The 1153433-nt window shown below is 42.6% G+C and overlaps 6 protein-coding genes, 3 long non-coding RNA genes and 1 pseudogene across 32 annotated transcripts; 6 read left to right on the forward strand and 4 right to left on the reverse strand.

Annotated features, from left to right (window-relative positions):
• Positions 1–23465: 23465 nt before the first annotated feature.
• Positions 23466–115161, forward strand: PPM1B (protein phosphatase, Mg2+/Mn2+ dependent 1B). Of its 5 annotated transcripts, XM_019466427.2 has the most exons (7): positions 23466–23578; positions 79436–80295; positions 88677–88794; positions 91864–91975; positions 92364–92421; positions 114307–114351; positions 115093–115161. In XM_019466427.2, exons 2-6 carry the CDS (start codon positions 79450–79452, stop codon positions 114349–114351), a joined length of 1179 nt encoding a protein of 392 aa, XP_019321972.1. In that variant the 5' UTR covers positions 23466–23578; positions 79436–79449; the 3' UTR covers positions 115093–115161. The 5 variants fall into 5 exon arrangements, with proteins under 5 accessions (XP_019321972.1, XP_019322050.1, XP_019321900.1 ...); XM_019466505.2 differs by lacking the exons at positions 114307–114351; positions 115093–115161 and adding an exon at positions 104446–106217; XM_019466355.2 differs by lacking the exons at positions 114307–114351; positions 115093–115161 and adding an exon at positions 102527–103593.
• A 25511-nt stretch (positions 115162–140672) lies between these two features.
• On the forward strand, positions 140673–177541 carry SLC3A1 (solute carrier family 3 member 1). 2 transcript variants are annotated; one of them, XM_019467114.2, is made up of 10 exons: positions 140674–141182; positions 145684–145863; positions 146025–146179; positions 151744–151869; positions 162750–162869; positions 165650–165774; positions 167657–167852; positions 170587–170754; positions 171643–171759; positions 176954–177541. In XM_019467114.2, exons 1-10 carry the CDS (start codon positions 140765–140767, stop codon positions 177392–177394), a joined length of 2046 nt encoding a protein of 681 aa, XP_019322659.2. In that variant the 5' UTR covers positions 140674–140764; the 3' UTR covers positions 177395–177541. The 2 variants fall into 2 exon arrangements, with proteins under 2 accessions (XP_019322748.2, XP_019322659.2); XM_019467203.2 differs by lacking the exon at positions 151744–151869 and having other exon boundaries at positions 140673–141182.
• PREPL (prolyl endopeptidase like) lies at positions 175513–234013 on the reverse strand. Of its 4 annotated transcripts, none has more exons than XM_019466838.2 (15): positions 233856–234013; positions 232002–232524; positions 218911–219033; positions 217174–217240; positions 216428–216631; positions 214870–215005; positions 198125–198341; positions 197364–197549; positions 188480–188677; positions 186207–186382; positions 183191–183407; positions 179960–180109; positions 179443–179566; positions 178544–178617; positions 175513–178170 (listed from the first exon to the last, which is right to left on the reverse strand). In XM_019466838.2, exons 2-15 carry the CDS (start codon positions 232218–232220, stop codon positions 178081–178083), a joined length of 2181 nt encoding a protein of 726 aa, XP_019322383.2. In that variant the 5' UTR covers positions 232221–232524; positions 233856–234013; the 3' UTR covers positions 175513–178080. The 4 variants fall into 4 exon arrangements, with proteins under 4 accessions (XP_019322383.2, XP_019322321.2, XP_019322605.1 ...); XM_019466776.2 differs by having other exon boundaries at positions 216428–216634; XM_019467060.2 differs by lacking the exon at positions 232002–232524 and adding an exon at positions 219548–219609 and having other exon boundaries at positions 216428–216634; positions 233856–234010.
• LOC128773598 (U4 spliceosomal RNA) lies at positions 210086–210167 on the forward strand (annotated as a pseudogene).
• A 361-nt stretch (positions 234014–234374) lies between the features above and the next one.
• On the forward strand, positions 234375–638836 carry CAMKMT (calmodulin-lysine N-methyltransferase). Of its 6 annotated transcripts, none has more exons than XM_019467368.2 (11): positions 234375–234628; positions 250929–251101; positions 257833–257897; positions 575060–575120; positions 577217–577271; positions 578335–578398; positions 586350–586416; positions 613533–613607; positions 621145–621208; positions 632214–632345; positions 633080–633510. In XM_019467368.2, the coding sequence occupies exons 1-11, from the start codon at positions 234491–234493 to the stop codon at positions 633104–633106; spliced, it is 921 nt and encodes a 306-aa protein (XP_019322913.2). In that variant the 5' UTR covers positions 234375–234490; the 3' UTR covers positions 633107–633510. The 6 variants fall into 6 exon arrangements, with proteins under 6 accessions (XP_019322913.2, XP_019323085.2, XP_053746626.1 ...); XM_019467311.2 differs by lacking the exon at positions 633080–633510 and adding an exon at positions 638241–638836 and having other exon boundaries at positions 234381–234628; XM_019467540.2 differs by lacking the exons at positions 632214–632345; positions 633080–633510 and adding an exon at positions 638241–638836 and having other exon boundaries at positions 234376–234628.
• Positions 638837–774191: 135355 nt separating this feature from the next.
• Positions 774192–780827, forward strand: LOC128773509 (uncharacterized). 2 transcript variants are annotated; one of them, XR_008417829.1, is made up of 4 exons: positions 774192–774460; positions 774839–774915; positions 780068–780091; positions 780249–780827. It is a non-coding gene; the product is annotated as an uncharacterized LOC128773509 (long non-coding RNA). The 2 variants fall into 2 exon arrangements; XR_008417830.1 differs by lacking the exons at positions 780068–780091; positions 780249–780827 and adding an exon at positions 778555–778867 and having other exon boundaries at positions 774197–774460.
• A 2569-nt stretch (positions 780828–783396) lies between these two features.
• On the reverse strand, positions 783397–792084 carry LOC109278147 (uncharacterized). Of its 2 annotated transcripts, none has more exons than XR_008417832.1 (5): positions 791748–792084; positions 790984–791529; positions 789485–790388; positions 787543–787587; positions 783397–786798 (listed from the first exon to the last, which is right to left on the reverse strand). It is a non-coding gene; the product is annotated as an uncharacterized LOC109278147 (long non-coding RNA). The 2 variants fall into 2 exon arrangements; XR_008417831.1 differs by having other exon boundaries at positions 788300–790388.
• Positions 786500–887581, forward strand: SIX3 (SIX homeobox 3). Of its 4 annotated transcripts, none has more exons than XM_053890652.1 (4): positions 786500–786604; positions 794255–795071; positions 796917–797076; positions 887000–887581. In XM_053890652.1, the coding sequence occupies exons 1-4, from the start codon at positions 786550–786552 to the stop codon at positions 887087–887089; spliced, it is 1122 nt and encodes a 373-aa protein (XP_053746627.1). In that variant the 5' UTR covers positions 786500–786549; the 3' UTR covers positions 887090–887581. The 4 variants fall into 4 exon arrangements, with proteins under 4 accessions (XP_053746627.1, XP_053746629.1, XP_053746630.1 ...); XM_053890654.1 differs by lacking the exon at positions 887000–887581 and adding an exon at positions 879694–879940; XM_053890655.1 differs by lacking the exon at positions 887000–887581 and adding an exon at positions 840394–840559.
• SIX2 (SIX homeobox 2) lies at positions 853684–857809 on the reverse strand. Of its 2 annotated transcripts, none has more exons than XM_019468108.2 (2): positions 857145–857809; positions 853684–854994 (listed from the first exon to the last, which is right to left on the reverse strand). In XM_019468108.2, the coding sequence occupies exons 1-2, from the start codon at positions 857702–857704 to the stop codon at positions 854664–854666; spliced, it is 891 nt and encodes a 296-aa protein (XP_019323653.1). In that variant the 5' UTR covers positions 857705–857809; the 3' UTR covers positions 853684–854663. The 2 variants fall into 2 exon arrangements, with proteins under 2 accessions (XP_019323653.1, XP_019323600.1); XM_019468055.2 differs by having other exon boundaries at positions 857139–857809.
• Positions 887582–1006942: 119361 nt separating the features above from the next.
• Positions 1006943–1053056, reverse strand: LOC109278370 (uncharacterized). Of its 5 annotated transcripts, none has more exons than XR_008417835.1 (8): positions 1048832–1053056; positions 1034528–1034701; positions 1031829–1031972; positions 1028689–1028805; positions 1013898–1013957; positions 1009518–1012392; positions 1009070–1009126; positions 1006943–1007182 (listed from the first exon to the last, which is right to left on the reverse strand). It is a non-coding gene; the product is annotated as an uncharacterized LOC109278370 (long non-coding RNA). The 5 variants fall into 5 exon arrangements; XR_008417834.1 differs by having other exon boundaries at positions 1009518–1012389; positions 1032569–1034701; XR_008417833.1 differs by having other exon boundaries at positions 1032569–1034701.
• Between the last annotated feature and the right edge of the window lie 100377 nt (positions 1053057–1153433).

Genomic DNA, 1153433 nt, shown 5'->3' on the forward strand with positions numbered 1-1153433 from the left:
ACAAAAATATACATACATTCCCTTATGACTTATTTTTATAAAGTTATTATTATAATTCTAGAATTGAACTATATAATTTATCAACAATGACCTTTATTTGGTGTCACCTGTCCTTGATTGCATGAACTTGGTGTTAACAAAACCACCAAAATAGTTGTCCTGTGTGGGTAGATGACTACTACCGTATAGTTTGAAAATGGTGTTTAATTTATTGTTAATGACCAACTGTGTTCCAAAATAATACAATGAAAACCGTACTTGCGGTGCTTGGGTGGCTCAGTTGGTTAAGCATTGGACTCTTGATTTCAGTTCAGGTCATGATCTCCCGGTTTGTGAGATTGAGCCCTGCATCAGGCTCCATGCTGATAGCACGGAGCCTGCTTGGGATTCTATCCCCGCCCCCCACCCTCTCAGAATAAATAACTAAACATTAAAAAAAAAAAAGAGGGTGCCTGGGTGGCTCAGTCAGTTAAGCATCTGACTTTGGCCCAGGTCATGATCTTATAGTTTGTGAGTTCGAGTCTCACATGGGGTGAGCACAAGCCCCGCTTCAGATGAGCCCCACTTCTTTCTCTCTTTTTCTCTGCCCCTCACTCACTTATGCCCTCTCTCTCTCTCTCTCTGAAAAGAAAAAAAAAAAAGAAAACTATGTTTTGTAAGACAGCTCCTTTATCCCCCTCTCTAGCTATTTACTGTGCCAAATTTAACCTTAAATATAGCGATTACTATAAGAGATTCTAAGCAGAGAATTTTCACAATCCGTTCTATCTATCCTGTATCTTTTAAAAAATGGTGCTCTGAAAAGGATAATTTTCTTTTAATTTTCTTTTTTGTAATCTTTAGTGACATATAATCTTTCTACTTCAAAGATAATTAATTAGCTTTTATTTAAATTATTTTTTAGAAAATTCTAATTTTAGGGGCACCTGGCTGGCTCAGTTGGTGGAGCATGTGAGTCTTGATCTTTGGATTATGAGTTCGAGCCCCATGTTGGTACAGAGATTACTTAAAAATAGAGTCTTTATGAGGTACCTGGGTGGCTCAGTCAGTTTAGCATCTGAATCTTGATTTTGGCTCAGGTCATGATCCCAGGGTTGTGGGGATCAAGCCATGTGTCAGGCTCTGTGCTGAGGGTGGAACACGCTTAAGCTTCTCTCTCTCTCTCTCTCTCTCTCTCTCTCTCTCTCTCTCTCTGTCTCTCCCTCTGCCCCTCTCCCCTGCTTGTGCACTCTCGCTCTCTCTTTAAAATAAGTAAAATGAAAAAAAAAATAAAGTCTTTAAAAAATTACAATTTTATCTACTATGTATCTCTTTAATTTTTTAAGAATAAACATATATCAAAGATTTATTGATTCATTAAGAGCAATATAAGCAAGATGGAAAATCTCATCCAAAATGTATCTCTTTAATTATTTTGTTTTTACTTTTAGATAGAGAGAGAGCACTAGGCGAGGAGAGAGGCAGAGGGAGAGAGAGAGAGAGAGAGAGAGAGAATCTCAAGCAGGGAGCAGGGCTGGATCCCATGACCTTTCAATCACAACCTGAGCCAAAATCAAGAGTCGGCTGCTTGACTGACTGAGCCACCCAGGCGCCCCTCTTTAATTTTTAAAGGTAGTTCATCAGAACTGTGTCCACCTTCATGCAAGTAGTTTGAAATTGTTTTCTATTATTTTTTAAATGTCATATTTTAAAGATATAATGTTGGCAGATACTCTCTGTGGAAAACCCAAAAGACTCCACCAAAAAACTGCCAGAACTGACATGTGAATTCAGCAAAGTCACAGGACATAAGATCAATGTACAGAAATCAGTTGCATTCCTATACAACAATAATGAATCAGTAGAAAGAGAAATCCAGGAATCGATCGTATTTACAATTGCACCAAAAACCATAAAATACCTAGGAATGAACCTAACCAAAGAGGTGAAAAATCTATACCCTGAAAACTATAGGAAGCTTATGAAAGAAATTGAAGAAGACACAAAAAAATGGAAAAACATTCCCATACTCATGGATTGGAAGAACAAATATTGTTGAAATGTCCATACTACCCAAAGCAATTTACATATTCAATGCAATCCCTATCAAAATAACACCAGCATTCTTCACAGAGCTAGAACAAACAATCCTAAAATTTGCATGGAACCAGAAAAGACCCCCAATAGCCAAAGTACTGTTGAAAAAGAAAACCAAAGTTGGAGGCATCACAATTTCAGACTTCAAGCTGTATTACAAACCTGTAAGCATGAAGACAGTATGGTACTGGCATAAAAACAGACACATAGATCAATGGAACAGAACAGAGAACCCAGAAATAGATCCACAAACATATGGCCAACTGATCTTCCACAAAGCAGGAAAGAATCACCAATGGAAAAAAGATGGTCTCTTCAGCAAATGGTGTTGGGAAAACTGGACAGCAGTTTTGTGGAAGAATGAACCTGGACCACTTAACTTATACCATGCACAAAAATAAACTCAAAATGGATGAAAGACCTAAACATAAGACAGGAAGCCATCAAAATCCTAGCAGAGAAAACAGGCAATGACCTCTTTGACCTCAGCCTCAGCAACTTCTTTTTTTTATTTACTTAATTTTTTCTTAACATTTATTTATTTTTGAGATAGGGGGAGACAGCATGAACGGGGGAGGGTCAGAGAGAGAGGGAGACACAGAATCTGAAACAGGCTCCAGGCTCTGAGCTGTCAGCACAGAGCCTGACGCTGGGCTCAAACTCACGGACCGCGAGATCATGACCTGAGCCAAAGTCAGCCGCTTAACCGACTGAGCCACCCAGGAGCCCCAAGCCTCAGCAACTTCTTACCTGATATGTCTCCAGAGGCAAGGTAAACAAAAGCACAATGAACTATTGGGACCTCATCAAGATAAAAAGCTTCCGCACAGCAAAGGCAACAATTAGCAAAACTAAAAGGCAATCATTGGAATGGACGAAGATATTTGCAAAAGACATATCAGATAAAGGGTTAGTATCCAAAATCTATAAAGAACTTACCAAACTCAACACCCAAAAAACAAATAATCCAGCGAAGAAACAGGCAGAAGACATGAACAGACACTTCTCCAAAGAAAACATCCAGATGGCCAACAGACACATGAAAAGATGCTCAACGTCACTCATCATCAGGGAAACACAAATCAAAACCACACTGAGATGCTGCCTCACACCTGTCAGGATGGCTAAAATTAACAACTCAGGAAACAACAGATACTGGGGAGGATGTGGAGAAAGAGGAACCCTTTTACACTGCTGGTGGTGCAGCCACTTTGGAAAACAGTATGGAGGTTCCTCAAAAAATTAAAAATAGAACTACCCTACGACCCAGAAATTGCACTATTAGGTATTTATCCGAAGGATACAAAAATGCTGATTCGAAGGGGCACATGCACCCCAATGTTTGTAGCAGCACTATCGACAATAGCCAAAGCATGGAAAGAGCCCAAATGTCCATTGACTGGTGAATGGATAAAGAAGATGTGGTATATATAGACAATGGAATACTACTCAGTGATCAAAAAAATGAAATCTTGCCATTTGCCACAGTGTGGATGGAACTAGAATGTATTATGCTAAGTGAAATAAGTCAGTCAGAGAAAAGACAAATATGTGATTTCACTCATATGTGGAATTTAAGACACAAAATGTGAACATAGGGGAAGGGAAGGAAAAATAAAATAAAACAGAGAGGAAGGCAAAGTATAAAAGACTCTTAAAAAGAATAACTTGAGGGTTGCTAGAGGGGTTGTGGGTGGGGGGGATGAGCTAAATGGGTGATAGGCATTAAGGAGAACACTCAGTGGGATGTTCACTGGGTGTTATATGTAAGTGATGAATTACTAAATTCTATTCTTGAAGTCATTATTACACTGTATGTTAACTAACTTGGATTTAAATAATAAAAGAAAACACTGGGAGGCGAAAAGAAATAAATTTAACAAAGATATAATGCTGGCAGAAATAGAAAACCAAAAACATAGTTAGATTAAAATGTTAATCTAAAATAGTAATGATTTTGTCTTACATGACTTTTAGAAGTGCTTTTCAGAAATCATTTGCATAAAAACTCAAAAAGAAGGTACACAGATATTATTTTCAAAACACAACCCAAAGCAAAGCAAAGTAAAATGTACTGTAAAACTTAAGTACGGACTTTATGTTTTGCAACTGAGTTCGCCACAAAATGTTCAAAGGAAGAATAATACTTGGGAAGTTTACCAATTTGGAAATACCCCATTCTTTGACAACAAATAGGGACTTAGGAGAATGAAACAAGCATTTATTAAGCCTCTCTGCTATGCTAGGCATTCATGTAACTATCTCATGGTAATCCTTATTTTGCAAAGTAGGCATGATCTCCCTCTTACGTAGCAGAAAATGAACCTCATGGCAGCTAAATATCTTGCTCAAGGAGTCCTAGCCAGTGATTGCTGGAACTTATGTATTATCTTGTAAATTCACAGTTTTCTCTTTTTTCTTCAGTGGCTGTTTTATTTGGAACCGTATCAACTGATGATTAGTTTAAGATTTAAAATCTCAGAACCTCGGAACAGGAAGTTCTTTTTTTGTAAACAAGGGAAACGGAAAAATGTCTTTCCTATAGTATTTAACACTATTAGAACTGTTTGTACAACTGCCTCTTTAAAAAGCTGATGCTATTAAAAAAAGAAGAGGGAGCATTTTAGATTAAAATCATGTAAAGAGATTAATGATGTCCAGGACGTGCTACTCCCCAAATATGGAAAACCTTTTCTTCCCCTACAAAATATAACAACTAAATGCAATGTATAAAACTTTACTGGATCATGGACAGGAAAGAAAAAAAAAACAGATATAAGAGATATTCTTAGAACAAATGGGGGAAAACTGAAAAAGACTGGATATTAGATGATAATATTGAATTAATTATTAATTTTACTGGGCATGATCATGATATTATAGTTAGGTACAAGAAGCTTCCTTAGGAAAGCATAGTAAAGTATTTAAAGGGTAAATGTTATGATACCTATAACTTATTTTTAAGTGATTCAGCAACAGTATAAAATATATATAGGCAGATCAGCGGAGAGTGATGAAATAAATATGGCAAAATGGTAACAATTGTTGGATCTAGGTGGAGAGTATATAGATAGTCATTGTAATTTTCTTTCAATTTCTCTCCATGTATTCTCTCCATGTATATTCATACTAAAAAATGTGGGAGATAAAAACGTAGTTTGAAAACTTTTGCTTAACCTCAGGGTTCTTTTTTTGTTTGTTTTTTTAAGGATACTACACATTATATAAATTAAATAGATGAATTGGGATCAACTGTCCTACAAGTTAAAATCAGTTTTATTCAAAAAGTGATTTTCTTTCATTTGTTGAGGATCTATCCAGTTGAGAACATTCTATGTGGACAATGCTGATTCAGAAATGATGTCAAAGACAAGGCAATGTTTAGGGGTAAGACTAGCTCCTGTTAAGAAATTAGCATAATAATGGGTACCTGGGTGGCTCAATGGGTGAACACCAGATTTTCCCAGGTCATGATCTCGTAGTTCATGGGTTTGAGCCCCACATGGGTCTGTGTGCCCAGAGCCTGCTTCGGATCCTCGTCTGTCTCTCTTTGACCCTCCCCCACTCGTGCACTTGCGCAGTCTCTCTCTCTCTCAAAAATAAACTAAACACTGACAAAAATTAGGATAATAAAATGACCATCAAGTACTGGAGAATTTAAGAGTAATAGGAAATCTCTGGGGACTGCAGTGAGCGGAATCTTGAGCCTATCCTTTAAAAATGGGGAGAATTCAGGGACACCTGGGTGGCTCAGTCAGTTAAGTGTCAGACTTTGGCTCAGGTCATGATCTCACAGTTTGTGAGTTCAAGCCCCCTATCAGGCTCTGAGCTGACAGCTCAGAGCCTGGAGCCTGCTTAGGATACTGTGTCTCCCTCTCTCTCTGGCCCTTCTCCTCTCAAGCTCTGTCTGTCTCTCTCTTTCTCTCAAAAATAAATAAACATTAAAAAAAATAAAAATGGGGAGAATTTGGTTAGTGAAGACATGAGATGAGGATGGCTTTAGCATGTTTTATAAGCCAAAGATATAAAACTGTCATTCTGAACTTCAAGTCACTAGGAGATAACTGGTATTTCTTCACTGAGTTGGTATAATTCCAAACTTGAAAGCACAAAATGGGGCCAGTGCCACTTATGACAAGTAAATGCACATTTTCCTTTAGGCTTTTTTTTAAAAATTTTTAAAAATGTTTATTTATTTTTGAGACAGAGACAGAGTGTGAGCAGGGGAGGGACAGAGAGAGAGCGACACAGAACCTGAAACAGGCTCCAGGCTCCGAGCTGTCAGCACAGAGCCCGATGCAGGGCTTGAACCCACGAACTATGAGATCATGACCTGAGCCAAAGTCAGAGGTTCAACCGACTGAGCCACCCAGGTGCCCCCCCTTTAGGCTTTTTTAAATATTGAAAATAGCTCTCAGTTTCCCTTGATAATCCTTTTTTTTTTTTTTTTAAGTTTATTTTTTCAGTAATCTCTACACACAACGTGGAGCTCAAACTCATGATCCCAAGATCAAGTCACATGCTTTTCCAACTGAGCCAGCCAGGCGGGCCTCCCTTGATAACTTTTCAGCACCATTAGAGAGGTGTGGAGACCCTAAACTGCTAGGTACTAATTTAGCAGTTGGTAACTTTTCTTACTGGTAGGTATTAGATCTTTTAAGTGGGAGAAGATGATGATCCAGACTAATCTGGTAGCAATAACGAGGGGCAGTTAATAAAATAGTCCTGATATGAAGGCTAATCTGGGCCCTCCATGAGGGCCTCCAACATTTGAGGGAGATAAACACATGGGCTCTTTGCACATCGTGCTAATCTAGGCAGGCCCCATTGAAGTCATCCTTAGAAGTACGGTGTCTGCTTCTTAAACACATTATCTCAGCCAATTCCAATGACATTCATTTTCACGTAAAACTAAGGCCTAGTTGAAACCCATTGAGTTATTAAGGGTTATGAAGTTCTGGTATTCATAAACTACAATTACGATTTGTTAGAGTTTAATGAGGGCTAATTCAGTGTTCTTCCAGGGAGACAGCAGACTTGCACAGCTGCTATAGCACCTGGACATATACGGCTGGTAGAAATTCCCATAATTTTCAGGAAGGACACTTTTATTCTTAGTGCTTCATTAGCATGGTTTTAGGTTGGCTGTGGCTTTAAAAAGTTGCTATTCTTACATTTCATGCCCAGTTAAGCTTTATCATTATTGGTTGGCTGTGTTTTTTGTGTTTTTTTAAATGTTTATTTATATTTTGAGAGAGAGAGAGAGAGAGAGAGGGTGAGCAAGGGAGGGGCAGAAAGAGTTGGAGACAGAATCCAAAGCAGGCTCCAGGCTCTGAGCTGTCAGCACAGAGCCCGATGCAGGGCTTGAACTCAGGAGCAGTGATATCATGACCTGAGCCAAAGTCAGACACCTAACTGACTGAGCCACCCAGGCGCCCCAGTTTGCTCTGGGGTTTTAATTAATTTACTACATGCAGTAGTATATATTTGCATCAATAGGGTTTTAGCATGGGATTTTCAGGTATTTAGACGTTAGACATTTACACATTATTTAAACAATCAGTAAGCCATACTAGAATTGCAAAAATAGATGCATACGTAATCTCCCCAAATTTTCCTGTAGAATGACACTTCATTGTTATGTCCAACTATTTTTTGCAGTGGGAAGTGAGAATGAGTAGACAGAAAAGCAATATAGGGTATAGGTTGTTCTAGAGTTTTCTCTTCTGCCTGAAGCCAAAATTGGCAAAAATAGCTTGAGATCAACTGCTGTAGCTATGTTCTGTGGAACTCCAGAAAACAGTGATTTGAGAAAAAAATGCCTCTCTGATCAATTAAGCTGGGATGGCATTGAATAGTAGAGTCACCTCTCTTAATGAATAGAAGCATATTGAAGGCTCTGAGGAGTCCTGAAGCAATTTTGTTTGATGGTTAATCAAATACACAAACTTATTTGGCAGAGGAACTTGTTTTTGTTTCTTTTTTAACTATGCCCAATGTGGGGCTTGAACTCATGACCCCAAGATCAAGAGTCACGTGCTCTACTGACTGAGCCAGCCAGGCACCTCTGAGGAAGATTTCTTGCTCTGAAAAATTATCCTCTGATAAAATATCTTCACTTGAAAATGCTTCATCCATCTATCCCTCCATCCATTCATTCAACAAATATACACTGAATGTCTACAATGTTCTAGAAGCTATGAACAAGACAAAGTTGGCCATGACCAATGTTTTCACTTTGTTTGAGCCCCTCAGTTCTCATGACGGCTAGTTCAGGGCTTTAGCTGCACTATATTTTCTTTTGCCACTAATGGTAATTTTGCTAATGGAGGGAAAGAAAAAATTAGAAGGAAACAATGACCAAACTGGCTAGATATGGGGAATTATAAAGAAGACTGAAAGGGGAAATTAGATGCCTTGACAGAGGCAATAAACTTGGGCAGGCTTAGAGAAGAAGAAATCTGATTTGGGGCATATGTATCAATTAGGCTGCTTTTGTTTGCAAGAAATAGAAAATTCAACCAAAGAGATACATATAATAAGCAAAATTATTATCTCACTTAATGAGAAATTCAGGGGTAGGGTGGTTCTAAGGTTGTTTAATCCAGTAGCTTGACATCATCAATGATTAAAGTCCTTTCCACATGTCTCTTCTCTCATGCATAGTGAGCTGGTCTGTATCCTCAAGCCTTGTCCTTTTCTGGTCATAAGATGGCTGCCAAAGCTCCAAGCATCATGCCCTTACAAAATAATAATAATAGTTAAAATAAATAGTGCTGAATAATAGCACTATTGATAGGGCAGATACAGGTGTAAGCACTTTGCATATATTAATTCCTTTGCTCTTTACCACAACCCCATGAGTTGCTTCTATCATCTCCATTTTACAGATAAGACAACTGAGGTACAGAGAAGTTAAGTAACTTGCTCAGAGTCACCTAGCTGGTGAGTGGCTCCAAGAAAGGAAGAGAGTACCTTTTTCATATTCCTTTATAAGAGTAAGGAAAACTCGGGGCGCCTGGGTGGCTCAGTCGGTTAAGCGGCCGACTTCGGCTCAGGTCATGATCTCGTGGTCCGTGAGTTCGAGCCCCGCGTCGGGCTCTGTGCTGACAGCTCAGAGCCTGGAGCCTGTTTCAAATTCTGTGTCTCCCTCTCTCTCTCTGCCCCTCCCCTGTTCATGCTCTGTCTCTCTCTGTCTCAAAAATAAATAAACGTTAAAAAAAAAAAAAAAAAAGAGTAAGGAAAACTCTTACCGGCAGAGTTTTGTGGAAAACATATGCACATTCCTAAATCAGTCACCCAAAGAGGGGAAAGAAACTATCATGGACAGTTTAGACTAATGAAGATTAATCTCCAGGGCTGAAAGGTTACTAGACCTCCCCCCGGTGTATCAACTAAGTGAGATTCTATAGCAGGACAGAACATGAAGGTGGGGAGGCCACTTGGAAGGCAGCCAACAGTATCTGCTACAGACCGAAGTGCAGTGGGACCTTGAAATGGACAGATCCGGTACGCCATTGAGGGTACATCAAAGGATGGGGCTATTGCTCCACAATTGGGGCTCAGAGGCATTGAGACGGTAGTTGGAGTCACGAGAATGCAGCACAGTTCTAAGGAAGATAGTGTAGAAATCAGAGCGCTAACAGCTGAACCTTAAAAAAATTGAGGGGAGGTTATAGTTGAAGCAGTATAGTCAAAATGTTGAGAATTGTTTAGGCTGTGTGGTAGGTACATGGGTTCATTATATAATATTACTCTGTGTGTGTGTGTGTGTGTGTGTGTGTGTGTGTGTCTCAAAATTTCCCTAATAAAATTTTTTGAAAACAAAGCAAAAGAAAAAAGGACTGTTGGGCACCTGGCTGGCTCAGTTGGTGGAGCATGGGACTCTTGACCTCGAAGTTGTAGGTTTGAGTCCCACGTTGGGTGTAGAGATTATTTTTAAAATAAAATAATAAAATGTTTTTTATAATGTTTATCTATTTATTTTTGAGAGAGTGCCTGTGAGCAAGTGGGGGAAGGGCAGAGAGAGAGGGAGTCAGAGGATCTGGAGCAGGCTCATTGCTGTCAACATAGAGCCCCACGTGGGGCTGGAACTCACGAACTGTGTGATCATGATCTGAGCCGAAGTGGGGCTCTTAACTGACTGAGCCATCCGGGTGCCCCTAAAAAAATCTTTAAAAAACCATCATGGAGCTCAGGGAAACTCACTATGAAGGTGTTTCCTATCCTTGCTTCCCCAAACCCTCTGCAGCTTTGTGCCTGAACCCTTGTCTAAGGTTTGAACCCACTACCATACTTTGAGAGAAGTTCTGGTCACCTGGAGCTCGGAGAATATAAGAAGCCTTCATCTGGCCTCTCACGGGTTTAGTTTCCAGCCATTTCTGCTGCTGGCGTGCTCTGGCTGTTCTGCTGGGATTCTCTGGCTTCCTCTCCTGTCACCGTTTCTACTTGGCTTCAAAGCCTGAATTTCTCAACCCTGATCTTCCCTCTTTCTGTAGCCACGTCTTGATAAGATACCTGCCTCTAGACCAGTTATCTAACTGCTGAGGTCTCTGCTATTTTCCAGAAACATAAGCCCTTTATCTAAAGGACATTATATGTGGGCATTATTATGAAAACTTCAAAAAAATTTTTAATGTTTATTTTTGAGAGAAAGAGAGACAGGTGAGTGGGAGAAGGGCAGAGAGAAAGGGAGACACAGAATCTAAAGCAGGCTCCAAGCTCTGAGCTGTCAGCACAGAGCCTGATGCGGGGCTCAAACCCATGAACTATGAGATCATGACCTGAGCCGAAGTTGGATGCTTAACCAACTGAGCCATCCAAGCACCCGTATTATGAAGCCTTTTAAACTAATAGCTCTTATCCTGGGTGTCCCTTTCACCATGACTGTTTCATTGAGAGTTTTCCTACAACTGTATCGCTGCATGCTTGTTTATAGAACAATCAACCTGTGGCTTTACTCTTGTGTTCTCCTTGATGTCTGCTCCGTTGGAAAGTCTGCTTCGATTCTTAAGAATAGCACTCATGCCCAGCTTTAACAGCAGGAGAAAAAGAGCTTTCAGACAAGTAAACAGGAAAGGAGTCATTGCAGATGTGGAAGAAAAATAAGGGAAAAAGTAGCACAAGGTTTCCTTTGGGTTTTTGAAGCATGAGCAAACCACCATATTGCATAAGCAAATGGCAGTGCTGCTAAGAAGCAAAAGATGAAGAGTTGGCAGAAATGTATAGTTTATTGTAAAAAGAAGACAAAACATAACAAAGCAAATGAATAATGTAAATAAACTTGGGCAAAAATGCTAAAATGCTTACATAAATGGTGATGGTAGAGCTTTCTCCAGCTAAGCACACACTTGCAGCATCTATAGAGTTGGGCTCCAAGTGAAAAGTGTTTCTGATACCACCCACTGTGTTGTAACATAATCTCAATCATCTCATGTGCATGACACTCACTTGAAAACACAAAGGAGCATCTGACTCTGAGGCAGCCAGCTTTGGCCTCCAAGGCTGTGGGGATTGCAGGCAGGATGGCGATAGCTTGATCAACTTCCTCTCTCGGGAGGAAGTGGGGTGGGGGCTGGCCCAGCCTTGGTGGAGTGGCACTGAGGAAAAGGAAAACATCCAGTGAACTACTTGAAATCCCCCAAATGCAATTCGGTAAATGCTCTTTGGACATCTACTGTGTGCAATGCACAACAAAAGAAATAATGTCCTTGCTGAATTGAAGATTACTGCCGCAGCAGAGATTATTACTCCCTATACTTTTTTTTTTTTTTGCTATGTATCCCTTTGGTGAATCCCGTGGCTTCCTTCTCGGATAATGTTTTTAAATACGTAAAGTTCGTGAAAATTTCAAAGGAAACCAATTATATTGAAATAGTCATAAAACTATTAAAAAAAACCAGGAAAATTTGTGATACGGTAATGCATATGTTTCCTTTTTCTACCCCCTCCCCACCCCAAAGAAGCTCTACATCCAATGTGGGACTTGCACTCAGAGCCAGGAGATCAAGTGGTGTATGCTCTCCTGACTGAGCCAGCCAGCTCCTATACATATGCTTCTTTTTCTCCTCCTCCTCCTCCTCCTCCTCCTCCTCCTCCTCCTCCTCCTCCTTCTTTTTTTTTTTTTAAATCTATGTAGTAACATTACTTTGAAGTGTTAGTGGATGGTCTCTTTATTTTATTTTATTTTATTTTTAATATTTTTTTAACGTTTATTTATTTTTGGGGCAGAGCATGAACAGGGGAGGGACAGAGAGAGAGAGGGAGACACAGAATCGGAAGCAGGCTCCAGGCTCTGAGCCATCAGCCCAGAGCCTGACACGGGGCTCGAACTCATGAACCGCGATATCATGACTTGAGCTGAAGTCGGACGCTTAACTGACTGAGCCACCCAGGCGCCCCCTTCTTCTTCTTTTTAATGTTTATTTATTTTTTGAGGGAGAGAGAGAGAGAGAATGAGCAGCGGAAGGTTAGAGAGAGAGGGAGACACAGAATCCAAAGCAGGCTCCAGGCTCTGAGCCACCAGCACAGAGCCCGAGCCGGGGCTCAAACTCATGGACCGCGAGATCATGACCTGAGCTGAAGTTCAGACCGCTTAACCCACTGAGCCACCCAGGTGCCCCACATGTGCTTCCTTATGAATGCTTTAAATAACAGGATATAGGGTCAAGTCTAATAACTCCTGTAATTTCAAAATAGCGTTGAGTGTAAATGGTAATTCCAGAGATCCACGACTTTAATGGGATATAAAAAAATGTCAGTAGTTTCTGTTGGTGATAAAGTCACAGACACTGCTGGTGCTACTGTGGTGCTGTCTACATTTATAAGAAAGCAATGCTAACTTTCAGTTAGAGGCTAGTGAAAATAAATGTGTAAGTTTTTTCCTGTCCAAGTTCCTAAACTTGTGAATTCAATCCCCTGGGACGTTGTGGACCCCCAAGTTAAGAATTTCTCATCCTGTGCGTGGGTGTACTTGTGTGTACATGTGTACTCCTACTCATGTCCTTCAGAGAGGGTAGAAGCAGAAACAAGAAATTACCTAAATAATCATAATATGGTCTATTATAGGATAACTGTTCTAGAATTGGAGCCACAAAGGGATTCAATAGGAAGAGGAAATCAGAAAACGTAAAGGCTTGGGAAGGAGAGGGCCGGGTGCATTGAAGACCCACTGGTGTCTGCAAAGACTTCTTGCTTTTGCCTCTGCTTGCATTTATTTTCATCTGTGCGGGGATAAAACAGAAATAAAGCCGTTAAGCGTATTTAGAAATGCTAATGTGGCTATGTATCTGGATAGCCACATGCCAATGCCGGGCAATGGATCATGATTAGCCTCAGTCAGTGGTTCCCAAAGTGTGGTCTCTGGACCAGGTACCTTTAAAAAGAAGTAAAGGGGAAGACAAGAGAGTAGAGATAAGAAAGGCAGGCATTTTACCTTCTGGGTCAGCCTTTTTGTTCCCTTCCCCCTCTCCCCAGCTCCTTAAACTGGCTAAAGCTGGACTACCTTTGGAGCTAGCCTTATGTGGAGTATGATTTAGAGCAGTTCTCTGAGAGTTTGCTCTCAGAATTCCTCAGTAGCCTTATAAATTGTTAAGTACCCAAGGAGCTTTTGTTTGTGCAGGCTATGTCTATAAACATTTCTTGTGCTAGCAATTAAAATTGAGAAATTTAAAAATATTTTTTAATTCATAAAATATAAGCCCACTATGTGTTCACATCAAGAGAATTTTTTGGTGAAAAAAACTGTATTTTCTAAAGCGAAAATATTAGTAAGGAAGGAGACATTGTCTTCTATGTGTGCAGATCTCTTTAATTTCTGATTTAATGGAAGACAGTTGGACTCTGTATCTGCTATTGCAGTATGTTGCAATAGAACATGTTCTATAGCCTCTAGAAAGGCTCTGTATTCTTCTGAAAGAATGAGAGTGAAATAGGCAAATAGTGTCTTGCCATTATTGTGAAAATTGTTTTGACCTTGCGGACCCTCAAGGGTCCTCAGACCATACTCTGTTTTGCAATTTGAGTTTTCTTTAACTATGGAAAAAGACTAATTCTATACCTAAAAATAAATGGTATAAAATTCAAATATGTCTGTGCTGGATATCTCTTGTTGTCCCTCCAGATGTCCCTCTACCTTTCTCCATTCTGTCCTGTGACCTGAATGGACAATATCAATAGGCTCTAGTTGGGTTTGGCCGAGGGGTAGCGCTGGCATGAGATCAAAGGGAGGGAGGAGATGAGGTTGGGGTATTTATTCCCTAGTTGGAAAGAGCTCACTCTGTCCTTCAACGGGGATCAGAGTTCTTGACACAGGACTCTGCACGCACCTCTCTGTTCCTGCAAGCCTTTCCAACCGACATCCCTTCAGGCACAGGTGTGATAATGTGCCTCCATTACTAGCCCAAGGGGATTCGACCGTATGATTTATCTCTACCCTGCCTGCACCTTTGGAAATAGTCCCTTTATGACACTCTCCTCAAAATTCCTAATTTGAGTGCATCATTTGTTTCTTGCTGAACTCTGACTAATGCAAGCTGGAGAGCTATTGTACCTTAAGGATAAACTTCAGTTAAAGTATTGTCCATGGCAGCCGATCCACTTAATTTTAGTGGAAGTTAGAAAGCTGTAAAGTTCCAGTGTCTCAGAGTCTAAGCTCTTTAATGGCTTGGGAAAGACAGGGCTGGATGCATTGAGGACCAACTGGTGTCTGCAAAGACTTCTTGGTCTTGCTTCTGCTTGAGTTTATTTTCCTTCTTTCCTTCTTTCTCTCTTCTTTTCTTTCTATCTTCCTTCCTTTCTTTCTTTCTTTCCAATGTACATATATATGTATATATGTATTTTTCAAGTAAACTCTTTACCCAACATGGGGTTCAAACCCACAAACCCAAGCTCAAGAGTTGCATGCTCTACGGACTGAGTCAGCCAGGCACCCCTGCTTGAGTTTATTGTTATTTGTGCAAGAGATGAAACAGAAAATATACCTACAAAAATATTTATAAATGCTAACATGGCCATGCATCTAGACAGCCGTGTGCCAATGCCAGGCAGTGGGTCATGATCACCCTAAGTCACTGGTTCTCAAAGCGTGGTCTCTGGACCAGTAGCAGGAGCAGCAGCATTAAGGCACTTGTTAGAAATGTAAATCCTCAGGTCTCACCTGAGACCTACAGAATCAGAAACTCTGGGAGGAGCGACCTAACAATTCATGTTCTCACAAGCCCTCCAGGGGATTCTGATGCTTGGTAAAGTTTGAGGACCTTCACTCTCAGAAACTGATGACATCACAGTTCCCTAAGCTTCCTGGCCTCCCTTACAGCTAGGGGTGGTCATGTGATGTCCTCACGCCCTACTGCCTCGAACTTGGGCATCTTATCTGAAGCTGCAGTAACCATCCTGCAATCTTGGGGTGACAAGATAATTGTAGAAGCACTGACCCTGACATCACTGCCTCACCTCCCAAACTTCTTGTTAAAAAAAAGAAAAAATCCACCCACCACCCACACCCTCCAGTTATTTAAGCCACTGTTTAGGTTTTCTATTAGCCAAACACAACTCTAACTTTATGACATGGTTTATAAAAAAGACTTTTCCCCTCATGATGATAAAAACTTTAAACAATATTTTAGTGTTGAAATAAGAATTAAATGTGGAGCAGAGGGCAACATTCTGATGGATTTTTTAAATAATTTTTAGCATGTGTGGCCTAATTCTTGCTGAATCCCAGATACCTTGGGATAAAAGGGTCTTCGTCGTAAAGGGCTTTCTGGAGCTCTTTGAGACACATTTTTAGGAGAAACTATTTTGGGGCGCCTGGGTGGCTCAGTCAGTTAAGCATCTGGCTCTTGATTTCTGCTCAGGTCACGATCTCACAGTTTGTGAATTGGAGCCCTGTGTCAGGCTCCAAGTTGTCAGCGCTTGGGATTCTCTCTTCTCTCTCTTTGCCCCTCTACCCACTCGCCCTGGCTCTCTCTCTCTCAAAATAAATAAATAAACTTTTTTTAAAAAGTAAAAAAAAAAAAAAATAGAGACTGAGAGAAGCCATGTTGTGGTTTCATTAAAATCAGGGTTGAACTTTTTTTTTTTAATGTTTATTTATTATTTTTGAGAGAGAGGCGGAGTGTGAGCAGGGGAGGGGCAGAGAGAGGGAGACACAGAATCTGAAGTGGGTTCCAGGCTCCAAGCTGTCAACACAGAGCCCAATGTGGGGCTCGAACTCACAGACGGTGAGATCATGACCTGAGCCAAAGTTGGACGCTCAGCTGACTGAGCCACCTAGGGTAGAACCTGTCTAAGAAAGTAATAGTGGTCGATGAAAGGGAAAAGTTGTTTCCTACTCTACTCACAACACTTCTGACACCAAATGTGCAGGTTGTTTTCCTCACCTTAAGCAATTCTGACATTGACTACATGGCGTTAGGGCAGTTTCCACAGGTTAAAGACTCAGTCCCATAAGACTGACCCCTCTTTGAGAGGCCAGTCACAAGTCCCAGGTTGTGACCTGTTCTTCTGACCACCCAGCTACAAATGGGGGATTCCCATAACCCCTTCCTTGGGTCTGATAATTTTCTAGAACCACTCACAGAACTCAGGAAAGCACTTTATTTACTCTGGTCAGTTTATTATAAAAGATATAACTCAGGAACAGCCAAATGGAAGGGATGCATAGGGCAGGCTATGTGGGAAGAGGCATGGAGCTTCCATGGCCTCTCTGGGCTCACCACCTTCTCAGCTCCTCAGTGTGTATGCCAACCCAGGAGTCTCCAAACCAGTCATTTAGGGCTTTTATGGGGGCTTCATTGCCTAAGTATGATTGATTAAATCATTGGTCATGGGTGATTAAATCCATTTGTAGCTTCTCTGCCCTCCCCAACAGTCGGGAGGCGCTGAAAATTCTGACCTTCTCATCACATTGTTGCTTCCTCTGGCAACCAGCTATCTTCTAAGAGTTACCTCATTAGCATAAATTCAAGGGTTCAAAAAGGCTTCTTATGGGGTGCCTGGCTGGCACAGTGGTAAAGCATGTGACCCTTGATCTCCAGGTCTTGACTTCAATCCCCATCTTGGGCCTACAGCTTACTTAAAAAAAAAAAAAAAAAGGCCACTTATGAATAACAAAAATGCTCTTCTTACCCCTATCATTCAAAAAATGATAAGGGTTTTAGGAGCTCTGTGCCAGGAACCAGGGATGAAATCAAATATATATTTCTTTTTATATCACAATAATATTGTTAATTAATTTATTTCTTTAAAATTTTTTAATTTTTAATTTTTATTAATTTATTAATAATTAATAATAATTAATATTATATACCATATTATAATATAATATTAATAATATTATATAATATGAAATATTAATAATAAATAATTTTATTAATTTATTAATAAAAATTTTATTATTTATTTATTTATTGTTAATATTTATTCATTTTTGAGAGACAGAGAAAGACAGAGTGTGAATAGTGGAGGGGCAGAGAGAGAGGAAGACACGGAATCCGAAGCAGGCTCCAGGCTCTGAGCTGTCAGCACAGAGCCCGATGCGGGGCTCGAACCCATGAACTGTGAGATCATGACCTGAGCTGAAGTTGGATACTTAACTGAGCCACCCAGGCGCCCTAAACGTTTATGTTATTTTTTGAGAGAGAGAGACAGAGTGGGAGTGGGGGAGGAACAGAGAGAGAGGGAGACAGAATCTGAAGCAGGCTCCAGGCTCTGAGCTGTCAGCAGAGAGCCTGATGTGGGGCTCGAACTCATGGACCATGAGATCATGACCCGAGCTAAAGTCAGGCGATTAATTGACTGAGCCACCCAGGCACCACTCATTGTTAACTAATTTCAAAGGCAGCAGTGCCTATAATCTACCATAATACCTGATGCACAGTGACTGTTTAATAAGTATTTGTAGAGTGGAACTGGTGAAAAAAAATTAAAGAAAATTTTTTTAATGTTTATTTATTCTTGAGTGAGAGAGAGAGAGACAGCGCTGGCGAGAGTGAGCAAGCAGGAGCAGGGGAGGGGCAGAGAAAGATTCCAAAGCAGGCTCTGTGATGTCAGCAAAAGCCTGACATGGGGCTCAAACCCACGAACCATGAGATCATGACTTGAGTTGAAGTCAGACTCTCAACCAACTGAGCCACCCAGGCACTGCCCCCCCACCACCAAAATTTTTTTAATGAGGAAAACAGGTTTATCACTGGAATATTTCCAGGGCTTAAGAGAGGAGTAGATCAGTCTGCACAAATTGGACTATTTGAAGTTTGACACTGAAGCACCCTGTCAGAGGGGGCATAATGGCTTGCATATAATAGGTGTATAAATATGCTGAATAAATACATGAAACTTCTTCTATGTGACATATAAGAATTATGATTCAACTGTGACAGGCACTGTATTGTTATTGTATACCATATCCCATTTAATCCCCCCCCCCCTTCTTTTTAGAGAGACAGAGAATGCAAGCAGGGGAGGGGGCAGAGAGAGAAAGAGAGAGAGAGTCCCAAGCAGGCTCCATGCTTAGTATAGAGCCCAATGCAGGGCTCAATCCCATAACCCTGGGTTCCTGACCTAAGCAGAAATCAAGAGTCTGACATTCAACCAACTGAGCCATCCAGGCACCTCCCATTTGATCTTTAAAATAATTACATGAAGTAGACAGTACTGGATTATCAAGGATGGGTTTAGGACACCAGCAAAACTGAGGCACCCAAAGTTGTTTGGAAAAAATTGTTATACGATGTCTTAAAAAAAAATTTTTTTTTTAAATGTCTATTTTTTTTTGAGAGACAGAGTGCGAGCAGGGGAGGGGCAGAGAGCAAGGGAAACACAGAATCTAAAACAGGCTCCAGGATCTGAGCTGTCAGCACAGAACCTGATGTGGGGTTCGAGCTCACGAACCATGAGATCATGACCTGAGCTGAAGTCAGAGGTTTAACTGACTGAATCACCCAGAGGCCCCATATCTGATGTCTTTTTTTTTTTTTTTAAAGTTTACTTATTTATTTGGAGAGTGAAAGAGAGAGAGAAAGAGAGAACGTGTGTGTGCATGGGGGGGGGGGGGGACGGGCAAAGAGAGAGGGAGACAGAGAATCCCAAGCAGCCTCCATGCTATCAGCACAAAGGCCAAAGTGGTTCGATCTCACAAACCATGAGATCATGACATGAGCTGAAATCAAGAGTCAAGACTCTTAACTGACTGAGCCACCCAGGCACCCCAATATCTGATGTCTTATTTAAAAAAGAACACTGGGGTGCCTGAGTGGCTCAGTCAGCTGAGCATCTGAATCTTGATTTCAGCTCAAGTCATGATCCCCGGGTCATGGGATTGAGCCCTGAGTTGGGTTCTGTGCTGAGTGTGGAGCCTGCTTGGGATTCTCTCTCTCTCTCTCTCTCTCTCTCTCTCTCATAATAATAATATAATTATTATATTATAATTATATTATAATTATGTAATATATAATATAATTAATGTATAATATATAATAAATAATAAAATATATAATATATAATAATTATATAATTATAATAATCTCTCTAATAATAATAATATAATAACAATAATAATAATACTACATAAATAAAATGATTTTTAAAAAGACCACCAGAATACTGTAGTCTACATTGGGAAAATCAGGACTTTCTCTACATTACATTCACTTTTTTTTAACGTTTATATATTTATTTTGAGAGAGAACATGACAGCATGAGAGGGGGAGGGGCAGAAAGTGAGAGAGAGAGAGAGAGAGAGAGAGAGAGAGAGAGAGAGAGAATTCCAAGCAGGCTTCTTTCAGTCAGCTTGCAGAATCTGACTCCAGGCTTAATCCCAGGAACTGTGAGATCATGACTGAACCAAAATCAAGAGTCGGACGCTTAACTGACTGAGCCACCTAGGTGCCCCTCTACATTATATTAAGTATTGTTTTTATTATATTTTGGGGACTGCTTTGCCTTTAATAACATCTAAATCTCAACAAAACAAAGCTAGGAGAGCTTAGACTAGCTGCATTCACACAGCTAGTTAGAATCAGAGCTCTCTATGATGGTACTCAATGTTTATGATGCATTATATGTTTATGATGGTACACACCAATTTACCTTTTAAATTTGTGAATTGTGTTGGACCTTCTTTATTGGTTTAGTTTTTTTTTTTAATGTTTATTTATTTTTTGAGAGAAAGAGAGAGTGCGAGCAGGGGAGGGGCAGAGAGAGAGGGAGACATAGAATCTGAAGGAGGCTCCAGGCTCTGAGCTGTCAGCACAGAGCCCAACACCAGGGCTCAAACTCACAAACCACGTGAGATCATGACCTGAGCTGAAGTTGGATGTTTAACTGATTGAGCCACCCAGGCACCCCTATTGGTTTAGTGTTTTAATACAATAAAGCATACAAGAAAGTTAACCTAAATGTGATTTTATCCCTATTGTATCCTTAACCCCTAAGACAGTATTCAATGTATCTTTATTTTTATTTATTTTTGAGAGAGAGAGAAAGCATGCACAAGTGGGGGAAAGGGCAGAGATGGGGGGGGGGGGGATACAGAGGATCTGAAGCAGTCTCCATGCTGACAGCAGAGAGCCTGAGGCAGGGGCTTGAACTTGTGAACCCTGAGATCATGACCTGAGCTGAAATCAGATGCTTAAACAACTGAGCCACCAGGGTGCCCAATGCATCTTTACTTTTAGTGATTGAAAGAATGAATGATGTGCAATCATCAGCCCACCTAAATGATTGTGATTTGTATTAGTCTTAGGGTCAACCAAGGGAAAGTGAGAAGGAAATCAATCAGATCAAGAAACCTCTCTGATGTCCTTCTGAGATTGCCTGGATTCTCAAAACCAGGGTCCTCTGATGTTTCCATTTTTATGATCTTTAGATTCTCATTTTGGAAGCTGAGATCCTAGACTCCTTTTCCCCTATATAAAGTATGTCAGACAAAGGAAAGTGATTTAAGGAAATGTATTCTATAAGTTATTTAAGAAATATTTCCTAAGAAGTGATAATGATAACAAAGGAGACAAGGGAAAGGCAAAGTCTAAATGGGCCTACTTCTTTTTTTCTTTATTATTTTTCCTCCCATCATGCAGAAGTGGGGCAACTAAATTTTAGTTTATGGTGTCTCCATTACCTATGCTAGAGGGTCTCAATCATTGGTGTGTATAAAAATTTAAAAATTCACCTAAGTCTTGTCCCTAGAGTCCCTGATATTATGGGTGTGAGTGGACCCAGGAATCTGCACGCCAGCTGATTATGATGCTGGTGCATTAGCCACCATACCGTAAAAACCCCTATTATTATGCAAAATTGGGGCATAGATGAAAAAATCTGAACTGCAATTAAGTCTTTATTTTTGCCATTCTCACCATTGCTGGGCCAGCTCTGATTGTCAGTCCAAACCAATTTACACAAAAGTGTGAATAAGGTTTAAATCCTTTATCAGGACACTTTCATTAAAAAAAAAAAAAAAAAAAAAAAAAAAGGTATTCTAAGGTGTTAGAATGCTTTAATTACACTTTAGTTTTCTTTTGGGGGGAATTAACCTGGCAATACCTGTTAGTCTAATTCGATTGCTGAAGGAATCCTGTCCACTCCCTTCCTTTGCCTCTTGAATCATTCATTCTAGACTGATACTGTTCTTTGTGAAGCCTTCTTCAGTAAACCTATACACAGGGATGATCCCTTTATGTCACTACCATCCCTTGCATGTTTCAGTGATAGCATGTATCATCTTGTAGTGGGATTGCCTAATTTAGTTTTGTGTCTGCAGTTCTTCGCATAGTGCCTGGCAAATAGCAGGCGCTCAAGAATTGTGGAACGAAGGAATGAATGTCAAAGACTAGGCCGAGTTTTAAAAATCAATGTTGACTAAGAAACAAAACATGGAAATGTCAAGGGCTGAATGCCAGGCATTGCAGGCTTAGAAAGAACACAAATAACCCTTAACAGCACAGAGCCCTCTTGAAGGGATCGCCTGTCCCATTTTCTCAGTTCGCTTTCCAGCCTTTCCTGAAACCCCAATTTCCCGCTCACTAACTCATTCCCTCCCCTACTGCGGACAGGTCCGGCAGGTATATCAGCTCAGCAGCTCTGATTGGTCGGCGATGATTTCATTGTTGGGAAACATCCGGGCTTTTTCCCTCCCCGCAACACCTCCCCCGGAGCCCAGCGTTCTGAGCTTCTCTCTCCCGCGTATGCCCCTCCCGCTGGCTGAAGCAAAACAACCGCCTCTCCCCAGACCGCTTCTGATCCTCGCCCGCGCCATCCCTTCCGTCTCTACGCCAAAGAGAGGCGTTTATATTCTCCAATGAGGGCCTAACAGGACTTTGTTAGCCAATCGGCAGCCAACCCCCTGCAATTCCGGGTGGGACTAGGCTTCCACACCTATAACTGCACAAGCGCGTTGGCTCCTTTATGGCGCTTGTTTTACGCAAGGCTTAGAGGTTAGAAATAAAGGGGCATGATTCTCGTAGAACGGGAAGGATCCGCACACACTGTCTGGATTTGACCGTTTTCGAAGACTAGCCAATCGCTTTTCGAATACTTCCCCGCCTTTTGCGCGTTTATTTAAAAAAAGCCAGTGTGACGGACTTGGAAATTGGTTTAGTGACGGACACTCAGAGAAAGCCAATGATTGAGGGTTCGGGTCACCCTTTGGACCAATAACAAAAGAGAATCGTTAGGGTTCGGGCTTTGCGAGGCGGAGTGCAGGTGGGCGTTATTTGATTGATGGCGATCTCTACTTATGGCTGGTAGGGTGGGTTGGTTCCTGACGTCTAGAGGCGGGGCTGAATAAAGTAAATGGTAATGAAGGGTTGGGTCTCACTCAGTGGGCGGTGTTTGATGGATAGTTGACCTTGCCAATTGAAGGTGGTCACTGGTGCCCAATGGGAAATTAGGAACTGAGAGGCGGGGCATTGTGGGCGGGGAAAACTGAGTACCGAGGTACGGGGCAGCCGAAGTGGGAGGGGGACGCTGATTGACGGGAAGCCCAGCCAACCGGGTGCAGCCAGAGGCCGCGCCGTCCCAACGGGTGGGATCTGGGGGCGGGGCTGCTCGAGGGGCGGGGAGGAGAGGGTGCGGGGAGGGGGTTGCAGAAGGAGCCGAGCGGCTGCTGCTCAATGGCGGAAAAGCCGCCGGTGTTCTGACCGCCTGGTCCCCCTAGCAGTTGCGGGGGAGTTTCCTGCCGGCGCGGCTGGACTCTCTGCTTCTCAGGGTTCGGTGGCTGGAAGATGCTCCAGAGAGACGAGGCTGCGGCGGAGGAGGTGGCGGCGGCCGAATCGGCAACGGCGCTAGGGTGGAGAGAAGGCGGCAGCGGCGGCGGCGGCGGCGTGCGGGGCCCGACGGTGTAAACAGCCCCGGAGGCGGCGGAGGCGGTGGCCGAGACCCCGACGGGGAAGCGGCGGCTGAGGCAGGGTCGCGCCTCAGTCGGAAGCCTGGGTTGAGTGCAGCAGGGTTCTCTGCGGCGGGCGAGAACGGACGCCCTAGACCTCGCTTCCCTCCCTCGCCCCAGGTAAGGCCGCTCCGCGCCCCGCCGCAGGGGAAACGGCTCGCGGGCACCGCCGAGGCCCCGGACCGTTTTCGGCGTGCCGCCGGGCTGCGGTCGTGGGCCCTACCTGTCTAATCCTCGCCTTTTTTTTTTTTTTTTTTTCTTTCTGCCGTGGAGTCTGGGGGAGCAGAACGCGGAGCCTGGCTCCTGGGTAGGCCCCTTCCCCAGCCGCCGCCTCCGCGCTCGGCCGAGGCTGGGAGAGGCTCGGGGCAGGGAATTTTACTTTGCTCCAACGCCTGGAAGTGAACTGCTTTCCCCCTGTTTTCTGCTTCAGACAGCGAGCGTCTCTTTCACACCAAAGCACTGGGGCTAGGGCTACTCCAGGCTTTAACTCATCCCTTCCTGGATCATGCCTATTTGAAAACCCTACCTTTTACATTTGTTTCCTCATCAGCTTTTGCCCCACTCTGCGCTCCACTTCACTTCCTTGTTAAATCTTCTTTCTCGTTCTTCTTTCTCTGCCTCTCACCACCTCCTTCTTAGTAGCTCTAAATCGCTTCTTTCTCTTCTTGGTGACTCCGGGCTCTTCTTCCCTGCCTTCCCCAGCAGTCCTTTTCGGATGTCATTCTTTTCCGCAAAAAAGTTTTTAAATGAAACTTCTGCCATCAGTACCCCAAATCTTCCAGAGGCCCATTAAGAGTAGACTAACCGGCTTTATATGGAAGATCAGTTTTTTTAAAATAATTTAATCGGGTCTAATGTCCTTTCAAAAGTAGGTTGTATTCATAAACGTTAAATGTGAGAATAACACCAAGGTAATTTAAAAAAGAGGGGCTCAGTGAATGTTGGAAATAAGTTATTTCGTTTTTTAAGTTGCCTGACCTTTATTGTCCGATTTAGCAGATCTAGAACATTTGCCCATCTTACTTGGCAAAACTGCTTCTTAAGCATTTGATAGTCGGCCCAGATTCATAAGTATTCAAGTCGGCTTAAAAACAACGTGGAAACTTTAAAAAGAAGACATTAGATGAACAACTAGGAAGCTGTTTTCATGAAGTCACAGTTAAAGACCTTTTAAAATAGGCTCCACATGTTTAATGTATCAAAATAAAGTTGGCAGGAGACTTGTAAAAGGATTATTTAGGAATTTGAGTAGTCTTAGTGATATGTAGCTATTTTGGGAAAAACATTCTTTTTGTTAACAAACCTTTACAACTGTGATGTGAGAATTACTGAGGTTTATTGTGGGATTAACACAGGAACTCATTTTATTTGAGCTACTGCACGGACGTAGAAGTGGTAAATTGTAGAGGGCAGATACTGTAAGTCCCTATGTTCTGGGAGATTGAGCAACATGCCATCAACACTGAATGTTAATGGACATTATTTCATTTACTTTCTCTGTTGTGCAATAGCAGAGTTCCTATCATTGGCCTGCTTTTAAACAGCATTTCTAAATAGAGACAAGTTATTCTAATTATTATGATAATCTTTTCCAAGTGTACAGGCTTTAAAAAAATACGGTTGAAGTTACACTATTAAGGTGATAACTTTTTTAAAGAAATATTTTTGTAGGCCTCCTGAATGGGCAATGTGTTGTTTCAATTCCACTTCTAAAATTTAGTATTTAGAACAGGTTGGGTTTTTGTTTTTGTTTTGTTTTGGTTTTTTTTGTCAACAGATCCCCCCCCCCCCCCCCCCCCCCCCGGGATAATCCTGATTTTTACTGTGCTTCTTTGCTTCTGTCAGTGTCTTCTTTAAATGGTGGTTGGTGTTTTCCCCTCTTCATTTATTTTTGCTCTCATAAAGTTTTATCACAGTTTCTGCAGTGGCTCTCCATGTTGCATTGTCAGCATGGAGTTGTGTTTTTATGTGATCTTTTGTACCCCTTGGTTAAGATTTCCTCAGTTTTTGTATATAATCTGTGGAATTTGTACATGTTGCATTAATCTCTTAGAAGTGACCAGCAGAGCTCTCAACACCTGTTTTCTCATACCAGGTGTCTGATTTCTGCAAAGACTCCAGGAATAGGTGAAAGCTTTTAAAGTTTGATAGTCACGGCAATAAATATTATTTTATGTTAGTTGTTAACATATCGTAATTACCAAATCTCTACAAATTACATCATCTGAAGGAATGGTATGTCTACCTAGCTGTGCTTCTAAGAAAAACTAATTCACAAGTTGACAAGGGTCAGAAAAAGTAGTTCATGTTGAAAGTTTGTTTTCCTATAATGTACATTTTTTCCCTATAATGTACATTTTTTACGAAGTCTTTTGAATTAAAATTTGATGCTGATAGACTGTCTCGTGATACTCGTTGAAGAGTAGAATTTGCCATAGTGTCGCTTAGGGATTGTGGTGATTCATTAAAAATTGAGCCAATGGTGGAACAATTGTAAATATGCCCTTGTAAATGGGTTGGTAAACATTTCTTTTAGCGCACATGACACTGAGAGTGAATTTTCCCCCCACTCTCATTGGTGTTAGTTACACGCATTATCTACATTGTATGAATATTTGTATATTACATGTAACTATTTTCAAGAATTTTGTGATACTACCTACAATAGAGAGTAAGGAAGTATAATTCTAACTCTATAGTGGTCTTTCATAAATTAATAAAGTGAGTAAAATTAACTTATTAAAATATAACATGGTATTTTACTTTTTCTGTGAAATATGCCTTTCACAGTTCACTGATTTTAAACAAAAATGAGTTGGGAAACAACTGACAGTGTCAGAGTTAGAATAAACTTATTTTAAATTCCAGAATTCAAATAGCAAAATTTATTCAAGTGATACTTAGCATAACATATAAAATTTTGGTTAGCAGGAAGAGAATGTTGGAGAATATGGTTATTTCTGGATATCCATTCCCCTCTCCCCCACATTGTACTTGATTCTTTTTATTTTATTTTTTCTTAATGAACTAATTTCAGAATGAGGGTCAAAATGAAATAATATATTAGCAGCTTTAAAGTTTTACTGTAGAATATATTTTATATATCATATCAGTAGAGTTGTGGATTAAAAGGACTGATTAATTGGGGATATGAGATAAAATTCTCAGAAACTAGGTAAACCCTGGAAATGTAACCCGACTACTTTCCATTTCACTATCCTGTACTCAGACCAAACAGGGAAGGGAAATAGGGTGGATTTGGAGAATACTGGTTTTTGTAGTTTTTGTATAAACTGTCATACTGATCTAACAAGTATAGGTGAAGAAAAGGTACTTCATAATCTTTGTTTATTTGTGTTTGTTGATACTTGTTTATACCAAAATATTGATTTAAAAGAAAATAACTTTTGATCTTTTAGACTAAGTATGCTAATATCTCTGATTGGCCATTTTGGAATCTTTTTTCAAAAGAAGCATTTCTTTTTTTCTTAACTTTTTTAAAGTTTTGTTTTTTTAAGTAATCTCTACGCCCAGTGTGGGGCTCAAACTCAAGATCCTGAGGTCAAGAGTCAAATGCTCCAGGGGCACCTGAGTGGCTCAGTCCGTTAAGCATCATACTTTTGATTTCTGCTCAGGTCATGATTTCCCTATTCGTGTGTTTGAGCCCCATCTCTGGCTCTGTGCTGACAGCTGGCTTGCTTGGGTTTCTCTCACTCTCTCTCTCTCCCTCCCTCCCTGTCTCTCCCTCTCCCTCCCTCTCCCTCCCTCTCCCTCCCTCTCCCTCCCTCTCCCTCCCTCTCCCACCCTCTCCCTCCCTCTCCCTGTGTCTCCCTTTCTCTCTCCCTCTCCCCCCTTCCTTCCTTCCTTCCTTCCTTCCTTCCTTCCTTCCTTCCTTCCTTCCTTCCTTCGTTCCCTCTCTGCCCGTACCCTCTTCGCACATGTGTGTGCTCTCTCTCTGCCTCTCAAAATAAATAAATAAACTTAAAAAAAAAAAAAAAAAAGTCGAATGCTCTGACTGAGCCAGCCAGGCGCCCCTCAAAAGAAACATCTCTAATGTGGTTTAGCCTCTTTGTGTAGATTTGACCTGAATTACACTTTTCAGTGTTTAAGCTATATCTTCTCCTTCCCCCCAAAGAAAATCACCTTTTAGACTAACTCGAGTGATTTGATCAGGTAGTTGAATCAATGTTAATGATAAAAAGAAGTTTTTACTAAATTCTTGATGTAAAGAAGTTTTCCAGAAGTGTATTCTATATACTGTAGTTTAACTTTCAGATTTTATAAAGATCATGAGATTTCGTTTTTAGCATCATCTAACAACCTTAGAAACAAATAGCATAAGGTAGCTCATTCTTCTTCTTCTTCTTCTTCTTCTTCTTCTTCTTCTTCTTCTTCTTCTTTTTAGTTTTCATTCAAACTTCAGGGTGTTTTATTTCTCCCTTGAAATTTAATGTTAAATAACAGAGACCTAAACATTTTGCTCTGAATTATGGTAGGTCATGACACAGAGGAGTTCTCAAGTAAATATTTTTCTTTTTTAACTGCAGCTAACTTGTGGCCACATCTACAATATCTTATTATTTCTTGGCATAACATACACCTTTTATAATGATACCCTTTTAATAATTAAGTTCAAGAACCCAGTAGTTTAACAATCAATTGTGGGATTTCAACTTGTTAATCTATTTAGACAAATTTAACATGGTTTGTTAACATTTAAAGCACAGTTTACAAATTGAAAGCTTTTTTTCATTTACTAAATTGTGGTTTTTTTTTTTTTTTTTTAAGTTATTCTTTTTAAGTGGGCGCCACGCCCAACATGGGGCTTGAACTCCTGACCCTGAGATCAAGGGTCACAATGCTGTACTGACTGAGCCAGCCAGGCACCCCTCATTTACTAAATAGTTTAATATTAACTTACTAAAAATGGACTCAAAAGTGCTTTTTTGGGAGTATGTTGAAATATCAATATTACATTTATTGGCTTTAAGTTGATTTCTTTCTGAAATCTAAAGACCTTAAAGTTTGGAAACATTACCCTTATTGAAAAATTTGTTTTACATCCCTTTGAACAAAAGACTATTAAATACATGGTCTGATGTTTAGAGGAGAGAGATGAACATTGGAAGACTTCTACTGAAGGTTAAGGAACTTGTCTTACTTTTAGAGATGGGACCAATTATTGGCAGTGGTACAGGCAGGTTAAACCTGTGTCTAGTATTGTGCTTTTCGTCTATATAGACCGTCCCCCGCTTCAAATTACGGGTGGATGATAAGTGCATTTGTATGATAGATACATGAAAAACCTTTTCTTTCCTTCGTGGAAAACTATTTCTGTTTTTAAGATGTGGTTATGTTATCAGGTATAATCAAATGTGTAATAGAAGAAAAAAACTAAATGAATAGGTTTTGTGTGATAGTGCAAACCTGAAAAGCAGGTTTAACAAAGGATAAATAGAGTAATTTGTGAAATTCGAAAGGATTTCAAAGCACTTTAAAGCTTGAGAGTAATGTCACTGATTCTTAAGTCTAATTGCATTTAATTTTCTTGATGTAGGTATGTATAAGTACACTCTTAACATTGAAAAAGGGTAGTTAATAGATGTTCTTACAACTAGGAGAATCTAGGAGTGTCCATATTGCTCATGGGTATTTAACTTATCTTGGCAAAGAATTTTTCTTTTCCCCCTCTTCTCATTAAAGCACTCAAGTCTGAGTTAATGAAGGGTGTTATCTATTAAATACAGGTGGCTCTTCTTAGTCCCTTACAAAGAGGAAATTGTGAACTCAAAGCAACTCTGAATGATAGAATGTATGGGAGATCAAGTTGAGATATGAGCAGCTTCCCATTACTTTAGGCTACCAACCCACTGAGAAGTAAAGAATTCCATGTAGTTTAATAGTTTTTAGTCTGTGGCCACCCCACCCCCAACCATTATTCTGGCATTCCCTGAGTGCCTTCTAATATGCAAAGCACCATTCCTGGCTGACAAAATCCCTGCCCTCATGAATTTTACATTCTGATGGCACACACACTTCCTCAGTTTATGTTTCAACTGTACTCCCTTTGTGGATGGCCGAAATTACGAGTGGAAAATTTGGGATGTATGGTTTTCTATGCTACACTTTAGAAGCTCTGATGAGAACTTTACTTTTTTTTTTTTTTTTTAAAGTAAGCTCTGCACCGAGTGTGGGGCTTAAACTCATGACCCAAGACCAAGAGTCTCATTCTCCATTGGCTGAGTTAGGTGCCCTTATAGAGCTTTACTATTATTAACAAAAGAGAGGGAAGAAAAAAAGGAGGGAAGAAGAGTTTTTCTATAACTAGACATAAACTGATACATGGAAAGAGGAAGTAGAAAGGGGGAGATATTGTACCAAAGATTTTAAAAGGTGAGCCAAAGGTCGAAGAGAGATCCCACCAGAAGCTGGGGCCTTCAGGTGTTTACTTTTACTGGCCAGCCTTGGATAGATAGATAAGTTCCTAGACGGGAAAATGGGAGAAGGTAGGATAATAGGAACAGGGTGAGTAGGACTTGTTAACAAGATTGGTTTCAGTAACTTGCTATGTACCTATACAACATACGTTGTCATTTGTGTTTAGAAAAGACCCTGTTGCTCTTTCTTGTGTTCTTTTGTGAGTATATTTGAAAGGTGAGTGATTGGCCTTTATAGTGTCTGGAAGTATTGTCAGTGATGCATTTTTTTTTTTTTTAAGTCTATTCATTTTGAGAGGAAGAAGGAGAATGGGGGAGGGGCAAAGAGAGAGAATCCCAAGCAGGCTCCACGCTGTCAGTGCAGAGCCAGACGTGGGGCTCAAACTCACAAACTGAGGTTATGACTTCAGTAGTTGGACTGACTGAGCACCCCCCCCCCCCCCCCCCCCGGGCGCTCCTGTCACTGATTTGTGACTGCTACTTCTCTTTTCTGGTTATTTGACAGTTCTTTTGAAGATAACTGATGGAGCCAATCTGTCTCTTAGTTGATTGCGCTAAAATTGGTCTGTATATTTGTTACTGCTTCCCTTAATTCTAGACCTGTGCTGTATAACTTGAAGTTGTGCCATTGTTTTTCCTGCACTGTAAATTTCTGCATGAGGATATCTTACTGCACTTAGATATGAATCAGGTGCTTATTTTTCTACTTTCTGTTATGTACCTTTCCTAGTGATGATCCAGTTTGGTAAAGATGTCTCTTCCTGAGTTTACACAACCATTGCACACTTAGGATAAGCACGAGAGATCTTTGATCTTTGTTTTTATTTTCATACATAATGGTCTTTTGCTTTCATTTGTGAGGCATTGAGCCAGACTCTCATGTGATCTTGCTTGCTGCAGTGAGTTGAGATTTTTTTAAATTTTATTTTAAAGCAAATCAACTTGTGTTTATTTCAGGGCCTGAATATAAAAATGAGCACTGGTTCCATTCAAGACCTAAGAGACTTCATTTATAGCACCCAAATTAAGCCCTCAAATTACTAGTTTCACTGTTAATGTATTTTGGTAACTATATCACTTTTATCAAAATGCTGATGTGCAGAAGAATTTGAACTCTTTGAATGTATTAAATTCAGTGCTGTCAGAGCAGGTTCACTGAGCTGTTCAACATTTGGAAATATGTGCCCATAGTTTAGATTAAAAAACAAGACAAAGCCTTACTTGATGTCTAAATTATCTCTTGTAACTGGTTTCATTTATATGGTACAGAATTTTATTAAAACTTTGATGGTTGTAGGTCCAAAGTGTGAGGAAGTGGAGTTTAATTTCTTTCTCGTCATCTGTTCTGGAGTCTTTTGAAGTAAAATGTGTAAGTGAAATGATAACTTTTGGCTTAATACATAGAATAGTTTGCGGTTATACTCTCCATTTCTTTGTTTTTGTTTTGTGCAATCTAACTAGTTTGTAAGGGACTTAGGGGTTTGGAAGGATTAGTGATGATTTAGATTGCATTATTGCTCTTATCCTGGATCTTGAGTCTTTTTCTCAGTGATATGTTTGTGTTTTAGGTTCAGGTTATTTTCTCTTCTCTTGTGCTTTTGTTTTGTGTTGCTTTTTTTCTGCCTCTGTCTGTGCTTGATTTTTATTTAAGTACAGGGTGGCCACCAGGTCTGGAAACACAGATGCGTACATAATAAATGGCTAATTGATGTTACAGTACAGAATGTTAAAATAATATCTCTTTTCAGACTTTATGATCACCCTACAGACTGGAATTCTTATAGGCGGGTCTTTTGTTTTTGTTCAGGCATATATTGCCTGGGCAAATTATGGAGTCAAGCATAAGGTGTATTTTGAATAGAAAGGAGAAGAGATGCATAGTTAATTTTAGAGAGCTAGCTGGAATAACATTGATACTGCATTTTCACAAGGACTGAAACCAATCCAGCAAAAGATAAGTGTGATATTTAATGGATTGTCAGATGATATTATGGCTAATACAGTTTGGGAGATGCTGTATAGCAGTGGCTTCAGGAGTGTATCAGTTGAAAAATGCTCAGAGGAGTTGGCCAAATGGTGATGACATTAGGAGACCGTGTTTTTTTTATTTTTTTCATTTTGTTTTTTTTAGGCCTTAACTTTATTATTTCAGAGTAATGCCTTGATAATCATAAAATCCTTCTTAGTCACATGTGAATGAAAACTATTCTATACCCACAGATCTAGGTGAGAATTACTTGTCCACAAATGTGCATGAGACATCTCAACACATTTAGATACATATTTCTGAATTTTTGCTACTTTATGCATTTAGTTAATGCTGCAGAATGCTTAGCACAGTTTACTTGTGTATGTTTGTAAGTGTTTATTAGATGTAAGAAGCTTTATACTTGGAGCAGATTATGCTTCTGGAAAAAGCTCCAAAAGGAGGATGATTGGGAACATGGACACTGAAGTCGGACTACTTGGATTTGTATTCCTGTCCCACCACTCTGTAGATGGATAACTTAAAGCAAGTTACTTAATGTTTCTAAACCTCAGTTTTCTCATTTGTAAAATGAATGATAATATATATATACATATATATATTTAATTTTTAAAATCTTGTATTATTTTTTAAGATTTTAAGTAATCTCTACACCCAATGTGGAGCTTGAACAAACAACCCTGAGATCAAGACTCGCACGCTGAGCCAGCCAGGTGTCCCAGAATGGTAATATATCTTATAAAATTGTTAGCTTGAGACAGTCCATGTAAAGCTATTCCTATAGAGCCTGGCACACGTAATCACTGCCATTGGAGTGCCTTCTGTTACTGTCGTCGTTACTATGACTACTACTGTTACTATTAGTACATGATAGGTTGAAAGAGTACCTAACCTAGGCAGAAGACACAGTTTGAGGTTCCCATAGAAACTGTTTTTCTTAATGTTTGTTTATTTTTGAGAGAGAGAGGGAGAGTGTGGGCAAGGGGCAGAGAGAGAGAGAGACAGAAAGACAGAGGGTCACAAATGGGTTCCTGCTGACAGCAGAGAGCTAGATGCGGGGCTCTAACTCATGAACCATGACATCATGACCTGAGCCGAAATGGAGTCAGATGCTTAACCCACTGCACCCAGGTGCCCCACCCATAGAAACTATCAATGGTTCTGTGACTTCTCGAGTTACTTAGTCTTTCTAGGATTTAGTAGTTTTAATATGCAGTATAATATTTTTACCTGAGTTAAGGCAGAAGGCTGGACCATATGATATCTTGAGGTCCTTTTGATTCTAAAATCCAGAGTTCTATTGTAAGATTCTCATTTTCTGTTAGAGTTTGTTAGCTACGTAAGGGCAACAACTGTGTTAGTTTTGTATGCTGCTCTGTCCATGTATCTATATTGTGTCTGTAAATACTTGCCGAGTAAAGTTTTTCATAGAAACAATATCTTGTAATGAGAGTAGACTAGGGAGTAGGAAGAGAGGAGAGAGGTTAGCATTCTTTCTCAAGGACTGAATGCTTAACTTGTTAAAGGTATGAACACAAATCTCTTGCTGTTCAATTTTTATTTACTAAATAAATACTTCTGCTAGCATTAGGCACTTTGGAGAACAAAGATAATTTGAATCTGCTGTTTGGGGGAGTGAGGAAAGGAGTAAAACGTATGTGATTAATTATACAAGGTAATAAGTAAAAATGCCATAAAGAAATTAGAGGTATATGTTATATATTTAGAACCTTTTTAGAATGTATGAAAATCAAATGGCAGTATAGAGTATCTTGTAATTGTCTTGTTCTGCTTTTAGAAAGCAGGTGCTTGAAAAAACATCAAGGTCATGAACTTTAGAAGAGTTTCTTTTGGGTCAAATTTGATACATAACCTTGAGAACTCTGGGGGAGACTTAAAACTAGTATTTGTAGAGGAGATTGATGAATGCAATTTAATAAACTAACAATCACAATGCATTTTTGCCTTTCTATGAAAAATTTTTTCGTAGAAGCATAGTTACATCTAATGCCGTATTAGTTTATGAACATTTTTAATCCTACAGAACATTGTCATGGTACATTGAGTACCTCTATACCCACTACTTAAATTCAACAGTATTTATATTTTTACCATGTTTGCTTTATATAATCTTTGCTGAACATTTCAAAATAAATTGTAGATACCACGTTACTTCACCCAGTACTTAAGTATGAATCTACTCCCCAAATGTCATTTTCTTCCTACCTACAATATTGTCATCATGATATATAACGCGGTTGTCTAATCTCCAGAAGTCATCTAATCCCCGTCCTTATGCAGATGTCCCCAGCTGGGTCAGAAATGACTTATATAGTTTTTCCCTTCCATACCAAGATCCAGTGAAACATCATGCATTATTGTGCTGCATTTGCTGTTGTGTCTCAATTCTCTTTTAAATTTAAGCACCTACTTAAAAAGTGACCATCTTTTTTTTTTTTTTTTTTTAAGTGACTGTCTTTTTGAAGAGACTGATTATCTTGTAAAATGTCCTGTATTCAGAATTTGTCTGATTCTTTGAGGTCTTGTTTAAAACTTACTCCTTTGTCTTCTGTAAACTCTTAAATTAGAGCTAAAGACTGAGTTAAATTCAGGTTAAACATTTTGGCCAGGATGCTTCTTCATAGGTGATGTGGCTTCATCCTTCACATCAGAAGGCACAAAGTGCCTGATTGTCACACTGAGTGGTGCTAACTTTGATCACAGGTGAAGTTGGTGATTACTAGCTAGCCCCATGGACAAGTAACATTTTCCCTTTTGTGATTATCCGGTATATCTTGGCATATTTTGTTACCATGTAAATCCATTTCTTCTTTAGAATTTTACTTAATGGATTTACTGATTTCTCTCTTTTTTTTTTTTTTTTTTCTTTTAAGATTTTAAGTAATCTCTCCACCCATTGTGGGGCTTGAACCCACAGCTCCAAGACCAGGAGTTGCACGCTCTACTGACTAAGCCAGGTGCCCCATGATTTTTTTTTAATAGATGGATCTAGGGGTGCCTGGGTGGCTCAGTTGGTTAAGCATCTGACTTCAGTTCAGGTCATGGTCTCATTGTCTGGGTTCCAGCCCAGAGTCGGGCTCTTGTGCTGACTGCTCAGAGCCTGGAGCCTGCTTCGGATTCCCTGTCTCTCTCTCTCTCTCTCTCTCTCTCTCTCTCTCTCTCTCTATCTCTCTCTCTCTTTTTCTCTCTCTGCCTGCCCCTCCCCCACTTGCACTCTGACTCTCTCTTTCTCTCTGTCTCAAATAAATAAACATTAATGGGGCACCTGGGTGGTTCAGTTGGTTAAGTGTCCAACTTCGGCTCAGGTCATGATCTCATAGTTTGTGAGTTTGAGCCTCACGTCAGGCTCTGCGCTGACAGCTCAGAGCCTGGAGCATACTTTGGATTCTGTCTCCCTCTGTCTCTGCTCCTGCCCCACTCACACTGTGTCTCTCCCTCTCTCTCTCAAAAATAAATATTTTAAAAAAACAAAACAAAAAGATGTATCTAGACAGGAGTCACCCAGCTATGGCTCGTTGGCCAAATTTTTTCTCCTGCCTGTTTTTGTAAATAAAGTTTTATTGGAACACAGCATGCTTATTTTTTATGTATTGTCTATAGCTGCTTTCCCACAGCTGTGGCAGGTTGAATAGTTGTGACAGAAACCATATGGCTCTGCAGAGCCCCAAATACTTATTTTATGGTTCTTCAAAGAAAAGTTTTGCTCATCCCTGATGTAGTATGTATATATTGTCCCCTTTTTCTCATCGTATTGGTAGTAGTGGTATAAAAGTGGTGTTTATGTATTTGGTGTTCATATAATTGTATGTAGCTTTTGTTGCATCCTGATGTTGTTCAAGGTATAACTGCTTTTAACATGGGGAGATTTGTGAAATTTCTGCTTGTGTCTCCAAATCCATAAAGTATGGTGTTGTACATGGCCTGTACAATCATATGTTAAACACACAGAAATCTATCAGGTATAAAAAGAGTTATAAAGAATAATGAACGCCAAAGTAACCGCTACTCAGTTTAGTTTAGGATATAGGACATTCCACCATACTTGAAGCCCTTCTGTTACCTTCACAGATTCCATCCTTTCTTTCCCACTGTCCTGAATTTTGTGCCTGCCTACCCTCACATATATGATCTCCATGTGTGGATCTATGTCTAAATAGCATCTACTGTTGTTTTAAGAGATTTTGGAGTTTTTGTGCCTGATTGTATATGGAATGCTTTTTTATACAATTTGCTTTTTTCACTCAGCATGTTTGCAGGGTTTTTCCTTGTTGCTCTCTTCCTCTCTTTTTAATAGTATTGCATATATATTATATAGTATTCTATTGGACAGTTATAACACATTTGTGTAATCTCTTTGGATGGACATTTGGATTATTTTTGTAAGTGTAAACAATGTTGCTAAAATGCAGTTTACATGTCTTTTGATACATATGTGTGAGGGTTTCTCTAGAGCCTATACTTAGGGGTGTAATTGCTGAATTGTAGGCTTTTCTCATTGTACAACCTACTTAGGTATTTCCACAATTAACTCCAAAGTGGCCATAGCAACTTAAGCTCCCACCAGTGGGATACAGAAGTTTCTGTTGCCCTATATCAATGGTGCAGGTGGTGCCCTGTGTAAATACAATATTGGCCATACATGGAACTTAACATTTTCTAGTAGCCACTTTAACAAAAAGGAGCAGGTGAAGGTAATTATATTTTATCTAGTATATTAAAAATACCGTATCAGTAAGTAAACAGTACAAATTAATGAGATTCTTTTACATTCTCTTTTATTAAATCTTTGAAATATGGTATGTATTTTGTACTTAATAGCATATCTCAGTTTGGATTAGCCACATGTGGCTACTAGCTGCTGTATCACAGCAGAGTTCTATGTCCTTGTCTGCACTTGGTATTGAGAATTTTTTTTCCTTCAATCTAATGAGAGAAACACTGTTTCGTGACTTTAATTTTATGTTTTCCTCTTACTAGTGTGGGTGAACATTCTCATATGTATAGTGGCCATTTGAATTTCTCCATGTATTTGCTGTTACCATTTGCCCCTTTTCTTTTAAGATTTTATTTTATTTTTTTGAAGTTTGTTCATTTTGAGAGAGAAAGAGTGCAAGTGGGAAGGGACAAAGAAAGAGGACAGAAGAGAATCCCAAGCAAGTGCTGTGCCATCAGTGTAGAGCCTGGCACGGGACATGACCTGAGCAGAAACCAGGAGTCCGACACTTAACCGACCGAGCCGCCCCGGAACCCAAGATTTTATTTTTAAATAATCTCTACGCAGTGTGGGGCTGGAACTTACAACCCTGAGATCAAGAGTCTCACGCTCTGCCAACTGAGCCAGCTAGGCACTCCCATGTTTTTCTTGTTTTTTTGTTTTTTTTTAATGACAAAATCTTGTAGGCATAAATACAGACTTCCTTTTAAATTAGAATGCTGCTGTTTTTCTTAATTGTATTTAAGAGTTTTTAGGGATTAATTAGATGGCGGGTCTGTAAAATGACACAGACATTTTAGTGGTGCCTGACTGGCTCAGGCAGTGGCGTGGCTCTTGATCTTAGGGTGGCGGGTTCAAGCCCCATGTTGGGTGTAGAGATTGCTTAAAACTAAAATCTCTAAAATCCCCCAAATCCTGTTTTAACCTCAAGGCAGTTTTAAAATAATTCCCAAAATGCTTGGATTGAAGTAGATGCTTGGAAGGGTAGTACTTGAATGGTAATATGGGGGTGGGGGATAGGTTGATTGCTTTATACTTAAGGTAAACAATACTTTGTGTATGTTTTTAAAAAATTTTTGTGTATTTTTAAAAATTTTATAGAGAGTGCACATGTGAGGTGGGGAGAGGGGCTGAGGGAGAGAGAAAGAGAATCCCAAGCAGGCTCCACGCTCAGCACAGAGCCTGATGCGGGGCTTGATCCCACCACCCTGAGATCGTGACCTCAGCCGAAATTAAGAGTTAGAGGCTCAACCAACAGAGCCACCCAGCATCCGTGTGTATATTTCTTTTCCTCTATACATTCCTCCCTTTGCTCAGTTTGCTCCTTTCCTTAACTCTAAGCTCAGAGACCTGTAGGAAGAGCTAAGCTGAATGGATTCTGGTCTAGAGCCAAAGATGTTCTCAAAAAGGGCTTATAGGGCTAGACTGATGTGGGAGTTGGGGATGCTTAATGCGGAGCCTCTGGAAACAAACCAAGTGATAAATTCATTAGTGTACCTTCTGTCTGCAGTAAGTGGGTGTGATTGACTGGGTGCTTTAAATGTGAAACACTGAAAGTAGAATTGCTGGAAATCACCATTGAAATGGCTCTGTTGTCGGAGAGTTTACACAGGCATTGGGGACAGTGACAGAAATATAGCTCATTTCTAAAATGGACAGATTCCTCAGGAAGAAGTGCATGAGTGTGTGGAGGTTCTGGTGCATTGTGGTGGCAGTGATAATGAGATTTCCTAACAGGCTGGCCAAGTACACAGTAACAGGCTAAGTAGGAACTTAAGCTTCCATGTGTGAGCAAAGCCCTTGAGGAGAAATTTACTCATCGTGGTGGAATTAGCCATTCCTGGAAATGTTGGTTGACTCGGAAAGTAAAAGCAATAAAAGATAGGAATCATAAACATAATTAATAAAATTACTTTAAACATGGGGCGCCTGGGTGGCTCAGTCGGTTAAGCGTCCGACTTCGGCTCAGGTCATGATCTCGCGGTCTGTGGGTTCGAGCCCCGCGTCGGGCTCTGTGCTGACAGCTCAGAGCCTGGAGCCTGGTTCGGATTCTGCGTCTCCCTCTCTCTCTGACCCTCCCCTGTTCATGCTCGCTCGCTCTCTCTCTCTCTCTCTCTCTCTCTCTGTCTCAAAAATAAATGTTAAAAAAAAAATTAAAGAAAAATTACTCTAAACATTTAAAAAATTGCTGGAAATAAGAGCTGCTTGCACTTTTAATGTATGTTACAGTAGATGACAGAGGTTAATCAGAGTTCTACTAGATTTTTAGGTCTCTGCCAACTTAATATTTTTGTGAACTTTGGAATGGTTGACTAGGATATCTCTCTTGAAGGGTTTTTTAACTTCACATGTATTTTACTTAGTACGTGCTAAGTGTCAGAGACACAGGTTAGGGTAGAAAGGATAAGGAAGGCAAAAATGTCAAAAGAAATATGGATGACTGTATAGGGGTGGTGAGAGGCTGGGATGAAGTGTTGCTGATGGTGACAAAGAGGAGGTGTTATTTCTTAGGCACCTTGAATGATTTGGTTAGTTCACTGAAAGGAGATAGGACTACTTCGGTGGGAATGAGAATGATGTTCCTGGCCCATGTAAGGCCTAGGCGGGGCAGGTTATAGAGGGAGGTTCCAGACTGGATATTTTGTACTCAGTGTCACTTGGGGAGTGGAAGGCCATTAAATCTTTTTGGGATAGCTAAAGTATGTTTTAGGGAAATGAGGCTGGTGGTAATCTGTAGGGTCGATTGAAGGAAGGGGAGAGTGAAGTGAGGGGGGCCAACTAGGAGGCAGTTAGATAATCCAGACAATAGGCGATGATGTTCAGGATTAGGGTGGAGGATAAGAGAGACACTTAAAGGGAGAGATTTGATGGAACATAATGATTTGGTGTATCTCTGAGTGGATTTATATAAAAGATTTATAGTTTCTAGCCTGAGTCACCAGAAGAAGGAGTTTGAATAGGGAGATTAATGGGCAGTGAATACAAATAGATTGGCATATGAAGGTGGTTTGGTGCACAGGTGAAGATTTTGGTTATGTTCTGTTTGAAGAGATATGTAGCCAAGCTTAATGAATAAAGCAGCCAAGCTTAATGAATAAAAATCTGAGAAGTCAATATAGAAGTGATAGCTGAGAGGCACCTGGCTGGCTTAGTTGGTAGAGCATGTGACTCTTGATCTTAGGGTTGTATGTTCGAGCCCCATGTTGGGTGTAGATACTACTTAAAAAAATATATATATATATGAAGGGCATCTGGGTGGCTCAGTTGGTTGAGTACCTGACTCTTGATTCGGTCATGATCCCTGGGTCGTGGGATGGAACCTTGAGTCCAGCTCTTCATTGAGCTGGAGCCTACTTGGGGTTCTCTCTCTCCCTCTGCCCTGCTCACAACTGCTCTCTCTCTCTCTAAAAATTAAAAAAATATGTATATATTAAAAAGTGGTAGCTGAAGCAATGAGATTGGGTCAAAGGGGAGATACTATATTTTGGGTTGAAGGCTAATTACTATTTGGGGGACCCACTTCCCTGTTGAAAGTTGGAGGCTGGAGGAAAAAGCAGGGGCATGAATGATTGTGAATGTTGTGTTTTTTATTTTTGTTTTTTTAACATTTATTTATTTTTGAGACAGAGAGAGAGAGAGCATGAACAGGGGAGGGTCAGAGAGAGGGAGACACAGAATCTGAAACAGGCTCCAGGCTCTGAGCTGTCAGCACAGAGCCCGACAAGGGACTCGAACTCACGGACCGCGAGATCATGACCTGAGCCGAAGTCGGCCGCCCAACCGACTGAACCACCCAGGCGCCCCATGAATGTTGTGTTTTAAAAGTCTGCAGAAGTGGAAAGAATTTCAGGAAAGGGGAGGTGTTATCAATAGTGTGAAGTGCAACAAAATACCTTATCTTGAGAAGCCTACTTTTTAGGACCAGACTGATGAATTAGCTAATTCTATCAAGAAATAGCTAATTCTACCAAAAAGACCTCAGTGTGTGAGTTGTTTTGCCAGGAGTAGTGGTGCTTTTTGTAATGATATAGTTACATATTATATCATGAGAAACATTCTGAATATGAAATATTCTATATATGTTGGTCATACTATGACCATGCTTCAGGGTGAAGTAAATTCACTTTTGTGGGTGTTAGGACCGTAACGATGCAGTAGAGTCATGTTGTGTCACTACTCATAATCATAGCACTAAAGATAATGAAACCTACAAATAAAATTCACTCTGAAAGCCTCCTGAAACTTTTGCTGTCTGATTTTGTTCTTAATTTGGTTTTTGTAATCTGGAGCCATTTATTTGGGAGTGAAGAGAGGACAGAGGACAACTAGAAGTAAATCATGTAGCCCTGAAGTTATTTTATTGTCATTGCCCATTGAAAAGCTATTGGGATTAGGGGGCACCTGGGTGGCTCAGTCAGTTTAAGCATCTGACTTCAGCTCAGGTCATGACCTCACGGTTTGTGGGTTCGAGCCCCACATTGGGCTCTGTGCTGACAGCTTGGAGCCTGGAGCCTGCTTCAGATTCTGTGTCTCCCTCTCTCTCTCTGTTCTTCCCCTACCTGTGCTCTGTCCCTCTGTCTCAAAAATAAATAAACAGTAAAAAAAATTTTTTTAAAGAAAAACTATTGGGATTAGGAAAAGCAATTATTTTAGTTCTGGGCTGCTTTGCAGATGTTAAAAAGGTGTGAATTCTTGTCAGTATGTTTTAAGTCAATCTTGTAGTAAAACAAGCACAAAATCATGACAAAGTTCAAACTACATTTGTTTCATCATCCACGTAGTCAAATAAAGATAGGACATGAACTCCTTCTGATTTCAGCAACATTAGCTAAAAAATTTACTATTAGGGTCAAGGGAAAATAATTCTTTTGTCTTAAAATATTAAGCTTTTTTTTTTTTAATGTTTATTAATTTACTTGGAGTGGGGAGGGGCAGAGAGAGAGGGAGGGACAGAATCCCAAGCAGGCTCTGCGCTGTCAGAAGCCTGATGCGGGGCTCAAACTCATGAACCTTGAGATCATGACCTGAGCAGAGATCAAGAGTGGGACGCTTAACTTACTTAGCTACCCAAGTACCCCAAAATATTAAGCTTTTAATGGACACATGCAGGTAGCTGGTGATAACCAGCTTTATATTGGCCTAAACTACTTTCTTTAGTCCTTGCCTCTCAGTCTTCTTCCAAATCTGTTAGGACCCAAAGTTTTTAAAAGCCATGGAAGTAGTGAGGAGGAACAAACTGATCATAAACACAATGTGGATGGATCTTGGAGACGTTATGCTAAGTGAAAGAAGCCAGACAGAAAAGGGCACATACTATATGTTACATGTACATGAAATTCTGGAAAGGCAAAACTATTCTATGGACAGCTCGTTAATGGCTAAGTCTGGAAGTGATGGGGAGATTGGTTTCAAAGGGGCGTGAAGGAACTTTCTGAAGTGATAGAAATGTTCTGTATCTTTATTGTGGTTGTGATTACCCAAGTATCTATATTTAACTCCTCAAACTGTGCACATAGAATAGGTGCATCTAGAATAGAATACGTGCATTACACGTAAAAACAGCCAGGAGTCTTTAGCAGCGGGAAGGAGTTGGATGGCAGAATGGAACTTTGTTGATTGGACTGTGTTCTGACATTTTTATAGTGAATTGACCATTTTGACAGTAAAGCTGTCTAACATTGGTGGAAACTCCTTGATGTGTCTGACAGGGAGTGTATATGTAAGAGAACGCAACTGAGATTAACGCAGTGATTTTTGCTACGTTTGAGATGCAAGTAAACATATATATAATTAACTAAAACATTTGGGTAATATCCAGTTAACTAAGTTTCTCCCCACCCCATCTGGTTTGCTGGTTTCAGAAGTCATTGAAAGGATTTCAGTAATGAAAAAGCCTTTAAAGGATGTTTAAATACAGTTGAGCCTGGTTGGAAAAACTTGAGTTCAAAATGTTATCCACAGGATAGTCATTCTCTAAACACCAGGTATTTTCTTCTCTGTCGATTTATGTATGGATAGTTGATCTGAGAGGTAAACTATAACTTTATTTTGCTGTTTGACTACGTCTGATTTCATTTATGCACTAGGTTGGTTATGGTAGACTAAGTTTGATTTATGGTTTATAATGATAATGATAGCTAACATTTTTAAGCACTTACTTTATGCCCAGCACTGACCTACAGTTAACCTGCACTATCTCATTCATTTACTACAACTCTGTGACATAGGTGCTTTTAATACTGCTGTCTTTTAGACGAATATATCACGGCTTTAAAAATTAAATAATTAGGTCAGGGTCATACAGTAAGCGGTTGAGCTGGCATTTGATTCAAGTCTATTTTGTGGTCAAGCCCATACCATTTTTTTTTTTAATGTGAAAAAAGAAGTCTTGAGGGGAAGAGTGGTGATTTAAAAGAGGGCATAACTTGGTTTTCTGCGGATTCTGTGGCCCACGCTAAATGGATCCTGAGTACCAAAGAATGTGGCATTTCTAGCTTTTACAGCCCTTGATGTCAGGCAGTGCTTCACGGATCTGAGCTAATGGCAGTGATGGCTATTGAAAATGAGGTTTCTGCCATTCCCAAGGTCATTCATCCAGCAGTCTGTCTTTTGCCCTTAGGAGATCCTTTCTCTTCCTCTTGTGCTCCTCTTCACTCCTGACATCCTTCTAGCATTGTCTCAAGTCAGGTTCCTCTGGAAGGCCTCATGGAAACAATATTCCCCGAGTTCTTGCATGTTTATGAGTTTGCATACACTCTTCTATACTTGCAATTCGTTTTGCTGGGTGTAAAATCTGTGGCAGATATTTTCCTGAATTTCTTCAAGATCACTGTTCTTGGCTTATGGCATTTCTGTCAGAGTTGACGATGTATATATATAACCCGTATGTGTATATATAACCTGAATGCATGTTATTTGTAGTTCATATATGCAGGTAGTCTAATTTTTAACACATACTATACATATCCAAACAGTGACAGGTTTTTCTCTCATTAAAATAGCAGCTAAAGCAAAAGGCCATGGTCAACAAAAGTTATTTCCATTTTATGACCTACCTGTTCCTTATTGAGGGACTAGGGGAGGGATTAACAAATGGTACTATTGTCCCAAAGTTGGAATTTTAGCTATGCTTTTGAATTAGAACAAGATCTAAATTATTGTCACATCTGGCGAACCTTACTTATAAATTCACAAAATCTGCAACTTAATTGATTTGTTTTCATAATATAATCTAATCTAGAGCTATAGTTTCCAACCTTTGGGGTTTTTTGTTGTTGTTTGTTTGTTTTTTGGAAGGCAAGCAAATATTAGAATTAGTTGGAACGATGGGACGCCTGGGTGGCGCTCAGTCTCTTAAGCGTCTGACTTCGGATCAGGTCATGATCTCACAGTTAGTGAGTTTGAGCCCCACATTGGGCTCTGTGCTGACAGCACAGAGCCTGGAGCCTGTTTCAGATTCTGTGTCTCCCACTTTCTCTGCCCCTCCCCCTCACGCTCTGTGACTGTCTTTCTCTCATTAAAAAAATTAACAACAGAAAAAGAATTAGTTGGAAAGACCTGGGAGCACCGCATGTGTAAATTCCAAATGAAACACTAGTTTTGGAGCCAGATTAATTTATATTCCCATCAGTTACATCTCTGTTACTGGAGCTGGATGTGGTAAATGCCTAGTTATCCAGCTGTAATAAAAAAATGTTGAAAGTATCAGTTTAGCATTTATTCAGACCCTTTCGAACTTTCCATACCTGTTATTTTTTCAGAAATCTTAAGCAAATGCCACTAACACTACAATTCAGGGTTGATTTGGAAGAAGAGAGAACTTTTGGAAAGGAGGATGAGAGCCAAATGTTCTGTTTCTGTGAATTTAGTGAAGGGGGAAAAAGTATTCTTCCTTTGCTTCCCAGGGAAGCGGAGACTAGTGTTTAGGATTTGAAGCAGATATTTGTGAAGGATACTCTCCGTAAGGCTCTGGTTTGGTATTGGTACCGTGTGACTTCCAAGCATCATCATTTAGAGCGGGAGCTGGTTACGGACTTTATTACTGCGATCACTAATTTTACTCTTTATTTTTCTATTTTAAAGTTTTTTTTAACCTTTTTTACACCCAACATGAGTCTCAAATTTACAATCCCGAGATCAAGAGTTGCATGCTCTACTAACTGAGCCAGCCAGGTGCCCCAGGCTATCATTAATTTTACCAACATATTATACTCGTAAAAGCTGTTAATCTAGGCATTGTGTCTAGCAACAGGTTGGTAGTGAAGAATACTTGGCTACATTGTAGAAACATTTCTTGATAATCCTTAGGAGAATATATGACCTCAGTTAAAATGTGAAAGTAGAAAGAGGCACTGTTCTAAGCATTTCACCTGTATTAGCTTTTTAAATTCTCACAGCTCTCTTAGGGTAGGTTTTATTTCTCACATTTTATAGAAACTGAGGCACAGAAAAGGTTAAATAACTTGACAAGATCACCTAGCATATAGGAGGTAAATGCACATCCAGGTAGTTTGGCTCTAGAGACCTTGCTTTAAATATTTTTTTTTTTTTCAACGTTTTTTTATTTATTTTTGGGACAGAGAGAGACAGAGCATGAACGGGGAGGGGCAGAGAGAGAGGGAGACACAGAATCGGAAACAGGCTCCAGGCTCCGAGCCATCAGCCCAGAGCCCGACGCGGGGCTCGAACTCACGGACCGCGAGATCGTGACCTGGCTGAAGTCGGACGCTTAACCGACTGCGCCACCCAGGCGCCCCTCTAGAGACCTTGCTTTAACTTCAAATACATAGAATAGAGCGCATTGAGGAAATACATTATAATAAGAGATGAAAGCTGAGAATTTTTCAGACTTGTGAAACCTGGATCATCTGACTCAGGTAAGCGATTCTTAACCTCAAACTGTTTAAAAGTCCAGGGTGTTAGCAGGGATCTAGGACTATAGTACACAACATAAAATTGTATCCTGTTTCTGCTTATTTTTTCCCCCCCGCTATTGAATTACACATTTTTAGTATTCTGGCTAGTTTGAACATAACATACCAGTACTGTTCTTATGAATGCTATAATTACTGTTTGTTTTCAGCAAGAATATTTCTTGTAAATTTGCTTTGCCTTAGATTTCTTCATTTCTAAATGCCATTTTACTACCTTTACAATTGACTTAAAATTTTTTTTTCTTTTTTAAGGTAGGCCACATGCCTTTTTTTTAAGGTAGGCCCATGTGGGGCTTGAAGTCATGACCCTGAGATCAAGAGTTGCATTTCTACCCACTGGGGCAGCCAGGTACCACCCCTCCCCATTTTTTCTTAAATGTTTTTTTTTCGTTTTTAAAGAAAAAATGCTCAACATGGACCATTGACTTTTTTAAATTCAGAGAAACATGCTTCATATTTAATAATGGAAGGCAATAAGAAAATAACGTTGATTTAACTTTATTTTGGTGATGTATTAGTAGTCTATAAAGCTCAGTAAAGACACTTTTATATATCACAGTGAAAAAAAGGAAGTGATATACGCCCAGTTGTTTGTTTTTGTTTTTGGTTTTTTTTTTCCCCTAAGTATGTGCTCAGGGTTGCCTGAATGGCTCAATCAGTTAAGCATCCAACTCTTGATCTCGGCTCAGATCATGCTCTCATGATTTGTGAGATCAAACCTTGAGTTGGGCTTTGTGCTGTGCTGCTTGGGATTCTCTCTCTCTTCCCTTCTCTGTCCCTTCCTCACTTGTGCATGCACTCTCTCAAAATAAATAAATAAACATTAAAAAAAAATAACAAAGTGTGTGCTGTTTAAAGTAAAATGTATGGAAAGCTTATAATGAGGAAAATAAATACTTTTCTACAGGAACAATTTTTGATATCTGTGAGCTTTTCTGGTAATTCCATTATCTTTAACTAAAATATTTATACAACTATTTAATGAATTTTTAAATTAAAAAATTTTTATTTATTACTTTTTTAAGTAAGCTCTACGCTCATTGTGGGGCTTGAACCTCACGACCCCAGGAATCACATGCTTGATTGACTAAGCCAGCCAGGCGTTCCAATGATTTTTTTTTTTTTTTTTTTAATTAGACATAGTTTGATTTTCTTCTATGGAAATTCAAAGGAGTTTTCTGCCATCTAGTTTTGCTAACAAGTCCCATGTTATTTGGACTCTTGTTTTTGTATAGATGACTTTCCAGCTTCATACCTAAAAGCTTAAATAATTTTTTAAAGTTGTGCTTAAAAACCACATAAAATTTACCATCAGTTTTAAATGTATACTAGTATTAAGATATGTTCACATTCGTGTGCAGTGGATCTCCAGAGTTTTTTCATCTTATAAAACAAACTAGGGGCACCTGGGTGGCTCCATCAGCTAAGCATCAGACTCTTGGTTTTTGCTCAGATCATGATCTCATGGTGTGTGGGTTCGAGCCCTGCCTTGGGGTGGAGCCTGTTTAGGGTTCTTTCTCCCTCACTCTCTGCCCCTCCCCTGCTCGCTTGCATGCTCTCTCTCTCAAAAATAAATAAACTTTAAAAACAAAAAAAACCACAAAAACAATCCCTGTAACAATACCAACTCCTCTATATCCCCTCCCCTCAGCCCTTGGTAACCACAATTCTACTTTTTGTTTGTATGAATTTGACTAGTTTGGATACCTCATATAAGTGGAAGCATGTAGTATTTGTCTTTTTGTGACTGCCTTATTTCGCTTAGCGTAATATGCTCACGGTTCATCCATGTTGTAACAAGTGTTAGAATTTCCGTCCTTCCTTCCCCCCCAATTTTAATTCCAGTATAGTTAACATACAGTGTTATGTTAGTTTCAGATATACAGTATAATGATTTAAAAAATTGCCTTTTAAAAACTGAATAACTAATTGTATGTATATACCACATTTTGTGTATTCATTCATCCATCATCGGACACTTGGGTTGCTTCCTCCTCTGAGCTATTGTGAATTAAGCTGCTATGAATATGGGTGTGTAAATATCTGATACTTTGCCTTCAGTTTTTTGGATATGTGCCCAGAAGTGGGATTTGCAGGATCATTTGGTAGTTTTATTTTTATTTTCTGGGGAACCACCACATTGTCCCTGAAAGCTTTTAAGAGATTCTCTTAATTTTTGGTCATATGAAAGTTCACAGTGGTCTATTTGAACATGGGTCCCTCCCCTTCCCCACTTCTTCCCCAAGCAGTGGGCTTTGAATCTGATTACTTCTGTCCTCAGCTCTGAGAAATTGTTTTTCTTCTTTATTCCTTTGATAATTTATTCTCTTATTTTCTTTCTGGAATACATTGAACCTCCTCTGTGATGTTCACCTTTTTTTTTTTCTTTCTTTTTTCTTTTTTCCTTATTTTGGTATTTGTTATAGTCTGGGAGGTTGCTGTGAGTTGTTTAAACTTCCCAAAAACCATTGAATGAGGTGTGTGGTTTTTGTTTTTGTTTTTGTTCTTTTGGTGGGGTGAGGGGTACGGGCAGCCATATATTTAAATGTGAGGGGCTGTTTCTCATCCTGTGTTCCATTTTCTTAGCACCCTGTTCCTGTTTCATGGAAACAAGATACAGCATTTTTTTGAATTTCTGAAGATTCTGATTTCTTATTAAAAAAAAAAAAAATCTCTCCATTGTTAAAATTCTCTTTATAATGAGATCATCCCAACTGTTTGCCTTTTGTGCTGCTGAGTTTCCTCACATGGTTGATTATCCTTGACTTGTCTGTTCATGCTTCCTCTTAAATATGCACATAGCAGGTGCCTGGGTGGCACAGTGGATTAAAAGTCCAGCTCTCGGTTTTGTCTCAGGTCATGATCTCATGGTTCATGGGTTCGAATCCTGTGTCTTTCTCTGGGCTAATGTCTCAGAGCCTGGAGCCTGCTTCAGACGCTTTGTCTCCCTCTCTCTCTCTCTGCCCCTCTCCTGCTTGTGTGTGCGTACTCTCTCTCCTCTCTCTCTCTTCTCTCAAAAGTAAATATTAAAAAAATAAATAAGCATATAAAATTCCTTTTAAATTTCTTGAGAAAAGAACACTTCTGGTTTTGTTGGGGGTTAAAGGTCTGGCACATGCCTTTCTGGATGTGGACTGGGGGTGGAATGGTGTTAATGGTTCTTTGTAACTTTCAGTAGTTCCCCCATTTCCATTTTCATGTTCTCTCCCATTTTACCGTGTGCAAACACCATGCTGTGTATGAGCTCTGAATTGGCTAGGAGTCGTGTTCCCAGTTCTCATTTGCTGCTTGCGTATTCCAAAGTGCAGATTCTTCCATTCTGTTCATTAGTTAGTTACCATGCTTCCATATGCTTTACACCTTCCATAGATTTTTGATATCTGTACCCAGTGATGCTGTGCCTCTCACCTCCCTCTTCTCCTTCCTAAATTTTCGTTTTTGTTTGTTTTATACTTAAAAATAAATAACTTTACTAACATTTTGATGGTGTATTGGGAGGGGCTAGAGATAAATGGGCTATGTTCCATCTGTCTTGAACTAGAAAATCCTTCCTGACGTGGGTTAATATGTCAATATTAATGATTATTTTCATTATAAAAACATTTCACTAGCTCCTGGCTGGCTCAGTCAGTAGAGCATTTAACTCTTGAACTTGGGGGTCATGAATTTGAGTGTACATTGGGTGTAGAGCTTACTTAAAATTTTTTTTCACTGAAGAGTAAGCTACCCTAGGGCTTTTGTTTGTGTACATATATTTAATAATAGTCTAGAGAAACTTAATACATTGGATTTTGGGAAAATTGAATCTATAAGTCTTATGTCTTCTCTGCACTTTTGAAACTTTTCTCCTCTTTGTTCCCATTTTTTAAAGCTTTTTTTTTTTTCTTTTGAAAATAATTTTAAAGAACTCTCAAAATTTAGTAGGGAGATAAATTCAAATGAGTTGATCTTTTATTTATAAGTGTTAGACCAGGCGTCTGTTAAAACAGAAGTGACATTTATTTTGGCTAAACAGTTTCTGTTCTACATATGTGTTTACGTAGCATTTTCACACTCCATAAATTGAACAGAGCAAGTACTCATATTTTTAGGTTGACAAGACTTTACTGTAATATTTGTCAAGGAAATGGGTATTAATGACCATTTAATAGTAAAAGAAATTGGTGCAGAATTATTGTGTTGAAATGAAGTTGTATGTATTGAGATATGAATTTTCATGTCAGCGTATGCAGCTTCTGGAACAGCATGACAATTTGATTCATGACAGGAGGATTCATGTGCCTGTCTCAAGATTTAATAGACATTGACATTTTGCTATGTTTGCTTCAGACTGCTCTCAAAAAGAAAGAAAATGTGAACAACTTTATCTAAACATTATCATCCCATCTCTTCTGACTCTTTTTCCCTGGAAGTGAGCTACTATCAAACTGGTTTTAGTAGTTTAGTAATTTTATTGTATTTTTAAGTTTTATTTATTTAAGTAAGCTCTACACCCAGCATGGGGCTCAAACTCATGACCCAGAGATCAAGAGTGGCACACTCTTCCCACTGAGCCAGCCAGGTGACCCCAGTAGTATGATAGTTAGTTTTTATACTAGCCAGGCATGTTTTTAATATTTGTGCTGGATATTTACTCATCTAATCTGTTTATTGTTTTTTACATTTTATAACTTGGCGTAAATAGCATCCCACTGGATTTATTCATGGTGATACATGTAGATGGAACCCGTATTTTTAACCTCTGTAGAGTCTCATTTTGTGCCCCTCCTTGTGTATAGAGTTCCTCTAGGGTGGATACTGTATAACCCAGCAATTCCACGGGAAGCTCTGTCAGATACTACTCTGAGATTTCTGATGCCATTGTGGTTCCTGATCCTCTTTGTGTGACCTGTTTTTTTCCCCTCTGGGAATGGTCAGGGTTTTTGTCTTATCAGTGTTTTGAAATTTCAGTTACCTTTTTTTGTTGTGGCCGAAGTGGTTCTGCTTTGCTATCGGTTTGGCAAGGCACTTTCAGTCTTGGCACTTACGTTTAGTGCCAGGGAACTTCTCTGAATCATTTCTTTGATAAATTTTTTCTGTTTACATTCCTTGTTCTTTCTAGAATATCTGTTAGTTGGATGCTATACCCAGGACTGATCCTAAAACTTGCCTAGTTTTGTTCTCTCCTATTTTGAGTGTGTGGGTGCATGCGTGTGCATATTTTGGGGTGAAGGAGGTACAGAGAATCCTGCTTTTGGATTGTATTTCTGACTTAATTTTGTAACCTTTTATTAAAAAATGTCCGTCTTCATTTTAGGTCCTATAGGACACCTACTTTTTCTCTGATTTTTTTTTTTTTTTTTACATATATGCTAGTGATTTTATTTTCAAAAATTTGTATTTATTTAAGTAATCTACACCCAGAGTGGGGCTTGAACTCATGACCCCAAGATCAAGAGTTGCACGCTCCTCTGAGCCAGCCAGGTGCCCCCATTTTATTTATTTATTTATTTATTTATTTATCTATCTATCTATCTATCTATTTAAAATAACATCTCGATCTCGTTTCATGAATCATTTCTCTTGACGATTTTTTTTTTGTACTCTGTTATTTCTGTTTCCTTTTTGTTTGTTTTGATTTATTCTGTTTTTCACATTGTATGTTTTCCTTCAGGTGTCCATTCATGTTTAAGTTTGGAAGCCTTGTGTGAAAGGGACAGGGACCATCATTTGGTAGACCTGTCCATAAGGTGACCTGACCATTTTGTTGAGTTTTCTGTGTGTAAGTAATCCGTAAATACTTGCTCTGGGACTATTGAATTTCCTCAGAGAGCAGTAGAATTGTTACGTGCTTGGAATTTATAAATATATTTCTGGAAATTGAGTTGGGAAAGAAGGCTCAGGGATTCAGCATTCATCGCTTAAATCTCTGGTTTCAGTAAGGTTTCTTACCCTGGCTCTCAACTAAATATGCTGTCTCTAAATTCAGAGCCTTTGTAATTCAGCTTTTTTCAAAGTAAACCTCTAGTCTTTTTGCCATGTGTGGTAGTTTTAATATGTCTGTAAATTCTTTTTTGATTTCCCTTTTTGAGAGATGGGGTCTCTGCTATGAGAGTGGGGTCTGTATCCCTTCCCTTTGAATCTGAACTGGCTTTAGTATATTGCTTCTAACCAGTAGAATGTGGCACTGGTGACACTCCGAAAAGGAGAAATAGCTTCTGCTTGGTTCCCGTGGGACATTCCTTCTGGGGAAAGCCAGGTCCCATGTAAGAAGTCTGACTACCCAGCGATAGTCAAACTGGATAGACTATGTACAGGCGCTCCTGGGGACACTTCCAGCTGAATTCTTACCAGCAGCTCCCATCAACTGCCAACCTTTAAGTGAATTTTTAGGTGACTGTCTCCCCAGCCAATATCTGCTCAATGATGTGAGAAACCCCAAGTGGGAACTGCTCAGTTGAACCCTTATAATTAGTGAGCCAATATTGATATATTATTATTATTAACCAAAACTCATACTTCCCCTGGTTTCCTCAGGTTTTTTTTTTTTTAAATAATTCTTTTTAAGTTTATTTTCTTTATTTTGAGAGAGACAAAGAGAGAACACAGGGGGCACAGAGAGAGAGATGGGAAGAGAGAATCCCCAAGTCTGCACTGCACTGTCAGTGCAGAGCCCAGTGTGGGGCCCGAACTCACAAACCATGAGATCATGGTCTGAGCCAAAATCAAGGGTTGGATGCCTCCCCTCCTCAGGTTTTTTTGTTTTTTGTTTTTTGTTTTTTAATGGAAGTACAATTGACAGAGTATATTACTTTTAGGTGTACAACATAATGGTTCGACATTTATATACATTACAAAATGCTCACCATGATAAGTGTAGTTACCATCTGTCACCAAACGGAATTATTACAGTACTATTGATTTTATTCCCTATGCTCTACTTTTTATCCATGTTATTTATATTATGAAGTCTTCCATAGTTTTTACCTAAAGTCTTTTTCAGTCCCAGGATTGCATTTAGGATATGCTACATTACTTTGGAATCATCATGTATCTTTAGGCCCCTCTTGTCTGTGGGAGCTGCTAAGATTTTCTTTCTCTTTTTTTTTCTTTTTTTTTTTTTTTTTTTTTTTGGTTTAAATGATCTTGTTGTCAATCTTGAGGAGTACTGGTCAGCTATTTTGCATGATGTCTTTATTTGGATTTATTTAATGCTTTTCGCATGATTAGACTGGGGTTATGGGATTTGGGGCAGAAGACCACAGAGATTCAGTGCTATTTTCATCATGTTATTTAAAGAGAACATACTGTGAACATGACTCTGATTGTTGACGTTGACCTTGATCACCTGCCAGAGATAGTGTGTGTCATGTCTTTCCACTGTAAAGTTACTATTTTCCCCCCTTTTCATTTTGTTCTCTTTGAAAAGGAAGTCATCATGCTCAGACCACACTGAAGGGGTGGAAAGTGATGACTTACCTATTTGAGTGTGGGGTATCTACATAAATTATTTGGAATTCTTCTGCACTGGAGATTTATTCTCTCTCATTTATTCAGCCATTCATTTTTATCAGTACGGACTCATGGAATTTTTATTTTGTACTTTGGGTTATAATCCACTACTACTCTATTATTGCACGGATTATTCCAGTTTTGCCCATTAAAACACATTGTTTGATGTACCATAGTGTAATAGTAACAAATTCTGTTGTTTCTTGTTCTTTCCCTTTGCCTTACCTATAGTTTTTACTTACATATTTTGGTTGACATTACTTGGCTTGTCACTATAGTTAAATTTTCTTTGTGGATTATATTTATCTTTTTTTTTCATTTTTTAAAATCTTTGTTTATTTTTGAGAGGTGGGGAGGGACAGAGAGAGAGGGAGACACAGAATCCAAAGCAGGCTCCAGGTTCTGAGCTGTCAGCACAGAGCCCGATGCAGGGCTCTAACTCACGGACCGCGCGAGATCATGACCTGAACTGAAGTCGGACACTTAACTGACTGAGCCACCCAGGTGCCCCAAGAATATTTTTTTTTAAATAGGCAAGTTTATGTTTATTAATATGATGTGTCTTTGTTCTGAATTGTTTGCTTTCTCTTTTAAATGTTTGAAAATTTTAAAATATTCTATTGTCTTTTGGGAATGTTTTTTTATGACTTAGACATTTTATAATCTCTGTGTTTCTCTAATGGTTTGTTTATAATTGCATTATAAGCTGAAATTCTATCTTAATGATACCTCAAAGATGTGGAAATTAGTTTACTTCTAATATTTACTACTTATCCTCTGCCACCTGATTTTGATTCTTTAATTACTTCTCTTTGGTTAATATACCTCTGTCGCTTTATTTAATAGCTATAAACAAATGACCATCTTTCCCATGAAAGCAGAAATTCACACATACGCACTATCTTTTACCTTCATTTCTTTCCAGTACCTTCCAGTCTGTGTCAGTTACTTTATTATTTCAACTTCATTATGATTTATGTTTATCCCCAATTTTTCTCTAGTCCTTTCTTGTTTAGCCAAGTTTGCTCTCAGTAGTTTGTATAAGAAAGGGCCTAGAAGAATGAAATTACACTCTTGCACAAGTGGGAGGAAAACTTCCTCTGCCGTTTCATATCAGTGGGTTGGGGGGCTTGTGAATTAAACTGCCAAAATATAGAGTAACAATAGAAAAGACAAAGTTCATTTGTGTATGTACTTGGGAACTTAAACAGATAGTTGGAATTTAGAGTTTAGAATTTATTTATTTATTTATTTTTAACGTTTATTTATTTTTGAGACAGAGAGAGACAGAGCATGAATGGGGGAGGGTCAGAGACAGAGGGAGACACAGAATGTGAAACAGGCTCCAGGCTCCGAGCTGTCAGCACAGAGCCCGACGCGGGGCTCGAACTCATGGACCGCGAGATCGTGACCTGAGCCGAAGTTGGACGCTTAACTGACTGAGCCACCCAGGCGCTCCTAGAGTTTAGAATTTAGAGTTCCCCTTAATGGGGGAAGGGGAAGGAGAGAAAGGGTTCTCATGGAAAAACAAGACTTAGGAAAGACAAATTAGGTCTTTAGGAGAGAGCAGATGAGAGGTATGGCAATGTTTGTTTGATTTCTTATCCCAGTGCTGACTTCCCATTGCAAGGTGATCAGAGTAAGTCTCTTGTTATTGGAAGCCTCCCTTGAAGGGGGATTTTGTCCTGTTCGGTTCTGTTGGAGGATTCTGCTTGTTAGGCAGAGAAAAGGGGTAGGAAGTCGAGATAAAGCCTTTCTGCATCTGTTGATTTTCAAATGTCTTCAGTGCAAAAATAATTCTTATGCCACTGTGATATAATTTGCATCCCTTGACACGTTTGAAAGAGCAACAGTTTAGTTAGAGATAAAACACTTGCATCGTGCTTTGTTTCTTTGAAGTCTTTACCATTATTCTAGCTCCTTCTGCACTGTATCTTGGAAAAACTGAGAATAGCCTGATTTGTCTACTCCTGCTTTAAGTGGCTTTAAGACTGAGTGGACAAGAGTGACAGACTGAATTCCCATGGGATTCTTTATTTGCCTTTAAAATAAATAGCTTAAACATATTATGCTTTTTTCCCCTAACCTAAATTGTAAACATGTTCCCCCAAATTCTTTGTAGATATGACTGTGTAGTATTTCATCCTTTCGATGAGGTTTTATTGTCCTCAGCACCATTGACATTTGAACCATTAATTCTTTGCTGCAGGCCTGTTGTGTGCATTGTAAGATGTTTTATAGCCTACTTGGCCTCCACTCACTGGATGCCAGTATCCCCTCCCTGCGCCACTTGTCAGTCAAAAAATGTCTCTATGGATGGGGCGCCTGGGTGACTCAGTCAGTTGAGCGTCCGACTTCGGCTCAGGTCATGATCTCATGGTTCGTGGGTTCGAGCCCCACATCGGGCTTTGTGCTGACAGCTTGGAGCCTGGAGCCTGCTTCAGATTCTGTATCTCTTTCTCTGCCCCTACCTTGCTCATGCTCTGTCTCTCTCGCTCTCAAAATAAACAAATTTAAAAAATTATTTAAAAAAAATGTCTCTATGGGGCCCTTGGGTGGCTCAGTCGGTAAAGTGCCCAGGTCTTGATTTCAGCTCAAGTCATGATCTAAAGTTTGTCAGATCGAACCCTACATCAGTCTCTGCCCTGGGCACACGTGTGCATGGATGTTTTCTCTTTCTCTCTCAATGGAGAAAAATGTCTCTAGGCATTATCAAATGATGTCCTCTGGGGGCTAAAATCTCCCCGTGTTGATAACCACTCCTGTAGATTTTTAGAATAAATAACACTGTAATGAACATCATTATACACAAAGATTTTTCTCTTTTTGATGTTATTAGTGTGAATTACATAACTGATTTCCAAATTATAACCATTTCTCTTTTTTCTTTCTTTTGTTTTTTTGTTTGTTTGTTTTTTAAGTTGGCTCCACACCCAGCATGGAGCCCAATGCAGGCCTTTAACCCCAAGATCAAGACGTGAGCTGAGATCAAGAGTTAGATGTGTAACCAGCTGAGCCACCCCAGCGCCCCTCTTCTTCTTCTTTTTTTTTTTTTTTTAAGATTTTATTTTTAAGTAATCTCTATACCCCACATGAGGCTTGAACTCAAAACCCCAATATCAAGAGTGACATGCTCTATCGACCGAGCCAGCCAGGCTCCCCTAGAACCACTTTTCTATTCCTGTTTTGTTATAGAATGACATTCTTTTAATATGCTAATAGATTCCATTTGTTAACATAGTTAATTTTTTAAGATCATAATACATTCTTCATGTACAATTTGTACATATGTTTTTAAAGATAACTTCTCAGAAATCGAAGCACTGTGTCAGAGTTTTCAGTTATTATGTAATCTCGATATTTTTAGAATAACATTTCTAAGCTACTCCATCATGATAGTCACAGTCACAGGTGAAAAGATTTTCCATAGCAGTTTTATAATCCTTGCTTTATCCAACACTTTGGTTAGTGTGAGGTGTTCTACTTAACTGAGGCTTACCTATTATTTTAATTTTTTATTTTAATTTTTTAAACAAACTTGTAATTTTGAAATAATTTCAGGTGTACAGAAAAGTTACAAACATAGTGCAGAGAGTTCCTGCATACCCCTTAACCAGTTTCCTTTAATGTTAATTTCTTCCCTAGCTATGGTGTATTTGTTTAAATTGGGAAACAAACATTGGTACTATTCTATTAATGATGTTCCAGACTTTATTTGGATATCACCAGTTTTTCTAGAGATTCCCTTTTTCTATGCCAGAATCTGATCCGAGTACCACATTACATTAGTACCTCTGCCTTTGGAGTCCCCAAGCATTTATGTATAACTATTTTTGATTTTTTAAAAAGCAGACAAGTTTTTATTTATTTTTTTATTGTTTGAAAGAAAAATTTTTTTTAATGTTTATTTAGTTTTGAGACAATGCGAGAGACAGAGTGCAAGCAGCAGAGTGCAAGGCAGACAGAGGGAGACACAGAATCAGTAGCGGGCTCCAGGCTCTGAGCTGTCAGCCCAGAGCCCGACTGGGGGCTCGAACTCACAAACCGCGAGATCATGACCTGACCCAAAGTCGGTCGCTTAACCGGCTGAGCCACTCAGGCACCCCATGTTTGTTTATTTTTGAGAAAGACAGAACAGAGTGCAAGCTGGGGAGGGGTAGAGAGAGGGAGGCACAGAATCTGAAGCAGATTCCAGGCTCTGAGCTGTCAGCACAGAACCCGACGCGGGGCTCGAACTCATGAACCATGAGATCGTGACCTGAACTGAAGTCAGATGCTCAACCGACTGAGCCACCCAGGTGCCCCAGCAGACAAGTTTTTAATATGTTAATCACTTAAGCCTAGAGTCTAAGAATGCAAGCTCTAAGCCAGTCTACTTTGGTATGAATTCTGACTTGCCATTTAAGTTGTGTTGTGTGGTTATACTAGGGATCTCAATTTTCCCAGTGGTAGACTAGGAACATTAATTGTATGACCTTTACTAAATCATTATTTGATTTAAATGCTACGGTGCATGTATCTCTTGTCATTTAATGTCTGGCATGTAGACCTCACGAAAAAATATCAAGTTTATTATTCTGTGTTACCTTTAGTCAAAAGAGCAACATGCTAGTCTCCAGAAATCCTTGGGAAAGATTTTGTGCATGGGCCTGAGGCATCTCTGACACGACCTCATCCTTCTGATAGGAGGCAGATGGGATTGGCAGATTGTGCTGTCCTGAGCAAGGCTTGCCAATGTCCATGTGCCCCCCCGTCCCCACACCTTTTAAATAGTGTGCCAGCTGTAGAAAGGAGAGGGGAAATTTTGCAGTAGCTGAATGTCTGTGGTTGAAATTTTATAATTTGCTATGTCTAAAGATTTGGGGTTGAAGGTCTCTTTGACAGTTGTTTGCTTTTCTGATATTTGTTCTTCTAAAGGGTAGAATGTTTGTGAAACGTTTAAAACAGTGCCGGCAACAGGATGAGCCCCATGGATGTAGTCGCTTATTCCTTAGCGCCTCAAATGAGATGCCCACATTTTGATTACTTGTTCTAATGAGTCTCTGGAGCAAAAATTAATTAAAATAATAAGAGGTGAGAGGACCATTAATCCTCTAAGATCGGTCACCTGGTTGTCCCTGAAGGGGCTTGGTTTCTGACCAGAAGTCTTTGCCATCTGCCCCCTCGTGCTAGTGAGACCCTTGAAGGTTCTTACCTTTGGCTTAGGGTTGGTGGAAGTGTGGGTAGTTTCTGACATTTGTAATTATGAAGGAATAAAGGGAGAATGAAATTGTTTTGGCAGGTTTTCCTCTGCATGTCCTGCAATTTAAATTTCATTACAGTCACCAGTATCCCAAGTGTGGTTGTTGGGGAAGAAGTGGTCTTAATTTTGGTCGACCCTAGGGAGACAGCATTAAACTAGTTTGTAAAAATTTGGTTACAGAAAATTTCAGACCTACATGAAGGTAGAAATAATAGTATATATTGAGCCCTCCTTTACCGGTCACCCTACTTCAACAGTATGGACATTAAGATAGTATTTTTTAATTGTGTTGAGCCCTCATAACATTATCAGTCCAATAGCAACCATTTTAATTTTTGTATATTTTATATGCATAAATTTTACATTGTAAAACAAGAGTACAAATATTTTTGTTTTTCTTTGTGTTGTTTACTTTTTTGGTACGTAGTCTTAGTGATAATCATTTAAGTGGAGATCACAACTTTTATTTTGTTTCTCAGTTCTCTCTCCTTCTTTATTTGCTCTTTCTATAGTCTTTTCTGACTTCAGCTTGGAAAAGACACTGACATTTTTATGTTGCAGTAGACGCCAAGATGACGATACATCTTGGTTTCCATGTATTTATAAACAGGTAACATCTTCAAATAGAGAGGTGTCTTTTTAAAAAAAATCCTTGGTGTGGGGGTGGGTGGTAGTGCACATAAACTGAATTCTCAATTTTCAACTTGATTGTCTCCTTTCTTTCCGTATCCCTAATAAATAACATAATCTTTTTGAAACTGTGTTAATGTTAACGAGACACCTGTCTTTCATCCGTTGATTCTGGATCTGTCCTCTGGAACAAATGAATAAGCCTTTTCTTCTTCTGCGAGGATTCAGTATCCACCATCAGCCCTGTTGGGACTTAATACCTCCTCTTTAGTCTAAGCAGTACCAGCTTCAAATGTTCTTCATTTGTTCTTCAAATGCCTTTTGAGCAGCTATTCTCATTCTTCTGCTTAGGATATATTTAGGTTTTGTCAGTGTCCCTCTTGAAGCGCGGTTCTTAGTGAATGCAACGCTTTATATGTTTGGCAAGTCAGCATATTGAACCTTGTATTAATCTAGACTGTTGTATTTATGTTTTCTGGCTTTAATGAGCTTGACTTGGTAACCATGACACAGCCATTTTCAGCTACAGTAAACCTATAACGTGAGCATTGTGCAATGCATATTACTTATAGCAAGTCAGCTACTCCATTTGGTGCTTACTTGGCCATTCATTCATTCATTCCACAAATATCTTATGGGTGCTTACTATGTGCCATGTGTAGCTTTAGTCATTTTGGCAGTGAACAAGACAGACAGAGTTTGTCTACTTGTGGAGCTTACGTTCTTTTTGGGGTAAAAAATAAAGAACTTAATGAAAAGCAATTTCAGCAAGCTATGACTAAAATAACACAGTATAACGAGCCGTGATGGTGTTTGGAGACTACTTTAGATTGGGTAGTCCAGGAACGTCTCTGAGTTGACAGGTGGGCTGAGATCTAAATGTCAAGAAAGAGTCAGCCATGCAACTGGGGGTGTGGAATTCAGGGTGATTCCAAGAAGAGAAAACAGTAAAAACAAAAGTCCAGTGATGGGGAACAAGTGTGACGCAGTGAGAGGAATAGAAAAGGGCACTGTGGCTAGTGAGCAGTAAGTGATGATGGAAGAGTTACAGGAAGTAAGGCTGAAGAACGGAACAGGGGTCAGAGAGTAGAGTACTGTATTAAGTTTGGGTTTTCTTCTTAATTCAGTGGGAGGCAAGAGTGACGTGATTTCATTACATTTAAGAAAGATCACCCTGGAGAATGAATTATAGGGAGTCAAAAGTGGAACCACTAGTTAAGAGGTTATTGTAGTAGTCCAGGCAAGGGATGATGATGACTTCAGCCAGGCTGGTGCAGCTACAGATGGAGAGATAGGGACTGATTTGGGCTATATTTGGGGATAGAATTGATGGGATTTTTTTAAGTTTTTTTTTTTTTTTTATGTTTTATTTTATATTTGAGAGAGAGAGAGAGAGAGAGGGAGTGTGTGTGTGAGCAGGGGAGGGGCAGAGAGATGGAGACAGAATCTGAAGCAGTCTCCAGGCTCTGAGCTGTCAGCACAGAGCCTGTTGCGGGGCTCAAACTCACGAATCACGCATGAGATCATGACCTGAGCTGAAGTCAGACACTCAACCGACTGAGCCACCCACCCTGAATTGATGGGATTTATTAATGATTCAGAATACTGTGTGGGAGAGAAAGCAGAATCAAGGTTATGACATTCAGATATTTTTGTTGATGTGAAGAAACAGATTTGTTTCAACTCGAGAACAAACCGGTATACTTTTAATATTGACTGTTGTATGTTGGCATGGTGGTTAAGAGCACGGACTCTGGATTCAGGACAGACTGGGTTACAATTTGGACAACCTGGGTTCCTTACCTTGGACAAGTTACTAAGCCATTCTGTGACTCAGTGCCCTTCTATAAAATGAGGACCATAATGTCTGCCTCATAAGGTTGTTGAAGAGATTAAATGAATTGAATGATATAGATGAAATTAATGTAGATTTAGTGCCTGGTCATATTAAAAAGCCTATATAAAGGTTAGTGTCTATTATTTTAACAGGTTTGCAAGGGTAATTTTCATTCTACATAATGTCAGCCATCTGCTGAGTTTATACACTAACCCCTGTATAAGATGCAATTCTAGTCTTTAATTGCATCTTTGTAATTTTTGTTTTTCCTCAGGGGTATCTGTAAATGTTTTGTTTTCTGCAATTGTGAAAATGTAGAAAAATTGTTTTGTGTTTTCCAGTAGCTGTATGTTGCTAGCTGAAATCTGCATTAATGGGTTTGTTTCAAATGCTTTCAGAATATTATACTGCAGTCCTAGACCGAAGAAATGTCTTGAAAGGGTTATCAGAAATACTGGATTTCTGCTAACATGTCTCATAGGATAGCTTTTATATTCATGTCTGGTGAAATATGTGTTAATCTTATTTCTATAAAATTATAAAATGCACCATGAGAATTTTGTTTTCATTGGATCTCATACAGAAGTGCAATTCATTTAGGTAGAACTTGATACTTGTATATACAGCATAGCAGCACTAAATATTTACTCTTCTTCTAAATTCTTTTGAGAAAACAATTTTTCCCTCTGTTTGGTATATGCATTTCTTTATGAATTTATGATATGCTTTACCGTAGCTTGATGCTGTCTTAATCGACACCATTACACCTCAGTTTTCGTCATGCATTGAGTGTAGTATTCATGCTTCTTATTTATTCTTTTTAATAGTAGGACTCACCAATGAGTTTACTTCTTCAAGGAAATGATATATTAAAATGAACAGGATGTATCTGCTGGGTCTTAATGGCCCACTCATTCTGTCAGTGTGGATGATCATTCCTTTGATTTGCAGAGAAGAAACCTTTGGGTACCAATATGTCAATATTTACAATGGTTTTAAACTTTATTTTCATGTTTATTTTGTGTGTGTGAGAGAGACAGTGTGAGTGAGTGGGGGAGGGGCAGACAGAAAGGGAGACACAAAACCTGAAGCAGGCTCCAGGCTATGAGCTGTCAGCACAGAGCCTGACACAGGGCTCATCAAACTTACAAACTGCAAGATCATGGCCTGAGTTGAAGTCGGGCATTTATCTGACTGAGCCACCCACGTGCCCCTATAAATGGTTTAGATTTTTATGGATTAGAGCTTTGATTGCTAAAAGAAGATTCACTCTAAAGGAATTTTCCTAGTTGAAATAATGTTCATTTAATGGCATTAAATTCAAGAAATTTAATTTTATTACACTTATATGTTTAAAAAAATTTTTTTAATGTTTGTTTATTTTCGAAGGAGAGAGACCTTGAGTGGGGAAAGAGCAGAGAGAGGGAGACACAGAATCCAAAGCAGGCCCCAGGCTCTGAACTGTCAGCACAGAGCCCGACACGGGACTCGAACTCACGAACAGTGAGATCATGACCTGAGTCGAAGTCGGACGGTTAACCGACTGAGCCACCCAGGTGCCCCTACATTTATATATTTTAAAATGGAAAGGGCATAGGAGTGCCTGAGTGACTGAGTTAGTTAAGTGTCCAACTCTTGATTTTGGTTCATGCCATATCTCACAGTTTGTGAGATTGAGCCCCAAGTCGGGCTCTGTGTGGGGCTCCTCCGCATTGAGCTCCGAGCTGATGGAATGGGGCCTGCTTGGGATTCTCCCTCTCTGTCTCTCTCTGTCCCTCCCTTGCCCGTGTGCTCTCTCTCACTCTTTCAAAATAAATAAATAAACCTAAAAAATAAATAAAATGGAAAGGATACAACATAGCATATAATAGAGAGCGTCCTTTTCATCCCTGCCTTCCAACCTCTTGTTTTCTCTTCCCCACAATTTCCTGTGTTCTGTGTATGCTTGCAGAAACGAACGGATATACACATGTGCATGTGTGTATATTCCTTTTAAAAGAATCGTAGGGTATATTTCAGCATATTTTGCATGGAATGTGCATCATGACTCATCTTACTAAATCAAATAATTCCCAAATGAATGATACGAAGATTGTTTCATGTATTTTACTTTTGCTTACAGTGCTGCAGTGAATAGTCATTCTGTACATAAACGTGTAGGTAAATTTTTAGCATTTGGTCAAAGAGTAGGTGCAAGTGTAATTTTTGATCAATTTTATTAAATTGCCCTCCACTGAGATAGTACCAGTCTGTTTGTACTGGCAATGTGAATATGTTTCTGCATAATCTTGTCAAGAGAATGATTACCAAACCTTTGGTGTTTGCCAATGTCATACATAAAAAATGATATCTCAGTGTTGTTTTAATTTTCATTCTCTCATGAATGTGAGGTTGGGCATAGTTTAAGATCCATTTGTGGGGTTCTTTTGGTCCATCTTTCTATCAGTGTTTTTGATTATTTTCTTACTGATTTATGGGATTTTCAAAAATTAAATTGACACACAATGTTATTAGTTTCAGGTGCATAACATCTGAATTTGACAGTTGATGGATTTGACAGTTCTGTTAACTCCTCCCTCACCACAATAAGTGTAGTCACCATCTGTGACCATACAACATTATTACAATATTACTGACTATATTTTCTATGCTGTATTTTTCTACTCCGTGACTTATTTTTAGAATTGGAAGTTTGTACCTCTTAATCCTTTTTTATCGATTTTGCCCATCCACTCACCCACCTTCCCTTGGCAATCACTGGTTGGTTTGTTCTCTGTATTTAAGACTCTTTTGTTTTATTTTGTTTAAATGAAATAATGTGGTATTTGTATTTCTCTGATTTATTTCATTTGGTGCGTCTGGACCCATCCATGTTGTTGCAAATGGTGAGATTTCATTCTTTTTTAAGGCTGAGTAATATTCCAGTGTGCGTGCATGCGCGCGCGCGTGCGTGTGTGTACATATATACACACCCCTATCTTCTTTATCCATTCATCTATTGATAGACATTGGGCTGCTTCCGTATCTTGACTATTGTAAATAAAGCTACGGTAAACATAGGGGTGCACATCTCTTTCGACATTTATTTTTGAGAGAGACAGAGCCTGAGCAGGGGAGGAGCAGAGAGAGAGGGAGACACAGAATCTGAAGCAGGCTCCAGGCTCTGAGCTGTCAGTCAGCACAGAGCCCGATGTGGGGCTCGAACCCACAACTGGTGAGATCATGACCTGAGCCGAAGTCGGACGCTCAACTGACTGAGCCACCCAGGCACCCCACACGTATCTTTTCAAATTAGTGTTTTTGTTTTCTTTGGGTAAGTATTCGGTAGTGAAATTACTGGATCATATGGTATTTCTATTTCTAATTTTTTAAGCAAGGTCCACACTGTTTTCCACAGTGGTTGCACCAATTTCTATTCCCACCAACAGTGTACAAGGTTTTCTTTTTCTCCACATCTTCAACAGGTTTCTTGTCTTTTTTTTGTTTTTAAAGAAACCTGTAGTATCATAGCGCATTTATTTATTTATTTATTTAGTAATCTCTATACCCAATGTGGGACTTGAACTCACAACCCGGAGATCAAGAGTCACATGCTCTTCAGACTGAGCCAGCCAGGTGCCCCTCTTGTCTTTTTGATTCTAGCCATTTTAACTGGTGTGAGGTGATATTGTGATTTTGATTTGCAATTCCCTGGCGATTTTCATGTGCCTGTTGGAAAAAGCTCTGTTCAGGTCCTCTGTCCATTTTTTAAGTGGATTGTTTTTTTGGTATTGAGTTGTGTAAGCTGTGTATATATTTTGGATACTAAGCCCTAATGAGACATTTTTATGTCTCTTTATTAGGGAAATTAGTTTATGATCTGAATTGCAGTTTCTTATTTCATAGTGTGCTATTGTTCTACTTTATGTTTCTTTAGGTTTTATTTATTTATTTATTTTTTTAATTAAAATAAACATTTACATGGTTTGAAGAACCACACAGTTCTGTGAGCTCCTCTTCTTGGAGAAGATTCTCCAGAACCAACCATTTTAAACTTTTACAGTTGATTCTTTTGGAATTTATCTTTAAATCTCTAATGTGCTATTTGATTATTTTTTTTCCAGTTCTAGGAATTATCTGTCCCATTACTGTAGATGAAATCTAGCTCTTTCAATTCCACTACCCTAACCATAACACATACACATACTCCCTCATTCTTCTTTATTTTTTTCTAAAATAGGATTGCTTTTTATTCCCTGCACAGTTTCTTGTTTTCTTGGCATTAATACATTTTGTTTAGTGTTTGATGTTCTAATTGCTAATTCAACCTCCAGTTGAGACCAGTGGCATTCTGATCCTTCAACTTTTGAATTAAACCTCTTTCTGATAGCTGTAGGCTCTTATACCTGCCTATCTCCAGTGTTCTGAAGGTTTTGGTAATGTGCCTTTGTAAATATGTTTCCATCCATTGTGCTTGTCACAGAGTGGGCTTTTTCAGTTTTGAAATTCATGTGTGGACATGGAATTAACTGGATTTCATTCAAACTTCAGTGTGGAAGTTTTCTTATATTTTAGGAACTGCAGGCATACCTCATTTTATCGAGCTTCACAGATACTGCGATTTTTACATATTGAAGGTTTGTGGCAACCCTGCAAATCTCAGCACCATTTTGGGGGCAGCATTTGCTCACTTTGTGTCTGTCACATATTGGTAATTCTTGCAATATTTCAAGCTTTTCCGTTATTATTGTTATAATAATTATTATGGTGATCTATGATCAGTGATTGTGACTCACTGAGAGCTCAGATAATGGTTAGCAGTTTTTTGCAATGAAATAGTTTTTTAAATGTTTATTTGAGAGAGAGGATGCGCATGCTTGCAAGTGGGGCAGGGGCAGAGAGAGGGGGACAGAGGATCCAAAGCGGGTTCTGTGCTGACAGCAGTGAGTCCAGTGTGTGGCTCAGTGAGATTTGTGACCTGAGGCAAAGTTGGATGCTCAACCAACTGAGCCACCCAGGTGCCCCAGTAATAAAGTTTTTTTTTTTTTTAATGTTTATTCATTTTGAGGGGAGGGGGGAGGGAAGGAGGAAGAGAGGAGGAGGTGAGGGGCAGAGAGAGAGAGGGAGAGAGAGAATCCCAAACAGGCTCCTCACAGTCTGTGAGATATGACCTGAGCCGACCGAGAGTTGAACGCTTTAACCGACTGAGCCACCCAGGTGCCCCTAAACTATTTTTTAATTTAGGTGTATCCATTTTTTTTTACACATACTGCTATTGCACACTTAATAGACTACAGTACAGTATAAACATAATTTTTATGTGCACTGGAAACCAAAAAAATTTCACTTTCTAGCTTTATTGCGATACTTGCTTTGTTGCAGTCATCTGCAACCAAACCTGCAGTATCTCCAAGGTGTGCCTGCATTTCAATTTCCTGTATTCTCTTACTCCCATTTTTTGGCTCTTGAAACTCCTAGGCCGATCCTCTCCTGTTGTACCATCTGTCTTGTGCTCTAATTTCTGGGAATTCCTCTCAACTTTAATTTTCCCAGTTTTCTCTTCTGTGATTATGTTTTCACTTTACAGGAGCTCTTTTATTCCTCTGTTTTATTTTTCCTTTTAATAACATCCGGTTATTCCATGGAATCAAAATCTCTTACCTTTCTGAAAGGAGTTTGGTTGCGTGCTTCCTTCCTCCTCCTCCTGTGATTAACTTTTCTTTGCCCAACCTAATCCCTTTCTAGGCTTTTCTTTTCCAAGCTGCCCTTTTCTGCTTGTGTTGGCCCCTCTTCCGTTAGGAAAATTCACTGATGTTTGGCCATGGACTGTCTGCTTGTATTTTAAAATGGACGTTGAATAGATGGTTGGAAGTTTTGTGCCTGTCCATGGGATTGGTTGGCTGTTGGATTGCTGTGGGGTGAATTTGATCTAGCTTTTTGAGTAACCTCCAATGTCAGTACCTTAGATCTTTTCCTGTAGAGCTAGTGAGATTCTAAAGAGTATAAATAAGCCTCTTTTATTAGAGGGTATACATTTGATTGCCAGCATTTGGGGAACTGAGTGTCTGAAAAAGGCTAGTGTATCAAACAATATGTAAACTTCTACTTAATTTTACATTTTAAGGCTAGTTTCCAGCCCTAATCTCAGCCTGGTGTTCTCCTCTTCAAAAGTTCTGTTTTACCTTCTTCAGAAATAAACTTCCATCTCTTTCTGGGGCGAGGGGATGCTACTCCTTCATTCGGCTGCGCAGACCCACAGAGGAGAATTCTGGGAAGTGCACCTGCTGCTGCAGTAGACTTTCCATCAGTCCTCTTGTTAGTCCCGGTTTCACCCCCACTGCCTGCAGTACCTCCACGCTGCAGTTTAAACTAGTGTCCTTGTTTGCTCACAGTTAGCCTAGCATTTAACTTAGCATTCCACTAAGTCAGAGTCTTGGTTCTGCTGCTTCCCCGGCTTCACAGCGTGGTTGCTGTTGACTTCACTCTCGCTAACTTTATCTTCACGGATTTAAAAGTCCCTTATAGGGGCGCCTGGGTGGCTCAGTCGGTTAAGCGTCCGACTTTGGCTCAGGTCATGATCTCGCGGTCTGTGAGTTTGAGCCCCGCGTCAGGCTCTGTGCTGACAGCTCAGAGCCTGGAGCCTGTTTCAGATTCTGTGTCTCCCTCTCTCTCTCTCTGACCCTCCCCCGTTCATGCTGTCTCTCCCTGTCTCAAAAATAAACGTTAAAAAAAATTAAAAAAAAAAAAGTCCCTTACAGTTGAGAGGAATTCAGAGATGTTTTCTACCAAAATGTTATTCCCTTCTGTTTAGTCAGCAGTCATTCTTCAAGGCGGACAGTGCCAGCAATGTGGAGAAGCATTGGCTTTCTTTACATAAAGTGTAAAACTAAACTACTTAAAGAGATAACCATGCCAAATTACTGACACCGTCCTTAAAAAAAAAAAAAAAAAAAGTAAAATCCAAATTGGGTGAATAATGAAAATATGACAAACAAGCTTGGTTCTGCTTAATAGTAAGTTTCGGTAAGAAGCCTGCTTTTGGTTTGAATAGAAAGTTGAAATGGAAACTTGGTACCATTTGACATAGATACATTTGGAATGATATAAATGTTACCGTTTAATACAAAGATTGCCATAAAGCAGTATACAGTTAATTGCCTTGTGCATGACTCTACTTCTAGGAGTTCAGAAAGGTGGTACTTTCTTTTTTAAATACGCTTTTAAAAAATATTTATTCTTGAGAGAGGGAGAGGGAGACAGACAAGAGTATGGGCGGGGGAGGGGCAGAGAGACAGGGAGACACAATCTGAAACAGGCTCCAGGTTCTGAGCTGTCAACACAGAGCTGGACACGGGGCTTGAACTCAGGAACCAGGAGATCATGACCTGAGCTGAATTCAGCCGCTTAACTGACTGAGCCAACCCCGTGCCCCGATAAATACTTTTGTTTGGAGTAGTCTGTAAAATATCATAGGGGAGGACATGCTTGACTTGAGGTTTTGTTTTTTTCAAGTTGGAGAAGAGGATATATTTGCTATCATTTTGGGAGCCTTGGGCAATAAGCCGAAGTTCTCCAACTTTCATTCAGAAAGCGAGAAATCTTTTTAAAATCTTTAGGTTATTTACTTACTGTATTTCACTTGTATTTATCTGATATTGCAAATGAAATACAAACTTGCTCACTGGTACTGTACTATCCCCTCTTCACTGTATTTTAGTCGCACAGTGTCCTATAATTTTATATTTGTTGTCAGCAGTTGGTAGTTTACTTACTAGTCAGACTCTAACCACACAGAATTTCAGAACAGGAAGAAATGCTTGGTATTGTTTTGTACAGCTTCCCCCATCCCTAGGAAAACAGATACTTGGTAGAGCCAAGAATCAAACCCAATGTTTAGCGTTTGGTTCCTTGTTTCCCACCGTTAGTTGTCTTAAGATGGTATGCTTACTGAATGTATTTGTTATTTTAGATGCAAGTTAGTATGCTTTTATTTATTATCAGAAGATATTCTTCTAAGCACTACAGATTTCTTGGTTCTTTTGGGACCATTTCGTTTAGTCTCTTCAGATTTAGATTTGTAAAAATGTAGTTTGTTTTCTAGACTTTGTGTTGCATGAAGCTTTCCCAGATTATCTCAATGAAATATGGCCCTTGGTCATAATAATCTGTTCTAATAGATGTTTTTATAATTCATGTGAGATTTCCATGGCCAAGCCTTATAGATGATACTATGAAATGAACTGGTTAATAGTTAAAATGACTTAATGACTATCATGTATGAGTAAACCATTCTTTAAAAACAAAAACTGGTCCAAGCAGGTAGGAGTGGCCAGAATTTTCATTCCCAGCTCCTTGCTTAAGCCAATGTCTCTATCACTTTTGGGAGACTATCCCTTATTACTACTGCCCTTTATTATTACTGACTTAAGGGAGGCAGAGAGCATTCAGTTTAAGTTCAAAGCCCTCTCTAGAACATGTCTGTGAGTCTTTCCCCCCTTAATTTGACATAAGATCATTGAGATAAGTAAGAACTTTTAAGCTATATTAAAGATAGAGGAAATCCAAAGGAAAATAAACATCTAGTACAATAACCAAAAATATAATTTAATCGATGCCTTGTCTTCTGGAATGCACAGTTTCATTCAAAGATATAATTCCTGGATTGACTTAATGTGGTGGACACCATTTTGGCATTCATTACCCTAGATCCCATACCTGGATGCTGTCCTCCTTGGAAATCTTTTCTCTGACAGAAAGAGGCTCTTCTAGGACACTGGAGCGACAAGTTCAGGGGTTTTTTGTTTAAGGCCTTTATCTTTTCAGTGTAATACAAAGGCTTGTCTTTGTCCTTCATGAAATCTACTTCAGTTATGAGGGAGTGGCCTATGGTAAAGGCCACATAACATTTATCACTTATTGGGAATGGAAGTGTTGCTTTGTAAAATCACTTCTCTCAAACTAATTTTTAAAAAATCCAGCATTTATTCAGTACTTGTTTTTGCAGGGAAATGAACATACTATTTGGGGGAAGTAGGAGGTATACACAGAGGGGCCATTGATTATGCAGAGTAGCATGCACTAAATGGATGGGAAAGTAGCATTTACTGTTAATGAAGTTTAGTAGAGGGGCACCTGGGTGGCTCGGTTGAGCGTCCAACTTCAGCTCAGGTCACGATCTCACGGTCCATGAGTTTGAGCCCCGTGTCGGGCTCTGGGCCGATGGCTCGGAGCCTGGAGCCTGCTTCCGATTCTGTGTCTCCCTCTCTCTCTGCCCCTCCCCCGTTCATGCTCTGTCTCTCTCTGTCTCAAAAATAAAAAAATAATAAAAAAAAAGTTAAAAAAAAATGAAGTTTAGTAGATAGAGCACCACAGAGAAAGAATTTCTGGAAGAGGTGAGACCCACATCTGACATTTTTGGAAGAATGTGGCTTTGCATAGGTGGAGGATAATTAAGGGCGTGGGGAGGCACGATTTGAAAATAATTTAGTGCCCAAATTATGGTAGATAAAATAGTCCTGCTTTTGAATTGAGGCTCTAGTTACTCTAGTAACTCTAGTCAGTTACTGCAAATGTTTAGTGCGATATGTGGGTTTTTTTCTTCCCTTTTATAAGTTAGTTGTTATTTGAAAAACTGAAGGTATATTCTTTGATGACCTATTATTAAGTGTTTCCTACTGTGCTGTCAGTTTTGTTTATAAATGTGAAATATATTTGGGCTTGATTATAAACTGAGGGCAGCTTTGAAGTAAGTGTGCCCCTCTTTGGATGACGTTCTAGTCCCTAGGCATGGTTAAGAGAAAAGAGAGGAAAAAGCCTCTGTCCTATGGATCCATTTGATCTAAGGAGTAGAGATGATTTTGAATGAACTAAAGAAGGGTTTAGAAAAAAAGGAACCTAAGGGGCACCTGGCTGGCTCCGTTAGAAGAACATTTGACTCTTGATCTCGAGGTCAAGAGTTTGAGCTCTGTGTTGGGTGTAGAGATTACTTAAATAGATATTAAAAAAAGAAAAAAGGAACCTGAAATTCAGTTTTGCAACTGTTTTAATTATCTGGTGATGAGTAGTGTGAGTACATTTTGACTATGTGTATTTGCATGTATTTGATCTGTTTGAACGTTGTAGTAATATTTCATTGGGAGTATTTGAACAGCCCTTCAAAGTCTCTTTTCAATGAAATTTGACTTATTATATGTGAAGGTTGCCTACCCCCCTACCCTTCCTCCCTTTTAGAGTGGGTTTGTAAGCAAACTCAAAGGTATCAAGTTTTTTTTTATGTGGAGGCTTATTCTATAGAAGAATGTAAACTGTAGAAACTCACCTAAATTTTAGGACCTCTAGACTTTTCCCCCAGATATGTTCTTCACACTGAAAAGCACAATTGTCAGATGGGTTTACTACCTTCTCAGGCAAGAAGAGGTTCGCGTGGTTTTGAGTTCTCAAATCCACGATTCTAAGTAGATAATGGACATTTCAGTGGGAAATAATGTTATTCTTAGGATTTCAGTGCTGCTGCTTTGTCCCTTGAAATCCTCACGTATAGACTCACACGTACACATACACACATACCAGCTATACCAAACTGCTTGTGCTCTTGCCCTTCTTTTGGTGTTTGTGCTGGCTAATGCCTTCTCCCACTTCCATCATTTAGGCCTCACCTTTGGCTTTTTTGGGGGGGATTTTTTTTAAACCCCATTTTAATTTAATTTTTAAAGTTTTATTGTTTTTTTTTAAATGTTTACATTTTTTTATTTTTGAGAGACAGAGAGCGTGAGCAGGAGAGGGGCAGAGAGAGAGGGAGACACAGAATCCGAAGCAGGCTCCAGGCTCCAAGCTGTCAGCACAGAGCCCAACCCGGGGCCCAACCCACGAACCGTGAGATCAAGACCTGAGCTGGAGTCTAGGCTTAACCGACTGAGCCCCCCAGGCGCCCCTATTGTTATTTTTATTGAGCGAGAGATAGAGTGCACTTGCACATGCCTGTGAGAGCTGGGGAGGGGAAGCAGGGAGAGGGAAAGAGAGAATCTTAAGGTGGCTTCGTGTACAGTGAGGAGCCTGTCACTGGGTTCCACCTTGTGACTGTAAGATCATGACCTGAACCAAAATCAAGAGTTGGACGCTCAGCTGACTGAGCCACCTAGGTGCCCCACCGTGGAAAAGTTTTAAATATATAAGGCTGTCTTTGACACCTCCTGTTAGCATATCTCTGTTTATCTCCTTGTACCCTATATCACAGTGTGCCTTCATGATCTGTGCGCTTGTCTTTATCTTCCACTAGACTATAAGTTCCTTTAGGGAAGGGGACATCTTATTCCTAGTACCTAATACAGTGCCTGGCATGCAGTAGGTACTGAGAAGATACTTGAATGAGGGGCGCCTTTCTGGCTCAATTGGTAGAGCATGCAACTGTTGGTCTTGGGGTCATGAATTCGAGTCCCACGTTAGGGGTAGTTTACTTAAAAAAAATAGGAGGGGGGAAGAAAATATTTGAATGAGTAACTATTGTACTATTATGTAATTTTAAATTAATTGAACAAAGTTAAAGTATTCTTTTGACAGATACATTAAAAGTATGTATAATTTATTTCTGTATTTTATGCACTGATTATTAATGAGAAATTGTAGGGTCATCCCAGACTTGAATGCTACATATTATATAAACACATGTGCAATCTTTTAGGTAATTTTAAAAATGTGATTACTTGGAGCACCTTGCTGACTCAGTCTGTAGAGTATGTGACTCTTGATATCTAGGTTGTGAGTTAGAACCCCGCATTGGGCTTGGAGTTTCCTTTAAAAAAAATAATGAATTAGAATTAAGAAAAATTAAAATGTGATCACTTAAAGTGATTTAAGCAAATTGCTTAAATAAAAAAAGACAAGTAGTCCCCAGTTTTCCAGGTCTGAGAACCCCTTTTAAAATATTATTTCTCAGATTCTTATTGCATAGTACAATTACCATACTGGGCTGCTCTGGGTTCACTAATGTATTTTTCTCAAAGAAGGCAGTGGAAAAGGACAAATGTGTTGTTTTTAGGTAATGCTTTCTGTGTAGACGTTCTTGTAAAAACTCTGTGGCCCACAGAGTTGTATACATCACTGGTTTCTAAACATAGGTATGTAGAACAAGCCATTAGTATTAATTTTTTAAAACTTAGAACTTCTGCTTATTACCTTTCATCTTGAAAAAGGCAAATTGCATTTAATACAGTGATTGACACTGGCTTCCCATGCTGTTAGTATGTCAAATTGGGCTGGTGAGAGAGATCCTAAGGAAGGGAGGAATTTTCACTTTCTCACTTGTATTTGTCGTCATGGTATCCCATTGAAGTTTACATGTATCTATGTTGATTTCCATATGGTCAGGTTTTAATGAAGCTGTCTTCAAAAAGTGAGTAAATGACTGTAAAAGATTCCTATCAAAAAATCTGATTGATTGATTATAATAAAGCACACACAGGCATACACATGAAAAATGTTAGAACTCCTAATTCCAGTATGATCTCTCATTATGCGGTAAAAACCGTGCTATAATCAGATGTGAAATGTCAACTACAAAAAATTTGAGATTGTCAAAAAAGATTGTTTGAAGTGTAGATCTCTATTGTTGAAACTGTACCTTGCTTGACATGTAGCTAAACGATAGCATGAAATCGCAAGAAATTAGCAAGACATTTAAAAATTGGGCATTCTGAGTATCAAAAACCTTTATGAGGGCGCCTGTGTGGCTCAGTTGGTGAGCGTCTGACTCTTGATTTTGGCTCCAGTCATGGTCTCAGGGTCGTGGAATCAAGCCCCACGTTGGGCTCTGCGCTGAGTGTGGAGCCTGCTTGGGATTCTGTCTCTCCCTTTGCCCCTCTTCCTCGCTTGTGTGCACTCACTCACTCTCTCTAAAATAAAAAACAAACAAAAACTTTGTGATTTTTTTTTTCAGAGATGTTTGATAAAGCCATACAACATGCAATAAGAGTACAAAATTTGGGGGTGCCTGAGTGGTTCAGTCACTTAAGCAGCCGACTTCCGCTCAGGTCATGATCTCGTGGTTCTCAAGTTTGAGCCTGACTGCTCAGAGCCTGGAGCCTGCTTCAGATTCTGTGTCACCCTCTCTCTACCCTTCCCCTGCTCACGCTCTGTCTCTCTGTCAAAAATTTAAAGGGGCGCCTGGGTGGCTCAGTCGGTTAAGCGGCCGACTTCGGCTCAGGTCATGATCTCGCGGTCCGTGAGTTTGAGGCCCGCGTCGGGCTCTGTGCTGACAGCTCAGAGCCTGGAGCCTGTTTCAGATTCTGTCTCCCTCTCTCTGACCCTCCCCCGTTCATGCTCTGTCTCTCTCTGTCTCAAAAATAAACGTTAAAAAAAATTAAAAAAAAAATTTAAAAACACAAAATTTAACAACAACCAAAAAAAGAGTACAAGATTTCACCAAATTATAAACGTTTACAAGGCCCTTTGAGGTTTTTTGTTGAGCAGTAAAACGACAGAAAGCCATATCACAGGGGAAACACTTGTTTTATTTGTCTTGGTCAAAATGACCGAAATAACATGGAACATATGGCAAAATATTAAACTGCATTCCTTTGCCATCAAATGCCTTTGAAACATGCCTGGTATACAGTGCTGATTCGAAGAAACCAGTATGAGAACAATTATACGTTGTGGAAGGTTTGCTTTGCAGTTGATTAAAATATAGGTGTTGTAACATACCTTCTTCCCCTTAGTGTTTGCTGACTTGTGTTTCAGTAATAATGGGGATGAATAGCAAAAGCAGAGAGATGCTAGGCAAATGTGTATTTTCAACAATAAATGTTTTCTTTAATAAAGACCACCTTTTATGGAAGAAAAATCGTAGTCACATAAGGTAAAAATCGTTCACTGCATCATTCCTAGGTAAATTTCCACAGCAAAGAAATTGAACCAGGAGTTTATAAGGAGTGGTTAGTGTGTCATCAGTGTAGTTAATTTGATAGAAACAAGACCTTTAACTTTAAATGATAGTAAGTTATTGACAGTGCTTATAAATGAGAAGTAACCAAGACAGACATTTTATCGCATAGAAGTTTGCCGATTATCTCATAGCAAAGTTCTTTGCTTCTGAAGAACAGTAGAACTTAAAATAGGAGTTGCTAATTCCTCAGCAGTATGCAGATATTTAAAAAAAATTTTTTTTAATGTTTTATTTATTTTTGAGACAGGAATAGACAGCATGAACAGGGGAGGGTCAGAGAGAGGGAGACACAGAATCTGAAACAGGCTCCAGGCTCTGAGCTGTCAGCACAGAGCCCGATGCAGGGCTCGAACTCACGGACCAAGAGATCATGACCTGAGCCGAAGTCGTCCGTATGCAGATATTTTTAGATAAAAGAAACACACACTTTAATGTTCCCATTCAAGATAAAGGTTACTTACCAAGAAGGTATCTATTTTATTTTAATTTTTTTAACGTTTATTTATCATTGAGAGACACAGAGCATGAGCAGGGGAGGGCAGAGAGAGGGAGAGACACAGAATCTGAAGCAGGCTCCAGGCTCTGAGCTGTCAGCACAGAGCCCGACTTGGGGCTCGAACTCACAAACTGTGAGATCATGACCTGAGCCAAAGTCGGTCGCTCAACCGACTGAGCCACCCAGGTGCCCCAAGAAGGTATCTATTTTAAAGAAGGTAGTGTTACCAAATAAATAAGCATTTGGGGGATAAATTTAGTTTGGAAATATAATGGTTTGTTTTGTGATTTTTGTTGGAAAAAAAGGTCATGTATAGTTACTGCCAAATTTGCATACTTTAAGTACTTGGGAATTGTGGTATATGTTCTAGGAAAACTCCTACATTGGCATCAAGAGCGTTCACAGCAGAGATGCCTGGGTGGCTCAGTCGGGTAAGCAGCCTGCTCTTAATGAGCTTGCAGTTTTGTGAGTTCAAGCCCTGCATCAGTCTCTGTGCTAGCAGCACAGAGCCTGCTTGGGATTCTCTCTTTCCCTCTCTCTCTCTCTCTGCCCTTCCCCCCACTCATGCTGTCTCTCTCTCTCAAAATAAACAAATAAACTTAAAAAATTTAAAAAAAAGATTATTCACAACAGCATTGTTTTATAGTTCTAAAAAATGAGAAGGAGCTCAAATATTCATTGATAGTAGAATGGATAATAGCTCTGCATCAGTGTGGATGGATCTCAAATCTAGTGGTGGGCCAAAAAAATGATAAAAATAGTAGAGCAACACCTACTGTATTTCACATCAATGTATAATGTGAAACATATAAAACTAAACAATTGCACGTCAAATGGTTAAAATATAAGGGATACAATGGTAATATTCAGGATAATAGGAAACTTCAGTGATCTTGGTAATGTGTTATTTCTTAAATTGTATAGTGGGTACATAGGTGTTCATTTTTTTACTCTTTAGCTATATGTGTACATTATATAAACTCATATGTATGATATTTCATGTTTAAAAAACTAAATCACTGAAGGACAACTCCAACTTTAATGTTTATTTATTTTTGAGAGAGAGTGTGAGCGGGGGAGGGACAGAGAGAGAGGAGGACAGAGGATCCGAAGAGGGCTCTGTGCTGACATCAGAGAGCCTGACTTGGGGCTCGAACTCACGAACTGTGAGATCATGCTCTGAGCAGAGAGTGGGACGCCCAGCTGATGGAGTCACCCAGGTGCCCCAAGGGACAACCTCAACTTTAAAATAGCAATTTGGAATTAAAAAATGACCAGTTTGCAGAAGAATGCAGTTCCTGACAAAGCCAATAGGTGTACTGGTGACCTAAGCTCTGTCAGATACCCATTTCCTGGACTTTGAATCTTGAGCAAGTGACTTTGAGAGGGAGACAGCAGGTAGGAACCGTTGGAGTGAGAGCAGCAGCAGCACAGAAGCAAGGCTGTTCTTGGTGTAAATTTCAGTGTTTGGCTCCTTTGTTTGGGACAGGGCTTCTTTGATGATTTTCCGAGTCAGCCTTCCAGGCGCTGTTTGGTTCTTAATGTTCCCTGTAACTTTCTATCGAAGACCCCTTCTTCCGTCCCTCCTTTCTTTATTCCTAAAAACAAATTTGGAAATAGAAATTTCCCAACTATTGTTTTAATTTTCAAAATGAGGAGTTCTTATGAATTTTGAATCTATTTGTTGAAGTGTAAAATAGTAGCACCTTAATTGCAAGAACATCAAGATGATGGAAATGACAGCACTTTTTTTTTTCCCATAATTGATAGATGGGCTTGAAAAGTGGTTTGAGGGGTGCCTGGCTGGCTTAGTAGCTGGAGCCTGCAGCTCTTGATCTTGAGTCATGGGCTTGAGCCCCATATTAGGAACAGAGATTACTTAAAAAAAATTTAAAAGTAGGGGCACCTGGCGGGCTTAGTCAGAAATATGTGCAACTTGATTTCGAGATTGTGAGTTCAAATCCCATATTGGGTATAGAGATTACTAAAAATAAATAAATAAAAACCTTAAAATAATTTTAAAAAGTTAAATCTAAAGAAAAAAAGTGGTTTGATAAATAGTCAATAATTCAGTTAATTTGCATTTAGGTATGATCTAAGTTGTCTTTCTCAGCTGAAATAGCGATTAAAAACAAGAATCCAGGGGCACCTGGATGGTTCTGTCGGCTAAGCGTCTGACTCTTGATTTTGGCTCAGGTCATGATCTGGTGGTTCATAAGATCGAGTCCTGAGTAGGGCTCACTCTGGCAGCTCAGAGCCTGCTTGGGATTCTTTCCCTCCCTCTCTCTCCTCTCTGTCTACCCCTCCCCCCCACTCACATGGGCACTCACTTTCTCTTAAACATTTAAAAACAAGAATCTAAATAAAAATGTACTTAGAAGTAGGCTTTCAGATTGTTGTGTCACAGTTTTAAACCAGTGCATTAAAAAATAAACATTGTATTACATTGCTGTTAATACAGAATATAGTTTTGTATACTTGAATGGAAAATAATTTTTATGTTTTTTGAATCTTACCTTTCAGAATTCCTTTTTTAAATATTTATATTTGTAATTTGTTAGTATAGTATTCTATAACTCATGAAAAATTGTAAAATTGTGTAATTTATAAATATTATATATGGTGGTTCATTGGGATTTTAGAAATAGAGATAAAATTTTATTGTAAAGTTAGGTTAATGAGCATAGCTGAAGAAGATATGAAAAAGATTTTCATAGCTGTAAGTTATCTAGGGACGCCTGGGTGGTTCAGTCGGTTAAGCATTGACTTGATTTCGGCTCAGGTCATGATCTCACGGCTTGTGAGGTCTATCCCTGAATTGGGCTCTGTGCTGACAAGCTCAGAGACTGCTCTGGATTCTCTCTCTCTCTCTCTCTCTCTCTCTCTCTCTCTCTCTCTCTCTCTCTCTCTCTCCTCCCTCCCTCCCTCCCTGCCTCCCCCCCCCCCCCCCCAATAACTAAATACGTAAATAAACTTAGAAAAAAAAAGACGGTTGATCTGGACTGGTGTCTTTCAAAATGTGATTCTTCAGTTGCTAGCATGCTCTTCTGAATGTCCCTATCTAAGATCTCCTGAAAAAAAATCTTTGGGTGTGTGGATGAGCTGTGGAATCTGCATTTTGAGCAAATAACAGCAAACATTTTATGGTTTGACTATTTTTCAAGTACTGTTCTAAGCACACTACATTAACTCATTCTTCACTGCAACCCTGTGAAGTGTAGGTACTCTTGTTATCCCATTTGACAGAGGGGAGGTGGGGGTGCAAGTGACTAATTCAGAGCAGGAATTTGAGGTAGAAGTGACTAAGAAGCTTACGGTCACACAGCTAATGAGTGTTAGGGCCAGGATTGTAGGTAGGAAACTGACAGGGCATCTCCACGCTTACTTGGAGAACCACTACTCTAGTCCAAGTCCTTGGAAATTGGAAAAGCTTTATTCTAAAATAATAGGAAAGTCAGGAGGGAGGGCGATGCACAGTAGTACTTACCTTAGCACTACCTAGTAGTACTGTCTATGAATTTTAAGTCTTTTGTCAGTCAGCACTTAGTAAAAGTTGTCCTAATGCTACTCCATGCTTACAAAACTTGACAACAGTAAGTATGTTCTGTAGCACATCATTAAAGTTGTGTTGTTTTATTGTTTTTGCCAGAATCCCAGGTAAAGGTTTTCATTTGATACACAGTAAAGCTTTGATAAAATCAGATGTTTGTAGAATGGAGATTTTATGTTTCAATTGAGTTTTGAGGTTGTCAGGATCACTGGGGGAAAACATAATACATGCCTTTGGAAGTCTTTCTGAAATACAGTCGCATACTTTAGTACCTTAATCTATTGGAAAAAATGCCACACCAGTCTGAACTTCTATATGAACTCCAGGGTGATCTTAGTTGCATGTTTAAGAAAACTTAGCCAGGTTTTGTTTCTTTGTTTTCCTTTCTCCTGGAACAGTGATTCTCAATGTACTGCACATATAAATCACCGGAGAGGCTTCAAAAAATTACTGATATCTGGGTCCTACCCCTAGTGGTTCTGATTTAATCGGTCTGATGATTCTAATGTGCTACGATTGAGAAACCGCCGTTCTAGAATAAGGATATGTGGGGAAATTTTCTTGGTTTCTTTTTTGTTCCAGTAAATTCAGATAACACTGAAAAATATACAAGATAGGAGTTAGTAGAGAATAGATAGAATAGTGAAGAATAGAATAGAATATAGATCATTGTCTCACAGACTGAAGCATATAACACTTGGCAATTTTTGTTTTCTTTCAGATTCATTATTAAACATGGGTGCATTTTTGGATAAACCCAAAACTGAGAAACATAACGCTCATGGTGCTGGGAATGGTTTACGTTATGGCCTGAGCAGCATGCAAGGATGGAGAGTGGAAATGGAAGATGCACACACAGCTGTTGTAGGTATTCCTCACGGCTTGGACGACTGGTCATTTTTTGCAGTTTATGATGGTCACGCTGGATCTCGAGTAGCAAATTACTGCTCAACACATTTATTAGAACACATCACTAATAATGAAGACTTTAGGGCAGCTGGGAAATCAGGGTCTGCTCTTGAGCCCTCAGTGGAAAATGTCAAGAGTGGCATCAGAACTGGCTTTTTGAAAATTGACGAATACATGCGTAACTTTTCCGACCTCAGAAATGGAATGGACAGAAGTGGTTCAACTGCAGTGGGGGTCCTGATTTCACCCAAGCATATCTACTTTATCAACTGTGGTGATTCACGTGCTGTTCTGTACAGGAATGGACAAGTCTGCTTTTCCACCCAGGATCACAAACCTTGCAATCCAAGGGAGAAGGAGCGAATCCAAAATGCAGGAGGCAGCGTAATGATACAGCGTGTTAATGGTTCATTAGCAGTGTCTCGTGCTTTGGGGGACTATGATTACAAGTGTGTTGATGGCAAGGGCCCAACAGAACAACTTGTTTCTCCAGAGCCCGAGGTTTATGAAATTTTAAGAGCAGAAGAGGATGAATTTATCATCTTGGCTTGTGATGGGATCTGGGATGTTATGAGTAATGAGGAGCTCTGTGAATTTGTTAAATCTAGGCTTGAGGTATCTGATGACCTGGAAAATGTGTGCAATTGGGTAGTGGACACTTGTTTACATAAGGTATGTAAGTCTTTTTGTTATAATTATAAATACCCTATTAATTTTGAAAAGGCACGGTAAGTAAAATTAACCAAACTTAAATTTTGAAAACTTTTCCCTTAGGGAAAACCTGTGTATTTTTAAATTATCTTCATCAGAAATGACTTATTTATTTATTTGTTATTATTAATTAATTAATTTATTTTTGGCCATCCTCGTTTATCTCAGCCTTCTAATTTGAAAATTAGGTTTAATAAGCTTGTGGCATTTGTTCTCATTTAAGTACTTTATGGCTTGTTGATGTGGCAAGGGCATCTATACAGAATTGTGCCTTTTGATTTAAATTCTCAGCACTGGCAATAAGCTGTCTTATGCCTGATTTTGAAGCAGTTTGGTGAACCATGTATATAGTATAGTTCTGTATTAGATCTACAAAAGATATGCCAGAGACCTAGGCTAAGTCAAGTTTTGTGATTTATATCTGAGCCTCCTGGCAGATGAGATGAAAACCGAAGTAAAAGTACAAATTGTGTATATCTTATTGTCTAATAAAAGCAGCTCTTTCCTAGTGATAAAATCAAAAAGGAATTTTCATGTGGCTCCATGTAAGTGATGTATGACATGGTGGAGAATATCTTAGCTTTTGTAGAAGATACCAGAGTTCTTTTCCTATAGGTGTTTTTGTCAGCAGTGATTCAAAACCAGAGACTAACGTAAAATACAATCCTGTGAAGAATTCCTGTGGAACATGAACGTTTAGTTTTATAATGTTCTGTGAATCTTAACTTGATACAGTAATAGGGAAAGAAACTCCAGACTAACTTATTTAGCAATTCCCTTCAATGTTTTTAAAGTATTCAGTAGTTTCCAATGGGTTTTGACAGTGTCTGTATAGCAATCAGGTAAAATTGGAGTTATCTGGCCAGTGCCTAGGATATGCGTGTATTGTATGACTCTGATTGAAAAGATAACTAAGGCAAAACTAATCTTTGATTATATGAAAGAAAGGTTTTGACTTATTTATTCTGTCTAGATTAGAACTGTTCTGTCTCTCCACCATGTAAGTTGCTTTGGAAGGTACAAGCATAGCCAAAAAATTTCCCAGGAGGGATCTCTGAGTCTATGGAAGTACCCAGGTTTTGGTGAAGTGTCTATTTCTTTTCCATAGAACGGGAAAAGGCAACTTCAAATAGACAAAATTTAAGGGCTGCTATTTGTAGTTGGCAGCTTTTTTCCGGAAGGGTTTTTAATGGTGGTTCCTTTAGCTCTTTTGATTTTTTTTTTTCCTTAAGCGCACTGTATTCTTTTTTTTTTCTTTTCTTTTCTGTTTTTTGTTTTTGTTCTTGTTTTTTTGTTTTTTTGTTTTTTTTACCTGGACAAGTTAAGCACTGAAGGTATCGATGGCTGTCAGTGATTGAATAGTCAGTGGCTCAAAAATGCCTTCTCCTTGGACTCTAAATAGAGAGATTCTGACCTGCAGCTTTTTGAGACAAAAGCAAGCAGGTGTTTTTTGGCCTGACCAGCAGATGAAAACAGAATTTTCCCTGATTATCAAACTAGTATTTACTTGGCTATTGAAAAAAATTCCAGATAATCCAGAACATATAAACACTCAACAATTTTGCCTCTCACCTAACTTGGCTACATTCATTGTTGTGGTATGTATCTTTCTAGTCTTTTTTTGCCTGCCTGTGAGTGTGTGTATTTTTATTAAAATGAGATCATTATACTTGTTATTCTACAATATGCTTTTTCATTCAACAATATGCTGTAGAGAGATCGCCATGTTTGTAGGTGTCAGTCTAAATCATTTGTCATGGTTGCATAGCATTTTGTTGAAAGAATGGCATGTAGTTTTGAAGGGAATAGCCACAATCTAGTAGGTCTGTAATTTGGAGTAAAAAAGAAGTTGTGTTGTGGATAAACTGCACTCTCCCTTCCGTAGAAAGGATGCTAGTTTTCAGGAATTTGACTTGACCCTTCAGAATGGAGTTGAAAGGATTCTGGTAGCATATCTTCATATCTTCGCTTGATAGCTTTTATCAGTTTAAAGTGATTAAATATTCCCGTTGATGGCATTAAACATTCTGAATTCCTAGAATCTCAGAAATGATAAATTACTATAGTAATGGGGCAAAAGATTGGAACACATGATTCATTTAGTTGTAGTGGAAGTTGACCATCATAGTTCCTTTGAATGAAGCTGCATTCAAATTGAAATCAGTTTTGAGAAGCTTAATTAACTTTTATGTTGAAAGATTACAGACTTATGAATGTTTTGAACCTTGCCTGTTACTTAATGGAATTAAATATTAAACACCTTATCCATTTCTGTTTTTCTAACTCCATAATTTTGTCATTTCACTCATTTGTATTGTAAAACTAAGGGTTAGCAATATTATAAAAACATGGACGCCTGGGTGGCTCAGTCAGTTAAATGTCCAACTTTGGCTCAGGTCATGATCTCATGGTTTGTGAGTTCAAGCCCCACATGGCGCTCTCTGCTGTCAATACAGAGCCTGCTTCGGATCCTCTGCTCCTGCCATCCTCACATCAAAAATAAATAAACATTAGGGGCACCTGGTGGCTCAGTTGGGTAAGCGTCCGACTTCTGCTCAGGTCATGGTCTCACGGTTTGTGAGTTCGAGCCCCGCATCTGGCTCTGTGCTGACAGCTCAGAGCCTGGAGCCCACTTCAGATTCTGTGTCTCCCTCTCTCTCTGCCCCGCCCCCACTCATACTCTCTCTCTGTCTCTCTCAAAAATAAATACAACATAAAAAAAATAAACATTAAAAAAATTAAAATAATGTGAGTAGGGGCGCCCGGGTAGCTCAGTCGGGTAAGCCTTTGACTTCGGCTCAGGTCATGATCTCGTGGTTCATGGGTTTGAGCTCTGCATCATGCCCTGTGCTGACAGCTCGGAGCCTGGAGCCTGCTTGGGATTCTGTGTCTCCCTTTCTCTCTGCCCCTCCCTTGCTCGTACTCTGTTTCTCAAAAATAAACATTAAAAAATTAAAAAAATATATGATTAAAATAGAATATGATTACTTTGAACTTAGTCTGAAAGATTGAATACAAAATTTTAGATTTCATGGAAAGCACTTTAGCCTTGTGCTTGGCACTTAGTGATTGCTCAGTAAGTGAGAGCTACTTCAAGAGGAGAAAGCGAGAATAGACACAGTTTTTAAGTATTGAAGTTTTCGTGATAATAAATTTAAATGATGTGTTAATATTTTCTAACACTTGTCATGCCCTAATAGTTTACAAGCACTTTTATATGTTAACTCATGAAATCTTGGGAGATTGTGATAATCATCGTAATCACAATAGCATCAGTAAATTACTGCTTTTTATGAGCAAACGCTATTCTAAGCACTTTACAGGTATTTTAACGCATTTAATTTTCACAACCATGAAAGGTAGTTAGCATTATTATTGCTAATGATAATCTTTTTCTCAGGATTGCCACTTAGCAATATGAAGCTGTAAGTGTTGGATGACTCTGGTCAGGCATTACTCTCTTTAAGATATTTAACTGTAGGAGAGAATAGTCCCTAAGAAAGCACCCTTCCCATTTTATTGCCAGTGCTGGCGTCCATGGTATTTATGTTAATTTCAGGTTGCATAGAAAACATAGCGGCTGTTTGCATAGCCTTTCATAACTTATAAGTAACCCTCATTTATCCTCCTAGTAACCTTCTGAGGTGAACAAAATAAAAATCTATTTCCAATTTGCAATTAAGGAAATGGAGGCTTGACATTAAAAGATAGCTGTAAGTCCTGTTTTGGTGAGTGTTGAAGCCAAGAGTAGAATTCACGTTTCCGGACTCAAGTTTGGTGTGTTTATTGCCAGTATTTCTCAGAGGGTTTCATGAAAAATTTTTCCTGAAGGATAACACTAAGTACAAGATGAATAACATTTGCAAACAAATACGAAGATGTTTTAAGTAAAGTTACTAATCTTGATGTCCTTTTAAAAAATCTCATCCCCCTTAAGCAACCACATATATTCTTCCAAATAATTCTGTGTTTATTATACAAACATACAGGAGTATAAAAATAGGCGGAGGGGTTGGTTTGTTTTTTACTGTTTACAGAAATGGATCATACTATGCATGTTACTTTGCCACCTGCTTCATTTTTCGTAAATTATAAAACTCAGTGTTCCTTTAAATTGTTCTTTTATTTTTCTTTTAAAATACTATTTGAAAAAAAAATACTATTTGATATTCCTAAATTCAGTTTATATGCTACTTATCAGAAGCTCATTTATTTCATTTTGCTTTTTTTTTTTTTTAAGTTTTATTTTTATTTATTTTTGAGAGAGAGAGCATGCACGGGAGGGGCAGAGAGAGAGGAAGAGAGAGAGAGTCCCCAACAGGCTCCACACTTTTTGCATGGAGCCTGATGTGGGGCTGGAACTCATACACTGTAAGATCATGACCTGAGCAGAAATCAAGAGCTGGATGCTTAACTAACAGAACCACCCAAGCTTATTTATTTTAAAACATGAGATAGTACTTGATAGTTGGATAAAATTGAGGTAAGTTAATGACTTATTTTCCAAAGGCAGCATCATTCCAGATTAGTAGTCCAATACGGAAAATGCACTTGTGTATCCCCCAAAACAACTGTTCAGCTCTAAACTCAGGAGTTTTTCCATTATAGTTTTCAGAAAATAGAATTCTGAATAATGCAAAGGTAGACCTGGATCGTGTTAGAATGGAGTGTGGTTGGGTATTTTGGGGCGTGGAAGGGAAGGACTGAATGTAAAAGTATAGTCTGTAGTGTAGTGATTCCCAAACTTTCTTAGTCCCATGTTGCCGGAGTGTCTTAGTAATTTTTTCACAGTGCTACTTAGCCATAGTAATATTTAACAGATACAAGTGTTTATGTAGTGAGATGCAAACTTAATGAGTATATATGTCTTAACAAAATAATACACATACATTGAAAAAATACTTTATTTCATTCTTTAAGAAACTACAGTTACATATTAATGAGATATGTGTACCTGTTGGTCACTGCACGACTTCTCAAACATTATAATTATTGGGCACGGCCATCTTCATTGCCTGTATCACATTGATTTTTTTTTTTTTTTAATAGGACTTGCTTTTTATCACACCAACTCTTAAAACCCCGGCTTTGAAAAGACAGGATGTCATTGAGAGGAATATCGCATTATCTAATGTTAAAACTGTGAATTACTTCACGGTAGATTGTGGGGTGTCCACAGATGTGAAGTATCACTGTATTTCCCCTTATTTTTAATATCTCTGTGAGTACATCACAGCACCCTGGGGCTTTTTGGTGCACCATTTGAGAACCATGGGTTTAGTATTAGAACATAGGCTTTGGAGCCAGACAGCTGGGTTTTAAGTTATACCGCACCACATAGAATGAATTCGGGTGAAGTTGCAGTTTCTACATCTTATAAGATAGCGGTGAATGATAATATCTTTGTGGAGTTGTTGAGGGTAAAGCTCTTGGTAAGTGCCTGAATAGTTCTCTGGTTTATAGACCTCGATAAATTTTAATTCTGTAGATGATGGTTGTGAAACAGGGAGGTGAAGGAAATACAGGTTCAGGGAATAAGGTAATGGTGGAAGGGAGTGTTCTTGAAGTAATCATAGACTCCATCTCTCATGGATAGGTGAAAATTTGGTCTATTTTTGAAGTTTGGCTGGTGTTTGAACATGTAAGTAAGATAAGCACAGTACCAGGCTGAAAAAAATGATTAAAAAAATGAGGAATATTGATGGTTTACTTATCAGATACTCAGATACTCATTTACTAACCTTGGCAATGGTATTCTGTTCACAACTTACTTTCATATGCCATGTTAACACTTGATCCAGGACACTTCTTTATAACCGGGCAGCATTCAGCTTTAAAATTAACCACATCAGATTATTTTCTGTTTCCATTTAAATGCCCTTACATATGGCAGGGACGCTGGCTGCTTTGACCTAGAACTATCCGTTAGTGGTCTAATTCCTTAGAGTGGTACTGCTGTGCTGTTGTCAAAAAATAAAAAGAAGAGGCACTGAAATAATCAGTTTTAAATATCTGGCTAATTGCTTCAGTTCACCAAGCTGGATTTGTTTTGTTTTTATCATGTTTCATTTCTGAACTTAATGAAAAATTTATACTGATTATGTAAGGATAGTTTATCTCTAGAAAACTGAGGAGGCATAAAGGGAAAAACATCTTTTTAAGTTGCTGTATAAAAATTACTGAAACGCACTCATACGTTGTACTTAGGGGAAAGTCATCTTTATGTAGAAATAGAAGCATCCTTGAAATCACACATGTTTAGGTGTAAATGTAAATTATTTCCTTTATTTTTTGATATTTAAACTTCCTTAAACTATCTTTCAGTTAATTTTCCAATTGGTAGGATTTAATTTTTATAACATAAAACCCTAATGGAAATTGTGTGTGTGTGTGTGTGTGTGTGTGTGTGTGTGTGTGTGTGTCTTGAATGTCTATGGTATAAAGCTTTTCCTGACCTGAACTTACATGGTAAATCCTGTAGAATGTGTTGACTCTTTTTTTGGGTGGGAGGGGGAAGCTATTTGGAACCATGGTGTGTTTATGTGTGGATATGTATATATATTCATACAGCCATTGTAGTATTTCTAATATTAAGTCATTGTGAAAGTCTTGGTGGGTTTCATTAAAGAACGAAATTAGTTTGGACCAATCCTGATTTTTTGGAAATCGTGATTTTTTTTTTTTTTCCCTCCCAAATACAGAGAATCTGGTTATATACTCATGATGTTTCTTCCTACTAAAGCATGCAAGTCTGTGAAAAGTTTTTTTTTTTGAAGCCTTCTTAAGGCCTGGCCTCCATTGCCTTCACATTTTGCAAGATCTTTCTGTCTTTTTGGCTGTGTCATGTGGGTTCCAAAAAAGTGACAAGTCTGAACAAACAGTGCCTGCCTAGATTCTGGCCATACTGAATGAAAAGACTAGAATGGATGTGGCCTAGGCTTTTTTCACTTGAGTTGGCAAAGGGCACCATCAGACAAAATAGCCTACCACCTACATTGATTTAGTTTGTTTAGAATCATAAATAGAAACCATGGGGGGGAGGAAGGGGGTTGAAAAGTCACTATTTCAAGAAGTTTTATTCTTTTTTTTTCTTTATTTTTAAAAAATGTTTATTTTTGGTAGAGGAAGGGAGAGAGCATGAGCAGGGTAGGGGCAGAGAGAGAGAGGGAGACACAGAATCCAAAACAGGCTCTAGGCTCTGAACTGTCAGCACCGAGTCTGACGCAGGGCTGGAACTCCTGAACCGCAAGATTATGACCTGAGCTGAAGTCGAACGCTTAACCTACTGAGCCACCCAGGTACCGCCCCGCCCCCCTTTTTTTAAGAGAGGAAGAGAGAGCACGTGAGCTGGGGAGAGAGAGAGAAGCTTAAGCAGGCTCCACACTCAGCGTGGAGCCACATATGGGGCTCGATCCCACGACGCTGGGATCGTGACCTGAGCCAAAATCAAGAGTTGCATGCTTAACCGAGTGAGCCATCCAGGTGACCCAAGCACTGTTTTATCCTGTTCTAAGAAACTCAGTTAAAGTGATATATCTATAGGAAAAGTAATGAGAAAGTTTTAAATTCATTTTTCATAATCTTACGGTAGTAGTCTACTTTTTAAATATAGATCATTTGTACGTGATAGTGTGATTAACAAGGCAGCAGTAAAATTTGTCCTTAAGTTAGCAGGTTTAGCTCCCCTCTGCAGACTCTGACCCTGTTTGTGATTCTGTTTAACAATATGATGGCTTTTCTTCAAAAGTTCTTCTATCTGACTGTATAGTATCTCAGCCATCCAGTTACATTCCATTGTTTGCTATCCTCGGAATGGTTTATAATCTGTTTTCTTCTCTGCTTAATTGTTCAGTATAGTCTCTTGAGTATCCTAATGATCAGTAATTTTCAGCTGTGTCAAATTCAGTGGCGTTTTGCTAGCATTGCTCTAATGCAGGTTAATTAGGTGAAAATTACACACTTGTTTGGGAAGATGTGTTTTGGGCTTGAGCCACTTTGGGAATATGTAGTCTTGAGTGGGAAACAGAGTTTAGAAGATGTAATGCATATAAAGATGCATCTCCTCATTTCCTCATTTGTGGAGTGTTGGTGGGTAAGAATAGGTACACAGAATTAAAAGTCATAAAATAATTCCAGATCTACCCCTATCTAGAGATCTTAATTCTTCAGGGAATGCTTCAAATAGTTCTTTGGAATGGAAATGAATGTGTTGAATGTGTGCATTCTGGTGATTTAAATAAACTATAATTGCTTAATGTAATTAACTCTGTTTTGAATTAAATAATAGGAAGTTGCTGGACTGTAGAAATATAATTCTTTCTTTTTCTTTCTTGAATATACAGGGAAGTCGAGATAACATGAGTATTGTACTAGTTTGCTTTTCAAATGCTCCCAAGGTCTCAGATGAAGCAGTGAGAAAAGATTCAGAGCTGGATAAGCACTTGGAATCACGGGTTGAAGGTAAGTAAGAAAGGTGCTTTTTTTTTTTTTTTTTTTTTTTTTTTTTTTTTTTTTAAGAAGGAAAGGAAAAGTATTCTTCCTTGTTTATCAAGTAGTTTTTTTTTTTAATTGGGAAAAAATGACTAAGTATTTCTAAACAAGGCCTTAAAAAACAGGCATCTGTCTGCCTGAGATTTACTGTCACATCTTGGACCAGTGAGTGGGAATTGATTGGCAGGGAGAAGAGATAGGCCTATGATACCCCCAAGGAGAAAAATTCGAAAATACTGTTAAACCTTGCTATTTTATTGTCCCTTTCCTTTGTTATACTTTTATGGAGGAGTCCAGTGAAATTTGCCTCCAGGGTTATCATGAGCATCAAGTGCTATAATTCCACTAATACTAATTCCCTCCTACCAAGTTAATCATAGGAATTCATTACTGTCTGTTTTTATCTTCCCGATTAGAGTTAGCATTGGTGTTGTGAGAGATCATTGATTTTACAGTTGACCCTTGATCAGCGTGGGGGTTGGGGGTACAAACACACCACCATCCCCACCTCTTCCCCCAGCACTCCCCATAAGTTAAAAATGCACACGTAAGTTTTTACTCCCCTGAAACTTGACTGGAAACCTCACTGATGACATAGACAGTCTATTAACACGTATTCAAAGTAAGCTAGAGGAAAGAAAGTGTTGTTAAGAAAATCATAAGGAGAAAATACACTTACAGTAGTGTACTGTATTGGAAAACAGTCTATACGTGAATGGCCCCATGCGGTTCAAACCTGAGTCATTCAAGGGTCAACTGTACTTATTTTTTTAATCTTTTATTTTGCAGTAATTTTAAATTTATAGAAGAGTTGAAAAAAAAATCAGGAGAGCTCCCATGTACATGTAGTACCTTTTACTTAGATTCCCCATCTTGTTTACATTATAATTCATTTGACTTCTCTCTATATATACTTTCTGTAACATACCCAGTCTTCTCTCTCTGTCTCTGTCTGTCTCTCTCTCTCTCTCTCTCTCTCTCGTGGCAATGTCTGGAGACCTTTTTGATGTCATAACTGAGAGGGTGTCGCCAACCTCTAGTATGGAGTAGAGGCCGGAGATGTTGCTTAACATTTTACAGTACACAGACGGCCTCTACAACAAAAATTTGTCTGGTCCAGGGTTCCTGGATGGCTGAGTTGCTTAAGCATCCAACTTCGTCTCGGGTCATGATCTCACAGTTTGTGAGTTCGAGCCCCTTGTGGGGCATGGTGCCGACAGCTTGGAGCCTGCAGCCTGCTTCGGATTCTGTGTGTGTGTCTCTCTCTGCCCCTCCTCCACTTGTGCTTCTTTCTTTCTCTCTTTCTCTCTCTCTCTCTCTCTCTTTCTCAGAAATAAACATTAAAAATTTTTTTTGTCTGGTCCAATATGTCAGTAGTGCTAAGGCTGAGAAATCCTGTGCTATAGAGATGCAAGTATAAGGCAGGAGAATTACAGTCCTGCCTCCAAGAAGCTTGCAGTCTCATGACACATTAACTATCATATGCAGTGGAAGTGTGCAGCGGTGCACCTGCTCCAGGCTTGGGTCAGAGACGCATTTGAGAAAGTGACATAAGAAGTTGAAACCTGAAGAATGAGTGTGAGTGAACTATGCAAAATAGGTTGGTCGGACTGGCAGAAAGAGCGTAGAAGTACATGTGAAGATCTAGAAGCAGGAGAAGGCTGCTCTGAACGGAGACTGTGGGAATAAAAGGGTCAGGGGCAGAGTCGAATGGGAGTGGTGAAAGTTAAGGTTATGGTGAGGGCCTGGTGAGGCGTGGTGACCGCCGAGGATACTGCTTTTTTGTTAACTTCAAGTCAGTGGGCACTGTCTGATTTTTGAGGAGTTCATATCATTCTTTTAAAATTTTTTTAATGTTTATTTATTTTTGAGAGAGAAAGAGACAGGGTGTGAGTGGGGGAGGGGCAGAGAGAGAGGGAGACACAGAAACTGAAGCAGGCTCCAGGCTCTGAGCTGTCAGCACAGAGCCCAGTGCGGGGCTCGAACCCATGAACCGTGAGATCATGACCCGAGCCCAAGTTGGACGCCCAACTGACCGAGCCACCCAGGAGCCCCAAGGAGTTTATATCTTAATACTGGCCAAATAATCATGTACTAAATACCTGTTTTCCATAAATCGTAAATGTAAACGGAACATGTAAATGTTTTACTTTGTTCTAAGCTTCAGCAAGTTCTGTGACTCATTTTCCTTTTTTTAAATTGTTGTGGAACATTACTACTTAGGTATCAAAAACCTTATAAAACGACATGGATGGACCTAGAAAGTATTATGCTAAATGAAATAAGACCGAGAAAGGTAAATACCTTATGATTTCATTTCTATGTGGAATCTAGAAAACAAAACAGAAAGACTCCTGGATATGAGGAGCACACTGGTGGTTGCCAGAGGAAGGATAGGCGAACTAGGTGAAGGGGGTTAAGAACTACAGACTTCCAGTTATCAAGTCACAGGGCTGAAAAGTACAGCATAGGGAATACAGTCAGTAATATTGCACTGACGTCGTATGGAGACTACGCTTACCGTGGCGAGCATTTAGTAATGTATATAATTGTCGGATCACTATGTACACCTGAAACGAATATAATACGTCAGCTATTCTTTGATTAAAAATGAACAATCTTATAAAATGATTCTATTTTTTCTCCTTTTCCTTACAATCCTTATCCATCGCTTTTTTTTTTATAATTATAGTCTTAATAACTTTTGTATTTTTATATAAAATCAGATCAGATGTATATGCTTTTCCACATAACTGTACTAACAGGGATCATTTTTAGTGATTATAAACCATTTCACTCGGCTTATACCAAAAATTTCTCCACTATTGCTGTATCATAGAACGTTTCCTTTGTTTCAGTTTTTGCTTTTATGTATGCACCTAACTTTTTATATTACTTTTTTTGTTCCTCGTGTGATAGTAAGATAATGTTTGCTTTTTTTACATTTGAAAATTGATACTACCAAATAGTACCCCTCGTTTCACTCTGTGAATCTGGACTTACCACATTAATTTAGGAACTCTTTTTAAAAACTTGCAGAAATTATGGAGAAGTCTGGTGAGGAAGGAATGCCTGATCTTGCCCATGTCATGCGCATCTTGTCTGCAGAAAATATCCCAAATTTGCCTCCTGGGGGAGGTCTTGCTGGCAAGTAAGTAGAACAAAAAGAACTAATTTTGAGTTCATTTATAATTAGTAATTAATTTTGGGCAAGAAGTATATCAGTTATCTAAAAATGAAATGAGTTGACGGTTCTTTTACTAGAGAAGAACTTTAAAATTTCATCCAAAAGGGATTTTTTTTAAGGGAATTATTTATCATGTGCTTTGAAGGTGAAGGTCCTATTTCCTTGATAAATGAGAACAAATTTGGGGTTGTGCTGGATCAGATTCTGAGTGAGATATAGAAACTATGTTCTTGGCAAGTGTTTAAGTGTGGCAATTAATTTTTGAGAACGGTCCAGATGAAGCCTTATTTTAAATACTCAAGCTTAGTAATTGTATGCAATTTTAATAAACCTGAAGCGTAATTTTTTTTAGGCGCAATGTTATTGAAGCTGTTTATAGTAGGCTGAATCCACATAGAGAAAGTGATGGGGTAAGTTTTATTTCGTTTCTTAAGCATTTTAAATAATTTTATAATGTAAATACTAGATATAATACTTTCACATAATGAAATCTGTAATAAAGTATTAGTACTTTTCATGTTAAGGAGTCAGTTAAAGTTTAAGGGAATGTATAGAAATGGAGGTAGAGATACAGTTCTGTTCTGTAGATAGACTTGCCACTTAACGGGCACCGAGTACCTTTTTGTTGGGCTGTACTTACTTCCTCCCTGTGTGTCTGCCTTTCCTTCTCCCTCTCCCTTAAATCTTAATTTTGAGGCGAAGAATGTGCTTTGAAGTATCTCAGTTTCTCCTTCAGCAGGCTGCTACCATCACTAGAACGTAGTGATAGAGAAAATGAGCTATTCTTTTAAAGACCTGACTCTCAGTGCCCCTGTGTGCCCAGTTGAACACCTAAGGATAATTTCTTTCTAACCTTAGCATTGCCGCTGTAGGCATGTGTGTTGAGCTGAGATAACCATTTTTGCTGTTCTCTGCTGTGCTTCCTCAGAGCAGAACTCTGTCACTTTACCTTCCTTACTGCTGTTGATGTGCTGTCAGCCGCGTCTCTGTACCGTTTTTATCTTGGTACTAGTGCCAGAAGACAAAACAGTGCCTCCTTCTCCTTTTCCTTGTCCCCCTCCTCCCTCCTCCTCCTCCTCCTTCTTCTTGTTCTTCTTTTTTTTTTTTTTTTTTAATTGTCCTGTATTTCAAAGTCAGTAATTCAAATAAGTATTTTCTCGTAGGGTTTTGAAGTTTTCGGACGTCTGTAAATGAATAACTTAATTTTTAACACTTATGCTTGAAAGATTTAAGGGAGCCCAAGTTAGTAATGAAACTCATTGAGAAGAAATAGACTCACCCTCCAAGTCTCCAGCTCCTGGTGACAGGTCTTGAGAGAGACGTCAGCCACTGGTATCCTCTTAATTGCACTGTATTCCTTTTTGTGCAGCAAAATCCTCTTGTTTTTTTTTTTCTAAACAATAAAAGTGTCCTTGCAAAAAGGAACATTTTACAATTAATACATTGTAGTGAGTTGAATATAAGTGACACTGTATACTGCTAATAACAGGATTTATATCTTGGTCTAGAGCAGTGGTCCTGAGTCTTTCTTTGGTGTTCGGTACCTCAGAGTGTTAAGAATTGTATCTAAAGCTATGAAATTAATTTAAAAACGTCATGTGATACCTTTGAGAACTCTAAATCAAACAAATGAGGACAGAAGTTGGGGTGGCCATGACTGAAAAGTTCGTCGTAAGTGGGTGGTGGAGTGAAGACAGGCTGGTCTCTTCAGCTAGATTATAGGTTCCACACAGCATCCAGTACTATGGTTAGGGGAAATAAACCCTCAAAAGGTAGTTACTGATTCATTACTAGCTGTCTAAGCGCTCCTGTTTCTTCATGTGTGTGAAAATGTAACCCCGGTGTGTAATCTTAGAAAATAATTTTGGGGTACCTGGCTGGCTCAGTCTAGATAGAGCACACGACTCTTGATCTCAGGGTCATGAGTTCAAGCTCCATGTTGGGGTGGAGCCTACTTAAAAAAAATTATTTCATTACGCCTTGCCAAATTTCTTTGTCCCTCAAAAAAGTTGGCTACTTTTACTCCAGATACGATTTTTAAAATGCCTCAGAACCCTAAATTAACATTGGGGTTAATGTTTTAAACTTTTTTTAAAAATAGAAAATACTTATACACAGCTCAATAAACAGTGAATGAATAAAAAACAGAGCCATGAAACTGAAGAGAAATTCTCAGGATAAAAAACTGGCCTTGCATATGAGTATTCTATGACTGTGTATAAGTTAGGAGATGCATAAGCTTTCTAGTAACATCAGCAGATGACACACGGACAGTCTACCCTGAGGTGAAGTGATACAGCGGGGAGACTACAGAACATGAGGCATGGTTCCATCTCTCCTGTCATTGCAGCTTGCCGTGTCCACATAAACACACAAGTTAAAGAATACAGTGTTTCACATCATTTGGTAAAGAACAGAAAGAAGTGACAGAATAGGGAATGTGATTCATTTCCATGTGACCTGTACGCTGATTGCCTGGCAAGTCCGAATTACAAATAAGAGGGGATTTGAAGAATGATGAGAATGACAAATGAAATGAGGAGGATGGTAGTTCAAGTGGACGGGAGAGGCAAGAACAAAGTATAAGCCAGTCTTTAAAGAAAGGACCTCATTTTGTCCAGAGCATAGAGCTGCTGTGGTTTAAAAAAAAAAAAAAATAGGATGTGGGGCGCCTGGCTGGCTCAGTTGGTTGAGTGTCTGACTTCGGCTCAGGTCACGATCTCATGGTTCATGAGTTGGAGCCCCACATCGGGCTCTTTGCTGTCAGCACAGAGCCGACTTCAGATCCTCTGTCCCTCCTGCCCCTCCCCAGTCCCTCTCCTGCTTGTTCTCTCTCTCTCTCAAAAACCAATGACCATTTGGAAAAAAAAAAAGAACTTAGGATGCCAGAAGTACTTTTGGAGAGACTGGAGTGCCCCCCCCCCCCGCCCTTTTTTTCCCTAAGTTTATTTATTTGTTTTGAGAGAGGGGCGGGAGGAAGGGGTGAGAAAGAATCCCAAGCAGGCTCTGTGCTGTCAGTGCAGAGCCCAGTGCAGGCTTGATCTCAACAACCGTGAGATCACGATCTGGGCTGAAATCAAGAGTCCCAGACGCTTATCTGACTGAGCCACCCAGGCGCTCCTGGAGAGGCCTTTTGAACTTTATATTTTACAGAGAGGAGGCACCATCTGTTTGGAGCATAAGAATGATAGACCCAAAGGAATATCTCTGGTATTTTAATCTGTTAGAAACATGTGCAGCATTAGATTAAAGAGATGCTGGCAGTCAAGTAGCGAAATAATTGCAGAGATCAGATGATAAGCGTAAACTCATTATCAGACATATATGCGGATTAGAGAAACTTCCCTGTTTACTATAAAAAGTAACTTTTGCAGTCCAGAGCCCTCTTTTGGGAAATACCACTTTGCCCTTTCAGAATAATCATGACCTTAGAAAAATGTTGACCCATCATCACTAGTAGCAGTAATGTAATAAAAGAACACAAAGAAGCAGAAAAAAAATGAAGTCATTATAGGTGTTTAAGTTTTTACTTTTTAAGCTACTGTAGCAGTGAGTGAGGCACGGATGTGCTCCATAAGTGCTTCTTAACTTAGTTAGATGTGTGCCATGTGGAAGATGTTGCCCAAGTACAGTGGCAGGAGCCCAGGGTTAGTTTACAGAATGGGAAAGACAGCAGAGTGGTGGAAATACAGAAGAGGAGCCAGTTGGGACATTTTATAAAAATTGGGGGTTTTTTAAGTAACAAAAATAAAAATTTTGTTCAGACATTTTAAAAAATGAGGGGGACACCTGGGTGGCTCAGTTGGTTAAATGTCCGACTTCGGCTCAGGTCATGATCTCACAGCTCGTGGGTTCGAGCCCCGTGTTGGGCTCTGTGCTGACAGCTCAGAGCCTGGACCCTGCTTCGGATTCTGTGTCTCCCTCTCTCTCTGCCCCTCTCCTGCTCATGTTCTGTCTGTCTGTCTGTCTCTCTCTCTCTCTCTCAAAAATAAATAAACATTTAAAAAATTAAAAAATAAAAAAGAATGCTAGTCAGAGTTAATTCGAGTTAATCCTAAAATGTCTGCTTCATATCAGAGATAGAATTATCTGGCTGTAAATGCCTATAAGTAATTTGGGGATTACTTATGGAAATAAGGATTCATTTATTTTTCTTATATGAAAAGAAAATCTTGTGGATAATGTATTTCAGAAGGCCCAGTGGAATGTAAGTCAGAAATTAAAACATTTAAAACATATTCAGAAAGTTCATTATTGAGAGGAGTCTTCTGAAGTTGTCTACTAAATTTGTTTCTTAGTTCAACCTGTTGGAGTATGTTAAGACTTCTTAATGCAAGCAGTATTGACATTTTCCCACCTAGTAAAATCTTTGGAAGAGTCCAGCAGGAATTCTTAGGTGGTCTGTGAATCCCCAGAAAGTTTTTGAAAATGTGTTTATGTGTGTACATACGCAGTTTTTAACGAGAAGTATAGTATGTCTGCAGTTTTCATCAGTTCCTCAAAGGCGTCTGTGACCCCAAAAGAACAATCACCTAGAGGACCAGAAAAAGTAAAACTGCATTTTGCTCTAAACTGTTCTTACCTTAGGCAGGGCTCTGAGATCATGGTTTTTTTCTTCTTCCAAAATGCTAGGTTGGGGTGCCTGGCTGGCTCACTAGATGGAGCATGTGACTCCTGATCTTGGGGTCATGAGTTCAAGGCCCACACTGGGTATGTAGATTAGTAAAAAATAAGCTATTTCATTGGTTTAGGTTCTAATCTTAAAAAAAAAAAAAAAAAAAAAAAAAAAGCTAGGTTGCGTCTTATAACTAGAGGTAGAAATTCTGCGAGATCTGTGACTTCATCTGATTTCTTTATGGCTATAGTCCCGGCACCTACAACAGTGCCTGGCATGTGGTGAGAACTCAGTAAATACTTGCTAAATAAGAGCCATTTCTATTTATTAATTTCTAGGTGTTTGCTTCAGACTATCCTTAAGTCATATATTAAAAAAAAATAATCTGAGGTTGCTAATTTGTATGAAAGTACATGTATAGAGTTTTATATTTTCCATGGAAAAATGTTAAGTTCTTCCCTCAAAGAATACTTAAAATGCTTTTTAATTAGTATATTACTGATCAAGTAGCCATATAGGTTGATGATTTTCCAAGGGCAAAGGGGGGACTTGTAGCTGTCCAGTTGTTGGATATGTATAAAGTCATAGGTGATATCCTCAACACCCTTCTTTTACAGGTAAGCCTGAGAGTCAGGGAGAGTAAGTAGTTAGCCTAGGTTGCAAAGCTAAATAAATGATACAGCCAGAATTTCAGTCTAAGGCATGGGGATTCCCAGAACCATTGTCTTTACACCTTTCTGTGTTATCTAAGATATTTAGAGATTACATATATGTCTGTACCCCATCTCTTTACTAGCCATGAAAAATCATTCCTCATTCTTTTGTGAATCTCCTGTTTAATAGTCTTAAGATACTCTGGTTTTGAAAAGGAATATTTCATGAAGTTTTTGAAACTAAGCAGCCAAGTCCGATATCTTACCAGTTATTTTTCTTTTAAATAGTACACATTTTTGTTTGTCCTAATCCAAAATCTTTTTTAAGGCATTTGATTTTTGAGAAGGGAGGAAAGACCGGACAAAAGCCCAAAAGAATCTTCGTATTCTGTTTTCACATTAAGTTTTATATATAGCCTTTCTGTTGATAATTTCAAACTGATCAGTTACAGTAAACATAGCTGCTTTTACATTTTTATATCACAGTTTCAGGACTGTGTGCGTACTAGTCTTTTGGTAAATTGTTTTCTTTTTTACTTCTCAGAACATATTTATGGAGAAGATCTATACTGTTTGAAAATATGCCAAACTTTAGTCTATTTTTAAAGATGGTACGACATACTGCTTCTCTAAGCTGTGTGGTCTTGATCATTTAAATGACTCTTTAAAATAATTTCAGATTCATTAAATTTTACATAATCCTTGCAGATAACAGCTAATTAGATTCTTCCTTAGTCGTTGTTAATTTTATCTCACGAACTCATAGTTGAGAATTTTTAGCTCTAAAAGTTATTTTTAGCTGAGAAGCAGAGGATAGGACTGTACCAAAAATACAGTAAATATTTATTCTTTGCTTTTTTCTCCATTGTTTTAGCTAGTCGTTTGAAGAATTTTGCTTATGGCAACTGCATTAACAAATGCTGCAAATAAATACTAGCTAGTTAAAGTTTATCTTCTAAATGTGCTTAAAAATTTCCCCCTTCTGTTCACTGTCTATATTCCAGTGTCTTATTTGGGAGAAAGCAGTATTTTCGTGAGAGATTTGATTCTTTTAAACTGTGTTTGTCTAGATGACAGTGAAACCTTGAAAATAAAAACAGAGGGTAAAGTTCTATATTCTCATCTCCATAATTGCCTTTAATTTAGTTTGCAGAGTACTTTTAAACCATCCCATCTAATAGAATTTTTTCGTCCTATAATTTCATTAGTCTCTCTGTATCAAGGAAATACATTGTAGACTTGACTATGAAATAATTTGTGGCCCACTTCTACAATAATTTTAAGCAATATTTCTTTAGTGAGTGTCTGTTTATATGGGGCATTTGCTACGCAAAAATGGTTACCATCATGTATTCAAAAGAACATGCAGGAGGACATTGGTGCTAATTATACCTGTATACAATCTGAACTGTGTCACTTAACTAGCATTCTCACTCTGATAAATAACTTCGGTCTCTCTGAGCTTATAAATTTCCTCACTTATAAAAATAAGGGCTGCAGTACCTATTAGGTAGGGTACCTATGAGGATTAAATGAGATGATATGCATAAAGTTCCAAGTACAGACATTAATTACAGAAAGGAATATGAAATTGTCTTTACCTCAGAGAGCTTACAATCTAATTGGAAAGACTTATTAACAGTTGCAAGGTGGAACTGATGGCTGTAATAGATGTGTAATCGTGATGTAATGTATATATGAGTTCAGGTAAAAAAAAAAAAAAAAGTACAGCCAAACAGTAGGTTCCTTTTCTAATATTAATGAAAATCCATAAGAGAGTTGCGAAACAGTATTGTGAAGAGTCCAATGAAATGGCTGGGTAAGAGGTCTCATCCATCTATCTTTATCGAGCACAGTAGGGAAATGTAATTTGTCTTGAGATAAAATGACTTTTAAATGTGGTCATTAGCTCAAGTTCTTTTCAGTTCAGTGGCTCTGTGATGGCAGCCATTGTAAATCCATCCCAATTTAACTTACAAGTTTGGTTTTAATGTTTTTTTTTTGGAAGCAGCTACTCCTCCCCAGCTAGCACTCCTACAGAATCCACAGAGACATAGTAGACGCTTGCTGTAGTAACAGGTGTCAGTTGGAGAGCAAGAGGTGCTGTATCTTTTGAACCCACCAAAATTGAAATGCAACTAACATAACATTTTCATCAATAAGTTCCAGTAAGAAGAGTCTATATCACAGGTTCTGTGTATCAGAATCGCCTGGCAGGCTTTAAAAAACTCACCCCCCCCCCCCCCCCCCCAGTGAATCTAAATATGTGTTTGAACTTTAGGACGGGGCGCCTGGCAGGCTAGAAGTGTGAAGCTCTTGGTCTTGGGCCGTGAGTTTGAGCCCCACATTGGGTGTAGAGAGTACTTAAATAAATAAAGCTTTAAAAAAAAAAAAAAGTTAAAAAAACTCACCCCAACCCAATGAGTATGAATATCATTTGCTTAAAACTTCAGTATGTATATAATTTGAAAAGCTCCACAGGCAGTCCTGGTACGAAATTAGGGTTGATCATCACTTCAGAATTTGTTTCAATGCCCTAGAAGGTTTTTTTTTTTTTTTTTAATTTAATTTAATTTAATTTAATTTAATTTAATTTAATTTATTTATAAAAAGGGAGTTCAGTTTTTTTGGATCAGGGGGGTGAGGTGGGGAGATTCTTATGCCCTCTATTGAAAGTTCTTTGTGATATACTATCAAGGAGAAAATTGCCTTTTGGAAAACTTGATTAAAGACCAATAAGGTTTATGATTAGCAAGCATTCACCCAGTTGTTCCTTCTTAACCTTCCCTGAATAGATTCAAATGAGAAACTTTATATAGGGAAACATGTTTATTTAGCACATAAGGAAAGGTAAGGGAGAAAAAATAAGAAAAATCTTAACGGAGCACATTTTATTATGTTTTCTCCACCCGGTAAATTTTGCAAGTTAAGAAAAACAAAAGTTATTTGGGGCACCTGGCTGGCTCAGTTGGAAGAGTACGCGACTCTTGACCCTTGGGTCGTGACTTCAAGCCCCCATGTTGTGTGTAGAGATCACTTAAATAAATAAAAACATTTTAAAAAGGAAAAAAAAATTAAAAGTTATTTGACAGTTAACCTACCTGAGGTAGAAAATTGGAGAATTCAAAGAAAATAAAGCATCTATAACTTCACTATCCAATACCATCACTTGTATATTGCTGTATTTCCTGTCTTCCCAGGCACTTTACATATAACATCCTAAAATGAACAGATAATAGACATATACATACACATAAAACATACACGATGCACAGTATCATCTCTTGCTTTTTGCCACAAGGGCACTTTTTTTCCCCCCCAAAGCATTCAGGTGCTCTTTGTTTTTCTAATAAGCGCTGCTATTTATTATGTGGTTATATCAGCATATCTTTGTTTCTTTGTTGCAGAATTGTAGAGTATCAGTTTCCAGAGATGGTTAAAAGTTTATGTCAGATCATCTAGATCAGTAACCATTTTTTTAGAGTTTTTTTTCCCAACTTTTTTTTAAAGGTTTATTTATTTTTGAGAGAGAGAGAGACAGAATCCAAAACAAGCTCCAAGCTCTGAGCTGTCAGCACAGAGCCCAATGTGGGGCTCGAACTCATGAACTGTTGAGATCATGACCTGAGCCGAAGTCGGACGCTTAACCAACTGAGCCAGCCAGGCGCCCTGATTTTCCCAACAGTTTATGATAAAAACTCCCAAATATGGAGAATTGAAATGATCACAATGGACACCTACACACCTTCTACCTTGATTCAACAACTGTAAACATTTTACCATATTGGCTTTATCTCTGTGTGTGTGTGTGTGTGTGTGTGTGTGTGTGTGTGTGTGTGTATTTTTTCCCCCTTTCTTTCACGAACCTTTTAACAGTACATTGCAGACATCATCTTGGCATATTTTGGCATGAAGCTCTTAAAAATGAGGACATTTTGGGTGCCCGGCTGGCTCAGTTGATAGAGAATTCAACTCCTGATCTTGGGGTCGTGACTTAAAGCCCTACATTGGGCATAGAGCTTAGTTTTAAAAAAAGAAAAAAATGAGGACATCTTTCCAACCATAACTCTAGTATTATAACCATAATACTATTATCATACCTAATAAGATAAAGATTATCATCTAGTGCCAATTCCGGATTTTCCCAGTTGTCCCTAGAATGCCTGTTACAGTAGTTATTTTAAACGATGGTCTAATCAGGCTGTTACGGTATCAGTCAAGCATATTAATGGAGTCCGTAACCAAGCCCCCACTTTCTTTTTTCCCTTGCCACTGAAAAAGAAGGGCCTGAGCCAGCTTTGTATACCATGTCCTACATTCTGGATCATGTGATTGTTTTCTTGTGTCCTTTAACTCAGTCCTCTATTCCCGGTTTTCCCGTAAATTGGGAACTCGCTTTATTAGATTTGTATTAAACATGTTTGGCAAGAACACACAGGACATGGCCCTACACTCCCTAATGCATCACATCAGGAGGCACATGATGTAAGGTTCTTCCTTTTAGACGGTCAGCTTAACTGTGATCAGCTTTGATGTGAGAGCGTGTTCAGCTAACGAGATTAAGCAGCTGCTATTGTAGAAACCTGTAAGTTTTCCAAAATTTAATAAAATAGGAAAGGAGTGAGTAGTTTCCTATTCATATCTTATTATCATGTTTAAAATAACTCGTTTATTTTTATCTAGAAATGTTTTAATTGAAGTATTTAAGTACAAACAGGAAATAAAATTCTTATCCACAGAAGCGTTAAAATTTCCCCAAAATCCAGTCTAAATTTATAGTTTTACGTTTTGTGTCTCCTTTCCTGTCATTTTGCAGAAGTGATGAAGAAACTAATGTTCTAATGGCCTGCTTTTCTGTCCTTTCCTATTGCTTTAAACACTAATTTCCTTTTGTACTAAACCATTATAGCCAATTACTGGTTTTTCTTTTATAAGTAAGTCAGTTTTAGGAATGCTTGTGTTGCTGTTGAATTCCAATAGCGGAGTAAATTTCAGATGGAGCTTCAAATGACAGTGTGGAATAAGATGTAAACTAGTTAATGGTAATTTGCTAAAATCGACTTGATATTTCCATTGGAAGTTTTTATTGACACAAGTAAGACTTGATACGTATCTAATGAACTGTTCTCGTGCTTAGCCTATTATTACTCGTGGTAGAGAAATGAGTGCTTTGCTGTGATATGTTATGATATACATGTGATATCCTAGTTTGTCTACTGACACTGGGGTCTTGAATCTTAAAAAAAGGCCTCCGAGGAAGCAGAGGAAAGTGGATCACAGGGAAAATTGGTGGAAGCTCTCAGGCAAATGAGAATTAATCATAGGGGAAACTACCGACAACTTCTGGAGGAGATGCTGACTAGTTACAGGCTAGCTAAAGTAGAGGGAGAAGAAAGCCCGGCTGACCAAGCTGCCACAGCTCCTTCTTCGAACAGTGATGCTGGAAGCCCAGTGACAATGCAGGAAGGCCATACTGAATCAAAAAGTGATCTTGCTGAATTAGACAGCTATAATGAAGATGCAGGGACAAAGATGAGTGGTAAACCCATGTGACCTGACTCCGTGGTAATATTTTTGTGATCTTTGATTTGATGGTTTTTACTTAGGAAGTGTAATGTATGCATTTGTAGAACCGTTTTGTTATTTGAACCCTTGGTCAACTAGTTTTATTACATTCATATAGCCTTGTTTTTTAAAGAAGGCCTTTGCATACACTTTTATCAGTTTAAAGTGGACTATTTCTAGAACTTTGAATTTAATAAAGTTATATGTCATTTCCTATTGTATGCCAGAATGAGGCTACTAGTTATTCAAATCAATAGTTAAAGTTATACTAGACAGGATTAGAGATTACTGATAAGCGAGATTATATTATATTGTGGAAAAACTTGTTAATGTAGAATTATATTGCTTCACATTATTTTACATACTAGAACACTCATCGTTAGCTTTGTAATAAATTTGTGTTTTCTTTAGTAATTTCAGTTCCTCAAAGAATGGCAGATGCTGGCCTGTACTTTTTTTTTTTTTTTTCCAAAGATGATGATTTGTGTGTTCTTTGACTTGTTTATATTTTACATCTCTGTAGTTTTATTTTTAGAAGTTCTGAGCTATTGCATATGTGGTTATTTTTCCTTTCTCTGTATTCTTTATTGAAACCTATTTTTTGAAAAATCTATGTATTATTGATACAGCTTTGGTTTGTACATTCTGTATAGCCTAACTACATACATCAAAATGTATGTCAACCAAGTGTTTAGAATGAAATTATAAGTGTTCAAGTCCAAATAAAGCATGTGATGTGGAATAATCTATGCATGTTGTACTTATTTTTAAATCAAAACAAAAATTTTTTTTAACAACCAGGTTTGGTATATTGGAAAAATGCCCATTAGAAATTCATTTGTATTTATATACCATTTAGAAAACTTTTGGCTTGGCTTTTTTCAGTAACTAAAAGAAAACATTTTGAAAAGTCTTGCTTACTCAAATCCATTCTGCTTCTTATCCCCTTTTTGTGATACAAAATCTTTTGTGATACTAATCTTTGGACAGTATGGACACACATAGACATGTCGGAAAATTGCCATGATGAGCGTTTTAAAGATTGCAAGACTGTGATCTTTGCTGTAAATATTCATCAGCTCTTAACAAAGGCAAGAATCACAGGATGTTTTACATAGTGGCAGATATGAGTTTTTTGTTGTTGTTAAAAATAGGTTTTTAAGATGCGGGAGTCACATGGGGAAATTTTTTTTTACAGCTAAATTATTTTGTGGGTGTAGAACATTAACTTTTCTCCTTCGTGTTTATATTTGTCACGTATCTAAAATTGCTTAACGTGCGCTAAGGCGAAACTTTGGATCTTCGAACGTAGCTGATGTTGTGATCTGTTTTTCCAATGCCAGAATGTTTTTAAGTGGTTTGTGAAAGAGGAAGGCATTTGGTGGAGAGGGGAGGAAAAAACCCAACCAGTTACCTATCTGTAGTAGATAGACCCATGTGTGTACACAAGGTATACACTGCACACAGCTCTCTGTAAAAGTGCCTTTTCAAACAAAGGAAGGTAATTTGTTCATCTAATTTTGTTTTCTTTTGAAATTCAATCCAACCCGGAAGTGGTGTAGGTAAATAATAATAATATTCTTCCTTTTCTCTTCCTGTAGGGTGCTGGAGATCTAGAAGACCCATGGTAGCCTTATAAACCTTCTAAAATGCTTTTGATTCTGAAAATTGGGGGAAAAAAACTTTTAATCACAATTTGCTTCAATACAAGGGAAACATATTCTTGTGGATTCCCGCCGTTTTGTGATATGAGCAGAAAATCATTAGCATTTCCCACCATTTGTTCATATTTGTGTTTTCTGATAATTGCCACTTGTAGCATTGCCTGTACTGCAGTATTTTTCGCCAACCTCAGGCATACTGGTTACACCTGTATTGAACTTTGGGCCCTAGGAACCAACGGAGTGATTTCACCACAAATAACAAACTGTGCCCAAGGTGCATGGGAATATAGTTAGCTGTACTCTGAAGATACATTATGTTTTCGTTTTCGTTTTTGTTTTAGACAAGACACACAACATATAAGCATGTAAGAGTAAAGAACTGTATGGGATGCTCCTTTCTCAGTTCACCACGTTGGAAGCCTTTTGCAGCTCTGTGGCTTGAGATTTCCTTTGAGCAATTTACTATAGGATATATATTTATTATTAATTGTTATTTAATTTTTTTTTCTAATTTTACCTGTATTACCAAACTGGGTTCTCCGATAATGTCCAAATTGTAATGTTGCCTGCTTCAAGATAAAGTGTATTTGGCAATAATATTATAAACCCTCACAAATTTTATGCATGTATCTACTACATCCTTCAACTCTCACTAGAAAATCTTTTGAAACCAAATGGGTTAATTTATGGCTATTTATAATTTGCTTTGACATCTCACTGCTGCAAATTTTTTTAAATGATGAGATTTGCCTTTATAATGTAAATTGTGATTTTTGTTTTACATGTGGGTTTCTATAGTTTTACTTTTTCAGCTTTTAAGATACAAGTTTTGTGTGTAATTTGGTATAATTTTTAATTGTTTACGTTATTTTAAAAGCTCAGAATATCACATTGAAATGACTATAAATACATTTAAAATTATCTATTTTAGATCTAAGGAAATATTACAGAGATATTTTCATGGGTTCAGTAACCTTTCATTTTATAACATTGGGCACGGTACAGAGTGGCTATCACATAAGGTACTTGAAGATTATTTTAATTCTATTTTTACAATAACCTTGAATTCTTGAATTCTTTTGAGTTTTGCATGTAGTAAATCCAATTAATGCTGAACATGAAGAGTAAAATTATTTATCTAAAAGAAGCTATTGGGGTAGGAGAAGCAATGAATGTATCCATTTGTACATGGTTTACATGTTGTGGATGCTTTGTAAACATTATCCTATATGTTTAAATTGTGTTTCAGCAGGATGTAATTGCCCTTGTGTGTAGTTAAAATGAGTCGTCATCTGGTCCTGTGTGAAATGGAATTCATGATATTTTCTGTAACATTTTCCTGAAGCTGTTTCTGGAGAGCCACACCATTTGAATACAGACAGCTTTCCTGATCATTTGATTTATTGTGCACCTGATTTTTGGTCTAAAGGAATTATTGCCACAATATATTTTATTTATTCCTTAGATTTTAGCCTTGTAAGTTAAAGTGCTTTACATGATGATGTTAAAAGCTATCTGTCCCTTTACTGGGTTTGGGGGGTTGTAAAAAGATAGGGAATGAAGAATGCAAAATGGTTTATTGTTCATACTGCCCACTCTGATCCAACCCTGTACTGATAGTACCTTTCCAGTAAGATATTGTGATGTTTCATACAATGCAGTGAACATAACCAACTTGTTACCTAAATAAAGAATTGATAAAAACAGTGTGACATATTACTATTTGGTATGATTTTTAAAAGCAAAAGTCCAGTTTTGAATGTTCTTTTTCAACATTTTATGTAGTTGGAATATTTATTGTGAAATTTTCATGCAAAGCCATGTGGGTGATTTATAATCCCAAAGAGGAATTATCCAAACTGTATAGGACAATACTGACTAATTCCTTCTTCACTCCAAAACCATTTTTTATGCCACTTTTTCAAGTGGTCTGGTGGCCCTTGACATACAAATAATGTGTGACTGAGAAGAAAAACCTGAATTCAGTCTTCACTAATCTGAATTTTCTAGTCCAGCTGTTTTCAAATATTTTAGTCTTAGAACCCGTTTATATTCTTTTTTTTTTTCATTTATATTTTTGAAGATCAAAGATCCCAAAGAACTGCTTTTCTGGGTTTTATTTATTTATTGTATTAGAAATTAAAGCCAAGACATTATATTGTGTACTATTTTTATTCATTAAAAAATGAAATCAATTGACTATTAACATAAATAACATTGTTTCATGACAAATAATTATTTTCCAAATTTAGAAAATTATGTGTGACAAGTAGCACTTGTTTTCGTTTTTGTAAACTCTAATGTTGGGCTGGATTCTCACGTCTGATTGTGGATTCATTTTGTTGCAATGTGGCACTTTGAAGTATATGAAGAAATCTGGCATCACAAAAATACGTATATGGAAAGGGTATTTTAATAGCTTCAGGTAATTTTGAATATTTTGTTTGATATACTGTCAGAACTTCAGAGCTGGTAGGTAGTTTCTTGAAGGTTGGATGCAGTGTGAAATCCGCAACTTGATCAGCTTCGTACTCTGTTACATTAAAATCCATTTGCTCTATCTTGTTGGAGTTTGAATGGATCTCCTACTTTGGCATGATTTTGTAACATCATACACTGATCTTTTGGAAAATACTGTTTCATCGAATTGTGCTTTCTTTAGAATATTGACACGTTATTATGCAGTGTTTAAGATTTTCTTGTGACTATAACTGATCTCCTCAGAAAAAAATCTTGTTAAGTATTGGGAAGCTGTCAGGCTCACGGTGACGGATACAGATTTTTCAAAATTCTAATTGTCATTTGAAAGGTGAAATTTTGTCACCGGCAACAAATATTGTCAGTTGTTTTCCTTAAGCGACAGGCTTATTACTTCATTTGTTTCGGAGAAAATGTCTGCTGAATAACCATAGTCTGTCAGTCATTCTTTCAAGGCAAAATGGTGCTTCATGAAAGCGGCTAGTTCAGCACACAGCTTAAGTGACAGCCGTCACACTCAAGCATGCTACAGGAGCCGGTACCTCCCTTTTCATCACCTAAGATACTCAAAAGATGTGTACTCGAGGATAAAGGTGTAATAAAAAAAAAAAAGTTTTCCTGCTTAATCAAGGACACCATTGAGTGAAACAGGTCCCCCCCGCCCCCGCCCTTTCTCTGCGTGTGGCATGAAGAGAACAGTAGCAGCTGATTAGTTTGTTGTCTGTCTGGATGCACACCGAGGGGTCTTCACTATTACCCACTATTTGTTTTGCACGGTCCATGCAAGTGTCAACATGTTGAAAAAATAATAGGTGTTAGTATTGTTAAGGACGTAGTTCTGATTTCATAGACCTCCTTGAAAGGTCCATTTTAGTCTTTTACGAAGTCTTCGGTGACTACAGATTTGTGTTAAATCATTTTACCACACCTGAGATGTCACGTCACGTTGGCCGGATAAAGATAGGACTTTTTTTTTTTTTTTAATGACCATTAAATGGATGGGAGCGTTACGAAGTTTTTTTGTTAAGGTTTTTCACTTAGCTGAACATTCAAGTAGAGTTGAGTGAAGTTGTCATGGAAGTGTTAAAAAAAAAAAAAAAAAAGCAAGCACTCGTAATTTGTCTCCTGTTTCTTGCCCAATTATGAGGCTTGGTAATTATAATACTGACTTAAGAGACTTACTGCTTGAGCTTTTGGTTTTAAATGTGTTTAGTTAAAAGTAACTGCAACGCTGAATTCTCCTTAAGTCCTTAGGTCGGTTTTATTTTGGGGACGTGTGGGATTCAGTTGAGTTTTGATGTCTTTTCACAGTGCTTGTCAGGCTCTCTCCCAACCACATAAGTAGATCCTTGGTCTTCATAAGAAACTGTAGCAAAATTTAAAACTCAGATGAAGTTTCCATATAATGAGTCAGTCTTCCTATGTGAAAATGATGGTGCTTGCCATGTCCCCTGAGGTGTTCCTTCCCCCCCACCCCCACCCCCACCCCAAGCTAGGCTTCAGAATGGCTTTTAATGACCAGGGAAATGGTCATCAGTTGGGGAGACAGGTTACTATAATATTAGCCCAACATTTGAGCTGGGAATTAGAGCCTCACTAATTCATATTCTAAACTAAACTACCTGAAATACTTGATGGAGGAAGACTGTATAAATAAGTATGCTGACGTTATGAACAAAGTTAGTTTTTAGACAACAAATTGGTCATCAGAAAACTGTGTGTGTGTGTGTGTTTTCTGGATGCGTGAAAGTATGCAGTCAGACCAGTGCGTCCACATGTTACTGGAGTTAAACTTCAGTTATTGAAATTAACTGGAACTTGGCCATTGAATTTCTTTTACTTGCCAAATCATAGATTGCATTTTTCAATGATTTCAAATTCATATTTCCTCTTCCAAATTGCCTTTATTTGTATTTTGGAACTAATCGGATTTAACTAATAATAAGGGAAAGCATTTGATGAAGATTTTAGAGCACATTTTGTTTTGGGTGGCTAAATAGTAGTAAGTAAAAACTAGCATATTGTGGTTTGTTTCACATGTTAATACAATGCTCAAAGTGCAGAAACTCCATTGTATTTGTAATACAAAAGCTAAAAGTCATCACAACTAGAATTTAAGGTACTTCAAAGCAATTTGAAGAGTTACTTGCTTTTGCAAATAAACTCTTATGGGCATTATAACAATTTGTTTTGCATTGTATTTTTGTGTTCAGTTGCTTTAAGGTTTTGTTTTTTGCTTTTTTGTTTTCCTATTCAACTTTGGCAATTTTCTGTAAGCCCTAATGAGAACGCTAAGCAAGTGTTTATTTGTGTGCATTGTGTGTTACGTTGTGGTCTAGAAGTAAACCAGCTAGCTACTAATACAGAATAAGTTGCTTTTCAGGCTGCGACTACATCCCTGCTGTTCTCACTTGCTGTTTTTCTTGACTGTGGTCTCTTCTCCCCTGCCCCTTATTTTGTTTTAGTTTTATTCTGCCTGTCAAATACTTCTGTTAACTAGCTACATCATTTCCTGCTCAAATGGTAGCTATGCTCCTCTAATTCAGGAGTGAAGGGTACATGATCTTGGGATTAGGAGGTTAGTAATTCTTTTATCTCTTATATCCACAACTCTAGCAGCACAAAAAGGAACTGTAGCTTTCAAGTATGGGTGGAATCGGGCGCCTGGGTGGCTCAGTGGGTTAAGTGTCTGACTTTGGTTCAGGTCTTGATCTCGCAGCTTATAGGTTCAAACCCCACGTTGGGCTCTGTACTGACAGCTCAGAGCCTGGAGCCTGCTTCGGTTTCTGTGTCTCCCTCTCTCTCTGCCCCTCCCCCACTCATGCTCTGTCTTTCTCTCAAAAATAAATGAACATCAAATATGGGTGGAATCAAAGTTTTGGGATTTTCCCCCCTTGACTAATAACACTAGTCTATAATGGCAATAGTAACTTCTTTAGTAATTAAATTTGTACAACAAATGCATTTTTCTTAAAACATCTACCTCTAATGAAAATACTTGGGCATGTATTTGAGTGAAGAGGACCAGTACAATCTAAGGGCAGAGAGGAGACAGAATCCGAAGCAGGCTCCAGGCTCTGAGCTGTCAGCAGAGAGCACGATGCGGGGCTTGAGCTGGTGAACCACGGCGAGATCATGACCTGAGCTGAAGTCGGACACTTAACCAACTGAGCCACCCAGGTGCCCCAATAGTTAACATTTTAAAATGATTTATACTCAACAATAAAGTAATAGCCTTAAGAATGTTCATGTAGTTCAAATTCCCTAAAATGTTAGAATGACAAGGGTGCCATTTTTCAACCTCCAGAGCAGTTCTGCTTTTTTCTGTGGTACTTGTTGGGATTCCATAGGAGATTTGATTTGACTAAAGGTTCTTGGACTTTGAAAAGCTTAAAGGTCACCAGGGTCAGAGTGTATATATATATGACTTGGCAAATGAAAGTAGACCTACGCTCTTTTACAAGGAAGGAAACTCAGAAGTGTGTGGGCTGAACTGTGAATGAGGATTACAGGTTTTGATTTGTGATCTACCCAAGTATTCAGATTTACATATTTAGGAGGTGGGGAAGGGGAATGGAGTTGTGCCAGAGGCCAAATATCACCCACCACGAGGGGTCAACCATCTCATTACCCCTTCCCCCCCCCCACATCCACCCACCATGTTGGGGTAAGTTTTGATTTGGGCCAGGGGTTGGGGAGTGGTATTACAGGGAGGAAAGGGTGTTATTTCCAACCTCAGGTTTGAATTTATTTGCTCATATTATTACCTCTACATCCCCTCTTCTATAAAACAAGCTAATGGTTGAGAAATAAATTGGTATTCTTTTGTGTGACTACCCCACAGTGTAGTCCCCATTTCATCATCAAGGGATATTTAGACTATTTGTAACTCTCCACTAAAAAAAGTGATGCAGTGGGCATCCTGGCATGTGTCCCTTTGAGCACATGTACTAGTGTTTTTCTAGTATTTGCCTAGAGATAAAATTACTAGGTTATTAAGTAGTCATGTCTTCAAGTTAATAATGCAAATGCATTCTACTAAAGGTGTATACTAGTCTCCATTTCCACTAGAAATGTACAAAAATTCTTTTTCTCTGTCCATCTCCATTCTCAGTTAATGCTGGTATTGCCAGACTTTAAATTTACCAGTTAGGTGAACATGAAATAGTATGTCTTCATTTGCATATCTGGTTACATGTGAGGGGAACATCTCTGTATGTGTGGCCGTTTGAGTTTCATCTGAAATGATTGCTCATGTCCTTTGCTCATTTTTCTTTTTGGTTTGCCATTTTCTCGTTTGTAGTTTTTTTATATAGCCTGGATACTAACCTTTGCTTGTAAGTGCTACAAAACCTAGTATCTCTCTCTCAATATGCACACACACACAGACATATATACACACATATACACATATGTGCACACACGCACTTTGTGTATGGGGTCTTTTGTTATTTATCAGTCTTTTATGGTTTGTACTATTGTCTTTCTTGTTCAAGAAATCATTACCATCCCAGGTTCACATATTCTCTTTGCTTCCAGTAGTTGTAAAGTCTTCATCCTATCTCCCAAGCCCATATATTTAGGATTTTAATCCATCTTGAGTTTACTATTTTATATAGCATGAAGTCAGGAATCTAATTTTCGGCAGGCCACTAGCTAATTGCGTCAACACCAGGCTAGCCCTGTCTCATACCAGTTTCCTACATACATGATGCACTTCTTATTTCTAAATTCTGTTCTGTTGTCTTTTGGTGCAACCCTGTCAGATACCACGTTTTCATTACTGTGGCCTCATAAATGCTGATACCTGGCAGGTACGCATTGCCACCTTCTTACATAAACATAGTTCCCTTTAATAAAACTACAATTGAATAATCCACACTCTACTTCTTAGCAGCCTGCTTCCGTTTTGGCATCTAGTACTGAAGAATTTTCACCCTGCTTATGAGAGTTCCTTTGTGTGTTCCTGTTGCACATTTACATGTTAAACTAGCCCAGAGGTCATTCTGACCCCTTTCCTTCCCCTGTAAGGCTGGACCAGTAAAAGCCCTGCCGTGCTGTGTTGAAGCCTGAGGCAAATGGAAAATTCAGTGACCACGATTGTCTTTATTTAAAATTTGATGTTTTGTTCATCATGTTTTTCACATTAGTTTGGTTCTTTTAAATGTCACGAGTGTATTTCTCTCAGTTCCTGAGTTTTTTGGCCCCAATTTAAGTGCGTCACTTGATTCACCTTCGGCTCGGCCGATAGGTATGTGAACTTGTGGGCCGTTGAAGTGACTGTCTCTAGACGATTTTCCTGATTTAAGGCAGATGTTGCCAAGGAGGAATAACTCAACCTCCTCACAAGTACCCTTTGGCATAAACCAGTTTGTCCTGGGGTTTTTAGTGAAATCCTGGGAAGGCTGGGCAGAGAATCCTCTGCTCCAGCAGCTAGTTGCTCTTGGCTTATCTTCCTTAGGCAGTGAACCCTCTTTTAATACTCTAAAAATGTGATGCTGAGAGAAATGGCAGGTTTTAAAAGGACGTCGTTTAAGTAACAGCATTAATCTCCAAAATTTATTCCAAAATGCACTATTTTAATACCTTTGAGACCGAGAAGCATCTTAGGTCAGTGGCATCTTACAGTAGCCATCTGCTAGGCATCTGTCCTGGCACAGTTGCTCTGACTTGGTAATAGCAATTCATATTTCAGACCCACGGTGGGGCTTTGCATATGGTTGGGACTACACGTGTTAACTCCAATGCTGTTTAAAACGTCTTAAAGATGATTACGTATGATTTAACATAGAAGCAAAGTTATTGTGTAAGCAAAACAAATGACAATGTAAGGTTTGTAAAAAGTCTGTCTTAAAAACCTATTATGGGACACCTGTCTGGCTCAGTCAGTGGAGCGTGCAACTGTTGATCTCGGGGTCATGAGTTCAAGCCCCACGTTGGGCATAGAGCTTACTGGGGAATAAAACCCTATGACAATAAGTATAAAGTAATCCTAAGTGTTCTTACAGCACCATTTTGTCGTTTAATTTTTTTCTTAATTATGCATTAAAAGAGTGGCACAGAAAATAACGAAATCTTGAAATTTGATATATAATTTATAGGTAAATAATATGTATAAAACATGCATGGGGATGATACACATTAATTTAGGACAGTGTTTATTTGGAAGCATTGGGAAGTGTGAGATCTTTATTTCCACCCCCAGCCCCCCAAAGACCTATCAAAATGTTAACGTTTGTTAAATCTGGGCAGTTCGATAAGGATATCATAATTCTTTTCTGCAATTTTCTGTATATTTGAATTTTTTATAAAATTTTGAAATAAAAAATAAAATACAGAAACTAAGTGAATTTAGTTGTCCTGGATTGCCTTTTGGGGAGAGGGCACCAATTTATAATCCCAACAGGACACAAAAATGCCTGTGTCTTTTGCTTTCTCTCAACTGTTGCGCGTTGCCAAACCGGTGGGTAAGATACTGTAATTTGTGATATTTTCTTGACTTAATTTTCAATTATATTTGATTACTACTGAGATTGAACATTTTTTCCTCATTTTGGCTGATTTTTATATCTTTTAATAAAGCCTTTTTCATTTGCATATTTTCTGCTGATTTATTGATTTGTGAGATCTCTATATATTTAGGAAATCAACCATTCTCTTAAATATGCCACAAATTACTATTTTATTATCATTTGTCTTTTTAAATAAGGATATTGGAGGGATGGAACTAAGAACAAAACACATCTACCAATACGGAAAAGACCTAATTCCTCAAAAACTACTAAGTCAATACCATGGGGTTTTTTTCCCCCCAAAATCTTATGTCATGATACTTTATTTCTGTGCTTTTTGTTACACAGTAAATTTTCGTTTCTATGCCGGTTCTTCCTACAGGCAGAAGAATGAAGTCTTTCTGCAATGATTGGAGAGGCACTAGAGAGCTAAGAGGCTCTGATCTGAATAGTATTGGATAGCTATCTTTGGTCAAAAATAGTAAAGATTATCCTTTTATCCGCCATATGCCATTTGAAGTAAAATATAATGGGGTTTATTTTTTGTTGTACTTTAAAAAAAAATTGAAGTAAAATGTACAGACAGTAAACTGCAAAGATCTGAGGTGTTTCATTTGATGAGTTTTGAGAAGAATCCCTTGGTTATTTATATTCAAAAGTTTTAGAATTTGGGGCGCCTGGGTGGCTCAGTCAGAAGAGCACGCAACTCTTGGTCTCGGGGTCTTGAGTTCGAGCCCCACGTTGGATTAGAGATTACTTAAATAAATAAAGTTCAAAAGTTTTAGAATGTTATCATTTTCTTTAACAGTTTGAACCTTCAGTTGTATACATAGACAATCTTTTCACATTCTGAGTAAGTAAATATTTACATATATTTTCTTTTATGACTTTGCTCTTTTTATTATAAATACATAATGCTAGTTGAACGAACTTTGGGGTAATACTACATGGCGAAAACCTAATGTGATATTTTCCATTTTCCCCTCACACCAGCTAATACATAAGCCAGTCTTTTCTCATTTATTTGAAAATGCCCTTATACTATATATTCTTGTATAAGCTTGTATTTTTATGGGCATCCCATTTCAGTGTTTTGTATTATGTATCAATATGTCATCTTAAGTGCCATAGTTTATTATACATTTTATTATCTGGTAGGGAAGGTGCTTCCTTATTACCCTGCTTTAACAAAAATTGAATGTATGTTTCTCCATTTGAACTTTCGAATAATTTGGCCAAGTTTTCTCTACTAAATAAAAATCCCATGAATATTGAGTTGTCATATGCTTAGATTAATGGGTGGGGGAGGGTCATTGATATCTTTAGCAGAGAGGAGCTCCATTCCGGGAAAATGCTACATCTTTCTATGTATATGAGTGTTTTTATGCCTCCCCCCACTCCCCACTGAAGTCTTACAGTTTTATTCATATTTTTTACCCATTTCTTAAGTAAATTCCTTGTTATTTTATGTTTCTTACTGCTGTTATGAATGAGACATTCCCCCTTCATATATTTTTAATTCGTACCTTCTTTGTAGACAATGTACTTAACCATTTAACAACAAAATCATTTCAGTTTCTATCATTTCCACCAGATGGCAGTCTCGGGCATGTCCATCTGTAAACCCAACAAGGCTCTGGTGACAAGAAAGGCAGTGGCTGGCAGACCTTCCAAGCCCCTAAAAGTACAAGGACATGAAGGTTTTTGTTTTTTTTTTTAACCCGAAAGAAAAATGAACTCAACATTGTGTAATTGCATTATTTATACTTCTATTAACCTGTAATCTTACAGCCCATTAATGGAGGCAAAGAAAAACTGTCATTGCACCCTTCTAAATCTCTGTCCATGTGATAAACACCTGTGGCTTTGGGGCAGGATTTTGGTTTTATTCCAAGGATTCTCATGGCTAGAGGCAGTCTTGAATCTGTCATTATTGTTTCCCTTCTCCTAAAAGTGCCATTTAAATGAGAAGTTCCTGGGTCTCTTAATGTTCATGTAAGAACATCTTTCTTTGATTCTGGTATTTGTGATGCCCCAGACCTCTTCTGAAATGAGGTTCAGTGTTTATAGTTAATATAAAGGGAAGTAAGTTTTTAACTGGCTTGTTTTACATGAATACAAAACTTAACCCCTTAGATTAGATACTTTATAAACTAATTAGATGATGTCAAAGATGTGTTTAAAAATATACGAGGTAGTGGATACCTTGGTCGCACAAGAAACCAGCTCAGGTATTTTCTTGTAAATACTTTTTCCAGTGGCCAAAAATTTTTACTTTTGGAAAACACATCACCTAAGTAAGCTCCCCTCTGGTGCCTTTTATTACAGTTCCATTTAACTTACTTTTAGATAATCAGAGAGTAGTAAATGACTGTAACTGCACAGTAACTATGTACATTCCCTTTCTGAGAGATTGTATTTCCACCCTGAGATGAAAGGTGCAAGAAAGTTTGGTAAGAAAAAAGGAACCCCAGTTTGATCCTTGAGCACAAAGGCTGCCAAGTTTAATTCTTGCTTTTCCAAAGAACTGGTCTAAATATTCCAGGAAGTAATATGGCAAAAATTTGGAAAGACAGTAGATAATTTCTTTTAGGGAAAGCCATGGAAAAGTTCCTTTCATGTTTTGATCTCTGGGTAATCTCATGATGTAGTATGTAGAATAGCAGATTTCTTTAGTGCATTGCATGGGTTTATTCAAGTTTTGCATAATCTCAGAAGAATGGTGAAAGCGGTTTATGGCAGTCTCAGATATGTAGTAATTTCTAGAGCACGTTTGTAGTGTACTAAGATATATCTTTAAGACAAAATCGGAATTGATTAGAATTAGGTTCATACCATACCACACATTTCCAGGTAGCTGGAGGTAACCTCAATTATATAAATAAAACCATAAGTTAAATGTACCTGGAAGATTGGCTGTGTAAAAGGAATTCCTTTCTAATGACCCATGTTTGTATTGTATGTATGGTTTTTTTAGGGCTTTTTGCTTTTTCAGGGTGGACCATGCATGAAGATAGCAGGTAAGACAGAGTAGCCCCTATTACAGTATAAATGTGTACTATCCGATACTAGTGAAGTTTCTTTCACCAAGAAAAATTTATACAATGCTGATTGCTTTAACACTAGCAGAGGGGGGAGTGGACAAAATAAATTACATTTTCTAGACTGATTTCCCATCAAACAGCAACACACACGTTTCACTTGTATCTCAGTAAAACAAGGAGGGAAACACACACACACACACACACACACACACTTGTCCATTTGAGATAAAAAGTGGCCAAGAAAGCAAATTCTGAATGATTTGTAGTTTTATAGACTCAAAAGTTACAACATAGTAGTTCTGAAGGATTGTCATTTGTGTGTTCTTGAAAAACAGAGTAACAGATTTTGTACCTGGTCAGATCTTTAAGTGTACATTTATAGGATCTCAAAGTTGGAAAAACCATTTAGCAGTCTCTGGCCTGACCCTCCAGGACCAGAATCTATTTTGTCTTGGGCTCTAGGGGGCTCACTGGTCCCTTGTTTCTTCCCTTCATTTGTCTTATTAGCTCTTGAGACCAAACGTTTAACAGCAGCTACTATGATGACTCCTAGCATCTACTCTGTTCTGCCCCAGGTCACTCATCAGATGGCACGGCTTCAATTGTCTTTACCGTCTAAGACCCTTTCCTGCAACTACTCTGGTTTTCTACGTCTTTCTGAAAGTACCCAACCCAGAGCTGAACATTCATAAGTAACAGAGCTCTCCTGCCCTTTGTGCTAGTTAATACTCTTCATCCGTGTAGCACCCAGAGGTTGGACTAGCTTTGCTGACACCCACACAGTACTGTGTGAGTCTTCAGAAGTTAATGATTTTTACTGCCGTTAAGCGTTTTTTCCCCTATCCCACACTTGTACGGTTGGTGTTTTGTTTAATCTGTGTTCATTCTTAGTAAGTTTTCTTGTGTTAGATTCATTAACCTTTTGAGAATTTTTTGGGTTCGTGTAAGATCTATTAGCTATCTTTTCCTTTCCGATCACTCCTAAGTTTCATATGTAAACCTTGTATATTGAATGAAACAAGTCTGAGTCTAACGGCCTCTCACAGGCCTTAGAAACTTCTTTTCGGTAGGATCTAAGTTAAACAATGTATTAACCAACCTGTTAGGTAAGGATGTCACGATTTACTGATCAGCCCATATCTCTCCCAAGTTATAAAGGATATTGTGGGATCTTACGTTCCTTGTGGACGTCCTGCATTTCCCAAAACGTTAGTCAAGTAACTGCCCCCCAACAGTTTGTGAGGTCACACCTGTCGATTCATAGTGAATGATGTTCTTTTTCCTGAAGAATTAGAAAACACTAGAAGGATCTAGTCTGGGACCTTTCCTGGGATCGGTATCAAGTTGCCATCATTTTTCACCTTTCCCCCAGATTGGAATGACCTTTACCCTTTCTGGTATTGTGGCTGCTACCCTACTCCACACTTCTCTGTAACTTAAACAATGGGCCACCCAGAAATATTCTTAGGTTTTCAGTATCATTTTCTTGTTTTCCATCAGCATAAAATAGGAAATAAAGTTCTTGTTGGCCCTCTCTTTTGTGTGTAACTCTGCTACTTCAAGTTTTTACTTTGACTCCTTTCCTGTACATACATGCAAATTTCTGGTGTTGGTTTTGCTTATGGTGTTTTTTTTAACATCATTTATGCATTTTCTGAAATTCTGAACGTGTTAATATTTCTTTCTGTGAACACCGGTGGTTTCTTGTTTTTATTTTGTTGTTACCGCACTCTTTTTAGGTACATGTCCATTTTCATCCTGTATGTATGTCTTAAAAAAATACTTTAAAAAATAACTCTGATGCTAAAATGGTGTATCAACAGCCCTGGCTGGAGTCTCGCATTTGCTCTGGGAAAGGAGATCAGCGCAGCTTCTCTCTTTACATTCTTCCATACCTGTATAATATCCTCTGTCCCTTAAAAATAAAAATGGGGAAAGGTGGCTCTGGAGGCGTATGCCAGAGGCATTGAGCTGAATGCAGGAAGGGCCCCTCTGTGACCGCACTCTGTAGCAGGGGGCCTTTTCTGTCTTGTTTTCTTGACTTCCTCAATTATCAGGGCTGCAAAAATAGCAAGTGAGAAAGAAATGATGGAAAGGACGAGAATGGCCCACATCTAGACAGCTTTGTAAATATAGAGAGATAGTATTTTGTGCACATTAATGTATGCATGCTATACTTCAATAAAACTTTATTTAAAAAATAAAAAGGAACCATGGCTGATGCAGTAAACATCACATATATTTATATTCATATGAAATGTTCGTCTGTTAACGGAACACATGAAGGTAGTTGAATAGATGTGGTCAATATGCTTTGGATAGTATGAACTAAAATACAGATTATGCTTTATGAAAAAATTCACTTTCAGGGTAGTGGGGAGACAGGGGAGCCTTAAAAAGATAAGCAGCATGTTAGTTAGGGTAAGGTAAGCTGCTGTAACAAACAGAACCAAACCCATAATGGTCCAAATCCTAGAAGCTTATTTCTTAACACTTATAGACCAGGATGGGTGTTCCAGGTAAGTGTGTTTCTCCCATGTGGTGATTCAAGTCCGAGACCTTTTCCATCTCATGGCTACATCGTCATCCAGGGCCTGGTTGTCAACCGTACCAATCAGCGGAAGGGGAAAGTGAACAAGGAAAAGATTCCCCTACCTTCTTAGAAGTCCCACTAAATTTAAGGAATTGAAATCCTAGAAGACGTATTTTCTGACCACAGTGGAATTAACCTACAAAAGAATGACACACTTCTAAATAAACCATGTACCAAAAATAAGTTACAGGAAAAACTAGAAAATATCTCAAACAGAATGAAAATGAAAATCACAACATACCAAAAATTTGGGGCTGCAGCTAATGCAATACGTAGGGGGAGATTTATAGGTTTAAACCCTTCTATTAGAAAGAATATAAGGTCTCTAACTTTAAATTTCCAACTTAAGAACTAGAAGCACAAGAAAGGAAGGAAACAAGGATAAGAACAGAAATCAATGAAATACGGCACAAAAAATAGAAAAATCACAAGCTGGCTCTTGAAAATATCAATAAAATTGATAAACTTCTAACCAGACTGGTCAGAAGGAAATAAAAAGAAGAAATTGTCAGTATGAGAAATGGAAAGGAGAACATCTCACCACAGATCCTACAGACATGTATAAAAAGGAATATTATGAAAATGTTGATGCCCATGAAGTTGACAGAGGAAGCATTTGAAAACCAATGTAACTCAATAGTGGGAGGGAGTAAAAAAAAATAACAACAGCAACAACCACCATATCTCATTATATTTAGAAAAAGCATTACAAAATCCAGCACCTATTTGTGATAGGAATTCTCAGCAAAGTACAGATAAAAGGGAACTTGCTCAACCTGACAAAGGGTAACTATGTGACACCTAACCGTAATCTCTTTGATGGTAAAAGACTGATACTTTCCCTGGAAAACCCCAAACAAGGCAAGAATGTCTCTTCTCACCTTTTGTACTCCTAGCCGCTGGAATGTTCACCAGGGCAACAAGACCAAGAAAGAAATTAAAAACACACAAAATGGAAAGAAAGACCCATAAAACTGTCTATTTGAAGATGACACAATTGTGTAAGTAGAAAATGATAAGGGCTCTATAAATAATACAACTAATAGATAAGCTTAGCAAAGTCACAGGATACAAGGTCAATGTACCAGAACATTTCTATTTTCACGTACAGGGAACAAACAATTGGAAATGGAAACGAAAAAAAATATTTACAGTAATATCAAAAAATGAGGGGCACCTGGCTGGCTAAGTGGGTGAAGCATGTGACTCTTGATCTCGGGGTTGCAAGTTCAAGCCCTGCATTGGGTGTAGAGCTTACTGAAACACAAACCAAAAAACTGCTCTTCAAGAAAAGTGTTCAGAAAATGAAAAAGCAAGCCTTAGGCAAAATGTAACTGATAAAGAACTCATGTGTATAATGGACAGATTTTTTAGATGGGTAAAATATTGAAAAATGGAACAAGCATTTCACCAAGGAAGATATAACAAATGGCGATGCAACAAATTCCTTAGTCATTAAAGAAATGAACATTGTAATACCAGTGTTACTCAGTAGAGGTAAGTTACAAAGGCTGGTGTCGCCAATTTTCAGTGACAATGTGGAGCAAATAGAAGGCTCCTACATTGCCTATGGGAGGTAAAAAGGTCCCACCACTTTAGAAAACAGTTTGGCACATTATTGTAATTACTATAGCTTTATAGTAATTCTTGCAATGAGGTAGTGTGAATCTTCCAACTTAATCCTCCTTTATCAAAGTTGTCCTGATGATTCTAGTTCAAACATTCTAAAAAACCACCTCCCTTATATCCTTAAATATTATATAACTTTAGGACCCAGCAATTCCATCCCTCAGCATTTACCCAAGAGAAGTGAAAACATGTTCACATGAAAATCTGCACAGGAATGTTTATAAAGAACTTCATTTATAATAGCCCAAAATTAAATACATCCCCAAGTTCCATCAGCTGGTGTAAAGGATAAACCACATATATACAATGAATGCTATTCAAAGTTTGTTCCAAAAAGGAACAAACCACCAATTCATGCAACAACATGGGTGAATCTTAAAGGCATTATGTTGAATGAAAGAAAGCCCAAAGACTATATATGGTATGATTCCATTTTTCTAAAATTCAAGAAAAGGCAGAATTATAGTGCCAACAGATCAGTTGCTGCCAGGGGCTGGGGATTGACTGCAGAGGGGTCTGGGGAGCTTTCCAGAGCGATGGACCAGCTCTATCTTATGATTGTGGCAGTGGTTACGTAACTAACCCTGTGTCGAATCTCATCAAATTCTACATCTACAAGTGGTAAGTCTGTGTTCTGTACATGAATCTGATTAAAGGAAAAATGTGTTAATGTAGATTTGGGTTTGTGGGCATTCACGGTAAGATTTTTTCAAATCTGCGGCACCTGGGTGGCTCAGTCGGTTAAGCGTCCAACTTCACCTCAGATCATGATCTCACAGTTTGTGAGTTTGAGCTGATAGCTGTGCTGAGAGCTTGGTGCCTGGAGCCTGCTTGGGATTCTGTGTCTCCCTCTCTCTCTGCCCCTCCCCTGCTCATGCTCTGTCTCTATCTCAAAAATAAGTAAATATTTAAAAATTAAAAACAATTTTTTTCCAAATCTGTTTTATGTTCCATAATTTTCATTTTAACATATTTCAAAAGAAGTGAACTTGAGATGAAATTCGCTAGAGAAGAATACTCCAAATTTTATGGCCTGAGTTATTTTTCACAGGGGCCCCTCTATGTGACCTGCTTAGGGTAAGTAGCACCAGGGATTTACCATCTAGGTATTGATTTAGTAGTTATGTGTGTATATGAATGTATTCATCTGGTTAATTCCTTAATGGTTTTCTTAAGCAGCATCTGGGATGATGATAGGGTTGGAGTGTGGAGGAAGCTTTGCTAAGTAATCCATTTATATGGGCTGAATTATGTGATATTGATAAATACAAATTGATGAAGTCCACTTTATTATATAATCCCATCTGCCTCCCCCAACAATCAGGAAGACGTATCAATAGAGCATAACTTTAAAATGTTGTAGGGGCGTCTGGCTGGCTCAGTCAGTGGAACATGTCTCTCTTGACTTCCGGGTTGTGAGTTTGAGCCCCACATTGGACATAGAGTTTACATTAAAAAATAAATATAAAATAAAATGTTGTAAAAGTAATTAAAATTGTATTGAAATCCAGCTATAGAAGATGCCCATGGTTGATTTTTCTCTTTTCAAGAGCCATGGTTTTGAAACCTTTGAGAGCACTCCCTCTGGCATGGCATCCTCACTAATGCAACATTGCCAAAAACAAACTCCCTTTCTTTTACTACTTCTAGAAAGTAGAGTGCCTCCATTGTGATTATGACTTTCATTTTGACGTCTCCTCATGGTTAGGAATGTGGAGGTCTACCTTTTAAGCAAAGACTATTGCCTTGCTGGTACAAAGGCATATAGGCTTAGGATGATGGCATCCTTTGAAGCTTTTGGAGTGATAACTTTTTTTTTTAGGGATCCCTTAGCATTTTTAGCTATTTGTCTTTATTCTACATAACAAGGGTTGACAAACTTTGTAAAGGGCCAGATAGTATTTTAGGCCTTGAGGACCATGTGGTCTCTGTCTCTCAGTTCTTCTGTCGTGGCAGGCAGCCACAGATAACACACAAATGAACAAAAGCAGCTGTGTTTTAATAAAATTTTATTTACAAAACATGTATTGGGCTGGATTTGACCTGGGACAAAGTTTGCTGGCCCTGGCTGTAGATTATAAATACCCCCTAAAACAAATCTGCTACTTGTTATGACAAAGTGTTTGTAGTCAAATAACCCAGGTACTTCTATCAAGAAAACTAATGCTGAACGTTAACAGTGGGGTTAAGGAAATACTACCAGAAAATATGGTAGTTTGGCATATTGCATAATTAAAGCTGGAGGAATTTGAGAAATGGCATGTTCAGGAAGAACTTTCTGACCTTCCTCTGAAGCAGGTCATAAAACCCTCTTCTGACGGGCCGCCTGGCTGGTTCAGTCAGTAGAGCACGCAACTCTTGATCTTAGGGTTGTGAGTTCAAGCCCCACGTTGGGAGTAGACATTACTTAAAAAAATAAAGTAAAACCCTCTTGTGAGAGATGCTCCCCCAATACTCAGAGGAAAGGAACATCCTTATCTTGCAAGGCAAAGACACAGAGAAGAATCTGAATAAATTTTAGCTTTGCTAGATTTTCTGCCGCTTACTATATGCTTCCCTTAAATGTTTTGTCCTATCATGCCTTTCCACGACCTTCCACTCTTCATCAGACCGAGCATAAAAACATTGAGATTATCTTTCCTCCCTTACAGTAATGAAGTGTTCATCAGGGAGGCTTCAGATCAGGATATGCATATTCTTGGACTCTATGGTTAACTGGTATACAAAAGTCTCTAGAAAATATGAACATATTTGTTCAAGTTGGTTTACAAAATATTTCAAGTATTTGATTACAACTTTGCTTGGTAAAGTGTACTTTAGTAGGTGTTACTTTTACTTTGTTTACCCTCCTATAAGATTGTATTTTTTTATATTTTTCAGGTCATGACAGATGACCATTATTCTTGTTAAAACCATTGTTGTTAAAACCAACAAACCAAAGTCACTCCTGTTGAAGGTTTAGTCCCAACATTTCATTCTTGGTTGTGAGCAGTACACAAGGACATGACCAACATCTGTGACTGATCCTTACACAATTTGTGGTGCTCCCTGTAATCAGATCATTTCTCCTGATTTAAAGCAGAGTAACTAGATAAGGACTTCCAGATGATTCATGATGTTCAAGTAAAGCTGCCATCATTCAATAGAATTTAGAAGAGCTAAGAGTTCTTGCCCTTAGGGTCTTATTCAAATTAAACAAATATATTTTAGTAAGTGGAAATAAAAGAAAAACAAAGAAGAGATGATGGTAGATATTATTATACTCTATTGCTTCTAGGCTCTTCCTATGCAGTGTTTGCTATCAAAAAGAACTAATTTGGGGGTGCCTGGCTGGCTCAGTTGGTGGAGCATGTGACTCTTGATCTCGAGGTCGTGAGTTTAAGCCCCATGTTGGGTGTAGAGCTTACTTTAAAAAAAGTAGGGACACCTGGGTAGCTCACTCGGTTGGTTAGGTGTCCAAGTTCTGCTCGGGTCATGATCTCAGGGTTCATGAGTTCAAGTCCCACGTCGGGCTCTGTGCACAGCTCTCTGCTGTCAGCATGGATCCCCCTTCAAGTCCTCTGGCCCCCTCTCTCTCTGCCCCTCCCCCCATTCTCTCTCTCTCTTTCTCTCTCTCTCTCTCTCTCTCTCAAAAATAAAACATAAAAAAAATCCTAATATTTATTTCTTATTTAGTGAGAGAAATTTCTAGCTGCCTCTTGGGATAACTGAGGATAGAGTAATTACCCCCGAGCAGATCATTCTTATTTTGTGAAGAATAATTTGAGATGTTCCCTTTAGTTCTATAAATGTAGTGAGTAGACTGCATTGTTTTGATACTTAATGCTTAATAGTAATTGTTATAATGTTAACAGTAAGTTTTATCAAGGACATTGGACTCACTATATGCTCTTTGTTGGGGAGGAAGCTAACCAATCTTTACAAGAGGAGCCTCTTAACCCTGGTAGGTAGTTTGTATATGCTATTTAATTTAATTTTTAAATATTGTACTTAATTTTTATTTAACTAAATGAATTTAAAATGTTACATGTATTTTGTTTAATCCTCATACACCCCTGTGGAATAAGTATAACAGATAAAAAAGCTGGGATCCATCTAAAGAGGTTTGAACCATTGACCCAAGACTACGGAACTTATAAGTTGCTGATCTGAGATTCAAACCCACATCTCTTTGGCCCAAGACTTTGGCATCTCACCAGGCTGAGTGGAGGTGAATTATCGTAAGATTGTAACCCCCCCAGCAAGAACAGTGGAGGGCACTGGCTATGCCACTAAAGCAGGTGGCAATGAGCAAGTCACATGGTTGTTGGGCATCTTAGTTTCCTCTCCTGCAAACAGAAGGGATTACGTAATCAATGGTTCTGTCAAACTAGAACTTGAGTCAAAGTTTGCACTTGTCTCTCACAAAATTAGAAAAACAAGAATGGTGCAGTTTTCCCTTAAAAGCTACAATTTAGCCTACTTAAAGAATTATCCTTTGATCTAAGATTTATGTTCTTCCTACATGTTTTGGCATCACAATGTCCTTCATACAATAAGATATTGGGAGTAAACTATCTTAAAAAAATTTTTTTTAACGTTTATTTATTTTTGAGAGACTGGGAGAGACAGAGTCTCTCTACAGAGTCTCTGCAGTGGAGGGGCAGAGAGAGAAGGAGACACAGACACCCAAGCAGGCTTCAGGCTCTGAGCTGTCAGCACAGAGCCCAATGTGGGGCTCAAACCCATGAACTATGAGATCATGACCTAAGCCAAAGTCGGACGTTTAACTAACTGAGCCACCCAGGCACCCCAGGAGTAGACTATTTTTTAATCTCCTTATTGAACAAAGTGAAGTGTTGGTACTGTTTTTTTTTTGGTTTCCCCCCATTTTTTGGATTTTTTTTTTTTTTTTTTTTTTGCCTAGAAAGTCCCAAAGTTTGGGGATCATTGTTCTAATTATACACAGACTATCAAGTCAAATATTTATTGTTAGGGCTACAGAGTATTTTTTTCCTTGAAATAGTTTTTTCAGTTTGAAAAACTCTAATCTTTACATAAAGGCTGTTACAGGAAGAAAGCTAAAACTTCAGGGACATCTGGGTGGCTCAGTCAGTCACGTGTCTGTCTCTTTTTTTTTTTTATTATTTTTTTAATGTTTATTTATTCTTGAGAGACACAGAGACACAGTGTGAGCAGGGGTGGGACAGAGAGAGAGGGAGACACAGAATTCCAAGCAGGCTCCAGAGCCTGACACGGGGCCCGAACCCATGAACCATGATATCATGACCTGAGCTGAAGTTGGACGCTCAACTGACTGAGCCACCCAGGAGTCCCAAGTGTCAGTCTCTTCATTTTGGCTCAGGTCTGATCTTAAGGTTCGTGGGTTCAAGCTGATGGCGTGGAGCCCACTTGGGATTCTCTCTCCTCTCTCTCTACCCCTCCCATGCTCACTCCCTCACTCTCAAAATAAATAAACTAAAAAAAAGAAAAAGAAAAAGCTAAAACTTCAGACAGAACGAAGACCCGAGAGTAGTACTCAGTCGTCACACAGAGGGCCATCTAAAGACATTAAGGGTGGGGCGCCTGGGTGGCTCAGTCGGTTGAGTGCTGGAGTTTGGCTCAGGTCATGATCTTGTAGTCTGTGGGTTTGAGCCCTGCGTTGGGCTCTGTGCCGACAGTTCAGAGCCTGGAGCCTGCTTTGGATTCTGTGTTTCCCTCTCCCTCTGCCCCTCCTCCACTTACACTGTCTCTCAAAAGTGAATAAACGTTAAGAAAAAAATTTTTTAATGAAGAGATTAGGGATGTGTTCTACAGATCCTCTCAAACATGGATTTGAGTTAATTGCCCACATATAAAATTGGGGGAATTCTACATATTAATGCAGATTTCACAGCTTCTCGGGAAAGAGGAGATCTGTCAGTCTTGGTTCTTCATTGTCACTTTAGCTGAGTGGCCGCTGCCCCCGTAGGCTGGACAGGAGCCTTCTAATCTGCCACCAGCCTGCTCCTTTCTGCTGTGCCCGATGCTGCCCGATCACCCATGTGCGCCACCTCGGTCCTGCAGGTCTCCGCCTCCTGTTGTGTGGTCCAGGCACCACAGCACTGGCCTCACCTGGGAGCCGGTTAGAAAGGCAGAAGCACAGGCTCCACCCAAAAACCACTGAATCAGAACCTGCACTTTCACAAGACCTACAGAAGATTTGTACCCAGACTAAAGTTGGCGGAGGCTTGCCCGAGATGATCCCCAAGCTCCTTTGCCGGCAAGACCATTGGCAACGCCCCGACCTGCTCACTGTGGTAACAGGTGCAGTGCTCAGTCATCGGAGTGGGAGGGCCAAATGAAATCATGTGTTAAAATAACCGAAATTATAAGGATGAATATACAAACGAGTAACACAGGGTTCTGGGGGGGCTAGATGAGTGTCCACTGGAATAATATTGATGGTGGGGAAGGCGGACAGAGCAGGGACTCGGGAGAGGTGGGGACAAATGTCCAGAAGGAGGTGTGCCTAGTCTGCGGCGAAGGAACGGTGAACATCACTGATTGACTGGAGATATTAAGAGAGAAGTAAGATTAGAATGTAGGGTTGGCATAGACTGAAGCTTAGACTTTAGGCCAAGATATTTGGACTTTGTCCTCTTTATAGTGAGAAGCCACTGGAAGCTATAGAGTTTCAATAGAAGTGTTATTGAGAAGGTCAGTGGTCTGACAGATTGTGCTGGGTCAGTGGGCTTTATTTCAAAGGAATACATTCACAGTGGACTTGTGTATATGCCTAGCTGTAGGCAAAGCCATTTCCTTAAAGTAGGGACATGTTTTGTGTCTTTTCTACCTATCCTGGCACTTTGTCCTCTGATATATGTTCTCAGAGACCTTGATCCGGCACCCAAAGTCATGCTGAATGTGTCCGGGCTTTGAGCCCGGCTTTGCTAAGAGAGTGTCCATTAAAGGTCCGGGAGACATAGACCCCCTCCCGTCCCCAGAATACTGGGTCCGGCCTGGGAATGGAGGAATTCGCTCAACATCCAACAACCACATTCCCCCAGCTTTAAATTGCAGAGAGTAACATTAGTGTCCCAGTGAAGTTCTAATGCACAGTGTTCTCAGATGAGTGTAGCTCTTGATTTGATTCATGCTCACAGTGTCCCAGTGCTAGTAATGACACGTTTTTCTGGAGTCGTTCAGTGTGTCTGAATTTGAAGTATTTGCCACAGGGTGGGTAACTTGGCACTTAACTATTGGGTGATCTTTTTCAATAGAACTTTGTTAAAGACCAGATACTATGTGTCATTATTTCTTTTGTGATTCTGGACTTTTTTTTTGAGAACAGTCTTTAAGCGGTAGAGAATTGAAACACCCCAAGGTTCAAACACTCGGTAAATCAGCCCATTATGCTGTGGATGCAATTACATCGTTGGCCAATGATGTCACATTAGGACATTATTAGGGTTTTTTGTTTGTGTGTATGTGTTTTGTTTTGTAATGTTTGGAGGATAGGCCACCAGGAAGGCACAGTGGTGAAGTGTTATTATCAATAGCAGTTGCTCTGGGTTGACCATGGCCATAGAAATCCCCTGGCTGTGATCATCACCAATTTGGGCCTGAGGTATACACAGAAACACCTCTTATCAGGCTGAAGTATCAGCTCAGGGCTGCACCTGGTGCTGTTAGCAGCCTGTTGGAAATATAAATTAAACATGGTTACAACTCAGCAACAACAAAACATCAAATAACCCGATTCAAAAAGGGGGCAAAGGACTTGAATCGACATTTCTCCAAAGATGATACGCAAATGCCAGCAAGAATATGAAGGATGCTCTCAGTACCAATAATCATCAGAAAAATGTAAATCAAAACCACAGTAAAATATCACAATAAAATGTTGGTGAGATCGCATAAGGGTGCAACTGCTGTGGAAAACGACACGGAGTTTCCTCAAAAAACGAAAGATAGAATTGCCATAGAGATCCAGGAACCCCACATCTGGATACGTATCCAAAACAATTCAAAAGTAGGATCTTGCAGACATATTGGCACAACCAATTTCATAGCAGCAACATTCACAATACTCAAAAGATACAAGCAGCCCAAATGTCCCACAGATAAATGGATGGTATATACATACAATGGAATATTATTCAGTTTTTAAAAAGGAAGGAAATTCTGGGGCATCTGCGTGGCTCCGTTGGTTGAGTGTCCAACTTTGGTTCAGGTCATGATCTCGCAGTTCACAGGTTCAAGCCCCACATCAGGCTCTGTGCTGACAGCTCAGAGCCTGGAACCTGCCTCAGATTCTGTGTCTGTCTCTCTCTCTCTCTGCCCCTGCCCCCTCATGCTCTGTCTCTCTCTCAAAAATAAACTTTTTTCTTTAATTAAAAGGAAGGGAATTCTGACACAGGCTACAATGTGGATGAATCTTGTGGACATCATCCCAAGTGAGATAAGCTAGCCAGTCACAGAAAGACAAGTACTGTATGATTCCACTTATATGAGGAATCTAAAGTCGTCAAATTCATGGAAACTGAAAGGAGAATGAATGGTGGTTACCAAGGGCTGAGGGGAGGTAGAAGAGTTGTTTAATGGGTATGTGAAGTTTCAGATTTGCAAGATGCGACAATTTCTAGAGATCGGTTTCACAACAATGCGAATGTACTTAATACTACTGAACTATACCCTTAAAAATGTTCAGACACAATATATATTAAAGATTTTATTTTTGGGGTGCCGGGGTGGCTGTCAGTTAAGTGACCGGCTCTGGTTATGATGTTGCAGTTGATGAGTTCGAGCCCCACATCAGGCTCTCTGCTCTCAGCATGGAGCCCACTTTGGATCCTCTGTCTCCCTCTTTCTCTGCCCCTCCCCTGCTCTCCCTCTCTTCCTCTCTTTCTCTCTCTCTCTCTCTCAAAAATAAACATTAAAAAAACTAAACAATTTATTTTTGAGTAATCTCTACACTCAGCATGGGGCTTGAACTCACAACCTGGAGATCAAGAGTTGCGGGCTCTACCAACTGAGCCAGCCAGGCGCCCCAAGACGGTATATCTTCTGTGTTTTTTCACCACGATTGATGACAAAAGAGTTAAGTACGTGATAGATTAATTGCATTAATATCCCAGGCAATGGCTTCCCTGCGTCCACGTCCTTTACCCCAGAACTTCACACCCAGGCTCTGGGCTTGTATATAAAGTACAGTCCGAAAGGGGCTATGTGACTTCTGGGGCTGGTCACGAAAAAGGATACAGTTTCTGCCTTGCTTTCTCTCTTCATTTGGGACACTCACGTATGGAACCAAGCCAGAATACTATGACGAAGCCCAACGTGGCCAACATGGAGAGACTACATGGACAGGTCCATGTGGAGAGAACGGAGACCCCCGGCTGATGGCCAACATCAGCTTCACCAAAAAGCTACATGGATGGCAAATAAACCCTGAAAAGATACTCAACAGCATGAGTAATCAGGGATGCCCCAATTAAAATCACAGTGAAATACCACTCCCTCTTTACCAGAATTGCTAAAATTAAACCTGCAGAACATAGCAAGTGCTGGCAAGGATGTACAAGAACCAGGACTCTCAAACGTGCTGCAACCACTTTCTAAAACGGCTCGGTACTTCCTTGAAAGGTTTATATACCATATACCTGCCATATGATCCAGCCAGTCCGCTCCTTCGTATTTACTCAAAAGAAAAGAAAGCCATATCCTTACAAAGACGTGTACATGGTTGTTCATAGCAGTTGTATTTGTCATAGTGAAAAACTGGGGGGAAAAGCCCCAAGTGTTCAGTTATAAACAGTTGTATGCTCATACAATGGAATACTACTCAGAGGTAAAAAGGAATGTACTAAGCAACAACGAGACGTCACTGTTCTCCTATCAGAATGGCTAATATCTAGCACAATAGCAACACTCAGTGAGGAAGTGGAGCAAGAACTCTCCTTCATTGCTGGTGGGAATGCAAAATGAATGGTACAGCCACTTGGGAAGACAATCTGGCAGTCATGTTCCCTATTTAAAAAAAATTTTTTTTTTAATGTTTACTTTTGAGAGAGACAGAGTGTGAGCAGGGGCAGGGCAGAGAAAAAGGGAGACAGAATCCAGAACAGGCTCCAGGCTCTGAGCTGTCAGCACACAGCCCAACGTGGGGCTCGAACTCACAAACCGTGAGATCATGACCTGAGCTGAAGTCGGACGCTTAACCGACTGAGCCACCCAGGTGCCCCAACGTATTCACTATTTTTTATCATGGTGATGGGTGTATACACATGTTAAAACTTACCAAATTAAATACTTTTTTTTTTTTTAATTTATTTTTGAGACAGAGAGAGACAGAGCATGAACGGGGGAGGGGCAGAGAGAGAGAGAGAGACACACAGAATCAGAAGCAGGCTCCAGGCTCTGAGCCATCAGCCCAGAGCCCGACGTGGGGCTCAAACTCACGGACCGCAAGATCGTGACCTGAGCTGAAGTCGGACGCTTAACCAACTGAGCCACCCAGGCGCCCCTAAATACTTTATATGAGTACAGTTTATTGTATGTCACTTATCCTTCAATAAAGCTGTTTTTTAAAGGTGAAAACCAAACAGTAACCCAACCATTTATTAATTTTCATGACACAACAATTGATGGGCAGTTTGGCGGACCTGAACTAGGTGGCCTCGACTGGTCACGGCTGGGCTTGCTCAAGCATCTATGGTCAATTGGCCAGCTGCCTGGGGACTGGCTGGTCTAGAAGACCCTGGATGGGAAGATTTTACACTCATTCACACATGTCCCACATCCCACCCTTATCCTTCAGCAGGCTAGCCTGGACATAATCTCATGGTGATGGCAGGAGAGCAAAAGAAAAGCAGAAATGCACAAGCAATTTTTAAAACTTCTTTTTGTTTCAAGTTTGTTATTGTGCCATTGGCCAAAGCAAGCCACATGTCCAAAGCCAAGTCTCAGTGTGTTAAGGGTCTAAGAAATGATGGGACAAAAGGCATGCATACAGGAAGACCATTAATTGGGCTATTGATGCAATTAATCCATCATGTCCCTTAACATTTAGGAATTTTTTTTAATGTTTATTTTTCAGAGACGAGCATGAGTGGAGGAGGGACAGAGAGAGAAGGAGACACAGAATCTGAAGCAGGCTCCAGGCTCTGAGCTGTCAGCACAGAGCCCGAAATGGAGCTCAAACTCACGAACCATGATACCATTGACCTGAGTCAAAGTCAATTGCTTAACTGACTGAACCACCCAGGTGTTCCACCCTTAACGTTTTAATTTATATTTCTCTATTCCCATCAAGCAAATACTTTTTATGCAGTGACTTTTATGTGATGTTAATTTCCTAGATATAATTTGCTATCTCTTTTAATCTTGTATTGAATGTAATTTAGCTATTGATTTGTATGTTTCCATTAATTCTTTGTGTGTGGGGCATAGAAAGAATGTCTTGTGACATTGTCACACTCTCATGTTCTGTCCACATTTCTTTTGCCATTTTTTGGTTATATTTGATTATAAAAGTGTTCTAAAATAGTTTCATTTTCAGCAGAAACATGTTTAAATATTCTCCTTTGATTTCAGTGGTGATGTAAGTTTAACTTCCCTCACTAGCTGGGATAAATCTATTTTTTGTTTCCTTCTAATTAGAACTATTAAAAAAAAACATTTCAGGGGCGCCTGGGTGGCTCAGTCAGTTAAAGGTCTGACTTTGGCTCCGGTCATGACCTCACGGCTCATGAGTTTGAGCCCCACATCGGGGCTCTCGGATGTCAGCGCGGAGCCCACATCAGATCCTCTGCGTGTCTCTCTCTCTCTCTCTCTCTCTCTCTCTCTCTGTCCCTTCCCTGCTCGCACTCTCTCTAGTTCAAAAATCAATGAACATTAAAAAAAAAGAGAGAAACATTTTACCCTGGACTGTATTTAGAATAGTCACCCCGGAACCAAGTTTAATATTATAGGTGAGGTAACAGAGGCCTCAGCGAAGCTGGCAGTGGGTCCCAAGATCAGAGCGCACGTGATGCATCTCACTTCCTCTGACTTCCAGTTTCACTCATGAAATCGTTCCAAGGCAGGAACATTTGGCTAGGTGATACAAATCTACATTTTTGTGCAGAGTGTACTTTCCACTTTTTCTCTTCCGCTTCCTCCACATCCTCCTTTTCCTCCTCCTTCAGCATTGAGTTCCGTCCATCCATCTTTAAGTGACTGTTCTCTTATTCATGTAACGTACCAGCGTCTGAGCCAGACTCTGGGAACCCGAGAGAGAGAACGTTGCAACAGGTCCCACCCTTAGTTCAGAGAGGCTGTAAATAGGTGAATGAAATACGGAAAATCCTTCCTCTTTTTCAAATTTTCACAAACCTGGCAGGTTATATGTTGCATGTCACTTTGGTGGGTTTGCTGCTGAGATGATATTTATGATATGATGGCTTTAAAATTCATTATATACATACATTTTTCCCCCACTGGTTACTACTTCTGTATATTTGTTTCTTTGTTTAATTACAGGGTGTTTCTGGATCCTGTGGTATTCCCCGTTGTGCTATCTCCTGTTTTCTAGATATTTCATTTGTTTCTGCTTTATGATCGTGATTGTGTAATGCACTTGGGATTTGAATTTACCAAGCGGGTTTATCTTCATTATCTGTGATTCTTTGTTCTGATTATCCTTGTTGGCTCTTCAAGCTTCCTTAGTGTTCTTGTTCCTTAGTCACATTTAAAAGTTTTAACAGTAGTGTGTTTGGCTTTCTACAATCGGTATTTCTTTTTAAAATCTCCTTGAAAGAAAGTGATACTGATAGCTTTGTACTTGCGTGGAATTCTTAGCTTTGTGCACTCTTTTCCAGATTACTGCTAACTGCCTCTTCTGTCGGTGTTTCAGTACTGGTTCACTGAATTCTTCTGTTTTCTTTCTACTTTTTGAAGTTTGCTTTTTTTCTCTTTACTTTAGATATAAGTATGGGGTGTTTATGAATTTGGGGTGGCTATTGCTAGGAGAAGTCACCTTATTACTGAACTCTACCGCCTGCCTAGGTAGACTCCCAGCTCAGGGTTTCCTGACTTAATATTTTTTTCCAATGGAATAGAAATACATATTTATTATAGAAAAATTAGAAAAATCAAAAAAGTTTAAAGAACAAAATGAGTATCACCCACAATCTTAGAACCCAGATATAAATACTCTAAACATATTTTCTTTTTTCTTTTTAATTTTTAATGTTTATTTATTTTTGAGGGAGGGAGGGAGAGAGAGAGAGAGAGAGAACGTGCGCAAGCAGGGGAGGGGCAGAGAGAGAGAGGGAGACACAGAATCCGAAGCAGGCTCCAGGCTCTGAGCTGTCAGCACAGAGCCCGATATGGGGCTTGAACTCACAAACCGTGAGATCATGACTTGAGCTGAAGTCGGATGCCCAATCAACTGAGCCACCCAGGCGCCCCTCTAAACATATTTTCTAATAGGATTTTGCAGATATACATGCAATTTTTTTCACATAAGTGGGATAATTTCTTTATATTCTTCATTTTTCCATTCAGCATGATAACGTGGGATTTCTTCCCTGCCATTAAAAATCTTGGAAAATAGGGGTGCCTGGGTGGCTCAGTTGGTTAAGCATCTGACTTCATGATCCCAGGTCATGATCTCACAGTTTGTAGGTTTGGGCCCCAAGCCTCGGGCTCCATGCTGGCCGTGTGGAGCCTGCTTGGGATTCTCTCTTGCTCTCCCTTTGCCCCACCCCCTCACACACTCTCTCTCTCTCTCTCCCAAAATGGATAAATAAATTTTTTTAAAAATCTTAGAAAATATACTTGATGATTAATATTGTATCACATGGATCTATAATAATGTTTTAGCTGGTCTTGCATCACTGAACAGTTAGCTTGTTTCCAATGTTTGCTCTTATAAGATTTTATTTATAAGTAATCTCCACACCCAACATGGGACTCAAATTTATAACCCTGAGATCAAGAGTCTCACATTCTACTGACTGAGACAGCCAGGCGCCCCCGTGTTTGCTATTATAAATAGCACTGTAATTTAGAAGCCTCATTATATGTAAATTTTTGTTCTTATCTTGAATTATTTCCTTAAGATAAATTGTTGGGAGTGGAATTGCTGAGTTAAAGGTTATGAACTTTTCCTTCCCTCTATTACAAAAGTTGTATATGTTGAGGGCAAATAGTGAAAAGTAAAAGTGCAAGGATTATTGACCTCATTCTCTTAGTCTCAGTCAACCACTAGCTGAGAATGAAATATTCACGTGTACATGTGTGTCCAATTTTCTCCACACAACTCTGCTGATGTTATCTGTACTGTTCCAAAACATTGTTTTCCACTTCACACTATGTTTTGGACATTTTTCTTTATCAGCAGAGATATATAAACGTGTTCTTTTTTTCATGCACTTAAGTATTTATGGCAGTAACTTCTTTTTTCCCCAATGTTATTTATTTGTTTGTTTGTTTGTTTGTTTGCTTATTTATTTATTTTTGAAAGAGAGAGAAAGAGAGAGCAAGCATGAGAACAGGGAAGGGGCAGAGAGAGAGGGGGACAGAGGAACTGAAGTGGGCTCTGTGCTGACCTCAGAGACCTCAGTGTGGGGCTTGAACTTATGAACCGTGAGATCATGATGTGAGTTGAAGTCAGACACTTAACTGATTGAGCCACCCAGGCACCCCTATAAACTTGTTCTTTGCAGTAGCTATGTGATCGTTCATTGTCTGAATCAACCATAATTTACTTAAATTATTTTCTATTGATGGATGTTTAGATTGTCTTCAATTTTATTGCAGTGTACATCCTTGTACATACGTCTTGTTGGTTACATCTTCAAGGTAAGTTTTTAGCAGTGTAATTTCCAAATCAAAAGTTATGCAGTTTCTAATTTTGACATAGACTCCCAAATTGTTCTACACAAAGTTTGCACTAATGTATGCACGAATGTACGAGTGCCAGTTCCCTCTATATTTTTGGATGCTGGGTATCACCAAAGTCTTTCATTTTTGCCAAAATGATAGTCTAAAAGTAGTATATCGTTTTTATTTTTGTCTCTATTTCTTTAATTTTGGGTGAAATTTACATTGTGTGTTTATTAACCACTTGTATTTTTTTTCCTGTCAACTTTTTATATCCTTTGTCCATTTTTCTATTTTTTGGTGTTAGTTTGTATAATCAATTCCTGTATTATGGATATTAGCTGTCATATGTGTTTGCCATTTGCCTTCTATCTTTGTGGATTGCTCTGTTTTTAAATTTTGTAAGGGGCACCTGGGTGGCTCAGTCAGTTGGGCGTCCCGCTTCAGCTCTAGTCATGGTCTTGCGGTTTGTGAGTTTGAGCCCCCCGTCGGGCTCTGTGCTGACAGCTCAGAGCCTGGAGCCTGCTTCAGATTCTGTGTCTCCCTCTCTCTCCGCCCCTCCTCTGTTCATGCTCTCTCTCTCTCTCTCTCAAAATGAATAAATAAACTTAAAAAATAAAAATAAATGCAGGGGCGCCTGGGCGGCTCAGTCGGTTGAGTGTCCGACTTCAGCTCAGGTCACGATCTCGTGGTTGATGAGTTCGAGGCCCGCATTGGGCTCTGTGCTGACAGCTCAGAGCCTGGAGCCTGCTTCAGATTCTGTGTCTCCCTCTCTCTCTGCCCCTCCCCTGCTCATGCTCTATCTCTCAAAAATAAATAAACATTAAAAAAATTGATAAGTTTTTTCCTTTATAGGATCTAGGTTTTATATTTCATATTCTATTTAGAAAGGTTTTCCAACTCCAAGGTTTTTTTTTTCATTCACAAATTTCTGTCTAGCATTTTTATGGTTTTACTTTTTACTTGTAAATCTGATCTACATAGAACTTATTTTGATGTAAGGAATAAGGAAAGCTATATAGCTTTATTTTCTTTTTCAAATAGCTAGCTAGTTGTCCAACATCACTTACTAAATAATCTTTCTTTTCCTAATTTGAAATGTTGCCTTTTCATGTTCTAAATTCCCTTCTGAATAGGGGTCTATTTTTGGTGACTCCAATCTGTTCAGCTGATCGTTTGACCTATCCCTTCTTTCGTACCAACTCCTTATTTTACTGGAGTTTATATTTTAAAACCTGGCTTCATTTATTACTCTGAAAATGTTAAAACTCATGATACACATTGCCAAATTACTTTCTAGAGTTATTATGTCAATTTACCCTGGACACTCACCAGCACTATAATCTTTTAGAAATTCTTTGCTAAGGTGATTGGAAATGTTCCTTTGTTTCTCTAATATTAGCGAATTAATTTGTGTGAAATGTCTTTATATTTTTTTCTGAGTTTTCTATTGACATACATATTTTTTACTTGATATCATGAACTTTCATATACATATGTATAAAGCCTAACAATGTTTATGTCCCTTTAATGTTAAAGACATAGCTCTTTGGCATATTTGTTACCAATATATCTCCCAACTTGGCATATGCTTTTTAGTGACTACACTTTATGATATAATAAATTCAAAAATGTTATTCAATCTATTTAAGCAATCTTCTTTTGTGATTGCTTTTATTATTTAAAGAAATCCTCCCACCAAAGACTAGATAATCATTCGTTTGTTTCTAAAAGATTCTAGTTTGCATGTCTGGAAGCTTAAAGTATTGTTGCTATCTTAAATAAAATTTGGAGAAGTTGAGGGGCACCTTCCTGGCTCGGTCAGTAGAGCGTGTGACTCTTGATCTTGGGTCCTGAGTTTGAGCCCCATCTTGGGTGTAGAAAAGTTGAAATGGAGCATTTCTGTCATGAAGGCATACTGCTGTGATGTAGAGTTTTCTCTGCATTTATATGATTGCATAATTAGAATTTAAGGATTTATAACTAAAAGCTATTTTGTATAAAATTATTTTGAAACTATGGGTATTTTTGCACATTGTTTTTTCCCCCAAATAGTAACAGAATTTCAGGAATTAGGTCCTGTTTAGCCAAACTGTAGAAAGAGCCCAAATGTCCATTGACTGATGAATGGATAAAGAAGATGTGGTACACACACACACACACACACACACACACACACACACACACACAGGAATATTACTCAGCCATCAAAAAGAATGAAATCTTGCCATTTGCAACAATGTGGATGGAGCTAAGAGTGTATTGTGCTAAATGAAATAAGTCACTCAGAGAAAGACAAATACCATATGGTTTCACTCATGTGGAATTTAAGAAACAAAACAGATGAACATATGGGAAGGGGGAAGAAAAGAGAGAGAGGAGGGGCACCTAGGTGGTTCAACTGGTTAAGTGTCTGACTCTTGATCTTGGCTCAGGTGGTAATCTCATGCTTCATGAGATCGAGCACCACATTGGGTTCTGCACTGATGATGCAGAGCCTATTTGGGATTCTTTCTTTCCCTCTCTCTGCCCCTCCCCCACTCACACTCTGTGTCTCTTTCTCAAAAATAAATAAACTTTAAAAAAAGAGAGAAAAGCAAACCCTAAGAGAGTCTTTTCCTTTTTTTAACATTTATTTATTTTTGAGAGACAGAGAGAGCACAAGTGGGGGAGGGGCAGAGAGAGAAGGAGACATAGCATCCAAAGCAGGCTCCAGGCTCCTGGCTGTCAGCACAGAGCCTGATTCGGGTCTTGAATCCATAACTGGGAGATCACAACCTGAGCCAAAGTTGGATGCTTAACCGACTGAACCACCAAGTCGCCCCTAGAGATTCTTAATGATACAGAACAAACTGAGGGTTGATGGAGGGACTTGGGTAGGGGATGAGTTAGATGGGTGATGGGTATTAAGGGGGGGCACTTGTTATGATGAGCCTTGGGTGTTGTATATAAGTGATGAATCACTAAATTCTACTCCTGAAACCTACTGTAATTTAACTACCTAGAATTTAAATAAAAATTTGAAAAGAAAAAAAAAGAATTAGATTCTTTTGTGAAAATTACTATTATGTGTTTGAGAGATAAAGCAATTTCAAGACATAATGCTAAATTCCTTTGATTTTTATTAAAAAAATTTTTTTAACATTTATTTATTTTTGAGAGACAGAGGCAGAGTATGAGCAGGGGAGGGGCAGAGAGAGAGAGGGAGACACAGAATTTGAAGCAGGCTGTAGGCTACGAGCTGTCAGCACAGAGTCCACCATGGGGCCCGAACTCACAAACCGTGAGATCATGACCTGAGCCCAAGTCGGACGCTCAACCGACTGAGCCACCCAAGAGCCCCGAATTCCTTTGATTTTTTAAAAAATACACAGTATGCATAATTAATGAGAAATGCCATGTTGGATGCATTCAATGAGCTAGGTATTGGGATTTACTCTTTTAGAAAAATAACCTGGACAAAATCAAATGGTTTATTCCTGTGTACCACACACTGCTTCCAAGCCATTCTATAAAAAAATACAGGAATGTTAAGAATTCATATAGCTTTATTTAAAGAACCAAAAATTCTTGTTATCTGATCAAATGAGTCATAAGGCTGTTTAAATTCCATTGATTAAATGGTAACCATGAGTCATCACATTCTTGGAAGCCTTGAAGAATCTTCTAGGAAAGCACACCTAACTTTAGTGCAGTTTGCTCGGGTTTGCAAATGTTGTATTTTGCACTTGTCAATGATTAAATAACTCTTAAGTGCGTGTATTAAGTGCATTTATATTTATCTATAGTAAAGCACTTGAACTTGCTAGACATGGAATCCTTTCTCCCCATCTTCTCTTCCCCCACCCTCAGAGGGTACTTCAATGAATGGAAGCTAAAAAATAGAAAACAAGACTGGAGGGGCGCCTGGGTGGCTCAGTCAGCTAAGCGTCCGACTTCAGCTCAGGTCACGATCTCGCAGTTTGTGGGTTCAAGCCCTGCGTCGGGCTCTGTGCTGACAGCTCAGAGCCTGGAGCCTGTTTCAGATTCTGTGTCTCCCTCTCTCTCTGACCCTCCCTCGTTCATGCTCTCTCTCTGTCTCAGAAATAAATAAACGTTAAAAAAAAAAAAAAAAAAAAGAAAGAAAGAAAACAAGACTGGAGGCACCTGAGGTCCAACTGAGTGTACAACAAGCTTATTTATAGGGTTGGCCTGGACTGAGATAAAATAAAATTAGCTTCAGTTACAAAAGTGTTGTTGTTCCCTGTCTCCAGACACTCTTCCTCTTGGGTTTGGAGGAAGAAAAGAGACTTTTAAAACAAAACATACAGAAAAGCCTGTTTCCGCTTGCAAAATTCAGTATTTCTTTTTCTCCTACCTAGCTAAAAAGGACCATTTTTTAAACTTTTTTTTTTTTTTTACTGTGGTAAAATATACATAGCATAAAATTTGCCACTATTCGTTGGCATTAAGTACTTTTACACTATTGTGCAACCATCTCCACTCTCCATCTCCAGAACTTTTTCGTCCTCCCAAATGGAAGTTCTGTACTCCATAAACAGTGAGTCCCCATGACTCCCTTCTTCCCATCCCCTGGTAACCACCCTTCTACTCTCTTGTCTCTATAAATTCATCTAGGTGCCCTAGACAAGTGGAATCACACAATATCTGTTTTTTTGTGGCTTATTTCACTTAGTATGAGGCCTTCAAGTTTCATCCATGTTGTAGCGTGTGACAGGATTTCCTTTTTATGGCTGAATATTACTCCATTGTTTGCATATATCACATTTTGTTTGTCCATTCATCCTTTGATGGACACTTGGCTTGTTTCCACCTTTTGACTATTGTGAATAACGCTGCCGTGAACACTGGTGTACCCAGTCAAGTAACATTTAAATTGTGGTGGAACCCTGCTTCTTCCTCCCCTTTCCCCTCCTCCGTGCCCCTGTTCCCGTCCAGGTCTGAATCCCTCAGCGCTGGGACAGTAGCCACAACAGCCGCAAGGGTTGATGTAGAGAGAATTTTTTTTTAAACCCCTTTTACCTTTACCCTTTCTTCCTTGGCTGGACTTTGTCCGCCCAGGTTTATTTATAAACCACGAAAGCTCATTAACAAGACCAAGCACTTCAGCAAGCCACCTTTCCACCTTTCTTATTGCAGGAAGGCCCTCTGAAGGGATAAGGCTGTGGGACATGGCTGAGAATAAAGGCAAGACAGACTCCATCAGGATGAGTATGCAGGGATGCCAGACAAACAACGGGTTTGTCCAGAACGAAGACATCCTGGAGAAGGACCCGGACCCAGGCAGCCGGCTGGACGACGCCGTGGCCGTCCTTGGCCCTGTGGAGCCCAACCTGAAGGACATCAGGCCCTACGCGGGCATGCCCAAGGAGGTGCTGTTCCAGTTCTCAGGCCAGGCCCGCTACCGGCTGCCCCGGGAGGTGCTTTTCTGGCTCACCGTGGCTTCGGTGTTCGTGCTCATCGGGGCTACCATAGCCATCATCGCCGTCTCTCCAAAGTGTCTCGACTGGTGGCAGGCGGGGCCCATGTACCAGATCTACCCGAGATCTTTCAAGGACAGTGACATGGATGGGAACGGAGACCTAAAAGGTGGGTTCAGGAGTGGGGATTAGGGCGGGGCCGGGATGCAGCTGGTTTATGGCTCTCAATCCTCAAAACCGAACTGTGCCTGGCTTGGGCGCTAAGCACACTCCGCTGTGACTGGTCACGCCGAGCTTCTCCTTGTTTATGATATTCGAAAAGCCATTCAGCACAACCCGGCAGTTCTTGGCACGATGAAAGGCTCCTCGCTGCATGCCTTTGAGCCCCCAGTGAGTTGTTTCATTTATTGCCCACTAAGTATATATGCTTAGCTCATCGATTCTGACTTCTTATGTGGAACTCATTTCCTCCTCAAATGCTTCCTGCTTCTGTGCACCTTCTAGTTGGTTATCTCAGAGTGACAGCTTAGAACTGCTTTCCCAGTGTGTGTAGGGGCTAGTTTGGTAATCTAGCTGAGTTTCTTATTAGTGAATAAAGCATACATTATGTTTTTAGAAAAAAATTAAGTGATATCTTTAAAAGGTATAGGCTGAGTCTTTAAAGTTTAAATCCTGAGAAATGAAGGGAAGGAAAAAAGGTATTAGCAGAGTGTTGGGCATTACTTGAATTGAGGATTGTTTAAAATAATATCCCTATTAGTAAAAATAAAATGAAACACAAGGTAAACATTATTTTTTTATTAAAAAACTTTTCTCATGTTTATTTTTGAGAGAGAGAGAAAGAGCGTGCCAAGGGGGGAAGGGGCAGAGAGAGGGAGACACAGAATCCGAAGCAGGCTCCAGGCTCTGAGCTGTCAGCACAGAGCCCGACGCGGGGCTTGAACTCACCGACCATGAGATCATGACCTGAGCCAAAGTCAGAAGCTCAACCGACTGAGCCACCCAGGAATCCCCCCAAAACTATTTTTTTTAAGTTCCGCCAATAATTTCTGAGTCAAGTGTAGAGCATCCTTATACTTTGTTGCTTAAATCAGGACACTTTTAAAGGAAAATTTTGCCAGACAGCAAATGTAAACAGGAGCTGTCCTGGACAACTTAGTTGATACGGTCACTCTAGTTCAGGTAATGATAAGAAACAAACAAGGTAATTTTTGATAAGACTTAGTTTGAAAAAAAAAAAATAAAAGAAAATGATCTAATAGAGTATGGGAACTGGGGATGAGCTTAATCTAATGTTAAATGTTTATTTATTTATTTTGAGAGAGAGAGAGAGAGAGCACACGAACACAGCAGGGGAGGGCCAGGGAGAGATGGAGAGAGAGAAGCCCAAGCAGACTCCACCCTCAGCACAGAAACAGACTCGGCGCTCAGTCTCACAACCGGAAGATCATGACCTGAGCCGAAATCAAGAGTCCATTGCTTAACCGACTGAGCCACCCAGGTGCCCCTGAGTTTAATCTAACTTTAAAATCTAACTTTCAAATAGGATCTTGAAATCTCTAACTTACCTTAATAATTAATGAAAGGCTATGTGATGGGGCACCTGGCTGGCTCAGCCTGTTAAGCGTCCAACTCTTGGTTTCTGTTCAGGCCGTGATCTCAGGGTTTTGGGGGTTTGAGCCCCACATGGGCCTCTGCACTGGCAGCATGGAGCCTGCTTGGGATTCTCTGTCTCCCTCTCTCTCTCTCTCTCTCTCTCTCTGCCCCTCCCCTACTTGCACTGTCTCTTTCTCTCTCAAAAATAAACTTTAAAATTTTTTTGAAGATTACTTTAAAATAATTAATAAAAGGCTTTTCTTTTTCATGCTTGATATCTTTTTTTGTATCTTCCTGTGTCCTCACTAATTGAAATATTGGGATGCCTGGGTGGCTCAGTTGGTTAAGTGTCTGACTCTTGATCTCGGCTCAGGTCATGATCCCAGTGCTGTAGATTTGAGCCCTGCGTCGGGCTCCATGCTGACTGTGTAGAGCCTGCTGGGGATTCTCTCTCCCCCTCTCTCCACCCCTCCCCTGCTTGAACTCTCTCTCAAAATAAATTAATAAACTTTTAAAAAAATAAATGGGGGCACCTGGGTGGCTCAGTCGGTTAAGCGTCCGACTTCGGCTCAGGTCATGATCTCATAGCTCGTGAGTTCGAGCCCTGCGTTGGGCTCTGTGCTGATAGCTCAGAGCCCGGAGCCTGCTTCGGATTCTGTGTCTCCCTCTCTCTCTCTGTCCCTCTCCCACTTGTGCTCTGTCTCTCTCTCAACAATAAATACATGTTAAAAAATTTTTTTAAGTATTAAAAAATTAATAAAAATTAATTGAAATATTATCTGTCCTTCAAGGTGCAGTTGAAACTCTTTCTGCATTAATCTTTTTTTTTTTTCCATTAGAGAGTGAGAGAACAAGCAGGGGAGAGGGGCAGAGGAAGAGAGGATTCTGTCTCTTCCACTCAGCATGGAGCCCAACGCAGGGCTTGATCCCAAGACCCTGGGATCATGAGTTGAGCTGAAATCAAGAGTCAGATGCTCAACCTACTGAGCCACCCAGGTGCCCCTATATTAATCTTTATTTAAGCTTTCAGTCAGAGCATCTACTCCCCTCCCCAGAGCTCATGGGACTTTGGACTGTTTACAGTCCCCTCTGATACCGCCTTGTAACCTATCCTGGTGACTTCCCTTCCAACACCCCTCATCCCTGCGTGGCCTTAGCACCTGCTCCCTTTATGCAGTAAATGGTTAGCAAAAGTGATGTTTTGACAAAATAGAGCTAAAATTCCTAAACCCAAATAAACTCCCCACTTCCTGGCCCTCCCCTTGTAATCTCCTTCTAGATACATCCCAAATTCCCATACACAGGGCCATGTCTCATCAGCTCCTATGTTTGCCTTTTCTAGTAACTTTGCCTTGAGGGACTAGTTGTTTCCTTTAATCAATAGGTATTTGTCCTTGAGGTTGAGGGGATTTGCTTGTTACTATCTGAAGGAACAACTCCAGGTTTCAGTTTGTTTTTGGTGATTGCCTTCTGTCCCCTGGAGTGGGGGCCTGGGATCCCTTGTTTACTTTGTATCTGTCCAGCCCCTTTGTTTTTACCATCCTGTTCCTTTCCTTATTCTTAAGATATCTTGTATTGTTCTGATTGAAATCAAAATCCTTTTGTTGGTGGTGAATAGTCTGTGAGGTCTCACAGACACCCATATGGAGGAACTGAGGTACAAAGGGGACAAAAACAAGCATCCTATAATAGGGGAAGAGCCCCAATGCCAGGAGTCAGGAGACTTTGTGCTTTGGTCTCAGTGACCTCCAGCCTGCTGTGGGACCTGTGACAGGCTCTGATTGTAGGAAGCCATATAGGGGTCCCACCCAAAGTTATTGGAGATTGAAGTTACTACACTCAAGTCTGATCTGCAGTTAGGACTCTGAACTGGAACCGCACACACACAAATACACACTATCTGCTAGTTATCCCACAAGGTTCCAAGTACAAGGAGTTTCATTCCTGTGTCTCTTCTCAGCCAAATCTAGAATTCTCTTCTGTGTAAATTATTGGCTTCAGCATTGTCCAAAGGGTATAGAACGTGAACCACGTAGATAATTGTGAATTCTTTAAGGAGCCACATTAAAACAAGTACAAAAGAAACAGATGAGAAATTCATTTTAATAATAATTTAATTTTAGGGGCACCTGGCTGTCTCAGTCAATAGAGCATGTGACTCTTGATCTTGGAGTTATACGTTCAAGCCCCATGTTGGGTGTAGAGGTTACTTAAAAATAAAATCTTTAAAAAAATTTAATTTTAATTTAGAATCCATTTTAATAATAGTCATTTAAAGTATTTTGTTTAAGCCAACATATCAACATATAATCAACATAAAATATTTCTGAGATATTTTACATTATTACATTCTTAAAAAAAATTTTTTTTAATGTTTATTTATTTTTGTTAGAGAGAGAGAGAGAGACAGAGCATGAGTGGGGGAGGGCAGGGAGAGAGGGAGACACAGAATCCGGAGCAGGCTCCAGGCTCTGAACTGTCAGCTCAGAGCCCAACGCAGGGCTCGAACCCACAAACTGTGAGATCATGACCTGAGCTATAGTGGACAGTCAACTGACTGAGCCACCAAGGGGCCCCTACATTATCATATTCTTAAGAATCCAGTGTGTGCTTTGCATTTACAGCACATCTCAATAGACGAGTCACATTGCAAGTGCTCAATGGCCACGTGTACAAATGGCTGTCATACTGGACAGTGTAGCTTAGACCATGTGTTACTCTTCTTTGTCCCTTGGCACTTAGTCCAGCACCTGGCTTAGATTAGGTGTTCAAAAACCATGTGTAGGATAAATTAGCAATACTGTAGCCTTGATTTTAAATATAATCTATGAACAAGGCACAGACAGATGTTAATGTTTTCCATTTATGTTAAAGGTCAAAGGTTATTGCTAAAAGACCATTTGATGCTACTGGTAGAACTAGACTTTTCTATTTGAATTTCATCAGATTCAACAGAATTCTGAGTATTCCTGTTTCAATATACATATTTCAATTTTAGCCATATTGGTTTTGTTTTTAATCCTTCGATCAAAAAGTCAAACTTTATTTCTCATGGCCTTGACTTTTTTCTTCAGGCATTCAAGAGAAACTGGACTACATCACAACTTTAAATATAAAAACTATTTGGATTACTTCATTTTATAAGTCATCCCTTAAAGATTTCCGACATGGTGTTGAAGATTTCCGAGAAATCGATCCTATTTTTGGAACAATGAAAGATTTTGAGAATCTGGTTGCAGCCATACATGATAAAGGTAAACTGAGTGGTTGGTGGGTGTGTTGGGGGGTGGGGTGGGGTGTGGGGGGTTGAGAAAAGCATTCTCCAATTGCTTACTTAAAGCATTTTTTTCCTTAACAGACCTGTATTTGTCTAATATAATCTCTTCCTAACATTTGAAATATTTTCACTCATTAGGTTTAAAATTAATAATTGATTTCATACCAAACCACACCAGTGATAAACATGCTTGGTTTCAACTGAGTCGGACCCGGACAGGGAAATATACTGATTATTACATCTGGCATGACTGTACCCATGAGAATGGCATAACCGTACCACCCAACAACTGGGTAAGTACCGACTTGTCTGATTTACAAAGAGAAAATGGGCAGATCTTCGGTGATTAAACTGGTTATCTATAAAGTCCTTTTAAGGAAAAAAGTGAATGGGTATAGTTTTGGGGGAGGGGAAAATTTCCTAAATAAATAGAAATAACCTACCCAAGGCTTGTAATCGTTTGGATTTGGACTTTTTATTCCATTGTGGAACTGATGTGTTTTAGCAAATTAAAGCCTGTACTTTCTGTTATTAGCTTCTTCCTCCCTTACTTCCCATGCCGTCAGACTTGGACTCCATGTCCTATTAGGTCAGTAACGGTCTTGCTGACTCCTCCGTCTTTCTGACTCCAGACTCCTATGTCTTTCTGACTGTGTGACTCCCCTGTCCAGTAAAACCCCAGCCATACATGAGCCTGACCGTCCACTTTCTCTTTGCCTGAACTTTGGTGTCTGTGCCTTCAGAGACATCACACATCCATTGTCCTCACGTGAACTGAGGCATCCAGTCTTGGAATTTTACCATCCAGGCCCTCTCTCTTCCTCAAACACCCTTCTTGCCATCTCTGCCTCTTATCATGCTCAGCGGCAAGCTCTGCTTCGAAGGGTGAGCAGAAGTCATCAAACCTGCCTGCTCCTATACCCACCCTCTTCCTACTCACCTTTTTTTATGGCAGAGGCTGGGTCTGTCTTGTCTGGGGTTACCAGACTTATAAGTAAAAATCCAGGAAGCCCAGTGAAATCTGAATTTGCATAGTTTCTGAGTATAAGATATTTCATGGGACATACTTACACTAAAAATGATGCACTGTGTATCTGAAATTCAGATTTAATTGTATGTTTTGTATTTTATCTGGCAACTCTGCCCCTGTCCTGGGCTGGTCCCCCACCTGCTCTGGTTCATGTCTGTCCTGCTTTCTGCAGAACTGTTTACCCTGGATCCTCTGGATCTCTACTCTCCAGTCCCTCCTCCTCTCTTCCTGACCTTCTCCAGAAACACTTAAAGAGGCTGACTCCTGGGCATCAACTTTTAGATGAACCAAGGGCACTCAATATCAACACGTATCAATGCTGACTGTGTGATCTTCTCCCCGCCAACCTCTCGTACCCCAGGTTTCGTGAATAGTACTAGTATGCAGCCTGGTGAGCGGGTTATCAGCAATCCTGGCAGTTTTAGCTCCTTAATTTTTCTTTTCCCCAATCCCACATACTCGTGAAAATGATTACGATATTAACAAGCATTTACTAAATGCATACTATGTGCCGGGCTCTGTGCTAAGTGTGTTATATTCATTCCTTCATTTAATCTGCCCTGCAAGCCTATGAGTTTTAATTCCTGTGTTGCAGATGAGCAATGTTAAACACCTTGCCCTCCATCACACAGCCAGTAAATGAAAGGGCTAATGATGGCACCGTCCCACCATACAGTCTACTTTTAAAAATTGCTGCCCATACTTCCAACCATATCATCTCTTGCCTACAGGCCTGTGACAGCCTCCAGTTTCTCCATCCTTCCATCTGTTCTCCGCTATAGCCAACATTGTTGGCTTTTGGGGTTTGTTTGTTTTTGTTTTTTTAGTAGTTGATACATGGATACCTGGGTGGTCAGTTGGTTAAGTGTCCGACTCTTGATTTTGTCTCAGGCCATGATCATACAGTTTGTGAGTGAGTTCTGCATTGGGCTCCGTGCTGACAGCACAGAAGCTGCTGGGGATTCTGTCTCTATCCCTCTCTGCCCCTCCCCCACAGGCACTTCTCTCTCTCTCTCTTTCTCAAAATAAATAAACTTAAAAAATAGTTGATACATACCAAAATATATGTAATATATGATAGATGTATAAAACATCTTGTGGCATAACCATACAATGGAATACTACTCAGCCATAAAAGGAATGAACTATTGATAACAGGCAACACCATGGATGAATCTCAGAAGAACTATACCGGTGAAAGAAGCCAGACAGAAGGGTACATATTATTCCACTTAACATGAAATTCTAGGAAATGGAAACTCATCTGTAGTGACAGGAAGCCAATTAGTTGTTTAGGGATGGGAAGGAGATGGGGAGGAGTGGAAGATGGGGTCAGGGGGTCCCAAAGGATGGATATATTCACTATTTTGATCATGGTGAGAAGTTCACAAACATATACACATGTTGAAACTGATCAGATCGTACACACAATATGTGCAGTTTATTGTGTTCATTTATACGTGAATAAAACTGTTAGAAAATATAGGTAATATGTATCTAAGTAATAATATAGTGAACATCAATGAGCCCATCCCCAAATTAAGAATTGAACATTACCAACGCTGCTGAAAATGCCTGCAGGTTCCTCCCTGTCCCTCCCCACACCTCCTCTTAGGGGTGACCACTGCCTCACATTTGGGGGTTTTCCAAGTCCTTGCTTTGTGTTTTTCCTGTGCTGCATATGCTGCATATTTTTAAAAGATTTATTATTTAGTTTCTCCTGTTTTGGACTCTATGATAAATGTCCTGGTGCATGTAAATCTCCTGTAACTAGCTTTTTCACTGTTTTTAATGTTCATCTATGTAGAGTCCGGTAGCTGTGGTTTATACATTTTCTTTCTTTTTTTTTTTTAATGTTTATTTCTGAGAGAGAGAGAGAGAGTGCATGAGTGGGGGAGGGACAGAGAGAGAAGGAGGAGACAGAGGATCAGAAGCAGGCTCTGTACTGTCAGTGCAAAGCCTCATGCAGGGCTTGAACTCATGAACTGTGGTCCCGAGCCAAAGACTGATTGAGCCAACCAGGTGCCCCTATACTTTTTCACTGTTATGTAATATTCCATTGTGTAAATATTCCATGATTTACTTATCCACTCTTCCACTGATGGGCAGTTGGACTGTTTCCAGGTGTTTATTTTATTTTATTATTTTATTTTATTTTATTTTTTTACTATTATTAACGATGCCATGGTAACATTCTCATTAGTCTCTTTGTCCTGGGGTGCATGTACAAGAGCTTCTGAAAGGCAAATGGCTAGGAGTGAAATTTCTGGGTGCACGAGACTGCATGCTGACCTCTGCAAGATAATACAAAACTGATTGTCAAAGTGGTTGTACCAATTTATATCCCCTCCAGCAGTATAAAACATACATATTCTCCTTAACTTACTGGTACTGCCGGACTTAATAACTTTTACCAAGTGAACCTAAATTGGTATCACCTTGAGGTCTTCATTTTCCATTTATCTAGTTGCGAATGAAGATTTATCTAGTTACTAATGATGTTGAACATTTATTCGTACATTTCATTCACTTGAGCTTCCATTTTGGTGAAACACCTGTTTATGGTTTCTTTCCTCAGTTTTCTTTTGGGTTGTTTGTGCCTTTGAAATTGGTGGGGTTCTTTTTGTATTCTGGATACCCATCTTTTCTTGGTCGCATAGACTGTAAATATCCTGGTTTGTGTCAGGGCCGGCGATGAGGGTGTGTTTCCTTGAAAGGCGGCAGCTGCCACTTAGCTCCACCCACTTGTTTTAGTGGCAATTTGGACCCACCATGACTGGGTCTTCCAGTTAAAAAGAAAAAGATTTGTGCAAAATCCCCCAGTTTGTAAATGTTGTCCAGATGTTTTCTTTTGCATGAAATGAACAAAAGCCCAAGCTAGAGCCCTGAGGAACCGCCCCATTGAAGGAACCAAGCTGACTTAAAAGCAGCAGCGAGAGAGGCAGGAAAGTCCGCCAGGAGAGTCATGCTTCGGAGTCACATTTGTGAGCATTCCTAGAAAGAGGAAATCAGTGCCAGGTGCTTGAAGCTGCTAGATTTCTTTTATTTCTGAGGGCTAGAGGGTTTTGATTTTTATTATTTTATTTTATTATTGTTATTTTTTTTAGAAGAGTTTTAAGTGGATGATTCTACTAATTTTCTGAGGATACAGTTTAAATATCCACTCTGTGGATTCAAACTCCAAGACCAATGGAATGTATCTTTCTCCCCAGTTGACCATCATTTGCATTTCTTCACAAACAGGAGTCCAGAGCCTGGATAGAAGGTTCAAGAAAATATGTTAGAAATGTCTGCTCTTTAGGTTCTTTCTGGGACTCGACAGCTCCACTCCCATCGCCACCCCCCCCTTCCCAGGCCCATGCATCACTGCCACCCACCTGCACCCTCACCACCAGCTGCTGTGGGTCCAAGTGGGGAGCAGTTTCCTTTGGTCTTGGTTTCCAGTGACCCCTCACCCCAGGCGCATACTTGCCCTTCCAGACAAAGCTGACTTCCCACCTTGCTGCATCCTGCCCCTGCTGCGTCCCCACGCTCAGTGGTGGGACATTGCTGACTGGGCTCTTGGTTTGGGCGTCCCTTCTGCTTCCCCACTCTTCCCTCTAAGGGCTTCCCACTAAGGGGCCCAGGAGGGCTCCCCTGGCCTTAAAAGGGGCTCAAGCCCCATCTCATTCTGATCTGCCCCACTCCATAGCCCTGGCAGCAGCAGATACGGCCAATGGGGAGGGGCGCTCAGCTCCAAGATGCCCCCAGCCGACCTGTGCCTCAGTAGGTGTGGCTCCCACCTAGTCTTCTTCCTTCCCACCTTGCCTAGTCCTTGCTCAAGGTCAGATGGTCCCATTTGGGGCACAAGAGGGAAGGCAGGAGGGGTCTGATCCCCCTACCCTCTGTAAATGGGCTCCAGCCCACCTCACCGCCACCCTGGAATCTATTGCAATGAGGGAAATGCAGTCCACCCATTATCCAGGAGGCCCAGGTTCCCTGTGGCAGCCACCTCAGGTGGGCCGCAGCCATTGCCTGACCCCATCTGCTTCCACCCTAGGCCTTGGTTTCCCCTTGCCTCACACAGGGCACTAATAACAAGGAACTAGCCTTGCTCACTCCCAGCCTTCCACTCCTCCCTACCCCCCAAGGTTCTGGTTCCATCTTTCCTCTGTTCACAAACTACCTCTGGACAGTGTGTTGTTTTTGTTCGATGTTTCCATTCTTAGACACACGTCATCGCTGCCATGACCACCAAATGTTCGTCCTCATTGCTTCCTGCTGTTCTGCCCGCATCCCCCTCCTCCAAGATGCTCTTAGGGGAAGGGGTCTGGGGCAGAGCAGGCTGGGTTACCGACCACCCCAGTCCCAGGGAAAGTGGGATGCTGTGGCAGAGCGAGGCGGGGGGACCTGTATTAACCATTGAGGGTGTAGGGGCCACCTCCTCCCCATTCAGGGAAGAGGTAGCCATTATTTGTCCCAGCCTGGTCCTCCCTCCCCCAATCTGGTTTCCGATTTGTAGTTACTTGAATAAAAAAAGTATCCTGTTCTGGAGAAAAAAAATGTCCGCTCCTTAAATTGGCCTCATTCTACATTTGAGAGCATTGGTTTGCTATTGTGGTTGTTATGGACAGCTTCTACTAGACAAATATACCCTAACTACATCTGTGCGGCTTTCGTGGGTGACATTTTAAGGAATGAATTTATCCAGTGCTCTCCCTAGAAGGAAAATTCTGAGGATTTACGCACTCTGCCTGCACCGGGCCAGGGATGGCAATGATCGTTTCTTTGTGGGCAATGCCATTACATGGATGCTAAGAAGATGATATGCTATTTTCTGTTTGCTAGCTAAGTGTGTACGGAAACTCCAGTTGGCACTTTGACGAAGTACGAAACCAATGTTACTTTCACCAGTTTATGAGAGAACAACCTGACTTAAATTTCCACAATCCTGATGTTCAAGAGGAAATAAAAGTGAGTACAGATACCCCCACAGACTTCTCCATTGCATGGGTGTAGAAGTGGGTACCCGATACACTTTGTGTTGAACAGTACTTGTTCAGGCAAAACCAAGTAATACGGGGCGCCTGGGTGGCTCGGTCAGTTAAGCGTCTGACTTCGGCTCAGGTCATGATCACAGATCTCACATGATCTGTGAGTTCGAGCCCTGCGTCGGGCTCTGTGCTGACAGCTCAGAGCCTGGAGCCTGTTTCAGATTCTGTGTCTCCCTCTCTCTCTGCCCCTCCCCTGTTCATGCTCTGTCTCTCTCTGTCTCAAAAATAAATAAACATTAAAAAAAAAAATTAAAAAAAAAACAACAACAACCAAGTAATACAATTAAACTCTGGGATTATGGAGTCTGAGGCAAATATTAGACCCTCAGACATGCTGGTCATTCCTTCCTCACACAACGGACGGGGGAGGGAGGCAGAAATACCTGGTAACTTAGCCCTGAGGTCATCACCCCTCTGCCTGTGATGACGAGAGGATGGAGTGAGGTGCGCCAGAGTGTGGGCTCTAGATCTGAGCCTGCATCTGGACCCAGCGCCACTGCTGCTACCGTGGGCTTCTGGGTGAGATATTTGGCTTTCCGTGTCTCTGACCCCTCATCTGTGAAACACGGTCGAAGGCGGTATTCGTCTCACGGGCTGTCTGGAACATTGCAGGACATGACCCGTGCACGGCCTTCTGTATCCAGGTCGTTCTAAGCACTGGAAATGCAGCCGCGAATAAAACCTGCTCTCAAGGCGTTGTCTGCAAACCGAGGGGAGGGCACACAGTTACCAACTAAACGGGTAACGTGTCGGGTGGTCCCTGAGGGTAAGGGACGTCAGAGTGCCAGGCACAAGTTGGTTTGGGGCCATCCCTCCGTGGAGGTCCTGTCTGGACAAAGACCTGAAGTTTGAGAGGGAGCCCCGTGGATGTTTGGGGGAAGAAGATTCCAGGCGCGAGGAAGAGCCAGTGCAGAGACCTCGAGGTGAGAGTGTGCTTCGTGTGTTTCAGGAATGACGTGGAGGCTGGTGCATCCAGTGACCGGAGGGAGCAAATGGAAATGCAGGACACCAGCTAAATTTTCATTTCAGATAAACAACGAGAAAGATGGTATTTGGGACCCGCTTCTGCTAAAACATTACTCGTGGCGCATCTGAAATGAAAACTTAGCGGGGTGTCCTGTGTTTTATCTGGCAAGCCTGCCAGTGCATAGGAGTGACACGAGAGGGAGGGTTAGGGGCTGAGATCCAAGAAGTGGAGACGAGGGGCGGATCCCACGGGGCCACGAAGGCTGCTGTAAGGGATTCCTGCTGAGCTGCTGAAGATCCCTCCGTGGCCCCTCATAGGAGGCTTCCTGTCAGCGGTCACCACACAGTGGTGGTTCCAATACCCAACAAGACAGACATCAGCTGTGTTATTGCTGCTGCTGCTGCTGTGGCTGTAGTGGGCAGGGATTCAGGTTAGTGGGGGAGTGCTCTGAGGTCGGTAGGTGGGGAGGGGACCCAAACAGAACAGAGAGCTGTGGGTCCCTTTCTATAGCTCGCACCCTGTCAGCTGAAGGGTGAGGGTGCAGGTGGCCACGCTGGAGCCACTGAGGGCGCCCACAACCCTTAAGTTTGTTCTTGGTTTGTTTGTTTTTTTTTTCTTTTCTCTTATGTTTATTTACTTTTGAGAGAGAGAGAGAGAGAGAGAGAGAGAGGCAGAGAGAGAAGGAGACAGAGGATCTGACTTGGGCTCTGCGCGGATAGCAGTAAGCCCGATGCAGGGGCTTGAACTCACAAACTGTGAGATGATGACCTGAGCTGAAGTCGGATGCCTAACCAGCTGAGCCCCCCTGGGCGCCCCTCTTGTTTTTAAGTACTACCTCTAGGGAGATATAATTCACATAAACATAAAATGCACCCCTTCAAGTGTATAGTTCAGTGGTTTTAGTCTCTTCACAGAGTCGTAAAGCTATCACCACCGATTTCACAACATTTTCTTTCACCCCCTAAAGAAGCCCTATATCAATTAGCAGATACTCTCCGTGCCTACACCCCCCCATTGCCGGCAACCGCTAATCTACTTTTTGTCTCCGTGGATACGCCTGTTCTAGACATTTCATATAAACAAAGTCATACAATATCTGCCTGTATGTCTACGATATGTATCTGTATTTATAATCTATATTTAATAAGTTGAGAAACTGCCCAGCTCTATTCCAAATCAGCTGCACCATGTTTAGTCCCGGTAGCAATGTATGAGAGTTCCGATTTCCCCACATCCTTCCTTGCCAGCACTTGTTACTGTCTGTATTCTTGAGTACCGTCATCCTAGTGGGTGTGTAGTGACATCTCACTGGGGTTCCGATTTACGTTTCCCTGGTGCCTGGGTGGCTCAGCCAGTTAAGCGTCCGATTTACGTTTCCCTGATGGCTAATGACGTTCAGCATCTTCAAATGCGCTTATGTAGTTTATTTTTATATCTTTGCTGGAGAAATGTCTGTTCACATCCTTTGCCCATTTTAAAATTGTGTTATTCGTCTTTCTATTGTTGGTTTTAAGATTCTTTTGAAGTTTATTTATTTTGAAAGAGTGTGAGCAGGGGAGGGACAGAGAGAGAGAGAGAGGGAGAGAGAATCCTAAGCAGGCTCTGCACTGTCCAGAGCAGAGCACTACCTGGGGCTTGAATCCACAAACTGCAAGATCATGACCTGAGCCAGAGTCGGATGCTCAACTGACTAGGCCACCCAGATGCCCTGGTTGTAAAAAAATTTGTATAGGGGCGCCTGGGTGGCTCAGTTGGTTAAGTGTCTGACTCTTGATTTTGGCTGACAGGGAGGAGCCTGCTTGGAATTCTCTCTCTCTCTTTCTGCCCTTCCCCCGCTCTCTCTCTTTCTCTCTCTTTCAAAGTAAATAAAATAAACTTTAAAAAAGAATTTTATATATATTCTGGATACATGATTTGCAATCTTCTCCCATGCTGTGGGGTGTCTTCTTGCTTTCTTGATGGAGTCCTTTGAAGCACAAGTTTTAAATTGTTCAATTTATCCGTTTTTTTTCTTTTGTTCTTTGTACTTTAGTGTCATTTAAAAACCATTGCCTAACCCAAGGTTATGAAAATTTTTTATGTTTTCTTTTCCTAGTTTTATAGTTGTAGCTCTTACATTTTAGGTATCTGATCCACTTTTTAAATTACCTTTTATATATGAGGGGGTCCAACTTAATTCTTTGGCATGTGGCTATCCAGTTATTCCTACAACATGTGTTTAAAAAAAAAGGTATTCTTTCCCCATTGAACTGTCTTGGAACCCTTTTGAAAATCAACCGGCCATAAATGTCAGGATTTATTTCTAGACTCAATTCTTCTCTATTGATCTGTAGGTCTGTTCTTGTGCCAATACCACAATGTCTGGATTAGCCTAGCTTTATGGGAAGTTTCAAAACTGGGTCGTGTGAGTCCTACAATTTTGTTCTTCTCTTTCAAGATTGTTTGGCTATTTTGGGTCCTTGTATTCCTTTCTTTCTTTTGGCGATCAATTATTATTATTATTTATTGGAGTATAGTTGACATACGATGTTATATTAGTTTCAGGTGTACAACATAGTGATTTGACAATTCCGTATATTACTCAGCGCTGCCCACAGTAAGTGCAGTCGCCATCTGTCACCATACAACGTTACTAGAATATTATTGACTGTATTCCCATCGCTGTACTTTTCATCTCCATGACTTGTTCTGCAACTGAATGTTTGTACCTCTTAATCTCCTTTATCTCTTTCGCCCATCTCTCCACCCACCTCCCCTCTGGCAGCCACCAGTTTATTCTCTGTATTGAAAAGACTGTTGTTTGTTTTTGTTTTGTTCTTTAGATTCCACAGATAAGTGAAATCATATGGTATTTGTCTTTCTCTGTTTGACTTATTTCACTTAGCATAATCCCCTCTGGGTCCATCCATACCGATATAAATGGCCAGGTCTCATTTTTTTTATGGCTGAGTAATATTCCGTTGTGTGTGTGTGTGTGTGTGTGTGTGTGTGTGTGTGTGTGTGTACAGACCACATCTTCTTTACCCATTCATCTATGAATGGACACCTGGACTGCTTCCATAGCTTGGCTATTGTAAATAATGCTGCACTAAACATGGGGGTGCATGTATCTTTTTGAGTTAGTACTTTTGTTTTCTTTGGGTAAATATCCAGGAGTGGAGTTACTGGATCATATTCTTTCCATATGAGTTTTAGGATCAGCTTGTCAATTTCTGCAAGCAGCCTGCTCCTGGGATTTGAATAGGGATCGCATTGAATGCGGGCATCAGTGTGGGGCAGCATTGCCACTTTAACAATATTAAGTCTTCTGAACCAGGAACACATGATGTCTTTCCACTTGTTTAGGTCTTTAATTTCTTTCAACATTGTTTTATGCTTTCAGTGTGCAAGTCTTGCATTTTGTTGTTGTTGCTGTTAAATATATTCCTGTAGACTCCTTACTTCTAAGGCTGTTTTTACTACACATGTTTAATGTTTCCCAGAATTTAGATGAATTTAGATGATCTGTTCCAGAGGTAGGCATCTTGTCAGTGCAGCCTTGTCTCTTTGAGGTTGGGGAGAGCGGGGTGGGGCAGGGTGGCAGACATAGCTCCCAACTAGGGTTAGTTTTAACCTTCTTTGCTGGAGGGTGGACACTGTCTTCCTTCACCAAAGATCATTTACACACCCCCACCTGTACCTTTCCCCGCCCCACCCGCCCCCACACACTTTTGGGCATTTACTTTGTGCCAAGTGCCTTACCTGGATCATCTCATTTATGCTCTGACCAAGCCTTATTTAGGAGACTGTAGGATCATTTTACAGAGAAGGAAACTGAGGGCGAAAGAAGTGAAGTCACCCACCTGGGGCGGATTGATCCAGAGCAGGATTCAAACCCAGAGTCCATCCTCTTACCCACAACCCCACTTCCGACTTGAGGCAAACCTGTTTCTGTCTCTGTGCTTCACTTTCCCTACACAGTTTTTCAAGGGGTTTCAGTTGGAAATTCATAAATGTGGTGGGGCGCCTGGGTGGCTCAGTCGGTTGAGCGTCCGACTTCGCCTCGGGTCATGGTCTCGCAGTTTGAGAATTGGAGCCCCGTGTCCCGCTCTGTGCTGACAGCTCAGAGCCTGGAGCCTGCCTTGGATTCTGTGTCTCCCTCTCTTTCTGCCCCTCCCCTGCTCACATTCTGTCTGTCTGCCTGTTTCTCTCTGTATCTCAAAAATAAATAATAAACATTAAGAAAAGAAAAAAAATAGAAATTCATAAATGTGAGTATAATCCAGTTGGTTTATCAGGCAGTGGATTTCTCCAGGCTCCTTGTGGCAATAGAGATGGATTGTCTGGAGATGTTTAGACAAGTGTGATAAATTTTGTCCAAAGGTGCCAGCCAATACATTAATTATTTTTTGACTGTTCCAGCTGTTCCCTTGCAGGCATCCAAGTAGTGGAACAAGAGCCTTATTTACTAGTCTCAACAGAATGAGATTCCCCTTGGGATGAATCGTTAACTGCCTCCAGTTGAAGGTTAGACATTTTTGTAAGGCTGGTATAGAAGATTTGCTTCTAGAACTATATAAGAAAGGCCAAGAAGCTGCAAGGAAAGGCTCTTTGCTGCTGAAGAGGGACTTTTCACATGAAGGGGACTTTCCAACACCCTCTTACCCCCCAGCAGCACTTATCTCTGCAGTAGAGATTAGAGAGTAGAGAGTAGAGCAGGTTAATTATTTGCAACCCAGCGAGTTTGTGGTGGGGAGGCATTTGGAATGATTCCTGCTTGCATACCAGCTTGCACTCATGGCAACTTCTTCCTTCTGGCTCCCATCAGATTTCAGATTATCTGCACAGTGGGAGGCAAGCGGGAGACCCACAGCACACAGCACCCTCGTCTCTCCTCTCTGAATCCTCCTTGCACTGGTCTTCAGGGGACTTGGCTCTGCCCTGAACCTCTCGGGGCTTGAGTGTGTTTACCTCGTGAAGTCTAGAAGCCTTCTTGGGAGAAGGTGGAGGCTTACGTTTGTATGGCATTTTGGACGTTTCCAGCCACTTTGGTTTTTACTTGCGATCAAGTCTCTTCTTTGCCAAATGAGCGAACAGAAGTCCAGAGAGCTGGGTTAGTAGCAGAGCAGGGAAGAGACTCCACACAGCCCAGCCATCTGCCTGAATGGTGTCAGGACCCCGAGCCCGCCATGTGGAAATGTTGAGTGCTGGAGTGTGGGATCCTGGGGAGTTAGTATGTTCATGGCCACTGGGGACAGGGAGCTCAGGTACCCCACCTCCATTCCCCCCTCTCCCCCCCCCCCCCCCGCCCCGGCTTAAATGTCAGCTCTACTCTGCTCCTACTGAGCACGGCGTTGGTGGTGAGGTGGTGAGGATTTGAGTTTACAAGGTCTTAGGGAAATCATTTTCCATTTGCATTTTGGAAATCAGTGACTGTGGAGAAGGGGTTTGAGTGGGGTAGGTCTGGAGGCAGAGGGGCCAGGGCAGAGGATGGGTCAGTCATCAGGGAAGAAATGCCAGGGGCTTCAGAGCAGTGAGGTGGCATGGGGTTGCAGGGGTATCATCAGGTTAGAGAGGAGTCTGGTGTGACTCTCAGATTTCGGATTTGAATGCAGACTGGTGGTGGTGCCATTTCCTGAGATGGGAGACAAATACGAGGCGGGGGGCATGTCTTAATCATGGAGAGTTTGACGTCTGAGACGTCAAAGTATTCAATGGAGACTCGGATATAAGGACATGGAGCTTGGGGGACATGTCTGGCTTAGAGATAAAACTCTGGGATTTGTGGGCATGCGGACAAGGCCTACAGAGGTCAGGCAGGTTGTGTCAGTGAGAGCACCAGGCTGGCCAAGATGGACAAGGGGGTCACTTGCAACTGAGCTTGAGGTGATTGTTGGCATGTGGGAATAGGGGCCAGGAGTTGGCAGATCTTCCAATCGAAAGAATAAAATAAAGCAGAGCAAATGGGTAAGGGTGCCAGAGGGTTCCAATTCTGGTGCCACCACTTACTAACTCTGTGACCGTGATCAAGTTACCTCATCTCCCTGTGCCTCAGTTCCCTCATTGGTAAAACAGGAACAATAATGACACATACCTCGTAGGGGTGATTGGGGATTAAGTGGTTTAACCTCTCTGTATGGCATTTAGGATAGGGTGTTCCTTGTTATTTAAACGCTTGTTAAATAGTAAATGGGTAGGTAAATGAGTCAATACAATGTTGTGAAATGAAATGAACAGGGAGTGTAAGAGCCCCCCAAAGTGCTAATATTTAATTTTTCTTTATTTTTGAGACAGAGCGAGAGCATGAGTGGGGGAGGGGCAGAGAGAGAGGGAGACACAGAATCTGAAGCAGGCTCCAGGCTCTGAGCTGTCAGCACAGAACCCGATGCGGGGCTCGAACTCACAAACCATGAGATCATGACCTGAGCTGAAGGCGGACACTCAACCGACTGAGCCACCCAGGCGCCCCCCAGAATGCTAATATTTAAAGGACTGCGGAGTAGACAGAGAAAAGTGGCAAACGAGGAGTGGGTATCCGGGAGCTAAGGGATAGGAGTATTTCTAGAGGCGCGTTTAGTCAGCAGGGCCAAACACTGCAGAGAGATCAGGTAATATAAACACCCAAGTGTGAATTGACTCTAGCAGCAATACCTTATTTAGTCCCTACAGAAACTCTGCCAGGCGGGTGTAATTTTATGGATGAGGAAACCAAGGTCAGTAAGGCCATGCAGATGCCCTAACGCACGCAGCTGGATGCAAAGTGGGGAGCTGGGAAGGGCACTTGGATGGGTCAGAATCCTGAGCCCGTGATCCTGGAGGAGTTAGCCAAGAGTTTCACCAAGATTTCTGAACAGCAGTAGGGTCAATTTTCTTTCCTTTGCTTAAAAGCAGAGAATATAGTTTTCTCTCTGTACTTCTAAAATATCCTATAGTTTGTTATTCCTCTTTGAGATGGACTGAACCTGGGGTTTATGTCACTTTCAAGACCATGTCTTACAGATCGTCACCCGTAAGAGCAGAGTTTTTCTATTTCGCAAACTAAGCTTTTTAGGTAAATGGCCCAGTAACTTTAGTCATCTCAAAAGAAAAGTTTTGCCTCTAGGTTTCGTGAATCTGGATATGAGACTAGTAATGCTGAATTGGTTCCTGTTTTACTCAGCGCAGTGAATTAAGGAGAAAAGAATGAAAAGGTGCCTGGTAGAGAAACCAGGACTCTGTGATGTCATGGGAGTTATACAGGAATCGGGGACACAATGTACTGTCCCCAGAGTCCCGTGGCGCCTCTGTGGGTCACCCAGACCCAGCAGAACTAGGCTCTGTGCCCATTTCTGCACCAGGCACCCTGGGAGAGCTTAAATGGGGTAAAGAGAGGGTTAATGATTAAAATCTAGAGCTCCCTTTTCTCACCTAGTTGGGAGAATAAATAGCACAAATATTTTTCAAGAGCACATTTTGGATTATCTGAATGAAGACCACAGCATTTTTACAATGACTCTCAAAAATAACCATCCAACTTTTGCTGTTTTGTCTCTTCAAACGATCATTGTATCTCTTACTGGACTGAAGTGAAAACCCCTGCCAGGGCCAGAAACCTTTGCTCGGGTACACATTTCTCATTTTTTATGGCTGGGTCAACCGTTAGCAAGTCTAACTATTCCCAAAGGGAATAAGGACCCCATGAAGAAAGTGAGCAGATTTTTTTCTGGGAAATCCGTGCCCCAAAGCTTAATGTTTACAACAGAGTGGTGTTTAATGTTTTCCCACAGCTTTGTCGGAGGTGGCTTGGATGGATTACAGCTATTTGTGTCCCACCCCCACCCTGACCCACCTCCCATGTTCTCTCTTGTCAGGACCAACGCCACCTGGCCGTAGGCCTGGGTTGTATGGAGTCTGAAGCTTGTGAAAATTTGGGGCCTTCTTAAAATAGTGTAAAGTTAGGTACAGAGTGTTTACTTAGCCCGGGGAAAGAAGGTGGTTAGGAAGGGGCCGGGGTTACTGAGGGGTCCTGAAGCTTCATGCTGAGTTGACCCCTGGAGCCACCGGGACGAGATGGTTCTGCCTCATCAATGAGGTACCTTTACATCTATTGACTTCTCTCTCTCAATCTCTAACCAATCGCTCTCACTTCCTGCCTTCCTGCTGCGCTGACCTCCAGGACCAATCCTGCTATTTCATCTTCTTGTAAGATCATGTGCCTCTCCTTTAAAGCTTTTTACCTGGCTGTGACTTAAATATTCTTGCATTACTATTTGCTGTCTAGCTGGGGATTCTAAATAAATTCAGGAGACCTAGGACCACAGCTGTTGTATTTTGCTCATGGTTGTAGGGCTCAGCTAAGTGCCTGGCCCACAGTTGGAACCCGAATACTTATTGAATGAATGCATTTGGTAAGAGCAAGAGGCTAGTAACAACAAATTTGTGGGTTTTGTGTGGGTAGAACCAGCTTAAGGGTATTTGGTTCAACTGTGTCCACGCTAAGATTCTAAGTCTGCTCTTAGATTTGAAAATGTTTTTCAAGCTTTGTTACTCACACATGTCACTTTAAAGGGACTTGACCTCAGCAGTATTAACCCTTCCAGTTAGCCTGTAAGAAACCCTTGAGACCCTTGAATTACAGCGCTCTAGAGATCCCATATGTGTAGACACGAAACACATTTTAAAAAGGACACGTGTTTTTTTGGGTGATAGTCTTTATTTGGGACCTATGGCTCTGTTCTCCATAAATTAGCTACTTAGTCTAGTACTCCGAGTTGTGGGCTGTTCTGTTTTAATGTGATAAGTACGTTCCTGTAAAACCTTCCACTCAGTAAGGGCTGAGCTGAGAGGAAAGTGGGGAGAGCCACTGTCCCTCTGCAGAAGGGTAGCTTGCAGCTGGTGCCAGAGTAGAGCCAGCTGGGAGGGGTGGAGAGCGGAGACCTAGTTCCTCTGCTCTTCAAGGCCCTGTGGTCCTTCCAGCTGCCCCAGTAGAGGCCAAGTCAGTTCTGCCTCCGTGCTTAGCCATGCTGTCCTACAAACAGTCCGGAATGTTCTTCCTAATCGTACTCCCTGATAAACTCCCACTGGTCAAGGTAGAACTCTAGCTCTTTCGCTGTTTGTGGCCACCCATGTTAAATTTGATCTTCTTGGAGCGCCAACAGCCCTGCAGACAAGGAGTCTCCTCTCATGATGTTGCAGTGCACCCCACCTGGCATTATTAGGTAATTTTCTCATGTCTCATGTGTCCCCAACTATTCTGTAAATGCACTGATGCCCGGGGCCATGCTGAATTTTTGTGTCCCAATGGTATCACAGCATGTTTGACTTATTTGGGCTTTGTACTGTGTACTTTCAGTCCATGACTGGTTCACTAAGGACCTGGTGCTGTGGTCTGAGGCAAGGGTAACAGAAATGAAAGCTGCAGTCTTTCCTTCTAGAATCTCCCACTCTGGTGGAAGAACCCTTCATGACCTGATGCTTAGCTGATTGTTTTCTCTGTTTGGAGTGACCTTTAAGGAACTGGGGTTTGGGGAAAGATATGTTCCCAGTTTCTCCTGAGTCCCTTTCACTGTGGTTTCATGCCTTCATTTTGAGTGATTCTTTAAACTTTGGAAGCATGCTCATAACGTTAATTACAAATGTAACATTCTGAATTCAAATTTGAGGGAAGTATGGGAGTCCATAAATGCAGTGAGAGTTCACTACATTAAGCTGCTGCTATGCTCAACAGACAAAAATACACTATAGGAGTGATGGGCTTCTTTTGTATCTGGGGATGGCCGTTTTATAGTGGGAAGTCATTACAGACAGAAACTTTAATTAAGCATTATAAAAATAATGCATAATGTAACCACAGCATTTTGTTTCTTTGTGTTTAGGAAATCATACAGTTCTGGCTCACAAAGGGTGTTGATGGCTTTAGTTTCGATGCTGTTAAATTTCTTCTGGAAGCAGAGCATCTGAGAGATGAAGCCCAAGTGAATAAGACTCAAATACCGGTAAAGTTTTGTCTTAAACATTATTTTTTCCTCCTTTCTAAGAATGTCATTAGAGCATTTTCTTTTTTTTATGTTCATTTTTGAGAGAGACAGAACGTAAATTCAGGAGACCTAGGACCGCAGCTGTTGTATTTTGCTCATGGTTGTAGGGCTTAGCTAAGTGCCTGGCCCACAGTTGGAACCCGAGTACTTATTGAATGAATGAATTTGGTTAAGAGCAAGAGGCTAGTAACAACAAATTTGTGGGTTTTGTGTGGGTACGAGAGTGGGTTAGGGGCAGCGAAAGAGGGAGACACAGAATCCGAAGCAGGCTCCAGGTTCTGAGCTGTCAGCACTGAGCCCGACGCAGGGCTCAAACTCACGAGCTGAGAGATCATGACCTGAGCTGAAGTTGGTCACTCAACTGAGCCACCCAGGCGCCCCCAGAGGGTTTTCTTTTCTAGCACGAGACACCACTGACCAGAGAGGAATTTGATCCTATCTATAGGAAGCTTTTAAAAAAATATTTAATTTAGTGAAATTTATTAATATATGCCTCTGAATTTTAAAGCATAGTTTTTTTAAAAGTTTATTTTGAGAATGAGCACACTGGAGTGGGGGAGGGGCAGAGAGAGAAGGGCAGCATGGAGCCTGATGCAGGGCTCAAACCCACGAACCAGCAGATCATGTCCTGAGCTTAAAGCAAGAGTTGGATTCTTAACTGAGCCACCATGGTGCCTGAAGTGTAGTTGTGTGTGTGTGTGTGTGTTTCCCTGCCCAAAATGGAGCTTGGACTCACAATCCCAAGATCAAGAACTGTATGCTTCACTGACTGAGCCAGCCAGGCGCCCCTATCGGAAATGCTTTGGATCGTTTCTTTAGAAGAACAGAGTTGTTTCAAATGCATATGCCTAGATGTTTCCTTCATTGGCACCCTCTGATGTAGGGCATCCTTAAGGAGTACTTTGGTGACAAGGGTTCCGAGGGCACGGGCTCCACCAAGGGCTCTGACAACTCACTGATATTGTATCATCTCACTCAAGCTCAAGTGGGGAGGCTTAGGATTCCTGAGCTGCTTTTGTAATCATTAAAGAACACACAGAAGATCAGGTAACACACACCTGCTGAATGTATGCTAGGTGTTGTTTATTTAGAACAGTCCATTTAACTCTTGCAACAGCTCACAGGAGACATTTCATGATCCTCATTTAGAAAATCTTAGAGAACTGACTTTATCCGGGGTGATGGAGATGATAAATAGAACTATAAACCAAGCCTATCTTGCTACAGAATCTGGGTTCTTTGTGGTTCCACACCAGTGGTTCTCACCCTTCCCCCCATGTCACACCAGAGACAGTAATCAGGATGCCACTCTGCTCTTCTGGTTGACCACCACTCTACAGTCACTCTATGTTCAATGGCTAGACAGGAGTCCTAAAATGGGTTGCAGAGTAATGGATTTGTAAATTTACACAATGGAATATTATACATTAGTCAAAATAAATGAGTTACAGTGACACACAACAATATGGGTGAATCTTAGCAGTGTAATGTTTAGTGAAAAAAACTAGGGGCACCTGGGTGGCTCAGTTGGTTAAATATCTGACTCTTGATTTTGGCTTAGGTCATGATCTCATGGTTCATGAATTTGAGCCTTGCAGTGCAGAGCCTGCTTGGGATTCTCCTTCTCTCTCCCTCTCTCTGTCCGTCCCCTGCACGCTTTCTCTCTCTCAAAATAAATAAACTTAAAAAAAAAACCCCTAAAATTATTATATAGAGCATGATACACTTTACATGAAATGCATATAGTTAATTATCAAGTGTCTAGCTTTCATCCTAATACATTTATGGGTACTTAAGCATATCATTAAACCAAATCAGTTAACTAAAGAAAAGTTGGCAATGCCTGGACTAATTATGAGAGCATGTCCTTAATCAGAGGCCATTTTTTGGGGAGGCGCAGCGGTGGGAAGCACATGATTTCCAATAGGGAAAATGAAGGGGGAAAAAAGGTGATATATTAGTCCCAAAGAGAAGTGCATATCCTTGGAGAAGAAATCTCAAAGTAACCTTCCTAATTACGATGAGATGTCATAAGATAGGCATATGCCTCCAGCCATGACAAAAGATCAGAACAATGGGTCTTGTGTGCCACCCAAGACAAACTTAAAGAAAAAGTGATTTCAGTAAGAGACTTAGGACTCCAAAACTCTTCACTTGATCTAGCAAGCAAGTTCACTTATTGAAAAGGAGTCCACTGAATGGATGGCAGTGTAGATCCATGTCCTAACCCAGGATTTATGACCTTGGCTGTGTCAGACATAGTCTTTTACTTTGGATTCTAGATCACTGTAACCCTAGGAAGGCATAGAATGAATATCAGGAAAAATTACTGAACCCCTGGCAGTGTTTACTTACCACTTCTATCCTTTATTCTGTTACACTTTGGATGATAATTTTGTAAGCAGATAAAGTCCAGGTGTAATAAGAAGCTCTATGTTTTCTTTGCCTTTAAGCATTTAGGACCATTAGGAAAAGGGTTTTGTTGAATCCATTTGTAATCAATGTTTACATAGTAAAATTTGTTTTACTTAATAATTTAAGCATCAAAGGAAGTCCTAATAGTCATGAATGTTACTCTCCAGCCATAAAACCCCATGAGCACTTAAAGTCCTAGGATCATCCTTCAGCACGTTTGTCTTGGCTTGAGCCCTTTGAAGAGACCATCTATATTCGCATAAGGCCAGCTATAGGCATCTGATATATGAAATGATGGTAACCATGTTTCTTGGTTTCCTAAGGACACGGTCACACATTACTGGGAGCTGTATCATGACTTCACCACCACCCAAGTGGGAATGCATGACATTGTCCGGAGCTTCCGGCAGACAATGGACCAATACAGCAGGGAGCCTGGGAGATACAGGTGACCACAAGACACGCTTCTGTTCTTCACGGGCGTAGGGTGTGATCTATAGCTTATCCTTCACAGCCAGGCATTCTCGAGAGGCTCAAATTATTTAACAAACCTCCATAACTACAGTGTGTTGTAATTCGGTTTTGCCAGGGCCTGGGATAGTCTTTCATGTTGTTTTAACTTTGCTCATTTTCAGTTTCTTTTTTTGTTCAGACAATGCGCATCACAGTCCTTCACAGAATTTTGTGAAATTAGCTTAAAATACATAGTCTAAATGTTAGCCATTGACTTTTCTACTTTTAATCATTACTATTTGGCCTGTTAGTGTCCAGTGTCCAGTATAAATCCAAATGTTTAAACTAAACTGCTATTAGATCACAATGGTTAGCAACACAGCTTTGGAATCAGATGGACCTAAGGTAGAGTCCTGTGTGTGACCTTGGGCTGGTTGGCGGACTCAAGTCCCACTTTCTCATCAATTAACAGGTGAAACCCTTTTCAGGCTTTTGTGAGACTGCAAGAGATAATGTATATGAAGCACTTAAAACAGGGACACATAAACTCACTAAATCTCTTCCTATGTTTATATACATCACCCAGTAGCAGCAACAGGAGTTAATTTCTCCTCCTCAAAGTAGGTCCTCTGATTGCTATCCCCATACTACAGATAAGGAAACTGAGACTCGAGCACAAAGGCAATGGTCACACAGGTAGTAAATGGCAGGGATGGAACCGGAGCTGAAACACTTGGGTTCCAGATAGTGTGCACTTACTTCAAACAGGTGAAGTCAGCACTGATGTAGGTCATTTCAGGCTGATGTCTTTCCCTAAGAGTGTTTGTTTTAAAGTAAGCTCTACAACCAATGTGGGGTTTGAACTCATGACCCCAAGATCCAGAGTCACGTGCTCTACCGAGGCAGCCAGGCACCTCAGGGTTTTTTTTTTTTTTTTTTTTTTTTTTTTGAGAGAGCAACAGAGCGCACATGCGGGACTGTGAAATCATAATCTGAGCCAAAATAAACGTCAGATGCTTTAAAAAAATTTTTAAAAAATGTTTGAGAGAGAGAGTGCAAATGAGGGAGGGGCAGAGAGAGAGGGAGACAGAATCTGAAGCAGGTTCCAGGCTCTGGGCTGTCGGCACAGAGCTGGATGTGGGGCTCAAACCCACAAACTGTGAGATCATGACCTGAGCCGAAGCTTAACCAACTGAGCCACCGAGACGCCCCTCCAAGTGTTTGGTTTTTAATAGCCAAGGGTCATCCTGATAATAAAGTGAGGCTTTATAGGGATTCAAATAAAACGGGAAGATTTGGGGGGAAAACCCCTTCACATGATATGCACACACTGCAGATTCTAAGTGTGAGGAAGATTGCTAAAGAGTTCTGGAAGTTACTGAGTTTTAATAAGATTTAGAAAGAAAGAACAATATTGACTGATATCCAAATGTATTTTATGTTTATTTGGAGAGACAAAGAGCATGAGCAGGGGAAGGGCAGAGAGAGAGGGAGAGAATCCCAAGCAGGCTCCGTACTCAAGCCTGACTTGAGTCAGGCTTGAACTCATGGCTTGAACTCAGAACTGTGAGATCATGATCTGAGCTGAAATCAAGAGTTGGATGCTTAACCAACTAGGGCACCCAGGTGTCCCCAAATGTATTTCCTAACTCTTAGGCACGGCATAGTATTAGGCTAGTCCTTGGGTTTATTGTCCATGAGAAGTGAGAAAGGGTCCAGGTGAGCAGGCATGCCACTACCTGGCCATCTGGCTTGATTCTGCTTCCTAGCGAGCCCAGCTGGATGTGGATAAGAGTCCAGCAGACGGAAGCAGCTGCAGAACGCTTCTCAGTCCCCTGACGGGCCCTGAGGACACTGCACCCTGCCAACTCTTCCAGGTTCATGGGGATTGAAGCCTACGGAGAGAGCATTGACAGGACCATGATGTACTACGGGTTGCCTTTTGTCCAAGAAGCAGATTTTCCCTTCAACGATTATCTCAGTGAGCTGAACACTCCTTCTGGGAACGGTGTGTTTGAGGTTATCACATCCTGGATGGAAAACATGCCAGAAGGAAAATGGCCTAACTGGATGGTAAGTCCTCAAGCCTGATCAGCACGTCTGGGGCTGTGGTGCTTGTTGAATAGTCACCCCTAATGCAAGGGCTAGGTCTGTAAACAGGCGTCACCCTTCCCTTCATCGGTGATTCTTCAGGGAGCCAGGCCTATCCCAGCTTCTGACCAGGTTTTTGTCATTTTTCTTCATTCTTTTTCTTCTGGTTCTCAGACTAATCTTGATCGGTCTTCGAGTTTGCTGATTTCTCTGTTAGTTCAAATCTGTCCAGCCCTTCTCAATGAGTTTTTCCTTTCAGTGCTCATACTTTTCAACTCTGAAATTTCTTTCCTGTTCTTTCTTCTATCCTTTTTATTGACAGTATCTATTTGATGAGACACTGTCCTCACACTTTTCTTTGAACATATGGATAGCAGCTGACTTAAATGTCTTTGTCCGCTAGGCCAGTGTTTCTTTATCCACATTTTCTATTGACTGCTTTTTCTATTACGGGCTGTATTTTCCTGTTTTCTTTGCATTCCTTTTTATTGTTGAAAACTGGATATTTTAAATAATGTAGTAATGTAGGAAAACCCCTTCTCTCTTCCCTGGTGTTTATTGTTGCTGGTTGTTTCTTTAGTGACTTTCCTGAATTTTGTAAAATCTGTGCTCTTTGTTGGGTGTGGCCGCTGAAGTGTCTGCTTGGTCAGAGTATCAACTAATGATTTGAAGAGATTCCTGAAATATGGTGAACCATGAAGTCTCCCAGCCTTTGCTGAGGGACTGTGTGTGTTGGGGTGTGCTTTCAACACTTTGGCAGGCAGTTGGTAGTTCTACCTTAGTCTTCACTTTCTGCTTGCACTGAGTTTCAAGGTTAGCCAGAGATGAGAGATTAGAGCCTTCTCAAGTCTTCCCAGGGTATCTGCACATGTTCCAGATTCCAAGAATCTGTCAGAGCCTTTCAAAGGCTCTTATGGTCACCTCACTCCCCACCTTTTAAGGTTTTTGGTCAGTCTCTGTTTAGCCCCAAATGGCAATACCTCCTCAGGCAGATGTGATGCTAAATAACCGTTGCTGATTATTTCTGGCCAATATCTCAGGGATAGGGCATCTAATAAAAAAATCCAACTAAAAGCGAGTGCTAGAAAGGTCAAATTGTGACAGTTCTCTAAATGGAGCTTTTGGTGAACTCTAAACCTATTCTGCCCCCCCCCCCCCCCCCCACTACCCCGGTGGCTCCTGGTTTTCACAGCTACAGTAGTTGCTGGACTGAGGTTTTCAAGGCTATTGTAGATCCAAGGGGCAGGAGTTCAGGACCAGTTAAAATGACACAAAGCTTGCTGTTTTTCTTGAGTAAATACTTCTTAAGATTACTGAAGGCCTTTAGCTAGTTTCCAGAGTTCTGAAACAGTGGATTTTGTTTTTGCCAGCATTCTCCTTGAGATTTTGGAGGTCTTTCCTCCACCATTCCACAAGGGCCCCTTCTATTTTATAATGGAGTTTTAGCACTTGTATTTTTCATATACTGAGAGTCTCCATTAGCTTAGGTGACTGGGATCTCTCTCAGCCTATGAGAGGCCCCAATCTCTGTCCACTGCTGTGAACTACCTGCGGAAATATTTCTTGATTTCAGTTCTGAAATTGAAAGTGCTCTAAGTCCAGAAAGTTTGAGAAACCATAGGGTTTCTTATCAAATGCTCTCGAGATAATGAAAATAAACAGAGGTGACATTTGACTTTTCTGACCATAGAGAAATAATTTACAGTGGTCTACAAAAAGGTAACTGTAGATAGTTTTTAGTACATCTAAAAAGAAAAAACCACAAAACTCTTTTTGTGAACTGTAACAACCAAGTTCTTATTCTAAGACTCAAATTCAAAGGCTGGTTTTGCATTATACCCTAATTTGAATAAGTGATATAACGTCTCAGAGCTTGTCATTTCATCATTGTACACTGGAGAGAATACCTGACAGGGGAGGAGGAGGGCAAGAAGATAGAAGGTAGGTGGGAAAGAATTTTTTTTTAAAAGCTTATTTATTTAAGTAATCTCCACACCCAATGTGGGGCTTGAATTCATCCAGGACCGAGTTGCATGCTCTTCTGACTGAGCCAGCCAGGCACCCCGAAAGTACTTTTTCAATAGTAAAAGTCCACGCTCAGCAAATGCACATGAGACCGAGTTGTGGTATATGGAGAGAACTGCTAGGTGATTTAAATAAACTCTTAAGGACTAGGTAATATATAATATCATAATATGTAATTAGAGAATTCAGCATAGAAATACCAAATTTAAAAACAGGAAACACATTAGAAAATTTCCTCTTGGACTGTGTACATTTCTCTATAAAAGTTGATTTATCTTTAAAATTTGTTTTGAATAGTTCAAGTCACACACACACACCAGAAACTGCTCCTACCCCTTCCACCTGTTCCCTCCTTGTTGTGCCCTCAATGGGGTAAACATTTTTGTTTCCTGTCCATATTCTCTCATCCAAATGTGTGAAAATATTAACACGCACCCTCATACATTTTATCACATTTGCAACATCACTGTGAATTGTTAACACCATTCTGTTGATCATAATGGCCAAGACAGTAAATTGGTCAGTGACACAGCAAGTAGCAAGCAGCGCTGGTACTCAAAGCCAGGCTTGCTGATACCATGGTACTCACAGCTAACTTTGTTTTTCTGCCTGATGAACTTTTTGTGCAATAGGGTAAGTTTTCCAGAAAACTGTATATTAAGCTATGTCCTTAAAAATATCTGCCTTTCAGATCGGTGGACCGGACCGTGCCCGGCTGACTTCTCGTTTGGGGGCAGAATATGTCAACATCATGAACATGCTTGTTTTCACACTCCCTGGAACCCCCATAACTTACTATGGGGAAGAAATAGGAATGAGAAATATTTTAGTCACAAATCTCAACGAAAGCTACGACGTTGTAAGTTAATATAATCTAACTACATGAAACTAGAGAATTTACTTCTACTGATGAAAACGATTATTTTGCTTTCCTTTCGTACTATTAGACAGTCACCTTTCTTTGTTGGGAGCTAAGAATACTGTTTCCTAAGCCGCACAACTGAATTTCTTGTGTAGAGCCCAGGAATCTACATTTTAAAGATGTTTTCCGGCTGATTCGTAGACATACTAGAATTTCAGAACCTGTGCTCTGAGTTGGGAATATTACTCAGTGCCCTCTACCTGGAACACAGAGGTCTGTACTGCTAGATTTTGACCACAGCACAAAGATTCTTCCTTTCATGTTAACAAATGTAATGCACAGCCCCAGACTTGAGTGTTTTTTGTTTGTGAGGCTATGGATCTCAAAATTGTGTTCTTAGGTGAACCCGTAATAATTTGTATGGTTAGCTTTCAGTGTTGGAGATCCAATTTCCCTAATATTTGGTGTACATTTCCTAAATTTGTGTGTGTTCACGTGCAACAACCAGGCTGAATAAAAGCGGGCAGAATTTAGGCTTACTTGTACATGGGTGCATACCTGAACTCATTGCCACTACACCACAGAACGTGTTGGCAATCGCACATTTTGAAATCCTACATTACTCATTTTTAGGGAAAAGCTGCAAAGATTCTAAGCATGTACCAAAGTCCAGTTACCATAATCTATTCAAACTCAACATGTCACGATTTTCCAATTAAAAGTGAGAAGCCGGTTTATGTACTGAATGTTGAAGCTTTTTCATTATAAATGCTAATAAATACAAGTACTAAGAAGTACAGGGAATTAAATAATTATGAAGTAAACCATGACCAAATTATATTTTTTTAATAACTACTGTTTTCTCTTTATGGTCTTGTGACACAGGATACCCTTTTCTCCAAGTCACCGATGCAGTGGGACAACAGCTCAAATGCTGGTTTTTCTGAAGCCAGTCACACGTGGTTACCCACCAGTTCAGATTACCACACTGTAAATGTTGATGTAAGTACAAATGAAAATGTTATGCTGATTCCAGAAATAGGAAATGAGTTTCTGTGTTGACAACGAACAGTCACCCTGAGGGTGCCCAAGACCTTAACTGATGCTCTCTTTAAATTAATCACATAGACTTAGAGTTTTTAAGTGATGTTTTTGTGGCAGTACAGACTGGTACAGAAGTGCACCATGTGGAGTATCCTATGGAATACACAGCTATTCACTGGAATGACTTTGAGAACTTTGAGCTATTAAGGAGATTTTATGGAGGTCTTTCAGCAAGCCCAGCTATCTGTCCTCCTTTCCCGCCTTTGAAAGGAAGGAAAGAAGATTAAGGATAATTACCTGAAGAAACCAAGATGTAACCAATTCCTAAAAGGAGCTGTTCTCGAAAAGCACACCCTTTGGCTTTTGGCTACACTGTTTTCTATCATCCTAGTGATCAAGGTTGCCAGATTCAGCTGGAGTTGCTGGAATATACGCATTCCTGTTTAGAAAATCAGTTTGCTTAATTTGGCAAAGGGCTGAGTACATTTCCTTGGACCAGGACACTATGAAATGGCTTCAGGTGGAGTCATGTACTAGTGAAAATGTCATTGTTTAAACCACCTCAGAAGAGAAATTCCTGGCATCCCATGAGACTTAAAAATTTTAAAGCAAAAATCTCCCCTTGCCCCAATCTACTAAGTATTTTGAAAAAATTACTGAAGTATAGCTGACACACAATATTATATCAGTTTCAGGTGTACAACACAGTGATGGGACGATTCTGTACATTACTCAGTGCTCATCACAGTAAGTGCAGCCTCCCCAGGTTATTAATCTGTTTTGAGCTTCACGCAAACCCTCCTGTTTCCACAACTCCCTGCTCCAAACTCCACAGAGGCTTCTGGGATAGTATTAGATAGGTCCTTGAAAACAAAAATACGTATTTTAACATTTGTGTTTGAGATTAAATGCATCTACTGGTTTTCAATTTGAGTCCAAGAGGTTAAGAAGTCCTACATAAAAATATATACCAGAAAGATGAAAAAAGGTAAATGCAAATTAAAACAATTTTTTCTACAACATTAACCAAGTCTTTCAAATGATCAAGAGTAATGCTTGGAGGAATACTAAATCGTAACACAATGTCTCAGGCTAAGCTATTTAATAAAATACATCCCTAAGAGCCCTAGAGACAGGTAAGAATTTAATTTCTAAAAGAAAGTAAAATCAAGCTTCTCATAATGACTAAAGGCAGACAACCGAAGACAAGGAGTATCAAAATGCAAAAGTAAATGGATCGCCAAGAAAGACACATTTGAGAAAAATTAAGAGGATGGAAGAGAACACCACTCTTAACAGAAAACTGTTAAAGTAGAGGAAATATGGCAAACGGAAGACTTTGTTATTGTTATACTGTCTTATGGAGTCTCTTGATTCTCTTAAAAAAGGAATCAGGGGGCGCCTGGGTGGCTCAGTCGGTTGAGCGTCCGACTTCAGCTCAGGTCACGATCTCACGGTGCGTGAGTTCGAGCCCCGCGTCGGGCTCTGGGCTGATGGCTTGGAGCCTGCTTCCGATTCTGTGTCTCCCTCTCTCTCTGCCCCTCCCCCGTTCATGCTCTGTCTCTCTCTGTCTCAAAAATAAACGTTAAAAAAATTAAAAAAAAAAAAAAAAAAAAAAAAAGGAATCAGAGGGGAGCCTGGCTGGCTCAGTGGGTGGAGCATGCATCTCTTCATCCTTGCTTCATCCTTGGGGTGCTGAGTTTGAGCTCCACGTGGGGTGTACAGGTGATTTAAATAAAAATTTAAAAAAAGTGATCAGAGCATGTAGGTACGTAAAACATTGTGAAAGACTGAAACAGACATTCTAATTAGGGTGCTGGAAAACTGATCCAGAGACTTCTCCCAGAATGCACTGAAAAAAGGCAAGTAACAGTACAAAGAGAAAATTTTTGATATGCAATCAATCTAGAAATTGCAACATGAAATTCTAGAAGAGAACAGAAACCAGAGGGAACTATATATTCAAAGAAAAATGGCAAGAATAAAGAAAAAAAGTCTAAAAATATGCGGAAACCAAAACCAAACTGTAAAACAGACCGCCCAAGCAAAGGACTGAGAACTGGACTGGCTTAAGCGGATCCTAGAACATATTAGAACTTTAATCTTTAACGCTATGATGGAAACTTGATTCTAAACCTACAATCTTATATCCACTGAAACTAGCGTTCATGAATATAGTCTTGGAAAAGCATGCACCCCAATTTTACCATAAATAGCCAGCTTATGGGGCGCCTGGGTGGCTTGGTCGGTTAAGCGTCTGACTTCGGCTCAGGTCATGATCTCACGGTCCATGAGTTCGAGCCCCGCGTCGGGCTCTGTGCTGACAGCTCAGAGCCTGGAGCCTGCTTCCGATTCTGTGTCTCCCTCTCTCTCTGACCCTCCCCCATTCATGCTCTGTCTCTCTCTGTCTCAAAAATAAATAAACGTTAAAAAAAAAAAAAATTAAAAAAAAAAATAGCCAGCTTGTGAAAGAATCATCAGGGACTGAAACAAAACAAAAAGATGAATCTAAAAGAAAGACCGGATGTGGGGTGCCTGGCTGGCTCAGTCAGTAGAGCATGTGACTCCTGATCTTGGGGTTTTAAGTTGAAGCCCCATGTTGGGTATAAAGATTACTTAAAGATAAAAAAATGTTAAAAAAATAATACATGATGTATAAAACACAGTAAGGAAAGGAATCAACAGAACTTAAGGATATTTTTTGGTACATAATGTAAAGTAAGGTTAGTAAGATATTCTGGAACAAAAATCTTAGTGATTGATTTCTATATGGGAAGTGGCAGCAGAGAAGGGGAGAGAAAGAGAATGTGTGAGCGAGCAGGCTAAAGCACTCTTTTCAGGGCATGGAAACGGAGTAACTCAACTAAACGATGCAGAATTCACTTCCTGTGGCACACTAGCACGCTTCAAGTGCAGAGCAGCTGGGGGCTACCACTTTAGCACAGATATAGAACACTTCCAGCACTGCAGAAGTTCTGCTGGACAGCACTGCTCCGGATGTTGAGAAAAGTATATTTTAAAACAGGCATTACAATTTTAAGAGTGTCATTTTCAAAGAATAGAAGGAAAAATATTACATCAAAACAACCGATGTAAACAGGATGAAAACAATAGTACAAATATAAATAAAAAATAAAATAAGGCTGTAGGAGTATGTCCAAACACATGGCAATCACCAATATAAATGGGTCAAATTCACCTATTAAAAGATAAAAACTCTCAGATTAAGGTAAAGAGACAAAATCCAATATAGAGACATTGCTAAAACAAAAAACGCACATATAACCTTTGACTTAGTAATTTCATTCCGAGAATACTAATATATGTGGAAAATGATAAATATTCAAGGATCTCCACTGGAAATGATTTAAATATTTTATCAAGAGAATTAATTATGGTTGACTTACACAATGGACTAGTATGCAGCTTTTAAAAAGAATGCACTGGTATCATGAGACCATCTCTACCCTGTACTAAGCAACAGAGTCCATTATGGTAGCATGCCTCCACTTGTATAGAGAAAAAGTATATCTACATCTGTTTGCAAAGGCACAGGATGTAGCATAAACAGCAATAGTGTCTGTTTCTGAGACAAAAGGTGAAAAGCGAGGGGATGGTGTTAGGAAAAACCTTATTTTATATATTCCTCTTATAAATGAATTTTATACTGTGTGCATGCATTTCCTATTTAAAAAAATAAAGTTACAAAAAGCAGGTGTGGAAATATTTAATAGCAGACAAAATAGAATTCAATATGAAAAGCATTATGAGACCAATGTAATTTTCAAAAACTGTTAAAGAACATTCCACTACAAGTCATGATCTATGCATCTAACAATAGCGTCCAAATATATAAAACAAGTACTATGAGAAATGCCAAGAGAAACTGACAAATCCACAATTACAGAGAGACACTTCAACATACTTCTAGAAAGTAGACACAGATAATAGTTAACACTTACTGGGCACTTCTTATGTGAGTGGCACCGAACTATGCTTTTCCATGCATCATCTAAGGCTATAGAAAATGTTAATAGTAATTTGACAAGTCATATACATATACCATATACATGTACCATAAATACCTTTGTGCCTGATAACAGAGAATAAACATTTTTCAAACATTCAGTAGATGTTCACTGAAGACCACACATTAGGCACCTGCCCCGCAGTAACAACAATGATAACAGCAATGACAGCCACCACCGCCGCAGTCAACATGGCTGGCAAGAGTCCACGGAAATGAACATCACCACTGATTTGGCAACAGCTCTTATGAAGACTAATTTGGCATTATGTATCAAGTATCCATACTCTCTGACGTAGTAATGGTCTTTCTATCCTAAATAAATAATCCAGATATGGGAGAGGCACTACAAATATGAGAAAATATTAGAAAGCTGAATGCTGAAATGACAGGGATGGTTTTAAATTTGGTATATCCATTCAACCAAACATTATCCTGTTATTAAAATGACATTTTAACATAATCACAGGAGAAGGCGCTTGAAATTAAATTATATATGCTCTATATAGCTGTGAAATAAACCCCAATCTTCTTTAATGGACACACATTAAAGAAGTGTAATTTTTAAACTTTCCCTGTAGGCAGCATTTTGCTTTGCGTCCTTTTTTGCAACTTTCTGTTCACCACTGGCTACGTAAGGAACACGTGTCTGCTGAAGTTAAAGAGACCTCCAAACTATTCTACAAAAGAGAACAGGGAAGCCCTCCCAGTTCATGGCCACAGTGGCAGCCTTTCTTCCAGTTACAATGTAGCATAAAGGGACTGTAGTTAGGCAAGTTAAACACCAGGTAACTTAGACATGGACATTGTTTTGAGATACCTAAAGTGGAGTCAAATTTGGTCTCTCATAACGTCTGGCCAAAATGAGAGCAGAACGCTGTGCACCCAATGACTCCCTGCATTTGCAGTATCTCTCGGTAGTTAAATAAACTACTCTTACCAACCTATCAATACTTACAATTTGGTAGTCATTTTAATGGGCAAAACCAAAGCAAACTTTTTTGGGAAATAAGTTCCTTATTTGATACTAAGACTACTAAAAAAACAAAAAACAACAACAAAAAAAACCCGCTAACAACTATTTGAGAAGTGAATAGTTAATTTTTTCTTTTTTTTAATAAATAGGTCCAAAAGACTCAGCCCAGATCAGCACTGAAGTTCTATCAAGAATTAAGTTTACTTCATGTCAATGAGCTGCTCCTCAGCAGGGGCTGGTTTTGCTATCTGAGGAATAACAGCCACTCTGTCGTGTACACAAGAGAGCTGGATGGCATCGACCGAGTCTTTCTGGTGGTTTTGAATTTTGGAGAATCCTCACCGCTAAATCTAAAGGAAATGGTTCCCAATATTCCCACAAGAGCAAGCATAAGGTTAAGTACCAGTTTTGCCGACAAGGGCGGTGAAGTTGATACGCATGACATTTTACTGGACAAAGGAGAAGGCCTCGTCCTTGAATACAACACGAAGAATCTCCTCCATCACCAAACAGCTTTCAGAGACAGCTGTTTTGTTTCTAATCGGGCGTGCTATTCCAGCACATTAAACCTACTGCACAGCTTGTGTTAAAGAGATGAAGACACTGACGTCCTGTTCCCTCCTAAGCATGTGCAGTAACTTCACGCACCACAGACGGCTGGGTAATACAACGTGAATGTAACAGCTTTAGAAAAGGTTCTCAAATGTTTTTTAAAAATAATAAAACTATCGCTTGCAGGAACTTGTAACTTTATTGAGCTAGCATCAGTGTAAGAGATGATCGGGACACCTGAGGACCCCGGACTGTCAGAGAGATCTAATGAATTCTAATGTGAAGAATGTTACCTCTTTTCATAAAATACAGACGTAGAAATTGGAGGACTTACTGCTGATGTGTCTAAAAGTGTTCATTAGCAAAGAGGCAGGACCTTGATTTGTAAACTTTTCAAAGGAAATGTTAGTTCGGACAGACAGAAACAGAGCTGTTCTGAAGGGGGAGCTGGGAGAGTTGTGTTGTCACCAAACCTTCCTTCACCCCGTCCTCCGTGTCCTTCTGAGGAGCACGGTTTGAAAACCCCTTTCCTAGGTTAAAGGGCACGTGTGCCAAAGGACAGAGCAGTAGAAGCAAGTGAGATATACACGAGACAAAATGTGGATGGAGAAGCAAATTTTAAAAAATTACTAACTTAAAAAAAAATCTCACTGTTGCTTACCCAATTGGAAATAAGACTATGAAATATTTCAGTGTGTTTCCAATTCCCATGGAATGCAGCGTTTCAGAATTTTAGGTATTTCTTAAGATTCTCGAAAACACTGGTGCTGTCAAGTCCAAGTTCCTCGTACAAGAATTTAATTTGGGCTGTAATCTAAAAGAAATGCATTTAAAAAATTAGATAAAGGCCTTTGTGGTAAAACTCGAGGGCTACATCTCTTTGTCTGTCCATCTTCACCTAACCACAAAGTCAGCCATTTATGGCAAGTCTACTTTTATTTGGGGACAGAGGCAGATGGTGCTCCCAAACAGGTAAGATTCCATCACTCTCTTTAACAGTGCTCACTTATCAAGTATAAGAGGGAACCTTTTCCCGACTCAGCATTCTTCCTTCTGCTCTTGGGCCTCAGCCACAGACCAGACAGTGACAAAGCAGCTGTCATAAACTCTGCTGCAACCAATGAAATGGTGACAGTGACCGATCTCTACTTGGGCATCTGTCAACTGAGAGGGGTTTGAAAACATACCTTTTTGTGAGAATCCTCAATCACATGATTGCCTCCAGGCTGAATATCTAACACAACATTGGGGGCCTGGTAGCCTGAAAGAGTTAACATATGCAACAATTAGAAGGTTTGTTTGAGATTCATTTCTCCCCTTTCCTCTCAAGTACGCTATTAAAATAATAGCAAAGGAAAAAAGGCATAAACTATCACCAAGTAAGAGATGGGAGGGGGCAAGCAGCAAAAGACAAATTTCTGAAACAGAGAAAGCAACAGGAGGATGAGTGGCTGAGGACACTGGATGGAAGAGACTTGTTGGGCCACATGGAGAAGGTTGTGAAGCAAGAGGAAGCCAATGGCCCTGTGGAATCAGAGTCTTATGACCTGGAAACGCCAACTTTTGCAATGTGTAAGTGTGAGGCATGGAGGTGAAAACAAGGTGACTGAAACTTGCATGTGGGTCCCTTCCACCCTGAGCTCAGAGTGTCTTGCTAATAAGGAAGAAAAAGGTAAGAGTTCCTGTGCAATGAAATGGAAAGATCTAGAGGAAATTAACACAGCTAGTTTGGACACTGAAGCTCCAGAGCAAAAGCTTTTCTAGAAGTTTCCAGGAATAATGGCTCAATTCATATTGTTAAATGAATGAGTGTTGTATGACAGTGTATCTCTAAGTTATACTTTGATGTTTAAATTTATTTTTCTTTGTGCCTTGCCTACCTTATTTTAAGACTGTCCTTTGAAAAAGGGGCAAGTCAGATATAGTTATTAGGTATGCCTCAACTCAGTAGTCAACACAGGAAAACCAACTGTCCAAACTCACGGGCAGATGATTTGGTCTGTGGCATAAAATGTACTACTCTGAGCAGTATGTGGTAGGTAACAGAACATTTAGCTATGCTCCCTGCTTCCAGGTGGTCTCCTACCTTCACCAGTGTCCTTAGCATGCTCCATAATGGCTTCCTTGAGTTTGTCAGTATAGTTTACAATTCCTTTCAGAGGTACACGCTCATCATTTTCATAAGCTGTGATGTGAATGGAAGGATAATGCTGAAAGAAAATAGATGTACAAGATTTGCATTATTCCTTACGGTCCTTTTCTACCTTATAGGTTATGAAAAATAACCCCATTTTTTTGACCTAAGTGCTAGATAATTTCTTCTCATTTCATACTGAGAGATCTACAGTGTCGTAGTACTAGAAACTTGCTACCTGAAATACCCTTTTCTTGGCTAGTGAGACCATGACCACATCTAACCTATTCCGAACTATTACATTGAAACAAACATGGAGTATGAGCAGAGATGGCGCTGAAAGTTGTTTGGGTATTATAAGCAGAAACAATCTAAAGCCCTACAAAGTTCCGGGTCAGCATGGGTAAGTCTTCTTTTGATTATCTTTTCTATCATCTTAGGATACTTTATCAGAACTGTTATTCACTACCTGTGGTTTAATATTTTGATAGGGACAGTAACGTTTTATGTAGTTCTTGTGTTTTTCATCAGATGAAGGATTCCCCCATTCTTCTAATTCTTCTAATGTTAGAGGAAGTGTAGTATCCATCATGGTGTTGAGAACATCCAAGAAAGGTGCCTAAAAAAACAAACAAACAAACAAACAAACAAAAAAACCCCACAAAGCCAAAGAAATTTAAACTTTGACTAACAAATTGGTAAAATGAATTTCAGAAAAATATACTTTATGAATATAAATGCTGACATGAGAGAACAAAGGTCAAGAAGCCACGCTGATTCCCAGGAGGCAGACTACTCAGAACTACTCAGTCCTTAACTAGGGCCTGTGATTTATAACTGGCCTTTAAGGTATTCAGATATATATATGGGTTTATCTTCTAATTTCACAAGTTTTTAGTTTGGTGCCTTAGTGTACATTTTATATAAAAGTAATAAATGCTACCCCTTATATCCGTTGGGAGGGGTACTATTAAAAAGAAACAAAAATAACAAGTGATAACAAGCGCTGGCAAGGATGTGGAGACATTGGGACCCTTGTGCACTATTGGTGGGAATGCAAAATGGTGCAGACGGTATGCTAGTTTCTCAAAAAAATCAAACTTAGAATTACCATATGATCCAGCAAATATATTCCTACGTAAATCAGAGTCTTGAAGAGTACACCCATAGTCACAGCAGCATTATGCACAACAGCCAAAAGGCGGAAGCAACCCAGTGTCCAATGGTGGATAAACGGGTAAGCAAAATATACACAATGACACAACAGATTATTATTCGGCCTTATAAAGTAAGGAAATTCTGACATATGCTACAATAATGGATGGACCTTGGGGACTTGAGGATTTCTCTAAGTGAAATAAGTCAGTTACAAAAAGACAAATATGTATGATTCCATTTACGGGAGGTACAGGTATTCTAATTCAGAGACATAAAGGAGAGTGGTGGTTCTGAGGGGAAGGGGGAACTGGGGAGTTGCTATTCAATGAGCGTAGAGTTTTGGCTTTGCGAGGTGGAAAGAGTTCTGGAGACTGGTTCCACAACAATGTGAACATACTGGACACTACTGAACTATACGTGTAAAAATAGTTAAGATGGTAAATTTTGTTATTTTATCACCATTAAAAATTATTAAAAAAACCCCAACACACGAGTAAACCCTACTTTATCAGTTGGACATTTTACCTTAAAATATGGGTAATAAATGTTGATTGAAGAAAGTCTAGATAGTATCCAAATTGAAATAAGAAAAAAATCACTCACTGGCTTAAAGCCAGTATTAAAACATTTGGTAAAACGGCAGCTGCTTTTTTCCACTTAGCTTATAGTATTCTGTTAACATGCTTTTCAGCTTTCTCTTGTATTGGCATTAACCTAGTAGGCAAATGCAATTCCTTCCAGCTGCCTAGAATCTGAACTCCTTTTTTGCATTTAGACTATCCCTAACCTTATGAGGCAAAGCCTGCCTCTCACTACGGAGGTACTAAATGCCCCGTATTTCCTTTCTTAGTTTTCCCTGCAGTTGTGGAGTATAACTACATGGCCTGGGTCTACCAAATCAGACATAATGTGCTCCAAACTTTGAATGGCAAGTTAGTGACTCAAAGAAGTAGGGACCATAGAGAATTTCCTCTGGCAAACGTGCCACATTTATATTGAGATTTTAGAAGCAGCACTGGCAGTATGAGGGGACTTGTACGCAGCAGTGGTGGCAGTGATAGCTTCACTGGGGCAGTTTTATGGTGTATTTTGGACATGTTTCTGGCTGTGCAGCCTCTGAGACTGGTACTATACCTGCTCCTCCCCACCACCTTTTAATAAATCCCTTTTCTGCTTAAAGTAGAGCTGGTATTTGGTACTTCTAATTAAAACTATGAATTCTCTATTGTTGGATATTTACAGGTTGACTCTAATAAGCAACGTGGGATGAATATTCATATACTTTTTGATTATTTCCTTTCTAATTTCTAAAAGTCACAGACCAGTTGTATTCTCTTTATATTGTAAATAGCTTTGCTATTATTATCTTTGTATATAGATTCCCCCCTCTATATTTAGCATTTCTACTTAAAAAAGTAGATTTACAGATGAGGATTATTTAACACTTATTTACAAGTCCACAGTGTATATACCCCCATCCTCACAATAAAAGAAACCTGAAAATACTATGCTTTCTCCATTCCGGTCATTATTTTCTAGAGTACCTAACCAGGAGCACAGTGATGAAGGTGAAATGAGCTGCTTTAATAGAACGTCATAATTTTGGACACCAGGAAGACTATACAGTCGCCCCTTGAGTGACATAGGTTCGAACTATGCAAGTCCACTTACATCTGGATTTTTTCAATAGATATACACACAGTACTGTACAAACATTTTTTTCTCTTCCTTATGATCTTAATAACATTATCTTATCTCTAACTTATTGTAAGAACATAGTATGTGATACACAGAATATACAAAACATGTTGATCGACTGCTTACGTTATTGGTAAAGTTTCTGCTCAAAAGGAGGCTATTTGCAGTTAAGTTTTTGGGGAGTCCAAAGTTTATCATGGGTTTCTGACTGCACGGGGATGGGGATGGGGATGGGTCTGTGCCCCTGGCCCCCATGTTGTTCAAAGGTCAACTGTAGAGACTTTTAAGAATAAAGCAAGATATTTCAATTAAAGTACAGAAAAACTACCCCTTAAAGACCTTTAAGAATGGAGTATCTAAAAAACAGAGAGCCCCTACATCCAGGACTAAAAGGTTGATGGGCAGCACAGGCAACGGATTTCATGAATTCCAGAGTCACAGTGTGCTCTGCCTGAGTCCCTGGAACTGGTGAGTCATATATCCTTTGCCTCTTTTCTACCAACTCTACATGTTCTTAAAAATAAGAAATGGTCAATGAGGATAGCCATTAATATTCTTCAGTGGAAATTCTCAATGATTAATAACACTGTCCAGGAAGAAGGGATAAATAAAGGATAAGCAGTTAGATTAAGTTTAGAAGTTTTCCCAGAGCTACAATTCTGTGTTTAAAATTTTAAAGTTTGTTATACTCCCTATGCTAGTAAATATGTTAGCAACTTCTTTAAAAATATTTATTTGAGAGAGAGAGAGAAATGTGAAAAGATATAACAAATATTTTTTATAGAGCATCCTAGGGCTTTCCCACTTTCCCACTTTGTAAATAGAAGAGACAAAGTATACTCACCTCCAAAGTCACAGCTCTTAGGAGCTCTGGATTAGAATTACACAATGCTCCCACAAGCACCCCTCCAGCACTGAAAGCAGTCAAGGCTGTTAGACTTGGCTGAGAAAAGCCTTGGCCATGAAGCGTCTTAATGCAAGCCTCTAAGTCAGCAAGGCCATTGAGTTTTTTAGTTAGACGGCCATCAGCGTGCCACTGGAGGCCTAACTCACCACCACCCCTGAAATTAAAGGGCAAAAAAATTTTTTAGTGGGGAAAAAAATATTAATGATATATTTCAGGGTCAGCAAACAATAGCCGGTGGGCAACATCTACCAGGAGGCCTGTTTTGTTTTTTTTTTTTAAATGGCGTTAGAGCTAAGAACGGTTTATTTTTAAAGGTTGGGAGAAAAAACAACAACAAAAAACAATGAGGAATATACAACAGAGACCATAGGTGGCCTACAAAGCCTGAAATATTTACTATTTAGTTTTTCAGAGAAAGGGTTCATCAATCCCTGTTAAGAGACAGTCAAAAATGGGTTCCAGAAATATGTTTTTATAAAAAAATAAGAGTCATTTGTCATTTTCTCTTTTCCGCTCACTCATTCACTCATTCATTCATTCAAAGTAAGCTCTATGCCCAACATGAGGCTTAAACTCATGACCCAAGGATCAATAAACTCAGCATGCTCTAAGCCAGTCAGGTCTCCCTCAACAAATATGTTTTGAGTTGCTGCTTCTGCTTCTCAGGTATTGTGCTAAATGCTGGCCTTAAAAATATAAAAAAGCAAAAGGTCCTCAGATGACTGTACACCCAGAGCTGAGAATCATTAGGTTAAATGATACAAGATTACAAATAAACTTTCTTAAAAAAATTTTTTTTAACGTTTACTTATTTTTGAGAGACAGAGCACAAGTGGGGGAGGGGCGGAAAGAGAGGGAGACACAGAATCTGAAGCAGGCTCCAGGCTCTGAGCACAGAGCCCGACGCGGGGCTCAAAGCCCACAAACCATGAAATCATGACCTGAGCCAAAGTCAGACACTTGACTGACTGAACCACCCAGGCGCCCCACAAATAAACTTTCTTAAAAAAAAAAAAAAATCTACACACACACACGCAAAAATCTCTTGCCTGAAGATCATAATTTTGGGGGGAAAGAAAACAGCTGCCAACTATGTGGTTGCTGCTTTCACACAAGTGTACTGCAGGTTATCACAGAAACAGTAGAAAGAACATCCACTTATTAGGTTAGGGGTATATACTTCTTAAAACAAATGCTTAAGAAGGAGAGGATACCTAATCCGAGTCTTGGAGGAAGAATATGAGAATATGAAAATATGAGACGCACAAAGAAAGGGAAAACATCAAGACACAGTATGTGCAAAGGCAGAGAGGAGCAAGTGTCATCTGAAAGGATGTAACAGGGCTGGAGTGCAGGGTGTGTCTGGGCAGTAATGAAAGATCTCACTACAGAGATAAGCCAGATCATTAGGATGTTAAATACTATAAGTAAGGAGTTTGGATTTTATTTTGGAGATAGGGAGATGGAGAAGGATTTTAAGCAGAAACATAAAATATTATTTGTGTCTGGAAAACAGCTAAAATAAAATGAAGTCAGAGTACACAGACTGGTACATGAATTCTAAAAATCTGGTGCAACCACAGAGGAAACAATCAACAAAACTAAAAGGCAACTGATGGAACGGGATACTTGCAAATGACGTATCGGATAGAGGGCTAGTATCCAAAACCTATGAAGAACTCACAAAACTCCACACCTGAAAAGCAAATAAGCCAGTGAAGAAATGGGCAGAAGACATGAATAGATACTTTTCTAAAGAAAACATCCAGATGGCCAACAGGCACATGAAAACATGCTCAACGTCATTCCTCATCAGGGAAATACAAATCAAAACCACACTGAGATACCACCTCATGCCAGTCAGAGTGGCTAAAATGAACAAATCAGGAGACTATAGATGCTGGCGAGGATGTGGAGAAACGGGAACCCTCTTGCACGGTTGGTGGGAATGCAAGCTGGTGCAGCCGCTCTGGAAAACAGTGTGGAGGTTCCTCAAAAAATTAAAAATAGATCTATCCTATGACCCAGCAATAGCACTGCTAGGAATTTACCCAAGGGATATAGGAGTGCTGATGCATAGAGGCACTTGTACCCCAATGTTTACAGCACCACTTTCAACAATAGCAAAATTATGGAAACAGCCTAAATGTCTATCAACTGACAAAGAAAGAAGATAATGGTTTATATATATACAATGGAATACTATGTGGTAATGAGAAAGAATGAAATCTGGCCATTTGTTGCAACATGGATGGAACTGGAGAGTATTATGCTAAGTGAAAAAAAAGTCAGGCAGAGAAAGACAGATACCATATGTTTTCACTGATATGTGGATCCTGAGAAACTTAACAGAAGACCATGGGGGAGAGGAAGGGGGGAAAAAGTTACAGAGAGGGAGGGAGGCAAACCATAAGAGACTCTTGGATATTGAGAACAAAGTGAGGGTTGATGGGCGGTGGGGGAGAGGGGAGAGGGGAAAGGGGTGACGGGCATTGAGGAGGGCACCTTTTGGGATGAGCACTGGGTAAACCAATTTGACGATAAATTATATATAAAAAAAAGAAAAAGAAAGAATAGCTCATTCATAGACTTAATTTCAAAATGTGTTAAATACTTGCTATTCTAAAGTGATCATCAAAGCTGTCGCTTGTTTTACTGTTATTTACTATATACCTACTGCTTTGCTTTCAGGTCTCATTTTTGCCCAAAGTAAAGAGGTCTCAATAGAATTAAAAAAAAAAAAAAAAAAAAAAAAAATCTGGTGCAAGATCCTAAAAATCTACCCTTTTGCTTTCTGGATCAGCTAGTCTGTTAAATCAGCTTCTATCAGCACATGTTTAGGAATACATAAATTCAATAACACAAATGAGAAAATAAACTTTCCTCCCTGATATAGCATTGTTCTGGACATCTGTCACAACACTCATGTGCCAGGTAAAATGTGTTGACTCACCGAACGTGGCAATATGCTAATATCCATCCATCATCCACCAACACCCGTCTTTCAGGTCTGAAATTCATTTTTAAGTCCATTCCATAAGCTCCATATACATGTACCAGGAGAGGTTTCTTCTGCAAGTCCTCAGAATCCGTTTTGTGGAAAATAGTCATTGGCACTGATTTTCCATCCTGGAAATGAAGAGTTACTACGCAATGTAAATAAAAGTTTTTTAAAACAGTTTATCCCTAATTTTATGCATTGCTTACTGATGTTGAATACAAACTTCATTTAATTGAGACAACGGAGGGGCTCCTGGCTGGCTCACTTGGTGGAGCATGTGACTCTTAAGAGTTGTGAGTTCAAGCCTCACGTTGGGTATAGAAATTACTTAAAAAAAAAAGAAAAAAAAAAAAAGGACAACAGAGTTATGGTTAAGGTCTTTAAAAATACATCATGGTTCATCCCCATTTTTAGCTATTCTGCTGACCCATAATGCTAACTAGAAAAGAGCAGCAAAACTCAGGCTTGAAAACATTTTATGAAATGCAGCTTTCCAAGACAGTTAAGTGATTTTAAAGAGTTCTTTACTACCTACTATTACTGTAATTTTTTTCTTTCAAGATTAAGTCAAAATATAGCTACCAAAATTAGACGTACTAGCATAGTTAATTTCCCCACACCTATGGCTAGATACTGACATTTCACATCTTTGCGTATTTACAAATAGGCTGACTAAAGAAGTTTTAACTGCTCAATTTTCTGTCCTCTATAGGCAGAATCCTCAACCATTAAGTGCCAGAATTTCACTTAGTTTCACTGTTCTTTCCACTTAGGATATGATAACTACAACATTTTGATGGATTGGTATATGGTACAGTTACACATTTCTAAAGCAAAACAAAGCCTAAACATATATATTTTTTTCTTTTCTTTTTGAGTGTAAGAGGGGGAGGGGCAGAGAGAGAGAGGGGAACAGAGGATCTGAAGCCAGCTCTGCGCTGGGAGTGGAGGACCTGATATGGGGCTTGAACTAACGAACCGTGAGATCATTACCTAACCTGAATTCGGATGCTCAACTGACTGAGCTCAACCGACTGCGCCCCTGTAAACATATTCTGTTGACAAAAAACCAAACACAAAAATCTGGAAAGTGATACAATAAATGGTAAACAATAATTATATCTAAGAGGTACAGCAAATGGAACTGAAAAGTAGTCATCTAAACTTTGTACATTCTGCATGTTTGTATTTATTCTAAGAAATGTGTATTGCTCTTGTATTATTAAAAAAATACACTTAAATAAAGATTTAAAAGAAAATCAACGAAGAAAAAAATTCATAAAGACAAAAAGGCTGTGTCATAATTCATTGCCAACACATATGAAATTATCTGATGTTTGATATGTCAAGGTCTGAAAATTCCTTAAATCAAAGGCCACAGTTTATTAATTTGTTCCCCACTTGCACAAATTTTCTTTTATACTTTTCACTCTGCCCTCAGTCTTACCTCTTTTACTCTACACTTTGGCCATATTGTCCTCCTTTACTTAAAAAAAAAATTTATTTAAGTAATCTCTACACCCAACATGTGGCTTGAGCTCACAACCCTGAGATCAAAAGTTGCATCCTCTTGCAACTGAGTCAACCAGGCACCCCTTCCTTTCTACTTCTTGAAAGTACCATTTCTCCCTCAATTCAGAGCCTCTACACAAATGTATTCCTCCTGCCCCTTTTCTAGTTTAATTCTTAATCATCCTTGAGGTTTTACCTGAGACATCACTTTCTCAGAAGCCTTCAGTGATCCCTCCAGCCTAGGTAAGGTCCCTGTGCCATGTTTCCACTATACTCAACACGGCGTCCTTTGCAGCAGTCAGTACATTAGCACTTACTCCTTCAACATCAATCATCTTCCCTACTAGATTCAAGCACTCTAGTCAACTGCTTACCACCTTCACAATTTTTTGCCATTACCTAGAAACCAACTTTGACAATTTCTTTAAGTCAACTTTCAAAATTCACATTCAAAATTCAAATATTAACAAGCCTTGATGAAATCAATGACTTGACGTGCTAGCTATACATTTTCTAAGCCATGTTAAATACGGGAGTATTTAAAAAAAAAAAAAAATCCATGGATCCCTTAAGATCATTTGGGTCTTACTGTGGTATGTGAGATCCACTTCAGAAACCCATGCTAATGTAACACCAGCAGCAACTGCACAATGCTTGACAAGTAGTATGAATGCAGTAGATGGGGGCTCAGAGTTGGGATTACAAAGACTTACCTTGCTTTTGGCTTCTAGACGTAAAACACGACTAGTCTTTGTGATTGGGTCTTCGTGCCCAGTTTCCTCAAACAGTTTGCCTTCTGCAAACTTGTATGTGTAGTATTTTGGGGGACGTATTGGAGAGCAAAGCTGGAAGGGGCAGTTCTTTGGGTCTGAATTTGTATCCATTATGAATCCACAGGCCCAAGGAGGAAGCTAAAGAAATAAAAGTTATTTTTACTCTTTATCTATACACTAAGTATCATTAATTAAATTTCTTTTTTTTTTTTTTTAAATTTTTTTTCAACGTTTTTTATTTTATTTTTGGGACAGAGAGAGACAGAGCATGAACGGGGGAGGGGCAGAGAGAGAGGGAGACACAGAATCCGAAACAGGCTCCAGGCTCCGAGCCATCAGCCCAGAGCCCGACGCGGGGCTCGAACTCACGGACCGCGAGATCGTGACCTGGCTGAAGTCGGACGCTTAACCGACTGCGCCACCCAGGCGCCCCTCATTAATTAAATTTCTGAGTCAGCTACAAACAAGATGATGTGGACATCAAGTTTACTTTTATCCATTATAAGTAATTCCTCATTTAACTATTATTTCAGCACAACAGAATATATTTCAAGTAACAAATGAACAGGACTCCACATTAATGACCAATAAAATAAGGAAAAATTATAGGAAAATGGTTTATCATGACTCTGGATTTATACAGAATCTCCTTTAATAAAGCCATTTATTTTGGGTATAAACTTGGGAAGTGAATAGTAAAATGGTTAAGAATAAGAGCAAATCAAATAATAATTCCAGAACCCGGCAACATCTCCAGATCTCCGTTCTCAGAGAACATGAAATCTCGCTCAGGTGTTTTTTTAATGATTTACCCACCAGCCCTTCCCCTGTGGCCTAGACAGCCACAGTGGTGACAGTTATCATGCCAGGGCTACAAACTCACTCAGCAGCACTAAAGCATTTACAATCTGTTTCTAACTTCAGCCCCCAGGCTAACTGTTGTGCAGAACAAAACCTTTCCTGGCACATACACTCTGAGAAACTCACAGCTATTATGATTAGGATTCTTCACTTTAAGAAAAAAGGAAAGGAATCAAAATTTATTCTCTCAGAGCAGCAGGGTCCAGTTTCAAGCCTGCCACTAACATCCCTCTTACACCTTTCAAAGAATTGTGGTAAGCAGGCTGGCAGAATATAAGAAATGGTACCGAGAGTCAGAACATTAAAAGAAAATTGCCTTTCCTTTCCCGAGTAATTGCAGAAAGAAAATCAGAGGTCTTGGCACAGCAATGTCACGGGTTGGCATTATTCAAAAAGGGTAGGTGGGGGCTGTGTGCATAAAGAGTGCATCATCTAACCTGTAGAAACTACAGCCAGAGTTTATGTTCACAGAGCATATGTCTTACTATTTGTCCAAAGAATCTATCTTCCTGAAACACTCCAAGAATATATATTCAAAATATCTTTCAAAGAGAGTTCCTAACTTACTGTCCTCAGACTGAGAATTATGTTCAAGGATAATCTGTCTACTTAAGTGAAAGGCATAAAACGGAAAGAAGCATGTGGCACATCAAAGTTGTGAAGTCTGGAAGCATAAATGGGAGTGAGTAAATGGAGACCTTGCTGGGAAAAACCACCACCGCTTCTCACTACTCATGTTGTAACCAGGTCTCAGAAAGAGGGTACATGATGCCTAAGTCCACAGAGGCACAAATTTTTCTGTCCTTTGGTGAAACTTTAAAAGAGTTTCCATGTGCCCCATGTGGTAAGTGGTCATAGTTTCAAACCAAGTGGTTCCAATAAATAACTCTTTTGGGTGTATTTCTTTTTTTTTTCTTTTTTTTTTATTTTTATTTTTATTTTTTTTTAAATTTTTTTTTTCAACGTTTTTTATTTATTTTTGGGACAGAGAGAGACAGAGCATGAACGGGGGAGGGGCAGAGAGAGAGGGAGACACAGAATCGGAAACAGGCTCCAGGCTCCGAGCCATCAGCCCAGAGCCTGACGCGGGGCTCGAACTCACAGACCGCGAGATCGTGACCTGGCTGAAGTCGGACGCTTAACCGACTGAGCCACCCAGGCGCCCCATCTTTTGGGTGTATTTCTTAAAGTACTGGGACCAAGGGTAAAGTTTTACCATAACAAAAACTGTTCTAGTTTGTCTAGTTCTAGTTGTCCAGAAATAAATGTTAACCATCTCAAGGATATCTTAAACCGCATTTCCTATTGAGAAACCTGCAGTACTATCTGGGTATGTTAATGGACAGCACCCAAGAATAATGATAAATTGGCTAGGTGATATGCAGGTATTTCTTTGATACACGAAAGAAACAGGTTCAGCGCTAGCATCCTACCAGCAATCGTAGTCATCTATCTCACTGAAAGAAAACTGGCCCAAGTGTGCAAATGCCTCCATGTGAACTGATATTAGTACAAAGCAAAAAATCTCCCCAAGATTTGCTTAAATTAAGTATCATAACCAATTAAATTATCATAGCTTCTTTTTGTGAAAAAAAATTACCAGGAAAAACTGGTAATATGATGACCAAAGATAGGAGGCAAATATATTAAGGATTTTACATTTCTGTTGCCCAGATGGAGTTTAAAAAGATCTTTTAGTGAAGTGCCTACTAGGCGGAGATGTTACATACAGAAATATTTTATAATATAGTCTGGCTTACAGATTTTGTCCTTTGTGTATGGCATTGTCCCTGCATATTAATCAGTATTATCCAGTTCATGAAAGGCTCTGATCTATAAAATTTTCTTTAAGTAGAACCTAATATATAATGTAGTATTGATTCTATGTGTTGATGACTCAAAACACTGTAACAAAGCCCAAAAGGTACTACAGGTTGCAAAGGGTCAGGAAATGAAGAGAGGATATAGAATAAATTACAGATATGATGTTCCACTGGAGACATTCCTGGAAGCATCAGGGCCTGGAGAACAGAGGACATTATACTGCAGGACACTACAGGACCTCTTCTTCATAAAGCCATTACCCTCAAGAACAAGAGATGTAGTTGACTTTCCTCACACAGAAATAGGCATAGAAACTTAGACAAAATGAGAAGACACGCTTTGTCTCAAATGAACAAAAAGCCAGAGATTTAAGTGAAACAGATAAAGTAATATGCCTGATGAAGAATTTAAAGCAATGACGTAAGGATACTCACCAGACTTGAGAAAAGAATGGTGGACATCAGTGAAACTATTAGCACAGATAAGGAATAATATACCAGAGATAAAGGGTTCAATAAACAAAATGAGAAACGTGCTTGATACAATGAATAGCAGGCTGGAAGCAGAGGAACTAATTAATTACCTAGAAGACAGAGTAATGGAAAGCAATCAAGCTGAACAAAAGAGAGAAAAAAGAATTATGGAAAATGAGAATGGACTTAGGGAACTCAGTGACTCCATCAAACATAATAACAGTTGTATTCTAGGAGTCCCATAAGAAGATGAAGAAAAGAGGGCTGAGAATTTGAGAAATAATAGATGAAAACTTACCTAATCTGGAGAAGGAAAGAGAAAGAAATCCAGATCCAGGATGCACAGAGAACCACCACCCCTCCCCGGATAAAAATCAACAAAAGCAGATCCATAGCAAGGCATACTGTAATTGAAATGGCAAAATATAGTGATAAAGAAAAAATATTAAAAGTAGCAAGTCAAGGGGTACCTGGGTGGTTCAGTCAGTTAAGTGTATGACTTCAGCTCAGGTCATCACCTCATGGTTTGTGGGTTCAAACTGCACATCAGGCTCTGTGCTGACAGCTCAGAGCTTGGAGCCTGCTTTGGATTCTGTGTCTCCCTCTCTCTCTCCCCGTTCCCCACTTGCACTCTGTCTCTCTCTCAAAAATAAATAAACATTAAAAATAAATGAATGAATGAACGTAGCAAGACAAAAGAAGACAGTTATATACAGAGGAAATCCCATAAGGCTATCAGTGGTTTTTTCAGCAAAACTTTCCAAGCCAGAAAGGAGTGGCATGATGTATTCAAAATGCTGAATAGGAAAAACTTGTATCCAAGAATACTATATCCAGGAAGGCTATCACTCAGTATAGAAGGAGATACAAAGAGTTTCCCAAATAAAAACTAAAAGAGTTCATGACCATAAAACCAGCCCTGCAAGAAATATTAAAGGGGATTCTGAGTGAAAAGGAAAGACCAAAAAAAGATAGTATGAAGCTAGGAAACACAAAACCAGTAAAAACAAATATTTCTGTAAAGAATCAGTCAAGGAACTCACAAAATAAAACAACGTAGAATATGGCACCATATATCTAAAACTTGGGGAGGGGAGGAGTAAAGAACTGGTTCAAACTTAAACGACAATCAAATTAATATAGACTTCTGCTACAAGCAAAAGAGGCTATATAAAAACCTAATGGTAACCACAAATCAAAAACTACTAATAAATATACAAAGAATAAAGAAGAAAGAAATCCAAATATATCACTAAAGAAAACCAGCAAACCCTGAAAGAAAGAGAAGGATCAGAGAAAAACTTCGGAAATAACTACAAAACAAGTAAAAATGGCAATAAATACATATCTATCAACAAATACTTTAAAACTAGATGGACTAAATGCGCTAATCAAAAGACACAGGGTGACAGAATGGATAAAAACCAGGACCCATCCATATGCTACCTACAGGAAACTCATTTTAGATCTAAAAACACCTGCAGATTGAAAGTGAGGGAATGGAGAACACTGATCATGCAAATGGATGTCAAAGAAAAGCTGGAGTAGTAATACTGATATCAGACAAAATAGATTTTAAAACAAAGATTGTAACAAGAGACAAAGAAGGACACTATATAATCATAAAGGGAACAATACGGGAAGATATAATAATTATAAAATGTATGCATCCAACACAGGAGCACCCAAATACATAAAACAGTTAGTAAGAAACATGAAGGAACTAATTGGTAATAATATAACAACAGTAGGGCACTTTCACACCCCGCTTACATCAATAGATCAACTAAACAGAAAATCAACAAGGAAACAATGGCTTTGAATGATGCACTGGATTAGATGGATTTAACAGACAGATCTATTCAGAACATTCCATCCTAAAACAGAATACACATTTTTTTCAAGTGCACATGGAACATTCTCCAGAACAGATCACTTATTAGGCTACAAAACAAGCCTCAACAAATTTTAAAAGATCAAAGTCATACCATGCATCTTTTCTGACTACAACACTATGAAACTAAAAGAAAAAAATCTGTAAGAAAAAAATCTGGAAAGACTACAAATACATGGAGGTTAAATAACATGCTCCTAAACAATGAATGGGTCAACCAGGAAATAAAAGAAATAAAAAAAGTACATGGCAACAAATGAAAATGAAAACACAATGGTTCAAAACCTTTGGGATGCAGCAAAAGTGGTTCTAAGAGGGAAATTTACAGCAATATAGGCCAACTGTAAGAAGCAAGAAATATCTCAAATAAACAACCTAACCTTACACCTAAAGGAGCTAGAAAAAGAACAAACAAAACCTAATTACCAGCAGAAGGAAGGAAATAATAAAGATTAGAGCAGAAATAAGCGATACAGAAACCAAACAACTACAATAGAACAGATCAATGAAACAAGGAGCTGGTTCTTTGGAAAAAAAAAAAATCACTAAAGTTGATAAACCTCTAGCCAGACTTCTCAAGAAAAAAAAGAGAAAGGACCCAACTAAATAAAACTACAAATGAGGAGAAATAACAACAAATACCAGAGAAATACAAACAATAATAAAAGAATATTATGAAAAATTATGCCAAAAAATTGGACAACCTAGAAGAAATGGAAAAATTCCTAGAAATATACAACCTACTGAAACTGCAACAGAAAGAAATAAAAAAATGTGAACAGACTGATAACCAGCAATGAAATTGAATCAGGAATTAAAAAAACAAACAAAAGGCCAGGAGGAGATAGCTTCACAGATGAATTCCACCAAACATATGAAGAACAGTTAATGCCTATTCTTAAACTATTCCAAAAAAAAAATAGAAAACTTCTAAATTCATTCTATGAGGACAGCATTACTCAGATACCAAAACCACACAAAGACACCATAAAAAGAGACCTACAGGCCAAAATCCCTGATGAACACAGATGCAAAAATCCTCAACAAAATACTAGCAAACCGAATCCAACAATACATTAAAAACATCATTCACCATGACCAAGTGGGATTTATTCCTGGGTTGCAAGAGTGGTTCAATATTCACAAATCAATCAACGTGATATACCACATCAGTAAGAAAAAGGATAAGAACCCTATGATCATTTTAGTAGATGCAGAAAAAGCATTTGACAAAGTACAATGTCCATTTATGATTAAAAAAAAAACCTCAACAAAGTAGGTTTAGAAGGAACTTAGCTCTACATAATAAAGGCCCTTTATTAAAAACCCACAGCTAACATCATCCGAAATGGGGAAAAACTGAGAGCCTTTCCTTAAGATCAGGAACAAGATAAGGATGTTCACTCTGACCACTTTTATTCAACAGAGTTCTAGAAGTCCTAGCCACAACAATCAGGTAACAAAAAGAAATAAAAGGCATCCAAATCAGTAAGGAAAAAGTAAAATTTTCACTATTTGCACATGACATGATACTATAAATATAAAACTTGAAAGACTCCACCAAAAAACTGCTGGAACTAGTAAATGAACTCAGTAAAGTTGCAGGATACAAAATCAATCTACAGAAATGTTGCATTTGTATACACCAATAATGAAGTAGCAGAAAGAGAAATTTAGAAAACAATCCAATTTACAATTACATCCAAAATAATAAGATACCTAGGAATAAACCTAAAGAGGTAAAACATCTAGACTCTGAAAACTCTAAATTATAACACTGATGAAAGAAATTAGAGATGACACAAATGGAAAGACATTTCATGCTCATGGATTGGAAAAAAAAAATATTGTTGAAATGTCTATACTACCAAAGCAATCTACACATTTAATGCAATCCCTATCAAAATACTAACAGCATTTTTCACAAAACTAGAACAATCCTAAAATTTGTATGGAGCGACAAATGACTCCAAATAGCCAAAGCTATCTTGAAGAAGACAAGGAAAGCTGGAGGCATCACAGTTCTGGATTTCAAGTTATATCACAAAGCTGTAGTGATCTAAACAGTAGGTACTGGCACAAAAATACAGAGATCAACAGAACAGAACAGAAAAACCGGAAATAAACCCACAACTATATGGTAAATTAATGTTTGACAAAGCAGGAAGTGATATCCAATGGGAAAAAGACAGTCTTTTCAACTAATGGTGCTGGGAAAACATGCAAAAGAATGAAACCGGACCACTTTCTTATACCATATACAAAAACAAATTCAACATTGATTAAAGACCTAAATGTGAGACGTGAAACCATAGATATTCTAGAAGAGAGCACAGGAGGTAATTTCTCTGACACTGGCCATAGCAACTTTTTTTCTAGACAAGGGAAGGGAAAGAAAAAGCAAAAATAAACCAAAGGAAACAACAAACTAAAAGGCAACCTACAGAATGGGAGATGATATCTGCAAATGATATATCCGATAAAGGGTTAGTATCTAAAATATATAAAGAAAATGGGGAGCCGGGGTGGTTCAGTCAGTCAAGTGTCTGACTCTTGATTTTGGCTTAGGTAGTGATCTTGCAGTTGTGAGACTGACCCCTATGTTGGGCTCTGCTGAGCAAGGAACCTGGTTGGGATTCTCTCTCTCCCCCTCTCTCTGCCCTTCCCTATGCTCAAACTAAATCTCAAAATAAATAAACTTAAAAAAGAAAAAAGGTAATGATTTCAATTATTTGGGATAAAATTTAACCAAACAAGATGCTCAAATGGCATTTCTCTCTCCATTTTGGCTAGGTCCTCAAACTAGGTATAAGTGGTCAACTGTTTTAACAACTCTTTCCATATCAAGTAAAATGGAGGCCTTTCCCGTTCCCTTCAGCACCTGTTTTCTAACCTACATGTTTTAAAAAAAATTTTTTTTAATGTTTATTTATCTTTGACAGAGAGAGACAGAGTATGAGCCAGGGAGGGGCAGAGAGAGAGAGGGAGACACAGAATCCGAAGCAGGCTCCAGGCTCTGAGCTGTCAGCACAGAGCCCGATGTGGGCCTCCAACTCACAGACCATGAGATCATGACCTGAGCCGAAGTCGGATGCTCAACTGACTGAGCCACCCAGGCGCCCCTAACCTACATGTCAATGCTGCTTTAAAATGGGGTTGTAAGGCTGGCATTCACCAATTTTAAGAAGTTCACTTGTGGAGGCAGATTATCTTTTCTGGCAGCCACAGGCAATATCAGCAAGTCAGCCTGCCAGGCAGATGTGCCACCATTCACAGCTGTGCTGCAGTGGAGACCAATGCCACCCCTTACTGAAAGAGACCAAAGGTTTCTTGGTCCCTTCCGCAACCCCCACAGGTAAGAAAACGAACAAAAAGAAGAGGGTATTTCTGCAAAGGCAGAAATATGGTGGGCATGCCTCCTATCCCCACGGGGGGGTGTGGGATGGGAGCAGCAGCAGTGGGTCAGGCTCTAGCCGGCAAGTTGGCCTGAGTGATTAGTATACGTCAAGTTGTAGAGATGGATGATATATAGCGATAGGTGGAAAGAGGAACGTGACACTGAACTCTACTTCTGAAGTTCATGTTTTAAGTAAAACTTTACTAAAAGTGAGGTCCTCCAAGTAATTTTAAAATAAACCCCCTAAGATCCAGTATGAAAAGATCCAGTATGCCAAGTTTCATTGAAATTAAATTCCACTCAAGAAACAGTATGTTGCTATCACTCAAAATGTGATGTTCTGTTACACTGAACTGGATGTAGAATTAAACTTACCTTCAGAGACCGAACCGAGTCATCAGCCAGACCAATCACATTAACGTAAAGTAGATTGCTGTGCTTCAGGAATAGAACGCAGTGGTCCTTAAACATGTCCAAGTCTACAACTTTGGTATTTCTCTTCATTGTGAAAAATAAATCCCAGTTCATAATGGCAGGGGTATCAGCTGCTGTTCTCATGAGCTGTGTGGAACAATGTCAGAAGAGATCCAGGTAACAAAATGTGATAACCACGGCATCCAGAAGAGCCAAAGAACACATCAGGGCTGCAGTGTGACCATCACCGTGTGAAGGAGCCTGCTGTGTGGTGAGATAGCACGGCCTACTGCTTACCTCACAACAAACCAATGGATGTTTGAGTGAAGGCATTTGCTAGCGAGCTAACTGTGGATGCACTAAGGAGCCTGGCTGGCACCAGCAGAACTGCCTAGCTGAGATCAATACCAAATTGTAAGTTATAAGGTCATGAATTTATAAAAGTCTGTTCTTTTAAATCATTCAGTTTGGCTTTCATAAATGATATAATCAGGATAAAGTAGGTTTCATTTGCTAATCTTTTTAGGCATAATTACAAAGTGTAGAGACATTATATCTAAGGGAAGAGAAACGGAATTGGTTATGCATGGAAAGGTAGCATCAATTTCTACAGTTTACCAAAAGTCTACGAAAACAGTTAACTCTTAGCGTAAAGAATGTTGTTGATGGAAGTGTGGTACTTTTGAACAGACCACATAGGGACAAGGAGAATCCAGGATTACCTTGAATTCTGTAGGCTCGCCAACATTAGTGAGAATGTATAATTCGTCATCTCTGTGTTCAACATAGTAAAGGACGCCATGTATTCGCTTCTGGATAAGTACTGGTGGGTCCCAAGGGCTTAGGCCATCTATCAACCACACTTCAGAAGTAGTCTTGTTCATAATGTTTATGGTGAGGAAACGACTGTCTTTTGTAAGATAAAGGAAAACAAAATAGCTGCGTACACACACACACACACGCAGAAAGAGACCGAGAGAGAGAGAGAGAGAGAGAGAGAGAGAGAGAGAGAGAGAAATCCAGTAAATTTCAGTGGCATGTTACTTTGTTAATGACAGTATTTCACTGCCTGCTATACATATGTTGATTTATAATGCAGACAGAAAATAACTCCTTAGTGAACACTGCTTGTAAAATAAAAAAAATAAACTATTATTTTTCTCATTTCCCCCATGGAAGTATTCAAAGGAATTTCTTCTCTAACATTTTATTATGAACATTTTCAAAACTACAGAAGTTGAACATGTCAGGTGAATACCCATACACCCACCACTGAAATTCAATTATTACCACTGATTTGCTTATATTTCCTTTATTACATTATTTGTGCATCCATCAATCCATCTTTTTCTAAATGCATTTTCAGGTACACAAAAGGTATCCTCTCTCACTTAATCACGTTAATAGATTATAGGCTTTTTAGTGGGAAGAGGAAATAAATTTCCTACAGGAGATATGTAATTGTAGGAAAGAAGAGGGACACAGAATTTACTTTGTTCTTCCTCTGTATGCTCCCCTTCCCCCAGTTTTATAACAAAACAAAATAGAAATAACAGAAACACAAACAGGAAGAAAAATGCTTGCAATCTAAACACATTTTAAAAATTAATGTTAACTGTTTATTTTTTCTATTTTTCCTTCTCCTTTACTTGTATTTCATGCATGTGTTTCATTTTTTAAAGTTTATTTAAATATTTATTTTGTGAGAAAGAGAGAGAGCATGTGCACGACTGGTGGAGGGGCAGAGAGGGGGAGAGACAGAATCCCAAGCAGGCTTCACATGGAGCCCAATGTGGGGCTCGATCTCATGACCGTGAGATCATGACCTGAGCAGAAACCAACAGTCAGATGCTTAACCAACTGAACCACCCAGGCACCTCAATATGTGTTTTTGTTTGTTTTACTATTTTTTTAAATGTTTATTTATTTTGAGAGAATGTGCACACCAGTGGAGGAGAGGCAGAGAGAAAGAGAAGGGTGAGAATTCTAAGCAGGCTCTGAGCTATCAGTGCAGAGCCTAACAGGGGGCTCAGTCTCACAAACCATGAGACTGAGCTGAAATCAAGAGTTGGATGCTTAATTGACTGAGCCATGCAGACACCCTTGTGTTTCATTTTTAAATTAAAAAACGTCTGACTTTGGCTCAGGTCATAATCTCATGGTTTGTGAGTTTGGGCCCCACATCAGGCTCTCCACTATCTGCAGAGCCCACTTCTGATCCTGCCTCCCTTTCTCCATGCACCTTCCCCGCTCAAGTGTGCACACATGCTCTCTCAAAAATAAACATTAAAAAAAATTTTAAAAACTTTAAATTACTGAAGTACAGTTGATATATAATGTTATACTAGTTCAGATACACAATATAGTGATCAGAGAACTCTACCCATTACTTAATGTTCATCACAGCAATGCAGTCATCATCTGTCACCATACAACATTATTACAATATTATTGACTATATTTCCTATGTTGTACTTTCCAGCTCCAGGACTTCTATAAAACACAGATGCAATTTTGGATTCTGCATTTGTGACTTCACATAATATTAGTATTCCCCCCACATTAATTACAATCTTTTATGGTCATTTTAAAAAATGTTTCTTCATTTTGAGAGAGAGTATGTGCACACGAGTAGGGGAGGGGCAGACAGAAGGAGAGAATCCCAGACTCCATGCTGTCAGCACAGAGCCTGACGTGGAGCTCGATCTCACAAACCATGAAGACTAGAAATCAAGAGTTGAAATCAAGAGTTGAAAAAACCAAAATTAAGAATTGAACACTTAACTGAATGAACCACCCAGGTGCCCCGTGATCATTATTTTTAATGGCTACCTAATATTCTATTAGGTTGAATTATTATAATTCTTAAAACTTAAGATTTTAATGTTTCATTGTAATAAAGAATAGGGAACGTATTCATGAAGACAGTTCCCCCTTCCTCACCTTTACAATTATTTCCCTATGATAAATACTTACCCATTCCTTAGGAATGGAAATATGAATTTAATGATAAGCAGTATCTTTTTTTTTTTAATGTTTATTTTTGAGAGGGAGAGACAGAGCACAAGCAGGGGAGGGGCAGAGAGAGAGGGAGACACAGAATTTGAAGCAGGCTCCAGGCTCTGAGATGTCAGCACAAAGCCAGATGTAGGGCTTGAACCCGCAACCATGAGATCGTGACCTGAACTGAAGTTGGAAGCTTAACCAACTGAGCCACCCAGGTGCCCCTGTTTTGGAAATATTTCAACCAAGTCGAATGAAGTACTTACTACTGGCATCTAGGTTTTCTGGATAGTTTTATTTTTATCAATTGATTCTTTAAATCTTTTAGGAATGTATGCTGATGTATAAAGTGATGAAAATTATTTTTCTACAGTATTAAAAAATTATACCTGTTTTTCATTGGTCTGTGATGCCTTTTACATAATTTTTTATATATATAAATTTTTGAGTTATCTCTTCTGATCTCCATTATTTGTCTATCGGGTTGTATTAACTACTGTAGCTTAATGTGTTTTAATACATGGTTTTAGGACAAATTCCTTACTCTAGTTTGCTATTTTCAATGCTACCTTTGCTATTTTCAATATTTTACTTTTATCTATTTATTTTTGTTTGATGATGACACAGGTAATCAAAAGATAAATTACTTGGTCAACTACTTGGCAGATATTTGGTTACAGGAAAGTCAGAATACAACTGGTTCTACAGAAACAGGTTTCTTAGAAAGAGAAGACAAGTCATGGTAACCACAGAGCAAAAATGTACAACAGATATACAAAAGAAAAGAGAAGGGACTCAAACCAGAACACTATGGAAAATCATAAATTCACAAAGGAAGATAGTGAGAGAGGAAGGAACACGGGAGCTACAAAATAACCAGAAAACATCAATAAGATGGCATTAATAAGTACTCACCTATGAATAATTACTCTAAATGTAAATGGATTAAACTCTCCAATGAAATGGCACAGAGTGGCTGAATGGATAGAAAGGAAGACCCAACTATATACTGCCTATGAGATTCACTTCAGCTTCAAGGACACATACAGGCTCAAGATGAGGGGATGTAAAAAGAAATTTCATGTAAGTGGAAACCAATCGAGCACAGGAGTAGCTATACTAATATCAAAGAAAATACACTTTAACTCAAAAGTTGTAACAGATAAAGGCAGCCATTATATAATGATAAATGGGTCAGTTAATTAAGAGGATATAACAGTTGTAACTATATACAGACATACCTTGGAGATATGGGTAGGTTCCAGAACCACTGATAAAAGTGAGTCAAATGAATTTTTTGGTTTTCCAGTGCAGATAAAAGTTATGTTTACACTATATTGTAAACTGTTAAGTGTGTTACAGCATTATGTCTAAAAACACAATGTACATACCTTAATAAAAAATACTTTATTGCTAAAAAATGCTAACCATTATCTTAACTTTCAGGGAGTTGTAATCACTGATCACAGATCACCATAAACAAATAACAATGAAAAAGTTGGAAATGGTGTGATAATTACCAAAATGTAACAAAGACATGAAGTGAGCAAGTGCTGTTGAAAAATGGTGCCAATAGACCTGCTTCAATATGTTAAAAAAATGCAGTCTGCGAAGTGCAATAAAACAAGGTATGCCTGTACGCACTCAACATCAGAGCACCTAAATATATTAAGCAAATACCAACAGATTTGAAGGAAAAAACAGATAACACCACCACAATAATAGTAGGGGATGTTAATACCTCACTTTCAGCAATGGAGAGATTATTCAGGCAGAAAATCAATAAAAAAAATTGGGTGTGGACTCTATGTATACTTTAGACAAAATGGATGAAACAGACATATGTAGACCATTCCATTCAACAGCAGCTGAATACATTCTTCTCAAGTGCACAAAGAACATTCTTGTGTAGGTAGATCATAGGCTAAGTCATAAGACAAATATTAGAAAATTTGAGAAGACTGAAATCATACCAAGTATTTTTTCCAATCAAAATAGTAACTATTAAGAAGAAAACTGGAAAATTCACAAATATATGGAAATAATATACCGCTAAATAAGCAATGGGTCAAAAAAATCAAAATCAAAAATATCTTGAAAAAATCAAAGTAGAAATAGAACATACTAAAACTTAAGGGATACATAAAAGTACTTCTATGAGGGAAGTTTATGGGATACGTGTTTACATTAAAAGTATCTCAAATAGGGGTGCCTGGCTGGCTTAGTTGGTAGAGCATGCAACTCTTAATCTCAGGGTCATGAGTTCAAGCCCCACGATGGGTGCATAGCCTACATAAAAAAATAAAAAGGGGCTCCTGGGTGGCTCAGTTAAGCATCTGACTCTTGATTTTGGCTCAGGTCATGATCTCACAGTTTGAGTTTGAGCCCTGAGTTGGACTCTGTGCTGACAGTGTGTGCTTGGGATTCTTTACCTCCTTTTCTTTCTGCCTTTCCCCCACTAACATGTGCACCCACGCACTCTCTCTCAAATAATAAACTTAAAAAAAGAGGAAAAAAAGAACTATCTCAAATAACGTACATGACACCTCAAAAGATTAGAAAAAGAAAAAATAAGCCTAATGTTAGAAGAAGGAAGGAAATAATAAAGATCAGAGAAAAATAAATTAAGCAGACCAGAAAAACAATAGAAAAGATCAACAAAACTAAGAGCTGCTTTTTGAAAAGATAAAACTGACAAACTTTTAGTGAAATTAAGAAAAAAAAAAGAGGATTCAAAATCAGGAAGGAAAAAGGACGCATTACATCTGATACTGTAGACACACAAAAAAGTATAAAGTTACTATGAAAATTATATGCCAGCAAATTAAATAATCTAGGAGAAATGAGTAAATTCCTAGAAACATACAACCTACGAAGACTGAATCATGAAGAAATAGAAAATCTGAACAGACCAATAGAGTAAGGTAGAGTTGATTACCAATCAGTAATCAACAATTTCTCAGCAAAGAAAAAAGCCCAGGACGAGATGGACTCACTGGTAAAATCTACCAAATATTTGAAGAATTTGCACCAATCCTTTCAAATTCTTCCCAAAAAACTGAAGAGAAGGGAACACTTCTAAACTCATTTTATTAGGCTGGTAGTACCCAATACAAAAGCCAGGTAAGGACACTACAAGAAAACTATCCAATATCCACAGTGAATATGATACAAAAATACTCAACAAAATGCTAGCAAACTTAATTCAGCAGGCACATTAAAAAGATTATTCATCATTATCAAGTAGGATTAATCTGAGATATAAAAATGGTTCAACATATGCAAATCAATAAATGTGATACATTAATAGAATGAAAGCTAAAAATCACATGATGATCTTTATAAAAAGCATCTGACAGAGTTCAACATCCATTCATGATACAGACTCTCAACAATTGGATATGAAATGAATGTTACTCAACATTATAAAGGCCATATATGACAAGTCCACAGCTAACATCACATTGAGTGGTGAAAAGCTGGAAGGTTTTCGTCTAAGATCAGTGAATGACCACTCTTACTACTCCTAATCAACATAGTACTGTCAGTCTTGATTTTATATATAGGAAACATTAAATATTCCACCAAAACACTGTTAGAATTAATCAATGAATTCAGTAAAGTTGCAAGATGTAAAATCAAGATAAGGAAATCAGTTGTTTTGATACACTAACAATGAAATATCTGAAAAACACACAAAACAATCCCATTTAAAACAGCATCAAAACTAAACACAGTACTTAGGAATATATTTAATCAAGGAGGGAAAAAGATGTGTACATTGAAAACTTAAGACTTTGATGAAAGAAAATAAAGACAACACAATAAATGGAAAGATACGCCATATTCATGATTTGGAAGAATGACTATCATTAAGATGTCCACACTACTCAAAGCCATCTATACAATGAATGCAATCCTTATCAAAATTCTAATGTCATTTTTTTAACAGAAAAACAATTCCAAAATTTGTATAGAGCCACAAAATATCTAGAGTAGCCTGAAAAAGAAGAACAAAGCAAAATGCATCACTTTTTGATCTCAAACTATTACAAAGCTATAATAATCAGAACAGTATGGTACTGGCATAAATATAGACATGCATGGGGGTGACTTAGTTGGTTAAGCGTCAGACTTCGGCTCAGGTAATGATCTCGAGGTGAGTTCCAGCCCCGCATCAGGCTCTGTGCTGACAGCTCAGAGCCTGAAGCCTGCTTCAGATTCTGTGTCTCCCTGCTTCTCTCTCTGCCCTCCCCTGCTCGTGCTCTGTCTCTCTCTCAAAAATAAACATAAAAAAAAAAAAAAAAATCTGACATGCAGATCACAGAAACAGAACCGAGAGCACAGAAACAGACCACTGAGTATATGCCCAACTGATATTTGATAAGGGAACCAAGAATACTCAAAAGGGAAAGGAAAATCTCTTCAATAAATTGTGCTGGGAAAATTGGATAATCACATGCTATTGAAATTGCTATGCTAATGAAATTGGACTCCAGTATTACTCTACTCACAAAAATTAACCTGAAATGGACTAAAAGACCTAAACATAAGACCTGAAACCATAAAATTCCTAGAAGAAAACATAAGGAAAAAGCTCCCTGACATAGGTCTTGGCAATTATTTTTTATGACACCAGAAGTATAAATAGATAAATAGGTGGGACTATATCAACCTAAAAAGCTTCTACATAGCAAAAGAAACAATCAACAAAATGAAAAGGCAGTCAATGGAGTGGGATAAAGTATTCCCAAACCATTTATCTGATGATGGGTTAACAGCCAAAATATATAAGGAACTCCTACAACTCAAAAGCAAAACAAACAAACAAACAAAAAATCCGATTTAAAAATGGACAGAAGACCTGAACAGACATTTTTCCTAAGACATACAAATGGTCAACAGATACATAAAAAGATGCTCAATGTCACTAATCCTAAGGCAAAGGCAAATAAAAACCATGGTATCACTTCACATCTGTTAGAATGGCTATTATCAAAAAGACAAGTGGTAACAAATGTTAGGATATAGAGAAAAGGAAACCCTTGTGTACTGTTGGTGGGAATGTAAACTAATAATAGCTATTATGGACAAAAAAATGTAGGGTCCTCAAAAAATTAAAAAATGAACTACCATATGATTCAACGATTCTACTTCTGAGCACATATCTATAGGAAGTGGGATCTGGATCACAAAGGGACATCTGCACTCCCAAGTTCATTGTAGTATGAACAACAGCCAAGATACAGAAACAACATACATGTCCACTGATGAATAAATAAAGAATACACACACACACTGGAGTATTGTTCAGCCACAAAAAAAGGGAAATCCTGCCATTTGTAAAAACGAGGATGCAACTTGAGGGCATTCTGCTAATAAGTCAGACGGAAAAAGACTAATACTGTATGATATCATTTACATGTGGAATCTATAAAAGCCAAACTTACAGAAACAGAGTAGTAGAATGGTGGTTGTCAGGGGATGAGAGCTGGGTGAAATGGGGACATAATGGAAAAAGGGTACATACTTTCAGTTATGTAAGATGAACAAGCTTTGAGGATCGGGTGCCCAGCATGATGACTATAGTTAACAATACAGTATTAACATACTTGAAAATTGCCTCGACAGTATATTTTAAATGTTACCACCATACACACAAAAAAGTGGTAATTTGTGAGGTCATTGAGATATTAACTAAACTTCTTTTGTTATTCATTTTGTAACAGGTATATGTACCAAATCACCACATACATCTTAAACTTAACATGTTATATATATATATGTCAATTATATTTTAGTAAAGCTGAAAAAAGTAAATCTTAAAAAAAAAATGCATGTGTGCATTGACAAAAAAACTCTAGAATGATACCAAATAACTTTCAATTCAGAAAGAGAGAGAAGACAAGGGATGTAAAGAACTAAGGGCAATCTGTTTTCCCATTCAATTGATATTTATTACAAAAATTTTTAATTGTTATTTTAGAAAGAGAGTGTGCAAATGTGGGAGAGGGGCAGAGGGAGAAAGAGAGTCTCAAGCAGGCTCCACGCTCAGTGCAGTGCCTGATATGTGGCTTGATCCCATGACTGTGGGATCATGACCTGACCTGAAATCAAGAGTCAGATGCTCAACTGACTGAGCCACACAGGGGCCCCCAATTGATACATATCTTTTAAACTTAATATATCCTTTACCTCTGATTAGGAAAATAATCATGCTTACTTTGAAAAATAAGTTGACATCATACTATATATTCACTTTTTTCACCCAGCAGAGTAATATATTTTTACATTAGTTTTAATTTATAATTCAGCAGCAATATATTCTTTTTTTCTGAGCACAGGTGACACACAATGCTACGTCAGTTTCAGGTATACAACAAAGTGATTTGACAAGTCTATATGTTATGCTATATGTACCACAAAGCAACACATACTTTAAATTCTGCTATATCCTGCTAAGAATTCAATGGTTAAAAGGTACTCACAGCCATCACTGGTTTAGGGTTTTAGCCTGAAAGACAGAAACTGACCTAAGTGTACCATTTAACTAATAGGCATAGATGAATGGCAATGATACAGGCCTGGTACCCTACTCATCAGTAAAGATGCAAAGGTGGAAATGATTTGGTCTTTGTTCATTATCTAGCAACCTGAGGTTGTCTTTACAGAGTTTACATGTAGGAACCATGGTGTAATGCACAAAATCAATTTCAGTTTTAATAATCAAACGTGTCTTTTTTTTCTTATTATTAATTACAATCGTTGCAACCATTACCTTTGCATGGGTAGCAAACTCCAACTTCTCATTCTGCAGTATTACTGGATATGTAAGTGAGGGGTTTGAAATGATCTGCATTGATTTTTAATTTGCGTAAATATATATAAAGATAGGTATACTCCAAAGTATGAAAGAAACACAGAAACACAAACTAAACCCAGAAAGACTTTTGGAATCAATATGTCAATGTCATTATCCAAATCCTAAAGCATTACCTAAGTATTACCAAGGATACTGAAACTGAACAAGAAATGGCTTATCCAAGATCAAACAATCTGTGGAAAAAAATAAAACTAGAACCATCTGCCACATAGAGGAAAAGGGGCCATTCCAGGCTAATTCCATTTCTCCCACAAGAATTTAGGTTCTATTGTGAAGGAGAGCAGTGTCAAGTGCTAGAAGATGCAGGTGTCTGGTTTTTTGTTTTTTTTTAATGAACTGTATGATTTCAGGTAAATCATTAACTGTCTTTATTTTCAAAAGGCTAATTCTAAATGAAGTTAAAGGTATACCTCTAAAATTCCCTTTACTTGAAATTTCTAAGATGTCAAGTGTTTGGTGCAGCTTAATATAATCAAGTTACCCCGAGACGGCCTCCCTGGTTTCTTTGGGGTTTGAACCCCTGGTCTTCAATGACAAGGCCTGTTTCAGTAACCTCCCAGGCTTTTCTAATTTAGCCCTGTTCTGGCTGCTAGTGACAGAACCACACTGTGCGTTGTATAAGTGAATAGCATCTGTACCAGTTGTGTTTTTGGTGGTTGTGAGGGAGGTGCTGTTTTTCAGTGACTTGAAAAGCAGGTCTCTTAATTTGGTTCAGATCTTTTCCTTTAGAATCTATATAATTCTGTTCTTCCCAGAATTTGTGAATTAAATGGTTCTGGAAGTATTTGAAAATGGAAGAATTAGGGATGTCTGGGTGTCTCAGTTGGTTAAGCATCTGACTTTGGCTCAGGTCACGATCCTACGGTTTGTGAGTTCGAGCCCTGCATTGGGCTCTGTGCTGACAGCTCAGAGCCTGGAGCCTGTTTCGGATTCTGTGTTTCCCTCCCTTTCTGCCCCTCCTGTCCTTGCGTGCTCTCTCTCAAAAATAAATAAACATTAAAAAAAAAAAAATGGAAGAATAAATATTCAAAACGTATCGATCTTTAAGAATAGCAGAGAGGCATTTTCCTTGAACATGACTTTCAGAGGCTCTCTACCATCGAAATAGAAAACTACCTTTGAACAACCAAATTTACCAAAGCACTGCAAACAAAGCAGATGAAGAACCTAGTTGGTAAGGGTTCTTTTTAGGCACATTTATAATAGCACATCTTTAAAATTTAGGTACCCATGGGGCACCTGGGTGGCTTGGTTGGGCATCCGACTTTGGCTCAGGTCATATTCTCACAGTTTGTGAGTTGGGAGCCCTGCATCAGGCTCTGTGCTGACAGCTCAGAGCCTGGAGCCTGCTTTAGATTCTGTGTCACCCTCTCTCTCTGCCCCTCCTCGCTCATGCTCTGTTTCTGTCTCCCTTTCAAAAATAAATAGACATTTAAAAAAATTAAGGAAAGGGGCGCCTGGGTGGCTCAGTCGGTTAAGCGTCCGACTTCAGCTCAGGTCACGATCTCGTGGTCCATGAGTTTGAGCCCCGCGTCGGGTTCTGGGCTGATGGCTCAGAGCCTGGAGCCTCCTTCCGATTCTGTGTCTCCCTCTCTCTCTGCCCCTCCCCCGTTCATGCTCTGTCTCTCTCTGTCTCAAAAATAAATAAACATTAAAAAAAAAAATTAAAAAAAAAATTAAGGAAAAAAAAAATCAGGTCTCCAAAACTGGGCCAAGAGGGGCAGGTAAATACATGCTTTGGTGAACTTTACTTATGAGAACAGAAAACTGAAACCTGAGGATCAGAGCAAACATAGTCAAAAAGCAGCTCTGTGTTTTAGAAGTTCTTTGAAGACCTTTACTCCATTTCTCTTCAGGTATTCTGCTTTTCCCTTTTGGTCTTCCCCTCTGGATTTGGGCATTATAAAGTGTCAAGAATCTACAAACTAGTTTGTATTGTAGATCAGGGTTCTGAATGTCAAATTAGGCTTAACCATAATTGGTTAGTTCCTTATGGGGCAGAAAAGCATGCTACAAGCCAAATAAGTTTCTACTTAATCTTAGAAATTAGGATGATAACGATATATGGCAAGTGAGTATCTCATTCCAGGGTATAGCTCATTGTGTTAATTTTGAGCTTTATTCACAAGATGGCAAACAGTTTGTAATTACAAGTTATTGATATAATAAATTACTACCTTAAACTGTGATCTCCCCAAAAGATAGCCTTAACAAATGGCATATAAAATCACAGGGCACTTGGGTGGCTCTGTCGGTTAAACATCTCTTGATGTCAGTTCAGGTCATGATCTCACGGTTCATGAGATCAAGCCTCATGTGGGACCTGTACTGATAGTGCAGAGCCTGCTTGGGATTCCCCCTCTTCCTTTCTCGGCCCCTTCTCCCACTCGTGCTCTCTAACTAAACTAAAAATCAAACAAACAAACAAAAATAACAAAGAAGAAAATAGAATACTTCTATCAGACAAACTAGACTTTAAATTAAAGGCTGTAACAAGAGATGAAGAAGGGCATTATATAATAATTACAGGGTCTCTCCATCAGGAAGAGCTAACAATTACGAATGTGTATGCACTGAATTCGGAAGCACCCAAATATATAAAACAATTAATCACAAGCATAAGCAATCTTATTGATAAGAATGTGGTAATTGCAGAGGATTTTAATACTCCACTTACAGCAATGGACAGATGCTCTAGACACAGAATCAATAAAGAAACAATGGCTCTGAACGATACATTGGACCAGATGGACTTGACAGATATATTTAGAACTCTACATCCCAAAGCAGCAGAATAAGCTTTGCGCAGTGGCAGTATCATAGTCAATGAGGTTTATCCAAGGTGCGATTATTGCTAATTGAAAACTTTTCCCAAAGCAGCAGAATATACTTTCTTCTTGAGTGCACATGGGACATTCTCCAAGACAGATCACATACTGCATCACAAAATAGCCCTCAATAAATATAAAAGAACTGAGATCATACCATGCACACTTTCAGATCACAATGCTATGAAACTTGAAATCAACCATAGGAAAAGTCTGGAAAACCTCCAAAAGTATGGAGGTTAAGGAACATCCCACTAAAGAATTAATGGGTCAACCAGTCAATTAGAGAAGAAATTAAAAAATATATGGAAACAAATGAAAATGAAAATACAACAATCCAAACCCTTTGGGATGCAGCAAAGGCAGTTCTAAGAGGAAAATACATTGTAATCCAGGCCTATCTCAAGAAACAAGAAAAATCCCAAATATAAAATCTAACAGCATACCTAAAGGAACTAGAAGCAGAACAGCAAAGACACCCCAAACCCAGCAGAAGATGAGAAATAATAAAGATCAGAGCAGAAATAATATAGAATCCAAAAAAACAGATCAATGCAACCAAGAGTTGGTTTTTTGAAAAAATAAACAAAATTGACAAACCTCTAGCCATGCTTCTCAAAAAGAAAAGAGAGAGGACCCAAATAGATAAAATCACAAATGAAAATGGATTTATTACAACTAATCCCTCAGAAATACAAGCAATTATCAGGGAATACTATGAAAAATTGTATGCCAACAAACTGGACAACCTGGAAGAAATGGACAAATTCCTAAACACCCACACACTACCAAAACTCAAACGGGGAAATGGAAAATTTCAACAGACCCATAACTAGTGAAGAAATTGAATCAGTTATCAAAAATCTCCCAACAAATAAGAGTCCTGGACCAGATGGCTTCCCTGGGGAGTTCTACCAGACATTTAAAGCAGAGATAATACCTATCCTTCTCAAGCTGTTCCAAAAAACAGAAATAGAAGGAAAACTTCCAGACTCATTCTATGAAGCCAGCATTACTTTGATTCCCAAACCAGACAGAGACCCAGCAAAAAAAAGAGAACTACAGGCCAATATCCCTGATGAATATGGATGCAAAAATTCTCAACAAGATAGTAGCAAATCGAATTCAACAGCATATAAAAAGAATTCTTCACGATGATCAAGTGGGATTCATTCCTGGGATGCAGGGGTGGTTCAATATTCGCAAATCAATCAACGTGATACATCACATTAATAAAAGAACCATAGGATCCTGTCAATAGATGCAGAAAAAGCATTTGACAAAATACAGCATCCTTTCTTAATAAAAACCCTCAAGAAAGCTGGGATAGAAGGAACATACTTAAACATCACAAAAGCCATTTATGAAAAGCCCACAGCTAACATCATCCTCCATGGGGAAAAACTGAGAGCTTTCCCCCTGAGATCAGGAACACGACAGGGACGTCCACTCTCACCACTGTTGCTTAACATGGTGTTGGAAGTCCTACCATCAGCAATCAGACAACAAAATGAAATTAAAAGCATCAAAATTGGCAAAGAAGTCAAACTTCCATTTTTCGCAGACTACATGATACTCTACATGGAAAACCCGACAGACTCCACCAGAAGTCTGCTAGAACTGATACATGAATTCAGCAAAGTCAGAGTACAAAATCAATGTATAGAAATTGGCTGCATTTTTATACACCAATAATGAAGCAACATAAAGACAAATAAAGAAACTGATACCATTCACAACTGCACCAAGAAGTGTAAGATACCTAGGAATAAAGCTAACCAAAGATGTAAAAGATCTATATGCTGAAAACTATAGAAAGCTTATGAAGAAAACTAAAGGAGATACAAAGAAATGGAAAAACGTTCCATGCTCATGGACTGGAAGAATAAATATTGTTAAAATGTCAATAGTACCCAAAGCAATCTACACATTCAATGCAATCCTAATTAAAATTGCACCAGCATTCTTCTCAAAGTTAGAATGAACAATTCTAAAATTTGTATGGTATCACAAAAGACCCCAAATAGCTAAAGTAATACTGAAGAAGAAAACCATAGTGGGAGGCATCCCAATCCCAGACCTTAGCCTCTACTACAAAGCTGTAATCATCAAGACAGTATGGTACTGGCACTAAAACAGACACATAGACCAGTGGAATAGAATAGAGAACCCAGAATTGGATCCACAGATGTATGGCCAACTAATCTTTGACAAAGCAGGGAAGAGTATCCAATGGAAAAAAGACAGTCTCTTTAACAAATGATGCTGGGAAAACTGGACAGAAGAATGAAACTAGACCATTTTCTTACAGCATACACAAAAATAAACTCAAAATGGATAAAGGACCTGAATATGAGACAGAAAACTATCAAAACCCTAGAAGAGAAAGCAGGAAAAAAACCTCTTTGACCTCAGCTGCAGCAGTTTCTTACTCAACACATCTCTAAAGGCAAGGGAGTTAAAAGGAGAAATGAACTACTGGGACCTCATCAAGATAAAAAGCTTCTGTACTGCAAAGGAAATAATCAACAAAACTAAAAGGCAACCGACAGAATGGGAAAAGATATTTGCAAATGACATATTGGATAAAGGGCTAGTATCCAAAACCTATGAAGAACTCACCAAACTCCACACCTGAAAAACAAATAAGCCAGTGAAGACATGGGCAGAAGACATGAATAGACACTTTTTCAAAGAAGACATCCAGATAGCCAACAGACACATGAAAAGATGCTCAACGTCACTCCTCATCAGGGAAATACAAATCAAAACCACACTGAGATACCACCTCATGCCGGTCAAGGTGGCTAAAATGAACAAACCAGGAAACTACAGATGCTGGAGGATGTGGAGAAACAGAAATCCTCTTGCACGGTTGGTGGGAATGCAAGCTGGTGCAGCTGCTCTGGAAAACTGTGGAGGTTCCTCAAAAAATTAAAAATAGATCTACCCTATGTCTCAGCAATAGCACTGCTAGGAATTTACCCAAGGGATACAGTAGTGCTAATGCATGGGGGCACATGTACCCCAATGTTTATAGCAGCACTTTCAACAATAGCCAAATTATGGAAAAAGCCTAACCGTCCATCCACTGACAAATAGATAAAGAAGATGTGGTTTATATACACAATGGAATACTATTTGGCAATGAGAAAGAATGAAATCTGGTTATTTGCAGCAATGTGGATGGAACTGGAAGGTATTATGCTAAGTGCAATAAGTCAGTCAGAGAAAGATTGCATATGCTTTCACTCATTTATGTGGATCTTGAGAAACTTAACAGAAGACCATGGGGGGAGGGAAGAGGGGAAAAAAGTTAGAGAGAGGGAGGGAGGCAAACCATAAGAGACTCTTGGATACTGAGAACAAAGTGAGGGTTGATGGGGGGTGGGGGAGAGGGGGAGAGGTGATGGGCATTAAGGAGGGCACCTGTTGGGATGAGCACTGGGTGTTGTATGGAAACCAATTTGACAATAGTATTATATAAAAAAAGAAAATAATAGTGGAATCATATGAATAGTTCTAGTAATTTCTCATCAAAACAATCATCATCAGAAAAAAAAAAAAGCAAGGACAGCATCACGAGGCCAACAATGTTAGTTCTATGGGCTGGAAAAATGGAACTTCTTCAGATCTCAAATTCTCAATATAAACTAGGGACTGTACAAGATTTTCATTACATCCCTGTCAGTTTTGACATTTCATGAAATGATGGGTTAATTTTCTTGTTTTGAGTATCAATTTCACTGACATAGATTTGGTGTTAAATTTTTTTTTTTCTGTTCAGACACTGTCCAAACTGTACCGTTAACTGACATATAAGGTGACAGGACCTGGTGTCAAGCAAAAATCTGTTTCTAATAAGTCATTTGGAAAAGTGTATCTGGGTAAGAATAATGGGATTTTGCCGGATAAACTTACTGTCATTTCCTCTCACGCTTGCTGAGTATAAGACATGAGTCCTGGATTACAAGGAGTAAAGAGCATTACTTTTATAGTTTTATGTAGGTATGTATGTATGTATGCATGCATGCACGTTTGTTTGTTTTTGAGAGAAACAGAGACAGAGTGTGAGGGGGAGGGAGAGAGAGAGAGAGAGAGAGAGAGACAGACAGAGAGAGAGAGAGACAGAATCCAAAGCAGGCTCCAGGCTCTGAGCTGTCAGCATAGAGCCTGACGCAGGGCTCGAACTCACGAACTGCAAGATCATGACCTGAGCCAAAGTCAGACACTTAACCGACTAAGCCACTCAGGCGCCCCAAAGAGAATTAGTTTTAAGAAGCAATTATCAAAATACTGGAGAGAGTAAAATTTAAACACCAGTGGACATCGTGGCTCAAAGCAATAGAATTTAAATGAAAGATCATCTATATAAAATGTAGTGAATTCTGTGCAATTGACACCATGGCATTCTAGTTTATAGAACCACATTCTACGGTTTATAAGAGATCTAGAAACGCAGTATGACAACCCGATTAAAGACTTAACAACTCTCCTCATATGTCACGGTCCCAAGAGAATGTAAGCAACTTAGCATATGCAGTGTACTGGTATATTTGTGTTCACTCTGGAGTTTGAATAGATCCATATTCCAATTTTGAATCCAAACAACTAATAAAAGAATGATTATGCTTATCTTCCCTATTACACCTGGTTCCAGCTGAAATCAACATCTTATGTCAACCAATAACCACACTTTAGATAACTGGAGATAAACCCTGGAGGAAAAAATTTAATTTCATTGTTCTAGTACCTTGGGTCCTTTTCTGTGTAAAAACGTTCATTACGTTTGTTATCACCAAAAGTTGCTCGATACACATCATGACAGCGAAGGTTCCTCTGGAAGGTGTAGAATAAAACATCTTCCTCTTCTTCATCCTTTACCCATTCTGAAAGAAAATAATTAAAGATTTATATACATTACATACTACTCGAAGTTGAAAAAAAGGGCACAGTGCATTCAAATTTTGAGTTTCCTCAAAAAAAGAGACGCACAAGTTCATCCCTGGAAATGTAAATTGAACACGGGTTTGATCGTGGTCACCAAAATAAGTCAGAGAGCTTTCCAGAAAATAAAATACTGCCACATCAATTCCAAGGTTTCGAGCAGTTCTCAGTCCCAGGTTTCTGAATAAGAGTTGAATGTTTAGTATTTTCAGAGTCACAGCTTACATGGGATGAATTGTTTCCATCTACAACCCCTAACTTTAAGTCTGAAGAAATACCAGATCACTTTCTCTCATGCCTCTTTTCTGTCTGCTTTCAAGCCATAGGATATCTCATTTAATACATTTAATGTTGGAGTTTTCTTGCTCTTACCAGAAGCTGACACGATTACGTCATGACTGCCACCTGGCTGGCAGTAACTGTAAGACATCATTGTATAATATGGATCTTGATTTTTAAAGAGGTTAAAATGTGCAAAATTGTAAATCTAAGAATCAATTAGACTAAAATTTCAATTTGCCGCAAAAGCACTTAGTTATTAAACAATGGGGAAAATTAAAGTAGAAAATGAAAAAGGAAGATAAACTATGAACATATGTATCACTCAATGATAAAAGGTAAAATTAAGAAATTAAAAAAAAATTTTTCATGTTTACTTATTTTTGAGAGAGAGAGAGAGAGAGAGAGAGAGAGAGGGTGAGCGAGCGAGCATGAGGGGAGGAGGTGCAGAGAGAAGACACAGAATCTGAAACAGGCTCTAGGCTCTCAGCAAAGAGCCTGACGCGGGGCTCAAACTCAGAATGGTGAGATCATGACTGGAGCTAAAGCTGTACACTTAACCAACTGAGCCATCCAGGTGTCCCAATAAAAGAGAAAATTTAAAGTTGGTTCTACTAGTAAAAATATGACAAATTCTGTTAGTGAGTTAGTTAGCTCAACATCTTCCAAAGTTTCTCGGTAGTGACCTTGGGCAATTTGCTCTAATAGTTGACAAGATAACGTGAAATTTAAAAAATAGATACCTAAAATTAAAGTTCAGTAACATATTAAGATACAACTTATGTGCAAAAATGTATCTGAGTTAATAAATTTGCAAAGAATTATTGATATATCAAAATAAACTGTACAGCCTGGATTCTGGTTGTAGTACTTTAAAAAACATGAACATGAATTTGGATATATAATTAAGGAAGGCAAGGTCTCCTGAATGAGAGACACACAGGAAGCTTTGGGTCCATAGGGATAAAAGGATTAGGCATTCACTTTCTTATTCACTCACATGGACAAGTAAAAACGTTTCAAAAGTGCTGACAATTCTCTTACAGTTGTCATAACACAGAAGACTGTTTTGTTTGGTGGCTTACCAAAACTGGACACATTTGGGAAAGAGGCTTCCATTACAGGCTGATCACTTAGCTTCACAACGATACAGGTAGATGCTTCAGAATCTTCAGTTCTTATCTTAGCAGCTACATATTTTTCATCAGGAGCAACTCTGATACAATCAATGAAGGGCTGGTCTAATTTAAGTTCCTCCAAATTGAATAAAACTTCGTAATTATCATTATCTGCTGCATAAAGACAAGTATGAAAGTGATAACTCCACAAGATGTAGTTAAAAAAAATCTTTAGTATTTCAATGTTTTAAATTAGCATTCCCCTTCTAGAAGAGGATACAATCCAGCCTCCTTCAGCCTTGATAACAGCTTTATTTGCATAGAAACTGGCATTTTGTTATTTATTATTGTCCTATGCTATTCAGTGTTATTCCACACATCAGCCTATGTGATATTATTTGATAAATATAGTCTAGTATTTATAGATCATATAGAACCTAAAGGGTTATTATTTCAACAGAACTAATATAGGAGATATTAAAAAAAATGCTGGTTCCCACCTCCATTCTCCCCACCAAAGCTTTTGGATGTACCTGTCAACTATATCTTAAGTAAACCCAGATACTAACTAGTTATTTTTTTTAAATGCAGAAATAATCTAAAAAAATTTTTTCTATACCTTTAAGAAATTAATACCAAATTTCCTATGAAATACGTGAAATATAAAAAATCAGAGTATGTTAAAAAATAAAAATGGGAAAACTGTGGTGTACCTTCTTCATCTTTGGAACGAACCAAGCAGCAACCTTCTTGATAATAAACAAAACCACCATGCTTCACCTGACAAAAAAGAAACAAACGATTTATTTAATAATTATTTAAACACAATTTAATTGTTTAATGATCTGACCATTTAAAATGAAGAAATGAAATCTTCAGTAGACCTACTTAAGTCTATGGATGAACACATAACAAATAACAAAATGGATCACTTTTTACAACACAGTGGTTAAGATATGGTTTTCATACATTCATAATCACACATAATCTACATATAAATGTAGGAGGCAACAAAGAGAAGGCATAACAAAATCTATGTCGGTTCTTATGACTGTATAAATCACTTTAGGTATATTTGGGAGTATCTGACATCCCTATGGTGGGATTCCATTAATAGAGATTGAATGCAGCTTTAAGGTAATCCAAAATGAGGCAGATGAAGAAATTATGGCTCAGACTACTCTGAAAATCCGGTCAAAAACTTGCTGAGATTCTTTTCCTCTAAGTATGCAGTCACTACCAACTGTCCATGGTTTCGATTTGATTTCACACAAAGCATCTTCCAGGTTGACAGATATACACAATTTGAGATCGAGAGAATATTACTCAATATATAAATAGTGCTCTTGTCTAATACCTACATATTAAATGCAACTGACTGATCGACAGGATTTCAGGTAGCCTAAAATGCATTTATCACCTGCTAGTAAATGGCATATTCTGAATCTGGATTCCTGATTTTTAACCTACTGCTATTTCCATTCTCCTATGAATATGATTTTCATTTATAAGTTGTGGTTCTATTTTCCAGTCTTATTGGGAAATTTGCAACATGCATGTTCAATCTGTTTCAACTGAATATTTATGACTGTGGTAACCATAAAACATCAAATACTTGGCTTTTGTGGTATTATACTACTTCAAGTGAATTCCTTTTATTAAAAAAAGTGTAGACAGGGCAATCAGATACTTTTCAAATAATAAAAACATGATGGTTTCATATGAACTTTTCCTTGAAATTATTATTATTTTTTAATTTAAAGTTTACTTTGAGAGGGATAGAGAGAGAGTGCACGTGTATGCACAGGGGGGCAGAGAGAAGGAGAGAGAGAATCCCAAGCGGGTTCTGTGCTGATGCAGAGCTTAAACTCAAGAATTGTGAGGTCATGACCTGAGCCAAAATCAAGAGTCAACTGTCAGATGCTTAGCTCAATTGAGCCACCGAGGTGCCCCTCTCCTTGGAATTGTTAATAGCATTTTAAAAAAGAACTGGTTGTTTCCAAAAAATAGAATTAACACAATAGCTTGGAAATTCACTTTGACCTTTATTTTAAAAATCACATTGATTATTCTCTGTTTAAGTTTTTCAGCATATATTAAAGGTCTAATTTTGATGTGGGTTTGTGTCTAAATTCACAAAGCACTTGATTTGCGGGGTGTCTCGGTGGCTCAGTAGGTTAAGCATCTGACTTCAGCTCAGGTCATGATCTCACAGGTCGTGAGTTGAGCCCCACGTCGGGCTCTGCGCTGACAGCTCAGACCCCGGAGCCTGCTTTGGATTCTGTGTCTCCCTTTCTTTCTGTTCCTCCCCCACTTATACCCTGTCTCGCTCTCAAAAAATAAAATAAACATTAAAAAAAGTTTAAAAAAACCCCCAAAAAACAAAGTACTTCATTTGCATCTTGACTGGTAATATGAGATATAGGAAAAAAAAAAGTAAGATATCCCACCTCTGCATTGATGATTTCATATTCTTCTTGTGGCTGTGTTTCTAATTTTGTTCTCACTTTTTCAAATGCATCCATGTTTTCTGAAAGTGAGTCTTTGTTTTCTTGTTTAATAGGCAGAAAATCCTGGAAAAAGTTTACTGGTATGATCATAATATTTCAAACTAGAGAAAAAAACCTTTGCTTTTTAGAGCTCGTCCTTACTTACTTTTCATGCAAGTACTACAATGTTAGGTTTAGACCTATGAAATATGTATTTCATCATAAACGATGTTTCTTAACCTCAATAAACGATCCCCTCTTTTTCATTTAAAGATGTAAACAAATAAAATAAGGTGAACACCTGATGGCTATACTATTAATTTACATGTATTTAGTCCTTAAGATGCAGAAGCATTAAGAAGCACTGAAGAATGTTCAGAAATACTGTAAGATTTATACAAAATTAAGCAGGAAAGGACATTTACACATTTAGTAGTCAGGTGTAAGAGATAGAAAAATCTGTTTACTGAGTTTTATAAAGTACTATAATACTTCCTAAAAGGAAGGACAGTTCAAAGGGAGAGGAAGGCATTATCTTTATTAGTAAATGTTCACTATTACTCTATTCACAGCAAGTATTACAGGAAATGTGTCTTACTTTATATCTTTATTAGCTGCAATTTTCTTCTCTTGTGGGGATAAGGAATCTCCTAAATAGAACTGTTTATCAGATCAAAAGGGTAATTAATACTTTAAAAAAGAGCTTCTCTTTAAGTTTAAGGAAAAAATAGTATGTTCACTGTATACAAGAATAAGAAAAAATAATGGAAAATTAATAAACACGAGCAGAGATACAGATTATAGCTAAAGAAGCATTTAGTGTCTTATTGGAAGTATATATGAAAAGCTAATGGCTTTAGGTGACCTCTGGTGAGCATGTAAATGCCGTATGAATTATTAAAATTTGGATAAGGCAGAAACCTCAGTTATCACACAAACAAGGTTCACTAATTCAAAACTCCACAGGTTTGCTTTGGTTAAGCAAAAAGAATTGTAGCCAAGATTTTCAACGTCAGCTTTCTGCCCAAGATGACAACTGTACAGTGATTTGTGCCAGAGGGGCACTAAGCCTTTGGGAAGGACCTCTAACAGCTGGTAAGTATTTATTGCACAAGTGTGTCCATGATACTTTACCAACACTGTAGAGAATGTAAGCTATAAATACAATTTATGTCACAGTTTAAAATCTAAAATTAAACACATGAATAAAACAGAAATATCACCAAAACAAATTACTGGAAAAATGATCATTTTCTAAGTTTTTCTTTTGGACTTTTCGAGATGCTTTATGATTTGGATGAGATTCCAATTAGGAACAATTGTTGTTATGGTAGTCTAAGTCATTCAGTCTCTACTTCAATCATACACTTAATATGTCTGAATAATTATTTGAAATCAAATACTGGAGGCTCATGTTTATTTTTCATTTATTTTTTAGAATATACACAAAATCTAGAGCTGATCTTTAGAGTAGTGAGGTGAAATATCTGTATTAGTAATTTCCTATTATCATCCAAAACACAAATCAGGAGATCATTAGAAATCTATCTTCAAACTGTAACTTAGCGATAGGAGCTGTTTTTTCATTTCCAGATATATTGCTTATTTATTCTGTAATTTCATCGGACCTTCTCAAGTAGAGTAGCTATGAAGTAGAGTTAGGATAGCTATGAGGAGTACCTCTTTCTATCTTGCAGTTTCTAGCACATTCTGCATCTCCTTTTAAATAACCATTCTTCTTTTTCTTAATACCCATTCTTATAGAGCCATGGCTAGCACAGGGCTAAAGGCACAGAACTGGGTATAATACCTGTTCTCTTCGTCAATTTTATTCTTGATTAACCTTTTTCTGTGTCAAAAATCCAAATATACCAAGCTTATCTGAACCAAAATAACCCTGAAAGCAGTATGATTTTTAAATGCCTTAATTTGGAAGAATTCAGAGCTTTGTAAATAATTCCTTAAGAAGAATTACTCCCAGAAAAAATTGAGGTTTTCTACAATATTCATAAAGTATTCCAAGTTGTTCTTGGTTTTAGTTCTGTCCCAACAATACCCATTGGGCGTTTTAAGCTTTCATTTCAATGCCACTTAGCATTATCATTAGGTTACACAGCTAAACCTACCCATTACAGCCAAGTATCTTAATATGTTAATAGTCTACTGGTCTGAAGGGCATATATACTACCCAATGGAGCTGAGGTGAGGATAGCTTTAACTTAAAATTTTAAGGTTACATATACAGTATCAAGAGAGACTCCATTAGTGGAAAAAAGCACTCTTTACCTTCCAGGTAGCCTACTATAAAGCCATTTTAACAATGAAACTTATGAAACAGGAGGATGGAATATATGAACTTCATTATGGCAAAAAATGCGTAATTCTAAGGACCAAAAAAAATCACACAGTAGAAAAATACTGGACAGCTTTTAGTCAAGATGGTACCATTAATAAATGGCTAATTCCGAGTCCAGGGCAAGAGAGTAAAAAGTAGGCTAGTCAGAAAGCAAGGAAATGCCCAAAGATTAACGGAGCTGCATTAAAAGGGCCCGTCTGTAGAGGTTCCTACATCTGGGAGAATTTGAGCATCAAAAAAATAATGATTAAAACTGATATTACCCTGAAAAATATAAAAATTCAAAGTAAGTTGAAAAACCAAACCAAAACAAAACTCTCCAAACACACTAAAGTGAAAAAAGAGTTCAACAAAAAAGAAAACTCTTCTTTACAAAATAATATCAGCTAATAAATGTAGAATTCAATTAGGAAAATCATTAGCAACCCCAGTGAAACAACTGATCAGGGTAAAGATCATCAACGGTTGTTAAACGTATTAGGTGAAATGATGTCGGGTAACACAGTACTGAAGTAGTACCCTACTGATTACTTAGTAACTGCAAAAGGAATAAGGTCCCTTTATGTATGGAGAACTAGCAATTATTACTGTAACCAAAATTATCAAACTTAACATCATTAATAGTAGGAAAGACTGACATTATAGGTCCTGTGAAATGCAGTATGAAGCATTTCAACTTGAGTAGAGAGTAAACCTAAAGGAAGTAAAAGAAACAAAATAAAGTGGTTTCAGTGAAATTGGTAAAGAAACTAGAGAAGATCAACAAAATGAAAAGTGGGTTCTTTTCGGGGCACCTGGGTGGCTCAGTCGGTTGAGTGCCTGACTTTGGCTCAGGTCATGATCTCATAGTTTGTGAGTTGGAGCCCTGGATCAGGCTCTGTGCTGACAGCTCAGAGCCTGGAGCCTGCTTCGGATTCTGTGTCTCCTTCTCTCTCTGCCCCTCCCCAATTTGTGCTTTGTCTCTCTCTCTTTCTCAAAAATAAAATTTTCAAAAAAAAAAAAAAAAAAAAAAAGTTGGTTCTTTTCAAAAGAATATTAGAAATGAAAAAGGTGGTATAACTACAGATATAATACAGATTTTAAAAAATCACAATAAAGTTCTTTGTGTGTATACATTTGAAAACAGATAAATGAGTAATTTCCCAGAAAATAAATGAATTCTAAAAATGGATAAAAAAGGAAGAGCTGTATAAGCCAATAACTATCAAAGAAATTAAGTGGTAATTAAGTATCCTCTTAAAAGAGATACCAAACCCAGTTGCTTTCAAAAGTTGTTTTCTTAAATCTTCAAGGATCTTTTCAAATGCTAAGAAAACAATGTCAACTATTTAAAACTATTCATATTATCAGGCAAATAAAACCTTGAAACCAAAACTGGACAATGACGATAAAAGACAATTAAAAATCAATCTTATCATAAAATATAGACTAAAAAAACCAAAAGTATAATGAATTAATGTATTTTTAAAAAGCACAAAACGAAAAATAGTAACATAATAATAAAATCCTATGTGACCAAGTAGGATATATCTTAAGAATGAAAGGATGGTTCAATATTACAAAATCTATTATTGTAATCTAACACAAATAAAAGAGATAAATCTTAGGGCCATTTCAATTAATGCAGAAAAAAATAGAAAATAATCAAGGCACTTTAAAAAAACGATAAAACGTTAATTAAGAATGGAGAATTTAGAAAAACTAGGAACTTCTTTGACTTGATAAACAGTCTCTGTTGTTTTACACTGGACCATATGTAATCTGTAATTAACATACCTGAAGTGTGTTCATATTAGTACACACCTTATTTAGCATCTGTGAAACACGTCTTAATAATCTTAATTATATTTACTTAAAATATCTAGCTATATTCGCTATTTTGTTATTCAAAAGTGATTGTTAAACGAAGGGAAGTAACCGTTTCCTATGCTCTCTGCCTCCAATTCCTTTCTTCCTTTTCCTTGCCCTTCTCATTCCACTGACTCTCTTGTTAAGGTCACTGATGGCCACAGCACTGCAAAATACAAAGGTTATTCTAGGTATTCATATTACTTAACCTATAAGCATCATGCCACAGTTGATCACTTCCTCCTCCTGAAAACACTTTTCTTCACCTGACTTCCAGAACACCTCATTTTCACTGTTTTCCTATTTCACCGGCCCTTCTAAGTCTCTTTAATGGGTTCCTACTTCCTGGCTTCTTAACAGCATGCCCTGGACCATTTCTTCATCTACAGTCTGCACGAATTCCCTTGATGATCTCATCCAGCCTTGTGACCTTAAATGCTATTTATATGCTGAGGACTCCCAAATTTGTATCTCTAGTCTGAACTTTCCCCTGCATAAGCTGAACTTCTATATCCAACGGACTTGTTCAACATTTGCACTTTGGATGACTAATAGGTATGTCAAAAAATGTCCAAAACCGAACTTCCAGTCTCCCCATGTATCCTCTCTCCCAAAAAAATCTTGTTCTTCAATCACTCCCATCCTGATAAATGACAATTCTGTCCTTCCAGTTGCTCAAGCTTCAAACCAGTCTTTTCTCTCTTGATACAACCAAGTGATCTGCAAATCCTTTCAACTTTTAAGATACATCTAGAATCTGACCACTTCTTACTCTTGTACTGGAACTACTCTGGTGGTACTGTTATCCTCTCTCCTTTGGATTACTGCAAAAGCCTAAATGCTATCTGCTTCTGCTCCTGTCTTCCATAAGCTATTTTCAACAAAAGAGCTAGCATGAGCCTAAAGTCAGATATCATTTCTTGACTCGAAGCCCTCCAATGGTTTCCCATCTTGCTCAAGAAGAAAAGGGAAAATGCTTGCAATGGTCTACAAGGTCCTAAAGGATCTTGTTTCACTACCTTGCTGACTCCATCTACTACTATATTCCTCCCACACCCACTTAGTCTGAGCCACACTGGCCTCTTTGATACTGCTTGAACATGACTGGCTTGCTCCCAACTCTGTTTCTTAGAACCTGCTATGCCCTATGCCCAAACACCTCCTTCAAGCTATTTCTCAAATGTCACCTTCTCAGTTGGGCCTTCCCTGACCATCCTATTAAATAACAACTCTCCCTATCTCAGTATGGCCTATTCATTCTTTCCCTGTCTTATTTTATGTTTCACTGTACCTATTGCCTCTGACATACTTTATATTTTATTCATATACTTTTTCGCTCTTCTCTCTTCTCTCAACTGGAATGATAAGCTTCATGACGGCAGGGAGTTTTGTTTCCTCTGCTCACCGCTATATACCCAATTGCTAGAATGGTGCAGAGTAGGGGTGCAACAAATAATTGCTGAGTAAAATGAAACAAAGCATAAAACATAAAAATTAAAAAACCCATTTAAATAAGACATCATAAGCAAAGTGAAAACACATAGCACAGAAAAGATACAGAAAAGATACCTACAGCACACAAAAGACAAAGGACATGTAAATACCTCTTATGAACCAGTAAGAAAACGAAAACTCATTGGAAAAATGGTTAAGGGACGTGAACATGCGATTCAAGAAGACAAAACGGGTTAATGAGCACAGAAAAAATCCTCAACTTTATCACTAATCAGGACACTGAATATTAATGACACACTCGACATACTGATATATTTACCTGTTGGAAGGGGAAAAAAGAAAAGGTCTGATAATATCAAGTGTTACTTGAGATACAGACAGAACTCTCATATTCCTGGTTTGTAGGCTGGTTTTATCAATTCAGAAATTAATTTGATAAACATTAGCATGTGAATGTAATCAGGAATTCTTTTATTTATTTATTTTTAAAAGTTTACTTATTTTGAGAGAGACAGAGACAGCATGAGTAGGGAAGAGGCAGAGAGGGAGAGAGCGAGAATCCAAGCAGGCTCAGCACTGGCAGCGCAGAGCCCAACATGGGGTTTGAACTCACAAAACCGTAAGATCATGACCTAAGCAGAAACCAAGAGTCAGACACTTAACTGACTGAGCCACTCAGGTGCCCTCCCTACAATCAGGAATTATATAATAGTTAATAGCACAATTAAATGAAGTATGGTTTTTATGGCCTAAACTCAGTACCTATATATGGATAACTCTTCCCAAATTCCAGACTCAGATATCCAATTGTCTATAGAAATCTCCACTTTAGTAGTGAATTATATCTATTTCTTCTCTGTCCTCACCCTTAAGATCTAAGTAACAGAGTATATACTTGTGACTATGACATAAGTCCATCTGAAACGTAATGATGCCTAGATGTGCTTTGGAATTTAATGATTTTGCAAAGTTAACACGGTGCCTATCCAGTAAGTGTGTGTGTGTGTGTGTGGGGGGGGTGGGGGGTGGGGGACACTATCTTGTAATGAAACACAGAAGATTTTGGAGCAAAACATCTATTAAGTGGGATAAAAACTATAATAGCTTTGTGTCAGTTTGTGGGGGATGGGGGTAGAGTTAAAACAACTTCTGTAAGAGGCTTCTGAATTTTAAAATGCAAACAGGGGGCGCCTGGGTGGCGCAGTCGGTTAAGTGTCCGACTTCAGCCAGGTCACGATCTCGCGGTCCGTGAGTTCGAGCCCCGCGTCAGGCTCTGGGCTGATGGCTCGGAGCCTGGAGCCTGTTTCCGATTCTGTGTCTCCCTCTCTCTCTGCCCCTCCCCCGTTCATGCTCTGTCTCTATCCCCCCAAAAAAAAAAAAAAAACAAAACAAAAAACAAAACAAAACAAAACAAAAAAACGTTGAAAAAAAAAATAAAAAAAAATAAAAAAATAAAATGCAAACAGAAGAGGGATTATCAACCTATATTCTCTATTCCTCTACTAAGATGTCCACAATAAAATGTAACCATCCTATAATGAAGAAGTTTGAGTGATTCTAGCTCTTTAATCTTTCCTCAAATCTACTTCTCTCCATTCTCATGGCTATGGCCTTAGGTTAGACTCTCATCTTCATGCATCTGAGTTCCTGGCAAGGCCTCCTACTTCCAATCAATTTTCTGCAGTTCTGTCAGAGTGATTCTTCTAAAATGCAAATCTGACTGCATCTGATTTTCAATGGCTTTCTGTTACTTTTAGGATGTAGTTTAAACTTCTCACAAGATTTACAAAATTGTCTATACATGTTCTGGCCCCTGTTTACTTCTATTGGTTCATTTTTGACCACTTTGGCTACACTACTTGTACAGATGCCCTCTCTAGATTTGAAGCTTTTACACATGCTGCTCCCGCTGCCTGGCAGGACCTTAACTACATCTGAGTCATTTCTTTTTTTGTCTAGCTCAATCCTTTATTTCGGGAGATAGGTTCAATAATTATATTGCAATCCACAGAATGGCATTCTTAAAACTGACGTAGGCCCATATTTATGGGGACAGGCATTCATTTAATACTACTGTCATGCAATGTTTCAGAAACAGGGAAACAATGTTGAACAAGATAGGAATGGACCAAACCCTTTTGAATGTTACATTTTATTTTTTAAGGTTTATTTTGAGAGTGAGCAAGCATGCATGTGCAAGCTGGGGAGGGGCAGAGAGAGAATCCCAAGCAGGCTCCATGCTGGGTGCGGATGCCGGGCTCTATCTCATGACCACAAGATCATGACCTGAGCTAGAACTGAGTCTGATGCTTAACTGACTGAGCTACCCAGGCGCCCTATGAATTTTACATTTCAGTTAGGAAGACAAAATAAAAAGGGAAAATGACCAATGAAATAATTAGAGTGGCAGGAAGAAAACAAAGCTAAAGTAGAAAATAACAAAGTGAAGAAGTTACTTTGATCACCATAATTGGAAATGTACTTTCTTAGGAAGCACCATTTATCAAGACCTAAAATAGGACAAGAAACTAGACATGTAGAAGTGACCTAAAGGGAATGCCACGTACAGGCCCTAAGATGGATGGGAAAGAGCTGTATTCTTTGATCTGGGATATAATCACCGCAGCTTTACCAAGGTGGACGGGGAGCGAAGTGACATGAAATAAGACAGTGTAAAATGCTACGGGCCCTTGGGGGACATGATTAGAAAACTGGATTTTATCTTTATGTAGTAAGAAATTCTGGAAGGATTTTAAGTTGGGTACGGACATCATTTAATTTATATTTTAAGATCATTTTTCCAGTTGTACAGAAAATGGGTTGGAAGGGAAGAAGAGGGCAAACAAGGAGCCTGTTTAGGTGGCTTTACTAGCAGTCCAGGTGAAAGATGGCTATAAAGGTGATGGTATGGACAGAGAAAAATAGATGCAATATATATATTGGAGGTTGGTGCAGTGTTTCTGAAAGCATGTCAACATGATGGCATATGGGATTTGGGATATGTGGACATTTTATTAGAAAGAATATAACTAGCACATCAATTTGCACATCATTTACTAAATTTATTCCTTGGAATAAGAGAAGTTGAAGCTAAAATAATTAAGTAAACAATAGCCTTGGTGCTATTGAGATATGGCAAAAATCATGAAGCCTGTTTGGGATACAGTATTAAGTGAAGTGATGGCAGGTAAAGGAACGGGAAGAATAAAAACTTCTGTGTTTCCAGTTGTGAACAACTGAGTATACAGCAATGAAAAGTAGAACTGGGTTGGGGAAGTTCAACTGTGGAAAGTTTGTTGCAAGATGTTCAACTGGCAAGTGTTAATTAAGTAGGGTGCAAAATACCGTGTAGCAGAGGGGAGTCTGGGATGAATAACTGCTACGATACTTAAATCCATACGAATGGATAAGACTGCTTGAGAAGAAATTAAAGAGAGAAAAAAGGGGCAGGACTAAGCCCTGGGAAACTCCAAAATGTAGACGTTCTATGAAAGAAAAGTTAGAAAAGAAGACTGAAGACAGGTTTGTAAGGGGGGGGAAGAAAACCAGGAAAACATGGAGTCAAGAAGCAAACACAAAAGAGTCTTTCAAGAAGACATGGTCAAGTGTATCAAATTTACTGAGAAAGCCTGTAAGAGGAGGAAAGAGAAAGGTCTACTGGGTTGAAATACGCTCCATCATTGGTGACACTGACTTGAGATTTTAAAGGAGGAATAGGAGCCATACTCCAGCAGGTTAAAGAACAAATGGACTGTGGAGAAAATATGAAGCTGTACCTACAAGGCAATCTCACTCTGTGGATTACTACAAAAAATTGTGAGACTACAATGTTCACTTTCTTTTCTTGCTTTCCGGAGTTTTATTTTTAAATTAAAAAAAATGTTTATTTATTTTTGAGACAGAGAGAGACAGAGCATGAGTGGGGGCAGGGGCAGAGAGAGGGAGGGAGACACAGAATCCGAAGCAGGCTCCAGGCTCTGAGCTGTCAGCACAGAGCCCGATGCACGGCTTGAGCTCAGGGACTGTGAGATCATGAGCTAAAGTTACGCTTAACTGACTGAGCCACCCAGGTGCCCCTCCTGAGTTTTACTTTAAAATATCCCCTTTCTTCTTCTTTCTGATGATGTTTCAAACCCTTTAGTAATTCCTACAAATCACAGGTCAGAAGTGCTAGTGAGGATATCCACTACCAAATTATCTCTCTCAGAACTACTGCAGGATTTGCTATAATCTGTATTGTAGAACAGCCAGCATGTTTAGTCAAAGGATTTAGCATGTTCTCTTTTATTTGGTTTTCTTTTTGTATCTTGTTCAGCTCTGCATGATCAAAGATCTTAGGAATTATTCTAGAAGGCAGAGCAGAATGCTGTAGAAGATAAATGTGGTATCTGGTTTGATGTTGGTCTTTGACTATTACTTGCTGCTGTAGGAGTATAATGGACTAAATTCAACTTGCCTTCTGGTACTGTTGAATGGAAAGCTAAGGGGCACCTGGGTGCTTCAGTCAGTTCAGTTAGTTGAGCATCTAACTTTGGCTCAGGTCATGATTTCATGGTTTGTGAGTTCAAGCCCCACATCAGGGTCTCTGCTGTCAGCGCAGAGTCTGCTTCAGATCCTCTGTCCCTCTCTCTCCGCCCCTCCTCCGCTTGCGCTCTCTCAAAAATTAACGGGGTGGGGAAAAAAAAAAAAAAAAAAGGAAAGCTCAGGTACCTGCCAGTAAGAACTTCAGAACTGAATGAATTCAATTAGGTTTAGATCAGTAACAGTTGGTAACCAAGTGTCTCTAGATCCTAAATGCAAGTCTGCTGTCAGTGTCAGGCTGGGAATTTCAGAATTATCTGAGAAACTTAAAAAAAAAAAAAAAAAAAAAAAAAAAAAAGGAGGAAGAGGAGGAAAGACCCCAGCCATAGAGATTCTGATCCAGCAGATGTGGGATGAGATCCAGAAGTCTGTATTTTTAAAAAGCTCCCAGGGACTTCTGATACACAGCTATACTGCAGAATATGGTTGGTACTAAAGAATCCCAAATGTATAGGGGATAATTTGTTGTTAAGGTTAATAAGGAAGAGCTACAGAATCATGAGACTATAGCACCTGGAGGACTTTTAGACTACTACGTTGAAACTCCCTTTCTTTTTCCATTCAGGAAGATTAGAATCCTGGCTAGTTCACAGACACACCAGTCATAGACAGACCCCCTGACTCTGGCATTTCTATTACATATGCTGCCCCTCTTATTCTTTAGTTAACTTAAACAGGTCTTTACCTTAAGGTAAATATATATATTTATTTGTAATTTGCCTACAGACACCAACAACTCTTTTTTACTTTACTGTACCTGTAGGAGTGAACAAAGTTGGAACTGAGTGGAAGCTTGCTGAAAGAAGAAAATGTGCATTCTTGTTTACAGGTCTCCTCACAGCCTCCCCAGGTTCCCGGGATCACACAAGACAGGGAGCACAGCTTTCAGATCTTATCACTTCTCAGAGAAGAAAACGGTTGATATATGACACATGAAAGCAGGACCAGTTTTTCAGGTTGGAGAGTTACTAAAAGAGCTACTTTTCTTGCAGTCATTGAGTCAGGTTAAAGTTTCTAGGTGACAGGAATCTGGGAAAGAGAACTGAAAAGTTGCCTCAGGGACAAACGGAGGGAAAAAATAGTCAACCTCCTGTTCAGGGTGTGAGCTCATCTCAGCTGTCACTTCACTGGTAATTCCTGCCTGCTATTTATAAACTAAGACTCAAGAGTACTAGATGACAAAATGTTCTAAGCAAAATGTAAACTAAGATGTTCTATAGGTCCAACATTTTTCCAACAGGTAAAAGTTAAAAGTTTATTTTTCTTAAGTAGACGAAAGCTGCAGACACAGGCACAAAATAATGAAATGAAAGGCATAAAGAATTTCTGAGTAAAGAAAGATGCAAAATGCTAAACTAAGCCATGATACTATAAAAAAAAAAATTTGAAAGATTAAGACAAAGAGTAAAAAAGTCTAGGAACTACAGATAAAAAATTAAAAGCAAAACCAAACAAAAAACAGACAAAAAACCAAAACCCACATAAGAGCCCACAAGTATGAACTAAGAGCAAATGTTAAATAAAATAAAGGAATTGAGCAAAAGAAGATGAAAAAAAAATCATTTCTAAAATGAGAAGCCGCTCAAGTGTCCACCGATAGACGAACGGATAATATGGTATATAAATATACAATGGAACATTATTCAGCCATAAAGAGGACAAAATTCTGATATATTCGACAACAGTTACATGAATTATCTAAAACAGGCAAATTCATAGAGACAAAGTAGATTAAAGGTGACCAGGGACTTGGAAAATGAGGCAGTGGGGAGTTATGGTTTCATGGGTACATTTCTTTTGGGAGATGACAGGGATTTGGAAACAGTGGTAATGGTTATACAACACTGTGATTGTAATTAATGCCACTGAATTATACACTTAAAAGTGGTTAAAATCGCAAATTTTATGTCATATACATTTTACCACAATAAAAAATGAAGTAGCCAAAACAGACTAAAAAGAAAAAAATCAGTATGCAACAAAACAATTTAAACCGGAAATTAAAATATTAAAATAATATGCTGAGTTACTGCAAGAGTATCACCCCCAAATATAATTTAAGGAACCTAAGGAACATAACAAGTATATGGTGGGGGAGGTATGTCAAAGTGGCAGCAGCATAAATAGTTTCATCCCAAATGAGTAGGATGTCCACATAACTTACCATCATAACCAGGACATTTTTGAGAGAACACTATTAATAATTACACAGGGACAAGAGGTGTAGATGGGGCCTGTCCCAGGCAAATTGGAATGTGTGGGAATGCTCCCTACAAGGGCTATCAGATCCTCAAGGTTGTGGTCAGGCCCATAGCTTGGGGTCTGGTGAAAGTACAATAGTCTGAGAACATCTTTCTGAAGGACCCAAGTGGTCAAAAGTCCAAGTCTTTTTTTTTTTTTTTCTTTCTTTCTTTTTGTTTGTTTACAAAGAACACACAATTACATAGAGTTATGGAAGCTTACAAGTTTGGGATTCATAAAGCAATTAGTATATTATTGGATTTTTTAAAAAGCTATTATGGTATTCTAGGCATTTCGGGAAGGTGAATTATACTTTGAAATGCACGCATAGGCATAAGATTTCCTAAGCTGAACCATTTTTCATTAACATACATCTTTATATATTACATTACAGCTCTATAAATGCGTGTTTTCACACTTATATTGAACTATACACAACTGAGTTTTAACATTATAAAAATCACACTAGAATTACTGAGAAAATTAGTAACTGATGGCCTATCCATTCTTTATTATTAAACTAAAATTTATCTTAATGACCTATAAATAGGTTAACTTAAAAAGTCCATACCTTACATGAGAAGCTCCGACTCGGGATGTTCTTTGCTAACTCTGATATCGTGGGTTTATCCTGCAGACACTTGGTTAGGTGACATTTTTTCAATTTTATTCTATTGTAATAATGATCAGCGAAGTTATAGTGATTCAAGTGCTGCTTCTGCATGCATTTCCCAAGGCGAGGAATACTATACTTCAAAGCCTGGAGAAATAATTTGCTCTTCTGCTGCATGATATCAGAGCCCCTGGTTTATGCTCCCTTTGGGGCTGTCAGCACATGATTTCACAGTAGTGGGTTCTCAGAATATCTAAGATCCGCAGTTCTTATCCCTCCCCTTCAGGGCCATCCACCCCTCAGGTTATGAATAACTGCAGACAGCTGATAACTCAGGTTAAAAATACCTGAAAACTTGTATAAGTTACAGTTTCATTCAAATGACACCTCTTGGCAGACGTGACTTAAAATGTCTCATTTGTAAAGTCAATCCTATCAGGGTCAAACTACGCAGCACTGATTCTGGTACACATGAGGCAAACTAAAAAACAATAACAAAACAAAACAAAAAACAAAAAAATAAAATAAAAATTTGCAAACACATAGACTTAATGGCATCTTCGGAACTCTTGAGGGCTTTACAAGGCAAAATGGCTTTGGTCTTACATAATTTAGAACATGTCTCCGGTGTGTATATTAGGAAAAAGCCTAATTATTTAATAAAGGTAGGGGAGTGTTGAGTGCTTGCTACGTGCCAGACACTTTTATACACTTTGTCTAATTTAAACTTCATAAGGACCTACCGATAGAGTAGCTATTGTAATGTTCATTTCACAGGTGAGCCAACTGTGGCTCTGGGCGGTTTTAGCAAAGTGCCTTGGGTCATTTGGACAGTAAGTAGCAGAGCAAAAAGTCCAATCTGGCTGGCTCCAAATGTTAGACGTAACAATGGACTTAACGTTAAAAAGGTGTTGAGCTCTTTAGTTAAAACAGAACAAAGCACATCACTTTAGGATGAACAAATATAATGTGAGGCCGCCTCTGGTTTCTGTTGAAAAGATGGTTCTTATTAAACCATCAAAGGCTCGTATTTAAGAGAGACACCTGGGTTCAGATCCTCACTCGGGCACTCACCACTTGGGCCTCAGTTTCTTCATCTGCAAAACTCAGATGATGACATCATTTACCTTATGGAGTTGTAAGAATAAAATTACAGAATTCACGTTAAGATCTCAATACAGTGCCTGGCATGTAGTGTGCACTCAATAAATGCTTGTTACTATTATTACATTAAAAAATCTAAGTTTCTTGCACACTGTTGAATGTCATCATGGGAGTCTTCCACAAAATGCCCCTCGGTATCAAAGATACACTATTGAGTCAGATTTACTACAGATTTGATCCGCTTCGACGATTCCGCCCCCCCCCCCCCCCCCCCCCCCCCGCAATCTCTGTGTCGCAGCAAAATAACGGGCGAGTGGGGATAACAGATCAGCAGCCAACACTAACCACCTCCACCTCCCCGCCCACCAAGGTCCCGTAACAGGGGCCTATAAGGCCCTAAGTCGTTATATCCATGCCAGAAGCCTCAATCCATCCATCTTTCATCCGCAGGGAGAAGACAGTATGCAAAGATAAGGATGGGGGGGGGGGACGAAGGGGTGTTCCGGGAGGACCTACTCGTTTTCCCTGTGCAACTCTCCACCCCAGGGATGAGACGGCGTGAATGAGAGAAGGTCAGGGGAGGTGGCAGCATGTGCCACGCAAAGAAGGGACGCCAAGCAAAAAGCGACCAGGGGGGCTGACGGGTGGCTGGGTGAGAGAAGGAAGGAGAGGACCCCGCCCCCGCCACGGTATGCCTTCCGTACGTACGCAAGTTGAAGGACAGTTGGCCGGGCTCTAAACACCGAAACGAAGGAGGGCAAGTCTGAGAACCAGAACCTTTCAGGAAGGAGCACAGGTGTCACCTCAGTCGCGTCCAGCCGAAGTCTGCGTTCCGCAGCCCGCAGAACGACAGCCAATCCAGAGCCGCCCAGAGCTGGTTTGCAGCACGCTGATCTACGTAACCCCAGTCAAACACCAGAGCTAAGCGGATTTCGCCATTTTTATTGTGGTCATGAATAGGTTCTCCTCCTGTTTTTTTTTTTTTTTGTTGTTGTTTTTAACTCTCAAAGTTCTAAGACTTTTGGTTCTTTGCTAGTCTTCTGTGATCTAGATGAGACAGGGGACAATGGGAAAAGAGGAGCCGGCGTCCCATTAGTTCTGCCACAGCTCCTTACCTTTTGGTCTGCCCTCACAAAAGATGGCCGCCAGCAAAATGGTGCAATGACGCGAGCCGCGCTGCCCCGGTTGCCAAGGAGACGCGAACACCGGAAATGCGGAATTCGGGGAGGGCGCGCGCGCTGGGGCGGTCGGAGCTCACAGGTCCTGACTGGGAACCAGTAGACAGGTCCTGGCAGGGGAGAGTTGTGGTCGCGACGGCGCGGGGTATACGCGGGTTTAACGGGATGGAGTCGCGAGTCGCGGATGCCGAGGCCCGCGAGGCTCAGAGTGCTGCGGCCGAGGGCCCAGCAAGCGGCGATGCCTCTCAGAGGCTTCCAGTCTCGGAGCCCTTGGGAGCTGCCCGGTGGAAGCTTCTGCGGCAAGTAAGAGAAAGCCCACTCACCTCACCTTTGCCTCTGGCCACTTCCCTCCCGGGTTCGCAGCGAGCGACCGGTAGAGTGTCTCTCCTTTTTGCAACTCTGGGAGTTCGCTCGTAGTTTTGCCGGGAGCCACGTGAGAAGCGCCCCCTTGCTTCGATTAAAGGTCCCACCAAAAGGGAAGAATTGGATTGGGTGGGGCGGGGAGGGGGCAGCCAACACTGAGTTCCTGGGAAACTCAGATGGAAGTATAAGATCTTTTTTTGGACATTTGTTTGCATCTCGGGGACTCTTCTCTGTGCTCACCAATCCAATTGGTGGGACCGCCGCTCCCCATCCTATGCTATTTTCTTTCTTGCTTCTGTTTTACTTCTTTCCCCAGGTTTCTTCTCCTTGCTTCTTATCTCCCAGCCTCAGTCTGGTTCAAGTCTGGCCCCTTCCTCGGAAATCAGCGTGGTTGACTGTGTTGGGACTGTGAAGTTGCACGCGGTGTCGGTACAACGGAGAGTGGAGGGTGTATCCAGAAGAGCTGCTTCTGTCTTTGGTGGCATGTGAAAGTTTCGTGTTGATCTTGTAGTTTGAAGTGATCAGCAAGATTCTTGGTGCCCAAGGTGGACTAGTCCCGGTGTGTTGGTTTGTTTAACGGCGGTCATTTTCTAGTACTTTAGAGTTGCTGCTGTTGGTAACTTCAGTTGTACACAGGTTTGACAAATGTCTGATTTGACATCGCCGACCCTCTTTCCAAACTGCTTGAAGTAAAATCTGTTTATTGTTTTGCACACCAGTGTTAATCCTCTGCCTGAGCTTTTCTCCTGAAAACTTGACTCGAGGACATTTTCCACTTCTGACTGTTGTATTTCGAGAAGGATTTCCCACCTACAGCCACTTGGAGATTGTTTGCAGCTGTCTCAAGTCACTTTTTCATATAATGTCATGACGGGACTCAGAGATCATTTCTTTGCTGATGCTTTGAAAGTGTATCCAAAGCATTAATGGTCTGGTTTTGTTACTAATATTACAAAATTATAGGATATTAAATGCATCATTCATAGATCATTCTCATAGGAACTTTCTACAGTGAAATAAAACAGCAGTTAAAGTTGAATTATCAAAGTAGTAAATTAGGGCATTAAATTAATCAAATCTTATTGTGATAATTTCAGTGTTTCTTAGTACGGTAAAAACTCCAGCTGACCAGCACATATGTTCATTCTGAATTGCTGTCTACATCAGATCAAGGACAAGCTTCAGCTATGGCTACCATTTGAACTCCCCACATACTTTATTTGACATTTAATGTTTTGGTACACATGTGTATTTTGCTTAGAGTCTTCTTTCTTACTCGATGAAGTTCATTTTTCACAACTACATTTTAACATCCTCTGTGAAGCCTCTCCTAACCCATCTGGGCTGAGTTAGACCCTCAACTCACTCTACCAGTGAACCCCATATCATATCATTTTATGATCATCTGATCAGAGTCCATATAACTTACCAGAATGGGAGTTCTCCCTGGGAAAAGGTGATATTTTATTGATCTCTATCCTCTGCACCTTGCACAGCGCCTGGCTAGGTGGTTTCTAGTAGATGTTAAGTGTTGTGGAAAGCCTGAAAGTAAGAACAGGCTTTAAGTGGCCCATAGTATCAAGTCCTCAATGTATTGTATCATTTAGATATTAATGACTAACAAACAACTACAACATCACAATGGCGTACAATAGTGAGCATTTATTTTGTGTATCCATGGGACACCTGGGAGTTGACTAACATAGGCTATGATCAGCAGACTTTAATCCTTGGACCAGTTGGCTGACATATTCTCAAGGTGATGGCAGAAGTATAAGAGAGTAAAGCCCAGCCACTAAAATTCATTTTAAGGTCTTGCTAACTCCTATTATCCGAGGTAAGATACTTGGCTAAGCTTAAAATCAAAGGGCTGGGAAGTATACTCCTTCCTTGGAGGGGGCAAGAAAGGAAGTGAATCCTTTTTCCATAATAAATCTAACCTACCATGTATATTAAACATTTGCAGGTGCTTAGTAAATATGTTTCAAACTAACTGACCATCCATATCTTGTATGCATCCAGAACTGGAAAACTCAGGAATCTAAGCAGTGATAGAGATATGCAGTGCGCGCGCGCTCTCTCTCTCTCTCTCTCTCTCTCTCTCTCTTATGGGACATCTTCATGACATCTGCTTATGCCAGCTTGTTTTCTTCTACACAGTTCTGTTGCTCTATTACCCCATAGGGCTCCAGTGCTATCTAATGGTCCTTCACTTTAACTGTTCAATAATTTTTTTTTTTTTGGTTTTGTAATTAACCTTTTTTAGAAAAAGCCCAGTTGACCTAGTTTGTCGTTTGATACCAGGTCACATGATAAATTGCTGACTTTTGAGCCTAGTGCTCACTTTAATCAGATGAAGACTATGGATCAATATTGATAGAGGCTTTAGATAGTATTCTGTTTTCCTCTCTGTTGGGTGTCATCACCTGATAGCAGAGATGGCTGTTGGTAACAACAGGCTTTCATCATGTACCCAACGAGTGATCCAGGAGAAATGACCTTTTTTCCCAAAACCCAAATAATGCCCTTTGAACAACTCTAATAGGCCAAGGTTGGACCCGTTGTTGTGTCTAGGAGAATGAGGCATTTTGGCTACCTGGGACGTTAGCCCACCCTGTTGCTGGGAAGATAAAATCCCCATCTTTAACACGTAGAGTGAGGGAGGGGCAATTCCTAAGAGGAAGGGATGTAGGGCAGGTGAAAAAGTGGCAGTGATCATCACACCCATACTCACAAACACCTTCAGAATGAATAATCTTGCCTACAGGTCTCATATTTGGCTGAAGAATCTGATTAATGGACTATTTCACAGCATGATTTAAATTAAAGCGCTATGCTGTATGTTTGAGACTATCAGTGCTGAAGGAGATAGCATGATTTCTGGAATGGAATTTAATATAACTTAATTTCAGGCCGAGATCCGCCCTTAACTGTTTGTGTGATGGTGAGCAACCTCTTTGGACCTCAGTTTCTCAGTTGTGAATGAGGGAACAGTAGTAGGTTTCTCTAAGACCATTTTCATCTCGGATTATTTTGGAGTGAAATTATTTACCAGTGTTAGAAATAAATTCATTTTCTATGTTCTTGTCCTGTTGTTTTATGTTTTCCTAACAAGGATTTGATTGATGTATTTTTAACACTTAAAAACAAAACATTACATATTGGGGGCACCTGGGTGGCTCAGTAGGTTAAGCATCTCACTTCCACTCAGGTCAGATCTCATGGTTTGTGGGTTTGAGCCCTGCATTGGGCTCCGTGCTGACAGCTCAGAGCCTGGAGCCTGCTTTGAATTGTGTGTCTCCCTCTCTCTCTATCCCTCCCTCACTCACGTTCTATCTCTCTCTTTCGAAAATAAGTAAACATTAAAAAAATTACATATTGGATAAATGTGCAACACTGCGTATACAAGTGAGATTATCACAGTATTCTTTAAAGTATTAAAAATGATTTTTACAATGTCAAAGACAAAATCAAAGGATAGGGACAGTATGCATAGTATGAGCCCTTTGAGAATTATTCATGGTTTTTTAGTTTTTTTTTAATGTTTATTTATCTTTGAGAAAGAGAGAGAGACAGTGTGCATGCAGGGGAGGGACAGAGAGAGGGAGACAGGATCTGAAGCAAGCTCCAGGCTCTTATCTGTCAGCACAGAGCCCAGCATGGGGCTTGAACTCACCAGTCATGAGATCATGACCTGGGCCGAAGTCTCATGCCTAACTGACTGAGGCACCCAGGCACCCCTACTCATGGTTATTTGTATATGTAGGCATTCATGTTTAACAGTGTGCTCTCTCAGAATAGTAGAATTTCAAGTGGGTTTTTACTCTTCTATACTTAAATTTCTTTTACAGTAAACATGATTCTTTTTTTTTGTTTTAACGTTTATTTATTTTTGAGACAGAGAGAGACAGAGCATGAATGGGGGAGGGTCAGAGAGAGAGGGAGACACAGAATCTGAAACAGGCTCCAGGCTCCGAGCTGTCAGCCCAGAGCCCGACGCGGGACTTGAACTCACAAACCATGAGATCATGACCCGAGCCGAAGTCGGACGCTTAGCCAACTGAGCCACCCAGGCGCCCCAACATGATTATTTTCAAATCACTTACCATCTATGCCAAAATGCATAGTTTTAATTTTAACATCTTTGAAATTGAGATACGGCTTTTAGTTGACTGCACGCTGGTTAATTGGCAGTCTATTCTATATAACAACAGAAGAAAGAAATGTTGCCATCTTGTAATCAATGATGTGTTAAATTTAATGAAGTACAGTCATGGGAAGGGAGGACTTTTTTTTTGTTTTGTTTTTCATTTTAAGGTAAAACACTAAAGACCCTTGACTACCAGAAAAACTCCACGATTGGACAAAATTATTCCCAGATCAAGATGCTTTATACAGTAGAAGACCTATTACCTGGATTGGTTAACTGAGAGAGTTAAAGAGGTGAATCATAAAAATGATACATATTCTAAAGTGAAGCTATAACCTAAGTGCTAAATACTTCTAGATATTTATGATTAGTTCTTTAGACTTTTTATGGTTGGCTTCCCACACCTAAATTGATAGTATAGATTTTGGGGCACCTGGATGGCTCAGTCGGTTAAGTGTCCGAGTTCGGCTCAGGTCATGATCTCACAGTTCGTGGGTTCAAGCCCTGCATCAGGCTCTGTGCTGACAGCTCAGAGCCTGGAGCCTGCTACATACAGATTCTGTATCGCCCTCTCTCTCTCTGCCCCATCCCTACCTGCTCTCTGTCTCTCAAGAATGAATAAATGCTAAAAAAAAATAATAATAATAAAAAATAAAAAATAAAATATAAATAAATTAATAGTAAGGTTTTAAGCAACTTTTATCAAGCAGACTTGCCTTTACCTTTCCAAAACATTCAACTTAGTTTTTTATTTTTTTTTAATTTTTTTAAGCTTATTTATTTATGAGAGAGACAGACAGCATGAGTGGGGGAGGGGCAGAGAGAGAGGGAGACACAGAATCTGAAACAGGCTCCAGGCTCTGAGCTGTCAGCACGGAGTCCGATGCGGGGCTCGAACCCACGAACCGTGAGACCATGACCCGAGCCAAAGTTGGACGCTTAACCAACTGAGCCACCCAGGCGCCCCTCAACTTAGTTTTTATGGAAGCAACAACTCGGTTTTAATTACCATTTTGTTTGTTTTTGCAAATTTAATTAATGACAGTAACAAGAACAACTGGTGTAACAAAACTTGTGAAGAAGCACCGTTAACTTGGCAAACATACGGCTCAGTAGGAAAGGGCAAGAACAGTGCTTTGGCTACTACCTTAAAGTCCACTTTGAATGTTTAATACAGGGAATGGAAAGCGTCTGTTAATCCAGAGTCAGCTAACAGAGCTGCTACTTTATAGCGTGCTCTGTTTAGGCCTTCTGGTTCCATGGTTAAAATGGCAAACAGACACCAGAGACCTTGTCTTGGAAATGCTGGTGTGGTGCACTTGTAGATTTTGCACTGAGGATTGTGGTTTGGATTTCTACTTAAAGTGAGGGACTGGTGTTTATTGGCATCATTTGACTTAATGGCAGCAGAGGCTGAGCTCTTTCGTGCTTTCTCTCTGTCTCTCTCTCTCGTTTTTTGACAGTAATTTATTGACGTAAAGGTTTATACATCATTGTATTTATAAGGGCTTTTTCACAGTGTTAAGATTAAACTGACATTTCAAGTTAGTATAGAATTTTAAAGTTCTGAGGCAACAGATGACATAGATTTTTGCATGCGCTGTGGAGCGCGCTTGAGTCTTAAGGATCCGGTACGAGGTTCGCCATTAATCCCTGCTGTTCAAACCATGTTGACATATATGTCAGTGACTGGAGGAGATTTTGTTTTTTATGTCTGACTTATTAAGATTAATAATTGGTTTCTCTGGATTCCTTAAAAATATTTAGGATTGTACTTTAGGTTAAAAAAGAGGATGTGAATGTTTTCTTGAATTTTAAAAGTATGTAGTTTATCAGTCCCAAACCAAGATATTCTCCTAATACGTTTTTTAAAAGAAATGAACTTTTGGGGCGCCTGGGTGGCTCAGTCGGTTGAGCGTCCGACTTCAGCTCAGGTCACGATCTCACGGTTTGTGAGTTCGAGCCCCGCGTCAGGCTCTGGGCTGATGGCTCAGAGCCTGGAGCCTGCTTCCGATTCTGTGTCTCCCTCTCTCTCTGCCCCTCCCCCATTCATGCTCTGTCTCTCTCTGTCTCAAAAATAAATAAACATTAAAAAAAAATTAAAAAAAAAAAGAAATGAACTTTTAATTGTGGAGTAAAGAAAAAAAAAGTTTAGAAGGCTCTAGATATAAAAGCTTTTGTTTTCAGTTTCACAGAGCTGTATTAACCAATAATCTTCCTATCAGTAAATGTAGTAACTTTTCAAAGGTTGAATAGTTTAGCTGCCTTTCCTGGAATAATGCTGAATATTTTTATATGCCCGCTTTTGTTTTTTGTTTATTAAAAAATTTTTTTTAATGTTTATTTTTGAGAGAGAGAGAGAGAGAGAGAGACAGACAGACAGAGTGTGAGCAGCAGAGGGGCAGAGAGAGAAGGAGACACAGAAACTAAAGCTGACTCCAGGCTCTGAGCTGTCAGCACAGAGTCCGACGTGGGGCTCAGACTCAAGACCTGTGAGATCATGACCTGAGCGGAAGGTCAGATGCTTAACTGATTGAGCCACCCAGGTGCCCCATCACCTGTCTTTTCTTATACGTTACTTTTATGTATGTATGTATGTATATATGTATGTATGTATTTGTTTATTTTCAAATTTTTATTTAAATTCTAATTAGTTAACATATAGTGTAATATTGGTTTCAGGAATAGAATTTAGTGATACAACTCTAAATGTAAATGTAAAAGTAAATCTAAATGATTCATCTCTTACACATAACACTCACAGAAACAGTTCCATTTTTGGAAGCTGCTTTCTCCAGTTTCTCTCTTGACCTCATGGTCCTTGGTCAGACCCCAAGTTTTATTTATAAGGTTTTTAACCTTCTTCTTCTGAACTTAGTTCTGAGATGCTTTCTAACCCCTCAGATTTTCTATTGTCATATAATTACTTTTTCTCAAGTTATTTAGTGCTGAAATTACTGAATCTGGTGAGTGGAATAAGGAAAATATCTTACTGTTTTGAAGTCACTTTAAGCATTATTGTGGAACTAAGGAATATTTAAGCAATTTGTTGGCACAGTGGAAAGAGCATTGACATTGGACACATGTGGTTCCAATCCTAGTTCCAGCACTTAGCGTGTGCTCTTTGTTGATCTCCCGTATCAAGTGTTTACTCTTCATGGAATGTACTTTTGTGTCACCGTTATTTCTATCTTTGTTTTTTATCCCTGCCCTTATTTCCTTATTTTTAATTCCCCTCATGCATCTTTAATGAATGGCATCCTGTGGTATTGTATTTTTCTAAGCCACTTCAAGTCCTTTTGGTAACAGTTGTGACATAAATTGTTGTCCTAGAAGTTGTGGGAATTGGGCACCTTTTATTAAAAGGATATTTTTATGAAAAAGATCTCACAACTGTGAGATCATGACCTGAGCCAAAATCAAGAGTTGGGCGCTTAACTGACTGAGCCTATTTATTTCTGTTTTGTATTTTCTTGCTTCATTCTTTTGGGGGCTCCCTAACTCTCAAAAGAGAACTATTATCCCTTTGGGGCCCCAGAATTAAGCACCCTTCTGGTTTCAGACCGTCTTGATTGAATTAGTAAGTCTTTACCATAGGGTGATTTCTGCAGTAATTGACCATTTTGTTGGGAGATCCCAGATGTCAGTATCTACAGGTCTTTTCTCTTGGCCCATAGCCCCCAAAAGGAATCTTGCAATCTCTTCTCTGGCTGATATAAGACTGACTGCCTGTGATCTAGAAGGTAAGTGAGGGAAAGGGATGTTCATCAGAATGAAGAGCATCTTACACCATTCTAAGCTCCGCTTGATGTTTACGACCATAATTTTATGATACCCTTTCTCTAGAAATTTAGAGAATTCAGAGTGCCACTGTGGGAGAGAAAGGTAGTTGCCTGGCATTGCTGATGGAATCAGGGGATCTAGTACTTCTTTTTTTTTTTTTTTTTTTTTTTTCAACGTTTTTTATTTATTTTTGGGACAGAGAGAGACAGAGCATGAACGGGGGAGGGGCAGAGAGAGAGAGGGAGACACAGAATCGGAAACAGGCTCCAGGCTCCGAGCCATCAGCCCAGAGCCTGACGCGGGGCTCGAACTCACGGACCGCGAGATCGTGACCTGGCTGAAGTCGGACGCTTAACCGACTGCGCCACCCAGGCGCCCCAGATCTAGTACTTCTTAAAAATATTTTCAATCACTGTTTCTGTGTTTAGTCTTACTTCTCTATCCTCATTGCCATTAGTGCCCCCAGTGACCGAGTCTTTCCTGAGTGTGTGGTAGAACTTTGCTGTTTCTTGGCTTTCCCTTTGTCAGCACTTAGATTTTGGCAGCCTGTCGAATAAGTTACCATTCATCATGTCTCCTCCAGGTCTCTTTGTCCTTTTGTATTTTTGCTATTTTTACTCTTTAACTGGTATTCTGGGGAGTTTTGAAAGGGATAGGATATAACTGTGTGTGTGTTCGGTCTGCTTTGTTTAACCAGAAGTTAGTTAACTATGTACTGAGTACCTGTTCTAAGCCAGACGTTTTCCAGATAGCGTATATTATTTTAATTAATTTTCACACGAGTCTTGTAGTCAGTCTACAGTTACCGTATATCAGGCATTGTATTAGAAGCTGCAAAGTAAGCATTACTATTCCTGTCTTACAGGGGAAAAGACTGAGCTCAAAGGATAATAAATGTGCTTGCACTCAACTATTGAGGGAGAGGCTCTCCTACTGCAAAACCCTTGCTCATTTTCTGAGTGACATTACTTTTAGAGTATTGGTTAGTAAGGTTCCTACATAGTTATGTTCAGTGTATTTTAGTTCTGGAGTAAACAAATACTTCAGGTAAATTAAATGGGTTTTAGACTTTCATTGTGTTTAGTTGCATACATTTTTTACCTGATGGGTCCAGCAGTCCATGCATTTTTTTACCCCTTCAGATACTTGATATTTTGACATGAACTTATTTGGTATAACATGTATCCTTGATTAAAGAACTCATTGATTTAGAGGAATTAGACAATGTCTTGACTTTGAGCATTTTTCTTCACCCCAGATAATGCAATCTGGATTTTATTTAATTAGGTACCTAGGAGCTTTGAAGGTAATATTCTAAAAATGGTAGTTGATAAGATTATACCTCGATGGGAGATTCAAGTATCCTGTCAGCTCACAAAGCTGCAAGCATTATTGGTGGCATTAAAATAACTGAATCTTCAGGGACACCTGGGTGGCTCAGTGGGTTGAGTGTCTGACTTTGGCTCAGGTCATGATCTCATGGTTTGTGGGTTTGAGCCCCGCGTCTGGCTTTGTGCTGACAGCTTACAGCCCGGAGCCTGGTTTGGATTCTGCCTCCTCTCTCTCTGCTCTTTCCTTGCTTGTGCTTGTCTCTTTGTCTCTCCCTCTCTCTCAAAATAAACATTAAAAAAATTGTTTTTAAGTAACTGAATCTTCAAACTAAAAAGAAATGTCAAAAGTAATTGGACTTGATTTCCCATTGTAATTACCTTTGCTGAATATAGATTATATAAAGAAGTGTTGTTTTTACCCTAAATGTATTGCCTGTTACTTCCATTGGGTATCAGCTTGTTCATATTGTAGATCATGGGATTTATTTAAACTGTAAAAGCCCCTTCTAATATTATACCTGTGGCAACTTGATTTTTTGCCTTAGTGCTTTGTGGTGCTGTAATCTTGACATCAGACATGTGGTGCTGTAATCTTGACAACATAATTAATATAAAAAGGTGTTTGAGGGGTGCCTGGGTGGCTCAGTCAGTTAAGCATCCGACTTCGGCTCAGGTCATGATCTCACGGTCCGTGAGTTCGAGCCCCGCGTCGGGCTCTGTGCTGACAGCTCAGAGCCTGGAGCCTGCTTCGGATTCTGTGTCTCCCTCTCTCTCTGCCCCTCCCCCGTTCATGCTCTGTCTCTCTCTGTCTCAAAAATAAATAAACATTAAAAAAAAAAAAGGTGTTTGCTTTTTGGACATTAGATGGACAAAATCTACGACAATTTATATCTACATTTTACATTTTTAAAAGTTTAATTACTTTGTTTTTGTCTTAAGAGTTAGCTCTGTTGGGTGGTTTTTCTTCCTGATAACCATGGTTGACATAGTAATAAGGCCCTGTTTTTGGTAAAGACTTTTAAATAATTCATTCTTTAAAAAAAAAAAGAAACCTTCAACCAAATCAAAGAGAGACAACATTTTCTGATCCTCCATTAAAAAACCCAACCTTCTAAATCTTATACATAGTGTATAAATTTTAAACAGATTTCCCTCAAGATTTTATCTTGGTAAAAGATAAAACTGCACCTGGGTGGCTCAGTTGGTTAAGCGTCTGACTCTTGATCTCAGCTCAGGTCTTGATCTCAGGGTCTTGACCTCAGGGTTGTGAGTTCAAGCCCTGCATTGGGCTCGGCGCTGGGCGTGAAGCCTACTTAAAAAAATAAATTAATTAAAATTTAAAAAAAAAGTAAAGATATGTTCATACTGATGTGTTCTCTGGCTTGGTGCTGACTTTGGTTTGCTCTTTTGCATATAAGAATTATGGCATCATTAGAGTCAGAGTTCCTCTTTAGGTAAGAGAAACAACTCTAGCTGTCTTTAGCAGGAAGTGATTTAATATAGTGGATTAAGTACTTACTCTTTGGACGTACCAGAGGAGCAGGCCAAGAATGAGCCCCAGAACAACACAAAGTCCCAGAACAATGCAAAGCTGACCTGCCAACAGAAATGTCACCTCTACCAAAATGAAGAATCTGATCTGTCTCCAGCATTACACTATTTTATCTATTGTCTCTGGTGATGAGGAAGCTGCTGCCAGAACTACAGACTCTGGAGGCACATTTTGCCTACTAGATCTCTCCCAGCAGTGGTGATGCCCCTTGTGCCTCCTCTCACTTCCCGTTAAATTAGGGAGGGAATACTGGACCTCTGCTGAAGATGCTACAGAAGAGCCAAAAGTCTTTACAACTGTTCTACCAGTGAAAATCACAGAAATGTAATTACCACGTCTATTCCTCTTTCAGAGCACACGTTAGTGCATCTGATTAGCTAACAAAATCACATCTGAAACTTTGGTTGGTAGGGACTCTGGGAAACGTGGCTTCTAGCTTTCTAGCTTTATAATATCGGTAGGTATCTCAGAAGGAAGTTGGAATGGATGATTGATGTCTACCATATTCTCCACAAGCAGAAATGTTAAGAGTTTAGGCTCTGTAGTCGGTCTGGATTTGCTTTTTCCTAGCTTTCTGACTTTGAGCAAATTAACATCCCCTTGTTTCCTGTCTCATATAACAAGTATCTACCCCATAGGGTTACTTGAAGATTTAGTGAAGAGTGTGGTAAGATAAGCATTGATTCTTTTTTTTTTTTTAAATATGAAATTTATTGTCAAATTGGTTTCCATACAACACCCAGTGCTCATCCCAACAGGTGCCCTCCTCAATGCTTATCACCCACTTTCCCCTCCCTCCCACCCCCCATCAACCCTCAGTTTGTTCTCAGTTTTTTTTTAAATTTTTTTTAACGTTTATTTATTTTTGAGACAGAGAGAGACAGAGCATGAACGGGGGAGGGTCAGAGAGAGGGAGACACAGAATCTGAAGCAGGCTCCAGGCTCTGAGCTGTCAGCACAGAGTCTGATGTGGGGTTCGAACTCACGGACCGCGAGATCATGACCTGAGCCGAAGTCGGCCGCTTAACCTACTGAGCCACCCAGGCGCCCCAAGTTTTTAAGAGTCTTCTATGGTTTGGCTCCCTCCCTCTCTAACTTTTATTTTTTTCCCTTCCCCTTCCCCATGGTCTTCTGTTAAGTTTCTCAGGATCCACATAAGAGTGAAAACATATTGTATCTTTCTCTGTATAGCTTATTTCACTTAGCATAACGCTCTCCAGTTCCATCCACGTTTCTACAAAAGGCCATATTTCAGATAAGCATTGATTCTTACTTAGACATTGGGTTGTCTTAGACCAGATTTGCTGGTGAGCAATCTGGGCCTGGAGTTTTCTTTGGTAGGACTTTTATTTATGCATCACATTTTAAAAAATAGTTTAGGACCGTTCAGGCTTTTTACTTCTTCTTGTGTCAGTTTTAGTAGTTGTATTCTTCTAGGACTTTGTCTATTCATCTAAATTTTTAGTTTTTTTTAATGCCTGCTGGATCTATAGTGATCTCTCTATGTCACATTGATATTTATATTTTCTCTCTTTTTTCTTATTAGTGTCATCAAGGATTTGTCAGTTTTATTAATCTCTTCAAAGAACTGGCATTTGGTGTTTTAATCTTTCTATCTATATTTTTGTCTTCTACTTTATTACTTTTGACTAGGGAACTTAACTTGCTTCTTTTTGTAATTTTTGCAGTGGATTTACTGATTTAGCTTACTGATTTTTAGCTTTTCCACAAATTTTCCTCTTAGCGTGAATTTATCCGCATTTCATGTGGTTTGAAATGTATTAGTCTGTTCAAAATACTTTCGAATTTCCATTGAGTTTTCTTTTTCTTTTTCTTTTTTTTGGTTCATAAGATATTTAGAAACCAGTTTTTCAATTTTATTTAGAAAGCAATTTATATTGCTTTCTTTCCAAATATATTTGATGTTTTAGGTATCTTTTTAGTTATTTTCCACTTGTTTATGACTATTAGGATGTTTTATATCTTTTTTTAATGTTTATTTTTTGAGGGAGAGAGAGACAGTGTGTGCATGAGCAGGGGGAGGGACAGAGAGAGAGGGAGACACAGAATCTGAAGCAGGCTCCAGGCTTGGAGCTGTCAGCACAGAGCCCAATGAGGGGCTTGAGGCCACCACCTGTGAGATCATGACTTGAGCTGAAGTCGGATGCTCAACCGACTGAGCCTCCCAGGCACCCCTGGATGTTTTATATCTTTAAAAAAGCTTTCTATTATGGGAAATTTCAAACATATACAAAACTGGAGATAACAGGATAATCCTCACTCAGATATCCATAAACTTCAACAATTTTTTGAAAAGTTTATTTATTTTGAGAGAGAGAGAGAGAGAAACAGAGCACATGAACAGGGGAGGGGCAGAGAGAAAGAGAATCCTAAGCAAGCTCTGCACTGTCAGCACAGAACCCCATGTGGGGCTCAATCTCACAAACTGAAATCATGACCTGAACCAAAATCAAGAGTCTGACGCTCAACTGTCTGAGCTACCCAGGTGCCCCAACTTCAACAATTTTTAACTCCTGACCAACCGTATTTTATATCTCTTTTCTTTATACCCCAACCTCAGATTATTTTGAAATGAATCTTGGGGTACCTGGGTGGCTCAGTTGATTGAGTGCCCGACTTTGGCTCAGGTCATGACCTCACCGTTTGTGGGTTCAAGCCCTGTGTCGTGGGTTCAAGCCCTGTGTCTGGCTCTGTGCTGACAACTCACAGATCCTGGAGCCTGTTTGGATTCTGTGTCTCCCTCTCTCTGTCCCTGCCCCAGTCGCACTCTTGTCTGTCTCTCTCTCTCTCTCAAAAATAAACGTCAAAAAACTTTAAAAAAAAATTTCTGAAATGAATCTCAGATATATCATTTTTTTCTATAGATATTTCAGTATGTACCTATACAAGATGACATTAAAAAAATAACTAAAACATGGGGTGCCTAGGTGGCTTAGTTGGTTAGGCATCCGACTTTTAGGTGATGCATCCGACGTTTAGGTCATGATCTCATGATTCGTGAGTTCGAGCCCCTCCTCGGGCTCTGTACTGACAGCTTGGAGCCTGGAGCCTGCTTTGGATTCTGTGTCTCCCTCTGCCCCTCTCCTGGTAGCACTCTGTCTCTCTCTCTCTCTCTCTCAAAATAAACATTAAGAAAAATTTTTTAAATAACTAAAATACCATACCACACCCAGAATAATTTCTTGATGTCATGAAATAAATAGCTGGTCAGTTTCCAGATTTTCCCCATTGTCTCTAGATTTTGTTTACAATTTGATTATTTTGAAGCATGATTCAAATAAGATCTAAACTTTTTTATTATTTGATAAGTTTTACAAGTCTTTTTTTCTTATAAAGTTTTTATTTTAAAAATTTTTTAAATTTTTGTTTTTTAATCTTTATTTATTTTTGAGAGAGAGAGACAGTGAGCGAGCATGAGCGGGGAAGGGGCAGAGGGAGCCAGAGACCCAGAATCTGAAGCAGCCTCCGGGCTCTGAGTTGTCAGCACAGAGCCCGATGCGGGGCCTGAACTCACGAGCTGTGAGATCATGACCTGAGTTGAAGTCAGATACTTAACTGATGGAGCCACCCAGGTGCCCCATAAAATTTTTATTTAAGTAATCTCTACACCCAGCGTCAGGCTTGAACTCATGACCCGGCGATCAAGAGTTGCACATTCTTCTGACTGAGCCAGCTGGGTGCCCCATTTTATAAGTATTTTTAATCTAAATGTTTCTTCTGCAGATATGTCTTTCAACTCTTGCCATTTATTTATTGAAGAAACTGAGTTTCTTGTCTCTTAGGAGTTCTCCATAATTTGAACTTTGCTCATTGTACTTGATGATGATGTTTAATGTGTTCCTGTATTCCTAGTTCCTGTAAGTTCCTATTTCGTAGGTCTAGAGGCTTGATCAGATTCAGATTTAGCGTTTTTTGTTTGGTTTGGTTTGGTTGGTCAAATGATGGTAGAGTGTGCTTTCATCAGTAATCATAGTCGTGTCTGGTTATTTTTCTTCTTGATGATGATTTTCTAGGTTCATGAATTCATGGAGAGGTTGAAAAATGGTGATATTCTAATTGCATCATTCCTTCTTCATTTATTCCCTGGGATACTGCTATAAGGAGAAATTTCCCCTTCTACTTGAATATTCTCAGTTACAGTTCATATAGGAAAGACAGACAGATACTTGATTCTTTCTCTTTATTTACTAGTTTTCAAAATAAGTTCATTCTCTAGCATCCTTTAGTGATCATTTTTTTTTAAGAAAATACCCCAATGAGCTTGTATGTTTTGATTCTATTACATTTATTACCTTTGTTAATGCTCATACTGTTCCATCTTTAGCCAATGGACCCTATTCAAATAGGCTCTGGAGCCTTTTTGATATAACCCTTAATTTTTTATGGCTTTCTTTTTTTCTTATATGCAGGATATTCCAGGTTCATTTGTACAATTCGTGCTGTTTCTCCAAGGGACCTTACTTTGTTTTAGTAGAAAATGGTATTTAGAGACAGCAATGTGGGCATTAAATGTGCTCATTGCTTCTAGTTTGGTCACTGTTTCTAGAACTTTTTTGTTTTTAATTAATTTGAGAATGAGAAAGAGAGTACGCATGCAGGAGAGGGGCAAAGAGGGAGAGAGAATCCCAAGCAGGCTCCATGCGGTCAGCACAGAGCCTAACATGGGGCTCGAACTTATGGACCATGAAATCATGATCTGAGCTGAGATCAAGAGTCAGATGCTTAACCAACTGAGCCACCCAGGGGCCCCTGTTTTAGAACTTTTAAGAGGTCTGATATAAGAAACATATACATTTTAAAAAATGTTTTAATAAATACATCATTTGTTTCTATTATATTTTATTCAGATTCAGAGCTATAGGGTTTTTGCTTAACATCATTAAGCTTACAGCTATATTTGGTTTCTCCCATAGTTAAAAACCCACATTTAAATGTCCCCAACAAAATTACTCATTTGATTTATCTTAAAACAGACACACATACACACACACACATGAGACAGGCTTGGAATAACATACCTGCCTCTGCCTAGGTAGCTTTGAAAATCAACTTTTACCCCCTAACTCTACAGGCTGCAAAAGGTGCTGCTTATCGTCTTAACTCTTTCTTTTGGAATTGGACCTGTGTTCCCCTCAAGGAAAGTGATTGCAAAAGCCAGGCTCACCTCTCTAGATTTATTCCCTTTCTGAGTTCTGAGACTGGTAAATCTTCACTATCTTCTTTGTTCTCTGATACTATCAAATAATGTTTTAAGATATTTTGCCCATCTTCTCTAGTCGTCTCCAGTAAGAGTTTGGTCTCCATTATCTAATCTGCCATTATTGGAAATGAAACTCCCCTTCCCACTTAAACTTTGAACACTTGTGTTTATATAATATCACAATATTTGGTTTTATTTCAAAGGTTCTGAAGCAAAAACACCTGGATGACTGTCTGCGACACGTATCTGTGAGAAGATTCGAATCATTTAATCTGTTTTCAGTAACAGAAGCCCAAAAAAGGACAACTGAAGAGGACGTTGGTGCATGGATCCAATATACAAGTGTCTTCTATCCTGAGTACAGCATTTCTTTAAGGTGAACATCATTCTGGTTAAGATATTTTTAAAAGTATTTTTCTCTTGTAGAAGAAAAGCAGTCTAATAAGAATCTCATTATGCATTCTGTTGAGTTTGCAGGTAATCTTGATCAGAACTTCGGTTTTGCAGCATTGTATTAGGAAATCCTGCTGCTTTAACTGGGTTTTGTTGTATCCTCAGAACTGAGGGAAAAAAGTCTCAGGAATGTAGTGGCATTTGAGGATAAAGTGGCTTGCAAATCAAAAGGTTCATTTAACCATTCTCTCATAGCATTTGATTATGACAGAAAGCCAAGTTCTTTTTGAAGCTGAAAGTGGAAACAGAATTTTCTAAACTACTCTTCAAGGAGTAGTTATCTGAAAAATCAAGCTTTGGTATTTTTCCCATTCATATTTTGTCGCTTTCAGAATGGAATCTTAAGAATAGGAGGAGAAAATCCAGCTGAAAACACGGAGACTGTGAGAAGCACACAGACTGTTCTGGCTTTAAAAATCGTTTTAAAAGAGACAGAAGAGTTGCACACTGAAGTAACAAGATACCATTTTTACCGAATTAATTTTCTCTCACAGTTACAGTCTAGCGTGTTGCAATATTACTGTAGGTGTTTGATTTTATAAAATCTGCCTTTTTTGACAAGATTTCACATCTTGAAAGGGAGGGAGGAGCACATTTACAGTAACTGTAAGAAGAGCAAAAAACATTTTAAGTGGAATGTGACTGAATAAGGTTTAGGTGAGGAGAGGAATAATTTTCAGAAAAAAAGTTTTCACAAAGGGTGTCTATTTATAGTATATGTTTCTCGAACCATTTTAGTTTAAAATATCTAAGCTTTAAAAGACATTATAATAGCTGAAAATTTGGGATCTGGATAAAAATTGACGAGGGTGGGCAGGGAAGAACCATTAGGATCTGGTTTCACAATACTGCTTTGTTGCAAACTCCAAAAAGAAGATAAAAACCTAGGGATTTGTGAGCTTGCCTGGATATTCATTATGAGATTCTAATTAGAATACCTCAACTGCCTCGTCTTCAGATGGAGATAATTAGTTTAGTTCCTGTTCCGAAAGGGAAGGAAAATGCATGAAATGTTTACCATGTGCCAGGTGCCAAGCTAGGTGCTTTGTCGTATTCTAATTCTTGTAATCCTTCCGGTAACTCTGCAAAGTAGCAATGAAGATGATTACACAATTGGAAGATAGCATCTATAAGGAAATTAAAGAGAAGGAAGAACGGAGTGATCCCATAGGGGTCTTCAGGTATAAAGTTCTAAAACTTAACTTCTCCATCTGCTGGTAGACCAGATGCAGTAAGTGTAGTATGTACCATGAACGATTTCCTGACATCTTCCAAGTCCTGGTAAGGGTTAGCTAGAGAGAATGGGAAATCTTCCGGTTCGTGCGAGTTTTCAAAATAGGGCATGGTTCTCCACCTGCTGGAGATGACCTTGGTGTGGCAGGAACCCAGGCTCCAATGTAAACTGAGACTCCTTTCCAGTGGCATGGTTCCTTGTGATATATCCATTTTTAAAATAAATAAAATAGGGGTGCCTGGGTGGCTCAGTCGGTTGAGCGTCCGACTTCGGCTCAGGTCATGATCTCACGGTCCGTGAGTTCGAGCCCCGCATCGGGCTCTGTGCTGACAGCTCAGAGCCTGGAGCCTGTTTCCGATTCTGTGTCTCCCTCTCTTTCTGACCCTCCCTCATTCATGCTCTGTCTCTCTCTGTCTCAAAAGACTAAATAAATATTTAAAAAATAATAATAATAAAAATAAAATAAAATAAAATAAATAAATAAATGCAAGTCTGTCTATGTAAATTCGACATTGAATCCTAATTTATGGAGAGAAGACAGGTGACCGAGGTAGAACATTGGCTGCGATGGCTACCAAGATTTTTTTCTCTTTTTTTCACACTAGTTCTTTTCTCTCCACATTAGTAATACAAAGGTAACAATAGCGTGCACATATTCTAGAGCTGAACACAATCTTAGAATAATTTTTAAAAGATCACAACCACATTAATGATGGCTGACTGCTGAGTGACTACTATGTCACAAGCACTGTCGTGAGTGGTTTACATGTATTAGCTTATTTAATCCACGCAACACCTTTTGAGGTAAGTACTGTTATTATCCTCATTTTACAGATGAGGAAAGTGAAACCCAGAGAGGTTAAATGACTTGATTGAGGTCACACTGCCAGTGATCGCGCCTGTATTCAAACCCCAGTGGTCTGGTTCCACAGCCTGTACTTTTAAAAACTTTTATTTCGAAGTAATTACAGACATTCAGGAAGTTGCAAAAATAGTACAAGGAGTTCACATACCCTTCATCTAGCTATCTCCATTGGTAACATTTTATGTAATGACAGCTACAGTCTGCACTTTTAACTTCTGCACATGCTGCCTCTCGTGAGGCAATCATGTATCCACTTATTCATTTTACAGCTGAAGGGATTGAGGCCCAGATAAACTAATTTCCTCATTGATTATTCTGAGCGTTCTATTTCTTACTCTATAATTCTGTTACCATATAGAAAATCACTGAAATTACTGCAGTTGCTTAGGGAGGGGAGGATTTCTGCCAAGAATAGTTTATTCCATTCCATTGTCCACTTTGTTCATGTTGATTTCTCTTACCACTTCTTGTTTTCTGTTAGTTGCCCAACATGGATGGATCCCCGTTTTTGTTCCTTTAACATCTTGTATCCGCTGTTTTCTCAACCTGCTTCCGTTACATTTCTTTAGCTACCTTTATTGTCTTCAGTATTGTTTGAATTGTGAGCATTCTAGAGTTTAAAAACAAATTACTTGCAGTAGCTAAAAGTAGTGGTTTAGAAGGTAGTTTTGGAATGACGTACCATTGCTTTCATGTACATTTTTTAAAGTTTGTTAAATCAACACAATGGAATGATTTACAAGAAGTGATGAATTATTTTATTTTATTTTTTTAATGTTTTTTTTTAAATTTATTTTTGAAGGAGAGAGAGACAGAACATGAGCGGGGGAAGAGCAGAAACAGAGGGAGACACAGAATTCGAAGCAGCCTTCAGGCTCTGAGCTGTCAGCACAGAGCCCGATGCGGGGCTCAAACTCCCATGTTTCCCTCCTTTTCAAATAATAATCTGCCCCAGTGACTTGTTCCTTAGTCTACTTACTCCATAGGCCATTCTTGGGAGAAACTCAAAAATCCTCAATTATAGGTTAGCTTAAAGTGCTTGATGAAAAAATGGGTTGGCTTTTAGAAGAGACTGACTATGGGGGCGCCTGGGTGGCTTAGTCAGTTGAGCGTCCGACTTCAGCTCAGGTCATGATCTCGCGGTCTGTGAGTTCGAGCCCCGAGTCCGGCTCTGGGCTGATGGCTCAGAGCCTGGAGCCTGCTTCCGATTCTGTGTCTCCCTCTCTTTATGCCCCTCCCCCGTTCATGCTTTGTCTCTCTCTGTCTCAAAAATAAATAAACGTTAAAAAAAAAAAAATTAAAAAAAAAAAAAAAGAAGAGACTGACTATGGGTAATTTTCCCCCCAGCTCTATTGAGAGATAATTGATATATAACAGTATGTAAATTTAAGGTGTACAATGTGTCGATTTGATACACTTATATATTGTCAAATGATGATCACCATAGCATTAGCTAATACCACTGTCATGTCACATAGCTACTATTTCTTTTTTGTGATGAGAACATTTACAATGGCTATTGGTGTTAAGGGTTTGGGAAAGAAGTTAAAGCTTTGGAGTTTAGGAGAAAGATAGAGTGAACTTTTTATACCTTGATATGTTGGCAAAAAAAAAATGTCATTTTTCAGTAACATCAATTGCTAGTGTAATGCTAAGATTGAAGTTTTGGGGTCCCTTCCTTATAAGTATTTTTATCTAACCACATTGTCCAGGAAGGACCTAGGTAAACTGTTGAAAGATTAGGGTTAGACAAGACGTTATACAGTTGACACATTAATAAAGTAGATGACTCTGTTAAGAAAAAGCTGTCCATGAAGTTGGGACAAGTGATAGGGAACTTGAAATAATCGAACTGAATCTTTACCTCATTACGTTCATGAGAGTTTTCCTAGAGTTAGCACTAATTCTTACGCTGTTGAAAACAGTGATTGCTGACATTATTCTTTCATGAGATGCCTTCTTTTAGGATGTCTAGACTTCATAGATAAGCGATTTTCATTTTTGTAAGTTATTTAGAGGGATAGAGTTAGTTTTACACTTTCCCTACTTCTTACCCCATTTTATTTTATTTTATTTTTTAAATGTTTATTTTTGAGGGGGTGGGAAAGGGCAGAGAGAGACACACACAGAGTCCGAAGCAGGCTCCAGGCTCTGAGCTGTCAGCACAGAGCCAACGTGGGGCTCAAACCACAAACCGCGAGATCGTGACCTGAGCTGAAGTCAGACACTTAACCGACTAAGCCATCCAAGCACTTCCTACCCCATTTAAAAATGTCATAGGCTACACTCTGTTTTTTTTGGCTTCCATAGGTAACATTTTTAAGACTAGACAAGTTCTGCTTCCGTGATAATTTTGCCAAATCACACTTTTATTTTGAATAATGCTTTTTAATTTTTAAACATGAATTTCACTTCAATTATCCCAGTTTCTGGTTTTTTTTTAGAAATATTTAACATTTTTCAAAATATATATTTAATTTCAAATATATATCCATCCTGAATTGAGAAACTTTTAGGGATTTGTCCTCAGGAAAATGAGAAATGGGCTCAGTGATGTTTCTGCAAGGATGCTCATTGTAACGATATGCATAACAGCATAACACTGGGCACAAACTAAACATACAACAAATAAAGTGTTGGTTCAGTAAATTATGGTGCCAACAATCATTCGCTGAACTGCTTGGCAGCCATTAAATTCATGTTGCAAGAGAATAATACTTAGTGATGTAGGAAACTGTTTTATAATATCTTAAAACACAAATTTCAAAACAGGAGAAATATGCTCTTAGTTATTTAATGAAAGTATGCGCATGGAATAAAATTCTATACCAAAATATGAATAGTGGTTGTCTCTGCATGATAGGATTATGAGCATTGTTTTTCTTGAAGGAACTGTAGATTGCTTTTATATTTAAGAAAAACTTTTTTGAGTTCTGTGCCATGTTGCTGATCACTTTTAGAGCCTCATCTTGCATTTTAGGTATTAAATACTTTGTCCTTTTTCTTTCTTTTTCTTACATGTATACTGTAGTTTTCCATGTTAGGGCGTATAACCTCATCTCTACCTAGAATCACGTATACAGAGAAGGTACAGAATCACTGTGTTATTGGTAACACTTTGGTAGCTTTGTCTTCTTAGATTATGATACTTCTGAGCCCAATGCTTATTTGGCTGTGATGATTGCACATAACTTCTTCCAATCTCAGTCACTCTGTCCAAGAACTGGGTCTGTATGACAGAAATAAGAAGTTCTTCTGCAAAGGCTAGTACAGTTTACGTATATTTTCTTACTAAATGTATTAGTTTGCTAGGGCTCCCAAAAACAATGCCACAGACTGGATGGCTTATACAACAAATTTGTTTTTTACAGTGTTAGGTCTAGAAGTCTGAGAGGAAGGTGTTGCAGGTTTGGTTTCCTCTGAGGCCCCTCTCCTTGACTTGCAAGTAGCTGCCCTCTTGCTGCCTCTTCACACGGTTGGTCCTCTGTGCGCATGCTCTGTTTTCCCAGTCTCCTTTCCTCGTAAGGACAGCAGTCATACTGGATGAAGGCCTACCCTAATGACCCCATTTTGACTTAATCACCTATTTAAATAAGGCCGTTTCTCCAAATACGCTTTTATGCTGAGGTACCAGGGGTTAGGGCTTCAACATGTGAAATTTGGAGACACAGTTCAGTTGGTAACAATATATGTCAGATATGATAAGTTTAATGACAAAGTGGTGTTGATGAAGTAAATTGTAATTAACTGCTTATGAACTGTTACAACATCCTAGAGAACTACAGCTGTAAATGAACTCCCCTTATATAGGGGAGAATATGGAAGATTGTGGACGCATTAGCAACAATTTTTTGTGTTTAATCACCCCTGGAAAAGTGTCTCAAACTTTGTGACCTGTTGACAATAAGGCCCATTTGTATATGTTTGTATATGAAGAATAGTATCTTTTGTAAGTATTAATGAAATATCAGCAATCACATTAGATATTTCAGGGGCTGCCAAGTGAAGAGAGATTAGAATTAAAAGGGAGTGGAATTAAGGTTAGTGGGCAAAAGATATGAAACTATTGGCCCCCTGACATTTACAACTTTCTGTAGGTAGATCGTGCAGATCTGAAGGTGGGTTAGTTCTTTGTGACTGATGTTCTGAGTTTGTTGGGCCGGTATGGAGGAAATCTGTATATTGTTGAGTGTGGTTGTGGAGTTGACAGTTTGTTTCTCTCTTGAGATTCTTAAAGGTATGGTTTTGTTTTGTTGTCTTTAATAATCTACCTTACCTTTATATAACTAAAACAAAAATGATAAAAAATATTTATTAATACTTTAAAATGTAGATTACTCATCAAGAATATCATCACATTAAATATCCTGAGGAATGTATTCTGTTACTTCTTTTCCTTCTCCCTCTAGTGGGCAGAAACTATTTTGAAAATATAGCAGGGAAGGGTTTATTAGTGTTGAGTGGGCGCATCACAATACAGTGTCTCAACTTTTAAAAACATTAATAAATGTTAATATTTCAGAATCATTGACTAAAATGTTTTATTCCTTCCTAGGCATAATAATGGATCTTTGAATGTTGAAGATGTTCTTACCAGCTTTGACAATACAGGAAATGTTTGTAAGTTGCATGTTCCCTTTGTGGAAATATTTTTAGTGTTTTAAAATGAATTTATAATTAGTGTTTTTCTCACTAATGTTTATTGTAATGATGTGTGTGCATATGTGTGTGTGTGTAATACAAACTTTTATTGTTTCCTGCTGCAAAATCAGCATCATGTAAGATGCACCTACTCAGTAGGATAAGGGTGTCTTTACACTTTGCAGTTGTGTGAGTGTGCGTGTGTGCGTACATGCATGTGTGTGTATAACAGAATGTAGGTCAAAAGGAATACTGGACTGTCTCTTTTTCTTGTTTCCATTTTGACCTTCTCAGTTAATCCAACAGATGGGCTGTCTCTTTCTTTTTTGCTATATTTTGGGTACTTTCGTTTCCACTTCCTGCTTTGCTTTTTCATTACAGAATAAAACCATTTGTTTTCCTTGCTGTGAATATAATGCCAGAAGGTTTCTGTTTTATGCAGTATTATAATATAGAACACGTTGCCTTTTCATCTAAGCTGATTGTCAGGATAAATTTATTCACTGAGAGAATTATCTAAATAATTATCATGTTGGGCTGCCTGGGTAGCTCAGTCAGTTAAGCGTCCGACTTTGGCTCAGGTTATGATCTCAGGGTTCGTGAGTTCAAGCCCCGCGTCGGGCTCTGTGTCTACAGCGCAGAGCCTGGAGCCTGCTTCAGATTCTGCGTCTCTCTCTCTCTCTGCTCCTCCCCTGCACTCTGTCTCTCTCTGTCTCTCAAAAATAAATAAACGTTAAAAAAATTAAAAAAAAATAATTATCATGTCATATGATGAAAGAAATCAGCCAATAATATATTTTTATCACCATGTTAAACAACATATGATGAAGAGCTGCGTACTCCTTCATGTGTGTTGCTTAGGATATTTCTCTTCAGATAGTGAATTATTTGTGTAATATGACCTTTTCAAATGTAAACATTGTACTCAGATACTTTTTTCTCAAAGGAAATTTTGTTGCTGTAACTTTTCTCTGAACTAAACTAATGAACTTTGCTAACAGTATTACTTTATCAGATGCGTTCTAATTTTACGTCTGCATAGAATTATGCCTGAGCAATACTCAGGCAATAGTTTTGTTTTTATGCTCACCTATGGCAAGCTTTTCATAATATAGACAAATATTAATGTATTTTGTCACTAAGGAATCTAAAAGTATCCTAAAATTATCCAAAAATATTTAAATAATATGGGTTCCTTTTTCATAGATAGTGACAGGTTTGCCTTTTAGTTTCTACATGTTGGCACTTGCTGAATTCTTTCCCACTTAGGCATATCTCCATTTTACCGAGGGTTAGGACAAGGGATGCTAGTGGTGTTTGAGGAGACATTCTCCTTTTAATGTAAAATATCACTAAGTCAGGTTTATGCATATATAATTTAGGAACATGGGGGCGCCTGGGTGGCTCTGTCGGTTAAGCGTCCGACTTCGGCTCAGGTCACGATCTCGCGGTACGTGAGTTCGAGCCCCGCATCAGGCTCTGGGCTGACTGCTCAGAGCCTGGAGCCTGTTTCAGATTCTGTGTCTCCCTCTCTCTGACCCTCCCCCATTCATGCTCTGTCTCTCTCTGCCTCAAAAATAAATAAACGTTAAAAAAAAAAAAATTAAAAAAAAAATAATTTAGGGACATGGTCCTAAAATGTTAAATGTGGAATTTTTTGATTCAGTAATGTAAAACTTAAGTATTGTTTCTAGTATGAAATAGGGCCACTAGCTGGCAGCATCATGTAAAATAAAAATATTTTCATAAAGGTCTACGTTATTATTTTATGCACGAATGCCTGTCTTGTCCTCCTCTGACATTTTTTTCTCATCAACTTACTCCACACCGCCTTCATCCACCCCCAGTTGTTGCATTGACAAATGGAGAAATTGCATGCAAAAGGTACTTTTTTACTGATGTTGTATTGTTTGGTGGAAAGGTTTGAGTCTTTGAATGAGACCCACCTACGTTTGAATCTTGGCTCTGAAATTCATCTTGAGCAATTTACATTATGTCAATTTATATGAGTTTATATTATCTCTTAGAACCGGATATAATACATAGAAAGTGTATAACACATATTCCTCATAGTTGACGTTCAGGAAATGGAAGCAATTTATTAATTATTACTTGTGATGAGTACCTCTAGAACATCTTTCCATCTTTTTCTAATAATGAAGAGAATATTAAGGGTTGTTCTCATGTTTTAAAGTAAACTATTTTGATTGAACTAACAAGGTAGGAAAAAAATACATCAAATTACCAAAATAGCAATTTATTAAAAAGTCTTGTCACAAATGTTGTGTTAAAAATGTGAATATATTGCCAAGGGATGGAAGTGGTGACAAAAATAAGACCTATTAAAACATGTTTAGTGTAATTTTTATATTATCTTCCTATTTTAAAAGAAAAATCTGTACTGATATTTTACTTAATGATAAATTGGTAAAATCTTGTTATGGTAAAATGGATGTTGATTATATAATCTTTTATACAATCTTTGCCAAGGCTTAAAATGGTCAGTGACTGAAAAAGTGGTTTATCACTTGATGCCTCAAATGTTTGATTTTAACCTGATAGGGATATTAGGTTGAGTCTGTGACTAGAAAACCCAGCAGAGGGCGCCACAATCATAATTCTGTCTCACAGCACACTATAATTTGAATAAGTAACTTGAATAATAACCCTAAGTTTTCATCATGTAAACATATGAAGATGTAAGCTGAAGCATTTCCATTTGATTTATTTTTCATGTATTTAATATATTCAGCAATCCATCAATACAAAAAAGAAGATTTTCCTGAGTTATTTTTGAGTTAATTTTTTTGTCTTTTGTTTTCAATATCAGTTTAATTTTTGTACTTCTAGCTTTAAAAACAGGAATATTTTTGGTCTTGTTAATCTTGATAGAGATCAGAAGTTCTATATAAGAATATCTATTCCTAAATGACCGCCATGGTAGTAAATACATTGATGGTACACTGAAAGATATTTAAAATAAGGAAAAAAGTTTCTAATACTGTGAGAGAACCAACAGATGGAATTATTCATTTGTTTCAGGAATAGTCCAGGTTAACAGAACTTCCAAATAATAGAAAAAATGACTAACATATTTTAAAGGTATAAAAACCTGATATGTGTATATGTATAAAATGTATGTGTGTGTGTGTGTATACAAAATATATTCATGGCTTAATGGAACCATTAATCTCCATTTTAAGTTAATTTTTAAAACCAAGTAATGATTTTATTGTAAATTTTCAAAGATGACAGGATCAGTCTTCGTTCCTGAATTTGTTCTCTAATAAAAAAGATATGGAAATGTCTTTAATTTTGGAAAACAAATGAAATTTCTGGGTAGTTCCTTATTTCCTGAAAGATTAGAAAAAAAATTCTATTTACCTTTATTAGTTACAAGTGTTTTGTGTTTCTAAATGTGTGACCTGTGAAGTGTTTTATATTTTTGTGATATCCTCTCAGAGTTTGAATTCCTTTGAATGCTGTAGGAAAAAATTAAAAATGAATCTCACACAGTCATCTTGGCATAATGATTCACTGCCCCAGAGAATATATTTGCTATTGTGGAGAGCACATTATTTTGAAAGTCAAGCTCCCTTTCTGCTTTCCTCTATTTTGGGATAGGTATGTGTATTTCATTCTTTGGGTCTACTACTTGAGGACCTATTTCCTTTTCAAGTATCAAAGCTGCCCTGTGGAGGGGTTATGTCTGCTATCGATTCCTCATGCCTGGAAAGAGATGCCATCATGCTACCTAGGGAAAAGTATAGGCTGGCATCCTTTACCTCAGGTGGGGTACTGGCTGCTTCTGTGTTTCATGTAACATGTCGCTTGAATACGTTGGGTAACAAGAGTACCCTGCCAAGCACTGGAGCAGATCACTTGCTTCTGTTTTCCCTGTGGGCAGAGTCTCCTTTCTAGCAAGTCCCTGACCTGTAATCAAAGAAGTCCCACTATGCCGTCTCTTCCAGACCCACTTCTCTTTCTCCAAAGTCATCTCTTTCCTCTACTAAAACTAATTTTTAAGAATGTGATCCTCTCCAAGGCTTAATTGATTCAAATTTGGTTGTCATATTACATAATATAACTATTTGGTATTTGTAAAGTCTCATCAGTGCTTGGGGATATAATAGCTTCATTTTTTACTTTTTTAGCACATCATCCTTCATTTGGCAGCTTGAATAGATGAGGTAATAATACTTTTCATACAATTTATTGTGCATGATATATGCAATATAATATGTATAAGCTTTTAATGGATAGGAAATCAATAATAATATATCCCTACAGTAACCTTGTGTGGCTCAGGATCTTTGGCTAACACTGCAGCTTAAATTGGGAGAATGTATTGGTAAGACCCCTTCTACCATTCTTTGAAAATTTTTTTTTTCTCCTGGCTGGGCTACATGACATGGTGGTTGGTATACCATAGTCTCCCGGGGAAATTTGTAGACCCTCTGCCTTATATACTCTCACATTTGACGATAGTAATTTTTTCCCCCAGTGAATCTCAGGGCTGATCTGGATTTTTAATATACACAGCTATAGTCTCTTGCTTTTAGATCCTTCCTGGTGGTCTGATAGTGGGACCTGTTTTATTAGGTATCCAAAACTGATCTCTTTCAGTTTAGTAATAATTACTACCTGAGGAAATACTCTTACTAGAAAATGAAAATATTTGGGGTGCCTGGGTGGCTCAGTCGGTTAAGTCTCTGCCTCTCCTCCACTCATGCTCTGTCTCTCTCTTTCTCTGACCCTCCCCTGCTTGTGCTGTGTCTCTCTCAAAAATAAATAAACATTAAAAAAAAGAAAATATTTTGTATTTTAACTGCATTTGGGAAACCAAGAGAAGGTAACCATCTCTAAGGAAATATAGTCCCAATTTTTAGTTTTTTTCATTCTTTTGTGTTACATAGTTAGGGTCTGTAATATTGGTGGAATTATCAAAGCTTCAGGAATATCAGCTTGGATTTAAAAATTTTTTCTTCATTCAAATAAAGGTATGTGTGTGCATTCACATGCACGTGTATGTATGTGTACAGGTGTATAATACCTATGTGTAGTTATATGTGTGTGTTTATATATGTGCGTGTGTATAGAATGTATACTTGGTAAGATAGTTTGCTTAAAAATAAGAAATTTGGGGGGCGCCTGGGTGGCTCAGTGGGTTAAGCATCCAACTCTTGGTTTTGGCTCAGGTTGCAAACTCATGGTTCATGGGTTCAAGCCCCACATGCTTGGGATTCTGTCTCCCTCTCTTTCTCTGCCTCTCCCCTGCTTGCCCTCTATCTCTCTCTCTCTCTCATAAATAAACTTAAAAAAATTTTTGAGCTTTTATAGGTAATTGCTCTATTTTTAACTTAGTGGGTTCATGGAAGGATCATGGAATATGAAGTTCAGGTTGTAGTTCTGCCATTTACTAACTATGTGATCATAGGTGAGTTAACAAATCTGAGTTCCTTATTATGATTGGGTAAGGAACAATAGCTTCTAGTGTGGTGGACATAGTGTTAGGTAATGTGAAAGCACTATGTAAACTGTAAAGTATGTGTGTTCCTAACATGTGTGTGTTCGTTTTTATTGTTAGTATTCATATCATTTGTCTCAACCTTTGCAATATTTTAATATTGTAAAATAACACAAGTTAGGAAATATTTTTGGTGTGTGCCATCCTGTTTTCATATTTTGCATTATTTTGTTATGTGAAAACACAGTGCAAAGCTACATAATTAAAACAGTGAGTATCAGTGCAGAAATACACATATAAAGCTGTGTTTTAGAAAAGAGAGTTCAGAAAGATATAAATATATGCGATTTATCATACGATGAAGATGGAGTGTCAGTAAGAAAGGAAACGATGATTCTTCAATAAATGGTGTTGGGAAGCATTGTTTAAAAATTTAGAAAAAATATCAAAACTGAATCTCTCCTTTATGTTATGTACTGATACAAATTTAAGCTGGATTAAATATTTAATTAAAAATCCTAGCGCTCCACTTTGAGATATTTCAGATGAATAATTTAATAATAAAAAAAAGGACGGGCCTTCGAATAGTGACCCAAACCCCATGAATTTAAAGATGAATATATTGACTAAATCAAGATTTTAAAAGTAACTTTATTCAAAAAGCATCAAAAAAGTTGAAAGACAAGTGACAAACTGGTATTATTTGTGACATATATGCAGACAAAGATGTATTTCCTTTATTGAGTGAAGAACTCCCACAAAGCAATAGCAAAAACAGACTGCAGATCCATATGAAAAGGGGAGAACATAGCCAAAGATTAGGACAAGTTATTTCACACATACCCACAAAAACAAAAACAAAAACACCCCCAAAACCAATGCTCTATAAACACATCAAATAATTACTTTACCAGAAATGAAGTAATGAAACAATTAAAACAGTGAAATAAAATTTTTGTTTATCAAATTGGCAAAGATGAGAGGAGATAGGCAATAACCAGTGAATTATAGGGAAATGGGCCTTTTCAACTGCTATTGGTTGGAGGGTAAATGATTCTACTTTTAGAGGTGATCTGCCAATATCTTTTATAATTTTAAGTATCCGTATCATTTTGACTAATAATTGCTTTTCTAAAAACTGATGAAACCATTATGCAAGCCTGGAATGTAAGAGAGTTCATTGTAGCACAAAGAACAACTGGAAAAAGCATAAAACTTTAATTTTAGATGACTGGTTGATTATGGATAATCCATGGACATAAAATATTATGTAGGTGTTCAAGATTTTTAAATCATATTAGGTTAAAAAAATCACTTTAGGGAATATGATCTTCTGTAAAATACATAGATATCCATTAATTATGTGTGTATGTATGTATATGCATAGAACTATGTCGTAATGCCCCTCATGTTTTGTTGGGGGATTAGGGTTATGGTTGATTACTACTTTCTTCTTTATCCTTTCCAGTACTAATGGATTTTTTTATGACACATGTTTATTAGTTTTATAACTGGAATAAACAATGTTCTTTTCATTTTGAAAAAGCGTAGATATTCTTTAACTTCCAAATTGAGTATTACTATTTTTGACAGAAAGCTGTGATAAAATCTTGAATTGCTAAGTACAGCACTGTGGAAAAAAAAGGAGCAATTCATTTTACCAGTGAAAAAAATATAAAATATTTTGTTTTAAAATTGCACTTTTCTCTAGGGAGCTCACAGCATGTTCCACATTAATTGTCTTCATCTCCCAATGGACTTACGAGATGATAAATCAGAGATCAAATCATCCTCTCCCTGTATTAGGTTGGGGGGAGTACCAAAGAGGCTTAAGAGCTCAGGTGGTGGCAGAATATTGAGCTTGGGCATTGATAATTTTAAGTTTTGTTAAAAAATAAATTTTAAGTTTTAGTGCATTACATGGTTATTATGTGTGGGTAATGGTCAGGGGCCCCTAGACTGTGGTAGGCCCCGTGTCAGTGGGGAGCTGGTGATAGGCCACACTGACATTAGGTTTGGCTCCTAGCCCTTCTTGAGAATCACAGTGTTCATGTACTATGTAGTCTTTGTGGGAGAGAGGTTTTTTGTTTCTTGTTTTTTTTAATAATGTTTATTTTGAGAGAGCGAGAGCAAGCGCACATGCAAGCAGGAGAGGGACAGAGAGAGAATCCCATGCAGGGGATTCCCAAGCCCTGATGTAGGCCTTGATATCATGTCTGTAGATCATGACCTGAGCCGAAATTAAGAAGTCAGATGCTTAACTGACTGAGCCGCCCAGGTGCCCCTAAGAAAAATTTTTTTTTATTTGAAATAAAAAATTACAGAGTTGAAATGATTCTTAATAGTAGGTGCTGCTATCATGAGAAAAGAGTGAAATAAACCCTGTAATCCTTTCTAGACTCACCAATGTGTGTTATGCTTCGTGACCGCAGTAACACTGGAGCATAGTTCACATCATTGCCATAAACCTGCTAGTTTTTCAAACCTCCTTTAAGTAGTTGCAGGGATGTTCCTAATTTAAGTGCCTCCAAGTTTTAGCAGAAGAGACATATGCCAAACAAGTCTTTTTTTTCTTCCCTCCTCTGAGCAAATGCTGAGTAATACCACTTCTTTCTTCATCTTCTTTTAAATAGCTACCATTTTTTTTGCACCCTCCCCCTCCCTCCCCCCCCCCCCCCCCCGGGATTTATCAGGAGCTTTGTGAATATTATTCCCATTTAGTTCTCTTTATGTGACAAGGGATGAGGAAACTGATACTCAGATAAAGATAACTTGCTTAAAAATTAATATTTATGAGGTTGTTACACAGGAATTTAGAGCTATTCTGTATTTCTTGAAGGTAGCATTTCTCCAAAGTGGCGAGGAATGAATTTTAAAAGTTCACGGTGGGAATTGGAACTAAAAGTGGTAACTTGGAGTGCTAGAAAATAACTTTGGCAAATGGAAAAGAATTCTGTCCAGTGGATTGTATCTCAGAGGAGACTGATTAAAGGTCACTGGAAATGGGCTCTGTAGGGTTCCTGCAAGGTAGTTGACAATCTAATGGAGCGGGGATTTGGGGAGTGAGGATGGGGCAAGAGAATGCATTTTCTTTTAATAGTCTGAAACCTAATGTGGGTTTTGTTTTATGTCAGGGTTTTTTGTTTTTTGTTTTTTTTTTCTCCTTTTTGGGAAGTCCTGCTTTTTGCACAGTAATATAATAGTAGCAGTGATTTGTGTTTTTACATAGCCCTTTCTCTGAGGTACTCAAGTGTTTCTCAAGCTTAGGGCTATAATGATATTTAAAAATTGCTTAACAGAAACAGAAGTCACACAGAAAGCTTGACAGAAAGGATATTCTTGTTTTTACCGAAGTTGTTTGGATTGTGGCCAGCCTTTCCACAGGGAATTATGGATATTTGGATACTTGTGTGGCCTGTGTATGTTGTATCCCTCGATGAATGCTTGATGTGGACAAAATATTTGGTGATTCAATGAATTTAGTGTCTGTATATATGTATCTCATTTTTCTTATGTTCTTCCCTCTCACCCTTCACCGCCCCCCCCCCCCCTCCGCCCCCCGCCGCCTTTCCCTGCATCTGACTATTTGTCTTTTATCCCGGGGAGGTGGGGATGGTCCATGGAAGGAATGAGGAAAAGTTTCAGATTGTTCTGTATATGGGCTGAAAAATATGGATATATTCTGTGTGTTGTAGATGCCCCCCATGCTCACAATCTGCCAACTCTATTATGTTGGATCAGGTCGAGTCTTTGTTCCTGGTGGTAAATTCATGGTGTGTTTGAAGCTTTGGCCCATCCATGTTGTTGGAGGCCAGACTTCTGTGTCATGGCCATTTACCAGGGGTCCCTTAGTTTCTGACTGAAAGGTGTGGTGGAATCCAGAATCACAACTTAAATGAAGTATCATTTTTGATAGTGTGATAGTCAACGGGTGGAAAAAAAAAACCCGGTATTTTGATTAATCGTGGATTTTGTTTTCATTTTAATATTTGATAACCCCATCAGAGCTTCGTGGGGATTGGTTGGACTGTCATTACCTACAACTGAGAACTCCTCTGCTTGTGCCTGTCCCCTGATCCTTTTGAGGAGAAACGAGAACAACAAGAAGGGGAGATTGATTCACATTGCTCTGTTCGATCTTTCTCAAGTCCTACAGGTTTGCAGTTCCTGTGCTACGATTGAGCACTCAACTTTGTATCACACTGTATTAATTCTTTGTTAGTCTTTTTCTCCCCGAATAAAGTTTGACCCCCTAGATTGCAGGGCCATGTCTTCTACTTCTGCCGCATTCATAAAACCATGTCCTCTCTGGTTAAGGATGGTAGTCCCAGTCTACGCGACAAAAGGATTTTCAGCTAACTTGAGTGCTTTACCTCTCTTGATTAAATGACACGAAGGCAACATGCAGTCTCTAGCAGTTTTTCTTTTTTTCCCCTCACCCATCTGTTGTCATTCCACACTGCCGCTGATTGTGTACCTCTTAAATACAAAACAAAAATCTTAGGAAACAATTCTAACTCTTCCTATCATAAGACAACTCTCGACTTCCTTTTTACCCCCTTTCCTTCTAATTCTCTGTTATAGTCTGAAGAAATAGCCTGGCAAGGCAGGATTTTCCTTGGACTGTGTGAGCCCGGGTAGGCAGAGGGGAGGAGACTGAAGCAGACTGGTTTCTGTTAGGTAGGGTGACTGTACAGCCTGGTTTGTCTGGCAGGGTCCCAGTTTACGCCTGTTGTTCTTAGCCTAATTATTTTTTTGGTAAAGTTTATTTTATTTATTTTGAGAGAGGCAGAGAGTACCTCAAGGGAAGGGCAGAGAGAGGGGGGAGAGAGAGAATCCCGAGCAGGCTCCGCACAGTCAGTGCAGAGCCCGACACGGGGCTAGAACTCATGAACTGCGAGATCATGACCTCAGCCAAAACCAAGAGTCAGACACTCAACTGACTGAGCCACCCAGGTACCCCTCTCAGCCTAATTATTAACACAGCTCTTTTCACTCCCAGAAGTGCGTTGGTTTGGATGATAAATTATTCGCCCATTTTTAGAAGACAGAGAAAGATCGGAAACTTACATTAATTACTAATGTCCAGTCATACCTCTTTATTCCACCATAGTGACTTGTACAAGGTCTGGCTCAAGTGGTATTCAAAAAGTATGCATTGAATCATTTGAATCCTTAGTCACATTCACATGAATTCATTCATTCTATGCAAGTGTATTTATATTTGATACACTATTATATCTAACACAGAAGTAAATCTGATACGCTATTCTATCTAACACAGAGGTAAATCTGGGTCTCAATTTTAGAGGGCATATACTACAAGCCCCATAAACTCTAGAAATTGAATTCAGAACACATACCTGTTTTGATGAGCTGAAAAAATTAGCTAAATGAAAAAAATGAATTACTATCAAGATTTGACAATAGGAAAATTCACAGAGAGTTTTCTCTTAGAGAAACATAATGATCTAGAGGTCCGAGTCTGTGCTCACGTGGTAATGATTATCTGGAACTGAGCACATTCTCCATTTTGTACCCTCACCACTCCACCCATGTATGTGTGAATTCGCAACTTCTCTTACGTATTCTGTACCCGGAGAACTTTAAGCCATGTTTGTTTTTGTGTATTTTTCAGATTGTTTCGTTACCTACTTAAGAATCAGTTCTGATTAGTCAACTTGTTTGTCAAAGCTAATTAAATACTTGTAAAGTCTTTTGGGATAAGTCTTTTTAAAAAATTATCTGAGTATAGTTGACACACAGTGTTACATTAGTTTCAGGTGCACAGTAGCGATTCCACAAGTTTATACATTTGGCTATACTCACCGCAAGTGTAGCTACCATCTGTCACCATACAACCCTATTAAGTATCATTGACTATATTCCTTATGCTGTGCCTTTTATTCCTGTGATGGACATAATAAGCCTTTTTGAATTCAACAGGTTAATCATTCATCTCTGGGAAATATTTTTTGCCCATACTATCTAAGAATGACAACTCTTATACAAATACTTCTGTTGTTCTATTTAGTAAAGGCGATATTGTTTAAAATTTCTTTCAACATCCAGTCTCTTTAAGGAAACACATTTTTGAAGCTTACTCATTTGAGTTAAAATTGTAAAATATATTAAAAAATGAAATTGAAAACTCACATAGAGCTACGGGAGAAATTTTAAATATTTGTGAATGTATGTTGTGTGTGTGTGTACATGAATGTGTGTTTATGTGTATATGTAAAATACATAGTTAACTTTATCTTCACTTGCCTTTTCTTGTTTATAGATTGGAAAAGAAAGAGCAATCTCAGCAAGTGTTTGTATTAAGGGCCTATTATGTGCTCTCCTGCATTTTCACTTCTCAAATGGTTTCTCAACTTTGAACTACTACAAAGGAATAAAACATTCTTCTCCACATGTTGAAGAAACTACTGTGTATTAAAATATGGATAAATATCTCAGTGTCTGATGCATCCAGGTCCTTGGATGATCTGTGAATAATGTCTTAAATCTCACCAGCAGACATCTTTTTAAAAATAATTTAAAAGAGCTACATTGCTTCATCAATGAAGGATTGAGCCTGATAGCAGTTTTTAGAATATCGGCGAGAATATGGCTTGACTTACTCTAACTACATTAAATCTAACGGTGTGAACATATTGTCTCAGGACACAAGATATTTGTCTATTTTTAAAGCTTCGTATATTCTCAGTTAAAGTTATTCATATGTAGACCATCAGCTTCATGTTTATGAAGTCTTTTTTGATGCCTTCTGACCTGCTGTCCTCTCTAGGCCTGCTACAGACCTTTCATCCTGAACGCTCCCTTCACGATTATCCTGGGGATTGTCTTCACCTCTTTTTTGTTGGATCTCATTTCCCAAATCCCATGGCTTCCTCTTTGTTTACTCCGATCATTTTGAAGATTATAAACTCTATTTATAATAGAAAGTAAAGGAGAAAGAAAAGGAAGTAATTTTTGAGAACTTGGGATACTTTGGTTGGATATGACTATTTGAAATAGTTCCTTTTTCACAGTTTTACAGCTACAGTATGTTGTAGTTTCAAGTGTTGCATTTTAAAAGTTTAATATTATTCTAAAATTCTTTATCTTTTTAAGAAATCTGTTCTCTCTCAAATTTGACAGAATCTTCTTTATTCAGTGTTCTAAAAACCTTGGTGTGGCTCTGTTTTTAAACATCGTGTTGAACATTTGACAGACATTTTCAATTTAGAAAGTCATGGTTTTTCGGCTCCAGGAAATTTTCTTGAATTATTTCTTCTTTTAAAAAAAAAATGTGTATTTTTGAGAGAGAGAAAGAGAGTGTGTGTGCACACACGCACAAGTTGGGGAGAGGCAGAGAAAGAAGGAGAGAGAGAGAATCCCAAGCAAGCTCCATGCTGTCAGCACAGAGTGCGATGTGGGGCTCAAACTCACGAGCTGTGAGATCATGACCTGAGCCAAAATCAAGAGTTGGATGCTTAACCAACTGAGTCACTCAGGCACCCCTTGAATTATTTCTTTAATGATTTCCTTCCTTTTGTTTTCACTGATGTTTTTCCAGACCTTCCATTTCCTGGACAGGTTCTCAAAATTATCTTTTCATCTTCTGTCGTGTGTGTATATATACGTGTTTTAATGCTTTTTTTATTTTTGAGAGAGATGGAGAGACAGAGTACGAGTGGGGGAGGGGCAGAGAGAGAGGGAGACACAGAACCCGAAGCAGGCTCCAGGCTCCGAGCTGTCAGCACAGAGCCCGACGCGGGGCTCGAACCCACGAACTGCGAGATCATGATGACCTCAGCCAAAGTCAGATGCTAAACTGACTGAGCCACCCAGGCACCCCTTCTGTTTGCGTATTTTTGTCTTTTTTCTTTACTCTCAGGGATATTTCTATAACTGTATCTTTCAACCTTTCTGTTAAATTTTTCATTTCTAATTTTTATACTTTGTAATGACCTTTTTCTTCTTAGTCCTCCCCCTTCCCCCATTGCATTCTTTTCATATTTCTTGATTGCTTCTCTTAGTTTCTCAGTTTTTAAAATATATTACTGGAAGTTCTTTTTTTTTTTTTTTTTTTTTCCCTCTTTTAATTGTCTCTGTTTCCTTCAAGTTACTTTTTCCATTTGTTTTCTTTGGCCTCTGTCTTTCATAATAGAGGCCATCATCAAATATCTGGTGATCTTTAAGAGTTGTACTACACAACTAATTGGGTACTACTGTGATGCCATAGCTTGTTGGTTTTTTTTTTTTTTAAGAATTTATTTTTAAGTAATCTCTATACCCTACGTGGGGTTTGAACCCACAACCCCAAGATCAAGAGTTGCACACTCTGTTGACTGAGCCAGCCAGGTGCCCTCCTCCTTGTTTGTTGGTTATGGGTTTAATTATGGGATGATCTGGCTGGGCCGTTTCTTAGGGAACTCCGGATGTCTGTATGTTTAGGTGTTGTCTTTTGAGCTGATCTGTTTCCCAGAGAACCCTCTTTTGAGTCTGCTGCCTTGGAGAGTGTGTGTACCTTAGCAGCTAACATGTTAGGAGTTGGGTGGGAAGAAGAGTCTCAACATTCAGTTACTCAGTCTCCCTTTAAAAAATATTTTACCTTACCCCCCCCCCCCCATACCCTCCCTCTACTGTGCTAATGCCCTACAGTCCAGAGACTCTCACATTTATACTCTAGATAAGATTTCAAGGTCTAACTGTCTTGTGAATACATTTCCGACAGATCCTGTATTTCACTTATTCTTCCCTCCATTCACAGAATGGCTTTTCTCCCTGCGATTAAGGATTCAGCTTTTTGCTGTCAACTTCGTGTGCCTTTATGAACCCTTGTTTTATTTTCAAATCTACTTATTTTGTAGGTGGGGTATCAGGAAGCGTGTGGAAGCTAATATGTAGATTCACTCTGATATCTTTAGCCACCGTTTTCAACACATATACATATAAACACATGCCTACATACATCAATCTCACATAAATGCTGTAACAGCTTAACAATAACAATAAAATTTTTAAAACTTCGTATCAGTAGGCCACATATGGTTCTTGTCAAATCTGCACTAGAAATATATTTCCAGCTTAAATGCATTGAGATGAATCACCAAGCTTTGCATAATCTTTGTAGAGATTGTTTTCTCTTTTATTTCTGAATTACTCTTCAGCCTTCAAGATTCAACTCCTATGTCGCTCACTTCCTCTGTAAATCCTTTCCTGACTCTCCTTAGCTATAGTTCAGTGGTCTTTCTTGTGTTTACCTGCAGACTTAAATGAAAAAATATACCATTAAAATATATGACATTGTATCCTAATTGTGTCTAAATCACTCACTAGATTGTAAACTCCTAGAAAGCAGGACTGATGTTTTATGTTTTGTTCTGTATGTACAGTGCCTGGCATATAGTGAACAACCAGTAAATGCTTTGGGGGGTGGTTCAGTCGGTTGAGCATCCAACTCTTGATTTCGGCTCAGGTCATGATCTCAGGGTTTGTGAGTTTGAGCTCCAGGGCAGAGCCACCTTGGGCTTCTCCCCTCCCCCCGCCCCCTGCCCTTTATTCTGTCTCTCTCTCTCAAAATAAATAAATAAGCTTAAAAAATCTTTAAAAAATAAAATGCTGTGTGGATTAGGGAATTTAATATTTTAAAAAAAGAGAAACCACACTTTAAATAAATTAGGGTATGATTATTGTATAAAATGTTCACTGTACAAAATAATTTACTTTGGGGTTGCTTTAAATAGCCCTTGTCTTTGGTGCATTTGAAATTTCATTACATGTTTTGTTTTGTTTTTTTGAGGAACACATTTTGGTGTAGTATTCCTTTTGCATATATGTGTACATATGTATACATTCTATATTGTTCTTCCTTAGTAGGGATGTTACTTATATTTGAAGAGAAATAAATGTTATTTTGTTACACATTAGTGATATTTTTCCCTCCAAATTCCCTTTGCTGGCTGAGCGCTAAGTGGCTATTCTCCTAGCTTTCTGATGAGTAGTGCAATAGATTTTAAGCAGCTAGTTCTAAAATACATTCAAAAGCATGTCCTATTCCTCATGAATTGCTCTTTCTTTGCTTAAATTTCCCATTCGGACCACCAGCAATCCCTTAAGTACTTTCCCCACCAGCTAATGCTAGCTTTTAAAAATCTACTTAATGTTACTCCTTTCTTTCTCTTTGTTGCCTCTGTCACTTAATATACCTCTATGCCTGCCTGATATTTTCCTTTTCAAGGTCTTTGTATGCTTTTAGGATGATCTTTCCTAGTCTCTTTTTCTACTGTCTTAGATGCTTTGATTCTGCTGTTTCTCCATGGCGAAGAGCTTAGTAGAGGGAGGAAGTGACTATTATGGGTGACTTTTTTTTTAAGTTGTTATGTACAGTACTAAAGAAGATACAAACACTGGTGGTTACTATGTAACTACTGTTCCAAAAGGGATTTTAATAAACTTTCAGAGCCATTTGTGGAGACAAAAAAAAAATTTTTTTTTAATGTTTATTTTATTTTTGAGAGAGCGCGTGAGTGGGGGAGGGACAGAGTGAGAGGGAAACAGAGGATCCGAAGTGGGCTCCGTGCTGACAACAGACAGCCTGATGCTGGGCTGGAGCTTACAAACCATGAGACCATGACCTGAGTCAAAGTTGGACGCGTAACTGACTGAGCCACCTAAGCACCCTGAGACAAAACTTAAAAAATTTTTTTAAAAACATTTTAATTATTTTTGAAGGAGAGAGAGAGAGAGCATGAGTAGGGAAGAGCAGAGGGAGAGAGAGGGACACAGAATTCAAAGCAGGCTCCAGGCTCTGAGCTGTCAGCACAGAGCCTGATGCAGGGCTCGAACTCACAAACTGCGAGACCATGACCTGGGCCGAAGTCGGACGCCCAACCGACTGAGCCACCCAGGCGCCGAGACAAAACTTTTAAAATGAGACTTGTTTAAATTTTTTAGAGAAGGAAAAAACAATTGAACATTAATATTTGGCAATTGTCAAAGTTGAATGATAGGTAAATGGGAGTTCATTATTTCATATTCCCTTTATTTTTGTGTATATAGACTCTTTTATACATACAAGATTTCTAAAAAAATGGAAGTATCATTTTTTATTCCTTTTGACCCAGCAATCCCACTTTTTGGTATCTGTCCTCTAGTATATCAGGACACATGTACATGGGTATTGATGAGCATTATTTGGATTGGAAACAGTCTGATGAGTCTGATAATTAATGAAATTATTGGATAAATTATGGTGTATCTATACAATGGATTATTATGCAAAAATTAAAAAGGATGAATTGAGTTATATGCTATATACTTTGGAGGGATGTCTGAGATGTGTTGTTAAGTGCATTGAATAATGTATATAATGTCATTTCATTTTTATAAAAAGAAACTGGTAATATTACAAAAAGCTGTGAAAGCATATATAGCAAATTATCAGTTTTGGTTATTTTAGTAAAGTGGGACCTGAGGGAATGAGGTAGAGGAAAAATTAGCCTTTTCTCTATCATTATGTGTATTGTTTGATTTATTTCAAGTATGTGTTACTTTTGGGAGAAATGTAGTAAAAATTTTTAAAATAAATATAAAAATAAAATATTTTCAAACTGAGTGTCAGTTCATCCATGATAATAAAAACTCATTTTTAAAGTTTCAAAGAGAAGTGGAAAGTGATGTGCATAGGAAACTAAATGGTACATTAGATCAGTTTGCCTTCAGAAGGAAAAATAAATTGATACTTGTGTCTATATATTGAACTCTGACCTTATACCCAGATTTCCAACAGAAATTTCCTGGTGACAATTAGAAACAAGACTTTGACCTTCTCTATATTAATTCAGTAGACCTCCTGCACCCGTTCAACTGTACCTGAAATTAAAGCCTTTTTTTTGTTATGATTTTGAACTATTCTATTTCATAAATAAAGATGTCCCATTAAAAAATTTTTTTTTCATGTTTATTTATTGATTTTGAGAGAGAGAGAGAGAGACAAAGAGCACGAGCAGGGGAGGGGCAGAGAATTCCAAGCAGGCTTCGCCTTGTCAGTACAGATCCTGGTAAGGGGCTCATTCTCACGAGCCATGAGATCATGACCTGATTACCTGAGCCGAAATCAAGAGTCAAAACGCTTAACCGACTGAGCCACTGTGGTGCCCCAAGATGTCCCATTTTTAAGAGGCCACATTTAACTTAGAACTAGGGTACCTAGTTATATCAGTTAGGGTTCTTTGATCGCAAGCAAAAATCCCCTGACTTTGGCTAACTTAGGTAAGAAGAAATGTATTAGAAGGATACTAAGCAGTAATAGAATTTAAGTTTCACTTGACAATTGGACATTTTGCTTTATGATTTAGTATGCCTCTAATTATATTTCCTGCTTTTAATTAGAGCATTGCATTGAAAGTTCCTAGCCAGACACTTTTTTTTGGATTAAATTTAGTTAAGTCCTAAAAATTTTGTCATTATTTAAAAGGGAACTTATATAGAATCCATTGTTTAAATTGTTCTCTAGTAAATGGTGAGTTTGGGATTATAATTAGTTTCATTTATTATAAGAGGTATAACCATTCAAATACAGATAGTCTCAACCTATATATGTTATTTTAGAATGTCATCTTTGAGTTTCTCTTAAATGTCATATCTGTGTGTGTGTGTGGGGGGGGGGGGGACATAGTTTTTCAGTATCTTTTTTTTCTTTAATTGTAAATTTCCCAGGGAGATTCTTGTAAATGCCACCTGTAAAATTATGATTTTATTCCTATGCTTTTCTTTATATTTTCTGTCTACTTAACTGGAACACAGGAATTTTATATTATGATCTTTTTAAATCTGTGCAACAGATTGTTCCAGAAGTTTCTTACATACCTTTTAGAAATAACACATTAATTTTGACTGTATTTTTCAAGGGAATTATCTGGCTTTGTTTTACAGAAGACTCTTCTAAGAGGCTTAACACCATTTTTATTATAAACTATAAATCATGATAACATACAAATTTATATAAGTATATAAAGGCCAGCTTAATGTTTTTTATTTTGAGAAGCATGAAGTTCTCCCTATGTACTAGATAAAGGCAACACTTCTACTTACATAGGGTACACTGTACTTATTTTAGAATCTGGCTCATTTTTCTCCTTATCCGTCTTTGGGGTCAAGTTTTCAGTTGGCAGTAGGAGTGGAGGTTTGAGGGGCAGATCAAGGCCAAACTTTCTAACTAGCCTTTCTTCCTACCCATTTCTCCCTTCTCTTTTGTTGGAGTCAAGGTTTAGGTTCAAATATGGGCAGCGACTAGGAGGTGGGAGGGTAGTGGGCTGGGACATCTGGGGTTAAGTCTTCTGCTTTACAGCTGAGAAATTGTTTACAATCAAGAGATGGAAATAAGCAAATACATTGAGGGTAATGGAAGCTAAGTTTCTCAGCGTCAACAAAGAGAATTGTACATATGGAAAGGGGGAAGCCTAAAACCAACTCTGTGGTGTTGAATTAGAATTAGAGGTATCATGGGGCGCCTGGGTGGCTCTGTCGTTGAGCGTCCGACTTCGGCTCAGGTCATGATCTCGCGGTCCGTGAGTTCAAGCCCCGCGTCAGGCTCTGTGCTGACCGCTCAGAGCCTGGAGCCTGTTTCAGATTCTGTGTCTCCCTCTCTGTGACCCTCCCCCGTTCATGCTCTGTCTCTCTCTGTCTCAAAAATAAATAAACATAAAAAAAAAATTAAAAAAAAAAAAAGAATTAGAGGTATCAGTATGATCTCATTGCTTTGCTAGCTAGGTAGGTAGGGGTGTGTATGAGTGTGTGTGTGTGTGTATGTGTGTGTGTGTGTGTGTGTGTTTGTGTGTGTATTTCCTAGCTGTGTCTGGGTATAATAGCAGTGAGCACACCTAGCACCCAGACCTTGGTTTCTAAATATTTTTCACTAAAAAGACCCAGACCAGGGATCTTTGAAGAAATGGTTGACTCTCTCACTAGGCATTTTATATCATGAAGTAAGGAAGCCCTCAAATAGTAATTGACACATGCCCCAAAGGGCACAGTAACAGGTTTGAAGGATTAGTGTTGACCAATTCTGAGACCATCTGAGTATCAAAATAAATGTTATAAACAGATTGTAACCTTTTGAGTAAAATAGAACTCCAGAAATCCACACTAATATTAAATATATAAATGAAGAACAGAAAATTCTGAATGTCATTTAGTAAATCTAGAACCTTGGCACTAATGACATTTTGGGAAAGATAATTGTTTTGAGTGGGAGAGTAACGGTCTGGTGTATTGTAGGATGTTTAGCATTATCCTTGACCTCTACCTTCTAGATAGTAGCATCCCTCCTGCCCTCAACCTCTAGTTGTGAAAAGCAAAAATGTCTTCAGGCATTGCCACATTGCAATGAGGAGGCACAATTGCACCCTCTGTCCTCATTTGACAACCACTGATCTGGAAAGAATGATGGAAATAGAAAATTACCATTTGGTAACTATCATAGTAATAACTGACTTCAGCATGGATTATCAGTGGATACTAAAGTAAGTGAACATATGATGAAGAGTAAGATATCTTAATCTCAAAATATCTCCACGAAGCACTAACTAGTTAGTAACTGATAAATACCATATGCTTCTAATTAACTTTACAGTGGGAAAGCCCAGCAGACACCACTTTAACCAAGAAATAAAAATTAATATCATGTGCCTCCTAATATAGTGCAGTGACAGAAGAGAGCATTGCTTCTGTGGTATTCCTGCTGAAAATCACAAATCGTGAGGAAAATCTTACAAAACCAAACTGGGAGACATTTCACAAGGTTAACTGGACTGTACTTTTCCAAAAAGTTAAGATCATGGAAGATAGAACTGTTATAGATTGAAGGAAAAAAAAAAAAAGAGACATGATCACTAAATGTAACATGTGATTATGGAGTGGATCCTGGACCTATAAAGGACATTATAGGCATGATCAGAGAAATTTGAATAGGTTTTGTGGATTAGATGGTAATATATCAGTGTTTATTTCCTGATTTTGACAATTTAACTGTGGTCATACAGATGAGTTCCTCAAACATACTACGTTTCCTTGAGAATATTTCAGTCTCTGTTCATGGTGTCTTTTGTCAGTTCTTCTGATGGGTGGCACTATTTCATCTTTTGGGACGCACGTTTTCACCTTCTCAGAGAGGCCATCCCTAATTGCCTTATCTATTGTACCTATCTTTCCCAAATCCCTGTCACTCCATGTTGCTTATTTTATTCATAACCTTCACTATTACCTGTTATTACCTTCTTATTTCTTTGTCCCTCTGCTGAAAGGAAGCTCATGAGAGCAGAAGCTTTCTCTGTGCTGCACCCTCAGTCTGAACCAGTGCCAGATATCTTAGTGGACTTGTAATAACCATTTCTTGAATCAGTAACTCTACTGTGAAATCTGGCCTTCTACATCAGCCACTTGGTCATGTAACCAACCTGGGTATGTTAAGATGTTGTAGGAATTAGTATCTATTGAAAAAAAAAGATAAAATGGTATGGTTTGGGTGTGGCAGTGGAAGAGGAGAGAGAACTGGAAGGATAAACAAAAAAGAGAAATACAGTTGTTTGATAAATCTTAAAGTAGCTCACAGGGATTGCTTGGATGTGCTTAAAGACTTGAACTGAATATAATTTCTCTACAGCATTTTTAAAATTGTTTTTATATTTTATTTTTGAGAGAGAGACAGAGACAGAGTGTGAGTGGGGGAGGAGCGGAGAGAGGGAGACACAGAATCTGAAGCGGGCTCCAGGCTCTGAGCTGTCAGTACAGAGCCCAGCGTGGGGCTCGAACTCACAGACCTTGAGATCATGACCTGAGCTGAAGTTGGATGCTTAACTGACTGAGCCACCCAGGCACCCCTCTCTAGGGCATATTTTGAATTCAGACCCAATGAGCTGTTGGGACCCAGCTCCTTCTGCTCTCTTTGCCAGCAGGGCTCACTTGAAGGCTGCAATTAGTAAAATCCTTTTAAAAAGTAGAGGCTATAGATTTTGGATACTAGCCCTTTATCTGATATGTCATTTGCCAATCTCTTTTCCCATTCTGTTGGTTGCCTTTTAGTTTTGTTGACTGTTCCCTTTGCAGAGCAGAAGCTTTTTATCTTGATGAGGTCCCAATAGTTCATTTTTGCTTTTAATTCCCTTGCCTTTGGAGATGTGTCAAGTAAGAAGTTGCTGTGGCTGAGGTCAGAGAGGTTTTTTCTTGCTTTCTCCTCTAGGATTTTAATGGTTTCCTGTCTCACTTCAGGTCCTTCATCCATTTTGAGTTTATTTTTGTGTATGGTGTAAGAAAGTGGTCTAGCTTCATTCTTCTGCATGTTGCTGTCCAGTTCTCCCAGCACCGTTTGTTAAAGAGACTATCTTTTTTCCATTGGATACTCTTTCCTGCTTTGTCAAAGATTAGTTGGCCATAATTTTGTGGGTCCAATACTGGAGTCCCTATTCTATTCCATTGGTCTATGTGTCTGTTTTTGTGCCAGTACTATACTGTCTTGATGATTACAGCTTTGTAGTAGAGGCTAAAGAACTCACCAAACTCGACACCTGAAAAACAAATAATCCAGTGAAGAGATGGACAGAAGACATGAATAGACACTTTTCAAAGAAGACATCAGATGGATGGCTAACAGACACATGAAAAGATGCTCAACGTCACTCCTCATCAGGGAAATACAAATCAAAACCACACTGAGATACCACCTCACGCTGGTCAGAGTGGCCAAAATGAACAAATCAGGAGACTATAGATGCTGGAGAGGATGTGGAGAAACGGGAACCCTCTTGCACTGTTGGTGGGAATGCAAACTGGTGCAGCCGCTCTGGAAAACAGTGTGGAGGTTCCTCAAAAAATTAAAACTAGTTCTACCCTATGACCCAGCAATAGCACTGCTAGGAATTTACCCAAGGGATACAAGAGTGCTGATGCATAGGGGCACATGTACCCCAATGTTTATAGCAGCACTTTTGACAATAGCCAAATTATGGAAAGAGCCTAAATGTCCCTGAACTGATGAATGGATAAAGAACATGTGGTTTATATATACAATGGAATACTACTTGGCAAAGAGAAAGAATGAAATCTGGCTATTTGCAGCAACGTGAATGGAACTGGAGGGTATTATGCTAGGTGAAATAAGTCATACAGGGAAAGACAGATAGCATATGTTTTCACTCATGTGGATCCTGAGAAACTTAACAGAAGACCATGGGAGAGGAGAAGGGAAAAAAGTTACAGAGAGGGAGGGAGGCAAACCATAAGAGACTCTTGGATACTGAGAACAAAGTGAGGGTTGATGGGGGGGTGGGGGAGAGGGGAAAGTGGGTGATGGGCATTGAGGAGGGCACTTGTTGGGATGAGCACTGGGTGTTGTATGGAAACCAATTTGACAATAAATTTCATATTTAAAAAAGTTAAGAAAAAAAGTAGAGGCTAAACATTGTTCAACACAGAACTAGAAGATGGGAATAGATAAATTTGAGTAATTCTAATCTCAAGTTCCCATGCCTTTACGTCTTAAGGAATACATATGTATCTTTTCCCTGTGAATTAATTTGTATATAATCACCCCAAATTACTTTTGACATTGGTCTAGTAGTGACCCTAGACTACTGTGAATTGAGGCACTCCCCCTTCCCCACCAATGGCAGGTAAGCTGCAAAATTACTTCCAGATCGACTGACCAACAACATGTAATTTTGTTGCTTTTACATAGGTATTGTTACATCTTAAAATTTTTTTTTTAATGTTTATTCACTTTTTGAGAGAGTGTGCACATGCATGGGAAAGGGGCAGAGACGCACATGGGGGAGGGGCAGAGAGAGAGGGAGACAGAATCCAAAGCAGGCTCCAGGCTCTGAGCTGTCAGCACAGAGCCTTATGCAGGGGCTCGAACCCATGGACCGTGGGATCCTGACCTGAGCCGAAGTTAGATACTTAACCGACTGAGCCACCCAGGGGCCCCATTCTTTTGTAGTTTCTAATAGGCAGTTAATCTCCTTCAGAACTTTTTTCATTTTGGATACTGTATTTTTTCTGGAAGTTCCATTTGGTAACCGTGTCTTCCATCTCTCTATCTCTCTACGTTCAGAAAACATTCTCCCTTCTTGAACATATGCAGCATATTAACTGTTTTGACATCTTTGCCTGCTAATGCCATCATCTCTGTCATTTTTGGTTCAGCTTCTATTGATTGACTTTTTTCTCCTGTTTATGGTCATCTGTTCCTGTGCCTTTGCATGCTTGAGGATTCTTTTTGAGATGCCAGATACTGTGAGTTTTATTTTGCTGGATTGTTATGTTCCCTTAAATTGTGTTAGACTTTGTTCTAGGTAATTAGAATCCATTGGAGCCTCTTGAGGCTTGCTTTTAAGCTCTGTTAGGCTGAGAGCCAGAGGAGCCTTTGGTTCTAGGACTAAATTAGCCCCATTTCCCAGGTGAAATCTTTCTGAGCAGTCTAGTCAATGTCACAAGGTTTTTTCAGATTGGATGGTAAGAATGTGAATTATTTCTGGCCCTGTGTGAGTCATGGTAGTTGTCCTACACTCTTTTTTGGTGCTTTTTTTCTCTCCTTTGTGTGTGTTTGTGTGTGTGTGTGTGTCTGTGTGTGTGTTTCCCTCCTTTGGAGACAAGACCTCTGCAGCTTTCTAGAGTTTTCTCTGCGCAGCTTCCTCCTCTCTGGTACTTTTGTTTCACAAATTCTAGCTGCTTTGGCATCCTCAAAATTGAATGTCTATCTTCTTGACTCAGAAAGACTGTTGGGCTCTGTTTAGGCTGTTGGCTCTGGGCCCCCCACTCCCTGCATTGTGGCTTAGAAACTTCTCTGGGCAGTAAGTTACTGCAATTGTAAGGATTGCCTTGTTTCTTTTTTCTTTTTTTTTCCCTTAGGGATCATAGCCCCATGCATCCAGTTGCCCAATGTCTCAAAAATATTGCCCCATATAGTGTTATATGGTTTTCTAGTTGTTTAAGGAGGGAATGTACATTTAGTCCCTGTTACTCTATCTAATCCAGAAGCAAAAGTCTCTTGCCTTCATTTTAAAAGACATTTTCAGAATGCATGGTTGGCTCAGTTGGTAGAGCCTTGATCTCAGGGGTGTGAGTTCAAGCCCCACTTTGGGCATGGAACCTACTTTAAAAAGGAAAAAAAAACATTTCACAGTATATAATGCTATACTTTTTTTTTTTTATTTCAGTATTTTAAAGATTTTGCTCCATTGTTTCCCAGCTTGCATGGTTTCTGATGAAAAGCATGCTCTGATTTTTATATTGTTCTTCTGTTTGTAATAGTCCTTTTTCCCATCTGCCTTCAAGACTGTCTCTTTAATGTTTGATTTTCAGCTCTTAATTATGATGTGTGTAGATATGCTTTTCTTTATGTTTATCAGGCCAGAGATTCCGTTTGTTAGATTCTGTGGTTAGTTGCCTCATTCACTTTGGAAACTTCTTGGCCATTATCTCTTCACATGTACATTCTGCTTTTTTCCCTCTCCTCTCTTCACTGATTCCAGTTAATACACGTTAGCACTGTTTGATGTTATTCCACAGCACTTGAATGCCCCATTCGGTTTTGACTCTTTGTGTGTGTGTGTGTGTGTGTGTGTGTGTGTGTGTGTGTGTGTGTATTTCAGTTTGGGTGATTTCTATTTCCCTATCTGTAGTCAAATTCATCTTTTTTTTTTTTTTTTTTCATCTGCTGTGTCCAGTCTGTCAATACACTTGTTGAAGGATTTTTTGTCTCCAAAATCACATTTTTCATGTCTAGCATTTTCATTTGACTTTTTAAAAAGATAATTTCCTTCTCGCTACTGACATTTCCCATGTATTCTTTATTTTGTTGATTATTTTGTCTCTTGAGAGTGTTTTTTCCCTTAATTTTTGTGTCTCTTATACTTTATAATTGAAAACTGAACACTGTGTGTAATAGGACAGCAGGGACTGAGGTAATAATATTCATGCCCAGAGGTGGGCATGCCTCTTGTTCTGTTAGGATGCTGGCTTAGGGGTTCAGTCCATCTAGTCGACAGTTGAACTGGGTTTGGGTTTTACTGTTGCCATAGCTATCTTCAGTATACCCCAGACTTCAAGTTGTGCCAGTGGACTGCCATTTACCTTGTGCTTTGTTTGAAGCCTAGAGAGTTTTTCTCAGAATTTCTGCTCTATGTACAGCTTTTAGAAGGCTTTGCATGCCTGTATGACAGAGAGGGTTTCACTCTATGCTCTTGAGCTGCCCTAGCAGTAGACTGCTCTAGTTTGTTAATTGGTTCAGGTCTTGTGGTGGGGCCTTAGAAGGCTTAGTCTTTGGCAGGTCCTGCGCACCTGAACCTCAGGAGTGGGGCTTTTTCAGTGTCCCTGCACTTTTCCAAGTGGCAGCAATTTTTTGCTTTGTATTAGTGCAGGGTCCTAGGCAAGAGTGGGTTTTCTCCCCTTTCTTGACGGCAGGTGGCTTTTGCCTAGTGTCTATGCAGGTGGGGTGGGGTTGCCTTGTTGTCTAAACTGACCAGAATTGGGGCACCTGGGTGGCTCAGTCGGTTGAATGTCCAACTTTGGCTCAGGTCATGATCTCACAGTTCGTGGGTTCAAGCCCCGCACTGGGTTCTGTGCTGACAGCTCAGAGCCTGGAGTCTGTTTCAAATTCTGTGTCTCCCTCTCTCTCTGTTCCTCCCCCACTCACAGTCTGTCTCTCTGTCTCCTTCAAAAATAAAGAAACATTAAAAAAAAAATTGACCATAATGAACCTTGTTAGTAAAAGGGAAACAGTATTGCTGTCTACCTCACGAGGTATGGCAATGTAATGTTTTATGTGCTGTAAACTATTTGGTTCTATACAAATATTTGTTAATTAGGTAATATTCAATGCAAAAAGTATAGATTGAGCCATCACTTGAAAGAATTAGGAGGACTTAGATGGGCAGACTGAAGGCAAGAGAGCATCTTGGGTAGATTGCATAAAGACAATGATAGCCAGCCACATTTTGACTTGAAAGTACTTTTTATTTATTTATTTTCCAGTTTTATGGAGATATAATTGATACATTGCAGTGTATCAGCTTAAGATGTACAGCATAATGATTTGACTTATATGTCATGAAATGATTAGAAAGTACTTTTTCTTAAATCAGTCTTCTGTCCCTGAAAGATGCCTTCATTCATTCATTCATTCATTGTTTTTTGCTGTACTCTACCAGAAGATGGTGTTTCAGAGGCATGTTGCTTAAATGTATCAGCAGATAGTACCTAAGACATTTCCTGATACCTTGGGAACGATCAGGGAAATTTAATTGAGGCCTTGGTTGGTTTGGAGTCAGAGGACAAAAGCAGCACGTCTCCCTCTATTTGTAGAGACCTTCTTTATCTGTGGATTCTAAGATAATGGAAATAATAACAATTTTGGTTTATAGAGAAGTTTGGTTTTGCTGTGGGCAGACATTGACTAGATACTCTGATCACATTCTCTCTAATCTTTATGAGGGCCTTGCGATATGTGGATTATTCCCTATTATTTATTTATGTACAGAGGTGAAAAAAATTGAGTCTCAGAAGGATCAAGTGAGTTGCCCAAGGCTGCTCCACGAGTTTAAGCTAGAACATGGCTTTGACCAAGGCCAGCATGATTTTAAAGTCGGAACTCTTTTCATTACATCACTCTGCCTCCCAAAAACGAGAGATGTAGTGAGGAAAGGCAGTGTTCAGAAAGTCCTATATGTTTTGTTTTTAGGTGTTTATTTTAGCTGATAACCTTTTATTGCTAGATTCAAACAGCTAGCCAAAATGCAGTGAAGTATCTGTTCAGTGCTTATTAAGTGTCCAGCATTCTTGTAGGTATGTATTCTCTCAGTAGTTTCCATCTGATCCTTCAGAGGCAACCATGACCTATTGGTTATGCCCAGTGTGACATTTCTTAAATTCTTGTGGCCCAGAAACATTTAAACTTTCATATCACACTGGGTTAGATGATTTATAAATTAGTTTTTGGTCTGTTTTTATCTCGTCTTGAAATTTTACCTGAATCTTGGTTTGATTTGATTTGATTTGATTTTTTTAAGTTTATTTACTTATATATAAGTAAAGAAAGAGACAGGGAGAGAGCGTGCAAGCAAGGGAGGGGCAGGGAGAGAGGACAGAGGATTGAAGTAGGCTCCTCACTGACAGCAGTGAGCCCAATGCAGGGCTCGAACCCATGAACCACGAGACCCTGGGATCATGACCTGAGTGGGATCCAGAGCCGAACGCTCAATCAACTCAGCCACCCAGGTGCCCCAGTTTTTTTTTTTTTTTAACACCAATTTTTTTTGTAGAAAAAAATTTTTTGTAGAAAAAAAAACTTGTAGAAAAGTCTGAATCTGTTAGAGAACACGTTTTAGCAGTTTCACATCATGTATTATCAAAGAAGCAGAATGTAAGAAACCAGCAATCCTGCAATAATGTGTGTATCCTGACAAATTTAACATAATCTCTTAAGTGGACATGTTTTCAGTTCCATAAACATGTGGACACCAGTTAGATATTAGTATTTCACAAGCCTCTCTACTTGATGTATAAGGATACTTTTAAGCCAGTGTGAAATGTGGAGGATTGTCTTAAAATTGAGAGTTGTAACCAACTCTGAAGTCGAAGTTCCAAGGCTATTCACAGTGCAAGATAGGCTTTCATGACTCATTTCATCTGAATGAAACATACTCTATTTGGAGCATTATTTCAGTTGCCTATTTAATATGCCAAAAGACTAGTGTAGTAATTTGGAGAAACAACTTCATTAACAAGTGGAGGCAATTGCTTGATAACTAATTCGGGTCGCAGTGTATCCAGAGATTAAAGGAGAATTTTAAGAGGTTAAAAACAACAGCTGTGTTTAAGGATCAGTGAATTTTAGCTCACCTGCAGTAAATGAAGCAATTAGTTTTTTGGTGAAATGTATCATTATGTATAATATTAACTTTAAAAAAGAAATTGATAGTTCCAAAGTGTTAAGGAACTTTTGGCCAAGAATTTCCTATTGGAGTTATACACCTTAACAAAAGAAACCTAATCGTTTGAATACCCATCCTTGATTGCTGAGTTCTCAGAGATGGTCTACTGTTGTACTCAATAGTTCCTGCTTGTAAGAACTCCTAAAAGTAGGAAATTGAATTGTTTTGTTTTATGAATGCTTCTTTTGTTTGAGCAAATATCATTTATAATCCTTGGAATTTTTTTTTAATGTTTATTTTTGAGAGAGAGAGAGAGAGAGAGAGAGCAAGCAGGGGAAGGGCAGAGAGAGAAGGAGACACAGAATCCAAAGCAGGCTCCAGGCTCCAAGCTGTCAGCACAGAGCCAAAAAAAGCAAAAAAGATACTATTCTATAGGAAAACTACATTTGGTTTTCAAAGTTTCTGAATATTTAGAATCCAAGGAAATATACATTTTATACTCACATTATATTAGAAATAATTGCATTTTTTAGATGATTTGACTTTGAGCATATAATTTCATCTTTCTAGATTTTAGTTTCCTCACCTATAAAGCCATGCAATTGGATTATATAATCTATAAATCCCCTAATGAGAATTTTAGGATCCTTCATTGTTAAGGGTCTTAAAGGCTACCTTATAGAAATAAATTCTGGGTAGCAATTTTTTTGCATTTTCTTAATTAGCATATTGAGTATGCAAATGAATACAGCCTTTGACAATGTCATATGGCTACCTTTCTTTTATACATTGTATCTGCCACTGGAATAATCTTTCCCCAAGTTTCCCCCCCAAGTTCTTTTTTAAAAATTCCGTGTATTAAACTCTGTCTGTATTTTTCATCTTCCTTGCTATTACACGAGTGGACATTTATGTTTTTTGCCAGTTACCATTGCTTTTTTGAATTGTTATCATTTGATGCGGTCTTTTAAATAATTTTTTTCATTGTCATCCAAACCTCTTAGATATCAACGGACTCTTTTAACCTCACTTTCATTGTTGATTTACTGCCCAAGGCATCGTTAACATTATTAAAGAAGCTTTGGCTTTGGATATTGATTTGTAACTATATATTGTTATAAAAAAATTCAATGTCTACTCTGGCTTCATTGGCTTAGCCAATGAAGATTTACATGAAAATTCTTTTAAAATTGTTTTCTTCAGCAGACAGTTTAGATTTGCACTGAATCTTCTTTAATTCTTCAGCCAGGATTCTCTGAGGGTAAAGGCATGTAGATGAGAGAAGACAGCATATACAGGTAACCACAAAGAGATGGAACTGATTGTCATAACATTATGTCCAACCATGAGCAACTGAATGAAACAGCTAGAGGTAACTCAGTCTGTCCATTTATTCTGTATATCCCCTGCAGCACCTACTATAGTCCTGTGCATACAGTGGAAGACCAAATATGTGTTGAATGAATGAATGAATCATCAAAACAAAGGAGAGCGTAACTTTGCCACAAATTGTTTTTGGACCATCAGTATTTTGTTTTTAATGTCTATTTATTTATTTTGAGAGAGAGAGAGAGAGAGAGAGAGAGAGAGCATGAGCGAGAGCGTGAGCAGGGGAGGCACAGTGGGAGGGGGAGAGACAGAATCCCAAGCAGGTTCCACCCTGTCAGCATGGAGCCCTACGTTAGGCCCAGTCTCACAAACCATAAGATCATGACCTGAGCCAAAATCAAGAGTTGAACACTTACCCAACTCAGCCACCCAGGCAGGCACCCCTGGACCATCAGAGTATTATTTAAGTTATAAACTATGTGAACAGAAGTATGGAGATGCTGAAGAAGAGGGAATTTATGTAGAAAAAAAACTGTCACTGTTTTTTCTTTTCCATTCTAATATCCCTCATTTTTAAGCTTCTTTTATATAAAGTTAGCTGTTATTATTTTCAACATTTATGAGTTATGAACTATTGCAAGTACACAGAGTATTGAGAAGATGAGAAGCATGCATGTAGCCACCATCCTGATTTAGCCAGAGTAGATATTGAATTTTTTATAACAATACAGTTACAAATCACCTTGACAGTCCTATATTAGTTACTTGCACTGTCTCCAGACTCTATGGTGGTAGTGATACAAATTAAAAAATCACACAGGTAAATTGATGGTTATACTTTCTTTTGAGTCTTTTTCTTTGGCCTTTAAATTGGTCACTTTGCATTACTTGTAGGAATTTCTAATGTAAACAGAGCAAATTGTGTGTGTGCATATATATATATGCACACACATATATATGCATGAGTGTGAAATCTATAATGAAATCACAGTTTAGAGAAGGAATTATACGTTTAAAGTCTTCAATTTTGTGAAAACAATGATTCCACATTTCTTCAAGTGGCTGCCATAGAATGGAAATTGAAATCCCTGGGTGGGAAGTGTGTTAGAAATCATAGTATTCCTTTTCAAAGTATTTTGCATCCCCTTATACGTATATTCAGTACTTCATTTCTAACCCCTACACACTGAATCATGCTGTGATTCATAATACTGTGTTATGTTTTAAATTCAAATATTGTTTTTAAAGGGAAATTGCTACTAATGTTGGCTAAGCTGCACATAATAGTTTCGTAAATGGGTGTAGGTTTGATTCTTCTCATGTCAATCTAAATGTGACCTAATATTACTCAAAATCCTTTCAAGACATTGAATAATTGTTTCAGTTAACTAAATGCTTCACCAAATAATATCAATTTATGAAGTATAGTTGAGTTTAGTGAATTTATTAAAGAAAAAAGTAGTAGGTGCATAGTTACATAATTAAATATTAATGGCTATCTTTTGTTGTTGTTAAACGATATCTTTTAAGTGGCCCTGTGTTCAGAGGAGGAGGTAATTTAGTATCTTAACAGAATAATTAAATTATATTGAAAATTTTCAAAAGTAATATATGACTTAAGATTGCTCTTTTCTCATTTAAAATTTTCAAAGCAACTTTATTGAGACATAATTTGTGTAAATAAAATGTACCAATTTTGATGTACATTTTGGTGAGTTTTGAAAATGTTATATATTCATATAACCACTATCAAAATCCAGACAATAGAACATTTACATCAGCCCCAAAAGTTGCCTTGGTCCTTTTTCCAGTCAGTCTCCGGTTCTCCTCCCAGACAACTACTGATCTCTTTTCTGTCACTGTAGTCACTGTAGTACTCTATTTTTTTCTCTAGCTTCTTTCACTTAGCATAATGCTTTTGGGGCTCATCTATCTATATTGTTGCGTACATCTGTTGTTCATTTCTTTTTTATTGCAGAACAGTATTGTATGAATAGACCCACAATTTGTTTATCCACTCATCTGTTGATGGATATTTGGATTGTTTCCAGTGTTTGGATATTTTTAATAACACTGCTGTGAACAGTCATGCATATGTGTTTTTGTGTGGACATATGCTTTTATTTCTCCTGGGTAAATACCTAGGAGTCAAATTTCTGGGTTGCATAAGTGTATGTTTAACTTTGGAAGATAGTACCAACTGTTTTCCAAAGTTGTACTCACATTTTTACATTGCCTCCAGCAATGTATGAGAATTCCAGTTCTTTCATATTCTTGTCAGTGCTTAGTATTGTCTTTGTAGCCATTATACTGGGTATGTTGTGTATCTCATTGTGATTTTATACAGTACCCGATGACTGTGCTGTTGAGTGTAATTTCATATGTTTATTGGCCATTTGTATATTTTCATTCATGATGTGCTGTTGAGTGTCATTTCATATGTTTATTGGCCGTTTCTGTATTTTCATTTGTGAAGTATATGTCAAATCTTTTGTCCATTTTAAAATTGGGTTGTCTGTCTTCTTACTGATGAGTTGTAGGAGTTCATTATATATTCTGAATACAAGTCCTCTGTCAGGTATGCATTGAGAGCACTTTGTCCCAGCTGGTGGTTAGCTTTTGCATTTTCTTAATGGTGTTTTTCAAAGAGCAGAAGTTTTTGATTTTGGTAAAGCTCAATTTATGAACTTATTTCACTATGGTGCATACATTTTATATCCTAAGAAATCTTTGTCTGCACGAAAGTCATGAAAAACTTCTCCTAAGTTTTCTTTTAGAAGTTTTATAGCTTTGCTCTTATTTTGGTATATGGTCCATTTTGAGTTAATATTTACATATGGCATGAGGTTGTGGTCAAAGTTCCTTTTGTTGGTGTTGCATATGGATATTGCGTTGTTCCTACACTATTTATTGAAAAGATTATTCTTTCTTCATTAATTTATTATTGTATCCTTTTTGAAAATCAGTTGACTGTACACACACACACCATATAAATGTATGTATGTCTATTTCTAGACTCTTTATTCTGTTTCATTGATCTATCTTTTATGCCAGTATTACATTGTTTTGATTATTGATTATTGTGGCTTCCAATGATTCTGGAAATTGGGTAAGTCCTCCAACTTTGTTTTTGTTTCTCAGAATTCTTTTGGCTATTCTGGGTTCATACATTTCCATATAAATTTTATAACCAGCTTAATAATTTCTACTAAGAAGCTTACTGGAATTTTGATTGCAATAGTGCTAAGTCGACGGATGGATTTGGGGAGAATTGACATCTAAACAAATTTAGTCATGCAAACTATGAATATGATGTGGCTCTCTCTTTATGTAGGTACTCCTTAATTTCTCTCAGCAAAGCTTTATAGATTTCACGTGCCAGGTCTTGCACAGATTTTGTTAAATTTATTCCTAAATATTGCATGTTTTTAAAATCATGTTTTAGATCACTTTTTTTTTTACATTTGAATTTCTAACTGTTGCTGAAAATCAGTTTATTATAATCTGGAAGTGTATTTTAATTTCTTAAAAAGTTTTATTTATTTATTGTGAGAAAGAGCACAAATGGGAGAGGGGCAGAGTGAGAGAGGGGAGAGAGAGAATCCTAAGCAGGCTCTGCACTGTCAGCACAGAGCCCCATGTGGGGCTTGCACTCACAAAACCATGAGGTCATGACCTGATCTGAAACCAAGAGTCAGACACATAACCAATTGAACCACCCAGGAGCCCCAATCCAGAAATATATTTTAAATACAAGTAAGGTAAATTATTAGAAAAAGGTCTCTCCTTATGAGAGCTAAATAATTTGGCCAAGGCAAACAAAATTTACCAATTTCTATTTGTACCTAACTGAAAAGATGTAGGTAATTTTTAAGAGGGTCAATTTACTATCGTTTTATGGCATATACCTTTCTTTCTTATTTTTATTTATTTTTAACAATTTTTTTAGCATTTTAATTTATTTTTGAGAGACAGAACACGAGCGGGGAGGGGCAGAGAGAAAGGGAGACACAGAATCTGAAGCAGGCTCCAGGCTCTAAACTGTCAGCATAGAGCTAGAAATGGGGCTTGAACCCATGAACTGTGAGATCATGACCTGAGCTGAAGTCGGACGCTTAACTGACTGAGCTACCCAGGCACCCCTTCTTTTTTATTTTTTAAGTTTATTTATTTATTTTGAGAGAGACCGAGAGAGTGCGAGCAGGGAAGGGGCAGAGAGAGAGGGAGAATCTCAAACAGGCTCCATGCTGTGAACTTGTGAGTACAGAGCCCAAGGCTAAGCTTGAACTCATGAAACTGTGAGATAGTGACCTGAGCTGAAATCAAGAGTTAGACATTTAATGGACTGAACCACTAAGGTGCCCTGGGATATGCTTTTCAATAGACGCATTATTTTTTAAATTTGTGTATCTTAAATGTAATACCAACTCAATAATTTAAAATGAATTATTGGTTACTTTTGTGACTTTTATAATCATTAAACCAGACATGGCAGCTAGAATGATTATATCTAAGTACATTATTGCTTTTAGCATATGTCTTATAAGTTCTTAATTGTATTTGTCTTCTTGTCTAGTGTATTACTATATAAAATGTTAACTTGATCTACCCTCAAAATTTATAATAGTTACATAATTATAAAATGATATAAGTCCTAATAAGTCACTTTTATATATATACCAATATCTTTACTAATAGTAAATGATGTATAGATATTCGAATGTAATCTTAATGAAAAATCCAATGGTTATATGTCAAACTATAATGACGAAAACAGATACTTTCTGAAAATCATTAGCATAGTATCTGGTAATGGTAACTGTTAGCTCCTCCCTCCTTTCCCTCATTGCTCATTTTTAACCCTGAAATAAAGTTTACATGGATCTTTATTTATTTATTTTGAGAGAGAGGATCCCAAGCAGGCTCCATGCTGTCAGTATAGAGCCTGATGTGAGGTTTGAACCCACAAACCATGAGATCATGACCTGAGCCGAAATCAAGAGTCGGACGCTTAACCAAATGAGCCACAAGCACCCCTTAAATGGATCTTTCTTTATTCTCAATTCAATGTGTCTATATAAATAAGACAATGGGTTCACATAACAGCCCTTGCACTTCAGATTCTTTGCTAATTAACTTTGAGGTCTGTTTCTAAAGTCTGAATGCATATAAAGATTTGAGGTTTGCTTCTTCAATATTTAATTTATTGAATATTTAATATTTAATTTAATGAATATTTAATTATTCATCTTGTACTAACTGGCCCTTAGAGCCCATGACTAAAACATTTGACCAGGCAGTGCCATGCTTGAATTTTGAATTCAGCAGGTTCTCTGGAATATAAACCACCTGTTTACAAATGTTCAATTTTAACCCATTATTTTATTTTTATTTTAAATTTAATTTAACTTTAATTTCAACTGAATGCTCGTTGTTTAAATTTTAACTGATTATTTTATTACTATAGCCCTTTGTGAGACATTACTGCTGCATTGTTTTGCTTTAGTGAGAAATAATCTGAACATAAACTGCATTAAAGTAATATAGTTTGGGGCGCTTGGGTGGCTCAGTCGGTTAAGCATCTGACTTTGGCTCAGGTCATGATTTCGTGGTTCGGGAGTTCGAGCCGCACATTGGGCTCTGTGCTATCAGCTTAGAGCCTGGAAGCCTGCTTCAGATTCTCTGTCTGTCCCTCCCCCACTCACACTCTCTCTCTGTCTCTCAGAAATGAATAAACGTTAAAAACAAAAGTAATATAGTTTGAGTGGTCCAGTGTATTTAGAGAGAATATTGAATCACTTCCATCAGAGTTAAGATATTACCACATCTGGCTAAGATTTAGAAATGGTATATCCAATGATTTATATTTAAATTCCATAAAGATTATAGAAATATTAATACATAGATAAAACTGATTGTATTTATTAACTTATTTAAAAATGGAATATATTACTTCTTTATGTAATACACTGTCACTGGAAAAAAATCCAGCAATATAAAAATATGAAGGTCCCCTTGAAATTCTGTCCTGTAGAGATAGAATTGGTTAATGTTTAATGGACTTCTTTCTAGGCTTTTTAACGTATCTATAGACACAGTTTTTGAAAATGTTTATTTATTTTGAGAGGGAGCACAAGTCGGGGAGGGACAGAGAGAGAGGTAGAGAGAGAGAATCCCAAGCGGGCTCCACGCTGTCAGCACAGAGCCTGATGTGGGGCTGGATTTCACAACCCAGGAGATCATGACCTGAGCCAAAATCAAGAGTCAGATGCTTAATGAACTGAGCCACCCAGCTGCCCCTAAACAGGATATTTAAAACATATATTGAATCATGCTGTGTATATATTATTCTGTACTTAACTTTTTTCTTCATTCTCTGACTTAACAGTAAATATTAAATATCTCACCAGATTAAGTCGTCAAACTTGTAGTTCATCTTTTTAATGGTTGCATAGTTAACTGCAGTGTTAACTGCTCCTTAGACTCCTCACTGATGGAAAGTTAACTTTTCCTTGACTTTGATATTTTAAACAGTGCTACACAAGATAGACTCTGTACTGATGTTTTGTTGCTGTCCTAACAAATTGTCACAAACTTAGTGTCTTGAAACAACATAGATTTATTCTTATTATCTTACAGTTCTATATAGGTCAGAAGTCTGACACAGGTTGCACTGGGCCAAGATCAAGATGTACGCAGACTGCCATCCTTTCTGACATCTAGAGGCAAATCCATTTCCTTGCCATTACCAGCTTCTAGAGTCTTCCCACATTCCTTGGCTTGTGGCCCCCTTCCTGCATCTTCAGGTTGGGGAGTCAGGGGGTTACCACCAGAACTGTTGAATTCAAGAATACATACCTGAGATCTAGGGATTAGAAAGGTATACTTTCCTCTTTCACCCATGAAGCAAATGGCTGAATGCTGGAGTGGTTTTGCAGAAAAAACCAGCATGTTTATCATTGTGCTTTATGATAGCAGCAGCTAGTCAAAGCATTGTCTTCTGTCCACATTTCAAATCTGGTGTAAGTGCATCTAAGTGGTGCAACCTATTTCACATTGAGAACCTTAGCTGTAATGGAATCTGGGAATGTAGTTTTCCTGCTTCTGTGGTTCAAGAAGTCAGTCTAGAAGAAAGTTGGAATGTATGCTGAGTATTTCTATTTCACCGTATCTCGCACAGTAAACACCTAGCTATGCACTGAAAGGTTGCTGCAAAGTGAGTTTGCAGCCTGGAGTTTGGCCAGGTGCGAAGCAGGAGGGTCCTTTTATGTGAGTCAGGGTCCTTTGCAAACAACAGAATCCACACTGGTTGCTTTAACTGAAAACGTGTTTATGAAAGTGTTAAGAAACGTATGGAATCCTAGGAGAGCCAGAAAGTCAGGCTTGGGGGAGATGCATCAGGTACAGTACCCAAATCACATTGGGAAACCACTTGGCACTAAACCCACAGTCCGTGTTGAATCCCATCGGATGTTTGCTTCTTCAGTTTGGTCACTAGTAAACTGAGTAATGTGCAGGTGTGTTTGGCTGAGTCTGCTCTGTTAGCAAGGTAAGATGAGAGAGTGAGTTCTGGCTTTTACCCTGAAAAGAGGAATTCACAACGTGTGAAAATTTCCAGACCTTAATGGATGCTCAGAAGATATAGGGCGTTCACAGATAAGATGTCCACGATAGGAAACAAGAAGTTGAAGACATCTATGTTCTAAACGGAATGGTCCATTTTCACATTCTTTCTAAAATCCTAACTCCTAAGTTTTTTGTAGATCTGATTTAAACAGTTCAGCCTGTGTCAGCAGGATGATGCAGAACTGTTTTAGGACATTTGTAGGTCTTAGGAATTCTTATTTTTGGAGGCAAACTCTAGCAAGGCTGATTACAGTGCACCCATAGCTCCCATTAAAAACAATTCAATTGCAATCACATGTGTTAAACTGAAGATTACTGCTTATGTTTTGCAGACATTTGTTTGAACCTTTGTTAATTTTGATCCTATAGTTACTGTTACGTGTGTTGGCACAATATTTATTTTAGGTTTTAGATATTTTCACAAGTTTTTGGAAAGCATATAGGCCCTAAGCAGTGCAACTGTATTGCCTAATGCATCAAAACACCTTAAGGCACTGTGTGGAATCCAGTGTCCAAACTTGGACCCAAGGCTAAAATTGGTAGACTCCCCCACCAAGACAATGTTGTAACAGTGATGATGGTAAGTGATGAGATCCCCAAGGGGAAAGGAGGAGCTAAGAGTCAGGCTTTTAGGTACCTGTATGTGTACAGCATAATAAAAGGAACACACTGCCAATGCCTTTTGTCATGGCTCAGAAGATGTAACTCTTATGAGAATTATAGAATTAACAACTAATGTGCCATAGAAAGAATGTGTAGACCTCTAAAATAATAAGTGCATCACAAAATCAAATCAAGCCAACGTGGGTATTTCTAAACAGGTAGCAAGTGATAAGTGATCTTTGTTTACCATGGAATGCCTTTGAGCAAGGTTCTGTTCAAAACAAGCAAATCATCCTTTGATCAGCTCTGTTAGTCTAATGTGGCAATTTCATTAGAATTTATTTTTCTATGTTTTTTTTTTTTTTTGATGGTTAGTAATAATCATTTTTTAAAGTGCAAAGAGTGGGGCGCCTGGGTGGCTCAGCCAGTTAAGCCGCCGACTTCTGCTCGGTCATGATCTCACGGCCTGTGAGTTTGAGCCCTGCGTCAGGCTCTGTGCCGACAGCTCAGAGCCTGGAGTTGCTTCAGATTCTGTGTCTCCCTCTCTCTCTGCCTCTCCCCTGCTCACACTCTGTCTCTTTCTCTTCCTCAAAAATAAATAAACATTAAAAAATAAATAAAATGCGGAGTGTCACAGTCATCAGATACGATACATGATGTAATGCCATCCTTCTCTGTTTTAGTATTTAGAGCTTTTTGCTGTCTGAGAAGTACTCAGACAATGTCACTGCTCTTCCAAGTTGAGGTGAATACTCAGGAAATTACACAATTTTGTAGGTAATATCCTATAAAAATTTATTTATTTAATTTTTTAAAAATGTTTATTCATTTTTTTGAGACAGAGAGAGAGCATGAACAGGGGAGGGGCAGAGAGAGAGGGAGACACAGAATCTGAAACAGGCTCCAGGCTCTGACTCATCAGCACAGAGCCTGACGCGGGGCTCGAACTCACGGACCGCGAGATCATGACCTGAGCCGAAGTCGGACGCCCAACCAACTGAGCCACCCAGGCGCCCCAAAGGTTTATTAATTGTATGAGTTCGGCATGAGTTTAGTAATGATGGGATATAGCTTAAATCTCTGGTTTGTATTTTAAAAATTTCCAAGGACCACGTCCAGGCATATGAAACAAAAGGTGACCTGTTCATCATGTGCAATTTGCATATTTCTGTGTAAGTTTTACAGTCAAGTCTCTGGCTGTTTTCTAACTAATATTTGCTGTTGCTTTCATGATTTTTTTTCTTTCTTCAGTTTTAGGACCTACAATACTTTCCCTTAAGTTGTGAGAGAGGGAATATATATATGCAGAGAGAAAATATATAAAAAACCTGGTGCAGTGAGGTGCATCCGAAACATTACCTGGATTGTTTCTAGGCCCTTGAAGGTTTTGTAGGGAATTTGGAGCTAAAATCATTTAATTACATCTTAAAAAATATTAGTTTGTTGGAGTTGTTCCCAGGACAGAGGATCATGTATTTCATATCCTGCATCCTGCTGGTGGAAGCTTACCTTTTCTTCCCCTTTGGTAAAGTTCTTCTTGAAAATTGTGTAAGGGATTAACTGTCACCTCGTTATCTTTGTTAATCGCTTCCAGAGCTTTTGCATTATCCATCACAGTGGTCAGGAGGCTCACAAGAAAGTGCTCAATCTTTATTCACAAAGGAAGTTGATATTGGCTGCTCTCTGTATCTGCTGTATATTTCCTTTGAGTATTTGTGGGATAATTTAGTGAGAATTGACTCTTAATATTGTGTTTGCGGGAGATTTGATGTCTGAGCAGTACTGAATATCCAAAAAATAAAACCATAGAAAATAGAATGCAAACCATTAAGATACAAAACTAATGTTTCTTGAGAATGGTTTAAAATATTCTCCTATTCATATTGTTCTTTCAAGCCGTTTTCTGGAAAATTTTAAGGAAGGACTTTTTCTTTATTTAAAAACTTAAAAAATTTTGACCATATGAAGAAATTTTATTTACATTTTTTGTTCTTATAAACGCTTATATTTCATGTGCCCTCCCAATATTATTGAGATAATTGACATATAACATTGTATAAATTTAAGCTGTACAATGTGATATGTCTATATTGTGAAATGATTACCAAAATACATTTTAGATATCATCCATCACTTCACATAGTTCCCAAAAGTTTTTGTCCTTGTGATGAGAACCTTTTTTTTTTTTTTTAATGTTTATTTATTTTTGAGACAGAGAGAGACAGAGCAGGAACGGGGGAGGGTCAGAGAGAGGGAGACACATAATCCGAAACAGGCTCCAGGCTCTGAGCTGTCAGCACAGAGCCCGACGCGGGGCTCGAACTCACGGACTGTGAGATCATGACCTGAGCCGAAGTCGGCCGCTTAACCGACGGAGCCACCCAGGAGAACTTCTAAGATTTACTCTCTTAGAAACTTTCAAATATATAAAACAGCAGTGTTAGCTATAGTTATCATGTTGTACATTATATCCCTAGAACTTATTTATCCTATATCTGGAAGCTTATATATTTTGACCACTTTCACCCAGTTTCTTCTCCCCCATCCCCCAAACCGCCATCCCTCTCTTCTGGCAACTGCAAATCTGATCTCTGTTTCTGAGTTTGGTTTCTTTAGTATCCACAGATAAATAAGATCATAGTGTATATTCATCTTTCTCTGTCTGACTTATTTCACTTAGCATAATGTCCTCAAGGTTCATCCATGTTGTCACAGATGGCTGAATAGTATTCCATTCTATATCTGTACCACATTTCCTTTATCCATTTATTCATCCATGGACACTTGGGTTGTTTCCATGTGTTTTATGTTGTAAATAACGCTACAGTAAACATGGGGGTAAACAGATGTCTTTTTGGGATGGTGATTTCCTTTCCTTCAGATACACACCCAGAAGTGGAATTGCTAAGTATATGGTATTTCTATTTTTAATTTTTTGAGGAAGCTTCTTACTGTTTTCCATAGTGGCTGTACCACTTTATATTCCCATCAAGAGTTCACAAGGGTTCCCTTTTCCAGCATTTGCTATTTTTGTCTTTTTGATTTTGATCTTATTGAGACTTTGATTTCCATTGCCCTAATGATGAGTAATGTTGAGTACTTTTTCATCTACCTGCTGTCCATTTGAATATTTTCTTTGGAAAAATGTCCATTCAGGCCCTTTGCCCATTTTAGTGGGATTATTTATATTTTTCCTATTGAAGGGTATGAGTTCCTTATATATTTTGGATATTAATCCCTTGTCAGGTGTGTGGTTTGCAAATATTTTCTCCCATTCCATAGGTTGCCTTTTTATTTTGCTGATCATTCCCTTTGATGTATAGGAGCTTTTTAGTATGATATAGTCCAATTGTTTATTTTTGACTTTGTTGGTTGTGCTTTACATGTCATATCCAAAAAATGATTGCCAGGACCCAATGTCAAGGAGCCTTTCCCTATGTTTTCTTCTAGGAGATATATGGTTTCAGGTCTTATGTTTAAGTCTTTAATCTATTTCAAGTTAAGTTTTGGGAATGGTATAAGATAGGAGTCTAGGTTTATCCTTTTTTTTTTTTTTTTTTTTGAGAGAGAGAGAGGGTGTGTGAGTGTGGGGGAATGGTAGAAGGAGAGAGAGAGAATCTTAAGCAGGTTCCATGCCTGGTGTAGAACCCAATAAGGGGCTCGTTCTCACAACTGTGAGATTCATGACCTGAGCCGAAATCAAGAGTTGGACACTTAACTGAGTGAGCCACTCAGGCGTCCCTATACTTTTTCATATGAATATATTTACATGTTTGATAAAAACATCCATGGGCCTTTCTTTCAAAGATAAAAAACTGTGAAAGGTAAAGTTATTGAATATGCTCTCTCAGCTAAGAATAACTTTTTTGAAATATATAAATGCAATTATCCTCTAAGAAATAAACACATCTTCAAATTTTTTAGTAATGTGTCACTGAAAAATATTAAAAGGTGACATTCCTACTCACAATACAAAATGAAAACAATTGTAACAGATCCAGGATGTTGGAGATAAATGAAAAATTATCTTGCTTTTTGTAATTAAAGTTTGCTAGTTTAATATTCATAACAGGCTTGTAGACTTCTTAATTACTCAGGTGAAATATTTCCTTTGTTTTGAAAGCATTCTCTTTTTCCTACTAAATCAAAAACAGAAAATTTAAAGCACATGACTCCGTTATAGTTTTTAGAACAACGATGGTTAAGAATATCTTAGACTTAGGAATCCTTTAATTTCTCTGACTTTTCATTGTTTTTGTGCCATATCTAGTTTCTGCTTGTAAAATAACTGATACTGACTAACTTGAGTAGAAATAAAATTTATTGGATGTTGGGCAGTTCCTAGAACCTGTGTTAAAGTCTGGAAAGTGGGGCTTGGGGCTTGAGCAGGAAACAGGGCAGGCTGGGTCCAGTCGCCTCTGCCCCAACCAACCCAGAGGATAAGTCTTCAGTTTTCTAAGAAGTGAGCTGCTTTTTGATGAAAAGATATGCATAGGAACAGTGAATTCTCTGGGTTGTCAGCCCCTGGCTTTACTGTTGTCGCCGTGAAGTGGGCTCCTGTTTTCAGAATCACTGCTGTGTAACACACCACACATCCATAACACCTTCGGTCTCAGCGTTTCTTTCCTCCTCCTCTTCTCTCTAGTCATAACAGTATCATAAATGATTTTTAATGGATTTTTCAAGAGGAACAGTATTTTTTTCCATGGGCTGTCCTGGCTTTAACGACTCATCCCAGGAGTGAACCTAGATGAGAGGATGAGTAATCGTATGCTCCGGTACAGACTCCACGAAAAGCTCTTAGCTCAAATAGCATTTCGCACAGGGTGTCTGGGTGACTCAGTCTGTTAAGCATCTGACTCTTGATTTCAGCTCAGGTCATGGTGTCATGGTTCCTAGGATTGAGCCTCATGTTGGGCTCTGTGCTGACAGCATGGCTCTTGCTTGTGATTCTCTGTCTCCCTCTCTCTCTCCCCCTCCCCTGCTCACGCACTCGTGCTCTCTCTCAAAATAATAAGTAGACAGTTCAAAAACCCAGGATTTCCCATATTAGTTCCCCATCTCTTGCCTTCCTCTGTGTTCCTGTGCTGCAGAGATGCCATCTTGTAAATATTCTATAAGCGCACTTATCACTTTGAAGTTTAATTAAACAAATATATATCTCATCTTCCCCATGGACTATGAAATCCTGGAGAACAAGAAACAGACTTTCATTTACTTAACATTTATTTATTTATTTATTTATTTATTTATTTACTTACATTTATTTTTAACATTTGTTTTTAACATTTGTTTCAAATTTTTTTTATTTCAGATTTGTTTTCTGTACCTAACATTATGTTTGGGATATAGTAAGGGCTCAGTTTTTAAAAATCAAAGTGACATATACATATGGTTAGAATCAAATATTTTATATTCAGTTTGATGCTATATTTGATGTATTTGATACTACTCAGGAGAGCTTAATGATGAAAATCAACAGTCCCTTTTCCTACCCTGTCTTCCCCCTGTCCTGCTTCTTGAGGCCAACACTTTTAACTTTTCTAAGTATTTTTTCTGTTAGCTATTTCTGTATTTCTTTAAAAAGATACTTATCCTGGGGCGCTTGGTTGGCTCAGTTGGTTAAACATCCAGCTTCAGGTCATGATCTCATGGTCCGATTCGAGCGCCGTGTGGGGCACTGTGCCGACCGCTAAGAGCCTGGAGCCTGCTTTGGATTCTGTGTCTCCCTCTCTCTTTGCCCCTCCCCTGCTCACGCTCTTTCTCTCCCCAAAATAAATAAATATTAAAGATTTTTTTTAAAAAAGATACTTATCCTAATATTTCTTGATTCATCAGTTTTGCACAGCTTATTGACTGCCCTCCACCATTATGAGATACGGATCAATATTTTTGGTTTTTTTTTTTTAATTAAAAAAAAAATTTTTTTTTTTTATATTTTTTCATTTTCGAGACAGAGACAGAACATGAACGGAGGAGGGTCAGAGAGAGGGAGACAGAGAATCCGAAGCAGACACCAGGCTCCGAGCTGTCAGCACAGAGCCCGACGCGGGGCTCGAACTCATGGACTGTGAGATCATGACCTGAGCTGAAGTCAGACGCTCAACCAACTGAGCCACCCAGGCGCCCCGATATTTTTGGTTTTATGAATAATCAACATGTACATTATTTTAACTGTGTAAATAATATTCAATATAGAGCCACGTTGGAGTCTTTAATTATATTGTTTCTCATACATTTTTTTCTCCCTTATCCTTTTGCATAATTTCCTTTCTATAATTATATTTCCTTTCTTGTACAGCTTTTCTACTGCTTCTGTACTGTGTATATTTAATTTTTTTTCCAGTCCTCCATCAGTTGTCTCCCCAATGTCTTCCTGCGTTAGTCTTTTAAGCTCACGGCGTAGCTGGCAACGAGTACTTTCTTTTACTGTCTAGGCTGAATCTCTTGTGTTTTTGATCTGTGACTTCCTTCTTGGTATACTTTTTTTTTTTGTTTTGGGGAAACACATCTTCACATAACTTCCTAAGAAAGGAAGGGGATTTTTCTGAGCCCATGTGTATGGGAAGAATTATTCTACCATCACACTTTGTTGTTTCATTGATTGAGTGTAAATTCTAGTCAGAAAATAATTGCCTTTAATAACATCAGGGTCTTGGCTGTTGCCTTCCAGCAGCCAGTGTGGCTAATATAAAGTCTGTTATTCCTTTTGTGAGAAGCTTTTAGGATTTCTTTTTGTCCTTAAGTCTTCTGAAATTTCTCAAAGAAAAACCTAGATAGATGTCTTTTTGTAAAAAAGAGATACGTGTCTTCTGCTTGTGGACAGGTCCTTTGAATCTGAAGACCCATATCCTTCAGTCTGAGAAATTCTCTGTATGATTTCCTTGATCATTTCCTCATTTTCATTTCCTCTCTTCTCTAGTTTGGAACTCCTACCTTAATCTTTTATTTTTCTCTGTCTTCTATATAATTATTACTTAAAAATTAAAATAATATAAAAGGGTTCACCGTGAAAAGTAAACTTGCACCTCTGCTGCTATATGCCCTGGTTCCCTGACGTAACCCTACATTACGAGTTTATTTCCCCCTCTGATCTTTCTAGAGGTATTCCATGCATATTGTGGCAGAGATTATACACCAAAACACTTGCTTTCTTCTTTCTGGGACCACAGGTGAACTATAAGTTTCCAACTTCCCTAGCAGTGAGATGCAATCACGTGACTAAGTTCCAGACAATAGAATATGAGTAGAAGCGATGTATGCCATTTGAGGATTAAGGCTTTTAAGGAGTGTTTAGGTCTGCTCTTTTCCCCTCCCACTGGGAAGATGCAGAAAATAACAAGGTCTTTAGGGGAATGGTACGACCACAGATAGAAGGATCCTGAACCTGTAAATTATTGCTTGAAAGAAAGCAGCCTATCAGGAACAGAAATGAATTTCCATGTATTTGAGCTCTTATACACTCTTGGGCCTGATGGTGATACCCCCTAATATTACCTAATACACATATGCAGTCATTTCTCGCCCCCCCCCCCCCCCCCCTTTTTTAACCTTTTGTGTTAATTTCTTCTTTTTATCACCTACCCTGTTAAGCATATTATTTCTAGGAACTCTTTAATGTTTTGTGATTGTTTTCTTTTTCATGCATCTAGTTCTTATTTTATATATGCAGTATCTTCTTCCAATTTATATGAGGCTTTCAGAATATTTTTGTTCCAATCTGTTTCCCAAATTACTTCTGTCTTCTGTAGTTCATTGTTTTGTTTCATTTGCCACGGTCTTCTCTTACATTTTAGCTTTCTCTCAATTGTTGAGCCTCAGTTGTTCAGTCATACGTAAGAATGAGACACCAGAAACCAGTTGAGAGTTCCGTGCATACATATGAGTAGAGGTTTGTTTTAGAATGACCAAGCGGAGAACTCCCACTAATGTGTGACTGCCAGAGTCTCTTCTCTGTGGGCCGTTCAATTTCGTTTTCAACTGGGTAGACAAAAATGGCTGCCGGAGGGGATCAACTACCCTGTAGACAGACTTTCTGTTAGTGCCTCAGGGTTTAGCTCTGCTCTTACATCTCTCCCTTACTATCTGGTGCTTCCAAGCCTGGAAGGTCTCTAGGATTCTGATGGTACCTTGTTTCCCTTCTCCATTTTTGGGTTTGTCTGCCCTGCTTCACTAATTGCTACTGTTCCATTTGCTTTCCATCTTCCATAGGAACATAATGGGGCCAGTCTTTTTCCCTGTCATGCAACTTCTTTCCTTCTCTTTGTTGTTGTCGGGTTTGTGCTCTGTTGTCATTTTAGTGGAACTTCTAGAGGAAGAAGAGATAAATGTGTGCTTTTCGATGTTCCGAGTTCTGCTCTTGACCTGCTGCTGCTTTGTAAGCTTTGCAGCTTGTGCGAGCCAGCCAGCTCTGCTTAGAAAACTGAGAACAGGGTAGGAACAAAACTAAACCTTTAGGGATTTGGCTTTTTAAATTATGTGATCTAGAACACTACACGAGACCTCTAATCTAAAAAAAATTACCCCCTTTGGTAAAATAGTAAAATCTCACACCCTCCTTTAATATTATTCAAAATTAGAACACATTCAACATCATGACTCCCGATTTAAGGGACAAAGTATTGCTTTGTTTTCAAACTGCACAGACTCTTTTAGAGACTTTGATACAGGATCTACTCCCTACTACCATTTCATCCTATGCTTAGAGAATTGCTAATCTGTTCATTCATCCATCCATTCATTCATTTATTTTAGAGAGAGAGCATGCACATGCATGTGCATGCAGGGGAGGGGCAGAGGGAGAGGGAGAGAGAGAATCTCAAGCAGGCTCCCCACCAAGAGCATAGACCTGCATGACTGTGAGATCATGACTTGAACCAAAATCAAGAGCCGGATGCTTAACTGACTGAGCCACCTCAGTGCCCCAGAGAGTGCTAGTTAAAAACAATTTTTTTTTTAATATTTATTCATTTTTGAGAGAGAGAGAGAGAGAGAGAGAGAGAGAGAGAGAGAGAGAGGAAGGAGCAGAGAGAGAGTGAGACACGGAGTCCAAGGCAGGCTCTAGGCTCTGAGCTGTCAGCACAGACCCCGATGCGGGGCTCAAACCCACGAACCGTGAGATTAAGACCTGAGCTGAAGTCAGTCGCTTAACCGACGGAGCCACCCAGGTGCCCTGAGAGTTGCTAATTTAAAGACTGCATCATATATTGTAACCTTTGCTTCTTTAAAGCAGCAAATGTTTAGGGGCACCTGGCTGGTTCAGTTTGAGGAGCATAAGACTCTTGATTTCGGGGTTGTGAATTGGAGCCCCATATTGGGTGTAGAACTTAATTGAATAAAAACTTAAAAAAAGAAGTAAATGTTTAATTTCATCTCATGAGAAAAATTTAGCACACATTTAAAGGCAATTTTTGAACAATATTTCTAAGCAAATGATATAGGATTATAAAAGTAAGGATACTTATAGGTCAAGTTTTTAATGAATTCAAGAAAACTATTAGTTATCCTATATATCGTCTATTAAATTTGCTTCTGTGCTATATAAGACTTAGAGAAAACCTACTTTATGTATTGATTCACTTATTTTGGACCTTTGTCTATCATAACTGAAATAGTATTTTTATTTTTAATTTTGGCTGCCTTCTCGATGGGCATTAAAGAGGGCACTTGTTGGGATGAGCACTGGATGTTATATGTAAGTGACAGATCACTAAATTCTATCCTTGAAATCATTATTACACTGTATGTTAACTAACTTGGATTTCAATTAATAAAAAAGTAAAAACAAAATTTTGGCTGCCTTCTAGAAGCAGGAATCCTTTTAAAAATGAATATCAAAAAAATAATTTGCTTGGAGAATCTTTCATCCTCATTCCTTTATTACAATTTTTGACTCTGATTTGACCTCCTTTCTAACTGTATTCATTTACTCTCTTTTCTTCAGTCCCCTTAATAAAATAACAGTCATAGTAGTAATGCTAGGATATGTCATCAGGGTTACATATGCCTCTGTACTTGGTCTCATAAAAAGGGATTCAATCTAAAGTTGATAAAGAAAATGATGCTGATATTTTTATAATGACTTCATTCATATTAGTTATAAAGACTAATTAAAAATAAAAGAAAGCTACTTAAGTATAGATTGTGGCCAGGTTTTCAATGAATACAACTCATCTTAACAAAAGACAGCAATATTTCAAATCTAGCTGAGACTAATGATCTGCCTATCCAGCATCTGTTAACCGTTGTTATAACACCCATTTTGATGGAGAGGATTTACTGACATTGTGAGAAGAAGAATATCATGACTAAAAGAAGAGACCAGTGACTGCAAATTATCATAAAGATATAAAGATGAGGTCATTATAGACTCTTTGATAGTTAATAGAGCAATCAAAAAACAATGACGTTTGATATGAACTATTTTGATTACAGAAAAGGCTATGACTCATTTTTACATTCATACATCTCCAAGAAAATTTACAGATTTATGAGATTGACCCTTCAATTACTAATTTTTTTTGGTAACATACAATGAGTAAATGAGGTTACAATTTTGAAAGGGCAAAAGAACTGTTAAATCAAAAGCCGTATGTGTAAAATAGAGACGATTTCAGGGAGACTGATTTAATTCTCTCTCTGAGTCTATCTAGGATTAAATCCATTAAGCAAAAAACTTAATAGCTTTGTCCATGACTTAAAAAAAAAACATGAAAATCATTTTACCAAGTAATTTGCTTTGCAAGAATAATTTGAAATTATGCCAATTCTAAAGCATAGTTTAAAAATTTTTTGAAAAATAATTTTAGTGTTTGTATAAAACAGAACTAAGTTAAAGCAAGGGCAACTCAACATAACTGTAACAAGGAAAATTTACTTAGTGGAGGGGTTGCTTGGCTCTAAGAAAAATAAATATTTGAATGTCTGTACCAGTAGAAATTTGTAGTTGTACCATTGAGAATGACTTCCTGGCCACTAAGAAAATCTAAATACATAGTGATTAAGAGTATCTGGGAAAATATTCATTGTGGAGAAAAATGTGAAGAGTTTATGTTAGTACAGATTATAATCAAATATGTTCCGAAGGTTAGTAGTTTGGTGAGACTGAGGAGTACTCGTGGTTCAGGTTAGTCAGAATACCACCACACACACCAAAATGAGATGCTTCATAGCCCTTTGGCATAAAAATATTGACTGCAAAACATTAACAGCTAGGCTTCAAACATAAATTAACATGGAGCCCCAAGATGCCAGGAGCCACCACAACATATACTAGATTCATGTTGTAATGAATATGTGACCCAAAACAGACTGTATATTTTCCTTTTTGATAAAAATGTGTAAGGGTTTGTAGATTGTAGCTATTTCTTTTGGTAAACACAGTACAAGATTTTTCCAGAATTCTTGTGTGTGTGTGTGTGTGTGTGTGTGTGTGTGTGTGTGTGTACCTAATTTTCTTCACACCAGTTTAGAGGTATGGAGTCACATAATAACTCAAATTCCACTGGCTCTTATAACTACTCCTATTGAAGGACCTCAGCTAATGTGCCCTGAAATATTCCTGAAAGTCCCCAAGAGTATCACAAGTGCTCACATACAAGGCGTCTTTCATATGATATTCCTATGCCTGTCGGGAATTATCTGGGTATATCTAGTGCTCTTCTAGTAGTGTGGTCTCTTGCCCTACCCTTTCTGGGCAGTATCCTGAGGAGTATACCATGGCGGTGTAGAACGTGGAGTGATTAGTGGTGAAACAGAGGAGCAAGAACTTCTCCCTTTGGTATTTCTCTTCATTATTCTAAAACAGTGCTGTTGGGGCGCCTGGGTGGCCCAGTCGGTTGAGTGTCCGACTTCAGCTCAGGTCATGATCTCATGGTTCGTGAGTTCGAGCCCCATGTTGGGCTGTGTGCTGACAGCTCAGAGCCTGGAGCCTGCTTTGGATTCTGTGTCTCCCTCTCTCTCTGCCCCTCCCCTGCGCACACTCTGTCTCTCTAACTCTCTCAAGAATAAATAACAAGGGGTACCTGGGTGGTTCAGTTGGTTAAGCATCCCACTTCGGCTCGGGTCACGGTCTCGCAGTTTGTGAGTTCGAACCCTGCATCGGGCTCTGTGCTGACAGCTCAGAGTCTGGAGCCTGCTTCAGATTCTGTGTCTCCCTCTCTCTCTGCCCCTCCCCTGCTCACACTGTCTCTCTCTTAAAAATAAGTAAATATTAAAAAAAAAGAATAAATAATAAGCATTAAATTTTTTTTTGAAAAAAACAAAACAATGCTGCTTATGTCTGTCTTGTACAGAAATGATTCTTCCAGTTTTTTTTTCATGAGTCCCACAGAGGGTGCTCAGCAAGTTCTTGTCCTGTCCAGCAACCCTTCAGGGTCACATCAGTGTGCCTAGTTTCCACTTTCCACTACTTTGTGTTTATCTATTTAGGACAGATTTCTTAGAAGTTTACTCAGTGACCGACCCTCATCTTCCCACCTTGCCCCTGACACTTTGTTGGCTTCTACCCACTAATGTACTAGCCATGCCAGCAGCTGGCAGAATGTGTGTTCTTTCCCATGAGGCTCCATTAACTACCGTGGTGTCAGCCTGACAAGTAACCTTGTTATTTGTATTAGTTTTGTTTTTGTTTTGTTTTCCTTAGAAAGAATTTAATGGCTTTAGTTTGTGTAAGGGAGCCAAAAATTTGGCGGCTACGACTCCAGATGCAAGTTGGTCTTGACTCTGTGAGTTTGTAAAACTCTTGTAGACTTTCGAGGATCTCAAAGCAGGGGCAGCAGGCATTTGGTCCTGTGCAGTGTGCACTGTCTGCTGTTGTGACAGTCTGAACCCGGACACTGTAGGAGAGGAGGTTATTTTGCCTTTTCCTGTCTTTTCTCCAACTACTGGGGCTTTAAGAATGCTTCAAGTCTAAGGAAGAGATTTGAAAGATAGGTTGTGAGAATCTTTGTTGCAGCCATCTTGAACTTAAGGTCAAATCAAAGAGCCTAGCTCTTTTTATAGGACCCTTTGAGCCCTTGACCACAACAGGTCTTGTCAGATGGGTTTGTTAACCTTAAAACTAAAACTGTTAAGTTGTTTTACCAGCAAAAAATGGCTTTATTTGGGAATAGCAGAGAATTGCAATCTGGGACTTGCACGTTACAGCAAAACCATAAGCAAGTGTGGAGAACAAAGGAGAGAACCACTCTTAGAGGGCAAGGAGTGAGTTGGAAGGGACTATTCTAAATAAAAAGAACATTGCAGTAAACTGAGAGTTAGAAGTATAGTGGCTTTTGATTGGCAGATTTCTGAGTCTCTCATTGGTAGGCTGTTTCCACGGAAGGAGAAAACCATTCTTCCACCTCCCCCAACCCCCTGCGGTTGTCAAGTAGTATCTACTTGCAAGGTACCGCTCTTACTGTTGGGGCATGCAATTTACTAGGAGTGGTAGGGAGTTAGAGCTCCTCCTTCTGGCCTCTCAGCTCAATTGTTGTGAGGTTTCCCTTTATTAATTTTCACAGGCTCACCTTATCAGCCCAGAAATGTTTGCTTCCGACTCAGACTCAAGCTGGAATCCCCATCCTCCAAGCTGTGCAGCTGATGTTGAAGCAATGTGTAATGTGTTATCTTGGTGTCTTGGTAACTTTAATATATTAAAAGAAATTTTCAATTATTATAGATATAGAATTCTCATAGATTATTAGTTCAAACTAATATTTCAAGATATTTATCATATTTCAACTATAGTTTTGGATGGTTGTTCAGTCTGAAGTAGTCTTAGCCCGTATCTTTGCCTCTTGGTCCCTATTTTATCGTATTTCCTTCCGCATCTTCTATGGGGGGGTGTACTAATGACTTACTGAGTTTCCTTCCAGGGTTTGGGTTTTGTTTTGTTTTGCTTTGTTCTGTTTTTGAGAGTATAGTATTTTAATGAGTGTAAAAGAGGAATATGTCAAACAAAATAAAACCTACCAGAGTTAGGTTAACTTACTATGATTAGGTAGGCTTTCATTAAGTAGGGTTAAATAGAGTTTGTGATAGATACAGATAGATGTATTATGTGTGTATATAAATATATTAAGACAAAATTCCCTAAATAATCGAAACAGTAATTTACCAAGGGAGAAACTGTCCATAAAGTGAGAGCATCGTTTCGGAATTGTGACCTGAATAACCGAGTGGGCTTTCAGCTCCGAATGTTTGAAATTTTCATGTTGTGAGATCAAGTCAAAGTGTTCCATTTAGAACAAAGATACTCTTTCTTGGTGGGGCCTGAGGAATACCCTGCCTTGTAGTCTCTGATGTTAACAGAAGAATCTGCTCAAACATAGGATCTCCATCAAATGTAACGTGAGGGCTTGGAAACACACCTTTCATTTTCTTTTTTTTTTCTCCTTTAGCAGCCCTGAAGAGTTTTCACCAAATTGCAAACTGGAGTCAGGTAATGTTTGTTTCTGAGCTTTCAGAGGAAGCTGTTTATTTTAGTAGGCAATTTTCATGTGTGATGAAGTGAAATGTTGAGAAGGCAGCCTCTCATCAGTGGACAAACAATGCCTAAGAATTTAGCTAATGGCCCCCCTTCAGTGCAGAGAATAGATGGCAACAATTGTACTTGCAGACCAGACCCCGAGCTACTTGTTTGGCTGCTAGGTGTTAATGCAAATTTGTTCTTCAGCTCATTCAACCCTGGGGCTCCCATCCTTTGATTTAATTAAATGTAATTGGTTACATTGCTCCTCCCAGGCCCCTGAGGTGTTTTTGTTTATTGCTTACTCTTTGCAATAAAGCTTCGATTCATGGCACAAAAATGCTGGATAAATAAGACTCTTTTTTTCCCTATGTTGGATTTGCAGGGAGATTATTCCCTTCAAATAGTTTGGCTTTCCTGTTAAAAGTAAATGACCAGTGAAATAAACTCATTGGGTGGCAAATGTAGCATATCCAGAAGCAAGGAATTAAGTAGGGTAAATTACATGAGATTAGGAAAAGATATGAAGTTGTAATGTTAAATTAGTAAAGATTTGCAAGAGTACTCTAAGAGATATCGACATTGTAAATAAATAAGGCTTTGATAAGTAAAATTATCATTGTTGTAGCACATAATAAAGATTATTAAAAATTTACTTTAAAATGCCAGCTCTGAAATTCAGAGCTCTGAAATTCAGCTCTGAAATTCAGCTCTGTAAATTCACTCTTAGCCGTCCAGAATTCTCTTACTCATAAATATGCAAGTGACATTGTTGGGGACAAAAGCGAGAATTATATTGACTTAAATTAGATGGGCACAATTAACCTATTCCTTTTTAATGAAAGATTTTTTTTTCTTATTGCATAAGTTTTGTTTTTAACCTGAAGATACTGTAAATAACGTTTTTTTGTAAACTATTTTTTCAAGTTTTCATTTTTGAGAAGTGGGATAAATTATCTTAATGTATTAATCTATAATGTAGTAGCATCTATAATGCGTTGACTTCTGAGGAAGAGCTCGGAAGCTTAGGGAAATTAGAAAACTAGCATTAGCACTTCCCAATTCCATTCTAAGTGCCAAACCGTGTAAATGACTTCTCCCGTTGTTGCCCTCATGAGCTGGATAAAAGGGCCTGCCAGAGGGTAATATTTATCATAGTGTTGCCTGGTTAGTTCTTTCATTGCTTTCTTCTTTTCCTTGCCTTTATTTTTCCCGTTTTTACTATAGAGGTATAAGATACGATGACATTTTCATTAATGCTCTAGACCTTCTAAATCTTGCCGTGTCACAAGCCTAACTCATCTCTTCTGATGAAAAATATGAAAAATCGACGATAAGAACACGGTTATTCTCAGCACAGTATTTTTACAGCTTCAGTTCCTCACAATAGGATTGTTTGGCAGGAATTTTTTGTCTAGGCTCCTTTCATATTCAGCTGCTGCTGAGGTGCTGGGGTTTTATGCTAATCATGTTGTGCTATCAGAAAGTTAGGTCTTAAAAGGAGAGAGAGAGAGAGAGAAAGAAAAAAGAAAAGGAAGGAAAGAAAGAGAAAGAAAGAAAAGAAAGAAGGAAAGATAGAAAAAAAGGAAGGAAGGAAGAAAGAAAGAAAGAAAGAAAGAAAGAAAGAAAGAAAGAAAGAAAGGGAAAGAAAGGGAAAGAAACAGATCTTTCTTCTGGAGGGTGGCCCTGACTGAAAACCAGCAGTAGTTCTAACAGAAAACTAGAAAACACTTCCCTGGAAGGTGGAGAAATGGCCTCAGGTGGCAGCTCAAAGTTCAGAGAAAAGATGGAGCACTGTATCCACAGGTTGGAAGTGTGCTGTCAGAGAGGCTGGTCTTCACTTCGAGAGGGTGTTTTAGTTAGCCTCTATCAGATTAGGTGTAGGCAGAAAACCCTGTTGTGGCCCAAGGTGCAGGAACCTTTAGTGGGAAGTACAGGCTTTGTCACCTGGCTTCAGGATGATTTAACTTCTCACCTAGTTTACATGAAGGAGTCACAGTTTAAAATAACTCTTGACCCAAGGACTGGGAAATAAGAATGTTTAACATGATGTGGTGGCTACTGAGTGTAAATGGAAATGTAATGTCATTGACAGAAAGAAGAAAGGGAAGTATTCCAGTGATATTTTAGATAAAACCAGATACTCTTGTACTTGAGTAATTTTCCTCCCTGTGGGCTGGTAATAATAAGCCCGGTGCCCGTCCCCTGACTGTGACTCTCCTGAATCCGCAGCTTTGATTGGAAACTCTCAACCCCTGACTGGCCTCAGGAGCACTGATTACTGGAGGCACCCCACACACTTCCCTCGTAAACATTTGGCAGATCAGGAAGTGCTGAAAAGCGATGCCCCTGGCTCTCAGAAGAGGGTACTGGTGGGAGAAGAAATAGAACATTTTCCCTCTTGCAGCTGTCAGAGAGTGATTATGTCAAATGGGTTTTCAAGGAGCCACAAAGTAATTACAGGGTAACTTCTTGACGTTATTTTCCAATGTTTGACTCAGCAGATGATGATGATTAATTGATGTGTATTATTTTATGGCTCTCTGAAACTTTGTTTGATACTTTAGATAGAAGTCAGACTAAGTCTTCATTTAGACTAATATAGCAAGTCTGCCTTCAATTTTAACATGTTAACGCTCCCTCGGTGACATGATTCCGTAAACTTTGGTGGTAAGAGAGACTGTGTTTGGGCTGCCTTTTCCCTATAGGTTTTCTTGTGCTTTCAAAGCAGCATTTTATACGTTTACTAGGATGATAGTGTGAATTTCTGGGGCCATAGTGAGACTAAAATGAGCTAAATGATGAAAAGTAAAAGTACTCAACTATCTGGCCTGTAGTGAGTATCAGCTATATTGAAACATGATGTAGTTGTCATTAAACTTAAGAGGTATTTTCTTGTGTGCTTGCTAATGTTTTGGTCAAATTAGCGGGGAAGACTCTGCCACCCTGCTGATTTTCTTCTGTATTTATGTCATGTTAGAGCTGGTCTTTTGGTTTACGTCTTCTTATTAATTTTAATTCAGTTTAAAATAGTTGAGAGTACTTAAATACAATGGACTTGAAATACATTTATATTTCCTGTCCCTTTCCAGGGTACACCCTGTATATATGTCTGTAATTGATTGATTCCAAGCAAGTGAGTGATTCAGGTTGGCCAACATCTGGACATTCATGACAGGTGTAAGAGAAATTAAGACACATTAAAAGAATGAGTAATGAATATAGTGGAGCTTTTATTATTTTAACGTGCGTAAATTATAAACATACATTTTTCAACTCAAAGTTGTCAGTGATATGAGAAATGTTTGGTGATCTTAGACTTTCAGAAGCTCTTATACTAAAAGATGTTTCATAGCCAGAATGTTTCTTATGAGAAAAATGGAAGTGTCTGATACAACACTTTACATTAAGCCTGGATAGAGAAAAACTGTCTGAAGTTTCATCTTTGCCTTTGTTCTGTATGAAATAATTTCTATTGGCTGACCCCCCAAACTGTTCACCAAAAAATAACTACTTTGCATATGAATGTTGGATGAATGACTTGGTTATGGCATAAATGCTAACATTTGATGAACTTTTGAAAACATGCTTGAATACAGTTATGTAAATAAGTGCTTTTGAGTAGATTTTTAAAAAATTTTCAGGCATCGGTGTTTCATTCAAAAGTATTATTTTCTCATAAATTTAAGAGAAATACCTTGGGACTAGATATCTTGCTGTAATAGGACCCTGGTATGTCTTTTTACACACCGAATGCATTCACTGGTGTGGTGGTTGACTGTGTGCTGTGTTTGTGTGTGTTTTGTAAGTAAATGAAGTCGGTGAGCTATTTATTGGCCACACTGCTTCTGCTTGCTGACCGGATAGATCGTCATTCCAGGTACAAACAAAAGATCTTTAACCAGTTCAACTGAACAGTCTTCCTTTGTCTCCACATGTGTTTCACAAAGAAAAGATGTTGCTCTCATGGTAACAGAAGGATGGCAGGCTAGGGTTTGCACTGCTATCTTTATTATGTGTGTGCTGAATGAAAAGAAACCAAGTATTCGACTGTGGGCCGTGTAGTTGGGAGGGATTTGTTTGTTTGTTTGTTTCTTTGTGGTGGGGGCGGGGGTGTTGTGGTCTCCACTGGTAGGATATTTTAGAGCTTAAAAAAACCATCTGTTTATAGGAAGCACTGGGGGTACACCCATCTATTGAATTTATTATGTGTTTTGCAAATAACAGATGGCTCAGCAATAGATTTACCCCTCTGAAGGAATCTGTTGCTTCTAGAAGTAACAAATCTTCGTTTTTCAATATTTGCACATTTTAGGACATTGGAGGTTTGTTTTCCTTCTAAAATAATGTTCTCCCTGGCAGTATGATCTCCGTGTCTCTCATCAATGGACTGAACCTTGCCTGGTTACTCTGAATCATCAGCTTCCTTGCCTTACTCAAGTTCCAGCTTTGACATGTTTGATGTTTTTTATTCTCTACCAGAATTATTATTCGGTAACATTAAGTGCCCAGGATTTTGCCAGGTCTTAAGGTTGTAAATATCTACCCTCTGTCTCTGTGATTGCAGTTATAGCAAATCGACATGGATTACCTATAAAAAAGATTATGACACATAGGCAACTCTGTATTATTGTGTATACAACTCAGCTTACAGTGTTTCCTTTATTTAAATTTTCTACAGCTCTTGAACTGTTTTCTTTCTCGTGGAGTATGCTGTAAGGTCCTTAATGATGCCCTTCGTCCTTTTCTTTCTGTAAACCTCTTTAAGTATAGTGTTTTTAGTTAAGATGGTGAATAGATACAAAATAATCATATATATAAGAGACAGATGAATAGAACAACATACATCCATGAATCTACTACATTGAGGGAGTGAATTATCCAGGATAAGAAGGTAGCATATGTATGGATGTTTAGGGGCAAATGGGATAATATGTTCAACTGGCTGGGACCAGAACCATCTTTCATGGAAATGGGTACTCGTCTAAAGCCCAGCTAGTAAAGTTTTTAGAGGGAACATCCTTTTTCTCTGAACAAAGGTGCTTTTTTTTTTCTCTTTTAAATGTTTATTTACAATTTTTGAGAGAGAGAGAGTATGCACTCGTGAGCAGGAGACGGGCAGAGAGAGAGGGAGACAGAGAATCCCAAACAGGCTCCATGCTCTCAGTGCAGAGCCTGACACAGGGTCAGAGCTCAAGAACCGTGTGATCGTGACCCGAGCTGATACTAAGAGTAGGATACTTCACCGTCTGAGCAACCCAAGCGCCCCAACAAAGTTTTTGGCCATGGCAGCTGGGCAGCAGTCTGTCAGCTAAATATGATGGTTACAAGCTGGCTGGCCAACATTTCAAACATTGAACCAATTGCAGGCACTGTCCACAGCATTCCGTGTACTCAGACATGTGTGGTCAGTAAATGCTGTTTGCTATTTTGATGGTGATGTAATTGTATATGATCATTTTAATCCCTATTTCTCTAGTTCTTGCTTCTATAAGACTTTTATATAAAAAAATTTTAAAGTTTTTATTTAAGTAATCCCCACATCCAACATGGGGCTCAAACTCACGACCCCAAGATTGAGTCACAGACTCCTCTGACTGAGACAGCCAGGCGCCCTTATATCACCTTAAAAAAAGATGTTGGGGCGTGACTCAGTTAAGTGTCCAATTCTTGGTTTTGGCTCAGGTTATGATCTCATGGTTTGTGAGTTTGAGCCCCACACTGGGCCTCACACTGCTGGTGCAGTGCCTACTTCAGACGCTCCCTCTCTCTTCTCTCTCTCTCTCTCTCTCTCTCTGCCTCTCTCTCTCTCTCTGCCCTTCCCCCCTCCTGTGCACACTCTTCCTCTCTCAAAATAAATGAATAAACTTTTTTAAAAAGTTTATTTATTTTGAGAGAGAGAGTGCGTGCATGTGTGAGTGAACGGGGGAGGAACAGAGAGAGAGGGAGAGAGAGAATCCCAAGCTGACTGCACGCTCAGCACGAAGCCCAATGCAGGGCTTGATCTCAAGACCATGAGATCATGACCTGAGCCAGAATCAAGAGTTGGTTGCTTAACTGAGCCACCCAGGCGCCCTTCAGCTTTTTAATGTATACTCTAATTTCCTAAGTTTTTGTTTCTTCTATCACTCTTATCTTAACATCTCCAAAAATTTTAAAGCAAAAATATGGTTTAATTCTTCTATATGATGCATCAGTATTCATTCCAAGTTTACCTCTAGGCATCCAAAATTTCTTACTTTTCTAGCGTATATATTTTTAAGTCTTATAAAAATTGATATTTGAATCTGGATTCAACTAATTAAAATTTTTTTTTAATGTTCATTTACTTTTTGAGAGAGAGAGAGAGAGAGAGAGAGAGTGGGGGAAGGGCAGAGAGAGAAGGAGATGTAGAATCTGAAGCAAGCTCCAGGCTCTGAGTTGTCAACACAGAGCCTGATGCAGGGCTCGAACTCACAGACCATGAGATCATGACCTGAGCAAAAAGTTGGACACTTAACCAACTGAGCCACCCAGGAGCCCTGGATTCAACTAATTTTTTAAATTTGAAGTTCTGTGTTTAATCAAGTTTTCATTCAGGTGTTTTTATAATTCAGTTTTGGCTTTTTACCCCCTGTCTCTCCTTATCTAGTATTTACTGAATACAAATGTAAGTTATTAACATTAAGCTTCTAATAAAAAATAGTTCATTCAATGTAGCCTCAATTTTTGTAAGTCTTGCATGATTTTTTCATATTCTTTAAGGTTTTTATTTATTTTTGAGAGAGAAAGAGAGAGACAGACAGACAGAGCATGAGTGGGGGAGGGGCAGAGAGAGAGAGAGGGAGACACAGAATCTCAAGTAGGCTCCAGGCTCCGAGCTGTCAGCACAGAACCTGATGCGGGGCTGGAATTCATGAACCATGAGACCATGACCTGAGCTGAAGTCGGACACTTAACTGATGCAGCCACCCAGGTGCCCCAAGTCTCACATGATTTAAATGAAATTTGAGTTTTGTTTTTTTTTAAAGTGGAGGAATGTATAGATACAGGCCCGTGGACTTCACCTCTGCCCCATTCTCTACTCTCACTGTTTCCTGCAGGAGTTGTTCTGTCCTCTCAGGTGACAGGAACTGGGAACTGTTACTTGTGTGTGTGGCGTATCCCTTGTCCCCTAGCAGAGTTGGTGGCTGGCTTCTTTTTGTGCCCAGAGCTCTCTGTTTGTACCTTAATTGTAGTACTTGTCCTGTTACATTTTAATTAGCTGTTTACCTGCTATCTGTTCAGCAGACAGGGCAGTGGCTTTGTCTTATTTTGCCTCCTAAGCTCAGTAAACATGAGTTTATTGAATGAAGTAGTGTGTGTGTGTGTGTGTGTGTGTGTGTGTGTGTGTGTGAGACAGAGAGAGAGAGAGAGAGGGAGGGAGGGAGGGAGGGATAGAATCCATTACAGGACATCCAGAAATGCTGTTAATGAACCTTTTTTTTTTTTTTTTTTTTTTTTTAATAGAGAGAGAGACACAGTGTGAAAATGGGGCAGAGGGAGAAAGAGAGAATCTTAAGCAGTCTCCCCACTCAGCATGAAGCCTGACATAGGGCTTGATCCTATGACCCTGGCAACATGACCTGAGCTGAAATCAAGAGTCAGATGCTCAATGGACTGGGCTACCCAGGCGCCTGCCTTTAATACACCTTTAAGGATTTGATAAAATTCAGCTGCTTTGTGAAAGCTCTCCTCCCCTTTTTAGAGAAAGGTTGCTAATAGGCTTCCGACAAAAATGGCAGAAACCTAGACTGCTAATTTACTGTTTATGTTTGCATATATTAAACTAGGACCCCAAATGAAAAAATTAGAGTAGAATGTTAATCACAATTTGAGGTCAAACCAATTAGAAAACATCCTAAGTAAGTTTGTTGTTCTTTCCGACTTCGTATAATGGAATCGCGTTGGCATCGCGTATGTTTTGGAATATGAACATCGCTAGGTTCCTTTGAACCGTCTCATGAATTTACACATATAAATACTACTCATTAACATTTGTTTATTATTTTGCATTTCACTGCTATTTACTAACAGATTTCAAGACAATAGACAATTTTGTAACCTCAGTTTTGTAAAAACCCCTAGTATTTTCGGTCCCTAGCAACCATTTAGTATGTAAATTAGGTATTCTCAGGCTTAATGTACTTCATTTTTATAAAACAAATACATCATTAATCTGATTAAGTTCTTGGATGGGAGTGCTGTCCTCAGATCATTGTGGATCATTTATTGTTGGGCACGCATCCAAAAAAAATTCAAGCATGGCACTTACAGTCTGGGTTTAGGAGAATTGTTGAAGCCTCCTAAATGACATTTTCCAGAAGAATAGAAAGGCACTGCTTACTTACAATTGCAAGCATTACCTAAAACTTAATGATGTTCTTATCCTTAATTGCAGCTCGGTTTGATGATGATTCAGTGCCTGAAATTATGCCATGTTTTGCTTTGATGTTATAAAATGTATAATGAAATAAAGGTGATCCAAGTGAATCAAAAATAGATTCTGGCTTTCCAGTAGTGACTTAATCACTATGTTTCTGAATTCAGAAGTTGCTTGACTGTCATGGCTATTATTTTGTATGTCTTTAGCTTTTAGTCAAATTTACTCCTTAAGAACTGAGAATGTTTAATATTAAGGTTAAAGAAAGTTCATGATGTGTGAATTTATCTAGAAGAAGGACATTTTCAAGAAAATTTAAAACCAAGTTTATTGAATTCTGCCTTTTTAGTTCTATTTACAAAGTTGTCTGTCCTCCGTTTGGAGGTAGTCTTTGTATAATGAAGCACAATTAGAATAGCTTTCATTTATTGAATGTCTACCATTGTACCTCATTCATTCCTCTAAAAGTCTTGTGAAGTTATGTTTATTCCCATTTTGCAGATGATTGAACAAGGGCACAGAGGTTGAATAGTGCCCAAAGGCATACAGGTAGCATGTGATTAATCTGGGACTCAAACACAGTTCTCACTCCAGAGCGTCTGGTTCCTCAGATAGAGGAGAGAAAGAGGACAAGATAACCAGGCCCACCAGGTGGGGATCACTTTGGGCAGGGGTCGACAGACTTTTTCTGTAGCGGGTCAGATAGTAAATATGTTAGGTATTCTTTATCACATATTCTCATTTTAATTTTTTTTTTTACAAACTTTTAAAAATGTAAAAGTAATTCTTAGCTCAAGTGTCATCTAGAAAGAGGCCGAGGGCCAGATTTGACCAAATGTCCTTAATTTGCCAATCTCTGATTCAGGACAGTGTCACTAAGCCCTATATATTCTCTCAGCCCTTATGTAATTACTCTGTAATTATAGTCAGGAATGAAATAATTTATAACAATGACTTTTAAACATCAACAAAATGGACAAATTATGTTCTCAATGTCCTATTTAAGAAGGCATGAAAGCACAACATCTTAGATTTTATCAGAAATCAAAATAAAGTTCTGGTATTTATAGTGGTATATTTAGCTATCTGGAAGATTAAACTTTTTGAAGCTATTCATTTTAAAACAAAAATGAAAGGTTATATTACAAGTATATTTTGACAGATAATTTATAACATACCATTTTAATTTCATCCTTAATTGTTTAATTTTATGAAAAAAATCTCACCTTGATATTTGAGTGCTTACTATTCTGTCCTGTATTTATATATTTTTTTATTTTTAGAAATAGAGCATGAACAAGGGATAAGGAGCAGGGGGAGAGAGAGGGAATCTTAAGCAGATTCCACCCTCAGCACAGAGCCAGATGCGGGGCTTGATCCTACAACCCTGAGATCATGACCAGAGCCGAAATCAAGAGTCAGATGCTCAACCGGCTGAGCCACCTAGGTGCCCTGGTCCCTATATTTTTGAAATTGCAGACAACTGATTCCCTTTTCTCACAGTACACATTTTATATATTTGTTTGTTTTTATTAATTTTTAAAAATTGTTTATTTTTGAGAGAGATACCCAATGTGGGGCTCAAACTCATGACCCCAAGATCAAAAGTCACATGCTCCTCCAACTGAGCCAGCCAGACACCCCTTTACTTTTCTTAAGGAAAAGCATCTTTTAATTGTGGGTGCCGGGCATCTCAGATTTTTGTTGGTAGGTTAATGTTTACCTAGATGTGAATGTGTCTTTCTTCAACTTTTTAATTTATGTTCTAGTTTCAACTGGTTTAGGGGACACAGACTCCAAGCCCTTCCTTAAAGAAGCCCTAGGCAGGGTCACTGGGGGACAGTTGTCCTCCTGATGGGGCATGGGGAGTGGCAGTAGACCTGGGGCTGTCAAACCTTTGTTTCGAAACTTCTTTTAATCGACTCCCTGGTATCCATATTTTCCTAATTTCTTTGTTTTTATTCAAGCTATTAGTAATGTTGCTTTTGAAAAATTTAGTATTATTTTGGTCAAATGGTGAAGGGAAAGAGATATTTGTATCTTTTAGCAGACTAGGTCATAGATGCCTAGGAGGCAAGAGTGCTGCTAAGCACAGTAGCCTCAGTGGGCTTCTAGTCCTTCCGTTTTAGAGGGTAGCCTTCTCAGAGCTTTTCCTCTAGCCCTCAGATGGCTACCAGGACAAAACCACTCCCACAGATCCTCCTAAATGACTTTACAAAAGATACACACACACACACACACACACACACACGCACACATAATATCAAATTATAGAGACAAGAATTTTGAGTCATTATTTAGATAGTGAGGCTGGCTTTTTGTTCCTGTTTTCCTGTCCTTCTTATTTTTTAAAATTTTATTGTTTTGTATTTTAACTCCAGTATAATTAACATACAGTGTTCTATTAGTTTCAGGGGTATAATACAGTGATTCAACCATTCTTTATATTACCCCGTGGTCATCACAATAAGTGAACTCTTTAATACCCATCACCTTTTTCACCCATTCCCACCCACCTCCCCCCAGTAACCATCAGTTTGTTCTCTATAGTTAAGACTGTTTTTTAGTTGTGTCTCTCTTTTTCCCCATTTGTTCATTTGTTTTGTTTCTTAAATTCCACATACGATTGAAATCAAATGGTGTTTGTCTTTCTCTGACTGACTTATTTTGCTTAGCATTATACTCTCTAGCTCCATCCATGTCATTGCAAATGGCAAGATTTCATTCTTTTTTTATGGCTGAGTAAATATTCCATTATACGTATATATACCACATCTTCTTTATCCATTCATCAGTCGATAGACACTTTGGCTGCTTCCATAATTTGGCTATTGTAAATTGCCCTTCCTTTTTAAAAAAAGTAATATCCAATTGACCAAACATACAGTCTTACAGTAGTGGGGATATTAAATGATTTGACTAGTTCAGTCACTAAACTAAACTGCCAAAGTCTGACATACAGGTGATTTTCAACTGATGTTTACTGAGCACTTACCATGTACCAGGTTCTATCCCAAATGCTTTACATTCATCATCTCATTCAGTCTTCACAGCCACTTTTTTTTTAATGTATATAATTTTATTTTATTTTATTTTATTTTTCAATATATGAAATTTATTGTCAAATTGGTTTCCATACAACACCCAGTGCTCATCCCAAAAGGTGCCCTCCTCAATACCCATCACCCACCCTACCCTCCCTCCCACCCCCCATCAACCCTCAGTTTGTTCTCAGTTTTTAACAGTCTCTTATGCTTTGGCTCTCTCCCATTCTAACCTCTTTTTTTTTCCTTCCCCTCCTCCATGGGTTTCTGTTAAGTTTCTCAGGATCCACATAAGAGTGAAAACATATGGTATCTGTCTTTCTCTGTATGGCTTATTTCACTTAGCATCACACTCTCCAGTTCCATCCACGTTGCTACAAAGGTCTTCACAGCCACTTTAAGAGCAAATTGAGGTTGGGGCACCTGGGTGGCTCAGTCAGTTAAGCGTCTGACTTCGGCTCAGGTCATGATCTCACAGTTCATGAGTTCTGGGGAAGAAACAAGGTGAGGCTGGAGAGAGCAGAAAACCCAGATGGTGAAAGGCCTTTTGTACCCAATGCCAACGAGAATGAACTTGATTCTGAAGGCAATAGGGAGCTAACGGAGTGGTGTGATCAAATCTGTGCTTTAGAAACATTTTTCACTCTTGCTGCAGCATGAAGAATGGGCTGGAGGAGAGCAAGCAGGGAGAACAATTAGGAGGCTGGTGATGTGGCCATGGGGAGAAATGCGTGGGTGGATTCCAGAGATTGAGAAAGTACAGGTGACAGAATTGGTGAAAGAGGAAACCAAACGTGGGGAGAAAGGGAAGAGGGAGCAGTTACAGATGGCATCTTGGCAACTTGTTAGAAAGGAACAATAGAACTGAAAAAGGAGAATGGAAAAAATATATAGAAATTAGTAGGAGTTTAGTTAAAGATGAGATGTCAGCGGAAGGTTGTAATGGTTTTGTCTCTAAAACTGCCTTTCTACCCAAATCATTAGCTGTCATTTGTTTCCAGTTTTGTATTGTACTACTCATTCACACAGTCAGTTTTACAGTGTAGATTCTAGGAAAACAATATTTTAATTTGTTGGGGCATTTTTGAGGTACAACGCTTTTATGAGCCAGTGTTTCTAAAATTCAAGATACAGACTTTGTTAGTTCAGTATTTCAAATACCATTATGTAATTATTTTTTATGGGATGAAGTTTTAAAATATGGCCCTTGATAATAGTGGTATTATTTGCGGTTAAAGTTATGCTTTCTCTTTAAATTTCCCCAACCAAATATGTATATAAGTGTGTGTGTGTGTGTGTGTGTGTGTGTATACACACATGTTTTTGTATTAAAACAAAATGCAAAATCCAAAATGCAAGGTTGGTGCGACAGAGTGATGGTGATATTTGGTAGTGTTTATTAAAGCAAACCTCTAGAATTTTTCAAGCTCATTTATCTTTCTTTGTGTTTTGTTTTTCTGGGACTTGACAACATAGTGGTTCATGTGCAACTCATGGCAGTGTATAGCCCAGTACATCATATCAAACTTTAAAAGACTGACCTACCCTGGGGTGCCTGGGTGGTTCAGTCGGTTAAGCATCTGACTTCAGCTCAGGTCATGATCTCACTGTTCGTGAGTTTGAGCCCCGTGTCGGGCTCCGTGCTGACAGCTCAGAGCTTGGAGCCTGCTTTGGATTCTGTGTGTGTGTGTGTGTGTGTCTCTCTCTCTGCCCCTCCCCAATTCACACTCTGTCTGTCTCTCAAAAATAATAAACATTAAAAAAAAAAAAAAAGACCTACTTGAAATTGTATTTCAGATTCATCTACTTTTTCATTGTTAGTTGACACAGTTAGGAGGCGTAACCAAATAGGATTCAGAGAACTACTGCCTTCTCTAAATTTCTGGTTTTGTGGACTTCTGGGTCTTTTTTTTTTTTTTTCATGTCATCTGGTCCAGATATCCACCAACATATATACTCTTTTTCTGACATGCCTGTTGGTTTTATTGAAGTAAAAAATATCGATAGCTAAAATTTAAGTGCCTACTATTGCCTTGTTCTAAGTTTTTTACATGTATTAATTCATACTATCTTGGCAGTAATTCCATGAGGAAGGTACTTTTAGCCCCATGAGGAAACTGAGGCATACAGGTTTAATAATTTGTCCAAGGCCACTCAGCTAATAAATGGCAGGCTGAGATTTGCATGTAGGCAGCCTGGCTTCAAAGTTTGTCCTCGTAACCATTCATTTGTACATTGTTTCAAATTAAAGATAACACTAGATTTACATCTTCCTACTATTAAATCTGGTTTCAGTAAAACATTATCCATCACAATAAATGGATGACTTCAGTTTAAATTACATGGCCTTGAACTTGAATTTGTAAATTTGTTTTGGTTTTGTAATTATATAAAAGCTATAAATATAAGGTTATATTTATGTCTGTACATATATAATTAAAATCACAAAAATAATTTAGTGAACAATTAGAGTAATCTTCAAATCTTTTCTTTTTAAAAAAAATTTTTTTTAATGCTTATCTCATAGAGAGAGAGAGTGTGTGTGCATGTGTGAGCACAAGTGGGGGAGGGCAGAGAGAGGGAGGGAGACACAGGATCCAAAGCAGGCTCCAGGCTCTAAGCTGTCACCAAAGAGTCCGATGCGGGGCTTGAACTCACAAACCGTGAGATCATGACCTGGGCCGAAGTCAGATGTTTAACTGACTGAGCCACTCAGGCGCCCCTCAAAATTTTTAAAGGTTTTTTTTTTTTTTTTTAAAGAATAATTGTGTTTAAGAAACACTGTGACATAAAGTTAGGTTTCTAATATGGTATTAAAGGTATGTACCTTACCTGTGTCTTCAGTTTTATTTCTTACATCTAGCTTTATACTTTATACTTCTGGAATATTAAATTCCACTCAGATGCAATTTTTTTTTTGCCTCATTTGTTGCCTTTACATGGGATTGTTTCTTATTTCTCCCCAGCTAAACCTCCTGTCTAACTCAGATCAGATACTACCCCTTCTAGGAAGACTGAACAACATCCCCTCAGTGCCTCCCTAAACTTGGTTGGTGCCCTTGTTTTTGTAACCTCACAATGTTCTGTTGCAGCCTTCTATTGTTTCATTCAACAGATTGTTTTAAAGTTGTTGTAGCTAGGGGCACCTGGGTGGCTCAGTTGGTTGAGCATCCGACTTCAGCTCAGGTCATGATCTCACAGCTCATGGGTTCGAGTCCTGCATCGGGCTCTGTGCTGACAGCTCAGAGCCTGGAGTCTGCTTCCGATTCTGTGTCTCCCTCTCTCTCTGCCCCTCCCCCGTTCATGCTCTGTCTCTCACTCTCTCTCAAAAATAAACATTAAAAAAATTTTTTTTAAGTTGTTGTAGCTATTTTCCATTGGCCTGATAACTCGAGCAAAGGGGTAGGAGCTGAATAAACAACTATAGTTAAAGGTATACTTGTTTGGCCCAACTGGTTCATGTTCTTGAAGCCACAATCTTTTTCTCCCAACTGCCTTTTGGAGCCTCCAGTTGAAACCACCATCAGCTGTCATCAAAGCATTAAAAACTCTCGTTTTGGGGCACAGTTTGCTGGAGTACATTCTTTCTTGCATGCCTAGATCTTTCCCCTCTTATCATCCCAATGACTTTATCCTGCAATTAATCTCTCTCCCACATCCTTATTTCTCCTTCTCTATAGAATCATTCTCATCAGCACACAAACATGCCATCGTACCTCCCTTATTAAAAATAATTCCCTCTTGACCTGATTTCCATCCTAGCGACTGTTCTAGTCCCCTGGCACCCACCTCCTTTTTGGTTCCTTGTCACAGAAAAACTTCTTGGTAGAATAGGTTCTAGTTGTTTCCCCTCTCTGCTGGTCTGGATTTAAGAGATGTCAGCATACTGGGTCCGTCTGAAAACTTTTTCAGTTTTCCTAAATACTGTAGGTCAGGAGGTGTTCAGGCATCAACAACGAAGTTACTGAATAAAAACCCTGAAATAAACATTTTTTGATTGGAGGCAAAGTTCTCATTGGCAGGTTCAAGGTTCAAGATTCTCATTTTTTCTGATAATGTCTCCATGTCATGGGATAGGGCTTCTTATGGTACAGGGCGGGGCTGGTTGGAGATGAAGGGGCTGATGTGGGAGGGAATGGAAAAAGTTTTTTGACTTATATAGGTCTCATCAAAATGTACTCATTTCAGCTAGGGCTTAGGATGGTGTATCCTCTGGTCCCATGTATATAGTTCAGCTTCTGATTTCCTTAAGGAAATCTTAAGATTCTGAAAGCTAGATTGTGCTATCCTTTTCTAAAATTTTTTTTTTTTAACGTTTATTTATTTTTGAGACAGAGAGAGACAGAGCATGAACGAGGGAGGGTCAGAGAGAGGGAGACACAGAATCTGAAACAGGCTCCAGGCTCTGAGCTGTCAGCACAGAGCCCGACGCGGGGCTCGAACCCATGGACCGCGAGATCATGACCTGAGCTGAAGTCAGCCGCCCAACCGACTGAGCCACCCAGGCGCCCCTGTGCTATCCTTTTCTAAATTATCTAAAGGTCTCAGGGAAGATGTCATAGAGAGGGTGTTGGTAGCAGTAATAGAAAATACAGTATTATTCTTATTTTTTGGAATTAAGAACGTGACATTCAGATTGCCCCATGATACAATGCTAGTAAATGCTAGTAAATATTAATGCTGGGATTTGAAACCCAGGTCTGATTTCAAAGCATGTACTTGTTCCACTGTTACATCTGTAACAATACTCTTTTTTTTTTTTAAGTAATCTTTCCGTCCCCTGTGGGGCTTGCATTCATGACCCTGAGATCAAGAGTTACATGTTCTACCAGCCGAGCCAGCCAGGTGGACCAACAAACTCCTTTAAGTCTTTTTTTTTTTTTTTTAAGTTTATTGATTTATTTTGAGAGAGAGAGAGAGAGAGAGAGAGAGAGAGAGAGAGGGGATGGGCAGAGAGGGAGAGAGAGAGAGAGAAGAGAGAGAGAGAGAGAGAGTAGGGATGGGCAGAGAGAGAGAGAGAGAGAGAGGGAGAGAGAGAGAATCCCAACAGGCTTTGCACTGTCAGCACAGAGCCCAGTGTGGGGCTCAAACTCATGAACCGTGAAACCGTGACCTGAGCCACAATCAAGAGTTGGACGCTTAACAGACTGAACCACCCAGGCGTCCCCAAACTCTTTAAGTCTTAAATTGCACTACCCAGTGTGGTAGCCACTAACCCCGTAGCTTTTTAAAATTAAGCTTAATTAAAAATTTAAAACCTTAAATTAAAAATTCATTTCCTCAGTCCACTAGCCACATTTCGTTTGCTCAGTGCCATATGTGGCTAATGACTACTATATTGGGCAGGGATCATATATGTCTATCAGAAGGATCTAGTAAGCAGCACTTGTTTCCAAGACATTCGTTTTTCACAGAAGAATCTCACATTCTGACAATTCGATACTACTTGTGTTGATTCTAATCATAGAACCTTTGTTCTCTGATTTTTTTCTCATTGTCCGTTTTGAATATCTTGGCATTATTTTTCACAGAATCTCTCTTTTATTGGGGGTATACATCTATACATCTTTTAGCCCACCCTTGTGTTCTCAAAATGGCCTATTTTACGTTAGTCTTGCCCGTTCCACTAATTTGAATTCCACGTCATGAGATGAACATTAGCGTTACACCTTGTGCTTACCTGGCCAGCACCTCAGGGATTCATCTGTTAGGTCACGTCCTCTCCTTTGAAGTAGTGCTTTGGTCCTACTTTGTTAGGATTTTTTCCCTTGCTTGTTTGTTCCCTGTTACATATCAGGACACTTTTCTTGTGTTGTGACTCTTTGCATGTTTATATTCAAGTCTCTTTTTCGAGCTGAGATTTCTGGATACTTGAGGTTTAGGCCGTTTGATTTGGCTTGCTGGAAAACAAGGGGTTACTGTTTCTCTGTATCATGAGTTTTCAGGATCAGACAATTCTTTGGCCTTTAAATTATGACTAATAGTTTACCTAAATCAGTGCTGTTGGGTGATAAGATCCAGGCTAGATCACAATGATGACAATGAGGTCTTTAATCCTCAGCCCGTATCATTAAGCTTGCAAATAGAAAAGTCTTGAGGGCCGCTTGGGTGGCTCAGTAGGTTAAGCATCGTCATGACTTCAGCCCAGGTCATGATCTCACAGTTTGTGAGTTTGAGCTCCCCACTGGGTCTTGGGATTCTCTCTCTCCCTCTCTCTCTGCCCCTGCCCCACTCGTCTCTCTCTTTCTCTCTCTCTCTCTCAAAATAAATAAAATTAAAAAAAAAAGATTTTGGAAAACTCTTGAGAACTAAAACTCTGTCTTTGCTTTCCCCATGGTAGATGTCATTTTGTGTGTTCAGTAAATATAGATGATTAACTGTATAAAAAAGGCAAGTTGTCTGGTTAACCCATTTCTTGTGCTTTCTTCTTCTTCTTCTTCTTCTTCTTCTTCTTCTTCTTCTTCTTCGTCTTCTTCTTCGTCTTCTTCTTCTTCTTCTTCTTTGTCTTCTTCTCTCTCTCTCTCTTTTTTTTTTTTTTTGTGCCTTTAACCCAACACAGAGTGAGCAATATAATGCCTTTGTATACCTTTTAATTTTAGTGAATTGTTATAGAGATAACTCTAATTTAGTGCTAGGCCTTCTGCCTTATAACTCTGTAGGTATATATTTCCTTATACCAACTAGTTTTACTGCAGAAGGTGACAGCTGCACCTCATTCTTGCCTTTTTATGTCTATTCTATATGCCACTGTTTTCTGTGCATTTTGATATGGGAGTCTTTATATTTGAAATGATATAAAGGGAAGGAAAGTATTCTCTTTATGTAGACCTCTAAGACAGTTGTTTTTTTCCCCCCTTTCTTTCAGCACCTTCTGTGGGCAACTATATATATAGGATTGATGAGGAAGCAAAAGAGGCCGCCCCATAGCACTTTAAAGAAAAGATGTTGGGCTGGCCTTCAAAGCTGGCTCTTGGGAAGCAGGTAGTGTCCTTGTTTCTGGATGGACATGCTGGTAGCAGCTTGGGGATAAAGAACATCAGCAGAGTCTGGCCTGGATATTCATCTTCACTTGAGAGACTTGAATTTAAGAGAAGAAGGAGTTGTGTAGATGAGGTGAATGAGGGATAAGGTGTATGTGACCCAGCTCTCCCAATTGCCTTACAATAGCTTCAGCGACCCTAGCGGAGCATAGATCGGAAGCCCAATAGCATAGGTTATAATTCCCATAGAGCTGCATGTATGCATGTGTGTATATGAATGCATATATTTGTTACATGTATGTATATGTGTGTGTGTGTGTGTGTGTGTGTGTACACACATTGGGTCTATATATATAAAACAAATATATACTTAAAACTATATATGACACGTACATATATAACCAATACAGATAATACATATACACATATAAATATGTATGTAATAAAATCATGTATTTTAATATAATGTATAACTATATATATGTGTGGTTTAGATCTGTTCACTTTTCTTTGATTAGCACCAAGGTTTTCACGATTACGGCGTTCTTATAGTCTATTCCTAGTACAAAGTTGAAGCCTGTGATTTCTAGGCACATCTAGAAATGACATCTCTAGGTCATCTCTTGCCTATAAGCCATGTTGTATTTCTCAGCTTTCTGATGAGGGCCACACTTTTTGATGACAGCTTGTGTTTCAATGTGATATTACCTCTAACTTGAAGATGCTCTTCTCAATTTGCTGACAGACTTTTACTACTCTTTTCTAGGTACAGTTGAAATGCTGCCTACGTGCCTTTCCAAATTCCTTCAGGCCAGGGGTTCCTTCCCTTGTACTTCGACAGTACTTACTTTATCCTTCTGTCCCAGGACTTAGCGCCCATTGTCATTATCACTGTGTGTGTGTCATGCCTCTGTCTGGAGAGCGTCTGTAGCTGGGGCGGGGTAAGGTTATATCCTTAACGTTTAGCACAGACCTAGACTTAAAATAGGTGCTCAGTAAATGTCTGAATGACTGAAAGAAGAGAAGCATGAATAAAATCTACCACCTCAGGTTTCAGACATGCTTGAGTTCTTCCAACTCCCTTTTCTTTTGTGCTGCTTTTCTGTATCTTCTTCCGTGCCACGTGTTCTTCTGTCCTACCTGGTAGATTTTAGCGCTTAGGAAATATGTGTTGGAAGGTTTAAAATATAGTGCCTTGAATTCCTTAGAGGAAAAGTCTATGAATAAATAATTAGACTCATTTCCCATCAAAATCTAAAGTGTGAAAAAATGTTCGCTATCATTTGGTGCTTTATTCACTTGTATGGTAATCTAATGGCATATCCATTGTTATCACAGAACTATACTGAAATATTTTACTCTTGGGGCTTTTCATCTGACAAAAGGAAGCTTTTCGAAAATGAAAAAGCACAGTTCCCGTCCCTGGTATGCCAGGGGGCAATTTATTAGTTTTGTAACGCATGGGTTAATATTACCATGTTTTATATTGAACATTACTTGAAAAAATTACTATTAATATCGCTGCAGCATGTATGTATATAACTGCTGTCATCTTGGGGGTATGTAAATCAGGAATGTTGCTGAAGAACTACTTAGCATTTTCTTGGGGGTGAAGTGCTTAGTTTTGGAATTTAATTGTAGGTTTTACATTTAAGCTGTTCAGTATTACTCGTATAAAGGTTCTATAAATTTCTTGCTTTGTAGTTTAACAGATTTAGTCACCACAGTTGAAAGGCATCATCCTCATAATGAAGCCAGAAAAGAATAAAGGTTGATCATGCAGGGCTGGCTGGCTGTGACATTGAACAATAGAGCTTGACTTCTTCATGTCTGTTAAATGAGACTATGGGGTGTGCTTATCTTGCTGCAATGATATTGAATTGTAACAAGAAAATGTTATGTTGTGCTGCTCTGCAAAGGGGGTGTGCATCTATTCTCACTCCATATGTACGGGAAAGGCTTTAAAACACTATGGAAGCAGCTTGAAGTCTAGCTTGAAGTCTAACGGCACAGACCGGGTATAATACTGAAACAAAAAATAAAGAAAGAAAAAAGTAACAAGGCTTTGAAATAGCCCCGAAGTTTTTTTCCAGTGCAGTCTTTCTTTAAAGGGCTGAAGGCAGCTCAGGAAGGGTATGCTGGAAAAATGTGATTTTGAAGAGGTCTTTGTGAAGGAGATAAGTGATGTGGTGTGAGGGAAAAACAAGAGGATGTTATGTTGCCCAGATGACAGATTTATTCTAAACTTTTCTACATTTGTACTTGGTACAGTTCAACTCAAGTCCCTAAACATCAATGAAATACCTTCTGTGTTCCCAACACTGTGATGGATACCATAGGAGGTTTTGAAAAAAGTGTGTGATTCAATCCTGCCCCCGATGAATTTAGTATCTTTTTTGAGGAGACGAAAATGAAATCCATGAAATAACTTCTTAGAATTGCTGGATGTATGAATGACAGTATTGTAAGCTGTCAGGATCATTTAAAATTTTGATTCTGTTATTATATGTATCATCCCCAGATGTGTCACATGAGCATTTGATAGGCATCCCTTTTGTGTCTTAAGTCACTGCTAAAAATATTGAAAAGTCAAGGGCAAGATTGGGGGCAAGAAAGAGCATTCTGACACTCCCACACTTGTTCTTAGCATGTGTTTTGGTCTATGCTTGAACATGGCGTCATTTTCTAAACATATATAAACTACTTAGTTAAGTCAGTTACAGAATTTTATCATGGATGTCAAACTACTGTTCAAGTTTGTGTACTTATTTTTTTATGTGCACTTATTTATCTTTCCCAGGAAATCAAAACAGCACATCCATATTCCCGTTTCCTTCTTTTCAGTCATTTGTCATGATTCCTCAGTGTGATTCCTGACAGCAGATTATAGATACCAGTTTTAAACTTAGTTAGTATGGTGAAATATAGATTGCTTTTTCTGGAGATTCAAACCCTCCTAAGGCAGCTACTAGATATTCTGTTGTTTCCTCACCTATTCTGGCCTGTGTTTTCTTTTTTATGTTGCTCATCTTTCCCTTCCTTTCTGAAGACTGATTTTTTTTCTTCCAGGAGAAGACTGAATTGAAGTAGAAGGTGAACTGCTGCCTGCCTATTGTCCATTGCCTTTCCTTTCTTCCTTAATAACAGAACCAGAACTTAGATTTTTTTTCAGGAATTTTTTTAAGTTTATTTATTTTGAGAGAGCGAGGGGAAAGTGGAGGAGGGGGAGAGAGAGAGAGAGAGAGTGCGAATCCCAAGCAGGCTCTACACTGTCAGTGCAGAGCCTGATGTGGGGCTCTAACTCTTGAACCGTAAGATCATTATGAAATCTACAGTTGGATGCTTAACCAGCTGAGCCACCCAGGTGCCCTGGGAACTTAGATTTTTTTTTTTTTTTTTTTTTTTTTTTTTTTTTAGGGCAGGAATGTGCCCAGTGAAAATACTATCTGCACTCCCTTGGGTGGGTGACCTTGTGATAGATTCTGGCCAGTGAGAAAGAAGGGTACATTGTGGGGTGCAGGATATTAATTAGCTGATGCTGCATGACAAATTACCTCAAAATCCAGTGGCTTAAAACAAAAATAAAAATGTATTATCTCACAAATTTTGGGGGTCAGTAATTCAAGAGAGCTAAACTGTGTGGCCAAGGGTATCAGAGATTGAAATCAAGATGTCAGGTGGGCCTGCAGTTATCTCTGAAGGTGTGACTTAGAGGATCTTTTAACCCCTATGTTCTCTTGCCTAATAATAATAATAACAATAACATCAACAAAATTAATAATATCTGCCCCAGGAAGGCAAAGGTAAAATATGCAGAGCACTATTATAGGTCAAATGCTACTATGAATTTAAAGATGCTGATTAGAACTAAGTCTATGTTATTAGTCCCATTCACTGATTTCTTTTCTTTTTGAAGTGTTAGGATACTCTGAATCCTCTCTCACTCCTATAACTTGTGTTCTTTCGTATAACTTTTGTAATCTGTCTGAGAAAGACATCCCTTGCCCTCCATGTGCCCAAGTAGCCATTGTATACTCACTATTTAACCAAAACAAACAAACAAAAAATATTAAATGCTAAACTGATGACCATCAAATGTAAAATCTTCCAAACAAAGGCTACATATGTTAGGAATGAGAGAAATCAGTAATGGCTAGAGGCAGGGAAGGACATAGCATCATGGTAAGAGTAGACTGATTGAAACATGACCAACCCTAAAGCCAGAGATACCTGGATGATGATAAAGACACTAAAGAAAGAAATGATAACAGACTGCCCATTATTACATGTAATTTTGAAGCCAGAATTCATTTGCTGAACTGTGAATAAGAGCTTAACATGCATAGATTGCTTTTCCTTTAAGCAGAATTTCTCCCTTATTCCCAAGAAGCTATACATGTAAGTGTGTTATGAGGCTGCTAAGCTTGGTGTGTAATTAGCATGATAGTTATGGGCTAGGGTTAGGGATGGCATGAGACATGGGTAGGCAGGCATGATAAGGCACATGAGGCATTAAGTAGCTTGTTTCTCACACATGCTGTTCTTCGTCTGGTGGTAGAAAAATCCCGAAAGGATTTATTTGGGGTCTTAATCTTATGGGAGGTGATGTTTACTGGAAGAGAAAGGGTCTTGGTAATATGATTCATCAAATAAATTGGTCATTGTGTTTGGTGTAGAAATATTTCGGAAAAGTAAAATTTCTTTTTTTTTTTTTTTTTTTTTTTTTTAATGTTTGCTTGTTTTTGAGAGGGAGTGTGAGCAGGGGAGGGGCAGGGAGAGAGGGAGACAGAGAATCCCAAACTTCCAGCGCAGGTCCTGTGCGGGGCTTGAACTCATGAACTGCAAGATTATGACATGAGCCGAAATCAAGAGTCGGATGCTTAACCACCTGAGCCACCCAGGTGCCCCTAAAATTTCTTCGCTGGAAGTTGCAGGATCTGTATCCAGTCAACGAATATTTTTCGAACGTCAATTATGTCAGGTTCAGTGGTGATTTATTCTCAGAGTCTCCTGGATTTGTTCTTTCCCTTATATTCTCATTTACTTCAACAACCTAAGTTCAGACCCAGTGGCCTCCTTCCACCTCTGTTTTCCACCTCTTGTGTACCCTGCATGCTTATGGTCCAGATCGAGACCTTTTATCAATCAGTCTTTGCCCTAAAGCTTATCTTCTGCCATTCTTCATTATAACGCAAGGAATTATGGGCACACCTGTGTCTTTACTTTTATTGTCATGCGTATTAATAATTCCCACACCTGGGCCTCTGCTGATTCCTTTTTCATTTTAGCATTTGTGAAGGCAGTGTCTATACTTGGTTACCCAAATGTTCTTTCTTTAGTGTAACTCATATTCCTGACAAGTGAATAAAATTTTGGTGTGGCATACCATTTAAGACAAGAGTAAAGAATTTTAATTTACCTTCATGTAAAGTTCTGTTTTTATTTAGTGGATATGTGACCCATCTAAAATATTGCTTTATTATAGAAACATGGAACCTCAGAATTAGAAAAACCTTGGAGGTTAGAATACACCCTTCCTTAATTTTCATATAAGGAAACTGAGATTCAGAGAGGTTAAGAGATTTGGCTTAAGGCATTTGGATAATACATGGGAAGAGTAGGATTAAAACCCACATTTTATAACTCATAGAGTGTGCTTTTCACTAGAGTAATTGATTCCTCTTATTCTCCTCTTGTTTTATTTATCTCTTTTCTAAAACCTCTAGAGGTAAGGGCTGTATTTCTGTCCCTCCAACCTATATCCATAACATTAGCACCATGCAGTGATTTTGGATAAATAAACTTAGACGAGATGTAATGATCATGTAGATATATGTGAATGTATCAGTCATAATGAGATGGGTTGTGCTGGAATAACAAATAGCCTATTACCTAACTTCAGTGGCTTACAACACCAAAGTTTCTTTCGTGTGCATGTTTATCTTGGGTTTATTGTGGCTCTGGTCCATACTGCCTTCAATCTGGGACCTAGGATGATGAAGCAAATTCCGGAACAATTGTCGGAGATAGAAAAGACACACAATGAATGCTGTGCTGGGCCTCAGACACTTGTTTTCACATCTTATTGCCTAGAGCAATTTATATAGCCAAGCTTGTTGTTAATAGGGTGGAAAAGTATAATCTTTACCAGGTAGGGACAGCAAATATTTTTGAAAAATAATACCCCCAATTTTTTTTACTGTGACCCTAGATACAAAGTGTTGAGTAACTTACACTTTTCAGTTTGTGACACACTGTCATCATGGGTCCTGCATGGCCGTTTTCTTTTTTTTTTATTCATGTTTGTTTCAATGTATTCTTATAAGATGCATTCTGTTGATTGGGTTGTGTATTGTGAATTTATATAATGGGTATTATGCTCGAGATTATATTCTGTTTCTTAATTATTTTCATTTAACATTATTGCTCATTGCTACATATTCATCCAGCTTGTTGCCTCTGGTAAATACATGGTATTTCATGATAAGCATCTACCACGTTTTGCCTATCCACTCCCTAGATTGCCTGCAATTCTCTACCACAGTCAATGATGCTGTGTGAGAATTTCTTTGGGCCCTATACTCAAGAGTAGGATTGCTGGGTCATGAGGCATGCCTATATTTAATTTAAGTAATTAAATATTATTCTCTGAATATTTTCACCACCTTTTCAGAGTGATTAATTTTTGGTGTTATTGAAGTTTAGCAATTTTATGGTTTATATCTTATAAAATCGATGTTGCTAATTCTGCAAGTCAATCAACTTCACCCAACTGAGAATGCACAAATAACTAACATGTAATTCACATCTGGAAGGTGATTTTTCACTAATTATCTATAAGCATATGTTATATAAACTATTGTTCTCAGGCGTTGTTTTATATTGCTATAAGACCCAATTGTTTTTATAAATGTTTTTAGTGTTTATTTATTTTTGAGAGAGAGAGAGACAGACAGAGCATGAGCAGGGAAGGGGCAAAGAGAGATGGAGACAGAATCCAAAGCAGGCTCCAGGCTCAGATCTGTCAGCACAAAGCCCGATGCGAGGCTCAAACTCAGGAGCTGTGAGATCATGACCTGAGCCGGTCAGATGCTTAACCGACTGAGCCGCCCAGGAGCCCCTAAGACCTAGTTGCAAATGCATAAACAAATTGTGGCATAAATATTAAATGCAGTATTTTTCAACAATAAAAGGGAGCAAATTATTGATACATGGTATAGTATGAATGAACCTTGAAAACCTTTTGCTGAGTGTAAGAAGCCAGCACAAAAGCCTACGTATTACATGATGCCATTTATATGAACTATGCAGAACAGGTAAATCTATAGAGACAGAAAGTAGATTAGGAGTTGCCTCTAGCAGGGACCAGGGAATGAATGCTAAACAACACAGCGTTTCTTTTTGGAGTCATGAAAACATTCTAAAATTGACTGTGGCAACAGATGGACAACTCTGTAAATCATGTATTCATGATAAACCATTGAGTTGTACATTTCAAATAGATGAAATTTTGTGACCTGTAAATTATACCTAAATAAAGCTGCTAAAAAAAAAAAAAAAAAAAAAGACCAAACACCTCAATTGGATCATTTTCCAAGAAGCAGGTTGGAAGTGAGTTCAAGGCTGACCCCTTAGTTTCTTGCTTCCTTTGTGGAAAGAATAGGGGAACATTTTCTTCTCCTGTGGGAACCGAAAGGGGAAGAATCAGGACAGTTTTGTCCCCAAGCTCTATCGTCAAGTTATTTGAAAAGAAACCCATACATGTTATTCAACTAACAGCCTCTGTGCTCATAGAACTCCCATCCCAGATCTTTTGTTTAAATGTTTATAATTATGTCCAGGACATTTTTACATGTGTTACCCACCACTAGTTAGTTCCCTTCTTAAATATCTAATTTTTTCTGTACCCTCAGTTTTTGTATGTTGATATTTAGAAAACTTGGGGATTTTTTCTTTTTCTTTTTTCTCATTTTTAGATCTAATCTTTTATCCTGTCTTATCATCTTAAAAGTATTTTTCAAATATGTCTCCTTTTATTCATTGGATTTTACCCTGCCCGAAAGGTGAATATTTTCAAAATTTTAGAAAAGGTAGGATTTGGCAGAGCTGTGCTAATTATAATTGTTGAAAAACAGCAAAGATGTTTCTTCTGTCAAAAGTATTAGCGAGTGTTTGACTTTACACTTTGTGACTACAACTGGAAAATTCAGTTCCGCTTTTTATTTTGTTCTGCATATGGCATTTCATAGTCACGGTAACATTTGTGTTTGTCCAATCAGTTAAACTGTGGTCGTTTCTAAGTAAAGTATCAAAATCCATGATAACCAAGGGGTGCTCAAGTGACTTGAATGCTCCAGCTTGAGATAGGTCAGCTTTTGGGGTCAAGTTGTGAAGAGAAAGCCATCACACACACTTCATCAACACTGCGGAATGAGAGACCAGTGCATTTACTGAGCAGTGGATTTCTAGTGAGCGTATAAACTAATTGGTGGATGAACATGCCCCAGGAGCAATGATTTTAAGGTCATAGCAGGCTCAGTGAATAATGCTGACTTATACTGCGTCTCACTGATAGCTGATCTTACCAATGAGCAGTTTAGAAGCATTCAAGCCTGAACTGTCTTCCATGTGCCTTGAATGGCATGTCAGCGGTCACTGTTTTTGACATCCTTTATATTTGTCCAGTCAGCTCTAAATCTTTAGGTTGGGCTTCAGAGTACTCAGGAAAGAAAAGAGAAGCAATTATTTTCAGCCATTGAGTTTTGAAGATCTTAGCGTTAATTATGCCAAACATTGTTGGTTCATCAACAAATAAAAGCGGCAAAAGGCGGTATGGAACATTCCAAACTTGCTTAAACATAGTTTATGGTGATTAAGAATTTCTTGGGTACACTAGCGTATTTTCAAATACATTTTTACCCATGCACGTTCATGTATAGTTTCAAAACCAAATATTCAAATTAAAGTCATTTTCAACTTTGGAGAAAAATATTAAAAAGCTTATTCACTTTTAATTAGCTTACACTTTTTTTTTAATCATTTGAAAGAAGGGGAAATAAATAGTGCAATTCACTATACCTGTGTGGAGTCAGAATAATTTGGGGTATGAAAAATATTTCCATAAGACAAAAATCAGTGTTCTAGTTTTAGTAAAAAATTAACTGGTTAAAAATTATTTAACTCATAGTGGCCTTTGAGATTTAGGAATTTTTCTGCCACTGAAGTCTTTAATGTATAATAGATTATTTGAGCATTAAAAATGTGCTTTACTTATTGCTTTTCAATCCCTGTGCTCTCTGACCTGTTGAAGTTTTGCAGGAAGTGCCCAATCAAAGGATTGGAGGAAACAGTATTGCACATTCTTTGCAAATGTTCCTCTGAGAAAATGAAAGTTAGAAGCTAAACTGGTATTCTTGTTTGTGACTCAAATTTTAAAACTCCTTTCCCACCTAAATAAAATAAGCAAAAAGCAGAGGGATATAAACTCCCCAAATCTGATAGAATTTTAGATGTTAATAAAAAAATAATTTTATTGTAGTAACAGAAACACATTTGGTTCCTAGAGAGAGTACCTTGGATGGTATTCTTTTGACAAAGTAGAGATTTGAAGTTTTTCATAATGTACGCATATTATACAGACATAATGTTAAATTTTAGAATAGTTCTGGTTTCTGATATACTGATGATTAGAAAAAAAAAATCATCCCAATTCTTGGTTTGTAATTAAAAAAGAAACTGACATGATATTTTGTTTCTTGGTCCATATTCTTTCCAAGTGATGAAATGTGTGCCCCCTTACTGTCATAGTTTGCCCTTCAAATTAAGATATGGTAATCAGAATCTAATGTAGAATTTAGATTTAGAATTTAGTGACCATAGAACGTGTTTGCCTTTTCTTAAGACCAAGTGATACCATAGTTTTTAAAAGAGAGCTGACAATCTATGAGAATCTGGCTGCAATCACAAACAGTAACTGTTAACCTCAGAGGTTCATTATTCAATAAAGCATTTGTACTCTTTTTGCTACTCTTTATTTTATTCTTATGAAACATGTTTATCTTTTATTAAAAATTACTCTTTCAGACAGATAGATCTGTAATAATACAAGCATAGTAAAATGTTAATGGTAGTTTCTAGGTGGTGGGTATATGCGTCTTATCTGTAAAATTCTTTCACATTGCTATATATTCAAAACTTTTCATAATAAAGTTTTAAAGAGAGGTTTTCTATTTTGACTCAATGGCATAGCCAACTGGTGAAAATAACTTCATATTTGAAAAGAACATAAATATTTTAGTTTTCTCATGTTTAAGCAAAGCATTGCAGACACAATATAATTTATGTATTGGCATTATCACATATTTGACCAGCAAAACATGAAACTGATTCTTTTTTTTTTTACATCCAAGTTAGTTAGCATATGGTGCAATAATGATTTCAGGAGTGGATTCCAGTGATTCATCCCCTATGTATAACCCCCAGTGCTCATCCCATGAAACTGATTCTTAATTATAAATCTGTTCACCATATCCCATTCATATTTGTTTGGTGGTTGAAAAAGCTATTTTAGGCGTTTTTAACTGAAATAGAGCAGTTACATCAAAAATGGATTTTTAACCAGAATCATCTTCCGTGTTGTTAAAGGGGCCATGATGAAATGAAATGTTTGGAGAGTTTTAGGAATAAAATGTGGATGTGTATGAGGACCTGAGTTAGTTTAAAATAGAATAAATTTTCTTATTTCCACTGTGTCTTGGAGTGTGAAGAGCATTGATGTCAATAAATCATGCTTATCAGGCTTCTAAGTAGGCATAGTTCTGATTATCTCAGGTTTTAGGCAGAATATTTTGTCCTTAAAGTAAATAAATGCAATAGCTGCATCTTTTGGGTGTTTTTCGTGTTGTTTATATTCACCTGTTCGCCACACATGTGCCCGATGTATTGGTGGCTCACAGAAGCAACCTTGAAATGTAATGTGTGTATGCCTACCCCCCTTTTCTTAAACATACTTTTTCGTTTGTTTGTTTAACAAAGAAATGTATTGTTCCTGTCCTAAAATATTTTTTTTGGGGGGGGCAGATTTGGCTTACAGAATTTAATCCTGCTAAATTACTAATGTTTTACCTTCTCCAACAATGGGGTTTATGAGTTTGCAAATCATTATGCCTTTGGTATTTCGTGGTAGGAATCTGGAGATGATTTTTTTAAAGGTAAGATTTATTTTTTTAATATCATGACTATTGTAATCTCTTCTCATATGACTCTCCCAGTAGCATCTGTGGATTAATGAAAATAAAGACATGAAAATAAAAAAATATATTAACCTGGTCCTTGCATTCATTAGAGGTATTTGCAAGTCATTTGTGGCCAGTGGAGTTGCCATCTATTTGATATCTTGTAGCTGTTATTGCATGCCTTTGGGGTTATGATATCATGCTGTGGAAGAATGGTCCAGCTGTGGATTTCATGTGCTTTTTTAGAGTTGTTCACAATATCCCATACTAAATTATATGGTGAATTATTATGCATTAACTAGTTAGAAAGATGTCTAATTGATTCACTATGCTAAAATATCAAAGACTATATGCTTTAGGAGTGATGCTTCCAGTTAACAACCTATCATGTATTCATGGAGGCGACAATGTTTGCTCACATGTTGGCAATATTATCTAATTTGGTGTGCCTGGTGTTGTAATTCAATCATCTATTATTAAAAATAGATATGACTACAGGGAGCAAAACCACATACAAACCCATAAACACATGTATGTGCATGTTTACTTACACTAATATATTCAATGAGGTTTTTGTCTTACGTGCTTACACTGGTGAGTCATAAACGGAAAATAGGTATTGGCTTTCAGGTAAAATAAAATAGATTTTGATTTAGTTCAAGTGAACCATCTTATTTAAAATTAGCCCAGGGGCCTCGTAAAGAATGCAAATAATCTAAACATAATAATGCACATTGCCCAATTGCTTCGATGTATGATACAGGTTCAGTGCTGTACTGCTTTGACAGCCCATTACTGAATGTAATGAACAGCTATTTTTAAACAGAAGAAATTCAAGTTGACAGCTTGGCAATGAAATTCAGCTAGTGGGATAATTTTTGTCATCTTTAGGATAGAGTGTGGATTCAGTTTAGTTTAAGGAAATTTGTATCCTGTAGTTTATAAAGCACACATTTTTATTAAAAGTAAATTTGTCCATTCTGGGGGACTGATATCACTGTTAGAGTATAGGATCATACTCTAATGCATATTTTAATGAATTACTTAGACATCATCTCTAGGACCTCAGTTTAAAATCACATTTCCTCTTTTTTTTTTTTCCTCTGTCATGGGTGAAAGAGTCAGTCTAGTAAAATGACTTTAAGAGTTACCATAGAATGTGTTTTTCATTGCTGCTTTTTAGTCTTTCAGAGTTTAAAAGAAGTAGCTTTTTAGAAATAAGAGAGTCTTTGGAAATGGACACAAAGCTTGAGGCAGTGTTGTCTTAATGGAATTAACAATTAGAATAGCATGGAAGGAAAGAAGGAAAATACCTGCCGGACTGTATATTTTGGAGAAATTCTTTTGAGGGGATGGTAACATCTGATTTTGGCAACTCAGAAGAGTTGGAGATGTTTGTTCTGCAATTCTTAAATAAAATAGGTATACTTAAAAACTCATCAAAATAATAGAGTAAATCACAGTAAATTATTTCTTTTTTTTCCTGTTTATAGCAAAATTTGCCTGAGAAATTTAATTGCTGTTTTTTCTAAGTGCAGCTAATTATTAGGGCTTTTAAGATAGAAACTTTAGGTTCAACATTGAGGATTTGTGTTAAATGTAATCTGAATAAAGCAGCAATACGTTATTCAAAAATTGGGTGAGTTAAGTAAGTAAATTGAATACTTCTCCTTTTATCCGATCATGTTCCAACCCATAAAAGAACCTATGTCTACAGCAGTGATGGAAATTTACAAATGTCAGAGTCATCCCCTTCCAATACATTGCCAGGAACCTCCATTCATGGGTCTTCATTGCCCTTCCCTGCTTCCAGGGCACCTCCTCTGGGTCCCCAAAGGGCTAGTGCCTGAGTGCTAGCCTTGCTTAGGGACTATGCCTTAAATTAGGAAAATAAAGCGAATCATCTTTTTTTTTTTTTTAAGTTTATTTATTTTGAGAGAGAGAGACAGAGTTAGTGGGGGAGGGGCAGAGAGAGAGGGAGGGAGAGAATCTCAAACAGGCTCTGTGCTATTAGCCTGGAGACTGGGGTTTGAACCCGTGAACCGTGAGATCATGACCTGAGCCAAAACCAAGAGCCAGATGCTTAACCCACCGAGCCACCTAGGTGCCCTGCAGATCATCTTTAATAGTCAATAGACTTTCATTCCCCATATGTTTCTCTATTTTACTTCTCTCTTGAAAGACATAATGTCCCCGAACATAATGCAGCAATGAATCTATGTACAAGTCAATCATTTTTGGAGAGGCTTTCATGTTAGGTCACTACTGTACTCTCGTTTAGAATTGTATTATATCAGTGAATCAAAGGAATTTCCTGACATGAAAGAATTGGTGCACCTCAATAAACATTTTATTTAAAGCTAGAGAGGATATTGTTCATCTAACAGGATCCAGCTTATTTCTAGCAACTGACATCAGTTTGTAGCCTGAACTCTGAGCTCTTGATTTTGTTGTGAAGTGACCCTCTTGAAATCTTGGTTTACTTGTGGATAGAAGATGTTGTATGAGGCAGAAGGGCATTATCATATTAGCCCTGCTTCTCTATGGCAACCTGGGGTACTAACCCAAGTACCTGAAGGATATTTTTCTTGATTGAGGCATAATTTGAGAAGGTACCCATGGTACTCAGGTGCTGAATTAATAAAATAATTTGTCACATTTGGGGCGCCTGGGTGGCCCAGTTGGGTGAGCATTCAACTTCATTCAGCTCAGGTCATGATCTCGTGGTTCGTGGGTTTGAGCCCCATGTGGGGCTCTGTGCTGACAGCTTGTAGCCTGGAGCTTGCTTTGGATTCTGTGTCTCCGTCTCTCTCTGCCCCTCCCCCCCCCCCTCAAAAATAAATAAACATTAAAAAAATAAATAATTTGTCACATTTGGTGATGTTATTCTTGGGGAGGAAACTAGTGGCAAAATGAAAGCAGGACTAGTGATGTCAAAGCCAAGCCTAGAGAGATCTTTTTTAGGAGGCTTAGTGCTAAAGACGGGCAGGATGAAGGAAGTCACCAGTGATTCTAGTAAGTGCTTTCTGTATTATCTGGCTTAATCCTTTCTGTCCCCTCTGCCTTTAAACTATACTTTCAAGTCTGAGCAGTGCGGGAAAAGGAGAAGAAATTGTGTTGCCATGATACACTGTGGAGGGCTTGAGGAAAATATGATATGGCAGTGGTTTGCAAGATACTGAGAAGGTTTCCAACCCAATTATCATCCATTGCAGCTGGAAGAATTTAATGGGATGTGGGACAATGAAACACACCCATTGGAAAGTTCTCAAAGTAAACTCTAGTGTCTTGAGAGTCGATATTGTGTAGTAGTTAAGAAATATTCTATCTAGAGACTGACTTCCTGGTTTGAGCCTCATCGCTTACTACCTTTATAACTTTGCCCAAGTTATTTAACTTTTTTGTGCCACAGTTCCCTTATCTATAAACTAATAAAAACCGCATCTACCTTCTGGGTTTAGTATAAGGATCAAATGAGTTAAACATTTAAAGTTCTTAGGACAGGGGCACTTGGGTGGCTCAGTAGGTTAAGCGCCGGACTTCTGATTTCTCCTCAGGTCATGATCTCACAGTTGTGAGATCGAACCTGACCTTGAACTCCATGCTGGGCCTGGAGCCTACTTAAGATTCTGTCTCCCTTGCCCTCTGCCCCTCCCCCGCTCCGTACGCATGTGCGCGCTGTCTCTCAAAAATAAAGTTCTCAGAACAATGCTTGGCATTTAGAAAGAGCTTGATACAAGTAATCTCTTATTTTTGTTGTTTCAAAATTCCTTTTCTATTTATATTTACATTTTTATAATTAAAAAGAAATAATTTCAAAATCCATTATAGCTGGAATGCTCTTAAAGATCTGAGTGTTTAATTGAAAGGTTAGTCATTGGTTATCCTAACTGAGAAGAGAAAGTCAAAGTAAGTACTCAGATTGATTTGACGACATTTACCAATCATAAATATTAAGTAGTATGGGGTCAGATTTATAAAAGGTTGAAATCATGGCTTCTACCCTTTTAGTAAACTCCATGATAGTAGGGGACATGCTGTATATTGCCTATCTTTGTAACCTAAATTGTACCTTGTATAATTCAAATATTTGTTCTATGAAAGTCAGATCAACATGAATCCTAATCCATTGCTAGTACTCATTAGACTCTTGAAAAATGGAACTTGAATGAAAAAAATATTTATATCTTTGTGGTATATGTGTGAAAGTGCTTGCTATTTTCACTAGTGATGGAGGACTTGAATTTATAACAGAAGTGTTAAGTTAGATATAACTGGCTGCATCCTGATTATAGGGTTGGGAAAACATTCTAGTTCTTTTATTAAGAGAAATAACAGAACCTTCACAGTTGTAAAGAATAGGTTGTTAGTGGATATTTAGCTCTTTATTTGCTGTAGAATATTTGGGTCTTTCTTGACCTCTTTAGACCTCTTAACCCTCTCTCTAATTCTCAAATTTGTTATAAAAATTTGTACATGCTTGTAAAGGAAGCAACACTGTCTCAGAATGAAAAGGTTTAACTACAGCCAACTTTCTTTTCTACATGTCATCTCTCTCTCTTTTGGAAGAAATGAACTAGGTGAAAAGTAAAGAAATCACCACCAATAACTCTCCTCTTTTTTATTTTACCGGTAAATATGGTTAGGAAGAAGGAGCTCATAAGAAAAAATATTCTGGTTGAGGCACTCTACCTGTCCTTGCCTTCATGATCTTGACTCTAATTGGAGCAGAAATCCTCATGCTAAATATTTTTCTTCTCTGGAAGGTCAGTAATCAGTTATCCTATTTTCCTATTTTAAGATTCCTCTTTCCCCAGCTCAAGAGTGTTTTATACAAAGCTAGTGTCTGGGATGCTATCTCTAACTCATTCAAATAGGTTTCTATGCTGTATTGTTAGAATAAATTCTATTTAAAATGCTTAGTAAAGTACAGGATTCATAAAATAATTATTGCTTTAGCTTGCAGCTGCAGTGATACTGATCAGCATTCATCATAAAGACAGTTGAATGTGATTTACATATGTTTTTATGTAGATGTATATGTTTTGAGTAGGTAGTACACTCCTATGATTCAAAGTTCACAAGAGCATATACTGCGAAAAGTTTCCTTCTCATTCCTGGCCCTTCATTAGTTCAGTTCACCTCCCTTGGAAGCAACCGCAGTGACCAGTTTTGTTTTTTTTTTGTATACGTCCAGAGTCATTTTCTACATACAAGCAAAACCATATATGGTTAGATGCATTTTTGTATACTTAGAAATGGAAGTGACTTTCCTTTTGCAAATGTACCACTTTCTAGCCAAAAGACGAGAGCCAAGGAAGGTCAAGAGCTCCTTCTGAGAGTGCCAACTTGCCTTAAGTCATATATCTTAAAAGTGCCTAGTGTGTAAAAGTCTTTGAAAATGGAGATAAATAAAGAGAGAAAACAAAGAAAGATTAGAAAGTCTCAGTAATTGGTTTCCTCTTGAAAATTCTCTTCTCAGGACAAAAATTCCAGATTTGACAAAGTTGAGATAGGTAGTTCCTCCATGACTTGCTGAAGGATAATGTGGTCTCTCTGAAAACTCACAGTAAGCCCCAAGATTCCCTTGAAAGCATGAAACAGCATGCCCAAAGGTATAACCCAGGAACATGCCCCATTTTGGTCAGATTTATCAAGGTTCGGAGACCAGCATGAAGATCTGGTAGCTTTGTGACTTTTAGTCAGTGCCTGAGTCACCTCCTGAGATTGTAAATTGGGAGTAATCAAATCTTCTGGTGTGTTTCAGAGGATTAAACAAGATGATTTCAGTGGAATAGTGTCAGACACAAAGTAGGTACTCAATAAATGTTAGCTTCTTTCTTTAACCAGTCCTCCATGATATTTAATCCTACTTTCAGTGCATTGCAGTGTTCAGTCTGATGGTGTTTCTCCAAATTGAAAACGGCATTTAGGAAGAAGTTTTTAGGTGATCATTCATATTGTGAGTGTCAGAACTTTTTTAAATCTACAGACTAGCCCTTGTGTTGTGCTTTAACAATTTGCAAAAGTTAACTTTCTATTCTGTCTAATCTCTCTTTGAGGGAGATGAGAGGAATGAATGAAAAGAGATTACAGATGAAGACATCTATGGCAATATTTGATAGATTAAATTATTTAAAGTGTTTAGTTTTTTCCTTTTTGCCCTAGTTGGAGTACTATGAAGTTTCCAAAGGCTATAGTGATGGACACAAAGAGGAAAACCAGCTGTGGTAGAAAGACTCTCAGATTAGGTTTTGACTTCCCGTATGGCAATAAAACAAACAGTGAGGCAAAAATATGGCTGAATTATAAGTGACACTTAAATTGAAAATTCACCATCTACTTTTTGGTTTTAGTTATAACTCACTATGGGATCTAGGCTAGTCACTTCACCTTTGTAGCCCTTAGATTCCTTCTTAAAAAAAAAAAAAAAAGGTTTGGAAACAGTACCCTTTTCAGATTCCCTTGGAATTATAGCTGTAAGCACTATGTAAATTCATAAAAAATAGTTTTGAAGACCAGCTTTAGAATTTCAATAGTTATTGTATATTCAAAACAGCTACAGAAGCACTTTATTTTCATTTTAAAGATTTACAATTAAAGTGATTTTATGTATACCTCAAATGCCTGATTATATACAAACCCATTACAGGGTTTATGCACACATTAAATCCCTTCTTATTATGGGGTTTTGTGCACATTAAATGCCTGGTTGTTATAGATTGTTGTTTTTCTTGTTTCCGTTAAATGTAACATTTCCCTAGGTGATGAAATGTATTATTACTGGGAACATTTATTTTAGTGTGTGTTCTGTATTTTAAAAAAGAAAGGTATTTAAGCAGGAAAGACATAGCTGTTATGAAATTTATTTTTTATAAATAGCTTTTAGCAGAAATCAGAGCAGTGCTTTAAAATTACAGTTAAAAAAATCATTTAATCATTACACTCCTTGTTGGCTAATAGGGTACTAAGTGACTTCCCCCCCCCCCCGCAATAGGCTATTCTTGATACGCTCACTAAGTGGACCTAAGAGTACTAGAGTATTTTATGTTAGCAAGCCTTGATAGCAAAGTGCTGAAAGTTCAGGGGGCATTTGTCTCCTTTCTCACAAATTCATTTAAGTACCAGTCTTGCTGGAGCTTTAACTGGGGCAGACAACCATACAAATGACTTGAGATAAAATGAAAATAATGGACTGAGCTGGGTCTGGGGGTGGTAGTTACGCTGAACACACATCAATAAGCTTCGAGTGTGATTCTATGCTAATGTAAGCCTGATGGATCAGCTTTCTCTTTTAGCCTGGAGGACCATTAAGCTCTGGAAGCTGGGTCAAACTGATAGAGTCTGCAAATATAGCCCATCGGTTAGCAGCAGTAGTTAACTGACTGTGATTCCTAATGTGGGAAACTAACATTGCTTAAAAACCCTCCAGGATCAGGACATAGATCAGGAAGGAGATAATAGATTCTGTTTTCATTTGCATAATCAAAGCTTCTCATTTTTTCTGCCTATAGATAACATAACAGGGGGAAAAAAAAACAGCTGTGACTACTTGTATTATGTTGTTAATCTTCAATCATAGCAAATAATTTCCATAAAAATGTAAATAACTCGTTTCAAAAGAAAAGAGTATAATTGAAAGATTTGACGAGTTATTTCTTTGGAATTAAACTGTAGGCACAGTTATGCAGGTTAGGTAATGAGGATCTTGGGGCTATGAAATGTAAAAAAGTTTTTTAAAAAAATGTCTTTTTAGTGATTTGCTTCAAGCACAAAAACTTTGCTGCCTGTGGTAAGTCAGATTTCTTTTAACATGTGAGCTTTGAAATAGATATAAATTAATACTGTGACCAAAGCGACAGGGAAGTTGATCATCTCGTTTTCTCTCAAAGAAGAGAAAATGAATTAATTTGTTTCACGGCAAAAATTATAATGAACGGCACCAGAATGGAAAGAATCCAGAAATACTATTTAGTTTTATGAAGCACAAGTGCTAAGAGGACTCTGGTATAAGAACGAAGAGCATCTTCCACTCACATATACCACTCTTTATTCTTTTTAATCCCTTACTTAATTTTGTATCTAAAATACCACAACTATGGCAAACAATCCTATTTTTAACTAATGATTACTTTCATATAAAATCAAGTTCAGTACTTTTTATTTGAGGATATTGGCTCTGCAAACTTATCAAAAACACTTACCTCAAAATTCTATTAGGTTCCCATTTTTGTGATATGAGAACTCTCTTTTGTCATTCATTTAGAAAACATTGAGCACTCATTTATTTCAGGCATTGTCTTGGGCACTAGTAGTACAGTTGTCCTCTCGGAGCCTGACTTTTCTTTCTTCCTTTCTATGTTTCTTCCTTTCTATGTTTCTTTCTATGTTTCTTTCTTTCTATGTTTCTTTCTTTCTATGTTTCTTTCTTTCTTTCTTTCTTTCTTTCTTTCTTTCTTTCTTTCTTTCTATGTTTTCTTTCTTTCTATGTTTTCTTTCTTTCTTTCTTTCTTTCTTTCTTTCATGAGAATTACAATAAGTAAACAAAGAGATCATTTCAGAGAATGATAGGTTCTTAAGGAGAGCCTTTTCCATCTGGGAGTATGTTTCTGCCAAATAGACCCACATATCAAATATGATGCTATTTTTTCAACCCTTCGTTTTCAGACAGTCTCAAAAATTTTCGAATATAAAGAAAATAAGTATATTTTGTTAAAGAAAAATTAAGTGCTTTTGTGTACCTAGTGGTAATCCAGGCTGGTATTTCTATGAAACACCTAATAAAATTCTATATGTATGATTTTTTTTCCCCATAGTGCTTATTGGATGTGTCGGTTCTTCTAAGCACTCTAGTCATTTATTAACTTATTTAAAAAACTCTGGGGTGCCTGGGTAGCTCAGTTGATTGAGCATCCAACTCTTGATTTTGGCTCAGGTCAAGATCTTATGGTCCGGAGATCAAGCCCCGTGTTGATTTGCACTGTGCATGCAGCCTACTTATTATTCTCTCTCTCCCTCTCCCTTTGCCCCTCCCCTGCTTGCTCGTGCACACTCTCTTTCTCAAAAAATAAGAATGAATTGAAAAAAGAAAACCTCTAAGAAGAGGTATTATTATTCCCAACTGAGGAAACTGAGGCAAAAAATGATAAATAACTTGCCCAGAATTGTATAGCTAGTAAATGGGTGAGGTGGGCTAGTTTGGCTCCAGAGTCAGTGTTCTTAATCACAATTGCTCTATGGCAACCGGAAGAAATTTATGTGGCTGAAAATGTGTTGCTATATTAAAATGCAAGTTCCAGTGTGGCAGGGAATCCCACTGTCTTGTTCATCTCTATTCTTGCACTTATCATCTAGCAACCTGGGCTATAGAGGGGCCCAATAAATATTTGTTGAATGAATGAATGTAAATGAGTATTAAGTTTATATCCAAAGTAATATTCAGTATCAGAGTCTTTTAAAAATTTACTTTACTTCTGCTTTGCTGGTGTTCTAAGTATTTGCCTTATGTGTATAATTCTAGCACCAGTTAGAATGGCAACATGGCCACTTATTAATGATGAGATAAGGGTAGAGCCAGAGTTCCCTGACCTTGTTTGGTTTCATACCCTGTCTACCCTAGGTATGTGGATTTCTCTGTGGATCACATGAGAATGAACTCCTCTTGTATCCTTGCATAATACTTCCTATACTGTGTTCTGAATGGGTTAATTCTTTTCTAAAATATGAGCAGCTTTCTTCTGGAAGTGAATTAACTAATAAGTAGAATGTAATCTGGCTTCCAAATGTTTTGAGTAAAATGGAATAGAAGAGGCATGCATATCTTCACCTTCAATTTATTTCCTTTCTTACTGTGTCTTTGGAGAAGACAATAATATTTTTAAAGTATCAAATTGATATTAAATGAGTAAGTGAATGGAGGATTCTATTCTATGGTTTCTTTTAGAAGATAAAAATAAAACACAATTTCTAAAAATATAGTACACATACACATTCATGTTGAATTTTGAACAATACAGACAAGGATAACTAATAAAGTAAAAATAAATCATATTCTCACGACTCAGAATAGTTCATATTCCCATCACTTAAAGCTGTTAATTCTCTATTAATATTTTGGTTATTATCCTTCCAGAGAGCTATATATGTTTAGGTACTTATGCATTATTTTAAATAAATGAATTTATATTTTACATGTCACTGGATAACCTGCATTTTTTTTCACTTAATAGTTTTGGATTGTTTTCATGGCAACAAACATTATATGAACATCATTATTACTTTTAATGACTTCTTAACATTCTATTTGGATTTATTCTTTAATTGACTTCCTAAGAATAAACCTAAATTCCTTCCTTTCTTATTTTTGGTATTCCAAAAAAATTGAAGTTCACGCACACACACACACACACACACACACACAAATTGTTGCTGGATGAAAGATTTTCTTTTGTGTGTCATTGTATAAAGCCCTTATTTTACTGCTGAGGGAGCATTTGTGTGCAAGAGTAACATAATATGAGAGAACAGAAATATAACTTAGGTAGGGGCACCTGGGTGGCTCAGTTGGTTGGGCATCCAATTTCAGCTCAGGTCATGATCTCACAGCCTGTGAGTTTGAGCCTCACATCGGGTTCTATGCTGACAGCTCAGGGCCTGGAGCCTGCTTCAAATTCTGTGTCTCCGTCTCTCTCTGCCCCTTCCCTGCTCATGCTTGTCTCTCTCTCTCTCTCAAAAATAAATAAACATTAATATGTATATATATATATATAACATATATATAACATATATATATATAACTTAGGTATCAAGTATTTTTTAAAAAATGCTTCTTAATCTCTTACTCTATAGGTTTCCTTATATTTTTTTTTACATTTTCCCCTTACAGTTTGTCATAGACACTGATATTTTTGTCCTGTAGATTTTCTTAGAGAATCTGAATTTTGCCAATTACCTGTCCAGATTGTCATTTAACATGAGCTTCTGTCTTCTGTATTCCCTGTAAATTGATAGAACTAGAGGCTTGAGTGTTGTGGGCCTTCCTTCCTTCCTTCCTTCCTGGAAAAGGTGGCTGTGATTTCAAATGCATAAGTCACAACACAAAAAACAAAGCACAAGAAGAAACAGAAACATGGTCCATATGGCTAGAATCAAAGGAAAAATATAAATCTCTAGAAATTGACTCTAGGGAAATGGAGATTTGGGGTGCTGCCTGGGTGGCTCAGTGGGTTAAGTGTTCAGCTCTTGGTTTGAGCTCAGGTCATGATCTCATGGTTCTTGGGCTTGAGCCCTTGCATTGGGCTCTGGGCTGGCAGTGGAGCCTGCTTGGGATTCTCTTTCTCCTTCTCTGTCTCTGCCCCTCTCCTGCTTTGTCTCTCTCTCAAAAATAAATAAACTTAAAAAAAGAAACGGTGATCTATGAATTACCTCACAAAGAATTCAAAATAATCATTCTAAGTTCAGTATGCTACAAGAGAACACAGAGATCTAAATGAAATCAGGAAAACAATGCATGAACAAAATGAGAATACCAACAAAATGATACAAACTATAGAATAAAGAACCAAACAAATTTTGGAGCTCAAGAATACAATAACTGAATTGATAATTTCACTAGACAGGGATCAATATCAGACTTGATCAAGCAGGAGAAAGAACCAGTGAACTTGAATACAAGTCATTTGGAATTATCAAATGAGAGGGGGAAAAATGAAGAGAAGTGAAGGAAATTTGAGGGACTTAGGAGACAGCATTACATAGACCAGTATTTGCATTATCTTCTCCTAGAAGGAGGAGAGACTGGGTCAGAGAGTTTATTTGAAGAAATAATGGCTGAAAACTTCCCAAGGCTGAGGAAGAAAATGGACACCTGAATTGAAGAAGCTGAAGGGACTCCAATTCAGATAAACTCAAAGAGGCTAACAGCCAAGACACATTATAACCAAACTATCAAAAGACAGAATCTTAAAAGCAGCAAGAGAAAAGCAACTTGTCATGTACAAGGGAGCTCCCATAAGATTATCAACAAATATCTCAGGAGAAATCTTACACACTAGAAGGGACTAGGATAGTATATTCAAAGTGCTGAGGGAAAAAAAATTGTCAACCAAGAATAATATATCGGGCAAAACTGTTCTTCCAAAATAATGGAGATAAACAAAAGCTGAGGTTGTTCATCACCACTGGATCTGTCTTGCAAGAATTGCTCAAGTTGAAACAAAAGGACACTAGACAGCAACACCAAAGCATATGAAAATATAAAGCCCTCTGATAAAGGTAAATATGTAGACAGATACAGAATCCTGTAATATTATAATGGGGTATATAAATCACTTTTAATTTAAGTATAGAATTTGAAGATAAAAGCGTAAAAATATAACACTTTGTTACTGAATATAAAATATAACATATATAATTTGTGACATCAATAACATAACATGTGGGGGATACAAAGGAGGAGTAGTGTTTTTGTATGTGATTGAAGATATCAGTTTAAAATAGATTGTTATAACTATGAGATGTTTTATGGAGGCCCCTGGGTAGCTCAGTCAGTTAAGCATCTGACTTTGGCTCAGGTCATGATCTCATGATTCATGAGTCCGAGCCCCACGCTGGGCTCTGTGCTGACAGCTCAGGGATTAGAGCCTGCTTCGGATTCTGTCTCTCTTGCTCTCTCTCTACTCCTCCCCCACCAATGCTCTGTCTCAAGAAAAAGGAAAAAAAAAAAAGATGTTTTATGTAATCCCCATGGTAATGACAAAGAAAATACTTATAGAAGATGCACAAAAGAAAATGAGACATGAATAAAAGCATGTCACCACAAAAAAAATCACTGAAATACAAAGAAAGGCACCAAGAACTGAAAAGAGAGACAAGTATGAGACATACAGAAAACAGTTAACAAAATGGCACTAATCTTTTCTTACCATTAATTACTTTAAATGGATAAACTCCCCAATTCAAAGACATACTGTGGCTGAATGGATGAAAAAGACAATCCAACTATATACTATCTATAGAAGACTCACTTTAGATATGAAATATCTATAATGTAGAAATAGATATGAAAGTCATTTCATTTTTTATTAAAAATTTTTAATGTTTATTTATTTTTGAAGGAAAGAGAGACAGAGCATGAGTGGGAGAGGGACAGAAAGAGAGGGAGACACAGAATCCAAAACAGGCTCCAGGCTCTGAGCTGTCAGCACAGAGCCCGACGTGGGGCTCGAACTCACAGACCGCGAGATTGTGACCTGAGCTGAAGTCTGTTGCTTAACCAACTGAGCCACCCAGGTGCCCCTATGAAAGTCATTTTAGATTGAAAGTGAAAGGATGGAGAAAGATTTTCTATGCAAATAGTAAGCAAAAGAGACTAGGTGTGACTATACATATATTAGACAAAATAGATTTTAAGTCTAAAACTGTCAAAGAGACACAGTAAAACATTACATAATGATAAAAGTTGTTCAACTCGCCAGAAAGATATAATAATTATAAATATATATGCACTTAACAGGAGAGCACCCAAATATATGAAGCAGATAATTGACAGAACCAAATAGAGAAACAGAGAGTAACACAATAGTAGATTTCAATACCTTACTTTCAGTAAGGCATAGATCATCCAGGCAGAAGATCAATAAGGAAACAGAGACTTGAACAACACTATAGACCAATTGGACACTAGAAGTAATGGATAAATTTCTAGAAACATATTGTAACAAGAATGAATCATGAAGAAATAAAAATCTGGATAGGCCTATAACTAGCAAAGAGATTGAATCAGTAATCTAAAGCTTCCCAACAAGGAAAAGCCTAGGACCAGATAGCTTCACCAGAGAATTCTACCAGACATTTAAAGAATTAACACCAATTCTTTTGAAACTTCCAAATTTGAAGAGGAGGGGAACACTTCTGAACTTATTCTGTAAGACCAGCATTACCCTGATAACTAAATCAGACAGAAGACACTGTGAGATAAGAAAACTACAGGCTAATATCCTGATGAATATTGATGCAAAAAATTCTCAACAAAATACTAGTGAACTGAATTCAACTGCGTATTAAAAGGATTGTACATCATGACCAAGTAGGATTTATCCCTGGAGTTCAAGGATGGTTTAACATGCAAAAATAAGTGCAATATACCACACTAACAGAATGAAGGACAAAAATGACATGACCGTCTCAATTGACATAGAAAAAGCATTTGACAAAATTCAACAGTCTTTTATCATAAAAACACTCAACAATCTAGGAGTATAAGGAAAGTATCTCCACATAATAAAGGCCACATATGTAAAGCCCACATCTAACATCATACTCAATGGGGAAAAAACTGAAACCTTTCCTTGTAAGAATAGGAAGAAGGCAAAGATGCCCACTCTTCCCACTTCTACCCAGCATACTACTGGAAGTCCTAGTCAGAGCAATCAAGCAAGGAAAATAAAAGGCATCCACATCAGAAAGGAAGAAGTAAAATTATCTCTGTTCAAAAATGGCATGATCTTATGTGTAGAAAACCCTAAAGATTCTACAAATAATAGAACTAACAAAGAAATTGAACAGACTTTAAGACACAGAATCAACACACAAACATCATTTGTGGTTCTATACACTAACAATGAGCAATATGAAAATAAAATTTAGAAAATAATCCTATATACAGTAGCATCAAAATACCAATATAATTACGAATAAACTTAAGGAAGGGAAAGACTTATACACTGAAGGCTATAAAATATTGTTGAAATAAATTTTATTTTTTTATTTAAAAAATGTTTATTTTGAGAGAAAAAGAGAGCAAAGGGGCAGAGAAAGAGAGAGGGAGAGAGAGAATCCCAAGTAGGCTCTGTGCTGTCAATGCAGAGCTTGATGTGGGGCTCGATCTCACAAACCTTGAAATCATGACCTGAGCCAAAATCAGTTGGACATTTAACTCTCTGAGTCACCTGGGTGCCCTGAAAGAAAAATTTAAAGACAAAATAAATGGAAAAATATCCTGTGTTTATGAATTGGAAGAATTAATATTGTTAAAATGTCCATACTATCCAACATGATGTACAAATTCAATGCAATCTCTGTCAAAATTCCAATGGAATTTTTTTAAGAAAAAAAAAATCCCAATTTATATGAAATTTCAAAGGACCTCAAATAGCCAAAACAACCTTAAGAAAGGGAAGCAAAGCTAGAAGTCCCACACTTTCTGGTTTTTTATACATTACAAGCTACAGTAATCAAAACTGTATGGTCCTAGCATAAAGACAGATATAAAAATGAATGGAAGAGAATAGAGAGTTCTTGGGTGCCATCCCAGAACAAACCCTCACATAAATGGTCAAAATGATAACTGGCAGTGTTTCCAAGGCTACACAATGGGGACAGGATGGAACCTTCAACAAATGGTGGTGGGAAAACTGGATATCCACATGCAAAAGAATGATGTTGGACCCTTACCTTACACCATGTACAAAACTTCATTCAAAATGTGTTAAAGATTTACATGTGAGACCTAAAACTGTAAAACTCTTAGAAGAATACATAAGGGAACATCTTCATTATATTGGATTTAGGAATGATTTCTTGGATGTGATAACAAAAGTACAGGCAGTGAAGGCAAAAATAGACAAATGGGACTATATCAAACTTCAAAACTTGTGTGCAGCAATGAAGCAATCAGGAGAGTGAAAAAGCAATCTATGGAATGGGATTTTCAAACTGTATATCTGATAAGGGATCAATATCCAGAATATATAAAGAGTTTCTGTACTCAACAACAAAAATACAATCCAATTAAAAGTGGGCAAAGGAAGGGTGCGTGGGTGGCCCAGTGGGCTAAGCATCTGACTTCAGCTCAGGTCATGATCTCATGGTTCATGAGTTTGAGCCCTGCGTCAGGCTCTCTGCTGTCAGCGCAGAGCCTGCTTTGGATCCTCTGCCTGCCTCTCTGCCCTTCCCCCACTCATACTCTCTCTCTCTTTCTCTTTCTGTCTCTGTCTCAAAAATAAATAAAGCTTTAAAAAATGGGCAAAGGACTTTAATAGAATTGAATAGAATTTCTCCAAATGAAGATATACAAGTGGGCAACAAGCTGATGAAAAGCTACTAAGCATCACTAATCATTAGAACATTGCAAATCAAAACCACCATGAGATATCACCTCACACCCATTAGGATGGCCAATATCAAAAAAATAGAAAACAATAAACGTTGGTGAGGATGTGGAGAAATTGGAACCCTTGTGTGCTGTTGGTGGGAGTGTAAAATGGTGCCAACGCTATGGAAAACCATTTATAGAGGGCTCTTAAAAAACAAAAAATAGTGGGGCGCCTGGGTGGCTCAGTCGGTTAGGCGGCTGACTTTGGCTCAGGTCACGATCTTGCGGTCCGTGAGTTCGAGCCCCGTGTGGGGCTCTGTGCTGACAGCTCAGAGCCTGGAGCCTGTTTTGGATTCTGTGTCTCCCTCTCTCTGACCCTCCCCCGTTCATGCTCTGTCTCTCTCTGTCTCAAAAATAAATAAACGTTAAAAAAAAATTTAAAAAAAATTTAAAAAAAAACAAAAAATAGAATTACCATATTATCCACCAATCCGAGTTCTGAGTATATATACAGAACAATTGAAAGCAGAGTTTTGAAGATATATTTGCATACTCTGTTCATTGCTGCATTATTCACAGTAGCAAAGAGGTAGAAGCAACCTAAATGTCCATCAATAGGTGAATGGATAAAGAAAACATGATATATTCATACAATGGAACATTTTTCAGCCCTAATAAAGAAGGGAATTCTGTCATTTGCTACAATATGGATGAATCTTGAGGACATTATGCTAAATTGAAATAAGCCAGTCACAGAACAGCAAATACTGCAAGATTCCACTTACGTGAGATATCCAGAGTAGTCAAATCTTAGAAATAGAAAGTAGCATGGTGGTTTCCAGGCCCTAGGGGGAAAGAGAAATGGGGAGTTGTTGGGTAGAGAATTTCACTTTTGCAAGATGGGAAAATTCAGAGATCTGTTGTACAATATGCATAAAGTTAACACTTCTGTACTGTACACAATAATGGCTAAGACAGTAAATTTTATATGTAACAAAGGCTTATCACAGCAATAGGTTTTATATATTTCATCAATTCTGCAGTTCATGTATTCAGGCATGGCTCAGGTGTTCTTCTGCTCCTCCTGGTATTGACTGAGGTCATTCAGCTGGTGGGTAGAGTGGTCTGGAGGAGCCAAGACTCCTATGCCTTTGTTCCGGTGTCTTGTGTTTGGTTGGGCTTGGCTAGAAGGTTGAATTCATCTGAGGCTGTTATCCTCAGTGTCTACATGTCGTTTTTTTCACATGATAGTTCTCAGGTCAGTCATCAATCTTCCATGATGGGTAACATCCCCAAGAACAGACATCTAACAAAACTAGGTAGAAACTCCATGGTCGTTTCTAACTTAGCCTCAGGAATCTCACGATACAACTTGTGCTTCTTTCTGTTGATTATGAAGATTCAGAAGGCTAGCCCAGATTCAGGGGGACTGCATTTCTACCTCAGTGGAGGAGGGTCAAGGTTACATTGTAAGAAGAGCATGTAGAGTGGAGGATACCGTTTCACTAAAACTCAGTTGGCCTCTGTTGCCTAGAACTTATTTTCTAGTAGTTTCCTCAAGAAGAATTTATGGAAATCCTGAGTTCTTTCACGTCTGCAACAGTTTGAATTCTTTGTATTTGAAAGTTATTTTGGCTAGATAGAAAATTATTGGTTCATTTTTTTTTCCTGTTAATTGTTTTAAAACTATGTTGCTCATTGCATTATGGTGTAAAACCTTGTTTTTGAAATCTGACAACAATTTGATTTTATTTCTTTTGTAAATGACTTAGCTATTTGTCTGATATCCAAAGATTAGATACAGGGTGTGCCTTATTTTGTTTGTTTGTTTATTTATTTATTTATTTATTTATTTAAATTTACATCCAAATTAGTTAGCATATAGTGCAACAATGATTTCAGGAGTAGATTCCTTAGTGCCCCTTACCCATTTAGCCCATCCCCCCTCCCCCAACCCCTCCAGTAACCCTGTTTGTTCTCTATATTTATGAGTCTCTTCTGTTTTGTCCCCCTCCCTGTTTTTATATTATTTTTGTTTCCCTTCCCTTATGTTCACTGTTTTGTCTCTTGAAAGCCCTCATATGAGTGAAGTCCTATGATATTTGTCTTTCTCTGACTAATTTCACTTAGCATAATATTCTCCAGTTCCATCCACGTAGTTGCAAATGGCGAGATTTCATTCCTTTTGATTGCCGAGTAATACTCCATTGTATTTATATACCACATCTTCTTTATCCATTCATCCATCCATGGACATTTGGGCTCTTTCCATACTTTGGCTATTGTTGATAGTGCTGCTATAAACATGGGGGTGCAGGTGTCCCTTGGAAACAGCACACCTGTATCCCTTGGATAAATGCCTAGTAGTGCAATTGCTGGGTCATAGGGTAGTTCTATTTTTAATTTTTTGAGGAACCTCCATCCTGTTTTCCAGAGTGGCTGCACCAGCTTGCATTCCCACCAACAATGCAAAGTTGTTTTAAACTTTCTCTGCATCCTCGCCAACATCTGTTGTTGCTTGAGTTGTTAATGTTAGCCATTGTGACAGGTGTAAGGTGGTATCTCACTGTGGTTTTGATTTGTATTTCCCTGATGATGAGTGATGTTATTTACCTTTTTATTAAAATTTTTTAAAGTTTATTTGAGAGAGACAGAGACAGTGTGAGTGGGGAAAGGGCAGAGAGAGAGAGAAGGAGACAGAGAATCCCAAGCAGGCTCCACACTGTCAGTGCAGAGCCCTATGAGGGCTCAAACCCATGAAACCATTAAATCACATGACCTGAGCTGAAACCAAGTGTCAGACACTTAACCAACTGAGCCACCCAAGCTCCCCAAGTCATGTGTAAATTTAAAGATAATGAGCAATATAACCAGGAACAATTAAATATCCTAAATAATTTAATTAAGTTAAATAATTACAAGATTAACTCAGAAACTGAGGTGTTATGGATGGTACACATGAATAAGGCTTAAGGTATAGAATATAGAATAGGTTGGTAAAGTAAATGAGATTTAGTTTAACTAATACACATTTATGTACACACACACACACACACATATAGGCACACATATACATATACCTATACATACATACACATACATATATGTGTATATGTGTGTCTAAGAGCTAATAAACAGCAGGTAAGAATAATATAGACTTAAATAAATAAGGGATGTAGGTACATATATACATATATAGGTATTATATATTATATATACATATTACATATATAATACATAAAATAGATATTTGGGTATTTGTTAGGTATTATAGATCCATGAAGCAACAGAATCAGGTGGGTGATGAAGGAAGAAAGCTAATATATATAGAATGTTTACTCTGTGGGCAGCTGTCATGTTTTCACATATTTTTTAAAAGTAAGCTTTACAACAACTCTGTGTGGTAGATATTATTATTCCCATTTTATAGGCATTGGGAAAGTGAATTGGCTTATTACAAAGAACATGGACTTTGGAGTAAACTTAACCACTGGCTAGCTGTGGGACTTTGGTCAGATTGCTCCTCTCGGAGTCTTGACTGTCTCATGGAAAAAGGAGATAAAAATAGCACCTTTTACTTCAAGGGGTTGTTGTGTAGATTTTCAAAGGAGTTATTTATGATTTTTCCCAAAAGAAGAACATAAACAATCCTATTTTAACCAGCGCATGAAAATTTGCTTTTGAAGTTCATTTGAGTGGTTATTATTTCTTTTTGTGAAGTTTAAATATGATAATGTTTATTAAAGTAGATACCATAGTAGTCATTTAATAAATGGTAGCTCTTACTACTGACTGCTGTTGTGCGGCTTAATCTGATAACTTGTCTAAGATTTGAACTTGTGTATCAGCCTTCAAAAACCACTCTGTACTAAAATATGCTACTTAAAAAATTCATCGTACAGATATTCCATATCTCCTCTTTCGTTTTAACACGTATTTATAGATGATGCAATGTAAACTAGGCCCTGAGGGAATGCAAAAGTGAGACATGGTTGATGTCATGTAGGAGCCATAGTTGGTAGAGAAGGCAGGCAGTTGTTAGAAGAGACTGCCTTCTGGAAATTACACAAGCCAGAGAACAGAATTTTGGAACCTGGTTTTTAACAGACTTTGATTCTCCAGATGAAACAAAAGTTATGTGTTGATGAGATTGAGTGTTGGAGTCAAATAATCAAAGTATACTTATTTATATACATTTAGTACTTCCCTATGTAATCATCAGGTTGTACTTTTCCCAGCTGGCTTGCAATCTGTGCACATTTCTTTCCTACTTCTTCTGAGATTGATGTGCAAGCAGCCCATTTCAGTTATCGTCACGAGGGATAAACGTGAAGAGAGGAAAGGTGGGGGGGAGGGCAGCTGACAGGACATTCGCTCACTCTTCCAGTATAGTATATCTAAATGGATAGCTCTATCATGATGTTTTTTTCAGTTCCTCCTGAATTTGGGGGAGGAGGCAGAAGGAATGCTTCCATTGGTCAGATAGTGGTACTGCCTGCCATGTTGTACGTTCTACTATCAATTATTACTAAAAAGAAAACCAGAGACATGGATTGTTCCTGGCCAAAGTATATGTGGTTTTGTGCACGTTTCCTTTGTTTTGCTTTATGAAAAATTATATGCCTTGTATTTAAGAAACCAAATAGTTTATATAATTGAAACCTCATTAGTAGATTTTACCTTTTATTTACCAAAATGCTAGTAAGCTGTGTTTGAAAAGTTAAACATTGAACCACTAACAAATCAGAGCTAAATAAATAATTCCATTATTTATCTCCTTGTTGGAGAAGGACCGACAGTGGTGGATTACCACTGACACACTCGAGCTTTTTTTTTAAAGAGCACATTTCAGAAATAATTTAACAGTACAGTTTGAATTTAAAAATGTGATTTAGAGAGAGAAATTGTCTAGAGAAAATTTAAGTTATATACAATAAATTGCATCTCAAATGGAAGATCCCACTTTCAGACAGTGAAACATTTACATCCCATGATTTTTCTCTGTGTAGAATTTTTGAGTGGATACTCTGAGGTTACAAACTATAAAAAGAATGCTCTATCCTTGGGGAATTTACAGTTTGCTTGTTTGTTTGTTTGTTTGTTTATTCTCAAGTTCGTTAACATGCAGTGTAGTCTTGGCTTCAGGAGTGGAACCCAGTGATTCATCTCTTACATATGACACCCAATGCTCATCCCAAAAGGTGCCCTTCTTACTGTTCATCACCCATTTAACCCACCCCCCCCACCTCTATCAACCCTCAGTTTGTTCCCTATATTTAAGAGTCTCTTATGGAATTTAGTTGTTTTTTTTTTTAACTTTAACTAAAGAAATATATTTATATTTGAGAGAGAGAGAGAGAGAGAGTGCGAGCAGGGGAGGGCAGAGAGAGATGGAGGCTGAATGGCAAGCAGGCTCCCGGCTCCGAGCTGTCAGCACAGAGCCGGCTGGAGGCTCAAACCCACGAGCCCTGAGATCATGACCTGAATCAAGTCAGAGGCTCAACTCACTGAGCCACCCGGGTACCCCTGGAATTTACAGTTTAAAGTGGAATAAGTAAACTGTACGGTAGAAACCCAAATGGCAAAAGCTAAAAGAATTCATGAAGAGAAAACCCAACTACCCAGGGAGGTGGTAGACTTGCTAGGATCATAGTCCTTTGCAGCTGAGTTTTGGTTAATGGGGTCCCCATCATTTATTAGCGTCCTCCTTTTGCAACTGCCTTTTATCTAGCAAACTGGACCAACTGTTCTCTTTAGAGATTATCTGTGAGGCACCATCTAAATCAAATACAATCTAGCAGCAATTACGTGAATTCTGTAACAGGTTTTCTGTATACTTGCAGCACAGGGCAAAAAGAACGATGTTTTACAACTCCATCAATCTCATCGCACGATGCATGGTAGATGTACACCTTAATAAACATCATAGTTCATTGGAACTATGAAATACCTCTTCAACTGAATAGAAATTTAGAGTACAACAAGAACGTAAGCATTTAGAAAGAGAGAGAAAGAAAGAACTAGTCATATGCCAGGGTAATTTTTTTGGAAAAAATATAACCCGGTTAACATGTTCTGTTACTGTTTGATTCCTGTATGTCTGTCAACCGAACGAGATCTCAAATCTTTAAGGCAGTGAATACCTCAGATTCAAGTTCAGCAGACAACTGAGCTGGGTTTCTTTCCTCATCTGCCTCTCCTCATTAGGCCAAGTGCTCCTCCTCTGTGTTCCAAACAGCATTGTGTGTTATTTCTATCAATTGCATCAACGCCACTATAGATGCATTGAAACACTCCCAATTGAAATGTTGTATTTCCACGTTTTCTCTTACATTGCTAACAGACAAGCTCCTCAAACTAGTAACTCTGCCTTATTTGGTACCTGGTACATGGCTCTAAGTTAACTGAAGGCTGAGTGATCCAAATACTTACAATCAACAACATAGACACTCAATGTGAAATACTGGCTAGGAATAAGAATGATAAGACCTGAGGCATAGCGATAGACATGATTCAGGTATATTATTATCTGAACAAACTTGATTCTAATTATTTACCAAAATATGTATCTACATAGTTGAAAAGACCCAAAATGTAATCTTTCTGTGGCATGTGGCATTAGTTTAGTATTCGTTATGTTCTATATTTCTTTTGTATCCCCTTGAGCATTTTTTTTTAAAGTTTATTCATTTATTTAAGTAATCTCTCCACCCAGTGTGGGCCTCGAACTCACTCCCCCGAGATCAGGAGTCACACGCTCCTCTGACCGAACCAGCCAGACGGCCCTTCTCTTAAGCATTTAATAAATGTTATTGATATCCGATTTAAAATTTAAAGTAGTAAAAACAAAAAAGGAGTCTTAATAATGGTAGGAACTTGTTATATTGAATGAGGAATAGAAGACTGGGTTTTACTTGAAAAGTAGGGGTTTATAAACATAGTTAAGAGTAGGTGGAAATTTTGGAAAGAATCAACTGGTGTGCCCAAAGCAGCGCACCAGCAGCATCCGGTGTGCATTGCAAAGACAGCCCCCACCGGGAGGAGGACTGTTAAGAGAGGGGGATGGCCCACTATTTTAAGGGGAAATTTCATTCAGAGAGCCTCATGCATGATCTCATTTTCATCCCGATTTACTAGAGGCATATGGTGGGCATATCAACAGTACCCTCCAAATCAAAGTGCATCATCGTTTAGGAATTTGTGAAGGGGAAATAGTCTGTGACTGCACCATCTGCTCACCTACCTATGTCCCTCAGAACCGAAGCGTTAGGATATCCTTCTAAACCTTGTCCTTTGTTTCTCGCTATGTAATGTGTGGGGACTGATGTTAACTGCATTTGAATTTTTGTGTAAAACAAGATTAAATCACTGTCTTAAAAAATGAGGTGACTTTACTTGATGACTTAAAGAACAGGTTTCTTTTTAATACATTTAAGACATCTAAAATGCCTTTTATCCTCAGACTAGCACTGTAGTTCTTTGGTGCTTGAGTCGATACTGCATTTAATACCGCACCTACAAAGAAAATTACAGTTTTTAAACTGTTTCTCCCAAGTGCTTTCAGAATGAAGACACTACAAAAGTGGTAAAAGTATGTTGTTGAAAAAAATGAGCTACGAGATTATTAATTCCTTAAAGACCACGAATATTGTAAATTCAGATGATCCCACTCATTATCGATATGGGGTCCCCTTATGGGTTTGCATATTGCAATGTGTTCTTAAAAATGGGGTAGATAATGACTTTACAGCATCAGCTATTGATGCTTTCCAGCTGCTGAATCCTTTTTTTTTTTTTTTTTTTTTTTTGCTGTGAGATGTGTTCGTTTCATTGTGTGATAATATATGTCAAGAAAACAGTAAAATTTTAAATCTTGTCATGTTCAGGTTTTTATAATACTTTATGCATTTTTAAGAATTTTGAGTGACCCAATTTTGTAAAATAAATTATCTTATAAAAAAAATGTGTTTCCATCACGTGTTCCATGTAGCAGTGGTTCAATAATTTTCTTTGGGTTGAATTAAATTATATCCACAGTTGCTTAATGCAAAGAGCACTTAATTTGTAATTCATAGGCCTGGTGGCCTTGGGCAAGTCATGTAATTTTCCTGTCCTTCCGTTTCTTCATCTGTGAAATGGGGATAATATCTCACAGTGATGGTTTAAGGATCAATGTTGATGAATAAAAAGTTCCTAATACAGGATAAACGGTGGATACAAACTATATCACAGCTATTGTTATTATCCAAGTGGCTTATTACTGAAGTAATAAAAGAAGTTTTCACATAATTACATCAAAGATAGTTCTGGGACATAGACTCTGAGGAAGCATTATAGTGAGGACATAGAGAATTGAGGAAAATAAAAAAGAATATGCAAATAAAATTTGAAGAAAACTTTGAAAAATATAGTTCCACATATAATTATATCTGTCCATATATCGAATCACCTTTTAAAAATTACATGGTAAAAGTCCAGTTTGAAACAGTTCATTACTGAGTTAATAGGAACTTGGAATTTTGATCTAATAAAGCAACTGGAAATTCAATTTCAATTTGGAAATTGAAAGAAAATTAAAGTTGAAACTATAATGATTACATAAGCAATTTAAAAATGGCTTGTGTAGGTAGCTAGGGGAAAAAAAAAACTTGTAAAAACTTGAAAATACAGATGTAAAGCCCAGTATCTAGAATTCTTAGGTGCCAGTACATTTTTGATTGAGCACTTAAGCTTTTCCTATTTCTCCACTTTGCCTAGCTGCCATTTTTCAACTCTGAAAGGGATTGAAAGTCTGTGAGAGTTTCTGTCAGCAGCACAAAAGTCATTTGAAGAAGATGGTGGCAGGTTAGACATGCAAAGAAAAAATGAGGTGATAGGCCTCACTTCAGGACTATCAGCATATTCACAATGGTGGAGGTATGGGCTAAGCCTCATCACAGGTGAAGGATGGTAACGTGAGAACTCATGGACTTATTAACAAGCTACCTCACCCACAGGGAGAGATAATACTTCTGTGTACAGGTCTACATGGCAAATGCCATGTATGTGAGGCCACAGTGACAATTTATGTCAGTGACCTCAAAGAATATCTATATTCTGTACCATAGATTTAGTGTGTAAAATCAAGAGCAGTGTATGTTAAGTATATTTTAGGAATCTGTGATTCTGTGACCAAAGATCCGAATGATACTCAAAAACAGATCCCAAGTTTTTTTCTATAGAAACACGATGAACATCTGGACAGGTGGTGATATTTGTCAGTATTCACCCGTCTCATATTTCAGGAATAGTCCATATTTTGATGATCATTTCATTTGCTTTTTCATAGCCCCAGATCGAGTATTGTTTTGTTTCCTTGTTTTGTCTTGAGTCTACTTTGTTTCTTGCTATTTGTGGGGATCACAATGGGAGGTTTAGAGTTTAGCAGTTGTGGTAACTTGCTGTTGAATTCAACTTGTCAGTTCATAGCATGTCTACGGCGGTATGTGGGGCAATATTTTCATAGCACGAGTGCTACTTGACTCTGAATGTTTTCTGTTACAAGATTTTCATGTATAAGCTTATTTTACCTTGGCTTCTGAATATGCTGACATCCTTCACCTCTGCCCTTGGTTATAATACCTTTTATTTTTGAACATTTAAAAATGCTCCCAAATCTTTAACATTAATAAAAGCATTGGCTATTTTAATTAATATGGACAAAATAAAAACAAAGGGAAACTTTTTGTTTTGTCCTTCGATAATTACAGTAAAAACACAGAAAAGTTAATTTGCTTTTTTCTAAGAAAAATTATGCAGGCCCTCCTTGGTACACAGTACTGCCCATAAGGGTTTGAGTTTTGGAATCCTTAACAGTAAATGACTTTCAAAATGTATACCCTGCTGTAAATCACCTAAGAATTTCACAAGAAGCTGTCAGCTTTCTGGTTATTTCATTATAGAGTACCTGTTTAATAAATTCCAGGAAGATGGGACTAACTCTGGTAACTGGCATTCTACACTCTAAAAACACTTTCTTTCATCTTACCCCTTTGCAGTGACTCTCAGCAGAAAGTCTCTCTCTTTTGTGGCCTTGTTGGTACAGCGTGGCACTAAGTGACATCAGATTAGCAACTGGAGAACGACTTTGTAAAGCTGTTTATGGATGTGAATTTGCAGAGTTCAAGACTGTGTTTTTTCCTTCTCAAATCACCTGACAACTTTAGATTCAGGCAGAAGTTGGAGTTTATTTTACAAAACACGAAAAAGCTTTTAAACCAACGTCTTTGAGGTAAATCTGTAGCAAAAGTGAGGCCACCTGCTGTTAAGAAAAGTGCTTACACATTCAGCACATTTCTGTCCCCAATAGAGGGTACTGCTGAGTAAAACACTGCCATTATCGTTAGAGCCTATAGGTGGCAGCAGTTCCCGCAGATTCAGAGCAGAACAATGGCTTGATTTGTGGGTCTAAGAATAAAGCTGTCATGAACTCATGGGATCCTTATACTGTAAGGGCTCTTCTTTGAAATGTGATACATCAGAAAATTACCATTAGTTTTTAGTTTCTCTTTTAAGATTTAAGTAGTTTATCTTTCTTCTAAGTTCCATTTTATATTTTAAATTGTGTCCCCAAACATGTGTCCACAGCCTTAATTTTATGGTGTTACATTATGAAGTATAAATCTTTAGGTAATCTGAGGGAAAGACATGATAGAAACTATTTTTTCCTTTTCCTTCCACTGCTCCACCCCCCCCCCCCCCACACACACACACATACAAGAATAATTCATTGTTAATTTTTACTGCCCCTGCAATCTTGGGAGGGAAATCTTACTTGCTATACAAGCGTAATTTTCCTCACGTTCAGGAGCTGAGTGGTTAATGGTTTAACATTGCCATTCAGCTTCTAGGAGGCTTTGAACCAAATTGTAGCACCTATAAAAGAGTGATTTTGTAACTGTCTTTAATAAAAGGAGTTTTGAATAATACTGTAGTTTCCTATTAGTTGACTGAGAACTCAGCAACTAAGTACTCTTCGAGCAATTCAGTCACCTCTTGCTTCTGAGAAGAAGCAGTCATCATAAGTGTGGCTGGTCACACACACACACACACACACACACACACACCCCTCCACCTGTCCCAAATAAACCCCATATTCGGTAGAAAGATTGTTATTCATTTAATTTTAATGGTCAAAGTGATTATTTAAAAACAATTTTCCCTGACTGTTATTTTGTTTAATTCACACTCGCAAAATCCTAAATGAAACTAGTTTTTGGTTCAAGTTAAAATAGAGTTAAGCCTGCCTCTGAAATGTTTGTTGAGAAATTTGGCAACCTTTGTCTTATTGTTGAAATTAGTTATTCCAGAACTTAAAAAGGATAATTTATTCAAATTAACATCAAAGTCTGGGAATCCTTTTTAATTTAGGAAATCCTAAATCTTTTTAATTTAGGAAAGACTAAGTTCTCTGTATTTATCATTTGAGATAACAGAATAGTAAATTAACTGTACTATATAAGTATCCAAATATATTTTGAAGGGAATAGGTTAAACTTATTCTCGGATATTGGAGCTCATCTATTTTTATTAATTAGATAACTTTTAACTCTGTTGAATCTTAGTTTTTGGAATTAATCTGCTTCTGTTAAGTAAATAGATTATTGAACTCTTAAATTAGAACATACAGATCTATATGCATTGTACATATACACAGACATGCATATTTGCGTTTCTTGTAGATAAAGGAAATGTAGCTTTATGAGCTATGGAATATTTGGATCATACAAGAGATATATGCCTATATTGTTCATCCATATATCAAAACATTTATTTATCTGTATGTTCAGAGTGGTGTTTTTCATAAAGAATGATGAGTGTTATATATACCTACATATCCCATTTGATGGGTTATGAAAGGAAACAATGGTAAAAGCAAAAAAGTTTGCTAGGAATCTTCCAGGATCTGAATAGTTACATTGTGTGTGCATTGTCTGCTACATAACAAACCTAAGTTGTTTTTAAAGCAGCTCCTAGGAGCAAAAATACAAGTCAATTTATTTTTGAATACTTTTAATATGTGCTCATATAAAGCTGATTTTGGTGGCATAGCAATTTAATTATGTGCAAATATATCTCTTTTGTCCTTGTTGTTTTTAGCATATTTAAACCGGCTGGCTGCATAACAATGATCCATCACTTAAGACAGGGCTCTCTCGGTTATCTGGAAGCACTATGTCCTCTCCAAAAATATTTCAGCCAGATATACATCAAGATATTATAACATAAATTCCATATTTTGGACAATTCTTATTTAGAAACTTAGTTAAAATCAATCCCAATTTGTTAGTTTCTCATATAGTGAACATGTAAAGCTGATCACTTTGCTCTAGTTCATAAATTTTATGAAGTATTTTAATGAATTTATATTGCTACTTAACAAGATATTTAACATTGATTTTACTTTTTGAAAGTAAAGTTATTTTGGCGAATAACAAAGCTTTCTATGAGTCCGATATTATGAATTCTTGGAGTTGTTTTCAGCATTTAAAATGTATGTAGGCTTTAAAAATATAGCAAAAATATTTTAGGCATCATAAATGTGGAAAATGAGCTATTTGGTTAAGCTTGACTGATTTAGACTCATTTAAACCCACGTATTAGCATTTCTTTTTACTTCCTTATACTTAAAAATCTTGCCAATTTATTTCAAAATTAATTTGTATTTTATTTTCCCATATTCAATGATAGTGAACTTTAATATTAATAAAATATCACCTAAAAAAGATGTTCATAGAAACTACTTAAGGTTTGAAAGGACAGGATAAGATTAACTCACATATTTTGAGGGGAATTTTAGAGCTTACAGAATAGTGTACTACACTGATAGGGAAAGATTTTTAAGGGAGGAAGCACAGCAACTGATAGTCTGACTTTGAGAAAGCAGCAGGTACATTAAACCCTTGATTCTATGTAATGGTTGGTGAGTGGAACTTCTCATCAATTGAATTGTTCTGTTTAGCCAATTAGCCATGTGTATAGACTATACATGTGGCCAGCTTTATAATCATTAGAATATAATCAGAGAAACTTAACTTTAACATACACTAAAAGTAATTGCTTCTAAAAAATTACTCAGGAGGCCTATTGTGATCTTTAGTCTCATTGATTACCATCCTGAGCATCTGTTGCTATTTTAGCATCTTGTTTTATGGGGAAAGAATTTGATCATGATTGCACTTTCTGATTGCTTGGGTTACAGACAAATGAGAGTTTGTTAATATCAATTCTGTAAATTTAAGTAAGGGTATTTATTATCAACATTTAGCTAAAATATTATGTAAGCATAGTTATTTTCTGAGTCATATAATTTAAAAGAGTAGGACCTCAAGAAATTTTTTCTCTGAGTGGCTTCCTACAAATTCCTGGACCCTCAAAAATGGTTTTATTATTTACTGTAGGAGAGCCTTGTTCTTTTCACAGGTCTGACACTCCATAGAATTCACCTTGGGTATTACTAATGGACATGTTTTTTGTTTTTTTTTTTTTCTGTATATGGTAGAATGATGGTTGGAAAGGTCAATTAGTACCATAAACATGCCAGATATTCCAGTATTTGGGGGAATTCTTCTCTCCCTTCATGGATGGCACATTGTCTCCATATGTATCTGGTCCCACAGCCCACAAAAGGGCCATTTCCAACCCATGGGCATATAGATCAGGCTCTGCTTAAAGTTCATATTTCATTTTTTTTTCTTTTTAATGTTTATGTATTAATTTTGAGCACACGTGCAAGCAAGTGGGGGAGGGGCAGAGAGAGATGGAGAGAGAGAATCCCAAGAAGGCTCCGCACTGTCAGTGCAGAGCCTGACAATGGGGCTCGAACTCACAAACCATGGGATCATAACCTGAGTCAAAATCAAGAGTCGGACACCTAACCAACTGAGCCACCCAGGCACCCCTAAAATTCACATTTTAAAATGTACCACCGATATTGTAAAGAATTATGATATTAGTGCTCTAGTTTTGAATGCTCTCACATCAAATCAACAAGTGTACATAGCACAGACACCATGGGCAGGACATGCTTACACTGGATGAAGATAGAGTGAAGAACCCTGCAATTGACATTTTCCCCTTCAGGCCTGACTGACCAGCCCCATCTACTCACTCATCTAAATGGATATACCACCCGTCAACCATGGGGAGAACAAAACCCAGTGTGAAATTTAGTTTCCCTACTTGACATTTTAAGACAGTTCCCATTCAGGTTAAGTATTTTTCTTAGTCTCACATGTTCTTTCAGAAAAACATTGATGAGATAAAATTAATTGCTCATGAATTCAACCACAATTATTATGTTTTACTATTTTTACTGTGTAGGGATTCAACTGTCCCTTTCCTGAAGTCCTTTGTAGTCTAATGGATTGCACTAGCCTTAAAATCACCACCCAGTTGATATAATAGATGAAACACAGGCAATACAGTTGTTCTTTCATATATAGAAAATCTGAGTAGTTATAAACACTTGATGGCATAGCTCAAACCGGAATCCTAAATTCTTGACTTCTAGTTTTAGACTGTTTGTACTTCTAAAGTTTGCTTGTAAGTTGGGCATTGAGAATTCAAAGCTGTAAGAACGGAGGTGACTGGCCGGTTCCGTCAGTAGAGTCTTGAGTCAGAGTCTTGATTGTAGAGATTACTAAAAAAATGAATAAACCACTCCCCCAAAGCTGTCAGAACATACGAAAGTCATTATTCAGTCGAAGTTCTAAGGGAAAATAATGCTGTTGCAGTTCTTATAATAATATAAAACAATAATGATTATGTGAGAATTTCACTTTAAAATCTGATATTCAAGTAAAACTGGATTTAATCAAAAGAGAGGTAATCCCAGAAAACCCTTTGCCTTCTAAAATTCTACGAAGTTGGTGATTCCCCTTGTTTTTCAAGGGTGATATAATTGGAACTTCTGAATATACCCTGAGACTTTAGAAAGTACATGATACTGGCAATTATCATAAAAGTGTATTTGGAGAGAAGTCTGGATAGCTGTCTCTTTAAAAAAATCTCTAAGGGACACAAGCACATTTCTAAGAAGTAAGGGCTTGCTCCTCAGCCTGTGCCATGAACCTCCAGTCTGAAACCCCTCATACTGGTACCTCATGCCTTCTCTGCAGAACTTAGTATTCCTTATTACACCGAGTCCTCACGAGGAGAAGGTGGTCTGGGCAATTGGGAGGGAGACGGTTGAGGTACTTTTAGCAGAAATTGACCAATGAGTCTGATATTTATACCGAAATGCAAAGGACCAATGATAGTCAAGATAATCTTGAAGAAAAAGAAGGGCGATTTACAATACCAGATATCAAGGCTTATTATAGAGCTATAGGAATTAAGAAAGTATGGTGTTGCTTTAAATGTTGATGATGTCTAAGACGACGAAATCTAATGGAATAGTGTGGGGTCCAAAAACAGACCCATATGTATCTGGAAGCTTGATTTATGACATAGGTGTCACTACAGAACAATAGAGATAGGTGGAATTTTCAGTAAAACATTCTATGCTTGAGCAATCAATAAGGAAACAATCAATCAAGCATTCTGAGCTAGCAGGATAGCCTTAGAGGAAAAAAAAATCATGATCCCTTACCTCACATCATCTACAAATATCAATTCCAAGTGGATTAAAGGTCTAAATGTGAAGCATAAAACAATAATGCTGATAACAAAAATATGTAAGAGTATCTTCATGACCCTGAGGTAGGCCAAGAATTCTTAAACAGGATGAAAACAACCACATAGAAAAAGATTGATAAATTGGTCTACGTGATAATTAGGAGCTTCTCTTACTGATGTTCAGAAAGGGAAGAGGTAAGTTATAGAATAGGAGAGAATATTTGCAATACATATAGCTTACTAAGGACTTGTTTTCAGAATATATAACAGATTCTTACAAATCAATGGAAAAAGAAAACCTAATTTCACAAATGCAGAAGATGTGGTCAGGCACTTCACAAACAGGATATCCAATGGCCAATAAACACAGAAAAAGATACTAAACCTAAATAGTCACCAGGGAAATGCAAATTAAAACCATAATAAGATAGCAATACACCACTCCCAAGAGAATGGCTAAAATTTTTTTGAAAACTAACAAAAGCAAGTACTGATAAGGACGCAAAGCGCACAAAACTCATACAACTGATAGAAGTGGCAAAAACCATCTGGAAACTCTATTTACTAAAGTTGAACCTATAAGCATCCCGTTACCTGTCAATTTCCCTTAAGGATAATAGACCATACAGAAATGTGTGTATATGTGCACCAAAAGACATATAGAAGTATGTTCGTAACATTATTAATACAGCAAAACACTGGAAATAACACAAATGCCCATCAACACTGAATACATATGGTGGTTCATTCGTGCAATGGAATACTTTATTATAAAAGCAAAGAAAATGAATCAGCTACTTCTACACACAACATCCTCAATGACTGTCACAAACATAATGTTGAGCAAACGATGCCAGACTCAGAGTAATGCCCACTGTGTGATTCCACTTGTAGAAAATTCAAAGGATGGCAAAACTATAATGTTGAGATCAGAGTGCTGGTTACATTTGGGGAGGAGAGAAAGGGCACAAGGGAAGCTTAAAGGGTGTGGGGAATATTCCATTTCTTAAACTGGGTGATGATTATGTGGGTGTGTTCAACTTGTGAGGATTTTTTCATCAATGATTTTATTGTTTTTTCATGTTTCTGTATGTAGGTTGTACTTCAGGAAACACGTTTAACAAAAAAGAGAGGTGACAGGAGTATTTTTGCAGGTTTTTAAAGTAGAGGGCAGAGGAGAAACAGGCCAGGGAGTGGAGAAGGAGCTCTGGATGTTCTTTTTCTGGTTTGGGGGAGGTGGCTCACAGATGAGATAAATCAGTGTCATTCACTGAGCCAAAAACTCATAGTGTGTGTTGATGTTGTTCATAAAACAACAGTACTGTAACATTCTGTATACTGTGGTTCTTCTTTTTTTAATTTTTAAATTTATTTTATTTATTTTTGAGAGGGAGAGACAGAGCATGAGTGGGGGAGGTAAGAAAGAGAGGGAGACACGGAATCCAAAGCAGGCTCCAGGACTCTGAGCTGTCAGCATATAGTCTGCTGTGGGGCTCGAACTCACAAACCCTGAGATCATGGCCTGAGCCAAAGTCGGACACTGAACCCACTGAGCCACTCAGGCACCCCTGTGTGCTGTGTTTCTTAACCTATATAGGATAGTGTTTATAAAGTACTTGAATGCTGTCCGAGGCTAGGGGTCTTAGTCATAGAACTTAAAGCTGTTGAGCCTTGAGCATACATTGCTCAGCTGAGATACAATTTCCCCCTAAAAACCTTTCCTGACTTGTCAGTTTGGGCCAGGCACCCTTCTTTATGCACCCACAGTACCAGTCCTTGTGTCCCCCACGTCCCTGCTCCCCAGACACTGTAAGCTTCTTAAGGGAGTAACTTTGTTGGGGTGCCTGGGTGGCTCAGTTGGTTAAGCGTCTGACTTGAGCTCAGGTCATGATCTCACAGTTCGTGAGTTGGAGCCCCGCATGGGGCTCTGTGCTGACAGCTTAGAGCCTGGAGCCTTCTTCAAATTCTGTGTCTCCCTCTCACTCTGCTCCTCCCCCGCTCATGCTCTCTCTCTCCTTCAAAAATAAATAAAAACATTAAAAACAACAACAACAAAAGGGAGTAACTTTGTCTTGTTTCAAATCCCAGTGCCTTACATGATGGCTGGTACTCAGCCATTACACGAATGACTGGAAGTCAGCAGTTCATAACGGGATGGGTGTCTGTGTTTAACTATTTTATTTTATTTTCTTATTTTTAGATTTTTTAAGTTTATGTATTTTGAGAGAAAGAAAGAGCATGAGTGGGGGAGGGGCAGGAAGAGAGAGAGAGAGAGAGAGAGAGAGAGAGAGAGAGAGAGAATCCCAAATAGGCTCCATGCTCAGGGCAGAGCCCGATGCAGGGCTTGGTCCCATGACCCTGGGATCATGACCTGAGCTGAAATCAAGAGTCGGATGCTTAACCGACTGAGCCACCCAGGCGCCCCTGTGTTTAACTATTTTGTAGATAGATTTGATCAGTTTGAAATACATAATTCTTGTGAGCACTAAATATTAGGATGAAGAATTTGGGACTCTTTTAGGCACCTGCCTTTGGTCGTTACAGTTAAGTTTTACAAGAAAGTAGAAGCTTGAAAAAGTCTGGTATTCCCTGTTCTAAAATAGCATTTTTCTCAAAGCAACAACGTGACCTTCTTGAAAGTCTCTGCTTACTTTATGAAGATGTGAAATCATTTCTTTTTCCTGATAACATGGAGTTTAGTGATATTTTCAAATTGCTCTTGAATCACAACTAAAAAAGAACTTGATAGCAGAGTTATTATAGATGAGAGTTTCTCAAATGTTTTGAGTCTGGTGTTTTCTTTTTTTTTAATTGTACGAAGTCAAAATATGGACTATAGTCATAATTATAATCAAGTAGTGAAGCCAGGCTTGAATTTCATATTTTAGCCATTGGTATGCTTTCTCTCAAATTAACTGTGTTTTTAACAAGTGTAATTTTCACATTGGAGTCATAGGAACGGATGTCTATGTCATACCACAAATAGAAACTGTTTGATTTAATGACAATGCCAAAAGCAGCTAACTAGAGTGAAGACAAATGAAATTCTCCCTTTTGTATTTGTTGGTTGTTGTGTGAAGGCAATCACAGACACAATCTGTGTCCTGGGATGTGGTATGTGAAATGGATGCAAGTCCTTGAATTTCATCATTTTGTGCATTCAAATGGATAGACAGAAGACCACGAGGCCCTTTAATTTAGAAATTCCCACAGTTCTCAATACAGTGGCTGGCCTGTGGTTTCGGTTGTCATCTTTTCTAAGGGCTTTGACATCATGTCTTCTTCAGTGAAGTAATTCTGCTTCAGCAGGTAGATTTTCATATTTATGACCTATAGGCTAGACTCCAAATGCTCTTTGGTATTTTCTTTATATCATGGCACAGTCGGCTTTTGCGTGGTTTCTGCCTTATATTCGTGGTAGCTTTGTAAAGCTTTCTGTTGTAGATAAGAGAACTCTAAAATTCAGGTGTCTTATCTGTAATTGTATGAGAAATATTTTAAACCTGTAAAGGAATGGAATGAAATACACATCTCATACCAACATTAATGGCATTAGGTCTCCAAAAACCGTGTGGTTTTTTTTTTGTTTTTTGTTTTTTGTTTTTTGTTTTTTGTTTTTTGTTTTTAATATGTATCTGTTGTCTAGCTTTAGGGCTATGAAATGTGTAAATTTACCTGTATATAATCCTGTAATATTTTACTATTATTTTAATAACTTACTTATAAAGTTATATTCAATTGTGTTTCTATAAAATATGGAGTCAGGATATATTTTAAGCTCAAAGATAGTTATTATACATTAGAAAAAGCCTTTGTTTTATTATATATGTTTAACATTTTTATTAATGTCTCTAATTTTGATTTATTTTTCTAAATTTGAGTTGATTTCACTAGGCAGTGTTGTTTTATTTGGCTGTACTATTTAATTTTGGAAGTTTATCACTCTTCCTTTAGCTTAAAGATTTCCAGATCTATTTATCCATGGAATACTTTCTACAGTATGATGTCATGGCAGAACTTCACAATGTATTCATGAGCTATAATAGTGGATTGCAATACTTGGATTAAAATTATGGAAAAATAAACAAAAACTTTACAAACTAATTGCTGTGAGAAGTAAAAATTGTGATTCTTAGGCTCTGAAAACTTTATAAGGGGTACCTGGGTGGTTCAGTTGAGTCTCCAACTCTTGATTTTGGCTCAGGTCATGATCCCAGGGTTGTGAGGTCAAACCCTGTGTTGAACCCCGCTTTGGGCTCCGCACTGAGGGTGGAACCTGCTTAAGATTCTCCTTCTCTCTCACCCTCTACCCTTCTCCCCTTCTCATGTTCTCTCTCAAAAAAAAAAAAAAAAAAAAAAGAAAAAACTTTATAACAGAATGGGAAAAATAATGGTAACATAATAGAAAAACTGGATTATTGTATGAAGAACAAAAACAATTCAATTTATTTATTTTTTATTTGAGAGAGAGCATATGCACAAGCAGGGGAGAGTGGCAGAGGGCGGAGAGAGAGATTATCTTAAGCAGGCACCACCCTCAATGTGGAGCCAGATGTGGGCCTTGATCCCAGGGTCCTGGGATAATAATCTGAGCTGAAATCAAGAGTCAGATACTCAACTGATTAAGCCACCCAGGTGCATCTCTGTCACTGTATCTCTTATGACTATATATATGACCTCCTTTTGATGTTCTTTGTCACTGTGAGGACTGGAACATATACTTTTCTTAGTGCTGTTCCTTTACCCATTACACCTCCCCACCCCCCAACTAGAATGGGCCTTGTTTAATTGGTAACTAATTGCCTTAAAAGTACCTGGAGAATAAACATTATTTGGGACACCAACAAATTTATAGAAAAATCTTGGAAAGCATGAAATTCAGAAAAGGCTTTCTTTCTTTTTCTTTCTTTCTTTCTTTCTTTCTTTCTTTCTTTCTTTCCTTCTTATTTCTTTCTTTCTCATTTATTTTATTTTATTTATTTATGTTAAGCCCCACTTTCACCCATAGTGCATGAACCAGGTACCTCCCTACTGCATTGCCATGGCAACTCAATCACTACCTACGCTGGAACAGAACTGCTTTCTTTTTTAAATAAATTAAATATCCATACTTAGTTCTAGTAACATTATTGGTTCATCTCCGCCTCCCCCCCCACCCCGCCAGCTTTACTGAGATATAACTGACATATAATTGATTCATCTGAAATCCAGATTCCAGCTGACCAACTCTTTGAAATGTGATACACTAGTTAGAGTACTGCAGATACTGTTATCTAGATCTCAATTATGATTTTATTACTTATTTGATTTTGAGGGACAGAAGAAAACAGGTAGGGATTAAATATAAACCTCACAGAGACTATATGAAGATTAATGAACTTGTGTCTCTTATAAAGCATTTTGGTTTTCATTTGTCTACAGAATGCTGGCATGTGAGAATAAAGGAGGATATTCACTAATACTCAACATATATTTGAAATGTTGACAGAAGCAGATCATATTTGCAAAGGAAGGTTAGTCTATGGTTAAGAGTTTATTTCCTCCTAAAATTATTATCAGCTTACATAAACTTTTTTTTACCTTGTATTTAAAAAAATTTTTTTGATAGTCACTGCTTCTCCGCGACATGGACAATATTAAACTGAAAGTTTCTAAAGTGCTCTGAATTTCTTAACTCCTCTTATTTCTAGATAAGAATACAAATGTAACGTGTTTCAGAAATTTTTAAAAAATTAGGTGCGCCTGGGTGGCTCAGTCAAGCATCCAACTCTTGATCTCAGCTCAGGTTATGATCTCACGGTTTGTTAGACTGAGCCCTGTGTGGGACTCTGCACTGACAGCGTGGAGCCTGCCTGGGATTCTGTCTTTCCCTCTCTCTGCCCCTCCCCTGTTTGCACTCTCTCTCTCAAAATAAATAAGTAAACTTAAAAAGATAAATAAAAAAAATTGAGGGGCGCCTGGGTGGCTCAGTCGGTCTAGCGTCCGACTTCAGCTCAGGTCACGATCTCGCGGTCCCTGAGTTCGAGCCCCGCGTGGGGCTCTGGGCTGACTGCTCAGAGCCTGGAGCCTGCTTCCGATTCTTTGTCTCCCTCTCTTTCTGCCCCTCCCCCGTTCATGCTCTGTCTCTCTCTGTCGCAAAAATAAATAAAGGTTAAAAAAAAATTGATAACGGTAAGCAATGTAATATAACATGATGTAATGTGTTTTGCATCTGGATGTATACTTTACTGCTGTGCAAAAGCAGCGATTGAGTATGATGATCCCATTTTCCTTGACACGTTTCTTGACACATTTTCCTTGGAGCCCACGTCACTGATGATGTTGGTTTGTGGGTCAGTTCCTCTTCACCACTTGGTCCATTTTTATTGCCAGTCGGTGGCAATGATGATGTAATGCGTGACAAAATATTTTCATCAGTGTTTGGGGTGTGTTGGCTGGCTTAGTTGGAAGCGCGTACGATTTTTGATAGCGCAGTTGTGAGTTCAAGCCCCACGTTGTGGAGATCACTTATATAAATAAATCTAAAAAAATTTATCGGTGTTCGAAATGGGTTACAATTCCTTATATAGTACTTGAAGATAAAAGCTTTATCTTTTAAGGCACTCGTACCTACTTTAAGGATTTACTGTAACCAAACATGCTTCCCTGATTGTATTTATTAGAGCTAAATGATGTGATCTTTTGTAGATATACTAGATCTTATTTGGGCTATATTAAGCAATGGTCAACAGAAGAGAAAACCACTTTGAATCCTAAATAGGTATAGAAAAGAACATTACAAGAAAGTCACCTATGCAAAGGACCTTAGGGCTAAGAAACAAATGCTTTTGGATATACTTTATGTTTAAAAACCAAGCAACAAAGCTTCAAGTTTTGGCTCTGAACTTCTCATCTTCCAGTCCTGTTTTGAAAACCTGTTCTTTCTGTCTCTAAACAACTCAAGAGTATGTACGCTTTCTTGTTTTTATTTGCTTTGCAAAGCGCTAATCAAACTCTTGGTGGTAAAAATAATTTATTTAATAGTAATGATTTTTGCTTTTTGTTGATGTTGTTCTTGATGAGATTTTTCCCAGGGCCAGCCGATGAGGACATTTTGACCACCGGATTTTTACTTGCTGCCATTGACTTTTCCTTTTTGAAGTGAGACTAAGCTTTTGACAGCTCTTTCTTTGGTAATTGGTAGAAGAAAAAGCCTTCAGGAAAAAAAATATTTGTACTTGATTTTCAGGGGTAACTGAATTTCTTTGTTGTTTGTTTTTTTGGAATTGTGTTAAAATTGTGAAACTGTAATGACTGAGTGCATATTTTTGAAGGTTTTTACTTTATTTCCTTCATCAAGAAACAAAACAAAACAAAACAAAAAAAAAACAAGCAAACCAGTAACTGTTAACCCTAATTTATTTTTACTCTTCAAGTGACATTACTTTTAAATGGCTACATTTGGATAATAAAAGCCATAGATTTTAAACCACTTAGTAATTTGGTTTCATTTTTAACACAAATAACACCTTTTCATCCATTTTATATAAACTTCAAACAACATATGTTTTAACTTACTGCCAAATAAGAAGAAATGTGTTACATTAAAGTGCATGTTGTTTGCTTGCGCATTTGGAAATACCATTCATTTTATAGCAATTTTGAGTTATTTTTCTGTCACTTTGTATTCCTATTCAAAGAGACATACAGAAACCCTCACTCAAAACAACTCCCTTAGGGTTTACTCCTGGATGTCAGCAGACATGGAGCGGGAGGTACAGTATACAACAAGCTTAGGTCATGGAAATGTCAACTCTTGGTGACCTGCATTTATTATTATCCTTTGAATTGTGTCCTCTTGAAATTCTGTGAGTGGTATTTTAATACATTTCTTTTGTGTTTAGGTGGGCAAGAGAGAGATGCCACATCAGTTTTTTTTTTCTTCCCTCTGTTGATATAAAAAATCCAGATGCTCTCATTCTCTAGGATTTGGTTCAAATTTTTAAGACGTGTGTTGCCACGGGGTAATGCATACAGAATGTGAAATGTTAATAACATCAAAGACTAAGACATAAAAACGGAAACGTTTTCAATGTTAAGATGCAGTTCCAAGTGTTAGATTGTCTTAAATTTGATGAAGTGAAACGGATATTAGAGAAATGCAGAGCAAATCGATTTTGTTGTGTTCTTCTTCTTATGCTTAGGAACGAGAGGCAGTTTTTTGGTTGAGAATTCTAAGGAATAGAGAAATTAGCAGGTGTAGATACCCATGCCTGTTTTGGTTCTAATTAGCTGTGTGACTGTGGGCGAGTCATTTTATTTTCTGAGCCACGGGGGCCCAGTCTCTCTCTGTGAGAGTTTCAATTCTGGTATGACACCAAAGACTAGGAGACGCTCTACAGGATGGTGTGGTAATCTCAGGTGCCGGGAGGGATGAAGTGCATAAGAAGGACTGCCCCAGATTTAGTCTCTTTGGGTAGCATAAAAATATTGGGGGCAAGGGAGTTATTAAAAATAATTGATACTGGGGCGCCTGGGTGGCTCAGTCGGTTAAGTGGCCGACTTCGGCTCAGGTCATGATCTCGCGGTCCATGAGTTCGAGCCCCGCTGGGCTCTGTGCTGACTGCTCAGAGCCTGGAGCCTGTTTCGGATTCTGTGTCTCCCTCTCTCTGACCCTCCCCCGTTCATGCTCTGTCTCTCTCTGTCTCAAAAATAAATAAACGTTAAAAAAAAAAAATTTGATACTATGGAAGTTCAGCTCCCCCACCCCTTTACATCCCTTATAAACTGAAGGAAAAAACAGCAGAGCTGTTCTATAGATGGGTGTACCCACTACATGCATTTTACATCAGTTTCTGTAAACCGAACAGTTTCCTAAAACTCGAACAGTTTGTTAAAGAGTGATTCAAATTTTCACCGGTGTTTTGCAGGGGATTGTTTGGCAAGATCTTTGTCTGGAAAGGGTGTGAGGTGTTTTGTAACCTAAGTGTTCAGTTCATCAGTTGACTCCCCATACTGCCTATTTGTCTGTCTTCTATATTTAAAATGGTTAAAGAGTATCACAGGATGAGATATAGAAGAATAATAGAAAACAGCTCTCCTGGAGCTTTACTGTGGTTCTAAGACAATAGTATGCTGGGAGGTTAGAAAAGGAATCCCTTCCTGAAAAAAAAAAAAAAAATTATTTTTAGTTGCTTTTCTTTACCACTTTAAATTATAACAAGAGAATATGGTCTCTTTTAAAGAATGTGGATTACAGTTACCTAAAACATATCAACTAATATAGGGGAGAGAGACTCTTTCACAACAGATAAGGTTTACATAAAATTGATAACTAGTAAATTAAAAATGAAAACGTCCTCTGGAAGCGTTCTCTGACCTATCTCATCTCCTGCACCTGTTGGGTCAGGTACACCTCTGTGAAGCTCTTGTAAGCAATACTCGTCTCGTTTTCTCTGTGTGAGACATACCTCATGCCTAGCACATCATCACTAGTCAGAAAGCTCCTTAAAGGCAAGGACTGTATCTTATTTGGCTTCGTGTCTCACCCGTGTCACACAGTAGTTGCTCAGGAAATATCTGTTGAATGAATATCAGGTGTAGAGAGATGCTGGACAGACCCTAATTACGTCTACATCCTTCCATCAAAATAAGCTGCATGTGTGGGTTTGAAAATACCCTCATTGCCTTTTCATTAAGAAACAAATGTCTCTGCAGTCTTCCAGAAGAGTTGATATTTATTATTTTTGGAGGACTGATGATTAAAAATTATGTATATGTAAAAGTTGGTAAAAATATATTGCCAAAAATATCATCACTTGATTTTGGTAACTTGACTGCTTTGGGGTTTTGAAAAGCCTTTGTAGGGGCACCTGGATGGCTCAGCCATCCAGGCTCGTGGGATGGGACCAGGTTGGGCTTGTGGAATCGATGGTGAGTTGGGTTCATGGGATCCAGCCTCTTGTCGGGCTCCACGCTGAGTGTGGAGGCTGCTTTAGATTTTCTCTCTCTCTCTCTCTCTCTCTCTCTCTCTCTCAAAAAATAATCCTTTGTAGTGTTAATTTCAATACTATCCTTTCCTGGTGGCCAAGGATGTCAATCGAAAGTGATTTTGAGGCAGCGGAGACGGGAAAATGGGTGATGGGCATTGAGGAGGGCACTTGTTGGGGTGAGCACTGGGTGTTGTATGTAAGTGATGAATCATGGGAATCTACCCCCAAAAACCAAGAGCACACTGTATACACTGTATGTTAATCAACTTGACAATAAATTACATTAAAAAATAAGCAAATAAAATAAAATATCTAACTTAAAAGAAAAAAAAAAGCAGTTCTTCCTTACTACTAGTTGTTGGCCAATGATGTGAACCAGATTTGGACCCAAGCTGAAGCTGAAATGTCTAGTCAGGCCCCCTTCTTTAACAGCGGTCACAGGGTGCGCACACTTCTCGTTCCCCATCAGGAGGCCACAAAGAATGTGTCCAGTGAACATGGATCAGCCAAAAGTTTTGCTATCGTTCTGTTGGGCTGTTGTTGAGTTTCATTTTTATTAATGATTAAATTAGATTCCTCCCATCTCTAATCACGTTTTTGGCAGGATCTCTTACTTTCTTATGAAATCTAGAATTTCCAAGTAAAGAGCCGTAAATAATTCTACACCTTAAATTCAGCAAAGTTTTCCCCCTCTTGCGTGCAGAAGAAAGCTATGGTTGCACTGGGCCATAACCAAGTTTGTAATTTTCAAAACGTCAAGGCATTTGAAGTTTTTCAGATTTCTGTGGTAAAGTCCTCAGTACAATTTTACACTATCCTTTATATTGACTGATCTAAAGATTTGACTATTAATTTAACAAGCACTATTACACTTTTCCCCTAACATAAACCAAAGCTCTTTAAATAAGTTGATCCCTTACTGTCCTATAACAATAAAGAGTATTCAGTAGTCCTATTTTCCAGACACTATTGCACAGTATTGTCAATACTTGAAGACAAGAACAGCTGTTGTCTGGTGAGTGAAGGCTGAAAGGTGAACACTCCCTACAGATTGAAAGAAACAGGCATCCTACTTTATTATGTACGCATAAGTAGAGCTCAGTAGAAAATGTGGTCAGCTTTCATGTATATTTCATAGAGTAACAACAGCATTTTCCACTGTTGACTAATATAGCCTTTAGAGCCCGCCCTTGTAGGTGACTTGTATATTGTCATATACCCTGCAGGCACTCATTAAATATTAGCTGCTGATGAGAGTTGAATATCCCTGCTTTTCAGTACTGCATGTGAGATAACCAAGCCTTCTAGGTAGAGTTAATTAATGTCTGGTGGTCTTCTACATTCCAAAGAGAATAGGACTTTGAATTACCTCTCTTCATCATGGATAAATTTGTAAGGTCACAAAAGCGGTTTCCCAGTTAGGGACTTGGGGAATGACATTTAAATGAGTAATGGCAACCTATAATCATGTAAATGCTTGGTTCTACTGGCCATCTGAGTCTAAAGTATAGGCACCTAGGGACTCTGATATACTCATTTGCTTTGAGAACCTTCGTTGCTCCTGGCAGTCATATTTGTTGGCATCATATGTTGCATTATTAGTGTGACGGTGGATTTAGAAGTTAAGTGTCAGTCTTTGGCTGGAATTATTTGCTAGCCAAAGAACCTTAGCCATTTTCAGGTATGAGTTTGTTTTTTTTTTTAATTGGAAAAGGGAGAATATCCTCATTTATTATTCATAGATGCAGTACATTTGTTATGATTCCTTTGTTAAAAATGAGACAATGTGAATTAAAACCAAGTACAGTTTTAAAGGCTCCAAAGTAAATTAGAATGCTAGTTTCATATATCTTCATAGAGAAATCATGATTTTAAATGTTATTAGCTGATTGAGTATTTCACCTCAGTTAATACGGGGGGATATTGACAAATAACTAGACATTTCTGTTTCAGTGGGGATGCCTTGTCTCTATTTTTCATAATCATAAAAATAAATAGCATAGAATTGGACACTTTATTTTTCATAAATAGAAAAGGAAATGGTATAGTATTGCCACGGGGGGAACAAAGTACTTGAGGTAAGAAGTACAAAGTGGGTGTGTACAGCTCAAGGTGTGGGATGGGATGGATTCAGGGAACCCATTCTTTCATATTTGACTTTTTTAACTCAAGTTTTTCCGTGTAGGCATGGCAAAGGGTAGGAGAAAGAGTAACAAAGACCCCTCTTTGTGAAAAAAGAAATTTTATATCGATGTAGAAAAAATATACCCGAAAGTTGCACACCAAAATTATTAACCATGACTGCCCCTGGGGAACAAGCCTCTAACCAGAGGGCCTTTTCTGTTTTTTATTTTATATACCTCCATAGTACTGCAGTTTACTTTGAATAACATGTATTATCCCTATAATTTAAAAAAATTATGAAATAAGCAAAAAGAGAGAGAAAGAGACACACAGAGACAGAGAAAATGTGAAGGGCCTTAGGAAGTCAGAGGATGGCAGAAGGGGTGAAGATTGTGGTCATTAGAACCTGGTCATGACACAGGTCAATTCAGATACTTGCTGGCTGATGGAGTCTTCTTGCCGAAAGAGAAATCCGCAACCCACGCCAGTGGTGGCCAACTGGGAGCCTGTGTGGAGTGGGAATAGGACTGTAGAGGGAATGTGATGGTGGAGAAAGATTGGGAAGGTGAGGGGACTGTTTATGGAGATAGCTTGAAATAATGAAATCAGTGATCCTGGAGTGTAGCTAGGATATAAGCATTTTGTGGCAAGAGTGTTAACCTGGGGAGCCACTGGGAGTTTAGGTATGTGTCTCTATTGAGTGAAATCAGTCATAGTGAGCCTTTACTAATTTTATTATTTTTATTTTTTAATGTTCATTTATTTTTGAGAGAACGTGATAGAGCACAGCAGGGAGGAGCAGAGAAAGAGGGAGACCCAGAATCCAAAGAGGCTCCAGGCTCCAAGCTGCCAGCACAGAGCCTGACACGGGTCTCGAACCCATGAACTGCGAGATCATGGCCTGAGCCGAAGTCGGACACTTAACCGACTGAGCCACCCAGTTGCCCCTTATTTTATTTTTATTTTTATTTATCAGAAAATGAATGATAGTTGCCCTCTGCAGACAACCTTAATGCAATGACATGACTTTAGTTGGTCAGGTTATATCAACATTCAGGAATGAAGCTATTCATTTTTCTCAGTTTTGGTAATGACACATGTAAAATATTTTTTAAATTGTCTAACACGGGGTCAGACTCTTACATCTATAAATTGAAGTATAAGAAGCTATTTATGGGGTGCCTGGTGGCTCAATGGGTTAAGCCTCCCACTTCAGCTTGGGCCATGATATTGTGGCTCTTAAGTTCAAGCCCTGCATTGGGCTTTCCTGACACCTCAGAGCCTGAAGTCTGCTTCAGATTTTGTGTCTTCCTCTCTCACTGCCCCTCCCCAACTCGTGCTCTGTCTCTCTCTCAAAAATAAATAAACATTAAAAAATTAAAAAAAAAAGAAGCTATTTATTAGCTAATGGGGTGGGTTGATTAATAGTTAGCTATGCTAGACATGTGGAATTACATCAATATATATAGACAGAAGTACATACATAATACATTCTCTATGTCAGCTTAAAATCTAGAAAGCTAAATATATTCATTAGTATCACTTAGGAGATGCTCTCTTTTGTCATGTTTCTTTGGCAAAAGCTAGCAGTTCTGTTAGCGGTGGTTTTGATGATAAAATCCTGCAATTCAAGAGGTTGGCTTATTCAACTAAACTGCTACCTTGGGCAATGCTGGACCAACTGTGAGGGCTCTGTTTTCTTGAGACCTGGAAAGCTGTTCTGTTTGCTAAACAAAGGAATTGTTGATTTCAGTGATTTAATTCCCCTTTTGGCTAAAGGCTGCTGAATGAAAACAGTGCTTATTTGAGAAGGAATCTGTTGCTAGGGCAACTGATATCTCCTTAATTATTGGCCAATATTCCCATATGAGATTGGTCTCTTTTGATTGTTGGAAATAACCAAATTATCCAGAGCACTTTCAAGTCTTGAATTTGGTGTGGATGATGGGGGGGGGGGGGGGTGGGGGGGGTGGGAGGGAAAGAATTTCTCTCAAGTTTATAATCAGAAATCTCCCATTTGGGTTGGCAGAGTGAAGGTAATATGTTCAGGGTGGTGGTGGTGATAAAGATGCAGGTCACCATGTCATTTTTGCAAAATCTCCTGCATTGTAAGAGATCTTGTTACTTAAGACTAGTTGCAGTTATGAGATTAATGACCTCTGCTCGGTCTTTTTTTTAATTGAATTCTTTGATGTCTAAGAAAATACATCGAATCAGTTATTTATCCTTAAGAATGGGTAGATCTGAGGAGAAACTTGTAAGTACTATTTGAGTAATTATGCCAACAAGGACTGTCTTCGGAAGTGTCTGCAGCCATTTATGTGAAGTTCTTTTCTTGAATGTATCTAGCGGTGCATATGTTGACCTTAGAGAGTGACCTCTTTCTGCCTGTTACTTTGTAGGATCATGTAAAAGACCTATGGTTTCTTGTGTCTTGGCAGTGCAGTTTGATCATTTAAAATTAATTGAAGCTTTGAATATAGTCAGGCTAAATTCTGGTGTGTTCCTATCATACTTCATGATTGTTCTCCTCTGGTGTGAAGGACATACTGAGAAATCAGTACAATTCTTACAAAATGGGAGTTTGTCTTTATAATTTTATTGTATGTCTTTTTAAATACTTATTGTGGATAATAGAAATCTCACATTATCTCATGTCTTTACAACAAAATGGGAATTCACTGTACTTGTCCTCTCTAAGCCTGGTGAGCATTGACGAGATGCTTCTAAGATCACTCAGAGCGTCCCAGGTCTTCTAGCCAAGTGAATGTGAAGTTCTGAAACGAGATTGTGATTTTTATGCTGTGGAACCATGTGGATTTTCAGACTCTCACATGAAAGGCTTTTGGCACAACAGTGCTGAGTCAATCTGTCTTGTGATCCTTTTGGATGGCTATAGTTCTTACTCAGGATTAGTCTTTCCATGTTTCATTCATGGGGATGACATTGGTTTTACACCTTGGGTTGAATTGAATATGAAAAGCTTGCACTATGTATTGGAACAATCCTTGAGTTGGATTTTATGTACATATTTATTATCTATTCTAGACATTCAGAATTTCACTCTTCATTTTACTCTTCAAGAAGTAAATACAAATAAGATTCACTTGATGAAAGTATTAAAATACATGAACAGGGACAATAGCCTGCAACGCTGTTGACTAAAACATAAGCACAAAGCCACAGAATATAGGTTCAAAGTGGTTGCTGTCCCCACATGTGCCTTCAACATCATTAATCTAGTTCTCACCTGTGGGTTTTGCAGCATCTACTGAAGTTCTTCCATCTAAGGCTGCAAATATAATTACACAGTTAAATCCATGATACATTTTGAATTGGCCTCCTTTTAAAGAATCTTTGAGCCTATGTCTTATTTAAATTATGTTGAAGAATGAACTATCAGACATTATTCTTTAAAAAGCATTTTGTGCTTTCTTTTTCTTTTTTTTTAAAATTTATTTATTTTGAGAGACAGAGACAGAGAGAGCAGAGGAGGTGTAGAGAGAGAGGGAGAGAGAGAGAGGACTCCACACTGTCAGCACAGAGCCAGATGCAGGACTCGACTTCACCAACTGTGAGATCATGACCTGAGCCGAAGTCACGAGTTGGACACTTAACCAACTGAGCCATCCAGGTGCCCCTGTGCTTTATTTTTCAATTTCATAATATTTATAAAATTATAAAGATATTGTTTTAGTCATTTATCTTAACAAATTACTTTTTCAGATTATTATATGAAAAAATAAATTTTCCTAAGATTGTACAAAGAGAATTGATACTTTGTGTTGATTAGATCATAAAAACTTGACCCAAGGGGTGCCTGGGTGGCTCAGTTGGTTAAGCATCTGACTTCTTCTGCTTACGTCATGAACTCATGGTTCCTGAGCTCGAAACGACCCTCCACCCCGGCCCCACCTCCTCCTCCTTCAGGCTCTGTGATGATAGCTCAGAGCCTAGAGCCTGCTTCAGATTCTGTGTCTCCCTCTCCCTCTGCCCCTCCCCTGCTTGTACTCTTTCTCTTTCTGTTTCTCAAAAGTAAATAAACATTTAAAAAAAAAAAAGCCTGACCCAAGTTATGGCATATGTCTATTATGTCATTCTATTAGTTTGTTTTGTCACATAATATTTGATTCCGTTTTCCAACCAAAATATAGCATTTTACCATTTTCTTAAATTCATTAAAGATCAAAGATGTAGAGAATATTTTGTTAGCATTTTCTTACCTTTTTTTAATTTTAATTTTTTATTTTTTTAAATATGAAATTTATTGTCAAATTGGTTTCCATACAACACCCAGTGCTCATCCCAACAGGTGCCCTCCTCAATACCCCTCACCCACCCTCCACTCCCTCCCTCCCCCCATCAACCCTCAGTTTGTTCTCAGTTTTTAAGAGTCTCTTATGTTTTGGCTCCCTCCCTCTCTAACCCTTTTTTTTTTCCCTTCCCCTCCCCCCATGGTCTTCTGTTAAGTTTCTCAGGATCCACATAGGAGTGAAAGCATATGGTATCTGTCTTTCTCTGTATGATTTATTTCACTTAGCATAACACTCTTCAGTTCCATCCACATTGCTGCAAAAGGCCATATTTCATTCTTTCTCATTGCCACATAGTATTCCATTGTGTATATAAACCACAATTTCTTTATCCATTCATCAGTTGATGAACATTTAGGCTCTTTCCATACTTTGGCTATTGTTGAAAGTGCTGCTACAAACATTGGGGAAAGTGCCCCTATGCATCAGCACTCCTGTATCCCTTGGGTAAATTCCTAGCAGTGCTTTTGCTGAGTCATAGGGGTAGATCTATTTTTAATTTTCTGAGGAACCTCCACACTGCTTTCCAGAGTGGCTGCACCAATTTGCATTCCCACCAACAGTGCAAGAGGGTTCCCGTTTCTCCACATCCTCTCCAGCATCTATAGTCTCCTGATTTGTTCATTTTGGCCACTCTGACTGGCGTGAGGTGATATCTGAGTGTGGTTTTGATTTGTATTTCCCTGATGAGGAGCGACGTTGAGCATCTTTTCATGTGCCTGTTGGCCATCTGGATATCTTCTTTAGAGAAGTGTCTATTCATGTTTTCTGCCCATTTCTTCACTGGATTATTTGTTTTTTGGGTGTGGAGTTTGGTGAGTTCTTTATAGATTTTGAATACTAGCCCTTTGTCTGATATGTCATTTGCAAATATCTTTTCCCGTTCCGTTGGTTGCCTTTTAGTTTTGTTGATTGTTTCCTTTGCAGTACAGAAGCTTTTTATCTTGATGAGGTCCCAATAGTTCATTTTTGCTTTTAATTCCCTTGCCTTTGAGGATGTGTCAAGTAAGAAATGGCTGCAGCTGAGGTCGGAGAGGTTTTTTCCTGCTTTCTCCTCTAGGAGTTTGATGGTTTCCTGTCTCACATTCAGGCCTTTATCCATTTTGAGTTAATTTTTGTGAATGGTGTATGAAAGTGGTCTAGTTTCATTCTTTTGCGTGTTGCTGTCCAGCTCTCCCAGCACCACTTGTTAAAGAGACTGTCTTTTTTCCATTGGATATTCTTTCCTGCTTTGTCAAAGATTAGTTGGCCATATGTTTGTGGGTCCAATTCTGGAGTCTCTATTCTATTCCATTGGTGTATGTGTCTGTTGTTGTGCCAATACCATGCTGTCTTGATGATTGCAGCTTTCTGGTAGAGGCTAAAGTCTGGGATTGTGATGCCTCCCGCTTTGGTCTTCTTCAAAATTACTTTGGCTATTCGGGGCCTTTTGGATTCCATACAAATTTTAGGATTGCTTGTCCTAGCTTCGAGAAGAATGCTGGTGCAATTTTGATTGACATTGCACTGAATGTGTAGATAGCTTTGGGTAGTATTGACATTTTAACAATATTTATTCTTCCAATCCATGAGCATGAAATGTTTTTCCATTTCTTTATATCTTCTTCAATTTCCTTCATAAGCTTTCTATAGTTTTCAGCATACAGATCTTTTACATCTTTGGTTAGGTTTATTCCTAGGTATTGTATGCTTCTTGGTGCAATTGTGAATGGGATCAGTTTCTTTATTTGTCTTTCTGTTTCTTCATTATTGGTGTGTAAAAATGCAACTGATTTCTGTACAATGATTTTGTATCCTGCAACTTTGCTGAATTCATGTATCAGTTCTAGCAGACTTTTGGTGGAGTCTGTCAGGTTTCCCATGTACAGTATCATGTCATCTGCAAAAAGTGAAAGCTTGACTTCATCTTTGCCAATTTTGATGCCTTTGATTTCCTTTTGTTGTCTGATTGCTGATGCTAGAACTTCCAACACTATGTTAAACAACAGCGGTGAGAGTGGACATCCCTGTCATGTTCCTGATCTCAGGGGGAAAGCTCTCAGTTTATCCCCATTGAGGATGATGTTAGCTGTGGGCTTTTCATAAATGGCTTTTATGATGTTTAAGTATGTTTCTTCTATCCCGACTTTCTCGAGGGTTTTTATTAAGAAAGGATGCTGAATTTTGTTAGCATTTTCTTAGCTTTTTAAAAAAAAATTTGTGTTTTCTGGGAATTGTACTTAGTACTAACTTTCAATTTGTATAGTATACATTAATATATGTGATGTAAATATTATATATATATTTATGACAAGTCTTAATCTTTGTATACAAATATATGACAATGTTATTTCTTTTCTTTCTGCAAAGGTAGTCTTTTCACCCCACTCCCACCGCCACCCCCCACACCCCAGTCTAAGCCTGGGTAATTTGTTAGTTAGTAGTTTATTTCTCTTTGTTTATAACCATGTGTGGTATCTTTCTTTTGAGAAAGCATTGACACTCTTTTACTACTAGACACTTTCTGTGGGTGAGGTAGAACCACTAACTGTGTTATGCATGTGCACACCAGAGAATATATAAGAACAAAAGAGAAATGTTCCATCACACTTTTGAAGGGTCTATTGAAAGTGCTACATATTTCTGTAAAATCTAGCACTGTAATTTGGAGCAGGAGTAAGAAAAGGGGCTTGTATAGTTTACGTTTTCTATTGCTCAGTGCATATGGCACATCCTAGTCTGTCTTTGTTGATACTTTCTCCAACAGATAGAATAACTACTTCGTAAGCTTTAGCTCAACCAAGACTTGGACAAATTTAAACACTGGTTCTACTCAGGGAATAGTTTTAAGGCACAGTTCAAATGTCTGAATTAGATCATACGTTAGAAAATATAAAGGTGATAGAAGGCTTACTTCTGGCAAAAATCATCAAGTAGATATGCATTTATCTTTGATGTTTCTAAACTTACCAGCCATACCTCATCAATTGAATAGTCTTTTTCCTTTCATAAACTCTTCCCGGTGCTCTCATGCACCCTCTGATAAGGATCCTTTGCCACAGCCTGTGCCCCTGTTCCCTTTCTGCATTACCAGCCTTCCCATGTCCCATGCCCTTAGGTCAAACTTCATTCAAACATTGCCAAACATTGCGAAGCCCATTTCAGTCCCTCTGTATTTCATTGACCTAGGAATTAGTTCTGTGCACCAATCATTGTTTAATTGGTAGTAGTTGATGATGTGATAGCCTTTTCGAGTTTGCCATGGTAATGAATAATTGTAACTTACTCAGTTTTTGGTGAAGAACCCTTCAGGGTACACCCCCTTGCTGGCTGGACTTTGATGGTTTCGACACTCTTTCAAGCTGGTTTGTTTAGGTATTTATTTGGAAGGAAAAAGAACACTGATAGACTATCAATGCATATCTGCTTTCAAGATTTGTTAATTTAAGTATAAGACTGTGACTGTTCCTTAAGGAAAGCTTATTTTAGAAGAGAGAAGGCAAAACTTTATTCAACAATTATGATCCATAATAAAATACCCTCTAGTTGCATACTCTTAGCCAATTAAATGAAAATATTGAAATGAAAATATTTTATATTAACAGGACACACAATTTGGAAGATGGAAAGCATTTCCTTTTTTAATCATCTATTTTTAATCTTTGTGATGATGACTGCTGATTTGCCCTGTTTTATAATTCTCTGTTAGAGTTGTTTAGTATTTATTATAGGTAAACTCTCATTTGTTAAACTATGAAGGGGGCATTTGTATTATGTTCACGTTATTTTTCTTGACAAAAAACTGCAACAAAGAACAAACTAAAGTCTATTCATAGAAAGATTATGTCATCATTAAAAAAATCCCTTTCTCGGGGTACCTGGGTGGTTCAGTGGGCTAAGCATCTGACTTCAGCTCAGGTCATGATCTCATGGTTTGTGAGTCCCAGCCCCACATCTGGCTTTCTGGTGTCAGCACAGAGCCTGCTTCAGATCCTCTGTCCCCACCGCCCCCCTCTTTCTGCCCTTTCCCTGTTCGTTCTCTCTCTGTTTCTCAAAATAATTAAATAAAAGCTTAAAAAAAAATCCCTTTCTTAGGTTCTATACTTCTTTTTGTTAGTGTAATGATCAAACCTTTTCCCCCAGGTATTTATTTAACCCCTCCCTTGCTTGTGTCATTCAGATTTCATCCAAGAGCAAGCAACTGAAGTACTTCTGGTCTACCCTTGGTAGAATCTCTGCATTTCCAAGTCTATACTTGTAGGAGTGTGAAGGAAAGCAAGAATAAAGAGAATATAAGATAGAGTTCTTTTTCATAAGACATTTATGGTCTATTAAGAAATCAGATTACTCCATATGAAGCAACCTATTGGCAAGCCAGGGTAATTTTTAGTTCTAAGATATGTGATAAAGTTAACATTATCAGGCATCAGAGAGGAAAGAGAAATTACAACAAGCTTGAGATGCCAGAGAAGTTTTAAGCTGAACTTTGAACAGGTGAAAGGGAAAAGGACCTTTGAGATGGAAATGTTAAAATGCTCCTGTAGAATTCTGAGCCCCAAAGGTGGTACATGTACCAAACTAAGGAAAAGAGCAAAAAAGATTATTAACTTCCAAGTTTCTTCATTGGTCCACAGGAAGCCTGTCTAAACCCACTGGGCTGGCCCCTCCTATTTCCAAATACCTGGTGCTGGTCAGCTCTGGCTGCTATTACAACATAGATTGGGAAGTTTGAACCAACGAAATTTATTTCTTACTGTTCTGGAGGCTGACAAGTCCAAGGTCAAGGTGCTGCCAGATTCAGTCTCTTCATGAGGGCCCACTTCCTAGTTCATGGAAGCCATCTTCTTGTTATGTTCTCATGTGGCTTTTCTATAGTGCTTGCATGTGAAGGGAGAGAGATTTCAGGTCTCTCTTCCTCTCTCTTTGGCTTTATTGAGGTGTAATTGACAAAGTTGTAATATCTTTACATGATGTGATGATTTGATACACATATACCTTGTGTAAGGTTTCCACAGTTGAGTTAATTAACACATTCTCACCTCACATATTTACCTTTATTTTTTGGGGGTGAGAACACTTAAGTTCTATTCTCTTAGCAAATTTCAATTATACCATGCAGTGTTATCAACTGTAGTCACCAGGTTACACATAAGATCCTCAGACCTTGTTAATCTTATAACAGACTTTCCCTTTTTATAAGGACACTAATCCTATCATGAGGGCAACACCCTCATGATCTCATCCAAACCCAATTACCTCTCAAAGGTCCCAGCTCCAACTACCATCACTTTGAGGTTTTAGTGATTCAACATGAATTTTGGGGGTCACTAACATTCAGTTCATGCACTTCCCATAGCTCATATGTGCTATGTACAGTCCCATCTCTGCTTTGACTCCCTGTCTTCCTTCAACACCCTGGGAGATAAGATGCCCAGCAAAGACTTAGTCCAGATTTGGTTCAGGGCCTTCCCTTTACGTTTTTATGGTTGTACTAATGCTGGCTTCAAATATTTATAAATGCTTTTAGATTCATGTTCAACTGTTTTCTTTTCTTTTTTTTTTTTTTAAGATTTTTCAGTAATTTCTACACCCAACATGGAGCTGGAACTCACAACCCTGAGATCAAGAGTTGTGTGCTCTACCGACTGAGCCAGCCAGCTTACCCCTTAACTGTTCTCTCAAAATTAGCTTTTTGGAGAAATTGGGTCACCTTATAACTCCATAAAAGTGAATATTTGGCTTGACATAAATGTGGTTTGTTTAATTATTTAACAACTACTTAACAGATGCCTGTTAGAGGCTTCTTTCTGATTTGTGAACTAGGAGTTTGTTCAACGTGTTGTCCCTGTACTTACAAGGGCAGAATTGAGGTGGGTATAAAAGCACTTGCTATGAACTTGTTATAATTATTACTGAATACGTAAAGAACCTTTATATACCCTTAATCTCCCCCAAATTTGTATCGTGCACATATTATGTGCAAAGTATTGCGCTAGGTCAGGGGTTTCTGAACTTTTCCTTAAAGGAGCAGATAGCAAATATTTTAGGCTTTGTGGGTCATAGGGTCCTTTCATAACTACTCAACTCTGCCTATAAGACAGAGTAGCCGTAAACACTATGCAAACCAATCAGTGTGACTTTATTTCCAAGAATAAGCATCCAGACTGTGGGCTTTAGTTTTCCAACCTCTGTGCTAGGTGATGGGGCTACAAAATGGATATGATGTGTGAGGCACTGATAGTGTAGCTAAGGAGACAGAGTCATAAGGGATGATTTCAGTGTGTTGATAAATGCCAAGATCAAGGTAATGCATAGGGTTCTCTGAAGCACAGGGGAGGAGCACTTAGCCAATTTGGGAGGTTCAAGGAAGGCTTTCTGGAGGAGCTGAAGGAAGGATAAGCATGAACCAAATGAAGCAAAATGAGAAGCTACAAGGGGCGGCATGAGCAGTGACACTTTGGAGTCACTGCTAGACAACTGCTAGAAGTGTGCCTTCACAAAAGGGTCAAGAGCCATTTGTCAAGTAACAGGATTGAAGAATTAGATGGGGCCAAGTCATGGGAGAGCCTTGTATGGTGTACTCAGAGCTTATGACATTAGGTTGGAAAATTTTGAATTGCCGGTACTTCTGGGACAGCCAAAGTGACATGCCTGGCTTAGGTGGATTCCCAGTCCTATTATAGACTGGGAATCATGAGCATACACATGGTTATTAAAGCCACGAACGTGGAGGAGATTGTGTTGGGACAAGGTAAAAAGTGGAGAGAAGTGAACAGGGAGCAGGACAGAGACTTGGTGAACAATGTTTAAGGAGTGTGCAGGAAGGATAAGCCCAAGAAGGGAGCAGAGAGGGAGGAGACAATTAGCGGAGAGTATTGTCATAGCAGCCAAGTACTCTTCTGAGGGTACAGTGCTAAGCTACAGTAACAACAAAAACCACAAACAAGTAACAGTGAAATGGCCACACGCAAAGGTTGATTTCTTCTCATGCAGAGTCCTATGCAGGTCTAGCCCTCACCTCCTTGCTTTAACACTTGGTGGAACTTGTGGGCTATGAGTTTGTCATTGGCAGGAGGAAAATGAGATGAAGGGGGGGACACCAGTTCTTTGCTGCCTTGATCTGAACTACTACTTGAACCCGAGTAGTTAAATGGGCCCAGCCTAAATGCAAGGGAGGCTGGGAAGTACAGAGGACTCCAAGAGTACTAACAGTCTCTGTCTTATCCATAAAGTAATGAGTTTCAAGAAGCAGTGGGCAGTCAGCTGTATCAGTACAATGGAAAGGCCCACCTAAGGAGAGACTTTAATACATTTTAAGAAATGTGAGGGGCGCCTGGGTGGCTTGGTCGGTTAAGCGTCCAACTTCGGCTCAGGTCATGATCTCACCGTCTGTGAGTTCGAGCCCCGCGTCGGGCTCTGTGCTGACAGCTCAGAGCCTGGAGCCTGTTTTGGATTCTGTGTCTCCCTCTCTCTCTGCTCCTCCCCCGTTCATGCTCTGTCTCTCTCTGCCTCAAAAATAAATAAACGTTAAAAAAAATTAAAAAAAAAAGAAAAAGAAATGTGAGAATATTCCAATAGGCACACCATTAATGTCTCCAGACCATTCCTATGTCCAAATGAGAAGTTGTGGTACTTCTTTCCATTTAGCCTATGAGGGCATCTCTGAAAGTTTTTTTTCTCCCAAATTTAATTTTTTTTTTTTTTTTTTACCTCCAGTTTTCCTGTGAAGCTTCTTCTTATGTCAGAAAGAGCTTTGTGAACAGACAGAAAAGGAGGCAGAGATGAATGATCTCCCTACCAAAATGTCAGCATGTTCTTCTCTGTTTAGACAATGGAAAGTGACTTGTGCATCAGTTTTGTTTGTTTTGTAAGGGTCAACATTAAAATTTTTTTTTTAACATTTATTTATTTTTGAGAGACAGAGAAAGACAGAGGAGGAGAGCAGGGGAGGGGCAGAGAGAGAGGGAGACACAGAATCCGAGGCAGGCTCCAGGCCCCGAGCTGTCAGCACGGAGCCCTCTGCAGGGCCCGAACTCACAAACCATGAGATCATGGCCTGAGCAAAAGTTGGACACTTAACCTACCGAGACACCCAGGCGCCCCCATAAGGGTCAGCATTTTAGATCGCTAATATCTATTCTTCCCTTATAGAAGAGGTTGAAGTGCATAATTTTCGAGAAGGTTATCAATAAGAAGATATGGGGAATTTTTTCTTTCCATAGTGTAATCGTTATGATGCCCTCATTTGTCTAAGGGGAGAAAAAGAAAAGGCAAAGCTCTGGCCTAGTGGCTGAAAGATTGGGTTCTAGTAAAGACTACAATGAATAGAATGGACTACTGTGATAGGACAGAATATATTGGAATCAATCACATATAGTAAGGGTAAGGATTGTCTGTTGAAACTTGTCTTTCAATTACAGGGGTGTGTGTGTGTGTGTGTGTGTGTGTGTGTGTTGAGTGTTTTTATATAAAACACGTTTTTTGCTGTGGATCATCGATGAAAAGAGGTTTAAAAACACTAGACTGGACATCTTGCTGGGATTCAAGGGTTTAGGTTAACACTGCTTTTAACTTATAACTAGATGCATCCCTCAGACTAAAACCTGGAGCTGAGTGACAGAGCACTCCAGGAGAAAGAGACTAAGGTTAGAAACAGAAAAGAAGAGGAGGAAATGAATATTTTGGTAGAAGGCATGTGGATATCAGGAAAGAAGATGGTTCCATTCCTCTGGAGGCCAACCTACTGAGGGAAGACATCTAGGCAAAGTGCCTATGGGCCCTGTCAGCTATTTTGGCCACCTGTTGCCTACATAACAAATTGCTCTAAAACTTAATGGATTAAAGCAACCATTTTATTTTGCTCATGATTTCGTGGGTTAAGAATTTGGCAAGGCTCAGCTGATCAATGATGATGGCTGTTTGCTCACATGTCAAATGCCTTGGTGCTCTTTGTCCAGTCTGTGTCCACGTGTGTTGTCATCCTCCAGGATGTCCCCAGGTGGCTTGATCATTTTTTCTGGGTAGTCACATTTCTTTCATGGCAGTTGGCTTACAATAGTGAGTGTTTCAAAAGACAGGAAGTAGAAGTTGCCAGTATGCTAGGGACTGAGTTCAGAAACAGGTAAAGTGTCATTTCCACCATATTCTATTGGTCAGAGGAATCACAGAGCCTGTCCAGATTCAAGGTAAAAAGAAATAGACCTTACTTCTCAGTGGGACCATTAGCAAAGAATTCAAGGCCACCTTTAATGTGCTGCATCGGCTAATTTATGGTGATAGTTTTAGAAGGATAGCCCTGTCATAAAATAGCGTGGTAAGGTATTGTTTTCTTTGTATGCTACTTTTATTGGAATTATTAAATCAGAAATAATTATGTTGTTATTTCAACTATTTTGAACATTGTTTTAACTGATATCCTTTTTCTTTTCACTTATTTTATTTAACTTTTAAAATAGTTGTAGATTCACATGCAGTAAGGAATAATACAGAGATATCCAGTGTACCATTTATCTAGTGTTTCTTCTAAATATATATATACATATATATATGTATATATATATTTATATTTAATGTTTATTTTTGAGAGCTACAGACAGAGAGCGAGCAGGGTAGGGGCAGTGAGAGAAGGAGACAGAATCCGAAGTGGGCTCCAGGCTCTGAGCTGGCAGCACAGAGCCCGAAATGGGGCTCGAACTCACGAATCATGAGATCATGACCTGAGCCAAAGCTGGACGGTTAACTGACTGAGCCACCCAGGTGCCCCTACCTAGTGTTTCTTCTAATGGTAACACTTGCAAAATAATAGTATCATATTACAACCAGGAAGTTGACATTGATACAATTCACTAACCTCACTCAGATTTTCTAGTTTCCCATGTGTTCAGTTGTGTGTGTGTATGTGTGTGCACGCCTGTATGTGTTTAGTTGTATGCAATTTTATCATGTAGGTATGTGTATCCACCACAGGCAAGAGACAGAACAGTTCCATCACGTCAAGGATCCCTCATGTTGCCCTTTCATAACCATATCTACCTCTTCTCATCCTTAATCTCCGGCAACCAGCATAATTCCCTTAAATTTCATTCACATTGTTGCATGTACCAAAAGTTTTGTTCCTCTTTATTGCTGTCTGGTGTTCCGTGGTATGAACGTACCACAGGTGGCTTAACCATTCACCTGTTGGAGGACATCTGAGTTGTTTTCCACTTTGGGGCTTTTATGAATAAGGCTGCTATGAACAGGCATGTACAGTTGTTTTTTTTGTTTTTTTTTCTGAATATAAGCTTTTATTTCTCTGGGATAAACACCTACTAGTGTAATTGCTGGATCATATAGCGATTGCATTTTTAGTTATAAAACCGTTTTCCAGAGTGGCTCTACCATTGTTCATTCCCAGCATATGAGTGATCCAGTTTTTCCTCATCCTTGTCAATATTTGGTGGTGTCATTATTTTTTATTTGACATTTTGATAGGTGTATAGTGATATCTCATTATGGTTTTAATTTGCATCTCCTTAGTGGCCAGTGATGTTGAAGGTATTTCATGTGCTTATTTATTTCCCCATCTGTATATCTTCTCTGGTGGGATATCTGTTCATGTCTTGCTCATTTTCTAATTGGATTATTTGGCTTTTTTCATAATTGAGTTTGGAGACTGTATATTCTGTGACTAGTCCTTTGTTGCATACATAGTGTGCAATTATTTTCCTTTGGTCTGCGGCTAATGTCTTCATCCTCTTAACAGGGTCTTTTGCAGAGCAAAGACATTTAATTTTGATGAAATCCAATTTATCTATTTTTCTTTGTGGATTGTGCTTTGACATCAATTCTAAGAACTCTTCTCCTAATCCTGATCCTGAAAATTTTTCTTCTGTGTTTTTGTCTAAATTTTATAGTTCTACGTCTTACATTAAATTAAGTCCATATTCCATTTGGAGTTGACTTTTGTATATTGTGTGAAGTTTTAGTTGAGATTCTTTTTTGTTTTTGTTGCTAATGAATGTTGTTTTAAAATGCCAGTTTGGGGGCACCTGGGTGGCTCAGTCAGTTAAGCTTCCAACTTCGGCTTAGGTCATGATCTCAGGGCTCATAAGTTCCAGCCCCGCGTCCGGCCCTGTGCTGACAGCTCAGAGCCTGGAGCCTGTTTCAGAGTCTGTGTCTCTCTCTCTGCCCCTCCCCGCTCACACTCTGTCTCTCTTTCAAAAATGAACATTAAAAAAATAATATAAAAATAAAAATGCCAGTTTGTCTCAGTTACGGAGAAACAAAGAGTTTTAATGTGTGTTTGCTTCAAGGCAAAGACAGAGCGGAAAATGACTAGTTGCTGAGTGATCGGGATATCAAAGCAAGATAACTAAATAAGTAAGGAAAGTTGAAATTCAAGGAGAAAGAGCTTATCCCTTCTGCAAAATGTATTTATTTCTATTTAAGAAATTTTCTCATCCCTTAAGGATTTTGTAATATAAAGGGATGCTTCTCTTTCTGGTATATGAGACAGTTTTCAGAGATTTTTTATTTAAACATAGTAAATTATTTTTCTTACTCTTTCCTGATTATAATTGATTTTTGACACTCGGGGATAATAATGGTTGGTTTTTGTCAATATATATGTAATTTATTCTTTATTTGTTGGAGTTGAAATTATGTTAAAATCCTGATTATAATCTGGTCAGAATTAAACCTTATTTCTCATTGCAGAGGGACTCTATAAATACAGATACCCACAATCCCAGAATTTTAGTGCTGATAATGACTAATAACACAAAGTATTTCTTATAGTATCAATATAGTTCAAGAAATCCGTCACCTTACACCAAATTGAATTTCTGTAATAAGTCTACTGACTAATTTTCCTCCAAAATTAACTCTGTTTAAACCATTCTTGCTTTTTGTCATATTTCAAAATGTGTTAGCTAATATTACTTTAAATAATCAAGGTATCATTTTTATCTTGCAAATTTATGCTGATCAAAAAATCTTCACATTTGAAATGTTTATAAAAATGACTATGTGACAGAATGGCAAACATACTCTTTAAAATATTTTAATTTTAAAAGCTCACAAGGCATTTAGAAAGGTAGTGCCTACAAGAAAAGTATTATCTTCAATATTATTTACCTGTTCATTTTTGAATTCATAAAATTTGTTCACTTTTTTTTGGAGAAATTTGAATATGTAGGTCCTTATCATCAGAAAGGAATAGAAAAATTGAAGGCAGTTTGAAGCTGAATAGAAGTTATTAATGAGCTTAGCTTTGACTGAAATGACAGATTAATGGCTAAATTTTCCTCTATAGCAAGTCTGTTAAAACTTCTAGCTTGCTTCAGTAAATTCTTTTTGTCATTACAAATTGAAGGCAAAAGGCAAAGTAGTCTTCATTTCAATTTTGAAATGAAGACCTTAAATCTTTAGTGACCTTCATTCAGAACAAGGACTCGTGGTACTTCTTTGGAGCTCCTTAAAAAAAAAAACAAAAATCTGATGGACATTATGAATCATGTAACACATAGCATTTTCTTCTTTGTATTGACTACACAAACCCACTGAACCAAATCTGCAGGCTACCTTTAATTAGTATACCATGCCAGGTGGTATGCCTTTGCCCATTTTTTTCTTATGCTCTTTGCCCTGATCTCCTCTTCTGTTCTGATAATAGTAATAATTATCATCATAATTTATATTTATTTAATGCATTTGATAAGCACTTTACGTAGATTACATTGAGCCTCATGTTTAATATCCCTTTGCGATAGGTATTTTTTGCTACCTGCCTTTTATTGATGAAGTGTAGAGCAGTGCTGGTCAAAGTACCAGTCTGCAATGAAATTAGGAGTTTATACCAGAATTAAGTCAACTTCCTTCTTCTTTCATCGAGAAAGTTATGCTCTAGGGGTCCCTGGCCGGCTCAGTTGGAAGAGCATGCGACTCGATCTCGGGGTTGTGAGTTTGAGCCCCACGTTGGGTATAGAGATTACTATTTTTTTTTTTGAAAACTTAAAAAAAAAAGTCACACTACAAACAAAATTTCTCCCTCTGTTGCGTGTGTGTGTGCGTGTGCGTGTGTGTGTGTTTCCTCTTTGAAGAGGCAGTAGTGTAGTGGTTAAAAACACAGCATAAAGTTATTATTAGCTCCTCTCTTAACCCACATTTTGACTTTGGGCAAATAATTTCGCCCTTCTGTGTCTCGTTTTTTTAATAAAAATAAATGGAGGCTAATAAAGCACAGGTTTCCTGTAGGGATGCAATAAGAAAACACACATGAAGCACTTAGCTTGGCACCTGGCACGTTGTAAGCATTCAATGAATGGCAGCTATTATCATTATTATCTAACTTGTATGGATGCGTTTTAAATATGGAACAAAATTGTACTTTCATTTACCTCATTTTGACAGTATACTTCTTCTTCTGACCTACATGTACTTAAATTTTAAAGAACATTCTTCCTACCCTTTCATTATTGCTAGCCTTTCAAGGGTCCCCTACCTTTTTTGCACTCTCAATTCCTGGACTGTGATGTATGTGAATTATAATAAAATAAGCTAGTGATTTTTGTATATTGGAAGGCCAACTGGCCAAAGGTAACATAAAACGTATAAAAACCTAAATCTGTGTCTGTATAAAATTTTGAAAGGCGTGATGTAAAGCTAACTTAGAATGGTTTTTATCATACCTGCTTAAAGTTGAATTTTCATTTGATTTCTATTTTTGTTTTTTTCTTAAGATAAATGTAAGCAAACTTCCTTTCTTGAAGCGGATAATAAAATGAATGTCAGTATTCCTGGGGTCTCCAGAGGGACTTGCAATGATATGATACATGCTGTCCCCCATCTATGTATGTGGAGCCAGTACAGAAAAAAAAAAAAAAAACAATCCTGTGTAATTACATTGGTGTTAATACTATTCACAAGATGCCATGCATTTTCATGGAATTAAAACACATTCTGATGAGAGTTTTAATAACTTTTTATATGTGTTTATTTTCATGGTCAGTACTAGTGGTGCTCGTAATTTCCAAGCCCTGCAGAGGGAGAAATGCTCTCAGGCAGCTCTTCTTTGTGGTTCACCGCAGACAGCCAGCTCACCCCACTATGCACCCAACCCCCTCTGCTTTTCACACAGAGTTAGATGGGGGCCGGCGGAGAGGGATCCAGAGCATAGGAGTATGACTAGTACATAGTAGTGACCCAATAATTGTTATCGAATTAATGAATGCACAGATGATATAGGCACGATGTTTCCATGTTCCCCGTGACTGCTAGAAATGTCAGGGCTAAATTTATTATTCAGTTGTAGCAACTAGGCGAGGTGTCTGATACATCGTATGTTTACTCCCAATTATTTAAAAATTTTTGGTAAAGCAGGGTGCCTTAATATTATAAGCGACCTCCCATATTTGGACTAGGGCACTTAAGAAAGACATGGTGCACATGCAAGGGGAGGTCCTCTTGGGACTCTGGGCCGGTTCCTATCATGGCTTCCTCTCATGGCAGCCTGTAGTGCTCACTCCTCCCTCCCTTCTTGGGCAGGAGCACTGGAAGGGACACACTCTGGTTACCGTGGACTTCGATTTATTCCGACAGTATAGAAGAGAGCACCGTGCAAGATAGGGCAGACATTCCTCACCCCCCTCCCCGCCCCGCTTCCAAGACAGAGGAAGAAAGGTTGAAAAGAAATTCAGCGCTTAAAGAAAGCAGAACATGAATGGTTATGTAGAGCCCAGCATGAAAAGCACCATAAGAGGAATGAAGAAGCTGAGTTAGTTGTCCGGGGTTAGAACCTATATCCAAGAAAGGCAAATGTATTTAGGAGTAAGACAAAGTTTACTTAATGTTTGTGCCAGGCAAGGCACTGAAAATACCTTTGGCCAGACCTTGGTGACTGGCTAGATGGAGAGGTTGGTAGAAGGGCAAACTTGCTGAGATCCAGCTTTTTTAGGGTAGCATGCCATAGATGGCCCTGAATGTCCAAATCGATCAAAAGTCTCTCCTCTCTGAGGACTAAGCAAGCCTAGAGCTAGCTTGCTCTGAGAGCAGGTGACACTGGTCTGTGGGAGTTGCTAGTCTGTACTAGGTAGAAGGTCAAAAGAGGGAGGTGCTGTGCAGATTAATCAAGGGTGTCTGATTCCAAAGCAAGGGATGCCACGATGATAAGAAAGGCAGAGGAAGAGCTAATGAGATTATAAATGCCATGGGAGCAGGGACCTTGTCTGTCTTATTCGTTGCTCTATTTTCAGCTCTTAGACGAGGGCCTGACACATGGCAGATGCTCAGTAAATAGTTTTGAATGATTGTATTAACAGGAGAAACTTCTGACAGATTAAATGCAAGGTCGATTTTATGTAAGGGTTATTGCTCTATCAATGATAGCCATGCCTGGATTTCTCCTAATATCCATCCCAAATACGTTAAGATAATTAAGTACATATTGAAGGAATATGTTAGGTAATCATAGGATATAGTGGCTGTGATTTATGGAATGGGGCAAGAGATGGTTTAGTATATTCACAAGGGAGGATGCTATTGGATATGAAGCCTGCACAGCCTCTGAGAAGTTGGGTAGTCTGTGTAAACCACTTGCTTATCTGCACCAGGTCAAGTGACAAATAGAGCTGGCCCAATATACTTTTATGTCTTAATGTCTGTATAATATAAGGGATCGAGAAGGGAGTGGCCAGGGAAAGGCCGAGGATTTGGGGTTTAACATCATGTGATCATCTACAAAGATTATACCTAGAAGTGAATGTGGCCTCACCTGTGATTCGAATTTCTGTTTAAGAGGAGCTTTAATCTACCACTAGATCATTCTTCAGATGCTGGCTTTGGTGTCTGAAAAGCTTTTTGGGAGAGTGGCTCTAGTCACTAATAGAGGCTTTTCAGGGGGATGGGGAGGGGGTTAGAGGAAATTTGGGTTGGGTACAAAGAGACTTACGACACTGGGTCAAAATGCTCAGAGCCTGACAAAAATAGCCCTTCAGGCCCTGGTGAGGGATCTCTACAGTGTCTACAGAATATCCTAAAACACAGGGGCATTTAGGGGAGAAGATGGCCAATGGAACAGGCAGTTCATTCACCTGTCAGTTACAGAGGTCTTACTTCTAAGGAATATCTGAAATTGAGGAATCTACTGTGGTACGTGAACCAGAGATGTGACTTGAAAAATTGGGGGAATAATGTCACCAGTGAATGGGTCAGGGAATTTGGAAGTAGAAACTGGATTGGGTGGAAGGATCATCATTTTGGTTTTAGAAATTCTGAGTGGGAAATGACAGCACGGCATGTTGAAATTTGTGGTAGAGAGCTGGGAAGAACAGAGGGAAAGCTTAGGGGAGAATCAAGTTAGGGATCATTTGCTTTTTGTTCAACTCCTCCCCCCACCCCACCCCCGCCCCGCCCCGGGAAAGCAATGAACCACAGATACCACATTTAGCCTGTTGCCTTGATAGGTGTTAGGTCCTTTGCCTATGTGTAGTCTAACAGCATTAGGACATCGCTAATGACATGTTGAAAACACAAAGCAGTGACTTCTATTTATTAGAGTGAGAATCTAAAGAACAAGATTCACAGATAAGCAGTTTTCTTTGCCATTTTTTTTTTCCTTGAGAACTTAACTATTATCGAGGTCTATCAGGAAATACATGCTCAATGCCAAAGAAGAACATCTCATTGCTTGTGTTGAAACGCACCAGGGTGACTGATGGGTGAAAAAGAAAGCCTCATATAGAAAACCAACTGTTTCAGTAATCCTGCTGCAAACCATGACAGTTTACTTAAAATTTCTTTCCTAGTCTCGTTAGACTCATGCAGTAAATAAATTAAGTACCTTTCCCACTGGGAGTTTTTTAGAAACACTTAATGAAGTAAATGCCACAGTGTTAGGTTAGAGGGGAACCCTGCTATTGAATTATTTTTAGCATGCATTCCTAGTTTAATTTTTGTTGGTTTCTTTTGATGTGGGCTTGAGTCTTAGCCAGCTGGTGTGGTTCAGAGGACAGAGTGAGGGAGAGATTTGGGTTTAATGTCCAGTACACGTGACCAAGCAAAGCATCTTTCTCAAAGTCAAAAAATTTAATTTGGTAAGAATGCCTCTGTATTGAAATGGCTGTATTTGCGACAGCTGAAGAGACATACTATTAACTCATTACCCTTGAATATTTGAAAAAAATTCTCTATGCTTAATTTTAACTATATAGCTTTTCAAGAAAAGTATTATTATGTACTATTTAAAAAAATAAACAGTTACCAATGAAATTATTTTAATTTTTTTTTAACGTTTATTTTTGAGACAGAGAGAGACAGAGCATGAACGGGGGAGGGTCAGAGAGAGGGAGACACAGAATCTGAAAGAGGCTCCAGGCTCTGAGCTGTCAGCACAGAGCCTGACGCGGGGCTCAAACTTACGGACCGCGAGATCATGACCTGAGCTGAAGTCGGCCGCTTAACCGACTGAGCCACCCAGGTGCCCCCAATGAAATTATTTTAAATGCAGCTTAATCTTTATAAGTAAGAAAGCTTTTGGAGATCTTGAAGGGCTTTGAATCATTACGATAATTAAATTAGTATTATAGCAACAAAAGGCCAACAGGTGTGTGGAAAGATGCTCAACATCACTAGTTATTAGGGAAATGCAAATTAAAACCATAAGGAGAAATCACCTCACACCTGTTAGAATGGCTAGTATCAAAAAGACAAGAGAGAACAAATGCTGGTGTAGATATGGAGAAAGGGGAGCCCTGTGCCCTGTTGGGGGGGATTGTAAATTGGTACAGTTTATAGTGTGGAGGATCCTCAAAAGATTAAAAATAGACTACCATATGATTCGACAATTCCATTTCTGGAAATATATCCAAAAAGAAACAACAGCACTGATTCCAAAAGATCTGTGCTTCCCCGTGTCCACTGCAGCATGACTTACAACACCAAGACACGGAAACAACCCACGTGTCCATCAGTGGATGAATGGATAAAGAAGGTGTGGTATATTTATATCCTACCACTTGCCACAACATGGATGGATCTTGAAGGCATTACACTAAGTGAAATAAGTCAGGCAGAGAAGGACAAATACCATATGATCTCACTTATATGTGGAATCTAAAACCAAACAAAACTCGTAGAAGAAGAGATCAGACTTGTGGTTACTGGGGACGGAAGGTGAAGGGGGAGGGGAAATTGGAGGAAGGTGGTCAAAGGTCTAGACTTCAGTTATAAGGTAAGTAAGTGCTAGGGATATAATATCCAGCATGACGACTCTAGTTAACACTGCTGTATGGTATATAGGGAAGTTGTTAAGACAGTAAATCCTAAGAGTTCTCATCACCAGGAGGAAAGTTTTTCCTGTTTTTCTTTTTTTTCCTTTTTATTGTATCGAAATGAAAAGACTGATGTTAGCTGAACCTATTGTGGTAATCACTTAATAGTATATATAAATCATGCCATCATGCTGTATGCCTTAAATGTGTACATTGATGTATGCCAAGTATTTTATTTTATTTTTAATTTTTATTTATTTTTAAGAGAGAGAGAGAGCATGAGCAGGGGAGGGACAGAGAGAGAGGGGGACACAGAAACTGAAGCAGGCTCCAGGCTCTGAGCTGTCAGCACAGAGCCTGACACGGGGCTTAAACCCACAAACCATGAGATCATGACCTGAGCCGAAGTTGGACGCTTAACCGACTGAGCCACCCAGATGCCCCAATGTATGCCAAGTATTTTATTTTATTTTATTTTATTTTATTTTATTTTATTTTAATTTAATTTAATTTTTTATTTTTTCAGTATATAAAGTTTATTGTCAAATTGGTTTCCATACAACACCCAGTGCTCATCCCAAAAGGTGCCCCCCTCAATACCCATCACCCACCCTCCCCTCCCTCCCACCCCCCATCAACCCAGAACAACATCAGTTTGTTCTCAGTTTTTAAGAGTCTCTTATGCTTTGGCTCTCTCCCACTCTAACCTCTTCTTTTTTTTTTTTTTCTTCCTTCCCCTCCCCCATGGGTTTCTGTTAAGTTTCTCAGGATCCACATAAGGGTAAAACCATATGGTATCTGTCTTTCTCTGTATGTATGCCAAGTATTTTAAAATAAAACTCAAAAAAATTATTACAACATAAATGTACATAAGTGTTTGTTAATCAAGTTTCTGATTAATAAAATTCTTTGAAAAAACTATAACCACATTCTTTGAATAACTAAAAGGAGTTGCTAAAGAGATTGCAGATAATATAAAAATATTTTTTTGGAATAAACAATTTACAAAAATACATCACAGAAGATGCATTGTCTGGAAATACTCTGTGTCTAGGAGGAAGTCTTCAGTTTTGATTAATTGAAAATTACTTTCTGAGTACCTTAAGAATTAATGAAATGTGGAGTTAGATAAATTACAGCAATAATTTTCTAATGCTGAACTGCTCAACAGACTCTTGTAATTTTCCAGTGGCGTACTTTTAGAAGGATGGGATTTTCTTCTGGAGGAAAGAAAACCCCAAAAGACAGTTTTCTTTTTGCACAGAGCTCTGTAATACCTCCATACACTGTCTCAACAGGGAAAGTGGTGCTCTTCGTTTTAACGTACAGCCCATTGTGAGCACGATCCAGCCTTTCTGCCGTCCCCAGGTAGTCAGAAAGTATTGAAAGGTGTAATGGGGAACAAAGTGGAAAACGGCAGTATCCCAAGTTACAGGCCAAATGGGTAACCCCAAGAGAAAGATTTTGACAGCCATAAATACTTCATCTCCCAAGGCCCCGGTGCTACTGTGTGAGAACAATTTAGCTAGAAAGATCATCAACAATTAGGTGACATCTCTATCACACCTATTACTGAGTTGAAATTTCGCTGACATGAATAATAAGGGGTCTTGTTTGACATTTAACAGTTTAATTAATTTGTTTCCTAAAGTGAATGATGTTTTACACTGTGATTTTTCAATACGCCATCTCCATACACTTGAATTTTTTTCTTTTGCTTTTCTCAGGAAACCACTTAGTTTTCCTTTTCACTTAATAAATTACCTACCCATCTTGGGTCTGGTGCTAGCTAGTGTTTGGTAGGGCTTGGGGGTGGGGCTAGGGTTTAGAAAATTAGGGAGGTGTTACAGATCTTCTGCTATTCAGTTTTTTTTTTTTTTTTAAGTTTATTTTGAGAGAGAAACAGAGTGGGGGGTGGGGGGCAGAGAGAGAGGGAGAGAGAGAATCCCAGGCAGGCTCCGTTCCCACTGTCAGTGTGGAGCCTGATGCAGAGCTCCAACTCACAAAACATGAGGTCATGACCTGAGTTGAAATCAAGAGTCAGACTCCTGCTTAACCAACTGAACTACCCAGGTGCCTCTTCTGCTGTTCAGTTTTAAATGAGAGACCCTGGAGGAATATGGAAAAGGAAAAAGAAAACACCTTTTTTCTCTTTTTTTCTTTTGGAGAAAATGTAGTGCTTTTTTGTTGTTGTTAGACCAAAACATGAATGTTGTCTCTGGTCACTGGAGTCATGGGGGATCGTCAAGGGACCATTATGTGTTGTCACACTGTCATGTGACATGTCTGGTTGCACTGTACCTTGTATGTTACTGATCTTATTGTTTTCTGCACACCTTCAAGATATGTTGTATATTATTGTGATATCTGTAGAGCTATTTTTGAAAATAAAACACGTGAAGGTCACTTCTAAAACAGCTGCTATGTGGGGCGCCTGGGTGGCTCAGTAGGTCGAGCGTCCGACTTCGGCTCAGGTCACGATCTCGCGGTCCGTGAGTTCGAGCCCCGCGTCGGGCTCTGTGCTGACTGCTCAGAGCCTGGAGCCTGCTTCAGATTCTGTGTCTCCCTCTCTCTCTGCCCCTCCCCCGTTCATGCTCTGTCTCTCTCTGTCTCAAAAATAAATAAAGGTTAAAAAAAATTTTTTTCAAACAGCTGTTGAAGCAGGTGGAATAATCCAATGTGACAGTAGAAAACATGAACCTACTCTGTGTTCTTGAAAATAGAAATAGACTTTTGAAAAATTAGTCAACTCCATTAAATGATTTACTCTAATTGCCCCTGTACAAACCTCAACCCCCCTCCTTAATCTATTTACTTTAGCAAAGAGGGTTTTTTGTTTTGTTTTGTTTTTTTAAACCCAAAGATGTCTGGGATCGCTCCTTCTCTCCCACTTGAACCTGTAGGACATCAAGGTAAATGATCCACGGGTATTCTCCAGAGTACGAGTGTCCTGAACCGTCTGATTACGATGTATATTTCTGACAGATGGAGCTTAGCCAGGTAGACGTGCCCAGATGAAATCAAAGTGAGAGTGCATGTTCATGACAAATGTGAGTGGGAAGAATGTCTTAGAACATGTCATCCTGAAGAGACAACGCTGAAGTGTTGCCAGTTGAATACTGAAAGGTAGGCTTCAGCTTTCGGAGAGAAAAATAGTCCGGGACATACCTCCCATGTGATAGATACTTCTTTCCTGGTTACCTTCTTATTTTATAATGGCACCTACAAAGTAAAACAGATGCCTCCACTTTTCCGAGCTGTTTTAGGGCCAAATGTGATGAATGTGATATGGAACTGATTTTTAACTATTAATCCTCCGGGATGGATAAACTTTTAATGCTGTCACAAAATGAGATGCTTCAGCATAATAGAATGCTAGGAAGAGTTGAAATTGCCGCTGTTGTATATCTCAGACTTGTTAAAACCGTTCCAGACCCATGGTGAAACAGATCGCTTCCTTCCACTGATGGAAATTGAACTCTTCCCGCCCCCCCCCCATACATGTGTTTTTAAATAAGCTGGGACATAAACCCTTCCTTTGGAATATACTTTGAAGCAGAGATGTATGTTTATAGAGAGTATTATGTATATTATTAAATATTTCTTTTTTCAATACAGCTGGTTTCCAGTTTGTAATTTTGAACCTGTATAATTTTCATCACGATTTTCTCCTCCTGTGAACTGAAAGACCATCTAATAAGTGAAAACATTTTATATTCATTTAAAATAAACACTTTATTAAGTACTTTTCCCTCTCCACCTTACTACATGCATAACAAAGTGTCAAGTATAATTTATGAAAGATAATTAACCACAAGCCTCGAGTGACTTTCTTTTACCACAAAGACTTAAGAAATGAAATGACAGACTTGAGTCAGCACAGTTTGGTAAAAAAAAAAAAAAAAAAAAATCTGTGACACAGGGCATAGGAGATGTGTATTTACTAAATACTTATACTATGTGCTGGGCACCGTGCTTAGAACTCAAGACACATTATCTCATTTGGTTCCAACAACCCAGTGAGGTAGTGATTGTCTTCATTTTGTACATGAGGAAACCAAAGCATTTTTAAAAAATTTATTTATTTAAATTCAAGTTAGTTAACATACGGTGTGGTATTGGCTTTAGGAGTAGAATCCAGTGATTCATCACTTACATACAACACCCAGTGCTCATCCCAACAAGTGCCCTCCTTAATGCCCATCCCCTGTTTAGCCCACCCCCCCACCCAACTCTCCTGCAGCAACTCTCAGTTTGTTTTCTGTATTTCAAGTATATATATGTGTGTATATATATATATATATATATATATATATTCTGTATTTAAAGTATATATGTATGTGTATATATATATATTCTGTATTTAAAGTCTATATATATATATATATACATACACACACACACATATATACACATACACACACATACTACATCTTCTTTATCCATTTGTCAGTCGATGGACATTTGGGCTGTTTCCATACTTTGGCTATTGTTGATAGTGTTGCTGTGTTGGTATATTGGGGTGTATGTGCCCCTTCGAATCACTATTTTTGTGTCCTTTGGATAAATACCTAGTAGTGCAATTGCTCGGTCATAGGGTAGTTCTATTTTTAATTTTTTGAGGAACCTCCATACTGTTTTCCAGAGTGGCCACATCAGTTTGCATTTCCACCGACAATGCAAAAGCGTTCCACTTTCTCTGCATCCTTGCCAACATCTGTTGTTTCCTCAGTTATTAATTTTAAGCCGTTCTGACAGGTGTGAGGTGGTATCTCATTGTGTTTTTGATTTGTATTTTTCTGATGATGAGTGATGTTGAGCATCTTTTTATGTGTCTGTTCACCACCTGGATGTCTTCTTTGGAAAAGTGTCTATTCATGTCGTCTACCCATTTCTCTTCCATTCATCAACCCATTTCATCATAGGTGAATTATTTTGGGGGGAGCAATTTCTTTACCTATTAAGTGTTGGTTTTAGTACCTGTCCCTCTTATTTCAAAGTCAACCTGGTACCACGGAAAAAGCAGATTTAGAGTCATAAAATATGGATTCAAAGACTAACTCTAGTAGTTATTAGCTGTGTGACTCTGGATTTATTCACCCAATCTCTAGTTTCCTTAGTATGTAATGTGGGGATAATGATATCAGTGCAACCTATCTCCACAGGCTTGTTGGAAGGACCAAATTGAAAATGACATAAGGTAGGTGAATTTGCTTTGTGGTAAACTTTATTACATTTATGGACTGCTCGCCCCACATAGTAGGTACTATTAAAAGCATTTTATACTTTATGTCTTATTCTCCACAACAGTCTACGTGGTCGGTGCTGTCACGATTCCAACTTAATAGATGATGATCCTGAAGCATGGAGAAGTTAGGCAACTTTCCTAGGATTACAAAGCTACTAAGTGGCAGAGCCACTTGATTTGAATTTAGTGATCTGTCTCCAGAGTTCATGCTCTCAACCACTTTTTATATAGCCTTCTATAAAGCTAAGTTGTTTAGGAATAGCTCTCATTATTCACATGAGTGGCTGAAGTAATGTGAGACTGCTCCTTTTGAGGGAAAAAAAGAAGGTGCCCAGGAAAGAAACAGAAGAGAAAAAAGCCAAAGTCAGTGAATCCTGGAGTAGGAGTCTTCTCAGCTGGTCAAGGCCAATGATCCTTAGTGGATTTGAGAAACTTTAGAAGTTAGTAAAATTCTATGGGCCTTCTTTGTGTTCTGGAGGAGATCTTGAATCTCAGTCCTTAGAAGAACACCACTGGAGAGAATCACTGGAGAGGTGTCCTATCCTCGGCTGAGCTGGAGGCAGAAATTATTTACAGTCCCCCTTTAAATTAAAATAGACTTATAATGCTCCCCTGTGTTCTCCTATCTTCCCATCATGACAACTGGAAGTCTAGGAACTTGTCATCCAAATCAAGTTCATGAGGTCCTCAGCTATACGACTGCTTGAGTATGGTTTCTCTTCTCTAGTCCTATGAACCAGAGAGATGGTCTGTCCCCCATGCATCTGTCCCCCATGCATGGCCACACACAGTGGTGGGATAGGCACTGGATAACTGCTGAGCATATTCCTACTCAGAAAGAGGAGGAATAGGACACGTGATAATGACTGACCCATAACTATACATCCCGGCACGTGTTGCATGTTCTATGTTCTTTGTAACTCTTGGCTCTGCTCTGAAGGTTCTAGGTTCTAGGTTCTGAGTCATCCTTTCTTTCCTATAAGAAATGGCCTGTTTACGGGGCGCCTGGGTGGCTTGGTCGGTTAAGCGTCCGACTTCGGCTCAGGTCATGATCTCACGGTCCGTGGGTTCGAGCCCCGCGTCAGGCTCTGTGCTGACAGCTCAGAGCCTGGAGCCTGTTTCGGATTCTGTGTCTCCCTCTCTCTCTGCCCCTCCCCTGTTCATGCTCTGTCTCTCTCTGTCTCAAAAATAAATAAACATTAAAAAAAATTAAAGAAAAAAAAAAAAAAGAAATGGCCTGTTTACAACTGAGTAGTCTTATTCTCTTGCTTCCTCTTCGTAAAAACTTAGTGGTCCAAAAGCCTCTTTTCATTTTGTACTCTATCTGCCCTTTCAACGTAAACTAATACAATTCCTTTAAACACTTTGTCAACTTACTGTATAATCATTTATAACCCCTTACATTAGACAAAAGCCATACTTACTAATCAGTCCTTCTCTCCTTTGGACTCCCTGTGAGGCTGCTGTAGAATAACACCTTTAAGATGCTTAGAAGCTCTGTTATTTATCAGAGAAAGTCTTCATCTTAAGTGTGATCTTAGGAGATTTAGAAGTTGTTTAATCTGTCCAAAAGGGCTTATGATATATCACCTTAACAAAGGTCCTTTTTCTTCTTTTTTTATTATAGGGTAATCTCTATACCCACTGTGGGGCTTGAACTCATAACCCTGAGATTAAGAAATGCATGCTCCACCGACTGAACCAGCCAGGGGCCACTTAACAAAGGGCTTAACAATGGGTTTTACAGTCATTCACAGTCTGTGGTGTTTTCTTCACATCACCCTAGATTTGATCTTTACCCTGAAGACATTTCTTTTTTTTTTTTTTTAATGTTTATTTAGTTATTTTGAGAAAGAGAGAGAGAAAGAGAAAGAGTGCCTGCGTGTGTGTGTGCTCACACACACACATACACACACGTGGAGGAGGGGCAAAGAGAGAGGGAGAGAAAGAATCTCAAGCAGGCTCTGCCTTACTCCAGCTCCATCTCATGAACTGTAAGATCATGACCAGAGGCAAAATCAGGAGCGGGACACTTAACCTACTGAGTCACCCAGGTGCCCCCTGAAGGTGTTTCTTAATTTGAGAAGTGTTTGCTGTGAGACTGGGAATAAGAAACAAATTGGGTCTGTCAACCTCACCAAGTCCTGGCTGCTTTATGGCTCCTGTAAATTTTGCCTAAAAACCAAACAGTTCATCTCTCTGCTTTCCCATTTTATCATAGGCAGCAAGAAGAAGGCAGGTAATACTTGTAGTGTTCTTTTCCCAATCTCCCTAGCTATATCACCAAATGAATTATGTTTCCTATTTCCCATGCCTCTGCAGCGTAAGTATTGCCACATTTTAAGCCACTGTGCAACAAGGGCCTGTTTTCCTCCAGGTTCCAGTAACATCTTTCTTCCTTTAAGCCCTCACTTTTAGCCTCTAGAGTCCTGTTCCAAAACTAAGACCATGTGTTGTAGATTTTGATATAGCAGCATCATGCTTCCAGTAACCAAATCTGCCCTGGTTATCTTCGTTACATTAAAAAATCAAACCAATCTTAATGGTAGTGGTGTAAAACCACAGCTGTTTTATAATGCTCATAAATTTGATGAATCAAGAATCTAGGAATGGCTCTTCTCCATTCCATGATGTCTGGGATTCCGCTGGTAAAACTGGAATGGCTGAGAGCTGGAGGATCCATTTCTAAGATGGTTTCTTTGCTCACATGTCTGGTACCTGAGTTGGGATGATTAAAAGGCTGGCTTAATTGGTATTGTTGATTAGATTATCGTGGTATGGCCTCTCTATGTGGCTTGGGCTTTTTGTAGCTCGTGCTAGGTTCTGAGAGGGTGTTCTGTGAGGGGGGCTCCAAGCATTCCAAGAGCAAGGATCAGGCCCAGGTTGTACACTTTTCCTTACTTAGCTTCAGAAGTCACATAGCATCCCTTCCAGTGAATTCTGTGGGTTGAAGCAGTCACAAGTCTGCCCAGATTCAAGGGAAGGGGACATAGAATTCACTGCTTAATGGGGAAAGTATCAAAGAATTTTGGGTTCATGTCTTTATTTTTTAATTTTTTTTACATTTATTTATTTTTGAGAGACAGAGTGAGACAAAGTGAGAGTGGGGGAGGGGCAGAGAGAGACGAAGACACAGAATCCGAAGCAGGCTTCAGGCTCTGAGCCATCAGCACAGAGCCTGATGCGGGGCTCAAACCCACAGGCCGTGAGATCATGACCTGAGCCGAAGTCGGACACTCAACTGACTGAGCCACCCAGGCGCCCCTGGGTTCATGTCTTAAAACTGCCACAAGGATGGTAAAATTCAGGGGGCAGGTAATACAGTTTGACTCCATGGCCCAGTAACCTGTCTCTAATCCCCCCATTCCTCATCGAAGAATTTCTCCTACTAGTCAGATGGGAGGTTTCAAGATATTATTTAAAAAAAATTTTTTTAATGTTTATTTATTTTTGAAAGAGAGACAGAGCATGAGTGGGGGAGGGGCAGAGAGACAGGGAGACACAGAATCAGCTCCAGGCTCCGAGCTGTCAGCACAGACCCCGACGCAGGGCTCCAACTCATGAGCTATAAGATCATGTCCTGAGCCGAAGTCGGGCACTCAACCGACTGAGCCACCCTGGTGCCCCTCAAGATATTATTTACTGGGGTACTTGGCTGGCTCTGTCGATAGTGCATGTGACTCTTGATCTCTGGGTCATGAGTTCTAGCCCCAGTTTGGGCATAGAGATTACTTTGAAAAAAATTTTTTAAAAAGATACTATTTTATTGAAGATGGAAGTGTTTCTGTCCAAAGATGGTGTTTTTATTGCCTCTCTTTTGTTAATGTTCTAATCCTATTTATATTTTTCATCATCCTCTTCTTTATTCTTTTCTGTTCCTCCTCCTTCTTCTGTGCCTTTCTTCCCCTCCTCTTCCTTCTCCGACTTCTCTTCCTCCCTACTTCTCCCTCATCATCATCTTCATCATCGAGTGATGTACACCAGACGTCCCTTAGTATCTGTTTTCATTTGGTTGTTGTTCTTGGGGGTTTTTTTAGTGGGGGGAGGGGAGGTTATTAGCTTTAAGGACAATCTGAAATCTTTAAAATATCTCAAGCTGTAAAATTTGAAAAGAGGACAAGAGCACAATGGAGAAAATAAATAGAATAAAAAGGTAGAATGAATGTTGGAGAACATTTTCATCCTGTGAGCACACTGTATCGGTAAGGAGTAAAGTTGAAGGAAATTCTTGTAAAATAAAGTAGAGTCTCTTGTTTGAACTTCCAGGGAGATAAAGTATGAGAAGCCATTTGGACTCTCTAGTTCCCCAAGGGCGGCCAGTAGACAATATTTTTGGTACAAATGAGAGAATGAAATTGCTAACCTTGTACAGAACTCCTTGCCCTGTCAGTGCAAATCACTTAAAATGGGAATGGAATTGGGGGAAGTGAATTGGCCAGAAGAATCTGTGAGTATTTCATGAATATAGAAAAACATGTTTAGGGTATGAATTTCCTGAGCGCTTAATAAAGTCACTTGTCAGACATGCATGCTAACGGAGGAGTAGAATGATACTGATACTCAAATATCATTAGGTTAGGGTTGCTTACTTCCAGTTATTTGAAGTTGTCCCAATATATATGGTAAGACGTAAACTAGGGACTCATCTCAACAGCAGGTAGGTAATCAGTAAACTGTTTAAGTCGGTAATCCACTAAGTGGACAATGTCTTTGCACAAAGTAGGAGAAATTTAAAAAATTGGAAGTGAGCTAGGTGAGTCAGAATGGCTCATGTGAAATTAAGCAGGAATTTTAAAATATCATTTCTTGTAACTCAAATAGCTTGTCTCACAAACCTCCACAACAATTTAAAATGTTAACATAAACTTATTGCCTTGACATTAAGAGAAATGGCATTCTTGACATTACTCTTAACACCCATTATGTGCCCCACTCTACTACTTTGAAGACATTAATGTAATTATTTACATTGTCTACTTTCCCTGTTAGACTAGAAGCTTCTTGGGAGAATGGTAGGTCTACCTTGTTTTCCTCTGTATCCTCAACACCTGTACATAGTTGGTGAATATTTAGTGAATAAATGAACTAAACAATAGGGCTGGAGAAATCTTGGAGTCCTTATTTTTGCGGTCAGCCATGCCTTACCTTATGGTCCAAAAATACTTTGTATATCCCTCTTGTTAGCATTTATTTTATTCTATTGGAATTATTTGCCTACTTAAACCTGTGTATGACAATAGGTTGGGAACTCCTGGTGGGCAAAAGTCTTCATTAATCCACCAGGTCTGGCATGATGGGTAGAATCCAGCAAATGTTTGTAGAATGATTAACTGAATGAATGATTTTCCTTTTCTGCTTTTCTTCTGAACGATAGCCAGTATGCTTCCAAAGATCTTTTCTTTTTACTTTGAACAGTTTAAGAGCCTCAACACGAGTGCAAAGTATCATAATAAAATAACCAATGTAGCTTGTTAAGCAACGCTTTGTATTATTTTCATCAAATATTCATTTAAAACCCTTTATTTTATATGAGAATAGGTGGGATTAAGATGTCCAGCATATATGAGTAATTATACTAATAGTAATAGTACTGGAAATATTTTTAGGCATTTATACAAACGTCTCGAGCTAGATGATACAGATGTATATTAAATTAGATACAGATGTATATTAAATTATATTACTGCTATTAAAAACTGTCCATGTTTAGCTCGTTGATGGCTTAAATCCAATTACAACCATTAGAAAAATTGTCCCAATAAATATTAGAAAGATATTATCTCCTTTAAAAATTTCACTGCACATTTTCACAGGAAAATTATAATTCTATTTTTTGAGCGCTAGCCGCTTTCTAGCATCTTATGTCATGCAGTCCTTATCATAATCTTATTAGGTAAAAATCATTCTACTGATAAGAAACTGAGGCTGAGAGAGGATAATTCATTTGTCTGAGGTCAACAGCTAATAAGTAGCAGAGCCTGGGCTCCAACCTGGGTCTGTCAGATCTCAAACCAGTTGTGTTAAGCAATATGCTTCTTCCCCAATATTTCACACTGAAATTTTGTGCCAATAAATTGAATACATATGCTGATAATCTTATGACATTAATGGCTACTGCCTTAGAAAATGCATAACGCTAAGGACATTCACAGATAATTTTCAATTTTTTTTCTACATGTGGATACAAAACCCCTCAAAATTTTAAATAAGAACTTTATGAGGGTATAATCGACATATTATACAATTTACCCGTTAAATTGTATTATTCAATAGTTTTTAGTATATCCACAAGGTTGTATAACCACACCCGCAACCAATTTGAGAACATTTTCATCACCCAAAAGAAACCCTCTACCCATTAGCAGTCACTTCTCATTTCCTCCCAATCCACCTATCTCTAGGCCAGCTCCCCAAGTCATTTTTAACGTTCTAAGATAGTTTACGATTATTTGTACTTAGAGTCAATCATACATGTGTAAGAGCAGCAGTATTCTGAGTTTGTGCAGCCTGTTGATGAGTGTCTTATAGTTCCTCTTTTTTCTTTGAAATAGATTATTTCTTAGAGTATTTTTTCATGGCAAAATTAAGCAGAATGTACAGAGATTTCTCATATTCCATCTGCCCTCACATATGTACAGTCTCCCCCACTACCCACATCCCGCATCAGAGTGGTACATTTGTTACACTTGATGAACCTGCAACAACATGATATTGTCGCCCAGAAGTCCATAAAGGTTTACATTGGGACTCACTCTTGGTGTTACACATCCTCTCGGTTGTGACAAATGCATAGTGACATATGTATCCGCCATTACAGTATTATACAAAGTAGTTTCACTGCCCTAAAAATCCTCTGTGCTCTGCCTTTTAATCCCGTATAGTTCTTTTTAAAGCCGTCGAATTATAGAAATTCATAGTGGAAAGGGATTTAGAGATTATTTAGTTCAACCAACCAGTTGGGAAGGATCTAGTAAGAATTTTGTCTCTTCAGCTGAATTTATTCTTTCCTTTCTTGTTGAGTGTCACAGGTAGAATTTTCTTCTTTTTTTGTAGTTTCTGCCCCTTCCTAACTTCCCAGTTTATAGTTAGTCAGGCAATAAATTTTAGAATTTAACAAGAAACAGTATTTCCTTAGTTTTTATTTTATGTGCAATAAAGCATTTTTTATAATAGGACATTTCAAAAATACACAATAGTAGAGAGCATAACATATATATAATATTATAGATAGATAGATAGATAGATAGATAGATAGATATATGATATATAGAGAGAGCACAGTTACCAATACATGGTCAGTCTTTTTTTCTTTTTTTTTTTTTGGTCAGTCTTTTTTTATCTGTCCTTCTATCCAGTGCCACCTCCTACCAACTGAATCATTTCTGATTAACAGACATCACTAATTTCATCCGTACATACTTTAATATGTATTTTAAAAGATACAGACTTTAAGAAAAAAATTAACACAGTACTATTATCATACCTTAAAAGTGATCAACAATCCCTTAAAATCATCAAACATCTAACCATTGCTCAAATTTTCCCAAATTTCCCATCTTTTTTTTCTTAACTGTCAGTTTGTTTAAATTGGGAGCAAAAAGCATCACCCATTGCATTAAAAATTTTTTTTTTTTAATTTTGATTCTTGAGAGACAGAGCGCAAGCTGGGGAAGGGCAGAGAGAAGTGGAGACACAGAATCCAAAGCAGGCTCCAGGCTCCAAGCTGTCAGCACAGAGCCCGTCATGGGGCTCGAACTCACAAACAGTGAGATCATGACCTGAGCTGAAGTTGGATGCTTAACAGATTGAGCCACCCAGGCGCCCCACCCATTGCATTTTAATCTATGGTTTTAATCTATAGTTTCCTCTCCCTTCTTTATTTGTTCAAGAAATTGGGTCCTTCTTCCTGTTGTTTCTCACATTCAGGATTTGCTCATTGCATCTCTGTGGCATCGTCTAATACATTTGTCTCCTATAAACTGATAGTTAGCTTAAGAAGCCTTTTTGGGGTGGGAGGGGGGCGACAAGAATACTTCATTGCTCGTACTCTGCATTTTTATTTCAACCAAGTATCTGATTGTTTTTTGATGTTAGTGGCCATTATTTCATTAGAGGCTTCCAAAATGGTGATATTCTAATATGTTTATCTTTCTTCCTTTATTAGCTGGAATGCTTCTATTAAGAGAAAATTTCTCTTATCAATAACCTGAGGTACAGTTCTTATAGGAAAGGCAGATTAAATGCTTGATTTCTTTCCCTTTATCTACCAGTTTTCAGAATAATGAATTTGTTCCTTAGCATGCTCCGAAGGGGACCAGCCAGGTTGTATTTGGCTTGTTTTTCTTTTCTTTCTTTCTTTTTTTAACTTTTTAAAATGTTTACCTATTTTTGAGAGAGAGAGAGAGAGAGAGAGAGAGAGAGAGACAGAATGTGAGCAGGGGAGGGGCAGAGAGAGAGGGAGACACAGAATCTGAAGCAGGCTCTAGGCTCTGAACTGTCAGCACAGAGCCCAACATGGGGCTCGAACTCACGAACCACGAGATCATGATGTGAGCTGAAATCGGATGCTTAACTGACTGAGCCAACCAGGCACCCCTGGCTTGTTTTTCTAGTATCATTATGAACTCACAGATTTTTAACCTATTTGATGTGTTTCAATCCACTACAGTTTTTATTCTATTGATTCTCAAACCTGAAAATGCATATAAAATTTGAAAATTAGATCAGTAAAGGGTGATTGCATTACAAATGGCTTTCCTTCATTGAATTTATTTAAAGAAAAAGCTTCCCTGTGTTGTTACACTTGGTTTTTCGGGAATATATCTAATACACAAAGTGGGTCAAACCTGCACGGGGGCCTTTACTGGGCATATGCACTTGAACGAAAGTGTTTCCATGGATCTCGGGGACTGTGTATGGTATCCTAAGGAATGACTACGTGTTCGCCTTTATCAGAAAGATCCCAACTCCTCTGCTTTGGGCCAGCATTGTTTCTGAGGTGGCAGGCATTCTGCAATGGCTCTTCAGGGCATTAAAAACAAACACAGCCTCCTCCTCGTAAGTTCTTTGGCTCTGACCACAGGAGGGAAGCTAGGCTAATGCTCAGCCATTTGTCAGGTTTACCTGCATTTTCATGGTATTCCTATCAAAGAAATTTGTCCTAAGTGTCAAATTGCTGATTTTTCCAGTGACTGAAAGGTTTCATGGGGATTTCTGTTGTTATTTACATGTATATGGAGAAAATTGCAATCTGTGAGTAATTTGAGAAATTTCAACGGTTTCAGCAGTAGTGATCTAGAAATTGAATGGGTTTCACATACAATATTCCAGTGCAGTGCTGCATATATAATGTATGTGCCGCATATGCTGAGGTCTTTTTCAAAACATTTACATTAAACCTGTCAGGTATTTATGAATAGCAAAAATTAATTTCCCCTAGTTCTGTCATCAGTTAGAGAAATGGATTTTAGCACAGAAGACTGTCAGTGTTTCCCACATACCAGAACAGCTCCTTCAATGTCACAGTATTACACCAGGTGGCCTTCTAAGAGTCAGCTTAATGTGATTTCAAATGATAGGGTAGAGAATGTGAGGGAAATTAAAATAGTATCATACTTATGATTTAAAAGCAAGTTAATTACAAGGGCTTGTTAATAAACAAAGAAAAATTCAGAATGTATTATTTGTTATGTAGCATATCAATAACAAGTGTGATGCTTTGAAAACAAAAAAACGACCACTACGTGACTTTGAGATGACTTAAAAATATTTCATTAAATTGTTGACAAATGTGTTCGTCTCCTAATGGCCTTATAGCATTGAAAGAATTTTTAGATATTCATTTTTGTTCTTAAGGCACTTCTAAAAGCATTGTTTAACCAAAAAGATGAGCCACACTGTTGGCATTTTTCTCTAGAAAATCACCGATGATGTGTTTGATGTGAATGATTCTAACAGTACCGTACTTTGTCAATGTTCAGTCAGTGTATTTTCTCCAACTGAATACCTTTAAGGTCCTTAAAGGGCCAAAGCACATGCGGTCTCACTATTACTAAAACAAGACACATTTCACTTGATGAATGATTTAATATTTTTGATGGTCATAAGTGACGTGCCTCTTCAGCGCTCCTGTCTTACATATTAGAGAAAAGGAAAAGAGAGGGTATATGACATATTTTAAGACATTATTTAAATTCTAATTTTAAAAAGTCATTCTGAAATGTTAATGTGTAGAAAGTTTTTTAAATATCCACCGTTTGTTTAATAACCTCAAGCAGTATCACAGTACTTGCAGGTGTATGTTTTTTGTAAAAAATATTATTAATGGTTTAGTAGTGTAGTGGCCTTAGAAGAAACAAGAGATGATGACAAGGACAATCCCCGTTGTGCATGTGAACTTGCTAGGAGTGCAATATCTTATAAAGAACAGAGACTGACTTTTAAAAATGTATGACTTATGTGGATCCTGAGAAACTTAACAGAAACCCATGGAGGAGGGGAAGGAAAAAAAAAAAAGAGGTTAGGGGCGCCTGGGTGGCGCAGTCGGTTAAGCGTCCAACTTCAGCCAGGTCACGATCTCACGGTCCGTGAGTTCGAGCCCCGCGAATTCGAGCCCCGCGTCAGGCTCTGGGCTGATGGCTCGGAGCCTGGAGCCTGTTTCCGATTCTGTGTCTCCCTCTCTCTCTGCCCCTCCCCCGTTCATGCTCTGTCTCTCTCTGTCCCAAAAATAAATAAAAAACGTTGAAAAAAAAAATTAAAAAAAAAAAAAAGAGGTTAGAGTGGGAGAGAGCCAAAGGGCACCTTTTGGGATGAGCACTGGGTGTTGTATGGAAACCAATTTGACAATAAATTTCATATATTGAAAAAAAATAAAAATAAATAAATAAAATAAAAATGTATGACTTATGAAAAATCTCATTTTCTAGTCGCAAGATAAACTGAAGATAAGTTTTTCCCTTTCTGGATTATACTGTTAGGGTAGTTAGCAAACCTATTTTTTTTTTAAAGATTGTTCCAAGGAATTGTAATAGTTCTGTTCCACTCTGTTTTTAAGGTTGAGAATTAAGTTCAGGGGTGCCTAGGGTGGCTCGGTTGGTTAAGCCTTCGACTTTGGCTCGGGTCATGATCTCAAGGTTCATGAGTCTGAGCCCCACGTCAGGCTCTGTGCTGACAGCTCGGAGCCTGGAGCCTGCTTCAGATTCTGTGTGTGTGTCTCTCTCTCTCTGCCCATCCCCTGCTTGCTCTCTCTCTCTCTCTCTCTCAAGAATAAATAAACATTAAAAATTTTGAAAAAAAAAAAGCATTAAGTCCAACCCAATGGATCTCTCTTTCAATAATGGAGCCAATACAGAGTTACATGGACTTCAAATCCTGGAAATACATGGCTCTCCTTAACAATGTTTTATATGGTTTTCCTTGTAAGAATTGCTCTGTTTAATATACCATGCTATAATTTGAGACTGCACAACCCCATGATGAAAGATTTCTTTGTAAGATCCAGCTGTTTTAAGGTTCTTTAAGTGTCCTGGCTGACAGCCCACAACTGCTGTGCTGATGTGGATACAAGAAATCTCATTTGAATAAGAAAGACAACTGACATGAGATTCACAGTTTTATCAGAGGCCAGAGCATTAGTAGTCACAGGAGTTAGTGCTTCGGTTCCAGTCATATATACCTTTTTCCACTGGGCTTCCTACTTTCTGATTACTATTCACTCACATCATGTATATCTATTTTATGTAAAATAAATAGTAGCACTACAAATCTCTCTGGTACATATCGGCGTCTGTTTTACTTGAGGTTTGTCTATGTCATAGCAATTTTGATAAACCTTTGAATCTCATGATATTGTACTTGTATTTTTTCAGTTACACACACGTTCCCCTAAGAAAAGGAAGCCAAATGTTTTTGAGTATATTTAAAAGAGCATCGTTTCTGCATTTTCTTTTCTCTTCTTCTCTTTTTTTTTCTTTTGGTCTTATCACAATTTTACAGTGTGATGCCATCATTCTAAGGCATCTTCTACAGGAGTTTAAGCATTAGAAAATAAAAGGCAGGAAAGGGTATTTTTAGAGGCTATTCAACTAACTTAAAATAAATGTATGTCATAGTAACTGAGAGTTAGGACTCTTGATTGTATTCCCTATAGTGCTTTCCTCTAGTCCAATGTATAGTACATATGTATGTACATGCATTTTCCAAATCTGGTTTCATGTTGAGCCAGCATCATTTTTTATCAATATTTTAATCAATTAACTATTTAAAAAATGGTACCTACAGCATAGAGAGAGGGTAGCTACTTGCTTTTGAAGTGTCAGTATGTTGGAACAGTAAGATGTTTTGTTGATCAAAGTTACAGTGTACAGGGGTGCCTGGGTGGCTCAGTCATTTAAGCGTCTGACTTTGGCTCAGGTCATGATCTCACGGCTCATGAGTTTGAGCCCCATGTCGGGCTCTGTGCTGACAGCTTAGAGCCTAGAACCTGCTTCAGATTCTGTGTCTCCCTCTCTCTCTCTGCCCCTCCCCAGCTCACGCTCTGTCTCTCTCTCTCTCCTTCAAGAATAAACATTAAAAAAATTTTTTTAAACAGTTACAATGTACAAGTGTCTAAGAAATCACAGTTATTAATATCACATATAGATTATGTTGACAAATACATGGGCATATAAATTGAAAAGGGAAGATGACCTGTTGATATGCAAAAAGAAAATAGGTAATAAAATAGGAAGGAATCCAGAAATCCAGAAGTTTAAATATCAGCTTGCATGCAATGGCACTTCTCATTGTATTTTGACTTGTGCCACAAACATTTATCGAGCTCCCACGACATGTCACATTCTGTATCTGATGCATGAGGTGAATTTGACAATTTGCCTGCCCTCATGGAGCTTGAAGTATATTGGGGAAACTTGGCATGCAAATAAATAATGGTAATGCGTAGTATATATAATAGGATACCTACGTTCCAATAGGAACACAAAAAGGGGCAAATTCATTTTTTCTGTGGGAGCCAGGGAAGGCACCACTATTAACGTACTCTAGTTGGGCAGGCAGAAAATTCAAGTATTAAAGCTGAAAAAAATTTATGAGGACTTTGTAAGTCATATTAAAGAATTTTACTTTTACCCTAATTGCATGCCACTGGATTTTTTTCACAGGTTGACAGATCACATTTTTGTGTTAGAGATACAGTTTTGAAGAGGCAGAATAAAGATGGCAGTTACCTCCACATTTACTCTGAGGGGGAAATCAAAAATCTCATTTTTTAAAATCATGGAAGTAGATGGATACATAGACTGACACTGAGAGCTTCCCTGAAAATTTTGGCATAAAGTCTTGGAGAAACAAGTAGGGTAAAGCAAGTTAAAGGAAGTAGGCTTTCAGGAAGGTGGAGTTGAGGAAAGAGAAACTACATTCTGAACAGCCCTGGAGTGTTAACTTCATTTGGCTCAGGGGAAGGAAAGGCTCAGAGAATTTATTCAGTCTTATGTCCTATTAGAAATCCCAAAAGCCTGATTCTTTCTTCTCCCTCTCTCTCTGCCCCTCTCCACCTCTCTCCCTTTCTCTCTCTCTCTCTCTCTCAAAATAAATAAATAAACTTAATTTAAAAATTAAAAAAAAAGAAAAGAGAAGAAATCCCAATAGACTAATAGCCTGGAGTGTGGCTCTGGGCCTCCCCAACATGAACCTTATGCAAATAGCTGGCCTTGGAAAAATTCACCTTGTTCAAAGATGACTAATAATTAAAAAAACAACAAAAAAAGGAGTCGGCAGGATCAATACAGAAATATCATAAGGAAAAAGAAGAAAAGAAATAGAAAAAAAAAAAAAAAACCCCGTGACAAACTTACCAGAAAAGTGTTGAGATAGAGTAGAGGCAATAGCCATATTTGGTCATAATTTTAAGATAGATGAAAAGGTAGAAAGATAGGAAGGAAGGATAGTAACAAAACAAACAAAAACTTGATGAAATAGTTGCTTCTGTAAAATAAGACCAGAATTAGGGAGATACGGAATCAGAGAAGATATGCTGATTCATCTGAAGGAAATGAAACATGACCTGGGAAATTTCAGAAAAAGAGGAAGAAGAAATGATGACAGTGGTTACAAAGATGAAAGCCATATAGTTAATTTTCTGTAAAATGATTTTATAATTTGTCATCCCAACTTGAACACTTTTGGGGCTTATGAATCACATGTCAGGAACACAGGCATAAATTGGGATGTCTGGGACAAAGCAAAATTTATTACTCATTATTTTGCCATCTTAGAGTTCCTATGAATATTTTCTTCTCTTATTGATAACTTGTTTTCAGAGGGACTCCATATGGATGACTGAACATAGGCCATTTGGTCTCCTGGGTTCTCGCTGGCTTTCTTTTCTTTTTCTTTTTGTTTTTTTTTCCCACTAAAGTGACCAACATATTCAGTATTTTCTGATGGCTCTCCTTTCATTGGGGATAGCTTGGTCTTTCCTTCAAGCTTATCTTCTAACTGACCCTGAGTTTCTCAGGGGGAAATGATCACTGTCTGTGACACCCTCCCGAGGAAGTACTTTGTGGGCCACGTTCTTACACACTCAAACGCACGTGCAAATTATATATTTATGTAGACACACACTTTAAATACTTCGCACTTACAGAACTCGAGCTTCTGTACTTTTTACTTGAATACATTATTTACATTTTGCCCCATTTAATTTAATATTTTCTCAATCCATCCATCTATCTCAATAACCTTTATGTCATGTATATAATACTTCTTTGTATATGCCTTTCTATATCTATACTCTCTTCCCTAACCACAGAACAATTGTCAAAATCAGGAAATTTAACATTTATACAAAGCTGTTATCTAACCCACAATCCGTATGCAGATTTTATCACTTATCTTGATATTCTTTGTAGCTGTTTTTCCCATACCAGTATCCAATTCAGGATCATGCGTTTAATATACTTGTCATGTCTCTTCAGTCTCCTTTAATCCATAGCAGTTCCTCAGCCTCCCTTTGTCTCATTTGATCTTGACATTTTTGAAGAGTAAAGGCCAATTACTTTGTTGAATGTCCTTCAATCTGGGTTTGTCTTCTTGTTCCCTCATGATCAAATTCAGGTTATACCTTTTTGGCAGGCATATCACAGAGCGATGATGTCTTTATCAGTGCATGATATCAGGGGATAACATCATATTGGTTTGTTCCATTCTAGGTGATACTGTCTCAAACACTTGGTGATGACAAAGCTGATGACTTCTAGATTTTCCATTGTACAGTTACCATTTTTCCTTCTGTAATCAATAAGTAATCGGGAGAGAAACTTTGAGACTATTCAAATATATTATTCCCCAGTCAAACGCTCACTGATTTTAGCATTCACTGATGAATCATTCTTGAATCAATTATTATTGTATAAATAATTACTTCTGCATTTATTAGTTGACATTCTGTCGTAAAGAAGAACTTTCCATTTCCCCTTTCTTATGCATGTATGCATTTTAGTATGGACTCATGGGTTCTTGTTTTAGTCAATAGATTAAAATATTTTGTTTTCGTTATTTATTCTGGTGCTCAAATTGCCCCAGGTTTGGTCAGTGGAAGCCCCTTCAAGCTGACCCCTTTGTCTCTTTGACATGGCCCTATGTTTTTTGTATTCTTTTTTACTTTCTGATACAACTAGATATTCTAGGCTCATTGTATACTTTCTTGGTCCAGCCATGGCACCAACCAATTCTCCAAGGAACACTGGTTCTTTTTAGTAGAAAATGTGATTTAAAAACCCAGAAGTGGTTTTTAGGTGTGCTCATTATTATTGAGATGTTACTGCCTTTAGGCCCTCACAGGGAACAAAACTATAAAAATTACACACACACACACACACACACACACACACACACACACACACACACACAAATACTGATATCTTCAATCCTATTTCAACACCATATTTGTAACCCTCTCTTTTATCAATGAAAAATCTGGTTCCCATTATCCTCAATATATTTAGGTATTTGCTGAATCCTAGAATATACAGAAAATAGTTTCAGAACTGCTAACCCATAAATACTGCAAAAAACAAACCTATTTACTAGAGTTCAGTATTTGTTTATAGTTCTTTCTGTCTTTAGAGTGAGGTATAAAATGAATCCCCACCTGCCCCTTCCAACCTCTCCCACCTTCAGTGTAGTTATATTATTTAATTGAAATATAAAGTTCTGTTCACTTGTATTTACTCATACTGCATTTTAAGGTTACCCTCTCATCCTTGTTGGCTTTGTGCTATTTTATCTTTTTAATACATAAAGTATTACCATGGTCCCAAAAGTGTATCACTCAAAGAACTGTCTTTTTGCTCCCTCCCCACTTGACCACTCTTCCACCCATTCTTACCTGCTTCCTCTAAGAAATATTCCTTAATCTCTGATTTATCCTTTCTTGATTTCTTTTGCCAAAGAAATGCAGAGTGTATATTTTCTTATTTTATCTTTTTTCTTATACAAAAGATACCTTTCCATATATACTACTGCACTTTAATATATACTGTGAATCACTGTATTGATTTATAGAGATCTTTCCATTCTTTTTTTTTAATTAAAAAAAAAATTTTAATGTTTATTTTTGAGAGACAGAGTGCGAGTGAGGGAGGGGCAGAGAAAGAGGGAGAGACAGAATCTGAAGCAGGCTCCAGGCTCCCAGCCACCAGCACAGAGCCTGACGCAGGGCCCTAACTCATGAGCTGTGAGATCATGATCTGAGCCGAAGTCAGATGCTTAACCGACTGAGCCACCTGGGCGCCACTCTTCTGTTTTTAATTTTTAAAAGAATTTATTTATTTGAATTCAAGTCATTTAACATATAGTGTGGCATTGCTTTCAAGACTGGAACCCAGTGATTCATCCCTTACATATAACACCCAGTGCTTATCCAGCAAGTGCCCTCCTTAATGCCCATCACCCATTTAGCCCATTTCTCTCCCTACCACCTCTCCAGCAACCCTCAGTTTGTTCTCTGTATTTATGAGTCTCTTATGGTTTGCCTCCCTCTCTGTTTTTATCTTTTTTTTCCTTCCCTTCCCATATGTTCATCTGTTTTGTTTAAGTTCCGCATATGAGTGAAATCATATGATATTTGTCTAACTTATTTCGCTTAGCATAATACACTCTAGTTCTATCCACATTGTTGCAAATGGCTAGATTTCTTTCTTTTTGATCTCCAGGTAATATTCCTGTGTGTGTGTGTGTGTGTGTGTGTGTGTGTGTGTGTGTGTGTGTATAACATCTTTATCCCTTTGTCAGTCGATGGACATTTGGGCTCTTTCCATAATTTGGCTATTGTTGATAGCACTGCTATAAACAGTAGGGTGCATGTGTCCCTTCGAATCACTATTTTTGTATCTTCTGGATAAATACCTAGTAGTGCAATTGCTGGGTCATAGGATAGTTTTATTTTTAATTTTTTGAGGAACCTTCATTTTTTTGAGGAACCTTCATACTGTTTTCCAGAGTGGCTGTACCAGTTTGCATTCCCACCAACAATGCAAAAGAGTTCCCCTTTCTGTACATCCTCACCAACATTTTTTTTGTAGCTACTAATTATTGCACTGTGTTGATGTACCATAGTTTATTTAGCCACTCTATTTATTGTTCGTAGACCTTTAGATTGTTTCAAAATATTTTATTTCATTTTTTAAAAGTTTATTTCTTTATTTTGAGAGAGAGAATGAGTGGGGAAGGGGAAGAGGGAGGGGAGAGAGAGAGAGAGAGAGAGAATATCCCAAACAGATTCTGCCTCAGCACAGAGCTGGTTGTGGGGCTTGATCCCACAACCATGAGATCATGACCTCAGAGCTGGATGTGGGACTTGATCCCACAACCATGAGATCATGACCTGAACCAAAATCAAGAGTCAGATGCTCAACTGACTGAGCCACCCAGGTACCCCTGTTTCAAAATATTTTATTGAAAAAAATTTTTTTAATGTTTATTTATTTTTGAGAGAGAGAGAGAGAGACAGAGCATGAGTGGGGGAGGTAAGAGAGAGAGGAAAACACAGAATCCAAAGCAGGCTCCAGGCTCCGAGCTGTCAGCACAGAGCCCAGCGTGGGGCTTGAACTCACGAGCAGTGAGATCATGACCTGAGTTGAAGTGGGATACTTAACGAACTGAGCTACCCAGGCACCCCTCAAAATATTTTAAATATTTTAAAACCTTGTGTATATGTATTTTTTTGCAATGTTCAGGTGTTTCTTTAGGGTGAATCCTTAAAAGTAGCCTTATCTTTGTGGATATAATCAACTCAAATCTGAGTTTGTGTGTATAAATTATTTTCAGATACTGTTTGGTTCATAACTTCTTTCAACTCTTTTGAATATATTTATCAAATGTAGAGCGGTTAGTATACAATTCCATATAAGGCCCTCAGCCCAAAAAATCCAGAATAAATACTTAGAGAGCTATTGCCATGCATAAACACTGCTAGGCATTGGGGGTTACCAGAAAAAAAGAGGAAGATAATAACTAAGACCTCTACTCAACTTGCTTCATATCCAAGGAGATAAGGTTCACTTTCTCTTAAGGCTCCTGGGTGGCTCAGTCAGTTGAGTGTCCGACCCTTGATTTCGGCTCAGGTCATGATCCCAGCATCATGGGATTGAGCCCTGTGTCAGGTTCCTCACTGAGCATGAAACTTGCTTGGGATTTTCTCTCTCTCTCTCTCTCTCTCCCCCCCCCCCCCCCGCCCCTGTCCCCCACTTGTGTTCGCTCTCTCTCATTCTCTGTTTCTGTCTCAAAAAAAAAGACTCTCTTTTTTTTAAACGTAGACATAGCTATACATATACATATGTGCACACATGTGCACAGACGTATGTATATCTATGTAAAAACTTGGCTGAGGTCAAGGAGGCATTGCATAGAAAGAACTAAACAAGTAGGTTCAGGAGGGAGGCGGGGAAGGCTCATGGAAGAGGTAGGATCAGTGCCAGGCCCAGAAACAGGCATGGTGTTCAGGATAGCAGTTATGGAAAGCGTAAGGTAAGGACCAAATTAAAGATCATTCCAGCATGGCTTCATCTGATGAGCTGTGTCTGGGAGATGAAACTGGAACTCCAGAATAATGGTCAGATGGTGGGAAGCTCAGAGTACCAGGTTAGAAAGCTGGGACCCTCTTTCTCCTCAGCCTCCATTCCTCACCCTCAGTAGCTTTCAAAAGCCATACTTTTTTTCTTATTATAATAGAGAATATGGTTTATCTACTAAACAGTTTCTTTCATGCAGATTATCTCTTGTGAGTTGGTAAATAGGGGAACGAAGTAGGAGATGATGTGGAAATTGTGTTGGTTTTTATTTATTTATTTATATATTTTGATTTATGTTTTAAAGCCATCAGGGCAAGCTTTCTTTCAATTGAAGAGAAAACTTTAGCATTTTCTGAAGACCTCAAGAGAGAAGCTGACAGTCTGCAGAAGTGCCTTCCTTTAGTGCAAGTAGTGGGTCACGTAGTGGCTTTAAGAATCTCTGCTCCTTCCATGGCGCTAAGCCGTCTGTGAAGATGGAGGCAAGTGGAGGCCAGAAGGCAACAAGACATTTCCCTCGTTAAAAACATGAATTAGTGAAGAATGCTATGCTGTGGATTGTCCATACGTTTCGTTTTCATGAAAATAGTCTATTTAAAATCAAATGCCCACCAAGACCTGTATGTAGGAGGAAGCACGAGCCTCAAGGTTTAAGGCTGCAGAGGTTGCCAAACTAAGTGTAAATATCAGCAGAGATGAACCATGCTGGTGTTTTTAATTGGATCGTTACTACTTTCATTTATGCTCTGGTTAACATGTTTTGAATTAACCCTCATAAGCTCTATTATTATTATTTTAAAAACATATTTATTTATGGGGCACCTGGGTGGCTCAGTCGGTTGAGCGTCTGACTTCAGCTCAGGTCATGATCTCATGGTTTGTGGGTTCGAGCCCCGCATCAGGTTCTGTGCTGACTTCTCAGAGCCTGAAGCCTGCTTGGGATTCTGTGTCTCCCTCTCTCTCTGCCTCTGCCCCGTTCATGCTCTGTCTCCCTCTCTCTGAAAAATAAATAAATATATTTTTAAAATATGTTTATTTATTTGGGGGGGGGCAGAGAGAGAGAGAGGAAGAGAGAGAATCCCAAGCAGGCTCTGGGCTGTCCACACAGAGCCTAACGCGGGGCTTGATCTCACAAACCATGAGATCATGACCTAAGCCAAAACCAAGAGTTGGATGCTTAACTAACTGAACCAGACACCCAAGCCCTATTATTTTTTAGCACATAATTTTACAGAATGCAAACATTGTCAGGAAAGATTATGTGGTTGGTTTTATAAGGCTGCAAATTCTAATATTTATCAAGTGTTTACACAATTTAGTTGATCCATGCAGTAATTATGTGATTTATTTCTCTTAAAATTGTATCTTTACTTATGAGAATTCAGAATACTGATTTGGTCTAGAGTCTTACATAATTAACTTGATTTGTTGACTGATATGTTTTAAAATGAAAATCAACATCTATGAACAATCTGAGTTAGCATTTATTTTAATTTCTGTTCAGAGGGTGGTATATATTGGTCAAACCAAAGCCAAGGGGCCAAGATAGGCCAAATGAAGTTCATGAGATCCCATAAGTGTGCTAGACAAAATATGCAGGCTACTGTTGGTGATCATAATTCAAAATACATGTTTTTCACAAGATTTGATATTTAAATTTAGTGCCCCCTGAAAGAGGAGTATGGTTTCAAACAATTTCAAATTTCTATTACATTAAGTACATTCCCAATTTATTCCCAAAATAGTCGATGAAATTCTTTTATTAAATGATAGTTTCATGATTACCTAGCCATTTGGGAAATTTAGCAATTAAAGTTCAGGATTATTTATTCTAGTGCTGGTTCAGAAATTTCTGTTTATACTCATCAAGAGGGATTTTCAGCAGCGTGAGCCTTCTTTTTCTTTTTCTTTTTAAGCTGGCAGAGTCAATGGTTAAAGGACAAAAATTCTAAATTGATTGAGTTACAAATGAATACAGTGTTAATTAAGCCAGGCTATTGTCTTTAAAGTGGAGTTAGTACATTGGAAGTCAGATTTCTCTTGCTGTTTAGTCAAACTGCCTAAGGCTGCAACTGCTTCCTTATTAGGTTACTGGCTACGGGGAGATGTCATTGTTTGCTGCTGTAGCTGGGCTTTCTGTTGAAAATCACAGCATGAGGCTTACACTGCTGCAACCATTATCCAGTGCTAACATGTCACTAAAGGTCTGCTAATAGAACAAGAGGAAAAATACCAATCTTTAATTTTAGAACAGCTGAGTAACCTGTAGCACCTGTTCATTTTCTCTCATCAACCGATTTAAAACTAGACTAGAGCGATCCTTTGATGGGCAGGCTAAAAGATCCTCATTCTTTTCTTCCTTTTTCTTTTCTTATCAGAGCGAAATTTAGAATTTAAGCAAGAACGAAGAAAAGAAAAAAAATAAACCACATGTAAATTTCTCTTAAAAATTATTTCAAAGGTGGACTAAGCTGATGTCATCCAATGATGTCTAGGCTATTATAAATAATTTTTGAAAAGGATAGTTTTGTTTAATTTTCTGAAATGCATTTTGTAGATAAAAAGTTAATCAATGAGGACATACTACCGTGGTCAAAGGAGCAAATTTTCTTCAAAAAGCAGAAAACTCTTGAGCTGTAAATAACAAATGTACATTTACCTAGTCAAATATAATAAACAATTAGAACTTCGCAGCTGCTAGCTTTCCCTTTATGGAGAGCTCAAGGCTCCATCACAGTATGGGGCAAAATTGAAGAAGTCATTGTGGTCTGCTTTTAGGAGAGGTGAAAACAAAGTATGGCTTCTGCAAACTTCCATTAAGCAATGCAAGTTTCAAAACATTTCCAGTGATACTAGACCAAGTACTACATACTTAGCAAACACATATATAATAATAAAGGCAATAAGAATAACTTAGTAAACTTTTCTCAAAGCATATCCATCTTTAATTTAGTGAAATTTAAAAGTAAATTATCAGTAAGCCAATCACTAATTAGTGATTAGTGATCAGTTAGCGAGCCGGTCACTTTCCTAGGTATTGAGAACATCAAGATGGGTAATAATACCACATGTACCCTGCTCTCCATTATGGAACTTGTGATCTGTTATTGATCCTCTACCTAAAACCTTTTTGCGGAGCTAGTACACCTATACTTTTTGTTTGTTTTGGTTATTATGTCTTTGTGGGTGACAAAATTGAGATACAGGAGGTTGTGACTTGCCTAAGGTAACAAGATAAATGGAATTAAAAAAATCTAGGATTCTGACTTCTAGTCTAGAGCCTCTTCCCTCCCTCTCTCCCTCCCTCTCTTCCTCCCTCCCTCCCTTCCTTCCTTCCTTCCTTCCTTCCTTCCTTCCTTCCTTCCTTCCTATATCAAGATGAAGCCACCAGAGGGGAGAAGGGAATTACAAAAATTACAGTGTTAAAGGACACCTTGTGGACTAATACGAGAATGGCGTAATAGCATGGGAGGATTTGATTCAAAAAAATTAATTCTAGTGATGGAAATCCAGAAGCCAGTTATATTTTAAGTGCCTTCAAAAAGAGAGGTCAATAAGATAACAAATTTCACCTTTTACATAGACAGTTGCCTTTTGTTTGTAACATTCCTTCTGGCATCTGATCATATTCTTTTGGATTTGGCTCTGGGAAATACCTTAGACTGGTAAGACACACACACACACACACACACACACACACACACACACACACACACCTTTGACCAATTTCACATCTGAGATCTGACATTTAGCCCTAAAATCTCCTTAGCCCAAAGCTGCCGTTGTCCTTGTCCCAGACACTCCAACTTTTAGCATTTTCTTCAGTGGTCACTTGTGTGCTGCATCTGTCCTGAGGTCTACATCAGAGTAGGCTCAGCCTCATTCTGCCACGACCATTTCCATCATCACAAGTACTTGATCTGTTTCACGTTTTATGGAATCGATAAATCTCATCCCTAAAGAGTCCAGCAGGCCTTTGATTCCTGACCTGACATTTGCTAATGCTCTTCCTGATGACCTGCCACCACGGATCTGCAGCCCTGCACTCTGTGTTTGACAACACTCATAATATGAATCAATATTCAGCATTCAGTAAGTGAGCTGGGGAGTCATTTCACTGCTGCAAAAGGCAGCATTGCCCCTGGGCAGCTGTCAGAAATGGGTAGTTATTAATAGCCCTCTCTTTTCACTTAGCATAGTCAGTAGGGGTCAGGCATGAAATGATTTAATCAGTTTATGATATCTGTGACAGAGAGCACTTAAAATGTAATCACAAAATTTAGGTAGAAGTGTCCCTGGGCTGTTGTAATGTTTTTCTCACTTAATTTTCCCTAATGCTGATATAGTGCAGTGTGCATGGAGACTGACCATACAACACGAAATGACACATGACTTGGTGTTCCTTTCATTTCTGCCTCTGTAAATGTGCCTTTTTAGTGGGATTTGCCACTTTAAAATATAGACTGTAAATCCCCAAGGGTAAATAAGGATAAATCGCTTGGCTTGGCTTGGCTGGCTCTGCAGAAATGTGTTGTTTGTTGAGGGGTCTTGTGGGTGGAGAAAAGAACCTGATTGGACCGAAGGAGCTCAGGCGCGAATGTCTCTCTCTGATCCCCAAAGAAACTGAATGTACTAGAATCCAGAGAACGTGATCCAGGTTCAGAAACCTCCACTCCATTACTGGTAGTCTTGTTCAACCTTTAGGCAGCCTCTTGGAAATTCGCCCAGCAGAAGCAAGAATAAAATCTGGTCTAGGCCGATGGTTTGGGAGGACGGTGTCTCAGCAGGATTGATCAAGCTGGGAATTCAGGGTTCAAGTAAGAAGAGTGAGTCAGGAAATGGTAGATGAAAGATTAACCTAAAACTTAAAAGACAGTGAATGAAATCATTACAAGTTGACGGTTAGCAATACATGGAATGAGATTGGGCACAGTGGTTGGACCTTAGAATCAGAAAGCCCCAGGTTTCAGATCCCATCCCTCTACCTTAATTTCTTCATTAGAAATAATGTCCATTTCATGGGGTTATTATGAGAAGTAAGTAAGGGCTTATATAAAAGTGTCTGGCACATAGTAAATTATATTACTCCCCCTTCTTATCCATAAAGGGCTAAATTTAGTTAATTATAATGCAGTGTGGAGGACAGGATTAAACTGAAATTCAGGTGGAAAGAGAGCATCCCCACAGCTGTCTGTCCCTGGCTGTCCCTCCTGCAGCATTGTCCTGACACTGGCAAGTATACTTGCCTATCAGAGGCACACTAGCCACTCTCACTAGCCTGTTGGAGGAGTGGGAAAGAGCCTCAGTTTAGAACATTTTCCTACAAATTTAGGGAAATGGAAGAAAGACAGAAGCATAGACATATGCTGGGTTTAGGTGTGTGATTCCAACATTAATTAATGTTTGCCCCCAAATGGGCTTAGTTCTTTTAATTAACAAATATTTACTTAGCACCCTACTCTTTGCTTCCTACGTGTTAGCATAGTTTACAGGCACAGCCAGCTCCAGGTCCCCTCCTGTCTCAGTCCTGACTTCTGTTGGATATCACAGAATGAATGTTAGACAAGTACAGGTCACTTCTAGTCCCAGTCTAGAGTTTTCTGTGAATCCAAAGCCTTGGAAGCTCTTCCGTCGTCTAAGACCATTGTTCTCTGTACCTGCTTTGGCTTTCACTGCTTCTAAACTAGGAAGTCATAGTCTCACATGACACCTCGAGCCTCCATAACAGGTGTCTCCTGCGGTAGGGAGAATTCTAAAATGGCCCTCAGGATTCTTGGCCCTTGGTGTGCACACACCTTCTCCCATGTATTCGGTCAAACGCTAATCTAGGTATTGGCTGTGGTAGGATTTTGCAGTCACAATTCAGGCCCCAAATCAGTTGACCTTAAGGCAGGGAGTTTATCTGGGTAGACTTGACCTAATCACGTGAGCCCTTTAAATCTGAGGCTAGAGGTCAGAAACGGGAAGTCAGAGATTGGAAGCATGAGAAGGGCTTGACTGACTTGAAGACAAAAGGAGCCACACTTCAAGGAATGCTGGTAGTCTCTAGAGCAAAGAGTGGCCACTGGGTGACAACAGCAAGAAACAGGGGACCTCTGTCTCTCAAACACAAGAAGCTGAATTCTACCAACACGAATGAGCTTGGTAGTGGATTTTTCCCCAGAGCCTCCAGATGAGAAAATCTCATTGATGCCTCAATTTCAGCCTGTGATACCCTGAGCAGAGGGCCCACCCATGCCATGCCAGACTTCTGACCTACAAGATGATGAACTAATCAGTGGGTACTGTTTTAAGCTGCTAAATTTGTGGTGATTTGTTACATAGTAATAGAAAACGAAGGTGTCATCTCTCTTTGATTCTTTCCTTTTCCATATTAGTTTCCTCCTAGGCCAGAGGAAAGCATGATCTCCTTTTTCTATTTTCACATCCATTAAGTTCTTCTTTCAGCTTGAGGAAAATGTTCCCGGTTCATTTGTAGAAAGAGATGGTTATGATGTTCTGAAGCTAGAGAATGACTAAGGCTTTCTTTAGTTTACCAGCTCTGTCCACTTCTTTGGGCTCTCTTTGGTGACTGATCACTCAGGCACCCCCGGGGGGGATTCCCCGCCAGAGTACTATGATTATTATAGTTCTATAATCCCCCAAACACGGAAAATGTACATTGAGTGGCAAACATAATTCACCCCAAGGGAAGAGAAGAATCCTTCGCTCACAGCAGGAAGACTCCATTTTTTCCTGTCAAGCCACCTGCCACAACCTCTTGAGCTACTCATGTATTTTAAAGACATTTCTTGACAGAGAATCATTATCCTTTTGTTTACCAGCTTACCTTAAGGACCCCGAAGCCTCAAGTCCCAGTTAACCTATGTCCTCTGTGATGTCCTCCAACCCCACCCACTGCTGGGCTTTCATCTTAGAAGGACAGAATGGGTCTTCTTGAACTTGTTGAACTTTGGCCATACATTTTGTTTCCAGATCCAGCTCTGTCATGTTCAAAGTCATGGTGCTATGTGGCAAGCATCTTTACTCCAGCCTTCCCTTGCTTAGTGTGTAGTTCTTACTGGCTTTAGATTCTAGGATTTTTAAAATAGGAGAGATTCACTTTGGTCTGTCAGAATTGGAAGTAACATTAAAAGGTGGGGAGAGAATGGGGAAGGGAAGTGTGTTTAGGGAGTCGTATTTACAGAAATGTCTTGCTAACGAGACAGTGTCAGCACAAAGAACATCAGCATATATATATATATATATATATATATATATATATATATATATATATTTTAAACTCACAACCGTATAAGAGTGTATTTACATATAAAACACATATATGAAAATTCCACATGTGGGATAGTAAATGATTTTTTTAATGTTTATTATTTATTTTTGATGGAGGGAGAGAGAGAGCGAGTGGGAGGGGCAGAGAGAGAGGGAGACAGAGAATCCCCAGCAGGTTCCATTCTGTCAACACAGAGCCCTACGTGGGGCTCGATGCCACAAACCATGAGATCATGACCTGAGCCAAAATCAAGAGTTATGCACTTAGCTGACTGAGCCACCCAGGTGCCCCTGGGATAGTAAATGATTTAAATCAATTATGAAATGTCTACTGGAAGGTTAACATTAAACAAGGCTCTGGGGAGACAGTGAATACAGGGGATTTATAGGCTCCTCATATCTTTTTTTCTATTCCCATGTGGTGGATATGGGAAGAAGTCAGTAAACAAATGATACCTGATTCACTATCTTCTAAACCAAAGGAGTACTCTAGAAGCTTGCAGTGTCTGGATGAGTTATATTCTGTGTTTCCCTCTTTTCCACTTGTATTTGGGGATTAAGCCAATGATGTATTGCCTCATACATTGCAAGATATGAAGGGAACTGTGGATGTTTTATATATTCTTTGTATATCTTCACAGGGACTGCTAAGAATGGGGCTTGGGACCAAAATTTTAAACTCCCTGTTCAGTGAATGCCCACCTACCTAAATTCCTGTACATAAAGTAGGACGTCTTGCAAGACCTAAAAGTCGATTAATTTTAAAGCAGTTTCTTCAGTGTTTTGTTTGGAAAAAAGCTATCCATTCCCTCAAGCCACACAATTCCAGGTGGTGTTCCAAAGTTCCAGACAGAATACGCCCCAGTAATCTAATCACAAGATTACATAGTACTATTTAACTTGGGGCAGAAACCCACATCCACAAGATCTTTATTCTCGCTCTTAGATTGCCCAAAGAACTGTTGTGGGGCTTCACCAAGTGTCACACAGTAGTTGGGCATGCCTTAGATGTCACATTAATTGAATTCATAAATTTACTTTAGAAATCTGAGCGCGGAGACCTCAAATTCCCATTGTCCAGGTGACTCTAAGCAGATGGCTTATGCATAGTGTTGGAAGGGTTGCAAGTTCTGGAGGGAATTGTGCAAGTTGCCCTTTGTATTCCTCTGGCCATTACTGATGGGCCTTGAAGCTCCCTGGAGTTTCATGCATAAGAAAGAAAGGTGTCGAATTTGCTTACTTGCGTAGTTTTATCAGGGTCACCTGTGATCTGTATTTAACATTCAGTTGCAAGAGAGAGTTTCCAACAAAAAGATGCTGGAACACAGCCAGTCCATTAGCATTGAGGCCATGCTTTCTTCAAAACATCCTGGGCTGGGCTTTAAACCAAAGAATGCTTTTTAAATGGCAGCAATGGAAAAGATTTGTTGAAATTTTATGTCACTATAGATGAATTTGTGTGGAAGAATAGAGATCATTATAAGCACAGTAAACTTGGGGACATCACAGTGAGGCACTGTGCTAAGTGCTTTTGCATGTTATTTCCTTTGATCTTGGTAACAGCACTGGGAATCACATGCCCTTACTCCCACTTTACATAAGAGAAAACTGAGGCCCATACACAATCTGCCTCTGAAAAGCTATGGAGAACTTTCCTTAATGGTATGTTGGCATTTGTATCAGAGCCAATGTAACTTACTCTGGGCAAAGTGCACCATGGTTTCTAGCATATAGGATAGATAAGCATTCACAGTGACATCCACTGATATTTTGTCTACAGTCATTGCTACTTCTGAATCTTTAATCGAATTCAGAAGAGAAAAATATAAAAACTCCATTTACTTCTGGCTTTCTCATTAGCAAGCTGTGCCAACTGAGCCAAGTCACTGACCCGTCTAGGGCTTGACATTCTTCTCTAGAAATGGAGGATCTTACCATAACAACTCTAAAATTCTGGAATTTTACACAGTTGGAGTCCTTCCACACCCAGTACTGTAGCTGTGCTCAGAATCTGGTATGAGGACTGACACCACTACTCACCCTCATATTTTCCATTTATTCAGCACCTATTTATTATGTTTCAGGAGTCATGCTGAGCAGTTTACAGACATCATCGTATTTAATCTTCACAACTGTCCCACTAATATTGTTCCCACTCTACAAGTGAGGAAACTGAGATGCACAGAAGCTCAGTGACTTGTCCAGAGTCACACAGTATGTGGTGCGAAAGCGGCGACGTGAAAACTAGTCTGTTTGGCCACAAAGCCCACCTCTTAACCATTGAACTACTGCCTCCTGTTCTTCTGCTTCAGGGGTAGAGTAAATTTATATAGTTTAGGTAGGACGTTTCTCCCTGATCGTCATTAGACAAATCTGCAGTGATTTTAGAAGAAAAAACTATTTTGGAGGGAGGGAATAGGAAAGTTGGAAAGAAAATAAGAGAAGAGTTCCCCTTTTAGTCTACATCTTCCTCACCTAGCACAAGGAATATTAATGTGTCGTCTGACATTAATATTAATACTGAGCTGAAATTGTTGTCATACCTACCATAAATCTTCAGATTTATTTGCCTGTGTATGATTGAGAATGATTTTCCATTCTGTATTATTCCTCTCGAGATACTGAGTGTGATTTGCCTGGTGTCTTACATCCATCTCTGTGCATCTAATAGACAAAGCATTTTGGGGCGCCTGGGTGGCTCAGTCGGTTGAGCGTCGGACTTTGGCTCAGGTCATGATCTCACGGTCCGTGAGTTCAAGCCCTGCATCCGGCTCTGTGCTGACAGCACGGAGCCTGGAGCCAGCTTTGGATTCTGTGTCTCCCTCTGTCTCTGACCTTCCCCCTTCATGCTCTGTCTCTCTCTGTCTCAAAAATAAATAAACATTTAAAACATTTTTTAAATAGGCATTTTTAAGATGGCATATAATTTGTCATACAAATAGGGACACTTTTGAGGGCGAAAGGGGGTGCAGTTAATAACTGTGCTCCAGTAATTGCACGGAGTAGGACTGTCCCATGCACACTTGGCTATATAGTCTCACTGGGCTTAGGAGGAGAGGTTTGTGGTTCTTATTCTAGTTGACAGGGCAGAGGTTTTCAAATATTTAGCCTGAAATATACAATTCTCTTTTGGACTCATTAAAATTTATAAATCCGCATGGCAAACACTTGTGGGGCAATGCCCACATGCCAGATTCCCCTTGGCATGAATTTTGCACAAGGTAAAATGGTGCTTAGCCAAAGACAAGGTCGGAATGCTCCTTTGTCACAGAAATTAAGTACCAGACATGTGCTGTGATTTAAAGTTTCATGGCACATGAAAGTCTTTTGTTTAAAATCGGGAACCCCTTCAGCAAGTAGCGGATGGTATCCAAATAGCTCTTATTGACCAACACAGTATTACTATTGCCACTCTTGTTGACCATTGAGGCAGAAACTTACATGTGTAGATAACATGTGAACGTTCTTCATTTTATACTCTCATACAAGGGCTGTCATTCTGGGGTAACTATGTAGAAGTACTCCTAAGAAAAGACAAGTTGACTTTTTTTTAAAATTTTTTTTAATGTTTACTTTTGAGAGACAGACAGACAGGATATGAGCGGGGGAGGGGCAGAGAGAAAGGGAGACAGAGTATCTGAAGCAGGCTTCAGGCTCGAGCTGTCAGCACAGATCTCACAAACTGTGAGATCATGACCTGAGCTGAAGTCGGAGGCTTACCCCACTGAGCCACCCAGGTACCCCAAGACAAGTTGACTTTTTAACCTGTATTGTTTTATCCATTAAAAGGACATGGCATCCTTTTGTCCAGGAGTGAGACACGTTTTTATTTTTGCTTTTGTTTTTTGTTTTTTGTTTTTTTTTTAATGTGCTGAAAGAACGGCATTCCCCTCTTGTGGCCTACCAGAGTTAGATGGTAAAATATTCCACAGTTGTACCCTTTTTTGCTTTATTCTAATGAATGATACTTTGCTCTAGTCTAGCGAATGGTACAATTATTCACACAGCTCAGATAGAGTTTTGAATTATAATTTTACACTGAAATAAAAATAATTTACCAAAGGAAGACATTTTAATGGGTTTAAAATTTAACACATTCCTCTTACAAAGTGTTGTTCATTTAGTTGGTTACCTTTATTGTTTGGTTGGGTCCTCTGGTTCTATAAAACACAAACTTTAAAAAAAGAGGCTCTAAGTATTAGAGTCTAAGTGACTTGCAAATAAAAAAGTATGGAGAATCTTAAGAAACGGATACCTGTTTAGGTTTTAGAAATACTAAGCGGACTTATCCATTGTGACCATTTTTGCTACCTTATTCACTCATTGAACAAGTATCTAGTATCTGTATATTCAATAGCAATTACTAGGATAACCACTAGACCTTCAAAGATCAGTAAGATATAATTTCTGCCTCCAAGAAATTGTTTCATGAAGGAGATAGACAAGAGAGTAGGAAAATCCAATGGTTAGTTAAGCATTGTGACAGAGGGATGCATTCAGTTGTGTAGGAACACAAAAGTCTTCCTAGTAGTTAAGTAAATGGAAGCTGGACCGAGATCGCTTGGGTTTGAATCCTGTTAACTGTGTGCTCTTGGACAAGTTACTTGGCCTTTTTTGTACTTCCTTTTTTCTTCTGTGAAATGAGCATAATAAAAAAATTGGTTAATATTTATTAGGTCTTTAGAACAGCATCTGGTACATAGTAAGTGCAGTATTATAAGTAAAACTGAACAGATGAATAGACTTTAATGAGATGGAGGTAGTTTTGGTTGGAATGGGAATAGGGGGAGATAGGGAAGTTCCAGCAGAGGAAACTGCATATCTATAAGGACTTGACAAGAGTAGTCTTGGAACTGCCAAAGAGAGTGGAAAGGGGGTTAGACAGCATTGAGAGAAGAAACTGGAGAGAGAAGCAGGAGCCATGTTAGATAGTCTTGTATAAAAGCATGGGCATTATTTGCATTTTGAGATTCAGATTTTTACAGTATTTTCATGGAAGATAGATTGGAAGGGGGGTTAATGCAGACATAGGGAGGCCAGTCAAAGGTTTGTTGACATTGTTCAAATTTAAAAAAAAAAATCATTGAGGCCTTAAACTAAGGGTATTGATAGTGGGAATGGGAGAGCATGAAAGTGTTGAGAGAGCTGGAAACAAAGTAGAGTTACTAGGATTTGGTGACTAGTTCAATGTGTGGGATAAGGGATGAGGGGGAATCATTTGTGACTCTCAGGTCTCTGGCTTGTGAAACGGGTAATGCTGAAGCAAGGATCACAAGAAGAAGAACAAATTAGGGTAAGAGCTGGGGCAGGAAGGTGAGTTTCACTTTAGGCATTTTGAGTGTGCAGAATCTGTGGGACAACGAGAAGAGTTGTCCCATTAGGCCTTCAGCTGTTCAGAGGTCTAGGGAGAGGTCTCAGCAGAGAGGTCTCAGCTGGAGAAATGGATTCGGGATTCTTCTTCAAGTGCATGTGAGTTGAAGCCATGATGGCATAACATGAAGAAGAGGAATAAAGAAAGAATAGAATAGAGTTTAGGATAGATTCCTGGTGATCACAGATTTGAAGAGTGGATAGCAGCAAACAAAACCATGGGAAATAGACTGAAAACTAATGCCCAGAGAGGAGGAAACCCAGGAGAAGGTGTTGTCATAGAAACCAAGGGAGGAGAAACTTTCAAGAGGGAAAAAGTGGTCAACCATGTCAAATCCTGCAGAGACGGTAAGATGAGGACAGAAAAGTATCCATTGAATTTAGCAACAAAGAGGTCATTATTGATTTTGGCCAGAGAGGCTTCCAGCAGGTAATAAGGAATGGCAGCCAGATTGCAGTGGGTTGAGGAGTGAATGGGAGGTGAGGAAGTCTGGCTTGTCTATAAAGGAAATCCAGATGTGGGGAGCAGCAGAAAGGAGAGTGTAGGGGCATACCTGCCTGTGTAAGTGGCATCTCCATTTCAAAGTGAAAGGTTATTAAATATATATATATGTGTGTATATATATACACATATATATACATATATATGTATATATATATTTGAAGGATGTAATTTTATTTCAGGGAGAAAATGTATAGAAAATATCCACCCCACCCCACCCCCATGAATGCAACAGTATGCTAAGAATTTGTCTTTTTAACTCTCCCCTTATGTGGTTTGCTTTGTCTCTTCTCACAGATGAGATGTCTTCTTTATTAATTTACCTAGACATAAGATTTCTTCATAATTAATGGTAATGTGTTTTATAAGCAGTATTTGTCACAGAAATGTCCAGTAGAAATATAATGGTAATAACTGCTGTTTAGTCCTCTTTTTGGCATTGCTTCAATCATGTTCACAGCTCTGCCGGAGCACAGCACTAAAAGGAAGCAATTGGAATATTTTCTGTCTTGTTTCTGTTTTGGGGATAGGGCTGTACTTAAATGCTAGTACATTCCCTCATTTGAGGAAATAAGACTCACACATGAAATAAATAGGAAGCAATACTAAACCATGTTTAATAAGGCACTTAATTTTGTAGTTCTCTGAGGGCAATCCTTTTGTTTGTTTGGCAATCTGTTTTTGAAGAGGAGGAATACTAGTGGGATGGTCTGATGGTATTGTTTCTGATCTGGAGTTGACATGCTGGAATACCTTGAACAACTCACTGTATTTCTTCCTCCCCCTTCCATGTGTAAAATAGAAGCAGTGATAGTAGTAATAATATCTTTAGGAAAGGCTTGGGAAAAAAATTTCTAAGTAATTAAAAGGATGGTTTGTACCATATTTTTGAGTCATTGTCCATTTGCTTGTAGCAGCAGGTGACCACTTTATGTGGAGAGATGATTTTTTAAAGGCACTTTTAATTATTTTCTGGATGTTTCCATTCCATGTTGATAGACAAATGTTCCTTGTGTTTAATTTGTAATATATAATAATATATTAAGGGAGAATAATAACATATTAAGAGATAGGAGGCAGTTTAAGAATTAGATTAGCCATTACTCTCTGCCTTCTATCAATTTAAGTTGCCCTCCTTCTGTCTCATGTCAGTCAATTTAAAATATCTGTGAGCAGGACCCTACCTGGCATTAAAGGAAAATGTATGTGATAAGTCTCTCCTTGAGATTAGCAACTGTGGTGGTATTGTCAGTTTTTTTTAAAGCTCTTTCTCACTGTCACAAATTCCTCGGTGCTTGCTAAGTTTAGACCAGTTTACATATATGAAAGGATATGAGGAATGCTCATACCTTCTGTTTTCGCCTCAAAGGATGTTTCTCAAGGCAAAAGTCCATCTTAAACAGACAAGGTTCAGAGGGACTCATTAATTAATTCTCAGTACCTATAACAGATGCTTCTTCAAAGGTTTAGACCCACTAGAGGCATCCAACTTGAGAGCTGTTGGATTAGAAGCAGAACCTAGTGATGGCGTTGTTTTAATCAGGGCACAATATTTGTAGGAACATGGAACAATAGTGTTGCAAGGGGATATACAGTCTTCTCTTCCATCTATTCCCCCCAATGCAGGAACCCCTCCAATAAGCATCTTGACAGGCTTGTGAGCATATTTACTCCTAGGAAGTACACTCCTTTTGAGGGTAGAACATAGTTAGACCATTGTTTAACCGTGTGTGAGGAAGGGTACCCCAGAATGAGCCTAAATCTATCTTTATGTTGTAATATACACTCTTTGTCCTCTCTCTGAAGCACTACCCTATTTTCATGAGACTCCTTCAAATTTTTGAGGACAACTCTAATGGCTTTATTTTTTTTTATTAAACATTTTTTTAATGTTTATTTTATTTTTGAGAGAGAGAGACAGCATGAGCAGGGGAGTGGCAGAGAGAGAGGGAGGGTCCAAAGCAGGGTCCAGGCTCCGAGCCATCAGCACAGAGCCCAACACAGAGCTTGAACCCATGAACTGGGGGATCAAGGCCTGATCTGAAGTTGGATACTTAACCGACTGAGCCATGCAGGCACCCCCTCTCATGGCTTTTTAAAGTCTTCATTTCTTCAGACTATGAATTTCTATTTTGTATAACCACTTATTTTTTTTTTTTAACAGGGTCTTCAGACTTTTCACCCCCTTCTGTTCTAAATCTGTCGTCCCTTTGAAAGACACATCTCACACAGGGTCCAGTATAGCAGACTATTACATCTGTGCATCTGGGCCCACTACTTACTGAAGCCTAATTAAGAAATAGGTAAAAGAATGTCGTATAGTGCCTGAAACAGTTGATTGAATTAGAATTATGTGATTGGTTCATGATAAAGCATTTTATGACTATTGAAAATCACCTTCCTTTTCATTTGAACTGTTAGCAACCAGGGTCTTCTCTAACCTGTATATTTGGCTTTTGTTTGTCTTAGGATAAATAACATTCTTTATATTTCTACCTGCTAGGTTTCATTTGAATTTGAATAATACTGGTTTGAAACTCATTTTTACTCAATCAAAATCCACTGAAAATTTTCATTTATCATCCAGCTTATCAACTAAACTTCCTGCTTTGGCTATTGGAAAAATAGCCAAAAAGTTTGTCTTTGACATCTTTCCAAGCTGTTAATAAAAATTTTTGAATGGGGTAGATCTAAACACACCATTCTGGGAGTTTCTCCTAAGACAGGTTGACATCCATCAACTAACTTGGCTGGTTTTTCTTGAATATGTCCGTAAGGATCTTCCTGAGGTTTAAATGCCTTCTTGAAATGAAGAGATACTCTGTGACATTCTTCTAATGACAGCCTGATTGTTCTGTCAAAAAAGGGGAAAAAAGACTATGAGATGAGCTTAGCATACTTTCATTTATTAATATCTACAGTTTGAGGAAAGGAGGTATTATAGTTATACTCTTTGGGTTATAGCTTTACCTAATCTTTTACCTTTAAAAAAAATATGAACAAAGCCTATACTTATCTTCATTCTCCTGGCACCTCCCCTGTTCTTCAGGATGTCTTGAAGCTCCTAATACTGATTCTGCACACTCACCCTTAAATTCTTTCAGTACCCTGGGATGTAGATGGTCTACTCATGTAAACTTGAATTCACTCAAAGTAACTTCATGCAATTTTTTTTTTTTTTTTTTTTTTTTTTTTACTATTCTACATCTTAGATGGGGCTTTGAGTCCTTCTTTTTAACTTGTTCTACCCTTCCCAGAGAGCAATTTAAATCAGAGCAAAAAAAAAAAAGGAATTGATAAGTACTGCCTTCTTCTTGTCATTCTTTATTATTACATTGCACACCCTGGACACTTGTTCTATAACATTCTTGTTTATCTTCTTGTTCCAAACAACCTTTTCTAATCTTAACCCTTTTTTTTTCTTTCTTCTTGCAAACCTTAGCTTTCTGGAATTTGGCCTTTCCAACACTATGTTTTATAAGCTCCTATCAACTTTACAGCAGAAGTCTGGCAAGGTGAAGCTCCTTATCACTACTACATCTTAGGAAAATGTCAAGTTCGTATCTAGATTTAGACATGGATCATCTTAATTCTCCATCTTGATGGTGGTTTCTAATATATGTATTCTCATAGGACTACCATTGCTGTTTTCCTTTCTTAATCTCTACTTTATTCTTTGTATTATATGTTTATGTAGATAAATACGATTTTACATACAATTTAATCATTACTCATCTCTATGCATTGGTATATAGGCATATTAGTTAAGGTTCTCGAGAAAAACAGAACCAGTCTCTCTACCTCTTTATCTCTATCTTTACATAAGGAGATTGATTAGGAGGAACTGACTCACATGATGGAGGCTGAACAAGTCCCATGATTTGCCAGCTCCCAGGTGGAGACACCAGAAAGTAGGTAGTGTGATTCCAGTATGAATCTGAAGGCCTGAGAACCAGAGGAGTTAATGGTATAAATCCCAGTTCAATGGCAGTAGAAGACTGGTGTCACAGTGCAGTGGGCAGGCAGGCAGGACAAGAATCCTTCTTTCTCCCTCTTTTTCTTCCATTCAGACCATTACGGGATTGGATGATGCCCACCCACATTTGGGAGAATCATCTACTTACTGAGTCCACCCATTCAAATGCTAATCTCATCCAGAAACACCTTCACAGATGTACCAAGAAATAATGTTCCATCTGGGGATCCATGGCCTAGTTAAAGTTGACACATAAAATTAACCATCATAATGGGCAAAATAGGCATTTCACTTTGTTTTCCCTCTTGTTTTCTCCTGAGATGACCTGGTGGCCTTTCCCAATTATATGGGGAAAAGTCATACCTATAGGTCTTTTTAGGAATATTCCTCAGTCGTTTCAGCCAGGTTTTTGTCAAACACGTTCTTCCTCCTTTTTAGGAGGTGAGTGGGATTGCTCTTGAAGGGTTTTTCAATCTGCTAGGTTAAACTGTAGATAGACAGGAAGCAACATATGGGTCTAGGACAAGTGGCAACTAAGGCATTAATGATGTGCCTGAAGATCTGGTCACGTTGGGGCCCCTCACTCACTTGTGACAGAAGGTGAAGTAAATCTGATGCTGCTAAATCAACAGGGGCGTGGAATTGTGCGGTGCAAAGCCTCAGGACGGGGATTGGTTAGGAAAGGTCTGGGAAATCACCAGGCAGTGGCCAAGTAGGGAAGTGAGCCCTAGATAAGGCAGGAGAGTGTCAGTAGGAGAAAAAACTAGCTTCCATTCAGAGTGGTGGTGGCTGTGATGGGGTGGGGCTTGGGGGTGGGGGGTGGGTAGCCGTGGGGGTAGATTGCTTTTGCTGGTAATGAGCATGCACAGAATGAGATCCAAGATCAAGTGGGTAGGAAATTTATTAGAGTATTCTTCTGAGGGCTTTGCGATATCCCACCTAGCTGCTACTTTGAGTCCGGGTTCCTCTGACGTGTTGAGCTAGCAAGAGGGGCTGACTGCCCTCTACCCCTTCCCGCGCCATCCTGGATTGTACCTCAGCCCTTCAGACCCTGAGCAGTTTCACAACAAACTAGGCGTGTTTTTCTTGACGTTGTCAGGCCTCTGTGATGCCTCCTTTCTCTTCTTATGCATTTATTTTGTAGTGTAATTATAACTGTTATAATAGTCACGCCAGCTATTAACAACAATAAAAGCTCACACTTTATGAGCTTCTGTTACGTGCCCGATACACGTATTAAATCATTTAATCCTCAAGATGGCCCTGTGGGGTAGGTTTTATTATAGCAAGGTAACTGGTCCAGGGTCATACAGCTGGTAAGCCAGGATTTGGATCTGCCTCCAAAGCCAAACTCTTAACATATCATACCCCCACCTGCCTGGCCTGCATAAGGGGCTCTGCATCCGGCAGTACTGATGGTAGAGGTGGAAGTGGGGTGTAAAGATAGAGTGATAAGTATGCATCTCATAATATACAAAGACCTAAAACATTTTTAAGTTTGTTTTATTAAAAAAAATTTTTTTTAAGTTTATTTATTTTGAGAGAATGAGAGAGAGAGCACAAGTGGGGTAGGGGCAGAGAGAGAGAGAGAGAGTTCCAAGCAGGCTCTGCTCTGTCAGCACAGAGCCTGACACGGGGCTCAAACCCACACACCATGAGATCGTGACTCATGATTGAGCTGGGATCAAGAGTCGGTCGCTAACAGACTGAGCCACCGCGGTGCCCAGAGATTTAAAACATTTTTAAACAGACGTTACACCGTTTGATCTAAACGGCAATCCTGCTGTAAATATTATTCCTATTTTACAGAAGAGAAAAATAAAGTTGTGATGAATTAAACCATACCAAGGTTACCTTCATGGAATTTTTACAATATTTTTTCTTATTATAAAAATCATCCTATAATCCCATTACTTAGAGGTATTTACTTTTTATCTGGATACATTTCCCATAAGTGTATAGAAAAATTAGTTATTTCTTTAAAAAAAACCAGGATTATACAGCATGTACTGTTTTATAACCTAACTTTTTAATTGCTTTATTGTAATTCCAGTGTAGTACATATAGAGTGTTATATTAGTTTCTGGTATACAATATAGTGATTCAACAATTCCATACATTACTCAGTGCTCATCATGATAAGTGTATTCCTTAATCCCCATCACCTAGTTCACTTGTCCCTCCCAGCCCCTGCAAACCATCAGTTCGTTCTTTATAGTTAAAAGTCTGTTTCTTGGCTTGTCTCTTTTTTTCCCTTTGATCGTTTGTTTTGTTTCTTAAATTCCACATATAAGTGAAATCATATGGTATTTGTTTTTCTCTGGGTGACTTATTTCGCTTAGCATCATACTCTCTAGCTCCATCCACGTTGTTGCAAATGGCAAGATTTCATTCTTTTTTGTGTCTGAGTAATACTCCATTGTACATATATATAACACACCTTCTTTATCCATTCATCCAGTGGTGGACACTTGGGCTGCTTGCATAATTTGGCTATTGTAAATAATGCTGCAATAAATGCATGAGTGCATGTGTCTTTTTGAATTAGTGTTTTTGTGTTTTGGGGGTAAACACTCAGTAGTGCAATTAACTGAATCCTGTGGTAGTTCTATTTTTAACTTTTTGAGGAGCCTCTATGCTGTTTTCCACAGTGGGTGCACCAGTTTGGATTCCCACCAACAGTGCAAGAGGGTTCCCTTTCTCCACATCCTGACCAGACCTGTTGTTTGTTGTATTTTTGATTTTAGCTATCCTGACAGGTGTGAGATGATATCTCATTGTGGTTTTGATTTGCATTTCCTTGATGATGAGTGACACTGAGCGTCTTTTCCGTGTGTCTGTTGGCCATCTAGATGTCTTTTTTGGAGAAAGGTCTGTTTATGTCTTGTGCCCATTTTAAAATTGGGTTAGTTGTTTTTTTGGTGTTGGGTTGTAGGACATATTTTTATATATATTTAAGTTTATGAGTTTGTATATTTTAGATACTAGCGCTTTATCGGATATGTCATTTGCAGATATTTTCTCCTGCTCAGTAGATTGCCTTTTAGTTTCGTTGATTGTTTCCTCCTCTGTGCAGAAGGTTTTTATTTTGATGTAGTCCCAATAATTTATTTTTGCTTTTATTTCCCTTGCCTCAGGAGACATATCTAGAAAATGTTGCTACAGCTGATGTCAGACACATTACTGCCAGAGCTGTCTTCTCGGATTTTTATGGTTTCCTGCCTCACATTTAGGTCTTTAATCCACTTTGAGTTTATTTTTGTGTATGGTGTCAGAAAGGGGTGGAGTTTCATGCTTTTCCATGGAGCTGACCAGTTTTCCCAGTACCATTTGTTGAAGCGTCTTTTTCCTAATCTGCCTTTTTTAAACTTCAAAATACATTTTGAACATTTCAGTGTGATTAAATATTCTTCTACAATTTTATTTTAATAGTCGTATTGTTTTTCCTCATGTGAATGAATATTACCCTTTGTGCTCTGATACTGTCTCATAGTGGAAAAATAGTAAGGGTAATAATTTTAAGTAGTAGTTTCATAGTATCAATAAGGTTGAGGTGCAAAGCACATTCGTTGACTAGAACTTAATTCAGGACGAATAAAGGCCTACATTTCTATTATTTATCAAGCTGATAATACTTTAAGTTTTCATTGGACCTTGTAGTAGCGTTGCTATTAGAGTTGTGTGAGATGGAATCATAGTCCAAAAAGCTGTGCCAGGACTATCCATTGCTTCCTCACTTGGTCTGCCCGATGCCAGAGTCATGTGTGTTCTTATCTTAATTTTTCCTACTAGACTGTAGATTCTTTGGAGAGGGCATCGTCTTTCTCATCTTTGTGCATTGCATTTCCTAGCAGAGTGTAGGTCAAGAGGACCGACCCCTCCAAATGGTTTAACTTTTATATTCACCTAACATGGCAGAGGTGGCTTAATGGTAATGGCTCCAAACACTTTTTTAATTCATAAATTGGGTCAGGGATGCTCAGAAAAAGAAGTTGAAATTAAAAACCAAAGAAAGTCAGTACTCGGGCAGTGTGGTATCTTGGGGAGAACAGTAGATTGGAGCAGGAAGATGTAGCTGTAAAATTTGCCACCAACTTGCTTAGAGAACTCGGGGAAGTCACTTGACTCCTCTGGGTCTCTATCTCCCCTTCTTGAAAATGAAGACATCACATCAGATGATTATTTTAGATTGTTTCCAGAATGGACATGTGAGGATTCTGTAATTTACTATTGCTATAGCTTGTTACTTTAGAGGAAGAGAAAAAGAAGACTTGGAAATAAACAGATTTTAAAGCAGTTTTTCTAAAATTTGGCTGCACATCGGAATCACCTGGGGAGCTTTGGAGGAAGACCTGATGTCTGGATCTTACCCCAGATCATCCGATTTAAGTGAGATAGAGTGTGGCCTGGGTCAGGAATTAAACAAAGCAAAACAAAACAAAAACAAAAACCTCAAAACTTCCCAAGTGATTCTTCGTTCAGCCAAAGACACGGTTTTCAAACGGTTTCCCCGTTGTCTTAATGACAAGTGATCGAGTCTTGGTCATGCCACAGGTGTTACTGTTTTGGCTTACAAAAATAAATAGGAAGGCTGGATTCTCGAAAGTTGATGATGCTGGCTTCACAGAGAGGTAGTTTGCCGCACAATATCGTTTTGTCGTACGGCAACACGTATTTGTGTGTGAGTGCAAGCGTGGGTGTATATAGCCTGTAAATCTGTTGAGTAAATTAGGTGGGGCTAAAAAGGAATTGAGGATTACAAATTATCTCTACCGGCTGTTGAATATTTCATGTCAATTAAACATTTACAAAAACCAAGGATAGTATTATGATCCACTCATAACCATTATGAGACTGGCACATCTCCACACAGCAATAGCCATTGCTAGGGCTACTGTACTTACTCTGGCACAAATCATAATAAATTGGGGTCCCCCTGGACATAATGAACGGTAATATAATTTTGTAGTTATTCTCCTAGCATGATGAAGCAGCAAGCCAAATTGAGTTTCTAGATAAATTTTGACATATGGGTCTTATTCCTAAGGAAAAAGAGCTATTGTTGCCCTGGCTTTGTTCCAGAATTCTGCAGAAATCCACATGGTAGCTTATTGTTGTATTACAAAAAGGTACTACAAGTATTTTTTTATGAAAAAGAACAAATTGCTAAGTTCAATTAGTCCTTTGGGGCAGAATTTGGAATTTCTTTTCAGTCTGGCTGCTGGATCCTATGTGAGCTATTGTTTGACTCACACAGGGGCAGTCTTAAAGGCCTATGAACCACAAGGCCGCTGTCGGGGCTTCTGGTTGATGGTGGAAGGATCAAGCAGACCTCTTCGCCACAGCAGTGAAATATGACGTTTAACATTCTTCTTTCTTTCTTTCTTTTTTTTAAATCAGCCACAGGAAAGGAGGTTAAGAAGTTGTGGCAGAATCAAAACAAATCGAGGCTTTTCAGCTGGCAGTCTGAGAACCCCACTCGACATTTCATGAGTGGATGCGGTTTGAGGGATTGTGTAAGAATAACCAGCTAAAGGATGCTTTTCATTAAAAAATTTTAAGATAAATGGAAAACATACATGTTAAAAACATCTCAGTTGGCGCGGTCTCTTGTGCTTTTAACAAGGATTCATGTAAATGTGTACTTAAGAACTGGGCCCTGATCTGTAAGTATTTCTCAGGGAGACAAGATTCTAGGATTAGAAACCCAGTGGTGGTGGTGGAGGGGCACCTGGATGACTCAGTCGGTTAGGTGTCCGACTTTGGCTCAGGTCATGATCTCGCGGTTCATGGGTTCGAGCCCCATGACAGGCTCTGTGCCGATAGCTTGGAGCCTGGAGTCTGCTTTGGATTCTCTCTCTCTGTCTCTCTCTCTCTCTCTCTCTGTCCCTCCCCCACTTGCACTGTCTCTCTCTCAAAAATAACTCAAAAATAAATAAACATTAAAAAACAAAACAAAACAAAACAAAAAACTAGTGGTAGTGGAAAGCAGCATTGGAGTGTCATTAAATAGCCAAAGTCAGATGCTTGAGGGAGGACAGGTACCATAGGAACCAGTATTCCAGAAGTAAATTCTGCTTCTGTGTTACCAGTTGATCAAAAGATTCCTGTGTGTATTTGTAACGAGTCTCCAATCTAGTGGTCTCAGTGTGGAATTATTGGATGATGTAATAGAGGAGCAGAAATTTTCCTGCAGCTCTTTTAGTGGTACTGGCTCAGTCTTGGGTTATCCAAAGAGCTCTCAGATTGTCCTGATTAACATGAATTCAGTCCTACTGTCAGGCTTATGTGACGTATGCAACCCAACTATCAGTGGCACCTTAAAATGCTCTCCACAGGACCGTGGAGCTGCGGGTGACCTCTGTGTGGACATGATGTTCGTGGAGCGGGAACACTCACATTTCTGCCAAAGCACTGTACAGAGTAGCAGCTGTGGGCTGGAAAAATTATGTTCTCGTTTCTCTCTTGTGCAAATCCTTTGTCACAAAGTCAGGCAAGAGATCAACACAGAGTTTTGAGTAAGAATGCTTATCTAAGCTAGTGCACTGGTAGCAGTGGGGTTCCATTTGGAGGAAGCTCAGTTTAGGGCTCAGCTTGATTTCTGGGAGGAAAAGATTGCTATTAAGACAGACACAGAGGGGCGCCTGGGTGGTTCAGTCAGTTAAGCGTCCGACTTCGGCTCAGGTCATGATCTCACGGTCCGTGAGTTTGAGCCCCGCGTCGGGCTCTGTGCTGACAGCTCGGAGCCTGGAGCCTGTTTCAGATTCTGTATCTCCCTCTCTCTGACCCTCCCCATTCATGCTCTGTCTCTCTGTGTCTCAAAAATAAGTAAAGGCTAAAAAAAAATTAAAAAAAAAAAAAGACAGAGATGGGAGGGATGAAAATTGAAAGAAGATAAAGGGGCGCCTGGGTGGCTTAGTCCCTTAAGCTTCCGACTTCAGCTCAGGTCATGATCACGTGGTCCGTGAGTTCGAGCCCGGCGTCGGGCTCTGTGCTGACAGCTTAGAGCCTGGAGCCTGCTTCGGATTCTGTGTCTCCTTCTCTCTGCCCCTGCCCCCACTCATTGCTCTCTCTCTCTCTCTCTCTCTCTCTCTCTCAAAAATAAATAAACTTTAAAAAAAAAAGAAGATAAAAACCGAGGCTTTCCTGCGTCCGATTTCTTCTGTAGTTCTGTCTGTTGTCCTGGCACAGCCCTGCTAGCATGATTCGTGGCGGAGTCCAACATTTGAGTGCCACACCAGGATTCACTTTTTCTTTGACAGCATGGCCATCCAAGCTGATTTCAAAGATGCTGGTCACTGCTCTGTGGATCTAGAGTTATTCGTTCAGCAGGTGGGTTTGTTTTCTTTTGTTGTGTTGTGCTGTGTGCTTCCCTAGTACTGGGGAAACAGGTGAACGAGAGCAAATTCCTTTCTTGCCTTTATGGAGTTTGCAAGTGAGTCCTGGAGAGGTAATTGTTTGCTTACAGTTGTGCTAAACAGTTGCTGTTTGAGCTTAAAATACGGAGATCTAACTTGGCCAGGGTGGGGCTAGGGTGATCAAGGAATGCATTCCTGAAGAAGTGTCAGTTAAGCATAAATCTAAAGGATGTACTGGAGGTAGAGACAAAGGGGTGGAGCAAAGCAGACAGCTAGAAGGACATATGCAAAGTCCCTGAGGTAACAAAGAGTTTGGTACTGAAGGAACTGAAAGTCTAAAATGCCCAGCCTAGGGGCACCTGGATGGCTCAGTCAGTTAGGCATCCGACTTTGGCTGAGGTCATGATCTCACAGTTGGTGAGTTCCAGCCCCGCATCAGGCTCTCTGCTGTCAGCACAGAGCCTGCTTCAGATCTTCTGTCCCCCTCCCTCTCTGTCCCTCCCCTGCTTACTCCCACGTGCTCTCTCTCAAAAATAAAGAAAAAAAGGAAAAAAAAGTGTTAAAAAATAAATAAAAAGGCCAGCCTAGGTGGAGCAAGTGAGCAAAACGGGGGAGGAAGGAGAAAGAGACAGACTTTGCAGAGCCCCATGGACCATGGCAGGGGTTTTGGCCTTTATCCTAAAAGCAAATGGGAAGGTGTTGAAGGCACAAGGCCTGGGAATGAAATGCACAGGCTGGTACTTTTAAGAATTCTCTGGTTACGGAGTGCACAAAGGACTATGTCTGGAATGGAGTATGGGTTCTGAGAGGTCCTGGGGATGCTACTGGAAAAGTCCAGATCTGAAAACTGGAATAAGGGGGACAGCTGTGGAAGAGACAAGTGGAAGCATTCATGATATATTCACAAGGTGGAGTAGTCAGGTCTCGGCAACGATGCAGTGATGGTGGTTGAAAGGCCAGTCCTAGAATTTCATCTGAGTGCTCTGGCCATCTTACCTCAGTTTCTGGATTGCTTAGATTAATGCGAGACAGTTAGAGCCCCAAACTAAGTATGTGTTCTGAGACTGTGCCTCATGAATAAAAATCACACTCAAATCACGCTCCTGTGATTTTTATTCATGGAACAATTGTACCTAGAGACAACTCAATAGGAAAACCATTAATAACTGGTGATAATATCATCTCACTGCTTCAAAATAAATGTTTTTCATTTTCAAAAGTTCTAAGTTCAGTTACTTGCAATGTTTCTGCTTACATGGTAAAGGTCTATAAATCAAGATGCAAATATCATAGGCTTCTTACAGCTTATTATAGGAATGGCGATTTTCTTGGAGTTATTTCGCTAAATTTGCATATGTAATCCGATGGAATGTATTCATCGAAATGATTCTGAGTCATTCGCATTTTTTTTCTCCTCCATTTTAAAAATGAGTTTTGTTTAGGAACTTCACATTCCCTGGGGCTCCTGAGTGGCTCAGTCAGTCAAGTGTCCAACCTCGGCTCAGGTCATGATCTCTCGGCTCACGAGTTCATGCCCCGCGTTGGGCTCTGTGCTGACAGCTCAGATCCTGGAACCTGCTTTGGGTTCTGTGTATGTCTCTCTCTCTCTCTCTCAAAAGTAAATAAACATTAAAAAAAAAAAAAGAAAAGAACCTCATTCTGAATCTCTATTATTACTGTCCCTCGGTAGTTCTGTAAAATCTCTTCCAACTCTCAAATACCCTGATTTTCCTGCCTTCTCATCTCTCATCCCATCCTTTCGCTCAGTTTCCCATCGCTCTCTCTTTGTGAAGGTAGTGGCTGGCTTGAGAGGTGTGGGTTAGAATATTCAAGGAGTGTAGTTATCAAGGGAAGCTTGGGCCCTAGTCCTGGCCGATCTTCTTTCCTCAATCTTCTCTGTGCATTAGCTTCAAGTGCAGTCATTACTCATTTAGCCCTCAAATAAAATGCTCTTTGTTGCAATGGCAATTTTTCTCTGGTATAAGGCAAAATGGCGTATCAGCCTGATAATGTGAATTTGATAGCAACTGGCAGGTTTTATTTGTGTGGGGAGTTTTTATAGTTGTTGGTGATATTTTTTTTTCTTTTCTTTTCTTTTCTTTTTTTTTTTTAAGTTGCCATTTGGATCAGGGAGGATTTTATTTCTTAACTAGGATTATTCCTTTATCGGATATTAATTTAGAAGTGGTTTTTTTTCCCCCTCTAAATACCAAAATCATAGAGATGCTACATAGTTAATTTTTTTCTTTTTAACTGGATTAGCCCCATATCAGGTATTTCATAAAGCTAGATTAAATGTATTTAAGAGAAAATATTCATCTTATGAGTAATACTTCCCCCAAATACAATGAGGCCCATTTAAAGGAATACCTGAAATAAAAATAATCCTAATGAGAGATCTAATGCACTCTGTATCAGACCCATTGAGTTCCTTTAAACCGTATTCAATAAATGCCTGATTAATAAATAATCCTGTTAAATGAATAAAACTCCAGTGTGCCAAATGGAGACATGCAAAGCAATCACGATCAGACTTGTTATAGGAGAATGGTAGATGAATAAATCTACTATGCAATTAATTTATGACTGAACTATGATGAAATCCCTGTGGCAATGCTAAATCTGTTAGAGGAATAGATTTATCATCTTCTTTCAAACAACTGCATTCCAGGAATTTAACAAAATACCGTTATCTGAGTCTCCTCATAATGGAGATATATCTATTCATTTACATGGGGGAAGACAGTTCCTTATCTGCAGTCAGAACTAAATAAATGTTTGTTGTTATTGATACGCAGCAGGAACAGTCTCACATGGAAGCTACTAATGCTGGTAGCTATTCTTATCTGCTTCTGTTTCTTCAAATCTGATCAAAGTTGCCTAATTTTTAGATAGTTTGGTGTGAATAATTCTACTTTTTAGAAGCCTGTAGGACCAACAAAAACCAGCCACAGACTGAAAATGATCTGTACTACTGTATAACATGGTTCCACTTTGCTTATAATTTTTTTTTAAACATCTATTCGTTTTTGAAAGAGAGAGAGAGAGACAGAGTACAAGCTAGAGAGGGGCAGAAAGGGAGACACAGAATCCAAAGCAGGCTTCAGGCTCTGAGCTGTCAGCACAGAGCCCGACGCTGGGCTTGAACCCACAAACCGCGAGATCATGACCTGAGCCGAAGTCAGACGCACGACCGACTGAGCCACCCAGGCGCCCCAATTCCACTTGGCTTATAAAAGTGCAAGTTTGGGACCCTGTGTGCAGAAGTTCATCAGACACTGGTAGAGTATCAGAGTGTTCGTTGCATGTTTTAATTTCAAAAGACAGCCTGCCATATTTTAGTCCTGTTGTACTATTAGATAGGAGGCACTTATTGGTACAAAAAATTAAAATAAAAAATATCTTGAGCTAAAGGCTAGATCATCTGGAGTGAGAGTCCTTAGATTCAGAGCACAGTGGCAATGTTTGAAGAGACTTAGGACCAATAAACCAAACATAAATATCCTTATAATTTTTGTTGCTGTTCCTGTTTGCCTGTGGCTTCACATAGCATTAAGCCTTTATAGGATCTTATTCAATATTTGATTGTAGGGGAGGAAAAATATTTCCTTTACCCTTCTAAGTTCTTTTGGCTGGTCTATTAATCAAGCTGAGAGAAGACAGATTCATAAGAGAAAAACAAATTTAATTACATACGCATGGAAGCCCCATAAAAAATAGGAGACCGAAGGACAAGTTGGGCAATTGAGGGTTATACACCATCCTGAGTAAGGAATGGGATAGGGGCTTAGGGCTTCAAACAGGAAGAGGGTAATTCACAGGACAATAGGAAGAGCAAATATTTGGTAATTAGACATTTGCCCTGACCTACAGATAGGTCTTTCAGGTAAAAAGTTACCTCTGGTAATAGCCTCTTCTGGGCCAGGCCCCCTGTACAAATTCTTTTAGGTAGTTAAGGGAGAGGTAAAATTGTTTCTTAAGTCTGCTGGGTCTTGATTGCCTTCAGCTCAACATAATCCACATGCCAAAGTAGAGTATTTTGGGGTCCCGTTTTTTGCTCCCCCTCACAATCATTCATTTATTTTCCCAGCAAATATTTGCTGTCTACTTATAAAGTGTGCATCAGACTCGCAGGTACCCACCAGGCATCCCCTTTCCTGGGGACCTGCTATATCCAGATCTGGGAGATCTGAGCACTGCTGTGGAGATGTTGCATAGAGGGAAGGCAGATTGTAGAATATGTCTCAGAGAAGATAAGAACAGATGAGATCAAAAACACAGGTAGGAGAGGGGAGAGGCCGAAGCAAAAGAAGCCACAGATCTGAAGCAAAGGGCACAGAAGTTCTGGGATGTGGGGCTCAGTGGCTTTGATATATTCGGTAACTTAGGAAGAAGCAATCGTCTGCTGAAAATGAAGGGTCAGGGGCAAGTTTGAATGGAGGAGGATATATCTTGTGAGAGAAATAGAAAGCTTGTTGGATTACCCAGCAGCCCAACATGAATGTGGTCAGTGATCCAAGTGAATGTGACTTTATGCCTTGCCCCGATGGCAGTCAGCAAGCGTAGGAGCAGGTGGGGAGAATGGTTGGTGAAATTCCCAGTTCTGAGGGCTAACAGATGAGGATTAGTGAGAGAGGGATATCAAGAATAATGGTAACAGCACTGTTGAAGCTAGAGAATGCTTACGATTTGCTCAGAAATGGCCTCCTTGCACAATTTAAAAATGCGACTCAAAAGATCATCACGGACACTTAAATAGCGCCACTGCTCATAACCAAGATAAAAATTTTGCAAAGAATTTCATTCATTCAGTTTCTGTGGAAAGAACGCTTATGTTCAGTACCAGAGCTATTTTCAAGGAGTTTATTTCTAAAAGATTTACTTTCTTGGACCATTTATTAATACCATTTCTTTAAAGGTATATGTTATTCAAATATGCAGTATCTTCTATAAGCATTCTAGTTAAATGTTTCCCCAGAGTGGGCAAATCATTTTGGTGCTGGTATACCAGGGAAATGCTGTGAATTCCCAGATGCTTTTTTAATACAGATGGTTATAACGCCAAAAGTAATGAGACTTTTTGAATGTCTCATTTTCTTTTATCGTAGCTTTCCGTAAATTCGACATATGAATAATGCCTAAAGGTAAATTAACATTGGTAAGAAGGATATACCATAGTATAAAGTACTTTAACATTTATAATGTAAGGAGGCCGTTTATTAAAGAAAATACCATTATATAATAATGAGGCTAATAATTTCATATGGAAATAATACTGTATTAATTTGATGTATTCATACTAACAGTGAACATGATATTTTAAATTTTGCTGTCACATAATTATGCTCCTACTTTCTGAAATGTTATACTGTCACCTAGAAAAACCCTTCTTTGAGTGTAGTTCTGTGATCTTCAGCTTTAGATGGCAGATTGTAATGTGTCACTGAGGTATTTTTAAGTGAAGAGGTGGGAAAAACTCCTGGCTGAGTCATAAAGCCGAGGATTCTTTCTTTCTTCTCTAATCTTCTACCTGGAGCAAGGCTCTGTAGGATAACACTGGCCTCTAGCAAAGAATTAAAGCACCTTCCTAATTCTACAGGGCAAACTGGATAAGTGGGTGTGATGTTAGGTTTGAGCTGAGAAGTAATCTTAAGGCTGTGCGTCATGGTCTGTATAATTGTCACTCTAGAAAAAAGAAAAGGCATTCAAAGGAAAAGTGAGAGCTAGAAGGATTTGAAGACCAGATAATTCTGTTCTGGTCAGCAAATAGCAGTGTTACAATTATGAGTGACTATTTGATACAGGCCTTATAACTCCTTGACTCTATTAGGTATTTGTACTGTTCCAAGAAGTATGCTTCTATAAGGGAAAATGAACACATGTTAAAGCAACGGATTAAAAGTGAAAAAGTTGACACATTGGTGCACTGGAATCAATAATGCCTCCAGGTTTACTCAGGGGTGGCAAGGACACCAAAATGCAAAGCTATGCCTTTGATAAAGTTTGTTAACATTTCAGGAAGTAGGGTGCAGTGACAGTGGGCAACACGAAAAAGCAGAACTCTTTCTTGCCGCGATATTTTACAGCTGTCACTGGCAGTGTGTTTTCTTAAACTGATGCCAACTACTATTTATACACTTACAATTTCTGGTCAGATTAGGGTAGAAGGTTGTAGTACCCACGTATATCAAATAGTATAATAATGTTCTATTCTTTTTGGAACAAATTTGTTACGTGAAATGTCAGATGAGTCATTTTGCTCATGTCAGATATTTGAAAGTAATGGAAAGATGCCAACGTGGAAGCCCAGTAATTCATGCACTGGTGTAATGGAGCAAATGAAATGCAAAGCTCTCGTACAGGTCCAATTTCAGCACCGAGCGCTTACCTGTCAGTCAGCAAAATTGTCCCTGAATAAAAATGAACCCCATCTGAGAGGCAAAGCATTTTAATATACATCACATTCTTTGACTCTGTTGCGAGGTAGAAGCTGCATGGAAAGAAAGAGAATGCGGTTGAAAAAGACATTTAGTAGCAACCCCTGAGCATGCTGAAAATCTTGCTCGCACTGCTGCTCACAAAAGGTTTTTGGTGTGCCCTTTCTCTCCCGAGCTATTGACAAACTCTTTAGCGGTGCTCCCCACTCCCCCCCCCCCCCCCCCGTGTCTCTTATCTACATGGAAAGGCGGCTGATTGACTCCAGACAGAGATTTGGCCACTCAGGATGTGGAGACCAAGTTTTAGACAGGTAACTTGATTGCCGTCTGGGTGCAGCTGGAGGATGTATTTATGGAAGGGACAATTAAAAACGTGTGTCGCACAAATCGAAAGTCAGACATATCCTTGTAGAAATAGTTATTATGGCCCAAAGTGACTGCCATTCTTTTGAAAAGACTTTCATTTTGGAATCGGTTCCCACTTTTCTATATGAGCATGCGTCTTACAGAAATGAGGTGTCCTAGTTTTTTTAGACCCAATTCCTTGTGGTTTTTAAAAGGCAAATGGAAAAGTGAAGAGTTTGTGTGCTTCAGTGCCCACACACCCAGGGTTTCTCGAACCCAACCTTTGAAATGTCTGTTTTCCATTTCTGTGTTTTAAGACTCTTAGTGCTTATAGGAACCCAAGCAGCTATTGAAAACCAGTAATGACTAGTTCTTCTAAATGTTAATGATCGAGAATGAACTAGCAATCAGGGCTCAAAAATAAAATAAAATAAAATAAAGTGTGCCGTATTAGGAACAGTAATAATTAAATCAAGCCAAGGTGCCCTATACTTATGACTGCACTAATGCTTGAAAAATTAGGAGTACAGAGAAAATTTACATAAATCCTCTTTAAATGATGTATGTGAGAAAAAGGAAAGAAAGAAAACCATGGTCACAGGACTGAATTTATTTTAATCCCCTGGTTCAAGTGGCCCTAGAAATAATCATACTTGTATCAATCTATATTGCATGACTTTTGTAAGATGTGAAAATAGTGTTTTCCACTAAATTGTCACTTATTATTGTTCATTTAGGGCCACTAACATAGAAAAATTTCTCAGCTACAGTGTCAAAAGAATAGGGACAATTTGATGTTTTCTTTTGATGCTGTTTGTTGATATCTAGACCACTGTAGCTTGATTGCCTAACATTAAACCTATAATAACAGTGCAATCATAGCAGTATCATCATGAATGTTGTTACAATAGAAACAACATTTACACGGCTTCAGAATGGTAATTATCAAACTTTTTGTCATGAAGCGCTTATTTGCTAGCATTGATCTGCCCCGGTCAGTTGTTAGCTCTTCTCATCTGAGGTGTATTGATTGTATAATCAGTAGATAGAGGCTGTGGGCAGATGAAATTCAGTGTTGTGGGGCAAATTATCGGCTGCTTGCCTGTTGACCTGGACCCTGCTGGTTGTACCTTAGATGCTGGTGGGATTATTACTCATTTCAGTGACCCTACTTTACGGCAGAGCATTCTGTATTATTATAAAAGATAAATGCCATCCTGCTCGCCGTGGCTGTGGTTGACTACACAAATGTCAGACTATAGCTAATATGAAAACTAGGCGGAACAAGCGTGTTCCAGATGAGGTTACAAAGAGAAATTTTCAAAGACTTTACCTTTTCTGTATTTGTCCCTCCATATGAATATACAGATCTTCCTGGACTTTTGACGGGGTTATGTCCCGATAAACCTATTTTAAATTGAAAATATCCTAATTCGAAAATGCGTTTAATCCACCTAAGCCAGCAAACATCGTCGCTTAGCCCAGCCCATCTGAACGTGCACTCACAACACTTACATGAACCCGCAGTTGGGCAAAATCATCTAACACAAAGCCTCTTTTATAAGAAAGTGTTGACTATCTCATGTAACTTATTGAGTACTGTACTGAAAGTGAGAGACAGAATGGTTGTCAGTGTATCGATTGTTTGCCCTTGTGATGGCGGGGCTGACTGGGGGCTGGGGCCACTGCCCCTACCCCCCGTTGCAAAGAGAGTGCTGTGTATCACTCGCCTCAGGAAGGACCAGAATCCAAAATTTGAAGGATGGTTTCTACTGAATGCAGATCACTTTCACAGCATTGTAAAGTCAAAAAATCCTTAAGCTGCTGCATTGTAAATCAGGGGCCGTCTGTAATGATACCAGCCTCTGTGTATCTAGCTGATGATAATAATGAGACCTTACGTGGATATAGTGCTTTCTCATGTCTAAAGGCTGTGATGTGTAAATTAATATTCTTGTTTTATCAGTAAGAACACTGAGGCCTAGGCATGAATTTGATTTCCTCTGAATATAAGTCGAGTTTGTCTTGCTGTTCTCCCTTATTAAGTTATCCAATCTGACCATTAAAAATGTCCTGAAAGGTCTAATGTTTCATTCAGGTTCATTAAGAAAAAAAGGGAGGGGGGCACCTGGGTGGCTCAGTCTGTTGAGCGTCTGACTTTGGCTCAGGTCATGATCTCACAGTTGGTGGGTTCGAGCCCTGCGTCGGGCTCTGCGCTGACAGCTCGGAGCCTGGGGCCTGCTTCGGATTCTGTGTCTCCTTCTCTCTCTGCCCATCCACGCTTATGCTCTGTCTCTGTCTCTGTCTCTGTCTCTCTCAAAAATAAACATAAAAAAAAAGACCTTGATGTTATTTAAATAAATTATTGCATTGGGTAACTTTTGAGACTATCTGGGGCATTAAATATTTACAGCATTTGAAAGACCAAAGTCTAGCAGGGGATTTATATTTTAAAAGACAAAGTCATTTTATATAAAGAGCAATATGAATTTTATAGCTGGCGGCTCCTTAAAATCTAGATGTTTCTTACAGAATGTTTTGCTTATGTGGGAAAATTCTTTAAGGTTATTTCTTCTGCCATTTCTTACCTTCCTCAGTCTGACTCCTCTTGCATTTTGGAATCATTCTACCCTTCACAGATAACCGTAGCGTGGCATCATACCTTGATGCCTGGACTGGACCTTTCTGACACTACACAGAAGCCTATTTTGATATTCAAGTCACCCCATACAAACGTTTATTTAAAACCCGACAGTGTTCACAATGGCATGTTCACCCTTCTGTCTGAAAAGAAAGAGGTGTAAAAAGGGCGCACTTTACTAACAATGAAATACTATAAAGATATTAACGTTTTGGAACTGATAATCGGATTCTCCAATTGGTGTTCTAGACGAAGGGACATTTACACATAGTTCTACATCTCTAAGTGTTCTTGGTTGTGCCTAGTAATTAGCTGTTTCATCCTTTCTTGCTGACAACTACTCCTCCATTGTATTCTAAAGGTCAGTGGTTACCTACTCATTGTGTTTTAAAGGCAAACTCACAGCAAGTAGTCCCATAAGCCAAGTGCAGCAGTAACACATTCCCGTTTGGTCTTAAATCTTGCAGCTCTTGAATCATGATTGAGCAATGATTTTTTTCCTTTCTGACAACTATTTTATATTCCTAGTTTTAAAAGACCAAATGACTGATCTCTTGCTTAAAATATTTCAGAAGACAATGGGTGAAAGGCATGAAAGTTACACGCAGAAGTCGCTCAGAGTTGAGATATTTAGCGCTTGATGTCTCTGTGAGGACCAAAGAAAATAGCTGTTTGTATATTCCTCTAACACTTTTCTTACCTAACGTAGGGGGGCATCAGATACAGCAGTCAATGAACAAGACACACACAGTCCCTGCTCTTCAAAGCAGTGAGGAAGGCAATGAGACAGATATTAGACAACTAATTACATAATTAATTAATGCAGTTTTTCACTTTAATACTGTATACCTAAACAAACTTCAAGATGCTAGAGGTTTTTCTAATAATAATCAGATCAAGGTTGCCTGGGTGGCTCAGTCTGTTCAGCAACTGACTCTTGGTTTCGGCTCAGGTCATGATCTCATGGTTTGTGAGTTTGAGCCCCGCATCCGGCTATGTGCTATTAGCACAGAGCCTGCTTGGGATTCTCCCTCTACCTCTGTCTCTGCCCCTCCCCTGCTTGCACTGTATCTCTCTCTCTCTCAAAATAAATAAATAAACTTAAAAATAAGAAAGAAATCAGATCAGGAGCATCTGGGTGGCTCAATCGGTTAAGGGGCAGCTCTTGGTTTTGGCTCAGGTCATGATCTCATGGTTTGAGTTCAAGCCCTGAATTGGGCCCTGAGCTGACAGTGCAAAGCCTGCTTCGGCTTCTCTCCCCCACCCCACCCTCTGCCCCTTCCCTGCTCACATGCACGCACACACACCCTCTCTCTCACAAAATAAACTTAAAAAAAAAATTAAAAATTAAAAAAATAAATCAGATCATTTTTATTGTTCTCCAAGACAGGGATCTTTAAAAATCAACCTTTAAGGGGCGCCTGGGTGGCTCAGTCGGCTGAGCGTCTGACTTTGGCTCAGGTCATGATCTTGTGGTTTGTGAGTTTGAGCCCCGCGTTGGGCTCTGTGCTGACGGCTCAGAGCCTGGAGCCTGCTTCGGATTCTGTGTCTGGCTCTCTCTCTGTCCCTCCCCTGCTCACGCTCTGTCTCTCTCTGTCTCAAAAATGAATAAAACATGAAAAAAAATTAAAAATCAACCTTTAAAATTTGATTTCACTTTTTAAAAATGCATACATTCAAGTGTATATTTTGATGAGTTTGTACAAGTGTTTATACATACCCATATGTAAGTATACATCTAAGTATATGCATATCTAAGTGTATATGTATGTATATATGTGTATATATAAGTAATTGTTTGCACATATACATGTATGTATATATGAGCATATATACATATACAGGCATATATGTATGCACACACCTATACACCCTTATAATCATCACCTTAATCAAGCTTTAGGATATTTAGGGGCGCCTGGGTGGCTCAGATGGTTAAGCGGCCAACTCTTGGTTTTGGCTCAGGTCGTGATCTCACAATTTCATGAGTTCCAGCCCCACACTACATTGGCAGTGTGGAGCCTGCTTGGGATTCTCTCTCTCCCTTTCTCTCTCTCTGCCCCTCCTTCACTTGCACTCTCTCTCTCTCTACCTCTCTCTCAATATAAATAATTAAACTTAAAAAAAAAGATTTAGGGGAACAGCTAGGTGGCTCAGTCGGTTGGGCATCTGGTCATGATCTCAGGTTATGATCTCACGGTTTGAGTTTGGGTCCTGCGTCTGGCTCTGTGCTGATAGCTCGGGGCCTGGAGCCTGCTTTGGATTCTGTGTCTCCCTCTCTCTCTCTGCCCCTTGCCCTGCTCATACTCTGTCTCTCGCTCTCTCAAAAATAAATAAACGTTGAAAAAAATTAAAAAATTAAAAAAGATTTAGGATATTTATATTACCCAAAAAGGGGTACCTTTGTGCTCTTTCCCAGTACAACCCACAACTTTCCCCAGGACCTCAGATTTGTTTTAGATAAATGATGCCATACAGCATACACTCTTTGTGTCTGGTTTCTTTGCTCAGCCTGATGTTCCTGAGATTCACTCATGTTTTTGTGTATATCAGTGTTTTCCTTATTGTTGCTGAATATATATATACACATATATATATATATATATATATATATATATATATACATAAAATAGAATACTAATAGATACTACAATTTGTTTATCCATTTACCTGTTGATTGACATTTGAGGTTTTTTTCCAGTTTAGAGCATTTATGAATATAGGTACTATAAACATTAATGTAGAGGTCTTTACGTGAACATAGGCTTTTATTTTTCTTGAGAAAATAGGGAGTGGAATCCCGGGATGGCTCATAGGGGAAGTGTATACTTAACTATATGAAAAACTGCCAGATTGTTTAACAAAATGATTTTCTCTTTTACATTGCCACAGGCAGCGCTTGAGGGTTCCAACTGCTCTATTATGTCTTTGCCAGCACTCAGTATGGGAAGTGTAGTAGTATCTTATTGAGGTCAGAAGTAGAAGTGGGGAAAAGTAAACTGCAATCCCCTTCTTGTCCTTGCAAAAATAATCTTCTTAACATACTATTTCATTCCTCTGCTCACCCAGGGAATAGCATATAGAGACCCAGAAGCTATCTTGTTCTGAGTAAGGTAAAGAGTTTTTATGGGTGGTTGGTAGAGGGAGAGGAAGTAGAGAGAGAGACAGAGAGAGAAAGAGAGACAGAGAGAGCACACAGGGAGAGGTGTGATATGGAAGGAGGCCAAGGTTATATTGTGAAGGTTTGGGTATTACTGTTATACTGTTGAACTTGAAAGGTAAATGAGGCTGTTTTTAATAAGGAGAGTGTCAACATCAGGTTCATGTTTTAGATTTATGTTTTACAAGGGTGATCCTGATGAGCATATGGTTGTTTGTATGTGTACAGTCCGGGGTAGGGGAGCGCTAATCTTCATGGCTCTAAACCCATAGCTTTTGTTTTCTTTTTCTCTATTCCTTAGAAATTCAAGGAGTCTATTGACTGCATTCATCTTCTTTGGGTCAATGACTTAGAAAGTTCCAGGCTTCCTCTCTTACTTATTCTATATATTCCCAAACACCTCCTGGCATAATCTCTTGGATCCTCTAACTTTACCTCCACCCCAACATATCAGAAATGGAAACACCCAAAGTCACCATGTCTGTTCACCCTCAGTCAAGTCTGTTTCCATCACCATTCTTTCAGTGCCTAAGCTAGAAATCTTGGAATTGTCTTGACTTATCTTATCACACACTATTTCATTTAATTCTGTGAAGCAAGCCTCATTAACCTCACCTTGTAGTCAACAAAAACTAAACTCTCAACAGTAATAGAGCTGGAATTTGTGCCTAGTTCTATCTGATTCTGGAGCCCATAGGTTTCCTTCTGCACCTTTCTGCAAAAACCTACAAAGAGTCCGATTGGTCAGTGACTTTAAGTCCCAACATTTCTGGTCTTCAAAGCCCTACAGAATCTTCTCCCTTCCCTTGGGTCATACCCCCCATCTGCATTCTACCCTTCAAGCTAAATTCTTATATTTTCCAGTGTTCCAACATAAGTCCTGTCTCTTCTGGTTAGGTCTGCTATCTTAAAAACTGCAGCTACACACGCTGTTTTGCCCCTGTGTCTTTTCACATAACCTGTGAAATGTTTTTCAAGTAACATTTCTCCCCTAGAATTGTCTCCTTTTGGCGTAGAAAACATTATACTCTGATTCTCATACTGTCCCAAACTGAAGTTGGTTCAAACCATTGTAAAGTCCTCACCAGTCTTTTTGTGTTTTGTTTACTTATTTGATTTATTTATTTTGAGAGAGAGAGAGAGAGAGAGAGAGAGAGAGAGAGAGAGAGAGAGAATATCCCAAACAGGCTCTGCGCTGTCAGTGAGGAGCCCGATGTGGGACTTGAAGTCACGAACTGCGAGATCATGACCTGAGCTGAAGTTAGACACTTAACCGACTGAGCCACACAGGCACCCAGTCCTCACCAATCTTTATATTAGGGAATAAATTTGAGAGGGTAAGTACAGAACATAAAGAGACACATTTCTGAAAAACAGATTTTAACCTTGTCTTTCAGTTTGAGAAATTAATAGGGAAAAAAAAGTAGTAGTCACCAGATTAAAATTTAGAAACTTTTCTTTTACGATGAACATTAAGAAACACAGAGACCATTGTCCTTGTTCAAATTCTTGTCTGTTGGATTTCTGCCTTCCTGAGTGGGCTATGTGTATAGGTACTGTGGCCTGAGTATGGCAGGAATCAGCTATACCATAAAGTGTCAGTGAGAGTGGAATATTCCAAAGAGAAATGGAGAAAGGGAAAGTAAACTTGTTTTTCAGTTGCCTAATCAACACTGGCTCCCAGAGAGCAACAGAAAGAAAAAAAAAAAAAACTTGTGGAGGAAAGAAAATTGGCCTATTACATCTTATTAACACTTTCCTAATATCTTGTTCTTATATTTGGGTAAACTCACTGCCAAAAGTCCTGGAAATTCCTGTATTTTTTAAATTAAGAATTTCAGACCTCTTAGCAACAATTCTTGGGACAGACAACATTGTTTAATTAGAAACTCAGATATGCATATTGAAAAGGACGACATTTAGGTTAAGTGAGAGATGAAGGCTAAAGAAAAGAGAAATTGAGATTAAGGAACTATCTTCCCATGGGCAAGTTTTTAGAGAGACTCCCATGAGTTGGGCAGGAATCCCTAGAGTACTCATTATGGATGCCAGATAAGAAAGCCACCTTATAGAGGGACAAAATGACAGCAAAAACCATTGCAATGGGCCATCTTTCTCTTCCCACAAATTTAAGATCCTTGAGAACTGGGACTATGTCTAATTTGTCTTTTCCTCTTGGTATCTAGAGCCACGCTTGGCACATAGAAGGCCCACAGAATAACTAAATAGGATGGTGAAGAAGAGCTTATTAGCCTCTGTAGTAAGACAGACAAGGCTTTAAATCCCTGCTCTGCTAATTAGCCAGCTTTGTTACCTGTTATTTAATTACCTTAAACCTCAGTTTCCTTCTCTGTAGAATGGGGATAATTATATCGCCTTACATCACAGAGTTGTTGTGAGGGTTAAAAGAGCTCATGGTGATAAAGAGTTGTAGCAATATGCTTGGCACAAAAATTCTCAGTAAAAAAGAGCTATTATTATTATTATTTTTATAAGTAGTTTGTAAAATGGCTTATTAAGCTGACCTCAGTTTATTGCCTAAAGTATCCTCAGCGATGTTTAAATCCTACTTGGATATTTTGTAAAATAGAGCCTCATCCAATGAGATTATGGATCACTCCTTAACCTGTTCCCCAAAGGATAAGATGAAAGTAAGGGCTTAGTTTTAGCTGTGAACTATGGGAATGACCTGGGATGTTATGTGGTATTCACCATATATAAATAAAGTTGGCCTACATTGAAATCATTTTTATCCCCCAATGAAAGTCTGTTATAAAGACAAATCCTACCTACGGAAACACAGTTTCCCTGATAATTTATGGATAATACTACATGCTCTCTAAGTTGTTGAGTAGAATGCTGAAGTGTGAGACACTAAAATCAAATTAACCCAATACCATTCATTGTGGGGTACTTTTGGAACTCAACAATAATTTTTAGAATTAAAATTCAATAAATATTTATGTCTGCTATACACAAAGCATAGTATTCAGTTCTATAAAGTAATAGAAGATAAGCAAGATGGCGTTCCTTCCCTAGAGGTCCTGTGGTCTAAAACTTGGAAATTGGGGATCTGCATCAAATGATAAAAAATAGTAAAAAGGCTTGTTGATTAAACCAAAGCAGTTTTAGTACCCAGCTTTTTAGTTTTATTTTTAAAATTTTACTTCTTAAATTTACATCCAAATTAGTTAGCATATAGTGCAACAATGATTTCGGGAGTAGATTCCTTAGTGCCCTTAGCCATTTAGCCCATCCCCCCTCCCACCCCTCCTCCAGTAACCCTCTGTTTGTTCTCCATATTTAAGAGTCTCTTATGTTTTGTCCCCCTCCCTGTTTTTATATTATTTTTGCTTCCCTTCCCTTATGTTCATCTGTTCTGTGTCTTAAAGTCCTCATATGAGTGAAGTCACATGATATTTGTCTTTCTCTGACTAATTTCGCTTAGCATAATACCTTCCAGTTCCATCCACGTAGTTGCAAATGGCAAGATTTCATTCTTTTTGATTGCTGAGTAATACTCCATTGTATACATATACCATATCTTCTTTATGCATTCATCCATCGATGGACATTTGAGCTCTTTCCATAACTTTAGCTATTGTTGATAGTGCTGCTATAAACATTGGGGTGCATGTGTCCCTTCGAAACAGCATACCTGTATCCCTTGGGTAAATACCTAGTAGTGCAATTGCTGGGTTGTAGGGTAGTTCTATTTTTAATTTTTTGAGGAACCTCCGTACTGTTTTCTAGAGTGGCTGCATCAGCTTGCATTCCCACCAGCAATGCAAAAGAGATCCTCTTTCTCTGCATCCTCGCCAACATCTGTTGTTGCCTGAGTTGTTAATGTTAGCCATTCTGACAGGTGTGAGGTGATATCTCATTGTGGTTTTGATTTGTATTTCCCTGATGATGAGCATTTTGTCATGTGTCAGTTGGCCATCTGGATGTCTTCTTTGGAGAAGTGTCTATTCATGTCTTTTGCCCATTTCTTCACTGGATTATTTGTTTTCTGGGTGTTGAATTTGATAAGTTCTTTACAGATTTTGGATATTAGCCCTTTATCTGGTATGTCGTTTGCAAATATATTCTCCCATTCTGTTGGTTGCCTTTTAGTTTTGCTGATTGTTTCCTTCACTGTGCAGAAGCTTTTTATTTTGATGAGGTCCCAATAGTTTGTTTTTGCTTTTGGTTCCCTTTCCTCTGGAGATATGTTGAATAAGAAGTTACTGTGACTGATGTCAAAGAGGTTTTGCCTGCATTCTCCTCTAGGATGTTGATGGCTTTCTGTCTTATGTTTAGGTCTTTCATCCATTTTGAGTTCATTTTTGTGTATGGTGTAAGAAAGTGGCCCAGGTTTAGAAAAAAAAAAAAAAGTGGCCCAGGTTCATTCTTCTACATGTTGTGGTCCAGTTTTCCCAGCACCACTTGCTAAAGAGACTGTCTTTATTCCACTGGATATTCTTTCCTGCTTTGTCAAAGATTAGTTGGTCATACGTTTGTGGGTCCATTTCTGGGTTCTCTATTCTGTTCCACTGATCTGAGTGTCTGTTTTTGGGCCATAGTGCCCAGCTTTTTAAAAGCGGAACAAATTACATCTCTTATAAGCCACTCAGGTTAATGTTGATACCTTTAAAGATTCTGTGCTAGATGAAATCATTGAACAATCAATTAGTCACCACATAGGAGAGCATGAAGTACTGAGTAGTCACTGTCTTGGCTTTGCAAAGAGCAAATTGTACCAAGTCGATTTAATTTTCTTCTTCAAGAGATTGACAGTTTATACAGACATTTAGGAAGCAGGGCATGTAATTTATCTAAACTTCAGACAGGATTTTGATGAAGTCACATGTGCCATTTTAGCACTAACTCAAAGGATATGATCCAGTCCAGACCATATTCCTCCTGTAGGAAGGGGCCCACCTCTCTGACAAGTCACAATTGAAAATGCTTACTGAGAGCTTGGTGTCAATAATGAATCCTCTTCTATAAATGCATAATCTAATGCTGGAGTTCTATTCTGAGTGTCTATCTGTGTCATAGATAAATAATTGAAAATAAACTCACGTTGGGGTGCCTGGGTGCCTCAGTCAGTTGAGCATCTGGCTTTGGCCCAGGCCATGATCCCACAGTTCGTGGGTTCGAGCCCCACATCAGGCTTTGCACTGACAGTATGGAGCCTGCTTAGGATTCTCTATCTCCCTCTCTCTTTGCCCTTCCTCTGCCCCCGCCTCTGAAAAATAAATAAACATTAAAAAACAAAAGAAAAAAAAACTCATGTGTTGGCTGAGGAAAGCTTTGATACAAGGACTTGGGGAGATTGTTATGGTTTAAATGACATGATCTTAAACCATAAAAGTGAACCATTATGTACTCTGCGAAGGGCAATAGGACCAAGTTCATAATAACATGCTGTGGTGATCATGAACAATACCAAAGATAGATACAAAGTGGGAGTGCTTGGCCATAAATATGGCAAAGAAAGACTTGGTAGTCAATGGTGGAACCCGATCCATGTATCGCTGAACAATTCTGTGTTATTATTTGTAAGTAACACATAATTTTAGACCGTGTAAAAAGGAATATGATTTGCAAGCATGGGGCGCCCAGAAGTCATTACTCTACAATAGTCTGTTTTAATCACAATTCTCAGACTACTCTAATTTTACACTGCAGGGAAGCTAGATGGTCCAGAGAAAAAAACCTTCTAAATATGTAAGATGATGAGTGGATATTTCTTTAAAGTTCAGACTAGAGAAGAGCGACCACTCTTCAAATTTTATAGTCATTTGTTGAGTAGCAGATATATATGTCAGATTGTCAAGATATTTCATGTCAGTTTCTGGAGCAAGTGTTTTGTTTTTACAGGGGGAGTATATAAAACAAATCAGCTTAAATGTGGCAAGAGTGTGGGTAGGTAAAGGAAGAACTCTTTTCCTATTGAGTTCATTAAACGCTAAAACATGTTATCAGAGAGTATCTGAAATATTTTTTCTTTAAGCTGAAAACAGAATAGACAGCCTTCTGCCTAACATAGCATAGGTGTTGAAGGCTCTGGTTTAGTCCAATGGTTCCAAAATCTGACAGTGTCAGGATCACTTGGATAGAATTTTTTTGTAAAATAGTTTTCTTGAGGTGTAACTGACCTACTATAAATTGCATGTATTTCAAGTATATAACTGGATAAGTTTTGACTTAAATATATACCCATGAATCTATTACCACACTCAAGATAACAAATATACTCGTTATTTCCAAGAGTTTTCCCATGCCCCCTTGTAGTTCTTCTTCCCAGACCTTTCTAGACAAACATTGTCTGTTTTCCGACACTATAAAATTGCATTTTCTCAAATTTTATGTAAGTAGAATCCGATGATTTGTACTTTTTTTCATGTTGCTTCTTTCACTTAGCAGGTTGATTTTTAGTTTTATCCATGCTATAATGTATTTCAGGAGTTCATTTCTCTTTGTATTGTATTCCATTGTATGGAGATACACAGTTTGTTGATGTATTTTTCCTTTGATGGACATGTGGGTTGTTTCCAGTTTTTTTATTATTACAAATAAAGCTGTTGTGAAGATTTATGTACAAGCTTTTGTATAGACATAAGCTCTCATTTTCCTAGGGTAAATACTTAGGAGTAGAATGTTTGGATCATTATGGTAGGTATATATTTGACTTTGGGGGAAACTGCCAAATTATTTTCCATTTACAAAGTGGTGGTTCCATTTTACACTCCCATCAGCACTTGTCGGTGAGTTCTGCCAACACTTGATGATGAGTGAATGTCTTTAATTTTAGACATTCTAATGGGTGTTTAGTGGTATCTCATTACAGTTTTAATCTAAACTGACCCAATGACCAGAGATGTTGAGTATCTTTTCATGTGCTGATTTGACATCTGAGTATCTTCTTTGGAGAAGTGTCTCTTCAGTTTTTTTGCCCATTTTTTAATTTGGGCATTTGTTTTATTTTTGAGTTTTGAGAGCTCTTTGTGTATTCTGAATACAGGTCCTTTAGCAGATATATGATTTCAAATATCTTCTCCCAGTCTGTAGTTTGCCTTTTCATTCTCTTAACAGTGTCTTTCAAAGGAAGATGTTTTTCATTTTGTTGAAGTCCAATTCATCCTTTTGTTGGTGTGGTTTTTTTTTTTTCAGATCATGCTTTTTGTTCATGTCTACAAACTTTTTTTTTTAGTTTACTTATTTTGAGAGAGAGAGAAAGAGAGAGAGAGAGAGAGAGAGAGAGAGAATCTCAAGCAGCTCTGCACTGTCAGCGTGGAGTCCAGTGCAGGGCTCAAACTCACGAACTGTGAGATCATGACCTGAGCTGAAATCAAGAGTGGGACGCTTAACTGACTGAGCTACCCAGGCACCCCTAGAAACTCTTTGGTCACCAATATTTTCTCTTATGTTTCTTAAAGAAGTTTTATAGTTTAAGTTTTATAGTTAGGTCCATGATCCATTTTGAATAATTTTTTGATATATGGTACAAGGTATGGATCAATGTTTTTATTTTATATATGGATACCTAGTTGTTCCTGCATAATTTGTTGAAAAGACTGCCTTTTCCCACTGAATTGTCATTGAGCTTGTGTCAAAAATCATTTGTCTATATATGTTTGGGTCTATTCTGGATTCCCAATTCAGTTGCATTGGTTTACTTGTTAGAGTGTTCTGAGATCCATTTTCCAATGTATGTGTGAGCATTCTAAGCAATGCTCGGAGGCCAGTTGGACATACTATAATTCACCTCAATGCTGATGCTCCCTGAATTCCACAGGCTGAGGACTCTGCCTCACAAGGCCAGCTTCTACTTCAGATGCCAGTTGCAAGCCAAGGTTGTTGCCTTCTGGCTGACTGGCTAGAAATCAGAGGTCCCCACAACTCCCTCCTTGGGTCCAGTTAATTTGCTAGAGTGGCTTACAGAACTCAGGAAACCCATTTACTCTTTGGATTACTAGTTTATTATAAAAGGATATGATAAAGGATAAAGATGAACATCCAGATGAAAGAGATGTATAGAGCAAAGTATGTGGAAAGGGTTCAGAGCTTCCACGCTCCCTGAGTGGGTCACTCTCCCCAAATCTCTACACCTTCACCACCGTAGAAGCTCTCTAGACCCGTCCTTTTGGGTGTTTATGGAGACTTCATTACACAGGCATGATTGTTCAAATCATTGGCCAATGGTGATTGAATCTCCAGCCCCTTTCCTCTTCCCAGAGGTAGAGGAGTGGGATTGAAAGTTCCAACCCACCTGTCACTTGGCTGGTTCCCCTGGCAACCAGCCTCCATCCTTAGGTGACAAAGTCACCTCACTGACCCAACAAAAGACACCCCAGTCTCTCTCACCACTTGGGAGATTTGATTCCAAGGGTTTTAGAAGCTCTGTGCCAGAAACTGGGATGAAGATCAAATATGTATTTCTTACTGTAAGTCACAACTTCACACTTGTCCAACTTTACCCCGAAACCATGCTATTTTGGTTGCTTGATCATTATAGTAAGTCTTGAAATCAGGAAATCTTAGTCTTTCAACTTAGATCTTCTTTTCAAAAACGTTTTGATTATTCTAGGTCTTTGCATTCCATAGAATTTTAGAATCATCTTGTTAATTTTTACTTGACTGCCAGGATTTTCACTGAGATTGCATTGAATCAATAGATCAGTTTGGAGAGAATAGGCATCTTAACATCATTAAGTCTTCAAACCCATGAACATGGTATATCTCTCCATTAATTTAAAATTTAAGTTTCTGTCAGCAATGTTTTGTGATTTTCATTGTACCAGTCTTGTGTATCTTTTGTCAGATTTATCTCTAAGTGCTTTGTATTTTTAAATGCTATTGTAAATTTTATTTAAAAATTTTAAATTTCCAATAGCTTGTTGCTATTATGTAGAAATACAGCTGCTTTGTGAATTGACCTTATATCCTGCAACCTAACTAAATATTAGCTTTTTTTTTTTTTGGTAGATTCCATAGAATGTTTTGCATAGACAATCATATTACATGCTAATAATGACAGTTTTACTTATTCCTTTCCCATCTGGATATCTTTTATTTCTTTTTCTTGTCATTCTGCAACTGACTAGAACTTATACTGTAGTGTTAAATAGAAGTTACAACAGGGGATATATATATTTGTGAGAGATATTGGGCTTGTGAATTTTCTCATAATGTCTTTGTCTGGTTTTTGTATCAGGGTAGTGTCCTCATAAAATGAGTTGGACAGTACCCTTCCTTTTCAACTTTCTGAAAGAATTTGAGAAGAATTGGTATTATTGTCTCCTTTGCTATTTGGTAGAATGCACCAGTGAAGCCAGCTGGGCCTAGTAAATCTCAGATCTGTGGGTGAGCTTAGAACTTTGTTTGTAACAAGCTTCCCATCTGATTCTGATTGGATAAAATGTGATTTCTTAAAGGCCCATCCAATCATCAAGCAGCCAGGGAAGTGGCAGTTCTCAAGAGGTTAACAGGGTCATGATCAACCTGTGAGTCTCAGCTTCAAACTATGTTTGTGTCATCACAGACCTGCATCACTAAACTGTAGAACTTTCTCTCCCAGAAAATTCCATGCAGAAAACTCTGTCAGAAAGTCATTCTGGCAGAATTGTAAGAATTGTAACAAGTCTAAAATTTACTTGGTAATTAGGAATATGCATATAGGTTCCTATTTCATAGCCAATAGACAATTGAACATTTGCTCCAATCTGCCATGAAATCAAACTTTTTAAAGTTATGTTTTTATAAGGAAAATAAGTTGTTCCATGTTATTGATTAGATCTTTGCTCTGTTAAAGTTTGGAAAGATTAAAATCCTTTTCAGTAATTGTGAAATTTCTACTGATAAAAGTCACCTTAGAGGTTGTTTATTACATAATAAATTCAGGTTAGTTGTTTTCTCTTCCAGAGAACAGCTCTCTAAGGGTGTCATTGCACTTCCCTAAGTGCCTGTTAATTGACTGGTTGATTTATCTGTACCAGATTTGATGAACTGTGGTGTTACTGTTTTCACAAAGGTTCAACTTTCACAGAGACTAGTTAACTATCATTGTAACTAAGTTCTGATTCTAGGAAGGTGGTACCAATTTGTGAATAATAGGTTTCCACTGACTGCGTACTTACATACAAACATTTTGTTTGACTAAATATAGAATCATCAAAAAAATCTAATGTCCATAATTCCTTGTAGTGAATCTATAACCAATAATATTCACCAGCCAGTGATATCACCACTTTATGTAGGAAGCATGTCACTTTCTGGGCTCTTTCTTTTTTTTTTTAAGTTTTTATTTAAATTCCAGTTAGTTACCATAAAGTGTAATATCTGTTTCAGGTGTACAATATAGTGATTCAGCACTTCCTTACAATACCCTGTACTCACCACAAGTGCCCTCCTTAATCCCCATCATTTATTTAACCCATCCCCTCCCCTGCCCCCTTTGGTAACCATCGGTTTGTTCTCTATAGTTAAGAGTCTGTTTTTTGGTTTGCCTGTCTCTTTCCCCCAGCCTTTTCTTGTTTTGTTTCTTAAATTCCGCGTATGAGTGACATCATATGGCATTTGTCTTTTGGAGTGACTTATTTTGCTTAGCATAATACTCTAGCTCCATCTATGTCATTGCAAATGGCAAGATTTCATTCATTTTTATGGCTGATTAATATTCTATTGGGTGAATATGTGTATACACACACACACACACATATCACATCTTTATCCATTCATAGTCAATGGACACTTGGGCTGTTTCCATAATTTGTCTATCATAGATAATGTTGCTATAAACATCGGGGTGCATGTATGCCTTTGCATTAGTATTTTTGTATTCTTTGGGTATCTGAGCTCTTTTTAAATTTTAATTTATGTTCCAGTAAGGAGTGGAAACGTGATATTATTTGGTAGATGGTGTTTAAGTGTATATATTACAATCCCTCAGAAGTTCTTAACCCTTTTTATTCCATGGGCCCCTTTGATATTAGATGATGCTTATAGATCCTTTCTCAAAATAATGTTGCAAATGTATTAATAAAATTATAGGAATACAAAAGAAACCAATTACACTGAAATACAGTTATCAAAATATGTTTAAAACACAATTGTGTTGTAGTAATATATGTGCTTCCTTATTCATGCAATAAAATAATAAGCTCTAGTTGCAGCTATAATAACTATTGTAATTTGTCATTAAGAATGAGCTACTACTTGGCATTTGGAAATAACTGCAACAACTATAATGTCAATGAAAATATCGCTGTTCATAGCCTACCTTTGTAACTGAAGAAAATGCTAAAATTTCAAGAGTTTAGTAAAAAACGGGTATTTTTTTCCTTCCAAGCTCAAGGACCCCTGAATTCACTCCATGAATCCTAAGAAACCCTGCTTACTTTCTGTTCATTTTTAATGAAAATTCGAATCGTGAAAAACAAGTTATGCAAAAAATAAATTATGAAGGAATATGAGAGAAAAAAATGAAGGTCCATTTTTCTTGTGGAATTGGTTGAATTGGTATTCAACATTTTGATATACGTTTGTTTTTTTTTACGTTCCATTACTTCCTGCTGGAATTAGCATTGTCCTTTTCAATGAACCACTAATGAACAGCCTGACAAGTATGACTTAATCATACAGCACTTTTAATCTGTGAAACCTATTTAGAATGTTAGCACAAAATAGAAATATAATGATATAAAGGAGAGAATTATATATCATAATGAAATCCCAGCTTAGAAGAACCTAAAGGCTGCAAGCTTGGGACCCTTAAAATCAGAAGTCCTTTGGGTCTCACTCAGTTTAGAAACTTGTTGAAGGCTCTGGGTGGTAAGATGATGGTGAGGGACGATACAAGAGAACAAAAAGAAGGAACAAATTAAGTCCTGTTTGCAAAATATGAGGCTCAGAAGAATTACATCCTATTACAGGTGTTCAGTAGATACGCCAAACATCATATTTGCAAGTCGCTAACTGGCATTGCGTGATTAGATGGAGTAATTGCACATGTTGGTAAAAAGCCATAATTACCTAAGAAAAATGTATGCATTTTGTCTGAGTAGGGTTCACCCCTTTATCATGTCTTTTAAATTTTGATCAACTAAAACTCTGCTAGCAATGTAAAGTTCTCCACTTGCGTGGACCCTGGCACGTGGGGGTTCTTGATCATTGTTTACTCAACAATTAGCTTTAACATTTAAGGTGACATGGAAGAATACTTAAAACTGGTGAGAATTGCCTCGCTATGAGAAGCTTTGGGACTTCGTCAGAAATTTCTGTTTTTCTCCATTTCTCCAACATTGTGACAATAACTCATCGTTTATTTACAAATGGAAAGCAACGCTGCATGGTACCTGGCAGCTTTCAAAGCTAGATTCTATCTGTCCTTGTGTGAAGGGCTCCAGTCACACTATTGTAAGATATTTTCTTCTGACCATCTGGCAGTTCTTCAGAACCCTTCTCTCTCAACCTTTATAGCTACTGCACTAGTTACAGCTAATCCTTTCAATGAATGAGCTGGAAAATGTAGGTACATCAATATCATATCCTTTTAGAGCCCATTTAATCCATGCCCTATTATTATTTCGTTTAATAGGGCCATTATCTTCTGTGGAAATGAAAAGTAATTTGTCAGAATCATTTCTAAAATTTTAAAGATCAGTCTATGTAAATTTTTTTAAATAAAAGAAACCCTAGATTTTTTTCTTTAAAGAATCTCAAACACACTCATTAAAAATCTCAGAAATGGGAATCTAGGGCTTAGATTTCAAACATGTGTTAGGTCTTATTTTTCAGCCTGGGTTCTAACATGTCTAGTCTAATAAACCAGCTCAGGTTGAGCTGATAGTATTCCTGAGAAAGAGTTTATATTAACAGTGACATTAATTACCTCAACAAGGCCAATAAAACAATTTGTATGTTTCTCTTATTGTTTGCTTTAAGAAGCTAAGAAGAGGTTCATTCCAGTATGGGAATTTTATGAATTTTCCTTACTCTATGGACTTTGGTTTTTAAATACCTTATTTTGCGATTTATGAATAAGCTCATAGATGTGTCTAGTGTTCTCATTTTAACCAAGGTTTTACTTCATGAAAAACCCATGTTGGCTGAAAAATTTTGTTAGAAATGCTGTTAGTATTTCCACATTCTGAAATTTACATTTATAATTGAATCGAAATTTTAAAAAAACCTTTTTTTTTTTTTCTCCAGATTCGGAGTTTAAAACTGTATTCACAATACCCTGTCCCCAGCTCACCATTTCATACACATCCCCATCACCATAATACCAAGTTTTTGACAGAAACCTTTCCCCTAGTGTTTTCCACTTTCGTGTTTAGGTACTTTAGCCTGGGCAAGTTATTGTCCCCATTGTTCAGTTAACACACACACATAGGCGTGCCTGTGCATGTTGGCAAACTCTCCCTGAGTTGTAGGATGAAATTGATTTGTTATTCCCAAGGTTTCTTGGTGTTAAAATTAATTTTTAAAATTTCCGTGGAGAGCGTTATGGTGACTTCTGGGAAATTATTCTTTGTTTTTCTTTTTTGTTTTTGGGGGTTTTTTTGGTCACATGGGGATTGAAACTGCCCAGTGTTTAGACTCATGAATTTATGTGAGGTTTGGCTAACAATTGAGCTACCTCTGGAGATTAGAGTCCCTCAGCCTCCTCTGTTGATACTGTCTTTTCCTCTAATTGCTGGGTTTCTGTCATAGCCTAAGTTTAAGGGAGGAATAATATACATCTCCAAGTTAATTATAACATCTGGCTCTATTTTGACACCCTTAGACTGACTATAAATATCAGCCATGCTTTAAAAAAAAAAAGTCATAAAACTGGAAGAAACCTCAAGAGGTCACTTATGTAGTTTCCTTTCTTAGGGACTATGTTTCCAGAAAGAGGAAAAATCTAGTCTCTGTTCTAGGATGTAGTTACTTTTATTATCAAACATTTCAAATATAGTAAGAAACAAACTCTTACTGTTCTCTAAACTCCATTCCTCATATTTCATTTTCTTCCATTTTAAAATATTGAACACTTTAGTTTTAAAATTTCTTTTTGAAATCTCTGCTTTAAAACTTATTATTAAACAGTTTCCCCATTCTCTTAATTACTTTTTAGTTTTTCCTAATTAAGTAGACAATTTGGAAAACATGCAAAGTTAAAAAGAAAAAAAAAATAGTCCCATGTCCAGAGGTAATAACTTAGATATTAGTGTATGTCTTTTGGTTCTTTTTTTAGTATCTGTGCTTTTTAACTTGTGTTTTGCAAAAGTGATATACTGCACATACTATTTTGTAGTTTGATTTTCAAAGATCTGTCATTCAGTTATGCTAATAAACATTCTTCCACCCTCTTATTTTTAATGAGTACCTAGCATTCTATTTTTTGAATGCACCACATGACCCAACCTCCCAACCTGTTTTCCCAGCAATTGTATTAAGAAAACAGACTATGGAAATGTTGAAATAATTTTACAGTGAACACTCACATACCCACCACTTAGCTTTTACAACTAACATTTTATTATAGTTGCTTTATCACATATCAGTTGAACTAGCCCTCTCTCTACCTATCAAGACATCTTGTATTTTTTATGTATTTCAGTATACTAGTATACTCCTCCCCCTTCAAGTACTTCAGTGCTCATCACAATAAGTGTATTCCCTAATCCCCATAACCTATTTCACCCATTCCCCCCGCTCAACTTCCCTCTGTCAACCATCTGTAAGTTCTCTATAGTTAAGAGTCTGCTTCTTGGTTTGTCTCTCTCTCTTTTTTTTCCTCTTTGTTTTGTTTCTTAAATTACACATATGAGTGGAATCATATGCCATTTATCTTTGACCTATTTCACTTAGCATTATAGTCTCTATATCCATCCAGGTTGTTGTAAACAGCAGGATTTCATTCTTTTTCATGGCTGAATAATATTCCATTGTATAAATATAGCTTTTTTTATCCATTCATCTATCAATGGACGCTTGGGCTGCTTCTGTATCTTTGTTATTGTAAATAATGCTACATTAAACAATAGTGCATGGGGGTGCCTGGGTGTCTCAGTCAGTTAAGCGTCCGACTTTGGCTCAAGTCACGATCTCGCAGTTCATGGGTTTGAACCCTGCATCGGGCTCTGTGCTGACAGCTCAGGGCCTGGAGCCTGCTTTGGATCCTGTGTCTCTCTCTCCCTCTGCCTCTCTCTCTCTCTGTCTCTCTCAAAAGTAAATAAACGTTAAAAAAAATTTTTTAAACAATAGCACATGTATCCCTTTGAATTAGTGTTTTTATATTTTTTGCACAAATACCCCATAGTACAATTACTGAATTGTATGATAGTTCTATTTTTAACTTTTTGAGGAAACTTCTGAACCTATATTTAAAAAAACAAAAATTGTTTTACATTTAAGTTGTTTTCCAATCTATTAGAAAAAATAACGTACTCATTAGTGTAATTGAATCACCTTTCTGTTGCTGCATAACAAAATACCTCAAAGCTTAGTGGCTTACCAATGCTTTATTTGCTCATGGTTGTATGGGTCAACAGTATAGGCTGAGCTCAGCTGGGCAATTTTTCTGCTGGTCACAGTGGGGATTATTCCTGCCACCACAATCGTGTGTCAGCTTTGCTGAGTCTTCTGGAGCAAGATATTCTCACTTGATGAATCCCTAGAATTGGAGTTCGATTATATAAAGTTATACATACCCATAGCCAAATTATCCTTATTAATTATTTAAAATGTTTTTCTTCCCTTAGGTTCTCTTTGCATTTTTTTTAAATTCAAAGTCATTTTAGTTCAGAATAACTTTTTGAGATGCTGGCTGGATTCATTTTAATCAATATATTGAGTTAGACATTAAGAACAATACAAAAGAAAGAAATATAAGACATCGTCTGTTTTTCAGGAAGTTATAATCTAGTTGGGAACACCAACACTTACAAAATAGTCAAATTGAATTATAAGAACTTATATAGTTGTCAAATTGCTTACTTCTTTCCCTTCTCTGGAGGATAGACTGGGTTAACTACTTAACATCTAGTAAGCATTCAGTAAATACTTAGTAACTAACATTGAATTTCAGAAAGGGGCTAAATTAAAGTTCTGTAGACTGGGGGTTTTGTTAAGGAGGTAGGGCTTCATTTCGGTCTTGGATTAGAGGTATAATTTAGATAGACTAGGGAAGAGTGTATAGATTCATGTATAGAATCATTTTATTTCATTTCATTTTATTTCATTTCATTTCATTTCATTTCATTTCATTTTATTTTATTTTATTTTATACTGTTCAAAAAAATTATGGTTAGAAATTTACCTTCTTTATCACGAACACAAAACTATCTGCTGAAATATTTACCACTGAGCTCACAACAGGGATTGCTAAAGTGCTTATTTCACTACCATCTTTAAATTTCTGACTATCCTTTATAATACTAAGTGTGACTAGAAGGGAAACAACCAATTTCCCCAAATTCAGAAACCCTTTCTTTTCTGCAAACCCCACCTAGTAGAATTCATGGAAATATGTTTGAGGGATTTTGTGGGCAGAAGCAAACCTATGAAAGCTCATCTAATTTTTTTTTTTTTTTACATTCACTAAAATAAAATACTAATTTCAGCAACTGAATACACATATTAAAATAGTTATAATGAGATCCTGAAGAATTAAAGCCATAAGCTTTTCAGGCTCTCCATCATCCTTGATTTCAACCCTATGCTTACAACTTCAATTTGTGCTTTTTGCAGCACGTGCTTATACTAACAGTTTGGTGTCTTTTCCCCTGAGTGTAAGTGTTGATCCTCCAGCAAATTTTATGATACGGAGTTGACTTCCATTGTCTAATTCCCACCGTGGTCCCAGAGACGGAGAAAACCGGACTTGTAAGCTGTTTGTGGCTCATTTTTTTCAAACAGCCTGAATGAGTGTGCCTTTACCCCCATTTCAGGAGGAGTGTTAACATTGCCTTAGTTCCAGACTAAGTGCTTTCAGTCCCTGATAAATGTAGCTTTCCAAGGCCTCCGTATACTTTCCCTCAGCTTCCTGTCCCTCACCCTCTCCCTCTCCAAGACATTCATGGTAATACCTCTGTTCTCCTCTACTTTATTTCCCCTTATTTTTCTATCCCTCAATTCCTTTTTTCTTAATTATTTGTGGAATAGGGAATCCAAAACTCCTGAGGGTAAAAAAGAGCCATAATTGAAAGTGAATTTCACCTCAGGGGAACTCAAAGTTAAGAAATGGATCATCCTATTAGAGCACATATCCATACTTAGCATACACAGAAGTGTTGCCTCCTTCACACTTGTTATCTTAACCTATCTGTGCTGCTGTTGCTCCCAGCATTTTTGTTAAGATCTTTTCAAACCGTTGCATGTTGTCTTGAATATACTTGGTGGTGGTAAATCTTCTTTCTTGAGAGGTGGGTTTTGTTTTGGAAGCAGATATAGGTTATTTGCAATCAATATGGGTGATTTCACTGGAAGGAATCACACTGGGTAACATGTGTTTACACACAGCACCTTTCCATACACACACAGGTGTACAATCACACGTATATAAGGCAATGAGACTAATTAAGATATGTGTAGAAAAAGTAGTTTCCACAGGTGGCTGTTGCTGTTATTGTGTTTGGTTAAGCACACCACTTTAAAATTTTAAGAAGCAAAAGGTCGGCACTGAAAGAGGCTTAGTGGGCATTTATTTTAATACCCTGAGGAAACGAAGACACAGAAAGATGAAATGACTCCTCTGAAGTCCCATGGTTAGTGATACAGAGCTCTTCTTCTTCTTCTGTGAATGCACATCTTGTTCGTCCGAATTCCCCAACATGAAAGTGGGTTCTGATGGAGTAGAATCTTGTACATTGAGGTTCTTAAGAAATTTTGATGTTAATGATAGAAAGCAGCCTTTCTTTCCTTCTTTCTTTCTTTCTTTCTTTCTTTCTTTCTTTCTTTCTTTCTAACTTCTTTAAAATATCCTTTTTTTCAACCCCTTTCAAATATTCTTAACAGCTCCAAACTGTTAAAGAATAATCGATTGGTAAATTTCCTTTTTAATTGGAAATATATAAAAGGAAAGAAGATTTCTATATTGCCCATGATCATTGGAAGAACTTGAGGCTACCCTCAACTGAACACTTCACATGAGTATCGTTCAAAATGAACTACTCCAGGAACCAGTTACCTGTTTTTGTGTTTTATGAGGGTTTGGAGCTGCCTTTTCAAGCATATTATAAAATCAGCTGTCTATACTACTTTCCAAAATCAGGACTTTTTTTAAAGTTTATTTATTTATTTTGAAAGAGAGAGAGAGCACAAGCAGGGCAGGGTCAGAGAGAGAATCCCAAGCAGGCTCCCATTGCCAGTGCCGAGCCCAATGTGGGACTCGAACTCATGAACTGGGAGATCATGACCTGAGATGAAACCAAAAGTCGGACTCTTAACTGACTGAACCACCCAGGCACCCCCCAAAATCAGGACTTTCAAACTAACTCCTAAAGTATTAGCCAAAAGGGATCCCCACTGCTATAATAAACAATGTGTCTAAAATACCTGTTTTGTAAAGTGATTTGGAAAGGAAAACAGGTGAGGAAATGAGACAATACTTGATCATCTGGAGAAACAAAGTGGCTGAAAAATTGCCTTTCAAAATGACAAATATCCTTCTCCATTTAAATACCCTCAAAGATCAGCCTCTTTACCATCTCGGGAGTCTGAAGATCTTAGACTCCATGATTCTTACTCAGTGTTGGAAGAGACCATAGAGTAATGGCACCCACAGCCGGTCCACCAGCCTGTGACGAGCAGTCTATGACAGCACGTTAGCCTCAGTAGTGCAGTGAGGAGGAGGTAGATGATGGGGTGAACTTGTCATAGAGCTAAATATACCCGGCTTACTATTGAAATATCATTTTCAAAATGACTGTAATAATAGATCTTTGCTGTTATTGTTTATTTTTAGTTCTTGCTGTTATTATTTGTTTTCATAATGATCTTTCTCAGCAAAGTCGGGGGCCCCGAACTTTAAAAACAAATTGTACCATTCAGGAAATTACAAAAATCCGGGCACCACTGCATTAGAGGTTATCCAGTTCAATTATCTACCCTTCCAGAATATAAATGAAGTGCCTCGTGTAGAATTTCAGTATTTAACCAAAGTTGAATAGATTACTGAGAAGATTTTTAATATGACCCCCGCCCGACACACATGCCCCACATCCCCCAAGATCACTCTACTAGACTCGTCTTCTATAGTTAATATTCAGCAGATTATTGCAGCAGTCTCTAGGCAGTAATTTTTTCCCTTCCATTTTCATGACCATCCTGAAGCCTTCACTGAAGCCCAGCCTGCTTATATAGACCCTGAATTGTTTGTCAGTATTAGTAGCTCGTAATTGTGATGTGTCACGCAGCACCTCTTACTGTTCTTATAACAGTTCTGTGGTTTTAAAGTTATTTTGGTAGCAGTTCCTTTATCGTCAGAGGGAACATTTTGCCTCAATAGGAAATTCATTCTGTGCAGACAGGCTGCAAATTCCCATGACATGGTAGGCTCATCTGTCAAAGAATATTTTTTATTCCCATTTACCTCTTTGATTACATTCAGAATGCCCCCAGTAATGCTGATGAGATCATTCTGACTCTTAAGAACATTTTCTTCATGTTTTCCATCATCTCCAATAACATAAAAGGTTTAACTCACAGCGGAAATGGTAGCGAAATCTCTTCTTTTCTCTTTGGGAAGCTAATTTGGGGAAAGGAGGTTGATACATGAAGCTTTAAAAATATTTTAAAAATTAGCAGTACCTGTGTTTATTTCTTAACTGAACACCAAATTGCTCTTGCCTGTGTCACATTTGCATACATGTGGGTTCTAGCAGTGAACATAAAAGCTCCAGTGAGTTACACAAAAAAGATATTTTCTGCTTATTGTCAATTCTACCTATCATGTATTGGAAGAACAGGAAATACTCTGAATTCTTGATACGTTTTCTCATGAAATGTGGTGTTTTATGTGCCATAATGAGGCCCAAAATAAGTAAACCCTTGGCTGTAGTGATTTAAGAGCAGAGATCTATAATTGATATAATTAGATGCATAATTGGCATTTTATTTAAAAAAAAATTTTTTTTTTAACGTTTATTTATTTTTGAGACAGAGAGAGACAGAGCATGAATGGGGGAGGGTCAGAGAGAGGGAGACACAGAATCTGAAACAGGCTCCGGGCTCTGAGCTGTCAGCACAGGGGCCCGATGCGGGGCTCGAACTCACAGACCGCGAGATCGTGACCTGAGCCGAAGTCGGCGCTCAACCGACTGAGCCACCCAGGCGCCCCCTAATTGGCATTTTAAATGAAGTCTGTATTTGTGCATATGGAAGTAATTATAATTCAAAACTTTCTGATTTTTTATCCTCTATCCTCCAAATTCTAGCAGTGTATATGGGTTTCTTGTTAAAACATATTTTATTATGAAAAATTTTAACATTTGCAAGAGTAAAGATAATAATATAATGAGCCCAGTATACCCATCACTACTTTAATAATCAAAGCTTACAGATCTAGTTTCATTTATATCTCCTTGCACCACTCTGTCTCCATGAGATTATCTCAAATAAAATACCAGACATCATTCATCCTGAAGAACTTTAATCCATAAATTGTACACCAAGAATGCATCTAAAATGTTTTCTTTAATACCATCAAATATTCAAAGAGTTCAAGTTTCCTTTCCTCTTGATTATCTCATCATATATACATGTTTACAGTTTGTTTGAATCTGGATCAAACTAGAGTCCACATATTTTATTTGGCTAATATTTTTCCTGAATCTCTTAAACTGAGGTTTCCTCCTTCTCCTTTGTAAAAATTCTCTTGGGGCACCGGGGTGACCCAGTTGGTTAAGCCTCCGATTCTTGGTTTCAGCTCATGTCTTGATCTCACAGCTCATGAGCTTGAGCCCTGCATCCAGCTCTGTCCTGACAGGGCGGAGCCTGCTTGGGATTCTCTCTCTGTCTCTCTCTGCCCCTTCCCTGCTCTCTCTCTCTCTCAAAATAAATAATTAAACTTAAAAAAAATTCTCTTGCCAATCATTTATGAAACAAACTGGGTCATTCGTCCTGTAGAATTCCCCATATTCTGGATTATTTGGATAGTACCTCCTTGGGGGTATTGAGAGAGAGAGTGCATGAGCATGAACAGGGGAGGGGCAGAGAGGGAGGGAGAGAGAGAGAGAGCTCCATCTCACAAACTGTGAGATCATGACCTGAGCTGAAATCAAGAGTCAGATGCTTAACCAACTGAGCCACCCAGCTGCCCCTTCATATTTTATTTTAATATCATCTTTCATCTTTTGCTGGGAATGTAAATCTCAACATGTCTTCATTTCTCTACTTCATTCAAGTAAAGTACTGTATTTATTCATTCAAGGAAAGTCCAGTCCCCAGGTCTAACTTATTCTTGCCATACCAGTCAATCACATTGGCAGGGTTTTTTTTTTATGTTTAAAAAAAATTTTTTTTAATGTTTATTTATTTTTGAGAGACAGAGACAGAGTGTGAGTGGGGGAGAGGCAGAGAGAGTGGGAGACATAGAATCTGAAACAGGCTCCAGGCTCTGAGCTGTCAGCACAGAGCCCAATGTGGGGCTCAAACTCAGGAATGGTGAGATCATGACCTGAGCCGAGCCGCCCAACTACTGAGCCACCCAGGCACCCCTTTTTATGTTTTCTTTTAAAATTTAAACGGGGCGCCTGGGTGGCGCAGTCGGTTAAGCGTCCGACTTCAGCCAGGTCACGATCTCGCGGTCCGTGAGTTCGAGCCCCGCGTCAGGCTCTGGGCTGATGGCTCGGAGCCTGGAGCCTGTTTCCGATTCTGTGTCTCCCTCTCTCTCTGCCCCTCCCCCGTTCATGCTCTGTCTCTCTCTGTCCCAAGAATAAATAAAAAACGTTGAAAAAAAAAATTTAAAAAAAAAATAAAAAAAATAAAATTTAAATTCAAGTTAGTTAACGTATAGTGTAGTGTTGGTTTTAGGTATAGAATTTAGTGATTTATCACTTACATATGACACTCAGTGCTCATCCCAACAAGTGCCCTCCTTAATGCCCATTTAGCCCATCCCCTCCCCCACCGCCTCTCCAGCAGCCCTGTTTGTTCTCTGTATTTAAGGGTCTCTTATGGTTTGCCTCCCTCTCTGTTTGTATCCTATTTCATTTTTCCTTCCCTTCCCCTATGTTTATGTTTTGATTCTTAAATTCCACATATGAGTGAAATCATATGATATTTGTCTTTTTCTGACTAACTTATTTTGCTTAGCATAGTACACTCTAGTTCCTTCCACGTTGTTGCCACATTTGCAGGTATTTTAAAGAGAAAATTACATATAAAAAGACTGCTTTCCCACTTGTTCCTAGACCTTGAAAAGAGAGATTAATCAACTTAAAATTTTAGCTCATTCTTACTTGTGGGTGGAGAGAGTTCCACTGAGGTGTACAAAGGCCATTTTAAGCCCTTTAGGTAAGAGTCTTTGTAAGTGACTCCTAATATGGCCATAAATTCTTCATTACCAAGTGCTTGTTAACCACTGTAATTTTATGGAATTCAGTTTCTGAAATTACAAATTTTGTTCCAATGGGCTAATTCTCTTCTTTTCCGAAACGTTCTAATTTAGTGTTTCTCGGCTTGCTGGGGAGGAAGGAGAGAGAATGGGCTCATTTCCAGAAGGATGGATTGGGAATTATCCTTAAGGCTTTGAATGCCCCCTGATCTTCCCCTCCCTGCCTCCGCCTTATCCCTACTGAATTGAACACTCCCATGTAGTGTTCAGTCATCACCACTACTATTGATGGAATCATCAGACATCTGTCAGATGTGCTGGGGATGGAAGAGAGGTTGAAAACCACAGTCTATCTGTGTAAGACCCTCATGAGAAAGTTGCTGTATAAAGTTTCAGTGCGCCTCGTTGACTTTCAAAGTCATCTTACGCTAGGATGTTGACTATTAAGAAAACAGAGGTCAGAGAGTATCGTGACCTCTCTTTCTGCACTAAGGAAGAAGGCTCATTTCACGTACCTGGACTAGATTACGGAGGAGGATACATTTCTGACTAGAGAAATGAGTGTATTCATTTAGTGGGGGTTTACCCAGTGTCTACTTACTATTGCCTGGTGCAAATCTCTGAGGGAGAAAGAAAATAAAAATTTTAAGTGCCCCTTGCCCCCGAGAGCTTTTAGTTTGGTTGAAGAGAAAAGGCCCATAAAGGAGCGTAGTCAACAGTATTGATGTGGGAAACAAAGACAAAAGAAAAAATTAAATTTCCTTGCTACTTACAGCCCCTGACGAGTCCTTGATACAGGCAGAGTGACATTCCTTGGGAACTCAACTGCCTGGATGATGACACTTTGCTAAGGGCAAAAGGCAATCTTAGTTTAACATTAGCCCGACCCCCCAGGATCCTGTGAGTCTACTTTAAACATATAGGAATTCCTTTGGAAACTTTCTTTATCTCTGCCCGCCCAGGATGTATGCTGGCAAACATACTCCAAACGTATGGCCCATGGATATACATGGATATAAAGAAGGGTCTCATGACTGAGCTTTTACTAAACTAATAAATGACCTTTTCCTAACTATAGCTAGCCCCCTCGGAGCCCTGGAAACCTTGTTTCCAAAATTCTTTGGAGGCTCCTGCTGTTCCTAACCCCCTCCCAACCTGAAAGTAGATCATTGGCCACGCCTCACCACCCCAGTACAGCTCATTCTGCCCATGGGTCCTGACCCCGTGCTTTAGTAAAACCACCTTTTTGCCCCGAAGACGTCTTAAGAATTCTTTCTCGGCCATCAGCTCTGAACCCCAACATTTCCACATCACTATTGTAATAGCAGTGGGTGCGGACAGAGGGTAGCTACACTTGCGGTGAGCATAGTATAATGTGTAGACTTGTCGAATCACTACTACGCAGTATAGTACGCCTGAAACTAATGTAACATTGTGTGTCAACTACACTCAAATAATACTAATACTAATACTAATACTAATACTAATAATAATAAAACAGAGAAGGCACACAGACATGAAAGAGTTAAATAAAAATGAAAGGTAATATTTAATTAAGCATTAGGATTTGGGATTAAAAAAAAAAAAAAAAAAAAGCCCAGGGGCGTCTGGGTGGCTCTGTTGGTTAAGCGGCGGACTTCGGCTCAGGTCACGATCTTGCGGTCCGTGAGTTCGAGCCCCACGTCGGGCTCTGTGCTGACCGCTCAGAGCCTGGAGCCTGTTTCAGATTCTGTGTCTCCCTCTCTCTCTCTGACCCTCCCCCGTTCATGCTCTGTCTCTCTCTGTCTCAAAAATAAATAAACGTTAAAAAAAAAAAATTAAAAAAAAAAAAAAAAAAGCCCAGAAAGCAGAATGAAACCGAGAATAAGTGCCAAAGGATTTCTGAAGGAATTTGGGCCTCTTCGAAAAACTGGGGCTTCTTTGGGAGGTGCTGATTTTATCATGTGAAGTGAGTTGATGACAATTCTCCAAAAGCTCTTAAGTTTCCTCCATCTTTGTGGTTCACATAAGAAAATTACCCAAATTACCAAAATCTACAGTTCCAGTGAACAAACACTGTCAGCACAACCAAAATAATGTAACCCTTTCAATGAAACTGGCAAGCTACCCTTGCAACCTATTTGCTAAAAATAAATGAAACATCCCAAAGTAAAAATAAGATATGAGTGGTAAGCCTCAATTGTGTTCTGTTATTTAAGCGCGGGTGGAAACAAACAGCTCCTAACGTTTGTGTTGAGTCTATGGAAAACTGATGAAAGCTATAGAGCCCTTTCTCTTGAAAATTACTTACATTTACGTACAGAATTTTGCACACATTCCACAAAAAAGAAAGTTAATTCATGGAACGATCATTCAGGAAATAGAATAGGCAGCATACATTGCTGCTTTGAAGGGGGATAGCTGGCAGCTATTGATAGTTCAAAGTTTCCAGAAAATTTCTAATATCTCCCTGCCAATCAATAAAGATAGCATCACATTCATCACTTTAGTTGTCAGAAATGATGTTATTTACTGACTAAAGGCACTACTTTAAAAAAAGCAAAGGGGAGAGTTAACTTTGAGGGAGTACTCACTGTGGAATTTTAGCAGCAATAATTTCCTCTCACTCTGAAAGGCATCACAAATAGAGATATATTCGTATTCTTAGGATCAAATAGTTTTTTAGTAGTTGCACAGAAGTACAGCAGAATACATTATTAGTTCCTATTATAATAAAGAGCATGGATGGAAAATGTCTGACTTGCAACTAGACCGGCCCACCAAAAAAATCAGTAACAACATTGACCAAGGGTGAACGAAAGGTTGACTCGGGAGTTTAAATTCAAAATTAAGGAGCATGTTTATTGCAATCACGACAGGGCCTCCAAGGTGATATTAAAACTCATTGGAGTGGGGCGCCTGGGTGGCGCAGTCGGTTAAGCGTCCGACTTCAGCCAGGTCACGATCTCGCGGTCCGTGAGTTCGAGCCCCGCGTCAGGCTCTGGGCTGATGGCTCGGAGCCTGGAGCCTGTTTCTGATTCTGTGTCTCCCTCTCTCTCTGCCCCTCCCCGTTCATGCTCTGTCTCTCTCTGTCCCAAAAATAAATTAAAAAACGTTGAAAAAAAAAAATTAAAAAAAAAAAAAAAACTCATTGGAGTGATAACTAGTAAGACTATTTAAATTACTGTTGAGCTTACTTTTCAATCTCTCCCTCTCTTTTTTCCCTCTCTCCACTTCCTCCCCTCACCCCACTCACTCATTACTATCAGTGGCTTTTAAAGACTAAATCAAGATTTCTTTAAATGTGAACAGATCTTTGCCAATCTACTTTGTCTGCTGCCTGCATATACATTTCTTCCATATACATTATGTGGCAGCGGGGATAGTGGTGAAAAGGGAAAGATGGATGGGAATAAGGCTATAAAAAAAATCCACGGTTCAAAACATTTTGATTTATTTTTTATCTAAAAATATTTTTTTAATGTTTTATTTATTTTTGAGACAGAGACGGGGCAGAGAGAAAGGGAAACACAGAATCTGAAGCAGGCTCCAGGCTCTGAGCTTTCAGCACAGAGGCCCGACACGGGGCTCAAACCAGCAAACCCTGGATCGTGACCTGAGCCGAAGTCGGATACTTAGCCGACTGAGCCACCCAGGCGCCCCTCAAAAAAAATTTTTTTTTTAAATAAAGAATCCATAGTTCTTCTTTTAAATTTACATGAGACTTCAATGACTCATTTTGGGAGTAATGTAAGATTTCTGTATTTGGCATTATTTTGGTAACATAGCAGTGTTACTGACAGAATTTTAACTCATACGTTGTCTTTTATTTGTATAATTAGTGTTTGGGTGTCTGCTATATACAGTGTGATCCACATTACACAGCAGAACAAACGTACCTTCTGTTAAAATGTTGAATTATTTTTATATTAATTAGGAGATAGCACTGCCCTCGGAGCCATGCTCTGCCTCCATGCTCTGGAAGACCCAGGCTCTCTTCCAGAAACCTCTAGATCTCCCTTTGATCCAGCAAATAAAAGGAAAATGAAAGGCACAGCAGAGAGTCTTCAGGACCCTAACCTAGTGTGGCTGTGAAGATATTTAATGTTTAAATCATCTTTGGTTACATGCAGACCACTGTGCTTAACTCACCAGGGAATAAGAAGTCGCATCTCCTAGTGTCAAGGAGCTCACAGATGTGTCAGCAGCAATAGTTGGAACAGCAGCTGATAGCACTTACTAGACGCCTAGGCACTGTTCTAAGCATGTTTCATGTTTCATCTCATTAGCCCTCATAATATCCCTAGGAGTTTATTTTCCTTGTCTTACGGATGAAAAAACTGAGGCATAGAGGGATGAAGTCATTTTTCCAAGCTCATGCAAACTGTGAGTGGTGGGGCCCTGACGCATCGCATGCAGTCTGACGCCTGAAAGAAAGAGCATGGAAAGATGCATGGTGTTCTAATTGGTGTCCACCTTCCAGGCACATTCAAGACGCTGGAGATATACCAGAGAATAAAGTGGATCAGACTCCCTGCCTTCATACAGCCTATATTCTTATGAGCAAGATAGACGGAAGATTTGTAAAACGTAGAACATAACATGGTGAAAAGTGCAGTAGGAAAAAACAAAGCAGGGGAAGTGGTGGGGTCTGCTGGAGCTGGGAGACATAGCCTGCAGTTTTAAATAGGGAGGTCTGGAACAGCTTCAGGGAGATATTTGAATAAAATGCTGAAAGCCAAGAAGGGAACAAGCCCTATGACTCTCTACGGAGAAAGAATATTCCAGGCAGAAAGAATACCCAATGATAAATCACTGGCATGTTCTTGGACAGCAAGGACACCAAATGGCTGGTTGCCGCGAGCAAGGGGACAGTTGTAGCAGATTGATGATGTCAAAGAGAGAAGGGGATATTGTTGGTGTATGTGGAGTCATACTGAGACGTGATTCTGGAAAGGATGCAGAGACCAGATCATAAAAAGGCCTTGCAAATCATTGCAAGGAGTTTGATTTCATCTTGATTGCAGTGGGGAACCATTGAACTTTAAGCACGGTAGTGACAGATCTGGCCATCATACAGAGAATGAATTGGAGAGATACAATCCCAAAGTCATAGAGACCGTTTGATCAGTAATCAAGGAGCAGAAATCAAAGTAAGATATGATGAGCACCTGAGCTAGTGCTGCCGCTGGCCAAGGGAATGGAGAAAAGTACACAGATGCAGAGATTTAGAAGGAAAAGAATCACCAGAACTTGGTGATTGCTTAGATGTGGTAACCAAACGGGAACGAAGACTCCAGGTAATTCCCAGGTTTCTGTGTTGTTGGGTAGCTGAGCGGCTGATGATGCCATTCACTGAGAAAGATAAAGTTTTCGGAGGCATTTAGGCGAGATGATGAAAATGGTTTGGGGCGTGTTACATTTGAGAGGCATCAGGCATGGTCTGGACAAGATATCGCATACAGATTCAAGATGATAATGTCGTCCACTCTGGTTCTTGTTGGTGTTTTAAACTGCTGCAATATATTTTTTACAAACCTACCCTAAGATGCCCAGTCACATACTGACTAACTTTAGACTGTAAAAAAACAAAAAGAAAAATTGCCTTTATCTGCCAAGCAATTGTTCCCCACGGAAGAAGAGCTCTGTTGATTGCTTGTTCCTTTATTGTCTCTAATTCTCATATTCTAGAACTCACTTTTTTTTTTACTATTGTCATTTGATTTAGATGACTTAAAAGCTTTTCCATCACAAGACATATGTATACTAATAGAACAACCTTCAACACTATTTTTTTTTTTTGATTCACCAGAAAAGGTGATCCTTTCTTGATCACAAGCAGTAACGTTTCTTGTCCTCAGCTCAACCTCATTATAACTATACATTTGAGCAAACTAAGATATCCTCAGAAATGAGTCACCTCATCCCAGGGTTCAACTGACATGAAGAATTATCTTATTTTAGCTAGAAAACCTTAATTAGATTAGGTTGGCCTTTCTGGACTTTATGTGTTGTGACATACAGGAGTTAAACACCTTGATCTATGCATATCACACAAATCAGGAGAAAGCAGATGAAAGCAGAAATGAACTCATGTTTCTGTATGCAGCTGCTTTGATGAAGACGTTTCAAATAGAAACTGGAAAACCAGAAGCACAAAACTAAGGAGATAATAGCCAGCGAAGGGGAGAAGTGATTAATTCAGATCAGGAAAAAGCTGCAGAGTTCAAAGAGACTTATGATGAAATTATTAGGGGCTGTTGGAGATGTAATCCATATCTCCCTGTCACATATGTCCTATGTGATAGTACCGTGAATGTCATGGGAGAAAATTAATGCCTTACAGAATAAACATGTTTAAACTTTGTGAAGAATACCCACACAAGAGACTGATATACATACATTTCAGAGATGGACATGTTCGTCTTACAGGAAAATTCATCTGCCTCACAGTGAGTGCAGCTGACAATCAGGGGTCACATTCTAGCAGAACCTTTTACTAATATTGAGCCATAATTGTGTCTCTGTGGAAGTTTTTTTTTATCTTATTCTATTTATATAATGTTCTTTGTATAATGGTAATGCGTCTCTATTATTTTTTTAATGTTCATTTATTTTTGAGAGAAGGAGAACGTGCGTGCATCAGCAGGGGGGGTGGGGCAGAAGGAGAGAGAGAGGGAGACACAGAATCTGAAACAGGCCCCAGGCTCTGAGCTGTCACCACAGAGCCCAATGCAGGGCTCGTACCCACGAGCAGCAAGCCACAGTCGGTTGCCTAACCAACTGACCCACCCAGGCGCCCCATCAATTATTATTGTTGGATTGCAAACAGAATGGCATCCTAAACATACACTCCTTAGATAGGAGAAAAGGCCTAAACTAGACTGTTCTCTGCTCTTGGAAAAAGGAGTTCTACAGTTTTCTCTTTCTTAAAACAAAACAAAATACCCTTGGTTAAATTTTGAATTCTTTTTGCATTCTTCATAAAATTTTTTAATGGAGTTATTTTTTTCATTCTGCAATAGTTTTAACCATCCAGATGGGAAACTTGAGTGTGGGATGTAAACATACACGTTTCTCTACTTTTCCCACTAATTTACACATTGCTCCCTGGGCTCACTGCACAATCTGTCTTCATTTTGAAGTCACCTGGGGTTATCCCTCATCACAGCCTCACCGAAGGTATGTAGGTGGGTGAAGAAAACCACTTAAATAAAAAGAACATTGTGACTTTGAAGAGTACAGTGCATTTTCCCAGAATGCACACTCATGATTTTTCGCAGAAAGGCAGATGACATGGGACAACAGATTACTTTGTTTTGATTGAGGATTGAATTAATGTTACAGTACAATCTTTGTCCGTACGCAGGCAACAAATAAATAATGTGTGATTCTGAAATGCAAAAATGGGATAAAGGTGGCCTATATAGGAACCAAATACAGCAGAAGCGTACAGATATCAAACTTTTCTTTATTCAGAAGAAACTATCCGAGCTGTTCTTTTTATCTCCCTCCTGTTTCTCCCGTGCATCGCTTTGTATACACTTTTAATAGTTAAACTGCTTTTAATGGCTGGATTTTCATTTAAAAGTAAAAGACGTTCTCTGCTTCAAGCAGCAGGTGTGTTTTTAATCTTTAATAGGTCACCTTCCCAAGTGCAAGCAGGCAAGCTGTTATTGATCAAAGAGGTTTTGTTGGGTAGCTCTCAGATTATTGAGTGACAAACTTTATTGAATTTGACTTAACAGAAGTCAGAAGACAGCTGAAGCATAAGAGCTCGCACTGCCATCAGAGTCATTTTACGACAGCCAGGGAGCAAAGCTCAGAGATGGATACTGAGCTCTTTGCTGGCCCTTGGAGATTAACTGAACAGCCTTCCTACCAATTCCCAAGCCTGTCAGCAGAACCAATTAGATTTTCAACCAGTAGACAAGAAGGGTGGCACTTGGGGACCTTTTTGCTTTAGGTCGAAGGCTTTTCAGACTGCGATGAGATGACATTGATGATGACACGTTGAGCATTGGTTGGTTTTAAGACAAGTTAAATTAGCAGTCTTGAAATGATTCCAACTGTCTCCTGACTTCTCACTGTTGCCATATTCAGTGGATCCTGTCAGGAGCAAGTTGATGACTTAATAGTCTTTCTTGAGTGGATTTGAGCACTTTGGCTGTGTGTTTATGTGTGGTTGTCATGCTTAAAATATTCATATGAAGGCTTGAAATATTTATTTGAAGGCGCCTTCTGCAGAGTTCAGCAGTAAGGCTCTCAGTGCTTCTACCTCCTTGTTATTTTATTTTATTTTTGCTTCCCTAAGCAGTTATTTTGCACGACTACCTTTTATTCTGTTTCATATATAATTGATGACAATATTGCATGTAGTTATTGATCACTTCATTTATGATAAAGTTAAAGAGCCTTTGTGACATCTTCCTTCTCTCCTAGACTACTGTAAATTCAGCTCCACTTACTTCTCAGGGTGGCTTGGGAACCATGGGGATTGGGAAGGACGCCATTGTTTTCACTCCATGACCTTTTATCCAAAGAGACTGGGGCAGCTTCGAGTGGAAGGGATATAAACACAAGGATGGAAACACAGATGTAGTACTAACGCAACCAGTCTCGTCCAGATGGAAACTGGGTATCTTTGGGAAGCTTCATTTTTGACCTGGATAAAGTTATACAGGATACTTGATTGAGGTGATGAAAGACTATTACTGTTATCAAGTCTGCATTTGTACTTAAAGATTTGCTGAACAGCCTTAACATCTACTAACATCAGTAAACTAGTATGATGTGGACTTTTACATTATGTAGATAATTGACATTTCTAACTTCGACTTTCTGGTATTTGATAGGCTTACCAGGCATATAAATCATTTGCGATAGTTTGCAAGTTGTTGTACCTAACGCTTACATTTTTAAAAGCAAGAATGATGCTAGCCGATTGTATTTGTGTGGGTGTATACATATGCAGCTGCAAACACATGTGCACTTCTTTGTGTATTTATATTTATAATTTATGTTTCATAACAAAGTTCTGTAATTTCTACAATTACTTTCTGGTGCCATTACTTGGTAATTACTGACCTCTGAAAAGGGTGCAAATGAAAGTATTTTGCATGTGTAAGTTCTTTCAGACTATTAGAGAGTACTCTTCTGCTGAGATACAAAATTAAAATTTTGTCACTAACACCTTGGCAACTTATAGTGGTTAAGTCCTTTTTGTAGACCTTGATTTAGAAACAGGGGATCTTTGGTGTATGTATTTAATGCTGGATTTGGAAATCTAACCCTATGGTTTCGTATGTACACATTGCTCTGGAAAGCAATGATAATATGTGGGAAATAAATCCTTCAACATCAGATCATGTTTTCAAATGGATTATTTTTTAAGATGGCCGTGTTTGGTCAGAACCCCATGTAACCATTGCTCAGTCCCAACAGGCAACGATCCCTGGCCAATATTGTTCGTCAAAAACCCCATTCACCCCTTGTCTTGTATTATTTTGAAGCAAATCCAAGATAACCATATAATTTCATTCATAAAATATTTCCATATCTAAAAGGTGGCATTACTATCATACCATTAACACAGCAGATTCAACAATAATTCCTTAATATTATCAAAGGTAGAGTCAGATGTTATTTGTTATTGTTATCCAGGATGACCAATGTTTGAAATTTTGATACATTTCTTTCCTTTTTTCTAAACACACACGTTTCTCCCCAAAGCTATTTTCATGTTGTCCTTTGATGCCTGTTTTTGACTCCTTCTCATCCCACCCAGCCAAGTTGAGCATTTCAGTAGCACTGTCATCTGTCCCTTGAAAGCTTTCATCCCTTGGCCCTCTTTTATGCTTACTCATTCAATCACCAACTACATATAAAGCTAACAGTTGTTTTTCTCTGCTCCTGTTAATCTCTGCTAAATGCTGTTGAAGAAAAATGTGTGACTGTTGATGGCACCATTACACAAGTGTGATTTCCAGCTTTAAGTGGCCCCTTGGTACCACCTGGTGGCCGTTTTACCCATTCCCCACAGGAGCTATTTTCGATCCACACTTTTCTCCATTCCCCAACCTTGCCTCTAGCCAGTGTCTTCAGGCGTAATAGATGACTTGGATATTCACCCTTCGTTCCTATGCTTTTTCTCAAAAGAAGGTTCCTTTTTCCAACAAGGTTAATGTTTAAGACCATGGACTCTGAAACCAGACTGCCTAGTTTAGAATTCAGGCTTCACCCTTTCTTGGCTATGTGTCCTTGAAAAAGTTAGTCAATTCCTCTGTGTTTCATCTGTTTCTTCATCTGTAAGGTGAGAATTATAATAGTTCTTGCCTTTAGGGTTGCCAAGAGGATTAAGTGACTTAATATGTATAAAGTTCTAAGGACAGGGCCTGGCACATAAGAGATCATACACAATACATGTAATGGTTATTATCGTTACTGTTACCTTTCCAAAGCACTACCTGCGTTCCTGACTGTTCTAAGTAGCATAAGGAAATGAGCAGGAGGAAGGTTCTTTACCTAAGGTGGTCTGGGAAGGCCTCTCTGAGGAAGTGACATATAAGCTGAGATGTAACGCATGAGCATGGGCCAGTCAAGTGAAAAGCTGAGAAGACTTATTCTAGGCAGGGCACACTAGTGCAAAGGCCTTGAAAAAAGGAAATTGTTTGGTCTGTTTGAGGAATGAAGGGACAGTAATTAAGGCTGAAGTGTGGAAGGAAGGGTGAGAACGGCTCAAGATGAACTTGGTGAGATGGCTGGGGCCAGCACCACAGAGCAGCCTGGTGGGCCACATAAAGGGTATGGGTTTTATTCTAAGTGTGATGGGAGGCCAGGGGAGAGTTTGGGCCAGAGGAAGAACATGATCTAATTTGTATCTTGTGAAGATTGCTCTTTTTGCTTCATGGAGAATAGATTTGTTAGAGGGGCAGGAGTGGACTGAGGAAAGGTGTATAAAAGATTATTGCATTATTCTAATTGAGAAATAATAGTCATTTGGATTGTGGTCACGGCAGTAGTAATGGTGTGAAATAGATGAATTTAAGATGTAGTTTGGAAATAGAAATCAGGACATGGTTATGTACTGGTTGTGGGGGGATAGTGAAGGAAAGGTAAGCATCAAGTTAGGACTGTTAAGTTACTGGCTTGAACAATAGGGTGGATGATGAGGTTATTTATATAAGTCATTCTCTAGCAGTCCACAGTCTCCAGACAGACAAAGGTAAAGGTAAGAGTAAGGAATAATTCAAACTACAAAGTTATTCATTTTGATCTCAAAATGGCCTTGGTTTCTCATTTCTCATAGTACAGTAGCTAGCAAGGAAAACTTCTACTTATTTGTGTCTAGAGTCTTTTTTAACTTTTAAAAAGCAACTTTATGGGGCACCTGGGTAGCTCAGTCGGTTAAGCGTCCGACTTCGGCTCAGGTCATGATCTCATGGTCATGATCTCAAGTCAAGCCCCGCATCAGGCTCTGTGGTGATGGCTCAGATCCTGGAGCCTGCTTCGGACTCTGCGTCTCCCTCTCTCTCTGCCCCTCCCCTGTTTGCACTCGGTCTCTCTCTCTCTCTCAAAAACAAATAAAAACATTAAAAAAAATTTTTAATAATATAAATTAAAAATCAACTTTATAAAAGTTCCAATTTACATACAATAAATGCACCCATTTTAAAGGTATATCTCAATGAGTTTTAACAACTCATGTGTAACCACTATGCCAGTCAAGTTATAAAATGTTTCTAGCCCTCGGAAAAGTGCCCTCATTTCCTTTGTGATGAACTCCCCAGCTCCAGCCCCAGCCCCAAATCCAGGAAACTGCAGATCTGTGTATTGTCACTAGGGATTAGTTTAGCTTGTTGTAGACATTCTATATAAATGGAATTATATAGTATATAATCTTTTGTGGGTATCTTTTCCCCTCAAATCTTTGTGGGCTTTTTTTGTTTTTTTGTTTGTTTTGGTTTTTGTTTTTAGAGAGTCTTCCACATTGTTGTATATCAGCAATTCAGTCTCCTTTATTTTGGAGTAGTATTCCATTGTATTAGTATGCTACCCCTATTTGTTCATCCATTCATCTGTTGATTAACAGTTGGATTGCTTCTGTTTGAGGCTATTGTGAATGAAACTATTAGAAACATTTGTGGTAGGTTTTTTTTATGGGCGTACATTTTCATTTTTCTTGGATAAATACCTAGTTGTCAGATGGCTGGGTCGTATGGTGTATGTTTAACTTTTTCAGAAACTGCTAAAGTTTTCCAAAGTGGTTTGACCATTTTACATTTCCATGGCAGTGTATGAGTTTCAGCTGCTTCACATCCTCACTAACACTTGGTAGAGTCAGTCTTTTTAATTTTTCAGCCATTATAGCGACTATATACTGCTATCTCATTATGACTTCAATTTGCATTTCCCTGGTGATTACTGGTGTTGAATATCTTTCATGTGTTTGTTGCCCATTTGTATGTCTTCTTTTGTGAAGTTTGATGATTCCACTTAAATTTTTTGCGTTGTTTTTAATTGAATTGTATGCTTCTTTTTATTGAATTGTAGTTCTTTATGTAACCTGGAAACAGGTCTTCCAGTCCAACTCTGAATAGAAGTGTTGAGAGTAGGGGGCGCCTGGATGGCTCAGTCGGTTAAGCGTCCGACTTCAGCTCAGGTCATGATCTCACAGTCTGTGAGTTCAAGCCCTGTGTCAGGCTCTGTGCTGACAGCTCAGACCCTGGAGACTGCTTCAGATTCTGTGTCTCCCTCTCTCTCTGCCCCTCCCCTGCTCATGCTCTGTCTCTCTCTGTCTCAAAAATAAATAAAAACACTAAAAAAAATTTTTTTTAAAGAAGTGTTGAGAGTGGATATTATTCTCTTGTTTCTGATCTTAGGGAAAAGTATTTGGTATGTTACCATTAATTATGATGCTACGTATAGGGTTTTTTGTAGATGCCCTTTATTAAAATGAGGAAGTGTCTCTCTATTTCTGGTGTGTTGAGAAATCTTGTCATGAATATGTATTTTGTCAAGTTATCTCTCTGCATCTTTTGAAAGTGTTGTATAGTTTTTCTTATTTATTTTAAATATGGTAAATACACTTGATTACGTTTGATTTTCCATGCTGATCCAACCTTTTATTCTTGGAATCAACAGCATTTTGTCATAAGATATTTAGATATTTAGATATGACTCTATTTGATTTGCTACTATTTTGTTAAGGATTATGTCATCTATGTCCATACCAGCCATCATGGTTTGTATTTTTCTTCAAGTTTGTTTGTAGTTTCTTTGTCCAGTTATTGCTGACCCATAAAATAAATTGGTAGCTATTTTTTGCTCTTCTCTTTTCTGAAAGACTTTGTATAAGATTGATAGTAATTCTTCCCTAAATGTTTGACAGACTTAACCAATGAAGTCATCTGGCCTAGAGCATTCTTTGTAAAGGGAAAGTTCTTATTTACATTGTCAACTAAATACAGAGGGTGCTTCCAATTGTTTGTTTCTTCTGTGTCAGTTTTGACAATTTTTGAGGAATTTGTATATTTCCTGTAATTTTTCAAATTTATGAGCATAAAGTTGTTTATAATATCCCGTTGTTGCCCTTTTCGTGTTCATAGGATCTGTAGCAGTGTCCCCTATTTCATTCCCAACATTTGTGTTTCATATCTTTTTTCTTCCTTAAGCTGTCTACTTAGAGGTTTATCAACTTTATTGATCTTTTCAAAGAACTGGCTTTTGATGATTTCATTGATTTCCGCTGTTGTTTGTCCCTTTCCTATTTCACTGCTTTGTCCTTTTATCTTTTTTATTTCCTGATTTCTAATTGTTTTGGTTTTAATGTGCTCTTCTTTTTCTAGCTTCCAAATAAATATGAAAGCTGAAGTCGTTGATTCTAAACCTTTCTTTTTGCCTAATGTAAGCATTCGATGCTGCAAATTTCCCTCCTAATCACTACACACCCAACAGATTTCAATATATTTTAATTAGTATTCAAAATACTACTAGTTTAAAATATTTAAATTTTTTTCTTGTGATTTATGTAATGTATGGATAATTTGGCAGTATGTTGTTTGCCAAGTATTTGGAGATTTTTAAGACATCTGTATGTTATTGATTTATAATTTAATTTTAGTTTGGTCAGAGAATGGATTCTGTAGAACTTAATCTTAAATCATGGAGACTGGTTTCATGGCCCTTCATATGTTTTCATTTGATGAATGTTCCATATGCATTTGAAAAAAAATATGTATTCTGCCATTGTTTGATATATTGTTCTATATATGTCAGTTAAATCAAGTTTTCTGGTAGTATTACTCTTGTCTTCTGTATCCTTACTGATTTTCTGTCTACTTATTCTATCAATTGCTGAGAAAGGAGTGAGGAAATCTCCTACTATAATTATGTATTTGTCTATTTTTCTTTTCTTTTGTCAGTTTTTACATCATATATTTTAAAGCCCTTGTATTTGTTGCATATATATTAATTATTGCTACATGTTTTCGTATTTTGCTGATTCCTTTATATTTATGAAATGTCCCTTTTTATCCTTGGTAATATTCTTTGTATAGAGTCTATTTGTCTGATATTAATATAACTACTCTAGCTTTCTTATGATTAGTATTTGCATGGTATATCTTTTTCCATCCATTTATGTTTAACATATCTGTTTCTTCATATTTTGTGTATGTTTCTTGTGGACAGCCATATAGTTGAGTCTTGGATTTTGAGCCTACTGGCAAACTTTGCTTTTAATTGGACTCAATTTAATTATTGATATAGCTGTGTTTGAGTTTAATATCTTGCTATTTGTTTTTTATTTGTCCCATTTGGTATTTTTCTTTTTTTCTTCTTTATTGTCTTCTTTTGTTTGAATTATTTCTTAGCATTCCATTTTTCTCGGCTATTGGCTCAGTTACTATACCTCTGTTTAAAGTTAGAGGTTGCTGGGGCACCTGGGTGGCTTAGTTGGTTGAGCGTCCAGCTCTTGATTTCAGCTCAGGTTATGATCTCACGGTTCGTGGGTTCAAGCCCCACATTAGGCTGCACACTGTCGTTGTAGAGCCTCTTTGGAACTCTCTCTATCCTGCTCTCTCTGCCCCTCCCTCACTTGCACTGTCTCTGTCTCTCTCAAAATAAATAAATGAACTTTTAAAAAATGTTCGTGGCTTCTGTAAGGTTTAAACTTTATAACTAACTGATCTACCTTCAAATGGTATTTCAGTAGTTCCCCCCCGCACCCCTTATTTATGGTTTCACTTTTCATGGTTTCAGTTACCCATGGCCAATCTCTTTTTGGAAACAGCCAATCTTCCTTCTGATGTAGAAGGAAAGAGGATCCTAATGCTATGTCACAGTGCCTACATCATTCACCTCACTTCATCTCATCACATAGGCATTTTATCATTTCATCACAAGAAGAAGGATGAGTAGAGTACAATAAGATACTTTGAGAGAAAAAAATAAATTAATTAAAAAAAAGATACTTTGAGAGAGAGAGAGAGACCACATTCACATAATTTTTATTACAGTATATTGTGATCATTGTTCTATTTTATTGTTAGTTATTGTTGTTAATCTTTTACTGTACCTGATTTAGAGATTAAACCTTATCATAGGTGTGTATGTATAGGAAAAAACATAGCATATGTAGGGTTTGGTACTATCCACCACTGTCAGTTGCTCACCAGGGGTCTTGGAACGTATCCACATGGATAAAGGAGTACTATTATATACTGCTTCACATGTAATATTAGAACCATCAAGAATATACTTTCACTCTTTCCATTCTCTCCTCTATGCTATTGGTATCAAACATTTTACTTCTACATATGTCATAAACCTCACCACACAATGTTTTTATTTTTGCCTAAACAGTTCCTTATCTTTTAAAGAAAAATTTTTTTTAACATTTATTCATTTTTGAGAGACAGAGAGAGACCAGGGGAGGGGCAGAGAGAGACAGTCACAGAATCCGAAGCAGGCTCCAGGCTCTGAGCTGTCATTATGGAGCCCAATGCGGGGCTCGAATTCACAGACCATGAGATCATGACCTGAGCTGAAGTTGGACGCTTAACCAACTGAACCACCCAAGCGCCCCAGCAGTTAATTATCTTTTAACACAACTTAAAAACAAGAAGAAAATATATATACTACCCACATATTTACCATTTCCAGTGCTCTTCATTTGTTATGTAAATCTCACTGTAAATGTGGTGTCATTTCCTTTTGCTTGAAGATCTTTGTTAATCATTTCTTATATTCAGGTTGGCCAGCAATGCCTTCTGTCATCTTTTGTTTGTCAGGAAAAGGTTTTATTTTTCCCTCATTATTAAAGTTTCTTTCCACTGGACATAGAATTTTAGGGTTATGGCATTTTTTTTCTTTAACACTCTTTTCTGGATAGGACTTTTAGTTTCACAGGTTTTTTTTTTTTTCTTTAACACTTTAAAGATATCATTTCATTGTTCTCTGGCTTGTATATTTCTGGTGAGAAATCAGTGATAATTCTTATCTTTTTTTCTTCTGAATACACTATGTCTTTTTGGAGGGGAGACACTGGTTTAAGATTTTTCTCTTTATTTCTGGTTTTCAGTAATTTGATTATGAGGTGCCTTAATGTGCCTTTCTTTGTAATTATTCTGCCTGGGGTTTGCTGGTCACATGGATCTTTGGGTTGATAATTTTCATCAAGTTTTGGGCTTGTTTCTTTGAGTTTATTTCCCTCCCCAGTCCTTTTTAAAGGTTTAGTTATATGTATGTTTTAGACTGATATTGTCCCATATGTCACTGAAGCTCTGTTCATTTTCTTCATCCTTTTTTCTGTCTTTCCTTCAATTTGCTTAGCTGTCACTATCACCAGTCTTTTCACCCATAGATTTATCTGACATTAAACCCCATCTCGTGAATTTTTAATCTCAGACATTGTATATTTTTGGCTCTAAAAGTGTACTTGATTCCTGGTTTTTTTAATAGTTCCCATTTCTCTGTTCATTGTGTTCATGTTTTCCTTTAATTCTCAAATGTTTTTCTTTATGTTTATTTATTTATTTTGAGAGGGAGAGAGAGAGAGGCAGAGACAAGGAGAGACAGAATCCCAAGCAAGCTCCATACTGAAGTGCAGAGCCTGACGCGGGGCTCAATCTCATGAACCTCTGAGATCATGACCTGAGCCGAGATCAGGAGTCAGACGCTTAACCGACTGAGCCACCCAGGCGCCCCCTTGAATATGTTTGTAACATCTTTTTATAACTCCTAAATCCATTATCTTGTCACTTCTGGGTCTATTTCTATTGGGCAAATTTTCTTCTCTTTTGATCACTTTTTTTCTTCTTTGTAAGTCTGGTAAGTTTTTCAGGATGCAAGATGTGAACATTACATTGTTAAAGGTCTGAATTTTGTTTTCTCTTGGTAGTCAATTAAGCTGCTTGTGGATCAGCTTGTGTCATTGAAGTCTTGCTTATGTTTTGTTTTTAAAATTTTCTGGGACGTGTCTAGAGTAGCCTTTACTTTCTGGCTAGTTTAGCCCTATTACCAAAGGGGATCTTTTGGGATCCTTTCGGGCTCTTCACTGAATGCTTCCATTATGTAATGATATCCTTCCAGTATTGACTAGCTGAACTGGAACACCATCCAGCCTGGCGTTCTTTGCCCAGCTTCAAGAAGTCACTCTGTGGAAGCAGAGCTTAATGCTTAGGCAAAGATTCAAGAAAGAACCTATTCACGTTTTTGAAGTTCTACTTGTGCATAGCTCCCTCCTCTCTGATATTCTGCCCTGTCAATTCCAGCTACCTCAGCTTCCCCTAATTCAGGCTTAATCTCCTCAACTCAGCAAATCATCCATCTTCTGCCTGGAGCGATCTTCAGGCTCACCTCATTTATTTCCCTTCTCCTGGAGATCACAGTCCTATGCTGCCTGTTGTCCAGTAGCTGAAAATAGTGGTTTCATATATTTAGTCCAGTTGTTTGCAGTTGGAGGTCAAGTCTGGTACTCGTTTTCAGTCCTCACTAGAAGCAGAAGCATTCTAATGCCTTTTAAAGATTAATAAGTAATTGCTTAGAAATTCACTTATACACCCCGTTACACTGATTTATTGAGCGCCTGCAATCTGCTAAGTACCATGCCAGGATTTGAGGATACAAAGGAACGTCAGAGAAGACAAACGTATTATAAACAATTAGAAAGGTATGTGGGAGGCTAAAAAGAAGACATAAATAGCTGCAGGGTAGGGGCAGAGGTATTGATGAAGAAATTAGTCCTAGTTTCACAGGTGTTGCCCGGGTCGAGAGCTGGCAGAAAGGATATTGCAAAGAGAGAGCAATAAATGGAAAGGTTCAGACAGATGAAATAGCACAATGTACATATAAAACTAGTTTAATTAAGTTTACTTAATTACTTAATTAATTAAGTAATTTACTTAATTAAATTTACTTAATTACTTAATTAATTTACTTAATTACTAAATGAAATTTAGTAAATCTGTCTTTAGTATCCGTTAGATGCTATGCAATGTACCAAGGGTTGGGCATCCAAGGGGTGAGTAAGATGTTCATAATTCCTGCCTTCATAGAGCTTACAGTCTAGCAACTCAGTGTGGAGGAAGTGTAGGGTGTCCAGGTGGAGGTAATATTTGTGGGTGAGGTGACAGGGATGGCAGGTTGAAGGGAGATTTTAAGCTACTTTAATTGCTGCTGTAAGGGGCTAGTCACTATCCTGAAGGCCACTGTCCTCCAAACATTTTTTATTGCACTTCCCATCTGTAAAAGATTTCTGCATACTACCCCCAACATAGGTATACACATTTATTAATAAACTATATATATGTACTACTAGGTTGAGATATACACTAAAAAATATACCAAAAAGAAAGGAAATGTAAGTGGGATAACATAAACGCAAATCGACATTGCAGTACTCTTTTCCTGCATTCCATGCTTTGTCTTGCACACCCTAGGTTCATAACCCTCACTTTGTAGACCAGTAGACAGTGGGGATCTTTGAAGATTCTTCTGCAGTCAATGAAATTGATCAGAATTCGGTTTTAAAAAGGTTCTGAACGTGACTTTGATTCTGAGTAATGGCTTTTAAAGCAGAGGAGAGGCTGGACTAAATATGATTCCTTCCAGTCCCAAGATTATATAGCTGGGGCTGCTCCTTAGAAGAGGATAGAAATCTAACCTGGAGTGGTTATTTGTCGCATCATCAAGACGTAATACACTAGACCAGCCAAGTGACTTGAAGCAGTGGAGTGTCTAACGCGGAGTCGCCGTTCCCTGCGATGAAAACCGGTGTTGCTACCCGCAGGCCTTCACTCTACACTTGACATTTCAAACTTCGGCAAATCACTTTTTGATTCACCTGTATTATGTCCGAAAATGGAACAGATCCAGACTGGGCACACTAAGCAAGAAGTTGGACCATCGAAACAAAACCAGGTAGAATTGAAGGTCCCAGAAATCAATGGTACAGGCTGGGAGGCCAGCCAGAGTTCAGGCAGCTGAAGACATCAGGCACAGTGAGAAGCCAGGTATTTGAGAAGGAAGTAACGAGAAAGACAGAATTACCAGAATTAGGACGAGGTGCCTCCAAACTAAGAAAACAGAATTACCAGAGTTAGGGCCCAGGAGGTCTGCAAGAGCTTGGCGAATGGATGCAAAGAACCAGCCCCGAGGAAAACCTGAACGATGAAGAGGCGGCTTCGGCTCAGCAGAGTCTCTGGGCTTCCAGTGAGGCAGGCTGCCAGGGCAGAGCGGAGAACCTACCTGGAGTGGGCGATGGAGGCGGAAAGAAAGATGGTTTGGGAATAGTCCGTATGCCCCACATTTACCCACTGGTTGAAGCACTTCTATTATTTCTGAACTTTCAACAATTCTATTTATAGTTTTAAAAAATATTATCTCCCAGAACAAAGGGAGCGCTTCCTAAGTTATGTGACAGTGTATCAACCATGTCCTTGTATACTATACTTTCTATGCAGTTTGAGAGCAAAGGCCTATCAACTTCTTTTGCAAATTGGAAAACCACGTCCAGAAAACTTACTCCTGTCGGGTAGGACAGGGTTCCATTTGCCTCTTCCAGCTTTCCTCCAGCTTCGATTTTGTTTCTTGCCTGGAGAGTCGTTGGGGCCACCGTGCCTACCTCTTGCTCCATTTTACCTGACACCTCTACCTGTGGTAACATCACATCACTCTAAAAACAGAAGCCGAGAATATCCCCTGTCGTGAATTCACCCAGCAGTAGATAGAGTAGGGCTTCAAGCGGACAGGCATTGTGGCAGGTAAGAGGGGAGCACCGAGTTACAAACGTGTTTGACACACCGCTGCTGTAGCTGTCCTGAGGCTGGTGGGTGTTCGCTAAAAAAATGGGCCAGAGCCAGGGGCACCTGTAGAACAGTTAATGGCAGTCATTTACCTGTCATTCACTTTTCAGCTCAAATTATTTTAAAATACTTTGTTAGTTCAGAATGTGTTTGCTTAAGTCACTTCAGTAGTAATACTTTTCTCCAGGAGGCAATTAGGTATTCTTCATTTTACAGCTCTTGCATAATAGCCGAGAAAACGGCAATTGCACAAGCCAAGCGCAGATAAACACCAGATTATCATATTAAAGTCCTTATTAGTCTGTCAGAAGGATTTTTTTTTCACTGAATGCTTTTTGGTTTTTTATTATCCAATTTTTTTCAAATCAGGATTTTCTTAATGTGAGTTTAGTCTTAAGGAAATCATTGAGGTCTCCATTTTTAATAGGAAACTAGTCTTTTCTCTACTCCACCCCCACCACTGTGTTAACTTCACCCTAAAAATAGCAAGTTGCCCTTTTCTATTTTTAAAATATATATAAGCCATTTTAAATAGTTTTCTGAGGTACCCAATGAACCCTTTTACTTTTTTTTTTTTAATGTTTTTATTTATTTTTGAGACAGAGACAGAGCATGAGTGGAGGAGGGGCAGAGGGTGAGGAAGACACAGAATCCAAAGCGGGCTCCAGGCTCTGAACTGTCAGCACGGAGCCTGATGCGGGGCTTGAACCCACGAACTGTGAGATCATGACCTGAGCCAAAGTCAGACACTTAACGGCCTGAGCCACCCAGGTGCCCCTGATCCCTTTACTTTAAGGCAGTGTATTGGAAAAGGTGGACCTCTTCCTCCTTCAGGTTGGACTGCAGTGGTAAGGAGCCTGTTGATAATCTTAAACCCAGAATGACAGTGGTTACTCAAAATAATAATAAACCTCCCATTTATTTACAGTTTCTTTTTTGAGAAGCCAGCATATTAAAGTATTCTTAAATTTACATATGCATTTATGTGTTTGTAGGTGAAACTGTACTTTTTATGTGTGTACTATGGTTTTATCTCCTGAGAGAGAAAACGCATCTTCCACAGATATTTCTTTCTTTCCTATGTCTTTCAGCATTCAAGGCAGTGCTGTGAAAGTTAGGGTGTCGGTCAGTATTGTTCGATTTCTATTTGGAATAGGCTATTTTTTTTCCCAAGATTCGAGGAGAATACTCAGAACTCCCCTCCCTTCCCCCCGTGAAATCTAAAAGACTACCTTTCTTCTACCTGAGTCGTTATTAGAGATTAAAAACAGGAGGAAAGGAACTAAAGTTCCTTCAGTGTGTCATGAGAGATAGCTGAGAAGTCTAAAATCCTGCCATCTGCTTCGTATGAAATCTTTCCTAATGAGAATCCAAAGCAAAACACTGTGCTTCTTCTAATTCCTCATAGATAGATGTCTTATTATCTTTCTGATGGAGCCAAGGCCTCTCAAGAGAAAGGAAATACCCCTCTAAAGTAAAATTGTAGGATGCAATATAATTTCTGATTTTTTTTCTTTTATAAAAAATTGGCATGACATCAAGAAAATACGCAAGCAGGAGATATGTTCTGCTCTTTCCAATACACGTGACTAATTGCCCCTGCCCTTTCCTGACCTTTGCCTGCTCCAGCACTCGTGGTCAGTGGCACACGCCTTAGATAGCCAGTTTTGCCTTCTTAGCTGGCAGAGGGATAGATAGATAGAAAGAACTCATTTGTAGTCGCTGGCAAGCCCAAGCCCTCAAGTGGTGGAGAAGATTATCTCTGGGTTGTCTGAACTGCCCAGTTAGCTTCCCAAATGGCTTGTTCCACAGCGGGTGTGATCTTTTCGTGATATCCTGAGTTACACTTATTTCCTTTGGCTTTTTGACATGGAGAAAACAAGATACAAGAAAGCAAATCAAGACTGGTCTTTGATATTTAAGAAACATTCCAATCAAAACTAGATAGACTGGGTATATTAACAAAGCCAACGTGGGACATTAACAAAGCTAATTCAGGTCAGGATACTTGACCGAAACTCCTAATGGGTGAGCGAGCTCTTAGTTTATTGTGTTCATTTGAGTCTCCAGGGTGTCTTTGGCAAGGTAGTAGATACAACTGGATCATGGTTTGCCTGTTGCACAGGCAGCAGTACCATCTTTCAGACTTCCCCAGGGGGTGTTATGTTATTTCAGTTCTTGTGGACAGTTTACTTAGTGGTTGAGAGCACAGATGCTGGACCTAGACCGTGTGGATCTCAGTTGCAACTCTGCCACTCCCTAGTCGGGTGAATGGGCAAATTCCTTAGTGTCCGAATTTCAGTTTCGTCATCCATAAGATGGCACTGATAATGGTGCCTACTTCATAATGTTGTCATGGGTTGTAGGAAGTGACTTGATAAATAGAAAAGCCCTTGGAATAAAGCCTGCTACACAGAAAGCACTAGACAAGTATGGCTGAAGCAGTGGTATAGTTTCTGGATGACATGTGTCGTTAACAATAATTTTCAACACCAGCTCCTGTCTTCTGTGGCTGGATGTTTGGATACTGATGATATCCCAAAGCCCCGTGTTCAATTCCACTCTGTTAGGTTAATCCTATGTGGCGAAGGCCGGTCACCCGAATGTTAAGTTTAGTTTTTTCATTTGTAGTCAGTCAATGCTCAATAACCAAGTGACGATCACTCATTTTGAGGACTATCCATGGAGGTATTTCAATTCTGGGCTATTTTGCCCTATTCAACCTGTTTCTGAAGGCACCCCATTTACTAGAAGCTGATTGGGTTTTCTGGGAATACAAGTTAATTTTGTGATTAGGTTAAATTACCTAAGGACACTAGGGTAACTTAAAAGCTTCTAATGCATTTGTAAATCTTTAGGATTGATTCACATTTTGGACTGTCTGAGCAGCTACCAGGTGGTAAGCTATACAACCAAACAAGCTATACAACCCCAACTTGGTTGACCCAGGGATTGTATGTGATTTTATTGCAGTCTTGGCTTTTTGCCCTGGGCGGGGGTTGGGGGGAGGAAAGGGGGACATCTACCAAGGACCCAGTGAGCACCCATTTCCCTCCTGTTTGAAAAATGAGTTTTCCTTGTGGAACACACATCCCTCCACTAAATACATAGGTTTTGAATATTCACATTAAGCAACAGACAATTTAAAAGTCATTTTACTATTGATGTGTCATCAAACAGACAATATGACTATATGAGTATCAATAATATGACTTTTGGTAAAATGGAATAGAAATAGTACTTTAAATAGAACCATCATAAGTGAAATGATCAGTGGTTCTTAATCGTTTTAAAACACCTTTTATAACAACATAATACAAAGAAATATCTTCTCTGATTTGATTCCCCTTTTATGTAGAGTTTTGTTTTGAGTGTTTCAGAGTTTGAATTCCTCTGAAAGATGTAAATACGCACTGGGTTGCACATAATTTAAGAGCATGAGCTTTGGAGTTACACTGCCTGGCTTAATATCCTAGCTTTGCCATTCACTAGCTCTGACTTGGGCAAATTACCTAACCTCTGTAGACCTCAGTTTCCTCATTTACATGGTGGAGAAATCATCCCCATGGCAATGATGGAGAATTAAATGGCTTCATAACATAAGTAAAGCACACCATACAGTGCCAGCATCTTAGTAAAAGCTAGTGTGATATTAATCTTGAAAAGATTAGAGATACAGTTGACTCTTGAACAATGCAGGAGTTAGGGCCATCCACCCCTGTGCGGTTGAGATTCCCCATGTAACTTCTGACTACCCAAAAACTTAACTACCCATAGCCTATTGTTGACCAGAAGCCTTAACGATAACGTAAACTGTCGGTTAACACATATTTTGTATGTCATATGTATTATCCACTGGATTCTTATACTAAAGGCAACTAGAGAAAAGAAAACTTTACTAAGAAAATCATAAGGAAGAGAAACACTTAGTACTGTGCTGTATTAATCGGAAAAAATCCACGTACAAGTGGACCCTTGTAGTTCAAACCCATGTTGGTCTCTGGTCAATTGTGTTTACAAGCTTCCTTTAATATCCCAATGTTAATCTGTCAGCCGTGAAATTTCCCGAAGCCTTCCTGCACTTCCAAACATGTCCAGCTAATGCCATTTCCTGGAGTCACGAGTGCCATGAGCCTATTTTGTGCTACGTAAACCGGACAGGGAGCGACCAAGACTACTTGCTTCAGGAAGTGGGGCCTCCCTCCTTTTTGTGTTATAGATCAGGTGGATGTATCCCTTCTGATCTTCTTCAGATCCCCCGATAGTGATTTTTGTAAATCTCAATTGCCTCCTTCATCTCACACATTATCTTCTCAACCTAAAGAATCTTTCAAATAATAGTACGAAAATATAAATATCTTGTTAATGTCAGCTTTTCCCTCACTAAGATTACATTCAAGAGCAAAGCAGTAGTTATTTCTCTATCGTCACTGCTAATTTTTCTAGATTCTAACATAATTAATTCATGCCTGCCTCTTTTCTTTTTCTAACGTTGATCTTTTTAAGCTCCTCTCAAAGAATTACAGAGGAAGATGATCTCATGAGCCCCTTCAGTCTGGTCCCTTCCTGGGGCAAATATGATTTTCCATGTGTCAGGATGAACAGTTTTCTCAGGTGAGAGGATAGCCTAATCTTGCAAAAACAACCCCAGACGTGAACCACTAGACTCAAACACATGCATCTGGCTGTTCACATTATAGGGTCAAGTTCCATTGTTCGGAATTTTTGTAATCTTATATTTTGTCTGATCCCAGACATGAATCAGGGCTTTAGAAGAGAAATACCATCGTTGTTACCAAGATTAGCTATGCATGCATCTGCTGAGCTATCCTTACCTATCTTGCCATCTAGTATCCTGACATTTGGGCAAAAGACTTCTCAGGCCTGCTTTTTTTTTTTTTTTTTTCTTTTTTTAGTGTTTTTTTATTTTTGAGAAAGAGAGACAGAGTGTGAGTCAGGGAGTGGCAGAGCATGAGGCAGAGAGAGAGGGAGACACAGAATCCAAAGCAGGCTCCAGGCTCTCAGCTGTCAGCACAGAGCCTGACGTGGGGCTTGAACTCACCAACCGTGAGATCATGACCTGGGCCAGAGTCGGACGCTTAACCGACTGAGCCACCGAGGTGCCTCTTAGGCCTACTATTCTTTTTTTTTTTTTTTTTTAATTTATTTTGGAGACAGGGAGAGACAGAGCATGAACAGGGGAGGGTCAGAGAGAGGGAGACACAGAATCCGAAACAGGCTCCAGGCTCCGAGCTGTCAGCACAGAGCCCGACACGGGGCTCGAACTCACGGACCGCGAGATCATGACCTGAGCGAAGTCAGACGCTTAACCGACTGAGCCACTCAGGCGCCCCTAGGCCTACTATTCTTAAAGGCTTATGTTGTCTCCAGACTTCTTACTTTAATCGTAAAGACATAGCGTAAGGGTAATGCTGTGGTATTTGTATTTTTTTTCTGCCTCCTATATAAAAATAATTAATGGAAAAAATAAGGGAAGATAGTTTTACTTTTGTTTGCTAAAAATCACCTTGAGTGCCAGCCTGAATAATGTGCTAGGTGGTATAGGCAGGCCTCAGGAACAGATGAGAATGAACTCAAAGGGTAAGCAAAGAATGGGCAGAGAGAAAATAAGGCTGTAGAGGAAAGACGGGCTCATCTGGTGGAAAGGAATCAAGTGGCCTTTGAATTGTCTCAAGTGCTTCCTAGTGGCACTGGTGGCATGAGGCAGCTGTGTTGAGTCTAAGCTGAGTGTCTTCCTGATTTCCACTGTTTCTTGAGACTGAAAAGGGTACTGGTCTTTCATACACATTTATTATAATCTAGGGAATGAGTGTGATCTAGGTCTTTGAAAAGAAGGCTGATCTTCAAGAAGCATTCCTTCTGCTTCCCGGCATTGTGTGTCTGTGATTATGTATGTGACTTTGTGAGAAGTCTCTGGCCTCCTCTTCACACAGATTCTCTTGTTTGTGAAATAAGGTGTGCCCTTATTGCCCCCAGGTGTTGGCAAGCCTGGTGGATGTGTCTAAGCTACTCTGGAGGAGGACTGTGGGGAGGGGGGCGGGCAGCGGGGGCAGAGGGAGCGGAGTGCCCTTGGGTCCAGTCTTCCTGGAACATGAAATGAAATGACACTCTGGGACCCAGCTGCACTGAAGCTCGGAGGAGGTTTGGTGAAGGATTTCATCCAGTGCATGAAACAGTTAACTTTTCTTTGTCTGAATAAACAGAACATACAATTACCCATGGATGACTCTCAAGCAAAGGCTCATGTCGAGCATCTGCTGTGTTCAGGGCATGGGCGTAAGCCTAATGGGTCATAAGATAAGAACACCTAATTCTTAGTCTGAAAGGACTGACAGTAAAATGGGCAGGGGAGACAGACTGGCAGAAAAAACATGTAGAACCCTATGGATATAAATGTCCATGGAGGTATCGGTCAACAATGTGTCTTGCTACCTCTTTTTTGCTTAGTTTTCAAAAAACTTTCAGTTAAATTATTCCCCATGAGTATATCGAAGGTGGCTCTCTATTTAATTTGCAAGATTTAGGCTATTTCATATTCCTTAGGAAACCCTACTGAAAATAAGCTGTTTCCATCAGTCCAGTAGATCTGGGGGCACTGTGTAAAGGCATGGAGAGGGTAGGAAATGAGGGAGCTCAAACTACTCAAGTTACTGGAAAAGCAAAGGCACGTCATAAAAGAGTTAACAAATGATATAAGAGAAGATATAGAATATATCTAATATAAGGAAAGGACCTTATAATACAATGGACACTACTATAAGGAATGGACTATTCTGGAGCTATTCAAAGGAGAGGAATATTGTTACAGGCCGAAAAAATGAGGGAGGGCTTGATGGAGGAAAAAAAAAAGCTTCAGTTAGTTCTTAAAAAGATGGGCAGGAGCTAAATGGTAAAAATGAGATGAGAGAGTTTTCCAGCTAAAGGAAATAATAACGAACTTGCAAAATTGTTTTTAAAGGTTTTAGGAAGCCACAGTCATTCGTAGTTGTAACCACTAACGGTAAGAAGGAGTAAAATATTTCTAAAGGAATTTAGAAATTTTAAAAAGTGTAGAAATTTTCTGTATTTTTCTCAGGAAGAAATGAAATATCCTCCTATTTAAAAGTAACCTTTCACCTTCCTGGTATGATTTGGAAATGCTTCTGTATTTGAACCTCGCTGTGATTCTGTAGTTACACCTTTTCCCCATGAACCCAGAAAGAGAAGACACTAGATCGTACCTGAGATCAGTTAACATTTCCATATCATGTAGCTATGATCACCATTAACACTTAATGATAAAGTAGACTAATTAGAGACAGTGACAAAGCATTGAGATGGTGGGACCTCTTAAACATTACCTCTGCCCATTTCAGGAGAAGCATGCACTACTCTCACATAGTGATTACCTCTTGTGACAAAAGACAGGATCTTCATTTTTCTTCATTTTAAGTCAAAGCATAAACGTGGGCAGAGTTGTTTTTCACTAACATGACTACGATCATCTATGCCCCATTATTTAATTATTCATAGGGATCGCGTTGTCCTAGCACAGAGGAATCTGAATCCAATCTTGAGCCGTCAGTAGAGAATGTCATTCATTTCAGTAAATCGCCCCTTGACTGTCATCACGTAGAATTCTTTAATTTTAGGCCTGAGAAACTCAGAAAGAAACACTGTGTCAAATACACCAAAAAGAACTACCCTGTGTCATGCACTTCATGTAGCGTTTGGAGATAAAACATGGGCACTGCAACACTTCAGTCTGTAAGTTGATTCCATCAAGGCACTGAGAATGGGAACCGTTAACTAGGCTCATGTGTTCTTTAAAGAAGTATCACATGTTTTCAAATTATGCATTGAATTTAACCTATCTTAACACATGGAAGTTTTGACGTAGTTCCTTTTCTCAATCAATTCCAAAGAGTCAAAGTGATTATCTAAGCTGAAAAGGCTTTTTGTGTTTTCTTCAAATGTTGAAGCCATGTATGTGAACAACAAGGCGGATGGATTTGCTGTTTTATTTAGCTGACATTTTAATTCAAAATGTAAACTGAAGTTTCTTTTCATTTCTTTGCACTATTAATATTATTCTGTTTTTGGTTAGGCTGGGCAAACCATTCACTGGTGTCATTTTTGATAATTAGCCTTTTACATCTTGGGGTTTTTGGTAAGCAAATAAATATTTTAAATGTAATTGGTGCAATTACTGTATGTGCATTGAACAACTTTATATTGAGCTTCCTGTCATGTCATTTTTATGCTGGTAGGTTTTTTATGATTTTTTTTTAATTGTATGTGGTATTCTTCTGAAATATGTAATTACCAGCTCGGCCCTGTGTTGGAGAAGCAAGAATTCTGTCGTTCTCTCACACAGACTTGTATTGAAAGATTGTAGAAAAGCTTGCTTTGCTCTAACATTCTTTCCCCATCGATAAAAGTAGTTCATGTCTGAATGTTAAGGCTATTTTTTGCACCTTTTGCCATCCCAGATCACACTGTTCTAGTTGAGTCCAAGCAAACAACCCAAGCTTGGCCCACATTTGATTTGGTAGAAACTGGAAGGCTAGGGGTTGGGATGGAAGGTGGTGGTAATTAGGAGACTGGGGGAAAAACACCGACATACGCATTAGCCAAAAATGAACTTTTACCCCCAGTCCTGTCTCATGGAGTTGCATCGCGGGGAGAGAAGCGTTATGGTGGTAGATCTGCTCCAGGATGACTTCTTCTCAAAGAGCCAGCCAGTGGCATAGTCCGGCCACAGAGCAGCCACAGCAGGGAGGCATGGGGCAAGGGTCAGTGGAAAGGTGGGCACAAGGAGAAGGGAAAAAGTAGCATAGGTCCAGGCTCCAGGAAGTTTAGGAGAGCTTTTAGAATGACTGGGCTGACTCTTGATCTCAGCGTAGGTCTTGATCTCAGGGTCATGAGTTTAAGCCCCCGAGTTGGACTCTGTGCTGGATGTGAAGCATACTTCAGGGAAAAAAAATGGCTGGACCAAAAAGGAAGTGTAACGAAAACCAAAAGTGAATGGGGAAAGTCCATTAGCAGAACAAACAAATGAAAACTGAAAAGAGTTAAGCAGAGAATGAATAGAAAAGATAACAAAATTCTGCACTCCTTACTAATCTTCTCTTCCAAAGAGTAGAAAGTCTGACTGTGACAAAGAGGAGTGTCTTACCGAAGAGCCAGGATAAGAAATGATCTTCAGGGAACCTGGGTGGTTCAGTCGGTTAAGTATCCGACTCTTGATGTCGGATCAGGTCATGATCTCATGGTTCATGAGATTGCGTCCCACATCGAGCTCCACACTGACAGCAGGGAATCTGCTTGGGATTCTCTCTCTGTGCCCCTCCCCTGCTCATGTGCGTGCACACACACACACTCTCTCTCTCTCTCTCAAAATAAGTAAACATTTAAAAACAACAAGAAAAAAGAAACGATCTTTGCTTAGGGTCAGACTATCCTGTTAGATGGCATTGTAAACATTGTAGCAACAACTTATGACTGTTATAACTCTACATGTGCTCCCATCGCATGTTTAAGAATTTTCTACTTTAAAAAGAGATCGAGAACCAGACTGAGAAGGAAACGGATCGTAGAACAGTTAGAGGGGGTTCGTGCCGGGGAACATCAATTGTGATATTATACTCTGCCTAAATTATGATGAAATCATAGGAGGCATCAGAGCAAAAAACAGATCGTGGGGAAGCTGTTAACAGTCTAGCATTTCCTGTTTGTGTGAGGGTTATGGATTCCATCTACCAAAGGGAATAATAGTTCGGCTCAGGTTAGAGACGAATAGCAGTATCATGGATTTCAGCTTTGGTGTTCTGTGTGCCTATAACTATACAGAGTTAGGCATTGCTAAATGTTTGGGTTTTTTTGGTTTTTTGGGGTTTTTTTTGGTTTGTTTTCATTTTTAATTAATACGAAGTTTGTGATGTTCCAAAGGTTATCCCAGTAGAGTGACTACTTCACCTGCCTTACAACCTTACAGAAAAATGAGGGGCTCAAGGAAAGAGAAGCATCACCAAATTCTTACAGTTCAGCTAGTGATTTAGCTGACCCGGGACCAACTGCAATAAAGCCCAGGAGATAACTTGAAATCTTCACTGTTGAGACGGGTTAAGTCCCGGCCTGCCTGCCTCCCTCAAGTCTCTGCACTCCATACTGAGATAAACATTTTTTCCTGCCTGCTTTGGAAGCTAGCCTAGAGCATATGCCCGCGACAAAATTTCCACCTTTTTTTCTAAAGCTGTGGAATTTCAGTAACCTTACATTTAGTGTAATTCGGACACATTTTATTCAACTTGCTTTGAAGAGAACCACCACCAAGCCCCAGGCTTCCTCAGTAAGAAGCCAGAGACTTCATAGATACTAGATTGTCAAGAAACGTACAGTTGTGCCTTTTAAAGAGCATTAAAGAGAGCGCATTGTCTCTCATTGGCAAACTATGTAGGCTGGTTAATGATTTAGATGAAAGAAGGGTAAAGACCAATGGGCCTGTGCTGCTCTCCAGTGGGGAGTTGAGAGTCACAGGCAGACTATTAGGGAAAGGATCTTTCCTGGTTACTTTTCATATAAATGGGATATTAAAAACATTCCTTGAGGTCTCATATACTTAATTGCAATGGAATTGCATCTATACGTATCAGATTACGTCTTCATGCCTGTTACTGTAAAAGTAAATGGCATTTGCCATTGGATTTTAGGTCAGGAGGATTATCACAGCTTTTGCTTTCCATCAAGAGCCTGAGCTTTGGGGTCAGGCAAACCTGAGTTTGAGTCTTAGAGCTGCATTTCACAAGCAAATCTGACCTTGAACAGACACTTAATCTCTCAGAGCCTTACAGTCCTCATCCATCCAAAGGAGAAAATAATACAAACCCAAAATGTCAGAGTTTTAAACTGAATGCCATATATATATATCTAACACACTGTCTGACTCAAAAGACAGTGACTTCCTTTCTTCCTTTCCCTTCATCCCACAGGCATTATTGAGCACCTACTCAGTGCCAAACACTGTACCAGACTCCAGACATGGGAAAGAACACATAATCCAGTCCCTTAGGTACTCGCAATACAGTGTTAAAAGTGCTGCAACCCAGCAGCCTACAAAGAGCCAGATGAACATAAAGGAGGGTGCAGTGTCCTTTGTTTGGGAAACCGGGGGAGACTCCTTGAGATGATGTACAGGCTGGGTTTTAGGGAGTGAACAGATGGAAAAGGGAAGAGAGGCATGCCAGGCATTGGTACAGACTTAGGAAACATCAGTTCAGTTGGGGGTGAAGCATACTGTCTGGGTAGAGGAGGAGCTAAAATGAGTCTGAGAAGTGATGTGTGGGCCTTGGATGCCTTGGGTTTTCAGTGAAGTGACATAATCAAATCTACACTTGGAAATCTCCTTCCATTAGCTGTATGGGGGACAGATAGATGGTAAGGAAGTTGTCATCTGGTGAGGGATGCTAGTAAGGAGCCACTTACCCTACTCCATAAGGGAGGCTGAGGCCTCACCTGAAGCAGGAGTGATGAGACTGGAAAGGAGAGAGTGGATGGGTGAATGTCTCAGAGGCAGAACCTGTAGAACTTGGTGACTGCCTAGGTATGGTTGGATGAGAAGGAGGTGGGCATCATAGATGACAGCAATTTGGTGGATAGTGATGCCATTAGCTTATAAAAGAGAGTATAAGAGGCTGGGAAGGGAAGGTGAGCTCCGTTCTGGACCAGTTAGATATGAGGAGTTCAGGATATACTGGTAGAACTGATTATAAATACTTGGAAGCTCTTGGTCTGGGACTAGAGACAGCTTTAGCCCTCACTGATAAATGAATCGTAGTCACATCTTTGGTAAAGGATGTCCTTACTCAGAGAAAGGATATAGAGTGAAAGTTGGGGTCCTGGTCCTGAAAGCACACCTAGGGGGCCAGCAGAGAAAGGGAAGGAGACTGACGTGGTAACACCTAAGTTAAGAGGAGAATCAGAATTATTTCTGAAGCAAAGGAGGGAGAGAATTTTAAGTGAGGAAGAATATAGAGCAATGTCAAATGCTGCAAGTAATTCAAGAAGAAATAGACTGAAAAGTGGTCATTGCATTTGGGAACTGGGAAGCCACTGATGACCTTAGGAAGAGGTGTTTAATGCAGAGATGAAGGTAGAAAGCATTTCTTTGAGTGAATTAGGAAGCGCAGACAGCAGCATGTTAGCTGAGCCTATGTGAATCATCTTTTAGAAACCTTGGGGGCACCTGGGTGGCTCCTTCCTTTACGCGTCCTCCCTCAGCTCAGGTCATGATCTCACAGTTCGTGAGTTCCAGCCCCACCTTGGGCTCTGTGCTGACAGCGTGGAGCCTGGAGCCTGCTTCGGATTCTGTGTCTCCGTCTCTCCCTGTCCCTCCCCTGCTCATGCTCTGTCTCTCTGTCTCTCAAAAATAAATAAACATAAAAAAAATAAAAAATCTGTAATATACCATGGAACATGGAAGAGGTGCCCTAACCAAGAAAGTGGGCAAATGGCTTCTCAATTTTTGGCAGCTCATGCAAGCTTAGCTGCACTGCCCTTCCCACGGCCTTCGAAGAGGCCTATGCATGTGGAGGGCCATGCAACTTGAGGGTCATGATCTTCACGGTGAACCCACCTCTTGTCAGAGAAAAGCAAAGACTGCCTGCACAAGAATGTTCGACACACCGTTGTCTGTAATGGGAACAAACAGAGACCAACAACCCGAAAGAAGAGCTAGTTAAATAAAAGTTAGTACATTCATACTGTGCAGCTATCAAAAAGAGTGAGGTAAATCTGCTATGTATTAACACAGAAGGGTGTCCATGATACATTATTGAGTGAAAGAAGCCAGCTTTAGAACACCATATAGTATATTAACAGAGGACCATGGGGGAAGGGAAGGGGAAAAAATAGTTTCAGACAGGGAGACAAACCATAAGAGACTCTTAAACACAGAGAACAAACTGAGGGTTGATGGGGAGGGGCAAAGGAGGGAGGGAAATGGGTGATGGGCATTGAGGAGGCACTTGTTGGGATGAGCACTGGGTGTTGTATGCAAGCGATGAATCATGGGAATCTACCCCCGAAGCCAAGAGCACACTGTATACACTGTATGTTAGCCAACTTGACAATAAATTATTTTTTTTTAATTTTTTTTTTAACGTTTTATTTATTTTTGAGACAGAGGGAGACAGAGCATGAACGGGGCAGGGGCAGAGAGAGAGGGAGACACAGAATCAGAAGCAGGCTCCAGGCTCTGAGCCATCAGGCCAGAGCCCGATGTGGGGCTCACAGACTGCGAGATCGTGACCTGAGCTGAAGTCGGACGCTTAACCGACTGAGCCACCCAGGCGCCCATCAATAAATTACATTTTAAAGAAGGGAACACTATATAGTATAATCCCATGTATATAAAAAGGAAATGTGAATATACACATGCAGGCACATATAGACACATGCACACATTACGCATATGTATTTCTATATCTAGTTATATTTGATAGCAAAATCTGTGGAAAGCCCACCAAATCGTCAGCAACTGTTACTCTTAAGCAATAGGAATTGGAGACTGGGGCTTGGGGATGGGAAGACTTTCGTATTGTGCTCTTGCACCTCTGTGTCATTTTAATTTTTTGGTCAACAAATGCACAATTCTTTTGTTAATTTTCACCAAGTGTACAGAATTTTAAAACCTCACATGAGGAATAATTTAAGATATTTGGCTTGTACAGAGCCTGTCTCAAGGAGAACATAATGGCATCCTTGAAACATGTAAAGGGTTACCCCTGGAAGATTAGATTTGTTCTGAGGGATCCCTGGAGAAACAGGGCCCATGGGTGTAATAAAGAGATACATGTTTGAAACTATAAAAAGTTAACAAAAATACTTCTAAAGACTGGACGTTTTAGATGTCATTAGGTTTAAAAAAAAATTTTTTTTTAACATTTATTTATTTTTGAGACAGAGAGAGACAGAGCATGAGTGGGGGGAGGGTCAGAGAGAGGGAGACACAGAATCTGAAATAGGCTCCAGGCTCTGAGCAGTCAGCACAGAGCCCGACGCGGGGCTCGAACTCACCGCGAGATAGTGACCTGAGCCGAAGTCGGACGCTTAACCGACTGAGCCACCCAGGCGCCCCAAGATGTCATCAGGTTTTAGAAGGCTGTTCATAACTGTACTATCTATGGTGCTGTTCTGGTCCTGCTCAGCCTCTTTGCTGGGAGTGGATCTTTCTGCCTCACCTGTGAGAATCCGCTTCAGGCAGTATGTGTAGGAGTTCAAGGCAGGGCTCCGGGTCCACTCCTGCACCATCACTTACTAACCTTGGGTATGTTCCTTAACCTTTCTAGGTCTCCGTTTTCGTATGTGTGAAAGGCAGTAGTCAAACTAATAGTATCTTTTTTAAACTGTTTATTTATTTTTGAGAGAGACAGAGCATGAGCAGGGGAGGACAGAGAGAGAGAGGGAGACACAGAATCCGAAGCAGGATCCAGGCTCTGAGCTGACAGCACGGAGCCCGATGCGAGGCTCGAACTCAGGAACTGTGAGGTCATGACCTGAGCCGAAGTCGGCCGCTTGACCGACTGAGCCACCCAGGCGCCCCTAAACTAATAGCATCTTTGAGAGCAGACACATCTTCAAGATGGAGTTAGAGTTGCATCACATCTTCCTCCTCTACGGTCTCCATCTGCTTGCTCCCCTGGACCACCTCAAATAAATATACAGCCCAACTGAAAAAACTGTGGGCCAGCTCGGTTAATAGAGCTTTCAGACAAGTACTTTAGTCATCCACTTCCAACCAGATTACTAACTCTAAACCCTCTCTTTGTAAAAAGAGAGCACCACCACTGCCTGAGAAGGTTGTTGAGGGAATTCAATGAGATGATTAAGACATTTAGCACAATGCCTAGCACAGAGTAACTATTCAAGGAAGTAAAAATTATACATACACATGGATCCCACTAAATCATAATGTTATTATAAGTGAGATGACATTTTCAAGATTCTGGGGGTACAGCTGTCAGGTTTTCCTTTCAGTGAATGGAAAAAAAAAAATGATTTGATGATTAAAAGCCTGACACACTCTTGATGCTCTTGGACCTCGTTTCCTTTCAGTTTTCCTGTCCTTGAAGTTCAGTGACTTTTCTTATTCCTTTGTTCATTCCACAATCATTTATTGAGTACCTTCTGAGTTCCAGGTTCAATCCCAGGTGCTGGTAGTACTACGATGAGAAAGTAGGGGCTCGGTGCCCCTGGTCAGAAGGAGAAAGAAGTTCGGATCCTTGCAACATGATGTGATTAGGGTTAAAAAATAAAGGCGTGTAAGTGATATTGATGGAGAAAGCGGACAAATATACTGAAGTCTGTGTGAGGAGTCCGAGAAAGCTTCATAAGAGAGGAAACACCTGAACTGGAACCTGAAGGGAAGACAGGAGCCTGTTAGGTAGAAATCCTCTATCATAGGCTGGATGTTTGGAGCTGCTGCTTGACGTTTGGTGTGAAGTTTTCCATGACTGTTTATAAAACTAAAATGACAGGGGTGCCTGGGTGGCCCAGTCAGTTAAGCATCCAATTCTTGATATCGACTCCAGTCACGATCTCACAGTTCATAAGTTCAAGCCCTGTATAGGGCTCCACGCTGACAGTGCAGAGCCTGCTTGGGATTCTCTCTCTCTCTCTCTCTCTCTCTCTCTCTCTCTCTCTCTCTGTCTCCCTCTCTCTCTCTCTCTCTCTCAAATAAAGAAATAAACTTACAAAAGGTTTAAAATATATTAAAAAATAAAATTGAAATGACAATCAGTTTGATTCCTCTTTTCTGTCCTGACAGAAAATCCAACAAGTACTATTTAAATAAATTAGAGATGTAGGTAGCTCATGGTAGAGGCTTCAGCTGCCTTCCCACTCCGCTATCCTTGCCACGTGGCTTTCATCCCCAGGGTCAAAAGGGCAACTGTACCTTCAGTTGTGAGGCTTTGTATTTCTCCCAGGAAGGAAAGTCCTTCCCCCCGATCTTCCAGTGGACAGGATCTTTCATTGGACAGGAAGGGGCCACACAGGCCACTGTGAACGACGAGGGAGGCTGAACAATTTTTCTGGAGGAGGAAGGTGAGGCCAAAGGAGACTGTGAATGACCTTGGCCAACCTGTAGTGTCTCCTAGAGGTAGAGATGTAACTTTTTCATCAGTCGTCATGGTTTGGTCTTACTTTGTAGCTGTTGCCATTTGTGTGTTACTTTCCTGGGTAACAGGTACCACAAGCTGGGTGGCTTTAAACCACAGAAATGTATCATCTCACCATTCTGGAGGCTATAAGTCAAAAAACTAGGTGTCAGCAGAGCCCTGCTCCTTCGAAATCCGGAGGGGATCGCTTCCTTGCCCCTTCCTAGCTTCTGCTGGTCTGTGGGCAGTGGCTGGTGTTTTTTGGTCTTGCTTAGCTGGGGAAGCCCAGTCTCTGCCTTTGGCCTCACATGATGCCCTCCTGTGTCTCTGTCTTCACGTGGCCAGTCATGTTGGAATAGGGGCCCACTCCACTCCCTCATCTTCAGCTAACAAAGTGTGTCTGCAATGACCTTGTTTCCAAAGAAGGTCATACTCTGAGGTACTCGGAGTTAGGACTTAAGAATTACCTTTTGGAAGGAGGAGGGATGGATATAATTCAATCCATACCACCATGACTTTGCCCTTGGTATATAAATAAGAAATGCTCTCTTTCCAAATTATGTTTCTTCATACCTAGGTTTTGTAATAAACTTTTATTTTTTTAATGTTTATTTTTGAGAGAGAAAGAAAGAGGGTGCGAATGAGGGAGGGGCAGAGAGAAAGGAAGAAGACGGATCCAAAACAGGCTCTGTGCTGCCAGCAGAGAGCCCAGTGTGGGGCTCGAACTCACAAATCACGAGATCATGACCTGAGCTGAAGTCAGACGCTCAACCAACTGAGTTCCCAGGTGCCCCTGTAACAGATTTTTAAAAGCTTTATTTTTATTCTTATTTACGTTCCAATTTTGTTCATTTATTTTATTTCTAGTTTATTCCAGTTTTTTAGTTAAAATAATTCATAATTTTCCTAAAGTAGTTTAGGAAATAATTAAGAGTAATTCCAAAGTATTCCTAAAATAGTTCCTATTTATTTGAAGTGTATTGGTATGAAAGATAAACAGTATTCAAGTAACTGGTTATACCTTTAGGAAAAATAATTTTAAAATTCATACCTGCACCATATGCCCCCCAAAATGTGCGAATAGGTTGAAGGGTTAAGTATTTCACAGAACTGTAGATAAAACAAAGAATCTGGTCTCTTGAATATTTGCGTGACTGTAAGAATTGTAAAAACTAAATTGCAAGAACTGTAAGATTGTAAGAAATAGTAGAAATAATAAAAGAAAAGGTCCCTGAGCTCTAACTGTATAAAAATGTTAAGTTTTTTGTGCAAGAAAAACTCAATGGGGAGATGATCGATTAGGAAATGTTATGCCGTATCAGACAGTAAACATAAACGGTATATTACATATAACTGTTAAGACCCCAATGGGTAGTCAAAGGATGTGACCAGACCATGTGTAAAAACACCATTCATTTTTGTTCTGCAAACATGTGGGAAGGTATTTAATAATTGTTAAAAAGTGCAATTTAAATCGCAGTGTAACTGATAAATAATTACATCGCCGAGGGTAATAGCCGTTGCTGCAGTCCCTTTGTAAATAAAGCATTTGGCAGATACATCCAGTGTCATCAAAACGTTCCCACAATTAATATTTCTGGAAATCTAACCTCACTAAATAGACCTGAAGAAGAAGAAAAAAAAAAAAACTGTGTTCATGCAGTTATGAATTGCAGAATCACTGGTAACAGTGAAAACTTGGGAGCAGTCTTACTTGTCTGACAGTAGAGGAGCAGGTGGGTGAATTATGATGCATCCTCCTGTTGGAAACGCAGCCATCCAAAGGCGTAACAATGAAGTCCCGTGACAACATGAAGAAAGACTTGTTTTAAGGTTACGTGGTTTTTCTACGTTGTATACATGATGGCATTAATGTAAAATTGAAGGCACGCACGTGGATAGATAGTCAGCAACAAATGAGATGGTGGAGTGTACAGAAGGTGTCCAGGAGCATGGAGCTGTATTAAGGTGATATGATCGGGAGCCATTTTTCTGTCATCTTCCCAACTTTCGTATAATTTAAAAACTGTTTAAGCATATTCAGCTTACTGTTTGGTTTAAAATCCTCCTGTACTGCTTGCATGTTGATGAAATCATTAGGAGGTAAGGAGACTTTAATGAGCTTTCTGGGAAAAATTTTTTTGCTCACAGTAGTAGTGTAAATCACACCAGATGTTTTTCTATCATAAATAAGTCTTGTAGTAAGCGGTAGGATTATTCTGATATGAAAAAGTGACACTTGAAGAAAGCATTTTAATATGGTATATGTGCATTGTGTGATGAATGGCCATGTTTTTGACTGGTGAAGTAATTCTTTTAATCCTGTCTTGTCATTCACTTTAGTATGGGTTTTGTGACTGAGATTTAAAAGCCATACTTTCGTTAAAAAAATTTTTTTTTAATGTTTATTTATTTTTGAGGGAGAGAGAGATAGAACACGAGTGAGGGGAGGTGCAGAAAGAGAGGGAGACACAAAATCCGAAGCAGGTTCCGGGCTCCAAGGTGTCAGCACAGAGTCCCCACACAGGGCTCAAACTCACGACCCACGAGATCACGACCTGAGCTAAAATCAGACGTTTAACTAGCTGAGCCAACCCAGAGTCCCTAAAAGCCATACTTTCAAAGAAAATAACTTGCCCATAGGCTAGAGAAAAATAGTTTTACTTTCATCATGAGAAATGATCTCCTCTGACTTTGTAGTTAGGACTAAATAGCACAGGCTTAATGCCAGGTGATCAATGCAGTGAACACTATTTTTAGCAGTCTCTTTATTTGCATCCTTATAAAGAAATTTTGCTCCTCCCTTCTCAAAGGTAGAGTTTATAAGAAGTATAAAAGCATGATTATTTGCCCCGCTCCTTGTTCCTGGTGAGATGTACCTGGTGTATTCCCCAGGCTTACTGGACTGCCCACTGTCCCCGAGGGAACACAGGCGGCCAACTCTCTTTGGGGGTGTGAGAAATAACCAGGGATGACAACCCCTTTGGGCTTGTCCACTGCACAGGCCTGATTAGATTATGAATCTGGTTGACTAGTCTTTGAATTCACTAGTCTGAATTCACTACCTGAAGATTAAAGTTAGTGGTAGCGCATCTCACTGTCTCCCAAGATAATACACACGCACACACACACAGAGGCATGCGTACACCCACACTCACACTTGTGTATATAGGCTTAATGCCAAATAACCAATTTATATCCTTTAGGAGAAAAGAAGGAGTCTGGTGGGTGGGTGTGGAAGTGATGATGGAAAGGAGTTAATCCCTGTCTCCAAAGTAAAGACTAGACAATGGGGATCCATGCAAAGCAGTGCTGGACAATGGACATCTACTGGCTCCCTACTGAAACGCAGCCTGCCCTCGGTCATTCAGGGGCCGATCATCCAAAGTGTGGATTATCCAAGCCATATGCTTCTCCTCCTTTGCCATCTGGCTGGTTGCCTGCTTCCCTTCTTCCTAACAGGGAAAATACTCAAAATACCTCAGTCCATTTCTGCCAACCCATTTCTATTACCTGTATCAAACCCTCTCTTTTGGCTGATTTAGTGCAGTGATTTTGATCAAATCTGGTCTCTTGGTATATTTGGATTCCTCACAAGACACATTTGTTAGTTTCTGATGCATAATCTTGTGCTTGTTGATCCTTGCCTCGTAAGTCCTTTAGTGGTCATCTCTTGGATGTTTTGTTTTTCCTCACAAGACACATTTGTTAGTTTCTGATGCATAATCTTGTGCTTGTTGATCCTTGCCTCGTAAGTCCTTTAGTGGTCATCTCTTGGATGTTTTATCTTTTCAGCTAGCTAGGGAGTACTTTCAAAATAAAGAGCTCTCCTCTGCTTTTCTTTATTTTTGTTTTAAGTTTATTTATTTATTTTGAAGGTGGGAGGGGCAGGGAGAGAGGGAGAGAGAGAGAGAATCCCAAGCAGGCTACGCACCATCAGCATGGAGCCCCACACGGAACTCGAACTTACGAGCGGTGAGATCATGACCTGAGCCCAGGCAAGTCATGAGAAAGTCACAACAGTAAGGAGCAGTGAGCAGACATGCCATTTTTATAAAAAAAAGAAACTGACAGAAAACTCTAGACTTTCAGAATTGGAAGAAGCATTAGAGATACTTTTGTTGACAGGGAAACGTGGGCCCAAAGGAGTAAGGTAACTTGTCTTTGATTGCCCAGAACATTTGTAGCAGAGTCAGGACTAGAACTCAGATCTCTAGAGCCATTTCTGTTATGTTTCAGATTTCCAAGGATCATATAAAAGGAGTTACGCAGAAGGTATGCAAAAAGAATGGCTTAGATTATACTGCTGGGAAGAAGAAAAATGTTATCCCTCTTTTGTGTACACAGATCTTTTGGAGTTATAGATATCATAGGAAAATAGTAATTTTTTTTGGAGTTATTTTTATTTGTTTTAAAGACTGACCTAAAGTAAGAATTGCAAAGTTCTCATCCAAGTGCCTACAACAAACCTGACATGGTAGCAATCAATTAAAATTTGCTGAGTGAAAGAGTGAAACCAAAACTTTCTCATTTTCTAAGGACTAGGAGTATTATTTAGTTCCAGAATTATCAAGTCCGCTTATGAAAAATATTAGTCTTCTTTGAATCAAGTTTCTTGGTTTGGCCATGTATTTTAATTGACTCTCGACAAGTAGTTCAGCCACAAATTACAATGAACTGAAATACCTGTGTGTGAATGTCATAAATTACCAGAGAAAACTAGTACCCTGTCACTTACAAATGAAATGCCCATTGAACATTTTATAATCTTAGCCTTAACATCTTGGGTATGACTAACGTAAATTTTTAAGGTGAATCTCAAACATCAGATTGCGTTTCCAATTCCAGGTGTGAGGGGAGGGTTTTATGTAATTTTAGAGAATATATTTAGGTTTATAGTTCTATAACCCATGAACCTTTGCATGAGGGCAAAAGTAATTTATATTGCTGTCTTTAAAAGTTTTATACATTACTCAAATAATACATGTTCATTTTAGAAAAATTAGAAAATATCGGTGATCACAAGGAAGAATAAAACCAGTGTTAACTCCAGGAGCCAAAGATTAACTGTTAACTATTGGCTGTGTACCCTTGTAGACCTTTATTCTATGCATATTCATGGGGCCATATTCTATACACTGTTTTATTTTTATTTTTATTTTTTAATATGAAATTTATCCTCAGATTGGTTTCCATACAACACCCAGTGCTCATCCCAACAGGTGCCCTCCTCAATACCCCTCACCCACCCTCCCCTCCCTCCCACCCCCCCATAAACCCTCAGTTTGTTCCCAGTTTTTAAGAGTCTCTTATGTTTTGGCTCCCTCCCTCTCTAACCTTTTTTTTTTCCTTCCCCTCCCCCATGGTCTCCTGTTAAGTTTCTCAGGATCCACATAGGAGTGAAAACATATGGTATCTGTCTTTCGCTGTATGACTTATTTCACTTAGCATGACACTCTCCAGTTCCATCCACGTCGCTACAAATGGCCGTATTCCATTCTTTCTCATTGCCACGTAGTATTCCATTGTGTATATAAACCACAATTTCTTTATCCATTCATCAATTACACACTGTTTTAAAACTGAGCTTTTTCTTATCTTGTGAATATTTCTAGAAATCATTCTTAATGGTTGCATAGTATTCCATTATGTACAAGTACCATAATTTGTTTAACTAATCTCCTGGTTTTGGATGTTTAGATTATTTCCCATTTTTTGCCATTATAGACAGTGCCTTGGTGAACTTCCTTATTTATACATCTTGACTCACATATTCACTTATATTCTTAGAATAGGTTCTGAGGAGTATGATTGCTGAATTTAAAATAGATTCAGTTGTAGGGTGGGAAATGAGTTTTTAGGTGTCAATGAAATTATCTTCCTGTAGACTTTGAAATTGCCTCAGAGACTTAAGATGTTTTTAGGACTTAGTACTTAATTTTGCTTCTTCGCAAGAAACACATTTTTTTATTATGCATTGATACAATTGTATTTGACAAATGATGATCTTCCAAACACATTGTTGTAGATGGTTTTAAGATATTTCAATGCTTTAAATGACGGTCTTCTCTTAGGAATAATAATATTAAATTATGCTGATCGGTTTCCCCTCATTATTTTCAAAGCCTGGATGCTTTGTTTAGCTGGTTGACATGAGGCGGTTTCTTGCTGGAGGCAAAATGTCATTGGACCATGCACTAATCTTTTTTCCCCTCTGATTTACCCATTTCCAGGCTGATTATATAAACAATAAGGTGTTGCCTTTTTAATTAAGTGAAAGTGACACATTACAGGTGCTTTCCAGCAATCTGAACTTATCTCCTAAATAGGTCTTGTACTATCTATACCCACAAGAGAACATAAACATTCAGGCAAGGCCACTTTAGAGGAGTATTTAAAGTAAGGAAACTGGAGGCTTCCCCAGTTTTGCACACAATGGGATGTAAGAGCAGCGCTATCCAATTAGGATGAAAGGAGACAAGAGGGGAGAGAGGCTATGCTTACTGAGCTTGTTCAACTTGATGGCATTATGATTTTCATGATAAAGTCTGCAATAACCTTTATCTTTTTATATTTAATTTAATGGCCTTGGAATCTGGAGATGCCAGCAGGCCTCAGTTATCATGTGGCAAATATCAGCCTCTTCTGGTACGATTTTTTTTGTGCTAACTAAAAGAGACATGGAATTAAAAATAGGTCAGAAGGCTCTTCATTTCAGTTTTGTTGATTTAAGTGGATGCAGGAGGGGGGAGGACAAGCAAAACATTAGTTTCTTTTAAGTGATATTATGGAGAAAATAATCTATAACAAGCAAACAGAGATTAGAGCACAATGAGAACACTGAAGATTATGTTTTATGAAATGAGTTCTTTCCAAAGCATCAGAGAAGTATAATTACAAAAACGATTTCAAGTTGCCTACCAGTGGTTTTTGCTTAAAGTAAGGGAATGTTATTTATTTGAAATATTTTCATTTATCTTTCTGTGAGGCCGCGATGGGAGAGGTGAGTATGTGCTTTGCTAAATTATTCATCGTTCATTAGACAATAAATTTATGTCCTATAAGAAATTTCTCTCAAAAAGAATTATTAGTCATTTTCTTAAAAAACTAAACTAAACTCAAACCTGAGCCAAAATAACAGTACATCTAAGAGTATGTTTGGAAGGCCCTAGCTTGTCACCAAAAGAGAATAATGAATTACACTCTGAGATATGTTTAGATTTATTTAGATATACTTGGATTTAGATGATAATTTTCTCAAGAATATTTTTTGCTTCTGGAAAAAAAAAAGAAGCTAAAAAAAAAAAAAAAAGCAATAGTCCCTCTTTAGGGGTCTCTAGAAGGCCTGTGCTGTATGTAATAGTAAGAGTGGATAAGAAATGTGAATTCTGGGGCATTGTTGCCCATGGCTTTCGTACTGCAGTGAAATGAATTACAGAAACATAAAGAGCTGTTGAAACCCAGGTAAGCATTTCTCCATCCGTTCCACTGTGACTGTCACTCTGAGTGTCACCGACTCTCTGAAACCTATTATGTCCTTTAATTCTAACACTAAAGAAGGCCTCCAGAAGAAGCCTTGGTTTTTTGGTTTTTGGGTTTTTTTTTTTTGGCCACTAACACTCCTTCTTTTCCCTCTCACCATTACCCCCAAAATAAGAGAAAATTCCCATTTTAAATGATACAACACACTTCAATGTATATTCCAACACGTTGATAGCTTTCACATGTCCTGGGTTAATACTTTGTCCCAGCAAGCAGGAGGGTAAGCAGGCTTCCTCTTCTTATATTCTAATGCCACAAATGCTCTCGAGAAGCAACCGACACTGTTGGCTAGTTGTTGTCAGAAAGAATCACAAAGCTAAGATGATTGATTTTTCACGGAGACATTTTCACATCCAGATGGCTACCGTTCATGTATTTAAAAGTTAACTCTCAGATATCGGAGGATATAGGCAATTTCTAATTTGTTCTCATGTTCTTATTCAGGGTGTAGTCCCGCCCCAAATCCAACATGTGTGAGAGCCACATGAGGCCAGAGGTCGGGATCTCTCAGAGTACAGTGTAGGGCAAGATCCAGACGCCTTTTACATTTTGAGGCTTTAAGCACAGGAAAGAACTGAATAGATGCCAAAACAGGGTTGCAACAATTATTGATTTATCTTCCGTGTTTACATGTAACTGATCAATGATATAAACATGCACACCCAAATGCGATGACTGCACATCCCACCCAACTCATTTGGAGAGAGCTTTAAGCCTTAACCATGTGGCTCTTCGTGAGTGTCACAGATCTGAAGTGTAGACCGGAACTAACCTCTCCATCCTTCCCGTGAAAGGATCTAGCCCGTCAGAAACTTGGTTACATGTGTCACTGAGCCATTTCTGGCCAGTGTCATGCCTTCCATGATTTATGGTGCATACGTTTGGAATTAAACTAAGTCCATAAGCACATGAGTAGATGAACATGGAGCTTTTCCTGAACAAACCATACCTCGAGCTACAGGCGTTTCTGAGGCCCCCTCCTGAAGGTGGGTCACCACTTCTTTGAACAAGAAAGCCAGACAATTCTGTTGTTCAAAATATATCTTTTCCAGCTACGTGTGTATTATTTTGTAGACTCTTAGGGGGGAAAAAATCTTATTTCAGTCACGTATAAGAATAACTGACAAAGTTGGATTCTCAAGCATTTCTACACAGCAAAGAAAGAAGGAACTTGTACTGTAGAGTCAGAGTTCAACATAGCATAGCAGACTCAACATTTAAGATCTTCGGTTTTAGTTTCAAACTTCATATAAGTGTTGTATTCTTCTCCATACTGTGTTTTAATATAAAATAGTGATGTGTCTCCCCTCCACCCCCCAGTCATTGATAAATTTGGTTCCCCCGTGCTCTGTTTGATTCTGCGGTGCTGTGTAACCTTGGCACAGCACCGTGTACCCCTATGGAATGTACACATTCCTGGAGTGTACCCCAGCCTGACATACACGAACCCAAACGTGTATTTGCTTTCTGTCCCCTCTGATCGTCCAAGCTTTATCGCTGTTAAGTTGAACTGTTGCACACATGGGTCATCAGAGGTGGCTCTAGAATTGGCGAGGCTCCCAGAAGAGGGGTTCTCGTGAAGCAAGTTCCATTTTTCCAAAGTAATCCAGTTTTGATTTTTAAAATTGATCACGTGCTCCCCTGTATCATGCTAGGCCTGGAGAGGATATCCATGGTGGTCTAATTCACAACCGTGGGAGGCCTATTACAAGGTTCTCAGCCAGTGGTTCTTAAAGGGTGCAGTTTAAAATTTGTGGGGATATTTTTTTTATTCTCACACTATTAGGAGAAACTGTTGGCCAGGGATGGAGACCGAAGAATACTGGAAGAAGAAGATTTTTTTTCTTTTTTTTTTTTTTAAGAAAAACGTGATTTAACGTGAAAACCTTAACAGATTAGCAAAGTGGTTAAGACACATACTTCGAAGTCAAACAGACTTGAATTTACATCTTGGCTTTATTTGATACTTAGAGCTGATTGCCCTGGGCAATCTTTTTACCCTCTGGTAGACTCCATTTCCTAAATTGTTAAATAATGGAATGTATGAAATTCCTTCAAGAAGGGTACTATTGCTTTCACTCTCCTCCTCACTCTCAGTGAAAAGAGTCGTGTGACAGATTACTTTAAATGTCTCCAGAGTTCAGGTCCCCAAGGAAGATTATGTCTTCGAAAGAGCTAGTCTATTTCCTTCTAGACAGTGGGAGCCATTTTCCCCTTTACTTTGACTAGTAGCAAACACGGAGCTAGTACTCAGGCTTAATTGCTGTGGCTTTCTGCAAATAGGGCTTAATATTGTTCGCCTCCACTCCATTCCCTCCTCCCTTCCCCCCTCCCTTCTAAATGTTGGCCTTTCATCCTGCGTTGTTAGTTGTTGGTCTTATTGTTCTGGTGCTTTTATTGGAAGTTGTCTCAAATCCTTTTGAAAGTAGGTGGAAAATAAATAAATAAAGTAAGAATGAAATAATAAGGCTGCATTTTCTTTATGGTACTTCATAGTGCTTATTTCTATAGGTGGCAAAGTTTCTATTCTCCCCTTAATTTTTACTGTTTGTTAATGATAGTATTAGTCAGATCGTTATTGTATCACTTACTTGGGAAAATATGACAATCCTGAGCTGATGTTTTACCCAAAATACCCATCTACAGAGTTAGCTCAATGTAAATCATTTAATTCTATTTTCCCAGCAAAAATCAAAAGAGTAATACACATTCCTGTACCTCATCATGTTACTATAGAACAGTGGTTCTCAAGTTTTTTTGGTCAGGACCCCTTTGCACTTTAAAAAATTTTTGAAAACCGAGGCACCTGGGTGGCTTATTCGGTTAAGTGTCCGACTTTGGTTCAGGTCTCATGGTCTGTGAGTTTGAGCCCCACATCGGGCTCTGTGCTGACAGCTCAGAGCCTGGAGCCTGCTTCAGATTCTGTGTCTCCCTCTCTCTCTGCCCCTCCTCCACTCGTGCTCTATCTTTCCCTCTCAAAAATAAATATTTTTAAAAATTATTTAAGGGGCACCTGGGTGGCTCAGTCGGTTAAGCATCCGACTTCAGCTCAGGTCATGATCTCACAGTCCGTGAGTTCGAGCCCTGCGTCGGGCTCTGTGCTGACAGCTCAGAGCCTGGAGCCTGTTTCAGATTCTGTGTCTCCCTCTCTCTCTGACCCTCCCCCGTTCATACTCTGTCTCTCTCTGTCTCAAAAATAAACATTAAAAATATATATATTAAAAAATATTATTTAAAAATTGTTGAAGACCCAAAGAGTTTTTGTTTATGTGAGCTATTATCTCTCAATGTCTATATTAAAACTGAGAAATTTAAAAAATGTTGACTTACAAATTCATTTAAAAAAGATACTCATTGCACTGGGTGTTGTATGGAAACCAATTTGACAATAAATTTCATATATTGGAAAAAAATAAATAAATAAAATATATACTCATATGTATTAGCTCATTATATATCAAATCCACTATGCATTAACATAAATTTATATGAACAATAATTTCCAAAACAACAGCAACAGAACATTTTAGAGAAAATAGTGGTATTGTTTTTGTAAACCTATGTAATATTTGCTTGTGTGCTATTTTTTTAATTGAACTGTAATTGACATATAACATTATATTAGTTTCAACTGTACAACATAGCACTTCAAGATGTGTGTATATTGTGGAATGATCAACACAAGTGTAGTTAACATCTTTTTTTTTTTTAAGTTTATTTTTGAGAGGGAGAGCGAGAGAGAGAGAGAGAGAGAGAAAGAGAGAGAGAGAGACCAAACATGAATTGGGGGAGGGGCAGAGAGAGAGGGAGACACAATCCCAAGCAGACTCCAGGCTCTGAGCTGTCAGCACAGAGCCCGACGTGGGGCTCGAACTCACAGACTACGAGATCATGACCTGAGCCAAAGTTGGACACTTCACCGACTGAGCCACCCAGGCACCCCAACATCTTAATGTTTGTCTTAATGGAAGACAGCTAGATTCTTAGATCTGCTTCTGCATTCACTCCGTTGCAATATCATACATCTTGTATCCTAGTAGGTAGATGGAAGTGAAAAAGGCAAATATATATTACTACTACTACTATTAAAATTGCTTGGATTTTAAGGACCCCCGAAAGGGTCTTAGGGATGCTCAGGGCCCCAGACCACACTTTGAGAACTGCTGCTGTAGAACGTAGCCGATGAAAATAGCAATATAAGAAATCGAAATTAATGTTTTGCCCACATTTTACTTTTTCATGGTTTCAGTGAGCTGTTAAGGTTTTGAAAATACGCCTCTAAGCCTTCTCCCAAAGTTCATAGAAACATTAAGGTCAAACTATTGTTGATGAGAATGCTTAGATTTTTCCTTCAAGATCTAGACAATGTATTTTGAAAGCTACTAGCGATATATGAAATCAGTGTTATGTTTTTGGCAAGACTTTTTGAAAAATATTGAACAGTGATCATCCTTTTAGTTGTGGTATATAGGAAGGCTTAGCTTTTTTATCCTTCCGATCGATAATAGTAAAACTAGTTTTATTAAGCCATTATTTTTATTTGTATGTGTTCCTTGTTATATCATCTTTATACCGTTCTATAACTAGAGTGGAGCAAATTGATTTGTCTTATTCCTGCTGTGAGGTAGCTCATGATGAAAGGGAGATGGCTTGCCTTATTTACAGAGTGGCATTAGGTTCAGAATAAGTTAGTACAGAAGAACAACACATTTATTTTACTGTATTTTACGTCTTTTTTGTCATTTAGGTGATAGCAATCATGGTCGTGAGCAAGACTTTAAGCTTACGTATTGCTCTAAGGATCCTCTAAGGATCCCAGCTCTGCCTTCAGTGTGATGGAATTTCCATTGCAGTATGGTGGTGCTGGTTCCAGTAATTACCTGGGTTCTCCATTTCTCTTCCATGGGAAAATAGTCTTGAACTTTCAAATAGCTCCACTGGACAGAAGGGAGGCTGCCAGTGCTTGACCTGCCCAACAGTGGCAACAGAGTCTGGTTTGGATAACTTTGAAGTAGCAGCGGTGATAAACAGAGTTTTTTGCTTATGGGACACATACCCTTGAGGTTTCAGATGGGTAATAAAATAAACATGGTGGAGGAGTGTTAACTACCACCTTCAGCCATACCTTCATACAGCTCGGCCCAATCCCGTCCTTGCACCTTTCGTAGAAAATCAGATCATGCCTTCACCTAAAAAAATAGCTTGGCTATATGTGTATATATCTATCACTATATATATTATCTGACACTTGCCCAAGGATTTTCAGAACTAAGATAGGTTAAGAAGGAAAAATTTTTTAATGTTTTTATTTATTTTGAGAGAGAGGGAGTGCAAGTGGAAGAGGGGCAGAGAGAGAAGGAGAGGGAGAATCCCAAGCTGTCAGTGCAGAGCCCGACTCAGGGCTCGATCTCACAAACCGTGAGATCATGACCCGAGCTGAAATCAAAAGGACCCTTAACCGACTGAGCCACCCAGTCACGCCTACTCTGTTCTTTATCTGAAAATTTTGTCAGCCCCTTTCTTACCCTTCTTCTACCTCTAGCCCCTTCTACCCTTCTATGAGACGTCTTAGAAGTCTCATACCCAGAATGACACTCCATACTCTTGATGCTGAGTGACCATTATAGGGTTGAGTGGGGCCTTATTGCCATTACTTGCTAATGGATCTGAAGATCTAGCTTCTTTGACAGTTGTATCGCATGGACTTGCCCTGTACTTACTATCAATGGAAAGTATATCTGAACCACACCAACACTACTAAGCTATATTTTCTCTTGCATTTATATATTGAACGTGCATATTCAAAACTCAGCCCATTAAAGTTTGAAGGGAAGGTGTTCTTTCTTGTTTTTTAGTTTTTGACAGGGGGGATAACTTTTTATTTTAATGCAATTTTAAATCTACAGAAAGACTTCAAGAATATCTCAAAGGATTACCGTGTATCACTTACCTAGATTCACCCATTTGCTTTATCATTCTCTAGATAGATTGATGTACATTACACAGAAATATAAATAGTTGTATATTAATTTTTTGTGAGCAACTTCAGAATAAGTGGCAGATGTGCCTCTTTAAGTATTTCAGTTTATATTTACCACAAATAAGGACATTTTCTTGAATAGCCACAATATAGTTATAAATCAGAAAATTTAACATTGATATAATGCTGTTATATAATCTATGGTCCATACTCACATTTCACCAATTATCCCCATATAGTCTTTTATAGCTTTTTGGGGAGGGATGGAGGGGTTCCAGGATCCAATCCAGTATCATGCATTTCACTCAGGTGCCTGCTGATTTCTTCACCTTAAAAGCAGTGTTCTTTATGCTTCAGAAGTTGGATATCTGTGAAGACTCCTCAGGTCTTTGTCCACAGTTTCCATATCACTGATTCAGCAAACACTCAGCTATCACCTTCAAGTAAAAAATAAAGTAAATTATGAAATCTGCTCAGTTTTGAGCTTTCCCCTTCCATTTAACCTTGTTTAGCATTTTGACTGTGGACCTTTCAATGTAGGCATTGGAAGCGACAACTTTCTAAAGGTTCTCAACCTCTCTCCACTCCGGACCGTTTTCATAAGCCTTGTGTTCAGTGAGCCTTTCTTCTTCCTTCAGACATAGCATGACCATTAGCACAGTCTCTCTACTTGCCCCGAGCCACACTCTATCAGTCACGTCCCCATGCCTCTACTCATGGGGTTTTGCTTCTCTATAATGTCTTATCATTCACCCCCTTGAGCCATCCAAACTCTATTGATTTCTCCAGGTAGCATCTTCTTTGTGAATCTTTCCATTCATTTATATAACAAACATATATTGATCATCTTCTATGTGACAGGCAGTGCTCTTAGGTGACAGGGATACAGCAATGAGCGAAACAGGCAAATATCCTTGCCTTATGGAGTTTATATTATAGTGAGACAAGGAGATCAATAAGTAAGATAAATAAATTTCCAGGAAGTTAGATGATGATAAGTCTAAGGGGAAAAAAATAGGCAAGAGATGCCCCCCCCCCCCCCCCGCAGCTCTCTCAGAAGCTGGAGGTTGCTTCTCTTTCCTCCTCCTACCACTGCTCCACGTTGCCACCTCCACACATTTCTCCTTCCTTCTCTCTCAAAGTCTGTAGCTCCTTTGAAGCTCATGTTGCTATTACCTGCTGATTTGAGACACTCTCCACTCTGGTGAAGATTTTAGAGTTTATTTATTTATTTTGAGAGAGAGAAAGCACGAGTAGGGGAGGGGCAGAGAGCAAGGAGAGAGAGAGAGAGAGAGAGAGAGAGAGAGAGAGAGAGAGAGAGAGAGAGAATCCCAAGCAGGCTCTGCACTGGCAGCACAGAGCCCGATGCAGGGCTTGAACTCTTGAACCATCAGACCATGACCTGAGCCGAAGTCAGACTCTCAACTGACTGAGCCACCCAGGTGCGCCTCTGTTGAAGATTTTAGAAACTGCCTCACTCTCTTCTTTGTCACTATTCTCAAAGTCACCGATGTCCATGTAGATAGAAGATCTAACCCTGGTTTCTTCATTCCTCACCCTCATCTCTCACACTAGTTTTCCTCCACGCTATCTTAGTCATCCCTATAGTCCTAGTACATAGCCTAGACCTTGTCATCACCAGGAACTGCACCACCTCTGAAGTCTCCGTGGGTAGCATCCTCACTTTCTGTTTCTGCAGCCCAGCAACCGGGAGAACTCCATCCCAACAGCGTGGAACTGTTATGGACCTCCACTCCATTGACCCTATGTAGTTTTTATTGCCTGTCACCCCTCCTTCCTGCACCCTTCCCCCCCCCCCCCACCTCAGGCTCTCATTTCTCTTCTTACCTGTTTATGTGGCACACTCATCACCGTATAAGTCATTCTTGATACACATCCTCCACACTCCTCCTTCTCGCTCACTTCAGGAAACTCACCCGGCCCCCCGATACACTCGGGGCCTGCACCCGAGCAGCTGACCATGGCAATCAGCCAGGCTCACTGGCCTTGCTTTGAATCCATGATCGCAGATCTCAGATCATGAGGAATCCTGCTGCGTTCATTCCCCTGGGAAATTTGCTCATCACGGATCTCCAGCTTCTCCTCTCCCGTCCTTCTCAGCTGATGACTTGGCAGATGTTTGGCTGAGGGAATAGAAGCAATTACTCTAGATCTGCTGCTTGTTCTCATCACACGTCCTCCTGCCCCCACCCCTGTGTACCATGTCTCTACCTTCACTTCAGGAGTAGTGATGAACTACCCTGCTCCTTGCTGAGGCTAGCCCTCCCCACTTTTGTTCTGGGTACCAGTTCTCTTCATTAGCTTCAGTATTTTGGTCTGTAATTATTCCCTCTTTCCCTCATTAGCAAATTTCCCTCACTGCTGATGAACTCCCATCACTACAGAAGCATGTGGCAAGAGCGCGCATCTCAAGGAAAGGAAAGGACAGGAAAGGCCTCTGTTGACCGTAGTACCTCTACCTACTTTGTTTCTCTGTTCCCCTTTACAGCAAAATGCCTCGAAAGAGTTGTCTTTATCGGTCAACTCCATCACCTCCAGTTCACTCTTATTTTTCATTACTTTTTTGTGTGAAATACATATAGACGAGAGCATGTATGATGTGTAGGTTTCTTTTAAAAGGAAATAAAGGTAACACCTGTGTCTCTACAACCTGAACTCCTCCCGTGTATGTCCTTCCTCAAGTGTGTTCCCCTCCCTGCACCGCTGAGGTAAGCACTGTCACGAATTTTTGTCATCACGCTTGTTTTTCTTTACAAGTTTACCATATGTGTATGTATCCCTAAGTAATACATTTTTGTTTTGCCTGTTTTTGAACTCTACCTAGATAGAGTTACATACTTTGATCACTTGCTTTGCCACTCCCCTTTAGGCCTAAAAAAAATTTTTTTTAATGTTGATTTTTGAGAGAGAGAGAGAGAAACAGAGTGCGAGCAGGGGAGGGGAAGAGGGAGAGGGAAACACAGAACCTGAAGCAGGCTCCGGGCTCTGAGCAGTCAGCACAGAGCCTGACGCAGAGCTTGAATCCACAAAGGGCAAGATCATGACCTGAGCCAAAGTCAGACGCCCAAACGACTGAGCCACCGAGGTGCCCCCCCCCCCACTTAGGCTTTTTAAAAATACTATCCTAATTGTGTGTAGTTCATTCATTTTCATTGCAGCGTAGTATTGTACTCTATGACCATATTACAATATATTTTTCTAGTTTACTGTTGATGGACACTTGGGTCGTTTCTGGATTTTTTGCTATTTCTAGCAATGCTGCTATGGACATTCTGGTCCTGGGCTCCTGATGTGTGCAGGTGCAAGAATTTCCATAGGGTATATACTGAGGAGTGGAATTACTGGGTCAATTTTACTAGATATTCCCAAGTTGTTTTCTAATGTGTGTGTTTTTTTTTAATCAATTTCTACTACTATACACACTAAATGGAAGTTCCTGTTCCTCCATGTCTTTGCCAAAACTTGGTACCATCTGACTTTTAAAATTTTTGCTAGTCTGGTAGTTAATTAATGCCATCTCATTATGGTTTGAATCTGAATTTCCCTATTTACTAATCGGCTCCTTTTCAATGATTATAGACTTTCTGGTTTCTTCTTCCTTTAAATGCCTATTCGTATTTGGGCCTTCTCTTCTCCCCGCCCCCCGACCTTTTGTTTTACTGGACTGTCTTTTTCTTGATTTGTAAGAATTCCTTATGTATTCTGGTTACGAATCCTTCGTCAAGGTATATGTTATCGGCTCCCAGTTTTCAGCTTGCCCTTCTACCATTGTTATGAAGATTTAATGAGCGAAATTCTTAATGTTAATGGATTCGGTTCAACTGTAAGAAATCGCTGATAGGTGATGATTTTCTACGACACAATTCCATACAGTTCCTGAGGAGCTTATGAGAACACAGTGCTGGGCCTCGTTTGCAGAGTTTCTGATTCAGTACCTCTCTCAAGTGGTAGGTGAGACTTTGCATTCTCATAAGTTCCCAAAGTGATGCTGCTGATCCAGGAAGCGCACCGTGAGAAAGTCTGCCTCAGCCCATTCTGTCTTCTCTTACCTTTAGCCAATTCTCCCTCCACGGTTTCTTAGAGATCACACCCTGTGCCTAACACATAGCCCATCTCTCCTGCTCAGCACAGGGTCCTTTTCGCCAAAGGAGTTCTTGACCTGTCAATCTTTTCCCAGCTGAGGGTTGCCTCAATTGACATTAGTGGGTCTTACCAGTCCTGGGTGCAGATAGCAGCCTAGGCAGTGCTTGCCATGTTAAATAAATGCCATTTTGTTCAAAGTTAACATACAGCTTTTAAAATGTCCCAGGACTATTGATTAACTGACTTTGCCACCTCCTTTAGGAGTATATTGTGTGATGAAGTTATTCTGATACAATATTAAATCATGAATCAAACGCACTGTCTTGTCATGCTCTGGTACCAAGTCTCCTTCTGCAAAACCCTCCTTTTCTTCCTTCCAAATTTCACTTAAAATGCCTACCCTTTCCTGTCGTGAGTTAGTCACCCCACATCTCCAGCCCCATTTGTGACCCCCATGAGTTTTTCTAGGACATGCATAATAATATCAAACATTTTAATAATAAAGCCTCAGATGGGCAACAGAATACTGAGTAAAGATTAACAACAAATATTTAAGTCGTCCTTCAAGTTTATTTAGAGCAAGCTTTCTTTTTTTTCTTTTTAAAGTTTATTTATCCTGAGAGAGACTGGGACAGCACAATTGGGGGAGGGGTAGAAGAAAGGGAGAAAGAGAATCTCAAGCAGATTGTCAGCGCAGAGCCCGATGCGGGGCTAGAACTCACGTAACTGTGAGATCATGAGCCGAAACCAAGAGTCAGACGCTTAACTGACTGAGCCACCCAGGCACCCCTAGAGCAAGCTTTCTGAACAGTGACACCATTAACTTTTGGGGCTGGGTAAGTCTTTGCTGTGTGGGGCCGCCCATGTTGGGCAGCATCAGTGGCCTCTACTCAAGATGCCAGTTGCAGCCCATTCTTACCCCGTGTGACACCCAAAAATGTCTACAGGCATTGCCAAATGTCCCCTGAGGGCAAAATTTCCTCTGGCTGCAAACCACTAACTTAGAGACATCTCATGCTTAACTTCTGGTGGGTTTTCTCGTGAAATACTGTCAGCTGGTTTGAGCCTTAACATTTCAACCCAAACCTCTTTAACCTGTTCCATTTCTCTCCTATTGTATATTTCTCTTTTGTCCACAGCGAAAGGAGAGGGTTATATTTTCGTAATTGTTCTCTTACTGATCCTCGACCACATTTCCCCGAGACAAAAGGCAGCTCCCACCAAACACAGAAGCAGACCCCAGGACAGACTTCAGATTTTTTTTCCTGTCCTTCCTGCAAGTATTAATCTCACCGTAGGATGGTGATAGCTACTGTGATTAATATACTTTTAACTGTAATGCGATTATAGAAAATCATGCCAAAATTGCTAGAGCTCAAACTTGACCTGCCCTGACAGGATGATGAAAACTCAGTACCATTCTCCCCGACCCCCACCCCCAACCCCCACGCTCCCCAAATAGTCTTGCTTCTTAATGAGTAAGAGTAGTTTAAGCTGCAATTATTTCTTCTTACACTGACTGTCCTTTTCACCCTGATTACTCTTTGGATGTATAATGGGGAGATAGTTGCTTGCAGGCTAGCAAGGAGGTCTGGTGAATGGCAGCAATACATACTTGGAAAGAGTGCATTCCGCTCTCAGAACAACCTGCCCAAACTGAATGCAGCTTCACAAGCGGAGTGCATAGAGCTCTTTGTGATTTCGGTTTGAAACACCACTTTTCTAGTTTCTGCAGCTAAAACAGTAAATAATTTTGTGGGATTTTTTTTTTTCTGTTGCTCATAGTTTGACGTTGGCTGAACCATCTTGATTTACTTTTGCAAAACAAGACAACCATTTGTACCATGAGGCCACTTCTCTTTTTTAGTTGGGTTTAGGGACCTTCTCCAATTTAGCCTCTTTTGACACGAGCACAGTGTCTATTCATTCAAAGGGAACCCTATGACACAGCTGGAGAATATGCCTTGGGAATGTAGAGGGCATTGTGTCTATGTTTCCCAACTCCAGAAGCTCAGACTTGCTTTATTTGCCAGACTATCAACCAAGCTCTGGGTTACTGGGCACTTTTATACATTTATAGTTTTGTGTTAATTGAGATAATAACAACTCTGAAGCATTATAAGATCTATAAGTACCTTATGAGTCATCAAAAAAAAAAAAAAAAAAGAGAGACTAAACAATAAAGTTTTGTATCGTTTGTGAGCCAGGAAAATTCTATTTGTAACTATGTACTTGAAAAGTAGCAGTTCTTATAATTAGGTATTTCATAACTATCTAATAAAAATAAATCCATGCCTCTGTTAACTGTACTTTTTTTTAAAGCAACCTTAGACACCAGAACAGTGCCGAAACAGGGAGTAATAACCTTAATTAATTGTGTGTCTCAGGGGGTGCCTGGGTGGCTCAGTCGGTTAAGCGTCTGACTTCTGCTCAGGTCATGATCTCACGGTTTGGGTTCGAGGCCCTCAATGGGCTGTGTGCTGACAGCTCAGAGCCTGGAGCCTGCTTCAGATTCTGTGTCTCCCTCTCTCTCTGCCCCTACCCCGCTCTCTCTCTCTCTCTCTCTCTCTCTCAAAAATAGATAAACAAAAATAAATTAAAAATAAGTAAATAAATAAATTGTGTGTCTCATGGGAGATGACAAAGCCCCTCTACGTATATGATCTTGTTTGATTAAAAAAAATTGGCGCTAACAGGCAAACATTCACTCGGGGCAGTGAATGGTTAAAATAAATAGCTAAAGACCTGAAGATTAGAACTGGCCAGCATGATTGGTTGGTTTGCGAATCAAAAAAGAAGGGTTCTGATTTGGTGCTGGTAGCTGTACAAACCAAGGGGCTTGCTGCAACAACCTAGAAACACGGGAGAATGCCAGACAAAGGAGTCAGGCAACACGAAAACAAAGGAAAGGGGGAAGAAGAAAGGATATGAAGGGAGACTGGGGGACAGTGGAGGTCACTGGAAAGAGAAACAGATTTAAACACTGGTGTGAGGAAAGGAGAGCATCAGTTACAGAAATTGACACAGGTAGGGGTAAACAGCCTAGCCTAGCTGAGCAGCCTTTTGGGACACCTACCCCTGAGGGCACCGGGCTCACAGAGTGAGACAGCCCAGTGCATGGTAGGTTCCAGTCACCCTGGAGCTCTTCACCTCATACCACTCCAGCACAGTAACTGATCTTCATGGTGAACCCCCTTCATGATGAATGAAGAAGAGTTTGCATCACGTCTGTTTTTCACGCACTGAGACCTTAAGTGTTACCTAAAGAAAAAAGAAGTTAACTGAATTTTTTCCCATAAAGGAAGTCGATGTGGAATCATGCGTTGTCTGACAGGGCTCACTAACTTTGATGTTTCTATCGGATTTATCGGGATGCCTCATTTCTCTACTGTGCTCTGCCGTACATAAGAGGCAGCGAGGGTGTAGTCACTTCATTATTATATGAACTGTTTAGGATGAGAGGAAAGGTTGATAAGCCAAGATGGTGATGCATCCCACTGGGATTTACGCTTGATTATTTGCATTTGTATTTTGATATTGTGCACTTACCCCTTTGTATTATAATGATCTGTTTACATCTGTCTTCTCTACGAGACTATCAGTGTCTTGACTGCAGGGATCATATTAGTATCCAAAACCCAGAGCACAGTCTCTGGCATGGAGCTGGGGTTTAATGTTAGTTGAATAAATAATTGAAGAAATAGATATATCTGATCTGAGAAATCACTGCGAACAAAGTAATGCCTCCCTCCGCACAGTGAAAACATAGTAACACCTGGAAAGCTTAACTGCTTGCCTCTCAGACTGCCGCGAAGCCCCCAACCTCAACCCAAGTGCCCTACTGTAAATCTCTCCCCAGAACAACGGAAGTGGTTAAGTGTTCAGGTGTCAAAACGCTACCCCGCTGGGCTGCAGGCCGCATACAAAGTTATATTACACTGAGTTTGAAATGCTAACAAAGCAAGTAATTAAGCTGAGTAAGTGCTAACTTGCTTGAAAGCAAGATTTGAAGCTGATAAACTAAAATGCTGATAATTAAGAGTTGATTATACAGCTTTGTTGTTTCTCTACCCTGCTAATAGCCTCTCATTCTTGGCATGTAATGATTTCTCCCCCACAAGGTGGGGTGGGGGGTGGGGGGAACCCAACCATCAATCTTCTCCACTTCTTCTCTCCCTTCCTAAGACAACTCCTTCCTTCCCCAAACTCAGCCCTCCACCCGTGGCCTTGATCCTTCTCTCCTCTCTCTTCTAGCTCTACATCTTTTCCCTCTCCCCCTCCACTAATTTCTTCTCTTCTGTCACAAACATGTCCAGGGGTTACCATCCTTAAGGTTTTTTTGTTTTTGTTTTTGTTTTTGTTTTTTTAAAGCGAGCCAGCAAATACAAGTGCAGGAATCTTCTCTTATGCTGCGACCCGGAAGCCTCCACCATCTTTCGCCTCTACATCTCCCCAAGCTTCCTAAAGGGGACCCGCATTCATTGTAGCCTCAGCTTGATTGCTGACTGCTTCTTACTCCCTTAAGATCTCCTGGTGTCAGCACTCTGATGAAGCTCTTTCGAAAGTTATCGATATATTCTGGATCGTCAGATTCCACATTCTTAAGTTTTCTTGATGTCTGCAGCATTTCACATTGTTGACCTGCCTCTCTTCTTTTTTTTTTTTCTAAGTGTATTTATTTTGAGAGAAAGAGAGAGAGAGAGAGAATGCTCGAGCAGGGGAGGGGCCGAGAGACAGGAAGAGAGAGAGAATCCCAAGCAGGCTCAGCACTGTCAGAGCAGAGCTTGACTCGGGGCTCGAACTCACAAACTGAGATCATGACCTGAGCCAAAATCAAGAGTTGGACACTTAACCAACTGAGCCACCTGGGCACCCTGACCCGCCCCTTTTCCAAAATGTGCCCGTACGTGACTTCCATGACATGTTACATTTGTGCTTTTCTTCTCCCTCCCCTTATTCTCTTCTCTTCCTCCTCTTCCCTCCCTTCTCCCCTTCCTTCCTTCCCTCCTTCTTTTCTTCATTCCTGGTAAGAGAGAGAAAAAAAAAGAAACTAGTATTTATCAACATTTAAAACGAATTATATGCCAGGTATTGTGCCAGATTTTCAAACATCTCCTTTTGTCCTCACATCAATCCTAAGAGATAAATATTATTCCTATTTAAAATTGTATCCATTCATTCATTCATTCATTCATTATAATTGTGGTAAAGTACACATAATATAAAATTCACCATAGTAACCATTGTTAAGTATACCGTTCAGTGGCATTAAGTACATTCACATTGTTGTGCAACCATCCCCATCGTCCATCTCCAGAACTTTCATCTTGCAGAACTGAAATTCTGCATCCATTAAACATTAACTCTCCATTCTCCCATTACCCCCAGCCCCTGACAACCATGCTTCTCCTTTTTGTGTCTATGAATTTAACTACTCTAGGCGTCTTATATAAATGCACTCACAGTTTTTGTCTTTTTGTGACTTACTTCTTTTGTGACTTATTTCACTTAGCATGTCTTTGTGGTACGTCCATATTGCAGCATGTGTCAGAATTTCCTGCACTTTAAAGGCTGGGTAATATTCCATTGTATGGATATGTCACATTTTTATGAATTTTGAAGAATGTTTATCTATCCTTCCGTTGATGATCCCCATTTTATAATGGTGAAAATGTGGCTCAGACAATAACCGATCAAAGCTACACAGCTTTTCCCCATGGGAAAGCATTCTAAATTCTATCCTTAGTCTTGTTTCTTCTCTCTCCCTCCCTCTCCCCCTCCCTCCCATCTTTGCTGATCTTATCCTACATTTTAAATTATAATCTCCATATGGATGTTTCTCAAAACGTATATCCTAAATGTAATCTTGGTGCTGAATCTAGTTCCAGATATCCAGTACATCCAACAGAACCTGGGATCTCTGTTGCCTTTGAGTCACCATGCAAAAAAAACAAGCCAGTCATTGTTTGATCCTCAAAATAAGCTTGTCATTCTGACACCCCTATGTTGTAATGATGCCACAAATTCCCCAGTCACCTGGACCCTAAAACCCCGAGTCATTCTTGAGCCTTTTTCTCCTACATCCCCCAAATTCACTGCCATAAAGTCCTGTCACTTTTGCCTCCTGATCCTTTTCATACCCATCCTCGCCTCTCTGTCCTTGTAGAAGAGGTTCTTAGTCAGGTGGATCTAAAGGCTTGGGTTGGATTCAAACTCCAGCTTGGCCACTCCCTGGCTTAGAAAGGAGAGAGGATGCTGGGCTAGTCACCTGACCTCACTGAGCCCCAATTTCCTTATCTACAGAAGAAAGCCCAATTTGCAAGGCATTTTGATCATTAAATATGATAATATTTATAAATAGCCCAGCACGGTGCCCAGTGTTTGGCAGAAGCTAGGTAAATGGTAATTCTTCTGTTAATCCTATCTTCCTACTTCTAGTTTACTAGCCTTCTTCTCTTATAAAGATTTTTCTCTCCCAATATTTAGTGACTTGAAGGAAACAAACCACTGCATTTTAGCATTATGTTTCATTTTACAATGTCCTTGATTCAGTATAGCAATCAGAGGATAGTGATTGTGTTCAGGGTTGATCCTTCATATTTGTGTTTGGGATTTGATGTGACATTTAGAATTCCTAAAACAATCTTGGAGGGGATTTCCATCTCGTAGACTGCCTCATCAAAATTGTTTTATACAAAACAGTTACAACCTGCAAGATTTATTGAGCCCAGTCTCATTTTTTAGAAGATTGCTACAAAGTCAGTAAAGTGAGATTTCCATGATTGGAGAGAACCCAATCCCTCCGTTGGAGGGAATGATGGAGGGGCAGCATGATCTTATACATAACTTTATTTTGAGTGTGCCAAGAGTTTTAACTAGGATAAGTGGAATCAATGAATATCGCCCCCTACACACATACGCCAAAATACAATTTGGCAGGAAAACAGGCAAACTTGCACATTTTCAGCAGGAGACAGACTTTCACATTTTCAGCAGAAGACACACCTGGGTAGGAGACTGTCTTCAGTTCGTGGAAGAAGGGTACACAGGCATATTAAATCCCAACTTCCTCATCAGCAATCTGCACTCCAGGGAGCTGTCCAGAGTAGCCGGGCCACGTCCAGCTGCATTGAAAATAGGAATTCCACATATGGATCCTGAACGGACAGTGTTCTTTACCCAGCTAGATTGCTGGGTCTCTGAAAACCCATTAACAGCAGCCACAAAACTTCCAAACAACTCTTATGAGTAGTTTGGAGAAAGGTTTTAATAAGTAGGCATTGGAAAATTAGACTTGAGGTTGCTATTTTCCTTTGATGTTTTGGAATGGTGAAAAAGTAGGTAGTGAAAGTGGGAATGGTGTTAGTTCCCCATCATGTATTAGACCTTCAGGTATAGTCAGGAGTGTAGTTCTCTAAACTTAACTCGCTCTTCCCTGAGATTGCTGCAGAGGCTACAGTGCTGCTCGGTCATCCGTGAACGGCACGGCCACCCCTGGTACGACACTCTAGTTTCAAGCTAATGGTTCAGACGTGTCTAAGATCGCCAGTCTATCCAAATGCTTGGGTTGGGTTCATTACTCCTGTCTCATTCCTGAAGCATGTAATCAAATTCTAAAAACCAATTGCTTGGGTGTTTTTATTTTTCCTTTGCACAGCAGGTTTTACTCAGCCAAAGCAGACTGCACCCTTTAGTGGATAATAGCAGCTCACAAGCCTACCTTCTGATGTTTTGTGTTGTATTTTTTTTTTCTCATGAGTAAGATTTTAAGTGTGAACGCTCATATATTGTCTTCTCTTTTTCTTCCAATAGCCTCCCTTCCCATCTCTTCTTAGACTTTCTCTTATGAACTCTAAAAATGCAGTCTCTGGAATTTTCTGTTCATGGTTTATGAAAATGGCAGACTCCACTACTCACTTTTCTTTTCCCACAACTGTCTTGCCACAAATCCTGTTTTTCACTCATTGTCCTTGAGAATTTTGGTTCTCTTGACTCCACGCCGAGTTGAAAATCTCCAGGAAATCAGTAGCAGACTGGATTTTAAGTTGGTTTGGTCCCAGCAGAACCTTAACAGAGTCCTCCTTCCATTCCTGTGTGAGTAAGATTCCTCAAACTCTTTTGAATAGCCATCGTGGTCTCCCCTAGGCTGGCTGGTAGAGTTGGGGTGTGGGGTTCAGAATGAAAGGTTAAGCTCAGAAAACTCAAACTCCAGTTTTTGAGGGTTGGGTAGGTGAATCAACTCTTCATGAATATTGTAACCATATATCTGGCTGTTCTCTTCTGCTCCTGCCGCAGCACCCTGACATAGTAAAATAAAATTTTATAAATGTGGCTCAAGATCTGGCAGTTACCATGTTTGATATTGGACGGCTGCCACACTCTCAGCCATTTCCTCCCCACCATTTCTTTCCGCTCTGCCTGCCTGCCTCGCCTCGGAGCAGGAGGGTTCAAGAATAAATGTGTTACCAAAATGAAGGGCAACAGTCTATGAACTTCAGAGTGAAGAACTGTAAAGTGGCCAAGACTCTGATTACCAGTCAGGCTTCCAGATGGTTTATTAATGAAGCAATGCATTATCCACAAGGGGCAAGAAATGCCATTAGTGTTTTTACTCCAGGCACGGAAGTTCCTATTTAAGGAAAAGTAAATGCATAGCATGAGCCATGTCAGAAAACTAATTTTAATGTTAACAATGAGGTGAGTATTCTTGTAGTGATGAGAAAATATTCCAGCCTTCATTGCCTTCCACAAATAAGTTGCTGGAAGTAAACGAGGTGTGCTATTTCAGTACCAATTTAGCAATACCTCTGCTCTATTATCAGCAACATGCACAGTTGGTTCATGGCGGAATGCAAGCCACTCTTGTCTGTGAATAAGCATCAGGCTGACTGTGCAGGAAGATAATTGCTCTGCCTGCACTTCCTTTGGCACCTACTGATCTCTGCTAAGTGGTTAGTAAAACATTTTTGTAGGAATGTCAAGCACTTCTGAAAATGTGAAGGACTTAGTTTTTTGATTGTTCTTTTCCTCACGCTTAAGTTTGAGGAAAGTTCACGCAAAGCCGTTGCACTGCGGCCGTTACTCCTCGCGTGTCTTAAATAGTAGGGTGCCACTGCGTCCCTGCCTGGCATCTGTTAATCAACTGTGCTTTTCTGCCGCGTTCTACTGTGACACCGGCTGGATGTGTTGGGATATCAAGTGACTGACTTCAAATGGATGGCAAATTCACTAAAGTGAAGATGATTGTGGTAGTTCCCTCATTTCCCCCCACAGTGTATGTAAAACTGACTTTTAAAGTGTTTAGTGGATAATGGATCATGTAAGGTCAGTACTAGCCATGGCGGCCACGGCTATTATTTTCCCTTTTCATGGGAGGGTGCTCAGCAAAATGAGATTGTCACACTCTTTTTTTTTTTTGAGAGGACGGCGACAGACAGTTAAAAGCCTCTTCATGTAAGGATGTTATTTCATAAAGACACCAGCACTGGATTATCCCCTTCACTTTAAACTTCTGCCAGCGTGTACAAAGAGATAAAACAAAATAGCCCTGGTCCCAGGGGTGGGGAAGTGCCGGCCGGCTCAGCCTGGGTCCACGAGCTTTCATTTTGATTAGTCACATGTGAGGAAAATTCACTTAGGCTGAGAGGTAAATTTAATACCAGTTATGCCCATGCTGTTCATATCACAACCATTTTCACATGATGCCACTTAATTCCCTAAGAAGCAGAAAGGTAAATCGGTGGCTGGCCAGCAAAGGTGTCACAATGCATTAAGAACAGCACTCGCTGCAGGGGATAATGGTTCTGATTGCTGTTGACTCATGTCTCCACCAACTGCCTCATGTAAAATAAGTGACATTTAAAAGACATCAAGATGTGAGAAGAGGTAAGGGAGAGAAAAAGAAAGGGAGAGGAGGGTAAAAAGTCCGCGCCACGAAACTTGCCACCCGAAAGCGCGGTTTCTTTTCCACCCTAAGTGGCAGGAAATGGTAACTCGACGTGCCACGGTGACCCGTACTAGGCTTTTAACTTCCTGTCTTGTGTTTTTAGAGAAGAATCTGTAAAATTGCTTCTGGGAACTGCTCCAGCGTGTTATCATTTATTTCCAATTTAATTTTTTTTTTTTTAAGTTTTATTCCTTTGCCCTCCCATATCAGTCCATTCATCTCTTCAAAAGCTTTAGGCTGAATCGAGTTAGGCAGTGGTAGACAACAAGAGGCAGTCTACTTTCTGAAGGCCCATTTATGTCTATTTTTATAAAGAGAATCAAACTCCAGTTTACAGTAAGCATATGCTTCAGTTGACATCTGTTTCTAAGACTTGGACGCTTTGTTTGCATAACAGTCACCAATAAATGGCCTTGTTTTAAGTCTGCTCACTGAGTTGTATGTGGGTTGTTCAGCTGGGGATTTCGGTCGCAGCTGATCCCCTACCGCTCATAGCTGATAGGAAGGGGGAAAATCCGAGAAGCCCAGTCCTATTTATTAATGCAGATTTTAACATTCTCAATGAACCACTTATCCAGTGTGATTCGGCAACCAAATCCTTATTTGCTCAGGCAGAGGAGGGGGTGTTCTTCAAAGTGCTGAATTAAAGCCTACCAGCTTTTTGGGGGGGGGGGGGAGGGGAAGGGGCAGGGGGGAAGGGGAGAGACAGAGCAAGGCCTTTTCGTCAGCCGGTCTCTGATAATTCGGAGTACAATGAGATTGAGTCTTTACCCAGGACATCGTAAACCAAGCTTATGCTTAATGAGTTTATTGTTAACTAAGAATATCAGACGTTTATAGAGCTCCAAAATGCAGGCCTTTTGTGCAAAACATCTTGATGATTTTTATTCAGTACTGCTTACACATCAGTTTAGAGTTTGGTAGAACAAGGTTGTGTTTCCTTCGTTCAAGTGGTTTTGTTTCGTCGTAAAGCCTAGCCGACGCCACATGCGTGGGAAACAGGCACAATATTCACATATTTCAAGATGTCCATGTGACTATCTTCAGGATCATTAGTGCTAATTAAAGAAGTTACTACTTGCGTTAAGCTGCTTCAAAAACAAAGCTAATCCGTAGGCTCCGTAAGTCTGCCCGATCTCCCCCTGCCCCCTGGAAGGCATACCAGCAGTTAAAAATATTAAAAGTCCGAGGATAGAGTCTGTGTGCCCTTGAACGGAAACCTGATCAACAGGGGGCTTTGTTTTGATTCACATATTTACATAGAGGAGATCTACCTTTAATGTGTTGGAAAATACGGTGTTCGCTAACATGAGCATACTGAACTTTTCCCCCTGAATTATTGTATAATATTCAAGTAATCGTTTATGAAATGTGTAACATTTTTTTGAGGGGATTTACATATCAACTTTTCCTAGTGGAATCAACAACAGTAGCATGAAATGTATCTACTCCATTTACTCTTATCCAGTGCTCCTACTTTCTTTTCCCCTTTAATTTTTATATATGGTAAAAATTTCATTGAAGAGAGATTTCAGATGACAGGACTGTAATTTTAAACCCAATAGAAGAGGTGTAAGCAATTTGAGCTTAGTTGAAGCATAATCTTAGGTTGTCAAGAAGAAACCCATTCTCCCTATGCTAATCAATCAGTGTATCAACCAACCAATCATCTCTTCAGCTTAGCATATATCCTAAGGTTTGATATATCTATTAACTGCCCATCATGCAGCTGGTCTCTGGATGATGAGATTCCCTCTATCTTGGCATTCGGCGGCAGACGACTGAGCTATCACAGCCTCAGATAAATACCAAAGTGGAGATTTCAATCCCGTTTCTGAGTGCAGAGACAATCCAGGAACGTGGAAAATATTCTTAGAAGAGAATACGCAGAAAATTACATTTCTCAACACGGTGGTGTGTGTGAAAATTGTATACATTACATGATTTCCCCTCCTGAGACACAACAAAATAAAATAAAATTACTTTTATTATGATTGGAATGCTGGGAATCAAAAGAATAGCTGGGATCTGCTGCAAACTCTTAATTGCAAGGCAAATTGCATGGGGGACATTTGAGTAAGCGAGAATAATGACCGCGTGGATAATAAATTTCCTGAAAACAAACAGAAGCCCAATTTTATAAAACAAGGCACATAATCATTGTAATTCTGGAGAAAGGGGTCACTATTTCCGAAGATTATTCATTGCTTCCTGGCCTCAATTCAGAGGTTCCACCATTAGGTGGGCTGCAGCTGAATGTTATCTATAGCCTCTTCCTCCAGCCAGGATGTCGCGGTATGGTTTGGAGAGAGTGCGTATTTCCACAAAACTGTTCGTTGAGAAATAAAAACCAACAAGACTCACATTTGATTCCTGAGAGTCTGCGAATATGTTGAAATTGGAAGGAGTAAGATTCATCTCTTCAAATACCGATTTCCACCTGGAAGGTAACATCCTTCCACAAAATGCAAATGCAACCGACGATGTCTTTCCTGCTCTGCTGCCCCAGTTCTTCCTCTGCAAAGAGAACCAAGGAGAGGAATTAGGGAACTGAGGTCCTAACTGAAGCTGAGCCACTGACTAGCCAAGGCTAACAAGCAAGTCCCTTAATTCTCTGGGCCTTACTTCATAAATCAAGATTTCTCTGAAGCTCCCAGGAAAAGTAGTAGCTAAGTAGTCTCATGGTAGGTCAACACTGGTTTATATTCTCCCAAAAGGTTGTTTCCCGTGTCAATTATGGCATGAATTTAGACCTCGATTATAGCATTTGGTCAGCCAAAATCTCTTCAGTGCTTGGGCAACATGAACAAATGAAAAATATTTGCCAGTCTAAATGAAATGGTCTGGGTTTGAAGTCCCCTTTTCAATCATGTGTTGTGGGTGGGGCCAAGGAGGAGGAATGATGGGGTTCACGATAACATGAACTCTTTGCTGCTGGAGAGAGAAGGAAATCTGCTTTCTGTCCTGAGAAGTCCAGCGTGAGTCCAGAGAGACCATGATGACTTCTCCACTCCCAGCAATTCAGCCCGTGCACTTTGATCTCAACTTAAATGCACCAGTTTGTCCTGGTGTGAGAAGGCCAGTGACAAATATAACGGCTCTAGAATTTTGTCTTTTTCCCAACAGAAAGATGATTGTGGTGTCAACTTTAGAGCAATAGTTCAGTTTAAATAGTTTATTTCGAAGGCCCTTCTCCAAGAGTTGTGATTCTCGGAGAAAACACTTTGCTCTGTGGGTTAAGGTTATAAATTTCATCAAAGCAAAAAAAAAAGGCGGGGGGAGGTCAAAATAAAATAAGGAGGAGGGAAAGAATGAAAAGAAAAGAGAACCATTTTCTCTATCTCAAGTCACTTAAAGGGCCCATTCTGGGACTCATTCCAGGCTACTATGATTAGAGACCTGCCTGTTTGTAGATATCCACAGATAAACCCCAGATATGAGCACTCACAACACGTGCTCTGCTGAATGAGGCAAAAGGATTGATTTAAAGAAAGATGGCCTATTGAATGTGGATTCTTTGTTGCTGGCCTGGAACCTTGTAAGCATGTACCTTTCAGGCCCAGGACAGCCTTGCTCCCCAGAGCATCTATCCTGTCTTCTGGTGATAATTGTCCTGCCAGCCCTGCAGATTGTGGATATAGATAAGAAAGCCAGTGAAAGTGGATTGAGTGCAATTAGAAACTTATCCACACAAGAATTGACCCATGATTGCATTTACAGCTAGACTCAGGTCCTGAGGAGATCCATCATATAAAGCTCAACATTAGATTTTGCAGAAGAAAAGGGATTCATTTTTTTTTTATTGTTGTGATTTCCAGCTTTAGAACATTTGGCTACTGCTGTACACAATTTCAGCATGCCTTCACATGCATCATGTAAACATGCCACAGAGAGGTAAGAGAAGCAATGAGCTCCCTGCCCTCAAGGAGTTTCTGTTTCAAGATAACAAAGAAGCAGATTAAAATGTTTTTATAAAACCTTGAAGGCGGTACCAGCAAAATGTCTTTATCAGAGTGTGATTAATGTTTGCTTTTCTATTGTGAATTCTTTTAACTGGAAAGCGGAGGCTAAAACTTTAGCCGAGATTGAAGTGAGAAGTCGGAGAGATAATGAGAGGGATAGAGAGGACACTGAAGGAATCAAGGGGGGGCAGAAAGGACTAGGCAGAGTGAAGGGCTCTACTGGGGCCATGGCTGTGCTCTGTCTGTGCTGTGGGTCCTGTGTATGTTTTAGGGAGGGAGTTCTTTCAGCTTAGAATGTACTGGAGCTAGAGAGGGAGTGTTCACTCAAATATCAGGCACGAACCATTGACCACTGTCTCAGCCAATGTGTGCTGCCCTAACAAAATGCCATAGACTGGGTGGCTTTAACAACGGACATTTCCTTCTCGTGGTCTATGGCAACCACTCTTTGTAGCTACAGGGTATCTCCCCAAAGGTGTCTTTTCCAACTTGCTGTTGGAGAGACTACCATTAACCAGTATGGAGCCCATGAATCTTTGCAGGATTCTGGAAGCATTGTGCCCAGCCATTAAGCAGTGGAGCAGAGGGGGTAAGAAAGCACGCACAGAGAGGAGAGGGTGCGTAGTGAATGCTTTATAAACATTCTGAATGGCTGAAAAATAATGACCTCTGACTTCTTTGTGGCTCTTAACTCATGCTGCCACAAGATTGGTTATAAGGTCCATATCACACTGTGATATGAAAGTATTAATTGAATAGGGGCAATCAGAATTTCTATGTGAATAATGACTTAGAAGTAATATTCTGCCCATTCAGTAATGTAGTGGGGAAGCTGGACTACACAGTTCCCTTGATGGGGTCAGATTTTTTTTTTTTTAACCCTGAGTTATATGCATTTTGTGCCCTGCTTTAATTCTTAAATCTGATACGAATTTCTTTAGAGTAACTTGAGAAGAAGGAAGAAAATTAAGGGAAGGAAACATATGATAGATGCTAGTATTGTCGTTTAGGCTTAAATTTTGGCTTTCTGACAGACACCTGCCTAGCTCTCCACTTGAATAGTTACCCTCCCATTAAAAACGAACCCATGGATATAGTGTAATATGAACGTACCAGTGTCAGTTTCTTAGTTTTGATCGATGTTAAGATGTTGATAAGGAGAGAAACCAGATGAAGTGTATCCAGCAACTCTCTGTACTGTTTCAGCAACTTTTTACTTTTCTGTAAATCTGACATTATTTCAAAATTAAAACTCTATTTTTAAAACCCAGGTATGTGTGTTTCACAATGCGCACGTTTGAATGAGAACACCCTTAGCTCTCACTTATGGGAGCATTTCCTCAATGTTTCTGCTCATTTAAATTTTGTATCCTGAGAAGCTGATGGCTAACCCTACACTTATGTATACCATCCAACGGGTCCCTAGCTGATCCTGGGCAAATGCCCACTTATCTGATATTGAATTAGAAGAGGAGGATTTAGAATTATCTGACTTTTTGGAATGCCCCCAGCACTGAAATGAAATGAAATGAAATGAAATGAAATGAAATGAAATGAAATGAATAAAATAAAATAAAATAAAAATAAAATAAAATAAAATAAAATAAAATAAAATAAATCCCTATAGCATGTTCATTAGCCAAAGCATACTGTATCCCATTTTAAGTTATTTGAAAGTTTGTGTTTTCTACTAGGCTTGCCGTGTGGTATACTCGCGATCATGTAAAGGTATCTAGTGGTTGCTGTAAAACTAGAGGCTGTCCAAACGAAACTTAAAATCATAAAACTTTTATCCAAAGTGTGATAATTCTTGGCTACACTAGTAAACAGTTTGACATGTGTTTAAACATAATTCAGTTTCCTTAAAGGAATGTCTAATGAAGTGTGTGACTGTATAATAGAGGAGACAGTATTTGATTTTCAATTTCTTCATGTTCGTTCCCTCTGTGTTCTCTACCCATTTGATTTTTTTAAAAAAACAGAGGTAGCAGAAGGTGCACATCTAACATCACTGTGCCTGCACCATTGTTTCACTTTATGGTTTTTTTGTGCCCATCTTTTCCCCTGAAGGGTGAACTCACTGAGAGTAAGAAAGGTGGCCTCAGTATCCAGCCCAATTCAGTACACAGTAAGGATTCAATAAATATTTGTCTGAATGAATAAATGAGTGAAATCACATTCAAATGAATGATTCCCATTCTGAAGGGGACCAAATAGCTGCCTCTTGATCTGCTCCCTTTACTACCCTTGTTTTAGGATGGCCTCACCGTTTGGACAGCTTTTTATCGTTGCTATCATTCAGCTATGTATACTAACCTTTCAAATCCGGAAAAAGTATTTAAAAGAAAGGGAAATTGTTCATGTTTCAAAACCTATTATAATGCATTTTCAAATATGTCAGACACATCTTTGTTAAAATTAAACCAGGGATTGGTTTTGAACGAATAGCCCTATATCCTTACAGATGCTGTGGATGGGTGCATCTAAGCTGCTTATTATATTGATGGGTTTTGCTGCTCTGCAGCAAATGAAAACAGGCAGCTGCTTCCTCCATCAAAGCAAAAAGCAGCCTGAGTTTTTATTAACTGAGCGTTCATTTCTTCTATTGCCAAAATTCTTACACAAAACAAAAGAGCAGTTTTAGCACGTTATTGCTTAACTAGACATGAACAACTGACAGCAAGTGATAAGCCTGTCTGCTTTTCACAACTGGTAATCATTTTTGGAATAGATGTTTTAATATAGTTGAATATAAATTTTGTAATTTACATCTACAATGGTACGTAAATTTATAGATCCAGTTTGTTGCAGGAGAATGAAGGCTATAATCACAAAAGCCTTTCCCGGTGTTGTTTAATTTTTAATGACTATTTGAAACCTGGGGAAGGAAAATGAAATCAAATTCATTTCTTTAAAAAATACACAAAGGTGTTAAAGACAATCGTACAAGTTGGTTGGAGCCATTTGTGGATGGCCCTGACAGAGCAAGACCGCTGTGTTTACAGCCAGGACGTGCTTTGCACTCTATTTCCACATTAGTTGCAGTGAGCTGCCCAAGTTTGGACAGCAGCAGAAATTTCTGGAGAGCAGACCGTCATGTTTCCTTTGTATCAATGAATGACGATGAGCAGGGAGCCCGGAAGGACAGACCCAGGCCATTTTGCACAGCTGAGATTCTCTGCCAACTCATATATATATGTGTGTGTGTGTGTGTGTGTGTGTGTGTCTGTGTGTGTGTGTGTGTGTATATATATGCGCGATCTGAACACTGAACACCACACGTTTACTTTCAGATAGAATGGCAGAGAGCGGTTTGTTTAAAGTGAGTTGAGACCGCACCTCAACACCCTCAGCACACAGAGATGTTGCCATATCTACGGCGTCAATTTGCCTAATGATGTTTTTCCTTCTGGAACTTGCTAATGGCAATTCCTGCCATAAGAAGGGGAGGCGGGCTTTCTCTTTCCCCCACCCCCTCGCAGGCCTAAGAGGAGGAACTTGGAACGAAGGCAGTTTTGAAACACTACGATGTGCACCTTCCAAACCACACTGCTCAATAAATAAGTTCTGCCTAAAAAGCCTAACACCAGGGCCGTTTAATAGATGCACTTTGCTTTGGCACCTGTGACACGCACCCCCTGAATACCATTTTCTCTCCAGGGAGGCTTTCATAAATGCGCAGAGCATGTAGTCTGCCTGGAGCACAAGGCTTTCCATTTGTTTGGAATTCAGTCTTAGCATTCACCTAGAAGTGAGATAAAGCCGGACCCCAAGGTAGAAAGCTGCTTCAGAAATCAAGTTCACAAATCGTAGGTGACTAAGACGGGGTGGGGGGGTGCCGGGGGGGGGGGTCTCACTCTCTACTTTTCTTTGGTGTGCCACGTAAGAAGTGTACGTCTGAGCTGGTGAAGTGACTCAGTGCCTAAGATAAGGAAAAATAACAATTATTTCTAATACTTAAACAATTTTTTTAATTTTTTTTTTTTTTTTTTTTTTTTTTTTTTTTTTTGTAGTTTGAGAGAGAGAGAATGAATCCCCAGCAGGCTCTGCACTGTCAGCACGGAGTCTGATACGGGGCTCAAACTCATGAGCCATGAGATCATGACCTGAGCCAAAATCAAGAGCTGGATGCTTAACTGACTAAGCCACCCAGGCGCCCCCTAATACTTTCTTTGTTCTACTTTGACACCTTGCTGCTTTCACATGACTTCAAGACACAACACAGTCCTATATTAAAAGGAAAAAGGGTGCTCTCCTTAAAATGATAGCCTGGTCACTCCACTCTAAGGACACTGAGCACAGCAAGGTCTTGGTGGGGGGTGTTACTTAAAGTAAAACTGGCAATGAAAATCTCCCTGTTTTATTTCTCTTTCTTTTTCTTTGTGTCTTTCTTTGTCTTCTCTGTCTCTCTCTCTCTCTCTTTAACTATGAGGAGAATGTGCTGTTTCTAGGGGAACACAGGCCATGTTTCTTCTCTTGCTAGGAGCTCTCTGGGTGTTCCTTTGCCAGACATGACTGTTCTCACTTTCTGACATCCTCTCTGACCAACGGGGATGGAGCATTTTCTGGTCTAAGCCCAGAAAGATTGCACTCGGAGATACTGTCCTACTTGTGCTTTGAGACTTCGGGAACATTTCTTCTGCCCCAAGGGTGGTTGGTACCCAGACAAGGAGAAAATAGGAGGGAAAAAAATACGGTATTTATCTGAGAACCCTGCTCAGTATTGGAGAGGAAAAATTATACTCGAGGAGGTTGTTATTAATATGCTGGATTAACTAAATAAAAAAAAAAAAGCTATTGCCACCAGAATACAATGATAGAGGAGTCTCTTCTGAAGCTATGAGGTTGAATTAACAAAGGCAGTGCTAATTCAATTAAAATAGGTAATGAAGGTTTGACTTCTGAGACCATTTTGAATCCTAACTAAAATATTTCCTTTAGATTTGATACTATAGTACAAATAAAATATTTAAACGAATCGAATTTCTTTAAAATGTTGTGGGCTAGAGCCACTAATCATTTTACAGGTTTCATTTGGAAACGCACAAATACAATGATCTATATAGCCACTGGATTTAAGAGTTGGAAGAAGCCTCAGAAATCAATTTGACCCTTCCATTTTATTCTTGAAGCTAGAGCCCAAATATGATTTGTCCAAAGTCCTAAAATTAGTTATTGACAGCCATGAGAACTAGAAACTAGTTCCCTGGATTTCAGGACCAACCACTAGGGTTCGAGCAATACAGGGTAGTGATTAAGAAACCGGGCCCTGGAGGTTGAGCGAAGCCACTTCAGATCTGTGTGCGTCAGCAAACCTCATTGTGCCCCTTAGCTGGCCGTAATGATAGTACATACCTTACGGGGTTGTTTTAAGGATTAAATGAGATAATCTATATAAAGCAAATAGCCCAGTGTTTGTGAAGCAGTGAGTGTCCAATTAGTGATGCTGCTAATTAATGGTAATAAAAACTAACACTAACAGCATTCACTAGAGTCAGATTACCTGCGTTCAATTCTAACTTCATGACAAAATATCTGTCTGATTTGGGGGGAAGGCTTTCATAACCTCTCCGTCCCTTGATTTCCTCGTATACCGCTTAGTATACGAGGAGAGGATACTTAGCATTCGATAAATGTTGGAACGTCACGGGGCAGGCGTCCACCAGCTCACTGTACCCGACTACGCAGACATTCCCTTTCATCCAGATGGACCCGTGTTCTCTGTGACCTGGCTCCACAAAACAGGGAGGCCTGCACTTGTAATTTATTGTTCAGAACAAGTCTGTTAATGGGTCAGAGCAGGAAGACAATTAAAATTTTTTTTTAAGTTTTTTAACGATTATTTATTTTTGAGAGCGAGAAAGAGCGTGAGCAGGGGAGGAGCAGAGAGAGAGAGAGGGAGACACAGAATCTGAAGCAGGCTCCAGGCTCTGAGCTGTCAGCACAGAGCTGGATGCAGGGCTCGAACTCGCGGACCGTGAGATCGTGACCTAAGGTGAAGTCTGACTGAGCCACCCAGGCGCCCACAAGTATTGCCCATTTTTATGGAATTCTATGTACAGTCGTTTTTCGAAGTTCCCAGAGCTAGGGTGAATTTTCCCCCAGTTCAGTTTTGGGTTGATTTTGGGTTGATTTTTTTTTTTTTTTTTTATCGATTTAGGAATCATAATCCCCCTGGAAGTATTATAAAAGTATAATCAAGGTTGATAAAATTTCCTGGATAGAAGTATGTCAAAATAATAACAATGACAAAAAGCAGCGGCAACCATAGCTAACATTATAAAACAATTTGCTATGTGCCAGGCACCGTTCTAAGTGCCTTACAGATATTATCTCATTTAATCCTTACAACCATGCTGAGTGGGTACTTATACTGCTGGAACTTAATAAGTGAGAGAACTGAGGCATTGCACAATGCTGGCTGAAGTAGCAATACCCCCCCCCCACCCTGTAGTTATTTTTTAATTTCATTGATGTTTTATTTTCTTCACAACATTAATCATTATCTGAAATTATCTTGTTTACTGCCTATTGCCCCTATTGAAGTTATTTGGGCAAGGGCTTTGTTTTAACCATTTCTGGATCTCCAGCTTCTAGAACAGGCCTGGCTGCCAATAATTATAAGTTGAATAAAAGAATGAATGAGGCTTAGAAAGTTTGGGTTTTTAAAAGAAATTTTTTTAATGTTTATTTCTGAGACAGAGTGTGAGTGGGGGAGGGGCAGAGAGAGAGGGAGACACAGAATCCAAACAGGCTCCAGGCTCTGAGCTGTCAGCACAGAGCCGGACGCGGGGCTCGAACTCACAAACCGTGAGATCATGGCCTGAGCCCAAGTCAGTCACTCAACTGACTGAGCCACCCAGGTGCCCCGGGTTGTTTTTTTTTTAAATATAATTTATTGTCAAATTGGTTTCCATACAACACCCAGTGCTCATCCCAACAAGTGCCCTCCTCCATGGAGGCTTAGAAAGTTTAAGAAGCTTGCCCAAGGTCACACAACCGTCAGAGCCAGTCCTCAAACTGGACTCTTAAGTCTGGAGCATGAAATCTGGTTTTTTATTACAACTTTTTATAGCTTGAAGTCCTCCTAGGCATAATCTGGCCCCAGCCTAGATTCTTGGGGATGAGGATACTGAAGTTCAGAAAGGCTAAATCACTTCCCAATATCACATAGCTTATCCGTGACAGAGCCAGAATCAGACTCCAAACCACTAGCTGGTGTTTTTGTACCATGAACCCGGCCTCCTCAGTTCATATGAAATTGAAAGAAAATCCTATATGCATTTGCTGTGCATCACCCACCTACTTACTAATCCATGACACAAACCTAAGTCATATCTGACACTTTCCTCTCTCTTACCATCCCCTCCATCTAATTAACTACTAAGTCTTGTCAGTGTACTTTCTGAATATAGCTCATATCTTCCCACTTTTCTTCATCTCTGCTAACCATCACCCAGGCCACTGTCAGTGCTCACCTAGGTCATTGTGGTAGCCTCCTACCCAGTTTCTCGCTGCCTCCTCTTGCCCCTCTTCAATATGTTTTCTTTAGAGTAATCTAAAATCTTCTAAGATGTAAGTCTGATCATACCACTCTGCTGCTTAAAATGTATTATTTATATTAAGACGCAATTTGCAATTCTTAATGTGGCTTTGAGCCTGTGGCATCTGGCCCCCGACCACACCTCCAATCTCGCCTGGTACTGCTGTCTTCCTTTCTCATATATTCTGTAGCTCCACTGACCCTGTTTCCATTCCTAGAATATCAAACTGTTCTCCTCTTCAAAGCTTTCGCTCATGGGGCTTCCTTACTATGGACCATTCCCTTCATCTGTCCCCTTCTTCCTGCCCTACTTGGCTTTTCATGCCATCTCTGCAGGGAAGTGTTCCCTGATGGAATCCTCCCAACCTCCCTTCCAGCCAAGTCAGGTCTCCTATGATATGTTTTCAGAAGTACCCTCTATTTTTCCAACATAGCCTTTATTATAATTATACTTAGGCACATTAATTGTGTAATTATTTATTTAGTATCTCCTCTAACTAGACGGAAGCTCCAGTTACCAGGCTGTCTCATTCTCTGCCGATCCACAGGGCCTGAGATGTAGGAGGTGCCCCCAAAATATTTATGGAGCATTCTGTAGTCCTCTTTTGGATTTCCACTCTGGGTCGAAATATTAGTGACAAAGCAGAAATGTTTAAGGAAGAGGAGTCAGAGTATAAACACTGAAAACAGTCCAAGAGATTTACCTACCCATTCCACATTAGCTGATTTTCATTTTCGTAACACCTGCCGGTGTGCTTCTTCTTCCAGAAGAGTCAACAGCTTAGCTAAGGGTGTGCTGGCCTCCTCTCAGATTTGAGAGAGGCTTTACTTCTGACTCCTGTGTAATGGACGTGACCCTTTCATTTGAGGAGGGTAAAGAAAGCTGCTGCTTGGGTGCCTTATCAGCTGATCAGAGGAAAGTCATCTCTCTGCTTCACGAGCTGGGTGTGTTGTCCCCATGGGCCAAGTACAAGCTGTTAGAGTGAGAAGCAAGAGTCAGCAGTGCTGTGGGTCCAGTGCCATCTGGCAGAGTCTTAGGACTTTCCTTTAACGTGAACTCTGGGGAAGCAAAAAGCTCTCAGATGCAAGTGATCTAGGAGGACCCACGCTCAGTTAGAGACTCCTATCTCTTATCATCCACATAGTTAGTTTCAAGATTTGTTCAGCCCTCAGGTTAATAATGGATTTATTGTTTGTTTCCAGACTGACTATAAAAGTTGGCATTTAAAATAATTCTAAACTAGCTACTTAACCCACAACAAAAAAGTGATTGCATACATAAAATAGATCGCATTGTCATTTTCCCCCCTCATTATTGCTACATGGATAGCTAGTTTTTCTTATTTTCGTGTTGGCTGGCTACAGCTTTCTGAAGTTTGTCATATCCAGCAGGCCCCGTTCTGACAGAAGCATCTGCAGGGAACCAATCCTTTGTTTGAAAGAAAATGGAATGAAATCAAATGACCATGGAAACCCAAGTATAATATAGTATTCTTTTTTTTTTCTTCCAAACAGAGCTCTTGTTTAACTAATGCTTTTATGGAGGCCCAGTGGATGAAGGAAGACTTTTCTCCTATGAGTTAAATGAATTCAATTTATATAGAAAACACTAAGGCATAGAGAACTATATGCCTTCAAATAACTTCTAAGGAAGTATCCTAATTCATGACATGTGTTTAGGAAACAAGTTATCTAGAATAAGTCATTAATTAAAATATTTTGTGATGCTTTTTGGGGGATCAATGCTTTAGCTACTATAAATGCCACTTTGGTCATTCTTCTCTGTCTCAATGGGTGATGTCAAGCATATAGCAGAAATGCCTATAATTGATTGATAGAGTCCTACAGTATTATTAATGGACGATAAAAATCTTGAGCATGAGAAAAACCTCCCCATTCATGTCATTGGCTTGTATGTCCTCCTAAAATTTAGGGGTGCCTGGGTGGCTCAGTCAGTTAAGCATACGACTGTTGATTTAGGCTAAGGTCATGGTCTCGTGGTTCATGGGTTCAAGCCCTACATCTAGCTCTGCACTGGTGGTGCAGAGCCTGCTTGGGACTCTTTAACTTTCTCCCTCTCTCTCTGCCCCCGTCTCTTTCTCTCTCAAAGTAAATAAATAAACATAAAAAAAATTTTTTTTTAATTTGTCCTCATCACTTTTCCAATGAGTTTCTCTCTGTTGCATGAAGTCCTTCTAGTCACTGTTCTCCTGGGGTGCATACTGAAACCCCACCACTCAGACCTTAAAGCATTTATACTAAAATGTACCTTATGAGAGATAAGAACCGTTACTATATGTCTTGGGTTCCAGAATTATCCCACAAACAGTTACTTTCAAAAGACCAGACATTTCTGGATTTCAGGTAAACATGGGGGTTGAACAATGCGTTAAAATCACTTCCTTTGAGAAACTGTAGTAAACCACTATAGAGAGATGTTTTTAAGACCTAAACACACAAGGATGATAGAATGAGGGGGCATATAACAACATAATTTTGGAACCTGGGAAGCAGGTGGATGAGAAGTCACTGACTTAGCAGATTTGAGAAAGCCAGCAGTTGAGAAAGCTGAGAAGCAAACCAATTCATACATCTGAAACTTTGAAAGGCTCAGAAATTGGGGCAATTGTAAAAGTAGGAGTTGAAGGGGGCTAAAATAAGGAAGACTGATTGAAAGCTGTTTATAAAGCAGTTACATCCCTATTCCAGTCTGCTGAGTAACTTCCTCTTCTGTACCCCTAGTGGAAGAGATTTGTTCTCTGGAGAGGGTTAAACTGAAGGGTTTTAGATTAAGGAACACCAGGCACAGTTGAAATCAGAGAGAGTACCAAAAGCAGGCTGGAAGGATTGGGTGAGCATACACAGAGCCACCCACACTCCGCTCCGTGCCCACCCATTCGGCCGTCTTCATCTCCAACCAGCTTTTTATCTTTCTATGACTATGTTTAAGCAAACAACAAAGAATTACCAGCTATCTGAGGAAAACTTTTAATGTGACAGGTACCCAAATCAATGAACATCAGCAAAAACAAACACACAAACAAAACCAACAGCATGAAGAAAACAGACTATGTAAGGATCAGAAAACCTAAAAGAAACTAATTAATATTGTCAAATAATTTTTTAAAAGATTGCATTCTTGAAACAAGAGTAAGATGTTCTAAAAAAGAAATATTCAGAGAACTACCAACAACAATAGCATAAATGAAAAGAACAATAAAAGGGTTGGGAGATAAAGTTGAGGAAATTTCCAAGAAAGTAGAAAACAATGAGAACTAGAAAGCAGGGAAGAATAATAGATAAGAAAATTAGAGGATGAGTTCAGGAGATTCAACATCCAAATAGCAAGAGTTCCAGAGAAAAAGGACAGGTAAAAATGGAGGTCAGGAAATCATCAACGGAACTTCCCAAAAAACTTTAGAGGATCTGAGAACATCAAGTTTCCAGGTTGAAATTACCCACTGAATCCTGAAAATTCCCAAACATTTACTTCCCACACACTTTTCAAAGAAACTACTGGAGGATATGTTGCATTAAAATGAGGACATAAACCAAGAGAAGAAGACAAAGGAAAGAGAAACAAGAGATGAGATACAGCAAAAGGGCAAAAGAGAGCCTGGAATGATAGTGAAGACTGATTCTAGGGGATCAGCTGTGCACCATGCATAGGGCGCATTCGTTCCAGACAAAGGCAGATCAGAAGGCACCAGGAGAGATTTCCTCATGAGGTTGATAAAATACCTGATGTGAGGGCACCTGGGTGGCTCAGTGAGTGTCCAACTTTTGATACTGGCTCAGGTCATGATCTCATGCTTCATGGGATCCAGCCCCATGTCAGACTCTGCATTGACAGTGCGGAACCTGCTTGGAGTTTTCTTTCTCCTTCTCTCTCTCTGCCCTTCCCCTGCTTGTGTGCTTGTGACTTCTCTCTCTCTCTCTCTCTCTCTCTCTCTCTCTCTCTCTCTCTCTCTTCCCACCCCCCAAATAAATAAATAAACTTAAAAAAAAAAAAAGAATACCTGATGTGAATGAATGTACTGAGAGGGGAAATTGACAACTGGATTTTGAGATTGAATAAAAATCTTAGCAAATGAGAAAAAAAATGGACAATTATAAACTCCACAGGAAAGAAAATTGTACTTGAGAGGAAAAGCAATCATAGTTTACTACATGGCTCAGTATTATTTCATGGTCATAAGGGAATTGACAAAGAGTAGTGATCTTCCCAAAATTATAATATATCTATGATAGGAAGACGGTGATAGTGGATGGATAAGGAGCATGGTGTGTGTGGCATGGGGAAGGGCGTGTAGATGAAAGTGAAAAATGCTTATCTTCCATAGTGGGGGTCAGTAGATTTTGCCTGAAACTGAAAAATCAAGAAGTAACAATACACACATATGTAGAAATATGGAAGTAATTGCCAGAAGCATCAACTAAAAGAATTGGAAATACTAGTTTCTGAGAAAGGAGAAAGACTGGGTCAGAGGGGATGGGTACTGCTGTTTGTCTTGATCATTCTCATGGAACTCAATGGCTCTTTAAACTCTGGATAAGTTCTTTAAAAATAAAATCCTTTAGGGGCACCTGGATGGCTCAGTCAGTTAAGTGTCCTGACTCTTGGTTTTGGCTCAGGTCATGATCTCATGTTTCGTGATTCAAGCCCCTCTGTAAGCACAGAGCCTGCTTGGGATTCTCTCTCTCTCTCTCTCTCTCTCTCTCTCTCGCTGCCTCTCCCCTGCTCACTCTCCCCCACCCTCTCTCCCAAAATAAATAAAGAGGGGTGTCTGGGTAGCTTAGTCGGTTGAGCGTCCAACTTCGGCTCAGGTCATGATCTCACAGTTCATGAGTTCGAGCCCCGCGTCGGGCTCTGTGCTGACAGCTCGGAGCCCGGAGCCTGCTTCGGATTCTGTGTCTCCCTCTCTCTGCCCCTTCCCCGCTCATGCTCTGTCTCTCTCTGTCTCTCAAAACTGAATAAACATTTAAAAAAAATTTTTTTAGCAAAATAAATAAACTTAAAAAATTTCTTTAAAAAAGAGACCACTGTTTCCACAAATAGGAATGAGAAAACTTTTTTAAATAATGACATTATTGACATATAATTCACATACCACACAGTTCACTCAGTGGTTTTTAGTATATTCACAGAGTTGTGGAACCATCACCGCAATCAATTCTAGAATATTTCCTCACTGGTAAAAGGTCACTCCACATTTACTCTCAACCATCCCAGCCCTAGACAACCACCACTCTGTATCGTGTCTATGAATTTGCCTATTCTAGGCATTTCATGTAAATGGAACCATGTAGCACATGGTTCTTTGCTTTGGGATTCTTTCACTTAGCATAACGTTTTCATGTTCCATCTGTGTTGTAGTAGCATATGAATCAATACTTTATGTCTTAATTGCCAAGTCATAGTCCATTGCATGGCCATAGCACATTTTACTTATGTGCTTACTAGTTGATAGGCGTTTGAGTTGCTTCTGCTTTTTGGCTATGAGGAAGAATGCTGCTACATGTACATGAGTACAGATTTTTGTGTGGACCTATTTTCTATTCTCTTGAGTCCATTCCTAGGAATGGAATTATTGGGCCATATGTTAAGTCTATATTTAAGTTTTTGGTGAGCTGCTAGACTGTTTTCCAAAGTGGCTTTACCATTTTACATAATTGCTCCTCATCGTCGCCAACATTTGCTATCGTCTGACTTTTTTGGTTATAGCCATCCTAGAAGGTGTGATGTGGTATCTCATTGTGGTTTTGATGTGCACTGAGATCACTTTCAAAAACTTAATACATTCGCAAAGATAAAATACGTTGTCAAAATCTCATCTTGGCAAGGCTTTGAGGAAGTAAACACTCTTATTTGGAGGTATATTTTGGTACAAATTTAGGGGAGGACAGTTTGATATATCACAATGTGATATGTACTTAGCTTTTGACCAGATTTCCCATTTCTGGGCATTTGACCTATGGAGAAAAACCACATTTGGGGAAAAAAAAATGTGTCTTCGTTGTACCCCAGTTTATAATCTCATTATATCAAGAACTCAAAATAACTTCTATCAAGAGGAAACTAGCTAAATAAATTATGATGCAGACATAAAATCCCTAGGAAGTCTTTAAACACAATGATGTGGGGTGCCTGGGCAGCTCAGTCAGTTGAGCCTCCAACTTCAGCTTAGATCATGATCTCACAGTTCGTGGATTCCAGCCCCGCGTCTGGCTTTGTGCTGACAGCACGGAGCCTGCTTCGGATTTTCTGTCTCCCTCTCTATCTTCCCCTCCCCCATTGGTGCGCACTCCCTCTCAAAAATAAACATTAAAAAAAAATTTTTTTTAACATGTATTTTTGAGAGACAGAGAGAGACAGAACACAAGCAGGGGAGGGGCCGAGAAACAGGGAGACACAGAATCCGAAGCAGGCTCCAGGCTCTGAGCTGTCAGCACAGAGCCTGACAGGGGGCTTGAACCTACCAGCCGTGAGATCATGACCTGAGCTGAAGTCAGACACTTAACTGACTGAGTCACCTAGATGCCCCCAAAATTTTTTTAAAAATTATGATGCAAGTAGATTTTTATTGTCATCACAAGTTATCCATCACATATTGAGTGGGGCAGAATCAGATTGCCAAATACCTGCACGATAAGATGCCATTTGTGTAAAATATCTTTTTTTTAAATTTTTTTTTTTTACATTTATCTATTTTTGATAGACAGAGAGAGACAGAGCACAAGTTGGGGAGGGGCAGAGAGAGAAGGAGACACAGAATCTGAAGCAGGCTCCAGGCTCCGAGCTGTCAGCACAGAGCCTGATGCGGGGCTCGAACTTACCAGCTATGAGATCATGACCTGAGGTGAAGTCGGATGCCCAACCGACTGAGCCACCCAGGCGCCCCTGCTTGGAGAGCTTTTTATGGAATGATGTCCAAAATGATACTAGGGGTTATATAGCAGTGGTGGAATTTTAGGTGATTTTATTAACTTTGTTCTACATATTTTTGTATTTAATTTAGTTAAAAATCAACCTCTATAATTTTTTGAGAAAATTATAAAACTCTCTTGAAAAACTATGCATTTTAGAAGTCACATTTTTGTACTTAATCAAAGCTTGAATTTTAGTTAAATACCCTTCCCCTATCATTATTTTTTAAAACCTCAAAACCATCTACTAAAGGCATAAAGAAATTTATTATTCTGGTGATTATACGCACATGGTGTAGAATACTGTCTTGGGCTCTTCCTTTGGAAAATTTTATTATGTGCTTTAGTCTTTATGGAGTTCTTTTTATGTGGAGGTATGCCAGGTATTAAGGACTTTGCGGTGTGACAACGTTCACGGGCAGGAGCAGGACAAAAATGTTCTCCATCTGTTCTGTCATTGGGATAATTGTCTGGGGTCCACATATTCTCTCTTCTACTCTTTTGTCCCCCTTCTCAGGAGAATAACATTATTTTTTTAACATTTCATTTATTTTTGAGAGAGAGAGCTCGTACATGCGTGCAAGCAAGCGGGGGAGGGGCAGAGAGAGAGGGAGACAGAGGATCCAAAGCCGGCTCTGCACTGACAGCAGAGAGCCTGATGCGGGGCTCGAACCCAAGAGCCGTGAGATCATGACCTGAGCCGAAGTTGGATGCTTAACCGACTGAGCCGCTTGGGTGCCCCAGGAGAGTCACATTTGACGATGAATTTTTCTTGGAGCTCATTATAAGTTAGGAACTGTTCTACATACATATCGTGTATTTTATGTATTTAATCCTGACAGCAATTCTGTGAAATTGATACTACAATTACATTATTTTACAGATGAGGAACCTGAGGCACAGAGAGGTTAAGTAAACTACCCAAGGTTACTCAGCTAGGGCATGCAGTCCAACATGCTGGGAGTGGAGCCCAACGAGTCTGGTTCCAAAGCACCTGTGGTCTTAACTGCCCTACTCCACTGCCTTTCTGACTTTCCTCATAAATACGACTCCAACGCCTCTTGCTGGGGACCTTGTTCTCTCCCAAACTGTTGTTTCTACTAGAAATACCATGGAGGCTGAACTTGTTGAGCACACTTGACTGGACTCTCCTGCGGCACATGCTTCTGTGGGGTCACTGTCTTTGCTGTCCCTATATTTACCCATTGATTCCCTTAGGCTTTTACTTACCATTTCTTTGCCATCCTCTTTTCTGAAATGTTCGGATTTCTCACTCTTTGAAGCTGGAGAGGCAGCTGGGAGAGAAAAAAAAATTTAATGCTCATTAGGTGTTTCAGCTTTGCATCCAGACCCATTAGAAGAGCGTTTAGTGCTAAGGCGGTGAACATTCACTGCTCTTCCTCAGGAAGGCAGAGCCTTCTCAACCTCAGGCAGAGCGAGATGCTGGTGCCCTGCCTGCCTGAGCTTTGAGTCTGGCCCCTTGGGGAAAACATAAGACCATGGTTAATTCTGATCATAGGGGTGATTCACATTCGTTGTGAAAATCTTTGGAAAATATAAAAAAGTGTAAAGGAAACACATTGAAAGCACTTGCAACCCTACCATCCTGTGATAACCACTAGAAACTGTCATTTCCATGCTTGTCTTTTTATTTTTAAGGAATTCACATTCATTCATGAAGACTATATAAGTCGTCAAAATAAATGACTTCTAAGAGATGATTTTAGAAAATGCCCATACATGGACTTTAGTGGGGAGGATTATTGTTAAATTTAAAGATGTGCCAAAAGTTGGTGAAATTTAAAGTTCTTAATTTTAATCTCCAGTTTGATATTTCTAATTGCAGAAAGGAAATCATTGTGCATGTTTGAAAAGATTAGGATGGAATCAAAGAAAAAAGTATAATGACCTCTGGGGTTTTTCTTTGCTACTTGCAAGTGATTTTTTCATTTATTTTTGCCTCATATGGGCTGCATAAATAGTAGGTATTCAACTGATGCTTATGGATTGGCTGAGAAGAATGTTCATGTGTACAAGATTATCTACCTGAAATCCCATTAAAATTGAACTTTTAATATTTGTAATTTGATTGTTATTGTTTTTGCTCTCTTATTGTGATTGAAATGTAGTAAAATCTATTTAGGATATTTTACTGTTTATCTGGGAAGGGAGCTATAATCAACAACAAAAGAAACCCATGTGATATGACATATTACAAGTAATAATTATGTTAAGTTTGGTTCAGGTGGAAATACCTTGTGCTGAACATTATTTTTAAAAGCAATTTCTTACGAGAATGACTATAGAACAGACTCCTATAATCAAAAAGTGTATCCTCTTGTGTTTTCCAGGCATCTGGCCATCTGAAGAGGTTTTGGCTTACTACTGCCTCAAGCACAGTCATATATTCAGGTACAAAGCTGCACTTAAAAAGATATTTTTTAGCCCCTTGTGGATATTGTATCTGCATGTTAACGATTGCCATGATTGCATTCTTCAAATTAAGTTGTTAGAAACATATAAAAAAGAAAGAGAGAAAGGAAGGAAAGAGGAAAAAAAGGAAGGAGGGAAGGAAGGAAGGAAAGAAGGAAGGAAGGAAGAAAGAAAGAAAGAGAAAAAAGAAAGGAAGGAAGAAAGAAAGAAATAAAAAGAAAGGAAAAAAAGTTCATGGTGAAAACATGTTGCTTCTGAAAAAGAAATCTGAATTGCCTTTGGGTACTAATATTGCACAGCAAGCTTTTTGCTATATGTCAAAGGCTTTTGATTTCCACTCAAGGCATTTTATTTCACTTTGATTTTGGGGAAACAAAAGTGAAGCTCCAATCAATCCTTACTGATTGTGAAGGTCAAAAAAAAAAAAAAAAAAGAAAGAAAAGAAAAGAAAAGAAAAAAAAACCAAACCACAATAAGGACATTCTTTAAACTTCTGCTAGGGAAATCATTGCAGAATATTTGATAAATATATACCCCACAGCTCTTATTTAAAGATGCCATCCCAGCCCTGGTTTTAAAGGTATTTTATATACCTAACAATATGTATTTGTAAAATATAAATTACTATTACAAACTCATGCTATGGAAATAACTGTTTTCAATTGTCAGTGTGCATTATAGATTAAACCCATGGATGGGATTTAGGAAAAAGGGGGGAAAAACCTCCTTTTACTTAAAAATTCTAAAGATGTTTGGTAGACCCAGAAAATACAGGTTTTTCATTTTAATTCTCATTTAATAAAAGTCATCTAATATATACTCCCTGAATAGCCCATTATGATTCCAGACAAGTCACTAGAGATCATGGTGTGTGTTTTAACAATATGTACTTACAAGATTGGGTCAATAATATGTATTTTTTGAAGCTCTGTGGCCCATATTTACCAACCAGTCTATAATTGCTTTGAACAACTAAATGCCCATTAAGTGCATTTCAGAATATGAACATCCTCGTTTGGCCTCTTCTCTTCCTCTTCCCCCTCTTTGCACCTCTCCCTCCCTTTCAGTTATCTCTCTCTCTCTCTTTTTCTTTTCCCCTGTGGAGGTGATAAACTTACCAACCTGGGAAGATGCAACAATCTTAAGGGTTTAAGCATATAAAATAACAGCAGGGCAGTATTGAATTTGGGCCACAAAGCTGCCCTGGGAGTCCGGCATTTGGCTCTTCTCGCTGTGCGTAAGCTTGACTGGAGCTCCAATCATCGAGCTGTGGGCCAGGGCAAGAATGTCACACGTTGAGGGCTAATATGTAGGCACAAAGGGGAAGGTGAGTGCCGAGTGCCACCCTAGACTGTCCACTTTAACTCTGAACCGCTTTACTTTGGAGCGGCAAAGTCAGAGCCCGGTCATTACTTTAGCCCGGGTTCGCTGGCTTAACCATATTATGCCCCCGCATTGTTTATTCACTGTGTTGTCTTGGGGTCAGTTGTGATTTAAGTGTTAATTGCTAAATGCTCTTTGTGTAATTGTTCTTTATGGGGGCGGTTCGGCTTTCCAAAATGTTTCAGTTTGGTTTCCATTTTTTTTTTTTTAAATTCCAGGTTGCATATATTTGTGTGTGTGTTGTGTGTGTGTGACTATAACATAGGTATATACACACTCATATATGTTCTTCATTTACTTGTCTAACTGTTTTTGAAGGAATGAATGTGGATTAACAGTGTTATCCTTTCCTAACAATTATCTTTCGCTACTCTAGCTAGTTTAGTTCTAAAAGACAGCGCCATTGACAAGGGAAAAAAAGGGAACCTTCTCAGATTTTTCAGCTCAGCGGTGGTAATGTTGCAGTGAACACTAATGAGGGAACCCCCACTGATTTGCCTGCTTTGTGACTTTTCTATTTCATAATTATTTTTAAAACGCAAAGCAACATGAGGTAGCCTAGTCATGTCTCTACAACTTCCTGGTAGTGCCGTTCTTACTGCAGATGGCAATTTGTTCTTGTAACATATATATCTCTCTGACCATTTTCATCTAATTTGTATGGGTTCTACCATTTCTTTTCTCTCTTTCAGGGACCTTGCTGTGTGTGAGCTAGGGGGTGGCATGACATGCTTGGCTGGGCTCATGGTAGGTCTTTTCTCAATTCCAATCCCATTCAGAGGGAGGAACAAAAGGAAAAATGTTCCAGGGCCTCCAACTGCTGGGTCAGAGAACCGTCAACAGCATCAGCTGCGGTCAAGCTGCCGGGTCTTGAGAGACCTTCTAGATTGACTTACTTTCGGATCATATTGATTTTATGGTTGCCTCGATGAGCAGAAACATTTTACCTCAGTGTAGTCAATATCGCTTGTTGTGACATTCCAGGCCTCGCGCAGTCTTTCTTTGCCATAGCGAAAGCATTTTTTTTTTTTTTTTCAGATTATAGTCCCATTTGCTAAGATACAGGAATAGCCCGGCGAATCACAGTTGGAGCACCATGATATAGCTGCTAATGTTTTGCCTGCATTATTACACCAACAAACATGATCCAGAGCGCTCAGTAATTAGATTCTTTTGAATTAGATTGGCCATTCAGGAACGTCGTTCCCCATTCTCTGGGTTCTGAGTCATGTATTCAGGAGATATTATGTAGCAGCACAGTGCATTAGACAAGTTTTTATGTCTCTACAAATAAAAGCATATTGTTACACTGATTGGCATTTGACAAACCTGTCGCTCTTACACAATGTGTCGAGGTTACAGCCCAATGTGCGAGCATGTCAAAGCTCACAAAAAAATTACCCTCACAAAGCCATCTGCCTGCAATGCAAAGTTATATGAAGGGCATCAGGCAGTCAGACAGAAGCGAGCTGAAAGGCAGAGTGACAGACAGCCTTGTATGATGGCTCTACTAGATAAACAGAAGCCCACAAATGAAAGCCTCTCAGAATACCATCATCCGCTGTCACAATGCAATTACCGAACAGAATGATAGCAAGATAGAGGCTCCCGCAAATGGAATGATAAAAGTATTGACTGATTTGATTGAATGATTAAAATAATGCAGACATAAAATGGAAAAAGATTGAAGATTGTTACAGAGGAATAGGTGAGGAAGCATGATACTGAAGGCTTGTCATTCCTGTCTTCACTTCCACACAGACAAGCATATTTGCTCATTGTTTGCTGTGCTCCTTTTTTTTTTTTTCAGGTTGCTATTTCTGCAGATGTCAAAGAAGTTCTGTTAACTGATGGGAATGAAAAGGCCATCAGAAGTATCCTTATTCAGATAGAAAACGGGTTTGTTGTGCTCATTCCCTTTTCCCGGCTGAGTAACAATTGATATAAAGAAAGACAGCATGGGGTATTAAAAGAGAATTCCCCCCACACACATGATAAGTAATTAAGAAAAAGTAGAGATATATGGGATTCATTGGATACGACTGTTGTTTTTTTTTTCTTTTATCTCGATAGATTTTTACAGTCACTTCTTGTTAAAGGAGCCTATGATTTGTGGACCTCTCAAGGCAATAAGAGCATTTGTTTCATAATAATTTCCAGGCATTCTTGTCCTTTTATTTCCACGGAAGTTTCCCAGGATAAAAGAAACAACTGAATATTTATTATATTGGATATTGCTTGCAAAAATTAACATCCAGCTTCATGTTCATTATGACCTTTCTTGCGTTCGATACTGAACATTATGTGCTAAGTAGCACGGTACCTACTCTCATTGCTAAGGGGTTACCTGTATCTCCCCCTTGGAAACAGCTATCAGTCTTTCGTTATTTCCTCTTATTTAGGATTATAAAAGCTATCTCTTTTTTTTTCTGCTATGCTGTTACAGTTCAAACCCCATTATATTAGATTATGCTTTACCAATATGTACACAGAGTTCGTGAAAATTGAACTGTACTCTAACTAAGAAAGCAAGCATAATTTGTGGCTACTTTAGCAATCGAGCTGACTTGTTCAGGAGCAGTTAACAGCCGTTAGAAATTGAGAGGCGAAGTGGAAGGTATATTTGCTTTGGATTTTTTTGGTGTGCCTTACATTTGCATCATGAAGGAGGCAATCTACTTACGTGAATTCTAGACCCCTAAAATGCCAAAGCACTTTTGATTTTTGTGGCCTCTTACATAAACCCTGTTTTCGATTTTCTTTTTCTACCCCTGCTATGTAATTTTTTTTTTTTTTTTAAACAAAACTTGCAGCAGCTCTATCAGGCTGCTCGAACAGGAGAAAGGGGATGTGAGAAGCACAGTAGCTAATATTGTTCCGCAGCACCTTCTGTGCTCTACAGAGCCCCACCCAGCTAATTGCTTGACAGACTTAAAAAAAAAAAAAAAAAAAAAAAAAAAAAAAAATTCGGGAAGGAAAAACAGCCAATCACAATCTTGGCCTTTCACACAAGGGAAAGAGATCACAAAAGGTGCTTCCTTTTTTAAGATGCAGGATTTTAATCATGATCTTCAGACTGTCGCAAGTTTCTCAAAATATCCCCGGAGATGAGCCTGTGCTGTTTCATTCACTCTGCTTTATTCTGAGTTATGCCTTGCACTGTATCATTTCACTGTGCTCCTCCTTCGCATGTCAGGGAACACAGACAGTGAGATGAAGTCAGGTATGCTGGCTCAGCCCCAGTGGATGTTCCCCCACCCCCCTTGGGGGTGGGGGTGGGGAAATGAGGAGGATTATTGGACAAGAGAGGGTCAATTTAGCCACAGAAACTTTCAGGTTGGGCCCGGCAACCCAAGGTTTTCCTCCAAGTCAGCAGGTGTCTCATTTAATAGCGTCAGAAACAAATGCGAACTTTTATCAAGCTATAGGAACATCTGTAGTCAGCATGTAAATTTAATCGTGCTAAAATTATTAGAGAGCTAAAGTACAGAGCTTCCAAAGAAGGGAAGCAATGCTAATGTCATTAATTAACACACCTTTGCTTTAAACAGCAAAGATGCCATGCCAGCTCTTGAAACCAGAGAGGAAAATCTTAGATTCTGTATTCACTCTGCTGGCCTTTCAAGGAAATGATTGGTACAGCCCCCTCCCAAGAAAATGGATTTTTAACATTTGGTCCTCAGAAGCTCAGCCCTGAGAGTGCTTTATTGTGCTGGGTTTTACAATGGGTTTAATATAGCGGGGTGCCAAAGGGCAGGAGGGGAAGAACTTTACAATGTAGATAAAGTAGGTCCTTTCAGGATGCAGACCAAAACTCGGAGTGGGTTTTATTTCATCTCTCAGGACTTTCCTGATGGAGTTCAGTTTTTATCATGCAGCTGTTCTGTGTGTGTGCCTTTTTCTTTTGTAACTAGATCTAATTTTTTTTTAATTAAGAGAAAAAAGCATGCATAAAGCCTTAAAAATTGGCAATGTGTTTCTCCTGCTTTTAATACCGATGTTATTCTCGATTTGCTAACAGAGCTTACAATTGGCATTCGTTGTAAGCTGTTTTCCTGAATAGGGTTAATATGAATGAAATTTTTTTTTTCTATTTGTGTGCCCACTTTCTGTGAGAATAACTAATTTACTGAATCACATACTGTTGATGCATATAGATCGAAACAAATTCATTTAAAAATTACTGTTTACATCTTTCCTTTAAAATTTTAGGAAGCCTAAATTATATACCAGTTGTAGGATATTATCCAAAAATTACTTTCTAAAAAGTAAAAGTGGATGTCAACAAAAAAAAGGGGGGGAGAAACATTGCCAGAAGCCAGGAAATCTCTAAGCAAAGCTGCTAATTATTCTTAATGGGCAAGATGAGCACATTAAGAAACAAATGAATACATCAGTGAAATGTAATTGAAAATCGACCTGGCAATCGCACATCACATCTGAGTATTGGCCTGTATATTATTCTCATCATTTTAAAAATTATTTTTGTTGTTCTTGGCATCTGAATTTAATGAATCCAACCGAATCTTACTTTCTAGTCTCTTAGGCTTATTAAGGTTCTAGTTTTTACCTTTAAAAAAAAAAAAAAAAACAGCATGTTTTGATATTTCCTTTTTATCTCCTGTTATTTCTATTTTTTAACATGTAATGAATGGATGACTTCTGAATCTTTATTTCCTAGAAGCATGTCAACCAGTTGTGAGGTTATTTATAATCTTCCCTAAGATGTATCAAATGGATTGGCTATGTCTTTCAGAGCTCTTTCCCTTGACCCTGGAAAGCTAGATGTTGATTTGAGATCTACTAAACAGAGATATCTGAAAAGAGATTAAGACTTGAGGTATAAGTGAATGTTGTGAGTCCTAAATATTTTCTTAGACTCGTGGGTACGTGCCCCTCAGGTTCTCCTGGGTCCTTAAACTGCATTGCTGGGTCTAACCCAGAGCCCCTCTACCTGAGAGCTCCCTCTCCTTACAGATGCCATGTGTATCTGCGCCCAAAGAGAACAAGAGATAAATTAGAAATGGGATCCTTTGGTTCGTCCACCTCTCAAATTTACCTAAAATAGTTTGAAATGCATTCCCTCTGCTTTGGCGTGGCCCTTTTGGTGTAATAAAGAAAGAAATCTCTCGGTGCCTACAGATAATAATTACTCACTACAGTTCATAGCTGGTGATGACAATGACAGAAGAATAGGGGAGGGAAGTGATATACCGAATTACTGTCGATGCTAAGCCTCTTCCAAATCATCATGAATAAAAGTACAACACCCAGAACTAAGGAGCCCTCTCTGGTATACTCACTAATTCCCCCAACACAAGCACCCTGCCTTGATCCATCCTTAGGAAACATCAAGTGTATTATCTGCAGACGGTGGAAGTGCTTGTTGACCCATTTCTTGTGCTCCTGACTCAGGCGTCTTATTCCCCCAGCATGCACAGTCTGGACCATGATCTCGAGCTCAGGGTCCACCAAAAATTGGTAAATCTCCTGTGCATTTTAAAGATGCTACCCCTGGCTTAACATTATTTATTAGCAGAATCCCTGACTTGAGGAATTAATAAATTCAGCTTCCTGTAGACTGTGCAGCCTGTGCTGCGGATGGCTGAGACCTTGGGAATGCCACGCCATCGTCCTGTGTTCAGGTCTCTTCCTCTAATAGCTGTGCCAACTGCACTTCTGTTTGGTGGCTGAGTCATTAATGGATTCCATGTGCCTCATACTGGGTAGGAGCTCAATAAATGGCTTTGGAAATTCAATTTAAATTAAGTAATAAATTAATCTAAGTAATTAATTAAAACTAACCCAACCGCTATTAATTGCACGCCATTTCAGGTGCTGAAGACATAGAAGTGGACAAGACGAACCAAGTGCCTGTTCTTATGGGACTCAGACTGTGCCTTGGCTGGAGCACATTTATACATAGGAAAGACATTGAAAATCTGCAGGGCAGAAATTCTTTGATTCCTTCCAGTTATTTAAATTCTACAATATAGGGGCTTCAGGGTAGCTCTGTCCGTAAAGCATCCTACTTCGGCTTAGGTCATGATCTCACGGTTCACGAGTTCAAGCCCCACGTCCGGCTCGGGTTGACAGCTCAGAGCCTGGAGCCTGTGTCAGATTCTGTGTCTCACTCCCTCCCTGCCCCACCCCCCAGCTCGTGCTCTGTCTCTCTGTCTCTGTCTCTCTCAAAAATTAAATAAACAAAAATAAAATAAACAATAACTGTAGAAATAAATATTTATAATTTATAAATAAATGTGAATAAGTTAATATTTATAATTTATAATATATTATAATGAGAAAATAAATATAAATAAATATTAAATATAAACAAATAAATAAATAAATAAAAATTTTAAATGTTTGTTTACTTTTGAGAGACAGAGAGACAAAGCTTGAGCAAGTGAGGGGCAGAGAGAGAGGGAGACGCAGAACCCGAAGCAGGCTCCAGGTTCTAAGCTGTCAGCACAGAGCCCAATGTGGGGCTTGAACTCGTGAACCGCGAGATCATGACCTGGGCCGAAGTCGAACGCTTAACCAACTGAGCCACCCAGGCGCCCCCTGCTAATTATAATCAACATTAAAATTTTTTTTAAATAATAAATTCTACAACATAAACGTTAACATTATTAGTTCTGAGTGGCAGGGAGAGAAAATAAAGCCTAACTGCCAAACCTCATTTTAGTTACTCACCAGCCTCTTCGTCCTTCCAAAGCTTTTGCCTGAACTCTTGAAAAAGATAATGAATTGGCATGAATTAGGCAATGTGTCAGGCTCATCCTATGGAGTACTCCATTAAGCCTATAAAATTAAATAATTTATTATTTATTAGCAGAATCATTATTCCTATTTTTGAGGTGGAGCTCAGAGAGGCTAATTTACCGAAGTTCACACAGCCGTTAAGTATCAAAATCAGCTTAGAAGCCAGCCAGGTTCATTTGGCTTCAAAGCTTCCCTCCCCCGCCCCCATTAAACCATTTTGTTTCACCAAAACCTAGAATGGTCTGCTGAGTGTCATCTTACATTTTCCTCAGCACCCTCAGTAAGAAAAGGCCTCTCATCCAAAAACATAACAGTTGACACTGCTAACAGAGTTCAAAGCATCTCCTGTCATCCTCTCAATTCCTTTGATAACAACCACATTTAAGAATGTTTTGCAGCCTTTAAACTGGCAAATATTGCCACATCAAGCATTTTTAAAAACCAGTGATCAAAATGAACAGGATTTATATTATAACTTCATGGTTTTCGACCCTCACCTTGGATGGTCCAGTGAAAATAAAGGTAACATAAACTCAGAAAGTATTGCTTTCTGAATCACAATGTTTGTTTTATTATTTTATGTTATTTTTTTAAGTAGGCTTTACAGCCAGTGTGGGGCCCAACATGGGGCTTGAACTCACAACCCTAAGACGAGGACCTGAACTGAGATCAAGAGTTGGATGCTTAACCTACTGAGCCACCCAGGCTCTTATATATACATATATTTATATATATATGGATTGGATTTCCTTTGTTACTCTGAAGTGACACTAAAAAATGATAAAATTTGTTATTAGATACATGCCAACCAGAGGAACCACCTCAAAATCTGACCTAAAGTGAAGGTTGGGGGGAGCAGAATATCAGAATGTATCTCTTAAGATATTTAAATACACTACTGCCATTTGTTTTTCTCTTTGGACTTGTTTTAATATAAAAACACCTCCTAAACCATAAAACATATCTCCTTCCCAGTTCTAAAAATAAAGCAGCCCAAATACTGCTGTGAATTTTTTTCATTATATTAAAAAAAAAAAAAAGCACCTCTAGAATTACAAATACGTACACTTGCTTCAACCTGACCACCCAGTGCCACAGGTTTATAAATTGTATAAAAGCATGGAGCGTTAAGATGTTTACTAAAAATTATTAATAGGTTTTCAGGCTTATGTAATTTAACTTCCCTGTGACTATTTTATAAGAAGTATTACCTCCACTAACAAAATAATATGTTTGGCTTGATAGATTAGTCATGTACTCATACGACGCTACAGGTGAACCAGGCACATTGTTGCATGCGGTGGGATGTCATGGAAATGTCGAGAAGGGTGTGGCCGGCGTGTGGGGGAGCATAACCAAAAAACAGTTGTCAGTTGATTCTTCACTAATTTTGGTCTTCTCAGAATAAAGATGTCAGCTGTCCTTTCTTACAAGACAGTTCGTTTAGAAGACTTTCCTGAAATACTTTCTTCCTGAAATAGACAGAACTGTAGGCCGATGTGTCATTTTAGTTAATCAAAACAAGTAGGCAAATTAGTCTCTTTTATTTTTTTAATGAATGTAATTTAACGGTATTTAATTTGCATACAGGAAAGTTCACCCAGAAAAAAAAAAAGTCTCCATATAATGCACTTTTGTAAACCTCCACAAAGCCCTTCATTAGGAGACCTAATTGATTTTTCCTACCCACTCCTGGGGGGGAGAAAGCTATCACAGTACCTGCTTATTCACTCAGAGAAGAAATGGGTGTGCCTGATGTTTCAAGCAGAGATTTGGGTTAAAAAGTCCTGTGGCTCTGTTCTTACGGGGAGATCTTGGCCAATGCTTGTTTGGAGCATTCAGGAAATCTGTTTTTCTATAATAAAAAAAAAAAAAAAAAGGAAATCAGTTTTTCTGAGCAATAGGGGAACATCGCTTGTCTGCTTGGTGTCCTCCCCATGGGCCCAATTTAGTTCAGCTTGCAGCCTTCAGTGGAATTATTTTATTTCTTGCTTATTTAAACCTGCCTTGATCCGAAAGAGGGACTTGGAGGCTTTTTACAGTAACGCATAGGATATACCATATGAAATAAATGAGAAAGTGAGGATTATTGAAATCAGAAAGCCAGGAAAATATGATGAAGCCAGGATGAGAGGTCAGTACAGAAAACACATACCATAAGAGCTCTTGTGGTTGATAGAGTTTGGTCATCCGTTTGGCTCTGGATTGCACAGGGACCAGAGCAAGAAGAGAAACGAGGACAGTTGTAAGATTTATAGCGCCTGGAAGTTGAAGCAAAAACGGTTGATCTCAAGTCTAGCCTTGCCCCGGTGTTGGAATGTGACATGATTTTTCCCACGGGCCCTCATCAAGATGGTGCTGTGTGATGTAATGGACTAGCTCCTCAAAACATCTCTTCGAGAAATATGGCTTTTCTCGTACAAGCCCTTATGTGCCAGCAGATGGCCAAAGGCCGAGGCATGAGTCTGTAAAGCCAGTTCTTCAAGGGCCTTTCCCTGGACTGACTTTCTTCTTTAGTAATTTGTTTTCTCTCAAAGGCTCTCCAAGCTTTTCTGTCTTTCGCCTCTCACTTCCTCCCAAGCCCTTCCCTGCTGCTCGTCCCCATACTCTCTGCTAGCGTTTACGAGATTGGAAATTCTTCAACCTGGAGAGTCTCCGAAAACTGCCTTTGCCCTCCCCACTGACTGAAAGAGGCTTGCCTTGGGGCTTGTAGCTCGTTTAAGCAAGTGGGGCATGGTGCCCACGCAGGAGTCATCTACACCCACCAGCACTCATAGCCCTGGGCCTTGCCAGCATGCTCCCTGAATGTCCATTTCACGGGTGACAAAACTGCAGCCCAGCAAGTCCAGAGAGCTTGCCTATGGCAAGCAGTTCAACATTGGTGGTGAAGAGTGGTAGGAGAGCCAGGGCTAGACCTTTCTTCTCCTACAACTCTTCTCTTTTCACCGTGCTGATTCCATGTACTGTAAGAAGATCGTCGTGTTTGTGGACCTTTTGGTTTTGTTTTGTTTTGAGTCAGTTGACAGTCTCTGCAGAAGCTTTCTTAACTGTGTCCTTCAGACGTGAGAGACATCATCACAAGGAATCAGAAGGCTGGTGTGTTTAAAACTCGGAAAATATCAAGCGGGTAAGATACCCTTCTGCATTAAAACACTCTGGTGTTCTCACTACCAAGGGATGATTATTAAAAATAATAATAGCTAACATTTGCTGAGCATTTACTGTGGGTCAGGCCCTGTTCTAAGCACTTTAAAAGTATCTCATTTAATGTTGAAAAGAACTTGTAATGAGGCAGACGGACATTTTCATTATCTTCAATTAATAAGTGAGGAAAACTGAAGTGTATTGAACCCTGGGTTGGGAATGATTTGAGGGTTGAGAGTGTACAGGATGAGGCTGGGGAGGTCCCTCGTGAGACCTCCTTATGAAGGCTCTGTTACTAGGGGCAGTCTTGCTCCCAGGGACTTTTTCATTGTCCTGACCTGGGGAGAGGATTGCTACTGACATCTGGTAGACAGAGGCCAGGGATGCTGTTAAACCTCCTGCAATGCACAAGACGGGCCCCTTTGAGAAACCTCGCTCCATTCATGATTGTAAAATGGGCTAGGTGTCCTTTCCCTTTCAGATTCTGTTGATTCCTATTCAAACTTAGAGAAATGCCTCCCCTCAACCCAAACAATAGTGCTTTCTGTGATGCTACATTTCCTTTTGCCCTGATGATAGGAACCAGAAGAGTGAGTAATCATCGTTCAGTACTTTTCCCATGAAATGTCTGTATTTGTGCATTTTTCATGCATAGGTCAAACCCCAGACATTAGAAGAACAGTCTGATTTTTAACTAACTATTTAATTTATTTATTACTCTTAACCTGTCACCCTTTGATATTTTGAGTTTTCTCTGTGTTGAAGATGCTTTCCCACCCAAACTGCTCAGTTTGGGGGTGTGGGAGGGAGATGAATGAACAGCAACAACGCTTAAAACCTACAGTGGTCAACACATTGGCATGAGGCCATGGAATAGCAATAATTATTTTTCTCTCCTGTCAGCTGGTGAAGATAATGGAGTGTCCACGTATGTGTTTTGAAATTTCGCAGTAGAATGTCAGAGTGGGCTGGTGGCACAGGGGACAATGTGCTCTGTGTTCCTCATGTAAATAACAAACCCTTTCTGTTTCCCAGAAAGCCTCAGGCAGGTCAGGAGAAAGAGCAATCTGTTACCTGTGTATCCTTCATTCTTAGGACAGCCTTCACACCGCGGTGTAGACCGCCCTACCCTTCTGGGGAGGCCTTCTTTAGGGACGTGATTTGCAACCTGGTCTTTTAGTTATCAATCAAAAGCACATTTTCTATGTTGTCCTCATTTACATTTATTTAATGCTTAAGGTCATTTGTGACCATTTGAGTGTATTTCAGCATATGGAATCAGGGAATAATAGATTTCAGCATCATGCTGTGAAGTGAGATTGTGTTTTTACAAGACATAATGTTGTTTACTGGGTGTTAATAATCACTAATTAATAAACATATCTACATTTCTAAAATGTGCCATTTTGAGGAATAAAAATGTCAAGTGTTTAACTTACAGAGTGCAACAGAATTTGCTGTCATCTTTTCATAAAATAATTGTTACAGAAAGAAGCAAAATGTCGTTGTTCAACACAGGACGTATCCAAAATGGCCTTTGTTTCTATTTACCTGTTATTCAAAATGCGATCTCTAAATATGTTGTTCTGATATGTACCTGGACATATAGTCTACATGACAATAGTCTTATAGGAACCTCCCAAGGTGAGAGATTTGGGTTTTTTGTCTTTATCTTCTATTCATTGTGGTCAGTTTTTTCTCTTCTGACCACTGCAGACATTGTGTCCAAAGTCTACTAAAAACACTTTGCCAGATAACCAGCGGATGAGTCAGACCTTGAAATGCCTTGATCTCATATTAAGAAGCTACTTGACCACTTAACCTTCCAGAAGCTAAGAGGAAACTGCCAACCAGTGATGTAGTAATCAGCATTTCCCTTCTCTCCACTGCTTTCCCACCCATAACCAGTACAATATGATGAGCACATTAGTTCCATGCGAGAAGAAATAAAAGGAAACTGTTCACAAAAGAGCTAAGATATAGTTCAATGTTCTTTTTTATTGCCTCAATGCCTATGCAGAATTTCTCCTCCAAATTGGAGGTGTGGGATAACAGTAGCGACAGATAACTAAGAAGTATTTACCATAGCTACAAAGCCCACCCGTGAGCCCAATATTTCTGCTATTGAAAAGCACTTCAAAGCTTGACATGAAGTTTGGAACAGCCGAGAGTTTCCTGTGACTTCATTCGCAAAGGAGATGTAACAGCAGAAAGGTGTATCAGGGTATGAGGACATGGGGCCTAGGAAATGGTGTGTTTTTAGAAAGGAGCGGGAAACTGCCCAGAAATGGCAACGGCACCCCAAGCTCCCCTTCCCGCTGCTCCAACAGCATGCTCAGTGACCATCAGCCTCCTCTTGCCTCTCAGCCAGGGCAGACGCGGGTGCCTGTGGGGCCCCACATTTTGAGGGCTCTCTTCAGGAGAATGAATTTGATGACATCTTACTTTGGCAAATTTTACAGAAGCATTTGACCATAGGAACACATCACTGGGGCGCCTCATGTGCTTGGAAGGAGCCTGTGCAAGTAAGGGACCCAGATACTTAAGCTCCACTAGCTTCACAACGAACCCACCCCTGCTCTCCTAAACATCACCACCCTTGCCTAGAATAACGCCCTTCCTTTAATAACAAACTTTCTCACTCCCCCTGTTCCATTCTAATCCCAGTCTAATTGTTGCATAGTGAGACAGACATATCTGTGGAGGCCCGGGAGCTTTAGCCCCGGTGAAGGAAGATCTAGGATGCCCATTGATGAAGCGTTATATCCATTTCATCTCACAGATCTTAATACAGTCATTTGATGGTTCACGTGTTTGTCCATCCATGTAGCCATCCACTCATTTAACTGATAGGTCCAAGGCATTCTGCCTTTGAGAATATAAATATGGAGTTAGCGAGAGTAACTTGTGAACAAAGGAAATTGTGCTGCTAAATATAGCCGGAGAGTGGTGGAAAGAGCAAGGATATTTACGGCTTCTCAATTGTTAGGTTTATCTGAAGCTGTCTTCAAAACCTTGACTGTCTCATAAAAAAGCATTTGGAGCTTTTGACGTCTACATGTTTCTGGGTGTTCTAGAATTAGTGAAGGGCGTCATTCTCTGGTTAATATTAGTTAACAGTTACAGTATTTTAAAAAATCTATTAAATATACCCTGCTGTGATATTAAAAGTAAGTTTCTGCCTAAGAAAAGAGTTTATCTTTGTGTGAAAATTGCTGGCGAATTTAGGCCTGTGACTTGTATTATTCTTTGATAAACCATTAATTTTAGTAAACTATGGAACTTATTATAACATTTAAGACTTCTTTATAACCCAAATTTCACCTTTATGTGGGCCCCCAGGACTGGCTATTGGCCCCATTGCCCTACTGCTTTTTAAGATTTATGCCTTTTCTGAGGCTCATTTCCTTTTAAAGGTTAAATCAAGGGTGTGAAAAATGATTCTAAAAGTGTAAATGTCCACCAAGTGGGATCCAGTTGCTGATTTTTCTAGGCCTTCTGCAGCCTGCCCTCACTTCCTTCACTCTCTTCATTCAGTCTAGCTCCCTCTGCTTCCCCAGCATATGCCTTCTCCCTTGGCCCTCTCCAGGGGTCTTCTCCCATGGCCACCCAGGCCTCTGCACTCTCTGGACACATTTGGTCTTTCCCGTCACTGGCCTTAACCAGTCCTATTCCCTTCCCCCTCGTCCTTCTAAATTCTTCCTTGTAGGATGGCCTAATTATCATTTATCCTGCCTTAATCTTGTCATCCTTTTAACTTCCATTGGCCTTAGACTGATCCCACAGTTAAAAGTGCCATATTCTCTTATTGCTCAAAGCATGTTGTCTGTGTCTTCTTTCATTCATTTCTTTTTTTTTTTTAATTTATTTAATTTATTTTTTTAATTTACATCTAAGTTAGCATATAGTGCAACAATGATTTCAGGAGTAGATTCCTTAATGCCTCTTACCCATTTAGCCCATCCCCCCTCCCACAACCCCTCCAGTAACCCTGTTTGTTCTCCATATTTAAGAATCTCTTATGTTTTGTCCCCCCTCCCTGTTTTTATATTAATTTTGCTTCCCTTCCCTTGTGTTCATCTGTTTTGTATCTTGAAGTCCTCATATGAGTAAAGTCACATGATATTTGTCTTTCTCTGACTAATTTCACTTACCATAATACCCTCTAGTTCCATCCATGTAGTTGCAAATGGCAAGATTTCATTCTTTTTGATTGCTGAGTAATACTCCATTGTATATATATACCACATCTTCTTTATCCATTCATCCATCGGTGGACATTTGGGCTCTTTCCATACTTTGGCTATTGTTGATAGTGCTGCTATAAACATTGGGGTGCATGTGCCCCTTCAGAACAGCATACCTGTATCCCTTGGATAATTATCTAGTAGTGCAATTGCTGGGTTATAGGGTAATGGTATTTTTAATTTTTTGAGGAACCTCCATACTGTTTTCCAGAGCGGCTGCACCAGTTTGCATTCCCACCAGCAGTGCAAAAGAAATCCTCTTTCTCTGCATCCTTGCCAACATCTGTTGTTGCCTGAGTTGTTAATGTTAGCCATTCTGACAGGTGTGAGGTGGTATCTCATTGTGGTTTTGATTTGTATTTCCCTGATGATGAGTGATGTTGAGCATTTTTTCATGTGTCGGTTGGCCATCTGGATGTCTTCAGAGAAGTGTCTATTCATGTCTTTTGCCCATTTCTCCACTGGATTATTTGTTTTTTGGGTGTTGAGTTTGACACGTTCTTTATAGATTTTGGATGCTAACCCTTTATCTGATATGTCATTTGCAAATATCTTCTCCCATTCCTTTGGTTGCCTTTTAGTTTTGCTGAGGTTCGTTCATTTCTTGACAAATATTTCTGTCACTTTCTGCACACCAAGTACTATTCTAGGTGCCAGAGATGTAGTGATGAACAAGACTGAGAAAGCCCATGCCTTCTTGGACTTCACACTCTAGCAGGGGAGACGGATAATTTTCTTGAAGGCAAAGGTTCTGCTTAATATGTTTTTCTATTCCCTGAAGCAATTAGTACGCTTTATCCCTGCCATAGAAAAAGGTTTTTAAGATTTGTAGTTGGAGCACATTTTGAAAGACATGAATCCATAAGGCTTATGGAACCAAATAATTTTTAGTAGGAGGAAAGTCAAGCTCTGGAGACTCAGACATCAGTTTATACATCAGATAGCTGACTTTCATTTCAGGATAGGCTTCTTCTCAGGAATGCCTATGCCGTGTCTATAGACAAACTGACATTGTAAGTAGGCATTTATCGGTCCTTTGTCAGGTTGAAGAGGAAGGTTAGAAGAAGGTAACTGAGATAAGGAGGCTGAAGGCTGTCTTTGGGAAATTTTCTGATAACTATACCTGTTAGTGAGTTTTGCTAGAATTATGTAACAGAATCTTGAGAACTGCTGACAATTCTAGAGATGCCACAGTCCTGTTTCCTTCCATTGCTATCTTGGATGTGGGGGAAGGAAATTGCTACATGTACTTTCTATTACGAACATTTTTTATTTGCCTGACAAATTTAAAGAAGGATCCATGCCCCCTACTCTTCAGTGTTTTGCCCTGAAGAAACCAGCTCCCACAGGCATGTTATCCAGTTTTTGATTATTTTGATAGAGTTCTCCTTTTTGTATTAAAATGAGCCAGATTTTAACAGTTGGGGACATTGTATTTTTTTAAGGCATCCTCTTAAACTGCAGTAAATTAAAAATTAAGGTCTCTTATTCTAAAATAACATTATATTAACTCTTTGGACATGCAGTTTCCTACTCCTCACCAAGATCAAAATCTCACTATCCAAATTTGGCCAAGTTCAATATTGATAGCCAGGTGTGCATGTCAGACTACTACATCCTCTGCAAAAATGCCTTCTAGTTTTAAGAGAAAAATCACTCCTTTATAGAAATGTGTATCACCGAAGTTACATATCAAATAAAAACGTCTTCATTTTCTTTCTTTTTTATTTTTTAGAAAAAAAATTTTTTTTAACATTTTTATTTATTTTTGAGAGTCAGGGTGTGAGTGGGGGAGGAGGAGAGAGAGAGAGAGGGAGACACAGAATCGGAAGCAGGTTCCAGGCTCTGAACTGTCAACACAGAGCCTGATGCGGGGCTGGAACCCACCAGCTGCGAGATCATGACCTGAGCCAAAGTCAGATGCTTAACTGACTGAGCCACCCAGGCACCTCTCTCTCTCTCTCTCTCTCTCTCTTTTTTTTTTATAGAGAGAGGGAGAGAGCATGTGTAAGTGGGGGAGTGGGCAGAGGGAGAGAGAAAGAATCTTAAGCAGGCTCCATGCTCAGCACGGAGCCCCACCCGGGGCTCAATCCCACAACCCCGAGATCATGACCTGAGCCGAAATCAGGAGTCAGAAGCTCAACCGACTGAGCCACCCAGGTGCCCCAAACGTCTTCGTTTTCAAAGGATTTCTTCACTTTAAAACGGACAAGGGGCAATCTTAAAATATTTTTTTAGAGAATGGCCACATCATAATCCATTGCTAAAAACTAATTGTTTTTTAACTTTAATAATAGTCTGTTTTCAGTATTTTGCCATTACAAACAGTGCTGCAGTGAACACATCTGTACGTAGACTGTATATTTGCAAGTATATCTACACAACAGACTTTCAGAAGTGAACTTTGTCTATTCATATGGCTCTACCAAAGGGTAAATTACTACCTGTTAGTAATATATTTTCCTATCTGTTAAGACTAGTCCCTTGTCATTATGCTTTCTTTTTAGAATTTTCTAAAATTATGTTGGTATTTTTATTACACTGGCATTTTCATTGTGATTGAAAGAAATATAATTTACTAAGCCTTGACGTCTTTATGACTGAGTCTTCCTATTCAAGAACAGGGCGTTTTCTTTTTATTCAAGTTTTTCCAGATGTTTCACTGGCACTTAAAATCTTTCTTCATGTCTCTTGTTAAGTTTATTTTTGGAAATTAGTTTTGTTTCTCTTATAAATGAGCTCTTTTCTTTCATATATTTTCTAACTGGTTGTTATTTGTATGTTTATAAAGGAAGCTACAGGGTTTTGTATAGTAAATGTTTAGTCATCTCTATGAGTTATTGTTTCTGAAGTTTGTCAGTTTATTTTCTTGAATTTTCCAAATAAACAATCACATCATCTGCAAACGATGACGATTTTGACTTCTTTCCAATTCTCATACCTCTTCTTTTGTATCCCTTGTATACTTTTATTGGATAAAAATTTCCAAGATGATATTAAATGATAGGCATTTTTGAATATGACTTTGTTGGGACTCCTCTAATATTTCACCATTAGCTATGCATTAGCTTTTGAGTGGAAATACATATGATATTTTTTATCTTGTTAAGGAAATTGTTATTGGTTCCTAGTTTTTAAGAGATTTTATTATAAATAAATTTGGAACTTCAGCAGGTGCCTTTTTTGCATGAACGGAGCTGAGCAAATTGTTTTTTTAATTTCACCTGTAATTATGACAAGTCCTATTAACCAGTTTCCTAATATTAAAGCATCTCTGCATTTCTAGTCACTTGGTCATGGAGTCTTAATTTGTCCTTTAACATGCTGCTGTATTCTAACGTGATATCTGGAATTATTTTTATAACAAGTTTGTTGAGATACAATTCACATGCCATACAATTCACCCACTTAAAGTGTACAACTCAATGGTTTTTAGTATATTCACAGAGCTGTGCAACCATCATGATCAATTTGAGAACATTTTTGTGTTATAAAATATAAAAAGTGATACAAATGTTCTAAATTCTAAATAATAAAGTGACCCATTAGCAGTCACTCCCCATTGCCCCCCCACACTTTCTCCGTCCTAGCACTAGGGGGCCACTAATCTTTCTGTCTCTATGGATTTGCTTATTCTAGACATTTCACATAAATGGAATCATACAACGTGTGGTCCTTCATGTCTGGTTTCTTTAACCTAACATAATGTTTTGGCGTTCATCCATGTTTTAGCACATATCAGGATGTCATTCATTTTTATGGCTGAATAATACTCCACTCTATGGATAGACCACATTTACTTTATTTTATTTTAATTCCAACGTGGTTAACATACAATATTGTATTAGTTTCAGGTGTATCGATTCAACAATTCCATACATTACTCAGTGCTCATAAAGATAAGTGTGGTCTTAATCCCCTTCATCTATTCTACCCGTCCCCCAATCCACCTACCCCCTGGTAACCATCAGTTTGTTCTCTGTAGTTAAGAGTCTGTTTTTTGGTTTGTCTCACTTTTTTCCTCTGTTTTGTTTCTCAAATTCCACATGTGAATGAAATCATATAGCATCTATCTTTCTCTGTCTGGCTTATTGCGCTTAGCGTTATACTCTCTATATCCATCCATGTTGTTGCAAATGGCAAGATTTCATTCTGTTCGTAGCTGAATAATATTCAATCGTATATATATATACTACATTTTCCTTATTCATTCATCTACTGATGGACACTTAGACTGCTTCCATAATTTGACTATTATGAATAATGCTGCAATAAATATAGGGGTGTGTATATCCCTTAAATTAGTGTTTTCATATTTTTTTAACAATTTTTTAAATGTTTATTCATTTTTGAGACAGAGACAGAGCGTGAACAGGGGATGGGCAGAGAGAGAGGGAGACACAGAATCTGAAACATGCTCCAGGCTCTGAGCTGTCAGCACAGAGCCCGACGCGGGGTTCAAACCCACGAACCGTGAGATCATGACCTGAGCCAAAGTCAGACGCCTAACTGACTGAGCCACCCAGGTGCCCCAGTGTTTTCATATTCTTTGGACAAATACCCAGGAGTGCAATTACTGGATCATAGGGTAGTTCTGTTTGAAATTTTTGAGGAACCTCCATACTTTCTTCCACAGTGGCTGCACCAGTTTGCATTCCCACCAATAGTGCATGAGGGTTCCTTTTTCTTCACATCCTTGCTAACACTTGTTGTTTCTTGGTTTTGTTTTGAGCCATTCTGACAGGTGAGAGGTGATATATCATTGTGGATTCAGTTTGCATTTCCCTGATGATGAGTGATGTTGAGCATCTTTTCATGTGTCTGTTGGCCATTTGTAGGCCTTTTTTGGAGACATGTCTATTCATGTCGTCTGCCCATTTTTTAATTGGATTATTTGAGGTTTTTTTTGGTGTTGAGTTGTATAAATTTGTTATACATATTGGATACTGACCCTTTATTGGATATGTCATTTGCAATTATCTCCTTCCATTCAGTAGGTTATCTTTTAGTTTTGTGGGTTGTTTCTCAATGTCAGAGAAGTTACTGCCTGTGCTCTCTTCCAGGATTTTTATGGTTTCAGATCTCACATTTAGGTCTTTAATCCATTTTGAGTTTACTTTTATGTATGATATAAGAAAGTGGCCCAGTTTCTTTCTGTTGCATGTAGCTGTTCAGTTTTCCCAGCACCATTTGTTGAAGAGACTTTTTTCCCATTGCATATTCTTACCTCCTTTGTCAAAGACTAATTGACCATATAATTGTGGGTTTATTTCTGGGCTTTCTTTTCTGTTCTATTGATCTATATGTCTGTTTTTGTGATGGTACTATACTATTTTGATTACTACAGCTTTGTAATATAGCTTGAAGTGTAGAATTGTGATACTCCCAGGTCTGTTTTTCTTTTTCAAGATTGCTTTGGCTATTCAGGGTCTTTGTGGTCCCATACAAATTTCAGGATTGTTTGTTCCAGTTCTGTGAAAAATGCTGCTGGTATTTAGATAGGGATTGCATTAAGTGTGTAGTTTGCTTTGGGTAGTATGGACATTTTAACAATATTGGTTCTTCCAATCCATGAGCATGGAAATGTCTTTCCATTTATTTGTGTCGTCTTCAATTTCTTTCATCAGTGTTTTATAGTTTTCAAAATATAGGTCTTTCACCTCCTTGGTTAAGTTCATTCCTAGGTATTTTATTATTTTTGGTGCAATTGTAAATGGGATTGTTTTCTTAGTTTTTCTTTGTACTACTTCATTATTAGTGTACAGAAATGCCACAAACTTCTGTACATTGATTTTGTATCCTACAAACTTATTGAATTCATTCATTAGTTCTAATAGTTTTTTGGTGGATGGATAGACTACAATTTTATTTATCCATTCACCATAGACATTTGGGTGGTTGCCCTTTTTGGGGTATTATGAATAGTGCTGCTATGAACATTTGTGTACAAGTTCTTGTGACAAATTTCATTTCCCTTGGGTGTATATAATCATATACTAACTCTATGTTTAACCTTTTGAGGAACTGCCAGACTGTTTTCTAAGTTGGCTGGACCATTTTATATTCCCACCAGCAGTGTATTTGTTATCTGGGCTTTTTGCACTGATATTCATCAGTAGAAATGGTCCACAATTTTATTGCACAATCTTTATTAGATTTTAATATCACTGGTATGATGGCTTCTTAAAAGAATTTGGAAGCTTTTCTTATCTTTTGAACCACCTAATCTGGGTCACCCTAAGTTGCTACCATAATGCTAGATCAAAGCAATTTTTACCCCATTATTTTGGAAGCTATGACTTGAAGTTGGCAACAAATAGTGAAATTCTTATATTAAAATTGCATTATGCTTGAAAGTTCATAAGTTTGAAAAAGAAAAAAGAAATGAAAACATGAAAAAACAATAATCAATTTGTGATTTCACATCTAATGGCACATAATTGTAATTTGATATGAAATAAGAGCTAATTCTAATTTTTTATCATCACTTTGTTTTGCTCTTATGTAAGTTAATCAGCTGTCATAATTATGGAATCAGAGATACTTGAAATGGGAAATATAATTAGTAAAATAATTAGTACCTTTCATTCCAAGATTTCAAAACCCTTTACCAGTCCTCCTTAACCAGTGTGGAATATACTGGTCAACAACTTAGGAAGTCCAAATGTTAAGGAAATCTGTCTTCCTTTTGGACTCTGAAGTAAGTTTATTTCAGCTGAATTACAGACAAAAACACAGATCCAGAGAGTGGGGTCAGTTTTAAAGTCAGTCCAGAAATATACAACAAGCTAAAGCCATAGCTCTCAAACTTTAGTATCAGAATCATCTGTAGAACTTGTTGTGACACAGAGATTGTTGGGCCTTATCCCCTGAGAGACTGAGGTGGGGGCCTAAGAGCTTGCGTTTTGAGCAGGGTTCCCAGGTAACCCTGCTGCTGCTGGTCTGGAGACCTCACTTGAGAACCACTGAACTTGCGGTCTCTCTGAGCGTTTCTCGTTAAATTCTATAGTGTTTCATTGCTTTAAAGTTGTCCCAATTTTCATTCATTAAAACCAGCTCCATCCACTTTACTCCCATGTTTATTTTATAGATCTCATGTATTTACAAAGAAAGTACAAGATCTGACATCCTGGCAACTCTTAATTGTCTGTAATTAATCAATCTTGTAGATCCTCTAAAGTAAAATTTTCATCGAGACCTCATTTTACTTCCCTTTTCCCTTTCTCCAAGCCTTCTTTCTTAGTCTGGAAATGTGAATTAGTTCACTTCAGGATAAAAATCAAAAAGTTGGTCAGGTCATCTGTTTCAAGGAATTTATATAAATGAAATCCTGTTTTGGTTAATCTGTGATGTTGCTTCCTTCCCTTAGTGATCCAGGGGGGAGTGGGGTTTTGTTGTTGTTGTTGTTTTCTTTTGTTTTAATTGAAGTATAGTTGACACACAAAGTTATGTTAGTTTCAGATGTACAGCGTAGTGATTCCACAAGTCTCTACATTATGCTATACTCACCGCGAGTGTAGCTACCCTCTGTCACCACACACTATTACAACACCATTGACTATATTCCCTATGCTGTACCTTTTATCCCATGATTTGTTCATTCCACAGCTGGAAGCCTGTATCCCACCTCCTTCACCCATTTTGCCCATCCCTTCACCTTTTTCCATTCTGGCAACCATGTTTGTTCTCCGCATTTATGGGTCTATTTCTGCTTTTTGTCTGTTTATTCATTTGCTTTGTCATTTAGATTCTACATGTAAGTGAAATCGTATGGTCTTTGTCTGCCTTATTTCACTTAGCATAATACCCTATGGATCCATCCATGTTATCCCAAATGGCAAGACACCATTCTTTTTTTATGGCTGAGTAATATTCCATTGCACACATATATACCACATCTTCTTTATCCATTTTTCTATTGAGGAACACTTGGGTTGCTTCCATATCTTGGCCATTGTAAATAATGCTGCAATAAACATAAGAGTACAGATATCTTTTCAAATTAGTGTTTTTGTTTCCTTTGAGTAAATACCCAGTAGTGGAATTATTGGATCATAGGATATTTCTATTGTTAATTTTCTGAGGAACCTTCCTACTGTTTTCCAAATTGGCTGCATCAATTTCCATTCCCACCAACAGTGCACGTGGGTTTCTCTTTCTCTACATTCTTGCCAGCACTTGTTATTTCTTGTCTTTTTGATTCTAGCATTCTGACAGGTGTGAGGTGATATCTCATTGTGGCTTTGATTTGCATTTCCCTGATGATTAGTGATGTCGAGCATCTTTTCATGTGTCCGGTGGACATCTGTATGTCTTCTTGGGACAGGTCCTCTGCCCATTTTTCAATGGGATCATCATTATTATTGTGGTGATGGTGATGATGATGTTGTGTTGAGTTATATAAGTTCTGTATATAGTGTGGAGTGCTCTTAATTCTGTTTTTAGGGCCACTATTACTTCTCTGGAATGGCACCCTTTTTAAAATCACTCTTTTGAAAATAAAGACATTTGACACGTGGAACTAAAAGTCTAGACCTTTGGCTAAAGAGTATTCTAAATGCATATCTATACTGGTAAAGATCTTCTGGAACAGGTTTCTCAAAATGATGCATGACCCATTTTCATAGGAATTACCTTGTGGTGCTTATTTTAAAAACAAAAGTTCCTTACTGAACTGGACTCCCCAGGGTTGTGGTTCATGAATCTCACATTTTAACAATCTCCCACGGTGACTGTAATGTATTTGGATCACAGATCACACTTTGATCAACTTGTTTTATCCCTACAATGCTGTTCAGTTTAGCATACCAACTGAAAGCATAAAGGCGAATCTATTGGATATCCCGCTATTTGTCCTTAGGAGAGGTGTTTTGTTTTGTTTTTTGTTTTGTTTTGTTTTGTTTTGTTTTGTTTTTACCTTCCATGCTTTATTCCTCATGTTGGACTCTGGATTCCTATGGTGGCATCTTCGTGACGATGTAAATGGCAGTGGGAGGGGGAAAGTTGTACAGAGAAGGGAGAGTTCTGATTAGTTTCTTGTCTGCATCACAGCCTTTCGTTACTGGGATCCAACAAGAAGCACGCATCAGAGGTGGAAGAGTCCTTTGAGATAATCCACCAGCTGTTCTCAACCAGAGGTGGACTGTGTGCCCACCTCTGCACCTGTTTGTAATTATGTGGGGTATTTCTGTTTGGTTGTCACAATGCCTAAGGGTTGTTACTAGAACCGGAGGGAACAGAGAGAGTAAACATCCTACAGTACCAGGGACTACAGTTCAGCGTTGTCCTGTCCCAAATGCCAATACTACCCCAGTTGAGAAACACTCATCCTATACTAGTTGAGAAAAATGGAGATCCAGAAATTAACCTTGGATCACTTTTATAGAATTGCTTATTTTCTGGACTTTTTTTTTTTTTTTTTGAATTGCTATATCTGTCTTACATATACTCTTCTTTAATTAAGTTTGTTAGTGAATAACATTTTTACCTAAAATATTTCACTAAATTAGCTGCTATATTCTAGTTCAACTTGTGTCATTCAGTTCAAGGTAATAAAATGTAATTTAGAGTCTGCTCCATGTAAAAGCACTATGGTGAGCCCTTTAGGGGTTACCATGAGTAACCCCTAAATATGAGTAAGGTGAGGTTTCAAGATATCCACATGAGACATAAGATACTTGCCCAACTACCAAAACACAAGACTGAGTCTGCTCTAGTTGGGTTACTCGTGTTTTATAAGTATAAAAAGAACATCAGCCAATCCAAGGAAGAGGGATCTGACAAAGGGTCATGAAGGAGGTGGCCCTTGAAAGGCAAGAGAAGAAAAGCAGTTGAAGAGTGCATTCTAGATATGATAAGCAGGGAGGAAATCATCAAAGGCATAGAGGTAGAAAAGATGTGTCCAGGCAAATTTAGTTCTTTGGTGTGATGAATGGTGGCAGGGTAGAGGCCGATGACCAGTTAGAAAGTCATTGCATTGAGGTGAAGGTTGAAGGTGAATGATAGAGCACATAAAGGGACTTCTGAGGGATCAGGCAAAGTTCCATTTCTTGATCTGGGTGGTGGTCCCGAGTTTTTTAGCCTCATAACTAATTAAGATGCATATTTGCTTCACATAGTTTTCTGTTTCACTGTTTTAGGGTTGGTTTTTGTTGTTGTTTGGTTCTTGTTTTGTGTTGTTTTTTGTTTTTGTTTTTGTTTTTGTTTTGCTTGTTTCAAAGCCATCTCAGTGGTTCCAGAGAAAGGGAAAGAAGTAATCAGGCCTGATTAAGAGTGCAACCTGGTAAGCAAATATGGAGGCCATTCCAGAGAATTGACTATATGTGGGCACTAAAGAAAATAGGTGGAGTGAGAGAGCAGTTTGGGACATGATACATTCATGTGGTCATAGAACATAAATGTGTGTTCAATATGTGACAATAACTAGCAAGCGGTTAAGTAGGAGAGTTCAAATCTCAGGAAATGTGCCAGAAGATTTGGAGATCGACGTGAAGAGATAAGAGCAGAACTATGGAAACTGGAAGGTAAAAGAAGATGGCCAATGACAGAATCTTGGAAAATGGCTGTTTTGGAGGCAGAGTAATAGGAGTCAGTCAGGGACACAGAGAAGGAGCTGGAGATCGGAAGGCTGATGCAGGGTGGTGTGGCGTAAAACCGCTCCTTAACGGGAGCAGGGTCAGGTCTGGCAAATTGCAGAGCAGTGCTGGTGTCTGCTGGGGGAGAGGTCATATTGCAAGGGCAGGTGAATCAAAGGGAGTAGACTCCTCCTGCCAAACTGTTGATGGCAAAGGGAAAGAGACAAGTAGTATGTATGTCAAGGAGAAGCAGAGTTGAGGACAGCCAAGGAAGAAGAAATAAGTAATATATGAAGTGAGGCGGGGCCGGGGGGTGGATTTGATGGAGCAAGGATGGAAAGCGGTGCTTCTCAAAGCATGGTCCCCAGACCAGCAGCATCAGCACCACGTGGAAATTTGTTAGAAATGTGGATTTGCTGCCACCACCCCAGACCTACTGAATCGGAAACTCTGCGACTGAAGCCCAGCAATCTGTATTTTAACAAACTTTCTGAGCATTCTGATGCATGCTCAAGTTTGAAAAACACCGAGCTAGAGGAAAGAGGGAGTGGCTTAACCCTGCGCGTAGGTGGAAAGGACGGACTTTGAAAGGAAAGACTACTTCCTTTTAGATAAGAGGCAAAGAGAAAAGATGAAGAAGAGGGGAAAGATATCAGAGAGCCCCAGGCTTGAGATAAGGTCATCTTCGAGAACAAAGACCTGGGATGTTGGGGAGCTAAAAACAGAGATGTGTACATCCAGCCTCCAAACCCTTGCCTCCTATACACTTTGTCTAAGATGTAATTCCTCTTTCCGTTTCCTGTCCAAACCTGACTTTAACATCACATTCCACCTTCTACCTTCTTTAGCCTACTTTCCCCAACATGGCCCTCTGTAATTCTTTTGTTTCATTTCCAGATAAGACTATCTGTTTCCTTTGACTGTTCTAATTTTGTTACTTAGAAACAGGTCCTCCTTGTCCTACGGTTCACAGCCTCCAGACAAGTGCTGAATAACCCTGCGGATGGACTGGCGCACAAGTTAGGAAATCAACAGATTGGTGTCCCTCCTCATTCTCGGTTTCTGTTCTAGATTTAGATTCCTTCTTCCAAGTGTCTAAGGCACCATTAGAGAAGCTTCTAGCATATGGCATTTTGAAACTCTATTAAAAGATCGGGAGAAATGGAGGGCCAAGTGATAGGGAATGGTTTGAAAGAAGAGAAATGATTCCCCAGTGTAGGTTAATACTATAAATGACTTGAATGGACCCTCCATAAGGGGGAGCTAAGCGCAGACAGTCTTTGAGAAGTAAGATGTAAGAAACCGTGGAAGGGTTCCTGGAGTCTGTTGCAAGGAAGAATGGGTGTAATATCCATGTGAAGAAAACCACTGCCTTCCCCACTGCTGGTAGGACAGCTTGTGTTTTGTTTTGTTTTGTTTTGTTTAATAAGTCTAAGTTCATTACATTTGGCAAACATCATCAAGAATTGTATCAGCATGGGGCGCCTGGGTGGCTCAGTCGGTTAAGCGTCCGACTTCAGCTAAGGTCATGATCTCACGGTTCGTGAGTTCGAGCCCCGCATTGGGCTCTGGACTGACAGCTTGGAGCCTGGAGCCTGCTTCAGATTCCGTGTCTCCCTCTCTCTCTGCCCCTCCCCCGCTCATGCTCTGTCTTTCTCCTTCAAAAATAAATAAAAACATTAAAAATTTTTTTTTAAAGAATTATATCAGTACACTATTGCAAACACATAAGGGACAACAGTTTTAACAGCAGAATTAAAAACTGTGACTCGCTCCTCAACAAAGAATCTACAAATATAACGGTAAACAAATATTAACTGTGCGAATGTGAGAAAAGAAATACCTTAAATCTGTAGAAGGAAGGTTATCTGTGAACACCAGAATGAAATACAAATGAGATTAAGCATGTTTGACATTAGGTTTTATTATAAACTTAAAGCAGACTTTCTGTTTGAGAAATTTTTTTTCTTTTTTTCTTTTTTTAGTGTGAGTTTTAAATCACAAGGTAGGAGTCCTATCAGAAATTGACTTGGCTTTGCATTTCAGGTTGAAACTCCAAAGTCAAAGCCAGAATGAAAAAAAAAAAAAAGTCTAAGTTAGTGCAAGAATAAGGGAAGGGAAACTGATATTGAGCACCGATAATGCATCTTTCATATATTCTAGCTCATTCGATTCTTTATTGCTGTGCAAGGCAACTAACGTCTGTTACAGATGAGGGCCATGATACTCTGCGTCTCTCAGCCCCACTGGCCTGTGAGTGGCAGAGCTGGTATTTGAACTCAGAACTTCCTAGCTACAAGCCCAGCATTCTTTCTGTTATGCTGTACCTGTTAAACTTACTGGGTTTGATATGCCTATAGGTATTCAGATTTTTCTAAAGCATGGGGAGTTCTGTAATGATGATTGGCTTTATATTTCTATCTGTAAAATTGTACTCTGCTTCGTAATGAATTTCAAACAAATAAGATTTTGACATTGTGGTCAAATAAAATGGTGACAACATAAATTTTTCTTCAGTGTCGGTGTAATTCTAGGTAACACATTGGCATGATTTGGGGATTTGGAAGAACCATCTTTTACTTGTCTTTGCATCTGAATGTTATGCCTTAGATTGTGTAAAGTCCATATAGGTCCAGGGGCTAGGAGTATTTATGTATACACCCTGCTGTCTCAAAAAGCATTTCCCTTTTAGCTTTTCCTTAACAGTTGTATTGAGGTAAATTGGCATCCAGTAAACTGTATGTACAATTTTGTAAGTTTTGAAATTTGTGTATACCCTTGAAGCCATCACCACAATCCAAATACTGAAAATATCTCTCACCCCCAAAAAGTTTTCTCTTGCCCTTTAATAATCCCTCCTTTTTGCTTCTTGAAGGTTCCTCCCTCCCCAGAAAACCACTGCTTTGTTTTCCCTCCCCTTATGTGAGTTTATATTTTCTAGAGATTTAAATAAATGGAATCATTCAGTACGTGCTTTTTTTTTTTTTTAGAAAGTCAGTGTTCTTTCAGTCAGTAAGAATATTTTGAGATTCATCTGTGTTGTTGCATGGATCAATAGTTCTTTCCTTTTTATTCTTGAGTAGCGTGCCCTTGTGTGGATACACCACAATTTATTCCTGTTTTCACTCATCGATGAACTTTTCGGCTGTTGCCACTTTGGGGCTGTTATGAATGAAACTGTTAGGAATATTTATGTACACATACGGATATGTGGATATATTCTTTATATGGATATGTGCCTTCACTTCTCTAGTGTAAACCACTTACGAGTGGAACAGCTAAATCATATAGAGACACATATGTAATGTTTTAAGGAACCCAACAAACTTTTCCAAACTGGTTCTACTATTTTATATTCCCATCAGTGCTGTCAGAGAGTTCTGTTTTGTCCACAGCCTCTTCAACACTCGATATGGTCAGTCTTTTAAATTACAGCCTTTCTAGGGCACCTGGGTGGCTCAGTCAGTTCAGCGTCCTACTTTGGCTCAGGTCATGATCTCGTGGTTCGCGAGTTCGAGTCCTGTGTTGGGTTCTGTGCTGACAGCTCAGAGCCTGGAACCTGCTTCGGATTCTGTGTCTCCCTTTCTCTCTGCCCCTCGCCTGCTAACAACTCTCTCTCTCTCTCTCTCTCTCTCTCTCTCTCTCTCTCTCTCTTTCTCAAAAATAAATAAACATTAAAAATATTTTTTAAATTATAGCCTTTCTAATAGGTGTATAGTACTATCCCATTAGGGTTTTAATTTGAATTTCCCTAATTACTAATGATGTTGGGTATCTTTCTATGTGCTTATTTGCCACTTACATATCTTTGGAAAAGCATCTGCTCAAATGCTTTACCTACTTTTTTTTTGGGGGGGGGGTGCTTGTTTTCTTATTAACATACTCTGAGAGTTCATTATATATTTTTTATATGTTTATATGTAAGCTTACATGATATAACCTTTATCAGATATATGATTTGCAGATATTTCCACCCAGCCTGTGGCTTCTCTTTCCATTCACCTCATAGCATCTTTCAAACTACAGAAGTTTTCATTTTAATGAAGTCTAATTTACCAATTTGTTCTTTTATGGATCATGTATCTTGTGTCATATTTAAGAAATCTTTGCTCAATCCAAAGTTACAAAGATTTTCTCCTGTACTTTCATCTACAAGTTTTATAGTGTTAGGTTTTACATTTAATTTTATGACCCATTTGGAGTTAATTTTTTAATATGGTACAAGATATGTGTTGGAGATATATATATATATATATATATTTTTTTTTTTTTTTTTTGATGTGGATATCCAAATGCTAAAACACTATTTGTTGAAAATACTCTCCTTTATCCACTGAATTACCTCCATTTATTTAGGTCTTATTTAATTTCTCTCATCTTTTGTCAGAATTATCTCCAAGTATTTCATATTTTTATTCTAATGGTATGGATTGTTTAATGTTATTGTGAATGGTATGGAATTGGAAATTACAATTTCCAATTATGTGTTGCTTGTATAAAGAAATGCAACCGATTTTTGTATATTGGTCTTATATTCCATAAGCTTCCTAAACTCACTTGTTAGTTCTGCTTGGTATTTTTTGTATATTCTATTGAATATTCTACATAGACGATAGGGTTGCCTGCTAATAAAGACAGTTTTACTTGTTCCTTCCCAGTCTTGATGACCTTTTTTTTTCTTGCCTTATTAGATTGTCTAGAACCTCCAGTGCAATGGTCAATAGTGAGAGGAAGCATCCTTTCCTTGTTCTGATGTTTAAGGAAAAAAAATCTAGTCTTTCACCATTAAATATGATACTGGCTGTAGGTTTTCCCAGATGACTTTTTTCAGGTTGAGGAAGTTCCCTTCTGTTCTTAGGTTGCTGAGAATTTTTATCAGGCATAGATATTAGATTTTGTCAGTCAATGCATTTTCTGTATTTATTGAGATATGTTTTTTTTTCCTTTTCTAGTTCATTAATATGGTGATTTATTATATTGATCAATTTTTAAACATTAAAGCAACCTTCTTGTATCCCTAGGACAAACCTCACTTGATCATGACATCTATATCTATATATTGATATGTATTTATATACCTGTAGAGAATATATATATTTATTAATATATTTTATGAATACTTGTTATATTCTTATTATCCTCTTACTATCTGTAGAATCTGTAGTGATGCCACTTCACTCGTTCATGATGTTGGTGATTTATGTCTTCTCCCTGTTTTTCTAGTCAGTCTGACTAGAAGTTTATCAATTTTATTGCTCTTCTCAAAGAACCAGTGTTTGGTTTCACTGGTTTTCTATGTTGAAATTTTCTATTTTGAAATCTATTCCTATTTTGATTTTTCTATTATGTTTTTGTTTTCTATTTCATTTATTTTTGTTCTAATCTTTACTTCCTTTCTTCTGGTTATGTTGAGTTTAACTTCTTGTGTGTGAGGGGGTGCTTTTTTGTTTGTTTCTTTTGTTTGGAATGGAGTCTATTGACTTGAGACCTTTCTTTTCTGATATAGGCATTTTAGTGCTATTAATTCCCTCCATGTACTGCTTTGATATCATCCCACAAATTTTATATGTTGTATTTTCATTTTCATTCAATTAAAAATATTTTTCAGTTTCTGTTTTGATTTCTTCTTTGGATGCTAGGTTATTTACAAGCATATTATTTATTTTCTAAATATTGGAGATTATTTATAGAGAATATTGATTTTTATTTTAATTCCATGATGGGCAGGGAACATATTTTTATATGACTGGAAATCTTTTAACTTTGTTGAAAGTTAGAATAAGATCCAGAATGGGTAGGGATGCCTGGGTGGCTCAGTTGCTTGAGCATCTGACTTGGGCTGGGGTCATGATCTCACAGTTTGTGAGTTTGAGCCCCATTTTGGGCTCTCTGTTGTCAGCACAGAGCCACATCAGATTTTCTGTCCCCTTCTCTCTGTGCTTCTCCCGTGTTCATGCTCGCTATCTCTTTCTCTCTTTCGAAAATAAATATTAAAAAAAATATTTAAGAACCAGAATGGATATATTTTGGCAAATGCTCCATATCTATTTGAAAAAAAAAAAGTTTATTCTGCTATTATTGGGTGGAGTGTTCTATAAATATCAATTAAGTCATGTTGCTCAATAGCATTGTTAAAGTCATCTGTAACCTTGGTTATTTTCTGTCTACTTCAATTAATTATTGAAGAAGGAGTATTGAAATCACTCATTATAATTGTGGTTTTGTCTATGTTTTCTTACAGTAATACCCATTTGGGCTTCAAATTAGAAGCTCTGTTATTAAGTTCATATACATTTAGAAGTGTTATGTCTCCTTCTTGAATTGGCCCTTTAACATTATAATGTGATCCGTTTTATACCCAATAATATTCTTTGCTCTGAAATCTACTGTCTGGCATTCACATAGGCAATCTGGAATTCTTCTGACTAGTGTTTCTTGGTATGTCTTTTTACGTTTAACCCACTTGTGCTTCACATTTAAAATACACTTATTGGGGTGCCTGGGTGGCTCAGTTGGTTTAGCATCTGAATCTTGATTTTTGCTCAGGTCATGATCCCAGGATCATGAGATTGAGCCCCACATCGGGCTCTGTGCTGAGTGTGGAGCCTGCTTAAGATTCTCTCTCTCTCTCTCTCTCTCTCTCTCTCTCTCTCTTTCCCCCTGTGCCCCTCCCCTGGCTCATATGCTTTCTCTCTCTCACTAAAAAAAAAAAAAAATAGATTCACTGTAAACCTCATATACTTGCATCTAGCATTTTATTTACTTTTTACTTTTTATTTTTTTGAGAGAGAGAATGCAGTATCTTAATCCAACTTGACACTGTGCCTTTCATTTGGGGGCATTTATACCATTTTCACTGAATACAAGTACTAATGTGGTTAGATTTAAATCTGTCATTTTGCTTTTTGTTTTCCATTTGTTCCATCTTTTTCTTCCTCTTTTCATCTTTTTCTCCTTCCATTCTATTTTATCTCCTTTGTTGACTTATTAGCTATAATTTTGTTTAGCTGTTTTAGTGGTTACTTTAGGTTTTATAATATACATCTTTAGGGGCTCCTGGGTGGCTCAGTCGGTTAAGCGTCCGACTTCAGCTCAGGTCATGATCTCACAGTGTGTGGATTCGAGTTCTGCATTGGGCTCTGTGCTGACAGTTCAGAGCCTGGAACCTGCTTCGGATTCTGTGTGTCTCTCTCTCTCTCTGTCCCTCCCCCACTCATGCTCTGTCTCCCTCTGTCTCTCGAAAATCGAAAATAAATAAATGTTAAAAAAGAATTTTTTTTTAAGATTTACAATATACATGTTTAGCTTATCACAGTCTATCTTCAAGTGATGGACCACTTCATCTACACTATAAAAACCTTATCATAGTATACTTCTATTACTGCCCTCCCAGTATTTATGCTATTGCCTTATATTTTACTGAGGTATATGTTATAAGCTCCACAGTGCTTGTTATTTGTTTAGCTAGTCCATTATATTTCAAAGAGTTAAATAATTTAAAAAATCTTACATATTTGCCCATATTGTTACAATTTTTGGTTCTCATCATTTTTTTCTGTTGATTCATATTTTCGTCTGGTATGATCATTCTTCTGCCTGAATGACTTCCTTTACATTTCTTGTACTATAGGTCTACTGATGATTAATTCTTCGAGGTTTTGTATGTCTGAAAATACCTATTTTACATTTTGGGGGAAAGTATATTTTAACTGGCTATATAATTCTAGCTTGACAGATTTTTTTTTCCCATTCAGTCTTTAAGGATGTCAGTCCACTGTCTTCAGACTTGCCCATTACTCACAAGAAATATGCTGTCATTCTTACCTTTATTTATATATAATGTGTCTTTTTTTCCTTTGGGTGCTTTTCAGATTTTCTCTTTATCACTGCTTTTGGGCAATTTGATTATTTGTGCCTTATAGTTTTCTTCATGTTTCTTGTGCTTGGAGTTGGTGCAATCTCTTGATCTGTGGGTTAATAGTTCTCATTAAATTTGGAAACATTTCAGCCATTATTTCTTCAAATAATTTCCATACATGCTCCTCCCTCGCTTCTGTCCTTTGGAAACTCAAGTTACACATATTTGAGGTCATTTAAATTTGCCCTACAGCTCAATCACTAAACCTCTTTTAATTTATTTCTATTCTTTGTTTCTATCTGTATTTCATTTTGGATAGTTTCTATTGCTTTGTTTTCAAATTCACTTATCTTTTCTTCTGAAATGTCTAATCTGCTATTAATTACATCTGATGTATTTTTTTCCTCTCAGACATTGTAGTTTTCGTCTTTAGAAGTTTGATTTGGGACTTTGAAAATATCTTTCTTGTTTCTATTCATTTCTTTAAATACAATGAATATCATTATAATAACTATTTCAATGCTCTTGTCTGTTAATTTTAACATCTGTGGCAGGTTTAGACTGGTTTCAGTTGTTTGAAACCAGTTGTCTCATCATTGGTTGTATTATTTCAATTCCTTGTATGCCTGGTAATCTTTGATTGTATGCCAGGTATTTTATATTTTATCTTGTTGGAATCGAACGTTTTTGTATTCCAGTAAACGTTTCTGAATTTTGTTCTGGGTCACAGTTAAGTTATTTTGAAATAACTTATGGGTCTTGCTTTTAATATTTATTAGGCAGAACCAGAGTAGCATTTAGTCTAGGACTAAATATTCTCCCCTACCGAGATAAGACCCATCTGAGGACTGTACCCGGTACCCTGTAAACTATGAGGTTGAATTGAAAATAAAGAGTTTAAACAATTTTTTCATGGATTTTTCCTGCAGAGGAGGAATTGGGAAATAGAGTTAAAACTGGAGGGTAAGTAGAGTGAAGATATTTTAGGAGAGAGAACTACTCTCCTAAAATTTTTATTTTATTTTAGAGAGGGAGAGAGAGAGAGCATGTGAGTGAGGGAAAGGGATAGAGGGGAGAGAGAGAGAGAGAGAGAGAGAGAGAATCTCAATCAGACTCTATGCCCAGCATGGAGCCTGACATGAGGCTTAATCCCACGACCCTGGGATCATGACCTGAGCCGAAGTCAAGAGTTGGATGCTCAACTGACTGAGCCACCCAGGCACCCCAGGGTATGGCATCTTTAATTCATCTATGAAAACAGGCAGGAAGGCAGGGTATATGGGAACAGATGTTGTTAGGAGCATAAGTGTGGTGGTGAGAGTATGTGGAAGTTCTCATCTGATACCTGCAATTTTGACAGTAAAGTAGGAAGCAAGGTGATCAGCTGAGAGTGAGGGTGAGAGAGGAAGTGTTAGCATTTTGAAAAGAGAAGGTAGTGCAAAATAGCAACCTGGGAGACTGGGGGAGTAAGTGGACAAGGGAAGTCTAAGTATAACTGTTAGACATCACCAAGAGTCCACTTGGGGTTCATGGTTATGAATCTAAAGCAAAGCCAGTCAGGATGCTTTTGTGCTTTCTCCAATCACACTCAGGTGCACAGGTGCAGTCTCAGAGCAGGCAGAGGGCTGGATTTAACAAACAGGAGGGAGTAAGAAAGGGAAAAGGGAGTAGAAGAATGGTTGAGATTAGAATACCTTCTGGAAGGGGTTAGCTGCGAAAGGGCTGGTCAGAGAGTAGGTCAGGATTGTAGTTAATTCATAAAGACAAGGTCTTGAACAGTGTTGCTCAACAAATAGGCCATACACTGGAGCCAATATGTGAACTGCATGCTACTCATCTGCAATGAGGAAAGTTCAGAAACTGAAAGTAAACGTTTAGGAACACTACTGTGCTATCCAAGCATATGATCGGTGGACTTATATTTAGAATGTCTTGGCTTTTAAAATCTCATCTGTCTATTAATTTATATTGTATTTTATAAAAGGGTTGGTCTGCAACAGATTGGGTCTAAAAACCATAACAACAAAATCTGGTCCTTCCCCACAGCTAAAATACTGCTCTAGTGTACATGACCATCCTGTGAGTTATCTGAGAAGGGTGGAGGGCAAGGTCATTGGAAGAGAAGAACTGGAAGGCCCAGCTTCTTGAATATTGACGTCACCATCATCAGTTTCCTTCCAAGATGGAAGGTCTCCTGATTGCATAGCTCCAACGGGCACCCTTCTCATCGTATGCTACGTGAACACCGTAACTCCAGAATACAGTGTGAATGGTGTTCTCAAGAAGGTGGCCATTGTTCTCTCCATTTTACAGCTGAGAAAGCAAACTCCAAGTTCACATAGCCAGTCAAGGAAGGAACCAGAATTTGAACCTAGGTGTGCCTGTCACCCCAAAGCTGAACTCTGTCTATACACCACTCTTTTGTCACATGCTTACCGTTATGGGGATAGCATGGCCATAAGCCTCATGAGAACTAAGACAAATGCCTTTTGGGAATGTGTTGTGGTCCATGTGGCCAAGCCAAGCATTTCAGTTTCTTTTAGAATCACTCGTTACATCTGCTGTGGTAATCCACAGCCAATTGCTATCTAGGCCCCTGTCTCTCCAATTTGTCTTTGTCGAATCAAAGGCTGAAGCACCCCAGGAATCCAACATGCAGTACCCACCACAGGATTTCCTACATTTTCTGTTCATGTGCTTTAGTAACTACTTATGTTTTAGAAGCACTTTCTAAATAATGGTTTACGGAATGGTAAGATTATGAGTAATTTTCACAGTTTTCTCTTTTTCCTAAAATTTGTGCGATGGGTACATTATTTTTATGATTTGAAAAGGTCAAGAATAGATCTATCCTTTCAACTAGCTTCTTCATGTAGTAACTTTTTAGGACTCTTAGGTCTCTGATGAGGGCTCAATGGGCCCGGTTTCCCAGGGAGGTGGAGTTCCAGCTGCACTGGAGGCCTCAGCATTTCCATAAAAGTTGATATCGGTTGTGTCCCACTCTCCTCAGGTGCATGGAGTTTCTAAGGAATTAATCTAAAAACAAAGTAAGCCTTAATCTCTTAGGGCTTCCCTGGTTTTTCCATTCCTTGGCTCTCCAGTAGGCCCAAGTAAGTAGAACAGTAGAGTTAATTTAGAAAGCTTGTCCAAGTGTCATGGCATGACACGTTCTTCTGGAAAGCCCTCCCTGGAGCTCTATTATGTCTGTATGCTTACACAACACATAGGACACAGCATCAAAATTATAGGTTTATGTATCTGCATGTCCTGCTAGGCTGCCATCGTGAAGATACAGCCTGTGGCACAGCGCAGGGCCTGCGACACAGTGGGTGCTCAGTAACAACGAGTTGATGAGTGAATGGGGAACTGATGCTCAGTCTGTATAGATATTTTCGTGGTGATGTGTTTAATCTTTTCTGCGTTAAGAAATTCACTACCACTTGTGTATATTAGCGTATAGCGGAAGAACTTTTGGACTTACCGACATAAGACTTAGTTTTTTTTATTCAAATATATGGCTTTTCACCCAGGGAAGATGGAGAAGAAATAAAGAACCCACCAGGAAAACCAAATATATCTGGACAGGGTTGAATGTGCTCACTCAGTTTGGTTTTAAATAGTAATCAAAGTAGAAGATAGGAGCACAATTTTCCTTTGAAAAATAGCACTGCAAATCACTTTCGATGTGGAAAGAGGAATCATTACAGTACTTTAATGTGGTAAAATGCTGATTATCCCCATTATTAATTAAAAGTAACTTAAAATCTTTGGTTGGCTTCATAAGCACAACTAGAATTTTTAAATATGTGCTATTAATTATTGTTGCTAATATGAGGTTTAAAACCTGATCCTCTTAGGGAGACTAAGTGGTAGGATGGGTGAATTTTAAAATGTGCCTAAAAACTAGAACTACCAAAAATGAAAGTTGGCTCTTCTTCCATCCTGCCAAATTGCTCATTCCCTCAATCAGAAAGGCAAAGGCAACTGACATGCCAGGCAAGATAGATACACACTAAGTTTCATATCATTTATTTTTATAAATTTGTATTCCAGTCAGACGGGGAATACTTTGATCTCAATATGTACCTCATTGATGTTAAGAGTCTGGACTCATTGTAATGACTACGGTAAAAATAAGATGTTTTTCCCTGGTTCATCTACAAAAAAAAAACTATAAAAACTAGCACAAGCTTAACTATTGTATCTAAATAGAGAATTCTTCCTCTTCTAGATTTGAAGACTAAGTAAAATACAGAACAGACAGTTACATCCTTAATTTTTTTATTATACCTTTTGAAATAATTTGTATATACCTTTTAAATAATTTCAAGTGCCACAAAAAATAATGTTAATAGCTCAAAATCAAAAGTTAAAAAAAAAAAACCCTAAGTATAATTTTTAAAATCTTTTTCTCCTCAAGCGTTTTACGATGGGATAATGAGACAGATGTCTCTCAACTGGAAGGACATTTTGACATTGTTATGTGTGCTGACTGGTAAGTACATAAAAATCATAAAACTCCTGTTAGAAAAAATAGCTTTGCTGGAGTAATTGGGCTGTGCTGCTTTGCTGACGGCTAAGCCAAGTCAACAAATGAAGCACAAAGCCACCTTAACCTCAACAAATTAATATTCATCTCCATGTGACAGTTATAAGGTAGTCTTCTATCACACAGTAACTTCTACCACATTATTTCCCAAAGATTGATTTTGAGAAGCATTTCCATTTTCTGGAATTGCCTCTGTTTCATGCTTGACGTATCAGTAAATGGACGACTTAGGCAAATTGCAAATAATTATGGCTCGGAGAGGAATAGTCTGGAGAAAAAGGAGTTTATCAACACAAACAGCTCAATTAGCTTACTTCTTAGGAGAGATCTGACTATTGAGATAAGGGAATATAGGTACATGTATGTACACGCACGTATATGCTCCTACAAATAAACGTATTTGTGGAATATCTTCGGGGAAATATCTTTTCTTAAAATGTATGTTTGTTATCTAAATTTTCAATGTATTCAATTATGATGTTTAATTATACACAAAACAGGAATTATAAAATTACATTTTATTGTTATGCAAATAACATTAAAATCTCTGTCAGGTGCCTGCGTTTTAAAAATAATTTACATTAGATATTTTGTCTTCTCTTTTAGCTCAATCTACTTATTGTTAATGAGAGCCTGATCCCAAGTTGCAGGATAAATATGTATCAAACCTTAATAATTATCTCAAATAATCTTAGGTATTTTCTTCATGCACGTCGAATAAGAATTATTTCACCATACGGGAAACGTTGACAGTTCTAAAGTATTTTTTTCCATGGTAAGAGTAAGATGTTATTTGTCGTTTTATCATGGTTTTATGACACTTTAGATTTGAAAACACAAGTTCGGATTTTGAAGAAGTTCTATTGTATCAATCAACCCAATTACGAGATCCGGAACCTGGAGACAACTTTCCCCAGAGAGAAATGGGATGAAATTTTCAGGCCGTCATTATTCTTATTCTTATTCTTATTATTATTATTATTATTATTATTCTAAATAAGATTTTCAATAGGTAACTCTTCTACGTAAGTCATTGGAATTAGATTTGCTTTCTTTTTTCTTCTGAAAAATACTTCTCAAGGGAAAAGAAGGAATTTGTTCTATTTCTAGTTTTCCATGGCCTTTTAGTGTCTTTGCACCCAATTTCAGAAAACCTTGTTCCAAAAGAGGGAGAAACAGATTTTGGACTAATCGTTGGTATGGTGCCTAATGTTATATCCCTCATCTGATCAAAACCAAGGCACTAAAACTTCACCATACGATTTGAGCAAGTAATTTAGTAACTGCCTCTCCTCACCAAATATGAGAAAGGATCCTCCAGGTTTCATTGCACAGGTGAAGATAATGCTGGCAGGATTAGATGAGATTAAGCATGAAAGATCAGAGAGCAGCAGGAAGAGGGAAGCAGGGAGGCATCTTCTTGGAGGTTTAGACAGGGTCGCAGGCGTGGGCTCTGATATGTGGAGAAAGTCAGGTCTGGCTGGGAGATTTAGAGTTAAATGTGTCCCTTACACAAATATCAGAACAGCCTGGCTTTGTCAGACCCTGTGCTATGGACACTCACACCATGTCATCCTATTTGTACCAGAGAGACAAGCAGCGGAAGATTTAAGCTCTTTTCTGATTAATGTTCTCAGGTTAAAAATAGCCACACAGCATGTTTGAGAAATATCTTTTTTTTCCCCTAGTGAACAACAGGGTCACGTACAACCGGTATACATAATGCATATTCAGTTAAGGCTTTCATTGCAAATACATAACATAGCACAATGTTAGATGTATACACACACACACAGACACACACACATCTAGGAGCTATGTGAGTATTTATGGATTCAAATGAACTAAATATACCAAGTTTTATTTTATAAATGGCTTTTCTATGCGTGAGTTGTTAAGTTTTTTTTTCCCCCTGGTGTCGTAAGTGCCAAAATGTCAGCCTGTTTATAATTTCCCATTTGTAAATGTGAAACATTAAGCTAGTCTCACTGCAATGCCGATATTATTTCCAAAAGAAATGCTTTGGTAATAGTCTCTCTTCATATTCACAGGGATGGGTAAGCTGCTTAGAAACTTAGAAAGCACAGTGATATTTTTAATATGCATGTTGTACACATAGCAGTGAAGCAAAGGCTCCGTGAGCTCTTTATGTCCTGACGGTTTGGTGTTGCTCTGTCAGTGATTGGCGTGGGTGATGCTTCTGGGGACGGGCAGGCAGACCATGCTGCATTTTTTTTTTCCACAATGTTACAGAGGAGGGGAAAAGAAAAAACAACTCTCTTTAGACACCACCTCCAAGATGAAACTTGAAATACTCAGTGGCAGAAATAGGTGCCATGCATAAACAGATCACACTGCCGTACACCGTCCTTTAGTTATTATCCGTGAGATCTGGATTAAGGCCATAGGAATATGAAGCAAGAGTTGGAGTTCAAATATTAGGTTCATGGATTAAATCCTTACTGAAGCATTTCCAGCAAGGGTGGCATTGTCTGATTCTCTGAATAGCTAACCAGTGGGACTGCTTGATCCCATTTACATGAAAACAAACCCCATTCACAAACCTATTCCAAACCCACGTTGCGGTTCAGGGAAAATGCACATGATTACAAGAGGGAGCGGGTGATATGTTTATGTTTTTAAATCATTCATATATTCATATATTTACATTCAAACATTCATAAACCTGTGGGCTGTGGGGGAAATGACTTCTTTCCCAGAAGAGACGGTCTCCTTCGCTCACGTCTAAATTTAGGAGCTCCCCAGATTCTAAAATAAAGAGGCAAGCTGCGAAAGCGAGCCAGTATTTCACCATTCAGCATTTTTGACAATGAAATATAGTTTCATGGTTCAACAGTTTCTAAATAACTTGTAAAATGTCAACTTTGAAATAAACAAGAGGAAAAAAATTGAGGTACACCTGCGAAAGGATGCTGTTGACAAACATCACAATATTAGAATATTTAACCACAGGTGTAGAAGAAAAACCTGCCTATTAAGTTCCTCGGTTGACTTGTTTAACATCGAATTTAATGTAAGAGTTCCTTTCTACCCGAATGCAGTCCAGCCTGGTCCTTGCTGAGTTTAGATTAGCACATGATTGTTAATTTTCAGCCTGCCTTTCCAGACTCCTGTTCAATCACAATAATCTCAGAGTCTGGAAGTAAGATTTTTTTTTTTTTTTCATCCAATGAACGCTTTCATTCAGTGTTCGATGGCTGTCCAGTTTATTGTAGCTCTGCAATAAATAAAAATGATTCTGTATGTTTGGATTCTCTAAAGGCTTGGAAAGGAAGTCTAAAATGCCACCCATAGCCTGATGCATCGCGCTAGGTCCGCAGGACAGTCAGCACTGTGCCTGCAAGCGCCGTCTGAGACTTTGTGGAGAAATGGAGGAAGGTTACACCACCCCACTGGCTCTCTTAGCATTTTTACACTATGTATGGTGGGTTGTTCCTATTTTCTATTATTCTAAATGATGAAAAAAGTTTGATTTTTAAGGTGTGTTTGTGGCAACAAAAAAAAATTTTTTTTTCTCAAAACAGGCTCTAGAATATCTTTGTTTTCTTCCAGATGCTGTGCTCGTGGATAGTTCTAAATCGCAGCCTTCCCACCTGAAAAACTCTTTAACCCAAATGCGGCCAGCCCTTTTACCTAAACTCAGCCATACCTAAAACTCAGTCCCAAAGAAGATAAACAAATTGTCAAAGATCTGGCACCCTAAGGGGTAGCCCCACAGGCAATCAGACCCCCATCAACCCTGGCTGCACAGCAATCAGTTGATAAATATTGATAGAGGCCATTCTTCTGAAAGTTAAATCTTTAACTTAGCACATGTCATCTTAAAGATTGCATAGAGACCTTCCTTTCTGTGGATACTGACCGAGAAATGTCTCCTTGTCCACTGCACTCATTAATTAATTTGTCTATGAGTGGAGGGTTGGGTGCTCTGTGCTCTGCCTAAAACTCTGATTCTAAGGGAGGCGGTGAAAATGGCCTAGCACCTTTCCTTTGTCCTGAAATCAGACCAGATCAATGGAACAAAGCAAGTGTTGATTCCACAAGTGCATTATATAGAGGGCTGTGTGTGTGTGTGTGTGTGTGTGTGTGTGTGTATTTTAATAGCCAAACTAGTGCAACTGTCCATGTATTTTGATCAGTAACAGAAGGGAGAGTTGAAATGGTATCTCCATTCCAATCAGTGACCCACTCAGCCTTTTTTAAATAGATCCACTTAAGCTGCTGTTGTTCTCAGAGCCCATTAGGACTTATTTAAGGGGTGAATTTTCAGGAGATTATACATCACTCCCACTAAAGCACATTGAAATTGCTCATATGACGTATCCTACAAAGCATTATACATTCTGCCTCAGAGCTAAGTAGAAAGGTGAGCTGCTTGGAATCAAGACTTATTAGAGAACTGTAAGAATTACTTTTGGGAAATTTGACTTGGAAGGATGGAGTAGACAACACTGCCATTCAAATACCTGTGTGGAATGGGTGCTTGGGTGTTAAGGTGCATTTTCCAGTAGGCTGCAATATTAATATCTTTGTCATATCACCAACGTTGAGTGGAAACAGGGCTTTATAAGGTTATGTTTTAAGCTCAGTTTTTAAGGTGCTGATTATTTCTGACAGTCTTACCAGCTCATAGGATGCACAGGTACAAACTGAAGAGCAGTCTTTTGCTTAATGTTGCGTATCATAACCAGCCAGCTCTCCTACGGGCCTGAATAACTGACAGAGATATTGTCCCACAATGATAGTCATTTTAAAAAATAAAACCAGGGTGCTTAATTATTAAAATTTAAGATATTATTGGGGCGCCTGTGTGGCTCCATCTGTTGAGCATCTGACTTTGGCTCAGGTCATGACCTCACAGTTCGTGAGTTCAAGCCCCACTTCAGGCTCTGTGTTGACAGCTCAGAGTCTGGAGCCTGCTTCGGATTCTGTGTCTCCCTCTGTCTCTGCCCTTCCCCTGATATCTCTCTCTCTCTCTCTCTCTCTCTCTCTCTCTCTCTCTCTCTAAAAATAAATAAATAAATAAATAAATAAATAAATAAATAAAATTAAAACAAAATTAAGATATTACTACCTCACTAAAGAATAGGGTATACAGTCCTGAAGAGAAAACTTTAAAAAAGACCAAGATAGAATTTGATTCCTTTCTTTTTTTTTTTTAAATTTTTTTTAACGTTTATTCATTTTTGAGAGACAGAGAAAGACACAGCATGAGCGGGGAAGAGGCAGAGAGAGAGGGAGACACAGAATCCGAAGCAGGCTCCAGGCTCCGAGCTGTCAGTACAGAGCCTGACGCAGGCTCGAACCCACAAACTGCAAGATCACTACCTGAGCCGAAGTCGGATGCTCAACCAACTGAGCCACCCAGGTGCCCCAAACTTGATTCCTTTCTTATCAACCCTTAATGATTATTAATCACTGACTAATATGACTTATGGGCAAGTTTTTGTAGCATTTGAATTAGACACACTCTAAGCTCTAAGATTTAGTGGGGTTTTTTTGTGGTTTTTTTGGTTTTTTTTTTTTAATGGAATGATAGGAACATTTTCCCCTGGCTCACCCTCAGGTTGTCCTGATTGATGGATGGAGCGGGATAAGGTTCCCACTCTAGATATGATTTTAGCTCATCTTTAAAGGATTCTTTCTCCGATGCTCAAAGCATCCTTTTATAGAAGAACCTTCTACTGTACACGTCATGGTGAAACCCAAGCACTGACTTCCTGGCAATTTTTCATACACTGCTCTCCCCCACTCCTTTCTCAAATGAGAGACTTGGAAGAGAACCAACCTAATTGGTGGAACTTTCTACCCAAGTGTTGGTTCTTCCTTGACAATTCCTTAACAATACCCGTAAAGAAGTGCGGACAGCCTGTTTGAGGGTCATTGAAACCAACACCGTACGTAAGTTGCTCGATTTCAAGAACTGTGTTTCTCTACCAGTCAGGCAGTAAGCAGATACTTACAGAGAGTACCTTCTGGGTGCGTATGTTGGTTGTGCTAGAACTTGTAGTGTGTAAATGAAGAGAGACCAGGAGCTTCTTGAGGATGGGAACTTTGTTTTATTCACAGCATGTCTCCAATGCCTAAAACAGCCCCTAGTATGTAGTAGATGATCAACAAATATTTGTTACCTAATATTTATTATTCATTTGATGCCCACCACAGCCACGTAGGTGGGCGTTTATGGACCAGGAAACCGAGGCCTCGTGTGAAGCAACGTAGCCACACATAGTAGAAAGTTCAGAGCCAGAAGTCTATTAAACCCTGCACTGGGCTCCCCACTTGCCTGCAGTTTGACTCGGCACAGCAGCCCTCCTACTGAGAGGTGGTAGTCACGCTGAGTTCAGAGGAGGATGATGAGGCAGGGCCCTCGAATCTGTGGTGTTTACTTATGCTATGTGAGGACCAGGGAGGCCAAATCAGAGGGACCCACACCAAACTGCAGCATTAGAAACGGGAGGACGAGGCTCCACTTAGGCCCCTTATGAGGTGGCTGATTCACAAGGCTGCTCAGTGCTTTAGTCCACAAGTCCCAGATAAGACAAATCTGCCCCAGGTTTCCAAGAGCAGGCCTGGTAAAGAAGGCTTAGCCTGACCCAACCAAAGGGGTGACAGAGCAACAAACGGAAATTCTCAAAAGAGGGGGCGTCTGGGCGGCTCAGTCAGTTAAGTTCAGGTCATGATCTCATGGTTCATGAGTTTCAGCCCCACATCAGGCTCTGTGCTGACAGTGAAAAGCCTGGAGCCTGCTTCAGATTCTATGTCTCCCTCTCTCTCTGCCCCTCCCCTGCTCATGCTCTCTCTCTCTCTCTCTCTCTCTCTCAAAAATAAATAACCATTAAAAAAAAAAAAGAAATTCTCAGAAGAAAAATGAAAAATCACAGTGAACTCGAAAAAAATCAACATGGAGGTCAAAGGAGAAAAACCCTGTGTGATACCTTGCCTAAACCTGGTCTTTGTTTCTGGAACTGTTTACTCCTAGGTCAGTGGTTGAGTCTGACCTCAGTGCTGCTGTTAGTCACTAAAACCCATCACCACCTGAGATCTGTTCTGTGGTTTGGGCATCAGAGGGCTGGTGTTTGTTTCTGGAGGGTGGCCTCATAGTGCCCTCCGTTGGCTGATGGCCCAGGTCTATATAAACTAGGCTCTCATGACAGGAAGTGTTACATCTCAACCAGATGATCCCCCCAAATGGCAGCTTAGAAATTGTCCCTTTGTCACTCACACATGACCCAGTCATGTGTGAATCCTGGCCAGTTGCATGTTGATGACTTGGCTTCGGGTGGATAACACCAACCACAATATCTTTTTTTGTTCCAGTGAGACACTTGAATGGAAGGAAACAATTTCTCCTTTTTTAGTGTTGAGTAAACATGTGTAATTAGTCTTGTACTTATCTCCATTAGTATCATTAGACTTGGAACCCAGTTTAATCTGGATTCTGCTCTCTTCTCAATGTCAGCCTGTTTCTGGACCAGTACAGAGCCAGCCTTGTTGATGCAATAAAGAGATTACTCCAGCCCAGAGTAAGTATGTTTCTATTTTCTCCTGAACACTGGCTTCAGAATAATTAGTCTGTGCACAAAGATGGAGAGAGTAATGGAATGGCAGGATTAATGTCATGTAATACTTTAATACTTATTATGTCCAACTTCAATTGGGTCTTCTGATCTATCAGATTCTTTCCTAATCACAACTAGGAAACTTCTTACCCTTGGCCTTCTGATAAGGAACACAGTGGGTAGTAAAATAAATGAAACCGCTTCAAAGATAGTGTGAGATTATTTTTATCAAAGAATTTCTTGAGTCTTTTCCTTTGATAACAATATCTTCATATTAAAGTAGAAGTATGATATTGAAAGTTTTCTGTTGACTTCTGTCATTTTAAATGCCTTCAATGGTAACCTTTGTCATTGGGTATTTATTTATTGCAAAAGAATATTTTTTCTTTTTATTTCTGTTTATATCAAAAAAATAGGACTTCAGATGAATCTGTATATTAAAAGTTCTTTGCTTTAAAAGGAAGCCATTATTTACATATTATAAACATTAGGTCACAATGAAGCCAAGCATGGCATAAAATATTGTGCACATTTTTACATTTATATATCCATTTATGCCTGTGAGTAAATTACAGAGTTTGTAGCCATTCTTATTTTGTTGGGCTGTTCCACTAAGCTAGGAGGTCCTACAGCCTAACCGGAGAGTTAATATACATCTATTTAAAGTAAGAAAACAAGTTTAAAGCTCATGCATTAAAAAAAAAAATCTTATAAGTATGTAAGACTCTTGCTGTGCCCTAGGAATTTAAAATAGGTTAACAATGTTAATGCAGTTCTAAGACAGGTACTCATATTTGTCTGAGAAAGGACTGCAGCGTGTGTGTGTGTGTGTGTGTGTGTGCGCGCGCGTGTGTGTGTGTAAAAGTATTTTCTAAAGTTTTGTTTCAAAAGTCTTTTTAAGAAGGTTTGCTCTAGTTCTCTGACCTCGATGAGACTTATGGACTAATACCTTTCAATCTTTCTTTTATATCTTATTCACATTGAAGGTTCCCAGAGCAATTTGATAATCGTCCTTTGCCTTATGCTGTTGCTTTTTATTTTGTTATCTCTGTGTAGCTCAGAAACTTTAAATAGGCCTCTCAGAGGAGTAACCACAGCTTGGTAAGTGGTAATCAATTAAATTAAATTGGCCTTCTCAATTCCCCCTGTGAGGTGGGTAGTAGGTCTTGAGGCAAGGAAGGGGCATGCTCCAAGCTATTGATGGCTGCTGCTATGGTTGAATGAGCAGCCCAAGTTGAGGGTAGAAGAAGGAATTGGGAGCCTCCTCATCCCCCCCACCCCCACCATTAGCCTTGGGTGATTCTTGTGAGCACTTGCAAGGTCAGGATTTTCAGAGAGGGCATGGAGATTCTTGGATGTAAAGGCCTCTGTGAAAATGTATCATACATAAATACAATGCTTTCAAGGACTCCTGGATCTCACACTGCACAGACAGGACTTCACCAACACCCTTCAAAGCCTATTTGTGGCAAATGCTCCATTTGTCAGAGATTTGCATGATTTACCTAGGATCTATTGTAAATCTTTCAAATGATTTCCAATGGAAAACCGTCCAGGCTGTGGATAGTCCTAAACGCGGATTGGGCTGGAATCTCTAGCAGCTTCTTCTACACCCTCCAGTAAACCCTGAACCTTGCCTGAAGTGTGGCTCCACGGAGCAGCCCTCCTAGTGACAGCCGATACTCACCGTTAGCTCGAGAAGGACGAGGCAGGACCCTGGAGTAGGTGGTACTTGCCCATTCTACGTGAGGAGCAGGAAGGCCAAATCAGAGAGGCCTGCCCTGAACCGCAGCATTCGAGATGGGAGTAGGGAGCCTTGCTTAGGCCCCTCATGGGATGGTTGATGCCCAAGGCTGCTGGGTGTTCTCGCCCAAGGTGTCAGAGACCCACCATGAGAGGGGAAATCCAAGTTGTGGGTGGCACACGGATATGCCCAAATTACCGCCCAGGAATCTCCTCCCCATTGGAAGCAAGGCACTTGCACTTCCTGGGCCTCCACCAGGTGGGTGGTAGAAGGATCACATAGACTTGGCAGTGGCCACCAGGAGCTCCGTATCTTGCACCAGTGGGCTGGTTACCCGGAGCGGGGGGGTAACCAGAGCAAAAACTGACCCCTTCCCCTCTTAGGTCTCAGGACTGGCTGTTCTGCTGCCATAGGCTCTCCTCCTGCGGAAATCACTATCTAAGACTAAGAGAACATGAGAGGTTTATTCCATTACCATTAGAGCTGCTTTTAACGTTCTCTTGAGCCCAGACAACTTCTCCATGGTTTTGTGGCCCTGGTGTTAAAAAGGTGTCACAAGAGGCCCACAAAGAAACAACTTGGGGGGCTCCATTAGTGGATCCCAACTTCTGGGTTCAAGGCTCAGCAAATTCAGTGGGAGATAAAAGCCAAGTTCTCAGGGTGCTCTGTGAAAACTATTTCAGCCAAATGCTTCCAAATGCCCAGGAGGGCCCCAGTTTCTGCTGGGAAAGCAGGTAAAGCTAGAGGGTGAAGTCACAAATATCTGCATACAAAACCCAAGTCTGCTCTTACTATCAAGGCTCTCTGAGCCCAGAGTTTCATCACCTCTGGGTGAGGGAGGAGTAAATCTTACCTCCTCCTGATGTAAAGTATTTGCATATGTAAATGCCCAGCCCAGTGCCTGGTGCATGGGATGTGCTCCAGGATGAAAACTGGCTGTTTATTATTGCTCTATTAGCTTGTCAGGGTTAATACCCATGAGACACTTGTCCAAAGGGACACTTGACTTGGCCGATGGAGGGTGGTGTGGGACGTGAATCTAGGCCCAAGTTCACACTAGCAGGCTCTGGAACTCAATCTCTCTCACCAAGTCCTTCTTCTGGAGGGAAGGTATGCTTGTTCTCTGGAGTCTGAAAGTTTAAGGTTCAGATGGGCCACTTACTGGGTTCATCTCATGAAGCCTCAGTTTCCCCCATGTGTAAAATGGGGAGGGAACAAGCCAACGCATCAGAAAGCTTTAGCACACACACACCACTGGCTCTGAATATATTTTAGCTCCTAAAGAAGAACCAGAGAGACTTTCTGACTGTGGTGAGGACAGAATATTTCCTTGCAGATATGCCGGTGGGAGGGGAATACACCATTCTCTTGACCCAAACTTTGGTGATTTCTGCACATACCTGGACATACAGCGTCTCCCCTGCACCCAGGTCCTGCATGCCTTGCAGCGGGTCCCTCGGTCCCAGGAGGACTGTCCGCATGGATGAAGATGACACTTTTGGCTACAGATAGAGTGAGAGGAGAGAGATCAGTGCTAGATGGCAATAACGGAGGAATTGTCACGTGAGGTTTCAAGGGGTGAGCTGCGGGAAGAAATGAACTCTGCCATTTGCGGGTATGTTCCTTGATTTCTAGCTAAGGCAAATCAGCTGTCTGGAGTCACACGATCCAGAAGCAAAAAAAGGTAGATGGAGAAGAGGAGTTTCCCTGCTTTTCAGATTTTGAATTTTTTTTTTCTTAATGTTTATTTATTTTTGAGACAGAGAGAGACAGAGCATGAACGGGGGAGGGGCAGAGAGAGAGGGAGACACAGAATCGGAAGCAGGCTCCAGGCTCTGAGCCATCAGCCCAGAGCCCGACGCGGGGCTCGAACTCACGGACCGCGAGATCGTGACCTGAGCTGAAGTCAGACGCTTAACCAACTGAGCCACCCAGGTGCCCCTGCTTTTCAGATTTCGTAGTGTGGTCATGAGTGAGAAGAACAGACCCCAGAGAGAGCTGAGCCACCAAGGTGCACTCCCGGCATGGCACAGTGCCGATGTCAAATCCCAGGGCTGAGCTTAGATCCTCAGCCAGATGGGCACCTGTAGTTACAGAGTCATTACACGAAGCCCCAAATTTCAGCAGGAAATGTTTTTCGCCGGCCCAAATGGGAACTTTCCTCAACCTGCTGATTGAGAGAAGCTATAGAACACTGGCGTCCTGCCAGAATGTACAGGGAACTCTCTAGCAAACTTAAAAGGTGAAAAGAAAAGAATAGATACTAAAAAGGAATGAAATTGGCAAAATGTACTTATTCTAAGAAGCAATGTTGCTCCAAAGCGTCCCCTCCCCATCTGTTTCCCTTCCATGAGTGGCTTCTTGTTGCTGCTGATTGATAGGTGACCCCCCGTTGTTGTGTTCTTCAAAGAACATCAGCAATGTCTGATATCAGAGGACCAGAATGTAATTTAAAATATAGCCACAGCAACCTGCAAGTTGAACTTTAGCCTGGAAATGACAAGCCACAAATGGCATCTACTAATATTTCTCTGAAATGGCTTTCAGTGCAGGGAGGGACACCAAGCCAGCTAGACGGTCTGAATTTACTCAGAAGCACAAAGAGATGGATGGGGATGCCATGTTGACCGCTCTCCAGCTCGTTGCCGCTAACCAGTTGTCGGGAATTCAGAAATACCATCTTGGGATTCATTTAACCTTTAAAACTGGCCCTAACTAACCACCAAATTCCTGGAGCCCTGCTTGTATGCCAAGAGTGCTATGCATGTAAATCACGGACATGGTTTTTGAAGAGCAGAGATTTCCTCCTCCTCCTTTTTTTTTTTTTTTTTTTTTTAATCCAACATCTCTGCATACATCTGTACAAACCTCTGTTTTTGCTTATCTCAGGGAAATGCCTTGTGAGTGTGGGTTCAGGGCAATGAACTGAGCTGGTGCTGAAGGGCCCTTATTTTCCTGTCTGCCAGCTGGGTCAGAGACCCAACAAATCCTCCCTTGTTCTTGGTGAGAAACCGGGTTCAGCCATACCTGCCTCTCCCAGTTGTAGGAATAGAGAATCTCCAGATTGTTTTAAGACCCTCAGAGTAGGAGGCTGGCTCTAGAAGTTCTTTCCTGAAGTCTACCCAGGTGCTTGTTCAGCACATGTAGTACTGAGTCTCTGCCCCCAAAGAATTTATAATCTGGTCGTGGAGATGTACCACACTCACAGGTGGAACCCCAGTGGACAGTGAAAAATGGCCTACAAGAGCCCAGCCTTTGGTCACATATAATGTGATGCTGAGTTTATTTGCTTTGACAGTCTTTCTAATTTACGCCTTCAGTAGAACGTGATAGTCAAGATTTGGACTCTGTCTTGATGCAATAAACATTTGTTAAGCAACTACGAACTACCCGGCACTCTGCTGGGAATGTAGGGTAGGGGTGTCAATATGTATCATGAGCACTCTGAGAATCTCAGTTTAGCAGATGAGTGCCTGAGCCACCAGGAATTACAGTGCAGTGTGATGGGTACTGGGGAGGAGGTACACTAGAAAGAGTGACTGACTGCCTGAGGAAGGTTTCTGTAGAGGGAGTGGCCTTTGACTCTGGTCTTTAATAGTAAAGCATCCTAAGCTTCAAGGGAAGGGGGCTGAAAGGAAGCATCCCACATCCCAGGTGGAAGGAACGATGCTCCCAGGTACAGGGCATGAAACAGCATGTTGCATTCTGGGGTCAACAGAAAGTTTGCTCTGACTGGAGTGTGAGAATCTGTGTGGTTTTGGGGTTAGCATTGGGAGGGGCAGAAGATGAGGTTAAAGAGTTAGTTTGGGGTGCCATTTTATGAAAGGCTGAGGACACTATGAGAAGAAACTGGGCTTTATTATATGGGCCATAGAGAGCCACTGAAAGTGTTTGAGCAGTGGGGTGGTCAGATGTGGGTTCTAGAAAGATCGACTGGCCCACATAGAGGCTGTAGTGGAGTATGAGAGAGCTGGAAATCAGCAAGTCTCCTCAGGTCACCATCGTGGACCAACTTGTACATGAGATTGAATAGTTAGGAGCTAAAGAAGATCTGAAGATGGAAAAGAGAGAATTGAGTGGATATTTACTGAGGAATTATTCAGCAGACATTTACAGAGTACCTCTCAGATGCCAGATGCTGAGATGCTGTGCTAGGACCTGGGGATAGAATACGGTACAATGGAATCTTGCCCTGAACGAGATCCCAGTCTAGTGTTAGAGACAAACAAGCAAGCAATTACCTGATGGTGTGTTAAGGATATAGCAGAGGTGTGGGTGAGGAAGCAGAGGGCAAAAGTGGCTAACAGGGAGGAGGCACAGCATTGAGGCCAGGGATGGTCAGCAAAGACATCCCAGGGACAGGGTGTCTAATCTGGGTGCTGAAGGAGGAGTAGGGTTTACCAGGCAGACAAAGAACTGGGGGGTAAGAGAAGCATTTCACCCAAGGGAATGTTTGCAAGTTTGAAGACACATGGGGTCCATGAAAGGGCAAGTCGGGGGACTATGACGAGTTTGGCCTGATTGGGGCTCAAAGTGGGTATGGGGGAGGGGCTAGAGCTGGGGCTGAAGATAGAGGCATGCGTCGGGTCATGCTAGACTTTGCCTGCCTTCCCAGAAAGGTGGGGCCCATGTCATGGTTTTCAAACTCTTTTTAAATGGGAGAAGCCTTCGGTCAAAACGTTTTTAGCCATCACCCCAATTGTAAGACAGATAAAAGTGAAGCAGCTGTGGTTAGATTGGATGTGAGAATATTAGCACTTCTGCTCTTAGTCTCATTTTCACCCTCCCATGTCACCCTGGACACAACTCAAACACAGTCTGAAAATCATATACAGCAAATGACACTGATGCAGGTGTGGCATTGGAGGGTTTTACAGGCAATGCCACAATTCCCTGGTTTCCAGCTTCATTTTGAAGGTGAAGGGTATGGAAATGCTTGGTGCCTAGTAGGTACTCAGTGTGTTTGGGTGGGAGGATGGGGGTGGGAAGGGGTTTGTGGCCAAGGGTACGAGTTCCATTGTAGACAGAATAGGTTAAAAGTACTTTCAAAAGGCCTCTGGCTGGCTCAGTTGGTAGAGCATGTGACTGGATCTCAGGGTCGTGAGTTCAAGCCCGTATTGAGCATGGAGCCTACTTAAAAACAAAACAAAACAAAACAAAAATCAACTCCTTTATCATGGGGCGCCTGGGTAGCTCAGTCAGTTAAGTTCTTGATCTCAGCTCAGGTCTTGATCTTAGTGTCGTGAATTCAAGCCCCGAGTTGGGCTCCAGATGGAACCTACTTAAAAAAAAAAAAGTATTTTCAGAACATCCTCATGGAGAGATCTAGTAGGCACCTGAAAACATGGGTGGGCCCTGGATGAATGCTCTAGATAAATATTTGGAAGTGTTGATGTATCAGTAAGAGCTGAAGTCGTGGACTTCCATACGATTGCCTGGAATCGAGCACAACAGGAAGAAAAAGTAGGCAGATCCCTGGAGACCAAGGGGCAGGTGGAGAAGCCAGGGAAGGGGGTTGAGAGAGATGGAGGGGAGGAAGCAGGCAAAGGCAGCATCTCAGAAGCCAGGTAAAGAAAAAAATAAACATAAGCTTAAACATGTAATCGGTATTTAATAGTTGGTTGCCTGGAAATGAAACAGGAATAAAGGCATTTCACCAGCATAGCATATTCCTTTTAAAAGAAATCTGAAGCATACTTATTTTTTCCAGAAGCACACACCCTTTAATATATGAGTATAGATTAGTGTAGCAAAATAACAACAACTGAGCTCACGATGTAAACAATATCATTGTTGTTTAGTGGAACTACTCCTCTCTCCTCTCCAGGGATAAATGAATTCTCTCAAATTTCTGCCCATCAGTCAAAATTTTACGTTCAATTGAGTGTTCATTCTGAGTTTAAGATGATTCTAGGACTTCAAATGCCTAGAAAGTTGGGCTTTGGTAAATTGAAAGTAATTTTTCTAAAGTGATGGGCTAATTTGAAATCTATATCTCTTTTTCTTGTTTTGATTTTTGCAGCCTAAATTGTAAGCCATATTCCTCTGATTGTACCAGTGTCCTGCTCCACTGGGGACAGGGGAATTCTAAAATCATTCCTTATGGGGTGGATGCTGGCACTCAGCAGCTGTTTATTGAATGAATGGATGATGTGCTATTGTCCCTCCTAAATACTGATTCACACCTCAAAGGTGTCTGTCTGTATTCAATAAAGTGAAAAAGAAAGCATTTTAAAACTCAAAACTGAGTAATTAGTGATTAAAACTACTGCTCACCCTTTCTCTTTGTTGTGGGCACAGTATTGTGCACAGAATGCTGCCCTCTGAAATCCCATCAGACTCTGTAAAAGCTTCCTGGGGAAGATCATTTTTCAAGAATAAGCAATAGAATGTGGCCTTCGAATTCCCTAAGACTTGCATTTCTCACATTACTCAACATCTGGATTTCGTTTATTCTCTCGACAAGTATTGACTGAGAGTCTACTATGTGCTAGGCACTGAGAAAATGCAGTGAATAAAACATTAGAAGATCCCGTTGTCATGAGCGTCCGTTCTAGCCGAAGGTGACTGGCAGTAACAAACAGGGATATAATGTGTGTTAGCGGTGATGAGCGCTAAGAACAAAAGTGAAGGGGGGAGGGGAGGGGAGCGTGATGGGGAAGCAGCTGCTGTTCTAGAGGGTGGTTAGGGAAGGACAGATAAGCTGGGACCCAGAGAGGGAGAGATGTCTGGGCGGAGAGGAATGCCATATGCTTAGCTGGGTCCCCCTACAGCTCACCCTGACCAGCAAGGGGTGGGGGTGGGGGTGGGGAGCGTGTGCTTATAAATGTAAACACCAACCCAGCCAAGAGCCCTGTAGCCCTGTAAACATTATGATAGGTAGCTCAGATAATAACTGTTAAAAATCAACTCTTCAGGGGCTCCGGGCTGGCGCGGTTGATGGAGCATGCGACTCTTGATAACAGGGTTGTAAGTTCAAGCCCCACGATGGGTGTAGAGATAACTTAAAAAAAAAAATAAAATAAAATCTTGAAAAAAAAAAATCAACTCTTCAATTTTAACTGGGAGACCATTTTTGCAGGTGACTTGAAAATAAAGCAACTTCCATTATTCACAGAGCCAGACTGGCAACCAGCTCTTAGAAATGACTAAAATGACCCACTAGTATTCCTTTTTTTTTTTTTTTTTTTAATGGAGACTTTTGCTCCCCTGCCGAGACCATGTATTATATCCAGTTTCACATCAAAATGAATTTTTGCTGCTAAGTTTGAAAAACGCTGAAAATAGCAATTAATATTAGAAAAGCTGACAGGACCTGAAGTGTGGTGGCGTGATTGGTGCTGATATAATTATGTGCCTGAGTGTGCACATGTCTGTGTAAACACAGTATGAAAACACACCTGATGTCCAGGACACTATATCAGTGTATTTTCTGGCAGGTGGATGAGGGAAAGAGAGGGACAAAGAACTGATAGAATCCCTCTGGCATTGTTAAGTGGTGTAGATGTCTCTAGTCTTACATTGACATAACCTTGATTTTCAGATTATTTTCACATTCGTCATCTCATTCGATCCTCACAACTTACTGGAGTTGGGGCGGGGGGGGGGGGGTTGCGGCTTCGTTCTTCCCGTTTGGTGAGTGAGAAACCTTGGTGGGTCGGCTGGGATGACTGAGGAGACTGGATTACGTCATCCCCAAGGTCCCTTCTCGTTCAACAGTTCTACGGCTTTTTTTTTTTTTCCTTCTTCTAATTTTCCTGAGGTGACAGCTGTGTCATGGTGGAGACTCTTTTAAGCCCAGAACATTTTCTGCCACGCACTTCCTCCTCGTCTTCTCCAAGGCCTTCACTGCATGTTTAATCATGTGTGAAATGTAATGTCTACCACACAAGGTCATTGAGGGTACCGTTGATGGGATGGAAGGGAAGGTTGGTGAAGCACCAAACACACTGGTAGCTATTATTATTATTATTGCCATCGCTATTGCTAGTAAGGAGGCAGTGTAGTGTCGTGGAGCGGGCATCAGCCTTGGAGTCCGGTAAGTTTCCAGTCTTTTGCCGGTTGTGTCATCTTGGCCAATTATTCAACCATTGGGAGCATGCTGTAAAAATGGAGCTGATAATACCTCCATTACCGGATGGTGTGAAGAGCAAATGAGGCCAATGGAGCGCCTATCCCAGATGCTCCATAAATAGGTGGCAGTAATAAATGAGAAACCACCTTTCATAAGAAATATTTTCATGACTCCCTCAAAACCTGAAGAAGCATTTGACAGAGGTGAAGTATAACCTTGAAGTTAACAGAAGCGTACGGTCATCTTTTGAACAAAAAGAAAGGATTTGGAAGTTGAGCTCTTCTGTGCATGTCTCAGAGGGCGCGGAAAAGTCCGCTTGCAGCCAAGGGTCAGCAAACGGACATCATGGAGTCTCGTGTCCAATGGCCTTCTGAAATCCAGTGTAGATTTTACTCAAGTCCCTCCATCCTTTCCACGGCAACAAGCTCATGAGGTTGTGCAGTTTATGTGGAAAAGCCCAGCGACCCTCATTATACCACTTTCTTTGAAAAGCAATCATTTGAGTACCGCAAGGAGCTGCTTTGCTCTAATGATGACTATCATGAAGGATTCAATGAAGTTGGAAACCAAGATCTGGTAGCCTTGTCTCTGACAGCATGGTCCCGGAGAAGGCTGGTGGTAGCAAAGAGCAAAATTCTTCAATAGAGATTGCACTTAGCTGTCTCTGTGGAGAATTTCTTGGAACTGAGTTCTCAGGGCACAGTAATAAACTAACGTCCCTAGGCGTCCGTTGCCACACACACATTGGAGCAGTGTTGTGGACAAGCTGGTAGCTGCTAAGGAGTCACAAGGTGGGTAGCACTTCGTGGACCAGTTACTCTAACATCTAGTTGATGGTTTGAACCACTGGACCCAAGAGAGGTGTGTGTCGTACAGAATACCGACTCTGGGCCACATTTTATTTATCAGATGCGTTAGTTGAAAAGGGAAAGACAACAACATTTGAATGCGAAATACACGTATTTTTTCTTGCTCGATGTATATCTGTCCTCGAAATTATTCTCGCTGTGAATGCCCATCCTGTGTGGATGTCTCCAAGAACAATTGTGTTTTCTACCTGAGAGCAGTACTTTAAATGCTTTACCCAATGTTTGTTGTGTTTGGTTGCCTTCCAGGTTTAAAATGTGTGAATTTCCTTTTTAATGTTCTAGGGGAAAGCAATGGTATTCGCCCCACGCCGAGGGAATACTTTAAACCAGTTTTGCAATCTAGCTGAAAAAGCTGATTTCTCTATCCAAAGACATGAAAATTATGATGAACACATTTCAAACTTCCACTCCAAGGTTAGTTTTCTGCTTATGTTAGATAACACTTTAATCCGCATTGCATTTTGAAGAGATCATGGTCTTTTTGGCAGGTAACCTAAATATTTGATTAAAGCACTCCTTAGGTGTGCTGCTTCTGAACAGCTATTTGTATCTGATTATTTTTGTGTGGTAAAGCCATCTTTTATCTTTGCATGTCTAGAAGGATTTTACGGAAACCATTTCTGTTTACTCCTTTCTCTGAAACAAACTAATCTTTTCATTCATAATAGACTAATTTGTAGGATGCAGGGGAGGTGGCATAGAATGAATGATAAACAAGCATTTATATTTTAATGAAAAACCTTCGGCTTTTAAGTAGGTTAAATGCTCAGCTGCACTGAAATAAATAGAAGGTGAATGTCTAATTGTATCATGTTGGACTGTAAATCTTTATCTCTGCTTGCTTTATGGCTGGGTCAGTTGGCAGTTTGAGACTGTTAAATCTCATACAGAATTTCACAGTTGTGAGGTTATATGTCAGATCGAGGAGCTACAAGATTTAGGTCAAAAGCACTTATCTGAGAGTGATTTCTAAGCTTGCTTACATAAAGCAATGTTATCAGCCTTTTTATTATTTATAAGTATAGAGCAGTATAGGACACTGAGAGGCAAGCGTTCCACTGAAAACTTTTTAGGAATCTCACCTTTGCTAATACATATCACACTTGCTAGTCTAACATGTATTACTTCTGTAATTTTGTGCCTTACAGAAATCTCCCTTCTTTGAGCTAGTCTGACCTTGGCAAGAGACTTTGAACTTGTCATGATTTTGCAAGTTGTGAACGCAGAAAAGTTAAGCCCTGACCTTAATTTTCTCCTGAGAAAATGGGAAGAGCATTCTTTATTACCCAGGACTATGATATAATGTCGAAGTATGTTGACTTTTGAAAAATTATATGCAAAGTGGATCTGATCTTCAGGCACGAAAAAGAAAATCCTTACTTTGTGGAGATGGGTTCACTCTTTTGGGTGTCTAAGGTTTCATTTAGCCCCCCTGGGGGTGGGGGTGGGGGTGGGGGTGGGGGAGGAAACAATGATGCTTTGTGAACTGAAAGGGTTAAATCACCTCCTCTGCCTGGTGGGATTGCCCTTTGCTTACAGTCAGAAAGTAAAAAGAGAATGGTGTGTTATTCAAATCTGACCTGCTTCTCCAGAATGAGATTTTTCCCTTTTGCAACCCCTCCCCAGAATAAAAGGAAAGCCTCTGAGGGCTTTACCAGGTAGGGGAAGGGTCTCTCCTCTACCCAAAGGGACAAAAACAGCCTTCTCTCCTGGATCGGGCTAGAGCTACAGGGATCAGCCTGTGGCTGCTTAAATGCCTTGTCATTCACCTTCCCCCTAGAACAACAAATGCTTTCAGTTTCTCAGTCACAGATCAGGAGAGCAAAGGCAAGGGTTTGTCCACCAGCGGAGAGGGTCAGCGTTGTGCCTGATACCCTCCGTGTCCTCCCTGCAAGATTGGAAGTGTGCTGGGCCACGTGAGTCCTTCGTGGCCACGTCTCCTTTGTCTAGAACTTTAGATTGTCAGCGGCTAGCGGACAGCAGCTGCCTCTATTTTCAATGCTGTACACTACCCTGCTAAGCATAGCACGGTCCATAAATCGCTAGACATGCCTCTTGTATTTATATTGTGTCATGTACCCACAGGTAGGTAGTACTCCGTAAATAACCATGGACTGATTGGTCCCACGGAAGTAAATTTCCATAAATAACCAGGCGGCCTTAGTTTTCATCTCTTCATGAGTGCTCAAAAGTTAAAACTCTCCACTTTGCTGACCCTGGGCTAAGAAACAGTTTCCCTCCTCCTCAGCTTATGAGGAGTTGAGAGTTGCGTGTGGCTCTCAGAAAGTGGAGCCGCCAGGCGAATATTCTGCAGGGTTGGGGCGCCCCTGACTACGCGGTACCAACGTGAACCCAAGATGTGTATTTTTTAAGGATGGGGGGGGGGGGGGCAGTTGCAGCTGGTCTGGTGTTCTAGCAAAAGAGCGCCTCTGGTCCCTTCTGCCCCAGAAGCACAGAATGCCCTGCCCTCCTGCTTCGGGCGGCGGCGCGGATAACCGTGTGCCGCCTGGCGGGTGTGTCGGGGCGGCGACACCCGGCTCCGGCTCGCACGTGGAGGTCTCCTTTGCAACCGAAGGCCGCCCAGACAGGGCCGCGGGCCAAGGCGGAGGGAGCGGGGAGCGCCCCTGCTCCGCGCCGAGCCCCGGTGCTCTTCTCCGGGGCGCCCCCTCGGGCCCCTGCCCGCCGCCCGCCCCGGGGCTCCGGGGACGCGCTGGGGACCGCGCGGCCGCCGGGAACCTCCACCCTGGCCGCTTTTGTTTGCCGCGTGCTAATAGCCAGGGCTTAAAAGTTTTCCATCTTGCGCGGCAATCAGCTTTCTTCCTCTCCGTCTCTGGCCAAAGCCCCACGGTCCCTGGGCCGAGCCTGCTCGCAAACGGAGGAGCAGCGTTTTCCTTCGGGCTGCGTGTTATCCTCTTAGCCCTACTGTGTTGGAATAGAGCGTAACCAGCTGGAGGACTGTAAGACGCCTGATAATGCCGCTCTTTTCCGCTGTCCCGTCTTAATCTTGTTACACAAATGGTTGTGAAGAGATTCATGAATTTTAATTTCGCCCTCTGCATTAGTGCCTCACGTCACTCATACACAGCTGGCTTCTATGCTGAGTTTTCCACCCCTCCTCTTACAACAGGGGAAAAAATTAGTTACAATCTTGGCAGTAGTGGAAGGTAAAAAAAAAAAAAATCTACAGATTTAGGCAACCACCCATGAAGCTGATTAACAGTCAGTGATCAGGAGGAACAGCTTTGCCTCTTAAACTTTTCACCTCTCATTGTTAACTGTGAAATTTTATTTCCGTTAAAAAGCAAGCCTGTAATCAAAACGGTGCCATTCTGCACTTTTCTGCCAGTGCTTTTGTTAAATTGTGCCCACACCATGCAGCCAGCGTGCTCAGGAACCAGGCGGCCGAAGGTGTGGTGTTTTAAAAAATATTGCCTTTCTGTTCTTCCAGGCGACGGGGAAGAAAAATAGAACACTTCCCTCTCCTTCCCAACGTCTTGGTCTCCTCCAGGCTAGGAATCCCGTGCCTTGCCCGTGTCTCAAAACCTTTAGGATGTTAAGATAAGCAAATTGTTTCTCAAGGTGGAGACCTCACTTGGAGCTTACTGCTGGCTTGAAATCAGTTGATAAAAATACTCTCATTCATGCAGTCTTTGAAATCTACATGCCACAGGTTTTGGGGTTTGTTTCTGTTTTTGTTTTTTTAACTTTGGCAAAACCACCGGTGTGTTTATTTTCTGTATTTTGTAGACTTCGCCATGAAAACAGCCTTGGGCTCATTTGTGAAGTCGGTACATTGTGTTAAAAGCATGGCCGTATTGCACTTCTTATCTATTCAAAATGCCACTTTACAAGTGGCTGGTGCTTATAATCTGTGTGGTGTGCTGTTGATAATTGTGGATACTGTAAAGGGTAAACAGTCTGAACTCTGTCCCTAGTGCTGCTGCTCGCTCAGCACAGTGGCGAGGCTGAGCGTGTTACATCCAATTATGAAGTAAAGCATAATGTTACTAATAGCCGCTATGTAATTTAGTTGGGTCCTCAAAGACCCTGTTTTAACCGATGAAATTGAAAAATTGTTTTATTCGCAATTTGCTTTTTGTTCATTTTTTTTCAAGGTGGTTTTCATTTCTTAAAATTGTAATTATCAATTGAGCAGAGAAGTACAGCCTGGGCAAATGGAATTACTCTTAGACCACATCACATTCCCTCGTCGACAGCAAGTATTTCCCAACAGCCTTGTGTGTGTTCAGATGCCCTGACATGACAGACTTGGTTCAGAAATGATCTGGTGCTGGGGTGTGGTGATGCCTTTGAGGGGCGTTGGTTCTTCCCCGTGGCAGGAAGGGCTCACAGTCAGTGCGGGGCTGGCCCCTGGCCCCTTCTAGCAAGGAAGCCTCTGCTTTGGCCTCCAGAGGTCAGCACAGAATCCAAGTTAAAAGTGATTTCTAACCCATATTTACAAAAGAATTATTTATCCCACATATTACCTTGGGGACTATATAAAGAGCTCATTTGAGTCTCTGTATATTAGTGCATTGTGAGTGAGTAGGTCAGCTGACTCACACTGAGTAATCAACTTTCCTCCATCCCCAATCCCTGAGGAAGAACCAAGCTAGCCTGACCCCCTCTTCCCTCTGTAATGTATGTCAGCGAGCTCCTATCACTGGGGCAGCTGGCAACAAAGGTATTTACAGCTGGCAGGCCCTAGGTAGTGGGTTTGGATTGGGAAGTTTGTGAAGCCATTTTCTTGGCCTTTTTTTTTTTTTTAAGAGTGATGTTAAGGGACCGTGTGTTGGGGATTAACACTGTCACTACTTTGGCGGTAACAAAATTCCAGGGGATCTTTCTAAGTAGGCAACTAATCATCTGTAAACAAAGCAAAGTCCCGTCTAAGAAAACAGAAGGAAGTTACCTCAGTGACTGCACACCATCTTTTCTTGTGAAAATGGATTAGAGAGTACAGGCGAGGTTGGCTTTCTGTTCCCCAGTGAGGGAGGTAAAGCCGGCCCCGTTGCTCCTGGTCCTTACCGGTGAGGGTGTGTCACAGTTTGGGAATATGATTTAGAAGAAACATGAAAAAATTCAAGTTAATATGCCCCAGACCTATACTAATCCAGGAAAGTGTCATATTGGAGCCATTCATGTAGTTTGGGGGGGGGGGGGTGAGGGGAGGTAATCTGATTCAAAACAATAAAAGAATTGGTTCCGTGTATTATTAAAAGAAATATTTATTTCTGATCCTTATCACTTAAAAACTGAATTAACAATTGGCTCAGAAACGCCGATGTCAAAATACTGATTTTTGTCTTTATAAATAGCAAATTATTTTTTGCCAGGAGAAATATAAATATGACCGTCAAAGTCTTCTGGCCGAATGAGGAAAAGAGTACTCTAGATTTGAGAACCCTGATTGGATTTTTAAAACTACCACGGAAAGGCCCTCAGAACTTCACCTGAATGGTATCGAAGCTTGCTGCTCTATTGTTGGACTCTGTTTTCCTCCTCAGAGAAAAGAGTTTTTGAATTATCATTAATATTAACCCCCGCTAAGGAGCAGCTGGAGAGCCTTTGAAATGTCTTAGGCCTGGAAACCTGTCCCTTGTGCCCAGGTGCTGCCAGTCTCCAAGAGATCTGAAATGCCTGGCCGCCTTGCTCCTGGGGCTCAGGTGTGGGACACGGTAGACCAAGAGCAGAAACTTCGATGCCAAATGGCTGGTCTGGTGCAGATGACTGAGCCTCCAGCTTTCCCTTCACTGAAGTGCCTCACAGTTCATAGAGGTCACAAATACTGTCTATTTATGAAAAAAAAACCACCCTGCTCTCCTCCTTTCCTCCTTACCTGCCCGCCCGCCCCCCCACCCCTCCCACCCTCCCAGGAAACATCCCAGCCTGGTGCATGGTACTATCATGCCAATGCCACTGAAACTACTTTGAGTTGCTTTTTTGTGATTTATTTTCCAGAACAATATATTCGGGTAAGAAGTCTTCGTTGCATTCGGCATGAAAAACTACTGGCAAACCCATAAGAGACTCTTGAATACAGAGAACAAACTGAGGGTTGATGGGGGAGAGGCGGGGGAGAGGGGAAAATGGGTGATGGGCATTGAGGAGGCACTTGGTGGGATGAGCACTGGGTGTTGTATGCAAGCGATGAATCATGGGAATCTACCCCCGAAACCAAGAGCACACTGTATACACTGTATGGTAGCCAACTTGACAATAAATTATATTAAAAAAAAAAAACAAAACTACTGGTCAAAATTCCTAATCTGAGTCTCCTTACCTTTTTTGTTCTGTTATTGTTTTCAGTTGAAAAAGGAAAACCAGGATGTATATGAAGAAAACCTTCATTACCCGCTTCTGCTTATTTTAACCAAAAATGGATAGAAGATTAAGATGTTCAAAAGGCGAAGAAAACACCAAGCGCACAGGGAATATTTTCACAAAAACAGAAGTCTGGGATGGGAGTTTTTTTTAAATCCTCCCTGAGGAGGCTCCCTGAGGCCCCCTGAGATTTGTGAGCACCCCCCCCCCCCAACCACCACCTTTGCAAACATTCCACATGTGGGGTTATGGAGTCCACCTGTCCTCACTCACGTTATTTCCAGCCTTGCTGGACTCCTCCTTTTATCGTCTGCTCTTCTGGTGCCAAACCTTTGTTTGTCTTCAAATATCTATAAACAGCCTGCGATTTGAATTGGACGTATGAGAATCCTAAATATTTTTCCTTTTGAGACAGAATTTCTTTTGGTTGATTCCCACTCCCGCCAGCCCTTTTAGAAAATATCTTGGTCTTTGTTTTATTTTGTGGTGGTAGTTTTTAATCTGTAAACAGCTAACATCATGATTCTTTCCTGGTTGAGAAAAGAAAGAAATAAAGGCATATCTTTCTCACCTCCCTCGAATTAATTGTATTAAATCTGCCATCTTTTTTTTTTCTGTCTCTCTCTCTCTCTCTCGTTCTCTTTTTCCTTTTCAACAGGATGTTTTTTTCCCTGTAGATGTATAAGAAATGACTACATCAGCCCAAAGCCTCATAAACTGACCGTTTGTCCTCTGGACACAATAGCGTGGCCAGCCCTCTGCTCCTCCTCTCCAATTATGTGTGATTAGTCTCAATGTGTTGTGTCAAGGAGGAGGAGTGTGCTGAGTGCTTATTATCTGTTTAGGTACAAGAAGAGCACATTTAGGCTCTGACTATGAATGAAAAGTGAGCCTTTATCGGGGCTCACATCTAACTGCTGCTATTCTCCAGGCCTCTTTCAAAATAGGTCCTTTCCAGAGAAATTTTGAATAAATGGTTGCTAAACTGGATTGCGACCAGGGGGGAGTTTTTAAAAACTCAATCACACAATTATCTTATTTAAAGTAAGTACATCTTGTTGTGTGCTGGGATTCAAGTGTGTAGTAAACATTTAATAGGTGCTACCTAGGATTAAGAAAGAATGACTTTTCTGCGGGGAACCCAAGCATATCCTTGCCTGGTGCATCCGCGAGAAGCTTTAATGCCTTTTGTGGAAATTCAGATGTTTATCTGTAAGGAATCATCTGTGCCCACTTTAGCAGTAATGTCATTAGTAGGTTAGCTATATATGCTCATATCTTCAGTGGAGGCAAAGCATGTATCTCGTGTGATACAATTAAAGTGCTAGGTGGGAGACTGGGGGGCAAATCCTTTTGCATGTTAAACAAACTTAGCTGTCATAAAAACAGCCACTCTCACATGTCTCCTCTGCTCACTTCTATCATCAAACAAATTTTTCACCATCAGTTTGCATGTCCTTGTATTCACCACTTTTTCTGCTCCATTAGAGCACCTAGATGGATCTCGGAAGGCATAGGTCAAGTCGCAGTTAGATCATACATTTCTTTCTCACAAAAACTTGAATTGCAATGCCAAGCGATGGGCTAACATCACAATAACAGCAATTTATTCCTCTATGGATAAAACAGCAGTCTATTCTCAGTGCTAGATAAAGACCAGGGCAATGCAAACCAGCCATTTAGCCGAGTAGTTCAGCTAGTGGCAGCTCTCCTTTGGCGACTGTATAGATTGCACACTGGCTTCACATTTTCTTGTTTAAAAATTAGAATTTGGAATGTTTTAAAAGGCAACACAGGTAGTTCCATTTATACGGGTGGAAAAACAGCCAGAATTATTTCTTCCATAAAACCTGCAACTAAATCAGCCAGACAAAGAAAACCCATCCCTACAGTAGCATCTAAGATGGGCTCTCCTTTTTCTTTTTTCTTCAAAACGTAGAGAATATTGTCATTTTTTTTTCCCATGAGAAGACGTGAATCGGCAAGAATTCCATTTGCATTTGTGTGTTGTGGGTGTAGACATCCACTGTTTATTTCTTTGGGGGAAATTTTACCTTAAAAAGGGACTAGTGATGTATTCTTTAAAAAAATGTATCTGAGAATGGCATGTATAGGTTCCCAAGCTTGAGATGGGGTGTAAGAATTGGGCTTTTCTTGCCAAGAGATGCCTGGTAAAGAAATAAGCTTATTGTGATTAAAACCCAGAGGGTCTCCTGCAAAATGTTAAAGGCTTCCTAGAGCTGATCTTTATGGGATCCTCGCCTGGAGATGTCTCTAGTTCAGGCTCTTGGGAGGTTGGTGAGGAACTCACGTTGTGTGGTATTGAATAATTTTAAGTTGTTTTTATTTCCTGAAATTTTAATGAAATGCCAATATTGAGAAGGAAAAAAATATATAGCTGCTTTAGAAAGGTTACCATTTTCATTTCCTTTGAACTTTATGATTAAGAACCATTTGTATGCATCATTGTTGGGTTGTATAATTGCAGTTCAAATGCCCCTTCCATAATTGTCTATTAGGTAATTATATATGTGTTTGTTTCGAAAGGAGGCCTGTCCACTTAAGAAATCAGTAGGATTATTATGATATTCCTCTTCTCCGTGTACCTGTATCTCCTGATAAAACTCATGATTTCCCTTTATCATAATAAGTAGATTGGGTTGGACGTAAGAATGTTTTCCACATCACCCGTGGTCAGTTCTGATGCGGTGGTATGAACAGCTACATACAACTTGGTTATAAGAAATATATTTTATTTTATAGCAAGACATATGCTGTGAATTGGGATAAAAGTGCTAGCAAAGAGTACCTAAGAGGTTGATGCTATTTTGTATAAATTGTGTATTTTGTTGGCTTTTTGACTGAGCATGAAAATGTAACTTCCATTAGGGAAGGGTAATTTAGGTGCTCAGTATTCAGCAGAAAACTTGTCGGGGCCATAAAAGCTTTTCTGGCTGGTTCCTCGGGTGTTTTCAGAGAAGAGCTGCCCACCCCTTGCTGATTTTCCCTTTGGCTTCAGTATGGGCTGAATTTACCACGGCATACCTGTTGAATCAATTTGGGGGATCCAGCAGTTAACCGAGTGAATGGAAGGATTAGTGGCCCTCCGGAGCCCTATTTCAACAGCCAGGTGTCTGTCCTGAACTAGTTAACTGCTTTTGACACTTGAAGAAGCTGATTTTAATAGCATAGGCAGGAGGCTGTTGTGGTGGTGGGTTTGTTGTGGTTGTTGTGGTTGTTTCCTTCTTCCCACTGCCAAAGTGGAGCATACCTTCTCCTAAGGGTTAGACTTTCCCTTGTTTAACAGGAATAGACGGTCCCCTTCCCTAAACCCAGCTTCCATGGAGTTTGTCTTAGCATTCGACTTGTTTCCAATCTGTGCCAAACAATTTGGTGGCATCATCCAGCAGGACCCTTTCATTGGACTCTGGTAGTGGAGGAGGGAGGACACCCACATGAGGGAGGGAATGAAAGTAGATGTAGGTGTGCCCGTGCCCGCACGCGGGTACACACACACACACACACACACACACACACACTTAGAAGGAAGATGAGGCTATTTAGACCCTAGATTGGGGCTCCAGTTCCCAGATTCCAGATCTGCTCCTCACACCAGATCAAAATCTCCTGAGTTCAGACAGCCCGAAATGTCATAATTATGCAGAGTGTATCTCATAGATTAGAAAGACTGATTTGAAAGTCAGTCTCCTTAGAAACTGAATTTAGACAGGGCAAATATGTTTTCCTGAGTGGACTGTTTCCAAATTAGGAAGGAGCTTGTTGGTGTTTAACAAACCATTAAGCCCGAAATGCCACTTTTAATTCTCAGACTTTGTTTCACCCAGGAAGCTGACTGCCTAGGCTGTGGTTAAAAGCTCACTGTGCTCACTGCCCTGGAAGTCTGCATTTGGAGTCTATATTTTGCCTTTTTTTTTTTTTTTTTTTTTTGGTCTCTCTGACTTTTCAATTAATACATTTTTTAAATAGATAAAACAGATCATACTGTGACTTTTAAAATGTCAACAAGCTTGTAAACAGAAATGTAATAAAATGGCTAATGGGAGATTCAATAGTTAATAGAGGGCCTGAAGTGTGAGCAAATACAGTAGCTGTATATTGGAAACTGTGCAAGTGAAGATGGCTTTAGTATTGCAAACTGAGGAAGAAAATTGTTTTTAATTAGCACCTTCATAAGAACTGCTGATTAATACTGTTTTGTTTGGTGAAAAGCTTTCAGCTGAGTAATTTGTACAGCCATTACAACAGTTTTGTTAGAGCGGCACTCCTGTTGTTAAACACAAACAGCAGATGATAATGGTGGAAGATGAGTTTGTCATGTAACAATTTACCTTATTGAAAAAAGCTTTATATAAAACCCAATACAGTAGGTACCAGCAGAAATCACATATTTTAAATCTTTCCAAAATTGCAGTGTGCCATGCTTGTGTGTGTGCATGTGTGTGCGTGTGTGTGTGTTTTCAGGAACTAGAAGCAGATTTTATATCATTTATAAAATTATATATACAATTTAAAGGTGGTGTAGCATGGACAGACCACTTTTTCAGCAGCGTTTTACATCAGAGCAGTAAAGTGGCCGTGTATTCAAACACTTTTGAACTACACAAAGCAGGTTGGAAAATGGAATCCTAATTAAATAATGTTACTCAGATGTAAATTTGCAATGGGATGGGATGTAAGGAAATAAGAATTGGTGTTTCTGCCTTAGGTGGGTTTATCACACATGGGATCTTTTTAAAAAAAAAAAAATCTCAAGGGAAGTTTAATTAACCTTTTTTTTTCCCCTTCCTTTGGAGGGGTTCTAACCCACCAGGGAAAAGAGTGCCCGTTCAGTGAGACTTGACCAGGAAATCAGAGGCTGATTTCAGTGAATTCCTATCATATGGATATTGCCCTAGCCACAAGCATGGGAACTTGTTTTTTCTTTTTAAATAAAATGCAACGGTATAGCATATTTGCATTAAAATATTACACCAACCAAGGCTGGTAAGAACTGTAAATTACTGGAGTGGAGTAATAGAGCATGAAGGTTTTTTTGTTGTTGTTGTTTTGTGGGGTTTTTTTGGTTTTTGTTTTTTTTTTTTTTAGACAGGCCTTCGGGGTAATAACAAGGGTTGAGGCTCACGACAGTGCCAAATAAGCTTCAGACAGCATAATAGTCTGCAAAGAAAGCCACAGAGCACTAATGTGAAGGAAGAGCTGTCCACCACATGCAGCAAAAATCACCAAAGGTCATTTTATGGTAGCAATTGTGACATAAAATTGGTGGTCATGCTACATGCCTAATACTCGGTACAGCTTTATAAATGATGGGCCCCTAGCGATGGCTGTCATTAAGTGCTTTCATCATAATAAACTTTAAACTGTTGGCTTTATGAATCGCCAGCTAGCTTCAGCTGTTCGTTGGATGGAGCTCGCGGTGCCTTAAGTGTGACAAGACCTATTAGGAATTGCAACCATGTTTCAAGCGTACTTGGCTTCCCCACTCCTGGGGTGATTGCTGCCTATTAAAGGCGTCTGGGAAGATTTTCCTCCAGCAATCTCTGATCAAGAGCTTTTTTGGGCTTTGACCTGCATTTCCTTCAAGACTTTCTCTGAGGAGTTTTATAAGAGCAAAACTCCAGAGGATTTATAGCCACTTCTGATTAATACCTTTCCAGTTTTTCTAGCAACTCTCCCACTGCTGCATAGAGAAAAGCTTTCATTGTTCCTGAGGTGCTTATTCGTGACCTTTTCTCTGCTTCCTGATTCCCTCTAACGTGTTCTATCCACGAAATCCTCGGGGTGGAACCAAGACAGTCAGTGAAGTTGTTACAGCTGGAGACACAGAGGGAAAGGGAGGCTTTTATATTTTTAAAGAATTACATGCCGGGCAGCCTGGCCCCGCCCATGTAAATACCCGCTGTGACGTCACCTGCCGACCCAAACGCATCCTTAATGAGCCCTCGGTGTAGACTGAAGCGACACATAAAGATTTCATGATTCCGATTACACTTTCATTAACCTTTAGCAGAGGAAGTCTTTTAGTTTCTATAAATCTTACAGTGGCTTACCGTCTGTCCTACTGATGTGAATAATAGATGTTTGGGGAAATCGCTCTTTAAAAACCCAGGGCATTTAATTTACAAGGGCTCAATACATATTTCAGACTCACTTAGCAAGAACTTTAATTACTTCTTGTTGCTTTTTCTAACTTGGAGGTCTTCCCCCACCCCCTCCGGTTTGCTTCTGCTTGACTCAGATGTTTTAGACACGACAAAAGCTTTCAATGTCTAAGTCCCCGTCTTAGTACTCTTATTAGTCCTTCTTTTAAGCTAAGTACTGTCCTAAAGATAGTTAAGGGAATGTCTCGGGTGTGGACCATTACACAATTCAATTAGCAAACCTCGGAGGGATGGGATTAGGACTCCGCGGGGAACACCTGGGACTCTGGGGCCGAGCCGAGTTTCTGAACGGCGGGGCTCTCGCCGTGAATAGCGAGGGTCTGCCTGTTTGGGTAGTCCCCATCACAAACTTGTCCTAACCAGATACGGTCTTGCAGGCGAAACTCCCCCCCCCCCCTCCCCCAGTAGGTCTCTGTGGCTGTCAGAGGGAACAGGAAAACCATCAGCGAATGTGTCAAGCTGAAGAGAAAACAAGAGTTGGAGGACTCGTGGCGTTTCACATACAAAGGCATCCGCCCATCCCTCCCCTCGAGCCAGCCAGCCCAGGGTGGACAAGTGCATTTTGAGTCTGCTGCCCAGGTGCAAGGGGTGGGGGCGGAGCCGCTGCAGAATGCCCCAGAACAAAGGCGCCTCCAGGAGCCTGTGCAGAGGTCACCTGCCGCCTCCAAGGCAGATTAAGGAGGACTGCAGAGGGCATTTGGAGGAAATGGTGCTGTTCTTTGGCAAATCAATTCGTCCCACCCTTAATAGGGCATTTTGCCCTCCCTCTTTGGGAGTCCCAGGCAAATGTGTTTCCAGGTCTCTCGAAATCAGTTATTAACCGGCCCCTGTTTGAAGAGGCGACACCTTTCCCTGCCTGTGCTCCTTCAATAGCCGGTGCCCCCTGAGAATTTCTTTTCTGCTCTCCGCAACGTCTCACTTCCCCTTTCTCGCTCCTTGGGGCTCTCCCGCCCCTCTCTACCCAGGCTTCTTTCATAATTAGGCTGGAAGTGGAACTTTCCCCCACTCCCTTACTCTGAGATTTCTTTTTTCCCAGTGACCTGGGCCGCACTTTGCCCCCACTCCCTGCCTGCCAATCTCTTCAGGGTTGGGGCCTCCCTCTTTCCATTCTTGTGGGCTCCCCCTCCTCGAGAGCCCCGGGAGGCCCAGCCTCCCAGAATCCGATCTCCTTCCAACACAGCAGCCCCCCTGTGGAGGAAGGAAGAGGCCTCCTCGGAATGAATGGCTGCTAAGGAGGTTTTTAATTTGTCTGGAAATACAAGAAAAAGGCCTCAGAGCAGCGTCCCTCCCTCACCTCGTTTGGAAGCCCCTGTGCCTTCGGGGTGGGCGCTGTCACCTCGCCATCCTAGGCCAGGTCCGCAGGGGAGGCTTGGCGGAGGGATGTGCAAACACTGGGAGGGGAAACCGCCTGCTCAACCTCGAGTAGGCACACCGCTTTTTAAATTGAATTCTGATTGTTTGTTTGTTTGTTTGTTTGCAGCCCGGCAATGTGAGAAATTTGGAAGCTTAGCACGTGTCTGTCAGGGTTGGAAAGTGAGCTCAGTTCATCTCTTGATGTGGCATCTGCCTCCTGTGGGCGGCTCTCCTTGAGCTTGCGGGGGGAGGGGGGGGGAATGTCACCATGCTGTTCCCAGCGCAGAGAACACGACTTTTAAAAGCTTTGCCCACCTGACCTATGGTTTCATCTCCAGGTACATTAGCCTTCATTTTCCTTTATAGGCTTTATTTTTAGGAGCAGAGGGCACAGCCCTGACCCGCCTGTGTTTTGAGTGGAATGCACCCTGTCTCTTTCTTGGCCAAACCATTTATATAAGTGACATCTCCTGATGCCAAGAGCTAACCAGAAGGAGGCAGCTCACAGCTCACAAGTTGTCTGAGGTGTATCCTCGATTCTCAGATACTCTGGGTCAGTCCATTTCAGTAGGACCCCCTGGGCTGCAGGACAGAGGCCTCAGGACCGCCAGCTGGCTTTTAGTGTCCCCCCCCCCCCACCTCACAGCTGGGGGTCTATGTCTAGCCTCAGCTTCCTTTTCTGCCCCCCCCCCCCCCGCCAGACTAGACAAACCAATGCAGAGCTCCATCCCAGAAACCATGAGACCATGACCCGAGCTGAACACGAGAGTCAGACACTTAACTGACTGAGCCACCCAGGCACCCCCTAAATGGTGGTTTTAAGCAACTAAAGTTTACGGCAGTTTGCTACACAGGAAGGGATAACAGATATAATCCTTGGTCTTTTCTCTCTGAAGCACTTTTCTTTTTTTGTTTTTAAGTTTATTTATTTATTTTGGGAGAGAGAGAGAGTGAGCAGGGGAGTGGGGGAGGGGCAGAGAGAGAGAGAGAGAGAGAGAGAGAATCCCAAGCAGGCTCTGCACTGTTAGTACTGAGCTCGATGTGGGGCTCCAACCCATGAACCATGAGATCATGCCCTGAGCTGAAGTCAGACACTTAACTGACTGAGCCACCCAGGCACCCCTCCCTGAAGTACTTTTCTTTTCTTTTTTTTTTTTAACGTTTATTTATTTTTGAGACAGAGAGAGACAGAGCATGAACGGGGGAGGGTCAGAGAGAGGGAGACACAGAATCGGAAGCGGGCTCCAGGCTCTGAGCTGTCAGCACAGAGCCCGACGCAGGGGCTCGAACTCACGGACCGTGAGATCATGACATGAGCCGAAGTCGGCCGCCTAACCGACCGAGCCATGCAGGCGCCCCTGAAGTACTTTTCTTAAGTGTACCTTGAGGTACCAAAACTTTTGAGATAATGTTTTGCCTAAAATGTGTTGAGTCACATGGTGACCAGCATTTTGAAAATACTAAAAGAGGATACAGGCCACACAGGCCTCACTCACCCATCAGAAGGCCAGCAAGTGCCACAGGCAAACCACTCTCAGGCTCCTAGGAGAAGACACAAGAGAAAATAAGCTATGGGAGAAAGAACGATGGAGTCAGGGTTAGGTTAACTAGATGCTGGCCCATGCTCTTCCAGTAACAAACTGGTGATTTCAGGCAAGCTACCCACTCCCTGGGCATCACTTTCCTCCTCTCTGAACAAGATCATTTAATTTCCCATTTTACACTAAATTCTGAAGGATTCAAGATAAAAACATTCCATTATCAATCAGGGCCAGAGATGTTCATCACCTCAGGGAATTGGAATTCTCTGATGTTGCCAAGAAAAACTTGTTCCGCATTAGCTTGGTCCTAGAGAATATTTAGTCGTTCTTAACTTTTTTTAGTGTTTTTATTTATTTTTGAGAGAGAGAGGAAATTTTTTTTGACGTTTATTTTTGAGAGAGAAAGAGCAGGAGCAGGTGAGGGGCAGAGAGAGAGGGAGACACAGAATTGGAAGCAGGTTCCAGGTCCTGGGCTGTTAGCACAGAGCCCGACATGGGGCTGGAACTCGTGAACCATGAGATCATGACCTGAGTCGAAGTCAGATGCTTAACCTACCGAGCCACCCCAACACCCTGAGAATACTTAGTACTTCTAAGTAGACTTAGCCTGGTGGGGCTCTGGAATAACCCCAGGATCCTACCTTGCTCTGTTGCAGGCTGAATCTGGGGGGAAAGAAAGGAGCAATGGGGACCCTTGAGCCTTCATTTTTATCCATTTATCTATAAATGCTTATTGGGTACTGGTCACCCTGTTAGGTGCTGGGGATCTAATAGTGAACAAAAAGACCCCATTCTATGCTGGGGTCTAGTGAGAAAGACAGAACTGCTGTCCACACATAGCTTGCATTCTACACAGTAAAGGTGCCAGTGCATTTATGGAATAATTATGAATTGTGATAAATTCTATGAAAATCCGATAGGGTCCTATTGATGGAGAATCATAGAGAGACTTACTTCAGACAGGATGGATGGGAGAAAGCCCCGAGGGTCTCAATTGTGAGAAGGGACATTCCTGCAAAGCAGTGATGTTGGGGCCGAGGAGCTCAGAGGGAGGGAATGTGGAAGGCAGGCCCCAAGGTAGGCTGGAGCTGTGGCCTCTGAAGAGCGAAAGGGAGGCCAGTGGAGCTGGGGCCTTGGGAGGAGGGTCGTGGGATGTGTGAGGGCCAGACTGTGCAGGACTTCGTGAGTTTGGATTTTATCTGGAGTCTGATGAGCAGCCACTGAATGGTTTGGGGTAGTGAGAATGACATAATCAGATGTATATTTTTGAAAGCTCACCCCAGATGCTGGACGGAGGACAGTTTGGAGGAAGTGGAGATTCCAATCAGGAGGCTTCTGTCACGCTGCAGTCTTGGGGGATGAAAACGGCAGTGTGGACCGGGGACGCAAGTGACCATGAGGAAGGAGGAACAAACCAATTCAAAGTCTGTGCTTGACCTGCAAGTAGCCCGATTTCAGCTGAGGATATGGTTGGTCAGCCTAAAAATCTGAACCCACTGCGTTGGGAATGTAAGCCCCTTTGCCACACTTGGCTGGGGATATGTGGCGGTGTGGGAGGACAGACCACGGATGGGATGGGACCTCCACACGCTCCACCCCCAGCTTCATGATCTACAAGAACCTGGGAACAGGGGTCTTCACATCCTGATGCCTCCTTGGCCCCCCAGGTGGACCTGCCTAACATCCTCTGATATGCTCAGAGTCCGAGGTGGCAGTGACCAGACAGGATGAGGCTATAGGACTAGTAGCTCATTTGTATCCTTTCTGTGGACATAACTCCCAGGATAGAAGAGTTCATTCATTCATACTGTTTTCTAGGCATCCAGCACTTGGGGGTTCTAAGGGGAAAACCCAAGGAGGTCAGAGACTAGCCTCTGTCCTGATCATAAGGCCCCACTGAGCTCAACACAGGCAGAACAAGTAATTCCCTATGTGGCAAGATTTAAAGAGCCCAGCAAAGCTCTTGGGTGGGAAAGAAACGAGTCATTGATACTGAAATTCCACCAACAGAACATCTTCCCCTTAGCTCAAGGCAGGGGGTGCTGTTAAAATGAGGCTTCTCTGGGCAGAGTGGACACTCTCATGGTCCTTGGTGTGAAATATCTGAGAACAGGCCTTAGTGGGGATGGGGAAGTGAAATGGGTGAGGTGGGCGAGGAGAGGACCCTGGGAACCTAGGGAAGGAAAGGGGCCCCGAGACCTGGGGGAGGAACCGAAATGGGAGGATCCACTTGTCAGCTTCACGATGTTACCTAGGGCCAGGAGGGCTGTCCTGACTCGACAGTGTGGACACCTGACTGCGTGTGCACAGGAATAAGAGAATGAGGCCCACGGTCCTCAAATAATGCAGATGCATGGGAAAGACTGGCATAAGGGTTACTAGAGACCAAAGGGGGGAGCAGGAGCGCCATGCAAGAGGAGGCCAGGTTCGCGGCAGGCCTCGAGGTGGTGGCGGTGGAAGGGGAGGCCCTGCCAGGGAGGGCAGCTCATGAGCTAAGGCCCAGCGGAAGATTTCGGAAAACGTTTGACTCGGCAGGATGGTGGGGTTGACTGAGGTACAGATTCGCTCATCCCATCCAGCAGGGAGCGGTGCCTGAGGCTCATCAAAGCCTAACAGGGGCCAGGCACACAAGGGAGAATTGCAAACCAGACCGACAAATTCCCTGCTCTCGTGGAGCAGCATTCCTGTGTGGGGGAGAAAGGCAATCTACAGGCACACAAATAAGACTGGCTCAAATCAGGACAGGTCTGGTGAAGACAAGAAGATGAGTTGCTATTTTAGAAAGTGACTGGGCCTCCTTTAGATACAAGGTCAAGGAAGCTCTCTTGAAGGAGGCATCATTTTAGTTGAAACCTAAATGACAAGAAAGAGCCAAGCTTTGGAGATTGAGAAGAAGAGAATTCCAGGCAGAGGCAACAACAAGTACAAAGGCCCTGAGGCAGGAGCAAATCTGCAGAGCCAGGGCCGATGGAGCTCAGGGCACAAGTGAAGTGCATGGTGTGAGGCAAGGAACGTATGGGACTTTGTAGGCCACGGAGGAGAAGCTGAATTTTATTTCAGTGGGAGGCTACTGCAGGATCTGAAAGAGTGACATGATCTTGATTTCTCTGTTGCTGCTGCGAGGAGAAGAGGGGGGTGTAAGAGGGGAAGTGGAAGGTACCAGGAGAAGCTGTTATAGTCATTCGGGAAGGGGGTGACAGGTGAGGGGAGAAAACAGGGAGCCGGCTGAGGCCTGGAGAGTCAGCAGAGAGAATCCATCTGGCCAAGAGGGCTGGACTCCAGCTGGGAGCAGTGGGAGACCATCAAGACTGCAGACCTGGTGTGACTTTTGTAAGGAGCTGGAGTGAAAATATTCCTGCACTGCAGGTTGCAGACATGGAAGCAGAGCTCCAGGTCTGTCTTTGGCGTGTGACGACCGCAGGACCTTAGCCCGGCCCCTGAGAGCCCCAGGGCCAGTGCACTGACCCATGCGAGCAGGGAGCGGTGTCTCATTCACTGAGGCATCCCAGCATCTGGCAGGTAGTAGTTGATGGACGGGAAGGCTGGAGGAAGGCGGCTGGACAAGAACTGGCCCAGGACATCTCTGGCCCCAACTCCACCCTCTTTGCTCGGCTACATTCAGGAATTGGCAGAAATGCCACACACTTCCCAACAGAAACCTCTAAGAGTTGTCGTCCGCGATCACATGCCCTACAACCATGGGACTTTTTTTTTTTTTTTTTACGTTTATTTATTTTTGAGATAGTGCGAGCTGGGGAGGTTGCAGAGAGAGAGGGAGACACAGAATCTGAGGCAGGCTCCAGGATCTGAGCTGTCAGCACAGAGCCCGACGTGGGGCTCGAACTCACGGGCCGTGAGATCATGACCTGAGCCAAAGTCGGACGCTCAAGCAACTGAGCCACCCAGGTGCCCCCATGGGACTATTTAAAGGAAAGAAAACCTCCATCGAGGATTTGAAGACCCAAGGGAAACGGTAGCAGCCGCTCACATTCACCGAGCACTTACTGAGTGCCAGGCATTTTGCTACATTTTATCGTCACAGCATTCCTCTGACCTTGTTGTTATTATCCCCCTTGTTGTAGACGAGGAGATTGAGGCTCAGACAGGTGAAATGACCAACCATCTCTGGCCTGGTACCATTTCTGCTGAGGGAATGATGGGCCCAGATGAACCCTGGCCGTTCGGCCTGTGAGACCATTGTCCAGAGGAAAGGCTCACCTAGGAAGAAGGTTTAGCGGTTAATCCGAAGGCAGAGGAAAGGAAGAGTGGTGTCACCGGTGCCTGGTTGTTAGACTGATGGAGTTGTTGAAGCGAATCGACATCGGAGAGCCATGTCTGAGCAAGGAGCCCTGCGGGGGCTGTGAAGCACATGATTTGGCCAGATGAGGGCCCAAACCACAGACAGATTAGAGGTTAGCCACCTCTCAAAAGTCGGGTGCCAACCCTTCATTCACACACACACACACACACACACACACACACACACAACCTGCCTGCAAAGGAAGTTTCTTTGGACTCTGGCCTCCCAGGACTCCAAGTGGTAGCCCATGGCTAGTTGGTCCCAGTGGCCAGTCTGAGATGCGTTCTTTGTCTAGGGATTTGACTGCTATCGCCCGGAATGGATGTTGGCAACTTGGTTCGAATTTTTCAGACGACATCCAACACTGTGGCCACAGCGGTCGCTCCCACGTGAAGTCACTTGTGGCCTGCTCACCTGGGCTGAGACTAGGCTCAAAAGCCACCAGGTCAGCAGTGCCAGAGACATTCCTTCTCTGTGTTCCCTTCTGTTCGTCACGGGCAAGGCAGAAGCCACGTTTTTGACGGAGAAATCAACTGTGTCAGGATGATGATTCACCCCTCACAGTGTGATTCAGTGGCTTCTCATCACCTCTGCTATAGGTAGAGACTATGAAAATTGAGGAAAACAGAAGAGCTGAGGAAGTAGAGCCACTGCCTAAACTGGCTAGAACAAAAGGTGTCTCCCCCAGGAAGCAAGAGGCGAAAAGGAGACCAAGGATCCACGGACGTGCCATGGGTAGGGACAGGAAAACTACCAGCGATCCCACAGAGAAATTATTCTTGGGTATTCTCCTCTCAGCACAGGGAGCCCACACACAACCCCATCTCTCAAGTGCCTGTTGCCTCGCTGCCTGGTTGCCAGGTAGAGGAGGAAGACACAGAAAATTCCACTCTCTTACCGTGTATTTGACGCCAGTATAGCCATTTAAAAAAATGATCGAGCATTTTAGATGTTTCATTCTCTTAGAGATTCTCTTTGAAGAAGCAAAGAAGGAGGAATTGGGCAGGGTTTGAGGCAGGGCACGATTCTCAGAGGACCTTGGGGCTTGGTCGTGGGTTGTGGGCACTTGGGGTGGGGAGAGCTCTCACCCAAAAGTCTGTAAGGCTCAGAACAGACAGCTTTAGTTGGTCACTTATATGATTAGCATTCCCTTCCTGATTTTTTGTGGGAGGAGGGGAGGGAATGGGGGGTGAGGACTAAAGAACATTCTTTGATGTCAATTGAATATTAAAGATTTGGATTTTTCTACATTTGAGGTTGGCAGCAACAGCTGCTAAGCTGGCATTAACAACTCGGGAATCTTCCTCAGATTTTGCTGCAAGGGGTCTCCAGAAAGGGGCTGAGGGGAGAGAGGGTGTTTACTCAGTCCCTTCCATCCCAAATTAAATATTCAAATTGGGTTTGTTCTGAGGCATTGTTAAGGCTTGAGCTTTAAGCTTAATGGAAATGGTATTGTCCCCTGAATAAAGGTTTCATTAGGCCGGCCCGCAAACTTGTCCCATTATCCCCTGCAAGAAACAATCTGGGTGACAGCCTGCCCGTCATAATCCCCTGCTTCAGATTTATGGTGACAAAAGACTCCTAATACTGAAAATGTTCGGGGGGAGGAGAAACACTTCCCAAACAAGGGGTCTCTGCCTTCCAGGCCAGGTAACAAAGGGTCAGGAGGAATTTGGTGGGGCCTCGTGGCCACCTGCCGATTAAGCCTGTGGTCAGTAGATTAACTACAGCTCTGGCTGAGTGTTTGGAAAGGCAAGTTACATGGCAGAGCAAACAAAATTCAGACTGTGCTTTACACATGGTAATCCCAAATTTAATAAAAGCCTCACCACTGGGAAGCCAGAGTCAGAAAGGTAGCTGAGGTGTGGAGCCACATTGTTCCCAGCTGGGGATATCGCCACTGGTGCTGGGCAGCCCCTGGACCACCCCCTGGGGGTTCTGTGGCCCTGGCTGAAAAGTTCCTCCTGTTCTCTTGGGTGAGTTGGCTATTTTCCCTCGTTCCAGGCTTCAAGGGCCTTGTCTGAGATGAGTCACAATTCTGTCCGTTCTGAACAGAGTCTCTGCAGAATGCTTGGGTGGTCAGAAGGCCATAGAAGCCTCAAATGCTCTGGGCTGCACCAGAACCCACGTTCTTGACCATGTGGCTCACCATGGGCAGAGCTGAGGCTTCAGACAAGAGGCCATGGGAAAACTGTGATTCAGGCTTTGGGCAGTGCTGATGAAAACCTGGATGTCTATGCCTAGTCGGCTATCAGGCGTCTGATATGTATATGTGGTGTTTACTTTGGGCACATGTGAGCTATTTCTCAAACTATGGGTAGTTAAGGAATGTTTCTTTTGTGGCCACCTTCGTGATCATTCATTGACTCAAGAGATACTCACTGAGCACCCGCTATGCTCCAGCTCTGTCCTCAAGTGCCTCGGACATCACAGTGAACAGAAAACAGACGTGGTCTCACTCTACAAATGATACAGATGGAGTTAAGGGCTGTAAAGGAGAGGAAAAATTGTTCCATGAGGCCATACTATGTTTTTTCTTTTTCTTTTTCTTTTTTTCTTTCTAGGGGGATGCCTCTTAAGTTCTGTGAATGAAGAGAAAAAGATAATTCACATAGTGCCAAGAAATCGATTTGGTTTATTTCTCAAAGGCCAGAGGACTATCTTCATTGTCATCTCTTGGGGACCAAATAAAGGATACTGTACACTTTTCTCTACAAGAACTCCCTAAGTAGTACCTGTCCCACTGGCATTTTGTCAAAGCCTAACGTAAATCTTAGTCTTTCTCTGCTTACGGTGAGCTGTTTAAGTGGTCCACACCAATGCTTGGTCATGTGCTGAGGAAACATGATGAATTGACCAAGGGGGGCTTGAAAACACAAAGTACAATCAAAAGTAAATTGAGGTGCTTGGGAGACTCTCTTTGCATGACAGTGGGACATTTGGGGGACTGTGGGAATTTATGCAAATGTAGGACTCCAAGGAAAATATGGATGCTCCATTTCAGCTTGCCTGAGATTTGGCCCTTTACCATCTCCCTGGCAAGTCTTTTTTTTTTTTTTTTCCTAATGCCCTGTCCATATAGTTTATTGTAATCTTTTTCCATGGACCCATGAAATCTAGGTACTTAATAAATAGGTGTGCCCATGTCCACATTTCCAGAATTTTTGGTAAGAACCACCTTTATTTGATTTCTGCCAGTTCTTCTGATCTTACTTTCCATGTCCTCTCCTCAGTTCTTACATCCAAATGGCATTTGAACAAATGTATAAAACCTCTCCCTCCTCACATGTTCCTTGCCCTGTGCCCTGAGACACACTGCCATCCCAAACTTCTCAAACACAGTAAGTCATTTGTTGAGAACCTACCATGGGTCAGGCACTGTGCTGGGCACTTTATGTATATTATCTCACTTAATCCTTCACAAGGAAGGCTTGATATCATTATCCCATTCTATAAATAAGGAAACTACGATCTATAATTTCAAGTAAATTTCCAGAGGCACGTGGCCAGTAAGTTGCCAGTCTCAAATATTTAAAGTTTTATAATAGAAACATACAATTCATAGAATAAATTTATATATATTTTTGTTGTTATTGTCACATGTTTTATCTCAGCGTTTTCTTTTCTTTTTTTTTTTTTTTACCCTTTGACCCCCTTTACCCACTTCTATCCCCTGCCTCTGACAATCGTCAATCTGTTCTCTGTATCTTTTTTTTTTTTTTTTCCTGTTTTAGATTCCACATGTAAGAGAGATCATCTTGGTATTTGTCTTTCTCTGTTTGGCTTATTTCACACATGGTGCCCTCGATATATATCCACGGTTATGTTGTTGCAAGATTTCATTCATTTTTTTTTTTTTTTATGGCTGAATCATATTCCATCCTAGATATGGGCCACATCTTCTATACACATTCATCTGTTGATGGAAACTTAGGTTGCTTCCATATCTTGACTATTGTAAATAATGCTGCGATGAACATGGGGGTGCATGTGTCTTTCTGAGTTAGTATTTTCATTTGCTTTGCATAAATACCCAAAAGTGGAATTTCTGGATCATATGGTAATTCTATTTTTAATTTTTTGAGGAATCTCCATACTGTTTTTCACAGTGACTACACCAATTTACCTTGCCACCAACAGTGCACGAGGGTTCTCTTTTCCCCACATTCTCACCAGTACTTGTTATTTCTTATCTTTTCAATAATAGCCATTCTAACAGGTGTTAGGTGCTATCTTATTGTGGTTTGGATTTGCATTTCCCTGATGATTGTTCCAATTTTACTATAAGTGCTGCGAAAGCGAGCACTGTATTTCCCTGGTGATGAGTGGTGCTGAGCGTCTTTCCATGTGTCTGTTGGCCATCTGTATGTCTTCTTTGGAAAAATGTCTGTTCAGATATTCTTCTATTTTTAAAAATTCTTATTTATTCATTTAAGTAGAATCTACACCCAGTGTGGGGCTCAAGCTCACAACCCTGAGATCAAGAGTCACCGATTGGGCCAGCCAGGAGCCCCTTCTGCCCATTTTTTTTTAATGTTTATTTATTTTTGAGACAGAGAGAGACAGAGCATGAATGGGGGAGGGTCAGAGAGAGAGGGAGACACAGAATCTGAAGCAGGCTCCAGGCTCTGAGCTGTCAGACCGTGAGACCATGACCTGAGCCGAAGTCGGACGCTTAACCGACAGAGCCACCCAGGCGCCCCTCCTCCTGCCCATTTTTAATCAGATTGTTTATTTTTCTACTATTGAGTTATAGGAGTTCTTTATATATTTTGGACATTAACCCCTTTTCAGATACATGATTTGCAAATATTTTCTCCTATTCGGTAGGTTGCTTTTTCATTTTGTTGATGGTTTTCTTTGCTGTGCAGGAGATTTTCAGTTTGATACAGTCCCACTTGTTTATTTTTGCTTTTGTTGCTTTTGCTTTTGGTAAGGCCATGTATGACAAGCCACAGCTAACCTACTCAGCAGTGAAAAGTGGAAAGCCTTCCCATAAGATCAGGAACAAGACAGCAATGCCCACTCTCACCATATCTATTTAACATAGTATTGGAAGTTCTAGCCAGAGCAATCAGGCAAGAGAAAGAAGAAATAAAATGCATCCAAATTGGAAACAAAGAAGTTAAACTTTCATTCTTTGCAGATGACATGAGATTATATATAGAAAACTCTAAAGACTCCATCAAAATACTGTTAGAACTAATAAATTCAGGGGCACCTGGGTGCCTCCGTCAGTTAAGCATCCAGCTTCAGCTCAGGTCACGATCTCACGGCTCGAAGGTTCGAGCCCCGCTTCGGGCTCTATGTTGACAGCTCAGAGCCTGGAGCCTGCTTCAGATTCTGTGTCTCCCTCTCTCTCTGCCCCTTCCCTGCTCACTCTCTGTCTCTGTCTCTCAAAAATAAATAAACGTTAAAAAAATTTTTTATAAGCACTAATACATTCAGAAATGGCAGGATACAAAATAAATTCACAAAAATCTGTTCACTGTTACTTAGTAACATGAAACATGAACCATGAAAGTTATTCCATGAAACATGAAAGTTAGTTTCAATAACAATCAGAAAGAGAAATCAAGAACATTGACAACTGCATCAAAAAAACTAAAATACCAAGGAATAAATGAACCAAGCGAGTGAGAAATCTGTATGTTGGAAATTCCAAGAGATTTAATGAGAGGAATTGAAGGAGACACCAATAAACGGAACAATCTGAGCTCCTAGATTGGAAGAATCAGTACTGTTAAAATGTCCACACTACCCCAAATAATCTACATATTCCATGCAATCCCTATCAAAATTCTAATGGAGTTTTTCGAAGAAATAAATAATCCTAAAATTTGTGTGGAATCACACTCATACACACACACACATACCACAAATAGGCAAAGCAATCTAGAAAAAGAAGAGCAAAGCTTGAGGCATCCTGCTTCCTGATTTTACGCTGTATTACAAATCTATAGTAATTATAACAGTGTAGCATGAGCTTAAAAACAGACACATAGATCAATAGAACAGAGAGCCCAGAAATAAACCCACAAATATATTCTCAATGAATTTACAACAAAGGAGCCAAGGATAGATAATGGGGAAAGGACAGTCTCTTCAATAAATGGTGTTGGGAAAACTGGGCCATGGTCTTACACCATACACAAAAATTAACTCAAAATGGATTAAATACTTGAACGTCCTTGTCCTAGAAGAAAACATAGGTGGTAAGCTCCTTGGCATAGGTCATGGAGATGATTTTTTGAATCTGACACCAAAAGCAAAAACAAAGAGAGATTATACTATGGAGGAACTTGGCTGAGTCAAGAGGGACAGGGAAGACTTTTCTGAGGAAATGGTGCTGGATCTGGGGTCTGAAGGGCACATAAGGGCTAAGCTAGGTTGGGGATGGGAACAGATGGAATGAAGGACAAAGGGGAGCCTGCTGGGTGTCGTAGAGGCTCTTGGACCCTGTGGTGAAGAAAAGGATGGTGACTGCAGAGAAAGGCTACCCTCATTCTACTTCCTGGGGCCCCCAAGGCTGTGCAGGAAGAAGTTGGGGAAAACCAAGCCCCAGTTTATGTGTACCATCGAAAGAGTGAGGGCCACGAAATGCTAAGCGTCTGTGAACAACAATTTCCTGGGGAGCCCCTAAACCTCAGGTGGACCTCCTGGCTTAGGGGTACCAAGCTGCTGGAAGATGAAGCCATCAAAAGTGTAAAAACAAAAAACAAAACTAAAAACACAAAAATTTCAGAGTCTTTTTATAGTTCAAGATGGTGAACCCAGGATACACATTTGCCTCCCATCTTTCCCAAAGTCTCATTGAAATAAATTTTTAGAATTCCAAAATGATATACACCTGTAACATTAAAGAGAGGGGGAGGAGGCCACCAACAGATAAGAGATGTAAGACAAATTTCTGGAACATGTCAAGTATATGGGAGCCGTTGTTAGAGGAAAGGGCTGAAGGAAACCACGCATAAAATGCTCTTTGAGAGGCAGCAGAGGAGATAGGAGCCAGTTCACTCAGAGAACCTCACAAAGGTTCAGGGAAGTCTATTCAGGCAGGAGATGTGCACGATTGCACAGTAAATCCACACCATCTCGAGTTCTTCCACATTCATCATCAAAGGATAATCAAGGAGGCATATGTGCAGGATGAGAACCATTCACATGAAATAAATACATAAAAATAAGCGAGCTGAAAACTATCATCCCAGGGAAACACAAGAAACAGGAAATCACTTTAAATATTTTTTAGAATTTTCGATTGGGGCTGGGAAGAAAATGCATTCTAAAATGGGATTTTGAGAACAAGAATGAGCTCTTGGAAGTTGAAAATGCAAGTGGTGAAAAAAAAATGTTCAGCAGAAGCACTAAAAAGTAGATGAGATCTCAGAAAGCATTGAGCAGAAAGACACAGAGAGAGAGAAAATATAAGAGAAAAAAAGACACCCTGGCATAATCCAATCTCTCACTAATAGGAATCTTTGAAAGAAACCACCAGAAATTAAAGGGGAGAGAATTCTCAAAGAAAGTGAAGAAGATAATTCCCCAGGGCTTACGAAAGCCTAGTCCTAATACTGGAAGGACCGCTTAGTGTAAGAAAAAGACCCACAACTAGATGCATCCTGGCCAAATATCAACTCACTACACATAAAGAGTTGATTGTGAAAGGTTCCAAAGAGAAAGTTCAGATCTCCTACAAACAAATAGCAGTAAGAGTGGTGTCAGACTTCTCCTCAACACTAGATGCCAGAAGACAATGGAGTAATGTCTTTAAAATTCTGAGGGGAAGTTATTTTCAGTTTAGAATTCTATACACAAACTATCAGTCAAATGAAAGACAACAGAAAAATTTTTGGGCAAACGGGAGCACAGACAATTTGTCTCCAGCGCGTGCGCTCTTTCTTACGAAGTTACACGAGGCCATACTTCAGGAAAACTAGGACAGAAGGTGGTAGAAAGAAGAAAATCTGGGCTCACACCTGGGAAGGCAGTAAAGACAAGTCTCCAGATGACTGTTGCCCACCAGCCTGGGGAGCAACTTGCCCACACTGGAGCAGGATGGACAGAGGCCTCCGAGGAAGGGGAGAAGGTTGTTCTCAATAGATTAGATAACGGGCAGATCCTGAAATAAGCATATGATAGTAACAAGTAATGCAAGAGAAAGGAAAGGCAACTGGAAACACTGGAGGAAAACTGATTTGATATTCAATTCAATTCAAGATCTGAATATGACGCTAGCTAAATGTGACGTGATATTAAGCTAAAGATAAAGTGTAAGGAATGAGAATCCACGTGAGCTGGTGCCAGAAACATCCCTTGGAGAGGCAGGGTGTGTAAACCTAACATGATAACTACCATTAAATACAAATTCCACAATAATAACAAAATATATGATCCATTTCTCATTGTAAGAGTCAACCGTTAGACAAAGCTGGGAAGACAAGGGTGTGTATCAGAACAGAATATAAGTTTTAACAACCTTATGAATGTAAAAGTACAAGTATAGTAGCAGAAGGTGAGACATGGAAAGGGAAAGAAAAATATAGAAGGAAGGAGAGGATATCGGTAATGACTCAACGTATGAAGTAGACAGCCAAGAGGCAATGCTAAAAGTTGATGGATCAATAAATACAGGTTTAAACATTCTGTTAAAGTTACAAAGGCAAACAGAAAAATGGATATAACTATTAAAAATTTTCATACTTCTGGGGCACCTGGGTGGCTCAGTCGGTTAAGCATCCGACTTCGGCTCAGGTCATGATCTCACGGTCCGTGGGTTCGAGCCCCACATCGGGCTCTGTGCTGACCGCTCAGAGCCTGGAGGCTGTTTCAGATTCTGTGTCTCCCTCTCTCTGACCCTCCCCCGTTCATGCTCTGTCTCTTTCTGTCTCAAAAATAAATAAACGTTAAAAAAAAAAATTAAAAAAATTTTTTCACACTTCTGATTCTATGGATACTAACAAGTAAATGAAGAAATGAAGACAGAAATACATTAGAGGCATACTGTATATAAATCTATACATTAGATGAGGGATCTAATGAAATAGATAAAATACAGTATCTTGGAGTATTTTGGACATATTCGCCGTTTGTCTGAAATTCAAGTTTTACAACGCGTCCTGTACTTTTCCTCCCTAAACTCGGCAACCCTGGATCCACTGGAAGAACTAAAAATCCAACAGATCAAAGAGGTTGCTTCAGAGCAGTGGGCTGATGGTGGGAGAAGATGTAGCATTTTTTTTTAATGTTATTTCTTTTTGAGAGAGCATAAGCGGGGGAGGGGCAGAGAGAGAGAGGGAGACAGAGGATCCGAAGCAGGCTCTGCGCTGACAGCGGCAAGCCCTATGTGGGGCTCGAACCCACGAACCGTGAGATCCTGACCTGAGCCGAAGTCCGACGCTCGGCGGACTGAACGACCCAGGCGCCCTGGAGCTGTAGCATTTTTACTCACAAGCGTGCATGTGCTCCTTACTTGATCTGCAAGTATATGTGTGTATTACTTTGATGGGAGCAAAGATGTCTCAAATGTGTTCGGTGCATGTAGTAAATCAATCCCTCACTCTGAGTATCTAGGAAAAGGCAGATAATTTTATCAATAGCAAATCAGCATTGTCCTACCCTACTGCATAAGTTTTAAGCAGGTATGTAAGGAATACTTGTCTGAGATATTCATATTGTAAATAGTGTAGATATTCGTATTGTAAACCTGTCAGACGCCTACAGGTCTCGCGTACTTGGACCAACTTTGTGCCAGATGCTATGGGTCCCTGAGCTCTAGGAGCTTGGAATTCAATTGAAAAGGCAAGATATATATCGTGCACAGAACAGCAAATCCTCTAAGAGAGGTTGGCTTCCACTCCTAGAAGCCAAATGATTTAAAAAAAAAAAAAAGTGGTAGTTGCTAAATGCTACAGGGGCTCAGCTGAGGGACCAGAGTGAGGGCAAGGCAGGGTTGGTGATGGAGGTGTGACTTGAAGGAGGAAGTGGGATTTGGGGAAAGGAAGAAGCGGGAATTCCAGTGTCTGCTTTTAAAGTCTCTGTTTTCCCACCATGAGATGTCACCCCACACCTGTCGGAAGGACTTATTTCAAAAAGGCAAGAAATAACCACTGTTCGCAGGGATGTGGAGAAAAGGCAACCCTTGTGCACCGTTGGTGGGAATGTAAACTTGTGCAGCCACTGTGGAAAACACTATGGAGGTTCCTCAAAAATTAAACATAGAATGACCACAGGATCCGGCAATTCCACTTCTGGGTATTTATCAGAAGAAAACAAAAACACTAATCTAAAAAGATATGTTCACCCCTATGTTCATTGCAGCATTATTTACGATAGCCAAGATATGGAAGCAACCTCAGTGTTTGTTGATAGATGGATGGATAGAGATGTGGTGTGTATATATATATATATATATATACATATGGCATATATATATATATATATACACAATGGAATATTACTTGGCCGTAAAAAAAGAATGAGATCTTGCCATTTATGATAACATGGATGGACCTAGAGGGTATTATGCTAATTGAAATAAGTCAGACAGAAAAAGATAAATACTATGTGATCTCACTAATATGTCGAATCTAAAAAACGAATGAACAAAAGACAGAAACAGACTTGTAAATATGGAGAACAATCTGGTGGTTGCCAGAGGGGAAGACTGGGAGAGGGAGGATGGGCAAAATATGTGAAGGAAATTAAGAGGTACAAATTTCCAGTTATGAAAGAAATACATCACAGGGACATAAAGTACAGCATAAGGAATATAGTCGATAATACTGTAATAAGGTATGGACAGATGGTAACTAGACTTATCAAGGTGATTTCATAATGCATATGAATGTTGAATCGCTATGTTGCACACCTGAAACTAACATAATATTGTATGTTAACTATACTTCAATAAACAAAGGAAAGAAAAAATAAGAATAAAAATAAAAAATAAAGTCTCTGGATTTTTCTTCTTCAAGTTTTTATTTAAATTCCATTACTTAAAGTCTCTGTTTCAAACTGCACCTTGGCAAAGGAGCAGATGTCTGCCACCAACACTTTCAGCATACCCCAAGATGCTTCCTTTTTTCTGGGCCTTCCCAAACTTCAGAAGGGCGACTCAATCCATAGTTAAATGTCCAAGAACCCCTTCAAAAGGATGAATCGATGGTCAAATGATGATTAGGAACCACTGTTCGCGTGTCAGGTCTAGGCAAACCCTACCCAGAGGAGGTCCCCTAGCCTTGGCGGGCTGAGAGGACAAGGGTAACCCTCAGGAAAAGTCCCTTCCCTGGATCAACCAAATGCAAGGTGTTGATCTTGCTTGGACTCTGCTTTGCGAAAACATCTGTAAAAGTCCATTTGTAAGACAAATGAGATTTTAACCTAGGCTCAGTATTTGATGATGTCAAGGAAATACTATCAATCCTTTTATGTGATAATGTAATTATGATTATGTTTTTTTAAATTTTTTTTAACATTTATTTATTTTTGAGACAGAGAGAGACAGAGCATGAACGGAGGAGGGGCAGAGAGAGAGGGAGACACAGAATCGGAAGCAGGCTCCAGGCTCTGAGCCATCAGCCCTGAGCCCGACGCGGGGCTCGAACTCACTGACCGTGAGATCGTGACCCGAGCTGAAGTCGGATGCCCAACCGACTGAGCCACCCAGGCGCCCCTGGTTATGTTTTTTTAAAGAGCTTTATCTTTTAGAGATGTATTCTGAGGGGCACCTGGGTGGCTCAGTTAAGCGTCCGATTTTGGCTCAGGTGACCATCTCATGGTTCGTGAGTTCAAGCCTGGAGTAGAGCCCTGTGCTGACAGTGCAGAGCCTGCTTGGGGTTCTGTCTCTCCCTCTCTCTGCCCCTCCCCTGCTCATGCTCTCTCTCCCTCAAAATAAATAAATAAACTTTAAAAAATGTATTCTGAAATATTTACAGATGAAATTACACGATATGTGGGATTTGCTTCAGTATAGTCCAATGTGGGCTGGGCGGAGGGTGGGGAAGGATGAAACAATATTGGCTATAAATTGATAATGGTTGGAGCTAGATGGGCTCATGGGAGTTCATCGTACTCTTCTACTTCAGTATATGTTTGAAATTTGCAATAATAAAATTCCTCACTTAATATCCCTTGCTCTCTCTACAGACAAGGTAACAATAGCTTAGACTTATTTGACATATCTGGTTTTCATTTACATCAAATAACTCTTTTGATCCCTTCAATACCCGAGTTGGGCAGTTGGGAAATTTTGCTGATGAGGTGAGGAAACAGAAAAAGACAAAGGTCCACGGAGGCCTTGACATGGAGAGAGGATGTTTCTGTCAGCCAGGCATTTTTGTAGCTCCTCCTTGGCATTCAATCTCCTGTCAACCCATCCTTCCTTCTCCCCATGGAGGGAAACACTATTGCCAAAGTCTCTGGGGATCAACGCTGTGACGCGGCCCCATCCATGATGACTGAGTGCTGAGGCAGCCATTTTTCTTATTCCAGCCTTCCCTAACTTGCTTTTTCCATCCCTTTTGATTGTTCCTTTTCTCCTTCCTGTTTTCTCGAGTCAGTACCTCCCCTTTGTCCTTCAGGCTGGCCAATGATTTCAAAGTCCCATGTCCTCAGGACTCACTTCAGAAGATCTTCTAATGTCTGAAGGGCTGGCCTCAGGTTTCCTCCAAACTGATGGGCTCTGCACCTCCTCTCAGCCTTGCTAGTCTCTTCCTTCAACTTAGCTTGGGCCAACTCACTGACAGCAACAACCACCTCCAAGTCAGGGCCTCCCCGCTGTTCACGCTTCTCTTCCTGGATCCCACATTTTACTTTTGAGAAGGGTTTATTGAGCATTTACTACATGCCAGGAACTGTGCTAAATATCTCTGTGTGTTATTTCATTCAATCTGCCTAACAGTGAGGTGGGCATTATTATCTTAGGTTCAGAGAGGTTACAGAGCTTGCCTGGGGTGGCAGAGCTAATGTTCAAACCAGTCGGCCTGTCTCTGCAGAGAGCACCGAAGGCTGGGTGAAGTGAGTAGCAATCAGGTTAGGAATAGAACCGCAGCCGGACATTAGGAGATACGAGCTCTCCTTTTGAAACAGATGTGTGGTAATTGGCGTCATTTAGCCTCCCTGAGCTTCACTTTTACCATATTAAACGTGTGGTTTGGAGAGGTAGGGACAGTACAGACAGTCTCTTATGAGAAGCTGTACAACACAGTGATGAAGTGTGTGGACTCAAATGTTTGTTCTGTCATTTGTGAAATCATGTGACCGAATCACCTCTGTCTCAGTCTCCTTATCTCTGAAATGGGTGTGATGATAACAGTGTCTATCTCATAGAGTTATAACGAGAACTCATTGGTACAGGTCGAGTATTTTGTGTCCTGCTGGCATACAGCAACATTAGTCATCATTCGTGTAATTTTAAATTATTATTAATGGTCTCTTCCATCAAAATTATATTATTTTAGGATGCATTAGAACTTTTAGAACTGTTGTTAACATAGCCAGGATTTTCACGTTTAGAAAGTAGGAGGTACGGGCTCTTGTCTTTCATAAGGAGAAAAAAAGTCTCCCCTCTTGTACAGTAATTCACTTCTTTCAAAGCACATGCACATAGGGTCCTTCAAAAGATTTTGTTGAAGTTTATTTACTTTTGAGAGAGAGAGAGAGAGAGCGCGCGCGCGCAAGTGGGGGAGGGGGCAAAGGGTGAGAGAGAGAATCCCAAGAAGGCTCCACCCTGTGAGCGTGACTCAGGGCTCAGTTTCGGAACTGTGAGATCATCACCTGAGGGGAAATCAAGAGTCGCACACTTAACTGACGGAGCCACCCAGGCGCCCCTATGGTCATAATTAGTACCCGATAACTCTCCGAAACTGGTCATGAAAGTACATTTGGACAGCCCCTCACGGCGATCAACGCATTTGAACTCACGTCACGCATTTTGGCCCCACCGTGAGGCAGGCGATGCCAGTCAGAGACGAGGGACTTTCACTCAGCCAAGGTGACCTGCTCCAGATCACACATTCAAGGGTAGTAGAACGAGCAACGAAATTGAAAGATCCTGATCCCAGTTTAGAGATCTTTCCGGAAAGAAATCTGTATTCTGCAAAGTACTTTGTGCTTATACATGTGTTGGGCCCCCATAGACCTGAACCGGAACTTGGAGTGGAATTCTCCAGGTGGCAAACATCTCTCTTCTGTAACCAAGGACATAACCGGTCCCGGTCTAGAATGGAATCCCAGCGTGCACATGAAAGTGGGTGTCGAGGATCACTGCTACCTCGCAGAGAGTGAAAGAAGTGAGGGCCCTAGGGTCAGAGAGACCCCAGTCCTCATCCCTACTCTGGCACTTAACTAGTTTGATGGCCCTGGGAAAATCACTTAAAATTCTCTAAAACCGTCTCAAAAATGGGGATGAGCATAACCGCCTCATAAGGAAGCTGTAAGAATTGGCACTAATATGTGGAGGCATCAAATAGGCATTGGATAGATGGCAATTAAAAAAAAAAAGAAAAAAGAAAAAGCCTTTTTTTTTTTTCTTCTTCTTCTCCAAAAGGCCAGCATGGCTGACAGTCCCAGCTTCTGGTTTCACTTCTGATTCTCCGGGACGCTGGCTTGAAGAAAGGCAGCAGGCAAAGCAGACAGGTGACTTTAAGTCATGAAACATATATTCTCACCTTCAGCACCGGCTGTTTTTAATGACTAACCCCCACCCCCCCCACCCCCATACAGCCATCATTTAGCAAATACCAGGGCTAGTTATTAATTTAAAAACATGTTCAGCCTGTGCTTACTGAAACTGCCATTTCCCCCTCGGGAATGAGTTTTTAGTTATGTTTTTAAAATTAGCTGGCGCTTGAATTTCATTTTCCATCCAAGCTTCCCTGTTATCTGTAAGGTCACAGAAACACGTAGGCCACGGACAGTCCAATCCCAGATATTAGGCTCTTGGAATCAAAAGCCGAAATAAGTAAATAAAGAGAGAATGCCCAGGGATTTTTCAGAGCAGAAAGCCGGTCCTCGGCGACCTGAGGGAGCCAGGTTTCCTCCTTAAGAGCTTCTTCCTTCACATTTGGAGGTGCAGGCTGAGGAAAAGGAGGAGGAAGAGGAGGAGAAAGGCCTATGACCTATATCTTCAAGGTCTCTTCTGCTCTCAGCAACAGGAAAGAATCAGAATGCATTCTGGAGGAAGAAGAAAAACCCCAAGCGCTGATTGTCCCTTTAAGCCATTCCAATCACAGGCTCGCGGTTAAAATAATGCTCACCTACTGCGTTTCCAACTGGGCCATCTACCTTTTTCGCTTGGCGGGGTCAGGCCCAGTCAAGCCTGATGAGGCTGCCACAGGCCCCGTGAGCTGTGCTACAAGGCCGCGCTACACCTGTTTATCGCGGAGTCACTTCATTTCCCTTCCCCTCCTCCCTGCTTGAAAAGGAGCATTAATTAAGCCGGTAAACAAGCCGGCTCCCATTCTAAATCAGAGCTGCAGGCAACGGAGAGATAACTTGGGCTCCGGAGAAGAGGGATTTTCAGTTAATTTATGGAATTCACCGTCACTCTCTCTCTCTGAGCAGCCAGCTCCCCGCTTAACGGGGGAAATTGAAGCAGACAGCCTTTGTCTAAACACTTCTTTTGCCCAGAATATCTTAATTTTTCTATTTGAATGTTTAATAAGGTTTGGGGTGCTTCTTCTTTTTTAATTTTAATGGTGCAGACGTTTGGGTGTTATCACTCGGCTGGTGGCTGTAGGGCGCGCGTCCTCCTGGGCCGTGGAGGGAAGGACCAGGTTGTTGTTGTTTTTTTTTTTTTTTCAAGCTGGGCTCCGACAGCCTGCGAAAGAAGGACGCTGGGGTTGGGGGGAAATTTCGGGGGGGCGTCTCCAAGTCAGGGCAGCCCAGAAACGCTTCGCCCACAGGCACGCCCTTTCCTCCTTTCTGTTCCCAACGCCGTCGGTGCCCGCAGGCGCCCCGGGAACGCGGCCCAGGCCCCGCGCCCGCTTTCTTGCTCTCCCACCTCCCGGAGCACCCGGGGCAGTGCTCCCGGCGAGGCCCGACCACCCCGCGTGCGCACGCTGCCCCAGCGGCGTCTTGGGGGATCCCTCTCCGCCCGAGGGCTGGGCCACCGCTCATTTCCGGCCGCTGCTGCGAGAACCCTGCGCTGCCTAAATTAATTTCTCCAAGAAGGGGGCTGCGCGCGTGCATTATTCCCACACTGATATCCAGAATTCCACCGTCTAAGCGGGAATTCCATTGAAATTGTCGTTTTCACAAGGTTATAGACAGTCCAAGGAAAAACCCTCCGTAAATCTTTGTCATTTCCAATATAAACCTTCTTAAAACACACAGGAACGTCTTACACATATTTCAAGGCAGCCTGCTTTTCCGGGTGGCATATCCAGTAATCATGTTGACAAATTAATGGTAGAGAATTAGTTGTACATTAAAGATTTAAATTATATTATGCAGCACATTGTCATAAAGTGATATAAAACAATAGGAAAATAAATGTAAATTAATTCCAGTTACTGACATGTAAAACACCAGACTGACATCTGTACACTCAGCGGCGCGCTCAGCCGCCGGGGCGCAGCGCGGAGCGCGGCGGTGCCTTCCCAGAGCAGGGGAAGGGGCCGCGCGGCTCGGCGCGCCAAGGGTTAAGTGGCGCCGATCGCCGCCTCCCCTGGCTCCCCTCCCCTGTGCGCCGATTTTCAGGCCCGCCGAGTCGCCCGAGAAAGTTTTCAATTCGACGAGGCTGGAGCATTTCAGGGGCTGAGCTCCTTAGAAAGCTTCAGGGCCCCTGAGGGCCGACTTGCTGGGAGGGGGCGGCCTGCCCCGTTCTGGACACGCTAATTACAAGGATTCTGTTTCCCGGGTCTGAAGGAATGCATTACCTGCAGCAAAGGAGGCACGGCCTCTCGGGAAGGCCCCGAGAGGAAGCTGAATGCCCCAGTGAATTCCAGCCCCATCCCTAGGTTTATACCCACAACCCCAGCCCATGCTGAGGGACTAATCGCTTGGCCATTGTCAGGGCTGTTGTCCAATCAGCCTCTGAATAGCAAAACTTCACAATGCCGAGTATGAATTAGAGGGGAACAAATGTGGATGCAGACTTTTTTTGCAACAATACCTAACTGAGCCTTTCAGACAGGACAAGGGACGCACAAAAGCTCGACGGAAATTGGAGTAACTTTTGGAGGCCCTTGTAAGCTCCCGTCAATAAGCGCCCGCTTCATAATGGCGGCATGGGCCTCCCCCAGCAACCCCCCTTTTCTGTGGGATGGATCGATTGTTCACGGGGTGGGGTGGGGGGGGACATTGTCATAAAAATTGGGCATTTTTGTTGTCCTTGTCTTGAAAACGGTGGCTGTCTGTTGAACAGGGCCAAATGGATTCGTCTCCTTTTTATGCGAATTGTACATTTGGTCATACGGACAAAGTCCCCTCCCTCCCTCTGCCTACCCCCAAAAGAACAGAACAGCTTCTTGAGCTATACAAATGTCAGGTCTCTGTTTTAAAATTTAGCTTTGTTTACCCAACAGAATGGAATTCATTACTATGTAAAAGTGGTTCCATTTTCTGATCTTTTTATTCAAAATGTTGAGAGTATCAGAAAGCTCATTTGAAGGTCACAGGTTTATGTATCTATTCTCCTAAGTGTTTTAGAAATTCATATGGAGGACACAAAAGGTGGAAAATGTGAAAACATACTGTTCATTGTTTATCCTAACCTTGCCATGGTTATTAGATAAATGAGTGTAGGGGGAAAAAATGGCATTAAAAGCCACTGTGAACTGGGAATTTTTTTTTTCCCCTGAAGACTGTTAATTTTAGCCCTTGATCTGTAAAGGTCAATTTCTAATTCTTTTTACTGTGCAGTTTATATAACTTCTGCATTTGAAGTCTATAAAAAGCTTTTGCAGACTTTTCATAATGTAAGTAGCAATTTATTTCATTACGGTTTGAATTTTTTATGTAATTCCTATGGACATTTTGATGAAATTGTCAGGCTTAAAAGCTGTAGTGCTTTTCATTTGGGGGTGTGTGGACTTTTTTTTTTTTTTTTTTTTGCTTGGATCCATTCTTGCTGGATAATTTAAAATTAGTAGATTAATCAGTTCAGTGATTTAAAAGACCACACTTTGGTTGGAACAAGGTCTGAGGCAAAATCATTTTATTTTATTTTATTTTATTAGTAAATGATTTAAAAGGCCTTTTCAACTAGTTATCTGAAGCCGATATTTAACTGTTACTTATTCCACTAATTTCTATCTTTTGTTAAAAGAACTTTCCAGCCTAAATCTCCTCGCTCTGTCCCATGCTAATTGCAGCTTACATTATATAAATGGCTTTGTAAAGAAAACTATAACTCTGAGCCTTGAAAGTTGGGTGTTTCTATTTGCTCAAACTTGATGCACTTGTTTGGAGAGGGTCATTGCAGGGAAAGCTGTGTAGCCTGTAAGAATGTCCTGGATAACAAGCTTAAACAGAACCTTTTGTTGTGCTTAGTATTCTCAGGACTCCAAAATGAGGCCTCCTTTTTCTAACCGCGGGCTGAAGTGGTTCATTACTGCTGTTTCCTCCGCCAGGCCAGGGCTCAGCCATTCCCACTACTGAAGGTCTGTAACTTCCTTAAAAAGGAAGAAGGAAAACATGGCCCAGAAAGGTCTTGTTAGCACTTCCTATGTGAAATTAGCAGCTTTCTAAAAGGTACAACTCCAATTACCTCACATTGTGGAGGCGAGTACAAACTCAACAATACGCACAGCCTAGCAAGTGACATTCTGTCTTTCTAGAGTTACTTCCCTAATTAGGAATGAAGAAGCTCTATTCTGCTGAGTGCATCTATTTACAGTGGCCACAATGCTTTAACTTGAGCATCCTTCTCAAAGCCCAGTGTTAAAAAACACAAGTGCTCTTTTCGCCGAGCAGGCTATGGTGAGGCGACACATTCCTAACGGTTACGCCCTCGGAAAAAAAAAAAAAAAGTGTAGCCGCTTTGGCAGGATTGTTAACACTTCAGGATTCATTTTCCACAATAACGCCCCTGCCCAGAGAGCTCTGGGAATTACAGTGGACAATGGGGAGGCATTCTTAGGAGGGTCTAATGATGGAATAAAAAGAAAAATATTTATTGCTTTTGACAGTTCCACAAGGGGCAAAAATCCTTGTCGTGGGTAAAGTTTCCCTAGCTGTTGGAGGAAGGCGGCTCACGGGGACTCAAACAGTTCCACTTCCTTTGTTAGGAGGCTGAGTCCCAGGGCCAAGCTGGGAAATTAAAGATTAAGTTCATTAAGGTAAGATAATTGTGCGGAGGCATTGTTGTTGATACAGGTGGAGCGATGGGGGCTGGGGTAGGAAGCCCATTTACATGGAGGGACGACCCATTAAACAGGCTTAACAGATGTGCAACACAAATATGTTTATTATTTGTCTGATGGCTGACCTAGGCTTTCGCTGTTTCATTAGTCAACAGGCCCCCACCAGCGGAGAGACCGGACTCCCTGCCGGGAAGCAGGTGGAAGAGAAGAGAAGAGAAGGCAGTCTCCGGAAAAGAAAGATCCAGTCCCGTGGGCCCTCCTCTGCCTCTGCTGCACGTCCCCACGTCTAAGTTCCCTTCTGTCCCTGTACCCACCTGACGGGACCAGCCCGCCCTGGATGGGTGGAGGGGACAATGCTCTCCCAGCTGAGGTGTGTCTTTGGGTCTTTGTGGAACTGACAGGAGGTGTTGGTGCAGAAGAACACAATGGATGCCCCTTTTAAAGAAGGTGTTGGACTCTCTCTCTGGAATCTGGTGATTGAGTTTCCAGTCCGGGACTTTATCAAACGCTTTCCTTCCCCAGTTACCTCCTCAGAAACTGACTACTTTGGAACTCTGGGTGGCCTTTCAGTTCCTTCTTCTGGGGGGAAAAGCAAAACAAAACCAAGCGTGACCCCCCCCCCACCCCCACTACACACACACACACACACACACACACACACACACACACAGATACTTTCTCTGCTTTGTTATTGCAAACCGTGTTTGTCTTTGTGAGGAAGAGCTCCTCCCTGCCCCTTCCCTAACTTGGAGACCCATAAATACAGAGAATTTGAAGAAGAAAACAGTGGAAAGCAGTATGATGGAATTCTTGTGAGCATGGGGTCCACCCGTGCGATTTGTTTGAGGGGAAGAAGGTGGACGGGGAGGTACCCAGAGTGTGGTCAAATGGCTGAGAATGTGTCTGGTGCACTGCTCAAAAAAATCATTCCCCCACAAGCCTCCCTGCCTTCCTTTCCCCGTGTCTTGGGATAAGGAGAAAGATCTTCTTTACTTTTGGTGGGGTCAGTAATCCTGTTTCTGCTGAGGAGCCGAGAAATGCTGTCAGCCTTGGAGATGTCTTTGATAACAGATATCCTGAAAGTGGAGCGCTTGTTTATTTGCATGATAGGGTCACTTATTCTACAAAAACTCACCAGCTTTCTTTCCTTTCCCCTCCTGCCCTCCCTCCAGCCCCCCCCCCCCCGAGGAAAATAAACAGGTCATAATGATTTTGGTAAATAGAATTCTTTTTAAAGCCACCTGATCATGGGGAGATATTCTGAGAAGACCCTAGGATTTAGTTTAGTGTTGGTGTGTGAAAAAAGACTTAATTTTAGAGAGGTTTTAATACACACACACACATACACACACATGCACACACGTCACATGGTGAAAAGATTTTTCAGGAGTTAAGAATAAACATGTTTTGATTCCTTCAGGCTCCATCATGTTGCTGTATTTATTGTTATTTTCCTTTAAAGGAAAGGTTACAGTAGAGTGTTGATTTCCTTCAGGCTTCCAGGCATCTGTAACGTGGAGTGAAATGGAGAGTCTTTTAGTTATTTTCGTAGATCATATCAGAGAAGTTTTTGAATAAAACATTCTCAGTGTAAGGTGTTTATTGGTTCGGACAGAACTAGAAATAATTCTGAAACAAGCAAGCAACACGTCCCAAACGTCTTGGCGGTTTTCTCCTCTGTGCTTATGTCAGGGTTCCTTTTTATTTATTTCTATAAAGTGTCCTTTGTCCTTGAGAATGTTGAATGGACTTCTTTCAAAAGTTATCAGAGACCGGTCTGATAAATCAGATGAGAAATTAGGAACATCTGAGTTATTTTCTAAGATGGGTTAATGAAGAGATGAGGATTTGCATTTTCTTTTAAAGACCTAATGAGCAAGCCAAACGGATGAGGGAGGAAGGCTCGCAGGCTGTCACATTGTGATTTATCAGAAAGCAGAAGGGAAAATTTGATACAGACAAGATTCCAAGCTGCGGCTTACTCGAAATGTGTTAACTTTTTGAAAACAAGTGTGCAATCATTGGCCTTTTACAAAAAAGATACAGCTTGCAAACCTCATGCGATGTCCTCGGAACTGAAGAATTTATCTCCATAAACGACCCTGTAACGGAAAAGAAAAACTGTTTTGTCTATGATCAGAAAATATTGCTTCCTAAACTAGTGGAAGCTACATTTGTATTTGCAGCCCTACTAAATTACTGAGATTACTAAAACCTTTTAAATGAGAGGCTTTTTCTTTACTGCTTAAAAAAAGAAGCTTGTCACATTGTCATCTAAGAAGGGAAGCCTCATTTTTGAAATGATTTGTATGTTTGAGGTTCTCAGAAGGATCACCCTGAATTTGGAACTGAGGTTAAAGTTGGCGAAAGGACAGGCGTGTCGGGATGGGGCACATTTCTCTACGTACTTGGAAAATCTCTCGAATGGGGAAGAAACTCGGGGCTTCTTCACCCTGCCCTTTCCAGCGTGCTGGGGGCCACAAGTTCCACAAACAGGAACAGCCAGGGAGGATGCTGTAAAACCCTCTAGATCCTCCCCCCCAAGCCCTGAGTGCTTCAAATATTTCAGGCTATTTGCATCACAATTTCTGGAAATTCTGTTGGAACTTTTAAACTGTATCTATTTAATAACGATTTTTTATACTTCCTACTAGTAAGAAATATTTATGGGCTCTTTTTATTTGTTGCAAATACTTTATAGTTGTTATGAAAATATGAGAGTATACCGTGTTACATATTAACGAAAGCTGTCAGGTTGCTATTCCCTGGTTTCTGCCGTTAGTGTTGTTGTTATTCAGGTGGAATTTCCATAACCCCAAATCAACCACTTCAAAGTGAACAGTTCAGTGGCATTTCGGGCATTCACAATGTTGTGTCTGTAGTTCGTTTTTTAGTTATAATTTCTCCCAGTTGTAGAATCACCGTCAAGTCTTTGGAGAAGACTTATTAAATATCGATATTCACTCAACAAACATTTGTGGAACAGATTTTTCCAAGAGTGGTGCCAGGCTAAGCCCTGTTGTGGGTTACAAAGATGAAAAGCAACAGTCATGCCCTCGAGACATTTGTTTTAAAAGATCATTGAAGATGTGCTGCTGGCACCCACAAATGTAGTCAGGGGATATTTACTGATTTTATTAATAAACTTTATTCAGCCTCACAGAGTTTTAGCATCTTAAATCATCAAGAGTTGCTCATCAAACTATAAGAGGGAGAGACTAGTTACCATGCAATTTTTCTCAGAGTGATTTCATTTTCTCTGACATGTTCCAAAGGTTCCAAAACCGGAAATATTTTGTTCAGCATGTTCACTTAGAGGAACGTTTACCCTGAGTGGGTCTATCATTTCAATGTGAAATTCTCTGTGTAGCGTTTCAGCACACTGCAGCCTGGGCAGCGATGGAAGTTTCTGGAGAAGGCTCCACAGGCATATCAATTGCTTCCCCTCGCTGGCAAAGCCCTGTGTGTTTCTCAGGGGGCCTTGAAGGCAAATGGTGACTGTAAACTAAGGCCAATGGCTCAGCCCGCTGTGGGTAACAATAAAGGTCGTGAAACCAAGAATGCATGGAGCCTAACCTAGATTTTAAAGATTGAAATTGCTTAGTATAGAAAAACCATGATCCATCTGTTAAAATGTTTCTCGTTTTCTTGAAAAAATATTTCTCCTTCAAATACCACCTGTAGTTTGCCGTGGTAGTGGTTGGTGGTGATGGTTTGGTGAGAGTCAGCTCAGAGGAAACGTGACAAAGTGTCTCCTTAAGGTTAGGTTACCAGCTTTGGAATGTTTTCTTTGGCATAGAAGGTAGGAGAAGTATGACAAATCAAGAACCATTTATGGAGCTCCCTTTCAACCAAGGCGGTACCAAGTTTCCTTTACGAGGAAGAAAGATGGTAGTCAAAGGGTCCAGTGTTTAGAGCTTAATTGTTGGGGGGTTCCAGTGTCGGTCCGGCCACTTTCTCGCTGTGTGCCTTTTGGCAAGTCACCTCTCTGCTCTGAACCTAAATTCTTTCTGCAGCAGCCACCACAATAGTCTTGCATGGTCCCCTGGGAGGATCAGCAGTGGTGTGATGTTAAATCACATCCTCCGTGCTCAATAAATCATTAATTGCCAAGACAAATACACACGTCAGTCCTGCTTGCCATGCCTTTCAGCCAAAGAACAGAGTCTGACATTCTACCAGGGAAAACAAAGTACCCTTTGGTGTGAGTTTTGCAAATCATAAAGCATCAATTTAGTGTATGATTGTGTGTGTGATGTCTGGGGAGATAATTTTGAAAGCTCTCTCTGGAGGGAGGGAGGCTTCAGGATTAGTATTTTGAATGGGAATGTCTAGAATCTGTGGCTTTGACTGTTGAATACCATCTCTTGCTGCCACAGAAAGCTTACAAATATCACCTGAAAAATTATTTCAATTTGCCATCGGACTGGAACTATCAATTTACGCCTGAAATGTGTCAAAATGTTGGGTATCTTTATAATGATAAAAATGATTGGAATTGCCATGTTTAATTAAAATGTTAATCCACTGTCATTTTACATGATCTCTATTTCTAGAGAATTTTCTATTTGCTGTTAGGACATTTTATTATTAAATGAAAACCCTGCTGTTTAGCCAATGGCTGCTGCTGACTTAAGGGAGAGGTGACAATCTGCTAGAGGTGAGGAGAGGTGACCCTTTCATCAGGAGAATGTCTCTTATAGTTGAAGGAGAGATTGCACGAGAGAGCTGGAAAGACCTCCCTGTCTCTAAATCTTGCCAGCCTGGTCCCTGATGTTTAAAATCTTTTAACAATAGATCTGGCTAAAATGCAAATGCTTTGGGGGGAAAAGGAACACTCAAGTTTGAATTCACAAAAAGGTGCAAAATGCTTGATACCCCAGCCCTTTTCTGAGGGTGGATGGGAGGAAGGAAATTATCCTCACTGAATTTATAATTTTGCTGAAAATGACCATGAATCAGAGGGACTTCCAAGGAGTGCGGACGAGGGAAGGAGAGTCTGAGTTTTTGATCTTACGAAATGATATCTCTGCTTTTTTGTCCAGAGGATAAGTAAGTACAAGACCAGTCTCTGTTAGGGTACAAGAGCAGATCCCAGGGTCTGCACTCAGGTTCCTTGGAAAGGACTCTGAATAACCACGAAAGTCTCTGCTTGGTGTGGACATGGTCTTAGATTGGATTCAGCCCATCCTCACTGGCTTACTTGCCCAACCTACCTTCCCAAATGACTTGGGCTTGAGGGATGTCTCCTGCATAAGGCCCCCTTCCCCCCATCTCTAGCCACCTTGACCCTAACCACAGCTTGACCCTAACACACAGCTTCTGACTCCTTCTCCCCATCCATTGGTCAGCTTCTGGCTCCTCCTCCTCCTCAGCCATTGGTCAGCTTCTAACCCCCCCCCCCCAGCCATTGGTTAGCTTCTGGATCCTTCTCCCCAGCCATTGGTCAGCTTCTAACCCCTCCTCTCCAGCCATTGGTTACCTTCTGGCTCCTCCTCCCCAGCTGTCTATGACCTGCTCCTCAGGCTCTTTGAGCTCCCGATCCTCTAGATACACCGTCTCCAGTGATTTGATTTCTGGGGTAGCAGCTCCACAGCAGACACATTCCACCCACTTCCCAGATGAGCCTTTGCCCTGGCACCACCCTGTGTATCATCGATGCTTTCTTCCTTGGCCTGCAGGACAACTCCATAGCAGGTGGCATTGAAGCATCTCAACCTTAGGACTGGACTTCTCCTACAGGAGCCACTGGGCCTAGGAAGCTCCTAGAGAGCCCTGCCTTTCCTGTAGTTTCTGTCTGTCCTGCTTAAAGGTCCTTCCTCCATCTCTCTCAGTCCAATTCTGCCTAAGGAATACCTCCTGTCTCATGCCCTCTCTGACTTCCCAGCCTTCTCTGGAGAATGACTTTTTTTTTTTTAACTGCAAAAACATATAACATAAAACTTACCATTTAAACTATTTATTATGTGTACAGTCCAGTGGCATGAAGTATATTCACAATGCTTTGCAGCCATCACCACCATCCATGTCTAGAACTATTTTGTCATCCCCCAAAGAAACCCTGTATCCGTTCAACAAGAACGTTCTCTCTTCCCCTTTCCCCTTGGAGGCTCTAACTCACTTTGGGTCTTTATAAATTTGACTACCCTAGATACCTCATATAAGTGGAATCATAGTACATTTGTCCTTTAGAGCCTGGCTTATTTCACTGAGCATAATGTTTTCAAGGTTCATTCGCGTTGTATCAGAATCTCATTCCTTTTTGAGGCCGAATAATATTCCATTGTATGCATGTATCACATTTGTTTGTCCATCTTTCTATGGCGGACATTTGGGTTGCTTCCACCTTTTGGCTACTGTGAATAATGCCGCTCTGAACACGGGTGTACGAGCGTCTGTTTGAGTCCCTGCTTTCAATTCTCTAGGTATGTAGCTAGATATAGAATTGCTGGATCATAGATGGTAATTTTATGTTTAACCTTTAAGAACTTGTCAACCAAAAATCACTTTTATGACACATTTATGTGACACATTTATGGTTGACCAAATGCTGGCTGTTTTATTAGCTTCTCAGAGCAAGGAGACAGACACTGTTATGAACATCACCTTTATTCAATTCAAGAAGATGAAGTTCAGAGAGGTTCAGTGACTTGATCAGGGTCACTCAACACATCGATGGGGACTTTGGCCTCAGAACAAAGTCGTGTGACTGGGGTGCCCATACTTTCTGATGCTGTGGGCCACACCTCAGTGGTCCCTCGTTGCTTTATCCCCACAGCGAGAATGAGCTCATTGTCATGTTTCTTGACTCCCAGGCTGTCAACCTCAAGGGTGCTATGTCCTGGTTATTTTTGTCTCTCTAGTATACACAAGGTCTGGTACATGATAGGCTCTCAATAAACGTCAGTTAAATGGATAAATGAATGAATGGGTTCTTGGTGAAAAGAGGGACGTGCCACAACAGAGAAAGGGCCAAGAGGGCCTTCGTGTTTTGCCCCAGACATGCAGCAGAGCTGAGGTTTCTGTACTGGTGGTGACCTCTGCTCCCTCACTCATCTGGAATGTCGATTCTTGCTTGGCTTTTCCTAACCCGGGACATTCCTGCTCAGGGTGCTTTGATAGTCACTTCCTCTCTACCTCCCAGGCTGGACTGTAGGCTCCCTGAGGTCAGGCACTCGGTCTATCACCCCAGCATGGAACACAGTGCCGGGCACAGAGCACAGGTGCTTGGTATATAATTATAGACTGAATGAATTTTGCAATGAAAGGGCCTCAGGAATTTGCTCCTTTTTCCCTCACTCATGCAGGGATGGGAGGGTGGTCGGATAGAATACAGGATGCCCAGTTAAATTTGAATTTCAGATAAACGATGAACACTTTTCTTTAATGTACTACATGCTCATACTAAAAAAGTATTCGTTGGATATCTGAAGTTGACATTGAACCGGGCATCCTGTATTTTTGGCAACACTCGTCACTAAGTACTTCTTCCCACATGCTGTCATATCGCCGACCTCCTCAGACGTGCTAAGGAGAGAGTAGGAAACAGGTTTTCCAGAGCTGAATTGCTAATTATCTTTTAGTCTTAAAAGTGTAAACGGGTGCGTTTTTTTCTAGAATGGAGACAATCCTACACCGGCAGCAATTTCATTCCCATTTGAAATCGTAGCTTCTGCGTCCTCTCAGATAGCTCTGCTCTGTTGTCAAAATATTTCCAGTGTCTACTCTGGCTTTGGCTAACCCTGGCACCCAAGCCATTCCCTCTGGAGATGTATGTGCCTGTAGTCATTTGAGATATTCCCCGAAGGCTGACATCTAGGGATCTCACTCCCTGGCAGGCTAACTATCCTGATGTGTGCAATTTATTACACTCATATTTCTGAAAGTTCTTTCGGGTTTGACTGTCCTATAATCCAGAACTTCCTGCCTGAGTCTTAATTGGAGACTTGACTTGGTTTCCCCATAAGCCCGTTTTTGTTTTTGTTTTTGTTTTAATGTTTACTTTTGAGAGAGAGAGAAAGAGAGCATGCAGCCCAGGGCTGCACGTGAGCAGGGGAGGGGCAGAGAGAGGGAGACAAGAGAATCCAAAGCGGGCTCTGCGCTGACAGCAGAGAGCCCGATGTGGGGCTCAAACTCACAAACCACGAGAAAGCTGGTCACTCAACCGACTGAACCACCCAGGCACCCCCCCCCCCCCACACACACACACAAAGGCCTGTGTTTGACTATGGCACTGGCAGAAGTCACTCCCTAATGTCCCGGAGGGTCCATCCAAGTTCACTTGAGTGAGAGTCCTGGGATCAGTTCTCTTCACCAGATGTACCTCAGACTTCCTGGAATGAGGGAGGGGCAGGGGATCCAGTGGGGAGCAGAGTCCCTGCCTCGTTGATCCGGATGGTATCTGCTGGGGCTGGGGAACCGGAGGCTGAGACCAAACTGAGGTGAAGGTGGGAGCTGCAAGAAAGGGCCAAGAGAAGACATGAGAATCTTTCATTTGCTGTTTCCTTCTGTGGTTAGCCCCCTAGGTACTGAATTATCACACTCCTTGCTGCCTCTCTGACTCACCTAGTGGAATCTTAGGATGCTGTAACTTATGCGTCTTCTGATTTGGAGAATTTTTAAGCAGACATACAGTGGAGACTGAGGCTGCAGACCAGCTCAAAGGCACTTTCAGAAGTTTGGGATCTCCCCCAGACAAGGGCAGGGTGGAAGGAACGCAGAGAGGTTGCACAATCCAGAGATGTCTGAGTTCCTTTACCTCCAAACTGGGCATCTTGAACTTGGGAAGTTCTTGGGCTAAGGGATTGAAAGGTCTATGTCCTTCCAGGTCCTCAGTTTCACTCATGCTCAGAGAGTAGAGAGTAGAGAGTAGAGGCTAACCTCTGTCACCAGCTGGCCGGCAGGGGAGACTAGAGAAACTGAGGGTCTAGCACTTTGTATTCCTAGGAAGACAGATGTTGTCCAAAGTCAAGCTGGAATAGATCCAGAGTGAACAGGGCAGAGGACACCCTTGTGGAGACATTTTGGGTTGGGGAGACCAGAATGTGCACTGCTGAGCTATTCTTTGAAAGGTCTGCTCTCCTCTGGAATAGGAAATGGAATTGGCCTTATAACCTAAAATCCCAGGTTTGCGTTGGCTGTCACTCACTTGAAGGGTCCTTGTGACATGGGGCCAGGCGGTTCTGGGGAAATCAGCCTACCCTGTGGGACTTGTCACAAAATCCCCCAAACTTCCCAAGCACTAGGGTTTAGGCTGAAACAGAACACCCCGTGGAGATCTCATCACCTGATGCCACATCCTGTCCCATCTACGAAGGAAGGAGTTACATGGGGACAAAGTAACCTTAGGTTGTCTTTTAGAATTTTGCTTTCAGGAGATACTGGAGAGGAGGTCCATGGAGATTTCATTGTCTGATTACTGCCACTTATGGGATTATATAGACGACATGTGAGTTGCCCTCTGGCCACCCAGTCAACAAGGAAGGGGCTGAGGGTGGGAGTCTGGCGGGGAGATGGCAGGTCAGGGTTTGTGGAGATTGACCCTATCAGAAGGGCCTCCTGGTGGGCACAGAAAAACCACGTAGAGACTTCTGAACCCTCAGGAAGGACCAGAGAATGTTCCACATCCCAGGCATCTAGAAACTTGAATCTAAAAGACTGTCCCCTTCCTGGATCTGGGCATCCCCTCCCGGCAGGACCCTCTCAGCCACGATCAACAAAATATGATTATTTTGCAAAGGTCTAAAAAAAATCAGATGATACGGTTTTATAATTCTCCATTCTCTTCCCTTATGGAACGTTATATGCCTTCCAAGTTGGTCCGATGGGTGGGTTTGCTGGGAATGACGCTTTGCCAATGACATATGTGGCAGAATGAGTTGGACTAGCATTGGGTGGGGAGAGGGACTATAAACAACCCAAGCCTGTGGTTGAGGGAGCCAACTGAATGAGGTGGGGAGCTCCAAAAATTACCGAGAGCAGAATCAGAGCTGGGGCAAGGAGGCTGAGCAGAGGGAGTGGACGGGCCCCGGAGGGTTCTACTCCTCACTACACTTTACCCAGGCGTCTCTCCTGGGTCCCCTTCTTCCTTGCCATTTGTGTGTTGACAATGTGGGGATGGCCAGAGGGGAGCCCGCATGCTGGCCTCTTGTATAATCCGATAATTGGCTGTAATCCCTGTATGAAATATTTGGAGATCTGCCTCCCCATTAACTCCTACTTGAAGAATAATCACATCTCCACATACAGGCCTTTGGGCCAAGTTCTCCCCTCACATCGCTGAAGCTCTTATCATAGTCTCGGCTGTACCAAAGGTTTTTGTAAATGGTCCACACCCTGTTTGTTACATTTTTAACTTACCACAAATAAAAAAAACAAACAAACAAACCCTCCATATTCAAAGGGAAGGCCTCCACTGATGTGTTTGAGTAAACATGGGGGTAAAATTCTTGGAAGCTGACGGAAGTGGGAGTCTGTTAGGCAGAGCATGCAGGTACCCGGGGAGACCATAGAGGGTCTTGACAAGAATCCTGGGCAGAGGGGCAAAATGTTGGGAGGGAAGGAGATCCGTGTTATAGGTGTGAAACTACAGCAAGGCCTCTGGTTGTCATGGAAACAGCACTCGAAGGCTGTTTAGAGGTGGGAAGGCCAGGGTGGGAGGCCTGGTACTCTTTCTAGGAGAGAGCAACAACAAGCCAAGGATAGGTATGTGTTTGAGAGTCTGGCCCTGGGGTGCGGGAAGCTCAGCGCCTTCTCCATGAGCTGGTCTGTGACTATGGCTCAGCACCGTCTGCCTTCCGGGTGGAGACCCTCCAAGGAGAGGATGGAGGCCAAGCAAGAACGAGACCAACTAGAGACTTCAGAGCTCAGGGCCGGTGATGCCTGTGCAAAGAAGGCCTTTCGGCCCCTGTTGCTCCTCAGAGTGGAGGAAGCTGCCCAAAGCAGGACGAGCCCCAGAGAGTTCTGGTTCAGGCTGGAACTTCGTGTTAGGTGTGATACTACGTGCTCGTGTTTTGGTACCCATTCCTTCAGGCAGAGTTGGCAGAAGAGGTGGTCACCCAGTTGGTATATTTTGGGGACTACCAAAGGGCGCTTCTGTTCCCAGTCTCCTTCCAACACTTGTCACAAGGCCTGGCATCCTGCCATTTGAGTTTCCTGCCCTTGGCTCGAGCATATCCTCCTCGAGCTCTTTCTTTCCATTGCAGGTTCTCCTAGGAAGGGGTCCCATGTGCAGTCCCTGCCACCTCAGCGTGGACTCGTTTATCGAATGCTTTGGCAGGAGGCTCGGTGCCTCGGGGAGCCTGGGTTAGTAAAGGAATGCCCGGAAAAGGGAGAACACAGCAGGTGGGATGCCCCAAAGGCAAACTTGTCCACCCGTCAAGTTTGTCCATGCTCCCGACAGGGCTCGATGGGCAGCTGGGATGCTGCGCTGATGGCTGCTCCCACCAACCCCTACCTCTGCTGGCTCCCGCCATGCTGGAAGGCTTCCTAGCTCAGATGGTTGAGAAGCAGGTGCTCTGAAAGGAGGCAGCTGCTACATGGGGCATGTTTGTTTGAAGATCCCGGGCATTAGGAGGTGAAGGGAAACACTGCTCTGGTGCTTTTTTCCAGACGCTGCCGATTGTCTCTCCAGGCGCCGGACCCAGATGCTGTGCATGGGAGGTTGTCAGATTACACACAGACACCAGTGAAACTTGGATTTCAGAAGAGCAACAGATGATTATTTAGTATAAGTATGTCCCATATAGCTCATGGGGACATAATTGTGATTATTCATTGTTGGTCTGAAATTCAAATTGAACTGGGTGTCCCATATCGTTAGTGGCTGAATTTGGCAATCCCACCTGTTGTGAGTGGTTGGGATTCCCAGGTGGCCCTGCCTTCCCTTCCTTCCACATGGGGCTTCCAGAAGGATCAGCGATGTTTGCTCTTTCTTTCCATCTCCCCCTCTCTCTTTCGCTCTCCTCCTCTTTCCCCTCCTGCCTCTTTTCTCTCCCTCTCCCAACTCTATCTCTCTTTAAGAATGGCCATTTTAGAGTCAGACATACCTGGATGCAATCCTGTCCCACTACCTGCTGACTGCATGAGCCTGGGCAAGTAACTCTACCTCTGTGAACTTCAGGTTCCTCAAGTAAGATGGAATGATATAGGGGCAGCTGGGTGGCTCAGTCGGTTAAGCATCCGACTTCAGCTCAGGTCATGGTCTCTTGGTTCCTGAGTTCAGGCCCCGTGTCGGGCTCTGTGCTGACGGCTCAGAGGCTGGAGCCCACTTCGGATTCTGTGTCTCCCTCTCTCTCTGCCCCTCCCACCCCCCTCTCAAAAATAAAGATTAAAAAAAAATTTTTTTTAAAGATGGAATGATATCAAGGCTGTGTGATCCCGCTGCCAGGATTGAATGAGGTAATGTATGGAAAGGACCAAGTACAGCACCTGACATCATAAAACTGGCAAACAACTTCTGAGCTGTCAGCCCTCCCTTCAGACTCAGTTGTTGAGGTGCCCCCATGCCAGCAGTTCCCACCCCCATACCAAACCCAGTGCACACACTGGTACCTCTTCTGGGCACGGAAGAGTCCCCTTACAAACATCGTTTGTGAGCAACGGAGACTTTCCGCAGGAGAAACACGGGAGGGAAGTTAAACCACACACACCTCCCAGCCAGTCGAAAAAGACGTCTGAGATTTTATCCTCCTCCAATGTCTCTCTGTGAGGTTTCTTTGTTACCTCCCCCCGAACCCACCGCCACCCCCCTCCCCCAGCCCCTGTGGTCCCCTTGACCTACTGCAGCCTCTCTTTCCCTCCCTCTCAGTGATCAAGCAAATCTGGCACTTTGTCCTATGTAGCCAATTAGCTACACACTCCATTGCTCTTGAATATTCCTTTCCTGCTTTACCCTCCTTTCTGTGTTGTTTAGCATAACATTTTCTCCAAGCAGATACAGGGCTCTCCCCAGGAGGGATTCTGGGGACCACGATGTCCTGCTTGTCCTTACTCTTTGTGATAAGGCCAAAGACCATTTATATGATACTCATGTACATTAATCCTTCCAGCAGCTCCACCGATGAGGAAACTGGGGCTACGAAGGTTTAAGTAATCATCCAGAACAGGTAAAGAACCCCTATAAATTAACCAGGAAATGATAAACCATCCAATGGAAAAATGGGCAACAGGTGTTAAGGGGCGATTCAGGATGGAAGCAACCTGGACAATAAACATCTGGAGACCGCCCCCCTCCCCACCTCTCAGGAAATTGCAAATTAAAGCAAGAATAAGATACCACGCATCGCATTCATGGGTTTGGCCAGTTAAAGTCTGACAACGCTAAGCGTTGGTGAGAATGGGAGGAGACGTAGGTGGTGCCCGTAGGAATGTAAATGGGTCTGAGGACTCTGCAGCAATCGGGCAGTATCCAGTGATGTAAATGCACACCCCGCGCCACAGCAGTTTGACCCCTCAGTATCTCCTTTGGAGAAGTGCTCGTATGGTCCTCGGGGAAGTGTTCGCAGGAATGAACATGGCAGCATCGTTTGCCACAGGAGAAGAGTGGAAATGGCTCACCCGTCTCTAGGCCGAACCTGGCCTGCCACCTGCGAGCTAAGAGTGCTTCGAACCGTTTTAAATGGTTGAAAAAAATAAAAAGAAGAATATTTTGTGACACATGAAAAGTATGATCGAAATTTATGTCCATGCAAAAACCTGCACATGGATGTTCCTAGCAGCTTTATTCCTAATTGTCAAAACGTGAAAGCAGCCAAGACGTCTTGCAGGGTTCATGGATAAATAAACTGTAGTACACCCAGACAGTGGAATACCACTCAGCGCTAAAAATAAACGAGCTACCAAGCCATGGAAAGACAGAGAGGAAGCCTAAGTGCATATACCAAGTGAAAGAAGCGAGTCTGAAAAGACTACGTACCATAGGATCCCAACTGTGTGGCATTCTGGAAAAGGCAAAACAGTGGAGACAGTAAAAAGCTCAGTGGTGCCAGGGATGGGGTATAGGGAGTAGGGAGGGCACAGAGGCAGAGCTCAGAGGATTTGGGGGGCAGCGAAACTACTCTGTATGGAACCATAATGGTAGATACATGTCATTATACGTTTGTCCAAACCCATCGAATGTAGAGTACCGGGAGTAAGCCCTAATGTAAACTATGGATTCTGGGTGATCATGACATGTCAGTGTAGGTTTACCAGTTGTCACAAATGTACCACTCTGTTGGGGGATGTCGGTAATGGAGGAGGCTGTGCGTGTGTGGGGGGGACGTATGGGAATATATGGGAAATCTCTGTACCTTCCCCTCAGTTTTGCTGTGAACTTTACACTGCTCCAAAAAATAAAATCTTATTTTAAAAAATTATTTGAAATAAATTTTTTATTGGAGCACAGCCAAACTCATACTGTCTATGGCTGCGTTCCCTCTCCAGTGGTAGAGTTAAATCATGGAAGAGACCATATGGCCTAAAAGACTTACTCTCTGGCCCTTTACAGAGGAAGATCGCTGGTCCCTGTTCTAGGAGTAGAGAAACAAAACAGTGGCACACTCTCAGAGCAGAATACCATAGGGGCGTCTGGGCGGCTCTGTCCTTTAAAAGCGTCTGACTTCGGCTCAGGTCATGAGCTCTAGGTCCGTGAGTTTGCATTGGGCTCTGTGCTGACAGCTCAGAGCCTGGAGCCTGCTTTGGATTCTGTGTCTCCCTCTCTCTCTACCCCTCCTCTGCTGTGCACAAATATACCCGTGGGCTCTCTCTGTCAAGAAAAAAAAAAGATTTTAAAAAATATTTAAAAATAAATAAAGAATACCACACAGCCATCACATAAGCATCAGCCAAAGTCAGTCCCAGAATGCAATGTCGAATGCAGAGAAAAAGGAATTTTCAAAAGAATCCTAAAATATGGTACCTATCATGTAAAATTTTAAGCAGCAGGTGTTATTACGGCGTATATGTTTCACAGTTACTTACGTAGGTAGTGAACGTTTTAAAAAAAATGCGCTGGAATAATAAACAGCTTCAGGACACTTGTTACCCTAGTAGAGGAAAGAAGGGGAACAATGAGAAGATAGTTTTAACTAATTGTTAACATTCCATTTCTTCTTTTAAAAAGGATGATATGGAGTAAATATGATACAATGTTTATGTCTTTAATGTTAGTGATGAATATATGGGTACCTGTTACATATAAATGTAAAGATTATATATAAGTGCTTGTTTTGTTTTAATGTTTATTCATTTTTGAGACACAGAGAGACAGAGTGCAAGCAGGGGAGGGGGACAGAGAGAGAGACACACACACAGAATCCAAAGTAGGCTCCAGGCTCTGAGCTGTCAGCACGGAGCCTGACGCGGGGCCCCCAACTCCCAAACCACGAGATCCCGACTGGAGCCCAAGTCTGATGCTTAACTGACTAAGCTACCCAGGGGCCCCTATAAGTGCTTGTTTTATATTTGAGATATATTGTAATTAAATTAAGACATTTTGGGAAAAGAAAAGTGAGATTAAATAACTCAGTCAAGGTCACCCAGCTGGGAAGAGGCAGACTTGAAGAGTTTGGATTTGAACTCGGTCTGTCTGATCCCAGAGATAAACTCTTAACCACATACTATGCCTCCCTTAACTTACTGACATAAATGCTCAGTAAATGGTCTTTCTCTTTCTGCCTCCCCTAAGAGTTTATAAGTAAGAGTAGAGGTGAGTCCCTTGGCACGAATGGTGCCAAGCAGTTTGGATCGGCTGTCTTATCAGGCTCCCAGGTCCTGTCTATTCCTTTACAGGAGAGGACCCTGACTTCTTCCCAGGGGTTCACTGACACCTGGGGAGTCTGCCAGGAAGCAGTTCAAGATGCCTGGCGACCAACTGGGACATGGTGAGATGCTGAAATGTAGCCTTAACATCCCAACAGGCCTGGTATGAAGACCAGGGTCTGGGGTCCTATGGAGGGCACAGGCTCCATGGGAATCCTTTCAGACTTTGTAGGGCCACCTAAGAAGGTTCCAGAAATTTTGTTTTCTGAATCCTTGTTGAATGAGAATATTCTTTGTCTCCTTCTCTTCCCGTCAAAATGGCACCCATTAACCATTTCTATCATCCTTCTCTCCTCATAATAATGGGGAATCAAAGGAGAAAGGGGTCTCCCACAGATGCAAGCAGACGTGGGCATTGGTGCACGCAGTGAAGTGTTCCCTCACCACACCTGACCTCCCAGGCCATGGCAGCCTGGGGTGCAAAGGAGTCAGAATTCCCACTTTTATGCTTCTCTTTCCCCAACTCCTATGTTTCTCTCACCTCTGGAAATACCTTCTCTTTTGTCTGTTTTGTGTGTCTCACCCATCACTTGAGGTCCATTTTAAAAAGCCCACCTCTTCCAGGCAGTCTGTTCCAGCCTGCCATGGCCTCTCACCTCTAAACTCCCACAGTATTCGTCATCCAGTACCTCACGGGTTTCTGAGGTGTTTCTTTGTTAGTTACCCTTTTACCTCAGTTAGTTTGAAATGTGAGTGATTGGAGCTCAGGGTCTATGCCTTATTTGTACTTTCCCATGATACCTAGCACAGTGTCAGGTACACACTAGGCATTTAATAAGTGCTTGTGAATAAATTAATGAATGAGTGAAGTACATTTGAAAAAATTCCTGGAATTCTGTTCCTAAGGAGGGAGAGAACCACAAAATAGGTCAGGTGGAAGCTGGCCCTACCCTTCCACCTTAGTCTGGCTTTCAGACTCCCTGGGCATAGGGGAGGGGTGGCCTGCCTGCTACGGCGGGCCTTGCTGGGCAGGAGACAGAGAGGGAGAGGCAGTGTCCAGACAGAATGCCGACCGAGTGGGTGCAGGGGTCGCTGTGGGGGAGGGGAGCCTTGGCATTGGCTTTCCTTATGATATTTGTGTCTATTTTTCTATTTGTGCCCAGGAACCTCAAACAATGCCCCACACTGGCTACATAATGTGAAAACAGCTGAAGAAGAAATAAAGCAAAAGAGAAAAACAAGGAAAAGAGGGTAAACAAAGAAAGAATTCACCTTTCAAGCTCCTGCAAAGTCCTCGGTTGGGGAATGAAGTTAAGACACAAAAGCTTTGCAACAACAACATTGTGGGGGAAGGCACAAGAGGGGAGCCGAACAGCCATTAAAGCAATTAAGAAAAGATTAAGGTCGCTTGTGGTGGAGAGAGAGAGACCCATTAATCAATAGGCCAGAAATCGCAGCAGGCTACAAAATTATAAGACCAGGCAAACTGGAGAACACACAGGCTCACCTCCACCAAGATGCCTGAGTAACTCAAAGGCAGAAATATTATATTCATTTCTCAGGCTTGGGGGGAAAACGATTCTTAGAGGAATGGTTTCTTTTTAATCAGCTAATGGGGCATCCTGAGGTGGGGGTGAGGTCCACATTGATTTCAAGGCAAATTCTAAAACATCTTGGTAAAAGCAAAATTCCTAACAACGCATGATAGCAACGTTGCTGGGAAGGAGGGGATAGCAGGGCATGAGCCTGTCTGATAATATTAGGAAGGGTCTTAAAACTCCCTGTGGCAGGGGTATATTATGGTTCACAAATATTTGCTGCCGCTTCCTGGGAAGACCTGTGTCCCAGCTCCACTGGCAGCAGGCTTGGCTGTATGACTTGCTTGGGCCAATGACACCTGTGTCACTTCCCAGAGGAAGTTTTAAGAGCCAGCACAGTTTGCTCTTCCTTTTTTTTTTTTTTTTTTTTTGGTCCTTTGCAACAACCCTGAAGTGTTCTAGACGAGTCTGTCCTTGGTCTGATCTCAACGTGAAGCCCATGTGGGACAGAGGCTCAGGTAACTGACAGAGGGCATATAAACTTTGTTGTCTGCCACTGAGAAGTAGGGGGGTGCCGGCGTGTCCTGACTGATATATGTCCTTACAGTATGTCACCGCTGTATGGAACCTGTATGGGCTTCCTATTCCTTACAGGATAAATCTCGAACTTCTGGTCCTGACATCGAGCCCTTCCCCTCTCCCCATGCATTCTAGGTATCAGGATTCTCTTCACGTGCTCCCACGGTCCCACCCGACCTCTCTCCTTATTGGGCCCACACATACCTTGTTTTAGTGAAGAAAGTCTTCTGGTTAAGAGATCTGAATTGCTCAGGCCTTTGGTCACACTCTTTCTGATATCCACCTTGGGAAGCCATTTCACATAACCTCCCCCCACCCCCCTGCTCAAAGCCATCTCTGGACCATTATAGCTCATGGTCTGTGTCATTGAAACACTTATTTTTATTCAACAAATACATATATAGTGCCTGCTAAGCGTCAGGTACTGTATTCATAGCTATACCTATATTAGTACATCTAATTCTCACTCAACCTTATTGTTCCCATTTTACAGATGAGAAAGTGGGGCAAAAAGAAGGTACAGTAAATGCATAGAGCTATCTAGTGCAGAGCAGGGACTTAAACCCAGGCAGCTGGGTTCCCTGCTCTTACCCTCTCCCGCACACTGCCCCACGTACGCCCACGCCATCTTGATGTGGCCTGACTTATCTTCCCACCAAGATTATAGAGCCCTGGAAGGCACAGGCACTTTCATCTTCCCTAGCATTTAGCCTGATAGCTGGCCCACTAGCTCCCTCCCAAGACCTCTCAGTTGATTGAAAATTCAATGGGTCATTTCATTTCATCCATTTCTTTGTCTCCACGTAGAAAAGAAGCAAAACCACATTAGAGAAAACTTCTCGAGAATGCCTATTTGAGCATAGGGGAAGCTTCCTGACATCCAGCTCAAGTGTCTCCTCGGGCAACATTGATTCGTTTTTCATTGTTGTAGGTGTCCGTGAAGACAGATAGCGGACGACCAGCTCTTACTTAGGATAATACCTATGATACCAGAATATCATTATTTTATTAATCCCTTTGTCGTTTGAACACTGCCTTGTTTCTTTAAAAAATTTATTTATTTATTTATTTATTTTTGAGAGAGAGAGACAGAGCACAAGGGGAGGCAGTCAGAGAGAGAGGGAGACACAGAAGCTGAAACAGACTCCAGGCTCTGAGCTGTCAGCACAGAGCCCGACGCGGGGCTCAAACTTCCGCACCATGAGATCATGACCTGAGCCGAAGTCGGACACTCAACCGACTGAGCCAACCAGGCACCCCAAACACTGCCTTGTTTCTAAAAGGATACATGATGGCCAGGAAGGAACCATAAAATACAGTCAAGAACACAGAAAGGGTCAGAAGGAATCATCACCACATACTGTTAAATGAAAAAAGCACACTGTAGAATAATGCATACTCTGTGAGCCATTTATAAACTTCATAAAAAATAGGTCTGCCTGCAAATTTCTATGAACACATATAAATGTTTATTGCAATTTCAAAAAAAAAGATATGAATTAAATTTAAGATATTAGTTATGCTCTGACTGGAGCAGGGAACAATCCTAGAGGGGGACAATGGGCACTTCAACTTTGTGTGTAATGTTTTACAGACTTAAAGCAAATATAACAAAATAGTAACGCTTGTCAATTTTGTATGGCAATATCAGATATAGCATTATTGTGTGCGCTTTTCAGAATTTTCAAAGTTCCTCAAGTTTTTAAAAAAGGGAAAGAAGTAGAAAAAGATTTGGTAGAATACCTCAAGGCTGTATTTACTTGCTCTAGGGAGCCACAAATTTATCTCTAAGCTTTCTAAAGGCCAATACAAAGAAAGGTGCCGGGTCAGTTATATAATTCATGGTGTCATGACTGTCCCCAGGTGAAAGCCTATCTGGGCTTTGGAGAAGCCCAGAAGCTGATACTAGAAACCCCAGAAGCAATGGTGGCTCCAGAGTGTCTGTAGGGATCCAGGAGCCTGCAGGCATATGTGTGCACATGTGTGCATGTGTGTGTGTGCACGTGTGTGTGTCTGGTTGGGGGAGAAAGCTATTTGTTAGGAATCTACATTTATGTACTTCTTTACCTAAACTTGTCTGCAAGGATGGGACAGGTGGGGGCCACCCCTGGTCCTGCCATGGGACGTGATGAACGGCCTCCTCACGACAGCCTTGCCACGAGCCAGTGAGTAGTTTTTGTTTTTGTTTTTGTTTTTGCTTTTTGTGATTGGCATCACAGCAAGGGCCATTCATAAAGTAGTTCCGCAGGAGCCCCACGGCTGCAGGGTAGGCCCCGCTCTCTGCCAACCTGGCCTGGCCCAGGGGTGGGCTTCCAAGCCCCTGGAGGCGTAAAGGGACCATGTGTCCTTCAAGCAAAGATGTCCTTAGAGCAAATGATTCGTGCTCTTGGCAGAATACAGGGAGGTGAGATGGGGTTTGTGCCACTGGCAGGGTCCTGGCAGAACCATCAGGGTCTTGTCTTTGCGGGGCAATGGCAGCCAGCTGGGAGCAGGCTTGGCTGTCCCCTTACAGAAGCTGCAGACATTGGGGACTCCCCTCTCTAGGCAGCCATCCCACCTCCTCTGGAGGTGAGCCCAGGGGGACTCATTGCTCTGCCAGGTATCTCCTCAGAAAGCATTTGGAATTGGCTCCAACGCATGCGCGCACACACACACACACACACACACACACACAGAGTGGTACAGGTGTCCAGGGTCCCCTCCAGGCGGTGTGCCCAATGGTCTAGCCTGAAAAATGTTTAAAGCAGGTGTCACCAGATATCCAGCCTCTGCCAACCTGCCAAGAAGGAATTCAAGAATGTTTGCCTAGCCTGCCCACACTTCCTGGTGTGTCCCCTGGATGCACTGCTTGAGAAATGACGTCACCACCACCGCATGAAGTGTGAAGCAGGTGTTTTACGATCAGTTAATGTGGCTTGCAGAAGAGCGGCTCTCTTTCCTTTCCTCAGGGCAATAATTAGCCAAGAGAACCAACTGCCTGTTCAGGCCTCTCCAGAACGCTTACTCCCTCACCAGCCGTGCTTTGGAGCAAGACTTCTGCAGCCAGAATCGAGCCCCACCACTTAGTAGGTGGCACATTACTTCAACTTGCTAAGCTTCAGCTTCCTCACCTGCAAAGTGGAGAAAATATTAACAACGCACTTGCTTCACTGGGTTGTCGTGGGGAAGTACATCAGGGTGCTTGCGCTAACTGTAAGCGTTAGTTACTATTATTACTATTTATTTGGGTGGTGGCGGCATTTCTACCCTTAAATTCTGCCCCTGCCCTTTATCCTGCAGACAAATCTCCATTCCTTTGTGACGTGACCCTCCAATGCTCGAAATGCTTTCATTGATTGGATCCTGAGCAGCGAGCTGTTCCGTCTTTTCACGGCAACAGCAGCTTGCACGTATCACGCTTCAGTCTGGGCCTCGAGACGAGTTTCCCGTGTCAGATGGTTCTGAGGATTCTGCAGCGTGTGTCGGTTTAGCGGTAACAACACCAGGAACCCCAGCCCTGCAGCTGCCTTCTGGAAAGGACATGCCCTTCTTCCTCGCTCCCCCTGCTCCCCCTGGCATCTCCAAGGGAGAGTGAAAATTGGGGCTCAGCTAATCCTGAAGGATAGGTCTTGAGAAGCGCTCTCTCAGCTCTTGCTTTGGGAAAAGGGCTTGTGAGCTGAGGAGGGCTGGTTGTTGGATTGGTCAAGTTGTGGGGAATGAAACAAGTCATTTATGAGGTGATGAGAGAGACTGATGGGCTTCTATAAAGTGGGGGGAGGGGGAAGGCCCGCGGGCCATTGCATGGGGTGGGGGAGAAGGCCCAGGGACCCTAGCTAAGCCCCCTTCCTCACACAGCTGGCCTGTCCTCATTAGCATGCCACCACTGAGGGCCACTGGGAGCCACACTTTGTGGATTTTCCAGAGCAAAGAGGAATCCCAAAATCCACAGTCACAGGCTCCAGGAATAAACAAGAGATGGAAACTGGGAGTGTGTAAGGGGGAAGGGGTACTGACTACCAGACAAGCAATTAATACTCATGTTCTTGTGCAAAGATCCTGAAACTCTTTGGTCTTAAGCCTCTTTTTGGTCTTAAAAATTATTGAGGATCCCAAAGAACTCTTGTTTATGTGGCTTATAGCTGTTGCTGTTAACTGCGTTAGAAATTAAAACTAAGAAATGCTTAAAATATTTATTAATATTTATTAATTTATTAAGGCTTAAAATATTTATTTATTAATAAATATAAACATATTTATTGATATTTAATAATATTAATATTATTAATATTAATTATATATTTATGGTGACTTTTGAAGTCACCATACAAGCCCATTACATGTTAGCACGTATAGCATATTTTTATGACAATAGCTATATTTTTCAAAGAAAAAAAAATCAATGAGAAAGGTAGCATTGCTTTGCATTTTTGCAAATCCCTTCAGTGTCTGGCTTAGTAGAGGACAGCTGGATGCCTGTATCTGCTCCTGCCTTCAGTCTTTTGTGAGATCACACACTGTGTAGCTTCTGGAAAACACCAATGTACCATGTGAGACAACGGGAGGGGAAAAGGCAAATAATATCTTGATATTGTTTTGAAAATAATTTTGACCTCAGAGTCCCCTGAAGGGGTCTTGGGGACCCCAGGGGGCTCCAAACCACACTTTGAGAACTGTTGTTTTCATGCACACTGGAAATAACCGTTGTAAGATGACAGAAGCTTCTTTTAACTTTGTAGCTTTTCCCCTCTTTACTCTTTCCCTGACCCTGATCTGTATCTGTTTAATTAATCAGTGCCAGGCACAGCACTAAATGCTAGAGGCTCAAAGAAGAAAAACGCAAAGGCCCAGCCCAAAGGAGCTGACAGGCGGAGGGAAGGTGGACATGAAACCCCCTTGGGCTCCAGAAAAGCTCTGTGTCGCTCTAGGCTCAGAGCATGTGGCACTCAGCCTAGAAGTGAGGGAGAGGCAAGGGCCCCTCCAGAGTGGACTCTTGAGAGACTCCGGTAACATAATTAACGAGTCCCTCAGTGCTGCCCGTCGAGTGCTGTGTAGTCTGAAGCGATCAGAGAAGTTTTCATGGAGGAGGTGGGATTCATGGCCTAATGTGGCCTTCCAGGCACCTGCCACCTGTGAGAAGGCACCGGGGCAGGGCTGAGCATGATGAATGTGAGAGGTAAAGGAGACTGGCCAGACTGATGAGGTGCTGGGGAGAGAAAGCACAGGGGTGGGCAAAGTGAACACGAGGGTTGGGGCAAAGGTGGGGGCTCATAGAGTTGGGACTCATGCTTAGGCCTGGCCACTTTCTCCAGGGTAAGAACTCTGGGCTGCTGTGAGTCAGCAGAGCCTCACTGGGATCTTCTAAATGGCAACCCACATCCCACCCTGCCATTAAAATCTGAGCCCTGAAGACAGTCACACTTGGGGACCCCAGTATGAGATAGGGTCCTGCACACCTGGGTTCTGCAAGCCCACCTGGGGCCTTCTCACCTTCTTCCCTGACCCAGTTGGCACACTCCCATGGTAGTGCCCAAGCCCCTGGATTCTGGATGCAAGACCAGTATTTTTTCACTGAGCTACTGACTTCCTTGGATGGCTATGAAAAAAAGAATGGAAGGGAGGAGGGAAGGGAGGGAGGAAAAAAAATAGGGAAAAAATAGGAAAAAAATGAGGCAGTTTGACAAGAATCATCTTTGAGTCCTCTCTAGCTCTAAAATTTAGCATATCTCCTTTCAAACATGCTAACTGCCAGCCTGGTGCTCTGGTGAAGCTCTCAGCCATCCTGCCCTAAGCGAAGTGTGAATGTTCTATAGATAAGTCAGGTCCCCTTGGCGGACCTTCCACATTATCCTGCAGAAGAACCGAGACCCCAGAGATGCTGCTGATGCTACATGTTTTCTGAAGATGCAGACGTTTTTAAAACTTCTCTATAATGAAGAAAGAACCGAAAGATGAGAAGGTTCCTTACCCTGGTGAGCCTCTCCCCTACTGTCACTTCTCTTTCTGCTGCTCTGTCCCGGTGTCCCCGGGATGGAGAGAAGGACCCGTATCGGCCCCTTCACATCTCCTAGTACGAGGTGCAGGGGCACATATTAACACACGAGTAGTCAGCGCTACATAAAGGAACACAGTAACGTGTTCTATGTAAAAGTAATCGGATCAGGCAAGTGTGAGGCAGTGGGGGGATTGATGAATTAAGAACCAAACGGGAGTGGCTGGAGAGCCTCAGAAGCGAGAATGAAGCTGATTGAAGATATGGGGGAGGGCCCCCATAAATCAACCACCTTCCCCTTGGAGACTCGAGTCTGCTTGGACCACAATATGCAGATTGCAGGGAAAGCTAGCCTCCTCACGAGCTGGAGGGAGCTGCAGCTTTTGTGGAGCTAGACAAGAAAGAACAGCATAAAGGAAGACATGGGCCAGAAGAAGAGTGGGTGCCATTCTGCTCTTCTGGCTCGCTCAGCTTTCTCCAGGTTCTGTGGTCTCTGATGAGCTCCGTGGCTTGCTGAGTGACGGAACAGATTTTCTTCTACACTTACTGATGAGGAAGCTCCAAGCTTTCAATCAACCCGCACAGAAAGCCAGCTGGGACCCATGGAGGGGACCTCAAGGGTGTTTGTGAAAGCACAGCTCCCTGGGGAAGCGAAGACTGGTGTGTTTGACATTCTCACCTTCCAGTGTTTCCTGCTACAGCAGGCCCAGCCCTGACTTAGCCCACAGGGCGATGGGCCTTTGGCCAGAGGACAGAGATGGGGGTGCCACCTGGGTGAGCAGTAAGAGTAATGGCCCGAGACCTGCTCATTGTTAGGAGCAAAACCCCTCGGAGTGGGCCAGATCACGTCCGGGGAGGCCCACGGTCCCAGGCCCACGCTGCCGAAGGACTTGCTGCTTATTGTGCCCATCAGATGCTTTGACAAAAGAGGCTTACACATACACACGCGATGCTTCAACCACTGCTCTGAAGGAGCAGATATGACGTCAAATGTTGCCATGGGTAGGCAGAAATGGGCCCTCCCATTCACTGCTGTAGAGGTGTCAGTTGGTTACCTTTGCGGGGAGGCGGGGGCACTTAATCTGCCAATATGCAAAAGAAGCTTTAAGCAGTACATGCTCTTTATCGTGGCAATTACATGTCCAAGAATGCGTTCACAGGGAATAACCAAACAGTGTTGAAAGGGGAATGAACAAGGATGCTTACCGCGCTGTTGTTTACAACAGCAACGGAACACTGGAGAACCCCTAACCAGCCACTGATGGGCTTGGTTAATAAATGACAGTATGGCCTTGCCTCAGAGGAGGGTACAACCACTCAAAACGATGCTGTCGACCTTTGGATGGCACCATGAACATACAGTCACACTATATCGTTAGATTTTATTTTATTTTTTAACATTTTTAAGTTTACTTATTTTGAGAGAGACAGAGAGAGAGCACGCGCATGAGCAGGGATGGGGCAGAGAGAGGGAGAGAGAGAATCTCAAGCGGGCTCTGCACTGTCAGCTCAGAGCCCGATGTGGGACTCAGTCCCACCAACCGTGAGATCATGACCTGAGCCAAAACCAAGAGTCGGACGCTTAGCCAACTGAGCCTTCCCAGGAGCCCCTGTATTGTTAGATTTTAAATGGCAGATTACAAATGAGCATTACATAATATGGCTCCCTTTTTTTGTAGATAAACATCACACATGTGCATGAAAATAATCTGAAAGAACATACATCAAAGTGTTGCCAGGGTCCACCCAGCATGTGGGGTTTCAGGTGGTGGTTTTCTTTTTGTTTATTTGTATTCTAAATTTTATATAATTCGTAGTATATACTTGTGCAGATTTTTTGAAGGGCCAGGTGGGGGAAACCGGGTGTATGGCCACAGGTGAGACAAGGATGGGTCTGCTAATGGTCAAGTTCTAGATGGGCTATTTCTCATTGTTCCACTTACCTGCAAGATCACCGGGAGACACAGTCTCCTAACATAGCATGGGCAGCTCAGGCAGAGGCCCTAATCCAATTCTAGAAGGCCCTACGGATATATTCAGGGTCTCAGAGGCCCCCTGCTTTTTCCCCTAGAAAGGGAAAGGCCCACCAGGGCAGGGGCTCTGAAATCATTTCCCCACTGCCTTCAGAGGAGGCCCTCCTGGGTCCTCATGCTGCCCAGGTAATGTGAGGACAACAGGTGGGTAAAAGAGAATAAACTACATAACCCAAATTGGTCTGATGTCACAGCAGAGAAAATCTTCTGATGAAGTCAACAAACATTAAAAAAATTTTAATCACAGGGGCGCTTGGGTGGCTCAGGCGGTGGAGCATCCGACTTTGGCTCAGGTCATGATCTTGTAGTTTGTGAGTTCAAGTTGGGCTCTGTGCTGACAGCTCAGAGCCTGGAGCCTGCTTCAGATTCTGTGTCTCCCCCTCTCTCTCTCCTTCCCATGTTCATTCTCTGTCTCTCTCTGTCTCTCAATAATAAATGTTAGAAAAAATTTTTTAAATAAAACATTTTAATCACAAAAACAAAACCTGTCTCTTAACTTTCTCATTCTTCCATGATGGAGGAAGACAGAAGTCTCTAAGGCATCCCACCTTTTAACTTGTAGAAATTTAAGTAGCATGAAGGATAAAATCATTGGTGAAACAAATTAAGTTGCTTTTAGATTCTGGGTCTCCTAAGCATATTGGAGTAAATGCCTCCTCCCTTCTCCAAGATTTTTTTTTCCTTCCAATTTTATTGAGATATAATTGACACTTAACATTGTTTTTTAGTTTCAGGTCGACACAATAATGATTTGATATATGTTTATATTGCAAAATGATCACTACAAGTAAGTTTAGTTAACATCCATCACCTCACATAGTTACAAGTGTGTGTCCGTGTGTGTGCGTGTGTGTGCATGTGTGTGTGTGTGTTTGTGTGAGATGAGACCTTTTAGGATTTACTCTCTACATGTGAGTGAGATCATACAGTATTTGTCTTTCTCTATCTGGCCTTCTCGGAGGTTCTGATGGATTGAGTAGCAGCTCAAAGATCAGTAGCCAATTGTGAAACAAAACACAGCTTTAAAGAGTCTCTGGGCCAATACTGTATAACCCCAAAGCAGGGCTCTGAAAAAAGCAGGGCTGGGGAAGATGGCTCAGGCTTCAGGTCAAAGTGGCAACTGTTCCACTTTCCCAAATCTGCCTCGTTTAGCCCCAGAACCTAAGGATGCAGTGCTACGAAAGGCCAATTTGAAGCTTATTTGTAGATGAAAGAGCAGTGTCTCCAGTGCCCAACTGAATAGCTGTCTGGGTTGTGAGACCCCGGGGGCCGTGTTGATGTGGAGCAGGAAATAAAAGAGGACGTGGGCAAAATGTTCACGAACTTTTTTATGTACGGTGACCCTTAGGCTCTCAGATTCCCCCCTCCTCCCATGGGGACAGAATCTATAAAGGGGAGTGTGGATGTTCCCCCAACACCCACCAGGGCGGGAAAGAGGACTGTGCCATGTTCTGTCCTCTCCACAGAGAGAAGCAGAAACATGGCGGGAGAGGGCAGGGGAGAAGTTTCTTTCCTCCCCAACAAGGCAGTGCCCAATAGAAAGGAAGAACTGAAAGCTGGCCTAGAAACATGACCTCATCCATCCCCACCTTGAGTCAGACCATCTCTGATCTCTGAGATTCATGTGCCTTCACTTGGAGAACCTTCGGAAAGTCCTCTTGCTACCTGTAGATCAGCACAGGCTTGTCCCTCCATATCCCTACCTTGACCCTGCTGTGCAACAGGGGCTCTGAAACTGCTCCCTGGGAAACCCTCAGCCCGCTTGAGCCCTCCCTGAAGGAGACAGTGGTCCTTGGTTGACAGTTCTGTCTGTCCTCCTAAAGTGCTGAAGAAAGACAGTGGGGAGATCAGACAGAAGAAGAGGGGTTGAGCCAGAGGACTGAATTTCTGTTCCCAGAACACAGTCCTAAACCACAGGATTAAGTGTCATAAATGACTTGCCAACTCTATCCATTAGACAATGAGGCCACATGAAAGATTAAATAAGAATTCCTAATATCCACCGGAACATTTTCTCATACATCAGAATATGGTCTGAGTGATGAAATGACTATAGGTAACATATTTTGGGGTTCTGTTCCCTTTTCTGGGAACTGAGTTCTGCCCGCAGGACTGCCTACCCTCTAAAAAGGAGCAGGTGTAGATGGCCATGACTCGTCTGATGTTCTTTTCCCTCTCCAGCTGCAGCTAAGTGAGCCAGGGGTGGGCATCTGACGTAAGAGGAGCCTGCATTAGCTAGGGAGCTCAGCCAGTCAGATCCTCCCTTCTGTATGCAAACTAATTGTATTTGGGAGCAGGCATTGGAGATAACCATGTAGAGTTGGCTCTGGAATTAATGGCAAGGCAAAGCCAAGCTTCATGTGAGCCAGAATTGGAAGGGAGGAGTGGTCAGAGGGAGCAGAGCAAAATGGTCTGCAAAGAGAATGAGACAGAGCAGGAGAGATAAACCAGGAATGAGAAAAAGTGGGAAAGAAGGGAAGGAGAATGGAAAGAAGGAAAGACAGGTGCATAGAGACAGAAAGCAAGCCAGAGGGGACCGGGAATCTTTCTGGCTGCCTGTGCCTTCTCGTTGCCAGTTTCAGTTCCCAAGAGGTCTGAATTTACTTTATTTCTAGAAGATGCTTCCACACCTTTTAGCAATCATCCTTTTCTTTAAGTAAAATTTATGTTTCTTGTAGCCAATGAGCTTTGATTCAACCTATGACCCTAGCCAAGGTGGCAGGAGAGGGCTAGAGTCTGCCGGTGGATATGCCCCGTTGAGTGGAACCAGCACTTGGGGGAACATGAAATCAGGGGCAGGTTACCCATGAGAGCTTGGGCAGACAAGCAATTGGCATCTGGACAGAAAATGGGCAGAGAAATGGATCCCTGGGCTGAGAGACAAGAAAGGGAAGGAAGGGAGAGGGAAATGGTTGAGTCAGAGCAGGATTCTAGTTCTGGAAATCCTGGACAGAGACTCACCCAGAAGGATCCTATAACCAGAACTGAGGGCCAGGATGGGCCAAGATCTTGCGCTTTTCCTTTAAAGGCAAGAAAATAACATCTTTCAAAAAAAAAACAACAATAAAGAATGTCTTTGTAACTATTTCCAAAAGCCCCCCCCCCCCCCCACCACAATTTGAGTCTTTATTGAAAGGGGTAGTTATTGCCAGACCACTTCCTGCAAGCTTTGGAGGACTCCAGCTCCAGAGTGCCTGGAGCCTCCCTTTAACTCCACAAATCCCTTGTCCTATTTACAGTCAATTCTTGTTATTGGCAGTAGTTACGATCTGTAAAGTCACCTGATCACTAAATTAGCAAATACTGAACCATTACATCCAGGGCAAATACCAGGTTACTTTCCTACAAACCTCTGGCCACATTTTCATGAATGGGTCAATGCATAACTTTGTTTTATATGTGTCTGTTTAAAGATACCTTATTCGATATATATGGGTGATTCATTAACCTTGGACTCAAGACCAACAGCACTATAACTCATACCTGAATAAAGCTTCTCTAATACACATATTGTCTCCAGAAGGCCTGTCACAGCCTGTGTGTGTCTTAGAACCATTACCACAATGGTGGTATCATTGCTTACGTGTGAGCAGTGAGAGCTCTTTGGGGGAAGAGAGGATAATTACTTATTAATTTTTGTAGCCGTAGAACCTAGCACAGTGCCTGGCATCTAATAGTCACTCAATAAATATCTGATGAAAGAATCATAGAATCAGGGAAGAAGCCCAGTTCCAAGAGTCTGTAGTGGGCGAATACAAAGTGTGGACTTTCTCTGACTCTCTCCAAGTTTGCCCGCTATGATCAGACTGGGTCCTTTCTGAGGCTGAGCTTGCAGAAAGGAATTCAGCCAAGGAGACAGGAGTGAACACCAGGCAGGGCCTGGAAGCATTCATCACTGTGGACAGGCGAGCACAGGTAACCATCAACTTTTAGTGGAAGAGCATCCATGGCTACTCACAGCATGGGAAGCCAAGTTCTAGGTCCCAGATGATCAGCTGAGCTGGTGAGGAGTCAGGGAGGTGTCTGAGCTGGAAATGGAAGCAGATGCACGTGTGTAAATTGCACTTACTTACACAAAAGTTGCTTCGTTAACATGGCACCAAACCTTCTAGTTGTAACGTTGGGTCAAAAAAATAGCTTAGACGGCAAGCCATGTAGACAGATCCTTGCTTTCCTAACTTTCGGTCTCCTTCTTTTTATTAGATTACCCCCTGAGCATGATACTTGAAGAGATACTGCCCATCAAACAAATGGCATCTTAAGTAACTACTGTCTCATGGTGATTAGAGACACAGAACTGCCCATCAAGTTTCTCACTGCCAAGAAATGCCATGTGGAGTTGTTCTTTTCGAGCCAAAGGTAAAGACACTTGAAATTTACTCTGCTTATGGTGGTTAAATCTATGATTTCGACTTTCAAAATATTGAAATACTTTGGCATGCCCATTGCTAAGAGTTTCATCGGCCCCTTTGGAAACCTCAGGTGGAGAGTAACTAAAATCAATGTCTGAATTCACCGGTGCTCATGGCAGCATTATAGGCACAGGTGAACACAGGGAGCCGCTGCTGGGGGGTTTTGACCATGACTCGCCCAGCCCAGGTGAAGTGGCTTCCGGCCTCTCTCTTGCGCTCTGTTCTCAACAGACCCAGACAATCCTCCTTGGCCATGCCAGCCCCTGGTATGGTGGGCTGTCAACTTCTGTTCTTCTTTGTGTCTCCTGTGGTCCCCAGCACAGAGCCACGTACTCACAAGGGGCTCAGTCAATACTGGTAGACTTCTTACATGTGTCCTAGTCAACTACCATGGCTCTCCTGTGGTGAAGCATAAAATTCTCTTGTCCAAGGTTCTTCTTCTGATGCCCGTTGGGGTCTCTGAGCCCTTTCCCCCAACAAGAGGTATAAGAAATGACCACGCCTCTGCTAGAGAGCTCAGAGAAAGAATCCAAGGAAAGTGGTGGCGGGGCTGGGATACAGGAGAGATGGGGCAGGCTGCTGTCTCATCAGCTCTGCTCCAGTCTGAGGAATGAAATGCTGTAATTGTATATTTGGATGCTTCCACAGGCACATGAGATTAAATCCCTTGGCAGACCACTGTTCCGGTCGACAGGGACATGTCCCTGAGGTACTCCTGCCTGTGGTCCCTGGCTGCCAATTGGTCATTCCCGTATCCTGGACTGCCTTCCTCCTCCTTGCTGCCCACAGCCTATCAGCTCACCCGCGCTGGGCCCTATAGGCATGGGGAGGCAGGTTTTCTGAAGATCGTGGAAACACCTTTGGCCAAGAGACCGGTGAGACCTGAGTGCTGATTCCTGGCAAACGGAAAGGACTGCGTTGGGAGGCAGGCTCACCAGGCCTTGCCTCAGCTCCTGCATGAAATTCACTTAACTGTCAGTCCTCAGTTTCCCCACCCAGGATCGAATGCTCTGGATACATGCAATCTCCCTCCTACATGGTCCCTGCTCCTCGACAGTTGAATGTGGCTAGAGAAAAGCAGATGGGCCACACTGACTGGTCTCGCTTTCAATTTATTGCTGCAAATTTCTAGTGGGCACTCAGCACTGTCTAGAAGTCCTAACCTCTCCCCCAGATTATTGTGCTCTCCTCTTCCAGACGACTATTGCCCCCTTCTCTTCTCCCCTCAAACCTTCAACCCCCTCCTCTTGCTCTCATTACTCTCAGCTAATACAATACTCTTTATTTCACTGAAAAAAAAAATAGAAGCATCAAAAGAGAACCACCTTTTTATCCTGTCACCAATCAACCAATCCACCCACATCTGTGTCACCTTCTCTGCCTCCCCTGCTCCCTCACCCCCTCCTCTAGGGTGACCAACCATCTCAGGTTGCTTGGATCTGAGGGTTTTCCTGGGAGGTGGGCCTTTCGGTACAAACAACAGGCAAGTCTTGGGCAAACCGGGATGAGTTGCTCTCGCCCCCCTCCCCACCTCCCACAGTGCCCTGGATTCTTCCTCCTCATAGAATCGTGGACGATGGTCCCATACTTGTGTTCCTCTCCTGCACCACCATTTTTTTCTGTCTCTTCGGAATGGGTCTTAGCAGCACATAAACATGCTGTGAATTTGTCTCCCTTTTAAAAATCCTCCCTGGGCCTCACGTTCCCCTCAGCTGCTGCGCCATTTCTCTGCTTGCTAAACTGCCAGTTGGCCAAGTCCTATTATTAGCCAAGTGTGTCCCTCCATATACAGGCCTCTGCAGTCACCATTCAGCACTCATGGCTGCATGTCACGGGCCCAAACGCTGATTCCTGACATGAGTCCAAGTTTCACATGCTGGATCTGGAAGTGTCAAGGACCTGATGTATTGGGGTCATTTAGTCGTGTATCTGTCCCTCTTCCCCACCTCCCACTGGGAGCATCCTGATGGCGGAACCCTGCTCTACTCATCTTTGCATGGCTGGTGTCTAGAAAATAGCGAGGCACGTGGTAGGAGCAGAGAAAGTGTTCGTTGAGTGAACAAATGACTAAAACACTGAATGAATGAATTATGGACCCAGTTCAAAATTCCTGAGCACTTTAACCACATAGGTCCCACCCTCCTCAACTCCCAAAGCTCTAGGTGGCTGACACTTAACCACAATTTCATGTCACATTTTCCCTTTTATCACATAGCCATTTATCTCCTGGGGTGCACTAACCCTCGGGTGATAGTCTTGGCTTTGGCCCGTAAGCTTGCAAGTTCCCTGTAGACAGCCTGTATGCTCTACAACGTTCAATAACTATATTAGTCAGTTGGTATAAATTACGAAATACCTAAGGGAACACTCTTCCATGTGCTGTGGGCCATTCAGACAAAAGACACGGCTCCTTCTGGTAGGAGCTTGCACAATAAAGGAATGGGATATTGAATAACAGGACTACAGAAGCCTATTGCCAGTAGATAAGAATCCCTCTTTTTCAACCATCTCAGGGCTCAGGCAAGATTTGGAGTCCAGGAGAGAGCCAGCAGCCAGGGTGGAAAAGTCAATGAATAATACTTGGGAGATCGACCCATCCGGGCTGCTGGGTATACCTGGGGAAAAGATAAATCTGACTCCAGAAACTATCACCTGGATGGACCTGCCTTCGGTGCACACCAGCCCCCTACTGCCCCAAAAGTCTCTTCCTTGTGCGTTTGGAATATTTGGTCTTGTTATAATAAAAGATTTCCCTTCAAGGAAGCATCATTCCTTGCCCAGTTAGGCAGGCTCTCTCTGATTTTGCTCTCAAAATACCACCCTCTCCCAGCTGCATCCACTTCCTCCTCCAGTCACCAAAGGAAAACCCACCAAAGCACTTGGGTACCAGCCTGTAGCAGCCTCGCCTTCCCTGCCCTGCCCCTCCCTCCCCGAGAAGGGCACCTGCAGCCCTAGTAGAAATATGGTCGTCAATTTGTGCGGCTGGTACAAGCGTTTTAGCATATTGAGTGGTCCAAATATTTAAATATCTATGATATAGGAAGCGTGGAGAACATTAAAAACCATTTTCTCCCTGCTGATTCCAAGAGAGGAAATCTACACAGTCCCTGCTCCCCTGCACAGTTGCAAAACTGCTGGCCTAATCATATTGCCTATGTAAAGTACTTCTCCCGCCTCCTCTAGTCTGGCTTTAGGTTGCATTTACTGTAAACAAAGATGTATTTGGGGGGGGCAGTTGGATTGAGTTTATTGTTTATGTAAATCTCTCAGAATGTGACATAGCAAGATAGCTTCCTATGTTGTGTTGATCCACATTTTAGGCCAACAGCCAAAGTATTTTATCTTTTCCTTCATTATAGTGATCTTCCAATTAGCCGTGGTCTGTAATACCCTGATTTTGGTGGCAGTGGTTTGGACAGGATTGTTTGATAGTTCTGCTCGAGAGGCAAAATAAGGGGCCTTATTATAGAAGTGCAGAGGTTGTGCGGGAGCTGAGTTCTGTTGCAAAGTTTGCCGATAAGGGGAAAACCGGCCCTTAAGCGTCCATTCTGTTCTGTATATTAACACTTCTAATCTGCACTGCTGATAAAACTGCAAGCCATTTGCCTTTGGAGGAATTAGTTCTGCCTCACTTGTGTAACCAGGCGATGGTGATTAACCTTTAAACTGTCCAATATTCCCAGCAGCCTCCTGCTCCAGATTAGAAACTATTTAGTTATGACCAACTAAATTAACAACACTCCCTCCTCTGAAGAATGAGATTTGGAAGGTGGATGCATTTTAAGGTGGAATTGTGTTTTGAATTGGCGATCCATCTTTCTAAGGTGCTTATTTCCTCGCCTGTTATAGTCCAGGCTGCCACAGTGGGGATGGAGTTCAGCTGGAGGCTGGGGAGAGAGGGAGGGAGACCAGTCGGTTGTCCCAGTTGGGTTTGCAGATCCGAGGTTTCCTGGACACAAAGGAAACCTGACTTAGGTTTGGATTTCCTTCCCTGTTATTACCCCAGGTTAAAAGGGGACTTAGCTCTTCTGCTAGACCCAAGCCATGCTCACAGTGGGAGAGAGCTGCAGCTCCTAATGGGAAGATTAAGGAATAAATAAAGTAGCTCCTTCATCACCCTACTCCCAATTTCTTCCTGGAGTTGAATGTCAGAAAAAGATACTAACTAACTTTCATGTTCTAGGCACCGGGATCTGCCCACCGCAGGTGGGTCTCCCCAACTGAACTGTGGCCCCGCTAAACAATCCCACTCAGCCCTCTCCTATCTGCCCATTTCAAATGTGTAATTTATCAGTGGAAACATACCCTCGGTGGTGAGGGCCAGGCAATTATGTAATCGTGTGTCGTGCCTCAAATCTCCGAATTGTTGGTCCTTCCTGGATAACAAATAAAATGGAACAACAACCCTCACTACCCACACCCCTCTCCGCCGCCCCGCCACCACCCAATCCCGGTAGCAACCTTTTCTGTTTTACTAGTTTCCTATTAGCTGCCTCCTTAAAAACTGCTAATCTAGATACTGCATTAGTGGGATGTCAGTCAAGCCGCAGTCCACGGCGAAGCCTTCTTCATATACCAATTTAAATCATTCATGGTCTTTTCTTTGGCATTATTCAAAAGATCATAATAATTTTCTTGTGCCCACGGCACAAAAAAATCAATTATTTCCCCACAAAGACTTGAAAGTACTTAGCGAGGGCGGCAAGAAAAGCTGAGGGTGATATCAAATTGAAATTGCACTCATTACATACAACACAATTAGTTGCCACTAGCCTGGCCGGGCTTTAATTCTGAATGGCATATCTTTATTATTACAGAAACAAGCATGCAAATGGCATTGTTCGGGATTTGCCGAAATCAATAGGATATAGTGCTGTGTGTTTGGTGGCCACTGTCACTCACGCTGCTGTGGATGCGAGATAATGTGTGTGTTTGAATTAATGAAGGGAGCAGGCAACATCATAAGTGACACCCAAATAAAAGAAATGGGTACATGATATTTGTAATTATTCTACTTGTGTTTTTGTTGTAAATACTTGTGCTTTTTGTTTTCTAATCAAAGGATTAATTGCATTTTAATAAGGCATTATGATTTGCAGAGCTTTAGTTAATTAAAACTTGTAGTATATAATTATGAAGTGATGCTGAGATTTTTCTAAAGATCACCCATATGTTTAGAATATGTATAATTTTTCTGTTAAGCAGTTTCGATCTCTCCCCCACCCCCAGCTTGACTCCTTGGTCCCTCCCCTGCCAACAGAAGATAGGGATGACTTACGTGAAATGGTGAACTGCTGATTCCAGGTGCATTTCTCTAAGTGGCAACTAGAACCCAACTTAGGTTACTGCACAAATTAAAATGACTTTGAAGCCGCGCTCGTGTGATAAACTGTGGCAGGAAACTTTCTTGTTGACACTTGCTTTCCGGGTAATCCTCCTGAACTGCAGCACGGTAGAGGTCTGGGGAGTTGATGTGGGTTTCAGAGTGCAAACACTGAGATCTTTCCATCTGGGTGAGGTGGTGCCATTGAGAGTTAGACCCTGGTTGCTTCTCTGAGGCTGGGACCAAACCCTGGTGGAGTCACCGAGCCCCGGCCTTGTCCTCTGTGACACATAGGAACTTAATCGGGAGGGCTGCGGCGGGGAGAGGGGGTACTGAAAATCAAGGGAGCTAGGCATTCCCGAGTGTTAACGCATTAGTAATTCACAGTGGAATCCAGCCCAGAGACGCGGAATCGCGTTTCCTGTAGGTGTGTATTATGTGAAGGCTGATGGATTAATTGCTAGATAGATGGAATCGAGCTCAGGTAAAACATTATTAAGAAGTTTTAAAATCTTAATGCAACATTTTGAAATTTGCTTTGGGGAATTTTTTCATTGCAGTCTCCTACTTTTTCCATTCTCTCCGGGATCAGGAGTCTTAGTTGTCTTTGCAGAAGGAGGGATCCATTTGCTGAGAGCTCACGATGTTCTTTGTTAAGAACATCCAGGTGGCCCTGTGACGGTGGGTGGAGGCAGGAGCTGGTGGCTGGGCCTCGGGTGGCCAGTGATATGATGAGATGAGGTGACTTCGAAAGGCTGAACTCCAGTTACCCTTCCGGGACCTGGTTGGCTGGGCACCCAAAGGCGAATTTTCCTTTCCCTATAAAGACCCAGACTCTGCCATGAGGAGTATCAAGGTTCCCCACTCCCTGCAAAGGCAACGTGAAGAAGGATAAGGTTGAAGGGAAGAGGGTCCTGCGATGCTCGTGCCCCCAACCTGGTTTTCCAGGAGACTCACAATAGTGCTCTAAGTAGGGTGGCCCAAAGCTGATTTAAACTCTACTATTATTAGGTTGGTCATGGCTTCCTATTTTAACTCTGAAAACCTAGGGCTTGAAAAGGTGGTTCATTCAAAGCTTGCTAAAATATTTGCTCAGCAGCACAATGGTGTGTGATGGAAAATAAACTCTTGTGGCTTGCTTCATCCTATCAGCCGCGGCCTGCAGCAGGGAAAGAATGAGGGAAGGTCAGTCAATTATGTGTGGTAATCACCGTAAGCATATTATCTGAGACACAGATGTCTTCTATGACCCCACACGACATGGCTATTAACCTCGGAGCAATATAAAAATGGAGTGGGTTTGGGGGGAGGAGCAGAGGTAAACCAGACTTTCAGCCTGGCCTTGTCCACAGGCTCAGAAAAAAACAAAAACAAAAAAAACCAAAAACAAAGTTGTGGACATGAAGACTATTTTCAGGAACCCATCCAACAATCTGACCCCTACTCATGGTGGCCAGGGCCTCATGCCCCGCCTTCCCAGAGACCTCTCTATAGGTCTGCTCACATGGGGCAGTACTTGCCTCATCTGAAAACGAGACTGATAAACTGACTCGGGAGGTATCTTGGACGCACGATGGCCCAGGAATGCTACTTTCTGTTCACCAGGGGAGAGGAGAGAGGGAAAAGCAATTTGGGAGACTATGTGGGTACTTAAATAAGTTCACCTCCAGTCTTGGACCGTAGTAGGCAGGGAGGACAAGGGGGTCACCACGGCATGTCGGGGGACACAAGTAGGTTACCCAGTAGACACGGACAGATGGAAGTCAGGGTTGTTATACTTAACGGGCTTTTACCTCCACATCTAGCCCCGATTCTGAGGTCTCCCTGGAGAAGTTGGCATCAGGGCCTGGCCTGAGGGGCTGGACATGAAAGCTGTTGATGGGTTGTTACAGGGTGGGTACAGCACTTAGGTAAAGCAACAGCCCTGTGAAGCACCCTGGACCAGAGGCTGAGGATCCCAAAATGAATAAACGAGTTCCTGCCCTCCAGGAGCTTATAGTCCAGTGAGGTGAGGATACAGGAAGACCTGGAACTCAACTCATCTCGGAACGTGTCGTGGATGCTAGAGCAGGCCGGGAGAAGGGGTTCTGGGCAGAAATGAAGAAGGGACTCTTCTAGCCCAGGGCCCTAGAAAATCTTCCAGAGGAAGCCATACTTGAGCTGGGACATATGGGCTGCTAAGAATAGCAGCTGTCCTTTGGAGGAACTCACCGGAGCAGGGCCCCGTCCTGGGCACTCTCCTTGCCTGTTGTCTGATTCTCACTACCCTGTAGGACCCACCAGACCCTTCACGGACTTGAGACTGGGACAGGTAAGGCTAGTCGTCCCAGGTCTCACAGCTGGCTAGCTGGCTAGCTGAGGTTAGAATTCAGACCCAACTGACTCCAAACTCCACTGAAAAGGAGGATGCATTTGACTGTCGGGCCAGAGAACGGCGTTTCAGGTGAAGGGAGACATATAAACGAGGGCACAGGCACATCCAGGGGGCGCAGGGACAGCTGGGGCTGGGAGCAGGTCAGAGGGGCGTGACCAGGAAGCCTGACAGTCCCGGGCCCAGGGCCCATGCCACGCAGTTCGGTTTTATCCTGTGCACGACGGAGCCACAGCAGGATCAGATGTGTGTCTCTGAAAGGTCTCTCTTAGAGTTGCAGGGTGAATGAATCAGGGAGGGAGGGTGGCTGAAGATCAAAGACCTGAAGCGGGTTAGGGAACTATTGGAGCAAGGCCAGGGCCGGGGAGGCGGTGCAGGGCGCCAAAGGGGAGGAAGGGCTGAATATCCTGAAGGGATGTGGTGGCGAGGGAAAGGGAAGAGTCTGGGATTACGTCAGCTCCTCACAACAACCCCTTGCGTGTCTTACGGCCTGACCCACCCACCCACCCACCCACCGAGACCCTCTGTGTGTGCGGGTCGGGGGTGGGGGCAGCAAAGGACCCCTTCCAGACGCTTTAATCTAGGTTCACCTCCTCCGTAGATCTCCTCCCTTCTTCCCTTTCCCTAAACTTTTCGAATGAAAAAGAAGTTGACAGATGTGTTACCAAAATTGCAGTGGTGACCCCAGCCACTTCTGTATTTCTAAGCTGTTATGAGAAGGTGACTGTACAAAATGAGCTATGGAAGAGATGTTGTTGCAATATATACACACTTTGAAACGTTTACTTATTTTCGAGAGGGAGACAGAGCACAGGGGAGGGGCAGAGAGAGAGGGGGACAGAGGATCCGAAGCAGGCTCCATGCTGTCAGCACAGAGCCTAATGCGGGGCTCGAACTTGCAAACCGCAAGATCATGACCTGAGCTGAAGTCGGTTGCTTAACCACCCGGGCCACCCAGGTGCCCCTGTATACATTTTTTTTTTTTTTTAACTTAAAACAGCTTAATTTAACAGGTATTCATGACACACGTTTTAGTGAGGGCGACAGGGTCATGGTGACCATGAGTAATAAATGGCCTTACTAAGTGCTATTTTACAAAGTTGCAGCAGACACAGTTGGGTGGCTTTCGGCATCATTTCCACCACCCCTACTGTCCTCACAGAATCTATTTTGTTCAGGTTCCACCCTACTCCACGTGGCCTTCTGCTTCAAGGAAAGCTGGCTCTGGTCCCAGCTCCAAAGGGCAGATCCTGAGGGGTCTGAGATGGCCATTATGGTCCCCCTTAGGCACGGGGTAGGGTGTGATGTAACTCTGGTCGGTGAAATGGGGCTACATGTGGGAAATGTTTCCTCTCTCCTAAGGAAACCCCCTTCTCCCTAGGAATAAATGGTCTCTCTATAATTTATCATGTCTGGATGTCATGTGTCCAACTGTGACCATTCTGTGACCATGAGAAGAGCCAGGTACACATCCAGAAATGACAGGGCAGAAAGATGGAATGGCCCTGCGTCCTCCACAATGTGTCCGAGCCACTGATCACATGCTGTAGAGTTGCTCTACCTCTGGGCTTTGTGTGCTGTGTGATCATTTTAAATTTCCCGATTGTAAATCACTTTTCGTCTTTTATAAACAGCTTTTATAAACAGCTGTGGCATAACCATGTTATTTATATTTATATAATATAAATAACAGAAAATTTACCATTTTCGCCATTTTTAAGTGTACAACTCTGTGGCATTAAATACATTCACATTCTTGTACAGCCATCACCACCATCCATCTCTAGAGCTTTCGTCCTTCCAAAATGAAACTCAGTACCTGTTAAATATTAACTCCCCATTCTCTGCCGTCCTCCAGCCCCTTGAAACCACCTTTCTACTTTCTGGCTCTATGAATATGATTGTTCCAGGACCTCTTACAAGTAGAATCATTTAGTATTCGTCCTCTTTTTTTTTTTTAATTGAGGTATAGTTCACCTATAATATTATACTAGTCTCAGGTGTACAACATAAGGATTCGACATTTCTATACACTGTGAATGATCACTACACTAAGCCTCGTCAATATCCATCACCATACACAGTGACAATTTTTTTTTCTTGTGGTGAGAATTTTTAAGATCTACTCTTTCGGCGACTTTCAAGTATGCAGTACTGTGTTATTAACTGTCATCACCATGCTGTACATTACATCTCCATGACTATTTTATAATGGAAAGTTTTTCACTTTTTTTTTTAAATTTTTTTTTTAACGTTTATTTATTTTTGAGACAGAGAGAGACAGAGCATGAACAGGGGAGGGTCACAGAGAGAGGGAGACACAGAATCTGAAACAGGCTCCAGGCTCTGAGCTGTCAGCACAGAGCCCGACGTGGGGCTCGAACCCACGGACCGTGAGATCATGACCTGAGCCGAAGTCGGACGCTTAACAGACCGAGCCACCCAGGCGCCCCAGTTTTTCACTTTTTGACTCCCCTTCACCCATTTTGCCCACCTCCCCCCATCCCCTGCCTCAGGCAACCACCAATTTGTTTATTTATTTATTTATTTATTTATTTATGTGTAATGTTTATTTTCATTTATTTTTTTATATTAAATCTAATTAATTGTCAAATTGTTTCCCATGCAACACCCAGTGCTCATCCCAAGGGACACAAGAGTGCTGATGCATAGGGGCACTTGTACCCCAATGTTTATAGTGACTCTTTCAACAATAGCCAGATTATGGAAAGAACCTAAATGTCCATCAACTGATGAATGGATAAAGAAATTATGGTTTATATATACAATGGAATACTACTTGGCAATGAGAAAGAATGAAACCTGGCCATTTGTAGCAACGTGGATGGAACTGGAGAGTGTTATGCTAGGTGAAATGCTAAGTCACCTAGCTAAGGTGACTTAGCCTATGCTAAGCACCTGTGCTAAGTCAGACAGAGAAAGACAGATACCATACGTTTTCACTCATATGTGGATCCTGTTCTCTGTATTTATGCGCTTGTGTTTTTTTGTTTGTATGCTTTAGATTTCACATTTAAGTGAGATCATATGGTGTTTGTCTTTCTCTGTCTGACTTATTTCCCTTAACATAATGCCTTCAGAGTCCATCGATGTTGTCACAAATAGTAAGATTTCCTTCTTTTTATGGATGAATATATTCCATTGTGTTTTCATATACCACATGTTCTTTATCCATTGACCCACTGACAGACAGATTATTTCCATATCTTAGCTAGTGTCAGTGACGCTGCAACGAATAAGGGGGTGCAGATGTCTTTTTGAGTTCATGTTTTCATTTTCTTCAGGTAAATACCCAGAAGTGGAATTGCTGGATCATATGGTGTTTCTATTTTTAATTTTTTGAGGAACCCCCATACTGTTTCCCATAGTCGCTGCACCAGTTTGCCTTCCCACCAACAGTGTAGAAGGGTTCCCTTTTCTCTCCAACACTTGTTGTTTCTTGCCTTTCTTATCATAGCCATTCTAACAGTATTTGCCTTTTGGTGACTGGCTTATTTCACTCAGCATAATGTCCTCAAGGCTCTTTCATGATGCGTGTGTAAGTAATTTGGGGAAGGAGTTTCTGATATTTGCGGTGGTAGGCATTCCAAGTTATAAACCCATTAAACCAAGATTTAAAAATTTTCTTGCCATCATTGATTCTCAAGTGTAGTGGTTAAGAACATGGACTCTAGAACCCAAATCCCTGATTTTAAATTTACTTTTTTTAATGTTTATTTATTTTTGAGAGAGACAGAGACAGAACATGAGCATGGGAGGGGCAGAGAGAGGGAGACACAGAATCCGAAGCAGGCTCCAGGCTCTGTGCTCTCAGCACCAAGCCCACCACGGGGCTTGAACTTACAGACTGTGAGATCATGACCTGAGCCGAAGTCAGATGCTCAACCAACTGAGCCACCCAGGCACCCCCAAATCCCTGATTTTAAATTCTCACTCTATCATTTATTAGTTGTGTGAGCTCAGAAAATTTGCTTGCCTCTCTATGCTTCGATTTTCTCAGCTGTTAAATGTGTATAATAATATTACCTCCTGCTTAGGACTGCTGGAAGCTTAAATGAGTTATTATATATAAGGCGCTTAAAGGATGCCTGGGACACTGCAATTCTTATCATCACTCTCACTGTTATTCTTGGCTATGAGCAGGCAGCAGTTTCAACAGCTTCCACTGAATGCCTCTCATGAGTTTTCTCTACACTTGCCTGGCCATTAGACGATAGAAGATCTGGAATGGTTCCCCTCACCCACGATTGTTGGTCTGTTTGGAATGAAGGTCTGGGTCCTTTCCAGTCTTTCTCAATCTTTTTCTTGCCTTGGGTCTTCCTGCTCCCATCTGAGTGATGTGTCCACCTTCCCGTTGTTCTCTGCTCAGTTCTAGCAAGACCAGCTCCAGGATCCCAGGACCTAAAGGCCCAGAGGCAGCTGGTGCTGTGGGCCAGAAGACCAGGAATGGGCTGTTAGGCAGCAAAGTCACCCCTGCAAGAGTCCTGAGCTCAAGGAGGGAGGCACTTGAGAAGTGGTGTGTTAACTCTGGATAACACAGATGGAGGGAAAAGAGTAAAGTGACCTTAGCCCTGGGTTCACCGTGTGGGAATTTGAGGAGAGAGGTGCAGCGACGATCCGAGGGCTAAACTGAGGGAGGGACCAGCAGGCACAGAAAGCTCCGGAGTCCAGGACATAGACCCAGACACGGGTGCTTTGCCTTCAGCGGTGTTGAGGGAGTGTCCAGCAACCCTTGCTGTAAGCCCCATGGCTGTCTCTGTAAGGAGGTTTTGATGTGCTTAGGGAAGGAAGAGAGAGGAAGATCAAGAGAGAGGAAGATCACCTGAAAGAACAGAAGGTAGAGGTCAATGAAGCAATTCTGGAGACAGAGACAGGTGTGTGTGTGTGTGTGTGTGTGTGTGTGTGCGCGCGCGCACGCACGCGCGCACGATGTGTCTTAATTTCCCCATCTGCATCAATTTCCCCATTCTTGCCTTGTGAAGAGCTTGTCAACAACGAATGAAATATACAGCTGATATCACTGTATTATATAATTGGGAAATAAGGAACAAAGGAAATAATGCATTACAAAGTACGTTGAGGGGCGCCTGGGTGGCTCAGTGGGTTGAGCGTCCAACCCTTTGTTTCAGCTCAGGTCATGATCTCATGGTTTGTGGGTCTGAGCCCCACGTTGAGCTGTGTGCTGGTGGTATGGAGGCTGCTTAGGAATCTCTCTCTCCGCCCCCCTCTCTCTCTCAAAATAAGCATTAACAAAATACTTATTTTTTAAAAAAGTACTTTCTAAAGAGTAAAGCCTTCAAGGTAAATTGTTATTGGTGTGCCTTTATAAGATGTCATTTGGGTCCAACCTCATGATGACAAAAGGAAATGTGTTCTTCTGGTGCAAAAAGGACACAACCTTGGACGTGCCATGTTTAGATGCCAGCGAAGAGAGGTCCGAAAAGGCGTTTGAGGAGCCCTACGTACTGACTCCCCACCGACCCCTTTACAGAATTGCTCGGGTCTCCAAGTAGGCCCAGGAGTGCAGCGTTAGGACTGAGAGTCTCAGGAAACCCACTTGGGCACAAGAGACACAGACTGAGATTCGTATTAGTGGGAGAGGAGCAGAGAAGGGCAAGTGCCACCAGAGGCAGGGAGGCTGCCTGATAAACTGTATATTTGGTGGAGGGACAGGGAGGAGATAAAAGATTAAAAAATGTAATAGAAGATTTGCTTACACTTCTTGGAATGGTAATTAAATTTATTTATAGTTATGGAAAATTTGGGGAAGGGAGGAAAAGCAATTTAAATGCAGAGTTTTCACAGGGCAACTGCAAATGGCTTGCTTTAACGGTGCCTCTGAAGGTTAACAGAATGGCAGGGAGGTCAGACTGAAGTGCATATGATAAGTGACAAGTGTTAACATGGCAAATCATGTATTTAAAATTACTCTGAGCTTTATCAAATGTTTCCTCTTGAAAATAAACTATCCTGGAAGGAAAGGTTAACTGAGAAAAGAGTATTACTCTAATGTTCCTGCGATGACCGGGGGGGAAGGGAAGGGAGTTCTGTAATATAGGAGAGGTGGTGATGAATGTAAATAAGTTGTTATGTTATTAACGGGAAAGAAACAAGGATATTCCAAACTTACATTGCACTAGGAGGAAAGGCAAGTAAGTGTTCTCTGTCCTCTTCGTCTCTCCCATCTCCACGAGCCAAGCAGCTTCCCAGTCTTCCCGTGGAGTGGAAAGGGGACACACTGCAGAGGGGATGTTAAAGGAGGACCAACAGCCGATGCCTCCAGGGCTGTAACTATCCACGGTCAGCGTTGGCCCTGGAGAGGAATCCAGAGGATTCTCTGAAACCCCCCACCCCCACTCCCATCACCTTGTTTCCATCTCTCATAGGACTTCTCCTTGACCTTGCCCTGAGGAAGGGTAAGGTGGTCAACTGGGCAAAACAGAAGCATCCCTGCAACGCACCCCAGCCAATGAGACAGAGCCATGGGCTTTCTGTGAGGGTCATGAACTTTGCCACCATCTTTTCCCCGTGGCCCCAGCTTTCTCCAACTTATTGGAGCAAAACTTCCATTGGCTGGATGGAACAGTAGAAGCAGATGCATAAAAGTGAAAAACAAATCCGCAGTGTTCTTGTGGAGCACTATTATTGAATATTGTCCTAGAAGCACAGGCACACAAAATGCAGCAGGGAGAAGAAACAAAGTGATGATTCTTCGTGTACGAGGTGATCACTTACCGAGGGAAAAAAACAATAGGAGACTCAGATGAAAAACTCTTATAATTCAGTGGCATGACTGAGTATGAAACTAATATAAAGTAATATATAGCCCTTGTAAAGAAAGCGGGAACATGTTAGAAGAGATAAAGGAAGAAACCATACTTAGGGAGAAATCGAGCAGGTAATGTCCAAATGATGGATTCTTTCAAATGTCAATGAGCAACAATATGGACCAAAAAAGATCTGGACAAAGGATATTCTACGGAAAGGGTCAACATCATAAAGATGCTAATAGTCTCTAAATTATTCTATAAATCCCAGTACATTTTTTTGGTAGAAGGCGAATCAGACAAGCCGATACTACATTTCACATGGAAAAACAAGCCAGAAATTGCCATAGAAATTTTAAAACTGAGATGTGATGAAAGGAACTGGCTCATCCAGATATTCAATTATATTATAAAGCTATAAAACTGAAGCAGTCTGATACTGGCACATGAATAGACAGATCGATACAACTATAAATAGGGACGCCTGGGTGGCTCAGCCAGTTGAACGTCTGACTTTGGCTCAGGTCATGATCTCACAGTTCATGGGTTCGAGCCCCACGTCAGGTTCTGTGCTAACCGATCAGAGCCTGGAGACTGCTTCAGATTCTGTGTCTCCCGCTCTTTCTGTCCCTCCCCCACTGGCACTCTGTCTGTCTCTCTTTTAAAAATAAATAAACATTAAAAAAATAGAACTATGAATAAAAATAATTTGTATACCTATCTCAGGTCTTCTACCTAAAGAGACTCCAGGGGGTTCAAAGATATAAATAATTACAAGTGAACTTTATTTTTTTATTTTTTATTTTTTTAATATATGAAATTTACTGTCAAATTGGTTTCCATACAACACCCAGTGCTCATCCCAAAAGGTGCCCTCCTCAATACCCATCACCCACCTTGCCCTCCCTCCCACCCTGCCCTCCCTCCCACCCCCCATCAACCCTCAGTTTGTTCTCAGTTTTTAACAGTCTCTTATGCTTTGGCTCTCTCCCACTCTAACCTCTTTTTTTTTTTTTTTCCTTCCCCTCCCCCATGGGTTTCTGTTATGTTTCTCAGGATCCACATAAGAGTGAAACTATATGGTATCTGTCTTTCTCTGTATGGCTTATTTCACTTAGCATCACACTCTCCAGTTCCATCCATGTTGCTACAAAAGGCCATATTTCATTTTTTCTCATTGCCACGTAGTATTCCATTGTGTATATAAACCACAATTTCTTTATCCATTCATCAGTTGATGGACATTTAGGCTCTTTCCATAATTTGGCTATTGTTGAGAGTGCTGCTATAAACATTGGGGTACAGGTGCCCCTATGCATCAGTACTCCTGTATCCCTTGGATAAATTCCTAGCAGTGCTATTGCTGGGTCATAGGGTAGGTCTATTTTTAATTTTCTGAGGAACCTCCACACTGCTTTCCAGAGCGGCTGCACCAATTTGCATTCCCACCAACAGTGCAAGAGGGTTCCTGTTTCTCCACATCCTCTCCAGCATCTATAGTCTCCTGATTTCTTCATTTTGGCCACAAGTGAACTTTAAAAGAGCAAGAAGGAATATGGGACAGTATTTTTATTATTTATTTATTTATATTATTTTTTTAATGTTTATTTATTTTGAGAGAAAGACAGAGTGCGAGGAGGGGAGGGCAGAGAGAGAGGGAGACACGGAATCTGATGCAGGCTCAGATGCTGACAGCTCAGAGGCTGACACAGGGCTCAAACCCACGAACCGTGAGATCATGACCTGAGCCGAAGTCGGACACAACCTACTGAACCACCCAGGCTCCCCCAGAGTATTTTTAATGGGTCCAGGCTGAGGACATCATCTGTAGTTATGCCATAAGAGCTGGGAACAAGAAAAAAATTTGGAAAACTTAATTGTATAAAAACCAAAGTTTATTCATGGGAGAAAACATCATAAAGAATGGAAAAAACAAACAAAAAAGGAAAAACTGGGGGAAAATACTTGCAACTCATAAACCTAAAAAAGGAAAAATATTAATATGAAACGTTCCTAAACGTCAGTGATAAAAAAACCAACTAACAGAAAAGGATATATAAATTGTTTTTAAAGTTCAGGAATGAATAGGGGCCTAACCTCTCTCCTAATACAAGAAGAGCTAAAACGACAATGAAGTACCATATTTTACTTATCATATAGGAAAAAGATTTAAATGTCTTGGAGAATGTGTAGGGAAAAAGGAAATCTATACTGATGATCAGAGTAAATACTAATATTATGTTTATAAAGAACAATGTCTATCAAGGGTACAAATGGGGGCACCTGGGTGGTTCAGTCAGTTAAGCATCTGACTTAGGCCCATGGTTCATGGGTTCGAGCCCCACACAGGGGCTCTGTCTGTCAGTGCAGAGTCTGCCTGGGATTCTCTCTCTCTCTCTCTCTCTCCGTCTCTGCCCCATCCCCATTTGCTCTCTCTCTGTCTGTCAAAAAAAAATACATAAACTTAAAAAAAGCGTACAAATGAACATCATCTTTTACTCAGGGATTTAGCATCTAGGAATTTATTCGACTCATTTATTTGCACGGGTACGTACAAGAATATTTACAGAAGCATACCTGTAACAGCAAACAATGAGAAACAACTTAAATGTCCCTCACTATGCCACCGGTTGGATGAATTATTGCTCTTACGAGCGGTGCAATGGAACGATCTCCAAGATGCATTTGTAAGCGGAAAAAGAAAAGTGCATTACATTCAACAACATGTCTTAAAAATATAATATTAGGCAATAAAAAGCAAAGACACAAAGGAATATATATGATATGATTCCACTAATATAAAGTTTAGAAACAGGCAAAGCTAAACTCTATTGTTTAGAGATACAATTCAGAGGAGGCAAAACTGTGCAGAAAAGCAAGGGAGGGACTATCACAAAAGTCAAGATAACGGTTCCCTCTACAGGGAGGGAGGGAACGGATATTAAGAAGAGGCTCTGGAGTGTTGACACTGCTCTGTGTCGTGAGCTGAGCGGTGGTTACACAGGTGTATGCTTTTATCGTAACTCCACATAGATGTTCTTTGCTTTCCTGTGTGCGTGTTCTTTCCCGCAACAACTTTTCTTCCACAAAAGCGAGTGCAGAACTATGTGCATTGTATGATACTATTTATTTTCAAAAATAAGATGCATATATCCCCTTGTCTCTGCATAAAAATAACTCTGAAAGGATTGGCACAAAACTGTTAGCGCTATTTGCCTCTGGGGAACTGAGCTGCTTGAGGCCAGAGAGGGAAGGGACCGAGGAGGGAAGACCTACTTTTCACTGAGAACCTGTTAGTGCTTTTCGAATGTTTGACAGGTGCATGTGTTACCTTTAAAACATGTCTCAAGCATTGACTCAGCTTTAAAATGATGATCATACTCAAGATAGGTTAAAATTTTTAAATGGACTTTTACAGAAACGGAACTGAAAACATAATGCACCTAGACTCTAGGGAAAAAGTAACCATAAAAACAATTAATCTGTTGGCTGGGGTACTGCAGGAAACACTGAATCTCTAGAAAGTTCAATAGAAAGGAGTTTCTGACAGGAAGTTAAATAGCTCACAGAATCATTCCACCAAAGAAACGGACTCTAGGTTCAGTTTTCAGAAACAGTTGTCCAGGCCACCAATTCTCAAACTAATTGGGCCAACAAGATGGTGGCTGCCCCTTATATGATCTTGAAGCACCACGATCAGGAAGCTCCTGCTATGATCTGCACTAACACAATGGCTATCCTGCACCCTGTTCTCCATCCCCTTGAGACTGGGGACCAGGCCCTCGGACCCCCACTAATGCCACTACAGAAAAATAAAATGGCTCCCCACCTGTGCTTGCTTCTGGATGCAGCAGAGCGTGGCTTACTCCCCGTTCTGGGTTTTTCGTGAGTACGTTCTGTTTGCAGAACTGGATCATATCTGGAATGCTAGGTGCAAAGAAGTCTGGGAAAGTAAATTTGTGTTACCACTGTGCAGAGCGATTTTGCAGTATCTAGTAACGTTGACATTGAACCTACCCTAGGACAAAGAAACTCTACTTCAAAGTAAATAATCTAAAGAAACTCTTACACATTTGCCCAAGGAACTAAACCACAATAAAGTTTATTCCAACAGCTTTTGTGACAGTGAAAAACTGCAAACAGCCAAATTATCCATCAACAGGAGAATGGATTGTGACGTATTTTTTTCAATAGATACTCTATAGTAATATTAAAGATATGAACTAAAGCCACATGTGCTATAATAAATAAATCTCAAAATAATAATAGATGATAATACATCATATAATAAAACAAAAGTTGTAGGATTATGTATACGGCAAGATATCATTTATGTAAGTTTTTTAAATTGCAAAGCAACACTCTATATTGGACATGAACACATAAATGTATCACATGGATGGAAATGATAATTGCCAAATTCAGATTAGTGGTTGCCTCTGGAGAGAAAGAAGGAGGTGAGATTAAGGAGGAGTACACAGAGTTTTCAACTGCTCTGTAATGTTTTATTTCTTTATAAAAATCTGAACCAAACATGGCCTATGAAGCTGAATAGTAAGTACACTGATGAATGTACTATTATTTGGTGCAACTGTCTATATATTTTAAATATTTCATAGTAAAAATTTTTAAACTATGGATAACCATTAAAATAATAAAAAATAGGGGCACCTGGATGGCTCAGTTGGAACATATAACTCTTGATCTTAGGGTTGTGAGTTCAAGCCCCAAGTTGGTTAAAGGGATTACTTAAAAATTAAAAAAAAAATCTTTGGGGCGCCTGGGTAACTCAGTTGGTTAGGCATCTGACTTCGGCTCAGGTCATAATCTCGCTGTTTGTGAGTTCGAGCCCTGCATCGGTTTCTGTGCTGACAGCTCAGAGTCTCGAGCCTGCTTCGGATGCTGTGTCTCCCTCTCTCTCTGCCCCTCCCCTGCTCCTGCTGTTTCTCTCTCAAAAATCAATATTAAAAAAATTTTTTAATAAAAAATAAATCTTTGAAACAAAATAAAAAATATATGCAGTTTCCAAATTAGCAGAAAAAACAAAAAGAGTGGGGATAAAGCTAACATCCTCAATCTAACGATAGAAAAGCAGCAGAAAAAGAAGTCAAGGAAAAACATGGAAAAAAGGGAAATAAAAAGAAGATGCCAGAAATAATTCCACATGTCAGTAATCATCATATATATAAATGGGCTAAACCTAACTACAAAAACCCTGAGCTTATCACTCAGATTTTAGATTTTTTTAAATTATATGTTTTAAATCCAAATATGTGCTGTCTACAAATACACCTCAAACCAAAATAATCGAAATATTGAAGCCAAATGAATGGCAAAGGTATACAATGCAAATACTAATCAAAATAATTATTCATATCAGATGAAATATAACTTAAGGCACACACATAAATAGAGATAAAGTGGAATATTTCATAATGGAAAAAACAATTCATAAATAAGGTATAATAATCATGAAATCGTATATGCCTAATAAGAGATAGTCTCAAAATATATAAAGTAAAAACTGACATAATTACAAGGAAAAAAATTTTTTTATTTTTATTTTTAAAGAGAGATTTTGTGCTTGTGAGTGGTAGAGGGGCAGAGGGAGAGAGAGAAAAAGAGAGAGAGAGAGAGAGAGGGAGAGAATCCCAAGCAGGGTCCATGCCCAGCATGGAGCTTGATGCAGGGCTGGATTCCATGACCCTGGGGTCACTACCCGAACTGAAATCAAGAGTAGGTGGCTCAGGGCCACCTGGGTGGCTCCGTGGGTTAAGTGTTCAACTCTTGGTTTTGATTCAGGTCATGATTTCACAGTTCATGAGTTTAAGCCCTAAGTCAGGCTCTGTGCTGACTGTGGAACCTGCTTGGGATTCTCTCTCTCTCTCTCTCTCTCTCTCTCTCCACCCCCACCCCCTGCCCTTTCCCCTGCTTGCACTCTCCCTCAAAATAAATAAATAATCTTAAAAAAAAAAGAGTTGGACACTCAACCCACTGAGCCACCCAGACGCCTTGAAAAAAAAAAATTTAAACCCAAAATTACATGAGAGATTTTAGTACACCTCTATCAGGTGGATAGATTAAGTGGAAAATATAGAAACTATGTAAGTAATAACACTGGATGGTGAGAGAGGACCTGACTACAGATGCAATAGAAAATTTTAAATCATAAAATAATCTATAGATGATTTTACTGAAATTTGAAAACTACATTTCTTTAAATCTGAAAAACTTAGATAAGTGGATAAACATCAAAACTGACTCAAGGAAAATTGTTATCTTTAAGATATCTATAATCATTATTAAACAAATTGCATCAGTACAAATTGCATCATCAAAACAAACTGTTCCAGAGAATGGAAATTTAGAAAACTTAACCAACTCATTGCAGATAGCTAGTTTAACCTTGGTAGTAAACCCAGACAAGGATAATAGGACAGGAGAAAATCATATGATGAAGGAAGGAAAGATAAAAGACTCATATGGCAATGTTACTCATGAACATAGATGGAAAATACTAAACCAATCAAATTCAGAAAGGTTTAAAAGTAAAAATATGTCCTGATCAAGCAGGATTTATCTTAGGAATGTGTTAATCAATAGCAAAAGATATATCAATGTAAGTGACCACTTATCAGATTGAAAGATCATCTCATTAGATGCAGAAAATATTTGACAAAAGTAAATACTCTTTCATAACGAAAAAAAGGAAATATTTATTTAACTGGAAATAGAAGGGGCCATTTTAATCAGATACAGAATATCATCCAAAAATCTATAATAATATCTTAGTTAATGTTTGAAGTGTAGTTTTAATTTCCTTCGATGTCATAAGACATGGATGCCCTCTTCTGCTCCTCTTACGCGAAATTATCCTGGAGGTTCTAGAGAATGTAATAACAATAGGAAAACTTTACTTATTTACAACAACACAAGAAAAAAATTATCATTTACAGATAACATAATTATCTACAGAGAAAATCCAAAAACCAAGCTCTTAGACCTAATCAGAGTATTCAACAAGGCTGCTGGGCTTAGTCCCAACATACGTAAAGTATTAACACTTCTAGACACTAATAATAACCTATTGGTCAAGAACTTAATATACAGTGTAATTCCAAACAAAGTTCCAAGTTATTGTGTGGATGTTGACAAGATGATTCTAAAGTTTACATAGAGAGGTGAAAGATCCAGAAAAGCCAACACGGTATTTTAGTACAAGAACAAAGTCAAAGGAGTGACACTAACCAACTTTAAGACTTACTATAGAGGTACAGTAACCAAGACAGTGTGGTATTGGCAAAAGAATAGACAAAAAAATCAGTGGAACAGAACAGAGAGTTCAGAAATAGACTCACATAAATATAGTTAACTAATCTTAGACGAAGGAGCAAAGACCAAAACAATGGAGCAAAGATAGTTTTTTAATAAATGTTGCTGGAACAACTGGACATCCACATGGAAAATAATAAATCTCGACACAGACCTTACACCCTTCACAAAAATGAACTCAAATGGATGGCAGGCCTAAATGTAAAATGCAAAACTGTAAGACCCCTAGAAGAAACAAAGGAGAAAAACTAGGTGGTATTGGGTTGGCAATGACCTTTTAGATATGACACAAAAGGCATGATCTGTGAAAGAAATAATTACTATGCTAAACTTCATGAAAGTTAACAGCTTTTGCTCTGTGAAAGACTTGTCAAAAGAATGAGAAGACAAGCCACAGCTTGGGAGAAAATATTTGCAAAATATACATCTGGTAAAGGACTGTTATGCAACATATACAAAGGATTCCTAAAACTCAGCAATAAAAAAATAAACAGTCCAATTTAAAAATGGGCAAAAGACCTGAACAAACACCTCACCCCAAAAAATGTGATGGCAAGAAAGCATATGAAAATATGTCATATGTCACTAAATTACAATTTCAAATTAAAACAACAATGAGATGTCACTACATACCTAGTAGAATGGCTAAAATCCAAAACACTGATAACACCAAATGGTAGCAAGAATATAGAGCAACTGGAATTCTCATTCATTGCTGGTAGGAATGCAAAAATGTTACAGCTACTTGGGAAGACAGTTTGGCATTTTGTTACAAAACTAATATATTTTAACCATGTGATCTATCAGTTGTGCTCCTTAGTATTTGCCCAAATGAACTGAAAATTTATGTCTATTCAAAATCCCGTACAAGGGTGTTTATAGCAGCTTTATTCATAATTGCCCAAACTGGAAGCAACCAACATGTCCTTCAGTTGACGAGTGGATAAATAAACTGGTACATCCAAACAATGAAATATTTCGCACTAAAAAGAAATGAGCTATCAAGCCCTGAAAAGACGCGGAGGAACCTTAAATGCAAATTACTAGGTGAAAGAAGCCAATTTGAAAAGGCTACATACTGTTTGATTCCAACTATATGACATTCCGGAAAAGGCAAAACTGGTGACAGTGAGTGAGATCAGCGGTTGCCAGAGGTTATCAGAAGAGAAGGATGAAGAGGCACAGCACAGAGGATTTTTAGCACAGGGAAAATATTCTACACAATACTGCAGTGGTGGATACATTCATCATGCATTTGACAAAACCCATAAAATGGACAATGCTAAGCGTGAACCCTAATGTAAACTACGGACTTTGCATGATAACGATAGGTTTATTATTTGTAACAAATATACCACTCTGGTGCTGGAAATTGATAGTGGGGGAGGTTGTGCATGTGCCCGACAAGGAGTATATGGAAACTCAGTGTGCTTTCTGCTCAATTTTGCTGTGAACCTAAAACTGCTCTTAAAATTGAACTTGACTGGGGCACCTGGCTGGCTCAATCGGTAGAGCACGTGACTCTTGATCTTAGGGTGGTAAGTTCATGCCCCACATTGGGTGTAAAGATTACTTACAAATAAAACCTTAAAAAAAAAGAAGAAGAAGTTGTTTAATTAAAAAGTAAAAGTAAAACTTTAAATCTATTTGGAGAAAATATAGGCAAACACATTTTTGACCACAAGGTAAGGAATAATGTTTCTTAAAGGCACATACACACAGAACATATACACAGAGAAATCATAAAGGAAAAGGCTGAAAACATGTGATATCCAAGTGGAAAACTTTGTGGAACAAAAGACACCATGAACAAAATGAATAGCCAAGCAGTATACTGGGAGAAGATATTTACATCACATATAGCAATCAGAAGATTACTATTTAGAATAAAAAGACTACAAACAACCAAATAGAAAAATGCGTGATTCATGTAAGAAGAAACCTGAATAGCCTAAAACATTTTAAAAGGTTCAGCCGAAGTATAATCAAGGAGTGCTAATTAAAATCACAATGAGAGATCATGTCACACACATCAGATTAGCAGAAAATAAATTCTGATTGTTGAAAGGATATGGGGGAATAAGAACTCTCACACAATGCCAGTTGGAATGCAAATTGGTACAACCGTTTTGGAGATCGACCTGGCAATATCCAGCAAAATGTGAAATGTGCATATTCTATGCCCTGGTAGATCCGACTTTAAATACTGTAGAGAAACATTTGCACATGTATTCAAGGAGATGTTACAGGAATGTTCATTCCAGCATTGGAACAGCCTGAAATCGGAAACAATCTAAATGTCCATTAGAAAAAGGAATGGGGAGCCTGGGTGGCTCAGTCGGTTGGGTGTCAGACTTTGGCTCAGGTCATGATCTCACAGTTTGTGGTTTCGAGCTCCTCATTGCGCTCTGTGCTGACAGCTCAAAGCCTGGAGCCTGCTTCGGATTCTGTGTCTCCCTCTCTCTCTTCCCCGCTTGCACTCTGTCTCTGTCTGTCAAAAATGAATACACACTAACGAAAATTTTTTTAAAGAAAAAGGAATAAATAAATTATGCTATGTTTATCCTACAAACTACTATCAAGGGGTTAAAATGGATGGACTGTACTTAAAGGTATCAACATGGATAGATCTAGAAACAATGTAGAAGAAAAAAGAAGTATGTAACATTACCAAGTGTAGGATTTCATTTAAGTGAATTTAAAAGAGCAGGAAGCAATATATTGTTTATGGCTGCCTACATGTAATAAAATACAGTTATTTATGGATACCCTCTCAATTAAATCATTTGAATGCAAATAACAGAAGCCCCAGGCCCTGTCCTCCAGTCTCCTGGCCTCTGTCTTAAACAATTCTAAACCATCCTGACTGCAAAGGTCCAGATTATCAGGCGAGGACTTAGGGGATGGCAAGACACTGACATTTCTCTTGCTCAATCTCCCTCTTTTCTCTGCTTTAGGATGCCTTTAGTCATATCTTCCCCGTAGGATATTACCAAAAGCAGTAAGATAGAGTTAACACACCAAGATCCTGAACTTCTTCTTTTTTAAAAAAAATTTTTTTTTTTAACATTTATTTATTTTTGAGACAGAGAGAGACAGAGCATGAACGGGGGAGGGTCACAGAGAGAAGGAGACACAGAATCTGAAACAGGCTCCAGGCTCTGAGCTGTCAGCACAGAGCCCGACGCGGGGCTCGAACCCACGAACCGTGAGATGATGACCTGAGCCGAAGTCGGACGCTTAACCAACTGAGCCACCCAGGCGCCCCAACTGAACTTCTTCTTAATACTACAGCTTTAGTAGGCAAATGGTCTATGTCCCAAGGAACACTGGGGTTACTTGTCCCCAGCTTCCCAGCCTCTTCTGTCCTCCAACCTCCACTTAGCCAATTCCCCATCTGATTATTTATTTGATTTTATTTTTGCATGCAGTCTTCTTCTTCTTCTTCTTCTTTTTTTTTTTTTTTTTTTTTGCAAGTAGGCTCCATGCCCAACGTGGGGCTTGAACTCACGACTCTGAAATCAAGAGTCTCATGTTCTACTGACTCTGCCGTCCAGGTGTTCCCAACTCCGCATTGTAGTGTCTTCAAGTGTAGATACTTGAAGCACCTACTTCCTGATTAAAAAAAAAAAAAAAAAGTAAAGGGAAATAAATAAACACTCTTTGAGCAGGCCAACAAAAACACACATGCACTTGAAAAGTATAAAAACACAACCAGGATATAAACTGAATTCATGTTAGTAGTTGCTGGTGGGAAGGATGGGATTGGAGAGGGACGTAGGGGAATATGTTGTCTGGAAAAGTTATTTCATTATAAAAAGATCCGAATAAATAGGATCGAATATTTTCCTGTTTGGGACGATGTGGGCATTCGTTATATCTTCCTCTATGCATGTACTTACTATTTTAATTTAAGATTTCAAAAAGAGGGCAGAGCTGAGCCTATGGCCATAGATGAACACTTGGCAAAGTGATCAGTCTGGTGTAACAGTCAAGGAGCTGGCAGCTAAGACGTTTCCAAAGGGATGGTCTCTCACAGCCAAGGGAAGGCCATGCTTGGGATCAGAGCACATGGTCAGGTTTTGTCTCTGTCCTCTGCTCTGCCCATCTACATCCTGGTGACCTTTCCAGGCTGTGCTGAAGTCCCACTCCTCCGGGAAGCCTTCCCAGACTATTCCAGCTAACAATCACCTCTCCCTCTGTTCAACTATCAGAGCCCCTAAAGCCGCTGCTCACTGTGTATCACTAACTCTTCATTTCAGGAGTTTTCGATAACCCAGAGCAGTCAGGTCCAAAGCCCACGAGGGCCCCTACGGAGTTGACGGGGACTTCATACACCCCCACCAGTCCCTCCTCAAACCCCAAGCCCATTAACAGAACATAGCCTCCAATGTTACCCAGCTGACAGTATGTAGCTGGCAGAAAAGGGCCCATCTGTCACAATTCAGCGGGCTCAGCTCCCAGCTCGGATGAGCCTCGATCCCCTCAGAACGCATTTTCCTTTTGTGTGATATATGTAAAACACTCCTAATGTGAGGATCCTCAGCGAGAGCTCACACTGCCCGTCTAAGTGTTTTTTTACAGAATCGAGCTCTTACCTTTTAAAATTACACCAGGGTGGTATTGTTCAAATATGTCAGACCGACTACTCCAGAAAGCGGCGACAACAGGACACAATGCACTAATTTTATCCCACTTTGACTTAGAAAATATAATCGGTACTTACAAAAATTGTAAATACTAAAGAATCAAGGGAATAGGATTATTCTAAAATAGGGCGCTAATACATCAAACAAAATAGCTTTTGCTAGTCTTAACTGAGGGCCATTATCTATCAGAGAAGATATACCTCTGGCCTTGATAATGTGAAGAAACACAAATGGCAAAAGAAGCTTGCCAATATTTCTGGGAGTGGGAAGAGAGGAAAGCATCTTTAACGAGATAGGAACCTGGGAAAGCTGAGCGATTCGACAGGGTAGATAAACAGCCTCAAGCACGCTGGAGAGGGGGCAAGCCCTGCCTGGTTCAATCACCATAATTTTCCTTGGAGACTCCATCCCTCCCCTCTCTGAATTGCTGTGGCTGTCACACAATCCAGGACTCCCTTCTACCTCTTGGTGCTTGTGTTCCATCACTGTATGTGTCTCCCCAACTAAATACAGCCCCCCTCAGGGTAAAACCGTGCCCTATATTCCCCTCTTAAATCCTGCTTCCTGCCCACAAACCCAGCTCAGCCTGGCCCACGCAGCAGCCTTGAATGTCAGGGGCCGAGCCCACTTTCTCCCTCTCTCTGTGTCCCTGCCCATGATAAGTGGAAGGGATGTGAGAATCTGCCGTATGCTTCCTGATGACATGCTTCCTATGACATCGCCATATGCCTCTGCTATGATGTCTTCCTGAGAGTATGCGGAGATTAGTAAGAGGCATTCATTCTGGACAGAATTCCAAGATGGAAAGGTGATACGTTTTACAGATAAAATATTTCAGCTGGTGAGCGCTACTGATGTGCATCTGAAATTTGGTGTTTAGAAGATTTTAGTTTGATTTGTGTGTCCCAAGACTGGTGGAGAGTTGAGGGACCAGTGTGGGGTGAGGGGTCCCCAAACACTTTGCAAGAAACCAGAGGCTGTTTGGTAACAATCAAGCAGTGTGCATTATATACTTCAGTGGTGTCCTCACTTATGGGCACCCGATCTTTACAGGGCCCCCCAGTGGCCACCAAGTCCATTCCCTTGCCTCTGAGTTTCACCACACCTAAATAATTCCAAGAACATGTGGTTAAGGACCAATTCTGATGGAAACCAATACCTGTATATTTGTGCTCTTTATGTTTTGTGTGATTCTCCATGGAGGAAGCAAAAATGAGTAGAAGACGCCTTCCACTTCATAGGATATACATTTAGCACTTTGCTCCTATTTTCATTCTCTGTACCAAGTCCAGGTCATTTTTTTAAATGTCCATTTATTTATTTTGGAGAGAGAAGGAGAGTGTGTGTGTGTGTGTGTGCGGGGAAGGGGCAGAGAGAGGGCGACAGAGGATCCAGAGGGGGCTCTGTACTGACAGCACAGAGCCCGATGCTGCCTCGAACTCACGAACCACAAGATCATGACCTGAGCTGAAGTTGGACGCTTAACCAACTGAGCCACCCAGGGGCCCCCAGCTCATTTTCGTCCATGGGCGCCTGAGTACAATCCAAGGGTCTACATCGTCTCTTTTCAACAATCATGTGTAAAATGTATTTATTGCCTCTTGATTCTAAGAGAAAACTACAAAAGCAAAATTGGTATTTGTTACATTAAATGAATGAATGACAGAAATCTTGATGAGACACTTGATTCCAAGCTCTGCAGCGCCATACTGGTTTTCAAACTATTTTTTATGGGGAAAACCAATGTACCTAACTGAATTCAATGGAGGTGTTCTGGGTGAGCTGTGGTAAAAGAACTAATGCTCCTCTCTGCCTTCAAGTTTCTGGAGGCTTCCCAGAAAGCTCTAGACAGAAAAGAATTTCTCCCAGGATCAAAGGCTTCTGAGAAATACACATGACAATTCCTGGCTAATGGAGCCTTCTGCTTGTCTAACTTTCATCTGCGTCTTGTAGTAAAGAGTATGATAACAAGTCATAAGATATTCCGTTTCCCAGGGTAAACAATGCTCATCCATTTACCTTTCCCCTCAACACTCATCCTAAACCCATTAATGGACATTGTGTCTCTTCCAACTCCTTCTCTGGTTCTCACCATCTGTCATATTCTGGTGAGAATATAATTGCACAAAGACTGAAACTGAGACCATGACTTGAAATCAGGTCCAGTTTGGTGTCTACTAAAATTTTCTATCTCAGTTCCCATGAAGGATTTACATTCCCACTTACAGTGTGTGTATATGTGTATGTTTAAAAAATATATATGTACAATAAAATTTTCCATTTAACCATTCTATTTACTCAAATGTATACAATATAGTATTTTTAGCTTATATCATTATTTGGGGCTTTTGATCATCTGTACTCTCGCTTGGGTTCAAATCCTAATTCAGATACAAGGTGTATGCCCTTGGACAAGTTACGTAACTCCTCTGACTCTTAAGTTTCATTTGCCAAATGGGGTTGATAATATATAACCCACAAGGTATGGATTAAATGAGATAATGTGCTTGAAAACAGCAGATGTTCACTCATATTCGCATGTTTTAACTTAGTTATTGCTTCTGACTCTGGTTCTCCTGCTCTTGTCCATCCTTTCTGGTTCCCCATGATTTTTGGTGAACACAGTCAGTAGTCGTTTCATTAACTGATGTTGGTAAGTGATCATTTGAAACATTTATTTATATATTTGATCGTATATTTGTTGCCTCCCTACATATAGATTTTGAGATGGTATTTAGATTTATGCCATTTTCCAAAGAGCTCCTTGTGAACAGCTGTAAGATTGACTTGTCTGACTTGGGAATACATTGTCCCAGCCTTGTCAACCGCTCTCAACAGAGTCCTCTTTTTCTTCTCTGTGTCAGAAGTGACATAATGGCGGACATGCATGAGTTCCCTGGAGAACAATGAGGGACTTCACAGAGCTCAATTTGGGAGAATACACAAGTGTTGTTGTTAGAGAGTGATTTTCCCGTGACACTTGCAAGTGGGAAATGAACTGGACAGTAGATGAAGTGAAGGGTGCTTGAGGGGAGAGAAACTTGCTTCCAAAAGGAATAAAAAACAAAAATGCCCCTAGCCAGGCAGAACCGGGAGGAGACTCTGTAGATGAGATGTGCAGGGTTAATTAAGCATTCACCCCTCCATCTTCCATCAACCCCTTGGCCACCATTGTAGGTGATGACTCTGAACTTCCCAGGACAGTATTTGTTTACTGAAATATTCTTCCCCTTTTCCTTTTTATTTCTTTTTCTTTTTCTTTGGGGATAAGGATTAATGAGTACCTCAGTCCGTGAAATCTCTAGTAGCTTTCTAGAGATCATTAATCCTTTCTTCATTCAGCAAACATGCACTGAGTGACTAATGAATGAAATAGGCAGACCCTGGTTCACACAAATAGTCAAGCTTGAGGGTGACAAACTAATCCTTTGAGGATAAGCTTGGAGAGAAACTCTTTTCTTCTATTTTAGACCTCATTCATTTTCTTTTTCTTCATATATTGTGGTGAATAATTCAATTCCAAACTCCAAATCAATTCAATTCAATTCCAAACCTTGCATGAGTGTATTTAGTTAGGTAGAACCTAATTCAAATCCAGAACTCTAGCTGCAAGAAAATTTCAGAGATGTCGTTTTAATCTTTCTAACCTCTCCAACTGCAAAGGGAAGTTGAGTGAGCAAATCTAGAGTATTTGGTATATGCAGATGATGAGCTTTGAAACTGGCCTTGAAAATGTATAGGATTTGTTTTAAGAAGGAAATTTTCAGGGAAAAGAATTCCTGGCTGGTGAAGAGGAAAATTGGGCAGGGGTTAATAAGAAGAATATCTTCTCTGGACTGGACTATAGAAGGCATGTGAGAAAGGCAGGATGTGGAGAGGAGCTTGGAAGGCTGCTTAGAGAAGACTGAACCTGATTCTATGGTCAGGGGAGTGTGAGAAACACTAAGGGTCATTAAGCAAGGAAGGAAGTTCTATGAAAAATTAATGCCACCATTACTATACCATAATCAATATATACCTGCCAAAGGGTGATCTCTTGCCCTTCAACTTTTCTCCAGTTCTCAAAAATCTAGTAGGTTATCACTGTGATAGTCACTGATAGTGTCAAGTTGGTTTAATATTTTCAGAATCAGCATGCAATCCCAGGAGGTATAGAAGTGCTTTACAAAGCTGGAGAGAAATTATTTGCACCCTAGAATTCTATACCTAGCCAAACTATCAGTCAAGCATAAGAGCAGAATAATGACATTTTTGCTTATAAGAGCTCAAAAAGTCACCTCCCCCTTTTTTTACTTATATTTTTACTATGAAGCTTCTGAGGAAGTAAACCAACAAAGGGAAGACAAGGACACAAAAATCAGAGAATGTCATGTAAGAGGGAAGCATGTGGTGCCTGGTGGCTCAGTCGGTTGAACGCCTGACTCTTAATTTCAGCTCAAGTCAGGGTCTCATGGACGTGGGATCGAGCCCCATGTCGGGGTTCAAGATTCTCTCTCTCTCTCCCTCTGCCGCTTTCCTTCTCTCCCTTGCTTGTGAGCTCTGTCTCTAAAATAAACAAAGAGAGAGAGAGAGAGAAGCTAGAAGCTGAGGGGATCATCAAGATAGTAATAAGAAAGATCTAAGATACTAACTCCACAATAGCCTCAGGAATGTCCAGTCCAGATTGAAGCAGGAGGATAGAGAGCTTTGAGATGAAAGTCTCTAGGGAAAAAAATAAAATGGATAATATTCTAAACACATTGAGAGAAGATTTCAAATATGTAGGGATGAATTAGTGATAAGTATACAGTAAGCCAAGGGAAACAAGGAAAGTTAAGTATAGGAGAGGAAGTGTAACCATAGAATACGTAGAGCTCCACAGCAAATAATTATTTTCATAATCACAGTAATGTAAACACTAAGCACTGACCCTATCAAAAATTGGGAAATAATGATGTTGTGAGCATGGGGGCAGAGAAAGGGTTGGTGGGAGGGAGCATGTGTGAATGGGGTTGGGGCGAAGAGGTATAAGAGAGCCCAAATCTCATCCTCCTCAGTCAGAAGTTAGTGGACAGTGGCTAAAATCAGAAAACATAGAAGTAACCTCATAAGCATGGTATTTAGACATGTGGAACTAAATAATAGAAGAGGCTGCTCAGAGATTGGAAGTCATGGCTTTTGAGGAGGGGGAGAAGGAAACTGGAAGGAAGCCTTGCTGGATTACATTTTTTCTTTTAAACTATGTACCTGTATAACTATGGTAAAAATGATATTTTAGAGGGTTTATAATAAGTGCTCAAGCTTTGTCCTCTGTTCACAGTTTTCCTGTCACCCAGTGCCCTCAGTCTCAGACCCTTCTAACTACTGCTACTGGGTCCCGCTGGCAAATGGGTGGTGCAGACTTTGTTGGATTCTATGTTCGCTGCAAAATGGGAAGCACTGGGAATTTCTGAAAATATGACTATTACTAATGGCCTCAGCTTGCCTTGTGTGGCCAAGGGAAAGCAAACAGGGCATGGAGGAAGGCCACAGTGGTAGGTAGCGGGTCCCCTAAAGAGCTGCTTTGGTTGTGGGATGCTCTCGCTGGGGACAAACAACTGAAGAACATCGTAAATGTGGGGGGAACAATGATGTAACATGATCGAAAAATTAGTTTTTGTTTATGGTTTCGAATTATGTCTTCCACCTCTTTGTAGCAGGCTGCAAAAGGAATGAGTGATTGCTCAAGGAAACCATTAAACAGAGCTGCTTTGGGGTAAAAAATAAGAAAAACACTGTAGGGGCGCCTGCGTGGCTCAGCCGGTTGAGCGTCCGACTTCCGCTCAGGTCACGATCTCACGGTTTATGGAGTTCGAGCCCCGCGTCGGGCTCCGTGCTGACAGCTGGGAGCCTGGAGCCTGCTTCGGATGTTCTGGCCCCCTCTCGCTCATCCCCTCCCCCACTCGCTGCTGTCTCTCAAAAATAAATAAAAAACATTTAAAAAAATAAAAAAAGAAAAAGAAAGAAGAACACTAATTATTTCCAGACCTTCCCTTGGCTGTGTTATATCTCACCATACTTCTCTTGGGCTGCCTGGTTTTTGGAAGAGGGGGAGATAACCATTATTGTTTCAAGAGGGAGGGAAAGCCATTTGTTCAGTATCAGAAATTTAGAGAGTGTTTCATTTTCTAAGCTCCCAGTTACTAATGTATTAAGTTCTCTGAAAAATTCTCTTCATCATTTTCTGTGATTTTTTTTTTTTCCTTTCTAAGCAGCATAAAGCTCCAGCAGAAGGCAAAGACATTTCCTTGTCTGAATTACTACCACCATGAAATAGATTGGAAAAAATATATCATTTTATATCAACCAGTAGCATCCCAGTCCACAGAGGGGTGTCTCCTAAAGCTATCAAGATAGTATCAGAGTATTAATCATTTCTGGAACAGTGAGAGCCCCAACACCAGCCAGCACCCACAAAGGCTGCAACCCCAGGGCCAGCTGCAGCTGCCCATGACAGACGCCGGCTCGGGATTCAATCTCCAAGTTCTGTGACCGAGAGCACGTTCCGGCTGGCTCCTGCTATTTGGCTAAGGGGCTGTTGCCAAGCACAGTGGCCGATGGGCCCTGACCTCCCCAGACCAAGGAATCACAAGGCCCTGTTCATTGGCGTCCAGAGGCCAGGGAGCAGCAAGAGTGGGACACGCGGGATTCAGCAAACACACCCACACACATACAGGTGTGCACTAAATACATGTAATCCATAGTCCTTGTCGTGGACACGTACTTCATGCAGGCTGGGCCCTGTACGTGTGACATCGTACAACATAGCGGTTGAAAGCACGGCTTTACAGCAAGAGACTGGATTCAGCGCTCGGTTTTCAAGTACTTAATTTCTCTAAACCCCGATTTTCTCTTCAATAAAATGGGGATGATAACCGTACCCACCTCAGAGGGTTTTATCAGGATGACGTGAAGCCACACGTAAAGAGAGCTAACCCAGTGCTTTGCTTATTAAAAAAAAAAAAAAAAAATCCCACTGGTGTTAGCTTCTGTCACCGATAATAAAAAATTGAAAATTATAAATGGGTACATTTAGTCAGTACTTGATAAATGTTTGTACTGAAGGTGACAATCATTGTGGACCAAAGAATTCTTCCCTTCCGTAGGAAAGAGTCTTTCTGGGAGGAGGGGACTCCCCGTTTAGTTAAGTATCTATTTGCGGATCACTAAGTATCTGACAGGAAGATTGGAACTGTAAGACACAGAGAGGTTCCACAAGAAATTAAATTATCTCTGAGAAGATAAGGTATAACTGCGTGGAGAAGAAGGATTGCTTTATAAAAATTCGTTTCGTGCCCGGCTTGAGGAGAATGCCAGGGAGGTGACGAGAGAGACTGTAAGAACACAGGAGGTCCAGCTGTCTTGAGCTCCAGCCGAGAAAGCAACTTTCTCCCATAAACACTAGGCCTGCAACAAAATGCATGCTAGGGGCGCCTGGGTGGCTCAGTTGGTTAAGCATTCGACTTGGGCTCAAGTCATGATCTCATAGTTCGTGGGTTCAAGCCCCACGTCGGGCTCCACGCTGACAGTGCAGAGCCCCCTTGGGATCCTCTGTCCCCCTCTCTCTGCCCCTCCCTCACTTGCAGGCACTCCCTCTCTTTCTCTCTCTCTCTAAAAATAAATAATTTTTTAAAAAAAGAATTAAAAAAGAAAGCATACTCATGGGTCCCTTAGGTGGCTTTGATCAATCCTCCTTCTCCTGTGAAGTTGGTGACCTTCCTGGATGGAGTGGCCTGCCTCCACCCCTAGCCCCAGTGGGAAATAGTCCAAACAACCGAGTATCTGACTGGGCTTTTTCCTCTGGAGAAAGGCCCTTGGCACCCCACTCTCCTTGTCTCACACCAGTCCCAGGGAAAATTCTGGAATGGCCCATCCAATACCCCCCTCCTTTTCTTTTTTTTAAAGAAAAACAGACTGTCACAGGCATGTGGCACCTCCTTTGGGTGTGTCTGGAGTCTTGCAAGCTTGGCAACCCAACATTCCTCTACCAATGGACCTTGAGAGCTTGTTTGCAGGTTCTGGAAGGGTAGCACAGCTACTCGTATACTCTTGACCGAAGAATGTCCTCCTCTTCCACCCAGTGAGCAGCTTCAGGAGGGACACACATGGAGCAGTGAGGGAGGAAGGGGACACCTGCTCAGCCAGCCGGAGCAGCCAAGTCAGTGCTGGTGATCAATGCGGTGACAGATGCGGCAGCCAGATCGCCCTCGAATCCGTAGCGTAGTATCCTCTTGCCTACCCAGAGCACAGTGTGTGGCCAAGGCCCAGAGATCCCACGGTGGAAGGTGAGCGAATTTCTTTTTGGTGCCAGTCCAAAAAAATGGACTTTAAAGGGTCTGGCAGCTCCGGGAGAAGGAGATAATTTACCAATATGCCATGTTTGTGTACTTCCTGACCAAGGCTTTCTTGCTCTGTACAGTCATTGGATCCAGCTATCCAGGTGCCCCACACTCTATAGAATGGATGTCACTGGTCCCATTTCACATAGGAGGAGATTAGGGTCAGTTGATGGAAGGTGACACAAATGAATTAAGGCTGTGCTATCTCTTGGCCCCTTGCCCACAGGTTTTGCACCACAGGAGATTCAGATACAAAACCAGCCCCTTTCCCATCAAGGCTCCTCTGGCGAGTCTGGGCTGGGATTGTAAAAGGAATCCATATACTGTTCTTGCCATCAGGGAGTTTACAATCCACTGGGCAAAATAGAACACACATTCAAAAGGGTAACTGACAGTTATTACTCAGCAAATATTAGAGCCTCAGAGAAGCGGGGAGGCAGGGGGTGAGACTAGGCAGCAAAGCAGAGCCACCTCCTGCCTTCAGGAGCTTCTGTTCTAAATGATGCGAAGACAGCAAGTGCTGGAAAAGGGTCAGACATGGGCATGAAGGTGCACAGAGGGACTTGCGTGGTGGCCGGGAGGGGTCTGGCTTCAGAAGAAGAGTTTGAACTGCACCTTGAGGAGCAGCTGAGTGGAGGGAGAAGCTTCGAGGGGGTTCCAGGTGGGGAGAGGGGTATGTTCCTTTCAGCAGCCAGTGAGCAGTAGATCAACCCTCCAGGACCGGAAGGAAAGAAGAAGTGGATGGTGAGTGGGGAAAGGCAATCGAGACGAGACTGTGGAGGGGCCTGGGGGCAGGGGTCATGTTGGATTATCATCCTACAGGCAACGAGGGGTCTTTGCCATTTCTGAGCAAGGGCGCAGGTGCAGGGCTCAGAAGGTGACGGGGACGGGGAGTCCAGGTCACAGAGGACAGTCATGGGTGGGGCTTGGTGGCCCGAGGGAAAGGTGGAAGACTTGAAAATGCCAGACTCCCATCTCTGACTTGAAAGCAGGAGAGGTGTGGACCAAGAAGGACCTAGTCTAACCGCACTCTGTGGGGAGGCCACATGGCCTTGAGATCTACAGGCGGGAGTCCTCAGGAGCTACCTCTGCAGAGGAGAAGCCCCTCCTGGCCTGCTGGGGCCCTCCTTTCTTCTCTCCTGTACCCACCTGCCTCCAGCTTCTAGAAATCAGGCTTCATCCCCAGAGAGAATGAGCATGCGGCTTGCTGGGGCGTTGCGGGGCGGGCAGGGGTTGGGGGGCGGTATACAGGGGGACGGTGGCGGTGATATCTAATTCTACTTGGAGAAGCTTCACCCTTTCTTCTTCTGCCTCCCCATATGAGGGTGGGGGGTGGCCAGGGAGGGAGGGGGTCGATGGAGCCTGGAAACCCAGGAGCAAGGCAGCCCTCACCCTCCCTGTGACGTGTCTCTCAGAGGCAGTAGGAACTGCCAGGCCGAGGGCTTTCCCTGTGAGGTTCAGTTTCAAATATGAGGTTGATTTTATTTTCCCCCGTTGCAATTAACTGAGAAAAATATTTCAAAGCTGTATAATTAAAGGCCGGCATTTTATTAGGGTTTAAAATAGTCGCTATGAAATTTGCTCCTGCCACTGGTAATTACAACGTACATCTTAATATCCCCCTGCTTGCCAGCCTCGAGATAACACCGCCGTGCACGCTGCATTTGGCTGTGCAGAGAAGGTAAAATCCTTATCTTATCTCCATCTGCACACAACAACCAGCCTCTCTTCCAATTCAACCCTAATCTTCTTAGTAAATAATACTGATATTTTTCACCATAACAAAATGGAGCCGGTGCCAGATTCTCACTGATAACACCTCTCGTTTACACACCATTCTCTGTCCAAATCGGCCCGATTTTTCTTAATCTCTTTAACTTATCAAAAAAATACTTTTTACATTCGGCCATAGTTAAGTTCTTTTCTACCCAATAATAATATTATAAATAAATCCCTTTGCCTACAGCTGACTCGTTGCAAGATACCCGGCCTCCTCATTTTCTTCATGAATGGGAAATTGTTCTGGCTCTTCAATTTGCCTCCGAGTTTGGGGTCCACGCCGAGCGAATTGTTTCCAGGCCGGCCCCGAGCCATCTTTGTGTCTCACAGGGGGTCAGCCTGGTCCAGGACGTGCAAGCTTGCTTTTTATTTTCATTGTCCCGGCCGTGGCGGGCTTCCCCCACCCCTACCTCCATCCACCTCCAACTCCGGGAAAACGCAGAGACGTCAGGCAAATCCGGCAGGCTCTTCCCCAGCCTGTAGATGACCGTCTGCTCCCACTCACAAGCGTGCTGAGACAGGCCTCTGCTCAGAGCCCCATCCTGGCAGAAACTGGGACCCCACTGCCCTCTCCTGCTGCCTTCCAGTGTGAGTCTCCGAACTGTCGTCCAACCGGGAGAGGCAAAACTGAAACGTGTTCATCACACAGCAGGTATTTATTGAGCACTTACTGTTTGCCCATTCCAGGCTTAGCCTGGTAGTGATTCCGGAGATGGGAAAGCACAGTTTCGACCCACCAGGATCACATCACGTATGCAGTAGGCTGTCTCCAGGCATGAAGAGAATTTCCAGTGGAGGAGGATCAGGGTTTAAGAAATGTAAGGCGTTCAAGGAAAAACGGGATTGGGGCAAGGAGGTTGAGAATGAGCCTTTTCGAATATTTGTGTGTTCACTAAGGTACGGTGGAAAGAAGACACTAATAGACACTATCAGTAACATTTTACACAGTTCAAATTAATAATAATCGGCACTGTACCGGGAGATTCCAATTTCCATTTCCAATTTCCTTGTTCACTAGAAACTTCCTATGATTTCCCTTCCCTCTCCCGCAGTTTCCATGATATGCTTATAAATTTGCTTTGCTTTGTCGCCGAAAATGCACACCTAAGAGGGGTTTTACTTTCTGTATCTCTCCTCTTTCCAAATGTCCAATGCTTTGTCCATTCTATGACATCCCAGTGTCAGCTGCCACTCCTCCTTGGGGTCTCAGCCCCCCCCCAGAATGGGAATTCCCCTTCCTCCCCCCCAAGCCCCCAGTGAATCTGGATGGTTAAGACTGCAAAGGCTGGGGGTGCCCTGTGTTCAGGTATTTCTCAATCCCGTGTGGCTCATAAACACATAGGACTGTGGGATGTGGGCTCTGTCCCTGGGTACACGTCTTGCCAAAGCACGTGGCATCAGCTCCTCTGACCCAGGCACCTTCTGCCCCCAAGCCAAGGGACTCCTGTTCTACGGCTCTGTTTGCTCCTCTTATCTTCCTTCATCTTTTCCAAGGCAGCACTGAAATCCTTCTATTTTTTTCTTCTGACCCATCTGCTTCACATGCCCTTTATATTCCTAATCCCCAATTCCCTCATCATCTAGGAGGCAGGAGAGTAGTTATTAAGAATCAGAATCAGGGGCGCCTGGGTGGCTCAGTTGGTTAAGCGGCCGACTTTAGCTCAGGTCATGATCTCGCCGTCCGTGAGTTCAAGCCCTGCATCGGGCTCTGTGGAGCCTGCTTCTGATTCTGTGTCTCCCTCTTTCTCCGCCCCTTTCCCATTTGTACTCTGTCTCTCTCTGCCTTTCAAAAAAAAAAAAATGAATAAATGCTAAAAAAAAAAAAAAAAAAAAAGAATTAAAGTCAGACTGACTTGGATTTTTGTCCTAGCTCTGCTATTGCCTACTGTGTGACCTTGGGCAAGTTACTTAGCCTCTCTGGATCATAGTTTCTACCTATCTCATAAGATGTATTTTATGATTTGCCTTAATAAGCTATGTATGTACCTGGATCATGGTAAAGGTTCAATAAATGATAGTGACAGTTAATAATAATATTAATTGGAACTCAAAGAAGAGAGATATCAGTGTGAATACACTTGGCTGGAAATCTACTCAGAGTCGCAGGGCATCAGGAGAGTGGATCACAGAAGGCCAAATTCTTTAACGAGAAACCAAATTGTTGGCATTTTGGTTTGGCGACATCTTCAGAAAGTCAGGGTTTGCTGGACCCACCGACCTCTCAGGACCAGCAGGAAGGGCACAGACAGCACCATAAGCAACTTTGTGCCCTGGTTAAAAATAATAAAGACAAATGTGCGGAACTCATTTCCCTTCAAAAGTGACATTCTTCCGGATCATGCCAAGAGGTCAGTTTAACTCAAATTTTGCCTAAAGAGCTCTCCAAGATCTCTGCTGTGTACGTGGGCTGGCAAGCAATTTTTGGGCAAAAACAACTCAGTGGAGAGCATCTCGGGGCCGGGTCTGTCTCTTCCCCATCTCCGAGAGAGGGTCCTCCTTCAGCACAGCCACCCCACTGGTTCCCTCTGCAGCCCTCTCCAGCTTCTCCTCTGGGGTTCCTTCCTCATCCGGGTTACATCCATGAGGTTTGAACAGAAGATAACCCAATGCGTCCGTCACCCCCTAGCGGTTGTGTTGGGACATGTAATTAGCGCTTGCTGTGCACCCGGCACTATGCTAGCTCTTCACGTATTATCTCATTTAATCTTCCAACAACCCTGTTAAGCAGGGGTCCTCTTGGCCCCCTGCCATCACTAGGCTTGTTTCCTCCAACTTGACTCAACCTCTACTCGTCCCCTGGAGATTTGTCTCCATCTTAGAAGGCCGTGCGTGTCCCATGGCCTGGAGAAGAAACTTTTACATTTTCTCCAACCCCAACAGCCTCTCCCTGACCTCTAGGTACTTCAGTATTGTTATTTCACAGGAAGGTGGGTGTTGTGCTTTTTCCCGGAGAGATTCGGAGGTCCCTTAGGACATAGATCACACTGCCAGTCGCAGAACCCCTAGGGCTGGAAGTCTCGACAGACATCATTTCTTCCAACGCTTCGTTTTATGGACGAGGAAGCAGAAGCCTGCAGAGGTGGAATATGTTTTCGTCTGTATTCCCCACGACTTCCTGCCCTGGGTGGATACACAGTAAATGCTCAGTAAGTACCAAGGCCATCTGCTTGGCTCTAGCTTTGCTCCAGTATTTGCCACAAAATCTGTGGTACAAGCCTGGTCTCTCACTCATTTTAATTGACCGTGTTCACAATGTACACAATACATAGGTTTCCCGCTTTAAGAAACTCTACTATGCCAACTTCCTGAGCCAGAGAAGCTAACACGAATTATTCATTCTAAACCACGGGGCTCCTTTAAATAGCTACTATATTTATGCGAAAATTGATTTTAACCCTGAATTCCAACTGAACTTTTCAGCCACGGGTCAAACTGCAGAGAATAAGGCCCTCTTGTGTTTCACTTGCCTTACAAACAAAATGGATCTCTGAAAGAGCCGATAGCCCAGCCGATTTGCCCCTGAATCTGAACATTCATTGATGAGCCATCACCAAAACCAGGCTGGCTGAATGAAGGGGCAGACAGGTGTGGGTAGGTAGATCCGACAGCTTTGGGAGCCGGATTTCCAGGTAAAAAGGTGGGAGGTGGGACGTAGGGAGGAGGGGGGCGGCTGGGTCAGCATCCTGTCCCGCTCAGCAGGGACGCTGTCCTGCTAACCCAGCCACTGCCATTCTTGGGCGTGCAGCCACGGGATGGCCTCCACCATCAATGCTCAGGCCAGAATGCTGCCCACTGCCTTCCTCGCCTGGCCATCAGCCATCCAGGTCTCTCCTCTCAACCCATCTTCTCCTCCTCATATCCACCCCCCACCAGTCCCCCTGTCCCAGTCTGAGTGCACCTGTATGGGAGAGGGGACATAGTCATGTAACAGTGTTAAAAATAGACTTTCTACAGGTGGCTGGTTAGCTCGTTGGGTAGAACGTGACACTAACAACACCAACATCACAGGTTTGATCTCCAAACAGGCCAAGAAAGAAACACGTTCTTGTGTTTAGTAAAAATCAATTTTAAAGAAATAGACATTTCTATCATCTGGAAGGTTCTTGAGTGTTTGCATGAAAAGGGCCCTGGCTCCTTTATTTTTTTTTTTATTAAAAAAATTTTTTTTAACACTTACTTATTTTTGAGACAGAGAGAGACAGAGCATGAACGGGGGAGGAGCAGAGAGAGAGGGAGACACAGAATCCGAAGCAGGCTCCAGGCTCTGGGCCATCAGCCCAGAGCCCGACACGGGGCTCAAACTCACGGACTGTGAGATCGTGACCTGAGCTGAAGTCAGACACTCAACCGACTGAGCCACCCAGGCGCCCCGGCCCTGGCTCCTTTAAAAAGTCGGGAGGTAAACGTTGCTTGCTCTCGCAAGCATGGATAGGGAATTCCGAGAAGGTGAATTGGAAGTAAACGGTTGACACAGGACGTTCAGTGCCTCGGTGAATTCTCTGCCCTTCTCGATGATCCGCCCTAGAAGAAAGTCTGTTCTACTGGGCCCAAGTTACCATCAACAGACCCCGCTGTGGACCTGACTGCAGGAGCCCTGGGCATAAGCACAAGGCCTGAGGAAGAAATCGGCCTCCGGAGGCCTCACCACCCTTGCCAGGGACTGCAGTGACTGGCATCCTCTAGGATCTGAAATAGAGAAGTTCTCATGTGAGATCTGCCTCTTCCAGGCAGCCTTCCCTGCTCCGCCCCAACTGCCCTCTGCTCCTCCCTCTGCCAACCTTTCAACACCTCAAATTTAGTCCATACTTGAGTGTTTTGCACTCACTGCCGTGTTGTTCTGTTATTCTCTACTATTTCATGTGGTTATACTTTATCTAGAACATCGCTTAAAAATATTAATAGCAGACGTTTATTAAGTGACTCTTAGGGGCCAGACACCTAGCTTAGCATTTGGTCCTCGGACCACCCCAAAGGTAAGTATTATGTTCCCATTTTGCATATGAAGAAACTGAGGCTTAGAGAAGGTGAGTACTGCGTGAGCACTACACCCAGCTTGCATCCCTCTGCAGGCTGTGGCCTCTGTGGGAGCCCCGGCGAGTCTTCCCTCCCTTCCACCCAGGGCTCTACCCGTCACACTTACCTGGCAAATGCCACTAACACTGATGCACTGTGCCTCCCCATCGGGGAGGTTGGAAACCAGGCTCATGGGTGTTGAGACGTGTCTGTCATGGGACCTGTCATGGGACGCAGAGCGCGGCATCCCTCTGCCCTGCTGCTGCTCACGCACTTGCCTGTGGCAACTTCCAGAAGAGTGAGGATGATAGGGCGATAAGGGTGGAGGCCCAGATGTGCCTGGAAAGCTACACTGAAGAAGCACTTTCCAGAATGTGAGGCTGAAAAGTGGCAGGAGTTGTTGACGTTTGGCTCGTTGCAGCTGCAGCAGCCCCAGTTTGGGAATGCTGGTTAGGGTGCTGGGGACACTCTCAAAGTCAAGGGCAAAACCTCCTAAGCACTGGCTTTCCCTGCCAAGTATGGACCCGCCCTGCATGTGGCAGCCTTAATTGGGCTCTCGTTTATTATTGTAATGAGGATCCCTTTTCTAATGTGTTTTTCTAGCCCTCATGTGGCTGAACTGTTATTTTTCTCACTTGACTTTTTTTTGCCTATGAAATGTTTTGGATAAATATGCAGCTGAAATGGCTTGTTACTGACTGTGTACATTTTTAGTTGAATGAAAAGTAAAGAAATACAGCCTTTCGCATATAAAATATTCTGTTAATGTTATATAATTTGGCTGCGGAGTATCATTTTGCTTTTATGAAAGGGTTTGGAGAAACCCTCAGGAATAGCAGATGGCTAACACACAGTAATTATCGGTTACTAAATATCACTTATATCATACTGATCTATTCATACAAGTATAACCACATTAAATGTATACATTTTTTTAAAGACAATATGTAATGTGAGTGCTTGAAACAATGGCAGGACTTGAGTAAAATTCCTCTAAGGTGTAAGGGATTCAAGGGGCCCTGTTTGGGCTGCTACAGAAACCCTCCACCCCCCCCGCCCCATCACACGGTGTCCTCTGCTCTGGGTTTACACAGGGAGCTGGGCTCTGTTGACAAACAGCTGGGCAGGGCGGGAATGCGAGGAGGGATGTTGTGTGGAGGTCAGCACTTGAGCAGATGTTTTGAATTCTCTGCTCCGAAGCTGATGTTTAGAACCAGCCATGACTGCCATTCTAGGCATAATTTCTGTTTGGCTGTGAGTCAATGAGGACTCAGAGGTCCCGCGATGGAACTTGAGTCGGTCCAACAATGAAGCACTCTACAGACTATGAATCACACAGCAGTCCTCTGCTTGATGCAAGGTGATTTTCGTTCTCCAAACAACTCTTCTCAGAGTTTTCAGGACTTCCAGGTCCTCTGACCTTCCCTGTCACTCTGTTCCCGGAAAATGGAGACTGGTTCTAGGTAGCTCAAGCAACTGCCGTGTTGGGAAAACAAAACTACTGTATACAGTAAGTGCCTAATCAATGCGGTTGCCTCAGGATCACGGAGAAGGCACTTCAAAGTTACATCAAAGTGGTTTTAGGAGGCCTGCTGGCTTAGGATTAGCAAAACCTAGGTAAATACATTTCAATTCTGGTTCTGATTCTGATGAATCCGGGGTAGGGGACTTCTTGGAGCACCTTCTTAAAGAATCTGAAGTTGAGTCCCTAGCTAAGAAAAAGGGTGCTGTAATCAATTAGTGGATGTCTGCCACTGACGCAGGCATAAGGGAAGAGCAACATTTTGTTGCATATTTGATAATCTAGCTTGCTTAGACTGAATGTTTGCATCTCACCAAACTTCATATGTTGAAACCTAATTACCAACGTGGTGTTGAGGCTTTTGTGATGTGATTAGGTCACGAGAGGGGGACCTTCACGAACAAAATTAGTGCTCTTATCAAAGAGCTCCCAGAGAGGTCCCTTGCCCCTTCAGCCAACAGAGAGAAGACAACCATCTAGGAAGCTGGCTCTCAGCAGAAACCAAATCTGCCAGTGTCTTGATCTTGGACTTCCCAGACTCCAGAACCGTGAGAAATAAAGTTTTGTGGTTTACAAGCCCTCCAGTCTATGGTACTTTGTTACAGCAGCCTGAAAGCAGCTCTACTTCTCCTTCAATCTCACCTCATTGTCACGTCCCCAAGGAAGCCTGCCATGACTTCTCGGCAACATACCACAGGGCTTGAGAGTATAGGCTCTGGGACCCACTGTCAGGGTTTGAATTCTGAGCCTGCTACTTACTAGCTTTGGGACCTTGAGCAAATCATATGACTTCGTTATGCTACAGTTTCCTCATGTGCTGGCACCCACCTCTGAGGATCGTGGTTAATATGGATCAAGCTGAGACAAGAACCCCACGTACAGCACCAAGTCCTCCTGAAGATTTCGCCAGCTGTGGCTGTTTCCAGGCCAGCTCAGGTGCCAGTGTGACTCCATTGTCCTAATCCAGTTGTATTTTACATTCGCAGTGTGGGTGTTTAGTTAAAGTCTGCTTTTCCTCCCCACTGTGTGCCCAGGACATAGGAACAGGTGACCTCCCAGGCTGGTTGACTCATCCTGCGTGGGAGAAGGCCCTGATGGCTCTGGGGGCACCTCAGCTCACCTCCAGATGATTTTCTACTATAACTTGCGGTCGTGCCAATGTTGCTGCAGGAGAGAGAGCTGGCAGGGGGAGGCATAAGCAAGAAGAAAAGGAGGAGAGGTGAGAGAAAAAGGTAGGACTGGAGAGAAGAGGAAGGAAAATACAAGCAGACCCAAAACAAGGGAAATAAGGAGGATGAGATCATCAAATAAGCAAGTGAGGAGTGGAAGGGGCAGGGAATGGAAGGAACGTCTGAACACTAAGGAGGTGAACGTGTTGAGGGAGCCAGGGTACTGTTCAGGAAGCCTCAGGCTTCTGAAAATCCCCTTGGCCTTTTGATAGGTTCTCTGTGGGGGGACCTGCTTGGAGGCTAAGAGCATGGTCTCTGGACTTGGACTGCGTGAGTTTGACTCCTGACCCCCACATTCTGCCTGAATAACCTCGGGCAAGCCGTTTATCTGAGCCCCGGTTTCCACACCTGTAACACTGTGATAAAAATTACCCATTTCACAAAATCATTGTATTACTGAGATAACCCGTGTAAAAATTTTAAAGTTGCTGGCACACGGTAAGCTGTCAATGAATAATAACAATAGCAATTGTTATTATTAGAGAACGCCAGGCAGGCTCCAGAGTCTCTAATCTGTCCTCCCACTCTATGGTTTCACCCCTTGCTAGAAGCTCAGGAGTACTAAGCTTGCAGCACCACCAGTTCACTCACTTTGGCGCCCATTTACTGAGGAGCCCTGGCTTCCGGTCACTTGGGGCTTTCTTGCTCACAAAGCAAGTCTCCACCTCCAAAGTGGGCAGTGAGAGTCAGAAGCTAGGAGCTGACAGACAGATGGAGGGGGCCGAGGAGTAGGCACGAACAGGCTCACAATGAGAACGCCCCATTCCAGCCTCAGTCCCTCTGCAGTCCCACCGCAGGACCTTGGGTGAGTCTATTAACCTCCCGGAGCTCCTGTTTTGCACTTAAAAAAAAAAAAAAAAAGCCTATTTATTTATTTATTTTTGAGAGGGGATGGGGAGGGACAGAGAGAGAGAGAGAGAAGGAGACAGAGAATCCAAAGCAGGCTCTTCACTGTCAGTGCAGAGCCCGATGTGGGGCTCAACATGGGGCTTGAACTCACGAACCAAGAGATCATGACCTGAGCCAAAGCTGGATGCTTAACAGCTGAGCCACCCAGGTGCCCAAGTTTTTTATTTTATTTTTAAATTTTTTTTATGTTTTCATCCTTACTGAGGTATAATTGACAAATAAAATGTAAGGTATTTAAAGTATACCCTACGATGGGGTGCCTGGGAGGCTCGGTCAGTTAAGTGTCCGACTCTTGGCCTCGGCTCAGGTCACGATCTCACGGTTTGTGACACTGAGCCCCGCTTCGGGCTCTGTGGTGACAGTGCAGAGCCTGGTTGGGATCCTCTCTCTCTCTCTCTCTCTCTCTCCCCTGCTTGCACATGTGTGCAAGCTCTCTCTCTCTCAAAATAAATAAACTTAAAAAAAAAAACATAAAAAATACAGTGTACAATGTGACTATTTGATATACGTATATATTGTGAAAGGATCCCCCCATCAAGTTAATTAATACATCCATCAGCTCACATAGTTACCCTTTTCTGGTGAGAACATTTCAGTCTCACTCTCTTAGCAAATTTTAATTATACAACACAGTGTTATCAGCTATAGTCACCAGGTTTTTATTACTGTGATAACTATTTGTACTAAAACAAATGATAAAATTTCCAGACAGAATAGAAAACTCCTTCTGGATGTTGTTTTTTGCTTTCTTTTTTTAAGAAATAAAAAAGCTCTAGCTAGCATTATAAAAACAATGTGAAGGGGTCTCAGCTTGGCGAGGGAATGAACTCTCAGGAGAGACGTGCTCAGGGCAAAGAGGTGGCCGGATGGCCTATAAATGGTGGGACTGGCGTGAACCCCTTGCCTCTTTCTGAACTTCCTCCTTAAGGGCCTGGACAGGAAGACAAGATCCTGAAATACCAGAAGAATGGTGTTTCTCATTTCTCACCAGTCCAAACAAGGAAGCCGGGAAATCTTGCAAGGGCACGTTTTAGTTCAAAGGCCTCAAGTCCAAAGAGCAGATTAAGTTCAACGGGAGTCAAGAAGAGCCAAAGTCTTGAATGCTCATATGGTCAGGCCCTGGGTCTCTGAGTCTCCCAGACACCCTTGCTTGGAAAAGGCTTTGGTTGGACCTCACCTATTGAATCTGCACCACTAATATTTCGGTTGACTCAGGGTCAACCAAATCACAAAGTAGTGGCCTGCCAGCAAATGGCTCATTTCAGTATAAACCTATATAGTTGAAAAGCACTCACTAGCTATAAATGATTCTTACATACTACAGAATTCTAGAGGCTAATAACTGAACAGAAATTAGTACAAATGTTGGGCTTCTTTCAGAATTTGTGTTCATGTGGGGGCGCCTGAGTGGCTCAGTCGGTTAAGCATCTGACTTCAGCTCAGGTCATGATCTCACAGTTCACAAGTTCGGGCCCCACATCGGGCTCTGTGTGGACAGCTCAGAGCCTGGAGCCTGCTTCGGATTCTGTGTTTCCCTCTCTCTCTGCCCCTCCCCTGCTCACACTCTGTCTCTTTCTCTCTCTCAAAAATAAACATTAAAGGGGCGCCTGGGTGGCGCAGTCGGTTAAGCGTCCGACTTCAGCCAGGTCACGATCTCGCGGTCCGTGAGTTCGAGCCCCGCGTCAGGCTCTGGGCTGATGGCTCGGAGCCTGGAGCCTGTTTCCGATTCTGTGTCTCCCTCTCTCTCTGCCCCTCCCCCGTTCATGCTCTGTCTCTCTCTGTCCCAAAAATAAAAATAAAAAAAAAAAAAATAATAATAAATAAACATTAAAAAAAATTAAAAAAAAAAAAAAGAAGAATTTGTGTTCATGTGGCCACAGTGAAATCTTTTTGAAATGTGAAAGCATAGACTTAGAAAAACTGTTTGGCTATTTTAAATGTATCCCATTTCCAAATCACTTTTCAGAAAGGCGATAATATTTATAAATCGGTACCACACAAGCTTCCCTCATGTACCCTCCCGGTCTGCACTTCCCTTGCCACCATTGAAAGGTAACCTCTGTCACCAAAGATGCATTTAGCCTGTTCCTGATCTTCACACAAGTTAAATAGTGCATCTGGCTTCTTTCACTCAACACTATGCAGTTTTTTCTTTTTCTTTGCTGTGCAATATCCCATTGCACGAATATACCACAATTTCTTTATCCATTCTACTGCTGATGGACATCTAAGTTGTTGCCATTTGGGGACTATTATGAGGAAAGTTGCTATAGATATTCTTTTATTCTTTTTTTACATTGGAAAAATATCTTTATTTTATTTTTTAAAATTCATTCTTAAGTTAGTTAGTATACAGTATATAGTCTTGGCTTCCGGAGTAGAGCCCAGTGATTCATCACTTACATATGACATCCAATACTCATCCCAACAAGTGCCCATCACCCATTTTCCCTACCCCCATCAACACTCAGTTTGTTCTCTGTATTTAAGAGTCTCTTCTGGTTTGCCTCCCTCTCTGTTTTATCATATTTTTCCTTCCCTTCCCCTGTGTTCATCTGTTAAGTTTCTCAAATTCCACATATGAGTGAAATCTGTCTTTCTCTGACTGGCTTATTTCACTTAGCAAAATACCCTCCAGTTCCATCCATGTTGCTGATAATGTGATATATATATATATATATATATATATATATATATATATATATATACACACAACACCTTCTTTGTCCATTCATCAGTCTATAGACATTGGGGCTCTTTCCATACTTTGGCTATTATTGATCACGCTGCTATAAACATTGGGGTACATGTGCCCCTTCTAGTCAGCACTCCTGTATTCTTTGGATAAATTCCTAGTAGTGCAATTGCTGGGTGATAGATACGCTTTTAAATGTCTATTTCAGTATCATAAATACTAATTGCTGTTAGGTATTTACTCAGTCATAATTTTACCAAATTGAAATGGGTCTTTGTGGGCACTTGATTCAAGCAAAGCCTGCATTCCTAATTGAAAGTAAACGTCTTCCGATTCCCCTAGTTTTGTGATAAGTAGTGAAGCAGCTATTCTCTCGAGACTTTCCACACTGTCTTATGTTCTATTCTACATATCTGAGACCATACCCCACTTTTCTTAGAGGTAATTGCACCCAGCACACACTCAGGAAAAGTGCACGCTACATCATGCGGTCATACGCAGAACTGTGAGTCTGTGTGCTACGTTAGACTCAGAGCAGTTTAAAAATCACAGCAAATGTCACTTTTCCCCCCAAGACCCAACCAGCCTGGCAAAACTAACTTTAGAATGGGACCTGCCAAACTCTGAGCACACAAGAGAGGTCAAATCCGAACAAACCCTTACTACATTGATGCAGGTGGAGAGCCCAGGGAGCAAAGGTGGAAACGTCTACCCTTCTGAAGCAAGGCTCTCATTTTCACTTGCAAATCTGCCCTTATCTTTTACGTTTTATCATTATTACTTGAACTCATCGTGGTTTATCATTATTACTTGAACTCGTCGTGGCCACTGTCCTAAACAGCTTCCCAAGGGCAGGGGGCACACAGACGGCTTAATGCTCCTGTGTTATCTTGTGTGCGGTACCCAGCATGAGTTGATGTGGAAAATCTTTAATTATTAATGACAGACATGTCATTGTGCTCTTCTCTTCTAGTGACCAGGGAATTTGGACCAAGGTTTGAGCGATGGGGAACAGCGGTAGAGAAAGCAGCTCTCACTCACTGAGCATGGGTCATTGCACACTGCGTGAATCACATTGTTCATCGCTAGTCCGTTACCCCATTTTACAAATGTGAAAACTAAGGCTCAGAAAGGCTAAGTAATGTGCCCAGGATGGAACCATTGGGAATTTGCAATGCCGGGGTTCAGAGCCAGGAGAGCCTGGCTGCAAATCTCAAGTTCGCTCCTCTACCTCATGTTGCACCCTTGTGCTCCTGTGTCACTTTCCAGTGGGCCAAGTACTTCTGCGTGCATTTAAGTCATTTAGTTTTCATTATGAGCAGAGCTGGGCATTGCCATGTTCCCTCACCAGTGCCACACAGCTCATTAATGACAGAGCCAAGATTTGAACTCAGCCTGCCTGACACCAAGTCTGTTCTTTTTCCACCCTACCACAGCTACCTTCCAATGGAAGCCCTCTCCCCCAGTCCTTAGATCAAGTCTTGTTTCATCTGATGGCAATCCAAATTACCTACAGAGACAGGAGAGAGATTGCTTCCTTCAGAGTACAGTGCTTTTATTTATTTATTTTTTAATTTTTTAATGTTTCTTTACTTTTGAGATACAGAGAGAGACAGAGCATGAGCGGGGGAGGGCAGAAAGAGGGAGACACAGAATCCAAAGCAGGCTCCAGGCTCTGAGCTGTCAACACAGACCCCGATGCAAGGCTCGAACCCACAAACTGCAAGATTGTGACCTGAGCCCATGTCAGACCCCCAACCGACTGAGCCCCCAAGGCGCCCCTAGAGTATGGTGCTTTAGAAAACTCTAGGCTCTCAGGTGTGTTGAAAGCTGGCAGGCAGTTGTACCCCCACTTGGGCCAAGGAGGCCAGAACAGTGGCATAACCATAGGACTAGACCTGGGAATAAATGAGGTGATCAACAGACTAGATTTCCCTTCCTCAAGAGAGAGATGCAAAACTTCTAAGAAAACAAGCCCAGGGTACAAGTACTGTCACCCACCCTTACCTGCCCCAATAAAAAATTGTTCCTCTGGCATACTGTTCTGTTCTCATCCTTTGAAAGATATTATGTGTTGTTCATTGAAAGGTGCACCCTCTTTGAAAAGCACAATGTTCCGTGTAAATGCAGGGCGGTGGTGTTGTTATTGTTACCATGATTATTTCTGCAGGGGAAGAAGAGGAGGGGCCGGGGAGCTGAGGTTCCTTCCCTAGCCCCCTCCCTCCTGCCGTGTCTGCTAACTGATCGGCAGGATGCCTCTGCTAGGTGTCGATAGAAGAGTCAGACCAAAAGTATTGTCTGAGGACATCACGAATAACGCAGGCAGAATGATTCAAAAAGAAATCAATGGTCCTAAAAATAGCAAAGAGACGTTATAGAATAACGTCTTAATGGGGAAAAAGGGGTTGAATGATGTGTGTATTGTAAAAAATCAAGTGTTTTTGAAATGTCTATACAGAAGTATAAGTGATCAGCTTATAAAAGGGAGAGAAAAGCCTGGTGACATTCAAGCTGAGAAGCCCCTGGACCTCAGACGGTGGCAAAGCCCACTGGGAGAGGACACGCCTTTCCCCTGTTGATTGCAACTTCTTCCTAGTACGCTGGAGGAAAGAGCTGCTGATGAGGAAGGTGGCAATCTTCCCATGGCAAAAATGACCCAGGAAGGAAGGAGCACGCCGCTAAGAGAAGTTTCATTCGCGTGCATGTGCGCGGACACACACACGTGTGCATGCACACACACGTGCTCCAGTCTTGGTCGTTGGGTTTATTGTGCTGTATTACACTGTGCTGTATTGAATAGTGTGGGTATTGAATATTTGGGTTCAGCCAAATAGTGGATTTGGCTGAATTGTGCTGAATTCATAATTGTCCTCAGTGTGGGTATAAAGCAGGTAGATAGTCCTGATTTCAACTTCAACCCAAGGTGGGGGATGGGCCTTCAACTGAGAATCATGAAATTCAAAGAATTGCCAGCTTCCAACGGCTCTTGAGAACTCTCTCTGGCCTTGCTCTCCTGGATAATGACTCAGAACCTCAGAGAAAATGCTGATGGTCGTCCCCAAGAAGAGTGCTCTGGTGGGGTTCTAAGATCCAGCTTTGCATCCTGCCCCACCATCACCATCTCCCTGTGAGTCCCTGCTGGTCCATTGAAGAAACTGGGTTCAAGTTTATTTGGGAAAGTTACATTTGTATCACGGATCGTGACCATAATGTATTTTTCCAACTCTTACTCCTGAAGATAATATTCTTGTTTGCTAAAATAATGGAACTTAACTGGTATCAGTAACCTAATGGCCAAAATAGGGTTGGAATATTTTATTGGCAAGATGCAGGGTATATGGCTGCCTCTGTGGAGAGGCTTTTCAAAGGTGCAATGTGGACAACTTTCATGTCAATTAGGAAGCTTTTGGATTCAAGTAACAGAAGATCTGACTAACTGTAGTTTACTGATAAAGATTGTTAATTGTTTATTTAGAGATTAGTGGTCCCAAGTTTGGTTTAGCAACTCAGTACGGTCATCAGGGGACCAGGCTGTTTGCATTCTTATCCCACTGTCTTGAACTTCTTGGCTTTTGTCCTCAAGCTTCTTGTCTCATGGTTGCAGGATGACTGCCATTGGTCCTTAGATCAAGAACATGCAAGGAAAGATAAAAGGGGGCAAATGGTTTTTTTCCTTGTGCTGCTCTTTTGTCATGGAGAAAATTTTCCCTTAGAGACCCCAGCAGATTTCCCACCACAGAAGGTCTCAGGCTCTGAGCTCACACACAGGCTTCTTCCACTTACTACCTATGTGAGTCTGGGAAAGTTCTGTGTCTCTATTTCAACGCCCATACAATCATAACGGTAACAGTGCTTATCTCTGAGGATTGACTGAGTCAATACATACAAAGGTCTTAGAACACTGCCTAGTACATAGCAAGTATTTAAAACATATTAACCATTATTTTTAGTAATCTTGTCATCATGCTCATTATCATTTCCTTGGCCAGATCTGGGTCATATGCTCAAGAGTGTCTCCCAACTCAGAGGTAATGAAGTTAGTCACCAGCTGGAATTTGAGTCTTTAAGCGTCCTTTATTAACAACCTAACATCACGGGCAAAAAAAGACACCTTAAGCATTTGACTTCTAATAACCTTAGCCCAGGAATTTGCTGCTCAGATAATGTTCCTGGGAACGAGGCTGGAGGGAAAGAGATGAGAGAGAAGTCTCTGGGAGGTCAGGTGAGGACAGCGAAGCTCAGAGGCCCTGTGGTCAAACTGGCCAACTTTACAGTTTTGTCTAGAGTGACAGAAGCATTTCAGAGGGTACACTGTCACATGACTATGACTATTCTCGGCAGTTACAAGGACAGTACAATTCCAACTTCGACATTGATCCAGAAGATCATAGGAGGCCAGAGAGACCCAAAGACATGATTTCCTGGATCCTCACTGGCATAAATCTTATTAAGCCAACCATGTCAATTTCCTTAAAAGCAAAGGCCACCAATTTGACATTCTTTTGCCCACCCCACAGCACCTTAAATAGTACTAGGCACAAACATCATAAGCTTGCAACATTGACTGGTTGCTTGATGTGCACATTCTTCCAAATAATAGCAGATGTCCTGGGTTTCTAAGGAGGGTAACTGGTGCATTAGAGGCACCCAGACAACAATATGGGTGCTCCTTTTGATTTCTTGGGAGTTGAGGGGGAAAAGATAGTGAAGAAACACCAATATGCCAGACGCTGTTCCAGGTTATCTGCTAACATTTGTTCGTTTCTCACAACAATCCTAGAACTAGGAGGTATCATGATGCCCATTTGTAGGTAAGGAAGCCTAGGCTCAGGAAAGTAGTTATCTGACCTGGTAAGTGGTTGATATGTGGCACAGCCAAGGTTGAATCTTGGTCTACCTCACCCCAAACACAGACCTCCTCTGTGCTGTTTTCTGTAGGTGTTCCCTGGATGGAAAGGCAAGGGATCTCAAGTTTGCAGCTGGGATATGAGTAGAAACCTATTTCTCTGTGCTCTGAAGTCATGGGTGTTTCAGCCAGGGAGATGGCGGCCAGGGCACACGCTGTTCAGGAGCCCCGTGAGCTCAATTTAAAAAAAAAATTTTTTTAACATTTATTCATTTTTTGAGAGTCAGAGAGAGACAGAGCATGAGTGGGGGAGGGGCAGAGAGAGAGGGAGACACAGACTCTGAAGCAGGCTCCAGGCTCTGAGCTTTCAGCACAAAACCTGATGCGGGGCTCGAACTAACTGACTGCGAGATTATGACCTGAGCTGAAGTCGGACACTTAACCAACTGAGCCACCCAGGCGCCCCCTAAAATTTGATGTTGGTGTGCCCCTCTCCCCAGCACCAGCCTCAACCATAATCACCAAATGGATAGTCCTACCCCTGGTGCCCATGCACATGTCTCCAGTTGTTCATATCTTAGACTCAACATGTGGTCAGTGCGCAGCTTGGCTCCCGGGTCTGCAGGATGAAAACCAGCCACTGTCTCTGCAAGTAGACACTGGGTTGCACTCCAGCCCAATCCATCCCTCCCCAGATTGTAGCAAGCAAATCAATTGGGTGGAATTGATTTCCTCCATAGCACAAGAGTTTCAGAAAACAGCAGACATAGACCAGGCCCTGATGACTGGTTTGCAGGTGATTCAATCAGACAAAAACTCAGGATGTTTGAGTGGTGATTTTAGGAAATATCCTCCCTCTTCCCTGGAGTGAATGAAGAATATATTGCCTTTGTTGCTTCTGCAGCCATCTTGTGGCCATGAGGGAAGTTGGCCTATGCCGACACACAGAGGAAGGTAAAGCCAAGAGAAGTGCAGAAAAATACAGTTGATGCCCTAATGAAACTGCATCAAAGCCCACCTTCTCTGGGCTTTATATGAAACAATAAATCCAAGTCATTTTTCAGCTGGTTTGATAGGTTTATGTTTTCTGCTTGCAACCCAAAGCATCCTAGCCAATATACCCCTGCTCTCCTCTCTATACTATCCTATCCACTTTGGATAGTAAGTGGGTTCCATCTGAAGGATGAGTCATTTCCAGTTCACAGCTACTATATGGGAAAATGGATAAAAAAGGACAGGCTCTCGTAGGAGGGACAGGGATTCCCTCTCTTTATTACTATGAACGGAAAAGAAGGCAGTTGTAGGTAGTCGTCTGTCACCTGGGATGGTCCAAGAAGCCAGGTGCAGGGAACCTAGGCAAGACATCTGTGAAGAGGCGCTAATCTTTGCAGACAGGGTGAATTTTCCTCACCACTCTGGCAGGAGTGAATGAGATAGCTGTGTCGGCTGCTTGAATTCCACACACTTTTTATGTTTGTTGCCCTTTTGTCCTCTTTCTTTTCCTTTTATTTATTTTTTTTAATGTTTACTTATTTTTGAGAGGGAGAGCGTGCGCGAGAGCAAGCAGGGGAGGGGCAGAGAGAGAGGGAGACACAGAATTCAAAGCAGGCTCCAGGCTCTGAGCTGTCAGCACAGAGCCCCACGCGGGGCTCAACCTCACAGACCGTGAGATCACGACCTGAGCCAAAGTAGGATGCTTAACGGACTGAGCTGCCCAGGCGCCCATTGTCTTCTTTCACATTTATGGAAGTCTTTGGGGGTGCTCCCACCTATCTCGGCTCTGCCAATGGGTAGAGCGCGAAGCTATATGGTGAATTGCCCTCAGCATCCATTTCTGTTTCTTTCTTGACAAACTGGAGAGGCTGAAAATCCAAACAGTACAGACCTCTTTGCAGCTGGGGTTCTGAGGGTCATTCACACCCTGCCAATTACGTGCCCTCTCGGGAGATCTGGCAGGTGAAGCGGGGAGCGATGCATCTTCCTTCCTTTGGCTGTTGCTCCTGGCGAGCACAGTCAGAGAAATATTGGGCTTCTCGGCACCGATCCCCCGTGTCCCATGCGGAGGTGAGAGGCAGATGTGTCAGAGGGGGCTCCCTGATTCCTGGCTTGTACCTCGATCATGTGTCCTTGGACTGGTTCCAGTGCTAGTCTCCACATCCCCACCTCTTGGGTAGTGGCAGGAGCAGCTGCTCCCTAGAAGGTCAGTGCTGGGATGATGTTCTGGGAGATCCTGGAGCCAGCTAGAACCCGTGGCTCCTGCAGCCCTTCTAGTGGCCTCGTATTTAACCCTGTGCGCAATACTTCCCTGCTTAAAATCTGCAAAGGGGCTCATATCTCCCACATCTCAGCTCTGTCTGACATGGGAAACAAAGGCGAACGTACTGTTCCTGCTGAGGACAGAACATCGAAGGGCAGAAGCACTCCTTGGAGCCCACATGGAATTTAGTGGGACAGAATTCGTGTTGCGAGGTCAGCTGGCCGGTTCTCCTTCTTGGACTAAATCGTTGAAGGTCTAGATTTTACTCACTGAGCGAGACTCCATCCTCTTACACGAAATAGTGTCACTATGTCATGCAGTTTGCTGCCTACGTAGCACTATCTGCATGTCCTCAGTCATTACATCCTGTCGCTCTGACGAGAGTAAGAAGCAAGCCTGATATTATAATCCCCATTTTCCCAATGTTCAGAGAGTGTGATCCAACAGACCCTGATAAATAGTTCACCAGTGTTCCAAAATGTCAGATCTTCCAAAGGCTGCAATTCCACCATCAGAGACTCGTTTCTCTGGATTAAACACTGGTCTTCACTGGTTCTTCTTTCGAAATCAGATTATCTAGGATTGAGGGCCATACATGGAGTTCCTGACGTGCCACTATAAATGAGTTTATAGTTTGACTCCCAATAAAAGGGATGTGGCATCATCAGGGGGCCTGGCTGGCTCAGTAAATAGAGCGTGCAATTCTTAATTTCAGGGTCATCAGTTCAAGCCCCACCTTGGGGATAGACTTAATTTATGGGGGGGGGGGGGGGGAAGGAGGGACGTGGCATCACGGAGGCACTTAATGCCCACAGGGTGGGGAGTGGGGGATGAGTCTGAGCAGGCACTTGCCAGGGGAAGAAGCAACCAATGCCGGTGATATTTCTTGGACACCATATAATGTTTCTAATGACCACCCCTGCTGTCACACATCTCTTCTCTTCAGGGTGGGAGAAGGTCACAGATCTGCGGTAGAAACAACCACTGCAGCCAGAGGGGTGAGGGGTGGATCTGAGAGTGAAACTGGCACAGCAACCGGCCTCCTTCCTTTGCCAGGAAACTTGGCAGGATCGGGGCCCTAAAACACCCTGTGTGGTCTGGGCTTTGCCAGAGACCCTGGAGCTACAGCGGCAGAATTCCCCGACTAGGTAGAGAGGAGACGGCTAGGGAGGATTTACTTTGTCAGCGGTTTACTGGATGATTTCCCCATGCTCAGACAAGGATATCAATCGGAGCAGGCTCGCCTGTCTCCAGCGGGCCTGACCCTTCCTGCGAGCTGCAGACCAGCGGTGTTTGCCCTGGGCACCGCTGTCCTGCCCCCACCACCCCCAGCACAGCTGACAGAGAGAACTCACGGGAGACAGCCCAGAGCCACCCAGGAGACGCTAACCCAGGAAGATGGGAGTGCGGAACGCATCCCCAGGTTGAAGCCAGTCGAAACTTCCTTCCCCCCTTTGTTAATGCTTTCCACAGGAGGCGCCGGGCTCAGGGGTGGCTCGCAAAAGCATTTGATGGGAAGAGGTGACACCTCATCTGAAATGCCTTCACTGAGTTTCTGAAGTTGACGGGAGCGTCGGGGAGTGAGGCCGATAAAGTCTGCTGTCCCCTCCAAGCGGGCTAATCAGACGTGAAGTCTTGGCAAGAGATAACCAGGTTATAAGAGAGCCAAAATGACATCACATCAACTCCACTTCAGATCCTGTCCACACCGGTGCCTATCACCGCTCCAGGTGGCTGGCTTCCTCCACACACAAGACGTATTTTCAGACCGGGACATCTGTCCCCCGTGCGCCCTGTAGCTGTCACTCTGGGGTATGCTGGGAACATGTTTGTCAGCACGTGTAAAGCCACACACGTTAAGGGGAGGCCACTCTGGAGATGAAGTGGGCTTTGTACTCTGCCCTCCTTCCCCACGCCGACATCGGTAACAGAAAGACCTTGACCTGGGCACCAGAGACAGACGCCAGGGCGGGTGCCTTCCGGAACCTTCCCCGAGAGAATCGGACCGGGCTTTCCATCAGAAGAGTTGTTCACATCAGCGATGAATTCCAAAAAAGTGTATTCACTTCAGGAGAAAGTGGCTGGCATAGAACCCTCACCACCGGTTTGCGGAGACCATTGGTGGCCCGTACTTTGAGGATGAGGAAAAGAAACAAAGGACAAGGGGCGCAGGTTTGGAGGCAGTTGTGAATGCCATATCTGTTTAATTATAGCTCCCTCTTTAGCTGACGTGGGTCCTTTCCTCCTCGAATGAAAACATGCAAACAACTTGAAATGTAACAGGGAAAAATGTTCTCTGTTCTGCTCCCTACCTTGTATCCTGGCTCAGGGCACGGGCACCAGCACACTTGGAGCCTTTTTTCACCAGATAGTTTATGTGTCATGCAAGAGTTGCCTGCGTGACACAGATAACTCGGGGAACAGCACAAAGTAAATGAGATGCATTAGTGCCTGGATGGGAACTGAAGATATAAGTTCTCAGAACTTCTTGTTTAATTTATAGACACGGCTTTCCCTCCTGTGCTTAAGATTTCAAAATAGTAATCATATTCTGAAGAGGAGATATTCCCACTCCAGGTACTAATATCAATATGTAAAAGAAAATCATTAACTCGCTGTACCTCTCAGCAGCACCTATTATATGTCAACAAGCTAACTGAGGTGATAAAACAAACTGTTAGTGGAAATTTAATTACCAGCCATTGAGATTTGGGCAAGGACCGAGGATTCTAGATTCATTACTCTGGCACCGGAGGCTGCTTGAAGCAGCCATCCGCCCGGAACGAACATTTTTAATAGGTGTTTTCCTTCCCACTAAAAAATCAGAGCACCAAAGGCCAATCGGAAACTTTTCAAACCCAGTTCCTTAGGAAGAGCCAGGGTGAGGTGGAGTGGAGGCCCGAGCAAAAAGAAAATAAAATTGTCCGTTTCCAAGCGCCTGCCTGGTCAACTTCGGGGATGATTGGGGCCTGTGAGGTCATTTCGTAAGCGGTTTCTGCACATTTAATTCTGTCCGATTCCTGGCCAATGGCCACTTTTCAAGCCGGCGTGATTTGTCATTTATAATATGATAAATAAAACAGGGTCCCACTCTCTGTGAAGCTGGCTAAGCTGTGTTCCCTTCTCCAGATACCCGAGCTGGGCTTGTCTTGCCAACCCCCCCCACCCAGTCCCACCCCAAAGAACCCCTTAATGGTGCCCTTACCCACCACCTTCATTCACCTTGGGTATGAGCCCGGGCACAGTGTCTGGCAAGTGAAAGGTGTTCAATAAAAGGTTTAGTGTATGATAGATGCCAGTTGGACTCTGATGTCACCTGGAAGCCCCTTGCTCCAAGATCTGGGTACAAAAGGCATGAAGCCACACCGATTCCAAGTCACAAGTCCTCTCACAAAATGTGTGCAGATTCCTTTATTTTTATTTTTAACATTTATTTATTTTTGAGAGACAGAGCAAGACAGAGCATGAGTGGGGGAGGGGCAGAGAGAGGCAGGGACACAGAATCCAAAGCAGGCTCTAGGCTCTAAGCTGTCAGCACAGAGCCCTTTGCGAGGCTCGAACTCACGGACCGCAAGATCATGACCCGAGCCAGAGTCGGACGCTTAACTGACTGAGCCACCCAGGCGCCCCTACAAAATGTGTGCAGATTCTTGGAGGGGGTGCTTATCGAGGCGACTTCAAGTTCAGAGTCTTGCCTGCGTCCCATACTATGTCAACCCTAGAATGAAACTCGACCACCTTTTCAGTTTTATAAAGAAAAAGTTGTTCATATCAAGCAATTTTTTAAATGGTTATTTATTTTTGAGAGGGAGAGACAGAGCATGGTGGGAGGGAGGGGCAGAGAGAGAAGGAAACAGAATTTGAAGCAGGCTCCAGGTTCTGAGCTGTCAGCTCAGAGCCCGATGCGGGGCTCAGACTCACAGACCATGAGATCATGCCTGGAGTTGAAGTCAGATGCTTAACCCACTGAGCCACCCAGGCGCCCCATATCAAGTATTTTTGAATTAGTGGGTTTTCATGAAATCAGAGGGTCATGAAGTTGTACGTCGGAGGGATCGCAGGTCTGAGCCCTCCACCAGCTTGCTTCTTAGCTCCGTTACTGCTTCCCACCCCCCAGTTCCCCTCCTTTCGTTATGCAGAATTGAGCCAACCTGCATTGGGGTGGGGGGACTGGTAATAGAGTGATCAACCTTCCTGGTTTGGCTGGATCTGAGGGGTTTCCTGAGGGGCAGGACTTTCAGTACTAGGACCACAAAGTGGATGGTTGGTCCCTTTCAAGGAAATGACTGTCCCAGCACAGAGAGTGCAGGCTATTGAGAAATGACACATTCTCTTCTTCCTTGTACTACAGTCCTCCTCCTTTGCTCACCCGGAATGGCCCCTTATAGATCACTGTTCTCAGTCTTAGCTATAGCATAGAATCCTCTGCAGAGATTTAAAATATCTCGGTGTCCAGGCCACATCAAAGAACACTTGAATCAAAAGCTCTGGGAATAGGACCTAGGCCATAGTGCTTTTTAGAGTTTTCTAGATGATTCCAATGTGCAACCAAGGGTGAAAACCAATGCATAGGGAGAAATGACTTCAGGGAGCTCTTAAGGTTGGGCTCCTTTGGCTCTGTCTGTTCAGCAGCCTGAACTACCTGAAAAGCCTCAAAAGGAGTCCATGTTTTGGTAAAATGAATGACATCCAAATGTGTTGTGAATCTATCTGACTCTACTGTCTACATTTTCTCCAGTCTCATTAAAACAGCTAAACTTGTTTTTATCCCTTCCTTTCTCCCTTCTTAAAGAAACTCTTAGGCTTGCAAGTTCCTTGGTAGGCGGCTCGGACTGATTGACATCTGAGGCTTTCCAAATGCAAATGACATGACCCCAAGGCCCTACCACTGGGGACATTTTGTAAAGAGAGGTGAGGCTGCACTAAAAATATGTATTTAGCTACCTAGATGACCTTGACAAGCTCAGGTAACCCTGGTCTGGTTATCCATCTGAAGACTGAGGTTAAATAATCTTATCAGTCCCTTCCTATGAAGGACTTCTGAGTTCTGGGTCTGTAAGTTCTCTTTAAGCAATTCCACTTAGATCCCAAGATTTGACATTCCTGCCTCAGGACTTTTTAAGCAGAGAGAAATCTCTACCTTTGGTTCTGTCTCAGAAAACTTCACTAATGTTTCTGCTGCCGCTGCTGTAGTTAGAGGTACCAAGAGAAATTTCTAATCAAGTCAGCTGAGTCTATGTGGAGACTGCAGGTCTCTGTGCCTCAGTTTCCTCACCTGATACATGGAGGTGGGGGACGGGGAAAAGAGGAAAGGGTTGTGATGGGGACAAAGCTGTGTCGCTCATATGTTAATTTCACAAACATTGATTATATCCTTACTATGTGGGCAAAGATGAGTAAGACAAGGTCCTTGCCTTCAAGGGGCTTATAATCTAGTAGATACCTAGTAAGAGCTATCAAAGGGCTCTGTACAGTGAAGTATACTATATAAAGTTAAGATGTAGTGGTGTCATTGAAAGGAAGCCTTCGGAAGCTGATGTCATTATGTTCAACCAGACCAACTGAATTGAATCCAAGTCAGTAGAATAGAGAGGCTTATCTTTTTTTTTTTTTTTTAAAGTAATCTCTACACCCAAAATGGGGCTTGAACTCACAACCTTGAGATCAAGAGTCATATACTCCACCAACTGAGCCAGCCAGGCACCCCTAGAGCTGTGTTGGTAACATTATTTAAAAGAGGAAATATTTAGCATTCACTGAGCGTCTAAAGAATTTGCAACCCCTTGCTGGTGTCTTGCATGTGGCTAATGCTGCGTAACTCTTCACTGCGGCCTCCAGTTGAAAGCGTCTAAAACAGTGTCTGACACCATTGTGCCCATTTCACAGATGAGCAATCTGAGGCGAGGAATAAAGAAAAGTTGATAGCCTGAGAAGACAGCTCCAGAGGGAAGTTCTTCTAACTTTCCAGGGCAGCATCCCCGGGCTTTACAGAACTGCCTCTTCCTCAGCTTCCTTTTTCAATCTGGAGAGACCGCAGGTCCTTTGCACTATTAATTCACTATTAATTTGCGTTTGTTCTTCCGTCTTTCTTCACTATCCTGCCTCTTCCTGACATTCAAGCAACTTCTTGATATTGAGGTCTCAGCTCAGAGGTCACCTGCCCAGAGTGAGGCTCGATTAGACTTGCTGGTTCCTCTCTATTAAATTTTCTTTTATGGTCGTCATAGCGCCTATTTTCTGGGCTTCGTAGCAATTGTCCTGATCATTCATTTGTGTATTGTCTTCTCCTCTTGCTAAAATGGAACCTCCATGAAAATAGGATTTGGTCTCAGTAGTGACTCTATCCATTATGCCTGAAACACTGTTTGGTACGTAGCAGGTGCTCAATAAAAATGTGTTGAATGAATCGATATGTTTGCATTCTCTCTGAGATACTGATGATGGGAAGGCTAGCACAGGAGAATGGAAATGTCTCAACTCTCACAGCTAGGCTGGTCAGCTGCTCTCTCGGTACCTTAGCTTTCTTGGCTATAAAACCCAACGGAGGACCCAGGGATGGAGGCATTGTGGACCAAATGAGAAATCCGTGGTGAAAGTGCTCTGACCAGAGAAAACACGAGTTAAGTGGGAGACGTTATTATCTTCTGCCATCTGCTTTACTTTAATCTTTTTTTCCCTCTGTAAGCGGACCTATTGATTGCAGCTTGCTGCAGGAAGCTCTCACTGTCTAATTACTGCCCCAGCTCAGCCTGTCACCGTGTCCTCCACAGTCAGCACGTCCTGACACTGACCCCTGATACCACAGCCCTTTGCAGATCAGCCGCTTCTGGCACTCTGCGCCCAGCACAGAGGAGGCGGGTCTGGCCCCGCCGGCTGTAAGGGGGTCTGCTCTCCTCTCTGCGGGGAGCTGAAGCCCCCAGGGAGGCAGGCAGCTGGGGAGGGGCAAGGATACAGGTGCTGCGGCAGCCAAGGCCAGTGGGAACACAACCCTTCCCTGGAGCCACAGGCCTGCAGCCACACAGTGTGTCCATTGCACACAGTTTTGAGCATTCTCAGGTTCTGGGTTCTAAGAGAATGTTCCCTGCCAATTCTTTCTAGCCTGACATATTATTAGTTGTGGCGGGGTGGTGGGGGGGGGGGGGAGGGGTCGGACAACCAATCTTTTCTAATGCTGGGCAATAATGATTCCTTTCCCATAAATTGTAGAAAGTTTCAGAACATCCAGGGTATTTTCACATACATTACTTCCCCTGACACTCACAACCCTGTTGTGGTTAATATTTCTTTCTTTCTTTCTTCTTTTTTTTTTTTTTTTTTTGATAGGAATGCGACTGTGGTCTTGAGAACTGAGGGTGTGATTTTCCCGGGTTCAAACAGTCAAGTAGTGAAGAGGGGAATGAGAATTCTGGTTTTCTCACTCCCCATCCAGACTTATAGCGTAGTCCCTCCCGGGGCTGACTCTGGCTGTGCACAAATAGCGGGAGTTAAAAACAGTGCTTGAGAAAAACTCCCAGAAGGTATCAGGACTTTTAAAGTGCTTTTAAAGAAGCAAATGCTTTTGGGGCACTTGGGTGGCTCAGTCAGTTAAGCGTCCAACTTGGGCTCAGGTCATGATCTCACGGTTTGTGAGTTCAAGCCCCGCATCAGGCTCTGCGCTGACAGCTTGGAGCTTGGAACCTGCTTTGGATTCTCTGTCTCCCTCTCTTTCTGCCCCTCTGCCAGTTGTGCTCTGTCTCTCTCTCTCTCTTAAAAAACAAAAACAAAAAAAAAACAAAATGCTTTTTTGGCCAGCAAAGGACACGGAGATGTGCCAGAAATGACATCTCAGTTTTGTGTCTGTCATTTAGAAGAGAGGGGGGAAAAAAGATACAAGCAAACAGCACAAGTTTTCTGGGTTTTGTTTTAATTCTTTTCTTTAAGTTTTTTAAAAATGTTTTTATTTATTTTTGAGGGAGAGAGGATGAGCAGGGGAGAAGCAGAGAGAGAGGGAGGCAGAGGATCCAAAGTGGGCTCTGCACTGACAGCAGAGAGCCTGACAGGGGGCTTGAACTCATCAGCCGTGACATCATGGCCTGAGCCCAAGTTGGAAGCCTAACTGAGCCACCCAGGCACACCTGGTTTTAATTCTTAAATAAACCACAATTTTGTCTTGGATTCAACCCCTGTAGAAATAACTGAATCAAGTAAACCTCAGACTAGGATAGTGCCATATAGAAGGTGCTTGGCAAATACTTGTTGAATGAATACATGAATATTGACCTAGATTATAAATAACCTGTGCTAGCTTTCATCACTGATCTTAATGAAAAAGAAACCATTCTTATCAGATACAGATTCATGAAGTGCTCTAATATAGTGGGGTATTGCTTTACTTTATAGTGTAAAAGATGTTTCTTGGGGCGCCTGGGTGGCTCAGTCGGTTGAGCATCCGACTTCGGCTCAGGTCATGATCTCGCAGTCTGTGGGTTCGAACCCCGCGTCAGGCTCTGTGCCAACAGCTTGGAGCCTGGAGCCTGTTTCAGATTCTGTGTCTCCCTCTCTCTGACCCTCCCCCTGTTCATGCTCTGTCTCTCTCTCTCTCTCAAAAAAATAAATAAACGTTAAAAAAAATTTTTTTAATAAAAAAATAAAAGATGTTTCTTGTACAATATCTCAATTGATCCTCCAATAGCCCTAGGAAATATGTGATTTTATAGATGAGGAGACTGAGGTCTGGAGAAATCGATTGTTTGCCCAAGATCAGAAAGATAGTAGGTGGCCATGTCCATTTCTTACAAGACACTGGACTAGACACTCTGATCAACCGTCCCAATGAGAACAGCTATAAGTTCTGGATAAAATAAAAAGAAAATTTTTAATGTACTAATGAGGTGGAAAGAAATTAAAGAATATTCAAGCCAAAAACCAGATGAAAGTAAAAATTCAGAGAAATAACTTAAGTACTGATGTTGGCTTTGACCTTGAAGGCATTTGCCAAATCACGTAAAATTTGGTTTCAGTTTTCATAGCTTCACAGAGCAAGGGGGAAAGAAGAAAAAGTCTAGGGCTTAGCTAAGGTGGGGGATATAGTAAAGATCCCTGTGTATAAATCTGAGACCCCCAAATTATGCCTCATGTGTAAAGATAAATGAAAAGTAACCTATACTTTATTTCTACTATGGGAACTACAAAGAAAATTACATATATCAAATTTTGACCCTAAACAGAGGGAAGAATTATTCTGAGAATTTATAACCATATCCAGCTTTTTGTAGGCTTGCACATCGAATTCCCACTCCCTGGGTGGCCCAAAAAGCCTCAAGTTAAAATCTGGAGGAAGTGAATCTGAATTATCAATGGTCCCAGGCACCTAGGAAATAAGATGCTACCTCTCTGGAGGAATTTTAATCCAAACCTCAAAGAATTCCCATAGATAAAATTTGAAAGCAAGAAACTCACAGTCAAAAATCATTAAGCATTCAAGGAAGCAAAGTACCATTAGCAAGAGTCAGCAAACAGCAAAATTGAACCCACAAAGACGGTTCTACTATTGAACCCATAGTAGAAATAAAGTATAGACGTCAGATGTGGAAATGACCAAATATAAATATAAAACATTATGTTTAATGCATTTGAAGAAATAAAGGAAAGGATTAAAAGCATGACCAGAAGTAAGAGGCTATAAAAATGCCCAAGCAGACTGGAAGAGAATTCCAACAGGATTTTTATCAATAGATGGCTTCAACAGAAGATTAGACACACTGAATATGCTACTAGACAACTAGAATATAGATCTGAAAAAAAAAATGATCCAGAATGCAGCTCAGGAAGACAAAAAAGAAGGATGATGTCAAAGAAATGTAGCTTCATATATAGGATTGAGTGAATATGTTTACACATATCTCAAGACAATTTATAGACAAGGAGGAGAAGAATAGGGCAGAGGTAATATTTGAAAAGATAAGAATTTTCCATAGATTCTGAGCCCCCCAAATGCTAAGAAAGATAAATAAAAGATAATATTAAGTGGCAGTGAAGGGCCGAATACCTAGTATAACTTGCAGAGATATTTGGGTCCCTGACATTTGTTCTAGGTTCATATCACAGGTTTAAAACCAAGCTGGGAGTGACTAGTAACGATTATCTTCATACACAAGCATACTATATTATACTGTACTGAACTTTGTTGTCATACCGTATATTGTATGTATAACACCAACATTGTACATGAGATTGAGCTTGGAAAGGGAAGATATTGTTCCAAAGAGTCTGATGTGACTCTCTCTCACTTAAAACTGCCATCTACGACAAGATACTCTCATGAAAACTAGGGTCCAGAAGCTTACATCTCTGTCTCTCTCTGCTGTGTATTCTCACTGCACTGACTTCCATTCATATATTTTTTTATTTATTCAAAAATGATTTTTAATGTTTTATTTATTTTTGAGAGACAGAGAGAGATAGCATGAGTGGGGGAGGAGCAGAGAGAAAGAGAGGAAGTCACAGATTCTGAAGCAGGCTCCAGGCTCTGAGCTGTCAGCACAGAGCCTGGCACGGGGCTTGAACCCACAAACTGTGAGATCATAACCTGAGTCGAAGCCGGATGCCCAGCCAACTGAGCCATCCAGGCGCCCCCCCATCCATATTTTTTAGGTAACCAGACATCATCTGAATTATCCAAGCCTGTATCTGATTTGCTTATCAATCTGAACCTACTGCTAATGTTTATCAATACAGATCAATACGTGGTCATCCATATATACCCATGCATATCACACTGCAATCACAGAACACAAAAGACAAAGAGAAAATCTTAAAGGCAGTCAGAGAAGAAACATCATTTTCCAAAGGATGATCATTGAAATAGCAACTGGCTTCCCAGTAACAATTGGTGCCAGAAGATATTGGGAAAAAGATCTTCAATGTGTTGAAAGAAAATACTTAGCAACCTAAAGCCCTATACTTAGGGGAAAAAATACATTTCAAAGCATTTTCAGACAAACGAATTTTTTTACTAACAGGTCCTCACTAAGGAAAAGTAGCAAATACTGAAAGATAAAATGGTACAATTCCAAAAATTGTGGAAATCAGCTAAAGTAGTTCTTAGAAGGAAATGTTTAACCTTAGATAATAATGCTAGAGATGGAGAAATAAAAAATTAAGGAGCTGAGCATCTGACTTGGGAACGTAGCCAAAGCCAGGGATCCCACTTTAACCTGCTGCGTTGCCACAGTCTGAGAGAACTACGTCAATGTAAATTGTACCTAAGAGCCCTCAGAGAGATCCAAACATAAGTAGTGATAAAATTATCGAATGCCACACAGTCAGAAATGATAGTGTCTTTTCCTGTTCCCTGAGATTTTGGTTCTGGGAGTTGGGACGGTAAAGATACAGCCTGGAGTTGGAGAATGAGGCAGGATCAGAACATCTGTTGTTACTCTTTCCCTCAGGGTGGGGAGCCCTTAGCTTCTGCTTGTGTTCTGGCCTCTTTAAGCCCAGGCGTCCCACTCTTCTCGAGCCGACAGAGGCCCAGAAGTACAGAGTCAGGATTCAGAAAAGCACTTACTAAATGCAGGGGGCAAAAACAAATGAGACACAGCCTCTGAAAAGTTAGATTCTCTTTTGGAGGTAGGCATTGCACACAAAGGAAATGAAACATCTTTCCACTCACTCAGGAAAGCTCATATCTCTGGTCCTCTCCAAATAAGTATGTAACTTTGCTTTCTGCCTTTGGATGGAATCCACTAGTGGACGAGAACCATCTGACATGATTCACAAAGTCTGGTGGCCAGAGTTGGCAGGGACTCCTTATTTGTCCAATACGCAACCCTGGACATTGAAGACTTGTGCCTGTCACTGACTGTGTAACTTCCCTGAGACTTCCGGTCTTAATCTAGCTGATGATGTGACCAAAACTGAGCTGGGAATGTGCTTTGGTGAGAAGGTGTTATAAAATACAAGATGTTGATTGTCACCAAAGTCTAGCTTCCTTTAGGAGTCTAGTAAAAGGCCTGTTTCTCTATAGGCATCCTGCAAACATTCCTTCCCATGGAAGCCAATGGTCTGATCCAACAATTCGCGTAAGAAGTCAACTTAGGAAAACTGAATTCTGTGTGACCTTAGATAATTCACACCCCTCTGAGTCTCTGAGTTGTCACAGTTTTGTTTATTTGTGTGTGTGTTTAAAATTTTTATTGCATGTCTGTCTGCCTGTTTTGTTTTTCTCCAGTGAATAAAGAGTTTGGATTAGGAGAAGGATTCTTTTAATTAATTAATTAATTATCCATTCATCACTTACATATAACATCCTGTGCCCTCCTTAATGCCCATCACCTACTTTCCTCACCCCCATCGACCCTCAGTTTGTTCTCTGTATTTAAGAATCCCTTATGGTTTGCCTCCCTCTCTGTTTTTATCTTATTTTTCCTTCCCTTCCCCTATGATCATCTGTTAAGTTTCTTAAATTCCACATATGAGTGAAATCATGTGATTTCTGTCTTTCTCTGACTGACTTATGTCATTTAGCATAATACCCTCCAGTTCCATCCACGTTCTTACAAATGGCAAGATTTCATTCTTTTTTTTATCACTGACTAGTATTCCAGTGTGTGTGTGTGTGTGTGTGTGTGTGTGTGTGTGTACCACATCTTCTTAATCCATGCATCAGTTGATGGACATTTGGGCTCTTTCCATAATTTGACTGTTGTTGATAACGCTGTTATATACACTGGGGTGCATGTGCTAGAGGAAGGATTCTCAACCTTGACTTCATTTAGAATCACTGGGGAGGCATTAAAATACACTGATGCATAGGTCCCTTTCAAGCTGGGTGAATTAGAATCTCTGGAAGCGGAGTCTTGGCTCTAGCATTTTTATAAGAGATTCTGAGGCACAGTGACGATTTGAACTCCCATACCAGATGATGTCTGCAGTCCTTTCCAGTTCTCTGATTCTGTGACCCAGGCATGTACAAGGCTGCAGCCTGTGGCCCCTTGGGATTCAGCACAGGTGAGTTGTCTGAATCACACCACAATATTCTGAATACAATCCTTGACCTTGGAAAATCGTCTGAGGGTCATTACCTCATCTCACATCCACAAAACTGCCCACTGGTGCTCCACATCTGAATCAGAAGACTGGCCTGTAGGGTCATTCTGATATGTGAAGGCAGAGGAAACCCAGACCTACACTAATAACGGAACAACTACTCTGTACCAGGCACGTACATACGTAATTGCTAATTCTCACAACCTCTTTTCAGTACAGGCTACATTATTTCCATTTTAAGAAAGGAAACAAGAGGCTCAGGGAAGTTAAACAACTTGTCTAAAGCAATAGCTGGGTGAGAGATTCACACTCACATTCGGTCTAGATTCAAACACCACATTCTTTCCATTATACTGACTTGGCCAAAGATGAAGCCATGCCCTGGGCCACGATAGGATGTGCTAAGGCAGAACCACTGGGGTTTGGCTGGGTCACTGGCTATCGGAGTCCCAAGAGAAGACTCTTAACCAGCTGGGAGCTGAGTCCAATGGTCTGCTTAGCTCCAGGCCTCCCTGGGCGGGAAGACAGCGTTCTTGACTAACACACATCAGGCTGCCAGCCTCAGTTTGTATTTTTACAGTCTACTAATTAGGCCATTTTAACTAATTTGTTTGCATTTTGTATGAGCAAGTTGGGCTTTTGGATTGACTAATGTAATTGCAGCTGGTTTCTGCCAAATACAAATTACTCAGTCTAGTGTGGGCTAGAGAGAAAAGCAAATATTTAATAGACATCAATACCCTTGTAGCTTTTTAGTGGAGCCCTTTTTTCCCTATGGAAAGTTGAAATAATTTCTCCAGCATCTGATTGAACTTTCATGTTAGGGAATTACTTTTTAATCATTTTTTAAAAAAATAATGAGGCAAAGGCTTTAGTGGCTCTGTTAAGGTTTATCTCTGATCCATTTACCCCTAAGCTCAAGAAACTTACGGGACTTTTCCATTTTCAGGCTGGCTCTCCACAATCTCTTTCTGCTTGGGATATTCCAGTGACCACCAACTAATCCATATCACAGATTGTCACAGCCAGAAGAAGACTGAGAGCTCATCTAGTCCAGTGGTTCTCAAAGTGTGTCCCGGGATGAGCAGCACCAACATCACCTGGGAATATGCTAGAAAGGCAAATTCTCAAGCCTTCTGAGTCAGGAATTCTGGGGGTAAGGCTGAGAAAACTACATTTTAACAAGCCCTCCAGGTGATTAAGACGCAGGCTGAACTTTGAGACCGCTGATTTATTCTAACATCTCATTCTACAGATGAGGAAACTGAGGCCCGGGAAGAGCCCGAGCTTGTGCTCATGGCACGGACTGTGTCTGCTTCACTCACTGCACATCCTCTGGGTTTATTCCAGTGTGATAAGCACTCAGTGAATATTTGCTGAATGAATGAACCATGGAATGGATGAGCTAGAGCTAGAAACAAAGTCTCTTGATTCCATGTTACTCCCTCAGTGCCTCTCTGGCTCTGAGGAAGAAGGGAAACCTGGGGAGGAACTCCTTCCTGGTTTTTGCTTTGTGAGAAGGGCAAGGACTAGGGATTGCAACATTATATTCCTGTGTCCTGCCCCTTAGGGGGATGGCAGTCCTCCTCCCACAGCCTTGCTCCTAAACCAGGGATAACCTGGCTCCCGTGTCTCTAGCCTGGTAGATGATAGGGCCCAAACCCCACGGGGGATTGTTTCTGTCACTTTCAAAGACCCTAACATTGTCTGAGGCAGAACCAGAACCCTTGTCTGGGTGTTTGATTCCCTGGCCAATAACTTCTGGTCAGCTAGTAAATGGAGAGAATGAATTGAGATTGGATTTATGAAAAAGGGGATTTCTTTTTTTTTTTCTTCTTTCAGAAAGAAAGCACAAGTGAGAGTGGAGGGGAAAGGCAGAGGGAGAGAGAAAGACAGACAGAGAGAGAGACAGAGAGAAAGAATCTTAAGTAGGCTCTACTCTCCACATGGAGCCTGACGCGGGGCTCAATCCCACGACCTGGGATCATGACCTGAGCTGAAATCAAGAGTCACATGCTCAAATGATCAAGCTACCCAGGCACTGTGAAAAGGGGGATTTCTAAGCAGAGAATGCTACAAAGGTGAGTCCTTTAGATTAAATTACTGGATCCTATGAAGCCAGACCAAAACAAAACAAAACAAAAACAAAAAAACAACAAAAAAAAAAACCCAGTCCTGGTTCTCAAAACTTCTGATTGCAGATCTGCAGAGACTGGTTGACTAGATCCGAATGAAGTACTCTCCACTGCCTTGATCCCCCCGGCCTGGCCTGCTGACCTTCTAGGAAATGAGAAGAAGGGAAAGACAAACAGTGCCCATAAGTTTTCAAACAGAAAAACAAGGGAATCTCCCAGAGCCATGAGGAACAGGCTTCTAGAGAGGGTGCCTCTGTCCTTAATCCGGTTAAATTCTCCTATGAACTATCTAAGCAACTAAAAGTACCAAGCCATCTGGATTTAGTCACTCAAGGAGTTTATGTTCTTCTAGCCTCAAGTTCAAATGGCTCTCATGACACAGCTTCCCAAATCCCTTGCTTCTGCTTGTCTACGTGTCTCATGGAGCCCTGAGAAGGATAGTGCAATCTTTTCAACACTCACAGCATCCTCTTTACCATCCCTGGAGTGCTCAATGCTTTCCTAGTTATTTCCAAATTTCCCTGAGACCTCGAGGAAAACTTTGATAATCTCATTCACTTACAGGTGGCCCCAACTAATAAGAGCTGCTGCCTCCACCCCATAGAAGATTTACGCTAAAGATTCCATACCCCAATGTGAGCTCTTAGATCCTAATTTGTTATAGACAGTCCAACCCACAACATTCTCTTCTGGGAACAAGTCCCACCCACATAAGGAATCAGTCCTCTGGGTCAACTTCTAACCCAATAGACCACAAAAACGCTCTCTTTAGGAAGTTTGGAGTTGACCAATAGAAAACTGAAGGGGGGGGGGTTGCTTCTGGTCACCTGAAGTGAGGGGAAGAACTCCTAGAGATGTTGAGTCTTGCAGGAGAAGAGTAAAAGCTATTATGGAGAAAGCTGATGGTATAACTGGATTACAAGCCTGCTTGGGATGAGGGGAGGGGAGGGGGGAGACTTATATTATAGAAATATAAGTTCTAGAACTGAAGGGGTCTTGGTCCACCATGCACACAAAGAAGCAGAGAATGTCAACCAGTAGAGAGGCTTGAACTAAGCAGAGGCAAGACTCAGTGAGCGTGAGAATGGCCACCTCTCTTCTGGTGCCTCATCTACTTCCGGTCCCAGACCTGTCTGAAGCAAATACTCCTTCTGCTATTTGGCCCTGAGATACCGTTGCATCCTTGACTGAGACTCCCCCATCATTTTAGTGATGCTAGCTTGACTGGGTTTCTCTCACTTCTCTTACCAGAACATTCTCGGAGCTCCTGGCAGAGCTGGGTTACTACAGAGGTGCCCAGTGATTTTGTGTGTGTGTGTGTGTGAAAACAACAAGTGATGTCAATTCACACAAATGTAGAAATGGAGATTGCTACATTACAGATTTTAGACTGTTAGACTATTAGATTCTTGAGCCTCTATGTGGCCAAAGACCTTTCTTTACTTGTTGGAAGGGTCCTTGAGGTCTAAGAGACAGATAAGACACTTATTCAGCCCAAGAGACTGGAGGCTAAGCCTAAGGGAGAAGAAAAGCCAAGCATGATATTAGAGAAAAAACAGGAGAGCCCAGGAAATGCCCAAACCAAGGAATCTAGAAGCAAATATCAAAGTTGGGGCTTGGGTGGGGCTTTAAGAGACAGGTGTAAAACCAAGAACATCCCAATCTAGCATCTGGCCAAAGATGAACTTGGCCGGTACAGTTGTGGGTGGTACCACTTCTTTTCCTTGGCTTCAGTTACCCCTTTCTCAATTCCTTTGACCTTCAAACACTGATTGTAAAATCAGTGTGAATTGACGATGATGCCCTCATTGGAACACATCCCAAACACGCGCAAACCAAATTCTCCCCTGACGACAGTGGGCAAGGGCTGATTCCTCCTTGGAGCACACTCCAGGGACTAGGAAAATGTAGCACCTGAGCGACTGAGCCATATTCAGGGATGAGTGAGTGTCTGTGGGCTGCTCCCTGCGAAAGCAGCATGGTGGTAGTGGAGATCTGAAGGATGACCAAATACGCTGAAAAGGGATGGCTGAGGAGGCAGGAAAGAGGACCCTTCCAGCCAGATGTCTCAGACGCCTCTGAACCGCCCCATCACAGCCAACATTTAGGAGCCAGGATTTACGATTCAGAATCAGGTGGAGTTTATTTGAGGGGCAAGGTTGGCGGGGGAGAGGGGAGAAGTCCTAGAGATGTTGAGTCTTGGAGGAGAAGAGAAAAAGCTATTATGGAGAAGGCTGATTGTATAACTGGATTACAGGCCTGCTTGGGGTGGGGGGAGGGGCTTGGGGGGAGACCGTCCCCCACTTAGAGTAACAAATTGCTCATACCTGGCATATTCTTTGAGTAGGAAAGGAAGTAGCGAAAATGGAACAAGAGTAAGAATAAAAAAGAATTAGCTGATATCAGATGTTTTCTCCTTGGTTTCTGCTTGCCCAGGTCTGACTCGTACAGCTTATAATTAGTCTCTGCTTGCAGATGTGTGGTTCCAAAGACTTGTGGATTAAGGAGAAACTCTAGAATTTCTCAGTACCTGACAAGTTGTAACGTGAAGAGCTACACTTAGTCCATTAAAGATTTTTCACAGTGACATTTGAGTGCAGCTTGAGAAATATGCCACCTTGCCATTTATCATTTTCAGGGCACGGGCGTCGGAAAGGAGGTTGCTATGAAGAACAAAACAAAATGGATTGCATGTGTAGAGGTGAGCTGGCGAATACTGATAAATGTACTTCGCTGAATGTCAGCAAATGTCACTTGAGAAGCCATTTGCAGCTACCATAACAGCCTCCCAAACCCAACAAAGAGTAGCAAAAACAGGCAAAATGAACTGGGCGTCTTGCTTCCGCATGAATAAGCAATCGGCCCTCTCAGAAGTTACACCAGAAAGTTGTTAAACTTGATAGAAGAAGCTTTCGCACCCATACTGACGCATGCTATAGATTGCTACTGAGGGTTGGAGACCTTGTGAGGACATCAGCACCGTGGCTCAGGGAAGGACCTAATAACCCCTTCTGTCCCAGGTGGGTGCCTTCCTTTTGTGTGCAGACAAACTTGCTGTCTCCTAGACCTGCTGGCTCGGCTCGGTTTTTCCTGTCCCCTCCTCTTGCTGCTCTCGCTGACTCTGCAGACCCCTCCCCTGCTTCCGATCTACCCTCCCTTGCGCGTGATCTGGGAGTCGTTGAAGATCTGCTCTGGGTATCAGGACTCGAGGGTGCAGCCCTCACACGCCCCATTAAGAGGAGACCCAACGTTCCACCCTTGAGCCAGATTTTCCATGTCTCCCTCAAGAAAAGGCTTTTCGGTGCATCCTCTGATCAGTCTGAAAATGGGAGTAATGAAGCCAGTTTCTGTTTTATTCTTGGTAATGGGGTCTAATACTTTGTCTACATGTGATTTAGGATTTCTGGAAGCCAAGGCCAAGTTTTCTTCGGAATTCGGCTGGGGTGGAGATGGTCCCCTCTTCCTCCTGGGCTTGGTGAGTCTCCATACTTTACTGCAGAGGCAAATGGGAAAGGAGATCATATTCTCAGAAAAGCCCTCCAGGGAAATGTGAGGCTAATTAAAACAAAATTCCAGCCCCTGTTCAGTTTTTAATCTCCGGGGGCTCCTCCTCCTTAACACAGACACACAAGGTCATCCAATACTTTTTTCCTCCTTTATACCAAGAGTCTTACCAAGTAGCTGGAATTTGTCCGGCCTTGTAAATACACCACACACACGCACAAGCGCATTGCCCACACAGATTGAGGTCAGTTCAGCTTTCACTAGAGAGATCCTGCGGTATTAGAATGTTTTAGAAGCCCCGTATTAGAATGTTTTAAAGTTTATTTATTTGGAGAGAGACAGAGATAGAGCCAGTGGGGGGTGGGGCAGCAGGGAGAGAGAGGGAGAGAGAGAATCCTAAGCAAGGTTCCATGCTGCCAGCATGGAGCCTGACGTGGGGCTCGAACTCAGGAAACTGTGCGATTGTGGCCTGAGCCGAGACCAAGAGTCGGGTGCCTAACTGACTGAGCCACCCAGTCGCACCGAGGAGCCCTTTATTGAACGTGCATCCCAGCTTCTGCCCTTCGATGTGCCAATGGATGCACTTCTTGCTTCAGACCATTCTGCCGTATGTTCAGCTTGTGTATGGTGCGGCTGAATACATTCTACACCCGGGACAAAAAGAGGCTCTTGGGAAAGCAAGCTTCCCTCGGACGAATTTGGAGAGACAGCACATGGATGTGGGGTGGAAGGTAGACCCCTCTTCAGCCACACTCATTGCAGAATGTTCCATAATCCTTAGTGTTTCCTCCTTTTGAATTAGGTGTTTCCGGGGGAAGGGCCTTTACTTAGGTCTTGGGATCGCAAAAGTCATCTGTTTACTATTGAAACTGAATTGCCCTCAACCCATTGGCTTCCATGCTTAGTTTAGGAACAAACAGTGGCTTGCTTAGAAAAAGAAAAAAGAAAAAAGTAAAAAGTAAAAGAAAAGAGGCACCAGAAGAAAGCCAGATTTCTGGAGAAGTGGAGGTGAGGGTGAAGGGGAGGAGAATGGAGATGTAAGGTGTCTTGCTGGAGGCGAGATCTATAGTAGAGCCCCACACTGCTGTGCTCAGCAAAGCTACTTTCTGAGGAACCAGTCAGTGCTGTGCCCTAATGTGAAGCACATGTCCAGGCCCAAAGACCTAATAAAGCATAAAAACGCATTCTGTAGAAAAGACAATATTGCATGTAGATTTCCCATCTCGCCAAGATCTATTTTCCGGTTGTTGTCATTTACAACTTGTATCTTAGGGCACCTGGATGGCTCTGTCGGTTAAGCGACCCACTCTTGATTTCAGGTTGGGTCAGGATCTTGCGGTTCGTGGGTTCCAGCTCCACGCTGGGCTCTGCGTTGACAGTGCGGAGCCTGTTTGGGATTCTCTCTCTCCCTCTCTCTGTGCCCCTCCCCTGCTTGTGCTCTCTCTCCCCCTAAATAAATTAATTTAAAAAAATTTTTAAACATATTTTAAAAAATAATTTAAAAAACCAAAATTTATACCTTAACGTTCAAACTAATCAGCATCTGCTTCCAGGAGAGAAAACAAAACAAAACAAAACCGTTCATAATCGATTAATATCACCCAAATCCTGCCATTGCTAGAGGCCAGAGCTGTAAAAACCCACCTTCTTGTTGTGCCTTTAAAGAACAAGACCAAACGTCTTGTAACATAGACAAGGGTGGCTGATATTGTCTCCATCTCTCAAATGAGAAAAAGTGAAGCTGGGTTGGGTGAGCCACTTTAACCGCCCCCCCCCCCCCCCCAATTAGCAGCACCACCAGGCTTCCTTGTTTCTTTTTTTTTTTTTTTTTTTCAGGCTTCCTTGTTTCTAATCCACGGGCCATTTTCAGTGGACTCTTCTCTGCTCTGTATATAAAAACCTAACAAGCCCCCTTTCACCATTCTGCATTCCAGGATGTTTTGAACAAAACATTAAATTGGTACCATAAGAGAAAGATTTGTTAAAAATAGGAAACCTCTTAGAATTTCAGTAATCCCCTCATTCTTGCAAGAATGTGAATAGGACTAGAGGGAACACTTGGCCCTTAGAGAAGTATCCCCTGAGTACGAACCCTCACTCACTCCTACCAACAAGCATCACTTTGTCAGCCCTTGACATCATCAAAATTTCAGACTTTGCTCCCTCAGCCTAATTGAGGAAAAGGTACAACATTAATGGAGGAAAGAAATAAAGAGAGGTTCAGGTTAACAGAGCAGACAGGCCAGCCTAAAAAGAAATGTTTACAGGAATTTATTATCAGACTTCTAAATAATTCCATTCATTCATTGCATTTAAGTAAGCACTTTTAAATGCCTGTGCTGTGTCAGACTTGTCACTATATCTTAATTGGATACCAGTTTTCTTGTATGTCATTCTCCTCACCATCTCGAATCATAACTCAACTTTCAAGCCTCAGCTCAAACCCCACCTCTTCCAGGAAGCCTTCTGAGATTTCTCCCATGCTTCTCTCCTATGTGTTCCCAGCCAGGGCATCCACAGAACAGCATTGTTCTGTGCTATTGACCTGTGTCCTGCGTATATTCTTCTCCCCCAACAATTATCAGCTCCCTGAGAAAAGGCCTCAGTCTTACTTATCTCTGAGATGGTCTTCCCTAATATGCTCTTGGAAATGGGATTTAAAGCAATTAAAACAGGGGCGCTTGAGTGGCTCAGTCAGTTAAGTATCCTACTTTGGCTCAGGTCATGATCTCACAGTTCGTGGGTTCGAGCTCCAAGTCGGTCTCTGTGCCAACAGCTCAGAGCCTGGAGCCTGCTTTGGATTCTGTGTCTCCCTCTCTGCTCCTCCCCCGCTCACACGCTGTCTCTCTCACTCAAGAATAGATACACATTTAAAAAAATAAATAAAGCAACTGAAAGTGGGTTATCTTTCACCCACTTGAGATTTAAGCCATCTTGGTTTAAATATATGAGAAACAGCCTTCTCCTCCTTGGCTATTGGTAGTATTCAGCATTCAGTGAGGGGTAAATATGCAGATGAGGGTAAGAGTGTGTCCTGTCTAGATAATATGCGCCCTCTCAGCAGTGGAGGCAAAATCAGACTGGTTAATTTGCGGTCAGTAAAAGAAGATGGATTATCTAAATAAGTGTATAAATCTGGTCTTTGCTGGCAGGTGTCACTCTTTTGATACACTTGGGTATTTATAGCAGTTTTCCCCACCTCTGTATCAAATAGACTTCAGGAACTTGGGGGTTGACTCCTTATCCTGGCATAATGGGAAAGAAATGGGGAGAGTTCACATTTTCTTTTCTAGAACTGCCAGCAGTGCGGCACCCAAGCTTCTTAGTACACTGACTTTCGTTATTTCCCAGAAGGAAAAGTTTGCAGTCTAGGAACTTACACTCTCCTTCCTTTATCTGTGCTCAAGTACTCACAGGGGAGAGAATACCTACCACTTCCCTCAACACAATGCGGCGAAGTTTACTGTTGAAAACTAAGATTTTGAGTGGGGTTTGTGAATGTTAATAACTTTTGATGAAGAGATTTTCTTTTTTAAATCAAGAATTCAAAAATGCCCTTCCTTCCTTCCTTCCTTCCTTCCTTCCTTCCTTCCTTCCTTCCAGCATGTAGGCCTTTCAGGGAAGCACCTTTCTTAAATTTTTTCTACCTTCTTAATGCAAAAAGTCCCCCCAAAGCGGGCAGAACGCATCACATCCGAGCAGAAAGTCAGGCCATAAAAAGCTGGGCATCCAGTCGCTTGGTAAGTGCACAGAGTTTAACAATCTCGTGTAACTGTTATTTTTTTCCCCGTGTTGAGCACTTAAAAAAAAAAAAAACTCACCTAGCATACTTCGAAATAACCTTTCTTACCATGCCAAATGTTTCATTTCAGTGCCTGTAATACTTACTTGTTTCCCTACCCAGTTAGGGAAAAAAAAATTCTGCCTCGATTTTAAGAAGAAAAAGATCTTTAAAGTTTCTAAATGTAAGAATGGTTAAAAAGTTTTTTTCCCTCTCAAATCGGCATTCGGAAAAATATATTTGTATATTCATTTACGTCTGGTGTGAGAGCAGAATTGCCGCTTTTGCTCAAAGGAAAAGGTCTTTGAAATGACACAGATCTATGTGTGCGTATTTTTAGAATTAAGACGCTTGTATTCATTGTCGTGGTGGGATTTCCTTCCAGGGGAATCCGCATTGGGGGATGTAGCCCGTCTAGGGAGCATTTAAAGAAATTTTAATATCCAAACAAAAGCGGTATTACCATTGCTATCCACTCCCTCCCCTAGAGGAAAAACAATTAATAATTTGCATATGCTCCTGACACAAATTAAAGACAAAGGGCCCCTCACTGACTGTGGTTACCACGCAGCCCTCAGCAAGCTGCACCGCCCCAGCACTGTTCTTGCTTCCAAATGAATAGCATTAAGCTCGATAACTAAAAATAGTGGATCTGGGCCCTCTGGCCTATTCCCACTGTAGAATCATGTGTCCCCAATCAGAAACATCTCCCAATCTCTCCACGAGGTTCTAGGCAAAAAGAACGTATAGTTCCAAGGGAAAAAAATACGTATATACTTTGCCCTTTTTATTTTAATGGCTAAACATTGTAATGCTAGCTAAATAGAAATTCTTGTCTGTTAATAGGTTCCTTTAGTTTGTAATAAATAGGAATGCTAATGACTAAAATTTGGTATTTGGTATGCATTAGCTTTTGTGAGCTTTTCTTTACAGTCCTCATTGACATGCAATATGGCAAGCTTCCTTTGAAACATATTTATAAAATAACTACAGTATAATTAAACCAACAAAGCCATCTTTTAAGTAAGCTTAATAGCTTGGTTTTTTTTTTTTTTTCACCTCGGTAAAAATTTATTTTAAAAAGAAAAATAGTTGTGCCTCAATCCCACTGTATATTTTATTCTGTGCATCTAATATTTCCTTTGCATCTACAATCTATGCATATCTAATTCTTTTTGACAACTATGATTACTAATAAAGTTGTCATGAAAGATATGCTTCATAGCTTCTTCAACAAGAATAATGGTTTTTTGTTAATGGAAATTGTAACATATCTTGACAGATACAATATATAAGATGTGCTTTTTTCTTAATTGTTAATGTTGCTGTGCTGAACACACAGGGAGCAGATCAACAGATATGGCAGGTAATAATCAGAGCGGATGCTATTTTGTACAAAGTGACTAAAAATATTTTAACGATATAAAAGCAATAGATAAATAAAAGCAATTATGTTTAATTTTGCTTTCGGTATGCGAACAATTTTTGGTTGTTGCTGCTGCTGCCGCGGGTGTATTTAACAGAGGAGGGAGCTCGGGGCGCCGTGATCTGCACACAAGCGGCTCTGCCTTCCTGCAGCGGAAGGGTCCTGGAAGCCGCCCTTTCTCCACCCTCGGCGGCTTCGGCCTCCCAGGGGCGCAGGGCCCGGCCGCACGCCAATTCGCAACACACAGTGGCTCAAGTTCATCAAGTTTTCCTCAATTTTGCAAACCCTTGCTGTATCTCCAAGCCTCCCTGCTTAAGACCACACGATTTCCAAAAAGGAAAAACTCAGAAGACCCCAGGCGCGGGACCCGAGCGGGCCCGGAGCGGGACTGGAGCCGGCGCTGGCTGCTTCTGCGCCTCCCGGCCCCCTGCCCGCTCCGCTCTGCCCCACGCACCTCGCTTCCTTCTTTCTCTCCGAAACTCCGTCCTCTCCGCCGAGGGGCTGCCGGGCCCCCAACCCACCTCCCGCGCGGAGAATAAACACAGTTGACATCACTGTTATAATCTTTATTTAAAACTGTTTCCAAGGTTACAAATTACCGTGCCTCGTATGCAACAGGTTCCTCCGAAGCGGTATCATTACAGATTAACTGTAATGTGCAGGATTAGAATAAAAGCATAAGGGATTAGGTAAAAGGGGGGACGCTCGAGAAAGAACGCCCGAGCGCATCTCGACCAGCCGGCGGGGGAAACCGCGTAGACGCTCTGTGTCCGCGCGCGGAGGCTCGCCGAGCTGGAGCCCGCTAGTCCTCTCCCGGCCCCAGAGCGGTCGGGGGCGGCAGTGCCGGAAGGGCCAGCGCGGCCGGAGGCTTCGGGGCGACGCTTCCTGGGCGCCAGGGACTAGGGACGGGGCCCCCGGGCTCGGGGAGGCTAGGGGCCGGGAGGCCGCGGAGGCGCGGGGAGGCCTACGGCCGGGCCGGGGGCCGCGGGCAGCGCCGCGCCCGGGACCAGGTTCCACCGCCGTGCGAAGCGGCCAGAGTGCAGCGACGGGGACAGCACGCCCACGCGGGGGTCAGCGGGTTTATCGGTGTGGCTGACCCTTCATTCAAGGTCCAGGCCTGATGGGGCCCCTTCCGGCGTGCTCGTCTAGACCCCACACAGCCGCCGCTCTCCTGTGGGGCTGGGGGCCAGGACCCGCCGGCCGCTTCGGAGCCCAGGACTTGGGCCTGGGCCGCCCGCCGAGGCCGTGCGCCCCACTAGTCCACGTCCCCAGCCCGGCCGACCCCTGCCCTGGAGCTCCAGAAATGCCCCCGAGCTCCTTCGCCCCTCACTCTGCTTCCTGGGGGGTGGGGTGGGGGTGGGGGTAGGGGCAGAGCTCGGCGCGAGGGCCCCAGCAGGGCTCGGGCCTGCTTTGGGCCACGGCCTCGGGCGGCTGACGCAGCCCCGAGGGCTGTTTGCACGTCCCGGCCGAGGGCGCGGGGCTGGAAAAACAAACAGGGCGGGCGCGGAGGCTGGGGGGCGACCGGCTGGGGGCTGGAAGGAAGTGCGCAGTGTGGCAAGAGCGCCGAACAAAGCCCTCACGGGAGCCCCGTCACCCCGCGGTGACCCCGGGCCCGCCCCGCTGAGCCGCCGAGCCCCGGGCCCTAGCCTCCGAGCAGGCCGCGCCGCTCCGCCGCCGCACGCCAGGCCCCCGGCCTCCGGGCCTCCGCCGCCCGAGCCCGGGCTCTCCTTGGGTCTCGCCTGCCGAGCCCGCGGCCCGCCCGAGGGCTTCAAAGGTGGCTCGACCGGCGGCTAAGCCTCATGCCGCCACCAAAGCCAAAAGAGCGAGGCTGGGGGGGTGACCCATGCGGAGGTCCTACGCATGGGAACAGGGTGACTCTGGAGCCGCTAAAGCCACAGCTCTGCCAGCAACCCCGGAGGGGCTGAGCGGGCTCCCAAGTGGGCCACCAAATTCGCCGAGGCTCCTGCTTCCAGGGGAAGGGCCCCCAGCTGAGGAGGCGGCGGGAGGGGACTGTCGCAAACAGCTGTTCCTCATACATATTTCATTACACAATCAGATAATGCGTCCCACCACCTTCTCAATTATTCACAGATAAACATTTTCAAGACGTTTTGACATCTGTCTTAGTGCCTGCTATTAATTTAGTAATCACTGCAGTTAAAAATGTATGGGATTTTTGCCGTCGGAGCACCTCCTCTTGGGCGCGCGGGCCCAGTGTTGGGCCGCGACGGGAAGCCTGGGCCCTCCGGGGGTGAAGACACCTTTGGAGGTGAGACGGCCTCTCTAGCGCACTGACACTGTTAATGGAAGGGATTAAATGGGGTATCTGGTTATTTTATTTTATTGTCGAAGGTGATGGTTGTCCCCTCCCCAACCCGCACACACCGCCCTTCCTTTCCTTCCCCAGTTTAGGACCGGACAACGTTCAGCCCTTTGCCCGGGGCAGCGGAAATGGATTGCGTCTACCTAGGGAGAAGCATTCTTCGGAGGAAGAGGCGGGCAGCCGGGCGGACTCATCTGGGGAGGGGGGAGAGGGGGGAGAGAGAGAGGGAAAGGGGGAGAGAGAGAGAGAGAGAGAGAGAGAGAGAGAGAGAGAGAAAGAGACGGAGACGGAGAGAGCCTCACACTATCACTAAGAATTCCTTACAACAAAAAAACCCTAACAACACAGTGCGCTCCACTCAAGAGGTCGCAAACCTCTCCGGTTTTGCCCTGAGTCCTGTGGCTCCGGCAGAGGTGATAAGGGCTTTTAGGAAACACAGAAAAATAAATTCTCTCCAGCGACCGTGCATGGGGCACTTAGGGCTATGAGAGACTGAACTGCTTTTCTGCTTGAGTGATGAATGTTACAACGACTTTAGCTACCTACGTGCGGTTTTCTAAATCATACAAGCAGAGTTTGAAGAATCTTGTAGAATTAATTGGTAAGTAGTAACAAACATCTTTAACTCTAAAATGCTGGTGGTTATGTATTATTGGAAAGGCTCTGAATAAACTACTCAAAGGGGAGAAATGCCCTCAAGGTAAAGGAGTTTGCTTCTTTGTGTCCCGAGTCTCAGCTATGGGGAATGGCAGTGACTCCCGGCTTGGGAGTGATGGTCTCCTTACTCATTTCGCTCTCTGTCATAGTCTCTTCCTGAAGCATATCAGCAGGTGGACTCTTATTAGGGAATAAGGAAAACAAACCTGGAGAAAGAAAAAGGTCTTGGAAGAAAATGCCCTTCCAAGGAAGATTGAGTCTAAAATGATTTTCACTCTTTATTGTTTAGAACATCTACAAGAACAAACACTACAATTTCCAGGAATTAAATATATCTTTGGGAAAAATTGAAAGGACACAATGTTTGTCCCCCAAAGGGAAGAAATCCTTCCCTACTCATACTCCCAGCCCCCCTCCATTTCTAGGGTAACCACATTTGTTTAAAAGTGTCCTCCTGCAGTGTTTTCCAGATGGTTCATCTCTTCTTCAGGAGACAGACCTTCCTCTGCCCCCTTGGAGGGTGGTCATCCGACTTGCTGGCCCAGAGCATCCTCTTTTTTTTCTCTTGTTTTGTCTGAAAGAATCTTCCCAAACTTACCCTCTACTTTCAGAGAGACAATTGGGGAGGGGAGGGCATCATTGCATCCAGTGTGCCTGCCTCTTCTGCAGGGAAACCATGATGGCTACTGTCTGGAAGGTTCACCAGGACGGGGCAGGCGAACAGAGCTGAAACCAAAAACAAGTCTGTGCACTTGCTTGGGCCTTTCCAGGGAAGCTACTCTGGGAATCAATCCCGCCTCTTCAATCCCCCACCCCCAATGGCCTGGACGAGGACTTTCTCCTGGGACAGGGGAGTAGGTGAGGGAGAACTTCTCAATATCTCACAAAGAAATGTAGTCTAATAAACCAAATAATTCAATTTTCTTTGGAGTGCTCTTTTGCAGACTTATTTTACACAAAGGGGACTGGGATGGAAGGGAAAAGGCAGGAAGACGTGCAGATGGGCTAATGTTCTTTTTTAAAGACTAAATTTAGCATAAGAGGAGTGGAAGGGACCCTCCGGATTCTCCAACCTGATTAGAGCCCAAAGTTCCCATTAGGTATTAGGAATCTCCTGACATTGAAGTGCGCCTCTGCTCTTCTCCTCATCCTCCTTCAGAATGCAATCTCCCAAACCAATAATATAACAACAAATAAATGATGCTGATCCAGATGGATCTTTCCTGGATTGCCCTCTTCTGGGTGTCTCTGACCCAGAGCAAGGGGAAAGGGCCAGCTTTGGGGTGGAGGAGGTGCTCTTTGTAGGTAGTCTCCTGGACTTGACCTGAAACCTTTCACGCAGTCGGCTCAACAAAGTTTTTCCCTCGGGAACCAACGTCCCTCTAGCAGGAAGCCCTTGGCTTCACAGCCTGCATCCTCACTCGGTGCACTCTCCCGCTGTGGCCGGGGTCACTCCGCGTGGGCATTGTGGCTTTTGTCTGCATCTGGACAACCGGACCACGCACTGGAAATGTCTGTGGACGTTTCTTTTTTTCCTCAAATTCTGTTTTCAGTGTTCCTCTAATTCCACCGCGTGTACTCAGTTACAATTGCATGTATGTTCCCTGTACTTACTGTCAGGTGACTCTGCTCAAGCCTGACATGCGACCTGCTGGGTCTGCTTGGGGAGGAAGGTGTGCAAGTGCAAACTTGGGCCTTAGGGTGGAATGAGAGGTTAACAGGGTTTCCTAGCCGACCCTCTAGGCCTCTCTTACATCTTCATGTGCCCAACTTCTCAACTTTCCAGGAAGAGGCAGACCCTCCAAGGATCCTGCCTCCCACTCCCTTCTGGAAGGGTCGAAACAGCCGCTGGGACTGGTCTTGGTGGATTTTGGCGGGGCCAAATGGTGGGGGGTGGGGGGGGGGAGGGGGGGTTCTCTAGGTCTCCTAGAGGCTCGAGACCCCGCTCCATCCCCGGGCCACCAAATGGCCGAAAGAGCCCCAGGATCCTGGGGAAGGTGCGGGACCCAAGAGTGGACGTGACGGTGCCTCTCGGCCAGCGTTACGAGTCTTTGGGGGCGAAGCTCTCCTCCTAGGCCTCGTGAGAGCAGCCGTATTTGTAACTGGGAACTTGTCTGGGCCCGCCCCCTCGGCCCCTCCTCCCGCCCCCACCTCGGAGCTCTGAGCTCAGCAGGCAGCGGGAGCTCGGGGTCCAGCCATCTCCAAGCACCTGGGACCACGCCGTCTCTTGAAGCCTTTGGAGTGGGTCTAGGGGGCTGGAGTGGGGAGAAAGGTGGCCAAGGTCGTCTGGTAGCAGTCTTGCGTTGTATACCTCTGCTGGGAGCCGCTTTGCCAGCCCGCCCACCTTCTAGTCTCCGGGGCCGCTGGAGGGTTGGCCTGGGGAGTGCGGGGGTGGGGATGGGGTGTGTGAGTGCTTGCTCGCCTGCTGCTGCAAGCGATGCTCAGAGGGATCCTGCGGGGACGTGTGCGGTCCTGGAATCCTGTGGATGTGTTTTCTCATGAGGGTGAGGGAGAAAGACGCGGACTTGCGTCTAACTTCAGGTCAGTTTGTTGTAAAAAGCCATTGTCAGTCAGTCAGTCGGTAGGTCTGTCTCTACTGCGCAATCGCATAAAGTGAGGCCACCTCTCCCCCGCCTTCCACGCAGCCTTCCAAGTCCGGCCATAAGGCTGTGGCCCGGGGACCCTGAGGCCTGGCGAGGCGAGGGCCTGAGAGTGCGCCCGGTGTTTTGATCATAAGACCTAAGATGCCCAGGTGCCCACTCAGGGTGAAGCTATAAAACCTACGTGGGAAAGGGGGACTCAGAGAGCTACCCCCGCACCCAATGCAGGGTGAAGTTCCAATCAAGGCGCGCGTTGAACCTGCAGACCTGGCATCTCATTGCTGACCCAGCCGGGGATCGGATTGTTGGCGGCAAGGGAAGGAGGGATGGGGAGTTAGGCTGATTCAGGATGGAGGTGGAGATGGCAGGAGGGGGGGGAGGGGAGGAAAGATGACTGGGTGGGGATGTGGGGTGGGGATGTGGCTGTGGGGCAGACTCAGCAACGGCTTTTCGCCCTGCTTTGAGGAGGTGCATCGGGCTGTGCCGTTACCACCACCCCCCCCCTCCACGCCGGAAAATAAAGCTAATGATGTAGTAATTTAGGAGGGGTGAGGGGCTGGGCGAGAGAAGGGAGGGTGGATGGGGAACGCGCTCCCCAAGAGCGAAGGCAAACAGCTGTGGAGGCGCTGCCCAGGGCTCAGGCTTCCCAACAGGTTAGCTAGACGGGGATCCACTCGGCATTTCGCAGGAAAGGGGGGGGGGGGAGGCTGAGTGAGAGGGGGAGAGAGCCTCAGAAGAGGACAGAGGGAGGGAGGGAAAGAGAGAGAGGAGCGAGAGCGCGCGCCGCGCAGTTTAAAAGGAGACACTTACACTTCCTAATGAATATTTATCCGCCGCTGCTTCCTGCTCCCGGCTTCCCTTACCTTTCCGCAGGTAAGATCCTCCCAGAGCCCCAGCCCTGGGGGCTCTCCCAGCTCCCCCCGTCCTTCTCCGGGCACCGGTGGCCAGGCGGCAGGGCTCTTGACAGCCGGGGAGCTGGGGAAGTAGGAGGGTGGCTCTGCTCGCGGCTCGGCTTGCGCGCGGAGGCTCGCGACCCAGCACTTGAAAGGTCCGCGTGCGTGGGTTACCTGTGTGGAGTGGGTGTGAATGCGTGTGTAAGAGTGGGTGACAGAGAGCATGTGAACCCGCGAGCGCGCGCGCGCGCCTCTGTTTCCCGCGCGCTCCGAGGACATTTTCCGACTTTTCACTCGGACGCCGGGGATTTCTTGCCTTTGCCTTTCTCAGCTTCCCCCTCCTCCCTCCGCTCGCCCCCTCCACCTCCCCCACCCTATCCCCACCCCCGGCTGCCAAGAACCCCTTCTGCGGGCTATTGTACAGCCGGCGCGGGCTCCCCCGGGCCGGATCCAGGGTCTCGAAGAAAAGAGGGTGTGTAGTTGGGTTTCTGCCTTAACCCCACACACAAAGGCCGCCGGGCCACGGGGCCCCCCGCCCCCTTCCTGTTGTCTCCGCTGGCGAAATGCTGCGGCGTGTCCTCCCATACTCAACCTCTCCCACCCCCTGCCACACACACACACCTTGGGGTATCACGGCCCACAACGGAGCTAAGAGTGATTGGGACCTGGGGGTACTGGGTGGAGCCTCGCGGGGCCCTCCAGCCAACAATCCTGAGCTGGAACCGGGGGACCGAGGACCCCCAGGGAGAGGGTGCCTCTCATCGCCACTACCACCATCCTCCCTGCCTTCACCCCGGAAAGGAGCACGGGGTTTCGGAGAGGCCCGGGGGTGGGGTGGGGGGGGGGGACCTGGGAGGGAAAAAGGAAGGAGGCCGTGGAGGAGCTGATAGTATGACCAGAATTTTTAAGTGGACTTACCCGGCCACCTGTTGGGAATCCATTTGGGGTCGGTCAGTTCCGGAGCTGCTCCAAGTGGACACACAAAACCAAAAGCCGAAGTTGGAAAAAGAAAATTCTTTCTCTGGCCTTGCCCTGGAGCGGCCAGTCAGGCTAGCAGCTCTGCGCTAGGGTCAGGGAGCTGCAGAGCCAAAAGCACCCTTGCCACCCCAGTTCCCTTCATTCCGTGGCTCCGAGGCCGGGGGTCTCGGAGCCCGCGGACTCGGCGCTCAGGGCCCAGCGCTCGCAGTTCGGCTTAAGCCAGGACAAGCTTTCTAAGCCCTGCTCAGAAGTCAAGAGCAGCAGCGCCGCCGCCTCGGCGCGGCCTTTCATGACGCGGTCGCTCCTTATTCTTGTGCCTCGGCCTCTCTGGTCGCCCCCGGACAAAGCCACCGGAGCCCCGCCGCTCCCTTCCCGCTAAATCCCCTTCGGGGTCAATGCTCTACCAGCACCGGGCCGCGCGCTTCTCCTGCCAGTGGTGTGGTTCTTAAAGAGCCGCACCCCCCCCCCCTCCGTCCTGCGCGCTCCCCCGACCCCCGCCTCCCCGCCCCTCTCCTCTGGATCTAGCCCCCCACGCCGACGCCTTAGGTCCCTGCTGCCCCGACCGAAGCCTGCGGACTCTTAGCCCCCTCCCTTCACCTCCTCCCCTGAGCAGTTGGTGGGCCTGGCCTTAGGCTTTACCCCGCTTTAGGTCCCCTTTCTCTCCAACATCGTTCATCCCTCGCTTGCCCGCTCCTACCTTTGCCCTTTGGATGGATCAAGACCCGGGCACCATCTTGCCCAGTGCAGAGATGATCCTTAAAGATCGTCAGTTTGGGCTTAAATTAGGGGGTCGTGGGATGGGAAATGGGGCGGGGCATGCCAGCTGAGCTGGGGGAAAGAAAGAGGAGCAGACCAGATGGACTTAGAGGCTCTGCTATCCCAGGGCCTTGCTGGCCTGTCGGCAGAGGGTGAGGACTGGCTGGGTGCCACTCATTCCTAGAGGTGGCCACCCTGGGATAGGGTCCTGAGGCTACCAACCTGGTTAGCCTGCTGTGTATCTGAGGGATTGTGGGCATGTGGTGGGGGGTACCTCTAGAAGTCCCAAGAACGTGGGTCTGCAAGAAGCCTCTTCCCCAAGCCCTCCAAAGTCCAAGAACTGGGTGCGCAAGAAGGGACCTTTAGTGACACCTGTCCAGGCAAAAGGGCATGGGAAGGGGCAGAGAGGGAGTCTACTCCTTTTTCAGAGGACTGAAACACAACTGGTCCTGGGCCTCCTTAGATTCGCTGGCTTGTCACTTGCCCCACGGAGGCAAGGGGAAGTAGATGGTGGCTTTGGTCCTCCTTCCTTCCAAAGTACCCCCTTTCTTCCTCCCCTTCGGGCTTGTTTTCGTCCCATCTTGCCCTAGCAGCAAGTTGGTCCTGTACAGGGGGGCCCTGCTTCAAGTGCTTTCTTTAGGCTTCCTAAGGACTGGAAGCATGAGTAAAGAGAGACCAGAGAAGGCATGGTTCTCTGGGGGAATGGGGGCTGGTTCAAGGTAGGCTGTAGTGCTGTAGTTGCCAGTGCCGACTGTGTTTGATTGTTTGGGGTCTGTGGTGGAGAGGCAATGATGGTTTGAAGAGGAGCGTGCCCACCCCTGCTCAAATTCACTCCCCAGCACATCCGTTCTGGCTCTCCTAAAGAGATCCCTGCAAAGACATAGGCAGCCTCCCGGGCAGTGGAGCCCAAAGGAACGTGGTGTGGGAGGAGGGTGGAAAACGGACCCTCCCCTGGACATCTGCCCTCTGCCACCCCAACATTAGTCCAGTGCATCTTAAAGGAACCCGGGTAAATGGTTGGAAATTGGCCTCTTGGGAGAGGGTGGCAGTGCACTCCCTGGACTGGAACCTGAAGCCACAACCCTCCTCCCCAGCCCAAAAGACTCACAACCCCAAAGTCTCCCACCTCTCTCCCTCTTCCACCTGGGTCACTACAGCCAGCTGGGACCCAGCTTGGGCCCACTCTCCTGGGCCTGGCAGTGGGAGGTGCGGTGGCCCAAGACTGAGCCAAACTTCTCTTGTTTGAGGATGTGGGGGGCGAGGAGGCCTTCAGCGGGCGGTGGGGCTCATTAGGCAGAGCGGGGTGCGGAGAGGTGCGCAGCGCCGGCCCCGGAGGCCGCCTTTGAGCGGTCGGGGCAGCTTCATTAAGCAGCGCTAACAAGGCATACAAATGCCGGGCCCAGCAGCTTTCTTGCAATGCCGGAGCCTTAGCAGGGCGCCAAGCTAATGAGGGTCACTCAAAGGGGCTGATCAAATATTCAAATTTCCCCGCACGCCAGGAACTTTTATGTGCGGAGAAAGTTGAGGCAACTGAGCTGTGTTTACTGTCCCGAGCGACAATTGCTCGGAGCGCGGGTCCCCGGAGGCTAAGGCGCGGGGGGGGGGGGGGGGGGGGGGGGGGCGGAGGCGCTGGGAGGGAGCAGTTGTTGTTGTTGTTGTTGTTTTTCATTCAAAGGAAAGTAATCGGGGTCCTTGAAGGGTTTCTCGGCCTCCCCGCCTACGTGCTGCGCTCCCCTGCGCCCTCCTCCGCCGCCCGCGCCTGGCGCCTCAGTTTGCAGCTTGCGGGGAGGCCCAAACAGCCCTCGCCTCCCGATGTCCTGGGGGCCGGAAGGGCCGTTGCCCCCCGGGACGAACCGGCCTTACGGAGCTGAGCAGGGCCTAATGGGTGCAGCTGCTCCAGCCGGGAGGCTTGCAGACCTCTGGGCTTTCCCGGTAACGCCAAACACGAAGTGAGTCCTCAGACACCTCTCCCGGTGGAGTTGAGACTGCTGGGGTCGGGGCTGATTTTGTAAATAAATGCCCCGCAGGTCCTAGCAATAGAAAGACACTCTCCAGCTCAAACGCCCTTTCTCCCCGCACCACCTGTACGCAGTCCTGCCGGTTGCCTGGCCCAAGATTAAAGCAGAGACGATGGGGGCAGTTTTGTGACCTCGGCCTGTATGGGCTCCAAGTCCCAGATCAGGGAGTCTGAGCGGCCAGAGGGCAGGGGAGAAGTATGGGCCCCGCGGGCTGACCCATTCATCCGGATCTCCACGCTCTGAGAGACCCAGGGTGCTGGCGCCCCCCTGCGCGCCACCCCTTCCAGATGTCCCTCAGGCTCAGCTCCCTTCCCTCGCTCTGCTCAAAGCCTCGGGCCCCCAGAGCGGCGTGAAAGGCGCCCGGGCCCCGGAACCCGAGGTCCTTCTGCTCCTACGCCCCCTCTCCAACGCCCAGCGCCTGGGAATTTGGGAGGGGAAGCTCGGGTGCTCCACAGTCCCCTCCCCCACGCGGCCAGGGGGACCTACTAGACCCGGACCCTATGGAGCCTGCGCTCCCAGCTCCAGCGGGAGCCGGTCCAGTCACCCGCGCGTAAGACCCGCCGCCCCGCCTCCCCCCAACACCCAGCTCTCTGGACTCTCAACTTACAGGCTCCCGGAGGCGGACATCGTGCTTCGGGCCAGAGGGGAGAGGCGCTGGCGGCAGCGGGGCCGCGAGGCTGGCTCCCTGGGCGGCGCGGAGCTCGCTTCTGCGGGGAGTCTGACAGCCCGGGGCTGGCCGCCGGCCCCGCCGCGCCGGCTCTGTCCCGGCGCACAAAGCTGCGCGCCTCGCAGCCGCCCTCCGCCAGGCTTTGCACTCCCGAGTCGCGGTCGCCACCCCAGCAGGCGAGGTGCGGCGCGTCTGCAGGCGCCCCGGGCCGAGGCTGGGGGCCGGGGTGTCGCCGAGCGGAGCCTCGGCCCCATTTGCCTCAACTCTCCTTGAGTGGCGACGGTTTTTGATTTCAGCACTTTTCGGCAGAGCCCGCGGCACCTGCCCAGCCTCCCTCCAGGGCTGGCCGGGCTGCAACGGGGAGAGGCTGGGTCGCCCCCACCCGGAGGCGGGGGTTGTGAGGACGGGGAGGGGACTGGTTGGGTTCACCCGCCCGCCCGGCGCCTGGGTCCTCGGCTCCAGGGGATGCAGTTTCGGGGTCACGAGCTGCTTTCAAAAAGTTGAACACAATATTCGGAAACCCACCCGTAGGAATTCTCCCCCCACACGCGGCACAATACCCACTCCCCTCCCCTTTTTCATTCCTTCCTCCCCCGCTTCCTCCTCCTGCCCCTTCCCCCTCCCACCCCTCAGCCTATAATCCTTCCCCTACAAGAGAAAGGGATCGGGAAGAAAAGATGAAGCGTCTGTTTTTGTGTCCCAACCTTAGGGCTCTTTCTGGGCCCGCCGTGAACGACCGCCCAGAGCTTCGAAGCTGAACGGAGAAGTCCTCGCGGTTGGAAGCAAGATAGTTGGAAGGGAGAGATCAGCCGAAGTGGGACTTGGCGGGTCTTCCCTTTGAGCGAATATTTCTCTGTCTCTGTCGTGGGGTTTAGGACCCGCAACCCTCAGCTGCCTGGGGCTGAGCGGGCTGGTATCGTCCCCCACGCCCAGTCCAGACCCTCCCTGCCAGAGGAGAGACTCCAACAGCAACTTGCACTTCTCTTTCCAGGAGGCCTGGCTCTGCAGGAGTCAGGGCCTAAGCAGGGCCCGAGCTCAGGGTTTCGGGGTGGGACGCTCACAGCCCTAGTCACGTTAGGTTTCCCATTTAAATTCTCGCTCAATCTCTTTCTCTCCTCCCTCATTGAGATCTCCAAAGTGGTGTGGACTCTGTGCCTCGCCCCCCGATCTGCATCGGAATGTAGAAAAGATCTTTTTTTTTTTTTTTTTTTTTAAAGAGTTTTGAATTCCTCAATGATTTTTCTTCTGGAAAGGCAGCTTAGGATAATTATTTCAGCTTTATTGAGGGCAGATTAGTTGAAGTCTGGACGCTGCGTTTCAATACGCGTTGTACACGGGCCGACAATGTGGGCATTGTTGGCTACTGTGTGTGAACTCATTCAAAATATACACTTTTTAACACCAAACCGAGTCCTGTCTAAATATACACAGTGCTCAGGGGAAAGACGTCTCTGACCCCGACAAATCTGCGTAAATCACACTTCCATAGTTACAGAGGCCTCACAAAGGGAGACCCCGCTAAAGATGCTGATTACATCTTCTTAAAAGCAACATACCTTAGAATAAATACCCCTACCGGCCCCTGGGAGTGGGGGAGGGGGGGTTGCCGTGGCCAGAGGGAGGAAGGGCTCTCTGTATCCTATGGACTTTTTGGGGTCTGTTTTAGGTTTGTAATGTTACTTTGCTTAGGTAAATTAGTTGTTTTTTTTTTTTTCCTTTAAAATATGAGCAAACATGCAATGTTCAGGCCTATCCGCTTCTTTGGGGAAGCCTCCAAAGTTTGACTGTCCTTCTGGGGCTGGTAGGCAAGTCCAGAGCTTCTTGGAGGAGTAGAGGTAGCAGGCATTTCAGGGGGCTCCAGAGGGTTCCAGACTTCTCAGCTCCCAGGGGACACAGCTGAAGTCTAGGGGGAAACAAAGACGTGGCTTGCCTTTCAAGATAAAAAGAAGTGTACTGTTATTTATGCTGGTATTTTAAAATACAGGGCAATAAGGGAAATCAAAGCTCCTTGACCCGGAGCTGAGGAAAGAGAAGCCGGCCGAATCCAATGCAGATGAAATCGAGGCAAACGTGGCCGATGAACCAGGACGGGGGAGGCCAGAGCGGCTTCCAACACCCTGGGGCCTGAGCTCAGCCTCTCAGGCGCCAGGTGCCCCCCGAAATCCGGGAACCCTGCCGCAGCAGCTAGGGTCAGCGTGCGGTGGGCCCCATGATCTCATCTCTTCTTTCTTCCTCACCAGTATTAGTGCTCACATAGGCAGAAAGAGACAGCCCGACGTGCACACCGTGTGCAAACCGTGCCTGCTCGGCCGGCCCTCGGGCTCTACTTGAGGGCTGGCCTTCGGCCTTCAGGCGGCATGGGGAGCCTCTCACTTCCCGACAAAAATCCCTTTAATTGCTCATCCCATTCAACAACTCTATGCCCACGGCATTTTGAATTTCTGGATCAACTTCTTTGGGGAAGAGGGAAGAAGGGAGCTGAGAGAGACAGACAGAGAGAGAGAGAGAGAGAGAGAGAGAGAGAGAGAGAAAGTGGCGAGATTAAGAGTTGCAAAGATTAAAAAAAAAATCTCTTTCTCCCCCTTCTCCCTCTTTCCCTCCTCTCCCCCTCCCCCCCCCCCCAACTCTGGGTAAGTGGTAAAACCGTCCTTACGTTCTCGGTATTGATTGGCAGGGCTGACAGTGATTGGCAGCGGTTGCCGTGGCAACGCCACAACGACACGCCGCAGACCAATAGAAAAGCGAAACAAAATGTTTCAATGCTGCACTCACTGTGGATTTAGGGGAGATATTATGAGGCTGTTGTCATTAGGGCGATTGCTGTGGAATCGCTGAATCTTGACTCGGCGGTGGTTGGCTCTCTCTCTCTCTCTCTCTCTCTCTCGCTCTCGCTCTCGCTCTCTCTCTCTCTCTCTCTCTCCCTCTCCCTCTCCCTCTCCTCTCCCTCTCTGTCTCGGGTTCTCTGCGCGCGCGCACCGGGCCGCTCTCCTTCCTCCCTCTCTATGTGGCTGCGCGGGTGTGTGTGTGTGTGGATGTGTGTGGGGTGTGGGTGTCCCTTACGCCCTTCCTCCTCCCCCTCCTCCTCCTCCTGCTTCCCCCTCCTTTCCTTCTCCTCCCCCCTCTCCTCTCCCTCCTCCTGGTCCTCATCGCCCCTCTCCTCCTCTTCCTCCCCTCTCTCTTCCTCTCCCTGAATTTTCTCCTCTCCTCTCAGGTCAGTCCATGGTATTCCGCTCCCCCCTAGACCTCTATTCCTCCCACTTCTTGTTGCCAAACTTCGCCGATCCTCATCACCGCTCCCTACTTCTGGCGAGTAGCGGCGGCGGGAACGGTGCGGGCGGCGGCGGCGGCGGCGGCGGCGCGGGCGGCGGCGGGAACTGTGCGGGAGGCGGCGGTGCTGGCGGAGCAGGCGGCGGCGGCAGCGGCGGCGGCTCCAGGGCCCCCCCGGAAGAGTTGTCCATGTTCCAGCTGCCCACCCTCAACTTCTCGCCGGAGCAGGTGGCCAGCGTCTGCGAGACGCTGGAGGAGACGGGCGACATCGAGCGGCTGGGCCGCTTCCTCTGGTCGCTGCCCGTGGCCCCCGGGGCGTGCGAGGCCATCAACAAGCACGAGTCGATCCTGCGCGCGCGCGCCGTGGTCGCCTTCCACACGGGCAACTTCCGCGACCTCTACCACATCCTGGAGAACCACAAGTTCACCAAGGAGTCTCACGGCAAGCTGCAGGCCATGTGGCTCGAGGCGCACTACCAGGAGGCCGAGAAGCTGCGCGGCCGCCCGCTCGGCCCGGTGGACAAGTACCGCGTGCGCAAGAAGTTCCCGCTGCCGCGCACCATCTGGGACGGCGAGCAGAAGACGCATTGCTTCAAGGAGCGGACTCGGAGCCTGCTGAGGGAGTGGTACCTGCAGGACCCCTACCCCAACCCCAGCAAGAAACGCGAACTGGCGCAGGCCACCGGCCTCACTCCCACACAAGTAGGCAACTGGTTTAAGAACCGGAGGCAGCGCGACCGCGCCGCGGCGGCCAAGAACAGGTCAGTGGCGGGCCCGCGGCCTGGCTACCGTCTCCCGGGCTGGGGAGGGAGAGAGGGGTTGAAATGGGGGCGGATGGGGCAGGGTGCCAATGGCTGCCGGGCACTCGAGAAGCCGCGACCCCTGGCCAGTTGGAGAAAAGTTTCTGCTTGCCCAGACGCACAGAAGAGGGACGGTCAGCGGGATTATTGGCTGCTTTGTCGGAGAGGGGCTTTCGGCAGGGTGGAGAGAGAGAGGGAGAGAGAGAGGGAGAGATCCTGAGTGCCCACGGCCCCTGGTCCCAGCCCTGGGCACCTTAGCCCTGCTGCACCCTGCTACCTGCTCAGCCCTTCCACAGCTCGGCACTCCTCTGGAGCCTACAGACAGGGAAGGAAGGAAAGCAGTCCTTGCCATCTGGTTCTTATTTCCATGCATTGCAAAAACCCAGGAGGAATCCACAATGTCATGGAAAGGAAACTGAACCTGGGTCTCTGCCACAAAATGAAAAAGGTCGGTGGCCACCTTTGAGCAGGCCTTCATTGCAAATTGCCTGACGGGAAGCAAGAAAATCAGGCTGGGAGTAGAAAGGCCGTGTGTGTGTGTGTGTGTGTGTGTGTGTGTGTGTGTGTGTGTGTACATGCATGCAGGTGCTAGCCCCCAAGCCTCAGTCAAGGAGCATCCCCTTGGTACATTAACTTGGGAAGCCACCAGGAATAGGAGCAACCCCACTACCAGCAAGTTGGCCACAAAGTCACAAAGTTGACTGGGCTTGGCCAGTCAGCAGACTTGGGCCTGGGGGAAGTCGGGAGAAAAAGAACTAGAAGAAAGAGGAGGAGGAAAGGGCACGGAATGGGAGGGAAGGGGGATGGGAGGAAGTTGGGTAAAAGCCCTGGTAAGGAGCCTGTGTCCCTACCTAGCCTGCAAAGGCTCTGGGCCTGATGTACCGCAGGGAGCGGAGCCCCAGTTGCTGACAGTTGCCGGGGGCTTGAGGCCCGGTGTGAGTTCCCGGAGTGAGCGAGTGTGTTTGTGTTTACGTGGCCCAGGCCTGAGCCCCGCGCCCTCTCACCCTTGCCTGTAGAGCCACGTTTTCGCCTGAGAGGGGGAGTTCCCCGGGGACCAGGGGAAGGCCTCCTCTTAGGAACTCAGAGACTCTAGGCTCGGGCAGCGGCTGCCTGGTGCGAAAGGGACAGACGGAGACTGCTCTGCACCCGCTCCTGCCTTCTTCTCTGCTTTCTCTCTTGCTCCTCTTCCCCACTTTTTCCGCTTCCGGCTCCTCGGTTCTCTCTTCCCCTGCTCCTGCGCTCAGCGCAGGGATTCAGAGAGCAAAGCCAGCGTGTCCTGCCCGGGAGAGGCTGCGGACGATCACCCCGCAGCTCTGGGTGTGTTTGGGGGAGCTGGGACAGGAGGCGCTGCGGGGACCGACCGCTCCCGGCAGCCGGCTCAGTCTGAAGAGTCCCAGGGGCTGGGGAGGAAGGAAGAAGCACCCTGTCCCTCTCAGACTTTTGCTCCTTCGGGACGCTGCATCCGGAGGCCTCCCCAGGCGTCCGGCCTCGGGTTCTACCTCTCCTCTGAGGCCGGCTGCGAACTGGGAAGCTTTGGGAAGCTCCAGCGAGCCTCGGGAAGGAGAGAAGGGAGCCGAGACCGGCGCTGGGGGGCTCTGCAGCCGGGTGCTTGGAGGCGGGGGTGGGGGTGGGGGGTGGTAGCGAGAAGTAATGAGCGCAGAGAGCAGAGTCAGGGGTGGTGGCGGGGGGCGCGGGGTTGGGGAGATTGGGGAGCACCGGCGGCCGCCGGCGCGGGGAGGCTGCTTGACGGAGCTCTGTGGCGGGGCCGCTGTCTCAAGGGCTGGTGCCGCTCTCTGTCTCCCGCAGGCTCCAACACCAGGCCATCGGACCGAGCGGCATGCGTTCGCTGGCCGAGCCCGGCTGCCCCACGCACGGCTCGGCAGAGTCGCCGTCTACGGCGGCCAGCCCCACCACCAGCGTGTCCAGCCTGACGGAGCGCGCGGACACCGGCACCTCCATCCTCTCGGTAACCTCCAGCGACTCGGAATGTGATGTATGATAGCCAAGGCCGCCCTCCTCCCCCTCCCCCTCCTTCCCCTCCTCCTCCTTCTCGCCCTCCTCCTCTTCCTCTTCTTCCTCCTCCAGCCCCAGAACCAACCGAAATCAGGATACACAATCATACACACACACACACACACACACACACGCACACACACACGTACACATACACTTCTACCCCAGCCAAAAATATATAAAAACCAAGAAAAATAACAAACGAAACGCAAACTATCAACAACCCCGACCACCATCTACCGCCACGGCCACCCCAAAGGACCGCGACGCCGACAGACAGTCACAAACGCTGATGTTGCGGGCAGAAAACATAAAAGAGGTGACAATTGTATACTTTCTAGGACAAGCACGGCTTCTCCTTTCGGTTCCCACGGACCCGGCACCCCACCTGCATGACGATTTATTTGTATCTGGGAAAATATTCTCTCTAGTTTAAAACGATTTAAAAAGAGTCGACTATACAAAAACCGACCACCACCACGACTACAAGACGACAAAAGCAAAACAGACAAAAAGAGAAAAAAAAATAAAACCGCCATCTCTGTTCGGAATTTGTTTAAAAAAAAAAAGAACTCCTCGAGAGGGAAATAGCAAATGTTTCTCGCCTTTTGTTGCTCGCTCTCTCTTCTTTCCTCTCTCGCTCTCTTTCTTTCTCTGTTTTTAAGTCCAAGTATTGGTCAAACAAGATGCAATCTTCTGTTTTTTGTTCAGCAGACAATCATTTTCTTCGTAAGCACCTTTTTCTCTCTACTCTGTCACTGCCTGTGTGGGTACTGGTTATAAATGTGGAAAAAGAATAGTTATGACTGTAACAGATTTTTATTTTTATTTCAAAATTTTATATGAATTATGTATATCTTAATGATCGGTCATTTTCCCAGTTTGTAATATATGTGTAGAAATTGCCTGTATATGATATTGCTTTTTCTCCTCTTCCCTTTTCATTCTCTCTCCCCCCCCACTTCCTCTGCCCTCCCCGCTCACCTGTCTCTTTCCTTTTTGGGGTTCCCCTCCCACTCGGTGTTCCTGGCGTCGACTTGGCAGTCAAGGCGTGGCATGGCGGTCTGGGTTAGGCAGAGGGACCCCGTCGCTAGCAGAAGCGGAGAGTGAGACCGTAGTATTCTTATGCAAAAGCTATTCCAAGTATTTCTTAGCTGCTTTGGAGATATCTCTCACTCCCCGTAGGGCGCTTTTACTGTTATCTTAACTGCGTGTTTATCTATATGTAAAAACTTTCTAAAGCAAATACAGTATTCTCCATTTTCTTATCACTCTCGGAGACTGGTGTTTTTGTCCGCCCCTGTGCGCAGCCCGGGGGGGTGCAGCGCCCGGCCTTCACTTCCGCTCCAACTACGATACTAGAACTGGGGCAGAATTTTAAGGCTGGGGGTGAGCTTTTTCCTGGAGGTGGGGGTGGGGGTTGGGGGGAAGATGGGGGCAGGCCTTTCGGAAAAGAACCAAAGCCAAATCCTGAAGGAAAGGCTCAGAGGGCGCAGGGGGTGGGGGGCTCAGGCAGGTTTCTTCAGCAAAGATGCCAGGCCGTGGTCCGCAGGAATTATAGCCTCCTGCGGCCCTTGTGGGTCTTTGGGGGTGTATTTGGCATCTTGTGGTTGTGGTTGTTGTTGTGGTTGTTGTTGTTGTTGTTATTTAAGGGTAAACACACAAGGTCACCAAACCAACCATTCACCCATCCAGAGCAGAGCTGACAGGTTTTATCTTCTTTTTGTGGGGTGGAGTGAGGGGCAGCAGTAGCCAGGGTGCGGAGGGTAGAGAGAGCAGAGGAGAAGGTAGTGTGAGGAGTTTAGGGACCGACCTTTTTCTCGCCACTCGTGTGACTGTATTGACTTGCCTTACGGATCTCCATCTGTCTCCTTGAAATTCCTTCCCGTCTTTTGGGATCAAGTGGAATCTCTCTCCAGCCCCTAAGACACTTCAGTTGGTTTACACTTTAAAAGGAAAACCAAAAAACTCACTGCCTTTTGCTAACCAGGTTCCCGCCTGCCCCAGGCCTCCCCACCCTGCGCCGGCCCCACAGTTCCCTATGATGGGGTGGCTCACTGAGCCTCTGCCGCTCTGGGCCAGGCCAGCCTGCACCCGAGGAGCCAAAGAGGTAATTTCAGAAAACTTGCCTTCACTTGAAAGTCTAATTTCCAAAGCGAGGAGGATTAGGGAGAAACGTGCCTGGAATTTCGCGCCTGGTTCCAAACTAATTTTGACTTCCGATTTCCTTTTGTCCCCATCCCCAGTCTCGCCATGGGGTTTACACAGGGCCTGGCTGGACAGAAAGGCCGCCAGGCCCAGAGGTGCCCTGTGCGCGTAAGGGGGGCCTTGTGCACCCAGGGCAAGCTTGCCTGCAGGGGAAGGTTTCTGTGTGTGTCCTTAGATCCAGGGCATCCGGATGACCTCGAGAGCTTCCAAGTTCTGAGGTCTGGCACGCAGTGTCAGAATCTCTGCATGCATTCACTGCTCTGGGAAACATTCCTCATGATGCCACACTTCAGGCACTATTGACCTAGGTGGCAGGACTTTGGGGAAGAGCTGCTGCATTCTACCCAGCTTGAGACTCTGTTCTGGTACACAGCACAATGCCTGAGATAACTGGCCCTATCCCAGACCTGCATTTTAAAATGTACTGGCACATACTTGACCCAGAACTTGGACCTGAAATCCAGAGAAGGGGCTGCCTCAGACAGTATAGAGGCTGTGGATGGACCCTACCCAACGGACTAACTAACCAGAACTGATGGGTGGAAGGAGAGGGTGGCTGATGGAGACTGATGGAGAGTGACTTCTGGAGGGGCTTTGATTGGTGAACCAGGGAGCGGACTCCTTTTTGTCTGGGGACAGAGGACAAACTCGTGGAGTTAAAATGCCTCCTTGTCTCAACATATCAGAGAAAGAAAGCGAGTTTGGAGTGTCCAGTACCCATTTCTCTCTCTCTACTGCAGAAAACAGGTGATCAGACTCCATAGCAACCTTCAGCTTTGGAGACCTAGGCTCTGTTGGGTGTCACCTGCTACCTGTCTGTCTTCCTATCTAGCATCCATCACTCTCTCTCATATCCTGTGTTTCTACTCAGATCTGTACAAACACCAATACTCTACTGTGCACTTTCTGACCTTACCTACAGATTCTCTGCAGGAGAGGTATGAGTGCTTGTTGTGAGTACTGAAGATGTATGCAATGCGGAAGCCTGGCCTTCCACTGTGCAATCAAGGTCTGCATATAAAGGGGTGTGTGTGTGTGTGTGTGTGTGTGTGCACGCATGCGTGTTTGATATACATGTGTGTATATCACAGTGCATCATAGTGCACCAATGTGTCCAGTATGTGTTTTCTTTTATGTCGCCTATATTGTAGATATTTGTGTATAGCTTGGGCAGTTTCTGTTTACCTAGTTCTGCAAGAAGTGGCTCTCGGGTACAACTACAGGATGCTGTGTATGCAGAGCCTTTCGGTGCAGTGGACTCGTGTCTCGTGGGTCTCCATTCTGGTGGATTCCCTTGTTCTAGTCAACCCACGGATATGACTCCCAGGCTACCCACCCCTAGCTGACCTTCCTCTGCGTTTAAGGAATGGGGCAGGGGTCATAACTGGCATACTCTGACCAGAGGGCAGAGGGGGAGTTGGGCTCTTTGCCTTCCCCAGTCTGCCCTTTTACCCCGATCACTACGGACGTTACATTGGATTTGGCCCCTGCCCCTTTAAATATGAGAGTGAGAGAAAAGAGGCCCCATTTCCAGCCAGATCTCTCCTTTTATGGGCTGCCTGCCCATTCTCTTTCAGGGTCCCTCAAAGCCATGGCCAAGGCGGTCAACATCCCAGGGGCAGCCAGGGCAGAGCTCGAGGGTGGGGCCCGACTGAAGCCCTGCTGGTGGAAAAGCCAGCTCAGCCACTGTGCACAGCCCCCCACGGCCTGGGAACCCTGTGGACTGTGCCTTGGGGACAGTGTATGTGCTGCTGTGTGCACTCCCATGAGCCTTGTCAGCCTGGGAAGGCAGGCCTCAACATTAACCATCCCTCCTGTCTGTCTGGCCCCAGGACAGCCCATGGGTGGGCTTGAGCATGGGCATACACACCCTGTGTGCACCCTGCTCTGTGCACAGCACACTTCTGCCTGGTGCCCCAGCCAGAGCACTTGAGTCTTCCCTGTGCGCGTTGGCCTCTGTGTACTTGGGCTGCCTACCCTAAGGATAAGGGGCTTGAAGAATAACCGCCAACCTGGGGCTATTCTCTTCATTCCTGCCTCCCTCAAAGAAAAACAATGGCAATCCAGCTGCAGAATGGGAAGCAAAACTGGAAAAAATCTGTACCAGTCCCTGGCCTCTAAAAGCTGCCTGCCTGAGGTTAGAGAGGCCAGTCTACCTCTTCCAGCCTGCTCACCGCTTCCTCTTTGCCCCCCTCCCCGGGATCTGGTCCTGAGACCCCACCCCGCCCCTCTCCTTGCCTTCCTCCAATCCTGCAGAATTGACTGCCCAGCGCCAACACAGCTGATCATCCCAAGTGAGACGTACAGCTGATTAAAATGAAATGACCTGGAAGCTGCCACGGCGTGGGGTGGGGATGCTGATCGATAGTGGAATTGGAGGCATAGGAGCCTGGCTGGTTCAGGCTGGGCCTCAGGTTGGAGGTGGTGGGACCAGCCAGGGCTGGCTGGACTTTGGATGTAGGGAGGGCTCCAGTGATGTGATGAGAGGGCCAGGCCCAAGCCTAGATGGGCCAAACTGGGGTGGAACATGCACCTTACCGTGGGCTGTGGCAACAGAGTAGCTCCCTCAGCTTCTTTTGAAAAGAGGAGTGACCAGCCTGGCACACTCAGGACCTAGTCCATCACTAGAGTTGCTGGAGCTCAGACCTGTGGCACACTGGATGCACTTGGCCTCCCTCAGCGGGGATGACCCAGTCTCTTGTCCCTCTCCCTGTCTTTCTGCGCCTCCGTGGCCACCTAGGTCCCCGCCTAGGTCTTTGTGTGGCTGTCACCTGGAGCATCCGCTGCTGCCTCAGAGGCTTTCCCTGGCCCTCACCTATCCCCTGCGTGCCCAAGCACCGAGGATGAGATGCCCAGCCCCTGGGGTGCGTGCCGTGCCCCCAGCTCCCTGAGCTCAGGTCCGCCCGGCTACCCACCACCTTGGCCCCTTTCAGTCCCAGCTGAGTTAGCCTCCTCTGCCCTGGTGCGTAGGCCTAGCCCAAGGAAGGACAGGAGGGAGCCAGGGAGGAGGGGAGCAGTGCTAGCCGGCTCCGATTTCTCCGGTCAGCTGAGCACAACTTTCCATTCGAGTGTATTCATGCAGCGGCTGATTGAGCTCTGCAGTGTCGGGCGGGGCTCCACAGGAGCAAGCTGGCACAGCCAGGCGGACGGGGCTACACCACACAGGCACACACACACTCAATTATCGACACAAATATACCCCTCAACTCACGTGTTATGCACACACCTCAGCCCCAAGCCATTTCATCACAAACCCACTATAGTCCTTTCCTTGTACACCCACCTGCCCCCAGAACAACCTTTGCAGCCCCCATAGACCTCCTTCCCTACACAAAACAGGGCTGCCTTTCTGATGTCCTCTTTACAGATTCTACATCGGTCCTCACACACAAACACAAGAACTCACCATCCTCCCTCTCTCCTGCAGGCATGCTCTCTAGGGCACACGCGCTCCAAATTGCACAGATGCACACACAAACATGCCCCGTCTCACAACCGCACCCTCTGCAGAGCTATCCACACCACAAAAGAAACATGTCTGCATAAAACGGCATTAGCACCACTACACATTTGGTGTGCCGCCTGCTATATATAATGGCTGGGGCCAAAAGTTCCCGTATAAGAAAGGGGGCAGATGAGCAATAAACACAGTCGGAGAACACAGCCTCTCCCCATCCACCAAAACAAACACACAGAGGATAGGTAAGAGGAAGCCTTCAGACACACAACATGCATGAGCCAACCCAAAGACATAAAAGAAATGCCCCCCAGAGGCACTTCAACCCCCAAACCACATTGCCTGACTCTAGACACTGAGAGGCTTCCCATTTGCCCAACCTCGCCCACTCCCAACACACACACACACACACACACACACACACACACCCACACACACCAGGAGGCTGGAGTCCCAAAGATAGGCAGAGAACTCAATAAACACTGTCAGAGAAACCTGGCTGATCTTTGGAACGGCCAGGAAAAGGGGGGCTTCGTTTTATAACCCCCCACCAAATGCTCAGGGGCATTTGTTTTACCGAGCAAGAAGGGAAAGGAGACTATTGAAGAGGGAGAGAAATTGTAGAGAAGGGAGAAAAAGGAGAAGAAAGAGAGAGAAATGAGAGCAAGGTTGAGAGCAAAAGTGGGGAAGTCAGGAACAGGAAGGGAGAGGGAAACTGGGGAGCAACTACTTCCTGGGTTCAAGCAGGGGGAAGACCAGGCGTGTTTGGGGAGAGGGTGTGGCTGTGAGCACAGGAACAATTCAGTCTCCACCAAGTGCCCCGGGAGCACGAGGACTCAGCGCAGGTGGGACCTGGGAAGTGAGCTGAGCGCTGCGAGTGTTATGAGGTGGGGGGCACATACCCCTTCCCCTGGTGGGCTGGGGGCTGGGGGGTACAGGCAGCTTCCTCTGCCCAGAAGAGGCTAGCCCTTAAGGTGCCCTCTCTGCATTCAGCAGCAGCCTCCCCCCTCCCACTGCACTCTCGGAGACCCCCACAGGCGACTGCACTCACATGACACACACAGCCCCCCCCCCCCCCCCCCCCGCACAAACTGCCTCCCAGAGTAGACACTGGTTCCACCTCCCCCTGCACAGAACAGGGCCGCGTCTGCGCGCCCAAGCCAGCTCTCTCCACTTTCTACAAATAAGCTCATGACTCTCACCGATCTGCCCACACTCTTTTTTGGGAAAGGAAAGGGCCTTAGCCCGCAGGAGTGTAACCCTTCAGACACTGAGGACTTTACAGAAAGGTGCTGGCAAGAAAGAAAAGCACAGGGAAATCCACCTCTGCTGGTATCTCCTCAGGCTGGGCTTGCCCCGCCCAGGGCGGAGAGCCTCTCTGCGGGAGGATGGATGTGGCCGTGGGGCTGGGGTCGCTGCAGATCAGGAAACACCGGCTGCTCTTCTCCCCTTGGAAGAGGTGAGGCTCGGGGCCAGGGATGGGTTCTTGGACCCCTGGAGGTGAAGGCAGGAGAGTGCGTGCGGTCCAGAACCTAATAAACGTGTTTGAGGGGCAGTGGCGAGGCCCAGAGGTGAGCGAGAGCCGGGCTGTGTGTGTGGGAGGCAGGCCCCTGGGGCGGGGGTCTGGGAGGAGGCCGACTCCGCTCTGCGGGTGTGCGCTCCCCGACTCCCCGCTCCGCCCCCCGGCCTCCGCGGCGCTCTCTCGCCGGGCCTTTGTCCCCGCGTCGCAGGCTCGGACTCCGTCTTTCTTCTTTCGGGCCGCTGGGAGGCGCTGCGGCCGAAACCCCCCTCCCCCGGCCCGACTCCCCGCTCCTCAGGCCGCACCGCCTTTCCGCACCGGGATCCCCGTGGTGCTGGGCCGACCCGGGCGATAGCCGGGCCCGCGCCTGGGGGCGGCCTGGAGCCCTTCCAGGACGGCACTGGCTTTAGTTTGCTGGATTTTGAGATGACTATTTACCATTATAACTAATTTGCGACCATTATTAAACAGAAATTCTTAGCAGGGCCTCTTAATGACTGAACGCTCCGCTAATTACGGGCGCGCGCGCCTCTGGCTCTGCAGCCTGACCGGGCCTCTGCCTCCTGCCCGTCCCCACCTCGTCCAGGACGCGCTGGCTCCTCCTGGCCAGGCCGGGCTGGGAGGAAGGACGGACCGACAGACACGAGTACACAGGTGGGCGTATGGAATCCAGACCACGGCCAGCACTGACGTCTCTGAGCTGTTGTTGGCGGCTCTGATTACACGAGAAGTGAAGCTCAGAGAGGGCCATGACTTGGCCGCTGTCACACAGCCAGCCCCTACCTTCATATGCTCCGCCATACCTGTGCGTCCGGTGTCCCCTTCCAATCAATCTTTTTGGCCCGTGGGCTGCCGGTAGGAGAGGAAATACTTTCTTAAGATCCTTTTTTGAGAGCGCAAGATGAGGCAAAGTCAGTGGGAAGGGGCGCGGCCACCTCAGGCTCTGCCTATCTGGGCGCACTCCCCCACTCGCCCCTGCCCTTGGACTTTGCAGGGATGTAGCCCCAACCAAAACGCACCTCCTACAGGGACTGGCCTCTGAAGCCCAGAGGATGAGCAGAGATTTCAGCGGGCTCCTCTCCCAGATGGGACTGAGCTCCACTTTGAACCACCAACGCTTCACAGTACATGGGAGTCCGTGGTGTGTATTTGAGTCTGAAGTGTGTGTATGTGTGAACTTTGTTGAGTGTTCGGTGAGACTGCTGTGCAGATTCCCATGAGATGGAAGAGAAATGTTTATTTCCTGACCTCTGGACACATCTACCTGCAGATATGCCTGAGGGGGAGGGGACAGTGTCCAGACAGACGTGCGCTTGTGGGTGTGAATACATCCAACTTCGTCCAAAAATAAGACCCAGGGATGCAGGGGCAAGCACAGTGGAGCTTGGCTTTCAAGTTACTCACAGTCCAGTGGATGGTTAAAGTCATCACTGAAAAACAAACAAACCCAGTGTAGTTGCATATAGTGCCCTGGAGAGTGGAGGCTTCAGGATTAATCACAACTTTGGGGATAGAAACAGGATGGGCTCCTCAACGAGGTGGCTGTGACCAGAAAGATGGATTGGATAGCTTGGAGGGAAGGCCAGGCTGGAACAGAGGGGGCCAAGGCAATGAGAAGGTTCGGGTTCTAGAGCAGGGTGATGTGGCTGGTGCCTGGGTGCATAAGTAGACTTGTAATCAAATCTGAGAGAAGGGTGAGTGGGAGTCAGCTACAAGGTCACACAAGTTGTGTGGCCTTGATCCCATGGGCACTGGGGAGCCAAAGGCAGCTTTGTAGAGAGCTAAAGTGGTCCCACCCAGAGCTCTGCTTCAGAAATTTGGCTGGAGGGAGTGAGGCTGTGACTGGAAGGCGGATTAGGAGGCTATTTCTGATGAGCAGGCAAGAAGTGAAGGGGCTTGAGCTGCAGAACCAGTTAAAGACATTCAAAAGGAGAAATGGGGGAGGATTTGATCAGTTGGAGACCTATGGGCTCCCTGATGACATGATTTCAGTGCTTGCCCTTTTTTTTATGGGTCTATGACTTGATCCTGGATCTCATCCTCTGACCCCCAATTTCTCCAGAAGCATCATGCCCTTTAGCCTCGCATATGGTTCACAATGTTCCTTAGAAGGGTCTGTCGGTGGATGCCAAGGGCCAATTAGTGTGGGGCACCTTGTTGAGAAACCCACCGCCCACCCAGTATGGCCGGGTCTCCTCCCATGCCCACCACTTTCTGCTTTAGTTCCGCTGCGCAGTAACACCCTCTCCGAGTGGGCGCTAGGGAACAGGAGGAAGGGGGAAAGCTTGAGTCGCAGGCCCCACACCTGAAGGGTCCTCGAGGAGTAGCTGGAGTGACCAGAGGAGACCAGCACCCTAGGTGCGTGGGAGTGGGACCTGCGCGAGGGGTCCCCGAGGGTTGGAGATGAAGCAGGACACCCAGGACTCGCGCCTCTCCGTGCCCGAAGAGTCTTCGTCTTAGCGCCACGGGTCCCGCGCAACTTCCACGCGCGCACCGTCCTGCGCCCCGTTTCCGCGCGTGGTCCTCCTTGCGGGCTCCGGGGAGGCGCTCAGCCCGGCGCCGGGGTCTTCCGTTTGAGCCACCGGAACGTCAAGGAAGGCTTTCCAGGCTGCCGCGGCGCTTCGACGCGGAGGAGGTGCTTCCAAGCAGCTTAGCGTCCCGTTACTGGACGCCAACCCGGGTTTAGAGCCCCAGAAAAATGGAATGAGTCAGAGTCCAACTCCGGTTTCTCCGCGCCGAGTCCTTCTATTCTTCCGTTGCACCTTGCGGCCTCTCAGTCTGCTCCTCGTGACCAGGGCGAGTCTGTGCGAGTGGGTGTCGGCGCCCGCACGTGTCTGCTGAGGGTGGGTGGCTGGGCGTGACAGGTGTCAGGGAGCGAGACTCGGAAGCCTCAGCTTCCAGACTCGCTCTCACGTTCCCGCCTGAGCTGTGAGTGGGAAAGCTCTATTCCTGGACTTGACCCTGTCTGCAGAGAGAGCAAGGATGGGGGAGGGAGAACTGGATCCAACCTCCCCCCCTCCTCCCCGGCCCCCGCCACGCCCAGGGCGGTAAGGCAGGGGGGAGTGGGTCAGGGCGTCTGCGTTCCACCAGTCTCTCAAGACGTTTCCAGACACCACGTTAGGAGCCTTTATGACACCCAAAGAAAACTCCGGGAGAGCCTGGCCGGGGCGCTCAGCCCTCCACCCCATCTGAAGGGTTACCCCTTCTGCTCTAGCGGTGCAAACCCAGGCAAAAAGTAAAACCAGGTCCGAGGCGGGAGGCAGCGCGCCGCGAGCCATTGGCGGGTTTTTGCTGCCACCTTGCGGCGGCGGCGCGCAGCCGCCTAGTCCTCTGCGCCAGCCGCGGGCTCTGCCTGGGCAGGCCGCATGCGAGAGGGCTTCAGGGCTTCGCGCTGCTTGTTTTTTCCCCAGCACCTCTTACCCCAGGGTAGCCGTTTGCTACTTTTAAAGGGGTCTGCGATGAATCAAGCCCTGTTTTATACCAAAATCCACAGTCTTGCGTCTGTAAGGAGTCTCCACCTTGACCTGTGCGATTTGGGTTAACCTTTCTAGCTCCTGTCTTTTGCTTAACGATTTGATCCTGGAGCTGTCCACCTGAACTTGCAATATGCGTCTGCTGCTAGGGCTTGCTTTCTCCTGCACATGCTTCCGGGTCTCTTACAGGTGAAGTGTGGGGCTCTGCTTCTACGATGACAGTCTGCCTGGCAGGACGCCATCCCTACCCAGCACCCACCTCCCCCCTCTACTCATGGGGGAGAGGCGCTGGGTGCTGAGCTGTTTTTTGGAGGGTGGTCCTTATGATGCTCTGGGTGGTGAACACACTGTCTCTCTCTGAACAGTATGACCAGCTTTGGCTAACATATTGAGTTGAATGGTAAAATGTCAGAGGTAAAAGGAGCCTTTGGAATCTCTTTCCCACTTAAAGAGATCAGGAAACTAAGACTTTTAGGGTGGCTTAGTCTCTGGCCTTAAGCACACAGCTAGTTAAGTGGCCCATAACTCTACAGAGTCCCAAACACTGCTTACAGGAGGCTCCAATGCCAGGCGATCTCAGAGGGGAGGTTGGTGGTAGGGAGTGGACAGGAGGAGCCTCTTCCTTTTATTTTCTTAGGGCTGGTTTGCTTGCCTTGTTCTCTCTTATGCAGCGTAAATACCGATCCTCAGTCTCTTCTCTACAAATCCAGAATTCTGAAAGCTTTGTTTAGGCTTGTTTGTTTGTTATATTTCCTGCCAAAACTATTTGGCAGCGAAACCTGAGCTAAACTGATGTGAGGCTATTTATAGCCCTCATTTATCCCACTTGGCCCAGATATCAGATGTTTCACTGTGGAAATATTAATGTGCTTGATTACAGGTACTGCTTTGTACCCCCGAGGTTGGTATGTTATAACATACGATACGTGCACCATTTGAATATACCTTCCTGAAACCTCCAAAATCCTGAATTCCCAAACATATCTTACCCCCAAAGGTTTTGGGAAAGGGAATGTGGTTCACTGGGTTGAGCATGTATATTCCTTTTTTAAGAATGTTTTTATTTCTGAGACAGAGAGAGACAGAGCATGAGTGGGAGAGGGGCGGAGAGAGAGGGAGACACGGAATCGGAAGCGGGCTCCAGGCTCTGAGCGGGGCTCAAACTCACAAACTGTGAAATCGTGACCTGGCCCAAGTCAGACGCTTAACTGACTGAGCCACCCAGGCGCCCCGAGCGTGTATATTCTAAGGATAAAGAAGTTCATGGTAGGAGAGGAAGTTGGAAGAGTTGGAATGTGAATCACGGAAGTGGGTAAACCACGAAAGGTGAACAGAGTCACAGGGCCAGCCCGGCAAAGCTGGTGGCATCCTGGACAGCCTCAGGGGCTAGCGTCTTGATTGCTACACAAGCTGGAGAAGGCAGATAAATCTTGGGGCGAGAGGAGCCACAGAGCCTCCTGGGAAAATTTATCTTTCTAGAAGTTTTCCTGCCATCCAGCTGGAGGACTGCCCAGGCCCAGGACTAGGCCCCTGTCTCCAAACACCATTTCTCCTCCCTGGCACGTCCACACACTGTGTAGGCTTCTACTGGACATGTCATGGTGGTTTGGGCTGGCTGGCTCCCAGACCAAGTTTGGTCCACCACAAACTGAGTGTGGTATCTCGTGAAGTTCCAGGTTATCCTCAAGGAGGGAGGAGATCCAGGTCTCCTGTGGTCATCTGTACCAACTCCAGCAGCAGGACCTGTCGGCATGAAGGGGGCTGGGTTATGTCCAGACCAGCCCTGTGGCACGTTCTTATAGGTGAACCTCCATACAGTTGTGGGATTCCATGAGCCTGGGCTCCTGCCTACTCTTCTGTGACAGGACCCAGAATATTGGGACGAAAATGGACTTAAGACAGGGTGGGTCAGCCTCCTCTGTGCCCTGGCTGGGGACCACCTGAGAAGCTCAGTGCTGGCGAAATAGCCGTCAGGCTGGGCCAGGAGGTGGGTAAGGATGAAGGCCTGGCATGGACAAGAGTCTGGGTCTTTCTTCTCATCCTTCCAAGATGGTAGGTGTGAGAGTAACACAGTCTCAGTCAAGGCCCTGGGGGGCCATCCTGTGGCCAGTGGACAGCCCCCCCAACCCTAACAGAAATATAAATTTTCCTTTTTCACTTGAGTGGGCTCTTCTCCTTGAGTTGGGGGAAGTGTCAGAAGGATGGAAACTGGAGGAGGAAATACTCAAGGAAATACTCAAAAGGTTTTGCTTTTGAAGAAAATGTGGCAAAGGACATATAACATAAAATTCACCATTTTAACCATTTTAAAGTGTACAGCTCATTGGCATTTAGTACATTCATAGTGTGCAGCCATCACCACTGCCTAGTTCTAGAACATTCTGTCTCTGTGGATGTGTCTATCCTGGACATTCTCTATAATAGGAATCACACTGTACATGGCCTTTTGTATGTGGCATCTTTCACTCGGCACAAAACTTTCAACATTCATCCATTTTATAGCATGTGTCATATTTCATTCTTTTTTATGGCTGAAAAATATCCTGTCTGTGGACATACCACATTTTGTTTATTTATCAGTTGATGAAAGGGGGGCCTTAACGCCTTCCCCAGGGAGGATTCAGGTAAAGGCGGAGTGCCTCCCACCCCCATGCATGGGGCCACCCAGCCTGCCAGTGGCTTGTATTTTAGCTTTAGAGAGAGAAGTCATCTGGGCTGAGTATACTTGGCTGTTGTCGTTTTCAGGGTCCTCCTCCCCAACACACACCCCGCACGGCCCTATTATTTCCCAATATGTTTGTTTAGAACTGTTCGAACTTGATCCTGGATGAAAAGAAGAAATGGGGCCCGAATCGTGCTAGGACAAGAGCCAGGGTATCTGAGGGAGCTTGGAGCCAGGGTACTGGTGAAGGTGTGGAAGGCTGGAGGGCCAGCCTGGGATGAGAGCAGGCAGCGGACGTCCTCCCCACTCCCTGCAGCTTTCTGCACCCCTGCTCCCTGTGCCCGCCCCCTCTTGCATTCACTGCGTGGCCAAGGGGAAGTTGCAAGCTTCGCCTTCAGTGGAAAGAAGGGGCTTGCTTCAAGAAGCTCCAAACTTCAAAAATCAATAAAGGTCTTTTTCAAGGATGACTGTAGTTCCGCAGAGATGAGATCCCTAACTCAGTTGCAAAACTGACCCCTTGGCTGGGGCCAGCTCTCATCAGTATTTTTTACTGAAGTGTAACTGACAAATAACATTATATTAGTTTCAGGAGTACAACATCATGATTCAATATTTGTATACATTGCGAAATGACCACAATGTGTCTACTTAACATCCGTTCCCATGCATAGTTACAATCTTTTTTTCTTGGAACGAGGACTTTCAACTCCCGTTTTGTAAAAATTTATTTTTATCCATTTTTTATTGTTTTATTTATTTTTTGAGAGAGAACGAGCAAGGAGGGGAGGGGCAGAGAGAGAAAGGGGGACAGAGGATCTGAAGCAGGCTCTGTGCTGACAGCAGAGAGCCCAATGTGGGGACGGAACTCACAAACCGAGAGATCATTACGTAACTAAGCTGAAGCTAGACGCTCAATCAGCTGAGCCACCCAGGCACCCCACAGCTCTCATTTTTAATTGCCATTTCCCACCAAGAGTGGGACTCTGCCCTTGGTGCCAGCCTTCCCTCTTTCCCCAGACCCAGGGAAATGCTGGACTCCACCCTCCAGGTCAGGTTGGGGACAGCCAGATGCCCACTAGTCTCACGCCCGGGTGGCCCGGGACACAGTCCATTTCCACCATAAGGCCACAGCCATGTGCCTGAAGCTTTAACCCTTTACAGGAGACACGGTGCCAAGGGAGGAAGAAAAGAGCCTGGGTTGACTGTTCGCTAGGCAGTAGGACATGCCCTGGGTTCTTTCTTTTCTTTTAAGCCTCTCAGCATCCTGGGCCCTCAGCAATTTTTTCCCCATTTCACAGCTGAGGACATAGAGGGGCTGGGAGAATTGTAGAGTGCCTGCCGGTCTCTCCTCCATTGTCTGAAGTCACCTTGCAAGAGGGTGAGGATTTCGATCACAGACACCCCTCTCTACCTTCTTCAGAGCCTGATGGTGGGGGGTGGGGGTGGTATCCATTGTGAGGAAGTGGCCAGGGGCCCTGAGTTCTGCAGGGAGGGGGTCGCTCCCTGAACGCCTGGCTTAAGGATAATCCTGTGGCGCTCCTTTCCCAGGGGCTCCATCAGAGACAAATAGAATGAAGACACACCCCCTTGTCCCTCCAGGTAAGGCTGCTCCCTCTCTAACATAGCTCGTCCGCTTCTGTGGTGGTTCAGTTCCTCTGTCTGGGGCAGAACTCACCCCTTGGCCCTGGCACTCTGTGAGAACTTGGGCTGTGTTGTTTGCAATATTTGTTTAAGGTATTATAACATTAAAACTTGGGCGATAGGAGTCTGGAACTGCACTCTCCTGGAACATCTGGGCGTCTGAGTCACAGGAGAACAGCTCAGAGACAGGGTGGGGTGGTAACCTGAGCCCTGAGTCAGGCCGTGCCCAGAGCAGAGGCATTGTCCAAATAGCAGCAGGAGGGACTTAAGCTGTGGAGTGACACGTGGTACCGAAAGTGCTAGACGAACACGGCGCCCTCACTGAGATACCTTGGCCACCAAAGAGCCACAGCCACACTCCCCTTGGCCTTACAGGGATTTGGGTGCATGGCTCAGTCCCCCAACTAGATTAGGGTCAGGGAGGGCTCTACCGGGCCCCTTTGGATTGCCCACAGCACCTAATACAAAGCCTGGCACGTATCTGTTGAATCGATGTGTGAATGAGCGGTAAGCACCAGCTCAGGGCCGTGGACCAACAACCCAGGCACTACCAGAGGGCCACAGAATTTGCCTAGAGAAACCAATAGGTGACCAGGTAGGACATGCTGAACCTGGAGAGACACCCCCAAAAGAGTGGAGGTGAGGATTGCCTGGGCAGGGCAGGATAGCCTGGGGCCCACAAGAGGATTCTCTGGGGTCAGAGGTAAGGGAAGCAACCAGGGAGCTTGCAAGTAGGGAGCAAGAGGGGCAAGAGAAAGAGGGGCGGGCATCCCCTCCCCTCCCCTCCCCCCCACTGGCTGGTGGCAAAATAAGTCTTGTGTGAGTGAGTGCAGTGGGGGCTGGGGAGGTCAGTGGTCTGGAGGTGATGTCTCACTGAAGTACCCAGCCCACCTGTGCTCTTCTGAACCCAGCCTAACAACGGCGTTTTCTCCTTTCTCTTCCTACTGTTTTTCCTCTCCACCCACCTCTCCCCCCTTGCAAGATGGACACCACATCGTGCCTGGCTGCTTCTCCACCATCCCCCTTCCATGGGTGCTTCCCTCCATTGCGTCTGCCACGTGTCCCGGCCTTCAGCCATGTGTTCCCATATTATAGACAGGAAGGAGCTTGCCCAAGACCAAACACCAAAGCAATGTCAAGGCCAAGGGCAGGCATTCTCCTGCTGTAGAGAGGGCACCTGGTAAACATGGGAGCCCCGCAAAGAAGTCCCCGCCTCTGGTGCCCTGCCAAAGCCTCCCAGCTGTGGCCACATCCCTCCCACACTTCTGCGGCAGCATATCCCAAACTGTCCTGTCCATTTGGGGCACCTGAGGCTCTTTTCAAACACTCACAATCCCGAGTCCTTAGCGAATCCAACTCCCCATGTTCTGCAGGTGATTCCTGAGGGACAAGCAAGATGGGAAATCACTGCACCAGGACCTCACCCCTCAAAGTGCATGTGTGTGAGGTCTGCATAGCATTGGCCTCACCTGGGGACTTCTGGGGTCTGCAGTCCTAGGTTCAAACCCAACCCCCCAGTCTCTCTATTCACAATAGCTGCGTGGCCTACATTTTCCTTTCCTGCCCTTCGGTTTTAAATTCCATCCTATTTGTTCCCACAAATGTCCCCCCTTGTGTGTCAATCACATGTTCCTTTTTTTTGTCTCAGAAGACAGGACCGTTATATTTACAGGACTTTGTTGAGTCTTGTTTTATTGAAGGCAGAGGTTGAGCATAATTGTCAGACCCTGCTTTCCAACTCATTGTAGATTTCCTATTCTGTCTCCCTGGCTGTAAATATCATTCATCCTACAATCATTTCTGTAAGTTTTCACTCGGTGGCATAGAGTTATCCCGATTTAAGTCCCATGCAACAACCAGCTCGGAATTCCTTCCAGGGGTGGAGGTAACCCACAGCTTTCTGGAACACAGCGCTGCTCTCTCCCACATGGGAGCTTTAACACGGTCACTCTTGAAGAAGGCAGACATCCTCTCCCTGGGGTCTGATTCAAGCAGTCCTCTTGGAAAACACTTTTCTGAGCAGTCCCACAAAAATCTATAAAGATCATGAACCTCAAATCCAGAGCTTAATGTGTGGGAGATATTTAACGTGGCGGGGACCTCCACAATTAGACCATGTTGTGTCCATGGGGGGTGCCTGAGATCCAGAGTGGCCTTCATCTGAGTAACCCATAGTGTACCAGACCTTGGGAGTGGCATGCAGGGTACGCTTATAGGTCTGGGCACCTTTGTCATGGCTGTGATTTGAACAGGGGTGCCCCGGGCCTGGGGTGCCACCAGCAGAGACCCTTTTCCTTTTCCTCAGGGCACACGTTGAATTCTCCTTTCAGGAACTGGAAGCTTTTCCCAGGGCATTCCTGCCAGTGTCCTCCTTCTTCCTCCCTCTTTCTCCTTCTTTTCTTCTCCTCTCATCTTCCTCTTTCCCCTTGTCGTGCCCTTCCCTCTCCTGCCTTTCTCGAGAGCCCTGCCCGGTGCCCCCTCCTTCTGGGGCCCCCGAGCTCCCAGTGACAGGCCCCTGCAGCGGGAGAGCCAGCACCCCGCGTCCCCATCCTCCCCCCACCCCACCCCCCCATCGTGTCTGCCCCCTGCCTGCTTCCTCGGCAGATGCAGGCATCTCCTGCTTTGTTTCCCATCCTGAAGACGAGCAGCTGCCGCACTAATTGCCACCAGCAGGGGGTCTGGGCCGGGCTCACACTCCTCCTGTCGCTTAGGAGGCGGCCCAGGGGGGGAGGTGTTCAGGGGCCGAATGCGCTAAGCCAGCACTGAGCATTATTCCAGGAATTTTAAACACTCGTTAAAGGCTTTGCCGTGTCTCACTTCAGTACACATCATGCTCCAGTTACTGCTCAGAACTGCGGGGGCATCAGGCTGGGCAGCACTTATCAATATTTTAGCACGAGAAAGGCAAATGATGTTGAAACATTGAACTATATTTCCATCTGTTCAAACTGAAATGGGACAAGCACAGCTCAGGAAATGGAATACCTCCTCCCCAGCTGCCTCAGAAGCAGCGATACCCACTGGCCGGGCCTCTGCCCCTGCCTCAGTTTCTCCTTTACCTCTCTTATTACTTGGTCCCTAGTATTCATACCTCGTGGGCAAACTCTAAGGAGCTTGGTGTTGACGAGGTGTCGGGTTTGTTGGTAGAGCAGAGGTGCTGTCAACTCAAAGCATCCAAGAGTGATACCCCTCTCATTAAAATGTGCTTCACCCATTGATTGACAGGGAAAAGCCGGGTCAAATGTGAGTTGTCTCTTTTGGTGTCAGAGGACATCATTTCCATCTCCTGCACTGGCTTGGCTCAGTGCCTGCAGACCGTCCCTCCTGCAGGGAGACCCAGGGACAGTGGTTAGACATGAAAAGAAATGCACAGACCATAGCAGGTGTATAACTGCTGCATAAATACAGTAAATGATAAAGCGTTTTTATTATGCCCCCACTGTCCCTGGAATGAAACAGAATTTATCGTCAGGAAAGAACCCTGAAAACTCTTAGTGTTCTATTGTCTCAAAGGATTTGAGAAGTTACTAGGGTGCAGAAAGCCGAGGTGGTTATCATGGACCCTGAGACCAGTCAGCTCAGAGTTAGTGGCTCCCACAAGAGCCCCTGGGGAATCTCCACCAGCTAGACCCCAAGAGGTCTGAGATTCACAGAGTTCAGGGATTGGAAGCATGCAACCCTTGACCTTTTTGCCCCCAGCCCTAAAACAGATGAGGGACTACTGCCTCCCATTGTCGCTCACAGTGTGTTTTTGCAACTTCTTCTTTTGAGGCTGTTCTACTTAATTTGATCCATCTACAGAGAACTAGGGATGGAGTGGGAAAGGCCATTGGGGTGAGAGGTGGGCCCAGAACCTGCAGCCCCCAGGACTCACTCTGCTAAGGAGGGTATGTGGACTGGTCTCAAACCTTAGGGCACCTACTGAAGAATAACTTAAGATCTTCACTGTGGCTTCCTTGCTGGCAGCCAGGCCAATGGTAACTTGCCAGGTGGGAAAGAGATTTCCACCCTGGCACCAGCAGGTGGACATCGGAGGCCCGTGTCTATCACAGGGGCTTACGGGCTGCAAAAGCCAGAGAACCCATCAATTTTATCTATACCTCTGCTTGCAGACAAGGCTGCCCACATCCCAAGCCAGTTGGAGATGGGGCAGCTTCAGAAGTGGGATCCTCTCCCTCAGTCAGGACAGGGCGGTGGTGGTGGGGGGCATTGGAGGGGAAGTACCTAGTCACATCTGAAACAAATATGCAAGTGCTAAATGGCATCGTAAAGTCATGTCAGAAATCTGATATCTGATGAGGCAGAGGCCAAGGCCATTGCTGACACTTCTGGCCTGTGTGAGTCCAGTGGGGAGCCAGCAAAGTGCTTGGCCCTGCAGGGATCTTGGGCAGAGGAGAGGGGGGCTGGCTGAGTAGTATAGAGAGGTAGACCTATTTGTAAATAGAAAAATGTAATGTGTTTACTTCTGTCAAGCTGGAGTGATTTTTAAACTCACTGTCTGTAAGACTCAATTAATGTCAAATGTGGGAAAGACACAGCCCCTCATGTCTTCATCCCTTGACCATAGAAGATGGGGCTGGTAAGGGAGAGAGAGAGGAGGGCACTTCTGAAGATTTGTGAAGCAAGCCCAGAGCAGGGTCATGGTGAACCCTGGTCTAGGAAGGGTCCATCCCAGCATCCTTATATACATTGGTCTCAGTGAAGAGCTAGGCAAGACTCTAAGAAGGACTGGTGAGAGACAGAAGGCAGAGGGAATCAGTGCATTGGCTGTGGACAACATATGTCAGCCTGAGTTGGAAGAATTAAGACTTAATGAAGCCAAGACCTCTTTCTTGAAAGAAAGAAGGAAAGAAAGAAAGACAGGAAGACAGAAAGAAAGAGAAAGAGAAAGACAGAAAGACAGAAAGAGAAAGAGAAAGAAAGAAAGAAAGAAAGAGAAAGAAAAAAAGAAAGAAAGAAAGAAAGGAAGGAAGGAAGGAAGGAAGAAAAAGAAAAGCACTTACAAATATTAGACAGAAGGCAGAAACGCAAGGCCAGGGGAAGACTCCCCTTAAGTGAGCACTTACTCTGCATGGGGCGCTGTCCAAGGTACATTTTAAATCAATTATTTCTCACAAAGTCTCTGAGATATAAATATTATTAAACTTATCTGACTAATGAAAAAAAAATGAAGGTCAGAGAAGTTAAATGGCATGCCAGATGACACACACAAGGTCACTGAGACCTTTTGAGTGGCACATTCAAAATTGGAACCTGAATTTGTACACTTCCAAGGCTCATGCTTTTCTTTTTATGCTACATGTTGCATGTAGCTTCAATGTCAAGGGTTAGGGGTAGAGAAAAGCAGAGAGAAGGCAGGATGGGGCTTCCAGGAAACCAGAGGGAAAGAGGCATCATGGTGTAAGAAAATTGTGCCTGCAAAGTTACTGAGATGTGGCTGGTCCACAGCCCTGAGAATCTGGAATTGCAGAAGAAATGACAAGAAACCAGGAGGATTCCCATGAGGGTAAGGACAGCTGCCGAGTGAGTGCAGGTGAGCCCGAAATTAAAGGTGCAAGCTCAGAGGCCAAACCAAAACACCATCATGGGGGGCTGGTGGGTCACCAGCATGCCCGGGGCTCAGCACGTTTGTGTGTAGGCAGCACTGAAAGGGGACCAGAACACAAGGTAAGGGTTGGAGGAAGCAACTTTCTTAACTTCATGAGACAGGCTAATGCTGTTAGGATGCTAAGATATTTACAATCAGGAGCACAAATAATCACAAAGCTTCTTTTTGTTTTGTTTTTAATAAAGATTTCATTTTTTAAAAGTAATCTCTACACCCAACATGGCACTCGAACTCACAACCCCGAGATCAAGAGTCACATGCTTTACTGACCGAGCCAGGCAGGTGCCCCCAAAACAAAGATTCTTTAAACTGCAAATCTGCAGGGGTGCCTGGGTGGCTCTATCAGTTAAGTGTCCAATTTCAGCTCAGGTCACGATCTCATGGTTCATGAGTTCGAGCCCTGCATTGGGCTCTCTGCTGTCAGTGCAAAGCCCAATTCAGATCCTCTGCCTCCCTCCCTCTCTCTCTCAAAAATAAATAAACACTTAAACTGTAACTTTGCAGAGCTTCATACGGGCTGTAGTAGAATACATTTTTGTGTGCATATACTGTGGCCGAAGGGATCTCCAGTCAGAGGTAATGAGGGATTCCAGGGTCCACCCAGCAACCCAATCTGCAGAAAGTACAGAGAAAATGGGAACTGGAGCTTGGAGAAAGGGTTGGTGGGGTTCTTTTGACTCAGAGTAGAGAGTCATGAGCTCTCATCAGAAACCAGTGCTCACAGAGCAAATGCATGTGGAAATGAACATGATAAGAGTCTTAATTGTGAGTCTGGGCCTCTGAGAACCCAAGGAGAGCTGCCTGGAAGACCTCACAGAGACTGAAGAGTGAGCTATTTGGATATCAGAAGGTTGTTCAGGATTTCAAGTTCTCTAGAGTCAAGGTTACATGGCTTGACACCAAATTTTATTTAATTAATTAATTAATTAATTAACTTAAATTTTTAAAAATGTTTATTTATTTTTGAAAGAGAGAGACAGAGCACAAGTGGGGGAGGGGCAGAGAGAGAGGGAGGCATGGAATCTGAAGCAGGCTCCAGGCTCTGAACTGTCAGCACAGAGCCCGACATGGGGCTCGAACCCAGGAACTGTGAGATCATGGATGCCTAACCGACTGAATCACCTCGGTGCCCCGAGACCAAATTTTAAACTGCAGTCTCATACTTCCTAAGGTTTTCCAAGTATGCCCAGTGATGAAGACATTGAAGATAATTATAAATTAAATGCATTAATTTTGGGGTGCCTGGGTGGCTTAGTCATTGGGTGTCCGACTTCAGCTCAGGTCATGATCTCATGGTCCATGAGTTCGAGCCCCATGTCAGGCTCTGTGCTGACAGCTCAGAGCCTGAAGCCCGCTTCAGATTCTGTGTTGCCTTCTCTCTCTGCCCCTCTCCCACTTGTACTCTGTCCCTCCCTCTCTCTCTTTCTCTCCAACATAAATGAGCATAAATAAAAATAAATAAATAAATAAATATGTTAATTTATTAATTTCTATAGGCAAAAAATTTTAAGCAAGAAATAATGTGAGACTGGTAACATTATGGACATACTTATCATCGTGTTTGATATGCAGCTTGTGAAGCTTTTCAAACTGGCCTGGAGGAGATTCAGCTTATAGCAGTTATTCAACAGTGTTTATTGAACATCGGCTGCGTGGCAGGTAATGTTCTAGGAACTTGGGCTGTATCAGTGGACAAAGATAGTCAAGGGTCTTTGTCCTCGTGTTAAGGGAGATGGACCAAAATAAATAAATATTATAAATTAGTAAACATATAGTGTGTTTGAAGGTGACATGGCTGTAGGAACAAAAAGAGTAAGACAAGGGAAGAGAGCCAGAAAGAATGGGGTAGGGGCAAGGCATGGCAAAAAACAAGGTTGTCAGCCTAGACTTCAGTGAGAAAGTGAGAAGTGGGCTGGCTTGTAGGAGGTGAGTCAGGTAAACATCTGGAAGAAATGTGTTCCAGGAAGAGAGAACAGCCAAGGTTGAGGCCCGGAGGTCTGCCATGTATGAAGGACAGCAAGGAGGCCAGTGTGATTTGAATGGGGAGCATTTGGAGAGGTGGTCACAGAAGTGGTGCTGGGGGCAGTGTTGGCCCTGGCAGGCCATACAGCTGTTGTAGAGAGCTGGCTTGTACTCGAGGGCAGTGGGAGCCCTAGGAGGGTTCTGAGTAACTAGAAGGTGGAAGGTCCCATCACGGAGACTGGGAAGGCTAAAGGTGGGGCATATTTGGGGTGGGGAGGGAGGTGATCAAGAACTTGGTTTAGACATGTTGAGTCTTAGTGTCTATGAACCTTCCAGGTAAAGAGGTTGAGCAGGCAGTAGGATATACAAGTAGGAATCCAAGGATGGTCTGGGTAGGTTGGAGTTGTTGGCATTTTCTATATGGATGTTTAAGGCCATGGGGTGGGATGACCTCACCAAGGAAGAGAGTAGATGGGAGAAAAGGAAAGGAACAAGATGCCCCGAGCACTCCAACTGTTATGGGTCAGGGAGAAGAGGAAGAACCAGTCAAAGAGGCTGAGAAGGAGTGAGCAGGGAGATAGGAAGAAAACCAACAGGGGGTTGTCCTGGAAGTCAAAGAAGTGTATCCATGAAGAAAGCTGTCGGGATGAAAGTCAAGTAACACATGTGCAGGGTTTAGCAGAGGTTGGCACATAGTAAGAACTCAGCAAATAATAGATACCTGAATTATTGTATGAGCAGTAGTATGTGAGCACTGGGGGAGAGCAGGAAAATGGAAGGCCAGGTAGAGAAATGAGCCCTTGGTTAATCAGATCGTCATTAAGAAGAATCTACACTCAATCAGAATCTGATGGCGAGGGGTTGTTGATACACAACTACCAGATTAAAACTATTCTGGGGAAAGGGCCCCAGGTTTAGTGGGGGGGGGGGGGGACTCTTCCATTGTCTCCAACCCTCAAGCGCTCCCCACTGTGGGAGGAGGACACAATCCTGCTCATGTGTGAGGTCTCAAAATGACTTCTTGAACCTCTTTAAAAATTTTTAAAAAATATTTACTTGTGTGTATGTGTGTGTGTGTATGTGTGTGTGTGTGTGAGAGAGAGAGAGATTGAGAGAGAAAGAGAGAGAGACAGAGAGAGAGAGAGAGAACGAACATGCACATATTTGAGTGGGGGAAAGGCAGAGAGAGGAAGACAGAGAATCCAAAGTGGGCTCCATGCTGAGAGCCTGATATGGGGCTCGAGCTCACAGAACTGCAAGATCATGACCTGAGCTGAAGTCAGACGCTCAACGGACTGAGCCACCCACCCAGGCTCCCCCTTGGACCCCTTTTGACCTTCATCTCTGACCTGGGGATCGGGTTCTCTGGCAAGCCTTCCCCAGAGATGTGAACAAAACAGACCTGCGCATCCTCTGATGTGACATCTCATGAGCTCCCTGCTCCTATCCACCTGTCAGCCTGTCACTAGGAGGAGACAGCCCCTGCTGGGTTCTCTAAACACTCAGCAGCTTGGGGCGTAACCCAGCCGCAGATGACCCGATTGGTGTGGACACAGAGGAGCTGCTGAAAGAACGCAGGGCTAAGGTTCTGGGGGAGGATGGAGAAGGGTCCCTGGAGTCACTGATTCCCCACCGAGGCCACTCCTGGAGTTTGGCTGGTGCGTGGTTGTATGCTGGGCCCGGGAGTGGTGGCTCACAGGGCCATTCTGAGGACCCAGACAATTCAATAAATCATCAGACGGTTTGCGGACTGTTTCATGAAGCTGTGTGCCACACTCTCTCATCCATATCTCCTCAGCAGCTGGCACAGGGCACACTACCTGTCCCATGTGGGATGCCCATGAACCTGGTACATAGAGTCCTTTCACTGCCACCGGACCGTTAACACTGTAGAGCAAAAACTCCAGCCAGGACAGTGATTTCCCTTCCTGGCTCTTGTTCCTGAGTTCGTCCATTTGTTATGGAATCCTGTGTCTTTACTAGAGACAATTCTCAGCGGCATCTTGACAGGTAAGAGTCAGAATTTTCAACATGCCCTGGAGGTGGTTCTGATGCGAATGTGGCTCGATTTGGACCCTCAAGGATACACACACCTTCCACCCAGGAAGTGCTGTCTGGTGCTTGTGCTGTAGGCCAGATGGGCTCCCAGGAGGGACAGGCAGAGGGCTGGGACAGAAAAATGCCAGAAAATTCCCTCTGCTCGAAAAGATTCCTTTGCCAATCCCATCTTAAATCTCACTGTGGGGTATCGTCCAAGTCTTCTGCTCTGCATTGTCCTCTCAAAAATTTCCTAAAAATGTAGCTCTCTCTGTAGAGTTCATCCCTCTTTCCAAAGGTTAGAGGCTGCCAAAAGCAAAGAATGTCATCGCATGCGGCCCAGGACCATCCACCTGTGTCATGGGCTGTACCTCCATATCTGCCATATCCTGGGAGCCAAGTCCTCTCCTTCCCCCCACAGCTCTGAAGCAGTCCTTAAGAGGGTGAGGGTGACATCTCCTCCCCTGTGCCATCCTCCTGCCGCCCTGCCTCCCCCCCTGGAATTAAGGGCAAAGGCACAGGGAGCCAGACTGTCTGCCTCTGCCCGGCACCATTGCCAGGAAGTGTTGAAATGGCTGTACTGCCCTGCCCCTTGTGCCAGGCTCCAGGATGAAAGCAAACCCCAGAATGGCAGTTTGGGATTATCCAGTGCCCTGGGCCAGATAGGCTCCCAGTGAGGATTAGTGGCTTCCTCTGAAAAAGCCACAGCCACTGCTTCAGACAAAACCTCCTCTTCTGGGGAGCTCCTGCCCCCTTTATTAACTGAGAAGTTCAGGGTACAGAGGGGTACGAGTCTGCAGAGGACAGCTTATCTCAGAACACCTCTGACGATAGGGAACTCATCACCTCCCAAGGTTCTAGACATTTCTTCCTCATACTGATTCAGAAGCGGCCTCCCTGCTCTGTCCTCCTGGGTCATGGGGCACAGCCTGCTGCTCAGTGAAGGGGTGATGGGGTGCCGAATAATCCTACTACCGAAGGCCCGGGAGAGTGTGTCCTCTCAGCCCCACCTCCATGGGACTTCTGCACCTTGCATTGTCCGCAAGATGCTTCTTTGGACACTGAAGGCCCTTCCCTAATGGGAGGGTACTTTGGGATTGTTGCCCCTTCTCCAGCTTCCTGTGCTGTCCCCACGGGCACCTGTCAACTGCATGTTCCAGTCAGCCATCACTGCTGCCAGGCTGGTATCACTCCACGTCCCTGGGCATGGTACTGAGTGGGGCTGCCGGCTATTTCCTCACAGCCCCTGGCATGCCAAGTGCTTCTCCTGGATCTCTTGCTGGGTTACCCTCAGGCCTACTCGTATCTCTTTTCCCATCAGCACAAGGCCTGGGTCCCAGCCACCACCCCAAGGCATTGGGAGGCAGTGGACAGACACTTGTTGATGGCAAAGGGTTAGCAGGCTGTGTCTTTGGAAACAGGACCCACAGCCTTCTTCACGGAGTCTCTCTGAACCCTAACCTCCAGTGTGTGTGTGTGTGTGTGTGTGTGTGTGTGTGTGTGTGTGTGTTTATTGTGGTAAAATATAGTAAGATATGATTTACCATTTTCATCATTTTTAGACCTACAGTTCAGTGGCATTAAGCACATTCAGAGTACATCATCACCATCCATCTCCAGAACTTTCTGATGCCCCCAATGAATCTCTGTACCCATTAAATAATTAAATAAACTCCCTATTCCTCCCTCCTTCAATCCCTCAGCAACCAACATCCTACATTGTGTCTCTGTGAGTTTGGCTATTGTAGGGATCCCATGTAAGTGGAATCAGACATTATTTGTTCTTTTGTGTCTGTCTTATTTTACTGAGCATGATGTGTTCAGGTTTCATCCATGGTGTAGCCTGTATCAGAATGTCATTCTTTTTTAAGGCTGAACAATATTCCATTGTATGCGTACGCCATGTTTTGTTTACCCGGTCATCCATCGATGAACACTTGGGTCATCTCCATCTTTTGGCTGCTGTGAATAATCCTGCTATGAACATGGGTTTGGGTCCAGAGTGTGTATTTACATGTTGCCCAAATGGCTTCTCCCTCTGCCCCCACAACACGCACTGTGTTTCTATCAGGTGGAGAACTGCTCCAGGGCACCGTGGAACTTGGGTCTCTAATGACACCATAATTTGCACTGTTTTGTATTATGTCAACCCTCTATAGGGAGTTAAAACGCCCTATTGTGTTTTTAAAGACTATCCAGTATGAGGCCAGTGCTGGAGTGGATGTGCACACTGCACGTTTTCATAGGTGGCACTTCCATGCATTTTGTTGGGTTATTGTTCTAGATTGGACTGTTAAATACTATGTTTGAGGCTGGGCTGTCATTTTTTTTTTAATTTTTAATGCTTTTATTTATTTAAAAAAAATTTTTTTTAATGTTTTTAAATTTATTTTTGAGACAGAGAGAGACAGAGCATGAGCAGGGGAGAGGCAGAGAGAGAGGGAGACACAGAATCTGAAGCAGGCTCCAGGCTCTGAGCTGTCAGCACAGAGCCCGATGCGGGGCTCGAACCCACGGACTGTGAGATCGTGAGCCGAGCTGAAGTCGGACGTTCAGTCGACTGAGCCACCCAGGCGCCCCTTATTTATTTTTGAGAGAGAGAAAGAGTGCCATCAGGGGAGGGGCACAGAGAGAGGGAGGTACAGAACCCAAAGCCAGCTCCAGGCTCTAAGCTGTCAGCACAGAGCCCCACACGGGGCTTGAACCCATGAGCCACGAGATCATGATGTGAGCCAAAGTCAGACGCCTAACCGATTGAGCCACCCAGGCACCCCTGGGCTGTCATTTGTACAACTGCCTTGGTGTTTTAGAACCATTATTTATTACTCCTGATATATAGAAGGAGCATATATTATATATAGATTATATATAGATTATATATAGAAGGAGCATATATATATTACTCCTGATATATAGAAGGAGCATATATATACATGCCTGCACGCATGTATAGAGCAATAAGACGGTACATTTAATGTGCCTTGTTTTTAACTGCATGAATCAATAAAACTGAATAAAATGGGAAAGAAAACGTGTGGTATCCACTCTAGTAGTGGGCTTATACTTGATATTCTTTAAAACCACGGAAGGGTTTTCTTTTTACTCCTTAGAAAAGTTGACATAACACAAATGTGCCCTATCCTCTCCGCACCCCCCATCAGAACTTCACCAGGACCTGAGGAATCACTGGGATGCCAGCTAGAGAGCCTGGCAGTTTGTAAAGGAGAGTGTCTTAGCCCCAAGTGAGGAATCTGCAGTGAAGGATGGCAGGCATCAGCAACGGACACAGACAGATTTGGGGTGAAAAGCTCTTCTCGTATCATGCGCCTCAGCAGTCACCTATTTTAACAGACCCAGCAGCTCCACATTAGAGGAGGTGTAAGGTCACTTACTCTATTCCCTCTTCCAGTCCCAAACCCTCTTGGAGTCACCAGCCTCTCTGCTTGAACACCTAGATGACTGAGAACACATCACCACGGAAGCCAGCCCGCAGCTTCCCTGGACTTACCTCTGAAGAACTCTTCCTTCCTGAATCAAGACTCTCTCCCCATCGCACCCTCCAGGGGGGGTCCATTAGCTAACCCTTGGGGCTCCTCAGGATGGGGCGGCTCCCTTTTCTCCCAGGGCGGTGCTCTTTATATATTGGAGGCCAGTATCCAGTCACCCTGAGGGTGAACATCCGGGCTTTTGAAACTTCGTTCTAGAACGCCTGTGCCCACACCTGAACATGAGCCCCCAGCCTCACAGCAGCTACAGGTTTGCCTGGTTTGCTCAGAGCTCTGCTCCTAGTCCCAAGGGCAAATACGGTGCTGAGGGTGGGTGTGGGGAGGACGAGAAAGACACCAGTGCCAGCTACTGTTGAGTCAGTTCCATCTATGCTGGACTCTTTTTTTTTTTTTTTTAAATTTTTTAAATGTTTTTTTAATCTTTGAGAGACAGAGAGAGACAGAGCACGAGCAGGGGAGGGGAGAACGAGAGGGAGACACAGAATCTGAAGCAGGCTCCAGGCTCTGCCGAGCTATCAGCATAGACCCGATGCGGGGCTTGAGCCCACGAACCGTGATATCATGACCTGAGCCGAAGCTGCTTAACAGACTGAGCCACCCAGGCGCCCCTATGCTGGACTCTTTCTGGGAATTAACCCGTTTGACCTTAGTTCCACTTCACAGATGGGGAGACTGAGGTCAGGGGAAGTTAAGGTGTTAGAACTCCTGATGAAAGTCTGGGATGAGCACGAGCTGCTGCAATCTCACTTCTAGAATATTCCCCCAACCGAGGGGAGGAGGAAGGGGGGAGAGAGAGGGCAGTCCTTAGGTTCTCAGGTTTGCCCAGAGAATGGGCACTCTGAGCCAGAGTGCGGGAAGCCAGAGAGAAGCTACTGGCTGTGGGGACCTGGCTCGTGTGCCCCTCAGCAGCCCTCAGCTCTGGCTTAGCTTGTCTCCAGGCTGGGTGGGGCTAGAGCCCCTCAGTCTGGCCCCTCAGGGACCCTGGAACCAGCTGACCTGTTTGATGCCTGGCGTTCAGCTCTGTGTTTGGCATGTCTGGGGCTTGTCCCTCTGACCTGGTGTGGGGCCTGCACACGCCCTGGAAGATTCCTGCCTGGGTGTGGAGGTGGGGTGGATGTTAGCGTCTTGGGATTGGCTACTGAACCCACCAAGTCAACAGGAGAAAGGCAGAAAGAGAGGATGTTGAGGTTCCTCCTGCTCCTCTGCCCTCCGCTTCCTTCCCACCCCCCTCACTGGTGAGTCGGGGTCCTGGCAAGGACATGTGATTCCACAGTTGAGTAAGAAGAGGGTCTGAATAAGCTGAATTGGGGTCAGACTTGCCAGGTTGGCTCCAGTGGGCAGGAGGCCTCCTCTCTCTGGCTGCCGCCCTGCCCCCCTGCCCCCCTGCCCTGCTTGTTGGCGGCTTCCACCCCGCTGGCCAGCTGAGGTGGGTGTGGGCCTATAGCCTGGGCCTGCTGGGTGCCCACCCTGGTTCCCAGGCTGAGACTCTTGTACTGCTGCTTCTGGTTCTTTCTGACTAGATGGCCTTTTTCTCACTGATGCAGCTGCTGAGGTTGAAGCCAGTTTGGGAGGAGATAGCAAAGGGGCCATTTAGCTCATGGCAGTTTTTGGCCCTGCGGCCAGTAGCTGGAGCTGCAGGGATCTTCTGAGGGGTCCCACGGGTGCTCATAGGGCACCACAGCAGGGCTTGGCCACATTGTGGAGGTGATTGGGGGGCTGGGTGCACAGGCCTTCTGAGCCTCAGTGTCCTCTCTGTAAGATGAGAGCAAACCTCATGGGTTTGTCACGAGGACTAAATAACAAAGCAAAACACTGAGCAAGCTCTTAGCACTTCGAAGGTGCTCAATAAATAACAATCATAATTGTTGCCTTGTTTCTCATTATCCTCTGGCACATTCTTTCCCCAGGAATGCCTTGGGGGGGCCTGGGGTTCAGGTACCTGTGGGCTGTGGCCTTCTAGCTCTGACTTCTGATTTCTGATACCTGGAGTGCATTTTTATTTTATTTTGTTTTATTTTATTTTATTTTTTAATTTTATTAATTTATTTTATTTTATTTTATTAATTTTATTTTATCTTATTTATTTTATTTTATTTTATTAATTTTATTTTATCTTATTTATTTTATTTTATTTATTTAATTTTATTTATTTTATCTTATTTATTTTATTTTATTTTATTAATTTTATTTTATCTTATTTATTTTATTTTATTTATTTAATTTTATTTATTTTATCTTATTTATTTTATTTTATTTTATTAATTTTATTTTATCTTATTTATTTTATTTTATTTATTTAATTTTATTTATTTTATCTTATTTACTTTATTTTATTTTATCTTATTTATTTTATTTATTTTATTTTATCTTATTTATTTTATCTTATTTATTTTATTTTATTTATTTTATTTTATTTATTTTATTTTATTTTATTTATTTTATTTTATTTTATTTATTTTATTTATTTTATTTTATCTTATTTATTTTATTTTATTTATTTTATTTTATCTTATTTATTTTATTTTATTAATTTTATTTTATCTTATTAATTTTATTTTATCTTATTTTATTTTATTTATTTTATTTTATCTTATTTTATTTTATTTATTTTATTTATTTTATTTTATTTTATTTTATTCTTCCTTTTATCCTTTGTTGCAAACCTGCTTCCCTCCTAAATGCCCCAGTTCGGTTAATGGAAGATCATCCCCCAAAATGTCACCCCCATCCTCCTTTCCTTCAGCCCGCCATGTGCAGCCAGGGTGCAACCCATGTCTCAGCCCAGCTGCCCCGCTCCAGGGAGAATTAGTCACTTGCTCACCTGCACCTGGAGTGTTTTTGCAGATGTCCTGGACAGCACTTACCTCGACATGCTGTCATTTTTCGTAGAAGTCTGTCTCTCCCGTCCTCAAGGCCGAGGGGTCATGTCCTCTGTTTCTAAGGCAGGCATCAAGGATGGGCGGATGGATGAGAAAGAGGCTGCGTAAGAGCTCTGTGAATCTTGGGCATGGCAGGAACCATCCTCTTCTCAGACTTTAAGAGAACTCCCCATCCTCCCCACCTGGAGCACTCAGGAAAATGGAAATAGCCTTCTGACTACTAGATGTGTTGATCCTGAGCCCAGAAAGGATAGGTGACTTTGCCTAAGGACACAGAGCAAATAAAAAGGATTAAAGCACCTGAGTGCAGGACATCGAGATATGCATGTTCTTCAACAAAGCTTCAGTGTGTTTCTCTGGAGTCAGAAAGGGTGGGTGGTTTGAGAAGAGGAATGATGCAGAGAGGCATGGGGGTTGTACTCAAAGCCACAGTTGGGAGATTTGTCTCAACATACAACGGAGAGAGGAAGAGATAAAAAAGCAAAGCAAGTCCCAGACACCTTCTGGCTAAGAATCAATCTAGGAAGACTTGAATTCTAGGGACGATTTGCTACGCGAAGTTTCACTTTTCCAGCTGACAACCTGCCATCTTATCCATTCCTCTGCCTCTAGGACACCTCCCTGTCCACCCTCTTCCTTGCCCATACAAGCACTAACATCACTCCTTTCAGATTTTTCCCTTGAAGCAGCCTCTGAATTCTCCTTGAGGATTAATTTCACCTCCTAAGAACAAAGTTTTTACCTTTTTGTGTGTGTGCTATGGGCCCCACCTCCCTTCCCTCTCCTCCCTGGGCAGCCTGAGTAACATTATCAGATGCATAAAAGAAAGTACAGAGGCCCTCAAAGGAAACCAATCATTTTGAAATACAGTTATCAAAATATTTTTGAAAGTAGTGATATAGTAATGTATGTGCTTTTCCAACTCTGGATTACATAATAAAATCTACTGGCAGGACTAATAACCATTGGAGTTTTGAAGCAGTGATGTGCACAGATGATCCTGGCAGATACCTGTTATGGATGTAATAGGATTGGAAAATGTCTGTTATCACTGCTAATACTGCTGTGGTTGATTGCCTGCATTCATAACTTAAGAAAAAGCTGAATTTCAGTTGGAAGTTAGTGAAGATAAAGATGTCATTCCCCGCCCCCCCCCCCCCAAAGTCAAGTATACTTTTGAATCCTACCCGTTAATCTCTTGGCAGGGAGGGAGTCAGAGGGGGTATCTGAGGACTCCAAGTCAGAAACACTTGTTGTAGAGCAGTGTTTTTCACCTGGGAATCTATTAGAAAGGTAAATTCTCCGGGCGCCTGGGTGGCTCAGTCTGTTAAGTGGCCAACTCTTGGTTTCCGCTCAGGTCGTGATCTCATGGTTCGTGGGTTCGAGCCCAGTGTCAGGCTCTGCTTGGACACTGCAGAGTCTGCTTGGGACTCTCTCTCTCTCTCTCTCAAAATAAATAAAACTGAAAAAAGAAAAGAAATGTAAATTCTTACCCCCTTCCCCAGGTTTGGCGAGTCAGAAACTCTAGGGTGGGACCCAGCAGTCAGTGTTTGAGCAAGCTTCCAGACGGTTCGGATGTATGCCCAAATTTGAGAACCACTGTCTCAGAGCTAGTTGGGACACAATTCCTGAAGTAGAATGTACAACCAAGATGGCCCCTTACCCCAAAGTCCTAGAGGATGATCGATTACCTCTATTTTCTCTCTCTGCTTCCTTCAGACTAACCCTTTATTGAGGTAGACTGGTAGCATGGAGTTTAAAAACCCAAGACTCTTGTTAATGCATGTTGAAGTGCTACAGACCAGCTTCTGTCACGGGTGCAGAACAAAATCCAGCTGCAGAGACAGTAGCTAAGGTTTCACTCCTTTTTGTACATAAAAAGTAATTGCCTTCTAATTATCTCCATAAAAGTGGGAAAACTTGCCTGGCTTATTAGCACCTTTATTAGCACTAGGAAATAATTAGACACCCTTAATAGCTTTCTAATGATCCCTGGAGGAGGGAGCCATTTTCACAGCATCTCCTGGCCATTATTGGGTCATTACAGAGCCTTTTAGAGTCAGTCCACACAGAATGGGGTACGGGCAAATTCATCAGTGTCGGGATGGGCTTTGGATCTCTGTGGGCTCACTCGTGTGCCATCTCTTACCTGTCCGTGCCTCTTCCCTCAGAGGTACAGCAGCGCTCTTCCAGAAAGCTCTGGAAAGAGGCCTCTCACCATGGTGAGCTGGCAGGGGGGGTGGGGGGAGGGGTCAGGGAAGGCTGCTGATCTCCAGGCAGAGCAATCTCAGGGCCCCCCATCTCTCCTCTGGCCCTATACAGACTATCCCAGCCTCCTTTGGGAAAGACTGCTAGGCTTATCACATTCAGATTCTCCAATCCCCAAAGCGCAGGCTTTGAAAAGCTGAAGGCATATTGATAAGCAGGATAGTGGTTTCCCATCTGGCTGGGACGTGGTTCCCCGGCACGTCTCGGGTCTTTAGGGCGGAGCTTAAAGATTGAGCTGTAGGGCTAAATGTTAGGGAGAAAACGACGGGAGGGAATCCCGTCTCTATTTCTCCAGCAGGTGGCGCCATAACTTTACCTTCGGAGATTCCGGCGCGCCGGGGCAGGCAGTTCTGAATTTGCAGTCTAGGGATGTGCGTCACCACCTGGGACTCCCCTTCTCAGTATTTGAGAATACCTCCCAGGTCCCGCGCTATTTCTGTTTCTTTAACTGAACATCATAAACACACTTGTCAGAAACACTTAGCGATTGGCCTTCTAGACCAGGGGCACTGAAGGAATTTGGGCAAATCATAATTATGCTGTATACTGCCCTCAGATTCTGAGGCTTTTCCCAAACACCCCCGGCCTCCTTCTATAGAGATTTGCCATCCGAATCTAGGGCTTCTAAAATCTGCTTATATTTTCAACCTAATAAATAGATCTCTTGCCTGGCTGCCACTCACGTCGCAGAGGCTGGGGAAGCAGCAGGGAGAACCCTGCATTTAATTCTGAGCAGTCTTTAGAGAGATGAAATCTTGACCTATAAGTGACACTACTCCGTGAAGTAGGACTGCCTCCCTTTTTCTAGAATCTCAGGGTTAATTCATCTAATCCAATTGTTCACCCAGTGCAGGATTCCCTTCTGCAATGTGACGATCGGAGGGAAGCAGGGTCCCTTGCAGTTTGCAGGTGGTGTTTGCATCCATTTCAATGCTCGGTACAGGCCCGTGAGATGCACAGTAAAGTGATTTGCCCAAGGACTCACAGCTACTTAGGGGTAGGACCTAGTCGTGTCACCTGACTTCAGCATCTTCCATGACAGCATAGCCACCTCCCACCCACCGTTGGCCAACACCTGTCCAGCTCTTATCAAATACTACCTGCTATCACTCCTTCCCAAGGCAGTCTGTCCCACTGTTCCAGAGCTCTGCTTTTTGAGAAACTCTTTCCTTATTGTCTGGTTATCCTCTGCTGCATAACAACTACCCCCAAGTTTAGTGATTTTAAAACAACCATATTTTGGGGCACCTGGGTGGCTCAGTCGGTTGGGCGTCTGACTTCAGCTCAGGTAAAGGTCTCATAGTTTGTGGGTTTGAGCCCCACATTGGGCCCTGTGCTGACAGCTCAGAGCCTGAAGCCTGCTTCGGATTCTGTGTCTCCCTCTCTCTCTGCCTCTCCCCCTTTCATGCTCTCTCTCTCTCTCTCTCTCTCAAAATAAATAAACATTAAAAAATAAATAAAATAACCATATTTCCAAGTTCTTGTATCTCACAACTTTGTGTGTCAGGAATTCACTTGCCTGGCTGATTCTTCTGTTCAGAGGTCACACAGTGGCAGTGGCAGTGAGCTGGCCGATGAGCTGATCTGGAGGATCTGAGTTTCTCTTGGGTGTCTGGCTCCGTAGCAGGAAGGCCGGAAGGCTGGGCTGGGCCTGCCAAGCAGAGTGTCTCTGTGTGCTCCAGCCCATGGCCTCAGGGCTTCTGATCTGAAGGCCCAGAGCTCCAGAAGTGCATGTTCAGTGATCAAGGTGGAAGCTTCATGGCCTTGTGTCACCTAATCTTGGAAATCACATAATGCCCTTTCTTTTTTTCTTTTTAAAAAGTTATTTATTTATTTATTTATTTAATATTTATTTACTTTGACGGAGAGAGACAGAGACAGAGCACGAGTGGGGGAGGGGCAGAGAGAGAGGGAGACACAGAATCTGAAGCAGGCTCCCGGCTCTGAGCTGTCAACACAGAGTCTGACGCGGGGCTCGAACCCATGGACTGTGAGATCATGACCTGAGTGGAAGTCGGTCGCTTAATCGACTGAGCCACTCAGACTCCCCACATAATGCCCTTTCTACCATATCTGGTTGATCAAAGTAGCTAGAGACTTGCCCGGGGTTTCTAGGGGAAGGGAGATAAATTCTGTCTCTCGTTGGAAGAGGCGTAAAAAAATTGCCACAGTGTTTTGAAACCACCACACTTATGGAATTGACGTTAGCTTCTCTAGATCTGCCTCTCACTCTGTGCTGACTAAATCTAGTCCTTCCTTCTCTACTCAAAACCCCTTTTTCAAATTTTAAGACCACCTTCCAAAATACCTTGGATCTAGGACCCCATCCACGAAATAACCCTTTGGAGGCGAGACAAGAAAATAAGTTTCATGTTTTAATTTTATTTATAAAATTTGAAATAAAGTGTTACTAACATTTCATATATAAATTGAGGCTGGTACCCATCTTCAGGTCAAGTTCCAGGTGGAAATACGTTACCTGCTGTATTCAAGAAACTGCAAGAGAACGTTGGATGTGCCCCAAAAGAATTGTCATCAACACCCTCAAGCATTTGTATTCCTTGTATAACAGAAATGTTTGAGTGCCAGGATGATCATCTCTAGTTTCAAAAATTTGCCCATCCCCAAATGGTCAAGAAGCTCCAAAGGATTTGCAAACAATCTTTAGATTGCAAAACTAAACAAATAATCCAAGCAGAACAATGTACCAGAAAGCGAGGAAGGAGAATATTTCAAGACCCCTTCCTGGCGGCATCTGGACCATGTACCCCATGAAAGCAGGGCGTGCATCTTGCATGTATTTGCAAACTAGCTCTGGGTATGATGCCTGACACATCCTAGACTCTTGATTGATAGTGGGCAGCTGAATCGCACTGACCTTGACTACACCAGCTCATTGGTTAATGTCGTTGAAGAGCAATTAACAATAAACCCTGTGCCTTCACCTTCAGCTCCCCAGCCCACAAATGTAGGCTATTTGCCCCCGGGCTGCCAGCTGCTTGCCTCAGTTTACCTGTCACTGCTCTGCCCACTCATGTGCCTTTGCGAGGTCTTCCTGGACTTGTTCTCATCTTCTCAAGTCCTTCACCCTCTAGGAGAGCAGCGTGTCATCTAAAGATTTCACCATGATCCTCCAGAGCATTTACACAAATAAGGTAAAATAGTTCATACACACACACACACACACACGTATATTTATTTTTGAGAGAACACAAGTGGGGGAGGGGCAGACACAGGGGAACAGAGGATCCAAAGCGGGCTCTGAGCTGACAGGCTGACAGCAACAAGCCCAATCTGGGGCTCGAACTCAGGAACCACAAGATCATGACCTGAGCGGAAGTTGGATGCTGAACCGCATAAGTCGCCCAGGTGAGCCATGAAGTAAAATAGTTTGGGTACTGATCCCATAGGCTGGGAAGGGGATAAAGTCCATTCTCTCTAGCTTCCAATAGCTCATTATCCTGCACAGCTATTAAGAAACACCTACAGAGTTTTTCCTCTCTCTGTCTGCCTCTGGACTCTTCCTGAGAGTGCCAGCCTGACTAAAAGTGGAAACATCTCTGGTAGCTTCCTGAGTCCGGGCAAATTTATCTAGGGATCTGAGTGGCTGAGGACTTGCTCTGCACTGTTTCCATTTTAGCATATGCGCTGCCGCCGAAGGGAAGCAAGCACAGGGAACTTGCTTCTCTCGGGGGAGGGGCAGGGGCCTGGGCTATGCTGTAACTTACCTCTGCACGGTACCCTCTGGTGGGGACAGCATGCCCTGGGGAACGAGGAGGTACAACTTCTCAGCTACGCTGAGTTCATTGCCTTAGGCAGTACTTTAAATGGAAGTGTGCAAGTTTACTATACCTTTGTGAACTGGGAATGGTCAGACTTAATACTACACGTCAGAGAAATATTGAAAGAATAAATGCAAATTACGTACATAAAAGGGCCACAGGGTGGATTCCAAGCAGGAAGAATTATACTCTGAATTTATTTATTTATTTATTTAAAAAAATTTTTTTAACGTTTATTTATTTTTGAGACAGAGAGAGACAGAGCATGAGCGGGGGAGGGGCAGAGAAAGGGAGGGAGACACAGAATCTGAAACAGGCTCCAGGCTCTGCACTGTCAGCACAGAGCCCGACGCGGGGCTCAAACTCACGGACCGTGAGATCATCACCTGAGCCGAAGTCGGATGCTTAACCGACTGAGCCACCCAGGCGCCCCCTTATACTCTGAATTTAGAAAGGTAGTTAACATTCGTTAGATACAACTGCATGTGCCAGAAGACCCAAGGGCTTTAAATAAAATGGGGGCTTATTTTTCTTTTACATTAGGGCAGTGAGGAAAAGAAAGTCTAGGGCTGGAACAGCTACTCCAAAGTCATAAAATTCAGACTTCTTTTGCCTGGCTTTTCCACCAACTTTAGTATGCTGCCTCACGGTCCAAGGTGGCCAAAGCAGCTCCACCATCACGTCTATATTCCTGTCAGCAGGAAGGAGGAAGGGAAAAGGAAGGAATCCTTTTCCTTTAAGAACACTTCCAGAAATTTGCATACAACACTTCCAATTGCATTCATTAGTCAAAGCTTAGTTACACAGTACACCTATCTGCAAGGGAGGCTGGAAAACACAAGTCTTTATTCTGGGCAGCTATGTGCCCAGCCACGAATTTCAGTTTCTATTATTAAGAAAGATGTGGAGGGGGCACCTGGGTGACTCAGTCAGTTGAGCGTCTGACTCTTGATTTTGGCTCAGGTCATGAACCCAAGGTCGTGGAATGGAGTCCCGCGTCGGGCTCCACACTGAGCGTGGATCCTGCTTGAGATTCTCTCTCTCTTTCTCTCTCTCTCTCTCCCCCTCTGCCCCCCTCCCCATCCCCACTTGTTCTTTCTCTCTCTCAAAAAAAATAAAAGTGGGGGGGCGCCTGGGTAGCCCAGTCTGTTAAGTGTCCGACTTCATGATCTCACAGTTTGTGGGTGGTGTTTACTCTTCTTTGTGGGGGTCTGTGCTGACAGCTCAGAGCCTGGAGCATGCTTGAGACTGAGTCTCCTTCTCTCTCTGCCTTCCCCCACTCATGCTCTGTCTCTCTCTCTCTCAAAAATAAATAATAAAAACATTAAAAAAAAAAAAAAGACGTGGAGACAGAATAAAGAGGGCAGCCACTAGTCCTATGTGCTGAGGTGGGACGGCAGAGTCCATTACCAGAAAGAAAATACTAGTAGCCTGTCAAGCATACAAAGTACTAACAAGTGTGAAAAATAATTCTTTCCTTATTTATTTTCCCCCTTGGATCATCTACTCAGCCTATATTGGGCTCACCTTAGGGAGGCATTAGGAGGTGTATTAGTCAGGGTTCTCCAGAGAAACAGAACCAAGGGAGGCCTTATAATGAAGACATTTATTATGAGAAACTGACTCATGATAATGGAGGCTGAGAAGTCCCACAATCTGTTGTCTGTAAGTTGGAGATCCAGGGAAGTCAGTGGTTATAGTTCCAGCCCAAGACTGAAGGCCAGAGAACCAGGAGAATCAATGGTGTATGTTCTGGTTCACATCTAAAGGTCTACAGCCAGAGGACTGATAGTAAGCTCCAGAATAAGTCCAGAGACCTGAGAACCAGGCTGATGGCATAAGTCCAGGCCAAAAGCAGAAGACCAGTGTCCCAGCTCATGCAATAGAGAGAGAGAGAATTCTGTTTATTCTCCATTTTGTTCCGTTCGGTCCCTGAACAGATTGGATGATGTCCATTCACATCGGAGAGGACAGCATGCGTTATTTGGTCTACTGACCCAAATGCCAATCACAGACACACCCAGAACTAATGTTTAATGAGGTATCGGCCCACCTTGTGGCCTGGTCGAGTTGATACATAAAATCGATCATCATGAGCCCACCCCTTGTCAACCTGAATCTCTTTCAACTGAACTTACTCCACAAATGAAAACAATAACAAGGTCATAGCTCCAAACATGATAGACCTATCAAGAGTACTACTGAAAATGCAGCAACCCCTTCCCCAGAAGAGCGATAAAGCCCTTGAGTGGTGTTTACTCTTCTTGATTTCCCATAACTTAAATACGATGATGTAAAATGAACAATCCTTAAATACTATGATATAAAGTCAATACATCTTATGTTACATAATTAGGGAATAAGAGAGGGAAAAGCCCAAAGATATTTACTTAAAATATATACATATACACCCACAAATATATTCATAACAAAATGAGGAGGAAATACTCTTGATAATTATAGTCTTAATTTCTGTAACTGATCACATGGTTGTAGCTGGTATTTAATTACCTTCTTTCACCATCCATTCTGAATTCCCTTTGCCTTCAGCAAGCACCTCAGCTGGTTGTAGTTCTTTACCTGGGGCAGTGGTTCTTGAAGGGTCTGGACCATTAGTAGTCCTGCCTTGTTTGGGTTGCTGTAGCTTTCCACTGACCTTAATCACAGGTCATGGTAATGCTAAGAGATGCCCTAAGGGATTTCCTGTTTTCTGGACACACTCAAGCTTACTTCCACTGTGGAGTACAGTCCCATTTCCTCTTGGTAGTCAGGACCAATCACCCAGCCAGCACATTAATGTCCTTCTTGCCTGTGGATTCAGAGGCATGAGAAGCCCACAGTGGGCAGGTGGCAGCCTCAACTTCCAGTTCAATGGAATCATCGCTGGGATTCCTAGTGGGAACATTTCTCCTTCTGGAACTGAGACCTCTAGGCCAGCAGAGCATATTGTCATGGGAACAGGAAGCAAAATTTTTGCTAGTGGGTCGCTAGGGATAATAGGGAGTGGTGCCACTCCCATTCCTACCTCTTGCTTCCCGGGCCTTTGAATTCTGGCTATGGGAGAAACAGTGCTGTACGTTGGACGCTAATTCGGAGCATATACAGCTTTCTGGAGAACCTTGCCCCAGCCTTGCAAGGTGTTGCCACCTAACTGGTGCTTTAAATCTTCAAAGGACCATTCCATCTTTCTATCAAGTCAGGTGCTTCAGGATGGTGGGGAATCTGATAAGATCAGTGAATTCTTTGAGCATGGGCATATTGTTACACTTCTTTTGCCATGGGGTGAGTTTCTTGGTCAGAAGCAATGCTATATGGAGTACTAGGATAGTAGATAAGGCATTCTACAAGTCTGTGGATGGTGGTTTTGGCAAAAGGATTTCATTGAAGGAAGACAAATCCATATCCAGAGTGAGTGTCTATTCCGGTAAGAACCCTGCCCCTTCCATGATGGAAGTGGTCCAGTGTAATCAACCATTCCCTGGGAATGGTGCCTTATCAGAGATTCAGTTTTGGTCTCTGCTTCTGGCATATTGGACACTCAGTGGTGGTGGTAGCCAGGCTTGCCTTGGTGAGTTGAAGTCCATGTTGCTGAACCCATGCATAACCTTCCTCCTCCGCCCCAGCCACTTTGTTCATGAGCCCATTGGTGGTTCGTGGTATGGGAACAGAGATGGCTGAGAAAAGAGGCTGACTGGTATCCACAGAACAGGCCATCCTATCCACTTGATCATTCAGGTCCTCCTCGGTTGAGGTCACTCCTCCAGGGGCCTTGACATGGGACACATGATGTTTTCACCCATTCAGAAAGGTCTGTCCACATACTTCTTTCCCAGACTTCCCTGTCACCAGTTTTCCAGTTGTGTTCCTTCCAAGTCATCCCGTCTAGCCAAACCATCGACCACAGCCTGTGAATTGATATTTAATCACACGTCTGGCCATTTTTCCTTCCAAGCAAAAGGAATAACCTGGTGAACCGCTCAAAGGTCTGCCCACAAGGAGGATTCCCCTTACCTCCATCTTTCAGGGACGCTCAGAAAGGAGCTGTAGTGCCGCAGCTGTCTGCTTTCAGGTGGTGCCTGCGCGTCATGCAGAACCATCTGTGAGCTAAGCTTGAGTTCTTTCTCCGTCGTCTGATTGGAGGGAACTCCCCGTGAAGCTGTAGGTGCCGGCTGGGAGAGAGCCGATAGTGTGGCAGGGGTAGCGACTGTGGGCATTTGGGCTACCTCTTCATGGAACTTACTTGCGCCTTCAGGATGTGTTCGGGTCCCGTGTCATAATACCACCTCCATTTGATGATGGAATGCTGCAGTGTATGCCCATCTTTATGGCGTGGTGGGTCAGGTAACACCCAGGTCATGACCAGGAGCTCAGATCACATGGGAACTTGATTTCACCCATGGTTAAGTGTTAAGTCTCAGCGAGGGCCTAGTAGCAGGCCAAAAGCTGTTTCTTAAAAGGAGAGTAGTTATCTGCAGAGGATGACAGGGCTTCGCTCCAGATGCCTAAAGGCCTGTGCTGCACTTGTCCTAAAGGAGCTCGCCAAAGTTTCCAAACGGCATCCTCGTCTGCCCTCGACACTTTGTGCACCGTTAGATCTTTTGGATCACAAAGCCCGTGTCAGAGCAGCTTACACAGCAGCTTGGACCTATTGCAGAGCCCTCTTCTGTTCTGACCCCCACTCAAAACTAGCTCCTTTTTGAGACACTCAGTAAATGGGCCAGAGTCACAGACCCAAATGACGAATATGTTGCCTAAAATTCAAAGAGGCTCAATAGATGGTATGCCTCCCTCTGGTTGTAGAAGGGGCCAGATGCAATAATTTGTCCTTCACCTTAGAAGTTTTATTTCTTCTCTCTGATATTTTACTTATTTCCTTCCCCAGTGTAATGAGCACTTCCACCTTTTAGCCCATACATTTCCTTCAAAGCCCTAACTCTTCCTCCTCCTAACCTCTAGCTTCAGTTGTCAGTCATCACACTGGAATAGAAGATGAAGGAAGACAGTCCATTGCACAACCGTCTGAAAATTTTCTCTCAACTGTGAAAAAGGAGAGATAGGGGCGCCTGGGTGGCTCAGTCGGTTGAGCGTCCGACTTCGGCTCAGGTCATGATCTCACAGTCTGTGGGTTCGAGCCCTGTGTCGGGCTCTGTGCTGACAACTCAGAGCCTGGAGCCTGTTTCCAATCCTGTGTCTCCCTCTCTCTCTGCCCCTCCCCCAGTCTCACTTTGTCTCACTCTGTCTCTCAAAAATAAATAAATATAGAAAAAGAAAAAAAGAAAAAGGAGAGATAGATTATATGCTTTTTTCTAAATTTTTAAAAAATGTTTATTGATTTTTTAGAGAGAGAGAGAGAGACAGTATGAGCAAGGGAGGGACAGAAGGAGAGGGACACACAGAATCTGAAGTAGGTTCCAGGCTCTGAGCTGTCAGCACAGACCCTGACGCGGGGCTCAAACTCACGGAGTGCGAGATCATGACGTGAGCCAAGGTCAGAAGCTTAACCGACTGAGCCACCCAGGCACTGGTTTTCATAGTGAGGAGTGCTGAGTGTTAACTGGTAGCACAAGGCAATGATGAAACCGAGGCCCAGAGTCTCTTTCCACCCTGGTAGGAGGGCCGTGGTTTCGTAACCTGGTATTCACTGCAAAGCTGAGGATCTTTAGGTAGTACTTAAGGATATTGTCAGAAAGCAAAACTCACTCTTTCAGGAAACGTCTTAATTTCTCCCCCTTGCTTTGACTTTCTTTTTAAGAAGATTTTATTATTTTAGAGCAGTTTTAGGTTCATAGCAAAATTGGGAAGATTGTACAGAGATTTCCTATGCATACTCTATCCCCAGAGTTGTACTTTTGTTACAAGAATGGACCTACATTGCCACATCATAATCACAAAAGTCTATGGTTTCCTTTAGGGTACACACTTGACATTGTACATTATATGGTCTTGGACAAGTTTATAAAGATAAGTATCCATTGTTATGCATCCCCCTACTTACTCATTCACCCACTGAAGAGCATCTTGGTTGCTTCCAGGTTTAGGAATAACTTATTCTGACAATTATGAACAAAGCTGTTATAAACATCTGTGTGCAGGTTTTTGTGTGGACCTAAGTTTTCAATTCCTCTGGACACAGTTTTGAGGAAATGTTTTGCTGGATATAGAATCATGGTTGACAGTTTTTTCTTTCAGTCCTTTGAATATGTCATCATACCATCTTCTGGCTCATGGGCTCTGTTCATTTTTCTTCATTCTTCTTTCTCTTTCTTAGACTGGATAACTCCAATTAACCTACCTTCAAGTTGGCTGATGCTTTCTTCTGCCAGCTAAAAAGGAATGTTGAGTCCCAATGGTGATTTTTACACTTCAGTTTTTGTCATTTTCAACTTTAGAATTTCTATCTGGTTACTTTATATGGTTCCAATTTCTTTATTGATACTCTCTGGTGAGATGTTGTTCTCATGCTTTTCTTTAGTTCTTTTTTTTTTTAAATAAATGTATTTACTTAATTTATATTTTTTTAAGTCCAATGTGGTGCTTGAACTCACCACCCCAAGATCAAGAGTTGTGTGCTCTACTAACTGAGCCAGACAGGCGCCCCTCTTTAGTTCTTTACAGATGGCTTCCTTTACCACCTTGATCATATTTAAAATAGGTGATTTAGAGTCTTCTAGTAAAATCAATGTCTAGGATTTCAGGGGCAGGTTGTATTAACTGCCTATTCTTTTCTGTGTCCAGGCTACCATTTCTTGCTTCTTTGTGTACCTTGTAATTTTTTCTTTTTATATTTTTTTATTGTGGTATGATATACATAAAATTTATAATTTTAATCATTTTGAAGTGAACAGTTCAGGGGCATTAAGTACATTGACAATGTTATGTAACCATCGCCACTGTCCATTACCAGGTTTTCTCATCCTCCCAAACAGAAACTCTGTACCCTCATTATTATTAAATGATAACTCCTCATATCCCTTTTCTTCAGTCTAGTAGAAAGCGACCTCCATTCTACCTCCTGTTGCTTATAAATTTGCCTATTCTAGATATTTCACATAAGTGAAATCATACAGTATTTGTCCTTTTGTTTCACTTAATATAATGTCTTCAAGGTTCATCCATGCTGTGGCATGTATAAGAATTTCATTCCTCTTTATAGGCTTTTTAAATGAATACTCCATTGTATGCATAAGCCACATTTTGTTTATCTTTTCATCTGTTGATGGACACTTGGGTTGTTTCCACTTTTTGTCTATTGTGAGTAATGCTGCTGTGAACATTGGTGTGAAAGTATCTGTTTGAGCTCCTACTTTAAATTCCTTTGGGTATATATTTAGGAGTGGAATTGCTGTATCACATGGTAATTCTATGTTTAATTTTTTGAGGAACCATCAAACTGTTTTCCACAGCTGCTGCATCATTATACTCAAATGCACTCATTTCCTCATTTTGCACTTTATTTATTTTTTATTAAAATTTCTTTAAATGTTTATTTATTTTTGAGAGAGAGGGACAGAGTGTGAGCTGGGGAGGGGCAGAGAGACACAGAATCCGAAGCAGGCTCCAGGCTCTGAGCTGTCAGCACAGAGCCAGATGCAGGGCCCAAACTCTCCAACCTTGTGAGATCATGACGTGAGCGGAAGTCAGCCCCTTAACTGACCGATGCACCCAGGTGCCCTGGACAGGGATTGTTCTAAAAACCTGGAATAGACAAAGAAAAATCTCCTAGTCTTGGGGCACCTGGCTGCCTCAGTCGGTAGAGCATGCAACTCTCGGTCTTGGGGTCATGAGTTTAAGCCCCACGTTGGGTGTGGAGATTACTTAAAAAAAAAAATCTCCCAGTCTTTATGGAGAGATTCAGTGTGCATGTTGGCTTTGGCCTGAGGCTTCAACACTCAGTCAGGAATTTTACAACTCTGCCTTAGCCTTCACCTTCTGCTTGTGCAGTCTCAGGACAGCCAGAGGCAAAAGTGTAGGGTCTTTTGTGCACATAGCCCTCAGCATGGGTGTGTCCTTCTAGAATCCCAGGAATATGTTGGAGCTTCTCAAAGCCGTTTTCCCCAAAATACCTTACTCCCCAGCCTTTCTTATAAGCTTTTGGAGTGATCTATTCTTTGCCCGACTGTTATCTATTGCCTCAGGCAGCAGAAATGGAAACATTTGCCTATAAATGTTTTTGAAAAAGGTTCCTTGGTTGGTGGTTGTAGCAGAAGGTGAGTTCCAGTTAGGCAGTCAAGATGAAGGCAAATGTTTGAGTAGATTTTCCAGGGAGCCGCCATACAGATGAACTAAGATCAGTTTGTAACTGGGGTCCATTCTGCCCCTTCTCGGCACTGGGACTGCAGACTGTTCTTTTTAAGGCTCCTAATGAGCTGAGGAGTGAGGAATGGAAGGCTAAGGAAAATGCCACAAAGCTTGATGTTCTTACTAAGATTCAGCCGTATTCTCAAATGAGGTCTCCCTGGGTTGCTTCAAGCTTCTAGTTAGTCTGCAGAGTTCTAAAAAAATTGCTGCGGACAGTTTCTGCCAATTTTTAATGTTGTTGCTTTTATGGAGGGGGTGGGCTTTTGGAGCTCCTGGCTCTGCCATTTTCTCTGGAGACTTTTTTTTTTTTCCCTCCTAAAGCTCCCTTTGAAAATCTCAGCACAACAGCTCATAAGACAGTAGGTTCAAATAATTGTCCTCTAACCCCGTGTTTAGTGGAATAGTGTGAATGCTGTCAAAGATCAATTGCCTCCTAAAGGAATAATGCTCTTACCCATGCCTTCCTTCCCAATGTCTTGCTTCCAAAGATTTTAAGCTGTTGTTCACACTGATTAGACTTCCTCTGTCACGTCTATAGAATGAGAGGCTATAAAGAGTCCTCTCTCCCTTTATTGTCAGGGGAACTGATGTTCGGGGAGTCTTGCTGACTTGTTCAAGATTGCACAGGAATGCAAGGATAGAGGTAAAATGCCAGATCTCCTGTGTCCCCACCTAGTGTCCCCTCCATGGGATAAAACTAGTGGTATGTGTGCAGGTCGCTCTGTGTGGGTGAAGCCAGATCTCATTTTCTCCATTATGGTTAAGTGTTGGTGTCAGTTGATCTGTCCGTACTCTCCCTTTCTCTGCCCATTGCTCCATTCCCACACCTCATGAGGAAAGTGTTTCTTAGGGCTCGTGAATAGGCTGCTGCTCTCCCTGGCTTCCAGGGAGTAAACATTTTCCCCCAAAACATTGGTTCCAGAAGAGTCCACTCTTTTAGAGTTCTCTGCTGCCTGCTCTGATATGTCCCAGAGAAACACACAGGTTGGATTTGAAGAGGAGATCCTTTCACTTCACACCTGAGAACACAGATCCAGGCCTCTGTCTACATTGGAGATGCCCTGTCTAGCACGCACTTCACATTTATCTGGTTTATTAATTAGGCTGTTGTGTCCCAGGAGCACCTAGAGTACAGGAGGAATGGTGCTAATCAGGGTTGGTGATGCTCTAGAACTGAGTTAGACTAACATGCTGTAACAAATAGATACCGTGTTGGCTCAAACACACACACACACACACACACACACACACACACACACACTTATTTATCTCTTATTTAATCCAAGGCATTTGCTCCAAATTAGGGCATGTGTATGTGTGTGTGTGTGTGTATGTGTGTGCGCGCGCGCGCGCGTGTGTACATGACTTCCAAGGTGACTCTAGGTATTGTCATTCTAGTGTGTGGAAAGAGGAACGGGGAAGAACATGTGGGAGATTTTACAAGCCAGCCAGCCCTACAAGTGGCCCATATCATATCTATTTACATCCCTTTGGGGAGAACCTGGTCACAAGGCCAAACCTAACAAAAAAGGCTGAGAAAGGTCATGTAGTAGGTCAGTCATATGTCCGGCTGTAGTTCTGTTTTTAGTGAAGATAGGTAAAGACACTATTTATATCCCTACATGTAACACTCAGCAGATAGGCGTACTCAGGAAATATTTACTGAATTGGGATAGATGAATGAGTGAATGGATAAATAAATGAAGGAAGGAGTGAAGTAATTCTTTTACTACATGGTTAGAGATATGTTTTTGCAGCCCCCAGTATCCTATTAGTAGTGGAAGAGGTTAGAGATGTCCCAGTGTTTTTCCACACTCCCAGAAAGCATCTCGATATGAATGCATGGGGAAATAATTTTAAATGGCCCATTATAAGAGCACCTAGATGGCTTCGTCGGTTACGTATCAGACCCTCAATTTTGGCTCAGGTCATGATCTCACAGTTTGTGAGATCAAGCCCCATGTTGATATCTGCTCTGACAGGGTGGAGCCTGCTTGGGAGTCTCTCTTTGCCTCTTTCCCACATGAGTGCGCGCGCTCTCTCTCTCTCTCTCTCAAAATAAATACACATAAAAAATAAATGGCCCGTTGTAAGTAAATTCAGTCAATAGAATTCAGAAACCACATTATATATTTGTGGGGCGAGGGGATGGAGATAATGGTTATTGGTGTGAGTTTTAACTTTAAAATGAATTAGTCACAGGGCGCCTGACGGCTCAGTCGGTTGAGCATCCGATTTTGGCTCAGGTCATGATCTCACAGCTCGTGGGTTCAGACACCACATCCAGCTCTGTGCTTGCAGCTCAGAGCCCGCAGCCTGCTTTGGATCCTGTATCTCCCTCTCTCTCTGCCCCTTCCCTGCTTGCACTCTGTCTCTCTCAAAAATAAATGTTAAAAAAATTAAAATGAATTAGCTACGAGTTTTTGATAACAAATTTTTTTAGTTTTTTTAACAACTTTTTTGCTCATACTTTGCTGTGTTTTTTGTTTTGTTTTGTTTTGTTTTGTTTTGCTTGTTACTGCTTTTATAGAAACACAGAACCTCAATAAGGGACCTTGGAGATTACCATGTCCAATCCCCTGTGAGTTCAGATGCGGTGTCCCTTAATATCCATTCTCCCATTCTTCCTCAGAAATAGAATTGCCACATTTTTGTTGCACATGGTTGTTCCGAATAGAATCTACATTTCATATCTTTCCTGGCAGTGCAGTGTGATCATGTAACTAGGTTATGGCCAAATTGATGCCGTATATATAGCACTTCTAGCAATCTTTTTTTTTTTTTTAATTTTTTTTTTTTAACGTTTATTTATTTTTGAGACAGAGAGAGACAGAGCACGAACGGGGAAGGGTCAGAGAGAGGGAGACACAGAATCTGAAACAGGCTCCAGGCTCTGAGCTGTCAGCACAGAGCCCGACGCGGGGCTCGAACTCACGGACCGCGAGATCATGACCTGAGCTGAAGTCGGCCGCTTAACCGACTGAGCCACCCAGGCGCCCCTCTAGCAATCTTTCTTAAGAGACAGTGGGCATATGGCTTGTACCGTCTTCTTCATTCCTTCCTTTATACTGCTGCCATCTTGGGCATGAATTTGGGGTCATGCACGGTGAAGCAACAAAGTAGGAGGAGTTTGACTTGCACCAGTCCTAGATTGCCCAGCTGGATGTTGATGTGTGAGAGAAATAATCTTCCATCATGCTTAAGCCACTTATATTTGCTTTTTTTAATCACGTCCAACTGAACCTTACCCCCAATTAATTCACTGTGCAACAGATGAGGAAACCAAGTCCCAGAGAAGTGAACTGACCTGTGGTCTATAATGTGGGAATGGTATCTTCATGGCATCCACCTGTTTTCTTCACTACAGAAGAGCTGAGGGACATCTGGGTGGCTCAGTCAGTCAAGCGTCTGACTTCGACTTACGTCATGATCTCACGGTTCATGGGTTCGAGCCCCACATCCGGCTGTGTGCTGACAGCTCAGAGCCTAAAGCCTGCTTCGGATTGTGTGTTTCCATCTCTCTCTCTGCCCGTCCCCAGCTGGTGCTCTGTCTCTCTCTCTCAAAACAAAACAAAACAAAACATTAAAACAACTTTAAAAAAAGAAAAAAAAAAAAAGAAAAGCTGAGACAAGCAAGACCAAAAAAAAAAAAAAAAAACAAACCCATAATAGTAAATACAACAACAATAATATGTACAGGTTCTTAGAAAAAGAAAGATTTACAGAACACAGATTTCTCTGTTATAAAATCACTGAGGATTGACTAACTCTTCATACAGACTCAGTAAATCTTTTTCCTTGGATTTCTTTCTGGTCAAACAGGTAGCTCCATTCCCCGGTTTCTCGTGCAGTTGGGTTGGTCGTGTTGTTCCAGCCAATGGAATATGAGTGGAAGTGATGCCCGCACTCCAAACCTGACCCCAGCCCCCACCTCCCGTGCCTCTCCTCCGTGCTCCCAACCCCTCCAGCAACAGAATGCAAAGGACTGTGAGGCTCTAGGTGAGGGTGGAGCCAGCTGATGAGGAAGCTCGGGTCTGTGAATCACCTCACGGGAAGCCACCTGCCGTCCAGAAACACCCCATCGGACTGTTATGTGGGTGAGAAACAAGTTCATGTTTTGAAATGTATTAGTTACACACACACATAATACAGTCTCTTGTCCTGCTGTTTGTCTCAGATCTATCTGGGGGCACAGCTACCCGTGTTCAGTAGATTTGGGGCGTCAGGCAGACTTTTGTTGACACAGCTATCAGGTATGGTGGGATTTTCGGTCTTTTCTGGTCTCAAGTCTGGTGCCCAACACATCCCAGCTGCTTCTGGGTGATATGGCACTACCTGTTTGTGCCTCCTTGTGCCCTCCTGGTTCCTGCTCATTAGGGACAGAGGCACTGCCGGCTACCCTGCGTAACCCCTGAGACTATGCTCTGGCTCCAGCCATTCTGGACTTTTGTCCTGTCCCTGAAGTCTTGTCCTTTTTTGTTTTTTTTTTTTGTTTGTTTTTTGTTTTTAGTTTATTTATTTATTTTGAGAGAAAGAGCGAGAGCACGTGAGTGGGGGAGGGACAGAGAGAGAGGAAGAGAGAGATTCACAAGCAGGCTCCTTGCTGTCACCACAGAGCCCAACCCCAGGCTGGAGCCCACAAACCGTGAAATCATGATCTGACTTGAAAGCAAGAGTCCCACGCTTAGCCGACTGAGCCACAGTCTTGTGTCTGTACGTCTTGTCTTTACGTATGTTTTGTCTCTAACCCCCCTCCTCATTTCTTCCTATGTAACATTATCTGCCAACTCATTTGCTGGGAGCCTTAACTGAAAGATCCTGAGCCCAATGAGAAAGCAAAGCTCTAGTTCTCAGCGCTGCCCACTTTCTCAGTCTCCTCATGTATGTAAGCGTCTTTTCCGCAGAGGCCTGTTTCAGGTATTCCTTTTAGTGATTGCAGAGATAGGTTGTTCTGATTTTGAAGAACTCTTGCTTGAAGTCTGTAGCAGCATATAGATCTCCATGATCCGGATGGCTGATATCTCTCTGCATCCTTCCCCCAACCCCCGGGGAATAATCTTTACTCTTTGGGCTGGTTGGGCACCTGCTATTTCCCCCAAACTAGACAGGTCACCTCAACAATGGAGTGTACAGGAAAGAGCCTCTACCAACCCTGGGGCACCAGGAAAGCCACACAGAACACCTTCCTTAGTTTTGCGTCCCCATCTGTCTAATGGGAATAAGAATTACTTTTCCGCCTACCCTATGTAATTGTGCATATTAAACGGTAGGCAGTTGGTGAAACCACTAACGCCCTGCAGAGTACCGCATACATGCTAGGAATCCTAGACTATTTCCCTTTTAGAAACCACTCAGGGTCACCTTTTCTAATCCCCTCAGCCCCCTACCCCACCCTACTGCGTTCTTCGGTCTGGAGGAAAAGGGAGAAGTGACTCCCACTTCCTGGTTGGCCTCCTTTGTTAGGCTACGCCCCAGCCTCCCCGCGCTGGCTCACTTCCCTGGGCTTGGACCGGTGAACTCCCCTCTTCAGGTGTCTCTGGGTGGCTTTCCAGGGCCTCACAACAATAGGGTATTTCATATGCCCTATATTGAAACTGACAGAATCACCTAGCTCAGGTGGAATCAACATCTCTGAGGACGCAGAAGGGGATGGGGGCTTCCGTGGGCCTAATTTGGGGGCAGGGCGGGATGGGCGTGGTAAGTTCTGCTCTTTGGCTTCTCCATCCCAGAGCAGGGTCTGGGTTCTCCGTCCCTTCCGACCTCTTCCCATCCCTGCGGTAAATCCATGTTAATGAAATGACGCCTTAATACGCATCCCGGCCCCCTCCAGGGAGACCTCTGTCCGCAGCGCGGAACTAGTGGGGGATAGGGAAAGAGGAGGGCGTCCCACCCAAGACCCCTGTCTCAGCCCTCAGGGTCCCCCAAACGGCTTCATCTTCCCAAGCGGAATGGCAGAGACGAGGCCAAAGACTCGGGAGGACGAAGAGGGAAGTAGCAGCAGGCTGATCCTAGCGTCCAAGGTTCCATTTTTACTCTGGAGTAACCTGCACCACTCCCTCTGTGGTATGCAGTGCGCCCTGCCTACGTAGTAGAGGGCAAGCGAGGAAACGGAGTATACCCGAATTTTTGCGGAGATGAACTCTCTCACTCGAGTGAAGCGGCGCGCTCCGCGGCGGGGTCCGGAACCGGTCCTTGTCGGAGATTTCGCCGCGCCCTGGCACTGCCCGGATCCCCGCGGGAGTCATTTGAGCCCGCCTCGGCCGCCCCGGCCCCGCGCTCGCCTGCAGCCTCTGCCCTGGGAAGACCCGTGCGCTACAGACTCGCGGAGAGCAGGCTCAGATGCCCAGCCCCGCCGCTGTAACGTGCGCGACTCTGGGCAAGTTCCCGAACACGGCGTCTCAGTTTCATCCACCAGTCATAATAGCTTCTTTGTGTGGCCGCTGTGAGAATTAAACAGATACCTGGTGTGTAAAGTGCCTGACGCGTAGTAAGCGTTCAAGAAACGGCAATAATGACCTGTGACTCTGGAGACCACCGAGTCACCGTAGACCTGCGTCTCCACGGCCCAGGGCAAGTTACCTAGGTAGTTCTGCCAGCGATGATCTTTCGAGCTAGGGAGAGCGCCTGGCCGGAGAGAGACATAGGCCCTTGGGAAAGCCCCGAAGGAAGGGATGGAGGGCTGGCAAATCTGCAAGGATCGCCCTGCTGCTGCTCTTGCCTTCCTCTCTCTATAGGACCTCAGGCGGCTCTGGTCTGACTCCCAGGCCATAGAAGCCCGGATGTGAGCCGGTCGGGCCTGGGTGCCCTGGACGGGCAGAGGTGGAGCCCCTGCACCAGGATGGCTACTGAGGATAGCACAGTTGCGGATGGTTTTGTCGCCCGCGGCGTGTCCCAAAGGTCCAGGCTCCCAGGCCTCTGCCTTATGCCTGACCGGTGGCTGAAAGGGCCGGAGGAACAGGGCTGTCCAGCCTCGCGGTCCGCGGCTGCCCTGCCCTCAGGCCCCTGAGCAGAGCGAAGGCTACTTGCCGGGAAAGCCGGCCCCGCAGGGCCTGGCACCCAGCGCGCTGGTGGGACTGAGGAAGCCTGGGGGCAGAAGGAGCGGCGGGATTCCTCCCTGTAGGCCGCCAGAGCCCCTCTGGTGCACACTGCTCAGCTAGTGCGGAGGCTGTAGGCTCTCCGGGTGGGCTGGGCTGCTGGTAGTTGTGCACTCATCCTTGGGAAGAGCCAGGGCTACTAGCATCCCAAAGAAGGGCTCCGCTCCGTGTCCGCCCTTGTGCCAGCCTGTGGGGTTTGTGGGTCCTCCAAGAAAGGGAGACTTTGGGGCAGTTAGGGACGCCTGTCGAGCCTGGCGAGGGTGGCTGTCTTCAGGCACATCCACAGGGTGTTTCTTAGACTCTCTCCACAGCTGAGCGGCCAGGTGCAGGGATCTGCCTGGTGGGGGAGCAGCCCTGAGGCTGAGGTTGTGGGGAAACTGCAAAACCCACCCCATTGTAGGACAATCTGACCCTCTGCCCTCCGATTCTACCCCGCAACCCGGAAGAAGCCATTCCTGAGTTCCAGTCCCACGGGCTCACGGAGTTTCGAAAAGAGACTCCTGCCAGGCGGGGCTCAAGACCTTGACCCTGACACCAGGATTCGAGACCTTTTTTGGGCTCAGGCTCCACTGCCCTGCCCCTGGCAGCAGCAACACTGAGATCCTCCTTCCTTCCCGGACCACCCCGCCACGGTCAGCATTGGCTTCAGGAATCAGGACTAACCTGTGCCCGCCCAGTTGGGTTCTGGCATCGGGAGAGGAGAGGCTGGTCCTTCTCCAGCCCCGGGCACCTTCTCTTGCAAGCGGGGAACGCCAAGGCATAGCCTGAATTTGCTGGCTCCCGGGAGAGCTCTGGGCACGCACTGGTTCACCCGCCCACCTATGTACATGACAATAGCCACTCTCCCAGGACACACAGTCCGCACCCCATCTATGAGTTTTTTCATCCTATCGTGCCTACACATTCTCTCGGAACTTCTCACATTTCCCCCTTACATCCTCACGCCCTTTCCAGATGCCCTAGGCAGCTTTGAGTGCGGAGGGAACCGAAGCTGGAATGTTGGGATGGGCAACATGAAAAAAAGAGGGGACTCCGTCAAGAGCCCAGGCCCTCCTCCATCCTTCTCCACTTGCCCCTCAACACAAAAACATCCACACATCTCCTGGAACCCCAATGGTACCCCGGCCAGAGGTGGGGACCTGTGGAGTGGTGGAGGCAAATTCCTTGCGTCCTGACTCCCGCGGCCCCACTTGGCTAGTCCCTGCTTTCTCAGGCGCCAAAATGGTGTTTCCTACGAGAGCTAGAGGACTATGGAAAACCCAGGACTAGAGAGCCCCGTGTTCCCTCCTCAGATCTCCCTGGCTCTGTTTAACGTTTTCTTGTGTCGCACACCATCAAGACATGCTTTGGGGGTGGGAACAATAGGGTGGGGGCAAGGCCCAAGTCTGGGTGTGGGCTGCTGAGCTTGGGGTGAGAGGAGGAGACTACCCTGGAGGCATAGCAAGCCCCCTGCTCCTCCCCCCTCTCCCCTCTGCGCTCGACCTTTGTGTCCCCAAGCAGGTGAGTCCGCCAGGTGCCCACAAGGGTTGGATTCTACCTTCATTCGTTTTCACCTTTGAGGCTTGAATGGGTATGGAAACTCGCTGGGAACAAAGAGAAGGCAAACATAGTCAGGGGAACAGAAAGGGAGGGAGATTCCCCCTCCCAGTGCGCTGTGTCCTTTAGGGTCGCTTGAGCAAAACTCTTGGCTTCCGGCTGCCTCGGGGGAAGGGGTGACAAGCCATTAGGAACCGTGTTTGGTGGATGCCTAACAGAGAAGCGGTTATATTCATCTGGCATTATCTGTGCAAAAGTTATATGTCCAGTGTGCACTCTGGTGGGGGCTGCAGCCTCTCACTGGGTCTAGTGGAGTGTGGAATGGACGGCTGGCTTGTTAGAGGTTTTATGCAGTGGGTGAGTAGCTGCTCCGGTTTATTTTCAGAACTTCTGCATAGTTTCCCGTTTAAGTAAATATTTTCGGGGTTAGCTTTCCAAGGGGGAGGGAAAGAGGGAAGTTATAACGGGGCTATGCTGGAATAAAGCTCCAGGACAGGCATGCTGCCTCCTACCGGCCAGGGAGAGCTCCCGGCAAACCCCAGGGATCCCACTTGGGGCTGGAGAGAAGGTGCAGCAGGTGGGATCCCTGACCCTCTGCCCCCTCTGGCCAAGATCATCGCTTTCGCTGGGAGACAGCCACTGAGACCTTCAAAGCAAGCTGTGCTGCAAGGCAGTTCCCCAGGCCCAGTGGACGAGGACTGGCTGCTGGTAGGGGCACCAGTTGTGAGTGTGGGTTTGCATGCTACTGGGGAGAAACACCGTGTATATTTGCATTTGTGTGTGTGAGTTCATGTAAGTGGGAGAGACTCTTTTGTGTACGTGTCTCACATGCCCGGGGCAGGAGAGTGTTCCGGTTTTGCCCAAGCACACATGTTTGTGTGGATGGAGAGTGTGTGTGTTTGCTTCTCTGTGTGTGTGAACACATGTATGACAGGGTCAGTGTGTTTCCCAGTGTGGCAACTGTTTGAAAGGGTGTGTGTTTCTGGTGCCATCAGCAGCGCCTGGCACATAACAGGCTTTCAATCTGAGTGAATCGAACAATGAGTGTGTATGTTGGTGTCCTTGTGAAAGTTTGTATAAAGCCTGTTTTCCTGGGAGTGTAAGTCTGGAAAATAGGAGGCAGGTAGGGGTGATGTGGCCTCCAGGGGCTACGGTGTTTTCTCCCTTCCCAGAAGTAAGAGGGGGGTGGATGGCTGGTGGGTCAGCTCTGCTGGCTCAAAGTGGCTTCTCAGGTGGCTTGAACGGCTCTGGTCCCCAAGGCCATAGCTGCCTCTACACTCCACCAGTCAGCGAAGGTCAGGCCGCTGGGGCCCTTATAGGCACAGATCAGGGCCAGAGGGGACCTGAGTTGTCCCCTAGAGCAGAGCCTCCAGGAGAGGCTGAAGGATCTGCCAGGGCTAGAGTTCCTCTTGGGGTTCGGGGCTGGGCCCCGCAAAGCAGTCTTAGCCTGCTGGCAATTCTTTTGACTCCAGGCCCGCACAGGGCAAAGGCCAATGTGTAGCCTCCGCACGCACCCAGTGAGCCTGCCCAGATGTCCGCGTCTGCGCGAGTCTCGGCTGGGAAGGAATCCTCCGTACTTAGAAAATCCGCGAGAAAGGGTCCTTGAGCGCTCATTTCATCAGAAAGGAAAGTCCCCAGAGAGGTCGCCACACTCTAGGATCTCGTCGTCGGAAGAGCGCCTTATTCCCTGTTTCCCTTGGGGTCCGGGTGGCGGGGTCTGGTAGCGGAGGAGGAACGTGTTCGGTAATCACAGCCGCCCCGACTTGAGACGGAAAAGCCACACCTGCCTCCTGGAGGAGTCCTGCACGCTTCGGATCTGCCTGGATAGGCTTAGACGGGTCGCTTAATTTGGGGGGAGAGGTGGGACTGGATCCCCAAGAAGGGAGAGGGTGCTGCAGGTTAATTTACCGCTACCGAGGCACGTACTACTGTGCACGGCGCAGAGGCGCCCCCTCGGTCTCACCGGCCAAGCCCTGGCGCCCCCTTGCTCCGATGTAGAACATGCGCCCGCGGGCCGGCCTCCCCGAGTCTCCTCGGGCCTCCCTTCTCCCCTATCCTTTCATCGCCTTTTCCAAACGACAGATTTCTAAGCGTGGAGACCTTTGCTCCACGTCCACACGCACGACGTGGGCTTTGCGGCTGGCTCAGCGGCTGCCCTTGGGGCCAGGGAATCTGCCCAGGGAGTCCCACCAGGTTCTGGGCACTGTGACTACCACTAAGGAAGGAAACCTCCGTGGCCTGATTTGTTCCCCAGCGTTGGCGTCTCCAAACACACCAACAACGCGCTGTTCGGCAAACAGCTTCTCTTTTCTTACTCCCATCCCCAAAATGAAGAAAAAGGAGGGTGAGGGCCCTGCTCCGCTGGCGGAAGGAGAAGAGACCCCGAGAGGAGCAGGCCACCCCCTCCCCGCTTTTACAGGGAGCCTTCCAGACCAGAGGAGGGACAGTGATCTTTGGGGGCGGGGGACGCGGGTTTCAGTTTTCAGTCCCTTCACCTGTGGGCTGATACACATCGTGTATGTGGGAAGGCGGCTCCCGGTTCCTGGGGCTCATGGGACACCGCTGCCCAGAGCGGTCCCCCCAGGGTGTCTAGTCCCTGTAGGGAAATCAGACACTGCTGCACTCCCGGCTCGTGGGCCTCATGGTATAGATCCATATATATATTTATGATTTCTAATTTTATTATAAAATAAAAGCAGAAATATTTCCCGAAGAACATTCACATGAGGGCGTAACAGGGAGACGGCAAGTCCGCGGCTCGGGAGGCGCACTCTGCCAGGGGCACTGTGGCCACAGTCCGGGAGGAAGAGGGGAGAGGGTGGCGGGCCTCATGGGGAGGGGGAGAGAGAGAGAGAGAGAGAGAGAGAGAGAGAGAGAGAGAGAGAGAGGGGCAAGCGGCAAGGGCGCGTGCAGAGGCCTCCGCGCCGTGGTCCTTTCTCTTTCACTTAAGTTACTAGGCGCACAGCGGACACCTGCGACACGCCGAACCCCGCGGAGGGCCTCCGGAGAAGGCCGGGTTCTTCTGCTCTTCCCCCTCCTACTTCCAGGCCAGGGCAGTGGGGGAGGAGGGCGCAAACAGACGTCCAGGCAGGAGGAGAGAGGCTGAGGCATACGGACCCAGGGGCCAGGAGTGCGAGAGACTGGCGAGAGGAGAACCAGAAAAACGGAGAAAAAAAGAAACGGAAACTTAGCGAGAATTGACAAGCCAGAAATATAGAGAGAGGGGCAGGGAAAGGGGGAAAGGACCAGAGAGAGGGAAGGAAAAGGACCTGGAAATAAGAGCAGGGAAGGGAAGGGAAGGGAAGAGCAAGGAAGCCGTGAGAAGGTAGGGAGAGAGTGTGAGCATGGTGTATAATTTATTCCCTTCCCTGGTTCAAGCCCAGGTCCCAGGCCTCCAAACGACCTCCGAGGCAACTTGTTGAAAATAAATCCCGGACAAAGGCCAAACCAAAGAGCCATCCACCCTGCCTGGGCCGGCGGTTCTGCCCGCTCAGCGCGCGGGTCTTTCAGTACCCGGTGGGGCCCGCCGGCCGCAGGGCGCCCTCTGACACCGTCTCTCAGGTCCCCGGCGCCAAGCCGGCGAGGTGAGCACGTCGAGGCAGGTGGGGCTCTAGGACCCCAGGTCCACGAGGTTGGCCGACATGGGGTTGAGGATGGAGTCCTGCAGGCCATGGTGGTGCTGCAGCGGGTCCGCGCCGCCTCCGCCCGGCACGGGCACCGGCACCGCGCTGGGGCCCGGAGGGTGGCCCAGGCTGTGCAGGGACGGCAGCCCGGGGGGCGGCGGCGGGCTGAGCAGCAGCGCGGGGCTGGACGACGAGTGGTCTGGCGTCCCCGACGGCGTTTTCTCGTCCTCCGAGCTGCCTAGCACCGACTTGCCGCTGCCGTTCAGCGTCGCAGCCAGCGGGTTGTGGCTGTTGGAGTTGGCGTTCTCGCTGTTCTCCCTGCAAGTGCAGGAGCAAAGCAGCCGGGTCAGGGGGGAAACCGAGGCCGCTCTGCGCCGTGTCACCCGGAGCCAGAGCCGCCAGGCGCTGCCTGCGGGTGTTTTCGGTTTCTATCATTTTCCCCGCCTGGCCTGGGGCTTTCGTTCTTTCGGCCAGTTCTCTTAATCTCTCAAAACCCGATTTCTCTCTAGTCCTTTCCTCTATCGTCTCTATCTCCCCACCTCTCCTGTTCTTAACCTCTTGAATATCTTCTCTGCTCTCTGTAGGTTCTGCCCACCACCCCCCATCACTGAGTTGCTAACAATTTTTTTCCCCCAGAGGAGAGGGGTCCCAGGAGCAGAGCTCAGGGGGGGTGGGGGAGAGGGGAACAAGGAGATGCCCGATTTTCAGAGTCTTGGCTCCTGGAGCCAAGGTTTGCTGGGTAGAAGGGGGGCCAGGAGAATGAGGGACCCGAGATCCTAGGCTGAGGGCCCCCATTTGAAGTTAGGAATCTCACAGGCCTTCACCTCCCATTGCTTTTCTCTGCTTGAGGGAAATCTGGCTGAGGGTCAGGTTCCTGGAGCTAAGGGTCCTTTCTTTCTAGCTCCACACTGGGAGGTCTTGTGAGGGCTGTCCTTGCTGGACCTAAGGACAAGGCCCTAAGGATGTAGGACTCCGTTTCCCTGGTGGCACAGTGCAAACTTCAGCTGGGAGACTGGAAGCTTGGGGCCTGGGGCGCAGCCCTTGGGAAAAGAATGGAAGGAATTGCTAATCCTGGCCTAGACTTGTCCACCATACAGAAACTGAAGGATTCTGCAACCGTTACCTGGGGCCTGGCCTCAGAACCCAGTTCTTCAGGAGTCTGGATGCATGCCAGGCTGGATAGAGGGGGACCCCGGCAGGGAGAACCCACCTTCTGCTCTGCCTTTGACTGACAGCCCCAACCAGATTTGGAGACTTGAAATCTTGGGTAGATTCTCTCTTCACTGGCTTCCCAAAACCTTTTCTTTCTGTTTTCCTGGAAGGGAACTTCCCACAGGGCTGGCAGCTGAGAACTTGCAACTGTGGATACGCCAACCTCATTGTCTGGGAGGCCACGGTCAGCCTGAAGCCCCCCCATCCACTTCCAGATATTTGGTTCCACTGTTTAGCATCACTGTCCCCCCCCCCCCCAGTCACTTACTCTGGGCTGTGCACACCCTGCACCACCGACCCCAGGTGTCTTACCCGGCTACACGCAGGCTGGATTTTTGTGCCCACAATCGGTTTCTCTCCCGTTTCCCTCACCATATTTGGGGTTCAGAGGAGCCATGGACTGGCGGCCACAAGGGCCTAATGGTCAACTGTTAGGCTAGTTCAGGAAGTCCTGGTTTCCTTGAGGACAAGCAACTCTCAGCCCTTCTGTTGCTCTCAGTTCACCCCAGACCTACCGACCTACCACGCAAAGACGGTAGGGCCTGTGGGGAGAGGACCGAAGAGACTGGCAGGCCAGTGAAGGGCTGCTGGGTCCAACAAGGCAGGAAAAGGGGCACGCGTTTCTCTTCTGCTCTCCTACAGCGGACACTTCCGTCCTTCTCCTCTTGCTTCTTTATACGCGGCATAAAACAGTCTCCCTATCAACTTCCATATCCAGACAAGTAATATTCTTGCCCAGGCCCCTGCACATCCAGGTCACACCAGGAAAGTATCACTCCCAGTCCTGACCCCTAATCACACTTTGGCCTAGAGCTGAGTAAGACCAACAGGAAGTTCAGGGAAGTCCTGGTAAATTCGCACAGGCAGCCCGAACGAAATCTGCAACTCTGAAAGTCCCGACTAGACCCCTCTGGCCTTCCGAAGACCACCAGGCCCTGCCTGCTGTGCTCCCCCTTTCACGGGGTCCAGGTCCACCGTCTTGCCTTGCCCCCCAAGTTCGCTGCTTCTCCACTCTGTTCACAAGCGACCAGGGAGTTAGTTGACAACTTTCCCGATCGCTTTGCCCGCTTTGGACAAAGTTCTGACCTCCTGGTCTCCCGGAAGACCTGAGCGCTGGCGGGGTCAGACAAGGCTGCGGCTGGGCCGTGGCAGGGACCGGACACCCGGTTTAGGCCTCTCCTGGGGGCGAGCACACGCCCTGCGACCCCCTCCCTCGAGCCCCGGGGAGCCGGCGCCGAAGTTCTACTTACTCGTACCTTTCTTTGGCCTCGGCTGCCCGGTCGCGCTGCCGCCGGTTCTTAAACCAGTTGCTGACCTGCGTGGTGGTGAGGCCCGTGGCCTCCGCCAGCTCGCGCTTCTCGCGCGGTGAGGGGTAGGGGTTATGCGCGTACCACTCGCGCAGCACGCTGCGACTCTTTTCCTTGAAGCAGTAGCTGGTCTCCTCGCCGTCCCAGATGGAGCGCGGTAGCGGAAACTTGCGGCGCACGCGGTATTTGCCCACAGCGCCCAGGGGCCTGCCGCGCAGCTTCTCCGCCTCGATGTAGTGCGCTTTGAGCCACAGCTGCTGCAGCTTGGCGTGGTTGTGCGGCGAGAACTGGTGGCTCTCCAGGATCTTGTAGAGCTCCCGGAAGTTGCCGCGGTGGAAGGCCACCACCGCCTTGGCTTTGAGCACGCTTTCATTCTTGTGGAGGTGCTCGCAGGCGGGCAGCGACCACAGGAAGCGGCCCAGCCGCTCGATGTTGCCGCCCTGCTGCAGCACCTCGCACACGCACGCCACTTGCTCCTGCGTGAAGCCGAAGGTGGGCAGCATGGACATGGTGCCGGCTGTGCCCCCGCCCGCCCGCGCGCGCCCTCACCGCGCTGCGCCGTCCCGCATGGGCGCCTCCCCGCCGGGACGTCCGGGGCCGAGAGGCGGGCGGGGCGGGCCCCCTGGCCCCGCGCTGGCTCCCGGCGAACTCCGAGTCACTGCAGTACGTCCTCGCGCCCGCCGCGGCTCCCGCGCTCCTCTGCGCCCCGGCCGCCTGCGCGCCTCGCCCGCGCCCTCGTCCAAGCCCGGGGGCCGCCCGGGGCGCCGCTCCGCATGCTCCGCGCCCGCCCGCCGCTCCCTCGCTCGTTTCTCGCTCGCTCTCCCTCCCGTCTAGCTCGCTCGCTGCTTTTTTAATAATATTATTCTAAGCGGGCATGAGGCGCGGCGGCCCGCGCCCTGATTGGTCTGGTTATCTGACCCGGGGCCTGCCCGCGCCAGACAATAGTCGGAGTCAAATTATTCGCCATGGAGACGCTGTCAGTCACTGGTAACCCGAGCCCCGGCGGGTCGGGCGGCTCCCCCCGACCGGCTCCGCTGACAGATCGCCCGGCTCCGCGCAAAGCGGAGGGCGGCCCGAGACGGGATCGGGAGGCGCTCCAAGAACCTGGGAGGCGGAGAGGACCGGGCAGAGGCCGGCGGCGGTGGTGATTGACGGGGCGGACGCCCAAAGAGCTAGGGAGGGGACCGACGCGGGGGGGGGGGGGGCGGAGTGGAGACGCGCTGAGAAGAAAAGGGGAGGAACCGGGTGGGGAGGGAAGAGGGGAGAGGAGAAGGCGGGGGACTGTTTAAGAGGGTGCCGGGAGGAAGGGGAGGAAGGGGGTGGAGGGTACCTCGAGGGGGAAGAAATTTTGAGCAGCTTTCACGAGGCCCTACCGGCTACCCTACCCCCACTCCGGGTCTTCAGCGTCCTCCCGGGGCCGCAGTGTTGGGGATAGATTCTGCCCAGGATCGGGCCAGTAGGATGGGAGAGTTTGGACGTGCTTGGGCGCCTCTCAAAGATTTGGCTTTTCCTGCGGACAGCGCCCCGCCCCCATCCTAGGAACTCCGGACTTGGGCGGTCTTCGAGGGAAAGGGGGAGGGAGTAGGAGACAGAAGTGGAGAAGATTTGGCAGTGGCCGCAGGCGGACGCCTGAGAATCAACTTCTTGGAGGATCCCGCCTTCCCTCTCTCTCTCCTAACCCGGCCGGCTGCCCCGAGGTCGGTACCGCCCCAGCTCGGCGCTCTCTGCTCTTCGCCAGGCGGGGACTCACACTTAACCCCACGGGTCCCACGACCCCACGGGAAGCGCCAGGCACTAACATGGGGCCTCTACGGAAATTGACTCCTATCTGCAGCTCGGGCAGTCGGCCCACGGGGAGGCGAGGGCAAGGAGTCTAGGCCGATCGTGGCGCTAACCCCGTGGGTGGTCGGGGAAGCCGGAGTGGGAGTAAGACCCACCCCTTCTCCGGCCTCTGAGCTCAGACTCGGCTCCGGGCACTTCCAGCCTGGGAACCAGATCACTGAGCTCCGGAATAAGGGTGATAAAAGGGGGATCCTGTTTTTTTTTGTGTGTGCGTCTTTGCAAGGGCGCGTGTGGGAACACGTGGTGCTGGTTCTCTGGGAGGAGGGCAGGGGGAGTAGGTGGAGGATCTGGGGGTAGAAGGGGGGCGGTGTTGCTGCTGTTCCTACGGTTTTGAAAAAGCCCGGGGCTTAGCTTCTTCCCGGACTGGTCCTTTCCACTTCCGTTTCCCTTCTTTGCTCTGAGCTGTTGGAGGCTGGAGTCAACCCTGCTCCCAGTTCCAGGACCCAAGCCAGTACCGAGCCTGGGCTCTGCCCTCAGCTTGGAACTGTGGAACTGGTGTCTAGGCCACATCTCTTTTCCTTCCCACCCTTTTACATTTTCTCTGCAGTTTGTGTTAGGAGCACCGGATGGGAGACGGTAGAACCCTGGGTTCAAGTTTTTGCTTTGCTTGGTGTCTATGAGAAAAGCTTGTGTTTATTTCTGTAAGTGTTCATTTCCTTAGCAAGATTTCCAAAAGTTTCCTCCTGCTCTAGTATTCTAGAAGTCTTCTGGGGGAGTTGCAGACATGAAAAAGTGGAACCCTGGGACTCGCCCTAAGGCCTGTTTTTGGAGGCCTCTCCCACCTCCTCCTGTGTGTGTTGAGACCAGGGCTGTCAAAGTAGGTTCCAAGCCAGTGCCAGGGACAGTTCCCTGCAGAAATCCAGGTGGCATCTTCAGAGGCTGTGTCTGTTGTCTGGGAGGGGGCCTGCTGCATCCAGGCCACCCTATGCGGAGTCCTGCATGCTGCCACACAAGGTTCACGCAAGAGTCGGTCTCAGAGGACTCTGGGAGACATGGGGGAAATATTTACCCCTGGCCTCACTAACGTTCAGAGTCTACCTTGCTGACCCCCAAGAATGGGCAACCTACTCTTTCTAAGACCTCATCTTCAGCCACAAGGTTAATGACAGCAGGCTGGTCCCAGCTCTCACCATGGCCATCCTACCTCTTGGCAAGGACAGGCTGGGGCTGTGGGGGAGCACCATGGTCTGGTGCCAGTGAGTGGGACTGGACAGTAAGTTCCTGGTGTAAGACTTTGGACCAGTTTATGGTCTGCTCTACCTCACCTTCTCCCACTCTTAGATGGGGCTTGCATGATCTTTCACATCCCCGCTGATTCTGAGCTGGGGGGCGGGTCTGAGAATCTTAACTTTGAAAAAGCGGGTAACCTTAGCATCCTCAGCCGCAGCTTCCACTATGAATGTCCCCCTCCCTGGACTCTTGGGAGCTTCAAGACTGAACTTTCTCCAGGACTGGGTCCTGCCGTGTTCAGCTAAGGCAGATTTTCTGGAACTTCAGACTCACTGTTCTTTCCAGCTTTGCCCTCTTTGGGGCCCCTGGCTGCCAAACCCAAGAGTCACCCCTGCCAAGAGAACAGATGCCGACCTGGATAATATCATGCGTGCCATGTAAAAAGCCATCACAGAGCAAGCACAGAAAACCTGGAACACCATCACCCAATGTATGGGTGTGTGTCCATATGCCACCAACTCTCCCCTTCCTCCCATGTTTGTAGAAACCCAGTTCTCACAGGTCTGAGCTAGAACCTCTTGCCGGCAGGGACAGCTGAGGGCCTGCCCTAAAAGGGTTCCAAGCTTAGCTGGGCTTCTTCACAATCTGAAGGCCCTTCTTGTCCAGCCCCCTCCCTGGAAGGCTTTGCCACAGGACAGAGCACGGGGGAGCTGACTGGGGGAGGATTTGCCAGCCTGACCTTAAGGCAATCCTAGCCCCCGGTGCCAGTGCTCAAAGCAGCTGCTGGAGAAGCCTTGGGTCTAACCTATCCCAATCTACCCAATCCCATATTCTTTCTTTCCCTGAGACATGCTGGGGAGGCCTGCATTTGCCATCTCTTCAAGCACAAATAGGAGAAGCTCCATGGCTGGGAAGGAGAAAACTTTAGCAGACACGTGGAAATTTGGGACTCACTGAAATGTCTCCTTTGACCTCCAAAGTGTGCTGGCAGTCCCCTGGGATGGGACTGTCTGGAAGGCAGCAGCACAGGTGGATGGGTGTGCTCCAATGAGCTCACTCTGACAGAATGCCTTTGCCCCTGACTCTTGGTCAGGGACAGTCTGGGGCCTTTATGTCTGGAGTTGGGCTGGAAGCTCCCCAGCACAAAGCCCTTGGGCCCCCACAGATGACCCAGCCCAGGGCCAGTACATTACCCACTAGCAGAACTTTTGGGAAAGGGAGAAAGCAGCCGCACCAGCCCCCAAAGGGCTTCTCTGACTTTGGGTTGAGGCCAATTTGGAAAGAAGAGGGTGATCTAAGGAGCAGCTGCTTGTAGGCTATTTCCACCAGCAGAGGAGGGGACGGTGGGGGGGGGGGGCTCAGAAGACCAGAAGCTTTTTTTTGTTTTGTTTTTAATCTTTATTTATTTATTTATTTTTTCCAGGCTTTAAAGGCTGCAGGAATCCCCTGGGCAGAGTTTGGCCCTGGCCCTGCCGCCTCAGGCCCTCCCCGCAGCTCACACCGGGTTGGGTTCTGGGGCGTCGCCTCCCCGGGGTGGCTGGGGGGACTGTAGCGGGCGTCCGCAATCCCAGAGCCCGCTGTTCCCGCAGCAAACTCGCTGAGAGACCCGGCCTCCGGCTCGGGCCTCGGAGGCCAGTTTCGTTGAAAGCGGGCTAGCGGAGCAGGGCTGGTGTGCGCTGAGACTCCGGGCGCCTCCTCGCCGCCGCAGCCGCCGGGTCCTTCGCCCCGTCAGGCTGCGTGGCTGCCTCGCGGACCCGAGGGGGTATTGGCAAAACCCAGCACCCCATGGCGGTCTGTGTTGCCCAGCGTTTGGGGGCAGTCAAGGCGCAGGCATTCCGCTCAGGTGAATCTCCATTTCAGAAAGTGGTCCCCACGGCGCCCCCAGCCAGGGCAAGGTTTCGGGCACTGGGATCCCGGCCGCAGCCGTCCCGTAACGACGCGACTCCGGGCGTCGCCGGCGCCGCACATGCCTGCACGGTCACAAAGGCTGGAGTAGCACCGTCCTTCTCTGGGGCTTTTGCTCAGGACCCACGGGGCAGTCTAGAGGGCCCTCCGGAGACAACGGGTTGGAGGTCGCACGGGCTCACAGGGGCTCTTGTTCAAACGAAAAGAGCGAGAACTAGGGCTCGGGGCCGGTTTGGAGGTCGGTAAACCGGTGACTCGGCCCGCGGAGGCGCCGGGACCGAGCGGGGACCAAGCGGGACCGAGGCGGGTACCCAGGCCAGGGGCGCTGCCCGCGGTCCGACGACGCCCGGCCCTGCTGTCCCCGCCCGCGGTAACGGCTCAGTGCTGGGGTCCCTTCCTGCCCGCGCCACGCTCCCTCCCGGGCTGGCAGGGGACGCCGGGCCCCTTTGCCTGGGGAGAGGTTGGGGCGCGGGCACGGCGGGCCGGGCATCCGGGGGAGGCGGTCAGACTCTCGGCTTTGGGTTCAGGAAGCCGCCTGAATCCGCCGCCCGGTTTTTCTTTTTGGTATTTTTCTTTTCGTGGGAGCCTCAGAGGTCCTTTTCGTCCCTAAACGTGCCTTCGGCAGGGTCTGCCCGCGAGCGCCCCCAAGCGGCAGGTCTCAGAGTCCAGGTCGTTGGGTGAGTCGCAGTTCCCCCCAGGCCTCTAGTGGACCAGCCAGAGGGCGCCGGGAAGGCCCGCTGGTTCCTCCCTACCCACTTCCCCCACCACTAACCGGACGTTTGCGCTGCCAGAGAGGCCACTAGAAGTGGGGCGCGCTCCCTCGGAGGCGCACTAGGTTGCCATGGTCTGATCACACCATCCTTGGGGCACAGATACCAGCGTTTCACCCTCTTATCCCATCGCCCCCTCCCGGAGAATCTGGATCTGCCTTGCACACCGTGGGCGCCCGGGGAATGTTTGAATGGACGGCCGAATGACCAGTGGGATTTGACTGACAGCAGCAACTGCGAAGTACCAGGCCAATAGGAAAATGGCCCCTTTCCTCCCCCTCTCTCCCGGTCTTCCCTCCTAGCTCTCCTCTTCTTCGTAGGGGAAGTCTCAGCGTTGTGTCGGCTTCCTCCAACCAGAAGCACTGGGTGTTGGAGTCCCCTTAGAGCTGCATAGAAGCTGCAGACTAAACGCGCTGCTCTTAGAAATTCTGAGTGTTATCTGACTGCCTATGGCGTTACCAGGTTCCCTTGGGTTGCAGGAAAGAAAGTTTTCAACGCAGAGTTAGTCTAATTTTTCTGGGGCTGCTGTCTTTAGTTGCATTTCCTTAGTTACTTTACAAAAATCCTCTGTAGGCAACGTGTAGATCAGGTTTCCTATAAGAAGTGACTTTTTTTTTTTTCCTTCTTCTTCTTTCCATTACCTGTGAGAAATTCTATCCGGGAGTAGGGATTCCTGGCTTGGCACTACTCTCTCCTGCAGTATCTATTTTTATTAGCATTAATTACAATGCATCAGTCCCGCTCATCAGTGATAGCCCCTCCCCCTGGCTGGTGCCTGCTCTTGGCTCTCCTGATTTGGGTAGCACCTGAGCAAGAGGGCACTCTCACCCAGCCATTGAAAGCAGTCACACACGGTTTTCCATCAAGTTCTGCATTTCTTGAAAGGGAACCTGAAAAAAGTCAGATTGTTCTTAACTTGGAAATCCAATACTTTATTTTGTTGTCTCTGTGAATTAAGGCTAAAATCCAGGGGCTGTTTCTTATAGAAGAATGTGTGCTAATTAATTTATGCACAGTGCTGTGCAAATGCTCTGCTAAAGTAGGTAGAAACAAGATACAGCCCTGCTGGGGAGGGCACATAGCTTAGGACAACCTGTGCGCGAGGCTGCTGCAGAGGGACCAGGTCAATGTCAGCCTCAAATAGATGTCCTCTGGTAGCACTGTGGCATTCGGGTTTGTGATGACAGGTGTGGTGGGCCCTTTGGCAGTTGCCGTCTCTGTTCCAATCATTCTAGTATAGTTGCACTGTTAGTAAATGCTCACATTTGGGGAAAGCAGGGTGAGTAGGGCAGTGGGCACAGGCTTTGTCATCAGACAGGCCTGAGCCCTTGGTCCAGACCCACCACCTCAGTAAATTACTCAATCTTGGAGCCTATATTGCTCATTTGTAAAATGAGAATAATGACCCGGTGCTTGGCACACAGTAAGCATTCAACAAATTCTTGTTGAATTGAATACAGTTGCATTTGGGATTAGGGATAAAGTTAATGCAACCTCTGGTTCCCAATAACCCTATCAAATGGGTATTATCAGCATTTACAGAGGAGGAGACAGGCTCAGAGGTTAAGCAACTCGACCAATGCAGCCATGCGGCTGGTAAAAAAAAGCCTCTGAAGTTTCAGTCCTTGATGCTAAAACCCATACTATAAACCATAAGCCTTACTGCCCTTAGTTCCTCTATAATAGCAAGATAATAGGATAATAATAATAGGAAGAATTTGCTGAATGGCTATTATATGCCGGGCACTGTGGTATCTCACATAATCTCATGATTCTTCCATGCACCAGGCCCACCTACAGCTCCATTTTACAGGTGGTGACCCTGAGGCTCTGAGAGGTTAAGTACAAGTCCAGCAGCTATGGAAAACCTGAGTTCTTTCCTCCCGCCATTTGGCTTTGACCCACTTCACTGGGGCAGCTTTACCAGTAAGCTCTCCCCACCTACCCCCAGTCCTTTCCACTCCAAGTTCCGCTCCCTGGGCACTTCCAGCTCCCAGTGGTCGAGAGTTCATTGCAGGTGTCAGGAAGACGGCTCTAGGTTCTAGGAAAAGCCATCTCTGCCCTCCTGAGGTTTCAACCACTGGACCCTGGGGCTCGTGACCTTCGGTCTTTGTGAGCCCCTGCCGGGCAGGAGCCCACTGTGACCAGGGCAGGCCGTACAGCAGCCGTGGTCCCAAGCTGGTAAAGTCTGGATGGATTCATGGCCCCATTATGCCTGGGGTGAACTTAGGGGGACTCAGAGAATTAAAATATCTTAGTCAAGGTACTTTGAGGTACAAATCACAGAAATCCACTCGGACTAATAGAATAAACAAAAGAATAAATTTATTGTAAGGATTCAGGGGTAGCACATGGATTCAAGGGCAGGGAACCCCATTGTCCTTAATAGGGATGGAACCAGAAACTGGACAGTAGTTAGAAATCAAGACTTTTCCTCCCTCCCGATGGCAGAGTCATCTCTCCTCCGCTCCCATCTGAGCATCCTTGTTTTCTCTCTGAAGAGAAGCTTTCCCTGTTGCTACTCCTTTTAATACTTCCCTCGTTTTTCATTGAGTCCCTCGTTCAGCCTCTCGGGAGGCACTCTGAAATCTCTGCCCACCGCCCCCCCCTTCAGAACTCAGGGGATAGAGGGAGGGAGAGGGAAAGGACAGGAGGAGAGGAAGAGGAAGACAGAAGGATGGAGGGGGGTGGAGAATCTTAGGCTCATCTTTGGTCAGGTGATTCCCACTCCAGTTGGTGATGTTGCGTGGGGGAGGGCGGGGAGGGACTGTATGGCCCAGTGCCTGATCTGCAGAGACTGTGAGTCCAGACATGGAAGAATGAGGTGATGGGTGGGCTACTATTCTAGTCTTCTATGGAATGTGGAGGCTTGGTGCCCGGCACATAAAAGGCACTAAACAAATATTGTTTCCTTTCTCCCCACTCCCCAGTGTGATGCCTTTTCTAACCCTTCTATCAAGAATCAGCCAGAGCCACCAATTTAGAGCACAGATATGATTGTGCCACTCCGTGTTTACATTCCTCTAATGGCACCTGTTAACCTCAGGATGAAATTTAGACGCTTTAGCATGGTTTCTGAGGTCCTTTGTCATCGGACTTTGCGCATATATCCAGCTGCCCACTGCTTCCTCCCGGCTTCAGCCATCCCGAGTGATCTCCATGGGCTCTTCCACTCCGGTCATACATATTCATCACCACCCACTTATTCCTTTACGGGAGAAGCCTATGTCCCTGCCTCATTGGCCCTGGGCTTGGCCACATGACAGGGTCGACTAATAAATGCGAGTGGATGAACAGAAGCTTTTAGAGACATTGTACGTTGCTACCAGGACTCTTTCTTCTTTTGCTCTCATGCCCCCAGACAGGTGTCACTCCAGCTTGTGTTACAGGATGAAAGAGAAGATGGAGCGGAGCCCCAGCTCAAAGCACAGTCACAGCTGGCCTGCAGCCTGCATTTAATATGAGCGAGAAATAATGTGCGTGGCTGTAAACCTCTGAGATTTGGGGGTTGTTTGTCACTGCAGCAAAGCTGAGGGGTATCTTTCCCTCCTGTGGATCTTTGTATGTGCTGTTGCCTCTCTCTGGAAACCTCTCCCTCATTCCCAAACCCCTTATTTTTCAGGACTCAGATGAGATGTTACTTTCTCTGGAAAACTTTCCTGACACTCTTCCTCCCCCAGGTTGGGGCTGCGGCCCTGTTCCAGTCCCCACATCACCTTCCTATACTCATTCCCACCATTACACCATCTCATGGTACCATAACCCCTTGATTTCTTTTTTTTTTTTTTAATTTTTTTAACGTTTATTTATTTTTGAGACAGAGAGGGACAGAGCATGAATAGGGGATGGGCAGAGAGAGAGAGAGGGAGACACAGAATCGGAAGCAGGCTCCAGGCTCTGAGCTGTCAGCACAGAGCCCGATGCGGGGCTTGAACTCACGGACCGTGAGATCATGACCTGAGCCAAAGTCGGACGCTTAACCAACTGAGCCACCCAGGCGCCCCTCTTTTTTTTTTTTTTTTATTTTTATTTGGATTCAAGTTAGTTAACATACAGTGTAGTATTGGCTTTAGGAGTAGAATCCAGTGATTCCTCACTTACATATAACACCCAGTGCTCATCCCGACAAGTGCCCTCCTTAATGCCCATCCCCCGTTTAGCTCATGCCCCCACCCATCCAGCGCCCCTCCAGCAACCCTCAGTTTGTCCCCTATATTGAAGAGTTTCTTATGGTTTGCCTCCCTCTCTGTTTTTATCTTATTTTATTTTTCCTTCCCTTCCCCTATGTTCATCTGTTTTGTTTCTTAAATTCCACATGAGTGAAATTATATGGTATTTGTCTTTCTCTGACTGACTTATTCACTTAGCCTAATACACTCTAGTTTCATCCACGTGGTCGCAAATGGCAAGATTTTATTCTTTTTCATCACCGGGTGGTATTCCATTGTATATACATAACACATCTTCTTAATCCGTTCATCAGTCAATGGATATTTGGGATCTTTTCATACTTTGGCTATTGTTGATAGTGCTGCTACAAACATTGGGGTGTCTACATCCCTTCGAAACAGCATACCTGTATCCCTTGGATAAATATCTAGTAGTGCAATTGTGGGCCATAGGGTAGTTCTATTTTTAATTTTTTGAGGAACCTCCATACTGTTTTCCAGAGTGGCTCATCAGTTTGCATTCCCACCAGCAGTGCAAAAGAGATCCTCTCTGCATCTTCGCCAAAATCTGTTGTTGCCTCAGTTGTTAATGTCAGCCATTCTGGCAGGTGTGAGGTGGTATCTCATTGTGGTTTTGATTTGTATCTCCCTGATGATGAGGGATGTTGAGCATTTTTTCATGTGTCGGTTGGCCATCTGGATGTCTTCTTTGGAAAAGTGGCTATTCATGTCTTTTGCCCATTTCTTCACTGGATTATTTGTTTCTGAGGTGTTGAGTCTGAGAAGTTCTTTATAGATTTTGGATACTAGCCATGTAAAAGATATGTCGTTTGCAAATATCTTCTCCCATCCCATTAGTTGCCTTTTAGTTTTGCTGATTGTTTCCTTCACTGTACAGAAGCTTTTTATCTTGATGAGGTCCCAATAGTTCATTTTTGCTTTTGTGTCCCTTGCCTCTGGAGACATGTCTAGTAAGAAGTTGCTGTGGCCGAGGTCGAAGAGGTTGCTGCCTGTGTTTTCCTCTAGGATTTTGATGGTTTCCTGTCTCACATTTAGGTCTTTCATCCATTTTGATTTTGTGTGTGTGTGTGTGTGTGTGTGTGTGTGTGTGTGTGTGTGTACGGTGTAAAAAAGTAGTCCAGATTCATTCTTCTGCATGTCTCTGTCCAGTTTTCTCAATACCATTTGCTGAAGAGGCTGTCTTTTTTTCCGTTGGATGTTTTTTCCAGCTTTGTCAAAGATTAGTTGGCCATACATTTGTGGGTCCATTTTTGGGTTCTCTATTCTGTTGCATTGATCTATGTGTCTGTTTTTGTGCCAGTACCATGCTGCCTGATGATTACAGCTTTCTAATACAGCTTGAAGTCCAGAATTGTGAAACCTCGAGCTTTGGTTTTCTTTTTCAGTATTACCCTGGCTAGTTGGAATCTTTTCTGGTTCCATACAAATTTTAGAATTGTTTGTTCTAGCTCTGTGAAGAATGCTGGTGCTATTTTGGTAGGGATTGCACTGAATCTGTAGATTACCTTGGGTAGTATCGACATTTTAACAATATTTGTTCTTCCAATCCATAAGCATGGAATATTCTTCCATTTCTTTGTGTCTTCTTCAATTTCTTTCATTAGCGATCTATAGTTTTCAACATAGAGATCTTTTACCTTTTTGGTTAGGTTTATTCCTGGGTATCTCATGGTTTTTGGTGCAATTGTAAATGGTATCGATTCCTTGATTTCTTTTTCTGTTGCTTCATTATTGGTGTATTGAAATGCAACAGATTTCTGCATGTTGATTTTATATCTTGTGACTCTGCTGAATTCATGTTTCAGTTCTAGCAATTTTTTGGTGGAGTTTTTTTTTTTTTTGGTTTTCCACGTAGAGTATCGTGTCATCGGCGAACAGTGAAAGTTTGACTTTTTCCTTGCCAATTTGTATGGATTTTATTTCTTTTTGTTGTCTGATTGCTGAGACTAGGACTCCTGGTACTATGTTGAACAACAGAGGTGAGAGTGGATATCCCTGTAGTGTTCCTGACCTTAGGAGAAAAACTCAGTTTTTCCTCATTGAGGATGATATTAGCTGTGGGTCTTTCATATATGGCCTTTGTGATGTTGAAGTATGTTCCTTCTATCCCTGCTTTCTTGATAACCCCTTTACATCTTACCTATCAGTCTGTGGGCTTCTTGAAAGCAGGGACTGGGTCCTCTGGTTCGGTTAGCAGATGGTAAGTTCTCAAAAAAATATTTGTTGAAAAGGGATGATGGCAGTAGTATGAGTAATTTACCTTTGTGTGGCAGATTTGATTTTCTAAAGAATGCGACAACAATATCTCAATCCCATGTACCCTTCTTTTACTGTGTCTTTGATAGTCTTCTTGTTGAGGTGTGTGTGTGTGTGTGTGTGTGTGTGAGTGTGTGTGTGTATGAAGAGGGTGGTGGTCTATGTTTCTTCCCCTTAAATCTGTAATAAGCTTGTAATAATGGCAGAAATGACATCATATGACTTCTGAGGCTAGGTCGGGAAAGGCAATACAGCTTTTGCCCTATTCTCTTGGGACACTAGCTCTTGGAACAAGCCACCAAGCTGTAAGGAAGCCCTGTTGAGAGGCCCCTGTGGAAAAGAGCTGAGTCCTCCCCCACTCCCCTGCCCCAGATCTGGCTAAGCTCCAAGCAGCAACCAGCACTCATTTGCCAACATGCCAGTGCACCATCTTGAAAGTGGATCTTCCAGCTCTAGTCAAATTGTCCCGGCTGATACACAAGGAGCAGAGATGAGCCATCCCTGCCAAGCCCTGTCCCAGTCGCAGATTCATGAGTAAAATAAATGATTGCTGTTGTTTTAAGCCACTAAGTTTTGGAGTGATTGCTACACAGCAATTGATAATTGATCATTTGGCTTTCCTCTTAGCAATCCAATTTTCTCTTGGATCTGAATACCTGTCCTACACCCCAGCCTCCCTGCCTTGGCCCTTAATATCTGCGTTCTCACCTTAAGGGGGGCAGGCAGACACTGTGCCCACATCCACAGCCACTGGCTGGAGTAACTCTGATAGATCTTAGCCTCTGGAACTCTGAGCTGCCCTCTATCTGGCTTTGGATAGTACTTTCCCCAATTCCTGCCACCCCCTAGACTAGAGCTCCTCGGCTCACATAGTCGTGGGGAATCCATCCTAAGTGCCCCAGTACCCACTGTACCACAGACATTGCCTACATGCTGTCCACCATGGGCCACAACCCAGCTGGGACAATTCCCCACCCTTAAGGGAGCTGCATTCTTTTCCCTGGTCCATGTCATGGTGGCTCAAGGCTTCCTTGGGACTGCCTAAATTAGGACAATATTTCATTCTTCTTCTGCAAATGGGTTCATATGAACAGCTGCCTCATGAGGTTATTGTGAAGGCTAAATGTAACTCTATCCATGAACCATTTGGTAAACTCTCAGTGTTGTTACAAGTTTGTTCGGCCAGAATTAATGCTGCCTAAGAGGAGCTTGCAAAATGGACGTAAGGGCTATAGTTGCAAACAAATATTTCTGAGTCATCCTCTCCTCCATTTCTGCCACACCCTCCCTTTTTAATATCTAGCCTATCATGTACAGCATCCCAAAGACCCTTCACCCTGTCCCAGCAGGTGGCTGGAAATAAATGCTGGATCCCCCACGAGAGCCGGCATGATCTGGGTTTTTGAAAGTGCTCCTCTGAGCTTCTGACCACATAGGACTCACTATTTTAGAGTCCATAAGCTGAATTTGCTCCACATTTAATCCATGTTGGCCAAAGTCAATATCCAGACCCTGGGAGTATTTGAAAACCCAGACATCATGGGGTGTTGCCCATCACACGCATACCCCCCGCCCCACACACAGACATATGTACACATCCAGGGAGGTACATAGGGCAAGAAATCACATACTGTTGAGTATATATTCCCAGCCATACCGGGCACATTGACCGAGCATTGACCCCGGAAGTTCAGATTCTTCTCTGAGTGGGTCTGCGATGAGCTATGAACACAATCGTCTCCACCTATGGCTGTGACACTCAAGCCTCCTCTTCCCTCATACTTGTGGCATTTGATAAATACTTACAGAGGCCTATGAGGACACTTGATTCTCAGCAGATTGCACTACCAGCAAACACATTCCTCCTCAAAGGACGTGCACTCACTACATAAGGCATACAATAAAAATATATCGTTTTCAGCAATAAGTTAGCACTAAAGAGTGAACAAAAATAGTCTAACATGGATGCAAGGTGTGATACGGGTGGGTAAGGGTTCCTTGTCTTAAGCTGAGACTGTTGCAAAGAGGAGGAGGGCTGGAGCCAGAGCTGGGACGAGGGCAGACCCGGGGAAAAGGCACCATGAAGAGATTGGCACAGATGAAGAACAGATTCAGACCGTGAAATCCATGAGCATTTCATAAAACGAGATTTCCTCATGGGGAAGTCTTAAATTAAGCCCACAAGATTATTGAGTGATCCATTTTGGAGTCTTAGAAAGACTTTAATTTAGGGTCTTGTTCCAAGGGTATGTGGAGACACACACACACACACACACACACACACACGGAAACAAACAGGAATGTATACACACACATATATAAATAAATGTATATATAGGCAAATACCTGTCCCCACACATACACATGAGGATACACACAAAGACCTGTGTACTTATATTCATAGGGAATGATGAATACACACATTCGTACTCACATGAGAAAATTACTCCTGAAGTCATGGGGGCCATTTCAGCCTCAATGGGTTGGTGAATATACCTCTGGGTCATCCCAAGCCCATTCTCCCCATGAGTTTAGTCATAACTTTGGGGGTTTAGGGGAAGGAGACTCATCTGGTAAGGGGTAGAAGCTAAAACTAAGAAAATGTAAATACATTCAATTACTGAGCTTTTCTCCTTCTGAATAACAGGTGTGCTTCTCATTGGGAAAATTCGGATGCTCAACGTGTTACAGACTTTGTGGCTATTTGGGATGTGGCTGGGGATAGGGCCGTTCTTAAGGAATCTGTAGTTTCTACTAGATTTTTTTTTCCAGCTCGTATTTAATCTGAGACATTGACAATACTGACGATGCCCACCAGCAATTCAACTCAATTCGATCTCATCCCATTCTGGTCAATGAAACAAATACACTTATTTTCCCAAAGTATCAGGCTAAGGTGTATTTAAGGCACTTCTACCCTATGTCTGACTCTGTGCCAGGCTGTATTGGGGGAAGAAGAGAGGAGGACACCATTCTGTCATCTAGGAGTTAATGGGCTAGTTGGGCAACAGAACCAAGCTGTGTAAAGCTATGGAAAACAAAACAAAACGAGGCACATAGGTTGAGAGGGAGGAAATATTGTGTGTCCGGGGGGCAAGGAAGCCTCCTTTGAAAAGGTGGTCTTGACGTGGGGTTTGTACAACAGGGAGAATTAGGATAGAGGGCAAGACATCAGCGAGACAGAATGAGGTCTGGCTGAGCCTTCCTTACCTGCCTTAGCTGTGCTTGGGAAGGCCTCCGAGGCTTTGTGTTTAGCATCTCTCCCTCCAGCTCCCCCAGGTGAGACAGTGAGATTTCTGGGAAAAGCCAAAATATGTAGGAATATTCAGAATCCACCAATGCCCATTGATTCCGGCCCCCTCTGGTGACAGCCACGGGTGGCAAATGAAGTCTTATTGCAGACGAGGGACTGGTATTTGCAGAGTAGTCTGAAAACCCTGCTAATCTGAAGAGCAGTGATTCCTACTTACAGGGCTCTGAGATCCCACTGGAAATGGTGAGGAAAGTCCTCTTCCCAATAAAATGCTCATCTGTACACGCACACAAAAAGTGGCATTCTACCGCAGGAACTCACAAACGCCAGCCCCCAGCCCTGCACCTCCCACCCCTGGGTCTGTGGTGTGGGCAGCTGGAAGGCAGCTGGGGCACGGCCAAACGCTGGAGGCCTGGTGCTTCCTTGGAGTTTCTAGCACCCTTTTGGGGTCATGGACTGAGCCTTTCTCACGGTTCTTGAGTTCAAACCCCACGTAGGGCTCTGTGCTGACGGTGCAGAGTCCTCTTGGAATTCTCTCTCTCTCCCTCTGCCCCTCTCCCACTCTCTCTCTCAAAATAAGCAAATACACTTAAAAAAATTAACCAGTTGAGTAATTTCTCCCTTCCAACCCTTGCCCATCCTTGAACATGGAAATGGCCCAGAATCCCACAGGTGCCTTGCTCCAGGAGGAGCTCAAAACCAGGTTTTTGTTCATTTGTAAATAGCAGCTGTCCTTCATTGCATGTTTACTATGTGCTAACACTGAGCAAGGGGCTTTAGAATCAGGATCTCACTGATTTCCCCGACAACTCCCCAGTGTGGATACTATTTTTAGGCCCATCTTATAGATGGTAAAGTGGGTACTCCGTGGTGCACAGAGGTTGAATGACTAAAGTGGCAGAGGAAGGAGTTGAATTGAGGTCTGCTGGCAAAGTCTGAGCCTGTAACCACTATCCTGTCTTGCTCCTCTGAGCAATATGACTGTTCAGTTAATGTTGAGTACATCGGGCACGATTTGGCAGGGGCAAAGCGGGGCAGGGGGTCCTGAAGACTGCCCAGGTGCCAGGTGGGCTAATAGGCGCCTGTGCGACCGAGCGCTGCTCCCAAGCCGGGACCCTCTGCCCCCTCCAGACCGGCCCTGGGGGGCAACCTGAGCTGGGATGCGAGGACAAGCCCGTGCAATAACACCTCACCGGTGTTTTATTTCAGCCATGGCGGGGGCAGGAGTGAAACCGCCTCACTGAAATAATTGGCTCATTCTCAAATGGAGATTCATTTCCGACTGCCCCCTCCCATGTCTCCCGGGCTGGCTGGTGTCAGAGGGAGGATATTTTCATAAGGATGAACTGTTCTTGAACGTTTTCTGCCACTGCACAGGTCTCCCGTTAGCAGGCGCAGGGTCTGTTATCTAACACCTCCCTCTGCTTCCAAATATATATTCATGAAAATAAAGCCCCTCTATGAAAAGCCCCGAACTTTCAGGAGTGAGCTGGACAGGGACGCGGGCATAGTGTGTTATCCGTGCCTCGTCCACGGTGGGAGACGAGAAGTATTTGATTCAATTCAGCACATGCTTTCTTCAGTGTCTCCAAGTGAGCTCGGTCCTAAGTCTGGGATAGGAGGACGTCAGGCTTTTGCCTATGAGGCCACCTTTAAGTAGTCAGTCACTCAGTGACAGTGCTGCCTAAGGAGTCCAGTGGACAGCAGTCAAATTATCCGTGAACTCGGATGGGAAAAAAATTTCATCTTTATCGTCACCAACCCCTAACTGGAATATAGTTGCTTTTTTAAGCATGTAGGCTTTGGGGTGCCTGGGTGGCTCAGTCGGTTAAGAGTCAGACTTCGGCTCAGGTCACGATCTCCGTGCTGGTGGGTTCGAGCCCCACATCGGGGGCTCTGTGCTGACAGCTCAGAGCCTGAGGCCTACTTCGGATTCTGTCTCCCTCTCTCTCTGCACCTCCCCCCTCACACTGTGTCCCCGTCTCTTGAAAATAAATGAAATGTTTAAAAAAAAAAAAAAGAATGTAGGCTTTAACCATAGCAGTGTTGGGCAGTAGCTATGGCATTCCCCACCAGCAGAAAACACAGGTATTTTCATATCACGTTAGAGTCGAGGCGGACACATTGAAATGCTTATGCTCACCACTACTTGGAAATTACAGTACCAATCAGACCTGCTGCTAGATCTTGCAACTTAACATGTTAATCAAGAAGTGCATGTGTTACTATATCCGTTTAAAAAATTATTTTTATAACTTGGGGCACCTGGGTGGCTCAGTCGGTGAAGCCTTGGACTCTTGATCTTGGCTCAGGTCATGATCTCACGGTTCGTGAGATCGAGCCCCGTGTTCGGTATTGTACTGACAGCACACAGCCTGCTTGGGATTCTCTCTCCCTCTCTCTCTGCCCCTCCCCCGCTTGTGCTCGGGCGTGAGCGTGCTCGTTCTCTCTCTTTCTCTCAAAATAAATAAACTTAAAAAATTATTCTTGTAACTTTATTTCAACATGATTTGTTTTCTTTGCAATCATATCTTATTTTAGGCATCAGAAAATATTTTTTTTAAATTTTTTTTAACGTTTATTTATTTTTGAGACAGAGAGAGACAGAGCATGAACGGGGGAGGGGCAGACAGAGAGGGAGACACAGAATCGGAAGCGAGCTCCAGGCTCTGAGCCATCAGCCCAGAGCCCGACGCGGGGCTCGAGCTCACGGACCGTAAGATCGTGACCTGAGCTGAAGTTGGACGGTTAACTGACTGAGCCACCCAGGCGCCCCTGCATTAGAAAATATTATTCTGAGAAGGGGTGCCTAGGCAGATTCACCAGATGCCAAAGGCAACGAAACTGGTTAAGGACCCCCATGAAATCGCTGTGTATTTAGGGGTTCTTCCTCTAGTGCAGAGTTGCAGCTGTTTTGAATAAGAGTTAACTCTTCATCTTTCACCTGGTCAGAGGAACCCCCAGCCAGGCATCAGGAGGAAAGAGGAACAACCTGGGGAGCCCTAGGAGGTTTTGGTATGTTTAGATCTCAACTTTTCCATCTATGAAATGGGATGACTGAGCCCATCAATAGGAGGTGCTGTTTCCCCATTCCTGACTGGTTAGGAGTCTGGCAGAACAGTACATGCCTCAGGTGCCGGGATCTGACACGGCTAGGGGCTGGGCCTGGCATGGTGGCTTCGCAAAGTCAGCTGGACCCTCTGTGCTTCCTGCGTGCCAGGATGAAAACGGCTTTTTTTCATTTGAGATCCAAGATGCTGAGTCACTGGCCAGCTCAGAAGAGTAGTTCTTGTTGTAAAACAGCCCAAGAGTCCCCTCCCCTAACCCTGCCCAGCATGGTAGGCCTCAACCCAACTCTGATTTCGAGGAGAAGCCTCCAGGAAAGCACCGCAGGGGTGGAGGGAAGGGGGCTGCGTGAAACAGGTTCTAGGAGGAAAGCCCAGGTTTCAGACTTTCCTAGGGACTTGCCCTGGGCTCTCCTTCCATTTGCTTTGTCCAGAGCGGGTGTTATTCCTAAAGTCTCTTATTGATCATCTCTTGTGTGGCCAGCCACATGCCCCACTCTGTGGGGACTCTGAGGGGGAAGACAGCGGCTGCCCTTGGTGACCTGACAATTTAGCCGGGGGCTGGGGAAGACAAGGCCAGCTCACCAGATGTAGCACACCTCCCAGAAGAGCTCAGGCGTGTGGCACAGGTAGGGCAGGAGGAGAGGCCTGGAGTGAGCAGAGGTGCTAAATAGAGGGGAAGGGATTTGGCCAAGAAGCAGAGGGCAGGGGGGAGGCCATTCTGGGAAGCGGTGTCTGCTCCAGGCCAGGAGCAGGAGGGGTTTTCATCAGTGGTGGTGAGGGGGCTCTGTGATGACATCAGCCAGGACTGAGGTGAAAGGCAAGTATTGGAACGCTGGCTATGGGAAATAGGGTATTGATTATAGAGGACTGGGTGACCCTTGAAGTTGTTTTGAGCCAGAGAGGTGTTTCTGGTTGGGCTGCAGGCTTGCAGGGAGGGGCTGGACTCCAGGCCCCAACTTACCCCTACATTATTGCTCTCCTAGCTTTCTAAATGTGGCAGCCATGCATCCATCCATCTATCCATCCATCCATCCATCCATCCATCCATCTGCTTGTTCCCTTATCCTCTCTGCCTACCTCCTCACCTCCTCCAGTGTAAGCTCCCTCACTAGGCTTGAGGCTGTGCTCTCTGCTGTTTTCCTGGTTTCTAGCATAGTTCTGGGTACATAGTGGGCCCTCGGTAAGTATTTTTGAACATATTCCTCCCCTGAGCATTCATTTAGCCATTTACACTTGCTCAGGATGCTTCCTCTGGAATATTGAGTCCATTTGTCCCTCCTCATCTCCAGAGCTGCATCCGGTTATTTGGAGAGTCCACAGTGTCCCCTCACCGTTCCAACAGAGTCTCTGAGAGTCCCTTTCCCCTTTAGTGTAGCCACGCGACTTGACATGCAAGAAGGGAGACTGGGTGCTGGTCCCAGATCTGCAAAGACAAGGTACATGGCCTTAGGCACTGTCATTCTCTGTGCTTCCTTGGCGGAGTGATGGCAAGCGTGGACAAGGAGAGCTTCGAGAATTCCTTATACTCTGATGGGCTGTGGTTCTCTAACCTTAACTCGTCGCAAGTGACGAGGCAAGTGTGGGGCAAGTGAAACCATGTTAACAACTGCTTAAATTCAATCAGAGGGACGTTTCCCCGGAGTTAGTGATTTAACTGTTTCTCAGCAACACAGGGCTTTTCTAGCTGAGCAGCTAACCATTCCTTAGCCCTAGGAAACGATTCTCTTCTGATAGTCCTTTTATGAATGCATGACCCCCCCACTCATAATTGGGAGGATCCAGGAGTGCCCAGAAAGGGCCTTAATCGCTCTGAGATTGCGTTACGTTCCTGATTAAGTCACTTAATAAATGACCACATCAAGTAGCCTGAAGGAAGGCATTTCCGGAGAGGACCTAAATCACTTTTAATTTTCAGGGCCGTGTGTTTTCCTTTTGCAGCCTGGAGCTGCTGTGCCCTGCCTGCCATCTGAGAAACATTTCTTTAAGGTGTCAAAAGGATGTGTCATGCATTTGGAATGAGGGCTAAATTAAAAGGCCACACAACACATAGTTGGGGAAATAGTGAGATATTCCGGGCTGTTTCCAGGATAAACTACCCATTTGGCAGTCTTTTCTTGAGCAGAAACAATGCATAGTGGGACGCTTGCCTGACATTTACACTCCACAGGCACATACATGCACGCACAGACACACACGCACAAGCACTCACACATGCAGTCGTGAAGGGACGTGTAGGGTCCCCTGAATTGGACATACCGATTAGCCACGTGGATTTTGTTGCTACAGAAAGTGGGAGGATTGGTGACAGGTAACTTAGTACCTCTAGTTGTACTGAGAACGGCCCTGGGACTCTTATCTCTTTGCCTTTTGAGAGAGAGGCCTGAGCTCTGCGACGGGCTCCCATAACATGTTCTATTTCTTCATTCGGAGGTGAGAGGAAACGTCAAATGATTTCATCCAAGTGTCTCCATTTTAAGTTGAGGAAACCAGTGCCCAGAGAAGGCCGGTTACTTGCCCAAAGACACACAGCTCGAGAAAGCCAGAGCCAGTACACATGTCTTGGTTTCATGTGCTAGGTCAGAGCCACCTTCACCCCTTCCCCTCTGTCCCCAATTCTCCTCTCCCTCATGCTGATGTTATCCCACCTCAGATAAGCCACAGGGCAGGTAATTGAGAGCAGACTGCCTTGGCTACTGATTTTACCCCAGGGACAAAACAAGCGCTTGCTGCCAGCTGAGAAGTCCCAGCTGCTTCCAGCATGTTCTGAAGCTGCGGGCTCTGGAGAAGCCTTGCTTCTCCTTCATGCCATTAAGAGACCGTTTCCAGGACCTGCCAGGAATCATCGGATATTTTGCAGTTCACATTTCTGCTCTTTATCTAGCCTTGAGGGGTTTTTGCATTTCATTAAAAAATGTCACCGTTTTGGGGTGCCTGGGTGGCTTGGTCGGTTAAGCGTCCGACTTCGGCTCAGGTCATGATCTCACGGCCTGTGAGTTTGAGCCCTGCGTCGGGCTCTGTGCTGACCGCTCAGAGCCTGCAGCCTGTTTCAGATTCCGTGTCTCCCTCTCTCTCTGCCCCTCCCCTGTTCATGCTCTGTCTCTCTCTGTCTCAAAAATAAATAAACATTGAAGAAAAAATTGAAAAAAAAAAGTCACCGTTTTTTCCAATTTAGTGCTCACTGGGTGGGATAGTCCAAGGCCAGCCCTTCCAAGACAAATGAAGGTGAAAGGGCCAAACCTAGCTCAGCCACCGGCCCAGGAATGAGCAAACTTCCGGGAAGAGAGAAAACCACCAAACTCTGCTGGGTTCTTTCCCAGACTCAGTAACATGTTCTGTCAACCCTTTCCTGGCCCTGTGGAGCTAAGGGGCCATCTGGGATAAATGGACCGGAAGTTGGCCTTCAGAAAGCCTGGCCTGGGAGAAGGCAAGGCGATTTTCCAGAAAACAAGACCCAAACAAAACAGTTTCTGGGCACCCGCTGCCACCAGGCGTTGGGCCGGAAGCTTTCTCATTGGGTATTTTAGTGAAACCTTTTTCAGATCCGAGGGCTCCTGGCCTGGGATTTACATCAGGCTGAGCTCTGGAATGTGGTGATCACTCATTCTTCCCTTGAAGATCCATCACTATCTCTCTGCGATACCTTCCAAGCCTTGCCCACAGAGAAACTGAGGCTCAGGGAGGCTGCTGGGCAGCGGAGCTCCAGAGCGCTGAGAAGTGATTCCCCTGCTCCCACGGTGCAGGATTTAGCAAACACAAAGACAAAATGCCCAGTTAAATTTGAATTTCAGATAAATAATAAATACTTTTTGGTGTGAAGACATCCCATGCAATATTTGGGATATACCAAAAAAAAAAAAAAAAAAAAAAGACTCATTGTTTCCTGGAAATTCATATTTAACTGGGTGGTCTGTCCTCATTGTCTTTTATCCTAATCTATAGGGCTTTGGGTAAATTCTTTGTTTCCCTAAAGGTGCCTGCTACAGGGGGAAAAATGTCTGCAAGTTACTGATTTAAGGTTAGCCCATTTGTTTGATTATTTTCCAGGAAAACCCAGGAGGAAAGTGATTTTCCCACCTCCCCACGGATCCACTGGTGAGAGTCGAGAGTGAAGTTCACCTGGGGCACCTGGGTGGCTCAGTCGGTTAAGCGTCTGACTTCAGCTCAGGTCATGATCTTGTGGTCTGTGAGTTCAAGCCCCACGTCTGGCTCCATGCTGACAGCTCGGAGCCTGGAGCCTGCTTCAGATTCTGTGTCTCCCTCTCTCTCTGCCCCTCCCCCACTCATGCTCTGTCTCTCTCTCTCTCTCTCTGTCAAAAATAAATAAACATTAAAAAAAATTAAAAAAAAAAGACTGAAGTTCACCTATGTCAGGTCTTTGCTCCAATGTTACTTTCTCAAAGAGACGGTCCCGGATCACTTATTAAAAACGGCATACTCTTGGGGTGCCTGGATGGCTCAGTAGGTTAAGAGTCCAACTTCGGCTGAGGTCATGATCTCACGGTTCGAGCCCCATGTTGGGATCTGTGCTGATGGCTCAGAGCCTGGAGACTGCTTCAGATTCTGTCTCTTTCTCTCTCTCTCTGTCCCTCCCCTGCTCAAGCTCTGTCTCTCAAAAATTAATAAGTGTGAAAAAAAATTTAAAAAGAAAAAGCACACCTCCCATTCCTGGGGATCTTCTCTGTTTTATTTTTCTCCATATTCTCTGCTTTATTTACTTGTTTCTTTTATGGCCTCTGCCAGACTACTACTAGAATGTAAGCTCCGTGATGGTGGGGTTCGTATTTGTTTTGCTCACCTCTATAACCTCAGTGTCTAGAAAAGTGCCTGGCACTTGGTTGACTCTCACTAGCTTTTGTTGAATAGATGGACAAAAGAATCCGGGGCTCATGGCTTTCAGTCAGAAGCTCTTCTCCCTGCAGCCTTCTTTGCTGCCCCACAGCCTCCTCGGAGCCAGGGGATTTATGCAACAGCTGCCTTTGGGGGACCGCATGAGAATCAATGGTAAGGGTGGGTTCAGGGTGGGTTCCGGGAGTTTTGACCTTAAATCCTACCACTCCTGCCATCCTGCTGGGTTCGGCAGCTGCTGGTGTCAGGCAGGAGAGCGAGTGGACAGACTCCCAGGAGGGGGAGAATAGTGTGACTAGTGTGCAGAGGGGGCTTTCTTTGTGACAATGAGAACTTAGTCGACCACAGTTGCTTTATTCTAATGGCGATGCCTTCTGCTGAGAGTATAGAGGCAAAGGGGTCCTAGAAAGAGATGTTGAACTGGATTAATCCGGTGTGGCAGAGCACCTCCCTCCTCTCTGCTGCTCACCACTCACTGAGGGTCCGTGGGGAAAGGCCCTTCCCAACTCTTGCTTTCGAGTCTGCTGGTCTGGCAACCTCACAGGGGGAGGGCTGATCCCTGCCCCCAGGCTCCTTGTCTGGATCCTCATCTACCCCATGAGACCTCACTGGGCACTGAACCTCTATGAGAGATCATTTCCCAGACAAATTCACAGTCATGTGGCGTGACTGGGTCAGGGGAAAAAGCCCGCCCCATTACTGGAGACATATCAAAGCCCCAGTCCAAGGGGTCAAATGTCTTCTTTTTAGAAAAAAGAATGTCAAACACTTCTGTTGAGTCTTCGACTTTGTAAAAAACAATAAAATAGATTCTGAAGGAGGTAAGAAAGGAAAACAAAAGTATATATAACTGGGGAGCACAAGGGACCTTGGAGTTCCTCTAATCAGCCCCATTTCCTGATGAAGAATCAAAGGCTGGGAGGCTGGGCTGGGCCAAGTTCATTTAGAGACTTGGGGAGATTTGGTGGGGGGTGGGCCTGAGCTGGGCAGGTTCTCTTCCCCGTATCTTGTCACCTGCACACATCTAGAAGTTAATGTTTTTGGATGACTCTGCAGATGGGTCTCAAGGAGTCAGGTCTATCGTTTGGGGGGTTCAACTGCCCATGAGGGGCTTAGGAGCCCCTCCCAGCATGTGTGAGGGAGCATGGGGCTGGGGAGCTGGCATCTCACCCCATCACACTGGGGGAGAGGTCACAGAGGGCCACCCGGAAGGACATCCACAGATGGGACATCGACATCCGCAGGGGTGGAGACAGGACTGGGCTTGCCCAGGTTTCTATAGCTAGAGATTCCCACCTCCCTCTCCTCGCCTCCCCTCCTGGGCTCAACGAACCCAAAGCATCTCCTTTTTACTGAGTTCTACCACTGGCCATAGTGCTGAGCATGTTGCCTAGATATCAGTTCATGTACAATTCCAGCAGCAGTGTGAGATTGATACCATTTCTTTTCAGGTAATAAATGAGGCAACAGAGACTCAGAGAGATCAAGTCTCTTGCCCAGAGTCACACAGCTAGGAAGCAACAGAGGAAGAGTGAAAAACCTTTACACGTTCAGCTTCTGTGGGAAGGGCTTCACCGCGGGGGCAGGCCAGAGAATGCCACTGGTGTTTTTTTCCTCAGCTTCTTAAGGACCCAGCTGGGCCTTTGTACAAGCATTCCCAAATTCTAGCGTCATTGGCTTACCATGAAAACAGATGCCCCCTCAGATTTGCAGCCAGGGGTCCTGATTTATTTTGTTAATGATTATATTTATCAGTAGCTGTATTAACATGTTCTCTGAGTGTCCAGATTGCAAAGTTTATAAAGAATCATTTTCTTAATTGAAACATGTCAGGAGATTACAGGTGTGAGTCGGTTAATTATCTTTACTTTCCAAATGAAAATTGACCTTAATTGTGAAATTTTGATCGACATATTTTACGCATTACGTGAAACCCCCATCTTTGACATGAAGAGCTAGGGAGGCAGGTCTGCGGTTACATAATTGTTTTTAATGTAAGTGAATCAGTTAATTAATACTTGCAAAAAACCCAAGGTTTTTCAGGAAACTTACAATTACCATCAATTTAAGCGTACAGCTACATTAATATGGTGACAAGTCCAATAATAAAACTTAAGTGATTGCAGGCAAGTGCTGAGCAGATGTGTGAATAAGCATGCAGACCGTGGGTTGAGCGTCAGACCATATTGGAAAAGTGAAGCAGTCAGAGACCTCCACTCCTGGGTCCCAGCCTCCAGTGCCGAGTCTTACTCCCCAGCCTCAGCCCTCCAGCACTTAATCTCCAGCTGCAGCCCAGTCCCCAGCCTCCAGCCTCCAGCTCAGGCTTCAGCCCCAGTCTCTTTTGCATGATTATCTCCCCGGACCCTGAAATAGGCCACAGACAGATCTATTCTCTTTATGTTCCTCAATATACAGCATGCACATTTGGCGGAGAGCTTCTCATTTTATTTATTTCCTAGTTATCTAAGAGAGTTGTTTCTCAGCACCAAGAAAGTGGGTACCTCTCACACAGGTTAGAGTTCAAAATGGTCAGAGGGATCCAAGGAGCCCACTGGAGCAGAGAAGACCACTGGGCCCTCCCCCTCCTCCTTTTTTTTTTTTTTTTTAAGTTTATTTATTTACCAGACAGAGAGGGAGAGAGAGGATCCCAAGCAGGCTCTGCACTGTCTGTGCAAAGCCTGATGCGTGGCTCGATCTCATGAACCGTGAGATCATGACCTGAGTGGAAATCAAGAGTCGGACACTCAACTGACTGAGCCACCCGCGTGCCCCGCTCCCCCTCCTTCTTGACCTTGCTGCCACCTGCCCTAGATTCTCCATTAATATATCACCTGTCAAGTGCAGACAGGAGAATGACACTTGCTGAGGGAGCTGGGATGCCTTTGACTCTGCTGTTTTCCAGTCAGCTGCATAGGCTTATGAAAGCTCACTTACCCTTCCTGGGCCTTAGTTTTTCTATCTGTCCAATGGGAAATTGAGGCAATTTTAAAACATGTTGGGCAAATTCTCTGACACTCCTGTCATTGAGAAGTGAGGGCCTATGTGCCTTTGCCTTGAATCTGGGCCAATCTTAGTGACTCACTTGTGACCAGTAGAATGCAGTAGAAAGTGGCCTTGCATGACCTCGGAGACTAGTTCAGAAAAGTCCACATCATTTCCTTAGTTCTTCTGGGACACTCACGTTTGGAGCCCTGGGCCACCGTGTAAGAAGTCTAACTACCCTGAGGCTGCCATGTCATGAAGAAGCCCAGGTCACATGGAGAGGGCACATGGGGGGTGTTCTAACCGACAGCCTCAGTGGAATCTCAGCTGGCAGCCAGCACCAGCCACCAGATGAGTTTAGCCTCCGGCTGAGGCCCCAGGCATCATGTGGCTGAGTCAGGAGTATATTATTTTCATTTCCTAATTTGTAGACTTGTTGGGATGAGCAAATGAAATAATATACAAAAAAAAAAAAAAGCCTCTGAAAGGCTGTACAAAGGGAGCTATTGGGGCACCTGGGTGGCTCAGTTGGTTAAGTGCCGATTTCAGCTCAGGTCGTGATCTCATGGTTCATGAGTTCGAGCCCTGCGTCAGGCTCTCTGTGGTCAGCACAGAGTCTGCTTTGGATCCTCTCTCTCCCATTCTCTCTGCCCTTCTATGCTCCTCCCTCTTTCTCTCAAAAATAAACATTTAAAAGAAAAATAAAAAAAGAGAGCTATTATTTTTGTGGTTATTTTTATTATGGTGTTCAGTCCTACACTATATTATACAGAGACAATATAAGAAATGGAGAAAATAAGGTCTCTTCTCTCAAAGAGTCTATTCAAATGGGCAGAGAGAAGACCAAGAAATAGATAAGAACAATAAATAATATAGAACAGGGCTAAATAGTAAGATGTAAGGTACAGATTAGATGGTATAGGTGTTTATAGGAGGCAGGACAGTGATGGGGGGGCAAGGAGCACAAGGGCCAAGAAAGGCTTCTTGGAGGATGGGGACCTCCCTTGAAGGATGAGGAAGGTTTGGGTTGCTGGAGAGGAGGGAGGATACATTAGGCATGGGGGCACCAACTAAGCAAAGGCACTGACAAGGTAGCCTTATAAAGGTGATGGAGAGACTGGGGGCAGAGGGAACCTACCCGGTAAGGCTGGATGGGGTCAGACAGGTCTACCTCATGGGGGCCCAAATGCCCGCCAGCAGTCATGTTAGATTTCTGTGTTTGCTGACTCCCTATGTGTAGGAAGATTTCATGGTCCTTCTCGGTCACCTTTTCTGATATCATCATTGTCCTTCTTGGCTCACAATGACCTTCTTTCTGTAGGAACTTCTTGTCCTACCCCTTCCTGGCATCCTTGTGCCTGCTCCTGCCCCTGGCCTGTGGGCAAAAGCTGATTGGTCCAGGATGTACACCTGACCGAGTGGGGATCTCTGACTTCTTTTTCTAGAGGTTTCGAAGCTTTGAACCACTGAAGATGAGAGTTGGCACCAAGTGCTGTGGACAGAAGGGCCACCGACCCTGCTCAGGCTCCCAGCTGCCCTGCTTCCTCCCTGCCTGGGGGTGCAGCTCTCCACTGGATTCTGAGAGCCTTCTAGAGATCTTCCAGTAAAGGCTAAGCCCTCTCCTTACTCCTGTATTTATTTGTTTACTTCTTTAGCCAGCCACTGTTTGTGTCTGGTACCAGTGACCACAGGAGACGTAACTCACACCAGCCACGGTTGAAGTGTGGGTAGTGACGAGGAGGCCAGGGCCTCCCCTGCATCTTGCCTTCGGCCCCCCCACCCCCGCCCCCCACTGTGTGACTTTGGGCAGATCACATTCTCTAAATCTCAGTTTCCTTATCAAAACGATGAAAAGAAGACCAAATGCATGGGTTGATTGCAAGGATTTTAGGAGATCATCTGTGTCTGGCATACATTATGTTCTAGAGAAAAACAAAGGCTGTTAGCTGCTGTGATTATTACAACTCGGGCTTAAGGAGTTGGAAGCCGGCTGCCTGCAACCATGAGAGTTCCTACCGACCAGGCTCCTCGCAGCACAGAGAAAACAAACACAGATGACAAGGGGGGTTCTGCTGATCTTTAAGTGGCCTTTTGACATTCAGTGGAAGGCACTTGACCCCTAGCAGCAAATTGATTTCTGGAACACGGCCCCAGCCTCCGTGTTTAGTTCACTTTTATCCAGCCCTTCACATCACAAAGGGGAGTGATTAGGGGCTCTGTTGGTTAAGCCTCCAACTCTTGATTTCGGCTCAGGACGTGGATCTCACGGTTCGTGAGATCAAGCCCTGCATCAGTCTCTGCACCGACAGCACAGAGCCTGCTTGGGATTCTCTCTCTCCCTCTCTCTCTCTGCCCCTCTTTCACATGCTCTCTCTCTGTCTCTCTCTCAAAATAAGTAAATACACTTTAAAAGAAATTTTAAAAAAGGTGGGGGGAGTGATTACATCACAAAGGGGCTGGTTCACTCCGTTGATTGGAGCCCAATCTGAGAGATCAAAGGTGAGACCGACTTTTGAGCCTACAAGCCAGAGAAGTGTTTTTCCAGGCCACAGGCTCCAGTCTCACTTTAGCCAACCAGCGTGTGCGCTGGGTCATCCTGTGGCCTGGGAAAGAGTCCCGATGGCTCCAGGCAACCCTTCCCCACCGCTGGAAACAGTTCAGAGTGTCTGGCCCCAGCTGAGCGTGGAACCGGGGCTGTTAGCTGACTTGGGTGTTGGGGACTGGGGTATCTGGGAAGTGAGACTGGGAAAGAGGGTGAGACAGTTCTGCCTCTTGTAATAAAATAGAACTCCAAGATAAAGAAATAAACATTTTTAAAAAATGAGCAAAAATAAACCTCCAGATGGATTCACCTCTCCAGGTGGGAGGAGCAGTTGGGAGCACGAGGCCCTGGTCTGTCTGCGTGAGTCATCCCTGGGCTCTCCCAACCTGATCCCCACTCTTCCTGCCTTGTTGGGCCCAGGAGCAGGGGCTGCTGTTTGAATGAGCCAGCCCAGTGGGGGCACAAACCCTTTCTCTGAACTGCCCTTAGTGGTGACAACTGGAATTTCTCAAAAGGATTCTGTAAATCTTAAGGAAGGACAAAAGGGAAATAAGCCCAGAAAATAAAAGAAACCTGGCTGGCTTGGAGAGGAAAGGGGCCAAGGGTCCTGCGTCATTCCCAGGAGGATCCCAAGGAGAGATTTATTTCTTCATCCTCATCCCAAGGGTCAGGAAACCTCTGCAGGCCCCTTGCTGACTTTCTTTAGCACCAGATCCCCATCTCCACCCGGAAGGGCGCTCTCACATGTCTTTGCTCCTCCCAGCTCTGGCCAGAGCTCCTCAGGCTCCCTTTATTGGCCAGACCTGAGGCCCCCAGGGGGAACCTCGTTCCTCAGAGAAGGACCCATCTTGCACAAACAGGACACAGCTCTGGCCCCGTGCTGGCCCACTGTTGCAGGAGCCTCTACACAACTGCTACCCACCCACGTGTCTGGAGGAGTGTTTTGTCAAGAAGTCTTTTACGTATGTGTTTTTTTCACAGGTGAGAAAACGAAAACTCAAACGAGGTCAGATCACATGCCCAAGGGTCACCGATGGATGCCAAGGTCAGGATTCAATTCACATCCCCTGATGCCAAGCCACCTTCTTTTTACATTATACGCACAGCCTGCTGCTTTATTGTTGCATGCCTTCCCCCACCCCCACCCCCCATCCAGCTCCCAGAATTCACTGCCGCATGACCAGAGTCACTGGAGCTGCTTCGATTTACAGATGGAGGAAATGTTTACAGAAAGTCAGGGGACACTCGGTAAGTCTTGGTTGAATTACATTGACAGAAAGAGTTGTTGATAATCGTAGTGATAATAATGAAACTAAATGATCCATTTTAAAGGGGGGGGGGAACGTTTGCTGAAAGGAGATAAACAGAGCAGTGACTTAAAATCCAATGACTTGGCAGGGCCAGGGTAATTTCCCCCTGGGATTACCTCTCATGGGCTTTGGTAGGGGAACCTACCCGTTCACAAGAGTTTGGGGGGACCACATAATAATTAACATTAAACGTTTTTCTTCGAGGCTTCTGCCACTGAATAACTAGAAACAGGAAAGGTTTAGTGTGAGAAGCCAGGGAAACGTGGCCATAGGAATAACGTTCATCTTTAATTGATTTAAGTGACAGCCTCAAATACAATGCGATTAAAAAAAAAAATACAACAAACATGTGGTGGAGTTTAAAGCATCTGGGTCTGTTTAAATTGCTCTTGTTTTTCAAGATCAAGGGTATTATTGATAAAAACAAAAATCTTTGTAATCACTAAATTTAATCCAACTAACGATGATGAGAAGACCGTTGTAAACATGAAACATGACTTGGGAACCGAATCGTACATACTTTCCTTGTTGGAAAAGGCATGTTTTCGGTCACTCGCTTTGGAGAAAGCAGCAGAATCAGGCAGTGCATGTGGACTCATCAGCTGCCAGAGAGAGCCCCCCAACCAGCCAGCACTTTGGAAGGACCGGCTGGTCAATCACAACCAAACTGAAGAGCTGCAGGGAGCGCCTTTCTTTGGTCTCAACTCCAGAAGGGAGGGAATAAGGGTGTGTTGGGTGAGGAAGTGATTGAAAATTGGTAGAAGAGGGACGCTTGGGTGGCTCAGCCGGTTAGGCAGCTGACTTTGGCTCAGGTCATGATCTCACAGTTCGTGGGTTCAAGCCCCGCATCGGGCTTTATGCTGACAGTTCAGATCCTGGAGCCCACTTCGGATTCTATGTCTCCCTCCCTCTCTGCCACTCCCCTACTCATGCTCTGTCTCTCTCTGCCTCTCATAAATAAATAAATGTTAAAAAAAATTAAAAGAAAAAAGGAAATTGTCAGAAGAAAAACTGTCTCCTAGGGAGAAATGATGTCCAGGAACAAAATAGAATGAACCTGTGTCCTTGACTTTAGCAATTCAAGTGTTAGGTCTAGTTTTAAACTTTTATGGCTTCTTGATTCCTTGGGGTGTATACCACATCAAGATTTCAATTTAATTAACAAATATTTATTGGGTATGTGGTCCAGGGTACCAGGGGGTCAGACAATGGCCCCTTGTCTCATTTGTAAAAATGGGGGATACACTCGCATGGGAACAGGCACTGCTCTGGAACCATCTGAGTGTCTTTCCTGTCTACTCTGGGCATCAGCGTGGTGACAAAAACTGTTGGCCATTGCTATTCCTGCATCGCACACATGCATTTTTGCCCGAGTTCAGGTCTCAGCCCTTGATAAAACATGAAAGGATACTTGGGACTTTATAAGGACAACAAAGGAATAAACTAATATGCAGTTTCTTAAACTTCTAACCCAAACACATTAGCAGCAACAGTCAATGGCACATCATGGGCATGCACAATGGCAGCCATGCTCTGATGGTTAATACCACTTCCTCCAAGCTTGGAATTGCTATAACTCTCAGGGAGGGGGTTCCAGGCAGCAGTCTGTCCTGGTTTTGTGTCACCCTCCAATCTGCTTCTGTGTCACCAGCTGGTGTCCACGTCAAACTTCTCCTTCCTTGAATCCGAGGTAATACATCATTTCCAAACTTGCACATCTCTGTTGCTAACACCGATATCTCTAATGTTCAAGTTCAGTCTTGTAGACAATATTATGTGTGTTTCTATTGCATGAGCTATCTTCCTTGCCGCCATGAGTATCCAGGAAGTACTCACTGTTGAAGGTAGTATGGCTCTCTGGATACACAAAACGGTTTAAAAACGTTTCCTAGCACATGAGACCCCTGGGTGGCTCAGTCAGTTAAGCGTCTGGCTTCAGCTCAGGTCATGATCTCGCAGTCCGTGAGTTCAAGCCCCGTGTCAGGCTCTGTGCTGACAGCTTGGAGCCTGGAGCCTGCTTCGGATTCTGCGTCTCCCTCTCTCTCTGCCCCTCCCCTGCTCACGCTCCGTCTCTCTCTGTCTTTCAAAAATGAATAAATGTTTAAAAAAATTAAAAAAAAAAAGAAATGTTTCCTAGTACAGACCTCTGTGTACCTCTCTTAAAATATTGTCTTCCTGGGAGTAGGGAAAAACATCCAGCAACTCATTACAAAAACTGGAAAAGAATATTTGTAGAAATTCCCCGAGTAGAAGGTAAATTACAAATGTTCAAATCTTATGAAAAGATGTTCAGTCTCTCCAATTATGAATAAGGCAAATGAAAACAAGGGCAGTTTTTACATTTTCCTATCAGAGTAGGAAAGACGACAGATACTGCTAAACCCCCATTTGGCAAGGGTGTGGGGACAATGGAAACTTCCAGGCTGGGGACAGAAGAGTAAACTGGCATGTTTTTAGAGAGCAATTTGGCATTATCCATAAAACTTAGAATGTCCCTACCCTTTCAACCAGAAGTTCCACATATAAGGAATTTATCCTATGGAAATACTCACACAACTGTGGAAGAAATAGATATATTCATTACATGATTCCCAGTAGCATACCGTTGGAGCCCCCTAACTGTCCATCAATAGGGAATTAGTTAAATAAACTACGGTGGTCCAGTAATCTACACAATGGAACATGGCATGATTATTACAAGATGAGGTGGATCTATGTGTACTTATCTTGGAAAAGCTCCACAATATGCTCAATTAAAAAAATGTCCATTAGTGTGTATATTTTGATCTTTTTTTTTTTTCTCGAGAGGTGTTTCTGTGTGTGTTGACTTGTGGAAAAAACATGAACATGTGTTCATCTTTGAGGAGGGAGGGTTTATGGCACAGTTTTCTTCTTGTCTTATTTGAATCCTTTTTTTTTTTCTTTTTTAGTTCATTTATTTTTGAGAGAGAGCGTGAGCAGGGGAGGAGTAGAGAGAGAGGGAGACAGAGGATCTGAAGCAGGCTCTGAGCTGACAGCAGCAAGCCTGATGTGGGGCTCGAACTCATGAATCCAGTGATCATGACCTGAGCCCAAGTGAGATGCTCAACCAATGAGCCACCCCTTGTGTCCTTAAGCAAACAAACAAACAAGGAACTGTTTATAAAAGTAGAAAATCCACAAATAATTTTTAACACTTTCTTGTGAGTAGGCTCCACACACAGAGTGGAACCCAATGCAGGGCTTGAACTCACGACTCTGAGATCAAGAGTTGGATGATTCACCGACTGAGCCGCCCAGGCACCCGAGAAAACCCACAAATAATTTTTAAAGGAAAGCCTACAGGGGCTGCAATGAGATGAATTTAGAGAATGTGACATCTTGGTGGGAAACTGGCTCCCGGCCTATGACATGCATACTCCGTCCTGCTCAGGAGCTGTTCTTTGGGTCTCATCCTCTCTTCCCCCCGACCCTGCTCCAAACCCACATGGTGGAGGACGAGGTTTGTAGGTACGCGCTTGCTGCACCCCCCCCCCCCCCCCGCCCCCGCTCCCGGAGTTCAGTTGCTTGACCTTCACTATACAGGTGCCTCCTTGCGCCTTCCCTCCTTCCTCTGTCCTGGCTCCTTGCAACTTGTCTGCTCATGTCTTCCTCAAACGACTGCCCTTCCCCCCTCCCCTCCTTCCCACCCCTCCAGCAGGGGCTCCTGGAAGGGTGAAGACACCCCTTCTCATTGAGATGCTGTCCCTTCCCCGAGGCTGTCCACGCAGTCCCGTGGCTACCCCTCCTTTCGTTTTCCCTTCCTCCCTTCTTCCGGGTCAGGTCTCTTCAGCCACACAGCATTCCCATTTTCTTCCTCAGTTTTATTTCCCTGCAGAGGGACTCCTTCCTCCAGATTCCTAAATCTACTCTCTGTTCTAAATCCCGGACCCACCTTTCTCGTTGTCGGGTGGATCTCCCCTCTGCCCTGTCGTCTGCTGGTTGAAATCACGCATTCCACACGCCAAATGTCTCATCAGCTCCTTCCCACTCCCCAGTGCAGGGGAGGCGAATGCTTTCCTCCACCCTCCTGGAGTCCCTGGTGGGTCTGAAAATTGAACTGACAGAGACAGATTAACAGGGGGAGAAGCACACAAATGTTCTTAAAGTTTTACATGTGCCCCAGAGCCTTTATAGGAGAATGAGGAAGCAGCCAGAGCGGGAAGATTTCACGCCTTGTAGACAAAGAAACAACACACTTGTGAAGAATCCACGAGGCAGAGGGGTTTGCTGGGGGCGGTGAAGTTACTAGGAAGATAAGGGTTGGTTTAACCCGATTTGTCCGAACAGATTTCTTGGGCCTCAAATTCTCTGTCTCCAGTGGTAAGAATGTCTTCCTCCTGGTGCAGGGAGGGGACCTGTTCACATGGGGGTTTTGTGACATGTTTCAGGGAAGAAGGACTAGGTGGGGGAGGTCGGAGTGACCTTCCTGCTTCTGCTATTTTCCTTTAAACTCCTTCTGCTGAAGATACCCGATATGCCAAGGTGCCATGTTTTGAGGTAGGGTGTCCCGAACCCATCACCAACGTCTTCCCTCTTAAGCTGACAATGTCACTTGGAATCTCAGCGTCACCCTCTGCCTTCCTCACCCCTCGTATCCCCTCGGTTGCCAAGCTCTGCAACAGCAATCTGCATATATCTTACACTCCTCGTGCGCATCCCCAGCAAAGTGGGGCAGGCTTTCCTGAACCCCACATCCTAAGGTGACCACAACTCCCCCCGAAACTCCACAGCGTTGTTTTCCTTCTCTGACACACTGATCTGTTGTGTTTTGTACGGACTTGGTCCTGTGTGTTTCTCACACCCTCCCACCCTATTTAGGTCACAAGCTCCTTCCAGGCAAGGACTTTCTTCCTCATCTTTAGCTCTGCCAGGTCTTGCACGGGGCCTCCCAGGTGCTCAGTGTATGTGCTTGTTGGATTACCTTGGATCCCAGACGACAAGTGCAGGGCAACGACTTGAGTTAAAAGTCCGGGGCCTGCTCCTGCTGATGGTCCGGGGCCCCCCATTAGTCCTGATGCCCAATCAGGAGAAGCCTGAGGAGCACAGAGGCAATAGTTAGGTTTTAGTGGTTGTAAGAAACAGAGACTTGTTCGAGTTACCTCGAGAGAAGAGATTTATCTGAAGGATACTCCTAGCCTGGACCAGAATGTGGTCTCGAACTGAGGGAGCTGGACCAGGGTCCTCTCCCATAAGCGGCCTGTGTTTCTGCCTCGTCGGGTGTGTCTTTTCCATTCCCCTCCTGATAACTCTTTGCGTCTGGCTTCTGTTACTTATAATTTCTATTCCCATGTAACTTTGGCTCACACTAGATTATCATGGCTTCTCTAGTTTCTTCTTACATGGCAGACCTTCTGTTTTAGCTTTATTGCTAATTACACCCTTCACTTTGCATTTCTTCATTCAAATGCCTTAGAGAGCTGATGGGCATAGCTCATCTTCTGGATTGGCCGCCCTTGATCTAGATGCTTGCCCCTGGTCCAATCAGCTCTTCCAGTGCTAGAAAGGTGAGAAGGGTGGTCATTAAGGTCCGAATACGACTGCTCAGAGCCTACCCATAACACAGATACCTTCTCTCAGAACAGCACTGAGGGTGCGGCAGCCTTCCGAGGTTGGGTCTGTCCAAGGTAGGGATGCTATCCGGTGCAGTCTCCAGCTGCTGCCCTGGGGATCAGGAACCCAGGTGAATATAGGAAGGGTCAGAAGGAAGAACCTCCTAGCTGTCTGGAACCCCACCTCACTCACATCACCTTCTCCCGACACACTCCCTCACTAGACACAGAGCATTTCCTGATGTGAGCTGCATGAGGGGCACAAGCCAGAAAGAAAACAGTGAACCAAACAGTCCTCACACTAATGCGAGGAAATGCTGTGAACATCCACCTTCGCTAGGAAGGTCACGAGGAAACAAAAAGAAGATAAACCCAACGGAGAACTTGATACTCAGCCAATGCGGAGGATGAAATAAGCCAGGCCTTCAGGATGCTGAAATGAGAATCTAATAAAATGGCAATTGATGTAATCAAGAGTAACTGCGGGTTTAGATGTGAGAACGGATTTGAAAGGATTGAGTATTGATTCTCCAACACTAGAATAGGGTTGGTCAACAAAGAGGACACATCCTAGCCATTCTGTTTGCAACTTGAGGTGAATTTCATAAGGTCCCAATGGATTGGTCTTTTCTGCACTGCCGGAATTTTTCTCTTGGTGTGTATGTGAAGATGTTTTAAAAGAACAAAAAAAACTTAGCTACAGATCAGTCTTTGTTCTATACGTAGAAGCTACTGTAAATTCCTTTTTATACCTCTTTTCTTTTCCTTCCTTCAATCCCTCTTTCCTTTCTTCCTCCAACATTTATGTGCATCTCTTTTGTGCAAGACATAGTATGTTCAATAGAGTTTTTGTACTCAACAGCATGAGAAATACAAACATGTACAATACAAAAAACATCTATCATGTATCACGTGCTTACTGTGTGTCTGGTACTGTTCTCAGGTCTTTACACATTTCAGTTAATCCTCTCAGTAGCCTTGGGGCTCCTGCATGGCTCAGTCGGTGGAGCGTCCAACTTTGGCTCAGGTCACGGTCTCATGGTCTGTGAGTTTGAGCCCTGTGTCGGGCTCTATGCTGAGTTCTGTGTCTCCCTCTCTCTCTGCTCCTCCCCTGCTCATGCTCTGTCTGTCTGTCTCTCAGAAGAATAAATCAACATTAAAAAAATTTGTTTTCAATCCTCTCAATAGCCTTAAAAGGTCAGGACTAATAGTATCCTCATTAGTAAAATGAAGAAACTGAGGCACAAGTGGTTCAATAGCTTTCCAGAGATCACAGTCAGAAAGTTGGAAAACAAAGCGCTTGGCCTCATTGCTAGAAGATCATTAGCAACGTTAGTGGATCACTTGGGCAGTCTCAGGATGTGGCAAGAGAGAAACTCAGCGAGGGGGTTGGGGGAGGAAGGAAAGGAAGAGTCTGCTCGTCAGCTCACAGCTGACCCTATTTCCCCCAGGAGGGTTTTTGGTGGTGGGGTGGGGGGGAGAAGGGATCTTTGAGGGGAAGAGAAGGATGATAGGGTAGTCTTCTACGAATGCAGCCCGAGTCATTAACGTGGAGGCAGCTGTTGGGAAAGCACTGGAACAGAGGTCCCGAATTTCGACGCTATCTCTGCCATTTCCGACCTGTGTGACCCTGGGCAAGTCTTTTACCCTTTCTTTCCATAGGAGGAAGTTTTTTATATTGTGAAGGGCCATTCAAATATTTGATATGAAATGGCCATGGCCAGGTAGGATCTGTTCGAGCAAAGCTGGTTTCCGTGGTGGTGGCCAGCCCTTGCTCTGGAGTGTAAGCAGAGGGCTGGATCCACGGCCCTCAGCCTAAATGTGTTCCTGTGCACTGACCTGTCCCTTCAGTAAAGCTGAGTCTCAGGAGAATTTGCTCCAGGAACATTACCATCTTTCTCAGACTGGCAACTTCTAGACTTTCGTAAGAAATGACTGAGACAAGCCCACTTGCAGCAAGATAAGAAGGAAGAGAAGCAAGACACCAACGGCCACGTATTGTAAGATTCCATATGCATCAAATGTCCGGAATAGGCCAATCCATAGAGACAGAAAACAGATTAGCATTTTCAGGGGGCTGCGGGGGAGGGGCAAATGAGGAGTGGTTGCTAGTGAGTGTGGGGTTTCCTTTTGAGGTGATACAAATGTTCTAGAATTAGATAGTGATGATTACACAATCTTGTGAATATACTAAAAATCACCAGATAGTACATTTTATTTTTTTTAAGTTATTTATTTATTTTGAGAGATAGAGAGAGAGAGCACAAGTGGGGAGGGGACAGAGAATCCCAAGCAGGCTCGCCACTGTCAGGGCAGAGCCCAATGCCTGTGAAATCATAACCTAAGCCAAAGTCAGACGCTTCATCAAGTAAGTCACCCCGGCGCCCCTGAATAGTACGTTGTAAAAGGGCGGAGTTTGTGGTATGTGAATTAAATCTCAGTTGAAAAAAGAATGAAGGGAGGAGGCTCCCAGCAAGATTCCCATTGCCATGGAAGATTTCCTCTTCCTTGAAGTCTCCCTGAGTGGAAGGGAAGACATAGGGACCCGGAGCTTCAGAGAAAGCAGCCCGCTGAGGGGCCTGACTGGGGCCCATATAAGAAGCAGGTTCACCAGGCAGGTGCCCAGCACAGATTGCTTGTGGAGAGAGACAGACGGGTCCCTGGGCTATTCCCCAAGGGGCAACAGTTCCCAGAAGACCAAAGCAATGTCAGCTACCACCAAGGAGGCCCAGGTGGAATTTCTGCCTTGAAAAGCACGCGCCAGGCACTTCAAGATGGTCACTGGGAGAGGAAGCTACGACCCAGACTTGGCGCATATTTTGTGGTTTGGTGGGAGGGGGGCACTGCACTCCACGTCAATGTCAGTCTAAAGTTGAAGAGTTGAAAGACTCCCTTGACTCTTTGCGTTTTCGCTTGTGGCTTACCTCAAGCATATGCACACTCTCTCCTCCCTTTGGAGGAGGCCTTGGGAGAATTCTTTTTTTTTTTTTTTTTTTTTTTAAAGAAAATATAGCAAGTATTCATCTTGGTCTATAAGACCAAGGCGTGTGCGTGCGCGCGCACACACACACACACACATCACTCTATATTTTCTTTAAATCAACTGAATTCCGACTCCAAGCTCCCATCTGGTGGGCTGGTAGAAATTCAGTCGTTGCTGGCTCTGTCTACCTTGTGGGCTTGGGCAGCGTTAGGATCGGGGTTTATGTGGTACCTGGAGTAGGGAAGGGCCTCCGGGGTTTGATGAATCAAACTCCGGCCTGGAGTGTTCCCCTGAGGTCTGGTGACACGGGGCAGGCGTCTTAGATTCTCTCATCTTCCCTGCTGGGGTCTTACTAACTCCCCAGGAAGCTGCCCTGAGTTGTGTGGGGAGTCCCTGTCCTTGCAACACCCACCACAACCGTTTTCATACATCAGGTACTTTTCCAGGGCTTGGAAAAATGTCTTATCTTTGGAAGAATGTCCCTGGGCTCCAAAATCCAAAAAAGAGAATGGCGAGATGGAAAAGAATAAAATGTTTTGTGTTCACGAAAATCTGATGTTACCATCTTTTGTTAATTGCTAAGCTTAGCATTCAGGAACATTTCATTTTAGTTGAAAACAGCTCGTTAGTTGTTAGCTTCCCTCACTTTGCAAGAATTTCTGAGTACAATAACATTTGCTCAGCCATCCTGGGTCAGGAAACGAGTGAGCAGCACCAGGGAACTACTCTGGAACAGCCGAGAAGTGGCATTCACACTATGCCAGGTTTCTTTTTTTTTTTTTTTTTCAATATGTGAAATTTATTGTCAAATTGGTTTCCATACAACACCCAGTGCTCATCCCAAAAGGTGCCCTCCTCACTACCCATCACCCACCCTCCCCTCCCTCCCACCCCCCATCAACCCTCAGTTTGTTCTCAGTTTTTAAGAGTCTCTTATGCTTTTATGCCAGGTTTCTTAAAGAAGAACTTCTCGAATGTTAATGTGCCCGTGAGTCACCTGAGGGTCTAGCTGAAATGCGGGTCCAATTCAGAAGGTGTGGGATGGGGCCAAGCTTGGGCTTTTCTAGAAAAGCTCCCAGGTGGAGCAAAGCTCAGTTCATGGCTCCCAGACCACACTTTGAGGAGCAGGGCTGAAAGGTAGTCATGTGTCACTTCATCTTTGAGAATTTCCTGTACTCCCAGCTGATCTCGGGGTTGAGTCCCAAGTCTTCTGGTTCCACCAAGTACTGACACTCAGATACTGACCCCTTTCTCCCACTCAGGTCCCACTGAGTTCTGTCCAGGCAATGCTTATTCCATCCCTCAGGTCTTTGCTCAGATTATTTCTCTGCCTATAATGCCCTCTCTTGTGATCTCTGCTGAGCAAGATCCTTCTTACCCTTTAGCATCCAACTCAACTGCTGCTTCCTCCGTGACATATGTCCCCAACTTGCCAGTAAGTATTCCTTCCTTCCTTCCTTCCTTCCTCTTTCCTTCCTTCCCTGAATTCAGTTTTTATAATCCTCGGTTTGGCTCTGCTTATGTACTCTCTCATGTTATTAGCTAACTCTTTTGAAGATGTCTGTCTTACTTCTCCGACTAGGCTGTGAGGCCCTGGCGGACGTTCCCACTTTTTCTGCAGTCTAGACTTGGCTCTGCCATTAATTAGCCACATGATCTTGGAAAAAAATCACTTTATTTCTCTGGGCCTTGGGTCCCTCGTTTGTAAAACGAGGAGTTAAACTAACTCAGAGACTGCTGAAAGCCTGTCTGCCTCCAAAATTCCTCGGTTCCATATGGTTCTGACTGCTTTACGTTGCCTAGGACATGGTTGACATCCAAGAACACACCTAGTGGATTTAATTAAATCGAAATTTTAAGCAAGGAAAGGCTATATGTCCCCAGAGAGGTCATGGATAAATGGCCCCGGGGCAATGCAACAAATCATGGCTGCAGGAGAGATTCATTCTTTCTGTGCCTCCCCCACTTGTGGGAGGCCTCTCCTCTGTGTCTGGAATTTGCCATCTCCACTCAGTGCTAGGTGCTTCCCTCCTTCCTGTTCTTTACCAAGACCACAGAGAAAATAAAATACAATAAGGGGCGTGGGGGTGCCTCGGGGCGTGGGGGAGGGCAAGTGGGGGAGGAGGAGGGGAAGAGCAGAACACAAGGTCAAAATCTGGAGGGACCAGACTTCTCAGAAATCATCTGTCACAGCAACCTAGCCACCAGAAGATGTAAATAAATTAAGATGGTAATTCCATCTCAGATTTGTGGAGCTGTGAGCAGCCCTTCTAAGCCCGGCTCTCATGGTGTGTGATGTCACCCACATGCCTTGATGGAATTAGAGCCCTAATTTATTTATGGTTGGGGATATGCTATTCCTTATGGCCTTGCAGTTGTCTTTATTTTATAGGCTGCTTGAAGCAATTTAATATGGTTGGATCCCACAGAGGATGCATACCAACAGAAACACAACAAGTAAGAGCTGGCTGCCTAGAGGCACCACAGTGCTCCCTCCTCATGGACAGCACGCAGCCCAGAGCCATGGAGGGCCTGCCAAAAAATGAGGCTTCAAGGTTTTCATCTTTCTTGGGTGTATCTCCTTCAGGAAGCAGGGACCTCTCCAGAGTGATAATCAGGAACAGTCCCAGTAGGGGTATTCTTTTCAGAGACCCGACCTAAGCAGCTGTGGAAATCCAGCAGGATCAAACAGGGTCAGAGTTCGCGAGGACAACTATTCCATGCTCAGATTTGAAGCAAGACTTTGTTCAAACCACTCCACACCATGTATGGGGCCACTTCGAACATCAAACAGTGTGGAATAGGGTAAAGATTTGGAGTCACAATCCCTGGATGCAAGTCTTGGCTTTGCCACTGTCTGTGCTGTCCTGGACAATTCACTTCACTAAATCTCAGCCCTTACTGGTAAAATGGAAACAATATTGTCTACCGCAAAAGGTTGCTGAGATGGCCAAATGCCAACGTAGGTAAAGTGCTTGCATAGACAGTAGGCGAGTGTCACGTAGATTGTTATTCCACGTGGAGAGGCAATGTGGGAATGACCTCACTTGCGGTACAACCTCTCCTCCGGAAGCTCTTGAACTTTCAAGGAAACCATATCTCAGGACAAAAAAGCCACCGACTGGTATCCTGCATCCCCTACCCTTTGATCAACAGTCGTCATGGATACTGAGTCCTCTCTTGGTGAAGCACCCAGACATCAGACTTTTCCCAGCTATAAGGCTGTCAGCCTTTTGATTCTTATGGGCCAAGGGTTCCTTCTCTCTTCTAATTTCTCCTCTCATCCTTCTTCTGTAGGAGTAATACATATGCTTTATTTATTTGTTTTATATACTATTTTGTCCTTCTTGAGTATATTGTAAGCACCCATTGTGTCATGGAACAAAGTGTTTCTTCTTCCAAGTTTCTATAATGTTCTGAGGTCTCACTTGAGGAGGAAACAGCTAGGCCAGAAAGAAACTGAGGTTTAGAACTATATAACTTACAATATCCAAATTCCTATGGGACACAGCTATATGTATTTAAAGAAATAGGTGATGTAAAGAAAGAAGAAAGAAAGAAAGGAAGGAAGAAAGAAAGAGAAATTTTACACAACTGTGTATCTGAGCTATATGTATTTAAAGAAATAGGTGATGTAAAGAAGAAAGAAAGAAAGAAAGAAAGAAAGAAAGAAAGAAAGAAAAAGAAAGAGAAATTTTACACAACTGTGTATCTGAGTATATACTATAGTTTCTTCACCTATGAAACAAAGAATTCTGGCAGCCATGTCCAGTTAATGATACCCTATAGATCTACAGTTTATTCCATCATTGGCAAATACATTACTTAGGGTCCACTGCCCATGGCAGACGCTATTAATTAATCACAGCACCATTCTTTTGTGCTCTGAACAATACCTTCCCAAATCATGTGACAACATGAAATGAAACCCATTTGCCTCCTGGGTCTACCCATTCAACCATCAAACTATTGTGGAATAACATCCACTTTTGTACACCTAAAATTTTTTATTTTCCCACCTTCCCTGTTCTCTTCTCTCCCTCATTTACCATTGCCATGAAAGAAGTTCTATAAGGAAAATGCAATGGGTAAAATAGGTTTTGAATGAAGCCATAAGAAGTGGCATCATGGAAGAGGTGATACTTAAAGATACTTGTTATTTTAACCATCTTACTGATGAGGAAACTGAGGCTCAAAGCAGTTAAATCAATTGCCCAGGAACACCTAGCATACAGGTGGCAGAGCTGGGATTCCCCTCTGAAGCCCATGGTTGGTGGGATTTTCATAGACAGAAATAGAGACAGGAGAGAGGTGGCCCCTATTAGCATTCCCCCGAATGAAATATCTAGGTCTAAATCTAACAAAGTATGTGTGAGATCTATACAAAGAAAACTACAGGCTTCTGATAAAAGGTATCAAAGATGTCAAACGATGATGAAAGATATCTCCATTAAATAAATGAGGAGATTCCATGTTCATGGATAGGAAAACACAATATTGGCAAGATGTCAATTCTTCCCGACTTCATCTATAGATTTAATGCATTCCTAATCAAAATCCCACCAAGTTGTTTTGTGGATATTGACAAACTAAGTTTACATAAAGAAGCAAAAGACCCAGAATAGCCAACACAATATTGAAAGGGATCAAAATTGAAGACTGACACTCCCTGAGGCCAAGACTTACTATAAGGCTACAGTAACTGAGACAATGTGGTCTTGGTGAAAGAATAGACAAACGGATCAGTGAAAAGAATAGAGAGCTAGAAATAGACCCACATAAATCTAGTCAGCGGATCGCTGACAAAAATGCAAAGACAAAAAGCAAAGATAGAAAAGCAAATGTCCAGTTGTGTTGGAACAACTGGACATCTGCATGGAAAAACATGAATCTAGACACAGACCTTATACCCTTCATAGGTAGAAATAGAGGGGAGGGGCCAAAGAGACCCCTGGAAAAGGAGATTGGATAACTCCTTAAAACATATTGCAGTTAATATGCAGATGGTCCACACATAAGGTCAGTGTAAGATGAGCACACGAGGAAAACTGGGTCATTTGAAAGCAGACCCCTGCATCTCAGAGCAGAGAGAGCCACCTGAGGTCACGGAGCACTTACCTGGCCAAGAGAAAGAAGCGCCGAATCCACAGGGAAACTTCAGCACACTGGGGATCCCTGTGCCGCGGTTGCTGCAATCTTGCCATAGAAAGGGGCAGGCCTCGGTGTCGGGCTCATGTGCTATGTCCTCAGGAGAGCTTGGAGGATGGACGATGTCTGGATGGGTAGGTTTTGTGATGGGAAGAAAGGTCCCTCTGCTTAATGGTTTCTCGTAGAGAATAAAGTGCGGAAGGGTGGGTGGTGTTTCAGTTTTAGCAATGTCATTCTCCGGCCTCTCTGTGTCGGGGGACACGGGTGTGTCCTTCAATGATCCCTGTAAAGCTACAAAGAGGAGCAAGGGTGAGTTGCTGTGACCAGGCCAGGCTGAGCCAAGTCAGCGGGTGGTATGGATTGCATTCTGTAAATAATTTCTGGAGGCAGCTGTGAACATGGTGGGTAGGGGGCAGATGGCAGTGTGAGACTCTGAGTGGGAACCTACTGAGCAGGACAACCCCGTAATGCCTTTCTCCAGTGGTCTGAGCAGTCAGGGAGAAGCGAGATGAGGGAGTGGGAAGTTGGAGGCCAACTCCAAACCCAGTGTTGACAGAATTTCAGGGTTTCTGGATGATGGAGCAGAGTGAAGGACAGGCTCATGAATGGCCCGCCACTTTTGGATGGTTGCTTGAAGTGATGGCTGGTGTCCTTCTTTGGGGAAGATGAGGGTAAAAAGGCTCACCTTGCAGTGAAAAGACTTGAGAGGATACGGGGTGAATGCAGGTTCTCACATTCAGGATGTCCCATCCCTGGGCTTCAGTTTCCTCATTTTTTATTTTATTTTTATTTATTTTTTCAAAGTTTATTTACTTTGAGAGAAAGTGAGAGAGAGAGAGAGAGAGAGAATAAGAGTACTCTAGAGAGAGAGTGAGTGCACATGCTCAAAAGCAGTGGGAAGGGGCAGACAGAGAGAGAAAGGGAATCCCAAGCATCCTTCACACTGTCAGCACAGAGCCCGACTCAGGGCTGGATCTCGCGAACCGTGAGATCATGACCTGAGCCAAAATCAAGAGTCGGACGCTTAACGGACTGAGCCACCCAGGCGGTCCTTCCTCATTTTAAAATGAGACTCTTAGAGTAGATGACCCCCATTGTGCTATAAAGCCTGTCCTTTGATGAGAAGACTCTAAAAGTTCTTGTCTTCAAGGAACTTAGAGTCTAAATAAGGAGGCCCAGACAGAACCCGCCAGTGTGGAAAGGAGCTGCCTGGACGATGAAGGTGGGGAGGAGGGGTGGGCTTTGGCAGCCGGTTAATGCCTGGGGAAGCTCAGAGCGGGGGGCTTGGGGCCAGCACTGAGCTAAACCAAAGCCCTCTGCCTGGCATGCTGGTCAGACACTGGCTGTGGGTGTGAAGTTCTTTCCCAGACCCATGGCTGCTGGAGCCTCTCTCCCCACTCTCCCAGTGGGGCAACTGGCCAAGGTCGGGAACTGCCATCTCAGAGACCCTGCCCCTGGTAAGCTCGGTGGCTCCCCTAGCCTCCTTGGGCCACAGAGATGCTATCCTGCAGGCCCTGAGAGGCAGCTCAAGCCCGCATCTTGAACTCATTTTGCAGCATGAGGGGGGCTGGTTTTATGTCACAGTCCAAGGCACGTGTTTACTCAGCTTCTCTGCTCCCCAGCCCAAGGAAAGATAACTGAACTTGATGGATAACCACTAATTGGGTCATTACCTTCATTTCGAAATGATTGCCTCTGGCCACTGGGGGCATTAGTTCCAAGCCGGGGGGGCCCCCCAATCTGGCCCAAGGCAGGGGGCGGAGAGGGGGACAGCTCCACCGGCTCAGACCCCAGCAGGACTGCGACCCTGCAAAGGCTCCCAGCTGTGGTCCTGCCGAACTGTCCTCTCCAACCAGCCCCCTCCACTCACCCGCAGAGACTCCTTGTGCCCAGACAGTCAGGGTGCACCTTGCCCCCACGGATGCCTCCCCTACAGCGTGCTCCTGTCTTTGTTCTCAGCGTTCCCAGGGAACACAGTTCCCACCTACCCCTCCTCTCTGTCTTTCTGAGCCACCCTCCCTCAGTGGGCCGCCTCCCCCGTCCTTGCTGTGTACAGCTTACCTCCCCAGATGGAGAACAGCATCCTTGAAGACAGGTCAACCCCTCTTCTCTCAGGCCGTGTTGGCACTGATGCTGGCACTGAGCTGGGCACCCAGCGGTGGCTCATTGGTTGATTGATGTTATGAGGCTGGAGGGACGGGCCGGAAGGGAAGGTGATTGATTCCAGCTGAGGAACGAGGGCAACAGGCACAGGCTGCGGGGAATGGATGCTGGAAAAGTGGAGGGCGAGGGTCGGTGGCTCTGACGGTGCCCCCACCCCTCCGCCCTGGTGGTTCCAACCTGGGAGCCTGGGTTAAAAAAAAAAAGTTTACAGAAGTAACCCCACTGAGAATGATTAAATAAATCACCAGAACTCCTGCACTGAAATATGACAGCCATTAAAAATGCTTTGAAAAATACTTAATGGCATAGGGAAATGTTCATATGCAATGAGTAAAAAAAAAAAAACAAAACACAAGTTACAAAAGATAATGTATGATATGATTTTTATTAAAAAACGTTGTCCCGGGACACCTGGATGGCTTAGTCGGTTAAGTGTCCAACTTCGGCTCAGGTCGGGATCTCACAGTCTGTGAGTTCAAGCCCCGCGTCAGGCTCTGTGCTGACAGCTCAGAACCTGGAGCCTCCTTTGGATTCTGTGTCTCCCTCTCTCTCTGTCTCTCCTCTGCTCGCTCTCTCTCTGACCCTCTCTTGGTTACACTCTGCCTCTCTCACTCTCTCTCTTGTATAAATTAAAAAATTAAAAAATGTTGTCCAAACATACATGTAGGAAAATGGTATCTGACAGGTACAGGTTCCTTCCACTGTGCCCTGCATTGTGCTCTGGGCCTCCCGTGTGCTCTCTCATTCAGTCTTCACACCCATCCGAGGAGCTAGGCTCTTCTCTTATTCCCCACTCTATATGTGGAAACAGAGGCACAGAAGTGAAGTAACTTCCCCATCTTTCTTCCTATGAAGCCATTAGAGCTCGCAATTTCTGAGGCTGCCTGGAGGATCCTGACATGGGGGAATCGGGGCCAAACTGAAACGATGTCCTAGGGAGAGAGGCTGGGGGTGTTTTGTATGGAAGACAGCTCAGCTGTGCCCACTGTGTCCTCAGAAGAGGGGAGGTGGGGGACAGAGAGGTGGACTGTGGCTGACTGGAAGAAGGCATTCTATTTTTTTTTTAAGTTTATTTATTTATTTTGAGGTGGGGGGAGGGGCAGAGAGAGAGAGAGAGAGAGAGGGAGAGAATCCCAAGCAGCCTCCACGATAACAGCACGGGCTCAACCTCACGAGATCACGACCTGAGCCAAAATCAGGAGTCTGAGGCTTAACAGACAGAGCCACCCAGGCGCCCCGAAGAAGGGCTTTCTGACATCTGCTGGGCAGGGAGGATGCCTGTGTCCCTGGAAGTAGTCAGGAATGAGCTGGGGAGCAGCTTCCTTGGACACTGGAGAGGGGGCTTCATGCTGGGGTGACCTCCGGCAATCTCGAATCCTCAGTCTGTGAGGAATGGAATCTGGGGCTCTCCCTGGCCAGGTGACTGGGCAGAGAATCCAGGAGCGTGGGAACTGCTCTTTTGCCCTTATTATGGACTAAATGTTTGTGTCCCCCCAAATTCATATGTTGAAACTCTCCCCACCAAATGGATGGTATGAGGGGAGGGGGCCTTTGGGAGGTCATTAGAGCTCACCGAGTCCCTGAGGGTGAGGACCTCATAGTGGGATTAGTGTCCTTATAGGAGTCCTGGGAGAGTTTGCCGCCCCCACCTACCTTCTCTACTTTATGGGAGTCAAGAAAACAGCTGCCTGTATTCTGGAAGAGGGCCCTCTCCAAGAGCCCCACCATGCCGGCACCCGCATCTTGGACCTTCAGCCTCCAGAACTGTGAGAGACAAACTTCTGTTGCCTAAGCCTCCGGGTCTATGGGACTCTGTCACAGCAGCTGGAACTGCCCGAGGTCCCCCTCTGGGAGATTGGGTGTCCTGTCCAGACACTCGCGCAGATTTCCCTAAGAGAGTACAGACCACGGCCACCCCTCCTCGCTTTCTCTGTCACTGAAGCACGTGTGATCCATGTGCTATAGGTCTTGGAGCCCAAGATCAAGTTTTCCAACATTTCCCACATGGGGTCCCAGGGTGCACTTGGGTGGTGAAACCGAACATGCTGGAGAAAGGTCATGCTAACTCAGTAACCACGTTGTCCTGCAGGGAAGGCCTCGAGGTGGGGAGACTGTGTCCCTTCTTGCCTTCTGTGGCCTCCTGAGCCATTGCTGTACATCTGGTCAACGTGGGCCGAGGAGGGCCGAGAGGCATGTGTGGTGGGGTGGGTGTGCGGACCTGTCACCCGAATGAGACCTTAAGAGTCCACTTAGTTTTCCAAGCAGTGTCCTGACCTTTGTGAAGTACGTGGGAATGGGAAATTCAAGCTGTGCCCACTGGTATGGATCCTGGTGACTGTGAATCAATCAACTCCCTTTATTGCCTGATAAGCGTGTATCCGGCCTGGCACGTGCACGGGCACGCGGGCATGTGTGGGCACACGTGGACACGTGTGAGTGTGTGTTTGAAGGGGTGAGGCATGAAGAGAAGGCGTGACCCTGCTCTGGGAGTAAGACAGACTCAGGGGGAAACCGTTCGCAGTGAACCCGGAAATCTGGATGCTGCTCTGGGTGGGGGGCTGAGGGAGAACCGAGTGGCTTGTCTGCGGGAGGAGCGGACTACAAACCAGCGTGTGCTGTGGACAGAAAAAGCCCCAGTAGCCCTCCGACGTTTATATTTCGTGAAATACACTTTTACCCTGTGTTTCAAGAGATCTCTGAGTGCTCTCAGGCGTGGAGGGATTTGCTGAGAGCTCGGTGCCAGCTTCGGCCCCCTCCTCCAGCCGAGTCTCCTTCTCTGGCCCCCTCCCGTCTCTCTGCTCTGTTCTCCCCACTGCCCTCGATTTCAACCTATGGGGAAGACACTTCCCTTATTCTGCCCCATACGCAGCACTGAGGGGAGGACTGAAGGCCAGGAGGGCAAGGTCTCGGGGAGAGGAGGCCTCGGGGATGGCACTGGGCCCCCATCCCTGGGTGGCTGTGGGTGCTGGGAGCAGCGGTCAGGAGTGTGAGGGACAGGTGAGGAGGAGAAGGGATGATTTGTGGGGGAAGGTGGGTCGGTGCTTGCCCCGCCTGACCCTGGACAGCTTTCAATAGTACAGGTGGTAATAAACACCACTGCCCAAGCCCCCAGAATGCTTGGCCTTTCTCACTGACCCTGGCACATCTGGCCAGGTGGGCATGTGGCCTGACATCCCGCGTATTCTCTGCACTTTCATGCCCCATCCTTCCCAGAAATCTGACCTCCTCCGCTGGGCTTCTCTGGTTATGTACTACTGGGCTCCGGGGGAAGCATCCAGAATGCCAGTGTGCTCAGAGCAGAGTGAGGCTCCGGGGCCTGAGCTAGCCTTGGTCCTCTCTTTCCTGCCGAGCGCTTGCCCCCGGGTGTGAGCAGAACCAGTCTGGAATGCCCCCGCTCGACCGGGGCTGATTCTCAAGGCTCCTCTGATGCATTTGATGTGACCCAGCGCCGGGCAGCCCCTTCTTCCCGTCTTCAGGGTTCCCACCCTGCTTTGCTACATTCTCGGCAATGCACTCAGGGCTGTCTCTGTCACCACTGAGAGAGGAACAAAACACCTGATCGGGAACAGCGGGCCCATGGAAACACCCCGCAGAACTCTGGAGCTCATTTCCACCAGGCCCGGCTGCCTCCTTGCTAGTCCAAGGAGACTGCCCCCGAACCGGGGGTGGGTGGGTGGTGGGGAAAAGAGAGTGTAGAAGTGCTTTCTGTTTGAGGCTTAACACCTGGGACTGCAGACAATGCCGAGTGGACTGGTAAGATTTAGGAGTAATTCTGTAGGAAGCCAGAGTGTAATAAGCTTTAGATCAATGGTTCAATACGCAGAAAGTTCTTGCCCACCGCCCGAGAGAGGCTTCCTAATACGCTGTAACCTGCATCTTCTCCCCGAAACATCTTAGCTCCATGAAGCAATAAAACAGTCTGGCCTAAGTTACTGAACTTCTTTGAAGTCCCGGAGAGGCCCATAAATAAGGTGGGTACTTTGGAAGTGGGCATTCATTTTGAGGGATCCCTATACGACTCTTTCAGAGTCACATTGATTTGTAGCCGCCTCTAAGTCAATTTCCTGGGGTTCATAAATCTTGATTTGAGCAAAACTAAAATGTCATCAATATTTATTGATGCATTTCTTACCACTCCATAGGAAAGGAAGAAGAAAAAAAAAAAAAACAACATGTCAGCATTCTCACCCGCCACCCTGGAGCAGGCATGGGACTCGGCTGTTCCCGGGTCCTCCCAGCCCATCTCGTCGTCCTGGTCGTCGTGAACCATAAACCCCAGTAACAAATGTACCATTTCATGGTCAGCAAGAGTGGTAACTGTCACTGGAGAAATAAAACTGAGTTATTGTTTCCAGTTTCAAAAGAACAGCAACAAGTATAAAAAAAAAAAAAAAACTGTATGTGATCCTGTCCTCTTTCCCCTCAGACACCTGCAACCATCTAATGTTTCACTGAACCCTGCCACATAAATGCATAGCTTCACTCACTAATCCATATGGCTCCAGAGACCACGGTTACATGAGAACTTAAACTGATGGGGCCAGGCAGCCCAGGGCAGCTTAATCTTTTTTAATTCAAATCGACTGAGTCCCATGTGGCCCGGAGATGATACCCTATATGCTGCAATCAGACTGACCTAGACTTCTCGTGCTCTAAATGATTAATGAAACTGCCTCGAGTTTGTTTCTATGGTGATTGGAAACCCGACCCGGACAGAGGAATCTGCCATTCACGGTGAACGGAACCGAAAGGGGGGCAAGGGGGTGTGTGTGTGGGGGGACCCTGGCCTCTGGCTGGTGGGGAAGAGAAGATATGCCCAAATGCTTTGTGGTCCCCTCCCAGGCCTGCAGCTGGGCTTGGAGAGTGCAATGAGGAAGAAACCTCCCCATTCTAGGGGAGTTTCAGCTCAACTGAACTGCAGAATTCTGTCCGTCCCCCCCCCCCCCCCCAGAGAATCTAGAAATTCTTAAGTATTCCTTAAGCAAATGAGCAAGGAGTTGAGGGAAGATAGCATCTACCTCACTTTTGGTTCCCTAGAGTAAGCACGTGAATAAAGAACACAAAATAAAACCAGGAAATCGTTTGATTCCTTTTTGGGAACGGATGTTTTTTGCCTACCAGAGTGTTTGTTACAAAGCCAGCTGAGCACCCCACATTACCTGTTCGTCTTCTGCTCATGCCATTTTCCTTCTTCATTTGTAATAGGTCATATTTGGCTTTCACCCGGCAAAACTGTGCCATCAGAACTGGCAGAGGTGGGTAGCGTGGGGCTTGGGGGGAACTGGATGCTGCTGATGGAGAAACGGTGGATATGAATGTTAGTGCCAGCGGTCACCTGCCCGGCAGGACGCATGGGTCCTGCCTCGGGATGAAGTCCATCCTAGCTTTCCTGTGAAAGCCCCAAATCCTGCTCCATGCTACCCTGAACTTTTGCAGAGGTCACACGGAGAATACCAAAGGACACACCTTGCCATTTAAAACTCCAAAGCGTAATGCAATGTGGCTGTTGAGTGAGGGATAATGGGTATGAAAGTCAGTGGGGACCTCACTCCCTTCTTTGTTTCTTCCTCTACCTCCCATCTACCTTTCTTCACAAGGTCCTTGGCCACCAATTTAAACAGTCCCCTGTCTGGAAACCTTTGATGCCCCATGTTCCCTGAATGTTTTCCCCGATTTTCCCAATGTTCTGCCATTGCTTTGCGATGGGGTGGGGCGGGGGGGGGGGGTGCAATTCCATCTGTGGAAACCATCCCGAGAACCCAGTTCAAGTGCCACCCAGAACATGGGCATCCTAGCTCCTTAGTCTCGGGTTCTCCCTCCTTCATGTTGTGCCTTTCAGGATCATTTGTCCCAGGCTCTGCCCTGCACGATGGGACATCTTGCTCCGGGTCAGAAAACTTGGTGCATAGTATGTGCTGAATCCATGTTTATTCAATTTCATTTCATTTTCCTTGGTCCCTGGCTCTGCTGCCCATTAGCTGGGAAGTGCGTCTGGCCACCATATCTGTTGTCTCCCTGATGGTCACTGCTGACCATCACTAAAGGCTTCAGGGCTTTGTGGCTCAACAAACACCTGGGAATGCTTCTGGGAAAGCAACCGGCAACTGCTAACTTGGTTCTAAGCCACCCTTAGGACAAGAAGCTGGAGCTCAAGTTTCTGTAGAAGTTTCTCCAAATTGACACCTTCCCTGTTTGGAGGCCTGAGCTGGTCCCAAGCAGGCTGAGTGCTGTTTAGAGGGTCTGTCTGGCCCCTTTCTCGTGGTGACTCGGCCATGCCGGGGTGCACCTGTCAGGCAGCTCCCTCCCTCTGCCCTTGGCAGGAAAAGGAGAACCCAAGTGAGAACGGGCCTCAGCCAGCCTCTTGCCCATCCAATTAGATGTTTTCACAAACTACCTGCTGGAGAGCAAGCCCTTGGCCTTATCTGACTCTCCCGCAGTGGGGGGTATCGTGTGTGCCTGTTTTGTTCTCTGAAGACACAGGTGGCAAAACTTGGGTGTGGGGCCCTGGCAAGAAGGGAGTGGCAGGGACCCAGACGCCCAGGAGCAGACATTTGAGTGAGCAGAGACCGCCGACTGCCTCTCCTGCAAGTGATAAGCCTGAACGAGTTACGTCCCCAGCACCATCTCCATTTTATCAAATTACAGACCCCACCTCGAATCTCTCATCTGGAATGCCCCATGCCGTAGCCCAGAGCTCACAAACTCTCCTCTGTCACTTGTTTCCACCTCTGCTTCATTTGTTAAATGGACAAGCTCTCAATCCCCGACTCGGCAATGCTTTGTAAGGAGCAAAGAATCTCTCTCCTCTGTTCCCGTTACCTCCCCTCGCCCATTGCCCTAACCGAAATGTTACTTGTCATAGCTGTACTTTTTTTTTAAACCGTATTTTTTTGTGTGTGTGGCGTTCAAAAAAAGTCCCATTGTCCCTCTTCAGAATGTTCTTCCCTGGATGTCGTGAGCACCCTTGCACTCTGCCAGAGCCAGGCAGGTGGGGGCGGCTGGGCAGGCGGAAGAACCTGGGCACCGAGTCAGCCCTGAGGTGAGGAATGTGAGATGCACAGGAGACGTGGCAGAGGGAAGTGAAGCCATGAATATTTAGTCGAGGGGGAGAGTGGAATTCAACCCGACACCGATACACAGGAGGATTGGATTGATAGCAAAATCTAAAATTAGAAGCAGTCTGTCGTGGGAGTTCAGAGCTCCTGCTGTAACTGGGTTTAAAACTGAACCTGCCGCTTAACAGCTGAGTGACCTTGGGAAAGTTACTTAACCTCTCTGTGCCCCAGTTTCCTTAATAAAGCACTTCCTGCATGGGATTGTTGTGATGATTGAGTTCATACAACAGTGCCCGGCACATCTAAGTATCAGCTTCGGTTATGATTGAATAAAGGTCAGCATTATGTCCTTCTTAGAACCTGTCAGGATCTTTCTCTAGAGTTCCTGAGTTCTTTCCACTGGTCTCCAAAATCCTTCCCCCTCCTAGGCCACCACTGCCCCATAAAAATATAAAACAAGAAACATATGAAATTCAAAAATTTCTGGAGGCCACGCTAAAAACAAAACAACAAAAAAACCAGGTTAAATTAATTTTGCTAATATATTTCCTTTAACCCGGGTGTCTGGGTGGCTCAGTCAGTTAAGTGTCTCACTCCTGATTTCGGCTCAGGTCATGATCTCACGGTTCGTGGGATCAAGCCCCACCTTAGGACCCAGCTTGGGATTCTCTCTCTCCCTCCCCCTCTCTCTCTGTCCCTCCCCGGCTCATGCTGTCTCCCAAAATAAGTAAATAAGCATTTAAAAATATAGGTATATTTTGTTTAACCCAGTACATCTAAACTATTATCTCGTCCAATGTAATCAATACGAAAAATTGCATGAGATATTTTACCTCTTTTTGCATACTAATCTTCTAAATCTAGTGTGTGTGTTACCTTTACAGCACATCTCACGTCAGGCACTAGACTGTCATCTAGAATATTTGATCGTGTTTAGATTTCCATGAGCTGCCTGTTGAACACATAGCTCCACAGGCCCACATTCTTCCAAACCACATGGTTCATTTCCCAGTGACTGAATCCAGTATCAGTTGTTAAAGTGTAATTCATTAAAATGAAATAAACATTCAGTTTTTCAGATGCATTGGTCCCTTTTCAAGTGCTCTGGAGTCTGCCGCACTGTAGCTGCATGTGGCTGCTGCATGGGACAGCACAGATCTAGAGGTTGCTGCGGGGAGGAATTAAGCTCGAAGGCACAAGGAACCTAACCAGAACGGAGACCCCGTGACATCCCAAGCTTGTTCTTAGAGGTGCGGGGAGGTGGTAAGGTGGGGTGAGGACATGGGAGTCCTGGGGATTCTGTTTACTCCTTTGAGAGCCATTGCCTACCAGTACCCACCATTTACCGGGTGCTGCCTTTGGTGCCAGAGACGGTGAGCGGGACCTCATCAGTACAACACAAGACAATTTACTTGTGGAATAAATGAGTGAAGGGGGCACAATGTCGGCCAGGACCGCAGCTTCTCTGTATACAATCCTAAGCAGATCACTTAATGCTCCAACTGCCCCGGGGGTTTCTATAACTGGTGCCCCTTCACATATCTCACTGGCCAGGTGGGGTCTCCACGCCAGGCAAGACCACTGTCCCTTTGCTTTCAAGATGTCTGGCTCCAGTTTCCCCACTGACTTGAGGCCTGGCCTTTCCTCTGGAGTGTGGACCACAAAGGCTTCCTTCTGTCTCTCTGACTGGGGTGGGAGGGTTAATTTGGGAAGAGGCCACAAGGGTACGAGCTGACTCAGTGAACACACGGCAAGGCTGGAAGTTGAGAGGCCTGGGTTCATAGCTAGTTGGATCCCGAATAGGCTGTGTGACTCTAAGCAAGTCAACCCGCCTCTCTGGGCCTCAGTTTATTTATCTATCAAAAGGGCTTGGCGATGTTTGTACTAGCCAGCTCACCGGGCTGTTGTGCAGATTAAGTGAGATAATATATAAGAAAACACCACGAAAAGTAAAAGACTGTTTTATGCAAGCAGGATGAGGTATTATTTTATTATTTTATTGTCAGACTAGTTCAAAGTAGGAAAATGTGTTACTTGAGGACAGTGTGGTATTAGTTTAATATTTTAACAAGAAGCTTCTTAAAATTTAAAATTTCATTTTAGAGAGAGAGAGAACAAGCAGGGGAGAGGGGCAGAGGGAGAGAGAGAAAGAATTTCAAGCAGGGTCCACGCTGAGCACTGAGTGTGGAGCCTGACTCAGGACTTGATCTTATGACCCTGGGATCACAACCTGAGCCAAAATCAAGAGTCAGACGGTCAACTGACTGAGCCACCCAGGTGCCCCAATATTTTGTTAATAAATTAAACCATCTCTGTTATTTCGTTTGATGCACTTGGGGGATAATTTATAAAAAAAAAAAAATAACGACACGTTTCATAGGATAAACTAAAGTTGGAGTTTGGGGAACCTAGCCAGATGTGTTCTACCCAGGGACAGAGGGTTCTGGAAAGAAGACACATGAGAGCTGTTTCGAATGTGTAAAGGGATATTACACCAGGCCAGAACAGTCTATGGTTTGGGGGTCAAGGTCAGCAGTGGCAGCAGGGGTGGGACTGGAGTGAAGCTATAGCATGTAGGGTGAGACTCCAGAGACATGTCTCTGAGCAGTCCCAGGAGATGAGGGAGAGGTTTAAACCTTGAGGCCTTCCATATCTAGCCCTGACTAGCTCACCCCGGCCTGAGGCAGTAGAAGGAGCTAGAAGGTGACCCAGGAGGAGAGGCTGGGGGTGGGGGAAGGGAGGAAAAAACCCCTATGAGACCAGGTGGGGAGAAGCTTCTTCCTCTCGGGGACCTCTGCCACCTGAGGGCTGGAGCCCGCCAGGGTGTGGAGTGGAGACCTAGTCACGTTAGATTCGTGAGAATGAAATATGTCTCAAGTGGGTGCCCAGAATTTCAGATGCCTCATGCTAGCCCCAAGTTCAAAGTTATTCCCAGTGAGAACTGAGACCACAAGGTTTGAAATTGTCTCAATTGCTTCATGTTTGCTAGACTATCTGCTAGGAGGTGGGGGGGGGGGGGGCTTCATCCCTTTTGTCTGCTCCTTTAGAGGAAAACTGAGAGCCAGGCCCAGCCCTGAAGACATCCTGGGTTAAGGGGGTACCAATCCACCGGAAGCAACCGATGGACTGAGGAAAACCACCTTTGTCTTTGGGAGGTAAGCATGTAGAGTAAGGGGCCAGACGGCCCAGGTCTAAGTCCTGTTTTGCCACTTAAGTTATAAAGTTAGTTAACTTCATTCCTCAGTTTCTTCACCTGTAAAACGGAATAATAACAGTACCTACCTCAAAGGCTGTCAATAAGGGAAAAATAAGAGCCTTGCAGAGCACTTAGAACAGTACCTGTCATATGATGTTTGTCATGTAAATACAATCTTTCTAAAGGACTCCTGGTGGATTTGATTTATGGCAGTATCTCCAGCCTCTAGCAGGCACTCGGTAAATATTTGTGAATGAAGGCAACGGTCTCAAGGAGAGCTCTGGAAACAGAGGAACACTTTGCTAAGCCACAGGGGGTGCGTGCCCCAGCACAACCTGTCTCCTGGGAGAGATGAAGGAGGTGAGCAGTGGGCGGCATGGGGGTCCCTGTTGAACCTTTGCCTTGTGAATGGGGGGCAAGGCCGGGCTGTCTTCTTGTGCCCATCACCCACTGCTCTTACAGTTTCCTCCACGTGTTTAATGAATGTTAAGGGCTACCAGTTCCAAGGGGTGCTCAGTGATGGACCTGCCCGGGACACTCCAAGCTTCTGTCTGGCTCTGTCTACTGGCTCTGTCCACCTCTGGGTGAACCCTGGAGAGTGGCAAAGGCTTGCCAATTAGACAAAAGGTCCCTCTAGATAGACTCCAAGGAGAACAGTCTGGAAACACAGGCCAATTCTCCCAAGGACATGGGAGTTGACACCACACTGAGCATCCTCCCTTCCCCATGCCCCCCATATTTGGAGGGGTCACAGGCAATGATAGAGGGTGGGGTTAAGTAGAGGGATCGTTCTGCCATCTTCCTGTCCCTAGCTGCCTCTAACTTCCAAGGGGGAGGGGGCTCCGAAATGTCCCCTCCCTTGGCTGTGTCCCACCCCCACCCCCACCCCCACCCCCACCCCCTGCCACCAGCCTCGCTCAGTGATCTGACTGAAGTTGTATTTTGATACCATGGCCGGGGAGCATTGGCTGTGAGCCAGGCACTGTGCCCTTAACGCACAGGATGTAGCATAATGGGGCGACCAGAATCGTTCGGTTGATTGGGGCTTCCAGCTCCCTATTGCCTCTGGCTGTGTGGGGAGGCTGTGGCCTCCCCCTGCCCAGTGCACCATTGGCTTTTCCCTGTCCCCTGCTTGCCTCCCCACCTTCTCCCACACCCACCTTTTCACTGCCCTCAGCATAAGCCTTATGACATATTTTGGCTCTGGATCTTTGCTGATTTCCCTTCCTGGAATGACCTCATTTGTATTGTTTAGTACCTACCCAGATCCTACCTGTCTTCAAGGTGTTCCTTCTCCCAGCTACCTTCCAGCCGGTGGGGGGAATCTCCTTTTCCCTACAGTCGTAGCTCTTACTGTCTATAACCACTTTCGGTGGTTAGCTTGGGGCTGCAGACCGGCCAGGCAGCAGTATTTGACGTCTCAAGTTCATGCCTTGTCCCACAGTGGCCCTGAGAGCGGGGCTGTCTGTCATGCTTCTGTGAGTCCTACACAGCTCTCATTTCGCCCTCCCCTTCCTGTCTCCCTCCAGCACCTAGGCACACAGGAGGTGGTCAGGAAATGCCTGCTGATGGACTGATGTTCTGGCCAGGAGTTCTATAAAGCTTGGGAACCCACTCTGCCCAGGCAATAATGTATCCACCCAGGGTCAGCCGTGTCCACTCTTGGGTCTTACATAACGCAGGCCACTTCTGAAATATTTATGGGAAAATTAATTGCCCTGGAAGCTGCCTCAAATGAGTTCTCTGATACTGGGCTCCTCTTTCTGCTGATCTGATTTGACAAATTGGAAGGCCTTACTCCTTCAATTAAGTCTTTATTCACCTATGGAATGATTTTTGCTATCGAGAAAATTAATGATAATGGCTGTAATAGTGGAGAGTATCACTAACATTCATGGATCACTTACCATGCACCGAGCACCGTGCCAAAAGTTTCACACATATCATGGCATTTCACTGCTGCAACAACCCAGCGAGCTTGACACCGGTGGGAAGCCTGGGGTGACCGAGGGCTCAAGGACCCGCGCTTCGGTAATGGGCAGCCTGGTTCACTGTTGCCGGCTGTGTGATCTTTGGCAAGTGTATTAACCAGCTACAAAATGGGGGTGATAAATGTGCCTGTGTCACAGGAGTCTTGCACAGGATTCATTCTTGTGTTATCAAGCGAGGGCAACAGAAAGGACCGTATAACCCAACATTGGGGGCGACGATTAGGGCAGGTGGCTTAAGAGCGCTGCAAGGAGGTGGGTTTTGAGGGTGCTCGGGCTGTGATAGCCAGTCTGGGTGTCCCTTTCCTGGCCAGCAAACTAACAGCACGATGCCTTAAAAGCACCGAGTTCCTAAAGCTGGCTTCCCAACCGCTGCCGACACTCTGATTTTACTTCTATGGAGTCCGTGGCCGGGCCCTTCCCTCCATGGCTGGGCTCCCGCACCAGCCCGCCTGGGCCTCTGGCGTACCTGCGGGCTGCAGTTTGCTCCCCCAGACTGCAGACACTTGTGGTTCCTATAAGTAGCTTTGACAGAGCTCAGTGGTATCCCCGGGATGAAAGCTGTTTTCTTTTAAAAAACAGATGTTGATGACAATAAAGTCTGAAGAGAAGACTGCAATATAAGTGGATTTTTAAATCACTTCTACTTAGAGGAATTTACAGGACATGTTTTAAAAAATATAGCCCCCTACATGATTCCTATTACTAGCTCCATTGATGAAAAGGTTCAACCACATTTGGTTTAACATCCTTAATACAAAGGGGCACCTCAAAACACATTTCCAGATGAGGAATGATGTAGACTTTTTTCCTTCTCAATTAGACCCTACTTTCTGTCAATGGGGCTCCCCTGTTACCTTTCTCTTCCTTTTTAAAAATTAAGAAAATAATGTGAGTGGTCTCCATTTACGATACAATTAAAAAAAAAAAAAAAAGAGAAGCCAAAAGGCAAATGATTTTATGGGTATATTTAACTATTGTCAACAATAGGAAACACATCAATATGATTACAAATTTTAAAGGAACACAAAGATAATTAGCAAAAACCTTCCCTCTTACCCCACGCCAGCTGCCCCGTTTTCCTGCCCAGAGGCAACCGGCATTAATCAAGTTTCTTTTGTGTGTGTTTCCCTTCCAGAGCTATGTTACTCATAAACACACACCTGCCTATTACTTTTCCCCTTTTTAGGTATCATAGTTTCTATCTACTGTTTTTTCATTTAGCAGTATATCTTAGAGGTCATTCCTTTTCATTATAGAAAGACTTCTCTTGTTCTTTTTTTCAGCTGTATAGTATTTCACCCTAATTTATTCAGCAAGTCCCCTGCAGATAGATAGTTGGATTGCTTCCAATCTGTTGCTGTTGCAAAAAGGCTGGAAAGGAGCGCCTTGTATATGCATAATTTCTCACATATGCTTGTATATCCGCGGGATAAATTCTTAGAAATGGAAGTTTAAGGTCAAAAGATATGGGCATTGGCAACTTTGATGGATTAAACTTTCAGTTTAAAATCACCTCTAATCCCTTCTCCAGTGTTAGTCATGCTAACATTTTTATGTCTAATTTTCCAGAGTCGCTCACTGAACAAGCATTTACTGGGCCCCTAGGGGCTAACTGTTTTGTTAGGCACTGGACATACAACACTGAACAAAACCGGCTTAGAAAGCGGAGGGGGCAGGGGCAGGGGGGGTGGGTACACACATGGGCTGAGCAACTGGTATGAATTGCTCCCTGACACTTGGGTGTGAAAGAAAGATTCTCCCCAAATCCCATCAAATCTGGCTCTCAGCTCCACCCGTGCCAAGGTCTGCACTAAGTTCACCATTAGTTGTTGGGGTCATTTCCTTTCCCATGAATTGTACCAAAATCCTGGGGTTTTTGTGGCCAGAAAATCGGAGGCGGCTCCCGAATGGCCAGCCCGCCGTCGCAGTCCCTGTGGGTATCTTCTTCTGCCTGCTCCCAGCGCTGTTCCCAGCAACCCCCGTGTGGATTCCCACCAGCCCCGGTTGCTTCAGAGTTGAGGCACCGGCTTTCCAACCTCAGAGGAAATCTTCGCCCCCACTGCATTCTGCCCCTGGGAGTTTACTCAGTTTCCGGGTGCAGTCCCCTCTGCCTTTTCAAAACACTGGCTTCCATTCCTTCCTTGCCTCGCCCAGTGCCAGTTGCCTCCTCAGAAACCCACCAATACCTGGGAGACATGACCCTCCCAAGAAGAGTCCGGACACTCGACCACAAAGGTTAAGTTGCTTTGAGAACCGGTGGGGAGGGAAATCATGTTTTCCTTCCTGGGGTGTCTGTATCCATGAGAATAAAAACTCATCTGTAAAGGAATGACCCCACTGCATAAATAAATTGATTGAAATATAGTTTCAAGCAGTGGCAAGCCTTGTCTTGTTCACTACCGTGTTCCCTGCACCTAGAATAGTGCCTGACACATAGTAGGTGCTCAAGAAATATTTGTTGACTGTAAGAATGAAGTATTATGAAGAACAGGATTGGAGGAATGATGCAGGGAGAGCGCTGGTGCTAACAGTTAATGAACTGGCCTGGGGATCAGGGACGGTTTCTCAGAGCCGACGTTTCTACTGATCCTTGAGGATCCGTGCGCTGTGCGGGGAGGAGCCGTCCAGACAGAGGGAGTGGAAGAGCGTTTGCAGAGAAGTGAACACAGAAGGAAACCTTGGGCAGAGGTGGCCAGTCGTGGGGGACCTTGCAGGATCTGGTAAAGGGTGTGGAATATATGCAAACCGGCAGTGCAAAAGCTTCCAGTGATTTTAAGCAGGAGAATAAAGTGGTTTTTCAGAATCTCTTTACATTTTGAAGGATCTCCTGGCAGCAGAGGTGTGTAAATAAGATGGCCATCTGTCCGTCCCCTCAAGAAGACGTGAGTGGTGTGGGGAGGGTGGACAAGTGCGTGCAGATTTAAGATGCATTTTAGAGGTAGATTTAATAAGACTCCATAATGGATTGGGTGTGGAAGACCAGAGAAAGGGGAAGATTTTAAGAATGATTCCCACGCTTTGACCTGGGACGTATTGTGGGCTGCGAATAATAGTGAGGTGTGGGGGACGTCTGGCAAGAAAACATGCAGAGCCAGGCTGGATGGAGATTCTGTGCAGGGGCATGTGTAGGGTTAAGAGTGGTGTCCAAGGTTGAGTCCTGTCTCTGCCAGGTCAGCTAAGGGACACAGGGCACGTTTCCTACTCTCTGTGCCTCACTTCCTCATCGGGAAGGAAATAATACGAATCCCTTCCTCAGTTTTTATGGTGGTTAATTGGCAAAATCTATATAAAATACTTTTAATAGTGTCTTTTACATAGTAGAGCACCTAATAAAATGTAGCCGTTTTTATCATCGACTTTTATATTGGCATTTAAGACAGATAGACGGTATTTCATTTCAGGGATAAATTATTTATCCAAATCTCCGGGTGGGTTGTTACCAGTGCCACAGCTCAGTAATAACAGCCTGGTGGTGAAGGGCACCGACTCAGGAGCTAAATTACCCAGGCTCCAATCCGGGCCCCAGCAGTTGCTAAATGTATAGTCTTGGCAAGTTACCTAGCCTCCCTGGGCCTTAGTTTCCTCATCTCTAGAGTGAGGATGACAAAAGTAAATCGGTTAAATAAAATGAGGGCAGCAATAGCACCTATCCCAGAAGACAGTCCATAAAAATCAAGTGAGTTAAAAGGACCAGGTCACTTACAACAAAGTATTTCTATGTTCTATAGAACATGACAGCATTAGCTTTTATCATTTGTGTGTCATCTCCTCTTTTAAGCACATGTATGTCCTCATTTAATATTTATAACATCCCTATAAAGTAGGTACTGTTATCATCCCGATGTTCTAGACCAGAAAGGCGAGGTATAGACACAGTTTGCGCCCAGCCTCCAGAGCCTCTGGTTCTAACAACTACTCTGCCTGCATATCATTTTGATATTACCTTTGCTCATCCGTCCAACTGTTTCTTTACAGTAAATTCCAAGAAATGGAACTGCATGATTTAAAAATTCTTTTTAAGGCCTTTGATACATACTGAGAAATCATTTTCCAGAGAGTCTGTAGTGATTTACAATTCCTGAGTGTTAAAATAGCTATGTTTTCTTGTTGGATTTACCATTAAGTTCTTTCTTTCTCTTTCTTTCTTTCTTTCTTTCCTTCTTTCTTTCTTTCCTTCTTTTTTTTTCTTCCTTCCTTTTCTTTCTTTCTTTCTTTCTTTCTTTCTTTCTTTCTTTCTTTCTCTTTCTTCCTTCCTTTTCTTTCTTTATTTCTTTCTTTCTTTTTCTTTCTGCCTTCCTTTTCTTTCTTTCTCTCTCTTTCTTTCTTTCTTTCTTTGAGAGAAAGAAAGAGAGAGAGACTTTGTGAGCAGGAGAGGGGCAGAGAAAGAGAGAGAGAGAGAGAGAGAGAGAGAGAGAGAGAGAGAGAATCCCAGCCAGGCTCCACACTCAGCACAGAGCCCCACACAGGGCTGCATCTCACTGTGAGATCATGACCTGAGCCGAAATCAAGAATTGGATGTTTAACTGACTGAGCCACCCAGGTGCCCCATCTAATTCTTATTAATATGGCTGAATCAGTTTTTTTTGTTTGTTTGTTTTTTGGTTAGTAATGGTATAGTATATATTTTTTCCATTCCTTAATCTTAATCTTTCTGTGTCTTTATTTTAGAATGCCTCTTGTGAACAGTGTATGTCTAGATTTGGGCTTTTAATTCATTCCAATATACTTCGTACCATTATAAGAAAACTTAATTCGTTTACATTTATTATGATTACTATATTAGGAATCATACTAATTTTCCCTGACATATTACTTTACATTTTTTAATTTACTACCTATCTTTTTTCCTCTTTCCCTTCCCATCTTTATTCCTCTGTTGGATCTATTAAATTTCCCTTATTCTTCCTTTGGTTTCCTTGGTTAGTTTGAAGTTCTATGTTCCATTTTTAACAGGTGCTCTCAAGTTTTTAATATGCTTATTTAACTTAACAAAGTTTATCTTCCAAGTAAGATTAGGATCTTAAAATACATTAATTCCAAATTACTTCTCTTCCATTCATCTACGCTAATATTGCTGACATATTTATCTTTAAAAATACCTGTCTTTCCAGTTATTCATGAAAAAATATTAAAGCAGGACTTCTGGCTCTGGACTAATGTGGAGATTGGCAAATTCTCCTCCCCCAAAACAACTATGAAGCCAGACAAAATTGACAAAAATAACTGTTTCGGCCCCCTGGAAACTGAGCAAAGGCCTAACAATCTGAGGAGCTATTTTGCTAGAAGAACAGCTGGATTTAGGGTAAGGGCAGTGGAAATCTGTGGCGTTCTAGGCTGGGGCTGTTCCCTTCCTGCAGCTCAGTTTAAGTGAGGTTCCCAGTCAGGGCAGATCAGGAATACCAGCAGTTTCCTTGCCCTGGTCGGATTTGGAGCAGTGGGTGAAGCCCCGTGCCCCCGCCCCCAATGACGTTGTTGGTGGAAGCGACTCTTTATTGGCAGATGAGCTGGAAGGCTCATGGCTCCACTGACCTGAGGTTGTGGGGCTAGGCTAGCATATACACCTGGGACTAAAAAGGGTACAAGATCACACATTACAGTTAGGTGTCCTCTCTCCTTAGTGTTCTCCATTCTGGGACACTTCTTCACATTTTTTTCTTTTCATCATCTTGCCACTTTGAAGAGTCCTATCCAGCAATTTGTAGCCTGCTGGCAATTTGGGGTCAGACAAGGAATAACTATTATGTAAATATGTTGAAGACTTTATAGGAAAAGATGGATATGATGAGCAAAGAATTATATTAGGGGTATTTCAGAAAAGAAATGGAAGCCCTAATAGAGAACCCAATAAAAATTCTAGAACTGAAATAAATTATCTGAAATCACTTCATTGGATAGGATTAAAAGCAGATGAGACATTAGGGTATTGGAGGCTGAAGGAGTCATGAACTTGGAGCTGGGATTCTCAATCAAACCAAAACAGAGTGAGAAAAAAATATTTCTAAAAACTAGTAAAACAAATCATCAGTGACGTATGGAATAATATCAAGAAGTCTAACATATGTATTGGAGTCATCAGAAGAGAGACTATGAGAAAGAGCTTTAAAGAAACCATGGCCAAAATTTCTCAAATTTGGTGAAAAACGTCACTATGCAGATCCAAGAAATTGAACAAACTTCAGATGGAAGAAATATTGACACCTAGACACATCATGGTCAACTTTCTCACAAAGATAAGGAGAAAATATTAAAAGAAGGCATGGCGAAAAGGAAAGATTGCACACCAGGTAACATGGATATGATTTTTTAAAAATTAGAAACAATGCAAGCCAGAAGACCATAGAACACCGTCTTTAAAGTGCAGAAAGGAAAAAAAAAAAAGCCAACTCTTCCACCTGAAATCCTAGAGCCAGTGAAATGATCTATTCTTCAAAAATTAAGGCAAAATAAAGACATTATCAGATAAGCAAAAGTTGAATTTATGGCCAGCAGCCCCTCAGTACAAGAAGGGCTGAACGAAGTTGTTTATGCCAAAGGGAAACAGCAAGACGGCGCCAGAGAGAAACCCAAATGAACAGGAAGAAATAAAGAGCTCCAGAGATGCAAGGATGTGGGTAAAGACCTTTTTTATTTTTTTAAAAATTGCTTTAGAGTTCAATCGATAGTTTGTAGCAAAAAGAGTAACAACAATATGTCATGGGGGTTATAACATACACAGAAGTAAAATATATGACGATAATAGCACATCCCACAGAAGGAGCTACGTGCGAATGGATGGAACAGTGCTTTTACTACATGTGAAGTAGCGGGATATTAATAAATTGCAGTCTGTAAAAAGTTAAAGTTACATATGGCAATCACTAACTAGAGTAAGAATGAAAAATGAAACAGGTATAACCAGAAGTCCACTGAAGGAGAGAAAATGGACGACTGAAACATAATTTTTAATAAGTCGGGAAAAGGGGGGAAAATGAACAAATAGAAATAAATGGCAAGGCGGTAGATGTAACCTAAACTAAGACAGTTACTTATCAATAATTCTCTAAATGCAAATAGGCTGAGCACCTCAATCAAAACCTGAATGCCCTGGGCGTATATCTGGTTCTAATAACACTGTGGGCCATTTGGTTTCTTACTCCCTTCCACTGCTCTGATTTTAACTTTCTTTGTCTATTTTCTGGTACTTGTGGGTTTCCTTTTCTTATTTTTGAGACAGGCCAGGTATGAATTCTATTTAACTCAGCAGTTCAGAAATAAGGTAGGGAATCTGGGGGCTTCCCACAGCAGTTCAGTCCTTTAAGTGGGCAGCTTATTTTTAAAATGCAAAGAGTTAATCCATCCTGAATTTATTTTAAGTTAATAGATAAATTTCTAACTTTAGTTTAAAAATTATTGGGGCGCCTGGGTGGCTCAGTCGGTTGAGCGTCCGACTTCAGCTCAGGTCACAATCTCACGGACCGTGAGTTCGAGCCCCGCGTCGGGCTCTGGGCTGATGGCTCAGAGCCTGGAGCCTGCTTCCAGTTCTGTGTCTCCCTCTCTCTCTGCCCCTCCCCTGTTCATTCTCTGTCTCTCTCTGTCTCAGAAATAAATAAACGTTAAAAAAAAAAATTAAAAAAAAAATTATTATTAATCCGAGTAGAGTATGTGACTCCTGACCTCAGGGTCGTGAGTTCATGTACCACGTTGGGTACAGAGTTTACTAAAAATAAAATAAAATTACATGCAAAAAAAACCTATTATTAATCCGTTGCCCTCATTTATTAAATAATTCAGCCATCCTCCACCGATTTGAAAAGTACCTTGGTCACAGTCTACATTATTTTTATGCATTTGGCTGCATCACTGAATTTCTGTTCTGGTACCATGGTTATCTGTTTCTGTGCCAGGTGGTATAGTCTTAAAGTTATTTCTGCTTTACATGATTTCAGTTGTAATGGTCTGGTCGTTGAAGGCTTCTATCACCACCTTTATTTTAAAACATCTGAACTGTTCTATTTATATGAAATGTAGGATCATTTTATCAAGTTTAAATACTTGTTTTGGATTTTATTTGGGATAATGTTAAAGATGTAACACAAATTAGAAGAAGAATTGTTATCGGAGTGGTATTAGATTTTCCCACCCAGAAACATGACGTGTTTTCCCATTATTCAAGACATTAATATCTCTAAGTAAAGTTTTATAATTTCCTTTGTATGGATTTTGTACATTTTGTCATAAGGCTATTCTTCCACTCACATTTAATAACTTGTTTTGCTGTAGTGAATGAGATCTTTGTATCATATATATTTGCATACATTTACGGTTGTTTTTGTCCTAACCTTGTGTTTAATGAAATAAAGTGTTAAAAAGAAGGATTTTCTTTTAAAAAGTTTGCTGTTCACATTCTTTTTCTTTTCTTTCTTTTTTAAAATTTTATTTTAGAGAGAGACGGAGAGAGAGCACGAGCCAGGGAGAAGGGCAGAGGGAGAGAGAGAGAATCCTAAGCAGGTTCCACTCTCAGCATGAAGCCTGAAGTGGGGCTCGATCCCACAGCCCTGTGATCATGACCTGAGCTAAAATCATGAAATCAAGAGTCTGATGCTCAACCGACTGAACCACCCCTCTTCCTCTTTCTCTTTCTCCCTTCTTTCCTTCCTTCCTTCCCTCCTCCCTTCCTCCCTTCCTCTCTCCCTCCCTCCCTCCCTCTTTCTTTTCCTTTCCTTTCCTTTCTTCTCCTCTCCTCTCCTTTCTCTTTTCTTTTCTTCTTTCTTTTTTTCTTTCTTTCTTCTTTCTTTCCATCCATCTTTCTTTCAAATCTTTATTGATGTATAACATACATGCAATAAAATATGCAAGTGTACTAATGTAAGTGTTCATCTTGATGAATTTTTATATGTGTATACATATACCCAGGCCAAAATACGGAGTTTTTCCATTACCCCAAAAGATTCCCTCATGTTCCTTCTCCATCTACAAAAACCCCTGAAGTAACTACTGCTCAGATTTCTATCAACAGAGAATAGTTTAGGCTGCTTGCAAACTCATTATAAATGAAATCATGCAGTATACACTTTTTTTAGTGTCTGGATTCTTCCACTCAACATAACTATCTTGAGGCTCAACACTTTCTTGTACTCATCAGCAGTTTGTTCTTTTTAATTGCTTTGGAGCATTCCATTGTATATGAATGCGCCTGTGTGTGTACGTATCTATCTACGTGTGTGTACACATATACACAGATCTTTATGTATCTACACTTACATACCGCAATTTATTTCTCCATTCTCCTGTTGATGGGTCTTTGGGTTGTTTTCAGTTTTTGGTTATTATGAATAAAGCTATTATGAACATTCTTGTACCTGTCTTTTTGTGAACATATGTACACGTTCCTGTTGGGTGCACACCTGGATGTGGATTTGCTGAGTCATAGGGCATATACACATTTATTTTAATAGACACTATAAAATAATATTCAAAAGTGGCTATGTCATTTTACATTCCCATCATTAGTGTTTAAGGGGTCCAGTTTTTTTATATCCTCACTAACATTTGGTACTGTAAATCTTTTATTAATTTTTATTTTTTCTGATTTTTTTTCAACATTTATTTATTTCTGAGAGACAAAAACAGAGCGTGAGCAGGGGAGGGGCAGAGAGAGAGGGAGACACAGAATCCAAAGCAGGCTCCAGGCTCCGAGCTGTCAGCACAGAGCCTGACACGGGGCTTGAACTCACGAACCATGAGATCGTGACCTGAGCTGAAGTTGGACGCTTAACCGACTGAGACATCCAGGTGTCTCGGCATTGTAAATTTTTAAAATTTTAGTCATTCTGGTGGGTATGTAGTGGTCTTTCATTATGGTTTTAATTTGCATTTACTTGATAAGTAAAAATGCTCAGCACTTTTTCTTATGCTTATCGGCCATTTGGATATTTTTAAAGTACCATTTTTGGGGGCACTATATGTTAACTAACTTGGATTTAAATTTTAAAAAATTAAAAAAAATAAAGTACCATTTTTGGGGTGCCTGGGTGGCTCAGTCAATTAAGCATCCGACTTCAGCTCAGGTCATGATCTCTCGGTTCGTGAATTCGAACCCTGCATCTGGCTCTGCACTGACACCGTGGAGCCTGCTTTGGATTCTCTTTCTCCCTCTCTCTCTGCCCCTCCTCCGCTCACATTCTCTCTCTCAAAAATAAAAAAAAAAAATTAAAAAAAATAAATAATGTACCATTTTTAATTTGTGTTGTTTGAATTTTTTTAATTGATTTGTAGGAGTTTTTTCATATATTCCAGGTATGAGTCCTGTCTCCTATCTGTTCAAAGATATTTGTCTGGGGCTTGCCTTTTTAAATTCTCTTAGCGATTTTTTTTTTTTTTTGATGATCAGAAATCTTCAATTTTAGTGAATTTCAGTTAATCAGTTATTTTTCACTGAAGGCTACTGCCTTGTGTTCTGCTTAAGAAATAATCTGTTTACCCCAAGGGCACGAAGATATTTCTCCTACGTTTGCTTCTAGAACTTTGGTGTTTTACCTTTCATACTTAGGTCTGTGATTCATCTCAAATTAATTTCTGTGCCATGTGTGAGGTAGGGGGTCACACTGCATTTTTTTTTCGCCATTATGGCTCTCCAAAGTTTCAGCACTACTTGTTGAAAAGATGATTCTTTCCCCCAGCAAATCGCACGGGTGCTTTCCTTGTGAATCAGGTGAACATGTAAGAAGGTCTATTCCTGTGCTTAATTTTGTAATATTGGTCTATTGATCCATCCTGTCACCAGTGCTACTCTACTCTGTCTTAATGACGATGGCTTTCCATCTTTGTAGGACTTGACATCTGTAGAGTAAGTTCTTCAAGGTCATCTTAACTCTTCTGGATTTCTTGCATTTCCTTGTAAAACATACAACCAAACCGTCAATTTCAACAACGGGTAACTTTTTGGGAGTTTGAAGGGGATTTCCTTGCATTTATATATCAGTCCAGGAAGAGTTAATACCTTAACAATACTGACTCCTTCAATCAATGTGTGTGCCATTAATTTAGCCCCTTTCACATTTCTCCCAGCAATCTTCTGTGCTTTCAGCGTACAAGTCTTACACATATTTTGTTAAATGTGTCACCAAATATCTCATAGCTTTAATGCTATTGTCATACCATTGGATTTTGAGTTTTTCATTTTCCAATTTTTTGTGGCTCTTCTACAGAAAATACAATTTTAGGGGCACCTGGGTGGCTCAGTCAGTTAAGTGTCCGACTTCGGCTCAGGTCATGATTTGTGATTCATGAGTTCCAGCCCCGCATCGTGCTCTGTGCTGACAGCTGAGAGCGTGGCACCTGCTTCAGATTCTGTGTCTCCCTCTCTCACTGCCCCTCCCCTGCTCGTGCTGTTTTTCTCTCTCTTAAAAATAAATTTAAAAAAAATTTTAAAAAAAAGTACAATTTTATATATTGGCTTTCCATTTGTTCACTTATTACTTCTAATTGTTGTAGTTTTGGAATTTCTACGTAGACAATTATGCAGAATAGCGGCAAATGAAGAGTCGTACTTCTTTTCCTTCCACTTTTTGTGGACGTTTATCTGTTTTTCTTTCTGAAAGGACTTCCAAAGGATCTTTCTGTAGACTGATGGTCCTAATTCAAGTCATACAGCTCCAATGAGCCATAGAAAGTAGCAGGACAAGGAAGACTTAATTAATGGCTAATTTAATGGAAGCAGTGATGTGAATGTGATTTCTCACTACGTGCCCCCATTTACATGAAATGTTTAGGCGCACAAAGTGTATATACCGCCCATGTCCGGCAAATATGCACTTCAGCAGCCATGTGGTGAAGTAGGCACAGAAAGTGCAAGAAAATCTTGTCCAAAGGAACATTTTTGGTTAAATCATCACAAAATGTTCAAGAGCTTGAACATAGAGGTCTCAAAATAAACCTTGCTTATGTCAAACTTTACCTCTTGATCTTTTGGGACTTTTCAGAAAGCAATTTTCTCTGTATTTATCCACCAAAGGACACACAAGAGAAGGGCAGGATTTCTGTCTTCTGTTCCTAGTCTGTACTTTGGCACTTAGGTGTTCCATCCACATTCCATGAATAAGCGACGGGATGAATAAATAAAAGAGTGAATGAGTGGAATTAGGGATGAGAGAAGTCAGCTCCACTTTCAGTTATCTTGGACAATACATCCTGTTGAACTTTGAATTTATTTGCTATTTTGTTTGATGTTCAAATAATCTGGTTTTCCGCTTACAACTTGGTTCCGCTAAAGGAATATTCCATCCGTAGTGGACTGTTTTCAAAGATGGCCACAAGAATCTCTCTTCCCACAATTCAATCCTACTTCTCAGAGGTTGCTAGTGGTAACAGTCAAAAGGTAAAGTAGGAGAAGTGGATGTTGGACCGAACTTGACTTAAAAAAGGTTTTTTTTTGGTCTTTATTTTTATTTTTGAAAGAGAAATCTTTATTTTTATTTTTATTTTGCAGGGGAGGGGCAGAGAGAGAGGGACACACAGAATCTGAAGCAGGCTCCAGACTCTGAGCTGGCAGCACAGAGCCTGATGTGGGGCTTGACTCACCAATGGTGAGTTCATGACCTGAGCTGAAGTCGGACGCTCAAGCGGCTGAGCCACCCAGGGGCCCCTTGACTTTTTTTAAAACTGAATTTGCTTGCATCGATCTGTGTGTACACCCTATAGTTACGGTCATGGAAGATGCTGTAAGGGTTGTCCAGCCTTAATGAGCTTCAACCCACCATCTGGCAGCACTGGCAGGGAAGTGAAAGTGGTCGCTCTTCTCCGTCAATCTTCAGACAAGTGCTTCCACCCTCGAGCCACACTCAATACTCCTGGCAGCGTCTACCAGCCCCTCACCTCTCCCACAAATAGTTCACTGACTCACGTACTTGTCCCTCTCCATAGACAATTTCCCTGGACCCTAAGTGCTTTGCAGAAAGTGGACCCTCGGAACAATATTTGCTAGATGCACAAGATAAAAGATGTGTAGGGCGGGGGTAGACATCAAAGATGGAACTAATACATACCGAATGTTACACTCTGCAAGGTACAGTGCACATACATTAAATTACATTGGATTGCTTTCTAGTAATTATGGTTCTGGGCTTACAATGGTTTTTAGAGAGGCATTAGAAATTCCTACTTTAGCTTAATCACTGTGTTTAGTTTTCTCTCGGAAGGCACCTTATTTATTTAATGTCACAATACTAAAATCATTCCATTCTGCAGTGTTCAATAAACAGAAAAAAAAACCCCAACATCTATATTAAATTGTTACTAACAAAGTAAACATTTCTCCCGCTGTTTTTTTTCTGAGTTGATTAAGCACCAGTATATTTAAAACTGTTTCCCCCGCCTGAGAAAGGCTCCCCTCTGAATATACAACTATTCATGGAGAATGTTTTTCCTACCACTTGATTACAATTTGGCAGTAGTTTCTGAATAATTTACAAATTTTAAATTTCTGTGCCCCAAACACACATGTGTTTGCAGCTAAACAGACTTGAAAGAATATGCAAATTGCACTTTTATGTCAAAAATGAGTGAACGCAGCTTCATGCAGGAAAAAGCTAACTGTCACCCTCATGTTTTTGTTTAGACTAATCTGTGTGCCGTCACCCCCACATCAGACTGCATCAACATTTTCTTTGGGATATTAGACATAAATGTTTATGGCTGCAGATAGCTAGGAGGGATTGGCACTTATTAAAAATGACCGGGGAGTATTTTCTTTGGTTTCCACATAAATATCCCAGGGAAATGTTCAATCAAACAAGGTTGCCAGGTAGAGGGAAATGAGCTTTGCAGCGGAGTGCTGGGGTCTCCTGGGCTCAGTCAAGTGGGAGTCCCATCCAAGAATGTGGGAAGGCTGAGCCCAGAGAACCAGCTGGAGCTGGCTTCCCCCTCAGGGTGGAAGATAATGCTGCGTCTGACTGGAAATGTCTCTCCCTGAGGCCAGGAATCCATCCCTTTCCCACAAAAAAAGCGTCACATTTTAAAGAGTCATCAAAAAATTAGACACCATATGTGGGTTTCATCCCGTCTTTGGCTGTGGGGCCAAGCCTGGGTGTGTTACCAAGATGGGACACCACTCACAGCCCAGCTGGTTTCTTTCATGGGGTGAGGCAGGTGCCGGTCCCACTGTGCCTTCAGAAAGGGCAGGGGGGCTGGTTTCCCAAGCTGGGCTCTGGATACGTCCACTCTTGACTCCGGCAAAAGCTGAGAATCTTACTCCAGAATCACAGACGCTGAGACTGAGGACACGCTTCTAGCCCTCTCTGCTTTAGGCCAAGTGTGCCCCAAATCTATGGTATAAAGGCTCAGTAAGGTCTCCAGATGTTACCTAATTACTTGAATGTAATCACTGCTCTCTAGCTTTTTCCTAGAGTCCCTGAAATCTAGGGAATGACCTCCCGCTTTGAATAGTCCTGTGCCTCCCGTAGTCCCACTACAACAGCTGTCCCCAAGGTCAGAAACAACTTCTGTAAAACCGATCACAAGGAGCGCGTTCCAGCGACCCTGTTACCATAGCCCTCAACAGCACTGATAGTCTCGGCCAGTCTCTCCTTGAAACCCTCTCTCCTGTTGGCTCTGGTAACACCACCATTGCTTTGGTTTCCCTTCCGTGGCTGGCGACTTCTGTCCCCTTTGCGGGTTTCTTTCTCTCTCCACAGTCTTTTACAATTGACAGAACAAAACCCACATAAACACCTCAAGAGGTACGGAGAAAGCATTTGACAAAATCCAACTCCTTCTCGAGGTAAAGACACTCAACAGACTAGGAACAGAAGGCAACTTCCCTGGCCCAATAAAATACTAACAGAAAACAAACACAGATTTTGGTGCCTGGAGGTAGGGTGCTGCTGTGGCAAACACCTGAAATGAAGAAGTGACTTTGGAGTCAGGCAACAGACAGAGGCTGGGAGAATGTTGAGGAGTGATAGAATAGCCTAGACTGCCCGGAATAGACAGGAGAATACAGACGGTGATAAGTCTGCTCATGAGGACCAGAGAGGAAATGCTAAAGAGCAGAGACAACAATTTACCTTAGATGATACCTAAATCATCACAAACAAGTATATGGGTGCTAAAAGGACCCACTGTTGAAGGCTCAGAAGGAAATGAGGAACATGTTACTTGCAAACTGGGTGAAAGGGATTCTTGCTAGATAGGAGGAAAAAGCTTAGCAGGATTTTGTCCTGCGGGGATGTGGAAGGCAGAACTGGTAAATGAGGAAATTCGAAACTGAGCTGAAATTGCCAAGCAAAGTGTTGGAGGTGTGACCTAGATTTTTCTTGCTGTTTATAATACAACGCAAGAGAAAAGAGATGAATGGAAGGACGATTTTTTTTTTTTTTTTTTTGAGAAAGGATCCAGGACTTAATGGCTTGGGAAATCCTCTGCTTATCCGTAAGACTGCAAAAGACTTTAAAATCAGGAGATGCACTATCCAGGAAGTGTATTATAGGGAAAAAGTGAATATCTCAGGAAATAAAATGGAGTGTTCAGTCATATACAAGGCTGTTAGAAATTCCATGTATGATACATAGATTTCCCCCCCACCCCCCTGCCATCCCAACAGAAGCCAAAGACAGAGATGGGGTTATTTAAGAAGAATCTGTGGAGGGACTGCTTGTCTAATGGGAGAATGATAGATTCTTGGTCATTTTACAACAGCAGAAACACCACCAGCTTGGACCAAAGGGACAGAGAGAAAACAAAATGCAAGGAAGCTGTGGGACTCCCTGAAAATCTGCAGGCACAAAACAGGCTGAGGAAGCAAACCTCTGAGCAGCAAACACATGTCACCTTTGATGAGAAAGGAAGCGTGGGCCAGGCCCAGACAGTGGAGCCATGAGCCGGAAGTTGAAACTGGGGCCCTCAGGAGATGATTTCCAGACCTTGAAACCCAGTGGAGTTTACCTGGCTAGATCTCTATATTTTGGGAGACCAGTGGTTCTTCTTCCTTTCCGTTTTCTCTCTTTTTGGACCAGAGTGTCTATGTCTGTCTTATCTTTATATCTGAGGAGCATGTAACTTGTTTTTTTTTTTTTTTAATTAAGTTTATTTACTTATTTATTTTGAGAGAGAGAGAGAGAGAGAGAGAGAATCCCAAGCAGGCTCCAAGCTGTCAGGCAGAGCCCAATGTGGGGCTCAGTCTCATGAACCATGCGATCATGACCTGAGCTGAAATCGAGTCAGACACTTAACCAACTGAGCCACCCAGGCTCCCCAGTGTAACTTGTTTCCTTGGTTTCATTGGTCCACATGGAGAGGAACTGTGCTCCAGGATAGATTATACTGAGTCTTGCCCATACTTATACTGTTGATTTAGATGGTGGCATTTGGAACTTTTGAACTGATGAGATATAGGTGAGATTTTGGACTTGTTGATGCTGTTAGGGGTAGAGAATTTAGGGAATCTTAGGATGGAGTGAATGTATTCTGCATATAGGACAGATGTGAATTTTGGGGGGTCAAATGGAGAATATGGTGGGCAAAATAACGGCATCCCAAGATATCCACATCCCAACTAGTGGAATGTGTGAAAATGGTGCCTTATGTGGTAAAATGACTGTTTAGGACCTTTATTTTTTTTTTAATTTTTTTTAACCTTTATTTATTTTTGAGACAGAGAGAAAGACAGAGCATGAATGGGGGAGGGTCAGAGAGAGAGGGAGACCCAGAATCTGAAACAGGCTCCAGGCTCTGAGCAGTCAGCACAGAGCCCGTCGCGGGGCTCGAACTCACATACCACGAGATCGTGACCTGAGCCAAAGTCGGACGCTTAACCGACTGAGCCACCCTGGCGCCCCTGTTTAGGACCTTTAGATGGGACTGGTATAATCAATCACTCGAATCTTTAAGATAGAGAGCCTTTCCTACTGCAGTTCGCCAGAGGAAGATATGACTATGGAAAAAAGGTGAGAGATGCCACGTTGCTGGCTTTGAAAATAGAAGAAGGGGCCACAAGCCAAGAAATCGTTAGAAGCTGGAAAAGGCAAGGAAGCCTTGCCTAGAATCTCCAGAAAGGACCACTCTGACACCTTGGTTTTAGCCCAGCGAAGCCTGTGGTGGACTTCTAAAATACAAAACTGACAGATAGGGGTGTCTATCTCTTGATTAAGCATCTGACTCTCGATTTTAGCTCAGGTCATGATCTCACAGTTGTAAAATCAAGCCCCGTGTCAGACTCCATGCTGGGTGTGGAACCTGCTTGAGATTCTTTCTCTCACTCTACCTCTACTCCTCCCTGCTTGCATGTGTACTCTCTCTCTCTCTCTCTCAAACAAAACAAAACAAAACAAAACAAAAGAACAAAAACAAACAAGCAAAAAAACACCTGGCAGATAATATATTCGTGTTGTTTTAAGCCCTCAAGCTGGTCATGATTCGTTATAGCAGACATATAAAATGAATACAGCCATTTACAAGAGACCCACAGCCAACATCAACTTAATGGCGCAAGTTTGAATGCTTTCTCTTTAAGATCAAGAACAAGGCAAGGACACTTATTCGTGTCGCTTCCACTCAACATTGTATTGGAGGTTCTAGCCCAGGGGAAACGAGGCAGGAAAAAGAAACAACAGGCATCAAGACCGGAACAGAAAAAGTAAAACTAGATTTATTGACATCTGAAATAATTTTTTATACAGAAGATCCTAAGGAATCCATTAAAAAAATTTAGAACAACAAAACAAAGCAAACTTAGAACAAATAAATGGCTCAGCATGGTTGCAGTATACAAAATCAATATGCACAAATCGATTGTATTGCTTGTAACACTGGCAATGAACAATCAGAAAATAAAATTAAGAAAAAAATTCTTATTTTTTTATTGAAGTAGCTGACATACAACGTTAATTAGTCTCAGGGGTACAACAGTGATTAGACAATTCTGTACATTGCACAGCGCTCACCGTGATAGGTGTAATTACCATCTGTCACCATACAAATGATTATAATCCTAGTGACTATATTCCCTATGCTGTACTTTTAACAACTCCATTATAACAGCATCAAAAAGAATAAAATAATTAGGAACAAAATGAACAAAACAAGTGCAAGGTGCACACTGAAAAGTACAAAACATTGCTGAAAAAAATTTAAGAAGACTTAAATAAATGGACAGCCATCCCATTCTCACGGATTGCAACAATTAGTATTGTGAAGACGGCAATACTCTCCAAATTGATCTACAAAGTCAGCGCAATCCTTACCAAAAATCCCAGGTGCTTCTTTGGAGATATTGATGAGTTTATCTTAAAAACCCATGTGGAAATTCAAGGGATCCAGAATACCACACACACACACACACACACACACACACAAATCTTGAAAAAGAACAAAGTTGGAAGACTCACACCTTCTGGTTTTAAACTTGCTACAAAGCTACACTAATCAAGACTGTGTAGTATTGGCTTAAAGATAGACATACAGATCAATGGACAAGAAATGAGAACCCATAAATAACCCTTACGTTTTGGGTCAATTGAGTTTTGATAAGAGTGTCAAGACAATTCAATGGGGGAATATAGTCTTTTCAATGAATGGCATGGAGACAGCTGGATATTCACATATAAAGGAATGAACTTGGACCCCCTACCTTCAAAGCATATACAAAAGCTTACTAAAATGGATCAGAGATCTACATGGCAATGGTTTCCCAGATATGACACCCAAACCACAAATTACAAAAGAACAAGTAGTCAAGTTGAACCTCATCAAAATTAAAAAACATTTATGCTTCAAAAAACATCATCAATAAAGGGAAAGGGCAATCCATACAGAATAGGAGAAAATGTTTGCACATCATGTCTGATGAGGGACGTCTATCCAGAATAAAAAAAAATGTGTACAACGCAATAATAAAAAGACAACCCAACTTAAAATTGGGCAAAATATTTGAACTGCCATTCCTCTGAAGAAGATCTACAAATAGTAAATGAGCACATGAAAGAACGAACAACCTCATCAGACAAACACAAATCAAAACCAAAATGAGATGTCACTTCACACTCCTAGGTTGGCTACAATAAAAAAAGACAGGAAGCGCCTGGGTGGCTCAATCGGTTAAATGTCCAACTTTGGCTCAGGTCATGATCTCGCAGTTCGTGGGTTCGAGCCCCGCATAAGGTTCTGTGCTGACAGCTTGGAGCCTGGAGCCTGCTTCGGCTTCTGTGTCTCCCTCTCTCTCTGCCCCTCCCCTGCTCACGCTCTGTCTCTCTCTGTCTTGCTCTCTCTCAAAAATAAATAAACATTAAAAAAAAAAAGACAGAAAGTCACTGGTGTCAGTGAGGATGTGGAGAGATTACCTTTCATACATTGCTGGTGAAATATAAAATGATGCAGCTGTATCATTTTCTTCATAAGAACCTTTTGGCTGTTCCTGAACAAGTGAAACAAAGAGTTACCACGTGACCCAGGAATGTCACACAATTTCGAGATATATAAGAGAATTGAAAACATGTTCACACAAAAACTTATTCATAGCAGTCTTATTCTTATGCATCATAGCTAAAAAATGGCACCAACCCCCACGTCCGCTAATTGACGAATGGATGAGCAAAATGTGGTACATCCATACAATGGAATATTATGCAGCCGTAAAAGGAATAAAGCACAGATACATGCTACAACATGGAAAAGCCTCAAAGTCGTTATGCTAAGTGAAAGAAGCCAGACACAAATGAAATGTTCAGAGTAGGCAAATCCATAGGGACACAAAGTAGATGGGTGCTGTCCGCACCTGTGCATGGGGTAGAAATGGAAAGTGACTGCTAATAGGGACAGGACTTCTTATTGCAGTGACAAAAGTGTCCTAGAATTACATAGTAGTGATGGTTGCACAACTCTGTGAATATATTAAAATCCTGAACTGTAAGCACTTTAAAGTGTTGAATTTTAAAATGTTGGCTCAGTCGGTTAAGCATCAGACTCTTGATCTCGGCTCAGGTCATGATCTCATGGTTGGTGAGTTTGACCCCCGTGTCTGGCTCTGTGTTGATGGTGCAGAGTCTGCTTAGGATTCTGTCTCTCCCCCATTCGTGTTCTCTCACTTAAAATAAATAAATTAATTTAAAAAAGCTTTTTAAGGTTTAATTTTAGGTATATTAATTATGCCTCAATAAAGCTGTTATGTATTAGAAAAACCCGTGGACGAGCTCAAGCCCTGGTCCTAAATCCTGTTCTTTTCTCTACTCTCTCTAAGCGAGCTCTTCAACAGCTATGGCTATAACATCAGTTGAGGAACCTGTCAACCTCAAGTGTATATCTCTGTCCTGGACCACCCCTCCTCTGCATTCCTCTGACTTGCCCACTTGGAAGTTTCAGAAGCACTTCTAAGTCACCATGACCGAGGCTCAAATTTCACATTCCCCTTCACCGCCAAAGCCTGGTCTTCCTTCGGCGTTACCGCTTCATCAAATGGCACCAAGAGCCACTGAGTTTGAAATAGCAACGGGGCTTGCTTTTCCTTAACGCCTCGCTGGTGTTGAGGAAGTTCGGTAAACACCAGTCCTCTTCCTCTGCTCAGGCTGATATTCTAGGATGTCAGGTTGATATGGACAAAGATTTCAGTGTCCGCTTTATGACCGATAAACTGTCAGCACTGGAAAATGTGGCTTCGTTGCATAGTGCCAGGTGATTTCCCAACACTGAACCGCAGATGCAGACAGATTGAACGTTCATAAGCAGAACCAACCATGGCAGCCTTCTCACACAGGACCCTGCCTCTGCAAAACTTAGTACGAAGAGGAACAGGCATGGAAGCACTTTCAGTGGACAGGAACTCAGAGGAGGGATTTGGGAAAGAGATAAAGCTTTGGGGTTCACGGGGACCTCAAACACATATGAGCCACGGGAGCAGGAGAGATTGCGCGGGGAGAGCATAGAGAAAGAACAGGTTCGGGGCTCTGGCTTGAGGCTGTCAAGTTTTAAAGGCTGCGTGAAGGGAAACAAGCCTGTGAAGGAGACTGGGTAGCCAGTAGATATAGGGTGAAGCAAAACTGTGGTGCTGTGAAGTCAGTGGAAGAGAGGATTTCTGAGACAGGGAGTCCTGCATCAACCCTCCTTGATTGTTCTCTGTTGGCATGTCCTTCCCCACTTCTTTACCTGCTTAATTTCGACTCTGTTATCGAGTCTCTATCAAAATGGAAGAAACCTTCCCCAATCCCTGAGCGTTAGCCCTAAGCACCTCTCTCTCTCCCCTTTTCCGTGCTCTCATAGTCCGGCAAGTGTCCTTTGTGACTTACCCTAACTGTGTTCGTTGAAATGGGACTAATATAAGTGTAATTGTATGAACTGAAATGTAACTGAATGCACGGGCATCATTTTGTGCCCCTGTTTCCCATCCTTCAATGTTATTTCCATGACGGTATGCTCTATTCATCTGTCTAACCCTTTGTTCAAAAATATTGATGAATTTGTGGTTAAGTGGTAAGATAGGTTTCAGAGAGCCTGAAAAGTATGGGTGTTACTTTTGGAAATAATGGCTCTCAGTCAAAAATGCAGTGGTTTACTCTGCACGTTTCCCGCTGAAGAAAGGTAGGGAAGAAAACGTATTTAGCCTTGGAGCCTGAACTTGAGTGAGTGCTCCTTCCGAGAGGCACCACAGAGATTACTCTGCCATGACTGTTGACCTTCCTGGAAGATTTTGAAAACCCACACCTGCAAACGGGAAGGCCCTTCATGCCTCGTGAGTGTTTGCTGAGTGACACTGAGCACTTGGCAGCGGGGAGGTCTGCACTCTCTTCTATAAAGATTTTATGGCAGTGACAATACGGATGAGAGCATTTCTCACGTGCGACGGAGCCGCGGCTGCCTCGTGCAGCTCCCTGACGCTTGCAGCAATAAACCTTTTATGACAGTCCTGCTATCTTGCACACCCCATATACCTTCCTGTGCTAATTTCGATCTCATTCTGTTCTCCCTAAAGGAGGGACACGAAGGGGGACTGATGTCCCAACCAGTCATGTGGTCCTAAGAGGAGCCAGAGCCCTCTCGAGCTTTGCCGTTTCCCTCCGCCCCTTGTAGAGAGCAGGTTTGAGTTACAGAATCCCAGTCACTCACTGGGTGTGCACTGGGCTCCTGCACAGACCACATCTGGGATATCCTATATGACCTCAGGACGGGGGGGTGACGAACACTTGGACTTGGCTAGCCTCAACCGTCTGTGCTGTGACAGGCCTCTGCTCATTATTAGGATTTAACCCAATGGCAATATGTCTAAGCTACTCCGTGTTTTTGCTGAAAAGCGTAACTTAAGTGAGCCCTGCAGAGGCATTAAAAGGCATGCCGCCAGACTCACAATTTTGACCTTCTTCCCAAAGCTCTGCTGGGGAGGCCTGAGATGAGGGGGAGAGGAAGAGAGGTTTAGAGGAATGCATTTTAGAGAAGGATCATTTTCTCCTCTCCTCCTCCATCAACAAGGATTGCTGGGCTTCTGGTTGAGCATGCTGTATCCTGTGCATCCTGACCTTGACCTTTGCCCTTTCCCCCTCTTTCAGAGCCTTGGCCGTCCCACGGTGGCTAACTACACACTGTAAGCCCCATGCCTTTTGTGTGGTTCAGCTTGCACTCCTGGCGACCAGTACAAACCAGTCGAGCAGGTTAAGAGCACAGGAGTGAGACAGACTTGGGTCTGAATACTGTGTGGCCTTGGGCAAGTTACTTGGCTTCTCTGAATTTCTGTTTCCTCACCTGCAGAACTGGGATGATAATAGCAACCCGCGCAAGAAGTAGGTGGAGGAATAAATGAGCTACCACAGGTGAAGCAGCGTGCCTGGAGCGTGCAGGTGGATGAATAAACGTTCGCCACCACCTCCACCGGAGCCGGCACCACCCTCGTCCTCATCCTCACCACCACTGTACTCGTCACTTTTAGCCGCAAGTAACCGAAGCCCGTGTCAAATGAATTTCAGCCCAGGAGGAAACTAGTTTAGTTAACAGAAAATTCTAGGCACAGGCTGGATCGAGTTTCCACAATGTCACCTGTGCTAGATCCGTCTCTGTCTGAACCTCACCCTACTTTCCTCTATCTTGGCATCATCCTCCAGCAGGTGGACTAATGGGCAACCGGGGGACTCAAGTGTGTGGAGGCCCATCCCCTTCTCTTCCCACCAAAGGCCTTACGCATATGCAGGCGAACGCTCCAGCCCACGGGCCCAAGTTCCATCCACAAACCCACCTTCCGGCAAACAGCCTCTCCTTGGCAACCCCTTGTCCACTGATCTGGGGAAGAGGCTCCCTGGGTCCTGGAAATAGATTCAGGGCTGTTTGGGCCCAGAACTTCAGGGTCCTGGCTGTCAGGAGCATGGTCTAACAGTGGAAGTAGAAAGGATGCAGACTGAAGATGGGAATATTCCCTTGGTCCCACAGAACCATCCCCCCCATGGGGAAAGGTGGGCTGGAGGGCGCCGAAATGGGGCCTTCTAATGGGCAGGAACGCTGGCTGATAGGTCTGAGAGAGGAATTTATTTACTGTGTAGTATATTTATTCATATGGCAATCGTGAAACGGCCTAATAACAGTTCAAGACAGGATCTGGCTAAGGGCTATGGGTTTCAGAGAGGAGAGTGGTCCCTGCCAGCAGGGAAGTGTTCCTCCAGAAGCCGGTCTTGCAGGATGGGAGGGTCAAGATAGGACAGGACACAGGGCAGGGCCTTCCCGGTGAGGAGATCAGCGCCAAGAAAGGCCATGAGGCCAGACTGAGTGTACTGTGTGTTGGGACAACAGGGAGCCCAGTCTAGGAAGACAGAGGTGTGCGTGGGGAGAAGGAAGGGATGGCCGGCGGGGCCTAGGGAAGGCGTTTACAAGAGCTGCAAGGGGCGTCCAGGTCCAAATCTGTTACAGGGAGAGCCGGGGAGCCTCTGAAGGTTTGTGAACAGAAGAGGGTGGTTGAAAGGGATGCTCCAGTCCCCTGACGGGCGAATTAAACTCGGCGAGTCCATGAGACCTGGCCTGGCCAAGGTTGCTGCCTTTGGGTGTCCTGTGGGCAGAGCTGGCGCCTCAGACTCAGGCTGACGCGTTGGTGAAGTTCCTGTGGCCAGAACTGAGGGCTTTTTCCTGGCTGGTTTTGCCGGGCGGTTTATAGGGCCCTGTCTGTTGGCCAGGAGTGAACGCAAACTGGAATGTTTGTGAAGGGGGCTTCCAGTCTGGGCCGTGCCTGCCAGCTTCTCATATGAGAAAGGAGAACCACAGGCGCCTGGCCAGCCACATGACTGGAACTGCGGGCCAACAGGTCCCGGAGGTCCCTCTGGAGCCCTGGCTCCTGGAGCACGGGGCGCTCGAAGGGGCCCAAGGGTATTCCCGAGTGAGAAAAAAAAAAATCACGAAAGGCCGTGTGAATCCACCCTAGCCTTTAAGCCAGCAATTGATAATTATGTGGTAGCCATCAACCCACAACGATGTATTGATCGCTTGCTGTGGACCTGCCTTGTGAGCAGTGCCGCCGCGTGAGGTAAAGAAGAGATCAATATGACTTCTGAAGAGTCTAGAGGTTTAAACTGAAGGACTTTGGTTCAAGTCCCAGCGCTACCCTTTACTATTTATGTGGACTTAGCAAGTCTTCTAATCTCTCTTGTCCTCAGTTTCCTTATCTTTAAAATGGGCACAGAAACAATCCACCTAACAATGTTGATGTGAGAAATAAATGGGATCATCTATAATGCTATCCAATTAATTGAGAGATATTTATTCTTTAACAAATTTTTTAATGTTTATTAATTTTTGAGAGAGAGAGAGAGAAAGCATGAGCAGGGGAAGGGCAGAAAGAGAGAGACACACAGAATCTGAAGCAGGCTCCAGCCTTTGAGCTGTCAGCACAGAGCCTGACATGGGGCTTGAACCCACGAACTGTGAGATCGTGACCTGAGCCAAAGTCAGATGCTTAACCGACTGAGCCACCCAGGTGCCCCAAGAGATATTTACTCTAATCTACTAGAGATTAATGTAATTTCTAATTTTACAACTTTTAAGAAAATAATAGAATTGGTTTTGGAATTTAGTGAGTTCTGTGAAAGTTGTTTTTGCTCCTAAGAAACATGTAATCTAATTGGGGAAATAAAAACACACACATGTATCACAGGATTAAATACATGACAGAAAGAAAATATACCACACTTTGCGAAATAGATGGTAAGAGCCACTTAGTATTGTCTCAACTTTGGCCCAAATAAATTTGGTCATTTTCTTCCTTTCTTTTTGCCACCTATATGGAAGCATTTGGTTTTTGCATAGGCTCTTGAAGGTGGAGAATGTCTACAGTTAGAAGCCACTGTCCTCTGGGCGCCTGGGTGGCTCAGTCAGTTAAACGTCTGACTTCAGCTCAGTTCGGGATCTTGTGGTTTGTGAGTTCGAGCTCCGTGTCAGGCTCTGTGCAGACTACTCAGAGCCTGGAGCCTGTTTTGGATTCTGTGTCTCCCTCTCTCTCTGCCCCACCCCCACTGTGTCTCCCTCTCTCTCTCTGCCCCACCCCGACTCGTGCTGTGTCTGTCAAATAAATATTAGGAAAAAAAAAAAAAAAAGAAGCCACTGTCCTCTCAGCCCGCTGACAGATGGGACAACCAGGGCTGAGGAGGTGAGGAGACTTGTGCTACAGACTTTGTCTTTAAAAAGTGGCAGGGCTGGGCCTTGACCTCAGGGCTTCCAGATCTTTCCAATTCAGTCTGCTGCCCTCCGAGCTGGCAGTCATTCACCGTGTGTAAGATGTGGGTCCTGGCTCCTCACCCACCACATTGCAAGCCGCACCTTGCTTTCCTTCCCTGGGTGGGGAGAGTGGGGGGTCCTCACACATAACCACGGGGCGGAAAACACTGTATTTGAAAACATTATTTTTGGAGTAAAATAAATGAATAAATAAAAGCCAAAACAGTAAACCTGAGCAATGGGAGTGTTCAAATGGCACCTGGGTGGAGAGACGGGTAAAACAGTGCTCATCTCCTAAAGCGGGGGCCCCTCCCGTCTAAACTTAGACCTTGCTGACCCTGCTTCCCCAGCTCCAGGAGAGATCACCCCAGAGCTGCAGCTGCCGTCTGAGCAACCTCTGACCAGAAGAGAGCCAACAGTGATACCCGGGAGAGCGTTGACAGAGCTTCCCGACTCTCACCCAGGGCGGGGAAGGCTGAGGAGGGTGGGGGTGTCTGGGCAGCTGCCTAAGGGCATCACTGCAGGTGTATCGGGGGAGGTGGCGGGAGTCCAGATGATCTGAGTGCTGGTGCTGAGAGCCGCCCAGGGCTCGCCTCGGTCTTGCCATTTCCCTATCAGCCGGGTGCTGCGAGTCCTTCCTTACCAAAAATCATTTCTTTATCCAGGACCCAATCACCGTGAAACCTCATATCATTAGGATGCTATTTCTTCACTCCTCTATGGTAACTGATTTTCCTAATGACATCCCCAAGGCCCTGAGGCATCCGGGAATGCTTTCTGACTCACCGAGGGAGTATGCGGTTGTGTTCGGTCTAGTTTTCATGCGAAGCGGTTCTCACTGTGTTTTCCCAAAGCGTGGAACAAAAGGCAACTCCCGTGGGGACTACCTAAATGTTGCGGGGAAACAAAAGACACCTGTCTACAGAATGGCAGCGTGTCCTGGTCGGTTGAGCTTCTTCTGGACATGCGCACATCCACAGTGATCCATGCGGGTCTGCTCAGCTTTGGTTACACGATGACGTTCGTGTCCGTGGAAAGGGTCTGCGGCCCTGCTTTTACCACGTGCCCTGTTTCCCTCGTTTGCCTGCAAGGTCCTCAAGGGGCAGGAGCAGTGCTCGGCCTTTCCTTGCCTTCCAAGCATGTCCTACTGATGACTGTGGTCACCCCAGGAGCCGAGTCCGGGGGGCTGCTGAGCTCATCGCAGGGCCCACTCTGGCCAGACAATTGCCGTTCCCTACAGACACAGGTCATCTGCAGACATGCAAACCTGCCTCCCCAAAGTGATCGATCCTCGGGCCCGAGTTTCCCAGATACTTTGGCCTTTTCCCTTGGAACTCAGTCTGCCAGCAGAGGCATCCCCTCCATAGTCTCTGCCTGCTCTCCCTGCATACTGCCTTAATTATGCTCTCTGCCTCCAGGGGCAGAAGTTGGTGAAGGGAATGAGGGGGATCGCTAGCAGGGCAGGGGCCCTAAGGAAGCCTCTCCATGACGTGATAGGAGGCACTGATGTGTGTTTGCCACTTCTTTCCATAACACAAAGCCCTCGAATGCAACAACCTTAGGGTCTGGCTCACCTTTATATTTCCGGCAGTGGGGAAAGTGGTCTTCTTATGTTCAATCCATATTTGCTATGGGAGTGAGACACAGGCTTCCCACCCACTCGGCCCTTCTTAAGCTCTGTGGGCCTTCCACCTTTTCCCATCTCTATTGTTGTAGTACTTTGGCTGTGTTATATTCCACGGGATAAATCGCAGAAGCCTAATGTTGTGTAGGAAAGAATCGTGGAGCCGTGGTGTTCCATATGAATGATCATCTTTCAAAGCTTAAAAACAAGCAAAAATAGAATGTGCTGTTCAGAGATGCATCATATATTATCAACCTGTTGCATAACAAACTCAGTGGCTCACACACGTTCGCATATTTCTACTCAGGTATCTGTGGATTGGCCGGGGGTTGACCAGTCTAGTTTGGGCTCAGCGGGGCTTGGTTCAGAGTTCAGATGGAGTCCGGCTCTGTTCCACGCGTCTCTCATCCTCCTGGGACTGGCAGGTGCCCTGGAGCCCTTTCTTTTCATGGCAGAAGCAGAAATACAAGAGGGGAACGTGGAAATATGTGATGCCTCTTAAAGTCCAGGCTCAGAATTGGCATCCGTCACTGCCTACAACATTGAACTGGCAAATCTACCATCACTGGGCAGGGAAATTTATTTCAACTCTAATGGGAGGAACTGCAAGGTCATAAGTCAAAGGATACCTAAAGAACCCAGAACAATAATGCAACCTACCACACAAATGTAACTGAAAAAACTATAAAAAATAATCAGAGCGATAAACACAGAATTCTGGATAGTGGTTATTACTGTGGGGGAGGCAGAGAAAAGACAGGGAGGGGCAAGCATTGTAACCACCTAGTCATGAGGCAGAGTGGTGAATTCACAGGCTGTACGATTACTGTGCTTTATAAATAATTTACATAGATGTTATTCTGTACCTGTCAAATGTTATCTAATAAAAACAGCAAGTTTAAACAAATAAATAAAGGGTGCGACCCACTGATGCGAGAGTTTCCGAGCTAACCTTGTAAGGTGTACAATTCTAAGGTAAACAGAGGCTGAGAGCTCAAGTAAACAGAGGCTGAGAGCTCTCCTTCAGAAAGCATCTGAACATTCAGTAGTCATCATGGCAATCCAGCGTACGGGTTAGGAAAGAGAAATCAGCCCATGTTGCTTCTGTCCAGATCCAGACCCACACTAGGCCCAATGGGGAAGATGAAAAGAAATGGTTTCTGCAGTTAGGGCTCTAGGAAGATTCTAGGAAACAATTTGGGTGGCAGCTGTGAGATAGCAGTGAGAACCTTGGCTTTGCCTCCAAGCTCGTTGGCCTCAAATCCCAACTAAGACTTCCAGCACCTGTGTGACGCTAAGAAAGTTACTTAGCCTCTCTGAGTCTGTTTCCTTACCCATAAAGGAGACAACCCTACCTTGGAGGGTTGCTGTGGATCCTTGAATAAGTGAGTTGTATTTGCTTTCTGATGTTGGGCAGAGAGCCTGTGTGGCACACTCAGTGTGGGACTGCTATGTTATGTGAAACGGTGACAGAAGTCTCAGATGAGGTGACTTGTAACCAAAGGCCTGAAAGATATTGTGGACTGAGCCACATGAATAACTCAGTAATCTCTACACCCAAGGTGGGGCTTGAAGTCATGATCCTGAGATCAGGAGTCCCACGCTCCACCCCCAGGGACCCCAATATATTTTGTTGTCTTTAAAAAGAGAAAAGAATTACCACTGGCCTTTCCTGTAGAGACCATCTGACTGGCCTAGTAGAGTTTTGATGAAGCATAAATGACATGAATTAATGACGAGAGTACATCCCCAAGTACTGGAAGAATCTTTCAGAAGAGAAGATACTTGCTCTGGCTCCTGTGATACACTGATATCCTCAGTTCATCCAGTCCATTTGATAATCTCAACTTTATCCTTGGATCAGGCTAGACCACTAAAGAGCTTTGGATTCTGCCGTTTCGGTCTTTCATCTAAATGCTTTTATCGAATTGATTCTGGATTTATCCTACCAACTGACAATTAAGGGCATGAGAAATAATAAATACTATGAACTTGTAATTATTTCTATTTTGGAGATGCTGTTGAGAACATGTTGCAGTGTATAATACAATGCTTTTTGTAAGAAGACTCTCAGAAATTTTTCTCAGCAATTAAAAAAAAATTTGTAAACGTTTAAAACAAAACAAAACAAAACAAAACAAAACTCACTTCTGAGTTGGGCAGTGGGTCCTCAGTGGGAAAAGTGATTTCACTTTTCCCAAATCTCCATTACCTTCTGTAATGTGGTGGTTATTAACATTTTTCTTCAAAAATGGGTGATTTAATTTTAATCGTGAATCAAAAATGATTTATTTAATTTTAAATGGGCGATTTAAATTAAATAATGTGTATGATGAACCTTAGACATACAGGGAGGCTCAATAAATGTTAATCCCTTCCCCTCTTGCTTCCAGCCTCTACTCAGCTTCTTTCTGGCTGTGGCACAAAGAGGGTGAGGGAAAGAGGTCAAGTTCACAGCCACGTGTCTTAAGAAGATGGGTGCGGATGTTGAATCCCAGCCTCCTCGGATCGAATTGTAGGGGTGTCTCAGGTGTGGGTAGTGGGAGGGGGCTTGGGCCCGGGGAGGGATTATGTTTTCCATTACCCAAACATCTCTGATTTCAGCCTCCAATTTGGGGAAGCAAAATAATTTTGGCCCCCCACACAGTATCTGTCTCTGGAACTGATTATCTGCTTTGTTAAGTTCAGAGGCATTCTGATAAGGGTAATTGAATTAGGCTTCTCAGGGCTCCTAGAAGCAGGCTCGCTGCCACAGTAGGGGGTCTCTCTGGCCAGGCCCCCTCTCGGGCTGCAGGCTCTGGTCATAGAGCGTGCCCTCCTGGGGTGCCCACCGCCTTGGGCTTTGCCTTTGAAGATCTTTGCAGAGATGCCTCTCCACACTGTCCACCCTCCCAAGGCCTTCCATGCTTTTCTGGGGTCCTGCCCTAAATCTGTTCCCAGTCCACTCTGGAGACCTCTGGGGGGTGGGGGAGTCTTCCCTTGAGGCAGAGGAATTTCTGGAGATCAAGGAAATGTCTGTCAGAGGACGAAAGAGCAGGAGGGCAAGGTTCAAATGAGGTTGACCTAAATTTTTCCCAATTCCAGAGGGCTTCTCTTTCAGGGGAACTTGCCCCCACTCTCCCCACGATCTTGGCAGGACTCTGCCCACCTGAAATGACAGAAGGCCAGTCAGTTTGGGGATGTTACCATGACAGCAGCCATTCAAGATTTCAAGAGTCAGCAGGCTGCAAGGAAATTTATCTGACGGCTCAAGCATGTGCAGATTCGGCCCCCATTTCTCGCACTTCTCCATGGTCTCCAGCCCACCTCCCCCTCTTTTGACCAAACTGAGAAAAATCACAGGATTCGTTGCTGTATACCTCTTAGGGGTTGTTCTTTCTTCCTCCCACCAGACAAGATCTTGTGGGAACTCAGCACAGAGAGGGAGACAAAGTGCAGAGTGGCCGTGTGGTGAGCCCTCAAGACTCCTTTCCATCATTTGTCAGCCCCACCCCACTTCCTCAACTCCTGCCCCAGCAGCCTACCTCTCCATCTCCTCATGAGCCCACCGAGTGCCCGTCATTATTATAAACAAAGAGTGATATCGTTTCAGGGACTGCTAGAAGAGATTCTGGTTTGAATGCCTGCTCAGGAACTTACTACCTGTGTGATCTTTGGCAAATTGATAACCTGGGAGGGTTGGCAATAACACAGAGGATCTTGAACTTGCTCAGTTAATATACTCATGAGTTAGTACAACAGTGATTTTTTTCATAGTGTTTCCAGGCTTTAAGAAACACCTAAAGTCCCATTTATTAAGAAGCTAAGACCAAATAACTTAATACGTATTTATGTCCAGACAAAGTAATACATATACATTGAAAGAAAAGAGTAATAGCTTTATTTCATTCTTTTTTAAAAATATTTATTTATTTTGAGGGAGAGAGAGAGAGACAGTGTGAGCAGGGGAGGGGTAGAGAGAGAGGGAGACACAGAATCCGAAACAAGCTCCAGACTCTGAGCTGTCAGCACAGAGCCCGATGTGGGGCTCGAACTCACAAACGTGAGATCATGACCTGGGCGGAAGTCAGACGCTCAACCAACTGAGCCACCCAGGCGCCCCTTATTTCATTCTTAAGTAGCAACAAGTACTTATTAATGAGACGTATGCTCCTCTTGGGCACTGCGCAATTTTCAAACCCTGGAATCTGACTGGACCCCGTTGCCCTCATCTCCTGTTCCATGTTGATTTTCATATGGTTCTTGTTTATTTATTGTAGCAGCCACCAAAGCCCCAGCTCCACAAGATGTGACGTCATCAAAAGGAATGTGGCATGATCTCACGGCAAAACTGTGAACTACCTCGAGCTTGTAGTTAACACAGTGCCTAGCAGACGTTGAATGTCATTATGCTTCCCCCAAAATTTCAAACAACTGACAGTGCCCCTATGAGTTTGCTGCAGTACCCCAGAGTGCGAACCGTAGCAATTCTGTTTGGAAAGAACCTAACATATCACTGGTGCTTAAATAATGGTAACTATCATTACTTCTCTTTGGACTTTTAAAGCCACTGTTGGTTGACTTGTGACTGCACTGCTATGTCACCAGACTAGACTTCAATCTCACTGAAGCCTATCTTCTCCATCTAAGTATCTCCTACGACTGGTACATGTAAGTGTTCAATAAATATTTCTCAAATAAATGGGTGGATGGATGCCTTCTGGACCATCCATCTGTTGATTCATCTCTACTTCCTTCCTTTCATCCATCCATCCAATGAACAGTGGAAAGTTGACTTTGCTTTCCGCCGAAACTGCCTCCCAATCCTTGCCCCACTCCAGTGATTCATGTCCTCTCCTTCTCCACTTCTTGCCTACCTCATGTTGCCTTGAAAAACCATCATGCTTTGGCCTCCGGTTCTGGGACTGTTCCTTCATGTGGATAGCTTGTTTTCCCAAAGGTCTGCAAATTGCTCAAGAACAGAGACAGGTCTTATGAATCCCCACACATTTTCTGACGTAGCATGTTCCCCACAGGGCTGACTATAAGGCAGGTGTTCAGTAAATGCTTGCTAACTGAATTATCTGATTTATGCTACGGCTCTGTGCATAAACAAGTGTCAACATTTTGATCAAGTTGTCTAGTTGTCTCAGAATGGGCAGCTAGCGACCAGCCCATACACGGAAGGAAAGAGGAATTGGAGTCAGTGAGGACTTCACTGAGAGGCAGTGGACAGGATTCAGAGAAGCTAAAGGAAGAAGACAGGCATTCTGGATGGGATGGTGAGGAATAGTGTAAGAAATCACCTGAAGAAGGAAATGGGCTTGGTGCGCGAGGGGCCAGGGAGGCAAAAGGCTTCACTGCCTAGAGAGGGAATGAGATGCAGTCATGCAGGATAACCATGGATAAGAAACTTCTAAGATCCGGAAGCTAGGAAGAAGCATTTTAAAATGTGAACATTAGTAGTTAAGTGGAAGGTCTGCCACAGAGTTGATTGTGAGAAGGTGGCTGTACCATATTGAATCACTTTACCTAGGGAAGAGGACGAGGGGTAGAGGGAAATTAAAATAATGTGCCTTGTTACAGGAGAGGTCCAAGTGAAACCATTTTGCTGGGGTCTAACTGGCCATAGGTCCGATGGTTTTCTATCCACCACACAAGTAAATAGCTCAAGGGCAGGCTGCCCGCCAGCATAAACCTTTGTGTGGAAAATACTGCCAGTGTGGCGATGGAAAATACCCTCTTGCTGACCATAATTATACAGAATGTGTGCAAATAAAAGCTGAAAGAAAACACTTTTGCAGAGGTGTATTTTTTCTGTTCTTATTTTGACAGAGTGGAAGCGAAATTCACAGACCATTTTCTCATTCTCCCGGTTGGGGTAGAATGAGCTCATGCTGTGGCTGGGCTGGGGGTTGGGTTTCAGTGAGAGACCCAAAACTAGTTTCTACACACAGACCTACACTTACGGGTCTTTCGGTCCCTTGGGCGGCAGGGAGCTGCCTTGTTCAGCTCTGACCAACCGACAGGTTTGGTCTTAGTCAAAGGAAGAGAAGAGAAGTTGGGATGTTCAGTGTGATCCCCACCTCCTACGATTGACTTCAGGGGAAGGTAATTGCTCTCCACCTTTGACTCTTTCCTGGGGTTCCCGTCAGAGACAACCCCTAACTCTGAAGACGCCCAGAGCACAACAGATAGCTCCTGGAGAAACTTCTCCAAGCAGCAAGAGGACAGATTTTGTTTCTTCGTGTTTTATATCTGCCCTTCCAGAAAGTTGCCCTTTTCTCTTCTTCTCTTTGACATCCTTAGGAGTACTTGCGTGAAAAATCTCTCAGAGAAGAATGGAGTTTGCCAGCCTGGCCATGATGCATTCATGCATCACCTGGCCCCATCAGAACTGGGCTGCAAGGTGCACAGGGGCAAAGGATACAGCATGCAGAGGCATGCTGTAGGGGACACGCGGACTGCAGCTGGAAATGGATAAGCAACAGGAAAGCTAGAAGGAACCAAGGCAGCTCTGGAGACCAGCCCGCTCTCTCAACAGTTCTTGTTCTGTATGCCTGTGTGTCCCAGTCCCCCCTCTGCTTACTCATAGTTTCTGTTACTTCACTTTGCATATGGCCCATCGTGACTGCCAGCTCCTTTCATTTGTGGCAATTCTCTATACAACGTCTGGCTTCTGTCCTCAATGCTAACTGGCTGTTTCTCTGTGTCCTAAAAGAAATAGAACTGGCCCAACTGGTCTCTATTATTCTCTTTTTAATTTTTTTAATGTTTATTCATTTTTGAGAAGTGGGGAGAGAGAGAGAGCATGAGCAGGGGAGGGGCAGAGAGAGAGGGAGACACAGAATCCGAAGCAGGCTCCAGGCTCCAGGCTCCGAGCTGTCAGCACAGAGCCCGACACAGGGCTCAAATCCACGAACTGTGAGATCGTGACCTGAGCCAAAGTCGGATGCTTAACCGACTGGCCACCCAGGCACCCCGAGCATCTGTTATTTTTGAGAGGCAGGGCCTAGGGCCCTGGGTACTCAGCTGTCCTTGTGCTGGACACCTACCCAGAGCACAGTCAGCTGAGGGGTGGGCAACGTGTCACTTAGAAGCAGAGGTTATGAGTTGGGGTGGGGACAGAGCAGGTGATGATTGTCACCTCTGATACGATAGTCATTCTGAACAGCACTGGTGGGGAAGGCTGTGGCATCCATAGCTTTTATCAGTTCAGCTAACATTTGTTTTACATGTAAAAAACTATTTTTATGGGCAGGAAAAACCTGGCTATGAATACCATATGACTGTGATATAGTCTAAGATACATAGGTGCATTTGTATCTAATAATATCCAAATAATCTGTTAAAGGGTAGAAACAGCTAATTCCAACTCTTTGGTGTCATGTTGGGAAAAAAAAGAAACAAAGAAAAACTATCCACCTATTTAGTTGACTCTGAGTTTTTTAAAAAAAAATGATTCCTTTAAATTTTTTTAAAAGTTTATTTATTTTTGAGAGAGAGAGAGAGATAGAGAGAGAGAGAGAGCGGGGGAGGGGCAGAGAGGGAGACATAGACCCCCAAAGCAAGCTCCAGGCCTTGAGCTGTCAGCACAAAGTCCGATGTAGGGCTCGAACTCACAAACCGTGAGATCATGACCTGAGCTGAAGTCGGACGTGTAACTGATTGAGCCACCCAGGCGTCCCCCAAAATGTTTGTTTTTCAATCCAAATTTCATCTATGCAAGGGAGAGAGGAGGAATTGTAAATGTTACAATTCCCATTTCTTTTGAAACTCAACTTCATGGGAAGATAAATGTACTCTGTCCCCACCATCCCCTGGGACGAACCAATGCAGCCATAACCTGCGTGCATGCCTTCAGCATACTGTGGACTCTGGCAGGCCCTCTCGGCTACAGCAGATATTGTGCTCAGAGCAGAGCAGGGGCAGGAAAGGGCGGCTATGTCATGTAGGATTAGATTTTCCTGCTGGTAGCAGACATCCACCAGCAGTGGATCGGACAAAGAAGTTCACTTTTTCCCTCAAGTAAAAGTTCAGAACAACATAGTGGTTTTGCTTTACAAAAGCCTCAGGAGCCCAGATTCGTTCTGGGTTCTCAAAGTTTGGGACATCCCAATTCACAGGTTGGGTTTCCTCCTCCTGTGGTCCAGGAGGGAGCACTTCCTGTCACACCTTTCTGGCAGCCAGAAGGAGGAAGAGGGAGGGAGGCAGCAAAGGGCATCCGCCAGCTATCTCTTAAGGAAGGTCCTGAGAATCTGCCACGACCTTCTGTTTCTGTTCTGGTCACATGGCCAGACCTCGCTACAAGAGGGCTGGGAACTGCAGTCTTTGTTCCAGATGGCCCTTTAGCAGGTAACATTCGAATGTATGTTATGCGTATTAGTCAGGGTTCTCTAGAAAAACAGAACCAATAGGATGTGTTCATATAGATAAAGAGCTTTGTTCTAAGGAATTGGCTCATGCGATTATGAGGCTAGCGAGTCCAAAATCTGCAAGGTGGCTGGCAGGGTGGAGACCCAGGAAACCTGATGCTGCACTTCCTGGTGGAGGGCTGGCAGGCTGGAGAATTCGTTGTCGCCAGTCTTTCTGCTCTAACTCAGGCCTTCAGTTGATTGGATGCGGCCCACCCACATTATGAAGGCAATCTGCTCTCTTTAAAGCACGCTGACTTCATCTCATCCAAAAACGCCCTCACAGAAACACCCGGCATAGCGTTTGATCAAATATCTGACACTCCATGGCCAGCTGGGCCATGTAGGTACATAAATTAACCATCATAGTATGAAAGAAGTATAGATGACCATTGTGGGGCAAGAGCAGGCTCTATCACACTGGAGGTCAGCAGCCTCTGCTCTGAGCACGAGTGTTAAAATTGCTGAGGGGAAAGACTGTGTCTGTATTGGTCACCATCGCATTTCAGCGATTTTCATAACACTTTGCACAATAATGCTGACCAATGAATATTTATTGAAGGAACAAAATCAGTAAGAAAGGATTAAAATGAGCTGGAACCATCGACGAGAACAGTGTCAGCAAACGTTTTCCATAAAAGGCCGCAGAGTAAATATTCTCAGCTTTGTGGGTCTCTGGCCCAAGCCTTCAATTCTGCAGTTGTAGGTGAACGCGGCCACAGACAACATGTAGATGAATGGGAGTGACCCTTCGCGGTAGTTTGCCAACGCTTGGACTAGAATGTCAGAGCTGGGAAGGGCCTAACCTCTCATTTTATAAAAACTGCACTTGGTCGAGGTTACACATGGGTCAGTGGCCACAGAACAAGGAATAGATCATAGGTCTCCTAACTCCTAGCTCAGTGCTTAAGCCCTACCATTCAGAAATTAATTTTTGAGGGTCCACAATGTGAGATAGCTCCCGCTCTTCATTCTATGTCACAGACCTTGGAAGAATAGGGGTGTGTGTGTGTGTGTGTGTGTGTGTGTGTTGGGGGGGGTATATGCGTGTGTGTGTGTTGGGGGGTATGTATGCATGTGTGTGTGTGTTGGGGGTATATGCGTGTGTGTGTGTGTGTGTATGTTGGGGGTATGTATGTATGTGTGTGTGTGTGTTGGGGGTATATGCATGTGTGTGTGTGTGTGTGTGTGTGTGTGTTGGGGGGTATGTATGTATGTGTGTGTGTGTGTTGGGGGTATATGCGTGTGTGTGTGTGTGTGTGTGTGTGTTGGGGGTATATGCGTGTGTGTGTGTGTGTGTGTGTGTGTGTGTGTTGGGGGGTATGTATGTATGTGTGTGTGTGTGTTGGGGGTATATGCATGTGTGTGTGTGTGTGTGTGTGTGTTGGGGGTATATGCGTGTGTGTGTGTGTGTGTGTGTGTGTGTGTGTGTTGGGGGTATATGCATGTGTGTGTGTGTGTGTGTGTGTGTGTTGGGGGTATATGCGTGTGTGTGTGTGTGTGTGTTGGGGGTATATGCATGTGTGTGTGTGTGTGTGTGTGTGTGTGCGTGTGTTGATAGCCATGGAGAAGGGTCACTATCCACCCCCTTTGGGTTTGAGTGGGCACTGGTGCGCTGTGTGCTATCTGGCAGTCTCCCCAGATTCCTTGTCCAAGTAGGCAGGCTGGACTGCCAAATCCACCCATGCTCACCACCTCCTGAAGTTGTTCGTGCTTTAACGGGTGGGTCATAACTGAGGTCTTGTCCTCTCATTAGTGGTCACGCTGAACAGGGTCACAAATGGAAAGACGACGCCAGACAGGTACGTGATGGGAAAGAGCAAGTCTGGCCCACTGCCCGGACGTAGAGACTCTAAAGAGCCCCACTTCTGCTATGGTGGTTTTTGTGATTTCTCTATGGCTGAGCCATCCAATATGGTAACCGTGAGCTGTGTGTGACTGCTGAGCATCTGAAACGTGGCTAACATGACTGAGGAACTGTGGTTTAAATATATTAATTATAATGAAATATAATTTAATTTTAGTTCACTTAGATTTTAATTAAAAAATGGATACTTAAGTTATCAGAAGACTTTAAGTCAGCGCGGAGCAGCCTGCATATGTGAATCCACTTTTTCAACCGGATATTTTCTGAAATCTAAGCACAGCTCAAGTATTACTGATGACAACTGAGGATTTGAATAGGGATTTGAAATACACATGGGCCATGGAGCTTTTGTGGGTTTGCGTATGTGTCCAAGCTCATTGAAATGTATTCATTAAATATGTGCACCTTGTTGTATATCAATTATATACCTCCATGAAACTTGAAAGAGAAGGATAAAATCCGTGTGGGATCTTGAAACTTTAATGCAGAACAAATATCTTATTGATAATTTGATATATTGATTCTACACTGAACACATGTTGATGATATTTTAGATGCGTGGTGTTCACTGAATTGCTACATTTATTTTCACCTGTTTTGCGGCTACTAAAACATGTAAAATAACACACGCGGCTCACGTTGTATTATCGTGGGATGACGCTGTTGTACGGATGGCAGCCCTGTACCCTCAGGGGCACCCTGGTCTGTCCTCTCTCTAGCAGCTCTGTCTACGCCAGGACTAGACGGCCTCTTTGCCTCATCTCTGGTTGTCTCGCGTAACCCGGTGCTTTCTTCCTTCGTGGGGTGGAGGTGGAAGGAAGAGGCTTTGGGCATTTTCTGCAGAGCCTGGCAGGCAACAGGGACACACTGAGGAATGAATGGAATGACTCCTGAGCCGGCGATCAGAAAACTGGGACTTTGCCCTGCCTTCTTGTTAACAGGGGGTGACTTTAAGCAAGCCGCCTCACCGCTCTGGGCTTCGGATTCCCCATCTATCACGTGAGAATAACGGGCAGGGCCCTCCTCTCAGGGCTCCCTGAAAGAGAAGAATCAACATCCGTGGAGATCTGGAAGCAATGGAAGTGGGGTTCTAGCATTAGATGATTTGTATTCGCAGAGTGGAAGTACTCTGCTCTTTCCAGCACTTCCTTCCCTCTCCTGTCTAGTTAGCAAATGCTAAATGCTGAATTCCTGCCTCAGGCCCGGGCTGGACATCACAGAGGGTCTTGCTTACCTGGCTGCACCCCACCCCCCTTCCTGCCAGGAGAATCCGGGTTGGCTCAGTGGCTCATGCCCGCTCACCTCCGTAATCACCTGTGGTCACAAACACAGCCTTGGGGCCAAAATTGGGGCCCGCTGTCATCTGCATCGTGAACGCTGCATGAAGCCCCGAGGAAGGGATCAGCTCACACACTGTGTTTCGGGCCCACCACTACCCCTCGATGATGAAATGTACACAGAGACCCTCAAAATTGGTGTTAAAAGCACATAAACCTCTTGGGTTGTTGAGATTCTAGCCCGAGCAGGGTGTGTGTGTAATATCACTAAAAGCAAGTATGATGGATAAAAATGAACGATGGCCCCTTCTCAACGTAAACCGAGCTGCTCATCCCTCAGGGTTGTTTATAAATAGAGGGGAGTCCATTTGTTCAGGATCCCAGGGACAGACCGGCACTCCATTTAGATAACGACCACATTTTGTGCCCAGCCATCACTCTCCAGCTTGCAAGATGGCGATTAATCAAACAGTGTTTTCGTTTCTCCTGATATACATCTAGTCCTTCCGGTTTAGAGTGAGCTGACGATGGCCTCCACAGTTTACAGAACGGCCCTGGCCAGTACATTAGAAGGCGGAGAGGACAAGGGCCCTCAGAGGGCCTATCGGGCTGGACGTTCCACTTGGAATTCTGAGTTGGGAGCAGCTGCATAGATGAGGATTCCAGAAGTTTTGGCCGGTGGAGGCCTGTCCCTCCGGGGCATCACAGGCTCATTACGTTCAGTCCTAGAGAATGAATTACATGTGTCATTAAGATAGAGACACCCGGGGTTGAAGGAACACCAAAATTAGGCTAATCAGAAGGCTTTATTTTTCTGATAAGGTAATTGGATGCAGACCAAGGTTAATACAGTTTCTCCCCTGGCCACCTTACCTCGCCATCAGTGAAGAGGAAGGAGGGGGCCCAGAGTTTAGGGTGCTCTTGCAAGATTCCCCCATCCCCAACAAGCACAGCCTCATGACTACAGTCTGCCTTGCAGACCCTCGGGACTTATTCCGTCATGCCTTTGATTCCTGTTGGGGTCAATCGCCCTGAGAAGCCCAGGACTCCCAGATCATACTCTGTGCCCTAACTCTTACCTCCAGGCATCTCCACGAAGTCCCTGATCTTAGTCTATCTCTCACTCCCCCAACTCCCCAAGCCTCTGGGCCTCAAGGTCCACCATAAGCAAAATGCCCTGCGTCCTCTGTTTCTCCCTGAATGCGCTCTTCACCCTCTTGCTCTAAGCAACTTCTGGCTTTCCACCCAGGACATTCCTCTGCACCCCTTCAAGTGGCGGCTGCTTCCTCCCCTCCACCCCTCATGCCGCTGGTCATGCCCTGATCCCAAGTACCACTTGGGGACCACTGTTCCTTCCTTCTCTCTAAAACACTTGCTTTGAAGCACATGCCATCAGCCTAGAGAGGTTGCAATAGTCTCCTGTGGCCATCTCCAGAGCCCTGGCTCACTGATTCCCACATGCTTTAGGTATCATTTTTGGTGATACCTTTCAATACCTTGTCCTCCACCTTATCATGGACATTCACACCTTCTAACCTTCTTATTGCCAATGACTGCCACCCTCCCACAATCTCAATTTCATCTTCCCGCTCTGGGACCACCACCTGCTGACTCATACCCATCCTTCTAGTACTCAGTCCCAACAATCCTTTGACCCAGGGCTGCCGTGTACAGTTGTGCATTTTGTGGACTGCACAAAAGTCCTTGTCCAACGGATCAAGTGAACCCTGAAATCCAGCCCAAGCTCCAGGAATGACACTGTGTACTCTGACCCACGGCATTATTTATCCAAAGGAAGAAGCAGCTTTTTTGTTGCACAATTGTGGGGCTGTATCACCCAGAGGGGTAAGGGTTTAACTAATTCCTTGAAGATGCTCCATGAACTAGGGCCAGATCTGATTTAGCCCCACTGGGATCTATAACACATTGCTTTGACTACTTTGTCAATGCCTCTCCTGACCTTTCTTCCTTTCCCAGCTTAATTTCCATGTTCTATCATTATATTCCCTCCTCTCATCTCTCTGGCCCCTTACCTCCTTCATTGTATCCCCAGCAAAATACCCATCCCTTAAATATTGAATCTTTCACGCCTGCACCATGCGGCCGAATACAACTAGAGTAAAACAAACCCAGTTCATGCTCACGTTCATGAGCATTAACGTCAAGTGGACCCCTAGGTGTGCCTGGTGCTCCCCCAGCTCCTTGGGTGTCAATCTGGTTGTCTACACCCAGTGAGAGCCCTGCTCCCCATTTCTCTGCGAGAACACAATCAGAGGGGACCTGCCACGTGCTCCCACCACCGTATCCACTCATTTGTGTCTGTCTCCTGTTCTCTGCCTTCCCTCCCATACTGTGCGTGAGCCGTTTCTACTCTTCTCTAGAGCCAACCCCCTCCACTGGTACATCAGACACCCGACATTTCACCATACAAGGGCTTCTTGTAGTAGTCCTCGCTCTCCCGCATTGTCAACTCTTTTCTCCCTCTGCTGGATCACTTATATCGGCATATCAACATCCCGTAATATCTTCTATATTTCAAAAACTCTCTCTTGACTTTGCAGCCTCCTCCAGCTGCTACACCATTTCTCTACCGCCCATAGCAAATCTCTCAAGAGGGGGTTATACCTGCTGCCTGTTCCTCATTCGTCTTGAATCTCACTCCTGTCAGGCTCTGGCCCTCACCGCTCCACCAAAACCTTCTTGTCAAGATCACCAGTGACCACCATGTTGCTAAATCCATTGGTGAATTCTCTCTCGGTTCTCATCTTACCTGACCCACAGCAGCTTTTGACACAGATGACCACCCTCTCGTTCTTAAAACTCTTTCCTCGGCTTCCAGGACTCTCCTCTGTTGTGTCTCCCTTTGCGGATTGGCCACTACCTTTCAGACTCTTGTAGGTTCCTTCTGCTTTGTTTCTTCCAGCTTTAAGCTGGTTTTTTCTTATCTCCTCAAGTTCTGAACACTGACACGGACCCACACATTCTTTGGCCTCGTCTCTTCTCTATCTACACTCACTCTCTTGGATCTCATCCTCTCATGGCTTTAATTATCATTTACATGCTGATTATCTCAAATTTCTCTCTTTGGCCCCTTACACTCTAGACTCACATATCCAGCTGCAAACACAGTAAGTATCTGTGCTTGGATATGGAACTCAAACTTCACATGCCCAAAGATGACTTTGGTAGCCAAAGACTACCACCAAGGTCCAAGCCACCATTATCCTTCATCTGATTTATTCCAGTATCTTCAACTGGGGGCCTCAGCTGGGGCTGTGGCCAGAACATCTCACAATGTGATGGCCGGGTCTAGGGCTGGTGTTGAGAAGTGAAACCAGGGAGGAGATGGGAGGAAGAAGCTGTATATCCTTTCCTAACCTAGTCCTGCTAAGGGACAGGTCCTACAGTATGCACTGAGGGCATTAGGTGAATAAGGACTAGTTCCTGAGCTCAAGTTGTTCACAGACTAAGTGCAGACTAAGACTTCTCATCTTAGAAGCCAATGTTCTACACGCTGTCACAGAACTAGGCAGAGAGTACCAGGGGGAAGTGAGGTGAGGGAGGTAAATCAGAATGGGGGGTGGAGGGTTTGAACGGAGTCTGAAGGCTGAGTGAGAATTACAGTGGAGGGGACAAAAGGCCTCTACGTACTGAGAAATGCGCACATGTGGCAAAGGGGTTACAGACTGATGGTGTCACAGCTAACAGAGCTCGGGGCGAAAGAGATAGAACTGCTTCAGGTTCCCCTCCTTGCGCTTACTAGTTCAACTTGGAGAAATTACACAACCTCTCCGAGCCTGTTTCCTCCTTTACAGAATGAGAATTGCACTTCAGATTTTAAACTCCTGTCCCAATGGCTGACACTTAACGGGCATCCCATAAAGGATTTCTTAGATTAGTTCATCCAAATTGCCCGGTTAAAGGTTTTGTTTTTCCCATCAGTCTTATTTAAACAGGTCCAAACGATCTCTGGAATTTTAATCCAAAAAATAGAAGAAGAAATTTGGGGAGCAGGAAATCAGGAAGGCTACTTTCCTTCACCTCCCTTGGGTCACCGCTGCACAGCCTGATAGCCCCTCCTCTCCTGCGTCTGCAATGCGGAAATTCCTCGCAGCAGACCATGTATTTGATGCCGGGGCTGAATCTGGGCATGACGTCCCAGGATACAGACTGGCAGGTGAGGCGGATTTCCAGGTCACATTTTCTTTTACATCAGCTTGGGTGGACGGGGAGCGGAGAGAAAACGCTACGGAAATAAAAGATTTCTTTTTGACGTAATAATTTTTAACGTCGGTACTGTTGAGAATGGAGCACGTAATAGTTGGTTCCTGCCTTCAAGATGCTTACAACGTATTTGAAGGGACCAGATTTAAACACGTGAATCTGTGAGTTATATCCGTGAAGTCACAGGATACAGTCAAGGGTTTCAAATGGCAGGATAACAGGTACAGACACTGGGAGCAGGGGAGGCTGGGGGCGGGGAGGTCTCTGTGGTGTCTGTCACAGTCAGAGAAGCCCCCAGCCTGCCCTGCCAAGCTGACTCTGCTGGGGCACATGGTGTCTCTACATAATCAACTACTTCTTTCTTTCTTTCTTTCTTTCTTTCTTTCTTTCTTTCTTTCTTTCTTTCTTTCTTAGCTCTTTTTTTCCAAGGCTTCAACTTTCTGGAAAGGACCTGCCAGCCGGACCCAAAAGCTATTAGGCCAGATCCACCAAAGGGCCTGCCCCACATGCTTTGAGGATTAGCGTAGGTCTTATTTAACAATCTAATTAATGTTTTGATAATTTAACAATTTTGTATGCTTTCTGGAGGGCTTTCGAGGGGAGCGACCTTGGCAAAGAAAGCCACGTTTTCTTTCATTCTGCGAGAGATGCCTTTTCTGATCCTATTAATGAGAAACATCCTTCCTATCTGGGCTGGGCCAGGTTGAGTAAGAGCAGGCTTTTCTGCTGTTGGGATGGGGGCAGGGAGGACCCCAACAGTGTGGCCAGTGCGGGGTGGGGAGGGTGCGGGAAAGGGCAGGGGACCCCCAACGTTGTGGCCAGTGCGGGGTGGGGAGGGTGCAGGAGAGGGCAGGGGACCCCCAACGGTGTGGCCAGTGTGGGGTGGGGAGGGTGCAGGAGAGGGCAGGGGACCCCCAACGGTGTGGCCAGTGTGGGGTGGGGAGGGTGCGGGACAGGGCGGTAGCCATCTCCTCAGCCCCGGTCACCCCAGTTTCAAGGCCAGCCCCTGCCCAGGCTCCAGCTGTATCCACCACATGCTGTGTGGCCGCAGAAGGTGCCCTGGCAGCCTGCTGGGCCGTGTGGACTAGTCTCAACCCTTCCCCCGGACTCTATCTCTTCCCACTTCGAGTGGACACAGTAATCCTTCTCTTACCTGCTGCAGTGGGTGATAAGCCAAGCCACCAGCAGCAATGTAGGAACCACTGGGGAAGTTTAAATCAGCCTGGGTCAAAGATCCCCTGTAGACCAAACGCAAGAAGTGTGATGAGGCAGAAACCTTTTGTGTGATAAGGCGGCCTCCAGAGACAGGCACCCCCGCCCCCCTCCTTCCAGATCAAGGCCCGTGGTGTAGTGGTGGGGAGAGCAGGCTCCCGAAACCCTCTCCATCACTGCCTTGCCATGTGCTCAGGGGCCTGAGTTAGGGGGCCCCCCTATGCCCCTTCCTCTATAAGTGGGTACAACAGTGGCCTTACCTGCATCCTTCATAAAGCTACTGTGGGAATTAAACGGCATAACGTAGAGACAGTCTGCACCCGGTAGAGTCCAAATATGCATGCATTTCAGTTATCACCCCCGAGCTCCATGACACCAGTCTGCAACAGCAGGGTTTGAGTCTCAGCGACCATGTGCATTGACTGCAACTGCAGAAAGGACAAACTTCTCTGCCAGCCCTTCCAAACAGTAGAGGCACGTCGTGATCAGGGACCAATTGAGTCCTCTCTCTCAAAGCCCGCCGGTGACCGGTCACCGCTCGTCTGCTACTCGGTTCACGCACGGACGGCAAAGCGCGAACCCGTGACGTGCCCGTGTGATAATCAAAGGGGGGAGCGGGCCCACCGAGATGGAAGCGTAGCAAAGAAACAAAGCTGGAAGTGAATTTCCAACCCAGCCCAAGCGGAGTGACAGAAGAATGGCTGGCCACGGGAAGGCGCTCTTCTAGACACTCCCCAGTGTGCAGCTGAGAGTCTTAGCGGAGGCAAACTTCGCGACTTAAGTGAGGAAAGTGGTGACAACAAAAAGGACGAAGGTGTCCCAGAGGCGGTGACACCAGCAAGACATGTGCCATGAAAGGACCTCAGAGAGACACTTCAGGACGTTGAAACGCACAAAAACATGGCGTTGGAAGCCGATCCACACTTGGAAGGAAGTCGGACAATTTGGTCGGGCCTAGCAAAGATGCTGACTCATTCTCGAGCATCCATTTCATGATGAGAAGAAGGCAAACACTGTTCAAACTTCTCTTGATTGACAGTTTAAATTTTTTTTTTAATGTTTATTTATTTTTGAGAGAGAGACACACACACACACACACACACACACACACACAAAGCGTGAGCGGGGAAGGGGCAGAGAGAGAGGGAGACACAGAATCTGAAGCAGGCTCTAGGCTTTGAGCTGTCAGCACAGAGCCCGATGTGAGACTGGAGCCCATGAGCTATGAGATCATGACCTGAAGTCAGATGCTTAACCGACTGAGCCACCCAGGCGCCCCAAAACGCTTCATTTATGCTCAGCTCCAGGCACAATGGAGGGGTGGGGGATGGGAAGGCAAGAGTTGCAGATAATTTAGAAGACCACCTCGGTGCCAAACCGCCAGGGTTCAAATCTTGGGTCTACAGTTGTGTAACAGGACTTTGCCTCTCCATCGCTTGGTTTCTTCATTTGTAAATTAAAGATAACGGTAGTATCTTGGTTCAGGCTGCTATAACAAAAATACCATAGATAGGGTGGTTTAAACAGCAACTATTTATTTCTCACAGTTCTGGAAGTTGAGAAAGTCCCAGATTCAGGTGCTAGAAGGTTCGGTGTCTGGTGAGAGCCTGTCTCCCGGTTCACTGACAGCTATTTTCTTGCTGTGTCCTCACATGGCAGGAAGAGGTGAGGGGGCTCTCTGGGAGCTCTTTTATAAGGGCACTAATCGCATCACAAGGGCTCCACCCACATAACCCAATCACCTCCCAAAGGCCCCACCTCCAAATACTATCACACTGGGGGTTGGGCTTCAGCATATGAATTTGGGGCGGGGAGACACAAACATTCAGTCCATAACAAACAGGATCTACTTCTACATATGTGACGTCTATAAGTGATCATTCGGAAAAAGCCCTCTGCACAGTCTCTGGCATTTACTCACTGCTCTGTCAATGTCTTCTTAGAAAGCAATTAGTTAAAAGAAAAAAAAACTTAGGAGATTCACTTTTATGCAGAAAGTTCCAGAGCATCAGGTTTTTAGCATTATCCAAATAAATTAATTCTATCCTGAGTTGTGTGGTACAGAGAATTCGTGGTGCTGGTGTAAACGAAGTGAGCATCAAGCTGATTATTGATAAGCAGGCCTCTGTGGTCCAGGAGGGACTTCAGAGTGTCACTCATCTCATGGGCTGTCACCGCCTCCTTACCGGAATCAACTGGCCTCTGAACGAGATGCTCATGAGTTCGTTACTTACAATGAGAAGGAGCCTTCCTTCATCTATCTTCACCGACAGGGACTACAGTGGTAATTGTTTTATTTTCTAGAGGTGAAGGGCATTCAGATCCTCTACCAGCCCTGCTGCCCCCCTGCCCCATATCAGTGGCATGTCTCTGTGAGAGGGCTGGCTAGGGTTAAGGGTGGGTCTGTGGGAAGAGAAGGAGATAAGGTAAGGGTGTGACCTTGGCCTTTACGTTCTGGGCGCCCCCGGCCCCCGCTGAGCCCTTCCTTCTCCAGTCTGTTAGCACGAGGCCTCTTTGGCGCTCAGCATATACCACAACCCTAACAACTGTTGTCCATGCAGGTGCGTGGTACCTCCCCTGAGGGGAAAGTGCATCCTTTCCAGTCTCTCCGCTCACACAGGGAGTGCTCCATAGCTGGGAGGAGGAAGCACCTGCTGACCGAGAGGAGGGACCTCTCTGGGGAGTAGGATGAACCTCTGGGGTTGGGAATGGCCTGAAGGGGCGGGTGAGGGCTGCACGCGTCCGTGTCACTTTTATCCCCATAACTGGCAGTAGGGACAGAGTTTACCGCCTCCCGCAGGGTCTGCTGGGAGCGTGTCTTGGGTGACTTCAGGCTTCGACGAACATGAAAGTTGGAAGTGGGGGAGCTGTACTCTCTAGACACCGTGAGGGTGAAGGGCCCTCTAAAGACCATCTGGCAGACGGGACTGGCTGCGTAATTTGCAAGGCCCGGTGCAAGATAAAAATGTGAGGCTCTTTGTTCAAAAATTATCGAGCAGCAGAGCTTTAAACCAGGCGTGGGCCCATCAAAGGGGTGGGGCCCTGTCCCCACAGAGCTCGTGCCCACGGAGCTGGCCCCGCAGCCCACCCGGGAGCTCTGCCCGGCCTGGGCGTGGTACGTTAACTCACCCCCTCCAAACTCAGCGGGCTCGGGACTTTGGGGTCAGAGAGACAGGAGCCAGACACCCCTGGCGGAGAGTCACGACGGGAAAAAAAAGACTGCCGGCAAGACTAGCACGCTGTGCCCTCAGAAGAGGCCCCGGCAGCCCCACGGACGGAAATGTTAAACACAGAGTCTCTGTGTTTATCTCACCCCGTTGTCATGTAGCATGACTAAGGCCTGTCTGCAATTCTACGCTGGCCACGCCGGGGAGGGGTACAGCCCCTCTCTGACCATATTTACATCACTGTTGCCCTGGGGAGCTCCAGATTCAGAGAAGGGCGGTGATTTTTCCCCGGAGCTCCACCCTCGTGAGCACTTCTTCTGCCCACTGAGAGCATGTTCTGGTTTGGGTCAAGAATGGGGTGCAAGCCAGGGCCTTCAAACTTTTACTCTGGCCAAGGACGAGGTGGGGAAGAGGATAGTTACACTCAGTTCAGTTTGCCCCCCACCGTTTTTAGCTCCCGAGTGTCTTTCCATTTTCTCTGGGTTCTTTCAGATGAGAACAGCATCCATACCCTCTCTTTCATCTCTGAGGGCTCGGTGCTTGAGTTCCTACATGTAAGAGCTCGGTTTACGGAGCGGAGGAGGCAGGTGCGAGGGCAGCCGGGAAGTCTTGCTCACATGCTGAGTGCGTTGGGCGTTGGGCATTATGAGTTGCGCTAGAGGTAGGGCGGGATAGAGGGGTGAGGCGGCTCTGTTCTTCCTGAGAGCCATCTCACCCCCAGCCCTTCAAGGCAGACGAGCTGCCTGGAATTCAAGTGTTGACTTTTGGCAAATACTTTAAGAGCGATGAACACTTAACAGCTTTGTGAAGTTCCCCGCAGACTCACCCGCGTTTTCCTAAGGATTTAGCCTGTCGTGAGGGCGTAACACCTAAGAAAACTCTGCTTTGGAGAGTGATGTTCCAGAAAAGCCAGATAATACCAGGCAGATGAGCCTTCTGTCTGCGGGAGGCTAGCAAATATATCGTCCTTTTGCTTCATTCAGCTACTTCTTCTCCTCTCTTTACATTGGTGGCAATACATTGCCTCTGCCACAATTCCTATATGTCAAACCTATCAACCTGCATTATTAAGAAGATTGCACAGGGTTTATCTTTTATCTTAGTAATATGAGCTGGTATATCTAATATAAAAGAGAAATAAAAGGAAAGTAATTTATTATGAATTAAAATATTACTACTTTCTTCTATTTAGTATATATGTTGTATATATTATAAAGTCATACATGTTATGTATTATGTGTTCATATTGTATATTTTATATTATATAATTATAAATATTATATATCAGCATATTGCATATTCTGTTGAATTCAATTAAAGAGAATTTAGGACTCATTTTTCTCAGATTTCCAAATTCCCAGATCCTTCCATTCTAATTGATCTAGATACTTGATCACGTCACCTGCATCCACTGAAGAGAGAGGCTGATTCGGCTAGTGGCTTTGTCAGACCACCAGCCTTTCTGTCTTTTTATAATGTGATACAATCACACCTGCCATGCATCAACAAATTATCATTTGCTCTGTATCTTTGCAAATAATCTACTAATGCACATTTTCCTTACAAGCAAGATTGGCCGCAAACTACTTCATGTTTTTGTGAAGTTGGGCAGGTGATGGAACACATAGGTACGGCACCCAGTATCTCAATGGCGACCATGATGATCACAGCCTTTTCCAATTGTTTCAGCCAATTTACAGAACCGAGTAATAAACAGAACTTACTACAGGGCCAACACAATGGTGCTTTCCATAGTGACTTTGCTTACAAGTTTTCAGGTCTGGAAGAATTGAGAAATTTTTTTTTTTTTAGAGAGAGAGGGAGAGAGAGAGAGAGAGGAAGAGTGCTTCTGTGCACGAGTGGGGGAGGGGCAGAGGGAGAAGGAGCGAAAATCTTAAGCCAGCTCCATGGCCAGCATGAGCCCAATGCGGGGCTCGATCTCACAACCATGATCTCATGACCTGAGCCTAAATCAAGAGTCCCACACCCAACCAATGAAACCACCCAGTCACCCCAAGAATTGGAAAATTTTCTTCAAACTAGGCATGGTATCTATGATTCCCATCTTACCCCGCTCCCTAGCACACAATTTGTGAAACTTGGTTTTTTTCCCTGTTACCATTCACCTCATTTTAGAGACCTCCTTTACACACAGATACACAGATACACACTGTGACAGCTTCACAGTGGCCTCTCAAATATCAACCTCCTATTGCTTCCTGATTAACAGTTGCAATCCCCCCTACATATCCAAAACAGCTGCTTAGGTCTGGTCATGTGACCCCCATCCTGACGAATGGGACCTGAGGGGAAGTTGGCCTGAGGCTTCTGAGAAAGATTTTTCTTCTCAAGAGAAGAGTGAAGAGAAATGGCAACTCCTGCGTGTGGCTGTTGAGTGTGGTGAATAAGAAAATCTACGTGTGGGCATTGATGGAGCAGGAAAATGAAAAAAGCCTGGGTCTTGTTGTCATGGCTGAGTCTCCGCGTTGACCAGTCCTCCTCTTGCCCTCCTGTCTTTCAACTTCTTGCTATGTGAGCTAGCGAATGTATGTTGTTCAAGCCGCTTCTAGTTTTTGTTAGGAGCTGCTGAGAGGGTCCCTTGCAACTAATAGCATAATAATTAACAATACACATAATAGATGAGGAACTCTGGATCAGGTAATAGTGGGAAATTCAAAAGAAACATAAAATGTCTTTATTTCCTTTGGTGAAATCGCAATTTAATTGACAGAAAGAAAATATGCCTACAAATACAAATTGAGAATTTCTGCCCAGCACTTTGGGCTCGTGTGTAAAGTACTATAGTATAAACTAAACGCAAATTGCAAACATTTCTGCAAGATTTGCTTAGATTATCGGTTTTCAACCAGACATTTCCATACGGTTAAGAGAGAACCAAAGAAAAATGAAACATAGAACATGACTGCTTTTTTCCCCCCCATGAATCCGCTTAGAAGTCGACATTATCTCTTTGAAAGCCACATACTCTGGGATTGTTTTGGAAAACTCTGGGACATAAAATATTTCTCAGCAATAGGAACTCACCTTTAAAGGCTGCAGAACACATACACTGTTGCTTGTGACTGATTTGGAACATGCAAGCAATTTGCCTCTTTAAGAATCTATTACCATAGGTTAATAATCTTCACCTGACAGCTAGAGATCCCATCACAGGTACCTTCATGTTTTTTTAAATTCTACCTGTGGATGGGGCGCCTGGGAGGCTCAGTCAGTCAAGCGTCCGACTTCGGCTCAGGTCATGATCTCACAGTTCATGGGCTCGAGCCCCCACATCGGGCTCGGTGCTGACAGCTCAGAGCCTGGACCCTGTTTCAGATTCTGTGTCTCCCTCTCTCTCTCTGCTCCTCCCCCATTCACACGCTCTCTCTGTCTCAAGAATAAATAAACATTTAAAAAAGTTAAAAAAAAAAAAGCTCTACCTGTGGCTGAGCAATTATCCAATGTACATGCAAATGCCAATTTCGTGGTCAAAAATAATAATTTTGTGCCTTTCAGTCTTCCTGGAGGTTACTTCCATTAGGCATGTTCTGAAGACTGTAACAGAATGTCCTTGTAAGTTTGTGTCACACAGCAGTAATTATGGTGACAGCTTGGACTCAAACATTCACAGTTTGGTGAAAGAAGCCCCATTTGGATGATAAACTGGTTGGTTGGCCCTCACACGTCTTCTCAGGAATACCATGAAATAAGACTGTGACCTAAATTCCCCTAGAAAAGTTGCAGGCGGTCCAGCAGCTGGAGGGGAGCTCGACTCCAAAGTGCCTCAGATCTTGAGTGGAGCCCCGTCCTGTTGACGAGGAAGTGAGAGCAACGGCAGGGAGGCAGTTATGGACATTGGCATTCCCGTTGTGCTGTGGTAGAGGAACACAATTGTAGAATACAGACCTGCATGACCTCTAGAACCTTCCACAGGTCCCTTCCATGCTGCCTCAAGTGCAAGTTCGTCATATCAGCTTTGTAGCCTCTCTGCCCCACCTTTGGTCCCCCTTGTTTCCCAAACCCATCAGTTTCCTCTCTTTAGAGCTGTCCTCTGAAGTAGGCGTGTTCATTTCTGTTTCCCCACCTTGGCTCTCGGAGTGCCCACCTCTGGTGTGCCCCCTCCTCCCATTTTCCTTCTATATCACTCCCCTCTGCCTATTCTTCACTGCCTAATTCAAGTCCCATCACTCTCTCATTCTCTGTCTCTCTCTTTTTTTTTTTTTTTTTTTGAGAGCAAGCTCAAGGAGGGAAGGCACAGAGGGAAAGAGAGAGAGAGGGAGAGAGGGAGAGAGAATCTCAAGCAGGCTTTATGCCTAGTGCAGAGCCTGACACAGGGCTCAATCCCAGGACTATGAGACTATGACCTGAGCTGAAATCAAGAGTGGGATGCTTAACCAACTGAGCCACCCAGGTGCCCCTCAAGTCCCATCTCTTATAAGACTATCCAGCCTTCAGTGACCTCTCTCTTCTTATAATAGGAGTAATTCCCATGTGCTGAGCATGCAGGATGTGCCAGAGAAGTCACACTTGTTTTTGTTCATCCTTGCAACACCCCTTGCATGTTGATACTGTTGCACGTTGATACCGTGAGGAAATTGAGGTCCCAAGAAGTCTTAAGTGACTTGCAAGAAAACTACTCAAGTAAAAAGTGGCTAAGCCTGGTTTCCTCCATCAGGTCTAGCTGTTCCCAGTCTTCTACCCTGCCTAACTGCATTGGCTTCAGTGCCTCCCACCCACACAGCATTGCCTGCCTGGAGAGAGAATAAATAGAATTTTAGCCTCCCAGCGGGCTAAATGCTTCTAGGTGACAGGCAAACATTGTGCTCCGGTAGACTTTCCATACACTGTTTCCATCCATCCCAACCCTGGGACCTGGTACACACTGTGAAAAGGGTATTTGATAATGCAACTCAGGGAGTTTGATAATTAGAGCTCTCTGCAAAACGATGCTTAGGTTGTCTTGCCAATGTCCCACCTCTCAGACCTAAAGGCCCCAGCCTACTCAGAATGGAATGAGATGAAAATAAAAGAAAGACTGATCATATTCATCAGAGGCTGGGGAGAGGCTGCAGGACCCATGGATTAGGGCCCAGAGGGTTAAAGTGAAGAGAATTCACGGTGACGGTTTGATTAAAGGACCTGCTGATCTTAGTGGATCCTCAGTGATCTATTGAAGAGCTGGGAGACAGGCTGAATCGGCAGAGGTTCATCTGAGTTTCCACCCTGCTACAGACCCGGAGGGACAGCTCAACCTGAAAAAGAAGGGGTGTTGCTGCTTTAGTGGGTTTACCTTCAGTGGGGCAGTACGTGTTACCTGGTGGACCCTCGAGGGGTTATCTCGCTCAAAAGGGGAGGCACCTTTGATCATCTATTAGCTAAGCTAATAAACAGCTCTGTAGGGGCAGAAGTTCAGTGGTAGAAAATGTACAGATGCAAACGACTCTGCTCTCTAGGGGTCAAATACATTTTGTCCAGTTGAGATACAATTATCTCAACTCTGTGGAGAAAACATCCTAAACACTACACTTTGTTGTGTTATAGGATATCAGCTGGCTTTGTAAATAATTAGCCAACTCAAGTCTGATTTCTGACTTCCTATATACCTGCATGCCCATTCTGTAAATTCTCTATGAATTGGTTTTAACAGCTTGTTGATTCATTTCATGAGTTAAATAAAACCCTTGCCAATTGTTCATTTTGTATTTGTATGAAGATCATGCTTTTACCTTTTTGAAAATTAGGGTGTAGCATAGCTTCGGTGTGGTTGGCTAGCTAAGGGTATTTAAGAATGAATTATGCTGAGGGACAAATATATGATTTTACTCCTATGTGGAATTTAAGATACTGAACAGATGAACATAAGGGAAGGGAAACAAAAATACTATAAAAACAGAGAGGGAGACAAACCATAAGAAACTCTTAAATACAGAGAACAAACTGAGGGCTGCTAGCAGGGTGTTGGGTGGGGGGATGGGCTAAATGGGGGATGGGCATTAAGGAGGGCACTTGTGGGGATGAGCACTGGGTGTTATATGTAGCGGATGAATCACTACATTCTATTTCTGAAATAAGAAGAAGAAGAAGAAGAAGAAGAAGAAGAAGAAGAAGAAGAAGAAGAAGAAGAAGAAAAAGAAAAAAGAAAACAAATATATTAGAAAAATCCAAATTCAGAGACATTTTATAAACTATCTTGAGAAAATTGTCAAAGTCAAAAAGTAGAAAAGAGGCCAAGGAAAAGTTCCTGATTAAAGGATAACAGAGATAACAGCTAGCTAAGTGCAACGTGTGATCTTGGATTAAATTCTTTTGACTATAAGGAACATTACTGGGACAAGTGGCAAAATTTGAATGGCCTCTGTGATTTAGATGGCAGCAGGTATCAGTGTTAATTTCCTGGCTTCAATGGGATTACTGTGGCTATGCAGAAAATTATACTTATTTGCAGAAAACAGACACGGAACTTTTTGGGAGTTAGACTAAAGAGTCTGGTGCATATAGCTCATCTTATCAGCTACTTGCTCAAATGGTTCAGAATGAAAAAGCTCTCTGAACTATTCTGTCTACTTTTTCTGCAGGTTTTTAATTATTTCAAAATAAAAGAACACACACACACACACACACACACACACACACACACACACAGAATGAATCCTACTTCACCTTCTGCCCAATAGCGATGGCAGATACTGAGCTTAACAAGTGGTAAGAAAAATGACAGTCTTTCTTGTTTTCTCTTTCAGCTGTCATACCTCAGTAAGGGAATCATAGAACATTCTCATACCTGGAGTGCCTTCTCAATGCATTTTTAGCCCGCCTTCCCCTTTCTCAAACTGCCTGTGGTAAAGAATCAGTATATATGCAGAATAATATTTTTCTCAAATGTCAAAAAAGTAAAGTGCCATAAAAATAACCACATGCTCAGATGTTGTAGCAATGTCAAATGGCTAGAAAGGGTGCCAAACGCTTAGGCTGAATTTTTATATTCATCTCATGGGGGCTGGTTGCAAATGGTTCAGGGGCTGGCACTAGTTTGTGGCCCAGACTTTGAGGAGTACAGCTTTATTTAAGAGCCTTCTACTTCCTCAGGCCGACTTGTCCTACAAGTCCCAGCAGACCAAACACCCAGCCATAACACTCTTCCCTGAGGTTGAACAGCTTTTGGTGAATAATACAAAGTAGGGGAGGGGCAAAGGTTGACTCTCTCCAAATGGTTCAGTCAGTTCCTTAGGCCAGACCAAGGGCCCCTCCAGGCTTAGGCTTGAAAGAACGTCTTCCACGGACATTCTCGCCCTCCTGACTTTTCTCTTCTAAACCCAGTTTCTTGTCTTCTATTCTTTTTGTTCCCTGCATTATTAAGTAGAATGCGGGTCTGGCTCCTCTAATAAAAACCAAAATAATAGTGGCTTGAGCAAGACAGGAGTTTATTTTTCTCTAACGGTCTGAGCATGAGTAGTCCCTGGCTGTTGTGATGGTTTTCCAGTGTGTGAAACCCACTCCTGTCATGTTGCTCTGCTGGCCTCAACACACACCTTCCCTTTTGTGATCTAGAAAGCCATCCCATCTCCTCACCATCACGTCTACAGTCTAGCCAGCACGAAGAGGAATCAAGAGAGAAGAAGAGGCCACGTTCCTTCGTTCCAGGGACACCATCCGGAAGTCACACACATCCTATTGGCCAAAACCTAGTCACATGGCTATACTCGGAAGGCTGGGAATTGTGTCTTTATTCTGGGCACCCATGTGTCCCGTTAAAATTCAGAGATCTGTTAGTAAAGCAAGAAGGAGAGATGGATATTGAGGACTGCTGAGCGGTCTCTGCCACAATCTTCTCGAAGTTTCTGAGTCAGCTGTCTCTCTTCTTCCTTCCACAGCACCCGCCCCCCACCCCCAAAAAGGGGAGGCAATTCTGCCTCTTAATACCTTGTTCCTTTGCAAAACTTGGTCAGATGCTCACAGAGGCTTTCTTTGGCTTGCTGCACACACTCCAAACGGTGGCTGGTGCTCTGCTCTTATCAGGGTCAATGTGGATCCTCCACTTCCCGTTCAACCTCCCTGTTAGGGAGACATGGCTATTGTTCTTACCAGAAAGAGCGAACACACGTAGCCAAGGCAACACGTGACACATCCAAAGGCACCACCACGTACTCTCACATGGCGGGAAGATATTTCACACCTCGGCATGCTTGGGCTCTCCCTGTTGGGGAACAACAGACCTCATGCTCGTCGTGCTCAGGACCACCGAGCTCTCTCTGGTCCCGCCTGAGCCTGCTTGAACTGCTCCCCCTTTGCTATCCAGGAGGGAAGGTACCCACCCCTCATTCCACATATATATGCGTGGTTCCAAGAGGTGAGGGCAGATCACCTGGATCCTGTGTCTCCCTCTCTCCCTGTCCCTCCCCTGCTCACTGCTCACGCTGTATTAATGTTTTAATAAACATTAAAATAAGAGCATTCGTATGTTTGTTTTGTTTTTAGATTAATAATGATTGGAGGTTTTTCTAATTGGAAAAATTTATTAATTTAAATAATTATTGGACAGTTTTCCAATTACCAATTTCTAATGATCTTTTTTCTAATTATCAATTTTTACTGAAGAGATGCATGAAGAAAAAAAGATAGACATCACCATCATACCATTTTCACAAGTACAGACACTGCAAATATGTGGCTGTATTTCGTTATAGGCTTTTGCCTCTGTTGGTCTGTTTCCCTCCATATGTATCCTGGTGTTGCTTTACCGTGGAATAACCTAACTTTCCACAGAAGTGCCACTCCCAGCTTGTGGGCACAGCACGCTTGCTGTTCATGCAGTTTCATCTAAACCCCAGACTTAGTGTGACCTTCAGAAATGGCCGAGATTGGAAGGGGCCCTTGTCGTATAATAGTCACACAGGGAAATGCCCAGAGAAGTTTTTCAGGCAATGACAGTAGTGCTCGGATATTTTTTAAATGTCATCTGCGCTCTTTAAGTTGTAACTCAAACCCTCCCTGGTGGCTGCAGCTTGAACCCTAGGGCCGCAGAGGAGACGGGACGTGTGGCTTGGTTCCAGTCCGAGGGTCTCAGCTATCAACAAGAAATTCCCTCCGAGGAGGTCTCGGGCTTTTTTAGGCAGGAGCCAAGAAATGCAATCATATGATGACATTCGATAATTTTTTTTTTTTTTTTTTTTTAAAGCAGCACATCCAGAACTCTAGCATCCTAGAGACGGTACATCCCTCGGCGGTAACTTGACCTATTCCGGATGGTGTCAGGGCCTATGGACTTGGGGCAGAAGAGACAAAATTGTCAGGCAAAAGACGCTGGCTCTCCCTGAAGCCAATCTAATCTAGAAATGTTTACTCAAATTGCTTAGGTGGAGCTACATTAAGGATTCTGTGACTGAACTTGGGCACATTCGGCCAGACTTTCTTGGGGCAAGAAATATTCCTGGGTGCCAAAGAGAACGGGATGAAGCATTCTAAAGCGCCACCCCCCAAAAGACTCTATGGTCCATTCTTCTCCACTCTGAGCTCTTTTCAACATTTATTGATTCTTAGCAAAAGAGGCCTCATCATGTTCATCACCTTTTGAGGGCTTGTCCTCAGCACTTGATGGTGGCCCGTGGTGGCTCGTGGTGGCCTGGCTTACCTTGCCGGGACGGCCAGGCAAGGGAGCCAACACACAGAGCTGCCCACCGCGTATTTTATTTGTTCCGGTGCTAAGCTGCAGAAGAGACGTTTCTGAACCCAGATATTCCAAAGAGCTCCCCGGACAGTCTTCCGGGTGCCCTCTGTCTCTCCCCCCTCCATTTCCTTCACCTAATCCTTACCATTCTCTGAGAGGCACCCTTATCCCGTTTACAAAGGAGGAAGCCAAGACTCAGGTAGAAAGACTTGTCAAAGGCCCCTCCGTGAGCAAGTGGTAAAGGCAGGGCTGGAGCTGGAAGCGAGGTTTTCCGGCCCCAGGTCCAGCGTGCCTGCCTGATATGACAGCTGTTTTCACTTGGCCACGATCAGGGGGCTCTGGGAAACCCCGTAGCAATGCGTGCGTGGGAAGGGGGCAGAAGGCGCGTTTCCACGGCCTCCGTCTGTACGGCCTGGTTGGCGCGCCCGCTGCGCCGGGCCCAGGTGGGGCTCCACGGAGGGCTCTTGACGGCCTCGGGCTCCTCATTTTGCTATTGAAGTTCTTTCATTCTTTCCTCCCTGCCCCCTCACCTCCCTACCAAATACGCAACTGACCCCAGGAATAAAATGCAAGAGCTCGACCAACATAAAGCAAAGGTTAGAAATCGAACGCCACCCCTCCCGAAGCCAGGAAATTCCAGAGACGTGGTTCTCATGGCAAGGGGACTTCAAGTTACATATTTTGCAGTCTGGCTAACCAGTTGTACTTTTCAGTGTGGGGCTTAAGACAGGGTCTGCCTGTGCCACGAGGCTGCCTCCGGGGCTCTCAGACCCATATTAGATTGCACGCGGGCTGTACTGCGGATTAGCTGTGAGATTTGCAAATGTATAGTTTACAATGTGGTAAGAGCCTCACGGCCCAGGAGCGGGCTCTGAGGGTGGTTACTGCGGCTGTGCTGGTGTTTGGGGGGATTTGCCCTGCAAACCTCAAGGCTGCATTAGCATAGTTGGGGCCTACAGAGCTCCCCTGCTATAAGAAGCAGTCTAAAGTTAATTTAAAGTGATTTTTCCCGGTCCTCCCTCCTCTCCACGCAACCGGATGTGTTTCCCTGGGCAAAACCAAATAAACTGCGAAGTCCGAGGTCGTACAATCAGAAGATTGGTCTCCATTAGAAGTGGTTTCTTAATCAGCTGTGAGCTAAATGAGGGTCCTGTGGCCCACCTCACCCTGGTCTGTAGATTCCCAGTATGTGGGCAAAGCACCTGTTCCGCATGTCTCAGGCTGAGCGCCTATGGTCTCCTGCTCTCTGGCCCCAAAGCAGGGCCTGGGGACTTCTCTGGCCCATGCCAAGGCACAGGACAGAGTTTTACCGTGGCCTGGAGAACGGCAGTGAGGAAACCCCAAGTTTTTCTCCAAAAGTCACGGTCCCAGCGCCTTAGACCACATTCCACCGGGGAGCTCTGCCCCTCCTCTCCCTCCTCCTCCCCATCCATCCTCTGAGGCCTCTTGTTAAACTTCTCCCAGCTAGCAGTCACTCCCAAAAAGATCTGATAAAATTGAATAATAACGACTGAACGACTGACATTGAATGCTCTACCCAAAAAACACATTCAGCAAATATTCCCTCTTAACTCTCACATCAGCCTGCGATATTATTCTGTTTCAACCAGGGATGAAGGAACTAAATGGCTGCCTCTCACACAGGTTAAGTGATCATGCACTAAGAAGTGGTAGGATTTGAATCCCCGTCTTCCTGTGCCAAATACCTGGTACCCTTTCCTTTACCGGTGGCTGCTTTCTCAGCCCTGCCCTACCCGGGGTTAATGATCGCTCAAGACTTAATCCTTACTTACCTCGGTGGGGTTTGTGTTTCAGGACCCTGCACTTATACCAGACGAGTAAGCCAGCCTCGGAGGGAGCCTGGTGGGAGAGCCTGGGAGGGCCTTACTGACTCTCTTCCAAGCTGACCTCAGAGCAGACAGCTCCCACTTGACCTGCTTGACAGAGAAATGAGTCGTGCTCATGCAAAGAGCTTCCAAGGCCTCTTTTCTGCCTAATTCTAGAAGGCACAGCCAGGAAGGGAGATGTTGTGGATGTACTGTTCCGAGTAATAAGCCGACACTGTAGACTCGTGGACTCCCCTCCTCCTTTTCCTCTTCTCCCTTTCTGGGGGTTAATTCTTGGCTCTGAGGCAGAGAGTCCTCTTTCAAAGATTCTGGTCCTGCTGGCTAAGGAGGCTCAGTCTGGACTGTGAAGGTGGTAACACCCCTAGAAAAGTCCTAGTTCCCCTTTCCTCCCTGCCTTTCTTCCTTCCCCTCCCTTATTAAATATTTGTTACATAAATGAATGAATGAATGAATGAATGAATGCTACTCTACCCTCCTGCTCATGGAGCCAAGTCACCCAGACAACTCATTCCCATAGAGGGACCCTGAGGGGCTTAAGGGTTTACCTGGTGCTGAAGCAATGCACAATTTTAAAACAATGGATCACCAGTGTAAACCTGAAGGCCCTATACCTCTTGGTTGGAGAGGATAACTCACCAGAAGTCATTTTAGTTTACAAGTAAATGCATTCAAATGAAAATTGACGCGGGCTGCCTATTACATAATTGGACTAGATGGTTGCCCATTTGGTGTAACCGGAGAGCGGCTAGAATAGCTCTTCTACCCTATCACTCCCACTGGCCTGTCTCTGTGCCTGGAATTTCACCTTTAGAGATGCATTACTTTGTAGTTTTAAGAGCCTTTTAGACAAGCATTGTCAACAGCTCAATATGTGGTGGGTATGACACTAAATGTTCAGATACATTGATCTCTGTGATTGGAGTTGCATAAAGATAGCATTATTATCCTAATCAAATTAAGGAAAATCTACACGAGATTCACAAGCTTATTTTCCAACACTGAAGACTCTTTGCTGACTCTGATTCTGCCTCCCTTCTCCCCATGCTCCCTCTGCTGTCTTCTGTATTAGGACACCGGCTCAGCAGCTCCTCTTGGGGTCTCCATCAGGGCAAAGTCACATCCATGGCTTCCAGACCCAGAACCTAGGAGAGGAAACGGAGGGTATGTGAGGAAGAACTGGTGTTGGAAGGCGTGGGTGGGAGACAAGCAAAGAATAGGAGAGGAGAGAGGTAAAGGAGGTGCTCATGGTGGGGCCGGGAGGAGAACCCGGTGCCCACTTCCTACAGGAAGCGATGATTCGTCCTCCTGAGCTGAGGCTCTAATCCTTTCTCCCCGACTCACCTTATTCCAGCTTGTCCCAGGGCCTGGAATTCCACTGAAGGGGATGAGCTGCCTCGTCACTTGCCAGCCCCTTAGCAAGTCTCACTGGTTACCCTGCGGCTGGCTCTAGGTCATGTGTGCCTCCAGTCTAATTCAAGGTCGGATAGTGAGGCCGGGCTTGTCGACTGGGTCTCTTGGGTAGGTGTTTTGTTCACACCTTCTTTGGCGTCTTTGAAACCATAAACAAGTTTTAGGAAGAACTAAAAGTGTGGCTGGGGCCTGATCGTGTTGTTCAGTAGGACAGTCTACCCCAGATGCGGGGTGCTGGAGATAAAGACAGGGAGCTCAGCCGTGATGGGGCCGTGCATCTCCTCCTTCACAGCATCCGGCTCACAAGCCTCTGCTCTCCCAGGCCTCGTTCAAAGATCTGGGCCAGGTGTGGGGAGGTGGGAGTGCATATCAGCTGCTTCTGGAGAACCAGGCCAATGAGCAGATGTTCCTTCGCCTGGTTTTCTTTTCTGAACCAAATCCGCGTGTAGATGTTGTGTATTTGGAGGTCAGCCCTGACCCGACATCCTTGGACCTCAGAGCCACGCTCTCACCCCCTCGGGCAGTGCCTTCTAAAGCCTTGGCTCACCGGTGCAAGTGAGAGTCCCAGTCTCCATAGCAAACGAGTGCTGCCATAGTTGGCACTGGGCAAAACATGCCTCATTCTTTGAGCTTCTGCTGGGGCTTCTGGACTGCAGGGGTGGGGAGGGAAGATCCTGGTCAGTTCTCAATTTTAGTGGGTTCTTCATGGTTCCCAGGGGCTCTCTCCTCTCACCCCCATTAGATCTTTGACAATGCTTACCACAGGTCAGGCAAAGGATCTGTACCTTTACCTTCTCTTACTGAACCAGAAGTTTTCAACCCCCCTGCCACCAGCAGTTCTCAGGACCCCCTTCCACACTCTTAAAATTTATCAAGGACTCCAGTAAGCTTGTATTTATATGAATTACACCTATCAGGAATTTCCCTTTTGGGGTGCCTGGGTGGCTCAGTCGATTAAGTGTCTGACTCTTGATTTCAGCTCAGGTCATGATCTCGTGGTTCATGAGTTCGAGCCCTGCATCAGGCTTCATGCTGACAGTGTGGAGCCTGCTTGGGATTCTGTCTCTCCATCTCTCTCTGCCCCTCCCCTCCTCTCACAAATAAAGAAATAAACATAAAAAATGAATTTCCATATTAGCAGTTAAAACTGCAAATTTAAAAATACCCATTTATTAATTCATTTAAAAACAACAATAAATCCATTACATATTAATATAAGTAATACTTTTATGAAAAGTAATGACATATTCAGACACAACAGCAAGAAAAAACCTAGTGAGAAGCCACGCATTGTTTGCCATTTTTGAAAACATTAAAAAAAAATTTTTTAATGTTTGTTTTTCAGAGAGAGAGAGAGAGGCACAGCGTGAGCAGGGGAGGGGCAGAGAGAGAGGGAGACACAGAATCGGAAGCAGGTTCCAGGCTCCGAGCTGTCAGCGGGGCTCGAACCCGGGAACCATGAGATCATGACCTGAGCCGAAGTTGGACGATTAACTGAGCCACCCAGGTGCCCCTGGAAAACCCTTTTAATGTCTGATTTATGAGACATAATAAATATGATCCTTCATATGCTTTGGTATCCAGTGTGTTGTGCTAGAACACGTCATGTCCCTGGGGGCAAATACGAGTGTGCACGTGTGAGACGATGAGGATGAAGAAGGCCATTGATGCCTTGGTGTTTGTTTGGAAAACAGTTTTGACTCGTGGACCACATTGAGAACCAATGCTTTACAACATTAGATGTGCTAGATCTCCCAGGATGAACTGCCTTCTCTTACACACGCGTGTGTGCTTCCACATGCTTGTTCAGGATCTTGCCTTGGGTCCCGTCGTGATGTTCTGGGGATAACTGAAACTGTGCATTGAGAACTGGCATTCTGTATGCCTGGCTAGTAGCAGAGTGGAGGTGATGGCCCCACTTTAGAGCCACATAGTCTCCTACTCGGATCCTGGCTCTGTCACTGATAGACTCTGGCCTGGGGAAAATTACATAATCTCTTTAAAGTCTCGGTTTCTTCTTGTGTAAAGGGGGACAGTAATAACCTCTCTTCACAGGGTGGTTGGGGAGATCAAGGCCACAGTGTATGTGAAACAACAGGTGCAGCAGCTGGCAGAAAGAGAATAGATGCTCAATACTTAGTAGATAGGATTGTTGCCATCATTACTCTTATTCAGTAATAAGGGACGCTCCAGAGTACGGGGACTCCATTCACTGCTAGAACTCTAGATCTCTGCTTAGCGTTCAAGAAACATGAATGCATGGGATTTTATACAAGTTCAACTTCCTTCAGAACGTACCAGCCTGACTCAAGGTACGGTTAGGCATATGAGAGAAGAACAGGTGGTCCCTGCCCCTGGGAGCTGTTGGTCTAATTAGGGGGAAAAAAAGACTCACACTTGAGAAACACAGCAGTAACCGAAGGTGTGTGATGAAGAGTCAAAATGAGCAGAGCCGCCAGCATTTATTGCAGTCGTTCACAGATGGAAAATTCTAACACCTGGCACGGGGACTTGCGTTGGCTCCGAGGTCTGTTTGCCCGCCGCTGTTGTTTCTATCCCTCCGGCAGCTGCACATGCACCGTGCGGTGGGGAGAGACGGAACACATTGTCCTCGAACATGGCGACCCCCAAGCCCTCTTCTGCACACGCTCTCCTCCCATCCAGAGCTCTGTTTCATCTGCTCCAAACAACACGATGTTGTAGAGGTGCCACTGTGGGACTCCAGAGCATAGGCTTTCTTGAGGTAGCTTCTGCTTCTCCCTCTTGGAAGCCAGCAGCCATTTGAGAAGTTCGGCCATCCTGAGACCGCCACGCCGGGGGACAGCCCAACAGGAGGCACGGCCACACGGAGAAGCACCAAGGCCCCAGACATATGCACGATCTTCCTTGACCCGCCAGCACAGCCCCTCTGGCAGCTGAATACAGCCACGTGAGTGACCCCAGCGGATATTACCCCGGGGGGGGGGGGGGGGACTGTCTGGCTGAACCCAGCTAAGCCAGAGTCAGGGGACATAATACATTGTTGCCTTAAGCTGTTGCATTTCGCAACAATAGAAAAGTAAAACAGGAGGGCAGGGGCTGGGCAAGAGGAGGGAAAGGTTGGCAGAGCCGCCGCATTCAGAAAGCTCAGAGTCTAGGAGTTGGCACCCTTCCCCTTCCAGCCTCTGGGCACAGAGCAGACGGAGACATCGCACACACTTTTGCTAAGGTGTGTCTGGATTTGAACTGATATCCTCAAAGGATATCCCACAAATGATTGGCAAGTAAAAAAAAAAACAAAAAACAAAAAACCTTTAGGTAACAGATAACAGAGCTGCCGGAGAGAAATGTGCAGATTCCTCCTGGGAGCAATGCCACTGCTGTGGTTTCTCTTGAATATTTTTCATTTTGCATTCCTCTTCTGTTGGGACCACCTCATTCCCGCTGCCAGGCCTTGGCTCATGGCTATCCCCCTGTCTGGCTGCCCTTTTTCTTTTCTCTTCCAGTTGGATCCTACCATCCTTCAAGATCCCACTTAGTCCATCAACCCTGCCACAGGACCTCCCTAACGCCAGCCTGTACTGGTCATACCCTCCCATGAAGGCCCACGGCACTGGCTGTACCTCACATCCATTTTGCCTCTTAGAATCTGAGCATCACAGATGGTTAGGGCTGACTGGACTTCAGGGGTGGAGTCCAGGATGGGAATCTGGAGCCCAGGGAAAGTGACTTGTCCCAGTTAGTGGAGCACGGAACATCAATACTCCAGCTCTATAGCTTTGATAACCCAAACTTAGTAAACATCTGAGCTAAGATGCAGCCAGGCCAGGACTCACTGAGAGCCAGCAATGGCAAAATAGGCTTATACCTGGTGTAAAATGAAGAGAAGACAAGATACTCAGAACAAGCATCGACTGGGGGAAAAGATTAAGATCAAAATGATAAAAATGCATCTGTTTAGTCAGAATCTATAATTTGCACATTTCCGATGTAATTGATCAAGTCTCCGCACAGTAAAGTGCCTGGCTGGCCAGACGCTGACCTTGGAAAGCACACCCAAGTCACTGCCCCTGACCTGTATTTGTAGCCTCCACGTGGCTTAGAAGGTAACTCTGACTCGTTAGGGTAGTTGAGTAAAAATCATACCCAAGGCAAAGAAGAAAGAACTGCAAAGTGAACAATGGGAATCAAAACAAAAAGAAGAATCACATGTAAGTTGTGGCGTTGGCCCTCTGGTAACAGATTTTAGTGTAAGTGAACCGATGAGTTTAGTATCGTGAAGTTATTGCCAATTTATTTTTTAAAGGGTCTAAGGCAATTAGGAGAATCTGATATATTAGAATGGTAAAGACTTTCATTGCTCGAGTGTGCAGAACTGTTTACTTGTTAGGGGGAATCTAATTAGTTGAGTTGATATTCTCGACTTATTAGCTATTCAGTAGTGTGTGAATAGTTTCAAAATGTTCATTGCCTTAAAATTAGTAAACTGGATACCAAACCAAGTATGAATCATTTGTGTGATTGCAGGAAGTGAACACTCCTTCACCATCCCCCAAAGCCCCTGGGACACAGACAAGCCTCGACTTCTCCCAGGCCAATCATCCAGCCCCTGTCTCAGTCACTCTTTCATGTGTGTTCATTTTCTATTACAGGGGGAGACATGTGGCCTCCTCTCTTCTTTCTCTTGCACCACTCAGGGCAACCCCGAATCATCTTTCCATTTTAAACTAATTGGATTTACCGGAATTGAACAGGACTTTTAATCCAATGACCGTCAGCAACATGCCCACTTCTACAAAGAACTGAATGAGGGGTGCCTGGGTGGCTCCATCGGTTGAGCATCCGACTTGGGCTCAGGTCATGATCTCGCAGTATGTGGGTTCGAGCCCCACGTTGGGCTCTGTGCTGACAGCTCGGAGCCTGGTGCCTGCTTCGGATTCTGTGTCTTCCCCCTCTTTCTGCCCCTCCCATGCTCAAGCTCTGTCTCTCTCTGTCTTTCAATAATAAATAAGCTTTAAAAAAAAAAAAAAGAATGAGGCACAGCTCTTGTCAAGAAGCCTTGCTGAGGACATGACACAAAAGTGGAGGGGTTTCCGTACAGGGAGAAGGGACAGTCAACATACTCACTGGGAACATACCGTACTTTTGGGTGGTTCTGGGGGGCAGGCAGGTGGGTTAAGCAGAGTTCCCAGAAGTGGTTCTGAACGAGGAGGTGATGGCTGGCTCCAGCACCGTCTTGGTGGACCAGTAGAAGAGGGAAGACACGACCAAGTAAAGGAGGCTGGGATTCATGGCTCCAACCTCTTCCTCTTCACCCCCTGCAGCCCCACCCCTTTACTCAAGGACAGACATGTATCAGCACAAGGACAGCCACAGGAGGGAGACAGAGCAAAGGTCAAGGGTATAGTGAGCTTGGTTTGGGAGCAAGACAAAGGGAGAAAGTTGGGAAAGGCTGCTTTTGAAAGAAGAGCTCTCAGGAGGGCTCATGCTTACAACATTAAAGGTGACAGCCAAGGGTTTATTCCAAAGACAGCAGGGAGCTGAGGCTAATGTGGCAGGAAGGCCTGGATGGCCAAGAGGGAAGGAAAGAGGAGAGCTAGGACCGCATGGAGAAGAGAGCTGCTGAGGAAGAAACAGAGGCAGACCCAGAAGACATGACGGTGAAAGAGCCGCAGGAGGAAGCCCCCCTTAGAAGGCGGGTCTCCAGGGCTAGAAGGCGACGGGCCCCTTGGCCATCAGGCCATTCAGAAGCAGAGGCGAGTAAGGAAACAGCCCGACACGTGGGACTAGATTGAGATGAGGAAAAGTATTTGTGTCACTTGCACAAAGCCAGTTAAATCTATGCAGAAAGGTCAGGTTTTCCAGAATATTGACATTTGGGACCCAACGTTGGCCTTGGTGCCAAGGGTTTCTACGCCCGTTGCAAGACCTTTAAAATAATCCTTTTGCGGTGGAAAAAGCTGCTCCTTTATTTGTACAGTGTGTAACTTTGCACTTAGGGGCAAAGACGGTGATGTGAATCACTGTAAATTTCCCTCCCTGTTGAATCGGGTTGTGTTGGGGGAGCCAGTATACTTGAAAGCAGTGAGCGTTACAAAAGCAGCTTTCTGAAGTATTTCCAAACAATTCTTTTTTATCCGAGTGAAATCATTAGCTACTAAACATAACACGGCTGGCTGATGTGGGAGGGACCCGGAAGGGTGGGAATATGAATACCAGCCATAGCTGCTTGTGGTGAGTGGGGCATTCACGCTCAGCGCTGCCTACGCCTGTCGCGTACACCCTCTGATTCACCAGCCTGTCCTAGGAGGTAGGGCTGTTATTTACAGGTGAGGAACCTAAGGCCTAGAGCAGTTCAGCAACGTGCCCTATGTTCCAGAAGCACCGGGATTATAAAGCACGTCTGTGTGACCCCAGCACCACTGATCATGGGGTGATGGGGAAGCAACACCAATGAGGTCTTAGATGGGACCATGAATGGAAGCTTCAGGCTTAAACCAGGAACCAGTCCTGATGTCCTTAACATGAAGAAAAGGTGGATAATCTGCACGTTGGTGTCTATGCCACTTGCTGGCTACCTGGGACTTCTTGCTGCTGTTCACGTTTTTATGTATTGTTGTCTTTTCCCCTCAACTGCTCTAACAGCTCCGGAAGAGGGGAGCTGTTTACTGGGTCTCTTGCCTCCTGCTTGGTACCTGTTATTCTCAGAGCCCTTCGGTGATGATGTAATTGATTAACTAGTGTTTCAGCCTATTGTCCCACCCTCTTTGTAAATAAAGGACAGCCCGACTTGTATATTTTTAAAACGTGGTTGGGGAGCCAGGGTGGCTCAGTCGGCTGAGCAACCAGCTCTTGGTTTTGGCTCCTGTCATGATCTCCTGGTTCTTGAGATCAAGCCACACATCAGTCTCTGTGTTGACAGTGCGGAGCCTGCTTGGGATTCTCTCTTTCCCCCTCTCTCTCCGCCCCTCCCTCACTCACCCAGGCTTTCTCTTTCTCACCCTCTCTCTCTCTCAAAATAAATAAATAAACTTTAAAAAAATGTAGTAAACAAATTTTGCAAACACTTGGTGGGGTATTTTCTAAATGCTCTATAGGTAGAATGAATGTAATGATGCCCCAAAATTTCTGGAACTTCTTTTTTTTTTTAATGTTTATTTATTTTAGAGAGGGAGGGAGGGAGAGAGAGAGAGAGAGAAAACACATGCACAAGTGGGGGAGGGGCAGTGAAAGGGGGACAGAGGATCCTAAGCAGGCTCCAAACTGATAGCAGAGAGCCAGATGTGGGGCTCGAACTCACAAACTGTGAGATTATGACCTGAGCAGAAGTGGGACGCTTAACTGATTGATTCCCACCCCCCCAGGCGCCCCTTTGGAACTTCTTCCAAATGTAAAAGTTTACACTAGATTTTTTGTCAACTTTTTTTTTAAATTGTCATGAATAAAATGTATATTCTGCCTATCAAAATACCATCTGGGACTATCAGACTGTCATAAAAGTTCTTTTTTGCTTTAAAGAAAGAAGAAGCTCTAGAGTTGTCCTTCAGATTTTCTATTGGAATAATATGTTGACAATACAGTGCTGAAAACATGGTCAAGGTGGTGGGGAGGGGACAGGAAGGAGAGAGACAGAAAGGAAAAGAAAAGAAAACGCAAACACACACTCAGAGGCTCATGCTAATCCCCACTGATGTGTACCTGGGAGTTACAGAACTGACCCCATCAGGGTCTAGAATGGTTGAAGTACCTTCCACGTGCTGATGACTTTCTGACCAGATTTTATTTGTTACTCTTCCGGGGCACTGGAGTGGGTAAAAGACCACCAGCTGTCCTAGCTTTAGCAATAACTAGAACACCATCTTCCCGGTTGAAGGAGGGACATTCTCCCCCAGAGAGCTGCCAGCCTGGAAGGCATGGGACTGCAAACGTCCCTTGGCTCATTAGAGCAGAGTTGAGTCTGGGCATTGTATATTTCAGAGGGGGGAAAAGTTTCCAGGGGGAGACTCAGGCAGTGGTGGTGAATCAACTATTGTCAGAGGGGACTTCAGGGAAGTCCAGCGTTAGGAAGGCCCCCGTCTTGTGCAAACTGATCAAATACAGATGTTTCCAAAAGGCTGACCTTATTCACCGTGACTTCACTGGAGATTGAATGGCAGACAGCCGGTTAGTAGTGGGGTGAAGCCCTGTTTAGGCGAGAGGGTGTAAACGTATATACAGTCGGCAGGATGTGGATGACAGTGGACAAACATCTCTTCTATTGATAAATACATATTTTACTTCCAAAAAGTTTTATACCAGGGAGACGTAGTGAAAAAGAAATATAGTCTCAGGCTTTGCTAGGTGTCTCCCGTGTACATCAAACTCTGAAAGAGATGAAGGGGAAAAAAAATATTAAAAATGGATCCAACCTTCGCCTTCCTGAAATATCAGTTTTCATATAAAACTCATCAGCTGAGCTAAGTATTAGGCTTGATCAATGGCAGGAAACGAGGGGATCAAATGCTAATAAATCAGAAACAGATACCCCCTCTCGAGCCGAAAATATATCACAAAACTGAAAACGAGGAAATCAACTGATGATTTTTTAATGCATGCACAAGGAGAAAATAAGCTTTTGTGCGTGTGTGAGGGGGGAGAGGCCCGCACCTTAAATAGCAACAAAGAAGTCAGATTCTTAAACACTTTAATCAGACTGTGACTTTCACTTAGGCAAAAGAAACAAGAAAGATCCAAATATTTAGTGAAGTCTGGAAACTGAGGCATAATCTTAAGTGTTTGCAGATATAAAGATGGTAAAGTGCACACATTAAGAACTCAGCCTCTGGGGCGCCTGGGTGGCTCAGTCGGTTAAGCGGCCGACTTCGGTTCAGGTCATGATCTCACGGTCCGTGGGTTCGAGCCCCACGCCGGGCTCTGTGCTGACAGCTCGGAGCCTGGAGCCTGTTTCAGATTCTGTGTCTCCCTCTCTCTGACCCTCCCCCGTTCATGCTCTGTCTCTCTCTGTCTCAAAAATAAATAAACGTTAAAAAAAAAAATTAAAAAAAAAAAAAGAACTCAGCCTCATACCTCTGTCTTTCAAAAATATACCGTTCTACAATCCTATTCTCTTCTTAGCATTTTTTTCTTGTTCATTTTCATTTTGTGAAGTAAATGTTTTATTGAAATAAGACCTATGTACAGAAAAATGCACAAATTGTAAGTTTGTAAATTCATAGGCTGAATGAATTTTCATAAAGTGGGCACACCTGTGTAACCAGCACCCAGCTTGAGAAACAGAACATTACCAACACCCCCCTCCCAAGCCTCTCTTGTTTTGTGCTCCCCTCAGGGTAATCACTACTCTGACCTGTAACATATAGATTTGTGTTGTCTGTTTTTGAGCTTTATGGAATAGTGGAGTAGGTTTTCTTGCAGCTGCTTCTAATGCTCAACATTATATTTGTGCAGTTCATTCATGGTGGTTAGTTGTTGACTTGTTAATATTTTAAACTGTCTTATTTTTTAATAATACACATGGAGTCATTTCATTAATGCAATTTTGTAGATACAGAAACACCTCTGTTTATTTCAGCATAGTGCCCTGTCTCTCCGCTCAGAAGAAAGTTAAAAAAAGTAACCAACCCCCAGCAGAAATCACAAAGAATCCACTGAGCTGTGATAAAATTCCGAACTGACAAGTCTGTAATGAAAGGCACATTATCACCAACCGACACCTTTGAAACCTTCGTATTTGTTTTCCATTTATTTTTCTTAAAAATACACATGCAATTATTTTTTTCTTCCACCCACCCTAAACAAGAATCCAGAGAGCGTGGTCCTGGTCTTTGAATGGAAACTGTTTGCCTCTGTGAAAACAGGGAGCCAAATTAAATTAGAAAATCCTGGTATTCAGTAGGACCGAATTTCCCTTCCTTCCTACTCTCCCATTCCACAATCTATCACCTAGAGTAATTAAGACCAGGGAGGTATCATCTTCACTGGATTAACCTTAACTAAATTGTGCTCATTCAACATGTGCCCTTTTGATTAGTCCGAGCAGGGCCTGCTGTCTCAGATACACCCACCTTGTAATTCTACACACTTAATTAATTTCAGATGAATAGCAGAGGGGATAAGTTAAATTCTCTGATTAATAAACTATAAGTCCTTATGTGTGTCAGAGTAGCTCAAGGTTTTTTTCTTTCCTTTACTTCTGTGCCCTGCAAAGGCAGGGTTGAAACCTGTGCACACACACACACACACACACACACACACAGCTGCAATTGTGTTGAAGTTGGTTAGCAGATCCCTCAACAGTTTTGTCATTTTGTAAACGGCCGACCTTAAGAGAGAAAATATTGCAAGAACTATTGGTAAAATAGATCATTTTTCTGCCAAGTGTAATTTTGAGTGTCCTTCTTCACCTGGACTTAGGTCTCCAGTTTTTCTTTGTACATAATTCCAGTTTTAAGTACATTCTTAGTTTTGAAAATTCAATACTGATGCCACACATTTTGTATTTTTAATGCATTTCTCCAAAATAAAATACTCTGAATAGTCTGAGAACTTTTCTGAGAAATGACTTGAAATGATGTGTTTAATCATCAAATTGAACAGCTCTCAAATATATATTAAAAATGTGCTCTCATGGGCATCTCTGACAGCAAAGAAAATTATTTTCTTATCATAAAACAGATCCCAAGGATGTTTATATGCTATAATTTATCTCATATTAAAAGATCGCTAGAAAAGTATATGAGATAGATTTATAATCTCTCCTTCAACCCAGATAATTTATGTCTAGTTATTTGTGACTTAAAAAATCCAATGATTTGCATAATTATATATAAAGAGTTTTTATAAATTAGCTTTTATGTCCTATGATTCAACTTACTGAGGTCAGTTATATTCAGAGAATTGAAATTACTGATACTTAGGGAATATAGCCAACATAGCTGTTAGTTTCTTATGTTGGTATGTAAGGAATCCTAGTTACATAAGACAAAAAAACATATCTTAATATAGCTCGTGTTGTGTGTTTAATTAAACAAGAGATTTTTTAAAGGCCACTAAGCTATTTTATATAAAAAATCATTTAAGACACCATATACTTAAACTCACTTATATATTCAGATATTACGGCTGTTCTGATTTGTTTCCTAAATTTAGTCTCTGTTCCAAAAGGATCTAAAAAAAAAAAAAAAAAAAAAAGAAAGAAAAAGAAAAAAGAAAAGAAACGAGTTATTCTGTTAGTATTTTTTACCAGTCCAGTGAAATTCTTGTACTGTATTTGTGACCGCACTACAAATTCCCAAACTATTAAATATTCCTACAAGTTAAAGCATACCGCTCAATAAGTTACCATTAAATGAGTGAGTGTGGAAGATTTTACTGATCATTTTACTAACGGCTCATTTGTGAAAACTCTCAAAATGGTGGGCCATTTGGTTAATTGAATGCAAATATTAAATAATTTTTGGTTGCTAGCAGGCATGTGGATAGGCACACCATTTTTCAGGATGCCTCAGCTAAAGCCTCGTCAGGTTTGTATTACCTTCTCCATCTGAGACTGGGCACAGGGGCATTTTAACTCATGTCAGGAAATCTTATTCTCTTCCCTTCCTAAAACCAGATCCTACGTTTGACCTTTTAAAAAAACACAAAAGTAAGTAATTTAAGTCAGTCCACACCTGCACCAGCTTCCCAAATATCCTCATCTGAATGCCTAGCACATCTCTTTCGTGAGCACCTCAGGCGGCTGGAAAGGACAATTTATTCCCTCTAAAGAACAAAACACTGACATTGCATTTTGTCTTCTTTGGGGTCCCAGGAAAGTTGAGATATTATTCATGAAAGGGCAGCTAAGCTTGGCCCTGTGATTTAGATTTGCTATACAAACTAACAACTATTTTTGAATGATGGCATCAGGTATTTACATAAAGGGACTTAACAGCTCTTTAGCCTGGTAACGTCCTGCTGTTTATATTACACAATCGGAAACCTTGTGGGTACTGTTTTAGAAGATGCATCACCAAGAAATTTTACATAGCAAAGTAACCATATTATCTGGGGGTGTTAGCTGTAGGGAAGGTTGTTTAGCTGCATTTTGCACTTAAAAAATAGGCAAATTCATTAGAACGTCTCCGCAAAGTATGGTATAGGGGTCGCATCGCCTAGCAATTTAATCGCCACGTGTCTCCTACTCCTGTTGGCCTCTGTGAACAGAATTTGCATCAATAAATTCAAATTCTTGTTTTTGCTTACAATCGGCATTTCAATTAGGACGGGTCCACGTAAAATAATTAAGGGTCTGAATAGCTTTTCGATATAATTTGAGGCTGTTTATCACTCTGTCTTTTAAGAACAGCTCCGCTTTCCGCACACCCATTGCTGTCGCCTCTCCGGCTGGTTAAATGAGTCTCTGCGCCAAGCCAGGTCGCTCTGGGCCAGTTTGCGTTACTGTGCCTCGGCGCTCGGATTGTCGTAGCCCCCTCGTCTTTTTCGTGAATGTCTCCGAAATTTTTTTTTTGTTTGTTTAAGGTCGTGGCACTTCTCGCGGATGGAAAGGCAAGCGGGAGAGGAGGGTGCAGGTGCCGGCGAGTGGCCACAGCGGGCGGGCGGCGGCGCGGGGTGCTGGCTGCGCCGGGGGCAGCTGGGACCGGCCTGGGGCGGCGAGTCTCGGCGCACGTGGCTCTCCGCGCCGCAGCACTGCGGGTTCGTGCGCGCTGGTGCCGGTGCTTCTGGCCTGGAGCCCTCGCCGCCGAGCGTGGCCCGGAGACAAGGAGGGAAGGAGGGAGGGGCGCCCCAGGGCGGGCGGCGGCGCTGGGCGGGGGTGACGCTCGGGGCCCCGGAGCTCCGGCTGGCCCGCCCCGGGTCCCTCCGAACATGCCCCGAGGCGGAGGGGGTGCCCGGAGGCGCAGAGGCGCAGAGGCGCAGAGGCACGGGGCGGACGGTGGGCGCCCAGACGGGTGTCTCCGATGAGCGGGAGGCCGTTGGGAAGGCCGGGGGCGACCGGGTTTGGCGTCAGGGCAAACCTTCTCCACCGTGCACCCGGCGCGGCGGCCGGCCCCTCCCGGTCTGCAGGTTTCCGGGGGGAGCCGATCCCGCAGCTGCAGGGCGCGAGGCTGGCGCGGTTGGGGCCCGGAGGGGCGGGAATGCGCGGGGCCGAAGGTGGTGTGGGGGTCTGGCCCCGGAGCTTCGCTGGGCGGCCGCCAAGCGGTCTGCAGCTGCGTCCCCGCCGCCCCCCTGGGCCCCGGGAGCGGCACCCGCAGAGCGGGTCAGGAGAGGCCGAAGGGGTTCGCTCGGACCTGAAAGGCCCGGGGCGGAGGACGAGACCGCAGGCGAGGGTGGCCGCGCGAGCCGGGACCGGACGGGATTAGTGGCTCGCGGAGCCACCCCGAGATTGGAGAGTTGGGGAGCTGGTTGTGAATAAATTCGAAATCGGGCTGGGGCAGATCAAACACGGAAGAATGCACATGGCTCCGAATTTTTTTTTTTCTCGCCTTTCCGTCTCTGCCCCAAGCCCTTAAACGCGGAGCCCGCAGTCGGGGCTACAAGGGAGACTGCAGGTCGCCGGTTCTGCAGGCATTTTGCAGAGATGGGGCGGTCCGCGCCGCTTCTCGCCCGGGGCAGCGCCGCTCAATCTCCGCCGGGGCTCGTGGACTGACCGGGGCTTGACCTCTCCCGCTCCCTCGGCCTCCGCCGCACTCCCAGGACCGCACTCTCCTCCGCCCGCGGGTCCGGACGTCTCCGACTGGGATCTTTCGTCCAAGCCCCTAGGGGTTGGGAAGGGGAAGGTGCCTTTCCCTGTGGGGTGGGGGTAAGCCGGGGAGAAAATCCAGAATCTCTGGGCCCCCCGCGGATCGGGCCCAGAGCGCCTTCTGCTTGCTCGGCCCCTGCGGCGGAAGAGCGGAGCCTCCCCAGCCGTCCCGGCCAGCCAAGTTCAGAATTTCCCGAGCCAGGCCGGGCAGTCGGGCCCCTGGAGGCCGAGGCTGGCGGCGAGGGTGCGTTACTCTCCAGCCACTTTAGGGAAGAAGCATTGGGGTTAGGGATGCTGGGGCTCAAGCTGTTCCCGCACTGCCTTCAAACTTGAGGGCCTCCATTGCCTCTGCAGTTACTATGTGTGCACCCCATTGCTCCCGAACATACTCCCCGCAGCCGCCGCGAGCACCCTGCGCACACAGCTGAGGCCCGCGGCGGTGTGCACCCGGCCGCGCCGGGAGGGAGGTGCGGGGCGGAGAGGCGGCCCTCCCTGGTCTCCTGCCTGTCACATCTGCACTTATTTAAAGCTCGGCTGGTGGTCCGCGATCTCTGGAATGCCAATTGCGGACCTGGCCTCCTACGACATTTGCATTGATTAGTGAGCCGGTCAAGGGGGAGGCCAAAGGCGGGGGAGGTGGGAGACCGGAGGTTCACAATATTCTTCCTGACCCGGTTCCACGAGCTACCCTGCAGCCCAGCGATTCCCACCGCACCAGACGGCTGAGTGTGGCACGGAGCAGAGAACTGAACTTCAAGAACGTTTGATATGTATAGCAACTGGCCATTGCCTTTCAGCTTGTACAATGTGGTGGTGGGGGGGGGGGGCATGCACACACAACCTTAAGTCTCTGAAGGCTCCAGTGTTGAATCAGGCAGAGACGGTGGACACATGCTGTGACCCCCGGTTCACCCCAGGCCCTACAAGTGCCTCTGTGATGTCTGGGGTATGCAGCTTACTCAATGCACGACTCTTAAGAAATGTTTCCTGGTACAAGTTCATGAAGCGGAGACTGACCTGCCTTGCCTAAAATACCCTACACACAGCCTTAAAAAGGCACAGGCAACCTTGCATCTGAGTCCAACCCCAAGGGTCGGGCCTGGTGCAAATTCATGGGTGAACAACAAGCTTCCTCCCAACTTTGTGGGGTTCCTACTCTGCTGGGGTGGGAGAGAGGCAAGGGGGAGGGACTTTTTAGTTCTATAAACCTTGAGAAGTTGAGTCTGATTTTGCATTTGCCTGTGGACGTGGTATAATTAAGGGCGAAAATAAGGCCCCTCTGTATTTCTCTTCCCCTTTGCTTTCTGTGAAGCCTTTACCCCAGAGGAAAGTTGTTTTAGTAATCTGGAAAAGAGAAACCATGTGCTGAGTCAGCAAAAGTGCTGTACCAGGCCAGTTCAGTTCAATAATACTGCTATGTGTAATGAACACACTCTATGTGCCTTCGTGGAAATAATGAAAAATATATTGGAATTTTCATGGCATAGAAATGGCCACAAAACTTGTCGGCGGCTCAGCGCCAGATTAAATGCTGTGTCTTCTAATACAAGAAATATGTTCTGAGCATGTCGTCTAACAAGCATTAGACCCAGTTCCATTTAATGGGAGGAATCCAGAGACATACAAATTCTCCAAACAACGCAAAATGTTTTTTTGTTTCCAAATGGTCGTGTTGCAGAATGTTGAAACTTCCTTTCTGCTCCTGTTCTTGTGACATGTTCAAGGTGGCTCCAGCAGATAGAATCTTATTTTCCACTTTGAATCATTCAAAGCATTTCTCAAAAATAAGTCTTTAAAAGGTCTGAAAAGCCTCCTTGCAAATCCTGTTAGAATCTCGACAACCTGTTGATCGTGCATTCTCATGTTCATGCAAGAAATACATGTAATTAGAGTCATTTCCAATGACACTCTCATTTTTTAAGCTGTGAAGCAACTGTTTTTGAGAATAACTTTTGAACTGTCCGAGTCTTACCTGAATTTGCAGGATCTGAGCGTTTTCCCTGTTGAACAACAGTCCAAATTATTGTATTTTTCATGACAGGCGGTATTTCTGGGGATATTTCTTCATAATGCTTTTAATTCTGATAGTTGACTTGGAGAATACGTGGCTTAAAAAACAAAAACAAAAACAAAAAACTAGCGTATTGCATAAAGAACAGCCAAAAGTTTGTCTCTATTTCTCTCATCTTTTCTGTGTCAAAACTTAAATGAGTATAACTTCTACGCTTTTACTATTTAAATTCTTAAAAATATAGCTGCGTACTTTAAGCTGTTTCAGCATGGTGCAAAAACATCTGGATGTGAAGTGAAAAATTCAGTCTGTCACCCAGGTCCCAGATGTTTGGGACTGCGTAGACAAAACATCAGGATGAATGACTGAAAATGTTCTCTCCAATCCAGATGGTTTAGTGCCTGGTGCTTCTATAAGGAAGCATATTTTCCTTTGTCTAAACATCACATCCTACCATATCCCACGTAAGGCATGATTTACACTCTTTCATCGACAAGATGCTGGGCCATTTGGAGCGCAGCAGAGCAATCAGTAAATGAAACTCTAAGTATATGTTTTGGAAAACGTAGTCCAAGTACAAGTGTTAGCGTGTACTTGGGAGGGAGTGGGGGCAGTGGAGCCAGAAAGGGGAAGATAGGAGAGAGGGAGCCTGGTTCAATGGGATAAGGGCTTACAATAAAGGGCACAGCCTACAAAGAATCTGTCTGTGGCATCCCATAATCTTAAATAGGCTAAGTGGGGCGTTCGGCAGCAGCATGAACAGGGATGCCTTTTGCCTGAGATTCAGTCGGATTGTGAAATATCACTGTGCCCTTGGAGGCCCTCTCCCCCGCATTGTTCCTTCTTGGAGCATTATAAAGTCAAACGAATAAATGTCAGATGACATTAAAACATGATTAGGCCTTATGAGCACTAGACAGGTGGGAAAATTCCATGTTTGAAAATAAAGCAGTATAGCGACAATTCTAATAACTTGGACAAATACAGTAACAATAGATTTCTCTTCGTGTGAAATATCACCACACAAGCTGTTAAGCTTGGGGATGAAGATACCGAGCCACATGTTTTTCCTTCCCCAAAGTTGCAGAGATTTAAAATCTTGAGCTGAGTCTGAAGTTTTCCATGTCTCTTTGCCTTAACCATGTTGAGAAAGAAGGAGCAGATATAAGAGAGGCCTTCCACTAGAATCAGCAGATGAAATCAAGCCCAGAATGAATTCCATTCTACTTATTAGCCCTACACACTCACCAGATTACAGAGGAGTGTTTAGATAATGAATGGCAATGAATGTTAAAACATCATAAAATGTGACCACTTAACAATCGCTGTAAGAAAAACATACCATTTTAAATAGACCTTCTTACAACTCAGAATCTGAGACTTGGATAATAAGACACAGGATTTCATATTGGCCCACAATCAATTTTAAAAAATAGTTTACAGGGATGCAGTAGAGTTTCGGGGGTACACGTATCGAGTCGTTAAGAGACTCAATAGGCAGAAGGGAATCTTTAACACCATATAAAACCGAATCACAGTTATTTTTCTTAATGGCTATAATTAGGATGTTTTCATGACTTTTTTTGTGATTCATTTATTGGAATAATAAAATGACAGAGCGAGCTGGAAGGGATTCAGAGCCTCTCCAGGCCTCCTCTCTCCCTTTATGGATGAGAAAACTGGGGACCAAAAACATTAAAGGACCTATCCAAGGCCACATGTGAGTCAGAGGAAGGGTCAGAACTAGAATCACTGAGTTCCAGTCATGACTCACAGAGCCCAAAGCTTATTCCAGGACAACTTGCCTTGGAATCATTACCATACTGCTCAGACTCACAGATTTCCAAGGAGTGTCCAAGAAACTGACACCCATCACTACGGGCTGGACGCAGCTCAAAACCATTCATTGGTGTTACACATCTAAGAACTATAAAACAAAGCCAGTGTAAAGGCAGAGTCCTCCCATTTGTCTCCATAGTAAGACAAACTATTGCAAAAACATAGCGAATAAAAAACCCCGTCAGCTTCAGCAATTTGCCTGGTGGTCCTGAAAACAACACATGACAGATCTCTACAGAGAACTCACAGCACCTTGGAGGAATGTCACACACAGGATTGGGTACGGTCTCTTTTCCTGGAAAAGAACACATCTAAACAGCCAGAATAATGGACCTTAATGGGGTGAAGGGAGGAGGAGGAGGTGGGGGCAGCGACATCAACACCATTCTTGACACAAGAAGACAAAGATGTCAGCGGAAGTGTCTCACCTGACTTACAATCGCCTCAACTCATTGTCCCAGTGGTTTGTATGATGAAATGAAAGGTTAGGATGCATGAGGTAGGTGGGTGGGGGATGAAGGATGCGGGGGGAGGGCCCCAAAAGAAATATGCTATTTAAGGATATTTAGATAGTGAAACGAAGTATACGTCCCCAATTTTGGGGATCTGGGAATCTCACTGGTCCTTCATGGCAAGAGCCAAGGAACTGGATTCATACATGATGTAATCAGACCTCTTCCATTTTATATTTTCTTCAACATCAAATGAGAACATAAAAGCATTGCTTCTAGAAAGGGAAGACAGCTCTCCTTCATGAACATTCTGGTCCAAGAAATGCAAGGAGGGATACTGGTTAGGAGAATGCGGGTGGGAGGAGGGAGTGACCCAGGACTCAGTATTGGGAGTTGTGAGAAAAGAAATAGTCCTGTTTTGATTGGCCTGGAGAGAGAAGAGGTCCTGGTAAGCCTCCCCTTCAGGCTAATCCAAGGTCGGTGCCCCCTGAGAAGCAGGATCTGGCCAAAATTTGAATTGGGCAGTGGGGGAGATAATGATACTGGGAAAAGAGGTTTGACAACCTATATTCTTCTTTTGAAATGCTTAGGGGAGCCACGAAACTAGCAAAAGTTAAACCAAATAAAATCAGCATGCCCGCTTACCTCTTTAATTTACTCTCCCAAACAGATCATCATTTGGGCTATTCCCCTGAAGTCAAGCATGAAATCTATTTAGCTGGATAGCTACCCATTTCCTCTGACCTGCAGAAGAGCCCTGTTCTTTCAGAATCCCCGGAATGCCAGAATCTAGAGAAAACTGGAGCCACATGCCTGGGCCCCTTGAGATCCTCCCACCCCCACCCCCATACCAAAGGAACTCAGTAACAAAGACCGGGCAGACTTTCAGCACCAACCAACCCAGAAGCATAGATGCGGATTCATCAGTGTGGGTTGCCATGTGACTTCAAGTTGCTATGGGCTCAGAGGATCTCTTGTCATCAGGAGTTTCTCATTCTTTTTTGTATCCGGGACCTTTCTGGCAGTTTTGCAAAGCCTAGAGACTGCTGGTCAGAATGTTTTAAAGTTCATGAACTATACTGAAATCAATGTATCAGAATACTTTTAAGAAACAAATTTGTGAGACGGTATTGTATTTGTGTCTTTAACAACCCATTAAATGTGAGATCCAGTGGTGAGTCTAATAGCTTCTCTAATATTGAAATCGTGATAAGTGTGAATGATAAACTGTTATCAGCAACTATGTGATACGAAGGTAGCTGTGATTTCTGTTGGTGATGAAGACATAGGCACTGCTAATGCTGCTGTTTGTTCTCTGTATTCATAATGTAAGGAAATGCAAATTTTCAAATAGAGGTTCATAGAAATAAAGATGCCAGTTTTTTACATCCAAGTTTATGGGATTCTGCTTTTCCTTGGTCGCATTTCCAGATCACTTTCAAGTGAAGAACCCCTTAAAAGGAGGAAGAGAGGCAGGCTGGTGGTGCTTTGGAGATACACAATAAAATGGTCATTTGGGTCCGTTTTGATTGGATCGTGTTGGGCCCACATTTGGAGTTTAAATATTGAGCCTGTGATATTAGGTTTTGGTCTTGAGGTGAAAAGTAATTTTATATCATAATCCAGAGAGTGGAGATCAGGAGAACTGTTCCCTTGCCCAGAGGACACTAAAGGAAGTGTTAAAGGTCACCTGTCAAAGTGCCTGGGGGAGGGGTGTAACCGGAGCCTGGAAAGACTTGATAAGGATGAATGAATCACCTCTCCTGGTGAATGAGGCCAGGGTGGGGCTGGGACTGGAATGTGAGATGCAGAGGAACCTAGGGAAGGAGTACTGGCTGCTGATGGCAGGCAGGGAGACCCCGGAGGATAGTTCTAACCTTCAAGACCTGTGGCTGCAGAGGAAATAAGTCCAGGCACAAGTCAGAAAGAGAGGATGATTCTGCTTATCCAAAGAGGAGTTACAGCTTCAGCCCCCACCCCAGGGAATCTACAGCAAGCCAGCCAGCAGAGCAGAAGGGATCTGCGGGAAGGGTAGGGAAAAGACCTGCAGGTCAGGACAGAACAGCCTGCAGCCTGGGACCCAAAGCAGAGAGTCTTACTGAAGTCCAAGAAACAAGTGATCATTTGAATTTCATTCAATTTAAGAACTTCCATTCATCAAATTCATTCATTCAATTTAATGAATTGTCATCAAAAGACAATGAATGAAGAGAATGAATGAAGAGAATGAAAAGGCAAACCACAGACTGTGAAAAAAATATTCACAATATATTTCTGATGAAGAATTCGTATCTACAATATATAAAGAATTTTTACAAATCAATAAGAAAAATACCAAAGAAACCAAAGTTTACAAATGTACAGAAGACTGAACAGATATTTCTCAAAAGAGGATATCCAAGGGGCCAATACACATATGAAAAGATGCTCAAAGCCATTAGTCTCCAAGAAAATGCAGATTAAAGCTTCACTTAAGATCCGTGCATGGCAGAAGGGCCAAAATTCAAACAACAACAACAACAACAACACTGGAAATATCGAGTGTTGGAGGGGAGGATGTAGAACAGGTGAAATTCTCATACTGTGGGTAGGAATGTATTCTGATACAACCAGTTGGAAAAATCTGTAGTATCTACTAAAACAAAGCAGTAATTCATACCCTAAGACCCAGCAACTCAATTCCTAGGTATAGGCCCAGGATTACATTTGTCTATCAAAGACCTATAAGAATACATCTTTAAGGGGCACCTCACTGGCTCAGTTTAGTAGAGCATGTGATTCCTGATCTCAGGGTCGTGAATTCAAGCCCCGTGTTGGGTGAAGAGATTATTAAAAAAAGAAGAAGAAAAGAAATGTTTTGGGGTGCTTGGCTAACTCAGCTGGCCGAGTGTGGCACTCTCGATCTCAGGGTTGTGAGTTTGAGCCCCAAATTGGGGCTTAAAAATAAAAAATCTTTCCTTAAAAATAAAAAATCTTTTAAAAAAGAATGTAGCTTTATATATTTTGTATGTTTATAAATATATATATTAAACAAATTTACATAAATATATATCAACTTTATTCAGCACATCACCAACTTGGAAACAATTCAGGTTGTAGTATATAACAGAATATCATATAGCAACAAAAAAGCACCAACTATTGCCATGAACAAAATGGATGAATCTCACAGACATAATGTAGAGCAAAAGAAAGCCACATACAAAAGAGTACATGCTGCTTGATTCCATTTATGTGAAGGACAAGAACAGGCAAAACAAATCTATGGTGAGAGAGGTCAGGATAGAATTTACTTTTGCAGGGGGCTATTGATTGAGAGGGGGCACAAGGGCACCTTCTGTGGTGCTGAATTATAAATATTATTGACTTTCTGAAAAGTGATTTGGAAACGCAATCAAGTAAAAGCAGCTGGCCATGCTGTAGATTCAGTCCTCCTAACTCTGGTTTTATATTACAGAAGGGTTTCATTGGGCCAGATGAGCACGAAGAGAGTGCAAAGGCAAGTTGCAGACTGGCAGAAGATTTTCACAATAGATGTATCTGACAAAGGGCTTATCTCCAGTGAACAATGTGCAAAAGATTTGAAATGTACTTTATCAAAGAGGATAACCAAATGGCCAACCAGGATAAGGAAAGGTGCTGGACATCGTTGTTCTTCAGGGAAATACACATTAAAACCGCAACTTGATACTAATATATATCCACCAAAATGACTTAAGACATGACCAAGACTGACCACAACAAAGGTAGACCACCATCTTGAGCAATGGAATCTTCTACAGCACTGATTAGAGTGCAAAATGGCATAAATCCATTAGAGTGCAAAAATGGGATAAATTTTGGAAACCAATTACATCTACTTAAGCTTCACACATGCCTATGAGGTAAGGGCTCTGTGTGGCTGGTCCAGCGACTGAGTTAAGTAAGAACAGGAAAAGAACCAGGGATCTTGACTAACGACATCCACTGGGCTTAGCAAACCCTGTTCCAAGTGTTTGGGTTTTTTTCTTAGATTTCTAGCAAAGTTCTTTATGCAAAATCCCAGCACTATTGTGGCTTAAATAAAGGGGAAAAGGGAACTGGCAGAGCTTAGCTCAGATCAGTAAAGGAGAGATCAGGTCCACCGGTGGAAATGGCTGAGTCAGCCAGAAAACCTGGGAAGGTTCCAGGAGGCTTTGAAGAAAGTGTGCAAGTCAGGATGGCTCTAGGGTTCTCTCCTGGGGCACCAAGTGAAAAGACCAAGAAACCCATTCGTCTCTTCCCACCACTGTCCAGGAGATGGCCCTCTCTCTTCTTAGAATTTGTGCCATCTTGGGTGGCACGGACAACATACTTGTCCTGAGCGAAGGTGTTTCTGTCGCCCTCGCTTGTGTCTCTGATGAGCCAGTGCTGCAGGAACTGAAGTGAGAGCCCATATTTATTGTGAAAATCTGGCTCCGGAGGGAGAACAAAGGGGACAGAGGGGGCAGGTGGGCAAGGGGAACAAGGTGACCCAAAAAGCAAAGAAGGCCAGAGCCAACCGTAGGCTGAGGCCCAGCCTTCCAGCTATCCTCATGTGTGCCCATCCATCAGCACACACTTGCAGCCACACATTGACGCCTCCCACGAAAATTGGTGTTGGGATGGACAGGCTCCAGAGTGACTCATAGCAAACAGCAAACAGCAGAGGAAGGCCGGGGATTTGACATTTGTTCTTTGGCCCAGAATTAAAACTTCTTTCCCCTAAACAACGAGGACAGTAGTTATACGTACCAGCCTTAGTGTGTCACTGTCAGAGTATTTCTTTTTTCTTAGTTTGAGAATTTTTTCAGGGGACGTAACCAATGGAATGGCCACACCCACCTCCCCAGGTCACAGGTCGAAGTTGCAAGTTATCGTTACCCTATGGCAGCAAAATCCTTGAACAAAATATAAACTACAAGATACTAGCCCTCTTGCAAAAGAAGGGTTTTGTTTGTTTGTTTTTAAAGATACTATTTTTTTAAATGTACTTATTTTGAGAGAAAGAGAAAGAGAGAGAGGGAAGGGCAGAGACAGAGAGGAGAGAGAGGGAATCTCAAGTAGACTCCACACTGTCAGCATGGAGCCTGATGCAGGGCTCAAACTCACAAACTGTGAGGTGGTGACCTGGGCCAAGATCAAGAGTTGACTGCTTAACCGATTGAACCACCCAGGCGCCCCCTTTTGTTTTTTAAAGATGCTATTAAACTGAGACTCTATTCACATGTCTTCTTCTGTTCATTTGGCTTTGAGATTTGGGAGACCGACCTTTCAACCTTCATATTCACTGTTGTCACTTTCCACTGACATGTTTTAGGCACCTCCTGGGTGTAGAGTGTTGTGTTTCACATAGAAGGGATATGTATAAACACATAAAAATTGTCACCAGGATGACCTGGAAAACACTTGGTGTTAAATCCTAAGATGCCATTCATTCACTGATTCATTCGTTCAAAGGATGTTTATGGATCCCCCATCACGTGCTCAGCACCATGTAGGTGTCAATGACACAACGGAGAACAGACATAGTCGCTGCCCCTCGCATGCTTATAGTCCAGCGAGGGAGGAAGGTTTTCATTTTTAAAAATCATTCTTATTTGCACATTTCCCCCTTCAACCCTAAACTACCTGAAAAAGATGGTTGTTGAACTTAGGATAATCAGGGGTCCATAGTAGGGAAGAAACTCACTGCACTGGAGAGGGCTACCGACTGGGGGAAGAGATAAGCAAATAGGTCAAGGGGGCTGCAGCTGGTGTTTCCATCATGCATTGGATGGGGTTTGGGGAGTTTGATGGAGGGCAGCTGTGACGTCTGCCAAACTCTGAGACATGATCCTGCCAAAGAACCACAGGGGTGTTACTATGGTTCTTATTTAGTTTGAGAGGCCTATGTCCCTGCATGTTTGAGAATCCCCTAATCTGACTCCAGAGAGTAGGTGGAATCTGGGGGGTAAGGGTGGGAGTTGGGGCCTCAGGACAGGCAGATACCTTGACTGAGGTCCAGAACACTATTCTAGATCTTTCTCACCTTGACTCTCTGGCGGGGTCACCACAGACAAACCGGAATGAAGGATGCTAATTCAGCTAATATTGCTCCCCTACCCATGAAAAGGGTAGATGTGTTTCCATGATCGCATTAGTTTCTCTGAATATAGCCTTTTGAAGAGGGCAATGCTGGCCGTTTCACAGATGAGAGAATGGAGGCTTCTTTCTTTGGATTAAATAATTTGCCTGCTACACACAACTAATTAAGTGGCAGAGTGGGGATTTGAACCCATTTCCACTGACCCTTAGTCCTGTGTCCTTTCCACAGGCATAGTATTATTATTTAAACTTGTAGAGTTGAGGGGCACCTGGGTGGCTCAGTTGGTTAAGTGTCTGACTTTGGCTCAGGTCATGAGCTCACGGTCTGTGAGTTTGAGGCCCCTCCCCCCCCCCCCACCCCCATCAGGCTCTGTGCTGACAGCTCAGGCCTGGAGCTTGTTTCAGATTCTCTGTCTCCCTCTCTCTTTGCCCCTCCTACACTCATGCAGGCTCTCTCTTTCAAAATAAACTTAAAAAAAGAAAACAGGGGCACCTGGGTGGCTCAGCCCATTAAACATCTGACTTCGACTCAGGTCATGATCTCACGGTCTGTGAGTTCGAGCCCCGCATTGGGCTCTGTGCTGACAGCTCAGAGCCTGGAGCCTGTTTTAGATTCTGTGTCTCCCTCTCTCTCCCCCTCCTCCACTTATGCTCTCTCTCTCTCTCTCTCTCTCTCTCTCTCTCTCTCAAAAATAAATAAACATTAAATTTTGCAGAGTTGAGAGTATGGATGAATCCCCCCACCAAGGAACCTGAACCTCCCAAGGTGAAGGTTTTTTCCTGAACTCAGCAAACAACATCGAAGATTCTGCCAGGAAAGAACCTTGCATTTGTCAGGAGCTTCACAGGAGGGCTTGTCTCCGTGGGTGTTGAAGAGAAAACAGATGGCAGGGACAGGTTCTCAGCTGCCAACATTAAGTCCACCTTATGATTCTCTTCCACGGGTGGGTGGAGAAGAGATTCCTGCTTGCCTCACCGGGCCAGCCCCATGCACATGGAAGATAAATTGCTGTCTTCGCTGTATGATTCGACAGCAGCGGTCAGCAAACTTTCTGTAAAGGGCTGGAGAGTAAAGGTTTTAGGCTTTAGGGGCCACATGCAATCTCTGTCCCAACTGTTGAAGTCTGCCATTGTAGCACCAAAGCAGCCACAGACAACGTGTAAACGAATGGGCGTGTCCCAGTAAAACTCTTGGACACTGAAAGGTCAATGTCATATAATGTTCACACGTCACAAAATATTGCTCTTCTATTGATTTTTCCCCCAATCATTTCAAAATGTAAGCATTATTTTTAGCTTGTGGCCATATAAAATAGGCAGTGGGCCACCTATGGGCCATAGCTTCTCAAGCCCTGTTCCAGAGGACCAAAGAGGTCCTGCGGTCCCAAATATCACCCCCCTCCCCCACCTCAAACACACTTACCAGGAGTTCCAAACAGGTACTTTGTTCCTTTTTGGGTTAAACTAGACTTCTCCAGACTTCTGTTCTAGGAAGCAGTCATTCTGACTCAGCATGTTAAATTCCCAACAACCTCCTTTTAAAATCTTGTGAGACAGGTTAGATTGTAAGCCCTGTGCAGGCTGGGCTTTCTGGTTGTTTTGATCACTGGTCAGTTCACCGTTAAGCACCTAGGACAGTGAACAGCGTTGTACACTCTGCACAAATCCTGGTTGAATGGAAGAAAGAACTCTCCCCTCTGGCCGAAAGGATTGGAGCCACCAGAGGGGCAGCAGTGGGAAGAGAACAGTGAAGACGAGGGGCACACACCCCTTGGGGTGAGGTGGGCAGAGGTGATGAAGATAAAACTCAATGATGTTCCTGCAGGCCTGGGAGGTGCTGACGTCAGTGATGCTCCAGGAAGCCAGCAGGCTTGGAGGAGGCGGGATGCTGGGCATGCCAGGCCCAGAGGAGCCTGGGAAGGGCGTCAGGAAAGCCCCAGCGGCTGCACTCGGCGCCCGGCGGCGCCCAGAGGAGCGGCACCAAGCCCCGATGGCTCGCCCCACCCATCTGAGTGGAGTGGTGTGGTCCCTGCCAAGGAAAACATCAGGACTTGACAGATTTGGCAAGTCCCCGGGACATGAATTTGTGCAACGTAAAGTTAGAAGGGCCCTTGGGAGATGGGGCAGACCTGCACAGGCGGTGGAAAAGTGTGCGTGGGATGTCAGAGCCCACTCCCTCGGCAGGCAGGCAAGTGCCAGGGAAAAGGAAAGCGGAGCAAGGGGAGAAAATAAAGACCACCCCTTACACCCCCAGGAGCCACACATTTTCCTGGGTCAGACACATCATAAAACGCCGTAGGACTGAATGAATGCAATGGCTGTGGGGTGTGTTATTAAAAATAACCAGAGCTCCTCACTGTGACCGCAATGAAAAATATCAAGCAGGAAGTTACTGGATGGAAAAGTTCTTGGAGATGAGCTGTCCCGGCAGAGGGGCTCCGGCCCTGATTTCTCACCCTCAGTTCTCCCTGTGCAGAGTGGATTAACAACCAGCCGGTCCCTGGCTGCCTCTAAATTGCTCATCCCTAATTTATGGACGCTTCGATCCAACTTGGTAATTCCCCAATGTAAAGGGACAGGCCAAATCAGTCATTTTATCTCTGGTTCGATAAGTCAAGCTGTGATCTGTGAGACCTTCTAGATATCGTTACAGGGGGCGAGGTCCCCACACACCTGGCCCAGGAACCCGGGGATGGGGAGGAACCGGTGGGACAAACTGAGCTCCTCGTTGGAGCTAGGGGTCTGTTCCTGCCATGCTGGAGGTCAACATCCGGGGGCCAACACAAGAATCATACAACGTTAAGGGGGGCCTAGGATTAGTTGTGGAGACATACAATGCATGGCTTTCCTTAATACACCCACAGCGGCACGGCATAATAGAGAAGAGTCTGGATCTTACTAGCTTTTTGACTTAGGGTGAGTTACTTCACCTCATAGTGGCTTGCTTTCATCAGCTATAAGGTGAGAGCGGTATTTACCTCATTGGTTGTCATGAGGATTGACTGGAACGATGGGTCTAATGCAACCAGTCCAGCGCCCCACGGGCAGGAAGCTCACGATACCTGCCATTTACTGCTTTTTTAAATGGAAGTATAGTTGATGCACAGTGTTACATCAGTTTCAGGTGACCGCATAGTGATTTGACAGCTCCGTATCTCATGCCCTGCTCACCGCGAGTATAGCCACCCTCTGTCACCATACACCGCTATTACGGTACCATTGACGACATTCCCTGTGGTGTACATTTCATTCCCATGACTTATTCATTCCATAACTGGAAGCCTAGACCCCCCACTTCCCTTCACCCATTTTGCCCATCCCCCGGCCCCTCCCTCTGGCAACCATCAGTTTGTTCTCTGTGCTTGTAGGTCTGATTCTGTTTTTTTGTTTGTTCGTTTATTTTGTTTTGATTTCACATATAAGTGAAATCCTATGGTACTTGTCTTTCTTGTTTGACTTATTTCACTTAGTACAATACCCTCTGAATCCATCCATGTTGACTCAAATGGCAAGATCTCATTTTTTATGGCTATGTAATATTCCACCATATGTGTTTGTGTGTGTGTCTTGATTATCCATTCATCTATTAAAAAAATGTTTTTTAACATTTATTCATTTTTGAGAGACAGAGTGAGACAGAGCGTGAGCAGGGGAGGGGCAGAGAGAGAGGGAGACACAGAATCCAAAGCAGGCTCCAGGCTCTGAGCTATCAGCATACAGCCCAATGTGGGGCTCGAAAGCATGAACTGTGAGATCATGACCTGAGCCGAAGTCAGATGCTTAACTGACTGAGCCACCCAGCCTCCCCATATCCATTCATCTATTGATGGACACTTGGCCTGCTTCCATATCTTGGCCATTGTAAATAATGCTGCAATAAACATAAGAGTGCAAGTATCTTTTCAAATTAGTGTTTTTATTTTCTTTGAGTAAATGCCCAGTAGTGGAATTACTGGGTTGCCTCATGTGGTATTTCTACTTTTAATTTTTTGAGGAACCCCCCCCATACTGTTTTCTCAAGTGGCCGCACCACTTTGCATTCCCACCAACAGTTCAAGGGGGTTCTTTTTTCTCCACATCCTTGCCAACACTTACAATTTCTTGTCTTTTTTATTCTAGCTTGCTTTTGTGTTTTTTCTTAAATTGCAGATTGGTGAAACCATGGCCATTTACTCTATTTTTTTAAATGTTTATTTTTGACAGAGAGAGAGACAGACAGGGAAGGGCAGAGAGAGAGAGAGAGAGAGGGAGAAGAGGGAGACACAGAATCCAAAGCAGGCTCCAGGCTCTGGAGCCATCAGAACAGAGCCCAGCATGGGGTTCGAACTCGTGAGCTGTGAGATCATGACCTGAGCCAAAGTCAGACATTCAACTGACTGAGCCACCCAGGCGCCTAGCCATTTACTTTAAATAAGTAAGATTTCCCCTGTCGTTGTCCAGCCTGTATGAAGAGAAGGGAACATTCCAATGTCCCCTGACATCTTGCTGCCTATTTCCCCAGCTCTTACACCCAAGTTCCCCAGTGGAGAGGAGAGCAAGCAGGTATCCAGTTGGGTATGGCCCAGAGTGATCCTCCACCTTCGTGAAATTTCCTTGAGGTCTCAGCTTTCATTTACACGTTCTTGTATTTAACTCCATAAAATGTTTTAATATATTAAATCTTATTAAGTTATTCCCTCAGAATCTTTGAGTAACATTGAGGTTCTGGGAAGATAAACATTCATCCTGAACACATATTCCTGTTGAAAAACCTCAAACCAACATCATTTCTGCCTACAGGGTCAGCAGGTCAGGGGAGGGAGACTCCAGGCTAGACCATCAGGGATGACTTCACGAAGGGGCCTTCGTGAAGCCCTAAGCTGGCCCAGTAGGATGTAGACATGTGGAAAGAAGGAAGAAAGGTCACAAGCGAAAGTCTGGAGGTGAACACAAACGAAACCCTCAAGGAACCGCAAAGAAACTCTGTTCCAAAAACCAGGACCTGAGGTTCCTTCTCATCTGAAAGTCACTAATCTTTGTGTCTGGTTCCAGGAAAAACTGATCTCACAGGAGCCCGATTTGCTGTCCCAAGGCCATCAGTCACCTTCAGCAACCACACCATTTCTTCTCCTCTCCTAACTCTCTACACATTTTCCATCTGGACGGGAGGCCCCGGGCAGGCATGTTTGGCACCACACATTGCCCACGTGCCTCCCTGAGGACTTACGGTCATTAAGAAACTTCTCATAATGAGCGCTTTGGCTCCAAAGCACCCAGCTTTCCTTGCCTCTCTCAGCAGCCAGCCCTCAGATTCCATCCTCCCCCATCACAGGTCAGGGACCTTCTCGCCGTGGGAATGGTCCTTCCTCCCCTCCCGCCTCCCTCCCTTCCTCTGTGTGGCTTCCTTCCTGGAAGAGTCGATGAGGGCTGAAAGCCAAGGAGAGGGTGAATCATGATATTCAATCAGTTCTGGTACCTAAAGTGTGGGCTGCTTCAGTGTGCCGGGCTACCTAAGCTTCTCACCAGGACGCTCCCATGTTGCTCTTCCAGTGCTGGCTGTCTTCCTCTGGGTCCAAGTGAAGACATCAAGAAGCAAAGCAAAGCACCATTGGTCGGGGACCTAACAATGTCTGCCTCCACTAACACATTTGCCAACACTGAAGAAGGCTGCTTTGGGGCTCACTGGTATGCGATGGTGCTGTAGTGGGGGCCCCCTGGAGATCACCAGGTCCTCAGAGTTATTTTGCGATGTTTGTTCTGCATCTCGAAACGACAACCCACACCTCTGGGGCCTGGCTACAAGGAAGACATGACAATGGACATGTTTTTCCCTATTCCGAAATGGGTAGCTCTGTCCTTGCAGATGGGATCTCTCTCTCGGAGGGTCTCAATGAATATTTGACGAGGGATTTATTGGCTTCCAGCCAATATGTTTAGATCCCTAGCCCTCCTCTACACAGAAACCAAGGTGGGGCATCAAAATAAGAGGGCTCTTTAATTTGGAAAGACAGAGGTCGCTATAAGGCAGCATATAATGGCATTACGGACTTGGCAGCAAGAGAAAATGGAGAACAGGCTAAGCTTTAATCCAGATAGGATTCAAACCTAGCTCCTCACCTGTAAGATGGGGGTAATCCTTCTTACATAATAGGTATGCTGTGAAACAATTTAGCAAAAGTGCACACTTAGCAAAGGCTTTAGTACATCGCAGATCCCAATCATAATCATTTGCTTCTTCTCTTTGTTAGGTTATCAAATTCAAGTTGGTACAGTGGGTCTTTTGGGAGAAAAAGATGTGTCCACTTTAGGCAGTGGGAAGTCAACTTATGAACTTCACTCTTCCCTGATGTGGCCCCGGTGGGAAATACAGTGAGCTCACAGGAGAAGAATTGGGACACATCACGAAAGCCATTCCCTGGATATTCCGGCCCCGCTCTGCCTTTGGAGGGTGTGGAGGAGGCCCCTCGTGGTCCCTGCCCCACACTGTGCCTGGGGTCTCAGCCGTCAGATTCTAGGCTGGACAGAACCCGGGGTGCTGACACTGTGGAGGCCTCTCTTGGGCTCTGACTTTCTTTATCCTACTCTGGCCTGTTAGCAGCCATTTACAGCTAACAGGAGAGAAAGGGTGGCTTCAGAGGTCTCCTCAGGGCTTTGGTGGGGGTGCTTGGAGATGTTTAAAGAGGATGCAGGAAGAACAGACCCCACAGAATCACTTCCCCCTGTCAGGAAGTGGGGTCCTGGTGGACAGTACGGAAGTATGTTGCACCCCTTCCTCTGGGCTCATCCCCAGTTTGTGACTTTCTGGCCCTGGATGGGGTCCTCAGTTCTTGGACCTTTCTCCACTCTGGTCAAGGCTAGGATGCTGCCTCTCACAGAAGAGGCAGCACCCAGTACCCAAGGTGACTGGAACCTTGGGTCTTCCAGTACCCAAGGCGACTGGAACCAACGCTAGGATCCTGCATCTGTGTGGAGGGCAAAGGTCTGGCCACAGCACTGACGAGGTTTACCTGCCCAAACCGAACTGGGTAGAGTTTGTTCAGTTTCTCCTTAGCTTTGACAACCCCGCTGAACGTCAAGAACAAGTCAAAAGACCCATGAGGTTTCCAGGAAACTGGTCTTGCTTCTTTGTTTTTGTTTTGTTTTGCTGCCGCAGCAAGAGGTCAAGAACCACAGAGTTTTGTAGACTCGAAGCTCTTTTTCAGCGAGGTTACCTTCAGGTAAATGGTACCTTTTCTTCCAGGAAGCTAGTAAATCAACAGAATGTGTCCCAGAGGCAGGCACATAGGAGTAATGATGTAAAACGTTTAAGCCATTGGCCTGGATCACGCGGCATAAGAAAGCTGAGAGGAGAAGCTTCAACGGGGGTTCGTTTTCTAACCTCCAGTTCGTATTCTGTCTGGCAGTGGTGTGAGTTTTTTTATTTGGAACTTTTTCAAATTGGGTCTCCAAATTTTAGCCCAAGACAGGGCTGTACCAGTCTTGGAGATCAAGCTCACACACGTCAACTCAAAGGCTGCCTGATGTCAAATTCTCTCTGGTTGAGGCTCCTGTGCGGCTCAGTCGGTTGGGCGGCCGACTTCAGCTCAGGTCATGATCCCCAGCTTTGTGGGTTCGAGCCCCGCATCGGGCTCTGTGCTGATAGTTCAGAGCCTGGAGCCTGCTTCAAATTCGGTGTCTCCCTCTCTCTCTGCCCCTCCCTGCTCACGCTCTGTCTCTCTCAAAAATAAATAAACATTTAAAAAAAATTAAAAAAAAATTTCTCTCTGGTTGGCACCTGGGGTCCCCGTCCCTGGCTTCCCACCGCAGCTGTGGTGCCACTGCTCGCCCGAGTTTTCCCGCCACTGTCTCCACTTCTGCTCCTGCTTCCAGACTGCCAAGCATGGCTGGAGCACTGGCCACGGCCGGGCAGGCTGGGCTGCTGCAGAGTCAGGTTTCCGTCTTCAGCTTGGTTCTCAGGGCTGCTCAATGCCCTATTATTCAATCCTGCTTGACTTGCTGTCCCGTTTCCTGCCTGCCTCACATTTCCAAGCCACACCACTCTCGCCATGCCCGCCACCCCCACCCCCTACAGTCAGCACATGATCTCATTGGTTCCCTCCCCAAGAGGCTGCCAAAGCCATCAGCCCCCTTTGCCTTTACCCCAGAATTCTCTGGCCCATCACCCGTTCTTCCTGCTGCTTTCCAAGGTCAATTCCTCCACCCCGTCCACCTCCCTCATGATCACGCTCCATCTGAGTTCCCTCTCTAGTCCCTTTTCCATCTCTGCCTCCTTATGGGTTCCCCACCGACCATTGTCCAGAGGACCATCACCCAGGGAAACTTTTCATGCACCACTGTGATGCTTCCTTTTTTTTTTTTTTTTTTTTTTTAAGTTTATTTATTTTGAGATAGAGACAGCACAGGTAGGGGAAGGGACAGAGATAGACAGGAGAGAGAGAATTCCAAGCAGGCTCTGCACTGCCAGCAAAGAACCTGATGAGGGGCTTGAACCCATTAAACTGTGAGATCACGATCTGAACCAAAACCAAGAGTCGGATGCTTAACCAACTGAGCCACCCAGGCGCCCCACTGTGACACTTCAAATCCTCTCTTGCTGCCTCTACTTCTCGCTTCCCACTCAAGCTTCCCCTGTACTTAGACTATTCTTCTCAAGATAACCATTGTCTATTTATGGCAGACCCAACCACTTCCCCATCTCCCCTTATGGGGCCTCTTTGAAGCATCAGAAATGTGTTCCAGCTCTTCCTCTCAAAACTGTCCTTCCTTTTCTTCTCAGCTCTTCTCCTGCTCCCCCTGCTCTCCCCTAGCGTCCGTTGCATTGGCGCCTCTCAGTGTGAATGGTCCTCAGAGCACTACCTTTCTCCTATTTTGGTCCCTTTCTCCCTCTACTGCCCCCTGGATATTGTCTCATGAACCTCGCCACCAGAAACTCCAGTTCCACCTATCCTGTCGGAACTGGTGCTTTCTCTCTCCCTCCCCCCAGACCACTTCTCCCTCAGGGTTCCCTGTCTTTCTCATGGCCAGGATCATCTTCCCAGACACACTGAAGATAGCAAACTACTTGCTGGTACTTCCCTTCTGCCCACACAAGTGACTGGTTTCCCCTGGCCTCTGCAGGGTCCCCGGCACCCATTCCCTCTCTCCAGGAAGGCTGCCTGCGCTCGCCAGCCCTCCTCAGCCCTCCTCTTCTCTGACCCGGGTTGTTGAAATAGCTTTGGTCTGCCTACCTTCGCTGTCTTCCGTCCTCAGCCTGCTCCTTTATGGCTCTTCGTGGCTCACAGAGTCTGTTACAAATACACAGATGGGGTCACATCACCCTTCCCTTACTTACCTCCATCCTCAAGGCTCCAATTCTTTTAAGGCATGGCTGTGGTTTGCAAAATACAGCATAGCTTCCATAGCCTCCTGATCATGGCTCTCAACATGGCCCCATCTTAACCATAGTTCTACTTCCCACCACCCTTCCCACCCCCACCAACACACACAGACACACACAGACACACACACACACACACACACACACACCCTTACCTCGTTCACCTTTCATTTGGGACCACTCATCGTTCTCCAGATACCACTCTCCCTTTCATACCTCCGTGTTACGCTGGCTCCTTTTACACTTATACTGGTTCCTTACCTTGGAACATCGTTATCCCCTCTTGAAATCCTACTCACCTTTTAAGGCCGGTCTCCTCCATGAAGCTTTCTCTTATTCCTCCGGGCACAGTTCACTGTTTCCACCTCTGCAGTCACGTAGCATTTGTTTGTATCTCTAGTAGACCCCTTCATCCTTGAGAGGGCAGACCACGTCTTCCTGATGCCTGCACGCTGAGAGGCACAGCACCATGGCCGGCACATGGTGAGAACTTATTAGTTGCTGAACGCGTGAGTGAATGAACGACGAAAGTGTTCCACTGTCGTCCAGGAGTCATATGTATAAGCACTTTGGGGGCAGGCTGAGTGGTAGATGACAGGCCTCTCACAATATTTATATCTTAGCTTCATCAGGATCCCAGCTCCGACTCAGCTGAGGCTCCTGTGACCAGCCCTCCAGCTTCACTTCCTCACCACCTTTCCATCTTTCCTTCTGAGACACGGGCCTCTCCTTTGCCCCTTTACCCTGGATAAGTCTCGGACTCTTCCATAAGTCTACCAGAACTTTCTATGTCTTCATAGGGCCACCGTGAAGGTGTCGGCTGGCTAGGACATCAGTCCCCCTACATCTTTGCTCTCTCCTTCCAAGAATTCCCCTCCTGCAAGCCAGATACAGGTTAACTTTGTTTTTTTTTTAAGTTTATTTATTTTGAGAGACAGAGAGAGAGAGAGAAAGAGAAAGCACAAGTTGGGGAGGGGCAACAGAAGGGAAAGAGAGACAATCCCAAGCAGACTCCGCACTGACAGTTCCTAGCTGACAGCTCAACTCCACAACCCGATGTGGGGCTCGAACTCATGAACTGTGAGATCATGACCTGAGCCGAAGTCGGACACTGAACTGACTGAGCCACCCAGGGGCCCCCAGATATGGGTTAATGTTAAAGCTTTTTCTTCCCCCCTCAGGATGGGCTTTGCAGTGCCCATCATTTACACAGTAGTGGAGAGCTAAGTCTCCTTGCTTGACTCCTGCAGTCAAGCCTCTTACGAAATGAAAGGCGTGTCCCCTACTACGGGCGGTGAGACCTGTGAACGGGGTAGGGGAGCCCTGAGAAGCCGGGATCTTTCCTCCTGCTGCTGAGATCCCACAGGCAGCTGCCTCCTCCATCTTCCACTGCAGTAAATTCAGGGAGGTGGGACCACACAGAAGCCCTTCCCCTAAGCCCTGTCCTAGCACACGGCAAGAGAAGGCCGCGCTGGGGCAGGACAGCTTGTAATTCTGGCCAGCCCTGACGGGTGAGTCAGCATTCATGTGGGCAGCCCCCGGCTCCTCTCCCCAGCCTGGAGGGGAAATGCTGAGTCGCACACCTTGTGGGGAGCCACTGAGCCAGAGCCCCCGTCACTCTCTCTCTCTCCACAGCCCAGACAGCTTCTGGGCTTTGCCCATTCTTCTTGGCCTCTGAAGAGGGGGTCCAGCAAGCTCTAGAGCAGCCATGACCTGGGAAGTCATCCCGCTAGTGGTCGGATGAAACACAGGCCTTCCAAGGAAGGGCCAGGGCCAAAGGCGTGTGTCCACTTCCCGTACCTGTGTGGGCCGGAGCACAAGCTGCGGACTCCCTCCCGGGGCATCGGGCAGAAGGGGAGCCAGCAAAGGGCCACAGCCCACCATCCAGGCTTCCGTTCATGAACCTTCTTACAAGCGCACCGCTGGAAGGCCGCCACCTTTGCCAGGGCTTGAAGTGGTTCGCACAGACCGAGGCCAGATAGGTAATAGCTGTTCTCTATTTTCTATGAGAAGATTTATTCAAAAATAAATTTAGCTAAGGGGGAAATGTTAAAAAAAAAAATAGGAAAGCAGAGGGACAGATTTTCTTGTTGACTGGCTGCCAGGGATTGAAAGGTTGAGGCAGCCAGTCCCCTCGGAGGGGACAGCTGAAACATTTCATGGTGTAAAGTCAGCGAATTTCCACCGGCTCGCCTGCCAGAGACCACAAAATGGTTTCAAACAACGGCTCGCTTCATGATATGTGTGTGTGTGTGTGTGTGTGTGCGCGCGTCCGTGTGTGTGTTTGAGAAAAAGGCAAGGCAAGGGTGGGGGATGGGTAGAGCTAAAAAGTGTCCTCTCTCGGCCAGCCGAGTGGGCAAGGGGCGTGGTGAGCAGATTAATGAAAATGTTTTGCTGGCATGAGGGGTTTGATTGCCCCGCTGCAAAATTGCTTGCAGATTCAAAAACAGCATGTTTCATTTCAAACTCATTCTCTTGCCATACATTAGCACTTGTCAATGTAACCATTAAGCACAAGCAGTGCAGAAATTTAATTACAAAACCATTTATTTTATTGAAAGAAAAATAAACCCAAGCTACCTCAAATGCATTAGGTAGGTTCAAAACATGTTCAGCTGATAACACCCAAGGGTAGGGAGGCCTGCTGCAGGAATAAATGCGTCTTTCATGTGCGGTGGGGACTCGATATTAGAAACAGCTGCCCATAGGTCCCTCTTTATTTAAGTGCAATTATGAATTAAAAAACAACAGATTTAATGAAGGGACTTTTTATATCTGAAGTTACTCGGCTGTGGTGTTCACTCTCGTCTTCCCATTTTTGCCTCCCCTTTCCAGCGGTTCAATTAAAAATGCTAAATAGGTTGAGCAGAACTTGTTCCTGAACGGGTCACCTTCCCTGCCCCCTCCTGGCTTGTCTTTTGTTCGCCTAATGGTGGGAGAACCAAGGTCTGCGGTGTTAAAGGAAGTCACAAAAATGTGCTAAACACATCAAAAAGTCCCCAGTCTGTGTCTCATTTATGCCTTCTTCCCCTGCCCCCCGTGTGCATCTTCTACATGTTGGAAATCAGGCAGTGCAAGGCTCTCTGGTGAAATAGATTTGGCTGATGTCATGCTGGAGACGGCCTCTCCTTAGCACGACGGAGTTGCCAATAACGCGTCTGTTTTACTATTCTGCTGGAGAGGGAAGAGAAAGAGTTATAACCTTAGTGGTTTGGACTGATTTGTCCATTTAAAGTGCTTTTCCCCCCCCTGTCTGAGATATCAACCCACAATTTCTTACAGACATCTCCTCATGTAGTCCGCTCAGAGGAGGAATCTGGAAAGGAAAGACCTTTTTCTTTCTTTCTTTCTTTCTTTCTTTCTTTCTTTCTTTCTTTCTTTCTTTCTTTGTTTCTTTGTTTCTTTGTTTCTTTCTTTTTCTTTCTTTTTAATTTCCCTAGCGAGAATACGAATCTCTAAAATTTCAGGGAGGCATATTTGTCTGGTGGGAAGTGGGAAGCAGGAGGCAGATTAGGCAGGGAGGGGGGGTGTTCTCCTGGAAACTCCCTTTTAGCTCTTATAACTAAGCTTATGCACAGAAGCAGAGCCTTTGTGGTACTGTCATATTGATGATTTTGCCTGTGTGAGACCTAAGGAGGATGTCCTGGCCTGTTTCACAAAGGCCTCCAGACCTCCATTGTCTCCAAGGGACCATGGCCGATGCTCTGGGGGAGAGGGACCGTGCACATCATTGTCCAACTGCTCTGAGACCAGCCAGGAAGGGACCCTGAGCAGCCACGCTGTCCTGATGGCTTGGAAATTGTACCCGCTCCCTGGCCTGGAGGAGCACATCTGCCTCTGACCCAGATGCTCTGCTCTGTTCTTGACATGTGCTCTCTGTGCCAAAGACCCAGAGAGCCTGAGGCAGGAAAAACACATTCGGAGATCGAGAAACTCACCGCAACAGGTATTAAAGCCTATACTACAGAGTTAAGATATTAGTTGTTTGGGGAGGAGGAAGGAGGGCAGAAGGGAACAGGATGGGGATGTTGGAGGTGGAGGATGGGTGTTTGCATCCTATTTCAATATTCTGAGAGAATTGAGCCCAGGGTGTCTAAATTGAGCCCTGTAAGCCAAAGCCAAAGAAGCCCCGGAGCAGACTGAGCCTCCATCAGTTATCACAAGCACACCCAGCAGAGAAAACAGCAAAACACTACAAACATTCTCTCTGAGGGGGTCAAGAAGGTGACGCTCCACTCTGACCCGGCCAAGGAGAGATGCTCTTATTCCATCCATGACTGTGTATAAGACAGGACAAGGGGAGTGACTGGGGGATGGTGGGACGAGGGTTCCAGACTGGCTAATGGCACTGTTACTGAAAGAAATTCCACTTGGGGTGTGAGCTGTAGACTTTCGAAACATCACATCTCACTCAATAAAAGCACATGTTGACATCACGTGCTTCTGCTTATGTCTCTCCCTATCCAGTGCTTCCAACTCTTAGGTGTGCATTTTCTACGTACGTGATGCTTTCCGGCCTGGGTTTTGGGCAGGAGAGTTTCAAAAATGTATCCTAGGTTTAGAAACCACAGTGGTTTTTAAAATAAAGCAACTCAATGGAATATTCAAGAATTCTCTTATTTGCACTGTCTTCTGGAATAAGATGTAAGCCTCCTAGGGAACAGAATAGGTTTCCTCACCTAAGAGCTGGGTTGGAGAAGCCGATGGAACAAGCAAGGGCTTCCAAATCATCCTGTGGCCTAGAAGCAAGAATTAGGGGAGGTGAAATGAGTTTGCCTTCTGGGGAATGTGGAAATCCCAGCCCTGAAGTGTGCCTACTGGAGTGTGCCCAGAGAACAAGATTACCTTACCCAAAGTATCATTTTCACAGCCGAAGCTACTCTTTCACCCCCAGGGGGCTGCACAACCCACAGCAAGATCATGAGGGGCCCTCCTTGCAGGTAGGCTAGGGGCAACGAGGGCTGCCCCCTTCAAACAGGGCTTTCTCTCTCCTCTTCTGATCCTTCACCCTCCACTCATCTCCTGCTCTGTGATACAGAGTTAATCGCATGACCGTTAACATGTAGTTATAGCTATTTATCCATGGATATTTTCCGAGTATCTACCACACTCTGGGCACTATACTGGGTGCTGGGGATTTAATGAGCTACAAGACAGCCAAGATCCGTGCCATTGTGGTCTATGTCCCAGTGAAGGAGGTAGATATGAATCAGGTGAACAAACAGGTTAAGAGACTACAAATTGGTATTCATGCCTTGTGACAGGTTTTAATAGCGGAGGCACCTGACGTAGGGAAGGGAGTCACACTGGACCTAATGGCCAAGAAGAAGTCAGCCACATGGTGAGCTGGGAGGAAAGTGACAATAGGCAGCACACGGTCCTGATGTCCATAAGAGCTTGGCCTGACGAGGCCCAGCCAGAAGGCCATTGTGACCAGATGTGAAGGTAGGGAGGCTGGGCATGAAGCCATGGGAAGTGGTGTGGATTCAGAGTGTTATCAGTGCAGTGGGAAGCCAGTGAGTGGTTTTAAGCAATGGATTAACCTGCTTCAATTTGTGGTTTTAAAAGATGATTGGCTCCAAGTGTGGAAAATGGATTGAAAGCGAGCAAAAGGAATAATGGGGAGGTCCTTTGGGAGAGTACCATAGGCTAGGTGAGAGAAAATAGAGGCTGGAGCAGAATGATGGCCATGGGTATTCTTCTTCTTTTGTGTAATGGAGGTTGATTTGGCTTCTCAACCAATGGAGGTTGGTTTGGCTTCTCTGAGAGCTCCTGGAGGACAGAGCTTGCTTTAGTCTTCCTACGATGAAGGAGGTGTCCTACTCTTTCCCACCAGTACCATCACATGATGCAACAAACTATTTCTCAGTTTGAGCTTCAAACAGCCTGACATAGACCACTCTCCTGCCCCACCTTGGAGACGCTACCCTCCATTTCCTCCTTCCCCCTCCTCCCAATGGCAGCCCCTTCCCAGAGCCCTTCTGCCTAGAATGTTCTAGTTTTGACAAAGTCTGACTATTCCTGCTAACTAAAATGCCTAATTAAGTGCCAACCCTCTGAAGGTCTTCCCTGACTCCCTGGGATAGCAGCAGCCATCTGCACCCCTGTGCTCTCATGGCACTTTGTTCACATCTGGATTTTAGCACCTCATAACACTGTGTTGTAAACCCTCTGCTTGGTGTCTGTCTCCTAACTTGATCCCTAGCTTTGACTCAAGTTATGAACTTATCACAAAATCTCCATTTTTCTATAGAGAGTTGTCAAGACTGAGGACTGAGGTTTTGAACTTCATTGCATATGAAATCATGGTATTACATAGTTAACATTAATAAATCTTAGTATTGTGGATTTCTATTGTACTTTAAAACCTGAGCCTTCTATTATACTTTAAAACCTAATATTTAAAAAGTTTAAATATTAAACAGTCCTGGTTAGGGAGCCACTCCCCTAATGAATGACAGGATGAGTGACCTGGAAGATCCACCAAAAGGAATTACCCAATCTGAAGACAAAAAAGAGAAAAGACTGAAAAAACTGAGTAAGATTTAAGGATGGGTAGGGAATATCCAAAGTTCAGTATGAAGTCAATGGGAGTCTAAGAAGGAGAGGGGAGAGATAATGAGGCAGAAAATATATCTGACAAAATAGTGGATAAGAAATTCCCAAATTTGTTGAAAGATCCAAAGCATAGGGAATCCCAAACAGGATAATTATGAATAAAATCGCATATAGGCATATCGTAATTAAACTGCAGCAAACGAAAAGTAAAGGGGAAATCTTGCAAGTAGGCAAAGAAAAACGACACATTGCATACAAGGGAATAGTGATTTCAAAGGCTGTGGACTTAATGGTGATAGTGGTGGTTGGGGTGGCAAATGGACTTACGCTGTCTCAAGGTTTCTACATTTTATGTAAAGATGTTCAGTACTAACTGTAAGTATACTGTAAAATGAATCTAAGGATTTTTTTGTAATCCTTAGATAAACCATCAAAGAAATAATGCAAAGTTATATATCGAAAAATCTAGGTGCACCTTGGTTGCTCAGTCCATTAAACATCCAACTTCAACTCAGGTCATGATCTAACAGTTCGTGAGTTTGAGCCCTGTGTTGGGCTCCATGCTGACGGTGGGGAGCCTGCTTGGGATTCTCACTCTCTCCTCTCTCTCTGCCCCTACCTGCCTCTCACATACATAAACTTAAAAAAAAATCTAATAACTAAGTTAAAACAAAATTATGAAATATAGTCAAATAATCCAACAGAAGGCAGGGAAACAGAAGAATTAAGAATAGAGTGGAGTGGACAACAGAAAAGAAAGAGTAAAATGGTAGACCTGGATACAATCATATCAATAATCACATTAAATATTAATGAACTAAATACCCCAATTAAAAGGCAGAGTTTACTAGATCTTTTTTAAAAAGCAAGACCAAGCTATATTCTGACTAGAAGGGATGGACTTTCTCACCCATATTCACTGAAGCACTATAGCCAAGAAACAGAAACAGCCTAAATGTCCTTCAACAGATAAATGAATAAAGAAAAATGTGGTATAGATAGACAATGGGATATTATTCTGTCATGAAAAGGAAGAAAATTCTGCCATTTGCTAAAACGTGGATGAATCTGGAGGGCATTACAGTAAGTGAAATAAGCCAGACAGAGGAAGACAAATACTGTATGGTATCACTTATATATGGACTCTAAAAAGAAAAAAAAAAGCCAATTTTACAGAAACAGAAAATAGAATGGTTGGAGGGAGCTGGGACCTGGGGGGCAGAGAGGTGGGAAAAAAACAGGATGATGTAGGTCAGGGGTCATAAATTATCAGTTATAAGAATAAGTTCTGAGGCTCTAATGTACAGCAAGGTGACTACAGTTAATAATACAAGATTGTAGACTTGAAAGTTGCTGAGAGGAGATCTTAAGCATTCTTATCACACACACACACACACACACACACACACACACACACAGAGCTAACTTTGTTAACTATGTGAGGTAACGGATTGTTAATTTTCTTGATCTTGGTAATCGTTCTACAATGTATATGTATATCGTCACATTGCACACTTTAAATATATATACAATTATATTTGTCAATCATTCCTCAATAAAGTTAACGATAAATTTTGAAAAAGAGATAAACTTTTAAGTACAATGGATCGATTAATAAGGAAGACATAATGATTGTTGATGTGTACATGACTAAGAATAGAGCTTCAAGATACATAAAACAAAAATTGACAGAATAGGGGTGTCTGGGTGGCTCAGTTGTTTAAGTGTCTGGCTCTGGATTTCGGCTCAGGTCATGATCTCATGGTTTGTGATATTGAGCCCTGCATCAGGCTCTACACTGACAGTCTGGAGCCTGCTTGGGATTCTCTCTCCCTCTCCCTCTGCTCCTTCTCTGCTCACGTGTTTTCTCTCTCTCAAAATAAATAAGTAAAAAAATTTTAAATTGCCAGAATAAAAAAAGAAATAGAAAAATTTACAATTATAGTAGGATATTTTAACCCTTCCTATAATTGATAGAACCACCAGGAAAAAAATCAGTAAAGTCGCAGAGGCTCTAAACAGCCTTATCAGCCCCTTCACTTAACTGGTATTTATAGAACACTATACCCAACAACTGAAAATATACATTCTTTTCTACTGCACACGTTTACCAAGAGAGACCATAACCTGGGCTATAAAACAAGTCCTAATAAAATAAAAAAGGATCAAAATTATACTAGCATGTATCTTCTAATCACAGGGTAATTAAATTAAATTAGAAATCAATAAAAATAAGGTACCTAGGAAATCCCCAATATTAAATTAAACCCACACTTCTAAACAACCCATGAGTGAAAAAAGAAATCAAAGAGAAACTAGAAAATATATAAAACTTAATGATCATGAAAATACAACAAAATTTGTGGGTTGTGGCTAAAGCAGGGCTTAGTGGGAATTTTATGGCTTTAAATGCTTATATTAGAAAAGAAGAAAGGTCTGAAATCAGTGACTTAAGATTCCACCTCAAACCCAAAGTAAACCAAAGTAGAACAAGTAATATAATAAATATAGTAGAAATGAATGTAATAAGAAACAGGCAAGCAATAAAGAAAACTAGCAAACCCCAGAGTTGTTTCTTTGTGAAGAATAACAGCAAAAAAACCTGATAAACTTTGTTAGAGTGCTCAAGAAAAAATAGAAAACACAAATTACCAATATCAGGAATGAAAGAGGGATTATCAATGCAGATTTTACAGACGTTAAAATAACAAAAAGAGAATACGAGAATGCTGTGAAGACCTTTATACCAATAGTTTCTACAAAATAGATGAAATAGAAAAATCCTTTAAAAATAACAAATCACCAGTATTTACACAAGATGAAACAGAAAACCTGAATTGTAGGCACAGTAATTACGCTGATCAACTATTCAAAGAAGAAATAACACCAAAGTCACACAAACTCTTTCAAAAAAATAGAGGAGGATGGGATACACTTCCCAGTTTGTTTTATGGTGCTGGTAAACTCGAATACCCAAACATGACAAACACATACGAAAAGGAGGCTGGCCAGCATCCCTCACAAACATAGTTGTAAACACTCTCAACAAAATATTAGCAGATCAGACACAATAATATATAAAAAGAATAATACCTCATGACCAATAAGAGTATCCTAGGAATGCAAGGTTGATTTGACAGGAAAAAAAAATCAATCAATGTAACTCACCAAATTAAAATAATAGAGGAGAAAAAGCATACAGTAATTCTGATAGATGCAGAAAAAACAACTGACAAATACACCTTTATGATAAAAACTCTCAGCAATCTAGGAATAGAAGGGAGCTTCCTCAATCTTATAAAAGGTATTCTTAATAATGAAATATTGAACACTTTCTCAGTAGGTTTGGGAACAAGGCGATGATGTCCACTTTCATCACTTCTTCTCCACATTGTACTGACCACTACTCCTAGCCACTGCAATAAGGTAAGAAAAAGAAATAAAGGTTTTAAAGTTCAGAAAGCAGAGTGGAAACTGTCTCTATTTGCAGATGACATGATTTCTTATGCAGAAAGTTCTAAAGAATCTACAAAACCATTGTTGTAATTAATAAGTGAATTTAGCAAAGTCACATGTTACAAAGTTAACATTCAAAAATTATTTTTATTTTTATAGAATTGCAACAACCAATTAGAAAAGGAAATTTTAAGAAGTTCATTTACAAGAGTGACAGAAGATACTGAGGAATACATTTAACAAAAGCTATGCAAGACCTATACACTGAAAACTATACAATATTGCTCAGAGAAATGAAAGACATAAATATATGGAGAAATATACTGTGTTCACGGATTAAAAGAATCTGTGATGTAAAGATGTCAGTTCTCTTCAAATGTATTTATAGATTTTATGCAAAATCCCAGCAGGCTTTTTTTTGGTTGCAATTAATGAACCAATTATAAAATTTATATGGAAATAGAACTGACTTAGGTTGCCTAGATATTTTTCATGAACAAGGTTGGTAGTCTTTTACTAACTGGTTTCAAGTCTTGCCATAAAGCTGCTGAAATCAAGGGTACAGTATTGGCCAAAGGGCAGACATATAAATCAACACAACACAATAGAGCCACAAATACACTGCTGGTGATTTTTTACAAAAATGTAATTCAAAGGACAAAGGATGGTCTTTTCAACAAATGGTGCCGCAACAAACACATATCCATATGTCAAAAAGAAAAGGAAAGAGAAAGAAAGAAAAAGGAAAAAAAAAAAAAAAGAAGAACCTCTCTTTACCCTGCACACTATGTAGCATGTTCAAAACTTAAAAATGGATCACAGACCTAAATGTTAAGCCTTAGATTATACAATGTCTAGAAGGAAACACAGGAGAACATTTTTATGACCTTGGCAAAGATTTCTTAGATACAACATCAAAAACACAATCCCTAAATGCAAAAAAAAAAAAAAAAAAAAAAAAAAGATAAATTGGATTTCATCCAAATTAAGCAGGAAATAAAGTATCTCTTTATTAATAGCTAGCAAATTGAGGTTTGCACCAGGTCACACAGCTAGCAAATGGCAGAGCCTGGAAATGAACTCATGGCAATCTGACTCCAGAATCTACATTTTTATGCATAGTATTCTAAAACAACTCCCTTTACAAGACACAATGCAGGGAGCACAGACTTCTACAGTACAACAACAGTCTGGGCTAATAGGCCAGGACAGCACCCCACAACCTCCCAGTCCCAGTCTGGACCTTGGGGAAGCCTGAGTGTTTGAGCTTTAGCAACACTGAATGAGCTTTCAACAAACTCGGCGATGCTTCATTGCAAAAGAGAAATGTTATGAAGGAGGTTAGAACTGGCCTGTCTTCCCTGAAGATTTGCTAGCTCGATCTTAATGACATATTATTGCTGAAAATAAGGGTCATCCACGTGACCGGTGTCACCCCAGGGCTGTGCTGTATGCTGCAGAGAATTCGGTTAGGCATGAGCCCGCCCCTCGTCGGAGTCTTGTGCAGGGACCGGTGGGCAGGGTGTGCCATTGGCATCCCACAGTGTGAGTCCTTATTTGCTGGACCCACCCCTGCCTCTTTCTTTCCCCGCAGTGCCTAACGCAGGACTAGGAACCCAGCAGATTTCAATAAAACCTCGTTGCTTGAGGGATGGTTTGTGGATGCCATTTTCACATTAGAGATTTATTTGTACTTAGTTCCAAAGTCCAGACTTAGGTCACTCCGTGTTCTATAGAACAGCACATACAAATCCCTTTACCATTCAGACTGGAAATCAGTAGATCTGGGGTAGAGGCCAAGATTCTGCATTTCCAACAGTCTTCTGAGTGATGCTGGTGCTGTCCCCTGGACCCCTCTGTGACTGGTAAGGCCCAGAGAACATGGACTCCAGAAGCAGGCTCTCTCCCTCCCTTTCAATCAAGAGAGTTCAGTGTGAACTATGCCTTAAGATGATTTTCTCCCAGGGAAGAAAAGCTCAACTTGCTCATTGCAATTCTCTTTGTGGGTTCACTTAAAAAAGATGGACTGAGAATATTAGTACAGCTACGAGGCCAGAGGGAGAAGTGTAAGGTCCAGGGCGGGCTCATAGTATGGCGCCCTGCAAACACATTTGGGCACACATATTTAGAGGCTGCTGCCATCTTTGCCTGGTGAAGGGGGGAGAAGCAGCCAGTTGCCCTCTGTCTTCCTGCTGAGTTTGGCTCTGATTCAAACCTGCAAACCCCTTAGAAAAAAAGTAGCAACTATATAGTGAATGCCCCTGAGAGTCTCTTGCAGCCCACTTTCCTTCTACCCATGAGACAGATCAAAGTATACACGGCTTGTCCTTCACACACACTCTCTCTCTCTGAAGAATCCAGTTAATGTAAGTTTTCCATCTTATTATTTATAATAAACAGGCATCTTCGGAAGGTCCTGGCTGGTCCATCTTCTATTTGGTGCAATTAAATTTCATTCCACCTGTACTTTATACTCAACCCAGTGCTGAGAAAACATAGTCTCTGCCTTCAGCACGCTTTCCGTCCTCTTTTTTAAAAAAGCTTATTTATTTTTGAGAGAGAAGAGCGGGAGGATGGGCAGAGGGGTGGGGGGAGAGAATTCCAAGCAGGCTGTGTGCTGTCAGCATGAACCCAACACAACCTGGAGATCATGACCTGAGCCAAAATCAAGAGTCAGGCACTCAGCTGACTGAGCCACCCAGGTGCCCCCAGGCTTTCCATTGTCTTAAAGAAAGAAGGCTCACAGCTAAGTACTAGGAGCACGTAGCAGCTGAATTCTGGGGCATGGTGTACCTGATCTGACTGCTGGGTAAGGAGGCACCAGTCATGGTGGCCTGGCAGAGTTTATGGAAGGCTTCATGGAAAGGGCGGGGCTGGGCTGGAGGGACAGAACATAATGTGAATCCAGAGAACAGAGACCAAGGCCAGGGAGGAAATCTTGCAGTCTGGACAAACGTGCACATGACCACTCCTGTCGGAGGTCAACTTCCAGCTCCTCTGGGTTTTCAGAGCCGCTCTGGCCGCATGCTCCTTTTACCAGCACCTAACCGAAAGTTCCACAAACATTTCCATCCTGAGCTCAGCCAGGTTGGGATCTTTCATTCTACCACGGAGAAGAGCCAGAGGCTTTGACCTGAATGCATGAAATGAAGGTGGAAAAACAATGTTTGAATTTTTAATTCAGAAAAAGGAAGCAACCAGCAATAATCTGGAAATTCTTAATCGGGAGGCAACTGGGGACAGCACTGGCGTGACCTGGCAGAGTGGGAAACTGTGGGGTACCTTCTTCTGTCAGATTGTGATTATTGGGAGAAGCAGAGCTGGTGACATAGCATTGCTGTCTTGGATCTGTAAAAATCTGGGTGGCCACCAAGAACGTTGAGTCAGTAAGGTCCCTTTGGAAAGGTGGCTGGGCAACGAGGAAGGTCCTGGGTGTTTACAGAGGCTGCAGAGGGTCAGGGCACAGCATAGGAAAGCTCCCGCTGGGGTGACCAGAGATCCCAGCCACCTGCCGCCTGGGGCTTCTGCCCAAGAGGGCTTTGAGTACCTTGGCTATCCGGCACATTCCGATTTAGGGGAGGAGAGACAGTGACAAGAACAAGATTGCATGTACCTCCCATGAGTCCCATTGCATATGGGATATATTACAACTCCCTTGACAAGGCATTCAAGGTTTAAACTATGGCCCCGACCTATCTGCTCAACCTCGCTGCTCCCCTGCACACACCATGAACACCATGTGCCCCAGCGAGGCCAGTGCTCTCGGTTCTTCACTCTTCCTCCATCCAGGCCCATCCTCTTCCCTTCTCTTCCCTTTCTTGGTCCTATCCATCCCTTAAGAGCCATGAAGCTGGCTGGCTCTACAGGCCCACAATAAGCTCTTCTTTCTCTCGAAAGGGAGACCAAACTGCAGACCACACCAAATTTACCACCAGCAGAACACGGGCAACCGAATGTGTTGTTGGGGAAGAAGCTGTTACCAGAAAATTTCTTTTAAAAGTACTGGAGGCACCTGGGTGGCTCAGTCGGTTAAGTGTCCGACTTCGACTCAGGTCATGATGTCACGACCAGTGGGTTTGAACCCTGCATTGGGCTCTGTGCTGACAGCTCAGAGCCTGGAGCCTGCTTCGGATTCTATGTCTCCCTATCTCTCTGCCCCTCTCCCACTCATGATGTGTGTGTGTGTCTCTCTCTCTCTCAAAAGTAAATAAATGTTAAAAAAATTTTAAAAATTAAATAAAAATTCTGTTGTGAAATAATCACAACAGGAAACAGGAATTTTCTTGCATTTCTTTACCCTGATTTTGTTGTTTATACTATTGCTTATGTTTGTTTGTTTTTTTTTTTTTAAATTACCTGGAGAGGACACCCTGTAATCTTTCCAGGGTTTAAGTTCCCTAGCTCTGAACCCAGCCTGTGCTTCTCTGACCACTTCACCCAGCGACAGCCTGTCCTGCATATCGAGGCCCCGAATCTTTCAAATCTTACATATGGTTACAAGGCCATTTCCTGTCTCGCTTCCGCATTAATCAGAATCTCTTTCTGGGGAGGCAATAAGTGTTCTGCATGTTACAGGATGTGAATGAATGGAAAGCTGTTAGGACAGCCCCTGACACATCTTAGATATTAATACTATTATTGTTGTTATTATTTAACTTATTTGCATCACTTCCGAGATTTTTACTTCCTTCAAAGATTAGACATTGCCAACTAATAGGGGCTCAATAGATACTTGTTAAACTTCTTTGTGGTGATATAGTATCTACTAAATTAAACAGTGTTTTCAAGAGCCAGTGCAGCATAGCAGTTATGAGCACAGCCTGTGGAGACATGTGGGTCCAAATTCTGGCACCACCACCTGAGTCCTATTACTTAACCTCAGGGTCTCTGTTTCCCTGCCTGGAGTGCCTACTTTGTAAGTTTGTTATGAGAATCAGTGGGTTAATATTTCAGTACCACCATCACACCATGCCTGAAACATAGTAAGTCCTACATAAGTATCTTACATACAAACATTACCAAAAAGAGTTGGGTAGAAATTTATCTTAGAAAAAAAGTTTTCTAAGCAGTACCAATTATACCAATATTAATTTGAGAGAATGAGTTCCCCCTCTTGGTAATATCATCTGTAGATAAGCAGTTAGTATGCTGATTACATGGAGACTCAACACCTTCAAAGCAGGTGCGACAGGATCTTTCCTTGGTGGACTTGACTAATGATTGAACTTCAGGTATATATCTTTATGATAGTTTTACTCAAACTGTCCTCTCCCTTAGGGTAGTGGATGCTGTGATGTGCTACCCTGACCCCTCCTCAGAGAGTTGGGACTGCTGCCAGCCCAGAAATCTGTCCTCAGCTGGAGAGGGCCATCGGGGACAGCCATAGACAATGACCGGTCCCTGGGCAGAAGTGAGGCCCCCTCCCCTTGCCCCAATTGTTAATAATTCTGAAGATCACCCCTAGAGCTCCCCCTGGGGCCCGCTGAGGGCTCTGATGACACTGCTTTGTAGTCCAAGTGTTTTCTCAGCCCGAGCCTGCTTTTCCTCCTTCCCTTCCACTTCCACAGATGTGGATCCCGAGAGCACTCCCCGATAAACGTCCTGCACGCTAATCTCTACCTCCAAGTCCATTTCCGGGGATCCCGGCCCGTCTAGGGAGGGGCACATTCATTTATTTTTATTAGTTCTGATACAACCTTTGACTTGCAATTACCTGGACTCCACCTGTAGCTAGTGTGAGTGTATGGTTTGGTTTGTCTGGGACAACCTATTTGTGCCTTTAATTATTAAAAGGTTTAACAATTGATAGCAATCCTTTCGACTTTAAAAATATTTCTGGTGGAACAATAAATTCTACAGCCACCTCATCTGTAAACAACTCTAATGTCCCCAGGACTCACTGCCAGTGTGGAAAAGTGAGGTCATATTAACATAGTCTGGATTCCCCTAGCTTGGAGCGCGTCTTAAGTTTAATTCTGGAACCTCAGCCCCTCCCTCGTCCTCCCCTGCTTCCTCCCCAGAAAATCTGAGTGACGCTGGAGACCACACGTTCTTGACAGATCAAACTACTGCTCAGCTACTGCTCTCGACCCTCTTCTGAGACTGCTGGTCGAACCTCAAGGCTGACAGTCCCCTCCACTCTCCCCGGGAGCAGTGGCTCCAACTGGCACTGCTGCTTTGGGGTATCAGACAGTGTCTGGGTGTTCTATCATTGCCACAAGGCCCAGATGGCCCAAGGAGGCCCCATGGACGCTCATCCCTGACCAGGGTTTGAGTCTCTACTTTGGTTGTAGCTCGATATATATGCCCTCCCATGAAGTGAGTAAAGAAACACATTGCCTTTATCTAGTATACATTTTTTCTTTGGTTGAACCCCAGAGTAGAAAGGCATGGCCCCCATATGGGTGTGGCTCATCTCAGATTGTCCACAACCCTTTCCCACTCAGGATCACACACAGGCCCTCAGGTGGCTGGATCAGGTTGGGGTTGAATAACAGCCTCCAACTGTAACTGGAAACCCTCGACCTAGCTAATCCCAGTGGTTCAGGTTCTTTTCCAGAAGTTTCCTCACACTCCATGTAATTGAGTTGACACAAACAGATGCGGAGGAATTGCAACCTAACTCTGCTCAAATCAGCTATGTTTGCTCTGCATGATGACACAAGATCGTAAAAATGACTGTGGGCATTCCAGTCCTACAAAGTGATCTTGATAATCAATGGAAAAACAACAATTGTTCTGTGACCTGTAAGTATTTTTGTCTAAACATTAAAAACGCTCTTATTGTTGGCTATAAATGCACCAGGAAATGAAAAATTAGCAAAATTAATATTTACATATTACACTGTAATTTAAAACATTAAAAACAGTGAGGATTAAAGTGTTTGCTTTCTTTCTAAAAAACTTATCAAAAGTAGTTTTGAGCAGTTCTTGACTTCTTCCTCTCACTGTATAACTGTGTTTTTTTTTTAAATGTTTTTATTATTTATATTTGAGAGAGAGAGAGAGAGAGAGAGACAGAGCATGAGCAAGGGCGGGCATAGAGAGAGGGAGACACAGACTCTGAAGCAGGCTCCAGGCTCTGAGCTGTCAGCACAGAGCCTGACGCAGATCTCGAACTCCCGAACCGTGAGATCATGACCTGAGCTGAAGTTAATGCTTAACCGACTGAGCCACCCAGGCACCCCACGCTGTGTAACTTGTGATGCTATGCCTCAGTGTGCTGTCTTCCTTTCTACATAGTTTGGATCAGCGTGCAATAGTTTATCTTTCACTCCTGCGGTGCCGTGAAATATCTCAGAGCATTTCTTGAGGAGAAGTTTTTTGCTGGCATCACTTCCTCTGGGACATCTTCATTTTCTTGGAATCTGGCTGCAAATGTCATGGTGGCATCGTCATCTGGGCTAGCAGCTTCACGAGCAACTTAGCACCAACCAGCTCATGTTGAACTCGAGAATGCAGAAACCAGCCTTTACTGGCAGTCAGTGGTTCTTCTTCAGTCTCCTTGTGATTGGCTTTGTTGTTGTTTTTGTTGTTGTTGTTGTTGACGATGCAGCTGACTGCAATGCTTTGGTCTGAATGTTAGCCAGACTAATTAGGACTTTAAAACATTATGGTCTTCAACCCAAAGTAGAAGAAAACATTCCATTTCAACCATAAATGGCTTTATGCTTCCACTGCAGTTAAAACTGAAAGATAAAGTGGCTTCTCCTGTTTTGTTTTGTTTTTTAATACTCATTGGACTTGTCCAGTAAGGTTAGCACCGTAGCTTCTAGTAGCCCTCTGTTGCCCATGAGCTTGGCTTTGCTGTTGCCATTTTCCAATCTATTCACATCCAGTTTCACTGCCAGCGTCGTCACTCTTTCTTTGCTGTACTTGTACTTCTGTTAGCTAATCCTCTGTGGATTTTTCACTTTTGTAAAATGTCATGTGGGTTTATCACCGGGAGGCAAGGAGGCAGCACAGCTCCATACTTTGCTGCCTGTGCGTGAACGGAATACCAGAAGCACGGTGATCAATCACAGACAGACTTTGAAAGGAGCGATGCAGTTGGTCACTTCACGATTCGCATCTGTTGTTTATGTAGTGATCTGTGGCCTGAAAAGCAGGCAGTGAAATTTGTAGTTTATGTAACTACAGTCCTATACCAAGGCCGCAGAAATTGCAACCATTTTGTTGGGGACAGGTAATACATATTAAATCATGGAAATTGAAACTTGTGTGTGTCAGAAACATGTAGTGCAGGGAGGCACTGTTTTGTGAATATTTGTACCAAATATTTCTTTTTTAATGTTAACTATTTATTTTCGAGAGAGAGAGAGAGAGCACGAGCAGGGGAGAGGCGGAGATGGGGCCGACAGAGGACCCAAAGTAGGCTCCACGCTCACAGCAGAGAGTCTGATGAGGGGCTCAAACTCACAAACCCCCAAGACCCTGACCTGAGCCAAAGTTGGACACTTAACCAACTGAACGACCAGGTCTCCCCCCGCCATTTTAAAAAATGTGTTTATCAAAACATTTCTGAGCGCATTGAGAGTACTGCACTTCACCCACCTTGTGGTGGGATAGTCACGTGTTATTACTTCTGGCCAATGAACTGTGACCAGAAGTTACAGATATCCCTTCCATGCCAAAGCACTCAATTGCCAGTGAGTACTGGCACAGCCCCTGAGAGTATCTGAGCAGGAGCTACCCTGTGAGTCAGTGTCCCTGACCAACTGAGATGAGCAGAGGCCTCTGCTAAGGTGTCACAGACATATAGAATAAGCAATAAGCAAAACTTTGTTTGATGCCGGGGTAGAGAAAGAACCAGGGGCATGTAGCGAAAACAAACATTCAATCTTTATATGGCTAAAAAAATGGTACAAATACAGAAAATAGGTGTACAGTTTAATAAAGCATTAAAAGGTGAGCATGCTTATAACCCCTACCCAAATAAAGACAGAACTAGGTCATAAGTTTGTGCCTGAGCTCCATCCCATCATAGACCCTGCACTGCCCTCTGTCAGTTACTGCCCTGCTGCCTTTTTTAAAAATGCTTATTTATTTATTTTGAGAGAGAGAGAGAGAGAGGGAGGGAGGGAGAACAAGAGAGAGCAGGGCAGGGGCAGAGAGAGAGGGAGAGAAAGAATCCCAAGCTGCTCTGTGCTATCAGCACAGAGCCCGACACAGGTCTTGATCTCATGAACCGTGAATTCATGACCTGAACTGAAATCAAGAGCCAGTGGCTTAACTGACTGAGCCACGCAGGCGCCCCTGCCCCGCTGACTTTTATGATGATTTCCTTCCTTTCTTTGCAGCATTATCACCTACTCGGGCTTCCCTCAACATGGAGGCTTAGTTTCACTTTTTCAATATTTTTAAATCTCTCAATATACAGATTTCCCATCCACCCCTTTCCACTTGTGAATTTACTGGCTGCGGACTTTGTTGTCCACGGGTACCTGTGATACTCACGATGCGGCAGATATCTTCATCAACAAGGAGGGATTTCATCCGGACCGATTTTATGCTGCCTCACCCAGAGGATGCATCCAAGTTCAGCTTCATTCTGTCTGCAGGAGGCTTCAGGAGCTGTGTAGGGAAAGAATTTGCAAAAATTCTTCTCAAAATATTTACAGGGGAGCTGGCAAGGTATTGTGACTGGCGGCTTTTAAATGGCCCTCCTGTAATGAAAACCAGACTGGTCATGTACCCCGAGGACGATCTCCCGGTAAGGTTCACTGGCCTCCGGGGGGAAATCTGATGGCTGTGAATGCCCAGACCTCGGACTTATTTCAAGTGTACCTATGAGTTTTTACACAGTGTTGCATTGATACTGTTATATTTAATTTCTCAATGCATTCATAATATCTCTGTGTCTCCACTTCAGTACCACAGTCACGAAGCATGAAAATAATACCTTTGTATAGTTTCCAAATAAAGTAAAATTTGAAGGTGAAAAAAAGGGGGAGTCATTTGTAGTTTCCAACAGTGTGGGTTTTGTTTCTTGCATGACCTCTTTCCTCTGACCTTGTAGTTCCTTTAATATCTCTGGTTGGATCTGTCGGCCCAACAAATTTGCGTGGGTTTGATTAATTTTGGCAAGACACCTTCATTGGCAGTGGTGCATTTGTTCACTGAAAAGTACATAATCAGCTACAACATGACTTTTGTGTTATAAACAGTCATTGTTGCTCAATTCCAATATATATCTGGGGTTTCAGAAAGGTGAAAGTCCAATTCAGAACTTCCCTCCTTCTATAATCTGGTTACTTGTGGTACAGTTCACACAGAAAAATCTGCATAAATCCCTTTCTTCCCCCCAGAGCTCAAAGCTCTGGCACATTCAGGTAAGTTACTGAGGTCTGAAATTGGCAAAACTGTCATAAAGATGGCCTCCATCAGCCCGGCCTTCTCTCACTATGCCTTCGACCACAAAGAGTTCACCCCAGGCCCTGTGATTCCTCTGTCTCCCCAACTCTCCACCCCAGCAGTGCCCACCTTCAAGGAACAGGTTCTCATTTTCTCCCCCCTTAGAAGATAAATTGAGGGCATCACCCATCCTAGAGGCATAGGGATTTTTCAGCTACCTGTCTCAAATATTCGGTCATAAACTTTGTGGGGTTGAAAACAGGTAGCCCTGGGCTACCTGGGTAGCTCAGTTGGTACAGACTAAGGCTGCGGTCATGATCTCACGGTTTGTGAGTTCAAGGGCTGTGTTAGCCTCTCAGCTATCATTGTAGAATCTGCTTGGGATTCTCTTTCCCTGTCTCTCTGCCCCTCCCCTACTCATGCTCACTTTCTCTCTCTCCAAATAAATGGATAAACTAAAGAAAGAAAGAAAGAAAGAAAGAAAGAAAGAAAGAAAGAAAGAAAGAAAGAAAAAAGAAAAGAGAAGAGAAGAGAAGAGAAAAGAAAAGAAAAGAAAAGAAAAAAGAAAAGAAAAGAAAAGAAAACAGGTAGCCCTAAACCCAAACCCAGATAATGCTTAAGCTGTTGGGGTCAGCAAGAGTGTTTTTGTTTGTTGGGGTTTTTTTGTTTGTTTGTTTTTGGTTTGTTTTAAGCCAAATGAAAATACATTTGGTAGGGGGGCATTTTCTGTCTGGTTAGATCAGAGGCCACCACCCCCTCTTGTATTATACCTGTTCTGGTTTCTGAGTCTTGGATGTACTTGTATTGTCACTTCTGTCTTGCAGCAACCTTGTGGATGGGTGTCAATAGCCCATTTTACAGGTGAATAAACAAAAATCGGCTGTGTGATGAGCAGAGCCTGAGCGAGGTCTGAATGGAAATGAGACACATACCAAGTGCTTTGGGAAGTAGACAGTGTTGGGAGAAACGGTGATGGGGCCCTCTCTATCCCTGCACGAACTAAAACCCACATTCTTTTTTCTTCCCTTTTTTACAGAGACAGCTCAAGGAAGCATGATAAAATGAGGCCTAAGATAATATTTGGGGGGGGAAGTTTATTTTTTTATGGTCTGTTTGCATTAGACCGTCGGGCGAAGAGAGGCGGTTAAAGACTTGTCCCAAATGGCTGGGCTGGAGAAGCACACATCCAATGTCAATAGTTGGAAATACAAGTGTTTGGTTTCATTAAATTTCTTTTTTAAAAAACATGTCTTCTTTCCTTCTCCTGAGGCAATCCAAGGGAAGGAGATATGGAGCCGGAAAGAGACAGGGAGGAGGAGGGAGCAGCCAGGGCCAGGGAAGAATTGTCCAGAGGGCCTTGCTTCCCTCTGAGTGTGGTCAGCCAGCCCAGGACGCTGTCGGTCCTGACCAGGAGAAGTTTCCTGGAGTCATCCGCTGGTCCCAAGGACTGTTGCTAGTTGGGGGGTGGGGGTGGGGTGGGCAGAGTGCCTGCATTTGTCTAACAGCACACTTTTAAAACAACAGAGCAAAAGCGAACAAATTGTCAAATTGGGGTCAGCTCTGGGAAAAACAACTCGAATTCTGTGTTGTCCCATGGACCCTTTCGGCAACAGCTGCCTCCTTTTCTTCCCCAAGGCAGAGGCCACATGCAACAGAGGAGGCCACAAGCAGAAGAAGGCAGGGTAAGAATGCAGGATCCAGCCTTCCTGCCCGTTAAAATCCCAGCTCTGATCCTTACTAACTGGTTTACTTGAGGCAAATTCCTTGTGCCTCAATTTCCTCATCTGCAAAATAGAGAAATCATAATACCTCCTGGCTGTCAAAAGGATTAAGTGGGAAAAATGCTTAGCATGTAGTAAGTGTTCAGTAAACGTTTATTGTTGTTATTCTATTATTTTTAGAGCTCTTGCTCTCCTTCCATTACATGCCACTCCCCGGCAATCCCACTGGATTTGTCCAAATAGATAAATGCACCCAGAAGAATGAAAACACAGGTTCTCTCACAGGGTATTTTGCATGCTGTCCACCAAGACCCTCTTTCTCAGGCAGTTTCCACACAGCTCCATGGACACTACACCCTTACACTCATCAACACACCCTAGTTCATATGGCACCGTCGACCTGGATTGCCCTCTTGCCCTCCATCCACCCAAATCTAGTTCAAGGCCTACATTGTAACAAAATGCTTTCTGTTTCAAGAAAACTGACCCAAGTACATACAAGAAGAAGGGAAATGTACTGACCATACAGTTGAAAAGTCCAGAGGGTAGGTCCGTCTTCAGGCACGGCTTGAACCAGGGTCTTGCAAGAAGTCACAAGCACCTGATGTTCACCTCTTGGTCTTGCTTCCTCTATGTTGGTGCCACCCGCAAACAGACTCTACACTTCTGGTGGCAAGAGATTTGCATTGCAAAGTGAACTGCAGGTTCAAGCCCAGTGAGAGAGAGAACGTTCCTCGCTCCTAACAGCCCCAGCACATGTTGCACGTGTGCAACATGTGCAACTGTCATTGGGTCCATTCCCTGGACCAATGGTAGGGTTGGGTGATGGGGGAGGAGTGTGATGCTCTCACCTGCAACCCAACTGACACTTCCTAGATTGATGAAGGGGAAGGGGGTTCTTCCCAGAAAGAGATGAGGATAGTCTCCAGAATAAGGGAGAATACACACAGGAAACCCAAAGCCCAGCAAATGCCCACCACACGCTCATGTCTTCCAAAACCCAGGCCCAACAATTCTAGCCAATTCTCTCCTCTGAAGTCCTGACCTGATTCTTCATACTGCCATTCATGTTGGCCACGTCTTTTGCTGGCATCCTTTGGTTATGAATAAGTCCTGCTACATCAGCTACTCTGTGAAACACTTTCATATGAAAACTGTTCTTGGGTCCTTCATTTGGCAATGAAGTGGTACTGCTCCCTTGTTCTGCACTGTTATGTCTCTCTTTCCGATCCTGAACTTCCCATCGTGTGCGTGTGTCTTACCTTTCTTTCAGACTGTAAACTCCTCCACAACAGAAAACTAGAATGCTTCCTGCCTAGCACCTTCTATATACTAATTGCTTCATCGATGTTGTTTGATTAGGAATTGAAGGACATTTCTTCTCTTATATCTTCTGTTGGTGGAATGCCAGTAGGTGCTAAATAATATTCTGGGAACCACAGATTTAGGAGGAACATTGAAGGTACTTTGGGCCTTGATCCAAGCAGCCCTAGAGCTGGCCCTCCTGGGGCTGGACTCCCCCTCAGCTAGACCCCCCTCAGCTGGACCAGCTGAGGCTATCCCAGGAGACAGGAGTACAGCCCTCAAACGAACAAAACAAACAAAAAACTTTATCTACTCTTTCATTCCTCAGGGAATAGAGATTAGGCAAGGAGGTCCTCAGCAGGTGAATGATATAAATCCACAAAATAAGAGAAATACCAAAAGGGTGTTAAACCAGTTTGGACACTTCATTCAAAGCCTTTGCCATTACCAGCAATGATTACCTGGTGAAGCCCTGTCCAACCGGCAATCTCGGTTCCAGGCCTGAGACTCCTCTCTGGGACCTGGCTGGGGGCTTGATCCCAATGCAACCCAATCTGAGCTCTGGGCAAGGCCCACAGGTCAAACAGCCTCCAGAGACACTAACCAGCCTTCCGCCAAGAGGGAGGAGAGCCAGGAGGCATGGGATGAAGCATCTCCAGTTCTCAATCCTCTCTACCAGATGGAGGGGGCTCCCTAGGCGGGCAGGAACTAGTGATCAGGTCAACATGGCTCCCTGACCCTCAGGAAACCTCCAGCAGATAACTGCCACCTGATACCAACAACACTCCTGCTGTCCACTATGGGGGCTTAGGTGGATGGGACTGGGGTGCCAGGGCAGGGGCATAGTCTTACTTTCCTAGAGAAAGAAAGACAATGCATAGCAATTGAAGGGACTGTCAGAAGACTTTGGATTCTTGTGTCATCATTTTCTAGCTGCGTGAGCCCAGGAAAGCTCTCCAGATCTGGGTGCACTAACCTTAGGAGGGGGTGGGGTTGGACGAGCCCCCTGCCTGCTCTAAGTTAGGGGCTGGTCAATTCTGATGGCATGCTATCACCTGTCCTGGCTAATCACCCACAGGCCACATCTCTAGGACGTTTGGTTTCCCAGTGGACAAGTAAGACTGAATCTGCACTCCAGCCTGTGCTCTGGGACAATAGGAGGGTGTGGCCCAGCAGCGAAGGGCAGGGCTCAGGAGCAGAGTTATGGTGTTGAGTCCTAGCTCTGCCCCCTTTCCAGGCCTCCCCTCCCACTCTATAAAATGGGGATAACTCCTATCTTGTAGAGTTCTTATGAGCGCTCAGTGAGGTGATTTAGACAAAAGCTCTCAGAACAGTGCCTGGTACTTAGTGAGGGCAGGGTAAGGGCTCACTATTAGTGTTCAGGCATCCATAAAGCTCTTAAAAACCACCATCCGAGCTAATAAAAGGTCCAGGATGCAGTTTCCAAAGGCTTCCTCACAGTGAAAGTCGAGCCTGGTGCAGACCTGGGGCCAGGAACAGATGGCCTTGACTGTTCGCTCCTTCCCTACCTCTGGCAGGTGAGAACTGGCCTCAGCCCCATGGCCTTGAGATAAGAGCTCCCCCCACCCCCAGCCTCCAGCTCCAGAGGGTGGCTGGCGTCATGCTGCTGACACTGACCGCTGCACTCCACCTTTGCACAGTGAGGCCTGGCAGGCCGGATGTGGCCTCCTTTCCCAGCGGGCTTGTGCCAGATGGCTTGATTACCATGGGGTGCATTTCAGGCCTCCTTGCTATTATCAGCTTCTCACTTTCAGCTGCTGGATCAGGGGCAGGATCCTTTCTTTCCTCCCTCTGCCCCATCACTGGGTGTTTGTTCTTGCAGCAGCCTGGACTGCCCAGGTGAGCCATGTCCTGTCCTAGAGAAGCCTCCTCCAGGCATGCCCGCACAGACCCACCTGGACATCGTCGCACCTCCCCTCTGCTGGAGTCCGACTCCTGCCTCCCAGGATCTATCTTGAGAGAGGGTTGGCAGGTGAGGAAGGAGCTAGGTCACAACCATCCAGTCCACGCCACCAGCATTTCAAGGTCACTGAAGAAAACATCTTTCCTGCCCACGGATGACCATCACACTGATTAGGATAAAAGAGGAGAAAATTATAAACAAGTAAGAAGCGAGGATTTACACCAGAGTCATACAAAATTTGCCTCCCGCTCTAGTTCTGTCCTCACGCAGCAACCCCCTCTCTGTGGTGCCCTACCCTCTCCCCCACCCCCCAGCCCTGACACTAAGCTCTTCCGGGTCCTTCCGTCCTGATCATGGACCCCCCAAATGGACCCCCCTGCCACACCCAGGTGGGTAAAACTTCCTTATGTGAGATGAATTCCTTAAGAGGGGGTGAGGGATGGGACTTCACCTTTGAATAAACAAACAAACAAAAAAATTCTTTCATCAGACAGCTCCAGGAGAAGCCTTTCCAGGGGGGAAGGGACAGTTCGGTAGCTAGTCCCTTTCCCTCCCCTGAAGTTTTTGTCCTCACTGGCACCCCTCTTTTGTTCTCATCACCACCAAGTCACCTTGTCTGCCTTGTTCTCCTGCCCAGGTGTGGGCTGCACCTCTTTCTGCCCCCCCCACCCCACTTTTGCAGAGCTCAGACAGGCTGGAATTCTCTAAAAATAACCTCGCAGAAAAATCAACGAAATGAACAAAAGAACAAAAACAGCTGAACAACAGATGTGCCTGCCCAGTGCAGGTACCTAATCCCAAAACAACCAGAGTCTCGCCACCCCTGGGCTGGCCAGGCTTGGGTCCCTGCCTGCCTACTCCCTGCCCCTGCCAGAAAAGACTCTCTCAGGTAAAGTTTTTTGACATCGTCCCTCCCTCCCCCTGCAGAAGTGGGGAAGAGAAAAGGCAGTGCAGCCAGCAGCTGGCCTTGTGTCCGAGCTAAGGTCAAAGGGAAGGTGGGCCCCTAGGTCCCCTAAATTGGAGCAGAATCCTGCTGGTGAAGCAGCCCCCCATTTGGTGTGACCTCTGGAGAGGGGAAGTGTCTAGAGAGGGGGACCCGGCTGGGGGAGGGGAGCTAGTGTGGCCACACTTGGAGCCAAGGCCAAGTTCTCGACATTGGGAGCGGGCACCTGGTTCCAGCTCTGCCTCCAGGACTCTGGCCATGCCCCATCTTTTCTGGGCCTCGGCTTCCCCGGTGGTCAAAGGAGGAAGTTGGAGGAGGTGACCTCCAATGTCTCTGTCACCTCTAGCACTTTTCCATTTGGCAAGTCTCCACCTTCAGCCACCGGTTCCAACTCCCAGAGACAACTCCAGTCCATCAAGATGAGTCTCGGGTGCAGTGCCTTGGTAAAGGCATCAGTTCCCAACCGTCCTGAAGGTTAACCCAGTACCGGAAACTGTTGGAGCCACTTAGCATGTGCGGATTCATTTCCTCCTCACACAAGCCCTGAGCAGGGAGGCCCTTGTATCCCTATTTCACAGATGAGAAATCTGAGGCACAAAAAGGTTAAGACCATCCCAGGGTGGTAAGCAAAAGGAAGGGCCTCAGGCAGTGTGTGTGGCTCCAAGGTCTGTGCTCTGTTCCCCCACATTCAGCTAGTTTTTCATAGGGAGTGACTACGATGGGTATAATAGGCTCAACATTTAGAAGGTGGAAACACAAATGTCCATCAACAGATAAGTGGATAAATAAAATGTAGTATATCCATACAATGAAACAACGTTGAGTCTTAACGAGGAATGGAATTCTGACACGTGCTACAACATGGATCAACCTTAAAGACATTGTGCTAAGTGAAATAAGCCAGTCACAAAAAGACAAATACTGTATGATTGCACCTACATGGAATATCCAGAATAGACAAATTTCTAGTCATGGAGAACAGATGAGAGGTTGCTGGGGGCTGAGGTAAGGGGAGAATGGGTAGTTATTGCTTAATGCTCAAACAGAGTTTCTGCAGGGGATGATGGGAAAGTTCTAGAAATGGAGAGTGGAGATGATTGCACAACATTATAAATGTGCTTAATGCCACTAAATTGTGTTCTTGAAAATGGTTTAAGATGGTAAATGCTGTGTTCTGTTAAAAATAACTTTAAAAAATATCTGTAACAGGATAGGTATCACTTATTGAGCACCTACTGTGCTACGTGCTTTACGCGTCACCTCGTTTTACCTTTACAACAACCCTGAGGAAGGCTGTGGTGTCATTCCACCTAATTTATAGGCAAGGAGACCAAGATTCAGAGGACAAATTCGCCAAGGACAAGGACAAGGACCCACAAGTGGTAAGTGACAGAGCTGATACATAAACCCAGCTAATGCTGAAAGCAAACTTGGAGAAGAGGGTAGGGAAATCTGAGAAGGCCAGAACAAGCTGGGGCGAACCAGGGTGTGGGGCCGCTCACACCCCTACCTGTCCTTGCCAGGTTCCACATAGTCCACATTTGCACTTGGTCACATCCCCCCCCCCGCCCCCACCACCACTTACATTCTTCCCTGTTTCACAGCCAACCAACACCTTCCTGCCTCGCCCTTCCACTCACATCACTAGCTCTGCCTGTGTTCGTCCAGGACACCTCCCCACCCACCCTCTGCACAGGAGGACAGCCTGTCTGGGTTTGAGGTGGGAGGAGGGCTCAGAGTCCATGAGCCTAATTCTGTTCTGAGGGAGAGAGAGGCCCAGGTCTCTCCTAAAGGTGACTGCCGAGCAAGCAGCAACTTGTCAGGGCGGCAGGGGGAGGGTGGGGGAGGGAGGGGGTTGTCCCCACCAGGGACAGGGGCAGCTGGCTGGTGACTGTCCCTGGAAGAACCTCAGGAAGGCTGGGCAGGCAACTCCATGGGGTGCCAGGTCTGGTGGGTGACTAGTTTAACTCAGTCTCAGGTGACCTCCCATGTGAGCACAGTCAGGGCAGTGAGTTTCTTTTGCCTTTTAAATAACAAACTGTCCACTGCCCCTGAAACACAAGGCATTCTGCATTCAGGTCACCCAAGAAAGCCAAGCACGCCCACATCCAGGCCACTGCACTCATGCCCACTTGTCGCCTCCTGAGACGTTAGCCTAGCCTCCAAGGTCACATGCGAGCACAAAGCATCCTTAGAAACTCCTCACACGGAAGGGCTCAGCAAGAGTCACCGGATGCTGCAGGTTGTGATTGCGGGGTTTGGATGGGTTTTCTCTGTGTGTGCCCCATACCCCCCGGGATATTTTCCTGGCAATTCTGTTACCCCAGGCCCTGCAGTCAGCCACTGACTGTAAATCCCCAGAAGATGTACACCGATGAGCTGTGATTCCTTTCAGGGGACCCTGAACAGCTAACACTGCCCCAACGAGTGAAATCCACAGGATTCCAGACCTCGGAAAGATTTTAAAGCAGATGAGGCTTCCCAAACACATCTTTAATCATATCCAGGAAGGGTGGCCTCTGCCAGCTGGCAGATTTAAAGCATAGGCTCCCACGCTCTTGGGAAAAGCATCACGGCTCAGAGTCATCAGAGGACTTTGGCATCAAAACGCTAGGCTCTGACTCGACTCTGCCATTACCCAGTCCTGTGATCTTGAGCCAGTGTGGCTGAATTTTCTTCCTTTATAAACTGGAGACAGTGATAGTACCTACCTTCGGACACTGAAGAGAATTAAATGGGATGCAGCACATCAAGTACTTAGGACAGTGCTCAGTCCCAAAGTCCTACTCAAGAAATATTAGCTGTCCTTATTGCGCAGACAGACATTGGCAGCCAACCATGGTACCTTTCCCAAAAAACCAGACTCCGTCTCAGACTCCTCAGTGCAGCCCGGCAGGTAGCCACCACCTGCTACTGGCTATTGGCCAAGGATAGCATCTAAGACAAAATCTGTTTGTCATCATTGTCCCACTTTTTTCTTTACCTGACAAGTAATGCACTTCCCCAGTCTCCAAGTTGGGACCCCCCCTACTTCTCCACCCTTGTCTCCATTATGCCGGTGCTAGGCCACCCTCCTCACACGTGCACTCTAGACCCCAAACTGATCTGTGATTTCCCCCACACACAATTTTAAACAGCTTTTAGGGCACCTGGGTGGCTCAGTCGGTTAAGTGTCGGACTTCAGCTCAGGTCATGATATCATGGTCCACAAGTTTGAGCCCCACGTTGGGCTCTGTGCTGACAGCTCAGAGCCTGGAGCCTGCTTCCGATTCTGTGTCTCCCTCTCTCTCTGCCCCTCCCTGGCTTGCGCTCTGTCTCTCAAAAATAAATAAACATTTAAAAAAATTAAAAAAAAATTAAACCGCTCTATTGAGATATAATCCACATGCTATACAGTTCACTATACAATTTGAAGTGCACAATTCAGTGCCTTTTTGTATATTCTGAGCTATGCATACATCACCACAATCCATTTTAGCATGTTTTCATTACCTCTCCTGAAAATTCCCACACTTCTTTTTTTTTATGTTTATTCATTTTTGAAAGACAGAGAGACAGAGCACAAGCAGGGGTGGGGCAGAGAGAGAGGGGGACACAGAATCGGAAGCAGGCTCCAGGCTCTGAGCTGTCAGCACAGAGCCCGACGTGGGGCTTGAACCTCACGAACCTGAGCCAAAGTCAGATGCTCAACCGACTGAGCCACCCAGGTACCCCTGAAAATCCCCACACTTCTTATCCATCACCTTCCCGCTGCCCTCCAGCCCTAGGCAACAACTTATCTACTTTTTGTCTCTACAGATTTGCCTGTTCTGGACATTTGATATAAATGGAATCATACACTATGTGGTCCTTTGTGACTGGCTTTTCACTTAGCATGATTTTTTCAAGTTCCATCCACACTGGAGCATGCATTGGTAATTCATTCCTTTTTATTGCTGAGTAATACTCCATTGTACAAATATAACATTTTATTTATTGATTTGTCAGTTGATGTACATTGGGGTCATTTCTACTTTATGACCATTATGAATAATGCTGCTGTAAACATTTATGTAAAAGTTTTCGTGCAGACACATATTTTCACTTCTCACTACATACCTAGGAGTGGAATTGTTGGGTCATGTGGTAACTCTATGTTTAACCACTTGAAGAACTGCCAGAATGTTTTCCAAAGTAGCTATACTATTTTATTTTTTTTTTAAATTTTTTTAAACATTTATTTATTTTTGAGACAGAGAGAGACAGAGCATGAACAGGGGAGGGGCAGAGAGAGAGGGAGACACAGAATCTGAAACAGGCTCCAGGCTCTGAGCTGTCAGCACAGAGCCCGACGCGGAGCTCGAACCCACGGACCGTGAGATCATGACCTGAGCCGAAGTCGGACGCTTAACCGACCAAGCCACCCAGGCGCCCCAAAAGTAGCTATACTATTTTAAATTTCCACCAGCAGCACATGAGGATTTCATTTCTTCATATCCTTGCCAACACTTGTAATTATCTGTGTTTTTTTATTAAAGCTATCCTAGATGGTATGAAATGATATCTCATTGTGGTTTTGATTTGCATTTCCTGATGGCTAATGACGTTGAGCATCTTTTCACGTGCTTATAATCATTGGTATATCTCCATTGGAGAAATGCCTATTACAATCCTTTGCCCATTTTTAAATTGGGTTGTCTTGTCATTATTGAGTTGTAAAGAGTTTTTCATATATTCTAGATACAAATCCTTTATGAGATATATGATTTGCAAAATGTTCTCCTATTTGGTGGGTTGTTTTTTCACTTTCTAAGCTGTATTCTTTGAAGCACAAAAGTTTTAGTTTTGATGCCATTTTGAGTAAATTTTGTATGTGGTATCAGGTAGGAGTTCAACATCATTCTTTTATTTTTTTATTTATTTTTATTTTTATTTTTATTTTTTTATTTTTTATTTTTTAATATATGAAATTTACTGTCAAATTGGTTTCCATACAACACCCAGTGCTCATCCCAAAAGGTGCCCTCCTCAATACCCATCACCCACCCTCCCCTCCCTCCCACCCCCCATCAACCCTCAGTTTGTTCTCAGTTTTTAACAGTCTCTTATGCTTTGGCTCTCTCCCACTCTAACCTCTTTTTTTTTTTTTTCCTTCCCCTCCCCCATGGGTTTCTGTTACGTTTCTCAGGATCCACATTAAGAGTGAAACCATATGGTATCTGTCTTTCTCTGTATGGCTTATTTCACTTAGCATCACACTCTCCAGTTCCATCCACGTTGCTACAAAAGGCCATATTTCATTTTTTCTCATTGCCACGTAGTATTCCATTGTGTATATAAACCACAATTTCTTTATCCATTCATCAGTTGATGGACATTTAGGCTCTTTCCATAATTTGGCTATTGTTGAGAGTGCTGCTATAAACATTGGGGCACAAGTGCCCCTATGCATCAGTACTCCTGTATCCCTTGGATAAATTCCTAGCAGTGCTATTGCTGGGTCATAGGGTAGGTCTATTTTTAATTTTCTGAGGAACCTCCACACTGCTTTCCAGAGCGGCTGCACCAATTTGCATTCCCACCAACAGTGCAAGAGGGTTCCCGTTTCTCCACATCCTCTCCAGCATCTATAGTCTCCTGATTTGTTCATTTTGGCCACTCTGACTGGCGTGAGGTGATATCTGAGTGTGGTTTTGATTTGTATTTCCCTGATAAGGAGCGACGTTGAACATCTTTTCATGTGCCTGTTGGCCATCCAGATGTCTTCTTTAGAGAAGTGTCTATTCATGTTTTCTGCCCATTTCTTCACTGGGTTATTTGTTTTTCGGGTGTGGAGTTTGATGAGCTCTTTATAGATTTTGGATACTAGCCCTTTGTCCGATATGTCATTTGCAAATATCTTTTCCCATTCCGTTGGTTGCCTTTTAGTTTTGTTGGTTGTTTCCTTTGCTGTGCAGAAGCTTTTTATTTTCATAAGGTCCCAGTAATTCACTTTTGCTTTTAATTCCCTTGCCTTTGGGGATGTGCCGAGTAAGAGATTGCTACGGCTGAGGTCAGAGAGGTCTTTTCCTGCTTTCTCCTCTAAGGTTTTGATGGTTTCCTGTCTCACATTCAGGTCCTTTATCCATTTTGAGTTTATTTTTGTGAATGGTGTGAGAAAGTGGTCTAGTTTCAACCTTCTGCATGTTGCTGTCCAGTTCTCCCAGCACCATTTGTTAAAGAGACTGTCTTTTTTCCATTGGATGTTTTTTCCTGCTTTGTCAAAGATGAGTTGGCCATACGTTTGTGGGTCTAGTTCTGGGGTTTCTATTCTGTTCCATTGGTCTATGTGTCTGTTTTTATGCCAATACCATGCTGTCTTGATGATTACAGCTTTGTAGTACAGGCTAAAGTCTGGGATTGTGATGCCTCCTGCTTTGGTCTTCTTCTTCAAAATTACTTTGGCTATTCGGGGCCTTTTGTGGTTCCATATGAATTTTAGGATTGCTTGTTCTAGTTTCGAGAAGAATGCTGGTGCAATTTTGATTGGGATTGCATTGAATGTGTAGATAGCTTTGGGTAGTATTGACATTTTGACAATATTTATTCTTCCAATCCATGAGCACGGAATGTCTTTCCATTTCTTTATATCTTCTTCAATTACCTGCATAAGCTTTCTATAGTTTTCAGCATACAGATCTTTTACATCTTTGGTTAGATTTATTCCTAGGTATTTTATATTTCTTGGTGCAATTGTGAATGGGATCAGTTTCTTTATTTGTCTTTCTGTTGCTTCATTGTTAGTGTATAAGAATGCAACTGATTTCTGTACATTGATTTTGTATCCTGCAACTTTGCTGAATTCATGTATCAGTTCTAGCAGACTTTTGGTGGAGTCTATCGGATTTTCCATGTATAATATCATGTCATCTGCAAAAAGCGAAAGCTTGACTTCATCTTTGCCAATTTTGATGCCTTTGATTTCCTTTTGTTGTCTGATTGCTGATGCTAGAACTTCCAGCACTATGTTAAACAACAGCGGTGAGAGTGGGCATCCTGTCGTGTTCCTGATCTCAGGGAAAAAGCTCTCAGTTTTTCCCCGTTGAGGATGATGTTAGCTGTGGGCTTTTCATAAATGGCTTTTATGATCTTTAAGTATGTTCCTTCTATCCCGACTTTCTCAAGGGTTTTTATTAAGAAAGGGTGCTGGATTTTGTCAAAGGCCTTTTCTGCATCGATTGACAGGATCATATGGTTCTTCTCTTTTTTTTTTGTTAATGTGATGTATCATGTTGATCGATTTGCGAATGTTGAACCAGCCCTGCATCCCAGGAATGAATCCCACTTGATCATGGTGAATAATTCTTTTTATATGCTGTTGAATTCGATTTGCTAGTATCTTATTGAGAATTTTTGCATCCATATTCATCAGAGATATTGGCCTGTAGTTCTCTTTTTTTACTGGGTCTCTGTCTGGTTTAGGAATCAAAGTAATAGTGGATTCATAGAATGAGTCTGGAAGTTTTCCTTCCCTTTCTATTTCTTGGAATAGCTTGAGAAGGATAGGTATTATCTCTGCTTTAAAGGTCTGGTAGAACTCCCCTGGGAAGCCATCTGGTCCTGGACTCTTATTTGTTGGGAGATTTTTGATAACCGATTCAATTTCTTCGCTGGTTATGGGTCTGTTCAAGCTTTCTATTTCCTCCTGATTGAGTTTTGGAAGAGTGTGGGTGTTTAGGAATTTGTCCATTTCTTCCAGGTTGTCCAATTTGTTGGCATATAATTTTTCATAGTATTCCCTGATAATTGTTTGTATCTCTGAGGGATTGGTTGTAATAATTCCATTTTCATTCATGATTTTATCTATTTGGGTCATCTCCCTTTTCTTTTTGAGAAGCCTGGCTAGAGGTTTGTCAATTTTGTTTATTTTTTCAAAAAACCAACTCTTGGTTTCGTTGATCTGCTCTACAGTTTTTTTAGATTCTATATTGTTTATTTCTGCTCTGATCTTTATTATTTCTCTTCTTCTGCTGGGTTTAGGCTGCCTTTGCTGTTCTGCTTCTATTTCCTTTAGGTGTGCTGTTAGATTTTGTATTTGGGATTTTTCTTGTTTCTTAAGATAGGCCTGGATTGCAATGTATTTTCCTCTCAGGACTGCCTTCGCTGCATCCCAAAGCATTTGGATTGTTGTATTTCCATTTTCGTTTGTTTCCATATATTTTTTAATTTCTTCTCTAATTGCCTGGTTGACCCACTCATTCGTTAGTAGGGTGTTCTTTAACCTCCATGCTTTTGGAGGTTTTCCAGACTTTTTCCTGTGGTTGATTTCAAGCTTCATAGCATTGTGGTCTGAAAGTATGCATGGTATAATTTCAATTCTTGTAAACTTATGAAGGGCTGTTTTGTGACCCAGTATATGATCTATCTTGGAGAATGTTCCATGTGCACTCGAGAAGAAAGTATATTCTGTTGCTTTGGGATGCAGAGTTCTAAATATATCTGTCAAGTCCATCTGATCCAATGTATCATTCAGGGCCCTTGTTTCTTTATTGACTGTGTGTCTAGATGATCTATCCATTTCTGTAAGTGGGGTGTTAAAGTCCCCTGCAATGACCACATTCTTATCAATGAGGTTGCTTATGTTTATGAGTAATTGTTTTATATATCTGGGGGCTCCGGTATTCGGTGCATAGACATTTATAATTGTTAGCTCTTCCTGATGGATAGACCCTGTAATTATTATATAATGCCCTTCTTCATCTCTTGTTACAGCCTTTAATTTAAAGTCTAGTTTGTCTGATATAAGTATGGCTACTCCAGCTTTCTTTTGGCTTCCAGTAGCATGATAAATAGTTCTCCATCCCCTCACTCTCAATCTCAAGGTGTCCTCAGATCTAAAATGAGTCTCTTGTAGACAGCAAATAGATGGGTCTTGTTTTTTTATCCATTCTGATACCCTATGTCTTTTGGTTGGCGCATTTAATCCATTTACATTCAGTGTTATTATAGAAAGATACGGGTTTAGAGTCATTGTGATGTCTGTATGTTTTATGCTTGTAGTGATGTCTCTGGTACTTTGTCTCACAGGATCCCCCTTAGGATCTCTTGTAGGGCTGGTTTAGTGGTGACAAATTCCTTCAGTTTTTGTTTGTTTGGGAAGACCTTTATCTCTCCTTCTATTCTAAATGACAGACTTGCTGGATAAAGGATTCTCGGCTGCATATTTTTTCTGTTTAGCACACTGAAGATATCGTGCCAAGCCTTTCTGGCCTGCCAAGTTTCAAAGGAGAGATCAGTCACGAGTCTTATAGGTCTCCCTTTATATGTGAGGGCACGTTTATCCCTTGCTGCTTTCAGAATTTTCTCTTTATCCTTGTATTTTGCCAGTTTCACTATGATATGTCGTGCAGAAGATTGATTCAAGTTACGTCTGAAGGGAGTTCTCTGTGCCTCTTGGATTTCAATGCCTTTTTCCTTCCCCAGTTCAGGGAAGTTCTCAGCTATAATTTCTTCAAGTACCCCTTCAGCACCTTTCCCTCTCTCTTCCTCCTCTGGGATACCAATTATGCGTATATTATTTCTTTTTAGTGTATCACTTAGTTCTCTAATTTTCCCCTCATACTCCTGGATTTTTTTGTCTCTCTTTCTCTCAGCTTCCTCTTTTTCCATAACTTTATCTTCTAGTTCACCTATTCTCTCCTCTGCCTCTTCAATCCGAGCCGTCGTGGTTTCCATTTTGTTTTGCATTTCGTTTAAAGCGTTTTTCAGCTCCTCGTGACTGTTCCTTAGTCCCTCGATCTTTGTGGCAAGAGATTCTCTGCTGTCCAGTATACTGTTTTCAAGCCTAGCGGTTAATTTTATGACTATTATTCTAAATTCACTTTCTGTTATATTATTTAAATCCTTTTTGATCAGTTCATTAGCTGTTGTTATTTCCTGGAGATTCTTCTGAGGGGAATTCTTCTGTTTGGTCATTTTGGATAGTCCCTGGTGTGGTGAGGACCTGCAGGGCACTTCCCCTGTGCTGTGGTGTATAACTGGAGTTGGTGGGCGGGGCCGCAGTCCGACCTGATGTCTGCCCCCAGCCCACCGCTGGGGCCACAGTCAGACTGGTGTGTGCCTTCTCTTCCCCTCTCCTAGGGGCGGGATTCACTGTGGGGTGGCGTGGCCCGATTGGGCTACTTGCACACTGCCAGGCTTGTGGTGCTGGGGATCTGGCGTATTAGCTGGGGTGGGTAGGCAAGGTGCACGGGGGCAGGAGGGGCAGGCTTAGCTCACTTCTCCTTAGGTGATCCACTTCAGGAGGGGCCCTGTGGCAGCGGGAGGGAGTCAGATCTGCTGCCGGAGGTTTGGCTCCGCAGAAGCACAGAGTTGGGTGTTTGCGCGGAGCGAGCAAGTTCCCTGGCAGGAACTGGTTCTCTTTGGGATTTTGGCTGGGGGATGGGCGAGGGAGATGGCGATGGCGAGCGCCTTTGTTCCCCGCCAAGCTGAGCTCTGCCGTCCGGGGGCTCAGCAGCTCTCCCTCCCTTTGTCCTCCAGCCTTCCCACTTTCTGAGCAGAGCTGTTAACTTATGACCTCCCAGACACTAAGTCGCGCTTGCTGTCGGAACACAGTCCGTCCGGCCCCTCCGCTTTTGCCAGCCAGACTCGGGGGCTCTGCTTGGCCGGCGAGCCGCCCCTCCGCCCCGGCTCCCTCCCGCCAGTCCGTGGAGCGCGCACCGCCTCGCCGCCCTTCCTACCCTCTTCCGTGGGCCTCTCGTCTGCGCTTGGCTCTGGAGACTCCGTTCTGCTAATCCTCTGGCGGTTTTCTGGGTTCTTTAGGCAGGTGTAGGTGGAATCTAAGTGATCAGCAGGACACGCGGTGAGCCCAGCGTCCTCCTACGCCACCATCTTCCCTCCCAACATCCTCAACATCATTCTTAAACATGTGGATACCCAGTGGTCCCAACACTGGTTTAAAGACAATTCTTTCCCCAATTTAAGTATCTTGGCAGACTTGTCAAAAATCAAGTGACCATAGTTGAGAGTTTATTTCTGTACTCTTAATTCTGTTCCATTGGTCTATATGTCCGTCCATAGACCAGTACCCTACTGTCTTGATTAGTATGCTTTTGTAGTAAGTTTTGAAATCTGGCAGTCTAAGTCTTCCAACTTTGTTCCTCAATTTCAAGTTTATTTTTGGCTAATCTGGGTCCTTTGCATTTCATATAAATTTTAGGATCAACTGGTCAATTTCTGCAATGAAATCAGCTGGAGTTTTGATAGGGATTATGTTGAATTTGTAGATCAATTTGGGAGTACCACCACCTTAATAATATGTTTTCTATCCATGAGCATGAGCATGGGATGCCTTTCTATTTATAAATTTAAGTCTTTTTAATTTCTTTCAATAATATTTTGTAGTTTTCAGAGCATAGATTTTGCACTTCTTTTGTCATATTTATTCCTAAGTATTTTATTTCTTCAATGTTATTGTAAGTGGAGTTTTTTTCTTATTTTCAGTTTACTTACTATTACTGTATAGAAATAAAATTGATTTTTGTATATTTTTCATGTATCCTGCAACTTTGCTAACTCATTTGTTAGAACTAATAGTTATTTCATGGGTTATTTAGGGTTTTCTCTTTTTTTTTCAAGTTTATTTAGGGTTTTCTCTATATGAATCATGTTGTCTGCTTCCTTTCTAATGTTGATGCCTTTTTTTTCTCTTTGCCTGATTTCCCTGGCTAGAATGTTTTGCAAAATGTTGGATATAGGTGGTGAGAGTAGATATCCTTGTCTTATTCTTAATCTTAGGAGGTTGCACTCAGTCTCTTACCATTAAGTATGTTAAATGTGGACATTTGTAGATGCTTTTTATCAGATTGAGGAAGTTCCCTTCTATCCCTGGTTTCTTGGGTATCTTAGTCATGAAGAGGGGTTAAATTTTGTCAAATGCCTTTTCTCTGTCTATTGAGATGCTCATAAAGTTTTTTCCCTTTATTCTGTTGACGTGCTGTATTACATTAACTGATTTTCAGATGTTAAACCAACCTTGCGTTTCTGGGGTAAATCCTACTTGGTCATGATGTGTAATCCTTTTTATATATTGCTGGATTTGATTTGCTAGTATTTTGTTCAGTCTTTGCATTTGTATTCCGAAGACATGTTGGTCTGAGTGTTCTTTTCTCATAATGTTTTTGTCTGGTTTTGGTATCATGGTAACACTGGCTTCTTAGAATGAGTTGGGAAGTGTTTCATCCTCTTCTATTTTTAGAAGAGTTTGTGAAGAATTGGTATTAGTTTTTTAAATATGTGATAGAATTCACCAGGGAAGCCATCTGATCGAGGGATTTTCTTTTGGGGAAGTTTTAAAATTACTAATTCAATCTCTTTACTTGTTTTAGGTCTATTCAGATTTTTTATTCTTCTTGAGTCAGTTTTGATAGTTTGTGTCTTTCTAGGGATTTATCAATTCAATTAAGTCATCTACTATGTTGTTATGTCATTGTTCATAATGCTACCTTATATCCTTTTTTTTCTGTACAGCCCATAATATCACTTCTTTAATTTCTGATCTTAGTATTCTGAGCCTTCTCGTTTTAATTTTGATCAGTCTAGATAAAAAGACATGTCAATTTTGTTTATCTTTTTAAAGAGACAACTTTTACTTTTGTTGATTTTCTCTGTTGTCTTTCTATCCTCTGTTTCATTAGCCTATGTTCTAATCTTAACATTTCCTTCCTTCTGTTTGCTTTGGGTTTAATTTGCTCTTTTTTTTCCAGTGTCTTAAGGTGCAAATTTGGGATGCTTATTTGAGGTCTTTCTTCTTTTACACTGGAAGCCTTTATAGCTATAAAATTCCCTCTAAGCATACTGTTTCATTTTTTACTCATCCCAAAGTATCTTCTGATTTCCCTTGCAATTTCTTCTTTGATCCACTGGTTATTTAATAGTGTGTTATTTAATTTCTGCATATTTGTGAATTTCCCCATTTTTTTCCTGTTATTAATTTCTAATGTCATGCTATTGTAAACAGAGAATATACTTTGTATGATTTCAATCCTTTTAAACTTATTGGGCTTTGTTTTAAGGCCTAGTATATGGTCTATCCTGGAGAATGTTCCACGTATGCTTAAGAAGAGTGTGTATTCTGCTGTTGTTTAGCAAAGTGTTCTGTAGACATCTGTTACTTATGCACATTTTATCTCTTCTCATTAATTCCCACTCCTAGAATACCTTTCTCCTTTATCTCCACAGAGCTAAAGTATATCTATTACTTAAGCCCTAGAGCAAATCTTACGTCCAATGCTTTGTAACTGCTTTGGAAAACTGAAAATAAAGAAAATATATGCACTCATTACCTAATGCTGAATAACAAATTATTGCAAAGCTCAGTGGCTTTAAACAACTTACATTTGTTATTGCAGTTTCTGTGGGTCAGGCATCCAGGAGCAGCATGGCTGGAATCCATCTGAATCAGTCTCTCTCATAAAGTGGCAGTCAAACTGTCAGCCACAGCTTGCCATCATCTCAAGGCTTGTCTAGAGGATGCTTCTGAGATCACTCATGTGGCTGTTGGCAGTCCTCAGTTTCTCGCTATCAGCTGGAAACTGCAGTTTCTGGACACACAAGCCTCTCCACAACATGGCAGCTTGCATCTCCTAGAGCAAGTGATCCAAGAGAGAGCCAGAAAACAAACAAAAAACACCCAGGACAGAAGCCATAGTCTTTTACAACCTAATCCCTGAAGTGAGATTCTGCCATTTGCTACCAATTACACAGACAAACTCTGTGACAGAGTAGCAGGGGACTATGTGAGGGGGTAAGTACAAGGACATGGGGATCATTGGAGGCTATTCTGCAGGCCGGCTGCTGGAGCTTACAAATGATTTGTTTGAAGTAGCACAACACTGATACCTAAATCTAGTTAACCACAGCGCACAAAAAAATAAAACTACCGGCCAACCTCACAAATGAATACTGAGGCAAAATTTCTAAACAAATTGTTTATAACCAGATTCATGTGGCACATGTGAAGAATAATACCCATACATAAGTGATATTTATTCTGGGAATGCAAGGATGGTTTAATATTAGAAAATCCATTAATGTGATTCACTATATTAAAAAAATCTACAGAGAAAAATTAAGTGATTATTTGTATAGATGCTGAAAAGGCATTTAATAAAATTCAACACTCATTCTAGATTATAGAAAAAAAGTCTTTTTAAAAATGTTTATTTATTTTTGAGAGAGAGAGAGACAGAGCATGAGCTTGGGGGAGGGGCAGAGAGAGAGGGAGACACAGAATCTGAAGCAGGCTCCAGGCTCTGAACTGTTAGCACAGAGCCTGCAGCTCGAACTCACAAACTGTGAGATCATGACCTGAGCTGAAGTGGGATGCTTAACCGACTGAGCCGCCCAGGTGCCCCAAGAAAAAAAGTCTTAATAAAAGAGGAATAGACAAAATTCTTTTTTTTAGCATGATAAAATATATCTTTCCCAAAAGTCAGCATCTTTTCTAAAAGGAAAATACTAAAAGCAGTTCCATTAAAGTTAGAAAAAAAGACAAGCATGCCCATTAGCATCACTCTTTAAAAAGCTCGGCAGATATGAGCCGATCCAAGTAGGCAAGAAGTTAGGATTAGGAAAAAAAGTTAGAGGTGTAAAATATGAAAATAAGAGGCAAAATTATCATAATTTATAGACCTATCATGGTTATAGTGTATAATTATTATGATTATATATCTGGAAAACCTAAGAGAACTTAATTGCAAACAAGAGAAATGAGTAATGAGCCTGTTACAAAATTAATATGTAGTAAACAATAGCCTTTCTACATCTAAATGTCACTCAGAAGACACAGTGGAAGAATTTTCAACAGCAACTAAAGTACAAAACGGTTTGGAATAATTCTCAAAATTTGCAAGAAACATATAAAGAAAACCTTAACATGCATGTAGAGTGGATAGTAACTATAGTTATGGTGGTGTGAGCATTGTGTAATGTATAGAATTGTCAAATCACTATGCTATACTCCTGAAACTAATATAAGGTTGTGTGCCAACTATAATTAAATAATAAAAAAATTTTAAGCACTTTAACATAAAAAGGGACCTGAGAAAATGCAGAGGTAGACCATGTTCTTAGAGAGAAAGACTCATCACTGCAAAAATGTCAATTCTTTAATCAGTTACTTTATAAATCTAGCACTCTCTCAATAATGATGTTTACAGGACAATTTTTTTTTTTTGGTGTAGACCTAGAAAAGCTGATTCTAAAAATAAACAATTTTTAAACAAATAAACAATACCTATGAAACTTGGGGAAAGAAGAAGAATGAGCAAGCTTTGGGGTAAGAATTAAGAAGCCAGGGCTCTAGGCCAAGCTCTGCCCTAACAAACTGAAGGACCGTTCATCATTTCTGTTGGAGCTTCAGGTTTCTCATCAGCAAAGTGAGGCACCCAGGCTAGAGGCTGTCTAACCTTCCTTTCAGTTCTAGAATTTTCTCATCGATTCTGTTGTAAGACTGTTAGTTCAAATACTCCAGACTTGGATAGAGCCATGTCTATTCCAAGCAAGTCCAGGGCACCTAAAAGAGTGTTTGGCTAAGTACGTGAATTTCTGGGGGTACTAGCGAGGTCCTTTGCCAAACAGTGGTCCTATTCTTACCCTTACCCTCATGCTGTCTCTCATATTGCTCCATGGGATTTAGTCAGTTGATGTGACCTCTCCATTACCTGCCCCACGAGGAAGTAAGCATTGTATTTGGGACTTATTGCCATACCTCTCTGATCTTTCCTTAGGAACCAATTTGAATAGGAGAAGGGAGAGGATGGGGAGAACAGAGACTCTACAGGAGGGTGAACTACCCAGGGCAAAGGAAAGAGAAAGTGGAGATGCAGAACACTGCAGACACCTTAGCCCCAGAGAGGCCATACAGAGAACCCAGAAGAAGGTGCAAGAACTATTCCCAGATTATAGCAGAATTAAATGAATCAATATCTTTACCAGTGAAACAAGTGCATTATAGACTGAGTTCAATATTTGTCGCTTTGACAATAGCTAAAGTATGGAAAGAGCCCAAATGTCCATCAACTGATGAATAGATAAAGAAGATGTGGTATGTATATAAAATGGAATACTACTCAGAGATGAAAAAGAATGAAATCTTGCCATTTGCAACAATGTGGAAGGAACTAGATGGTATTATGCTAAGCAAAATAGTCAGAGAAAGACAAATATACGATCTCACTCCTCTGTGGAATTTAAGATATAAAACAGATGAACATAAAGGGAAGCAAAAATAACATAAAAACACGGAGGGGGACAAAACATAAGAGATTCTTAAATACAGGGAACAAACTGAGGGTTGCTGTTAGGGTGTTGGATGGGAGGATGGGCTAAATGGGCGAGTGGCATTAAGGAGGACACTTGTTGGGATGAGCACTGGGTGTTATATGTAAGTGATGAATCACTGAATTCTATTCCTGACATCATTATTCCACTATATGTTAACTAACGTGATTTTAAATTAAAAAAAAAATTTGTTGCTTTGAACAGAGCAGAATGTTTTGCCCAAAGAGAAAAGGAAAACTTCCTCTTCTCTCCTCTACCCAGTCCTGAAGGAGAGGGAAGATGATGCAAGGCATGTGCCAAAATCCAGAGAAGGCACAGGAGAAGGAGGTGGGGATGGCCAGAGAGCAGTGAGGAATCGTTCACTTGAGAAAAGGGGGAGAGAGGAATTGGGGAGAAAAGATGCTAGCCTGGGCTGGCAAGCACCGTGGAAGGTTCTGCAGGTGGATTTCCATGCAGCAGGTCAGACAATTCTCCCTACGGAGGGTGGCGTGATTTCCCGGTTCCAGGCCCCTATATGGAAGCTTTGAAGGTAACATTCTGGGGGACTGGGATAGTTCTCTACGATATAACAGGGCACCAGGAGAGCCTGCAATCTGACCACATCTAAATGTTCTTTATCTGCCCCAGTGTCCAGGCTTGAATTCAGGTCAACTCAAGTATTTACCAAACTCCTACCATGAGTCCAACCTCACACTTAGGGCTGTGGTGAACAGAAGGGAAGCCAGAAGAGGGTCCTTGCTGTTAAGGTGTTTATAGCTGGGAAAATGAGAATTCCATATTGGAAAGTGGTATTCTTCATATAATTCACCCATGTCTGGAATTAAATATAAAAATGAGTGGAACAGTGAGTGAGTTAGGAGCTCAGAGGGAACAGAGGACAGTGGGCTGGTGGCCAGGGATGACTTTACAGAGAAGGTAGAACTTGACCCCAGTATTCATCTATGAGTACAAGGTCCCTCTTCTTTTCTCCATGCCCCAGGCTACGAGAGGACTAAACCAGAGGCCCGGGGGTGGAAGAAACAGCTTCTTTTCTGAGAGGTGAGGCTTTAAGTGAGAACTTTCTCTGGTCCTATCTTTTTCAGTGCTGTTTGTTTGAAAAGGGAGTAGATTTTCCTGTTACAACAGCCAAAAAAACAAAATAAATCAGGAAAGGAACGGCAAGTGTGGACCTGGAAATGAAGTTAAAATATCTAGGCTTAGTGAAGACACCACAAAATGGTTTTCTCCTCAAAGTGGCACTCAACTTAGACTAGACTGCTCTAATGGATCTGGGGACATATTCTTCTCCCTGACAACACTCCACCCACCCCTCTTCCCACCCCATTTCCTCCAAAAGCCTTTTGCAGATGGTGCCTCTCAGTTCCCAGAACCAGTCTGGAGCAGTGATTAAAAAGATCAAAATTCCGGGAACCAGTTTTTTGTTTTTTTTTTTCTTGGCTACCTTGGCAAATGCTTAAGCTACACTAAGATGCAGTGAATCACTTAAAAGTGACAATCGTGATGCTGGAGAAAAATTAAGAATTCCACTAGGCATAGGGCCAGTCCACAAAAAATGTGGTTGTTGGGGAAAGAACAGGATTCTGTGAACACACGTTTGGGGAACCCCCCCCCCCCCGCCTTACCCATAGGGGCTCAGACCTCACTGTTGCCTCACTGGGTCTCTTCTTCCTTTTTCCATTCACATGGACAAGAACCATCTGCATGACTACCAGTTCTCTGTATATTACTGGGTTGTAATACAGTCTAGAAAAAAAGAAATAATGAAAGATTCAGGACCTCAGTGGATCCGATAATCCTGAAGAGTCCTCTGTACAACACCCCACATTCCACTAAAAGGACACCCCGTACTCTTTTGCCCATTTTTGTCTTCCGCAATTTTTCCCGATGCTCAAGAGGCTCTCCCAGGATGCAGAGGGAGAAGACAAGGAGATTAAAACAACAAGTGAGAATATAATAGGTATAAAAGACAGATGACAGAAACCATACTTATGAATTATAGGTGACTTGAAGAAGAAGCTGATCAAAGTAGTGACCCCCCCAAAAAGTTTATAAACTGAAAAGACGCGTGCATTCCAGCCGGTTTTAGTTTTCCAGGGCACCTGTAACACAGCACCACAAACCGGGTGGCTGAAAACAACACTAATTTTCTCTCACACAGTTTTGGAGGCTAGAAGTCCAAAGCCAGTATGTCAGCAGGACTATGCCCCCTCCAAAGGTTCTACGGAAAAACCTTGCTTTTTCTAGCTTCTGGTGGCCCCAGGTGAACCTTGACTTGTGGCAGGGTAACTCCAACCTCAGCCTCTGTCTTTACTTGGCTTTCCTCTCTGTATGTTCAATGTGTTCTTACCTTATAAGGACACCAATTATTGGATTGAGGGTGCCATAAATCCAGGATGATTTCATTTGTAGCCACTTGTATCTTTAGAGACCTTATTTCCAAGTCAGGTCACATTCTGATATTCCAAGTAGATGCAAATTTTGAGGGGACATTATGTAATCAACTGCACAGAAAAAAATCAACAAAGACAGCAATAAGTAGACCTATCTTGGCAAGAATCTAGAAATAGAAGGACAAAGACAAAAAAATCCTACAAGCAATGCAAAGTTATTACAATCAAATGATGAAAAATCAGTCTTCTTCAAGCCTCTCAACAATAGCAAGAAATGACAAAGAAAAATGAGATAACATCTCCAAGGTTTTAAGAGAAACACACTTTAACTTAGCCAAATTGCAATTTTATCATTCATATATGAAATTTTCAGAGAAACCATTCTCAGATATTCTCGGAAACATCTTTCCTGAGAAAACTGCTTTAAGATCCACTCCAACCAACAGAGAGGTGAAGTAAAATGAGCCAAAGAATCGGTAGGCTATAATCTGAAGGAGTGTTGGCAGGCATTGAAGACATTTAAGCATATGAATGAGGTTAAATGATTAATGTAAATATAGCTTCAAAACATGTAAACAGCAATTAGGTTTTAAAGAGAATATGGTGTAACATGTCCATAATTTAATAGTAATACATTGGTTCCCCATATCTCAGATCACACAACACACACACAGAAGAAATAGATGGGAAAAGGTAGAAGGAAGTAAAACAATGTGAATTTTATCCTATTACACATGGATATTCAGTATTTTAAAAAATTCTTAATGCTGGCATTTAGAAGAAATATGGATTCAAGTATTTTATGGCTAGATTTATAATTCATAAAATGATCTGTGTGTGTTTGTGTGTGTGTCAGAGACAGAGAGAGCGTGCACACAAGAGAGCAGCTAGTTCCCTCCCTTTTTATTGGATAGGAGGTCATTTCCTCCCCAGCTTTATTGATGTATAATTGACAATTTTAAGGTGTACAACCTGATGATCTGGTGTATGAATGCATTGTTAACTAATCACCACATTCAGGCTAATTAACAAATCCATCAACTCACACAGTTACCAGTTCCTTTCCTCCCCCTCCTCTCCTCTCCTCTTTGTGTGTGTGTGTGTGTGTGTGTGTGTGTGTGTGTGTGAGAGAGAGAGAGAGAGAGAGAGAGAGAGAGAACACTTAAGCTCTATCTTCTTAGCTAATTTCAGTAGGATACAGTATTATTAACTATAGCCACCATGCTGGACATCAGATCCCCAGAGCTTATCCACCTTGCAAAACTGAAACTTGACCACTTGACCAGTGTCTCCCTATTTCTCCCAGGAGGTCACGACTAAAGAATCTGTCCTTTGTCCCCTTTGCTACCATGGCCCTTTCACACTCCCCTGGCCCTGCAGGCCCCCCATTTCTGGTTTCACCTGCCTTCACACCCAGCCTCTGCACACTCCTTTAGGCAAAAGGAAAGGGGTCAGGTGGAGTAGGCCATGGATGTTAGGCTCTGCTCTTCGTACTTCACCCCTCCTACCTCATGGCCTAAAGTGATTGGGCTGAGCAGGGGTTGGGGTGGGAAGGGGGAGCTACACACTACACAGGCTCTTCCTAGACCTTTGAAGGGGCATCTGCACTGTTTCTTGTTTATTATCAACAATACAGCAGTGACTATCTCTATACATGTATTTTTTTTTCAAAACTTTTACTTCTGTTATAGGCTATGGAGTGAGACTCTTCCTCTTTTCCCAGAAAGCGGCCAGGATTCACATCTGAGTCAGAAAAAGCACGAAGTACCATGATAGGCAGATTTTGAGATGGCTCCCAATGATCCTTGCCTGCTGGCATTCATGTCCTTAGCTAGTCTCCTCCCCGTGAGTGTGAGCTGGTTCTAGTGACTTCTTGTAATAGACTCCTTATAGGATGGACAGGAGCAGAGAGTGTACTTTTTCCCACAGGATCCAGTCCTGTGCTGCCTCTCCATAAATGGTGAGTGACGTCAGATGTGAGAGGTGAGGGATAGTGTGGCCTTCCTGAGGGTCTGGCCACACTGTTACTCTTTGGGTTAGTCCGGTGGTCTTCAAATCAAGGCATGATATATGGCCACGGATAACCTAAGTCTTTCCAGAAGACATGTAAACACAGGTAGTTTAAGGAAACCTAATTTTAGTTTCCAACTTCCACGTCTATCTTTCCTAAAACAGGTTTGCCTGAGAATGTCTCTGGTTTAAGGCTCCTCCTGTGGTTTCTCCGTTCCTACTTCCTTTTCAAAGTCCCACTTCACGAAAGATGAAGATTCCCTTCACCCTCCCTGAGCCTTAATCCCTGTGGTGCATGGTCCCCAGGCAACGAAAACCTCTAGGGTATCAAACAAAGGGACAATTCAAGATACATTTTATTTAACAACCTCATTTCTTCCATTCCTTGACCACCGTCAAAGGATGCATCCAGAAAGGAACCCCTAAAAGCAAAGCAAAGAGAATGCCTTGGACAAATATCCAGCTAGCAGCACCTTATTTCCTACAGGTGACAAGCTCATGGCAAGCCTCTGTGCCTGCTCTTGCCCTCTACCAGAAATAGAATTCATACGTGAGACTGTCTCCAGGATGCGTGTCGACATACTTATTTGAATTAAAAAATGAAGTCTGATTTTTTTCTGATTGAGACTCTGATTTGGCCATTTGGTTTTGACTGTGACTTCTGGTTTTACTAATTAAGTTAAATGGTGGACAAAACCCATAAATTGAATAAGATAGATATTCAGCTGTAAGAGCGTGCGTGTACGTGCGTGTGCACGCCAGTGTATGCATGTAATGTGAATTTTTTATTTGAAAGACTTTGTATTAGCAAGGTATATTAACAATATTTTTATTTTCCGAACGCTTTCAGAGTATATCAGGTTTAACAAAGCGCTTTAATGTGAAACAGTACAGAATGCAATCAATAGTCATCCGTAAGTGAGTGGAGAGCCTTTGGATATTCTTTCTAGAAACTGAGAAGCCTGGATGAGTGCAATGACCAAGAATAAATTTTCCCAGGTAGTCAATTCTCCATTCTTCACATTCAGCTCAACTGATGGAGGGTCTAATTAAATAGTCAGCCAAAAGATCATTAAAAAATAATTTTTGATGATAGATCACCATATGATTTTGGCATATAACTAGGAAGGTGTTTGAAGAATTGAGTCTCATTGCTATGACAACACTCTATACGCGTCATACTTTTGTGGACACATTTTCTCAGCATATGCATCTATATAAAAAGGAAAAATAGTAATAGAGTTGAAGCTAAACAGTGTCTCTTTCTAACAATAATTAGGGCTCATCCTTGGATAGAGGAGCAAGCATAAAAAAAAAAAATCCTTCCTATGTCATTAAAAGACGCATTTCCCAACAGTATGGAGGTTTCTTTAAAAAAGTAAAAATAGAGGGGCGCCTGGGTGGCGCAGTCGGTTAAGCGTCCGACTTCAGCCAGGTCACGATCTCGCGGTCCGTGAGTTCGAGCCCCGCGTCAGGCTCTGGGCTGATGGCTCGGAGCCTGGAGCCTGTTTCCGATTCTGTGTCTCCCTCTCTCTCTGCCCCTCCCCCGTTCATGCTCTGTCTCTCTCTGTCCCAAAAATAAATAAAAAAAAAAAAAACAAAAAAACAAACAAACAAACAAACAAAAAAAAAACGTTGAAAAAAAAAAAAAAAGTAAAAATAGAACTACCATACGATTCACCAACTCCACTACTGGGTATTTACCCCAAGAATATAAAAACACTAATTCGAAAGGATACATGAACCCCTATGTTTACTGCATCATTATTTACAACAGCCAAGATATGGAAGCAGCCCAAGTGCCCATCAACTGACAACTGGATAAAGAAGATGTGGTATATTCATACAGTGGAATATTACTCAGCCATAAAAAAGAACAAAATCTTGCCATTTGCACTAATATCGATGGACCTAGACAGTATAATGCCAAGTGAAATAAGCCAGTCAGAGAAAGACAAATATCAAATTATTTCACTCATAGGTGGAATTTAAGAAACAAAAAAACAAAGGGGAAGAAAAAGAGACAAACCAAAAAAAAAAAAAAAAACAGATTCTTAACTACAGAGAACAAACTGGTGGTTGGCAGAGGGGAGAGGGATTAAGAGTACATTTATTATGATGAGCACTAAATAATATATAGAATTGCTGAATCTATATTATATACTATATACTATACTATACTATACTATACTATACTATACTATACTATACTATACTATATTATACACCTGAAACTAATATGACACTATACACTAACTATACCGAAATTAAAATTTAAAAAGATGCATTTCCAGCAACATGGTAGTTTTGTTCAATATTTATTAAATTTTGCATTCTATTTCCTAGTATTTTGGTCAACTGTATAAAAAAACTATTTTAATGGATAATCTAGAAACTTTATTAACACCTGGAGCTTATGATCACAGGAGATTTGTCAAGTTAGCTTGAATACATACACACATTTTTATTGCAGTCTGATAAGCCTACAAATACATTGGGATGAAAATCTATGGGGAAATTGGAGTGAAAATGTGGATTCAACGAGAAATGGGAACAACGGAAGATTTCTGTTGGTCAAGAAGAGCTTGTTCGGTATTTTTTAAACAGATGATGGAGAGTATCAAGTTGCTGTGCTATTTATATTTCATTGGATCCATTTAAAGGAGTAACGTTACAGTTGTGTAACTGGCAGATTTTCAATATGCCAGAAATTGCACCCTTTGCAATTACTATTTAAATTTGTGAGGCAAATATTTAGCTGTCACTGCACTTAATCTGCCTCTCCGACTTGGCTTAGCCCTTCTCCGTATCTGGAATAATCTCCCTCTCCCAGCCAGGATAGCATGGGCACCCAGGGTCTGGGGCTGGGGCAGCCTGGCCAAGGACAGGACCCGGAGGGAGGCATGCTGTGACAGTAGGGAAACTCAGGGCGCACTGTCTGCATCACAGCTTTCTGGGGCTGTCCTGACCCCACCAGTCTCCAAAAGCCAAGCAGAGGGACGTCCCACACCTTCCCTAAGGGACTGTGCCTCTGAGCTGAGCACAGCAACAGGTCATGGCCGCACAAAGGATCCCTGGCACTTTCAGGCCACAAATCCCTCTGATGTCCTCTTGGCTTCCTATAGAGAAGTGGGCTGAGGGGCCTGGGATGCACACCACCCTCCTACCACCCACCATGCAGCTCAGCCTTCCCCCCAGCAAGCATTGGGTAAGTACTCTACAGAAAAAGAGAGAGGGGACCAAAGCTCCTGGCAGATGGAGGAGACAGTTTCCACACAGAGGCAGAGAGGGGACCCCAGAATCCTCCTTTCCTTGTCCTCAGTCTAAAAGAGGGACTTTATGGGGCACCTGGGCAGCTCAGTCAGTTAAGCATCCCACTTCAGCTCAGGCCCTGGTCTCATGGTTTGTGAGTTCAAGCCCCATGTCAGGCTCTGTGCTGACAGCTCAGAGCCTAGAGCCTGCTTCAAATTCTGTGTTTCCCCCTCTCTCTGCCCCTCCCCTGCTCATGCTCTGTTTCTCTCTCTCAATAATAAATAAACGTTAAAAAAAATTAAAAGAGGGACTCTATGCTCTTAACTTTTTCTTTATGGTAATAATTCAAGAGAATGGATGCTTTCAAGGGCCCAGGGCCTGAAATATATATAACAATCCTTGAGGACTACCTACCCAACAGAAGAGAACCACCTATACAAATAGCAAGCCCATCGTAAAGGAATTGAAGTGTCTGGGGAAGGCAATCCAGGAAGACTTCCTAGAGGAAGTGAGATATTGAAAGTAGTTTTTAAAGGGGATTTAAAGTGAGATATTGAAAGTAGTTTTTAGGGGGAGGCTACTAAGGAACAATTCCAATATTTATGGCCTCCCAGAATGTTCTTTCTGTGGTGAGGAGTTGTAACACTGAAAGTGCCAGAGATCAGCGGGAGACAGATAAGCTGAAGTGTGGGAGAGGGAAGTGAGAGGGGCAGAGTGGAAGGGGAGAAAAAAAGTCCTGTCGCAAATGCAGTTAATGTTGCCCAGCTTCATTTCATTACCAGTGATGAACAGGGCTTATAAATGACGACATTATAAGCTGAAATGTGATCCCCTGGGAGAGAGTATCCGCTGCCTTAGTAAGTGTAGATCTGCTCCCTGCCTGCCTTCGATAGGGATCTACGTGAGCTCTGAGAACCATCAGGCAGGGGCACCTTCCACTGAGACCAATGATGCTTTAGCTGTAAGGAGCGTAACCTGGCACAGCACAGAGCATTGCCGGGTTGCCCTGGCCTGAGGACCCAGCCACAGCTCAGTGGCCTGGCCAAGGGGGACAGCCAGGCCCATTGCTCAGTCCTTGGGTGAGGAGGGCACCCAGAGCAGCAGGCACCCAATCTGACCACTCCCATCCAGGCTTGCTCTTGTCCTGCACCTCCCCACCCTCTGTTCTCCTGCCCAGGACACTCCCTTCCCTTAAATGCAGTTCTCTGCATATCCCTTTGTCTGCCTTCAACTGTGCCTCAAGTCCTACCTGTAGGTCTCCTCCTCAGAAACGCTTCTCTGATTTCCCATCAACTGACCCAGCTCTTACACTAAGATCACCTGTCATCCTCTGTGCTGCGGCCCCTACGCCCCTGACTTACAGTTCTCTCATGCAATGGATCCCTTTCTACCTTGCGTTATGGTTATTTATGTGGTCTGATTTTCCCTTGGAATTATCAGCTCCCTCTTCACTTCAACTCCATGAACCTGGGCCGACCACCTCCTGGGTGCCTGGCAATGTACAGGGTGTATTAACGACAGAGGGACATTTAACCCTGCAGCCAGGCGTTCATGTCCCAGTCAGAGAGGAGAAGTCAAGCACAGCCTGGAGCACAACCCACCGTGGCCAAGCTCAGTGCTCTTTCTGTAGCTATAGCCCAGAATGTGGCTTAGTTCCAGATGGCTGGAAATGATTTATCTTTAGCTGAATGCAGACCAGCCTCTGATGGGCCAGGTAGCAATGGCTGAAAGGCAGTCCAGCCAATACCACTCGGTGCTCAGTCACCTGGCATGGGCTTCTGGGGAACGGCGAGCGTACCCTTGGTCATTATATTTTATCTATCTGGAGGCCCAGGAGGGACTCTGGAGCCAAGATTCCTACAGGTGCTGGCTGAGTACAGGAGAACATTCAGTTCACATCCAGCAGGTGGTTCCTAACTTTCTGAGAAGCTAATGAAAGTTCTGGATGTTCTTCCCAGAAGTGCACAGACCCATGCACGTACTCTTTGGCACACGGTTTCAGGGGATTCACCTACTCTCGAAAACCCACCATGGGTCCCATCATCAATACCTTGATGTAAACAGTGGGTCCTTTGGTGTGGTTGCTATGGAACAATGAGCAAAACCTATATAGCCCGAGGGAAAGGTACTCAGGAAATACTTGTTGAATTAATGAATGACCTTGAATTTGGCCAGGCTAAGATCCCTACTGTGTTCACTGGCCACTATTTCTTATACTATCTGGCAGAGCCAGAGCTCACCCAGTGTTCATGTGGAACAGGCAGCCTTCCATATGGTGGCATTTGTGGGGTTCAGGGAATGCCTTGCCTCTGAAAGAATCTTTCTCCAACAAACTGCCATTAGCACAACCATTAACACAGCATCCCTTTGAAGCAAGGAGTCAGAGTGACTGGGTATATGGAACTCCTCTCCTCCTTCCAGGAGGATCCTGGGGTTAAAGACAGGTGTGTATAACATCTTTTCCTTTTAGAAAGGGGCTCAGCAACATAAGTCTCTACGTTACTGCAGAGACTTTCCAACTTGGGCTCTGCCTCCCTCAAGGGCAATATTCTACCTATAAAGAACTGCAGAGACCTTGAGAGCTGGTTCAACATCAAAACACTACCCATAGGATCTGACAATCCAGACACACAAAAGTACCCTGGAAAATCTTTTGTAAGTTTATGAGAACTGCCATGAGCCCTCAGCCTCTGGAAAGTTTGGATTTATCCAAGCAGCAAAGGTCTTTGCTGAAGAAGTGTGGAGGGATGAGGATTTATTGGGTGTCTACTATGTGCTGGGTAGTTTCCACATATTATCTCATTTAAACCTCACGATATTGGAAAAGGAAAGTATCATGTTCCCATTTACAGGTGAGGAAGTGGAGACAAATGAGCCCAAAGTTACACAGTTACTAAGAACCCAGATTCAAATTCAGGCTGTCAGTGCTCAAAGCCCATGAGTTTCCCACTGTACAACAGACAGAGGATGTTTTGTTCTGTTTCAGGACAGAATGCAGATTAGGACTGTAATCACTTCAACTCAGAAATAAGAGACAATCTGGGGGAACCAAGGTTGCCCTGAATTACAACAACTTTAAAATTTGGAGGATGGGTCAAAAGCCCACTCTTTTCCATGGAACAAGTTCTAGGTTTGCTTCATGATCATGAGAACTAATCACTTTTCTGTTTCAACATACATTCCCTGAGACCTTAGGATCCTTGTAAAATGTGAACATGGGGAGACCCTCCCTGACGGCTCAAGTCCAAAGCTTCCAGAGGCCGGACAGATGCTATGACACACACCTCCACAAGGTGCCAGGTTCTGGGGCCCCACGGAGCCCAAGAAGGCTGAGCCCGAGGCTTCAGGTGAATATGACCAGGGACTCACCTGTCCATATACTTCACTGCGTCAGAAAATGACCAACCTGGGGAAATACTCATTTGCAATCACATTCATTATTGCAAAAAAAATTTTTTTTCTTTGTTGAAAGTATCTCTGTATTTTCCCTCCTGGGCATTTCCTGTTGCTTCTGTGAATAGGCACACTTCCCCGTAAATGTTATCGTTATCATCATAATAGCCAACGTCCAGGAATTTATTTGCCGTCTAAAAAGCACTTCCCTACAGGGGTGCCTGGGTGGCTCAGTGGGTTAAGCGTCCAACTTCAGCTCAGGTCGTGACCGCATGGTTTGTGAGTCTGAGCCCCGCATCGGTCTCTGTGCTGACAGCTCACAACCTGGAGCCTGGAGCCTGCTTCAGATTCTGTGTCTCCCTCGCTCTCTGCCCCTCCCCCACTCGTGCTCACTCGAGGGTTCTCTCTCTCTCTCTCTCAAAAATAAATAAACAGGGGCGCCTGGGTGGCTCAGTCGGTTGAGCGTCCGACTTCGGCTCAGGTCATGATCTCACAGCTCGTGAGTTCGAGCCCCGCGTCGGGCTCTGTGCTGACCGCTCAGAGCCTGGAGCCTGCTTCTGCTTCTGTGTCTCCCTCTCTCTCTGCCCCTAACCCACTCACATTCTGCCTCTGTCTCTCTCAATAATAAATAAACATTAAAAAAAAATTAAAAAAATAAATAAATAAACATTAAAAAAATTTAACAACAAAAAAAGCACTTTCCTACAAAATGTAAATTGTGACTATGAGCCATAACCAAGACTTCCTAAGACAGTCAGTGTTGCGATAATTTTTTTCTTTGGGAATAAGCAACTTTTGGTATGGTTACTAATTTTCGTTTCTGGATTTTCCTCTTCTGTCTCTCACAGATAAATTTATCTTTAACTAGATGTTTTCAGATAAATTACTGACTCCATTAGACAGAGAAAAAGGGACAAAACGGTATCTATGCAAGTAAATATTTTGCTCACCGATATTTGCACACTGATGACTTTTTGAAGTCTAGGTTTCTCAGACAAAAACTATTTGGATATCATTAAAGAAAAAAAGCCCAAAACTTTTTTCTGCTTAATAGAGGGCTCTGCAGAAAATATTTTTGGCACCTCGAGTTGTCTTGTTGTTAATCAGCTATTGTTACAGAGGTTTGCACCAGAACAATGTTCGAAAAGCTCCTTATCTTGTTACATAAGCAGAATGGCATTCCAAAATCTCATTTTTAAAAGGCATTAGTCACCAGTATAACAAAACACATCTCTGTACCAATAAAATTTAATGTTCAAATAAAAACTGCTTGTTTACATGCATTTTTATGTGCTAGTCTATATTAAAGAAACCATGAGATGTTTTCCTTGGGTCAGTGGACACTCCCCTCCTATTTCTCTGTCTAATGAGAAGCCAGCCTATCTCTTTGTCATTGCCCCTGGAGAGGAGGCAGAGACCCAACGGGAGGAGCAGATTCTGTAGCCCTGCCTCCCCACCCTCCTGACTCAGTCTGGGATAAGAACTGTTTCTATAGGCGGGTCACTGTTGCAATCGTACAGAAGAGAGCTGTGTCACTTCTCTGCCCTCAAACCCAACTTTTGTGGACTATCCCACAAGAGGGTCCCTCCTGTCTTCAGCAACAATAAAGAATCAGACCTGTGTGCTATAAGAAACACAATGACAAATGGTGCAGTTTTTTTGTTTTTTTTTTTCTAAAAAAAAACATTTCCTTTTACCCTCAAGTCTAGAGGATCTGGCCATCAATACAACTTTTTGTTAAATTCCTTAACTTTTGTCTCATCCCAAATAAGTAAATCCTATGAGGTAGGGCGATAGTTCACTCTAAGCCACTACAACTCCATTTGGTATCTTTAAGCTAAAATTTCTCTTCAGTCTACTTTAAATTTACTAATTGAAGTTTACAGCCTAGCAGCATCCAATTTTACCCATGTTACTGGGTTTGATGTATTTCTCACATGCATTTTCACACGCATTCAGAATTCAAATAGCGTAACACTGTAAAGGTAATACTCATCGTGTTATTCGGAGGCTTCTCTTACATGCTTTGCAACCATGGGAGAGGGTATCAGAGTTAAGGGTGGAGTCTCTTGTAGGTAATACCTTCCATGTTGGTTCTATAAACAAAAATAGGCGTTGTCATAAGGAACATTGTATTCTAGTAAGAGGCTAGATTTTTATGCAATAGTAAGGGAATGATTTATTAGTTCTATTAATTAGACACCAAAGCCCTCACAGCTGAAAAAAAAAAAGTAATTAAGCTTCACAGTAACAGAGAGAGACCATGAAGACAGAGAAACATGTCCTGGAAACTATTTTTGCATGTGTACAAAATAGGTATTGCTACTACAAATTCTTCCTTTTCCTCACCTGAAAGCCTTGCAAATTCTAGACAAACTACTTCTCTGTCAGAGTTCAGAAAGAGAAGGAAAAAACAAAACGAAGCTGACACCATTTTTTGCCCATGATGTCATTTGCTGTCTTCCAAAGCCCGTGGGTCCAATTTTGATGTCAGGGTGCGTAACTCCGCAGTGACAGGCCCAAATGTATTTGAGGAGGGAAATAACCTTTCAGCTCTGCGGCAGTCATTTTCCCCACGAAGACAAATATAGCCCAGGCTGAAATCACTTAGTGTCAATCAAGGTAACCAGATCAGCTCAGCGTTAATAATGAATTTGGTCACGTGCCCCCACAGCGAGCAAAGTGTGAGATGGCCAAGCACTTGTTCCATGTGACACCCACTGGCTTCTATGTCAGGCCACAGTTCTCCTGGCCCAGCTGGGAAGCAACAAGGTAATTTAATCTGCCACCCACTCTAATTGCTAAACTGAGAGAATTACCAGGGTTGCCAGAAAGGGCTTTCAGAGCCCTGGGTCCAGGCTTGGTGGCTGGTATGCAAAGCTATGGCTGGGGTTGTCATGAGGGATGGACCCAGGTTTTGTAGGGTCTAAGGCTTATGCAACTTACGGTCTCTCTTTAGGAAAAGAATATAAAGTTACAAATACAAAATTAGAAGCGGGGCCTTGGAAAGGTCCCCTTTAAGTGAGAGGCCCTCGAAGCTTATGCCTTATTAACATAAAAATCTTCTAGCTGCCATGGAAACTGAAAGAACATTGGCCTCCTGTCTGTGTCCTGGATTTTGGATTGACTGACTCCAAAGAAGTATATCCTCTCTACTCTTATGTAATCATTTGTACTTTTCCATAATTCCTTACATGGAGATGAACCATATACAAAGCTATCATGGGTTATGGGGCATCAGCCCTTTACCAACCACCTCAAATGTAGGGTTGTGTTTCTGACTGACACCAGTCAGCAGTTGGTATATCCTGGTTGTCCTCTACAAGACCAAACTTTAAAGGTTAAGGATATGTCCCAAATATCCTTAGTTTCCCCTAAATAATCTGCAATGAAACTTTTGAAGAGGATGACCGCAAACTCAATTGCTAGAGACAAAAATAACAGAACAATGGACTCATGGGAGACCTTCAAGGCAGGCAGTTTTCAGGCAAACCAAAGACTGTCTGTCCTATTTAAGTATTTATAAACAAACTAAAAGCGTTATTGCCACAATAGGGAAACATCAAACGGTGTTTAATTCCTCAAATGCAGTGTTGGTTCAACGCTTCAAAATATTGTTAATAGACTGGAAGAGAAAAATTATATGATTATCTCAACAGAAGCAGAAAAATTTTTTCATGAAACTTAACACTCATTCCCAAGAAACTCTTAGCAAGTTGAAAATAGAAGAAAATTTTCTTTTCTTGATAATGTCAACCAGAAACCTACAGCAAATATCATACCTAATAATGAAATAAAAGAATTATTCCTATAGATATTAGGAACAAGACAGGGATCCCCATAGCTATTTTGACATTGACCTACAAGTCCTAGCCAATTAAATGACAAGGGAAATAAATAAGACATAAGGATTTGAAAGGGAAAAAAACCCCCCAAACTGTCAGTATTTGCAAACAACATAATTGTGTATCTAAAAAAATCTAAGAGAATCTGTAAACTACCACAATCAGAGTTCACTTAGGAGGACACACACAGTGTTAACATAGGAAAACAGCAGCTTGTCTGTATCCCACAATACCTATTATAAAATGTCATGAAAAAAGATCTCATTCACAAAAACCACAAAACTACAAAATACCCAAGAATAAAAAAAAAAATATCCAAGATCTAAATGAGAGCATGCTAAAATTTTACTGAAGGACACAAAAGAAAACCTAAATAAATGAAGAAAATGTTCACATATCTGCTTGGCAAGGCTTGGCATCTAAAGATGATTGTTCTCCCCAAGTTAATCTACACATTCAGGGAAATCACAATCAAATTCCTGGTGGGATTTTTCAAAGAACTACAAGCTGATTCTACAATTCTTCTAAAAGAGAAAACGTGAAAAACTACCCAAGGTGATTCTGAAAAAGAAGTTCTAAATGAGAGGATGCTATCGTAAATTTCTGAAGGAGTCCAATAGAGTCTAGGCTTGAAGATGAGTAAGAAGGAACACTCAGGTACTAAGAGAGTACACAAATTGCATGGCATTGCAATGACCTTATAGGATAAGAGATTGCATCAAGGAGGAGAGCTTGAGGAGCACAGCTCCGTGGGTTTACCTTAATCACACTATGAGAGACAGGCTGAGTGCTGGCCTGACAGGAAACTGTCAGGTGATGGGAAGTCCTGAACAGTGTTTTCTGGAGCCCACAGGCCCCCAGCCACAAGGCCTCAAAACTCCAGAATGGTTTTACAAAACCACTGTTGGTAAGCCACATCATCCAGACCTATTATCAGGTTCAATTGCTTGCTATATCACTATAATGCCATATTGCTGCATTGCACGCAGATTAAATGATAATAACCAGGCATCAAACATGCCTGGTTGCCTAAAGACAATATGACAGGCTGTGTGTGATGCCTGGTTATTATCACCACTCATTCTGAAGCCCACTGTCTGCTAGGCTACTTTAGAAATATAAAAGAGCACGTGGGGCGCCTGGGTGGCTCAGTCGGTTAAGCATCCGACTTTGGCTCAGGTCATGATCTCACAACTTGTGAGTTCAAGCCCCGTGTCAGAAACTGTGCTGACAGCTCAGAGCCTGGAGCCTGCTTCGGATTCTGTGTCTCCCTCTCTCTCTGCCCCTCCCCACCTCACATTCTGTCTCCCTCTTTCTGTCTCAAAAATAAAATAAAAACATTTTAAAAATTAAAAAAAAAAAAGAAATGTAAAAGAGCATGTGCTCTCTCTCTCAGGACTCCTTTTTCAAAACTTCAGGCAGGCATGTCATTTATCTCCTGGGAGGAGCTGAGCAGGACAAGCCTGGCCATTGGCTACCACATCAAAACATAATATAAAGCTATGGGAAATAAAATACTGTAACATTGGTGCAAAATAGCTCAATGGGACATAAAATGGAATATAGAAACTGAGCCATGAATATATGGGAATGTATTTTATAATAAATGTGGCATTTAAAATCAATAGGGCAAGAATAGACTATTCAAAAAGATGATATTGGAGTAATTTACTAACTTTGTGAGGAATTCATATATATCATTATTTTTTACTTCTCAAAAATATAAGTTCCAGAAGAATTAAAGACCTATACAATATGAAAAACTATAAATCCTTAGAAGAAAATCTTAGAGAATGTGAAATTGGGAAAGTCCATGCAAAAACTATAGAGGAAAAAGTGATTAGGTTTAATTTTGTCTAACTGTAAAATTCTGTCAGAAGTCCTCATAAACATACTAAAACAAAAGTAACAGATCATGAAAAGATATTTGCTACATATACAACAAAGGATTGGTATTTAAAATATATAAGGAGTACCTATAAGAGAAAGGCAACCCAACAGAAAATGGGTGAAAGATGTGAATTGGCAGTTCATATAAGACAAACTACAAGTCAATACTAAACACAAAAAAATCAGCTTCACTGCTCACTAGTATAGAATTAAACAGTAGTGGGATACTATTTCCACCTCTTGTAATCAACAATACTTTGGTTTGGCTGAGAAAGTATTTTTTCCCTTAATTTTTAAAAATTTTATTTTTGAGAAAGAGAGATGGCATGAATTGGGGAAGAGGAACAGGGGGATGGAGAGAGAAAATCTCAAGCAAGTTCCACGTTCAGCACAGAGCCCGATGTGGGGCTCGATCCTACAACCATGAGTTCATGACTTGAGCTGAAATCACTCGATTTTGGACACATAACCGACTGAGTCACCCAGGTGCCCCTTTTAATTTTTGAAAAATATTTTCACTGGATATGAAATTCTGCTTCACAGAGGTTCCCCCCACCCTCCACCTCTAGCAGTTTAAAGATGTGACTCATCATCTTCTGGCTTTCATATTTTCTGACAAGAAGTCTGTTGTAATTTTTAAATATTTGCTCCTCTGCATATAACGTCTTTTCCCTCCTATTGCCTTCAACTTTTCTCTTCATCCTTGGCTTTCAACAGTTTGAATATTATATGCCTAGGTTATTCTGATTTGCTTTTGTGCTTACTCTGCTTGGTGCTCTCTGAGCTTTTTAGATCCAGGGGTGATGTTCATAATTAACTTTGGAAACTTCTCAGCCATTATTTCCTTAAATATTTCTTTTGCCTTTTCTCTCTTTTCTCTTTCTAAAATTGTAATTTACACATATATTAGACTATTTGATATCGTCCCTCAGAGTTCATCATTGTCTGTTCTGTTTTTCTTTCTTTCACTCATGTGTGTGCTTCCATTTGGGTAATTTCATGAAAATAGATCTTCATGTTCAATGATTCTTTTCTTGCTTGTATCAAGTTTACTAATGAGCCAGTTGAAAGCATTCTTCAACTCTGTTGCTGTGTCCTTCATTTCTAACACTTCAATTTGATAACTTTCTTATTATTTCCACCTCTCTACCAAAATTACCCATCTGCTACTGTGCATTATCCATCTGTTCCATTATTACTTTTAACATATAAACAACAGTTTTTTAAAATTCTGTCTGATCAATCCAACACCTGTGTTATATCTGAGTCTGACCCTCTTGCTTGCTTTGTCTCTGGATACTGTCTTTCCCTTGTACATTTCATAATTTTTGTTGAAAGCCAGACATCTTGTATGTGACAGTGAAAATGGATGCAAATAGTTTTTAGGCCTGGAAGTAAGCATGCCTTTCCCTCTGCTAGGCCTTTGGTATAGAGATGCTAAGTGGCAGACACTGTTGGTTGTCTCTCCAAAGGCAATCACTTCTTTTTTCCCTGCTAAAAAACTTGAATATTGAGCAAGTATTGGGTGACAATGTCTTTAGGAAAGATTTGTCGTCCTACAGTTTCAGATGAATCATGTTTGGTTTAAGCCTACCATAGAAATCTGATTCCCTTTGCAAGTGATTGGTTTAAAAGTAGGCATTGGTCCTATCTGTACCAAAAATATTAGAATGAATCCAAGGAAGAGTCTGGGAAAGACTTTCCCACATGATGAAAAGAAGGATGCAGAAGATACTTTTCCCCCTTCCACCCTCTCTATCTTTCTGCCATGTGAGGGTATGCTGTTTGAAGCTGTGGACACTATTTCATGATCACAGAGGAAAAATCAAGGAAAGCTTAGAGGCGTGGACTCAGAGCCCAGATGTGACTGAACTATTGAATGAATCAGCCCGAGAATCACCTCTCTGTATTTCATGTTGTATGAGAAAATAAGAGATCTCTATTGCTGGTCTTGTTCCTTGAAGGGGAAACCATGCCAAAGAGTAAAATGCTTAAAAAGCACCCAATGGCAGAATCAACACAAGGCTCAGGGCTAGGCCACTACTTATCCCCAAAAAATGTTCAAACCATTTCTCCTGTCTTCTCTGTGCCCAGCCATTCTGCTCTTTTGATTTTTTTCAGTTCCAAGACTAACACATGCTATTCTCTCTGCCGAAACAGTCTTCCCCAACATTCTTGCCTAGCTGATTCCTACTCACCCTTTAAGTCTTGCTTAGGGCACTGCCTTTTCTAGGAGGTCTTCCTGACCCTTCTGAGTATGTTCAAATGGGCCTCTTACATTCTCCCATGGTACCCAGTCCTGTCCCCTAAATAGTACTTGGCACACTGAATGGTAACTGTTCCTCGCTAGAATGTAAGCTCCTTCAGGCAGGGGCCTTATCTGTCTTAATCAATGCTTTATCCTATGTGGAACTCAGGGCCTCACACACGGTTGGTCCACAATAAACATTTGCTAAACAAATGAATGAAAATTTACCCTCTAGAAAGGAAAATAAGGCACACACATAAAAATGAAAAATCTAGGTCAGGTTTTGCTAAGTATCAAATAACTCCCACTAAAGTTCAAGGGATTTGGATAGAGTCACTGGGGGAAGCTTCCCGGCGGAGGTGGAAGTGAGCTGGACTTGTAGGAATTATACCAGAGGGAGGAAGACATTTCTGGCAGGATTAAAGTCAAGGTGCCAAAAAATGGGAACAGGAGCAAGCAAAGCAGCAAAGTTGGATCCAAGTTTTCACGTGAGGTGAGCGCCAGAGATAACAGAGTAGATTTATAGAGGGTCTTGAAGGCCAGGCTAAGGGCTTTGAGCATTATTCTCTAAACAAAAGGAAATCCCTTAAATATTTTGAGTGGAGCTGTGGCACATGCAGAGTCAGACTTCTAACTATTAAGTCTTGAGAGAGCATGGGATGATTGGAGCAGGTGGGATGGAGCTGGGGTGACCCGTGAGACAGCCATTGTGATATGCCAGGTGTAAGTACATGTGGGTATTTGTTTGAGAAATGATCCCTCTCCCATTGTTAGCCTATGCTCTTGGAACAAAAATAGTGATTAGTAGATAAAGCAAATGCAAAAAGCAATTTTATTTTATTTTATTTTTTGGTTTTAGAGAGACATAGTGTAAGTGGGGAAGAGGCAGAGGGAGAGAGAGAGAATCTCAAGTAGGCTCCATGCTCGGCGTGGAGCCTAAGGTGGGACTAGGCTGAAATCAAGAGTTGGACGCTCAACCAACTGAGCCACCCAGATGCCCCAAAAAGCCATTAAAAAAAAAAAAACCTGTAGAAAGAGCAAGTCAGGCACCATGACCCTACAGACAGATTAAGAAGCAGACGCTGGAAAAGAGGGAAAGACGGTCTCCAGGCGATTCCTTTACTGACAAAAATGAGTTCTTTAGAAGTCATCAATTTCAGCCAAGACTGTGAGAAGAAACCTGGTTCATTTTTGCAAATTCCAATGCCATGTGTGGTTTGTAGTGTTTTCAATGACAAGAGTATTTTCCTGCTGTCACTGAAAGCTGTAACATTTCTTCAAACTACAAAGTAGGGTCAAAACAATACGGAAGTGGCTGTGCTTTTCTCCAGAAATGCCTTTTAAGATAGGACGGGGGGAGAGATACTCACGTAGAGTTTTTTTTTTTTTTTCATCCCGAGCACTTTAATTATGATAATAGTCTGAAAATTCCTAACACCTTTCATGTGAGATGATCAAAAGCAATTTTATCGCACTCATGGTTTTATTTATATGCAGAAACCTCTTCAGATTTCAGAAAAGAGGTGAGATTTATTATATATTTGCATCAAAGCTACCAAATCACAGGCCTGACAGCAAGTCATATTGTACCCAAAAAATGAAGCCTTCAACTTTTACTGTCATAAGGTTTCTAGTCCCCTCATTGTATTTTAGCATTCCTGCCAAACATGCCAGGAGAGAAGGCACCTTGAACTTTTCTGACCCTATTGTGTCAAACACATCTCTCATGCGCTTCATACTTCGTCTGTGTTCTTTGACAGTCAGGTCTGAGGTTTAAGAAACTCTCCACAGGAAAAACCTCAAAACACACACTGTACCTTCCACTCCCATCTGGAGTCATAATATCAAAACTGCCCTCACAGATCAGCTCCTGGCTTTTCCTGACAGAAGAGAAGCAATGTCTATCCTCAGATGTACGAGCTGGCTCTTCTGAGTGCCTGCCCTTCCCTCTTTTTCCCTCAGGCGAATCCTCATTTTCCCTTTAGGAAACCTTCCCCTTTTCCAGTGCTCTGAGTCCTTGGATAGTCTGCCCGTGATATTTCAAGAACGCTCAAAATAGTTCCTCATTAGGGCACAGCCAGCTATGATCTATTCCTTCAGACCCAATTTGTGAAATCAAGTTTCTTCACTACTAAGAAATATGCATATTTTAAAATGCTGAAGCCCAACTGAATCTGAACCAGTTGGTGGGTGAGGCGCAGACATCAGTTCAATTTTGAAAGCAGCCCTGATAGTTTTAATCTGTAGCCAGGGTTCAGAACCACTAGGTTAGATGATCTCTAAAGTTGTATCATCTTTAACATTCCATGGCTGGGCACCTGAGTGGCTCAGGCAGTTAAGCATCTGACTCTTGATTTTGGCTCCAGTCATGATCTCACGACTGAGATTGAGCCCCACGTTGGGCTCTGTGCTGAGCATGGAGCCTGCTTAAGATTTTCAGTCTTCCTCTGCCCCTCCCCAATTCATGCATGCCCTCTCTCTCTCTCAAAAAAAAGAAAAAAAAAAAAAAAAAGCAAAAACAAACAAAAAAACATTCCATGGCTCTAGGAGGTACGAATGGATTACTAGGGTACACACTTTCCTTTTGAAACAGGATGACTAATCCTAGAATGGCAAATAGTTTCAGTTCAAAGACCTACATTAATGACTTAGTAGTTGTGGTCCAGAGCTCTGTGGTGAGGTTTAAGGCAGAATCTGGATTAAAGAGGAAGGAGAGTTGTATCAACCAGCAGTGTCTACCTTGAGCAATGGGGAGAGAGAGGCACTGAAGATTTTTCCTGGCCTGTCCTAACCCAAAGAAGAGACCACACAGAAAGAGATCTCAGACAAGAATGTAGATCAGTGGTATCCCTTGTTTCCGGGATGTAATGCTGTGTAACAAAACATTCCAAATTGAAGTGGTCCAAAACAACAACTGTGTGCTCCTTGATGGTATGAATTGGGTGGGTTTTGGGGAGACAACTTATCTCTTTTCCAAGTGGTGTTAAGGGAGAGGATCTTGACTGGGGCTGGAGAATCGAGATGGCGTCACACTCCTATGCCTCTTCTTGCTTTGAGAGGCTGGAAAAGGGTTCCAGGGGTTGGCTGGTGCCCCTTCTCCAGCAGGGTCCTTACATAGTGGCTCAAGGCTCTAAAAGAGTGAAAGGAAAAGATGTCAGGCCTATTAAAGGCCTTTTACAAGGCTCAGAACAGGCACAGCATTGTGTCTGCAGAATTCTCTTGGTCATAGCAAGTCACAAGGCCAGCCCAAGGTTCAAGGGGAGGAGAAATAAACTCCACCTCTTGATGGGAAGCACAAAATGAGCATCCAAGGAGGGAAGGAATTGTTGGCAGCCATCTTAGCAAACAATTTACCATATCCGTTTCTCGGCTCACCTAACGGATCCTGTTGTGTGTCTGCTGGCCTAGAAATCGTATCATAAAATAGCTGAAGACAGTATGTTGATATTCCTGATTATCCATTCCTAACCTATATCATTTAAATGTTAATAAAACCACAAGGTGCCTGGATGGCTCAGTCGGTTGAGTGTCTAACACTTGATTTCGGCTCAGGTCATGATCCCAGGGTTGTGGGGTCAAGCTCAGGTTGGGCTCCACGCTGAGCATAGAGCCTGCTTAAGATTTTCGCTCTCTTCCTCTACCCCTACCCCCACCTGCATGCACACTCTCCAATAAAAATTTAAAAATAAATATTAATAAAACTACAAGCACATGCCTGTTACATTCATAAATACATATATTTACATCACTACCTTAGTTAATATCTAAATATTATCAAATATGATCGTTTACTAAGTTATTAGCTTCACCAGTGACCATTAGAAAGAGATAATATGGTTGAATTTTAACCCTACAAACCCTTGGAGGGATTGTATTTTGTTGTATTTAAGAATACTATTGGGGGGAAAAGAGAGAGAGAGAGAAACCAAGAAACAGACTCTTAGCTATAGAGAACAAACTGATGGTTACCAGAGGGGAGGAGGTGGGGGGGGGATGGGTGAAACAGGTGATGGGGATTAAGGAGTGCACTTGTTGTGATGAGCACAGGGTGTGGTATGCAAGTGTCGAATCACTATATTGTACACCTGAAACTAATATTACACTGCATATTAACTGACTGGAATTAAAATAAAAACTTAAAAAATAATACTATTGGCCATAGGAAGTTAAGAATACAACAGAAAGGGAGCTGTTTCCCCCACAGCACTCTTACCCAAAACCCAAACTGGCAAATAGTCTCTCAGGTATCAGCGTCGGGATATTGTGCATAGCCAGATTAGGAGCAGCAAGTGGAACCAGTGGCTTAAAATCCACTTCTTCTGGGAAATTACAACCCTCACCCCACTCTGACCTCCCCCCACCATGCTGCATATCCTTAGAGCGTCTGTCTCCTTCTGGAAGCTGTGTTCACTTGTCTAAGTCCTTTGTCTCTCTTCACACCATATGATCTCAAAGACTTGGGTGGTGACAGGGGTGGAGGGAATCTTCTTTTATCTTAATTACTCTTCAAATAAAACCCAGCCCTAGATTCTGTTCTGGAAACCATGTCAAAAACAGTGTGGCTGGGACCACAACTCCAAGTGGAAAAATTTATTACCAATTGAGTTTCACTTGTTTCCACATTGTAGTTCTACTGGGTAAAATTCCAAGGCAACTTTCTTTGTTACTTAAACAAAAATGAGACTTGGGGAATTTTTAAAACCACAAGACAATTCACATGAAGGCCACAGAGGTATAGTTGACATACTGCTTGTCCTCTGAAGTTTACTGGAGAAAAATGATGTGAATGACGTCATAGACACAATTATATAGACCATGCCCACTCATTTATCCCACAAGTGTTTATTGAGCACTTAATACGTTCCTGACATGGCATTAAGCACTGAGAAAAGAGAAAAATAGGACTCTGTTCTGGCTCTAATATTCTGAGTGGGGGAGGCAGATATGTAATCCATTACATTGCACATGATATATTAAATAGTCTAACAATAATAATAATAACAGAAAATATTTATATAGCACTTACCATGAACCAGGCATGGTTCTACACACTTTAACTTATACTAATTCACCTGCTCCTCGGAATAACCCTATCCTATGATCCAGATTCTTTTATTATCCCCACTTTATAAACGAGGAAACTGGGACACAGAGAGCCAAATAATGTGTCCAAGGTAAACCCATAGTAGGTGATAGAGTTGGGATTTAAACCCACATGCCTGGCTCTCGGACTTGTTCTCTTTATGGTCACACAGAGAAGACCGCAACTACTTTGTGGGATGGAGTCGGGAATGGTACTGATGATGTCACGATGCTACCATTTTAAAGGAAAGGAGGAGTGCCCCGGGGTGAAGAAGAGACATTTGCAAACTTGAGGACAATCTGAGGGCCGGTGAGGCTGTTGAGGGAGTGAAGGGGAGCTGGGGGTGGGGGGTGGGGTGTGCAGAAGTGGTCATTGAGAGTGAAGAGCCCTGCATACTGTGACTGGGAAGGTCCATTTGGGGACCGCTAGCTTCCCTACACCCCCTGTTCAGAAACTCACCCCTAATTCAGAACCATGTCCTCACAAATGACAGCTTGGAATCTGGAAAAGAGAGATGGAAAATAGTTTTGGTTTTCAGAGCCTTGTAACACACATTCTCTTAGCCGTATACCTCATGTTCTGCAATTAAGAAAACAAAGAGATAAATGTCCCCCAGTAAGTAAGTCCAGAGCCAGGCCTCACACCAGATCTTTGGGTTGATTATCCAGTGCCCTTTCCACTGTGACCAACACAGTCCATCCCCTTGACTGGACCCCAAAACCTCCAAGTGTCCTTCTGGCTAGTCCTGCGTCCAGAAGGTCACTGTGACACACAAAAAAATGACAGTTTAGGACATATAGAGTGCTGTGACTCCAGAGGAGGCAAATGCACTCACAATGAAAATGACATTCGAGTCTCCTCATTACTGTAGTCACAACATGACCTGCAGGTCTTGGTGTCCTTACCTGTAAACTAAAGGAAGAGCGTACAAGATAATTTCCGGAGGGCCCGTCCAGCTCTGTTTTTCTCCACCTCCATCACTGTCCACATGTAGCTTCATTATTTTAGTCAACTGCTGTTTTTGGCCATTACCGAGTGTCCAGTTCCACTCAAAACAGAGCTGAGCTGACAGGCTGTGCCCTTAGAGCTGGAAGCCCGGTGCCTGGGACACAGCTTCAGGCATGTCTGTATTCCAGCCGGGTCCCTCTCTTCAGTCTAAGCTAACCCTGAAGCGGCCAGCATTTCCGTGTCCCACTGTGGGATCTGCTTTGTAGCCTGAAATGAGATACGTGTCTCCCTCTTAATATCCTCACACTGTCTGAATGCATTTTAAAAGCTCACCGTGCTCGGCAACCTGTGGGCCTGTTTTTATTGCTGTTGGTTGGAGTCGTGCATACTTGACCTAAACGTTAGCCCCAGATGCGGCTTTATCTGATCAGGGAAGCACGACATACGGAAGGAATGGGTAAATTTCCTTTGCAAAGCAGACCCTCCTGGTTGTATTTTTCATGCCAGAGATCTGCACCAACCCGAAAGAATGGCAGGTGAAGTGAGTGCCAATGAGGTCACGGAGAGAGTAGAGGGCATGACAAAGCTTGCAACACAGACTGAGTCTACTGGCCCAAGGAAAGGGATGTAGGGCAGTGAACATGTTAACTTGATTCCCTAACCCCCTCCTCTATTTATACAGGTCTGTTCACTTTTCAATGAGTCTTTACATGCCTTAATTCATTTGATCACCATAACACCCAGGAGGTGACTGGGACATAGATAACTATCTTCAGTGACAGGAAGCTGAGGTTTGGCAAAGGGCCAAGATTAAGTGGAAGGGAGGACGAGAACCCAGGCCTCCCAACTCCCAGTCCAGTGTGCTTTCCTCTGCACCATGCTCCACAACCACTGGGATTCAAACTTGAACTTCTTGAAGCAGGGACAGCCTTACTCATCAGTGTATGCCTCAGGACTTGGTGTACAATTTAAGAAATATTTGTTGGATTTCTTGAACTCTAGCTTGACTAATGAGAGAGACTGACCTTTATGGAATTTACTCAAGTAGGGACAGAGAAGAGCCCAAGCCCTTATTGTGCCTACAAGGCCCTCCATGGTCTGGTTCCTGTTATCTTTCTGACCTCACTTCTGACTTCACCTCCTTCTACTTCCCCTAGTGCTGACTTCACTCTGGCCACCTTGGCCTCCTTGCTGTTCCTTAAATGTGCCCTGCCTCAGGGTCTTTGCACTGGCTGTCCCCTTTGCCTGGATCACCCTTCTCGAATTACCTTCATGGCCAATGTCCTCACTTCCCTCAAGTCTATGTCCACACATCACCTCCTCAGTAAGGCATAGCCCCGAGAATGATACAGATAGTAGTTCTAGATATTAAGGAAGGGACAGAATGTGACACCAGACCCACTGATGTGGCAGCACAGGAGCCAGGACAGGGATTCAGAGCAGATGGACAGGACTGAGTTCAACAGGCATGACTTCAGAATTCTAGAGCCAGGCCCAGGCAAGTGCTAAGCAGGGGGGGGCAGTGGCTGAAGAAGGAGGAAGTTTCCCCAAAATCGTAGCATTTCGGCAAGCGTGGCAAGTCCGGGTACAGGGCAACTGGAGAGCTGGCTTCAAGCACCCAGACATCTGTATGGAGCAAGCAGGAGTCTTTGCTCCTGGGGGTGCTGCCGGGATCCTAGGCTGGTCACCAGGGCAAAACCCTGAGGGAGAGAAGCTAGAGCTCTCAGGCAGGAGGCTAGCGCTGTGCTCCATTACCACAGATAGGCAAGACAGGCGGCTGCTCGACTGGAGACCCTCAACATTTCCTCATTTCCTTCCTTACCCCTAAGCCTGGTCTGGGAACTGGGGACAAGCTGAGCCAAAGTGGGGACAGTCGGGAAAGGGAGAGTGAAACAGTCCCAGCTGTGCAAGAAAGGGACATAGCAGGGTGGCTGGGCAGGGCCGACCAAGGTGCCCAGGGGTTTCTTCTCAGGGAAGAATGGCTGAGCCTGGTTACTCTTTACTTAACAAGGTATGGTGGAGAGAGATGGCATAGGCTTTCAGAGTCGGGGTCAAAGCCCAACGTCACCGCTTTAGAGCATAGTTACTATGTCTGAGCTTCAATTTCCTCACTCTGTTTCCTCCCAGAAGTGCCGAAATAGCTGAAGGAGAGAGAGAGAGAGAGAGAGACAGAGAGAGACAGAGAGAGAGAAAGCGCTCAGAAAGCCTGCACACCTCGCACGCACGCTGAGGGCCTCCTAACGCAGCTCTTTTCTGGAAGGACCAGCGGTCTCTGAGTCTCTGATTTTTCTACTGTGGCCCTAACCTTAGCAGGTTGAGGAAGGGAGGCTTTAGCATGCCCCCCACTTTACAGCCAGGCTTCTCCCCGCCCAACACTCCCTTCTACCCCACATCTCTACCCCACCCTGTGCCCAGCCAGAGCCGGTTTATTTGAACTAAGAATTTTAATGTAAATATGCAACATCCCTTCCCCTCTCCCTCCACTCAGGAGGCAGGAGCATGTGTCCGCCCCTGTCAGCTGCAGCAAGAGTGCCCTGTATGCAGAGATCCTATCTACGCCGAAAAGAGCAGAAATATTAGATGAGGCTAAATAAGAAAACACAGATTATTGCTGGAGACCCCTAAGGCCTACTTTGTCTGTGCAATAGTTTGTTTTACTTTTCACAGAATTTATTTTGGCTGCAGCCAGATTGATGGTGATTATATCTGAAATCCCTCCCACATATCTGTCACATAAACACTTCGTTTAATTCAGGTTTGTAAAAAGCTATGGGCCAATAGGGAGCCAGTTTCCCGATTAATTAGCAGACGCTAATGCTGGGCATCTTGTCACATGGGCCAAAGGCTCAGAGGCTGAGGGCCCGAGAGGGGATGGTAGGCAGCCTTCGTTCCTCTCTTAGGAGTTTGATCCCTTGGCCGGTAAAGTAAACCAAGGAAAAGTTGAAGGGGAAAAAGAAGGCCGCTCGCTGTCTAGCCTGGCGGAGGAGAAGGATTCCAGGCTGCGGCGTGGGCCAAAGTCACTCATCCGGGCACAGAGGAGGCAGGGGGTTCGTACACATTTTGAAGTGGATACAAAATAAACCCCAGGCTTCCTCGGACTTTCTGTCGATAGTATCACTGGATCCGACACCTCCTGGGAAGGGGAAGGGCCTTAAGGGCCAGTGGCTGGGGAAGGAGGCCCCTGCTCAGGCAGCCATGGAGGGACCCGGGGCCCGGAGCTTGGGCAGCAACGGCTCAGATTCCCTGAGCCCCCCCAGACCGCCTGCTCCCCAGTGGCTATTCCAGCCCTGCCAGCCCCAGGCAGGATTTCCTTCTGTCTGATGGGAGTGTGCCCCTAACAGGCTGCATATGCCTGCCAGCTGTTGCTCTCCTTCTGCCCCAGGAGCCAAGACAAGAAAAGCATTATTTCCTCTCGGCCTTCTAATCTCCAGGCCTCTCTAACTTCACAGACCAGCTTTGGGCACCGTTAGCTCAGTGTTTCTCTGGGGTGAGTTCCCTTCTGCTCAGAAAGGCTCTTTTATTCTCCCCGTCCCATTGGCCTTCTCCTTTGATGTGGAGTTCCCCCAGTAAGGGGCTGAGGGTACATAGGACTGCCACAGGGGTATTTGGTTTTCAGAGGCTTTATTTACCTCCAGACAGATTCGGAGGAGGAGGCTGGTCCCTCTGCGTGACCAGTGCCACACCTGGGAGAATTCCTGTCAGCCCAAGAAAGAGCAATTTTTGAGTGTGTCAATCGCTGATCTTATACGTACTTTTGGCATCTGACTGAATGCCAAAAACCCAGCCAAAGAGCTATTTTTGGACCCCATTTCACAGATGAGGGATCTGGATGAAGAGGGAAAAAAGAGGAACAGCAGGCAACCCAGCCAAGAAGAGGCTGAAACAACCCCGAATCCATATCTGCCTGCATCCACATTCCATGAGACCTGACGCTTTCCAGAAAGGACTCTGGAACCGGAAGCAGGGATTGCCTACCCTTGTCTTTGCTGTGCCACTAACCAGAATGACCCAGGTCAAGCCCCCAGCCTGCCCTGGGCCCTTAGTTTCCTTCTGTGTAGAGGAGGGGTGGGGAGCACCACCCAGGCCTTGCCTTCCAGGCCTGCCTGCTTCCATTCCAACCTCCAAATAACCGCAAGAACTGGGCCATCCCCGGCTCTCAACCTGCAGAGGGACCGGAGGCCAAAATCCTGCTCCAGCCATATCCTGTTACTAACCAAACACTTGTCTTTCTTCCTGACTGAAACTGAACGTGCCTGTTGCTTGGGGCTCTTGACAGAGAGAACTCATTTTTAACCCTTTCATAACAGCTGGTTTTTTTCCACAGAGCATGAAAAACACAAGGCACCAATTAGTCAGATGGTACTCCGCTTAGACCTCACGTGGGGATGCCCGTTTGAAAGGAGCAAGGCCCTCAGGAGCCCACGCAGCACATGCCATTGGCTTCGCGGGTCCCAATTTCTTTGTGTGAAAGTTATTTTGAAAGTGCGATTCCTATCTCACCGTCCTTTATAAAACAAAGTGTGCCATTGTTTAGAGGGAAGGAAAGGAGAGGCTGGTTTGGAGGGGAGAGAGGGAGGCAATGGGAGTTGGGGTCAGGGGTCACTTTTTGGCACAGGGATGCCTGCTCCCCAGGGCAGGGGGCTGGGGAAGGCCAGGGCTCCTGGGAAATACCCACCCAGTCAGGACTCCCCAAGTCTGTGAGGAACTCCCCATCTAACTACTTGAAAGGGTCTTTTGCACCATTTACTCCTTATTCCTCATGACTCTCCTCTCGGGACAAGACTGGAATAAGTTTTGTTCTCCTGCACTGATTATTATTAGCTTCCAAGATTTTTAAAGCTCCACCTCCAGAGCCCAAAACAAAACAGAACAAAAAGCAACCTCAGGGGACAGTACTGTGGGAAACACTTGGGTTCACCCCAGCCTTGAGGATGTGATAGTCACAGCCAGGAAATGCAGAGCACGGGCCTCCGGGCTCAGAGGCCTAATTGCCAGACTGTGTTTCCAGATGCAAGGTTCCTGCCTTTGGCACGGACTTTTTCTACAACAAACCCACTTTGGGGTCATCCATCAGTGCATAAATACACACCCGGGAGGTGGGGGACAAGCCCCCATTTTTCTGGCTTTATAAATACAGAACTCACATTTCTCCCATTGACATTTGCAAAAGAATGATCTATTAGAGGGCTTTGCACCATGGAACAATTTCAAATAAATGAGCATCGCCTGGTGCATGCTATAGCTCTCCATATCCCGCGGAGGAAACGAGCCTTTCTTTCTAGCCTCTTCCTTTTAGGTGAGCAAAAGCAAAGACCTAAGCCTGACAGGGGTTCCAGGTTCAAGTTTTTGACTCGGCCGAAGTGGACAGAGGGGGAGGGTGTGCCAACTCTCAGTTTCATTTGCTGCTCAGCAAGTGGGGGAAGTAGAAGTCCAAAACACAGAGTACCAAGGCCTCTATGAACTCCTGGAGGCCAAAGAAATGGAAGTGCCTGAGACTCACTGTTGGCTGACTTCTCGATGTCTGCTCCCCAGCAAGAGGGATCTAGAGCCACGTCTATTTGCAGGACAGGTTGGTGGCTGTACAAATGGGAAGATTTGAGAGAACCACTAACATTGTCGCCTGACCCCAATATAATTGTCTGCTTCTGATACCTGGAATGACATCACTGGAGACCCCTTTGGGTTGACCATGTTACCTGTTGGTGACATGGTGGAGGTGCACGGGGCCCAGGGAGGGGTGCACTGGGAGGAGGTGGAGGGGAATTGGAAGTTGGCAACAGGAAAACTACAGCAGAGCCTGTAAGGACTCAGAAAAGGCCCTAGGTTTAGACCTGAACATGAGTGGTCACTTTAACAAAGGTAGCTCCGGTCAATGTGGGAGGAGGGTTGTAAGTCATGAAGTGATAGCAGTGCGTATGGAGCCTTCTTTTCAATCCCACAAGTTTAGGATTGAAGGGAAGCTGAGCGAGCTTAAACTACTGCTAGTAAGACACGTGAATGAAGGATTCAGGGGAACCTTCTAGACTTTGGGGGCAGCTCACATAACATGCTCATACGTGAAAATACCGTCAAAGCAGTAGAAAGCCACATGGATGAGAGTCTGGGGTCCTGATTATTAGCTGGCAGTAGCGTGGAGCCAGTGGATGGGAGAGATGGGAGCCTTTCCCGGCCAGCTATCCGGTGCCCTCCACCCTCCGAACTTCCACGACTTCTCAGGGTCTCTCCAGAGCTTCAGCAACTGGCTTCTCCACCACGGCACTACCTGCCCCAGGAGATGAGGACTGGAGCCTGGAGTGCCTGGGACAGAAGGTGTGAGGGAAGGCCACTGAAGAGGTTGCCATCGCCACCACCTCCTTGCCAGGCCTGCTTTCAACACCACGCAGGTGCCTGGAGCTTGCTGAACTTGCTCCTGAGCTTTTAGAGGGAAGACCAGCATGGTGGGGGGAGGGCTAAGGAAGCCAGTGAACAGTTTGGGAGGAGAATTCGATTTCCCAGAAGGGGGCTCTCTTCTTGGAATCCCGGAGAGCTTGTGTGACAGTATGATGGAGTGGGAGGCCACAACAGTCTGTCAGATTGCAGGTGTGCTTCTGGCCTGCCTGAGGTGGAGGATGGCTGAATGGGGCTGGGGGCATCGGGCCTGGCATCATCAGCCCAGAAATTCCAGGTATGTGCCTCTTTTGATCAGAAGCAGAAATGAAGTCAACAGAGCCAGGAGCCTTCAGCAGGTGAGGCTGCCCATGACTCAGCACATGGCGGTCCTGGGCAGGGCAGAGCCACCCATGGGGACTTCTGATGCCCCAGGCCTGCCTGGGCTATTTCCCCTCCAAGCTCAGCCTGTGGTCACCAACCCTGCTTACACCTGCATAGTTTGATTGTCGTGGCCCCTCTGCAGGAGCGTTGCCCACGTGTCACCATCACATTTGTTATTTGGATATGGAGACCGGTGCAACCAGGGGGTTTTGCATCCAAGGTGGAGAAAGAGAGAGAGAGAACACAGAGGGACTGACACCAAGAGAGAGGGACCTCAACAGAATATCAAGAGACATTACTGCTAACTCAATGGCTCTTATAACTCTTCCCTGTGCACCCCCACCTCCTCCCTATCCACCCCTTCTAACCCCCCACCTCTGTCGACCCCTCCCCTCCCCATCCACTTTCACCTCCTCCCTGTCGCCCACCTCCCCCCCTCCCCTTTCCCCTTCCACCCCCTTCTCCTCCCAGTGCACTCTGCCTCATCTTTGTGGTCCTTCACCACCACACAGCTGTTTCAGCGTAACCCAGGGCTCCAAACTGAACCAACCTTTGATTTGAAAAACACTCCTAATAACCACCGTGGCCCCTTAAACAAATGTCATTATCCACAGACAACAGACACCAACATACATACGTCGAGATAAACACAAGTGTGTTCTGTCTCCCCATCATTTTAAATAAATGTTACCACAACACAGCTCAGCTATGTGGACCTTTTTTAAAAAAAAAATCAATATTGCCTCCAGCTAGCAAATAAGGAAGGAAATCACTGGGAAATGCATTATTCATGAGCTTGCCAGAGCGCTGATGCCTGGCAGTGATAAAAGTCCCAGTGTGAGCAGAGCGCAGTCTGATAGCTCCCTATCGAGTCAATCTACCCAGCTCGCTTCCTGTTTTCGGGAGCAGGGATATCGGCTCTCAACACTTTTCTCTTCTCCCTCGTTTCAGAGAGTGGGATCTGTGCACCTGTGGGAACTGAACTCGCCTTCTGCTCAGGTCAGAGCGCACGGGGAGCAGGATGGAGCAGGCGGGGAGAGAACTGAGTGCCCGCAGGGGAAAACCCAGTGGGAACTACAGTTCCGTCCTCTGCTGTCCTTCAGCTCACACCTTCTCTGGAGCCAGAAAGAATCCCTCCCAGCTCTCAAGAATTCTAACCAGCAAAGGTGGGGGCGGGTGGGGGGGTCATCATTGCACAGTAATGAATACAGAGCCCTTGCCTAATGGAATTGTGGGAAAGGCTCTCAGAAGCCAGAGCACAGAGCAAGTTAGGGACGGCCTGGCCACCTCATCGCTGAGCCCTCCTCACACAGGCAGGCCTCCAAGCCTGGGGAAGGGAGGAGAAGGAGATGAGAGGAAGGGCTGGTGGGGCAGGGAAGCCTGGGGCTCCCTCACAGATCCTGTAGGGGCCCATGGAGTTACTTCAGGCAAGAGGCCCCATTCCAGCTGGGCTTCTGAATATCCACCCTCCATTAAGGAAGTCAGGAAGCTCACAGTGCCAGGGAAAGAGACTGGAATTCTTCGGAAATGTTGCATGAACTCGAGTGGAAGAGAGAGAGGGAAGACGGAAGAGTAAGGAAGAACTGGCATGTTCAAATTAAATTTCAAACGATTAACAACACAGACTTCATGCATAACGTATATGCACCTGAGAAATGTATTATGTAAATGAACACAAAGTTCCAAAGAGCACTAGTTCACACACTGGCACACATGCAGGGGGCGTGAATCCCAAAACAATAAGCCCTGAGACAGGACACAGAGATTGGAGATCGCTGGAAGAGGAAGTGGGTCACCTCTAGTCCAAAGCAGCTACCAGCATTTTTGTTAAGCCTCTGGAGGAAAGTTCGAGTGTGTTGTCTGGTATGGTTTCTTACAGGCCCCTGCCCCACTCTCCGCCACAGCCTGGGAGGCTGGAACTTCCAGAACGGCAGTGTCCACCTCAGAACTCAACGGAAGCGGTTCCCAAGGAAGGGAGTGGGGGCAGGAACCAGGTCCAAGGTCTAGTCCTCCAGCTGCCTGGATGGGAAGCAGAGGGAACTGCCATGGTGTCATCCTCTTTCAGTTCTGGCTAAATAGGTCTCCTGGGTGGGCAGGCGGGGTGAGACAGGACCAGCAGGAGGCAGAGCCCGAGGCAGCAATGCTCAGCCATCCTGAATCAGCAGGAGCATTGAAACCCCCGTTAGAAACATCAAACCCCTCAGTGAAAAGTCTGCGTTACAGATTTCTTTCTTTTGTAATGTTGCTTTGATATTTTTATGAATTAATAGCACCTTGAAGGAGGTTAGTAAAGACTGACAAGTAGAAATTTTGTGGTCCCACTTACCAAATAGAGAAGAACGGAGAGAATTCACATCATTGATTATGTACGTTCCCAAAGCATGTGACGATTGTTCTTTTAATAGAGTTACTTTTCCTCCTGCAATTTTATGTATATGATAGCAGTTATCTGAAGGAAAGGCTTGGTGGACTCTTAAGCACACCATCCATGGCAGAGAGAGAGAGAGCAGAGAGATAGAGAGATGAGACCAAGACAGAAAGACCTCAACTGAGTAACAAGAGACGTTACTGCTGACTCAATGGCTCTTATAACTCTTCCCTGTGCTGTGTTTTTTTTTTTTAATTTTTTTTTAACGTTTATTTATTTTTGAGACAGAGAGAGACGGAGCATGAACGGGGGAGGGTCAGAGAGAGGGAGACACAGAATCTGAAACAGGCTCCAGGCTCTGAGCCATCAGCCCAGAGCCCGACGCGAGGCTCGAACTCTCGGACCGCGAGATCATGACCTGAGCCGAAGTCGGCCGCCTAACCGACTGAGCCACCCAGGCGCTCCCCTGTGCCGTGTTTTCAAGAACTATCGTGATACCCATTGGGAAGAGGAAAGACTGTCTCAGAAGCAGACAGCATTCACAAAGCTCATTAACCGTACTCTTCACAAGACACACGTCCTCCAGCCTCTCACCCAGATGTGGCATCTGAGAGGGAGAGCCTGGCAGCAAGAAACACAGCAGTAATGCATTACCCGCTGACAGCCAAGGAAGTGCTATGGAAACAGTTCTTCTGTCTGTTTTCTTTCCGGGTCATGAACCTGGGTTCGCTGAGTGTAGGGATGGAAAAAACACACAACAACAACAGAAACGCTCTCCTTCCTTAATAGTCCCAGGGGGTACCCCTGTGTTACAAAATAGCATAGAACAATAGAACATAAGATTGGAACAGTTTTTCCCTCATTAGAGCCATGAACATACTATGCAATGACATTATTTTAGTTAAACATATATCTGTCTCCCTTCTCTCCCCCAACTTTCCTGTCTCCACCCCACCCACACACATACTTTACCAAAACCTCAAAAAGGTTAGGCGGAATGCCCAGACGAAGCTCTTAGAACACCTGCTTGGGGTTCAAAGGCAGCTTGTTCTAGGTGGCTAATTGCTTTAATGGCCCCAATTTTGCACCTTTCCCTTTGCCACGTAATTCTGCAATGCATTCCATAAAAGGAGAGGAGTATCTTTCCCCCTTCTTGACTCTGAGTTCGGTCACGCACCTTAGTTTGGCCAATAGCGGTGACGGTGGGCCAGTTCCCAGCCTGGCCGCAAGGGGCCTGTGCGATTCCTCTTGCTCTGTTCCACCTGTGCCACAGCCGCAAGAACACGCCCAAGCTGGCCTGCTGAAGGATGAAAGGCACGTGGTGCAGAAGGGAGTCACCAGGTTGCCCCAGACGAGGCCAGCCTAACAACCGATGGCCAGTCAGCCACCAGACGTGTGCACGAACAGCAGAAGTACCTGGCTGACTCCCAGCGGACCCCAAGGGGGTGAGCAATATGCACTTGTTGTCCTATGCCATTGAGGTTTTGTGGCTGTTCGTCGTGTGTCATGCAGCATTATTGAGGCCATAGGTAACTGGTAATGTGCAGTAAAAAGAACAGGGGCTTTGGCGTCTGTTATTTTTATGTTCCCCTCCCACCTCCACTGTCTTTCATCTGTATGAACCTGAGCCTGCTACACTTGACTTGACTTGACTTTAGCCTCCTCGACTCCTGAACAAGATAACCTCAGTGTGTGATTAGCGGGATTAATAAAGGTAATATATGAAAGCTCCTAAAATAGTGTCTGACACATGGTAGGTGACTGGTAACTGTTGCTTCTTTCCCTAGAATCCTTTCACAGGATGCACAGAACGTCCATCCAAAGCTAAGCAGTTTGGTCTCCTCATTTATAGATCTGGATGGTCCAGAATCCAGCTCACCTCTATGGCGTCCCTAGGCATAGAGGCCATCCTACTGTGCATACTGTTTAGCAACCAACTGGGTCACTAAGTGACATAGCACCTCTTTCCAATATTCCAATGTCTGTATCAGTGGCCGTCCACATCCTTTCCAGAGGTCAGTGGAGCCCATTGAGTGAACACATCATCGTTGATTTTACCATTTGGGACTTTCCCTTCTTTTTTTTTCCCTCACTGAATAGGGAGTAGATGTATATGAAATACCAAAGATAGAGGAGGTGATGGAATTGTAAAATAGCATATAATGAACAAAAGAATAGCGAAGGGAAGCCAAGGTCTTTAAACCCGACATTCAAAATAATGGCCCTACATCATCAACGAACACTTAATGTCTCTGCAACAATTCTACTGAAGGAGAAGCACAGGTCATATATTCTTGAAAACTGTCTATCCTGAATGGTTAAAATAAAAGCTTTGCTGTCTACAGGAAAAAGCCACCATTATCTGAGAAGTGTCCCTTCTGAGGTGCACCAAAGTCAGATAACTCGAATGTGCCTGCAGATTCTTAAAGAGAGGACCAAGAGGAAGCCCAACCTTTCAAGATTTCAAGAGTTCTGATGGGTGCAATTTGGCTGTTAACGACAACATCATGATCCCCATCCCTCTGGACCCATTTTTATTCCTGGTCCTCTCAGGACATAAGACCAACAACGGCAGCTGTATGGCTCCAGAGAAAGGCGCCTGCCTTTCTTCAAAGCCCTCTGTGAGCTCATAGTCCCCTCAAAATGCCATTCCCCCCTCTCTGAGCCTTCCAGTGGAAACAGTGGGTAAGTCTGAAAACAGCCGTGGCCAACCGGTCACCATTAGCCGATCTCTCACTAGCTCCTGGAGGAAGTCATACTGGCCTACAGCGGAAGTCCAATTCCAGTTATTACCACTAGACAAATGGCTTTTAAATTACATCCTAAAAGGCTAACAGGCCATTTGTCTTCTTAAGTAATGGCACAGAAATACTGTATTGCTGCCATTCTAGCCCTGCAAGCGGGAGGGAGTGTGGGTGGGTGGACACGAAAGAAGCCCAGGAGGCGGAAAGACCCAAGGTAGGATGGGATTTGATCCAGAAGATCTGGAGGCTTTTCTAGAGTCAAATGGGAGTGTGCACACTGGCTAGACCTCTGAAAGGGCAAAGCTGAGGTGACTTTCCCTGGAAGCTGTCCAGACCGACAAAGTGGACTGGAGGTGCACTGTGTGGATGAGAAAGGTGTTAGGAGCACCGGAGCAGGAACAGATAAGGCCAGACAACAGCTGTGACCGGGCCTCGGCCACCAGGCTAGCGTCTGGATTTACCCTCAAACACGCAGCCTCGGGAGCCAGGGACTTCCTAAGGAAGCAGCCAGATGCCAAGCCCCATGCGACAGAGCTGCTCTGGCTGTAAGCTCAGCCTCGGTGCACCCAGCCTCTGCCTCACCACGCTGGCTCCGGAGACCTTGAAAAGCAGGAAGCGCTACCTTCACCACTCCGGCCAGGCAGGCGTTAGCCCTGTGACATGTTATGAATAGGGAAACATTAAAGGAGGAATTCCACATCCCTCCCCCATGCTCTAAAGCCTTTGTTTACCTTATTAGTTGAGGCCTGTCAGGTCCCCCATGAGCTGACAGGTCTGGAGGGTGAAGGAAGCTGTCACCACATGGTTTCCACGCTGACAGTCTGTCTCGCCTCCGTTTCAGCACACAATCTGCCTCGAGGCACCAAGGCATGCTACATCTTTCAGACTGTGGCCTCCCTGGGGCATGGCGGGACCAGAGCCCCCAGTCTGGAGCCCGGAGAGTCCCACAGAGGGGCCTCTGGGTCTGCCGAGAACAAAAAGCTGCCAGCTTTCAGGGATGAAGTTATCACCCCACACGGCTGGCCTCGCCCCTTCCCAGGGAGGAGGCGCTGCTTCTGTGTGACTTCCTCCCTCCTGCTCTCACATGAGATCTCAAGTCCCATCCTTCACAGAACAGTCACTGCTGTTTAAGATGACCCATGGCTAACTTCATGTCCCTCACAGTGGAGTTATAAACGCTTAGACATGCTCACCATCCAGTGCTCGCCATCCAATGAATAAGCATCATTTATGTTTAGGAGAGTTGATATTATAGAGAGAAAGAGTTTGAGATGAAACCATAATTTCTATATTGGATCAAACACGGGTACATTAAAAAATAAAGTGCAAAATTTGTATGTGTTGTTTCAGATAACACAGAAGTCCAAGACATTTAACTCTTATGGAACAGAGCTAAGCCCTGAGATTCCTTGGGTTTATGTTTCTACGTGCCTCTGATATTAGGGCATGCTTTGGTGAAATGTTCAAGAACTACTTAACTAACATGAAAAGTTACAAAATAGTTCCCAGTATCTAGTAAGTCTATGAAATATGTCCATGACTCAAGTTCTTCATTTATAGCAATAATAATAAAATAATATTTATATGCCAGGCTCTATTCTAAGCACTTCATATGGATCATCTTCTTTAAATATGTTTACCACCCAGTGAAACAAGGACCATTATTATATAGCTGCTCAAGGAGGTTAAGTGATGTACCCAAGGTCAGGCGACTTCAAAGTGGTGGGACCAAGATTTAAACCCAGTTAATATGACAATAGACCTTTTTTCTTAGCCATTCATCTACACTGACTATAAAATGAAAGGGTTGGGTCAAGTGATCTCACAGGTGTCTTTCAGTCATCCAGGGCTAAGGCACAAGGAACATGAGAAAAGAAAAAGGAATCCTTTCTTCTAAAGACAAATCCAAATGGCCACGTCATCCTTAGTTTATTCTCCCCACTTTTTAGGTGGGAATTTTGAGCTGGTTTCACTATTAGAATCGAGTTACACAAAATGGAATTCAGGATGGATTCCTAGAGTGGGCTCAGAGGACAGGGATCCCAGGGGTTTTCTAAAGCATACAGTGCTGTGGTAGAACCAATTCTGTCAACAGGAGTGACTTCTTAGTAGGTGCACCCACTGAGAAAGCAAATGGAGGAGACAGTAATCAAATGACAAATGTCTTAAATGAAAGGAGGCAGCATAGCTGAAGAATGGACCCAAGAAGAATGCCTTCCTGTGCAGTCTTAAGGGGTTCTGAGCAAAATGGCTCTGAAGGAAAGGACATCTGATACCCAAACGCCATCTTCCTTCCCCATCCAAAAGCTATTTCTTGGCCTGGGATGCTGACCCCAAGACACTGCCCTCTGGGCTTGCTCTTCTACAAAGCGTGGTAAAGGCAGGTTGGATCCTTTGAGTCAAGGGATAAAGCAGACAACCATGCAAGAATCCAGGCGAAGGGAAGACAAGGGGCGGGAAGTCTCAATGAGAAGATGTGGGCAAGAGAGGAAAGGCCACACCAATCTCATGGGCCATCGACTGCTATGGGTGGCAGCAGAGGCCACAGGCTGAATTATCTGAGAACATGGAGCTTTTCTTAGCATTGACTTGAGGACTCCCTTCACCCACCTATCTCTGTCCCTTCACCCACCTGAACTGAGCTTCAGCTGCCCCTTCCCTGCAGCAGCCCAGGAATCCCCAAAGTACACAGCTCAAGATTATGCCTCCAAGGGACCTGGTACCTTGAGGTCAAGGATGTGATACAGGGAAGATCTTCAAAATATGTAACTATTGGTATGACTTGGGCACCAACCAATCAGAACAGGGTTTCTCACCAACGATAACTTCATGCTGAGTCCCTTCTACCTTTTCGTTTTAACCTTCAGTGACATCCTTCCATGGGGGGCAGCAGTCACCTTTAACTTTTGTGCTGTGGATCTCCCCCACTGGCAGCACAACCTCTCTGCCCGGAATCCCTCCTCATGCCTCACACACTTCTCTCAAGTCCTAGTCTCTCTCCAGCAAAGGCCACCAAAGCACATGACCGAACATCACTCATTCCAACCTCTAAGTGGTCACCTAAGCCCTTCTCCCTGGAAAGGGCCTTCTCCTCCCTTCATTGGCCATATGTCCTCATCCTGAGCTCTGCCTGTGGGTTCCTGATTCCAATAATGCTTCCCTCCACCCCACCCGGCCCTGTGGGCATCTCTTCCAGGACATGTTAGTCTCGAGTTGGCATCTGATGTTACGAAGCTCCGCTCTTCTCTGGACATTGCCCGACAGACTGCTTTGCCTGTGAGCTCTGCCACCCTGTGGAGGCTATAAGCTCCTTGAGGGCAGGGGCCAGCCTCAGCTCCCTCTTGTAACTCCATTGTGCCCAGGGCAGGACAGAACACTCTGCTGGACTGCAACAACCACCTAGCAAACCAAGTTGACTTATGCCTGGATACAGGTCCGGTCCTGACACTGGCAGTCAACTCCATCTTGGGGCCTCAGTTTCCTTATCTGTAAAATCGGAGGTTAGACTGTGGTTCTCAACCCTGGCATTAGAGTCACCTGGGAACTTAAAGAAAATCTCAACAGCCAGGGCCTACAACCCCAGGGCTTCTGCTTGAATAGTGTTGGGTGGGATTGGACATCAGTTTTTGTTTTGTTTTGTTTTTTTTTTTAAGCATTCCAGGTGATTCCAACATGCAGCCAAGACCGAGAACCATTGGATTTGATCATCACAACAGTCCCATACAAGTCTGTGATTCCATGAATTGCACTGAATTCAATGCTATATCAAGTGAGAGAGGGTCAGGTTTAACCCTCCTCCTGATTCATATTGGGGAGAGGCCACAGGTAAGGCTGTAGCAAGAGCCAACTCAGCTTGGGGCTGGTCATCACCTATGCCTGTGGCTGATCCTCCTCTGGGGCTGTTCTTAGGTGACACTAAGGTGACACACTAAGTGTCCAAAGGACACTTAGATGTAGAATGAAAGCGTTAAGGCCTCCCCCCAGTCCACCCCCCTTCAACATATTACGTGCTCTTCAAAGTGTCGAGAGAAGTTCAGGATGGCTGTTGGCAGGCTGTTCCAAAATTCTTGCCCGAACATATTGGATTATAAAATATGTGGCTATGACAAGCATATCTGACAGATCAGTTTGCCTCATGCTAAGATGATGTTTAGAAGAAAAGACATGGGTTTTTTTTCACTGTTGTGGTTTAGAGTTTTTTGGTTGTTTTGTGTGTTTCCTGAGTGTTTTCACTCTTCCCTCCCTCTGGTAATATGGTCCTGAGTCTGAGCTGTGACATCAATTAAAAACCACGCTAATGAAAAAGCTAAACCCATGGGAGTACATTAAATGCCACTTAGGAAAGTTGGTTCCGGCTCCCTTTCAAAGTCAAGTCTTGGACACCAAATCATCCTCAATTACAGACCTTCATTTTTCCTTGTATATCAAAGTCTTTTTGTAACTCCCCCCTCATTGTAGAGCTGCATAAATGGAACATATTCATATTCTTTCTCCCTCTCTTTCTCTCCCTCCCCCTCTTTCTCGCTTGTTGAAACAAGCAGAGTAATTGCATTACCAGATTTCCAGGATTAACTTTTGGTTCAAGGAAAAGGAACTCAGTTTGAGCGCATATCTGTAATTAGAGGTGGAAGAATAATTAGTTGCACATAGCTCGACTGTCTACAAGGGGCCTAGAAGACAGGTCTATTTGTTCTGTTTCATCAAACAATTTAATCAAGCAGTGAGCGCCTTGCTCACAGGCCTCGCAGAACAAATATTTGCTGATTGATTGATTCATCAAACAACTGGTCAATTCAGTTAAACCAGCTTGGCTGTCCAGTAAGCCAAGGAAAGAAAAATAATTGACCTAAGTCTTTCGCTTTTCAAATGGCTGCTTTGCTGCCTTACAGTAACAGCTACAGAATGGCACGTGGTAAAGGTGCTGAAACACACTTCTTTCCTTTTAATGTCTTTCCAAAATAAATAGCATTTAAAAATTAATGGGCTACAAAATGAAACTCAGTAAGAAAATACACAAAAGACAGTCATCACTTTGTCTATGCAAAGGCCCACTTCTCCAAGAGATGGTCTCCTTGAGGTCAAGGTGTCTCCCATCATTGAGAGGCACTTAAGTCAGCACATCCCTCAAGCAGAGCAGGCTTGACCCATGGAGGCAGCCTCTCGGCTACCAGGAGAAGACACAGTGACAATGGCTGGGTATCTCGCTGTGGACATGCCACCAACATCTAGATGCCAAAGGAACACCCAGGCCAGATGCCGATGTCTTTTCCACCTCACCGAGAAACGTCTGCTTTCTTTGTCACTAATTAGAAGACTATAATGACCATCTAGAAGCCCTGCTCTGCCCTGCTTGGCCCTGCTCTGTGGGTAGAAATTCCTGGTGGGGAGTGAAGTGTTTCAACACACTTTATTTTCCATCCTGGAGCCACCGACCAGAGGAGATCTGTCTCTGTTGGGCGCAGAAGAAAGAAGCTTGCCCCACGGCAAGGCAAGGCTCCAGCTGTGCACAGAAATGCCTGCCCGGAGGCTCTGTGTGGAGGCTGAGGAATGGCAGGGAGGCAGGTTTCCATGAAAAGCAATTTAAAGTGACATGATGTTAAAGGCCAGGAGTCCAAAAAAGGCAAACAGCCCATCACCTGTGAGTGATCCCCTGAGCCAGGTCACATTTTTTAAAAATCCATCTCACAAAACGCCCAGTGTTTAACTTGAAGTCCATTTGTTAATTTGGTAAACACTGACATGATATTGACAATATGACTCTAATCCAGGCAGGAAGGAAGTATCCGGTGTCAGGCAACTTCAGGCCCCTCTCCAGTCCCTCCTCACCTGAGGGGCGGGAGGGGGTAGTGACAGTTCAGACAGCAGGTGGAAGAGCAGTGGAGGCAGGGCTCCTTAACCCTCCATGTGCCAGGACACTCTTGCTTGGGGATGGGGCAGGTGCTCTCAAAGATAACCCCTCTCTCAGCAGATGGGGCACTTTACCATTTGCAAGACACTTCTTACATTTCTGGACTAATTAAATCTCCAGGTCTGTCCTATGAGACGAGCTAGGATGGTTAATTTTTTTGTGTCAACTTCACTGGGCTATGGTGCCCCAATATTGGGTCAGACATTATTCTGGATGTTTCTGTGCAGGTGTTTTTGGATGGGATTAATATTTTATTTATTCGTTTATTTTTAAAACGTTTATTTATTTTGAGAGAGAGAGAGTGAGCTAGCATGAGCAGGGGAGGGGGAGAGTATCCCAAACAGTCTCCACACTCAGCGTGGAGTCCAATGCAGGGCTCAATCATGAGATCATGACCCGAGCCAAAATCAAGAGTCAGACACTCAACCGACTGAGCCACCTGGGCGCCCCTGGATGAGATTAACATTTAAACCACTGGGCTTTGAGTAAAGGAGATGACCCTCCATAATGCAGATGGGCTTTGTCCAATCAGTTGAAAGACTTAATAGGACAAAAAGTGACTTCCTCTGAGGAAGAAGGAATTCAGACCTTCTTTGGGCTTGGACGGCAACTCTTCCCTGGGTCTCCCACCTGCAGGTCTACTCTCCAGATTTTGGATTTCAACCTGTATCATCACATGAGCCAAGTCCTTAAAATACAGTTAGTTCTATTAATTCTAAAGAACACTGACTAATATACCAGCAGTGTTATCAATCCTATTTTATGGATTAGGAAACAGCTTTGGAGAGAACAGGAACCAAAACTGGTCCACTGTGGTATAAACCGGTCACTTCGAGATAGCGTATCAGGGCTGTGTCCTCATCTGATTACTTCACCAGTTAGAAACATGAAAGCCCAGGGCTGGGAAAGAACCCAAGAGTCCGGGCTTTAGCCTCTGCCATCAGACAAGCATACACCTCGACCATATCACTTCTGTTCTTGAAGATTTCTGGCTACATAATCCACCCCCTCACCCTCGCATCTCCATTTCTTCTTCCTCCATTGCTGATTAGAGCTACCTTCTCTTGTAACTTAAACCTATTTTCTTCAGCGCTATCAACCACAGGGGGAAAATGCTATCTGTGAACTTCTAACAGGAGCCCTCTGTGAACTAAAAGACAATTTAAAATGGCACATAGCTCAATGCTCAGAACACAGCAAATGCACAGAATAAACAAATTAAACAGTTGTGTTCGCAATATCCTACCAATGGGACCGGGGCTTCATAAACTATACTGCGTTAGGCAAATAACGTCACTGTTGTCATCGTCGTCGTCATCATCATCATCATCATCATCATCATCATCACCAGTGCAGGATGTATGCCTGGGTGGTTGAAAGGACACTCAATTCTCAGGTATAAGAAGGAAGCAGATCATAAAAGCTTCAAGACCAAGGTTGAGACTACTGTGTGCTAAAAATTAGTTTAACTGAGATGATATGGATTTAATACCCTGAACTTAACTACCTAAATTCTGGACCCCTGGTACAATCATCTAACCCTTCAAACCCTGTCATTTCTTCATAGTAAATGAAACAGGTTCCCCTTCTTTTATTAAAGGGAAATGTTCTGGTTGCAAGAAACAGAAAGCAACTCACGCTAACTTAAATACCCAAGTGCAGTCTCACATCCCTCAGGGCAAGAGCAGCTGAGCCCAAGAAAGGGACTGGAATCAGAAAAGGGAAAGACACCGATAACCAGGGGATCCTCTTTCTTCCCCTACTGATGACTCCATTCTTGTCTCTCTGCTAATTCAGTCCCTACAGTGGAAAAAGCCTCCTTGCTGGTCCTAAATTTATATTTCCTCTTTTGTCCAAAAGTCTAGCCAAGAATGCCATTTCTTAATCCCCGTTCCAGATTTTTGGTAAGGAGTTCTAATTGTCCAGGTTCGAGCCAGATTCTCACCCATTATCCAATAGCAGTGGCAGGAGGCTGGGGTCAGTTAGTACCTGCCACATGGCTGGCAGAGGATTTATGGTTCTGGACCCTGGTGACCCATGGCTATAGGACAGAGACAGGAAAGTCACTCCCAAAACTGTCAACCACACAGTGTTCCTCCAACCAGCTCTGTGTCCAAACCACCTGGAAAGCTTGGGAAAGAACATAGACTCCCCTACACTATATGCCTTCACTAGCTCAGATACCTTTGACCAGTGGTCTCCAGCCACCCACAGCTTTGTCTACTTTCACTAGAATGTTCTAGAAACAGGAAAAGACAATCAGTACATTCAGCAATAGCCTCCATCCCCTTCTATCACTACTTCCTCCCACCCCACCCAACAGTTCAACATAACTGTTAAAGGCCCCTTTTTGGGAAACCACTGGAAAACATTGTCAGGTGATGCAGCGTAAGAGATGGGGAATAACAATCTGAAAACCTCGTACCTTTTACCATGTATCTAGTCCTTCCTCACTTAGTAAGTGCTTCCTGCCAGCCAGTCACTGGGCTGGGCTGTTTCATAAATATGACCTTCTATCCTCACGACAATCCCATAAGGTACATGCTTTTTATTCTCATTTGACAGACGAAGGAAGTGAAGTTCAGAGAGGTCAAGTGACTTGCTCAGGGTCACTTAACTAGCCGGTGACAGAACCACTTACTTGTATGTCTGTCTTCCTCAGTTTCACTGTCAATTCCATGAGCTTTGGGAGGATATGTACCTGCTTTTGTCCATCCCAATACCCCAGCACTGAACCTGATACACAGGGCAGCTGCTCAATATTGTTTGGGAGAAAATGTAAAATAAATGAGCGGTAGCCTGACAGCCTTCCGTGAGGCCATCCCACACAACCCTACCTGAGGTTCCCAACCAGTCACTGCCGTGCCTCAGCAGGCCCTGCTGGGTTACAGGTGGACTCAGCCACTGGGACAGCCAGAACCCTTGGACCAGAAGCTTCCTCTGGCTAGAAGCAACCTTGTCCTCTTTCCTTACGATGTCCAGAAATCATTCTGTTGTACATGTGGTATGACTGGAGAAAATGTGGGAAGTGCAGTCCAGTCTCGTTTAGAGAGTAAAGATTTGTTCTGTTCATCAAAAACTTGGAAGTGACCCACACCAGCCCTCTCTAGTTATCCTGAGATATTTAGAAAATTGTTCTGCATCCTCTGTCTAGGGAGAGTCACTGGATGACAGCCCTCACCAGCCAGCCTCCTCCCTTCCAGCGAGAACACCCAATGCTTCCTCCCTGCTTGTCCAGATGGAAACTCAGACCCTAACGGGGGGATGGGGGGTGGGGAGGGAGGGGCAGAGGAGGTGTTGACTGAGGGAAAGGCCGAGAGTGACAGCATCCTGCGTTCCTCACGTTCCTCACGTGAAGGCCAGGGCCTCCAAGCCTGATGCCAGGACTCTGAAACGCCTTTCCTGCCAGGGGATTATGTTCATTTGCACAGGGTCTGAGACAGAAATTCCAAAGAGATGATACTGGCAACCAAAGGCCTAGATCATATTAATGATACAGACAGGAAGGCTCCCTCAGCAGCCAGTAGCAAACATATTAAAGGACGGAGGGGCCTCAGCTCCAGCCCCCCAGCCGGGTCATTTCAGATTACAAATAGAAACATGTAAACCTTACTGGGTTTGTTAGAGAGATCTTGTCTCTGGTTAGCTATTGCGTTTCTGCACTTACATGCTCATTTCTGAGTCAAGGAATCAGAGACTTCCCCAGACTGGGTGCCCACCGCAACTCGGCAGGCTGCCAAAAATCACTGGATCCTCCGTGCTTATGTCAGGCTGCCTCAGTGAGCAGGAGGCCAAAGTCAGGGAAGGACTTTTACAAGGCACAGCGGAAGTCATCTGCTCTGCAAGCACAGGGCTTGGGTTGGAGGCCTGGCTCGGCCTCTTACCAGCTGGGGGACAATGGGAGAGAGGCAGAACCCACATTTGACCTTTTTTCTTTTTAAAGTTTATTTATTTATTTTGAGAAAGAGAGAGAGAGGGTGCAAGCGGGGCAGAGCAGAGAGAGGGAGAGAGCGAATCCCAAGCAGAGTGTGGAGCCTGACATGGGGCTCGATCTCACAAACTGGGAGATCGTGACCTGAGCTGAAACCAAGAATTGGCTGCTTAAGCGACTGAGCCACCCAGGCACCCCCACATTTGACCGTTTTTAACTTGTCTGCCCAAGCACTCATAGCTCTCACCTTCCACGAGCCCCGATTCTGGCTGTCAGATTCCTATACCCACCACCTCATCGGTCAGTGAGCAAGCTGGCTGAGCAGACATCACACCTTTAAGTAGTATGGGTTCAAGTGTAGACAGATAGGACTTCAGCTTTCTCGTCTATAACCTAAGAATGATAATAACCCCCACCTGGGTTCTGAACCCATTCGGGTTCACATTCTTGCTCGGGACCACCAGTTGTATAAATTTAGTTACTTAACCTCTCCTGGCCTCAGTTTCCTCATCCTAAAAATGGGGGATTGGCCTGTGGGGAGACTAATGAGACTGAGTGTAAAATCAGTACTAATTCTTGTTCTTTGTCCATCTTCCCTTTGAGACACATCTTTTATGGATCTGTAAGAGCTCTCTATATATTATAAACTTTAACCCTTCCTCATCAATGCCACATTTTTTTCTTAGTTTGTCCTTTATTTACGGCATGTAAAGGACTTAGCACAGTGACTGTGATGTTGGCAGCAACTTTATTGTTGAGAAATGGCTTCCACGTGGGAAGTTCTAGAACAACATGAGCTATCAAGGACAAGGGTAGATCCAAAGAAAAGGAGATCCACCTCTCTGAAGAAGTGAAACTGATTCAAACTGGCCAGAAGCAGAGGGTGGAGACAAATGTGGCTGTCTAGGGCTGTGCTAGAGATAGACCTAAGGTCTTTACGTGAGAAAGACACATGTTGAGGGGAACCAAGAAGATCTTGAAAATGAAGGGCTCTCCTTCAATGAGACCACAGCCCATCCCCACCCACACACACATCACACACGCAGCCACATAGCCAAACATACACACACACACATACCACACGACATACACCACACACACACCTCACAGATGCACGAACACACTTCCACATCTGCTCTCCTTTGATCCTCAAAGCAGCCCTTGGAGGTGTCCCGGGCAGGTATTTGTAGGCCCTTCACAGAGGCAACTGATGCTCAGATATTCCATGGCTTATGTAAAGGCCTCAGTGAATGACAGGACCAGAATGAGGATCTGGATCTCTTGATTCCTATTCAAAGTTAGTCATCCCACAAACATCTACTGAGACCCTGCCTAGGGCCTGGCTCTAAGTCGTAGGTTAGTTCCAACACCTGGTTGCAGAAGCTTTCAGAGTTCCTTAAGCCTTCCCATGTTGGCCTAATCCACCCGGGGCTCCCAGAATCAGAGTCCCAGGCTGCAAGGACGCCTTGAGAAGGGCGCTGGCCAGAGTGGCACGTCTCAGTGTTTTGCAAATGTTCCTATGTCCTGTGCCTAAGAAAACAGGACATTGTTCTGTGGGCAACGTTTTGCTGAACAGCTGGGCCGTGGCAGCTCTAATAGAGACTGAGTTCGGGGACCAAGCAGAATCCTCTGGTTTATTTGATAGCATAAGACATTTGTGAGTCTAGGAAATACCTTTGGTTTCACTGTCCCACTTGAAAACCCCTTCACGTTCTAGTTCCTGCTAACTCAGCACGATGAACATGGCTTGGGTTAGGGCTGGTGGGGAGGAAGACCATACCTCTTGTCCCCAAACCCAGACAGTGGGCTCCGTCTCACTGTCTTCCTCCAACCACCCTCCCACCACTGGAACTGCTCACAGATGAACAGCGATGAGGCCACAGACCCAAAGTGTGCCCAGGACCAGCTGACGCGTGGGGCTCACAGCCCTCAGGGCCTCCCCTCCTCCTCAGCATCCTCTCCCTCAAGAACCGCCCCTTCTCTGCGAAGTCTGATCAGCCGGCAGCCAGAGCGAGGTAACTGAGCTCAGACACTGGATCGGATGTCTGGAGGGCCCCCACCGTAAACTGCCGGTCACATAATTCAACTTGATCCCTCACTCCATCCTACACTTTATGTGCTTCAGGGGACACGGCAGCTGATGGGCAGAGAGATAAGTCTGCCATGGGAATGGGAGGTGAGGGATTGCCCTAAAATGGAAAAGTTACTTCAGATCCAAAGAGGAGTGATTGGTTCAAGACCTTGCAGAGGGGAGAGAAGGGGCGCCACCCGGGGTTGAGGGGGGCAGCTCAGGAAGAGTCCCCACTTTCCTTTCCAAACCCTAGCAAGAAGATTCGGCCCTTCTCTCTACTTGTGGGCCAGGCGACCTCAGAACGGTGTTGGGAGGGTGGGGACACTCTCCCCGACAATTTTCTCATCTGTAACATGGGAACAGTTCTCCGCTGAGAAAACAGCGATGAAAATATCAGTGTGCATTCATCCCGGGGAAGAAGGAGCCTGGAAACGGGCCAGAAGGTTATTTCCTGAGACAGAGTCTGCCGCAGCGCCTTCAGGAAGAGCTCAGACGTTGGCGCCTTCTGTTTTCACAGGGAGACAAGGAGGGGCTGTCCTGCTCTGAGCCAGCGCTCCTGGACCCCAGGAAAGCAGGAACAAAGGGACGGGACTTGTGCTGCTGTATACCCTGGGGTGCTGTTTGCCCAACACACTTGAACCTGGGCTTTTCATTTGAGCAAATCCCTCCCTCCCCGTGGCCATGGCCAGACAGGCCTGGTGGCGTGGTTGCTGTGCACCAGCATTTAGACACGTTGCTAAATATCCCCAGCTGCCCAGAGGCCCCAATGCTGTACGAGGTGAGACTCTGCGAGGTCTCACCGCACAGGTGAGGACAGCCAAAGGGCATTCCCTAAACTTTTTTCTAGTATCCTCCATTTGATGAAAGACTTGTGCTTAAGCCTTTATCTTCCATAAACATTTAAAATGTGGTTACCTCGATTTCCACGTCCCATTTTTATTTTATTAAAAAAAACCCACCAAAATGGGTTCCTTGTAGTCAAACATCTGACACTGGACATTCTGCAGAAAACAGATGTTTCCCCACATAAGAGGCAGCAGCAGGTCTCTGCACACCCACCAGGCTCCACACTCACACTGGGACACAAGCCGTGCATATGTGTCTCGTGGAAGGCCAGGGCAGGGCCGGGTCCCACCAGGGATGCTGAGGTCACAAGGCCACAAGGCTCAGGTCTCTGCAGCCATGGGATCTTTCAGCCAACAGGCCAGAGAAGTAACAAAACCTGAAATGTAACTGGGGGAGGTTTCATTGCTTCTGGGTTCTTGACGGGAACATTTCCCTCCACAGTTCATTGTTCTGGCTCTCGGGGTCCCCCTCACACAGCCTCACACTGAGCACTCTGGCTCTCTCTGCCTCCACAGGGGACAGGGACGGAGCTGGAACCAAGCAGGCACAGTCTTCTCAAGGGCACACAGAAGTCCCTGGGGACTCTGCCCAGTCAGCCTTTGGCAGAGCTTCTAGATGGGCTTTTTCCCATTTTTCTCCTCTTCTTTCCATACACTGTCCTGAGAGGAAGGAGAGCCACATGGGCCCCAAATTCTTAGGGGAAAGCCACAGTTTTTGTTTCTTTCATCCCAGGCACACACATCCTGCTGCTGGCTTGACCCCTCAGGCATTGGGACAGCTTGGCTCACTCATTTTCCCAGGAATTTTTCTCCCTGTCCCCTCCCGAGACACCCCTCGAGCTGGCTGAGATGCCTGTGGCTTGCTTCCTTCCCAGAGATATCTGCACCTTTCATGGAGACTGAACATTTAAGAGTTCTCAAGACCCAAAGAAACGAACTCCCTACAGTTGAATGTCTCGGGGGCTAAGAAAGCTGTCTCTGGGCCCCATACCCACCCTGCCCCACCCACAGGGCAGAGTGTCAGTTCAGATGCTTGACTTCCCTCTCGACGTGCCTCTCTGTTCCATGACCCTAGAGCATCACTTCCCCTCTCTGTACCTCAGGATCACTTGAGGAAGGTGGACTTTCCTCTCTCTGAGCTCCTGTAGTTCCCACGAGCTGAAAGTCTGAGCCGATGATTCTGTAAAATTATTACTCTAGAATTATCTCTATTTATGTCTACTCCACCTCATTACAAACAAAATTTGTGGAAAATCTATGTACAAATGCACATAAGATATGAATAATATTATAGCAAATAACTGAAAAATGAGCGTAGAAAAATAAGATGAATCCCGGCTGCTACATAAAATCTTTGCTAAGGGGACCTGCAGATTTGGCTCTGTGCTTCCCAGATGCCAGTGCAAAGAAGATAATACTGTCAGTTACAAGACTGACAACATCACTAAGGTAAAGGGCAAACCATTGCTCAGAAGAATCATAGATATCCCTGGAAGTGAGACTTCAAAGCGACCTCTCACACGGGTTCTCCAAAGGAATCCCGAGGTATGTAGGAAACCAGGGGTTTGCATCTTGAAAGCCTGGATAACTCTTTTTTTAAGTTAGAACTTCTTCTTTTTAAAGTGAAGAAAAGAAAGAGACAAAAGGACTTCTCTGGCTGAAGGGGAGTTCAGGGACCAGGGCCCCGTGCTGTGCACAGGACGCCAAAGCAATTCATAGCCTCACTCCCCAGACAGCTCAGGCGGACTGACCGGGCACTGCGTGAGTCACTGTTTCCAAACCTTGCCAGAAAATAAGAAGTCCTCTGGAGGGCTTGTTAAGCACGTGGACCCCAAAGCCCTACAGCAAAACCGACTGCATCAGAATCTTAGGGGGGGTGGGCGACAGGGTATGGTCTATGACCCCAGGTAATCTTATGACCAGGCAAGCTTCGGAAACACTGCCGTAAACTAACACCACAACCATCTGGCCAAACTAGACGGTAAAAACCCATTAGAATGGTAAGCCCGGTCTCTGGGCGTGTGGCATTCATCTTGAGGTGGAGCCCCAGAGGAGGCATCTGCTGGAAGAAAGTCAGGGTGAGCCGACGTTGAGTAAGCTGTCAGGGCTGTGGGCTGGGGTGATCTGGCAGTGAGACAGGTCATTTCTCTGTCCCTTCCTTGACAGCATTGCCCCACCTGCACGCCAGCTGCCCCTTCCCATCCTGCCCTCCCTGATCGCAAAAAAACACGCGAAAACAGTGTGCCAATACCAGGCGGGGCAGGCAACGAGGCTACTCTTCCATGAGACAGATGTGCCCTCCGTGTCTAAGCCAGGTCAGGCTCCCCTAAACCTTGTTGTCATCAGGTCACCTCCAGTTTGAAAGTCTTTTTATGACTTCCCACCAGCCACAACATTTTTTTTTAAGTTTTTATTCATTCTGAGAGACACAGAGAGAGAGAGAGAGTGAGAGAGAGAGAGAGAGAGAGAACATGTGTTTATAAGCAGGGGAAGGGCAGACAGAGAGGGAGAGCGAGATAATCTCTGTGCTGTCAGTGAGGAGCCAGATGTGGGGCTCCAACTCACTAACCATAAGATCATGACCTGAGCAGCAATCAAAAGTGGGATGCTTCACCGACTGAGCCACGCAGGTGCCCCTATGGGCCATGACTTTTCCTTGTGGAGTCACAGGATGGCAGTGAAAAAAGTTTGTGCCCTGGAGCCATATCTGGGTCCAAAGCCTGCTATTCTCACTATGGCCTGTGTGCCAAGGGCAAGTCCACTAGGCAGAATATGCTAGACTATGCTGAAGTAACAAACAACACCAACATTTCAGTAGATTAAAACAACAAATGCTTACTTCTTATTCAAGCAAAGTTGGCTACAGTTCAAGGGACCTCCCAAGGCAGTTGTCCTCCACACGGAAGCTCAACAACCCAGGCTGTTTCAGCCATGTGTCACCCCTGTTCACCACATGATTCCATGATCAGAATAGGATTCTGGAGGGCTATGCGGAGACAGTTCAATTCTTTGGCCCAGATGCAACACACATCACTTCCATTCACCGATAACTGGTCAAGACTGGACCCATGGACCTGCCTCTAGCAAGGGTGTAGGGAAGGACAATCAACAGGTGCCAGGGAAAAAAGAGCCAGCTATGAGAGAGCACTAAACATGGGTGGTAATGCTGAATAGGGTGCTGGTGATAATGAAGGGAAATAATCCACATAAACCGTTAGCACGGTCTCTGGCATACAGAAAGGGGTTAATAAATGTTGGAGAGTATAACCATTATTCACAGCCTTCTGCATGATATGGCCAACTAGATCGCTTGACTTCTCTTCTATGCCAGTTCTGACCAGTTTTCTTAGAAGCAGTGGCCCATTTCCTAGTTTGTAACTTCTTTTACCCTCTAGGCTAGGGTTTTTGCGGCTTTTCATCACAAGATTTGCATCAGTCACTGTAAGAACTCTAGATGCTACAATGGCAAGAGGCCAAGGATGATTTATTATCCAATGTATAACCACACACAGAACACACACTCATTCTTGTTAACGACGGCATATTCCAGAGGTCATTAATTAACGTCTCCTCAAGGCTGTCATCATGGATGACAACTCATTCAAGATCAAGGAGCAGGAGGGGCCACCAAACGCAGAGGGAAGAGCAGTCCTGGGAAGTGAGTAACAACATGATTCTAAAACCTCAGTGTTCATATCTATAAAACGGGGCTAATGCACCTGCCAAACTCACTGGGCTGAGAAAACAAGGCTCATCTGGTTCCCTGTGAAGTGCCATCCAGATGCAGGGCACAGTTCTCTGGCGGGTGCTGAGTACTGTGGTACCTGCCTCAGAAAACACTCATCAGCAAAGTCCTTTGCAAACCTCAAATGCTTTTCTGTCTCTCGGGTTTCTCTCTTCAGGTGTCTGTTCCCTCTAATTCTTACTCCCTTGATAATTGGTTCACCATCAGATTGCACAGCCCAGTATCTTCCTCCCTCCAGCCTTCCTGGGGGTGGGGGTAGGGGTGGGGGTGGGGCGAGGGGTCGGACTGTATTGGAGAGCGTGCGAGGCTTCCCAGGGCTTTTCCCACTGGAGCCCCAAGCTCTGGGGAACAGCTTACTGCTGCCCTAATCATAACAAGGCTCACACCACCATTACACAACTTTAATACCAGCTTTTATGCGGGCATCTGGGGATGTGTGTGCTTATGAGCAATTTGTAATGAAAAAAAGACCGACCTGCAGCAGGCTGGGAGTAGAGGGGCCCGGAGCACCAGGCAGGGCAGGCCCCATCACAGGGGCCGCCCAGGCTCTGGGGACACGGCTGCTGCTCTGGGACGTTTAAGGCACTATTTGATCTCTTGTTAAGCCCCACATGGCTTCAATTTCCATGTGTTCTGAAAAAGAATGGAATTAGAGTCAACAGATCCATTGTGTCTTTCATAAAGATGTGTTCTTAATCAAGAAGGAGATGGGGGAGGAAAGGAAACCTGCATTCATGGAAGGCCTACTATGTGCCAGGACCAGGTCAAGAGCTTTATTTCTATGCATTATCTCCAGTGAGCCTCCCAATAAACCCCTGGGGTAGATTTTGTCATTATCTTTTGTGGTGTATTGAAGAAAGAAAGAAAGAAAGAAAGAAAGAAAGAAAGAAAGAAAGAAAGAAAGAAAGAAAGAAAGAAAGAAGAGAGAGAGAAAGAAAGTAAGAAAGATGAAGGAAGGAAGGAAGGAAGGAAGGAAGGAAGGAAGGAAGAGAGAGAGGAAGAAAGAAAGAAAGAAAGAAAGATGAAGGAAGGAAGGAAGATGAAGGAAAGAAGAAAGAAAGAAAGAAAGAAAGAAAGAAAGAAAGAAAGAAAGAAAGATGGATGAAGGAAGGAAGGAAGATGAAGGAAAGAAAGAAAGAAAGAAAGAAAGAAAGAAAGAAAGAAAGAAAGGGAGAGAGAGGAAGAAAGAAAGAAAGAAAGAAAGAAAGAAAGAAAGAAAGAAAGAAAGGAAGAAAAAGAAAAAGGCCGCAATATTTGCATCTCATCCCACTGAGAGGAGGAATCTGTTTCTCCAGCCTTCAAATCTGGTGTTGACCATCTTCTTGCGTGGGCCAACGAGGCATTACTAGCGAACACAGAGCAGGAAGGGGCTCAAAAAGTGCTTGCACATCAGGGCTTGCCCTCTCTTGCAGCCTTGAACCATTTTTATTACTATGTGAAGAAGCACAGACAACCCTCTGGGAGGAAGAGAGACCAGGTGGGGCAAGACCCCAGCCACTCTGGCCATTTGGGCCGAGGCCACAGGCACAGGAGTGAAGTCATTCTAGATCATCCCCTCTCAGCCAAGGCAGTGCACACCTGAAGCCCCACTAACCCAGAGCATCATGGGAAATAGTAAGTGGTCACTGTCTTAAGCCACCATGTTTTCAGGTAGTTTATTATTCAGTAAAAGCAACCTGATATATCCCTCATTACGGATGTGGAGCTGAGGCTCAGAAAGGTTAAGTCATTTTTCCAATATTCCTCAATTGGTAAGTGGCAGAGAAGGGTGAGGATCCCAGACTTCCATTGAGTGCATGGAACTACCTGGGATCCCCTACATGATGCCAGCATGTGCAAAGGGACTCCTGAAAAATTCTCCTGAGAAATGCTAACGTCCCCACTTCCATGGTCGCCATCCCATTTTGAGGAAAGTTGGAAAACCTCCAGTCCAATGGAGAATTTCTACTTACCTGGGCTTCATTCTTACAAAAGGCACAGCATAGAGTTGAAAACTTTTCTCTATATGGCATTCTCAAAAAGTAGAATCTATTTTTTTCACTGTCCCTTATTTTTACGGATTGTTCCGTCCTTCCACTTAAAGAATATTCAAGGGACCCAGGTAGCCACTGCAAGTTTCTCTATTCCTCTGGCTCAGAGATTCTTGCCTCTGGTCAGGTGTCAGTGGTTTTTCAAATCTTTTGGTGTGTATTTTTTTATTGTGATAAAATGAAATTTAGCACCTTAATCATTTCAAATGTACATCTCAGTGTTGTCAAATACATTCATAATGTTGTACAACCACCTCCGGAACTCTTTTCACTGTAAAATGGAAACTCTACACCCATTAAAAGGCAACTCCCTATTCTTTCCTGCCCCCAGCCCCTGGCAACTACCATTCTACTTTCTGTCCCTAGGAACGTGACTACTCTAAGTACCTTCTGTAAGTAGTATCGTACAGTATTTGTCTTTTTATGACTGGCTTATTTCACTTAGCATACTGTCCTCAAGCATCACTCATGTTGTCGCCTGTGTCAGGATTTCCTTCCTTTCTAAGGCTGAATAATATTCCATCGTATATATATCCCACATTCTGTTTATCTATCCATCCATTGATGGACACGTGAGTTGCTTCCGTGTTTTAGCAATTGTGAATAATGCTGCTATGAATATGGTGTGCAACCAGCTTAAAGATGAACCTTTGTATGTATCTGGGAACCTCCTTGTTCAATAGTCATTGAATCATTTGAGATGTTTGAATGATAGTTTGAGGAAACTACCTTCCTATGCCAACATCATGTTCCAAGGAAGGTCTGCCTGAATATGGACTCCTCTGTGCTCCAGGAGTCAGTTAATTGAACAAATCTCCCCAGTGAAGTCCCATTATGCTTGTTGGTGTACTCTCAGGCTAATCCATGTACCCCATAATATAGGCAAAGGATAATACACAAGTTCTGGGTCCCAGAGGCAGGGTAGCCCTCCTTCTTGATGCAAAAATGGTTTAAGCAGAATTACAAAATAACCACTGTTGCTTCAGGGCTCTGTGTCCAGACAGCAGGAGCGGGCAGAGCAAGAGCCCCCAGGGTCATTCTGAAGTGACGATGGATGGTCCTTCACTGCCTTTAAGGGTACAGTGAACTTTGGGGCTCTTGTTTTACCGAGAAGGGAACCTGAGTTGGAGCCAGAACAGAACTGACTTCTCAAAACCAGAGGAGAAACTGTAGCTGGCCTGGAGGGTTCTCCCTCTGCACCCCAACCCACACGCAGCTCCACCTGTCCTCCAGATAAAAAGGAAGCATGTGTCTGGAGAGAATCCACGGGAAACAGTGCCAATTTTGTCAGCCTGCCCAGTGTACCCGCCATCTCTAACTATGGTTTTGCTGACACAGGAACAGGGCTCCTCTTCTCCCTGCCAACACCTGGCTGGGCACACGGGGCCAGGCCATTCTCCTCTGCTCAAGCGGGGAGACAAGGGCCTGCTCTGCACAGCTGGATTAAGAGTTCCACCCTGGAGCATATTCCTCAGGAGGGGAACAGTCACTTGGGCCTTCTCTTTTTCTTTTTATAAATTAAAAAAAATTTTTTTAAATGTTTGTTTATTTTTTGAGAGACAGCGTTAGTGGGGGAGGGGCAGAGAGAGAGGGAGACACAGAAGCCGAAGCAGGCTCCAGGCTCTGAGCTGTCAGCAGAGAGCCCGACGCAGAGCTCGAACTCACAAGCCATGAGATCATGACCCGAGCCGAAATCTGATGCTTAACCGACTGAGCCACCCCACCCAGGCAGGCGTCCCTCACTTGGGCCTTTCAAAGTGCTCATCAGTCAGGGCAGAGTGCTCAGTCCCTGGGCATCTTTGGTCAGATCCCCCTCCTACAGGCAGCTTATAATGGTCAGGTCACACCCTTGCCTCTGGAAACCCAAACTTCCAGCCCCAGCCTGGGTCTTCCAACTACAGACCTCCATGAAGAGAACCTATTGTTGAACCCAGCCTAAGGCAGGTCTGACTCCGAGGACAGTCCACCTAGAAACATAGAACAGGGGTGTGTGTTTTTCCCTCCCCAATACTGCTCCTGCTTCCCCCAGAGGGAAAATGAGCTCTTCCCTAAGGAAGAATTGCCTTTAGGCTGCTCTAAGAAGAAGCCACTGCAATTGGCAGAAGCAGGGATGGCTCTAGAAGGGAGAGAGCATGAGCAGGAGGATAGCCAAGTACACTCCATGCTCAGTGCAGAGCCCAAGGCGGGGCTTGATCCCATGACCCCGAGGTTGTGACTTGAACTGAAATCGAGTCAGATGCTGGTCCTGTCCCTCAAACTGTGGCTGCCCTTCTGTGACCCAGTCTGTAGGTCTTTGAGCCCCAAGGACAAGGACCCATGTTCAACAGGCAGCAGCTTCCCTACCACATGCTTACAACTGAAGCACTCTCCAAAGGTGGGTGTTTCCAGGAAGCTAAAAGGCCCTGGCTGGTGCCTCCATTTTGGGCCTCATGCTTCCTGCCCCAGATACTAACCCCTGTCACCAAGGCTGGCCTCCTGCTCACCTCCTCACCAATTCATGATCGTGGAAGAAAAACACAATCTCTTGGCTACATCCAAATGAAAACCTTCTGTGTATCAAAGAACATAATCAACAGAGTGAAAAGGCACCCTATAGAATGGGAGAAAACATCTGCAAATCATGTATCTGATAAGGGCTTAATGTCTAGAATATATAAAGAATTCTTACAACTTAACAACCACACACACACACACACGCACACACACACACACACACACACTCCTACAACCCAATTTAAAAGATGGACTAAAGACTTGAACAGACATTTCTCCAAAGAAGACATACAAATGGCTAATAAGCACTGGAAAAAATGGTCAACATCATTAATCGTTAGGGAAATGCAAATCGAAACCACAATGAGATACTACCTCACACCCGTTCGCATGGCTACTACACAACAAACAAACCCAACAACAGAAAATAACAAGTGTTTGTGGGTGAATGTACAGAATGGATGCTTCCTCATTCCCTGACTCTCCACTTCTGCCTTCACTTCCTCCAAGTCTTTTCCCCATGAGGGGTAGGAGCCCTAAGCATTTCCACTCTTTCCCCTGGTGACCCTACCCCCTCCCCATTCAAATATCAGTAGTTCCTAACCCCTGAGGTCCCTCCTCATATCTTGCTAATTTCACAGACTCCAGTGGGATCCGGAGTGACTGTCCTGGTGCCTCTTCCCAGCCCAGGGTCGGCTGCCATCTAAAGCAAGGGAGGGTGTCTCTGGGCTGAGGGTCTTTGAGCAACTTGGGGGCAAGTTGGACAGTGGACGCATCCCTCCTGCCTGCAGTTAGCTCCTCTTCACCCATAACTCACGGTCTTGTGGGTCAATTCCTTTAAAAAAACAAAACAACAAAAAAATACCTAGGCTGGTTTTCAGAAGAGATTTATACTCCTCCTTTAACATGACCTTCACCTATTTGTGGAGAGTTAATAACCTCGGCCATGAATGGCACTAGGCCCAGATCTCTTGCTGTCTGTCTAGGATTCTTCTTGATCATAGACCACAGAGGGGGAGGAATTTGGTTTGACTGTTAGCTTTGTTTTAGCTGTCACTGATAGATACAAGCAGAGCTGGTCTGATTAAAATGTGGGAAATCCCTATCCCTTCAGGCCCCCATCCCTTTCCTGGCAGAGCCCCGAAATAGGCTTGTCAAATTTAGCCAATAAAAATAATGTTGTCCAGTTAAATTTGAATTTCAGATAAACAATGAGTAATTTCTTATGTCCCAAATCTTGCATAGGACAATCCTGTTCCAGAGACATCCCCAAGGAACACTAGGACATCCCAGAGCACTGACTGAGCCCACTGAGCGGGCCATGTTGGCCTTAGGTGGGGGGATCAGAACAGCTGACCTCTAAGATTCCTTCATCCCGAGGATTATGTGATTTCTTATGTACCACCACACCAAGGGGTGGGGTACGCAGAACACGGGTTGTGGTCCCTGCCTGCGAGGGGCCCCTCCTCAAACTTCATCTCCTGCCCAGCGCTCTGCCTGCAGTATTATCCACTTCTGCACAGGAGCCTCAAACTCGATGCTTTGCTTCATCCTCAGCCCCAACACTGCCTTCCAGCCAGGCGTTTCCAGGTGAGCATCAACACTGAATAATGTGTTGTGACTCTGCCTCCTGCCATCTCCTCCACCTGCCCTCAAGTCTGGGTCCTCCTCCCCAGCGTTCTGGAAGTATCACCTGATACCACAGGTGAGTAGTTTGTAGTCACGGGATTTGCTAGTACAGCAGGCTCCCCTCAGAGTGGTGCAGGCCAATCTTTCCTTGAAGCAGGAAGGCCTCGGGCTTCCAGAATGAGAACCCTTGTCAGGATGTCCATTCCTAAAAACAATGAGCCAAGATCACCACATGAGAGAGAAAACTGTGTTTAGTTTGGCTCAAGTCAGGTCTGACAGAGAGTGTGTGTGATAACCATCTTGGGGCTCTGCTAGAGGATACAGACCAAGGAGGAAAGAGGAGCCGCGCAGGGGACTCACAGAATCAGGAGATAAGGGGCGAGGGGAAACACAGTCTGAAATGCAGGAATGTACCCAGCCCTGGTTTGCCCGAGAGGCTGAATGAAGCAGGCTTGCAGATACAATGATGAAGATACTGACAATAATGCCAGAGTCATAATTTCTGCATCTTTCTCTTGAAACATAACAAGGAAACCACCTCCATTTCTGTCTCCTCTTAAAATGGAGGAGGATGATGCCTCATCCATGTCAGCTCGAGGCACAGCGTCCACCCAGGTCAACTAACCAGTGACAACTAAATGGACAAACAAATGAAGGTAGCTGCCCTATTAGAATTCCCTCTGCAGAGGGATATCTAGGTTCAAAGTCTGCCTCTGTTACTACTTGTGTATTGGCCTTGGATAAGTACTTGCTCTCTTCAAAGCCTCAGTTTCCTTATGAGTAAAATGGCGTTAATGACTATCAGTTTTACCACACAACGGTAAAGATGGAAAGAGATGACATTTCAGAAAGGGCTTAGAAACTCTAAAGCAGTGTGCAAGTGCTAAATACCACAGAATGCGATCCCTACCTCTAGGCAGTGAACAGTCTAGACCTGTACAATCCAATATGGTGGCCACCAGCCATAATGTGACCATTGAGCCCTTGAAATGTGACTGATAAAAACAGACACAGTCTCTAAGTATATTACAAAACAGAATAAGAACATAAAAATGCATGCTGAGATGATACTATTTTGATATATTGGGATAAATAAAATATATTCTTAAAATTAATTTCTTCTGTTTCTATTTACTTGTTTTAATGTGGCTACTAGAACATTTTAAATTATATGTGAGGCTAAAACATATTTCTATTGGATAGTGCTGGTCTAGATGGACCACAAGCCATGTGCACACACACACACAAAGTCAGTGATAATACAAGAGCCCAAAAATAACATGTCAATAAGGACAAGGCCAAGAGGGGTACTCAACATCTTATGAATGTTTAATTAGGCCACAATAGCAATAATTTATTACTATGCATTCAATGCTGGCCGACCAGTGTGTTTTAGAATGCAAACTAATTATGCGTGTGTCTCTTCTGGGCCTCTGCTGGTCAGAAGAGCTAACATAAACATTCTGAATTCTAAGTGGCCTTCAGGACAATCCAACCCAACATGTGATTTGTTTCAGTTGGAGAATCTGAGGTCCAGAGAAAGACTGAACAGCCCATGAATGACCCCGTGTATCTTCCATTAGACCACAGTGGGGTTTCAGAGATTTTCAAAAAACTTTTTATCAAGATTGCCTAAATTGAGTCGCACAATAATTCTGGGAAATAACATGTCTGCATTTGGCAGATGAGAAAACTGAGGCCCTGAATGACTAAACACGTATAATTAGTGGACATCTTTGAGGCCAGCACCCTGACCTTTCACCCCACGCTCTTCTTCCCACCACAGGCTCCCTCTCTAGATCCAGAGGATGGTCCAATAACATGCAGAGTCGCCTTCCCTGGTGCCCCCACCACCTCTTGTTCAGGACGCGCCTGTGAGCGTTCTTCAGCCTAATTAAATCATGGAACCATACTGATCCTTTCTTCCGAGGTCCAGGGGCACTGTTTCCTCTGCACCCCGGTTCAGCTTGGGAATGTTGACTTTGGAAAACGGCACCAAAAACTTTCTGGCTGCAATTTCCAAATCAGAAACAGCCTCCAAATCCTTACTGAGCAGAGAGCAAGAAATCTCGGTAGGAGGGGTTATTTAGCCTGTGAGAGCCTAGAACCTCCTCTCTGTATGGAGCCTCCAGGGATGTATGAGGTCATTGCATTTAGATCACATCCACAAATGGGTACGTTCTGTATGTTCTGGGATATAGATATAAATAAAAAGATTAAGTCTTAGCTCCTGGTCATTCCTGGTCCAACAGAGATTCACACAAATGGTTAGCTGGACCATGTGGCAGAAGGATGTGAATACCATACAATGGAGCCCAGAATAAGGAAGCTCAGGTCCAAGTAGGCTCCTTGGGAGAGTGGGGTCTTAGAGGAAGGGAAGGAAATCATAGGCAGAAAGGCAGGGAGAACAGAGACACAAGAAAACGTCAGTTTTTGAGGACACGTGACACGGGTGGCTGTTCTTCTCTGATGCTCCCCAAGGTCTCCCTGAACCAAACCTCTTCAGCAACAACAGTGACTCCATTTCTCTCTGGGATGCTTCATCTCCATGCCCAATCTCATTATGAGCACCCCAAAAGGGCAGATGCCATCATAGCCATCCTTCAGATCAGGGAAGACTTGGGGAGGTTAGTGCCCTGACTGGCATCACACTGCAATTAAGGGGCAGAGCCCAGGCATCACCAAGGGTTTCTGGACCCTCTACCTCTCTTCTTTCTCTCCTGTACAGTTCAACAGCCTAGAATTGCAAAACTCCAAGGGTTTTCTCACCCTCCCTTGTTTTAATGGCAGCTCAGTTACTGCCAGGTACCTCTTATGGGGCACTTTGCTTGTTGGCCCTGTTCTGCAGCTGTTTTCTCAAGGTCTTTAACTTACCTTCCAAGGTCTTCTTTCATCTCTTACTCTCTTCTCTTAAAGATCTAGTAGAATTTAGGACATGGTAATTGTTCAGTAGAGACTTGATGATTCGTTGATTGCAGGATGGGAGGATTTCCCTATAAGGGTCTAATGATATTGTCATTTATAATAAGAGATATGTATTTGGTCTTCATTCCTGTCCTGGCACAGAGCTTCTAAAACCCTTTAGAATTTCTGGGCACCTGGAGGGCTCAGTCAGTTAAGTGTTCGACTCTTGATTTTGGCTCAGGTCATGATCTCATGGTTCATGAGATCGAGCCCCGCATCGGGCTCTGTGCTGGGCCTGGAGACTGCTTGGGATTCTCTCTCTCCCTCTCTCTCTGCCCCTCCCCTGCTCTCTCTCTTTCTCTCTCTCTCTCAAAGTAGATAAATAAACGGGGCACCTGGGTGGCTCAGTCAGTTAAGTGTCTGACTTCGGCTCAGGTCATGATCTCACGGTTTGTGAGGTCGAGCCCTGCATTGGGCTCTTTGCTGATGGCTCAGAGCCTGGGGTCTGCTTCGGATTCTGTGTCTCCTTCTCTCTCTGCCCCTCCCTGACTTGTGCTCCATCTCTCTGTCTCTCAAAAACAAATAAATGTAAAAAAAAAAAATTTTTTTTAAATAGATACACTTAAAAAAAATAAAACCCTTGGAATTTCCTAAGTGACAAGAGCTATGAAGGTGTCTTTTGTCATGTTAATGAGATGACTTTCAGAAAGTCCCTAGGTAACCCAAGGATGGGGAAAGAGAATAGGGACTGAAAAGTGAGTTCAGTCACCAATAACCAATGATTTAGTCAATCATTGTAATGTAATGACGCCTCCATGAAAATCCAGAAGGACTGGCTTTGGGGAGCTTCTTGGCAGGGAGCACAAAGAGGTGCTGGGCCTGTTTGGGATTCTCTCTCTCTCTCCTTCTTTCTCTGCCCCTCCCCCACTCATTCTCTCTGTCTTTCTCTCAAAATTGTTTTGAGAGAAACAAAAAATTGTTCAATAATAAACAATATTGACAAAAAAAACACAAAACCCAGAATTCAAATCTATATCACCTCTTGCACTAATGGGGATGACTTTGAGCTGGCCCAGCAAGGTTAGGGAAGCCAGGACAGTAAGGCTTCAGAATGAAGTCTGAACAACACTTGCTCTCTCTACCCACACAGAGCTCTACTACAAAGAGCCCTAATGCACCAAAGATTTGGTCCCTCCTGTCCACCAAGTCAGGAGGCATAACCTCAGAGGATCCCACCTCTTGTGGCCTAGAAGGTATCCCTGGGTTCAGCCCCTGTGCTTCCCAAAGTGCCCCTTACAGTCTGAGGGCCGTATTGTGGGTCAACAGCCGAGGCACTAGGTGTGGGCTGGGAGGGAAGGAGGGGGTTTTCTCCTGCACTTGTATCCGGCTCCTTTGCCACAAGGCCATTCCTGCTAACCTGACTCTCCTGAATTTCCACTAGCTATGGGTGCCCTGCCCAGGGTGATAGCCCCAGACATCGATAAAAAAAGATGTACTTGAAATAGATGAGAAACTTAGGCTTGGCTCCCAGGTGCTCCCTGGGCCTCCAGCACACCATTGCCAGGAACTGCTCAGTGAGGCTGGCCACAGCCCCCAAATCAGGCCTAGAATTCTCTAAACTTCCTTATAGGCGCATTAGATCCCTTGCCCAGTGTCAGCAATCCTCCAGAGCCTGGCCTGGACCCCCAAGGGCCCCAGGAAGCAGTTCTTACTCCCAGTGAGACGCCTCTTGTCTCTGGGACACCTCTCTCCAGTAATGTCTCCCAGTCAGAACTTAATATCCAGGTTCACTAGATGCCATAGGGGATGAGCCAAGTCTAGAGCCTCTGACATAGTTTTGAGGACTCATCTCTGACTCACTTTTAATTTTACTCAGGCTTTGAGTAGACTTCACAACATGGGTACCACCCTATTTGGAAACTTGAAGGCTGTGGCAGGCTCCAGACTTTGCCAGTATTTGGGGTGGTGCTGTCCCGGAAGATGGTGGAGTGGCCAGGCACCTGTGACTGAGGCATTCTGTATGACAGCCGCTCCCCATTCTCACCTCCCCTCCCCATACCGTAAGGGACCTGGGGCCTCAGGCTCCCCAGGAAGGCCAAGACCCTAAAGCTTCTGTGACACTTGAGATCCTCCAGTGCTGCCCTTGGCCCTTCCTGGGGGCCATCCTCCTTCCCTATCACCGGACTCTCATAAAGCCGGTGTATGAGAGAGGGTCCTATACTCAGGAGAGAAGAAAGTCAGTGATTTTCACTGTGGCCTAAGCCCCTTTCCTAGGACCACGGGGAGGGAAGGGAGAGAATGGCCGAGTATCACCCAAGCTCTGGCCACCGTGTTTGGTGACTTACATCTGCTATCCCCTCGGCAGCATGCAGGTGGGCATCTCTTTCCTCCGTGGAGCTCCTGCTTCCAGGTGCCCCAGCTGGCTTTATGGAAATACTCCTGGGTGCTGTGTACATAGTGGGTAGGATGTAGTGGCAAAGGCAGACCTGAGCTCACAGCCTCTATTCAAAAGGGCTGCCCGCATTCCACATTTGGCAAGACTCTGAATGGACTTCTGAGTTTGCCAAGACCCTCCACGGCTTCTGGTGCAGCTGAGGTTAGATGATCCTTAGTGTACCCTGAAAACTTGAGTGCCGTGTGGAAACATTCTAATTTCACCTGAATTTGCACAGGCCTCAGCTTGTTGTGAAGGTGACACGAAGCTTCAGAATTTTGTACAAGGGCTCTGTGCTTAACCCCCTCTTGGGGCTAAAGCGAGGCTCACAGGCCCCGGGAACTGCACATAACCAAGTGCGTACATGTGCCCCTGTGAACATCACCTGCCCAGACTGGATGACACTCAGTGCTTTGAGAGCAAGAGAGCATATCTTACACCCACCAACTTCTACGGCACCAGTTACACTGTCAGTGCTCATCAATGGCCCACTAACGAATGCATCACTTGCTAAGTGGATTTATTAGGGGCTTGCCTTCGTATAGGGCCATCCCCAATCAGGCCATGAGATGACCACTGGGGCACCGGGAGAACAGACCAAGTCAACAGAGCAGAGTGGGCAACAAAGCAGGGGAGGGCTGTTGGGAGGTCCAGATGCTGGCATCCAGATTGATCTGGAAAGCTGCTGAACCCATGAGATCTGGGAAGCCATGGAGAACATCAGAGAGGCCTGTCAGGCAAAGCAGGTATGGAGATGCACCCAGAAACCACACTGATCCCAGGGCAAAGCTTCCACTCCAGGTGAATTGGCCCCCCAGTGAGGGGAGCAGGGCAGACACTGAAGATCAGGGAGCTGAGAGGGACCTGAGAAGAGCTGGCCTGACGCTGAGCTGCTTGTCCAGAGCCCCCGAGTTGCAGAAGGGCAAGCCCCCTGCATCCAGGTAAGCCTCACTCAAGGCCCTGCTTGAAGGCCCCAACAGGAAGGTGACAAGGACTTGGTGTGAAAGGCCTCTTCATAACACGTCAACAGTAGAAGCCAGAGAACCATGCGAACTCACCCCAGCAGAGGCGAGAAAGTAAACACATCACCTGTGATGCCTTCGAGCCTAACCCTGAGAAAGCCGGGGCTGGGCCAGCTGGCACACAGATTGCCTTTCTTTCCAGTGCACACAGAGTCTCTACTTGCCCGCAGCCTGGTGTCTTCCTAAGCCCGTGGCCATGTCACTCCACACTCTTTGCAGGCGTGTGCTCTTGTGTGTGCACGCACACCTACCTCAAGTGCTAGAAGAGCGCGTGTTTATATTCTTTATTGTCCTCACAGGCATTTCTATGGAAGTCACATTTTTCTAAACGTTTATTGTAAGTGAAAGAAAATCATAAGTGTGTAGTGTGGAATTACTGACACGTTCAGGATAAACGAGGGACATTAAAGGCTCTGTTAGGATTGGGTGACAGCTGCCAAGAATCTTTTCTATAATCATAAATGAGATAAGCACGAAGCAATGAAGACGACGTAAAACCCCTGGCGCAGACCAGGGGCAGGTGTTTCCCCTGCCGCAGTTAATGACCCTGTGCAGACTGGGAACACGTGTAGCCCAGGGCTCAGGGGGCCGGGGAGCCTCGGGGTGACTCCCTCCTTCTCCACGTCCCATCTTACCTACATGTATTTTCCTGGCTGACAGCCCCGGCCTGGAAAGCATCCCTCTGCAGCGTTCACCTACTGGAGTCCCTGCCAGTCTCTGAGTCTCCGGGGCTCAGCGGGGACCCTCTTCCTTCTGGGAGGGAGACTGCCTTAACCTCTCCACACCACACACCCTGCCTCCTGCTGTGCTCATCCGCTGGGTGTTCCCGGAGCTCTTGGTTAGGGGGATGCTTTTTCCCAGCTTCCAGGCAGGGCGCCTGCGGCTCATTCAGGCAAATATGTCACTGGGATCTTACCAGCTACACCCTGGAGATCCCTCAGTGAGCAAGCTTTTGCCTCTATTCTTTACTTTCAAACTGTTCCTCCCTTCCCTCCAAAAGTGCTCTATTCTGAAACTTGCAAGCAACATTGGATTAAGGACACACGCCGCTCTGTTGCTGCCCTGGTAGTGTCCCTCAGGGGAGCAGAGTCAGCTGCAGAAAAGCTGTGAGGGGCATAGAGCTTCGCTTAGGGCACTCGGTGTGCTTGTGCTTCTCCCCCTCCTCCCCGGCCACGCCACCCCCATCTCCTGGCCTCCTCCTACCATTGGAGGATTCTGGGGGGCTTCGAGAAGGGTGGGTGGAGAGCAAGCGAAGAAGGGCTGCAGTTTGCCAACTCAACCTGAAGGCAGGACAGGGAGCAAATTGAGGGCTCTCAGAGGATTCAGCCCCCTGTCCTCTCTGCCCCCCAAAATTAAAGCCTAGCCAGACTGAGGGGGAGCAGGCTCCTCAGCTTGTACAGGAGGTGTAATGGAAAACAGAGCAGCCCCTGGTCACAGAGACTGGGGTGGGGTCCGGGACCCAGGCAGACTCGCCTCAGATGTCTTCACCTCCCGCCCATGCTCCTCAGAACTCCTCTGAGCTGACAGCTCAGAGCCTGGAACCTGCTTCGGATCCTGTGTCTCCCTCTCTCTCTGTCTGTCCCCTGCTTGCTCTCTCTTTGTCTCAAAAATAAGTAAACATTAAAAAGCACTTTTCTAAAAAAAAGGTCAGGATGTAACCCCTTTTGAATGTCCTGCCTCCATCACATTTGCCCCAGGTGGAGACTCCTGTCTCCCTTGGAAACGTGACTCCATCCTGCATCCCAAACTTTGGGCCCCACTGCGAGCTTCCACCCACTGTACCCCCATGGGTCCATCTCATTTTTGTGATGAGCGTAGACTCTTGCTCTGTCTCCAGGGAGGTCTATATCACTCTCCTTGTTGGAGTAAGCCCTCAGGAGAAAATGCCAGTGCAGCAAAATAGAATTATGTCACCTATTCTTTTCCCAGAAATGAAGTAAGGAGAGAAAAGGAGGGCCAGATTTAGGTAGATTTCGGTAGAGTAGGAAATCAGAGCTGAGGAAGTTCTACCAAATAATTATTTAAATACGCTCTTTATTTTACAATAATTTTAGATTTCTAGAAGTTAACAAAAGTAGTAGAATGAGTTCCTGTATCTTCTTCACTCAGCTTCTCCTGATGGCAACATCTTACACAACCAGGGTACGTTTGCCAAAACTAAGAAATTAACATCGGTGCATTACTATTAATTAAAGTTTATGTTTTATTTGGATCTTACCAGTTTTCCCACTAATGTCATATTCCTGTTCCAGGATCCAATCTGGCACACAAATGTTTTTAGTAATTCAACAAACTTGTACCTTTGGTGCTAAAAAAGCCACCGCTAAGGAATCATGCCTTTGGAAAGCAGAGCCTTCCTGATCTTTTTTTTTTTTTTTTTAATGTTTATTTTTGACAGAGAGAGAGACAGAGACAGAGACAGAGTATGGGGAGTGAGGGGGGGGGGTGGGGGAGAGGGAGACACGGAATCTGAAGCAGGCTCCAGGCTCTGAGCTGTCAGCAGAGAGCCCGACGCAGGGCTCAAACTCACAAACCATGAGACCGTGATCCGAGCCGAAGTCGGACGGACGGTCAACCGACTGAGCCACCCAGGCACCTTCCTGATCTTAAGGAGCCTCTAACACAGCACGCTCTGGGATGAGTGATCCTGTGAATGTGCTATCAGGCAAGAGCATGCCATTATCTGTCCTCTATAGGTATCCAAAGATCAGATAAGCACCTGTGTCTGTGGTGCAGCATGACAAGAGTCTCTGACTTCCTGGGGGAGGCTGGCCCCCCTGAGCAGGGGCATGGGATGGGGGTGGGGGCTGGGGGAGCATTCCAGCCCCTAGTCACACTCCTAGGCAAACACAGCATTGCTCTGTCTCACCAAGGGCCAGAGGACCTAAAGACCTGTGTTCTTGTCCTGGCACTGTCCCTCTCCAGCTAAGGGGCCTTAGGAATTTCAGTGCCCCCCCACCTCTGCTCCTCAGTGGCCTGGCCTGCACGCCAAGGGGGCAGGCTGGGAGATCTCCAGGCTCCACCTGCTAACCGTCCACTGTTGGGCCATGTAGAGCATCCTGGAATCTGACAGACAAGGACCAAGAAAAGACACTGCCTCAGCTACTTCAGGGACACCAGAGGGTCACTCCTTCAAGTCTTATCCCCGAGGCCCACCACCAGAGGTCTAGCCTCAGAGGCCAAGTTCGGAAACAGGAAACACGAGAACAATTCCACAAAGAGGTGATTTCAAGACAACTGGCCACCAGCAGCACAGCTGTACAGCCACACCATCTCCCTCTCTCCAAGCCTCTCCCCAGGTTATACGCAGGGCCACCACAGCACGGGCCAGTGGAGGGGGTATGTCTAAACACACACGGCTGCCTAACTGTCTGGATAGGACAATGTACCCTGTCCTATGCTGTGGTACAGGTGCCCATACAACCCCCACCCCTGGGCCTGAGCAGGTGACAGAGAAGAAGCTTCCACTAAGGGTCAGGGGGTTGAGGGACAAAGCCTGGGGTGGGGCCTAGGGGAGGGGCTGTGAGAGCACCTTAGATGAGCTTCCACAGGGTCTCCTGGGTATGACTGTTAGAGCCTGAGGACCAGGAACTACATAAAGGCTGCATGGCCCCAAACCCCCCCACCAGAATTAACTGAGAGGACAGGACTGCACTCTGTGCTGTGAGCCCATGCAGGAGGGACACTTAAGGGCGGAGAAGTCCTTCTTCCCTCGACCCAGGGGCTGGGCTCCTAGAGCCCCACAGGGAAAGTGCTCTCTCAAAACAATCAACGACAGCCTCCTGAGAATAATTATAAGGCCATCCAAGGGTCTGGAGTTACATGAGTTCTATGTGTTTTTGTTCTTTTCTTAAACAGAGTGCATGTGGCTCACTCACCTGGAGACATTTGTCTGATTTTTTTACCCTAAGTTAAAGGGTTTGGGGCTTCGTGGGCCACACTACATTCCTCCAGTTAATGAGAACCACAAGCAGATACTTAGCAGTTTGTGTCGAAATCTTCCATGGACTATTTATATTCTTTTGCATCTCCTGACAGTACCTGGTAGGGATTTCTGCCCACAGTGCATTTGAGTGGATGGTGCTCACCAATCGTGATTCAAGTGTATGTAGCGACAGGGGTGAAATTAGCTACTGGGAAAAGAAGTCCAGAATTCAGAGTTGTGCCCCCTTCCCCTCCATCAGGGGCACAGGTACCTGTTGGATGGAGATGTGCAGACCACCTTGGCCTGAAAGTAGGACATTGAACAGAGTGACTTGGCCTTTCAGATCAAGAAAAAACATTCTTGTTTGTTGTTTTGATTTTGTTTTTTTTTTTTTTTTTCCTGGTCCTCCTTTAAGGAAATGGAAAAGAGAAGGGAAAGCAAAATAAAACACAAAAAACAATGTTCTCCTAAGCTTCAGAATGGCCAAAGCCTTTGATTCTTCAACTGCAAGTTTAAAGAATGGCTCTGTTTGGGTGGTTTCTCCATCTCTTTACAGTGCCAGTAATAATCACATTTCTGGGATTGTTCACAATCGCAGGACTCTTGGCACTCATCACCTCCAGTCCCTGAATGCCAACAGGGAGGGTCTCACCTCCAGGCTTCAGACAGCACACTCCAGGGACCTTCCACCTGTGCAGCCTCAACCTCCACACCAAACGCCCCTGAGGAGGGTGGGAGTCTCTGTATAAGTGGCATTGGAAGCAGGGGAAACCTAAGGTTGAAGCCGGTCAGAGACCCCCTTGGCCAGGGCTGGGCATCTGATTCACTGGAGGCCCTTTCTAAGAGGTGCGAGTCTAGGCCCCACCCCCAGGGGTTCCTTTGGAACCCAAGGTCTGGAACCAAGGCATCTGTATTTTGCAAAAGCAGCTCAGCAATTGTGTTTTGTGTCCAGGGTCACCACACATAGCTGACAAGTACAAGGCATCCTCCTGGAGCCCTCAGAACCACTGGACTCAACCCAGTAATGAGGTCAGCTTCTATACAGAAACATATTGGTATCAGATGAAGAAGGCTGGCAGGGTGACCTTGGCCACGAGGGGGAAGTCCTTGTCATTTTCTTCCTGGGGATGCTGGATGGAGGAGTGTCAGGCCACACCACCCAGGAACAAACAGCTCAAAATGGTGGCATGGTGACCTATCAGTCAGCAGGGCCCAGCCCAGGAATGACAGGCCAAGAGAATATGGGCTCTTGAACTCTATAGAGGAAAACTAGAAATGATTTTCTTGGTTTAAAAAGAAAAATGCAAGCCTCAAAATATAATGTGTCCAGGGGCACCTGGGTGACTCAGTTGTTTGGGCATCCGACTTCAGCTCAGGTTGTGATCCCACGGTTTTGTGGGTTCAAGCCCCGCATCAGGCTCTGTGCTGACAGCTCAGAGCCTGGAGCCTGCTTCAGATTCTGTGTCTGCTTCTCTCTCTGCCCCTCCCACACTTGTGTGCTCTCTCTCTAAAACATATATATATATATATATATATATATATATATATATATATATATATATATATATATATATATATATATAAATACATAGTGTCCAAATTTAGGGGAAAAGGTCAGAAAACCTTTCTGCTTATTCCCAACAGCCAGCCCAAAGTCTCCAACCAAGCAGACTAGTTTGGTGGTTAAAGGCACTATGCTGGTGCCAGCTTGCTGGGTTCAAATCCCAGCACAGCCACTTAGTGGGTGACCTTGCACAGGTTACTACTCTCTCTCTCTCTCTCTCTCTGAGACTCGATTTCCCCGTCTATAAAATGGGGATAAAAATAGTACGACTTTGTAGCGTTGTTGTAAAGATTAAGTGAGAGTGTATGTGGAAAGTGCTGAGAACAGGGCTTGGCCCCACATGCTGTGGAAATGTTAATTACTGTTATTACTCGTAACATGTTCTCCCAGCTGCTGCCAGTCATTCCTGGGCACCAAGCCCTGAAAAGTCAAGATCTGAAGAGCCAACGCAGAGCTCCTGATGGCAGCAGCAAAATGAATACTCTCCCTTCTCCTAATCCTTTGGAGATTTGGGCCTTAGAAGCAGACTGGGTTAGGAAGCATTTAGATGAGCCAGTTGAGTAACCTGGGACACATTCATATGGTGGAATGTGATGTGACCATTATAGATAATGTGTGCATATAAATACATATAGAAGGATGTGTGACACAGTGCTGAGTGAAATAGGTAACAGAACAGGATGGCCCATTTTTGTTAAAAGTATATACGTGCAGCATGTATGAATCACACTCTACAAGTTGAGATATGCAGGAAGTATCACATGTTGTTATTTTACTTTTTTTCAGCTCAAATCTGACTCTGTTTTACCCTGTTGGACTGGCAGAAAATTCCCTCTCAGGCATGACCGCGGTTTCTTCTCCTATCCAGTGACGCATGAAAATCCAGCATGCTAACATGGTGCCCAGAAGACAGGAGGCCTGCCTCTAGCCTCCTGTCTCTTGTGGCTGCACTGACATCCTCATGCGCAAGCCCACAGGCCCCTTGCAGGTATGTGGCTGCTCATAGATGGGGAGCATGGGGGTGGTGACCTCAGCAAGACTGGGAGCTCAGGTGCCTTCATCCTGTTCCCCGGGGGCAGTCATTTTCCTCAGGTGTCCTGTCCCCTCTGCAGGTGCTACCAGGACAGGTCAGGTTCCCTGCAACGTGAGGCCTATCAACTCCTGAACTCTGACCAGGGTTGGGCTCTGTCTTGTTCCCTCTCCCAACCCCTGTGCACACCTGCCATAACACCCAGCTCTTCAGGAAGCTTGGGTTTTCCTGAGAGCCAGAAAGAGGGACAGCTTCTGCCTTCTCCTCCCCTGGAGCTGCCCAGACTGAAAACGCATGGACTTAGAATAGAGGAGGAGAGGAGCCAGGGAGAACCCACACCGATTGATAGCACAGTACATTACGTGACCACATGCGTATGTGTGTGCCTAAGGACCAGTCTGGCCAGTGTGTGCCCAAACATAGTTCTCTGGTGGGGAGGGGACATTATGGGAGATTAGAATGGTCTCCTTTTAATTTTCTGTACTTACTACAGTAACTGTGAATCATTGGTATTAAAAATTGTAAAGTTTGAGAGAAGCATTTGGATTCACTTAGAGGCCTGGATGATGAGTTTCTGAAACAGGAGGAAGTGAAAAGCAGGGAAAATGGAACTGGCCCTCTGAGCAAAATGAGTATCGTCTGAGTGACTTCACCTCTCATGCACGCTCTGACAGTTAAGTCCTTCTTGTCCACATATAAATAGCTACATGCTGTAAGAGGCACCCTCAGAGCACTAGGGGGAGAAGTCAAGAGCTGGGCGAGCTAAGCCTTGCCCTACTGCCCCCTCCACCAGGAACCAGCTTTCCCAAGAGCATAGCCTGGGTCGTGCCTGTTATCGCCAAGCAGCAAGTATATGTGTGTGTATGGGGGGGTGTGTATGTAAATTTCCCCAACTCCCTCCTTCCCTGAGTCCCTGTTCAGCGCACCCTTCCCTGAGCCATAGCAACGCCTCTAGATGTGTTTCTGTGTTTCACCACCTCCTGTCCCCACAAACCTTCACTGGACCACAGAACAAAGAAGAGGAGCAAGAGGGGATGAGTGTCTCTCATTCTGGTTCTGTGGATCACAGGGGACTTGGCTTATTTGTTTTGGTGGGCTGGCCAGCTGTGAGCTGTTTGGCTTAGGGCTGTAGGATTAGGACTGTTTTCCTTTCAGAGTTTGGTTCAGGGGTGAAAAGAAAGATCCCAAGTTGAGGACAGCCATGGCCTGGCCTCTAGGCTCTCATTTCTCACTGATGCTTCTGGAGATTCCAGCTCTCCCACAAGTGTCAAGGATGCTGCCTTACAAAGAGGGGCGGCTCCCTGGATAGAGGTAGCTGGTTGTCACCCCCATCCCGGGGCCTAAAACTGTCCCATAGCTCCTGGGGAGAAAGCCTCAGGGGCGTAGGTAAAACACAGAGGGAATAGTCAGGGCAACAGCTCCTCTCTCAGCCTCAGGGCTCCCACAACTCTCAAAGACTGCTTCTTTCCTCCCCCTCCCAGCAGATTCCAGCATCCCCAGGACATGGAGTAGGTGGGGTCCTCAAAGACTCTTTGATCTTTAAACCCTCAAATCCACTGGACTGCCAGGCCATAAATATTGTGCTAACCACCCCGGTCGCCAGCCCTCCAGAGTAACAATGTCTATGGCTTCAATTTTGGCTTCGATAACAATGGCTACCTTCTATTTAATGATTCCTGTGTCTGGGCTTTTTCCCCTAACTCGACTGAAAGTTCTTTTAGGGTAGATGCCACAGGAGAATGCATAGGATAAAAAATGACCAGGCATTCAAAACACACTTGTTGAATGATTAACCTTGATGGATAGGTGGCTAGGTAGATGGGACAGACAGATGGATGGATGGCAACCATCCTTCATGGAGGTCTTCCCATAACAGGACCAGTTTTGTTGTGTATTCGTTCAGCAAATATTTACTGTTCACTTACTATACATGTGAGCCATAGATCCTGGCCCTTGGGATTCATAAGAGAACAAAAATACAAAAAGAGTCTGCCTTGCAAACAATAAATATTAAAAAACAAGCAATTTCATAGAATGTGTGAAAGTGATAACTACTATAGAAAATAAATGAGCAAAATAAATAAAGTTGGGATTTGAATAGGGGTGGGCTGTAGGGTTTATGGAAGTCAGTTTATGGAAGTCATCATTGAAATGGTGACATCTCAGCAAAGGTTTGAGGGAGGTGGGGGTGTAGGTCATGTGGCTATTTGGGAAAGGAACATTCCAGGAGAGTGAACAGACCGTATGGTTTATACAGAGGAGGATATTTGGCATGTCTGAGGAACTGCCATGTGGTCAGTAGGCTGGAATGGTGTATATAAGAGGAAGATTCGTATGAGGTGAGTTCAGACAGGTAGAGTCGAGATGGGTTGGCAGATCCTGTAGGGCCTCAGGGAAATGGGAGCCATTGAAAGGTTTGAGATGAGAAATGACTTGGTCAGTCTGACTTAAATTTTATTTATTTTTTTATTTAATGTTTATTTATTTTTGATATATATAGAGAGACAGAGCATGAGTGGTGGAGGGGCAGAGAGAGAGGGGAACACAGAATCCCAAGCAGGCTCCAGGCTCTGAGCTGTCAGCACAGAGCCTGATGTGGGGCCTGAACTCACAAGCCAGGCCAACACCCAGGTACCCCTGATTTAAATTTTAAAGGACTCCTAGGGCGCCTGGGTGGCTCAGTCGGTTGAGTGGTTGAGCATCAGACTTTGGCTCAGGTCATGATCTCGTGGTCCATGAGTTCGAGCCCCACGTCGGGCCCTGTGCTGACAGCTCAGAGCCTGGAGCCCGCTTCAGATTCTCCATCTCTCTCTCTGCCCTCCCCTGCTCATGCTCTGTCTCTCTCACTCTCAAAAATGATTAAATGCTAAAAAAGTTTTTTTTAATAAATAAAATAAATTTTAAAGGACCCTCTCTAGCTGCTATTTTGAGAATAGACTGAAGAGGAACAAAGGTGAAAGCAATTAAGAGGCTATTAAAATAATCCAGGTGAAAAATTACGGAGGCTCCAACCAGGAGGGTAGCCATGGAGGTGGCAAGCCTAAGTAATTGGAAGAAAGGAGTTGCTATCAAAATGGAGATGGCTGTGGGTGGAGCAGGTTTGTAAGGTATCAGTGGGCCTGGGGGCAAATCAGTACAGAATATTGGGTTGAGATATCTTCCAAGTCAACATCCACGTAAAGATCCGAAGGCTGGCAGTATAACTTTAAATTTGGGCATCATTAGTGATATTCGATATGCAAAGCTGTGAGATCAAGTGAGATTACCAATAAGATAGATAAAGAAGAGAAGGGAACCAAGGACTGAACCCTGGGGTATATCAATCCTAAAAGATCAAGGAGATGAGGAGGAACCAGAATAGGAGATCAAAAGGAGCAACCTGTGAGGCAGGAGGAAAACAGTGACAGTGGGTTTTTCTGGAAGTCAAGTAAAGAACACATACCAAGAAAGAAAAAGTGGTCAGCTTACATCAAATGCAGTTGATGGACTAAATGGTCAAGACTGAGACTTGACCACTGGGCACAGCAATATGAAGGTTGGTAAGAGCAGTCTGTTGAGTACTGGGGGCAAAAGAGTGATTGGAGTGGTTTTAAGAGAGAATGGGAGGAATCCACACACTTATGGTCAATTGATCTTCAACAAAGGTGCCGAGAACACACAAGAGGGAAATGACAGTCTCTTTGTAAGTAGTGCTTGGAACACTGGATATCTACACACAGAAGAGTGAAACTGGATCTTTATCTAATATTATATAGAACAATTAATTCAAAATAAATTAAAGACTTTAATGTAAGAAAAAAAGCTTGAATAATGACATAAATATAAGTCCTGAAACTGTAAAACTATTAGAAGAAAACATAGGAGAAAAGCTTCTTGGCATTGATCTTGGCAACAATTTTTTGGATTTGACACTAACATCACAGGCAACAAAAGCAGAAATAGACAAGTGGGACTGTATCAAACTTAGCTTCTGTACAGCAAAGGAACCAATCAACAGAAAGAAAAGGCAACTTACAGAATAGGAGCAAATATCTGCAAACCATGTATCTGATAAGGGTTAATATCCAAAATATATAAGGAATTGGGCAAAGGACCTAAACAGACATTTCTAAAAAAAAAAAAAAAAGACCAATAGGTATATGAAAAGATGCTCAATGTCACTCATCATCAGGAAAACACAAACCAAAATCACGAGATACCACCTTACATCTATTAGAATGGCCATTATGAAAAAGACAAAATATAACAAGTGTTGGTGAGGATGTGGAGAAAAGGGAACCCTTGTGCACTGTTGGTGGGAATGGAAGTTGGTGTAGCCACTATGAAGATCAGTATGAAGGATGCTCAAAAAATTAAAAATAGAGCTACCATATGACCTAGCAATCCTACTTCTGGGTATATATCCAAAGGAAATAAAATCAGTATCTTGAAGAGATATTTGCACTCACTTGTTTATTATAGCATTATTCATAATAGTCAAGATATGGAAAAACCTAAATGTCTGTCAAAGAATGAATGGATAAAGAGAATTACATATACATACATATATATATATATATATATATAAAATTATATATGTGTGTGTATATATATATATATCTCCATATATATTATATTACCATACACACACACACACACACATGCATGTATAATGTAATATTACTTAGTCTTAAAAAAAAGAAGGGAACCCTCCCCTGTGTGACAATATGGATGAACCTAGAGGACAGTATGCTAAGTGAAATCAGCTAGACACAGAAAAACAAATATTGCATGATCTCATTTATATGTGGAAGCTAAAATAGTCAAACACATATAAACTGTGAGTAGTATCGTGGTTCCCAGGGGCAGGGGTAGGGTAAAGGGAAATGAGATGTTGGTCAAAGGTTACAAAATTTCATACAAGATGAATGAGTTGCCATCTAACATATAGCATGGTGACAATAGTTAACAATGCTGGATTGTATACTTGAAGTTTGCTAACAGGATAGACCTTAAATCTTCCCCTCCCCCCACACACAGGTAACTATATAGAAGTGATGAATAAGTTACTGAGCTTGATTGTGGTGGTCTTTTCATAATGTACATCTATATTAAAACATCAAGTTGTACACCTTAAACAAACAAGTTTTATAGGTCAAGGGTATCTCAATAAAGTTGTTTATGCAAGAGAGAACTGGAGGAAACAAATTGGAGATAGTACAGACAACTTTCTGGAGAAGTTTTGTTGCAAAAGGGGAGCAAACAAAAAGTTGCAGGAGAAGTGGTTCAAGAGAAGGTCTTCATAAAATGGGGGAGATAATCCCATGCTTGTATGCTGATGGGAAGGATTCAGGAGAGAATGAGTAATTATAGATGGAGGAGAGAAGTAGGCAATATGGCGGGAGAGATATCCTTGTGTAGGTGACCGGGGTGAGATCCCATGCTCAGGTGGAGACGTTGCTCTAGAGAAGTTCTGGTGGAGTCTGTGGGAGTTCGTTTGGGGGCTGGAGAGAGAAGAGACAGTGTAAAGTTGTCACCTAGGGGTGTGAGGGAGTGAGCAGACAGGAGAGGGTGGTGACTCGGCTGCCACTGAGGCCTCCTTGAAAACTGTGGGCATGAATTTAACGTGAGAGAGGTCAGCATGACTGCATTTCTTCCCCAAACAGGCATGGAGTAAGTGGAGAGTTGGATTTAACCTTTATTGTGGGTTTGCCAAGACAGTACAATGAAACAAGAGGGGAAAGGGAGTGATTATAATGATTGACTATGGAATTTAAGTTGCATTCTAGAGAGAAGGGCTTCCATTTTAGTAAGTGGGAACATGTTGAGGTCTTTTACTTTGCCAAGAATGAACCATGGATGGAAAAAGTCTGAGACTCACTGCCCTGGGGCCATCTTTAATTGACTACCTGAGGATTTAATGGAGGTGACCTGCCTCTGGAACTTGACTTCATAATCAGCTTGCCCACAGTGATATAGTGCAGGGGTTGGCAGTGGAGCAGGGAGGGGAGGGTCCATCCTATTTGTAACAGACTTGCTCTTAGGCTATCCGTCAGGCGATCTAATCACCCCAAAGACAGACTTCCCTGCCTTATCAGCAAGCCTGGATTCACTGGGAGTGGCCCCAGAAGCCACCTCTGTCCTCAGCCAGGACTCAGCTTATCCAGTTGGGCCAAAGTACCTCCACTATATAGCTGCCTGTCCCTGTCCACCTGCCTCTTCCTATGGCTCACTGTTCCTTCCTCATTTGTTAGTCCAGGACAGCAGCCCCATCTCAACTCTGAATTGCCAGGAATTTCTGAAGCCCTGCTTCTGGCTTATTTGACCAAGTCCTTAGTCAACGCCCCCCGTCTTCCTCACCCAACCGGCCCCATCAAACATGTAGGCTGGACCTCAGCATTCCTGCCCAAACAGCCGGCCTCATTCCTACATACTCAGCCCCAGAATTTGTTGGCTTAGTCTCATCTACCCCCCGCAGACAGTACATCTCTAGGCCTGCTTCTAGAATCATGACAACAATAACAGCATTAGCTGCCACAGTACAACTACTGAGAAAGTCTGCTTACTGCTATGTTCACTTTCCCAGCAACCAGCACAGAGCCTCACATATAGTAGGTACTCAGTAAATGTCTGAGGAACAAAGGGATAAATGAGTCCCATCTACCAAGTGCTTATAAAGTCTCAGGGATGGCACTAAGTCTTTTTTCACATATTATCTAATTTTAATCCTCCCAACAACCTCCTTCAACGCAGGACATGAGAGTGTCCTAATTTTATGGATGAGGAAAATTACAGCACTGAGGAGTCACATTGTTAATAAATGGCAGAAACAGAATAGAACCCAGTTCTTTTTTTTTTTTTTTTAGTGTATTTATTTATTTTGAAAGAGTAGGGGAGAGGCAGAGAGAGAGGGAGAGAGAGAGAATCCCAAACAGGCTCTGCACCCGATGTGGGGCTCAAATCCACGAACCGTAAGATCATGACCTGAGCCTAAATCAAGAGTCAGATGCTTAATCGACCGAGCCACCCAGGCATTCCTGTCTGTCTTTTAAACCCACTACCTTATACAGATCCAGGCCAGTGAGTCCCCAAGGTCACCCTGCCTCTCCCCCAGGGCAGAACAAGAGGTTACAATTGACAGCATCCAGGCCAGAGCCCCTGGAAGTCAAGCCATATCTCATAATGAGTGGAATAAGAATGGCAAGGCCCTGGTTCCCAGCTCTGGGAATGCTGGCCCAGCCCCCTCAGGCAGGTCTGCCCAAAGAGTGCCAGATGACCATCCAGAGTTCTGGCCAAGGACTTCAGAAATTCCTCCTACTTGTGACCACCCTCGGTCCCTTCCCTCCCATTGTGCATTCCAGGTCAGTACCTTGGATATGAGGTAAGATTCAGTAATTTGGCAGTCCAGATGCTGGAAATGGATGCAAAGACTGCTAGTTGTTCCTAAACACTCATTCTCTCTTGCTTTATAATAGAACTCCCAAGTTATAGGCAGGTATATGACTGTCCAGCTTGTTAGGACTACAGGATAACACCAGTACAAAGCAATATGTACTTTTCCAGATCAGTGATTCTTAACCAGGGATGGTCCTACCCTCCCAAGACATTTCTGGTTGTCACAACTGGGGGGTTCCACTGGTAGAGGCCCAGGATGCTGTGAAACATCTTACATTGCACAAAACAGCACTGCACACACACAAAAAGAATTCTCTAGCCCAAAATGTCAACAGTGTCAAGGCTGAGAAGTTGTATTCTATATCATGCCCTTAAAAGGAATGTACACGCCCCGCCCCCTCTGGTTCTTTCCTCCAGGCTACAAGTCAAACAAAACTGGACCAATGTTCTTGGACCTAGGAACAGAAGCTGGATATGTGAGGGGGAGAGACTGTCTGCCTCTGTGATTACCATGGAAAAGAAATAACCTTCTCTCTTGTCTAAGTCATTGCATTTTAGGGTGCTTTTATTATAGCAGCTTAGCCCATACCCTAACTGATGCGATGGGTTTTAAAGACTAACACCTGGATCCCTGAAATGGCTTACCCCATGCCCAAGCACCAACACTGCACTTTGGCCCACGCTCCCAGACCACCATCTGGTGCTTATCTGAGACGGCCTCTATCCAGGCTAACCAGGACTGCAACCTTGTGCCATTTCGTGTAATTCCTTTTCTCCTATTCCCTCTCTTGCTGTTTCTTTCTATAACACCTCAAGGCGGGCAGAACAATGCCTCCCAAACATGTCTATATCCTAATCTCCAGAACCTGAGAGTGTTGTTGCATGGCAAGGGGGAGTTAAGGTTGCTAACCAGCTGGTTTTAAGGAGGGGATCCTGGATCATGCAGGTGAGCCCAGTGTAGTCACAAAGGTCCTTAGAAATGAAAGAGGGAGGTGAGAGAGGCAGTGTCAAAGTGATGCAGGGTGAGGACTCCACTGTCTGTCCATCGCCCGCTTTGAAGACGAAAGGGGGCGGGGCACAAGCCAAGGCATGCGAGTGGCCTTTAGAAGCTGAAAAAGGCAAGGAAACAGATTCTCCCCTGGAGCCTCCAGAAGGAACCCAGTCCTACTGATGCTTGATTTTAGCTCAAGGAGACCCATTTCAGGACTTCTAACCTCTAGAACTGTAAGAGAATACATTTATGTTGTTTTAGGCACTAAGTGATAATCTAATAAAGAGTCATACAAAGCAAATATTGACCCTTTCTTCCTTTCTCCTTTTCCTTCCCTCTTTCTTTCCAATTTAGCTTCTCGGGCTCTATTCCCTATGAAAGTTTGAGGCAGTGTGGAGCAGAGACCAAGGCCCCAGCCAGCCTATGTCTGAGGCCTCGAGAGCTCCCGCCAACAGGACAGACCCACCAACTGAGAGAAGAAATGGGGCATGGTAACTGGAGCACGGGCTGGGTCCAGCAATTCATGGATTCAGGACTGAGTCCTTTTATGATGTGCTTTCAGAAACATACATTTCATTTGCACCCAAGGTCCTGCAGTCAGCATCCCTGCGCTGCTCTTCATGGGACCCAGGTTATCACTAGATGGCCTGCGTTTCCAAAGGTGCATCTATCTGCTCAAAGCCAAGACGACTGCCAGGTGATAGCCATACTAACTAGAGGCGGAACTGGCCAACCCTCTAATTCCAAAGTGTTTAGCTTTGGAGCACAAAAAGTTAAACACCTTCTTGCAACACATTGTAAACATGTCAGTGTGTGTAACATGTTAACTGTCCTCTGTTCTCCTGCCCACGTGTTTAGAAAAGAAACAGGTTATGATGTTTAACTAGTAAATGGATGTATGTGCTCATAGCAGCTAGCACTTTTTAAACACTTGTGGATGCTTAAAATTATGATGTGTTTAAGATTTGAACACGTTTGCTTTTCTACACTCTTAATCCAATGAGTGCTGGCTGCATTTTTTTTTCCCCCTGCACAGCAAAGTTTTGTCCACCTTGCAAAGGCCAGTCTGCAATGACAAGTTCTTAGGGCCATCAATTGTGCTTTTGTTAAAAAAGCATTTTCTTTATGCACAGATCCCTCCCCCCCCCCCCCCAATCAGGGGAAAAACGGTAACTTAGAGAGTACAAATAATGGGCATTCTTTAGAGGATGTCCAGAGTTCCTAATCTGTCAGGGAATCTAGATGGTTTTACTGGCATCGACTGAGAGAGGCTTTACCCATCTCACTATATGGTTCTGAAAATGAAAACCAAGAGAGGCTCCAGGTCCCGCCCAGGCCACACAGAAGTGTGTGGAGGAACTGACTTCTCTACCCAGTCTGCCCAAACCAGTAGCTGGAAAAGGCATTCATTATGCTTGCAGTCTTCCAAGCACAGTCTCACCATGTGTGATCACTGACAGGGTTGCTGGGGGTGACAGCCCGTGTGCTTTCCTGTTCCACTGGAACTTCTTTACCCTAAGTGTCCACTCACTCTTGTCTGATGTCTCTAGTGATCTCCCCACTCAACTCCCTCGTCCACTCGTGTCTGCTCACTTCTCCGTGAAGTCCCTAGAGGTCTCTCCCTCACTTCTTAGGCCAGTCATTTATAAGCTGTGACTTGCTCTCCTTGTTCGACATTGTGAACTTTCACTTCACTCAGACTCCTGAGAAGCCACGTGAAACTGCTTAGAGGGACTAGTGGGTGACCCATTCCAGAAGCTGCCCCGGTGCCGGCCTGACCAGGAGCTGGCAGGCCTCCTCCCCGGGGCGGACCCGGTGCCAGCCACGGCCGGGTCCCAGACTCCTGACACCCAGGCAGGACCTGAGGCTGGCTGCATGGCGCTGACTGCTGCTTCGAGCTTGCTGGCGACTTGCTTTTCTCATGTGTGTCATTTTGCGGCCACAGTGGCATCCAGGCCCTGTGCCCTCAGCCCATACTTCAGTTAACTCCGGACTCGTTACCCCTTCCCTTCGTCCCTCACATGCAAGGATTTTCATTTCACTTCTGTAGTTTAACTCTTTGGTTTTGTTTTTTTTTTAAATATGAAATTTATTGTCAAATTGGTTTCCATACAACACCCAGTGCTCATCCCAACAGGTGCCCTCCTCAATACCCCTCACCCACCCACCCCTCCCTCCCACCCCCCATCAACCCTCAGTTTGTTCCCAGTTTTTAAGAGTCTCTTATGTTTTGGCTCCCTCCCTCTCTAACCTTTTTTTTTTCCTCCCCCCCCCCCCCCCCCATGGTCTTCTGTTAAGTTTCTCAGGATCCACATAGGAGTGAAAACTAGTATGACAACATGAAGTTTAGTCGCATATACAGACACAGGCTTGGGAGGATGGGTCTTCTATCCTCCACTGTAACATGTTTTAACTCACAAATAAAATTCTTTATTTCCCACTTCTGACCATGGCCCCTCCTGTAAATGGCCATCAGACACCCTTCCCTAAGCAGTCTCATTTCCTGCCAACGTGTTCATCCCTCTCTATGCCCCAGCCACCCTGGCCTTCTTTTAGTCCTTGCTACTTCCTACCCCAGGGCCTTTAAATATTCTGTTCTCTCTGCATGAAAGCCATTCTTTTCTTGGTCCTCCTCAAATGGCTAAATGCTTTCATCAGCAGTACCCCAGGAAAGCTTTTTCGGACTCCCCTCAGCGTCTCAAGCCCAGGCAGTTGGTTTTTTATTGCTGCCCTAGCACTCTGCATCTCTCCTCCAGCACTTAATTACCAAGTATTTAGGTTTGCCTTTTCCCACTAAGCTGTGCCTCCTCCTTTCCCTGCCTTCTCACTGCCATAAGCCACCAACAAGGGCAGGGTCTGCTACTATCTTACTCACTCATGTGAGTGAGTGCCCAATATATGCTGGGCACAGTTACAGGATGTTTGTTGAATGGCCAGTTGGGACTTCCGGCTCTCTAGTCAATCTTGAAGTCAAGGAAAAAAAATTGCATTGTGAGTTGGGGCTATCGTTTCTGACCTGGTGCAAGCCCTTTAATCTCTCCAACTCTCAGCCTGTCTGCATGCGAATGGGGAACTAGTTAATCCAGCCAAAGCTTTTTGAGCTGGCACAGTGTATGAGAACTCTGCTAGGCTCCCTAGTGCCCATAGAGAATGGAAACCACAAGGGGCTTGCCTTCCTCGTCCTCAAGGGGATTGTAGTTTAGTGCAGAAAATAAGACTTCTACAGAAATAACCACAATATAAAGCAGATTTGATAAAGCTTCAAGATCATTTGAAAGGACTGCAGAATGCATAGAAGAACCCACTTTCAAGTGACAGGCTGAGAACCTTGTGGAGGAACAGACATCTGGGCAAACCTTAGAATGGGCAGGACTTCAACAGGCCAAAAGGTGGGGTGGGGGGGAAATGAGAGGGAGTCTTCTCATCATTAAAGACATTAAAGACCCAGAGAAGCAGAAGCCGGGGACATGCTCAAGGAGTGTCTAGGGTCCAGCTTGGCCGCCATGTAAGATACAGAGGAGAACACGAAACTGGAGAGGCTGATTGGAGTCATGGCAAGAGGCCTTGAAATGTTACTCAGGAGTCTGGAATAAACTCATATGGTGGCGGGGAGCAGGGGTGCACCAATGAGAGCTACACACAGGGTATTAATAATGCCAGCTTCCAGGTTAGGGTGGAATGACCAGTTGTGAGGCAGTTGTAATTACTCAGGAGAGAAGGTTGAAGGCAGGTAGCAGTGAGAAAGGCAGGGAGGAGAGGAGGAAGAGATCAGAGACCAATCAAAGATAGAAGCAGCAGGATTCAGGAGCTGATTGGATGTGAAGCCAAGGGAAAGAGTGGAGCTCCACAAGGATGTCAAAATTTCGAGCCCAGACCATCAGGAACATGATGCGGCAGTGAGCAAATACAGAGAACGCGGGAGGGAGGGAAGTGGGGGAGAGAGGGCCTTCTGCCGAGCACCACGGTTCCTCCGCAGTCTTCTGAACCAGGTAACTTCTCGGGAGGTGTAGTTAAGACGTTCACAGTTTAGATAATAAAACAGATCATTCGTTTTCCAAGAGCAGCACTACTCCGTGTGTGATTCAGTTTCAGAATCTCAGCGGATTAGGGCTGCCAGCTTGAGGCAGCTGTCTGCTGGCTAGCTTCTGGACTGGTCAGGAAGACCGGAATCGACACCAGCCAACCTGCAAATGTGAGTCAGCAAAGCACTTGTGAGATATGGAGTCAGAAGAGTGGAAACTGTTTTCTCATGCCTTTTGCATGCACGGTGTGGTAGGTTCTGCTGGCGTCTATGAATTGTCAGTTGCCATCCCCTTTCTGGCAAGAAGTCTACACTTTCCAGGCCCCTTAGAGCCAGGCAGACCCACATGCTGGCCTCTGGCCATGGGTTATGAGAGGAAGGGACTCCCGCCTGAGGCAGGGAAAAGCCCATACAAGGTTTTCCCTCTTTTCTCTTGCTTCATTGATGGAGAAGGCCATATGGTTTGCCCCTCATGGATCCCTGAGCTGTTACATGGAGGACATGTGCTTTTCAGGGTCGCCAGGGCTGGTGGGGGTGAGAAAGACACCTGTGTGTTAAATACTGATCTCTGAAGATTGTGTGTGGGAATGTGAGCCCCACCACATTTTTTCATTTATTTCAGTGACATTTTAGCTTATATAATAGACCGGTGACTGTATTCATTTCCTATCACTGCTGTAACAAGTTAGCACAAACTTGGTGCCTTAAAACAGTACAAATGTATTCTCTTACAGGTCTGGAAGTCAGATGCCCAAAATCAGTCTCACTGGATTAAAATCAAGGTGCTGGCAGGACTCACTCCTTCTAAACTCTCAGGGAGGATCTTCCTTGCCTTTTTAAGCTTCTGGAAGCCACCTGAATTTCCTGGTTCATGGTCCCCTCTGCCCTCAGCATCAACAGTGTAGCATCTTAAATCTCTCTTTTGATCTTTCTAGAACTCTGACCCACCTGTCTCCCCCTTACTAGGACCTCTGTGATCACATTGGCTCAGCCAGATAATCCAGGATAACTACTATATAAAAATTCTTAACCAACTCATAAGGGCAGAATCCCGTTTACCATGTAAAGTAACATATTCACAGGTTTGGGGGAATCCATCATGGACATCTTTGGGGGGCACATTGCCTTTGACAGTGACGCATACAGTTTCTGACTGATCCTTAATCCCAGTCTGGTGGGATGTGGCCCGCAGTCAGATGGCTCTTCCCAAGGAATATTCCTCCACATCACCTATAGCCATACATCTTTCCTTTAGAAACACATTGAGTTCCACATATGGGAACTGATTATGGGGAGATAATCCAAATGAAGATAAGCTTTATGCACACAAAGATACTTTGAAACATTACAGATTTTGTTATAAAAAATTGGAAACATCTAAACTAAACATGCAATAATAGGGGAAAGTGGCCAAAAATTCTAGGAACACTTGTGTTTGAATATTCTGAAGCCATTATAAATGTTTATGACAAATCTTGATAACTTTGAAGCTCTTTATAATGTTTAAAGCAGCTGTACATTTATATGATCTCAATTCTGAGAAAAACATGTAGAGAAGACAATTCTGGAAACGTATACACCAAAATGTCAACATTTGGGTTTTTTTTTTTTCCTTGAAGTCATGTATGGTTTTTATTTTCTTCTTTATACTTTTTTTTTTTAATTCCTGCAAAGAACAAGAACTACCTGTGTAATCAGAAATCCACTGGTGATAACAGCAGGCCATCAGACTGGAAAGAGCAATCTGGCCATCGTGGAGAAGATGGAAGATAACTGTTTACAAGGAAAGGTGCATCTTCTCTCTCAAGCAAGCATTCGAGGATTGGTGGCTGGATGATTCCTGCTTCCAAGTGTGCTTTGCCCCAGGGTGTCCCTTCTTTCCATGTATTTGCCTTGGGGGAGCAGCTAGAATTTCTGCGGATGATACAAGGACCCAGACGACCATCTGAATGATGAGGTACAAAGTTAGAAATGTCACATTGATGGTTACCCATAGGCTTCTGTCCGGCTTGGCAAGGAGAGGATCAGAGGACAATCTTCAGTGTGAATATGAAAAAGTATATACACCATCTTGCAGGGTGGCTGGAGCCAAAAACAAACACTCTCAAGCAACAGCTCTCCTGCACAGGGGCAGTGCAGGTCTCAGACTTCATCATCCCCAAGACGAAAGTGAGTGTCAGCCCGTGTGGCAGACAGAATGGGGAAAATGGGCACATTCAAAGACAGCCAGGGGAAGTGTAAACTGGTAAAAATCACGCTAGAAGGACGTAGGCAGCCTGCATCAAATTGTAAAAATGTCTGTGTCCTGTGGCCTGGTATTTCCATGTGAAGGAATTTCTCTCAAGGTAGGAAAAATAATCTGAATGTCCAACTTTATGAGCTCTGCATAGTGGAATATTATACAGTCATTAGAAATCGTGTTTGAGAAGAATATTTAAGAAAAAAGAGATGAGATGAGGGGCTCCTGGGTGGCTTGGTCCATTAAGCGTCCAACTCTTGATTTTGGCTCAGGTCCTGATCCCAGGGTGGTGAAATGGGGCCCCTCATTGGGCTCCACACTGAGCATGGAGCCTGCTTTAGATTCTCTCTCCCTCTGTCTGTCTGTCTCTCTCTCTCTGCCCCTCCCCAGCTCACACACACACTCTCTCTCAAAATAAATAAACATAAAAAAAGAAGGAAAAAGAGATGATACTCATGATAAAATGCTAAGTTTAAAAAGCAGAATGTGAAACAGCAGATACAGCATAATCCAATTTCTTAGCAAATAAATATATAAAAAAGTAAATCTATAAATAGAATGTTCCTAGAAAAAAGCCTGACTTACACCAAAATCATATAATATAATATAATATAATATAATATAATATAATATAATATAATATAAATCATTTGCAGGGTTGGAGGGAGGTTGGCATGGGAGGTATTTATCCTGGTTTTTCAAGTTTTGTGCATTAAGTGTAAGTATCCTTAATATACACATATATATAGGGCTTTTGTTTCCCAAATCATCATCCCAAAGTTGATTCTGCTGATGGAACCCCTGTTCTGCTCTCTAGAAGGGACTCCCTTGTCCACTGTCCTTCGTGGCCACATCTGCTTGATCTCCGGAGAACAAGGACCCTCAGAGCACTACAGAGGTTCCTACCAGTGCAGGACTAGGTGCCCAGGGATGATTTTAAGGATCGAACAAGCTTTTCAAAGACAGGATTATGCTTCCTGTGGTAAAACAATTTCTTCAAATGCTTTTGAAGTACTTTTGCTTCTGGTCATTCCATGTGCAAGAAACTACTAGTAAAGCTCTTGCCTAGTTGTAATTTTTAAGCCTAGATGCCATTCTTTCACTTACAGATGGCTGGGCCCTGCCAAGTGCTCTCCGTTTAATGGCAACTATCTTGAGGCCACTCCAAACAGGCTTGAGTGGGAAAGCAACATTCTTGTGCCCACCGGGCACAAGATCACCGGGCTCCCACCGCCATATGGCGGGACATCTTCTGCCAAGTCTATGGCTTCTCGAATGCCACTTAGCCTCTGCTTCAGTTTGAGGTAGAGAAGCAGTTGCCTTTTTAATGATTCTGATCCCATTTCCAGTGTGTTTCAGGGTTTTCCTGCATATCCAAGGAATTCTCTGACACCAGCTTAGATGTCCTACAATTTAATTCCATTCTGACACCGTCTACCGGGAAACAGCACCAGGTTCCACAGGCTGAGGGCTCAGTCCCCCAAATGCCCCCCGCCCCAGTTCAGATGCAAATCCAGGTTGTCACTTGTGTTTCTGATCAACTGGCTGGAAATCCGAGGTTCTTATTATCTCTCCTTGGGTTCAATTAATTTGCGAGAGTGGTTTACAGAACTCAGGAAACCAGTTTACTCCCTAGATTACTAGTTTATTACAAAGGATGGTAGTCAGCAGGCAGATGAAGAGACGCATAGAGCAAGACATAGGGCGAGGGTGTGGGGCTTCTGTGCCTTCCCTGGGCTCACCACTCTCCCCAAGTCTGTATTTGCCAACCTGGAACCTCTCCAAACTGTCCTTTTCATGTTTCGTGAAAGCTTCATTACATAGGCATGATTGATTAAATCACTGGTCGTTGGCAACTGATTCACCTCCAGCCCCTCTCCCCTCCCAGGCTGTGAGACTGTAAATTCAACACTCTAATCACTGGGTTGGTTCCTTTTGGGTGACTTAGGAGCATCCCCAAAGTCACCTCATTAACATAACAAAAGACACTTTCCGTTTTTCAGCACTTACGAAATTCCCCATGCTTTAGGAGCTCTGTGCCAGGAACCATGATTTCTTACCATAAATCACAATATCACACTTTTTCAACACAACAAGGCTCCAAATTACTGAACTCTCAGTCAATTTAGGTTTCAGGCTGCAGGCAGCAGACAAGCACCTTCACGAAGCCATACTCCTTAACATCCGTTCTCGAAGACCTGTTAACGCTAGCCTGATTTCCACCTCACTCTCGCAAGACTTGGTAAAAAGCCACGAGACACAAGCTGACACGTGCTAACGTTCTGACCCTTTCTCATCCTTTCTCCTATTGCTACAGCCTCGGGCAGCTACATTCCTCCTTCTCAAGTCACGCACAGTTTGATCAAATGTTTTGCCACACACAAAAAGCGTCACTCTGAGTCCTCACTGACTCTGCCTCAACTTCTTTTAGTGACAAGCACGAAGCAAAGCATGAACATCCCACTGAATGCTGGCCTGGCTATGTGACTGCTTTGAAGGAGACAAGCCCTACCTGCCTGTGTACATTCTGTAAACTTAGTTTGTAAACTGCCAGCCTGTTCCATGTTCCTGGAGAGAGATTTTCTCCACATTTATTTAAAAAAAATTTTTTTTTAACGTTTACTTATTTTTGAGAGAGAGAGAGAGGGAGAGAGAGCACGCAGGGGAGGGGCAGAGACAGATGGAGACACAGAATCTGAAGCAGGCTCCAGGCTCTGAGCTGTCAGCACAGAGCCTGACGTGGGGCTCGAACCCACAAACTATGAGATCATGACCTGAGCCGAAGTCAGATGCTTTACCCACTGAACCACCGAGGCGCTCTGATTTTCTCTACATTTAAACGCCTTTCTCAACAATGAGCCAGAAGTGAACGTGGGCTTAGCTGCATTAATTGTGTCACGTATTATGCTGCCTACAAACAGCAGGTAGGTCCCTTGTTCCTCGTGAGATTCCAGTGCAATGTCTGATGCTGATCTGATGGTGGGTACCGAAGCTCGACACTCAGGATAAAGTAGAAAAATGTCCCCGAGCTCCCCATTTCTCCAGTGCCTGACCAGAACGATGGTGTTTTCCCCTATGGCCCCAAACACGACATGGCAAATCAGGCCCAGTGACCCTGATGGGTAATGCACTAGCTACGTCTGTGGGATCTGGGTCCACTCGCCCTTCTTCACGCCAGCCTCCCCTCATGGGGACTGGCCCTCTCACACTTAAACGAGCCACAGGGAAGAGTTTACTTTGCCAAGACAAATAAGGTCACTGGGGACAACAGCTTTGTCAGGCTGCAGCAGCCAATCCCCATTACCTAAAATCCCTTAGCACTGTCTCTTCCCTGGTCAGGGCTTGTCCTTCCTGCAAGACCAAGTGGTGGGGTGGGTGAGGAGGAGGGGCAGTGAGCAAGCCACCTGTGAGGTGTGATCTCAACAGCGACACCCAAATGTACCCTGCCGTTCAGGCCTCTCTTGCCCCTGCAGACTCTACTGTCTTCCATTAAGGTTTCCGTTACTTTGGACTAACCAGTTTCCTCTTTGAAGTACCCGTGCCCAAGCAGGACAGCTGCCTGTGGTCTGGGGGCAGACTGTGGTGACGCGTCCTGGCCTGACCCATCCTCCCGTCTCCTACAGCCTCCTTCCCTTATCATCCCTTTGCCCTGCTCCTACGTGTGTGGTCTCTATTTCAGCTCCTGTTTCTGGCTACAGCTTCCAGATAGTGGCTGTCCCTACTCAGGCCAATCCCCAGGACCTCTCCTGTTCACCACCCCTGAAGGGAGTTGGCCCATCCATCACCAAACCCTTGGAAGGGTTGAGCAAATAGCTGTTTCCCAAGAGGAAGGGGGCAAGGCACTAGAAGACTCTGGGCGTGGGTGAGGATGACACAAAGGCGAGCTCTGCCCCCCGCACTGCACTCATGGCTCTAAGGGCCACCACAGTGCTTGGCCAGGTTCCCTTGACTTCCTTTGCCTTCTTCCTCCAGGTGCTATAGATCCGAAGTCTATTCTCAAGCCTGTCTAAGACTATAAGCTTTTAAGAGGGGAGATGGGGCCACTGCCAGGACAGATACAGATAGGAGTTTAAAAGTGACTGAGGAGAGGAAGAGGAGGGCAAGGGAAGAGAGAGGAAGAGGAGGGAGAGAGGAAGAAGGAAAGTGACCTTGTATTCTAGCCTGCATGCCTCTATCCATGCTGAAACCTTGGGAGGTTGCTTGACCACTCTGGTCCTCACTGCTCTCTCCCTCCCCAGGCCTCCCCACCTGGCCACTATCACTTCAGCAGAGAACTGTCTGTGTCGCCACAATGGGCCTAGACTCACAGCCTGCTGGTGCTGTGGCTGTTTGCTGCCTGTGCATCAGCTCTGGCCGGTGAGTTGCTTCTTCTCTCGTCCCCCTGTGGTGTCTAATGGGCCGCTGCAGTTTTGATTGATTGGGCGACGGGGTGGCCAGGGGCTGAGGCACCCCGGTGGCTCTTGCAGAGGAGGGAGAAGTCCAGGGCACATTCCAACCCTGTCGATGCTGGCTCAGCCCCTCGGTAGTGTAAAATCTCACGCCTGGAGCCCTGTGAGCTCCTGGTGCCAGCTGCAATTTTATGGGTGGTCTGTGACTTCAAAGGCCTCTCCTTCCGCATGGCGGAGCCAGCAGGCTGCAGAGCAGAAGGCCTGCGCCCACGGTACCAGAGAATTCTGCTGGACCCGGACCCAGACTCTCCCTAGCCTGCCCTACCTCTTTCTTTCATAGTCACAAAAGTCACATTCCCGGTTCACTCTGTGGCCACATCAGATGGAGAGGGAACCGCTTATTTAGGATACTACTTTCATGGTCCTGGATGCCCCAGTTTGTAGGCAAGACACTTCCACCAAACATCCACATCCCAATATTTTTGTCGAAAACAAAATTTTGAAAACTCCTTCGGCAGAGAGGTGGGAAACCGGGCCACGGTCTGGGTAATCCTAGGCGCCCACTTGACGTTTCCGTGCCTCGTCCATCAAGGGGGTTGGGGGGTTGGTACCAAGGCCTGGCTGACTGACTCACCACTCTTTGGAGACTTAGAAGAGGTCAAGTGTGGGCGAAGAGGCAGAAAAATCTCCCAGTGGCAGGTACCACTCAGTCTACACTGCTGGTATCCCTCTCCGGCAGTCCTAAAACTCAGTCGAGTGGGTTTTATTAAGACACACTCTGGGTGTGAATCTCCACTCTGACATTTCCCAACTATGTTACCTCGGGAGAGTTACCCACTCCCTCTGTGCCTTAGTCTCCTCACAGGGATTAGTTAATACTGCTGAAACCTGTGACTAGTCACTGGCACCTGGTAGGTGATACAGACAGGCTTTTGCTATTTATTACTGTTACCAGACAGAAGCTTCATTTTGCTTGTTTATTCCACATGAATAGGTTTGCCAATGAGATGACAAGCTTCCAGTTTTTTCTTTCTTCTCCCCATGACATACCTGGGCACACAGACATGCACCAGCCTGGTGTGGTAGCAAGAGCAGCCCAGGAGCCAGATCCTGCTAAGTTAGCCCTGCAAAGCCAGCCTACTCATTTCTAAAGAGGAGCTAAGAATCACCCGCTTCCCAGAGCAATACAGAATTGACATGAAATTTAAGTGAAGCTACCAGTAAAACCAGTGAAGCCCAGTGCTCTGCCTATGGGAGGCATTTAATGAATGTTCTAGTTCTCATGGCTGGGCACACGACAGCTCAAAAGACACTTGCTGGCTTGAGGTTGAGGAATGTGTATTAGACCAGAGGTCACGGGCCCCACTCTCCACCACAGGCCACTCCTTCCCTAGTGGCCACACTTAACAATGCACTTAGATGGACCAATGGGGTGAAACCCTAAGGGCAAGCACTGTGTCTTCTCCCTCACACTTGCCAGCAGCTGATCCAGCTCGCTACAAGCAACGTGAGACCCCGGCAAAAGTGACCCTGGCTGTCTGAAATCCTGTCCGGAAGAAAATTATTGAGAGAAAGCTGAAGAAAGAAAAGCTGTCTCAAACACATCCAGAATCTTGCTGGAGATGGAAACTAACAGGGATGGAAACATGACAGCAGAAAAATACAGGCCGTTTTGAAGTCTGCCCACCTGGGAGTCAAGCCACATTGAAAATCAATAAGGCACCAAGGCCGGGAGCTCGGGGAGCCGACTGGATACCTGCTTGTGCCTCCTTTAAAGCGGGGAAGGCTTTGAAGTTGCAGACGACCAATAAAAATACAGCTGGCATTTACAGCTTCAACTCCTCCTGCCTTTGCTTTTCACGAAGTTGCTAAAGCTGCAGCCAGTCGTCCAGGCTGGAATGTTGGCTCAGGACCACAGAGCCCATGCTGTTGACAAGGACAGTGGCTCCTGGCAGGCACTGGCCAGGGATCGGTGACTAACTGTAGGCACGCTGGCACCTTCCCAGGACAACCCTGGCTTTGGTTCCGGCCATCAGAGGCAGTGGCTGAGGTCCCCAAAACACTTTAGTAAGAAGCAGTCTAAGTCATGCCCAAGACGAGCCACAGGGAAGCTCTTGTTCATATGGGATATTAGCATCCTGTCCTTTCTCCTCTCTGCTCTCTTTGTAATGCCTGTAACACCAGGAGAAGGACTATCTTGTGGAATGACTCTCTCCCTCAGTAGATGGGGCAATCAAAACAGAACAGGGTTAAGTGACTAGTTAAAAAGGCAACAGAAGCCAAAGTCAAAGGGTGCTAGACCCCAGGTCCCAGCCCAATGCCAAGGCCTGCAGGTGCTGAAGTTGGAGTCACTTCTCACCGCTCTCATTTTACAGGAAGCTCCGTGACCTCACCCTTCATTCGGTACACGTACAGCAGGTTCTCAGACTGGGGGCCCTTGGTCCGGTCAGAGAGACAGGACTCAGAGACACAAAACAGTCAAGAAAAAAGTTACAAAGCTGTCTTTGGAATGGAAGCTATCATACCATACAACGTACATGGGCAACGTCAAGCCTAATGACCGAGCTGAGCGAATGTCAATAAACAGAGAACTATTAGGAAATTCATTAATCAAGGTCTTGTTTATACTCCTATTTGTCAACCAAATTATTTGTTTGACTTGTGGCCTCCCGGGTTTATTACGGTCATTTCTGTCATCGGCAGAACTGGGCTGCTGGAATTTCACACATAGGTAGGGCCTGCAATCCTCTCAGACATGCCGTCTTGGAGAATCAGAGCTCTCATCAGGGGCCAGGGTCTGTCTTCAGTTAACAAATAACTGCTCTTTGTAATCCAGTGGCTCACTGGATCTTAAACTAATTGATTTGCCAATTGCCGTTTCCTGTTTCCAGAAGTTGACTCGGAAGCATTCCCCTGCTCTTGGGGAAATGTCATCAGGAAGCGACTCCAGGCTGAAAACACAGCAGCAGGGCAAACAGGGGAACTAGCATGTCTCTGAGGACAGCTGGGGTCCTGCCCCACCTGGATTTGGTCTTTACAGTGCCAGCTCTCACTGTCCTCCCACGCTGCCTGCACCTCTGTGCCTTTCCTTCCTGCTCACTTGGCTCCTACTGGCCCCTCCCGCTGTCTTTTCCTAACCCTGGCCCAAATGTCAAGCTCCCCCAGGAGGCCCCCCTCAACCACCAGTAAGCCAGCACGGATGTGTGCCCCCTCTGGCTCTTGAATTCCTCAGTCCCAGTGGCTGTGTCTGCTCTGTCCTGTTGGCACCCTCCACGCACAGCTTTGTGAATGGCGCGTGTCAGCCAGTAACTAGTGTGCAAGTTCTCTGAGGATAAGCCGCCTTAAGTGTCTCACAACTCTGCATCTTCTCCTTACCCCGCCTGCAGCCCCCACTAACACACACACACATGCACATGTACACTCACACGGGCACACATGCAATGCTGGCCCAACAGAGGGTACTCTGCTGGGAGCAAATGTAGCTGTTTCATTAGGGATTTTGCCTCCCCACCCCACCCCCAGACCCTATGGCATCCCTGTGAAGGCCTTGCCCATAAGCAAATAGAGAATGAATATCACTTTGGCAAGGAGGAACTTCCCTACTTTCATCTAAGTTGAGCTAATTTCTAGGGCTTCCACCTTCTCAGAGCCAGTGCTTCCTGTTTGGGAAATAAATGTCAAATGATTTCTCCATTCAAAGTGACGGATCACAGTAGGTTTCTGGGTAGCAGGCAGGGGAGCCCGCCTCATAAAAAGTAGACATTCTTTATTACTTTGAAGGGATAAGGGTGAAGGGCCTTGTGGGGAGTGGGAGGAAGGGTCAGATTTCTCCAGGATGACTCAGAGTAATATCTATCCTCAGCAGCCACCCTATGAATTCTGACACATCTCAGAAAGTGGGAGTCTGGAAAAAGCAGTCAGAATCTCTTACCTTCTGCAAAAAGCTACTGTGCAGTCTGTTCCTTTGTAGTTTGGGGTGGCTTTCTTTTATCAAAAAAAAAAAAAAATCAAACCATCTTGGAAAAATCAGAAAGCAGACGCACCCATAATTGAACTTGGCAAGGGCAACAGAAACCTCGTGATAGGTGTTACAGGCCCTCACACCGTAATTAATCTGGGGCATGGAGGGGCTGTGGGTTTCTCTGTACAGGTATCCGGGTAAGAGAGCATCCTGGCAGCAGATTTAGGTGCCTGAGACCTCTCTGGAAACTTAGGGTCCAGGACCCTCGTCCAGTCCTGTCATGGACTCCCTCTCCTGGCTTGGGAGACCCCGTCCACAGAACCCACGAACTGGCCTCTGGTAGGCACTGGGGGGGCAGGGGCCACCAGCCCACCCCAGAGCGGCCTGAGCACGGCCTGGGCCCGCCCTGCACCAACAGCCTCGACCTGGTGGCGACTTTTACTATCCGCCATTTACCATTCTGACGGGAAAACAAATTTAAAACACCTGGAAATTTATGTCTCTGATGGGTCGAGTTGCACTGTTCCATTATATTAAATAATCCCGGCTGGGCGCTTCAAAGGCTGCCGGCCTCCGGGAGGAGGCCCAGGCGCGGGGCCTTTGTTAAGAGTGGGCATCCAGACAGCTCATGCAATTGGCGCCCGCACCTGCCCCCATGCCCGCATCTGCACCCGCACCCGCACTGACGCCGGCACCTGCGCCTAACCTGCATCCGCGCCCGCATCCGCACTGGCGCCCACACCTGCGCCCAACCTGCATCCGCGCCCGCAGCCGCACCGACGCCCGCACCTGCGCCCAACCTGCATCCGCGCCCACATCCGCACTGGCGCCCGCACCTGTGCCCACGCCCCTAGTGGCACAGCACCTGCACTGTCACCGCCACTGGCACTCGCACCTGCACCCATGCCCACACCCACGCCCAAACTGGTGCCCGCACCTGCGCATCCCAGGCCCAGAACCGCCAGCTCGGCCTGCAGCGGGGCGAGGGTGGCCCTTACAGACAGCCCTGTGCCTAGCTTACCTCGCTCTTCAAGATGCCTCTCTTCCTTTGTGTTCACTCCACCTGCGGCGTGGTATGTGCTATTCTCAACACCTGCACCAAGCTGAGCTCAGAAGGTTGAGGATGCGTTTCTCACCCCGTGGCTCACTAGCTCCAGGACTCCAACTCTGGTTTTCTCACCTGTGTAACAAGAGCTGGTGGCTGGCAGCTGTTGGTGGTGATGCCCCTCTTGGCGGCTGTACCCTGGCCTCTGTACCCCTCCCCCAGACTTAGCAAGCAGCACAGAGGGATTTAGTCCTTTCAGTCATGGAAGCTCTAAAGGTCAAGGTGGGCAGGGGGCAGAGGGAAGGCTGGGGGTGGAGGAACAACCAGAAGGCTGGCTAAGACTGGGCGCTAGAGAAGGTCAGAAGAAGCTGCTGAAAAGGGTTGGGAAGCACTTGGTGAGACCTGGGGCCAAACAGACCTCCTTAAGCCTGGAGCAGCCAAGAGCAGCACTGATTTGGGGGTCTGGGGGTGCTTCAGCATCCTGGAACTATCCAGAAAGCACCCTCAACATTGACACTGCCTGGGGGCAGGGGCTCAGGGGTGAGCACCACCCATCCAGAAGCTGGGTAGAAAGGACAGTGAGTTCTGCCTGGAGTCTGACACCAACAGACCGGTTTATGGGCTTACACAAGGTCCCTCTTGGAAACTTCGAGAAAATGCTAAAGGAGAGGGTGGAAGTGGGCTCTAAGATGTTCTTGCCTTGGGGTGAGGGCTGTAAAGTTTCTCATGGAGCACCCCCCCCCCCCGCTCCCTCTACATAACACTACTGTGAGGACCAGAAGGGAAGTTTTCTGAAAACACAGGTGTAACCCTGTGAGTGTACAAATGAGGTCCTATTATTGCAGTTGGGAAAGGGGAGCCCCAGGAGGCCAGGAGCATCTCGCTGCCACAGCAGGAGAGGAGCCAGGAGAAGGTGCTCCCACTCTAGCTTCTTTGCTGTCCAGCCTCCCATCCTGCAGTTATGGAGGGTCGGCTCCCCTCCTCCCCACATCTCCTCTAGGGGTCCCTGCCAAGTCCCAGCTCCTCCCTAGTCACTAGTGCCACCCCACTCGGCCACAGTACCAGGGCTTAGAGAAAACTCCAAGATGGTCTCTTCTCAGTACAACCAAACGGTTAACTGTTTGTAACCATCTTATAAAACCAGTGAGCAACCCTGTTTTAATACATTTTGTTTTCATAAGCAGGATTGCTCACTGGCTTTACAGCTGTTGCCCTCTGGGTACAAGTAACTCAGCCTGCACCCAGAGCAGAATGCTTCAGGGTTATGAGTCCCAGCCCCGGACCTGCCTCATCTAACTGTGGCCTCAAAGAAACATGTTATGTCACCTCGTCAGTCTTGTCACTTTGGAAATGAGGGCATAGGGCTGCATTTTATGAAGCTATCATGTTCCCATTAATGGTTCTTAAAGTTTATTTATTTTTGAGAGAGAGAAAGAGAGAGAGAGCAAGAGCGCACATGAGAGGGGAAAGGACAGAGAGAGAGAGAGACGGAGAGAGAGAATCCCAAGCAGGGATTGTGCCATCAGCGCAGAGCCCAAGTTGGGGCTAGATCCACAAACCGTGAGATCATGACCTGAGCCAAAATTAAGGGTCAGATGCAGGGCGCCTGTGGCTCAGTCCATTAAGTGTCCAACTACAGCTCAGATCATGATCTCACAGTTCATGAGTTCAAGCCCCACATCAGGCTCTGTGCTGACAGCTCGGAGCCGGAAGCCTGCTTCGGATTCTGTGTCTCCCTCTCTGTACTTCCCCCGCTCATGCTCTCTCTCTCTCTTTCAAAAATAAAAATTAAATTAAAAAAAAGGTCAGATGCTTAACCAACTGAGCCACCCAGGTGCTCCCTCATCAATGGTTCTTCACCTTGGCACCACATTTGAGCCATGTGTGGAACTCTGAAACCGTTGCCTAGGCTGCACCCCTAGAAGTTCTGATCTCATTGGGCTGGGAATGGAACCTCAGGTGATTCTAATGTGCAGGCAAGGTTGCAAACTCCCATGCTAGTTGCTGTGGGGATTTTATTAAGCTAACATCAAGTCTACATGGAGTGGCCCAGGGACCAGAACTCAGAAGGTCAAGAGGGAGCTCCTGGGAGTTTCAGTTCTTCTCCTGGGATAAAAAGTTGAAGAACTCAAAAAGCCCTAAAGGTGATTTTTTGGGGTCTCTTTTCAAATTATGGCACTAAAGTGTAGGCCACAGTTAGACCACCAGTAGTCCTATAATAGGTTGGCTAAAAAGAAAAGGGCCTGGCCTAGGTGTTGGATGAGTTCGTTGGCCACAGAAACTGTCCAATGAACTATCCCCAGTGGGTCTCCTGGGCACAAGGGGGCAGGAGCCAGAGTGGCTCCTCCACTGCCTTCCCTGGACCCCCAATTGGATGGGACTTTGGAACCTCCATGCCACCCAGGCAGCATCCCTGACAAGAGACACCACCTGTGTGTGTGGTCAATCATCCCTGTAGGCCTCTAGGAACCCTGCGAGCTTTGAACTGGTTTGCCCCACCCACAGTGCAAAGTCAGTGTCTGGAACGGGTGTGTGAGAGAACGCTGCCAGAACGCTGCTTTCCCCTCGGTGGACCAGAGCGGGAAGAACTTGGGAAAGTTCTCCATCAGAGGGTTTAAAAGAAATCCTGTATTAACCCTTTCAAGGATACCAAATGACAGATGTCGGAACTTGAAGAGGCCTCCAGGGAGTGGGTCCAAGCCCTACCTGCAGTTATAAAAGATGCTCGTATCCCCATGTCACCTCTGCAGTAAAAACTCACAGGAAGAGCCGATGGCATGTTGTCCATTGTTCTGCTCTAATGAAATAGGGTCATTTCTAATTAACCAGACTCTACAAATGGACGCAGCTGATATGCTTGGAAAGTTCCCTTTCTTGAGTAATAATGATAATACTTTCATGCCTCAATTCCAGGGCTTGCACTGGCACTTGCACAGCATGGCACTTCACAACCCCTCGAGATAAGTGAGGCAGGTATTAATGTCACCGTTTTATAGGTTATGCACCTAGCATAGCAATACCGGGGCAAAAAAGTCCTGTAAACCGGGTCTCCTGGGTATCTGCCATGGTCTCATCTCCACCCCACGTTGCTGTTAAACAGTCCCCTCTCTAGCTACGATCAAGCTGACGACATTTGCTTGTTCAGAAATTTTCTTTTCTTTTTCTTTTTAAACGTTTATTTGTTTTTGAGACAGAGAGAGACAGAGCATGAGCAGGGGAGGGGCAGAGAGAGAGGGAGACACAGAATCGGAAGCAGGCTCCAGGCTCTGAGCCATCAGCCCAGAGCCCGACGCGGGGCTTGAACTCACGGACTGCGAGATAGTGACCTGAGCTGAAGTCGGACGCTTAACCGACTGAGCCACCCAGGCACCCCTGTTCAGAAATTTTCTTTGTAATTTAAAGGCATATGTTTTGTTCCCAATTATAACATAAAGATAAAAAGTATGAAATAGAATTGTTTAAAGTATGTTCCCAGGGGTGCCTGGGTGGCTCAGTCCGTTGAGTGTCTGACTGAGGCTCAGGTCATGATCTCACAGTTTGTGAGCTCGAACCCTGTGTCGGGCTCTGTGCTGACAGCTCAGAGCCTGGAGTCTGCTTCAGATTCTGTGTCTCCCTCTCTCTCTGCCCCTCCCCCACTTGCGCTCTGTTTCTCTCTCTCAAAAATAAATAAACATTAAAAAAAAAACAAAATAAAGTATGTTCCCAAATTAAAAAAAAAAAAAGTGTGCGTCACACTCAAATAAAATATAATAAGCCAAATAAAATACATCAAAATATCAGCCGTGGTTATCTATGGACCATGAGAATGTGCCTGACTTTATTTTACCTTTATATATATTTTAAGACCTTTAAATAAGCATGTTAATTTGAAATTATAAAACAATGTGTTTTAAAAACAGAGTTTTCTTTGCACAAAGCGTGCAAGAGTAAACTTCACCTCAGGCCCCCCCCCCCCCCCCCCCCCCTGGTCCATCACTGCAAGTTTCAAAATGGCACCTACCCAGCTGGGAATGGCAATTACCAAGGGAGAGCTTGTGGTTTAGCACCCCAAGCAAAGCCCCACGTTAATGGCTGTTAGCCATTACAATGGCCGATTTCTCAGGGATCACTCCAATTAGGATCTTCTCTACGGCTTACAACACCCGCCCTCTGACTTCAGACAAGGAGCATCTGCGGCACAGCTGGAGCAGCTGGGTTGGAAAATCAATCACTGCCCAACAACTGTGCGACTGATGGCCCATCAATCAGAAACATAAGGCGTCCGCTCCATTTATAAAACACATACATTCTCTTGCGAATCTGTAAATGCAATAAGCAGCCCCCAGCACCTCAGCCCTGGAAAAACGGCAGCATCAGTCACCTCTGCCTGTGCAGAATCCCAGACTGGCATCACCAAATGAAGCACCACTACTGAGTGAGCCCCGGAAGACCCTATCCCCACGCCCATTGGCTGTCCAAGCCCTGCTATCCTCGGAGACCCCGAGTCCTCCTGATACCCACACCCAGGGCTAGCTTTGGTATTTTTATCGGCCCTGACAGCCAGCCATGCTATAACTCTGCGAGAACGTGTCAGTAATTGAAGAATTTCCCTGAGACTTTCTAAAATGGCCATCTCGTCCTTCCTTTCTTTCCTTTTTTCCTTCCTCTCCTCCTCCTTTCCTTCCTTCTAACCTTCAAACATTAAAAGAGAAATGTCTTTTCCCTAAACCATGGTCCCTAAATCATACTCCTGTGTGAGCTGACTTCTGAGGTGAATTTCCTTTCTCAGTATCCAAAAGACTTTGCTACAAGGCCCATACAAGACATGGCTCACATAGTATTTCAGATATCAGTGCTGGACCAGAAAACCCCAGAATGGCTCAGCCAGAAGTCCAAAGTCCCTCCTGGGAACAGTTTTCCATCATTTATTATTATTTGGAGAGGAACATATTCTGTGATCCTGGAAGGGACTAGAGATATTTGCTGGGCTATCTTTCCACCCTGTGACCCACCCTCGTGCCCTGAGGCTGGAACTTGGGGTTCTGAAGACCCTATTACTTGCAGATGCAACATCAGGCCATTGTCTTTCAGTTTCTGCCTGGCCCCAGAACTGCAGGTTCTATCTAACTGCTCCCGAGGAAGGCTTCCAGAACCCCAAGATCCCTCACCTGCTCTGGTTTGGGGAAAGAAAGGTTGAGCTGCCTCT

The sequence above is a fragment of the Panthera pardus genome, unplaced genomic scaffold (genome assembly GCF_024362965.1).
Source record: "Panthera pardus isolate Hobbes unplaced genomic scaffold, ASM2436296v1 HiC_scaffold_25, whole genome shotgun sequence".
Lineage (NCBI taxonomy): Eukaryota > Metazoa > Chordata > Mammalia > Carnivora > Felidae > Panthera > Panthera pardus.

Bases quoted from the DNA above. Each gene is read 5' to 3' on its own strand.
- SIX2 (XM_019468055.2), bottom strand. From the start codon at position 857,704: ATGTCCATGCTGCCCACCTTCGGCTTCACGCAGGAGCAAGTGGCGTGC. The intron at 854,995-857,138 runs GTAAGTAGAACT...CTGCACTTGCAG, and splicing joins GAGGCCAAAGAAAGGTACGA to GGAGAACAGCGAGAACGCCA.
- CAMKMT (XM_019467311.2), top strand. From the start codon at position 234,491: ATGGAGTCGCGAGTCGCGGATGCCGAGGCCCGCGAGGCTCAGAGTGCT. The intron at 257,898-575,059 runs GTAAGTTGCATG...TGTGTTTTCCAG, and splicing joins TGACAATACAGGAAATGTTT to GCATCTGGCCATCTGAAGAG. The intron at 613,608-621,144 runs GTAAGTACATAA...TCTCAATGTCAG, and splicing joins ATTGTTATGTGTGCTGACTG to CCTGTTTCTGGACCAGTACA.
- PPM1B (XM_019466355.2), top strand. From the start codon at position 79,450: ATGGGTGCATTTTTGGATAAACCCAAAACTGAGAAACATAACGCTCAT. The intron at 80,296-88,676 runs GTATGTAAGTCT...TTGAATATACAG, and splicing joins TGGACACTTGTTTACATAAG to GGAAGTCGAGATAACATGAG. The intron at 92,422-102,526 runs GTAAGTTTTATT...TCTTAAAAAAAG, and splicing joins CACATAGAGAAAGTGATGGG to GCCTCCGAGGAAGCAGAGGA.
- SIX3 (XM_053890652.1), top strand. From the start codon at position 786,550: ATGAATATTTATCCGCCGCTGCTTCCTGCTCCCGGCTTCCCTTACCTT. The intron at 795,072-796,916 runs GTCAGTGGCGGG...TGTCTCCCGCAG, and splicing joins GCCGCGGCGGCCAAGAACAG to GCTCCAACACCAGGCCATCG. The intron at 797,077-886,999 runs GTAACCTCCAGC...TTTTTTTCACAG, and splicing joins CCGGCACCTCCATCCTCTCG to GTGAGAAAACGAAAACTCAA.
- SLC3A1 (XM_019467114.2), top strand. From the start codon at position 140,765: ATGGCTGAGAATAAAGGCAAGACAGACTCCATCAGGATGAGTATGCAG. The intron at 145,864-146,024 runs GTAAACTGAGTG...TTCACTCATTAG, and splicing joins TGCAGCCATACATGATAAAG to GTTTAAAATTAATAATTGAT. The intron at 170,755-171,642 runs GTAAGTTAATAT...CTTGTGACACAG, and splicing joins TCAACGAAAGCTACGACGTT to GATACCCTTTTCTCCAAGTC.
- PREPL (XM_019466776.2), bottom strand. From the start codon at position 232,220: ATGCAGCAGAAGAGCAAATTATTTCTCCAGGCTTTGAAGTATAGTATT. The intron at 216,635-217,173 runs GTACACCACAGT...GTCTTTATGCAG, and splicing joins TCGTTCCAAAGATGAAGAAG to CAGATAATGATAATTACGAA. The intron at 178,171-178,543 runs GTATGTTTTCAA...CATTTCTTTTAG, and splicing joins TTGAGGATTCTCACAAAAAG to ATTACAGCCCAAATTAAATT.